The 1060081-nt window shown below is 35.9% G+C and overlaps 2 protein-coding genes and 1 pseudogene across 9 annotated transcripts; 2 read left to right on the top strand and 1 right to left on the bottom strand.

Moving 5' to 3' along the window:
* Positions 1-5831: 5831 nt before the first annotated feature.
* On the bottom strand, positions 5832-6758 carry LOC107402971 (cysteine and histidine-rich domain-containing protein 1 pseudogene; annotated as a pseudogene).
* An 80387-nt stretch (positions 6759-87145) lies between these two features.
* On the top strand, positions 87146-584223 carry Dach2 (dachshund family transcription factor 2). 7 transcript variants are annotated; one of them, XM_076562907.1, is made up of 14 exons: positions 87146-88286; positions 228050-228088; positions 317176-317288; positions 401233-401364; positions 455395-455553; positions 481331-481503; positions 494801-494936; positions 497368-497451; positions 516664-516753; positions 566269-566417; positions 566543-566690; positions 570946-571092; positions 572428-572493; positions 581386-583384. In XM_076562907.1, the coding sequence occupies exons 1-14, from the start codon at positions 87778-87780 to the stop codon at positions 581388-581390; spliced, it is 1950 nt and encodes a 649-aa protein (XP_076419022.1). In that variant the 5' UTR covers positions 87146-87777; the 3' UTR covers positions 581391-583384. The 7 variants fall into 7 exon arrangements, with proteins under 7 accessions (XP_076419022.1, XP_076419021.1, XP_076419026.1 ...); XM_076562906.1 differs by having other exon boundaries at positions 566269-566447; positions 581386-581523; XM_076562911.1 differs by lacking the exon at positions 516664-516753 and having other exon boundaries at positions 581386-584223.
* A 451483-nt stretch (positions 584224-1035706) lies between these two features.
* LOC102924172 (synaptonemal complex protein 3-like) lies at positions 1035707-1056867 on the top strand. 2 transcript variants are annotated; one of them, XM_016009429.3, is made up of 8 exons: positions 1035707-1035839; positions 1038677-1038827; positions 1039801-1039867; positions 1040238-1040272; positions 1043952-1044069; positions 1050440-1050539; positions 1053422-1053520; positions 1056317-1056867. In XM_016009429.3, the coding sequence occupies exons 2-8, from the start codon at positions 1038704-1038706 to the stop codon at positions 1056413-1056415; spliced, it is 642 nt and encodes a 213-aa protein (XP_015864915.2). In that variant the 5' UTR covers positions 1035707-1035839; positions 1038677-1038703; the 3' UTR covers positions 1056416-1056867. The 2 variants fall into 2 exon arrangements, with proteins under 2 accessions (XP_015864915.2, XP_042125370.2); XM_042269436.2 differs by having other exon boundaries at positions 1035742-1035839; positions 1038680-1038827.
* The last annotated feature ends 3214 nt before the right edge of the window (positions 1056868-1060081 follow it).

The following is a 1060081-nucleotide window of genomic DNA, read 5'->3' as shown; positions in this document are numbered from 1 at the left end:
GTCAGTGACTCTCAGGGAGGAGTGAAATTCAAAGGTGCTCATTCTGAACAAAGGAGATTTTCATTCACGCCAGAAAAACTCTTTCCCCTAGCGTGTCTGCATTTGTATTTTTGGAACCTGAAGCATCGATTTTCACTTCATAACAATACTGTCCAACTATATTCTGTGTCTTTTTTTTTCCTCTGTATCTTTCCAGTGAGAAAAGAAACAACCAAACAAAAATTCCTTTGCCTAGTTTCCACAGAATGGAATTTCTCTTGTATTCTCTAGTCAGTCCAAACAGCCACCTATCAATACAAGTTTCAAAATGAGATTGGGGGGGGGGGGGTGTGAAAGAATAATAAAGAATAGTAGATGCTTAATAATCTTTTGTTTCAGAATCTGGTTTCTGGCCAAAATAAGGGTTTATACAACTTTCTCCTATGAAACTGCTGGAGAAATATGATCAAAGTAAAATAGACTTTATACAGAAGTGATCATATTTGATAAGGGAGCTTAAGGTTGTCTATGCCAAGTAGTTAACAGAGCTCTCATGAGTATTTTCAAGGTCTGTCACCTTCCAATTTACCTTATTTAAAATACTTGCCTGCCTGAAAATGCTAAAGCAAAAAGAGATGGGAGGGTGCATTGGATTAAGGAAAGTACTTTTTAATCTCAAGAATTATTCATGTAGTTATTTTCCAAGAGTTTCAAAATAATTCAAATGTGAGATGCAGTAGTGTGATAATCCTTCATACTATATCCTGTCTCAGGTGCTTATAGTTCTTCATACTTTGTTTTCTTCTCAGTCTCTATGACCTACTCACACTAGCTTTTCCTTCATCAATGAAAGATCTTCTCAATCTCCAGCTTACACTTATATTTTATATCAAGGAAGAGATACTTTTGTTGTTGTTGTTGTTGTTGTTGTTGTTTTGGTTTTTCAAGACAGAGTTTCTCTGTGTAGCTTTGGGCCTTTCCTGGAACTCACTCTATAGACCAGGCTGGCCTCAAACTGAAAGAGATTTGCCTGCCTCTGCCTCCCAAATGCTGGGATTAAAGGCGTGCGCCACCACCGCCCTGCTAAGGAAGAGATACTTAACCTTATTAAAATATTAACTAGCCGGGCGGTGGTGGCGCACGCCTTTAATCCCAGCACTTGGGAGGCAGAGGCAGGCGGATCTCTGTGAGTTCGAGGCCAGCCTGGGCTACCAAGTGAGTTCCAGGAAAGGCCCAAAGCTACACAGAGAAACCCTGTCTCGAAAAACCAAAAAAAAATAAATAAATAACTAATGTATACATGTTTTAAAACACCACCTGATCCCACATAAATATGCACAACTTCATGTACTGTTAAAAAATAATAAAATAAAAGGGAAGCTAGAGATGTAGCTTGATGGTTAAGAGCACTGGCTGCTCAGCTAGAGGACCCGGTTCTATTCCTGGTACAAACATGGCAGTTTACAAACACCTGTAGCTCCAAATCCAAAGAATCTGACGCCCTCTTACAGGCTCCCCAGGCACTGCATTCACACGGTACACAGACATGCACAAAGATAAGTACATATTATATAAACAACTTTTAAAACAATAATCATAATAAACGGAAACCAAAAATAAACTTTGGAGGCAAAGCAATCAAAACTTTAAGTAATACATTTCTTGAGACAAGGTCCCATTAATGTAGTCTAGGGCAGCCTAGAATACTCAGCTTCTCAAGTACTGATATTACAGGTTACAACCAGCAAGCTATGTTTACAAATATTTTTAAAGAAAAATTTAGCAAGCTTTTATTTTATCTTACTTTCGTTCCTTCTCTATGTTGTGCTAGTTCCTTACAAGATATTGCAACTTTATCAAATCCTGCTACATTACACTAAAATTTCAAGTATGTTGACTCCTATAAGTTCTCATATCCCCACACATACACACAAAATGCACACCCAGACATACAGTACTATAAAGTGTCAAGCTTTGCATAACAGAGATTAAGTTGTGCTTCTCTTTTTTACCCAGCACAGTTAACCTAAATTTGTTTTCACACGAGGAATTTACAACTATTTCCTGAATTCAATTCTGACTTCTTTAGCAGATACTGAGCACTCTAAAGACAAAGACCAGGCCATTTTCACCCTTATATCTACTTGTCACGATGAAGTGTCTTGAATTTTTTAAAACATTTGATTCATTTCTTAATTTTAAAAGTTCCATAAGAACTGGTTTAAAATGGGTTTTGCTAGACATTTTTGTTATATTTTGGTAAAATCATTATGAATATTATAGTTTTCCTAGTTATGTTTATGGATTATCTTACTATCGTATAGAATTCTCTCATGGTATGAGCCACTGAGGAGTATGTAGCTCTTGGAAAATAGATTCCTTGAACATAATGTATTATTCAGTAAGTCACTACATCATTTGCCTTGCTATGACAAGAAAGCTTTGAGTTTTATCAGAACTAAAATAAATGTTATCTGTGAGGTGTCTGATATATCAATGTAAATTAAAATTAAAACAGCCCAAAGTAAGCACAGGAAACTTTCCAAAATCTCCTCTGGCCATGAGAAACCACTGAAAGATAGAATACAAACAAATAGCATTGCATTCCCCTTGGGAGATATATGTGTATACATTCATACATGCACATATTATGTGTACATTATACTCATATTTTTCTAAATATGAGTAACTTTCCATGATTTCAGAAAATTTTCCAAATAATCACAAGTGTAACTATAGAAGTAATTTATAAATTTATTCTTTAAAACTTAATTATTCTTCTAGTAAGTAGATGATTTATAGTCTAAATGCTGAGATAAGAGCAAATAATAGGCAAAAACTCTCGTCTTCAGAAAGTTTACATGTCATTCTACTGACTTTCCACTCTCTCTTGCCCCATATTTAAAGTTGTTTTTCCCCTGAAGATAAAAAGTATGGTCTTCATGAAGATAATATTACCAACATCTTTTGCTGTATATTTTCTAAATATATCACATTTTCATATATGATGAAAAATAATCACTGTATTAGAAAAATATAAATCTTATTAATAAAGAAATGTTAAAATGTCTTTTCTCCTTAAAAACCTTGTTTACATTTTATGTAAATAAATAATACAGGAGTTGACAATGTCAGGAAATGGCATTAAAAAAACATCTAAATTGCTGGCTTTTGTTCCAAGGACATCTATTTTTGAGAGCTGAAATATGTTGATAAGTTATGGCACAATGAATTGTATCTAAGAAACGAGTGCCTATTAAATCACCATGACACTAATTTTATACTTAAATGTTTTCTGAGTTGAAAAATAATAATTCTTTACATATTTATTGTGTGTTTAAAGGTATATTCCACTATAAATACTATCTTTCTACAAATCAATAGTTGAGTGGGCTTTTCCCCTAGGGTCTTTTTTCTCAGCTCTAGAACTATATTTAACTCCTTACTTAGTATCTCTTCTCAGTATGTTCAGTACTAAGCTCCAAAATATTCCAACCGCATTTGCAAATTGTCTCTTTATTTTGTAATTCCTGTCTTAAATACAGTTCCACCTTTTACTCACTTAAGTCAAAGCATCAAGAATCATCCTGTGATGAAGCAGGGGTAGGTGTGGTCCTGCCTCAACTGAATGTGCCAGGCTTTGCTTACCCTTTTGGAGGAGGGGATGGGGATTGGGTCAGGGGGAGGGCTGGAGGGGGGTGAGTGAGAGGAGTGATGAGAGGGAGATCTGTGGCTGGTATATAAAATGAATTAATTTTTTTAAAGTAAACAAATATATTTTTTAAAAAAGAATCATCCTAAGCACATCTTTTTCTTCAACTCTTAAACTATATCAACATCTCAGAGCAGATTTATGTTTAAAACATACTGCAAGCATTGAAGACCTAGTTAACTGTACCGGGTATGAGTTCCAACTTGTGGACCAGCACTTAAATTCAATCAGAAAATGTTTGGTTACTGCCATAACATTCATGCCTCCATTGCACCAGTGGCCATATCTTGTCAGGACAGTCATTGTTGTTGCTCACAGGGTTCACAGCAGGGTATTTTTTGTTTTGTAAGATGTTTCTCCTCTGGTAGCATAAATAGAACCCTTTGGCAATGTAAAATCTACTCAGTAGAAATGAAGCTACTAAGTCAGTATCAGCTTTATTTCTTCATGTCCTATAACTGAAGTATGTGGCATAACTCTTAGGGAAGAACCCAACAAGAACCATTATCCTGATAAATGTCATAGTATTAAACTGCCCCATAGTTCTAAATTGGTGCGTCTCTCAACTCTCATCAGAGAAACTTATTTTTGCAGTATATACTTATTAGTACACAGACCCACAACTTATCAGTGTACAGAAAGTAAGTGTATGGAATGTTCAACTCTAAATGTAAAGTCTGTGTAACAGTCTCTGCTCACAAGGCTCAATCATTGTAGAGGAAAGGGAAGAATGATTGTTAGGGCCATAAGTAGTAGGCATCAACAGCCAAAACTCAAGCCTGGACAAAGAAGAACTCATGAAGTGTCACTCCTAGCTGAGAATCTATTGACAGCTGATGGTTTCTGAGGGAAGTGTAATCAGTTTTCTTCAGAAATGTGCCCACTAAGAGGTTATCATGCTCCAGTAGATAGTCCTATTCCCACTATTCCCATTCACATAAAGATAGAATGAAGTGCATTCAGTAGACTTAAGAGAAAGGAAGACAAACAGGGAGGAGAAGAGGAGATAGAGGAGGGAGGGAGAGAGAGAGAAAGAGAGAATTGGGAATATAAATGATGGAGGATAGAGGAAGAATTGTAAGTAAAGGACTGGTAGTGGATTTGATTGAAACATTGTAAAAACATAAAATTCTCAAAAAAGAAAGTTAAATATATATATATATATATATATATATATATATATATATATATATATATATATCAAGCATATTCATTTCTCTCAATCTGGGTTCCCACCATAATTATGCCCAGACAACTACAATAAGTCCTAGATACATTATTCATGCCTGCTTCTTTCCAGTCCACTGTCCACAATATAAGCTAAGTAAAACATATTTAGCTCAAATATTATTTTCTGTTCCTCTACCTTAAACTATTCATGAGTTTGCATTGCTCTTAAAATACACCCTATTTTAGCCTCAGTCACATTTTTGCTTTCACTCTGTAGGCTCCAGTCATACTAGAATTTCTTCATTTACTGATTTGGTAGTGTTCCTTCTTGCTTCAGGGATTTCACACATGATCAGTCTTATGTGTGACTGAAGTACACCTCTGCCTTTTTCCTTCCACTTTCTCTGATCACAATTTTGCTCATCTTTTATATTAACTCAAAATTTATGTATTCTTCCAAGCCTTTGTTGAGGACCCTTTCAGGCTTAAATTCTATCACTCAATACTCCCCTCCTTGCTCAACTTACCATCATTGGAAATAGCTAGTTATTTAGGGAATTACTTTTTTCATCCTCATGGAAGGTAAGCTCTTCAAAGAAATGGACTGTACCTTATATGAATTTTTCACTTCCCATACACACTCCAGTGCCTAGCACACAGTGACACTCAACTGTATCTGCTACTTGAGTAGATGAATAACAAAGTATATGAGGACCTGATAAAACAACACATGCATTGTAATAATTAATATTATTTAATGGGAATGTGTTGTCTACCCAGTAAATTGTCTTAATGTTTGGTTTTGTGTGTGTAATTAAAAATATCAAATAAGTGATTAATACAGAATCCAAGAAGTACCAAGGTTTTACAATGACTGGTAAGGCTAATAAGTCTACCTGTCTGTCCTCCAATTTTTCACTAGTGCTTATAGCTTCTTGTGAACTGTGCTATGTGTTTGTGTGTATGTGTATTATACATTCATCATGTGTAGTGGGTAGTCATTCCAGCTTGGATCTGGAAGCTCCAACCCCCATTGAGACTCTGGCAGTGAATTTTTAGCATACACGGAGATGGTAACTTCACCCCCAGTCTGATGCCAGTCATGTCTACATGGAACAACTTTTTTCCCTGCATCTTTTTTAGTCCACACATGTTTCCCTTTTGTACAGCCCTCTTGGGCTAAGAATGTATTAAAATCTGAGGTTTTTCTTCTACAACAGCTCCAATATTTCATCCCCTCATGGAAAATAGGTACTCCAGAATGATATACACAGACTTCATCTAAACTCTGTAGACCCTGGTATGTCTTTGAACACCCTCCATTTTTACAAGAAGTCCCAATCTTAATTTCATCACTGTCTTCTTCTTTCTTTTCTTCTTCATTCCCTGATGACAGTTTAAGTTTATCAAGTGCTTGTTTTAGGGAAGCAGATATTTTTAATTCCAAGTTTGTCATTGGCTCATCTGGGCTTGGCCTTTTTATTGCTTCTACTGGTTTAGGGGCTTGAATGATGTGTTCCTGAAATTTGGGTTTTAATTCAGACAGTTCCTTCTTCTCTGTAGTCTTGACTTCAGGCTTGACTGGTTCAGGTGGCTTCTCACTGTTATGTCTACCTTTTGTGCAACCTACGATGCTTAAGAAGTCAGAAAAATCAGTTGTTCTTCTCTTACAGCAAGACCAACCCTTTAGGGCATCATGAAATACAGGTACACCTGGGTGGTATGTGCAAGCATCGTCCGCGTTAGCCTCGGGGTCGAAACGCTGGCCACAGCCGCGGTTGTAACACAGAAGCGCCATTCCGTTTCCTAGGTGAAACGCACACCGCCGGGACTAAGAGGGAGTCACCATGCCAATCGCCGGCGCTACTGTCCGGGCCGCTGCCGGCTTCCGGAAGCCGCCGGTATTAAAGACTTATATAGAAAAGATCTCTGATTTGATTCAAAAGGGTAAATTAAGACTTCGTCAGTTGACAGGAATGGACCCAGCAGAAATTGTAGTACCATTAACTAATGAGGAAATTTCATCACTATGGAAAGATAATGAATACTGGCAGAGAGCCTGCAGTAACTTTTTGGGAGAGATTAACAACCACTATCCCAAAAGCAAGAAAATAGAATTCATAAAGAAGACTGAATGGGTCCTTCCTCACATTGTACGACAAAAGCCAATTTCTGGAGTCCTCACATTCTACACTGATGCAAATAAATCAGGGAAAGCAGGATATAAATCAGGAGACTTAAGTAAAGTGGTACAAAGTCCATATAACTCTGTACAAAAGTCAGAACTGTATGCCATTCTTATGGTACTGATGGACTTCACAGAACCCCTCAATATAGTCACTGACTCTCAATATGCAGAGAGAGTTGTTTTACATATTGAAACTGCTGAATTTATTCCTGATAATACAGAATTAACTTCATTATTCATACAATTGCAGGAAATCATCAGAAAAAGGGAACATCCTATATATATAACACATATCAGATCCCATACAGGTCTACCAGGACCTTTACCACAAGGTAATGATGAGATTGATCAGTTACTAATAGGTAATGTGCTAGAAGCTTCAGAATGTCATAAGAAACACCATGTAAATAGCAAAGGTTTAAAGAAGGATTTCTCCATCACTTGGCAACAGGCTAAGGATATTGTGAAAAAATGTCCTACTTGTTCCATCTATAACCAAACTCCATTACCTGCAGGGAGTAATCCAAAAGGTATACAAAGAAATGAAATTTGGCAGAAGGATGTGTTTCATTTTGCAGAATTTGGAAGATTAAAGTATGTACATCATACCATTGACACCTATTCAGGATTTCAATGGGCAACTCCTATGAGTTCTGAAAAGGCTGATTCTGTGATTACACACCTATTAGAAGTTATGGCCATCATGGGAATACCTGTACAAATTAAGACAGACAATGCCCCAGCATATGTCTCCAATAAAATGAGACAGTTCTTTGCTTATTACAATATAAAGCATGTTACAGGTATACCACATAATCCCACAGGCCAAGCAGTCATAGAGAGATCCAATCGAACTTTAAAGGATATGCTAAATAAACAGCAACAGGTAACAATGACTCCTAGAAATAGACTGCATAGTGCTTTATTAACCTTGAATTTTCTCAATGCTAATGAGAAAGGAACAACAGCTGTGGAGAGACATTGGACGACAGACAAAACTCCTGAGCTAAACCAACCAGTTTATTTCAAGGATGTGCTGACCTCAGAATGGAAACCTGGATATGTTCTACGTTGGGGAAGGGGTTTTGCCTTTGTTTCTGCAGGAGAAGAAAAGCTATGGATACCAACAAAATTAATAAAAATCCGATTCGAACAGGAAAAACCCCTTGATGAAGAGAAGTAAAAGATCATCCACCAATGTGACATCTCTACAAGTTGTAAGAAAAATTTAACAATCAAAGGGTGGGGTAGGGTTCTGTTTTTGTCTTTCCAGGATAATGGAAATACCCATCTTCCAAAACTCATAAGGCCTTGGATATCTGGATCTTTACAGCAGAAAGGAAGAATCTATTGGTACCAATCTATCTACACATGGTAAAATCTCACTGTCTAACATCTTTCTCTCTATCAATCTAGAAAAGTTGTGGTTCCAATTCAATTATAGCCAAGCTGGCTTTGGAGATGGAATTGGCTCACTCCTTCTCTAAACCCAAGCATATTGCTAAAAGAAAAGTTTAAGAGATTCTTCAGTCCCATATCAGAAGAGCCCTCTGGTGTGAGACAGAAGGAAACCAATAAAAAGGGACCATTGTCTTCTAAATTCTAATTCTCTCCATGCTTACTCTTGATTTCTCAGAATCCTTTCTTACATGCTATGTCCTCTTTAAATCCAAACCTCCCATTTTTGATAACAAATAAGTTTTTCCAATAGCAATCTCAGAAGTCACCAGAAGGAAGATGGGGCCCCAACAACAACAACTCTACCCAATCCAGAATGATGCCATGGTAATCATCATCATACTACACTTCTTGCCAGAATTTCAGACAATCTTACCCATTACTCTAAAACTTGCTACAGAACCTACAGTTAGTCTAACTGAGATTTAACTATCTGAGCTTTCTCACAGTACCCAACAGAGATAACATCACCCCCTAAACGGCAGGAAACAATTCTTAGAAAACGACGCCCCTTCTCCCTTAGGTTTCATAATTCTCAGGGTTATGGATGACGGTTGTAGGGTTGGGGGTGGAAAAAAATATTAACTCAGTATTGTAAAAAAAAAAAGGGGGGGGGCGGAAGAAATGGAACGGAGAGGTATAAGATATGATGGTAAATCATTGTATATACTAGTAAACAAACTTGGTAAAATAGCAACCTTAGACAATTTACACTGTAATTTGCACTGTTATAGATTCTTTTTTTTTTTTTTTTTTTTTTTTTTTTGGTTTTTCGAGACAGGGTTTCTCTGTGTAGCTTTGCGCCTTTCCTGGGACTCACTTGGTAGCCCAGGCTGGCCTCGAACTCACAGAGATCCGCCTGCCTCTGCCTCCCGAGTGCTGGGATTAAAGGCGTGCGCCACCACCGCCCGGCCTAACTGTTATAGATTCTTATATGTTGATACAAATGTAAACTATTTTTATACTCCTGTTTAAGATAATTTGTATATTGATACAAATACAGAACTATATTTGTTATAATGTACATATATTTCTACTCTTATTTGTAACATTTTTATATTGATACAAATGTAAATTTATATCTGTCATACTTTATATATGTTCTACTTCTGTTAGGATATTTGGTATATTGATATATATTTAAGATTATTGTCATATTGCATATCGCACTATATATTCCTACCTCTGTTATAAATATCTTGTGTATTGTCACAATTTTGAAGTCATCGTTCTTCACCATACATTTGCTTATAGACTGTTTACCTTATTTACATGAAGCTTTAGTCCTTAGGTTATTTCGGTAGATAAGATTTATAGATTTATGGTCGCCTATGCCTGTCATCTCTATAGTTACGTTAGTTAGGTTATCCAGATTTACAGATACATAGGTCAGATGGACAGGTAATCTTCAAACACTTCATAGACCTAGAGAATATGACATTTAAATAACTTAGAATTCTGTTGACGTGAGGCACAATTGCTCCTGGCTGCACCAATTGATCCCGAGAGAATGTTGGGCTTCTAAGACATTTCCATTTGGAAGTTTGTCTTTTTGGCACAAAATGGCCTACGGGGCAAAGAACTGCCCTTGCCTTGATGGCTGACAGTACAAATGCAATGCTGTCCTTTCTGGACAAGCGGGACACAAGGAAAGCGACCACTGTACTCTGCCAAGACAGGGTAAGATGGTCTTTCAGAAATCCTGCTTCTGAAAATGGTCTGTCAGATACTCTAGGCCTGTAGCCAATTTGAATGCACCAACAATGCTGAGAAACATTAGGTGACTGTCCAGGCTGCCAGCTGTCTTGGTCTACTCTTGCAAGACTCCCGAAGTTGCTTGCATCCGTCTACCATTTCTCAAGTACCATTATGTTCCTTCTCAGGTCTTTGATGGGATTGAAGACTAACAGTTATAGTTACAACTTAGTATATATAATATCTTAGATAGAACATATTAAGTATTAGATTCAGGTTCTTTAGGATAGGACACCTTTGAATGATCTTTATAACATGCCGTTTACCTATGCTCTATACTTCTCTGGATTTTAGAATGTGTTTCTTGCTTGATATTGTTTGCATTGGTTGTAGTTACATCTTATCTAGGTCATTATCCCTCATTATTTCTGGACAATATTTGATAACCATTCCTTTGTATATAGTCTTGTATTAGTTTAGAAACTTCTTATTTAGACAAAAAGGGGGAGATGTAGTGGGTAGTCATTCCAGCTTGGATCTGGAAGCTCCAACCCCCATTGAGACTCTGGCAACTGTCACGCCTACGAGGCGGGGCGAGGGGAGGTGCTGGAAACCTGAGAGCTGGATGGGCAAGCGCTCGCTCGGGGCGCGCTCTCGGCGCCTGGACCCTGGATGGTGGAGATTGATTGTGCAGAGCTCCAGAGAACACCGCTGGATTGCTAGACGCCTTCCCCAGACCCCCGCGACCTATCCATTCTTTCATTTGTAAGTCATCCACTAAATAAATCTTCCTTTTAACTACGTGGAGTGGCCCTTATAATATTCCCCAATAATCATGTTATAAACATCATTCATCTTCTTACATCTTTATTTACTCTTGTTTTAACTTGGAGATCTTCTGCACTTGATATGGATGAATTCCTCTTTCTCTGCAATCATTTCCAGCAATTATATTGTATGCATATATCATGATTGATTTTATGTTTACTTAATAATTTTTATTCAATATTTTCTGGTCTGTTTCTACTAAGAATCATGCTTCAACAAGCATTCTTTCTTAGGGATACAGTAGAAGATAATGGTTATACATTGAGACTCATGTGAAGATTATCAAAGCTCCAGCCCCAGTTCCATTATCACAAACTGAATGATGGCCTTGAGCAAGTTATTCCACCTTTTTGAACTTGATTTCCCTAATCTTTAACATAGGAATGATAATACAACTTACCTCGAAGGTATATATGAGGAGTGAATAAGATAAGAAAGTTACTTAGATTGTATTTCTCCTAGAGTAAGTATTTAGTAATGTTGCTGTTATTTAATGGTGACAGTTTTCATAAGTATATGGGATATAACAATTTTTAATCAATTAGATTTAAAGGTTGAAATTATTTGATAACACAAGGTACAATATAAGTAAAAGTATTTGCAAGCAGGCACGTGCATATACTGCCATTGGAGGGTAGTTTGGCAATATCTGTCAACATGTTAAATTTATGTACCTGATAATTGACCACTTTCTTATTTGGAATTTATCCTACAGACTCACAAATGTGGTTTATTGGTATTTATAAAGATAGACACAACATTATATATCATTTCAACAATGGCTGGCCTTCAGGTTTAAAATTCCTGTGATCAAGAAATAATTTTTCATTTTAGTAGTTATTTTGACATATAGTACCATAACATAGACAAATTTTGCTTAAATTAGATATAAGTGTTTTACACACAAGATGGCCTAGAATTATGCATATAAACATATTTTATCTTATATTTTCTAAAGTCTTATATTAAAATACAAATCTGAAAGAGTGACTGTAAAATGATATAACAATAAATATTTCTTAAATCTTGAAAAGGCAGAGATGTATAGTGTACTCATGCTAAACCTTTTCTTACTATTATAATCAGGTTTTTTTCCCTCAGAGCCATTTTCTCAATGACTTATCTAGAAGAGAATAATACTGCAGGATATTAGCAGGGTTTTCATGAGCAAATACATTTAGGTTGCAATTAAAAAACAGTTCTCTTAAAGTATTTTTTTTTTTTTTTTGGTTTTTCGAGAAAGGGTTTCTCTTGTGTAGCTTTGCGCCTTTCCTGGAACTCACTTGGTAGCCCAGGCTGGCCTCGAACTCAGAGATCCACCTGCCTCTGCCTCCCGAGTGCTGGGATTAAAGGCGTGCGCCACCACCACCCGGCTAAAGTATTTTATAATAAACATGCATGTGAGTCATGAGGGTTTCATAGCTTTTAAACTATAGAATGCAGTAGGCTGGGTTATTAGTATACTCAGGAATTATATTTGTCAATTTTTCATAAATAATGTCATTGTCTCATCATCAGTAAGGCAGACACAGAAAAAATGTTTTCTGTGAGTGGCAGTGAACCAGAATTATTGCATATTTTTATCAGATGACAACATTAGTAGAGTTTATGATCCAATGATTGCATAGTTTTCCTTACATATGCACACATCTGCTAAATCCGGCACCACCGAAGCCCATTGTCACCATATTTAAACTACCAAACTAACAAAACATTTTTTTTCTGCATAAACAAAAGCACCAGTGTCAGATGAATCACTGTCACTTTGAGGTCTGTAAGCTAAAGAAAACTTACTCAAAAATAGTTTATAGCAACACAAGTCTCTTAACACTATGAACAATAATCACTAGCATTACAAAAGGAAGCTTAAAAAACACATTATTGCAAATTGCATGTCTAAAAAGGAAATTATAATTAATGCAGAACTACTGTCCTGTTTTCTTTGAATAGAAATCTTTCTGCTGTGAAGCTAGTGTTTGTGGTGGTGATAAAAATCTTCAAACACAAATGTTTTGGTTAACAGAACATAACTAAAACTAGAGAGAGACCAGTTTACTGTAGAATAATTGCAAATTGCATAAAGTGTAACTTGAATCAGCTTCAATCTTTTCATTTCAATATATATAGAAATACTTAGCCATTATCTCTTTTCTGTTTATAAACTTCATTCTTCAAGTGCATGAACATTGCTGTTTTTGCAAGATAATCAGTGTCACAGAAGCAATCATTACACCATACAAGAAATATGTTTTAAGTGCCAGTTTTAGTAACAAAATGATTATTTGTACTGTCGGATTTGTCAGCTTGTTCAATACAGAAGTATTTGGAACACATTTGCATTTTCATGGTCCTTGCAAAGCAAACAAAACAGAAAACTATGAATAATTTGGTGGAAATTTCATGAACTTTTGCTAAAAAGCTTGCTGTTCTTATTTTAGCTATTTAATTATAATGTCATATTAACAGAAAGCAGCATGCCCAATTCTTCATGGATGAATAAGCACATTCAATAAAGAAGATTTAACAGAGTAAATCAAACACTGGATTAAACGTTTTCTGCATAACAGACCACAAAATGGGCATTCATTTTACCAATGGATACTTGGTACTAGAAGCAAAGAGAAATGCATACCAACATAATTAAACTGAATATTCAGTAGCCCAATTCTGAAGTTCTTGATATTTTATCAAATTAACATTGAGTTAATCATAATTTCCTAAATGTATCCAAGAATACACATTGGAAAGATTAAATATAAGCTCTATTCATTTGCATTTCATTGTTCAGTAAATTATTTCCTTCTGTGTTATCCTTGAAGTATAAACCATGTAAATTTTCTGTATTTGGTTTCACAAAGTAAAAAAAAAAAGTTAAAACACATGGAGGTACTCCATTATTTTTGTGATGCTTTGTGCTGCTGGAAATCAAACCCAGGACCTCATGTTTCCTAAACATTTACTCTACAATTAAGCTATAACTCCAGCCTCGCTAATCTTTAACAATAGGTTTGGATTTTAAAGTGATATATTTGTATCATGTTAACTTCACATTATAAAATGGTGGAACTATTACATCTAAATATAATTTAATCTACTAGTCATTGTACAAATAATAGTATCAAAATAAACATTGGAGCACAAGGGCAAATAAGCAGTGTCCTTGGTTTTGCAGAGAAGGAAAGAAAATGCTACTGTAAAAAATACTATAGAACTATCCAGTGCATACAATTTTATAAAGCCATGGAAACACATTAATGAAAACTTCCTCAATGTGTAAATTACAAATGACAAATTTTTATCAAATAAATATGTAAAAATATGGCAGGTAGTTTCCAAGATGGTCCTTTTTGTCTGCATGTCATGGGATTGATACTCTTACATATTTTCTTATCACATCAACTTGGATGACTATTCTTCAAATAGGATCTTGTGGAATAGGCAGAATGTGACTGTAGAAGTCTGGATCCATGGTATTATAGTTTTCACCACCTGACTTTTTTTCAGGACCACTTGCTCTAGGAAAAGACCATTTCCAATTCATGACAATGTGAAACAATTTTATTAATAGATCCATGTGACCAGATTCTCTATCCAGGTGAAGCATAGATCTAAGGTCTCTTGCCAATAGACATTGGTGTGAGCTGCCTCTGGTGGAATTTTCGGCAACAAAACTAAATTCTCTACATTTCCTCACATAAATGTTGAGATGACAAGGTTAATCATTTTATAGCGCTAAGTTTTTAAATGATTTCTGTTTAGCAGCACATAAATTTCAGAAACAATGAAACACTAGAACCCATCTTAAAATGGTATTTGAATCAAGCTTTCTCATTGAGAGAATTGTGTTATACACAAGAAATTATGCTCTCAATCCCTCTGAAGTATTTTAGTAAGGTAAATCTTACTTCCAAGTTTCCAGATTTATCTAGTTTTGCTACTTCCCTACCTTTACAGTATGGTCCAGCAAAGCTGGTCTGTTCACTAGTTCCTAAATTGTTGTATGTCTCCAGGTCTTTGTTCGAATTGTTTTCTCTGACCAAAAAGCACTCTGTTTCTTGTTTTATTTTTTACCCTAACCTTGTTGTAGAAAATCACATGTGTGGGAACAGAGAGATGACTCAGAGGGGGAAAAGCAAACAAACAAACAAAACAAAACAAAACATTTGTCACACAAGCCTGAAAATGTGAGTTTAATTTTTAGGCCCCATAGTGAAAGGAGAGGACCAGCTTTCAAAAGTGCTTCCTGACCTCCACATGCACTCCAGGGTGGGAACACACACACACACACACACACACACACACACACACACACACACACACACACACACACACAGTCACAATTTAAAAATCACATTTTCCCTCCTTCCCTCCCTCCCTCTCCCTCCCCATCTCTCTCTCCCTCCACTGTCTCTATCTATCTATCTATCTATCTATCTATCTATCTATCTATTTATCTCCTCTCTCCTTTCTCATTCTCTGGAATTGGTCATCAGGGTTGAAGGAGAATGATAAAGAACTGTACAGTCATAATGAAGGGTAAAGGGGGCACCACTATCATCCTGATGAAAGACAAAATAAACTGTATTTTCTCCCAAACAGGGCAGCCATACAGAGAATATGGAGAAGGCCACCTGACTCCAGTAATGAGTCATAGCTATTATATTGCAAAAATGCATGGAAAGAACTACAGGAATAAATAAGCTTGCCTCTTGTCCCTTCTCTCCTTTATTCTCTATCCATGGTTCTATATTTTATGAATTCAACAAAAAGACCAGAAATGCATTACAGAGTCAAAAGGATAGATAATGGACCTAAACATACAAATGAAAACATATGCAGGGCATTAACTTGAGCCAAGTGTTCAAATGTAGACCAATCACTGTGGTCCAGGACATGATAGGATAATTGTCTAGCTTAGGTTATCTGATCACTGAAGGAGTGGAGATGAAGTGGAAGCAATGGCCAGCAATAATAGAGCCCTCATGATTCTATATATATGAATATGTCCATTGCAATCATAATGCTGCACTAGATTCTCCTGGGGAGCACTTACTGAATTAGAACTGAAAATATGTTTTTACATTAAAAGCTCAAAGAAAAACATACAATTTACTCATTTAAGTAAACAACTCAATGGTATTTAACATCTTAGTGGAACCACTGACACCAGTTTTAGAAAACATATGCTTTAGCTTTCACCTTCTTTCTTCTGTCAGTGTCCCTCAGACCCAGACAATTGCTAGTTTAGTTTTTAATCTGTGTAGGTTTTTCTCTCCTGGGAGTTCTCTATTGGCTTATTTCACATTAACATAATGAATGCAAGGTTCAGCCACTATTCCATTGTGTCGATACACCACAGTTTTTTTATTCACTCATCAATTAGTGGACTTTGAATTGTTTCATCTTTGGGCTATTAAGAATAATACAACTATAAAAATTTGTGAAAAAGTCTTTTCGGTAGGCATGTTTTCATTATTGTTGGGTATATATCTGCAATTAAAGTGAACTGGTTATGTGATAAATGTGTTTAATGGCTTGAAAAACTTCCAGAATTTTCTATTAAGTGACTTTACCATTTATCAGTCTCAGAAGAATTGTGGTAGGGTTCTGATTTCTCACACCTGATGTTTTAATTCTGGCCATCCTAATGGTATGAAATAACATCTCATTGTAATATTGATTTTCATTTTCCTAATGACTAATTATCTGAAGCAAGTATTCAGACTAATATTTATTTCTAAGGTTTATTACTAAGGAAGCTTTGTTTTTTTTTTCTTTGTTGCTACTGCTGTGTTTTATCCCTGAGGTCAGCTTAGTTAAGATATGTCTACCTTGCTTTTTTGATTCTGTGAATGAAATATGAATGGAAAATTGATGGATATAAAGCCTATATATAGTAAGAACTACTATGCATTGTAGCTAGAGTTTTCCTGCCTTGCCCACAGTCAGGACAGATCTTTGTCACCTGCCAGTCCCACAGCCGCTCAGACCCAACCAAATAAACACAGAGACTTATATTGCTTACAAACTGTATAGCCCTGGCAGGCTTCTTGCTAACTGTTCTTATAGCTTAAATTAATCCATTTCCATAAATCTATACCTTGTCACGTGGCTCCTGGCTTACTGGCATCTTCACATGTGGCTTGTCATGGTGGCGGCTGGCAGTGTCTCTGACTCAGCCTTCCACTTCCCAGAATTCTTCTCCTCCTTGTCCTGCCTATACTTCTTCCTGCCTGACTAGTGGCCAATCAGTGTTTTATTTACTAACCAATCAGAGCAACACATTTGCCATACAGAACATCCCACAGCAATGCATAAAACACTATCACACTACGTCATAATGAATAAGAAATTGATGTATTTTTTCTGCAAGAAAGAAATATAAGTGGTTTATTTTGTTTGGTTTATTTGTCACCTGTTTTCTTCCTATACTTGAATATGTGCATTAGTCAGGGTTCTCTAGAGGAGCAGAATAAATAGAATGAATACTTATTTAAAGGGGGATTTATTACATTGCATTGCATGATACAATCTGAGTAGTCCAGTGATAACTGTCTTCACACTGTAAAGGTTAAGTACCCAGGGATGCTCAATCCACAAGTCTGGATGCCTCAGCAATCCCAAACTGGCACTGAAGGTCTGGAGGATGCCTGGGAGCTGCTCATCTTCAGGTCACATGAAAGAGACAAAGAAGATGGGATCCAACAGCAATGAATCATAGTCACAGAAGCAGCAACAACATAGATGAACTTGTCAGTGAGACACAAAAGCAAGTAGGCAAAACTCAAAAAACCTTTCCCTTGTACTTCATGATATCTGAGCCAATACCAGAAAGTTCTACCCACATTTAGGGTGAGTCATCTCATTTTAAATAAACCAATCAAGAACTAATCAAGAATATCCCATACAGGCTTTTCCAGAGGCTTGCATTTAGTTGATTCCAGATCTAGTCCTGTTGACAACCAAGTATAACTAGTTGTCACACTATGTGACTCAGGCTTACAAATTAATTACATTTAAATTATTAAATTTGTAATTCTCTTGCTTCTGCCTTCTGAATTCTGGGATGTCAAGAGTGTGCCATTGAGCTGGGTTTGCAAATCATTTATAATATCAGACACAATAAATGCCATTAACAAAAGAATAGACAAGATGTCATGAACATGCAAAGGATAAAGTTCATTCTTTTGCTTGTAGAACTGGGATAAATCTTCAAAAACAGTAAGTCATGAAGATAAAAATGTATTTGCAGAATAGAAGAGAAGGCATATGTGACTGTAACTCAATGAAAACAGTCCTAATTTGTGGTGGTATTCTAATTGTACTGAAATGTGATTTTGATTGTATGTTAATAAATAAAGTTGCTCGGGGGTCAGAGCTATTAGAGCCATAGACAGAGTGTGGTGGTGGTGGCGCATGCCTTTAATCCCATAGATCTCTGTGTGTTCAGGGATACAGCCAGCATTGGAGACATATGCCTTTAAGACCTGGGGGGCTGTACATACAGACAGTGACAAGGCAGTCACGTGTTAGGGTTTACAATCAATGAGAAGGCAGAATGACTATGAAATGACTTACACACAGGGAAATAGCTCTCTTTCGGGAAGCTGGGACCACCGCAGGAGGAAGGGTGAGATTTTAGCTCTGAGCTCTGACCTCTTGGCTTTCTCTTTTACATTGGTTCTGTGTTTCTTATTTAATAAGACGGTTAGTTACATCTACACTAAATATTTCTTTGCATGGATATTTTTATAATATAAAATAAGAATTCTTTGATTCTGAATATTTAGTGCTTTTCTTGATGCAATTAAAGTATTAGTTTTCCTGTTTAGTTAAATGATTACACTAAGAATGAGAAGACACCATGTGAGGGAAATATAAAGTAGCTCTCTAACATATAGGCTACAGGTAGTATTTTCAAATGGTACAATGGTGTTTGCTTTTAAAGGATAATTGTTTTTCAAAGTAAGTGAAATGGTTTGATACAATTGTTTTTACTGGACTTCATAATAATTTCAATCATATGAGGCATATCATTTTGATTTATTTTTCTTGTTAGTTTTCAGTTTTATTGAACATTTATAAAAACATAATAAGAGCATCGCTTATTTCATAAAATTTAATGACAAAAATCTTCACTTTCCATGTTTGCCTAGTTGTACCGTCAGCACGTGTGCATATGGAGGAGAGAGCAAAATGGCTATAGGATAATACTCTCAGCATTTAAATGGAATCAGACTGGATTTGAATACCTTACCACTTCCTTTTGTGTTCAAAACTAATTCTATCAGTCATATTTCAACTACTTCTTGAGGCTTTTATATCATTAAACTACTTTTATGCACAGTGATGGAGCTTTTTATGCAATATGAATGCTTTCCTAAAGTTTGTCTTCCTCATCACATTCTATCACCATTGTGAATCTACTACCAAAGTTGATCTCTTTGAGGTTTTTCATTTTCAGGACACCCTGGGAGTAGACAACTATCTTCTGTGCTCTAAAACATTTGATTAAGAAAAACAAACCTCTCACTTAATGGACAACGATATAAACATATGTTTGCACCTTTGAAAACATGTATGAATTTTTGGTTTGAAAAAAATTATCAGTTACCTCATGCTCAACCACAGACCACACATGTCAGAAAACCAGGTAGGCTGCTCACAGACCGTCTCCACTCTATGCTCTCTCAAACCCAATTCCTCAGTGTCCTTCTTAGCACTGCAACAAATAATCAGCTGCAGCCTCCCTTTGCTGTGGGATGGTCTGTATGTCAAATCTGTTGCTCTGAATGGTCAATAAATAAAACACTGATTGGCCAGTGGCCAGGCAGGAGGAAGTATAGGCGGGACAAGGAGGAGAAGAATTCTGGGAAGTGGAAGGTTGAGTCAGAGAAACTGCCAGCCACCACCATGACAAGAAGCATGTGAAGACACCGGTAAGCCACAAGCCACGTGGCAAGGTATAGATTTATGGGAATGGATTAATTTAAGCTATAAGAACAGTTAGCAAGAAGCCTGCCAGGGCCATACAGTTTGTAAGCAATATATGTCTCTATGTTTACTTGGTTGGGTCTGAGTGGCTGTGGGACTAGTGGGTGACAGAGATTTGTCTTGACTGTGGGCAAGGCAGGAAAACTCTAGCTACAAATGGCGCCCAATGTGGGGCAAGAGTTTCCACCTAAAACCTGAGTAAAAAGATTCTAAAACGGAGCTAAAAACAGTTCCTAGTTGTCTCTTTCAAGTTAGCGGTAGCATGCATGTTTGAGCTACTAGCTACTATGGCGGGTTCCTGGTGTGTGCGCTCGACCTGCAGTATGGCAGGAATGAGGCCTCTGCAAGTGGCACATTAAGCTGCGTGGTGGATTTAGCCTTTGCTAGTACAAAACAAAAAGATTTCTGGGCTGCACGCTGCCTTGATAGGAACATAGACCCACTATTTCTGAGAGTTGATGGCTCCCAGAGCTGGCAGAAAATGTACCACCACCATGTTGGGAAGATGAAGTGGGCAGAGCCAGCAGCCACAGCACCATTTCAGGCTTAAAAGGCTGCAGTTTAAAGCAATAGGCTCAAGGTAATATAAAAAATAAGCCACATAAAGATGGCTATATCACACAGAGAATCTGGATTATGTTCTCTTTTATATTCATAACTGAAGAAAAACATTTGATTACAAAAGCTGTTGAGTTATGCCAAAATGTATATTTTACAGGTACCTTGACTTCAAAATTTGGATGTAAGGATATGTTGCTTTGGAAAGGAGGCTCTGCTTTTGTCTCCACAGAAAGCCAGAGGCTATGAATTTGTTCCAGATTAAGATACATCAGGTTTGACCAGCCAAGACCCCCTGAAAGGTCTCCGATGACACCATGGCCCAGATGATCCAACATCCAGAATCATTTTAAGGCAACTGGCTCAGACGATACAGCCTCATGGACTACTCCATAATCCTTAAATTTTCTTTGTGTCCCCATAAGATACAGCGCCCCCCTCCAGCAGGAAGTAGTAAAAAAAAAACTACACCCAAATTCCCAAATATACCAAGCTGGCTTTGGAGATGTGTAAAAGTTAAAATCTTCCTTTTTGAAAAAAAATAAGGGAAGTGCTATGGGATGGTCTGTATGTCAAATGTGTTGCTCTGATTGGTCAATAAATAAAACACTTATTGGCCAGTGGCCAGGCAGGAGGAAGTATAGGTGGGACAAGGAAGAGAAGAGTTCTGGGAAGCAGAAGGCTGAGTCAGAGAAACTGCCAGCCACCACCATGACAAGAAGCATGTGAAGACACCGGTAAGCCACAAGCCACGTGGCAAGGTATAGATTTATGGGAATGGATTAATTTAAGCTATAAGAACAGTTAGTAAGAAGCCTGCCAGGGCCATACAGTTTGTAAGCAATATAAGTCTCTGTGTTTACTTGGTTGGGTCTGAGTGGCTGTGGGACTGGTGGGTGACAGAGATTTGTCCTGAATGTGGGCAAGGCAAAAAAAAAAAACTCTAGCTAAATACCATAGTTATAAGAAAACATTTATATACATCTGTGCAGGAAATATGATATCCACGTCTTCTGTGGATCCCACAGACCATTCCTTCCTAACATCCCTCCCCAAATTCTTCACTGTATCCCAGACTCCAACACCACCAGGCATTCCCTGTGAGCACAGCAGCTGAGCAGACCAGTAAAAGAGGCAACACACAGCCATCTTACTCATCAAAACTCTAGAGCAGAAACAGAAACCAAGGAACAAAACACTCATCCAACAAAAACAAACCAGGAAATCAGCAACTAGACTTATAATCACCCCAAATCCAGATGTCTAGATGTCAGCATAAGAACACAATCAGTAATAGCCAGGGCAATATGTCTCCATTAGAACCCAGGTACCATACCACAGCAGACTCTAAACATTCAAACACAGGTGAAAACAAAGAAAAGACCTTAAATCAAACCATATGAAGATAATAGAGGTCTTTAAAGAGGAAACGAATAAATTCCTTAAAGAAATTAAGGAAAACACAAACAAACAATAGGAGAAAATGAATAAATCCCATAAAAGAAATCCAGGAAAACACAAACAACTGGAGGAAATGAATTCAGTCCTTAAAGAAAAGCAAGGAACTGCAAACAAATAATTAAAGGAAACAAATAAAACTATTCAAGACCTAAAAATGGAAATAGAAACAATAAAGGAAACACAAACTGAAGGAATTCTGGAAATGAAAAATTTAGTAATTTGAACAGGAACTAGAGTTAGTCTTTACCAACAGATTATAAGAGTTAGAATAGAGAATTTTGGGCATTGAAGATATAATAGAAGAATTGTACACGTCAGTCAAAAATTTTTTAATCTAAAAAATTCCTGACACAGCATCCAGGAAATCTGGAAATCTATGAAAAGACCAAACCTAAGACAAATAGGAATAGAAGAAGGAGGAGAATCCCAGCTCAAGGCCCAGAAAATATTTTCAACAAAATCATCGAGGAAAATTTTCCTAATCTAAAGAAGGAGATGCCTTAAAATTACATGAAGCATGCAAAACAGCAAATAGATTGGACCAGAAAAGAAAGCCCCATCACTGCATAATAATCAAAACACTAAACATAAAGAAAAAAAAGAATATTGGAATTTGCAAGGGAAAAAGACCAATTAACATATGAGAATTATACCTGACTTCTCAGTGGAGACACTAAAAGCAAGAAGGGCCTGAATAAATGTCAGGCAGAGTCTCAGAGACTACAGATGCTAGCCCAAACTACTTTACTTAGTGAAACTTTTAATCAGTGTAGATGGAGAAAATAAGATACTCTGTGTTAAAGTCAAATTTAAACAATATCTATCTACAAATCCAGCCCTACAGAAAGTGCTAGAAGGAAAACCCTGACCTAAGGACTGTAACTACACCCATGAAAATAGGCAATAATCTCACACCAGCAAAACCAAAAGAAGCTTGTTCTCCCTCCCTTCCTCCCCCACCACACTCAAAACACCACCACCACCACCAACAACAACAAAATAACATGAATCATCCTTGACCATTGATATCTCTCAATAACAATGGTCTCAATTCTCCAATAAAAGACATAGACTAACAGAATGGAGGTGAAAATAGGATGCATCCTTCTGCTACATACAACATCAAGAATACGCATTACCTCAGTGTAAAAGGTTTGAAAGTGATAATCCAAAAAATTGGAACTAAGAAGCACACTGGTGTACCTACTTTAATATCTGACAAAACAGACTTTGAACAAAAATCAAAATAGATGGGGAATGACACTTATAACAGGAAAAAATTACCAACATGGCATTTTAATTCTTAACATTTGTGCCCCAAGCAAAAAGGTACCCATTTTTGGAAAAATACATAATACTACAGCTTAAATGACATAATCACCCTCATACACTGATAGCTGTTGACTTTACTACCCTACTATCACCAATGGATATGGATATGTCATCCAGACAAAACTAAACAGATGTTATATACCAAATGAACCTAAGAGATATTTACAGAATATTTCACCCAAAGACAAAAGAATATGTCTTCATGTCAGCACCTCATGGAACTTTGTGCAAAACTGACCACATATTCAGATACAGAGCAAGTGTCAACAGATAAAAGAAAATGGAAATTATTCCCTGCATCCTAGCAGACCACCACATATTAAATATGGTAATCCACAACAACAGAAGCAACAGAAAGCTTACAAGCTCATGGAAACTGAACCACTTTCTACTGAATGAAAAATGGGCCAATACATATAAAGAAAGAAATTACAGACTTTCTAGAATTCAATGAAAATGAATACACAGCATACCCAAACTTATGAAACACAATGTAAGTAGTGGTAAGAGGCAAGTTCATAGCATATAGTGCCTACATTTTTAAAAAAGTAGAAAGATCTCATACTAGAAACTTAAGAGGGAGCATATCTGAAAGCTTAGAATAAAAGGATGAAGCACACCCAAGAGGAGTAGATAATATTGAAAGCAGTGCTAAGAGGAAAGTTCATAGCACTAAGTGCCCTTATAAAGAATTTGAGAAATTTCATACTAGTGACTTAAAAAAGCTTTAGAACAACAACAAAACCACTCAAGAGGAGTATGCTATGGGATGTCCTGTATGCCGTGAATATATGTTGATATGATTGATTGATAAATAAAAATGCTGATTGGCCAGTAGCTAGGCAGGAAGTATAGGTGGGACTAGGAGAGGAGAATTGGGGAATCAGGAAGGCAGAGCCAAAGAGATGCTGCCAGCTGCCACTATGAGAATCAGATGTTAAGATACCAGCAAGCCACGAGCCACATGGCAACTTATAGATTAATAGAAATGGGTTAATTTAAGATATAAGAACAGATAGCAAGAAGCCTGCCACTGCCATATAGTTTATAAGTAATATAAGTCTCTGTGTGTTTAATTGGGCCTGAGTGGCTACAGGAGCCAGGTGGATACAGGAATACTCCAGCTACAGGAGTAGATTGCAGGAAATAATCAAACTGAGGGGTGAAACCAATAAAATAGAAATGAGAGCAATGCAAAGCATCAATGAAACAAAGAGTTGGTTCTTTGAGAAAATCAACAAGTTAGACAAACTTTTATCCAAAGTAACTAAAAGACATATAGAGACTATCCAAATTAACAAAACTAGAAATGAAAGGGGGGGGGTACATAAAAACAGAAATTGAGGAAATTTGTAGGTTTATAAGAACATATTTTTAAAACCTGTATTTCACCAAATTAGAAAATATAACAGAAATGGATATTTTTTTTAAATTAGTACCACTTTTCAAAGTTAAATGAAGCTCAGATACACAGTTTAAAGGGACCTCTAACCCCTATTGAAATAGAAGCAGTCATTAAAAGTCTCCCAGCCACTTAAAGTCCAGGGACCAGAACTTTTTACCACAAAATTCTACCAGACTTTCACAGAAGAGTTAATGCTAATACTCCTCAAATTATTCCCCAAAATAGAAACAGAAGGAACATTGCCCAATTCATCTTATGAGACCACAATTACTCTGATACTCAAACCATATAAAGACTCAACAAAGAAAGAGAATTACAGAATAATTTTCCTCATGAACACTTTTGCAAAAACACTCAATAAAATACTTGCAAACCAAATCCAAGAACACATCAAAAGATCATCTACCATGATCAAGTAGGCTTTATCCTGGAGATGCAGGGATGATAGAGCATATGAAAATGAGTCAATGCAACCCATGATATAAACAAAGATTAAAAAAACATGACCATCTCATTAGATATTGAAAAATTCTTTGACAAAATTTAAGAACCCTTCATGATTAAAGTCCTGATGAGAGTAAAGATACAAGAGATATACTTAAACATAATAAAAGCATTACACAGCAAGCCTATACCCAACATCAAAGTAAATGAAAGAAACTCAAAGCAGTTCCACTAAAATCAGGGAGAGGACAATTCTGTTTACTCTCTTCATATGTATTCAATATAGTACTCAAAATTTTAGCTAGAACAGTAAGACAACTAAAGGAGATCAAGAGGATACAAATTGGAAAGGAAGAAGGAAAAGTACCTTTATTTGCAGATAATATGATAGTGTACAGAAGTGACCCCCAAATTTCTACCAGGGCTCCTACAGTCGATAAACACTTGCAGTACAGTGTCTGGATGGAAGATTAGCTAAAAAAAATTATAAAAAAAAGTCAGTATACCTCCTATATACAAATCATAAATGGACTTAGAAATGAGGGAAACAACATAATTCACAATAGCCTCAAATAGTATAAAATATCTTGGGGTAACTCTAACAAAACAAGTGAAAGACGTGTATGATAAAAACTTCAAGTCTTCGAAGAAAGAAATTGAAGAAGATATCAGAAAATGGAATGATCTCCCATGCTCATTGATCAATAGGATAAACATAGTAAATACAGCCATCCTACCAAAACAACGTATAGAGTCAAGTCAATCCCCATCAAAATTCCAACACAATTCTTTACGGACCTTGAAAGGGCAATTTGCAACTTCATATGGAAAAAAAACTCCATGATAGCTAAAACAATCCTGAAAACAAAACAAAAGGTAAAAATAAAAAAAACTTTTGGAGGTATCACCATCCCTGATTTCAAGTTGAGCTAAACTTGGTATTGGCATAAAAACAGACAGGTTGATCAATGGAATCAAATTAAAGATTCAAAAGTAAATCCACACACCTATGGACACCTGATGTTTGGTAAAGAAGCCAGACTGGAAAAGAAAGCACCTGTAACAAATGGTTCTGGTCAAACTGGATATCTGCATGTAGAAGAATACAAACAAATGCATATTTATAACCCTGCAAAAAGCTCCAATCTGAGTAGATCAAAGGCCTCAACATAAATCTAGATACACTGAACCTACTAGAAAGCAAAGTGGGAAACAGCTTTGGATTCATTGACATAGAAGAAAACTTCCAGAACAGAATACTGATAGCACAGGCACTAAGATCAACAATTAATAAATGGATCTCATGAAAGTGAAAATCTTCTGTAAGGCAAAGGATCTCATCAAGAGGACAACAGCAGCCTACAGAATGCGAAAAGTAGAATTTAAGCAATTCTACATCTGACAGAAGGCTAATCTCCAAAATACATAAGAGCTCAAGAAACTAGACATAAATAAACCAAATAATCCAATAAAAATGAGGTACAGATCTAAACAGAGAATTCTCAATAGAGGAATCTCAAAGAAGTGTTCAACATCCTTAGCCACCAAGGAAATGCAAATCAAAATGAACCTGAGATTCCACCTTACACCTGTCAGAATGGCTAAGATCAAAAATACAAGGGACAGCTCATATTGTTGAGGATATGGAGCAAGAGGAATACTCCTGTATTGTTGGTGGGAGTGCAAACTTGTACAGCTACTATGGGAATCAATATGATGGTTCCTCATAAAATTGGGAATTGATCTATCTCAAGACCCAGCTATACCACTCTTGAGCATATACCCAAAAACCCTCCATCCTACCACAAGAAGACTTGTTCAACTATGTTCATTGTGACTTTATTTATAATAGCCAAAAATGAGAAACAAATGAGACGTCCCTCAACCAAATATGGATAAAGAAAATTTGGTACATTTATACAGTGGAGTATTACTCAGCTGTTAAAAAATGACTTTATGTAATTTTCAGGAAAATGGGTGGTACTACAAAATAATTATCCTAAGAGAGGTAACCATGACCCAGAAAGACAAATACGGTATGTATTCTTTTATGAGTAGATATTAGTTGTCAAATAAAAGATAACTATGCTACAATCTGTAGACCCAGAGAGTTGAGGTAAAGAGTAGGGGTCTTAGGAGAATGCATGGATCTACCTGGGAAGGGGAAATAGAATAGATTCTACAGCTGGATTGAGGGCAGGTGGGGACCAGGACCAGGAGGGATCAGGTTGGGGAGGGAGATGGGTTGGAGTAAGAGAGTACAGAGAGAGAAGGCTGGAAGGGGGGACACTTGGGAAGTGATGTGGAAACCTAGTGCAGTGGAAACTTCTTGGAATCTTTGAAAGTGACTTGAGGACTCTTAGTAATGAGAATTATGGAATCACAACTGGCTATCTCTTGTTGACAGGGAAGGCTTCCAGAGGAGGGATTGTGTTACATTTATTTGAGTTGTTGGCAAAGGGGTCTATGCCAGGCCCTCTGCTTATATACTATAGATATTAGCTTGGTATTTTTATGGGACTCCTGTCTGTGAGAATGAGCGGGTCTCTGACTCTTTTGCCTGCTCTTGGGACTTTCCCCCTCCTGTTGGGTTTTCATGTCCAACTTCGATATGACAGTTTTTGTTTTAACTTATTATATTTTATTTTGTCATGCACTGTTGTTACATCTTAACAGAGTGTTCTTTTCTAATAAGAGAAATAAAGAGAGTAGATTTAGAGGGGAGGGGAGGTAGAGAGGAGCTAGGGGGAGTAGAGTGAGGGGAAAATGAGGGTATATTGTATAAGAAAAGACTTTACTTTCAATATATACAGTATAATTGAATATATATTACCTATATATCATACTTGACTCTCACAAATCAAAATCCTGGGATTTTAGATTATGTCTTCTATATTTTATAATGCATTCAACAACTCAGTCATCTTTATGACTTGCAACTAATATCAAGTTATATGAAAAATTATATTTGCAAAATTAGTGAAGGAAAGTAATGTATAAAAGGAAGAAATGTATTAAAATTAAGCATCTCAAAATATTATCTCACAGTGTTTCAGATACATATTATTCAGTATCTTGACAATTACAGGACCGTATGTCTTTAATTAAGAACCTACACACCTTAAAGAGAAATAGAAAACTGTATATATTGATAAATGCAACTGCTAAAAAGTAATAGTATAAAATATTGAAATATAAATTGAATTAATATTAATTTATCAGAGAAAATTCCATACATATTTATGTGTTCCATTGAAACTGTCTGACAGTGTTTCTGAACAAAAGCATGTGAAGCATTAACATAAAATTTTGGATATGGTTTGAGGTCCTGAAGAATCATGTGTTAAACCTTGGTATTTAGTGTAATCATGTTCAGAGGTAGTAAGACATCTAAGAGCTTGGGTTAGTGAGACATGACTGAATAGTAAAGGGTTATTAGTACTTTTCTCACAGGAATGCAGTTTGACTCTTGAGGGAGGTTCTTTGAGAGCTATTTTTTTCCTAGTCTGGTACCTCTCTTGAATCTATTTTTGATATGTGCCACTGATGATTCATGTACTCACTCCTTCTAATGTAATACCACTTGCCATAACGTCTTCACCAGAGCCAAACAGATGCCAGCTTCATATTCTTGAACTTTTTAAACTATGAGCTAAATGGAACCTCTGGGTAAACAACTCAGACTCAGGCATTTTGGCACAGCAACACCAAACACAGTAAGAAAATTATTACAAATTGTGTTGCCTATTCTTTATTTCTAGAACAGAAGCTTCATGTAGGCACATGTTTGGCTTCCTTTGTTAATTGTTTCTATGCAATAGGATTATAGTAAAGTCTGGAGCATATTAGAAATGATAAATATATCTGTTACATGAATGAATGTTGGGATTTAAAATTTTAACAGATTTTATTTTGTTTTGTTCCCACAGTTATAACAATAAAAATAATAGAAGTAGCATCACCAACAAAAATAATAACTGACATTATTTAAATTGTAAAAAGTAAAGCATTGAGGCTTTCCTGACAGGATTGTAGCAACAGTGGACTCATATGCATGTGTTGAGTTTCCTATTTGTTTCTCAGGATATCTTAGGCCCCACTGATCTTTGTTTAAAAAAACTCCTCTTACTTGTACTTATATGCCTAATCTCTGTGTCTGAGTTTATGATTCCTCTTAAATTCACTAATTCATTTCCCACTGCAGTGAATTTATAGTGAGAGAGCTATATTTTTTGACAAAATGAAACAGCATATAAATAAATGTAAATTATATTAATCTGATTTTTTTACTTTAAAATGAATATATAAAGTACAGTATTTTGGAGATAACCCAGTGCTTAAAGTACCTGCCTTTTAAGCATGCAGACCTGAATTTAGATGCCCAGAACCCAGAAAAGATAAGTGTGGTGATAAGCACCTGTAATTATAGTAGTGGTGAGAAGGGAACTGGAATGGGGTGAATCTCCAGAATCTTGTTAGGCAAGTAGTCTAGCTTTATGGTTAAGTTCTAGGCCAATGAGAGCTCCTGTCAAACAAAAGTAGAAGACACCTGAAGAACGACAAATGAGGTTGTAATCTGATTTTCATATGCACATAGGTACTCATAATCTTGTGTATCCTCACAGCCAAGAGCACACACTCATACAACAACATGCACACATATGCACATGCACGCACACACAAATAAATATAAAAAAAACCACAACTTCAAAGTATAATTATTGGCTCCAAAAAGTAAACATAAGCTTCATAAGTAATTTTTTAAATTCACAAAAATATTCCCCATTATTTACTAATAGGATTTCTTAGTAATTTTAAATCCTTTCAAATGATTTGCCTTTCAAAGAGGAGAACATGATGTGCATTGTCTCTCACATTCCCCCATACCAGAAAAGTAGCTTTTACTTGCCCCTAGTGTCTTCTGTCTCCTAAGTCTGTCAACTGAGATGCTCAACTTGTTCTGTGCAAGCATTCCACTTTGTTCTAAATACTTAGATGCCTTTGAAGTTTTCCAGGATTCTTTCTTCAGAACACTATGATGACTAGGGTAAGACACAAGAGCACAAAGCTCATAACTTATTATTCTTCACAAACTTAATGGTAGTGTGTTTTATCAGATGGAAAATCAAACTTCTGGGTTGGAGTAATGGCTCAGCCATTAAAGGTTAGGCTCACAATAAAAAAATATAAGAAAATCAAACCCCTTAAACTCTGAAGGAGAATGTATTGCCTTTTGTAAATGAATGTTAAGGAGTATGGTTCAAACAATGCCTGTAGAGTGTACATTTCATCTTTAGAGCTTCTTTTATTATGTCACTTGTTTTTTCAGAATGTGGTGGCCCTCAGTGACTCTAGGAATTTTCTTTCTACCAAGAATATATATGCAGCAGCATAACCCTCTTGACTCAGGCAAATGAACTTCTAGTAATGATCATTTGCTGGTGTGTGTGTGTGTGTGTGTGTGTGTGTGTGTGTGTGTGTGTGTGTATTTTGTCAACTTCACACAAACCAGAGTTATTTGGGAAGAGGCACCTCAATGGAGAAAACGTCTCCATAAAATCTGTAGGCAAGTCTGTAGGGTACTTCCTTGACTAATGATTGATGTCAGCAGACTGAGCTGGCTGAGCTCATGATGGGCAGTGCTATACTCCTGGCCAGGACATCCTGACAACATGAAAAAACAAGGTGATGAAGTCACAAGGAACAAGCAAATAAGAAGCATTTCTCCAAGGCTTCTGCTTCATTTCTGGCCTCCAGCTTCCTACCTTGAGTTCCTGCCCTGATTTCATCATGATGGACTGTTATTCAGATGGGTAAGTAACATAAACCCTTACTTACCCAACTTGCTCTTGGTAATTTTTTTATCATAGCAATAGAAATCTAACTAAAACACCTGCCTTTTAAAATTCATCTCAGAAAGTCTCACTAGTTCATGCTAAGCCAGGTACACATCTTCCTATGGTTCCATATTCATTGTGGAAAGGTGAAGCTCTGGATGGTAAGAATAAAGATCATACATGTCTTCTGGAGCTTGTAAACTAAGAACAGAAGAGAGTCCAGTCATAACAAAAATATTATAGTACATTTGGTTATAAAACTAGTGATGAATTATGCTTTATCAAGAAAATAGAAGACCACTACAGAATTTACTGGGTTATATTTTCTATTTTGTTGACATTTTAAAGTTAAATGTAATTTATTTTCCTTAAACCTTGAGAGCCTCACATTTCACAATTTATGTACTGTACTAATTAACATTAGTTTTGGGATTTTTAGGGCTTTATTATTCAACATTCATTTTCTTCAGGATTCAACATTCATGAATCCTGCTTACATATATGCTATATTCTTGTGATATACTGAGCAGGATAAACTGAGTTTATTTTACATTGCACATATAAGTGAAATCATGCAGTGTGTGCTGTGCTTACATCAGATAAAATAACATCTTCAATGTTTATCCATAAATGTTAGCAGGGGATATTGCTCAAAGTTAGACTCAAAAGCACACTTGCCAGCATGTGCTCAGATGTAGGTTCAATTTGAAGACTCAAAAAAAGATTGTAGCCAGGCAGTGTTGGCACCCGCCTTTAATCCCATCACTCGGGAGGCAGAGGCAGGTGGATCTCTGTGAGTTCAAGGCCAGCCTGGGCTACAGAGTGAATTCCAGGAAAGGCTCCAAAGCTACACAGAGAAACCCTGTCTCAAAAAAAAAAAGATTGTATGTATTTAACTGGCACAACTTAACGTTTTGATGCATATGTACAGTATATATAACCTTTCTTGATATACTTGAATAAACCAAAAATTTGATGAAAACTAAAATGAAAAATCTCTAGTGTGAATTTTTATTTTTTATTTTACTTTTCTAGTAATAATTTTTACTGTATTTTAAAGACTGTTACTTTGTGTGTATCTGGTTTCCAAGCTGACCACTTTGTATCATACAACCTGTTGTGGGCTCATCTCTGGGACTTGCTAACTACCACTCTTTAAGTAGTCATCAGTTGACTGCCATTCTTTATTCAGGGTTGTGACCCTGAGAGATTCCCCACTTCTGTTTGCATGTCTATTGATAGTGTCATTTTCCCAGCCTTGTTTGTAGCAATTCTTTAAGAGAAGCAGACTTCCTGATATTTGGGCCACAGATACAGGAGCTGTGATGGAGATGTATCCATTGTGTCTGGGCTCCCTCACAATCTGTCAGTCTCTGCATGTGTACAGTTGTGGTTTTCTGTGATGGTTTCCATTTGCCGTAAAGAAAGGCTTCTTTGATGAGGAATGATGGCTACATATACCCAGGAAAACATGGTTTGCACACAATGTTTTTATTTTCATTTGGTTCCAGGAATTGTTTTTTATTAATTAAATATTTTTGTTTATTTTACATCATGATTGCAGTTTTCCTTCCCTCCTCTAGTCCCATTCCCTCCCCCCCCCATCAACCTCCCTCCCCATCCACTCCTCCTCCTTCTCTGTTCAGAAAGGGGCAGGTCTCCCATGGGAGTCAACAAAGCATGGCACATCAAGGTGAGGTAGAACCAAGCTCCTCCCCCTGCATCAAGGCTGTTCAAGGTAACCCAGCATGGGGAATAGGTTCCCAAAAGCCAGCACAAGTGCCAGAGACAGGTCCTCATCTCACTGCTGGGAGCCCCACAAATAGACCAAGCTACACATCTGTCACATACATGCAGAGGGCCTAGGTCGGTCCCATGCAGTCTCCCTAGCTGTTGGTCCAGTGTCTGTGAGCTCCCAAGAGCTCAGGTGAGCTGTCTCCTGGGTTTCTCTGTCATGACCTTGACCCCGGCTGGCTCATACAATCCCTCCTCTCTTTTCAGCAGGTCTTCTGGAGCTTGGCCCAGTGCTTGGCTGTGGATCTCTACATCTGCTTCTATCAGTTACTGGATGAAGGCTCTATGATGACAATTAGGGTAGTCACCAATCTGATTACAGGAGATGACCAGTTCAGGCACCCTCTCCACTATTACTAGGAGTTTTAGCTGGGGTCATCCTTGTCGATTTCCAGGAAATGTTTTGTTTCTTTTTTTATTATATTTTTTCATACAATAAATATTTAGGTATGATTTTCCCCTCACAAACCTCTTTCCAGGTTATCTCACCTCCCTATCCACCCAGCTTTGAGTTCTGTCTCTTTTAAAGAAAAAAAAATGAAAACAAAACAAAGCAAAAACCAAGAAGACTAATAAGAAAAAAGTCAAAATAAAACAAAATGTAACAAAAGGTCCAGAGAAAAGGAGAGAGAGAGAGAGAGAGAGAGAGAGAGAGAGAGAGAGAGAGAGAGAGAGAGAAGTTTGTTTTGTTCTGGATTGTGACATTTCATTAGGGAAAACTGGTTTTCCCTTTGCCAGATAGCATCAGCTGCAAATAACTTTTTAGTTATGAGTGGGAACTCCATGTCCACTACTCCTCTCAGTGAAAGGACTCCATCTGGCCTGAATGTACAAGTCTTGGGATTGATGTCACAGCCTCTGTAAATTTGTATGCGCAACAGGTCTGTTGTTTATGGAAATACTGTTTCTTTGTAGTCATCCATCACCTCTGGGTCTTACAATCCTTTCAGCCTCCTCTTCCATATAAATCTCTGAGGCTTGAGTGGAGGTCCTATTTAGGACCAAGTGCTCCAAAGTCTTTCACTCTCAAGTTCTTGTTCACTTTACCAGTGTCAGGTATGGATTCCATTTCATGGGCTTGGTTTTAATCCCAAACAAAAAGTGGTTGGTTACTCTAATAACATTTGTGCAACTATGATCTCTCATTGTTCTAAAGCATTAAAGACAAGTCCTCTAGACAGCATGTTTTTTTCATGTCTTCATATTTCTATATTCATCTCTAAAAATCACACATATTTTTCTACATAACCAAAGTAATGGTATTATACCTATACAAATTAGTCTCTAATATATCATATAAAATATTCCTTATTGTTAAAAATGTATGTTTAGATGGGCACTTAAACAAGAGTCATAAATCTTGGTCTCTCTGAAACTAGAGTAACATATTATGACAAACTTCGTTTTCTCTGCTGTTATCTTTTTTTGAGGTGCTACATTAATTGTTCCTATGGACCATGTTAAATTTATTATTGTTTCCTTCCTAGAGGTACCAACATACTCGTCTTCTTTTCTTTCATATTTATGTGAAAAAAGTATACTCTGATGTCAGTGTCTAGATAACCTAACAATTTTGATATTCCCTTTAAACCAATAGTCATACCTTGAAAACACATAGCCAAATCTTTTACATAGACACATTTGAAATAAGTGTCAGTTGCTCTTTCTTGTTTTCTCACACAGGTATATTTCCTTTAGTAACTGAATGGGGGGGGGGATGTTTTGGACCTGCCATAAATCAAAAGTAGAAAACTGGGAGATCAGAATCATGTCTTGCTTTAAGGCATATTTTCTTAGCTTTACTCATTTATATTACTTACTATGTCCCTGTAAAGGGGCTTTTAAAAGTGATTATTTTTGAGAAGTAATATGATTGCATAATTTCCCTTTTTCCTTTCCTCGTTTCAACCCCTTCCATATATCCCTCCTTGCACCCTTTCAAATTCATGCCCTCTTTTTTCATTACTGTTACATATATATTACATATAGGTAGATACAATTCATATATGTACATATATATGTACATGTATTCCTAGATACCTAATTACCAAATGACAAGCCCTGAAAATGTACATACATATAAATGTTATTTTCTAGTTCCTTATTAACCAGATATACTAAATCTCTGATCACCCCTGTGTAGACAGCTCATATTGACTAAAAGCAAACACGTATTTTGCTGCTCTGAAAGCTCTGCGTTAGAACATAGCAGAGATCTAATTTGAAACTTTGATCTTTTTCTCTTTTCCAAAACTGGGAAATTTGTTAAATTATAGTCCTCCTATAATAACCCCAGTAAATAAAAGTAACCATGACAAAAAGTTTGACAATGTCCAAAATTTGAAGCTGAAAAAATTGGTTTAGGAATTTTACTATACATTTCATCACAAAACTAAGAGTTTAAGGTAGTCCATAAACCTAAAGCTTTGATGCCTCCCATATGTAATATTTTAACTTGGACATTTTAAAGGGAATCCATAAACAAATGACCATAAAGACATCACATGAAATGAGGTTTTGAAAGCTCAGATTTGTTGAGGAAGACACTCCAAATTCACAAGGGATAAAAAACAAATATGAAACTTTATTACCCAGAATGATGAGAAACATAAGTTACAGGTTAAATTTCATGTTTCCAGTTCTTTCAGAAACAATGTATTTATGTAGTGTCTAAATTGAGGCTGATGAAGTCAGAAAGAGCGGGAATAACCAGACGAACATGTCATAAGTATTCTCTTTGAGAATGTTTTCAAAGCTTTTAAAACTGTCTATGTAAGTTTAAGCTGCTTTTAGCACTTCCTTGAAAGATCACCTTAGGTTTTCCTAAACTTGGCAGCTTTATAAGGGTCATATTTCCATATGGGTGCACTCTTCCTGGACAGAATGCAGTGGACAGAAACAAGGTTTTCTTTTAGTCCAGGCACTTGTATTTCTGCTTTCCATAATGAAAAGCAGGATGAAGCTAACTATTCTGGATTCTCTCCCAATAATTCCCATTTAGCCAGAAAAACAAGTTGTTTTTTTCTTTCTGTTATTTTGGAGAAATGCTTTTTAACTCTTTAAAAGAATGCAAGATTTTTTCCAGTTTGAATTATTGTTTCATTTTTTGTCTATCAAGTCTATTTCCTCACCACGTGAATTATCAAAAGAGATAGCCTAATGACTAATATTTTTTATACAATTTAACATTTTATTCTTATAGTTCATACTTGCACTGTTTTTTTTGGTCAGAGTTAAAAGCCCAGAGATCAGAGAGCAGTAGCCAAGAACTAAAACCACCTTCTTACCACTCGCTGCTGCTGCTGTCCTTATCCTCAGAAAGAGACCTACTTCCTGTGTGTTTGTACTTTTATTGCCTTTCTGTTTTGCCTTCTCATTGGCTCTAAACCCAACCACATGACTTTCTTGTCACTGCCTGTCTATACAGACCTCCAAGTCTCTATGGTTGGTACTTGGATTAAAGGGGTTGTCACCATGCTGGCTGTGTCCTTGAACACACAGACTCTGCTTGCCATGTGATTGGATTAAGGGCGTGTGCTACCACTGCCAGACTTCTGCTTAATGGCTATGACCTCTGATCCCCAGGCAACTTTATTTTTTAACATACAAATAAAATCACATTTCAGCACAAATAAAATATCATCATATTTCCCCTTTCTATTCTAACAAAAGGGAAAAAGTTATAACTAATATAAGAAAAACTACAATAAGTACAATAATTATAAACAATATATACAAGCAATAAATACTAGTCCATTTGCAATTGACAAGCTCAGAGAAAATATTCCATTATCTATCCTATTTTGGTAAGTCCAAAATGTACCTACCTGATTCACTTTCTATCCTAACTTACATTACTAACAGAACTATCTTATAATGTCTTTCAAATTTATATAGACTTACACCTCTTTAGTGAGTTTCTTTTCTAAAATTCTTAACAAGGAACGCTGTAACTGCTAATTTTCAACTAACTATAACTATAAACAATCAAACCTTCAACTCCCTCAGATACCCAAGAAGGAAATAATATTACCTAAAAAACAGGAAGTGCAAACAAGCGAGTTCCAAAAAAATGTGAGTTGACAGAAACAGCCAGCTGCCTGAACAGTTACCCAAGGTTTCTCCACAACGTTGGGGCATCATCTTCAGCCTATAGGTTTAGTCTATCCGACAGACTCATTTGTGAAGTAGGATGTACACAAGGCCAACAGTTCGACCTCACATTTGGTGAGAGTAATCCATGCACTGTTTTGTTTTATAGATTAAATCTGTCTTCCATAATCAGATTGGTAGAAGACTTCATTTTACTGTTAGGCAGTAGGTAGAATCTAGAAGGTAACAAGCATCAGAGTTTTGTCTGAAAGTCTTTCAAGAGTTCATTTGTTTTTATACAATGAACTGTGTGTCAAAACCCAGAGCAAGATTATTGTAGTAGGCTAAATCTTAATAAAGTAAAGAAAATACATTGCCAGGCTACATTTAGACTATGCATTAGAATACAATATAAGCTTTATTCCAGTGGTTCCAAATATAATACATGACACAGATGTTATTCTGAGTCTTCCATAGAAATCAAAGCATCTCCTGAAAATTTTGGCACAGAATGAATGACTGCTCCATTCTTCATTTTGACAGAAGCATTTAGATGAAAGCTAGCAAGAAAACCTGCTTTATAATGCTTATATTACTATTAGGAAGAGAAATGTGCTCTTTTTACTAGCAAAGAAAATAAATCAGTTAAATGATTTTTAGCTCAATTACTGTCACCACAATAATCATTTTTGGAAGCTTTACTGACTGCTTTGTAATGTAGTATAAATTAATTTTGTATTTCTTTAATTCTTTACTGTCATGCTTTTTTAGAAGAAATTGTTTAGCCTCTGAACTACTGAAAGACTGTATTATCATCCGTTTCAATTCATATACCTACACTATTTGCTATTTAAATGTAATATAAAATTGGGGCAGCTATTTTGTGCCAAAACATGTTTTATCAGTAAAAAATACATATCTTAGATTTATTTACTTAATTTCAGTATATAAGTGTTTTGACTACATACATACATGTATATGTATATGTATATGTATATGTATATGTATATGTATATATATATATATATGCAACACATGTGTGCCTGCTGCCTGCAAAAATCAGATCCCCAGTGTTTGATGCTCTAGTTGGCAGTGGGACTTGGGAGAGTGTGGCCAATAAATGAGGCAAACTAAAGTTTCATGCAATAGCCAACTTTATTCAGAGCATAACACATAACTCCCAGTTTATATTCTGGGAGTTAAGAGGAGTCACATGAGTAAAGTGTAAAATCACAAGGACAAGCCACACATGGCAGAAACATGTTTATCCATAAAGGCATATAAACAAATAGCGGTAGCCAGTTGTAATGAATAATCTGAAGTAAACTCATTTCTATCTGCCACACCTGGGAGGAGCATGAAAGCATAATACAAGAACAATTTTGAGTTCTTGAAGAAACTGAGGTCACAAGAGTATTGTCTTGTTTTTTTACAAGCACTCAGAATTCTTCCCACACAACTCCATTCTTGGACCTTATTCTGACATCCCCCGGTACTGGAGTTAAATATGGTGCCATGTGGGTGCTGTCAACCAAACCTGGGTCCTCTGCAAGAACATGTGCTCTTAACAAATGAGATATCTCTCCAGCTCCATGCTTCATTATTTTTGCTGGGGATTGGTCTCCAAGTCTCAGGAAGTGGCGGGGGTCTTGGGAGGATGGGTGTGGGGGCAGGGCATGTAGATTGCAGGGTCCGCTGGGGGGTCTTGGAGAAGGGGAACTTTCCCTTGGGAGCCGTGCCTTCTGGCCGGCAATGGGGGCCAAGTTGGGAGGGTCTTCTCCAGGAAAGGCTGGGGCCCAGGGATGGGACCTAGGGGCAGGCCTCCCTGGGTATGAACCCAGTCACTCACCTCTGGGCCAGATGGGTGCCCTTTTTACTCTTTAGAGATGTTATTGATGGAATAATATTCTTCTACACTGTAAAGAAGTGCCTTTACCAAGGTGCCTTATGATTGGCCTATTAAAGAGCTGAATGGCCAATAGCTAGGCAGGAAGAGGTTAGGCAGGACTTCTGGGCAGAGAGAGGAAAAGGAGATACATCTTGGTGTGAGAGATATGCCAGAGGAAACAGAGAGAAAACAGGGAGTACAAGATGGAAGAAAGGTAAAAAGCCAAAAATCAAAATGTAGATTAATATGAATGGGTTAAGTTAAGTTATAAGAGCTAGAAGGACAAGCCTAAGCTATAGGCTGAGCTTTCCTAGCTAATAAGTCTCCATGACTTTTTTTGTGAGCTGGCAGCCCCAAGAAAAATCCATCTATAGGCTATGACTACTCTAATATGTTTAGTTGCAGCCTATCCAGAAATTATACATTGTGTAATCATGGCCATTCAAATTTTGACTACTCATGTATCATTTGATTTGAGACAGAATCACACATCAACTTTATCCATCCACTGAAGTCATTCTTTTTTATATATAATATCCTTATTAATTCTTGGAAACATAATTCAATGTATTTCTATAATATTCAGCCCCATTCCTTCTTCAGCTTCCTCGACTCTCTATGCCTACATTCCCACCCCTCAAAGTTTTGTGTTTTTTTTTAAGACAGAGTTTTCCTGTTAAGCTGTGGCTGTCCTGAAACTTACTATGTAGTCCATGTCTTTTTTTAACTAGATGAACTTTTTTGAGAATTTCATATGTGAGTATGGTAAACACAATCTATTGAGTCCATTTAGTATTACTTTCATGTGTGTGTGTTTAAAGATGACCACTTGGTGCTGACTGATTTATCAGGGGGCTCATCCCTGGAGAAGCTTAATTCTCCCTGTCTTAGCAGCCATTAATTGCCTACCATACTTAATTTAGGGGTAGGGCAATGTGAGAATTCTCCCATCCACTTTGGGATGTCAACTGATATTGTCATTGAGCAGGTCTTATTTAGGTGACCATGTTGTTAAGATTTAATGAGTGAAGCTCCCTATTATGAGTAAAAGACATTATCTCTTAGCAGATGCCCTGGTCCTCTGGCTTTTGAAATCTACAAAACACAATCCTTCTGCTTGCTCATCTGTGATGTTCTCTGCACTTTATGTGTAAGAGCTGTGTTGTAGATGTATCAGTTGGGGATGGGCACACCATGGTGGGTTGGTTGTTCTCTGCATTTTGATCAATTGTCAATTTTATTTCCATTTTTCTCCAACTCTATAATGTTAAAAACCCTCTCAAATAAACACACACACACACGCACACGCACACGCACACACACACACAACTTAACCAGAGACAATGTCAATAACTAAAATAACTTGTATACAGTTAGAATAGGTGTTTGGAACTGAACTTGCTTCACATTGAATTTTACTCTTTAAGTATTCAATATGTTTTATTCACATATATACCACTAAAACAAACAAGCAAAAAATCCATCAAAGAATTAGAACTATAAAAATATTAGCTTTATATTCTCTTTCATAACTCGTATCCATACCTGTTTTCAGTCTTTTCTCATCCCATAATATTTGGGTTTTCTTGTTCTAGTTTCTTCATGTTATATGGTAGCCATATGTACACTTGTTTACGAATATACAAATACTGCTATCTAGATTCCATGTATAAGAGAGTGTCTATCATTTTACTTTCTAAGATTGTGTGACCTCACTTAATATTAGATGTTCTAAGTTTATTTTATTTTATTTTATTACTCCAAATAGAACATTTTATTACTCCAAATAGACATGACTATTGAAGAGACTCTCTAAAACATATTATGATTAGGATGTCAAAAGTACAAAGTAAAGGAATAATTCTAAAAGCAGAATGAGAAAAATTACAACTCATATAAAAAGGCAGAAATATCAGAATTACCCCAGACTTTCATCAGCAACCATAGAAGCCAGAAAAGCATGGGAAGAAATATTTCAAACTGGATTCCCTGGCAACTTGCAGGCCATGCTGGCCAGGGAAGTAGGTAGGCCAACTTCAGTTCTTCAGTTCTTTCTCCTCTCCTAATAAATCAATTTTGGGGGCAGTCTCACCTTCAGCTCTGTAGCAGAGCACTTGCTGTAGCTTCCCCTTCCTCTCTGCCTCTACCTCCAGTAGATCATGCAGAACTCCTCCTACAAACTTCCTGTCAACTCATTCCATTGTCTCAACCCCCAACTCCAGCAGATGTCTCCTGGGATCCACCAGCCAAACCTGTCAGAGAAGCAAGCAGCCTAGCTAAGCAGGTAGGGGAGCCTCAAATCGTCACTTTCCCTCCTGTAATCCAAATCCAATCCTGCCATCTGATCCCTGCTGCAAGCCACCTGCTGCAGCTTCTCTAGACTCTCTACCCCTTTTCCAAGGGACTAAGCAGATTCTGGTGAAATACCCTGCTTTCCTCCCTTCTATGAAAACCCTCAGTCTCCTCTATTTCTATCTCTTTCCCATTCCTAAATGTCAGGTTGGAATACCTAAAAGCACACTCTACCCAGAACCCCCAGTGGACACACCTGGCAATATCTGAAAAGAATTCTGTACCAGGCATAAATCAGCCACCACACCCTCTTAAGAACCAAAGAGAGCAACAAAAACCAAGAGATAAAAAAAAAAAACCAACCCAATAAAGGCAAGACCAGATTTCAGCACCTATAATTATAATTATCCCAAATACAGATGTCTGGAAGCCAGTGTAGAAATACAATCAATAACAGACAGAACAACATGTCTCCACTAGAGCCAGGAAACCCTATAACAGCAGGTTCTGAGACGTGCAACATAGCTGACGCACAAAACAAGAACCTTAAAATACACTTTGTGAATATGATAAAGATACTTAAAGAGGAAATTAGTAAATCCCTTAAAAATTCTATGAAAACACAAATAAGCAGTGGAAGGAAATGAATAAAATAGTGTAAGAATAGAATGTGGAAAGAGAATCAATAAAAAAAAAACACATAAACTTGGGGAAATCTGTAAATGAAAAACTTAGGAACTCAAACAGGAACCTCAGAGGCAAGCTTCACAGTAGAATGCAAGAGATGGAAGAGACAATCTCAAGCACTGAAGACAAGGTAGAAGAAATGTATAATTTGAACATAGCTGAGCAAGTGCTCTTTTGATATGATTGAGCATTTCTTGGGTGTATACCCAAGAGTGGTATAGCTGGATCTTGGGGGAGATTGATTCGCAATTTTCTAAGAAAGCGCCATATTGATTTCCAAAGTGGTTGTACAAGCTTGCATTCCCACCAGCAGAGGAGGAGAGTTCCCCTAGTTCCACATCCTCTTCAGCATAAAGTGTCTTCAGGGTTTTTGATCTTAGCCATTCTGACAGGCATTAGGTGGTATCTCAGAGTTGTTTTGATTTGCATTTCCCTGATGATTAGGGATGTTGAGCAATTCCTTAAATGTCTTTCAGCCATTTGAGTTTCCTCTGTTGAGAATTCTCTGTTTAGTTCTATAGCCCATTTCTTAATTGGACTGTTGGTCGTTTTGATGTCTAATTTCTTGAGTTCCTTATATATTCTGGATATCAGTCCTCTGTCAGATGTGGGGTTGGTGAAGATTTTCTTCCCATTCTGTAGGCTGTCGCTTTGCCTTGTTGACCATATCGTTTGCTCTACAAAAGCTTCTCAGTTTCAAGAGGTCCCATTGATTGATTGTTTGTCTCAGTGTCTGTGCTACTGGTGTTATTTTTAGGAAGTGATCTCCTATGCCAATGAGTTCAAGACTACTTCCTACTTTCTCTTCTAGCAGGTTCAGAGTAGCTGGATTTATGTTGAGGTCCTTGATCCACTTGGACTTAAGTTTTGTGCACAGTGACAGATATGGATCTATTTGCAGCCTTCTACACGTTGATATCCAGTTATGCCAGCACCATTTGTTGAAGATGCTTTCTTTTTTCCATTGTAGACTTTTGGCTTCTTTGTCAAAAATTATATGTTCATAGGTGTGTGGGTTAATGTCAGGCTCTTCAATTCGATTCCATTGGTCCACTTGTCGGTTTTTATGCCAATACCAAGCTGTTTTTATTACTGTAGCTCTATAGTAGAGCTTGAAGTCAGGGATTGTGATGCCTCCCAGAGGTTGTTTTATTGTACAGGATTCTTTTGGCTATCCTGGGTTTTTTGTTTTTCCATATGAAGTTGAGTATTATTCTTTCCAGTTCTGTGAAGAATTGTGTTGGTATTTTGATGGGGATTGCATTGAATCTGTAGATTGCTTTTGGTAAAATTGCCATTTTTACTATGTTGGTCCTGCCTATCCATGAGCATGGGAGATCTTTCCATTTTTTGACAACTTCTTCAATTTCTTTTTTCAGGGACTTAAAGTTCTTGTCATATAGGTCCTTCACTTGCTTGGTTAGTGTTACCCCAAGGTATTTTATGTCATTTGTGTTGTTTGTAATAGCCAAAACCTGGAAACAACCTAGATGCCCTTCAACTGAAGAATGGATAAATTGTGGCACATATACACAATGGAATACTACTCAGCAGAGAAAAACAATGGCATCATGAGGTTTGCAGGCAAATGGATGGATCTAGAAAAAATCATTCTGAGTGAGGTAATCCAGACTCAGAAAGACAAATATGGTATGTACTCACTCATAGGAGGATACTAGATGTGGAACAAGGATGACTGGACTGCTACTCACATCACCAGTGAGGCTACCTGGAAAACAGGACCCCAAGAAAGACACGAGGATCGCCCAATGATGGAGAAATGGCTGAGATCTACATAAACAACCTGGACATGAGTGGGAGCAATGAAGGGCGAGGGTTGAGGGAAAGAGAGCGGGAGATCCTAGCTGGATCAAGAAAAGAGAGGGAGAACAAGGAATAGGAGACCATGGTAAATGAAGACCACATGAGAAAAGGAAGAAACAAAGTGCTAAAGAGGCCCACAGAAATCCACAAAGATATCCCCACAAAAGACTGCTGGCAATGGCTGAGAGACAGCCGAGACTGACCTACTCTGGTGATGGGATGGCCAAATACCCTAATAGTTGTGCCATAAACCCCATCCAAGGACTGAGGAATCTGGATGCAGATATCCACGGCTAGGCCCCGGGTGGAGCGCCGGGGAGTCTAATTAGCAAGAAAGAGGAGCGTTTATATGAGCTAGAATTGTTGAAACCAAGGTTGGATAAAGCACAGGGACAAATAGCCAAACGAATGGAAACACATGAACTATGAACCAAAGGCTGAGGGGCCCCCAACTGGATCAGGCCCTCTGAATAGGTGAGACAGTTGATTGGCTTGATCTGTTTGGGAGGCATCTAGGCAGTGGTACCAGGTCCTGTGCTCATTGCATGAGTTAGCTGTTTGAAACCTGAGACATATGCAGTGTCGCTTGGCTCAATCTGGGAGGAGTGGACTGGACCTGCCTGGACTGAGTCTATCAGGTCGATCTCAGTCCTCAGGGGAGGCCTTGCTCTGGAGGAGGTGGAAATGGGGGGTGGGCTGGGGGGAAGGGGAGGGGGGCAGGAAGGGGGAGAACAAGGGAATCTGTGGCTGTTATGTAGAACTGAATAGTATTGTAAAATAATATAAAATAATAATAAAAATGAAAGAAAAAAATTTAAAAAAATCTTTAAAACATAAAAAAAGAAATGTATAACTTGGTTAAAGACAATTTTTAATCTAAAAAATCCATGCAAAAGACATCCAGAATATCTGTGACACTATGAAAAGACCAAATCTAGGAGTAATAGGAATATAGGAAGGTTAAGAGACCCAGTTCAAAGGCACAGAAAATACTTCCAACAAAATCATAGAAGAACATTTTCTTAGCCTAAAGAAGGAGATGCCTATCAAACTACAAGAAACATAAAGAACACCAAATAGACTGGAATCAAAAAGAAATTTCCCTTGGTACATAATAATCAAACCACTAAACATACAGAACAAAGAATACTAAAAGTTGCAAGGGAAATAGACCAAGTAACATATAAAGGCAGACCTATTAGAAAAACACCTGACAGCTCAATTGAGACTCTAAAAGCCAGAAAGGCCTGGAAAGATGTGCTGTAGACTCTAAAAGGCCACAGATACCAGCCCAGACTTGTATACCCAGCAAAACTTTCAATCACAACCGATGGAGAAAGAAATGTATACCATGATAAAAAAAAACAAATTTAAATATTAACTATGTACAAGTCCACCCCTACAGAAGGTGCTAGAAAAAAAAAACTTTAACCTAAAGGGTTTAACTATAGCCACTGAAACACAGAGGATAAATAATCCCACACCAGAAAATCTAAAGAAGAGGAAAAACATAACACCATAAAAATAACAATAATCAGTAAACACTGCTCTTTGATAACTCTCAACAGCAATGGTCTCAGTTCCCCAATAAAATGTCTAACAGAATGGATGCAAAAACAGATTCCATCCTTCTGCTGCATGGAAGAAACACACCTTAATATTAAGGATAGATACCATCTCAAGGTAAAAGGATAGAAAAAGGTAATCCAAGCAAATGGACCTATACATTAAGTCCATTTTAATGTGTGACAAAACAGATTACAAACCAAAACTAATCAGAAGAAACAAGGAGGGACACTACATACTGTTCAAAGGAAAAATCCAGTAAGATGATATTGCAATTATTAACATCTATGCACCAGAAACAAGTGAATACAGTTTAAATCACATATTGACCCTCACACAGTGATAATGGGAGACTTCAATACCCCTCTTCTGTTAATAGACAGGTCTTCTAGACAAAAATGAAATAGACAAATGCTGGAGATAACTGATGATATAAATCAAATGAATCTAACAGATATTTACAGAACATTTCACCCAAACACAACATAATATGCTTTCTTCTCAGTATCTCAAGGAACTTTCTCCAAAATTGACCAACTACCTGGACCAAAGAAAGCCTCAACAAACACAGGAAAATTGAACTAATAGCCTGAATCATATCTGACTAGAACAGACTAGAGCTGAATATCAACAACTGTAAAAAAAAGAGAGCTGAACAACTGACTACTGAATGAAAATGAATCAAGACAGAAATTAAAGACTTTCTAGTATTGAATAAAAATATATAATATACACAAACTTATATGACACATTGAAGTGCAGTTCTAAGAGGCAAGTTCATAGCCTTATGTGCCTACATAAAAAGTTGGAGAAATATCATACTAAATAAATTAACCACATACCTGAATGCTCTGTATTAAAAAGTTGATGGTAACAAATATTCAATTCAATAAAATAAATTGAATTCAATGAAATACACACACACATATACACACCAAAAAATTACAAAGAATCAATGAAACAGAGTTGAGTTCATTGAGAAAATCAGTAAGATTGACAAAACTTTAGCCAAATTAATTAAAAATAATAGAGAGAAAATCTAATCAACAAAATTAAAGATGAAAAGGAGACATAACAACAGATACTGAGGAATTCAGAGAACAATAAGGACATACTTTAAAAATCTGTATCCCACCAAATTAAAAATATAAAATAATGGATAATTTTCTTGATATATACTGTTTATCAAAGATAAATCAACACCTATAAGCTATGTAAACAGACCTGTAGCCCCTAGTGAAATAAAAACAGTAATTAAAATTAGTGCAGAAAGCTATCACAACTTCAAAGAGGAGTATCAATATCCAAACTATATAAAGAATTCAAAACAACTAGATATCAAGAAAATAACCCAATTGAAAATGGGGTACAAGATCTAACAAAATTCCTTTTTTTCTTTTTCCTTTTTATGTATTCTTCTCTCATACAATATATCCCAACTACGGTTTCCCCAACCTCTACTCTTTCAAGTCCTCCCTCCACCTCTCCTCTTTCCAAGGTCCCCTGCTCTTCCATTTCCCATCAGAAAAGAGCAGGCCTCCCATGGATATCAATTGAGCACAGCAGAGCAAGATACAATAAGACTAGGTACAAACCCTCATATCAAGGCTGGATAAGGCAACCTAGTAGGAGGGAAAGTGTCTCAAGAGCAGGCAAAAGGGTCAGAAACAACCCCACTCCCACAGCACCAATCTATAAATATAGAAGAATATCATTAGGAATAATTATATTGACTTTTTTTTGTCAGTTTTGTTTGGGTCTACCATTGGTCTCCTGTTTCTGGCCATCCAGCCTTCAGTGTATGGACCTCCAGGCAGTGTCAGGCATGGACTCCCTTGTAGCAGGAATCTTAAAAGTTCTTATTAATAAAATCAAACCTGAGGCGAGTTATTGGGGTCCATGCTGGTAGATCAGAGAGACAGAACAAGCCACAGCTATCTCACCTTGCCAGTTCCTCAGCTGGTCCTGTTTCCTCAGACTGGAAGCCTCTGAGTCCTCATCCAGAATGAGTCCCAGCTGAATTACTGCTCAAAATCCTGAATGCTTAACCAGCCAAAATGCTGAACCAGCCAAATGCTTCTAGTTTCTGGTCCTCATGCCTTATATATCTTTGTGCTTTCTACCACCACTCCCTGGGAATAAAGGCGTGTGTCACCATGCTTGGCTATTTCCAATGTGGCCTTAAACTCACAGAGATCCAGAGGGATTTCTATCTCTGGAATGCTAGAATTAAAGGTGTGAGTGCCACCATTTTCTAGCCTTTGTATCTAGTGGCTGTCTGTTCTCTGATCCCAGATAAATTTATTAGAGTACACAATATTTTGGGGAACACAATACCACCACACTCCCTCTTTTGGCATGGCCCACAAATTAGACTAGTCGTTGATTGGCTACTCCCAAAAGTTCTGAGCTACCATTGCCTAACACATCTTGCAGGTAGGGCAGATTGTAGGTCGAAGGTTTTTGTGACTGGTTTGATGTCCCATTCCTACCACTGGAAAACTTGTCTAGTTACAGAAGATGGCAGTTCATGGAGTTGGGGTGCATTATTTAGGAGATGATGTGGCCACCTCGAGCAGTGCAAACTTCCTGGAATCTATGACAGCGACCCTATCAAGGACTCTTAGTAATGAAAGACAGAAAATTCTTAAAAGAGGAGACTCAAATGGGTAAAAAAGCACTCAAGGAAACTACTTTGAAATTTCATTTTACACCTTTCATAATGGCTAGCATCAATAAAACAAATGACAGCTCATGCTGGCAAGGATGTGTACTAAGTGGAACACTCATCCATTGCTAGTGGGAGTACAAATTTGTACAGCCCATATGTGTGGTGATATTGTGTTCCCCAATATATTGTGCACCCTAATAAACTTATCTGGGGTCAGAGAACAGAACAGCCACTAGATAGACATAGAGGCCAGAAAATGGTGGCACACACACCTTTAATTCTATCACTTGGGAGGTAGAGATCCATTCATATCTCTGTGAGTTCAAGACCACACTGGAAATAGCCAGACATGGTGACACACAATTTTAATCCCAGGAAGTGATGGCAGGAAGCAGAAAGGTATGTAAGGTGTGAGGACCAGGAACTAGAGGCTTTTAGGCTTTGATGCTTTTAGCAGCAGTTCAGCTGAGATCCATTCAGATGAGAACTCAGAGGCTTCCTGTTTGAAGAAATAGGATCAGCTGAGGAGCTGGCAAGGTAAAGTTAGTTGTGGCTTGTTCTGTCTCTCTGATCTTTCAGAATTTACCCCAATCGCTGGCACTGAGTTTTTTTTTTTTTTAAATTGATAGGACTATTTAAGATTCGTGTTAAGAGTATGGAAATCAGTGTGGTGGTTCCTTAGGTAGATGGGAATTGATTGACCTAAATATTCAGCTATACCACTCATATGTCTATACCCAAAGGATGCTCTATCCTACCACAGAGATACCTACTCAGCTCAACTATGTTCATTGTTGCTTTATTCATAATAAACCAGAAACTGGAAACAACCTAAATGTCCCTCAATAGATGAATGGATAAAGAAAATGAGGTATATTTACAGAATAGGCTATTACTCAACCATTAAAAAATGAAATCATGAAATTCAAAGGTAAATAGATGGAACTAGAAAAAAATCATCATGATTAAGGTAACCTAGACCCACAAAGAAAAATATGGTGTGCACTCACTTATATGTAGATATTAGCTGTTAAGTCAATAATAAGCCAGCTACAATCCATATAATCACAGAGGTTATGTATAACACAAGGGACTAGAGGGGATTGACTGAATGCCTTAGGAAAGGGAAATACAATACATAGCTATTGAGGGATGAAGGGAGGAACTGGAATGGTTGGATCAAACCAAGAAGGGGTGGGAGGAAGGGGACATAAGAGGGTATATGGGGAGAGGAAGCTAAAGTTAAGGACCATTTAGAGGGAGTAGTATGGAAACAATGCAGTAGAAGCTTTCAAAAATATATACATGTCTGAAGGTGATATAAGTGAAATTCCCAAATAACTGGGGAAATACAGGCCCAACTGGACATCTCTTGTCACCAAATGAAGCTTCCAGTATCAGGAATGTGTTATAGTTAATTGAGTTGTTGACCAAAGGGGTTCCATGGCACCCCCAAACAACCTAGGCTGTTACTAAACCTAGGTTTTTCTCAAGCCTAGGTCGTTTTCTACAACCTGACGGCAAGACCCTATTGCTAAGGACAACATTGACACAATTCATGAACATGAAGAAACTGATCTGGTGCCTATATAGAGCCTTCACCTTCATATTCCAACATCTTTGGTACAGGAAGATACTCTGCACTCTGTCAAAAAAGAAGCGTAAACACCAACCCAGACACAAATCCTCTGACAGTGGTGTCCTGACTGTGAGATATGCTAGTGCAATGGTAGCACAAAGCTTGTGGGAATAATCAATCAATAGTAGATTTGTCTTAAGGCTCACTGCACAAGATGGAACCGTAACTAGATGCTTCGTGGGTGACCAAGAACTGAGATTAGATAGCACAGGGACCTAGGGTAAAACCAAATACCACTGTTATACTAAAGAAATGTAGCAATTAAATGACTCCTAATGATATTCAGCTGTACTCATAGACCAGTACCTTGTTCAACCGTCATCAGAGAAGCAGACAGGAAAGAATGTAGGAACCCACAGACAAACATTATGCACAATGTAAGAGACCTTGGAACTCTCAGCCCTAAATGTGATGTCTCCATCAGATTCCTGCCCTCAGAGCTCAGGGAACAACACCATGGAAGGGGAGGCACAAAGAGCCAGAGGATTTGGGAGACACCAAGAAAACAAGGCCTTCTGTACTCAAGGGGACAGATGAACATATGAACTCACAGAGACTGGGGCAGCCACCAGATGGGGTCCTAGAGCTAAAAGGAGAAGTGGATACATGCCCCCTCCCCCACCCATAAGCTATCTCCAATTGAAAACCTCTTACAAATGAAAATTTAGTTTTCTCCAAGGGAACAAAGGGCTCTTTTGGGTAGGCTGCATGCCCAACAGCAGATGGCCAATAGAAAACAAAACACACTCAATGGCACATTTGGAGGTTTCTTTCTCATAATATTAAATGAGGGCTTTTGAAATATTTTTGTTTTTAGTTTTATATTAATTTTTTCTCTTCTCTTATCCTACGTGTCCTTTGTGTATGTACTATGGGTTTTGTATTTTTATGGGTTCCTGAGTGTGCAAACAACTGGGTCTGTATGTCTGTTACATGTGCTTTTTTCTTGGCCCCTTTTCCTTCTGTTTGTTTGGTTTCTTTTTTTTTCCTGTTCTGTTGTGTTCGTTTTTTGTTTAATCTTATTATGTTTTATCTTATTATTGTCCTTAGATACATTTTTGTTTTCTAATGGGAGGTGAGGAGGAACTGGGAGGAGTGGAGGGAGGGAAAAACCATAAACAGGATCTATTGTATGAAAAGTATCTATTTTCTTTTCTTTCTTATTTTAAATTTATTTACTTTTATTCATTTTACATACCAACTACAGTTTCCCCTCCCTTCCTTCCTCCCATTCCCACCCCTCACCTCCCCCATCCTACTCCCATCCACTCCTCAGAAAGGGTAAGGCCTCCAATAGGGAGTCAACAAAGCCTGGTACATTCAATTGAGGCAAGACCAAGCACCCCCTGCCCCTGCATCAAGACTGAGCAAGGCATTCCAACACATGGAATGGGCTTCAAAAAGCTAGCTCATGCAACAGTGATAGATCATGGTCCAACTGCCAGGGGTCCCACAAAGAGACCAGGCTATAAAACTGTCACCCACATACAGAGGTCCTAGTTCGGTCCCATGCAGGCTCCTCAGCTATTGGTCTAGTGTCTGTGTACTCTCACAAGTTTGGATCATCTGCCTCTGTGGGTTTCTCCATCATGATCTTGACTCCCCTTGATCTTATAATACCTCTTTCCTCTCTTGCACTGGACTCCCATTGCTCAGCCTGGTGCTTTGGCTGTGGGTCTCTGCATCTGCTTCCATCAGTTACTAGTTGAAGGTTCTATGATGATAGGGTATTCACCAATCTGATTACAGGTGAAGGCCAGTTCAGGCAACCTCTCCACTATTGCTAAGGGTCTTAGCTGGGGTCATCTTTGTGGATTCCTGGGAATTTCCCCAGCATCAGGTTTCTCCTAGGCCCATAATGGCTCCCTCTATTGAGATATCTGAGTGAGGTAACATAGACCCAGAAAGACAAACATTGTATGTACTCACTCATAAGTGGATACTAGATGTAAAGCAAAAGATAACCAGACCACAATCCACAGCTCCAGAGAAGCTAGGTAACAAGGAAGACCCTAAGAGGAATGCATGGATCACCCTGGGAAGGGGAAAGAGATGTGATCTTCTGGGTAAACAGGGAGTGGGGGAGGCAGTAAAGAGGAGGGAATGGGAGATGAGAACATGATGGAATGGGATGGTCAAGTTGAGGGAGGGATAGGGTAGGAGAGCAATAAAAACTATCTATTTCCAATAAAAGTAAATAAAATACTTGAAGCTGTAAACAACTGTGCGTATAAACATAGATGTTTAGAATGTAATTGAGAATCATCTTAATTTAAGTAACTGACAGTAGTATGTTCTCCTGTAGGGTCCATGAGCAGTCACAAGTTTATAGTCACAGTCATTAGACTAGGTTTATGGTACTGGGCAGGAATTCCCAGTTTGGTAGCTATTAGCACTAAGATGAAAATGATAATATTATATACTTGAAAATATCTGGCCTTTTTTATTTTAACAACCCCCAGAGCCCTATTTATGTTGCCTAAATACTAATGTGTGTGGGGCCATCCATTGAGACATGGTCAACTTACCTACCATGATCAACATGACAAATCCTTAACAAACTCTATTTTTTTTTAAATTGGGGGCATTTTGTTTTGTTTTGAGCCCCCCCAAGTTGGAGTATTGACTCACTTGTACAGGTAATATGCAGGTAACCAGAGCTGTTGTGAGTTCATGAGTGGATTGATCCTGTCACATCCTGAAGACACTGTTTCAGTTCATTTCTCCCCAACCTATATCTCTAGGCCCTTCCTTCTAAGGATAGTTAGAGAATCCAATTCCTACAGGAGTTTGAAAAATGAGTTCCAAACATGCTATGAATGCCCCTTTTATTTTAAAAACTTGGTATTGGTAGTAAAAAATAAAAACTTGCAAATTGCTTTCTTTTTTCAAATACTCCTCAAAGTGATTCAATTAACAGTTAGCAAACTTCTGTAATAATTGTGAATTCAATAAACATGCTCCATTGTTCTTTAGCACTGTTGTTAAATCATGATGCACTAAAGGCATCCGAACTTTTCCAGCCAGATCACCAATATCTCGGTGACATTTATTGGTGTGATTTGATAGGGAAATTGCTTCTCATTTCAAGTCCTTTCCTCATCTACTAAGTTTACTTGTGGTTCTTGTTGTGTCAGGAGGAATTTCACATCCCTTTGCAGAATGGAACTTACTGAGCTTGTATTTCTTTTCCAGATCTATCATTTCATTTTTTTTTTTATCCTTGGGGATTGCTTGTTCACATTAGTGGGAGCTGAGTAAACATATCAAGCAAACAAAAACACTCCCTTTACTTGAGAACCAGGTAACACGGGTACAGTTATCACTGCTAGTAATATTTTATCTCCAAGATAATTTAAAGAATTGCTTTTAATTATGAATAGAGGGCTAAACTTGATAGCATATTAAATGTCTAAACCATTTATGAAATTATAAGTCCCTTTGCAAACATTTTTGGAAGTTGACTTGTACATATCAGTGTTGTCATAAAAGTGTGTTTAAAAATACTGTTAATTAAATTTTGCCAACAATATTAAGAACTTGAAGTTACTGTGGTGAGGGGAAAGCCCTTGGCATGTATTCCTAAGAAGGCAACACAGCACTTTTTCACCTGGAATTTTAATTTGCAAGTCCAATATCTTCCTCCAAACAAATGCACTATAAATTGTTCCTATAGATAACATCACAGCTAGATGCCCCAAATTAGATCAAGACCCATCGCAGTGATCCATTAAACACTGCTTGAGGGCTGACAGAATTTCTTTGCAGTTCAGTACTTGACACTGTTGGCACTTTTCAGAGATTAAAAATATTTCCTTAGATCTTCCTAATACATTAACTCAAATGCATAACCAAATTTTCATGCTTCCCAAGCAATAAACCAAAAGGTAGGAGGAGTCATTATTTGAAAGAAAACATGAAGTTTTCTTGTTTTGGATTGATTTTGTTTTATACATTCACTTCATACTTTTCTTTTTCTCTGAAGAACAGACTATACCCACTACATAACAGGTAGACAGTGTAATTTGGATACTTTGCCAGCTGTTTCTTTTTGTGCACCATTACTGAAGACATTTAACAAGTGACCAAAACCCAGGAAAGGTTATATTATAAAAATATACTTAAATGAAAAAAATATATACTTAAATGGTATAATGGGAGAGGGAAATGACATGTAAGGCCCCATGTAAATAAAATAATTCTATGATACCAAGTAGATACTCCTTTGAGACAAATAAGCTTACACAAAGATCCATTTTTCCAAGTGTTAGCTGCTTAAATTTTTTTGATGCTACCACAAGGGAACAATAGATAGTTCTTTCATGCAAGTAGGCTATTGCTTCTCCTCTACTGAGAGTCTGCGTTGATAAACAGTTATTACTGATAAGAGTTCATCTGAAAGGACTGCCAACTAGCAAGTTTGTACTTAGGCTATGTGGTGAATACATATGAGGCTATTCCCAGAATTATTAGTTTTAAAATAAGATAGTTGTGTCTGATTTTCCTCACCCCAATATAATTTCTCATAAGTTCAAAACAGAAGTATGGGTGAATATTTGTAAGACTGCTGTAGCAAATGAAGGAGATGTATACCATTGTTTTTGTAGTCAAACTAATCTCTTTATGCTAATTGATCTTATTCTTAGTATTAGTTATGTTTTTAAAGAATGTGTCATAACTAATTAGATATGATAGAAGATGTTTTTATTGTTCAAATTCTTGTAATAAAAAAAGAAATCCCCTTAATTTCCTTACATCTTTACAAGAAGAGACAAATTGTCACTACATTTAAGTAGTGACAATTAGTTGCATACTTCAAAATAACTAGCAAAAAAGATTTTTGGAATGTTCTAACACAAAGAAATGATAAATGGTTGAAGTAAGGGTTGCACTAATTACCCCAATATGATCATTACCTATTGTATATTGATTGTAATGTCACTTTGTACCTCATAATCCTGTATAACTGTTGTGTAGAAATCAAAATATATTAATTGTGAGAGAATTGAGGGACAATAAACATTTAGAATTCAATAAAGGCTAAAGGAAAATTAACAGGCTATATTTAAGTTAAAGTTAGAAAAAAACCATGCTTTCAGCAATTATAGAGAAAATGATAATTGTCAATGTTATATTGCAAAATGTGAAATTAGTGAGTACGATAGTGCTATTGTTTGGGTAGTTTGCTTACCAATGATTCATTTGTTGAAATTCTGTTCTCCAATGTGTTGGGATTAAGAAGTGGTGGGGCCATTAAGAGGTGAGGCCTAATTGGAGTTAAGTCATTGAAGTTTGCTGACTGTGGTGGTTTGAAAGAGAAATGTCCTCCTTAGTCTCACACATTTGAGTAATTTGTTCCTAGTTGGTGGTGTTGTTTGGGGATGTTTAGGTAGTGCTGCCGTGGTGGAGGAAATATGTCACTGGGGGCACTACTTTGATATTAAAAGCCTCTTGCATTTCCACTTTGCTCTCTCTCTATTTTGTACTTTCAGTTCAAAAAGTGAGTTCCCAACTTCCTGTTGCTACTGTCATGTTATCCACGCTATTGTGTATTCAGCTCATTTGGAACCATAAGCCAAGGTAAACCATTTTCTTCTTTAAGACTCCTTTGTGATGGTCTTTTACCATAGCAACAAAAACTATAAATAGATTAGCCTTGAAAAACCATAAATAGATCAACCACTAATTCTGTTTCACCATTCTTGAACAAATGCTCAGAAGACTTTATATCCTACTATGGAGATTCTTGCTCATCTATGTTCATTGCTACTCAATTCACAATAAGCATAAAATAAAAATAACTTTGTGTAGCCATAGTTTTCTGAAAAGTTGATATTTTAGGAATTGTATTTCAGATCTTAAATAAAACTTGTTTCCAAATTTCAAAGCAAAAACAAAAGCAAAAAATAAATATAACAGTCTGTATATCCATAAACTGATGAAGAGATAATGAAATGTGATGAATAGATATTGAAATGAAATGAATAGTTAATGAAAATATGGTACAGCTTTAAAAGAAGTAACAGATTCTTGACACTAGTCTTTTTATTTGTTAGTGTATGGTGTCTTCTGCAGTCATTTTTACCCTATTATAGAGTAACACCTATATTTCATATGTGCATATGTTTTCAGATATTTCTATAGCAGAAGAATTCCATATGACTTTTTAGAAAGATCTTTAAATGTTATCTATTCCTCCTCATATTCCCTCTTCTACCTTGTGTTCCATGTACTATCTATTTTTTTATTTTTATTTTTTGGTTTTTCGAGACAGGGTTTCTCTGTGTAGCTTTGTGCCTTTCCTGGAACTCACTTGGTAGCCCAGGCTGGCCTCGAACTCACAGAGATCCGCCTGCCTCTGCCTCCCAAGTGCTGGGATTAAAGGCGTGCGCCACCACCGCCCGGCGTACTATCTATTTTAACATTTACGTTTCCATTATTCTCTATTATCCCTTTACAATACTGTGTTCTATCTCCCTTTTCTAGAAAGTCCCATATGCATAGCCCCTTAGAAATTTCCTGATCTCTATGCATATTTCAGTTGAAGCACATTTACATCAATATTCAAAGAGAACACCAACAAATGAAAGAAAACATGCAGCATTCGTCTTTCTGAGTCTTGATTATAGTTCTATTTATCTACAGATATCATATTTTCATTTTTCCTCACAGTTGCATATTTCATTGTGCAAATGGACCACAAAACACAAATGACAATAAATGCTGGTATGAATGTGAGAAATTGGCAAACTCGGTGCTTGGGGTGCAAACTAACGCAGTCACAATGGAAAATTATTGGCGGTTCTTCCAAAAGCTATAAATAGATCAGCCACATAGTGCAGACACACCTCAGGGATCATTGTGGAAGAGGGAAGTGGAATGACTGTAAGAGCCAGAGTTGATGTGTGACTACAAAAATAGTGTTGTCCACACACAATAGGGCTATCACACACAGGAATTCACAGAGATCATGACAGCATGTATACAACCTACATAAGGTCTAGCCTGATAAAATCCCAGCATAGAGAGGGAAGCTAGCCACAAATTCAAATCCATAGCTAATGAGTTATTGGTAATTGACAGCCACTGGGATAGGGAAAGTCAACTTTTTAATGGTTTGATCCCTGGTAGGTCAACTGCACACACATGTATGAGTATGCATGGCCAAATTGGTTTAAAATAATGAGGACATGAAGGTGGGTGGATAGGGAAAGGAGGATGGACATGAGTGAAGTTTTGGGACAGAATAAAATACATTGTATTAAATTATCAAAATAATTAATAAAAATCAATAGAAAATTACAGAAAGAAGTGTTAGAAGTGAGAACTTAAGAATTTTATGACTTATATATGCATTACTTTGTTTTCTGTTGCAACAACAAACTGAACCTTACAAAGAAAGAGGCTTACTTATAGTTTATAAGTTGAAAGTATAATATCATGCAGATTCTTATATTTAGTCTCTTAAAATTCAGATTCTTTTATTTAGTCTCTCCCATATCAAAACATGATACATGGCATTATATTCTGAATGTGAGAGGTAACAATCACATAGCAAGACAGAAATCAAAAGACACTCAAAGACCAATCTTTGTTAATAAAGATTGGTCTTTGGTTCTCTCAGGAACTGACCCATGTTTTACGAAAAATTGATTTATTATTAGCAAGTGTGTTGTTTTTATTACCATCCATAATCTTGCACTAAGCCCCATCTATTAAAGATTCTACAATGGGGAACAAGGCTTTAGTGCATGAGTTTGTAGAGAACAAACTGTACTCAAACTATAACAGCATTTGATGTTGTTATGTGTGGAAACAATCTAAAAATGTGTACATGTGTGTTAGAAAGAATAAAAGTAAGCTTTCTAGGTAAAAATGTGGCATACATAAATCAATCCATATTCTATTTGAGAAAAATACATCATTTATAAAAATGTCAAACAAACAAAACAACTCAAATCTAACTAGAAATATGAAAAAACCTTTCATAAAAGCTATAAAATATTATTGAGAAAAATTAAGAAATTCTGGTAAAGACAGGATGTGCCATGTTTAGAAACGGAAAGACATAATCTTTTAAATATATCAATTGTGTGCTATTTGTCATGTTTTGGTTTATTTGACAATAGTTTTATCATATTTTATATGCATTTTGATAAATTGATTCTAAAATTATTTTTAGAATTAATAAAGCCCAAGGATAACAAAAAAAACTTTGTAGAGAATAATAAAACTAAAGTACCATATATCAAGACTCCCAAATAACATCTATTGACAAGGATACAATAGTACTGATAAAGGAACTGAAAAGTAGATTAATATAGAGTAATACAGAATTTAGAAACAGATCCACACATGTATGGTCACATAATTTACAAAGCAGAACAATGCAAAGGTGGAAGAAATGTTTTACCCCAAAATATCTATCTCAAAGGACATTTATTACAATACTATCCAAAGAAACCAGTTCTCCGGGGCTAGAAAAATGGCTTAGCGGTTAGTGGTTAGAGTATTTGCTTTTCTTGCAGAAGACCAGAGTTTAGCTTCCAGCATTCACATGGTATCTCACAACTGTTTATAACTCCAGTCCAAGGAGATCTGATACCTTTTTTTAACCTCCTCTGACACCAGGCTCGCACATATTGTACATAAGTACATGTAGGGAAAACACTCATAGACATAAAAAATAATAAAAAAAAACCCCTTCAACTCTAAGTGCATGAAAATCTGTGTGTGAGAAAGTGAAAACAACAAATCTTATAGAATATAATTTAAGAGAATATTTTTATGATAATTTGAGATAAATAACATTTGCTAATGCAAAACTCAAAAGGTTGTAGCCAAAAATAAATGATCAATAAACTAGACTTCACTAAAATTGTGTCTGTTGCTCAGGAGCTCTTAGTGCTGACATTTGGGAATTTTCTCAGCTTACCACCCAGAGAATACTGAAATTTATCCTTCTACAGGCCATATTCATGGGGCATAAAAAACACAGAAGTGATGTCAAGAAACTTAAGCGAAAGATGAAATGACTGTGCCTTAGTAAAGCAATGAGGAGTGAGCCTGTGTGTACATGTCTCTGCCTTAAACTAAATCAGCTGGCCATACCTCTATTTACTTTCAATAGTCCTTAATAGTAGTACTCCTTTTTTAAGATTATTGGCTGGTCATATATTTCTCATTGTTTCTCCATTTTTTAATTTTTACTTTTGCTATCTGATACAATGAAGATTTTACATATTCTTTGTGGTATTGTGCTCCCCAAAATATTGCTCACCCTATTAAACTTATCTGGGATTAGAGACAGAACAGCCACAATATTAAACATGAGGATAGGCAGTGGTAGCACACGCCTTTAATGCTAGCATTCCAGAGGCAGAAATCCATTTGTTCAAGGATACAGCCAAGCATGGTGACTCACGCCTTTAATCCCAGAAAGCGAGTCTTTAATCCCAGGGAGTGGTGGTAAAAAGCAGAAAGGTATATAAGGCGTGAGGACCAGAAACTAGCAGCATTTGGCTGGTTAAGCTTTTAGCTGGTTAGGCTTCGGGCTTTCGAGCAGCATTTCAGCTGAGAGCCATTGGGATGAGGACACAGAAGCATCCAGTCTGAGGAAACAAGACCAGCTGAGGATCTGGTGAGGTGAGCTAGCTGTGGCTTGTTCTGGTTCTTTGATCTTCCATTTCACCCCAATACCTGGCATGGATTTGTTTTTATTAATAAGAACTTTTAAGATTCCTGCTACAATTCTTTCCTATAATTTTAATGGAGTTTCAAAAGGAAAATCGATCATCTGTGCATAACCCATCCTATTCATTCTATAATCTGCAGGTTACTTTCGGGCTACATTAAACCTTGAGAACACATGTCTATGTCTTCCAGTGTAGTATAGCTAGCAAGGGAATATAGAACTGATTTTATATTGCATCATATTTAAATTTCCAGGACACTTGTTTTGTGCTCTTCTAATTATTTTCAAGGTATTATGTCATTGTTTCACAGATGTTATTTTTTAGCATATTATGTATTAATTTCCAAAGTTTTATACTTAGTATTGTTTTTCTTTTCACTTTGAAATTCTTATGTTTAATTTGGTCTCTGTTTTTCTTATATCAGAGACCTTCCTTAAATATTTGTTTCCCAGTTCATTTAAAGGTGTCTTTTCTTTATTATCCAGAAAGGGACTGAAGGATATGTTCTCACCAAAAGAGTAAATCAGAAAAAAAAAGATTAAAAGAACAGGGGAACCAGTGCAGGAAATTACAAGCACAACAGGTATTCAACAAACCTGAAGATCCTTGTTCTTTGTACTTTGTACATATTTTGCAAAGGCATTTTTAGTGGTTTTTTTTTCTTTTAATTTCATAGTTCTCATCACTTCCTTGGCATCATTCTTTCGATTGGTAATTTATTATTATTATTATTATTATTATTATTATTATTATTATTATTATTATTATTACTGGTGTGTACCATCATCCTCTGAATTTACTAATTCTTTTTAGTTATATATTGGGAATTCCTTTTTTGAGAACTTCTTTCCATTTTAATATATATTGGTTTATTAGGATCACAGCAGATAGGTTTACAACATTTTCTCTCAATTTAATTGCTTCTGATAATTTAGATTCTAAATTTTTGTCTTTGCCTTAAATGTAAAAATATTTCTAATTTTTGCTCTTGTCTTTCATTCTTACGATGACATAGAACACAATAATGTGGAGTCTCACTGCCTCTCTAGGAAGCCACAACAACATTCCCCTCTCCAGGGTTTCCACATGAGAGGTTTCCATCTGATGGATTACTGTAGCCTAACCTCTGCCCTACTGATTGATATTAAATAAGAAATGTTGAAAGAATCCAGAAAATATGTGTTAAATCTAAAGTAAAATATCTGTCTCAGCATTGGACATCTTTACTTGATTTCTTTGAGAAATAAATCATTTATTTAATTAATACTCTTTTAATTTTCCATTATAAAATTCTCACTGATGACTATTAACCACCTCAAAACAAATGATTTGTTTAGATTGGTAAATCTAAGTGTGTGTGTGAGAATTTAACCCAGAGTCTAGTACATGCTAAACAAAGGATTCTGTTATTGACTCCATCCCTCAATCTGGTAATACTAATGAAGAAATGGGCACAAAGAAATCAAGTTAAGGAAGCATACTAGTGTTTGAAGTATATTGGTTATGCTAAAAAATTAATGTTTTTAAAATTTTTACTTTCATCACAAAATTTTCAGATTTTAAAAATATTTAGGCAAGTTCATAATTTTTTCACATTTTAAAATTTATGTACATGAAATCAGTATTACACTGGTGGTATGTCACAGGTTATTGACTATTTTTCAAATTAAATTCCACTTCCAGATCAAAATAATGAATAAGAGAATGAGAATATGATAAAAAACAAAGAGTATTTTATATTACTTTGAATATTTTACATGACATGAGCAAATTTACCTTTATAATTCTCTAATAGCAGCATAACTGATCCACCATTACTTATATTTAATTAGAAGCTGTTTAAAACATAATCTAACCACAGATCATACAGTCTAATCAATTAATAGATGTCTAATTCTAAGTCATCAGCTGAATTTAAGCCCAATTTTATTAATGAGTAATAGCATTAAGACACTACTTACATTTAAGCCTGGTATTAAAATATGAAAGATCTAAATCTCAGAAATCTACTGTTAGATTTGTTTTTCTCTCTAGCCCAGATGGAGAAACCATTGTTTGGCACACATTTTAATGTGACCTCTATAACTTTTTACAAGACATAGATTAATGAGATTTGGTTCCAGTGACTCTGGGAATGAAAAGTGGTTGCTAACCTAGAGACCCAGAACCTACCCATTCATATTTAAGGGTTTTACTTACTGGCAGACACAAAAGAATTAGCCCAAGCACCCCAGCAGTTCTGCAACTAGATGGGTGATTAAATTGCCTGTTTGGCATGTTCAATGTCCATGGTAGATATTGTCATACTGTTCCTGTGGGAAAACTGAACTAAATCCAAACATTATATATAACTCATTGTATTTTTAAATTGCAAAACAGATGATATTTTTGGCAGTACTAGGAATTGAATCCAGGGCTTCACAAATGGTAGGCAAATATCTTACCACAGAAGTACATCTCTAGCCCTTAGATAATTTCAAATGAGTACTATCTGTTACTAAGTAGTAGTTTTTTTTTTATAAAGCCAAATTCAAATATTTCTGTGGATGTTCTTTTTTGTGATCCCTAGAGCTGCATTGGATTCTTATGTAAACTAAACTAAAATTTTGTAATTTCTGTCTTCTAGTTTAAACAAAGGTCACTTTTCACACAGAAGTTACTATGTGTGTGACTCTGAAAGATGATAGCAGCTCAGTGCTAAAAAATAATAAACAACTCCTTATAGCTCCTACAAGGCTGAGCTACCCCCCCACAAATTCACACACACACAAACACACACACACACACACACACACACACACACACACACACACACACACACACACAGAGACAGACAGACAGACAGATAGACAGACAGACAGATAGACAGAGACAGTGAGAAAGATAGCTGACTGAATACCTTATTTATGAAAGAATTCTAAAATATTTGACCAAATGTTAACATTTTTCCTTTCAGACAATATTTATGTAGTCATGAATGCAAGGAAATCATTAGTGACAACATCTCAGGAACTTCCATACACAGAACTTCTCAAGATAAGAGCTGCAGATGGCAGCACATTTTATAAAAATAGAAAATTATTGTTACTGGAAACAATTTGGTAAGTCAATAAAAAGAAATATTTTCACATAGAGTTTCGGTAGGTTTAAAATACCAAGGAATACATAATCTGCATTGCTTGTGTTTTAATCAGTAAATAAAATCTTAACATGCAAGAAACCTGGAAGAATTCCAATTTTTTTGAAATCAGAAAACTTTAAATTATAGTTAAACAATGGCCTGACAGATACTTTTTGATTGATTTATTCTTTCTAATACATTATTGTCTGATTTCTATATTCTTTTACTTTTCAAAATTGTATGTAATTGTGGTACCTCCAGGGTAGATCATTTGTAGCAAAGTGGTAAAATGATGCTTTTTGTTGACTTAAATTTACTGGTTATGCTAAATGAAGCACATGTCTATGATGAAAGATAATGTGAAGGAGTGTGTGTCTGCCTATGGAATTTTTAATTTATGTTGAGGACATAGTCCACTGTTTATAAGAGAATTGCACTTAAAATCTATACCCATGAAACCTCATCAACATGGTTGCCTAAACAAGACCTGAACAAGGATTACAACAATAGACATGCTAACATGGAAGGAAGAAATCTCATTGGGCCTCAACTATAAACAAAAAAAAATAAAACAAAAAAAAAAAACCCAAACAAAACAAAAAAAACTACAGGCAACTAAGGCATGCTGAGAATGAGAGAAATAGTCTTCTACACAAGAGTCCCCAACTTGGTTGTCCAATACCAAGTGGTCAGTCCTGAAATCAAACATATAAAAGTAACATATGGAATGAGCAAGTGGTTCTCTCTCTCTCTCTCTCTCTCTCTCTCTCTCTCTCTCTCTCTCTCTCTCTCTCTCTCTCTCTCTCTCTCTCTCTGTGTGTGTGAGAGAGAGAGAGAGACAATGATTAAAGAAAAAGATTTAAGAGGGAGAGCAAAGGGAGATGTATGGGAGAGGTAGAATGGTGGAAAGGAAAGGAAGAAAATGATGTAATTGTTTTTTAATTAACAAATGAAAAACTGGGAAAAGTGAGATACTTTATGAAACATGAAACATTTTTGTTTTGGTTTACTCCCCTGATTTATAGATTCAGTATTTGAATTTCAAACAGAATTACTTAAGAATCATTATTAATAATGATCATAGCATCTTTAGTTAAAATGGGAGCAGTGACACCTATTTTTAATATAAAATCAGGTCACATCTTCCACTTGACATTTCTTTTTTTTTTTTTAATTTTATTTTACAATACAATTCAGTTCTATATATCAGCCCTGGATTCCCTTGTTCTCCCCCCTCCCGCCCCCCTCCCTTTCCCCCCAGTCCACCCCCTATTCCCAACTCCTCCAGGGCAAAGCCTCCCCCAAGGACTGAGATCAACCTGGTAGACTCAGTCCAGGCAGGTCCAGTCCCTTCCTCCCAGGCCGAGCCAAGCGACCCTGCATAAGTCCCAGGTTTCAAACAGCCAACTCATGCAATGAGCACAGGACCCAGTACCACTGCCTAGATGCCTCCCAAACAGATCAAGCCAATCAACTGTCTCACCCATTCAGAGGGCCTGATCCAGTTGGAGGACCCTCAGCCATTGGTTCATAGTTCGTGTGTTTCCATTTGTTTGGCTATTTGTCCCTGTGCTTTACCCAACCTTGGTCTCAACAATTCTCGCTCATATAAACCCTCCTCTTTCGCGCTAATTGGACTCCCAGAGCTCCACCCGGGGGCCTAGCTGTGGATCTCTGCATCCAGATCCCTCAGTCATTGGATGGGGTTTCTAGCACTACAATTAGGGTGTTTGGCCATCCCATCACCAGAGTAGGTCAGTTTGGGCTGTCTCTCGACCATTGCCAGCAGTCTACTGTGGGGACATTTTTTTCTGTTCAGACATATGAAGTCAAAACTTACTTTACTCTATAAATGAAAAGATTGGGTCAGTTAATTGAAAAATATTTTCTTAACTGAAAATGAGTGAAAGATGAGGCATACTTCATATGAATATACCTTCTAAGACAGCATAGATAAGAATGATTTAGCCAAGCAAAGGCCACATAGTGACAAATTTTAGCAAGTAGCATAATACACAATTTATGTTTAAAATGAATCATTTCATAAGTCAGTAATGAAACAGGATATAAGCACCAGTGTACATTAAAATGAATTTTAGTCCTTCATCAATTATCAATCACTAGTGAAATATTGTCTGTTACCACATTCAAATTTCCTATTTGATGGTCATAAAATTACACTGAGACTAGACATTCTGAAAGGTGTAAACAGTTGCATAGAATGAAAAAGGTGACATATTCAAAGAAGAGAGAAGTGACCTGACTCCTTAGGTTAGAAAACAAAAGGCCAATTACCTCTCACAGAGCAAGGGAACACCTGATGGAGGTACTAAAAATGAGAAAGAATATTGTGCAGAGCAGAGCTTTGTATGTTTTTAAGGAATTGTTTTGGGCAATTGCTGCTGTTTTGTTCTTGTCAGACATCACTACAAACTTGGAGACAAAGGTTCGAGATTTAAATAAAACCACACCTCTTTGTTCATCATTTTGAGATTTAGTTGAAGCTATTACTCAGGACTGTCTCCTGTGGACCAGACATATTTACTATTATATCTCAGACCAGCAGTGAACAATATTCATGTCCTAAATATGGTACCTTAGATTTTTATTTGCTAAATCTAATTTTACTTCTTTAGTCACTACAATGTCTAAAGTATAGCCTATTGATGTGACAAAGCCACCTAAGGATTCTTTAATAATTGTGGAGAAAGAATTTTTACCTTAATATTGTTACTTAAAATTGACTGTGAACTAAATGTACTTATTGTAAGAAATAATGCCTAATCAATACTTTCATTATTATTATAATACTTTTATTATAAAGAACAATTTGAAGATACCACTATGCTTTCCAACCACTGAAAATATCTCTAGCAACTCCTTCTTTTACTTAAAGGATGTTTTATCTTTATAACATTAAAAACAGATGTCACAGCATTACTACACTGCTGATGTATGTAATAGAAATGATACACTAATTAACTTAGTGCAGTCTAAGTGTACTGATTATTTATCATGGCTGACAATTAAATTATGAAAACATTCAATTACAATCAGTGGTAATTATTATTTATTGATTTTACATTATATACACATTAAAACAAAACATTTAATTATGCAGAAGAAGGGATTGCTTTTTCTGTTGATATACAGACATTGGAATTTATCAATTTTCTTAAAAACAAACAAAAATGCTTGATTGATAATTATTGATCCACACTGAAATAGAATAAATTTTCAATATTTATATGAAACTGTTTTGGAGTCACTTTTAAAAGACTGCCTAAGAAATATACAGTTTTTGAGACAGGATCAAGCCAAGCTGACCTTTTGCTTGGAATCTCCTGCTTCAGCCTCCTGAGTACTGGCCTTCCAGGTGTGCACCAATATACACTGAAGATTTTATTAATTTAAATATGCTACTGAATTATATGTCTTTCAAGTGGCCAGTGGTCCTTGTCATCCAGAGATGCATACTATGCAACACTCATCAGACAGACTGAACAATATCTCATAAATTGTCTTACACATAGTGAGAACACAACAAATATTTGCTACTGAAAAATCTCAACTCTCATCCAGATAAAAACAGATAATATTTCAATAATGGAATTATACTATGTAGGTTTCTGGGGAAGGTAGTAGTGGTCACTAAAAATTTTATGTCATACTAAAAATTCTGCAAGAAAGATTTTGTAAACTGAGATAGATTAAAATAGCGTGGGAGGGATAGAATTTAGAAAGAGGATTGAAGACAGAGGAACAGAGTATTCAAATGATTAGAATGTAGGCTTGTAGGATATCTGAGTATAAAAGTTAGACTGGCATGAATGTGATTATAGGAGAATAGTGAAAAAATATGATATCCCACTTAGCCTGATTGAAGTGCACACTGGAATAAGTCAAATACTTAGAAGAAGGTTGTTTTAAAGGAAACAAATTGTATTCCTTAGTATAACTATTCTAGAATACTTTCAAACTTCCAATAGACCCCAAGTAGTGATCAATTTGGTGCATATAAATGTGTAGATAAAATTCTAAATGGTCTTATTAATAACAAACACAGAGCCAAATGCAGAATTAAAAGTCCAGAGATCAGAGCAATAGCCAAGAGCTAAGACCACCTTATCTTACCACTCACTGCTGTCCTTCCCCTGAGAGAGAGACCTTCTTCTTGTGTCCTGTCTTTTTACTGCCTTTCTGTTCTGCCTTCTCATTGGCTCTAAACCCAACCACATGAATTCCTCGTCACTGCCTGTCTATACAGACCTCCAGGTCTCTATGGTTGGTACTGAGATTAAAAGTTCAGGTCACCTTGCTTTGGATGTGTCCTTGACCATAGAGACTCTGCCTGCCATGTGATCAGATTAAGGGCATGTGCTACCATTGCCTGACTCCCGCTTATGGCTCGCTGTGACTTCTGATCTCCAGGCAACTTTATTAACATACAAATAAAATCACATTTCAGCACAAATAAGATATCACCATATAAATGTATTTTTAAAATCAAATCTCTATGTAATGATTAGTTTAGATCATTACATGTAGCTGTGAGTTTATTCGTTTCTAACAATGTAAGAAGCTACTTCTCCTATGTTGAAGGTTTCAATTAAACTGGGTATGACATTGCTATCAAATTGATTTTAACATCATAGAAAAAAAACCATAGTTTTCTTTTTAGTTCTGGAAGGAGATTCTTTGCACAGTCTCTTTTAGTAATAAACAATGGATTAGCTCTAAGTATGAACAAGGAAGAAATATGCATTCTATTTGGTAAAATGGAAGAAGAGATTATATACTCTCTTGAACTTTCTTCCATTTCTTTGTGTTCATCTAACTCTCATATAATAGTAAAAATACAGGAATCAAGTATCAATTATTTTATTAAACTTTTTCTGCAACCTTATTTCTATTGATTGGCCTTATCATATATCAATTACCTGTTATAAATCATCATCCACAGAAACATACATACATACATACAAAACTGAGCGTCTGCACACCAGGAAGTAGTTAACAATGCTTCTCTGTGTCTAGCTCTCTTCAAAATGCTCAAGGCCTTTCAGGTATTACCACTAACAGTTGCTTTCTTCAGGCAATACCCCACAGAGATTTTTGTGCTAATCTTTCAGCAGTGATTCTATTTATTTGTATTCTGACCCATGCTTTCAGATCCTTTTGTTTATATCCTGGTTTCTTCCCTCATCCCAGATGCAAGAATGTGATTGTAGGACTCAGCCTGCTTCTTGAATTGCCTGCCCTATCCAGCTTTCCAAAATGTATTTTCTCACTCTGTCTCCTGTCTATTCTCCTTTTCTTTTACAACCTATCGGCATTCTTTCTTCAGGTTTCTTTCTTCTTTTCTCATTGTCATTATTATTTCCATCTGGGAAAGCCACAATTTATATATAGTAAAATTTTGAAAAGTAATCTTTACAAATAAATGATAATATTGAACAGAAATGACACTAACCCCATGGAAGGCACTGCTCTATATCTAACTTATACAATCTCATAAAAATCTGTGAACAAGACACAATTGTGTAAGATTACAGATCAGGAAACTGAGGCACAAGTTAGTTAAGTATTTTGTTTAAGAGCAGTAAATTGGAGAAGCAGGCTTTGGGTGCTTGAAGTCTGGTTGCAGATTTGACTCCTAGAAGCACTCTGCTAGACTGCTTCCTGGGATAGAAATAGCTAAATTTGACCTGAAGGAATCTTGTTGAGTGAAGAGATTACTGTGCCCAGTGAACAAGGCAACGAACTGTAAAGAAACCAAATGTACAAGTACTGCTCATGCTGCAAAGAGATATTTTGGGTTTGTGTTCATTTTCACCAAGTGTTCCTCTTCACTGGTGAATGAAAGGCACGTTTTGAATTTGTCAAAAGTTTCTCAGTAGTTTGGAATGTGAAGATATGGTTTTGTATTGTTTTCTTTTCAGAGCTTGGGGATTAAAAATGTAAGCAATCAAAGTTGTCATGTTAACATTTCAAAAAAGCTTAAGCCTGTAATTTGTGCTCTGTGCCACGATGTGGAGAATGAGTCAATAATGAATGGCTTAAAATTAAAGATAAAATCTAGACTGCAGATTGAGAATCTCTCTCTAATGCTTCAGCACATCATTCATTAACACATTTTTCTATCTTAAACACATCTGGACTTAAATATATATTAGAAATTCACTACATAACACTTTTGAAGTGAGGAGGTAAGTCTATTGGAATGTTTAAAACAAAGGTCTCAAGATATGTCTGTATTTTGGCTGTAATTTAAAATTGAGTGAGTGTGGACAAGGTAATCACTATAAATTGTCATTTATTCATCTGAGAAAAAGGGATAATAGCAGAATCAATTCTGCTATTACACAGATGCTATGAAGACACAATAAGAGTTTTAATATAAAGTTCTTTTTTAATTTTTTTAAAAATTTTTAAAATTTATTTTACATACTGATCATAGATCCCCCTCTTCCTTCTTCCCACCCCTCCAAGCTTCCTCCACCCACCCACCTCCCATTCACTCCTACAAGAAGGTAAGACCACCCATGGGGAGTCAGCAGAGCCTGGTACACTCAGTAGAGGCAGGTCCAAGCCCCTCCCCCTGCCTCAAGGCTGTGTGAGGTGTCCCACCATAGGTTGTGGGCTCCAAAAAGCCCGAACATCCACCAGGGACAGATCCTGATCCTACTGCCAGGGTACCCCTTAAGCAGAACAAGCTACACAACTGTATTGCTTATGCAAAGGGCCTAGTCCAGTCTTGTGGAGACTTCGTAGGTGTTGGTCTAAATTTCATGAGTTCCCATTAGTTTGGTTTGGTTGTCTCTGTAGGTTTCCCCATCATGATCTTGATGCCCCTTGCTCACAGAATCCCTCTTCTCTCACTTTGACTGGACTCCTGGAGCTCAGCCTGGTTTTTGGCTGTGGATCTCTGTATCTGCTTCCATCAGTTACTGGAGAAAGGCTCTATGATGACAGTTAAGGTATTATTCACTGATCTGATTACTGGGGTAAGCCAGTTCAGGCACCCTCTCCACTATTGCTAGTATTCTAAGGTGGGGCCATCCTTGTGGATTCCTGAGAACTTCCCTAGCACCCGGTTTCTCCCTATTCCCATGTCTCCCTCTATCATGGTATTCCTTTCATTGCTCTCCCACTCCATCCCTGTTGCAGCTCGGCCACCCCATTCCCTTATGTTCTCATCCCCTACCCCTTACCCTCCATTGGCTCCCCTCATTATATTTTTAAGTTTTAATGAAATTAGAGAATAATAGTGTCAAAATGCTGCTTTTATAATATCAAAAGTATGAATACAGAAGCAACTGAAAAGTTAAAGAACACTGTATTAATGGTACTGGTTTCCAATTACAGCTGGACTTTACATAAATTTACCTTTCTTTTTTGATCCAATACTTACAAAAAAGCATCTCAATGTGTTATGTCATTATTATAACAGATATAAATGTTTCAAAATATTAATGTAATTTTATATTATTGGATAAGCTTTTAAGATAAAAAACCTACTACAGGCAGTTTTGGAGGGCAGACCATTGTAAATTACAGGAATGTTCAACAATGTAATTAAAAATATATTTAAACAGAAAATTAATAGCATTAAACTTTTTCTCAGTCTCTATTTCCCATCTTCCATATGCTCTCCAAATTACTTTCCATGCATTCAAGAATTTCATTTCTTTTCCCTAAAGCACTAGTGGCTATCTCTTACCTAACATGCAGAAGCAAAACTGTTGTTGGATTCGATCCTTCTAGCTATCCAAATGCTTGTCTTTAACACTGTCTCTCTTCCTCAGGTTGCCGCAGACACTGACTTTTGATCACATGCTATGTGTTGTTTGTGCTATGCCCTTGCCTCTACCCTCCATCCAGTTACATTACTTCCTTCAGGGTTCATTCGAAACTCTTGTTCTCTCAAAAAACTACTTTGGCCAGGGCTCATTACTGAATTTCTATTTTGCTTTACAGCTCCGCTGTGTAATCAGCACACACACTTGTCTCACCTGGGCAAATGCTTCCCATGAGTGTTGCTGCATGGCAATAACATCCTTGAAAAATTAAAAATGTTACTACTGTGTGTATTACCTTTCAAAGTATAGGTACATTGTATATACAGTAAGTATTCAATATACTTCTTGATAGATTAATAAAGATTTACCTTTATTATATTATTTAAAAAGTAAGATTTATTATTTTTACTGAAGCATGATGTCTTTACATTTTACAGGATAAATTGTAGTAATGTTATATGCATATACAATGAATTATAATCATATCAGAATACTAAGGACATGAGTATTGGAAAATATTTTTTGAATTATACTTTTTTATGGAATGAAGTGTTGCAAACTCAGATTGCAAATAAATCCAATTGCATTCTTTTTTCTTTTTTTATTAAGAAAATTTCTGTTCATTTTACATACCAACCACTGATGCCCCTCTCCTCCCTCCTCCCACCACCCCCAGCTTCTCCCCCAACCCACCCCTCATTCCCACCTCCTTCAAGGCAAGGCCTCCCATGGGGAGTCAGCAGAGTCTGGTACATTCAGTTGAGGCAGATCCAAGCCCTTCCCCCTGAACCAAGGCTTTGTAAGGTGTAGGTATTGGGCTGCAAAAAGTCCATTCATGCACCAGGGATGGATCCTGATCCCACTGCCAGGAGCCCCTTAAACAGGTAAAGCTAAGCCAGCCATCAGTGGTGCATGCCTTTAACCCCAGCACTCAGGAGGCAGAGCCAGGCTGATCTCTGTGAGTTCGAGGCCAGCCTGGTCTACAGAGCGAGATCCAGGACAGGCACCAAAACTACACAGAGAAATCCTGTCTGGAAAAAAACAGAAAAAACAAAGCAAAGCAAAGCAAAGCAAAGCAAAGCAAAACAAAACAAAAACCAGGTAAAGCTAAACAACTGTCTTGCCTATGCACAGCTTTTCATGTGTTGAACTATCCATGCATCTCTGGGATGAAGCCTATTTGGTTATGGTGGAAAATAATGCTTTTTGATTTATTCTTGGATTCAGTTTCCCAATATTTATTGAGATTTTTGTGTCAATGTTCATGAGGCAGATTGGTCTGTAATTCTCTTTCTTTGTTGCATCTTTGTGTGGTTTGGTTATCAGGGTAACTGTAGCCTCATAAAAGTTTGGTAATGTTCCTTCTGTTTCTATTGTGTGGAACAATTTGAAGAGAATTGGTATTAGCTCTTCTTTGAAAATCTGGTAGTATTCTGTGTTGAAACCATCTGTTCCTGGGCTTTTTTTGGGGGGGGGAGGTTGGAAGTCTTTCAATGACTGTTTCTACTACTCTAGGGGTTATTGGTCTATTTAAATAGTTTATCTGGTCTTGAATTGACTTTGATATGTGCTACCTATCCAGAAAATTTTCCATTTCTTTTAGATTTTTCCAATTTTATGGAGTACAGGTTTTTGAAGTAAGACTTGATGATTCTCTGGCGTCTATTCCTCCTGGTTGAGTTTGCTTCTTTTTGTTCTAGAGCTTTCAGGTGTGCTGTTAAGTCACTAGTATAAGAATTCTCCAACTTCTATATGTGGGCATTTGGTGGTATAAATTTTCCTTTTAGCATTGCTTTCCCAAGGTCCCATAAGTTTGGGTATTTCGTACATTCATTTTCATTGAATTCTAGGAAATCTTTAATTTCTTTCTTTATTTCTTCCTTGACCCATTGGTGATTTAGTTGACCATTATTCAGTTTCCATGAGATTGTAGGCTTTCTGTTGTTTTTGTTGTTGTTGATATCTAATTTTAAGCCATGGTGGTCTGATAAAATACATGAGGTTATTCCATTTTTTTTTTTTTTTTGGTATCTGTGGAGATTTTTTTTTTGTGACTGAGTATGTGGTCAATTTTAGAGAAGATTCCATGGGATGCTGAGAAGAAGGTATATTCTTTTTTGTTAAGGTGGAATGTTCTGTAGTGTAGATGTAACCAACTGTCTTATTAAATAAGAAACAAGAGGTCAGAGCTCAGACCTAAAATCTCACCTTCCTCCTGTGGTGGTCCTAGCTCTCTGAAAGAGAGCTACTTCCTGTGTGTATGTCTTTTCATAGTCTTTTTGTTCTGCCTTCTCATTGGTTGTAAACCCAAACACATGACTGCCTCGTCACTGCCTGTAAGTACAGCCCTCCAGGTCTTAAAGGTGTGTGTCTCCAATGCTGGCTGTATCCCTGAACACACAGAGATCTACCTAGCTCTTCTACCAAGTGCTGGGATTAAAGGCATGTACCACCACCGCCACAATCTTGCTATGCCTCTAATAGCTCTGACCCCCGGGCAACTTTATTTATTAACATACAATCAAAATCACATTTCAGTACAATTAGAATACCACCACACTGTAGATAACTACTAAGTCCATTTGAGTCATTGTATCTGTTAGTTCCTTTATTTCTCTGTTATGTTTCTGTCTGGCAGACCTGTCTATTCATGAGAGTGGGGTGTAGAAGTCTCCCACTACTAATATGCCAGGTTTGATGTGTGATTTAAGCTTTAGTAATGTTTCTTTTACAAATGTGGGTGCCCTTGTATTTGTGGCATAAATGTTCAAAATTGAGACTTAATCTTGGTGGATTTTTCTTGTGATAATTATGAAATGTCCTTCACAATCTCTTTTGATTGATATTAGCTTGAAATCTTGTTAGATATTAGGCTAGCTACACCCCTTTGCTTCTTGAGTTCATTTGGTTGGAATGTGTTTCCCAAGCCTTTTACTCTGAGGCAGAGTTGTCTTTGAAGTTGGTTTGTCTTATCCTCAATTTCTTTAAGGGAATTTTTCATTTCCTCTTTAAAGGCCTCTATCAACTTTTTAAAGTAATTTTTAAGGTCAATTTCTTTTGCATTGGGATTTTCAGGTCTTGCTGACGTAGAACCACTATGTTCTTGTGGTGCCATATTTCTCTTTATGTTCTTGAATGTATTTTTGTACTGGCATCTACCCATCTCTTCCTCCAATCAGTGCAAAAGGTGTCTGTGTCTGAGGGAGCCTCTTTTGGTTCAGTAAGCACTCTTGGTCCAAAAGGAGCTCTTGGTCCACTCAGAGCTGGCTGAGTCTGTGTCTCAGGGAACAGCTGTGATCTCAGAAGATGGGTGGGTTTGGGGGATGGGGTGGGGATTGTGGGTTACAGGGACTGGTAGCGGGTGGTGGTTGTCCAGCTTGCCTGCAGGAGTCCTGCCTGGTGGCCTGCTACTAGGACTGCAATGAGTATGGGTATGGGGGTGCAGGCTGTGCCCCTGGGCCTAAAGCCCAGAGGTTGGAGTGATCAGCTAAGATAACAAAGACTCACCTCTTGGTCCACTTGGAAATTCATGTAAAGTTCTTAACACATGCACAAAGATACAAAATCTCAATAAAGGCTATTTAGTAAAGTAACCTTATTACAAGGTGTTTACATTTTAATATTATTCACCCAGCCTTCTGGTTAGATCAACTAGAAGACATAGAGCCCAGAACTATTCACACTAATTTAGACCAAAATGGTGCAGTCATTCTCTTTGATTCATTCTCCATTCAGGAGGGAACTTGTCTTTGTTGTTTCCTAGTACAGAAGAAAAGCAATAAGAATGAAATACAATAACTACTCTGTTCTGTTGGGAGTGTCTCCGTCTTCATTTTTGTATTCTCCCAATCAGAGAAAAGTACCTTTTGTTTCAACCAGTCATAAAGAAGATCTATAATCTTTCTCTCTTCTCTCAGACTAGAGCTGGGTATTTTACAAAAGGTAAATATAAAATTTTACCTTTGCTTTGTGCATCTTAACATATCTTAACAATGATTTTAAATAATTTTCTCATTGACACACTTTCCCAGTTAAGGTAGCATTACATAAATCATGTAGAGTAGAAAAATTAAAAAAAACCAAACAAACAGATTTAAATATATTTTATTAAAAATGTATCAGTTAACCAACCAAATATTTTTCTTTGGGAAAAGTAAAAGAATCATTATAATTTTATAACATATTCATTGCAGGGATATAACAAATGAATGCTATGGGGCTCATGTAAAAAGTCCAATGCAACCTGGTAATTAGCTGAGGGAGCTTCTTTTGGTCCAGTAAGCACTCTTGGTCCAAAAGGAGCTCTTGGTCCACTCAGAGCTGGCTGAGTCTGTGTCTCAGGGAACAGCTGTGATCTCAGAAGATGGGTGGGTTTGGGGGATGGGGTGGGGATTGTGGGTTACAGGGACTGGTAGCGGGTGGTAGTTGTCCAGCTTGCCTGCAGGAGTCCTTTATTTATTATATATAATAATTCCTTTATTCGTAATGATATGGTGTAACATCCCAGTTGGGTTTTGAAACATGGATGGCACAATATTAATACTACATTATGAGATTATTTACCCATACACACATGAATTTGTAAATTATGCTCAGTAACAGATGAATAACCACAATAATAAAATAGAACAAAGTACTATACCAAGAACCATATGAATGTGATCTTTTTGGTATTTCTCTAACTTAAATTTTTGTACTGTATATCTTAACTACATCAGCCTACATCTTTTGTCTTTATTTAGAATTTTCACCTTTTCTCTTAAGGGAAGCAATTTAGATCTTATCTTTGGAATATCCAATTTGCCAATATCATGTGCTTTCACTTTGGGATCATTTTTAAGGAAAATAAGGGTTATCTGAATACAAACATTGCAATATTTTGGCAGTCAATATGATAACCAAGATGACTGTTAAGTGACTAATGAACTACTAGCATAGCATACAACCTGGATACACTAAACAAAGAGATGATTCAAATCTTGTGTGGGTGTTGCTTGAGGTTTCCTGCCTTGCCCACAGTCAGGACAAATCTTTGTCACCAGCCAGTCACACAGCCGCTCAGACCCAACCAAGTAAACACAGAGACTTATATTGCTTTCAAACTGTATGGCCGTGGCAGGCTTCTTACTAACTCTTGCTAACTGTTCTTATAGCTTAAATTAATCCATTTCCACAAATCTATACCCTGCCACACGGCTTCGTGGATTACCGGTACTTTACATCTTCCTTTTCCTGGTGGCTGCTGCAGGCAGTGAGTCCTTCTGCCTTCCTGTTCTTTTATTTCTCCTCTCTGTTAGTCCCGCCTATACTTCCTGCCTAGCCATGGCCAATCAGGTTTTTTTTATTGACCAATCAGAGCAACTTGACATACAGACCATCCCCCAGCACAGCCAAGTGCAGACCATCTCAGACACCTGCACTCAGGCCCATGGTCCTAATCATCCTCTATGCGGACCTGCTGGGTAAAGCCACGAGGAACCCAAAAATGGGCTCCCACAGGACATACAGAACATCCCACAGCATGTGGGATCACATAGATTGAAGCAGAATGGCAGGAGATTTCACCAACTTACTGAGAATGACAAGCAATTTAATACTCATGGATTTCTGAAACTTTCCATTAATATTTTTGGATCCAAATTGACTGTGGGTAGCTGAGACTGCAATAAGTGAAACTGGATGGCGAGAGGAGTGCTATATAAACATGCCATGCTTAAATAACCACTTTGAGAAAATGGTGCTTAGGTAAAGAAAATTGAAATAATTCTTTAATAATCTGAAAGAGCAGCTACCACTAATAGATGCCCCAAATACTATTAATAAAAACAATCATTCTCACCAGGCGGTGGTGTTGCATACCTTTAATCCCAGCACTCAAGAGGCAGAGCCAGGCGGATCTCTGTGAGTTTGAGGCCAGCCTGGTCTACAGAGTGAAATTCAGGACAGGTACCAAAACTACACAGACAAACCCTGTCTCAAAAAGAAAAGAAAAAAAAAACCCAATCATTCTCTTAGTCATAAATCTGTAATATACTATAAATTTGTAGACTTTGTTTCAGAATTAGCAATAGCAACCATTTAAATAGCCTACCAGCTCATATAGGCAAACTTTATAGATATGGCAAGCCTTGTTCCAGATCACCACAATAAAGCAAATGTTGCAATTAAAAAAGTCATACAATTGTTTTTGTTTTTAAATACATGTAAAAGTTATAGTTAATCCACAATAGAGTATCAAGTGTGCAGAAGCATTATAATTAAAAAGTAAGACATCAATTAAAATATTTTATTACTGAAAATACATAAAGTCAACAATTGCTGTTAGGAAAAAATAACAAAATATGTACTTTAGGTAAAGTTCCCACAAACCTTTAATTTCTAAAAACCATAGGATAAAGCAAATTGAGATGTCATTGTTTAATATTTAAGAAACATGTATGAACAGCAACCATAAGCCAGGCACAGTAGTTGGTCCTTGAAATACCATACTGGTGAATGTAAAACTGATACCTAATCTATTTTAACCTGATTATAAGGCTCTAAAGTTATAATTCCATGTGTTTAAGTCCCAATTACCATGAAAAGTCAGATAAAAGAGATCTCCTTTCTGGCTAGAAATTAAAAGAATGAGATACTATTTCATGGCATTGCACTGGAATTTAGTGTTTTTTGTTTTTTATTTTTATTTATTTTTTTGTTTTTTTGAGACGAGGTTTCTCTGTGTAGCTTTGCTGCCTTTCCTGGAAGCTTTGGAGACCAGGCTGGCCTCGAACTCACAGAGATCTGCCTGCCTCTGCCTCCCGAGTGCTGGGATTAAAGGCGTGCGCCACCACCGCCTGGCGGAATTTACTTTTAATTATGCATTCTAGAGAAAGATGGTGGACCTGAAGATTAGCATGAGGTTGAAAACATTGTAAGAAATTTAAGTATCGTGAAGGGTGATACCCATTTATTTGTGTTCAAGCAATATGTCAGTATTTGAGGAAATGATGAAGAGATAAATCAACGAAGTAGCATCATTCTAAAGAATTAGAAGTTATCTGATATTCAAGTGGAGTAATAATGAAGATTTTTAAAAAAGAGTATAGCAAAATTTCATTAAAAATTGTGTGATATAGTATAGTGGCCTGTGCCTTTAATCTTAGCATTTGGAAGGCTGAGGCAGGAGAAATAGAAGCTCAAATCACCCAACAAATATTAGGGGATATTGTCTGGAAAAAAATATAAAAAAGAAAAAAGAGAAATGTAGAAAAAAGAAAAATAAATTTTGTATCCATTGTAAAACTGAAAAAGGAAGCACTCAAAGTAACAAGATTGAGAGATACATACTGTAATGATACAAAAACATGAAAGATCAATGAAGTTTTTAACATTGAAAAATGAAAAGATGTGAAGACATGAAAAACTTCTGAGTGACTGACTGATGGAATGTATAATGGATAGAGAGAAATCAAAGGATTCTCTCCAGTACCTATTTATGGTAGCTAGTTGCATGGAGAAAGCTTTTAAAATTATGGGAAATGAAGCTAATGGGGCTGTGGAGATGGCAGAGTGGGTAAAAGCACTTGTGCAAGATTGAAGATCAGGGTTTGCATCTCCATCATCTACTTAAGTGGCAGGAGTGTCTGGTGGCCCTCTTATAATCCTAGTGCTTGGGAGATAGAGACCAGGATCACCAGAGCAAGCTGGTTAGATTGACTATCTGAAATGTAGATCTCTGAGTTCAACTGAGAGAGCCTCTTTGTTATGTTAACCTTAGTTCTCCATATACACATGCATACCCATTAACATTTACCCCTATACACATGTGCACCAATACACATTCAAACACATATGCATGTACACTACACACACATATATATGACAAAGAGATAAATGAAGATAAACACAGTGGCATAGAACTCTAGTCTTACTACTAAAGAGGCCAAGGCAAGGGAATCACCAATTTGAGGCAAAATTGATTAGATAGGTGGTTAGACAGATAGGTAGATATCAGAAATGAAAAACAAAGACCAGATTCACAGGAGCTAGTGTCAGGCCTGCCGACAGTAAGCTGGGGAGCTGGGTAGAGGCGTGCTGATTGAAGAGACAATGAAGAAGACAGAAAAGAGTCGAGAGGTCTGCCGGTCAATGCCGGACAGCCCCAAGTTTATTTCACAGCCAGCTTATGTACAGTCTTGAAGGACAGAGGTAGAACAATGCACAGCACAGGCATTCAACCACTATCTATCCTGCCTTGCGTCAAGGAGCAGGCAGTTTCATTTTCTATCTCAATGTACCTCTGGCTGGCATCAGCAGCCTGCATCTAGCTAGACATTGTGTTCCTTCTTGTGGGCTAATCAGGACTTTCTCACAGCTTTTCAAGGAGGCTCTGTGGGCTAATCAGGACTTTCTCACAGCCCTTCAAGGAGACTCTGTAGGCTAATCAGAACTTTCTCACAGCCTTGGAGCAAACAAGCTTGAATTTTATTGACTCAGAATAGACTTCAGATTCAGACTGGGAAACTGAGTCAGTTGTGGGCTCCCACAAGCTAGAATAATTAATTCAGTTTTGGGTATGTTGAATTTGAGATGACTATGGATCACCCCATTGGAGACATTCTATTCTTTTTCCTTTTTTTTTTTTTTAAAAAAAAAGATTTATTTATTTATTTTAAGTATTGCACTGTTGTGTGGATATGTGCACTGTCTTAGTTAGGGTTTCTATTGTTGTGAATAGATACCACAACCATGGTAACTCTTATAAAGGGAAATATTTAATTGGGGTAGCTTACAGTTCAGAGGTTTAGTCCATTATCATCATGGTGGAACATGGTGGTGTGCAGGCAGACGTGGTGCCGGAGAGGTACCTGAGAGTTCTACATGTTGCAGGCCACAGAATGTCAACTGAGACACAAGGCAGCACTATTCCTCTAACAAGGCCATACCAACTCTAACAAAGCTACAGCTCCTGATAGTGTCATTCCCTATGAGCTTATGGGGGCCAATTACATTCAAGTACCACATTCTACTTCCCAGCTCCCATAAAGTTTTGACAATATCACAGTGCAAAATGGAGTTAGTTCAACTTCAAAAGTCCCCATCATCTATCAGTGTTTAAAAGACCAAAGTTCAAAGTCTTTTCTGAAATTCATGCAACCTCTTAACTCTAATTCCCTGTGAAATCAAAATAAAAAAGCAGATCACATACTTCCAACATATAATGGCACAGGATATACATTACCATCCTAAAACATAGGGAAGGAAGCATAGTGAGGAAACAGTGGACCAAAGCAAAACCAAAAAACCAAAAACCAGCTGGGCAAGCTCCAAACTTTGCACCTCCAAATTCCCATGTCAAAACTTTCTGCTCAGTTTCTTTCTCTTTGACTGGTTCCACTCCCTGTTAGCAACTTTCCCCAGCAGATATCCCACAGCTCTGGCATCTCTAATATCTTAGGTTCGCCAAGGCAATCCAGGCTTCAACTTCATAGCTTCACGCAATGGACTCTCTAGTCCTCCACTCAGTGACACCCCTGACACATGACTGGCTTCAGTGGCTTTTTCTAGGTGTGGAGGCAAATTCCATTACTCGTTTCTTCTATGCTTAACTCTAAAGCCAGAACCATGTGGCCAAAGATGCCAAGTTTTGCTGCTTTCTGGGGCTGTAACATGGCCCCCTAGTTCAATTACATCTTTATCAGATTTCTGTCCTTCCATGTCTAATCATGGCTGTCCTGAAACTTGCTCTGTAGACCAGGCTGGCCTCAAACATAGAGATTTGCCAGCCTCTGCCTTCAGAGTGCTGGGATTAAAGGCATGCACCACCACTCTGGGCTCTAAGCTTTTCTTTATTTTCTTTTCAGAAGTTGGAAATTTAGCTGGGCAGGATTCTGCCTTGAGGACACTACTCCCTTTATTTCATTTCTTAATCCATTTATCTCCTTGAACATAGGATTTAGGTCTATTTCACTTCCTGGTGACACTTTTCTCAATCTGTGTACGTTTTTTAATTTTATTTGCTCAGCTCGCTCCTTTTCATTATAAATAAATCTTCATTTGAGTTACCACTAATAACCACATGACATAGTCTATACTAGGCTGTTTTGAGATTTCCACTGCCATTAGAATTAATCCAAAACTCTTCACATTAGCCTCAGGCAGACTCTTTGGACAAGGGCAAAAAACAGCCACATCCTTTACCAAAATATCACAAGAATATTCTCTAGGCAACAAACTAACATCCTTCTCTGAAACCTCTTGATTACCACAGTTCAAATCATTATCTTGTTTGTTTTGTTTTGTTTCCCCCATGTTGTCATCATGGCAGGGAGCATGGTGGGACATGCATGACAGCATGAAGGAAGACACGGTGCTGGAGAAGTAGCTGAGAGTCCTACATCTTGCAGGTAACAGAAAATGGCCTGAATGTCACACTAAGTTAGCCTTGAGGAAAAGAGACCTCAAAGCCTGCCCCCATTGTGACACATTTCCTCCAACAAAGCCATACCTAGTCCAACAAAGCCACACCTCCTAATAGTGACATTCTCTATGAGTTTATGGAGGCCAATTACATTCCGATTACCAAGTGTATGTAAGTGCAGGTGTCCACAGCTGTCATAAGAGGGCATCAAATCCCCAGTAAGTGGAATTGCAGGCTTTTATGAGTGCCAGGAATTAACTTCAGTCCTCTAAGCAGTAAGTGCTCTCCAGCCATGGAGAAATTCTATTTTATAGGGAGAGTTTTGAGAAAGCTAGAGATAAGATTTGGGAAAGTCTGCTGTGGGATGGTCTGTATGTCAAATCTGTTGCTCTGATTGGTCAATAAATAAAACACTGATTGGCCAGTGGCCAGGCAGGAAGTAGGTGGGACAAGGAGAGAGGAGAATTCTGGGAAGCAGAAGGCTGAGGCAGAGAGACACTGCAGCCACCGCCAAGACAAGCAGCATGTGAAGACTCTGGTAAGCCACCAACCACGTGGCAAGGTATAGATTTATAAAAATGGGTTAATTTAAGATAAAAGAACAGTTAGCAAGAAGCCTGCCATGGCCATACAGTTTGTAAGCAATATAAGTCTCTGTGTTTACTTGGTTGGGTCTGAGCGGCTGTGGGACTGGCGAGTGACAAAGATTTGCCCTGACTGTGGGCAAGGCAGGAAAACTCTAGCTACAAATGGCGCCCAACGAGGTGGCAAGAGTTTCCACCTAAAACCTGAGAAAAGATTCTAAAACAGAACTAAAAACAGCTTCCTGTCTCTCTCAAATGAACAGCAGCCTGCCGGTTTGAGTTACTGGAGGGTTCCTGGCGTGTGTGCTTGACCTGCAGTATGGTAGGAATGAAGCCTCTGCAAGTGGCACATTAAGCTGCGTGGTGGATTTAGCCTTTGCTAGTACAAAACAAAAAGAGGTTTCTGGGCTACACTCTGCTTTGATAAGAAGCATAGACCCACTATTTCTGAGAATTGATGGCTCCCAAAGCTGGCGGAAAATGTACCACCTCCATGTTGGGAAGCTGAAGTGGGCGGAGTCAGCAGGCTTAAAAGGCTGCAGTTTAAAGCAATAGGCTCAATATAAAAAATAATATAAAAAATAAGCCATGTAAAGATGGCTACCACACAGAGAATCTGGATTATATTCTCTTTGATATTCGTAACTGAAGAAAAACATTTGATTGCAAAAGCTGTTGAGTTATGCCAAAATGTGTATTTTAAAGGTATCTTGACTTCAAAATTTGGCTATAAGGATGTGTTGCTTTGGAAAAGAGGCTCTGCTTTTGTTTCCACAGAAAGCCAGAGGCTATGGATTTGTTCCAGATTAAGATACATCAGGTTTGACCAGCCAAGACCACCTGAAAGGTCTCCGATGACACCATGGCCCAGATGATCCAACATCCAGAATCGTTTCAAGTCACGGACTACTCCATGATCCTAAAATTTTCTTTGTGTCCCCATAAGATACAGCGCCCCCCTCAAGCAGGAAGCTACGCCCAAATTCCCAAATATACCAAGCTGGCTTTGGAGATGTGTAAAAGTTAAAACCTTCCTTTTTAAAAAAAGAAAAGGGGAAGTGCTGTGGGATGGTCTGTATGTCAAATCTGTTGCTCTGATTGGTCAATAAATAAAACACTGATTGGCCAGTGGCCAGGCAGGAAGTAGGTGGGACAAAGAGAGAGGAGAATTCTGGGAAGTGGAAGGCTGAGGCAGAGAGACACTGCAGCCACCGCCAGGACAAGCAGCATGTGAAGACTCTGGTAAGCCACCAACCACGTGGCAAGGTATAGATTTATAGAAATGGGTTAATTTAAGATAAAAGAACAGTTAGCAAGAAGCCTGCCACGGCCATACAGTTTGTAAGTAATATAAGTCTCTGTGTGTTTACTTGGTTGGGTCTGAGTGGCTGTGGGACTGGTGGGTGAGAGAGATTTGTCCTGACTGTGGGCAAGGCAGGAAAACTCTAGCTACAAAAGTCCTTTATGTTTGTGGTGTTGAAGCTACAGGCAATTGGTGAAATTAGGACCAGTAATGATAGTGTACGCATCAGAAAGTTTACATTTTCAGTGTCAGGAACAAGTACATGAAAGTGGAAAAGCTGTATAGGAGAGAAATATTTGGTAATTGCAAGGTCAAAAAGCTAGGAGACAGGGCCTTAAGAATGATCACTATTTAAAGAGAGCAAAGATAGGTATATGGGATGATTTGGAGGATGGAAAGGGAAGGTGGAAATGATGTAGTTATGTTATGATTTCAGAAAATAAAAGAAGAAAGAGTATTTTAAAAATATATAGTACAGAAAGATCCAGAATATTAAAGGATGAAGATTTAGAAAAACACATTTGGATTGCTGTTTAGCAGGACAATGATCATGTCTGGTATAGTAATTTCAGCTGCTTGCTATTAAGAATTACATTGCAAAATGGTAAGGTCAAAAGTGTAGTAAAAAGGGAAACAATTGTAGGCAGCTGTTATTTTCAAAAAGTTTGAGGAATCTGCATGAATGCAAGTGGATCTCAATATTTTGCTTTTATCAGAATCATCTATAGGTTTTGTTAAAACTCAAATTTTTGGGCCTCATCTTTTAGAGATTCTGTTTTAGTAGGTCTTGAATATGGGAAAACAGTTTATATTTCTGTCAAGTACCCAGATGATGCTAATACCAGGGGCCTGGGGACAACACTGAGAATTATTGCTTAAGGTTTAGAGACTGTTTTTGTTTTCTTTCATTCAAAGTCTTGTGATTTATTTTAATAATAAAAGGAGTAGGAATAAGCAGAGAGGGCTACACTGCAGATGCAAAAGAGACTAGACTAGGGAATAAAATTGATTCGTGGCCTGAGGGATACAAAAGGGTCAAGGAAGGTAGTGGAGGAAGCTTTATATTTTCTGAGGGACACAGGGAGTATGAGTAGATTAGAGACATGAAGGAGAAAAACTATTTCAGAAAGGAGAAGGGAGGCTTGAAAAACTCTCAATTACTTTGTGGTAAAAACATACGGAAGTGGAAGGTACCAACTGATGAGAGTGGAGGGAACTGTGGCTTGTAAAGGTTGGAGCAGATGCTCCAATGAATTCTATAGAAAGTCAGCAAAATGAATAAAACCATATCTAGTACTGGTTGGATTCCAGATAAAGTTCAAATGGCTCCAATCTGAATAATCAAAAAAAAAAAAAAACCCTATAGTTTTAAAGGGGAAAATGCATTGTGAAGTGTAAGTGAGTGGAATTTAAATTTAAAAAATAAATTCAAATTAAATCCTTTAATATAATACACCCTATATTACACTGTCTATCCTATTAAAGGATGGAAAAGGCATATTTTTAATATAAATTTATTTATTTATTTTACACTTCTGGCATCAGTTTCCCTTCCCTCCTCTCCTCTCAGTCCCCTCCCCCAACCTCTCTCTGTTCCCATGCCCCAATCCACTCATCCTCTGTTTCTGCTTAGGAAAGGGCAGGTCTCCCATGAATATCAACAAACCTTAAGGCCTATATTTTGTAAATACTTTCAAAGTTTACTTTTTTGTATATCAGAAAACAATCATTTTTCTTTTAAGCCTCTCATTTTTAGCTGTTAATTTTCTTGGTTTTGACAACTTCTTTTCTTTATTTCACAAATAATTTATTTTTATTTTATATGCATTGGTGTTTTACCTGCATGTTTGTCTGCATGAGGATGTTGGATCTCCTGGAACTGCCATGTGGATGTTGGGGATTGGATCCTCTGGAAGAACAGCCAGTGCTCTTAACTGCTGAGCCATCTCTCCAGCCCCAACAAATTCTTTTCTTGTCTCAATGGTCCATCTTTTCCACTTTTGCCTTCCTTAGAATTCACCTTCAGTATAACCTTGTAACTGACAGAGGAAAAGGGGCACAGTATAGATGATCATTATGCAGCAAGTTTTCTGAGAACAAATTGTGTATGGTGGGTACACCTACAGGGTTTCTCTGTGGGTTTCAAATAATATCATTAATTTGGGATGTGCATGAATGTCTGTTCTAAAAACCAGCCCCTTGAAATAGTTCTGGATAATTTGCAGTTCTATTCAAGTGTGCATATATATGAGCATGCGTGCATGTGTGTGTGTGTGTGTGTGTGTGTGTGTGTGTGTGTGTGTGTGTGTATTTATTTCAGTGGCTAGCTTCTATCTGGTATGAATTCACAAACCTTGAATATTTCGTTATTGTTCATGTAGTGCATGTCATCTCCCAAAGGTACTCTGCTTACTACAGCCTTTGTGATTTTTATACTACTTTATTTAGTTCCACACTTTCAGGGTGTTGACATGCAAGGCTTCTTTGGGTCTTGTAGAAACCAGGCTTATTTAGAAATATGTTTGTCTGAAGGAAGGTATTAACATCAAAAGGGAATAAAATGAAACTCTATATGTGGAATCTGATTATTTCAGTCTCAAAGCATAGATAGTAGTAATAGAAATAAAGCCATCAAAGTATCAAGAAACTCAAAGACACAGTATCTGGAGTCTTGATCTAGATGTTTTTAAGTTACAAGCATCACTTGAAATGACCATGTTATTTTCTACAGGACTGCAATGGGAAGAAATTCAAGTAATGAAACCAAGAGTATCTTGTACATTTAACGACTGAAAGAGCTGTTAATCCTTCAGTGATCACTGGCAAATATGAGATTCTATTAGTTTAGTTCTACCAGAATTTTAACATTAATTTCTGCTAACAATTAAAACATTGCTATAAACCCGATAGGTAAATGAAATATATAACATTTAATTTACGACTCTTCTAACATCAAAATGCATTTGTTTTCTAATACAAAAGTAATGATAACAACTTTAATGAGTGTTCTACTTTTTCATTTTGTATTTAGTAATTTCTTAAAGATGAAATATCCAAACATCCCTGTAATGTCCTGTTGCTGAAAACTCCCAAAGACTATAAAAGAAAGGCCTTTAGAATGGAGTTGCAGCCATGTAACAGGGAGCTGCTTGACCTTAGGATCATCAGTGTAATTAGAGTTTTCTCAAATCAAACTTTGTATGGAATTTATTCTCCTGGAATTTTTATTGCAATGTCACTAGGGGTAAGTTGTTTCAATACATCATCTAATAGATATTCTGTCAAAACACCTCTTCTATACAGATGTGAGATTTCTTAAAAAAAGAAACAATAAATACTAACAAATTTTAGGTCAGTGCTGTTATGCAGTCTTTGCAAAACACTACATTTTCTGGAAATCTTTCTTGCCTCTGCTCCATCTTCTCAATGCCCTCATATCTTCTCATTTTCCTTCCAAGATTGTAACAAATTAGCAAAAACCATTTCATGCCTTTAAAAGTGATTTGTGATTGAATATATTCCAATCTGTTATGTTAGAGTTGCTTATTCCTGTATTCCAACAGCCACTATCAACACTAGTTCTTCACATTTGACTTCATTCAATTTGAAACAGGACAGTATGAAGAGATTCAAAAGGACATTTGTAATACAAGCTGTAGATAGAGAAGAAATGTCTTACCTAGGTCATTTTAGGCTTAGGAAGTGAGGAGGAAAAGCAACTCACTCACTTCCCCTCTTTGATACTGCTAAGTACATCCATCTCTAATAAAATTCTGTAAGTTTCTAAAAGTATGTTCTGGAAGAATATCAGAGAAGCTATGTAGCTATGTAAGTGGTAGCTTTTGTAAACAAATAAAGCCTGAATTTAACACAGTGAATAACTACCAGCTTTTCCAGGAGAGGATGACAAAGTGAATACCTGGCAGTTCAATTAAACTTTGACAAGGAATTTAAAACAACTTGAATAAATGATTTAACTGTGATACGTTGTTTGGAAATGATAATGCTTTTTTTCAGGCATGTACCCTACTCAGACCTTTAGTTCCCTGTGTGTTTTTGTAGTAAGTGCTGGATGTTTGATAGGTAGGGAAAGAAGAATCATGAGCTACCATTTAGGACATAGAGCCTTTGGAATGCCTGGGCCACTCACTGATCTTCTGACCTTATTTGTGAGGGAGATAAAACGCCATGTTCCAGCGTGTTAACATCTGTCCCTATGAACTATGTACCGTTTTGAGTCATTAGATAACGTTAGGGCAAGACGATTTCAGACTAAGGTATGGCGTGAGCGTGTGCCTGCACGGGCATACACAACACACACACACACACACACACACACACACACACACACACACACCAAAAAAACAAAAAAACAAAAACAAACAAACAAAAAAAACAAAAAACAAAAACAAAAAACAAAAAAAAACCTTGTCTGTTTTGGGACAGTGCCGGAAGGGAAGTGCTGTAAAACAATCTTCCCATCTGCCACAGAGGCTCCCCACCAAGCTTCCTGAACGCCCTTGAGTAGTAAGTAGCACACTGGCGCCCAGCAACTCTGATGGGAGTGCGAGAACTCCGGGAAGCGGTCCTGTTGGCTCTGGAGAAGGAAGAAATTACAGCAAGTGAGCTAGAAGGCTAGGAGGAAGGCTGAGTTGTGCACGTGTGAAGTCACTGGACTCTTTCTTTCTCCTGGATGTTGAGCGGAACCACCTCTTCGCCCCGCTGAGTTTGGGAGAAATGTGCACGTGGAATTAGAGCTAAGTCACTTTCCTCCACCGAACTCGGTGCGGGATGGCTTGGGGTTTGGGGTGAAGAAGACACGGTCGCGAGTCCGGCTTGTGAGCCCACCAGTCCTCCACTTCGGAGAAGACTGTTTGCAAGCGTAGTCCCCTCCGAGACCTCTGCATGGCAATCCGACTCTGCTCGGATGGCCAGGCGGTTGGCGAAGGCACTGCACCGCCCCCTTCTCGTGCTCCACTTCCATTCACCGAAAGCCCCCACAGCCTCAGGTAGGCAGAGGCTGGCTGGGGAGTCTCCACCCCTCGCTGGCGGCAGCCATTCGGCGCACGCGGGCGCTGAGGGGGTGGGGCCCATTGGCTGGGGGGCGCTGCCAGTCTCGGGAGGGGGTGTGGTGGGGGTGGGCTCTCGGGCCGCCGCGGGTCGAGGCTGCTCACAGTGTGTAGGGTGGTCGGTGAGCTGGAGCCGCAGCCAGCCTGCTTCAGACTTGCAAACTGTTCTGAGAGTGGGAACGTGCCTGAGAGAGAGATAGAGAGTCAGTGAGTGAGTGCGAGGGGACCTACAGGAGTCAGGGCGCGCACGAGAGGGCCCTAAGAACCAGGCTCCAGACCGAGTGACCATGGCTGTCTCTGCACCTCCGGTGATCTCTGCAACTTCCAGCAGCGCCGGCGTCCCGGGGGGGTTATTCCGGGCTGAACCTCTGTATTCGTCTCCAGGAGAGCCCCCGCGTCTAACCCCTAATCTGATCAACAGTTTCATGGCCAATAACCACAGCAGCAGTGTCGGGGGTGGCGGGATTGGCGGTGGCAGCGGTGGCAGCAGCAACACCAACACTAACGAGTGCCGGATGGTCGACATGCACGGAGTGAAGGTGGCTTCATTCCTGATGGACGGCCAGGAACTGATCTGCCTGCCGCAAGTCTTTGATCTTTTCCTCAAGCACTTGGTGGGAGGGTTGCACACTGTCTACACTAAACTGAAGAGACTGGACATATCCCCCGTGGTGTGTACTGTGGAGCAAGTTCGAATCCTTCGCGGGCTGGGGGCCATCCAGCCAGGGGTGAACCGCTGCAAGCTCATCACCAGGAAAGACTTCGAAACTTTGTTCACCGATTGCACAAATGCCAGGTGAGACAATTATTTCTTGACTCTCGCTTCTTATCCCTTTGCCCTCTTCTGCATGTCTTATTACCCTCATCCAACTTTGTCTATAGAGAGTCCTGCTTCTTTGCACTGTAATCAGCGGGGTAGAGAGAATTAGAAGGGCGTATTAATTGGCAGTCCTTTCTAGACTGCGCTCAGTGGTAGGGCTCCAGTCTGAAAGAGTCCCGCACAAACTTCAGTTGCAATCCTCCACTGAAACTTTACAGCCTTTCGCCTATATCTTGCATGGCTTTTTGACTGCTTGTGGTAGTTATTTTCTTTATTTGATTTTCTTTCCTGTTCTTTTGTGGCCATGCGGGTCCAATAGTTTTTCTTCTGAACACGCACACCAGGGGCTTTCATGGGTTTGGGGGCTAGCTGAGCTGTAACCTGGGCTCCTAAGCTGGCAACTGAGAAAACAAGCATTTAGGGCATGCAGGGGGACGGAAGTCTAGAATCCATCCCAGAGGGTGATTTGATCCCCATCCTGTATGTTTGTTCTGACAGTGTATGGGATGTGTGTGCTGTGATGGTGGAGGTGTGTGTGTGCGTGTGTGCGTGTGCGTGCGTGCGTGCGTGTGTGTGTGTGTGTGTGTGTGTGTGTGTACACGCGCCGCTTGTAGAAGTGCCTTTAGTAAGGACATATGCTCATGCCTGCTGTGCAAAGCTCCCTGGTGCACGGTAAAGTAGATGAGTCCTGTTTTTTAAAAAACGACGAGGGCAGATGCCATTTTCCTGGAATCCTACCTTTTGGGCCACCTGCAGAGGTTAATGTGGGGCACGAAATGCTGGGGCTAAGACTAGGCTGAGGCTTGGTGTAGAAGTTAGTAAGCTTTTTTTTTTTTTTTTTTTTTTTTTGAGAGAGAGAGGATGCACCAGCTCCCCCACCCCAGACAAACCAGTTAGAAGGACCCCATTTCTCCTGAGAGGATTGTTTAAATAATAATAGCCAGCTTCCCAGATCATAAGTATACCCCCTCGGGGTATCACAGTTTAGAAGTACATTGGAGACTAAGTGTTCATTTGCACTCCGAAGCAACTTATGCTTAGTGTTTTGAATAAAAAGGAAAAGAAACTACTTTGAGAATTTCTGACATTCAAAAATATAAGTTAGGCTACTTAATGTTTATTCCATCTCCTGTCTGGCAATATCTCAGGAAAGTAATCATTTGAAACATGAGATTAGTGTACAAATGAAGAAATCACAATTCCTGGATGAAAAAGGAGCAAAGAGCTTTTCTGTAAAGCAGCAACATAGTCTATCATTTTATAAGAAACTTCTGCTGAGGTCTGGTCTCACAGTGCGACTTTAAATGATGATATTTCTGGGTCTATGGACTGAAACTGCAACTACATTTTCATGTCTGTTGTAAAATCTAAATTGCTATCTTTAGCGGAAATGTACTGATAACTTATAGGCTAACTGTTGCTTACTAGTACAATAAATAGCATAGTGCTATAGAACTTACATGAGAACCCTTTCTTGTTCCTTTGAGCAACGTTCTTCTGTGTTCAAGCAACTGGACAGGAACCAGTTCATATGGAAACTCCTACCTGATTCACATGTAAGGCTTACAAACCTGGCTTATAAAATGGGCTTTTCTTAAGGTATAAGATGAATTGTCCTAAAGATGAGCATTTTTCTTAATGGCTTTAAAACACAAAGGATGAAAGCCTCCTTCATTGGTTTTAAAAATAGAACTATTTTATAGAAAATAGAAAACTTTCATTTTGACTGCAAAGAATATTACTAATACAGAAACTCAATGAGTTACTAGAACTTTTGATGGAGGCCATATGATTCATTTACTGATATCCAGATACACTTAGATGAAAAATAATTGCAGATAGAAAAAGCCATGTTCATCTGTTCTCTTTCCCCTTCACCTCTCTGTTTCCTCCTTCCCTTTTTTTCTCCCCCATCACCCTCCCCCAAATGATCATTCCCAAAGTGAAAAATTTTATACAGAGATTTGTTAACTTTGTGAATAATTCGCTCTCTCATTCTTGAGAAATAGTTATGAGTTTCACTCTAAAAGTAAACAGCTTATCATTTTAGTGTGATTTTTGATTGTTTCTATAAGAACTTTTCTTAAATTTTAATGAGAGATATCAAAGCGAAAATGATAAATTACTTAGTATCCTGAGACAGGTCATTCTATACTATTTTGGCACTCTGCTATAATATGTTTTAGGTTACTGTCTTAATCTAATAAAGCTTTATTTATTCCTTATAATTTTCATAGCAAATAATTTTACTTTATTTTATATAAAATGATAATAGAAAAACATTAAATATGAAGAAATGTATTTGTGACACAATGCATTGTACATTTTATGATATGTTTTGAATAAGTTTCTTGCAAGTATTGAAATATATAATTGTGAAATTTATGAAACCTATTTTATGAATACAGTGCAGAAGGTGAGGAAAACTACTATGTATAACACATACATTGTAGGTTTGATAGAGAAAAAATATAATTACTGGAAAGAATCTAATTAATAATGAAGTGATATTAGCAAATTTTGCTAATGCAAATACCCTCATAAAGGTGTTAATAAAATTATAAAATTTGATGCTTATGAAAAAGGCTTCATTATTGTAGGTAATGGGATCTATTATTTTAAATGAAGTCTGAAGATAGTGTTTAGGTCTACAATATTTCTGTGACTTTAATTCAGTAAAAAGAGAAGTGAGGGTTATAAGTAGGCACTAGGTTCAGAATGATAGCATAAAGTAGGTGAGATACAAGGTCAGTAAGAGAAGAGAAATGCAGTAAAAGAGCAGAATTATGTCATAAGGAGGGGAAGATCATATAAACACACCCAAGAAGATGAGCGATGTTCCCAATGTAGACTTGACTAAAGAGGATTGTTCGTCAGGATTCATGACTTACTTCTAGCTAAAGGTGAGGGGCAGGAGAGCACAAGGGAAAAAGTACAATTCAGTTGAGTGGAAACTCATTCTGATGGATAGAATTTCATAAGATACTGTTGAAGGCCTATTATTGTAATGGTGCTTTTGGCAATTTTTTTTCCTGAATAATAAGCATACTTCTCCTTTGTCAAATATGTGGTGATGAGTACGTGGCCTGACTAGAATGTTTTAATTTGTACTCTTCTCTATGTTATCTCATAAAATCAATCATTTCAAATTTCTTATTTTCAGAAACCCTAATATATTGCCTTCAAGTAGCTTTTTGATATGGTTCAGTGCAATTCACACTGAAAAAAACATGAGTGATCAATATCTATATGTGTATATATACATGTATATAATCATTTTTGATAGTACTAATAGTCATGATAAGAATTCTATTATTGTCATTTGTTTTAGTAAGTTACTGAAACATTCAAAGTTGTCTTCTCAGAAAAGAAGTTGTGAAATTATGTGCACTTCAACTACTAGAGAATAGTACAACAAAACTCCTGATCATTTATTATTCTATTAGGTAAGTTGAGCTTTATATCATTGCAATGATGCCTTTGAAAAGGGCTTTACAACATTTCTCTTCACGTTCTTTTACTTGAAACTTAATAATAAAGACATTATTTTGATGATTATTAAGAAAATGATGATTCAAAGATCCCCAATCATGGAAAATATCTTCTTTTATATTTTGAAAACATTTTTTGTTTCATTGCTTTACAGGAAAACTCAGAAAGTTCAATGCCAGAGATGGGCAAATTCAGATAGCATATGTCTAAAATCTTCACTCTTTGTGTACTGGATCTTCCTTACTGCATTCTTCCAAGTATATGAGCAGTCATATACTAAATGACAAATTGGTCTTACTAAATATGCAAATAGACCAACACATTTTAGCGATATCTCCTTTTAACCTACTTGCCTACATAAAAGTAACATTGTCAGATTTCAGGATCAGCATTTTGTTTCATTTGGGGAGCAATTAATTAAATGTTATTCAGTCACAAGTATAGTTAAATAGATGATTGTAGAAACAAGACTGTCTGATTAAGAAAACCTTGTAATAATTATTTGGTGACATTATTTGACATTAATCAAACACAAATTTGTTTTTACAATTAAAATTCACGATGATTCACTTATATTTTATTTGACAGTATAGAAACAGAACATATGGATCTTTTGATGTTGGAATAACTTTTCATGAATTTAATAGCATTTATAATATTTAAACTATTTTCAAATACTAGAAAGATGGTTATTGTAAGCGCTCAATGAATTTGGCTTTGCATTCGAGCTTGATGCACCCTTTAGGGTTCACAATCTATACAGAGTAACATAGTTTACTGTGAAACTGTTGTTTTGCATTTACAATAAAATTAAGCTTCATCAAGTTTTTAAAGAACTTGTACAACTTTTCTAGATTGGTGCTCAGTATTACAGATATTTTCACAGATAATAAAAATGTTATAGAAATGAATCTGCGCAATGAATGCATGTCTCTTATTTCATAGAGTGGTGATGAGACAGTCATTGTGTCTTAAAATCAGCCACATAATCAACAATCCTTAGTCTTGTATTAAAAGAATGGTGCTAATATTACAATTATAGCAATGCAGTTATATGTCAATATACAAAACTTTAATGTTTACCTTCATTTTAAACATACATTTCTGCCTAATTTTTAATTTAGCTAGATATTCTAGGTACTGACTGACTGTTCTTGTTTACCTCAAATACTTACATGTTAGGTGAGGAATGTGATAGAATAGTACATTTTTGTAGTTTTATCTATGATATTATTCTTAATGCACACACAGTACATGAATGTCAATAGATAATTAGAATGTGATTGTCTTTTATATGCTTTTATTAAGAAATTCTTAATACTTGAAGTAGAAATTATGAAGTTTGAATAATTTAGTGCTATTTTAAGTAATCTTATTTTGTCTAGATGCTTTAAAAATGCTTCTTGTAGATGAGTATAATTGTGATAATCTTTAATCACAATACATTTCAGTTGGCAATATAGATCTCCAGTGGCACTTTATCATGTTTCCAAAGATACATATGATTTTTGTTGATCAACTTTACACATTTCAAATATGTTTAAACCAACCTAGTTGATTTAAAACTGACTATATTGTGTTTATGGCTAAAAGTCATCCTCAAAGCAAAACAATTAGGTATTAATGATATTCTTGTTGCATATTCAAAAGGTCTCTAGTAGCATTTTTTCTTTCTCCTTTTTTTTCGTTTCACTAGCTCAACCTGCAAAACTCTTCACTGTCACTTCAGATCACACAATTCTACAAAGATAAAACAACATTTAAACACATTTGCTTTGGAAGGGAAATTGAACATTTGCACCCAATAAGCCTGATTGTAGAACTGCATGCAAATTGTGTTTTGATTTATCTCTTTTACACTTTTTTCCATTTGAATTGATCTTGCATTAATTTCACCAAGCGGCTCTGTGAGGCTGCAGATGTTGCCCTGTGTTTAATAAATCAATGAGACAGATCTGAATGAATCACTTCAGATGGATTCTCTGCTCGGTTTGATGTCTAGATGTTATTCTTAGCTTGTTATCATGACAGATGCATTAATGTTCCCATACACTGCCAGCAATGTCAAAGAGATTGAAGCTTTTAAAGTGGCGGCATCCCTTTTTCCATTTTCTGCTAGAACAACTACATTTATATTATTTTATTTAGAAATAAGAGTAAAATATCAAAGCAGTCATAAAATTTTTCTGAAAAGGATTTTTAATTTTCATACTATATTTTAACCATTCTAAAATAGTGAAACCCAATATATTATAAACCTAAATAAAGGGTAGCTGCTTAATAATGCCAGTACATTAATATTTAATCATGAGACAAAAAGGAGAATTAGTAATATATGATTGGGACACATTGAAAATGCCATTGTAAATAGAATAATACTGTATCCAAATTGATTATAGAAGGGTGTTAGTTTTTAAAGCCTTACTAATAAGCTTTTTGTTGGCTTAATGCAGCTGCAGTATAGTTTTACCAAGGGATTTGGAACTCCTTCAGTATTTAATATCTTTTTAGCAGGAAGGAGAAAATCTGTGTATTGTATATTAATCATTTCCTCACTTTGTGAAACTGAAAAATCTTAGAAAATTTTATTTCATCTTAGTATATATAATTTATTTATATTCTGATTATTTGCAAACCATAAGACATTTTTAACCATAAGTGTTACCTCTATAGTTTCATTTCCTAGACTAGAGATGAGCATATACATACACCTAAAGGACTTTCATATAAATATGCTGAAATTACTTACTTTCATTAAACATTATAACTTACATACTTTCAATTTAACCTCTTTCCTCATTATATTGGTTTTCAGAGAAAAACAACAGTATCAATTGACATGAAACATGTGTGAGCCAATATTGTAGGTGATAGAACTTTTAAATTAATATATATTTAAAAATGAAAAAATTCCAAAGGAGATTTAATCTTTGATTTGTTTTATTCTGTGAAAAATATATATTTAAAACAACAGCATTTAAGGCCAGGGATGTGGGTTGATGGTCTGTCACCTGCCCACCACATGCAAGGCCCTAAGCTCCATCATCAGCATATATAATGAATAGGATTTTAGAAGTAGATACTCTTTATAGGAATTTATAACATTCTTTAAGCACAATTGCATTCTTACTTTGACTAGAACATCAAGAAACAATGTTAAATGATAAGGTTCAAATAATCAAACTTTCAAGAAAACTTTGTCTTCAGGTAGTAATTTCAGAAACTAAAATATGGCTTAGGATCTATAGTCAAGTGTGAAAAGAAAGTTATGAGCTTGACCCAAACTGAGAATAATTAACTAGGTTCTTAAAATTTTGTTTAAAACCTGTGCATGTCTTCACTGTGAGGTCTCATCTCTTTCTTTTTTAATGCTAAATTTATATATTATAATTGGTGAAATTATTATAGCAAGAGTGAGGATATAAGATTAAATACAAATTATTTCATATGAAATTGAATATAACATATTTAAAGAGTAACTGAATTTATTAATACAATAAAAAACCTTGGATATATATACATATATACATATAATAGTAATAATGTCTTAGGAACCATTTTTTAAGTTCAGTAATATTTATTGTAAAACATCATTAAACCTAATACTTTGTGTATTTTAGGCATCAAATTTACATTAACTGAATGAATATAATCATACACACATTTATTGTTTTTACAGAATTATTTAAATTGATTTCTGCTCTTAACATAACTGCTACATAATAGTTATATGAAGTGTGCAGTTGTTAGACATAATTCTGAAAATTTAACTCCAGTGTAAAATCATTTGTAATCATGCCATAAACCTTTCACAAATACACATACAAAGGTATTAACCTAATATGCTGAATTTGATTCTTTGACATGAATTATGTTCTGATATAAATTATGACTTTTTAATCTTTACTTTTATTGAAAGCCCAGAGGAGATGTTATAATATTTTAAATAGGCAAGAAATAATAAGTGAAAGAAGACTAATGCCATAAAGTTGTTCTTATTTAGATTGGTACGTCAGTGCAATGCATGTGGTATTTGACTTGGGATCCTCTTTTCAAACAGCAAATACTTCTCTAAAAGGATTTGATTAGGCAAGATTCCATCTTTCAGTCTACAATGGAAACAAATATACTAAAAAACATGATTCATTTTTTCCCAATTAATTTGAAGTCTCAGTAATATTCAAACTCAAATTTACATGAAATATCTTCCCCACCACCTAATTAAGGGAATACCATATTCTATCAGGTATAATTAATTTTGAAGAGTAAAAATTCTTTTCATATAGGAATCTTGAGTTTGAAATTATTTCTATTTATGCACTCTTTTGACCAATTGTGATTATTTAGTATATTAGTGAAAACTCTAGTGAAAAGTTTTTAATTGCACTACTAGAAAAATATATAGCACTGGAAAGTTTAAAAAATAATGACATTTAGTGTTTTATTGCTATATGCCCTTTTTATTTTTATACAAATTTATTGCTTTGTATGTAATGTAGTGTGTATGTCAAGGTATTAAACATTCAATTGCAGCTGTGTCCAATGATCTTATCAGGTTTCTGGCAACTGTTAGCTGGTAACAGCATTTAGGTTACATTTAGCCTATCTGCTATTTATGTGATGGGTTAAAAAGAAAAAAAAAGAAGTAATATTGATCTGTATCTGGATTAAAGTTTGAAATGGGCAACAGCCTGAACACAAAAGGCCTTTTTTATATGATTTCTCAGCTTGCCATTGATCTTCTAGTTTTATTGCATTCATTATTTATTAAAAGAATTTGCAAGCTAAACATAACGTTAAGCTAGTTTGCACACAGGGACCGCACTTAGGAAATTGAATGGAAATTGCATTAGAGATGAACATCTGTGCTATTTTTCCACTCATGTGTTTATGGGTTTGTATAAAAGGTGTATTGGATTAACAGTTATAACCATTATAGCTTACAGCAATATGTTAGATTCTGAGCTTTCAGTTATTTTGGTAGAATTCCATTTCCCACATTTGTCTAAATAACATAGTACTGTCATAACAAACTGTATTTGGATAAATTTAAATTACTATACCACTAATGCATTATTTATATTGTCTGTCAGTTGTGTGATACTCTGTTGTACTAAAATAAAATCATTAAAACAACTCCACAATTATTGGGTAAAACTGTATCATCATCTCTTCCTGGCCTTCACTAGTACAGTACATAAATGAAGCCAACACAATCCTTACTCTAAGAAATATGAGTCAGTTTGTTTTCTTTTTTCCCAGTGGTACTGTGGAGTGACCCTAGAGCCTCATACTTGCTAGGCAAGTGCTCTACCTCTGAGCCTTACCCTGGGCAAAAGAAACTGGAGTTTAATGCCTATTAGATCATTCACAAGAAAGCTTAACATAGCCATCTGTAAGTTGTTATTTTGTATGTATGTTAGACCATTATCCTTCTGAAAGTATATACACACAAACACTGAAGCTTTGTTCTATATAGCACTATCAGTATTGGTGAAACCTTGCTTTGGTACAATTCCCCTCTAAGTTCAGTATTAAGTAATTTAGTTCTACTAAGTTGTTATCGCCTGAAATTTCTTTTGAGGACATATGTCAGAATGCAGGGACTCTCTTTTTTGAATTATTGCCTTTAATTTGAAGGCATTTAAGTTTTGTGCATTAAATAAAAAGAAATACTTTCTCAATCATTCTGATCCTGCATCATTGATCAGATTAATTATGCTGTGTGTTCAGCACTTATTAATTATATACTATGTGATAACACGGCATATAAGAGCCATTCTTCTTGTGGATGTATTATGTACTCATGCTATCTTTATTGTAGTTACACAGTCACATTATCTCTCATTGTATTTACTAACTTATGCAATATTTGAGATTATAAATCTTTTGCAATTAACAGTTTTCAAGTAATCCCAAATTTTCATAGACATATCTGAGTCATGTGTATATTAGTAAACACTAGGAGGTTTTGCACTCTTTAGAATTATACTAGAGAGATCCAGCTAAAATAGTGGGACCTATCAAGCATGCAACTGTAAATGAAGGTTTTACTTCTATGTGAAGAAGCTTCATTTTATGTCTATTAAGAGTTTTAAACTAGTCATATCTTCTAGCTCAGAGTTTCATTTTTTGACATGTTGTCGTGTACAAGATTATATTCAATAGAAAATGAATAACTGTGTTTCATGACAATTTTAATTTTCTTCCTAACTTTGTATTTATGTTATCTCTGTATACTTTATAAGCACTAATTTTATTCAAGTATTCATGAAATAATGAGGTAAGGGCAAAAAAGATTATATTTCAAAAATTAAACTGAAATAATAAAAGGTTTTTGTGTTTATTAACAAGATATTCACATATAAAGAAGACATTCACTCTTAAACATAAGAAACTTTGGATAACTAGTTTATTCACAGTACATATGTATAAACATTGATGTTAATGGGAAGCTAGCCATTTTTAAAGTAGCCTGTAATATACTAAACTTCTAAGTTTATTTTGTGGAAAAATTTATGAGTACTTGCTAGGTTTTTATTTGAGGAAGACATAAAGGAAGTTCATTCACAGAAAAAGTTTACTGCATAGTACATTTTATGCATAGTACACTAGTTTTTGGTCTCAGTTTATAAGCCAATTAGAGCACAAAGTTTGAACATGTAACATTTCTATAATACATGATATTCTCCCATTAAGTTAATTTGTTTATTCATTTCAGCATATATTTAGTAAGTACCTATTATGTGTAAGGCTACTTATGAAATGAATATTCTTGTTTTTCTCATTTGCAGATAACCTTAGTAGAATTTTCTTATTATGTAGTTAACTCTCAGCTAACCTGCAATGTAAGAAAGAATGGGAGATGATAAAAGCAACTAAAAAAAAAAAAAAGAAAAAATAACAATAATTGCTTGTCATCTCTTATAAAATGTTCTCAAGGATATATAATTGTCTCGATGTAGTTTGCATATTATATTGTTAAATTTTATTTTTACTCTATGAATATTTACTGATGAATTGGGGTGATAGTACAGAAACATATAGAGGTTGAATTCAATTTAAAATTACATTATTTGTATAAAAGTATCTATTTCAAAGAAGGCATAAGGATATATACAGCATAAGTATCACAGCTAAAATAACAAACACCCACAAGTACTCTAGTGTGACAAAGACTGATCCAAAACAATTAGAGAAACAACTACAGCATATGTATCACAGCTAACCAAAATGGACTGGGTCACTTAGTGTATTTTCTTGAATTTACTCATAGGAAAGAGCTATGTTCTTAAAAAATACAGTACTCATTATCGGCTATGAGCATGTCATAAATTTGACAAATTTCATGGGGCCAGTTGTTAATTTTAACATGATATCCTGAGCTTAGAAACCCTAAATGACCATCTTATATGTATTAAACAAACATTTGAGACCACCAGAGGAATTATGACTTATAGGTTAAAACATAATTCATGTACATAGCTCAAAATCAGACTATGAGGAAGTATTCCCAATCTATGGAAAGAATAATTAATTCTCAATTTGTAGTTCAGGAAAGAAACAAAATGGTCTTGGTGTTGATCCTGTCTCAGGAACAGCAGGTATTTTGACATGAGCTTAAGTTGAACATTGACCTGGGAAGAGAGTAGTAACTGTTTCAGAGCTTATTTGCTGTAAGTTCCTTTGATATAGCTCTACGCTCACATCTGTAGTTGGTTTTGATGGTCTCTTGTCACACTGAGGACTCATGAATTTTGGGGTTTTAGGAGAATTCTCTTTTTCATGAGTTTGTATGTTTCTGTAATACCATTCTATCAGGGTCTACAGTTCTCTCTGTCTCTGTCTCTGTCTCTGTCTCTGTCTCTGTCTCTCTCTCTCCCCTTTGAATCAAATGAGTGCTCTGCTCTACACTCAGTTTGGCGTTTTTGTTTTTGTTTGGTTTGGTTCTTTGGATTTTTTTTTAATTTATAAGAGTACTGCTAGTTTCTAAATGTAAATCTAATAAAAGAAACACCTCTGTTTAAGTCTTTTTTTATGTTTGTGAGAAAAATATTTAAGTGTTTGACATAAAAAGATCCAAAAAGAAGCAGTAGAGTGCAACATTCTCATTCCAATTAGTCTCATGACCTTAAAGAGAGGTGAGTTGTATTTGGCTCATGCTATTATTGCCATAGCTTTATTTGGGCACAGGTCAAAGAATTAAGTTATTAAGAAATAAGAGTATAAAACCGTGATACAATATTTTTCATGCAAAATATAGGATAGAATAAGGCATAGGCAGTATAGAATACATTGATGGAAGCTTTTTCATAGAGTTTTTGAATGAATCTCTCATGCTAGAGATTAATCCCAGGGTTTTACACATACTGAACAAGTGCTTTAATATTCATCTATATACTGCCCCTGAATAGCTTTTTAGGTGGTAATTTTATTCTGGTGGTGAGCTGAAAAGGATTTGTGTACTAGAAGTATAGGCATAAAAATATCAACTGTGAATGAATCTGAAAATGCTAATGGCAAAGTATTCAAATATTATTACCATACTTGAAGCCCAAATGGTGGTGAAGGAAGGAGCAGAACATTTATATGAATGTAGTTATTAAAACCTCATGTTCTTGCCTTGTGTAATGGCAATCTCACAACTTTAATCCTAGTTTAGGGAGGCAGAGACAGGCAAATCTCCGTGAGTTCAAAACCAACCTGGGCTACAAAAAGAACTCCATGCCACCCAGGTCTATCCAGTGAGACCCTGATGCAAAGAAACAAACATCCAAAACAAACAAACAAACAAACAAACACAAAAGACAACAGAAAAAAACAAATTAATATTCTTGAAAATGTTACTTTAAAGAAATTATACCACATTGATTTGTACATCTTTGAGAAGTTATTTTACTGCTATTAGCTTGAGTGTAGCTTGCAATAGTACATTTTTAAAACACATGTTTAGTATGAAGTTTCTGCAAAGGATTAAAATTTGCTCTTTGGTGTATGTGTGAAGTTTATATTGAACTCAATGGTGAATAGGTTTGTATTTTAGGAATTATTTTGAATTACTGCATTCAAGATAATTTAACATGAAAATTGAAGTAAGGAATGTCAAAGTTGCTTTTTGTCATTTTTGTATTTAATAGTAAATTTTAAATAATTAACACATGTCTTTGAGTCTAGAAATATATCTGACAGTTTAAAATTACTAACAAGGTATTATTAGCAAAATTACTAGCAAGTTTGTTCTCTTTACAATATGGTGTGTTTGATGAACATTTAGACTCATTTAGACTTTTCCCACTCAATGCTAATCAGCATTATCCATGACAGTAATAAAGCTTCCAATGCTAGTAAGGAATAATAATATATCCGTGCAGAAGTTCACAGGCTGCAAAACTGCTCCACATTTGTACTTAATTCTCACTGTCATTCTATGAAATAGATCATTTGATCTCAAATTTAGTTGAGAAAATGGAAATGTGAGTAAAATGAATTGCTAAAGGACACACAGTCTGGTAAAGAGAGCTAATTTTGAAACTGAAGCCTTCTTTTGTGGCTGCTATGGTACAATGTACTCTCTGTGCTGCTTTCAATGATGGACTTGAGCAAACAATGTTAGATAGTTCTGCATTGTTCTAGGTAGTTAGGCACTTATGAGATATGTAGTACTTACAAGTGGAGATAAATAAACTAGAAGGTGAAACACTACTCAATAATGTAAATATAATATTTAAGGTGCTTGCCCTTATAGAAACACCATCATTTAATTATGTTTTTTTGGTTTTTCGAGACAGGGTTTCTCTGTGTAGCTTTGCGCCTTTCCTGGAGCTCACTTGGTAGCCCAGGCTGGCCTCGAACTCACAGAGATCCGCCTGCCTCTGCCTCCCGAGTGCTGGGATTAAAGGCGTGCGCCACCACCGCCCGGCTTAATTATGTTTTCATAAATAGAGTAACAAAACTTATTTGGATGGAGACTTCCTTCCTTCCTTGCTCCCTTCTTCCCTTCCTCTTTCCCTCTCTTCTTTCTTTCTTTCTTTCTTTCTTTCTTTCTTTCTTTCTTTCTTTCTTTCTTTCTTTCTTTCTTTCTTTCTTTCTTTCTTTCTCTCTCTCTCTCTCTCTCTCTCTCTCTCTCTCTCTCTCTCTCTCTCTCTCTCTCTTTCTTTCTTTTTCGTTCTTTCTTCTTTCTTTCTTAAGACAGATCTCCTTATGTATCCTGGGCAGGCCTGGGACTTTGCCATATAAATCAGTGTGGCCTTGAACTCATAGAGATCAGCGTGTCTCTGTCTCCTAAATACTGGGATTAAAAGCATGCACCACCTTGTCTGGCAAGACCTATTTATTTATGCATGCAGAGAAAGTTTGGAGAATCAACAAGAATATTCCGAATTTAAAATAGAAAGGAGTAAGAAAGTGTGTTTAACTTGCAATAATTCACCAAAACATAATATTGAAAGAATTTATGAAGCACAACAATTATCTCGTCTGTTTAAATGACAGTCTGTGATGTGTATTTGCCTTTGGGAAATTTTGAATCTTACTGTAGATATAATATATGCAAATATACAGAGATTATTCTCTGTCCTGGTTCCCTTTAACTGTGAATTTGATATGGTCTAGAGTCACATGAGAAGGGAGCCTAGATTGAGGTATTGCCTAGATAAGATTGGCCTGTGGCCCTGTCTTTATGGAGTTTGTCTTGACTGAAGATTGATATAGGAGGGACCAGCCTACTATCCCTAGGCAGGTAGGCCTGGGCTGCATAAAAAAGGTATGAGCCATATAGTGAACCAGTAGACAGTGTTCCTCCATGCTTTCAAATTTAATTTCCTGCTTGAGTTCTTGCTCTGACTTCCACCAATGATAGATTTGTAACTTGGATGTATAAGCCTAAGTTGCTTTTGGTCAGAGTGTTTTTGCACAGCAATAGAGATGAAAGCAGAACCCCTTCTCTCTCACACTTCCCTTTTTCCTCACCTCCTCCACTACTTTTTTTCTTTCCACCCTTATTTAACAAATAGATATGGAGCATTCCTTCTGTTAAGCATTCTTCTTTTTGTATACATTTTAAAATAAGCAAATGGATTTCACCACATGAAAGCAGATTACATTGCATGTTAGAAGGTATTAAGTCCTATGAATAAAATCAGAACAAAGAAAGCTAAAGGATTGGAGTCAGTTGAAGTTTTAAATAATATGGATTTATAGTTTGTTTACATATGTCCCTTTGAGGTGTTTTGGAGACTTTAACTTTTTTTTTACATAATGGACGGAGGATCACACTGCTAGGCTTTATGAAAGGATGTAAGAGGATCTGACTTAAGTTTTTAAAGGGTCACTCTGGTGACTAGGTTGAGAACAGAGTTCAGGTGGTGTGTGTGTGTGTGTGTGTGTGTGTGTGTGTGTGTGTGTGTGTGTGTACATGTTTGAGAGAGACATCTGAGCAGGAGACAATACATTTATGGCAGGAGTGAAGGAGTGACTATAAAAAAAATCAAGCTTAAAGTAGTTGATGATGAGCATAGAAGGGAATGGGTCAAGAATATAATAGTCCAGTAGAAATAAACTAAAGCAAACTGATATTGTAGACAAGAAAGGGAGTATTGCTGAAGTGATATTCTTTAGTCAGATTAGGTAGGATGTGGGAAACAAATAGAGGCTTTATCATTAGATGGGAGCAAGATTATACATATATATTCATAGGTGGGGAAGCTAGGTATGTGGATAGAGATTTAAGTTAATAAACTCTTATGTCTCCAAGGAAATAATTTTGCTTGTTTTAGTGAAATGGGAATAGATCACTATTTGAAAATAAGGATTTGAAAAGAGGTGTGGAAAGGAGGTAATAGAAGGAAGGATTTACAGGGAAAATTTGAACTATCTATCAGGGTAAAGAAGAGAACATACTACTGAAAGAAGGCAGTCATCATTACATGTCCATTGATCTTTGTGGTCATAAAATTAAAAGATCAATGAGATTTTGTGTTTTTATTTTACCATGTAGAACTGCCTGAATACTGATGCAGTCATTAGCTGTCATTTTGTCATCAAAGTAGTTTCATAACAAAGTGAAAGAGGCAAGAGAATTGAGTATTTTTGTAGTAGATAATTATAACAAATGAGAATGTATTGTAAGTTGTTGGATAGCAAGATGAGAGGCAGTGAAGGAGTGGGAATTCAAATGTCAAAGCTCAAAGTGTTTTCAGCATTGGCATACTGGAAGGCGTGAAAGATAGACAGTGTGACCATAGAGCTACAGACACCAGGTAAAGTCATGGAAGTTACAGTGTTGAGGGTATGGCCATGGCTTGAGTGGCTGAAGTAGAGATGGCAAGATTGCTGGAGGAGAGGGTGCTGAGAAGTACAAATATAGGTGTGATGCTTAGTATCATCTACATTTGCGTTTTTCCTTGAATTGCTAAGAATTAAAAGCTGAGCCAATATATTATTTACAGTTTTCTACTATATATAGTTCAGCTATCAGGGTTTGTTTTATTAAAAAATTACTCTTATTTGCTAAGATCTTGATGTTCTTGAAATTCAAAAGTCTGGTAATTCAAATTTATCAAAAATGTTTTAAAAGCAAACCATATTCACTATATCATGAAGGTTTAGATATTGAAAGGAACAACCTGCGATTTGTCGTGCATGTGGCATGCTTTAGATAAGCTGTATTTGGGGAATATTCTGAAGTGTAAGATTTTCTAAGTAATTGACATACTGTTTGATTTCCATTGTGTAGTGTTAATATTATCTGACAATGGAAGCTACAATTAATTTTATTATAAACTGTTTCTCTACCAGGAATATTATTGGTTCAGTGGTGTATATTTACTGAAGCTATTAGCTATTAGTGTGCCATCTATTTATGAAGATTAAATTAATACTTTCATTTAATATATACTTATTTTTAAAGCAAAGTACCATACAAATCTAGCACAGTGCGTAACTATGAAGTAGCCACCATTCCTCACCTATGGATAGTTCATAATGAATTCAAAGTGGCAGAAGTCAAATCAATATATATTTAACACCTGCTGTTTTCTGACTCATGCGTTATTAACCTCACATGGAAGTTACTTAAGAAGCCCTTGCTTTAGTTACCCCTTCTCAAAAGCACTTGTAGTGTACTTTCAGGGATTCTGTGACCTTGGAGGGTTGATGATGAGGAACCAGTTAAGCTTTCAATCAGGTTCTCATGTGAAATCATCACTGAGAAAAGCTAAGAAGTTTGTGACCTCGATCTTAATTCCTAGCTAATTACCTAGGAAACGAGTTTGCTCTGGTGGGGCTTGCCCAGCCATTCACCTGCTATCCTAATAGAGCAGTTGGGAAGAAGGATTTGGTCAGCATTTGCAAGCTCCCTTTAGATTCTGTAACGGATTCTGAGTAAGTTTTAATTTCTGCAGCTGGAGAATAACAAGGGAAGCCAGATGTAGTAACATCTGCTATTAAGACTCTTGTTTAAGGGCAAAAAGGCAATTCCATTGTTAGAATTTTATTTTAGCTCTGTTGGATTGATTTCAAAAAAATCTTGTTTCCCCTCTTTATTTAGCACTGAAAAGAGACATGTACACATTAAAAACTGGCCTATCTCAATCAGGAAGAGCAGTTCAAAACATGGAAAGACTATTTTAGGTATGTGGACACTAATATCTGTTACACGAAAGCAAAGTTGAGAAACACGTGCTTACACATCTCTAATATTTCAAATCTAATGGGATGAGAACTTCAAATGAAGATTTTATTCAACATGAATCATTGGGAGGATGACACCAAAAGACATGCCAAAGTGAATATAGAAAAATCCATGAGGCTTGACTCTACACAAAGAACTATAGGTAACTAAAGATTGCTGAGAGTGTGAGAAACAGTCTTCTCCAGGGATGAGCATGCAAATTGATTGTCCAGGACAAAAAGGTCATCCCTAAAAACATACATATGAGTAAAATCATATAGACTGAGTAGGTTATATTTAAGCGTGTGTGTGTGTGTGTGTGTGTGTGTGTGTATGTGTGTGTGTGTGTGTGTGTGTGTACATATATGCATGTAACAGCATTAATGAAAGATGAGGTCATGAGTTTGACAAAGAGTAAGGGGACATATGAGAGGGCTTGAAGGGAGGTAAGGGAAGGAAGAAATGATGTCATTGTACTATAATATCAAAAATTAGAAAAATAAAATTAAAAAACTGAATGGAAGTGCAATGATAAAATATAAACTTTTCAAGGAAATTGGTATCAGAAAACAATGAAGTTGAGATTCCTTCCCAAGAATATTTACCAATATTTAAATAGCTATCTGAAGGATTACCTCTGCAGGAGTATTTCTCTCACATTCAGTGATCTCTCTAAACTCTTATTTGCAGGACATCTGTCATCTCCCCGTGTGTGTGTGTGTGTGTGTGTGTGTGTGTGTGTGTGTGTGTGCGTGCGCACGCAAATTTTTAAGTTTTAAGGTGCTTGTATTTTTTTCTCCCCAGAGTAGCAGTAGCTTGTAAATTCCTCAACCCTCTGATGTGTCCTTTTATCATGCATAGTGCCAAACATATTATGTGGTTGTAAGTACTTGAAATAGTTTCTTGTTTTCTTAGTGTAACTATGAGTTATTATAATTGAATGTATTTACTTTGGGAAATGTTCTATTTTAGAGAGATTTATTGCTTGACTTTAGGAATATGTTACTCTGATTCTGATTGACAGTTCCTCTTGAAAAATGGAAACCCGGGGAATTACTTTTCAGTCTGTGCGGACACTTCATCCTCTTTTCAGTTGTCATCTAAGAATATGGAAAATGTTAGTCATAGAACTCCCAAGATTTCTAACATTAATTGAGATAGTGTATATCAAGTTCTTAGCACATAAAATAGCTTTGTAAATGTTAGTCCTTGCCATTACTAAGTGGTGTTCATATTAATAAAAGTACACACATGTATATACATACTTTCTGAGCACAAGTGAGAGAGAAAATTTCAGAAAAAGATGAAGCAGTTTCCATCAACTTTTGTAATGAGGTCTCAATTAACTGGTTGACTGTGACTGACATTGTACACACTTCAGTTGTATGCACAGAAATTCCTGTGCGCTGACTTCTTAGGCTGATATGGCAGCTGGTAGGCCGTTTATTACTAGTTCTATTTTGGTGGAAAATTCAGCCTTGTGTGTCATTTAGAGTTTGTGACACATGTACCCTCCCAAGGCTTAATGAGTTGTCTGCAGATGGGCTGTTATTTATTACAGTCATGTAGAATAAAATTGATTGTCTTCTAAAATTAATTTTTCATTTGCCTCCAGCCTTGCTTTAATAGAGGACACACAGTTGCCTGTTTGCAGAAATACTGTTTAATCACATTAATATCTCAGCCCCCCAGGCTGAAGAAGATAATTGTACAAACGAACAGCAAAATCTGTATCTTTAACTTCTTTTTATGATTAAATTATGCAAATGACTTATCTCCTGCCCTTCCAAGCACTAATCATCTAATTAGGAATGATGTGTTAAAGGGATGGTTTTGAATCAAGAGAGGGACAAATGCAGAAAACAGAATGGGAACTGACAGTGAAACCTCTGAAGGTACAGTCATATGCAGTGGAGGAATCTGTGTATTCCACATAAAAAGAAATGCGAAGACAATACATACATTCCATATACCCTACATGTTGTCTCTGTTGGCAGTAAAGAAAACAATTCTCAATTTTTGATGACAGCTTCTTTGAGATTGACTTAAAATCATCACTAAGGGTTTTAACAACATACCCAGTAAGAAGCTATCTTGTGATTTGAATCCATGTAGGATAATCTACATACATCAAAGGATTTAAAAGAACCATCATGGGCAGGAGGGTGGAGAACAAGGGAATCTGTGGCTGATACATAGAACGGAATTGTATTGTAAAATAAAATAAAAAAAATAAATAAATAAAGAAAACTAAAAAAAAATAAAAAATAAAAGCACCATCATGATTTAAACTATGGTTTTCAGATTCTTCTTTTTCTGAAAGCAATGATTTTTACCACTAAAAACTTGAAGAATGTCTGGACATACAAGCCTACAATAAATATACTTCTCCCTGTTCCCAGTTGGCAACTCTGTATTCATTTATAAACAATATTTTAAAAAAATCTTAGTATGATTCTGTATGTCTACCTCCGGAAATAATAGTAAAAACCTTTCTAGCATCTAGGTATGGCAAATCGTACTTGCAATCTCAGCACTGGAAAGCCTGAGACAGGAGAATTGCCATGAATTTGGGCCTGATCTGGACAATATAGTGAGTTCTAGGCCACTCATGATAATATCGCAAGACATTGTAAACAAACAAAATTCAAGAAAATCAAATGAAACCCAAGAACATTCAACATGATAGTCGTATGTATTTGTTGACACATCAGTCCATGCATATAGACATTATTTATTTGAAATAGAAGTAATAAGCATCTATAACAGTAACAATAAGAAATATTATTATTTCTTAAGACCTATACCAAAATTTGTAAATGAACATGGTTATTATAATAGTATAAAACAAATAATGAAGGTTATTTAAATAAGTTTATCATAGATAATATAGAATACCCTAAAAATCCTTCTTATACTTAGGTTTGTAAGACAGGACCATAATGTTTGTCTTTCATTGATTGCAATGCTATGCTTTAACTGTTTTTATAGTCAGCTTCAGGATATTTGCTCTATATAATGCAGAAAATTTCCTCAAGCATTTGATAACAAATGCGCAAGAGATCTATCCTAAATGTAATACAAACAAAACCAGACTTCCATTGCTATTTTTAGTTTAGGTTGTTTTCCTGAATACATTGTCCAGGTCACTGATCACTCCTTAGCCCCATCTCACTGGATTTACACATTCATTCACCATCATTGCTTGTTAAGAGAAGGCATCAAACTACAGTTTATCTGCTTTTGCTGGAAAAATTATTGTTTATTTGGGTAATTAAAGCCAGTGATTCTAATTTATTGAAGCTTTTAAGTTTGGCTGTCTTGAACCTGTTTTCTGAAAATTCGCATTCCTGCAGATTATAGATTATTTATTTTTAAATTTGTAGAACATAACCTTAATATCATACAGAATTCAGAAGGTTCAAATTAATATGCGGATGTAAAGCTTGGGTTCTGATAATTTACTGTATTGCTTTTTCCTTTTCTTTTGGAGGCTGTTAAATTTTTCCAAATAAAAAATGTAATATAACTTTATTATATGATCAAAAACACACTTAAAATAGATGACTAAACCTCTGTTAATACATTCAATTTGGGGGTATTGAGTTTATGCTCAGGGAATTGCTGTGGTTTTTTTTTTTTTTTTTAGTCTAAGTCAAACATACATTCCTTTGGTATTAAATGAATCAACGAAGAATGGTTTCAGTATTTGCAAATAGCAGTATTTGATTTTATAATCCCTGGCTTCTAATGAGTTTTCCACATGACATTTGTACATGGAATGGAACAAATTTCTGTTTATCTTATTATAGTAAAATTAATGTTTTTTTGTTAGTTATATAAATAATTTAAGAATATTTGCTTTACTTGGCTGTGGGAGTTCCCAGATATCCTGTGATGGATTCACACTATCAAGTGCTTTCTACATCTTTTGTGTTCTTAAAGAATTTTTATAGAATGCCGGGATTATGAGAAACAGATTTTAAATCACAGTATGGAGCAATTAAGTACTTTATGCCTATCATCACGAACATTGAGAAAAAATTGAACCTAAAGTACCCGTATTTTTCTTCATTCAAAGGATAAAATGTGAGTTGTAGAACCCAAGCTAATTACCCATCAGATGGGGTTGAGGCACCCTCTACTCAGCAAGCTTATATTTTTTGAGAATTGAAGACAGCTCAGAAATGTTTAGTATTTGTTGTCTCATCATCGCCAGAATTATGATCTTACTTTCTTACAATTCTAAGCTACAATGCTGGGGTTTTAATGGCTCAGAAGAAAAGGAAATATACAAGATTATACTGTCTTATTTTTTCTCCATATCTACCAATTAGGCATAGTGAGTGATATGAAAAACTTCAAATTATTGTACATATATGGCAACTTGATACATGTTCAACCTGGAGAAATGATTTAAGGCCAAAAGAACTATATGCCTCTGGCAAACCCTACCTGTATAGGCAACTCCAGTTTCTTCAGAGTGTATGGAAGCAAAGTCAATACTTTTTTTTAGTGCTCCTATCAGTTCTGTGATTTTCTATTCTTTTTCTCCATTTATTTACCCAGTGTGGTGGTGGAGAATCTTAATGAGACAGGACAGTGTCTAACCTGGGGCTGTAATTTCTAGGTAATTAGTTCAAGAGGCAGGGGCAGCAGAAGAACATGATTTTTAGTTTGCTAAAGGGCCTGATTGTTTCCCTAATACATGTTTTGCCTTCTGGCATGCTCAGTTCTCTAGAATCTTTCCCTTAGTTGATACCAGTCCACTGGTAGTAATTAATTTCTGTCTTTTCTGTAAGGGCCTTTGAAGTTTATTTATTTCCCCAACTCCATTAAAGTATCTAGAGTGACATTTATTAACTATAGAGCATTATCTAGGCTTCTTTCATACATGTTCCATATATAGTCACTAAATAAACATTCAGTAACCTTCTAACCATAATAGTATTTACTGTCAAAACATGATGTATTAAATGCATGCATTACTGTGTAACTGTATGCATTCAAGTTACTATTATAATGAAATTAAAATCTATAATGTGTGTATTGGTCATCATATATGACCCAGATTCTATGATTGGGATTTTCTTTCATTATTTATTTTGACCCCTATAACTACATTAAAAGTTAACCATTGCCAGTCCCTTATTGTAGTGGATAGAATCAAAGCTCAAAGAAATTAATTAAATTGCCCATAATAATAGTTCATCAATGGAAACAGGAATTCTTTGACACAAAACTTAATAATTATACTATGTAATTCTGTACTAACCAATACAATATATTAACTAAAAATCTGTAAATTAAGACATCATGGATTCAGGCTCCAGGAAAGGATATTTGAATTAGGAACATGAAATTTTAATTAATTATTTTATTTTGTGATGATAAGAAAAAAAACACATCTTGAACATTGTATATATGAGCACGTTTTCAGAGTGGTGGCAAATGCCTGTCAAAACTCTGATGATAATTTGGGACAATAATTGTCAACTTGTTATAGAATATGTATTTGTTTTGGCAAGTCATGTATCTACTAAAGTTACATGTAAAATCTAAAAAAAAAAAAAGAATTTATTTCCAGAGGAAAACAGAATTATTGAACCTTCCATTGTTCTCTTTTTTTGTCTATTGCCTTTTAAATGAAAAGATTGTGTTTTGAAGACAGGTAATAACAATCCCCTCAAAAATAATTCAGGCTGTTGAATGTTAAGTATGATGTTTATAGTGAGCTATAAACTAGAAAAAGTCTTACATCTCTGCTGCACAGGATTTAATTATGCAATTTGCCGTGACTCCAAGGCCAATGAGAGACCAGGTTTCACATAATATAGCAAGGGAAGCATATCAAGGAAAGTGGTAATGAGACTCAACAGAAATTCTGGTCCATACACCAGGCAAAGGTGTAAAGGCATAGAATATCTAAGTCATTTACCAATTTTTTCTAGTGATAAATATGGACATTCTTCCCTCTCTCCTTTACACACACACCACCACCACCACCATCACTACCACCAACAAGAGAACCTCATTTAGGAAAACGATGACTAATCCAGGAAAAACTGTAATGGTGGAAAAGAAAAGGGATTTATTTACTATAAATTTAACTTTGAGCCTGCTAGGCACTGGGTACTGTTTTTAATACCATTTTATTGTCATATAATCCATTTGGTGACCATGAATTAGCTTATTAACAGTAGTTAATGAAGTATTACAGTTATACAGGATGACAATAAAATTGCATGCCAGAGTGAGATGTTTAACTGTAAATTGTAAAACATGGTCAGAGATCTTAGCTACCTGTATCCTATAATTGATAGAATTAGAAGAAAATTCTTCCACAACATTTGGCATGGCATGCACTACTGTTAGAATGCACAGAAAGGGTTCATATGTGACCCCTACTTGCAAATGTTATCATGTAATGTAGGTGTTTTAGTTGATTCAGAACCACTTTTTTTTTTTGAGACAGGGTCTCACTATGTAGCCCTGGCTGACATGGAACTTGCTCTGTAGATGAAGCTGGCCCCAAACTCACAGAGATCTGCCTGACTCTACATCCCAAGTGCTGGGATTAAAGTCATGAGCAACCACTGCCCAGCAGAACCACTTTTTTTTTTTAGCAGCCAATAATATAGTTTGTACCCAGCTATACCAATCTTGGGCATATACTCAAAGGATGCTCAATCATAGCACAAGGACACTTGCTCACTTATGCTTGTAGCAGCATTATTCGTAATAGCCAGAACCTGGAAACAACTTATATGCTCCTCCACCAAAGAATGGATAAGGTAAATGTGGTACATTTATACAATGGAATATTACTCAGCTGTAAAAAAATCAAAACAAAATAATAACCTCATGAAGTTTGCAGGTAAATGGATGAAACTAGAAAATATCATCCTGAGTGAAGTAACTCAGACCCAGAAAGGCAAACATGGCATGTATTCACTCATGAGTGGATATTAGGAGTAAAGTACAGGATAACCAATCTACAATCCACAGCCCTAGAGTTGTAACTAGAGTTTTCCTGCCTTGCCCACAGTTAGGACAAATCTCTGTCTACCCGCCATTCCCACATCCGCTCAGACCCGACTAAGTGAACACAGAGACTTATATTGCTTACAAACTCTATGGCTGTGGCAGGCCTCTTGCTAACTGTTCTCATAGCTTAAATTAATCCATTTCCTTAAATCTATACCTTGCCACGTGGCTCGTGGCTTTCCAGCGTCTTCACATGCTTCTTGTCATGGCGGTGGCTGGCAGTGACCTTTCTGCCTTCCTGTTCTTTCTTTTCTCCTCTGTTAGTCCTGCCTATACTTCCTGCCTAGCCACTCGCCAATCAGTGTTTTATTTATTGACCAGTCAGAATAATTTGACATACAGACCATCACACAGCATTTCCCCTTTTCTTTCTTTTTTTTTTTAAAGGAAAGTTTTAACTTTTACACATCTCCAAAGCCAGCTTGGTATATTTGGGAATTTGGGTATAGCTTCTCTTACTACTTCCTGCTGGAGGGGGGCGCTGTATCTTATGGGGACAGAAAGAAATTTTTAGGATTATGGAGTAGTCCATGAAGGTGTATCGTCTGAGCCAGTTGCCTTGAATCCAATCTGGATGTTGGATTATCTGAGCCATGGTGTCATTGGAGACCTTTCAGGGGGTCTGGGCTGGTCAAACATGATGTATCTTAATCTGGAACAAATCCATAGCCTCTGGCTTCTTGTGGGAACAAAATCAGAGCCACCTTTCCAAAGCAACACATCCTTATATCCAAATTTTAAAGTCAAGGAATCTTTAAAATACACATATTGGTTTAACTCAACATCTTTTACGATCAAATGCTTTTCTGCAGTTAACAATCCCAAAGACAACATAATCCAGATTCTCTGTGTGATATTCATCTTTACGTGGCTTATTTTTTATATTAATTTTACTATCTCTTTAAAGACTTTATTTTTTAAAACTATGTATTTGTTTATATAACTGTATATATCACCTTTTTGTCTCTTTCAAGCCTATGTATATTTTACACACATTGTAAACTATTACATCTGAATCTGTCTTATTGTGAATCTATTGCTTTAAACTGCAGCATTTGTAAGACTGAAACAGCGCTGTGGCTGCTGGCTTCGCCCACCTCAGCTTCCTACATGGCGGTGGTACGTTTACTGCCAGCTCTGGGAGCTATTGTGGGTCTATGCTTTTATCCAAGCAGCGTGTAGCCCAGAAACCTCTTTCTTTTTGTTTTGTACTAGCAAAGGCTAAATCCACCATGCAGCTTAATGTGACACTTACAGAGGCCTTATTCCCACCATAGTGCAGGTCAAGCGCTCACACCAGGAACACGCCATAGTAGCTCAAACACAATGGTTGCCACTAACTTGAGGCAAACAACTAGGCACTGTTTTTAGCTCCATTTTAGAATCTTTTTCCCCCGTCAGGTTTTAGGTGGAAACTCTTGCCCCATGTTGGGCGCCATTTGTAGCTAGAGTTTTCCTGCCTTGTCCACAGTCAGGACAAATCTCTGTTTACCCGCCAGTCCCACAGCTGCTCAGACCCAACCAAGTAAACACAGAGACTTATATTGCTTACAAACTGTATGGCTGTGGCAGGCTTCTTGCTAACTATTCTTATAGCTTAAATTAATCTATTTCCATAAACCTATACCTTGCCACATGGCTTTTGGCTTACCAGATTCTTCACATGCTGCTTGTCCTGGTGGCAGCTGGCAGTGAGTCCTTCTGCCTTTCTGTTCTTTCTTTTCTCCTCTCTGTTAGTTCTGCCTATACTTCCTGCCTAGCTACTGGCCAATCAGTGCTTTATTTATTGACCAATCAGAGCAACACATTTGCCATACAGAACATCCCACAGCAAAGGCCAGATCACAAAGAGGGCTCAAAAAGGGACACATGGATTTCTCTGGGAAAAGGAAATAGAAGAAATCTCCTGAGTAAACTGGGGACTGGGCTGGGGGGGATGTGGGGGGATGTGGGGGGATGTGGGGGATGTGGGGGATGGGGACTGGAGGGAATGGGTTGGATGGGCTGGGTGCGGGAGGCGTTTGGGGTGGGAGATGTCTTAATGAGGGGAGGTATTTTGGGGTTGGGAAGAAACCTGGTACCAAGAAAACTCCCAGGAATCCACAAGGATGACCTTAGCTAAGACTCCTAGCAATAATGGAGAGGGTGCCTGAACTTGCCATCTACTGTAATCAGATTGGTGACTACACTAATTGTCACTAGAGAGCCTTCATTTAGTGATGGGAGCAGATGCAGAGATCCACAGCCAAGCACCAGGCCAGGCTCCAGGAGTCCTCCTAAAGAGAAGGAGAAGGGATTGAACCAGCCAGTGAGGGGAGGAGAGAGAAAGAGGGGTCAAGGTTATGATGGGGGAACCCACAGAGAAAGCTGACCTGAGCTTGTGGGAACACCAGGACTCTGGACCAAGAATTAGGAAACCTGCATGGGACTGACTTGTGTCTTCTGCATGTGTGTGACAGTTCTGTAACTTGGTCTGTTTGTAAGGCTTGTAGCAATGAGATCAGGACTTGTCCCTGGCACCTAGCTGGCATTTGGGAACCTGTTCACCATACTGGATTACCTCACTCAGCCTTTTTGCAGGGGGAGGAGCTTGGTCCTACCTCAACTTGGTGTGCCATGCTTTGCTAACCATATAGGAAGCCTACCCATTTCTAAATGGAGAGGGAGGGGGAGTGAATGGGGAGGGGGTACATGAAATTAGGGAGAAGGGAATGGGAGGAGAGGAGGGAGGGAAACTGGTCAATATGTAGAACAAATGAAAACAGTGCTAATAAAATAAAAATATAGCTTGTTTTCTAATTTGAATGGATTATGAGAAACACAGTTATACATTTTTCTTCCAATATGAAACTATGAAGGTTTTAGGATGTATTTAAGTAATAAATTTTCCTATGAGGAAATTATAATATCAAGTGTAGTGATAATTGTTAGAGAAGAGTTAGAGCAAGAACAGGAGATTAAAAAAATATCAGAACCTCATATTTGAGTTATTATCACATATTACTATCACAGTTTACAGAAAACTACTGGCCTATATTCCAGGGATAACTAATCAGGACACAGTACACAAGTAATGAAGGGAGTTGTTCTTTTTAGGTAGCCTAAGTAATACAAAGAACATGAACTTGCAAAATTTTATGTTGCCTGATAGATTTTAGGTATTTTATCCATATAGTAGATAAAATGAAAGGGCTTCTTGCATCCTTTTCCTTTCCCTTTATATTAATGGAGTGGTGGCAAGCATAATCTTCTGATGTGTGCATAATCCCAGTTTCAGTGAGTTTGTGATGTAACAGCAATGTCATGTCCAGGATCTTTTTTGCAGCATACTTTCATATCTTTTGACACTTCCATTTTATCTATCCACTCATCTGCAGGTTTCCTGAACCTTGGAGGGATATAGAGGAACTATTTAGGGACAAGCATGCCTCTGCCCTTTTATCTGAAGCACTTTGACCATTATGAATTTTTACAATACCTACTACTCACTTCAGGAAGAAAACTCTCTGATGATGCTGAGAGTAACACACACACACACACACACACACACACACACACACACACACACACATACACACACACATCCATGAGTACTTAGAAGACATTTATATCCATGAGTACTTAGAAGGTATGAGTACTTAGAAGGCCCTTGAGGGCCCATGAACTTCCCAACTGTCACTTTTAACCACATTTCCAGGAACAGGCATGAATGAATTGCTACCTGTTGGAGTAAGCCTCAAATTTGATTAGAAAGTCATTGCTTTATCCCATGAAATTTGTGCCACTGTTGCTCCTATGGATGCATCTTGCTATGCTCGTAATTATACTGTTTTTTAAAGTATGTGTGTGTGTGTGTGTGTGTGTGTGTGCACATTCATGGGTGTCTGTGTGTGAGTGTAGGTGTGTGTGTACCGCAGCACAATTTTGGAGGTGCTTGGGAACTGAATTTTTGTTCCTTCTACCTTGTGGGACCTAGAGATCAAACTTGGATCTTTAGGCCTGCAGGCAAGTGCTCTGCCCACTGAGCCGTCTTGCTGGCCCTTGCATAGCCCCATTCTTAACCATGACTCTACTTAAAATTTAAAGAGCTCTTCTTTCATGGTATTTTGATTTTATGGTGATTATTCATGAATGATTCTATCATTGAGATGATCAGATACAGTATTAACAACAGTCTCTATCTTTTGAATGTATGTCCTGTTAGCCGAATATTTGCTCTTCAAGGATGTTGCATCCTAATCGCTAGAACCTGTTAATATAGCTTTACATGGCAACAAGTATTTTTTTGATGTAATTAATGTTATGAATTTTTAAGATGGAGAGATTAGCCTAGGTTATCCCATATTCACTATACCATATTGCTTCTAGTACTGGCCTTGGTCTCATCTTTGTCAGTGTCACAGATGTATGCATTCTTTCACGTTTTTAAAGTAAGTTTCAGAATTATTCACAGTCAGTTTCACAAAACAAAATTAACAAACACAAGAAAGCTCAGTGATTAAAGTCACTGACTGTTCTTCCATGGGGCCCAGGTTTGATTCCTAGCACATATATGGTGACTCACATCCATCTTTGACTCCATTCTCAGGTATCTGATGCCATCTTATGGTCTCTATGGGCAGCAGGTATGAATGTGGTGCACATATATACATGTAGCCAAAAGAACTATTCACACAAAATAAATAAAATAAAAAAATAAAAACTCACAAGTTTTAAGTATTTTGATTTTTTTACAAAGTAATGTTTTCTTATATATATTAGGTATAAAGTATGTGTTCAACTTAATTAAAACATTATATTTTAAGTTTTATTAATTATTGAATTACATAGATAACTGGTTTTAATTCTTACTATTTAATCTGTTTCTTACAAGCTTGACATTAGCAGTGGAAAAATATTTTCTGACATGTGATGTGGTAAAAGTTTGATTTGTTTTGCAAAGTGTGTGTGTGTGGGTGTGTGTGTAAATAAATATTTTAAAAAAACTTTAAAATGATTGTATTCTATGTAGATTTCTTTTAATCACTACAGACAAATTTCATCTGCCTTCTTCCTTCAATTATTCTCTTAGTTAATAATTAAACTCTATTTATTTTGAAACAGTTGTGAGGTGCTGTTTGCATTTATAAAGATAAAAATGTCATCCGAATGATGATACATTAGTGAAATACAACCATGTAAAGGGCAGTACTATTTTACCTGAGAAAACATTTGATCTATAGACTCAGGCATCGTGAGTCAAACTGGGCTGTATTATTCACCTCCTTTTAAACCATCAATTATATTAGGCCTTCCTTTAAAACATGCTTACGAAAAGACATTCAGTTCATACTTTTCTGGATATGGCTGGCAAGTAGCTTGTGCTTAGAATGTATATATGTAGATTTCTTTTAAATGTATAGCAAGTCAGGATTAAATATATGTTGGTCAAATATATTTTAACCATTCTGGATATAGACTATTACAGCTTCAGCTTAATTCTTGACCTTTCTCAAGGAGTAAAACCATAATTAGTTCAAACAAAAATATGGATATCTTAATTGAACAGTAATTGTTCTCACAATTTTGAAATGTCGGGTCTCATTATATTGTTCAGACTTGCCTGGAACTCCTGGGCTCAAGGGATCCTCCTGCTTCAACCTCTTTAGTACCATAGATACCGGCACATAGAATTTCATAGGCTTCTTACCATTATCTGCTTCAAATTCTAGGAACAAGGATATCTGACAGACAGTTTATAAAATATGATGGCATATGTAGAGATAACTGCAGGCTCCATTCACTTTTGGAATGAAACTTTTTAAAAGAGATGTGACTGTGTCACTTTCAAAGATATTTGTATCTTTTTTTCTGAAATAGAAATATGTTTATGAAAATATATTGTAAATTTTGTTGAATTTTTGTAAGTCAGCTTTGTTGTGTACATCATTGTGATGTCATCTCTCTACCCTACTAGAGACTTCTTTGCATATCACTTGAAAAATCCTTTCTAAATTGTCATTTTGAAAAGACATATTTAAAATTCTTTGTGATATAAAAACAGAGAAGGCTACTCCAACCAAGCTAGTTTGACTGAAGGAAACAAATTATTACTGAGATATCCCTTGCAGAGGTATCAAAGCCATGCATAATTTGATCTATACTAATACTCATATGTAGGCATGTAATATGTCTTACAAAATCACTTGCAAATCCTTTTTGAGGAAGTTCACAGGATTAACTAAGTAGAAAGGTGTCACAAATGCCATTTTATTGATTCTGCTAAAATCTGTTATATGACTTTGGTGTTCCTCTTATGTAGTTTATTATTTTAATGTGTTAAGCTACTTTTCAACCAGAAGTATTTATAGACTGAAAATGAGAAACTACATAGTAATAAATAATATATGTAACTTAGTAACATTTTACTTTACTAGATTATCTTTTATTTTATTTATGTATGCTTTAAATATCATTGTTAATGATCTCTATGAAACCCAGCTAACTTGAAATTATTACTTGATTCTTTTCCATCTAATTTTCTGTGTGACAAGGGACTAGTCATTATTATTTTTTCAGTTCTCTTTATCTATATAATGTTACTATCACTTTGCATATCTTCCTGATTAGTTGAAAAACCGAATTCAACTGTGATAATGTTTTCAAAACATCAATATAATATTTTTACTTCTTTCACTAGGCTATATGCTACTTGAGGATAGAAAATTGTATAATTCTGTATTATCTTAGTTTTTATTTCCTAAGTATGATGAAATGGTTCATCCCGAGCCAGCTACATGAAAAGAAAACAATTAGGACCAACTCTTTGGGGACAGAGGTAGGAACATGTCAATAGTTCAAGACCAGATTGTCTAGTGAATTCCAGGTTAGGCAGGACTATATAGCCAAATCCAGTATCAGAAACCAAATGGTCTCAATATTTGCAAGAGTGTGTACTTTCTGATCTGGGAGTAGGGAGAATGGTAAAAAGAGAAGTTGTGATGGTTAATACTGATTGTCAAAGTGACAGGTTCTTTAATCACCTAGGAGAGAAGCTTCCAGGAATGTCTATGCCTATGAGGGATTATTTAGATTAAGTTAGTCTTTGGATGATTATGTGTATTATATTAATTGAGGTAGGAAAAGCCACCCTAAGTGTGGGAGCCAACATTCCCTGGGCTAGCATCCCGGACTGCATCGACAGAAAGTTAGCTAAGCATCAGCATTCATCATTCTTTTCTTCCTGACTGTGGATACTATGTTACCAGCTGCCTCAGGCTACTACTTCCACAAAGACTTCTCCACCACAATGAACTATACATTTAAGCAATGAATCCTAAATTAACCTTTTCTCTCTTAAGTTGCTTTTCTTGGGGTATTTTGTCACAGCAATAAGACAAGTAGTTACTACAGGAGTATTTAGTCAAGATCTAGAGGCATAGGAACAATACAGAAAAGTGTCAAGGAAATGGAGAGGAGGAAGATAATGATCTTGACGATTTCCCAGGGGTGATGGCTTTAGAATCCATTTTTGAACCAAAGTTAGGATGACAGGGCATTCTGAACAGGAATAAAGAGCCCAGAGAAAGTACATATGCATTTATGTACTTTTCATGTTCTGAAGAGACTTTTAAATTGCCATTATTGTGATATAAGTTAGATGCAGGGGGAACTGTTTAGAAAAGCTCCTGGAAAAAATTTTCTCAGAATAAATATTGGAATAAAAAGAAGACTAGAGACTGGAACATAATTTAATGATTGAATAAATAATTTAAGAGGGAAAGGTAAAGAAATGAACATTTTTATTGTTCCCAGTACCTTGTGCATAATAAGGAGTCATTAAAGTTTGTCTAATTGGATTGGTTAAAGCTCTTCACTAGTGAAACATAGTCATATTATTATCATTAAAACAAGGCTGTATGCTTGTTCTCCAGTTTGATACTTCAGTACATTTTAAGAGTGGCAAATTCATGAATGATGAAATGATTTTAAATTCTCTAAGGGCAAGAAAACAACTCTATTTTTCAAGCAAAAGCATAGCATTTTTTGGGGTACTGGCTTTTTTTGTTATTGAGGACAGTAGAGAATAGGTTGTGCTATTTAAAAAAATGTTATCATTTGAATAAATGAAGTTGTCATTTCAACTTAGCCTACTGAAGAGACTGGGAAACAGATTTATATTCTTAATTAATAGATTCTATTTCCACAACAATTTAGTTACCTTGGGTAATAATTATTTTTTTAAAGCTCTCTGAAATTGACAGAAACCAGTACACTCCTATTGTATTGGAAGAAAGTGATGTTTGAAAAAGTGAGAACACTAAAAGTGTTATACTAAAAGGGATGACAGTTGGTAAATCTTTTCATTCATCAGGAGTTTCATCATCTTCTGATTTTGATTGCTCAGACCTGGAAGTGGGTAGGGTTTTTGTTGTTGTTGTTGTTGTTGTTGTGTGTTTGTGTTTTAACAAGCTACTCAAGTTATTCTTCAGCAGATAGCAACTGAGAGTCATTAAACATTTGTAAGCCAGCTTGGAGTATCAGAGAGGAAAGAAGTCAGGGAAAGGGCTGATCTAAAATAGAAGTAAGTGTCTAAAAGGTTGTAATATTATTGTGCAAGAGAATGTTGCACATCCTCTTGTTGCAGAGTCCAGGAAAGTTCTAAAGGCTTACCCCAGTTCTCAGGCTCACAAACGTAAAGCAGCAGTTTCATGGTGGTGATTATCAATGCAGCTGCTGTGTTCTGTTATTTTATTTAATTGTAAGTTGAGTCAAGCTTGAAGTACATGCCTAAAGACAAATGTATACATTTCAGCAAACGTAAGATCCAAACTAGTAGGGTCGTCACTTGCTGTGTTCACTGTTTTATCTTAAGAACCTAGAAGCCTAGAAGCATGTCTGCAATAGATACTGAAAAGTTTGTTTACGACATTCTATACATAGACCTTCATTGTAGCTTTTATGAAAATGGCAATGTATTATCATTATCTATGTTGATCCTATCATGCAATAGTGTAGCAAAACTTCTTTCTCTTAGCAGAAACTGAGTACTTGGCTGTAGGTGGTCCTGTCCGGACCGCCTGCTTCTAAATACCCAACATGGAGATTTAAGATTACTTATAAATGCTGAACCAATAGTTCAGGCTTATTACTAACTAGCTCTTACCACTTAACCGAATTCTATTAATCTATGTGCTGCCCCAAGGCTGGTGGCTTTTACCTCTATCCCATTTTGTGTGTCTTACTTGTTCTCCATGTGGCTGGCGACTCCTCTGACTCTGCCCTTCTTTCTCCAAGCATTTGCTTAGTCTGTTTTTTCCACCAAACCTCCTCCTGCCCAGCTATAGGCCAGTCAGCGTTTTATTAGTCAGTAAGAGTAATATATATTCATAGTGTACCAAAAGATCATTCCACACCACTGGGCCTCAGTCCACAAGCCTTTCCTCCTTCCTCTGTCCTCAGTTTCTGAGAAATATTATTTTCTGAAGTAAACTTTTTTTTTTCAAATTTCATGAGTAAAATCAAGTACTCAATTATTTTTTTTTTGTTCTTCCTATTTCATTTAGAAGGGTGTCTTTTTGAAATCAAATAATTGCTTTAAGTATATATCTCATACTAAGTACATTTCTCTAGAGTGGTCCATTTAGAATGAGTTGAAAAATGGCAAAGTGACATCCAGAGGCTTATTATATTGGCAATGTTTTGTTTGAGACAGGGTTTCTCTGTATAGCTTTGCACCTTTCCTGGAGCTCATGCTGTAGACCAGGCTGGTATTGAACTCACAAAGATCGACCTGCCTCTGCTGGGATTAAAGGCGTGCATTACCACTGCCTGGCTGGAAAAGTTTATTATTATTGTTGTTCTCTGTTAGGGTTAGGGGGTGGAACCAAGCGCCTTGCAAATGCTAAGTGCGTATCTTCTGAGCTACACTTTATGCCTATGCAGTCAAGTTTAAAAGAAAATTAAATACAGAAACTTTTTTTAAGTTAAAGCAAGACACAATACTATCAATGTAGGGTTGTAATCTGCCTAGCACATCCAAACACTGTAAGAGATAACAGTAAGTAAAATTATTAAATATACGTAGAAAATATCTCCACACACTTTATTTTACTGGATTCTTAAAGAGATACCTATTTTGTAGGTAAGAAAGTTGATACTGAAGAAAATAAGTTGAGTTATTCAGGGCTACATAGTGAGTAAGAATTACATTCTATTTCTATAAAGTATATGTCTTCAAGTATGCCCCATAGAAAATGACTTTTGATAGTTGTGGTGGGAGATTTCCTGTGTCCCGGCTTGCCAGCGGTTGGGACAAATCTCTCCCACTGGCCTCCACCAAGTAAACACACAGAGCTTATATTAATTATAACTGCAGTGCCATGGCTCTAGCTTTTAGCTAGCTAGCTCTATATCTTAAATTAGCCCATAACTATTAATCTATGTATTGCCACATGTTCCATGGCTTTACTTGCGTCCCATTACATGTTGCTCCCTGGACGCCGGGCTTGTGTCTCTTCCTGCCTTCTTCCTGTCTCTCTCTTTGAATTTCCTGCCTGCTTCTAAGCTGCCTTTCCATAAGCCAAAGGGCTTTATTTATAAACCAATCAGAGAACACATATTTGCAGTATACAGAAAAACATTTCCCCATCAGAGAGTTTTACAAGATTTCTTCTCTTCTTTATAAATGAGAGAAATTCCATGTTCAGTCCAGAAATTATGAATTCAAGAGATTTCTTTGTTAATCCAACCATTGGGAATCTCCCCTTCAGTTTATTGTTCTTTCTGTCCTGGGTTTCCCTTTGTTACTCAGGGTAGGAACCTGTGCTCTTAGATCCTACCACTTAGGCCTCTGTGTAGCTGAGAATGAGGGCCAGTAGCTGGGACTTGAGGTATGCACCCACATGTTTAACTTCACAATGTTTCTCATCTATGCTTCTGTGTCTTTGCCAAGAGGGAGTAATATTGTTTTGGTAGTATTTTCACATGGTGTAAAACATAGATCCATTATAATCTGGTTGCATGGATTTTATAATGCACTCAGCCTTTGTGTCATTTACTTTAGTACTTATGCCAGAATCTTTCTAGTGGATGTATTCTATCTATAAGTTGCCAGTTTTATATTAACAGCTCTTGTTTGGCTGCTGCATTGACTAGGTGTATTATAAAATATGTAAATACTGAAAAATAGATTCTTAGGTTTTTATTACCCATGTGTTCATTTCAGGTGACAGTAATGAATCTTGAAACTTAAAGTCAATATCAAAGTTTAGGATTTGCAAGTAAAACTACTGTGTGGCTCTGTAAATATAATGATAAAGGATATGATTTGGTTTTGCTAATGTAAAACAGAGGGTTATATTGAAGGTAAAGATGTGACCTGAAATAACTAGATTGTTCCTTTAACGATTTTCTTACAGACTTTGAAAGAAAAAAAATTATGTTACAAGATGTCTAGTTCTTAGACAAAAATTTTTGATCTACCTATTTCCTATGGTATAATACCTTTTTAAGATTTATTTTATTGTTTTCATTCAAGATAATTTTTCTCCTCATTATTTTGTAAAAGCCCTGTAACTTACTGTGTCTGCTTCAGGCTAAAGAAACACACACACACACACACACACACACACACACACACACACACACACACACACACACACTCATTCTAGAAGGTTAAGCATTTCAGTATGCCTTCCTGTTTTAGCTAGGGTTTCTATTGCGGTAACAAAATGCCACAGCCAAAAGCAATTTGAGGAGGAAAGGATTTATTTCAGCTACAATTTTCAGGTCACACCATGAGAGAAGTCAGGGCCAGAAATTGAGGCAGGAACCTGGAGGCAAGAAATGTTTTAGAGGCCATAGAAGAGTTCTGCTTAGTTGCTTTTTACACATGGCTTTCTCTGTCTACTTTCTGATAGCACCAGGGATGGCACTGCCCATAGTGATCTGTGCCCTCCCATATCAATCATCAATTAAGAAAATGCACCACAGTCTCTCACACTAGGCCAATCTTGTTGGGGCATTTTTTTGAATTGATGTTCCCTCTTCCTAATTTATCTTGTATCAAGTTGACATAAAACTAGCCGGCACAATTGACTACTGACCATCTTGACACACAAACAAGTCACTGTTAAATCATAACCTTTCCTTTCTTGTTATCCCTAAGGTTTCATTTTAATATTAATAGCACAATATAAAACAACTTTCAAATTTTAAAATTCCCAACATTTAAAAATTCACTTTAAAAGTTCATTCTCTTTAAAATCTCCAGTCTCTAAAATGTCCAAACTCTCTAAAATATCCAAAATCTCTCTGAAACTCCGATGCCACTTTAAAGTTCACAATCTTCTAACTGTGGGTTCCTATAAAATAAAATTTAAGTTACACAGCTTCTCATTCTGAGGGAAGAATCAGAGTTCAGTTATAATCAAATCAAAGTAAAACCAAATTTAAAAAGTGTAAAATGTCCAGCGCTTGGCATCTGGGATCCACTCCCAACCCTCTGTGCTTCAAAAGGCTCAATTTCTCCAGTTATATATTTCTCAGTACACACAGCTTGTCTATTAGCTCAGGATAGCTCTACTTCTCACCTACTGCCTGGTACTGTCATCTCCAAAATTCTGGCAACTCCTGCTGCAACTGTGCCATACTTTCACCTATAGTCTCTCCCAAGCTCTGTCCAGGGACTCTGCCTCTGCCACCTGGTGCTGAGTCTTAGCTCCTCTTTATGACCCCTTCAATTCTGGACCTTCTGCTCCAGTTGAGGGTGTACCTTCACCAATGGCCTCCATTTATGGACTGATGCCCTGCTATACAGTGCCAAGCCTCACTTGCTCTCTGTGACCACTTCATCCTTCAAAACCAGTTCCACCTAGGTTACTCTTATGTATTACCAAGTTTGGCTGCTAGCATGAGATGGAGCCTTGGCCTCCCTAGACTACAGCTTCTGTGTGCTGACGATCAGGAAATACTCTCAAGATATAAGACCCTCAATTATTCTAGTCTCTTCTTAATCATTGCTACTTTCTCAGCTCTAGTTAAGCAGCTTCGATGTCCCAGTAAAGTAAAGGTTTCATTTCTGTAGTGTTAGTCTCTTCTTAATCCCAGTTTATCATTCATTCCCAGCTGACCAGAATCAGATTCTTAAATCAAATTATCACTCAGACTGTCTGCTAGAGTCTTTACATCCCTCTGGAATCTTATAAGCCAGACCTCTATTCTCTGGACAGCTCTCATTGTTATCTTCTAAGTTCTCACAACAACTCATTAAGTTCTGAACACTCAATTGCTTTTCTATCCCAAATTTTCAAAGTCCTTCCACAATCTTTCCCAAAACATGGTTAGGTCTGTCAGAGGAATAGCCATCAACTTGATACAAAAATTTGCCTTACTTAAGGTTTCTTTTATTTTACTGTCCAACTATGAAGTCATATTTCATCACTGAAGGAAGCCATGGCAGGAACTCAAGAGCAGGAATCTGAAGGTGGGAATAGAAGCATGGGTCATGGAGGAGTGCTGCTTATGGGCTTGCTCCTCATGGCTTGCTCAGTCTGCTTTCTTATGGCACCCAGTACCACCAACCCGGGGTGACACTACTCTGAATGATCTTGGCCACCCACAACAATTACCAATTAAGAAAATGCACCATAGGCATGTCTTCAGGACAATCCACTGTGGTCATTTTCTCAGTTGAGGTTTCCACTCCCAGAATTACTTCAGTGTCAAGTTGACATAAAACTAGGTAGGGCACGTTCTTAGTCTTTTTCAATTTTGGTAAAGACATTTATGATAAAAAGATTGTTCTCTTAGCCAGGACACTTCCTTTTATGATAAAAGATCATCCTCTTTTATACTAGATCTGAATATGTAATTATGCTTTTTTGCTTACAAATAGGAGCTTTAAGAAAATTTAGAGTACTTTTGTTGGGTTGTGATAGTATGATTTCTTATCTGTATCTTCATGTGGGTTGGTATTTATAAAATTCCTGGTCCATCAGTGTATTTGTATAAAATTTTGAACTGCTATCAGGAAATATATTGTAAAAATGCCTCTTTTGTTATCATCGCATGATCATTAAAACTGACAAAATTGCTTGTGTTAAGAATTGAAAATCAGGGTTCATGAATTATATTGTCAATTTCATCATAAACTTCCTATTTGACTGTTAACATCCAACTTCATACCGATTGTTCTTGAATTTACCTTCTGTAAAATGTAATAATATTTAACTACCTCATACAGGGTGTTATGAAGCTTAACTTTCCATTTTTGAGAGTCTCAAATATAAAGGACCATAATGATTATTAGCATTACTCTAGTCTGACTGACATATTTGTGGCCAGTTTTAACGTAGCATGTATAAATAGATGAGAGAGGTACAGTTACTTCTTTTCTGTAGTGTACAGTTACATCATTTTGTGTGCATTGTTTCTCCTATTTCCCAGGAAAGAAGTTGCAGGTGCTTGCTCTTATAGGTGTGCGAGTGTCATATAAAGATGAGGAGATTTGTTTATTTTTGATTGTTGTCATTAAACAACTAAGATTGGGAAAATACATTTTGGATGAAAGATTCCCTGATATGCCCTTGGATAAAGGACAACTTTCACAACATATATAAATACAGATAGTAAACTTGATGATCTCATCTAGTCTACCAGAAAGACAAACCTTTATGCCAAGTGTTTTCTTCTTGGATTGCACTCTTTTTAAATGAAAGGGATCAACCAAAGTGGATTTTTCTATATAATCATCTGGAATGTTGTCAAGTGAAGGCAAAAATAAGACTTATTTTCAAACATCTGGCTTCCTGTGATCTAGTATATCTATCATAGGCAGATTTATGTTGCTCAGAATGTACTTACTGTCCGTACTCCCCCACTCCAGAAAACCCATGCATAATTTCCATACCTGTGCAGATTACACAGGCATTCTAAAAGTTCCAACACTGAATGTTTTTTTTTTCTTTCTCTTTTCTACCTGAATGTGTGGCAGGAGGCTTGAGGGAAGTGACAGGCACTCTACTCCTTGGGTATCATGGAGTGCCAGCTCAATACTTTAGGCTATTATTTCAAAGTCCAGTTTATTCAAACTTTGGCCTCTGAGAGAAGGATACAAGAATACAAGAATGGTACAGTATACAAGAATGATAGGGGTTGGGGATTTAGCTCGGTGGTAGAGTGCTTGCCTAGCAAGCACAAAGGCCCTGGGTTCAGTCCTCAGCTCTGAAAAAAAAATTAAAAAAAAAAAAGATAGAATGATAAAAAATTTTTATTAAGGAAAAGACTTGCTATTTATATATGGATATTCAGAAGATGATCACAGCATTCACAACCTATTGTGTGATTTAGCTTTGTGCTTATGAAGAAGAAAAGGAAAAAAATGAAAGTTGACAGTGTCTGATCCAAATGTTATTGTGACATAAAGAAATAAACTTAATACATGCCAGAAGTATGCTTCGCTAAAATTGTGACATGAATTTAATAAATCCCTTTTGAACTAACATAATTGTTCCCATGGTAAGTAGTATAACTTAGTGGAGAACACTGCACAGAGCCATCCAAAATTTTACTGAGTGGAGCAATACAACCGTTAAAGTTGCTAGTTTTAGTTTTCTTCACAATATTAGTTCATCATGAACATGAAAACTCTAGGAATGTCAATTTTGTTAAAATTCATGAATGCTATTAATATCTTAAACTCATTTGTATAATGTATATATGTGATATCTTTGAGTTTATATATGTATGTAGGTGTGTGTATGCACATTTGAGTGTTAAGTACTGGTGTGTGCATGCAATGGTACATGTATGGAGCTCAGAAGATAACCTCTGGGGCCAGTCCTTGCTTGTTTGAGACAGTATATCTTTGTTGTTTGCAGCTGCGTGCACCAGACAATTTGGCTTCTGAGCTTCCAAGGAGTCTTCTATTTCTGTCTCCTGTTTTGCCATAGGATTGTTGGGATTACAGATACATACTACTGTGCCCAAGTTTGTGTGGGTCCTGAGGATTTGAAGTCAGGTCCCTGTATTTGGATGGTGGATGCTTTACCCAACAAGCCGACTCTGTAGCCCTCCATTAACATTTTTCTTGAATCCCGTGTTATGCAATACTTATAAAAGCTATTTTGTATTAAAATGTATTAACTTAAACCACATCCCCCCATGCCAGAGTGTGTGTGTTCATGTAAAAGCTGAAGGACAACTGAAGGCATTAACCTTAGGAGTGCTGTATACCTTCTTTAAGATAGGATCTGTTATTGGCCTGTAGCTCAGCAATTAAGTTAGAGTGACTGACCAGTGAACCATAGAGATCATGGTCTCTCTCTCTCTCTCTCTCTCTTTCTCTCTCTCTCTCTCTCTCTCTCCCCCCCCCTAGTGCTGGAATAAATGACATGTGTGGTACCACTATGCCTGGCATTTCTACATGGGTCCTGGGCTTGATTTCAGATTCTTAACGCTTGCAAAGCAGGGACCTTACTAATAGAGCCATTAAAAATTTTGAATGCTTAGACTTTTCTATTAAGACATATATGTTACCTTTAAGTATAATTTGTACATTTCTTTTTTAACCAGTGATATTTTAATATGAAAGAAGTCTCAAAAATCAAAAGAATATATTACTAGTAGATTCATTATTGTTCTCCTAAAGATCTGGGTTCTGTAAACATCTAACAATTCATTGGTAGAGAATTGAGTTAAAAGTATATTAAAGAAAGATAAGAATTCCTGACATCAGCTCAAAAGTTTTTTTCCCTGACTCAATTAACAAAGCTTGAATGGCTACTAGTTTTCCACCTGCAATCAAGTGTAATAAACCTTCACTGCAGAAGTCAAATTCTGGGGGAAAAAAGTTGGAAGCTCACACTTACACCATAAAACCTTGTTTATTGCAACCATCAGTCTTCTAAGATATGCCCCACAATGGGATTTGGTAAAGCCATTACAAGGTGCCGTATGAGTTCCATTTGCCTACAGTAAATAGAATGTCAGAAGTGTCAGGGGGAAATAAATATCGGGCTGGTTAAAAGGGAGCAGAGATGGCTCAAAGCATCATTGAGAGGATTGATTTATCTGGCGTGCTGTAATGACTACAGATGTGGATCTGTTATTCTAGATGAGCAATGAATTAGATGAGCTGATAACCCAGGGCCAGAGAGGCCTGGTTTTAATTACTGATGAGGAATTTATTTGTGAAGCACTGTGATTTACTGAGGGTTTGTTCTGTTATTGACAGGTGACCTTGGAGCTTTCCTCTTCTGATGAATCCCTAAAAAGGAGCTTTAAAAAGAAATAATCAAACAAAAAGTATTTTATCTTTTCTTAGAATACAATGAAGTCATTTGAGAGACATTGTTGAAGTTGAAGCTACATTCTTGCACACATAAAAAGTGTGCTTCTCTGGTTGTTTTCTGCCTACAAATTACTGCTGATTTGTACTCCTAAGTATAGGTTATATTTTCCCTCTTAAGCAAGTCTTAATTCTCTGACTAGATGTGTCATTTATTAGTTTCCTTCCGTGAACAGTATGAAGTGTTGAGGCAGAACTGGATGGAAACTTGGGCTGTCTAACATTACTGCTTCATTAAGTTGTAGCTAATGTGGGGAATATGAATTGGGAGTCATAGGGGAGTTTATGGCACAGACACAGTTCTGATGATGACTAGCCTTTTCTCAGTTCTGATGATGACTAGCCTTTTCTCGTTTTTATGAATGATATAGAGCATTTAAATGAAAGAACACAGTGTCAAAAGAACAGCTTTCATTTGCATTCATTTATATTCATTGTGTAACTCCTTTTTCTTAAGTTCAGGAATTTGCCTCAAGTTAACAAAATGATAATTTTGGATATTTGCAATTCCATTACTATAGCTTTTATCTTGGCTGAGTAGAGTTGGTAAGGCCAGTCCTTGAATTGTTAAAAACTAAAACTAGACTTTCATTGCAACATAAATTCAAAAGAGAATTTCCAGTTGAAACTTACTTTCTCTTTCAATTGGTTGTTTACACAAGTGATTCAGACTTCTGTGAGAACCCCACTAACTTCTGTGTGTATACCCTGTTAAGAGCTGATGGCAGAAAACATTGACCCTGTTCAATTTATAGACACAGTTTATGTTTACAAGTTATTAAAAAGACAATAAAATAAAACATCTGGACTGAAAAAATATATGATTGCATTGGATGATGTTACTGTGCACTTACTTGCTGTATATTATTTGACAAAAGTCAGGGGTCCAGTCAATTTTGATATGGTTGCAGATTTCCTTTTGTAATTTTTATACCTTCTTGCAATTCTTTCTTATTTTTGTTTTTATTTTGGAAGAGCTAAAAGGCAATGACTCTTCACTTTCTTTGTGAGGACTGTAATGTTTTCTGCAAAATTATACAAGTCAAAATGCTAAAAACCATAAAACCATGTATGAGAAAACATTTTTCCATTTTTATTCATATAATAGTTGATTATTGTATGTGTAGTATTATTAACTTATGTCATGAGTGGTTTGGACTGAGAAAATAATTTAACAAATGTGTGTATTTCATTATGAATTTAAAATTTAATTATCTTAAATGATAGTATTTCAGTATGTACCTAATATATATCTTATAAGCTATGATATTTTTGATGCATCAAACTAGTTGATTTATTTTTTTTATTTTTTTAAATTGGAGTTTTAAGTTGGAGCTTAATGGTCATTAGATAATAACAAGAATTATTCACTTTTTATGGTTTTATACTTTTAGTGAGGAAATGTTCTTTTCCTTTCTCATATTTTTTCCTATTGGTTTAAAAATATAAGCTATATATAGATTCTTATATAGTTCTATTAAGTAGAAGTTTTACTTCTCATCTTACTGACCTTGGATAGGTTAAGTTCCAATAAAAAAACTATTAAATATGTTTTAAGTCATAGAAAACTTCAATCAATCACAGTTCTAAGATCTATATTTTGCTAATCTTAATCCCATTCCTTGATAGATCATGGGTAAAATTAATTTTCATATCAAAACTTTTACTTAACAGACCTACAACTAGTACCCCTGTCAAGGCTTATTCACTTTACATACATCCTTTTAGACACTCAGTCCAATCTAACAGTATTCTATTTGCTCTCATCACTGATTCTTAAAAAAATTAAAAAGGAAAATTTAGTATAAACAGGTATAATCTAATGCTGGCAACTGACTTGATGCCTGACTTTTTTGTAACAATCTGATACACATAAATTCTCTTTCCTGTATTGAGAAAAAGGAACCAAAATGAAGCATTTCATGCTGACCACACATGGATGAGAACCTGTGTTTGAACCATAGCACATACATAAAATCCAGGAAGAATAGTGTATTGTGCTTCAAATAGTGGAGTTTGGGGGAGATTGGAAGGTCCCTGGAGCTTCCTGACAACTATTCTTGCCAAACTGGTGAGCTCCAGATTCAAAGAGAAACCCTGTCTCAAAAACAGAGATGGAAAGAGATAGAGGGAATTATCTAGTGTTGATGCCTGGCTTCCATAAGTCTCTCTCTCTCTCTCTCTCTCTCTCTCTCTCTCTCTCTCACACACACACACACACACACACACACACACACACACACACACTGAGTCTTTCTCTGTTCTGCCAGCTTACTCTCAAGTAACGACACTGAGACTTATTACTTATGAAATCTGCTGCAGGAGGAAGCTTCTCTCATGATGGCTGAACAAGGCACTGATCTATGAGTGTAACAGAATATCATTAGGAGTCATTTTATTACTACATTATTTTTTCTTTTTGTAGATCAATATTATTTTGTTTTACCCCACCTTCCTGGGCTATTTAGTCTCAGGTTCTTGGCCAATCAAGCAATGTCAAATATGGGTTTCATCTCATGGAGTAGGCCTTAAGTCAAATCTGTTATTGATTGGTTACTCCCATAAGCTTTATGCCACCATTGCTCTAGCTGATCTTGCAGATAGTACACAATTGTAGATAAAGGTTTTGTGGCTGGTTTGGTTGTTATGTTATGTTTCATTTTGATAGCGTGGAGAATAGAGTATCTTCCTGTACCAAAGATACTGGACATAGGGGTGAAGGCTCTAAGTAGGCATCAGCTCAACATGTACATTCAATAAGTTATGTGGGTGTTGTTTTCAGCAATGGGGTCTTGCTGTTAGTTTGTGTAGAGCAACCTATAGTCTTGTCAATAGCCTATGTTGTTTCAGGATTCCTGTGGAGCCCCCTTGGCTAACAACTCAATTAGGTGTAATCCAACCTTGATACTGGAAGCTTTGTTTGGTGATAAGAGATAGCTAGTTGGACTCTGTCTCTTCCATTGTTTAGCAATTCCATTTAGATCACCTTAATGTGTATATATACATACATATATATGTATATGCATACTTTAGGGAGTTTCTACAATATTAGGCTTCCATATTATCCCTCAAATGCTGCTTAGTCTCTCCACATATACTTTTCTACAAACCTCACTCCCCTCCCACTTGATCTATTTATTCGAGCCCCTGCCCTCACAATAGCTGTCTATTCAATTTCTCATTCCTAATGAGATCTAGATCTATCTTTTCCCTCTAGTCTCTTACTGGATACCTAACCTCTGTGGTTCTATGGCATGTAGGTTATCATTGAGTAAATTGCTAATATCCACCTATAAGTGAATGCATACCATATTTGTCTTTTGTGTCTGGTATACCTCATTCAAGATTATTTTTTTCTAGTTCCACCCATTTGCCTGAAAATTTTATGATGTCATTTTTTTCCGAGACAGGGTTTCTCTGTGTAGCTTTGCGCCTTTCCTGGAACTCACTTGGTAGCCCAGGCTGGCCTCGAACTCACAGAGATCCGCCTGGCTCTGCCTCCCGAGTGCTGGGATTAAAGGCGTGCGCCACCACCGCCCGGCAATATGATGTCATTTTTTTAAATGGCTGAGTAATACTCAATCATGTGAATGCACCATAATTTTTATCCATTCATCTATTGAACGATGTCTAGGATATTTCCAATTTCTCACTATGATTAATGGAACCTCAGTGAACATACTTGAACAAGTGTCCTTATGGTAGGATGGAGCATCCTTTGGGCATATGCCCAAGAGTGATGTAGTTGGATCTTGAGGTAGATCATTTCCCATTTTCCTGATGAACTGCCACACTGATTTCCATAGTGTTTACATGAGTTTCCACTCCTACCAGCAAAGTGTGAGTGTTTCTTTTACTCCACATCCTTGCCAGCATGCACTGTCACTTGTTTTGTTGATTTTTATACATTCTGACAGGTGCAGGATGGAATCTCGGAGTTGTTTTTATTTGCATTTCCCTGATGGCTAAGTGTATTCACCATTTATTTAAGTATTTCTCATCCACTTGAATTTCTTCTGTTGAGAATTCTCTGTTTAGATCTGTACCCCAGATTTTAATTGAGTTATTTGTTTTCTTGGTAGTGTCTTGAGTTCTTTATATATTTGAGGTATTAGTCCTCTATCAGATATATAGTTGGTAAATAATTTTTCCCATTTTGTAAGCTCCTGATTTGTCTAAATGGATGTGTCTTTTTCCATGCAGAAGCTTTTAAGTTTCATGAGATCCCACTGAATGCTTTTCTAATCATTTGGTTTTCTTTTCTTTATCCCTTCCTTCCTTCGCTCTTTCACCCTATTCCTCCCTACCTTTCCCTTCCCTTCCTTTCTTCTTTCATTCCATTTTCCTAGCCCCTCTCTCTGACCCTCTCTCTTTTGTCCTCTTTCCATGCTTTCCTGTGATGTTATTATTTAGCCTCACTGAACTGGAACTTTTGATCCGCCTTCCTCTATATCCCCCCCAATACCACTTGTGTGGTGATTACAGACAGGTGCCACCATTGCCAGCTTTGTTTGATTCAATTTCCTAATATATTCAGTGGTACCATTCTTTTTCCTTCATGTTGGATTATTTTTCATTATAACATCAAAAAATTAGTGAAAAATATCTGGTTTTTATTCTTGTTTCCCTTGAATTTCCTTTGAAAAGATTGAGAATGTTTCATTCTTTACCTTCTGTGTCAATGTAATTCTTTGAAAAGATTGAGAATAATTCATTCTTTACCTTCTGTGTCAATGTAATTTTCTGTTTTTCTTTTACTTCCTTGATCATCTGCTGGGGTCCATTGTATCCCACACATAAATCAAAACAAAAGTCTGTCCTTGTTTTTTTTTCCTTTTTCAATTCACTGTTTCAAAGAGCTCATTATTAAACCATCACCTCTTCAAAAATGAACTACAAACCCCACAAACAATTAAATTTTCTTCCATAATTCAGAGTTCATAGTTGCCCATTTTAAATGCACATAAAATAAACAAATTTGTGTATAATATCTCTGTGATTCCTATTTTAAAATCTTATGGTTTTCATTTAATTGAATTTTGATTCCATTTGTAATTCTTTACTCTATTTTATTCAGATTTTTCTTTCAACATTAAAAAAAAAACCACTTTCCCTCTTTTCTTCTCTTTGCCTATTTTCCGTTTTCTGCCAGGTCCCAACACACCCCAAATATAGTTTTCTAGCTCTTTTCCATGTAGTTTTCTGGTCTGTAACTCACATTGATTCTAGATAAACATTCCAAAAATTTGCATGCCATACTTATTATTAATGATCGCTATCAGGCTCTTTTATTACTCTCAGATTGCTCTTTATATCAAGTTTGAATTGCTGATCATTTACTTTTGTACATGATTACTTTTTACCTATAAAACATTATTTGACCTTCAGAACATTGATTCACACAGCTTTGATTATAACAAATAGACATGGGACACACTAATTAATATTTTCCTTTTTAGATAGTAGAAGGAGAATGAAACAGGTTTGTTCGTTAAATAAATGTGGATAAATGAGAGCTTTCTATGGTGTATTTAAAAGACAAATTCTAGAATAGAAATACTTGCCAGGCAATGCTGGAACATACTTTTAATCCCAGTACTTGGGAGGCAGAGGCAGGCAGATTTTAGTGAGTTTGAGCCTAGCCTGGTCAACAAAGCGAGTTCCAGGACAGCCAAGACTACACAGAGAAACCTTGTCTTAAAAAACCAACAACAAAAAATAGAATAAAAATGCTCTCTACAAAACTCTCTATAAAACCATTCAGAAGTAACTTCTTACTTCCATGAAATAAGAAATATATTGAAGTTCAGACATTATACTTAACCATAAACACATTCATTCATATTCAGTTGATTATAATGTCATATTCTCTTTCTCTTCTTTTGCACAAAAGTTGTTTGTTAAGACCAAGCATTAGAAACAAACTCAAAATGTGCATTACTTTTCTTAGGGTCTCAGTAGAGCTGAAGGCTTATTCAATTCTAGACATTATCTTGGCTTCTCTAAAATCATGTTCATGATTTCTCTTTCCTGTTTCATCTGACAAATAATAATTGCATATACTTATGAGTTAAAATGTGTATATGTGTGTGTATTGAAGCTTCAAAAATCAAGTTGTAGCCATACTGAATTATTTTTGTGATAAGAATGAGAATTCTATTATTTTATTAATATTGAAACACTACACTATTGTAACCTCAGTTGCTCTAGTCTCTTTTGAGAAAGCTTATTCAAAAATATTATTGTGTAAATGGGGTATATTTGGAAGCAGGTCATTACTATACTTTTCATTGAGAATAATTATTCTTACACTGGCTATTGAATTACAATTTTATGTAGATTCTTACTGTGTGTATAAGATTAAACATTATTAAAATCATATTTTTTCAAGCCAAATTCACAGGGTTTGCATTGAAGGGATTAGTGGTTGAATGGAAGATGATCACATCCTTTACCTACTTCAAGTAGTGGGAAATACAATCATTTACATATTTTTCATATTTTATGACATGGAGTTTGATGTTTTAAGTCATTGACAGTCTAAAAACATGCTGTAAAAGACTTGCTGTAAATTATGTTGATGCCAGTATATAAGGGTCTTCAGAGAAGTTAAAATAATTTCTCTTCCCCTTCTCTTATTTATACTTTTGTAACAGCACTTTCTAGAGTAGACAGAATCACATTTTCTCTTATTTAAGATATTTTTCCTCTCCACACTTGGAGGAAAATAAGTTGACAAGTCTGATGTACATCTCTAGAATACCTGAGTCTGATGAAGACTGTAATTAAATCTCAGGAATTCTATCATTCATCAATTATTCCATCAATTTTTTTCATAATATTTAATCTAGAATGGACTAATTTCACTAATAATCTCCCTGGGAAGGATTTGTTAAGCAAAGTCAAAAGAGTAAGATTGAAATGGGTATTATTTTTAAAAGACAGTGCAAGAGATAATTAATTCCCAGATATTCTAGCCATAGCTAGCCATATACAATTAATGGGTGTGCTATATTTGATTACAAAAGCATACTAGTATTTTTATAAGATTGATATTCTTTTTTAATAGATAATATGTACAGGTATTAAGAAAAAAGAGTAAGAAGGCCACGCCACAAAAATGAAATGTTCCCCTGACTTCTGCTGCCATTCTCTCTGCCTCATTTGATTAGAATTAGAATTGATTATTGGTTGTATAACTTCAGTTCTGAGCATTTGCACTTTATATTAACTGAATAACATGGTAAGTGGTTGATGAGGGTGCAGTCACAATTGTTATGTTCTTATGTCCGTGAGAACTGGTAAAGAAAGTTCTATTTTCAATACATAACAAAAGGGAAAGGCAAGAAGCTAATTCTTACAAAAAGACCATTTCCATATATTAGGGAGACTCCAAATGCTTATTTTAAATATCTCATTATTGCAAATTAAAAATAATGCTTCTGGCCAGGCACTGATGGCACACCCCTTTAATCCCAGCACTTGGGAGCCAGAGGCAGGCAGATCTCTGTGAGTTCGAGGCCAGCCTGGGCTACAGAGTGAGATTCAGGACAGATACCAAAACTACACAGAGAAACCCTGTCTTGGAAAAACAAACAAAAAAATTAATAATGCTTCTGTTTAGAAACTTCATTAGCACTTAATTTTAAGATATCACTATATATGGACTTGCATTCTATTATTATTTGCAATTGTTAGCTCCTGGAAAAGAGAAGTTCAGTTTTCCCCTATAGACTGTCACTGGGTGTATCAATCACACTGGCCTCATGTCCAGTAGTAGTTAGCCAACAGAAAATGACTCCATGTTATTTTTTTTAATTTATTTATTTTTATTTTATGTACATTGGTGTTTTGCCTGCATGTATGTCTGTGTGAGGATGCCAGATCCCCTGACACTGAAGTTAGAGACAGTTGTGAGTTACTATGTGGGTGCTGGAAATTTAACTCAGGACCTCTGGAAAAGCAGCCAGTGGTCTTAACTGCTGAGCCATCTCTCCAGCCCTTGACTCCATGTTTTAATTGTGTTCCTTTTGTTTTGTTTTAGGTGTGTTTTGTCTTTTTGTGTGTGTTTTGTCTTTGTGTGTGTGTGTGTGTGTGTGCGCGTGTGCGTGTGCATGTGTGTGTGTGTGTGTGTGTGTGTGTTTGTGTGTTTTCTTTGAGAGAGAGAAATAGCATCAAGTAGATGTGTAGGGAGGTGGAGAGATGTTGAGTGAGGGGAAAGAATATGATCAGTATATATTATATAAAAAACAAAAGCCCCTATAACTAATGAACACATTTCTTCTGTTTTTTAAATGACTATGTATGATTATATACTTATGACAACTCTAAATTAAACACTAGTTTAGCAGTAAGATAATTTTTGTAAGTAATAGGAAAAAACTTTTACTAGAACAACACATTTAAATGTGTTGTTCATTATGAATTTGATTAATATTTGGATTAGCATATAAGGAAAGATTATGACCAAATAATTTTTCATGGAGATAACCATGACATGGGATAATATAAACAGATACCAAAGATTATAACTTTTGGATGAAGGTAAATGGTTTTCTGATTGTTGGTGTTTTTTTTTTTTTTATTTATGATAGTATTGATCAGAATGAATTCTGGCTTGAACATATACTACTGCAAGGGCTTTTCAAAATTATTTCAAAAAATTGAAATGGCTGAAAAGAGACAGGCATAGAAAAGTGAATAGCAATAGATATAAAGAGTGTAAAGTAACAAGAGGTTCAGCATAGTTTTAAAATGCAAGATTTTGCCTTTGAATAATTCAACATTGAAAGAAACAAAAGAGGAGTAGAATGAGCAAAGTGGTACCAATTAAAGAAAGATAACTGAAATGTCATATCATGTATTATAAATACCTTGTTTGACACAATAATTTATAAATTACTCTGTCTCTTTCTACTTTTATGCTAATACCAGAATCAGAATATATACAATAAAATGATTATCTACTAGAGGAATAATGACTACGCTGTAAATATAGTACCAAGAAGGAAAATATTATATTTTCTATTATATGTGGAGCTTCGTTATAAAAACCTATGTGTGTGTGTGTAGGTTATAAAACAAGAAAGGGAATCAGAAGAGAGGAGGGAAAGATCTTAAGGGGGATGAGAAGTAGGGAGCACAAGTGATAAGAATGCAGAAGTGAAAGACAAACTGGTGGGAGAAGGAATCTGCTGGAGAAGACTTGGGGACTCAGAGGGCAGTGGGGAGAGAAATAAAAGAGAACAAAATACAATGACACATAAGTGTGAAAATTCCGAAAAAGGATAAGAAAAAAGAGATTTTGAAAAATAAAACTACAGAAAATGCCACTTATCAGTATAAAGATTTACAGTGGTAACTTTAAACAGTAATAAATATTACATATTTAGAGAGTTAAAGGTGGAATTATTCAATACACATATAAAATGGATATATGTTTGCTAGGTCAATGATCAAATAGATAAGCTTGAATTTGAGAAGGACAGAGAAAGCATAAAAACTGCAAATAGTATATAGAGATCCTTGGGAGATTAAAGAACATCTTAAAAATACTAGCACTCTAGCCAGCCTGGTCTCCAAAGCGAGTTCCAGGAAAGGCGCAAAACTACACAGAGAAACCCTGTCTTGAAAAACCAAAAAAAAAAAAAAAAAAAGTAAAAAAAAAGAAAAAGAAGCATGTTGAAATTAATAAAAGTATAGATGAAATCACATAGATGAAGATGAAAAGGTCAAAAAGAAAGCATAAAAACAATTACAAATTGCTGGCAGAACAATTATGATTCCATGAAAGCATTCCTATTACATATCTCTTGGTGTTGTGGCTATGTTGGCTCATCATATATAGCAGTTTCTTACATTCTGCCTTTCCAGTTAGGACTGTTTAGATGTCACCTCTCGGTTTCTTATTTTCATACTCTATTTGGATATCTTTATATTTTCCTTCACTTTAGAGTTGGAAAAAATTAAAAAACAACCAAAAACAAAACAATGTTTAGTGATTACCTCAGGTATATCATAGGAAGAGCAATGAGTATGAGGCTATGTCTTACAGCTATGATAATGTGTAAAGCAAAGCAGCCAGGGAAGATGAATGTAGTTATGGTACTTTAAAATCATTTCGAGATCAACTTACTTGTGTCTAAATCTTTCATAATTTTATAAAAGGGAGCTTAGCAATAAATACTTCCCACTTTATATTAGTATTTTAAGTATCTTTGGCAATTACTATTCCAGTGATATCCTCAAAATAAGTTGAATTATGTAAGAATTTCCTCACCATTTTTGAAAATATTCATCTTAGATTGATCACCCGAAAGACTTTGCCTGTTAATGGTGACAGGAATATTTTATTGTGTTAGTTGGCTTCTAAGTAACTTATCAGCAGTATCATGTTTATTGTACGCTTAAGGCTTTCTAGTTATTGTTTGTGGGTAGATGTTCCAACTGGAGTATACAACTGCATAAATAGATAATAAATTACAATTTAGTGGATTACTAACTACATTTTACTTGTGAAATTTTGATGTTCTTAAGGCCTTCTACTGCCCTCTCAGTTCTGTTTTTCCTGACCTGCAGTTTATCAGATCCATGAATTAAGCTGGGCAGTGGTGGCACATGCCTTAATCGCAGCACTCTTGAGGTAGAGGCAGGCAGATCTCTGTGGGTTTGAGGCTAGCCTGGGCTACAGAGTGAGCTCCAGGACAGGCTCCAAAGCTACACGGAGAAACTCTGTCTCAAAAAACCAAAAAAAAAAAAAAAAAAAAAAAAACAAGAAAGAATTAGAACAGTTGAGTTTTGTATTTTATATTATTTTAATGTTACACAGTATGGATAAAAATTCACTTATTAATTATAGCCAATATTTGTTTTTAAGAGGAAACAGCTCTGTAGTTCTGTAGTTCTACCAATCTGGGATTTTCTCTGTTTTTTGATATATGACAGAACTTTTGTCTGAATAGTATTCCATTGTATGTAGTGTATGTCCCCCATTTTTTTTTACTGAATACATTGATTATTTCCATGGTTAGGTTAATATAAATAATTCCTCTATATACATAAGTGTGTAAATAACTCTTCAAAATTATTCTGTACTTCTCAATATGTAAACAGAAAAGTGACAACTACTGTGGTAGTTTGAATGTAATTAGCCCTCATAATCTGATAGGGAGTGGCATTATTAGAATGTATGGCATTGTTGGAGGAACTGTGTGAGTTGGGGGTGGGGGCAGGCTTTGAGGTTTCCTATGCTCAGGATACTGCCCAGTGCCTCAGTCGACATCCAGTTGATGGGAAGATGTAGGACATAGTTCCAGCACCATATCTGCCTACATGCTGCCATGTTCCTGCCATGATGATAATGGACTGAACCTCTAAAACTGCTATCCCAATTAAATATTTTCCTTTACTACAGTTTCTGTGATCATGGTGTCTCTTCACAGCAATGAAAACCCTAACTAAGACAACTACATTTTACGACAGTTCCATTTTTCTTTATATTTTTAACTATTTTTTCATTTTTTGAGAATTTCATACATGAGTATTATCCTTACACCATTTCTACCCCTCTCTTTTCTTTTTTTAACACCCCCTGTGCCCATTTCCTGTACTCCTGAAAAGGGAAATCTGTAGTATCCCTTGCTTATACAGGCATTGACCACATTGATTAGAGCATTATCCTTATGACCATATTTAATTTTAATTATCTCTTTAAATGAGATATCGCACCAGACTACAACCCACAGCTCCAGAGAAGCTAGGAAACAAGGAGGACCCTAAGAGGGATGCATGGATTGCCTTGGGAAGGGGAAATAGATGAGATCTCCATAAATAAACTGGGGGTGAGGGAGGAATAGATGGGATAGGATGGGGGGTGAGAACATGATGAAATTGGGTGTTCAAGCTGGGGAGGGATGGAGTGAGAGAACAATGAAAGAGATATCTTGATAGAGGCAGACATCATGGGGTTAGGGAGAAACCTGGTGCTATGAAAATTCCCAGGAATCCACAAGGATGACCCCAGATTAGACTACTAACAATAGTGGAGAGGGTGCCAAGCTGGCCTACCCTGGTAATCAGATTGGTGACTACCCTAATTGTCATCATAGAGCCTTCATCCAGTAACTGATGGAAGCAGATGCAGAGAGCCAGGGCCAAGTACCAGGCCAAGTTCCAGGAGTCCTAGCAAAGAGAGGGAAGAGGTCTTATATGAGCAAGTCGGGGGGGGGGGTCAAGATCATGATGGGCAAACCTAGACAGACAACCAAACCAAGCTAGTGGGAACTCAGGAACTTTAGACCAACACCTGTGGAGCCTGCATGGGCCTGGACTAGGCCCTCTGCATAAGGGAGACAGTTGTGTAGCTTGGTGTGTTTGAGGGGTCTTTGGCAGTGGAATCAGGATCTATCCCTGGTGCATGAGCTGGCTTTCTGGAGCCCATTACCTTATGGTGGGAGGCCCTGCTCAGCCTTGATGTGGGGGGGGGCGAGGGGGGCCTTGGTTCTGCCTCAACTGAATAAACTGGCTTTGCTGACTCCCCATGGGAGCCCTTATTCTTTTAGAGGAGGGGATCAGGAGTGGCTCAGGGGGGAAGATTTTGGGGGGGTAGGAGGAGGGATGAGATGGGGCTCTGTGGTTGGTATGTAAAATGAATAGAAACATTTCTTAAAAAAAGAAATGGAAATGAAACAAAAAAATTAGATATCTCCAAATATATTCTTACAGGGAAGCTAAGGGATCAATATATTAATTTTGGATGGACATAATTCAGTCCAATAAATTTTTTTTTCTGAGAAATGGTTTATCTGTAGAACAATCCTGGCTGTCCTGTAACTTGCTTTTGTAGACCAGGCTGGCCCTGAATTCACAGACATCTGCCTGCCTCTGCCTCCCAAGTGCTGGGGTTAAAGGTGTGTGCCACCACCACCTGGTTCTCCAATAAACTTCTAATGATATCATTTTTGTATGGTAGTGTCTTAAGTAGGGTTTCTATTGCTGTAAAGAGACACACTATCACAGCAACTCTTGCTGTGGATGATTGATTGATAAATAAAATGCTGATTGGCCAGTAGCCAGGCAGGAAGGATAGGGTAGGCAGGACAAGGAGGAGGAGAATTCTGGGAAGTAGAAGGCTCAGGCAGAGAGAAGCTACCAGCCGCCATGATGAGAAGTAACATGTTAAGATACTGGTAAGCCACGAGCCACGTGACAACTTATAGATTAATAGAAATGGGTTAATTTAAGATATAAGAACAGCTAGCTACAAGCCTGAGCCATTAGGGCAAACAGATTAAATAATATGGGACTGCCGGGACTTGGCAGGACCCGGAGAGAAAAACTGTAGCTATAAACTCTTATAAAGGAAAACATTTAATTGGGGGTTTACAGTTCCAGAGGTTTAGTCCACTATTATCATAGTAGGACATGGAAGCATATAGGTAGACATGGTGCTGGAGAAGGAGCTGAGAGTTCTACATCCTAATCCATAGGCAATAGGAAGTGAACTCTCTCACTGAATGTGGCTTGAACATATATAAGACCTCAAAGCCTACCCCCTCACAGTGACACACTTTCTGCAACAAAACCATACCTAATAGTGCCACTCCCTTTGGGGGCCATTTTCTTTCATACCACCACAGGTAGTAATACATTAACTTTGATTAAACCATGTCAAAATATGTTTTCTGAAATATTAGCAAGATTTGGAACTCTGGAGACTATTGCTTCAGCTTTTGATAGCCTGATGTAATGGATCAATTCTAAAAGAAAGCATGATTCATAAAGTTATGAATTTTCAGAAACATCAACAGAGTATTCTGAAAGTCCAGAATTAGCAAGATCTAACTAAGCAGTATCACATGGACTAATGACCTGAGTGACCAGTATAAGGTGATGGTCAAGATAGGCTATGAGTATATCCTTTCAGAAATCAGGTACCAATATAACCATGCTGAACCTAGATATTGAGAGTTCTAGGTCATGGACTTGTTCCTAGATAGTATTTCTAAGATAATTAGGTATGTAGAAGAACAGTGACAGTAGTACAGGGAGTATTCTGCTGGCAGTACTGTGGTGGCTGAAGATCCTCAAAAGGAAGATTCAATTTTATTCAATGGTGTTATAACGTTAAAAATAATATGTTGCTAGTCAATCAGACAAAAAGTTGGCTGTTTAAGCAGTAGTGTGGACTCAACAGAAACAACATCCACCAAACAGTAGATTATTGGAGAAGGGGTAAAAAGTGTGAAAATTGTTATAAAAGAATAAAAGGGGAATTTCAACAATCCTGTCAAAAAGTAGTCCAACTAGAAGGATTAGAGTTGAAAATGACCAACAGAAAGAAAAAATTCTTCTGCATAAACGAGACAGTTATATAGCTTGATCTACTTAAGGGGCCCCCTGGCAGTAGGATCCATCCCTGGTGTATGAGCTGGCTTTTTGGAGCACACTACCTATGTTGGGACACCTTACACAGACTTGATTCTGGGGGAGGGGCTTGGGCCTGCCCCTACTGCCCCTACCAGGCTCTGCTGACTCCCCATGGGAGGCCTTACCTTGTTGGAGGAGGGAATGGGGGGTGCGTTGGGGTGGGGAAAGGCAGGATGGGTGGGAGGAGGAAGGAACGGGGGATCTGTGATTAATATGTAATATTATGAATAAAAATAATTAATATGTAATAATATGAATAAAAAATTCCTTAATAGAGAAAATTCTCCAAAACAAATGATAAAAAGTTGAAATTTGGAGGAACGTTCAGAGAAGATGGTAGAAATTTTATGATACAATGTAAACTTGCCACAAAAAATTATATGTCACATCCCTGCAGTTTCTCTTTATGAAGTGGTGACTGTGCTCTCAAATACATGTTATTGTTTGAAATGTAACTCATGGGCAAGATCGTAATAAAAATAAAAAATCAGTAGTACTTAAATGCCACTCAATCACAAGACTATGCATTGTAACATTTTCCAGTGAACACAAGAGAATTGAAGTATCACCACACCATGAACACCAAATATTTCATATTTTTATTATATGAAATATCAAAGGAAAATTTCTTCTTTTAAAAAATAGATTTTGATTTCTCTCTCTCTCTCTCTCTCTCTCTCTCTCTCTCTCTCTCTCTCTCTCTCTCTCTCTCTGTATTTTTATGGGAACTTTTTCTCCTGTAAGAGTTTGATATCACAATAATGAATGAATTTCAGTCCTTGAGCTTAAGGAAACTTTGAACTCCAATGCTTAAAATTAACCTTACATAATTATGTGTATTCAGTAAATGTATGTTACTTTTGTATGTGTATATAGTAAATAGCACCCATTCTTTCCTTTCTATCATCTATTTGATGTTAGGTAAAATAAATTTCTTTTTTCTTATACTAAAAAATAGAGTTGGGAGATGTCTTTATAATGAGGAACTTGCTACCAGCTCATAGATCATCCTGACAACTTTTGTTTTCAAGAAAAGGTGCAAACCGTAAGGGACATCACAGTTTGTCTCTCTGCCAAAGGGACATATAGACCTTGGAGAAATAGCCCTTTCATGTTCATTTGACTGTTGGAGTTGTAGTTATTTATCGTCTTTTGTGTACACATTCTAAAGTATTGAATGCCAGACTGATGTTCAGATTTCCACGTCCCGAGAAGTAAGGCCTTGAAAGGAGCGTATTACTGTGTAGCTTGTATGTCTTAATGACACAGAATGGTGGCTCTTCATTTATCAAAAGAGTTCTCTTTGAAATTGTAGTTGCAGAGCTTTCTCTGCTGGGCTCTTGTCAGGGTTTGGAATGTTGTTTCTGTTTTGTGTTTGGGCTATTGATCTGATCTTTGCCCTTTCCTTGAGGAAAGAAAGCTGCCACTCAGAAATAATGTTTCTAAGTTATTCTGTTTTTTTTTTTCACTTAAAGGATGAACATGGGCAGAGATGTGCACATTCATCTAGAAGTGAATGCAATTTTAAGAATTTAGTCAAGAACATATGCATTTGAAAAGCAGTGTCCTGGGAATTTATTTACTTATTGTGACTGTATTACTAGATTATTGATTGTTTCTTCTCTGAGAAGTCTGATGTACACACACACACACACACACACACACACACACACACACACACACACACACACACATATAATGATTATTTATGATGCCTATTTATTCAGTATCTTAATCACCTTCTATATTGAATTTCAACAAGGCTAGTATATGATCCAGATTACACAGAAATTTCAAACTAAAGTAACAATTCTTATTCTTTTTTTTTAAAATGACTGGTATCACTTTAAAACTAATATTGTACATAGCTTTTAAAAATTAGAACTTTGTAGCAATATTAGAAAATATAACTTATAGGCTGTCTACAAAATGGAAGGTATTAGTTCAAATGTGGAGAAGGCAAGATTTTCAACTGGTTCATCATTCTGTTACATATACTTCTGCAGTGATGATTTTAATATAAAACCATCTCATATATAGTAATAAGAAACATGTGCTCTTTCAATAAAGTCTACAAAGTTCCTTTGTCATGGGAAAAAGCCTCTTTGTTATTCCTAAAATATTTTGGTCCATTACCACCTAAACTACTTGGAGAATCTGTTTCTACCTATAGCAGTAATCTACAGAGAGACTTAAGTAACTGCTTACAGCAGCAATGCAGACAGAGATGGAGTTGTTCTTTGTAATCAGTCAAAAATAATTTGTTTCCTATTTCTTTAGCTTGATAGTTCTCTATTCAAAATATTTTACATTCACACTCTAAAAATTTATGAGTATCTTTTTTTAATTAAAATTTTTCATTTATTTTACATACCAACCACAGTTTTAAAATGAGACTTAGTTTGCATTTCTAAATACACTAATCATATGCCCTGAGAAGTTTAGTGAACTTAACTATATTCTGGATTCAAGTTCCATCACAATTTTGTTTATTATTGTGATTTTTTTGTTCAATTCAAAATGGTGAAAGACTCTGTCCTACCACTAGAAACTAGGGATTTTCGAAAAATATTGAACCAGTTTCTTTTTATGAATCTCAAGATTAAGGTCTTTGGATGCTTTTACTTCAACTCCAGTCTAGGAAATGCCCAGTTTTAGAATTTACCAACAAGATTTTCCCATTACTTTTATTTTTATATAAACTGATTTCAGTTTTCAAAATATCCTGCAAAATTCTTCTAAGCAGATATTACTTCGAAGTCTTTGAATGTTATCTGCTGAATTTATTTTTTAGTTTACAAGATTTCTTCTTAAACAAAATAGGCATCTAACAATAAACTAGCCAGTTTTTACCAAAATTTGGGAAAAGGATGGAAAGGGTGTTAGAGCTATGGGTAACAACAACAACAAACAGTGCTTGTAGGGTTTCATTCCAGGGTAATGGCTGGTGAAATTGTTCTGGGTAGTTGAAATGAAATAAGAAGATGAATTAAAGAACATGAAGGAGATCAAGCAAAATGTTTTATTGCTTTTCTTTGAAGACACAATGGCTATATTCTGTCTCTTTTTGTGTAGAGGATATTTAAAGCCAGTATGCTGAATACCATGATAGCTAATGAAGGCTGTAAATCCAAAGTAATGGTACAAAATTCTACAGCTAGCAGGTTCTAAACCAGTATGCCAACCATTCTGCTTCTCATATTATTTTAACTGATAAATATTCTAACTGATGAAAGAAAGCACAGTTTTTCCCTCACTCTGAAAAAATGTCATGTGGAAGTGAAAGGCATAATCTTACTAAAAGCACAGTTATTAAAGATGGATATAAGACAAAGGACTGTAGAAGTCACAACTATTTTTTCTTTTTAAACTGTTCAAAAACTTTGCTGAGAACTCTGTAAAGATAAAGATAATTCTGAATGTATGAAACAGATAAAAGATAAGCCTTGTAATTCAATAAAATGTATTCATATATATTTTGCAATGAACAAAAATTTGACTATTAAATAACTGCAGGCTTGCACTCATCATTGCAAAAATTTCATGGACTTATATGTAGCTTAAAAAACACCTGGTTTTATGGTGGTGTTACACAGCTGAAAAAATAAAGTGTCATATCAGTATGGGGTCACATTTGTCCAAGAAAAACTAACATGAGGATTTCTTTTGTCAACAAAGGAGATGAGCTGTGTGATAAGGGGCAAATTACACTCTCTGATCTACCCTTTCCTCATGGAAGTGACTTGAGATTAAAGCTTTAGTCTGGAGTCACATTACTTTTATACATTTTTCAAATAAAGCAATTTTTGAAAGAGAATAATGCTGGCAAAAGGAATTCCAGATTTTATTACAGAATTACAGGTCCATTTATAATTCTATACTTTTCTTTCATAGAAATGGATACATATAAAAGAAGAGCCAAATAGTTCAAAAATTGTGTGCTTCTAATATCTATATGCATTATATTATATGTGAGAAAATACTTTAATGTTAACTATACATAAATCCTTTTATGAACTTTTGAGAAATTGTCATTAATTTTTTATCATAGTTACTCATTTCTTCATTTAATTTGGGAATAAAGTGTCACACCTATTTTTTAACTTTTATTCTTCTCTAACACATTACATCCCACCACAGTTTCCCCTTCTTCCACTCTTCTCAGTCCCTCTCTCCAAACCCCTCTTCCCCAGACCAATTATTCTTGTTTCTTTAAAAAAATGAACAGGCCTTCCAGGGATTCCAATGAATATGACCTAATAAGAAACTGAATGGTATTGTAAAATAAAATAAATAAAATAAAAAAAAAACAGAAAAAAAAGAAACAAGATGCAATAAGACTGGGCACAAACTCATATATCACTGCTGGACATGGCAATCCAGTAGGAGGAAAAGGGTCCCAAGCACAAGAAAGAGTCAGAGACACCAACATTCCCATTGTTGGGAGTCCCACAAGAACACCAAGGTACATAACCATAAAGTATATTTAGAGGACCTACCACAGACCCATCAGGCTCCCTGAATGCTGCTTTGGTCTCTGTGAGTCCCTGCTTAGTTGATTCTGTGGTCTGTGTTCTCCTGGTGTCCTTGACCTCTCATGCTCCTCTAATTCTTCCTCCCCTTCTTCTGCAGTGTTTGGCTGTGGGTCTCTGCATTTGCTCCCATCGGGTGCTGGGTGATGCCTCTCTGATGACAAATGGGCTAGGCATCTATCTATGAGTATAGTTGAATATCATTAGGAAATATTTCATTGACATTTTTTTTCCAAGTCCATGTTTGGTTCTATCCTGGGTCTCTGGGCTGTCTCCTACCCTAGTTCCTGATCCTCCAGGGAGTTTCAGGCATGGACTCCCTCTCCTTGTGAGGGCATCAAGTTGGATTGTTTATGGGTTGTCCACTCCAACAAGTTCTGCGTCACCATTGCCCGAGAACACCTTGCAGGCAGGACAGATTGTAGTTTGAAGGCTTTGTGTTTGGGTTGATGTCCCAGTGCCGCTGCTAGGAGTCTTTTCTGTTACAGAAGATCCTCCTAATCTTTAATGTGTTGACATCAGTATTCTTTCATATGTGTACCACAAAGAAAATAGTTTAATGAGTGAAATAATGGGATATTTAAAAATAATAGTTTTCATTTATTAGACATACTAATTTGCCAGGAACCAATGTTCACTTTAGATGCAAGCTCAATTATATGAAATGATTTCATGATGTATAATATGGAAGTATCTTCCTAGTATTTTTATCTTGTCATATCTGTTTTTTCTTTTAGTATTTTATAACACATATTATTTGTATATGTGAGAAGTGTCATGTTGGTTTTTAAGATTTAAATTCCTGCTTTTATAGGCATATTTCATTAATGTATTTTGGTATGTTTGCTTAATTTCTTGGGTTTACTGATTTCACTGGCTATTATATATGATCTCATCTTGTATATTCTTCCACTTGATATTAAGTATTAAACCACATTCCCTATAGAATGTTTTGAAGAACACCAGAAGTTATTAATTGAACTCCATACAATCTTGCTCCTCCTTTTCCCTCAATGATTTTGTGGTTTATAAAATTGTATAGAGAAAGACTAGTATAACTGTACAGAGAAAAAAGGTATCACTGTGTACAAAAAAATCTATTTAAAAAATGTTTGTGTACAAATAATCTTGAACGTTATGGCCCTAGGTGATAAATTGTGTGCAGGTCAAATTGGGAAAAATATTGTGATGAGGATTTTTTTTAATCTTAATATAATTACATTACTTCATTCCTTGTCCTGCCTCCAACCCCTCCTATGTTCCCCTCTTTTTTTTTTTCTTTTTTCTTTTTTGGTTTTTCGAGACAGGGTTTCTCTGTGTAGCTTTGCGCCTTTCCTGGATCTCGCTCTGTAGACCAGACTGGCCTTGAACTCACAAAGATCCGCCTGCCTCTGCCTCCCAAGTGCTGGGATTAAAGGCGTGTGCCAACACCGCCCAGCTCTATGTTCCTGTCTTACTCCCTCTTAATTTTATGGCATCTTTTTTATTACAATTATTACACTCATGTACACACAAATATATAATTATGTAAATACAACATACTAGGTTCCTTTAGTGTGGCTTGTGCGTATATGATTTAAGGGTTGACCACTTATTTATTTATTTATTTATTTATTTATTTATTTATTTATTTATTTATTTATTTATTTATTTATTTATGTTTTTGTTTTATTTTATTTTATTTTACAATACTATTCAGTTTTACATAACAGCCACAGATTCCCTTGTTCTCCCCATTCCTGCCCCCCTCCCCTTCCCCCCAGCCCACCCCCCCTATTCCCACCTCTTCCGGATCAAGGCTACCCCGAGGACTGAGATCGACCTGATAGACTCAGTCCAGGCAGATCCAGTCCCCTCCTCCCAGATTGAGCCAAGCGTCCCTGCATAAGTCCCAGGTTTCAAACAGCTAACTCATGCAGTGAGCCCAGGACCTGGTACCACTGCCTAGATGCCTCCCAAACAGATCAAGCCAATCAACTGTCTCACCTATTCAGAGGGCCTGATCCGGTTGGGGGCCCCTCGGGCTGACCACTTTGATTGGATAACCAATTAAGGGTCTAATCACTGGGATAGGCTGATCCTCCCTCTCTTAGCAATCATTAGGATCCTGTATTTCTTTGTCTAGGTTTGGGATCCTATGAAATTTCCCCCTTCCATGCTAGTATCTTTATTGATATGATTGTTCAGGTTTTGTTTAGCTATCCATATTATGGTATTATGAACAAAACTTCCCTGTCATTTCTTGGAGAAATGATCTCACAATGGCTTCCTGGTCCTCTGGCTCTTACAGTCTTTCCTCTTTAATGATGTTTTCTGAGTCTTACGTGCAGGAGTTGTGTTGTAGATGTATCTGTTGGGGCTGGGCTGCATATGACCTATGGATATCTTCATTTTGATATGCTGTGGTTTTCTATAAAAGTCTCTGTTGGCTATAAGGAAAAGCTTTTTTGATGAGGGATGAGAGCTACCCTTATCTGTGTATTTAAGGATAAATTTTTAGATTGCAGTAATGAATTATGCTAGTTTAGTAAAGTGATGATAGTAGGCTCTCTTCTAAGATCTATGACTTCACTAGCCTTAGGTAGTTTGCTAAGTTTCTAGTACCAGGCATGATTTCCCTTCCATTGAGTGGGCATTATGTTCAATTAGACAGCTGTGGATTACTGCCCAGATATGAATGTCATTGATTCACTGTTGTATTTATTTTGCCATACTCGTCATTCTATAGAACACTGACATCACAACTACACACAGATATTGATTCCTTCTCTCCCTTTTCAAATTACATAATACTTTCTGGTACTATGAAATCTGGATGACATGAAGACTGCTTTAATATTAATTCTAGCTCAAATCTCCTGTGTCCTAAGTGTGCAGTGCCATATCTTTAATCTCTGAGAGGCAACCAAGGAAAACAGCAATAATCTATATTGTTTTGGGAGTCACTTGGACTACCCTGACCAACAATTTGAACAGAGGTTTTTCATGTCTGGTATTGGGGAATTTGTTAGATGTTTTAGGGAACATTGGATCTTATGGGAAGCATTGTCAGCTGAAATGATATAATTTAATTCATATATATATATATAATGTATACGTATATGTATGTATGTAATTTTAGGTTAATATAAAATAATATGATTTCTTGATGATTAGTCAAACATCTTTGGTATTATTTGTAAACATAAAATAATTTGTTTCTTTAAAGAAAGAAAAACAAAGGTATATGTAAATGAAGTTTGAAAATACAGAGCTCTCATGGATCTGCACTAGGTCCACTGCATATGTTATAGTTGATAGCTTGGTGTTTTTGTGGGACTCCTAAAAATGGAAGCACGTGTGTCCCTGACTCTTTTGCCAGCACTTGGGATCCTTTTCCTTCTATAGAGTTGCTTTTTTCAGACTTATGAACAGCTTTTGCTTTATCTTATTGTGTCTTGTTTGTCCTGTTTGGCTGTCATCTCTTGGAGGCCTGCTCTTTTTTGAAGAGGAACCAGAGGGGGAATGTCTCTGGGGGAGAGCAGAAGTGTGTCTGTGTGTGTGGCGGGGAGCTGGGAGGACTGGAGGGAGGGGAAACTGTGATTGGGATGGATTGTATGAGAGAAGAATCTATTTTCAATAAAAATGAAAACTGCATCTTAAAAAAAGAAAATACAATTTCATTTAACTATTTTCTGCTATAATTCACAACTAAGACTAAGGCTTGGGCTTGGGGAATAATTCAGTGGTAGAATACTTGCCTAGCCTTTCTGAGGTTTTGGGGTTCATTCCTACCACCTCTAAAAATAATCATAATGCCTATTAAAGAGATACACCTAGATATTTGGTGAAAACTGGAGAAAGTAACTTTGATGGCATTTCCTTAGGGAATTTTCTTCTCTGTCACTGATGCTCAGAATTGTGACTTTGTGATTCTATGGGGTCCTGTGTGGTCCTTGATTAATTTAAAGTAATTTGGGTAAACTCTTGAAAGTTAAGCAGTTTTCAGCTTAATCATGAGTTATTCATATTTTGCCTAATCACAACAATCCATCTTGTCATTCTGGTTATGGTCATTCTATTTATGAAATTTTATTACACATTACATAACAAATATTTTAGTGAGATCATATAATAAGGATTATTTTCCACTCCTAAGGATTCCTAATAAATCTTTTAGCCTCACTGATATTATTCTTGTATATCTTTATATGTAGTTTTGCAGGATTTCTTTCTTAAATGTCATCATGTTTTTCTTCGGATGAGAAACATTCATAGTATGTTTCTAGTAATCCAGAGTCAAAAGGTGACTACTTGATTTAATACTGTCTTTTCTGTCTTGGCTAACATTTAAATTTAGCTTTATTTATCCCTTTAGGTTTCTTTAAATATTTTATAGTATTAGACACATGACACACAAAGAAGTAATCAGGCGTTTCAAAACAGAGAAGCAAATTTTAAACTAGGAGTTTTTTTCTGATTATCAAACCTGTTCTTATACTTTGAGAAAGGCACGTGTTAGTAGAAATATTTACAATGTTCAAGCAAAAGTCATTGCCTGTTTATTAAACTACTATTATGATATCAGCTTTATATAATGGAAATTCGACATTTGTTTAGGATTTACTGTAGTAAAACTGCTCACTGCTTCTGATTATGTCTGTACTTGGATTCATGAGGAATTCAGACATAATAATAGTTAGCAAGGCATAGTGAATGAATGTGTGTCTCTACTAGGACACCATCATAATGTGAATTTTTTTAAGGTATTTTCTCTTAGGTGTTTCTTTCTTTCCAATATTGGTTGTACAATTTTTTTGCTTTATTTGATTAGTGGGATCAGTGAATTTTATGTCACCATTCAATAAAAGGTATTTTTCAGTTAAAAATATCCACATTTTTTTAAAGCAAGCAAATGGAAATCATGTTAAGACTGACAGGGTGGCTTTAGTGTGTGTATATTTATGAGGATTAATGGGGTGACTGCTAAAAAAATGAGGCGCACTAAAGGTCAAAGTAAAAAAGAGGGATTTGCATTTTTTTGTATCCAGTGAACCATTCTGTTCTAACAGAGGAAGCAGTAATGTCACAGTGCCAAACTTATCCACTGTCATTTATACTGTCTTGATGTAGGGCTATAGATGATAATGATAAGCTCAAGCAATCATAATCTTTAGTGTTAGCTTTGAGGTAACTGATTCATTTTCTTTCTTAGACTGTTCATTTTCTTTTCATTTTGTTTTAGGAAAAATATACACATAGAGGAGTGCATAAATAATAAATATCCAACCTTATTAATTTTCACAATGGTAGCACATTTGTGCCTATCCTATTATTCAGATCAAGAATTAGAGCATTGTGGATATCATCAAAAGGAAAATGTATTCTGACATTTATCACCATGTATTTGTTTATTTAATACAAGTAGACGGACAGAGTATGCATTCTTTTGTCTCTGGCTTTTTCATGTGTTTTTTCTTTTTGATTCATCAATGTTATTACATGTAAGAATAGTTTATTCTACTTATTGCTAAATAATATTCTATTATACATCACAGTTTATTTATTCATTCTATTGGTGATGAATGTTGGAATTATTTAGAAAGCTGCATCTATGAGTGTTCATGTGAATATCTTCATGAATATTGGTGGAAAATGCAGTAATTGTTGTATAACAGTACACTGCTATATTTATTCACATTCCACACTTCAGAAAATGCTTCCAAATACATTAATATATTTTTCCATAAAACAGAGTATAAGAGTACTCCTTCTCCATATTACTATTGACACTTGGTATTATCCATCATTTTACTTTAGTCAAGTATTTAATGAAATTATGAGAGAAGAAAAATATGCAGCTATCCTGGTGTTTTTAAATAATCTTTTATTTTATTTTATTTTTTTAATTTTAAAATACTATTCAGTTCTACATAATAGCCACAGATTCCCTTGTTCTCTCCCTTCCTGCCCCCCTCCCCTTCCCCCCAGCCCACCCCCATTCCTACCTCCTTCAGATCAAGGTCTCCCCCGAGGACTGGGATCGACCTGATAGACTCAGTCCAGGCAGGTCCAGTCCCCTCCTCCCAGATTGAGCCAAGCGTCCCTGCATAAGTCCCAGGTTTCAAACAGCTAACTCATGCAGCGTGCCCAGGACCTGGTACCACAGCCTAGATGCCTCCCAAACAGATCAAGCCAATCGACTGTCTCACCTATTCAGAGGGCCTGATCCAGTTGGGGACCCCTCAGCCTTTGGTTCATAGTTCACGTGTTTCCATTCATTTGGTTATTTGTCCCTGTGCTTTATCCAACCTTGGTTTCAACAATTCTCACTCATATAAACCCTCCTCTTTCTCACTAATTAGACTCCCAGAGCTCCACCCGGGGCCTAGCCATGGATGTCTGCATCCAGATTCCTCCGTCCTTGGATGGGTTTTCTGACCCAACTATTAGGGTGTTTGGCCATCCCATCACCAGAGTAGGTCAGTCCTGGCTGTCTCTCGACCATTGCCAGCAGTCTTTTGTGGGGGTATCTTTGTGGATTTCTGTGGGCCTCTTTAGCTCTTTGTTTCTTCCTTTTCTCATGTGGTCTTCATTTACCATGGTCTCCTATTCCTTGTTCTCCCTCTCTTTTCTTGACCCAGCTAGGATCTCCCACTCTCTTTCCCTCGACCGTTGCCCTTCATTGCTCCCACTCATGACCAGGCTGTTCATGTAGATCTCATCCATTTCTCCGTGTCTTTCTTGGGGTCCCGTTTTCCAGGTAGCCTCATTGGTGATGTGAGTAGCAGTCCAGTCATCCTTGTTCCACATCTAGCATCTTCCTATGAGTGAGTGCATACCATATTTGTCTTTCTGAGTCTGGGTTACCTCACTCAGGATGATTTTTTCTAGATCCATCCATTTGCCTGCAAACCTCATGATGTCATTGTTTTTCTCTGCTGAGTAGTATTCCATTGTGTATATGTGCCACAATTTATTTATCCATTCTTCAGTTGAAGGGCATCTAGATTGTTTCCAGGTTTTGGCTATTACAAACAATGCTGATATTAACATAGCTGAGCAAGTGCTCTTGTGGTATGATTGAGCATTTCTTGTATATATGCCCAGGAGTGGTATAGCTGGATCTTGGGGGAGATTGATTCCCAATTTTCTAAGAAAGCACCATATTGATTTCCAAAGTGGTTGTACAAGCTTGCATTCCCACCAGCAGTGTTAAGGAATTGCTCAACATCCCTAATCATCAGGGAAATGCAGATTTTTTTTTTTTTTTATTCTTGGAGAATTTTATATTCTTGGAGAATGTGTTTTGGTCATATTCAGCCTCCATACCACAACTCTTTCCAGTTCCACACAAACCTTTCTATTCACTTACTCATTCACTTTTGTGTTATCTTTAAAAAAAAAACCCGAAGAGTTCAATTTGTGTTATATTGTTTTGTAATACTTATTTATCCATGTATTTTATGTATATGTGGCTTTGTCTTCATTCACATCAGGAGAGAGAATCAGATCCTATTACAGTTAGTTTGAGCCATTACAGTTAGTTTGGGAATTGAACTCATGACCTCTGGAAGAGCACTCAAATGCTCTTAACCGATGAGCCATCTCTCTAGCCCACAATTTTTGTTATCTTAATATTCTTGTGAATGGCTCCTGTCTAAGAGTTTGGTGGACCTAGCAGGAATCACACCTGTTAATAAAGCTGAATCTCTCTTCCCGTAGCTGTGAATTGCCAATAGTCTGGCAGCTAAGGGTAGGAATTTGCATCTTCTTTTACCACTCCATGCAGGAATATTTTCTGGCTTAATCTAATGAGTGTCTTGTGCATGCTGTCACAAATGCTATGAGTTCAAATTTTCAACTCTACTATTGTGTCCAGGATATACATATTAATAACAATGTGCACCTGAAGGCCTTTCCAAAGCAAGAACAAATAACACTCAAAAAGATTATATAGGAAGGAATAATCAAAATTAGGGCTGAAATGGATACTTGCTGGGAAAGGAAAAATCAGTTTTCTCCAATGGACTGTCCCATGGTATATCAACTATTTTCCAGGGAAGCCTCCATGCCCAGGTTCAGTTAGATAATACAAAATAAAAAATCAGTTTTTTTTGTTTGTGTGTGATCATGTGTGTATGCTTCTTGTTTGTTGTTTTATGTTATTCATATATTTTAGTTTGTTTTGATTTTTTTTGTACTTTTGTTGTGTTACCTATTTTTTGAGAGAAAGAAGGAATATGAGGTTAGGTGGTTTGGGAAGTGGAGAGAATCTAGTAAGAGTTGGGGGAAGTGAAAGAATATGATCAAAATATTGCATGAATTTTTTAAAAAATAAAAATGAAAAATCAGGACCAACAATAATGGATTAGAATCAAACAACAAAAAATACAAAGAATCAACGAAATTAAGAGTTGGTTCTTTGAAAAATTATGATAAACTTCTAGCCTAATTTACCAAAAGAAAGAGAAAGAGTTACTAAAATCAGTGATGAAAGGGAAACAGCACACCGGTGTTTTTTAAAGGAATAAGGGTGGTACATACTTGTGATCCTAACAATTTGAAAAGCAGGGGCAAGATGGTGCCTCAGTTCGGGCTTATCTTTGTGGGTTTCAGGCTTCCCTTTGTGGTTGTGATCCTGTGTGATTCACGTTAACCATTATGTGTGTCAAAAACACAAGCACTAAAATGTTTTGAAAATTTGTAATGTTCTAAAAATGCGATGTATTTTTTTTTTTTAGAATTTCAAATATGCAAGACAGAGGGGTTACCACCAAATCACATAATAGGAAGAAAGGAAATATAGCCTCAAATGAATACATGTCCTATATAATTTCTAGAAAAATTATTAAATAACATAGAAAATGCATTAATCAACTTGTATTATATATGGATTAAACAGTAATATTTAATAAGGTTTTGTACTTTCCCTAATATATACTTTAATAAAGATGAGACTTTAAAATAAAAAATTTAGATTATCATAGAGAATAAAAGAGTATAATGTGATACATGTAAAACCTTTTTGTGAGTGTTTTTTTTAAATAAATATATTCTGTGGATATTTTTGAGGCAGAGTGTCACTACGGAAATCTTGGCCTCAAACTCATGATCCTCCTACTTCTGCCCCTACACTCCTGGGGGTACAATTATGTGTCAGTAACAGCCAACTTAAGACACTGCTAATGGCTGTCTTATTTTGAGAGAAAACTGAAAAAAATAACTCTCTATTAATTCTCTGTCACCCAATCTTTCCATCTATGACAAGAGAAAATCCTTGTGAAGGCAGAAGATTTTCAAAGGAAAGCTAATTAAAATCGTCACCAATGGGGCCATTTTAGATATAGTAGCCAGATATATTTGAGAACTCAGTCAATTATTATGATATAACAAGGCAATTATCAATATGTACCAACCACCTGATGATGTCTAACTCAATCAGAACAATACTTTATTTTTAAACAATTTGTCCATATTATTATATGAATGTACATAAAATTAATTTGAGTTATAAAAACAAGCCCTGATATTGCATATTTTATGGTATTTAATAGTACTTCACAGTTCCTTTTATGTATCTTCTTATTCTCTTCATTAAATGGATTATAAATTCTCAAATGCTGTCTGAGCTCTCTATATTCCTATTACAAATTGTCTTTGTAGGTTGCCACAAAATTCCAACGGTAGAGAAAATAGGATATATTATTCCAAATAAAATTTATTTGGTTTTTAAGTAAATACCATTGATAAAACTCTGCAATACCATAATGCAGTGAATCCATAGTAATTTTACAGCAAATGCATAAAGATCTTATAATATTGATCCTTCTGGGTTATTACTGCTGCCCTTAAAGGTAAATAAAGCAGTAACACCTGAGACCACAGAATTGATCATAACATTTATTGTAAAAACTGCACTGCCATCGGTTTACTTCTGAGATTAAAAAAATATTTGGTCTACTTTTAAATCAGTTGATGAACTTAGTGGAGTTGAAGCAAGGTTTCAGTTAGTTTGTGCCAAGCTCATTTCCCTGTAGGGATACTAACTCCTCACTGTGTTGTAGATGCTGCAGGCCTCACAGCCTGATTTGCTTTACTTCTCAGCACTGCAGTATGCATGGGTCTCCTTTGAGTATTAAAAATTTGTGTAAGGCATGGTTGTGTGGAAAAATGTGCAAATAATTTAAACAAGACTTTGAAATGGTCTGTCTCATGGAAATGTCAAAAAGACAAAAAATAGCAGATTTCCTTAGTTCATCATAATGAGAAATGCCTCTTTGGAGTCTTCTCTGTCATCCATTGACAGTTCTCTCACCTCTTAAATGATTGATTTTCTTTCTCCGAACATAATATTTTCTTAATTATTTGAGAATTTTATACAATGTACTTCCATCTCATTTGCTTCTCATTCTTCCCAGGTCTGGTTTCTAAATTCTTATCTATCAGTGCTATTGTTCAAGACATTTTATCTATCTATCTATCTATCTATCTATCTATCTATCTATCTATCTATCTATCTATCTATCTATCATCTATCTATATTTATATCTATCATCTATCTATCTATCTATCTATCTATCTATCATCTATCTATCTATCTATCTATCTATCTATCTATCTATCTATCTATCTATCTATCTATCTATCTATCTATCTTGCAATTCTGCATGTTCCTGTGTGGTTCCAATAATTTTTCAAAAATGTTCTCTAGGTTTGGTGAGATTCAAAAGTAATAACATCCAACTAGCTCTGGCATATAGAATTATAAACCATTTTTGACAGAAGAGGTAAATAATAGACTTTCAAGGCTTAAGTTCAGAAATTCTTAAGGGAGCTTAGTATAAACATGCTACTCACTGAAGGATGTGCTACTTGCTGCAGTTTTCTTTGCCTTACACTCTATTTGCATTTGTCTTTAACTTAAGAACCAGATGGATCTTTGAAAACCAGATAGCTGTGGGATGGAGAGGACAGATAAAGATAAGCTAAGTCCATAAATACTATATAAGCCACCCAGAGATCTGATTGGATTCTACATGCTTGATTCATGTTAGCTGAATAATAATAGAGAGGAATTCACAAATCTAGCTGCATATTATGCTATTTGTTCTTTTGACACTATGATTCCAATGTTTCCCAGAAACATTTTAGAAGATTTATTGGATTTTAAGTGGGTTTTATGAATATTACAAAGCAGGGGACCCGGTGTTAAAAGGGATCAGATCCTAAGACACTCTTGCTGTGTGGGCAGAGATGTTAATCCTTAGTAAGGCAACCAGATTTCACTAAAATGTGATTTGTTTTCAGTACAGTTTCTACATTTCAGGACAAGGGGAAATTGGCTTTTCTGATAATTAGCTATTTCAATCTCATGTTTCAATGAATTTGATCATATGCTGTAGATCATCTTACAAAAATGCAACAGTGTCTATTTAATATTATTAATATTCTTGTCTTTTACAAAGAAAGGTAAACACAGTCTCCAGGCTTCTTGTTGGCTCCCTTTGGCTTATTATTTATCAATCACCCTTTCTCTTATTTATTCATTTTCTAGAAACTTGAGATTATTCTCTCTCTCTCTCTCTCTCTCTCTCTCTCTCTCTCTCTCTCTCTCTCTCTCTCTCTCTCTCTCTCTCTCTCTCTCCTGCTTACCATTAAATATCATTTGAAACCAAAAGGCTTATATAAGTAGATAATTTACATTGTACTCCAAAATGAAACACTGTAACTGAATTCAGTTCTGTAATGTAAGCTTGTGTAAGAAAACAGCCTTGCATTTATTTTAGAGACCTCCCAACAGTAAATAAGCCATCTCTGCTTAATTATTCCTGAAGTATTAGAAAATGATGCTTTTCTAGTAGCTTTTTGTTATACTTTCTCAGTACCAAAGAAGCAGTTTAAAGAAAGGGAAAGAAGGCGAGAGAATACAATCTAAGATAGTCTGCCCAGTATATAATATGTCACTGAAATATATAGTAATATATAAACACACATATATGTGGTATGTGCATATGTTTGTGTAATAAGGGAGGAAGTCTGTAAAGTAAAAACTGTTGGAAGTATGTTTTGCAGTTTGCTTAAAGAATCCACAAAAGTAGTTTTTCTGAGATAAAAATGAAAAATGTACATAGGGGCAGGTGTTGCCATTTGCCCTGCTGTTGGGACTGACAGATCAGTGCTGAAGCAACATCAGGGCAAGGAGGCATCAGCTTCAGTAATGGGGAGTTGTCTAGGGAAAAGATTGCTCCATCACAGTGATGGGCTCCTGCATGTTATAAATCGAAGATTGTTCTTTCCTGCCACTGAGATGAGCAGCTCTTTCTCCTTTCCAGAATGAAATGTCGGATGAGACAAGGAACGGATGAAAACAAAAAGTAGGAGAAAGTTTTATCTCTTCAACATAAATCTCCACCAGGAACAGACAGACAGGATAGTGCCAATCTCTGGCTTAAACATCAGGTGAAGAAAATTCTCCCTTTTAGCAATTCCTTCCCACCCCAGAATATAGAACAGGTAGATTATGATAATACTCGGCTTCTTTTGATATAACTTGGTTCCTATTTTTTTCTAAATTAGTACCATAAAGATTTTGCCAGATCTACACTCTCAGTTTCCAATGAAAGATAAATTGAGCTGTCTTAATGTTTGTTTAGGGGATTAGAGTATGTAGCAGGCCATGGAGAGACCAGGTTTTGCTATCTGGAGAACCAGGTCTTTCATATAAATAAAGCTTTGATTTGAGACAGGACACCGTCTTTGAAGCTAGGTCTGATGAATAAGCTCAGAAAAATGATTCTTGTCTCCTAGGTGAGCTGACATATAAGGAGAACTTGCACAATGCCTTGTGTATAACATGTACTTTAAAATGTTAGCCTCCCTCTGACCCAGCGTAAGTTAATCTATGTATTCAATACTTAACTTAAAACAATGAAATGACGATGCAAATAATTTTTTTGTATAAAATTGATTGAGCTACATTATTATATTAGTGAACTTCCTTTTGAGGCACCAAGATAACCAAATGAATTGCATGCTAAATGATAAATTACAAGGAAGAATACCTAATTTCAAAAGCAAAAATTCAGTTAAGAATACATGTTAAATTAAAATTATTGTGAGGGTTCTAAGTGTATCATCATCACTTAAGTCACTGATCAATTAAGTGACCTGCCTACAGGCTCAGGGGAGATTATTAGCAGAGGTAGAAATGAACAGTAAAATCTTTCTTACTGTTTAGCATCCCAGCTTTAATTTTATATTATTTGTTGCTGGAAGATTGCATTCACATAGAAATTTACTTCAAGGAGAAAAAAGTATAGCATACAACAGGAAAAGCATGTAATATTTATGGAGAGGTACTTGAAGGGAAACTTTAGAACATCAGTGAAAATACTAATTGATCTAATTTATCAAAATACTTGTCAGCAATTAAATGCCAAATTATAACTTCCCAAAGAGCAGCATGATATTCTTTTGCCTATTCTATTTTGACAGGATGGCAGAGCATAGCTTAGTTCTTGAAGAGAGTGTTGTTACTACTCTCCATCATAATACAGTTACAGGGGAAAAGAGCTCATAAAACAATGGATTGAATTAAGGTAGCATTCTCAAAATATCATTTAAGGTACTCCTGGAGACCCGTATTTTGCTTCCAATGGGAATCCAGGACACTTCTTTTTGAAGTACATATGTGTGTAAGGCTGGTTTTCTCAGTATATAGGCAACAAACAGAACAGCATAATGCATCAGATTAAATTCAAAAAGCAAATGTGAAAATCTATTTGTGTTCTGGATTTATATATAATCCAAGGCTGCGGAGATGGTGCACCCATTAAATGTTTGACTCTTAACCAATAACCAGCCAAATAAAAGTATTGCCATGTATCTTGTTAAGTCATTTTGTTACATGTTTGTTTATTCTCAAGTTGTGATCTTTTCATAACTGTACAAAATTAATATGTAGTGGGTTTAGTGTTGTCATTTTAATGGGATAATAAATAAGGTGTAAAATGGTGAAAAATAACCCAAGACAAATCTTTGAGAATGATAATGAAAGGCCAAGATTGTATTCTTGCATTTTGAGGTGTGTCTTCATTGTATTGAATGTGTGTGTGTGTGTGTGTGTGTGTGTGCGTGTGCGCATGTGTGTGTGTATGTGTGTGTCTTTGTGTGTGTCTGTGTATGAGAGTGAGAGAGAGAGAGAGAGAGAGAGAGAGAGAGAGAGAGAGAGAGAGAGAGAGAGAGAGAGAGAGAGAGAGAGAGTTGGGGGAAGAGTATTCTGCTTATGAAAGTAATTCTAAATCCATGATATTCTCACTCAAACAATCCAGAGGTATTCCTTTGTATTCCTTCAGGTCTCAAATATGCACATTAATATATTTATTTCAAAAGAAATATAAGATGTGAGATTTCCATTACTCTTTTCTTTTGTTTAACTTAACATTATGAATACTTCGGCAATGCTATAAAAAGTCTTCAGGTCTTGAGTGCTTCTTTATACAAAATGTTTACAAAAGGCCTAATCATTGTAGTGATGTGTATATATAATGTAAATTTATCATTGTTGTTTTCATTTCAATCATCATCACTCTTATCACAGTTAAAAGTTTTCTTAAGACTCTAATATGCTGTAGTCACTGTGCTTTATTACATTTTGTCCACATTTGGAGTTTCTAGGTATTTCCTCTGTAAAGGATCTTCCTCTTTTCCATATCTTTTTCCCACTGCCATTGGATCTCATAGACTTATCACATGCAAAGGGAAGCAACTTATATTGGGCCTTCTCTTGCTCTTAGTATGTATGAAATAAAAGGCAAATCAACCATTCCTATTGCTATACTACAACACATTACAATGAGCAATATCTCTATAAAGTATCTAGGTTCAGGTTTTATTTTATGATTTCTGTTCCTCTTCTTCTTTTCCTTTGTCCCCATGATTTCTATTAAGGTTCTTGGTTCCTTGGAATTTGCTATAGATAGATTGTTTAGAAATTCCACAGATATGCATGCAGATCTGATAGGGCCCAGATGATTTTAAATTTACAAAACTTCAGCAGATATACAATATGCTAAACCACCCAGGTTCCTTAAGAATGTGTGACACTTGTTATTAGTATAATCAAATAGGATATTATGAATAATTTGATATAAGCTATCCATGAGGATGGGTGGCTGTTACCGACATTTATAAATACTGAGCAAAAAATTTTTCCAGGAAAAGAAATTATGAGTATTGGTTACATATTTTTGAATCATTAACACAACTAAAATTTATTTCCAATTTGTTAACTTAACTTTTCAGGTTAAAATTTTTGAAAGTATATAGACACATTATAAAAGGAGCAGATACAAATAAACAGAAAGCACACATTTATTGGAGTGTAAAACTCTGAGAAACAGTTCTCTTTATGTGAATTTAAAATGTCTTATTTTGCACTGTGTATGGTACTGGTCACCCAGATGGAATTGGTTAGAGAATTCGAGAGCAATGATTTATCTCTTGTTTGCATGTACAATATCAACTAAAATGAGTAAATGTTTCCATCACAATCATGGTTATCAATTGTAAACATTTTAATACTATTTCCTTTTGTTAAATTATATACTAAACAATTAAATCCTAACATTTTTAATAGAAGATCAGTTTGTAGACAGAGCAGTTAATGTAGAGACTGTGCTTTTAAATGCAATTGTACATATGTATATGTACAATAATATCCCCTCATATATATACATACATATATATATGTATATATATGAGGGGATATTATTACTCTGCTTAGCAATTTTTCCTCTGTGTATATTTAAATGTCAGCTTTATTTTCAAAGTTTTTTTGAATAAATTATTTATAGAAAAAATTTAGTAGACATGCATATTTTGATGATATAACCCATTAAACATTTAAATAGTTTTATTCTGCATATCATTAAAATATACACAGAATTTGCTTTATCTTGTTTATCAATCTATAATATGCTGAGTGAGTTGAGATGCATTTTGTGTACTCTTTGAATGAGTCTGTGCATCATGTCTTGCACATTTTAAAAAAGGAAACGTTTAATGAAACCATGAATAAATGGAAACAGATTTGTCTGTCAAAATTAAATAGCAGTGTTCTTTGATTAATATAAAAATCTGATCTAAAGTAGTTTAAGCTGCTTCATACAGGTGACATCTGTGCTTAAATATAATTTTCTGTCCCTGTTCTGGCATGGCTGTTAATTACTTATTCAATGTAGTTCAACATTTAGTTAATAAATATGTCAAGCTTTTACCATGCTGTTCTTTTTGCAGAGTTGTGAATTTGCAATTAGTTTTAGATTTACAACATGGTGACAGACAGTGCTGTATAAATAGAGGTTAAACACACAATTTACATATTAATTTCATGATTCATTTATTCAATGATTTATGTGGCTATAGATTGTATTTAATCTCTGTATTGTAGCTGGTTCAGGCATGACGAAAGGAATCACTATGCTAGCAGAGAAGTAATGATGTCTGTATTGTGCTACAGGATCTTGAGGGGGAAAATTAAAAAAAGAGTTGGAAACACAATGATTCATTATGTTTAATATTCTAAAAAGCAAGGGAAAAGCAATAGTCAGAGTTTCAAAAGGATCGCATTTGGTAACTGGAAGTGGAGGAGAGAAATTAACCAGTTAGCATATTGACTTGCATGTGGTATCCTGCTACTAAAATATTTGCTTAATTGGAATTACTTGAAGTTGAGGATCATAATAAAAGTTTAAAGCAAATTCCATCAACTGACTTCTACTACATTTCAATCAGCTCAAATAACCTTTGCTCAATCTTTTTTTAAATTAAGAATTTCATGTGTGCATATAATGCATTTTGATTAAAAAATAAACACATTCCCCTGGTCATTGTACCCCTGACATCTGTCTATCTTTTCCTGCCCAGTTCTGATATTACAAGTATATTTCACCCACCATTTTTTTATTTAATTAATTAACTTTTCCCAGCCTAATCACAGTTTCCCTTTCCTCCCTCTTCTCCCCCTAATTCTTTCCCCAGTCCCTACCGATCCATCCACTACTCCTCCATTCTCTTCAGAAAAAGGCAAGTTTCCCTTGTATTTCACTAGTAATAATGTATCAAGTGTCAGTAAGAATAGGCTGGACTTCCTCTCCTATTAAGGCTAGACAAGGCAACCCAGTAGGAGGAATAGGGTCCCAAAAGAGTCAAAGGCAGCTCCTGCTCCCACTGTTAGGAGTCGAACAAGAAGATCAAGCTACACAACTATAACATATGTCCAGAGGGCCTAGGTCAGTTCCTTGCAAGCTCTCTGTTTGGCGTTTCTCTCTTTGTGAGCCCCTATCACACCAGATCAGTTGATTCTGTGGGTTTTCTTGTGATGCACTTGGCTTTTCTGGCTCCTATAATCATTCTCCCACTCTTCCACAGGATTCACCTAGGTCCTTCTAATGTTTGGCTTTGGGTCTCTGCATCTGTTTCCAACGGCTGCTGGGTGAAGCCTCTCTGACGACAATTGGGCTAGGTGACGATCTATAAATATAGCAGAATATCATTAGAAATCATTTCATTGACTTTTTTTAGCCAATCATATTTAGTTCTATCCAAGGTCTCTTGGCTATCCAGCCTCAGTGTCCTGTCCCTCCAGGCAGTGTCAAAGGTGGGCTCATTCTCATGGTTTCAAGCTGGACCAATCATTGGTTACCCACTCCTGTAATTTCTGCTCCTCCTTTACGCTGGCATATCTTGTAGGCAGAGAAAAATTGTAGGTCAAAAGTTATATGTCTGGGTTGGGGTCCAAATCCCTCCATGGAAAGTTTTACCAGTTCATAGGAGATGACCAGTCTAGGTTCCAATGAAACTGGAAAGGGCACCATCAAATGGACAAAACAGCAGCCGACAGAGTGGGAAAAAATCTTAACCAACCCCACATCTGACAGAGGGCTGATTTTCAAAATATATAAAGAACTCAAGAGAATGGACATCAACAAATTAAATAATCTAATTAAAAAATGGGGATACAGATCTAAACAAAAAATTCTCTAAAGAGGAATCTCAGATGTCTGAGAAGCACTTAAAGAAATGTTCGACATCCTTAGCCATCAGGGAAATGCAAATCAAAATATATAATTCTGTTGGTGTTACTTGCTTTACTTTTCTGACAGGTTAGATTAGATCCACTGTCTATATTGCCATTTGTCAAGGGTTCAAATCAGCTCTTCTTTATATTAGAGCTCTCATGTACTTCAGTAAAGTTCTTCTGACCAAGTACTAGTAAGTAAATATTCACACATTTTTACACACTTTTTAAAAATCCCACACTTTCTTATGATTTCAAAGGATAGGCAATCCTTTGTCCAGTTAAGGTAATATGGAAATATGTGACATGTATTGAATCCCTGAGACAATATAATAACACAAGGGCATTTGGTAGAAAATAAAGCCATAGCTTTAAAACATTGTAAATGCAAACAAAATTCTGTGGGTGAATCCTTTAGTTCCTCTTCTGCTAATGGTTCTCAGGTCTTTACTTCCTTACTCCATTTCCCACTACTTTGCTGCTTTCCAAAGAGGAAATTAAGGATTAAGACTTGATCTTATCTAGAGACATCATCTAACTTTAAAATTCATGCCAACAAGGCCTTGGGTTTAAAATTGTTGAAAGTGATTGACTAGAGGGAGTAGGGGATGGAGAAGAATTCCTGGGAGGAGAATGTTTAATGGAGTACATTGTATTGTGGGGCACATACTTGAAATGTGAGCGATCTTCTCTTGCTGAGCACTTAATAGGAACTTTTAACTTGAGCAAATGAGGATAGATCTAATAAGCCCATTAACATTAAGAAAAGTTATCATATTCTAGCTTTCTGCAATGGGAGGTATCTTCTCAGTCCATGAATAATGCTGTCTGCAAACAGAGGGAAATTAAAGTAGGGGAGGAGAAGTGAAAACTTTCAACAGTAGATTACCTAGAAAAGGACAATTTAATGGAATAGGAGGCAGGTATTTGTTGGCCAGATATCAGCAAATATCTCAAAAATAAATACATGAAAAATAGGGGCAAGGGGAGATGGTGAAGTTTATGTATTTTTTAATGCCATGAAAACCCACAAAACTGAATTATTTAAATAGTTTGCATATATCAGCCACATATTCTCTTCTTGGGTTGTATATGAGTTTCTCTTTTGTTACTGGACATAGAGTCACATCTCACTTTTAAACCCCTTGAAATTGTAATGTGATGAGTATGTGACTATAGGGAGCAGGTGTCAAGCAATATTTAAATGACATTTGCAACAAAATAAACAATGAACCACCCTGTCACAATTGCTGATAGAATAATCTGCTCAAAAAATCCCCTTCATTGTATACCGCTTCTGACATTTGTTCTTCAGGAATTATTTGCAGTTTATCTTCTGAGCTGGAGCCTTTTATCAGCACAGCAGTTGAACTACAGTGTAAAAAAATGGTAATTGAGTATTTTATCAAATGCTTCTAACAAAACGGACTTTGCAAGTCGTAAATGAAGATTAAAACCATTGCTTGCAGGCATGAACAAATTGGAATGATTTATTATCTGAAACATCAATATGTCACTGTTCAGAAATAAAACAAAAAGAAACAAACAACCCAGCTCCCCTCCACAGCAGCATGTCTCCCACCACACCCCCATACATGTGCACCCAGAGCATTCTTAGTTTCAGCCAAAGCAGTGGAAAGTAAGTACGTTTTAATTGTTTGTGCTAGCAAAACCACTGGAAAAAAAAGACTGGAGAAAAGCATCATAATAATAGAGCAGCTGCTGCAGGACATTATGTAAGGAAAAGACACAATAATAAAAGAACCCTGCCAAAGGAAAGCAACTATGAATGTGTACTTCAGTGCTCCTGATTACAGAAGGAGAATTAAATATAATAAATGGGGCAATTTAAAAAGGTGAATTTGCTGTCTGTGTTTAACACCTAAGTAGCCAGAGCTTTTCAAGTGGGCTTTATCTCACTTGTCTTAAATAGCATTAAAGAAAGATATTGGAATAATATGTATTGCTGAAGTATTTTATCTTAATTATTCTAATTGAAGATGATTTGGATTAAATTCAGTATGTGTGTATATTCACATTGTAGCCACCAAATGGGGTCAAAAAGATAAAAGTAAAGAGTCTTTTATAAGCAGTTTGATGTGTTTTCTCCATTTTTTTGAATTTAATATTAAGTTATCTTAAAAGAAAAAAGTGAAAATAGTAAGTAAAAGATAAACTTTTCTTTTGATAATTCAAGCTGCTAAAATGGATGTAACCTCACATGTTGTTGAATAAGAATTTTAGCTTCTTTCAGGTTGTCAGCAGGATGCCATTGTCTTTGCTGTTCATTCTCTGTGTAAATCTGAAAGCGTGCTACTCTCACCCATGACAACTCACTGAGTTGTTCCAATCAAAGGAGTTTGTAACAGGTAGAAATGCAAGCTGGGACCTTTTAAAGACATGGGAAAAACAAAACAATTAAGTATAGCTTTTTTGGTTTGAATAAAAGAAGCTTTGTTTTCTTCTTTCATTGCTCCTCAGCCTTCCGTTTCTTTTGGTTCTCTGAGACATAAAACACAGAAGGCTACTGACTATTCAACTTAGTGTCACTTTATAAAGACATAGATGGTTGAGTAGTTAAAAAACAGAAATAATTTTCTTCCTTGCTTTTTAGTCAAAAAGACACAAAGTTGTTTTATGAACATGATTTAAATATGTAATGTGTATTTAAAATATTTGTTTAAATATTATAAACTTGAAAACAAGACATACATGTAGGAAGATGTATCCATATTTGAGCAAGGCTATCAAGTTTGTAGAAAAAATAAACAATGCAAAAATCAGACTACTAACTTGTAAGAGTGATAAGATATTATGATTTAGTGTAAAGGGGAGGTTGATTTTAATTATTACATGCGGTGTGGAAATACCACATCGAACCCTATATATATATAATTAATAAATGCAAGCAAAATTTATTTAAAGACAAAAATGGTTGAGTTTCAGGATATTTTTAAGGGAAAAAATCACCTACATTCATTAACTTCAATTTCTCTTTTCTAGTAGCCATGTTTACATTTATTTATTTTAGGAAAGTTCTCTCAGATGAGTTAACTAAGCTGAATCAAATATGAGTTAAACAATCTGCCAATGATCTATGTCTCCAGCCCCTGTATTACCAGGTTTCAATAGAAGTGGTTGCTTTTATTAATACATGTACACAGGTGAGCCTGTTATGGGGCAAATGAAGTGTAAAAACAAATTCTTCCAGTTTTCCTAGTGTCAAGGACGTCTCTTTTTAAAGAAACAGGTTTATTTACCTTGAATATATACTATATTAACCTTCTAGAGGACTAATGTCACAGTTTGTATTCTAACAGAATTGTGCCCATTTTTCATCGTTTAGTTACTGGCCAGTTCTCACAGTGTACAGGTGATAGGTGAAGATAATCAAAATCAGAAAACATTATTTATTATTTTTAGTTCATGGACATTTTATTTTCATTAACTGTGTCCAGCAAGATGGCTCACTATGTCGACTGATTGTCATTAAGCCTTAGTTCTATCTCAGCTACCCACATGGAAAGAGAGAAGCAACTTGCTCAGCTGGTTCTCTGACTTTCCTGTATACTCTGTGGTGTGTGATGTGTGTGCATCCATATGTAATACACATGCACAGAAAACAAATCCATGTTAAGAAATTCAAAAAGAAATAGGTTAATAAGATAGAAACACTAGCTTGAAGGAAAATTTGAATATTGACTCAGTAGTCTTATATGTACTGTGAAAGCAAATAAATGACTAAATTTTGATTAAAAAGTTAACTGTGATTCTGTTTCTTTACTTAGCACAAGTAAAGTCTTTTTTTTTTTTTTTTTTTTTTGGTTTTTTGAGACAGGGTTTCTCTTGTGTAGCTTTGCGCCTTTCCTGGAACTCACTTGTTAGCCCAGGCTGGCCTCGAACTCACAGAGATCCGCCTGCCTCTGCCTCCCAAGTGCTGGGATTAAAGGCGTGCGCCACCACCGCCCAACAGTAAAGTCTTAAAGTTTTAAATCTGAAAGATAAAAAAAAAATGAGTTGAAGAAGTGAAAACAAAACAAAGCAAAACAAAAACAAAAACAAAAACAAACAAAAAACCCCCACTACCAGCCTGGTAGTGAAGACTCTTACAGATTCTCCTGATTGGGTTACTGGCTTGTCCCTCATTAGCTGCATGTCAGTAGCCATGTTACTTAAATTTACAGTGTTTCAATATTACCAACTGTTACACGTGGTTATGGAAAAGTACATTTTACATTAAAAGCACATAAAGCATGTTCTCGACCCACAGTATGTAGAATATGATTACTAATTGCTAAAATTATTAACTGTATAATTGGTCTCTTTTGAATAAGTTACAGAATATTGAATTTATTACTCATCTTTGACTGTCAATATCTTCCATGTATGAAGAGTAATTTAAATTATCTGAAGTACTCATACCGTTGCTTGTCATACTATCTAAATATTCATATTCTTTTGAAAATTTACATTTAGTTTTTTATTTTATTGGCAAGTATTTATTGTAAATAGTTATGGTTTTTACTAAGACATTTTCCCTCAAGTACATCATGTGCTTTGACTGTATGAAGATAAGCCTCCTTATCCTCCTTTATTCCTGGATTTCCAGAAAATCTCATTTCTACTTTCATGTCACATGTTCATATAAATGATTATATATAATAATATAAATATAAAATTATACATTAGATAAGAATATATATGAATATGTGTATGAATTCTATGATGTAGAAATGAGAGAAAGTTTACAATATTTGTATTTTTGAGCCTGAGCCTATTTCATTTAATGTAATGAAAATTACATTTCTTTGTTATGAAATAGTCTATAAAGTTCTGGAAAACAATCGAGATTTGTGAGCGTACATATAAATAATTGTGAAGATAATTTATTCAAATATGAATAAACCTCTGAGTACTGTCTTGATTATATATTTCATGTTTATGCATTTCATGTTTATAACATTTCACAAATAAAATTTTAAAGTTTTCAATCTGAAAGATTCAAAAGCTCTTTCTTTGTCCTGAAGTTTTAGTCTGTGTTATGCTCATCTTCTTGGGAATCAGTACTTGAATTGGAAACTAATTATTGTTTGAAACGCCTTTTAAAACAGAATCCCGGGAGTATTCATGTACCAGCCCATGTCTTTTGTCAGTTCTTTTAAATAATTTAAAGGTATATTACTTTATTTACAATAATGTGACTATAATTAATGGTTTTAATGTTTATTTCAGTCACAAAGTTCTGTAGTTCTTTTACCACTAATGTAGGAGGTATATTATAGTTCTTTCTAAGAAGACAGTTATTCATATTTCACTCTGTGAAATAAGATACTTAAACATGTAAGTTAGTTTATTTTAAAGCAACTGTTTATATGGCCTGGGATTGTCTTGTATCAAATACAGCCCTAAATTTAGGATGTGTTTTTCAAAAGGCTACATACTATGTAGAAATGACTGTGGGAACCTATTTGCATAATAAATATAGGACTTCAGAACTTTTGCTTTCTGGTGGGACTTGTTGAGACTTGCTTATTTTGAGTTGAAATTTACTCTGAAACTTTTAGAATTTCTTGGTTTTATGTATTCATTATTATTGACTACTAGGCTAAAAATATGAACTAATGGAGTGTCTGGTGGAAAATATACATAGCTTTTAGGAAAGCAAGTAGGGATTAATTATCCTTTCATTCTTTACATTGAATAATCAAGATAAAAATTTCAAAATAATTAACTGCCATCATGCCTAGTTTAAAAAAATCCAATGATTCCTCAAATTACATTGTGTTCGCTTTAGAGGGAGGCTATATGTAAATTGTAGAAATTTATTTTTCAAAATGGGTGTGATTTGGTTTGAATAAGATTGAATGAATTATTGAATTTTTGTATGATGCTATAAAAACTTAGTTGTGATTACTAATTTGCTCTGTTCCTGAGACTTTGACACAAAATTAAGTGTGTACATGTTTCAGCCTGCACCTCAACATTTACATTGCACATAGAAAAGAAATGAAGGGCTATGAAGATGGTTCAGCTGTTAAGAGCATTGGCTGTTCTCTCCCCCACCCCCCAAAAAAAACCTCGGTTTGATTCCCAGGACACACATATTGGAACACAATTGTCTGTAACTCAGTTCCAGGGGATCTGTCACCCTCTTCTGGCCTCTGCAGATATTAGGCTAGTGTTATATGCTAGCTCCTCTCGAAGTCACTTGGATTAGGCACAGTTAGTGAGAAATGGGATTAGTTTTATGTCAGATTTTCTATAATTTATATGTGTTAATTCTTCAATATTCATTGATTTTAATGTTTCCTAGCTATTATATTCAGACAATAGAAAGACGGGGCACAGTATATCAAAGACAATAGTAGTTGAAATATAGCTTATTTTATTTGCCACTGTACTGATTTCATATCTGTTAATGATATGCAGATACAAATTTGGAATACTTATAGGTCTTCAGTTTTCAAAAACATGAAAATAATTTAGAATTTAGATAAATTAAGATTTATAAAATCTTCCTTTTGCACCAAACTACAGATTTTTACCATGTTATTTTTGTATGCCAGTTATATATCCACTTGTCCATATTTGCATTTTATGAGAAATTCCCAGACAAGGGGTGAGTGTCTGGGGTCATACCCAGGGAGGCCTGTCCCTAGGTCCCATCCCTGGGCACCAGCCATTCCCGGGGAAGACCTGCCCAACTTGGCCCCAATTAAGGAATATATAATTTGTTGTATTTAGAAAGTTCATATTCTCTTATTGAAGCAAAAATAAATAGAATTTACCATCTAGCAGAATCATGTAGCTACAAATTGTATGCTATAAAGAATACATATAGAATACAAATTGTATGCTATAAAGAAGTACTGATTTGACCCGCTGAGCAAATTGATACTAGATTTTTCTGCTTTATAGATAGGCTATTCCTTCAACGTTCCTTGCTAAAATTTCTATTTGTAATATTTCTGCCTATTCAAACACTGATATAGTTGGATTTTTTTTCTTTTCAGTACACAGAATATTATAATATGATAGCCCTGTTACTTTGTCTTGAGTCCCCATCACAGTACTTTGCTGTCTTTAGGGCAGAGCCTCAACAAGTGTTTAATGCTGAGATTGTTATTAAGAATTAGAAATTTTAGCCGGGCGGTGGTGGCGCACGCCTTTAATCCCAGCACTCGGGAGGCAGAGGCAGGCGGATCTCTGTGAGTTCGAGGCCAGCCTGGGCTACCAAGTGAGTTCCAGGAAAGGCGCAAAGCTACACAGAGAAACCCTGTCTCGAAAAAAACTAAAAAAAAAAAAAAAAAAAAAAGAATTAGAAATTTTAAAAAATTCATGGAAGATGAATAGGGTTTATTCACTTACTGGACAATTGAGAAGCATAACCTTGAGGGGAGGTGGAAATAATAATTCCACAATGAAATCTACATTTGATTTGAATTTATTCATATAGTTTCAAAACTTCTAGCCCAAGAACCAACAGCTTTTAATTCAGTAACTAAAATGTGCTACCTTCCATTTCGTCATGATCTTGTTAAAATAGTTTTATAAAAAGACTGACAATGTTTTATGTTTTTTTCTTAAAATAATTCCCAATATGCCAAATATGCTGTTTATTCAGAAGACAAAATTTGAAAAAACTAAGAAAAAAAGTCAGGATTTATTTAGATTAGATAGAACTATATTGGGACTGATAGAAGTACATAAAGTTTCTATGTACAGGTATGTAAAGTGAAACGACACACAACAACTCTGATGAACTAGATTTGTGTGTGTGTTACTAAGATAATTGTAGATCAGAGAAGTTAGTTAATAAAAGGATTAGATAAATACTTAGTTTTCTCTCATGCAAGGGAACAGGGTGTATAACAGTGCCATTGAAAAGCAATTAAGTTTAGACTTCTGTTAAATTGTATAAATCGGCATAGAAATCAACCTAAATAAAGTGACATATGTTGAAAGAACAAGTCTCTGTAAAGGTGTACTTGATTCTACACCACCAACTTGAAAACATTATTTGAATAAAGTAAATCTTTCCCTAACATTGTAAATACTGCCAGATTTTACAATGGGATAATGGCTTCTTTTGTTTTCAATCAAATATCAGCAAGTCTGAAGCTCTCTTGTTTTCTGCTGTATCTGTTCACTGAATTGTAATCGTTTTTCCAGGGGGAGGGAAGTCTGAAGATTTTTAATGCTGACAGGCCCACAAAAGAGCTTCCCCTCCTTCCCACTTGGTTGTCTCTCTTTGTAACAAAGATGACATCCAAATGGGAGACATGCAAATGACCCCATGCCACTTAACAAACCAATTATCTGACAATGGGAAGGTTTTGCTTTTGTAAAAAAATAATACCAACTATGCATTCATCTTTCTGTTACCATTCATAGACCTTCCTGTAGTACCCTAGTTATCCACATGTATATTTCAGTAGAACAAATTATATGAATAAGAGTTCGATTTTACCAATAATAATGCAGATTATCTCTGCTTCCAGAAGATTTTATTTCTCTTTACTTTTTTAATTAACCTATACATTGATTTCCTAATTGTTTATACAAAAATAGGACATTTTCAGCTGAATTCTCTCACTTTAATTTAATAGACTATCCAGCTAATTCTGGGTTATCCATGACTTACTGGTTCTTACAGTTCTAGTAACTCTTTCAAGTGTCCATTTAGGACACCTGATTTGGTACGTATTTAGTGATATCTTTCTCAACATTCTGAAAAAGCACGTTTCTTATTGGTCATTAACAAGTATATATATATAGTTCATGGACAATAAAGAGAAACATGTCTCATTTGAAGCAAATATTTCATAAGATGCAATGGGTGGATTTTTTTTTATTGGGGGAGAGTTTGAGATAGGGTTTCTCTCTGTATCCCTGGCTGTCTTAGAACTCACTATGTAGACCAGACTAGCCTTGAACTCAGAGACCCTCTTGTCTCTGTCTCTGAGGTGCTGGGATTAATGTCATGTTCCACCACTGCTGGGCACAATGGGCAGTTTTTCAAAAGTATCAGCATTCCACTAATTAGATTTTTCCAGATTATAAACGAAGTGTGTTGTGAGATGATTTTAATCAATAAAAGGTAAGATGACTTTCAGGGGTCTATGGTGTTAAGGCTGTGCAGAATAAAGTGGATTAGCTCACGTGAAAGCAAGCCTAGCTTTTTATATCAACAACTTCCAGAAAATACGGAAAATATAACATTCCTAAATTTTAGGATTTTGGTCTATTGAGGTTATATTGAGACAAATATTTAAAAGCAATCTAGTAGATCCCAGAAATAATATGCATCTTTCTTTTAAATCATTCCCTTTCAATGTTAAGAATGTATTCTTTTGATCTTTCTGGAATGTGTAATTTAGATCTGAGTATCTATCTATCTATCTATCTATCTATCTATCTATCTATCTATCTATCTGTCTGTCTGTCTGTCTGTCTGTCTGTCTGTCTGTCTGTCTGTCTGTCTGTCTGTCTGTCTGTCTGTCTGTCTGTCTGCCTTCCTGCCTATCTATCTATCTATCTATCTATCTATCTATCTATCTATCTATCTATCTATCTATCTATCTATCTATCTATCTATCCATCCATCCATCCATCCATCTATCTATCTATCTATCTATCTATCTATCTATCTATCTATCTATCTATCTATCTATCTTCCCAAATTTTTTCTTTAGGGAACATTACTTGTATGTATCCTGGGATAGAAGTTTCAAGGTCAGCATTACCTGCACAGTTGTAATGCTCCCAACAGAAAGATAGATATATATTGACTGAGGCTGGAGTTCCAACTCTTTCTGTTGCTGAAGGTCAACAGCTCCTTAGAGGTGCTTTCTAACCTTCAGATGTCTATAGGTTAAATTACTGATGAATCACTGCACTTTTCTAAATGGAATGAACCTACACTGTGCTGAGAAGCATCCCAGTGTATTTTGCCTTTTGACTGACATAATTTTGAACGCGACGGGAAGCAGTTTCAATCCAGGCCTCATTCCAAAACTTTATGGATATGACAATAAAACTGACCACTTGGGCTGAATGTACTTGCCAAAAAGATTTAAGGGCACTATTCTCCCTCACCTCAACCTGAATTGTAACATTGTCTAAGGATCGATTTAGAATGAGCTGACACTTTACATTATAAATCATGTTAACATTTCAACTACGTAGGTACTGAAGGAATATAGTATTGATATGGTTGTGGCAGTTGATGAAATAAATAAAAAAAAGAACCCATCTTCAATGAATACAAAAGTGTTTGAAACCTTAGTGACACACAACACTGAAGGCATTACAGAAGAAGGTAGTAAAATACATTGAATGAGACACTTGACTCTGTATATTTCTACTAGCATGTTTGAGAGAATGTGACTACAGCAAGTCAGGACTGAATAAACTAAAGAAACAGAGCACAAAAGATTGCATTGAAGATGCTACACAATTTCTTCCCATTCTGATTTACAATTAAAGAAGTATACCACCAAGTGTTTGAGACTTCATTGTGGAATTTAATACTCTGAAACACAATGTTAATATGATAATTATGTCACCATATATATGTATATTTGTATTGCATTGGTATTTTGCCTGCATGTATTTCTGTGTGAGGTGTCAGATCCCCTGGAACTGGAGTTACAGACAAGTATGAGCTGCCAAGTGGGTTCTGAGAATTGAACACGGTCTTTTGGAAGAACAGTCAGTGCTCTTAACCATTGAGCCATCTCTCCAGCCCCAGTAACTACATTCTTATATTGGTCTTTTGAAAACAATTTCATGTTTGAAATCTTAAAGTCCAATTGTAGTCTGATATTAATTCACAATAATTAACATTTTATATGGCATAATGATTTCAGCTAAGCTTTTTTGCTGCTAGAGTTTGAAAATAGGACTTTACCACTGAGCCACCCTCTCTGTCCAAGTTATTTGTAAGAGTTATATGTGAATTACATGAAATTATTTATAACACATATATAATTTGTGACAAGTATATATCTTCAACTATATATCAAATTTAATATTTATTCTTAGTATATTACTGTCTGAATTTATCTATAATGTATAATAATTAGTTCTAGTGTATTAAATATATTTATAGAAGATGTTTACCTTACATTTTTAAGGTTCAATTATTTTTTATTTTATATGTATGTATTGCCTGAACATACATGTCAGTGCACCATGTGTATTCAGTGCCCATGGAGGCCAGAAGAAGGTTTAGATTCTCTGGAACTGGAGTCATGGAGATGCTGGGAATCAAATCCACATACTCTGCAACAGCAGTATGTATGTGTAACTGCTGAACAATGTCTCCTGCTTATAGTCTAACATTTTTAATTAGATCCTCCTTATTAGTGAGCTTTTAGGTTTGTTTAGACACTAAATATAAAAAGGGACCTTTTAATTTCAAAGGGATTTCAACATTTACAGGTCCATATCATTTTGTTTAAAAGTCATTCTTAAAGGCATCTGAAGAAATTAATTCTATATATAATGAAGTAATGAAAATACTTAAATATGCTTATTTATTGAGTGACAGTAGGTTATTACTGATAATTCAGTGTATGAAGAGACGTGTAGAGAATGCCTATAAAATAAAAAAATAATAAATATGATATACAATATCTTCTTGGAAGATCACTAGGAAGCAGGAATACATCAACACACACAGAGATTTGATAATACATGTATGAATTCACATATATGTAAACATACCCTCTTTTCTGACGTCAGAGTTAAAGACAGACACTCATACAAAAATATTATGTAAGTAGTAAGGCCACCTATTGATTAAGCAATTATATAATATGGTGATTGATAGTTTAATTTTCAGAATATTATGAGGTTAAAGGTAAGAAAAAGAGACTTGTCATTCCTAGCTACATTCTTCCTAAATACCATGGAATAAACAAGACTGAGTTCATAGTTCATGGGTCATATCTGTGTCCTAATATGCTCTGATAAAACCTCTCTCACAGTGCCTATAGCAAATGTCTTTCTGCTTTCTAGTGTAAAAATATTAATTTGTTCTGTGTGTTGTTTTATGGGCAACTGCCTAAATGCCAAAGCATACAGCAACTGTATTAAAAGACATTAGTTATATTAGAATAGGTGTGCCTACATTGTGTGATTTTAATATTAATGTAGAACATTTCAGATAATTTAAAAATATCTCTTTTGACAAGAGTAGTGACAAATTTATTGGAATTAAGTCACATTATTTTTTCTTTTTATATGACTATGAGTAAATTAGGGGCTAACTGTATTAAATGATGGTAGCTGGATTGTAAATGATAATGTTCAGTGGTTATTCCATATTTGGTTGGCTCTGAAACTGCCTCATGTTTTACTCATACTTATGTCAGAAGCATAATTACTGGATAAAGGAGGGAATTAAGCTGTTTCTGCCAATAGATAATGCAAATATTTATATATGGTCAATGGGATAGATAAAATTTATAATCAATTTATATAATTTAACTTATCATTATATTAATGGAAATATTATTTATATATCAATCTTGAATAATTGTGGATAGGAAGGAATCTGATAAATACATACTGTGTGAAATTTCAGTAGTCAAAGTCTCTATTAATAATTACGTTGGAGCTAAAGGCATATGGCAGTAAGCATATTTTCATCAAACTAGGCTGTGTGTTCACTCTAAGAATGAGCTATATAAATGTGCAATATAGTTTCACAGGTAACACTGGCCTAGCTGACAATGAAGCCTCTTGTAATCTTCTCACATGTACTGAAATATCATTTACATAAAGGAATTGATTTTGCTATAATATTCCTTTTATAACAGGATTATATAGTATCGTTCCTTGCATATTATTTATATGGACTTTTCATTTGATTCCCTAAAGGCTGACAATATTAGTGTGGTCCCTGTTTGACAGATGGAAGTCCCTGTTACAGGGGTTCTCATTCAGTATGATATAATGAAATAATTCATAATTTGTACGTATATTTTCACCATCTTGCTCCTTGTCTAAGTTTTCAAACTTATGCAATATAATTTCTTTTTTTTAGTAAATTTATTTTACAACATCATTAACATCATTTAGTTCAACATAATAGCCACAGATTCCCCTGTTCTCCCACTCTCGCTATTTTACTTGTTGCTTCTTGAAGCCTAATTTATTTTGTATACCTAAGCAATACAAATATTGCTGTTTAATTGGAGGTTTGAGAGATACCTGTGACTCTCCTGTTTGTTGTTCTCAGATCTTAGTTTGGGCTCTTAGGGAAATGCCAAAGCTGTTTGGTTGATATCTTTAAGAAATCTACATTAAAATAAACTTCGTGGTGTGCACTTTATGCAGTTTACTTAGATTTTGAGCGGAAAGCTAATGCAGCCATACAGTAGTAATGGTAGTGTCAGTGGTCCCTGCGAGAGCAGGAGAATTTGTCTTTCAGTGGAATCAGACCGAGGTTATTTTTCAGGTAAAACTGATGGAGTCACAATTCTTTAATTCACTCTTCAAACTAATCAAGATGCTGGTGTGAAGAAAGTTTCAAATTTAGAAACAAGCCTAATTTACTCAGCCCTTCTAGATGTCTGAATTGTTAAGGTTTAGCTACAAGTTGTAAAACAATAGCACAATTATTTTAGCTCTGAGTGGCTTGGCTAATTCATGTTTCTGACACTTACATTTCATATTTGGGAAAAACTCAGTTAAGTTTCTCTCTTTCTCTTACACACACACACACACACACACACACACACACACACACACACACACACACACACTTTTGTGACACTGCAACCATATTTAAAAAAGGAGGATCTTCCACTCTGTGGGTTGGCTAAGAGGAAATGTATCAGTGTCAAGTTGCACTGTTTCTTGCATCTTTAGATTCTTAGCTATGCTCAGTTTGAGTTCCCCTTTACTCTGTCAACATCTTTAATTAAAAAAAATAACTTTCTACTTGTTCCAAGTATATCTTAGTGGCTTTAAGTTTTATTTCAGTAAATCACACAGAAGTTATTTGTGGATCATATGTTTTGAAGGAGAATAAGAAATGTTGGTTACCTTTCGTAATTACATTACTATGGATCAACCTTTATGTGATAAAAAATAAGCAAGAATTGAATTAAGTCATGTCATGCTGTAATGAAGCTCTTCCCTGTATTTATCATGACCCAATATGGGTCTTTTTTTTACTTCTGCTTTCTTATATCTAGTGACATGTATGTATGTTCATTTGAGCTGAAGTGACTGTAAAAGTGATCAGCACTAAGTAGACACTTGGTACTTCTTTTGTAGGTACAAGTTGGCTATATATGTTTGCATCTGAAAAAATATGTGATCTGGGATATGATTCCTCAGAAAACACGCAGGAAAACTGGGAATTTTGATGGTTACTTTAGGCCAGGATTTGTTACTTTGGTGAGAGAAAGGGAAGCTACCTCCCAGAAAGTTGTTTCATATTTTGAGAAGTCAGGCTGTTTCACAAATCAAAAAGAAAGTGGCAGTGCTAATTTAAATAAAGAAAAACATTTCCCAAATCATGCACATCACATAAAGCTCAACTTATGGTCATGGCCCTTTTTTTTTCCATGTCTCCCCTTGGCTTTCCTCATCCATCTGCTTTGGAGATATATGCATGTATTTGCATGAAAGTATTCTTTCTGTAATATTCATTTTTCTTTTAAAAAATCTGCTATTTAGAAAATATTTGTTTATTGTGGTGTGTGTGTGTGTGTGTGTGTGTGTGTGTGTGTGTGTGTGTAGTCTGTAGTGGAGGTCAGAGAACAGGTTTGGAAGTACATCAATTCTTCCATTTGACTGTGTGGATTTTGGGGATCATTCAGGCTCAACAGCAAGTTCCTGAACTTGCTGGGCAAACTTACTGACCCAAAAATTCAGGTTTCTTAGCAAAAACATGATGTGTTTTTAAAGAATGTAATTTTGTATATTTGGAAATATAAAGATACCTTAGACTGAAAATTCTTGGAAGACTGTGAAACAAAAAATAGTTGGCTTGTGAAAAAATGTCTTTAGCATGATAATGTAGGTTTTAAACAACATTTTATTTTACTGATAGAATTTTTCACATTATAACAGTTTTATTTTGATCCTGAGAAGTCTATAGTTCTAAAAAGTATCTTTTACGAGTTTAATAATATTTTTGACTTAAAAAAGCTTTTGCCAGTATCAATAAGAATAACCAAATTAAAACACAATGGGGTAATTCCAATATAACTTTTTAGTGGCCTTATCCTTAAACTTGACTATACAGCTTATATGAATCTTATGATATGGCATATGAAAATTATATTTTGCTAGCTTTCTGAACTTTAACAAATATTAAAACTCAGATAGCAAAATTTTTCTTTTGAACTGAAACAATGAAAATGTTAATGCCAATATTACTGATGTAGAATGAAGTGGATTCTTGTAGGGGTCCATTTATTATGGATGGTCACAGGAATAGGAAGAGGAAATACAATGTATGTGTCATATGTGACCTATATTGCCCTTACAATATTGAACTAACATGTTGGATTCAATGATGGCTAGTGGAATAATGATCATAAAACATCTGCAAACGTCCATTATTTGTAGCTTCCAATTATTTCAGTCATGGAAAATTAGATGTGGCAGAGAGTAAAGATGAGATTATTCTATATATTCTAGAAGGTTAATAAAGAACATCATAAAATTTAATACTTTTACCATAACACAATGGGCTATGCAAAAGATGTAATTAATTTGGCAGAATGTTCTTTGTCATAGATGTGTCAAATATAGGTTAATAAATGTCATTGAAAGCATTTTAATTTTTGTCAACCTTGTTTTTATGCTTCAGTGCTAAAAATTGTTTTTGAAATATAAAGAAAATTAGTCTGAAAATATAAAGAAACTACCTTGTGGTCAATGATAGTCTTAACTACTTGTCAATCAAAAGCAGAAGTTTGTTGAGACATTTAATTACATGATAATGTAGTCATCAAAATGTCGTTGTGGTAACTGACAGCTCATTTTGGTCTGAAAGCATGCTACTACCTCCCTTGAGGTCAGAGATGTTCTGAGGTTAACTTAGTAATGACAAGTCCTTTATTATCACGTTATGACATTGAAAAAAATTGCAATTATACTAATAAATTAATAACAGTAATAAAATGACAGTCATAATTGCATAATATACAAGTTGTCAACTGCAGTTTTGTTACATGTTTGGAATTTTTATCTTATCAGTATATCTGCATTATGTTAATGCACAGACAGAAGAGTTTTTACCATTTTTCAAAAGACTTCTCTATACGTATGGGATGTTAGGTTATCCAACTTTTTGATCCCACTTTTCTTCCTTCTAGTTTCTCTTCTGTTGCTTTACAAGGCCTTAAATAAGGAGAATTAATAGTTGCCACCTGACCTAGTGTTAATGTGTAGTTAACATCTTTATTCCTTCATGAAACTTTCTTTTCTGACATATTAAGAAAAATTTTATTTTAGCACTTACCTTTTCTTAGTGTATATAGAAAAAAATGAGAGGAAATGCCAGGGCTTTATATGTTATTTTGCTTTTATTTCACCATCCTTTTTGCATTGAGGGAGGCAGAGAATGCATTATACATAGTCAGATATTTTGCACATGTAGTTTAATAGAATGGATGAACTTATCATGGAAGAGATGTTAGTAAATGCTTCTAAATAGCTATAGATATGATTTTGATATCAAGAACAATACAAATAGATGTTTATATGATCTTTGATTTCTTAATTTATCATAAAACTAGAAAATAGATCTCATATATATGCCTTATTCTGGATGTGAAATTCTCCAAGTAACCGTAAGAATAAACCAGCACCTTTACAAATTGCTTAATACCAGATTTGTCTGTGTGTGGTGTGATCTAGCGATGGGTTTGTAGTTGGTGGCTGATATTATTTAGAGACCCTGTGAAGAAAATGCCTAGATAGCTGCTGCTTCTTTACAGGGAGTTAATCTAATACTTTTGCAAATTTTCTCCTCAGAAGGAAGAAAGAGCGCATGGTGATTCTCTCCATTTTGTTTGTGATTGCAAGTATTTATATCGTCTCTTGAATGGACTTAAAAACTTCTGGGTTTTGGCAGAATTAAAGGTTTGCTCATTGATAGCCAAAGAAACAGAATTTGCTCAAGCCTCTTCATAGATAAAAAATTAATAAAGTGTTTAAAGAGGAAAACATGAAAGTAGTATACAAAGGGTTACAAATCCTGTTTTATATATACTAGATATACCAGCTAGGAGGCTTGCATTGTTTATTTCCTTATTGTGTAGTTGCAAATTTTAAAACAATAACATTGATAATAATAACAATATTTTACTTGGTAGAGATTCCTATGTTTCTAACACTGTTTTTTGTTTGTTTTGTTTTGCATTTTTGTTTGTTTTTACTTTTTAGGGGGCAATATTTATATGTTCCAGCACACGCAACCTTCCCAAAATACATGAGACAGATTCTTTGAAATGAAGAAAGTAAGGTGCTGGAATGGCAAATTGAATTTCTTAAATTGTAGAGATGGAATTAAAGTTTAGGTATTCTGGCTCTAGTGGTTTTTTGTTTGTTTTTCCTTAAACTGCCAAATATATTTTATCACAGTTTACTATAAAGAGCTCTGTATTAGAAAATAGGACATGTGGATTTTAATTTAGGATTTCCCATTTTTGGATACACATTTGATGGAGGGAACCTATGGCCTAAGCCATGCTAGCATGTATTTGGCCATAATCCTGTTTTATTGTCATTAAATTGACCCGTGACAGTGCACAATGTTACTTTCTGGCTTTCCTGCTTCTTCCTTTGAAAAACAGACAAATTTGTAATCTGGATTTATGGAAGCTTCAAAAGCAGACTAATTCTCTGAGCTTCTACTTTTTGACCATACAGTTTTCTGCATGAGTATATAGCATTTTTTTAAATTGACAAAGTAAAGGAAAATATATTTTGGTCAAATAGAACTTCTTAGTTTGAGACTTCTTAAACAGACTGATATATGCACAGGGTTACATTTACTGAGCATCAAGTGAAAACATTTTAAGTACAGGTCAAGTGTCTACTGTGTGAATTACTTAAGACAACAGGACTTAGTGTCTCTTGGGCAATGAGAGGGCTAGACAATTTTTTATATTTCATTGTAACCTTGAGATTTTATGTTTCTACAAATCTCACTAACATCCCCTTCATTTATTTAGTAAATATAGTTTGCCTTCAAACACACGCATGCGCGTGCGCGCGCGCGCGCACGCGCACACACACACACACACACACACGGAGTACGTTTTTTACATTAATCAAGAAATTTACTTTAGAGTGAGCCTTCCATGCATTTTATCTACTAAAAAGCTTATAAAGCACACAGTGTTTCTGTTTAGAAAGAATACTAATTTATAACTTCCTGTGGTGTTGTACAAGAGGGTTCAGATTCCTACTAGTAAGTCCTACTAGATGAAACTGCATGAAGAATGATGGTGGAGATGAGCTGTGTTCCTCAATCAGTTGAGTGCAATCAAATATAGACTCAAAGAGAAAGGAAAAATGGTGTTGATCTTACTATCACTACATGTGAAAACTTGGAGGAAATTTAAAGATTTCTCAAGAATCCTGGAAAAGATTTCACACTTAGTGTTTATAATATCAGTAATGTTATGTGACTGTTATGTAAAGCACATGGTTCCTGTGCCCATGGACATTAGCTATCTATATCCTAAGCACTTGTCAGTGAGCTCATTCATAACTGAACACTGCCATTTTTATAAAAGTTAAAAATAAGTGAAATGACAGAAAGATGGAACATATTAATTATGATCTTCCAATACAATTTTAATGTCACATTAAGTAACTCAAAGCAAACCTTTAATGCAGTGTCTGATTTTACTTGCTTATTCTACTCTAGAATTGTGATTGAATTTTGGGGAGGATAGGTTTATTGAGACATGGATTAATTTTATTCACATGAATAATAAATTTGAATCCATTTAAATTAAGTTTTCTTTGCAATTAATTTTATTTTATTATTGCCATTTTATTACCTTATCATTCAATTTACATTTTACCATTATATATTATAATAACAACAGTATCTAATCAAATTATTGCTTTGTTAGACTGTTAATTGCTACTTATCCCCAGATTTTTATCATTTAAAAATTGAAAATTAATTTTTTACATTTCAAACTTAGGAAGTAGTAACATTAGGGTGATCTAATCTGAGGAAAAGGGTTAATTATGAAGATATAGATAACATTCGGATAAGTTGTATCATTATAAAAAGATGGGCAGTTTGGGGATTATAGTCTATAATTAGTGGAATCTTGGATATAGAGCTACAGGTCTAATCGTTGACTAGATACTCACAGGATATAGTTTTAGGTAAACTACTCTGAGTTGTAGGTTTCTTGTCTTTTTAAAAAATTCTTCACCTGGATTGACAATGTCTTTCTAAACGAGTTATTTGAATACTGCATATTAAATATCTACCTAGTGTTTTTGTACAAATGTCTATTTGTGAAGAATTTCAACTTCTTTCTCTGTCAGGATGCTCCTCTGAAAGATTTCTGAGAATCATTTACACACAATACAGCATGAATGAGTTGTGAAATCTGTGGCCCTTGCTAGCATTTGAGAAAATGAGTACATTTTAGATTGAATGTGTACAGAATGATTTCAAATGCCATCATTTTCTGTGAGTAGCAAGAAGAAAACAACCATCAACTTATCCGTTCTCTACTCATTCATTCATTTACCAAATATTTTTCAAAAATAGTCTGTGTGTGTCATCATAGGCAGTCAACTTTGTGATAAGTGAATGCAAATAGAACATATTTTAAAATAAGTATAAATAAGCATATGGGGAGATGAAACTGCAAAATTTTCTTTACATTTACTTTAATTTTTTGAAAATTCCACACACGAGCACTATATTTGCATCAATTCTATCCTACCTTGTCCCCTGCCTAACTCCTCCCATGTCTTACGACTCCCTTTCAAATTTATGATGTCTTCTTCTTCTTCTTCTTCTTCTTCTTCTTCTTCTTCTTCTTCTTCTTCTTCTTCTTCTTCTTCTTCTTCTTCTTCTTCTTCTTCTTCTTCTTCTTCTCCTTCTTCAATTATTCTTGTTACATACACACCGTACATGTATATTTATATGTATACATATATATGTTTATATAAACATAGTTTCTGATTCTCTTTAATGTTGTTCACATACATATATATTTAGGGATGACTACTTGGGCCTGGATAACCGTTTATCAGAAGACTCACCCCCAGGGAAAGCTGATTCTCCCTCTCTCCATAATCCGTTATTTCCTGTAGCTTTTTCATCTAGTATCATGACCTTGTGAGAGTTCCCCCATCCACACTGGCACATCAACTGGTACTATCATTATTTAGGTCTTATTTAGGCAGCCATATCATTAAGATTCCATGTATCTAGTTGCTGTCATATAAAGAACATATTCTCTTGAAACAGATGTCCTGTTCCTATGGCTCTTACAATTGTCCCCTCCACTTTGCCCTATGTGCTCTGGTGGTTCCTTTTTGTTTGTTTGTTTTTGTTTTTCAAGACAGGGTTTCTCTGTGTAGGCCTGGCTGTCCTGGAACTCACTCTGTAGACCAGGCTGGCCTAGAACTCAGAGATTCCATGCTTCTGCCTCCAGAGTGATGCAATTAAAGGTGCATGTCTCCCCTGCCAGACTAAGAGTTTTTGCCCCATGTCCTCCAGCCTTAGGTGTAGGTGTTTTAGTGTGCATTCATTAGTTGAGGTTGCCCCCACCCCCATGCATCAGTTCTTTGTGGCTTTATGTGATCTGTCTGCTACAGAAAGAAGCTTCATTAATGAAGGGCAAGAGTTACATTTAACTGTGAGCACAAATATAAGCATTCAGAATGCAGTTAGGCATTATACTGGTTTAGGTAAGTGGCAGTAGTAGTAATTCTTCTCTTGGTTCTATGGATTCATCAGACTGTGGTAGCTGACCACGTTTCTAGAACCAGGAATGAACTCTTGCCTATTGAGAAGACCATAAGCAGTATTAGATGGCTGTTGATTAAACCAAGATATAAGTGCCACTATTGTACCCTTGGGACAATTATTTTTTTAAAAATTATTTATTTTATGTGTATTTGTTCTTAGCCTTCATGTATATCTGTGTACCATGTTTATGCCAGTGTCCATACAGGCCAGAAAAAGATGTTGGATCCCCTGGAACTGGAGTTACAAAGGGTTATGAGCTGCTATGTAGGTGATCAGAATTGAAACCAGGTCCTCTGCAAGAGCAACAAATGCTCTTAACTATGGAGCCATCTCACCAGTTTCTGGGATGATTTTTGTTTTAAATAAAAGGTTTTCATAGTAGTTCCAAATCAGGTAAGGGACCTGGAGATTTTTGCAGCTTTCTCTTTACTCAGGGTGTTACTTAGTACCTTTTCAGTTGTCAGTATGAAACAATGCACAGTTAAAAAATGATGTCTTAGCAGGTTAAGGTGATTACTGCCAAGCTCGAGGACTTATATTTGATTGCCAGGAGCCATGTGACAGGAGGAGAGAATTGACACAGACATGCCTTACACCCCCAACAATATATAAATACAATAAAGTCGCCTCTAAATGTTTGTACAGTGAATATACAGGAAATTTTAAATAGGGATACTCTGCTAATTAGTTGTAGATTATAATCTGTCACCACCTCTGGCTTTCCTTTTTGCAAAGGGACACATGTATCTCAAGGCAGCCTTTCATTTCAGCCTGAGAAATTGACAAAGCAGAAAACATAGTAGAATAAGATTCATGTGTATTTTCTTCTGATTGGCAAGTGCAGGTAAATAATGTTCTCTACCAGGTAATGATATCAAACAATAGAAAGCAGTCTTAAACATAAATTCTGTCCATAGAAAGATAGTATTCAGAAAAATAAAAATGCAGGAAAAAATCAGTAACTTTTTCAGTAGTTTTATTTTTCTCAGAATTATCTCTATGTATAGTAGACACAAATGATTATGCAATTTAACTTCTTTCTTTTTTCCATATTGCAATATATGTATTTATTTATTTTTTAAAGATTTTTTTTCATTTTAGATACCAATCCCAGTTCCCTTCCCTCACCTTCTCTCACCCTCCCAACCTCCCCTAATCCCACCCTCCATTCACTCATCACAGAGGGTAAGGCCTTTCTTGGGGAGTCAACAAACTCTGGCATACTAAGTTGAGGCAGGATCAAGCCCTTCCCCTCTGTGTCAAGGCTGAGCAAGGTTTCCCACCCTAGGGAATGTGTTCCAAAATGCCATTTCATGCACCAGGGATAAGACCTGGTCCCACTGCCAGGGGCTCCCCAAACAGATCTATCCACATATCTGTCATCCACATTCAGAGTACCTAGTTCAGTCCCATTCATGTTCCCCAGCTGACAGGCTAGAGTCCATGAGCTCCCACCAGCTTGGGTTAGCTGTCTTGATGAAAAGAGAAAATCTTGAAAACTGGCTTAACTCTCCTTTGAAATCTTCATTTTGTGACTCAGCCAATGATTTTTCTTGTGTATCACATTTCTCATTTTTCTCATGTTAATCATTTATTGTCATGATTACAGGGGATATCTGGAATCCATCTTTTTTTTTCTGAAATCACAATTCATTATCATTTAAATGTTTTATCTTCTGTTTTATATGTGTATCTTTCCCACTCTTGTAATTGACTTCCCTTTGCCATTCTAATAAAGGTTGTCTTGAGTTTATTTTTTTACCTGTGAGTTTAGTTCCCAGCAGGTTCTCTTTACTTTTCCCTTCGTCACTGGAAATATCACTTATTATAACTACATATGAGAACACAAAATAATTCATTCACACTCAGCATGTCAATTTTTGTTTTAAATTTTATGTGTCCATCAAGCAAGGGTACCCCTTTCCTTTCAGTAATGAATGTTGTACAAGGTCTAACAGGATAAAAACATTGCTCAGGTTGTATGCTGCACATTATACTTGGGATAAAAACATGTATTATAATCTCCTGAGCTAATTAGTAACCTGATAGTAAGCTTATTGTAATTGCATGCCATGGGGGAAGACATTAACTTGAAGAATTTCATTCACGGAGATAACCATCAGCCATAATTTAAAAATTGGAGACAAAGTATGTGAAACTGCTCACTTAAAATCAGATTTTTCAAATAAGAATTATGAGGTATATTTAAGTAATCCTCTTGCAACTTTTGTAGAGTTTTTTTGTGTTATTTAGTTTTGTTTTGTTTTTTAATTTGTACCATAAACATTTTTTTGACTTTTTATTTCCCATGATGAGCAAAAACATCTAAATATGTTTACTTCAGCAGAAATTGAGTAAAGAAAGTCTGAGAGAAAAATGCCTTTGATTTTGAGACCTGGCACTTGTGATTTGTTTTGAGTCACTACACATAGTGTATTTGGTTGGCTTTGTCTGTTGGTCTTGGAAAGATTCTGCCTACATTTGGCTTTCAAGTTGCCATTAATTCCTGAACTGCAATTAGAAATAAACCTGTCTTCCTTGCTCCCATTTTCCTTCTTGCATCTTAGGACAGCAATTAGGAAGGGTTGGGTGAATAGGTTACCATTTTATCCATCTCTATTACTCTGGCTGATAGAGTTATTTAATAAAGGCAAACTATAATTCTTTTTATCTGTATGCCTCATTGATGCTCTTTGCCCCAGAGGAGAGTTGCATTGAAGATCAGAGTATTGTTTCAAATTACTGAAAAATAATAATTGGTTTGACTACTCCACAATGATACAATTCCTTCACAAAGCAGGTTTTTTATGTGTATGTGTGAATGGAGAGGGGTATTCATCTCGGCGCATTAAAGTGGTGTGATGGGATGAAAGAATTATGCAGAAATTATTGCAATAGCATAGTTGAGAAACATGAAGAGAAGCTGAGAATCTATATGATAAACACTCTTATAATTAGCAAGATCATTAGCCTGGACAGAGTATACTTTAGTAATCACAAAGAAGTGTTTAAGCTAAGCAGTTAGCTTCACTATGAAGGGGGACAAAACAAAATAAGCTATATACAGCTGAATAGGCTTTTCAGAATCTCCAAGGAGGTGACTTGTCTGTGGATGGCCAGTGGGGGTGGAAGAGTGAAATAATTACTTAACAGCGTGTAAACAATGTGAGATGTGAAGTATGCTTACCCCTCCCCCACTTTTCATTGAGAGAGTTTCTTGTTGTGATGGCTCCACTGGGACAGGCAGCAGAGAAATTTGATTAAATGGATGCCTGGGGTCATGACCCTGTCTAAACATGGTGCAGCTCTCAGCATTAATCAAAGATTTTTTTCTTACTTAAAAATATTCTGACCTTGTTCTATGTGAGTGCGAGTGAACATTGAATTTGGTTGTGGTTGAACAGGAGGCTGTCTAAGTTTCTGAACATTTTGTTTACAGAAAAGGAAAAGCAAGAGGATACAGTCTTCTAGCACAATAGTAATTCTAACCTTATTTTAGATTATGTTATGGGACTTTGATTTGATTATAACTTTTCAGCAGCCAGTGAGGTTTTGAGTTCCACTTGATTTCATGAGGACTCATTTATTACAAACTACAGTTGACACAAATCTGAGTGTTCAGATGTTTGTAGCATTGCAGTTGGTATGAGAATACTATATTTTAGGAATTCTCTTAGAAAAGCTTTATTTTGGGCTAGTGTTTTAGAACTGTTTTCAAGTTATTTTTCAGGAAAATGGAGAAAGCTACATGCTTGGAGAATCACTAGAATAGTTTTCAGTTGTGATTCTCATAAAAGCAGCAAAATTGGAACTTTCATGGTCAGGCATGTGGCATTATAATAAATTTGCTTATGGTGATATGCTTCTTTTTCATTATGTCTTTTAAGAAAGAGGGCAAATTGGACACAGTTATGTAACTATTTTCTATTTTATTCATTGGAATATAATTATCAGTATATAATTTTTCTAGAGTATCAAAATCTTTTTTGATAAAAATAAGAATGCTTTTGTAGAATGTTGTCTGCTTACAACAGAAATCTTTTTTTCTTTTTTCCTTTGGTTTTGTTTTTGTTTTTTGAGACAGGGTCTCATTATATAGCTCTGGCTGTACTGGAACTCACTATGTAGACCAGGCTATCCTCAAACTCTTCTACCTTCCAAGTGCTGGGATTAAGTGTGTGCATCATTAAGCACAGTTTATAACAGAAATCTTGATTAATTAATAATTATAAAGTAAGGGGAATCCAATTGATTGAAGTTCATCAGATGTTTGCATTGTTAATTTGTATTAAAAATCATTTCACTATAATTTGACTTATTTGATGGCCTGACTTTGTGACCATGTTGAAGAAAACCTATGCAAAAATTTATTCTGGTGATTAAAATCTTAGATCATCAGTTATAGTTCTGTTTATCATTTTTGATTCTATACCAATGTGAATAAAATTATAGATCATGTGAAAACATGGTTTTTCTGTGTCCTAGAATATGCTCGGAGGATAGTAATATGCTCCAAAATAATAATGATCAAAAAATCCATTTGAAGCTTTGTTTTCTGTTAAAAATCGTATGTAGTTAAATAAATGGTGTTGTCTGACTATGGTGATGTAATCAATTATAGATAATAAAGATGTTTATGTTGAGTATTCTTTGAATGGCTGTTTATAAAATATGGTTTGTGCCTGTTTTGTGAAGTAAGAAACATTATTTCCATTCTGTTAGATGATAACTTGTGAGAATTGAAGACATATTGAACTGGAAAGCATTTTCCCTTGAGGTGGAAGTGTTGTGAATGGAAGCACATCATTTAAATTCACCCACACCAAGTGAGTTTAGTGTCTCATACAATATTTTAATATTTACAGGAAACATGAATTCTGTCCAAAGACTTTATTTCATTTACACATACTGTTTACACTTGAAATTTTACTTTCATAACCAAAATTTAATGTTATACTGAGACTATCTGATGAAATGTGCTTTTTACTACAGAATTATGAGTCCACCAAATTATACTATAAAGAATAAAACCTTATCCTTGAAAGTGGATTTGGAAACTATATTCAAAGCCTGAACATTGCACTATGGAGTTTGCATATGTCAAAACAAACAGGTTTTAGTGTCAGGCTTCACTGAATGCGAGCGTTAACACGTGTCTGCAATTGAGACAGTTAGGGGAAATGAAGATATCTGTGTCAGTAAATACAAGCCCCCATCAGCAAAAATGAACCAAATACAGTTATACTGTTGATGCCAACTGGCCTTTAAAAAATAAGTGTGCCAGAGCAAAAGCTCTGTGTGTGAAAGGGATTGATGTCAAGCCTGACCACCCAACCTAGGTCTTTGGTACTTACACAGTGAAAGTAGTGAATTGACTTCAGCAAGTTATACTCTGACCTCTACGTGTGTGCTGAAACTCACACCCAACTCATGTACACATGCACACACATAAACAAATACATTTTAAAAGAATATCAAACTTACTTGCAGAAAAAATAACAGAAGGTCTAGATTCTGACACTTCTATGTTACCTCTTGCCTTAGAATATCAAATCATCTAATTAAATTACAATGTAAATCCATGAAGACATAAGCCCAAATTTGCCTGTGTAATCACAGACAGGTGCCTGTCTTCCAGTCTGACATTACTATTATAGAAGGGTTGTTATCATAATTCTATTTTTATTCATGAGTAAGTAGCAGGAAAATGTGAGTATCATATCATTATTATGGAACTATCAATAGTTCTATTGATTGAACATGATGTTATGCTGTCAAATATCTACTTTCACTCACAATTTAAAAACTCGAAGATTATTAAGAATGCACTATTATTGATATAAACTCTTGATTTGCAGTGTGTGTGATAGGTGTAGTTGTAGAGCAGGAGAGGAAGCATGGCACAATTCCATGGCCCCGCTTTCTCTACCTGGAAGCTGCTTCTATTAACAGTGATACACAAGCAAACAAACAAAGCAAAAATAAACAAAATCAAGAATTGAATTGTTTTTTTAATCTGAGATTACAAGTTTCAGTTTGAAAATATTTTTAGCAATATAGAAGTTTTTGGTGTAATGATTGGTTAATGTAAAACTCAAGGTAAGTGGAGGATCACATTTTCTTGAATAGTATAAAGAATCAAAGTGAATTGCGAGTTGGAGGAGGAGCAGGTAGAGGTAGGTTCCTTGGTGGTAGGTTGACAGGCCTGAAAGGAGTATGTGGTAGAGGGGAAAAAGGAATAAATTTCCAATTTAATTTGTTGGTAGTGTTTTGTACTTATGGTATTACAGTCACTAAATCTGGTAGCTAGAAAACAATGTAAATGGTTAGTGAAGGTTTTATCACATATTGCATAGTACTTTGCTACTCTGACTTATTTAATTTTATTTACTTAATAGAAATGGAGTAGGAGTGGGTTGAGGCTTGGGGAGAGGTGGAGGAGAGGAGGGGCTGGGAGCAGAGGAGGTAGGGGAAAATACAATGTTTGTTTTGAAAATGCCTCACTTTGTATATATTTACGCATCTTTTTTTGTGTGTGTGTGTATAGTGTGTTGTGAGCAGGCTTGTGTGCACATTTTTCTGTTTGAAGATGTAAACATACCACAGCCCATGTGGAGATTAGAGCCAACAACCATGGGTGTTGCTCCTCATCTTTCATCTTGTCTGAGGCAGTCTCTCTTGTCATTTACACTAAGTTGCAGCATACTTCATGCTAGCTGGCTCATCAGTTTCTGGGAGTATCTCCTGATCTGCCTCCCATCTTGCCATAGGAACATACAACTGAGTCTGTCTTTTGCATGGGGTCTGAGGTTCTAAACTCAGGTCATTGTGCTTGCACAGCAAGCACTTTTACCTGCTTAGCTGTCTCCCTGGCCCACAAATTACCTTGCTTTCCAAAATCATCAGTGCATAACTGATAAATACTACATACCAGAATACTAAATCGTGCCTAAGTGTCATAACTTTTCTGGCCTCTATTAGCTGTTGTTTCACATTATGTTATTAGATCAATTGTCTAGACATGTATATTGAGATGCACTTTAATGCATTAAGAATAAAACAATAAGGATTTTAATTGCTGTCCCATCATTCCCATTGAAGGTCTTTTCATAATTTGAATCAGTCAATCTGTACATTGACTATAGAATAGAATTTCTTTTCTTCTTCTTCTTCTTCTTCTTCTTCTTCTTCTTTTTTTTTTTTTTTTTAGTTTTTGTCAAGACAGGGTTTATCTGTGTAGTTTTGGTGCCTGTCCTGGATCTTGCTCTGTAGACCAGGCTGGCCTCGAATTCACAGAGATCCACCTGGCTCTGCCTCCTGAGTGCTGGGATTAAAGCTGTGCGCCACCACTGCCCAGCCAGAATTTCTAAAATACTGTTTTTGTGTAGATTTACCCCTAATAACTTAAACTTTTTTTGTTAGAGAAAATTTACCATAACCTTAATATTAACTTCCTTGAATCATTGGGAATAAAGAATGTGGTACTATAATTATTACTGAACTAATATAGTACCAATTATATTGAACTGAATAAATTTTTAAAGACAGATTTAAATTCTAAGTATTCTTTGCATTCGCTGTTTCATTAGGAAAGGAGAAAAATTCCATGTGGCATGTTAGAGAATTCCACCAATGCAATGTTGTATAATGAATCAGTTTTATTCTATCAAATCTGTAGGATTATATTACAAGAAAATACTTTGTCTATAATAAAAGCATGTGTGCTATGCAATGTTTTGTCTTACTACATTTTCAACTAGTTTTCAGTAATTTATGCTTATTGTTTTCTACTGATATTTTTCTGTGTCTAGTACTTTCTAAATTGATAAAATAATAATTCCTTTGCAAAGAAAAGTTCTTGTAATTTGGATTATTAAAATTTCAGGCATACATTAATCTCAGAGTGTATGAAAGGAATTTCTTGTGCTTTCTTTCCTATTGGTAGAATACTTCATAGATAGATGCATTAATGCTATAGTACTATTTATAGTTAGATTATTTTAAAAAGATATTTTAAAAAATAAAGGTTTATTTATTCTAAAAATTCTGGCATAAATCACTATGATTTAATGCTTCTAGATGCAGACTTATGCAGTTTTCAATTTTATTGCTTCACACATCTTATTTTATAATTTTTGAAGCATTTGTGCTCAGGATGACCTTTAATGTTATTTCCCAAATTCCCAAATTCAACAAGACTTAAAAAATGTAGTGAATACATATTTCAAAAATTGTGAGTTCTTCGAAAGGATTACCCTGCTGTTTAATTTCTAAAGACTGTGTCATTGAACACCTCCATTATAACGCAGGAAAGATGCAATAGAGGCTTACTCCCAATCTTTGTCTGAATTCTCCAGTGAGTCTGTGGAAAGGAATGACCTTGTTGACCTTTTCACACTCCTGACAGCAGCAAGTGTGGTTGTTTAGGGTGAACTGGAAGAGGGTCATAATGAGGGACTGAAAGCTAACAATGAGAATTAGTAACTACTGGACAAGTCTAAACATAGGAGAAAAAGTGCTCTTGATGACTTACATCTCACAAGCTTGACAGTTCTTTATATAGCAGTCTTTTAGCAATACTGATCAAAGAGTAGTAGATAATTGGGAGAAAGCATTGACATGTGAGATTCCATAAGATTAATCCTGATCAAAATGTTACCTCTTTGATAATTAGTTCAAAATTAAATTGAAAGGAATATTAATCAACTTGCATTAGATGACAACATAAAACAAGGAATATCTTTTAAACTGGTACTAGTTCTCAAAGGTCAGTTATGGTACTTAATAATCAAGAAATTATTCCTTAGAATATTGATTTTTATAAAATCTGTTAGTCAGATTTAACATTTTTTGAAATTTCACTTAAGAGAATGTCTATGAAACAAATTCATTTTTATATTATTGTAATGATACTTGATTTATCAAATTCTTAATGAAAAAACATTTGTATCTCTTGTTATTTGATAGGCATTATCTTGAGGTTTTTAATATATTTTGAACTTCTTAAAATGTAAACTTAAAAATCCTATGAAATATGAATTATTATTACTATTATTATTCCCATTTTTTTATATTAGTAAACTAAGTCACAAGATGATTGTATTAGTCAACTATGTGGTCTCTTTAGCAATAGAGCTTATCTTCAAGTTCTGGAGGGTAATCAAGAGAAATGTCAGTACCTTATAGTGTTTGGAGTTGAGGGATATGAGTGACAAAGAACTCGAAAAACAGTTACCCATTCCTGGTACTCTGCTTTTAGTTGATAACCTATGCTGTATATGAAAGGCACTGTCCCTCTGTTATAGGGTAAGTCCATTTAATCTATTTTTACACATGTATATATTTAGGAGACTTCTGGAGTAGGAGATTTCCATATGAATTCACATCTCTTCATTCACTATTAGTTACCCCTCTCCATATCCCCTCCCTACCTTTCCTCTCATTTCCCTCTTAACTTTTCTTGCCCCATTGTTCACATTACCCCTTCATATCAATAATTTCCTATATCTCCACTCTTGAAGGCCTTCCCAATGGATCCTTTCTACTTTCCTGACTTGTATGGTTATTTAGATTAATCACATATATCTACACATTTAAATATAGCATACAGGTATGATAAAGAATATGATGCATTTGTTTTTCTGGGTTTGTGTTATTTCACTAAGAATGATTATTTCCAGCTCAATTCATTTATTTGTAAATCAAGTTATTTCATGTTTCTTAACAGCTGAATAATATTCCATTGTGCAAATGAACTACTGTTTTCATTATCTATTCTTCTGTTGATGGATGTCTAGGTGGTTTTTATTTCCTGGCTATACTGTTAATACATCAGTGAACACGGATGTGCAATTATCTCTGTAGTATCATGTAGAGATCTTTGGGAATATGCCCAGGAGTGGTATAGGTAGATAATATAGTAGGTACTTATAGCTTTTGAGGAAACATTACACTTTTTCATTGTGACTAAATCAGTTTTCTCTTCTACCAACAGTGAGTAAATGTTCAAATGTTCCCCTTTACGTTCATGCCAGCATTTGTTGTCATTTGTTTTTTTTTTTTTTTTTTTTTTTTTTTTTTTTTTTTGGTTTTTCGAGACAGGGTTTCTCTGTGTAGCTTTGCGCCTTTCCTGGAGCTCACTTGGTAGCCCAGGCTGGCCTCGAACTCACAGAGATCCGCCTGGCTCTGCCTCCCGAGTGCTGGGATTAAAGGCGTGCGCCACCACCGCCCGGCGTCATTTGTTTTTTAAACTTAGCCATTCTTACTGAAGTAAGATGAAATTTCAAAAAAGTGTGAATTTGCATTTCTCTGATGTTGAACATTCAAAATATTTTTCAGCCATTTGTATTTCTTTCTTTGAGAACTCTCTATTTCTGTTTTTAAAATTTTTTAAATTCATTTTACATAAGAACCACAGATACCTCTCTCATCCCTCCTCCCCTCCTCCATCCTCCCTTTCCCCTTGCTCCTGCTCTCCCATCCCCTCTTCCAAAAAAGTAAGGGCTCCCATGGGGAGTCAGCAAAGCCTGGTGCATTCAATTGAGGCAGGACCAAGCCCAATCCACTGCATCAAAGTTGAGCAAGACATCCCACCATAGGTAATGGGCTCCCAGAAAGCCAGTTTATGCACCAGGGATAGATCCTGATTCCACTGCCAGGGGTCCCTGAAGCAGACCAAGCTACACAATTGCCTCTTGTATGCAGAGGGCCTAGTCTGGTCCCATGCAGGTTCCACGGCTGTCAGTTTTAAATTTGTGAGTTTCTAGGAGCTTGGTTCAGATGTCTCTGTAGATTTTCCAATCACGATTTTGACACCTCCCACCTCCCCGCCCCCCTTGCTCGTATAATCCCTCTTCCTGGATTTCAGCCTGGTGCTTAGCTATAGATCTCTGTATCTGCTTCCATCAGTTACTGGATGAAGGCTCTATGATGACAGTGTATTCACCAATCTGTTTACCAGAGTAGGCCAGTGCAATTCAAGTACCCTCTCCACTATTGTTAGTAGTCTAATCTGGGGTCGTCCTTGTAGATTCCTCGGAATTTTCCTAGCACCAGGTTTCTCCCATAATGTCTTTTTTTCTAGTTGGGTCCTCCCCCCCGCCCCCGTGGGGTTTAGTTATTTGAGTTATTTATTCTAGACACAAACCCTCTGTCAGATGCATAGCTGCTAAAGTTTTTTTTTCCCTTCTCATTCTGTAGTATCTTATTTCTTTTGATTAATGGTGCCCTTTGCTAGAAAGCTTTTAGTTTCATGAATTTACATTTGTCCTTTGTTTGTCTTAATGCCTTCACTATTGGGGGGCCTATTATATAAGCCCTTTCCTCTACCTGTAAGTTGAAGTGTATCCCCTATTTTGTCTCAACAGATTCAGGGTATAAGTCTTATATTGAGGTCTTTGATCAATTTGGAGCTGAGTTTTGTACAGAGAAAGAGATAAAGATCCAGTTTTAGTCTTTTATATATTAACTATGCAGTTTGTCCAGCAACATTTGCTGAAGATACTGCCTTTTTGCTAATATGAAATTTGGCCTTTTATTCAAATATCACATGGCTGTAGAAATATGGGCTTATACCTGAGTTCTTAATTTATATTATATTATCAATGTATTGCTATTTGTGCTTATTGTTTAAATTACTACAGTTTTTGAAATCAAGAATGAAGATAACTCTGGAAGTTTTTAGTGTTTATATTTGTTTTGGATATCCTGAATCTTTCTGTTCCCATATGAGTTTAAATATTTTTTTTCTCAATTTCCCTGAAGAGTTACATTGGAATTTTGATGGGATTGCATTGAATCTGTAGATTGTTTTTGTTTGGATGCCTGTTTTTACCATGTTAATCCCATTAATCCATGAGCATGGGAGTCTTTCCATCTTCTGGTATCTTCTACAATTTCTTCAGAGTCCTGAAGTTTTCATTGTATAGATCTTTCACTTTCATGCTTAGATTAAGTGCAAGATATTTTTGTGAAGTTACCTTCATGCTATTGTTCCTCTCATTTCTTCTTCAGTACGTTTGTCATTGGTGTTTGCATGTTAATATTGTATCCTGCTTTGCCAGATAACTTTGTCAGCTGTAAGAGTTTTCTGTTGGAGTCTCTAAGGGGCTTTATACATATAATCATACTAATTGTAAATAAGGATAATTTAAATTCTTCCTTTCCTGCTCATATCCCCTTTATCTCCTTCAGTTGTGTTATTACTGTAGCTAAGATTTTCAGCGCTATATTGAATAGGATTGGGGAGACTAGACACCCTTGTCTTGTTCCTGCTTTTAGTGGAGATGGTTCAAGTTTTTCTCTGTTTAGCATGATGTTGGCTATTGTCTTGTTGCTTAATTGTCTTTATTATGTTGATGTGTATGTTCTTTGTATCCCTAATTTCTCCAGTCCTTTTATCATGAAGAGATGCTGAATCTGCCAAGAGACTTTCTGCGTCCAATTAGATGATCAAATGTTTTTTGTCCTTCAGTCTATATTGCGGAATATTTTTTTGTTTATATATGTTGAATCATACCTGAATCTCTGGGCTAAAGCTGACTTGATTGTGGTGAATAGTCTTTGCTGTGTTCTCAAGTTTAGTCTGCAAGTATATCATTGGGAGTTTTTTGAACCTATATTCATCTAGGGAGATTAGTCTATAATGTTCTTTCCCTGTTCTGTCATTATTTGGTTTAAGAATCAGTGTAGAGCTCTAATAGTTGTGCCAGAAACCCCATCCAAGTACTGAGGAATCTGGATGCAGACATCCATGGCTAGGCCCCGGGTGGAGCGCTGGGAGTCTAATTAGCGAGAAAGAGGAGGGTTTATATGAGCGAGAATTGTTGAAACCAAGGTTGGATAAAGCACAGGGACAAATAGCCAAACGAATGGAAACACATGAACTATGAACCAAAGGCTGAGGGGCCCCCAACTGGATCAGGCCCTCTGAATAGGTGAGGCAATTGATTGGCTTGATCTGTTTGGGAGGCATCTAGGCAGTGGTACCAGGTCCTGGGCTCGCTGCATGAGATAGCTGTTTGAAACCTGGGACTTATGAAGGGACGCTTGGTTCAATCTGGGAGGAGGGGACTGGACCTGCCTGGACTGAGTCTGTCACGTCGATCTCAGTCCTTGGGGTGGCTTTGATCTGGAGGTGGTGGGAAAGCGGGGTGGGCTGGGGGGAAGGATGGGGGCAGGAAGGTGGAGAACAAGGAAATCTGTGGCTGTTATGTAGAACTAAATAGTATTGTAAAATTAAAAAAAAAAGAATCAGTGTAGAGCTAGCTTCATAAAAATAATTTACAAATATGCTTTTCTCTTCTATAGAACAATATGAGAAGAATCAGTCTTAATTTTCCTTTAAGGTATGGAAGAATCCTTCAGTAAGACCATATGAACCTGGGCTTTTTTTTTTTAAATTGGGAAGTGTTTTATTGCTGAGTCAATCTTATTGCTTGTTGCAAATATATTTAAACTTTTTATTTCTTCTTGATATAAATTTGGTATGTCATATGCATGTTTAAGTGTTTCCAACTTGGTGAAATAAAGGTTTTGGAAGTATATCCTTAAAATTTTCTGTATTCCATTCCACTGATCTCTTTTGTAATATCTAATCTTTCATTTTAATTTGATTAATTTGGATCTTTTCTCTCTTTTGGATAATATGGCTGAAGTTTTATCAATCTTGTTAATCTTTTAAAAAACCATCTCTGTATTTCATTAATTTGTTGTAATTTTACATTATTATTCTGTTATTTTTCTGCTCTAATCTTGATTATTTATCTCATTTGCTTGCATTGGGATATCATTTGTTCTTTTATAATGCCTTAAAACAAATAATTAAATTCTTTGATCTATGCATAATTCAATAGTGCATTTTTTATTTCCCATTGTTGGTGCAAATTCTGTAGCATCTGTTACTGTTAATATCATTTGGTTCCATTGTGGTTAGATAAGATACAAAGAATTATTTAAAATTTCTTGTATTTGTTGAGAGATGCTTTGTTTCTCAGTATATTGCCTACTTTAGTGAAGGTTCAAATAGAATGTTCTCTATATATCTATTAGGTCCTTTTCATCTATGATACCATTTAGCTCTTTATTTTTCTGTTCATTTTTTTTGTCTGAATGATCTGTTCATTGGTGAAAGTGAAATACAGAAGTCATGAACTATTAATGTGTTGGGATCAATCTGTTGCTTTATGTCTAGACATATTTGCTTTATGAAGTTGTGTGTATCCAAATTTAGTGCATATATATTTAAGATGGCAAAGTACTTGAAATGGCCTTCTTTATCTTTGTAATTACTTTCAATTTGGATTCAAACCATTAGCAATGCCTTCTTGTTTCCTGATTCCATTTCATTGGAAATTTTCTGCCCTTCCTTTCACAATAAGGTGGTAAGGTGTGTCTCTCAGAGGAAGCAAAACGGTGGATCCTGAATTTTTAATTCAGTCTGGCAGTCTGTATCTTTTGATTGATGAGTTGAAGCCATTGATGTTCAATTATTTGTTGATTTCATAAAGTTTGTTTTCTTAGTATTCCTTTGTTTAATCACTAACCTAATATTCTTATTGAAACAAGTGAAACACTGTCACTTCTTGGATATGCTTATCTCCTTTTTTCAGCCCAAAGTATGTGTAAGGCTGGCTCAGTAGTCATAAATCACTTTAAGCTACCTTTATAGGGGGAATTTTTCTCTCTTTTAAAATTATGATTGATAATTTTGCTAGGATGACATCTATAATATTTCAAGACTTATAGAACATCATTCAAGCCCTTCTGGCACTTAACATATCAATTGAAAAATCAGCTTTTATTTCTGACAGGCCTGCATTTACCTGTCTATTGATCTTTATCTCTTTCAGTTTTTCATAGATTTTCTTTGTTCTGTACATTTAGTGTGTTGATTGTTATGTGAAATGAGGAGTTTCTCTTCTATTCCTCTCTCCTTGGTGTCCTATATGCCTCTTGTACCTTAATGGGCATCTCTTTTCATAAATTGGTGAATTTTTCTTCTATGAAATTGTTGAAAATATTTTCTGTGGGTTTGACCTGCATTTCTTCTTCAGTACTTATTACTAGTAGGTTTGGTCTCTTTAAATTGTTTCAGAGTTTCTACATGTTCTCTTTATGCAGTGTGTGTGTGTGTGTGTGTGTGTGTGTGTGTGTGTGTGTGTGTGTGTGTGTGTTGTTGATTTGTTTTTTAGATTTATCATTTTCTTTGCCTGATTTATCCAGTTCTTCTGCCTTGTCTTCAAGGCTTCCTGATATTGTTTCTTCCAGTTGATACATTATATTATTGAGGCTTTCCTTTGAGGTTTTTTTGTTTCCTTTAGGTTACTGAATTTTTCATTTCAAGTTTTATTTTGGGTTTACTTTAGAATTTTTATATATTAAAATATATTTTCCTATCTTGAATTGTTATTTGTTTTTTTTTCTCATTTCATTCAGCTGTTTTCTCTGTGTTTTTTAGTCCTCAGTTCAGCATTTCTTTGTATTCTCTGTGAGTTTCAAACATATTCATTACTGCTATTTTGAAATCATTGTATTGTGTGTCATCTAAGCTGCTTTTCTCAGGAACATTTCACCAAGAGTACTGATTTTTGGTGGAGACACATTTTATGGTTGTCCCTGATTTATAAGTTTTGTGATGGGAGTTTGGCATTCAGAATTAGGTCATGTTAGTAATGTTTTGTTTTTTTTTTAATACGTTTTTTAATCTGTGTCTTTTTTGTTGAATGTTTTGATGTTTGTTGTTACACCGATTTGATAGGTTTTGAAGTAGCTAAATGGTGTTTCTGATTGAGTCTTGTGGCCACACAGAGTTAATTTGTGTGCTAGAAGCAGTCCTTACATTGTCAGTGCTATTTGAGCACAAGAGTAAATCTTTTCTAGAGCTGGTTATTGTTCCAGATCATCAGAAGCCTGGAAGGTAGAGAAGATTTCATGTTGGTGGGGTTGGGGGTCTTTTTAGGGGGTGGTGGTGTTACCTATAGATAGTACATGAGAATCTTAAGAGGTTCTTAGGTGGTGGGGTTCTTGGGAGCCAGGAAGTAGATAGTGCTACTTGGGGAAGGTTAGTCTAACTCAGGTGGCAGGGTTGGGGTCTTGATGTGGGTGCGTGGTGCTACCCATGGAAGGTACGTAGGACCCTATGCCCTCCTCAGGTCACAGGGGGTGGAACTGTGGTGGGAATGAGATGAGAGATATGTTATATAAGTGATGTACACTGGGATAGGTATTGTCCTCAGGTGCGTGGACTGTTTAAATATATTCATTTGACTGCTAAGAACACTGCCTAATAATCCTGGGCAGGGTTCAAATTCATGTCTTTTCTATTCCAGTGTCTGTGTAGGCTATAGGTCCAAACTTTATTTGTTGCAATAAATATTTATTTTTATTTTTATTTTTTTAAAAGATTTATTTATTTATTATGTATACAGAAGAGATCTCATTACAGATGGTTGTGAGCAACCATGTGGTGCTGGGAATTGAACTCAGGACCTCTGGAAGAGCAGTTGGTGCTCTTAACCTCTAAGCCATCTCTCCAGCCCGCAATAAATATTTATTGACAAAAAAATGTAAGTTTGGTTGTGCTTCTCTATTCTTGATACTCAAAGAAAGAATCATTTCCATATCTCAGGACAAAAATCAGACTCTCTAATTTCACTCTTACAAATTACTGATGAGAGTATCATTTGCTCAAGATAAAATTTAGAAAAAATTCCATGTGGATAGGAACAGCATACACTTCTTTCTTTGTAAGATACAGTACAATAAAATGAAGTAGCTGATTTGAGCTGGAACTGTGTGTTCTGTATCCTACAAATCCATTTCTTCTATTTTAGTTATGTATGGGAAAGCTTAATTCGTGAAGTTTTTAAAAAATTTCTTTCTTCACTAAAATATCATTTCTTTGCTAAAGATGAATTAATATTTTTATTATGTAAGGTATAACACACATATTTGTTTGTGTTTTGTGCTCTGGGATCTTGTAGGAAAAATTTGACCACATAAATCACACTGAGCAGAATATTTTATTTGAGACTCAAGTCTGCCTATCATTCCCTTTCAAATAACCATTAGTGTTATTTCCCAACATAATGTAAATGTAGCAAAGTGTGAATAATTTTATATGTTGAATTTTATATTTTGCTCTCAGTACTTAAAAATTTACTGCTGTCAAGTTATAATACTTTTAGGGAGAAGATTTTAAAAATTCAAATATACAGCTTCTCTTAAGGAATCATCACTGAGTAAAACACTAGAAAATTTGAGAGAATGATCCACTTGGTAAAATCATTACTATCAACTTTCAGAGGGATTCCATAATGCTTGGCTGAACTTGTTTCTTTTTATTTAATTGTAAAGTTTTGCACACAAATGTATTGTATTCTAAGATTATCCCCCTGCCTCATTTCTTGTTCCTTTGTCTCCCAAAAAGTCCTCTTTGTCCCCTAGACAGTTTTACTTCTATTTTAATGTCATATATGTATTCATTATTTTGCTACACAGAACTTGGCAGCACATGTGATAGAATACATGATATTCTTTCTGAGTTTGGCTTAATTCACTTAATGCTGTTATCTCTAGTCACATCAATTTTACTGCAAATGACATGACTACATTTTTTTTCTGGGTGAAAATAATTCCATTTTTTATGTATACCACATTTCCCTTATCCACTCCTCAGTTGTTTGAGACCTAGTATGGTTACATAATTTAACTATTGTTAAAAATAGTCTTGCCATGTATTTAGGGCTGAACAATGTAGCCCTAGCTGTCTTCCTACTCATTTCAATTCTTCTGCATTAGTATCCTTAGTGCTGGGCTTACAGGTGAAAGTGGCCATACCTATGTTAATCTTTTTCTTGTTCAAGAAATTGTAGCTATTAAATTGCTTAAAAATATTAAAATTGATGGTGAAGGAAACCATCAATATGCACATTACCATTGGTTCATGATATTGTTGACTGTTTTGCAAAGGATTTTTCTCTGATTTAATTCAGTTTAAATTTTCTTAGGCCATAAAATAAGCATAGAATCACCTATAATAGAACTGCTGAATTAGTCAGAAAAGACAGTATCACATCTATATCATGTCCTCATCCCACATAGGTCTACTTGCATGTACACACACACACACACACACACACACACACACACACACACACACACACACACACACACTTTGTCTTTCCTCACAGGTTCACTCCAGGAGGCATTTTTCCTTCTAATTAGATACACATAATCTATTCAGCCTGATTGTGAAGTTCATAAGTTGATTCTCTGTCACTTTTTCTCTTGTGTTCAGTGTCTTAAACCAGACAATGAAAACAAAGATACAGTAGTACTCATTTTCTCATTATTGATTTCATGCACCAGCTGCCAGCTGTTTTAGCTTGTTCATTTATATAACCCTCTGGGCAACTTTTTAAAAATACTTTTCTTTGACCATCTGCTAAATACGGTTGGTTTAATAATTAAAGACTCACCATCCCCTTTCAAAGAAACATAAATGTTGCTATTGAAGCTAAGATATCAGCATTTTGAATTAAAGACAAAGACTGCTTTCATTCTTTACATAGGCATCAAACACTTTGAGACACTCGTGTTTTTGTGCTTTCTTTTTCTTCTCTGAACACTATACTAATTGAAAAAAATCCTGAAACCTACAAGCTATCTGTTTAATATCTTTCTATTTCATCTATTCATATTTTGCCTCCAGTTAGTAAGACTTGATACTTAAGCTTGATGACAACTCAATTTTATAAATACCCAAGTGTTTTTTTAACATATATTGAACAAGGCACTTTAGCTGGATGCATGAACAAGACCATCCATTATAATGAATGCAGACACATTTCCAGAAAGAATCAAGCTCATGCATCCACTGTAGTAAAACTATTTACATGTCAGAATTCTACCATCTGAATTTTCTTTGTCAAAGTCTGGCTCATATATACCAGAATCATGGGATAAACTTTGGCTCAGACCCTTCACTTCCTAGAATTTTCCTTAAAAAATAAAATAAAGATTATTAATAATTTCAGAAGCTACACCCATTAAGTCTCACCAACATGACTGTCTAACATAAGAGATGAACACTATTCGCTCTAATAGACATGCCAAAAATGGATGGGGGATGCCCACAAGGCCTCAACCCTACACAAATAGTGTGTGTGTGTGTGTGTGTGTGTGTGTGTGTGTGTGTGTGTGTGTAAAACATTATACAAACTATGCAAGCTGTATTTAAGAATACACACGTATATATTCAAATAATAATAATTAATGGCAAAAGAAGCCCTTAATTTGAAAGAGGATATGTGGAATATTTGGAGGGAGGAAAGGGAAAGGAGAAATGATATAATTGTATTATAATATCAAAGTAAAAGTAAAAAGTATTTGTTTATATATTTTTATCTATGTGTTTCTGTATATGTGGCTACTGCATTTGTGTGAGTACCAGTGAAGTGGAGGAGGATGTCAGATATCCTGGAACTGGTCGAGTCAATTGTGAGCCACTCAGTGTAGATTCTGGTAACAAAACTAGGGTTCCCTGGAAAATAAGCAAATAATCTTATCTATCAAGACATCTCTTCAACATCTGGAAATGTTTCTAAAATTACAGGTTATGTTTCTGATTGAACTTAAATAAGTCAGTGGTTTTTTTCTTTTTCAATACTATACTGTTCTTGAAAATACTTTTTAAAAGAAAACAAATAATACCTTTGTTTCAAAGGTACAGTGGGACTAACCTGTAAAATTATAGTTGTATAGAATGAAAACTGCATTTCATTTTAATGATAATTTTATATTGTTATTAATTGAAAGACCAAGGGGTAAGTTCGCATTTGAGCTGACTTTATACAGACAGTTTGAAATTTCCTGTGCAAACATAGTACTTCTGCTGGTAATGGGGTGAATTACAAACATTGGGAATACTAGATTAAAGACTTGCTCTCCTTATCATCAGAGCCGCTTCATTTCCCAGTTTTCTTGCCAGCTCCCCTCTTCTCCTTCCAACTCATCTTGTTTTGCTTCTTGAAGCTATTGTTCTGTGATTGTCATCTGAACAGACTCAAGTATGGTGTATTTAATACTTGAATATAAATCTTTCCAGGTGTCAAGAATCTCTTTAGCCAAGTTGCAAAACAGGAAAATTATTTTGAAAAACAAAACTATTCTGGCTAGGTTTCCTCTTCCCACTAGTGTGTCTATGGGTTAATAATAAAAAAAAAGATTGTTGCTCAGCATTTTGTAATATTATTCAAAAGAAGATTAGTTGATTAGTTGAGATACAATGTGTTTTTCAAATTATGCCTTCCCATATCCTTACATACATAACCCACTCTCCCCCTCCCATTCCCCAGAGTTTAGTAGCAACAATGTTTTAGCAAGGACATTCTTACTTTGATGCCAACTGATTATCTCCTTTCAGCCCTATTATTATTATGCTATATGCAACTGCTAGTAAGCAGGCTCAAGTGAGAATCTCAGCTATAATGAATGTTTAGTGGAAAGGGTGAAAAAATTGACGGGAAATTTTCTCCAAACTTATTTTTGGTATTTCTTGATTGATAAAAGGAAATGTCTAGTCTCAGTTTTGCAAGTGAATGAATGCTATGGATGTGCTGTTTAGACTGATTTCCCCCGCTCTGTGTGTTCTTTTTTTTTTCTCATTTTTTCAATACATCGGGACTGAAGCCTCCCCTCTCTCCACTTCTCCCATCTTCCCCACCTCCCCTCTCCCCCAGATCCACTGCTCCTCTCTTTCCCTTCAGAAAAGAGCAGTCTTCTCAGGGGTGTCAGCTGAACTGCTCTTAGACTGATTTTTTGTTGCAATTTCTATAGAAGACTAGATTTTCAGTAGTATATTTTTTCATAATTCTTTGAGAATTTTACAAGTATACTTGATCATATTTACTCCTATACCTCTGTATAATTCCTCTAAAATGTACCCCAGCTTCTCACCCTTCCTAAATTCTTTGCCCCGCATTGACACCAATTTGTATAGGAAGAGTAATATGTATTGCTTTATATTTAACATATTCTAATAATTTTCTAATTAGCAGAAATTAACTGATCTTAAAGTGCTTTGATAAGAAGATAAGCCTGTAAAATTTGACTGAAGTTTTCATTAAAAATTTAAATCAGATTCTACAATGATAATCTAGTGTCACTGAAACATGCATGGCCAGTAGAAAGTGAAAACTGTTAATCGATATTTTATATTGGTCAAAATGGACTGCTGGAGAACAGATGGAATAGGATAGGACAATTATGTGGTGTGTTTGCATGTGTTTAACTAAAAGTGATACAATTAGCTTCTTGGGGTTATTTCTATATAGTAGAGATCAATTTATGTTTTGCTAAATATGAATGTTACTATCATAATTGAAAATATAAGATATGAGAAATTATTAAAGCAAACAAACATATAAGGCTACATGAAAAGTTCATGAAAAATATTGCAATATCAGTTTCACATGAAGTGCTACATGGGACAATACCTTTCAGTATTACAAACTTACAAAATCCACAGTCTGAAATATTTACCATTTCTGTGTAATAGAATGTATGATTGTCTAATGCCATTTCTAATGCAGACCAGGGAAAGAAAGCATACTAGTGTATGTTCACATAGAACAATGAAAGGAAGTCTGGGGGATATTAAATTCAGATTTGAGCTGATCAGTGGGGTTTTTCTGCCCATTAAGTGAACTCATTTGTGTCTTCTTTTTGGTTTATATTTGGTGCTTCCTTAAGATTGTTTCCCTCGATTAAATAGTCATCATTCCCAACAGTGTGTTATGGATCTCTCTGTCTTCTGTTCCTTTAGGTGGTATAAATCTTTGTATGACACCAATGTGAAATAGTACACTTCTACAGTATTACTGAATGAACCTTTTCTGAGGTTTTGTTCATTGTGTCACAAAGTTCTATTCTGCTGAGCACATTTCTGTGAAATATTGTAAGAATGATATATGGAGTATAGAGGCAAAAATACACATATATTCAAGCACATAAACTAAAATGAAAATTTCTTATTAACATTTTTTCTCCAACAAAACAAGATCATTGAATATATCAGCATTTGAAGAACACATAATTATTTATAGGAAAAGTTCAACTATGGTACTTTCTATAACAACACAATATGTGATTTCATCCAACTTTTAATGGTTTTATGGTGTTAACACATATCACTTGTCTTAAGCTTTACAGCTAATATGTATAGTCTTTTGTGATCTGCATATATTTCCTATAATTTCCTGAGATACGACTGAATCTTTATTTATATATTTGGTAAGAAAAACTTTCTATAAGCCAAAATAATTTATCAAGAATATTCAAACACAACTATTGAGGTCCACAGTTCATGAGGTCTCACTAGTTTGGTTTGGTTGTCTCTGTATGTTTCCCCATCATGAGACTCCATGGGACTGATCTAGGCACTCTGAATAGGCTAGACAATTGTGTAGCTTGATCTGCTTAAGGGGACCTTAGCAGTGGGGTCAGAATCCGTCACTGGTGCATGTGCAGACTTTTTGGAACCCAGTGCCTATGGTGGGAAACCTTGCACAGCCTGGATGCAGGGAGAGGGGCTTGAACCTGCCTCAACTGAATGTACGAGGCTCTGCCGACTCATCATGGGAGGCCTTGTCTTGGAGGAGGTGGGAATGGGGAGTGGGTTGGGGGGGGGAAGACTAGGGGGAAGAAGGAGGGAGGAGAGGGGGATCTCTGGTTGGTATATAAAGATAATAGAAAGTTTCTTAATAAGAAAAAAAGAAGTGAATGTATAAATTCCCCTTGTTTAAAAAAAAAGAAATTTCAAACACAGAAATCCTACAAATGACAAAATTATTAAAACTTTTACTCTAATGTCATTAAAGAATCAAACATGAGTTAAATAAATTTTTGCTCGATTTTAATAGTAAGTTTTGAGTAATGATGCAGAATGTACACTTATTGTTGCTGAGCATATATGAGTGATGGTATACATTTTACATATTTTTCTGATTGACCCTTCAATTCATATCAACACAAATATTATTGAGGCCAAATACAGAACAAATCTTAAATAAGCTTTTAGAAATAAATACATGGCTTATCTTTTATTCTGTTACATATGTCTACTGTCTAAAATTTGGAAATTCCTTAGGTGTAACCTATTTTAAAGCAATTTTTAGTAAGCATTGTAACGTGTAATTGCATAGGGCTATTGGTTTCCTTATGATAGGCTATATTTTTTACTCCCCCCCCCCATTTTTCTTTATTAAGAAATTTTCTACTCTCTCTACATACCACCCACAGATCCCACCTCCTCCCTCCTCCCACTCTCCAGCCCTCCCTCCCAAGCCACCCCACATCCCCACATCCCCCAAATCAAGGTCTCCCATGGGGAGTCAGCAGAGCCCAGCACACTGAGCCTAGGCACTTTTTAAAATAAATGATTCTTTGTGTATTTCACACCATGCATACTGATCCCATTCATCTCCCCATCCCTTCATATTTGCCCTCTGCCCTTGCAACCTCCTGCCCAAAATAAAATAAAATTTAAAAGAAAACCCAAAAATCAGGTGACAAGGGGTGGGACTGGATGGAGGGCACCTTTCCCTCGCCAACACCACCATATGACTTATTAGGGGTGAGGCTAGGTCTCTCAAGCACATTTGCAGGGCCAGATCATCTATGCTCCTGTCAACAGGGTCAGCTTTATTGTGCTGATATGCTGTTTTTATCTTTTTGATTAATATGATTAAAATTGACAGAGATAAATATTTAGAATATTACTTAAAATTTTAAGTTTAAAATGTAATTAATGCTTGATGATATTGGAATTTCTCTGCTTACATACAGTTTTTTTTGCTATTATATGAATCTATACTATAGTTTCATTAGTGAAGACAGTAATCTTGTTATTTTATAAGATTTACCTTTCAAAGATTTACTGTTGTTCTAGTGGCTTTAATTCTCTGCAAAATAGTAGTTTCATTATGAAGTGCAGTATTTAGACTTTTGCAATTTTTTTATTTTTTCTTACAATATATTTTGATCATGTTCTTTCTCCTTCCTCAACTCTTCCCAAATGCTCCCCACCTCCCTGACCACCCAACTTTATGTTCTTTCTCTCTAAGAAAAAAAAAACACACTCAGAAGTGAAACAAATAAAAAACAAGACAAAGATATTAAACAAGTCAAAAAAGTGTGTGAAAGACAATGGAGTCCATTCTGTGTTGGCAGGCCTGATGCCCAGCAGTGCGGCTAAATCTCAATTGGAGACAAACGATTTTCCCTTTGTCAGTGGGTGTCAGTTGAAAATAGTTTCTTAGTTAAGGGAAGATAGGTTTAATTAAATTGGCCCTGCTAACACTTTAAAAGTTTAATAAAAGGAAAAACATATTTAAATTATTACATTGATGTAACTGTAACAAAATATTTCTGTTTGAAAATCATTTAATGTAATATACAACTTGTGTTGAATGACACTTATTTGAGAGAATGACAAATATATTGAAATAAGATTCAGTTGAACTGGAGGAAAACAAAATAAAACATATACATTTCTATTTTTAGAATTGTGCTGCCTATGGTATGTAAAACAGGCTTTTTTTGAAATTAAAAATTATTAATTTTGGGACTTGCATATTTATTTTAAATTCAAAATAAGATAATTAACTTGCCACACATTATCTTGAATCATACACTTTGTAGTCCTTTTGAAAGGCTAAACAAATATCAAATCCATATTAGTAAATTGCTTTAAATCCTATAAATAATCATACTTATAGCAAATTGTACTGAGACTGTCCAACAAGTCCTGAGTTTGTTCTTGCTTTACATCAGGAAAATGTATTTATTAGAATTTTTAACATATGTTCACCTTCAAAACAATATTCTAATAAAAATGTAGTTAGAAATATTGTATAGAAGTCATTGTAGTCCAGTGAAATGATTCAAGTATTTTGGAATTTAGGATTTATGTTATATTTAGAAGCATGAATTCCAAAAGAAATTAGAAATATTGTCTTGAATCTCCTTTTCACATCAGAAATTATTAAAATTCCCATGTAACAAAACTTTCTAATGCTAATATGTATGTTTACTTTCAATTGTGGTAATACTTAATTCTTGATTGCACAGCCCGGAATCTCAGAATTAACAATTCTATGTTTCTGGAACTTTGACTACTTCTAGTATAGGGATATATAATATCTGAATTGAAACTTTAATATTGTCCAAATTTCATGCGATTAAAAATAGGTTTAAGAGAAAAGTTACTTGGCAAGTGAATCTGATTATTTAGAACATATTCCTACTAGTAGCATAATTCACCTATGTCCTTATTTTTTAGTTTAGTTATATATACATTATATGTTAAAATACATTTAGGAAACTAAAACAAATAATAAATAGAATAATTTAGAGTTTTATTGCCAAATTTACTTGCTTTATTTGGGATAAGGTGGTCCTAAACTGAGTTTTCAGAGGAGGGGGTTAAGATAGAGGGTAGGCTGGGGAGACCTGGAGGAGGGATGAGAGGGAGATCTGTGGTTGGTATGTAAAATGAATAAAAAATTTCTTAACGAAAAGAACTTAAAAAAGAAAAAGAAAAATAACAGAAAAAATAATTTTGAAGAAACTGACTTTAAGCCGTGTTACTTTTAAAAGGTATTTTTTTTTATACTTCAAGTGTATGACAAAGAAAACATTCTTCCTAACTGACCATCTTTTATATTTTCACAAAATATTTTATGATTAACATTAAACTATTTTACTACATAAATGATCATATTGATTGTGTTATAAAACAACACAATGAGGTAGGTGTCATAAGCCTAATATTTTCAGTAAAATTAATGACTGAACTTAGGGCCTTATTCATCCTCCACTGAACAAGATCCTCATGAATCTAGCCTTTAAACTGTTGTAAAATATTTATTATAATACACTTTCAAAATGTCTGCTACAAAACTGCTTGTTTATACTTACATGTAAATATTCATTCTTTCCTTCACTAGTTTCTTTATTTTTCTTTTATCATGTATTGTGAACACATTAAAATTAAGACTGCAATGATGACAATGAATAATAAAATTACATTTAATTCTGAAAAACAGTTGAGAAAAATCCAGCAGTCTGTTTATAAGCTTTTGTTTCTCTATGGAGAACACATAGAAACTTATATGTAGATTTGCATATTGTGTTCAGCCCATAAAATATCTAGACCACATAATAATTTCAGAAAACAGAAAAGCTATTTGATTAGCAGTCTTATAAAATTTACAGAATGATTTTTCTTATCTGTAGTAATTGTTCTTGTGCTACTGCTGTGATTTTATTCTATTCTATTTTATTTATTAATTGTTTTTTAAGCACCAAAGATTATTAAAACAGGATACAAATTACTTTTCTGTTAAATTTTTGTAAAGGCAAGGATGATTTAAATAATAAAGTCAAGACTTTCAACACCTTTGAATTTTTCTTCCTATTCACTAAATGCTCTCTAATTTGTATCTAAAGAATTTAAGACCTATTTTTTGCGTCATTGCTATTGATTTTTTTCATTTTCATTTGCTCTGATTGTGATGAATAAATAGGGAATGTGAGGTAATAAGGACATGACATTTGTGAACATAGCCAAAATGTATTGTTTCCTACTACAAATGCACCATCAGAAATAACTGGGTGGTCTTTCACTGCCACTTGATGTGATTTTTTTTTAGGGAGGGTATTCACAGATACAAAGACATTCCTTAAGATGTGATCACTATAAGACCAACAGCTTCACAAGTAAGCAGAGTAAAAGACTAAGAATCTCATATTGGATTGCAACAATAGGCAAGAAGGAAAAAAAGAAGGCCTAGTTGCCTTGGAGAAATGAGGAGGCAGTCTGAAATCCCTCGATTTTCAGTGTGAAGATTGCTATAATTTAAACTTTGTGCAAGAGAAGTAACACAATGCTAAGGAGTCCAGGAAAGTAGTAAGGGTAGAGAAACACAGGAAAAACATGATGTGATGGGGAGAGCGGTTCTATAAGTCATATCTGGAGAGCAATATAGTTATCTCTAATAACATTGATTCAAATTCACATCATGAACAGGGGCGAAGAGTTCTTTTTCTTTCTCTTTGTATTGTTCTTTTGATTAAAAAAGAATTCTTTCAAAATTTAGTTGAATTAAGAAATTAAATGATGGGAGGAATTTTCACTAGAATGTTATTAGATGACGTTTGGGGAACCTTTAGGAAAAATGAATGGCTGGTGATATTTTATATTGAAAATGACATACATTGGAGATTATGCTATGCACAGAGCTCTTTTTGAGTAAAGAAGTTCTTATACATTATTTGAGAAGTCATCTACAGGAGTAGCCATTAGTAAGTGGTAAAGAGAAAGAGGTAGATATCCAATGGAACAGTATAGACAGCTTCTACAAAGGAGAAATACAGTAGTAGTGTAAACAAACAGAAGAGTCAAGAGGAAATCACTATCATCTTCAGACCTACTCATTCAGTACTAAATTATAACTTTGTAAAAGTTCTATTTAAGCTTTGGATAAGCTTCCTGGATACCCATGTAGTATTGGAAATTTTATTTGGAGCCTTGATGGTGAATCTAATGATTTTACTAAAACATTAAATTGATACATAAAATAGAACACAATATGTATTGATGTTAACCAAGAAGAAATTGCTTTTAATTTGATTGGGATCAAGAGATAAAGGCAAAAAGTAAAATTTTAGACAAGCAAAAGAGATTATTTAGAATGTGTTCAAGATGTCAGAAAACAATAAATAGAAGAAGTAGAAGGAATAAAATATTCTTTAGCAAAGATAATTTTAGTTTGACCAAATTCTCTAATCCCAGATTTTTAACACTGTAATGAAATGTTAGTATTTGATTAAGATATTGAAAATTTAAAACTGATAATATTCAAATAACATGTCTCAATATTTGGGGAATAATGCAAATAAAGTAAGACTAACTTTAATAAACTTTTACTAAAATATATACATAAAAGTCAAATTATTTGAATGGAAGTTAGATTTATATATTTAGACTATGGAATATATATATATATATATATATATATGTATATATAAATGGAAGGGAATAAATAACATAATTATATTATAACTTTAAAAATTAAAGAATTATTAAAAATATTTTATTTCATTAAAGCCTGCAGAGAGGACTTGGAACTAATGAGGTTTCATTTTTAAATTTCCTTTGAAATCACTACAATTACTTCAAAGACCTGTTTATCAACACATAGCTTCTAAAGACTTTTGTTCTGTCCTGTAATGTTTGGACTGATCTTGTTATATACGGGGTGTTTTAGTAGTTATTTTTTGTTGTTTGTAAAGAATGTCAACCTAGGGATTGCAATAAGCTTATAACAGTGCCCTAGAGGCACACAAAAAGTACCCACTGAACAAAGAGTAAGGAGATAGAATTAAGGATTTATGCTTATTTTTTTAAGTGACCAGTGTTTATATTTATACATTATTTTAAATTCTTTTGCATTTCTTGATTATAAAACTTATTTTATTATTGTAAAAGGATGCATCAATTACTCATGTAATTTCCAGAATCTTTCACATCCCTTTAAATGGTTTTTTGCCACTCTTTCACTACACTATAATTGCTTATGTGTGCATGCTTTTGTACTAGACATTACAAGGAGATATTTATTAGTTATGGCTCATGCTTTTCTGTTGTTTACATTTAAATGATAAGAACCAACACACATTCACATGTTAAGGTAATGCTAAATATATTAAAAACATAACATTATATGAATTCTTCTGTCATTTTACTTTTTTGTCTGAAGAGATTGATTTGGTTGGAAGACAGTAATTGTCAGAAGGTGGTTATTCTAATTCATTGTATTTCTTTATAAGAATTTTTCAATCAGAAATTTCAAAATAAAACTAATTGCCTGGGGTAGAAGTGAAACCAATAGTAGTTTTTAAATAAAAATTAGCCTTATTTTCATCTTCATGTGTGCTTTTAAAAAACATTTAAAATTCTACAGGGTGTATGATGGATTACAACATATATATGATTCCACTTAGATTATTATATTAAGATCTTGTATATATATATACATATACAACATGTTAAATTTATATATTTATTGAATATAGTACAGTATATTTCATGTGAATTTATATTACACACATATTCACATATATAATATATATTATATAGTTTGAATGTAGCATTTGAAAGGGAGGATTAGATTGAATTTAACAGTACAAGGTCTGAACTGTGAAGACATCATAGAAGTTTGTGGGCTGGAAAGATGGCTCAGCGGTTAAGAGCACTGGCTGTTCTTCCAGAGGTCCTGAGTTCAATTTCCAGCAACCACATGGTGGCTCACAACCATCTGTAATGAGATCTGGTGTCCTCTTCTGGCCTGTAGGTATATATGCAGACAGAACACTGTATACATAAATAAGTCTTTAAAAAATTTTATATTTGGAAATTATAAATTTATAAACTCAAGTTCCATTTGCTTTTGGGATACCATCTTACAAGGACTCCAATTTGCAGTAAGGCTTGTTAAGGAAGGAAATTGCTCAGTTGCTTTAGCCTACTAGCTATGGGTTGGTTAGGACTTCTGTTGGTCTTTTCTATGTCGAACACACAGATTGTAAGCCCAGAACTGCTTTGAGATCTTTGGCAGCAGTTAACTCTGCAGCTCACACATGATTGAGCCTGTATGGTAATGAGTATTCAGAAACCGGTAATTCCTGGGGGGGGGCGCTCACCAACCTAAGACAGAATGCCTGTGTGGCCTGGGCAGGCGTCTCCATGATGGGTAAGGTGACCTGCTGGCATTCCATGCAACCTAAGTCAGAAGCTCATTTTTTAGTAAAAGGAGGACCTGTAGGGCTCTGTCCCCCGTTTTGGGTAACTGTTGCCTTGCTTGCTGACCTTGACCTTGATATCCTCCCTATGCTAATTCCCTGCCTGGTTCCACCCTCCTGAATGCTTAAGGGAAGTACCTCATCTGTATCCTGCATAATGGGCATTAACAGCTTAGATGCAAGATTGTAAAACATCCATAGCGAACTTCTGCCCTCCAGGGTTCTCCCATTATGCTGTAAGCCTGTATTTAAGACCTCCTCCCTCCTTCAATAAACAGCATTCGTCATTAAAAAAAAAAAGAAGAGAAAAACAAAACAAAAGGCCTGTGCCACCACATTCAACGTTAAAAAATATGGAAGAAATTATTTAAGAGGTTTAAAAAAAAGAATTCTGAGTTTGTATAACTTTTAAAGAGTAAAGGTTGAAGAACATTTTATTGAAAATAGTATGAACCCAATTCAATATACATATGGAGAGAAGATATCAATTTTTCTTCTGCTATAGATATTTTCATAGAGATACACACATTTCATAAGAGGAGGCACCTGATAAAACAAATTTTGAGTTTCTTAGATTTTCAAGCTCATAGTTCTGTAGCATGCATGCAGAGTATAAAACTCTGCCATTTCCTTGGTTATGTAAAAATATGTGTGGTGGTATTGTGTTCCCTAAAATATTGTGTACCCTAATAAATTTATCTGGGGTCAGAGAACAGACAACCACTAGATACGCCTTTAATCCTAGCATTCCAGAGGGAGAAATGCATCTGGGATCTCTGTGAGTTCAAGGCCACATTGGAAAGAGCCAGGCATAGTGAAACACACCTTTAATCCCAGGGAGTGAGCCTTTAATCCCAGGGAGTGATGGTAGAAAGCAGAAAGATATATAAGGCATGAGGACCAGGATCTAGAAGCATTGGGCTGGTTAAGCTTTTAGCTGGTTAAGCTTCAGGCTTTCAAGCAGCAGTTCAGCTGAGACCCATTCTGGAGGAGGACTCAGAGGCCTCCAGTCTGAGGAAACAAGAGCAGCTGAGGATCAGGTGAGGTGAGGTAGCTGTGGCTTGTTCTGTATCTCCAATCTTCCAGCTTCATCCCAATACCTGGCTCACAAGTTTGATTTTATTAATAAGACTCTCTAAGATTCATGCTACATATCTGAGTTATTTTGGTCAGTGTTTTCTGAAAGATAGAAAGGCTGAATATTACTAACAGCTATTGCAGTAACTGTTTATATAATAGAAGGAAAAATATATGCCTCAGTAGTGTCAACTCCTGTCAAATGCTGATGGCTTCCCAGAGGAATTTTAATTTGATATAAATGAATTTTAGGTAGGTTGTTGACAATTTATGAATAAGGGAATTGACATATTTTTTGGCTTAAGAAGTCAGTTTATCTAGCCTGGTTTTACACACAGGAAACAGTTTTCTCATGGTCACATAGGCAGGTATTTGTCTCCTTTGAGATACTAATTCAAGGTTCTATGCCTTGTTCAACATCCTTTTTCTTAACAATATTGGATGCTGTTAAAGTCGACTTGTAACATAGTTTCTTGAACTTAGAATATGCAAGCATAAAATTATCCTTGTTCCATTCTATACTTTGTTTCCATGGTATGTTTTCAGGTATGTTAATGCTAGCTTCAGACTTTTAGTTGAAGGGGTTCTTTCTCTTTGCTTTATCATCTCCCCTATCATATAGTCTTTCATTTCATTCTATATATCATGTCAGTTTTCTTCTTAAAACATTGTTCTCTTCCAGTGTTTGTTCTTGAAAACTTGACTTTCAATATCCAAGTCAAATCTACACTCCTCCCTCTTCCCTAAGGTTTCACTGACCACTCCAGGTAAAGATGATAACCTTCCTCAGTAAATTCTTGTACACTTTCTTTTTCTTTACCCATGCATTCAATATTAATAACATATCTTTGAGTGCATACTGTATACCAAGAAATCATGCCACAGTTATGACCTGTGTTTCTGTCTCTTTCTAGATTATAATATTCTTGGGAGTAGACATTGTGTTTGAAGATTTATCTTCTTCAAGTCCATAGCAATAAACATTTAAACATAGCTGATGATCAGTAACTATTTGTAAAATAAATATTGATTCAAGGAGCAGGTGTGATAGGGTGAGGCCTCTGTGGTATCAGTATGCACACTGTGGGATATCAATTATAAGTATATTTGAAGAGTTTTTCTCGATTCTTAAGGAAGCTTATTCTTTGCATAACTTAAAAATGACAGTTTACCAAGGAGAGAATCAAGATAAATAATTTTCAGTCATATTCAATTAGAAATAAAAGAGCACCAGACAAGTTTAAAAACCTTTCAGACTAAAGTTTTATGTTCATAGCAGTTCAGTGATGATTCAAAGTCACTTGCACATGTAAAATGTTACAATTACATTGTCTAATGTTCAGAAAATATTTTATCAGCTGTAAAAGAGTGAATCAAGAAGATGGTACTATTTAGATATGAGAGTGGTAAACTGTAAACCACTCATGTCTAGTTTCTCAAAAGTTAATACTTTTCAATTTTAGGTGCCTGGGTCTATTCTCTTAATTGGTAAGGAATATACATTTTATTTTATCTTTAAATAGTAGAGTGGTCCTTGTAAAGGATTAAGTTGGGGAATGAGCATAAGGGATTTGACAGACTTTCAAATCAGTAATCCTCTTTATTCTTACTCTGCCTCCAAGCAATACATTAAATACACGTCCAGTCTAAGATTCCTTTGCTCTGACCCTGCTTACCTTCATTAGAAGCTTGACTAACTCAGGTAGGATTACCAGAATGATTAACTGGCAAATGAACTTACTTTCTTAGAAACAACTTATCTGAGTTTTGTTTATAGAAATATCACTTTTCCATAGCTAACTTTCGCTTCATTACACAAATAAGCTAAATGTGATAAAACAATTTTATATTGAAATGTCTCTTTTGTTCATCAATAATCAGTATATATTATTCTATCGAATGAATTTAGGCATAACATTTTTAGATTAACTTTGATTTAAAAAAATATTCACTCTTCTTACGAAGCATCATGGCCAATATATAAATCCATATACTACAGTAACTGATGTGACTATTTCATAGCAAAAATAGATTCACATGTTTTATGAAAATAACGTTGAAGATATTATGGTGTTCTTGACTAAGTTAAAAACAAGTTCTCAACCTGTGGGTCACGACCCCTTTGAGTCACATATCAGATATCCTGCATATCAGATATTTACATTATGATTTGTAATAATAGCAAAATTATAGTTATAAAGTAGCAACTAAATTATATGGTTTGGTGTCACCACAACATGAAGAATTGTATTAAAGTGTCACAGCATTAGGATGATTGAGAACCACTGCTTTAGCGTGTTCCTCCACACTGACAATATTAATTTCATTTGACAAATGTTTCCTAAGAAACATGGCATCATCTGAGTTAGGTGTTAGATATTTTATGATAAATTAAGAGTGAGCAAGAAACAAAATTGGTAGTTCCACCAAAATCTGAGTTTATGGTCAGTTAATAACTGTCTACCTTTTCAAAGCATAGGGAACATTTTCATTGGAATTTAAATGTATAATTGATACTTTAATTTAATTTTATGACTTTTGTGAGTGTAATCAAAATTCTTATTATATGGTGTTCTGGTTTGCTTCTCTGCTGATGTGATAAAACACTAACCAAAACAACTTGTGGTTTGCAGGTTAGGGTCTTCCATTGAAGGATACTAGAGCAGGAACTGAGAGCAGGGACCTGGATGTAGGAACTGAAACAGAGACCACAGAGAGACCCTTCTTCCTGACTTGCTTGGCTGGTTTTCTCAGCTACTTTTTTGTTGTACATCCCAGGACGAGCTGCCCATGGATGGCACTATGCAGAGTGGGCTGGGCTCTCCTATGCCAATTAGGAATCAAGTAAATGCCCTGCAGACAGGGCCCACAGAGCAATCTTATGGAAGCAATCCCTCAATTGAGATTTCTTCCTCCAAGGCATGTGTAAGTTTGTGTCAAGCTGACAAAAGCTAATTATGACTTATGGAATCTATCTTCATCTAAACAACCTGCATTAAGTACACTTCTGTAAATGACAGTGTCAATTTCAAGGGGCAAACGGGTGTCTTCCTTCATTACATAAAGACCATAGTCCATTTTCTTAAATAGATAATCAATCTATTACTTTAAAATATATCCCCTGTCAATAACACACACATATGGGAATTTCCAAAGATTCCAAACCTTCATATGGGAAAATTGACTAATGTTTGGGTATATTATACTTCAGAACTTAAAAATATTGGCTATGAAACTCAAACTCAAATTTCTATTAGGATGAGAGGGATATCATAAATTCTATAAGAAGTCATGGTATAAAGTCTTATGATACTTCAGGGAACAATAAAATGCTTGTTTATTTTCTGTTAATTTCATCACTGGCAGATTTTAAATTTTTTACTTGTTAAAATAGAACCTTAAAGTTCTATTTTTATATAAATTTTTTATATTTTCAAATCTTTTGGTAGTATAATCTAAATATATTTTGCAAACCTGGTGTGCCACTTTAAAGACAGTACAGAAATATCAAGAGAATCCCATATATGCTCTCTTCTATGATTTAAATGCTCATGTAATGTCTGCTGACTATATTATATGACATGAGGATAAAATACATTTCATAATTTTGAGGAGGAAAACCTGAAATCAGTTTCCTAATAATGTGTATAGTAAGCAATGTAAGGAATTTAGAATTAGTAGTCATTATAAATTAGATCAAGAGACTTCTAATACTGACTTATTCTCTGACCTAGGATAAATAATCTCTGAACTGTTTTCTACATGTCTTATGTGCTAGTGGTGGTGGGGTACCTCATCAACTAAAGTTACCATGCTTAATCCAATATATTGTTTAGGAAAAGGAAGAACTACATTAGTTGAAGGGATGAAAGGAATGACTTATATTTCTTTCAGTTACTATGCACCAAGAATTTCACTAAACTTTAGAATCCAGTTTGAAATCTACTGGTGTAGATAATCTCAAAATTCAATTTTACCTTTAAAATGTTTTGTTAAATACATTTCCCTGTTTGAAGTATTAGACAGGAATATCCTCCTTAATTTCATCTCTGAGCCTGGACTAACAAAGTTATTTAATATCTTTAGTTTATCTTCAAGAATTATGATACTTTCATTCAATGGCAGTAAGTTTTTAAAAAGTTTTAAAAGTACATTTTTGTTAATTCCTTGAGAATTCTACACACTATTTTATTTTTATCAAATTTACTACTGTTCCTGTTCATTCTTCTTACTTCACTATTCTCCAGCCTCAGGTTCTCTTTTTTCAAAGTAACTCATAGAATCCATTTTGTGTTTTCCATATATTCACAGGCATGGGTCAACCACTGGAGCATAGTCATCTTACCAGGGCCCACATCCCTCTCTCAGAAACTATCAGGTGTCCAGAGATCCTCAGTTAGAGAAGGGGGCTAATCACCCTGTCCTCCTTCCATGATAGAATGTTGACTGTTTTCGTCTTGTGTAGGTCTTGTGCAGGTAAGCACAGATGCTGTGAGGTCATGAAGGCAGCATTACTGTTACGTTCAGAAGACATTCATTTGCTCCACTACTTCCTGACCTCTGGCTCTTACAATCTTTTCACTTCCTCTGCAATGATGGTGTGAGCCTTGGTGAGAGGTACTATAGATGCCTTATTTGTGATTGAGCACTCTAGTAACACTCTTTGCAGTTTGATCAGTTGTGGGTTTCATCATTAACCACTACCCACAGAACAAAGAAGCTCCTCTGATGAGGTTTAAAAGCTATACTAATCTATGGATACAGAGCTTTACATTTTTAGAAGTTTGCTACTATTTTCTTTCTTATTTTTATTCATTTTACATACCAACCACACATCCCCCTCTCTCCCCTCCCGCCCAACCCAATACCCCATTCCCTCCTCCAACAAGGTAAGGCCTCCCATGGGGAATAATCAGAGCCTGGTACATTCAGTTGAGTCAGGTACAAGCTTCTCCCCCTGCATCAAGGCTGTGCAAGGTGTGCCACCATAGGTAGTGGGCTCCAAAAAGCCAGCTCATTCACCAGAGATGGATCCTGATCCTACTGCCAGGGGGTCCCTTAAGCAAATTAAGCTATACAACCGTCTCGCTTATGCAGAGGGCCTAGTCCAGTTCCATGGAGGCTCCACAGCAGTTGGTCTAAAGTTCATAGTAGGTTTACTACTGGGACTTGTGAACTCCTCAACCATCAGTTATTACTCATACTTAGAGTATCAGGCAAGTGCTTATTTTCTGTCGAACAGGCCTTTAATCCAACCAGAAACTGATTATCTCCATACTGTTGGTGCCACTATTGTACCTATCAGCACACCTCACCACATCAGTCATTATTGTAGTTCATAGGGTTTACTGCCTAATAAAACTGTTGATGTATTTTTACCCCAGTAACCTACATAGAACCTTCCAGTTCTATGAATGCTAATAGACAGTGGGGAAGCTTCTTGTTAAGTATCAAATGAGTTTCTCCATATCCTCTGACCAATATGTTTGGTGTCTTCATCAATAGGATATTACCATTAAGTTATAGTGGGCAACCAAGAACAATGGCAATAGCCTTTATTGTTGAAGGAGTATCTTCAGGGCAGCTGTGATTAGCAACACAAGGGAAGATATCCCACACCTGGCTCTAAGCTTTTGATTTGGCATCCTTTGGCTTCTGGGAAGGCATAATCTTCTGTGTGGGTTACCTTATATCTATCTATCTATCTATCTATCTATCTATCTATCTATCTATCTATCTATCTATCTATCTATCTATCTAATCTGCCTGCCTGTCTGTCTATCGATCTATCAATTTATTAATGATCTATCATCATAATCTATTTATATATATATATATCCATATGCATATATATATCTTTATATTAGTGTTAGTAAGATCTATCCCCTCCTCTCTCTACTCTACCCTGAATCTTTCTTCCCACTTAAATTTCTCTCCCCAGGATTCCAGAAATTTACAAAGAGACCATTTGTGAGAAAGGGGAAAGGATCATAGTGAGGGGGCAGACTGAATTTTTCTTCTCTGGCAATGTTTTTATAGGTTATTTTGATGTATTATTAAATGTAATTCTGTGGTCTAAGTATCAGGCTTCAAGAGTGAGAAATCCATTGCTCTGAGACTTCTGTGAATCTCAATTCAATTACAATTACACATTTCACAGCAATCAGTGGCTTTAATTTTGTTGAGCTTTGAATTCCCAACCCCAAACTTGGAAGAATAAATATATGAAAATTTATTTATCAATATGGTCCATCCTAAAAATGTTCTCAATTGCAAGAAAAACCATCCTGTTCATTATTATTGCATTTCATTCTTGTTGGCATTCTCTAGTTTCATAATCACTGTCTCAATGAAGTGTGGCAATGATGATTGTTGGAGATGAACCCTTATTATTTCCTCCAAATGTTAGGGGGCCTTGATTTTGAAAAGTTTTTTTGTATATTATGTTATATAAAGTATTTTGTTTGGCCAGGGTTTGGTTTTGGAGTCAGGATTTCATGTAATCCAGGATAGCACTGAGCTTATAGAAACTAAGGCTGCTCTTGAAGTCTTGATCCTGCTGCCTCCACCCATGACCACAAGCATGGACCACCATATCCTTCCTGGTTGAGGCTTCCAAAGACTACGATTATATGTATATTTCTGCCCTGAGAATAAATTCATGTGGATTTCATGACTTTGTTTATGACTTTAATTCCATTGCTCAACTCAGACATGTAGAAGTACAAGAAATTGAAAGTTTCAATAGAAAAGGATGAATTAGGAGGGATAGTAAATATTCCAGGATAGCTTCAAGGAGTCTAGATGAGTTTACAAAACATTATTCTACACTGAGCTGGCAATATTGGTAGCATCATATGTTTAATCAATTAAATGTTTTAACATTTTCATTATTTTTAATATTAAGTATCTACACAGAATTATTTGATATCATAATAGGAGAAAATTAAAGTGAGGCATGATGGCACATAGCACTTGAGGAGTACAGGCATAGAGATTAAAAGTTATGCTACATAGCATAATCCTGCTTAGAAACAAAAAGGAACAAATTCAGAAGTATAGAAACTAAATTTTATTTATATTTAAAAGTAATACTTTGTAAGCCAAACGTCAGATTATAGAAATCAAATATTATTTAGAATGCCAATAATAATAAATAATGAGTGCTACATGAATTGATTCAATTAGCTATGGCTTAAAATATTTCAAACCTTGGGTTACCATATTAATCATATGTAACTTTTTCATTGTTTCCTAAATAAAATAGCACAACAACTCTTTAGGTGGCATTTTTTTGTATTATATATTTTAAGTTATCCAGAGGATGCTTATGTATATTGTATTCAAGGGCAAATCCAATTTTTAAGGGACTTGAGCATTCACAGATTTTGATATGTGGATATTCTGGGATGAATCCCTTGTAGCTACTGAAGCATGGATAGATGTATGATTTAACTTGTAGATCTTAAATATTTAGCAATATAGCTAGTCTTAGGCATTACCATAAATTATATCTTTCATATTGGGCATGAGACAATTTCAAATATTGAAGGAAAATCCCAATTTTAGTTATTTAACGAAAGAAGAATAGAGCCATGAATTTATATATGTTTAGTACATGGAAATAACCACAGGTTTTTTTTTTTACAGAAATAAGTAATTTCATAATCTAACCATAAAACCTTTGTGATAGGAAACTTAGCTTTGTATACAAAAGAGAAAAGGATCATTGATTATATGGAGAAAAGCCCCCAAATATAGTGATAGCTTCCCTATTTGGTTAAGGAAATGTACGTTACTACTTTTTGGTACTTACCAATGGATTCTCTTTCATTCCTCTTACATACTCTAGTAACTCTAGATACATGTGTGCATTTGTTTTTATTTATACACCTTTTGACAGATTTTGAAACAAGGAAGCAGTTTCTTAAAGCAAACAAACGAATGAAAAGAAACAACAAAACATTCAAAGGTATCAAGTGACACAGTTATTAGAAGAAAAAAAAAGTGTTAACACAAAAATGGTTTCTTTTTCATTTTTGACATTGTGTTTTAATCACAATTTTCTCTTCCCTTTTCTCTCATTCCCTCTCTCCTTCAAATTCATGCCCAACTTTTCACCAACTGTCATCACATAAAAATTGTATAATTATGTATATCCCCAAATATAACCTGTTGAGTTCATATAATGTTACTTGTATGTATGTTTTCAAGACTGACTGTTTGGCACTGGACAACAAATTGGTGTGCTATTCCCAGGGGAGGGCCACCTCTCCCACTCCCAGCTTCCCATGGTTACCTGTGTGCAACGGAAGATTTTTGTGTGCAATATAGATTAGTTTCTTTGATACTTGCAAAGGTGCAAAGGTTAAAAGGTTCTTAAAGTCCTTATAGGCTCATTTAGTCATCAGTTTAGTTTTTATTATATATTAAAGGTTTGGGAAACACTGGGGATTGATATGTAACTGGACAGAATGTTTGTTTTGTTAGTGAAACTTAGTGTTGTTGATTCATGCATGTTTAATTTGTCTGTATGAGTGTGTGTATATGATTGTTTATGTATGTGTGCATGTGCGTGTATGTGTGTGTGTGTGTGTGTGTGTGTGTGTGTGCATGAATGTCACCCTTGTGTGAATGATATGAAAGAGTCCAGTCTTGCTTAAGAAATAAGAATATAGGGAGTGATATGATTAATGGCTCCATATTTAGGAAATAAGTAAAATGTTGATATTGGCTTACTTTCACCTTCTTGTTGGCCATATAAAAATAAGAAAAATTAAGTCCCACCTCCACAAAGTTCTGGAATACCCAATGGGATGGGAAGGAAAGCTCTTTAGAGAAAGGGAAAAGATATAACATTGCTGAATCTATTTGGGGGGGGATTCTTATGACCTGAGGCCATTTTCTTTAGTAGAAATCTGTAACTCTATTACCTTGCCTTCAGACAGAGTAAAGCCCTAAACCCTGTGACATTTCACATTATTTTTACTCTGTGGGAATTAGACCAGAAGTGCAATAACTATCCATAAATGTAAAGCACTATCTATTAGCAATCCAGGCTTTCCTTACTTCTTTGTCAACTTCCCTTCTAGTGTTTCATGTGTGTAACCTATCAAAAATGTCTGCACAATTTAAGAGATTTTTTTTTGGTGAAATATAATAAAGCCTTGAATAATTAGAAGCTAATTAACTAAAACTTTCAATTAACCAGTTTTATTTATTTATTTTTTGCTACACTCTCCTTTTAGAAGGAAGAGGCAAATGACAAGAAAACAAGCTGTTAACAGGTATTTATGTATTTATTTTTTAAAAATCAACTCCCTGAGAATGTCCTGGAGCCTTTACAGATTAAGCCCAATTTCCATAACATTGTTTTCTATGTTATACTTGCTAAGATAGGAAAGGGAAGCTTTTTAAAAATATTAGCATCAAACCTGCAATTTTGACTAATCCTTAGTGATAAGAAAAAAAAAAAGAAATTTGAATGGCTAATTAGAACTGATCTACCCATATGAAGTTTTCTTGTTAATTGGGTTTTCCATGTTTTCACTATTTCTGGTTAGTGATTGTTTATATTTATTAATTCTGATTGGATCATATGATCACACAGAAGAGTGATGGCTTGCAGACAAAGTAAGCAGTTCCCTTTCTGGGACTGAAAAGTAGAAGTTAGAGAAAAGCTATAAGTTGATGGAGATTAAGAGTCAGTGACATCAAAACTATAACACTTATATAAAATAATTAGAAGGTAATTTCAGTGTCTACGTACGTTTTGCTTGTGGAATTTTTAGGAAGGTACATTCACTTTTACAGGGCAGCACAGGTTATTGAGTGTGCTACAGCAATAGTAGTAAATAACCATAATTGTTCTGTCAGGCATGGGAATATGTTTGCATGCTGAGTAATCCTTAAGTACTTGAAATTCTTCCCCATCTGAGAATAAATTAAAAAAAATCTAATTTCAAGAATATCTATATCTGAAATTTCCTAAAAACACTTATGAAAATTTCACCTAGGTTGAAATCATCTATAGCATGTTATCCTGAATCTCATATCTTTTAGATTTTTAATGTAGGAATGAGTGATAATGACGAAGGAAGGCAACCCATGATCCTGCAGTATGTTTTTATATTGCCTGGCAGTTATATTCCATGTTTATTTCCATGTGCTCTTTTTGATGATATTTTTCCTCCTTCCTTGGCTCCATGTTTTCTATATGAATTCTATAAGAAAAAACATAGGGCTTTGAGGGAGATATGGGCCATACTGAGTGATGTACCCTACATTTTCAATGTGGAAAATGAAAATCACTTTGTTTATGTTTCTAATATATTAGAACCTTTTTTGTGCTAAAAATTAGTTTTAAATATCATGCACACTAAATAATTCCCAAATGACCTGAAGCAGTGGATGTACCTCCTTAATTGCTAAACTTTGTATTTGACTATGACATGATTAAAAAACAGACTACTATCAACTAGACATTGAAAATGAATAATTTCAACTGAACAAAATGTATTGAGTTTTGCAATTAGATTTGGCTCTTGAAAGTGTTGATTTTATATGTCAGGGATTGAATTTAGGCATGGGAATCAATTTCGTTTTTATTTTCGCAATAAAAAGGCATGCAAAGTATGCCAAACTCTCTTAAGTTAATGATAGCTTATAACTATATCAACTCATTTCCGGATTAACAATATTTTTGGATATTTGTGATAAAATTTTACACTTACTAAAGTATGAGAAAAATCATGAAGTGTTTTTTGAAAGTGTATGTGAGTCCGTCATATAGAGAAACCAAGAGAGTCATAAAGCATAAGGCTTTTGGAGGTGAGGCTAGAAATATAAGTGAAAAACCATAAGCAATAGAGAATAGTGAGGACTAGTGTGAAGTAGAAAATAGACAATTCTACCACTGGTGGTGGATACTGATACTATTCACCTCAGCAGATTGCTACCATGTAGCACTACATACAGGCTTACATTGTTATGGCATTACTTTTTAAGAGCTGATAGATATTGATACTTTTATGTGAAATTCTCCAACTATTAAAAGATGCTCACAACTTCAATAAGAGAGAGAGAGAGAGAGAGAGAGAGAGAGAGAGAGAGAGAGATTGGATGTTGCCCATGGGTTTTGCCAACTGTGCTCTAATTGTAAATCCTTGACTAACTTGATAATGGAAATTTGATGTAAAGTAAATACGTGGAGAGCTTGTCATATTTTGGTACACAAAATGGTAGTTATGCATGTCATGATGTTTACATAGTTTTTCCTTCAAGTGGTTTGAAAATTAAAATAATTACATTTTTTTTACTTTCATGTTAATCAATCAAATGTACTATGTAGTAGTTCAATATCACCATTTCTAAAAGAGAATATTTAAGCATTATATCACCTGACATAATTAAGATTTTTATTTGAAGCCCACTTGTTTTTCTTTAATGGAAAGACAGACATATGTACAACATATGCTGTTTTATAGAAAATTGGCTTGGCTTTAAATAAATGCCCAACTCCATCTAGTAAAGTAGCTTTATTTTTACAAATGTTTAAAATAAGAAATAAAAGCAATTTATTTAGCACACCAAAACTCTTCATTTGAACTCTTGCTTGGCATTGAAAAGAAAAAAAGCAGTGAGTCCTCTGAGATTTTCTTTAAAGGTAACTGATTACTCTGAGGCTTTGCTTGTTTGTCTGTCCTGCCCTAGACCTTAACACATGATCCCACTGTGTGCCAGTGCTTTCTCCATCTGTACACTTCTCTCCTCACTGGTCATCCAAACTCATATTTGTTTTAAAAGGAAACAAATCCCAACCTCTCTAGAAAAAAAAAAAGAAGTAAGATATCAAAGTACCCCACTGGTATACCTACTTGATCAGATCATTGGACTACATATAACGTGCTACATGTTAGTAATTCAACATATTTAAATATACCAACTAGTTAACTAAATAAAACTGTAATGTTTTAACGCTTTTGATAAAAACAAGGGAATTCAAAACAAACGTTTGAAAAGCAATTGATTCTTTTTGTTGTGGGTTCATCAGCTCATCCTATAAATTACTCTGTAATTTACAATGAAGATATTGAGGCACAGAGAATGGTATGTAACTTGCCTGAAAATGTAAAACCCATACTCATCAGAGCAATTATTTAAATGACATTGATTTTTAAAGTAAATATGACATATATATTTTGACCTATATATTTTACAACCTGTGAATTTTGAAATCAGGCTAATTGCAACATTTTATCTATATGTATATCTATATGACTATACATATACATATATGCCCACATTTATGACCTACAGAAAAATGATATCTCTATTCAGAAATCAGTTTTTGTGATATCACTTTAATTTTGTAAAATTTGTGAGCATAATTATAACACAGTTCATTCAAATAGAGCAGGAGAAATGAGAAATAGTAATTGAGAGCTCTGATTTTTGAAAAAAACTAAATCTGTTAAGCATTAATGATATAATGATCAATCTCTTTTCTATTCTTCATCAGAGTCAAAAGTGTTTTATAGTTTGTATGTGTTAGTGCTTTGAATTTTTTAAACAATATTGGTATTTATGCATATACAATATTCTATGGATGGTGCAGAAAATGAGGTAACATCTCAGTGTTATAAGGGACAAGGCAGAGATGTTATACTATCTTGAGTCTATCTTCAGTTTTTCCCACTCTGAAACATTATATTACAAAAACTGAAATAAAATAAAATGCTAGTTATCATCTAGTATGACTGTGTCTGCTTTCTTGCATGTTTCCAATTGATGAAGAGATTACTCAAATATGTTTGAATCTGGCAGTGATTTTAAGAGAACTCAGGTTGAATGTTCAGTGAATTAATTCACTATTTCTTTTTAGATAAGCTGGTAATTGGATTTTGCATTCTGGAATGACTTGATTAGAACGATCTGGATCTTTACTCTGAGAATTAGTGCAGAACTATCAAGGTTTCCTATATTCAGTGTGCTAGAAAAAAAAACATTCATTTAATAATGGTCTTATCTGGTAAGAGCCCGAATTAGTGAAAGGAAACATTTAAAATTGTTTTTATTTAAATCCCCAGAGTTGCAAATGCATTAAATGTCCACAACTAATAGCCACTCTCCCAAAAATATATCCCCTTGTAGGACAAAATGCCTATGATTCTCAATGACCTCATTGTCCAAATGTGACAAGAAGCTCAGAGTCCTTTTGAGAGTTATTACTTACTTTGTCTTGTTTATGATCTGACTGAAGGACTCAGATTTAATAACTTTCACCACTATTTTTGCTAACCAATACCGTTTTTTCAGTTAAATTCTATTCTAAAAGAACTCTTTTGTTTATTTTATCACTTGAACTAATTTAATAAAGAGAACTTTTGCCAGATGAATCCTGACTATTTTTTCTCAAGTCTTCCCTATACTATGCATAGTGATTCATGCAAATTATCCAACTTTTAAAATAAGCAGTAGTACTTAAAACACAACATATTCTAAAATTATGAAGTGAAATTCAAAGACATAGTTCAGACAATATTCAATATTTCTTGAATAAACAATTTTTAACTAGGTTGTAAAGACTATTAAGAAAAATATACTTTCATTTAAAAATATTATGATTGCTCTTATTTGTTGTAAAAAACAGAAAGCCTAAACTTCATTATGTTGTGTTTGTCAAGCATATTTCCAAAAAATAAAATGTATTTGAGATATTGATGATTCCTTATTTACAAAACCAATTGCAATTATCACATGGCATTCACATTTGTGAGTCTAAAAAAAACCTTGACAAACATTTATTCTTTTTTTAAACCACAAACATCAAAATCAAAGACACTTCTGTCTTTAACAGTGATTTAAAAAATACCTTCTTTGCTACAGATAGCATTTAGATAATAATACTTTAATATTAATACTAAAAACTTTTTTTGCTTGTATTAAAAACCCAGTCTGAACCTTGAGCAAGTCATTTACAAGTTGTTTCCTTGGGATTACCTACATTCTTGTCCACTCTGACCTTGTAATTTTGCTCACAGTTGGAAATGTAATGCAGAGTGACTAAGATAATGTTGTTTACACAGACTTTAAGTGGAGTGACATTATAGTCAAGCAAGTGTCACATCACCCAAAGTGAAGGGAGACTTAATTACCATAATCCTGTGAATACTAAAATTTCTTTGCCATGTGTAGCATAATAATGTAATGTTCTGCATGGTATATTTAATAATGTGAAGGGAAAAAGCGCATTAGGCCTCAGACTGTGTTTTTCTAAAAGTGAAGAGAAGTAAAATTGTAGAAAGAAAATAGAATTTTGAAGTAGGATGCTTGTCCGAATGTTCAGGTGAAATTTTTCTTTCTTTGAACCCCAAAGAGTTGCCTAGTGATGTGAAAATGAAAGGACTGCTAAAATATCCATAAATCTAGACACCAGTGGGTAGGGTGACAGACCATGAATTTCCTGGAGGGTGCAAGGATAGTGTTAACTAAATGACTAAGACAGGATAAAGAGGAAAGGCTGATAACCACCTATTATTGTGCAATGGGGAACATATCATTAATTTACAAAGAAAGTGGTGACATTTTCTAAAATTGTATAGCCCTATTCTTAAAAGTTTGTCAGTGTAACTAATTAGTTGCTAAAATGGAGTTGATTCTAAGATTCAGTATGAATGCATTTGGAAAGGCAGGACATTGTCCATAAATTGGTATGGTGTGTAATACATCTTGATGAATGGTGCAAAATAGTGTTAAGAAATGGGACTATTATGCCAAAATGGCTGTTCATTGGTTTGTAGTCCTTGAAGAAATTATGTTCCATGGCAACGTGCTCTAAAGTCCTGCAGATAAACACGAAGTGCCCCAAGGACGTGTCCTGTTTTCTGTCTTTGATAACACTGAGTTTTCAATACAAGGAATTCACTGTCTGGGATCTTTTTCAGTGCATTGGAACTATAAAATATGCTGTTACTATAGATTGTTACTTGGGGGTTAATTGTTTTTAAGTCATTTTATGTTTGGAAGAAGGAAAGTATAAAATAAATCAGCAGTAAAATGTAAAAATAAATTTAAAGATTTTTACAAAGCTGATATGTTAAAAATATATATCTCAATCACTAGATTCATGCTACTGATGTGTTATTAACAATTCACAAATCATAATACTAGATAATCTGATATGTACTATGTTCTAGAATTTTTTTTTTTTTTTTTGGTTTTTCGAGACAGGGTTTCTCTGTGTAGCTTTGCGCCTTTCCTGGAACTCGCTTTGGAGACCAGGCTGGCCTCGATATGTTCTAGAATTTTTTAAAAAAACATGCAAAACTATAAATACAAAAATAATTTTGCATCATGTTAATTTCAGCCTTGTTTTATGATTGGACAAGATTAAAAGCCCTTGAAACTTACTAATATAAAATATGGCAACATATTAAACTTAAATATACAAACAAAACTTTGATTTTCATTTCATTTGCCATTTCCTTTTGCTTATTGGTTTTTAGCTAAACAGCATATTACTGTAATAAAACATCTGAATTCTCATGTTGCTTTAAAAATTTAACTTAAATTACAATGTTTATTTTATTATAAGGCCACATTCAGTTACATATTGATTTATATAATATGCTAAGTATTAATAAAATAACATTTTAAATATTTTTTATCATGAGATACCTGTCAATAAAGCATCCGTTGTATGCAAAATATTGTTGCAGCAGCTATGGTGGTGCTCACCTATAAAGCAAATTCTTGAGATGCTGAGACAGGAGGATTGCAACAAGTTCTAATCCAGCATGCTTTATATAGTGAGTATTAGGCCACCTTGGGCTATGTGGTAGGACTCTGTCATAAATCTACTTAAATTTTCTTTATAACTTTAAATTTTTAGTAGTACTAAAAGTAAATTGTTTCTTAATTTGTGTTTGTCCAATTTTCTTTCTTCAAAAAATTTCTCAATGTGATTTTTGGAATTAAATTAGACAGCAATTAATATAGGGGTAAAATACTTTTTAATAAAGTGAGGTTGCCAGAATAACGTGTGTATGTGTGTGTGTGTGTGTGTGTGTGTGTGTGTGTGTGTGTGTGTGTGTGTGGTGTCTGACTGACTGTATATACATGGCCTCATGTATGCTTATCATGAGCTCTACAATGGAGCTTTAATTTCAGCTTGTTTTTGTTTAAATAAAATGACAGCTATAAATTTATAGAAAACTTTCAATGATTTTACTGAGTTTTCTGATCCCCATTCCCTTTATTGTTAATACCTTAGAATTAATGAATCAATTTGCAATGCTGTTGTTAAGTTTCTATTTTATTCAAACTCCCTCAGTATTTCCCTAGTGCTGGTATTATGAGACATAAGAAATCATATTACATTTAGTTGACATGTCTCCTTATACTTCTTTTGATTGCCATCAATTTTCTCTCTGTTTTTGATGACCTTGACAGTTCTGTACAGTTCTGGTAAGGTACTCTTGCATATCCCACATCAGGGTTTCTCTGATGCTTTTCTTTCTTTTTTCAGACAGGGTTTCACTGTGTCACCCTGGCTGTCCTGGAACTCACTTTTGTACACCAGACTGGCCTCAAATAAACAGAGATCTCCTTGCCTCTGCCCTCGAGTGCTGGGATTAAAGGTGTGTGCCACCCACACTCAGCCACTTTCCTGTAATTGATTGGGGAGTGTGCACTTTACAGAGGGAGATCATAGAGATAAAATGCAATTTTTATTGTATGGTCTCTCTACTCCTGAGATTGACCTTGATGCCCTGGCTCAATAAGTTTTCTTATTTCACCAGGTTTCCTCACTGTGAAGTTACTTGTTTGGTTCTTAAACTAGAACGTGTCCCATGTTTATAATAGCCTGTTTCTCCAAAGTATGGTTTTGCAAATTTTGAACTTCTCAATCCTGAGCAAGTATAGAAGGGGGCTAAGGAAGAGGGTAATAGAAATGGTGTCAGTTCCATTTCCCTCATCATATCCAGAAACAAGATAGACTTTTCAAGCCATACACACTGTTATTCATATATTAAAAATGCACTGTGTAGTGATCTGCCACACATGTACTGTCTGCAACTTGCTCATCTTAACTGATCCCAATAAACTACATTATTAACTATTCATTAGTCATAATTGATTCATTGCATTTCCTCCTTGGAGGGGATTCTGGGGGTCAAGTAAATTTGGAAAATAGAGAATTTGTATTAAAAAATACATGTTTCTACTGAAGGTTTTCTGTGAACAAATAATTTGTTTTACAAATTTATAAGAGACAATTTTATGTATACATTCAGTTACTTTTAAATAAATAAGGAAGCTAATATTCAAAGAACATTTTTATAAATACTTTTTATAGTGGTAATAGTCACGAATTTGTACTTAGAAATCATGTGTTCAATCATTTACTGGCCCTATGGCTACAGAAAAAACACTTGACACCTACAAGTCTCTACTCCATTTAAGGGACCTAATATTAACTCTTTGGTGTTTTTTGTGAAGAGCCAAACAAGTGAATGCAAAAGTTTGTGAAAATCCTTTGAAAATGTTCAGTGATAATTTTATAAGCATCTTGAATGTGGTGACCATGTCTTTATTTTACTAGTCAGTGCATTTCCAAATTTCGTTAATTTTTGTGGGGTTAATATTCAATAATCAATAAATATGCATTGATAAATTGAACATATTATTATGTTATTTTATATTCCTCCCCAAGTATTGTACAGTAGTTTATTGCAATTTTTAAGCTATTTTAAAACTCATGTATCAACTTGTCAAAAGATAGGAGGAAACCCAGCCAAACTGGCTGTGTCATATGCAAAAAGTACCCTGGCTTTCTTATTCTAGCTTTTACTTGGTTGGGCTTGTGCTCCTACTCAATGGCTGGCTGCCTTCTGATTAGTTTTCAGTTGCTTTAAGCTGACCAGATTTTCCTTTGAAATAAGGGCACTGGAGCTTTCACCTCGCCAGTGTGGTGATGGGAATTCCCTGCTGCCGAGCCACTCAGCTAGTGCTGGAAGAAGAGGAGCACCTGTGAGCACAGGCTGTCAGAAGGCCCTGCAGAGCCCTGGTGTGCTCAGGCTACAGCTGCTAGGCTGAGAGCGGTTGGATGCACTTTGTCACTCCTTCTGCAACCACAGGAGACCCACTAAAGGATCTCTACTTTCTTTTGATGTATAATTTGCATTGATTAACAGTAGTTAGAGAAAGGTCCCTTTTGTACTACTGAAGACTAACTAGATCTTTGAGAGGAGTGGCATCGCAGACCCTGTTACGCAAAATATTTTGACGAGAAGAGTAATGTGACCTCACATCTTCCATATCGTCTAAATCTCCATTCAATAATACATTTAGTAAGTATTCCCAGAAGAAAAAGGTATTAGGTTCAAGCTTCTCTTTTTTAGAAAATGGACTGGAGCATGTTCACTATATTTGAATTTGTTGTGTTTCCAGCCTTCAGAGAAATGCTAGGTAAAACTTTGAAGTGTATGAGGAACTCGTCTAGCTTTGGAAATTGCAAAAACATTTATGACAACTCTTGACTTTGGAGTTTGTAAGGCAATGATCAATATCAGTTTCAGGATCTTTTTCTTAACATGGAAATCACAATGATGCATAATTTTGTCCATCTGGTAATTCATGAACTCTAAAAATCAGAAAGAATGTCCAAGTACAACAAAACTTTGTGTGGAATAATGATGCCCTGGTATTTCCAACAAGAGTTGGCCAGAAATTCTCTAATGGTAGTTCAACAATTTTTATAGTATTTTCTTATTTACACTAAGAAATAGTAAGGAATTTTCTTATGATTTCCCTGTTCTCCTCAAAAGTGAAGTATAGACTTTAAGAGTTGTAAAAGATATGTAGTGGGTGTTAAAGGAAGGCAGGCTTAATATTAGATTATGTGTATTATGAAGGTATATAGCGTATGTTTATTATTTTTCTCTTTTAAAGTACTACTTTCTTTCAAAACATTAATTGCCCATTTAGAATTATAAACGTGATTTTACTGTATTACTTTTGCTTTTGTTCAAATACATAGGATTGATACTTGATTGAAATTGATAGATGGTGTGATAATACTCTTGTATATTGTAAGGGAAATATAACTATTTTTCTATGTAGGATATACTCAATTTCTTTTAAATGAGCAATCACAGTGAACTTTAAACAAACTTTAGAACTTTAATCTATAAATTACATTTCAGATTCTTTCCTTGTGTAAATCTACTGAGTTTCAGGAACTTTCAACACAATAAATTCTAGCACTGCAAAATAATTAGTGAAATTAAGTTGAAAACATTGTAAAGAAATAAAGTTATTACTCATTCTGTGCCAAACTACAAATGTGGGAGGATATTTTAAATGATAAATTAAGCATGAACTGCTTTAATCTGTAAGCTGAACATGTTAGCAAACGCCTTGCGTCTGTAATTAGTATTTATGGCCACAGGAGAGTGCCTCTATTAAAAAGAGTGACAGGAAATTGATCAGTTTAGGTTACCATAGCAACCAAAATAGTTCCATTGCTTGTGTTGGCTTAGTCTATCACATTATATAACTATGCTTAGAAATATTTTTATTAACTGCAAAAATAAACTAGTCAATAATGCAAAAGAGGTTAGACCACTGAAATGACTAACAAAGTCCAGATAAACACTTGACTACTTGGTAACAAGCGTAAGTGTTCTATGGTTGTCATGACATTTCTTTTACAAAGCAAATGATGTCTTCCAAAAAAGTCTTAAAACTAGATGAAAATGCAAATCTCTTTATGACAGTATGTGGCTGTCACATTCATAATGAGAGGCAATAATTGATGATTTATGAGATGATACCATGGCAACAAAGTCTTTCATCATTGGCACCCCTTGGATACTTTTTTATCAGTTGCTTGTGAGTGCCTCTGAAATGTTTCCACCATGACATACAAGAAGATCTAGTCAGATCAGAATCTGTTAGATCTAATTTAAAACACGGCAGAGGTGTTGACAATCTCAGATTCAACAAAGTAAAAACTGTCTTATTTTAAAAAAAACTCCAATAAAACAGGATACATTTTCAGTAGCTGAAAATGAACAGACTTGACTCTGCTTCTTAACCTTTCAAGCAAATATTACTGCCTGTCCTAAATCTGGAGTGCACGCTGTTAGTCTTTTAAAGTTATACTATCTGGTAATAACCTTTCTTAATAGATGGGATGACAGGAGACATACTTTGAATACAAATAAAGCTATTTTTAAATTTGACTTTAATATTTTTTATTAATCTAGGTTAAATGTATAGTTGAGTACTTTAGAATGGCTTTAGCATGTTTGGTAGGCCAAGGAATAACATGTTTGTTTTTCTTAGAGGTGACTATGCATCTATGTTAATCTGCAATGATCTGCTGCAGATTGCTTATAATATTGGAAAATTATGAACTTTCCATATTAATGACAGTTCATAAAAATGAAATCTTTGATATTTTCATATTTTGGAAGATTCCTAGATTATTTAGCCAATAATATGATTGAAGGAAATCATTAGGTAAGATTTTTAAGGCCCTTTCCAATGAAATATGACAATGATTAATAGAGTTGTAGAATTAGCAACAACTGGAGATAATGAATATTGCACACCACAGTTGTCAGATTTAAAGCCAGGAATATAATGGAAATATACATTTCAAAATTAATCCATGTTTATGCATGATTTTTCATAACATATGTAAAACATTTTTAGATGTTATTTCTTTCATAAGTCAAGAAATTTACAGGAGAAAATTTTGTAATACACGTATCCTTCAGTTATAGAAGCCAATGACACAAAACAGGATCTTTTGTTATTGCTTTTACTTATATAATTGTTGCAAGGCTGTGCAAGCTTCTTCAGCTTTATGAGAGCCGACTATGTGGAGTTTGTAATTTTTGTTCCCAATTAAAGTATAAGAAAATGGAATTTACTCATGAACACAATGACTTACTTTAGTTAATATGAAAAATAAGTTAATTCTGATTTTGAATCTTTTCCCTTATGACAGAGAAACCCTAGTATACTATGATTTTATTGAGGGGAGAATACATTATTTTATTATTTATACCCTTTACTGAAGATTGTAATCTTTTACACACACACACACACACACACACACACACACACATGCACGCACACATGCACGCACGCATGCATGCACACACACAAATTCCTCATTTTGGTATAGAAGATACTGTTTCTGAAATAGGCTTTGTATTATTTTTCCTATCCTTTTCTATAGGAGATTTGTATACAAATATTGCTTAGTTAAAAGTTACAAGCATGATACATTATAGTAAATAATGCTCACGTTTTAATTCAATCAAACTGACAACAGTTCTTGGACCAATCAATATTTTACATGATAATGCAGGAAATATAAAAGATACAGAAAAAGTGTTTGTTTCCCAGGAGTTTATGATTGATTGGCAGAGGTACCAACTATAAACATGAATCAATGCAATATAATTTGGTGTTTTCAATTAAGAAAGTATCATATTTTATGATAGAGTATGTAAGTCTCAGAGTTAATGTTGTTTATTGTAAGGAGATAATTATTAAAATGTGATTTAATGTAGTGGGTTATGAGTCAGAAGGAAGTACATTGGAATCATGAACATAAGTGAACTTGTGACATTATAATTGATAGACAAAATATTGCTGTAGGTTCTAATGTGAACAAAAAGAGAGTTGTAAATAATTATGACATATATTAAGGAAAAATCCATTTTACACTGAAGTGGTAGCAGTGGAGAACATTAGAAACAAATTTTAGAATTACATAGTAAATTGATTTGCTTCTCTCTGTTCTTGACTACCCTTGAGTATTAATCCCCCTTCACATTGTTATATATGGTTACCCTACTTGTTCTTAGGATGAAGTTCAAATATTTTAGCAAAGTTTTTAGGTACTATGCCAGTGGTTCTCATATGGAGATGGTTTTTGTTTCCAGTGTATGTTTGGCAATGTTTAGAAACATTTTTCTCTGTCATACTTGGTTGTGGAGGTGCTACTCTTATCTAGTGAGTGGCAGCCAAGAATGCTAAAGAGCATCTTGTATTTGATGAATGCTGCACCTAAATTCCAAACAAAGAATTGGCAACTTAATAATGGTAATATTGAGAAAGGTGATCTCCTATTCTTTACCATTCAAATCATCCACATTGTCAAATGCACCCCAAAGTTATCTTCTATTTTACTGTCAATTCTGTCATTTTCATATCTATAAAATTCCATTTCCCTCTTATGGTCAGGATTTCATAAATGTATTCTCTATTTGGGATATACTTCTCTTCTCCTGATCCCCAGACCTCTACTCTTCATCATGCACAGACTAATGATAACATTTCTACCCTTTATCTATTTCTTAAAAAATTGCTTGAGAATCAATAAATCTTACCTAAGGAAATACATAGGTTGGTGGAGGGGTCACATGCTATGGTAAACAAAGATGAAAAGAGTTTTGGGTTTTATGCTTAATAGTTATGGTAATTGGAGGAAGAAGTAATTTGAGAGGGTCCCAAAGTAGATATTCTCATAGCTTAAAGTTGGTCACTATTTTGATATAGATAATGAAAGAAGGGTTAAAGTTGATTTCTACATACCTGGTAGACTTAAATAGCAGGAAAAATTGAAAGCTTGGAAATAAGCTTTCATTTGATGATTCCAATGAGAAACTTTGTTTCATTGATTTGGTAATGCCTATCATCAGCTAGAAATAGAGTTTAGTCTGGATGAACTTCCTAGCTCTATGACTATGGACAAGACATTTATGACCAGTCTTAGTGGAACATGGAGAAACAATGATATTTGCCTGGGGAGGTGTTTAAGGATTAAATTAATCAGTGAGTATCAAACACATACCCAGGTGTTGCACATATCATTAACTTAGTTCTTACTAACATTATAATTACCATCATTATTCCTACTGTGGAACAATGGAATTACTTTCCTTCCCTGGTCCCCGACTTTTGAAATTACATCTTTCAGTACATGCACCATGTCATCCATGAAGCCTTTTGTGATGAGTCATAGTAATGATCACTTACTTTTCCTGAACTCCTACATTTAATTTTTCTGTATTTCCCAATTCTTCACAATGCTATGATTATGTAGGGGTTTGCCATATAATTTCCATTATATATATATCCTTGAAGGTAGAACAGTTGATGAATATGTTATGTTCTGTGTTTTATATAATATATATATTATATAGATACAAATATATACATATATGTATATATATACATATATAATCTGTTATAGTATAGTGTAAGTAATGTAAACTTATAACAAATAGTGGTCATTGTTATTGTTACCATTGGAGAATCATTGACAGAGTTGTGACTGTTGACTCTGAGATTTAATGTACTCTTTTGTTTATATTAAGTATTAATGTTCCTAATGTTTTTAAAGAACATAAATTATGCTGTATAAAATACAACACAGCATTGTTTTAAATTAAGTGTTAAGTAATTTGAATAATTTAAAGTGGATTTAATTGTGGCTAGCAAAGTTTTATTATTATAAGAATAATTTAAAGTGGATTTAATTGTGGCTAAGTTTTATTATTATAAGAAGTCCTTCCTCATGAGAAAAGTATTTCTTTTAAAAAATAGATATTTTCAAGTGGTTAACTGATAGTAAAAGGTCATTTGTTTATAAACTATGAAAAATATTTTGCTTTTAATGCTAAACATTTGAAGGAACAGATGTTTACAGTTCTCCCCAAATGTAATAGCAATATAAAAATATGAAATAAGCAACATTCATGAATTTATATAAGTACATATCATATCTAATTTCCTTTGGGCCTTATCTATTTTGTCTTATAGGTAATGATCCACCAATTATCAGAATAAATAAATACAAAATAAGTTTTAGATATGAATTTTAAAAATATAAAAATAGATTGCTCTACTTTCCTCTTTTTTAATATGAAGAATTTTGAAGATCTGGAAGGAAAATGGAGAAGCAAATTTATACCAGCAAATTAATAAAAAAAAGACTTTAGAATCAGTGTCAGAATAAATTATTTTATTTAATTATTTTTACTAGCCACCTTCAGTAAAGTTGCTTAAATACAGAAACTTGAAGTATCAGATTTTAGCCTGCCAGATTGTAAGTCAGGTATTAATGTAACGATGAAACAAACCATTAATGCCACCATTGAGCAACAACATTGTGAAAATGAATGACCATTATATACTTGTATTCCTGTTTTTAGTCCCATCTCTTGTGTGACATTTTGTCAATTATGTATCTTTAGTGGAACATTAATATTTTTGTTTTTAGGAGAGAATAAAATTGTCACTTTGTTTACGGGGCATATAAAGTATGTATCAGTACTCAGTTAAAAAAGTGTGTGTACCCCTCAAAAATCTATAAACTTTAAGACAATATTGTTTATTATAGGTTAGATTGGTGTTAAAATTTAATAATGGAGTCCTTTCGGCTCATGGACAGACATTGTGGTTTTTTTTTTTTTTATTAATGTAGAATTGAAATCAGTTCCTTGTGATGAAGAACTTCCAAATTAAAATAGTACATATACAGAGATAAGCTGCAAAGTTTGGATTCTTTGCATCTGGTGTATTTACATGTGTGTATAATGTGCATGCACATGTGTATGCACAAGTATGGAGTCTAAAAGTTGGCATTGGATGTCTTCCTTGGTTACCTTACACCAAATATAATGAGGCAAGGCTTCTCTTATATTGTCAAGAGCTACCTACTATGTCTAGTCAATGTTTTTGGTCTGTTCCAGGGATGCCCTGTCTCATCCTCTCAAGTGCTGGGTTTATGGGTGATTGGGGAGGGGTGCTGTGCCATTTGATATTTATGCAGGTTCTGGGGATCTTAAATTTGGTTCTCATACTTGTTTAGCAATCTTTTTATTTACTGAGTTATCCCCTTATGATATTGTCAAATTTTGATAGCTAAGTCAAGGCATTTTTTCAGAGACTTGTGGCCCAAATGTTTGGGAACGAGAGAATTTCAGGTAGAAACATTAAAGAAAATATTCGGTCTCAGTGATTTTGCATCAGATTTGAACAGTTCTTCAAAGCAATCTATGATAATTTGTTGACTCATTTATCATAGTGATACACTGACTCTTATTTTCTGTTCTGCAATATATTTTGATATTCCCAAACCATTAGTTTCTAAGGATATTTGTGTGAAAAGGGCAGTGAGGTGATTTTTATACTATTCTTACAGATGTGGAAACAAGTATCATGAGTTTTGTAATTCACAAATGACACATCTGGAACTTCAATGGGTGCCATGAGACAGGATGTACAGTATTTCTTTCATTGCTATGTAGTCATAGCATAGGTTCAAAAATAATATAATTTGATGTGTATACTATGAAATAATGATGGATTCTAAACTACAGCTATTTGAAACTACAAGTATAAATGCTATGCTAGTTGTGTGGTTCATGTACTATGCAAACAAGTGATAGGGTTTCCTTCTTATCTTAAAGCCAAGAAAAAAACTCAGACATAAATTGAGTAGATAACATTGATAATTCTCATAGAAGTATTATTTTATAAAAATTTGCTTTGACGCAAGGAATAGCACCTATATCCTTTATCTAAGAATAGGGCAGATGCTTCAATTGAAAACTAGTTATACTAACCTCACAAGATGAGAGAATTTGTGTATGTGAGACTAACTTGATTTAGATTGAACATTTTAGTCTACATAATAATGTAATGTACAAATAAAATGGTAAATCTTGAGAATTAGGGCTTGAATTGAAATGGAGTAGGAAAAAGTTCTGGGAGTAGCTCTCTTTACAGGATTCATCTTTTCTAGATAATCTTGTTTAGCCTTTGAACCACTACTACTCTCATGCACCACATATATTTTGCTCCCCTAACTGCGCCATAAACTTTTAGAGCAAAAGTGTCATTAATTTATTTTCCCTTATATCCAATATTGTTCATATCATTAGTTGTTCAAGCTATAACTGTAAAACAAACATGTGAATTAATGAATAAATAAGTATAAAGTCAAACAAATTTTAAAGTGCTACCGAAATTGTTACTAGATAGAAATATATTAAATATTCATCTCACATCTCTCAACAGTTTAATTTTTGTATCCCTCCAGAATACTCTAGGGACATGGATTAAGTTCTGGTACTAATAATGTGACTAGAACATTTGGACAGCTACCTATTGAATAGAAATGATTTGTCAAGTTAACCATACAAGGATTAAATCAACTTTTCCAGGTTACATCTATTTAGTGTGTAGGATAACTGTTGAAGAGATTGCTTAGAATTTTTATTAAACATTTGGAGTAGTGCATAGGTATTATGACACTACACAATGATATACAAAAGTAACACAGGAAATGTAGGAACAGGAATGAGACTGATATTTTCAGAGTTGACCTAGAGCCTATTTCAAATTGATAGATTCCATCTGTTCAAACAAAAGCAACAGCAACAAACAACAACAATGCCTAAACAAAAGCAACTGATACTAGCTCTGAAGCAAGCAGGTGAACAGGATGTAAGACAGCATTGCCCTAAAGGCATTCTTAGAACATGGTCATTATTTAACCCCTGACTGAAAAACAATGCTGACAGAATGTGTTGAACAGCTATGATGTACGATCAGTGTCAATTCAGTGGGCTGATAACCTATAGCTTGACATTCTTATCTATAAATTATGAGAAAGATGTCATTTTGTTATTGTTAGTTTGTTCACTTGCTCCTTTGATAGCAAAAGATAACCTTTCTACTGTGTAATGCAGCAATATGTGGCGAAGTGAAAGATTTGGGGAAATATCAATGAAGTTCTGTTTTACTAATGAATAATCCTTCACACTTGGGTTCATATTCAGTAGCTGTTTCTCAGGATGGGATGATGTTTGCATATCAACGGCAAACAATAACTGTTTTTGTCACATCATTAAATTACTTATGCCAAATAATGACAGCTTCTTTTTTAAAAAAATAATACTTTGCTCCAAAATGTAGCATGGGTTTTACAAATTAAACTTTCTTGCTTAATAAATTAATATTTTGGTCTTGTGATTTGTAATTGAAAAATAACAGCTGTTCCTGGTTGGAACCTACTATTTGCTTTTCTAATAGTTCCCCTTTCTTTATAAATGCAGCAGGAATTTCACAGGCCTCCACAAAAACATGGGAAAGTAAATCAGTCCCCCTTTCAGTGAGTCTGGGAATTAGAAGAAACTAATATTTTAATGACAACTTTTCAAACAATTTGCTTTTACTTGGTGGATTGCCTTCCATTACCATGATACTGGTCACCCATGATAGATTAATTCCAAGTGTCAATTTGAAATTCTTATTTCAGATTCTAAATTAAGTGTTTTGGAGCAATTAAGCCAATACTGCTTGTTCTTGTATCATTCCCCTTTTTCTTTCCCAATTGACAATCTCTTTTCTGTTTCCTCTAAAGAGGACCCCTACTATCCTGACCTCTACAATGTCATTGTTCTGTTCTGTTCTCTTCTGAGGGTCTTTAATTAATGATCTGACCCATCTTCCTGCCACACTTTCTGTGTCTGTCCATCCATATTAATCATGCAGTTTATTGTCAAAGTTGTGCTTTGGACATGAGAATGGTTTCATCAGCTATATGGCATTTGACAACTCTATCAAGTGTTAGTCTACAGGATGACTTCTTGTTTAGATTTATTGCCAATATGCCCTGAGCACCTGTGTCTTATAAACTAGAATAATATTGATAAAAATAAAACCCTGTGACTTAAAAGCAGATTACATCTCTTGGATTCTCATGGCTGGGATATTATCATTCTTTTATTCAGTACAGGGCTCACATTTAAAGAAATGGTTAGCTATACTTAGTCAAGGTTGTCTACTTTCTTCACTGTCCCCTGTGGTGTGCATCGGTCACTGGAAAACAGAACTCTAGCAGAAGCTAAGCGGTCTAATTTGTTTTCTTTTGCTTAATTCAATTTTCCCTGATATTTTTCCTATAAGGAAAAGATAAATAAGCTTTCCATTCATATTGTATATCATTTCAGTTTTATACAGTATAAGGGCATCATAATGACTTCAAATTTTAATACATATTATCATTTTCCTTCGAGGTCTGGATCACTGGAAGTTTTTCTGGAAGTCTTTCCTCATTCTCTCTTTCTTCTTTTCCCTGTTCTAGTATTGGTATTTAATTTTGGATCTTCTTAAAATTTTTTAAACATATTTCCCTAAATATTCAAATAAATGCAGCATGCAACCTGAGTAATTAATACTTGTTACAGAACTTCATATGCAGAAAAAAAATGTTGTGCTTTGTCTCCAATTAATGATTTCTATCCAGAGGGAAATTCCAGTATCTTCTTTAATCAAAGAGAAGTACTGGGGATGTTATATTTAAGAATATATATATATATATATATGTGTGTGTGTGTGTGTGTGTGTGTGTGTGTGTGTGTGTGTGTGTGTATGTGTGTGTGTTTATGTAATAACAATTAGCGAAGAGAAAGACTATGAATTTGAAAGAGTGGGGAAAGGTATATGGGAGAGTTTGGAGGGAAGGAAGGGAAGGAAGAAATCTTGTAATTAGGATCTCAAAAATAAAATTGAAAAATGACAAAAAATAAAGGGTAAAAAAGGGAACTGTTTGTCTAAGTCTGTGCTAAGGACCTTGTACACACTAAGCATGTGTAAAGGACATCTGTGTAGGAATTTAACTAAATTGCATCTATGGAAAATTGTATTTTGTATCCTAAGAGAAAATGCAGAGGAATGGAGAAAATGAGACTTTGATTTTTTTTGAATAAAAGAGTGGTCAGTATGAATTCCTAAAAGCTTCCATGATTATCTAGTATAGGATGAACAGAACTCAGACAATATACTTAAATATTATGTAGATGTGAGTCATTTATCTTCAGATGTACTACCTTTAATACCTTCAATTCCTTTCACTTAGTATATTTCTGTATCCTATGTGTTCCATGTCACAATTTTATATGGTATTTTTGTTTTTATCATTTTAAAGTTTTAATACAACATATGTTGATTGTCTTCTTCTTCTCTTCTGTGCTTTTCCTAGATTCTTTCTCTTACTAAAATGATACTGTGTTTTTAAAACTAAAGCCATATAAAGGATCGATCTATCTATCTATCTATCTATCTATCTATCTATCTATCTATCTATCTATCTATCTATCTATCATCTATCTTTCTACATGTATGCACACATGTATTATAAATGGGTATTTTATTTAACAGAAGCCTAGGTGCCTTCAAATTATATTTATTGGCCAAAAGTAGAGAGAGATGTTTTCATCTGCTAAGTAAGAGTGAGCATTGTAGATTTACTTAGTCATTACAGAGACCATTTTCTCACTGTCAGCAGTTGAGTCACAAAATTGAAATTCCTGAAAGTGAGGCTGTAGACAGAAATTACAGAGGATGATATCATCATGAGGTAGGTTTTTTTTTATAGGCAATCTCCTGATTCTTGAATTGGGGACAGGTTATCATAAACTGCACAAATGATTACCAGCTTCAGTAGGTAGCATGGTCTAGGAGAATGACCAAGTCTTTGGCATAAGGGAAATCCTTGTTCAAGTCCAAGTATTATTTATTTGAGCTATTTTTACCCGAGGTCATTGTATGAAACTTTACGAGCTCAGTATTCTCTGCTGCAAAATTAAAATAAAAATAACTTGGAAGGCCATTTTAGAAATTAGAGACTTGACACATTTCAGCGGAAGACTCACCTGCAGTGAATATCCCCAGTAAGGGATTTTTCCTTTTGGCTTCAGGTCCTTATGGAGAAGAAAACCTGCTAAACAATAAAGGAAACTGGCTAGTCAATCACATGTACCTCAATGATGGGAAGGCATGCCAGCAAAGGCATAGTGCCAGTACCATATGCCAATTAAATAAGCAAGTGCACTTTCTCCGTGTCTATATTTTATTATGCTCTAGGTTCCTGAATAAGATAGTTTTCTTTTCACCAGAAATAAACATCACTGATGACTTTATTGTCTTGTGATGCATAAATGAGTAGGCAGACTGTTAATAAATTTTTCTGACAGACGCAGACACGCACACTTTCTTTTCCTTACAGAATTATAAATTAGCATCTTTACAGAGGCCTCCCTTAAAATATTCCATGGAGTTTATGCCTTGTCGAATAAAATCACAAGTACTGTACATGTATTTGTGCCTAAGCATTTTTCTTTTTGTAACAGAACACATTTACATGAACAAAAAACAGAACCTGTCACATTTCCCAGCAGCTTATTTTTATGCTATAATTGTGTTGCAGAAAATTTACCCTCTGTATAACCCTTAATCATATTCACACGCACCTAAAGTGTATTGCTTAATGTCAGAAGTTAATAATAATAATAACATGCCTCATTTACATTTATGTAAGATTGAAAGAACACAAGAAATTGTAAACGTTTAAAGTTATTTGCTTCATTAAGACATGAATTAATAAAGGTTTTGTGCATATAAATTCTATCACATTTTAATAATTTTGATAATATTCTATTTATTCTTTATTCAGAGAACATGTTGAGAAATTTCAAAGATTAGTGTATTGAATGCTGCTTTTAACTGGTACTAAAGGACTTTTCATATAATAAAGGAAACCCAAAGAAAAATGTAAATAATTACATATTATGTAGGAGCTTTAGAAACTGATAGTATAAGGCTAATTTTCATGTACTTATACAAGCATAAAACATCTTTCTGTTCTAGACTGTTCTTTTTATTTCTACTTATTGTGCACAAAAGCACATAGAACTTTACAATATACACTTGTACTCAGATTTTTAGAATAAAAAACTTTATGACACTTCTTATGAAGCTTTCAGATAACGAAAACATTTCATGGTTATAAGCAAATGCTTTCATTCATGTACCCAACCAGTCTTTTTAAGTGCTTACAATAATAGTTCAAAATTGTACACTGCTTCCTAATTTAGTGTGAGCTTTAACTAATGTTATCTCATTGTGTTTTTAATGTGGCCTTGGGAACTAGAGTCCCTTAAGAGTAATGGAACAATGCCAAGATTATTTGGGTTGCTAATATCATCTTAACATTTGTGTGGCTTCTTAAAGAATGGTGTATTTGACTAGGTTTAGATGAGGAATAAGGATTTTACAGATGAGGGAAATGACAGAAATAAAAAAAATGAAGTAATGAGAAAGAACAAAGTGCTTGAGAATTTTGTAAAATTGGGTAATACTAGAAAGAAAAGAAAAGAAATGAAGTTTATTTTGTTTGTTTGTTTGCTTGTTTGTTTTTGATTCTTTCTCATACACTATATATTATTGTTTCCCATCCCTCTACCCCTCCAAGTTCTTCCCCACCTCCCCTCCCATCTGAATTCACTCCTTTTCTGTCTCTCCATAGAAAAGAACAGGCTTCTAAGAGATAACAACAAAACATAAAAAACAAAATATAATAAGATAAAACAAAAAAAATCATATTGATGTTGGACAAAGCAAACCAACCCAATAGAAAAATAGCCCAATCAAGAGCCCAAGAATCAGAGACCCAGTGGTTCACATATTTGAGAGTCTCATAAAAATACTAAATTAAGCTTAGCCAAGTGTAACCAGGAAGCAAGAAGGCAGAATGGGGTATGTTCATTTATCTCTGTTCTTGGCTGTGGATATGGCATAGCTGCTTGAGTTCCTGCTTTGACTTCTTAGAAATGATAGGCTATAAACTGATTATATTGCTTGTTGTCAGAATATTTTTATCACTGCAACAGAAATGAAACATTGTCAGTCTTTTTGTAAGTTTTATTATTATTCTTAAAGTGACAAGGATCTATGAAATAAATTTGATCTGGAATATCCACTAATGCTACATATATTTGAATACTTGGTTCCCAGTAGGTTGTGCCATTGGGGACAGTGTGGAATCCTTTGAGATGAGACCTAGCAGGAAGTCTTGAGTGCTTGGAGGAATGGAGGATTGCAAATGCCTTGTAACCAATTGCATTACACTTCTGATGTCCATGCCACAAGTGGGCGCGCCCCCATTAGGATGACTTGTAGTCCTGTAATCTAAGTTTAAATAAACTCTTCACTTCATTAAGGAGACTCTTTTCAGCTATTTGATCACAGCTATGAGAAGAATTAGTATAGTTGTTGGGGACAGAATGTGAGAGGAAAAGAAAAGCACTGTAGATTTTACTAAGCCTTGATTGGTCCATTGTATATGACATAATAAGTTGTAATTTGTGAGGTATGCTAGACACCATTCCATATAATGTGCTGCCTGGGGCTGGATTGTTTCCTTACATTGCAGAGAAGCTGTTGGTTGGTGGGTGAGCAATTGGACTCAATTGTTTCTGAGAGACTTGGACTTTACCAAATGCTTAGACCTCAACATAGTAGGTTTGTTTCCCAGGTTTTTGTTTTGGCTTTTGGTGTTTGACATTTAGTTATTGATGTTTTTGACAATATTGGTTTGGTTTCAAAATCAGGCTGTTTTCTTTTTTGATTACTCATTTTTTCCTTTTATTGAAAATGGATTATTTTCTCATACACTCTATCCTGATTACAGTTCCCCTCCCCAACACCCCTCCCATCCAGATCCACTTCATTTCTGTTTCTCATTAGAAAATAATGAGATTCGAAGAGATAACAAGAAAACATATAACAAAGTAAAATAAAATAAGGTAAAATAAAACCATCACATCTGTAGTCAGAAGTTTTTGTGTGTCCTGCCTGGTCTGCAGTCAGGATAAATCTCTCTCACTCGGCAGTCCCACAGCCACTTGGACCCAAATAAACACACACAGGCTAATATTCTTTTAAAACTATGGCCATGGAAGGCTTCTTGCTATCTATTTCTGATATCTTAAATTAGCCCATATTTATAAATCTATACTTTGCTACGTGGCTTGTGCTTACTGGTACCTTCACATCTTGCTTCCTCTGTGTCTGGCTGGCAACTCCTCCTCAGTCAGCCTACCTCTTCCGAGAATTCTCCTAGTCTTATCCTGCTTATACTTCCTGCCTGGCTACTGGCCAACCAGCATTTTATTTATCAACCAATCAGAGCAACACAAATCCACAGCATCCAGAATGAGATCCCACAGCACCTTCCCTTTTCTGTCTAATCAAAAAGGAAAGTTTTAACTTTAACATAGTAAAAATTACATATAATAGAACAGTTATCAAACAAGAATTACAGTACAATATCTAGTCTATTTGTATTTGGAAAAATTAAAGAAATATTCTATCCTATACTTGTGAGTTTAAAGTTTCATATCTAATTTATCTTTTATCATAACTAAGGAAAATTATAACTATCTAGTCTTCAACTACATCAAAGACCTCAAAAGGATATAATATTACCCAAGTAAACAGGAAGTACATTGTAAGCAACTTCCAAAAATCTAGAATGACAGAGACAGCTGGCTACCTGGACAGTTACCCAAAGTTCTGCAATGTTAGGGCATCTATTCTTCAGTCTACAGGCCTAGAGTCTTTCAGTCACTTCTGTTTCCTGTAGAATGTATGGCAGTTTCTTTTGTGAAGCAGGAACCTGAAGAACCATCTTGTCTTACAAAGTTCAGTGGTTACCTTTCTATGGGTCCTGCATGTCCAGTTGATACAACATTTTGTCAAGCAGTCTAGGCAAGAACAGTTTCTTGCCCAAATGGATATTTTTGCCAAGAAGAAGATAGACTCCATATGGAGTGTCTCTGATGCCCATCTTCCTCTTTAAAGTAAATCGGTGCTACCAGGAGCAGATGTGTCTCATTGTCCAGGAAAGACTGTGTTTTTAAAACATTTTAAATACCATATTCTGTAGGTCTTTGAAGTGTTTGAAGATTACTTACCTAATTGAAATATACCTTTATATACCTAAAAAACTTAACCAGCATGACTATAAATTTGACTACCATAGATGACTAATTATTAATCTGTATTTCTTCATTATACATTACAATTTCAAATGAGTTGCACAAACCTAATAAGAGTAGAAATATACATACAGTATAACAAAATTAACTTTAAATTTTTATCAATAAAGTAAAATCCAAAGCAATGTAAAACATTTTTAAGCAAGTTGTTGCTCTTTAAAAATAGATTCAATAATCTACCCTCTTATCCTATCATATCTATATCCTATATTCATATATCATATCCCCCTTTCTTCTTTTAGAAAGAAATTGACTATGACTAATAACAATTTGCAACCAACAATCTAAACAAAGACAAACATCCATAATCCATTTTTGGGGGAATGTAGGCATACTGTTCTACATATTTCCTGCTGATAAAGTGCTCTGTATTCTTATGGGGACACAAACAAAATTTTAGGATTATGGTCAAGTCTTGACTGGAGTAGTCTGTGAGGCTGTATTCTCTGAGCCAGTTCCCTTGAAGTTGATTTTGGATGTTGAATGATCTGGGCCATGGTGTCATTGGAGACCTTTCAGGGGTCTTGGCTAGTCAAACCATATTAGCCTGGAAGCAATCTACAGGTTTTCATCTTCTGTGGAAACAAAAGCAGAACCTGTTTTCCAAAGCAAAATATCCTTAGACATAGATTTTGAAATAAAGATATCTTTAAAATATACATATTGATTTAACTTAGAAGCTTTTACACTCAAATATCTTTCTGCAGTTAAAAATCCCAAAGACAATATAATCCTGACTCTGTATAATATCCATTTTACGTGTCTTATTTTTTATATTACTTTTACTGTCTCTTTAAACATTATTTTTAAAACTATTTCCTTATATAACTGTCTATATTCATTTTCTTCTCTCTTCCAAGCCTACATACATTTTTTACATACACTGTAAACCATTTAAAGTCTTATTCCATCTGAATCTGCTTTATTGTGAATCTATTGCTTTAAACTGCAGTGGTTAGTACTGAAGCAGCAGCTTTTAGCTGCTGATTCCACCCATCTCAGCTTTAAACATGGTGGGGATAATTCATCACCAGCTCTGGGAGCCATGCTGTCTGGGAGGCAGTGGCGTCTATGCTTCTATCAAAGCAGTGTGTAGCCCAGAAATCTCTCTCTCTTTTTTGTCTGTACCAGCAAAAGCTAAATCAACAACATAGCATAAAGTGCGGCTTGGAGACACCTCTGTGTACCCCAGCAGGAATCCAGCATGCTGCAGGTTAAGCTTGCACACCACGAACCTGCCACAGCCACGGGACACATCTTTGAGTAACATGAACTATGGAGGTGCTGTTAGCTACATTTATAATCTCTCCTTAAGCTCTCTCAGGTTTAGGTGGAAACTCCTGCCACCACATGTAGGCACCATTTGTAGTCAGGAGTTTTCCTGTGTCCTGCCTGGCTCACCATCACAGGACAAATCTGTCTCACCCACAGGTCCCACAGCCACTTAGACCCAAATAAACACACACAGGCTAATATTATTTTTAAACTATGGCCATGGAAGGCTTCTTGCTATTTTAAATTAAATAGTTCTTATATCTTAAATTAACCATTTTTATAAATCTATACTTTGCCATGTGGCTTGTGGCTTGCCAGTTCTTTTACATCTTGCTTCTCATGGCAGCATCTCCTCTGCTCTGTCCCTCTCCTCTCTCTCTGCTTGAATTTTCTGCCTGCCTCTAAGCTGCCTTGCCATAGGTCAAACAGCTTTATTTATCAACCAATCAGAGCAACATATTTTCACAGCATAGAGAAACACATTCCCCCATCACACATTGAACTTGGACAAGTCAGACAAACAGAAGGAAAAGAACCTATGGCATTAGAATCAGAGAGCCACTAATTCACACACCAAAGAGTCCCATAACAGCACTGAACTGAAACTCATAATATATATGCTGAGTACGTGGTACAGAGCTGTGTAGGCCCTGTGCTTACTGCTTCAGTCATGGTGAGCTCATATGACCTGTGCTCATGTTGATTCAGAGGTCTTTGTTTTCTTAGTGTCCTCCATCACTCTGGCTTTTATACTCTTTCTGCCTACTTTTCCAAGAGGTTCCCTGAGCTCTGAGGGGGAAGGATTTGCAGGAGATATCAAATTTAGTGCTGAGTGCTATAAGTTCTCGTTCTCTCTCTCTCTCTCTCTCTCTCTCTCTCTCTCTCTCTCTCTCTCTCTCTCTCTCTCTCTCTCTCTCTCCATAATGTCTTACTGTAGGTCTCTGTATTTGTTCTCATCTGCTGCAGGAGGAGAATCCTCTGATGATGGATGAATAAGGCACTGATCTAGGAGTACAGTAGAATATACTGTATCATTTTCTCATTACTTGTTTTTTCTTTAAGACCAGTAGTATTTGGTTTTACTATAGGTCTCTGGGCTAGGTAGTCTCTGGTTTTTAGTCACCCAAGCAGTTTCAGGTATGGGTTCCATCTTGTGGAGTGGGCCATAAATCTAATCAGACATTGGTTCATTACTCCCACAAGCTTTGTGCCACAGTTACCCTAGCATACTTTGCAGGCAGGACATCATTGTATATCAAAGGGTTTGTGGCTGGTTTGGTGTTTACATTTCTCCTTCAGTAGCTCGAGGAGTACCTTCTTGTACCAAAGAGACTAGAACTTAGGGGAGAATGTTCTATGTAGGCACCAGCTCAACCTCTCAATGGTCAATGAGTTGTGTGGATGTTGTCTTCAGCAATTCGACCTAGTTGTTAGTTTGTGGAGAACAACCTATTATCTTGGCAACAGCCTGAGTTGGGGATTCCCATGTTTTGTATTCATTTATTTATTTTATTATTGGGAATTCCATGCAATGTGTGTTGAACATATTTACCCTAGCCCCCACTTTCTCCCACACTCACCCCTTCCCTTCCCACTCAGATTTGTGTCATCTTTTTTATTATTGTTATTTCATAAAAGCCCATCAAGTCAAATTTCTGTTGCCTGTATATACTTAGATGTGCGGCTTTCCACTAAAGCATTGTTGACTTATAAGTAGCGCCATTTTTTAGTACCTCCATTCTTTACATGGAAAGAGAATATGACTTTAAATGTCTTTTAATGCATGACTACCATTAGAGAAATAAAAAATTTTAACTGTAGTTCAGGAAATTGTAAGTTTCTGTTTCCTAAGTATTATCTAGAAAAGCCTAGCCCAAGTTTGTCTGTATGTTTAAGGATGCAAAGATTGCATGTAGTATTATGAATTTTTTGACAATTTCACAGGGAGTTTCAGATTATCTAGTTTACATTTCTTAGGCTATGTATGAATAAATAATGTCCAGGTGTAAGAAAATGAATATAAATTTCCTCAATGTTTTAGTGACCATTTTTCCATATTTGTGATATTCCTTTTGTTTTCATTCTTGTTTCATTCGCCTTATGTATACTAGAACATATAGAAAGTAATTAGAATCTTAAGTAGAACAGCCATAAAGAATATGAAAGAAAGTCAAAGCCCATTTTATAAAGTATAAGACTACCAGTCGTTTCAAAAAAATTCATAAAATCAAACACTAAAGGTAACATTCTAAAAATAAATCCACAAATTCAAAGAAAGCTAGAGTTATGGTGCTACATACCTGTAATTCCAGGAGTCAGAAGACTGGGACATCAAGAAAATATGTATATAGTTGAGCCTGAAGAATTCAATCTCTTCTGTAAAAAGTGCAAATAGTTCTTATACATGTTAGATAATTGAGAAAATGTCAAATATATTAACAAATGTTGAACATTGTGCCCAAATCACATTTACCAACAGACTTCACATGATTCACATCACTAAATTCTAGAAGTTACCTTCCCTGAATAGTACATAGCATGCACTCAGCATCATGGCTGCCCAACAAACCCTGAATAATGACTATACCACTGGACATGCCAAATTGGATGGGAGAATTCTCACAGGACCCTACTCCTAAAGGAAGAACTGCTGAGATATGAAGAATTACTCTTCCCCAGTGATGAGCCTCCTAATTTGTTATCTAATGCCAAGTTGTCAGTCCTAAAAACATATACATATAGTCAATAATAAATGGACTCCACAGATTATATTTATATATTTCTAAATCTTAGTCACATAACAAGAAGGAACATGAAGCAATACATTTTGTGGGACTTACATGACTAGTTATGACTAGTTATAAGTAGTTCAGAACTAATAGGCAGTCAGGATGATATTATAAGTATATGTGATAAGTGTTCTGATGAAAAACAAATAAGAATACCTTTGGGATACCATTTCAATAGAGATGGTCAATTAAGACCCCTCTAATAAGATGGCATTTGAACTGGAATAAATAAGTGCATAAACAACCTAAATAATAATCATTTTAGCTAGAGGGAGTATCAAGGCTTAAGATTCAGAAGCTCACATCTTGAGGTTTAGTCTGGTGAGGAGAAGACAAAAGTGGTTTGTCTATTGATATTTGTATACTGATATTTGGCAGATTTCACCAGGGACTTATCGATAGGACAATTTACAAATGAATCTATGAAGTGTGAAATACCAAAATGACATAGTTTAAATACATTACTTCATTTAGTGACTATATTTTCATCAACTCTCAACTGTTCTGAGAAATGGGATTGATAAGGTGCATAAAGACATATTTTACTCATGGATTATCTTTGTTAGTTTTGCTTTTTTGGCATCTAAATATATAAATGAATCATTAAATTTCTTTACTTTCAGGAATTTTTTTGTGTTGCTTTTTACATGAGAAAGCTTCTTTTTAAAGAGTAAATATTCATGAGAGCTCTAAGTCAAAAGTGTTTCCCAAATTTGACATTCATGATAGGAATTTTGGTTTTTAAAGACTGGATTACGACTCTTTTAGAAGTGTAAAGAGAGTAACACACAATCTGGAAATAAAGCTGCATCCTTGGTGTCAGGGTTTGATAGAATGTATTAATGAAGATAATGAACTGAAGAAATATAGAAAAACAAAAGACACTTGTCTGGAATGAAGCCTCTTTTTGATACAAGCTAAAAATACAGTCTTGTCCGTCAGGGGGATATAATAGTGAGTCATTTTAAGATTTCTGCTAGTGAAGATATGGTTATGAAACAATATATCATTTTGGTTTCAGTGAATACTCCATTCATATAAATAGGGCTCATAATAGATTGTATAGTTTCTAATAGAAAGGGCCAGACATAGTATAAATAGAGACATTTATAAAGATGTCTTAAAGGTGAAGGATTTCAGTATGTTAAGAGACACTAGTAAGAGTTTAAGAGATTAAATTACTTAAAATTAAAATCAACAGGAAGATTCTTTTTTTTTTGGTTTTTCAAGACAGGGTTTCTCTGTGTAGCTTTGCGCCTTTCCTGGAGCTCACTTGGTAGCCCAGGCTGGCCTCGAACTCACAGAGATCCGCCTGCCTCTGCCTCCCGAGTGCTGGGATTAAAGGCGTGCGCCACCAACGCCCGGCAAAGATTCTTTTTAATAACAAATAATAAATTTCAAGTTGTATGACCATTCACAAAAACATTTTGTTTTCACTCCAGATATGAAAATAATCATCTTTTGCTTATTTGTTTATTATGATATATACTTTACACATTAAGCACTTCCATATGAATCTTGGGTTATAGCTTGACAGAGATGTTTGTAGAAGCTGTATGAAAGCTCAAAGGCAAATCTGAAGCTCCTGGACTAAATGTGAGGCTCCTGGATTTATTTGAAAGCAAACTTGTTTAGAATGCTTTATGTTCTGTCAGAATCCTACTTAAAAAAAATTGAGACTTCGTTATTTACCTGGAACCATTTTGTTTGCTTTAACTGCTTGCATAGTAGAATTCACAGAGCTTCAATTCTATTTCTCTAACATCTGACTTTGTGTGACAAACTAGGGAGGATGAAAATTCACTTTCCTTATAACTTAGGTAAACTTAGCTTGCAAGGATTAATGATAAGTAAATGTAATAGCTACTTCATTGTCATCTTCAATTGTTTAGATATTATTTAGCTTTACTGAGATATTATTCATCTGAGGAAATCAGAATCCTCCACTATAACTATTAATGACACAATAATTGAAAACAGTAGTGCAAACAGCTCTGATATATTTATTTGTTCAGGTTTGTGTGATGTGCTTACTATTTCTACCATTAAATTATTTTTATTTACTCAAATTCTTTTACATTTCTTTTTTTTTTCTTGGGTTTTTCGAGACAGGGTTTCTCTGTGTAGCTTTGCGCCTTTCCTGGGACTCACTTGGTAGCCCAGGCTGGCCTCAAACTCACAGAGATCTGCATGGCTCTGCCTCCCGAGTGCTGGGATTAAAGGCATGCGCTACCACTGCCCGGCCTCTTTTACATTTCTTTATAGAATCTTAATATGAAGCTCCTTTAATTTACTTACTGTATAATTTATATAAATGAACTGGATTTGCAACGGGGCCCTGCGTGAGGCCCCTCTGGGAGTTTCCCGAAGACTGAGGCAAAGGATTACCCTGTCTGTCCTTTGTTGATCTACATTCGTTGGTCCAGTGTTTTCCCTTACCACACCTTCTGCATACTCCAGAAGGAAGGGGCATTCTTGTGCCATTGTTCCTTGAAGAAACATTGTTTCTAGGAATGACCTGTCTACAGTCCCTTTTCAAATGTCCTTGCTTTCCACATCCAAAACATCTAACATTCCTCAAACCTTTTGAAATTGCTTCTCCTACCCACATATCATCATGCTTATCAGCTTCAACATTAACCGTGTCTCTAATCCAATCTTTCAAAGGTGCAGATCTTGCCCTTAAAGGCCTGATTATTCTTTTGCATGCTGCATTCGCATTCTCAAAGGCCAAAGATTCAATTATTGCCTTACCAGCTTCTGAATCCGAGACCATTTTCTTTACTGCTGAAGCCAGTCTTTGTAAAAAATCTGTAAAAGACTCTTTTGGGCCTTGCATCACGTTTGTAAATGACTCAGATTTTTTTCCTGGTTCCTCAACTCTGTCCCATGCATTCAAGGCTGACGTTTGACATAAAATTAGGGTTTGGACATCATATAAACATTGTGTTTGTACTGAAGCATATTGGCCTTCTCCAATAAGCTGATCCTGGAAAACTTGTATTCCTTTATCCCTCCATTGTTTTTCTTTGTTTTTAGCCTCATCCTTAAACCAGGTCAGAAATTGAAGTCTCTGGCTGGGTTCCAGAACACCTTGTGCAAGGTCCCACCAATCCTGTGGTACAATCCTATTATATGTTGACCAAGAGTTTAACATTTGCTTTACATATGGGGAAATGCATGCCATAAGATACTATTGCCTCCTTAAACCTTTTTAAATCCAACATTTCAATTGGAGCCCAAATATTTTGTGTAGCCATTTGATCAGGCATCTGATTTATGGTTACAGGATAAATTAAGGGTGACTGTGTGAAAACAGGCTTTCTTTCTGTAACCTTATGATCCAGACTTGAAACAACTTCACTGTTAATTTCTTCTGTCTGAATTTTTACAGGTTTAACAAGTTCTTCTAAAGCTGTTATCCTGGCACTTAATTGACTATCTTTTTAAATATTAAAATGAGGATTAGCATAGTGATAAACTGCATAATTCCACCAATACTAATCTTCTCATATAGTTGTTCCATTGTCAGACTGCCTAAAATTTCGAACAAAAACCAATTTTCTTCCAATGTACACATAAAACCCATTTTTTTTAATGTGGAAAAAAATTCTCTTTTAGATAGTTTCCTTTAAAATATCTGATATGTTATGACTTACCAAATCTGCGTAGAACAATAGAAATCCAAGGGGATTTTCAAAACAGCCACCTACTGTCCGAGGTGTAAATACAAAGAGAGAGAGAGAGAGAGAGAGAGAGAGAGAGAGAGAGAGAGAGAGAGAGAGAGAGAGAGAACTCACAAGAAAGCGTAGCTGGCTAAAGCTTAAATCCAGCCACGTGTTCCCTCTTGTGCCGAGTCAAGGCTTGGGTCTGGCTTCCTTAAGCTCCGACCATGTGCGTTGGCTTTACAGGCAGGGCCCTGTTTGGCAGGGCAGGTCTGAGTTGTTTGTAGCACCGGCTTTAAGCAAGCAGGCTTTAAGCAAGCAGCTCAGTTAGTCCGGCCTGAGGCCAAGCAGACCTAGGCCCGGCCTAGGAAGCCAACCGCTCAGACTAGGGTGCCGTCGCTCGGACTAGGAAGCTGGCCGCCCGGCCTGCCACTGTAGCAGGAATCTTAAAAGTTCTTATTAATAAAATCAAACCTGAGACGAGTTATTGGGGTCCATGTTGGTAGATCAGAGAGACAGAACAAGCCACAGCTATCTCACCTTGCCATTTCCTCAGCTGGTCCTGTTTCCTCAGACTGGAAGCTTCTGTGTCCTCATCCCAATGTCTCTGCTGAACTGCTGCTTCAAAGCTTGAATGCTTAACCAGCCAAATGCTGAACCAGCCAAATGCTTAACCAACCAAATACCTCTAGTTTCTGGTCCTCACGCCTTATATACCTTTCTGCTTTCTATCACCACTCTCTGGGATTAAAGGCTGGCTTTCTGGGATTAAAGGCATGTCACCATGCTTGGCTGTTTCCAATGTGGCCTTGAACTCACAGAGATCCAGAGGCATTTCTATCTCTGGAATGCCAGGATCAAAGGTGTGTGCTATCACCGCCTACCTAGTGGCTTTTCTGTTCTCTGACCCCAGATAAGTTTATTAAGGTACACAATATTTGGGGGAACACAATACCACCACAGCCGCCCTTCGGGAAAGTGGACCTGCCTCCAAGCCAAGCGGTTTTTAATGGATTCTTGTCACGTTGGGCGCCAGATGTAGATGTAACCAACCGTCTTATTAAATAAGAAACACAGAAACAATGTAAAAGAGAAAGCCAAGAGGTCAGAGCTCAGAGCTATTAGAGCCATAGAAAGAGCATGGCGGTGGTGGTACATGCCTTTAATCCCATAGATCTCTGTCTGTTTAGGGATACAGCCAGCATTGGAGATATACGCCTTTAAGACCTAGAGGGCTGTACATACAGATAGTGACGAGGCAGTCACGTGTTTGGGTTACAACCAATGAGAAGGCAGAATGACTTGGAAACGACTGACAGACAAGGAAATAGCTCTCTTTCGGGAAGCTGGGACACAGCAGGAGGAAGGGTGAGATTTTAACTCTGAGCTCTGACCTCTTAGCTTTCTCTTTTACATTGTTTCTGTGTTTCTTATTTAATAAGACGGTTGGTTACATCTACATATAAACTTATGTAGAGATTATCAAAATATGCTTCTACAACCAAATGTTCATGAAGAGTTATTTTGGATACCTAATTTTCTCCTCTTTTATTCTTTATTATTATAGTTCATAGAAACTTTTTATTTTCATAACAAAATAAGTTAAAAACATTCTGAAGCTGAAAAATTTTGCCTGTTACTACTTGACTAAAACATGATAGAAGTAATTTTTATTTTCCTAAAGACAGAGACCTAAATAAAACACATTCTAATATTAAAAGGGCCAGTGAGATGATTCAGTGGTTAAAGGGTGCTTGATGTCATGATGGACAATCTGAATTGAATCCCTGGATACCACATTGTGAAGGAGAGAACCAACTACTACAATTATTCCTCTGACTTCTACATATATGAAAATGTGCACACACATACACACAAACACACACACACACTCTCTCTCTTCTCTCTCTCTCTCTCTCTCTCTCTCTCTCTCTCTCTCTCTTTCTCTCTCTCTCTCTCACACACACACACACACACACACATACACACACACACACAGACAGATGGAGACAGGCAGACAGACAGACACATACACACACACAGACAGACATACACACAGACAGAGTCAGAGACAGACAGGGACAGAGACTAAATATATTAAAACTGAAGGTGGAACACTGACTTAATAAATATTATCAAAGGAGAAAATAGTGTTACTTTTTAGTATCCCTATTTTCCATCTTTGCACTTCCAAAGATGCTATTTGGTGTGTACTAACATCAAACATTTGTTTTCTTTGAAGAGATCTAGTTTGATAGAGTGTAAGTAATGTGTGAGGAAAAGTTTCTGCCATCTTTTTTTTTTTTTATCACACACACCAATTCAGAGTACAAGGACTAAATTATGTGTGAAGTACCTGTTGGCATAAATGCATTAAATAATCAGAATTTTTTAGTTAGTATTTTGTGATTGAATTCTGAATGCAGTAACGTTTTGTGTAATTATTTTTAAAGCGGATCAATATGAAACCATTCAATCCAAAACAAATTGAACTTGGAAAGGATTCTCCTTCTGTGCTTCACTCTAATATTTGGAGAAAAATGAGATGTAAATAAAAGCATGAAGAATAAAAGATGTTTTTTCTTTCTTTAGTCATGGCCAGAAAAGCTTAATGGTGTTTTAGAAGTGATATTACACTTCAGAAAAAAGGGTAATGCATCTTTAAAAGCTAAACTACATCTTCTTTACTTTTATCAAATTCTCTATAAATCTTTCATGACAGTTTATTTAACAAAGTGCCATTGAAACTGTATATATGATTGATGTGACCCATGTAAGATCAACATGAAATGTTTGTAAATGTCAGCAAAATGTGACCATCTAAAAGCATATAAGGAGTTTCTGTGAAAGTGAAAAACCAAGAGAAAAAATGTTTATCTTATTCTTTGCTTTCTGGTATGCAATTACAAATTCATAGAAGAAGTATTGTATTTGATTTTCCTTGGAGCTCATGTCATCAATGGTCTAATTTACTTTTGACATTTACCCTTTCAAAGCTCTGGTTCATACTCATTGGATAAGTTTTCTCTATCATGTATGTGAAAATAATACAGGCTCAGAATTTCTTAGAAAAAAATGATAATTATTTCTGAAACCATTAGTAAAACCTTGAAAAGAGCTTCTGTACATAAATTCTAGGAGGAATCAACATAGAAATATCATTATAGAGCTGTTATTATCCACAGATGTATGCAAAAACTTTGTTTTTTATAAGTTTATTTGAAAACATTAATTATGTAAAGCAATTATTCTAGGAAAAGGGAAGTAAATAATGTGATAACCCAAAAATACTGTATAAGGAAAGTAGAAAACTGGTATATTCTACAGTCAGAATTTTTTAAAAATTTCTCCTTGATTAACTTTAGCATAAAGTAAATATTATGTTTAGTATAGAACACATTCTCTCCTTGATGGGGATATTTTGGTATATGTTTGCATTCATTAGCCCTGAAGCAGAATGTGTAGAGTGAAATCAATGCAGTTGATGAATAGACAATGAACAGTAAAGATACAAAATTGAAACTCAAAAATAAGTAGGGTTCCCTATCGAGATGAAAATATTTCAGTGGAGGAGGGTTGCTTATACAAACATTATCCATCTAAATGATACACTCTTCACTCTTATTAGCAAAGTACTTCAAGCACCTACAAAGAAGTACACAAAGCTTGGTACTTAGTAAATACTTTTTCCCATCCCAATGATTATATATATTTACTAGCAAAGAATGTTTTTAAATAGTGTCTTGATGCCTTATAGTGGAAAATGTTTGGTTATTGTACAGCAAAATTATTTAACTAGAAAGCTACTTAAAGACTCCCAACTAAATAAGTTTGTCTGGGATTCATACTTAACTTTCAGGAGTATATGACATGATGAAACTCAAGAAGTATCTTGGAATAGGCACACACTTCTTTTTATTTATTTATTTTTTTGCATCTCAAGTGTGTCACAATTTGGTTCCATTACAGTGATTAGTCCTAAGAAAGATCCCATCTAATTTACAAGCTTGTAATTCTACAAGTAGTAAATTAATATAATGAAATTTGAGAAGATCTTAAACTAGAGAGACTTCCATATAAATTTTTGTTTTGAAGCAATTCTTATGGCAAATCTATAGGGTAGATAATAAATATAGTATCACCTTCCCATAAACTGTACTGTTAATTATTACAGTTTTAAAAATATTTTGTTTTGTAAATGTGTGTGCTGTGTTTGTGAGTACCTGCAGAGGTTAGGAGAGTGTGTCAACCTTCTGGACCTGCACTAGCTGGGTTCTGGGTATCAAATTCAGGTCCTCTGGGAGAACAGCAAGTGCTAGTGCATGCTAAGTCATCTCTCCAGCTCCTTCATTGTTGTACTTAAAGTATCATGTTATTATATTTCAATCTATTTTATATGAAGATTATATTTTAACATGTATAATAACATTAATGAACCTTAGTGGCCATTATGGGAATATAATAAATAGGCAAAGATTGATTCTAGTCTAACTCTTGAATATTATATGAAGAGAAATAACTCATATTTATGTACAAATTGCTTATGGTAAAAATGAATGGCTTTCAGCTGATGAAAATGGATCTTATAAGAAATAAAAGGGACATTCTTTATTAAAAATATTAAAACAATAGGTCTGAACTCAGAACTGTGCTGCCTATTGGTTTTCTGGTTTCTACAAATCTTTTTATTTTTTGTTTTCAATACATCTTGACCACAGTTTCCCCTCCCTCCACTAATCCCAGCCCCCCACCCCTCAGACCTATGCCTCCTATGTTTCCTTTAAGAAAAGACCAGACTTCGCAGGGATATCCACTGAACATGACATAACAAAATGCAGCAGCATTAGTCACAAACCCTTATATCAAGGCTGAGTGAGTGTATAAAAAAATCACGTAAATTTGCTTTGTTATTTCTGTTTGTAAGAAAGAATATGAGTGCTTTTCCTTTAAGCTTTTCTATGCCAGCTTTAAATTTAGAGAGAAAAAATTTCAAAATACTTTATAGTGCCATTATTTTCCAATAATCAAAATCAGAAGTGCCGATTTTTTACTATATCTGGAATTATCTTTCATGTGAAGAAAAAACCAAGAGCAGACATGTGCACAGAAACTACTATCAAAAAGGAAGTACTGAACTAGTCATTTCGTTTAATAACCTTAGGTATTCATACCAGGCAAACCTGTGTGATTTCTTTAGCTTTGCTTTGGCAGGATCCTACAATTCACACATGATGCTTAAGTATTTGGGGTAATCATGATAATAGTGGTGGCATTCATAAGAAATGATGATCATATTTACATACCATAGCTTATGGTAGATACTTAGAAACTCTTTGAAGCGTGGGTCTCCAAATCCAACACGACTATCCAGAATTTTTAGAATGTGAAAGAGACATGTCCAAAATTTTGTGGAGTGTCAAGTTGATGGCTTTAATCTTACTGTGCCCTACCCTGAGTCTTAATGGTGTGTGTGTGTGTGTGTGTGTGTGTGTGTGTGTGTGTGTGTGTGTGTTTACTCATGCATTTGTGCATGTGAATGTATGTGTAAAGATATGTTGGTCTTTGCCTTCCACTTTGTTTGAAACAAGGTCTCTTGTTAGTTACTGTGTACTCTAGGCTGGCTGGCCAGCAAGCTTCCAAGGATTCTATGTCTGGCCCCCATCTCTCAGAAAGAGTGGTGAGATTATAGATACTTGTGCTACTGAATTAGTTTTTTGTGCTATTAACTTAGTTTTTTATGTGTGTTCTGAGGATTTGAACTCGGGCCTTTACCCTTGCTCAGCAAACACTTTTACCTATGAAGTCATCTCTTAAGCTCTGAGACTTAACGACCCTTAAAAATGGTTAGTTTTTTATGTCAGGAAAAAATAATCTAATCCTCTTCTTCCTGATGGATTGTTTTCTTTGATATATTATTTGGCATATTTTTTTTTCAGAATAGATGATTTGAAGATATTACAGATGGGATTTCCCACACATCAGAATAAAAACACAAGATAGTATATTTGTTTGCCAAAGTGTTACTGATACCATGACCACTGAAATTGACCTTGAAGACCTTGGCACACTCATTTTGTTATTTTTCTGAGATTTTTCACTGTGCTGTGCTGTTCTGTATGGCTGTGCTTCATTTCTATAATTGATAGGGTAGAGCTGGTAAGCCTTTTTCAAATTCTTACAGCTATTGTCATGTCACATTTTACGTGTTTTGGGGACTTGCTTCAAAAACTTTATTGGATAGTTTATAAAATATTCTAAAAAGTATAACCATGTTGCTTTGAGCAATGATGATAAAATCTTTCTGTTTTCAAAACCAATTGTTTTTTCTTAGCAGCAGCCTGAGTGATTATAAAATTCAAATTATGCTTAACTATGAACATTCTGAAGGAGTTATCATGCACGCCTTTCTTACCACATTCATACTTAAATAATATTTTTCTCATTTTAAATTAAATTTTTTTGATAATTTCATATATATATGTATATATATGTGTGTGTGTGTGCGTATATGTATATAGTCTGATATATATGTATTCTGATTACTTGCACCTTTATCCTCCCTTATCTCCCTCCCACTTCTGCCAATTATCCCTCTTTCCTATCAATCCCATTCCGACATTCATATATTTTTATTTTGTTTTGTCGCCCACTGATTTTAATCAAGCTCATCTATGGGACCACAGGTTTGGAAGCCCACTTGTCTCAGCAGTAAGCACATAACTGAAGAGAATGACTCCACCTTTCCCAGAATCTATCAGTAGTCAATAGGTTAGCATGTAGTTTAAAGTCTGCAGAGACAAGTTTATGCTATTTGAGTGCAGGTAACCACAGTTTTATGAGCTTGTGAATATAGTAGCTGTGGCATGGTCATCTATTCGGTTTTAATTCTGTATCTTCTTTTACTATATTTCCTGAGCCATAGAGGAGGTGGTTATAAATGCCTTATTTAGGGCTGAGCTCTCAATCATCATTTATTCTCAGCACCCTGAGAGGCCAGAAATCTCTGTATTCATAGCCATTCATTGCAAAGAGAAGCTTCTCTGGTTAACTCACAGAGTTACATTAGTTTATAGATAAAAAGATATTTAGAAGATAGTTTAATGCACTATCCATTTAGCTAAACAAGAGTATTAAGTTGTCCCATAGAGCCTATAATCTCCACATTGAAGGATTTTTGAATTGGATTTAAGTAACAGACATGAATTTCCTCCTGTGGAGAGGGCCTCACATCTGGAGAGCTTGCTTTCCTATAAAATAGACACATCACAATTGCACAGACTCATCTCACTTGGAAGGTTGGTATTGTAATTTGTGTGGCTCACAGTTGGGTAAGGCTGTTGATACCTTTTCTCTCAGCTGTCTGCATAATATCTTTCGTCCAGTACTAGGAGTGCTAGCAAGCAGGAAGTTTTTAAGTCTGTTCCAATATGTTTTCTCTGTATCTTACAATGAAGATATGAGGTGTCTTCAGTGGGAGTGTCTTATAATCGAGCTCTGATGGGCAGTTAAGAGAAGTGGCAAGAGCTGCATTGTTTTGAGATACTCCATGACCTCCCTAACCAGAAACTCATATGGAAGTATCCCATATCTGGTACTAGGACTTTTTTTAGAAATCTGCAGCTTCTAAGAATAGCATTACCCAGTCATAAAAGATATGTACCTTCTAACTTGAGATTTGTATTTTTCATAGGGTTACAAGATACTAGATTTCCATATGGCTTTTTTCATACAGTTTTCATTTTGTTTAATCTTCTTCCATCCACTTTCTGCTTGAACCTTTTGCCTTCCTGTAGGCAGAAGTTTCTATATCTGGCCAGCAACTTCCAAATACCCAGCAACCACTTCCCAAATGCTTAATCTGTATCTCAGGCTTATTACTAACTATCTCTTATGCTTAAATTAAGCCATAATTCTTACCTATGTTTAGCCACATGGCTTGGTACCTTTTCTCAGTCTGACATTCTTATCTTGCTTCCTCTGGCTGGTCACTCCTGACTCGGCTCTTCCTCTTCCCAGAATTTTCCCAGTCTTGTAGCCCTGCCTGTACTTCCTGTTTGGCTACTGGCCAACCAGCATTTTATTAAACCAATTCAAGTGACAAATCTTTACAGAGCATTATTCCCCCTTTTTGAATTATAGTAACAGTATCCAATCCATTTGCATTTGACAAAATTAGAGAAAATATTCTATCTCCTATCCTATCTTTGTGAGTCTAAAGTTTTATATCTAATTCACCTTTTATCATAACTAAGGAAAACTATAATTATAATTATCTAGTCCTCAACCTCATCAAAGACCCCAGAGGAAGCTGCTTTGGCCTATGGCAAGACAGTTTATAGCTAGGCAGAAATCCAAGCAAAGAAAGGCAAGTCAAGAGAGACACTGCGAGTCACCAAGGGAGCAAGATGTAATAGAACACAGGTAAAGCCACAAGATATGGGGTAATACATTGATTAGTAGAAATGGGTTAAGATAATATGTAATAGCTAGCTAGCAATAAGCCTGAGCCATAGACCAAACGATTTGCAATTGATATTAAGCCTCTTAGTGATTATTTTATAAGCTTCTGTGGGGCCAGGCAGGACACAGAAAAGCTTCTGGTTACATCTTCCAGTATTCCTCTTTTCTACTTTCAAATTATCTGTTATTATCCATCTCTAAAGAGCCCTCGAAGGCCCCAAGATGTTTCCTGTTTTCAAGTTAAACACATGTAACTGAAAATTCAAAACTAGAGTCCAAATATGAGAGAGAACATGGGGTGTTTGTCTTTTGGGAACTGGGTAACCTTATTCAATTCCTTCTATGGACCTAATAATTTAATAATTTCAGATAGAAACAAAGGAGTAAATAAAGTCACTTCAGACAATATTTTAATTTAGGAAACTGGATAGTAAAGCAAAATAGAGCTCAAGCAAAATACTGTGAAATATAAAAGGCACTGGTTTTAATTTGTTGTTAGAATAGTACCGGAACAGTAATATTCTAAACCCTTTGATCTCTGCTGGAGAGTGTTGATCTTCCTGTGATTATACTTACGGTAGAGAAAGCTAGTTTTCATTTTACTAATATAATCATTTTTTGTTACTATTTCTTGCTGTACTGGCTGCTGTTTGTCTTCATTCTATTTTAACTGTCTATATATCATTCTTTTATTCTAGCTCCCTCTTTTAAGGTGTTAGGAACTCTGTCATTTTGATATCAGTTGAAAAACAGTGGGCACACTCCCAAACATTTTTGTAACTTCTTTCTAAAAATATAAATGCATCTCATTTTCTTTTGTGGAGACATCCATAGAGCACTATTTTATTTTCTGATTCCAAATGTGCTGTTGGTAAAAGTTTATTTGCCCATCTGAGTTAGAGAATAGATCAACACATTTTTAAATCCTTGTATTCAAAAGATGAGAATGTCTATTTGTACAAACATTATAGAAAACACTATGAAGATTCCTTAAATTGAAACTACCATATGATTTAACAATTGTACATTGATGAGTGGGTAGAACATATGTGATACATATTAACAATAAAATAGTATTCAGCCTTAAAAAGAAAGAAATTCTGTCATTAACTCTGAGGGTAGTATGTTTCATAAAATAAGCCAAGCATGAAAGACAAATACCATATAATTTTCCTTTCATATGATGTGCAAAAATTGCACTTTTAGAAATACAGGATAAAATGGTGGTTCCTACTGGCTGGTAAGTAGTAGGAACACAGATAATTATTGTTCAAAGGATACAAGAATTATACTTAGAAAGAATTATACATATAAGACTTGCCAACACAATTGATTGTAAGTGTTCTTAGCACAAAAGTGTATGTGAGATAAGCACATGGTAGGTAACTTGATTTGGACATTCTATAGGATAAAAATATAATGATAGATCTTATTTTATAACACTTTTTTACACAATTTTGCCTCTCATTATAAAACAGTTCAACAACTAGAAGCCACCTATGACTTCATTTTGACTTATGCATTAGAAATTTCAGAGTTACTATTTTATTTATTCTGCATGGTTTGGGGAGGAAAAGGAAAGTATAAGGTGATAAAGATTAGTAATTACAGGATGACATATTAATGTTCTCAGTTCTAACCTTGGTTCTCAATGAATCTCATAAAACAAAATTAAGTAGAGGGGAAAATTTACTGGTAGAAAATTAGAATGTGCATCAGTAAGTCATTGAACAATGATTATAGATTTTCTGTGTGTCTTACATTCAACTGGGTTATTCTGATGAGGAAATATGTATGCATACATATTATATATGGTGTGTCCGTAAAGCTTATGAATTCTTCTAGATCTACAATAAATATCAACAGCAAATATTAGTAATTCAGTAAATATTAGCCATATCAAATTGAATGGAGAGCATTAGTTGTTGCATTTTCCTTTAACCTTGAGAATGGAAATTTAACACCTAAAAGTGCCTCTTTCTTTCTTGACAGATGCTCCCAGTCAGTTTGAGATATCATTGATATTCTAGTGTGGTACTGTTGATCTTATTTTGATTGAAACAGGGTTCTAGACAGCAAAATTGATGAGTGTTTATGGTGAGAGTGTTGCAAAGAAAAGTGATAAAGAGCTTAGGTGTGCCTAGGGCAAGAATTATGACCTTCCTTAAAGTTGTAATTTAGAAAATATTAAACATATCATGCTTCTTTTAGTACAACATAGATTATCAATCTAGTTATTTAAACTCTAATAAAATCTATATTTTGATCGACATATCTTTTGTCATTTTCAGTGATTTTTTTCTGTGTAAGTAATATATAATAGAGTTTCACAAGGGACAGGACATTTATCTTTCTTGTTAGGTGAAGTCTTTTCCATGATAGAAACAGCAAGTCAGTTATGTCATGTAATGATGTCATCATATTTATAATGGCAACTTACATGGGAAATATTTATTATATAAATTAATTTTAGGACAGTTTATGTAGATATAGATTATAAATCAGAAACAGATTAAAAATTAATATGGTATGGAAGAATGGTATACTTTAGGAAAATATACAACAGATGTCAAAGATAAATTGGGTTTTAGCAATGCTATTATCTAGTCACTTATAAAGCCCTTGGCTATTATCTAATTATTTAAAATAAGTAAAATAGGCTAAAACCCCAGCAAGCCCCAACTCTTTAAATTAATGTAATCTTTTCCTCTAGTCGGAAATTGTAAAATATTTAAAAATGCAATTATGAAGTTAATAGTGCAATATATAAAGTAAAAAAATAATGAAATGCACATATTTCCACATATATGACTAGAAAAAGTACCATGTCAAAGTATCCTGTAACCTGACAGATTTATTCTGTAGTCCATACATTTCTAATGTAATACTTTATAGTATTTTTAAAACGTATTTAACATTTTTCCAATTTGATAATCTATTATAGTCAGTAACTTGGATTCATGATATTTATTTTTTTTTGAGAATTTAGTATATTGATACTATAGTTACATCATTCTCTCCTCTTTGTTCCTACTACTTCTGTCTCCCCTTTATTACTCAAATTCTTTAATTCTTATTGTTATACATATGTATACATATATATTTATGAATATAACTGACTGAGTCCATTTTGTTTTGCCTATATGGTTGGCTAACTTAACAGGAGACTCATCCCTAGAGACAACTGATTCTCCCTCTCTTAGAAGCCATCAATTTCTTATTCATCTAGGTGTGAAGTCTTATGAGAATTCCTCTATCCAAGTTGGCATGTCAATTTGTGTTGTTATTTTGGGGGTCATCACATTGTTGACAGTTCATTGATTACAACTTCCCAGTCATATATAGAAGACATTTCACAGCAGACTCCTAGTCTTCTGTACCTTATTACAATCTTTATGACCCCTCTTTCGTGATGTTCCCCGAGCCTTATAAGGCTCTAGGGATTGTGCTGTAGATGTATCAGCTGGGCCTGGAAACCCCACTCACTCTCAGTTGTTTTTGGCATGTTGACCCGTTGTGAATTTCTGTAATTTATCTGCTGCAGTAAAAAGAAGTTTCTTGAGGATGGATGGGGGTTGCACTTATCTGTGAGTAAAAGTGGTAAGTATGTACAGTGCAATTGAGAATTTTACTAGTTAAGGAAGTGGCAGTAGTAGATTCTCTTCCAGAGTCCATGAGCTCATCATCCATGGTTAGTGGCTTAAGTTTATGGTACCTGGTAGAAATTGCCTCTTATTGATCATGTCCAAAGTCTAATTAAATGGGTATTGGTAAGTGCCACCATTACATTTTTGGGGACATCTTAGCATTCTGGTCATTGTTCACAAACATTTGTAGCATAGTAGGACTACAGATTGCCTTTCTCCCTTTGCAGCTTACATAGTTCCTTTTGACAGTGTGAGAGCTATGATATTTCGAGTTCAGAACTGGATCAGTTCTCCAAGGAAGCTGTCTGAAGGTAGTAGTGTCTTCAACAAGAGGGATTTCATTTTCTGAGAGGGAACCCAAGGCAATGGAAATACTGTTTGAGGGTCTCTTCGATTCCTTTAACTGAAAAATCAACTGGAGGTTTTCCATGCCTGGCACTTGAGGTTTTGTTAGATATTCAATGGCTTTTGGAGGGAACATAGTCACCAAAATGGCATAGCTTCACACACACACACACACACACACACACACACACACACACATCATATGTGTGTAATTGTAAGTAAATATAATACTATTATTTCTCTATCCGTTTTTAAACATACTTAATGTTATTTATTACTTCTTCCTTTTCCCTTCTCCATAGCACCTGTCTCCTTCTATTTCTGGATTACAATGGCTCTTTTAAATAATTAGTTTAATTATTTTTAATTGTGTTGGTGTCTGTATTGCACCATGTGTATGAAGGTCCCTGAAGAGGCCAGAAGATTGCTCTGTATTCCCTGCAATTAGACTTATAAGTGGTTGTGATCCAATCAGTGTGAGTGCTAGGAATTTAAGATCAAGTCCTGTGCAAGAGCACTGCCTCTGTTAATTGCTGAGTCATCACTTCAGTCCTTACAGGAGCTCTTAATTTTTAACTTTAGTTAATGTTTAGAAGAATAATAACTTACAGGATTTCGTTATAGCTTCAAAAATGTTATTTGCATGTCACTTATTTTCACTTATTAACATAACTTAGATGACTTTCTGTATGAATTATGCTGTGCTTTTTTACCTAGGAAGTATTTCCTTCCTTTTAAAAATTAGCTGAGTTCTGCATAGGACAACATACAGCTTATTTTCTTTCTGAGATTATGTGACCTCACTTAGTATTATATGTCCTAAGTTCATCTATCATATATAATCCAACACACACACACACACCACACACACACACACACACACACACACACACACACACAATTGTACATGTGGTGCATTATAACACGTAGTAAAGAAAACAAGAAAGGGTAAGCAATAGGGGATGAGGAAGGACTGAATGCAGGTAATGGTCCCAAGTTATGAAGGAGGATAAAAAGCTAATTATTTTTTCCAGTTATAACCCAGTCATGAATGTTGGAGGTTTTGGTGGTGGATGAATGCATAAAATTATATTTGATATGGAAAATTAAAAATCCAAGATGAAGCTCCATGTCATCAGAATGGCTATTTTAACTGTAGGGAAAGTCACTGAAATGCATAGATGTAGGCAGATGTTTCTCCGGTCCTGCCCAGCCCTGAGGTCTGGCCGAATCTCTCCCACCCAGTCCTGCAGCTGCTTATAAAATAATCACTCAGAGGCTTAATATTAATTACAAACTGTATGGCTTATGGCTGAAGCTTCTTGCTAGCTAGCTCTTATAACAACTCAACACATTTCTATAAATCTGTGCTTTACCACATGGCTTCATGGCTTACCAGTACTTGGACATCTTGTTTCTCCTTGTGGTGGCAGCTCATTGTCTTTCTGATTCTCTTTTCTCACCTGTATCTTCAGTTTAAATGTACTGCCTAACTTTATTCTGCCTTGCCATTAGCCAAACATCTTTATCTATGAACCAATTAGAGCAACACACATTTACAGCATACAGAAAGACATCCCACAGCACAAAGACTTTGGGATTGGGTTACTTTTCGTACATAATACTTTTTTATTTACAAGTGTTTTATAATAAAACTTAAAATTTTAAAGTCAGGAACTTTGATTTTTAACACAGTGACCAAAAAAATATCTGTTCTCTAATAATTTCTCAAGTTATTTAATGTTAGAGATGAATCCTTCTAAAGGGAAAAAAGTTATTAGGGATGTATTTACTAGAAAGTTTAGTTAGCTGGTAGGAATAAATATAAGGGATCTATTTATAACTGATGTCTATAGTTAATAAAAATGTATTGTGTTTTTGAAATTCACTTTGAGGGTATAATTTAAATAGTCTCACTACAAAATCACAATTAGTTGATGTGCAGTGGCTGTTAGTGATATAAAATTAACTATTTCACAGTTATATGTTATTCAGTATCACATTTTAGACAGTGTATATGAGGTCAAGCATGTATGATTGCTGGTTTTGAATATGTAGAAGTGGACTGAACCAAGGAATAAGGAATATATATATATATATATATTAATAAGGAATATATATATATATATATGGATGGCTAATTCTTATGTCACTTGACACAAACTAGAGTAATCTGGAAAGACAGAGCATAAATTGAGAAAATGCTTTAATCAGATTGGCCAAGGGAAGTCCGTGGTGCATTTGTTGATTAATAATTGATGAGGTAGGACCAACTTATTGTGGATAATGCAACTTCTGGGAAGGTGGTCCTGGGAGGTATAAAAAAGCAAACTGAGCAAGCCATGCAGTGCAAGCCAGAAAGCAGCATTCATTTATGGTTCTGACTTCAGGTCTTGCCTCCATAATCATGCCCTGAAGACTTCCCTCAATGATAGATAGTTACCTGGAAGCAAAAATGAAATAAACCCTTTCCTCTCCAAGTTGCTTTTAGTCATGGTGTTTATTATAGAAATGAAAAAACTCAACTATCACACAGTTTTGTCCATTAAAATTAATTTATTAATTAAAAAGAAAGTGAAATTAAGTGTGAGTATGGGCTATTCCATTATTCATTGTTCTTAGCAGGCATACAACATTGGAAATATCAAGGATTTTCAGAGATATGCTTTTCTACTTACTTCCACCACTATCTTGGTAGGCCTAATATAACCAGAAGGGTCCTTATGGGAGAGAAAAAGAAAAGTCAGAGGCAGAGATGTGGAAATTGAGGGAAATGTCAGAAATGTATGATTTCTGGTTTTGAATAGGAAGAAGTGGACTGAACCAAGGAATAAGAAGCTTGCAGAAGATGGAGAAGGCAAAGAAATAGGTTGTCTTTTTGAATTTCCAGAAAGAATATAATCATATTGACACATCCTATCAAATGTGCCCATTTCAGACCTTTGAATCCAGACATATAAAATAATATGTTCACATTGTCATGATCAACTAAATCAAACCACAAAATAAATTTAAAAAAATGAAAGAGAGCTATGTCCTCCAAGGTTAAAAATCAATAGTGATAAATTATAAAATAACTTCATATATAGTATTCCTTTAATGATTATCCACTATTCCACATTATATAAACTCAAATATTTTAGACATTAGTTAGTTGAGTTAGTACCAATAATAATTATTTTCTGTTTATATTTTTCTAACAGTTTTTTAGCTAATAATACTTTCTTGGTTATAATTAAAACACATGTAAGCTTAATAGGCCTTCAGGTGGAGAATTTAAAGGCTTGAGAAGTAAATTGAATGCTGGAGCTTTGGATGCAGTGGCAACCAATTTCTGTGCCAGCATTGTTAAATGAACTTTGTAAATCAAAAGAGATGCTTTTGTTTCACAGTCAAACTCAAATATTTCTCTCAAGATTTGAGCCAAGAAAGGAAAATTAAAATGTGTGTGTGTGTGTGTGTGTGTGTGTGTGTGTGTGTGTGTGCATAGTTTATACTAAACAAATGGAATAAACTGGAAAAATGGTAGTTAATTATGAAATATAATTTTTACTTCACATAAGAGTGTGAGATATGGTTGGCATTTTCTAACTTAAATTTTAGCCAATTTTTGAAGTTATTTTGATTATAGATCTGTTTAGAAGTACATAAGCTAAAGTTACAGGGATACATCTTCTCTGATTTAATTATTATCGGTAAATATATGTCTACATAATTACAACCTGCTGTATCAATTTAATGTTTCTCATAAGTATATGCATTTAGGAATGAGCATTTTGGATTGGACAACATATCTTGAATATGGTGTCCAGAGAAGATTGAATCTCCTTTTACCAGTCATTAATTAATTGCCTTTGGCACTTCACCTAGGGTTGTGCCTGAAACATGGGAGGAATTAGATGAGGGAGAGTATTGGGTAGAAATGATGTAAAAATGGTACTCACATATGAAATTCTCAAAAAAAAATATATGCTTAAATAATTGCAATGAGACAGAAGAAATGAACGTAACTCTTTTTTTTTTTGGTTTTTTTATTATTATTATTATTTTACAACACCATTCAGTTCAACATAATAGCCACAGAATCCCCTGTTCTCCCCCTCTCGCCCACCCCTCCCCCCAGCCCACCCCCCATTCCCACCTCCTCCAGATCAAGGTCTCCCCCGAGGACCGGGGTTGACCTGGTAGACTCAGTCCAGGCAGGTCCATTCCCCCCTCCCAGACCGAGCCAAGTGTCCCTGCATAAGTCCCAGGATTCAAACAGCCAACTCATGCAACGAGCCAGGACCTGGCACCAATGCACAGCTGCCTCCCAAACAGATCAAGCCAAATGACTGTCTCACCCGTTCAGGTGGCCTGATCCAGTTGGGGGCCCCTCAGCCTTTGGTTCATAGATCCTGTGCTTCCATTCATTTGGTTATTTGTCCCGGTGCTTTATCCAACCTTGGCTTCAACAATTCTCGCTCATATAAATCCTCTTCTTACTCACTAATTAGACTCCCAGTGCTCCACCAGGGGCCCAGCCGTGGATGTCTGCCTTCAGATTCCTCAGTCCTTGGATGGGGTTTATGGCACCACTATTTGGGTGTCTGGCCATCCCATCACCAGAGTAGGTCAGTTCCTGCCGTCTCGCGACCATTGCCAGCAGTCTTTTGAGGGGGTATCTTTGTGGATCTCCGTGGGCCTCCCTAGCTCTCTGCTTCCTCCCCTTCTCACCTTCTCATGTGGTCTTCATTTACCATGGTCTCCTATTCCTTGTTCTCCCTCTCTTTTCTTGATCCAGCTAGGATCTCCCACTCTTTCCCTCGACTGTCGCCCTTCATTGTTCCCACTCATGACCAGGCTATTCATGTAGATCTTGTCCATTTCTCCGTGTCTTTTTTTGGGGTCCCGTTTTCCAGGTAGCCTCACTGGTGATGTGAGTAGCAGTCTAGTCATCCTTGTTCCACATCTAGCATCTTCCTATGAGTGAGTACATACCATATTTGTCTTTCTGAGTCTGGGTTACCTCACTCAGGATGATTTTTTCTAGATCCATCCATTTGCCTGCAAACCGTGTGATGTCGTTGTTTTTCTCTGCTGAGTAGTATTCCATTGTGTATATGTGCCACAATTTATTTATCCATTCTTCAGTTGAAGGGCATCTAGGTTGTTTCCAGGTTTTGGCTATTACAAACAATGCTGATATGAACATAGCTGAGCAAGTGCTCTTGTGGTATGATTGAGCATTTCTTGGGTATATGCCCAGGAGTGGTATAGCTGGATCTTGGGGGAGATTGATTCCCAATTTTCTAAGAAAGCGCCATATTGATTTCCAAAGTGGTTGTACAAGCTTGCATTCCCACCAGCAGTGGAGGAGAGTTCCCCTAGTTCCACATCCTCTCCAGCATAAATGAACGTAACTCTTATATGGAGAATGTATGTTCATGAAATTATCTCAATTTTTCCTACTCATTTTTATATATGTGAGCAAATGTCACCTTTGGTTTCTTCAGGTCAAATATTTTACTTTGACTATATGTTACAATTTAGATAATTTCTAATGTCATTAGTGTCCATTGTTATCTTCTTGATTGAGCTCTGATCAGATACTGTATATATTTATGTTCCTCATATAATCTAACATTCTACTTTTTGCATATTGAGTACCAAACAATCTTTTGTAATTGAATTTCAGAATAGTTCATTTAAAGTATTTCATCAGTGTTAGTACATAAGCTTACAGAAATGACAGCATATATATATATATATATATATATATATATATATATATATATATACAAAAAATTGACTAAAATCTCAATTCCCCATTTCCTTAAATTTTCTCCAGCTTCTTGATGTGAAATGTTAAAGGAATGATAGAAATTTTTAGGAAGACAGAAAGGTATTTAAGAATAAGTGCCCTTGATAAGAGTGGCCTGTTTTCCAATCAGTGTTTGATTTGGAATTCTATACAAAACACTTTCGTAATTGTTGAGGTATCAGGCAACATCTTAGTCCATTATTTCATTTGAATTACTTCACTGTTTGTGCTATATGAGGTCTTTTATAAGCAGACTGCTTTTCCTTTGTAACAACTGAAGTGACCTCTTTACAGTATTAATAAATGGGTAATGTCTTCTAACTTTAATGAGGGGAAATGTGCCACCTCTTCTGCTTGCTTGTAGAAATGTTACTTTACACACACACACACACACACACACACACACACACACACACACACACACACACACACAGAGAGAGAGAGAGAGAGAGAGAGAGAGAGAGTTCAGTCATCTTTATAAAGCTGAGTCCCACTTATTTTCCATAGTTTATTTACACATGGAAAACTGTCACTTATATATGTGTTTAAACTTATGTATACCATGCCTTCTTTCAACTTGGAATGATGGAGATAATATTTTCAGTTTGATGACTTTGTTAATTTGAAGCTTATCATTAACTTCTTGTGTTTACTCTAACTTCAGAACAGGCCATGAATGAGTGAAGAACTGTTAAATTTCCATCTCTATGTATTCTATGTATTTGTTACATCTTTGTCAAACAGAGTGAGCCAAATAGAGTCTAACATAGTACAATCATAATTTTCTAAGCATTCTTGGATCTCTATGGTTGTACTAAGGAAAGACCATATGGAATGGCTTTCTTCAAGGTACCACTGAGTGTTGTTTTGTGTATTGCAGTGTGCTTACTGGCACCATTGGAAGTTTAGCACCCTGGGAAAGGCGATGCTTTCAAACACAAGTAATTGATGAATTGTATGTAGTATGCAAATGTGAATGCATAAATCTCCTGAATGACAGCTTAATTTATGTGAGCTTTTAAGAATGTGGGATTAGATTTTAATTAAATATCTTCAAAGGCACCCTGACTTATTCAGCTTTTGGCTTCTATCTTTAGAAAGTAACATGGGAAGTTTTAAATCATAACTTTAGGCACATTATCCATATTTTTTCCTAGAAACTGTCCATTGTTTTGTAGAAAAATAAAGGTATTTAAAGAAAAAAGACATTTGTGTTTAATTATGAAAACAATGCTCTTTAATTACAATTGTTGAAGGTTGTCATATATGATAGATGGATATAGGAAAATATGCGGTTTGAAAATAGATTACTTACATTTCATGTATCATTTTTCATTTTTTGGCAATTACTCTACCTTTTAGTATGTCAAATTAAATAATGGCAATTTCTCCAACTATTTCTTAGTACACATTGTTAGTATGTTAATCCTGCATACAGTTTTCAAATTATTACTTTGCTATGAACTCAAATAGTCCCTGGACGTACAGCTGATTCCCCTGGCTTTGCCCTTAGTTATGTATTGTGAATATATGGAGCTCTTTTTGTGTGTAATGATACATCAAACATTTTGTAAAATGTAGTTTAGAATAAAAAGTTGCATGGTAAAATATTTGAAGTTTACAGGCACTCTCTTAATTATCCTATGTAATTAGATAGCAATTTTAAAGTAAATGAATGTTAATTGATTACATGATATATTTTATGAATGTGGCTTATTCTTTGAAAACATCTTTCAGCGTATCAGTAGTGTATGATATATCATAGTTTCTATAAATGAATATATAAAATACTTTATTATTATGAGTTATATGCTGTGGATATCATTCTATATAAATAAAACACTGATGGCCAGTGACAAGGCAGGAAGTAGGTGGCCAGGCAGGAAGTAGGTGGGACAAGGAGAGAGGAGAATCCTGGGAAACAGAAGGCTGAGGGGAGAGACACTGCAGCCACCGCCAGGAGAAGCAGCATGTAAAGATGCCGGTAAGCCACCAGCCACGTGGCAAGGTATAGATTTATAAAAATGGGTTAATTTAAGATAAAAGAACAGTTAGCAAGAAGCCTGCCACGGCCATACAGTTTATAAGTGATATAAGCGTCTGAGTGATTATTTTATAAGTGGATTATGGGACTGCGGGGCTTGGGGAACCTGGAGAGAAGCCCTCCAGCAACAAATGGCGCCCAACAGCTCGAGTTTCCACCTTAAACCTGAGAATATTTAATAACCAATTCTAAACAGAGCCAAAACCAGGTTCCTGCTTCTTGTCTCATACGGGCAGCTAGACGCTGCAAAACACAGGTTTGAATACTGGCGGGTTCCTGGCGTGTGCGTTTGACAGACAGTATGGCGGGAATGAGGAGTCTGCCAGTGGCACATTACCCTGTGTGGTAGATTTAGTCTTTACTATTATTTAAAAAAAAAAAAAAGGTTTCTTGGCTACACACTACTTTGATAAAAGCTTAGACCCACTTTTTCTGAGACTTGATGACTCAAAGAACTGGCAGAAAGCGCCATGTTGGTAAGCTGAAATGGGTGGAGCCAGCAGCCACAGCGCGTTTTCAGTCTTACAATGGTGCAGTTTAAAGCAACAGATTCACAATATGTAGGCTTGAAAGAGAAAAAAAAAAAGATAAATTAATATAAAAAAGCCACGTAAAGATGGCTACCACACAGAGAATCTGAATTATGTTGTCTTTGATATTCGTAACTGAAGACAAACATTTGATTGCAAAAGCTGTTGAGTTATGCCAAAATGTATATTTTAAAGGTACATTGACTTCAAAATTTGGATTTAAGGATATGTTGCTTTGGAAAAGAGGTTCTGCTTTTGTTTCCACAGAAAGCCAGAGGCTGTGGTTTTGTTCCAGATTAAGATACATCAGGTTTCACCAGCCAAGACCCCCTGAAAGGTCTCTGATGACATCATGGCCCAGATGATCCAACATCCAGAACGTTTCAAAGCAATTGGCTCCCACAATACAGCCTCAAGGACTACCCCATAGGCCTAAAATTTTCTTTGCATCCCCATAAGATACAGTGCCCCCCTCCAGCAGGAAGTAGTAAGAGATGCTACGCCCAAATTCCCAAATATACCAAGCTGGCTTTAGAGGTGGAATTGGCTCACCCCCCCTCTAAACCCAGACATATTGCGTTAAAAAAATGGTTAAGAGATTCTTATGTCCTAAATCAGAAGAGCCCTCTGGTGTGGGACAGAAAAATACCAATATTTTTATTTAAAACAGGTTGATTATAAATGTGATCTCTTTCTAAAACAGAAAAGGGCATATGATATAGATATATAGGAGGATATAGAGATGATAAGATAAAAGGGTAGATTAATGAACCTACTTTTAAAGAACAATTTGTTTAAAATGTTTTACATTGGTATAGATTTTAGTTTATGTTTAAAATGTTTTACATTGGTATAAATTTTAGTTTATTGATACAAACTTAAAGTTAATTTTGTTATACTGTATATATATATATATATATATATATATATATATATATATATATACATATATATATTTCTATTCTTGTTTGAGGTATTATGTTTATGTAACTCATTTAAAATTGTAATAAATAATTGAAAATAGATTAATAATTAGTCATCTATGATAATCATATTCGTAGCCATGTTAGTTAAGTCTTCTAGGTATACATAGATATATTTCAGATAGATAGGTAATCTTCAAACACTTCATAGACCTAGAGAATATGGCATTTAAATAACTTAAAATTCTGTTGACATGAGACACAATTGCTCCTGGCTGCACCAATTGATCCTGAGAGAATGTTGGTCTTCTAAGACATTTCCATTTGGAAGTTTGTCTTCTTGGCACAAAATGGCCTACTGGGCAAAGAACTGCCCTTGCCTTGATGGCTAACAGTATGAATGCAATGCTATCCTTTCTGGACAAGCAGGACACAATGAAAGCGACCACTGTACTCTGCCAAGACAGGGTAAGATGGTCTCTCTGAATTCCTGCTTCTAAAAATGGTCTGTCATATACTCTAGGCCTGTAGCCACTTTGAATGCACCAACAATGCTGAGAAACATTAGGTGACTGTCCAGGCTGCCAGCTGTCTTGGTCTACTCTTGCAAGATTCCCGAAAGTTGCTTACATCCATCTACCATTTCTCAGGTATCATTATGTTCCTTCTCAGGTCTTTGATGTGGTTGAAGACTAGATAGTTGTAATTTCCTCAGTTATGATAAAAGATAAGTTAGATATAAAACCTTAAATTCAGAAATATAAGAGAGATAGGACATCTTCTTTAATATTGTAACTGTAATTCTTGCTCGATAATTGTTTTGTTATATGTAATTTTACCATGTTAAAGTTAAAACCTTACTTTTTAAAAAAAGAAAAAAAGGGGAAATGCTGTGGGTATCGTTCTATATAAATAAAACACTGATGGCCAGTGACAAGGCAGGAAGTAGGTGGCCAGGCAGGAAGTAGGTGGGACAAGGAGAGAGGAGAATTCTGGGAAACAGAAGGCTGAGGGGAGAGACACTGCAGCCACCGCCAGGAGAAGCAGCATGTAAAGATGCCGGTAAGCCACCAGCCACGTGGCAAGGTATAGATTTATAAAAATGGGTTAATTTAAGATAAAAGAACAGTTAGCAAGAAGCCTGCCACGGCCATACAGTTTATAAGTGATATAAGCGTCTGAGTGATTATTTTATAAGTGGATTGTGGGACTGCGGGGCTTGGGGAACCTAGAGAGAAGCCCTCCAGCAACAGTTATACCTACTGTTTACTTGTTTTTACTCCATATTTTCTTGCTCTTCTTTCAAGATGTGTCAGCTGCAGCAAAATAACTACATATACCTATTCTCTTGAATGTGTTTCTCCTGTGATATATTATTCTAGTGGTGTACTGCATGAACTCCGAATTCATCCTTCATCCACTTCATCCACATCCCAACTCTCTCACTACTTGCCATTTGACTTTAAACAAAACATTTAAATGAGCCAATTTCTGGATTATTAGAACTATGTGTTTTAGTAAGAAATATTATGTAGAGTGCCTGCCTCTTGTACCATATCACTGCTATTCATCTCTGTTGTATCTGTCTGTTATGTGACTTTTCCTGGGAAGAAATTACTAGAGGTCTTTTTTCACAATATAGGAGACACATGGCAGGCCAAAGAAACAATTCTACTGAAGCTTAGTGTTTATTCATATTATTTACAGAAGCGTGGGTGACTCTGTAGTCACTAGAATCACTGAAATGTCCACTTGAACATGGGCGACCTCTCATGGAAGCTGCATCCTTGCAGCTTGCTGCACTACTTTCAGCTGTTCAGAGTTTTTTTTTTAGAATTATTAGTTTATATTAGTGTACATAGAGGCCTTGTCAATCTTGTAAGTTTTAGGAACTTATTGAGCTTTGTGAGTTTAGTTTAATTTGTTAGTCTTACAATAACCTCTTTCCTCCCTCCAGAAGGGAAAGTTTAACTAGAGATGAAATAGCTAAACAACACTGTAACCTTATATTATTTTCACTCCTTCTTCCATGAAGTCCCCTGATCCTTGGAAGGAGTGTTGCTGATGTCTAATTATTTTTACATATATGGCTTAGCACTGGGACACTATGACACAGCAACAATCTTTTATTTCCTGCTTAACGTCTTATAAGATTGACCTCTTATAAATCTTATTATAAATACCTTCAGAACACCTTATATTGCAAAATATGATGTTTCCTTCCATGATGAATAGGGCTGATATCAATAGTGATATATGGACATAAACCCAATGTTTAGAAAGCAGTTTGACATGCATATCACATTCATTGAACAATGTGGGCTTTTTCCCTGGCTTACAGTACCAGATGTAAGTTCTTTTCTGTAAATTGGGCCTTCAGTCTGATTAGAAATCCACTGGGTACATTTAGAACATTCATGCAGCTATTGAACAAGTGTGCAGATCTTGCCTGGCAAGTTAATATTATAGCATGCATGTACCACAGCCAAACAGGACTATTGATGACAATTTTCAACCAGCGATTCACATGACATCTTAACACACTAGCAAATACAGCCAATAAGGATGGAGTTTCCAGTTCAAGTTGGCTTATAGTCAAACCATGCAGTATTTTCATCAGCAGGGACCTACCATCCAGGTCTGCTATGCAGCCACCAGCAGTGGCAATAACCTTTATGATTTGTATGGCAGGCATTTAAGACTTATCTGGCTGGGCTAGCTATTTTTTTGTCAACATGGCATTAACTTGTGTAATCTAGGAAGAGGGAAGTATTGATTGAGAAAATGTCTTCATAAAATTTCCTGCTGAGTAAATCTGTGGGGGTGATTTCTTGATTGATAATTGATGTGGGAGGGCCCAGCACACTGTGAATGTTTACACCTTTGAGCAGGTGGTTCTGAGTTCTATAATAAAAGAAAGCTGATCAAGCCAGGGATAAGTAAGCTGGTAAGGAGAACTCCATGGGCTCTGCTTCAGTTCCTTCTTCTAGATTCCTGTCTTGAGTCCCTTGCCTAAGTTCTCTGGATGATGGATTACAAGCTATAAACTGAAATAAACCTTTTCCTCTGTAAGTTGCTCTTGGTCATGGTTTTTATCATAGCAGTAGAAACCTAACCAAGATACTCATCAACATTTTGGAGAGTCCTAGCTCAGCCATGGCAGTGGGGTTTTCATTCAGTAACCTTAGAGCTTCAGGGAGTTTCCCTTTCTATCTGTACATGGTACTTTCTGTTTTTAAATTTTGTTCTTCTTATTTTAAAAATAACCCATTCTTTCTTTTAATTAATGCAACCCAACTAGGGTTGTAAGGTAGGTGGAACTACCTAGGATGTGGTTGCCCTTAAGCCTCATTGTAAACTGTGTCACTGACACTATTGATTTACTGTGGGTGCCCAAATATAACACTGAATTGGGTGAGACACTTGATGGTGGCTTCAATGTTGCTCATTTGCATGCAAATATTTGTAAGGGCCAGTGTCAGTGTCCATATATGTGAGGACATAATTACATCCCTCATCAATAGACCTAAGTTCTATGGAGTATACCTGCAAATCCAGCATGGAGCAGGGTGTTCATCCAAGAATCCTTCTGTGTAGTCTGTGATTGTAAACAGACCTCATGTGCTCTGACAACATGCAAACTATTAGAGTATTTTGTGATTATGTTAGTTATTTTTCATATTATGTTGGCTCCCATAGGGGTAAATTTTGTATGATCCCCACGAAGCAGGCTCCAAGCGTTCCTGAGGAAAGATGGTTTGTGTTTTAACAATCACATCTGCTTCTTGGTTTCCAGAAGGACTCATTAGACTATGGCATGCCACATGGAAAACTTCCATGGGTTCTAATTCCTACTGAACAATGATATATATATTCCACATCTATTGTCTCCAGAGTAGCCAACCCAGAACCTTTTCATCCCTTTTTTCTCACTTGGCATCTGTAAAACCAGGGCTCTAAATACAGAGCAGTTCTCAGTTCACATTGTCACAGACTCATAACACACTGCACTAGCTCCTCTTCTTCTTTTTTTCTAACCACATGTTGTCTGTGTTCATTTCTGTTGCCATAGCTATTCATTACTATTTGGTTCCCCTCCTTGTTTCACCCATGTATTGCCCATCTATAGGGATGGATGGTGTCCATACAGGACTTGATTGGGCTTGAGAGCTGTTTTAGTTGCTGGGGGTGCAGTGGTTTGAAAGGAAACCAGTCAGACTATGGCCTGCATGACATTGGAGATTCCCCATACCATACATTGGTGCTGTGTACACGTGTATCTTTTGAAGAGTTTGATTCTGTGCCATTCCAGAGAGGCTTGGCCAAAGGCCTTCAGTGCAACAGTGAAGACAATTTGAAGTTATCTTCAGTGTTACTAAGGTGGTTACAGTGATGGAATTGACTTGTTTCCCTGCTTTGTAGACAACCATGTACATAGTTACAGCTATTTTCCATGATTAGAACCAAACCTCTATTGGAGGGGCTTTCACTGAGCTTCTGGTAACTTCCAACGAGAGGGACACAGGGAATGGAGCACACAGCTGGTTTAGCCTGTTTTTCAAAAGCCTCTTGAAATTTGTTTATACTTTTCAGATTTTCTTAATTTTAATTTTATTTATTTACTTTTGTTGTTTTTACATTCCAACCAAAGTTTCCCCTCCCTGGTCTCCTGCCAATAACTTCTCATCACCACTCTACCCCACCTACCATATTCCCTCATCCACTCCTCCTCCATTTGTCTTCAGAAAAGGGCAGACCTTTTATAGATATCAACCCACTATGGTATGCTAAGTTGCAGTGAGACTTTATACTTCCTCTGCTGTTAAGGCTGGAAGAGGAAATCCAGTAGGAAGAAAGGGTCCCAAAAGTAGGGAACAGAGCCAGAGACAGCTCCTGCTCCCACTATTAGGAGTCCCACCAGAAGACCAAGCTACACAAATGTAACAAATGTGCAGATGGTCTATGGCAGCCCAATACAGGCTCCCTGGTTGTTAGTTCAGTCTTTGTTAGGCCATATGAGCCCAGGTTAGTTGTTTCTTTACGTTTTCTTGTGATTTCCTTCATCCTTCTGGCTAATATAATCCTTCCCCCTTCTACAGGATTCCTGGAGCTCAGGCTAATATTTAATTCTGGATCTCTGCAATAGTTTTAACCAGTTTCTGGGTGAATCCTCTCTGATGACAATTGGGCTAGGCACTAATCTATGAGTATAGCAGAATATCATTAGGAATCATTTCATTGACTTCTTTTTAATTTTTGTCAGTCATGTTTGTTTCTATCCTAGGTCTCTGGGCTATTCAGCCTCTGGGTCCTAGTCCTCTAGGTAGTATCAGGGGTGGGCTCTCTCTCATGGTGTGGGTCTCAAACTGGATCAGTCATTGGTTGGCCACTCCCACAATTTCTGCAACACCTTTACCCAGCACATCTTGTAGGCAAGGCAAAATGTAGGTCAAGGGTTGTGTGGCTGTGTTGGTGTCCTAATCCCTCCACTAAAAATCTTGCCTTGTTATAGGAAATGGCCATCTACTGATCTTTTTCAGTTAATTTTGTATCCACTCACTTCACTTAAGGTGTTTATCAGCTGTAGGTGTTCCCAGGTAAAATTTCTGGGGTTGCTTATATATACTATTTTATAAAGATACTTTGACTTCTTCTTCCCTTCCAATTTGTATCCCCTTGATCTCCTTTTGCTGTCTTAATCCTCTAATTAAAACTGCAAATACTATATTGAATAGATATGGAGAGTGGACAGCCTTGTCTTGTTCCTGATTTTGGTAGAACTGTTTTGAGTTTCTCTTCATTTAATTTAATGTTGTCCATTGTTTTGTTCTATATTGCCTTTATTATGTTTTGGTATGTTCCTTGTATCCATGATCTCTCCAAGACTTTTATCATAATGGGGAGTTAGATTTTCTCAAAGGCTTTTTCAGCATCTAATGAGATAATTATGCTTTCTTTTTCTTTCAGTTTGTTTGTATGGTGGATTACATTGACAGATTTTTCTTATCAACCATCCCTGCATTTCTGGGATTAAGCCTATTTGATTATACTGGATGATCTTTTGGGATGTTTTCTTGGATTTGGTTTTCAAGCACTTTTGAATATTTTTGGATCAATATTCATGAGGGAAATTGGTCTGTAATTCTCTTTCTAGTTGACCCTTTATTTGGTTTGGGTATCAGGGTGACTGTGGTCTCATAAAATGTGGCAACATTTCTTCTGTTTATACTTTGTGGAATAATCTGAGGAGTACTGTATTAACTCTTCTCTGAAGGTCTGGTAGAGTTTTGTACTAAAACCATCTGGCCCTCAGATATTTTTGGTTGGGAAACTTTTAATGACTGCTTATATTTATTTAGGGGTGATGGGTCTATTTAGAGAGTTTATCTGATAATGCTTTAACTTTGGTAAGTGTTATCTATTGAGGAAATTGTCCATTTCTTTTGGAATTTCCTATTTTGTGGAGTATGAGTTTTTGAAGAATGATGTAACAAGTCGTTGGATTTCTTTGGTGTCCATGTCCTGTATTTCAGTTCTGATTTTGTTGATTTTCATATTTTATCTCTCTTTTTTAGTTAGTTTGGATAAAGGTTTCTCTATTTCGTTGATTTTCTCAAAGAAACAACTCTTTGCTTTATTTATTTTTTTGTATTCCTCTCTTTGATTCTATTTTACTGATTTCAGACCTCAGTGTGATTATTTCTTGCTGTCTACTCCTCTTGCGTTTGTTTGCTTCTTTTTGTTGTAGAGTTTTCAGTGGTGCTGTTCAGTTGCTAATTATGAGAGCTCTCTAATTTCTTCATGAAGGCACTTAGTACTAAGAACTTTCTTCTTAGCACTACTTTCATGGTGTCCCATATGTTTGTGTATGTTGTGCATTCATTTTCATTGACTTCTAGGAAGTCTTTCTTTCTTCCTTGACCCAGTGGTAATTCATTAGTGTTGTTCAGTTTCCAAGAGTTTGTAGGCTTTTTATCGTTGCTTTTGTTGAAATCTCCCATTAATCCATGGCAGTCTGATAAGATACTGGGTGTTATTTCAATTTTCTTATATCTGTTGAGACTTTTTTTTTGACTGAGTATTTGGTCAATTTTTGAGAAGGTTCCATGAGTTGCTGAGAAGATGGTATATTCTTTTGTGTTAGGGTGCAACATTCGTTGATATCTATTAGGTCTATTTGAGTCATAACAACTGTGAGTTCCATTATTTCTCTATTTAGTTTTTGTCTGGATAACCTGTCCATTGGTGGTAGGAGAGACCAGTCCAGTCCTAGGAACCCCAAAGGCCAGACCAGATCTAGGGACCCAAGACTGTATCCTCTTCTCTTGGCTACACATCCTGGTCTACAACTTTGGAAGAAGACTTTGGCTCTACTGGAAGCCAGGGCTGATCTAGGACCTCTAGCCTCCAAAACCTCAAAGGGGACACTGTATTGGACCTGAAGACACAGTAGTTACCAGAACCCTTGGCTCTTTAGATCAGAAGACCAGAGAGGAAACATAAATCAAGGAAAAAAAAAACCATTCATCTGAGAAAGACAAACCCAGGAATCAATACCTAAACCTAGGCATCTCATTCTTTAGGTTAGGAAAGTTTTCTTCTATTTCTATTATTCTTAGGTTTGGTCTTTTCATAGTGTCCCAGATTACCTGGATGCTTTATGTCTGGAATTTTTTAGATTTAAAATTTTCTTTGACTGATAAATCTGTTTATCCTATTGTACCTTTAAAGCCTGAGATTCTCTCTTCCATCTATTGCATTCTTTAGTGATAAGTGTGTCTGTAGTTCCTGTTCACTTACCCAGATTTTCCATTTACAGAATTCTATCACTTTGTATTTTCTTTATTACTTCTGTTTCCATTTTCATGTCTTGGATAGTTTCCTTCACCTGTTTGTTTTTTTCTTGGCTTTCTTGGCGTTTTTCAAAGGCTTTATTAATTTCCTCCATTTTTTTTGTTTTTGTCTTTCCTCAATTTCTTTAAGGGAGTTTTTCATTTGCTCTTTAAGGACCTCTATCATCTTCATAAAGTTGTTTTCTTTTGATTTAGATGCATTGGAATATTTGTGTCTTTCGGTTAGAATATTCATGTCAGCTGTAGGATAGCTGGGCTTTGGTGGTGCCATATTGCCCTGACTATTTTTGATTGTATTTTTACACTGTCATTTAGGCATCTGATTTTGGGATGATTGGGTATAGATCTTGAATTCTGAGTTTGGCTTTGTTGGGTAGGTGTTTTGTTCCTTGGTTTCTCTTTCCTCTTTGGTTTTCCTTTTGTGGTCTGGATTTCTGGTGCCAGAATGACCTCTAATCTAGTAAGGAGTCTCTGTCCAATTTGGGAGCCAGCCATCTGAAGGTTAGCTCATTCTTTTTTTGCAGCAGGGGGTCTCTGTTCTTCTGACTGGTGTGGCTTTGGCTTGCACCTGTGCTTCTGCCTGATGTGACCTGAACCTGAGCAGGTGACATCTGCTGGAGTTGTAGGGGAAGGGATGGGCAAGGGAAGGATGATGAGGTTGGAAGGGCTTGATGACTGGGATGGGACTTTGGGAACAGAATCTAGGGAGTGGGGCCATTCAGCAGGCAGGCAGGTCATTCCCCTGTTCTGCTGACTAGTATGGCTCTCACTGAGTCATGGGGATATGTCAGGTTTGGGGCAAGGCTCAACAGCATTGGAGAAGATGTGGTGGGAGGGCAAGGATTTACAAACCTAATTTATATGTTTGTCAGAACCACCAAACCCTCCATTACCTCTCATAGACTATGTCTCATCATGGGGCTCAAAAAAGCCATTGAAGCCCAATTCTGGTCCATAGGCTCCTGGTAATTGATCTTCTTTCTTCACTTTCCTGTGAACCATGTTCTCTGCATGACTCTGTGAGCTGGGCATCCAACATTGTTCACTCTCATGTCTGTTTTCCTCAGTGATGTCTAGCCTTCCTATAGTGTCTTCCAGTCCCCGATACTCATGTGTATTATAGATGGGAATAACAAAATATTCCTAATGTTTACCAGGAGCAAGTCCATCAAGGACTAATTCCTCTTATGTTGTCTCAGGTTACACAATGTTTTGTCTCAAGGGTGGGTGGATAGTTACTTTGTTTAGTTTATCAACTTATATTACAGTACTCAGCCTCATCCCATCTTTTCCCATATCTCATGGAATCACAAGTCAGCCTGAGAGATTCTTTCTTTGATTGCCTTAATGTCTTTCCAAGTGCAAGGCGTTCCAATGTTGAATATTCTCTTGATTATCATATTTTCTTGTACTAAGCCATTATTAAGTTCTCTTTTTATCATCAGTGTTTCTCAACCTGTAGGTTGTGACCCTTTGGGGGGTCGAATGACCCTTTCATGAGGGTTGTCTAAGACCATTAGCACAGATATTTACATTATGATTCATAATAGCAAATTTACAGTTATGAATTATCCACAAAAATAATTTTATGTTTTATGGTCACCATAACATGAGAAACTGTATTAAAGGGATGCAGCATTAGGAAGGTTGAGAACCACTGCTATAGTTGAATGCTTGGGAGCATGCTCAGTTATAGATATTTCCTTTCTCTTGCATTAAAGGATAGACCTATAGATGTCTTCTATCCTCTTTACTACTTTCTCTTAGTCCTTATTAACTAATTCTTATCCAGGGTTCCAAGTTTTTAGATACTAGGAAGGGCTCACAGATCTAATTTGCACTTTTTTCCCCTTTTCATCCTATAATCTGTGAGAAATTCTAAGCCAGCACCTCTATTCCATTCCCCTCTTTTTCATTTTTCCCATCAAATCATATAATAGTATAATTAATATCACCTACATGCCTTTTTTGCCATTGTAACTTTATAAGGTCAAGTCCTTTTTTTTTTATTTTGGTTTTTTCGAGACAGGGTTTCTCTGTGTAGCTTTGCGCCTTTCCTGGAACTCACTTGGTAGCCCAGGCTGGCCTCGAACTCACAGAGATCCGCCTGGCTCTGCCTCCCGAGTGCTGGGATTAAAGGCATGCGCTACCACCGCACGGCGGTCAAGTTCTTTCTAAGAAGACATCAGATACTAAGTTACATGTTTTGTGGCCTATGCAAAAGCTATGAAATTGATGTCACTTTCAGGAAATATATTTTCCAGGCCATCAGTAGCATTTGGGTACGTCTTCATACTCTTATGGTAGACTCCATTAAGGAGGCATGCCATGCCAACTCATACCAAGTAGTTGAAGATAGATAGCCACCGTAAGATTCCCTCAAGGGTGCTCCATTATCAGATGGCTTGGCTTTGGTTTCATGTCCTGTCATTCATTGCAGAGAGCATGCATTAACCACTACAGGCAAAAGGCACATCATCCTATATCACATTGAGAAGAATGATCATATAGGGATTGCTCCCATGATCATTCCACCCTCATAGAACCAGTCTAAGTCGCATTTTTCTGTATCTATTATGGTGACATGCAATGTAATCAGTCCTCTACAATTCATCTTTAATTCTGTTCATCCTTGATAAGGATTTTTTAAATTTTAGTGTTGATTTGTAAACAAAGTCCATTAACTCAAAGTGGGACGCTGCCCTGATAAAGATTTTTTAAATTTTAGTTTTGATTTGTAAACAAAATCCATTAACTCAAAGTGGGGCGCTGATGATAGAGGAAAGAAATGAAGCCACTCAAGTCTAGCTTTGTGAACTACTGGTTTTATTTATGTTATTTACAGCTGACTCAGAGGCACAGAAAAGTCCACTCCACCATGAGTGATGACACATGAACAGTGCATCCAGGAGCTCACTCCATGACTTGCAGGCAGCTTGATTGTTGAGAACCTTTTTGCCTAGCAAACATTTCTGCTTACATATATTTGTTTTTAGGAGTTAGCAATCTTCTAAATCTGAGCAGCTTGCTGAGCCATGTTAGTTTCCTTTGCTCTCTGAGTCTATAAGCACTTCCCTCTTCGCACCCTCTAAGAGGGAATGTTTCAATTTAGGAAAAAAAATAGCTAAAGGTTACTATCACAACCTCGGTTTGTTTAAATGTCTGTTTCCTGACTTACTTGTTTCAGGACAATTTTCATTTCCATATATAGTTTTGTCTGCAACGTGTCTACCATGTTTCTTCTACTTGTGTAGGTCTAGAGAACAAACTCTGGGTAGTTTACTCAGTACTTTACTTATTTCCTTATTTATTTTATTAACATGACACTTAAATATGTGAAATATATAGTTCACTTACTAGGTTTCTTTCATGTTGTTTTAAACATCACTCCTAGTGTTGAGTCCCTAGTTATCTTGTCTGATTTGGCTTTGTCTAGGCTTGCTAAATTACAGAGATTATGGGCAGGTCTCAAAGTAAGATAATTTTATAAAATTCTCTTCCTTAACTCTTGTTTATACTGGTTCTGTTATGGGTTGTGATTGTTTTCTACATTCAGAGGAGGTTCTTTTCTGTTTGTTAGAAATTAAATAAGATCATTTATCTCCTATAAAATAAATTAAGATGATATAGTTGATGGAGTGAAAAAATGAGGGCTACAATCCTGGATCTGCTGGCTAATTTTAAGAAAGCTAACTTCTTTCATGCTTAGTTTCCCATTTTAAAGCTGGATAACTGTAGCTAGAGTTTTCCTGTCTTGCCCACAGTCAGGACAAATCTTTGTCACCCGCCAGTCCCACAGCCGCTCAGACCCAACCAAGTAAACACAGAGACTTATATTGCATACAAACTGTATGGCCGTGGCAGGCTTCTTGCTAACTGTTCTTATATCTTAAATTAACCCATTTTTATAAATCTATTCCTTGCCACGTGGCTGGTGGCTTACCGGCATCTTTACATGCTGCTTCTCCTGGTGGTGGCTGTAGTGTCTCTCCCCCCTTCTTCCTGTTTCCCCAATTCTCCTCTCTCCTTGTCCCGCCTATACTTCCTGTCTGGTCACTGGCCATCAGTGTTTTATTTATATAGAGTGATATCCACAGCAGATAACAATACTAATTTTAAGGAACTATTTAGAGAATTATAGGATGATTATATAAACCTAGTCCTGTGTTTGACACATAGTAGGTGTTAATCAATCATTATATTTCCTTCTCATTAATCATGCAGCAGCAGTTATAAACCCATAATAATGGGCTATAGAATGGAATCAAAGCCCTTCCTTAATTGAGATCTGAAACGGAAGGAACATTGAAAAGTTTTTCCAGGAGCAGTGTGGGACTAAGTTTCCTAATTTCTTCTCTGTAGGTGCTAGGATATATAGACATCCAATTTTAACATATATTAGTTTTAAATGAAATGAAAGAACTGAAATCAGGATGCATCTGTTTTGGATTTTTTTAACACAAACATAGAAAGTGGCTAAACATAAACTCTCAGGTTGCTCCAGCTTTGATAGCAAAATACGAATTCCATTTAACTGGATAAATTGATGTAGTTAGTTGAAATGTAATCTTTTGGCCATGGAAATTTTTGTTCAGGCAACAGTCTATTATACCACTTTCTTGTCAATATGGGGAAGCATGAATAATGTTTTTTTGTAAGCTAAGCCATCCTTTCCTTATGTGTAAAATGCTATTGCAGAAATTCTAGTAGGCTCAAAGATGAAATCAGTAAGCCCCACACAGAACTGGACATGAGGGCTCAATATGGAGAAGAGCTCTTGCAGAGCAATTGGCGTACTATTTATCAAAATACATACTTTAAATGCTACAGAATTGAACTCTTTTGCAGCATACATTAATATAAATGTGTGTTACTTGTATTCAGTTTAAAACTAGCCCTTTTGTAGATGGCATTCATATACTCAAAAATATTTGAAATATTTTAGCTTCAAAAATTTCTACATATTTTTTTAAAATTGTACATTTTTATATCCATTTTAGTATATTTAGTCAAAAGTAATTCAATGGCCGCTAATGAATACTATCAAAATTATAAATATACACTTATCAAATGCATGTGTATCAGGAAATTACATTATGGACTTATAATGGGAAAAAATACCCTAAACACCCTTTCTCCATGGAATAAGTAATGTAAAATGTTTTCAATTTGGAACCACACTACATAGTAAAATAATATATGAATTCAGAGTCAAGCTGATATATAATTTTGAGTTATTTTACTATGTGATACTAACATTGTTACTTAAACTCCATGAGCCTTATTTTCCTAGTTTCTAAATTGAGAACCGTAATACCTACATTTGGAGGTTTGTTAGTTATCAAGCATGTTATCGGCTTTTAGATTCTTTTTTAGATAATTTATTTTTATTTTATTCACATTGGTCTTTTGCCTGCATATATGTAAGGGTGTCAAATTCCCTGGAACTGGAGCTACAGACAGTTGTGAGCTGCCATGTGGGTGCTGGGAATTGAACCTGGCTCCTCTGGAAAAGCAGTCAGTGCTCTTAACTACTGAGCTGTCTCTCCAGCCCCTGCTTTTAGATTCTTTAACTCGAAATAATATAGCATAGTGAGTCAGGTAGCTACATCTAAATTTAGATTCCTAAGGCTTTAACCTTAGTTTCACAGTCTATTTACTCTCTTTTGTGACTCGAGTAAGTCGTTTTATAACAAAGATAATTTACTTATCTTTGAAGTTAACATGGTAATAATTGGATAAAGGTATGATTTTATCACTCTCACCAGAAATAAATGATTAATTAGAGCTGATAGTTTTGATACTTTGCCTGCTTTTCATCATCAGTCTACAATATCCACATGTTTTGAAACATCACCTTGTGCCCCATGTAGTTATTTAGTCTCTAAATATAAATGAACTATCTATAATTTAATTTTAAAATTTAATTTTAAAATTTGTTATGGTTACCTATTCATATCTGTTGCTATTTTATTATAAACACAATAAGTGCTTTCTCATTGGTAAGATTAGTAAACTATCTGATGTACTTTATAAAAAAACATAGGATCATGACTAACAAGTGACAATACTTAAATAGAATAATAAATATTATACATTTATACATAAAATGTTTTGAACATCAAGGTTATTATAGTTAATAACAATGAATTATGTATTTGAAAGTTTCTTAGTTTGTGAGATAAGGTACCAGCTAGCTCATTTAAAGTAACAAAATGTGTTGTATCCCATAAATACAGACGACTTTTATATTTCACCTTCCAGGAAATAAATAAACAAACAGATGAAGATTATAGATTATATCACTTTACCAGCTACATTTGAGCCTAAACTACTTTTGCTCTCAGTTTTCTTCAAATAATATACTTTCTTCTATTATGTTCTAAATGTCAAATGCTCCTTGTTTATACTTTGAAGTTTGAAAACAAACCACATTCTTGTTGACAGCAGAAAGCTTTTTCTGTTGATGGTTTTTGCAAGACTCTTCAAGCCTATTCTTTACAATTATTTCAAATTTTTACTTACAATGAAGCCTTAAGGGAAATAGACTAAAAATTACTAGAAAATAACCTCTTTGGACAACAAGATTATTTACTGTGTCATTAGTGTTTACTTAAGAAAAATCCAGGCAGTCACAGTGTACTTCAGAGTGAACACCAATCTTGTTTTCTGGTGTTTAGTACAGACAGCATCCACATGCTCTTTTTTTCATTTTGAAATATATTTTATATCTGCACATTTTAATTTGTGAAAATATTATACAATGCATGTTGCAGACTGGAGACAGGTTTTTGTTATTTCTTCCATTTTTGAAGAAATATCAATTATAGCTATCTCTGATTTACCTTTTGGGACACTTTTGAAGTTATTATAAGGAAAATGTTTTATATGTCACTGCAAAAATAAACCAATCCCAGGATAATTTCATAGAATGCCACAATGAAGCCAAGAGATTAACTTCTACTACTGCTCTTTGCATGGCAGGCTGTTTCAGATCTTAGAGCTGTCTAGCATCTTTGCTCTTGTAACATGGAGACAATTTAGTAGGTAACATTCAAGTATAGAAATGTGGTAGTCAGATAGTCTGAATGTGGATAACTGGGTAGTAGAGGCTGACTGTTCAAGTTTGATCTATTTGATTAGGCTCTGACCAAATAAGACATTTTAGTCTTATTGAGTTTTCTAGATTTCATCAGGCTATGTTCTGGTAAGATTACTACCTAGTAATGTACAGATCTCTGTGGCTTAAAAGGTAGCCTCTTTTATCCAGAAGATCTGGGAAGTTGTCACCTTTTTAAAAAGCATCACAGGAAATTCTGATGTGTGGGTTGAGAATTTCCCAGTTACTCTCCCTGATAAAGCAATCTGTCTTTACTTCCCACGTTCTGCAGGCTGAAACTAGCTTCCCAGTGTGAAACCAGTGATTTAGTTGTGCTATGTTGTAGACATCAGAACTATAAGCTTCAAAATTTAAAAAGAGGGTGATAGTTCACCTCTTATGAATGTAGGCAGCTCCTTTCAATGGATGCATGTAAGGATTAATCAGTTTCATTTTTCTATGACAGGATTTAGTAGACCACTAGCCCAAAGGGAACACAAATAACTGAAAAATTGGCTTAGCTATCAGAAATAGGCTCCTAGTTAAAGAAAAGTGAGTTTTTTTTTAAAAAAAATATATTATATACCCAGTAATTAGAATGCTTTAGATTAATTGCACATTAAAATAAAACTATAGTGTATAATATAATTTTTTTCAGCCGGTATCTTTTCTTTCTACTTGCTGTACATAATGTCTTTTAATATAGATATTTTGGTTTCACAGACAAAGCCATTGTATATAACATTTCTTAACATGGGAGCTGAATTTCTTTAGCTGTGTGTAGATGTAGTACATTTACTATCTCAGGAAGTAAAATCTAGTTATTTATGGGACTTTTCAGGTGCAGAGCACCCTTAATACTTTTTTTTTCATATCATCATCCATGCACAATGATGTTAGAAATACTGGCTATAATCAATATTGAGATAACATAAAAATACAAAATATTTGATTCAACAAAATATTTGCTTCTGTGTGAAAAAGAAATTAACCTTTATTTTGGCAGCAAGCATTTCCAAAGGAAGCAAATGTTTAATCACCGTGGCCAAAATAAATGTTTTCTTTTAGGCTCTTAAGGCAGCCAAATGTTTTCATAGCATTTTAAAAATGTTTCCACCCTTTATTTTTACACAGAAAGTCTCTCTCCTTCCCACCTATCACCACATGGAAATATTCTGCGAATGTATTTTGGCCATGAACACAGCAAAAACGTTTCAAAATGTTGCCTTTGTAAGTGTTGAAAGGATACTCTTCAATGTTAAAGAAACAGAAAACAAAAATGACAGGCTCCATGGTTCAATTTGAAGAAAACTATAAGCAAAAGAACTAAGTCCTAGTCTTGACAGCAGATGATATTTTAAATGGTAATTTTACTTCTTTTAGCTTTTATTGTTTTGATGAATTAGATGTAAATGTACTGAATGCCATCCAATCTGTATTTTGTATTTTCTTTTCATATAATAATACTTATATGTAGGGAGCCGCTATTCAAAGATGGCGCTGGCTTCCTGGGAGCCTAGCTGTAAACAACTCCACATTTGGCTATGATGCACGAGTATGGTAATTGGCCTTATATCCTCAGCCTATCCCGTGGCTCCCCGTGCTTGCCTTCTGGCAGGACCCAATCACAGTACGGCATGTTTGCCTGATTCCCTTTATAAGCAGCGGCAGTTTAGTCCTCGGGGCCCCTCACCTCCCGCTCTCCCTTAATCAAGAGGCGCTCCAATAAAGTGTGTTCTGAGAAGGATCCTTGCATGGTGGTCGTTCTTCCTCGCTGGCCGAGGAGCTCGCCGCACTTATATAATGAATACATGCTATTAATATCAAAATATCCTCTTTCTACACACATGTACATACACACACACATGTGTATAAATATGCATGTATATAACACTGCTGTAGAGCACACACACACACACACACACACACACACACACAGTTCTTGATTGAATTTGTTTTGAAACATGATCTCAATGTGTAGTTCAGAGCAGCCTCTTCCTCACTGTACCGCTTTTATTTCACATTCCTGTATATGGGGATTATAGACTAAGCCATAACTCTGCCCCCAACTCCTCTATGTACCTTTTATTATCATTGTGGTAAGAATACCTAATCTCATGAATCTTTATTTTTGTGTGCATGGTGTATGCGTTTATTGTGTGCTGCATGCCTGTGTGTACACTGCTGTGCTTGTAGCCAAGGAGTCTGTTGGATGTCTTTCTCTATAGTAGTTGGTTTCTTAAGGCAGTGACTTTTCTTGAACCTGAAGCCTGCCATTTTGGCTTGTTTGGCTAATCTCAAGGTCCCATTTTCCATCTGCTTCGAGTCCAAGCCTGGAATTGCAGGAACACAATGGACTTTTTATGTGGGTGATGGGAATTCAAATGTACATATTCATGTTTACAAAGGGATTGCATGTCCCCACCCCTTCACATGAATTTTTAAATAGGCATTATGCTAATTATATACACAATTTTGTAAGAAGACCCTGAGAGTTTAGTTAATTTGTATAACTGAAACTTTATTCCTATTAAACAACTTTCCATCTCCTCCTAGCCACAGTCATTAGAAACTACCATTTTACTTTGTGATTGTTTCTTTGATTATTTTGATAACTCATGTAAGTGAAATAATGGAGTAAAATTTCATAATGTGTTTAATGTCCATCCAAGTTGTTTTTTATTCTAGATCAAAAAGTATTCATATCATATTTTTAGTTTTTAAAATGACATATTCTATTTTCCACGATTTGTTTTCAAATAAAGTAAAACAAATGAGACAAACAGCTTTCTGAAATTTGGATTAAGTCTTGCTAGCAATATCTATCTCCTAACAGTTGTGTATGGATCCAAACTTTTTCTACTGTAACACAATTATCTCTAAACTCATCTGAAGTCTTCCTTGCCTCAGTTTTCCATACTGAAGCATAAAGAATGACTGAATCAGTTTGAGTTGAATTTGATGAGGAAGATAAAAAGTGAATATAAATACTAAGCCAAACATGAGTAATATTCTTCTCCTATACTTCCACTTTCTGTTTCTAATTATTAGTTAGGGTTTGGTTTTCTAAGGAGTTTTACTCATACTGTATTGATAAGATGTTTTAATATAATGTGCAGCTCATCATGCACTAAACTACAGTTAAAGAAAAAATTGAAACAATGAATACTTTTAGTTTAACAGCTCTAAGATTCTTGTTTACATTGCTAACAATTGTTGCAATATTATTAATCACCATTATTAAAGATGGTATACCAGGTACTAATGCTTCCCTCTTTATCTCTCACTTTCACTCTCAGGATTGTGTGTGTGAGCATTCACACCTGTGTGTATGTGCATTTTCATCTTTGTTCCTTTACCTTTTAACTGTCAGTACCTCCAATTTGTTGATTAGAAGTTAAATGACTTCAGTAATATCCAAGCTGCTACATTTGGCAATGATAATAGGTTGAAAACTTTGTAAGCCTTATACTAAAAGAAACATTTACAACCACAATGTATTTTCATCTTAAAAATCTATGCAAAGTAGCACACTTTGTTAGTAATGCAATAGATGGGTCAAGATTATGAGCTGGACATTTCTTCAGTTCCTAGACTTCACTTAGACTGTAGAATGGGAGTCAGAAGCAATCTTCATTGCCTTGATAAATAATCTGTCTAAAGTTAGGCCCTAAAGCTAACATCTCATAATAATTCTTAAAGATGTATTTGGTGCCATATGACTTAGAATGCAAAAGATGCATGCAACCTACTAATGTGACCTAAATGTTTACTTTGGCTGTGATTGTTGATCCCTGATTGCTTAGAATACAATGAAAATTTGTGGGTGCTAGTGAGCATATAAGAAATGAACAGGGAAATATACCTAAGATATTTTATTTACATGAAAGAGAGCCTAAGCCAAGTAGTCAGTAACCAGATAGAAGCTTTGCAATTTCAATTTGATTATAAGTACCATTCTTGAGTTTGAATTTCTTTTAAATCAGAAGACTTTATTTCTGAGTCAATTTTATAAGATATAGTTACTCAGTGTTTATAGACCCAGAATTATTTTTCCTCAATGTTTTCTTTTCTTCTTGAGATTATATTATAATTACATCATTTCTCTCTTCCTTGTCCTCTCTCCAAATGTCCCACATAATTCTTTTTGCTTTCTTTTTAATTTGCAGCCTCTTTTTCTTTATTAATTATTGTTACATGCATGTGTGTATTTGTATATACATATATTCCTAAATATAACGTGCTATTCTGTGTAATATAACTTGTATGTACATTTTAAGGACTATTCGCTATTGAATAACCAATTGATGTGTTCTTTCTAAGAGAAGACTTTCCTTAGTGTCTGTTGTGTTTTTTTTTGTATAGAATTGGGATTCATTGAACACTGAGGAAGCTGAACAATTTTAAAAGCTTGAGTTCTTTTTAATCACCAATGGGTGATGTAAATAAGTAGAAAGATTAAGTTACATTCAATTAATTTGCAATAAGGTTAGGAAAATGAAACAAAAATTAAATTTTGAATTGGGGAGTAATTCAGATATATAAAATAAGATTTTAAAAAATAGCATTTTGGTGAGCAGGGTAGGCAAAATAAATGTTACTTCAGAACTGATGGGACCCTGGAATTTATTTAATTGAAAATAATTTTTTTCATAGCATGTATTCTGATCATGGTTTCCCCTCCCTCATCTCCTGCTAGATCCTCCCCCACATCCTCACTCATGAAACCTCACATCTTCTTTCTTTAGAATTCAAACAGGAAAAAAGAATTAAAAAAGACAAAAAAATAAAGAAAAAGCATGAGAAACCCCCACACACACACACAGAGTCACACAAAAACCATAAAAACACAAAATTGGAAACCATAATATATAATCAAAAGACTCAAAATATTTGTAATGTGAAAAACAAAATACAAAAACAACAAAAAGTCCAAACAAAGCATTTTGAGAAAAAAATTTCATAACTACAATTGAGTCATAAGGCCTGCATTTAAGTGTGGTTTGTATACCCCATGAGATTCCACTAGAGAAAACTAGTTTTTCCTTTGAGAATCGTTGACATTTGGAGATAGCTTCTGGGTGAGGGGTGGGGGCTTGTGACCATTACCCTCTGAGCTAAGGGCCCTTGCCTGTCTTGGACCAGTGCAGTCCCTGAGCATATTGTCATCATCTCTGTGAATTCATATGTATGTCAATCCTGTTGGGAACACTGGATTTGTAATCATAACATCTGAATAGCATATGTGATTTTATATTTTTCCTGATATGAACTACTGTGACTCATTCATCATGAGCTTGAAATCCACAATAATACCTACATTTGTCTTCATTTCCTTAAGTAAACGCTAGGGACAGGATCATAGTTTTAAGTTATGGTTGAGTAATAGCACATCAACTGCATTTGCATCACAGGTATACAATTTACAAGAACATCAATATATTTGACCTTAACACATTCATGTTTTGGATATATGTTTTATTTTTTCCTATCACATAATTTATTTTTTTCTGATGGAGAATATACATGCTATGAACCATCCTCAGAATCATTCCTACTTGGGAAACTGGCAGTGATTACCATTGCCTTTGAATTTACGGTTTTGATTTTGGATTTTAATTAAGTAAATATTTTGTGGAATCACACCTTCTCACTAAGTGTTTTACTCATATGCCAGAATTTTCTCTGTAGTGCTGAATCTTTGTTTGCCTGTTGAATGTTATTTCTCTCAAACAAAAGTATATGGTCTTAGATTATGATATATTTAAGGGAATTAAGATTTGTCTTTGTTACTTCTAGTAAAGTTGGTGGGATTTTTTTATATTACTTTATGTTTTCATTTATATATTGTGTAGTATATATTTATTTCCGGTTATTGAACTGATAGCTTAGTTTCATTGTTTATTTTTGCTCTGTATACTTAGAAACTTTTAAGAATGATAAGCAGCAAGGGCTAGGGAGATGTCATAGTTGGTATCCTAGGATTTCTATTGCTGTGTTGAAAACAAGATGACCAAAAAGCAAGCTGGGGAGTAAAGGGTTTATTCGGCTTATACTTCCATATCACTATTATCACCAAGGGAAGTCAGGATAGGGTCTCAAGCAGGGCAGGAACCTGGAGGTAAGATGCAAAGGTCATAGAGGGGTGTTGCTTACTGTCTTGCTCCTCATGTTTTGCTAATCCTGCTTTTTTATAGAACCTAGGACCACTAGCCTAGGGATGGCACCACCAAACATGTGCTGGGCCCTCTCTCCCTCAATCACTAATTGAGAAAATCCCTTACAGCTGAATCTTATAGAAGCATTTTCTCAGTTGAAGTTTCCTCCTTTCAGATAACTCTAGCTTGTGTCAAGTTGACATAAGCCTAGACAGCACAGTTGGTAAAGGAGTTTGCTTTTAAGAGCCCAACAACCTCATTTTGAACCTCAGAGCCTGCATCCAAAACCTGGGGATGGTAGTAGTGCTTGTAATCACAGCACTAGGGAGGTTAAGGCAGAAGTAGTGTAGCCTACATAGCAAATTCTAGGTCAGTGAGATACTTTCTGAAACAATGGTGGGAGGCATCTGAGGTTAAATTCTGGCCTACACACACATACACACTCACAAACATACACACACACACAAATGAATATGCAGCCACACAATATATGCACACAAACATCCACACAAGCATATGGACACACAAATAATAATAAAAATAATAACAATGAAACAGTTTAAAATGTTTTCATCAGATGAAAATATTACCTTACAGCCTTGTGCATTAACTTCTAACGTCTACACAGGAAGTTTATTTCTTCTGAAAAATTTCTACTCAGATGCTGAAAAATCAGTTTTGGATCCAAAATAGCCAATTTTCAGTGGATGTAGAGAATTAGGTTACATAGCTTATAAGTGGTTTAGCATGGGATTCATTGACATTTGTGGATATTTAACATTCAGAGAATTGAAATTTACCATAATTTGGGAAGTAAATTAGAGAAAGAATCTGAAGAGACAAGCTACAATTGAATTCTTCATAAATGATTCCATTTGGTTACTTCCCCCAATATATAAAAGACAGAAACCATTGACCCCTGTGTAGGCCATTAAAATCACTATGGTATTACCAAAATATCCTGTAATGGGCCTGACAGGTGGATCAGCATGTAATGGTACTTAGCACCAAGCTTGATGACTGGAGCTCAATCTTTGGGACCCAAATGTTGAAAGGAGAGAGGCCACTTGTGTAAGTTGTTTCCTGATCTGCACAATGTGTCACAGGCAACACCGTCCAATAAATACATAAATAATTGTCTGTTTTAAACGTCCCATAATATTAAAGCATAAGAAAAATACATCATTTAGACTAATATCTTCAGGCTAACAAATATGGTTGTCCAGAGAGGTTAGATAACTTGTTAAAGATCATAGAGAAGATAATACAAGTTCCAAATTTGTTATAATACTCTCATGTCTGCCTGCTCATTTTATAACTCCTAGATGTTTAGTGAAACTGTTTTCCTACATTTTGCTACATAGATATTTTCTGTAGTTAAGTTGTGTTAAAGTGATATACTTTATAATGTCTCCATAAACTTTTAATTGTAGATATTATAGCAGACTTTCTCAGACCACGAGCTCCCATATCTTGATTTGGAGACTTATTGTTTGTTATGAATGCTCGGCCTTATTTTATGCTTGTGCCACCAACTCTCCTAACTTGATTTAACCTGTTTCTCTTCATCTACGTTTTGCTTCAGAGATTTTAACCTTTTTTTTTATTCTGTATGTCCTACCTTACTCCTTCCTCCGTTTCTGGCTGTCTGGCTCCTTTTTTCTCTGTACCCGCCAGCCCCACTTATCCCTCCTCTGTGTGGCTATTGACTGTTCAGCTTTTTATTAGACCGATCAGGTGCCTTAGGCAGGCAAGGTGAAACAACAACATATCTTTACATAGTTAAACAAATGCAGCATAAACAAAAGCAACACACCTTTACATAATTAAACAAATTTAGCAGAGACAATTGTAGCAAATTTTTACATAGTTAAACAATTACTCTGCAATATAATTGTTCGCTCCCACCTTGTGAAGGGTTCTTATGTGGAGCAGAGAGGAATGAGAAAGTATCAGATAGAAAGAGAGACCGATGAGAAGAAAGACAGAAACACAAATTAGATTTGGAGGACCTGTGTATTGGGTAGCCATTCCAGCTTTGATCTGAAGTTCCAATTCCCATTGAGGCTTTGGTAATTGTCACACCTACAAGGCAGGGCCGAGAGAGGACCACGTAGGGCACCAGATATTGGTGAAATTATTAAGGCCACTCCACGTAGTTAAAAGGGAGGTTCATTTTGTGGGGTAACTTACAAGTGAAGGGATAGGTTACAGGGTCTGGGAAAGGTGTAGCACAGTCCAGCGGTGTTCTCTGGAGAACTCTGCTTGGTCTACCTCCAGTGTCCAGGGTCCAAGAACCAAGAGAGCCCGCACATCCAGATCTCAGGTCTTCAGCTTTGTCTTTTAGCCCGGCCTTGTAGGCGTGACAATTACCGAAGCCTCAATGGGGATTGGAACTACCAGATCAAAGCTGAAATGGCTACCCACTACAGACTTGGGTCAATACCCTCCAGTCACTTCCTTTATTCAATTTATAACAATGCCTAGGGGAGGAGCAAAAGACCTCCCCCTTGAAAGATCAAAGCACACTGCACAGCCAAGTGTAGAACCTTCCAAACACCTGGTAACCATGCCCATGGTCAGATCATTCCATTATGCAGCCCTGCTGGGTAAAGCAAGCTCACATTGTCTGACCCTGATCCTGAGTAAGTTCTCACTAGGAAGCCCCTGTGGGTCTCCACAATCTTTGCCTAGTTAAACAAATATTCCACAAAAAGAAAAATTTTTAAATCTACAATTATTTAAAAATAGAAAGTAGTGATCTCCAAGGAAACATTTATTTTGGAAAGCATGACCTGATGATTTGCAGGTGATAGTAAATGTTTAACAATGGATGGAGATAGTGTGTGCCCTGATATTTAAAGCTGCTTGTTTCCATGGTGGAAATACTTTGACCATGGCTAATTTCAAGTAATAGGTTCTTAATATTTACATTGGGAAGTGATACACACAATTAGTGATTACAAGTACATATAAGCTGATGCAAGCATGTTACTATTTCACAGCAAAAAAGATGCATAACCAGTTCAAGTGAGGAGAATAAGAGGCTGAATGCACTGCCTTCAACGGGACATATGACATACATAACACTTTTTTTCAAATCTCAGGGAATATCATAGAAGAAATTGTAGTGGGTAGCCATTCCAGCTTGGATCTGGAAGTTCCAAGCCCCATTGAGACTCTGGCAACTGTCACGCTTACGAGGCTGGGCGAGGGGAGGCGCCTGGAGACCCGAGAACTGGATGGGCCAGCGCTCTCTCTGTGCTCTCTCTGTGCCGGGACGCTGAACGATATTGGAGAAATTATTTTGGCCACTCTACGTAGTTAAAAGGATATTTATTTAATGGCATAACTCACAAATTAAGTAATAGGTAGGTCGCAGGGTCTGGGGAAGGTGTATCGCAGTCCAGCGGTGTTCTCTGGAGCTCTGCACAGTCCACCTTCACCATTCAGCGTTGCACAAACACATATAATTCTCAAATATAAAGAATATATATCTATAGCTATTTTTATGTATTAAAAGTGCTACTTTGAATTACTGTTGTTTACTCAAAGGAGTATGTACAATTTCACATTAAGCAGTAGATGTCAGTAGGAAAATAAAACAAAAGAGAAGAAACTTCAATAATAATATGTATAGCAAATTTGGGACAAAATCCCTATACCTTTAATTTTAACCTTAGGTCCTAAGTCATGTAGCATATCTCCTAAAAGAACATATTTTACCCATATCACACACTCCTACTCACTCCTTCAAGGAAGAAAATGGTACAAAACAATACCATATTAGGTAGGATTTTTTTTTTGGGAAAATAAACCATAGTCTTCCAGCATAGTGTTTCAGAGGACAGAGGACGGAAACATCTTGTATTCGTTGCAGTTTATTTGGAACACAACTTCTTAGATTTTCTGTGGTACTCTTAGTCAGAGGTAATTAACCACCAATTTTAGAGCACTCTGCCAATTGCACAATGTTAATGTTTAATTAGCAAAAGGGAAGCACCTGTAGTGTGGAGGAAGAGGCTCCAAGATTAGACTATACACATGCAGTTTGCAACAAAAGACAAATTAAATGAACATACTTATCTTCAGGGAAAATATAGTTACTAAGTTGTTAGATAGCTTCAACTTATGGGAAGTAAAATCAGTAAGTAACCTTTTGCATATATAATTCATTGTTGGCTTTTTACCAATGATGAGTGTTTGTTAGCTTTCCTGTCCATTTAGCACAAAGGGAGGCTGGTTGTGCTTGGAACAATGAAATAGATCTATGGCAGCTTTAGATGAAAATGTCATACTTTCTACTTGACATGTTGCCTCTCACCAAAAAAAAAAAATCCCCCGTCCATAAATATGTGTATATACACACACACACATACATACACACATATACATATATATGTACACACACACACACACACACACACACACACACACACACACACACATATATGTATGTATGTTTGTATTTCTGAGTTCACTTGGGGAAGACTATTTTGAATACTTTCTCACCACAGTAACTTTGCTGCCATTTTAACATTTATAATTATCTTTTTGTGAAAAGATAAAAAGATTTAAAATGATTGTTCTTGGTAAGAGGCCTAAGGTGAGACTCTATTGTATTTAATGTGTAAATTATAATGTGTGCAGATGTGAAGAGGGGTTTTGTGAAATGCTCATTTCATCACAGAAGGTCAAGGAAGCTGTCAGAGAGTTTGTACTCTTTAGTGAGGAAAAGTCTTTGATAATCGTCTCATAATTGTTATATACAAAGGATAAATGAGTAGTTTAGGTTAAACTCAACCACTAACTTTCTGGAAGACAGGAAGAGAAAGGGTACAGTATCTTATGAGTAAGAATTTACCCTTTTCTTTCTGTTACTTTGAAGCACATTTGACATAAATAATTTTTATGTGCCTTAATGTAAATTGAGAATTATCTTCTGATCAACTGGCCTTACTTCCCCACTTTTCAAGCTAACTTATTTAAGGCTTTCCTAATCAAATGTATGTGTAGAAAAATCCTAGCATTTAACTAGGAAACTAAAAGAAAACATTAAAATTTTGCATCTTGACAATTAAAAATAAGTGTTCCCATCCTAAATTTAGATTGTTAAAAGATTCGGTATGCTTCTCTTCAGTTGTACTGATTAGTAACATTGCCACCTGTTCATTCTGATCTTTTAAGCCAGTTAGGTGAAAGTACTTAACAATCATTATATTTATTTCTTGTTTCTACCCTTAAACTCCAAAACGGGGCTGGGCAGTGGTGGTACATGCCTTTAATCCCAGCACTCCTGAGGCAGAGCCATGCATATCTTGGTGAGTTCTAGGCCAGCCTGGTCTACAGAGCAAGATCCAGGACAGGCACCAAAACTACACAGAGAAACCCTGTCTCAAAAAAAACAAAACAAAACAAAACAAACAAACAAACAAAAAAACCCAACAACCTCTAAAACGGGGGTCAGAGAGATGGCTAAGCAAGCAATAGCACTGGCTGCTCTTCCAGAGGATCCAGGTTTGATTCCTTGCACTCATATGGCAGCTCAAAAACATTTGTAACTCCAGTCACAGGAGATCTGGTGATTTCTTCTGACCTCTCTGGTCACTGCATTCATGTGGTGCACAGAGATACCTATGGGCAAAAACACCCATACACATACAATGAAATAAATCTTAATACAAAAAACACCTCCAAAGAGAATTCACAAAAGTGCTTCAAATGGAATAGTAGGTACTAAATATTCTCAAAAATATTCTCAAAAAAATTCAGTAGTTTTTATTTTTTCTCCCTCACCCATTCTTCCTTCTCTTAGTGTCTCCCTTCTTCTCTCTGTTCTCTCCTTTCTTATTGAGGTTTTCTTTGTTCTAGGCAATAATTTGGGTAAAGTCACACACTGCTTACACAATAAGCAATTCTTGAACAGAAAGATGCTCTCTCTATCAACAATAAACTTGTCCTTTTTATAAGTAGCTGCAATCTACTGATACTTTTTTTGTAATAAGTAATAAGTATAACAAACTATTAAATTTACCATAATCCTGAGATGAATTAATTACATTAAAATTATGACAGAAATGATGAAAGTGCTATAAATATTCAGGAAATTCCAGGTTGTTCTCTATATGGAAAGTATTACTGTAAAGGTCATTGCAAGCCCTTTTCTGAGGTGGAGGAATTATACATTGTCTTGTCTTGTTGCTTGTAGGACCAATAGGATCAAATTATCATCATTAGCACCCAAGATATTCCCATATAAAAGGTAACTCATGGCCTTCATGGCAAATATAAGAGGATGTTTAAAAAGCAAAACCTTAAATAAGAAAAATATATATCTAAAATTTTATGTCATCCCCCTCACAAATTATAGATATGAAGATATAATATTGTGTTTTTAGAAAAATAGTCGAGTAGTTTATTCGTATTGGTTTTCTGGAAGCTAGAAAGAGGAAATAGGAAATTAATTGTTAGCTGTTCAATTTTGTGTGTGTGTGTGTGTGTGTGTGTGTGTGTGTTTGATTTAGAGAAGATAATGCTGGAAAAAATGATTTAGTTTTGCTTTCCTGAAAGTGACACAATCACTTACTTTGCAAAGCTAAACAAGTGCAAATGACTCTGTGATAGAAACACTGTTAAAGAAAATGCATGGTACTACCATTACAATATGGAGTGTCAACCTGGTTAAACTCAGAAATTTGTCACAAATACAGTCATATGTTGGCCATTTTATTTCCTTTTGGTGTTATTTTTATGTAAGATTGTATTAGCATTGGGTATTTATAATTTTTTGTGTTAAGACATTTTGGTCTATTTAACAGTTGATTAAACTCGACCATATCATAGTTCAGTTTCTCAGGGAAACAGGTAAATTCACGGAGATTTTCAAAAGTGACCCGTCACATTGTGCATTCTCTTAGAAACTATGATTTAAGAAGAAAATCAATTTGCAAGTGTGTTATTCTATATTTAGGTGCCCAACTTATTCTGTCTTCAAATTTAGTTGTGATATTTGAGTCTGCTCAAATTTATATGACTTCAAAAGGAAAGAGAATGAGAGGGAATAGAATTCACCATTTCATACATTTACTGTGAGCTTGTATTAAAATATGCATATTGTGAAGCCTGCCATATCAGCTATTTTCAGTAGTATTATTTATATGCCCCCTGAAAGTAGAACAGTCATCTGAAAATGTGCCTTCTTATAAAACATTCCTCCTACGTAGCTGTGATTATATATCCTGTGAGCAATATTTGTTCTTCTACTCCCATCTAACTATCCCAGCTTATTGTAGTCATCATTCAGCTTTCTGCTTCAATTGCAGCTGACTTTCCTAGATTTCAAATGTGAGTGAGATCATTCAAAAATTTCTTCTTATATGCCTGAGTTATTTCACTTAACGTTACTCAAATTTGTCCTTATTGACACAAAGAGAGAATTTTAAAATTATTTATCATGGTATCTGTGTATTACATATTCTTTAGCCATTCATCAGCTGATGGACAGAGGCTAGTAGACACCTATTTTGATAGTAATAAAATAAATCTGACAATATAGATGAATATAACCTATTATTCAACTTGTTTGGATCTATATTCAGTGGTGGGACAGCAGAATCAAAGAAATGCTATATTTTTTCTAATAAGTTTAGGACCTGCAGACATTTTTTTCATAATAGTTGTATAGATTTATTTTTCCATGCTTTCAGCCTTTCATCCAACATCCTTTCCAGCCCTCATTATTCCTTCTCTTGTTGAGAATACTGGTTCCAGCAAGAGTCAACTGACATCCCATTGGACTTTTTTTCATCAGATGATTCAAGATATTTAAGTACATTTGAATATACTTATTAGTCACTTTTACACAGAATCATACTTATTTCAGTTGTCTTCTTGTTATTGAATTTTTGAGTTGCATATAAATAATTTTCTCTTTATTCATAATTTTAAAGTAATTTTTCCAACTTTGCAAGTAACCCTTTTTTATACTAATGTGTATCTTTGGCACATCTGTTGAAAAAAAAGGTGTCCCATCATAGAAGTGGGCTCCAAAAAGCCTGCTCATGCACTAGGGATGGATTCCGATCCTACTGCAAGGGAGTCCCTTAAGCAGATGAAGCTACACAACTTTCTCCCTATGCAGAGGGCCTAGTCCAGTCCCATTCAGGCTCCACAGCTATTATCTAAATTTCTTGATGATACATCTAGTATCCACTTATGAGTGAGTACATATCATGTTTGTCCTTCTTTTAAATGCTTTTTAATTCATTTTACATAGCAACCATAGATACCCCTCTCACTCCCTCCACCCTCACTCCCCCCAACCCAGCCCACCCCCATCCCTTCCTCCAAAAGGGTAAGGCCTCCCATGGGGAGTCAGCAAAGCCCAGTACATTCAGTTGAGGCACAACCAAGTCCCTCCCCACTGCATCAAGGGTGAGCTAGGCATCCCAACATAGGTAATGGGCTCCTAAAAGCCAGCTCATGCACCAGGGATAGAACCTGATCTCACTGTCAGGGTCCCCTCAAACAGACCAAGCTACACAACTGTCTCCTGTATGCAGAGGGCCTAGTCTAGCCCCATGCAGATTCCACAGCTGTTAGTCTAAAAGTTCGTGAGTTCCCAAGAGCTTGGTTCAGTTGTCTCTGTAGATTTCCTCAGGATGATTTTGGCCCCCTTGCTTATATAATCCCTCTTCCCTCTCTTCGACTGGACTCCCAGAGCCCAGCCTGGTGTTTGGCTGTGGTTCTCTGCAATTAAAAATCTTAGTCTTCCAGCAATAAAAGATACTGATTTTGTTTAACAAACACACAGGAAATCATTAAGAGTGCTTTCATAGGAAGGTGGACAAGACCTTCAAAGTTACTGTGAGTTTTTGTTTTGGAATATTTAATGTAAGACAAAATGTTACACATTCATGGTACTATCTGAATGGATTTTAAGTATCAATAATTCTAAAAATTGAAGAGTGAGCCTTGCATCACTGCTTACAGTTCTCCTTTAAGAAATTCAGTTGCAGCGGGCTTGCATGCTGCTAGTTAAAAACATCCTTAACTCTTAGGAAGTATATCTTTGGCTGTTTTCTTAGTTGGTCACAGAATGCTTGTTTCTTTAAAGAATAGTATAAAAAGTTTACTGACAAAGATGATATAACATCATTCTTTATGAAATTAACTACTGCCTATACAATTTATATTAAATAATTTAAAGGCTTATAGGATCACTGATTTATTAGTTTTTTTTTTTTTCAAATTTAGAACAATGAAATAATTTGCTTTCCCCAGTTGCTTACTCACTGATTTATAAATGGATGGTTGCATGAAATAAAAAAAAAATCTAACAGGGAAGTTTCATGATCTTAGTGCTGAAAGCATCAGCTACAATGTACATTACACCTGGAAATAGATATGGCACAGAAAGTCTCTTATTGTTACTAGAAGACATTGAACTTCTCTCTTACAGAGCTGCCAATTTTACAAAGTTTGCATTTGGTTCAATTACAGAAGTAGGAAGTGCCATTATAATTTATCCGATTTTTCCCCTTTTAATCTCAGGTTATTGGGTTCCTAGTTTATTTCTGCTAAACAATTTTATTAAATGACAAAAAACATATTAGATTAAATTACATAAAATTATGATGAAGATAAAGTCAGGAGACTGAAATAATTTAAATCTTTGTAATCTTTAAATGCTATAGGTAGTATTACTTCTATAGAACAGAATCTTTTAATAGTTTTAGCTAAATAATTTGTGAAAATCATTGCTATTTTATGGGGTTATTTAACATGTTTCTTAGCAGCTTCTTTTTATAGTAATAAGGGTGACATACCAGCAGAGCTATTTTTGTAGAAACTTTAAAGAGGAGGGGTGGTGTTTCATTTTGCAGAGTACAAATAACCTTGTAATTAAACTGAAACAAATAATTGCCAAGAAGCAATTATCATTCAATTAAAGAGTAATTACATGGTTATTTGTGCCCTGTAACATAAAGCATTACTGAGATCAGTAATGCAATCAATATTTTAGTGGAAACAGGATGCTGTAATGATGGACCTTTCAACCTATGCTGATTAAATTGTCATCCGAATAACAGTTTACTAGTTAAATCACCACATGTTTATTTGTCTTGATTAATATGTAAATATCTGCCTGATGATAATAAATTTCTCAAAGATAAGAAGCTTTACAGGGTCATCTACCAAGATGTGTGATCTTTCCCAGCTTTTACACAATTCTACATAGTCCATCATCATTTTCTCAGGATTATCTTGGAAATGAAATGTAGGATTTTATTACCATTAATGCCTTCTTATATATGATAACTCAGTCTTAAACTATCAATAATATTAATTCTATTGCATATTTTTGGAAATTTATAAATTATGAATTATTTTCACTAACATAATTCGAATTAATTTATTCTAGGTGCTTAAATCTTGCAAAAATATTAAAGCCAATGATATATGTGTGGGATTTTTGTTCAGACACATTTGAACATGTTTATTAAGAAATATTATATCACCATCCTCATTAAAGAGTCAATAAAAATTTAAATAATAGTGCAAACATATATTCATGTCACTAGAATACACATTTTCAAAAACAGAATCTGTTCCATGTTCTCACAATATACCAATAGAAAAACATATAATCATAACAAATAATCTTTCCTTTCAAGCTTATATTTTAACCTATGCACCACTGATACCTAGCGCTACCCTAGGCAGTAGATACCTAGCACATATTTGTTTGCTGGTTGACTGAACAAGTGATATTGTTACATATATATGTAACTGCAGGAACATTTAGCCATTAATTAGGTCTTTAAGCATCTTGCATCTCTCAGAGCATAATTCAGTGACCTCTACCATATCCTTCTTTAACATTATATACAGTCAGATTTGAGAAGATTTTGCTCTGAAGCTTATATAATTGCATTAGAGTACAGGATATGAAATAAAATGATGATCTGGTGAATCAATGATGGAAATAGCTCTCTCTTCATGTTATTAAGTAGAACAAACAACCTAAAGAATATTTGGAAACTTCAGAAACCCGAGACGAAATATTTCCCACCTGTCAATTAATGGGTTTAATGAACCATTTACTGGGCATCCTGTATGCTACAAACCATAAGAATTGCTTAAGATTCAATGACATTTACCTTTAGATAGTTATATGTTTGCATGGAGCTCACTCTCCAGTTTGTGTGACTCACAATTAATCATATTAATATAAATTAGAATTTAGAAGTATACAAAAATGGAGAATATGGTCCCCTGGAGTTTATATCCATGTGTATTAGATGTGACATAAGGCATGGATTCTTCAGTACCCGTCTAAATTTTAGAATTCAACATGGAACCACTTAACCAAGAGTCCTCTAGTATCTTTTAACTTATTTGAAAAGAATTATTTTTAATAAGTAGGATTCACGTCCACACATGCGCACACACACACACACACACACACACACACACACACACACACACACTACAAAAAAAAAAAACTAGTTAAACTAGATAGCTTTCAAAGTCATCTGTTAATATTTGGATGTCATATGGCTCCTAATATGGAATTTGAAAGGGTATCAGGCTTCATACTTCTGCAGCAGACAGTGTGAGGAGTGATTATGAGGATGGAGGAAGCACCGAAACACACCGGGAAAGTACAAAGAGTAGACAGGTGGATTTAAATAGGAGGCTTGAGCTCTGAGCAACACAAGATACAATAAAGCACTTAGAATGTTTAGATTTGATGACTATTGTTTAAAAAATAATTTATCTTCATTAAGTGACTATATACCTTGATAAATATTTTTGTCTGATCCTGGGCCCCTAAATGATATTTGAAGTAAATAGTATGTTTCCCTTTCAGCACCCTTAGAAGATCTAAGAAGACATAAGATAGGCAAGGACAAACAGGGCAACGAGACTGAATTAAATAAAATAAATCATTACCCAGAATTGAATAGAAAGTAAAAGAGAAAAAGTTTATAAAATTGAAACATTAAATAAGAAAATCAATTTTTCTTTCTAGAATGATATACAATATTGATGTGTAATGGCAAAAAATAATGCGAGCACAATTTGTGAAAAAAATGAGCTTGGTAATAGTACCTCTGTGTAAAGTTGCTAGAAGTTGTTCTCATTGGAAAGCAGAGTTTGTATTACATTGATGGAGCACTTTACTACTGAAAAGTTGATAGAATGTAGTTTAACATATCTCTTTTTGAACCAGAAGTCATTTTTGGAAATGTTGTTTACCTGAACATCATACATTTTTTAATGATCACTTTATTTAACATAGTATTTTGTCAAAAGTCCTTTTATTCTTCTATATGAAATGCATTTCTAGCCGGGCGTTGGTGGCGCACGCCTTTAATCCCAGCACTCGGGAGGCAGAGCCAGGCGGATCTCTGTGAGTTCGAGGCCAGCCTGGGCTACCAAGTGAGCTCCAGGAAAGGCGCAAAGCTACACAGAGAAACCCTGTCTCGAAAAACCAAAAAAAAAAAAAAAAAAAAAAAAAGAAATGCATTTCTATTAAAAGACAGCAAGGCATCTTATACAAGCTTAAAAGTATGATGTAAAATATGGGGCTTGCAAGATGATTCAGTAGATGAAAGCACTTGCTGCTAAAACTAAGGACCGGAGTTCATTCTCCAGGACCCACATGGTAAAAGGAGAGAAGTGACTCCCACAAGTTGTCCTCTGACCTCATTCATGCTGTGACATGTAACACTGCAACAAAAATAAATAAATAGTATAATAAATAGAATAAAATATATAGTAACTTGAGAATGACTTTATTCAAATATTTTGTGGTTCATAGATCTGCATATTGTGGCACCCTCCAAATAACTTTAGTATACTATATCAGGGAATGAAATAGTGAAAACAGATATACACATTTTTATTTTCTGTGATTGCAATTTATTTTTCTCCCCCAAGCCTTTGTACTCATGATTGAACTTGGGACTGCATGCATGTAAAGGAGGCTTTCTATCATTAAGCTACACACACAGCTTCTGAAATTGTCATTTCTGAACTTTTTTTTTACTAGAGTTAAGAATGTATAAATGCAATAGTTTAGGTTAATACTTCATGTTTTGATTCATCTGGAATTTATGGGCAGTGAAAATGGGACTTTGTGGGTTTAAAACAAAGAGGACACAAAGTTGGGTGAATATGGAAGGGGAAGTGGTGGGGGAGGAGTGAATATGATACATTATACAAAATTTTCAATGGACCAATAAAAATGTGTGAATAAATATTTGATTTGAGAAAAAGACAATGTACATGGCAAATTTTCTTAGTTATATCCAATCCAAAAGAGGCAGAACTAAAACGATGTACTTGGAATGAGTTTCCTTTGTTCCTCATGGGTTTGCAGTAGCTGCAGAAATGATAATAAACATTATGGTTTATTTTACTTCTCACAGGTCTTTTCACCATTTCTATGGTATGTAGGGTCTTATACTGTACAATTTTGTGTAGTCTGAATTTTGTGACTTACTGTCTCAGGCTTTAGTTGCAAATATTGATACCAGGGATCACATAGCTTTAAGGGCAAGGAGTAACTTAGGAATTCTTCACAACAGGTGGTTTGTGTTGCAAAGTACTGCCTTACTAATGAAATCTAAACTGCAAATTGATCCTTGGTAGCTTTAATATTAGCCATAGGTACATTTTAAAATTTATTGTAAAGTGTTGGTATTTCTTATTAACCCATGACAGTGCATAGTCTCTACTCTAAAGTTCTATTTATTGTTGACAATTAAATAAGATCTAGAAAGCAAATGTATCAAGTAATGCTACTGAGTTTTATCTTTGTTTGTTTTCCAACAGTTCCAGACCTGGCAGGCCTCCTAAGCGTTCTCTGGGAGTGTTGCAAGACAATGCCCGCCTTCTGCCCCATGCGGTCCCAGGCCTCTTATCACCAGGACTTATCACTCCAACAGGTAATGTGATCCATCTGATGATCATCCTTGTCTCTTCTTACTACCCAAAGTATGAAACAAACTAATATTGATGTAAGTGCCTTGTCCTTCAAAGCTTTTCACGCTCTCCTAGAGACGCATTATTGAATATTTTTGAGTATTCAGGCAAACAGGATTTTGTAAAAAAAAAAAAATCAATGACACAAAGTAAATGGATATGATTTTCTAAATGTCATATCCTTATAAAAAATCTCTTTCTATGTGTATATTGTGTGCTGGCAGAAAAGATGTGGAATGAATAAATTTGCATCATCTGAAACCTTCCTGTGAGATGCTTACTTTATATAGCCCACGAATATTGGTTTTGTCTCTTGTGAGCATCTGTGTATGCTGTCAAAGTTACTATACCAGTTTAAGAAGGTGGAAAGAAAATGCATCCTCTGAGGAACAATAGTATATTAGTAGTAACATTGTGGGTGATCATTGCCCTGAATAATTTTTTTAAAACATTGAAGTAAATTACTAATAATGCTAATTTTATAAATCACCATCGAACCCTTTTGATACTCTAAAAGTGCCCCTGAGCAAAAAAAAAAAAAATTAACCTAATCATTCTCTAATACAAAACAAAATTGTATGTGGCAAAAGAAAACTTCTGTAGAGCACACAAATAGGAAAATAAAGTTCAGGAGAAAATCAAGGAATCTTCAGACTTCCAGAAGGATATGCTTCTTATTTTGTATATATTATTTCATATGCCTAAGAATATTTTTCTTCTATAGGCAAATGTTAGAAAAAATGTTTTACAAGGTCAATTACAAATAATTTTGGGATCATATTTTATTTTGAATTATATAAACCATTTTCTCTTTCACTAGGATTGGTAAATGTTACAGAATCAGCTTTTAACTTCACTATCAGTAAATTTCATGTTTGAACATATCTACCCAGCTTGAATATCATGAATTTGATTTTAAAGTATCTTTGAAAAATTCAGATGATTTTTATTTTTCATTTGACTTTTGAGTTTTGATTTTATTTTTGAGATTATACTGTAATTACATCGTTTCTCCTTTCCCTTTTCTCCCTCCAAACTCTCTCATATATTGCTCCTTGCTCTCTTTCAAATTCATGGCCTCACTTTTCATAAATTGTTATATCTGTGTGTGTATGTGTGAGTGTGTGTGTGTATTGCTTTCTTTGAAAATCATTGTTTCTCTTTTTATTAATTGTTGTCACACACACACACACACACACACACACACACACACACACATCATACTCAGCCTATATAGTATAAGAAGTATTTATGTTTTCATGGCTGAACATTTGGTATCAGATAGCTAATTGGTGCGCTCTTCCCTGAAGAAGACGATTTCTCTTCCTTTCAACATACTTTAGTTGCCTGTGGATTTTTGTGTAGGTTCTGTTGGACTTTCCCAGTCCACATTCATATATCTATTGTTGCCCTTGTTCAGCTCATGTGCTAAGCAGTCAAGTTGGTGAGACCTTATAGGTGTAGCTTCTGCTGTTATTAGGAAATACAATTTCACAGAGTACTCTCTGATACTCTAGCTCTTAGAGTCTTTTTTTGTTGTTTTTGGGTTTTTTGTTTGTTTGTTTGTTTTTGAGACAGGGTTTCTCTGTGTAGTTTTGGTGCTTGTCCTGGATCTCACTCTGTAGACCAGGCTGGCCTCAAACTCACAGAGCTCCACCTGAATCTGCTTCCTGTGTGCTGGGATTAAAGGTGTGCACCATGGCTGCCCGGCTCTTACATTCTTTCTACCCCTTCTACTATAATGTTCCTTGAGTCTTATGTGCAGTAACGTTTTGTAGTTATATACATTGGGACGGGACTCCACAAATCAGCATCTTAATTGCTTGTAGTTTACTTGATATTAGTGTGGCTATTAAATTTTCCTTCCACTACTCTCTGATTTTTTTTTTTATTTTGTGAAATACTTTATTGTTTCTGGTTCTTTTATCTCTGAATATTTTTTATTTCAATACAACATTATATATCCATGCACAAATTACACACAATTGAAATGTTATTTATTTTTAACTACTGTTTTGGTGTCATATGTGGCTAGCAGTATTTTAAGCTCTGCTATGTTTACTTCGGGAAGAGATTTTTATTGCATTTATTTGTATTATTATTTTCTAAATTTATAGCATTAAACTGCATTTTAAAATACATACAAAATGATAATTATAATCATGTTTGCTTTCAGATATTGTAATTTTTAGTCATTTTCATTTATGTTTGTATAATGTAGTTACATAATATGAATATTTGTAAAAAATAAGAACTTTTTAAGACATCATTATTAGATTTGATTTATTTAAAAATAGTTTTTGGACTTCGATTGGCATATAAATCTTTAAAGATGGGTGTAATACAAGACAGGTTGTACTTCTTTATTTGCACAATATGACATAATATTGTCTATTGTATGTGAATTTCTTTTGTTTCTGTGATTTGTACTTTTCTTTTAATTTACAGATGCTTATTTCCTCTGGGTTACATTTCCCATAAATAAGAAAGTTGATTAATTTAAACTTTAACTTGTTCAGATTTTATAATAATTTAGGTAATGACTATGCTGAGGTGTCTATTACTAATAAAAATACCTTATTTAATTTACCAAATTGAATATTTAAAATATGTTTTTGTGTGAGAGAAAGTGTATATAGACATATTACAGTGCTTGGAGTTTAGGTGGGCACTCTGACATGTACCTGCAATTTCAATATTTGAGATGTGAGGAACATATTTTGCCATGAATTTGAGGCCAACTTGTGGTACAGAGTGACTATCTTGCCACCTTACACTATGTAAAAAGAGTCTTTTAATAATATACTTGAAATGGAAAGTTGCTGTGGATATCATTCTATATAAATAAAACACTAATGGCCAGTGACCAGGCAGGAAGTATAGGCGGGACAAGGAGAGAGGAGAATTGGGGAAACAGGAAGAAGGGGGGAGAGACACTGCAGCCACCGCCAGGACAAGCAACATGTAAAGATGCCGGTAAGCCACTAGCCACGTGGCAAGGTATAGATTTATAGAAATGGGTTAATTTAAGATATAAGAACAGTTAGCAAGAAGCCTGCCACGGCCATACAGTTTATAAGTAATATAAGTGTCTGAGTGATTATTTTATATGTGGATTATGGGGCTGCGGGGCTTGGTGGAACCTAGAGAGAAGCCCACCAGCAACAGAAAGTACTATGTACCTAAAATCATTTTAGCAAAATATTTAATAAAAATTATAAGCATATAATTACTGAAGATTGGTCTTTGTGTTTGAACATAGAATCCAAGGTCTATTCCTCTTTATATTATTTTATTTTTTGTTTTTTTACTTTTTTTAAACAGAAAAAAATATTATTTGCTTCTTTTTAAAGTTAATCTCTCATACAATACATCCCAACCACACCCTCCCTTCCCTGCTCCCTTCCCAGTCTCCCCTGTCACCTCTCTTCCTTCCCCAGATTCACTGCTCATCCATTTCCCATTAGAAAAGAGCAGGCCTCCCAGGGATATCAACAGACACATCATAACAAGATGCAATAAAACTAGGCATAGACCCTCATTTCAAGCCTGTATGGGACAATACAGTAGGAGGAAAAGTGTCTCAAGAGCAGCCAAACAGTCGGAGACATCCCAACTCCCACTGTTAGTAGTCCCACACATCCCCACGCTAAACAACTACAAGCATACATGGGGTTGTGCAGAGGACCTAGCACAACCCCATGTATGCTCCGTGATTGCTGCTTCAGTCTCCGTGAGCCCCTATGAGCTCTGGTTATTTGATTCTGTGGTCCATGTTATCCTGATATTTCCTACTCCTATGGCTCTTACAATCCTTGATCCTCCCTCTTCTGCAGGTTTTCCTGAGCTCCAACTAGTGTTTGGCTGTGGGTGTCTGTTTATGCTTCCATTGGCTGCTGAATGAAGACTCTCTGATGATTGGACTAGTAACTCATATAGGAGTAAAGCAGAATATCATTAGGAATCATGTTTAGTTATATCCTAGGTCTCTGAGTCATCCTGCTTCAGATTCCTGGCCATCCAGATAGTGTCAGACATAGGATCTTTTTCCTGGAGTGGGCTTCAAATAAGACCAGTCACTGTTTGCCCATTCTCACAAGTTCTGAGCCACCATTGCTCCAGCACATCTTATAGGAAGGACAGGTTGTAAGTCAAAGTTTTTGTATCTGGGTTGGTGTTCTAGTCCCACTACTGGAAGCCTTCCTTGATTACAGAAGATGGCCTATTCAGACTACATATCCTCCATTACTAGGAGTCTTCGGTAGGATCACCCTGATAGATTTCAAGGAGTTTTCCACATTGCTGCACAAATACCCCCCTCCCCCAAATTCCAGTAGTCTCTCCCCATACTCTGTCCCTCCATTCCTTTGTCCCCTACATGATCACCCCTGTTCCCATCCCCACCAGTTTCCAGTCTACCTACAAAATCTGTTCTATTTTCTCTTCCCAGGGAGATTCATGTGCACCAAACCCCCAGCCCCCCTTGTTACTTAGTCTCTCTGAGTCTGTGGATTATAGCATGGCTATCTTTTACTTTATAGCTAATATCCACTTATAAGTTAGGACATAACATGTTTGTCTCTCTGGATCTGGGTTACCTCACTCAGGATGATTTTTTTTTTCTAGTTCCATCCATTTGCCTGAAATTTTCATTTATTTATTTTTTTACAGCTAGGTAATACTCCATTGCATAAATGTACCACATTTCCTTTATCCTTTCTTTGGTAGAAGGACATCTAGGTTGTTTCCAGTTTCTGGCTATTATGAATAAAGCTGCTATGAACATAGTTGAGCAAGAGTCCTTGTGGTATGATTGAGCATCCTTTGTGTATATCCCCAAAAGTGGTATAGCTGGGTCTTGAGGTAGACTGATTCCCAATTTTCTGAGATAGTGACATATTGATTTCCAAAATGGCTATACAATTTTTACTCCCCCTAGCAATGGAGGAGTGTTCTTCTTGCTCCACATCCTCATCAGAATGAGCTGTCACTTGTGTTTTGGATCTTAGCCATTCTGACAGGTGTAAGATGGAATCTCAGTGTCATTTTGATTTTCATTTCCCTGATGGCTAAGGATGTTAAAAATTTCTTTTAATTGTTTCCCTGCTATTTGAGATTCCTCTGCTGAAAATTCTGTTTAGATTTGTACCCCATTTTTAATTGGATTAATTGGTTTGCTGATGTCTAGTTTCTTTCTTTTATTTTTTATTTTATAATTTAATTTAATTTTACATATCAGCCGTGGATTCCTTTGTTCTCCCCCTCTCCGCCTTCCCCCAGCCCACCCCCCATTCCCATCTCCTCCAGGGCAAAGATTCCCCTGAGGATTGAGTTCAACCTGGTAGATTCAATTCAGGCAGGTCCAGTCCCCTCCTCCCAGGCTGCAAGTGTCCCTGCATAAGCCCCAGGTTCCAAACAGCCAACTCATGCACTGAGGACAGGACCCGGTCCCACTGTCTGGATGCCTCCCAAACAGATCAAGCTAATCAACTGTCTCACTTATCCAGAGGGCCTGATCCAGTTGGGGGCTCCTCAGCTATTGGTTCATAGTTCATGTGTTTCCATTCGTTTGGCTATTTGTCCCTGTGCTTTATCCAACCTTGGTCTCAACAATTCTCATTCACACAAATCCTCCTCTTTTTCACCAATTGGCAGCCTACAGAACTCAAGAAACTAGACATCAGGTGGAGTTCTTTTTATATTTTGGATATTAGCCTTCTATAAGATGTGGAGTTGGTGAAAACCTTTTCACATTCTGAAGGCTGCCAATTTGTCTTTTTGATTGTGTCCTTTTCCTTACAGAAGCTTTTCAGTTTCATGAGGTCCCATTTATTAATTGTTGGTCTTAGTGTCTGTGCTGTCAGTGCTCTGCTTAGGAACTTGTCACCTGTGCTGATGAGTTCAAGGCTATTCCCCACTTTCTTTTCTATCAGGTTCAGTAGATCTGTTTTATATTGAGGCTTTTTGATCCAATTGGACTTGAGTTTTGTGCAGGGTGATAAGTATGGAAATATTTGTAATTTTCCATATTCAACCATCCAGTGTGACCAGCACCATTTGTTGAAGATGCTGTCTTTTTTTCCAGTGTGTATTTTTGTGTTCTTTATCAAAACTCAGGTGTATATAAGTGTGTTGATTTATGTTTGGATCTTCAATTTTATTCCATTCATCAACATGTCTCTTTTTATGCCAATTCCATGCAGTTTTTTATTACTATAGCTCTATTTTCTCTAAAACAGTGGCATATATTCATTTAGGTGATATACCTATGTAAACATAGAAAATATAGATATGGTGTCAAAACAGATATAGATAAATAGAAATACATAGGTCTATATGATATTATTTCATTGACCATATATCTATTGAACAATTTGTTCTATATTAAACAGTATAAGAAAGCATAAAAAACACTAAAATTTATTTTGTGAGCTATTGTTTTCCTCAAATTCCACCTTGACATTTCCGTAGTCATCTTTGAATGATGAAGTTTAACTACATTTTAGTGTCATGTAATTGAACTACTGATATTATCACATATTTTATATATATATATATATATATATATATATATATATATATATATTCTCTTACTCTTATATAATCCATATTTCAACCCCTGACAGAGCATTCATACAAATAACGTATTTTTCTAAACAAGAATTGTCATGTACAAGAACAAAAAAGAAGTCCAATCTCTTAAAATGACTTTTGCATTTCTTGATCTTTGTAACTTTCAATTTCCTGGAGGATGACTACTCCTTTCTTCACAGATTATGAAGTCTTTCAAAAAGACAGATGTGGAAACATGCCTGAGAGAGATTTACACTGACAACTTACAAGGAAGTAATAAAGTGATTCTGATGGAATTCTTATATTCACTCCTGAAATGGTGGTCGAATATTTAGTTTGTTTTGTTTTTTGCCATCTTGATATATTATGACAAAATATTTATTGAACATCAGCTGCCATACAAATCCCCATGGAATTAATTCTACAAAGAACTATGCCTACAATAGTAAATTCAACACTCAACCCACATGAGAAGAATTATGACTAGCTTTGATAGTATGGTGCCATTCTCATTTTCTAGTTAGCCTGATTACATCATTGGAATGAATATTTTTTCACACTCATTAAATTTTGAAGCTAAGAACCAGTCATAAAGATACATACTCATAATATTCTATCCTGAATATTAGAAGAAAAGTATAAACACAATCTAAGCAAATCAAACCAATATTTTTGATGTGATGACAGATTTAAAGCATGTATTTGTATTGGGTTTTTCAATAAGCAGTATTAAAATTATGATAAATGTTATATAAGCACTAAATATTTTCCCTTACTTCACTGAATTTTCTTTGTATCTTGTGTATTTGCAAAGAACCATTATCCTAGCAAAAGCTGGACTTTCCAATTATGAATTTTTAAATAGTAATTGTATTCATTCCTTGACAACTTCATATAATGGATATTTGGGTCATATTCATTCCCTCCACTATCCCCTTCAGATGCCCTTTCATCATTTTGTCTACCAAACTTCATGTTCTCTTCCCCTTCTTTTTTTTCAAGCTCATTAAATCCATTTGCGTTAGCCCGGGCATAGGAAATGCTCTGGAATGTGGTTAGTTTACAAAATGTCCCATCATTGAAGTAATCAAACTTTCCCTCTCCTATAAGCAATCAATTGCCAATAACATTCCAGCTACTAGTGGGAGTTCATGCCTACATCCCTTTTTCTATGCTGGAATTTTGTCTTGCTTAAGCATGTACTGGTCTTAGTCATACTGTCTCAATCACTGTATGTACTGTCTCAATCACTCTAAGTTTATATGTCTGTCTGCCTTGTTTGGTCAGGAGAAGAGCTTCCTTGAAGTCAACTTCCTTGAGCTATCTCTGGTTCTATAATATTGGGCATTTTTCTGTCTCTTCTTTCTCTTAGATCCTTGAGCTTTGATAAGAGACTTGTGATATAGTATCTGGTTCAAGGCCAAGCACTCTGAAATATCCTACTTTGTGTCATTACTGTAAGCCCCTTGAGCGACTCCAGTGGCCAGGCCCTCCCCTGAGGACCTCTAACTGCCAGTTTCCAACCACAGAATAGTCTAATTTTCCTAACTGCTAGGCCCTGCCCCCACCCTGCACAGGAGTGGCCAGGCCCCTCCCCTAGGACCCCTAACTGCCAGGTTCCCCCCACAGAATACTGTAACTGTCCTAACTGCTAGACCCTGGCTCCACCAAGCAGAGCAAAAAGCCCAAACTCTGGACATGAAATCCCACCAATCTCCACCTTGGAAAGCTCCAACCTGAAAAGTTCCACCCCCTTCCAAAGAAGCTCTATATAAGCCCTCTATCTGGTTCAGTTTGCTGCTGTTTCTTGCTTAAGCAGAGGTAGCCACCCTCCTGTTTTTTCTCTCCCAATAAATTTATGTGGGAGGTTTGTTGTGTGGTGTGACTTTGTGGTATTCCTTGGCTTCCAGCTGCCAGGATAACTTTTCATCTGAGCTGTAATGTTTACGATTACCAGTTGTAGGTCTCTGTTTCAATTGTTGTCTCTCACAAAAAGTATGCTTCTTTTATAAGGACTGAAGCGTGCACTCATCAACAGTTATATCAATAGTTAATTAGGAGTCATTTTAAGGCTATGTCTATATAACAGAATAAAAGTACAAGCTTTTCTCATTTACAATGTCTAAATTAAATTACAACATCTAAATACAATTAATGGTTGCTTTCATAAGATGTGTGCCACTATTGCACCAGTATATTTTGTAAAGAGGACATTATTGCAGCTTTCAGGGCTTACAGTTGAGTAAGACCGATTAGGATTTTTGTCTTCTAGTAGTGTGTATAAGACCTTCCAGAACTATGAAATCTAGACAGTAAGGATGAAGCTTCCAGTTGAGTACAGGTAGATTTCTCAATGAACTATGATTCAATTATATGGCATGTTAAGCAATAGTGTCTTACTGTCAAATTCTAGAAGATAATCAATAGCATTGTTGATAACCTGTAATATTTGTAATATTCTATGAGACAATACTGGCCAACAACTCAAAACAAGGTAAACTATTCCTGGTAGTGAGTTTTGCATTTAGTAGCATATGGTATCTACTTGGGGGCGTTGCACTCATTACAGTGTAATTTCATTTAAACTTTTTATATATGTATATATTTCAGCAGTCTTCAATAATAGTTGATTTCCCTATGGCTTTTCAAAAATGCCTTCAGTGTTATTCTTCTCCACATTCTTTTCTTTATTATGTCCTCCTATACCTCACCCATTTAATCCTTCTTATTTTATTTTTTCCCCTTCCACCTTTGTAATACTGCATTCTATTTCCCATTCCCTGAAAGCTCCATCTGGTATTCCAATGAAATGCATATATCTAAAGTTTAAAATATGTCTTTCAAAAATTAGGGCAAACATGGGATGTTTTCTTTTGGGGTTTGTGTTCTCTCACTAAGGTTGTTTGTTCCTAGTTCCATCAATTTGCTTATAAATTTTGTAATTTTGCTTTTCTTAATAGCTCAATAGTATTCAACTGTATAAATGTACCATATCTTTATTGTCTATTAATTAATCTATGGGCATCTAGTTTTTTTTCCATTTCCTGGATATTGTGAATAGAGAAGCATTGAACACAGATAAACAGGTTTTTCTGTAGTAACGTACAGATTCTTTTGGAACTATTCCCAAAGATGATATTGCTGGTTCTTATGATAGGTGTATTCTCAGCCTTTTGAGGAATAGCCACACCAGTTACCATAGTGGTTGGACCAATTTGCAAGCCCAGCAATAGTAAGTGTTCCTTCTTTCCCACATCTAGGCCAATATAAGTCATATATATTTACATGGAGAGAGAGAAAACATTAATAAAATATTACAGAGATTATTGTTAATATGTTGCCACATAAGCATTGTAATCTTCATCATCTTCTACAACATCATCATCTAAGATGTGTTTAACTTCCAAATCTCCCCTCACTCTGCATCATAAATAAGCTGTGATTTTTTTCCTATGAAGCACCCATGAAAAGACAAAAATACTGTCAAAAGCTGAAAAATTTGGTATTATAGATTAGAATATTATAGCTACATTTATAAAATGCACTGAGACAATAAGAGAGACATACACATTCACACACACACACACACACACACACACACACACACACGCACACATTTTCCTTTTGGCCATCTTGACTCAGGCAAGATGAAATCCTCAAAATAGTTTCTTTTTTGCATTAAACTAATGGCTAAGAATTTAAAAAAAATGTGTATCAGCCATTTGTATTTCAACTTTGAGAACTTTTTTCTTACTTCCCTGCTTCATTTATAATTATGTTGTTTATTTTGTTGAATTCTTTGTATATTCCAGAAACTAACAGATGTATGGTTGGTAGTTATTTTTTTTTAATTCTATAGGCTATTCACTGGAGTGATGGTGTCCTTGGACATACAGAAGCATTTTAGCTTCACATGGTCCCATTTGTCAATTGCCGGTTTTAATGACTGTGCTATCAAAGTCCTGTTCTGGAAGCCATTTACTGTATGACTGAATTCAAGAGTGTTCTCTATTTCTTCCTTCTAGTAGTTTCAGAGTATCAGGTTTTGTGTTTAATTGTGAATATTTAATTTAGTGTAGGATGTTGACAATAGTTTGAGTTTCTAGTTTCTCTGCTCAATAACAGGCTCAAATATCCCTGATTCATATTAAGAAGTTCTTTATATTTGTTATTTTGTTTCTTAGTTTTCCATTTCTCTGTTAATATCTCAGTGCATATTTGTATGGGTAGCATAATATTTCAAACTAAAATACCAATTTTTAGGCTTTTGAAAATATTTTTGTCTCTTCATGGGTGGCTAATAGAACAAAAATCACAGCTTATTTCTGATGTAGAGTGGGGGAAGACTTGGAAATTAAATACATTTTAGATTATAATGATTATATGGCAACATATTAACAATAATCTCTGTAATACTTTATAAACATTCTCACATTTGTTATGTCCCATTTAATAACACACACAGACACACACACACACACACACACACACACACACACACACACACTCACACACTCATACCTTAAGTTTACATTTAAAAAGAAGTGTTTTAAATTCTTATTTAATACTCTTAGATATATTAGGGGATTGATATTTTTAATTTTTATTACTTTGTTGCTAAAGATCTAACAAGATTCTAACAGATTCTACCACTGAAGTCTATCCTATTTCTTGAGTTCACACTGTTATTATTTGTAAGTAATGAGTGAAGAAAATGAGTTTTCAAGAAGTTCAGAAACATTCCCTAAATCACTGAAATCCTAAGACATGCGGTACCTATTTCAAAGCCCAGACTTCTTTTATTATGAAGTTCAAATACCTTGAATGATCTCTTAAGAAAGAAAATGCACTTTGAAATTTTCAATTATAAAACCCCAGGGTCATACTGGAACTTCTTTCTTTCTTTCTTTCTTTCTTTCTTTCTTTCTTTCTTTCTTTCTTTCTTTCTTTCTTTCTTTCTTTCTTTCTTTCTTTCTTTCTTTCTTTCTTTCTCTCTCTCTCTCTCTCTCTCTCTCTCTCTCTCTCTCTCTCTCTCTCTCTTTCTATTACGAGAAATCAAATATCTGTTGTTTCAGACATAGGTAATCCTGGAAACAATATAGCTAATTAATTGCTAGTGATCATGTTCTTTATACTCAAACAATGTTGATTTATTTTTTGATGATTATTGTAGTGGTTGACAGTGCAGGATAGCTTGTATAAACTAGTTGATAATTAATGCTACTGTGTGTACATATATTTTTTCTTGCAAGATGTAAAAAATTATATATCTTCTGAATGTCTGAAACTACTTTTCACACAGAGAAAATTAACAGTTAAAATTGTTGTGTATGGCAGTTTTTTGGGTGAATTACTTTAGTATAGATGGTTAATGAATTAATGCTTAAGTTCATGAAAGCTACAAGTATTGCCAAAATCTAGTTGTCCCACTGCCATGCTACTCCACAGCAGTTTCCTCCCATATTGAGAGGATCACTGATGCCTAAACACTGTCAATGTGGTGGGAATCCCACTGTGCTCTGCTTTCCATCTGATTGATCCTGAAGCCACCCCCAAGTGAGAGATCACAGAAAAAAAAATCATAGTTTTATGCTAAGTCTGTGGGAATATAGAATGATGTTTTTGTCTCTAAGTACCAATTTTAAATACTTTCCCCCCACCATAAACATCTATATGAAATGAAATACACAATTCTTCACCTACTCTTTTCCCATTATTTTGCCAGTGTCTGTTTTTTGTGTTGGTTTTCTTTTTTCTAATCAATAAAGAATATGTTTAAAAATCATAATAAAGCTTGATGTTGTATGAAACACTTGACATATAACAAGCTGCCTTGTTAAGTACTTTGATTTATTGGGCAAAGAGGATGGCTGTACTGAAATAACTCAGTATAATAAAACATGCCATTGGGTTTGTGATACAATCTTCTACATAGATGTTAAACAAAATGAATTGTTATTCATCCAATGAATCCTGCAGAACAAAATTTATTTTGTCATTTTGCATTAAAGGGGTAAAAGGTAATAATATTTAACACTTATGGCTATCATTTGCATATTGGAAAAATGACTAACAAAAATCACTTTTTATACTTGGAAAATACCTCTAAAATTCAGATTATGCAATATATCATGTCTTCATTATTAATCAAGGATTAAGGTATAGGTGTTAGTTATTGTAGTGGCAGTGGTGAAAATTTTTGATATGTCTTCTTGCAATGTGTATATTTTGAGTAATGTTTTGAACTCATTTAAATTTATATTCAATATAAGGCAAACTCTTGAAAGTTCTTATGGCAACATATTTATTTTGTAACAACTGCTTATTTTTAAAAATATTTTGTACCCATGCAAGAGTCAAAATGATACTCAAACACTGATATTAAAAATGTTATGAGTCAGTTGGTAGATTGCTTGCCGTTCAAGCAAGAATCTCAGTTCAGTCCCTAAATACATGTTTACAGAAAGGCAAGCATTGTGATCTGTTCTTCGTATTGCAGCTCTGGTAAAGTAGAAAGAAGGGGAACCCTTATTTTGTTTGCTAGCCAGAAAATCAGTGAGAGAGATCATGCCTCAAAAAATAAGGTGAAGGGTGATTGATTGAGCAAGAGACCCAACACTGATCTATTGCCTCACATATGTGTGCACATACAAGTCCATACACATGGCTAAGTTTACACATATGCACATAAATGCCATTAATGCATGCTTCTTTTTTCTGTCTCAGAGTATTCTTATATAGTCCTCTCAATTTATATTTGCATGTGTCCAAGGAGTAATTTTTCTATTAATCCAGATTAGTAAAATCTGCTTCTTACATGATAATACAAAGTAAAAAAAAAAAGTTCCTAGAAGTTTTCTTTGAGACAGAGTAGTCCCATTTGATTTAGAACTCACTGTACAGCTCAAGCTAGCCCTAAGCACATCATAAGTATTATATTATTATATATCTTAGCCTAAAAATGGCTAGAATAACAGTTACGTATCACCTTGTTCAGTTATGTTTACTTAATTTTCTTGTTGTTGCAGGTTTGAACACAGGGCCTTTTGCATTCTCAATAAGAGTTGTACCATAGAGCTACATTCCATACTCACATTTCTCTCATGTCCTCACCCTCATTCTTTATCAAACTCTTGACATTTTCTTTAGCTTTTATTCTTATGTATATTCATATATATAATGTAGTGAGTCCATCTAGTGTTTCATGTGTGCGTGCGTGTATTTAGGGTTGATCACTTTGGATTGAATAATCTATCAAAGGACTTATCCCTGGAGAACACTGAATATCTCTCTCTGTAGCAGTTGAGAGCTTATAACTTTTCTTCTAGGGGTGTGACCCTGTGAGAGATCCCCCATCTCTATAAGAGCCAGATGAATGGGACACATGCTGTGAGACAGTATCTTCTAGACTAGACAGAGAAGGTACCATGAAATGTACACAATGTGATACCTAAACAGACCTGCATAATGTGAAAAGTAGTTGACATTCCAACGTTGATGATATATGTTTTTATGTTTAGTAGTGCTACTTGTACAACTCAACAGAGAAGAATTTAAATGAAAGAAAACCCAGTGCCTCAGATGCAGCTCTATAAGGTTATCTAAAAATAACTTTAATAAATGCAATTGAAATGGACTATGTAGAATACTTCTGAGTATTAAACTGAAGTCAGGGTAAGAAAAGAGGGTAATGTTTTCATAGATTGCCAATAATATGTGAAAATCAATTTATAATAACATTTTAAATTAGATGAAAAATTGAAATTGTGAGTGATTGCCTATATATGATGGATTGAGAAAGACAGAGAGTGTTTTTCTGTTGTTATGACAAAAATACATGATAGGATAAAAAGTGGAAGAAGAGGATATTTTGACTCATGGTTTCAGAGATTTCAACTCATTTCGCCTCACTGTTTGTGGACCAATGAGTGCTTAGGCAGAATATCATGGTGGGAGAAGTGTGTGGAAATACAATAGGAACATTTCTTGTTTAACATGGAGTGGAGATGCAGAAAGGGTCCCAAGACAAGATACCGTATTCAAAGACACATACATTATGATCTCCCTTTGTTTTTAATCCTTTCAATTATAAATTTTATCTATAAATTAATTTTTCTTCTCACATGTCAGCATATGTGGGTAAACATGTCCTACAGTGACTTGAATCATTTGTCACTTAAAATTTCTACTACCAGTAATTTTAGACCTTCACTTTCAATTTCTGCCTTCCACAGGGCCTTGGACATGCAAATATATCACTAAAGTACTTTGCCATTTCATAACAAAGGTAATCTTTAGTTTACTTTCAAATACCTCATTCTTCATTTCATTTGTACTGCTCAGCAGAGTTTTCTTTACTATCCACATTACTCCCCAAATTTTAGTCATGGCCACTTATATAACTCAGGCGATATTCCTAGAAACCTCACCAGAATCAGTTTTAATGTTCTATTTATGACAATATGGGTATTTTACAGCTTCTCATTTCATTACCAAGTTTGGTCTTTTCCTTTTTACCATTTGAACTGAATAATTGAGAGTGGGTTATTTATATGGAAATGAAAATTCTTTTGTTCAAAATACTGGGATCTTGAAAGTTCAGGATTTTAGGAATGTCCTTCAGAATTTTTTTGTGCATTTTTTTTCTGTACTAGCACAACCCAATATGAGAGACATAGAGAAGGCAAGTGAGCAACCCCACACTTCATGCAAATTTCATAATCTGTAGTATTCTACTCATACTCCAAATACCTCCCTTGGCTTGAACTCTTATTACTGTTGCATAACCTTAGGCTTCTAATATGTTCTTTTTGTACTGTAACTCACTAAATGACTATAGTCTCCCAATATGAAGATAGATTTGTGCTAATTTTGAAAATCCAATAAAAGAGAGCATTTTAATGCTTAAGATCAAATGGATAATCACAAGACAGAAATATCTGAAGATTTTAGAGGGTTAATAAATTTACCAAAGACATAAGGTTGAGTTCTTTAAAGGCATAGTGTAGTCAGTGAAGTTGTTGAAATAATTTCTAGAAGCTGTAACTCTTTACTCATCATGTGTTTCATTTGATGTTATCTTTTATTTATCTGAATTTTAAAAACAGCCATAATTAAATTTATTATTTGACAGTTTCTACATGTACACAACTTATTGTTTACTCTCAGTCTCTCTAATCTTCTTCCTACTCCCTACCTATCTCTCCCGCTCTCTACAAATATCTTTGCAAAATTTCATGTCTTTGTTTTGTGGATAAGATTAGCCAGAACCCTCTGTGTGACAATGGGCTCTAGAACTATACTTTGATGTAACTGAAAGTTTTCCTGTGCCTACCCAGCTCCTGCATCCTCACGTCCTGCAGCTGCTCAGATCCAAATGAACACACAGAAGCTTATATTAATTATGAACTCTATGGCCTATTGGCTCAGGCTTCTCGCTAGCTAAATCTTACATCTTAAATTAACCCATTTCTATAAATCTATACTTTGCCATGTGCCTCGTGGCATACCATTATCTTTATATCTTGCTTTTCATGACAGCAGCTGACAGTGGCCTCTCTGTTCTGCCTTTCAACTTCTTCCTTTCTAGTTAGAATGTCCCGCCTAACCATATTCTGCCTCATTATTGGCCAAGCAGCTTTATTTGTCAACCAATCAGAGCAACATATTTTCACAGCATACAAAAAGACATTCCCCCATCACTTTGAGGGCATCATCATTCCACTTTCAATATATAGCTTGAGACTGTTGTCTTTCTTTTTATTTATTTTCTATTTAAGAATTTTTATTATTTTGCTTACCAACCACTGTTCCCTCTCTCTCTTCTTCTCCTGCTCACCCCCCAACCCCCAAACATTCCTCAGAGGGGGTAAGGCCTCCCTTGGGTAGCAACACAGGCTGGCATACCAAGTTGTGGCAGGACCAAGCCCTTTCTTCCTAAATCAAGGCTGAGTAAGGCATCCCATCATAGGGAATGGGCTCTAAAAAATCAGTACCTAGGATAAGTCCTGGTCCCATTGCCAGGGGCCCTATGAACAGATCAAGTCACACAACTTTCACCCACATTCAGAGAGCCTAGTTTGGTCCCATGCAGGAATCCACAGGATGTCTCCATCTAAGACTCCTAGCACTGGTAGAGAGAGTGTCTGAATTATGGAAGCTGATGCAGAAACCCAAAGCCAAGCACTGGGCAGAACTCCTGGAGTCCAGTCAAAGAGAGGGAGGAGGGATTATAGGAGCAAGAGGGGTCAAGATCATGATGGGCAAAACCACAGAGACAGCTCACACAAGCTAGTTCGAGCCCAAGGACTATGGCCTAGAAGCTGAGATTGCTATCTTTCTATTGGTTGTGACACTCATGTTCTTAAATGTGCATTACACTTTAGAGATTTTAAAGAACTTTGGTGATATTTCCACATGAAATTTTTATAGGTAGATAAAAAAATATTATTTAGCTCAACATTTGGCTGAATAAAAACCAGAGACCTAGAAAAAAGTTAAATGTAAGTTTCAAGAATTCATGATGAAATGGAATCAAAATCGATATGTGACTTCTGATTGCATGTTAAATGTTCTCTCAATCACATGTTGAAAGACTTTTACATAGACAAGTGAGTACCATTGTATGTGAGACAGATAAATAGTTTTACAACTAAGTAAATAATCCTGAACATATTAATTTCCCCCTTTTTCATGACTTTGCTCATATGTGAAATGAAGATGACAAAAATCAGCTTCCTAGATTTGTTGTAAATAATAAATGGAGTATGCCTATAAATAGCATGTTGCATTACTTAGAAAAGTACAGCCATTATTATTGCTATTATTATATACTTGTTAAGTCCGGCTTAAGGTAATTTATCCATGGTACAAATACTTCATGACAGTTGACTCATTTCATAATGAATCTGTTTTTATTTGATTTCATAAGTTTAGGAAACATGTGAATAATGTATTAAAATTGTGAATAATTATAAAATCATGGATATAAAGCAGTTTATTGTAGCACGAATCTTAAAAAGGTCTTATTACTAAGAACAAACCCGGAGCTAGGTGTTGGGGTGAACGCTGAAAGATCAGGGAAACAGAACAAGCCACATCCAACCTCACCTTGCCAACTTCTCAGCTGATCCTGTTTCCTCAAACTGGAAGCCTCTGAGTCCTGATCCAAATGGATCAACTGAACTGCTGCTCAAAAGCCTAAAAGCTTAACCAGCTCTAGTTCCTGTTCCTCATGCCTTATATACCTTTCTGCTTCCTGCAATCACTTCCTGGGACTAAAGGCCCGTGTCTTTCCCAAGCAAGACATGAGATCTCAAGTGCTAGGATTAAAGGTGTGTGCCACCATTTTCTGGCCTCTATTTCTATCTAGTGGCTGTTCTGTTCTCTGATACCAGATAGTTTTTTAGGGTGCACAATATATTGGGGGACACAATATCACCACAGTTTTTTTTCTCTACCTGAAAATGTTTTCAATGAATTTTATGGTTAGGTAAAACAAACCAAACAGAATATATCTTTGAATATCTATATTTGAGTACAGTATTATTTCATGAAAAATTACATTTATTTTTATGTGTGTAGGTACAAGTATGCTGGAAGAATTGCACATACCAAGGCGTGTATGTGGAAGTCCGAAGACATATTGTGGGAGTCAGGGATCACTGTCAAGTATTCAGGCTTGGCCTCAACCTTTCTCTACTGAGCCATCTCAATGGTTCATCATTTCATTTATTTTCCTTAGAATATGAAGAATTCATGTGAATCACTTTTTCCTGCTATAGATTAGTTGATAACTGTCATTTTAAAGTACTTTTTAAATATTTCCTGATTGGCCTCTTTGTATTTTTGAAGAAAATCATGAGGTTTTTGCAAATATGTATAGTGACCTGTCTGTAATTGGCAAATGATCAGAAATAAAATGCCAGGAATATCCCTAAATAAGACATCAAGTGTTAAGGAATCTGTTGACAGAGAGTACAACCATGGTGCCAATAAAGTATTTTTCATATAACCCATATGAGAGTCATTATCACATTCAGATCTATCTTTTTAACAACATTTGTATGTATTGACAAGTAGCCCAAATGTCAATTGTGGAGAATGATGACATGTGGCTTGATCTCTTATATGGTCACATTTAGGAAACTCATATTTTTAGTAACTATTCAAATTGTGGCGGCTAATCTGAAAAGTAAATTGCTGGACTGATAATTGTCATTTGGAATATAGCAAGACTTATTTATTTATTAGTGTAGAGCTGATTCACTTTGTCTCAAAATTATAAACTCCAAATTAGATAAATATTTGCTTTATGTTGTAGTTTTTAGTGTAATGTTAGCTATATTTTGTTCCTTCTTTTGACAGGCTCTGAAAAGATGTGGGTCTTCACTACATAAAAATGCAATAAATTAGCAGAAACTACTGTGCTTGAGAAATAATAGTCCATATGTTTACAAACGCTGATGGGATGCCTGGTTGGCATCCAGGATTGTTAAAACTAAACAAAGTTTCCATCTAATAATGAATATCATTTCTCACTTTTTGTCCTTATGAGCTGAGGGACTGAAATATTCATGACCAAATGCTTACCTGTGAAAAAGCTGTGTGTTGCAAAACTGTGGGTGCTAATATAATGATTACAGTGTTTGGTTAAACCTATAAATCAGAAACATTGATGTGCAAAGCAGATTTCCTCTTTCTTTAAAATTAGTGTTCACTAAAGCAGTATCAAGCTTTTGGTTTTTATTATATTGAATTTTGAAGTTAGAGAAAAATGCATGCTATTTGGTAGTTTTAGACTATGTTCTCCATACCACAAAGTTTTGATCTCTGTGCTGTTTCTTTTCATCTATACTGCAGTGATAGTTCCTTTTATTTTATCCCTCCTTAATGGGCTTATTGTGGTACATGTCTGAATTCTTCCCAGCTCTAGGTCCCATTTCCTAACATAATTCCTTTTAAAAGTACTGAATATATCAGTATTAAATATAAATGTGCATAAAATAGTATGTAATCAACTAAGGTAGCATAAAAGGTAATAGAATTTAGTTAACTGTGAACTGTTTGTTTAATAGACAGAGATAAGAGGTTTCCTGGGCCTAATATTTGGACACCTAATTTGGTGAATGGAAGATTTTAATTTAAAAGTTGATATAAAAGGAAAAAGACTAATAATATTAAACTTAGTTGAATCTCTATTTAATAAAAAATAATATGATCATTAATTTTCATGATCAACTCAACTGGATCCTAGAGAAACACATCTTCCTGTGTGTAAGGATATTTTCAGAAAGGTGAACTAAAGAGGAAAGACATGCCTTGAATGTGTGTGGTACCTGTAAGCTAGTACCCCAGACTGAATTAAAGTAGGGAGACAGCTAAGCCTTAGCAGTCATAATTTGCTGATTTCTGACTGTATAGAAAATAGCTCATGTTCTTACTGCCAAGATGGATTTTACCCTCAAACTTTAAAACTGAATGAAAAAAAGAAATAAAAAGGAAAAGAACATACCAGGTATGGTGGAGGAGAAAGTTATTGTAGATATATGGGAGAGCATAGCCAGAGGCAGGGATATCTGGGAGAGTCCAGAGTGGACATGATCAGGTTGAGGTGGGCCATGTGAGGAGAGGGGAAGAGGAAGGGAGAATAGAGAGAGGGGAATCAGGTGCAGCAACCAGGAGGCCAAAGGTCCAAAGAGAGCAGGCAACCAAAATGGCTGGAAAATATAGGGAAGAGACTGTGGGGGGAGGGAAGCCCAGCCCCTGGGCTGAAGAGTTTATTGTGGAGGGCAGGGAATGCCAGCCATATCCTATAATAGGTAGGGACTGAGGGATGCTGGGAGAACCTGGATCCAGGTCCAGCTTTGATATGTTAATTAGACATCTCAGCTCTTTGTCCTGGGTTCGAAACTTAACTAAAACAAAGAAAGCAAATTTGTCCATAAGTTATTTCTGTCTAGTATTTTGTCACAGGGACATGAAAAGTAACTGTTACAGAAACTTGATTCCAAGAAGTGGGATCATTGTTGTGATAATCCTAACCATATAGATTTTATACAGGCCTTCTAAATTTCTTTTTGAAAGAATTTATAACGTGGACTGGAGAAGCCATATAGCACTATAGGCAATGCTTAACAGGCCACTTTCATAGCCCAGGAGGCCAGAACCACAGGAAAATTGCTGGCAGTGAATGTTGCGATCATGGTTTCAGAATGGAATAGAGATTTTATTGAGAATTGTACTAGAGGCCATTTGTGCTACATTCTATAAAAGAATCTGGCTGAATTCTGTGTTCTTAAATTTTGAATGAAACTGAGTTTAAAAGTAATAGGCTACTTTGTTGTCAGAGTTTGCTTAGTGTCCTTGGTCAAATAGTAAGTTCAGTGCCACCTTAGCTACATGAATCTTGACTCAGAAGACAAAGGATACATAGTACAAAAGAGTCAGATAGTGGCATGATTATTACTTATTGCTATCAGTCAGTAAGCTCTACTGCAAGAGAAAGCAAAAATATGTGAAATGTGCAGTTTAATGAGGAAAGGCACATGGCTAAGATTAAAGGGAAGATAAGATAGCTGAAGAAACCCCAAAAGTAATGATAAAAAGGTTAACATGGTTTTTCAACGGAGGCAGGTTTGAGACAGGGTTTCTCTGTATAGTTTTGGTGCCTGTCCTTGATCTTGTTCTGTAGAGCAGGCTGGCCTTGAACTCTCAGAGATCTGCCTGGCTCAGCCTCCTGAGTGCTGGGATTAAAGGCATACACTACACTGCCCAGCCTAAAAGATTAACATATTTAAGGAGAACTCTCATACACCCTATAGGAACAATAGGAAAATGCCCTGATGGCAAGACTACACCCACCAGGGGATTCAGCTTGTCAAAATGCAAATTCATTTGCAAGGATAGAGCCAAAATTGAGAATGCCATTGAAAGGGTTCCCAGTAGGATAACAACTGCAAAAAGGTGTATTATTCACATTTAGATACCAAGGCACACTGAAATCACCAAAAACTTTTACCACATTAAGCTGGCAGCAGAACTTGGAAGCATTGTCTATGTAGTTTTACATGCTCACCAAGTCATGGTTCCAGAAACCTGTGTGAGGTCAATAATTCATGGATGATAAAGAGTCCCTGTAGTTAGGCACAGAGAGGCCATTGTGTGATGCTGTGATGATGAAGCCAGAGTTACAATGCAGAGTACAGGATGCTAAATTCCAGGAACAATGGATACATACTGAAGAAAACTATAGGCACTAAGTAGAATCAGTGGAAGAGAGATGTTATAGATACTGCAGGCAGCAGAATTGAAAGGGCAGGGTTACCCAAGATTTTTGAGGCCCACCTGATGCCACCATGATCTGTCTGCATGTTTCTAGGGATATGGAAATTCAGAATTCCTTGAAAACCTCATCCCTCCCTTTGAATTGACAATGTTTATTCTTTGCCATTCTATATTGGAAGTATAACACTTCTTTTGTGATTTTCCAGAGGATGCAAGTTAAAAAAACTTCCCTGAGTCTTAGAAGAGACTTTGACTTCTGCAGAGTTAGATCGGTTGGAAACTCTTACATATGCATGGATTTTATATTATGAGATGGCAACAAAACTTGTACTATTACCCCAAAAATGATTTGCAAAGAACTCATAGAAAATCGGTATTTGAAAAATTTATGAGTATTTATATTTTTCTAAGAATTCTTCATCACCAACCCATTATTGCACCATTATTTCAATTTAAAATTTTGGGAATAGAGATATAGTTAAAAGCACTTGAAACTCTTGTTAATGACCTGGGTTAAGTTCCCCATACCCACAATGAGTGGCTCACAACTGCCTTTAATATACCTATACTGGATTGCTAAAAATGGCATGTAATATACCCATATTGCATGGCCCACAACTGCATGTAATTCACATTTCATGGGAACCAACAGCCTCTTCTGGCATCTGTGTATACCTTTACATACATAGGGCACACAAATTCATGCAGGCACCCACCCACATAAGTTTTAAAAATGTGTTTGTTAATAGAGATAGATTTATGAATGAATGTGTAGGACATTTTGTCCCACAATCTTCTGTCTTACTCTTTGTCTATTTTTCTGCTTGTTTGCTTCTTCAGTACACATGTAAGGTAGAAGAAGGAATAGAATGTCCCTGAAGCATGAATAAAGTATTAGATTTATCTTGACAATTCAATCACCCTTCACTCAATAACACAGATAATCTAGAGTTTAACATGATCATCATTTTATCTTTACAGTGTAACTAAAGTCAAGGTTTTAAAGTGATTTAGAGTCTTCTTATTTGTAAATGGATTTTCTTCCCACTCTCAGTCTATTCTGAGAAAGTTTATCCATAATTTTTCTCTTAGTTGTCTATCTACAATTTAAATTAAAAATGAGACATTTATATAAAAAGAGATATACATATTACATAATAATTTATTGAATGATTAACAAAAGCTGACTAAAATGTGAATTGTGAAAGGAAAGGAAGATATTTAATCAGATATTTCACAGGTCATATAATGAAAAACTATTTCTACTTCACCTTATTAAATTGGGCAAAGTAAATTTTGCGTTTTTTTCATGATCGTATACCTAACATCCCCATTTAAAAACGAGTGAATTATTTTGTTAAATGTGAGTAAAAATTGTGTGAAAATTATTAAAATACACATTGCATACATGCATGAAATTGTCTGTGAATACATAATTTCTTTAAATGGGCTGATATAGTGGTCATTGGTGTAGAAATTAATAATACTTGTCTTTTTAGCTATTTGCATAAGAATTTATTCCATGAATGTCTCAATTAATATGGTAATAATTTATGAGTAGTCTGACTAGCTATACATTTTAATTGCTAAAATACACCAGGGAGTTAGCCTGAGTCTGGTAATATTCAGTGTTTAGTCTGGTGAACAGATCTTCTTGCATCTCAATTCTCCTTAATTCCTACTTTGCAAATACTGGATCATTGGGGGAAATGTTTCTGAACTTCTCTTTGCAGTTTATAAATTCATAGAAAAATGCCACATTCTAATTTCTTTAATGATTAGTCCTGCTGGAATTTATCCTTGTGTGATTATCCCTTTCTAGTATTGTTTGCCTGGAACCACTGAACCTGAGAGTGCAAAAAAAAAATGTGTGTGTGCCTTTGAGCCACAGAATATATGTACTTGTTTTACTAAGAAGTTAGAATAATGCCAAAACCTCACACATTCCAACCCAATTGTTTATTGCCCAATTAATATTTACCAGTTCTCCATTATGTAAATCATAGGGTCAAAATGAGAGATATAATATATATCCATGTAGCATATATAATATACATCTACATGGTATAAAACAGCATATGCTACATATATATGCAATAAAATTACTAAATATGTACAATGCTCATTTCCTTAGGTAAAATTCTAATTTCATTAACAAGGGAATATCTTGACAATAAATAAAAATGTATTTTCAAAAGTCCTTTGTGTATTAAAATGCAGATTTGTAAGTAGTAAATATTCTGTTTTTTTTTTTTTTTTTTTTTGGTTTTTTTGAGACAGGGTTTCTCTGTGTAGCTTTGTGCCTTTCCTGGAACTCACTCGGTAGCCCAGGCTGGCCTCGAACTCACAGAGATCCGCCTGGCTCTGCCTTCCGAGTGCTGGGATTAAAGGCGTGTGCCACCATGGCCCGGTGTAGTAATTATTCTTTTTGTCACTCTACCCTTGACATTTGTTGTGTTGCTTTGCTCAATATATGTTTGTATGACAGCATTTTTTAACCAAGTTTTAGAAGATATTTAAATTGCTGTAATGTATAGACTCTCACCCATATATATATAGTATATATATATAGGATACACAGTATATATATATGTATATATATGATACATAGTAGTTTCTTTTAAAATGCACAATTAGTGTAGTTTTAGTAGATTTTACATATATGTTTTGAAATCTGTTAAGAAAGGAAGAAATCACACCATTACTCGTGATTGGACTGGGAGGTAACATGAGGACATAAGAGATGCAAACCTTTGGGCATTACATCTTACCTGGTAAGGAAAGGACAATGAAGCACTTGGAAGTGTTAATTCCTGCTCTCACGAATGCTTAGTGGTTCTGCACATGCATGCCAGAGGCTGCTCTTCTTGTTACTCTCTGCACACACCCAGCGCTCAGTAATGGGCAATTAACTTGACCCCAGCTTTTGCAGAACAGGTGACTTGATTACACTGAAATCAGGCAGAAAAATGTCCTCTTCTGGCCACTCAAGTGAATCAGTAAAATTATGGAGTGGCAAAATTAATTCTATGCCTTCAGCCGTCAGAAATGCCACTTCCTGTAAGTCAAGCTTTCATTTAATGTGAAATTAGTTTGTTTTATTATCTTTCACATGGTATTTATTTGAGCTAATCTACTTAGGGTATATGAATTAGTGGATGTGTTTAGTTTCAGATAGTCAAGCTGATTATCTACTAGTGTTTAAATATTTTATTTGTCATTATTTTTGAAATCTTCATCATACCTGAATTCTGAATTTACATAATTTATACCCCTCCTTCCCCCTCCAACTCTTTCTGTACCCACCAACTTTCTCTTAAATTCATGACCTATTCTTCAATAATTGTGTATTTATAAATAAAAGGTGCTGAGTCCAATCAGTGTTTCTCATATGGTTTTTAGGGCTAACCACATAAGATTGGGTGTAGCTGGAGTTTTCTCCAGTTTTCCCCAGGCCTGCAACAGCTCAGATGCAAATAAACACACAGACACTTATATTAATTAAAACTGTATGACCTAATGGCTCAGGCTTCTTGTTAGCTGGCTCTTACATTGTAAATTAACCCATTTCTATAAATCTATACCTTATTACATGGCTCGTGACTTATCAGTATCTTTACATCTTGCTTCTCATGGCGGTCACTAGCAGTGTCTCCTGACTCAGCCTTCCTGTTTCCAGAAGTCTCCTCTCTGCTTGTCCTGCCTATACTATACTTCCTGTCTTATTTATCAACCAAATCAGAGCGACATATTCACAGCATACAGAGTGATATCCACAACAGTTGCATAATCTGTCATGTGGCTTGTCCTTGGAGAAAACTGGCTTTCTCTTTCTCAACAGTCTTTAATTGTCCGTAGCTCTTCATCTATGGGTAGGGCCCTGTGTGGTTTCTCCCATCAACATGGCATGTCAGCTGATGTTGTGATTATTCAGGTCATGTTTATTTGACTATGTTGTAGTGACTTCATGGTTTGGAGGTAATATGGTCTATCGCAGATGAAATGATCCTCTGTGCTTTACAATCTTTCTGCTTCCCTCTGAGCCTTATCTTTTAGGGTTTTTGTTGTATATAAATATTAATTGTTTTGGACAATGTATGGTCACTTCTCTGAATGTTGATAAGTTGTTACTTTCTGTAGTTGTCTCTGTTGCAAAAAAACCTACTTTGGTGTGTAGTAAGCGCTACATTTGTCTCTGTATATAAGGGTACATATTTACAATGCAAATATAACTGATGCTGGTTTAGGAAAGAGGCAATAGTAGGTTCTCCTCTAGAGTTCATGACATCCCTAGGCACAGGTATGTTTACAGTGCCTGGTATGAATTCCCTACTATTTTGTGGACTTTAGTCTAATTAGACTGCTGTTGGTTATCACTGAGATATAAGTGCCACTATTTTACCCTTGCATATATCTTTCCAGGCTGACCATTATTCTGGTTTACAGGCTTTACAGCAGAACAGGACTATTGATTGTTGTTCTCTACTGGCAACTTAAGTAACATTTTCAGATCCTATGAGAACTAATCCTCATGAAAAATTCTAGATTAGTTCCAGCATAATTCTTCCAAGTCCTTTTCCCAACTTATGCTGTGTTTTCAACAATAGAGTTTTACCTTCAAATTTTAAGGGACAACCAAGGGCAAAAACAATATCCACTACTGTTTGGGGACCTCTTGCACTTCCACTACCAATGACTTCAAGGGCTGTTTCTTATTCTTGGTTACTTGGATTTTTGTTAGATAGTCTATATCTCCTGGGGGTAATATTATCATTGAAAGAGGCATACCTTCATTCGAGAGGGAAATACAGAGAAAGAGTGAGGGAGGAGGAATAAATATCATTAAAGATGTTTGAAAAATCCGTTTGGAAACATCTATTTTAATGTTTAATTATGATACATATGTAAAATATGTTTAATTGCATAAATATCTTGAAAGTAGCACTGAAATATTTTAAAATTGTAATCGTTTTAAGAAGCATCTCAAATTTGTGATGGTACATAGTTGGTGCAAAGCAGTCCCTGTGATTTAAAATTGATTCACAATAGGAAATAAAAGTTAAAATAAGATCAAATGTAGTAAAATTTTGCTTTTACTGCATTTGTCTTAAGTTTAGACACCTAGACTCTATAAAATGGAACATAACTTTAGTTAAATGGATATTCTTAAGTGATACATAATTTCCTGTTTGTATTAGTTACTTTTTGTTTATTTCTGAATAAGACTTCTAAGTGTTTTCATACAGTTGATTGAACACCTAGACTAGATTTTTTTATTTACTAACAAAGTAATTTTATTGTTATTAGAAAGATGAGGGATCTTTATTTGCTACTACTACTGATACATTTAACTCATCTTTCTCAAAGTTTGAAATACTAAGGGATAAATTTTTGTGTTTATGTTTGTAACATATGTTTATGGACATTTAAGAAGTACATTAGAATCTTTATATGCATGTTAACATCTTCTGGTTGTCATTTGAATGAGACAAAGTAGTTAGGCCAAGAGTCTTAAAGTATTTCACAAAGAATTTGTGTTAGTTTCAACTATGTACCTCATTTTGTTTATTGAGTACACAAATATTCCAGTAGTAGCTGACAAATTGAACTTCAGAAAAAAATACTAAAATTTAGAATATCTGTGTATGTGTGTGTGTGTGTGTGTGTGTGTGTGTGAACACTTCTAATGGTATGATAAATTTCGTGAAAATTTTCACTACATAGATTTCCTTTTATATTTTTAAAAAGAGAATGGAAAATAAATTATATATTTTCTGTTTTATATTCTAATATGGCAAAATTTAATTATAGTTAAAAAAATGTATGATCTATAATGTAGGTTACATATCAGATATCAGTATGCATTTCTTTAGCTTGACACCTAGAAAGAAAAATCCATGTTAAATTGATATCTATCAACAAATATGAGATTCTTTTTCCTGGTTCTTAAATGTGTATATTTATAAAAGTTAATTGTAGAGATACTTGCCCTGATGGTTGGAATCATCGGATTCTAATTGATACTGCCTTGAAGTACAAAATTGTATGCTCTATGAAGATATTATTTAAGTATTAAAAATTCTTAGTATTATCTGTCAAATCATATTTATTTTTGAATGTATGTATATATGTATACACACATATATATAAATATATATATATATATATATATATATATATCTTCAAAACAATTTTTGATGGTTGAAGATGATTTACATTAGTTACAACTACATTAGTTACAAGAATCTAGTAATTTATTAAACATAAGTACTACTTGGGTTAATAGCTATATTTGCTTAATGTATTCTCTCACTACAGATATTATTCACAGAAATTAAGTTTAAAAAGAAAACCCTGAAAGTAATTAAACATATTAATGCAAACACATTTTAATTCAATAAGTTATTTGCAAAAATATTTAATTTTTTGTTATGCCAAATATAGATTTACTATATATACATATATAATGTTTGGTAATGTTGTACATTGTGTTTTCATCATATTCACTCCTTCTTCCCACTCTTCCCATATCTATTCCCCTTCTGTACCTCCCCAACATTGTGTCTTTTGTTGTTCTTGAGACAGGGTCTCACTGTGTAGCTCTGTCTGTCCTGGAACTCACTGTGTAGCCTAGGTTGGCCTCAAACTCAGAGATCCAGCTGCTACTGCCTCTCAGGTGTGGGGATTGAAAGCATGTGCCACTATGCCTGGCTTGTGCCTTCCTTTTTTTGTTAATGTAGTACTTTCTTTTTTATTATTAAGAAAATTTCTATTTATTTTACATACCAACCGTAGATCTCCCCTCCTCCTCTTGCTGCCCCCCCCAGACTTTCCCCACAACCCACTCCCCATTCCCACCTCCCCAAGTCAAGGTCTTCAATGGGGAGACAGCAGAGCCTGGTACATTCAGTTGAGGCAGGTCCAAGTCCCTCCTCCTGAACCAAGTCTGTGTAAGGTGTCCCACCATAGGCACTGGGCTCTAAAAAGCCCACTCATGCACCCGGCATGGATCCCGATCCCCCTGCCTGGGGTCCGCCCAAATAGCCTTTCTTTTTTAAAATCTATCAAGACAAATTTGTACTGTGTGTGATCATCCACTGAAGATTGGTTGACATACCAATGGCTACACTCTTAGAGGAAATGGTCTCTCCTTCTCCTAGAAGCTAACAATTACCAATAGCTCCATGGCTTGTGGTTGGTTTGTGTTCCCAACTCCTGTCTCTGTGCTGGAATTTGGTCTAGCATAGGCTCATACAGGTCTTGTTCATGTTGTCATGACTGCTGTGTTTTCATATGTGCACCTGCCCTACAGTGTCTAGAAGGCACTATGTCCTGGCAGCCATCTGTTGTCTGTCTCTTACACTCTATCCACCCCTTCTTCCACAATTATCCCTGAGCCTTCAGGAGTTCTGAAGGGCACCTCTCCCTCCCAAATTGTATCCAGGGAGATACAATTGATTATTGTGTAGAATAATTGGTCATCTTTCAGTTTAAATTATCAATAAAAATTCTATTGATTGATAAGTCCAGAAACAGTCCTTTAATTTTCTTCTTCATGTTCTTCAGTATTATGATGTACCTATATCATGTTGTACCAGTGAAATATTGTTGATTGTACTGGAGGTAAAAATCATTCTTCCCAGACGTTTCCATGAGTAAAGGTCAGTCTGTGATTATAGCTGTGTACCATTACTTTATTGGAGATATAAAGAGAATAAAATGATTGACAAGATGGTCAGTGGTGAATACCTTGATCATTGTGGTAGAAACTCCTGAGAACAATATAGAAAATAGTATAGTTATTATGCAGTTGCTAAATTCAATGCCTAAAGGTATGTTTTACGTGGGAAATATGACTTTACAACAAGCTCTGAAAATGAAATGGAATGGGAGAAGGAGGGAACTGTGGTTTCAGTGTCCCCTTAGTAGCAATAAATGAAAGATTTGTTCCTCATTAAACCATTTCTTGATGTTTCTCAATAGATTTTCAGCTAAACACTTGTTAATCCCAAAGCTCTGACAAGCACGGCCGTCAGAATTAGGCCAACCACTGCTACAAATAGCTAGTGTACATGAAACGGTAATCATTGCTTTCCAGTCTATTATTAGATTAACTTCATAAGGATTGCTTTTTTCTCCTGTGAGTTGAGGCATAAATGACATGCTTTACCCTCCAATAAATCTAATACCAGAGTGGCGATGACATGATGTTCATAGCCCTTGGTCCCATGACAGATTACTTTTGATTGCTCCAGGAGTTTCAAGCAGCTTGAAACCATTAGAATTTAAGGCATCATTGAAATATTACAGTGTATCTAACTCTTATAGAATCTTGCTGATTCTCAGTTATAGGTCACAGCTTTTTGCGCTGTGGTATTGATTACTCTGTGACTAACTTTGGAAAGTGGGTAGAAATAGTCGATTGAATTGACTAAATTTATACAGGACATAAGAATAATGGTGTCTCTTTAAGCATTTCTAACATTGCTACTTATTGGTGGGGGGCAAGTTTTAAGCAGTATGTTGCATGTAACAACTTTACTTCCCTCTTTTAAGTTACATTATAGATGGATGCTATGAAATGCCAAGCCTTATACACAGGTGGCTATAAATACATTTTTTCCTACAACAAAACAATTTTAATGTTGCAGCAGATAGCTAAGTTGTGTTTTGTGTTAACATTTCTTTGTATTTTGATATATTTTTATGATGAGTTAAATACAGTTCTTTTTATTGTTTTTACATCTTATGAGAATGGTTAAAATAAGTACTCAGTAGAAAATATGATGCATGTGTTTTCTACTGGTTGTGAAACCTTGAATCTTTCAACTAGCATAACTGGTTCAAATTGTTTCCTGAACCCAATCAATTTAATTTTAGGAGAATTATTATGTGTTAGGATTTTTCCTATGAAATTCTTTGTCTATGCATACTGTGTACATTGTAGTTTTTAATGTTTTATTACTTCCAGCATATGTTATTTGAGAGATTACACTATACAATCACCTTATTTGCTAAAGCAACCTAATCTTTATGTGCCCAAATTGATCTGTGAGTGTGGTTTCTTGGTTTAACACATGCAAAAGTGACTTTTCATATTATTCAATATTGCAGACCTTTCAAATCAATGTCTTTGTGACTTGAAAACAGAGATGTATACTATATAGCAGTCTTCTTTTTTTCAGACAAACTTCCCTAAGGGAAAGTGTGCTAAGTTGTATCTAAAAAATTGGACCAACCACTGATCTTCACCCTTCCCTTAGCTAAAATAGTTATAAACTAGCACTTCATGTACCCCCTTTTCTCCTTATCATCATAATATAAAGCACTATAACATATTTAATGATATATTTCTTTTCACTGTATTAAGCAGTGACATTATTGAAAAACACCCTAGGCAGCACAACTAATGAGGGAGGTAAGGATGGGCCTTTTAAAGGAAAAGATTAAAATGGAACACACTTTGAATTGCTTTACTCAGAAATTTTGGCTATTTAAAAAATTGTAAGTAACAATGCAATTCATACTAAGAAAATGCACAGTATGCTTGACTATAGCTCTATGTAGAATAAAATGTACTATAATTCGATTGAAAACGGGGTTTATTGAAATTACACCAAGATTTCCCACACATAGAATCTAAAGCTATTGTGAATCTAATCTAATCCAATGATTATTAAGTCTTCATTTTTCATAATAGGTATTCACAGCTTCTACATGGTAGGTATGTGACAGAATTCAGTCTAAAGGAAAACAGAAATGTTCCCAAAGTAACAATGTTTATTGTTTTTTATAATGTACACTTCATTAACTATATGTATATATGCATATATGTATATACATATTATAAACATGTCAGTTATTACACAGTGTAGTATATAATCAAGGACCAAGCAGCAGTCAGTTTGGGAACAGAATTCAATTTAATGGTAAAATTCACATAATAATAAATAAACAATTCAGTTTAGATATTTACTAAATATAAGTAGGTAGGAAATTTACATTTAAGTTTAAGTGAGTTTAAGTAGGAAATTTCAATATATAGCTATATAGGTCAAGAAATCAGATGAATATGATATATTTGATTTCATAAGACTAATATAAGGCCATATGGTAAACAACTAATTCCTATTTCGGGATCACTTAAATTCCCCTTGTGGATAATATTTTTTCCTAATTATTGGTTACAAACCACTAATTATGTTTGTCAAATAAAACGATTCATGCATATATAGTTATAAACACAACATACATATGAGTACTTTGACGAAGAAACCTCAGTGACTCTGTAGAATGCTTTGAACAGCATAAATTTAAAAAAAATCCATTTATTGTGCTGAGAACTGAACTCAGAATATCTGCACGCTGAGAGAGTGCAGATGAACTACATCTGGAGACAATGTTCTCTAAATATGTGTATGGTGTTTTGTTTTCTATTGAAACTACTTTAGAAACATTTGGATGCTACTGTATTTTGTAGTATTTAGAGACTTTGTATATATTACTGAGAACTTAATACAATTGTTTTGTTATGAAGTATAACTCAATAATGATCTCACACATAGGCTATCTGTGTATAGCAAAAATCTTCATGAGCAACAGCAGCAGCAGCCAGAACCGGAGCAGCATCAGCATCATGTTGTGCATACAACAAAAGCAACAGTCCTCCATAAAGCTGCATTATATTAATTATACTTTATCAATAGAAATGTGATTTCTGTCTCATTCTTAGGCATTGCATGCTTAATTCAGTTTATTAGGAAGTTGTTACACAGTAATGTACTGAAAATAGAAACAATCTATCAAATAGAGAGTGCTACTACAGATTTTTATAGAAACATATATAGCATGCAATAACATGTACTTTATAAAATTAGGTACATGTGTTTGTAAATTACAAATTGAGAGAAAGCTGGACCAGAGGAAGCTATTAAATTAGTTTCTATTGTAACTTTCAGAGTTTGACAATGTTTGATTTTTACATTGTGATGCAATCATGATGTCATATAAAATGGCTGAATTGGATTTTTATGTAATTGACTGTAATTTCTGATTTTCTGGTAAGCCATTTACAGTCTCTAATATATTTTAGTCATGTTTCTGTGTTATATGTTAAAATATGAATTATATGTACTTAGAATGATGCAAAATATTGTAGTTGATACTATTCTTATCATAATTTGAATTTATTTGTTTTTTCTGTCAGTTACTACTTTGGAAGTGATATAAGCTTCATTATGGAATTGAAACATGTAAAAATGATGGAAATATGATTTTTGTGGGCATCAGAGACTTTTTTACTGATCTGTGAAACATGTTAAATTATCTCAAAAATATTATTCATCCACTGTTTCTATCTCAAGTGGTTAATAACATGAAATAAATCCATATACCTGAAGCATATATCTTATGTGCATTGAAGCATAGTTCTAAAAACTGCAATACTATCTCATATCACATGCATGCTAAAAAATTTTATTATTTATAGCTTTGGGTTTTGTATATATTAAATGTAAAAGTAATGAATTTTATAGAAAGATTCATCTTTCCTAATTTAAGAAATAAGTTTCAAGGCTCATACATGTTTTCAGGAATTAATGTTGTCAGTATTTACAACAGCAAATCACTGGGGACTGGGGGCTTCAAAATGCTACCAGTTGGGCAAGCAGCCACCATTGAAAGAAAGTCTTTTTATTGCTATCACCCTACAATTTACTGTGGTAAAACATAAAGCATAATTTGTATCATTGAGAGGAAAACCGGTAATTGAATCTATGTAATAAAAGTGCAATTTAGCAAAAACTGTTAGTTTTGTTTTTTTACTATTTTAAACCTATTATTTTTAAAATTACTTGAGTATTAAAAAAAGCTGTAAAATTGTTCTGGGTGTCAGCACATTACATCTTCAAACACTCTTTAATCCTCATTTCCCTTTGCTTGAATAGTAAAAAACTTTGTAAATTAGAAACTAAAATTAATTGAATAAACTTCAATTGAATGTTTTTATGTTTTTATAAGCATTTTAAAAAGTGCATTGTAAACTTTTCAGTGCTAGGGACAGTGGATAACATGTCCATCCCTTTTGATTTTAATGCAATGCAAGGAAAAATAATGCTGATGTCGTTTTTAAGCATCATTTATTTTCTGTTTTTAAACTCAATATGTTTACTAATTTAATATATACTTTAATGCCAGTATCTATGATATCCAAATTAGTTTCGACTGGAGTGATTTCCCAACCAATACAGAAACTGTGATTTGTGTAGTAGCTATTCTGTCTCAGTCTCCTAAAATACCTTAAGTGATAATGGATTTTAAAAAAGTGAGGCATTTGGCATATTAAAGGATTTATTTCTATAAATTTAGGAAGCCCGTGCTTGTCTGAATAATAGAATTATCAAAAGTTTAGAAATCAAGGTGTTTACAAGTACCATGTGGCTTCAGTGTTCAACAGAAAGCCATACTCTAGCAGTGGAAAAGGACAAGGTGATAGAAGCCAATAGCTCTACTGATTTATATACAAGGAAATCACTCAATAGGAAAATATGGTGAAAGAAATACTAACTCTCATTTATGCCCTTGAAAGAAAATTGTTACCTATTCTGGAGTTATAATAGACATTTTAAAAATATGTTAACCTAGTCATATAGTAATAATAGAAACTGCTTAACATATACTTAAAATATGGCAAAATGATACTAGGTCCTTTATGCCTGCTGTGTTACTTAATTCTATTAGATCTTTGTGACATAGCAAACAAAAGTTCAGAAATATCATATGTCCAGTGAAAAACCACCAATTCTATCTGCTTTAGTGAACTGGGGTGAATTGCTTAACTTTATTGGACAAGATTTACCCATCATCTGAAGATGACAGTCTCTGGCTAAAAGTTACTGGGAAAATAAGATTGGATAACAGATTTGCATGAGTTAAACTTTCCTAGAGAATGACATTACAATGTTTATAGGTAAGAACTATAGGGAATGTATTGTGAGAATTGGCTCAAAGAAGTATGGTGATCAACAAACTACATAAAATGCTATCTGCAGGCTGAAGAACAAGAAACGCCAGTGAACCAATTCAGTTTCACTCCCAGGATCTGAAAAATAGGAGATGTTAGTGTAACACAGGATGTGGATGAAGCCTGACAGCAAAAGGGTCAGAAGCTTAAACATCCAAACACAGCTAGAGTATCTGAAGGCAGAAGACTGGTGTTCTAACTTAAACAGAAGCAAATTCACGTATGCCCTGACTTTCTGCTCTCTCTGATCCCTCATCAAATTGGATAATGACCACCACTGGATTACGTGGATCCTAATACTAATCACTTCTGTCAACATCTTCACAGATATACTCAGAAGAAATGTTTTCCCAGTTTATCTGGCTGGCCCTGAATATAGTCATGCCAACATCTAATATTATCCATGAAAACATATGAGTATATTTTGAAAATATATTTTCAAGATGCCATACAAATGGATTTATGTTATGAATGCAAGTCATCCCCATTAATATGTGCTTCCTTAATTTTCCTTATGTTTCAATATTTGGGAAGAAGCTATTTTATTACTTTTCCTCATATGAACATGGCCAGGTAATCATATTTATTGTATTGCTCCCTGCCAGGATGGTTGAATTTTAAAGACACTTCCCTTAATTTATTAAATTTATTTTCTACTTTTTCTTCTTATATGCCATTCCACATTTATCTGTGCCAGTGTGATTGTTTATTTAAAAAAACAGTGGCTCTGTTTAATTTAAAGATTTTTGGAAATTTTCATAAATGAGAACTGTATTTACATCATTTCCACCCCACTACTCCTCCCTCCAACTCTGCCTGTGTCACTTCTCAAATTCATGACATCTTTAATAATTATAATGTCTTGAATGTCCTTTAGTATTCCTTATATGTATGTGTGTTTTGTGATTATTATGAGTAATTCATAGTTCTCAAAAAGGATTAGGAAATTTTGAAAGAGTAAAATCTTTTCACATTACAGAAAAACAGTAGATAATAATATCAATGTTGTTGAAGCTTATTAACAAAAATTTCTTATACTTCATATAAATATATATAAACTGCCTATTTAAAGTTATATAATACACACACATCCATTATATTCATACTGAATGAATCAAGTATATTTCTCTGAGTGTGGAGACATATTTCATATATATTTCTGAATATTTACATATTTAGTTGTACATATTTGATATGGTTATATAAGCAGTTCCTTGTTTTATATTATTTATTCTCTCACTCATTGTATAAGTGCTGTATTTTATTGAAACTTCAAGTTGGATTCCTCACTGCCATCTCTAACCTCTCCAACAGACTTTAACTGACCTCTGTAAAACACCCTTTATGCGTGGTATATGCTGATTTATTATTGATATCATAAGACAAATAGTTGATTGAGATTATAACCGGTAACCAGTCACTAAATATATTATGTAAATAGAAACTTTTCATTTTTCCATCTTTTTTGATACTTTAAATGAATTTGTACCACTTGTCATTTAACCATGTCAACCAATCTTCCATAAGTATTGTGTCAAAATATGCTTGTCATAGCAGACAGTGATATTTAGAAATAGTCAACAAACCTAAGATAACTGATGGAGGAATACTTATGTGATTTCCCATTTTCTTTCCTTAAATATGGCACAACAGCCAAGCCAGTGCTGTATTGACATAGCTTTTCTGTTTGCTATCAGTTATAAATGCTGAGATTACCTGAGTGATTGTTTTCTCAGAAAGCTGTAATGTAATCTCAAACCTAATACTTCAACAACCATGCACTAATTAAAACTGCAATTATATTTTTGCTCAAACAAAACGACTTAATAAACATTATCACAAACTGTTTACCCTTCCCCAAAACAATTTATGCTCACTAATACAATTTCCCATTAAAACTGCTGCCAGGTAAATTAAAAACTCTTGAAATAGTAAGTAAGTGGGAAATTAATTCAACAGTTTAATCTAGACCTAATAACAGTTGCAAGCTCAGAAAAAGATTGCTACAGCGGGGAGTTAATTAACAGCTTATTCCCCATTTGATAAAAGTAATCCACTCTAATTCCAGTGTAATTTACCTCAATGTAATATAAAACCACAAGCTGCTTCTGGTGCTAGTAATTATTAGCTTTGTCCTGTGGCCACACTGACAATAAAAGTCAGCAGTATCTTAATAATATGAGGCTGTCTGTTAAATGCCCACACTTAAAGATATAATATGAGATCTTCCAACAGCAGTAACTGTGTATATTGCTACACAAGCAGGAGATGCAGTTTAGATTTAAACTGCATTTAATTGCTCTACCTAGTTCTTGGAAACAGGTGTGACAAGTGAAAAGTAAGCATTTCATCGGCTTCATATGGGGAAGCACAGGGAAGATAGATGTTACATTCAACAGCTATTAACTCTTTCTTTGTACAAATCTATGTCTTTTCTTTCCCTTCCTTGCTACAATTGACCAAATATGTAGTCAGATGCAAAAACCTTATTATGTATCCTGCATGGACATGAAACTTTTTTTACATATCATTTAAATTATGAAATTGAAACTCTTTATTGTAATAAACATTCAAATTCTTCCATGTTTTACCTACAATAAACTATCAAAATCTTATTTATTACTTTAAAATAAATGAAGATGACTCATTTTTCTGTTCCAGATTATTTCTTTACTTATCTATATACCCTCTGTTGACTTTTGACATTCTTTATGATACTCTCTTTATTTTTATCATAAATGATTGTACACATTGTAATCAATTCATAAAATACTTGCATGTTTTAAAAGCATTTCACATTGAATTTCCTGTTTCCAATTTTATCACTGAAATATAATATATTGATGAAAGCCAATAAAATCCTTATTTTGAAGATGAAGCTATAAAGACCAAAAATAATAAAGAAGGAATTAGAATCTATTGTATTGGTATTTTAATGATTTAACTACTTTAACCTATTTTAGTTAAATGGCTAAATTCTAGTTGAATTTTCCCTTTTGTCATGTACTCAAAAGTGTGGCTTGAAGTATGACATATGGATACTATTTGCATAGTTACTACGTAAAAATTGAAGATAACAGTGAAACAAAAAGCACATATGGTTTACCAAGCCAAGGTATGTGGAGGAATGTGTAGTAAATAAATAATTCAATTTGAAGAGAACAAGAAGTTAAAATTGTGAAATCAGATTAACTACTAGAATGTCCTTTCCAAATTTGAATTTAGTCTTGATTTTTTTGTATTATATCAAGACAGTGATTCTCTTTTGAATAAAGGATAGCTGGCATTGGAATTTTAGGCAGAATATCCTGGAAGTTCTAGAGATGGTTATACTTGGGAGGTGGAATTTAGGAGTGTCTGTCATTTAGGGCTTGGTCTCAACTTGAGGAGAAGAAGAATGAACAGTGACAAAAGAAAGAGGTGATATATTCATTCCTGCTTTGTGTGTGTGTGTGTGTGTGTGTGTGTGTGTGTGTGTGTGTGTGTGTGTGTGTATCTGTTCTCTCTCTTCTTTACAGAAGCCTTTGAATTCCTCAGGTATATTTTAACAAATTCCCATATATCAAACATAGAGCTCGGCAAGTATAGAGTTTTGCTGATTGTCGCTCTCCAACCCATTTTAGAAACTTGCCAGCTCTATGAAATTTTGAAGTGTTTAAAGCAGGGGAGTCTGGCTTTATTCAAGCCCATGGGAGGCCTGTCCTTTCTGAATGGAGGTGGAGGAGGAGTGGATGGAGAGAGGGTAGATGGGAGTTGGCAAAGGAAACAAGAGGAGAGGAGGGAGGGGAAATTATGGTTGGTAAGGAAAATAAGTGAAAAAATGTTAATTAAATAAAATAAAAAAATTAAAACTATATAGTATCTTCACAATTCTGGAAAGGTTACCCATGGGATATGAAAACATTGTTAAAAAGTTTTCTATGAACTTTCAAATGAAAATGTTCAGAATTGATCGGTAGAAACTGCATAAAAATAATAAATTCTGGAGACATTTAAAATAGATAAAGAAAGAAAGAGAGAGAGAGAAGGAGAGAGAGACAGAAAGAAAGAGAGAGAGAAGGAGAGAGAGACAGAAAAAAGAAAGAGAGAGAGAGAGAAAGAAAGAAAGAAAGAAAGAAAGAAGGAAAGAAAGAAAGAAAGAAAGAAAGAAAGAAAGAAAGAAAGAAAGAAAGAAAGAAAGAGAAAGAAAGAAAGGAAGAAGATGAGTCTGTAATGTTATTGTTACATTGTTAAGAATAGACTTTGGAGTTCAGTTTTTAAAAAGTCAATTATATTTATTGTATTTTTGAGATTATAATATAATTACATTATTTCCCCTTTCCATTTTCTCCCTCCAAATTCCGGCAAACAACCCTTCTTACTGTTGTCCAAATTCATGGCCTCTTTTTGCATTAATTGTTGTTACAGATTGTTGTTTTTATTATTGTTGTTATAGATTTGGAAACTTTAGTGCTGGTTTTAGCTAAAGTATTAGTTAAGTGACAGGAAGATTAGAATGGATATTTACAGTGAGTTTTTTTTTTTGAGTTATATATTTTCAGAAAATATCCACACTATCTACACTTTCTGTAATTTATATAGAGAAAATGTAGAATGTTCCCATATTTTTGTGTGCATTTTTAGTGCCATTGTGCTAGATGTAATGCTTCAAAAATATACTATGGACACTCTCATGATGTTGTCAATAATAAAGGTTGATATGTTGAGAGTCAAGTAAGTACATAAATAAAATATTAAGAACACAAATATTTTTGACATTGAATAAAAATATATGGGTGTCTTCATCATTTCTACCATCATCATCTGGATATTTATCTTCCAAGCAATTTAGAGCTTGTGTTTTATACAATTGCAATTGATTTGGAGTCCATTGAGAGAGAATTTAGTTCACAGTCCCTGGATACAGTTCCATGAATTGCGAGTTGGTCTTCAGAGCTTTGATATTGAGAAAACTGTCCTTTTCCACAGTATTTATTTCATAGGATGTTCTTTTCTAATGTATATTATATTTATTTTATGATGAAAATGTGAGAATATAGGTAACCTTTATTTATTATGGCTTCTACAGTTGACATAAAGAACTAAGTAGGTCACTTTTAGAGGGTTTCAAATAATGGAAACATCCATGAATTTTAACATAATTATAATTAGTAGACTTTCTACTGTGCATAACATGTTAAAATACTGAGAATAGGAGATGGAGTGCTCTGTTCTCATCACGATATTTGTACCAGCTGAACCAACAAAGCCCAGGGAACAGCATGGAAGAGGATGTGGAAAGAATAGAAATGGAGGATGGAAAGGAGAGCTGTGAAATGCCGTCTTCTGGACATGACAATGCTGGTGCACACATACATTCACAGCCACTGTGGTTACATTAGAAGACCTACCTACACAGGATCAGGCCAACTAAAGCTTCAGCATCGGCCCCACTCCTCACTGAGAAACTCATGGATGATGACAGTTGCTGGGGAAGGGAGAATAAATCCTTTTGGTTTTACTGATGACAAGGATTTAGTTCTGTATTGTCACTATCAAACAGAAATGTTTAACATTCATTAGAAATGAGGATCAGAAGGAAGACAAGAGAAAGAGAAAGAAGTTAGGAAGATGGAGAGTGATAAGAAGAGGGAGAACACGAGAGACACAAGAATTTGGTGGGGGAACAAAATATTTTCCTTTGAGATCTGCACTGATTATTTTAATTGCAACAAAGGGAGCTGGAAATCATGTGCTTTCAGAATAGAATTGGATATTCTTTACTTTCAGTATACATACTATAAACTGGAAATATCTGTCACACTCATCAACACACTAGAGCTCCCCGATGCATTAGAAAGATTACTAAATCTAATTGGTACACATTCATGGGGTTGCTTGTTGTTTAGCTGTTTTAAAAACCTCTGAAAGTTAGTTCATTGCTTGCCCTTAATCCATGGTACTCTCATTCAGAATATATATGTATTCATATATCCTAAAAATGGCAGATTATACAAATGGACAGTATCACTCAAAGCCTGCCTGGTAAAAACCAAACATTGAGCATAAAAAAATAAAAGTCACATATTGAAAATTTCAAAACTGATGATGTGTGCATATGTGTACACTTAGATAGAAACATTTTTAATGTGAAGAATATTTGATGCATGACCAGTCTCTGAATAGAGTTCTGAACTTAACTTTTTTTTCATCATAATTGTAATTAAAAATGATTATGATGTTATTAAAATGGAAGGAAACATAGTAAATATTTTTTACTTAACTATGTGAGGATTTCATACTAGTATTTAAATTGCTTTTGTCAAACTTTATACATTTACTGTATTGATTTTATACACTACCCTATACATGTTTCAAATATTTTTGTTAGTTCTGAGTTTAGTTATTTAGTAACTACATGCTTTAAACAGCAAGATCTTTTTGATGGAGGTGTCAATAATGACTTCTTTGCCTTCTAATCCAAGAACATAATTGATCATATACTAATCAAAATGGAAGGGAGAGTATATTGATATAGTATAAAAAAACAACATGAAGTAGTGAGCGAGAATTGTTGGTGGTTCTTGGAGGAAGTTGCAGGAAAGTAGTAAAAGGTAGATGCAATAAAAAAGAAACAAACAAAACCCATTGTATGAAACAACAGTTGATGTTTAAAGAGGCTATGGGTTTGAAGGGATGAAGGAGAGGCACGTGGAAGGATTTGGAGGGAGGAAAGCAAAGGAGGAAACGAAGTAATTATGTTATAATCTCAAAATACAAATGAAATAATTAAAATGCATTTTATACTGGTACTAAGTTTTCAAAGAATAAATATAAAACATTTTTAAAATAGAAATATACAATATGAGATATTGAAAATTATTATTTTCCTTCAGCTAATATGCTTTGCATGTCCATATAACTCAGGCAGGTTAGAAGACGGTATTATTTCCCGGGCATTAGAGATACAGATGGTTGTTTACCATCATGTAGGTTCTGGGAACTGATCCCAGATACTGTGAAGGAGCAGTAAGCACCCTTAGCCACCCAACAATTTCTCCCACCCACTTGTGATTTGCTTTGAATTTCTATCCTCTTATATAGTTTTTTATGTACAAAATATTTTCTTTTGGTGGGCATTGAGTGCTATATACATATATATTGTACATTTTTTGATTGCAGATGATATTTTAGATATGAAAATAAAATTATATTTAATTAAATGAATTTTCTTATTAGGTTAAGGACTATATTTTATTACACCATTTTCCACAGTGATATTCCTGTGTAAAAGTTAAGAACATTTTATATTCAGTTCTCAAACATAATATCTTTCTTGTTGGAAACACATCAAGTACTGATATAGTGAACTGTGCATATTGGAGCTTTACAGACAGGGAAAAACTAAAATCCAATAGTTATCTATGCTATTGGTCATTTTTCAAAGCTGGGAGAAAAATCATAGATTATTTTGCTACATTAGATTTACTTTGTGAAGGTCAATTATTTGGAAGAATGCAACAAGGAAATTTTTATGTATAAGTTTAAAAATATTGCTAATTTTTTTGCCAAAGGCACAAAATGCAAAAATATAAGGACAAAGTTTTGATCAAATATTCCAAAATCACTATTTCCTCCCTACTGTTCACTTCTACTCATTCAGAACCTGACACTTTTACCATTTCTTAATGAAGGTATCAAATATATGCTTAGAATTGTATTAGTTTCCAAAATGGTGAAAAGAATTACCTCCTTTGAAATATTAAGAAATGTAATGTATTAATTACTGTAGGTTATCAAGGAGAAGGGAGAGATAGCTGTTGTTTTTCCTCTATCATGTCTTTGATAGTAGAAAAATAGAAGTGCAATCAATCCCATGTTAATAAAACTCTTGTAATGTAACAAAATACTACATCAATATTTGTTCACTAATATTTTATGATTAATATCTCACATTTAATAGTGTATCAGCATGCAAGTCAGGTAAGCAAAATTTTAATAGAAGGAAGGGGTGCTTTTATGGAAATGTGGGTCATTGGTTTGCTGATATGCCATGCTGAACACTTTAGTGTAAAGAATTGTTTCCATTATAAACACCATTTTAGAGAGTTTAAAAACATAACCTATAAAGATAGATGCCAACTTTAAACTCCTTCTGTAATAGATTTGGCACTTGAGAGCAATTTTTTCTTTACAGTTTTTAATGACCAAAAAATTGATCTGGCTTGCCTTTGAGTTACCGTGAATTGGAACAAATTGTTAATTATGTTCAGCTGCAATTTAAGGGCTTAGAAAACCTCCAAACAATGACTATGATTTCAATAACAGTTGGCAAGTGATTAGTCCAGAGTTATAGTTGGATTGTATGTGCCATGTAATAGAAGAGGCATAAGGTAGAACATTTAACCTTGAAGAATTCTTTACCTAATTCTCAAATGAAATTTGTGTGGTGCTCTTACGGTTTGTAGAAATTTCCCGACAATTCTTCATAACATAATTTTTCATCAGGGCAGACTTCAGTAAAAAAGAAAATCAACATTATATCAAAAGGAGGGAATGGAAATATTCATATTACAACACAATAGGAATATAAGACTATTCATAGAAACATGTCTAAAACATAAGTGCATTGTAGTGCGAAATTGTTGCACTGTTTGTTTTTTCAACTAGATTTTGTAAAATAAAAAAAACACATGATACAACAACAGGTTATATGAATTTGAGAGGACTTTGTGTTAGTTGTCACTTACCATATTCTCTCCATTACCATTCTTTTCCATCACTCTCCTCATTTAATCCTCCCACTCCAGTCCAGCCCTTTCTTCCATCTCTCCATCACAATATATTCTATTTCTCCTTCCTTGGAAAACCCCTCCATCCTCCCTTATCCCTTACTAGATACCTAACTTCTGTAGTTAAATAGATTGTAGTATGCATATAAAAGACTTAAGGGCCAAGCATCCACATATATAAAAATCATATAGTATTTGTCTTTTTCATTTGACTTATTTCACCTAGAATGATTTATTTCTAGCTCCATTAACTTACCTGTGAATTTCATTTTTCATAACAACTGAATAATATTCCATTGTATAAATGTACCAAATTTTCTTTATCTATTTATCAGTTGATTTACATCTATGATGTTTCTAATTTCTGGCTATCATGAATAGAATAGCAATGAACATGGATGAGTAAGTATTTCTGTATAATCTTTGAGTATATGCCTCAGTCATATATCACATAGGGGAAAGCAAACTAGAGCATAAATGGGTACCAGATTGGACTATCACTGTGACAGATATGTCCATTTTGTTTTGGGAGAATTGTGAAAATGTTTGGAATTTGGGGCTGGAAAAACCATTGATTCCTCAATGATCTTAATGGAATGTTCTGTGGGATCTTGGACAATAGGAAGGTTAATAGAAATGCAGACAATGGGAGACCTGGCACGTGAAGTTTAAGAAGGAAGCAATGACTCTATCAGGACCATTCATATGATATCTTGAACTAAGAACCTTTGGTTTATGGTGATCTGGGGGTGAAGCATTAGCTGTCATTCCCAGGAGACTGGTACTACTGACATGAAACCTTTCTTTTACTATGACAATTGATGCTGGTAAGCTGGGTCTGAGAAACTGGGTGTGATTGAGATGAGATGAATATTATTGAGCTGAAATCTAGGAAATTTTTCCTCTGTGTAGCATACAGAATTTGTGGTTCTGATGGGGGATTGCAAGACTGCATCTTTATCTAGTAGTTAAACTTGGTTATGTATCAGAATCTTTTACATGGTACTGGTTTGGGCACTATGAAAACTGCAGGGTTAAATGTATCACAGAGAACAGCTGAGGTCTGGTATTTTGAGAGGCCAGGGGTGAAGGTTCATTCTTAGTTGTGATAGCAAGTCCAAATTTGAAGGGCTCATTGAAAAAAGTTGTACTTTGGCACCATGTGTAACATTGGGGTCTCTGATGGTAATGCAGCCATACAATATTGGAGAGGCCAGGACCATGGGATGTCTGCCAAGGACAGTATCAGATATGGAGTGGAGCTTGCCTGCTCAGAGCAAACAATAGGTGTGTACTGTGGCAGGTAGAGTTTGAGGAGCAGAGCAGTATATGTCCTTCAATGTCCAAAAGATTGTGAGCCCTAGACGTCAGACAATGAGTTATTTTCATTTCTGGACTGGAGTTTTGAATGGCTGTGATTGTGTTTGTTCCCTGCTTCTTTCTTCTTAGATTAAGAAAAGTATTTAACTGGGTTTTGATTTTGCAATAACCTATAGAGACCTTGGAAAATTTTAAAGATTGTGTGATTTTTAAAAGTTGGAATACATTTTATATTGTGATGCTGATATTAACATGACATAATGATGTCTCAGGGATAAGAATGAAAGCAAAAGCTGTTTGAATAGTGATGTATGTCAAGTAGACTGAGGGTTAAATGTGCTGATTAGTTATATCAAATTGAGACAAATTAGAGCCACATGGAAGAAGAAAGAAGCTAGTTGAGGAATTGCCTATATGATATTGTCTTGAGGATATGTTGTGGGGCATTTCCCAGATTAATGTATGATACGGGAGGGCCAATCTCACTACACACATTTCCATGACTGGGCAAATGGTACTAGGTAGTAAAAGAAAGCAAACTTAGCAAGCCATGAAGACAAGCCAATAAGCAGCCATTTATCTACAATCTCTGTTTCTGTTCTTGACTCCCAGTTTCTGTTTTGAGTTCTTACCCTGATTTCAGTGTTGGACTGTTACCTGGAAGTGTAAAGATAAAATAAACCCTTTCCTCCCCAAGTTGATTTTGGTCAATGATGCTGTATCACACCAATAGAAAAACAACTAGAACATAGCCGTTTGATTTGCTTGTTAGTTTTCCCTAGTACTTTTTGATGGAATATATTTCCAATCAGCACTTTCTCCTTCCCTGCACCAATGTCATAAAGAGATATTTTTCTATATTTTTATTATGTGACCCCTTTAGCTTTCCTAAAGTTTGGTGGTTCTACTAAAATTGTTTAACCCTAAAGAATTTAACTTTCAAGCTAAGTACATACTGAGCATTCAACAACTTGTCAATTATAAATTTTCTAAGCTGGTAGTAGCTTCTAGTGCTTGGTTCTATTTTAGGCTTGTAGTCCACTAAGCTATGATTCTTTTTCAAGTTTCTTGATTTTTTGGTATTGAATGTGGGAACTCACTGTGTTACTTTAGTTCCCTGATGACTCTAAAGTGAAATCTTCATTTTTAAGCTTCCTAAGAATTTCCTTGTGATAGAAAGGGAATGATGAACTTCAGATTTACAGGTAATCTTTTATTATGTTTTTGATTTACAATTCCTTAACATTTAACAATATAAAATATGTTTTTATTTACTTTCTGACCAATTTGTATTGATCCATTCGAGTGGGGTTTATTTAGATCCTTTGTCCATTTCTTAAATTGCACTGTTTGAATTTTAATTATTTTGTTTAAATGATTACAGTATCACAAAAGTTAATCTCTCGGTTTGTTAAATGTATTCTTAAATGTTTGGGTTTTATGCTAATATAAATTGATTGTTTCCCTACATTCATTTTATATTCTTTTGAAGGCTATATAAATATTACAATTATTTCTGTGTTTTTTTTTTTGTCTAACATTTTGAGTGTAAAAATCTCTGCATCTTATTCATTGGATTGCTTGGGATTTTCTATGTAATTTTTAAATAGTACCAGGAACTGAAACCATGTAATAAGCTTCACCTCAGCCCCTTAGATGCTTCTAATACAAGATCATGTCATTTTACCTTTTCCTTTCTGATTTGCTTTCATTTTACTTCATTTATTAGAACAATTTCTATAGTTGTAAACTACTGTATTTTTTATAGAAAGTGAGAGAAGACTTTTATTTTCTTTGCATGATTTAGAGGAGAAAGTATTGAAATATTTTCCACTGTAAATCTGTCATTTTTTACATGTTCTCTAATTTTCTCAATTTTAACTATTATTTATGGAGGTTTTTCTTTCTATGAATGAATTCTGTTGCTATTGTGATAATAATGTAGATTTTGATATTTGTTTCAGTGGTTTGTTGTATTTACTTTTAGTTATTAATCCACTCTTACATTAATGAGATTAATCTCAGTTGGTCATGTTTTACTATCTTTTTTTATGTTTTTGGACTTAGTTGGCCTTTTGTTTGGAATTATTTATCTACATTTCTAAAATATGTTTTTCTGTGATTTTCTTACCAGATTTACAGTTTTGATTAAGGGATAATGACATCGTAAAATGAGTTGAAATGCATTTTTTGGGAGAATATATTGATGGGCATGTGTTCATTTATCATTAAAATGTTGAGTTGAGGAACCCAATGGATACATCTATAATCTGACTTCTATGCCTAAGGCTCATGGATCATTGCAGAAGAGGGAGAGAAAAATTTTAAGAGGCAGAGGATCAGGGAGTTTGCTGTGATATTGTTTGTACTAAGAATATAAGTTATACACATATTCTCACCAACATGATTGCTTAAATATGTGCTGAATAAAGACAAAAACAATAGACATGCTAAGTGAATGGAGGAAAGACCAGTAGACTTCAACTGTTTGAGTGTCATGCCTGACTGCTTTCATGTTCCCTGCCATGATATTCATAGACTAACCCTCTAAATCTATGAGAAATCCTCAATTAGATGCTTTCTTCTTTAAGTTACCTGGGTCGTCATGTTTCTTTACAGCAATAGAACAGCAACTAAGATAAGTTGGTACCAGGGACTGACATATTGCTGTGATAGTCCTGGCTGTGCTGAAATCTAAGAATTTGGACTTGAAATGTGGTTGAGTGATTACATATAGTTTAATGCACCATTCTAGTAGGAACATGTATGGTAGTAGTGTAAGAACATTATGGACTGTGGAGGCCAAGCTGAAAAGGCTTCAGAAGGGAAGAATATTAGAGACCATTCTTGTGATATTTTGTCCAAAAATTTGATTGCTTTTTACTCTTGTGCGAAAGATTTACTGGAAGCTAATTTCAAGAGTTTTGGATTAATGCAGTTGACAGAGGAAATTTTTTTTCTTTTTCTTTTTGAGACAGGGTTTCTCTGTGTAGCTTTGGAGCCTTTCCTGGAACTCACTTGGTAGCCCAGGCTGGCCTCAAACTCACAGAGATCAGCCTACCTCTGCTTCTCAAGTGCTAGGATTAAAGGTGTGCGCCACCGCCGCCCGACAGAGGACATTTTAAGACAACTTCTTATGTGTGATGTGGTTATTAGTGGTCACTCTTATGAAGATCTGTAATGAAAGTGCAGCAAAAAGAAATACAAAATATACAGTTTTAGGAGAAAAAAAAAGAACAAGGAAAGACAGTGTTGGAGCCATGTCCTGTGCTCAAAGAGATGAGGAGTTTAAATTAAGGCTTAAGGAAAAATGGAATAAAGGGTAGTGTCCTCAGGGAAATGGAATAAAGGGAATAGTGTACTCAGGTAAAGACTCCAGTTAGCTAAACTTCCAGCTTGTGTAAAATAAAGCTTATTTAACTAAGGAAACCATCAACAAACCAAAACTTATTCAAGTATAAGTCATGGAGCAGGCCAGGTTTCATTCTAGTCAGGCACCAGAACTTGATAGCATGGTGCCCATGATTCTATATTTAGAGTAAAGAAGGATAGATGTATATAAAGGGGCTGTGGTGTCTCCTCTATGGTTCAAGAAAGCAGCCAAGGCCAGGTGAGGCATGTGGCAAGGAACTCCCTTCATGGAGGCTCGGGAAGGCCATTTCAAGAAGCAATGAAAGTACAGCCCTGGATTGTTTTAAAAGATCCTAAGATGTTGGAGATGCCAGGGAAATCTGCTAAGAAGAGCTACATACAGAACAAGCCCAAGAGAGAGAAATGAGTTATAATCAACAAAGCTGGAAGGAGTAGAATCTCTGAAGAGCTATCTAACTCAAGATTTGGAGTTTGCCCTGCTGGTCTTTGGTCTTGCTTTAGTCTAGTATCTCCTCACTATACTCTTTTCCTTCCCCTTTGGGAAGATAATGCATATTCTTTGCCATTGCATATTGGAAGTATGTAATTTTATTTTATAAGGTGTTACAGATAGGATATTAACTCGACTTTTAGAAGAAACTTTGGAATATGAAATGGTGTTGAGAATGGGAAAGACTATCAAGATTTTTGAAACTGGATTGAATACATATTGTACTATGATATGACTGCAAGACTGTGGGCCAGGGAATAGAATGTGGTGGGTTAAATTAGAAGCCCCCCCCCCAGTCTCATATATTTGAATGTTTGATTTCCAGTTGGTCAACTGTTTAGGAGGGATTAAGAAGGTGTAGCATTATGGGAGGAGGTGCATCAGTAGGGATGGTCTTTGAGTTTTCAAAAGCCCATGCCAGACCTAACCCCCCCCCTCTCTCTCTCTCTCTCTCTCTCTCTCTCTCTCTCTCTCTCTCTCTCTCTCTCTCTCTCTCTCTCTCTCTCTCTCCCTGCAAATTAGGGATTAGTTGTGAGCTTTCAGCTACTGCTTCACTGCCATACCTGACTGCATCCATGTTCCCTGCCATGATGTTCATATACTAACCCTCTGAAATTGTTAATAAGCCCCCAATTAAATGGATTCTTCTTTGATTGGTCTTGGCCATGGTATCTCTTCAAAGCAATTAAATAGCAATCAAGATATATACATATACGTATATACATATCTACATATATCTGTATATACATCTGTGGATATGAATTACCAAAATTTCTTTCAGTTTTGTGATGATTTCCTTCTCTATTTTTGCATGCATAGTTTTACAATAATTTAGATGGCTTTAAAAGAAATTCTCTGTTTTTTATATCTTTTACTCATGGTCCTCTTTAATATTTCTTTATTTTTATTTCCCCCAAATTAGACCATTGTGTCTTCAAATATTTTTCTGATTCTTTTGTTTCTTGATTAGACTTTTTTTTTAAACTGTATAATACATTGGAATGTTCCTATCCCTTACTCCTCCTCCTCCTTTTCTTCTTTGAGGTATACATATTTTTTGGCATTTCAAACTACTCAGTTGTTCTTTGGCTGTCTGATTGTTTAGAGAAAAGCTGTATTTTGGCATTTAATGGTTTTCTGTTGTTGGTTTTCAAAATCTGAGTAATACTTTATCCAGCTTTTTCAACTTATATATAGGTGTACAAATTTGTTATAATATTTTGATACTATTTTTGTATTCTAATTTTGTAATTTTGAATAATAGTTAAAATAAGGACTGTATTCATATGGATGAAAATAAATACTCAGTAACTGTACCATTAACAATATTTTAATATTGTGAAAAATATAGATACTTCATTGGGTTTGCTGTGTTGTGGAAGAGTCAAGTGTTTAACAAACTACTCATTATGCAATATTTTAATTTTACTAAATTAGGCTTAGTGATATGTTAAAGATAAAATTAAGTATAAGTGTACTGTTACACTAAAATATGATTGGAAATATGTTTATTTAATGAAGTACCACTTAAATATTGGTAAACATGGAATCTGACCTAAATCACTTCATTCATTGAGGAAACTGAGAGTTGAATAACTTGAGATTCAATCAAAGAAAAATAGCCAGATAAAGAAAAGACAAGATTTACAATGTAACTATTCATCCTTATGCTTTAATTAAAGAGAAAAGAGAATTATGTTCTTCATGCTTTCACAAATAGATGAAATATGTTAGAACTAGAACAGAGAATTGAGATCACTGGTTTTAAATAGCTTGTATTTTTCCTCAGCTCATGAAAGCCCATGGAATAAACTGAGCTTTTCCCAAGCTTAGACAGATAATCAGTAGCAAATCAAGGATTAACATTCAGGGATTCTGATTATCAGGAAAAAAAAGTTATGTTTCAAAGCACTCTACCTTGTATTGCTGGGAAAACACTGACTGTTTTTTTCTTTTGAGATCTTTATTATTTTCTTGAAAATAGTTTTTTCATACACTATACTCTTACAATAGTTGTCTCCCCCAACTCCTCCTAGATCCTTCCCACTTCCCCCACCTACCCAAATCCACACCCTCCCCTTCTCTTGTTCATTAGAATTCAAACAGGTTTCTAAAAAAGTTTAATAAGCGTGAAATAAAATTAGATAAATAAAAAGAAAACAAACCAGAATGGGATTAAATAAGCCAAATAACATAGGGAAAAGAGCCAAAGCAAAACTTCAAGCAGCACATATAGATGCAGAGACACCGACATTTGCACATACAGAAATCCTATAAAAACACAAACTTAGAAACCATAATATATATGCAAAGGACATGTACGGTAAAAAGAACGAGAAAGAAATAAAGCATTATGGGAAAAATAGTCTCCAAGAATTCCCTTGAGTTTGTTTTGTGTTGGCCATGTACTGCTGGGCATGGAACATGGTCTTGAGCATAATTTTCTATCCTAAGTGTGACTCTCTTGGAGAAAACTAATTCTCCTTTGTGAGTGGTTATCAGTTGGAGCTAGCTTCTTTTTTAAAGATGGAGCATGTGTTCACTTCCCCTCTGAGCTCTAGGACTCCATCTGGTGCATTCCTGTGCAGGCCCTGTGTATAATGTCACAATCTCTTTGAGTTCATATGTGTGTTAGTCCTGTGTGGTTTTGAAGATTTTCTTTCCTTGATGTTCTCCATTCCTCCTGGCTCTTACAATGTTTCCTTAATTTTCCCTATTTTAAAATTCAAAATTGTCATTCTTGAAATAATTATTATATGACTCACTTTTTAAATTTCCCTAATTTTATTAGTTGTTTGAGAATTTCATGTAGTTTATTTCATCATATTCTATGAAATATGATTATCTCTACCCCCATTTATTCTCTCTAATATCCCCATTTTGTCCATATGCCCCAACATTCCCCCTCTCAACTTCATTTTTTAATTAATTGCTTGAAAATATCTTATACTATCTTTTGTTCATATTCATTTCCCTTCCCCAATTACACTGAGATCCATCCCTTTTCCCTACTCACCCAACCCTGTGTCTTTTCTAAAAAAAAATCCACCCATTCCAAGTGTACTGCTCATGTATTTTTGGATGTGTGGCCTCCCACTGGCGCATGACTAGTTTACCAGGGCATACACTCTTACTGACTCTCCTCCATTCATATATCAAAACCCCGTCGCTTCTCGGCTGCAGATAAACTTTGTGCCTACCCATCTCACAACACTTTGGTTTTGTGTGGATTGAGCTAGCATAGGGCTTGTGCCTGTTGTCATAACCATTGCGAATTCATATGTCCTTATTTGTCTGCAAAACACTGTTTTCTTCTTTGTCATCATCCACCACTTCTGGATCTTAAGATCTCTCCTGCCCTCCTCAACAGTGATTTCTGAGCCTTGTTGAAGAAGGAAATGTGATACAGAGCCCCACATAGGGATATGCATTCTGTAGTCCTTATTCTTTCTATCTTGATGAGATTTCAATCACTGTCTACTGCAAAAAGCAGCTTCTCTTATGAGGGTTGAGAAATGCATTAATCTATGGGTATAATGTTAAATCATTAGAAGTTACATATTAATGCTATGTCCATTTAGCAAAATAATAGTAGTATATTCTGTCCTAGAGGCTATGACCTGTCTAGTATTAGGCTCTTGGCCTAATGAATGGGCCAGGTATAGGTTTCATCTTGTGGAGCAGGACTTAGAGTCATAAAGTTGTTGGTTACTCTCACAGCATTCTCACTACTATTGACCCAGTAGGCATGACTTTACAGGCTAGTTGTTATTGTAGTTCACAGTGTTTACAGCTGGGTAAAGTTTATGATATTTTTATCTTAGTGTAGCATACATAGACTCTTCCAGAACTGTGAAAGCCTCCCTCACAGCACTATTGTTTTCCATGCACTGCTGTTACAAAGAGGGCTCCTTAAGCTGTTTACAGTTTTCAATTGTTTTTCTATTCTAAAGGTCCATAGTCTTAGAATTTTCTGCCCCAACCCCCTCCCCCAAAAAACAAAAACAAAACAAAAGAGAAAAACCCCAATATGCTCAGTTCTTCACAACAATAAACCAGTTTATGTTACTAACTGTTCCAATAGCTATTTTTTTTTACTGTGTTTTTAAAAAATAGCATGATGAAGAACTTATACAACACAGAAAGTATTTTTGGCCTATGGTTCCAGAATGTTAGAGTACATAAAGGTAGGGATGAGGCAGCAGGAGGGTATTGTGGCTGGAGCAAAAATGTTGATAGCCTACATATTTAACTCTAAGCAGGATGCATAGAGAGAAATTGGTGTGAGTGTTTAAACTCTTAACTTCAGCCTCCAGTGACATATTTACTCCTAGAAGGCCACACCTCCTAATCCTCCTCAAATAATGTCACCAGCTGGGACCAAAGTATTCAAATACATGCGGCTATGAGAGACTGTCTTATTAAAACCGATACAAGGATCTTATTGTCAAGTTATAGAGGATAACCTAGGGGATTTCTTTATCACAGGAAATGGCCAATTTTTTCCACTTTATGTGTCTTTTTGAATGTCTTGAAGCTATTCAATTCTCTCTAGCCTTTATAGAAATAATTTACAACTAATCGGTGCAGTTACATCTAGGAGAAGAGAGCCAATGTGCTATTTTAAGTTTGCTCGTTTTATCTTCTCTAAGAGAAAAATAGAAGAAAGTAAGGGAATTTTGCTGAGAGCTTCCTGTGTCAATCTGTGCATTGGCAATGTAAAAACTTTCATAGTACCTCAGTTCATGTTCAAAGGTAGAAAGCATTTTATCCATTGTTTTTAGGGATAAAATTGGTACAATTGTACCCATTGTTTTTGAGGCTAAAATTATTAAAATTATTTTAAAATTTCCAAATTTTTTAACAAGAAGCACAACTTTTTATTTTATTGAAAATTATATGATTTGGTTTTTGTGTATTTTTTATCTTTTCTTTTTTATATAAGAAAATTTTCCACTCATTCTACATATAAACCACAGATTCCCCTCCCATTCATCTTCCTACTCTCCCTCCATCTCTCCACCCTCAACCTATCCTCCATCTCCTCCTCCAAAAGGATAAGGGCTCCCATGGGGAGTCAGCAAAGCCTGGTAAATTTAATTGAGGCAGGACCAAGCTATTCTCTCATGCATCAAGGCTGAGCAAGGCATCCCACCATAGGTAATGGGCTCCAGAAAGCCAGCTCATGCACCAGGGATAGATTCTGATCCCACTGCCAGGGGCCCCTCTAACAGACCAAGCTATATAACTGTCCTAGGTCCTAGTCTTGTCCCATGCAGGTTCCACAGCTGTCAGTTAAAGTTCCCGAGTTCATAGGAGCTTGGTTCAGTTGTCTCTGTAGATTTCCCCATCATGATCTTGACCCACTTTGCTCATATAATCCCTTTTTCCTCTCTTTGACTGGACTCCCGGAGCTCGGCCTGGTGCTTGACTGTGGATTTCTGCATCTGCTTCCATCAGTTACTAGATGAAAGCTCTATGATGACAGTTAGGGTATTTACCAGTATGATTACCAGGGTAGGCCAGTTCAGGCATCCTGTCCACTATTGCTAGTAGTCTAATCTTGTGGATTCCTGTGAATTTCCCTAGCACCAGTTTTCTCTTTAACACCACAATTGTTCCATCTATTAAGATGCCTCTTTCATTGCTCTCCCACTCTGACCCTCCCCCAGCTCAACCATCCCATTCCCTCATGTTCTCATCCCCCCACTTCTCCCCTCTATTCCTACCCCCTCGCCCTCAGTTTACGCAGGAGATCTCATCTATTTCCTCTTCCCAGGGTTATCCATGTGTCCCTCCTTAGGGTCCTTCTTGTTAGCTAGCTTCTCTGTAGTTGTTTAACCTTTGTTTTACATATGTGCATACATATATTCCACAGCAGATTTATGGAAGTCATAGGGCAACTTTTAGAAGTTGATTCCCTTTTTTCATTATGTACATTATAGGTATTGAACTCAGGTCATAATGCTTGGCCTTGGTAAGTACCTTTATCAGTTGGGGAATTGTGCTAGCTCTTAATTTATTTTTTGAGACATGATGTCCTTCTGTAGTAAAATCTAGCCTCAGACTCTCTATGTCTATCAGCCTGGCCTTGAACTCCTGATCCTTCTGTCTCAGACTCTGAAATGCTAGGATTGTAGACCTTTAGTACCATGTCAGGGAAGGAAATTCATGTTAAAAATATTCTAAACTTATCATCATGTTTTATCTTTAGTTATACCTCTATATTTGTATATCAGAAGTTAAATGCATTTTAAAATGAATAGGGAGTGGAATGTGGCTTGTTATAGAAAGTATTTTGCTTTTCAGCATCTTCAAATTATTAAAATGTGTTTGTCATTTTAAATAATTTTTTTCCTTTCAGTAGTTCTCTATTATGTTTTAAATAATCTATAATTTGTTTGTTGTACAAAGTCACATTTGCCTTTCAGATGAAATGCTTTCTAGTATTTTTAAAAATCTTGTTTTATCTTACTGCTAGAATATTTTTTATCATGTTTCATTTTCCTGTTGGTCTGAATATCTCCTACCACTATTCTGTGCTGACTACTGTGTCTACCACCTTTCTGTTCCATCACTTATACAATTTTTACCATGTTTATTATTATATCATTCCTACTTAGATAAGTATCTTCTTGTAGTAAAAGTTATTTGACAATTAACATCTTGTTTGGGATCAGCAAGGACGATGACATCTCAAAGAAGTATACTACCAATTGTCCAGTGACCGACTTTTTGTTGGACAGTATTAGAAATATCATATCAAATTTGCTATTTTGACTGTTTTGGAAGAGCTTCATATTTTTTATAAAATGTTTTAATCATTGAGTTATTTGGATTCTGATTTTTACTAAGAATAAAGTTATATCATTGATGGCTTCTCACCAGATGGTGTGATCCCTTGATACCTCATATAAAATATGATATATATGCATCAGTACCAATAATTCAGGACAAGTGGCATAAATCAGTCATCTGACCTGTTACAGCAGATGGAGAAAATCCTTCCATTTTCATACTTTTGTCCTAAATACCAAGACATTATTGAGCTTATTCTACATAACTCCACTATAGTTCTTGAAGTAAAAGTTCAGAATACATTTCTTGTATAAATTAATGTTGCTATTACTGACAAATTACTGTGCATATGTACAAATATAAAAGATGAGTTAACTATATTACACAGTTTATCATTTTACTCAGAGAAAAACTGCAGGACAAGAATAACAATTACTTCAAGAAATGTCTGTATTTTGTCAAGTGAGAAACCAGATCTGTCAGAACAAAAACATTTATTTTTTCACATTTATTTCAAACTGATTCAAATAGGTAAGTTAATATCAATCATTATTATGATATGATAATGTTATGTTAAAGTTAATTGTCATAGCTCTAACTTGATAGTGTTCTGGAAATCTTTTTAAACACATTTATTTTATTTTCAATTTTATGTAAGTGTGATGATCTATGTGTGAATATGTGCATGTGTGTTGAACAGAAACCAGAGGAGGAAAATGGATTCCCTGAACTGGAGTTGTGAATTACTGAATGTTGTTACTGGGAACAGAACTCAGGTCCTCTTCAAGAATAGTGTGACTGAAGAATCTCTACAGGGCCCTGTTTTGAGACTCTTCTATGTCTTAAACACATATGACTTTTTTTTTTAATGAGAAACAGAATTCATTTGCACCATTGGCCTAAAAATTTCACAATTGAGCTGCAAATATAGAAAAGGGGAATATAATTTTGATAGGACTTAAAAAAGATGATGAGAGAAAGCACCCTTATACATAATGTTTTAATGTTTTCAGAAATATTTCTTGTGCCTGTTATCTTGGGTACGCCCTATGGTAATCCAGTACAGAGGACTCTCCTGCTTCACAGGAGAGGCATTTGAAACACTGTTTACCATCATTTTCTTGATCTTTGTGGGTATAATAGCCTTTTGCCTACTTCAGAGAGAACTATGTCTAAGAAAATGATCTCATTAAGTTCCAAGAATATTTGAAGCTCAAAAGGGGAGAAATACCATATATGATTACCTTCAAGTTCTGACCTAATCCTTGGCAAAGAATCTCAAGGTTTCTTGAGTTTCTCTGTTCCATACAATACCATATCTTTTTTTTCCAGACAAGGTCTTCTTTGTAAGAGAAAAAAAAATGATGAGACTATAAAATATTGTACCACACTGAAAGCACTATCATTGCTTGTTGTCACCCACTCCTATTAGTACATTCTGAAAAATATCATAAGCAAAGCAAAATTCTCTTCATTTATAGAAAAATGAGCTGTCGTTCACAGAGTGTGACCTTGTTTCTTGAAGGAATTCACCTGTGATTTTTGCATCTCTTATGCAATGCATGCAATGAATGAAATTTCAACTTGTCGTGGGAGAAACTTAGAGGAAATCTTTTATGAATACATTACCTTCCTTTCTTCTTATTTCTCACCACACTACTAGATATGGTTGTTTTTTTTTTAAATATGTGAGGAAGCTAGAATTCTGACAGATAAAGTTATTTGTACAAAATAGATGGAAAGGAGAAAAACACAACCTCATTAACTTGTATCTGTATTACTGTGGTATCTTTATAAGAACTGAACTTCATAATTGGAACACAGAATTTACAAGAAGATAATACATATAGAGAATGACTTTTACAATTTGAAATTGTATGTACAACAGAATCCATATGTTAAAATTTGGCCCCATTATTTGGGAGTATGAAAGGTATCAGGACCTTTAAAATGTGGGGCTATTAAAACAAAAGGGATACACTTCCCAAAAGGATTTGGAGAACATGGTCACTCCTTTTTCTCATATGACACATTGTAAATGTCCATATAATGACCATATATTATTAGAAAATTTACAGTTTACACAGCAAATATATTTAGAATATTATTACTGTTAAAAGTTTGACTTGTCAATTAATGTTAAAGACTTTTCTGACAAAGAATTGGCAACATTCTTTCTCCCTTACTTTTAAAGTTCTCCCTTATCAATGGCTCTTTTTTAATTTGCTTACTTCATTGGCTATTCCAGTTTAAACATACATACCTAAAAATCCAATGCCAGCAACTCCATATGAGAAAGAACTTGTATAATTTGAATTTTAGGGACTATATTTTGTCATTCAGATTGATAATTTCCATCTTTATTCATTTACCAGTGTATTTCATTTCTTAGCATGCTGTAAATACTTCAAGCTATACTAATGACTTGATAATATATGCCCTCTGGTGCAATATTGGCACAGATGTTATGGGATTATCAAATCACTTTATGCTTGAATATAAACCCAGCTCCACAAGACTGAACTCATGTCTGGTACCATTAAGTAGGCACGAAACCTGTGGCTAACTACTCATAGGACCTAGAGGCAAACCTACTATTACTATTCTACTAAATGAGCACAGTAATAAACTAACCCATAATTTCTTATCTTTATATTCATAGATTAATTAATCTCCAAACTCTCATCAGGAACCCCCCCTTTTTTCTCAGTAAATAGCAATGAATAGAAAGAACCACAGCTTGTTGACATGCAGAGAACAAAAGATGGTTGACTACTTAGCTCTAAATGGAACATCTGTATCACATTTCATTCCCACAAGGTTCAGGGTTCATCAAGGAAGAATAGAAAGACTATAAAAGCCAAAGGTAGTATATGTCTGCAGTGAAAATGTATTTGCTGAACATGACAAGACTGTTGCACTCATGAACTTACAGTGGTTGGTACTGCCAGTGTAAGACCTATGCAAGAACAAACCAGTCAAAATGTCTGCATGGATGGAGAAGAGGTTCAATCAAGTAGTAATTCTTGCTGAGGAGCAATTAGCAATTGATTGCTGTTGGAAAAGGGAATCAGTGTCTACAGCATACAGAGCCATGTTCTAGTAAATATTCCTACCCCAATGTGTGCATAGGCATTAGTAAGTATATTTTGAAGGGTTGTGAATGAAAAAAAAAAGAATACTTGAAGTCATGGGGGGGGTGCTTAAAAAGGTGGAGGTAGATCTGTCAGGAGTTAAGGAGAGAAGTTGTGAGTGAATATAATTAAAATACATTGAATGAAATTCTGATATAATTAATAAACTTATCAAAAACAGAACCTGTGGAGTTGAAAGGGAAAATGGTAGAATGTATAGAAAAAGAATCGGAAGGGATATGGGTGTGATTTAATCAACACATTATATGCATATATGAAATTTTCTTTTAAAAAAATGTATTGATTCTTTCTGGATTTCAAATCATGCATCCTGATCCCACTTCTCTCCCCCTCCCCTCACCTCTGCCCTCTGCCCCTGTAACCTACACTCTAAACAAAACAAAATTTAAAATTATAGCCAAAAAAAAAAACCAAAGAAAAGAAAAAAAATTTCAGCATGGAAGCTGTAGTGTGGCCCAGTGAGTCACACAGTATCCCCCTTAATCCATACATCTTTACTTATGTGTTCTTTGCATTGAATCATTGGTCAGGTTCAAGGTCTCTGGCTTCTGCTACCCTATCAATACTGGGCCCTCACAGGGACTCCTCCTGGGTATCCTATTGTACTGTGTCATGGATACCCTGTAGCTTTGGATATGCAGGTCAGTCCCCTTCACATATTCCAGCCGTTCATAGATGAGGTGGATGTTGTGGTAGTCTAACTCACAGCCCTGGTTCTGGACACGGGTGGTACCTGGGTTGGTCAGCCCACCAGCTTTCCCTCATCATCACCACCAGGGTGAGGTCTCCCAAACTGCCCCAGCTTTCTCAAACAGGGCAGCCTACATCATGGAACAGGATCAGTTCTCCTGATTTCATGTCCTTGGCCAGGCTTTCCTGCACTCTCCTCGCCAGGGCCAGCTCTACTGTTTTGCTCAGGCAAGATGGATGGCCTGCTCTCTCAATTGCTGCAGTTGGTGAGGGACAGGGCCAGCTCTTCCATGCTCATGCTCCATCTGCTGCAGTTGGCAAGGGGTGTGTGTGGTGATATTGTGTTTCCCAATATATTGTTCACCCTAATGAACTTATCTGGGGTCAGAGAACAAAACAACCACTACATAAACTTAGAGGCCAGAAAATGGTGGCACACAGGCCTTTAATCCTATCAGTTGGGAGTTAGAGATCTGTGTGGATCTCTGTGTTCAAGGCCACACTGGAAACAACCAGGCATGGTGGCACACATCTTTAATCTCAGCATTTGTGATCTCATGTCTTGCTTGGGAAAGACACATGCCTTTAATCCCAGGAAGTGATGACAGGAAGCAGAAAGGTATATAAGGCATGAGGACCAGGAACTAGAGGCTTTTCAAAATTATAGGCTTTTAGCAGTAGTTCAGCTGAGATCCATTCGGATGAGGACTCAGAGGCTTCCAGTTTGAGGAAACAGGATAGGCTGAGAAGTTGGTGAGGTGAGACTAGCTGTGGCTTGTTCTGCTTCTCGGATCTTTCGGAGTTTACCACAATACCTGACTCCTGAGGATTTTTTTTTTTATTTTTATTTTTATTTTTATTAAGACCCTTTAAGATTCATGCTACAAGGGTGGGCATATTTTCTCCACCCATGCCACCACATGGCATACAAGGGAGAAGGTAGGTGTTTTTCTCCTGCTCTCATGTCCACAGGACTGGCTCACCTATGCCCTGCCAATAGGGTCAGCTCTAGTGTGCTCCCCAGGTGAGGTGAAGGGCCTGCTCCCCCTTGTGTTGCAACCAGTTTGGGGTAGTACCAGCTGTACTGCTCCCTTGACCTGGGGGCAGCACTCCTGCCCATTTTAGGTGGCAAGGGGCATGGGGGCATCTTTCTCTCACCCATGCCACCATATGGCTAACAAGCAGGGGTGGGGCCATGTATCCTGGTCTCATGCAGGCTTTCATGTACATCTGCCAAGAGGATCAGCTCTTCTGAGTTGCTCAGGTGAGGTGTAGTACAGATTCTCCCTCTCTTGTGACCCCAGGGGCAGCTCTCCCACCTGCCACAGGGAGCTAGGGGATGGGGAAAGGAGAGGTCTTATCTTTCTTACGCACTCTACCAAGTGGCAGATGAAGGGTGGGGCCAGATCTCAAATACACTTTCATGGGGGTGGATCACCTACACCCCTGTGAGCAGGACCATCTCTAGTTTGCTGCCTGGGGATGGGCAGGACCTGTTCTTCTGAGTACTGCAGCCAAAGAGGGGCAGGGCCAGCTCTTCTACTCTTCTGACCCTGCAACCAGACTTGCCTGCCCTCTGTAGGTTGTAGATGTATCCAACAGTCTTATTAAATAAGAAACACAGAAACAATGTAAAAGAGAAAGCCGAGAGGTCAGAGCTCACAGCTAAAATCTCACCCTTCCTCCTGCTGTCCCAGCTTCCTGAAAGAGAGCTATGTTCTTGTGTGTCAGTCGTTTCCATAGTCATTCTGCCTTCTCATTGGTTGTAAACCGAAACACGTGACTGCCTCGTCACTGTCTGAATGTACAGCCCCCTAGGTCTTAAAGGCATATGTCTCCAATGCTGGCTGTATCCCTGAACACACAGAGATCTATGGGATTAAAGGCGTGTGCCACCACCGCCACACTCTGTCTATGGCTCTAATAGCTCTGACCCCCAGGCAACTTTATTTATTAACATACAATTAAAATCACATTTCAGTACAATTAGAATACCACCACAGTAGGTGGTGAGGGACGAGGGGTGAGGGGTGAATCTCCTTCATCCATGCCATCACCTGAAAGACACTGGGGCACCTATATGAAATTTTCAAACAGTATTTTTTAGTTGAGGCTCACATATTCTGAAGGTGACTCATGCATTAGTACTGTACCTTAGAGAGAAAATCATTGCATTAAATTCTGAATACTTCTCCACTTATTGATATACATGAGACAAGAAAGTTAATTTTTCTTTGTCCCACTTTTTTTTTTTTTTCCGAGACAGGGTTTCTCTGTGTAGCTTTGCACCTTTCCTTTGTCCCACTTTTTTTATCTATGAGATAAGATATCTTTCAGTTACTTTAGGTCTATTGGGGAACTGACTGTGATAACGTACATTATAAAAAGCTATCATGCCGGGCGGTGGTGGCGCACGCCTTTAATCCCAGCACTCGGGAGGCAGAGCCAGGTGGATCTTTGTGAGTTCGAGGCCAGCCTGGTCTACAGAGCGAGATCCAGGAAAGGCGCAAAGCTACACAGAGAAACCCTGTCTCAAAAAACCAAAAAAAAAAAAGCTATCATATAGAATTTGTGAGTAATATAAATTTTGATAAGTCATTGGAAAAATATTCTGCAATTTTGAGTAGTGAATTAAATTGTAAATTTGACTCACAATTTTATAAACAGAATTTTTTCTTGTAATGATAAATATTACAAGATAATTTCATACATGAATATATGTATTTGGTCATATACATCCATACAAAATTGTTTTGAATTACAATGTTATATTCATGTGTTGAAAGCTGAAAATATTAATCCATTTCAAGGAAGTAAGAATTCTGTTGGAATATGTGAGAGCAAACCATGTCTTCATTTTTAAGGCCTCAGATGTTGAAATATAAAACAATTAAATCCAGTATGTATATTTAAGTAATTGTTTTTTAATAACAAAATTTCTGTATAATTTTAAAATGCATAAATATGTTAAACCAAAGCAAATTTACTCTGGCTTTTATGTATGTAGCTCCCGAGCTTGTAAATCGCAATGTCTATTGGGAAACATTACAACAAACCTAAAGTATGCTGCTTTTTCCTCTTCCTGCAACTGACTTCTCTACATAGTCTTCATACAGACATTGGTATAAAGGTAAAATAATTTCAGTTCATTAAACATAGTGGAGAAGCTGTTGTCTTTAACGTGGCCTATGGACAAAGGACATAAAAAATAGGATGGCATCTTCTCTTCAATCAGGCAATTATTGAGACTCAGTTACATTTAGTTCTGTTACTTGAAGCATTGGAATGGGCTGTTTCCCCAAATTTGAGAATACTTTTTTCTTTTTTTCCTTTTTTAAAATGTAGGCAAGTTAATAAGCAGCCTTTTCTAGCTTCTTACACTTGCCACCATGCAAAAAGAAAATTCAGAAAATCTTTAATCTTTCTATATTTTATGTTTCTCCTTACAGAGCTTTTTATCTTGAACGGCAGAGAAATACTCTCAATAGTCTCATGAAACATTGGTCTGTTTTATCTTTGAAACTGGAATGCCAAATATGTTGTAAATCTTTTGAATCTCAAAAGCGTTCTAATCTGAGCCTTCTATCCTCAGGACATTTAAATTTTGATTTGTTCCATAGAACAGTTAACAAAATTCTCTTATTTTCTTCTTTACTTTGCTTTCTGTTTGCGATTTAAAAGGTCTTCATTGAGGGTTAAAATCAGGGACTGAGAAGTTGGAACCATGAAGGGCTAATTAATGACACTAAATAATCTTTTGAGAAGGACAGAGAGTAAGAGAAAGAAGAGAAAGAGAATACCCTAAGCTATAGTTTTCAAAGACAACTAGGTTTGAAGGGATCACTAATTCTGTGTAGCTGTCACTTTTTTTTTCTTTTTGTGTACACTTAACTCCTATATTTACATGTTTGACAAAGAATGAATAATTAGGACCCAGAGCTTGCCCTCCGATGATCTGGATTCACATAAATATATAAAGTTGACAAGATTGAATCAAGAAAAATGTTAAAATAAAACCATGTGTTATTTCATTATGTTTAGTGTTTTGTTCGTGAAGCCAAGTATTATAACTATGACACAGTGTAATAAAGATTTCTTAAAAAAACACTGATAACCTTTTGATATCTATCATAATTTAGCAAGTTGGTTAGAATTTTTTCTTTTTTAGTTTTTATTCTTCTCTCATACATTACATACTACCCATGCTTCCCCTGCCTCCATTCCTCCCATTCTGCCTCCTACTTCTCCACTTTCCCTCTTCCCCAAATTCACTCCCCCCCCCCCAAAAAAAAAGAACAAGCCTTTTGGAATATCACCACATATGACACAATAAGTTACAATAAGCCTAGGCACAAAACCTCATATCAAGAACGGATGAGGCAACCCAGTAGGAGGAAAGGGTCCCAAGTACAGACCAAAAAAGTCAGAGACACCTTCACTCCCATTGTTAGGAGTCCACCAAAAATCCAAGCTAAATAATCATAGCATGTATGCAGAGCACTTAGATCAGGCCTATACAGAGTCTATGATTGCCACTGCAGTCTCTGTGAGCCCTATGAACTCAGGTTAGTTGATTCTGTGGGCCATGTTCTTCTTGGTGTCCACAACTCCTCTGGCTCCTACAGTCCTTCCTTCCTCTCTTCTTCAGGGGTTCCCCTGGCTCTGCCTAATGTTTGGCTGTGGGTCTCTGTATCTAATCCCATCAGCTGCTAGATGATGACAATTTCAGTTGCTTTTCAATACACAGAGTTTTAATGATTTTGATTGACGACCCATATTTAGAGGCTAGTCAGACATAATAATCATTGATACGTCTTTTAATAAAATTGAGATATTTAAGATAATGTTTCCTTTGACTCATATTTCCTTTTGAAAACATTTGCTAATCTATTAATTTGGGACCTCTACCTTCTCATTAAAATTGAGCTTTGTGATTATCATTTTGTTTAGAAAATATCCACCAAGTAATGGATGTTTATACATTATTATTATAATTTTATATTTTTTTTCAAATTATCACAAGATGCAGATACTCACAGTTTACATCTGAAAAGAGAACTGGCACACTGAGATTATTATTCGGGTGCTTCAGAAATATGACACAGTACCCTAAACTTTTATAATAATAATTTGAATTTTAGAAGAAAAAAATTCGGGAGGTATTAGTCTTCTGGACAAGCATTCCATAAATTTAATTTTATAGTTCTTTTTAAACATATTAACAAATGCTGCATAATAGATTGAGAAAAGCTCACTAAATCTTGCTGTAGTTTTGTGAATTAACCAAGTCACAGAACTCATCATTTGTCTTTGTTATAGAACTCTAATATTTAAAACAGAACTTTGCACAGAATTTTGAAGTTAGAAGGTGATTGTTTCAATCTATCCCACTTTCACTTTTTTATTTTTAAAAGTGGTACAACTGAACTTGTGTTTTCACAGAATTTTGCACATTTTATATAAAAATGCTTGACATAGAATTGTGGATGATTTTTTTCATATATATTGGCTCCATCTAATGCACACTGTAACATAGCAATCAAACCTTTCTCACTCATGGAAAATCTGCATTGAAATATTGTCTATTAGAATGGGGACCTTTGGCATTATAAATAGTAATAACTCCAGTCCTGGTTTTCTGTAAAAAAACATTTCACAGAAATTATTTTTTACATTTCACTATATTATACATTTTTGTAAATATATCTTAGTATCTTATTGGTATGTTGGCATAAAATGAAAAATGCCTGCTTATAATGAACATTGCACACTCAGATCACAGAGTAAGAACTGTTTTACTAAACGGCTAACTGCCAAAGTAATACATAGCTATTAAAGCTTCAAGAAGAAAGCCAATTCATTTCAGTCATAATATCACCTAAAACTGAAGTATTATATAAAAGCTAAACAATGCCAAATGGATTTGGTTGAGATCAAAAGCCAAACCTATTTCTTTTCTTTCATCTTCAGTGTTCCATTTCCTAGGAGTATGACCTTAGTCAAACATCTATTAAAGTTAGCTTTTGATCTCAACCCCCTTTTGGGGTTAAAAAAGTCTATCTTTAAATTTTTCTTCTAGAGACAATCATTCTATTGTGTTTTAATGTTCCAGTAGTGTGTGAGTAAATAGGATTCTCTGATATATGTGATAGAAGAGTGGTTAAATGGGACAATCATTTTTGTGTCAGAGACAAGAATCAAAGGAAGCATTCTTCAGATGCTATTAACTGGGGGAAAAATTCCCCGCAGGTCAGTGGAAACATGTTAACTGGTCAGTCTGCTAACTCTTTAGGTCTTTGAAGAAAATGCCTTGTAATTTGATAACAGGTAGCTACTCATTTGTAATGCAATTTTCTTCTCACCAGTTAGAACCAATCTGTGGTTAGTGAGGGGCAAATACTTCTTTAAACTTATATTTTAAAAAAGTGAAATTTTGTTTAAAAACACTAATACGCTTTGGAAAAGTGATACATTTTATTCCTTATGTCATTGAATAAATAGAGCATAAAGCAATTGTCATGATTGATTAAAAACACTAGAGACATGACAACAAATGATAATTAAATTAAAAATAAATTATATTGTGCATTTGTAAGTACATTTTATCCATATGCATGTATACAGTCTGAATATTAGAGAACTTTATGTCATCTTTTTAGATACTTTGTTTTGTAGAATAGTAGTTTATTATTATTCCAAAAATGTTTTGTCCCTGAAAAAATATTGTAGATCCTCCTGAAAGCACAAAATTGAGTATTATTTAGTAAATGTCCAATAGTAGTTATCACAGCCTTTGTTTTTGCTGTGTGGTGAAACTTACATAATCATAATAAAAGTCAGAAGAGTTATAAATATTCATATGTCTATATAGAGTACTCTATAAAAATTCAAATAATGAAAGATTGTTAATTGTTAGAATAAATCAAAATTTCAATTTCAATTTAATATCTACAGTGATACTTTAAAGATTGGTTTGGTTAAAATTATATCTCAGAGATTAAAGTATTTTGGGACAAAGTGATAAATCAGCAGAAATATGAAGATAAATTCAAATTCGTGTGGGCAAAAGGGTTAAGTCTGGATAGAGTACTGAATATGTGTAGGAAAAGAGTAGGAATTCTGCACAAAAATGGGCACAGTCAGATTTGAGGAGTTGTAAATACCAGGTTCTAATTTGGAACTTTATTGTCCAGACTGCAAGGAAGGGCTACGTAGATTTGAGGAATGAGAGAACATTTCTTTGTGAAAATGTCACGAATAAAATCCACTGAAAAAACTAGAGACTGGGAGATTATTCAGGAAGTATTTTTTCCAATAGTTTGGTGCAGAAAGAATGTAGATCCATTAGAATAAAATGTATCTTATATAGTCAGTATATTCTATTTACACTTGTAGTAGATGGTGGTGAAGTAAAGCTGCTTACAGTTAGCTTTGGAAAGATAATGTTGCAGTGTAATTTTTGTAGCCACAATTGGAACTAAAAAGCAAAATGTATCTTGTGTGCAACTTTGCTATTTTATATTCCATTTCTAAAGTTCCTATATGTTACTGTGAACCAGACAAAATGAAAAAAAATTACTTTTAGAAAATATATTAGCATTATCTGTGATATATAATTAAATATAAATTATGATTATACATTTAAAACAACTGAGTAGTAGCTGATTAAAAAGTATAATTTGACTGAGCCAAATTTTTTTTATTACTGGGATTGTCAACAGAAGGAATGATGGGTTAGCTCACCTTGAAATTATGCATTTGACTCTGGACAGCCCATTATTTATGCCAACTGTTTAAACAGTTGCTACAATCTTTTTTGAAGCATGTCCTTTAAACAACATCAAAGACCCAAGACAAAATGGTACAGGGCACAAATCAAATGAAAGAAACTAACAAAACAGAGCTTAGTTAATTATAATACTTTCCTCTAACATATGGGTTCTGAACATTAATGTATTGATGTGAAATAGTTACAGAAATTTGTAAATCCACAAAAGACTGAACTTCTTATCTCAACATCAAAGTGGTATAGTGTTTCTTTCATTGTGTTAGGCTATTTCATCCTCATCTATCTCCCAACTGTGTATTGTTTGTTCATTTCCTGCTATGGCAGTATTGAGGTCAAATATATTATCACCAAAATGTTTGGATTCTGACTGAAAAAATGGGGTTAAGAAAAAGATAAATTTCTTTATGGCCTTTCTTTCATTTGATGTCTTTGAGTTACTGTGCCCCCTTAGCAACCTGAAGCTATTGGTTGCAAAAAGAAAAAATGGTTTGTATCTCTTTCTGAATTTATTGTTAATAAGACTATGACAGAATTCTGGTGAGCAAGAATGTGCCACATTATAAATCATCTAGTCTTGTACTAGCTCTGCTCAGTATCTTTACTGTGTGTGCACATAAGTGTGTGAGTGGGAATGTATGTTTTTTGTTTATTAATGATCTGGCCTAATTATATTCTTTATACCTATTTTTCTATTATTCTCAAGAATGAACTAGTTATCATTAGCCATTTTTTGAGAATCAAGGGGAGAGATCAGTATTCTCTTTGTACCTATTCATTGTATTAGGCAAAAATGAAATAGTGGATGCCTATAGTTCAAACATGTTATATTATTGACTTAATGGATGAGAATATTCTCCACAGGAATTTTAGTAAAAAGTGACTAAGTTTTTGTATTTTTAGAGGCAATAACTACTAATACCCAAAACTCCATCTCCTAGAAATGGTACTGTTCCGAGAATATTAAAGAAATTACATGTAAACTAATATTAAAGAAATATTTGTATGATACACACTTCTTAGTCATCATACTCTGCATGACAGTATTTTTTGGTCATAGAAACTTAGTGTAAAGTATTAATAAAAAAGTAGTAGAGAATGAGTTCCAAAAGTCACAATAGATTATAATTATTTAAGTGACAAAGTAAAATAAGACACAAGACAAGATTAATATTTTCATGGTATCTGTTTACTTTCCAAAGAATTCACATGCATTTGATTATGTGGTTATTTCAGGTATCTTTCTGTTCATTTCTATATTATTTGATGTGAGTATAGATAGACCACTTATCCATATTTACATTTCATCTATTTAATATATGTATGCATGGTGCATAGTTAAATTCTCCTAGATCTCCTGTTTTCTAATTTAGTTAGAATATAAATATTTAGACTAAAAAACATTACAGTAGTGAATGAAAATAGCAAAGTATGGAAGTAGTGGTGGTTGTTTTAGGGCAGCCAACATGGCTAAGAGCAAATATCCCAAGGAGTGGAGAACTGACTGCATCATTGATTCTCTGGCAGTTATCTGATATGTCCATGGAACGACTACTCCCTTAATGCCACAAGAGGCAGTAATCTTTAGGAGCCAGTTGCTTTTCTAGAATGTGATTCATTACTGATTTTTAATTTTAATATTTTCATCATTTGAGTTGTCTTTAGCTGCTATATAGAAGTTAAAACTGCAGTTTAATTTTAAACTAAAGATTTTTGTTTTAAATTTAGGCTAACTTTCCATTTATTCTATTTCTAGCAGGAAATAGACAGTTTTCCTCCTATATTTGTTTTCTAAAGAAAAATGTATTTCATTTTACTCTATTTTGGAAGCTATTTTTTTCACACAAGAATAATTGACGTTCCAAAAAATGCCATAGAATGCTGTGTAGTTAACAGGGTGAATGGTGTGTAGATAATGAAATTTTACAGAGTTTACCTCTGTTTGTTAATGGAAATATAATGTTATATTTTGTATTAATATTGTACCGGAAATGGCAATTGATAATTGATATCTTCCTAAATACTTTACTCGCTGAAATATATATACACATAATGTCAAAATTCATGTAATGAATTAAGTACCTTTCGATTTTGGGAGCAATCTCTAGGTGAAATGTATATACATGTTTAATTTGAATCTATGTAGGTCATCTTCACTTTTCTTCCCCCTTTCTCCTTGCTATGGTGTTTGTTCTTCCTCTTGAATTTATCCCTAGATGTCATACTTGCTAAAAACCAATACTCAATGATACAAATGTAGCCATTATTTGAATTAATGATTATTAGTATTTTTTCTTACATCCAAAGAAATTCAATGAATGATTCAGTAAAGTATTTTGGTTTTCAGCTTTCTTCTAATAATGCCATTCTTTTCTAGCAAGTGTATCCCTATAATTGTGCTTCAGGGGCTTACAACTCATTGCTTTGTTGCTATAATCCAGTATACTTCCAGTATAAATTACATTTCAGTTTAAACATTTGAAGTGAAACTCAAATACATTTGAGCAATTTTAAAAAAGCTAAGAATTGCATCTGATATCAAAAACTTTCCATCTATTATATTGTTATTAGTACTTGATTATAGGTGATTACTGATGTGACCAAATAGGCTTTGTATTGTGTTAAATGTACAGTTCAAACATTTTAAAGTATTCACATCAGTGTATTAAGTACATTCAAATTGTTGTGCAGTCACTAAAATAGGAACATTGGAGAGATTTTCATGTTATCCTTATGTAAGAAAAATGCTAATTTTATCTGTATGCTTCCTAACTTTACATATGTACTACTAAAGTTAGCATTCTATTGTGTTTTATAAAGTGTTTCAGGTATAATTGAGAATACAGATATAGTTTGTGTATATTAATGAAATGTTCGATATTTGCAGATGATAAGATAGTATACATAAGTCACCCCAACAATTCTTCCAGGGACCCCCTACAGCTGATTAAAACCTTCAGCATTGTGGCAGGATACAGGATTAACTAAAAGAAATCAATAGCTCTCCTATACACAAGTGATAAATGGACTGAAAAAGGAATCAGGGAAACATCACCCTTTACAATAGCCCCAAATAACAGGAAATATCTTGAGATAACTCTGTCCAAGCAAGTGAAAGACCTGTATGACAGAGAGTTTAAGGTTTTGAAGAAAAATTGAAGAAGATATTAGAAAATGGAAAGATCTCCCATGACCTTGGATAGGTAGTATCAACATAGTACAAATGGCAATCTTACTAAAAACCATCTTCAGATTCAGTGCAGTCCCTACCAGAATCCCAACACAATACTTCACAAACCCCCAAAGCACAACACTCAACTTCATATGAAAAAAAACAACAACAGGATAGCCAGGACAATTCTGTACAATATAGGAATCTCCAGAGGCATCACCATCCCTGACTTCAAGATATTTACATTCTAATGTCATAAATTGGAAGAGCTTTGTTGTATCTACTTTTCATATGTGTACTCTCACTTAGACTTACGTTCAGATCTACCAGGCCTGAAACCCCCAGTACAAAAATCATAAACCTATGGAAGGTTGTGACTGTAAAGGCTCTTAGAAGTTATCTTTAAACGTCTTGTTAAGCTGTAGAAGAATATTCTAATTAATTGCCTTGTAAGGTGTGTAACATAATAGAAAATATCCTTTCTCCTGTTCAAGCGTTAATATGGTTTAATTTTTCTTAAAATTGAAATAGTCTTTGTTATGAACAAAATATTTGATAATTTTCTTAAAGATTAAGGATAGAAATCTGGAAAGTTTCCAATTTAACATGATAATAGAAGTTACAAGTGTAAATGATTGTTACTCAAAGAAATATTCAAATACAAGAAACAAAAATACCCAAGAAGTTGAATTTGAATTTGCATCCAAGTAACATTTTTCCAATTGTGATCCTATAGTGGTACTGTATTTAGAGAAGTTCTAGTCTATGATGAATATTGCATTTAAATTGCTTTGAAAAACTCTACAGTAAGAAACACAGACGGCAGGGATAGTAGCTAGCTACTGTCACAGTAGTTGAGAGGCTAAGGCAGGAAGATTTCTAGAGTTCACAGTGAATTCCAATTTAGCCTAAACTACAGGATGAGACCCCATGTCAAAAGCAAAACAACCACCACCACAAAACAAACAAACAAACAAACAAACAAACAAAATCTAAAAAAGCAAAAAAGATAAATGAGATGTAGTGTGCCTGGATACAAACATCCAAACTGCAATGACAGTTGCTCTTTAACATTCCACAAGTCTGCGCCTCAGTTTCCTCATTTGAGCAGTGTCACTTGTGAAGTTATTATGTGTACAGACTTTAAAAGTATAAAGAATTTAAACAAGTATTTATTTAGGGAATGCCGTATACAGTTTTCTTTTTATGAACCTAGTACGGACAAGTTTGGCCTTAGGACACCTTTATTTCCATTTTAAACATCTTTTTTTAAAGGAGACTATATTTTACACATTTTGTGGTGCAAATGTTCCATAAAACACAGTTTGAAAATGTTGGTTAAAAATAGGGTTGATACATTGCTTCTTTCTTATAATTGTTTAAGAGCAGATATAGTAGGAGTATTTGAGAAGATTTTTAGACTTTCAGATTATTTCAATTACTTTGTTTAGACAAAGCTGTACAATGTAAATACATAGTTGCTTGGAAACTGAGAGTTTTGTTAGGCATTTAAGGCCACAGTAATTTGTTCAAAATTGCAGCCAGCCTTCTAAGCTGTGTTTTGGTTGCACTCTACAGTGCTTTGCCAACCTTCTTTAATTGTCATTTTCCTCTCTGGCTCCATTCTGAAATTAAAATTCACTGTCTTATTGTACATCTTCCAATCTGTCATTTTTGAAGGGTAAGTTGAATGTGAACACAGATTGATTGTATCCCTCTTAATATCTATCTACAACTCAAGTATGTCTGCAAAAAAATTATACACACACACACACACTCTCGCACACACACACACACATACACTCACACACATATAGATAGATAGATAGATAGATAGATAGATAGATAGATAGATAGATAGATAGATAGATAATCTACTGCCTACACCATTTCATGACTAAATCTAAGTTCTAGCTAATATTTAGTGTACCTCTAGTTATAATTTGTCAATCGTTCTCTCAGTATTATATTATCTTTAATATTGTGTTTATAACTGGATGGTGACCAGAAGAGTCACTGCAATGTTGGTCTATAATCACTTAAAATGCCTTCTCTGCACTTCATTATTTTTACACTTAGTTTAGTTTTTGTGACCATTTTATTTATTTAGTTACTTGCTTATATACACTTTTACTATTGTTTTTTGACTGTTTCATACATGAGTACTATATTTATATTATTTTTTACTCTTTCCTCCACCCAACTCCAGTTCCTTTCCTGTACCCACACTTTTAATTTCATGGCCTCCCCAGATCTACTTCTCCATTTCCCTTCCAAAAACGAACAAATAACAAAAATAAAACAGCAGGCCTCCCAGGGAAATCAACCAAACATGGTATAAGAAATTGCAGTAAGACTAGCACAATCACTTATATCAAGGCAGAATAAGGCAACAATAGTAGGAGGGAAAGGGTCCCAACCACAGACAAAAGAGTAAGAGATATCCCCACTCCCACTGTTAGGAATCCCGCATGAACATCAAGCTACACAACCATAATGTATATGTAGAGGACCTATCTCAGACCCATACAGGGTCCATGATTTTTGCTTCTGTCTCTGTGAGCCCCTAGGGGACCTGATTAGTTGAATTTGTGAGCCATGTTCTCCTGCTGTACTACTGTACTCTACCCCTCTGGCTCCTACAATCCTTCCTCCCCTCTTCTGCTGGGTTGCCTTGGTCTTCCTAGTATTTGTCTATGGGTATCTTCATCTGATCCCATCAGTCGCTGGATGATGCCTCTCTGATGACTCTTGTGCTAGACATAGATCTATGAGCATTGCAGAATATCATTTCAAATGGCAGCCTGCAGAATGGGAAAAGATTTTCACCAACTCCACATCTGAGAGAATGCTAATATCCAAAATATATAAAGAATTCAAGAAACTATACATTAACAAACCAAATAATTCTATTAAAAATGGGGTACATATCTAAATAGAGAATTTTTAACATTGGAATCTTGTGGAAGCCCGTTTTCAGGTTCCTCGTGGCTTTACCCAGCAGGTCCACATAGAGAGGATGATTAGGACCATGGGCCTGAGTGCAGGTGTCTGAAATGGTCTGTACTTGGCTGTGCTGGGGGGAGGTCTTTTGTGCCACCCCTTGTTGTCTCTATAAATACCCTGGGGCAGAGACAGTCGGGGCTCCTTGGAATAGGTTCCAGGCCATCTCAAGGCTATCCTTTATTTTCTATCTGTTTATCTCCACAATCTAAATCCTTCTATCTAATATTTCCTACTTCTCGCACTCAAGAAAACTCTGGGGAGCTGTGGGATTGGTGGGTAAATGCCGCACAGAATCTCAAATGTCCAAGAAACTCTTAAATAAATGTTCATCATCCTTATATATCAAGGAAATGCAAATCAAAATGACTCTGAGATTCCCTCTTACACATGTCAGAATGGCCAAGTTCAATAACACAAATGACATCTCATGCTGAAGATCATATGGAGCAAGAGGAATGCTTCATCATTTCTTGTGCAGCCACCATGGAAATCACTATGGAAACTACTATAGTGGTTCCTCAGAAAATTCTGATTCTATATACCTCAATCCCTAGCTATACTACTCTTGGACATATAATCTATGGACTCTCCATCCTACCACAAGGACATTTGCTCAACTGTGTTCATAGCAGCTTCATTTATAATAGCCAGAAATGCAAATAATCCAGATGACCCTTAACTAAAGAATGGATTAAGAAAATGTGGTACCTTTTCACAATAGAGTATTACTCAGCTGTTAAACACAACGACATAAATGAAATTGGCAGGCAAATGGATGGAACTAGAAAAAATCATGAGTGAGTTAACTCGGGTCCAGAAAGACAAACCTGGTATGTACTCATTTCTATGTGGACATTAGATATTAAGTAAAGGATAATAATTCACAATCCCCAGACTCAGAGAGGATAAGCAACAAGGAGGTCTCAAAAGGAGATGCATGTATCTCCCTGGAAAGGGGAAATTGATTTTGTAGGTGGACTGAGGGGTGGGTGGGAATGGGAATAGGAGGGATCACCTATGAAGGTAGAGGATGAGATTACTGGGAGAGACAATTGGAAGTTGGGGGCATTTTGGGAGCAATGTAGAAACCTAGTGCAGTGGAAACTACCTTGAATCTATGAGTGACCCTAGCAAAATCGTCTGGTAATAGAGGATACAGAGCCTGGACTTGTCATCTTGTATAACCAAGCAAGGTTCCCTTCAGGGAGACTGGTACATCAATACAGCCACAAAACTTTCAACCTATAATTTTTCCTACCTGTAAGATGTGTAGGGGTAATGGTGGCACAGGACTTGGTCACAGGAATGGTCAACCAATGACTCGTCCAACTTTAGGCCCATGCCAAGAAAGGGAGCCCATGCCTGACATTGCCTGGATGGACAAGAACAAGAGGATGGACAGCCCAGAGACCCAGGAATAGAACCAAACCTGACTGTCAACAAAGAAAAAGGAGAAAAAAAAAGATGAAAAAGTCAAAACACTTTTGAGTACTCATACACATGAAGGTTATTGTTGTTATTTTGTTTACTTTGTGTTTTTTGCATATTTTGCCTTTCTAAATTTTTTAAATATTTTTCATACAATATATTTTGATCATATTCTTTCCTCACACAACTCCTCCCAGATCACCCATGCCCCCTAACCACCCAACTACAAGCTTTCTCACTTTCAAAACAAAACAAAATAAAACAAAAATACATTTTCGTCCTTTGAAATTTTGTTATGTGATAGATACCCTGACATAAAACTTGTGCTTTAATGATTATACATCTAATATATTTATAAATCTAATACTCTTTTTTCTAGTGAAAATATTTCAAAGAAACTTTTATTTAGGTATGCACATGCATAATAATAATAAAAAACAACACAGGTTTTTCACAAATGCATACAATAGAAAGAAAATGTCATTGAGATAATTGTTTTACAAGGTCCTCCTGTTATAATCCAGTGTAGTATCTTCTTTATACATATAAATTGAAGCACAGAAAAATTATGTGATACGATTACTCCCCATAATCTTTTCAGTGACACAGATGACAGAATTCCATTGTAGAATTATTTGAGTTGAAATAAGGATCATGAATACAGGATTAGTAGTTGAATAATCTAAATGACAAAGCAGGAGATGGGAATATTTCCTGAACTACTAACAGGCTACTAACTTAAGCCTTTCCCTCAAACTTTCTTTCTGGGTTTCAGAGATTTTTATTTATAAAATTGGAAGATTAATTTAGATATTTCTTGAACTTCCTGTCCCTGTCAAGAATATTCCTAGACACTCTAAGCCTTAAGTAGAATCATGTGTAATTTAGAGGAATATAGACTTTATCATATTCCAATGTTAAATTTAGATTAAGAACAAAGTTTGGAAACTTATACAATGGGGCAGTGATAAACTCTTCAATAACATGTGTTTGCAAAACTGGATATCAAAGCAGAAATGAGAAATTGAGCTGTTCACCAAATGATTTGAAATCTTAAAACATATAGTGTGAAACCACACAACTTCCAGAAGAAAGCATAGGGAAAAATCTGCTTGACATTTGCTTTGGTAGCGATTTCTTGAAAATGACAACAGAAGCACATGAAACAAAAGCAAAATGGACCAGTGTGACTACATCATGCTGAAAAGCTTCTGACGAGCAAGGAAAATAGTCAAACCAGAAAGAGGACAACTGACAGAGTGGAAGAAAACATTTTCAGACTATAGTATCCAAGAAACTATATATATTTCAGACTATAATATCCAAAAGTGTGCAGAAGTTTTAAAGCTCAATAACACCAAGGTAAATATCATCATCAACAAAAATATACACTAGTTGATACATATACAAAAATCAAAATCAGGATTACAAACAAGTAAACATTGTATTTTCCTTTAAATTACACTACTCATGATAGCCCAAACATGCAAGTTATATTTCTAGAAAGAGATGAACACATAAAGAAAATGTTCTGTATCAATAATATACACTGGAATTTCATTTCTCAACTTAAAAATGGTTTTGTTACTTATTATTATTTGTGACATATGAGTAAATATAAATCTGTTATTCTAAAGAAAATAAGCTATACACAGGAAAAACATTATATGCTGCATGTTACATGATGCATATAAAACTTACAATTATAGAAGCTGAGTAAAGTTGCATATAGGGTCGACAGTGCAAGAGACAGCGAACCATTAGTAAAAATGCACAAAATTGTTTGGATAATCAATAATTTGTATATTTAAAATTTTGTTCGGAGAGTAGACTTTTTCATTTTTTAAATTGAAATTATTTTTCATATAACATATCCTGATCACAATTTCTCCTCACTCATCTCCCAGATCCTTCCCATCTCCTCAATAATTCAACCCCATGCCTTCCTTCTATCTCTTTAGAAAACAGTTAAATAAAAAAATCAAACAAAAAATAAGAATTAAAAAACAAAGAAATGCACAAGAAACACATGCACACAGAGGCACATAAATGCAAAACAGACAAAAAATCCATTAAAACACAAAATCAGAAAACATACACGCAAAAGAGCAACAAAATAAAAAATGCTCAGATAAAGCACTTTGAGACAAAAAATGAAACTTCCAAAAATTCCATTGAGTTTATGTTGTGTTGGCCATCTACTGCTGGGCATGGAGCCTGCCCTTATGAATGGTTTGTATACTCAGTGAGTCTTCATTTGCAAAAACTATTTTTTCCTCTGCAAGACAACCCTCACCTTTTTCAGGGTTCCTATGAGGAGGAGAGAGGAATAAGGAACTTGTAGATAGAATGATAGGCCTAGCCGAGAAGAAGAAACACAGAAACACAGGTCAGCTTTGGGAGGACCCGGATCAATATCCACCGGCCCAGAATTTTATTCAAAAGGGCTTTTTATAACAATGCCAAGGGCAAGGCAAAAGACCTCCCCTATATTGCTAAATATAACCAGGTGTAAACACTTCCAAACACCTGGTACCCAGGCCTGTTGTCCAATCATCCTCTTATGCAGCCCTGCTGGTAAAGCAAGCTCAGACTTCACTAGGAAACCTATGTGGACACCCACAGTTATCAATTGTAGATAATTTCTAGGTTAGAGTTGGGTGTCCCTGTTCAATGACTCACTCAGTTCTTGGACCTTCTAACTTAGATCCGTGAAGACCCTGTGCAAGCTGCCACAGTCTCTGTGAGTTCATATGTGCTTAGTTACTGTTGTGTTTTAAAGGCCTTGTTTCCTTCATATCCTCCATCCCACTGGATCTTATAATCTGTTTGTCTCCTCTTACATAGAGTTTCTGAGCCCTGAGGGGAAGGACTTGATGGAGACTTCCCATTTAGAACCAAGTGTTCCAAGATCAGGATAGTAGCTCTTATGATGACTATTCTTATCATACCCTTTGCTCAAGATAGTAGATGGTAGGAATCTTAATAAGGTAGATCTATAACACATTTTTATAATGGTATCAACATATGTGTTTTTACCTACAAACACATCAAGTTGTATGTGCTATATAAGTATGGCTTTTTATAAATGAGTCATTCTTTAAGCAAACATTTAAGGTAGTAACTAGCAAATTAAATACTTCAGTAAATGTTTGTAATTACAGAAGATAAGGGTATAGAGTATTATAAGTGCCACATATTATCACTTAGTCAGCAATTAGAGTGACTAGTGTTTCTTTTCTGTCTGCTGTCCCTGAGACTTGGGGATAGGGTGTGTTATGTAGATGTCCCATTTATAATTGAGCATTCCACAGAAACTTATTCTCAACACTTTGACTAAAAGTAAGTCTCTATATTCAATGTTATCCACTATACAAGGAAGATTTTTTTGATGAGGAATGAGAGCCACAGTAATCTATGTGTATGGTGATATGTATTTAGAAACACTTTGATAATATATCCACTTAGCAAAATAATAGTAGATTCTCTGCTAAAATCTGTGGTCTTTCTTACCCATGCTTATTGGCTAGATTTACATCACCAGACATGAAATTCTTCTTGTGGGGTGTGTCATAAATTAATTCAGAAATCATTTTTTATCCTCATAGCAGTTATGCCACTTTTGTGTTTGTGGCCATATTCTTGCCAGGCTGGTCGATATTATACCCTCCAGGGTTCACAACTGTGATCGACTGTTGATTACTGTTTTCCTCAGCAGGCTGCATTGCCAATTCTGGCACTATGTAAGCTTTCCAAAAGGGATGAATCTCCTAGATCAGAGGGACCTTGATTTATCTTCCTGTGTCTCAAATATACAGTGCCTTCAGCAATAGGGTCTCCCCATCAAATTCTGTTGGGCAACCAAGAGCAATGAAATCAACCACTAATTTTAGGGGATCTCTAAGGCTTCCAGACTAGCATATTGATGGGAGATATCACATTCATGGCACTGGGCTTCTTACTAGAAGAGACAAGAAGATTGTATGAGCCAGAAGTCTAGGAGTCCTGGGGCAAAACAATGTTTTCTTGATGTGTCAGTCACAGAGCTGTCTTTCTGGTCCTCTAGCTTTTATAATCATCCTGCATTCTCTTCCACTATGTTCTTGAGCATGAGTTACAGATATTGTACTGTAGATGTATTCATTGAGTCTGGGCACTGGGTCTGAGATGAGTTGTTCAGTGAATATTGACCAGTTGTGCTTTTCTGGAAATGTCTCTATCTTCTGCATACTAAGGCATACTTGATGAAGGATTAGACCTACAATTATCTATGGGTATAAGGATAAGTATTTAAAATGCAGTTACAAATTATGATGGTTTAGTAAAGTGGTAGAAGGATCTCCTTTAATACCCAAGATCTTCCTAGCCCTGGATATTTTGGTTGTTTATAGTACCAAGTATAATTTCCCTTACTTTGTTGCAGCCTTTAAGCCCAATTAGATAGGTGTTGTTTACTGCTCAGGTATGACAACCAGTATCATGCTTTTAGAAATGTCTTGCCAAGGAGGTCATTGTTGTGGTTCATAGGCCTCACAACTTGGTAGGACTCCCTTGGCAACAGCATAGTTAGTGTCTTCTGATATTTTTATTATCAAAGTTAATACTGAAAATCCAATAAGAGAGTCAAAGACATCCCCTGCTCCCACTGTCATGAGTCTCACAAGAAGACCAAGATATGCAACTGTCACATATATTCAGAGGGCCTAGGTCAGTCCCACTCAGGCTCCCTGGTTGTTGGTTCAGTCTCTGTGAGCCCCCATGAGACCAAGTTAGTTGATTCTGTGGGTTTACTTATGACATCCTTGACCCCTTTGGCTTTTACAATTTGTCCTCTCACTCTTCAGAAGAATTCCCTGAGCTTGGCCCAGTGTTTTGTTGTGAGTCTCTGCATCTGATTCTAGCAGTTACTGAAGTCTCTCTGATGACAACTGGGCTAGGGCCCAATGTATGAGTATAACAGAATATCATTAGGTATCATTACCTTGACATTTTTTTTCCAGTCGTGTTTCGTTCTATCCTAGGTCTCTAGGCCATCCAGTCTTTGGGTCCTGGTGCTCCAGGCAGTGCCATGGGTTAGGTTGTACTCAAGCATGGTTATGAGGCTGGAATAGTCATTGGTTAGCCACTCCCACAATCTATGCACCACCATTATCCCAGAGCATCCCATAGGCAGGATAGACTGTAGGTTGAAGCTTATGTGGCTGAGTTGGCGTCCCATCCACTGGAAGTCTTGCCTGGTCACAGGAGATGGCCACTTTAGGTTATGTATCTCCTATTGCTTGGAGTCTTAGCTGGTGTCCTCCTTGTAGATTCCTGGGAGTTTCCCTTGCACCAGGTTTCCGCCTTACCCTGAAATTCCCCTCCCCTTCCAGTAGTCTCTTTTAGTACTTGAGAGGCCTGACATTTTCTGAATAGTAATAGAGGAGAATAAGATAGGGAGAGGAAGAAGGGAGGCTGGGGGTACTGGGAGGAGAGGAGAAAGGGGAAATTGCAGGGGAGAGAGAGAGAGAGAGAGAGAGAGAGAGAGAGAGAGAGAGAGAGAGAGAGAGAGAGAGAGAGAGAAAAGAAGAAGAAGAAGAAGAAGAAGAAGAAGAAGAAGAAGAAGAAGAAGAAGAAGAAGAAGAAGAAGAAAAGGAAGGAAGGAAGGAAGGAAGGAAGGAAGGAAGGAAGGAAGGAAGGAAGGAAGGAAGGAAGGAACAAAGAAAGAAAAGAAACAAAATTCCATAATTTGGAAGTAGCTAGAATTCCAACATTTTTTGAAGAGTGGGTTTGTAACTGCCACAAACACAAGACCTTCTGCTTTACTAATGGGTAGATCATCTCCAGGGAAACAAAGGGTCATGCCATTTTTTCTTGACAATCTAATCACTGGTTGACATCAGCTATCACCTAGAATACATGCACATAAATTTTAACTCATCAAAATACAAGCATAGTGAAAGATGATGTTAATTTCCAGTAAAGCTAAGTATGAATTTTAATATGGAGATCCCATACTAGGTAAAATGACATTAGTCATGGGGATTAAGGGATGGTATTTCTAAGTGATAATTGCAATAGTTAGTTTTTCTGCTTAGAAAAATTTATACTAGTGAAACTGATGTATTTTACATAATTTTTCATGTATCCTTATTGCAGGTTAAAAACTGTATAATGACATGCTTTCTTTCTTAGTCTAATGAAATAAATATTTTGGATGTTGGGAGTATCTAAGACAAAATAGTTATATAAAGGAGAAAAAATCTAATCCTCATGGAGGAAGCTTTCAGGATAGATGCAGCTCAAATTCTGTGGGTCCTAAGTCCAAAATATGTAATGTCTCCAACAACAAGAACTTATCTTCAACATCTTGGATCAACCAAGGGCAACATCAATAGCCTATATTGTTTTGGGGTCTCTTGGATTCCCCTAACAGCTTGAAAGGGGCTTTCTCATGCTTAGCATGTATGTGTAGATACATGATGTGTAATTTTACATCAATAAAAATGATTCCTTATGAATTTTTCAAATATTCTTAGTATTTATTTTTCTCTCTTCTTCATTCTCCTTCTTAATGGTTCCTTCTCCCACTAAAGCCCCACCTCCCATTTTTCTCATTTCCTCCTTCATATTGTTTGTAGCTTGCCATTTCCTTCTCTAGTGCTGTCCCTTCTATAGTGCCTTTTTACATTCCTAGTGTCTGAGATTCCTGTATGTTACATACTCACATACGAGTATTTTGTAGCTATGGATGACAGATGAGGGAGAACATGCAGCAGCATTTGTCTTTCTGAGTCTCCGTTACTCCACTCAATATTGTATCTTCTAGTTCCATTCATTTATGAAGGAAACTCTCAATTGAGTAAAGAGGAAACCCACAGAATGAAAGAGAATTTTCTATGGCTATACATCTGATGGAGGGTTAATATACAGAATATATAAACTAAAACAGAAAAAGAGTCATGGAAACAAATGATCCAATTAAAAAGTGAGCCATTGATCTGAACAGAGAGTTCATAAGGGAAATATAAAAATGGCTAAGAAATATCTCAGAATTCTCAGTAAGTTAGATGTAGAACTATGATTAAGTTATACAACTCTTTGGCATGTGTCCAAATGACTCAGCAATCTACTCCATGGATACTTGCTCAGCCATGTACAGTGCTGCTCTGTTCACAATAGCTAGGAAATAGAAACAACCTAAATGTCCTTTATCAGATGATTGAATAAGGATAATGCAATACATATACACACTGGAATGCTATTTATCTATAAAATCATATATATATAATATTTGTAATTATATATAACACATATGCATATATTTACACATATATCATAACTTTATGTAAATATAACTAGATATGTTATATCATTATGTATGTAATTTTCCACACTGATTTTTCAGACTGGATGCACCAATTTGAATTCCCATCAAGTGTGAATGAGAGCTCCCCTTCCCTCATGTGCATTCTAGCATTTGTTGTCAGGTGTTTTCTTCATATTAGCTATTTTAACTGGGGTAAGATGAACTCTCAAAGTTGCTTGATTTTGTATTCTAATTGCTCAAGATGATTAACATATTCTGAGACATTTCTTAGCCATTTTTATATTTTCTTTTGTGAAGTCTCTATTCAGATCAACAGTCCACTTATTATATTTAATTTTACATATACATACATATATGAAAACTCATAAAAGAGCTGATCTGAGAATCCATTACTAAAACAACAAAGTTTATTTGTCAAAGAATTATGCCTGTGTATTTAACTGAAATTATAGCACTTTCACTTTTATAGTTATCTTTCTTTCATTACAATAACCATTTTCTGATTATTTAATTTATGCTGAAATTCTTATACCTAAGTAAAATTTGTTATTTTCAAATTATATTTATTACTTCATCTGCATTCCATCCCCAATACTACAGTGGGGGAATATATGCCAAGGCATTCTCTTTTCTTAAATGTACTCTTATTATAAACAACTTGTTGAAAAAATTTAATTTGACAGTTGAAGTAAAAAGTAATGTACTAAAACATTTTTAAATAACTGATAACATTTTTCTTCTTTGTTATTTTGACTGTGGTTCTACTTGAAGAAACAGATATTCTCCAACTTTTCTAGAGACTCAACAAGATTTTATAATTTATGAGTATAAAGTAATTGTAATATACATCATAATCTAATTTAGAGCATGGGAGATATAGCTTACATCTGTAAACTTTGAGTCAAATGAAAGGAGCTATAAATTGGGAACTAGTAATGTATGACTGAATATGGCAAAAGGAAATTATCTTTTCATGATTTTCATAAATTCACTTTCAAGCTGATTTAGAACTTTAATACCTGTAAATTTCACTAACAAATGTGGTCCTTTGTCACCTATCTTTATGTATATATCTGAGCTATAAAAGTTTACTATTTTCTTATTGTTAAGAGAAGAAATTGTACATGATATCTTCTTAATTTCCTTCTAGCACTATTATAAAATGATTCTTCAGCAGTTTTATATTATATTACATTCTTAGTTTGCTCACCAGTGTTCCCTTGCAGAGCATACAGATGATATTTTCTTAGACATATGAATAAATATTGGAACTTTTAATTGTGTTTATTAAAGATATGTCAGGAGTCTTGCTCACAAATATTCTTAATTTCATTTTAACACACACACACACACACACACACACACACACACACACACACACACATTTTACATCCTGGATTACTTTCCCTTCTTGCAGTTAGTACTTCTTTACTTAAAATCAATAAAATGAACAATTGCAATGGTTGGCCTTTTTACTTATTTGTTTTTCTGTGTTTTTAATTGTGGATCAGACACATATTCTAATCTCTTTAAAATATATTTTCATGCTATTTGTAATAAGAAGTTATTATGAGTTGAAAATATATTTTTCAAATATTCATTATTTCAATGCTTACTTGTGATTTACTTTTCTGCTGGTAACATGCAGCATATTCTTGTTAAATAACTATGCACACATTTTACTATCATTAAGAAATGAGTCCCATTTTTAAATTGATGGTTCTACTTTAGGTATAACAGCTGCAGCGATGGCTGAGGCAATGAAGCTCCAGAAGATGAAACTTATGGCAATGAATACTCTGCAGGGAAATGGAAGCCAAAATGGGGCTGAGTCAGAGCCAGATGACCTTAATTCTAACACAGGTGAGTGCCTTGAGCAGTTACCAAAAGGCAACACTTACTGTTTTTTTATAGGATGGACGAGAGGAAGAAAAAAGAGCCAAGAATATTATCTGTGCTTTGGTTATAAATAGTTAGTTTGGAAAGCCTTTAGCTTTTTTGTAAGATGTACACTCAAATTAGAAAATTATCGCAGTTTATAACCCAGATTCCCATTTCATAAACATTTGAAATTTCTGTTTTTGTTTGTGACACAAGGTTTCCCTACAAAGCCCAGGTTGACCTTAAATCCATACCATTCTTCTTCCTTATCCATCAGGCCTGCCATCTTTCTACTGTTCTTCTGTGATGTAACTTAGTTCTAATTCTAATATTAGCTGTTGTACTCCCTGTTATAAATGCAGTGCCTGATTCCTGATTCAAGCCATACGTCTTACTCCATCATTCTCAAAATGAAAGGCACAGCCCATGTTCCAGGTTCTTTGGGCCAGTCTTTTCAATTGTAAAACCACCTGTTTAGCTGAATGATGGTTCTGGTAGACACAAAGCATTATTCACAATGCCTAAGTTGAAAAGCAGTACAACAAGGAGCTAGCAAGGAAAGACAGAAGAGAGAGGGAGGAAAGACAGAAGAGAGAGGGAGAAAGATGCTTGTATAATCAGTCATGTCTTTTCACTGCATACTATTTGCTTTTATTCCTTTATCCTATGATAACTGTATTTTGACCTTTGTCATATGAAAGTGTTTTGACATTTTGGAAGGATGTGATTGTAACTATTAGCACATGTAGATAAACTGACAAATAAATGACTAAGATTTAATTTTAGAGAAAAAATAGCAATTGAGGTGACCAATGATGGTTTCAGGAAATACAGTTCCCAAGCTAACTCTACAATTAAACTCAAAATAATGCAGCAGATAGATGAGTAGATTTATCTCTTAAATTCAGGGTTTCTAGATGTAAAAAGAATGCTATGACTTCATTTTGGAGGGAAAACTGAATTAAGTTAGAAAAGTAGTTAATTAAAGTAGTATGTAAAATGACTCTGACTTCCCTCATGGAAACTTGCAATGTTCCTGGTGAATTATAGACTTAGAATTCTTTCAGCAAGTGGTATTTTCTTTCTATATAGCATTGAAAATATATTTTATGAATTCATAATATCTGGAACTCTGGATCTAATAATTCTTACCAAAATCCAGTGAGAAGATTGTTCTAACATTTGCAATCTGCAAATAAAGAAACAGAGGTATGGAGTACTTTGCTTTGCCCACATTGTAAAGCTAGTGAATTTCAGCCTTAGTATTTGATCTTATATCTAACTCCATCCACAGAGTTGATATTTTCAGGATTCAGTAATAGTCATTGACACTGTATTATGAAAAGACATTGTCTTGATCTAATCATTAGACTAAAACATATTAAAATGAGAAAACAAGGAGAGAACTATCAGCTTCTGTGTCCAAGGGTCTATCAGCTCAAGCTGAAAATCAGCCTTAAAGTATCTGAAATGTGACCAGTTTAAGGAAAAAAATCTTTTGAAATTTAATGTTATGAATTATAATTTGAAATGATAAATTTATTATGTACTTACTCAGCACCCTACATCATTTATATTTCAGAATACTAATTTTAAAGCAAGACTTTATGAAACACCTTTCTTCTTTATAACAAAAGATCACAAAATATTTTGTAGCATACCAGTGTCTCAATTTCCAGGCTACCTAATTAATAACTTTACTTTATAGATATAATCTTCTATGTCTCAATGTGTACATTGCTGTGATAAGAAAAATTTCCCTCTGTATTTGATGTTATATGGGGTACTATAAAACAGAAATATAGTCTCTTTTATTCACCACATAACATTTAAAGTTCGTTTTGATGTAGTATAGCATGCTCTGCACCCTGTGTAGTAAAGGAGAGCCAACTTGAATCGAGAGTATGGTATTAGTCTATTGAAGTTTCTGCATTTTTTTCAAAGCCTGCATAACTAAAATGCTTAATAAAATACAAAATAATAAATTATAGTTTTAAAAGTTTACATTACAAATGTATATTTATTTTAAGGATTTAATGTGACATAGTCTCTTATTCTGAGAGACCAATATGTCTTTGATATCTTTAGTTTTCCTATCTCAAGATTTGAATGGGATCAAAGACTAGGCCAGATTTCTCAACTTTAGTTTATTTTAATGCCTTCCAGGAAGAAAAAGAAGTACATGGTCTTGACAAAGGAGATCAGAGTCGGCAAAATTTATGGCCTAATTACTAGTAATGAGCATGCTCTTCCTGAATGTTCATAGTTTAAACAGAAGTGGGAAGTTGACTATATAACCCAAAGGAAAGTTTGGCTTAGAGAATAATTAAGCTTTTATTTACATGGTAGGTACTGGATACTATCAGACAAACAAAATATACTCAATTCAATAATAATATTCAATTTTGTGTGTTATGAGTTGTCAGTGAGGAATACACACTGAATTTTCATTTACATGGTGACATAAATGTGAGAATTAAGTAATAAGCTAGTAGTCATTTGGTATTTTGATACATGGAATTCTAATGACTTGAGGCACCTAGCAAATAACAGGCATTTCATAAACAATAAGTATCACTAGGTATACTCATTATTTAATTCAGTCCTTGAGGTTACAGTGTTTTTTTATATGGAATTAACAGTGATGATGCATGATATTTTAACAATGAGCAGGCAATATTTTGCTCTCTAAAAGCAGAAATTAAGAATCCCTGAATTTTATTGTGATCTAAGAAAGGAGGTATAAAAAAGACAAATCAGTATACATGTTACTCTAATCTGAAGTAGATGGCAGTAAGAAAACAGGAGAAATAAAGTACTATGAAAATATAGAAACAAGAAGAAATGTGTCTGTATTATAAGAGAGCCATACAAAGATTCCAATGAGTATGCAATATTTAAATTGGTGTTTCAAATATGTTAGAGTGAATGTACTATCTCCATGAATAGTTGTTTACAAATGACTGGTTCCTAGAGCCTTCAGATCATATTCATATATTGGGTGAGAGCTGTACGTAAGGATGGAGAAAATGCCATATTTGTTCAATACAAAATTATTTTCATTTTTGTTTTTTAAGGATGTCATATAATGTGTTTTGAACACATTCACCTCCCCCACCCAACTCTTTTCTTTTCTAACTCCCTTTTCCTGCCCACCTAGATTTGTCTTATTTTATTTTGACTCATTAAGACATATTCTTGGATGTTTCTTTTTCCATTGAAGTGTGGTCCACTTATCAGGGACCAACTCTCCCTTTCCCATGAGCTATCAGTTACCAATGGCTTTGATGCTAGGGGTGAGATCACATGCTAAATTTTGCCTCAATGCTGTGATTTGGTCTGTCTTCAGCTTGTACAGGTTTTGTGCATGCTATTGCAACCACTGTATGTTCATTTGTGCAGATGTCCTGCTATGTCTAGATGTTTCCTTGTAGTCATCCACCAACTCTGTCTGTCACTCTTTTTTTTCTCTGTGTTCTGTACTGATCCCTAAGCCTTGTGAGGGGTGGTGAGGTATACATATTACTTTAGGGGTGAGGTTTCTGTAATATCTTAATCTATCAACTTGTCCAACTTTTGGTCTTTGTGTTAATCACTTCCTTAGTTGCTTTTCTATTGCGATAAGAAAACACCATGTCCAACACAACTGATAAATGAACCATTTAATTGTGTTTTTGTTTCTGGGGGTTATAGTCGATGATAGCTGAGCAAAGACATGACAGCAGGGAACAGCTGGGAACTCACATTTTGATCCACAAATAGCAGGTCAAGTGAGCACAATGGCAATTGAGTGAATCTTTTAAATCTAAAAACAGACCCCCAGTGACAGACCTCCTTCTACAATGTCATACCTCCTAATCCTTCTCAAACAGTTCCATGAAGTGGGGATCAAGTATTCTAATGTATGAGTCTAGGGGGGGTCATACCTGTTCCAACAACTGCACTTGCTCTCTTTTGCAAATTTCAGCTTCTTGTTTTGATCTAAGATGTTTTGGTCTATAAATATTATGATAAATCACTGGAGTCAGTCAGAATATTATGTTCATTTATCAGAATAATAGTAGTAAGTTTTTCCCTCCAGCCTATGACTTGCCCAGCCTTAAGTTCTTGGCCTGATAATGGTGTCAGGTATAGGTTTCATCTTGCTAAGTGATAATTAAATCCATTGACTTTGTCATCGGTTACTCTCATGATGTAAATGCTACTATTGCACTGATAGGTGTCTTGCCAAACCAGTCATTGTTATAACTCACAGGGTTCAAAACTGGGTATAATTAGTGATTATTTTTCTCCTTCAGTAGCTGTAGAGTATATTCCAACATTATAAAAGAGACCATCTAGGAAGAAGCATCTTAGTTTGAACCATCCTGTTTTCATATTTTCTTATTGTCTAGTATTCATTGCTGCTCTGTGATAAGATAACTCAATTAACTCTTTATGTATGTATTTATATATATCTCTATCTCTATATATTTGGAAGCGTTTAAAGTCATAAGTTCCCATATGTCTTTTTTGAAAGGTCTTTAGTGTTATTTATCCCCCCTTATTCCCTGTTTTATCTTCCTCTATATTCTCCCTCCTCAACTTAACTCTATTTGCCCTATTATTCCCCTGAAATCTTTCATACAAGTGCATTGTATTTATGCTCCCTTGAAAGTTCCTACATATTACTTGAAACTTTTTCTTTAATGAAAATAGCCATTTTTTCATACAATATCCCCCCAATTTCTCCAAGGTCCTCCTACCTCCTGTCCCATCCAAATCCATACACTTTCTATCTCTTTTTAGAAAAGAGATATCTAAAGAATAATATTAAAATAAGATAAAGTAAAATGAAACAGAAAGAAACTAAAGAAAAGTATTCAAATATTCCTTAGTTTTTGCTGTCCTTTCCTGTATTCCCTCCTTTAATCTCCTCTTTCCACCCCTCCTTATTTGATCTTCCTGTTCCAGGTCACTTCTGCACCCCATCCATTCATAATTACTTATTCTATTTCTTCTTAGGAGTAAAAGTAAGAGATATAGAAATAAGAAAAGGAAAAAGCTCAGAGGCAAAAGGTAGATAGGATAATTTAAAGTTAAGAAAAACTGGCAAGAAATAATCCAAGCTAAGGCTAGAAATTTATAATTAAGAATAAACTCCATGTGTGATTTATTTGGGAGCTGGGTGGCAGACCCCCCCCCAAAAAAAAAAGAGCAAAAAGAACCAACAACAAACCATATTTGTCCTTTTTTGGTCGGAGTTACCTAACTCAGGATCATTTTTTTTCTAGCTCCATTCATTTACCTGTAAATTTCATTTTTTAAAAGAGCTGAGTAATATCCCATTGCATAAATAGCTATATTTTCATTATACATTAATCTGTTGACATACATCTAGGCTGATTCCTGGTTCCAACTATTGTGAATAGAGCAGCAATGAATATGATTGAGCAAGTGTCTCTATGGTAGTATGAAATATCCCTTTGGTATATGCCCAAGAGTATTATATCTGGATCTTGAAGAAGATCTATTCTCTCAGCTTCCTGAGGAACCACCACATTAATTGCCACAGTGATATATGGCTTTGCACTCCCACTAGCAATAGATGAGTCCTCCTTTCCCCACATCTTAGTCAGTGTGAGTTGTCACTTGTCTTAATTGATCTTAGCCATTCTGGCAGGGGAAAGATGAAACCTCAAAGTTTTGATTTGCATTTCCCTGATGACAAAGGATGTTGAACACTTATTTGGGTGCTTCTGAACTGTGTTTTCTTCTTTGAGATTTCTCTGTTTAGATATTCACTCTCTCTTTAAATTGAGTTCTTTGTTTTCTTGATATCCCATTTTTGAGTTCTTTTTATATTTTAGATATTAGTCCTTTATCTAATGTGTAGTTGGTAAAAAAAACTTTTCCCATTCTGTATCCTGTTACTTTGCCCAAATGATGGTTTCCTTTGCCTTATAGAAACTCCTCAGTTCCATGATGTTCAACTTATTAATTGTTGATGTTCATGCCTATGTTAATGGTGTTCTGTTCAGCAAGACTTTCCTGTGCCAGTGAGTTCAAGGCTATTCCACTGCTTGCAGTGATCCAGACTGACCAACATCCTTTGTTGCTACTTTTTATTTTGTAACCCCCACAATTCATTGACTCTTGTCATTTAATTATGGAACTCCTGGATTATATTTAAGTGTAATAACTTTTATCAAAATATGGTTTGAAATATCATCTTGTCTATATTTAAACACAGAATAGTATATGGAAAATTAGTATTTTTCTAGAGAGAATGAGGTCACCCATTCTGAATTTGGTTAACCATTCTGAATTTTTCTCTTCACACAAACCACCTAGGCATAATCAGAATCCATACTCCATGACCTTAAGAAATTTCTAAATATTTTGACTCATCAAAAGACATAAAGAACACTGATATAAAAATACAGAGAGCCTATATTTAGTTGAGAGGTTTGAATGACTATGGGAAAAAGAATATTGACATATATTCTTATTTCATTTCAGTTCACACTTTCCAATAATTCTGTAAAACTAAAAACAAGAGGTGGAATTAAAATTAATAAAATTAGGATTTAAAAGGAAAAGCAACTATAAATGCTTCAAGATTCTTAAGGAATAAATAGCATTTTCTCTTGCAAAAACAGGTGGGTAGTTTCTCTGATTCGTGGTACTTAATAGATTCTGTAATGGCAGCACCATGACTCTGCATCAAGATTTCAGCATAAGTAACAGTCTGTGTTTCACTGGATCTGAATGAGAAATTCTATCTTTTATTGTTTTAGGAAATTAGTCTGTGTATTATTGCGCCTGGAGCTTTGCAATTAATCATTGGTTGTGGCTATGGAGAGTCTGTGGGAAATAGATGCCTGAGTAATTTTAATTGTAGCTATCAAGTAGGAAATGTAGTTATACAGCAGTGGGTCTTTTTTAATGACTATAACGAAATCTTTGATATACTTCTACATACTAGTAAAAATACAATGGTTATTTTCACATCTATTGCTTCGTGGGGGAAGATATATGCACCATGATTTCTTCTGGAGAATCTAAGATGATGAGCATATAAATCTTTATCCTCCAAGTTCCTGCTTATTCTGATTTTTGTACTGGTTTAGCTTCTGTAGAGCAGATGGTGATGGCTTTGGTGCTTAGAAAATATAGGTTTCAGTAGAAAAGTTGAAGCATGTAGAACTTCAGTGTTCAATTAGAAAATCCCATGATTGTTCAAGTGTTAACTTGCAGTGTTCAATTAGAAAATCTCATGATTGTGTTCTTTCTTTTTGCTTTCAAAACATTTCATTAGATATGAACATGTTTCTAGAGATTCAGATGAAGCCTGATTTTTTGTAGTTGATCATGATTACAAATAACTATTTTGGGAAGGGTTTTTTCTTGAAATTGTAATCATTTCTTCTATACACATTTCTTGTAAGCTGATAACATTTTAAAAGCAATGTAAGCTGGCATCTCTTGCTACTGGAGAGAGTTATAGTATTTATTCTTTATTTTACTTTAATGTTTTTAATTTTTGAGAATTTATTTCTCTCTTTCCATCTCCCATCTCCTTTTTCTCCTGTCTCCTGCATTCCTCCTCAATTTCATGGCTGTTTTTCTTTCAGTATTATTACACTTACACACCCTACTGGGTCCATTTAGTGTTTTGCCCATGTACACCCCTGAGTGTTTGTGTGTGTGTGTGTGTGTGTGTGTGTGTGTGTGTGTGTGTCTGTCTGTCTGTCTGTCTGTCTGTGTGCTTAAGGCTGGCCACTTGATTGGCTAACTTATCAGGTATCATGTTTCTGGAGAAACTGATTTTACCTCTTTTAGTAGCAGTTGATTGCCTATAGTTCTCTGTATAGGAGTATTTGGGTCTTGTGAAATTTCCTCCATCCACAATCGCATCTAAACTAATATTATTAATTGCTTTTTGGCAACCATATTGTTAATATTTTAAATGTATAACACCCACATCATATTTAGAGGACATTTTCAACATGTAGGCATCCTCGTCTAGTTCTATTTTTCTGAGCCCTATTCCTTGAAGTTTCTTAACTATTAGGTGTAGGGGGCATGGTTATGTTATAGATGATTTGATTGGTTATATATCAATTGGAGGCAAGTTGTTCTCTTCATTTTGACTAGTAATGGATCTCTGTAGTAATTTCAATCTTCTGCAAAAGAATCCTTTTTGATGAGGGGTAAGAGCTACATTTATCTTCTTTGTAATTGTACTCTAGGACTACTCAGTTAGAGGGAATTCATGCCTGGTACTGTAAACCTAGTCAACTCCCTAGGGCTAGTGCAATCTTGGATCTAGAGAATGTTATACTACTCACACATCCCTATTCCAGTATAACATTATGCCTATTCTTAACACATCAATTGGGTGCTTCTTTTCTGTGAAGTGCTGTTAAGGTTTGTTTTACAAAAGTTAATTCTTTTTTTTCTTTTTATTTATTGTCTCACACAATACATCCAGACTGTAGCCTCCCCTTCCTTCACTCCTCCCAGTTGCCCGCCCCACCACAACTCCCTTCTCTTCCAAATCCAATGCTCCTCTGTTTCCCTTCAGAAAAGACCAGGCTTTGTTTTTTTAACATCAGTGATCATTTCTCAGTTCTCTTGTTTTTATTTAGTAGTTGAACACTATCCTGAATTTGATGTTCTGGTAGTCCATACTATTTATTTCTTACAAGATATTATGTTTAGTGCTGCCACCAGATTCTGAACTTATTTTCACAAGTGTTACGTTTTTGTTGCCTGATTCAAATGTGCCTCTATAAATGTTCAGGACACAGACAGAAATATTTATTCTGCTCTGTATATCTCAGAAGGCCTTTTGTTTAAATCATCATAGTCCCAAATAGACATTGATCATTGTGATCACTTTTGAATGCACCATTTTTTTTTTATTTTTGTGAACTCTTTACAGGTATATGACCTGCCTTGATTTTCAGTTTATTGATGAGTCAGTTGTTTAGACTTGTCAAAAGTCATGATAAAGTCAACATAAATTGCATCTAATGTGCTCTTCTATTTCTCAAGCTGTCATTTTGTCAGAGAAGGGAGATTAGGTTGGCCAGACAGGACTTGATCTTTAGTAAGCCAGGCTGAGTTTTACCTAGTGTGCTATTGTCCTCAAGGCATTTGGAAATTGAGTTTCTACTGTCTTCCAGGACGCCTGTCCTATCATTTCAAACTAAATTTTAAAAGGATGAAAAATGCCAGATGAGAAAAAATGTAAGTAATAGCTCTTTTTAAAAATGGTGCATATTCCTATTACATGGAACTGCATTTCTGAAGGACATTTTAATTCGTGTATAATGTACTTTAAAGATATTCTCCAAATCCTCCTTTGCTCTCCTTTCTTCCCATTAGTTCTGTTCATTTCCTTAGACAGTTTCGCCATTATTTTCATGGTGTGTGTGTGTGTGTGTGTGTGTGTGTGTGTGTGTGTGTGTGTGTTAATGTGTTTATATGAAGTCTAGGTGGGGATCACAAATAAGAGAAAACATGATATTCATCTTTCTGAAAGTGACAATTTGCTGAGTATAATAATTTCAAGTTTAAGCAATAGTTCCTAAATCAGGGGCAAATCATATACAATTTTAATCCTTTCTTTAAAACTCATGAGGAGATTATTGCAATCCAGTTATCATATTATTATTAATTGTATATTGTCTTCATAAATAGAGTTTATAGTAAGTAACAGATTATTTTTTCATTTCAAAAACATTCATGAATTGTCACTGGGTTAAAAAAGTGATTATTTTATTACAAAATATAAACACAATAATATAGCAGAGCTTCATAAGTTTTTCCCATTAGAACCTACCTTTTGTTATTATATAAAGAAGTCATATTTATTTTTACAATATTTTAAATGTGTTTTGAGAATTCCACACATTTGAAAGGGGGGAGTGGACATGGGAATAAATGGAGTGGGGAAAGGGAGAGCCAGAAATGATGTAAATGCAGTACTCATGACAACCTCTTTTGAGTGAAATTCTTTTGCAACCCCAAGTATAGAAGTATATAACAAAGTTATGCAAATCAAATGCTTACCATTAGTAAATCTTTAAATCTTCATTTAAACAAGATTTGCAAGTACATATATGATTTTACAACTTAATACTGACAAGATCAAATTTATACACTACTGAGATAGATGTGCTTATTTGTTTTCACCTGAAGAAATTCACTTTGGGTGAACATTTGTTAGTGAAGAAGATAGAGCATTTTCAGTGTTTTCAGGGTTAACTACAAGTTTGCTTTTAGATTTTGAAATGCTAAGAATTTGGCTTTACATAAAATATTGTAGTATAAAATAGTAGGTAGGAATATGTTTACAGCTATTTTAGAAGTTATTGGAAGTTTTGATATAGTATCAAGCAAAAATTCAATTAATGCATTTTATTAACTTTATTTGTTTTATTTTTTAACATTTTACACACACACACACAACACACACACACACACACACACACACACACACACACACCCCACACACACACGCACGCACATAGTGTATCTTGTTCATATCCATACCCACTTCCTCTATCCAGCTCCTGCAACCACTGCCAACATATCTTCCATTTTCCTCCCTACTTTGTTTTCATTTTTAATACCCACTAAGGCTGATTAGTTCTGGCCAGGTGGGGTGGTCAATTTCTTAGATGTAGGCTATGCATTCTGATTAGTCTCATAACCATGCACTTTTATCACCCTCCCAAACCTGTTAACTACCCTCCTCTTTTATAAATCTTTTTTCCAAGGCCGGGCGGTGGTGGCGCACGCCTTTAATCCCAGCACTTGGGAGGCAGAGCCAGGCGGATCTCTGTGAGTTCGAGGCCAGCCTGGGCTACCAAGTGAGCTCCAGGAAAGGCGCAAAGCTACGCGGAGAAACCCTGTCTCGAAAAACCAAAAAAAAAAAAAAAAAAAAAAAAATCTCTTTTCCATGTTCTTTTTGTTTTGTTCTGTGATCTAGTCATACAAAAGTCACACTATTTTTGATAATTTACACACTGGGTTTTTGTTTTTAGTAACTAAATGGTTGTGTTCGTATGTGTCTGTATTTTCAGTTAAACATTGTAACTAAGTTTTGTATGATATACTGGAATCATCTTTACTGAGATATTTTAGGTAGTGTTCTTTGGCATTTCTTAGCATGCTATCACACACAGTGGAACATTCATATATTCTGCATTAAAAACAAGGCAGCAGTGAAGTAAGGTGATATAGCATAAATTAGTACTACCACAAACAACTTACCTGAATTACACATTTTATTTGAATTAATGTATTGGTAGTTGCACATTCAGAGACTTCTTAACTGTTAGCAATCATTTTGTGAACACTGCATTTCCTTACTTGACCTCATATTGAGTTGTGATCCACAGTTTAAGAACCTGGGATCTAAAACATAATTGGTTTTTGAGGATTTGTTTCCTAAGAGTATGCACATGTCAATAAGTAAAATAATAGCTATGATATATTGATATTTCATGATTTTTCCTATTTCCTTTGGATATTAAGTATATGCATTAACATCATTTTTCCACATTCAGTAAATTCTTCTTTATGGCAGACATATACATATAAGGGATTTGCAAAGTTATATATTGTAAATTCTTACTATTAGTATCTATCATAGCTGGGTATCATCAGCACTACAGTTATGAATATGCACTATATATGCAATGAACCTAGTATTTGGACTGACAGTTAATAAATACTAACACCTCAGTAGAAATCTATGAAAGGTATCAGACATCTAGAGAATTTTATGAATTTTACAAAGATATGATTCATATAGAATCAATTCCAGTTCCTTGATAATTAAAGTCAGTGTTTATAGTAAGTTTACAAAATTAGACATCTGTCATGAATTAATTACAGATATATTTTGTCAAATTTATACCCATTAAGACAAGACCTACACATTGCATTTACTCTTGAATTTGCTTATTCTACATATTTTGTATATCTGAAATCATCTAACATGTGATCTCTAGTGCATGTTTTCTTTCATTGGAATAATGTTTATATAACTCTTCTCTATTATAGTATTATCAAATCTTAATTCTTTCCTTTTCCTGTCTTAGTCGATGGTATGCTATATAAAATTACCACATGTAGCAGGGCTATTGTCAATAATGCTGCTACTAACATTTATGTGCATATACATGGTTTTATGCAGAACGTATGTATTTATTTATCTTAGCTATATACCCAGAACCGCTGGGCTACACAGTCACTTTCTGTTTCACACTGAGGAAATACCAAGTAGTTTCTAATGCTTGTTAATTGATTTTGGTGGATTATATATTCATAGACTAATTGCAAGATTTAGATTCATCATGCATTTCCTAGATATTTTATACTTGATGAATTTTCCTGTGCAAACTTACTAACACTTTAACCTCATACTTGGCTTTTATAGGTGTAAACTAATCTTGCTATGTAACAAAATTCCAAGTGCCCCTAGTAATATTAAGAAGCACAAGGTTGTGACTTTAAAGAAAACTTAAGAACTGAAATGTGGTAACTGAATTTATATAGGGAGAAGAGACATGACCTCTGACTTTTATAAAATTCACAGTATATCCACAAACTGATAAAATAACTCATAAAAAGGGTTAAGTCACAGAAGTATTGGCATCAAGATCAATAGTTTATAGATAAAATTCCCTTAAAGTTAATCTGGCTTTCGCACCCCTAACTGACAACCAAATTGGGCAGAGGGAATAAGATTGTTTAGAGGGAAGAACAGAAGGGTAGAAAGGCAATACTAGCTCACACCAAGTTATGTATATTTGACCCCAAAGGTTGAGAGGTAGAACTTAGGTTAGGGTTTTTTTTTTTTTTTTCTGAAGAAACAGGATGAATAGAGACACATGGAGAAGTGATTTAGGGGAAGATCTTTCACTGAACTATAAATTCAGAAAAAGTCTTCACAGGAGTTACTATATCTTGTTAGGTTAATTGTCTCTTGGCCTACAAAGAAGAATGAGACCTAACTCTTAATCCTTAATAACTAAATAAGACACATTTCAAATTAATTTTCACTAAATAATTACACAAATATTTATATTATATGTACTTTTTGACTGGATATTTTATACAGATTACATGTTATATAACAATAAAAAATAGTTATTACACATCTATTTACCATAATTCAATCTGAATTTTAATTTATTACACTCTTAGTGAATTCTGCTCCAACTATATTAGTAAGTTATTATGCAGTAAGATATAAATTGAAGAGGAAAAGTAGTCCTAGTATACTAGTAAAGAAATCACTAGCTTTCTGGAACTATCACTGGATAATCATTGTAGGAGCCACTATTGAGGCCACTGGCTCTTGGTGTAAAAATTAAGTATCAAGACATAATATGGCACTTGCTGTAGGGAACATATATTTTAATAGTGTATTGGAGTTTTGGCTTTTAAAATGCTGAGGTAATTTGATTAGATACACATTCTCAAATATCATGTTTTCGTTCCAGAATTGGATATACTAATTCAGTACTATAAAGTAATTCCTCAGAGATGCCTTATCTGTAAGATGATTTCATGGACTTTAGGAAATTTCACTGTGTCATTCCCAACTTTCATTGAATGAGTTTAATGCAAATTTCAACAATCCTCAAGTTGTTATAAATTTCAGATTTATCATATGTTTACATATTATTGTGAAAGAATGTTTAAGGAGTAATGCTGATAAGAAGAGAATTCCCTGGGAAAAGCCTAAGAGACAGGACACAAGAGCAATGAAAAAGAGAACCAAACCAAAATTTTGCTTGTGTTAAGATTATTGCATTCTTTTCCAAAGTTGCAACATTTCTTGAAAAATGATACTTATTAAATTATTATAAAAGATAATGTACTTATATTTCTGAGCAAAATCTTGAGATGGTTACCACACAAGAATTTTTCTCTGCATGCCCATTGGGCCAGGTTCTCCTTTCACTAATGCATTTTCAAAATGGTAATTTTGTCTGTTTCAATTAAATTGTCAAGTTTTTCTAGCTAGGACACAAGCAGTTGTAAGTGCCCTCTTTCCAAGATCATTATCATATCCTAATGTGTGCCTTACATGGTTTACAGAAATTAACAAAGAAACCCCCAGAATACCTTAAGGCTGATCTGCATCTAAATCATTTTTACTGAGTCAAAAAATCTTTTTATGCCTCCAAATAGTCAAAGTTGGCATTTTATATATTAAACAGCATCTATAAAAATATTCACCTCATTATAAAAATAGATTGGAAATGCCCTTCCATCTAGATCCTAGACTGCTTCCTTCTGCTGGGAAATAATCAGTGGAGCTTCTGCAGGCCAGGCTACCTGCTCCCATAAAATACTGAACAAAGATAACGAGGCATTTATTTTCCTTATGCAGATTCTAAAGTTGTCATGCATGCTTTAATGAAAGTATCGTTGTTCCCTCAAGAGGTATATAAAACACTTCCAAATATTTTAGTCATATTTCTTTAACAAATTGAAATGCTTCAAGTATAAACATTTTGTGGAGAGTAAGTAAGAATATTTTATTGAGGGAAACTATTTGAAGAATCAAGGACATACAGGAAGTGTTTGTTGCACAGCTATATTGTTTTGGCATCTTTTTTTCTGACTATATTGCCATAGAGTTTTCTTATAACGGCAAACATCTTTGGGAATGTGTTTAAAAAATCACATGTACATCACTCAGAGGAATATTTAAGGAACCATCAGGAGGGTAAAAGCACATTGGTTTAATGGAATGCTGTCAAGGCAAATCAGCATCATGAAGAACACTGGGGTACAATTGATCCTTTGCACTGACATGTTAAAAGAAAAACCCATGTATTATTTAGAAAACGGAGAAATTTGTCAGGTTTATGATTGTCTAGTTAGCAGAAGCAGGAGGATGCTGCTCAAGTTGAAAAGACATTTGTAGGCACAGATCCATATTGAGACCTCTCACATTCTACACAAACCATTAATAGTTAGGTATTACATGGTCAGCATTTTTTAGTTTTTCTCTTTTAAATTTCAAATATATAGAAAGACAAAAGTGGTAGATCTTTTATTCTAAAAACAAAAAAAAAGTCTAAGCTGTTTAGTGTTAGAGTAAAGATGGTAAGATGAGAAAGAATTGGTTTTCATTCTTTCCAGTGCTATAAATGTTTCTCAGAAGTGTTTCAGTCATTAGGATATGTATTATCTTTAAACATTTAACCTACCATCAAAGTATTTCCTTTACCATTTTACCTTCAACAAACATAAGGAAACACTTTGTATTATTTTGCATTAAGCATACTATCATCTAATTTCTGAACATAGAATGGATTTGGTACTAATATAACAAAAAAGAAGATACTAAATATGTCAACATTTTAAATTATTCTACTGAATCCTTGAGGGAACAATCTCTCAATTACCATCATGTCACATGACCTCCTCATACTTTTATGTTGCCACTGTGAGACAAGTATCAAAGAAGAAACAAAAGAACACAGACATCCAATATCTTCCTTAATACATTTTGGCAATAAGAAAAAAAAAATAGCCTAAAGGTGGCAAGGGATCTTTTTATTTTTTTTACCATTATTATTAGACTTTATTTGTCTTTGATTTTTTTTCCTTTTATTTTATTGTACAATACCATTCAGTTCTACATATCAGCCACGGATTCCCTTGTTCTAAACCCTCCTTCCCCCTGCCCTTCCCCCCAGCCCAACCCCCATTCCCACCTCCTCCAGGGCAAAGCCTCCCCTGAGGACTGAGATCAACCTGGTAGACTCAGTCCAGGCAGGTCTAGTCTCCTCCTCCCAGACTGAGCCAAGCATCCCTGCATAAGCCCCAGGTTTCAAACAGCCAACTCATGCAATGAGCACAGGACCCAGTACCACTGCCTTGATGCCTCCCAAACAGATCAAGCCAATCAACTGTCTCACCTATTCAGAGGGCCTGATCCAGTTGGGGGCCCCTCAGCCTTTGGTTGATAGTTCATGTGTTTCCATTCATTTGGCTATTTGTCCCTGTGCATTATCCAACCTTGGTTTCAACAATTATCACTCATATAAACCCTTCTCTTTCTCGCTAACTAGACTCGTGGAGCTCCACCCGGGGCCTAGCTGTAGATCTCTGCATCCAGATTCCTCAGTCCTTGGATGGGGTTTCTGGCATGACTATTAGGGTGTTTGGCCATCCCATCACCAGAGTAGGTCAGTTTGGGCTGTCTCTTGACCATTGCCAGCAGTCTATTGTGGGGGTTTCTTTGTGGATTTCTGTGGGCCTCTTTAGCACTTTGTTTCTTCCTTTTCTCATGTGGTCTTCATTTACCATGGTCTCCTATTCCTTGTTCTCCCTCTCTTTTCTTGATCCAGCTGGGATCTCCCACTCTCTTTCCCTCGACCGTCGCCCTTCATTGCTCCCACTCATGTCCAGGTTGTTCATGTAGATCTCAGCCATTTCTCCGCCATTGGGCGATCCTCGTGTCTTTCTTGGGGTCCTGTTTTCCAGGTAGGCTCCCTGGTGATGTGAGTAGTAGTCCAGTCATCCTTGTTCCACATCTAGCATCTTCCTATGAGTGAGTACATACCATATTTGTCTTTCTGAGTCTGGGTTACCTCACTCAGGATGATTTTTTCTAGATCCATCCATTTGCCTGCAAACCTCATGATGTCATTTTTTTCTCTGCTGAGTAGTATTCCATTGTGTATATGTGCCAAAATGTATGTATCCATTCTTCAGTTGAAGGGCATCTAGGTTGTTTCCAGGTTTTGACTATTACAAACAATGCTGATATGAACATAGCTGAGCAAGTGCTCTTGTGGTATGATTGAACATTTCTTAGGTATATGCCCAAAAGTGGTATAGCTGGGTCTTGGGGGAGATTGATTTCCAATTTTCTAAGAAAGCGCCATATTGATTTCCAAAGTGGTTGTACAAGCTTGCATTCCCACCAGCAGTGGAGGAGAGTTCCCCTAGTTCCACATCCTCTCCAGCATGAAGTGTCTTCAGTGTTTTTTATCTTAGCCATTCTGACAGGCATAAGGTGGTATCTCAGAGTTGTTTTGATTTGCATTTCCCTGATAATTAGGGATGTTGAGCAATTCCTTAAATGTCTTTCAGCCATTTGAGTTTCTTCTGTTGAGAATTCTCTGTTTAGTTCTATAGCCCATTTCTTCATTGGACTGTTGGTCGTTTTGATGTCTAATTTCTTGACATCCTTATATATTCTGGATATCAGTCCTCTGTCGGATGTGGGGTTGGTGAAGACCTTTTCCCATTCTGTAGGCTGTCACTTTGCCTTGTTGACCATATCCTTTGCTCCACAAAAGCTTCTCAGTTTCAAGAGGTCCCATTGATTGATTGTTTCTCTCAGTGTCTGTGCTACTGGTGTTATATTTAGGAAGTGATCTCCTGTGCCAATGTGTTCAAGACGACTTCCTACTTTCTCTTCTAGCAGGTTCAGAGTACCTGGATTTATGTTGAGGTCCTTGATCCTCTTGGACTTAAGTTTTGTGCACAGTGATGGATATGGATCTATTTGCAGCCTTCTACATGTTGATATCCAGTTATGCCAGCACCATTTGTTGAAGATGCTTTCTTTTTTCCATTGTACACTTTTGGCTTCTTTGTCAAAAATTATATGATCATACGTGTGTGGGTTAATGTCAGGGTCAATTCAATTCCATTGGTCTACATGTCGGTTTTTATGCCAATACCAAGCTGTTTTTATTACTGTAGCTCTATAGTAGAGCTTGAAGTCAGGGATCACGTTGCCTCCAGAGGTTGTTTTATTGTACAGGATTCTTTTTGCTATCCTCGTTTTTTTGTTTTTTCATATGAAGTTGAGTATTATTCTTTCCAGGTCTGTGAAGAATTGTGTTGGTATTTTGATGGGGATTGCATTGAATCTGTAGATTGCTTTTGGTAAAATTGCCATTTTTACTATGTTGATCCTGCCTATCCATGACCATGGGAGATCTTTCCATTTTCTGACATCTTCTTCAATTTATTTTTTCAGGGACTTAAAGTTCTTGTCATATAGGTCCTTCACTTGCTTGGTTAGTGTTACCCCAAGGTATTTTATGTCATTTGTGGCTATTGTAAAGGGTGATGTATCTCTGATTTCCTTCTCATCCTCTTTGTCAATTGTATATACGAGGGCTACTGATTTTTTTGAGTTGATCTTGCATCCTGCTATGTTGCTGAAGGTGTTTATAAGCTGTATCAGTTCCTTGGTTGAATCTTTGGGGTCACTCAAGTATACTATCATGTCATCTGCAAATAGGGAAAGCTTGACTTCTTCCTTTCCAATTTGTATCCCCTTAATCTCCTTATGTTGTCTTATTGCTCTGGCTAGAACTTCAAGTACTATATTGAATAATTATAAGGAGAGTGGAAAGCCTTGCCTCATTCCTGATTTTAGTGGAATTGCTTTGAGTTTCTCTCCATTTAATTTAATGTTGGCTGTTGGCTGCTATAAATTGCATTTATTATGTTCATGTATGTTCCCTGTATTCCTGATCACTCCAAGACCTTTATCATGAAGGGGTGTTGGATTTTGTCAAATGCCTTTTCTGCATCTAGTGAGATGATCATGTGTTTTTTTTTTCTGGAAAACCGAAAAGAAATGGACAATTTTCTGGATAGTTACCTCATACCTAAGTTAAATCAAGACCAGATAAACTATTTAAATATTCCCATAACCCCTAAGGAAATAGAAACAGTCATTAACACTCTCCCAACCAAAGAAAATCCCGGGACCAGATGGTATCATCGCAGAATTCTACCAGATCTTCAAAGAAGAGTTAATACCTATACTCTTTAAACTGTTCCACACAATAGAAACAGAAAGAACACTACCAAACTCTTTTTATGAGGCTACAATTACCCTGATACCCAAACCACACAAAGATGCAACAAAGAAAGAGAACTACAGACCGATCTCCCTCATGAACATTGATGCAAAAATACTCAATAAAATACTGGCAAACAGACTCCAAGAACACATCAGAACAATTATCCACCATGATCAAGTAGGCTTCATCCCAGGGATGCAAGGGTGGTTCTACATATGAAAGTCCGTCAATGTAACACACCATATAAACAAACTTTTTTTTTAGACTATTTGAGTCTGAGTCTAGTGTGCTGCATGTTCTGCTGCTGTCCCCAAACTTTCTCAGTGTCACTACATTCATTCAATTTTCCAAAGAATTTAGCAAAAGTCTTTTGCTTCCCTTTAATTCATATTATGGCCAATGAGCAAAAAGTCAGATAACCAGGCAGTTGAGAAATCAATAGGAATTAGAATAGTTATGGAAATTCAGATTTTGAGTGTCATCTCTATATAGAAATGGTTTGCAGAAGTTGAACTGCCAAAGAGTTGAGTCTAAATAAGCCTAACATTGAAGGAAAACTTAAGGCTTCCTTGTGTGATTCCCACTGTAAATAATGCAAAGAGAAAAGTATAGAACAAATGTTATTTGACATATAAAGCTTTGAAATTTCTTTTGTTAACACTCACCTCAGGCTTGACATGTGTTTATACATTTTTTGATAATAAAATTGTTAAAGATATATTTTTACAGTTATATGATGTGTTCCAAATCTGTATTCTTCTTTTCCTTTCCACCAACCTCCTTTCCTTAGTTTGTGGAACATGCCCCTTATTAGACTTATCAGTTCAATTAAACATAGTGATAAATTAATAAATATTCAATTTTATATACTTAAGTACTATGTATAATGTTTCTGAAGGGGAGCAGAGAATGGAGGGAGGGAAAGAGCCTCACACACAGAGTGATTGAGAGAGAGAGAGAGAAAGAGAGAGAGAGAGACAGAGACAGAGACAGAGAGAACTCACATATGTGTTTGAGTTCAAAGGCATTTTTACCCTCCTAAATATTTTAAAATTATAGTCAAGGAAATATTTCTTTATTCCCTTGGCAAAGTCTTCCTGATTATATCTCCCTTTTGATCATATCATCTATTATGCATTGTCCTTACTGTAGTACTTGTGTTGATTACAGATAATTGATTATAGATAACTGACTAGATAGAAGTACTTCCCTCAAAGAAGAATAGAAAAAAAGAAAAAGAAAGAAAGAAAGAAAGAAAGAAAGAAAGAAAGAAAGAAAGAAAGAAAGAAAGAAAGAAAGAAAGAAAATGAAAATATGGTCTAGTTGTTAGGTTATTGGGATTCAAGAACCTTCTCAAGAAAACATAGATATGAGAATTTATCCAGTGGTAGTACTACATCATAGCTTAAGTATTTCCATGTGTAAAATAACATTTTTGTAGAATATGTTTAAGGACAGTTTAAGATATAGGAATTGTTCTTTTGTATGTTAGGATAAGTGGTTATCCCTATTGCTCTAATTTAAAAGAGTTTATATGTAAATACAAAGATAAAGGTCAGCATTGACTTTGGAGATTGCCTGTAAATAAATTTTAGAAAGTAACAATCCTTATACAATTTTATTGTCAATTATTCATTTCCTTCTAGAAGTGTATAGTAGTTAGAATACATCTATAATAGAAACTCTGAATTTATATGTTTTGCTTCCTAAGAGTAAACATTAAAGTAATAGGTCTTGGTTCTAAATTTTTTTCCACAAGATACATTAATGTAACATACTGAACATAACAATATTTATGAAATAGTTAAAACTTAACTCAAAAGTCACCTCACTCTTTTTCTTATAGGATGTGATGAACTATATTTATTTATATTCATGATTTATCTTTCTTCATTTTACAAGTGCTTTCTTCTTTGTGTTACATGGATTAAAGTATTGTGAGTAGAAATTTTAAAACTTTCTTTGTGTTACATGGGCCTTACTTTCCCTAAGAAAAATATGAATAACAAGTAATAAAGAAACAATAAAAAAAGAGCTGTAGTTCAGGCATTCAGCAATGCTCCCAGGTATAGTGGTGTCCAAATGCATTAATGCTAAAATGGATTGTACACACTAATTGAAGGATACAAACACACACATACACACACACACACACACACACACACACACACACACACACACACACACACACAAAACCATTTAGAAGTACCACATGAGCAAGTTTACCTGATTTATGTAGTTTGCAACCTTCCTTGCATTCTAAAACTAGCAGTGCACTTGAATGGTAAAAACATAGTATTGTCTCATTGAATCAAAATTACCTATTTGCTAGTGATCAATTTTTTTGCACGTAAGCTTTGTTGTGCCAAAATTAATTTGAACTACATGGATCATAGTTTTATACAGCAATAAAAGTAATAGAAAGGAACTTTGAAGTTTCTGGCAATGTTTATATAAAAATTAAAGGCAACATAACAAAAACAAAATGACAAAGCACAAGTAACAGAAACCGAACCTTGTAGAATGAAGCATTTTTACATGTCTGTCACTTTGCTGATCTTTTGAAAATTTATAGCCTCTGAGTACAGAGGTCTAAATCTTCAAAGCTTAAAAGATATAGGTGCAGCATGAACTAATCTTCATCCCCCCCCATCTTCTTATAGCAGCACTAATGGAAATGTATTTTGTTTAATGACTCTGAAATCCTGTTTGTAATTAGATGTGGGAATTGGTCTTACTTTGTAACAGATGATACTGGAATAATAAATATGAGAGATGCTACACTGAGACCACTATCTTCCTAAATCTATATCATTTTTCATTTTATTGACAGGAGATGTGTGGAAAGAACAAAGAAATTGATTTTTAAAAGGAGGAAAATAAGATCTAATAAAAAGAACTTCCAATCCAAATATTTTAGTATTACTTCAAATATATTGCAGTGGTAAAAGAAAGAGCATGAACCTTGTTTTTAATTTTAGGAAACAAGGATTTTAATTTTCTTGCTTTATTTTGATAATGATCTTTGAATATTATTGCAAGAACTTGCTAGAGACATTTAATTAAGTGACAGAGATCATATCATTAAAACATGTTAGCATGGTTATACAAAATAATTAATATTGTCTTTTAAAGAAATAGTTTCTGTACAAACAAAGAGTTTAAAGAGTGGACAAGCCGAATGCAACAGCTGTTCAGTACATCATGTTCCATGGTCTTCATTGTCAATAAATGCTATTGTCACAAATCGTACTGGGGAATAAAGTTGTGCAGTGGTAGTAGGCCTAAAATATTTATCCTTTGGCTACTAATAGACTTCAGGGGCCATACAAAAATTAGAATTTAAAGAATATATGTATCTCATGGATAAGTTTTATTCTCCTTTTCAAACATATGTGTTGATACCTTTAGTGGTAGAACTGATGTTTGCATATTTGGACAGTCTCTATGAGGATGCTATGATAATATGTACTTAATAGTATTTGATTTAAAGTTTTTTTTATTTAATGTGTATTGGTGTTTTGCCTGCATGTATGTCTATGGACCATGTTCCCTGGTCCCATGGAATCTAGAAGAGAGACCCACACCCCTTAGAAATAGAGTTACATATAGCTGTGAAAGAGTTCATGTGGGTGCTGGGAGTTTAACCTGATTCGTCTGGAAGATCAACATGTGGAGCAACTCTCCAGCCCACTATTTAGGATTTAATGTATTGTTTTATTTTCTAAGCAACAGAGTTGACTTGTCTTAGTACATAGGAGACTTGGCCAAGGAGAAAAATATTTTGTTGGTTATTTCCTTGGGATCTCAGCTTTTTTTTTATTACTTTGGTTCCCAAGAAGCTTAATTATGCTTAACACCCTATGAGGTAAACATAGCAAGTGGTAACATGATGTGTTTTTGGAGGTAGGAAAAAAATAAGGCCAGAAAATGTTTAAGTAATTAATGGGGTTATAGAAGAAAATGAGTACATGTTCAAATGCATGATTTTATTAACTAAAGCCTACATACTTATATTTAATAATAACTGACTGAGAAGTCATTAAAATGAAAACATATGGTTCTATCAATATAGATGTTAGTAGATTTTGCTGGCATTTTAAGAGGTAAGAACACAATATTATTAGAATAGCTATGTCCCATCTGTGGGAACATGAGACTGTTCACTTTGTAAAGTCACAGGGTAGATTTCAGTTAGATGGTGGTGAATGGGTTCTTTTATTTGCAGTGATTACTAGCTTTATTTTTTAATTTTATAATTTAATAAAAAGGTCCTGTAATTTCTCTACTTTTAAATTGTGAAATAAAAAATCTTATCAGTGATAAATTTTTAAATTAAAATAAATATTTCATAAAGTTAAAATAAGACACACATAGTAATTTATCTTCCCTATTACACAGTATTTTAAATATCAAAATGTTTATTGTGGAATATTTCATTAGATTTTCCTTTATATTTTTTTCTAGTAAACATCTACCACATTTGTACACCCACTTTCTTAGCATTAAGAACTAACAGATGAAATAAGTTAAGTGCTGATTCATTATGAAATACTAGGTTTAAAAATCATATGGTACTTTTTAAATTTCTGCTTATAATGATTGGTCTAGAAGAGTGTTTTTCATCAAATCATTATGACAGTATGTAGATGATACAGATGTATGTCATTGTCCACAGATGCTTTTGGCACTGGTACGGAATACCTATCATTAAACTTTTGTTGAATGCTATTTGTATTGTGTGCCATCGCATTTTGTGTATTATGGTGACAGTCATTTTATTTACTGTGCTGCATAACACTGCAATTTTAACTGTGTCTTTATAATTTACAAAGATTAAAAGAAAAAATTGAATCTCTTTAAAGTTCAAAATACTTTGTTTTCTAAATATCCTACAGGAAATTACATGTAGTGTTAAAGATTTCTAATGAACAAATCTATAATTAAAGTTTGATTTAGAAATTCAGAAAAATATTCAGCGCATTGCTATGATTCTACTGTAGAGTAAGTCATAGTGATCTTTATAAGTGTGATGACTTTAAACTTGAATAATAAACTTTGTGTCCTTGAAGGGATTATTATTATAGAGAAAGTTGAGTATTAGGTAATCACAAAAAGTTTAGGGGATCATACATTATTTGGAGATATTTCAAACAATTTACATCATGAAAGAGTAAGAAATTTTGATATACCATTCTTAGTTTTGATAACAAGTATCAGGGAATACAAAAGAAGGTAATGGTGCGTATATGGACAATAAATACAAAGGACGAAGGAACTGGAACAACATAAGCCAAATCAAGAAACTATAAGATCAAAACTGAAGTAATGGTTTAAGTGATGTTATTTGAAATCTGTCAATGGCATCTAGTCATGGCATTGAACATAAAAGAGACTCAGATAAAATTAAGAAACATTCTCTTTAGGGGTTAGCATTATAAAGTCTCTTATGTTCTGTATCTTGGTCAGTTGTGGGTTATATTTAGGAATATATATATATGTGTGTGTGTGTGTGTGTGTGTGTGTGTGTGTGTGTGTGTGTGTGTGTATGTGTGTGTGCAATAATAATTATGTAAAAAGAAGCCCTGAATTTGAAAACTGTGCTGTGACTTTTTGACCATTTTTCGTTTCTTTTTGATATTATAATATAATTATTTCCTTTCTCCCTTCCTCCCTCCAAATCCTCTCATATACCCCTGCTTGCCATTTTTCAAATTCATGACCTCTTTTTTATTAATTGTTTAAAAATATCTTTTATACACAATATATTATGTATAATAATATATTAATATTATGTATATATTACACTGCTCAGTCTCTATAATGTTACTTTTATGTATATTGTCATGGCTGACAATTTGGTATTGTACAACCTTGAGGAAAACTCCATCTCTCAGTATTCTTTAGTTGTCTTTTGTTCTCTGTGTGGAGTTGAGGTCTTTTCAGCTTTTCCCAACTTGTTTTGGCATTAACTATTGGTGTTGACCATGTTCAGTTCATGTTCAGGCAGTCATCTTAGTGAGACTTTATGAGTGTAGCTGCTGACATTTCTAAGAGACAGTCTTACAACAAATTTGATAATCTTCTGCTTTTTATGACCATTCTACCCCCTCATCTGCAAGATTCTCTGAGCCTTAGCTTGCTGGAGTGTTTTGTAGATGTATCCTTTGAACTGGACTCCACAACTTTACATTTTGATTGATTGTGATTTTCTTTTGTGGTCTCCATCTGCTTCAAAGATAACTTTCCTTGATGAGGGGTGAACACTACACTCAGTTATGAGTGTCCTTACAAATATTTATATTTTTCTTAGGGATTATGTGGGTTTAATAAAGAACTAGCTGTTGGTTCTCCTCCAAGATCAGCAACTTCACTAGCCCTGAGTTGTTAGCTAGGTTTCCAGTACTGGCCATGATTTTCCTCTTTTTGTGGTGTCGTAAGTGCAGTTAGAAAGCCTTCAGTTACCACCAGGATATGTATGCTACTACTTCTTCCTTAGGGCTGTCAGGCCTGTAGTCATTGTTATATTTCATACACATCTTAGCTGGGTAAGGCTGTTGGTTGCCTCCCTCCTTTAGAAGTTTACAGTGTGCCTTCTGGTGCCATGAAAGCTAGTACCGAGCAAGGAGGTATCCAGGTTATTTCCAGGTCAGGGACCCCTAAAACTGTTTCTGAAGTGCATGGTGTCTTCATCAACAGGGACTTACCTTCTAACTCTGGGAGCTAACAGCACTAGGCTCTATGTTTTGGGAGTCTTTTGGATATCACTGATCCAAAGCTCAAAAGAATGTTTTACATGCCTGGTGTTGGAGTTTTTGTTTGGTGGTATTTGACTCTTGAAGGAATAATCATCAGCCCATATGAAAAATGCTTACTAAAATTATGTATGTGTATTTGTACACAAAATTATGTGCATTATACTTTTAAAATTGAATAGTTAATATTATGATTCTTTAAGACATTTTAGATGTTAAAATTGGATTTTTCTTATGCATAGAGGAAAACTGCCTCCTTCATAACCCCTGAGGACTCATTCAGATTCATTGTTTATATTTTCACCTAGGCCTCATGTCCATCCTAGGGAAGGCCTGAACATCCTTATCATTTTGATTGATGACCAAGAAAATGTTTCATCGCCAGTTACTCAGCTACTAGCTAGTAGTATAACTTTGTCTTTCACCTGTGTGACGTTTAGTTTTTTTGTTGTTGTTGTTGTTTTTAAAATGGCAATGTCAAAATTTCTTCCAGCTGAAATATACTTTGGTACTATAAGTAAAGTGTGTTACTTATGAACTCTCATTTGTTTATAACATGAAGAAATATTATGGATGATAATATAGCTATCAAAATGACATTAGTATTTTAAGGTCCCTTGTATTTTGGTTATCGTTATCATTTCTTTAAAGTCAGTGCTCTGTACCCATTTGGTACAGATAGAATTATTGGTGACATTAATAATGAAGTAAGATGTTTTAATAAGATATTTTACTATCCAGATTCTTTATGTCTATTAGCTTTTATTTCAATGGTTTATCTTGGTAGTTTAATAAGTGAATTATATTTGGAATAGTAACAGAACTCTGCATTACATAACTTCTGTATGAGTATAAAATGAACTATCTTAAGCCAGACATGCAGAGATTTTCTAGCACTACAGTACTCATTGATCCTATATGTGAAATATTCTAATTCAGTGAGGATCATGTATATTCCACATTAGTTTTTTATTATTAAAACATACATATCACACCAGAAAAAAGTCAGTTAATATCAATGTAACTAATTCTAGTTCAACAATTTTCACACTAAAGTATTAGAGAGACAGAACTTATGAATGATTTCTTTCTCTACATAGTTCAACAGAGCTCCTAAAGACTTTCTAAAACCCTCAGCTTTTCTTTATATTTTATATCCTATTTTTTCTAATCAAAAAATGCACTATTGATGTATTTTTGGCTGCACACTAAAAGGATATCATTTGTTCATCTCTACCAGAAGCCACGTTTAAGTTAAATTTTATTAGTTTAAGTTTGAGGTTCTCCTAAAAGAACTGTCTGGCCCCTACATCACCATAGTCTTTCATTTGAAAGTTTTGAAAGTCACGGTTCATTGGAATTGACTTGCCACTATCTCTTGAAAGCATGCAGTAATTAGAACCACAGATACAGTGCATGTGCAAATGTTATACCAACAAGGTAGTCTATTAAGGCTCCACTGTCAAAGTTTGATCTCTAGCTTCAGCTTATTTTTAACCGCTGTGTACATACAGTTGATTTTGATTCTACTTTGTCTAAGTTCAATATCCAAAAGAGAAGAATAGAACTGTAAATTGTGGCCTACTGAGCTGTTGAATTCATTGTAGATAAGTAACATCATTGTGAATATGAATTTCTTGGGTATCTGTCTTTATATTTTCCAGCTTACAGAATGATTTATTGCACTAATTAAAAATCAGTTACACCTCTGCATTTTTGTTTGTTATATTTGAGAACTGATAAAATCAGTATTTCTACTTTAAAAAGAAATGACAGTTATTTCAAGATAGTTTTGAACTCTCATGAATACATATTTGGACACATTAATTATTTTCTTAGATAAGTCTTTGCTTACTATAAGTCTTGTCTTACATTTTGCTATAATACTTACACACATGGAATGATATAATTTATAGATCTAAAGGAGGTAGCCAGAGGCTATTGTGTGTATATATTCTTATATTTCCTTCAAAATATTTGAAAGAAAACAATATGCAACATATGCATACTGTAGAGCATTGTATAAACATTAATAACCCAGCATCCATTTAGGAAACAAAAATATTGTTCAAAGCTTGTATTTTCTTTCATTTGTATTCCCTATCTCATCTGTATTCCTCTCTGTCGGAGGTAAACAGCCTATACAGCTTTGCATTTATCATCTTATTTAGCAGTTTATACTGCTTGTTTTAAGAAACTATGTATAGATGCAACTTGCAAAATCACTGAATGCCAGAATAGAAGACATCATTTAGTTAATCCAGTTCAACTCCATCATGACACATTAAAAGAAACTGAAGCTCACAAAAGACAGAATGAGGAAGTTAATCATCATTTGAGAGGTTGGCAAATTACCATTATCTCATGATTCTACTACTCATTGAGTGATAATATTACATAATCATGATATTGACACATCTAAAAATAAAACTTGCTGATACAGTTATGAATTATAGCTGTTTATTATTTAAAAATTAAATATATATAGGAAGTAAATATAAATTTGTATCAGAAGATATTTACAAAAATATCCAGTTACCAAATTTGCATGTGATATATATTACCCTTTGTATTGTTATGGAAATGCTGAACCTGATATCAGTGAAAAATAGAAAACTTAAAAACATGAGTCTTTTCAAAGTGCCATCTTAATAAAAGTTATTTTCTGTAGAGATATTGTTTCACATAATAAAATAGTATGGTAAGCTATTGAGTTGATTTGTTACGTCCAGTAGGGTGTATGTGTGTATTTGTATCTATGTATATGTTACATTTTTACTACATAATTTCTAAAATCATACCTTAAAATGTAGTATATTATTCTTTTGAGTTGACAGTTATTTTATGTGCTTATGCAATCAATAATCTAGGAGAGACTTCTTATAGCTTGCTGTATATATTGGCTGCTGGTTTATTTAAGAGTAATTGTGGGTAAAATGGCAAAGATTTAGTTGAATAGTATGTTTGTCCTTCTTAAACACATGCATGTTTTTCTAGTTATTTATTAACTGGAGCCTTTAAAGCTGAAATTCATTGCCTGCCTACTGAGGAAATCAACGTAATTTAAAATTAGTTGCTAATGGAAAAATTCAGTCTTTCACTTATCTATTCTTAATTTCATAATTTACTCATAGTTCAACTTTATTAATTTATATTAATAGAGAAATAAGCTGCAAATACAGATTTATGCTGACTAACAAAAAATTCTAAGATGATGGGAATGTTTATTTATACCATCCAAAATAGTAGTCACTGGCCACATATGTCTATACAGCAATTTCAATGTGGCTAGTATAATTGGAAAAGTGAATTTGTAATTTAATTTAATTGAAATTTAAATAGACACACATGTCTCATGGCTACCATATTGCACAGTTCAGATAAAATACTATTAAAATGTTAATTTGGTAATTTTCAAAAAATAAAAGTATAACCATAAAGTCATCATAGTGGGCATGTTTGACTAAGTTGATAAGCATTTGTAATTAGCTTCCTGTTTGTTTTGAACTTTAATTTTAATTTGGTTTCTTATGTGAGTGAAATAAATCAAAAATGGGAAAAATAATTTGTCTTCTTGTCATGCCAGTGTTCATAGAGTGACCAAAGACATATTCCTCAGTTAACAGAACAGTTAAATATTTTAAAGTCATTAATACATTGGTATCTTTACTCACAAGCATTAAGTGAAGGACACAGTGAAATTGTTTTTGTTATGCACAACAATAATCTGAACAGTTTGCAGATAGCTAAATAGAGGAAAAGCTGCCAATAGAGATACTGAACCTAAAAATAGTTTAAGTGCTAACATGACATCCATATGGTTAGAAAAGTGACCTCAGACTTTAGTTTGCCTCTAGGTGAACATAGTAATCAATGAACATTCACTGGTTTGTCATTTTCTTTAAGGAAGTATAATAATAATAATGATAACCTTATTATGAATCTGTACATTTTACCTTGAAAATTCTGATTTTGCCAATTTTAAAAGATAAGTGATAGCTTGTTTATAAATCTGGCCCTATATATTTTTGTAAACTATATAAAGGACTTCTGTTTGCAAAGTTAAAAGAAATGGCTCTTTTCACTGAGTAGGCTTTATTTTTGTTTTGTTTCTAACTGTGTAACAATGAAAACATTGCCCATCTTTTCTGGATGCTGAGCCACAATTAATGTTAAAAATAGGTTTTGGCTCCTCAGCATACTCTTAGAGCAAACAGTGAAAGTACAACAATGGGCTCTAGGGGGAGGAGGAAGAGTAGACTTACTGCTGAGTTAGATCAGGTGCTGCAGCCCTGTGCTATAAGGACTGTTAGCAAAGTATGGGGAAGGAATCACTTTACCAAGAAAGGCAGTCAGTTATCAGAAATGAAAAGTGAATTCTCAAGTTTTAGAAAGTACGAGAGCTTTGGGAAGTGTGTATTTGTCATTATGGTTAATTTGCACATACCTCACTGAAGAAAAGGCCAGGGGAGCTAGGCCGAGAACACAGCTGTACAGGCAGCTCAACTAATTGCCTCTCCATCCTCAACCTCATTTATCTTCATTTCTTCCCAATTATACCAAATTATCAATAGTCTCTGTTGCATCAGAGTCTTAATCCCCTTTATTCAGGCAGCATTAGATAGTGGCAGATGAATTCTTGGAGGGAGTCAGGGTAAACAGCCATGAAATGCCACCTCTGGCAGATGGCGTTGCTCAAAAAAAAAATGTGACAAAACATTTGGAATTTGTAACCAGGCATTGGTATGAGGAGGCAAGCTGTTAATATTTTTTTAAAGATAATCAAGGTACTACATGGTAAAAGTGTAGCTCATACTTTAAAGAAAACATGTAAGATTGCAGTTGTTCATATCAGTGCAAAGATTAATGAATTTTTAGACAATATATTATCAATGAACACCATAGCATGGAATCTTTCAGACCATGGTGTTTTATGATAATAAGTAGCCAATTTTCATTTCAAGAAAGGTACACACTTTCTGTTCTCAAAGAAAAAAATGCCAATATTTTTCTCTCCAATAAATTGCCAGGTTGTACAATATTTGTTATTTCTATTGCCAAATTGGAAATACATCAATATTGGAAAACAAACCAATTAGAAAAAATAAAACATATTTTGAGAAAACATAATTTGGGATTATTTAAAAATATTTTTTTCTTGGAGAAACAAGACAGAACAATTATTTGTTTTGTATCATTTCATAAAATATCAATGATAAAATATATTTTAGTTGATTAAAACATTTGATAATTTTGCAGAAATAAATTAGGTATGATATTATTAATTCCACTTTCAGAAGCATATGATCTTAGTTGTGTTTACATAAGAACAATATGTAGAATAAATAAAATAACAACTTTAAAAACACACACACAAAAAAAGAAGGAACCTTAGTATGTTTTATTATCAAGTGAAGAATGGTTTTTGGATGAGCTAGTGGATTTATATTTTGCCATTTCTCTAGTAGAGAGAACTCTGCTTTGTGGGTTGTGTATATGTTCTAAGTGCTGAATTCAGTTGTATTATTAGACACTTCTATTCAATGACACACTGTAGATGTGTCTGTTCCCTTGGCATCTGACAGTCTAGTATCATCTCTTCTTGGGTTTCTGAGGAACATTATTTTATATCATTATTCATCTTCTACAATCATGCCTAAGTTACACCTTAGAATGTTCTTTCCTAACTTTCTATAATAATTTTAAAAATTGATTCTTTTTATGAAATAAGCATAAACTTACCTTGATTGAATGAAGGAAATATGTATGAATGAATGAATCCATAGTCAATACTGGAAAAACTTTTTTTAATCTTTTGTTCCAAACTTAACTTTTAATGCTCCTTAATTGAAATGTATAAACTGTTCACCCCTAGGTTAGCAGAATTAAGGTAATTTGTTTCAATGTGTAAGTATGAATTGTTCTCAAACCTACCTGTCAAGAGTCTATCCTTTTTTCTAATTTAATGACTTAAAAATCTGTTTCTGAGACATTTTACTATAGTTAGTAGAATTGTTTTTGAAAAATGTTTATAATACGTATTTACATCCTCTAAAACATTTTACTATATAATTATCAATAGACAGTTTCACCTCCATTGTGACAGGAATATTTTTTTAAAGTATGACTGACTGATGGACAGATTGTGAATTGCTGATTTAATGGAAATGTTTTGAATCTTTGGCAAGGCTTGGCTGTAATTACATCTGTTGAATCAATTGAAAAATTGTTGGCAGTAGCCCAGTAAAGTCATATCTGAAGTTCTTAATTCTCAGTGCTTTAACATACTTGATTATATAATTTTCTTTAAGACCACTATGTTAACATACATATGGCCATTCACATAAAAGTACAAAATTAAAAAAAAATTCATCTTACGTGAATTATTTATTTAACTCCTGTCATCTCTAGTAGCCTCAATCAACTGATGTTTTTAGCACTTTTTTGTTTGTTTGTTTGCTTGTTTTTCGAGACAGGGTTTCTCTGAGTAGCTTTGCGCCTTTCCTGGAACTCACTTGGTAGCCCAGGCTGGCCTCGAACTCACAGAGATCTGCCTGACTCTGCCTCCTGAGTGCTGGGATTAAAGGCGTGTGCCACCACCGCCTGGCTGATTTTAGTAATTTTAAAAATATGTTCTATCTTATTTCATTATTGAAATAATAGCAGGATAGTCAAACACTTTTTTCCTCATATGTGTAAGATAAGCTTCAGAGAGATTTAATACCCCTTCCAAGACCCATAGATGCTAAATAGATCAGCCATCATCTAGCTTTGGACCTGTAACTGTACTTCTATTTACTTTTCATTATGTTGTTTTAGTTGGAGAATATATATATATATATATATGCCCTATTTTTTTGTCTAACTTTATGTGCTACTTTGTTTTGCACACTGTAGCCTGTTAACAACTGCCAGTCAAATAATGCCACTCTAACCCCACTATTCAAGGACAGGAAACCCAAGAAAAGTTACAATAATTAATTCTGGGCAATAATTAATTTTTGGTATTTGCTATGAAAGTTCAAAGGGCTTCATTTAGGCTTATTGGGTAAAATTAATTCTTTTTTTAAGAGAACACTTTATGTTTCCATGAAATAATTTTCCCAACTCTAAAAGGTTAGTATCCTAACACAAAAATATCATGCTTTTAGGGGTGACATTAATATATGTGCATTGTGTCTGCTTAGGAGACAAAAAGACAAAAAGGTGAATTATGTGGCCATGTTCTATGTGGACAGTGTTGTCTTTTGCTATCTGGTCTAACTCATTAGCTTATAAAACATGTCCTAGTTAATTAAATCAACAGGGCAATAAAATTATTAAACTATATTATTGATGTATTTGTGTATCATCAATCTAGTAAGATGAAAAAAATGAGGAGGTAAAAATATCTAATGAATGTATTTTGAGAGAATTTCAGATTTTGAGGGACTAGAATTTTAAATTTATGCTCTATTTCACGTTTTTACATTCAAGGTTACTTTGTGAAACCTCACATATCATATCATTTAAATAGTCTTTTACTCAACTTCTGTGCTTGAATTAGTTTCTTCTATTTGAGGCTGTGCTGTATTATCCACAAGAGAAAATTTAAGAGAAAAGTAATGAAATACAGCACTAGTCAGTTATGCACTAAAAAGCATTACATTCACATAGAATAAACGAAAGGCTAGGCTGCTGATGGCCAGAGAGAACTCTGTTACTTGGGGTATTGCTGCCAGTAGAACTGAAATGCAACCAGTCATTATGTTACTTCAAATAAAAAACGTTGGTGCTGTTGTATTTTGTTCTATCTTTATAGGTCAACTTTTGTATTTTATGTATGCATACCTAACTCTACAGATCTGAGTTTTAACTTATACATCACATACAGCCCAGCTTATGAATTCTAGGAAATAGCTCTTTAGAATAAATCTTCAGCTTGTGTTCTGTATAGTTGATGTTCAGTATTTCAGAAATACAACAAAAGGAAAAAAATAGATGGTGGTATTATATAATTATTTACTGCAAAAATGTATAATATGCTTGTTATTTAGACAGACCACATGCTATTAAAGATGACAGAGGGAACTCGAATTCAGATAAGAAAATGCTGTCACTGCTTGGAACTTCTATTATTTCTCAAGTATCTTTCAGCTTGTAATACTTACAATAACAAGAAAGGAATTCAATTTTTTAGAAATATGTTCTATTATAGAAATATTCTCTGTTAGTCTCAGAGCATAGTTTATATAAAATTAAAAGACATTTAAAAAGTAATTCTGCTCCAGTAAACACTTTAGAAGACATGTATAAATAAGTAAAGTCTGTGAGGTTCAAATGAGAGTATTAAAATAAGTTTGTCATTTGTAGTTTCAAAATAGCAAAAAAAAAAACACCCTATTTTCTTCAATTGCTAGTGAAAAATTCATTTTAAATATAATCATCACATGATTGAAGTTGGCAAGAAGAGTCTTTCCACCCATGTGACAACATTCAGCTGGTTATTTAGGAGGTCACTGTGTTACTATGTCTCCATTACATGTGATTTCATACCCTCTCTATCTAATATCTTTGAAAAATTCACTAAGCCTTTGATTTTACATTTATTTAGTAAAGTATATCAGCATAATTCTCAGAGGTCTGAGACAAGTACAATATTTTGTAGTAAGCCTTGGCTGAATATGTATTTTTAATCATAAGTATACTTTTAAGCAAGGAGGTCCTATTGGTTCCAGGACCAAACTTATTCATCCAATAGTTTTTGAAATTTTTTGACTTGATTCCAGATTTTTTTTCTTTCGGGGGGGGGGGTTATTTTGTGTAATTAATTCATAAATAATATTCTGTTACTTCTTTGATAATCCCTTACAATATATTGGGATGATATTCAAGTCCCTTAACTCCTCACATATCTACTCCCACCTCCACACTTATCAACTTTTTTAACACATGAAGTCCAGTTAATTATATTAGTAGTATATTACCCCAATACTACTGTTGGATATAGTGCTAGCCCCTGAAGTGTGGCTAACCTACCAGAAGTCACATCCTTAAGGAAAACTGGCCCTTCCTCTCCATGAAACTATGAATTACCAATGACTTCTCACATATTGGTGTAACCCAGTGCCCACTTTCCCTCTCCATGCTTGGATTTGAGGGCTTTAGTTTGCACAGGTCTTGTACATGCTGGGGTGATTTCATATGTGAAAATATCCATTTGTATTTGAAAACACCATTTCATTATTGTCATCTATCACATCTAGCTCCTAAAATATTTCTTGTCCTTCTGCAATCATCATTGAGACTTGGAAAAGGGGGGGGGGGTTGTTATAGGTATTCCTTTTAGTGCTGAGCAGTCTGCAATTTCTTAATCTCTTCGGATTGTCTAGTGATGGGTCTGTGTTAATTGTAATCTACTAGAAAAAGAAACATCTCTAATTGGGCTTAAGAAATAAACTAATTTTACTCACTAATTAGACTCCCAGTGCTCCACCAGGGGCCCAGCCGGTAAGAAGAGGGTTTATATGAGCGAGAATTGTTGAAACCAAGGTTGGATAAAGCACCGGGACAAATAACCAAATGAATGGAAGCACAGGATCTATGAACCAAAGGCTGAGGGGCCCCCAACTGGATCAGGCCCCCTGAACGGGTGAGACAGTCATTTGGCTTGATCTGTTTGGGAGGCAGCTGTGCATTGGTGCCAGGTCCTGGGCTCGTTGCATAAGTTGGCTGTTTGAATCCTGGGACTTATGCAGGGACACTTGGCTCGGTCTGGGAAGGGGGAATGGACCTGCCTGGACTGAGTCTACCAGGTCAACCCCGGTCCTCGGGGGAGACCTTGATCTGGAGGAGGTGGGAATGGGGGGTGGGCTAGGGGGAGGGGTGGGCGAGAGGGGGAGAACAGGGGATTCTGTGGCTATTATGTTGAACTGAATGGTGTTGTAAAATAATAATAATAATAATAATAAAAAAAAAATCAGCTACATGGAAAGATAGAAGAAAACATTAAAAAAAAAGAAATAAACTAATTTATGGATATAATGATAGGTCCTTAGGATTGGATATAATGTGATAATCATTTAGCAGAATAACAATAGTAGATCCTCCCCTAGGGACTCTAACGTATCTAGTCAAATATTCTTGGCACTAATAACAGTGAATATATAGGTTCCATGTTGATGAGTAGACCATAAATCCAATAAAATATGTATTTGCTCCCATAACATGCATGTTATTATTGCACTGGTGGGCATATTTCCCAGCTCAGTACTCTATTTTACTCCTTAGGTTGTGTACATAGCAACTTCCAGCACTATAGTAGCTATTTAGTAGGTATGAAGCTTCTAGGTGAGTACCAACTTGATTTTTCCATGTTTTGCCACTCAAATATGTGGTATTCTTTGTGAAAATTCAAGTTGTGGAGTGCAAGAAAGAGGAATGGCAATAGCCTATTATGTTTGGTGGATACCGTGAGACCCTGCTAGCCAACAATTCCAAAAGTGGCAATTCACTCCTGGCATTAGTCTTTCTGCTTGTTAGCCTGTGGGATCTAGTAGTAGCATACAACTTCTAGTATCCCATTATATGGTAACTTCTTTTAAGTTCTTTTTATGTGGGTATATGTATACATTTTAGGAAATTTCTACACTAGTGGGTTCCACATGGATTTTTTATAGGTCTTCAGTGTTTTCTTCCTTGTTTTTTTTAAATTAAGAATACTTTAATTCATTTTACATACCAAAGATCCCCCTCTTTCCTCCTCCTGCCCCTTTCAGCCTCCCACTGCAAATCTACTCATTTCCTCCAAAAAGGTTAGTCCTCCCATTGGGAGGCACATTTAGTAAAGGCAGGTCCAATCCCCTCCCCCTGCCCCAAGGCTGTGCAAGGTGTCCCATCATAGAAGTGGGCTCCCAAAAGGCCTGCTCATGCTCCAGAGATGAATCCTGATCCTACTGCCAGGGGGCCCCTCAAGCACATCATGCTAAACAATTTTCTCACTATGAAGAGGGCCTAGTCCATCCCCATGCAGGCTCCACAGCTGTTGATCTAAATTTCATGAGTTTCCACTAGTTTGGTTTGGTTGTCTCTGTAGGTTTTCCCATCATGATCTTGATGACCCTTGCTCATAGCATCCCTCTTCTGGTAATCAGATCGGGGAATACCCTAACTGTCACCATAGAGTCTTTCTCCAGTAACTGATGGAAGCAGATGCAGAGATCCACAGCCAAACACCAGGCCAAGCTTCAGGAGTCCAGCTGAAGAGAAAGAGAGATTCTATGTCTTCGGTGTTAATCACTTCTCTTTTTATGCTCTCTTCTACCTTGCCTTCCCACCCCCTACCCAATTTGACCCAATTTTACACTATGATTTTGCTTCCCCCATTTATCTCTATATTCCACTTATCATTTGAAGTTTCAACTTAGTGGACATATACTAGTTTTCATGTCTTTATGGTTATTCAAAATGAAACACACAAGTCTGAAGAGTAAAAACAAGTGTCTATATATGAGTGAAAATGTGTGGCATTTGTCTTCCTGGGACTGTGTTACCCTTACTAAGGATTAATTTTTTGAGGTCCATCAATTTGCCTGTGACTTTCAAAGGTTAGCTGTTTTTTTAAACATCTGAATAATATTCTATTGTATAAATGTACCATATTTTTCATTGTCCATTAGTCAGCTCTGGGAAATCTAGGTTGTTCCTATTTCCTGGATTTTGTGAGTATGTGTATAGAGCAGCGATTTGCTTGGCGGCAATTATCTCTGCTATAGGATATAGAATCCTAGAGTTGGATAGCTGGGTCATAAGAAGATCTATTTCTAGCTTTATTATGAACTTCCACATTGACATAGTAATTGAACCTGTGTGTACTCCCACCAAAAGTGAATAAGCTCCATGACACTATTTGTTATCCTTTAAAAAAAAAAATCTCGGAGGTTCTAAGATAACATGTCAGTGCATTTCTCAAATTGCTAAGTATGTTTAACAGATGAATGGATTAAGAAAATGTGGTACATATACACAATGGAATATTACTCAGCAGTAAAAAAACAATGACATCAAATTTGCAGGCAAATGGATAGAACTAGAAAATATCATCCTGAGTGAGGTAACCTAGACTCAGAAGGACAAACAGGGTATGTACTCATTCATAAGTGGATACTAGATGTAAATCAAGGGATAATAGACTACAACCCACGGCTCCAGAGAAGCTGTCTGACAAGGAGGACCCAAAGAGGGATGCATGCATTGCCCTGGGAAGGAGAAATAGATGAGATTTCCATGAGTAAACTGGGGATGAGGGGTGGGCAATGGAGGGTAGGGGATGGCGCAGGAGAACGTAAGGGAACAGGATGGTTGAGCTGCAAAAGGGATGGAGTGGGAGAGCAATAAAAGAGATACCATGATAGAGGGAGATATCATGGGGATAGAGAGAACCCAGGTGTATGGAAGTTCCCAGGAATCCCCTAGGATGACCCCATCTTAAACTACTAGAAATAGTGGAGAGGGTTCTTGAACTGAACTGGCTTACCCCAGTGATCAGATTGGTGAATACCCTGTCATGATAGAGCCTTTCTCCAGTAACTGATGGAAGCAGATGCAGAGATCCACAGCCAAGCACCAGGCCATGCTCCAGGAGTCCATTTGAAGAGACAGTAGAGCAATTCTATGAGCAAGGAGCGTCAAGATCATGATGGGAAACCTACAGAGACAACCAAACCAAACTAGTGGGAACTCATGAAATTTAGACCAACACCTGTGGAGCCTCCACAGGACTGGACTAGGCACTCTGTATAAATAAGACAGTTATGTAGCTTGAGCTCCTTAAGGGGCCTCCTGGCAGTAGGATCAGGATCCATGCTCAGTACATGAGCTGCCTTTTTGGAGCCCCCACTAACTATGGTGCGACACCTTGCATAGTCTTGAAGCAGGGGGAGGGGCTTGGACCTGCCTCTACTGAATGTACCAGGCCCTGCTGACTCCCCATGCGTGGCCCTATCTTCTTGTAGGAGAGAATGGGTGGTAGATTGGAGGGGAGGCTGGAGGAGTAGGAGGAGGGAAGAGGGGAATCTACGATTGATGTGTAAAATGAATTTAAAAAATCTTAATGAAATAATAATAAAATGTGGTTCGCAGAAATATGGTTTTCATATTTTGGAAACTCTCAATTTCCTTCCCCATATTTAAAATTTTGGTTTTATGTTTTCTTGACATTTAGGATTATTATTTTTTAAAATTCTTTGTATATTCAAGTTCCTACTCCTCTGTCAGATAAATTACTGAAAAAACATTTTTACCATTCAATAAGCTGCCTCTTCACTTAAATGATGGTGTGCCTGTAACATTGTGACAAAAGTTTTTTTCTTTGTTGTTGTTCAAAGTCCTATTTTTTCCTTTCATTAGATGAAAATAACTTCGCATGCTTTCTTTTCCTTTTATCTTTTGTTTTGTGTAGCCTCTACTATATTTAATAGTTGTGATTTAAAAAAATTGCCTTAAGGCAATCTTACTCTTTGTAATTTTTAAAATATTTTTTACTATTATCATACAATTAAATCATTTCTCCAAAACCTCCCATACATACATCTACTTTCTCTTTTCTTCAAAGCCATGGCCTCTTTTTCTATAATTATATGTAATTATTAAATATATATTCCAAAATATTTAAATATATACAACTTGATCATTCTGTATAATGTTACTTGTTTTCAGAGATGATCATTTGCTATTAGATAGCTAATTGGTGTGCTCTTCCCTGTGAAAGATGATTTCTTTGTTTCTTGGTATCCCTTAGTTGTCTGTGGTTATTTCTCTAGGTTTGAGGTCTCACTAGCTTTATTCTGTCCATTTTAGCATATATCTATTACTGTCATCCTTGTTTATGTCATGTTTAGGCAGCCATACTTATGTAACTTATTGAGTCTAGTTTCTGATGTTTCTAGGAAACACAATTTCACATCAATTTTCATGTTCTTTTGGCTCATAGAATCTTTTTTTTCAGACTTAAAATTTTATAAGAGTACACATGGCATACATGGGTTCAAATCCTACTAATGGTCCATTTATTGTCTTTCGCCTTTGTTGAGTGACTTCATGACCCTATGCCTGTTATTCAGACAGATGCATGTGCACCACACTTGTTACCATAGTTACAATAACCAGTTGGAACAAAACCCAGAGGGCCAGAGCTGTGCCCAGGAGTCCCTGGACAAGAAAAAGGAGAATGATGGAAAAGAGGCTTCCTTCTTGCTCACTGGTGGAGGACACTAAACTGAGATTACACAAAATTGAAAAACCTCCCAGGGTGCAAAGTATTGCAGAATCCTTCCACTTCTCACATGGGAAACTGAAACAGAGAAGGAAGAAAATCATGGGCTCATAGAATCTTTCCATTGCCTCTTCTGCACTGATCCTGAAGACTTAGAACTGTTGTAGATGTAGAAACTCTGTATTTTGATCAGTTGTGGTTTGTTGCAATTGTCTCCATCTGTTGCAAATTGCTGCTTTTGTTTTTGTTTTGATAGGATTGAGAACTACACTATCTCTATGCTTAAGGACAGATATCTTTTGAATGTAATTAGGAATTATTCTATCTTTTAAAGTGACTATTGTAGATTGTTGCCAAGATCCACGATTTCACTAGCTGTGAATAGTTGACTAGGTTGCTACTAAAAGTTCTGGACTCCCTTTTTTTGAGTGGCTCTTAAGTCAAATTAGAGAGCTGTTTGTCTTATTTCTTCAATTGTTGTTCTTAATGAATTGTGTAAGGATATCCTAGTAAGAATACTGCTCAGAAAGTTCTTTCCTGTGCCATTGAGTTCAGTTGTATTCCATAGTTTTTCCTGACAGTTTTGAGGTATACAGTCTTATGTTGTGGTCCTTGATCCATTTGAAGTTGAATGTTTTGCAGGATAAGATGCAAGACACTAATTTCATTTTTCTTCATATAACCATCCACTTTAACCAAAACTGTTGGTTAAAGAAAATGGCTTTTCTCTAGTGTGTAGTTTTGGCCTTTGTCAAAACTTAAGTGTCTGTAGGAATGTGGACTGATACCCAAGTCCTGAATTCTATTCCACTGATAAAAGTGTCTGTTTATAACCCAGTACAATGTTATTTTATTAGTATAACTCTGTAGTATAACTTAAAATCAGCAATGGTGCAATGGTGATAATGCCAGTAATCCTTTCTTCATTCAGGACTTTTTGGCTCTCTCTCTCTCTCTCTCTCTCTCTCTCTCTCTCTCTCTCTCTCTCTCTCTCTCTCTCTCTCTCTGTGTGTGTGTGTGTCCATAAGAAATGTAAGATTTTTTTTCAGTGGAGATTGTGTTGATTATGTAGATTGTTCTTGATAGGATTATCATTTTCACAAAATTAACCCCAGGAATCCACAGACATGAGATTTCCTTCTATCTTCTGATATATTCAGTTTTGTTCTTTGATATCTTAAAGTTTTCATTGTAAAGTCTTTCACTTCTTCTTTCAGGTTTATTTCAAGGTATTTTTGAGGTTATTTTGAATGGAACCATTTCCCTGATTTCTTCCTTTGTATCTTTGTTGTTGGTAGGTGGGAAGGTGACTGATATTTTGCATGTTAATTTTGAATCCTGCTACTTTGCTGAATGTGTTTATCAGCTGTAGTTTTCTGGTGTAGTCATTGGTACTTAGACTTCTCTCCTGTATTTATCTTCCTCATCACTTTCACTTATATTCTTTTTCTAACTAAGAGTTCAGTCAAATGCTTTGATTTTTCTCTGATTGGGATGATATTGCCTTTGGGCTTTCTATATATTGCTTTTATTATGTTGAGCTAAGTCCCTCACTTCCCTAGTCTCTCCAGGCCTTTTGTCATTGAAAGATGCTTAATCAAAGGCCTTTTCTGCACATAATAAGGTGACTATATGGTTTCTCTCCTTTAGTGTATTGGTGTATTCTGAAAACCAACCCTATATTGAATATATAGCTCACAATGATTTTTGCCATACACACTGGGCTTTCTTGTGACTCATTGTTTCTTTGCTATACAGAAGCTTTTAAGACTTTAAGTAACATTTGTCAACTATTGAAAAAAATCTTTGTAGTTTATTTTAGTATAGGATGATAGATCAGTGTCTAATTTCATTCTTTCACATGTGAACATTCAGTTTTCAAACCATCATTTGTTGAGGATGTTATCTTTTTTCCAGTGTGTATTTTGGCATCTTTGTCAAACTTCAGATGACTATGATTTTGTGTGTTCATATTTGAGTCGGTTTTGTGCCAGTTATTTTAATATTTTCATATGATAGCTCTGCAATAATTCCTCATATATGAAATGGTATTCTTTCCAATAATATTTATTTGCTCATAATTGTATTTGGGTATCTCTGGATTTTCTATAGATCCATATGATTTTTTTTACATTTTACATTTTTTTTTAATTTTACAACACCATTCAGTTCCACATAATACCCACAGATTCCCCTGTTCTCCCCTTCTCACCCCCCTCCCCCTCCCCCCAGCCCACCCCCCATTCCCACCTCCTCCAGATCAAGGTCTCCCCCGAGGACCAGGATCGACCTGATAGACTTAGTCTAGGCAGGTCCAGTCCCCCCCTCCCAGACTGAGCCAAGCGTCCCTGCATAAGTCCCAGGATTCAAAGAGCTAACTCATGCAACTAGCCCAGGACCCGGCACCACCGCACAGCTGCCTCCCAAACAGATCAAGCCAAATGACTGTCTCACCCATTCAGAGGGCCTGATCCAGTTGGGGGCCCCTCAGCCTTTGGTTCATAGTTCATGTGCTTCCATTCATTTGGTTATTTGTCCCTGTGCTTTATCGAACCTTGGCTTCAACAATTCTCGCTCATATAAACCCTCTTCTTTCTCACTAATTAGACTCCCAGTGCTCCACCAGGGGCCCAGCCGTGGATGACTGCATCCAGATTCCTCAGACCTTCCTTGGATGGGGTTTATGGCACAACTATCAGGGTGTTTGGCCATCCCATCACCAGAGTAGGTCAGTTCCTGCCGTCTCTCGACCATTGCCAGCAGTCTTTTGCAGGGGTATCTTTGTGGATCTCCGTGGGCCTCCCTAGCGCTCTGCTTCCTCCCCTTCTGATGTGGTCTTCATTTACCATGGTCTCCTATTCCTTGTTCTCCCTCTCTTTTCTTGATCCAGCTAGGATCTCCCACTCTCTTTCCATCGACCGTCGCCCTTCATTGCTCCCACTCATGACCAGGCTGTTCATGTTGATCTCATCCATTTCTCCGTGTCTTTTTTGGGGTCCCGTTTTCCAGGTAGCCTCACTGGTGATGTGAGTAGCAGTCCAGTCATCCTTGTTCCACATCTAGCATCCTCCTATGAGTGAGTACATACCATATTTGTCTTTCTGAGTCTGGGTTACCTCACTCAGGATGATTTTTTCTAGATCCATCCATTTGCCTGCAAACCGTGTGATGTCATTGTTTTTCTCTGCTGAGTAGTATTCCATTGTGTATCTGTGCCACAATTTGTTTATCCATTCTTCAGTTGAAGGGCATCTAGGTTGTTTCCAGGTTTTGGCTATTACAAACAATGCTAATATAAACATAGCTGAGCAAGTGCTCTTGTGGTATGATTGAACATTTCTTGGGTATATGCCCAGGAGTGGTATAGCTGGATCTTGAGGGAGATTGATTCCCAATTTTCTAAGAAAGCGCCATATTGATTTCCAAAGTGGTTGTACAAGCTTGCATTCCCACCAGCAGTGGAGCAGAGTTCCCCTAGTTCCACATCCTCTCCAGCATAAAGTGTCTTCAGTATTTTTGATCTTAGCCACTCTGACAGGCGTAAGGTGGTATCTCAGAGTTGTTTTGATTTGCATTTCCCTGATGATTAGGGATGTTGAGCAATTCCTTAAATGTCTTTCAGCCATTTGGGTTTCCTCTGTTGAGAATTCTCTGTTTAGTTCTAAAGCCCATTTCTCAATTGGACTGTTGGTCATTTTGATGTTTAATTTCTTGAGTTCCTTATATATTCTGGATATCAGTCCTCTGTCAGATGTGGGGTTGGTGAAGATCTTTTCCCATTCTGTAGGCTGTCATTTTTAATGCATTTTTTAAAAATATTTCTATTAAAGTTCATTTAGTGTATGTAATTTGAAAAATATTAGCTGAATACATGATATGCTACTTAATGTTTGATGTGTGCTAAAAGGTTGAAAATTCACAAAGTAAATATTGACAATTCTTGAGTCTAGGATTGCTGTGTGGTTTTGCGGCTACGATACACAAACACTGTATTAAATCAAGTGGCATAATTTAGGGTCTTCTAAATTTATCTTTCTTTGTCAATGTTTAGTTCATCATTTTACAAATTGGAATTCTGTAATGGCGAGGTAATTCATATCTTGAACACAGTGCTAAAATGATGGAATGGTTCCATATTTGTGTAATCATTGATCTTTCAAATGTTTGCATTTTCTTGCATTAATCATGTTTATAGGCCCAATGTTACTATAAAGAATTCTCAGTGTTGCAGTTTGGTTATTTTCATCATTTATTAAGAATTACACTCCTCCACCACCCCTCTTAATTAACACATAACAATTTCTTATTGATTTAATTGGGATTTTAAATTTGTGAATGCTAAATTAAGTGATTTCACCAAATGATAAATTATACCCCTGCTCTTAGACAGCAAATGTGCTGCATCAAACATCTGGATTAAAAGGGAACAATTTGGTGCAGTCATAGAAGTTTTGACTATCTTCAGTGAGGAAACCAAACTTCAACATGATTAAAGGAATGATTTGGGGTTTATTAATTGAGTCTGGCAAATTAAACCAAACTATAATACACAACTTCAGAATAGGTTAACTGAATGTTTATACTGGGTTGTGAACTATCAGATACTTGTTTCCTCCCCATTTGATTAAAAAATTTTGTTAATATAGGTATACCCAGGAAATCCTCTGTGCTTATGTATATTATTAAAATATATTTTCTTGTCTTAGCTCATTAAGTCATGGATGCGTTAAAACTGTTGCGATTGAATCAAATATTAACTTTGGCCACAAAAGAATTCAAAAAGATCCCTCAAAAGAAAAACTTTTCTGAGATATGTGGTAACTGTGGATCAGAAGTTAAACTACTGGAATTCTTGTCTCAGAAATAAAAATACGCAATTTACTTAAAAAGAAGGGAAGGAATAAAGTGGGAAGAGAGACAGAGAGATGAGAGATGAGGGATGAAAAAGAAAGAAATGAAGGAAGAAGGAAGGAAAGAAAGGAAGGAAGAAAGGAAGGAAGGAAGGAAGAAAGAAAGAAAGAAAGAAAGAAAGAAAGAAAGAAAGAAAGAAAGAAAGAAAGAAAGAAAGAAAAAGAAAACAACAACTTTAAGTCTTAAGAAGAAATATCCACCAATACTGAAAATGTTCTGGATATCATTCTGTGATTTCTTCCAATGGTTCTATCCACAAAGTATATTAAATGCCACCCAAAATAGCTAGAGTACTATGGACTCTGGCAATTTAGGGATGTACAGTAAATGCACACCTGGATACAATCTTTAGTATGGGTGATCAAAGAAGAAAGAGATTCAAGTTCTAATCCATAGTTTCTTATATTACTCAGCATGTTTTGTGGGCAAACCTACCTGTTATGTATGAAAACATTTGCGCCGGGCGGTGGTGGCGCACGCCTTTAATCCCAACACTCGGGAGGCAGAGGCAGGCGGAGCTCTGTGAGTTTGAGGCCAGCCTGGCCTCCAAAACGAGTTCCAGGAAAGGGGCAAAGCTACACAAAGAAACCCTGTCTCGAAAAACCAAAAAAAAAACAAAAAAAACAAAAAAAAAAAACAAAACACAAAAAAAAAAACAAAAAAAAAACCATTTGCTTCCTGGGCAGATGAACCTGAAAATAGTTATACTGTTGGTTTTTATGTATTTCATACACTGTTGTTCCTTTAATTTTTTGTGTGTAAATAACAGCTGTGCTTTTAAATAAGCACATGAGTATGCCAAGATTGGAATCCAAGTCAGTAATGTTTAAGGCTTTTAATATATAAATACTTCCAAAATCTATTGATGGTGATACAAGGTGTATTGAAACCATAACTATGGTTAGCAGTCTACCTTATTAGGGAGAATCATTTAGTCTTCCCATAAGTGCTTAATGAACATATTTAAAACTCATAAATAAGTTAAACATGGTTAGTAATACTTTTCACTTTTTATATGTTTCTGATTTAGATATAGTTGCACAACAACCTTTCCTTTTTTCCCTGAAGCTTCCCCCCCTCAAACCCCTCCCATGCCCACAGATCTCAAATTGCACAGATTTCAAATTGATAGCCTCTTTTTCTTTTATTGTTATTGTTACATACCTCTCTCTCTCTCTCTCTCTCTCTCTCTCTCTCTCTCTCTCTCTCTCTCTCTCTCTCTCTCTGTGTGTGTGTGTGTGTGTGGTCTGTGTGTCTGTGTGTCTATGTGTGTGTAATATGTTGAGTCTGTTTTGGTTGTTAGTGGGTATATGGTTTCAAGGCTGACCAATCTGCACTGGACAACCAATAAAAGGTTTTATCCCTAGGAAAAACTAAATGTCTCAACAGTTTCTAGTTGCTTGTACTACATTGTCTAGACACTGCAAAATTTTATGCTTTCCACATTAACATTTCCATTGATATTGTCAATGTTCAATATCATGTATACAGCTATTCCTAGGATAGACTTTCACAGAAGACTTCCTGGTATTCTGGCTCTTAAAATCTTTCAGCCTCTTCTTTTTTGATGTTTTCTGAGCTAGATATGCAGGATTTGTGATATAAATGTATATTGTCATCCCAAGATCCTTTGATGTCTGCATTGTGTCCAGAAGTGGCTTTCGGTGATGATCTCCATTTGTTATAAAGAGAGGTTTCTGTGAAGTGTGGTAGCTATACTTACCTTTGGGTATAAGGACAAGGATTTGGAATGTAATTAAGGAAGTATGCCAACCTAGTAAAATGGCAGTGCTAGATTATTTTCTAAGGTCCATGGTCTCACTAGCTCAGGGAAGATGACTAAGTATCCAGTACCAGACATGATTTACCTCCTGTTGAGTGAATCTTAAGTCCAATTAGACAGCTGTTCCTTCCCATTGACATGTAATTGCCACCTTCACATATATCTTCTCATTCTGGTAATTGTCATGATTCATTAGTGTTTGTAGCTCAGAAAGACTGATTGATTCCATCCCTCCCTTGTAAGTTTACGTAGAATTTTTTTGAACCATGGAAGATAGAACATAGAAAGAGTATTTCTGGTCAGATCCAGCTTGCACCAACTGAATCTGGTGTGGTATATGGCATATTCCGGGATAGGTGCTCACCCTTAAACACTGAGATACAAACAAAAGCTAATTGAATAGTCTGTGTTGGTCTGAGAATCACTTGGATTAAACCGGCCAGCTATTTTTTTGCCTGACACTGGAGTTTTTGTTTGCCTATTGTTCTTGTTATAAGTACTGTCAGCCCAAGTGGATTATCTTCCTTATATAATTATGTATATTACATGTAATAATTTTTTAGAATTATATACATTATATAATAATATTTATATATGCATTTATAGTATATTTATTATATTTATAGATAGAATTGTATAACAGGTAATAATTAATATATTAATATCTTTATTTGTGTCTATATATGTATGTATATGACACCCTTATATAGATTGTATATATTTTGTATAAAGAAAAAAATAACATGATTCCTTGAGGCTTTAACAACCTTGGAGTTGTCTCTCTTCCTTCCTCCTGCTTCATTGACCTCTGTGCCTGCCTCCTCACTAGTTAAAGCACCCTCCTTTAGCTGGGCAGTGGTGGTGCATGCCTTTAATCCCAGCACTCGGGAGGCAGAGGCAGGCAGATCTCTGTGAGTTCAAGGCCACACTGGGCTACAGAGTGAGTTCTAGGACAGACTCCAACACAGAGAAACCCTGTCTCGGAAAAAAAAAGTGCCCTCCTTATGACTCTGTTTCTCTCTGCATATCAACTATAATCCTCTAGTCCCGTCATAACCACCATTGCATATGGAGCCTTTATTATCTCTGAGTTTCTGTGGTTACTCCATGTTGTATATTTATATCTGAGGATTTGAAGCTCAGAAACACAATTCAGAGAGAACATTTGCTATTTCACTTTCTGGGTCTGGGTTAACTCACTCCATATAATATCTTTTGGTATAGCTGTCACTTGCTAATTTCTTGATTTGATTTCTTCTTTATAGCGGAATATATTCAATTTTGTATCTTTACCTCATTTCATTATCCTTCCATTTCTTGAAGAAAATGCAGCTGGCCTACCTCCATTTTCTTCCTATTACAAATAAAGTAGCTCTGTGAGCATTGCTGGCAGTGTCTGTGCTGTATGGATAGCCAGGTCTTGGGGCATATGCCAAGGAGTGGTAGAGCTGGATCATATGGTAGATTTCATTTTAGTTTTTTGAGGATTCACCATACCATAGTGATTTTGTTCCCACCAACTGTGAATGAGAAGCCCTCTTTCTCCAAAACTTTCAAAGCATTTGTTGTCAGATGTTTTGTTTAGTTTAGCCGTTCTGACCCAAGTGAAATGAATTTTAAAGTTATTTTAATTTGCATTTCTCTAGTTTAAGGATGGTGAGCACTTTTTGAGGCACTTCTTATCCATTTTTATTTCTTCGATTGAGAACTTTTTTTTAATGTTACTAGCCCATTTTTAAATCAGGTTTTTTGTTGCTTTGACTTTTTGTATTTTGAGTTCTTCATGTATTTCAGATATTATTCCTCTGTCAGATATGGCTGGCAAAGTTTATACCTGTCAAAGTTTATCCCCCATCCTATAGGGTTCTTTTTGACTAGATTACTCCCTAAGCTACAGAGATTTTTAGTTTTATGAGGTACAAATTGTCAGTTATTAGCCTTAATTCTTTGGGAAGAGTCCCTTTTAGAAATACTTTCCTATACCTAGGATTCTGCCTATGTTTTCTTTTTGCAATTTTATTTTTTTCATGTTTCAAATTGGGGCCTTTGTATCTACTTGAATCTAATATTTGTGCATTGTAATACGGATGGGTCTACTTTTATTTTTCTAAGTGTTTTACTCACAGTTTTTCCAGAACTATTTTTTTATTGAAAATAAATTCTGATCATGCTTTTCCCCTCCCCAATGCATCCCACAACCTCTTCACCCATTCAATTCCATGACATTTCTTTTTCTCTCTTAAACAAATATACAAACAAAAACTCATATAGAAGAAAATCCCCACAAAAACACAGAAATCAGATTATGGAAGCATAAGAAAAAATGCTCAAACAATGTGATATGAAACAAAAACTACAAAAAAATACCATTGTGTTCCTTTTGTGTTGGTCAACTACTCCTGGGATTGGGGCCTCCTCTAAAGTATGGTTAAAACACCTAGTGAGAGTTTATTGGATAAACTAATTTATTTATTTATTTATTTGCATGTAGTTATCGACTACAGAAAGCTTCTTGGTTTGTGGTGAGAGCTCCTGTCCACCTCCCACTCTGAGAGCTTACACCCTATAGGGCTTGAACCTGTGCGGGCCCTGTGGGTGGTGCCGCAGTCTCTGTCAGTTCATATATGCCTCAGTCCTATTGTGTCTGGAGTACATTGTGTCTTTGGATTCATCTATCAACTCTGGCTCTTACAATCTTTCTCTCATTTCTATTATATCTCCCTGAGCCCTTTAGGAGAAGGCATTGATAAAGACAACAACACATTTAAGACTGAGTGCTTCAAAATATCCCTTTGTACATTATCCAGTTGTGGGTCTCTGTGTTACTTTCCATATACTTCAAAAAGAAGTTTCTCTGATGATGGCTGAGTGAGGAACTGATTTATAGGTATAGCAGAATGTCATTAGGAGTCATTATTGCTGTCTTATAGCAGAATAATAGCATTTTGTTTTCCTCTAAGCCCATGCTCTCTATAGCCTCAAGTTTGTGGCCACTTTAACTATGTGAGGCATGGGTTCTATCTTGTGGAGTGCATCTTGAATCCAATCAGGTTTGTTAGCATTTTACTGAAGATATTTGCATGTATGTTCATCAGTATTATTAGTCTGTGCTGTTGCAGTATCTTTACCTCGAATGGGCATGAGAGGATACTGCCTTCATAGAATGAGTTTTGAGTGATACTTCCATTTCTATTTTTTGAAGGGTTTAAGAAGGAAGTTTAGTTCTTTGAGTGCCTGGATAAATTCTGCTGTTAATCCATCTATCACTAGAATTTTTAGTCCGAAGGATTTGCATAACCATATCAGTATTCTCCTTTGTTACAGATCTGTTTAGGTTGTTAATCTCTTCTTGGTTTGACTTTGGTAGTTCATATGAATCAAGAAATTAATCCATTTTTTTAGATTTTCCAATGTAATGGACAACAGGTTTTAAAGTATTTTCTTGCAATATTCTGTATTTCTTTCATACCTATTGTAAAATCTCTCTGTTTATGTCTGATTCTGTTAACTTTCATCATCTCTTTCAATATTTTGGTCAGTTGTACTAAGGGTCAGTTGATCTTGTTTATCTTCTCATAGAACCAGCTCTTTTTTAATTTTATTTTTATTTAAGAATATTTTTATTCATTTTACATACCAAGCACAGATGCCCCATCTCATCCCTCCTCTCACTCCTCCCCCAGCCTCCCTCCCCAGATCATCCCCCTGTACCCTCCTCCAAAAGGATAAGTTCTCCTATGGGGAGTAAGCAGAGTCTGGTATATTCAGTTGAGGCAGGACCAACCCCCCCAAACCCAGTTCAAGGAAGAGCAATTGGTGACTACCCTAACTGTCATCATAGAACCTTCATTTAGTAACTGATGGAAGCAGATGCAGAGATCCACAGCCAAGCAGCAGGCTGAGCTCCGGGAGTCCAGTTGAAAAGAGGGAAGATGATTATAGGACCAGCTCTTAGAGTTTCTATTTGTTTCTATTTCATTAACTTCTGCTTTGACTTTTATTATTTCTTGTTGTATAGTGGCTTTGGTTTGTTCTTGTTTTTAAAATTCTTGAGGTGCATCCTTAAGTCATTTATTTGCGCGTTTTCTGCTATTTTAATGTAGGCATTTAGGTTGATGGGTTTTCCTTTACACATTACTTGTGTTTATTCTCTTGCCACTTTCAATTTTTTTTTTTGTTTATAAATTCAGTGTTGTGACTCTGATGTCTAACAGGGTTTTTCTTTTGGGGCCTTGTCTATTGGGTTTCTGTGTGCCTTTTGAATCTTTATGGAAAAGTTGTCTTTAGTTTAGTGAAGATCTTGTTGAATGTATGTTTTATGTCATTGAACTGGCACTCTTCTCCCTCTTCTATGTCTATGTTTGAAGATTTAGTCTTTCACAGTGTGCTGGCTAGTATCGTATCTACTTGAAATACAAATTAGAGTTGTATAATGAGAGAACCTCAGTTGAGAAAATGCCTCCATAAGATCCCCTGGTAAGACATTTTCTTAAGTAATGATCAATGAGGGAGGGCTCAACCCATTGTGGTGGTCCTGGAGTCTATAAGAAAGCAGGCTAAGCAAGACAGAGAGAATCAAGCTAGTAAGAAGCTCCTCTAAATGCCCTCTGCATTAGTTCCTGCCTCTAGGTCCCTGCACTGTGGATTTCTTGTCCTGACTTCCTTTGATGATGAACAATGATATAGAAGTGTAAGCCAAATAAACTGTTTCCTTCCCAACTTATTTTTTGGTCATGACGCTTTGTCACAGCAAAAGAAATCCTATGACAAACGGTGTTCCATATTCCTATGTTCCTATGCTATGCTTTAAAAAATATTTCTTTATTTTTTGTGATTATAATATTATTACATCATTTCTCCCTCCCTTTCCACCCTTCAAATCCTCCTACATACCCCTCCATTCTCTTTCAATTTCTTGCTCTCTATTTTTCATTATTTGTTATTACATGTATATGAATATGTATACACACAAACATATATATGTATATATATATATTCTTAAATGCATAAATACAGCCAGCTCAGTCTGTATAATATTATATATATATGTATATATATGTGTATATGTATATGTATATATGGCTGAGCGCTTGGTATTAGATAGTCAATTGGTATATGTTTCCCTGGGTAAAACTATTTCTTCCACTCTCAGGATTCTGTTATGGCCATAGTTCTTTGTGTAGAATTGAGGCCTCATGGACTTTCCCTCATCCACTTTAGCATGACTATTATTCTCATCCTTGCTCAGCTCATGTTTTGTCAGTCATATAGTTGGGACATTTAAAATGTCACTTATTATATTACTAGGAAACACAATCTCAAAGCAAACTTTATAATATTCTGGCTCTTATAATCTTTCTTCTCCCTCTTCTGCAATGTTCCATGATCCTTAGGTGCAGGAGTTGTGTTGTAGATGTATCAGTTGGGACCTGGCTCTACAACTGCAGTTTGGAATGGTTGTCATTTTCTGTAATGATCTCCATGTATTGCAAAGAAAATTTTCTTTGATGGAGGATGAGAACTAAGTTATCTGTGTGTATAAGAACAAATAATTTGAATGTAGTTAGGTATTATGCTAGTTTAATAATTTTGCAATGACAAGTTGTCCTCTATAATCTATGACTTCACTATTCCTGGGTAGTTGACTAGGGTTCCAGTAACAGTTCAGAATTCCCACTTGTTGAGTGTATCTTAAGTTCAAATAGAGAACTATTGGTTCTAATAAAAACTAATTAAAACCCAAGTATTTATGCCACAATTGTACCCTTGGTATTATTGTATCATGCTGATCACTGGTGTGGTTTATAGGCATCACAGCTGGATAGGACATTTGTTTGCTTCCCCACTTTGGAAGCGTGAATAATGCTTTCTGGTTTCATGAATCGAGATTTTGAGGTCATCTCCAACTCAGAAACCTCTGTTCCCTGTGTCTTAAGGTCATGGTATCTTCACAATAGTTACTAACCTTCCACTTCTGGGTGACAACCAAAGGCAACAACATTAGCTAGTAATGTTTTGGGGATCTCTTCAACAACTCTGATCAACAGTTTGAAAAAGGGCTTTTCATGCCTCTTATTGGGGTTTTTATTAGATGGTGCTTTGTTCTTGGAGGGAACATATCAGCTCAGACGAGAAAATATCATTTAAACTAGATATATTTATCTATACACACACTTACATGTAGTATAGTATATTTTATATAGAAATTTAATTATATGGTATGATTTCTAATGAAAATTTCAGACCCTCTTATTGTTATTTTACCCTCCTCTCTTCTGTATTTTTCTCCCTCACCTTGCCTGATTAAAATACCCTATTTTTCCCATTTCTCAAATTATATCACCTATAGGTACTGTTCCCCTCTCTCTTCCTTCCCTACCTCACAACCCAACATGGGCCCCTTTTACTTTCTTGATTTTTGCAGTTATCCCAGTACATGTACTCACATCTGAAGATTTGGAGCTGGGAGCTTCATATGAGAGAAAACATGCAACTTTCATCTTTATGGGTTTTGATTTCCTCTCTCAAGTTATCATTTTCTGCTTTTAAATTTTTCTTCTTTGCTTATTTCATCTAGATTATATATTTTATCCTTAAGTCCTAATATTCCATCTTCTGCTTGATATCATTCTATTTGTAAAATTTCCCCTGAATTTTCTATTTCTAATAGGTATATGAAGCTTTTCTATTCCATTGTTGTTGTTTTTTTTTCTCTTTTACTCTTTTGGTTCTTTTGGGGGCCCACCACCAAGCTCCCAAATAAACCATACATGGAGGCTTATTCTTACCTATAAATGCCCAACCTTGGCTGGCTTGTTTCTTGCACACTTTTCTTAATTTTAATTATCCTGTCTACCATTTGTCACTGGGCTTTTTTCTGTTTCTTACTTCTGTATGTCTCGATTTGACTTGGGCAGGTAGACTGCTTTGTTTGTGTCTGATATGATAATCTGCCCTTCCTTAGATTGGGCCAGTGCAAGAAATGTGTCACCTGAGCTGAGCTAGGTTAAGCTGGTCGGTGAGCTAAGCCAGGCAAAGAGAGTTCACAAGTGGAGAGATTTAAGGGCTATATGTCTGGATCTAAGCTTGTGAGTTTGAATATGTCAGTGGGTTGGATAAAGCAAAGGCAATGAGAAGAAGCTATTTACCCAGGAAAGATGCGACACACCAAGGAGTGTTTGCAGGCCACTGGTCTGGAACGAGGCTTGTGGGTTTGCCGATTGCAGAAGGAGAAGAGGAAAAAAGGGGAAGGCAGCTTACCCAAGAAAGGTGGTCCTGTACAAAGAGTGTTTATGGGCTTTCATGGGTCTGGAACTAGGATTGTGAGTTTGCAGATCAATAAAGAATTTCTAAGAGGTATTGCTGATTGCAGTTCTACAATGAGGATTTTTAAAGCTTCTCATGGAAAACTCTTTCAATTGAAGTCTTTGAATTTCAATATTCTTTTTTTAGGTGGAAGTGAATCCTCCTGGGATAAAGATAAGATACAATCTCCACTTGCTGCTCCTGGACCTCAACATGGAATTGCTCATACAGCACTGGCTGGCCAGCCCAGCCTTGGAAATGCTCCTACCCTCAATCCACTTCAGCAGAATCACCTGCTAAGCAATCGTACGTATACTATCCTGAGCAAATTGTATGTTGGAAAAGTACAAAGCAAGACTTTCCAGATACCTTGAAATGCAAGGCTTAGTCTATTTCTCTTTCACAGTGTATAACATTTCAAAACTGTGGGAAGAAGTAAAGAGTGATTTCTTTGAGAATGTGGAATTCATATCATATAGGTAACTGGGGAGGCATAGTAAGTAGTAGAGGAAAATAAAAGTATGTAAGTATGTGTGAGGCTGCTAAGCTGAGTAGTAAGGAATGTTGACAAGGACCACACTGATTGGTATCTCAAATTCAGTTTTTACAAAATGATAAAACATCATGTTACTTTGGATAAGTCTTCAAGCAGTTACTACAAATAAAAGGTAGGGATGGAAACATAACTATTTCAGGTTAGTCTGAATGCTACAAACTGACAAAGGTAAATATATTAATAATTAGTTGCATAGAATAATTACTATGTAAATTAATCTTTAATGTTTCTTAGGAATATGAATATAGATGATTTGTACATGTTCCTATTTAGATGATCGCTGCATGGGCTTAAATTTTTCTTAAATCTTTCTGCTATAAAATAGATCTTTTATCAAGTTACTTGGGTGAAAATACTATCTTTCTTATAAACAAGAATTCCTGTAGAAGAGTCCTATTATTCCTTTTCCTGGGAGTTTAATTCCACCATTAAACCCTGGGGTTGAAGCAATAGAAGAATTTTGAAATAGTTACCCCTCATAATATACCATCACCAGAGTAAGGGTGTATAGTAGTAGTTTATTATAGCCGAAAGAACCAAAAGCTTCAGGTACTATGTATTATGAATTCTCTAGAGAGAAAGAAAAAAGAAATCTGGGGTACAGAAAAAGAGCACCAAAGGAATATTGAATACCACATATTAGATACATAAAATATTCTAACTCAAATCCTGTTCAACCTAAAACATTTTCCTAAAGACAAAGTTTTCTTAGCCTTCATTCACCTGATAAATCATTTTGGACTTTCAAGAAGCAAACATAGAAAACACATCTCATGAAAAAAAAAATGCTTGAAATACAGGCCAAGAATTGATGAGGTAGCTCAGTAGCTGAAGTGCTTGTCGCAGGATATTTTTTTATTATTAAGAAATTTTTTTCATTCATTTTACACACCAATCAAAGATCCCCTCTTCTCTCCTTCTGCCCCCCCCCCCAGCCTCCCCTCCTAAACCATCCCGCACTCCCTCCCACAAGAAGGCAAGGCCTCTCATGTGGAGGCACATTCACTAGAGGAAAGTCCAACCCTTCCCCTGCTTCAAGGCTGCACAAGGTGTCCCATCATAGGCAGTGGGCTCCACAAAGCCCACTCATGCACCAGAGATGGATTCTGATCCTACTGCTAGGGGGCCCCCAATCAGATCAAGCTGCATAGTTGTCTCACCATGCAGAGGGCCTAGTCCAGTTCGATGTAGGCTCCACAGCCATTAATCCAACTTTCATGAGTTCATTCTAGTTTGGTTTGGTCATTCCTGCATGTTTCCCCATCATGATTCTGATGCACTTGCTCATAGAATCCCTCTTTTCTCTCTTTGACTGGGCTCCTGGAGCTCTCTCTAGTGATTGGCCATGGATCTCTGCATCTGCTTCCATCAGTCATTGGAGAAAAGTTCTGTGATGACAGTTAGGGTATTCACTGGTCTGATTTCTGGGGCAAGCAGTTCAGTTCAGGCACCCTCTCCACTATTGCTAGTAGCCCAGACTGTGATCATCCTTGGGATTCCTGGCAACTTTCCTAGCACTGAGTTTTTCTCTGTATGATGTCTCTCTCTGTCATGGTATCTCTTTCATTGCATTCCCCCTCCCTCCCTGTTCTAGATCAACCATCCCATCCCCTTATTCTCTCATCTCCTATCCCTTATCCTCCATTGTCCACCCCTCATCCCCAGTTAACTCATGGAGATATCATCGATTTCCCCTTCCCAGGGCAGTCCATGCATCCCTCTTTGGGTCTTCCCTGTTAGTTAGCTTCTCTGGAGTTGTGGGTTGTTGCCTGATGACCCTTTGCTTTATATCTAGTATCAACTTATAAATAAGTACATACCATGTTTATCCTTCTGAGTCTGGATTACCTAACTCAGAATGATATTTTCTAGTTCCATCCATTTGCCTGCAAATTTCATGATGTCATTGTTTTTCTCTGCTGAGTAGTACTCTATTGTGTATATGTAGCACATTTTCTTAATCCATTCTTCAGTTGAAGGGCATGTAGGTTGTTTCCAGGTTCTGGCTATTATGAATAATGCTGCTATGAACATAGTTGAACATGTGTCTTTGTAGTATGATTGAGTATTCCTTGGGTATATGCCCAAGAGTGGTAGAGTTGGGTCTTGAGGTAGATTGATTGCCAATTTTCTGAGAAACTGCCATATTGATTTCCAAAGTGGCTGTACCACTTTGTACTCCCACCAACAGTGGAGGAGTGTTCCCCTTGCTCCACACCCTCTCCAACATAGGCTCCCTGCAATGCTTTTGATCTTAGTCATTCTGACAGATGTAAGATGATATCTCAGAGTCATTTTGATTTGCTTATCCCTGATAATTAAGGATGCTGAGCAATTCCTTAAATGTCTTTCAGTCATTTGAAATTCTTCCTTTGAGAATTCTCTGTTTAGCTATATAGTCCATTTTTTAATTGGATTGTTTCTAATTTTAATGTCTAGTTTCTTTATATGTTTTGGAGATAAGCCCTCTGTCAGATGTGAGTTTGGTGAAAATCTTTTCCCACTCTGTAGGCTGTCATTTTGTCTTATTTATTGTGTCCCTTGCCTTACAGAAGCTTCTCAGTTTCAGGAGGTCCCATTTATTGTTTCTCTCAGTGTTTGTGCTACTGGTGTTATATTTAGGAAGTGGTCTCCTGTGCCAATGCATTTAAGACTATTACCTACCTTCTTTTCTATCAGGTTCAGTGTAACTGGTTTTATATTGAGCTCTTTGATCCACTCCAACTTCAATTTTGTGCATGGCAATATGGATCTATCTGCAATCTTCTACATGTTGACATCCAGTTACGCCAGCACCATTTGTTGAAGATGCTTTCTTTTTTCCATTGTACAGTTTTGGCTGCTTTGTCAAAAATTGTATGTTCATAGGTGTGCAAATAAATGTCATGGTCTTCAATTCCATTTGTCCACACATCAGTTTTTATGATAGTAGCAAGCTGTTTTCATTGCTGTAGCTCTATAGTAGAGCTTGAAGTCAGGGATAGGGATGTCTCCAGAGGTGGTTTTGTTGTACAGGATTCTTTTAGCTATTCTGTTTTTTTTCCCAAATGAAATTGAGTATTATTCTTTCCAGGTCTGTGAAGAATTGTGTTGGGATTTTGTAGCTATAGCTTTCCTGGTCCGGCCTGGCCCACAGTCAGGACAAATCTCTCTCATTCACCAGTCCTGCAGCCACTCAGAAAAAAACAAGTAAACACACAGAGACTTATGTTATTTACAAACTGTATGGCCATGGCAGGCTTCCTGTTAACTGTTCTTGTATCTTAAATTAACCCATTTCTATTAATCTATAAGTTGCCACGTGGCTCGTGGCTTACTGGTATCTTAACATCTGCTTCTCATCATGACAGCTTGCAGTGTCTCATGACTCAGCCTTCCTGTTTCCAAAATTCTATTCTCTGCTTGTCCTGCCTATACTTCCTGCCTGGCTACTGGCCAATCAACATTTTATTATACAGAGTAATATCCACAGCACTTCCTCTGTTCTTTTTTTTTCAAAAAGGAAGGTTTTAAATTTCACATAGTAAAATTACATATAACAAAACAATTATCAAGCAAGAATTACAGTTACAATATCTAGTCTATTTATAATATCTAGTCTATTTGTAGTTGGCAAAATTAAAGAAGATATATGTATCCTATATTTGTGAGTATAAGGTTTCATATTTAACTTATCTTTTATCATAACTCAGGAAAATTATAACTATCTAGTCTTCAACTACATCAAAGACCTCAGAAGGATATAATATTACCTGAGAAATGGGAGAAGGACACACAGAACTTTGCAGAGTCTTGTGAGAGTAGACAGAGACAGCTGGCAGCCTAGACAGTCATCCAAATATCTTTTGTAAAGTTGGGGCATCTGTCTTCAGCCCACAGGCCTAGAGTCTCTCAGTCACTTTTCTCTGTGTCCTGTAGAATGTCTGGCAGTTTCCTCTATGGAACAGGAACCTGAACCAAAGTTCAATGGTCACCTTCTTTTGGGTCCTGCATGTCCAGTTGATCAAGCAGTCCAGGCAAGAACAGTTTCTTGCCCAAATGGCTATTTTTGCCAAGAAGAAGATAAACTCCATATAGAGTGTCTTTGATGCCCATCCTCCTCTCTGAAGTAAATCGGTGCTGCCAGAAGCAGACATGTCTCATTTTCCAGAAAGTCTAAATTTTAAAAAACATTTTACATGCCATATTCTGTAGGTCTTTGAAGTATTTGAAGATAACCTATCTATCTGAAATATACCTATGTATACCTAGAAACTTAACATGACTATAAGTTTGACTATCATAGAAGACTAATTGTTCCATTACAATTTAAATGAGTTGTATAAACATAATACCTTTAACAAGAGTAAAAATACACATACAGTATAACAAAATTAACTTTAAATTTGTGTCAATAAACTAAAATCCATAGCAATGTAAAACATTTTAAACAAGTTGCTCTTTAAAAGTAGATTCAATAATCTACTCTTTCATTCTATCATGTCTATATCATATCCCCTTTTCTTCTTTAGAAAGAGATCACATTTATAATCAACTTAATTTAAATAAAAATATTGGTTTTTCTCTGTCCCACACCAGAGGGCTCTTCTGATATGGGACAAAAGAATCTCTCAACCTTTTTTTTTTTTTTTAAAGCAATGTTTGAGTTTAGAGAAGCAGTGAGCCAATTCCATCTCCAAAGCCAGCTTGGTATATTTGGGAATTTGGGCATAGCTTCTCTTACTACTTCCTGCTGGAGGGGGCACTGTATCTTGTGGGGAAAAAAAGAAAATTTTAGGATTATGGAGTAGTCCATGAGGGTGTATCATATGAGCCAGTTGCCTTGAAACCATTCTGGATGTTGGATCATCTGGGCCATGGTGTCATCAGAGACCTTTCGGGGGCTCTTGGCTGGTCAAACCTGGTGTATCTTAATCTGGAACAAATCCGTAGCCTCTGGCTTTCTGTGGAAAAAAAAGCAGAGCCTCCTTTCCAAAGTAACATATCATTACATCCAAATTTTAAAGTCAAGGTACCTTTAAAATATACATATTGGCTTAACTCAACAGCTTTTACAATCACATGGTTTTCTGCAGTTAAAAATCCTAAAGACAACACAATCCAGATTCTCTGTGTAATATTCATCTTTATGTGGCTTATTTTTTATACTGCCTTTACTGTCTCTTTAAAGACTTTATTTTTAAAAACTATCTATTTCTTTATATAACTGCATATACTCCTTTTTCTCTCTCTTCCAAGCCTGCGTACATTTTTACACAGATTGTAAAGCATTTAAAGTCTTGTTCCCTCTGAATCTGTTTTATTGTGAATCTATTATTTTTGTTTGTTTGTTTGTTTGTTTTTGCAAAGACTAAATCTACCATACAGCATAATGTACCACTTGTAGATGCCTCATTCCCACCATACTGCCAGTCAAACGCACACGCCAGGAACCCACCATATTAGCTCAAACCCGCAGGCTGCAGCTAACTTGACAGATACAACTAGGAAGCTGTTTTCAACTTCCTTTTAGAACCATTTTTTTTTCAGGTTTTAAGTGGAAACTCTTGCCAACCTGTTAGGCGTCATTTGTAGCTTGAGTTTTCTCCAGTCCTGCCCAGCACCATGGACCCCGCAACCACTTATAAAATAATCAATCAGAAACTTGTATTAATTAAACTGCTTCTACCCTTACATCCTATCATATCTATTTTATCAGGATTTTGATGGGGATTGCATTGAATCTGTAGATTACTTTTGGTAAGATTGCCATTTTTACTATGTTAATCCTTTCTATCCATGAGCATGTGAAATTTCCATTTTCTGAGATCTTCTTAAATTTCTTTCTTCAGAGACTTAAAGTTCTCATCATACTGGTCTTTCACTTGCTTAGAGTTACCGCAAGGTATTTTATATTATTTGTGGATATTGTAAAGGGTGATGTTTCTCTGATTTCTTTCTCAGCCCCCCATTTATCATTTGTATATAGGAGGGCTACTGATTTTTTTTTTGAGTTTATCTTGTATCCTGTCACATTACTGAAGATGATTATCAGCTGTAGGAGTTGCCTGGTAGAATTTTGGAGGTCACTTATATATACTATCATATCATCTGCAAATAGGGAAAGTTTGACTTGTTCCTTTCCAATTTGTATCCCTTTGATCTCCTTTTGTTGTCTTATTGCTCTAGCTAGAACTTCAAGTACTATGTTGAATATATACAGGGAGAGCAGAAAGCCTTGTCTTGTTCCTGATTTTAGTGGAATCACTTTGGGTTTCTCTCCATTTAATTTGATGTTGGCTGTTGGCTTGCTGTAAATTGCCCTTATTATATTTAGGTGTGTTCCCTGTATTACTGTTCTCTTCAAGACCATTATTATGAGGGGTATTGGATTTTGTCAAAGGTCTTTTCAGCATCTAATGAAATGATCATGTTTTTTTTTTCATTCAGTTTGTTTATATGATGTATTACATTGATAGACTTTCATATGTTGAACCATCCTTGCATCTCTGGGGTAAAGCCTACTTGGTCAAGGTGGATAATGCTTTTGATGTTTTCTTGGAGTCAGTTTGCCAATATTTATATTGAGTATTTTTGCATCAATGTTCATGAGGGAGATAGGTCTGTAGTTCTCTTTCTTTGTTGCATCTTTGTGTGGCTAGGAAATCAGAGTAACTGTAGACTCATAAAAGGAATTTGGTAACACTCCTTCTGTTTCTATTGTATGGAAAACTTGAAGAGTATTGGTATTAATTCTTCTTTGAAGATCTGGTAGAATTGTGCATTCAAACCATCTGGTCCTGGTCTTTTTTTGGGTTGGGAGACTTTTAATGACTGTTTCTATTTCCTTAGGGGTTATTGGTCTGTTTAAATTGTTCATCTGGTCTTGATTTAACTTTGGTATATGGTACCTATCCAGAAAATTATCCATTTGTTTTAGATTTTCTAATTTTCTGGAGTACAGATTTTTAAAGTATGACCTGATGATTCTCTGGATTTCCTCATTGTCAGTTGTTATATCTCCCTTTTCATATCTGATTTTGTTCATTTGGATGTTCTATCTGCCTTTTGGTTAGACTAGAAATATATATATATATATATATATATATATATATATATATATATATACATTATAACAAAATTAACTTCAAGTTTGTATCACTAACTAAAATTTATACCAATGTAAAACATTTTAAACATAAACTAAAATCTATACCAATGTAAAACATTTTAAACAAGTTGTTCTTTAAAAGTAGGTTCATTAATCTACCCTTTTATCTTATCATCTCCATATCCTCCTATATATCTAATCATATCCCGTTTTTCTTTTTTAGAAAGAGATCACATTTATAATCAACCTGTTTTAAATAAAAATACTGGTTTTTCTCTGTCCCACACCAGAGGGCTCTTCTGATTTGGGACACAAGAATCTCTTAACCATTTTTTTAAGCAATATGTCTGGGTTTAGAGGGGGAGTGAGCCAATTCCACCTCTAAAGCCAGCTTGGTATATTTGGGAATTTGGGCGTAGCATCTCTTACTACTTCCTGCTGGAGGGGGGCGCTGTATCTTATGGGGACACAAAAGAAAATTTTAGGCCTATGGGGTAGTCCTTGAGGCTGTATTGTGGGAGCCAGTTGCCTCGAAACCGTTCTGGATGTTGGATCATCTGGGCCATGGTGTTATTGGATATCTTTCAGGGGGTCTTGGCTGGTCAAACCTGATGTATCTTAATATGGAACAAATCCATAGCCTCTGGCTTTCTGTGGAAACAAAAGCAGAACCTCTTTTCCAAAGCAACATATCCTTAAATCCAAATTTTGAAGTCAAGGTACCTTTAAAATATACATTTTGGCATAACTCAACAGCTTTTGCAATCAAATGTTTTTCTTCAGTTACGAATATCAAAGACAACATAATCCAGATTTTTTTTGTGTGGTAGCCATCTTTACGTGGCTTATTTTTTATATTACCTTGAGCCTATTGCTTTAAACTGTACCATTCTAAGTCTGAAAAGGCGCTCTGGCTGTTGGCTCCGCCCACTTCAGCTTCCCTACATGGCAGTGGAACGTTTTCTGCCAGCTCTGGGAGTCATCAAGTCTCAGAAATAGTGGGTCTAAGCTTTTATCAAAGCAGCATGTAGCCCAGAAATCTCTTTTTTTTTATTTTTTATTTTTTTAATTCTAGTAAAGACTAAATCTGCCACATAGCTTAATGTGCCGCTGGCAGATGCCTCATTTCCGCCATACTGCCAGTCAAACGCACATGCCAGGAACCCGCCAGTGTTCAAACCTGCATTTTGCGGTGTCTAGCTGCCCGTATGAGACAAGAAGCAGGAACCTGGTTTGGCTCTGTTTAGAATTGGTTATTAAATATTCTCAGGTTTAAGGTGGAAACTCAAGCCGTTGGGCGCCATTTGTTGCTGGAGGGCTTCTCTCCAGGTTCCCCAAGCACCGCAGTCCTACAATCCACTTATAAAATAATCACTCAGACGCTTATATCACTTATAAACTGTATGGCCGTGGCAGGCTTCTTGTTAACTGTTCTTTTATCTTAAATTAACCCATTTCTATAAATCTATACCTTGCCACGTGGCTGGTGGCTTACCAGCGTCTTCACATGCTGCTTGTCTTGGCGGTGGCTGCAGTGTCTCCCTCCTCAGCCTTCTGCTTCCCAGAATTCTCCTCTCTCCTTGTCCCACCTACTCCCTGCCTGGCAACCTACTTCCTGCCTGGTCACTGGCCATCAGTGTTTTATTTATATAGAACAATATCCACAGCAAGGTTCCATGGGGTGCTGAGAAGAAGCTATATTTTTTTTTGTTTGGGTGGAATGTTCTGTAGATATCTCTTAAGTCCATTTGAGTCATAACATCAGTTTGGGCCCTATTTCTCTGTTAAGATTCGATCTGGCAGATCTGTCCATTGGTGAGAGTGGGGTGTTGAAGTCTCCCACTATTAATGTGTGGGGTTTGATGCGAGATTTGAGCTTTAGTAATGTTTCTTTTACATATGTGGGTGCCCTTGTATTTGGAGCATAAATGTTCTGAATTGAAACTTAATCTTGGTGGATCTTTCCTGTGATGAGTATGTAATGTCCTTCTCAATCTCTCTTGATTGATTTTAGTTTGAAGTCTATTTTATTAGATATTAGGATAGCTGCACCAGCTTGCTTCTTAAGTCCATTTGATTGGAAAGACTGTTAAGAGTCTTTTTTCTCTGAGATAGTATCTGTCTTTGAAGTTGAGGTGTGTTTCTTGTATGCATCAGAAAGATGTGTCTTGCTTTCTTATCCATTCTGTTAGCCTGTGTTTTTTTTTATTTTATTTTTTATTTTATTTTACAATACCATTCAGTTCTACATATCAGCCACGGGTTCCCCTATTCTCCCCCCTCCCACACCCTCCCCTTACCCCCAGCCCACCCCCCATTCCCACCTCCTCCAGGGCAAATCCTCCCCCCGAGGACTGCGATCAACGTGGTAGACTCAGTCCAGGCAAGTCCAGTCCCTTCCTCCCAGACTGAGCCAAGTGTCCCTGCATAAGCTCCAGGTTTCAAACAGCCAACTCATGCAATGAGCACAGGACTAGGTTCCACTGCCTAGTTGCCTCCCAAACTGATCAAGCCAATCAACTGTCTCACCTATTCAGAGGGCCTGATCCAGCTGTGGCCCCCTCAAAAGCTTGTGTCTTTTTATAGGTGAATTAATTCCATTAATATTAAGGTATATTAATGACCAGTGATTGTTAATTCCTGTTATCTTTTTGTGGTAGTATGTGTGTATTTCTCTTCTTTGGGATTTACTGCTGTGGACTTATCTATTGCCTGTGTTTTCATGGTTGTGTCTGACTTCCTTACATTGGAATTTTTCTTCTAATGCTTTCTGAAGGGCTGGATTTGTGCATAGGTATTGTTTAAATCTGGTTTTGTCTTGGAATGTCTTGTTCACTCTGTCTGTGTTGATTGAAAATTTTCTTGGGTATATTAGTCCATGGTCTCTTAGTGTCTACATCACATCTGTCTATGACCTTCTGGCTTTCAAAGTCTCCTTTGAGAAATCGGGTGTTATTCTGATGGGTCTGCCTTTATAGATCACTTGGCCTTTTTCCTTAGCTGCTTTTAATATTCTATCTTTTTTCTGTATGTTTAGTTGTTTAATTATTATGTGGCAAGGGGACTTTTTGGTGGGTCTAGTCTATTTGGTGTTCTGTAAGCTTCTTGTATCTTCATAGTTATTTCCTTCTTTAAGTTGAGAAAGTTTTCTTCCATGATTTTGTTGAATATATTTTCTGTGCCTTTGAGTTGGTATTCTTCTTCTATCCCTATTATTCTTAGATTTGTCCTTTGCATGGTGTCCCATATATTCTGGACATTTTGTGTTATGACTATTTTGGCTTTGGTGTTTTCTTTGAGTGTTGAATCTATTTCCTCTTTTGTATCCTCTACACTAGAGATTCTGTCTTTCATCTCTTATATTATGGTTATGTTTATTTCTGTGTTTCCCATTTCAGGTTTTCTATTTCTAGCATTCCCTCTGTTTGTGTCTTCATTGTTTCTATTTCAATTTTCAGATCTTGAACTATTTCCTTCATGTGTTTAATTGCTTTTTCATGGTTTTCTTGGCTTTCTTAAGGGATTTATTGATTTCTTCCAATTTTTTTGTCTTTTCCTCAATTTCTTTATTGATTTCTTCCAAATTTTTGTTTGACTTTTCCTCAATTTCTTTAAGGGAATTTTTCAATTTTTTCTTTAAAGGCCTCTAGCATCTTCATGAAGCTATTTTTAAGGTCACTTTCTTCTGCTTCTTCTACATTGTGATGTTTAGGTCTTACTGTTGGAGGAGGGCTAGGTTCTGGTGATGCCATATTGCTCTTTATGTTGTTATATGTATTTTTTTCATTGGCATCTGCCCATCTCTTCCTCTAATAGGTGCAAGAGGTGCCTGTGTCTGAGTGAGCTGCTATTGGTCCACTCTGTGCTTGTGTTTGTGTCTTGGGGGCTCCTTTGGGTCCTGTATTAGCTCTTGGTCTAATTGGAGCTGTCAGAGTCTGAATCTCAGGGAGCTGCACTTGGCTCAATCCAAGCTACCTGATTCTGTGACTCAGGGAGTTGCTCTTGGTCTTATCAGGGCCCTTGGTCCAGTCACAGCTGATGGATTCTTTGTCTCAGGAAGCCACTCTTGGTCTAATGAGACCTGGCAGATTCCTTGTCTCAGGAAGTTACTGGGGTCATAGTCAGATGAGTATTGGTGTAGGGCTTGGGTCTTATAGATTTCTGGGTCTGATGAGGGAGTTGTGGGGGATCCTGGCTGCGGGGAGTAGCTGTGTCCCAGGGCCTGGGTCCCAGAGGCAGGACTCTCTGGGAGAGGGAGGAGTCACTCACCTCTTCATCCAATGGGAGCTGGCAGATTCCTTATCTCAGGAAGTTACTGGGATCACAGGAAGATGGGTATTGGGGTAGGGCTTGGGTCTTGTAGATTGTAGGGTCTGATGGGGGGGTTCCTGCTGCCCAGCAACTGGGGCAGAGTTGGGTGGGGGTTCACGGGGACTGGCCTCATGAGATCTTGAGAGCTTGAATGAAGATCCCTAGATCACATGACAAAGCTGGCCACAGTAATGGGTCTATAATCTGAGCACTTCATAGGATGAGGGCAGAGGCACTTGGTTTCTTGAATCTCTTATTTTATTTTATTTCATTTTTAACTTTGTTTTTTTTTTTTAATTCTATTCCTTGTGTCTTACAAACAGTCATTGGTCTGGTTCGAGTCCTCTGGTGTCTGCTATACTATCAATGCAGTGCCCTCACTAGAACTCCTTTTAATTATCCTGTTGTTGCCCTCTGTCATGGAGATCATGAAGCTTCAGGTCTGCAGATCCTGCCCTTCACATGCTCCACAAGATCACAGATGGGGTGGATGTTGGGGTGGGCCAAGTCATAGCCCTGGTTCTAGGCCTGGGTAGTTGCAAGGTTGGTCATCCAGCCAGATCCCCTTAAAGCTCTTCTTAAGCCCATCTAACAGAATCAGTGAGCTATATAAACATACTGAGTCTATCAGGTCGATCCCAGTCCTCGGGGGAGACCTTGATCTGGAGGAAGTGGGAATGGAGGGTGGGCTGGGGGGAAGGGGAGGGGAGCAGAAAGGGAGAGAACAAGGGAATCTGTGGCTGATATGTAGAACTGAATAGTATTGTAAAATTTTAAAAAAACAAAATAAAAAAAACATACTGAATCTGATCAAACATAAAGTGGAGAATAGTCTTGAATTCACTGGCACAGGAAAAGAATTTCTGAATCAAATACCATTATTAAAGTCACTAAGATTAATAATTATTAAATGGGACTTCATGAAATTGACAGGTGCACAGCCAAGGGCACCATCATTCAAAGCAGGAGCCAACAGAATGGGAAATGATTTTTACAAACTACACATATGATAGAATACAAATATCCAAAGTGTATGAAGAGCTCAAAAAACTAGATATCAAGAAAACAAATAACACAATTGAAAATGGTGTACACATTTAAACAGAATTCTCAAAAGAGGAAACTTAAATGTTTGTGGAACACTTAAATGTTCAACATCCTTAGCTGTAAGGGAGATGCAAATCAAAAAATGCTTTGAGAGTTCATCTTACACCTGCCAGAATATCTAAGGTCAATACAAAGGGGATGGCTCATGTTGGCAAGGATGAGGAGCAAGAGGAACACTCATCCATTGCTGGTGGAAGTGCAAACTTGTGCAACTACTGTGGAAATCAGTGTAGTGGTTCTTCAAGAAGCTGAAAATAGATCTCCCTCAAGATTCAGCTATACCATTCTTGGGCATATAACCAAACAATGCTCCATCCTACCTCAGAAATACTTGCTCTGTTTATTTATTTATTTATTTATTTATTTATTTATTTATTTATTTAATCAATTAATTGATTGATTGATTGATAATTTTTTTATTCATTTTACATACCAATCAAAGATTCTCCTCTTTCCTCTTCCCACCCCTCCAGAAAGAGATGAATAAACTGAAGATGAGGCAATAGAGGGTAGGGGATGGGAGATGAGAACATAAGGGATGGTCAAGCTGGAACAGGGATGGAGTTGGATAGCAATGCTGCTCTATTTATACTGGAAATTTGTTGTCCCTCAACAGATAAATGGATAAAGAAAATGTATACTACACAATGGAATATAACCATTTTAAAAAGTGAAATCATGGAATTCAAAGACACATAGAACCAGAAAAATCATCCTCTGTGTGGTAACTCAAACTCATAAAGACAGACATCACCATGTCCACATATATTTGCTTATATGTGGATATTAGCTGTTGAGTCAATGATAACTGACCTACAATGCATATTGTTATAGAGGTTAGATATAGAGTAATGGACTTGGGCCAGGGTGGGACAGAAAAAGGCACAGATAGATCTTCCTAGGAAAGGGAAATAGAATAGGTAGTTATGAGTGGAATAGGGGGATTGGAATGGGAGGATCAACTGAGGAGAGAAAGGGAAGAAGGTATGAGGGAGAGAATATGGGGAGAAACAGCTCAAATTAAGGGCCAATTAAAAGGTACTCTGAAAACCTAATATAGTAGATGCTTCCTAAAATACATGCATATATGAAGGTGATCTAAAAGAAATTGCCAAATAACAGAGAAGACACGGTCCCAGCTGGATACCTCTTGTCACCAATGATGCTTCCAGGACTAGGACTGAGTTGTATCTAATTGAGTTGTAGGTCAAAGTATTTCATGAGAATCCCCAAACAATCCAGTTTGTTGCCAATACTATATATTGCTCTCCACAAACTGATGGTAAATCCCTATTACTGAAGACAACACTCACACTACTCATTGAACATGGAGAAAATGAACTTGTGCCTACAGAAAGCCTTCATTCCTATGTGCTAGCATGTTTGGTACAAGAAAGTACTCTGCACTCTACCAAAGGAAGACCATAAATGCCAAACTTTCCACAAATGTTTTGATTTTATATGGTGACTGGCCTTCAAGATATGCTAGAGTAATGTGGCACAAAACTTGTGGGAGTAACCGACCACCAACCTATATCTGATTTACCCCACTCCATGAGATGGAACCAATAATTGACAATATATGAATAACCAAGAATCTGAGATTAGCCTGGGGACCTAGGATAGAACAAATACTATTGGCCTAAACAAAAAAACAAAATACATAGCAATATAGTAACTCCTAATGACATTCTGATATACTCATATATCAGTGCCTTGCTCAGCTATCATCAGAGAAGCTTCCTTCTGTAGCAGGTGGAAGCAAACACAGACCCACAGGTGACATTACTCAGAAAGTGAGAAACCTTAGGATATTCAGATGGTATCTCCATCAAATCTCTCCCCTCAGGTCTCAGGGAACCATGTGGAGGCAGAAAGAGTATCCTTTGCACATTTATTATGATTTCCAGTTTAATGTTTTTATGGGATTCCAGAGAGTATGAATGAGTGGGTCTCTGCATTGATATCTATTATTTTTAAGAAATTTTTTATTCATTTATGTACCAACCACGCACACCCCTCTCACCCCTCCTCCTACTCCTTCCAGCCTTCCCCCCTCCACTCCTCATCTCCTCCTCCAAAATCATTAGGCCTCCATATCTGTTCCTTATGCATTTTCTTGGGCTCTTTTCCTTCTGTTTGTTTTTTTCATCCTGTTGAGATGTATTAGTGTTTGTTTTATCTTATATTTTGTTTTATTTTATTATTAAAAAATTTCCAACTGAAAAACAAAAGTTGTGGTCTAGTTAGAAAAAAATGTCGCATTCTAGATTTGGAAATATAAAAGAAAAAGAAAGCAGAAACATAAATGGAAAACTATTTGAATTATCAGTGATGGTTGTTACTCTACTTGGCAGTATGAACCTGGGAGAATGGAGCCCAAAAAGGAGGCAGAATAAAGGCTCATGCAATAGCCAACTTTATTCAGGGCATCTGAAAATATATATTCTGAGGGTATTTGCAAGGTTAGGCAAAGTCATATGAGCAAAGTTCACTTGAGTTCAAGCTGTATACAGCAGTTACTGTCAAGGGCAAGACCACGTGAGTCTAGGCTGTATACAGACACCAGGACAAGTTGTGCTTGAACACATCATTCTTAATAGTAACAGGTAAGATAATGCGTAATCTAGAGATAACCCATTCCTATTTATTACTCCTGGGAGGGGCACAAAAGCAATTTCAAGAACAACCCATGTTATGGAGGAACAGAGGTTATAAGACCTTTTGTTTACTTGTTTACTTGGAGTTATCTCATAAGCTCTCAGAAATTTTCTCATACAGCTTCCTTCATGGACAATGTTCTGACAAGTGATATTTTTTTCTAAAATCAATGAAAGATAAGAAAACCATGTCATAGTATATCAAATCACACTACTATGTTAAATGCTAAAGCAGTCTACAAGTCTGCATATAATTCAAACTGCAGAAAATCATGACAGAGAAAATGCTAGAAGGTGATAGTAGAAGAAATGGAAATATTACCTTACAAAGAAGAGAACCTAGGGAATACATTGCATTACTCTCCAGAAACTAACTGAACATGGAATTCCATGAGCTAGTCAAGTATTGAAAGAAATAAGCAATAATATAAAATTCAGTAAAGGACAAATCATAATTCTATAACACTAGTAATACTGAAAGAATGTGAAGCTATGGCCACAGACCTGCCATGCAGGAAATGTGGGATAGACAGTCATTCAGAAAGAAGGAAATAGCTACAACTGTAATATTATGAAATCAATAAAATAACAAATATTTTTCTTATTCTTAATTTAACATAATAATCTGGTCATAAAAATAACAAATTTGGTGATTATTCCTTGTAGATAAGTGAAATCAGTTGCACTAGGAGAGAAGATTTGAAAATACTCTTTTTATGTGGCACTTGTACTATCCATATAGTTATGCAGTAATATTTTAAACTACATTTAGATAAGTTCTAAATCTACATGAAAACTTCTCCAGAGATAGGTCCCCTGACAGTTGATTCCAACCCAAGCCTTTAGTCATAAACACATCCACATATGAGCAACAGTAAATGTACTCATCAGACTATATTTGTGTGTGTGTGTGTGTGTGTGTGTGTGTGTGTGTGTGTGTGTGTGTGTGTGATTAAAGAGGTAGATAATGGGTTTGAGAGAGAGTGGGGGATAGACGAGGAGTTGGAGGGGAGAGAGAGGAGTAGAAATGTTATAAATACATAACTCATATACAAAAATCTCAAAAAAATCATTAATTTAAAATAGCCTAAGCCAAATACTAAAATTAACTCTAAATGACATGGGAGGGAGAGGAGAGACTAGGGAGAGAGGTAGGAGTGAAATTGTTACAAATTGTATCTAAATTGTTCCATTAAAACAAGAGAAGGCAACACAAATGGAGGATGGGTTAAAAGAGATTAAGAAAACATTAAAAGAACAAATAAAAATAGAAGTAGAAGTCACTTAAATTAGGTTAATAACCACTTTTCATGGAAATGGCCTGAATTGGCCAATTAAATGATAGTAACTGATTCGTGTATCCTAATGGCATCAGACATGAATGCTTTTTGTTTTCACTTAATGATGAACTTGCTCCCTTTGAAATCATCTACTGATTGAGCAAAATACAACAAAACTAACAGAAGACACAAGAAAAGATTATAAAAAGCAAAGAAAATAAGAAAGGTTTACAAAAGAAAGAATAAATATTACTCTCTCAGGTCTCACACTGGTCCAACCAGCCTATTGCAAGGGCAATCATCATCTACCCAGGCAGTGGTCATACATACCTTTAATCCCAGCACTTGGGGGGCAAAGACAGGTGGATTTCTGTGAGTTTGAGGTCAGCCTGGTCTCCAAAGCGAGTTCCAGGACAATCAAGGCTGCACAGAGAGACCCTCTCTTGGAAAAAAAATTAATAAATATGTTTCCTAAAAGAACCTCATTTAAAATACTAATATAGATATATTTAGTAATAACAAGGGAAGGAATCACAACTATAAAACTGAAGTAATCAAAAAAACTGGAGTAATTATGTTTTTTTCTAAAAGCCAGATTAAAAGGAACAAAAAATTTATAAATTTCCTTTAAAATGGCATTATTTATCCTCAAGTTCTTGCACTGAATACAGCATTAAATTATGTGAGGATAAAATCTGATATAAATTTAAAGAAAATGGATGAATCTACTCTTGGAGACTTTATCACCTGCCTAGAAGTAATTGACACATCTATAAGAAGGGCATAACTGAACTGAGCAGAGCAATTAAATGACTGAATTTAATAGACATTTTAAATTACTTTATCCAATAACAGAATAATACATATTCTTAAATTCACATGGGACATCACCAAGATAAACACATTATGGGCCATAAAATCCACATTAACAAATATGTAGCTAAAGTTTTCCTGCCTTGCTCACAGTCAGGACAAATCTCTGTCACCTGCCAGTCCCACAGCCGCTCAGACCCAACCAAGTAAACACAGAGACTTATATTGCTTACAAACTGTATGGCCGTGGCAGGCTTCTTGCTAACTGTTCTTATAGCTTAAATTAATCCATTTCCATAAATCTATACCTTACCACGTGGCTCGTGGCTTACCGGCATCTTCACATTCTGCTTGTCATGGTGGCAGCTGGCAGTGTCTTTTTCTGCCTTCCTGTTTTCTCTGTTCTCCTCTCTGTTAGTCCCACCTATACTTCCTGCCTAGCCACTGGCCAATCAGTATTTTATTTATTGACCAATCAGAGCAATTTAACATACAGACTATCCTTCAGCACAAATATAAAGAAATAAAATCTTATAAAAATGCATCATTCATAATGGTATTAAAGTACAAATCAGTAGTAGAAAGTAGATTTCCAATAGAATATGAATCAAATGACTAAGACAAAATGAAAATATAAAAACAAAAGTGAAAATACCAGTTAGCAAAACATTGGGACTATGACATAAATTGTGCTCAGAGACAAATTTATAGTATTGAAATAATGCATTAAAAATAAGAATGATAAAAAAAATAATGAATATTCCTGTTTAGAAAACTAAAAAGATGCCATTGTAATCATTACCAGGGCATTTCCCAACAACAAAACAGCAATAACTGTGGGGTGGTAAAAGGCATGGAGATGAACAACTCCAGAAATGGTTTCGGGGATCAGAATCTGCTTTATTGCATGAGAACAATCATTTACATCATGGAAGCATATGGACTGTGATTGATTAGCACTTTCAGTGTTCTGAAGTCTGAGAATATCCAGAAGCATGGTGTATCATGCTTCTTATTTAGAAGTGCAGTGTTCCAGGTAGACTGACTGGCAGGTCGTACCTGAACTTTCTCCTAGAAAAATGTAAGTCAAATGAATCCAAAGTAACTTGGAAACAATTAATGAATAATAGAGTGCTAGTTGGTGTATTCAAAACAGAGATTTAGTTTAAATGAACAATAGAAGTGAAAGGTGATCCTTTATCAAGATCAATGACACTTATAGACCTGTTAGCAGGTTAACAAAAAGAAAAAAAAGACATGTTTTTCTATTATCAGAAACAGGGTCATCATTACTGATCTCATCATGTATAATATCATAATAGATAAACATTTTAAACTATCATATATTTTTATATCTTAGATAAAAATTTCTTGAAAGATACACTTTAGAAATTCTATAACAAGAATGACTAAATAATCTCAAAGATGTATATAATACATTAAAGGAATTGAATATATAATATATAATTAATATTTTTCCAAAATATAAAATACCAGGTCAAGATGTATACACAGGAGAATATTAGATGTTACAGAAGAATTTACATTGGATATCTATGATCTCTTCACTGATATAGAAATCAAATGGCATTCTAACATACTCAGTGCAGTCAGCATTGTTCAGATGTCAAAAGCAATACCATCACAATAAAAAGGAACTACACCTCAATATTTCTATGAATGAAATGCAAACATCTTCAATAATGTACAAATATGTATTCTAGAAATGTAAAAATTATATTGATTTTGAAAACTGAACTCTTTTCTAAAGTGACGTTTGTCTGTGAAAAAACAGACCAAAAATTTCACAATATGGTCTCTAGTCTATTAAGGCAATATTTCAAGGTAAAAAGTTAATGTAAAATCAGTCACTTTCCTATGTTCTACCATTAAACCATTTTAATCTGAAATTAAAAAAAATATTTTTACATAAGGAAAAATGTTGAGATAATTATTTGTAAACATAATAAGGTATATAAGATCTATAGAAAATAAACTACAAATTTATGATAAAAACACCCAAGATTATATAAATGAAGTGACATTCTATGTTCATGAATAAAAAAGCTTAGTAGCATTTTAATGTCAATTCTTCTCAACTTCAAGTGCAGATTCAATATAATCATGATTGATATATAAGGAAAGTATTTTGTGCATATTCACAAACTTATTTTAATGTTTATATGGTAATCAGATGTCAAAAGTATCCAATGCAGTGTGAGAAGACTCACATAGTCAGGGGTTTATTTGACAAACAGATAAAAAATATAGAATAGTATACTCAGAAATGTGCCTGCATAAATGTCCCCAGTTGTTATTCAGTCAAGAAGAAAAGACAGTAATGAAAAGAGGAGTTCTTTTAGCAAATGACACTGAACAAGTGGAAATCCCCATGCAAAAATAAATCACTGAGTCTAAAAAAAGACCATACAGTCTTTACAAAACTAACTCAGAATGGATCACAGTTGTAAACGTAAATGCCAAAACCATAACAGAAAAATAACAGAAGATAGCATCACAAAAATTTCTATGAGTTTTTGGGTACAGCAATATATTCTACACACAATAACAAAGATATGATCACTAAAGTAAAAATAATTGATAAATTGGAGTTTATAAAATTCAAATCTGCTCTTGAACACACAATTAAGAGAATTATAAAGAAAAAATATAGAGTGGAGATATATTTTTCCCAAGTACATATATGCTAAAAACTTCTAGAATATCTATCTATCTATCTATCTATCTATCTATCTATCTATCTATCTATCTATCTATCTATCTATCTATCATCTATCATCTATCTATATCTATCTATTTATATCTATATCTATCTATATCTATATCTATCTATCTATCTATCTATCTATCTATCTATCTATCTATCTATCTATCTATCTATGTATATATATATAAACATAGAGACCTGAACAGAAACTTTATCAGAGAAAATATATGGGTGCAAAATAAACTTATGAAAGCACTTTTTGTATCATATATCATTAGGGATTTGTAAGCTAAAATGAGATATCCTTATGCTGCAATTAGATTATGTAAAATCCAAAACTCTGTTCAAACACAAACTGCTTACAGAATTGTGAACCCTGAAGAAAATGCTTCATAATTGGGAGAAATGCAATTCACCACAATAATTATAGAAGTTGGTTTTGGCACATCTTACAAACCAAATAAAAAATTTCATATTTACACCAATCAATATGAAACATTTACCAACACAAACACTACATATTTAAAGCTTAGGATAACTTTATTTATAATTGCTAAATATTGAATGCAACCAAGATGTAATGAAATATGTAAATGGGTCAAATAACTATGATAATAAATATTATAGAACAGTATATGTAAAATATATATGACCTAGCATTCCTTAAATAGACTTGAAAGAGCCTTATGTGCACATGTGAAAGGGAAAAACAAAGCATCCAAAAAGGCTAAATAATACATGAACCTGACTAAATGATATTAGGAAAAAAAGCAAATCTACAGAGACAGAACAAAGATCAGTAGTTGCCATTGGTTAAGTAGAAAAGAAAGCTTATGAGAAAAGCACAATACATTTTTTGATATATTAGAATTATTCTGTATGATACTAAAACCATAGATACAATATATTATGCATTTTGAATAACTGGTGAGGAATAGTTCAAAAAAGTAAATTCTGGTATAAACTATAAAATTTGATGAATAATAATTCATAAGTAATGATATGCTGATGATAACAATATACTACAGAAATGTAATAAACTAGTAAGAAAGTTAGCTGTTTGTTCAGGCACAGTAGAGTTGCATACAGTATAGCAGAATTTTTGCTTATCTTTTCTATAAACCTAAAACTGCTCTAAAATAGAATTTCATTGTTTTGAATTGAGATAGAATTGCATCACTTCCTCCCCTCTATATGTATATGTTTGCATAAAAACATAAATAAAACCTGTTTAGTCTGTTTTGTTGGTGTGTATATGTTTTCATGGATGACCACTCTGCACTGGACAACCAATAAGTGGGGTCACCACTGGGAGAAGCAAACTATCCTTTAATAAAATTAGATTTCATTTTTAAAAAAATGTTCCATTTTCCATCTAAAAATTGGGGACAATAAAACTTACCTCAAAGGTTGTTGTGAAAAAAAATTATTTTGTGCTGTGTTGCATTGCATTAGAGATACAATTCAAGAGAAATCATCTATGTGAGGTAATGTTACAGTGAGTTAAATCTGTAGAGAAATACATATTTTACCATGGGACTAGAGTGAACAATACATGCAAAACAATGCGATATCAAAACTAGAAATGCAATAATCAAATTCATGGATGTTGTGCTTTATTGTAGTGGTAATAAGTAGTCTTTGGAAGTCTACAAATTGGAGTGGAGGGTCACTGAAATGGCTCAGGAAGAATAATCAGAGACATTAGGAATTGTTATTGAAGAGACTGCTGTATGATAATTGCTGTGGGATATATTTCTGTATGCTGTGAATATGTGTTGCTCCCATTGGCCTATGGCAGGGCAGGATGGAGCCAGGTGGGAAAATCCAAGAGAGATAGTGAGAGGAAAAAGGAGAGTAAGGGGAAATGCCAAACAGCCATCCAAGGAGCAACATGTAAAAGCCACAAAACATGTGGCGATACATAGATTCATAGATATGGGTTGAGTTAAGTTATAAGAGCTAGCTAGAAAGAAGTCTGAGCCATCGGCCATGCAGTTTGTAAGTACTATAAGCCTCTGTGTGTTTACTTGGGACCAAGTTGCTGTGAGATGTGGTTGGAGAGATTCGTCCGACCATGGGGCCAGGCAGGATCAGAGAAACTTCTGACTACATGATATCACTCTAGAAATGGAACGATTATATAGAAATAATCAGACATGCCTTGAGACCAATTGATGTCATACTTAGGAGGATAATTGGAGTATTACTGAAGTTTGCACCCTTCATGGCTAGGAAGAAATGATTCATGCCTTTATATAAGAATGCTAGTAGTTGCTAGAATAGTAAGGTACAACATAAATGATGCTAATATTAGCTTGCATTATATCCTTGTTAACAGGAATGAGAAAACTCATTTTGAAGATTGTTTAAAACTCAGATTTATCTTAATTACCATGTTATTAAAAGTCTATATACACATCTAGCCCATGAATTAAATGAACCACATTGCCATACTCTTGCATACTATTGGATTGTAATTTAATGTTTTCAGCTTTAGCAAAAGGTGAAACTAAATCATTACATATTTGCATATCCTTTATATGTGTAACTGGCCTGTAATGTAAATATTAGCTTAGAGTTCAAGGAATTATAGCCAATTGATAATTAGATACTTCCAGTCAGTATCTATAATTGTGACTTTTAAGTCCTTTGTGGTTATTTGAAATATTTGATGGATTGTATTTTAAAACTGTCAATTGTTAAAATCTGTTTGTAGTTTGCATTTAGTTTGCATGTCAATTGAACTTCAAAGTAAGAATTATTTCTTGATGTGACCATATGGTGTCTGGGTGATGCTGGAATATCATTTGAAAACAATAAAAGATTACTACACTATTAAGGAAAGTATAAATTGAACTAAAGTTTATTAAAGTCTTTCAGTAATAAAGGAAGACATTGATAACAACTTTTAATCTACAGTTTAATTTGTGACTAAAATAATGTGCATATAAACAAGAATCAAGCTCTTGATTTTTGAGATGATTTTGGATTTGTGAAGAGAGCCTTTTAAGGTTACTGATGTTTGTTATATGGAAAATTAGGTAAAGTTTCTTAGGATAAAGATGAATCCAAATTAATTATCATATGTTATTAAGTACTCCATCATGATAGCTTGAAATATATGATTAATAGAGTATATAAACACATGTATATGCAAGTAATTTTGTATAACTAACAAGAAATTCTACTTTAAGAGTTTCCTCATATAAGAAAGATCATGTAATCTTTATGTGTCTAGTTTATTTCACTTAACATAATACCCTCCAGAATTATAAGTATTTGAGGAGATGAATATCTTGAGTGTTTGTTGTCCACATTCAACACATCATTATGATTTCACTTTGTACCTATAATTATCAAACTAGGTTTATATATCAATCTACAACTAAATGCTTATAAAGAAATCTCAGAAACAATAACTTCCAAAGATTGTTGTAGATTATATAGAAATGTATTAGAAAGAAATTATCAAGTTAAAATGAAGACTTACTTTAACTGTTCCTTTGAGAAAAAATAATTGCATATAGCAGGGACAGCCATTTTGAAGTCAATGTTGTTATTCTGCTGAGAGTTCTATAACTTAATCATCTCAAGAAAAATCTTTTATAGCTGATACATTAGTGTGCTAAACTGTTCCTAAAATGCATTTAAATGTTGAATACTGTAAGTCAATACTGGTAGGTACATTTAATGTATCTTATCTGGCATATAATTGTAAGGAGTCCAAAAATGTGGTGGTATTGTGTTCCCCAAAATATTGTGCACTCTAATAAACTTAACTGGGGTCAGAGACAGAACAGCCACAATATTAAACATAGAAGTTAGGCAGTGGTAGCACACGCCTTTAATCCTAGCATTCCAGAGACAGAGATCTACCTGGATCTCTGTGTGTTGAAGGATACAGCCAAGCATGGTGACTCATGCCTTTAATCCCAGAAAGTGAGCCTTTAATCCCAGGGAATGATGGCAGAAAGCAGAAAGGTATATAAGGCATGAAGACCAGAAACTAGAAGCATTTGGCTGGTTAGGCTTTTAGGCTTCTAGCAGCAGTTCAGCTGAGATCCATTCGGATATGAGGACTCATAGGCTTCCAGTCTGAGGAAACAGGAACTGGCAAGGTGAGGAAGCTGTGGCTTGTTCTGCTTCTCTGATCTTCCAGCATTCACCCCAATAACTGGCCTCAGGTTTGATTTTATTAATAAGTACCTTTAAGATTCGTACTACACAAAAGCATTCCTTTTCTTTGACTTTCAAATATAATATAAATTTCTAAGTTTCTTTTTATCCTTGTACAACTCTAGTGACTGCGTTTTATGGCTGCCTTCAACAGAAACACTGGGGGAAGGTGTATTCATTATTTAGGAGTTTTAGTGTACTTTGCTACCTTATACTCTCAGTGTACTTCCTAACAGCTTTAAATCAACCATCACACTTGAATTCAGAAGATAGACCTCAAATAGCTCACCACTTCTTTCTTTCAAACTCTAATTAAGCTGGATTTCATTTTACAATTTTATGTAAAATATGTGCATTCAGATAATGAGGGAAAATGTTTTCCTAAAGCACATATTTGAGTGATAGCATTGCTACTATTAACTAACATATAATTTATGTTTTCATAAATTAGATAACAATGCCTTTTGAAAACACCTCTTCTTACTCCCTTTGTTATAACACGAGAAGAAATAAAAATGAGAGGGCAGAGAGGAAAAACTAGATATTAGTATTTTGTTATTGTAAGAAGTATCAATATGAGTGCTATCCATAATAATATTTGCATAGCCCATAATAAATTGTAAAAAAATGTAATGATATTTTAGAACATAGGTTAAAGAATATTTTTTGAGCACTGTCCTAAACAGAAAGACTACTGTAACAGAATGATTTTTAAATACATTTTAATAGGCTAATATCCACATAGTTTAATTTTATCTTGGAATTGCTCAAAGACGGTTTTTAATTTTACCAATTTGAGAAGCAAAAAGTAGACAACTATTTTAGTGTGTAACATTTTACCTAATGACATGTTTATCACAAGTAGAATGCATAATATTTGAGAGTTATCATTTAAGATATCTAAAATACATGAAAATATTTCAACTTGCAGGAAATGCATTAAATTCCTGGTAATATTATACAATATTGATATTTACTATTAAAATGGAAAGCAGGTTGGTATTTTAGCATGATACTTATTCTTTATTAACAAAGATTTCAAATTGCAGTTATAAGCATTCCTGTTATTGAAGAATTATTTTCTTTAATAATTTGAATCTTAGGTGATATGTATTCTGCCTTATTAACTCACCTATTAAATCTGTTTCAGAAAGTTACATAATAAAAATTATGTGAACATAAGGAGATTTTTTTCAGATATTAAACATTGTAAAATCCTACTGATACTATTGATGGCCCACAATGTTACTACCATATAATAAAACAATTATAAAATGTTAATAAGAATGAATGAAGATGCTTTAGAAAATCTTCCTAGTGCCTTAATGTAACTACTTTATTGAACACTGTCTCTTTTAGGTCTGGATCTGCCATTTATGATGATGCCTCATCCCCTACTTCCAGTCAGCTTACCTCCTGCATCAGTTGCCATGGCAATGAATCAGATGAATCATCTCAATACTATTGCCAACATGGCTGCTGCAGCTCAGATTCACAGTCCACTCTCCAGAGCTGGTGCCTCTGTTATAAAGGTAGGAATCACTATTCTGAAGAAGACAAAGGTATTAATTACATACAAGCTTTGATAAATATCAGCAGTACCACTAAATTGTCAGTAATAACACAGAGATCATTGACTCCATTACTGTGCAGTGTTTTTTTTTATCTGGTTTCTTACTAGGCCTGCCAGGATTTGCTATTATTTGGGTTTGTTTTCTTGCTACTGCCACAGATCTCTCTTTTATTCAAGTCTTGTGTCGAATTCAAATGCACAGTGTATAGGATGTGCGGCCAAACTAATCACAGAATGGAGGGGTATGTAAAATACATTCTTATTTGTGGGATGATGCAATGCAAACATGGTACATTTTTTTTTGAAGTTTGAGAGAAAATTGTAAGATATTCTTCACTGTACAGTATTTATAATCAGAAAGGCTTTGGTGCCAATTCTAGTTTGCCACTGATTGATTGAATGACCTGTATTATGATACTTCACTCTCATAAATGTATTTCTTCAATTTTAAAATGAAAATCACAGTAACTTTACTATTTATCCATTGGCTAACTGGAGATAATATGAACAAATATTTGGTAAAAATCAGTAGAGCCTGGCTGGGGAAATGGCTTATTTGATAAAGTGCTACTACCCAAGCATGAAGACCTGAGTTCAGATTACCAACACCACATAAAAAAGCCAGCCATTGTCATGTACTTCTGTAACCTGAGAACTGAAAGGATAGAGACAGCCATATCTATGGAGCATGGTATCCAATCGTTCTAGCCTGTCAGTGAGCACCAGGTTTTGTGAGAGACTCTCTCACAATGTAACGGGGAAAAGAAATAGTGAAAGACAACTGATGACAACCCCCGAGCTACATAGGCACATACATATGCACTTACACATACATGCACATGTACAAATGTGTACACAATTGTGCAAGAAGAATATATATATGATGATATATATATATATGTGTGTGTGTGTGATGAAAAACCCAGCAAACATTAAAAAATATTTATAATAATTTGTCAAACAGTCAAAATCACATTGTCATAATTTTTCAAAAGTTTATGGCAATTAGGTGATGAAAAACAAATTATATGTTGTAATTACTACTGTTTCCTATTATTTTGACTCATGCTTTGTTTTTCTGTTTCAAATAGCAAATGAACTATACATTCCAATATATATTTTCTTTTGATGAGGGAGTGATAAAGAGTATATAGGATGGTAGGAGAAGAGTCAGTCAAGCCCGTTAATTAGTCCCTTCTTCCTTTTATTTATTGGACAGATATTTTATCTTTCATATACAATGGACAGTAAAAGAAAGGGATAGGATATACTTTCTAACTTCCAAGAGCTTACAAACTAAATATGAGGTAAATGAGTACTCAAACTTGTACTAAGAAGATAAACTAATGGATAATATATGTAAATCAACAAATAATTGGGGGAATTCAGAGGAGAGATAGATGAGCTCAAGCTTAGAGAAGAGGTGAGATGATGTCAGGAAATGCATTACAGTTGATGGACTTCAACTTGAAAAGTGATCATTTTTATAAAGTCACATATATTTCAGTGGTTAAGTGGAAGTCTATTTACTGTATATAGCTCTTAATGTGTTGATGTCCTATTTGTTTGAATGTCTTCACGGTGTTAACTGAGAATTACAGTTGCTTTTGTGAACAAATTGTCCAAAGATGTTACTTAACTGATGGAATTCATTTCCTATTATTTTGAAACTGGATAGCTACTAAAGAAACAACCTCACAAAACGTTGAGAAATTCTATTAAAAAACAGAAAGTTAATAATACGATACCTAACTATAAGAAGGTACATTTTGAACCTTCATCTTTATTTTAAAAGAAATTGCTTCAAAAGAGCTTTTTTGTGAAGCACAGTCTCAAATTTCAATTTATTAAATTGTGGGCATTGGACAAGGATACATTTTAAGAAGTTTTATTATAATACTTGAGGGATATAGAAACTATTAGAATAAAACCACATTTTAATCTACATTCATAGAATACTTTCTGCTAGAAATTTAACAAAGGATACTTAAATACATGTTGCTCAGTGTTTTACAAAATGTCTGAATTAAATTCATCATTTGTCCAAACTATATAAAAAATAAAAATTTTGACATGTAGTATTCAGAAATAAATGTTCTAAGTATGAAATGTGGCTTCTTTATGACAAATTTACTTTAGGTTATGTCCCAGTGGCTTGCTTCATAAAAACCTCTTGGTTTATTAACTAATAGAATCAATTTAAAACACAGGTAAATATCAAAATTTGATATACAAAATGATGGACTAAGATAAGTTTCAAAAATTCAGTGTGTTAAATTTTATGCAATTCATGAAAATTCACAAAATACTTGCCCAAGTAAATATATATACTACTTTCCAGTTTATTCCAAACTCTGTTTATAATTTTCCTGAAAGTTAATTTGCTGTATTTGTCTCCAATTTTCAGGTTTCTTAAAGTGAATACACATATGCATGTAATAATGATTTATGAAAAGTGAAAGCATAAATTTGATAGTGATGAGGGTGTATGGAAGTACTGGAGAGAATGAAGGCAAGAGAGAAATATTGTAATAATTTTATAATCTTAAAAACAGAGCAATGAATGTTATGAGGTAGAGACAAGTGTGACTGAGTGCATCTTTCCAGAACATACACACACACACACACACCCACACACACACACCCACACACACATATATATATATATATATATATATATATATATATATATATATATATATATATATATAATTTTTATATTGTTACACTGTATGTTTGGTTGTTTGAATGCTCACAGATGCAGTTGAACCTGACATTTAGTGTACTTATTTATGAATGTCCTATGTGCTTAGTCAAATTATGTTGAATATTATTTACAAATAAAAAAGCTCAGATTACTATCATTGATTTACAAATTCAGCTTTCTAGCTCTCATATTCGAACTATTATTCAATAGTGTACCTGGAAATCATCTCTCAAAAAGCAAAACCAATTCTACTGATTATACACACACACACACACACACACACACACACACACACACACACACACACACACACACAAGACAACACTCAACATACAAATGAATAAATAAATGGTTAAAAAAGAAACATATCAACCTGTGTATTTCAATTAGCCTTGTGATTGTTCAGAAAGGAGAGTCTGCTGAGAATTATTATTGCTTTTTTGTTGTCAATTTGAATACATAGTAAACATAATTTAATAAATTGTTAATGTGTGCAAATTATTACATATTTCTGCCTTGTATTCTTCTTCTTGAGGACCTGTGAACTGTAGTTGGAATTTTCTCTGAGTCACCTACCAGCTCCCAAATAAAGACACTGAGACTTATTATTAATTATGAATGGTTGACCTTAGTTTCAGCTTGTACCACTAGCTCTTATAACTTAACCTGTTTTTAGTAATCTAGGTTTTGCCTTGGGGATTTTTACCTTTCATTCTGTATGTCCTACTTTCCTGCTTCCTCTGGTCTGGCTGGCTGGCCCCTGGTGTCTCCCTGGCATCTCTTTGTTTTTTCCCTGTGCCTAAATGCCTCATCCTACCCACTCTTTGACTGGATATCCTGCCTATACCTCCTCCCTCACTATTAGCCATCATGTCACAGCAACAGTCACTTATTCTCAGCAGCATAGCCAGCTATGGGTGTCTGCAATATACTACTCAATGAAAAAAGTAATTAGTTCCCATAACTGATTGAAGCTGACAGCAATAGGAAATTGATGACATAATAATTCAAATGTCTAGAAGATAATTTGACAGACATATATTCTGAATTTAAAAGCAGTTCCTTCTTCATGAGGACCTATGACTACCGGACTCACAAGCTTTTGTTCTAGCTTACAGTTCTAGATCAGAGTCCTTTCCTGTGAAATGGACTATGAATCCAATTGGAAAGGTTTACCTAGAATTTCCTAAAATTCATGAAAGTCCTGCTATTGTTATACCAACATGCACATCTTAAATGGCATTTTAACAGTGTATCACAGAGTTTGAATTACAACTATTAACAATAATTCTACAATAATTACATGGAAGAAATCTCCCAGTACTTTGAAGGTTAGCCAGCAGGGAGGAAGCTTGATATCCATGTCCTATATCCAAAGCATATTTCATCTTGAGCAATAGTCCCTTACATTCTAATACTATTATGAATCCAACAGCAGTGACAATAACCTCAACTCTTCCCTGGGCCAATAGTGTTTTTTTAATATTTCTTTTAATTGTTTTAGAATTTCATACATATATAGTGTGTGTTGATCATATCTACCTTTCATTTCTCCAACTCCTCCAAGACAATGTTAACCATATCCTCTTCCAACTTCATGTGCCCCTATTTTTAATATACCGAGTCTATTTAGTTTTTATATATTTTCATGACAGTAGGACTATACTAGAGCATGGACAACCTACCAGATACCACATCCATAAAGAAAACTGGCTCTCCTTTCCTCAGCAGCCATTAGCTCCCATTGTCTTTGTAGCTAGGCATTGGGTCTTCAAAAGTTTCTCCCCTCCATGATGAAACTTTGATATTCTCTATTTTATGGAGGCAACTATCACTGCTGTGAATTCATGAGGCAAAAGCCCTGTCATATTCAGAAGACGCTGTTATTCAGCAGTCTTCTCCAACTTCTGGCTCTTTCAGTCTTTCTGCCCCATCTTCAGTTATGTTTCTTGAGTCTTTGGTGGTGATGTTTATAAAACATAAGTCCCATTTTGGCTGAGCATCCCAAAGACACATATTTTCTGCACTTTGACCAGTGAGGTATCTCAGTATTAACCACTATCCACTTCAAGAAGACACATCTCTGGTAAGGACTGGGAGCTATACTAATTTATGGATGCAAAGATAAATGTTTAGAAAACAGTCTGGTAGTCTATTCATTGAGCAAAATAAGAGTTATTCTTAAGGATGTGATTCATCCATAGTTTAATTTAACACCTCAGTGGATTCTGGAAGTGCCTTTTCTCACCCTCATGGAATACATTATCTCAAACCCGTCACGCTTCTGCTTCTACTGTTCTGCCAGATGCTTTTCCAAATTTGTAACAAACTTAAGTTAAAGTTTTATTTTCCATGAAATAAAACTGTAGCTGAAGTTTTCTTGTGTCCCGGCCTGCTGGTTGTCTAGACAAATCTCTCCCACTCATATCCCCCATGTAAACACACAGAGGCTTATATTAATTAAAACTGCTCAGCCATTAGCTCAGGCTTACTACTGGCTAGCTCTTAGACTTAAACTCAGCCCATTTCTGTTCATCTATATGTCACCATGTGTTCTGTGGCTTTACCTGTGTGCCATTACATGCTACTCCTTACATGGCGGGTAGTGTCTCCTGACTCAGCCTTCCTCTTCCCAGAATTCTCCTTGTCTGCTTATCCCACCTATACTCCCTGCCTTGCTACTGGCCAATCAATGTTTTATTAAACCAGTGTACAAAAGCATTATCCCACAGCATAAATGTTTTCACAGGAGATATGGGAAAGCCTTAGGAATAGTGGCCACTATCCAATCCAAGTAGATTCCAGTTGATACCAGGGATCAGCTACTAAGGAACTACTAAATAAACATATCAACATGGTCTAATAAAGCATGAAAGCACTCCATGACTTGTATGAATTGCTCATTAAAAGAACAGTATTAGGTATAGCAGTGTGAATGGCAGAGCTTATCATATTAAGCTCTCTATAATCTGTAATTATATTTCATGAGCCATCCAGCTTCCTTATCCTGGGATGCTGCTTTGTGGCCTCTTTCATATGCCTATGTCCAATCCTGATGTGCTCAGGGGGCCCTGCTCAAGCTGCTTGACTTGGCACAGGGCCTAGAGGCAATGAGCTAATTCTCTGGCCTGCTGTGGCTGTCACTCTGGTGGAATCTTGGGTCTGACAGAGTATGGGATTTTGCGGTGCCTGGAATGGGAACCTCTTCCTTAGACACAATTTCTTTTTTTTTTTTCTTCTTCAAATTCTTAAATAGGTCTTTAAATAAAAAAAAAACAGTACCAGATATTGGGGTAAATGCTGAAAGTTCAGAGAGACAAAGTAATAAGCCACTGCCAAGTGTTACCTTTAGGACTCCTCAGCCTGAAAGGGGTTCAGTTCCTGTCTCTTCAATACTTATATACCTTTCTCCTTAGTACTGGGATTAAAGGTGCTTAGACACAATTTCTGAGAATTTCGTATGCTGAATGAACAATTCCAGTATACCTTTCTGAAGTAGGGGAATTAAACAAATTGAGACAAAGTTAATCCTTTAAATATGCACTGTTCTATCATTTATAGCATTTATGAACTGTTATTTAGTTATAAACTCTTATTTAAGTTTAACAGAACAGAATTTTTCTTTCTGTAATATTTTGCCTGAGTCGAGCTCAAGTCGTGCCATATTTGCTTTCAAGTGCTCCATACAAACTCTGTTGCTTGACTCTATATTTTCTTATCTTTTTCTGATTGCCTTTGCACACTATGGAGCCAAATTACATGGAAGGCTAAGTCGCTCAGATTTTCTAAAGCTTCTCCTACCTAATAATGATAATGTACCATCATTGGGATCAAGAAATCCAGTAAAACACACAGTCCCTAGGATCTTGTTGCATTAAATTATTTCTTGACTATCTTCTTTACACATTCCCATCAGCCTCAGGGACCTGATCATTAAATCTTGCCTCTCTCGCGCCCAGTTCTTTAAATAATGTCTATCTATCTCCATTGTCTTCCAGTCCCTAATATTCAGAAAATGATAAACAAATGTCCCTAATGGCTCATATTAGCCAGTCCATCAAAGACTTGTGTCCCTTACATTATCTTAGATTATGAAGCTTTGGTCTTTAATGAGGAATGATTATTTACATTGTTTACATTCTATCCTCAGAATGATTGACTCCATGTCCAAGAACATGAGAGACTCTTTCACTTTTGCTTTAAAAGTTTCTCTGAATTTCTGCCACCCTCCCACACCCAGTCCACTCATGTAGATCTCATCCACTTCTCCTTCACAGGATCATCCATGTGTCCCTCCTAGGGTCTTTCCCTGTTAGCTATCCTCTCTGGAGTTGTGGCTTGCAGTCTTGCCATCCCTTCCCTCACATTTAGTATCCACTTAGGGTCTGAAGAAGAACACTTTAACATAGAATATGTTCATATGACTTTTTCCCATTATAGTAATTCCCTTACACAATGAGTAAGTTCCAACAGGCTGCCATCTTAACATCAATTACACTTCATATTATGCACTACAGTGGCCATACAGCAACAACTGCTACAGTGTTTTACCATTAATCTTGTCTTTTTGTGCAATATATGCTTAAGGACTGCAGTATATTCTCTAATCACTGGTCTGTTCATTTTCAATACTTCCTAATACTAATGTGTTAGACTACAGTTATTAAGTGTACAACTTCAATCATAAGGAAGACAGTGCTATCTAGGTCTTCCCCTGAAGAACACACAGCTCTCTAATGTTGTTTATCAACACAGACAATAGAGCAACCTCTTTAACAAGGAAGCACATCATCTCATACCATGTGAGGAAAGGCACACATGTTGAGATGGTCCAGGATGACTCTACTCCCTTATAATGATCACCATCAGTTGGATATATCAACACCCATTTAAGGAGTCCATGTAGCCAATCTTACCCAGTTTATCTTTGGTTCTGTCAGGCTTTATCTTTATTTGTGTTTGTGTGATTTTCCCCCCTTAGGAGATGAAAATAATGTTTATTTATCTCACAGGATGGTCACCCACAAAGAACCAAGTAAATTATCAAATTACCCCTCAAATCTTGCTTAAGGAACCATTAAATGTACTGGACTGATTTGTAGAAGTGCAGTTGAGGAGTTACTTATTGGAGCATAAGTGATTTAAAGTCAACCTTGTTATTGAGAAGTACACCACAGTATTGGTGACAATTCAAGAAAGCTATAACTATGAAGCTCCCTTCACAATTTACAGACAGATTAAGTTGACCAAAGAATCTATTCTCAACAGCAATTGTTACTACTTATGTATCCTTTGGAAGGAACTTTTGTAATCTTACTTGAGGAACTTCATGAGTTTTGTTTCCTTTCTGAATCTTATAAGCCTCAACACTCCAGGATGGACTGTTACAATCCAGGGGTAATAGCTACAAAAAAAAACTTGAAAAAAATATGAAAATGAAATAGATATAGAACAATAAAAATGACTTGGATATTTTAATACCATTTAGGAATTTAGTCATTGTACTTTGCTAGTTTAATAAGACTCAATCATGAATAGGTTTCTTATAAGACTGTATTGTGGCATAATAGCTATTTGTGTGAATATGAATCATGCTATATTCAAACATTTTCATGTGATTTCAGTCAAATTAGTTGATCTCCTTGTGTCTTAGTTTGCCTCATCTTACAATAAAATGAGGATTATAACTATGCCTAGTTCAGGGTATTAACATAATGCTAAATGATATAAAATTTGTAAACATGTTTGAAGTAATTCTTTGTATATTGTGTTTCATATGTATTGGGAAATGTTAATTTATTATGTTTTATAGTCCATAATTCATATAGTAATAGCCATGACTAATATGATCTATAACTAGACTGCAACAGAATAGCTTCCCTTTAAATAGGTTCTTATGAGAGATTCCTTATTAGTATGTGGGTTCTAGTTTGCACATCCATTAGGTTCATTTTCATACATGGGTCCCTCTCTCTTGCCTTAGTGGTTGCTTGTGCTTTGATTCTGAAAATAAGTGGGCTCTATTTAGTTGGGGACTAGAAAAGGGTACACACAGTACTTTTTAAGATTTCATTTTAATTGTGTGTGTGTGTGTGTGTGTGTGTGTGTGTGTGTGTGTGTGTATTTGTGTCTGTGTGGGTATATGTATACAGTTGTCTAAAGAAGAGCAGAAACTGGAGTTACAGGCAGTTATAGTCTATCTGACCTAGCAGCTAGATGGGAACTTGGATCCTCTAAAGAAGTATATGCACTTATCTGGAGCCATGTTCCCAGTCCATGGGTGCACATACCAATATGAAAGTTGATCTGTACCTTTCTCTGAGGGAGAAGTTTCTTCAGTGACAGTCACTGGAAAGTTGTCATTGCTCCAGTAAATAACTTTCAACTTCTGCCTGGACAAAAGAATAATTTAAATCTGTGACTCACATATGAAAAGAAAGCATGAGAATAAGAGGTAAGAAGGGTTTGAGTGAGATAGGAAGAGAGATAAGAAAGGGTAATGTGGATTAAAAACTACTAAAATTCATTATATAAATGTCTGAAAATATCAAATGAAAAAGGAAAGACAATGTTGAAGTAAGGCCATAAAACCATATGAGTTATGAGGAACTAAAAATATTTGTATTAAAGTTAAGAATTTAATGTTTGTTAAGCTTGGACAATTGTTTTCAATGTCAATAATCAGCAATACAAGCTTTAATTCCAAAAGTAGAAAAGATAACAGTTTCAAACAAATGTTTGCTTTAGCTGTTCTTGTTATTTTGTCAGAAACTACGTTGGGAATGTTGCTATGCCAAGCACATAGTATATTTTAGTTCTGGCTCAAATCCTTTTAGTGTCAGCTCAGCTATTAGCATTTGTAGCTAATAAGTAATATAACCATAACATGAGTTGGAAATTGTATTATAATCATTAGCCTGGCAAGTGTTACATATAACTGTATGTGGCAAGATTCTGAAGGCAAAAATCATGACTGTTACATAGGTATAATCCATGTTTGAGTCTCTGGTGCCTTGAATATTATTTTCTGCATTTTTCAGAAGCTTTGCAATGCCTTTGCGCCATAGTTTTCTCTGATAAATCTAAGGAATTTAAGGAGGAAGCAGTTATCTGGCTGTTTACCAATATCATCTGTTTAGCTGTGTTTCTAGTTTGGCTGAGCAGCTGGCAATTAATGAATTGATAGGAAATGGTCACAAGGCAGTGGCATTAGCATGTGAACATCTGGTATTAAAATTAGTCAACATGGGGGTTTTTGTGATTATTTGAATTTACTGAAAATGACTACTTAAATCTTATTCTAAGTGTTCTATAGCAAAACAAAGCTATTACTATCTTTCAGGACATGAGATGAAGATACACTGAATCTGAAGGGGGGTTGTTTATCTTTGTTTGTTTATTTCCTTGGGTGGGTGGCAGAGTTCCAAGTCCACAACATAATTTAGAAGCCATGTATTTTCCAGTGAATATGCATTCTACCACTTGAGTCCTATGCTATAAACAGATATTGAAGTTTATTCCCTTAATCTGTCATCCTCTTCCACGATAAATCACATAGGAGAGGTGAGAGGGCCCTTTATCCAAACATTACATAGGTACACATTTAGAGTGTCCAGAACATTTTAGATTTTTCATGATTGTATGTTCCAGCTGTACTCCAAATCTGGCATCATCTCTATTGCACAATATCAGTTGCCTTTTCCAAATTAGGGTTGATATTATCATTTCCAAACCTAACAAATGAAAACCCCTAATATCTAAAGTATTCTTTCTTATTTGTAAATTAGTTAGCCACCTGTGCAGGTAAAAGATAAGAGTTATTGTTTCATAAATTACTAAATCCATATACATATATACATATTCATAAGTCCCATCCTAGAATAGGGAAGTTCACAATTGCCAAACAGCCCTTTTTTTCCTACTTCTCCCCAATAGACTCCTACCTTATTTTATTCTAAGTTTGTGAAAAATGATGTGCTCATTTATGTAACTTAAATAAAGAAGTGAATTTGTGATTGTGAAACACATACTGAATGTTAACACAGGTTTATGAAGATCCATAACATTTACTGATTTTATTACTTTAACTATCAATTGTCTAGCTATCAAATTCTACCCTAGAATTAGTGGTAATTTAAGTGAGCATCAACAATGAACAAACCTTTTATTTCCCCCCTTTGTTTTGTTAGTAAAGTCTGTCAAGTTTCCAGCTATTCTGTTTCTGTAGAACTCTGGTGACAGTAGAGAAAGATCATGTCAACCACATATAAAATAGCAGGACAAACACATAAATAAAATATCTAGCTTCCAAAAGCCACCCTTAAGAAGTGAAATACCATTAAATCTTTTAGGAACACATCAATAGATTAATACTTGGAAATGTTATTCCAGTTTGACTTTAACTCAAATTAAATAAAAGTGAAAAGGCAAACTATATATTGCATACTTCCATTGAGTGCTTTAAAAAAATAAAGTATCAGAATGAAAAGATCAACAATGTGGTAGTCATTATTAAGAGGCAATGAATTACATGTGTACTTGCATTGAATCAAATGACAGAGATATCTAATTCAAACAAGTAAAAGTATATATTGAGATGAAGTAAATGATCCCCATAAAATGATTGATACTTTAATGCTAACAAAGTAAATTTTACAAACTCTTCCTGTGTTGAACCCTGTAAAAACTGAATATTCTAAGAATTTCTCCTTCTCTCCCTGAATAATCAATATATTTTCAAATTATTTAATATGATCTTTGTCTTCCTTGACCATTTGTGATACACCTCAAAATAAAGAAATTGTATGTTATTTCTGATAGTGACGCTTTGTTTTTAATTTCTAACCATTGAACAGTATAAATACTTGTTAGATTTGGAGTTATGGTTAAAGATATTTTACTAATTGTAGGAAAAAATAAGGAATAATTATGTGCTAATATAATGATTTCAGAAATTCTCCTTTGCTGTTTTGAGTCTAGACAATTCTGCAATGCTTTTCAGGAGCTACAGCTGTTTTTGATGGGATGTGAATGAAATACATGAAGAGGAACAGGGTTGTAAAAGTCATAAATGACACATAAAATGAAGTCATCAATGAGTAAAAATGATTGGGGCTTTAGATTTATAATTTTCTTTTTAAATGCCCTTATTGATTTGTTGCAAATACTGTTAACCCTGTATTTGGCAAATGGTAAGGACATTATCACTTGCATTCTCATTTGTAATAAAACAGATTAACTTGCTGTGAAATTTTAACTAGACTGAGACACAACAGTAGCCACCTAATGAACCAGAGCACATTGCAGTTAAGTATTTAAATAGATGCATACTGATTATGGGGCTAAAAAATGGTTGTGTTTACTTGCAAAGAAGAAATTGTTCATAGAGCTATCATCATTTTGGGGAAATTAACCTCCTAGTTTCATAAAGATTTTTTTGAAACACTCCTAACTATAAATTGATGTATGACATTGGACTTCTCTAAAGTGATTTGAAATATAAAAAAATTATCAGACTTTCAGTTGATTTAGAACATTTTTACTATTCTTTTTATAATTTTTATTAAATTTGTTCTTTAAAAATTCATATATTTGTATAACACATTCTGATTAATCTCAGACTATTCCTTCTTATCTGCCTCTTAGGTTGACATGCTCCCTTCTTAATTGTCCCTCTCACACATTTATATACTTTTGTTATGTTTTGTGAGCCACTGGATTTACACAGGACCAACAGTGTGACTATGAGTTTAAAACTGTACAGTGGAGCCTGGTGGGACATGTTGGACTAGTGAATACTTTGGCCAGTTAGCCATGGACACTAATTAGCAAAGCAATACTTTTGTAGCTGAGTCTACCATGCTGATAATGGAGATATTGTCATTCTTTAGTACAAGGAATCTACTTGAAGAGTCAGAGAGTGAAAAGAAAGTAAAAGAGATGGGAGTGATAGAAAAAATGCTCCAAGAGAGACCATTGATATAAATGAAAGAAAAAAATAGACTCATGATACAGGTAGATACCTTGATAATTTACAATAATAAGTACATTATATAATGTATATGTATATATATATAATGTGTAAGTGATATTTAGATATATAAGTGATGGTTGAATTTTTTTGTGCTGTATCATTTCTTCCTAGCATTTTACTTTAGTATTCTATTAGTTGTTGACACCTGAGATCAACTGATACTACTTGGAATGCATGATGATGAACCTTTAGAGATTCTACCCACCCTCCATTAAAAGTTTTCCTTCTGTAAGCAATATACTACTAGACTTTGAATGTCTTACAGATTTGGGAAATCACCTAAAAGAAACAGAGTTTAAAAGAATGTATCCTGTGGGATACACCACCCTCTATTAATATAATTCTAACTACATGACATTAGTTTCTTAAAATTATTTTTTAAGTATTTAAGTCCATGTAGTGTGCTGTGTGCACTTTCAGGATAAGTGAGAGGTGAATATTTCCAATGCTATTGCCAAAACATTCTGGGTGCTTTAAGTGCATTTGTGGATTATTTTGTGTTTCATTTTGTGCCAGGAGCGGATCCCAGAGAGTCCTTCTCCTGTTCCCTCTCTTGAAGAAAATCATCGCCCTGGGAGCCAGACCTCCTCTCACCCGAGCAGCAGTGTGTCCAGCTCTCCATCCCAGATGGATCATCCTTCAGAGAGAATGGGTGAGTGTCTGCCCTGAAGCAAGTAATTGGGAGATAGTCTTTCAGGCAGTTCCACATCCCACAACTGAGACAAGAGGAAGATCCTGGAGGAGCTGCCACTTCTTTCATATAAATGACTTTTGAAGTAATCATGGTTTTTGAAGTAATACAGAAAACAATGTAAAGTGTCTGAATTGCTTCCCTGAAAGGTCTTCCTTTAGTGTATCTCTCAATTTCATGGGACTGATAGATATCATGAGATTATTTTTCGTACAATATAAGTATCCAATGAATATGTTGATATGTACCATCTATTATTATACATAACAGGTACAGCATCTCTGGGATATTTGAGATAAAATACCCTTCAGTCATTTAAAAGTACCTAAAAAGCAAATCAACATACACTATGCTACAATGTTTGAAAATGTTTTTCTCTACGTTTTTTTGATTCCTACGTTTTACATCTTAGAAATTGGTTGTGAGAGGGCCTATAAGACACTTGAATTCATGCAGAGGACTTTTATAGTAGCTATCTTTAAATTTTTGGGTAGACCATTTAGGCATTATTACTTTCTCTTCCTATAATATGGAAGTATTTTCTTCCATGACTGTTACACTGAATTATTATGGGATCATATAACCTTGACTCTGAGGGAAAAAACATTTTACAAAGTAAAAGGACTAAGGAAATATGAGGAGATAAATATATTTTTGCTTTTCTTTTACTTTGCTTAACACTTTATTCTCTATGATCTTACTCATCTATACAGAAATTGTCAGAACACTCAGCTATAATAAATTCTCAGTGTAAAATAATTATGCATTATTTTTGATGGGTAAAATGTTCATAGCTCTATTATATCTACACAATCCAGTATCCTATGTATGTATTTCCTTGAGGGAAAATGATTTTTTTTTTGCTTTTTTTGTCAGCAAACTATCTTTGGCAATATTTTATGTCTTCTAGATTTTTACAGCTCATATTAGTGCTTGTTTTACGCTCTCCCAAACAATTGGACTTTGATGGAAGAGAGGAATTTAGGAGAATAGGATATGTGTTTTGTTCTAGATTTGTACTATGGAGGGATAAAGATAATTTCTCCTTTGTGGAACTTCATCCAAGTGTATGTGTATCACTGTTATATATTGCCTGAGTTCTAGTTCCATACTTAGCTCAGTGATTCTTAAACCAAGATCTATATTATAATCACCTGTGGAGTTTTTTCAGCACACTATGAATTTAATTCACTTGATCTAGAACACAGCTCAAGAAGCAACATAATTTTTACCATCTCCTTGGGAGATTCTAATGTCCAGTAAAGTTAAAGAAATGATGAATAACAGCTTGAGGCTACTGGTCTTTAGTGACTAATTTTATCCCAGAAAGAGATATTTATAACTTTCCTCTAGTTTATGGACATAGACTATGTAGTTGTTACAAATGTGAGTAAAAATCATTACAGGGAATATAAGCAAAACAAGAAGCTGTAACTGAATAATTTTAAGGAATCAAGAAAATAAAGCATGTATTATTCTTTGGGATAATTTTGTATTAGGATATTGAAAGAAAATTGGAATGTTATCTATATCTCTATAATTTTTATCTATCTATCTATACAGGAGAGAATCAATTATTGAGTACTGGATACAAATTGAACATATAGGGAAACATATTGCTGAATGATATGGCATAAGAGAATGGGTAACTTACACTTCAACGTAAACTAAAATATTTCATAGACAATTTAATATCTTAGAAAAATTATTGACAAATAGTGTATATGTAATTACAGTGATTGGTCACTGTATGCACATTTCACAGCTGCTTAAGCATAACAGAAATATTATCTACAATTAAATGGAAAGGTTTAATAGATTTTAGCTGTAAAGTGACTGTATCTTATTTATAGAAGTGTGTCAATGAAATATGACTACAGAGAATGAAATGATAAATTGCTAATTAGTATGTTTTGCTTCCTTGAGTATCAATGTTTTGCAAAAACTCACAATAAGTGCCAGAAAATTATATTCTACTATCAATTATACATATATTTGGGAAATTCTCCATGGTAAGTTGAAGGCTAAATTATTTTAACCTCATGATTTATTATGTGATAAATTATTTTCTGAAGTATTTTGAGGAAAGTATTATTAATGGAGCTAAATACTAATTTGTATGTTTGTTTAAAAGAAGAAATACATACATGATTTAAATGCTATATATTACCAATAGTGCTAGTACTAATTATGAATGATACTTTAAAAATCACGTGATTAGTCAGCACACTTATTTTCAAGATATATGGGTATCATAGCAAATCTTTCTTATGTTGCAAAAGTATATAAAATATATATTAGTTGTTGCATTATGTTAGCAATTTATGTGCTTCTATGAATTTTTTTGCAGATTTTGCATGAAAGTATACTGAGTACCCTTTTTCATTTTTAGTTATGATGCCCAATAATAGAGAAGAACTTATTGTTGACCAAGATAATGGACAAACCATGAAAAAAATCCAAAGGGATAATAAAGGTAAAATGATTTTGGCTTATTTGATATATGTATGAAGATCAAACTCTAAACACCACAGTATTGTGTTTCTTGTCCAAATCAGAGTAGATTAATAGTCATATTCTGAAGACATATGAAATTTGGATATATCAAATGAAATCTTGCCAAGATAATCTACTGAGTAATTATTTGGAGTACAGATAGATATGTCCTCAACCAGGCTTATGATCTGCTGAAGCATATTAACTTAAACTATATCTTTGTAGAGGATAGGGAGTAGAACAATTTAAAGTGATTCTCCCTGGAACTGAAAGCTAAAGACATAAAAATATAGGAGGATATATAATCATTTGTTATAAGCTATGCATTATTGCTGACATACTGAGTTGAATATTAACTCACACTTTTATATAAGATTACTAAATTATCTGTTTTTACTTTATAGAAGGATATATATTCTATCTCTATTAAAATGTCCATATTATTCAGAAAATTAGATTCAGTATGATGAATAGTTAATGGACAATTCTCTCTTTCTTCTGGAGACTTAACTTGCTTCATTATTACCTAGATGAGCATTTTAGCTTTAATTTGGAAAAGTGTATGATTTTAATTTCATTGATCCATGGTTGGTTTCCTTGCCACATGTTTAGTATTTTCTTAGCCAGACACTGAAAGACTATACCCTTTGGGACTCTACTGTGCATATGATTGATTACAGAATAGTTGTCAGGCTGTAACAAGTCAGGTTCGGTATATTAGAGTGCTTTAACTCTTATTCAGGTAATGAAATTCTAGCTAACAAGATAGAGCTCTTTGTATACTGCTGGAACATGAGGATATAGGCACATCAACTTATTTTCATAAAACACATAGTTAAATGTATTTCCTTATCTATTGCTTTGGAATGGCACAAATAGTTTGATCATATACTGATGAGGACAATAATAGACAGTAGCTAGCATGTTAAACTACATCCAAATTATAATGGAAAGTTTTCCTTAAAAAATGGCTTTTCATTTCACCTTCTACTCATTGTATTTGAGATAGTAAGGCAAATGTATTCTTCTCAAATAGACTTCAGTTACTGAAAGGGAACAAGTTACTGTGTATGTCTTAACATTTATTAAGTATGACAAGTAAGCAGTTTATACAACTGTAACAAACATATGCTTTCACATCTGCTTTGAATATCATCATGTTTTTATAGATGATTAATAGCTCTGGAAAATATAAAATGCCAACATTGCCATTATTAACAAAATTCCAAAAATGAAGAAATGCTGCTATTTTTCATGTAGCCTACTGATTTCTGCACCTGGCAAAACTGTGTGATTGCTATTATAATAAATGCCTCAAATGATAACTTGCATTTTGCATGGGACTTTAATATGTGAGCATGTAAAAGTTTATGCATTCTAGGATTTCCTGACAGAAAAATCCATTCAGACTGTATCCAAAATGACTCACCAACCTGACATTTTTTTGTTTGAAGAAAATGTTCTAACTAAACTGACCAGTCATTGAAATTGAGTGTTTGATTTTATCTTTTTATAGACTTTGCCAAATAAATTAACCAAGTCAATTGCCTATTATGATATTGTGCCACATGGTCCCTTTGGTGGTGACTTCATCATCTTTTCACCTCTAAGACTCCTCAGTACCAAAAAAAAAAACAAAAAAAAAACTGGAGGGTTTTTAATTTAAAAATAATCACAAAAATTCTTTTCTTCACAGCATTAATGCTTTGATATATTCTTAAACTGTTGGACAATTAGAAAGTATGAACTAATATTCACTTCTATTTGGTCCATTTATATTGTATTACATAATATTTTAAAGTTCAGTGCTCATCAAGACACAATTTAGTGGTGATTGTAAAAACTCTGCAGGTTATTTAAACTATAAAACATGGAGCAAAATTACAAAAAACGCTTTGGAATTCTATGTGGTATAATAACATTCTCCTAACACACTGATAGTAAGTCTGGTCACATGTAGAAATAGTGGGAAAATAAATATGTCACATATTCCCAAGCATGAGCCCACTGAAACAGCTTTTGAATCAATTCACAGAGTAGTACCAACGAAAATCTAGTACTTTAAAATGATTAGAATATAATAATCAAAGTTGGATTTTATTTAGAAAAATACTGTATTTCTATTTACTCAAATAAGAACAAATTATAACAATAAATTTGCAATACAATAGTGTAAATAATATCTATTTAATTTGATGTTAACCTTTATTTGCTAAGTAGTCTTAGGTAGTACACTAAATATTTTAAAAGTGGTGGTATTGTAAACTAACCAAAATAACTATTTTGTGTGGAATAATTACAATAGTTTTAGGTAGTGAACTAGTATTTAAAAGGAGTAACACTTTAAACTATCCAGATGTTTGAAATAATTATTATTCCTGCTTAAAATTACAAATGTAAATTCTATAGATTCTAATTTTGTTCTAAGAGAAATTAATGTATTGAATCAAGGAAAATTTAACTTTGTAAATAATCTTCATAAAAACTTCAGTTAATAAAGAACAGCAGGCTTGGAGAGGAGAAACTGTGATCATAATATCAATTAAAAATATATATAATAGAAACGAAAGAGCAAGAAAAGACATTATTTTTTAGCTTCGATTTTTTTAATTTAATTTAATTTTATTTTACAATACCATTCAGTTCTACATATCAGCCACGGATTCCCCCGTTCTCCCCAACCCCCTCCTCCCAGCCCACCCTCCATTCCCACCTCCTCCAGGGCAAAGCCTCACCCAAGGACTGAGATCAACCTGGTAGACTCAGTCCAGGCAGGTCCAGTTCCCCCCTCCCAGACTGAGCCAAGCATCCCTGTATAAGTTCCAGGTTTCAAACAGCCAACTCATGCAATGAGCACAGGACCTGGTACCACTGCCTGGATGCCTCCCAAACAGATCAAGCCAATCAACTCTCTCACCTATTCAGAGGGCCTGATCCAGTTGGGGGCCCCTCAGCCTTTGGTTCATAGTTCATGTGTTTCAATTAGTTTGGCTATTTGTCCCTGTGCTTTATCCAACCTTGATCTCAACAATTCTCACTCATATAAACCCTCCTCTTTCTCGCTAATTGGACTCCTGGAGCTCCACCTGGGGCCTAGCCGTGGATCTCTGTATCCAGATCCGTCAGTCATTGGACGAGGTCTCTAGCACGACAATTAGGGTGTTTGGCCATCCCATCACCAGAGCAGGTCAGTTCGGGCTGTCTGTCAACCATTGCCAGCAGTCTATTGTGGGGGTATCTTTGTGGATTTCTGTGGGCCTCTTTAGCTCTTTGTTTCTTTCTTTTCTCATGCTGTCTTCATTTACCATGGTCTCCCATTCCCTGTTCTCCCTGTCTGTTCTTGATCCAGCTGGGATCTCCCGCTCCCCCAAGCTCTCTTTTCCTCGACACTTGCCCTTCATTATCCCCACTCATGTCCAGGCTGTTCATGTAGATCTCATCCATCTCTGTCATTGGGTGATTGCCATGTCTTTCTTGGGGTCCTGCTTTCCAGGCAGCCTCCCTGGTGATGTGAGCAGCAGTCCAGTCATCCTTGTTCCACATCTAGTATCCTCCTATGAGTGAGTACATACCATGTTTGTCTCTCTGAGTCTGGGTTACCTCACTCAGGATGATTCTTTCTAGATCCATCCATTTGCCTGCAAACCTCATTGATGTCATTGTTTTTCTCTGCTGAGTAGTATTCCATTCTGGATATGTACCACATTTTGTTTATCCACTCTTCTGTCGAAGGGCATCTAGGTTGTTTCCAGGTTCTGGATCTTACAAACAATCCTGATATGAACAGAGTTGAGCAAGTGTGCTTGTGGTATGATTGAGCATTTCTTGGGTATATGCCCAAGAGTGGTATAGCTGGATCTTGGGGGAGATTAATTCCCAGTTTTCTAAGAAAGCACCATATTTATTTCCAAAGTGGTTGTAGAAGCTTGGATTCCCATGAGCAGTGGAGGAGAGTTCCCCTAGCTCCACATCCTCTCCAACATAAGATGTCTTCAGTGTTTTTGATCTTAGCCATTCTGACAGGTGTAAGGTGGTATCACAGATTTGTTTTGATTTGCATTTTCCTGATTATTAGGGATGCTGAGCAATTCCTTAAATGTCTTTCAGCCATTTGAGTTTCCTCTGTTGAGAATTCTCTGTTTAGTTCTATAGCTCATTTCTTAATTGGACTGTTGGGCATTTTGATGTTTAATTTCTTGAGTTCCTTATATATTCTGGATACCAGTCCTCTGTCAGATGTGGGGTTGGTGAAGAAATTTCCCATTCTGTAGGCTGTCGCTTTGCCTTGTTGACCATATCCTTTGCTCTACAAAAGCTTCTCAGTTTCAAGACGTCCCATTGATTGATTGTTTCTCTGTGTCTGTGCTACTGGTGTTATATTTAGGAAGTGATCTACTGTGCCAATGTGTTCAAGACGACTTCCTACTTTCTCTTCTAGCAGGTTCAGAGTAGCTGGATTTATGTTGAGGTCCTTGATCCACTTGGACTTAAGTTTTGTGCACGGTGATAGATATGGATCTATTTGCAGCCTTCTACATGTTGATATCCAGTTATGCCAGCACCATTTGTTGAAGATGCTTTCTTTTTCCCATTGTACACTTTTGGCTTCTATGTCAAAAATTATATGTTCATAGGTGTGTGGATTAATGTCAGGGTCTTCAATTCGATTCCTTTGGTCCACATTTTGGTTTTTATGCCAATACCAAGCTGTTTTTATTACTGTAGCTCTATAGTAGAGCTTGAAGTCAGGGATCGTGTTGCCTCCAGAGGTTGTTTTATTGTACAGGATTCTTTTGGCTATCCTGGGTTTTTTGTTTTCCATATGAAGTTGAGTATTATTCTTTCCAGTTCTGTGAAGAATTGTGTTGGTATTTAATGGGGATTTTATTGAATCTGTAGATTGCTTTTGGTAAAATTGCCATTTTTAATATGTTGGTCCTGCCTTTCCATGACCATGGGAGATCTTTCCATTTTCTGACATCTTCTTCAATTTCTTTTTTCAGGGACTTAAAGTTCTTGTCATATAGGTCCTTCACTTGCTTGGTTAGTGTTACCCCAAGGTATTTTATGTCATTTGTGGCTATTGTAAAGGGTGATGTATCTCTGATTTCCTTCTCATCCTCTTTGTCAATTGTATATACGAGGGCTACTGATTTTTTTGAGATGATCTTGTATCCTGCTATGTTGCTGAAGGTGTTTATAAGCTGTATCAGTTCCTTGGTTGAATCTTTGGGGTCACTCAAGTATACTATCATGTCATCTGCAAATAGGGAAAGCTTGACTTCTTCCTTTCCAATTTGTATCCCCTTAATGTCCTTATGTTGTCTTATTGCTCTGGCTAGAACTTCAAGTACTGTATTGGATAAGTATGGGGAGAGCGGACAGCCTTGCCTCATTCCTGATTTTAGTGGAATTGCTTTGAGTTTCTCTCCATTTAATCTGATGTTGGCTATTGGCTTGCTATAAATTGCCTTTATTATGTTTAGGTATGCTCCCTGCATTCCTGATCACTCCAAGACCTTTATCATGAAGGGGTGTTGGATTTTGTCAAATGCCTTTTCTGCATTTAGTGAGATGATCATGTGTTTTTTTTCTTTGAGTTTGTTTATATGGTGTATTACATTGACTCAGCCTCCCCACTGCTTGGACGTGTAACACCATACCCTAACTGCCAGAGTTCTTTACATGAGTCCTGTGTCAGATACGAAATTTGAAAGTATGTTTTTCTTTTAAAGGGTGGACTTATTTCATAAAATTCAATTTACTCACCTTTATTCTTTTGTAATACTTTTACTGTCAATTCTAAACTTTATTTTTCCTGGCCATTGATCCTGAAGATGTTTTCATGTGATTTTTTTCTTCATGTTTTTCAGTTTTACCATTTTAAGACTCTCTTCTGAAATGTGATGGGTGTTTACATGTTTTGGTGATTTTTTTAATTCCACAATTACTTGTTAAAAACATCAATGTTTCTACATTGGAGGATAAATTCATACATTTATTTAAAATAAGTAATCTGTATTCATTGCTTGGTGTTCTTCTCTATTTACCCATTTAACTATGCCAGCCTTCTATCGTTACAGTCAAGATAATTTAATTTTATCCTCATAAAACCTCTCTGGATGCACCTTTACAGAATGGCCAGTTAAATATATCCTAGGTGATTCCAAATTCCAGTCAATTTGACAATGAAGATTAACCATGGCATCTTGGTATTATTTATTTCTATTTTATTCTTATTTTTCAATACTGTTATGGAATTATGCAATTTAGGCATTTCTGTATATTTTAATAGCATATCCACAAAAATTCTCTCTGGCATGTTGATAAGAAATACATAAAATCTATAGATAAGTTTAGAGATGATATCTTTACTGTATTATGTAATAATCCATGCACACTCATTTTATTTTTAAGATTTTCACTGATTTCTTTCTGAATGCAAAAACATGCATTCACATTATTTTTGAATAGGTATATATGGTATTCTATTTTCAAGTATCTTCTAATTTGTTTGCCCTTTCCTCTAGTTGTTTACAGCGTTCTTCCAATTTTCTTGTCTTACTCTTTATTATAATATGAAAAATGTTAATCTAACATTGATCTTATAAACTGCCATTTTACTTATTAGATCTATCTGCAAAAAAAGATAATTGTTCTGTGACTTTTTTATTCATATGTTTCTATCTCCTTTAATGCTCATAATGTACTGGGTAAGGTTTTCTTTATTTACTGCATTTACCTGGAAAGAAAGGCTTCTCTGATTAAAGCTGAGAGGGATGATTGTCTATGGGCAAACACGTATATTTAGAGAGCAGCTCAATGCTGTCAATTTATCAATAGAATTAAGTTCTAACTTGGAACCTACATCCTGATTGTGGTCTTTTGAGCAGATTTATAGTAGTAGATATAGATTCTCATAGCTTCATTGTGTCTCAAATCCAATCACCAAGCAAATAGTTATTCCTATAAGAGTTATCCCACTATTGTATATGTGGGCACATCTTTTGTGGTAGGTGGCAGGTTAGTACTGTAATTAATAAGGTTCCCAGCTAGGTAAGGCTATTGATGTATTTTCTCTCCCAGCAGTCTGAATAGCAGCTTCCAGCACTATCAAAGCTAGCTAGCAGAAGGAAGCTTCCAAATAAGATCCAGCATGGTTTCTTAACACCCTGCAACCAAGAAAAATCTCTTTGCTCCTCCTTCTTTCCCATCTTTCCAACACCTCTTCATTCATCCTGGTGGCATTCATAGCCATGGTGTGTGATACAGTACACCCTTTTGTCCAATCAGCTTTACTAGCAAATGTTTATTGCAATGAGTCATTGGTCTGATGCAAGGCTTCTGGTTTCTGGTACACCATCATCATCACTGTATCCTCACTGAAACTCCTCTGAGATATCCCATGGCAGTCCTGAGTCATAGAGATTCTGTGGGTCTCCTTCCACATACTCAGTCCTTTTATGAGCTCCAGCAGGTCCTAGATAGGGTAGATGTTAGGTTGGGCCAACCTCAGGCCTGGTTGTGGGCCTGGGTGGTGGTTGAGTTGTTAAGTTCAGGCCACTGGGGCTGCTGCCCTCAGGCAAGGGGCAAAGCCAACTCCCCTATACCCATGCCATTACTGTCAGTTATCCCTTGCCCATGGTGAACCTTTCCCGAGTTCAGGAGTCAGCTCACCCATGAAGATCAGACTAACTCTCCTGCTGGAGTGTCCAGAGAGGGGCAATGACAACTATTCCAGGGCCAGCAAAGATCAGATAGTTTCAGCATGGCCCTCTGATTTCATCATACATGGTTCCTATGATCCCATGAGGTGACACAAGCCACAGGCATCAACACAGACCCCAGCTGTAGCAGGACCATGGACTGAGACATGGCTCTCAACACCAGCTTGGGTCCAGATGACATCCTGACTTCAGATGAAAGCACAGGACACTCAGATCATAATGGCTCTAGTGGTGGCATGGTTGCTGGACACCAACAAGGCAAGGTTGCAGCCTGACCCCAGGTTTCCATGTAACCTTTGGTGGCAACAAGGACCTCAGACTTCAACACAGACCCAAGCTGCAGTAGGACCACTGACCAAGACATGGTCCTCAGTAGCAGCCAGGTCTGAATGTCACCATTGCTCCAGGTGACAGTTCAGGTTTTAGATTGGCACAGTCCCAGTGACAGTATGGCCCTCAGACACTAACATGGCCCCAGATCCTGGGCATCCACATGGCCTTCAGTTGTAAGAGGAACCTCTGACATCAATACAGACCTTGGCTGTAGTAGGGCCATGGACCCAAACATGGCCCTCAGCTGCAAATCTGGCCCATATGTCACCATGGCATCAGATAGCAGTGCAGGCCACTGAGATCTGTATGGCTCTGGCTGTAACATGGTCTCAAGACATCTTTAATGCCACGAGTTTTAGCCCAAACCCTGGAGCCTCCATGTGGCCCATGGTGGCAACACGTGCCATAGATTTCAACACAGATACTGGCTGTGGTAAGAACACATACCCAGACATGGTCCTCAGCAGCAGCTCGGAATGGCCCATGATTTAAAGGAGTTTTTTAGGTTGGGAAAGGTATATTTAACTCATTTTTTAATATACCTTGCTTTTTAAATTATTTATAAAACAGTCAGATTCCTCATGGCTTGTGTATACTGCTATCATTTTAGTAGCCTTCCCAAACTGCTTTACCTCCCTTATTTACCTACTCAGTCCCTGCTTAAATCTTTCTGCTTAAATCTTAAATCTTTCTGTATTATCTCTTACTTTTAGGCAATCACCTACGAATGACCTCTTTCTAGATTTCTGGTTTTTATAGGGACCCTAAATTGAACACACAAACTTAAATATTTGAATCTAGGATTCACATATGCAATCTGGTGCAACAACTTTGGAAATCTTTGTGGATATTTATTTAAAAGCTGGGAATAGAACTACCACTACCAATTTTCCACACCTGGTATACCCAAAGAACTATATCCCACTACTGAGATACTCACAGATTCATGTTTATTGGTGATCTATTCACAATAGCTAGGAAATGGAAACAGTCTTGGTATATATCAAGTGATAAATGGATAATAAAAATGTGATATGTCTACACAGTGAAATTTTATTACACTTAAAGAAAAAATAAAAGTATGAATTATGCAGGTGAATTAATAAAATAGAAAACAATATACAGAATGTAGTAACCCAGACCAAGAAAGTGTTTCTTGTTCTTCTTTAATATATATGGCTTACTAAAATTTTATTTGAAATTTATTAGTTATGACCAGGAGGGATATTGACTTGCAGCATTGTCTTATAATTATTTATCTTCTTGTATTTACTGTAAAGCACACATTTCAAAAATAAAATTTTATGTGTTCCATTTTCTATTTCAGTATATTATCATATAATTGTTAATTCTTCTTAACATACTAATAGAATTCTTAATTGAAATCATTTATGCTTGTAGATTTTTAATTGACACTATTGATTTTTGAAATTTTCCATTTGGTATCTTTGGGTCATGTTTTTCTTATATTTAATTTTAATGATATTTTTTAATAGAAATAGATTTACATTACTTTCCCCCTTCCTTTCATTCCTGCAGATCCTTCTATTGACCCTCTCTCAAACCCCTTATGTTGCTGGAGAGCTTCTCTCCAGGTTCCCCAAGCCCCGCAGTCCCACAATCCACTTATAAAATAATCACTCAGACGCTTATATCACTTATAAACTGTATGGCCGTGGCAGGCTTCCTGCTAACTGTTCTTTTATCTTATATTAACCCATTTTTATAAATCTATACCTTGCCACGTGGCTGGTGGCTTCCCAGCGTCTTCACATGCTGCTTGTCCTGGCGGTGGCTGCAGTGTCTCTCCCCTCAGCCTTCCGCTTCCCAGAATTCTCCTCTCTCCTTGTCCCACCTACTTCCTGCCTCGTCACTGGCCACCAGTGTTTTATTTATATAGAACAATATCCACAGCACTTGCCCTTTTTTCTTTTTTTTTTTTTTAAAAGGAAGGTTTTAACTTTAACATGGTAAAATTATATATAACAAAACAATTACCGAGGAAGAATTATAGTTACAATATTAAAGAAGATGTCCTATCTATCTTATATTTGTGAGTTTAAGGTTTCATATCTAACTTATCTTTTATCATAACTGAGGAAATTACAACTATCTAGTTTTCAACCACATCAAAGACCTGAGAAGGAACATAATGGTACCTGAGAAATGGTAGATGGATGCAAGCAACTTTCGGGAATCTTGTAAGAGTAGACCAAGACAGCTGGCAGCCTGGACAGTCACCTAATGTTTCTCAGCATTGTTGGTGCATTCAAATTGGCTACAGGCCTAGAGTATCTGACAGACCATTTTCAGAAGCAGGAATTCTGAAAGACCATCTTACCCTGTCTTGGAAGAGTACAGTGGTCGCTTTCCTTGTGTCCCGCTTGTCCAGAAAGGACAGCATTGCATTTGTACTGTCAGCCATCAAGGCAAGGGCAGTTCTTTGCCCAGTAGGCCATTTTGTGCCAAAAAGACAAACTTCCAAATGGAAATGTCTTAGAAGCCCAACATTCTCTCGGGATCAATTGGTGCAGCCAGGAGCAATTGTGTCTCACATCAACAGAATTTTAAGTTATTTAAATGCCATATTTTCTAGGTCTATGAAGTGTTTGAAGATTACCTATCTATCTGAAATATATCTATGTATACCTAGAAGACTTAACTAACATGGTTACAAATATGATTATCATAAATGACTAATTAACCTATTTTAATTATCCATTACAATTTTAAATGAGTTACATAAACATAATACCTCAAACAAGAATAGAAATATATATATACAGTACAACAAAATTAACTTCAAGTTTGTATCAATAAACTAAAATTTATACCAATGTAAAACATTTTAAGCATAAACTAAAATCTATACCAATGTAAAACATTTTAAACAAGTTGTTCTTTAAAAGTAGGTTGATTAATCTATCCTTTTATCTTATCATCTCTATATCCTCCTATATATCTATATCATATCCCCTTTTCTTTTTTAGAAAGAGATCACATTTATAATCAACCTATTTTAAATAAAAATATTGGTTTTTCTCTGTCCCACACCAGAGGGCTCTTCTGATTTGGGACACAAGAATCTCTTAACCATTTTTTTTAAAGCAATATGTCTGGGTTTAGAGGGGGAGTGAGCCAATTCCACCTCTAAAGCCAGCTTGGTATATTTGGGAATTTGGGCGTAGCATCTCTTACTACTTCCTGCTGGAGGGGGGCGCTGTATCTTATGGGAAAGCAAAGAAAATTTTAAGCCTATGGGGTAGTCCTTGAGGCTGTATTGTGTGAACCAGTTGCCTTGAAACCGCTCTGGATGTTGGATCATCTGGGCCATGGTGTCATCGGAGACCTTTCAGGGGGTCTTGGCTGGTGAAACCTGATGTATCTTAATCTGGAACAAATCCACAGCCTCTGGCTTTCTGTGGAAACAAAAGCAAAACCTCTTTTCCAAAGTAACATATCCTTAAATCTAAATTTTGAAGTCAAGTTACCTTTAAAATATACATATTGGTTTAATTCAACATCTTTTTTGATCAAATGTTTTTTTGCAGTTAAAAATCCCAAAGACAACACAATCCAGATTGTCTGTGTAATATTCATCTTTACATGGCTTTTTACATTAATTTTTTTGTCTCTTTCAAGCCTACGTATATTTTACACACATTGTAAACGATGTTATCTGAATCAGTCTTTTTGTGAGCCTGTTGGTTTAAACTGCATCCTTCTAAGCCTGAAACAGCGCTGTGGCTGCTGGCTCCGCCCACCTCAGCTTCCCAACATGGCAGTGGTACGTTTTCTGCCAGCTCTGGGAGTCATCAAGTCTCAGAAATAGTGGGTCTAAGCTTTTATCAAAGCAGCATGTAGCCCAGAAACCTTTTTTTTAAAAAATACTAGTAAAGACTAAATCTACTACACAGCATAATGTGCCTCTGGCAGACCCCTCATTCCCGCCACACGCACACGCCAGGAACCCGCCAGTGTTCAAACCTGCATTTTGCGGCGTCTAGCTGCTCATATGAGACAAGAAGCAGGAACCTGTTTTTGGCTCTGTTTAGAATTGGTTATTAAATATTCTCAGGTTTAAGGTGGAAACTCGCCCCACGTTGGGCACCATTTGTTGCTGGAGAGTTTCTCTCCAGGTTCCCCAAGCCCCGCAGTCCCACAATCCACTTATAAAATAATCACTCAGACGCTTATATCACTTATAAACTGTATGGCCGTGGCAGGCTTCCTGCTAACTGTTCTTTTATCTTATATTAACCCATTTTTATAAATCTATACCTTGCCACGTGGCTGGTGGCTTCCCAGCGTCTTCACATGCTGCTTGTCCTGGCGGTGGCTGCAGTGTCTCTCCCCTCAGCCTTCCGCTTCCCAGAATTCTCCTCTCTCCTTGTCCCACCTACTTCCTGCCTCGTCACTGGCCACCAGTGTTTTATTTATATAGAACAATATCCACAACACCCTTACATATCTCCCAACTCTCAAGTTCATAGATTTTTCTTTGATAGTTATTATGTACATGTAGCTAGAGTTTTCCTGCCTTGCCCACAGTCAGGACAAATCTTTGTCACCTGCCAGTCCCACAGCTGCTCAGACCCAACCAAGTAAACACAGAGACTTATATTGCTTACAAACTGTATGGCCGTGGCAGGCTTCTTGCTAACTGTGCTTATAGCTTAAATTAGTCCATTTCCATAAATCTATACCTTGCCACGTGGCTGGTGGCTTACCGGCGACTTCACATGCTGCTGGTCATGGCGGCGGCTGAAGTGTCTCTCTGCCTCAGCCTTCTGCTTCCCATAATTCTCCTCTCTCCTTGTCCCACCTACTTCCTGCCTGGCCACTGGCCAATCAGTGTTTTATTTATTGACCAATCAGAGCAATTTGACATACAGACCGTCCCACAGCAAAAAGTAATGGTAAAAACAGAGAAAGGAGATTTATTCATAGCAGCCACACAGAGAAGAGAAGAAGATACAGAGGTTCACTGACTCCATATCTGTCTTTGAGGCACAGATGTGAAGTATATGTTTTAAAAGAGGCAGGATTGGGGAAAAGGCAAAGGGTATTTTTAATTAAGCAGTCCTGGCTTGTTGTGGTCAATTTGATCATGGAAAAGTGACCAGAAGAGGAAACAGGAGACTATCACTTCTGAGCCATGGTGCTACCTCACCTCATGGATAGCTGTCCTTATTTAGAGTATAGTCTATATTTCAAGGTTCTGTGGGTTCCAGAATCCAAGGGGACTCGAGAAATGGTTGAGGACAATTCCTTATTTCTGTGCATTCAGCTGAAGAAAGAAAAACTGTGAAGGCAAAGATAATAAGATTTTCATCATGCTTTTTGCTTTGGTGTGTGTCCAAATGAGAACTCAATTGTCTAGCAAAAGCAGCTTTGAAGTGCCTCTTCTATAATTTGGGTCACTACTACATACTTATTTTCTTCCCAAAAGTTGTCTTTAAGCATGACAAATTAATAGAGAAAAACTTAAGTGATTTTCAAGCATAATAGATATTTGAAAGAAATTATTAGAAATTTTAACTTTGAAAAACATGGTATGCAGAATTTCTGTAATGTCATATGCCACATATCTAATTTTGTTCTTACATAAAATTATAATAGAAGCAAGGAAACATATTTTAACAATATTACATATAATAAACACAAGCATACATCCTTTGAGTTTGGTCAATATGAACTTTAAACTTTGGTTTTCAATAAAAAAAAATACCTTTTAAAGATCAAATGTCCTTAATTACAAGGCTACAAAAAGGAATGAGATAGCATTTTTTATGTGCAACATTTGTTCTGTCACTCAAGATTGTAAACACACTTTTTTTACTAGTGGAAAAAAGTCAAGATATGGGATTAAATGGCAGTGGAGGGGCTTATTCTAATTTCCACCTTCCCTTAGTGTTCTTAAGTCCCTTAGTGTTCTTTTCTTGTCTTTGGTTCTGTATTAGAAGGCAACTCTGGTTGTGTAGAGGAATAACTAGAAATCTGTCATAGACTCTGTTTTATGCTGATTGACTCTATTGTTCTTCATTTACTGACTCATTATATTTTTACAGAATAGTCATTTTTCCTCTTTCTTTCCTTAATCTTTTAGTTTTAGCATGGGATAAAATCCTGTCTCTTATTTTATTGAAAAGAACTGTAATAATAAAATATACATATAGAACTTGCTGTTGCTTAAAAGCCTCAACTTCATGTTGGACCCAGTAGTGAGGTAAAAATAGGACAGAATTTGACATCTTCACTTAAATTTTGTATCTGTCTGTCTCCTTTACTTTGGCAGAAGCCACACTGATAGGTCACAGTCTCCCTGCCTCAGCCTTCCGCTTCCCAGAACTCTCCTCTCTCCTTGTTCCACCTACTTCCTGCCTGGCCACTGGCCAATCAGTGTTTTATTTGACATACAGACCATCCCACAGCATGTACATATATGTATATGTATGGCTGTGTATGCACAGATATATAAGTATAACTTATTGAGTACATTTTTGTTGTTTCTGTGTATATAGCTTCAGGAAAACTTAAAAGGGCTCTCATCCCTGGAAGAAACCAATTATCCCAGCAGTCATTTGTTGCCTACAATTCTTTGCCTCGTGTTGGGAATAAAGAAAAAGGGCTTGATTTGGGAATAATAGGATACAGATGATATAAACTAGGAAGCAGAAGAACAGTGGAGGAGAGAGGGAGGTCTATACAGAAGGAGAAAAAAGGATGGGGAACCAATAACACCAATGTTGGTTAATAAAGTTTTAAGGAGTTATTTCATATTACTTAACTTGTACACAATACGTGTGTGTGTGTGTGTGTGTGTGTGTGTGTGTGTGTGTGTGTGTGGGTGTGTGTCTTAAAATAAGTGAAGCTCCTTGAGCACCCCCACAAGAACCTAAACTAGCAAAATCCAGAGAATGAGAAACCTCTATTCAAGTGATTGGTTAGAGTAATCAAAATGACTAAAAAAACAATACAGAATATCAATGTAGCCATTATTACCTTTTATGGGTTGAGTGTGGCCCCTCTTGCTGAAGACACCACATATTCATGACAAAGGATTCAAAGGACTTCAGCTAAATCTGACTTGCAAGACTTTACTGTGGTCTAGCTTCTATGGTTCTAGAAAATACTATATATCAAATTAGAATGAGAATGGTGAGTTAAAACACACCTTTCAAACAGCTCCTCCAATTGTTAAAAGTTAGCAATAGGTTTAACTTGGTTAAAGTCACTGTGTTGGCAGGGTTATATTTCTTTTTAGTGAGTAAAGAAAAAATGTTTTCTTGAATTTTTCAACTTGTAGAAACTGCCTGCATTCTCTGGCTCTTGATGGCTTCCATCATTGACAGGCCCATCATTACTAGTCTTCATCACATCATCTTACTCTAACTCTTATACAGAGAACTTGGGAATACAATAGAAGAATAAAGCAAAGCCCTAAAACACCGGGAAAGTGGTGGTTAGTGGCACTAGCCAACTTCACACAGGAAATAAATTGGTCTCCTAATTATACCCACAGTGTCCCATTCCCTTAGATTCAGTTCAATGTTGTCTGTATACTGGATATTAAAACAGGTTAATGTTATAAAAAAAATAGTATCCAAGCTGTCCTAAACAGTCCTTAGCCAGCCACATCATCTATGAACCATGATAATTACCAGCATGACAAGATATGCATAAAAGTAGAATAAGTGACATTCACATGTCAGTATTATGTATGAATATTTTATTGAGGGGTATTTTTCTTTTTTTTTTTTTTTGGTTTTTCGAGACAGGGTTTCTCTGTGTAGCTTTGTGCCTCTCCTGGAACTCACTTGGTAGCCCAGGCTGGCCTCGAACTCACAGAGATCCACCTGGCTCTGCCTCCCAAGTGCTGGGATTAAAGGCGTGTGCCACCACCGCCCGGCGAGGGGTATTTTTCAAATTGAAATTCACTTTTTACTAACTGTATAAGTACTCAGATTAATTTTCATATTTTACAAGTTTTTATTTTATTTTATTTTATTTTATTTTATTTTATTTTATTTTATTTTATATTATTTTATTTTGAGACAGGGTTTCTCTGTGTTGTTTTGATGCCTGTCCTGAATCTCGCTCTGTAGACCTGGCTGGCCTCAAACTCACAAGGATCCAGTTGGCTCTGCCTCCCAAGTGCTATGATTAAAGATGCATACCACCACCGCCTGGCATACTTTACAAGTTTTAAAAGTGTTCCCAATGTTCTCATTTTGCTCTTAGTATATGAAGCATCTTTAGTAGTACTCCTGTTTGGATGTTGAGATTTTTTTCTTTTTTGCTCAGTATAGACAAGCTTTTAAATTTTATTGATTGTTTTCAAAGAAAGAAGTACTTTTGATTTGTACTTATTGTTTCCCTGAGTAAAAAATATCATTGATTTCTATCCTTATCCTTATTTTTATTTCTGTTTGATTTGGTTTTGTATTATAATTCATCTTACTTTCTTATGCTGGGAATTTGTATTAGCTACTGTATACATTTAATAAATTAAATCCCTTTTTCTCAGGATTGTGTCACTTAGTTTTAGTGTGCTAGAGTCACTTTGGAACTACATAACAATAATATTTGTGATAAACATCATAAAATAATGGGCTTGGGCCTGCCTCTACTGAGTGGACCAGACTCTGCTGACTCCCCATGGGAGGCCTTACCTTCTTGTAGGAGGGAATGGAGATGGGTTGTGGGGGAGGCTGGAGGGAAGAAGAAGATCTGTGATTGGTGTATAAAATGAATAAAAATATTTCTTAATAAAAATAATAAAATAATTAATGTCTTAATTTGGCTTATGGTCACTTGCTTTTATTGTTCCTGGATCTATATATAGGCAGAACATTAGTACAAAGAACATGTGGCAGAGTGCTCCCCTCATGGAGTCCAGGAAGCATAGACAGAGGGAAACCTGAATGAGGAGTCTATGTTCTCTTCAAAAGCACACTTCTAGTGACCTGATTTCCTTCTGCCTCCTAAAATTTCATTTAGTTTCCAATGATGCTATCAGCTAGAGAGTAAGTATTAAACACATGAGCTTTCAGAGGGCACTTAAGATCTAAACCACTACATTTTACTTCTTGCTCTCAGAAGCTAATGTCAATCTCTAAGCCAAAATGCATTCAGTCTATCCCCAAGAGTTCCAGAAGTCTTAACTGTTAGTTTTACTATATAGTCCAATATCAAAGCCTTATTTAATATTCGATGAAAATTATTGTCTCAGTCAAGAATAAAAGAAAATTCCACGATTCTAAGATACAATGAAAAGGGGCAAATGTCTAGATTAGAAAATTGAATAATAGGAAAACTGTATTGGTGAATTAAACCAAACTCAACATTGCAGTGATTAAATCCTGTAGCTCCATAACTGCATCCTAGACACATGATAGAATGATGTGAGCCCCAAAGACTTGAGAATAGTCATCCCTACTTGATCTTGCTGATTGCAGCCTTCCTGGCTTCTCTCTTATGAGGCTTTTTACACACTCTTTGCAGCGTTTTTGGCAGATTGTTCTTTTCCTAGAATCTCAAGTCTACCTTGAAGCTTAGGCTTCAGATGATAGCTTGGTGCACTGCAAACACATTGACTGGCATCTCAATTTTTCTTTCAGTATAGGAAGAGACTCTTCTCATAATTGCAATTCTTAGATTCTGCATGCCCCCAAAACAAATATGGGGAGATATGCCATCGAATACTGAAATAGTTGGGTTACCTGGGGACATGGCTACAGTAGCTTCTTATTTCCTATCCTGCTAAACATGTGAAAATATTTCTGGGGCTGTTATTCTAAATTGGCCTGTGCAAACTCTATTCACAAATAAAAATTTCATAATTTTAAACATGTGACCTTTGACAGATGATTCCTTCACACTTTATGAGATGTCATCAAGGCATATTTAATATTTCCCTGGTACAATGTAACTTTTTTTTAGTGGTGCTAATTTTTTAGTCAATTGCACCCACTTGGCCTGAGTTGTGTGTGTGTGTGTATATGTGTGTGTGTGTGATTATATATTGTAATATATAATCATCATAATAATGTGATAACATACATATATATATATATGTTGTATATATGTTATTTTTGGCCAAGTTGAAAGTATTTATTAATCATTATAATGTGCCTTTTGTTCAAATACTTTTGTTATTGTTGTTTTATTTGTAATTATTTAACTATTCCATCATACATTACATCCCGACCACAGTTTCCTAAATTCTCAGCATAAATTGGGTAAAAGGTAGCCAGCATTGTTCATGCCATTATATAAATGCTGTGCTGCTTTGAAACTTGCACTATCTATATGTTTATCTATTGCATGAATGTACCTTATTTGTTTCTATATCTTTCATTTTTTAGCTATTATACTTACTGTTGCTTTGAATATTTGTGTAGAATTTTTCTGTTGACTTATGCTTTAATTTATCTTGTACATACAAATGGGAATTGAATTTGTGGGTCCTATAATAACTCAACGTGATAATTACTTAGAACACTACCATATTATTTTCAAAAGTGGCTAGAGCATTTGGCATTCATATTTGAAGTCTATGCAGGCTCTAACTTCTTGCTGTCCTCTTCAACTCTTACTATTGTCTATTATCTATCATTTTAATAATAAGAGACTGGTGCATGTGAGCTTATCTCGTTGGAGCTTTGACTAGGATTCCCTGATAAAGATTTTGAGTGTCTTTTCCTGTAGTTATGGTATACCCACACAACTTTGAGAAGTATCTGCTTAATTTTTTTTATTTATTTGTGAATTTGGATGTTTGTATTTCATTTTTGCAGCTGTGGATGTTATTCACATATTCTAAGTTATAATACTCTTTTCAGATGTAATTTTAGAGTATCTCACCTCACTTTATTGACTATTCTTTGCTTTTCACAATATTACTTGATGAAAAAAATTAATCTGATAGAGATCAATATTTCTGTCCTTTATGTTACCACCTGTGGTGAAGTATCAAAGAATATTTTGCAAGATACAATTCTACAATATATATTACTCCCTTTTCTCTAAGTGTTATAACTTTAGTTCTTACACTTAGATTAATGATCCTCTTTGAACTATTGTATTTGCTGATGGCTAGTCGACTGATTTCATTCTTTTGCATACAGATATCCAATTGTCCCAGCACCATTTGTTGAACACTTTTCTCCACTGGATTGAGTTGGCACCATTATCAAAAAAATCACTTCACCATCAAAGTAAGGGTTGATTTCTTGACTGAATTCTATCCTAAGGTCTATATCAATTCTTATGCTAGTGTTATCATGTTTTGAACATTGTATCTTTATAAAAAAAAACATGTAATTGGGAAGTGTGAGTCCATTTTAAAACCAGGATTGCTTTGGATATTTTGGGTTCTATACATTTCCATGAGAATTCTAGAATCACTTTCAGCACCAATTTCTTCTGAAAGACCCATTAGAATTTCAATGAGGATAATGCTGTTACTGCAAATAAATTTGGTGAATTTTTCCATCTTAATGTTACATATTGTGATTTCTGAACACAAAATATCTCTTTAGGATCTCCTTAGCCCCCTCTTAATAGTCTTTTCTAGATACAGAACATACATTTTATACATAATGAGTTATATCATAATTATTAAATGAATTTTAAACCAACTTTAAATGGAATGGTTTGTTAATTTAAGTTTCAGATTGTCCACTGTTATGTAGAAATACAAATATTTTTCTGTATTGATCTTGTCTTCTTCAACTTTTTGAACATTAAAATCTCTAATGGTCATCTATAGATTACTTGAAGTTACTTTACTGTATTGTCTTTATGATTTGTGTATATATCTCACTGTATGCAACAATATAGACAAGTTTATCTGTCTATTGATATCTTTTTTAATTGCTCTCTGTGACTGAGGTTTCTAGTTCGCTGATAAAGAGAAGTGGTGAGATTACCATCTTTCTTTGATTGCTATTGTTCTGAGGGAAAACTTTAATTGTCCCCACCTTAAATATGCAATTATAAGGAGATTTATTTCAAAGATTCTATTCACAAAGTTGGAATTTTCCTTCTGTATCTACTTTGTTTTGTATTCATGTAATGCAAGTGTGTTGAATTTGGTCAATTATTTTTTGATACAATTGAGATGGTTCTGTAGTTTAATCATATCTTGAATTAATTGAAATTTTAAAGTAAATTTCATTATTATGATTTTGGTAAGAAGATAATGAGATCTATTCTTCCAACAAGTGTTTAAGTTGAGAATATTACTACTATTTGTATTGTATGATTGTATACAGCAGCTTTATAGAACTTTTACTTTTTATATAACTAAAGTTTTATACTCAATACATTACAACTCCTCATTTTCTATATCACCATTTCCTGAATCAGCTACTTTCTCTGATGCTATGAGTTTGAATACTTTAAATTCCACATGCAAATAGAAGCATGAAATACTCGTCTAGCTTATTTTACTCAATTTCATTTCTTCCAGGTTCACATATGTTGTAGAATGTGACTGGGAATCTTTGCTTATTTAAACTGAATGATATTTGTATTTCTGTGCTTTTTACTTTATTTATGCATTCTTCCATTGATAGACATTTCAAAAGTTTCCTTGTCTTGTCCATTTTGAATAATACAGCTATGACCACTGTTACACTAATATGAGTTTATTTCCCTGCTTTTATTCTTTTGAACCTACACTATATGTAGAAGTACTAGATTCCCAGTTTAATATTCTGGGAAACACCAATACTTATTCGTCAGAGTGGCTGCAAAATTTTACTTGCCTGACCAGCACTGTGCAAGGGTTTTTGATTATCCTGAGTCCTTTCTGCATTAGTAGCTTTTCTCTTCACCATTACCAAAATACATAATAGAAACAGCTTAAGGAAGGAAGGTGTATTTTAGCTCACAGTTCCAGGAGATTTCAGTCCATTATGGAAGAATATTCAAGACATGCAGAAGGGTTCAGACTGTCAGTCAAATAATGTGTCAGCAAGTGACCTACCGGCAGCCAACTAGGAGGCAGAGGATAGAACCAGAATCATAAATGAGTATAACCTTCAAGGGATCGCCTCATAAGCTTGTGTTTGTCATTTAGACCCTGTGTTTCCAAAGTTTCATAACCTCCCAGAACTGTGTGCTACCTGAGTTCAAAGTACTCAAAACATGACCCTGTGTGATATATTCCTGATTCAACTAATAATACTTGTCAGTATTGGCTATCATTTGATTAGATATATTCTAGTAGCAGTAATATGCTCACATTTTGCTTTTCACAGTTTTTTAGTGATATAAATACAATTTATCTATTAGTCATTTATGTCTTCTTGTAGAATTCTATTTGATTTCTTGTCTTTTCATTTATTTTTTACTTTGCTTTATTTTTCTAATGAATTGTATGTCTTACCTAATGTATTTTTGGAAATTAAAACCTTATCAGTTTTTAAAATAGTTTCTCCTATTGAATAAACACTATTGGATGGCTATTTATTTGTTGAAAAAATACTCTTCAGTTTGAAGTAATTTCCTTTTTCTTTGGTTTGTTGATTGAACTTTTGATGTCATACTCAGAAAATTACTGCCAAGATTGATATCATGGAGATTTTTTTTTTCATATTCTTTCAAGGACATCCACAGACCTTATATTTGAATCTTGAGTCTAATTCCTTTTCCATATAAGAGTTCTTCTCTTGTGTGTAGGTTTTCAGTTTTATCATGCTTATCACTGAAGGAACTGTTATTTCCCATTGTATAATGACACCCTTCTGAAGACTGTATAAATATCTACCCATCAATGCTTGGATGGATGCTCTGTTCAGTTTCATTTACCTATATGCTATTTGCTATGTGATCTATTCCAATATTTTTTCTTTTACAGTATTGCTTTTAGCTATTTGGAATCCTAGTGGTTCCATGAAAATATGGTGACTTTTCACTTCATTTTTTTTTTTTTGTAAAAATTGCCATGAAAATTTCACACAGGTTTCACTGACTCTCTAGATCTTTGGAGGTCATATGGCCATTATCACAATATTAAGCCTTCTAATCACTTAACACAGGATGTCTTTTCACTTATTTAAAAATTTAAGTTTTCGTCAATTTTGTAGCTTTCAGTATTCAAGGGTTTTATTACACTGGATTTATTTCTAAGGTTATGATTTTTTTAAATGGTATTACTTTCTTGCTACTCTGTTCAGAAAGTTCATACTGATTTTTAGTCCTGCTATTTTATTGAATTTATTTGTTAATTCTGCCAATATTATTGAGGGAATTTTAAGATTTTACTCTATAAAAGCTAGGTTATATGTACCCAATGTATTTTCACTGTTTTATATCTAGAACTGACTTTACATTCCTTAGATAAAATACCTTTTATTCATGATGTATAATCATTTCACATGTTGATGATTTTTTATTATTTTGGCTGTGTACATTTATTCTTATTTTACTGAGCACTTTTTCTTACATATTCATAATGGGTACAGATTCATATTTTTTATTTTATCATTTATTTTGATATCATGAAAATATGATATCATAGAATGAATTAGTAAAATAGAATTAGCTGGGGTGTGTTCTTTACCTTCATTTTAAAGCCAAAAGAAATCATGAGATCTTCTATAACTTGAGGTACATTTGCTTGTTAGCCTCCATGTGGGTTCTGGGAATCAAACACAGATCCTCTGGAAGAGCAGCCAGTACTCTTAGTCACTGGAATATTCCTCCACATCCTAAAAAATATTTTCATCCAAAATTTTTATAATTCTCAAGTGTCATTACTTGGACCATCAGCTTATAAGCCAGTAATAATTTGCACAACTAACTGGACATATGTAAATTATTTTTCTTCTTTTTACTAGAATTTGTACTTTTGACAATGGGTAAAACAGGCTATGTATATGTTTAGTTACAAGAGAACTAAATCATAAGTAAAAAGGAGAGTGTTCAGGTGAGATAAAATTTTCCATAACTCCATATTATTAGTATCCTAATCATAGTCATAAAATTGTTTTCATATCATAGTTTCCTGTGGTGTTATTAGTATACTAATCACATGATTTTTCAAACAATTTAAAGGTAATTGAAAACATGGTCATTGTAATGTATGTTAATAGTTTACTTGATTATTCTTTATTGCCTACAATATCACTTTTAAATATATGTTACTCTTTCCAAGACTTCTATACATGCCCATCAATATAGCATTATTTGCTATGAAAATATATAATTCATAGTTAATGTTTATCAAATTGATTCAGGGTCATTTTTATTCCAATGAATAATAAATATAGTTGTATTTATTATATAAGTTCTACAATTTCATTCTATGCTCACTTATATGTCTTAATTAAGATTATAATATCATATAATAGCTATTAGAACCACAAAATAATCAATCATATGTATATTTTTTATTTAAAATTTTAATGTTTACTCTTGTAAGAAAAAGTTTATCATAGTTTTAATTTTTAACTTACTCTAAATATATTTGTTATGATAACTATATTATATAAGTTCCTGGAAAAAATTAATGGAAACATATTTAAAATTCTTTTATGCATGAAAATATAGAAGTATTTATTGTTTAGATTACCATGAATAAAATAATGTATGTGATAGTAGATCAGAGATGGTATAACTAATATAATATGGTAAAACTAATTCTTCAAATCAGCAATTCATATGGGAATCATGAAATAAAATTAAAATAAAAGCACAGTTTTCATATGCATAACTTTCTAAGTATCATGACTTGGATCATTATTATGACCTACAATAAATTTTCTAATAAACTGTGTGTTTTTGACTTGTATTCTCAGGCTCTTGAAGTATGATGATGTAAGATATTGTGCCTTCCCTCAGGATGCTCGTGGATAATTTTAGAATATTACCAAAGTAAATAGTTACATTCTTTAAATAGGGATTTGTTTTCTGTGACTCAACAAAGTTTTCAAATGTTCAATAATAGAGGAGAAAAGGTACATTGCAATGGAAATACAGCCCTGGTGGCAGGAAGATCAAGAGATAAAAACTTGACCTAAAAGTAAGAATAATAAATCCATGGATTTTGCATAAAGTAGTACATGTGGAGCTGGCTTTTTAGAACCTAGGGCCTATGCTGAGACATTTTGCTCAGCCTTGGTGTAAGGAGGAGGGGACTGGACCTGCCTCAACTGAATCTACTGAGGCTTGACTGACTCACCAGGGGAGACATTGCCTTATAGGAGGTGGGAATTGGGGGGGTGGATTGCGGGGGAAGGCTGGTGGCGTGGGAGGATGGAGGACAGGGGAATCTGTGGCTGATATGTAAAATTAAATTAATTATAAAATTAAAAAATGGAAAAAAATAATAAAATAAATGTCAAAAATAGTACATGTGGATACTAGACTAAACCAACACATTTTTTGAAAATTAAAATAAAATTACATCATTTTCCCCCTTCTCATTAATTCTTCCAACATATGCCGTGTCTCCTCCCTCTATCATGTTATATTTTCTCCTTTACTCCTACTCATATTTATGGCTCTATTTTAATTGATTATTATTGTACACACATATGCATAATAAGACCATCTTCTGGGTCCATTTAGTTCTGTTTGTATCTATGATTTGCAGAGTTGAGCACTTAACATTGGATATCCCATTGGAGGTGCTTATTCTCCCTCTCCCAGCAATCACTATTTGCCTGTAGTTTTTTGTTTAGGGGTGGGCCCAATGTGATTTTCTCTTACTCCTCTCATATATCTATTGCTGTTCTCATAATTCAGGTATTGTTTAAGCAGTTATATTGCTGAGAAATGTGTTTACTTTTTTTGTCATTTCTAGGTGAGATAATGCACATCAAACTTCCTGGTCCCATGACTTGTAATCTTTCAAGTCCATTTTCCTTGATGGTTTCTGAGCTTTAAGAACAGGAATTGAGTCATAGATGTATCTACTAGGGCTGGGCACCCAATGATCATTTATCCTCAGCAATTTCACTAGTTTTGTTTTCTGTAATGATCTCTGTTGCAAACAAAAGCTACTCTTAATTAGGCATGAGAGTAACACTTTTGTGGATATAAGGATTAGCATTTTTAAGGAATGTAATAAGGAATTATGCAGATCTAGTAAAGTGGCAATGATATGTTGTCTTCTAAGATATATACTTTCAGTTGTCCCATGTAGTTGTCTAGGTTTCTAGTACAAGTAATGATTTTATTTTTGTTTTTTGGGCCTTAAATCCAATTATATAGTTGTTGGCCAAGATTTGTGCACCACTATTACAACTTTAGTATATCTTGCCAGTCTGGGCATTGTTGTGGTTCATAGGCATCACAGCTGGACAGAAATATTTATTGCTACCCTCCCTTGGTACCTTGCATAACACCATCAGATACTATGAAAACTGTTTTTCAAGAGAGGAAGCTTTCAGGTTAGATCTAGCTCAAATCCAAAGTGCATAGTGTTTTCTGCATTAGCGACTTACCTTCAGCTTCTGGGATGCAATGAAAGGCAACAGCAATATCCTGTATTGTTTTGGAAATCTCTTGGACTGCCCTAATGAACAACTTGAAAATTTTTTCTCATGCCTAATGCTTGAGATTTTGCTAGATGGTCTATGGTTCTAGGAGGAGCATTGTCAAACCAGGTAGCATAAAAGTGGTATAATTGTGTCTAATATATGTGTGTGCATATGTATATAATCGTATATTATATATAATTATACATATGCATTAATGTATGTATATAAAATTTTAGGTAAATATAAAATGGCATGATTACTTAAGGCTTTATCAAAGATCCTCGGGTACTATATCCTTCCATCTGTCTCCTTCTATATTGACTTACTTCCTCCCTCCTCAGTTAAAGACCCCCTCCAATTTTTTCCCTTCATATTGCTTGTATCCTGTTACTCCCCTCTCTAGAACACCCTCTCATCATGATCCGTTTTTACTTTCCTAGTTTCTGTTTTGACTCCAGTTTATATACCCACATCTGAAGATTTGGACCTATGAACCATAAACGAGAGAAAACATGTGGTATCTGTCTTTATGAGTCTGGTTTTATGAATAGAGTAAACATGAAGAATACTGAGCAAGTGTCTATGGAGCAGGTTGTTGAATTCTTAGAACATATACCGAGGAGTGGTATAACTGGATCATATAGTAGATGTATTTTTATATTTTGAAAATCCTCCATACTGATTCCAGAGTGGTTACACCAGTTTCCTATCCTTCCAGCAATGAATGAGAATGCCTCTTTCCCCACGTCCTCACCAACATTTGATTTTGATTTTAGAAATTCTCACTGGATGAAAGATAAAAATTTAAAGTTTTTTTTAATTTGCATTTCTTAACCATTTTGATGTATTCTTTTGAGAACTCTCTGTTCAGATCCATAGGCCATTTTAATTGGGTGATTTGTTCCATTAACTGGTTTTTAGCTAAAACTTTTATATTATAGATACCAATTCTCTATCCGATATATGTATAGCTGGAAAAGACCATCTCCTACTCTGTTGGCTTCCTCTTTACTCAAATGTTTTCACTTGACAGTTGTTGGCCTTAATTCCTGGGCAAATGGAATCTTACTTAGAATATCATTTCTGACACATCTTATAGGATACTGGCTTTGTTGTTGTTGTTGTTGATGATGATGATGGTACTTTATTATTTCTACCAGTTTCAGCATTTCAAGTTTCAGCTTGAGGGCTTCAGTCCACTTGAAGTTAAGTTTTATGTATGGTGATAGAGATGCTCTAATTTTCTTATTCTGCATGTGGCTATCCAATTTTCCTTGCACTATTTGTTATATGTTTTGTCTTTAGTTCAATGTATTTTTTTCATCCTTCTCAAATATCAGATGGCTATAGTTATTTGTACTCATCTTAGGTCTTCAACTTTGTTCCACTGGTCAACAAATTCATTTTTATTTAATATCATACTTTTCTACTAATAAAGCTCTATAGTATATCTTGAATGATGGAATGTTAATCCTTCCAGCATTGTTCTTTTTTATCATGATTGCCTTGGCAATCCAGGGTCATTTGTGGCTCCATATGAATTTTAGGATTTTTTTTTATTTGTTTGAAGAATGTTTTGTGTGTTTTATTTGGGATTGCACTGAATCTTTAAATAGCTTTTTATAGCATGGTCTTTTTCACAGCTTTAATTCTACCAACACAGGTGCATAAAATGTCTTTCCATTTTTTTTTTTAAGGAAAGCATGCCCATTTTAAAATCTTGGGATTATCATGATCACAGTTAAATTAAATATGACCTAATTTGATTTCATTTCACATGGAAAAAGAATATTTAAAGAATAATGGACTCAAACCACCACAAGATTTTCAAGAAACCAAAAACACTACAGATTTAGTCATTTATGTACCTTACATACAGAACTAATTTATACATTATATGGATTGCTTAGAAAATTCAAACTTCTGAACATTTAACATGGATTAGATTATCATGGTGGCAAATTCCAGAAATTCCAGAACAAAGAAGGTAGAACTGTGAAGATAGGAGCACATAGATCAGGAGTTTGAGGTTCTCCCTGGTTACATATGGATTTCAAAGCCAGTGGAGTATATGTGTGACTTTGTCTCAAACAACCAGTAAACAGATAGATGGAAGGAGAGAGAGAGAGAGAGAGAGAGAGAGGGAGAGAGAGAGAGAGAGAGAGAGAGAGAGAGAGAGAGAGAGAGAGAGAAATGATAGATAGATAGATAGATAGATAGATAGATAGATAGATAGATAGATAGATAGACAGACAGACAGGTGAGTGGATGATCGATGGATATATAGATAAAACAAAAAAGAAAGAAAAAACAAACATAAGGTAGGGAGTTATCAAATTACCAGACTGGTAATTATAATTCCAAGAAATAAACTAACCTAAGTTTTGGAACACAAAGCTTGATGGGAACATGAAATACTCAATTGAACATAAATAAACAAAAAGATGTAATGAATTAGAATTTAGAATTGAAAAAAATTTATCCAAGCTTACAGTATGTTTAGAATTGATAATGCAAGATCAACAAGTATTGGGACATCCCCCCAAAAAAAACCCATAAATGGGAATGGATCAAGAAGTTCCAACATATTCTGTAAGTGAGATATAAGAAGAAAATAAAGAATAATGAAGAAAAGTAACATTTTCAAAGAAAATGGCTGATATTTTCTAGAACATTTTTTTCTTTTATGTTTGAATTAAGGTATTGTTTGCAAGTAGAAGCAGCATGTTTGATGTTTATGGGAAGAAATGAGAGTGACAGGCACTATTAAATTTCAGAAAATGCTTTTATTTACTTTTGAGTGAAAAACATAGCTTTTTATGTTGTGAGTTAAAAATTACTGTACAGAAATACTGCAACCCTTAGTGAATGCACTTGGGCCCAGTAAGTGCATGCTTTACTCAGATGGTACATAAAAAAAGGTTCCACAATTTCTTTTAATGTAACTTGATTATTTTTTATAAAATATAAATGCTATACTTTGTTATCAGTGGTTTGACTGTAGTATAAATTTAGAACTCTTAACATGGATGAATTTTTCAAAGCCTAGCAAATGGCGTACCTTTGTGAAAACATATTATTAGACTTCTGTTAAGTTGAATATGTTTCTTGAAATCACCACAAAGTAGATCAATACAGAGAGAAAGGTTAAAATAAAATACTCCTTCTGAGAAAGATGTAGAAATAGACATCTCCTGAAGAGAGAAGCTAAAGTGCCAGTTACAAATCCTACTTTTGTAATCTCTAGCATGCTCTTTGATCAAATTTGTACACCTCGGGCTGTTTTGGAAACACCATCAATTTGTTTTCTTCTTTTGCTATTTTAGTATGTACAGGATTTAAACATCAATATTCTGTTTGACAGAGTGCACTTCTTTTCATGAAAAACACTTAGCAGCCTAATAAATGAATGCTTCCTGAAGACATGAACAGTTTTGAACACAACTTTCAAAAAACTCTACATTTGACGATATAGGATGTTGATCAGAAAGACTTCATATGTATGCATTTTTAGATACATAGTATAAATAAACCTTTATTAAATCTGCTATCCTGTCTTTATCAATGTACCTAATATTCTGTCTTCTACTAAAAAGAAAGAAATGTACTTATATGGAAAAAGCAAATGAAACATGGTAAGACACACCTATAATCTATGCATTGAGAAAGAACAGACTGAAAGATAATGATTTTGAATCCAGTCTGGGATACATGGTGATACATTATCTCAGAAAAGAATACATTAAACTGAAGATCATGTTTTGACATATGTTATTATGATTCAACAATATGAGGTAAATTCAAGGGAAAATCATAACTTATTTTAACATATACAAATCACAAGGATGGATTCAAGTGGTCATAGGCACAAATGAAACTGAATATGTAGTATTAAGCACTGTCAGGTGGATCACTTCCTTTTAGCTTTCTAACAACATAAGGTGGAAACCATATCTATTGCATGCTATCATTATGTCACCCAAAGTTTTTTTTCATTATTTTATACTTTATAGATAATTTGTTACTTAAAATGAAATTAATCACATTTTGGAACAACTATTTCTATAAACTTCACTCGATCTATATTAGTCTTTTTCCAGTATATATACATAATTACATATTTTATGCTAATTGTATAGAAAAGAATTTTAGCTTTCTGGACTGAGTGACACAACCTATTATCTCAGCTACTGTGGATGCTAAAGCAGATAGACCACAAGAACAAGACCTGCTGTGCCACATAATGAATTAGATGTCAGCTGGGGGAGTAATATAGTGAGATCATGTGGCAAAATAAAATGTAAAAAGAGGGCTGTGAATATAGCTCAATGGTAAAACACTTATTTACTTAGCATGTGAGAGACCTTAGGTTTAAACTCCAGTACTAAAAATATAAAAAAAGCAAAACCAGCAAATAAACCAAGCAGGCTTTGTCATCATAACATAGCATTTTTTTATAATCTCCCCAATTATCTTAGTGATTCCTAAAAACTAATTTGTTTTATCACTAGCACTTTATTAATTAAACTTTGTTCATTGAACTATAGCTTTGTTCTCCTTATTTCTTATTGTCAACTTGGCACAACTCAAAGTCACCTTGGAAAAAGGAACCTCAAATTTAGAATTGCTTTCATCAATCTAGTCTCTGGGGCATTGTTTTGATTGGTAATTGAGGTAGGATGGCCAAACCCACTGTGGGTGTACCATCACTAGGCAGGTGGCCTGGGCTTGCATAAGAAAAGAAAGAATAGACCAGAGAGTGAGCCAGTAAGCAACTTTTCTCCATGGTTTCTGCTTCAGTTCCTGCTTGCGTTCATGCCCTGACTGCTCTTAGTGATGGATTGTGAGCTAGGAATGTCAACCAAATAAAATGTTTTCTCCTCAAGCTGCTTTGGTCATGTTTCATCACAACAGGATGAAACTAGAATAGACTTGTATTCCTTTTACTTCCATCATACTTCATGGTTACATTTTAATTTTAATTTCGTTGATTGGTTTCTTCACCTCCCTCTCCAGGTCTGCTTATTCTGAAATTTGTTTCCTCAAAGCTCTCCTGTCTCTAAATGCCTTTTCTCTTAGAAATCCTATTTAGAATCTATCCTCTTTCACTTTTTTCTCTAGCTGGATGTATCCTTAGTCATATACTTTGTCTAGTAAAAGTTCCTCAGTGGCTCTTGATTTTATCTTTTTTTTTAAATATCTGAGATGTTTTTACTTTGCACTTTAGTTTTTAAGAACAGCAGTGTACTTAAAACATGTATCAATTGGTTCTTCTCCCCAAAAAACAATCATATGGCTCTGTGAAGCATTTGCTTAATTTGTATTCATTTAATTCCTCCTACCATGGCCAATCTCAAACTGTCACTAAATATACATATGGGAATATACAAAGAGTCAGCCTTTGGGGGGGGCAAGTAGGCCCAGAGTCATACCACACAGACTTTGGGAGAATGTCAAAACAACAAGCTCAGTTTATTCAGGAAGAAGCAAGCCTTATATACCCTCCTCCCCACCCTGGGGGGAGGTCTGATGAATATGCATCTGCTGGTGTGACATGGCTATCTCTCATTGGTCTAGGTCATCTCCAGATCATGTGTTGCTGGAGGGCTTTTCTCCAGGTTCTCCAAGCCCCGCAGTCCCACAATCTACTTATAAAATAATCACTCAGACGCTTATATCACTTATAAACTGTATGGCCATGGCAGGCTTCTTGCTAACTGTTCTTTTATCTTAAATTAACCCATTTTTATAAGTCTATACCTTGCCACATGGCTGGTGGCTTACCAGAGTCTTTACATGTTGCTTGTCCTGGCGGTGGCTGCAGTGTTTCCCCTCTCAGCCTTCCGCTTCCCAGAATTTTCCTCTCTCCTTGTCCCACCTACTTCCTGCCTGGCAACCTACTTCCTGCCTGGTCACTGGCCATCAGTGTTTTATTTATATAGAACGATATCCACAACAATCATGTTTTAGCTACTGTTGCTAAGGCCATTAGGCAGAACCAGGTTGGCTCTCAGAAAGTATCTTTTTTAATTGTTTGGGCCAGCTGGCCCTCAAGCCTATTAGGGATGAGTCATCCCATACTCTGTAAGTTGGAAATGTTTCCTAACATTTTTTTTTAGTAAATTTATTTTACAACATCATTTAGTTCAACATAATAGCCACAGATTCCTCTGTTCTCCCACTCTCGCCCCCTCCCCCTCCCCCCACCCCACCCCCCATTCCCACCTCCTCTAGATCAAGGTCTCCCCCGAGGACTGGGATCGACCTGGTAGACTCAGTCCAGCCAGGTCCAGTCCTAACAATTTTTTAAAATCATTAAAAGTCTGCAATTGATCTCTCCTGGGTCATACCTTTTGGGGTTTAATTTTTTGTAGTTCCCTCTTATATCCTAAGTAATTAATAGAATTTCCTCTTTGTATTTTTTAGGAGCAATTTGTAGGCCCCAGCAAGGCAAAACTTTATTTCTTTAAACATGTTTTCTTTATTTCTAAGGTACCTAATTTTGAATCAGCTAATAAGATACCATCCATATAATGATAAATTATGGATTGTGAAAATTCCACATGAATTATCTCCAATGTTCTTTTCATAAAATATTGGCACACTGTTGGGCTGTTTCTTACATTTCCCGTGGGAGGACCTTCCATTTATATCTCTTGACTGGCTGTGAATTGTTATAATTAGGTACTGTGAAGGCAAATTTTTCTCTATAATTTATTTTGTAAAGGTATGATAAAGAAACAGTGTTTTAAACAATAACTATTGTAGGCCATTTTTTGGTAGCAGAGAAGACAAGGGCATCACAGTCTGTAGGGAGCCCATAGGCTGATTATTTTCTTAATAGCTCTCAAATCTGTCAGCATTCTCCAATTACTGGACTTTTTCCAATAACAAATATAAGAGAATTCCAAGGGCTGGTAGATTCTTTAATGTGTTGAGCATATAATTGCTCTTAGACCAGCTGTTCTAAAGTTTGTAGCTTCTCTTTTGTCAGAGACCATTGTCTAATACAGACATGTTTATTAGTTAGCCATTTTAAAGGTAGGGCTGTTGGTACTTTTGAGCATTCAACAGCAGTTGAACTCTGTTTATGAACAGCCTGAACAGTTGGTGACTGATTTTTATACTGTTATAGTATTTTTCCTAGAAACATGCATTGATCTGTATTTACTTTCTGAGATTGTAGGAATCTTAACCTGGGTATTCCACGGCTGCAACAGATCTCAGCCCCAAAAATTCATTGCTACATTTCCCATATATATGGCTTTATACTTCCTCTCTGTCCTTTTGGCCCTATGTATTCAACCCATTTTGAACTTTGTTTTGCCTGAGATAGGGTTCTAATCCCTAGAAATTGGACATCTACCTCTTGAAGAGGCCTATTCAGATGCCATGATTTTGGTGTAATTATAGTCATATCTGTACCTGTGTCTACCAGGCCCTCCAGAACAATGTCATTAATTTGAATTCTAAGCTTTGGTCTTTGTTCGTTTATGGAAGTCTGCCAAAATATTTGTTTTATTGTGTTCTTTGGAACTTTTGATTCATCTGTCAGAGCTGTTCTATCATCCAGTGCAGTATCATTCTTTACATTAGACACTGGGTTATTGAATTGTCTTAGAGAGGGATTTCCTCCACACTAGCTGGAAATGTTTGGACCACATTTGATTTGGGGGCCTGCAAGAGGCCCATTGAGGTGTTTCCCACCAGTAAACGGTTGCCTTGTGTATCTATTGCTGATCTGCACTAATTGGTCCAATGTTGGCCTTTACTGCATCTTCTATATAATCCAGAAGGTTGGGGTCTCCAATTTGGGTTATTTCCAGAAGGAGCAGTGTTGCTAGGAGCATCCCGTGTACTTATATGACCTGGTGTACCATAGTTAAAAATTTGGTACCTCGAGCAGGGGCGCCAGATATAGTGGCAATTAATGAGGCAATTCCACATATTTTATCTGATAGTCAAAAGGGGTTTATTTTGAGTCAACTTACAGCAAGCAAAGGAAGTTGGTTATGGGATCCAGGAGATGTGAGGCATAGTCCAATGCAGTTCTCTCAAGAACTCTGACTTGGTCTGCAGTCCAGCATCCAGGATCATGAGGTATCTAAGATAGAATGTGTAGCCAGAAGTTTTCCTGGTCCCACCTAGCTTGCAGCCACTTAGACCCAAATAAACACACAGACACTATATTAATTAATACTGTTTGGCCTAATGGCTCAGGCTTCTTGTTAGCTAGATCTTACACTTAAATTAACCCATAATTCTTATTTATGTTTAGCCATGTGGCTTAATACCTTTTTTCAGTTCGGCCTTTACATCTTGCTTCTCATGGCAGTGGTGGCTGGCAGTGAGAATGGTTATGTACACATTTCAGTTCCTAAGGGGTCCACATCTTGGCCACACCCTAGGTGGGGGCAGGTACCTAGCAGTTACCTGCTGCCTACTAGGGGCAGTGCTTCAAGGTTGAAGCACAAACACCCCTGCATGTTTATTTTTTGATATCATATTAGTTTTTGAAAATCTATATACTTGAAGATTTTTCCTGGTATTCATACTAAAATACTGGATAAAATAATATTTTGTGAGTTGATTTTGACTCTATTTTCTCTGTAATAAGCTTTTATATATGTTTAATCATTTCCAAGTCTAGTATTTCTTTGTTTTTAATTGGAATGCAGGATGATAGTTTTATTGGGAAATTTTCATACATACATTGCTTTTTTTTTAATCTTCCTATCCCACTCCTTTAATTTTTATATTATTTATATTTATTATATTTATATTATGTTATTGTGCAAAAGACTCATAAAATAGGGCACTATGAGAAGGAAAAAGATATTTTAAGATAGGGGAAAGGATGATAGAATTCATGTGATATGGAAGTGGAAAATGAACTACTGGAGACAAGAAAAATGGGTACTTGGTAGAAATATGGATGAGCAGGTACTGTCAGAATCTATGTGTTGGGACTAGAGAGATGGCCCCAGTAATGGCTACTTTTCAAGATGATCTGGGTTTGATCCACAGCACCTACATAGCTGTTCACAACCATCTCTAACACCAGTTCCAGAGTATCTATTGCTCTCTACTGTCATCCATGTCACCAAGCACACATATGGTGCACATGAAATAATAAAACTTTCAAAATAATCTATCTAAATAGAGTAAAGGCTTTTTATGGATGTTTCTTCAAGGTACTTTGAACTTAATTATACTATAATATACTGATGTTGACTATTTTTGAAAAATCTACTATGGATCTATTAATTTTTAATTAAAATATAATTACATTACTTTGCCCCTTCCCTTTTCACCCTACAAATTCTCCCATTATCCCTCCCTCCAGCCCTTCCCATGTGACTCCCTCATTTCTTCTCAGATCGATGGCCTCTTTTTCTTTATTATTGATACACACACATAAGATTAAGAAATAAGCTATTTATTGATTATTGATGCTTTATTATTGGTATATCCTGTTGAATCTATTTAGCATGGCTTGTGTGTATATGACTTCAGAACTAATTATTTTGTAAACAGTAGTCTAATGCTGGACCCATTCCTAAAAGGGGCTAATTCATTCTCTCTCACCATTCATTGATTGCCTATAATTCTTTGTCTATTGTTAGGACCCTAGAAAATTTCCTCATTCCAGGATAGCATGTCTATTGGTCTATTGGTGTTATTGTTTGGGTCCTGTTTAGATAATGTTTCTGTTGAGGCATCATGGGTGGCATTTATGTGTCACTTCTAAGAGGTGCAATCTCACAACAGACACCCTAGTACTCTGACTCTTATAATCTTTCCACACATTTCCTTTGATGTTTCCTGAGCCATAGGTGCAGGAGTAGAGTTGTAGATATATCTATTGGGGCTTGGCATGCCATCATCAATTGATCTCTGAATGATGACTGGTTGTAGTTTTCTGTAATGAGGGATGCTGATCTAACAAAGGGATAGTAGTATGTTTTCTTCTAAGATACATGCCTTCACTGGCTCCAAGTACTTGGCTAGATTTACAGTACCAGGCATGATTTTCCTTTCACATTAGTGGACCTTATTTCCAGTTAGACAGCTTTTCTTTACTGCCAAGATATGAAGACTACTATTGCATCTTTAGAAAATCTTGCCATGGTATCCATTGTTGTGGTTCATAGGCATCACAGATAATGTTATTGATTGCTTCCCTCTCTTGTAGCATTCATAGTAGACACAGAGTACCTTCCCTTATTTGCTCGGCACTGTGCACCTTGTTGAGATTTATATATGCATTCTAAATTTGTTAATCAACTCTGTGCATTAAAGACTGTTATTATCTTTCTACTATAGGCTTCATGAGGTTAAATGTTTTCCTAAAGTCAAGTGGTAGGTAGGCCATCCAGACCTGTATGATTCTGAAGCCACAAATTGTGGTGTTACGGCTTCCATGACTGATAAATCATGCAGCAAGAAAAGGAGAGCAAATTCCAGGGATGAAGAGAGTTGGTTACAACCACTTTTTCCCCCTGTTCTCATGAAGATCAATGTTTCAAGAGTTGCTCTTCTGTTGATTGGATTCAGGCCAATAACTTACTACTCCTCACCTATGAATGCCTTTCTAGTTCCTCTTTATTCAGATGCAGCCCAGCTATATATTTTATGTCGGCACCCATCCTTTAAACATAGTACCATAACCAGAAAGTACTGTCAACACTAGGAAAGAGGCTTTAGGGTTAGATATAGCTAACATCTTCCAAGTTCTGTGTCCTAAACCTACAGTATCTTAAATAGGGAGTTATTCTCATCCTCTGGGAGGCAACCAAGGACAACAGTAGTATCTTTTATTGTTTTGAGAGTCATTGGGATTAGCCTGACTATCAACCTGAACAGAGGTTTCTCATGCTTGGTGTTTGAGTTTTCATTAGACTATGGTTTTTGTGGGGACAATGCAAACTCAAGTTGCATAACTTCATTTAAGATGCATGCATGTGTACACATACATACACTTACATGTCTTGTATATAATTTTAGGTCAATATCCAATAATATGATTCCTTGAAGTTTTATTAAACATCCTTGGTATTATTTGTCCACACTCCCTCTGTCTTTTTCTATATTGATACCTTCCCCCTATCCCCAATTAGAGTTCTGACTCCTAATTCTTAATTTGACCTTTTCTGTGATTTTCCTCTCTGAATGCCCCTTTTAAAATTTAAATCTCAGGAAATTTCCAGTGGTCTAAGTTATGTATCTCTTCATTGAATGAAATAAGGGGTCAAAATGCCCATAAAATATTAAATAGGTGGGTCCTGTTCTAAGAAAGGCTATCATGAGAACATGGGCCACAGAATCAAATAAGCAGGACTCATGGGGGCTTACAGAGACTGAAGCAGCAATCACAGAACCTGTGTGGGTCTGAGCTACATCCTCTGCATATGTTATAAGGTTGAGCAGGTTGATGTTCTTGTGGGACTACTCTAACAGTGGGAGCAGGTATGTCTCTGACTCTTTGCCTGCACTTGGGACCATTTCTCTCTCATTGGGTTGCCACGTCCAGCCATGATGTGATATGACGATTTGTGCCTATCTTACTGTAACTTAATATGTCATTTTTGGTGACATCTCTGGGAGGCCTGTTCTTTTTTCTTTTTCTCTTTTAAGACAGGGTCTCTCTGTGTAGTCCTGGAACTCACTCTGTAGAACAGGTTGGCCTTGAACTCAGAGATCCAGGACTTACCTCTGCCTCCTGAGAGCTGGGATTAAAGACATGTGCCACCACTGCCCAGATAAGTCTGATATTTTTTATTTGTTTCTACTGTTTGAAAGTATCCATCCTTTAATGTCTTATGAATAAAAGTTCAAGTTTCACATATAGAGTTAATATTAAAGGTTCATATTTTATTTACATACCGACCATAGTTCCTCCTACCATTCCTCCTCTTGCCCTCCTCCACACACACCCCTGACCCACCCCCTATCCACTCCTCCAAAATCATAAGGCCTCACATGGATAGTGAACAAAGCCTAGTACATACAGTTGAGGCGGGACCAAGTCCTTCACCACTGCATCAAGGCTGAGCAAGGCATTCCACCATAGATAATGGGCTCCAAAAAACCAGTTCAAACACCAGGGATAGATCCTGATCCCACTGCCAGGGGCTCCTTAAACAGACCAAGATACACAACTGTCTCTCACATGCACAGGACCTAGTTTGGTCCCATGTAGGCTCCATTAGGACTCAAATGGGCTTAACAGACATATGTAGAACATTCTACCCAAACACAAAAAAATATACCTTCTTCTCAGCACCTCATGGAACCTTCTCTAAAATTGACTACATTGTAACTCTTAAGAGCAATATATCCATATATATCCAAAGCAGTCTTTTTGTGATATGAATCCAATTGGACACTTACGGTATAGAAAAAGAAAGGTTGACAATAAGTCTGTGTTTGCTCTAAACGTTGAAATTTAGAAGCATGTTCTAATTTAAACAATGAAATGTCTAAAGAAGATTCTCTTAAAATCAAATGAATTCACTGCTTTAGTTTATGCTTATGCTGGTTTTCTTTTCTTTGCATATTTCCTTTATACAGATAAGTAAAAACTGGCTTTGTACCACAAAAAAAATAGCTTCTTTTTAAGTGAGCATATAGAATAGCATTTTTAAATAAGATATAATTCATTATTTCCAGGAAAATGAAAGCATGAATTCTCTCAACACAGTTAATGTTTCAAAAGGAGTTAATGGCTGTTTTAAAGAAACTCAACTTTGTCAATACAAACATCTTGCATGCGACAGAATTTCATGGTTACTAATGCCAACTTTACAAAAAAAAATTTAGCTACATTTCCTTTGTGAAGTTGCAGTCATTGGATATAGAAATTGTTGTAATTTAAGGAATTGCTGCAGTTGAAGATTCAGTAGCTTTGTGATTACATGGAATTGAGGGATAAGGTACAAATCTGATAATTATGTTATTTTGGGTATTTTCAACTGTATTTATAAAAAGAGGAAACTTTATTACTTGCTTTTTGAAATAAATTGGAATGTTATACCATTGCTCTATCATATTTTGAATTCTAGGAGGATGGTTTTAGTCTAATAATTATTTGTGAATCAAACACATAAGCGTTCTCATATTGTTGGAGTATCAGAATATGTGGGGTGAAATCATTTCACCTGAAAGGTCATATTTATTATTTTAATGACAGGATGCTTTTATTGACTTTGACATGCAAAATGATACCACAAGCTCCTGGAGATTCCGCCACTATTCCAATGGCTGAAAATTATAATTGCAATGACCCTTTAGTTTGCCCTCGTTTTATATGGAGAAAGCCTGGTGAAGTCGTCACGAATTTAAAGCCCTCAGACACATATGTTCAGTGACTAAATTTCACCCATTTTTCTTTCTTGTATTTTCCTTCATGTACAGATGTGTCTATATGTTCCTATAAGCAGCTATATTTTCACAACAAAAATATTGTAGTTAGCCTCTTCTTTGCTAAGAAACTGTGGTACTCAGAAAAGAGTTGTAAATTCAAGCTGCTAAACCATATTCAATTCTAGCCCCTGAGCTTCTTAACATCTTTTGAGGAAGCATGTAGAGCTCTTGACTAATTTTGACTAAAAGTATTTGCAGAAAATTAACTTGGATTTCCTTTGTTTCCCTCATGTAAATGGAAAATATAAAATACATCTCTGACTTTTCTCCTTGTTGAATTTACAATTTTCAATAGTATATAGAAATAAAATTCTTAAAATGTAAATAATACACTATAAATCTATGAATAACCTCATGAAGTTATACCCAGAGTTTGTGTCTTAACTGGTATTTTCTACTAACACTTGACTAGGTGAGAAGAACAAATTCTGGAACGTACCTACATACTTTATATTCAAAGGAAGGTAACATATTTTGTGAACATTTTGCTGTTCTAGGAAAAAAAATCTAACATCTTTTTAGTTCTTAAATGTTTTGATATCATATTAAGAAACTGTTAAAATGCAACATGTTTCTTGACAGATGTGTTCTCTTTGGTCAGTAGTTACCCCTAGTATCATATTCAGTTATGGTATTCATATAAACCTAGCTAGTAGAGAACCTTTTTCAAAATTACTCGGTATATAATTCCCTGTAATATCTATTAGATAGTATCACTGCTTCCTCATATTTTTCTTGTAGATTTGGTGTTTATCATGAGAATTAGCAGGTCACAGTTTGGGAAATCAGAACAAAAACTTTATAGTGTTTTTATGTGAACATCAAAGAAATATCACATGAGGTTTGTGATGACATAGAACCCATAACTTACACATGATTTTGCTTATAAGATAGGTTGATAAGAGAGCCATGAATGTTATTTTTACACTGCTTTCATTTGCTGAATGTCTTGACTAAAGTATATTATTTATTTTATTAGCCATGGTTCTAAAAGTAAGAATGACACTAATATCCCACATTTAACTACAATATCTCTTCTTGTTAAACAAAATTTATAAAATATTTAATGATAGACTCAAAATGTTTTACCCCATTATTATTTTAAAATATAAATTTAAACTAGTATTTTTAAAATACTTGAAATATATCTAGATATTACAGTTTCTGTGAGCACGGTGATACTAAATTTTTCACCATTTTGTTTGCTTTGAAAAAACAGTCTGAAGTTAATATTGATGTTAAAGTATGAAAGTGTCTAAGTGGGACAATAATGTTAACTCAGCAGTATCATCACTTTGATCTTTGTTTAAAGTCTAACAAAACTAGATTGCTATTTGATTGACAACCTTGTCAAAGAGTGAATGAAGACTGACACCCTGATATTGAAAATGCAGCGTCTACAAAAACCAAAAGCTTAAGTTTTCTCATGACATTGCTTCTTTTGTGGAAGACTGCATTTTATATTGTTTTGAAATAAATGTATACACTGATAAATTCAGCTTAACATGAAGTTTGTTTATTTTTTCTTTCTTCCTGGCTTATTGAAATCCATACATGTCCTTATGCACAAAATTTAGATACATTCTTATTAGAAAACCACACTGAAAATTCTTGCTGTATCAATATCATAAAATTAGATGCTTTATTATCCACAAGAATATGATTGAAAATGTTGATTTATGAATTTGATGTCCCACAAGCTAGGAGAAAGTTGTTAAGAACTCAGAATCTCAAGTCAAATAGAACTAGATCTATTTCTGAGTTTTATTGTGCGATTTGGGAAAGTGTTTCTAACCTCATAAAGCATAATTTATAGCTGGAAGCAGAAGAATAAAGAGGTCAGAGATGTTTTGGCCAAATGAGGCTGTGTGTGTGTGTGTGTGTGTGTGTGTGTGTGTGTGTGTGTGTGTAAAACACTAAAGAAAGTGCAGGGAGTGGAGAGGTTCATAATGCCTATGTTATATCTATTTTATACTGTTGCTATGAAAACTAAATGAGATAATGTATGTAATGTGCTTGCAGGAGACTGATGTAGTAACTGAATAACTATTGTAATTATGACACTGTCCAATGAAATATCACTCACAACAGCAAAACAAACACAGACACTTGAAGACTTATCATAACAAATAACTATTTGTCTTAAGGCATTTCAATTTCTTTCCAACAAAAAGTTAGAAATCTGTACCTTTTGCTGAGTTTGCAGACCTAGTTTTTTTCTTTTATCTAAATTTAGCCCTATAAACATATTATTCATGTCATAAATGCATAATGAAAAATATGTATTAATCATCATTGCATATGACCAATAATATCATAAAACATGGCAATTGTTAATTCCTTAAAAATATATCATGGTTTTTTTCCTATTCATCTGGGAATTGCACCAATACAATATCATATTTAAGAATGAGAGTGATAGAAGAAAAAGACATTGTCAGTATTATTGTACCCTTTTAATTGACAGATACATGACAGTATGCAGTGTATATGTCTACTACTATTGCATACAATTTGGTTTTGAGATGGCAGCACTAAACAGAGTATAAGATGAAATCTTGGGCTGATTGCCTTCAGGGAATCACATCATGATCACTAAAAGACATTTGTGGAATTTCTAAGCCACAAAAGATAGATTATCTTCCTTACTCTGGATGGCAGTCATATTTGTGCTATTATTTTAGTGAACATATACTGTAAATCCTTAGACACCGAGCGTTTTATTAGATGTCTGTGTGGAAATACATGGTCTGCTCAAATCAATATCATTCTTTCCACTAAATTAAAATCTGAGAAAAGTAAAATTTCCTCCAGAAATCTCTTTTAATTATTCATAACTATGATAATTATTCTTTTAAACCCAAATACCTGCTGCCACAGGGATTAGTTCATTTCATTTTTATTTTTTTATAATATTGGAATCAATTTTGTACTTTAAAAATAATGTTCCTGCTGTTAGTGATAACTTATCAGAACTCGAAAGAATTTCTCATCCTGTTTAAAAAAAATTCTAAATTTATTTAGTGATATAAATGCCCTGGAGACAGAAACTTCTAGTTGTTAGCCAATTTTCCATTGCTTTTCATTCTTTATAGAATTTTAAAAGTAAAATTTAGAGACTGGAGGAAAAAAAGGTTGAATGGGACAAAAATGCTTTTTGCATTTACATATAGTACATCTCCTTTAGGCTTGGGTGACTTCCAATCTAATTTGGGATGCTTTATTATATTATAACTATTTTTTCAGAGTATTTTCAATGTCATAATTTCATTTTGTTTTTTTTTGGGGGGGGAGATTGTGTTTGAAACAAGATCTCACTGCCCAGGCTGACTAGGAACGTGACATCCTCCAACTTCAGACTCTCATTATTAGAGTATTTGATATATTTATCATTTGAAGTTGTAATTTGATTTTGTAAGATCAAAATAACAATAATAATAATTCTAAAGCTATAATTTTTCAGTATTTATATTATATATCTGTCTATCTATCTAATTTTGTACTTTGGTGCAGTCTCTAAGTCATCAATCGGTTCATATTGGAAATCAACAATGGAAGTAATTGCACCTGCAGTTCACAAATAGCACCTTTATGAGTAGGCCATCACAAGTCAACACACTTTAGACGTGTAAGCTTTTGTAATTGGCTTTTTCTTTCTGGTCATACACAGTTATATCTGCTATTTATCCCTATTTCTCATCATTAGAGAAAGTGGCTAACTACACTAGGTACTTTGAAACTAAATAAATTCCATTTTGAAAGCAAGTAGTCCCATGAAGCTTTATGTAAAGCTCAAGTTTATAAAGCTGTTAATTTCCTCCTTAAGAGTATGTGTTTGAGAATGAATATAATTCTTATATAAACAACAGCTTAAATGTCTTCATGGTGTTCTAAGCTCAGAACATTCCCTTCAAAAGAGATATGTTACAGTACCCCTTTTAAATCGTGAGTCTCATTTATTGTTTCCTTTCATCTGTTGAAATAATTACTTTTCTTTTTGCCTTCAATAGTTTGTTCTGGTCATTAACATTTCTGTAAAATTACATTTGAAAGGTGCTTTTAATGCTCAGATAGACTGCAGTGCACATTTGGCTGTTAAAATCAGCCTGCTTAAGGCTGAACTAATGTTTAACATTCACAGCTATTTAAAGTAGCTCAGTGCCCAGTTTAATGGTGCTGCCAAGGGCAATGATCATATTACTTGTTATTATATTTGGGGGGATTGTTATTCCAGTAATAAAGGCAATCATGGCATTTCTGAACATAGTAGCTTGAATCTTTTAAATGGTGCTTTCCAACTAACAAGCTACAAAATATATTTTCAGCATAAATGTTAGGTGGGAGGATTTCTATTTCATAAAAGTTCATTGATAGACGCAGCTATATTGAAGTGTGTGCATTTTTTGTTTATAAGCACACACATAATCATGAGCATGTTTGTCTGTGATAAATATAAACTCACAAGATGGTTGTCTTTTTTCTTTTTATATATGAATCTCATAAAAATCATCTTATTATTTATTAAGAGTTAATGAATTAAAATAAAATGAATGAATGATCATATTGAGTCTACCATGTTGCAAGGCAATTTTCTAGGTTCTATTAAAATGTAAATAGGCTCTTCTTTGGGGAAACATGAAATACATTTGTGAACAACAAAGTCTTAAGAAAAGAGAATCACAAAGTGGTAAAGAAGTATATGATAATGACTTATCTAGGGAGTGAATGTTTTGGTTTATCTGGAATGGATAGTGCAGTCTTCAAATGCTTTACAGACTTGCATTAATAATTGAAAAATAAGTATCTTTTAATTAACTAGAAGTAATGTCTGAGGTATGATATATGATATTAATAAATGTAAAAGCTAAGTCACATACTATTTATATTGTTATAAAACACAATGGAAGAGAAAAATGTAATTGCACATGAAATTGCCCCTCAAGAAATATTTGTTTTGTATTTATATTTTACCATTTATATATTATTGCATTCCAAATAGTTTTTAAATTATTCATTGCAATCATAATTTAGTAAGAGCTTACCTCATAACAAGTATGGCTCTACTTGCTTTATAAATATTAATTATTTTATATTTCAAAGTCACCTTGATAAGTTAGTTATATTTTATTTTCACTTTACAGATGATAAAACTGAGGCATACAAATAAATCCTTTTTCAAGATTCTGCTGGAGAGATGCTTCAGCAATTAAGAACACTGGTTGCTCTTCTTACATGGCTGGTCACAACCATCTGTAATGTCATTTCTAGAATATCCGGTGCCCTCTTCTGGCCGCCATAGGCAATAACCACACAAGCAGTTCACAGGTGCAGACCAACCTCCCACACACATAAAATAAAATAAAACTTCCTAAATTCACTTTACATATTGGAACCTAGAGATCTGAGTTTCCCGGTTTCATTACAACAATGGACTTGGAGGGGACCAGACAGACCAGAGAGACTGAGTGACAGAGAGATAGAGAGAGAGAAAAGGAAAGTGCAATCATGGGGGTTCTAGATGTATGATCTCATCCTACTTACTTCCTAGAAACCCCATCTTAAAATATCATCAATTGATGATTAATACTTCAACCTATGAACTTGATGGAAAGAAACCATTCAGTCTGTAATGAGACACAATTTAAGACAACCGAATGTTGCATGACTGCTTTACCAGGAACAAGTGGACTAACAAACGATCTGGGGTAAAAGATCTTAAAAATGAATTTATAGCAGTCATTTTACATTATAAAACTTATAGAAAAGCATGTTGTTACTTGTCTCAGGTAATAATCATTTCAATAAATTTGGAGAAATCATTGAGAGGATCACTTTTTGTATTAACAAACTATGGTTTGTTTCATAGTATATCTTAATTGTTGGTGTTTTAATGACAAGCAAGAAAGTATAAACATAGATATTTATGAACATTTATATTTATAATAGTAATGTTTGTATCTTATTTGTAACTTAAAAATTTCCTTATAAGATTTTGAGGGTCCTGTCTTTAAACAGAAATGGCATATTTAAATGGGTTACTTAGGAAATCTCCAGTTTTCATTTATTTAATAAATAGGTTGTCAAAGCTACTTTCTGCTGTCAGTGCTTGCCACATTCCTTTGAGTAGCCAGACTATGCCGAGTAACTTTAATGACAATAATGCCTATTTTACCATGAATATAAATGGACAATATCTATAAGGATGCGTCAGAAGAATATAGAAATGTTACTCAAAATTCAAGCTTGGTAAAGGAGGAATAAATACAAAACACATGGATTCAAGTCACTGGTTATTATGGTAGCATCAAATAGTCATTGCATATACTATGCAAATGGATGGAATGTATAATGTAAGAAAGCATATGTGTTTTTACCAATAAATATATAGCTTTTTCAAATAAATAAAATGCAATGTTAATTAGTAATGACAAAAATTTAACTACTGGTTAAAATTATAAAAGGTCACATACAAGCATTTGAATTACTAAATAAATGGTATAAATGTGTACATACTGAAATTTCAGGTAAAAGAGATGACCATGTAAATACTGAGACATTTCTAGATACTAATGAAAATACTGAGGAAGCTATTGGATAAACTTTCTGGAAATTAGTAAAAATGTGTTGACTGAACATACAAATTTGAGAAAAAATGTCAGTAATTGAAGGTACTTGAAGGTTTGAAAGGACAAAAGCATCAATGATATGGTTACAGAAAAAGGGGAGTTCCAGTTACTGAGCCTATATGCATTCTAAAGTAAATCTGAGGGCTAAAGAGAAAGTTGTAAAGAGAGTCCAGAAGGGCCATTAAATGAAGAAGAAAGAAATTAAGATAATGGGATGTCCTAGAACTTAAATGAAGGAAGTATTTTTAAGAAGGAAGTCATACTCTACTGGAAGAAGATGCAGAGAGTAAGTAATATTGGGACTTAAATATGACTATTGTATTTATCTTTCGCCACTTTTACAAGGGTGTTTTGGAAAGATAGAGCCAAACACTTAGCTAAGCAGTGTTCACCAGAGATTTAAGCAACTATAGACATCTCTTTCAAGATGTTGTGCTACAAAAGTAGCAAGGAGAATGCCATAGTAGATGGAAAGTTATGGTCAATAAAAATTATTTTTAATATGCAAATATTTCACAAATATAAAGAAACAATGGGAAAGCAAAAAATGGTGATGATAAAAATTTAAATACTAATAATGTCAAAAGCATTGTTCATGCATTTATATGCATTTATATAGCATATTTAATTTATATATACTTCCCTAAATTATTATTTAGAGAATGAACTAAAAAATTATGAGAAAATCACTATGATAATGAACTCTCAAGCATTGCAGTAGTTTCTATGTCAGAATTTAGTAATCACATCAGAGATACAAATAGTTATAGGAAAATGGAGTGCCCTTCAGAATATACAGAAGAATCAATAGAGAAAAGAAATTTAAATATTGCTCTTTTCTGCCATAATAATACCAAATCAAGACCATTTCTGCTCCCTAACATTTCCCTTACCATATGTTCCCTGAGGAACGATTGGATACATAAACTGGAAAAACTGACAGACAAGCATTTTAAAGTCTGATGACAGAATTCAAATAAGACAATATGCATATTGAACCTATTTCCTCTCCCATGAAACTAGAGCACGGAAAGCAGTACCAGAAGTTCCTAGAATTGTAAGTAGGAGAATGGAGATGCACATGCACGGATGACCTAAAGAGCAAGCTGCTACCCATTAAGCCTTGAGTGCTTGGTAATGATTATATCACAGCTGATGCATCTGCAACCTGCAAGGACCAAGCCATGAGCAGTCAGAGCTAGTGTCACGGTTATCATCATAATAAGGAGGCAGCCAAACTAATTACTCTAAGTGATGGATGAGGATGTGGATAGAAACACCATGTCCAAATTGATATGATGAAAACTGTTACTGATTCTCTAATGAAATGAGAAAGAAATGGTGAGATCTCATGTATCCATAGTACTGCCTACTAAAGGTTTATAAATCACTTTAAAGGAAGACTTTCATGTTAGTATTTCATATGCCATTTCCTAATATGACATTGTGATTATTGGAGTGGGTGTTTTAAATTTAATGAACAGGAGCTGTGAACAAATTTAAGACTAATGAAGTAAACAATATTTTCTTCCAAAACCAATTTTCTTTCATCATTGCCTTTAATGAGGAGTTGAAAATAAATCTAACAATGCCACCAAAATCGAGTGCTGAGAAATAAATATGTCTTCAGGGGCTTAAATAGAAAATATAATTTTGGATTCAGAAACCTTTGAATAAAATCTAAAAGATTCAGTTCACTCTGTCAAGGCTAAAAAATTGTAATGTTTATAGAGTAAATATATATATATGTAATATCTATATTTTGGGTTGTTGCTGCAGTTGATCCAATCACATCTCTGTCATAGACTATAATATTTGAGAACCCAGTCAATAGAATTTAGTTTGCTTTTGCATGTGGTATATCTTAAATAGTCAGCTACAATGACATGTAAATTATTAGGGTAAACATGACATTTATCCATGGCAAATTATATTCTCTTGTTGATGATACTCACATTTCAAATGGTAGTAAATTTTCGTTGCCCTGTGGTTGATGGAAGGTATCCCCAATATCCATAGTTGAATTATAGAGCTGAGGAAAAAGCAATAGCTCCAGTAAGAAACTATTTTACTAAGCCAAGTGGTGGTGGCACATGCCTTTAGTCCCAGCACTCCGGAGGCAGATCTCTGTGAGTTTGAAGCCAGCCTGGTCTACAGAGCAAGCTCTAGGCCAGGTTCCAAAGCTACACAGAGAAACCCTGTCTTAAAAAACAAACAAACAAACAAACAAACAACCATCTTCCTTGCTAGTAAGATAAGCATTTATTTCATATTACAGAGGAGGCATCTATAAGTACATTGGGGATTTACTTTGTTATCACCTTTTCTTTCCTTTTTTCCTTTTATTTCATTTTACAATACCATTCAGTTCTACATATCAGCCACAGGTTCCCCTGTTCTCCCCCCTCCCCCCTCCTCCCCTTCCCCCCAGTCCACCCCCCCATTCCCACCTCCTCCAGGGCAAAGCCTCCCCCGAGGACTGAGATCAACCTGGTAGACTCAGTCCAGGCAGGTCAAGTCCCCTCCTCCCAGACTAAGCCAAGCGTCCCTGCATAAGTCCCAGGTTTCAAACAGCCAACTCATGCACTGAGCACAGGACTTGGTCCCACTGCCTAGATGCCCCCCAAACAGGTCAAGCCAATCTACTGTCTCACCTATTCAGAGGCCCTGATCCAGCTGGGGACCCCTCAGCCTTTGGTTCATAGTTCATGTGTTTCCATTAGTTTGGCTATTTTTTTTCAGTAATTGAGTAAAACCAAAATTTATTATAAGTCTCAGTCCTCCTAGGGACTTCCATGCTATATATATAGCCTCCATGGTTCTATGGGTTGTGGTCTGATTGTTCTTTATTTTATATCTACAATCCACTTATGAGTGAGTACATACCATGACTGTCTTTCTGGGTTTGTGTTACCTCACTCAGGATGATTTTTTCTAGTTCCATCCACTTGCCTGCAAATTTCATGCTTTCATTGTTTTTCTCTGCTGAGTAGTACTCCATTGTGTATATGTACCACATTTTTTTTCATCCATTCTTCCATTGACGGGCATCTAGGTTGTTTCCAGGTTCTGACTATTACAAATAGTGCTGCGATGAACATAGCTGAGCATGTATCTTTATGGTATGAATCAGCATTCCTTGGGTATATGCCCAAGAGTGGGATGGCTGGGTCTTGAGGTAGTTCGATTCCTAATTTTCTGAGAAACCGCCATACTGATTTCCACAGTGCTTGTACAAGCTTACATTCCCACCAACAGTGGAGGAGTGTTCCCTTTGCTCCACATCCTCTCCAACATTGACTGTCATTGGTGTTTTTGATCGCAGCCATTCTGACAGGTGTAGAGTGGTATCTCAGAGTCGTTTTGATTTGCATCTCTCTGATGATTAAGGATGTTGAGCATTTCTTTAAATGCCTTTCAGCCATTTGTGATTCTTGTTTTGTGAATTCTCTGTTTAGCTCTTTAGCCCATTTTTTAATTGGACTGTTCAGTATTTTGATGTCTAGTTTCTTGAGTTCTCTATATACTGTGGAGATCAATCCTCTGTCAGATGTGGGGTTGATGAAGATCTTTTCCCATTCTGTTGGCTGTCTTTTTGTCTTATTGACTGTGTCTTTTGCCCTGCAAAAGCTTCTCAATTTTGAGAGGTCCCATTTATTAATTGTTGTGCTCAGGGTCTGTGCTGCTGGTGTTTTATTTAGGAAATGGTCTCTGGTGCCAATGTGTTCAAGAGTGCTTCCTACTTTCTTTTCTATTAAGTTTAGTGTAACTGGATTTATGTTCAGGTCTTTGATCCACATGGACTTGAGTTTTGTGCATGGTGACAGATATGGATCTATTTGTAATCTTTTACATATTAACATCCAGTTATGCCAGCACCGTTTGTTGAAGATACTTTCTCTTTTCCATTGTATAGTTTTGGCTCCTTTGACAAAAACCAGGTGTTCATATGTGCATGGATTAATGTCAGGGTCTTCAATTCAATTCCATTGGTCCGTATGTCGGTTTTTATACCAGTACCAAGCTGTTTTTATTACTATAGCTCTATAGTAGAGTTTGAGGTCAGGGATGGTTATCACCTTTTCTTTAAATTTTAATGTGGCTCTAAGAACACAGAACTTACTTGATTTTGAACATAGGTCAACTCTAGGATGAACTCACATCTAATTTCACTTTCCCTTTTATGATTTGTCTTTCCATTGTGGCTTGGATTTCAAGATTTATTGGTCTTTTGGAAAATAATCAGACATATCTGTGTTTTTCCAATATAGGCTAAATCTTCTTAATTTATGCTAGTTTAGATCATTTTACCATATAAATCTAAATATATGTAACTATGATTAATAATTCATGAAACAAGAACAAATTTGTTACTGCTACTTCAAATGGTAAAATTTTAGCGCTTCCCTGTGGTTTTAGTTATATAAAAGGATGATGACTCCTGTGAGATTTCTGGCTGTTATTCATGTTTCTTATGAAAGGGGAGAATTGCCCTTGTCCCTGACATGAAGATTTCATAACTTTGGACATTTACTGACAGGTTGCTTTTAAAAGATGTTTGACACTTCAGATGATATTTTATTTTTATGGCTAATCTAGGTATGTAATTCTAATTTTAAGCTATAACAACTCCTTGAAAACTATAGAGGCCCAGAAGACTACATTTGTTATCAATAATACTTTTAAAGAGTTTTATGTATTTTTGGAGAACCTTATAATTTACTATATATCAATAGACAGAACTGATTTAAAATATAGTGGTTTTGTGTGTGTATGTGTGTGTGTGTGTGTGTGTGTGTGTGTGTGTGTGTGTGTGGTGTATGTGTTTATGTGGGTGTGTGTGCATGTCAGTACTTGTATGCATTTGTGAACATGAGCATGGATGCTAATGTTTGACATTAGATTTTTTTTCAATATTTCTCTATTTTTTTCTGAGATGGGGTATTTCACTGAATGCTTGGCCAGCAAACTTCAAGGATTCTCTTCTCACCACCTCTCAGAACTGTGGTTATATATGCTCTGCCTGGCATTTACATGTCTGCTGGGGATTTGGACTCATATCCTCACATTTAGGCAGCAGGCATTTTACTGACTGTGCTGTCTTCTCAACCATGCTAAATCCAATTTTAAAAAACATATTCCTGAATTTAATTATTTTCAATTAAATGCTTAAATTATTGTATTTTCAAAAGGTGAAAAATCTGTCCCATAAGTGAATTCTGCTTTGTCCTCCTCCTTTTATGTGAATTTAGTGTAAGTTACAAGAAGTTTCTTTATGAACAACACTGAACTAATATAAAATTCCATAAGATACAATCCATTCATGTGTAAATGCATTGTTTGTATATAGAGACTGGAAGATCTTTTTATTCCATGTACAATGCTGAAGAAGTGAACTTATACTTTTTCATAAGGTACCAGAAATAGATGTCATATTTTCTAAATAATAAAATAATGGCAAAGTTAAAAGAGTGGGAGTAATGAAAAGCAAAGACTAAATGCTTGAATTTGCTAGTTTTTATCCAACAATTCTGTGTTATATAAATTCTTTGATTTATTTAAAAGAAAAATGCATACTTACTCTAACCCTGGTTAAAAAAAAATAAGTTGCTTTAGATTTCATATGCACTTGATTTTAACACATGAAACCACACACACAACATTTTGTCATTAAAACTGAATTGTACAATTAATTTAATCTGAAAGTGTAAACTTTGCAAGATAATTGATTTGTTTTTTATCACTAAATTCATACATAGATGCATATGTCTGTATGAGCTCACAAGGATGCCTTCAAACTCAAGTCACCCAGGCTAGCTTCAAATTGATGATCCTCCAGCATTCACTTATCTAGTGCTGGGAAAACAAGTATATGCAACCAAGCTCAGTTTAAGAAGTCTTTTCTTTTAAGTGGTTTATTCAAGACTATATTGGATTTATTTTTCATAACAGGGAAGCATAAAAATAATAGTTAGAATCTGTAAGTTTATAATTCAGTTTTTCATATCTAGTCTGTTATTGCTAAGGGCTGTTAGGAAATGGACTCTTTTGTAAATTATTTATTTCTTCTACATCCTGACCACAGTTTGTCCTTCCTCCTCTCCTCCCATTCCCTCTCCCCACCTCTTCTCCATCCCCCACCCCCACCCACTCTCCACCATTTCTGTTCAGAAAGGGGCAGGCCTCGCATGGGTACCAACAAATCATGGCATGTCAAGTTGCAGTAAGACTAAACACCTCCCCTTGTATTAAGGCTGGACAAGCCAACACAATATGAAGAATAGAATCTCAAGAGCCAGCCATCACATTAGGAGCAGCCCCTGTCCCCATTGTTAGGAGTCCTATGAGTAGACCAAGCTACACAACTGTCCTGTATATGTAGAGGGCCTAGATAAGGCAGGCTCCCTGGTTGTCAGTTCAGACTCTGAGTTCCTATGAGCCAGGTTAGTTGATTCTGTGGGTTTTCTTGTGATATCCTTGACCCCTCTTGCTTCTGTGATCTGTTCTCTCTCACTCTTCAGCAGGATTTCTCAAGCTTGGCCAAATGTTTGGCTGTGAGTCTCTGCATCTCTTTTCATCAGTTACTGGATGAAGACTCTCTGATGACAATTATGGTAGTCACCAATCTGATCACAGAGAATATTCATTCAGTCTACGTATCTACTATTGCTAGGAGTCTTAGCTGAGGTCATCCTTGTAGATTCCTGGGAGTTTCCCTTGCATCAGAAAATGGACTCTAAAAGAATAATATAGCTCACTCCAAAATAGAGGGCTGCTTAAGGAAATGTTTTCAAGTGATTCACACACACACACCACACACACACACACACACACACACACCACTTTCCCAAGGTTTTTGAGTCTAAGATCTACTTACCTTTATATTTAGGCATTCTAAGCCTTTATATCTGTTATGTAGGTAGAAGTAGCCATTTAAAATGTTAGTATGGCTTCCCATTCTATGTAACCTAGAAAGCAAATCACAAATATTTGTATAATATCTTCTGTGAAAGTCAGAACAGTAATTCCTAAAGAAGCAAAGGCAAAGAGTAAAGCCTATGGTCTCCATCTTCATACAGTCTAATGTCTAGTGAAAGATATATAATTGACATATGAAAAATAATTACTAATAAAAATGTAAATAATAATGTACAAAACATATGTTAGTAGATAATACAAAATGATCTCTATATTGTGTTTTGTACAGGATTTCAAGGAGGAATGGTATGTTGTGTGTAGAAGTAGTCAAAATGTTTACTCTAGAGCATAATTTGATATAGAAAGATTAAGAATTAGTTTAAAATCCTGAAGCATTAATTTAAGATCTTAAAATAGTTGAGTTATATTTTAGACATTTGTGTCAAAGATTACAGAAATTAGGAAAATTTATGACAGAGAGTCAAACCGAGTAGTTAAAAATTTTGTAGTGGGTAAAGCCCCCAAATGGGTAAAACTAAAGGCTCTTTAGGATCTATTGATTTGTTTAAAGGAGATGACATTGATATCAGGTGACTTTAATACCAGTGTTCAAAATAATAATGTGACATAGGTTAGACTTCACATAGTAATGTGTCTTACAAATGCAAACCGGGTGGAGCGTGGGGAGTCTAATTAGTGAGAAAGAGGAGGGTTTATATGAGCGAGAATTGTTGAAACCAAGATTGGATAAAGCACAGGGACAAATAGCCAAACCAATGGAAACACATGAACTATGAACCAAAGGCTGAGGGGCCCCCAACTGGATCAGGCCCTCTGAATAGGTGAGACAGTCGATTCGCTTGATCTGTTTGGGAGGCATCTAGGCAGTGGGACCAGGTCCTGGGCTCATTGCATGAGTTCGCTGTTTGAAACCTGGGACTTATGCAGGGATGCTTGGCTCAATCCGGGAGGAGGGGACTGGACCTGCCTGGACTGAGTCTATCAGGTCGATCTCAGTCCTCGGGGGAGACCCTGCTCTGGAGGAGGTGGGAGTGGGGGGTGGGTTGGGGGGAAGGGGAGGGAGGCAGGAAGGGGGAGAACAAGGGAATCTGTGGCTGTTATGTAGAACTAAATAGTATTGTAAAATAAAATAAAGACAAAAAATGCAAATGAAAAAAATGTACTATACTTTGGATTCTTTCCTGAGTGGAGATATATTTAAGAATGATTGTTTATGAAATTTTAAAGAGGCTTAAATATTTTGACAGGTTGAAATGTTGAACAGTCTTTTCGTAAGCAGTTGCTAGAAGTTTAATTATTGTAACTGTATTATTTAGAAAGATAATTGGAAATTGTTATTAAATTTTGTGGACATCATCTACTAAATAAAATTGATTACTAATATAAATATAAAATGACTTTGTTGGAATAAGGAAAGTATATGAAAATGACCATTTTGTACTATCTTAAATGGTGAGGTAGATGAACACAAATACTTATGTATCTATACAATTTATACAAGACTACATCATTATACCTCTTATACACATATTTATGACTCAATGGCAACAAGATTATTCACTGTTAAGAGCTGAGGCCATAGCTCAATTGGAAGAGATCTTGCCTAGCATACAAGATGCTTTGTGTTCTATCTTTAATTCAGCATAAGCTGAGCATTGTGGCATATTACTTATAATTCTTGCCTTCAGGAGGTGAAAAAAGAAAGATCAGGTTCAAGGTGATTGTGGGCTTCATAGTGAGTTCGAGACCAGCCTGGGCTACATAAAACCCTGCCTCAAAAAATTTCATTATCATTGTCATCTCACATGGATTGTATTGTACTTAAAACTTTATAGAAATTTTTAAGAGCCTGCAAAAATCCAAGAAATTTTTTAAATGAGCTATAGTATATAACAACTGTTCTCATTCTGAAAATTGCTTAAACTGTTAAGCTATTGCCTTTAGAAAGCTTTTAAGATGTTTATGGTGAAACATTTTGTCTTGCAACTGAATTTTCCAGAGCACTAAAATACTATAAGAAAATGTGTTTTCCAACAGTGTTATGGCTCCCTAGATGCATCATTTACCCACCTTGGATAGACTTGGATACAAACAATATTGACAAAAGATACTACTCAATTTGAGCAGGGTATACAATTTTTAATGTGTATGCACAAACTAGTAAAGGGATGCTATTTTCATGGATATAATACAGTTTAAATAACACTCTTTTATTAGAATAGATCCGAAAAATTATTCCTATTTTATGTCTCTTATTTATCATGTGTATTTTTTATTTGTGCAAGAACTACCCATCAAAGCATGGGAAGAAATAATGGTAATATTTTTTTCTTTATGTCATGATTTTTTTTGAAAAGTAAATAAAATGTAATTATTTGAGTCCTGAAATTGTGGTCTGTATGTACTCCAAATTTTGGAAGGCTTTCAGCAGCTGTGAGATATCAATAATAGAATTTTTTCATAGGCTATACCTTCTAGGAAAATAGTAGGGGGTTATAAACATGTAAGTGTCCAGATAAGGAAGTATCTTCCTTGGAATTTCGAACTAATGCTGTAGAACAGCAAATATCAATGTTCAGGCAGAAATAGCATCTCATATGGCCTTTTATTTGCCAATAGTTTTTCTTAAAATATGCTGTCACAGAAACAGTAGGAGGTCACATTTTACAATGCGAGTTGTTTGTAAATTCTTTCTAAATATGTGATACTGTTTACACTTCAAAATAATAGGTTTATTGTGGATCATTTGGCCTATTTATTTATTTATTTATTTATTTGTTTGTTTGTTTTCGAGACAGGGTTTCTTTGTGTAGTTTTGTTACCTGTCCTGAATCTCACTCTGTAGACCAGGCTGGCCTTGAACTCACAGAGATCCACTTGGCTCTGCCTCCTGAGTGCTGGGGTTAAAGGCGTGCGCCACCACTGCCTGGCTGCAAATTTATTAATACAGGTATTTTAACTTAAAATAAAATCCATTGTGAAGAGTCAAGAAGAGGAGATAATTTCAAACCTATGTAAAAATATGATAATTAGATATTTACATTGGAAAAAATACCAAGTGGGACCTGAGTAACATAGGCAACAGGACATAATGGTAGTAAGCACTGTTGCTCCTTCATGATCAAACAGGATTTGTCAATCTCTAAGGGAACCACATAGACACAGCTATATGGATGAAGGAGGCATCTCCTTTAGGTCACCCAAGGCTAGCATAACATGGATGCAGGATAAGGAGGAATAGATGACATGTGATTCTAAGCTGAAAATAACTAAAACTTCCACATTGTAAATTTGTAAACCTGTTATCCAGTAAATGAATGATTAAAATCTGGTAGAGTTGGAATCTAGCACAATATTTGTTGGTTATTATTTCAAGGTGGATCATGATATTAATATTGAAGTGTATTAGTTATTAGCTCTTAATTTTCTGTTTATTTTCCTTTCATCCTATTTAAAGATTCATAGAAATAGAAAATGTTATACTACCAAATTTCATATGAATTATTGAATTTTGTAGGACTTTGTATAAATTTCAAAAAGAAATATTTATTATAAAAATTGTGTGACTATGTGACTATGATATATACATATATTTATTGTAATATAAAATGTCATAGGATTTGAAAATTGATTAATGCAATTTTTCCTTTCTTTTTCTGAGATCAATTTTCAAATGAATGCAGATAGGCCTCTAAACTGAAGTTCATATTCTTCCTCCCTTAGTAGCAGCATCTTCCCACATGAAGGAATTATAACTGTGTGCTGTGTCTAATTTTCCCTTTGTTTCAGGCTTTGAAATACATTAAGCATGCTTAGCAATATGTTAGAAATAAGTATATTTATGCCTACAGGCTAGTGAACCATGAACTCTGTACTCTCTGCACAGACATGATATGATAATAATTCCAAGTTTCATAATCACCAAACATTTTAGAGTTTTCTTTCAAATTAATGCCCTTTTCATTGAAGATGAGAAAAAAATCCTTAAGTACCAGCATTGTTGGTGAATATAAAATATTCTGTATCTTTGCTTCAATATCTATTGTTCCATATGAATCCATAAGTATTTGTAACAAATAGTAAAAGAATTTCAACGTTAATATGTCCAAATATGCCAAGAAAAAAATAAAGTTTGTTTTCCTACACTCTTAATGGAAAGAATCTTATCTTAAACATGAAAGTCTCCTTGAGAAGAAAATGGCAATCTAAATGAAGTTAATGGAAAATACAACTCAAATACAATGACCCTGAAATAGTCAACTACTTATGTACTGATCTGAAAGACACTACTTAAAAAAATATATGCATTTTGTCTGCTTAAGAGAGAAATAAAACACAATGCTCAAAAATGCCAATGAATTGTTAAGACCTGCACTCAATTTCCTAGAAATATTTATGTATATATGTAATCTTATAAGCAAATCCTGAGGTCAGTGGCTATCTAGTACAAGTCTTCTAAACACCCTCTATCTCTCAAGGACATTAGCAAAGCTTCAGATTCTTTCTTTACTGAGGGATTACTATATGCTAACTTCCATAGGAAATGCTCCACATTGGAGGGTTTCATTAAAATATTCTATAACCACTCTTGTTTACATGTAGAGACACTGGGAAAAAATTCATTTTTCATCACTGATACTGTGGAAAAATAAAAATATTATGTATGTGTGTATATTGATATATAACTGCAAAATTATTGGTCAACATTTATACAAATAAAAACATGCTTAATTTTCTCTTCCTCATTAAGCATTTATAAGAGGCAACAAATGATAATTTTTCATTGAATGGACTGTTCCTCCTAAGGTTTCTGTTTAACAATATCTTCCTAGTTTTGAGTTGCCTTTGGTTTCTAATCTGTCTCACTAAAATAGTCTCTTTCTACCCTCCTAGATAAAAGTAAATAGTATCTTACAATCCGTAGAACTTTTATTTCAGTTATTGAATGATCACATTTAATAAAGCAACCCTTTTTTCATTTACTTGTGTACTCATATTTCAGTTTTCTAATTCTGTTTTACAAATGAATCTATTATATTAAACAACTTACATAGATTCTCTAAGTGTGTACTACAGTCTGCTTCATTAATTTTGTGCTATTTCTTGAGGCATTGACAATTCCTACTTAAAGTTAATTATCATTATAATAATATATTTTAATCTAAAATTCGAGTAGTTAAAAAGACAAGTATATATAGGAAAACATGAATCATCTTTTTAAATTTTATTTTTATTATTTTTAAATTACGTGTATATGTGTCTTTGTGGATCCTTAAGACCTAGAGTTCAGAAAGCTGTGAGCTACCAGAGAGGGGTGCTGGGTCCTGAAACTCAGGTCCTCTGAAGGAGCAGTTTGAGCTCTTGGTCCATTAGCTGTATCTCCAGCCTTTTAATCATCTTTCAAATTCAAGAAAACATGTATTTTCTACAACTCAGTAGTTCCTAGAAGTGTGATTTCCATACTAGCAATATCAACATCAATTTGATGCTTATAAGAAATTTATCTTTCCAGGAATGACCCCAGACTTATTAAATCAAATGCACATAGACTGGAGAATAAACTTTTTAAAGACCCACACCATGGTATTTTTATGCGCTATAAAGATTGAGAACCACTTCTGTAAGGTATTTGATTATAACTTACTATTCCTTTATATCTTCCACTGACCCACTCCACACATATGGTAACTTCGAGGAAAAAATAAACAATGATTTTAAAGTCACCCTCTGCATGCTGGGTCAGAGAAACAAAGTTATTTTGCTAATTTGTGCCAGATTAAAATGAGAATTTTCTCTAGTTGAGGAAATAACTGAACATCTTCTGGTAGAGATGCAATACGAGAAACTTGGTTTACAGACTCTATAGGCAGAAAGATCGCTGAACCCCCAGTAAGGCTAAAATCATGTCTATATTGCAACCCTCAGGCCATTTTACAGATATGCCAGAATAGCAAAATAATATACCTGGAAAAATCAATTAATTGATAGAAGTACTTATCCTCCACAACACCTAGGCTAAATATATTTCTTAAAATGACTTTTTGCACCTTACCTTCACTCTATTTCTGCCTCAGGTTTTTCAGGTTATGATATAGGTGATTGTATTATTATTTCTCCACTCATGAAATAGTCTCCTCTTTGCAATCTTTTACATGTTATAGACAACCTGTTTTTTCTGGAGAAGAAACTTATGTATGTTTAACATGCTGTTTGTTCAATTATATAAAAATGTGTGTCTTTCCTGAAACTGTTGACCAAATACTAGTCTTTATTTGAAACCATTTGTGGGCCAGAAAAAAAATGTTTTACTTATTTTTCTGTTTGGTTGTTGTTCAAAGACTGTAATATGTTGGACAAGTTCAATAATGTATGATAAACATTCTGATACCCATGAAAGCTTTGTTTTTTTGAAACTCCAATTATCACTATAGTTATAAAATATTTGGTTTTTTTTGGAAAAGAATGAGATTAGACTAGAATCAATTCATGTCTTTCCATTCTTCCTTTGTCTTACCACATACCTGCAAAACACTTATAAAATTATATATTTATGTACAAACTTGTCATTTTGAGTGAAATTGAACAGATGATGGCTTTAAGATAACCAGTCTACATATCCAATCCCTGCAAGGATGCAGCATAGTTTTTATTCTACACACTAAGGGAGACAATGGTCATAAAACTATAATGATAAATATGACAATAAACTGACAAGAGCTCTGATCTCATAGAGACTATTTTGGTGAGATGAAATAAAATTATGTAAATGTTATTATATGGTAAGTGACAACAAACTGTACAGGAAGAACAGAAGTATAAAAAATGGACAATGATAGAGTGTATTTTGCAATGTTAAGCAAAGTGTACATAATACCTTTAACTTGCAAGGTGATGTTAATCAAAGAATGAAAGCTACCACCACAATTTAAATGCATAATCACCCAAAAACATACTTTGTAAAGGACTTTGTTAGTACTAAATCAATTTGACATTATTTTCCTATTAAGCTTATTAGTAGCTATTTGAAGAAGAAAAGAAGATGTAGTTCATTCCATTCATTGAGTTTTCCCTGTATAATTCTCAAACACAGATTTTCAACCAGTATTGATGTATTTGGTCACATAATTTTTGTTTATTATTTTTTATTTGCATATAAAGAAATGGATTCCTTTATGGATTTTTTATCATACTGAATTCTATCCACTTCCCTCCCCCTTCTGCTTAATAACACCATGTTTGGTTGGGATAGTGTGTGTGTGGAGGGGTCACTTTGCAGTGTTCTTGGGCTCTTCCACTAGATGACAGTAGCAAGCTCCCATAGTCGCCACTCCCTTTTCTCCAAGTAAATGTGTTTGCAGTTGTTGCCAAATATCCTCTGAGATGCAAAATGGCCCTGGATAAGAACGACTGAACTATATAACTCAACTTTTCATGATGGAAGATGAAGCAAAGCCAGTCTCACACAGTTATAATTTAGAAAAGTGTGTTTCTAGATAGGAGATATAACAAGTTGTGCATCTGTAGGTGGTCAAATACATTATTGTAGTCTCCTCTACCACTTTTGGAAATATTCAATCATCCTATCATTTATTTTTACAAGTATTCACATTTCATTTAATTAGAATCAAACTTTGGCTAAAATCTTTACAAGCAGCAGTTTATTAACCCACAAGACAATTATAATAGGCAGTCTGCACTATTTACCTAACCTTACAGTTGAGGAAACAGAAGCACACACAGGTTTCCCAGAGTCTTTCAAATGATACAGACAAAGTTCAACTCTATATCGTTTGCAAAACTCGAGGATTCTATTTCCCCAACCTTTGCCTCCTTAGTATGTACTCTCTTTTCTATCTCAACATGCAACACATGTTAATATTTAGAATTAGATTTTTTAAGAAATCTTAAGTGACACATAATTACTATACATATCCATAGAGTACAATTTGATATTTTAATGTTTGTAACAATCAAATTAGAATGGTTAGTATTTAAAAGGCTCTGAATGGTTCTATTCTAAACTATTTAACAAGTGAAGAAGAAAAACAGTGTGTCCTCTGAAAATTTGAATTCATAAAAGACTAACCATGGTTTTAGTAAAAACATATACAATGGAACATTTTTGGACACATCCGTATTAAAATTATGTTATCTGAAAAATCCTATTTCACAATAAAAGTTGCAATGCTTCTTTCAGCACTTATGTTAAAGAAAGCTGTTTTTTCACTGTTTAGTCCAGTGTTTTACCAATATACAGCAGGAATATTTTCTTTTTTTCCCCACACTTAATCTCCTGTAGAGTAGAATTCTATGGACAGACAGTGTGAACACTTTTCAGTTAGAATGAACATATGTATTTCACATATTTGCTCAATGCTAGAGATCTCTTTTTTTACCATTCCTAGTGGCAGTTAGCAGTGTATGCTGCACGGTTTGTGCTCAATTTTTCACTCTGTAACATACTTCCCTTTTGTTCCAAAATAATATGTTAGCTCCTTAATGACAAGTACTAAATTTCATAATTCTTTTGTCCAAGACCTACATTAGGCATAGTATCTGTTCTAGATGAGATGCTTTATCTGCAAGAGGATTTAATTCTAACTCCTTGTTTGGAAAGCCAATTTTCTAATCTAAGGATCCAAAACATACCGGGATCATACTCATTTTGTACTTTATTATATCTCTGTTGCACAGATTTCTGGCCCTTCATTCCTTTGCCTCTGCCTTTCTGTTTCCATTTCTCTGTAATATTTTATTTACTATACCTAAAGAAATGTAACAATTTGGAGATCAAATTTTTTATTTTCTGCATTAGATAATGGGAACACTTGAAGAGTCGTTGTTCAGCTGAGACTATGAATGCCTCTTTATATTCATGCAGTTCACATCATCACACAGCAGTTGGTCATTTTGTTGTTGTTATTGTTCTACAGTTTGGAAAAGGGAAGCAGGTGTCTTGCTTGTGCTGATTGTAACACTAATGATATCGACAAAGGAGAGTCCCGTGGGCCAGCTGTATTTAGGGAAAAGCTCTCAAATCAAATAATGGAGTATAATTTATTTGTTAAAGAATAAGACTGATGACTGGTAGGTATCTGCATTTTTCCAGTAGTCAGTGAATCAGCTGTGTTCAGTTTCTATTCCTGTGTCACAATTTTCAATTCCCAGAGGAAAGGCTTAAGTCCATGAAAGAAAGAGAATAAACCCTGCAGTCATGTAAAACAGCTGCAGCAGCCTTGACTTTCATTTTCAAAGGGACTTTTCCACTCGGAGCATTTACTCCATACTTCCTCTTTATTCTACAAATAACTTTCTTCTCAGCTTTTCCATCTATTCATCTTGGCCTGAAAGAAGAAATTAAAATAAAGAGCTTGTTCTGTAAGTTGATTCTCAAGTGCTATTACAAAGCATTGCAGGTTTAACAAACAGGCTCAATAAACACCGTCTCCACTTTCCTTCAATAAATGGAGAATTTGTCCATGTCCTTGGCTAGATGCTGTTGTCCTGTCATTACACTTTCAGTTTATACCATTTTGTTATGTGTGCTGATGAAGTTTTTTTTATATAAACATTTTGAATGCAATCCTTTTAAATGAAAATATTCAAATGAAACCACTTCTAGAACTTACAGAGAGATGATCTTAACTTCCAATCCATGTTTCTGTTTTTAATTTCATTGCCAATTAGGTTTATGCAAGCTTAACTAGTAAATTTCTACACAGCAGTATATTTATTCAGACTATGAGCAAAATATAAATGGCATTCAGATGTCAAGGCCTATTGCATGACTGAAATCAACTTCCGATGCATTTCTTAGTCGTTTTTCATAGCACACGATTGAAATCAGGAAAAAAAATCTCAAAGAATAGTTTGACAGTTTCCACTCATGTACACTAAAACATAATATACTTCTACTAGATTTGGGCTATTACAGACCTTAACATGCAATGTGACCTTGATCTGAAAAGCATGTTTGGTTAGCCCAGAAACTTAATCATAAGAAGTCATAAGTAGAATCCTTCTTCTTTACTGCCCTTTTTCTGGGACCAGAAAATTTATTGCTTGTAGGACAGGTAGGATATGAACAATGGTCCAAATAGAGTCCAGGGTTATCTCATCTGTGTGAAAACTGCTGCTGAAAATCGATGTGACCTCTGCTATACTGTCATCCCAGTTCCCACCCTCTGTGTCCTATTTGTCTTTTGGTAGAAGCTTAGATCTGTGTGCTGTCTCTATGTGTCTCTCTTGGGCCAGATTATCAAAATGAATCATTGCCTGCATACCTCTTATATTTCTATTTATTTTCCTGGAGTTGACTAGGTCTGATGAAATATGATTCTTTTTGCATTTGATCTTCACTGCAGCAAGCAGCACCTAATTCAGCTGTGTCTATATCTTTAAGGAAGAGCAATGCTATTTTGAAACTTCAATCTACTGTACAGTAACATTACAAACTATAGACCATGCAACCTGTCTTCATAATCAATAGCAATTTTCCTTTCAGCCAATTTAATGGTATTTCTTTCATCTTCAAAAAGAAGACTTCTAGTGATTTTAACGTGCTTATAATTATGTTTTATGCATGTTGAATATAGCACTTTCTTTTTCAGAAAGAATATCTCGGATTTTCACTACTGAAGTTATCAGTTTGCATTGAGTGATATAGGACAAGATATCCATTAATTGTAAATTCTGTCACTAACAAAAATATTTATTCAGAGAATATTACGTTGTTTCTGATTCAGCAAGAAGTCAATGCTCTGTTTGTAGCAATTGATTCTTAAAGAATAAATGTCCTGGCATATATAAATTTGACTTTGATTTATAATCTTCAAAGTAGAGATGTAGAACTTCTCTAGTTGTTATACATATTGAGAAAAACTTATGAAGTCTTACCTTTCACACACTTCCTGTGCCCACATAGAGAAGACAATATATAGATAAAAATGAACAAAGAACATTTCTTAACAAGTTGTGAAGTTTATTTAAAAGCATTAATGATGTTTGCTGAGACAGGTTTTAGGATTTAGGCATTTTATTTTTTATCAGAAATCATTTCAAATATGGCATGTTTGTGAATCAAGCTTACATAATTCACAATTTGCTGATTCCTCCCTGAATAATTGTTTACAAGTTTCATACTTGCCATTAGAGGGAGATAAGAAGGAGGCAGAAGGGAAAGATGGAAAGAAGTAAGACAAGGAGAGAGGAGGGAGGGATTGAGATTCAATAAAATGTTTAGGTTAGTTTGCATAGTGGTGCGCGCCTGAAGTCACAACTCTTGAACACTCATGAGGCTGAGGCAGAAAGATAGAGCATTGGAGACCATATAGAGCTACTTAGCCAAACCCTGTCTCAAAAATCTACAAAAATATTAGGGTAAATATTTATTTATTTATTTATTTATTTATTTATTTATTTATTTATTTATATTTATTTATTTTTGGTTTATCGAGACAGGATTTCACTATGTAACAGTCATAGTTGTCCTGAAACTCACTTTATAGACCAGGCTGGACTCAAAAGCACAGAGATCCTCCTGTTTCTGCCTCCCGAGTACTGAGATTAAAAGTATGTGCTACCCCCTCCCAGCAATTTTCATGATTCATATTGGAATAATTAAAGGTCATGGAAATATAGCCAAAAGGTGCTGTAGAAAACATGCACCATGTAACTATAATCAAAATGATCCTTTAGAAAAAATTTAAATACAATATCTGGGAAAATAATTGTTATAACTTTCTGTCAAAAATATTAATATGATATTTTTGGATTTTATAAAAACCTTTGAGGCTGATAGGCAAGAATCCTACATAGTCTTATAATGAAAACCCAGAGCCAGGTATCAGGGTGAAAGCTGAAAGATCAGAGAAGCAGAGCAAACCACAGACACCACCTTTTACCTCACCAGTCACTCCTCTGCCTGACAGAGCATCTGCAAGAGCCAGAGTTCCTGTCTCCTCCTGCCTTAGATTCCTTTCTCTGCCCAGCCATATCACTTCCTGGCTCAACCTTCCAAGTGCTGGGATTAAAGGTGTGTGATCCCAAGTGCTGGAATTAAAGGTGTGTGCCACCACTACATGGCTCTGTTTCTCTTTTAGATTGGATTAATCTCATGTAGCCCAGTGTGGCCTTGAACTCATAGAAGTCCAGACAGATCTCTGCCTCTGCCTGTCAAATGCTTAGATTAAAGTTGTGTGCCACCACTGTCTGACTATGACTAACTCTGTGGCTGGATCTGTCCTCTGATCTTCAGGAAAGCTTTATTTCTTAGATTACAAATATATCACCACAGATAAATATACTTTTTATATTAAAATTCAAATAATTGAAAACTTTATTTATTTATGCTATATTTTTATTAATTTATTTTGAGGAACATTTTTTAATTTTTGACATCTCTAGTTACAGTTGATTTTTTAGTAGATTTTTTTCTCATACAACACTTCAGGACCACGGTTTCCCCTACTTCACTCCCCACAGCTTCTCCCTACCTCCTCTCTCCCCAAATCTATTCCTCCTCCAGTTCCTTTCAGAAAAGAATAGGCCTCCAAGAGACAACCAAATACCACAAAAGAAAATACAACAAGACAAAGCAATATTTCTCACACCATGACTGGACAAGGTTACCTGACAGGAAGAAGAGTCCCAAGAGCAGGCAAAAGAGTTAGATACCCCTGTTCCCACTGTTAGGAGTCCCAAGCTAACAGTCATAGCATATATGCAGAGGACCTGGTCAACACCCATGTATGCCCACACTTGCCACTTCAAACTCTGTGAGCCCATGTGAGCCCTGCTTAGTTGATTTGTTGGGTCATGTTTTCTTAGTGTCCTGCATCCCCTCTGACTCCTACAACCTTTCCTTTCCCTCTACTGTGGGGTTCCTCGAGCTCTGATGGAAAGTACCCACTGGAGACCACCAATTTATACTGAGTTTCTTTGTCTCTGTCTCTGTCTCTCTCTTTCTTCTCCTCTTTCTACATAATGTCTGCCTGTGGGTCTCTGCACCCATTCCTATCTGCTGCTGGGGGAAGCCTCTCTGATGACAACTAGGCAAGGCACCATCTATGAGTATAGGAGAATATCATTAGGAATCACTGGTTTTTAATTTATTATTTATTTATTTATTATTATTATTATTTGACCAGTCCTGTTTGGCTCTACCCTAGGCCTCTGGGCTGTGCCATCTCCAGTTCTCAGTGATCCAGGCAATATAGGACATGGGCTCCCTTTCATGGCATGAGCCTCAAATTAAACCAGACATTGGTTTAACTCCCAAAATTTGGCACCACCATTGGGCCAGCACATATTGCCGGCAGGACAGATTGTAGATTGAGGTTTTTGTGGCTGGGTTGGTATACAGGCTTCTCTTTCTGTATCCGTCAGAGTACCTTCTTATGCCAAAGAGATTAGAACATAGGGGTAAACGCTTCATGCAGTCACCAGCACAACCTATGTAGATTTTTCAGGTGGACTGGGGGTGGGTGGGGACAGGATAGAAGTTATCAGGTGTGTGAGGTGGACAATAGAGGGAGAAAGTGCAGGGAGAGACAGTTGGATTTGGGGGCCATTTGGGGGGACAGTGTGGGAACCCTGCAATGGAAACATCTTGGAATCTATGAGGGTGATCCTAGTGATGACTCCTAGAAATGGAAGACATCAAGTCTGAACTGGCAGTCGTTTGTAGCCAGTGCTCCAGGGGTTGGCCAGGTTGCATGGTCGAGTTGTTGGCTAAAGTTGGCTCTTAGAAAACTCTAAACAACCTAGGCTGATACTAGGGAATCACTCTCCAAATCTGACAGAGGGGCCCAGCTGCCAAAAACAATATCCACACAGTTCATTGAACGAAGAAAATCTTATTATTTAGTATCATCACTTAACATTGTAGAGCTTATTGATCTTAGAAAAATATCAAACATAAAGATGACTTAATATTAAGAGCATTGTGTTGATGCCTCTTGATCATAGAATCCCTCTTTCCTCTCTTCAACTGGACTCCTGGAGCTCGGCATGGTGCTTGGCTTTGGATCTCTGTATCTGCTTCTATCAGTTACTAGAGGAAGGCTCTATGATGGCAGTTAGAGTATTCACCAATCTGATTATGATTTAGGAAACCTACAGAGACAACCAAGCCAAACTAGTAGGAACTCATGAACTTTAGATCAACAGCTGTGGAGCCTCCATGGGACTGGACTAGGTCCTCTGCATAAGCGAGACATTTGGGTAGCTTGTTGTGCTTAATGGGCCCCCTGGCAGTAGGATCAGGATCCATCCCTGGTGTATGAGCGGGCTTTGGGAGCCCATTACCTATGATGGGAAACCTTACATAGCCTTTATGCAGGGGGAGGGGCTTGGATCTGCCTCAACTGAATGTACCAGGCTCTGCTGATTCCCCATGGGAGGCCTTACCTTTTCAGAGGAGGGAGGGGGAGTTGGGGGGTAATCTTGGGGAGGGGAGTGTGAAGAGAGAAGAGAAGGGGATCTGTGATTTGCATGTAAAATAAATAAAAAAATTCTTAATAGGCCGGGTGGTGGTGGCACATGCCTTAATCCCAGCACTCAGGAGGCAGAGCCAGGCAAATCTCTGTGACTTCGAGGCCAGCCTGGTCTACAGAGTGAGATCCAAGAAAGGCACCAAAACTACACAGAGAAACCCTATTTCGAAAAACCATAAAAAGAATTTATTAATAAAAAAGAGCATTTTGTTAAGAGATAATGCTGTCCCGTTAAGAAAACTCCCATGAAGATTCTTACCACACAAGAAATTCCACAACAAAACAGGACAACTGTCAAATCATTGGATTTCAAGGTTCTACACATAAACACACACACACACACACACACACACACACACACACTTATAGACTATATATACACATACAGATACATACATATGCTTCCAACTGAAAAGTGAAGTCTATGTAACAAGTTAGTATCTACAGAAAACAGGCCAAAAGATAGATTGTTTTTGTAGTGCAGTTATTTATATAACATATGAAGCGGGTTAGATATAAATTCAATTCAAACCTGGTTTTTTAGTAAGTCTATTTCAAATATATTTACTAGCAGAATTTTACAATCACAGAGAAATGTATTTTTCAAAGTTTGATATGTCATTACTGAAATTCAGAAACTTCAACGAATAGATTAACTGAACTTTTATGATAGAAGACATTCTATGCATGAATATTGAAAAATTAGTAACTGAGTTTGTTTTAATTCCAAGATTATCTCCCTAGGAACTTTTACTTGAAATTTAAAAAAGTTCCTATTCCAGATATAGAGGAAACTACTACTATTTCATGCAATTCACTTAAGAGATTGTTAACCATAATTCATATAGATAGTCAACTTGTTAGGCTCTCATGAAAAAAAGAAATTCTTGTTATTGCTGGATATCTCTATCTTAAACAGTTCTGAAATACCTTAATAAAAATTTCTATTGATGTTTCAGTATGTGAAACTAAGAGATAATCTCATTTAAGTGCCCAAGACTTGATAGAAGATTCTTATAAATAAAAGGTGAGAATAGATAGGACTTGCAGTATTTTTTATAGATAATAATCTTCAAATTTAGAATTAACATTGAAAAATGTCCCATTCCCAAAAAGTAGATAGTATCTATATAAAAGTTGATATATTCACACAAAGAAACTCCACCTAGTATTGAAAAGGAAAAATGACCACACATGTATAAATATTAAAAAATATGATGCTAAAATAAAATTATCTTAAGACAAAAATGCCACATATTGTATGATTCTATTTATGTGAAATGTTGAGAAAAGAGAAAACATTAATGATAAAGTAGAACAATCATTATCATGGACTAGATGGCAAATGGAGACTATCTGTACATAGTTATGAAAAATATTGTGGAAAAACTGAGATTTTCTGAGATGAATATGCTGTCATGCTTAATATGTTATATAAAATTACTAAAAATTAAAATTTTATTTAAAATATATTAATTGTATTTTATGCAAATTATATATCAATGAAGGCATTAAAAATAATGGTACTGTATGAGTAGGTGGATTCATAGACAGACAGTGCTGAAAGAAATAGATGCCAACTTATACATCTGTTGGTAGCAATCTGGTTGTCTAGTTTATAGATATGACAAAATTAGAGAACCCATAATTTAGTTTTGAAAAGAAAATTGTTATATACATCTATTAGAAATGACTTGGTGAAACATTTAGATTGTTAATTTGAGAAGCATCTGACATTAATTTTATCATTACAGAAGAAGTACCAACTCAAATTCCAATGATGAAGTCACCCTTGGACAAGATCCAGTTGGCTCCTGGACAGGCATTGTCCCCTGGATTTCCTGGACCATTCATTTTTGCTGATAGTCTGTCCTCCGTGGAGACTCTGTTGACCAACATTCAGGTCAACAATATTTCTATAAACAAAATAAATGTAATACAAGACATTAGCACCTACATAAATTATTTCATATTAGAGAATTCAAAACGGATAAGATGAACTGCATGTCATTTGCTGTACATTGACAGGGTCTACTGAAAGTGGCTTTGGATAATGCTCGCATCCAGGAGAAGCAGATTCAGCAAGAAAAGAAGGAACTTCGAATAGAGCTCTACAGAGAAAGAGAAATTAGAGAAAACCTGGAGAGACAACTTGCAGTTGAGCTTCAAAGCAGAAGTAAGTTGAATGAGTTCAATTAAATGATGAATATTGTGTTGGAAATGATTTTCTTCCTTATAGAAACACTTACAGGAATAGCCTATAACTGCTAAAAATGAATAACTAAAAACAAATAGGAATAACTAAGTCACATAGTAATAAGAAAATTTTTCTCTAAGAGATAATGAACGACATTTGTATTTGAACTAGTTACAGATTTGAAAACATACATAGCTATGGTTCCCTCATAATGTGATAAATTCTATCTAGGCATAGATTTTGTCACCTGATCTTAAGTATAAAATATTTACTCTTCCCTAGACAGGGAGCTATATTATGTAATTGTAAAGTAAATGACACTCAGTCTCTCTCGTGGAAGGATTTACATTGTATAAGCCTAACACAATGAGAAAATTCCAAAATGCCTTTAATCCCAGCACTTGAGAGGTAGAGGCAGGTGGATCTCTGTGAGTTCGAGGCCAGCCTGTGGTCTACAAAGCGAGTTCCAGGAAAGGCGCAAAGCAGCTACACAGAAGAATATCTTCTGAAGCTCATGCCTGAATCTGAGCCTTATAGTAAAAAATAAAAAGGGCATGCAAGCTTTCAGTTTAAATAATGTGTATTAGTATAGGCATGGAAACAAACAAACAAACAAAAATCGTTGTACACAAGTGACTGTATACAGTTTGATTTTTGAGTGGCTTTGAGTTTAATGAATTGTGTGGTGAGAGATGATGCAGAAAGATGAGAGTATGTAGTCAGAGGTTTTCCTGTATCCTGCCTGGTCCTGCAGCCACTCAGACCCAAGTAACACACAGAGACTTATATCAATTACAAATTGCATGGTCATGGCCTATGGTTCATTTTTCTTGCTATTATATCTTAAATTCAGCCCAATTCTATTAATCTATATATCACCATGTGTTATGTGGCTTTACCTGTGTGCCATTACATGCTGCTCTCTAGACTGCAGGATGGCATCTCTTGCCTCTTCTTTCTCCTTTCCTATCTCCCTTGGATTTTCCTGCCTGGCTCCATCCTGCCCTGCCATAGGCCAGTGCAGCTTTATTTATCAACCAATCAGAGCAACACGTATTCACAGCATACAGAAAGACATCCCACAGCAGGAGTACAAGTGAAATTATGAAGAAAAGTTTTTAATGTGTAAATGCTGACCTTGGATTTTACCTTGCAAACAATGAAAAAATGAGAAAGTAAGCAAGGGAAAAATCTGGCTTAATTTATATTGCACAGTTCACTCTAATGATGGGGTAATTTTTTCAACTTTATTATTGAGAATATAATATAATTACATTTCTTTAAACCCTCTCTATCACCCTCCAAACTTTCTTTCTAATTCATGGCTTTGTTTTTCCTTAATTGTTATTGTGTACATGTAAGTATATGTATATACATATATATTCCTTATTATAGTCTGTTCTGTCTATATAATGTTACTTGTTGGTAAGGTTTTTTTGGCACTGAACAACCAATTTGTGTGCTCTTCCATGGAGAATACTACCTCTCTCACTTCCAGACTTCCTTAGTCATATACTTATTTGAATCCTCCTTGGCTTTTCCCCATTAACTTTGGCATGTCCATTGGTTTTGTCTTTGTTCAGCTCACATTTGGGCAGTCAGTTGATGAGATGTTAAGGGTATAGCTTCTGATATTACTAGGAGACACAGTCTCACAGCAAACTCTCTGAGCCTCTTGTTAGGATTGATGTGAGACTGAGAGCAAGAAAATATTCCAAATGGATAGATTGCTCTCATACAAACAATATTAATAAGTTTAAACTAGCATAACAGAAATATATGGAGACAGAGAGGAGAAACTAGAATAATACTGTATTATTCAAAATAGAATTAATTTTTAAAAGTGTAAATTATACATAATAAATTATATAAACTGTACTAGGGTATTTGAATACCACACAAAACTTTCAAATTAAACTTTATAAATAATTCCCACAGCTTTACATTTACCATAAAACACTAAAAAGCAGCAAAGTAGATAATACCAGTTTCAGTTTCTTTCCATTCCCTGATTACCCTTCTTATGGAAAGATCAGAAAGTGTAAAGTGAGTAGTAAAGTTGAAGTGTGAAAGCAGAGGCACAAGCAGGAGAGAGATTTCATCATCTAGACATTTCACTGAAGACTGAAGGATCCTTCCAATTCAGTAAAATTCAGTAAATTTAATACTTCTAAGTACTATACTGTAACATGAAATTGGTCTTAGAAGATTTTCCTGTAGGTTTAGGAATCATTTGTTCAGGTTAAAATTAGAATTCTAATCACTGTATTATAAAGAATTAAACATTTTTCTTTAAAAAAAATCATTGCAACAAAAACTATATTTTTAAAAGTATGGAAAGCAGTATGTTTCTGATAGTTAGCATATGAAATAAATATCATATTTAGTCATGCTAATTTAAAATCCTTAGTAGGGAACAATTTTATTCTTCAAACATCAAACATGAAACATATATATATATATATATATATATATATATATATATATATATATGATAGATACAAGATTTTTAAATTGACTCATGAAAATCTACTACATATAGCAAAATTAGCTTCCAACTTTTAGAGATCCACACATCCTAATATCTGCGAACTAACTTTTAACAGACCCTTTGGATACATTTATTATTGACATCTATTGTCTTTTAACAAGATAGGATCATTCTGTGTATTTTATAATATTTCCTGTGACTTATTTATATTTAATACACTTAGCACATTTTAAAATAATACCACTACTGTTATCATTATAATTACTACCAATGATTACCATCTTTACAATCAACAATACTACTGCTCACGTAAGCCAATGCTTATTAACTGTATATGTGCCAAGCACTATTTTAAACTTTATGTGTAATAACCAATGCAATTATAGAAAACTACTATACTATCTTGCTAATATTCTGAAATTGTTTATTTCTATAAATCATAGTAACAATAACTGAATCAGAAAATAATTTAAATTTTCTTTGCTTTCTTGAATATTCCATACCTAGTTTACTCAACTTTTAAGTGTATTTTAAGATTATATCATGGAAAAGGAAGGTTGGAAAGTTCTTACTAACAACTTTAAAGTAATATCACTCTAAGAATATATTTCAATAGACTACTTTTTCTGATTGAAATAATTTGTTAATATTGTATTTTAATAATCATTTGAATACAATTACAATAGCAAAATAATTTCATTTCCAACCATATTTAACCATCTTCCATAAAAAACCAAAAGACAATGTTTTCTGTCTCTGTCTCAAAAAAATCTACTTTTCATCTTGGATTGCTGAATTTTTATCTCAGGTATACAATAATTTATTTAGGTAGCTGACTCTCTTCAAGTTATTGAAAACACCTTCGTATGTAAAATGACTAGAACTAAAACCTAGGCTATTCCAATATTTTGATCTGTTTAAAATATTGTATACATATAAACTCTTTTAGCATTTTTAAATATCATATAATTCCTTATTTATATAATGTACTTTTAAAATGACATAGGAAGTTATGAACCAATTTCTCTTTGAGATAGAAAGCTCTGAGAACTGAGCTGGAATTGTTATTTAGCTCTTCTTTAGCCTTTCTGCTTACTAGAGGCTCCTTATTGTGATTGCATTTTTATAGCTTGCTTATATAATCATTGCTGAAAGTTATTCTCATTAACATGTATATGAGTTTGTGTGTCTGTGTAGGAAGGGGAGGAAAGAGGGAGAGAAACAGAATTATTTAAATGAATAACCATCTGTTTATCTCTTCAATTGGTAACATTTCAGAGAAAGACACACTTGCTACTTTCATTTTTAAAGAATAAAATAATACTTCATGAGTATTTACGTGTTTTATTTTTGAATTTTGAAATATGACTAGCAATAAGTTAATGAGTAATAGTATTTCTTCAGGGGATTATAAAATATTTAAGTTATTAAATGTATGCAGTATGACATTAGACAACAATTTTCCCAGCAAACTGCCACATTGTATAGATACATGTGTATGAGAGAGCATACACATTAGAAATGTGACAGTAAAGTTAAGTCGATGCTGTCATTCAACTACAGTCAACAAAACACCAAATGGGTGAGAACTGAGACCAAAAGAAGCTAATCATATGTTAGCTGCTACATTTATGGCTCTTTGCTTTTATACTTGTATCGATATACAATGTATACTTGTATCATTAAACTCGGCAATAATGCTGCATTAAGCATGCATTTACAAACTACTTTTCCACACTTTAGGTACAATGCAAAAGCGTCTGAAAAAGGAGAAAAAAGCTAAGAGGAAACTTCAGGAAGCCTTGGAATTTGAATCAAAGCGCCGAGAGCAAATGGAGCAGGCACTGAAACAAGCTACAGCTAGTGACAGTGGTCTGAGGATGTTGAAAGGTAAGGCACACAAATGAAAACCTGAACAGAGAGAGAAAGAAAGGAAGGAAGAGGCTTTGACAGAGAGTATAATTTTAGGTTATGTGTTCAAGTCAAATGTCAAACTAAAAGAGCCTTTTCTCTGGGAAATATAAGAAAAAATTGTAGGTGGATATTTAATGCAGAATGTAGCAATATTGAGGTCCTCAGGAAGAATCCATTTGAAATGGAATTCTAAATAAATCCTTGAAGATTCTATGTAAAGGGGTGCTTAAATCAAGGAATGGTAATTGAAATTTTTCTATTTTTATTTTATGATAAGATTTAAATTAATTGCCTAAGATTGCTTCAATTGATTCAAAAGCAATGTGAATTAAATTTTCAGGTAACCCCCCTACACACATAACCTTTTTACAACATAATCACTAGCTTGTGTAAATTATCTGAGCACAATCATAACACATTTATTCATCCACTCATATAAAACTACAAATCACCATGTGAATGTCAGTTTCCCTTGCACTTGACATAAACCAGTATCATTCACTATCACATCTTCCAAGGGGAAGCTACATTATAAAGATGAGTTGCTTCAATTTAGTCAATTGTATCTATCATATTTTGGTTGTTCTGTCATCTGAACATGTTAACTGAGTAGTTGTAGAGGTTTGTTTTTCTATTTTTATATAGACAGTTATTTTCCTAGAATATATCTTTAGAACTTTTCATGTACCTGGAAATATATTCTTAACTGCATAATTCAGTTATAGTATGTAAAATTCCTCCCTAGAATTAACAATAGAAATGTCAAAAGAGCCGGGCGTGGTGGCGCACGCCTTTAATCCCAGCACTTGGGAGGCAGAGGCAGGCGGATCTCTGTGAGTTCGAGGCCAGCCTGGGCTACCAAGTGAGCTCCAGGAAAGGCGCAAAGCTACACAGAGAAACCCTGTCTCGAAAAAACCAAAAAAAAAAAAAAAAAAAAAAAAAAAAAAAAAAAAAAGAAATGTCAAAAGAAAGAAAGGAAAGGGAGGGGAAACTAAACAAAACAAAAACTGCGTATACACACATAACAACAACAATTAATGAAAAAAAGAGACTAAATTTCAAGGAGATAAAGAAAGAGCATATGTGAGGGCTTGGAGGACAGAGTGCGAAGTAGGCAATGATTTAATTATATTATAATATAAAAAACAAAAAAAAGTTTAATAGAGAGAGACATATTTGCAGACCAAAAAAAATACTCCTCACAGTCTTGTGTTATATATAATACCGAAATATTGGCTTGCTGCGAGTTTTCTTTAGATGAAATCAGAAAACAAAGAATTGTACCTTAATCCTGAATGCCAATTCTTTCAGATACTGGAATTCCAGATATTGAAATAGAAAATAACGGGACTCCTCATGACAGTGCTGCCATGCAAGGTACAATAAACAGCATTCTCCTTCCTATAAATATGTAATGTGTGCTCCATGGAGGCATGGTAGGGAAAAATTTCTATGTTAATAGATTTCATTCAGGTAAAATGAGGTTAACTCTTCATACTCTGACCTAAGAAGCAATATACAAGGATCATCATTGGAGAAAAGCATATGATATGACTTTAAAACTTTTTTTTTTGATATATATTTTTTATTTTACAATACCATTCAGTTCTACATATCAGCCATGGGTTCCCCTATTCTCCCCCCTCCCACGCCCTCCCCTTACCCCCAGCCCACCCTCCATTCCCACCTCCTCCAGGACAAGTCCTCCCCCGAGGACTGTGATCGACTTGGTAGACTCAGTCCAGGGAGGTCCAGTCCCTTCCTCCCAGACTAAGCCAAGTGTCCCTGCATAAGTTCCAGGTTTCAAACAGCCAACTCATGCAATGAGCACAGGACTTGGTCCCACTGCCTAGATGCCTCCCAAACTGATCAAGCCAATCAACTGTCTCACCTATTCAGAGGGCCTGATCCAGCTGGGAGCCCCTCAGTCTTTGGTTCATAGTTCATGTGTTTCCATTCATTTGGCTATTTTTTTTCAATAATTGAGTAAAACTGAAATTTATTATATGCCACAGTCATCCTAGGGACCTCCACGCTATATATATAGCCTCTATGGTTCTATGGGTTGTGGTCTGAATGTTCATTTTATATCTAGAATCCACCAATGAGTGAGTACATACCATAACTGTCTTTCTGGGTTTGGGTTACCTCACTCAGGATGATTTTTTCTAGTTCCATCCATTTGCCTGCAAATTTCATGCTTTCATTGTTTTTCTCTGCTGAGTAGTACTCCATTGTGTATATGTACCACATTTTTTTCATCCATTCTTCCGTTGATGGGCATCTAGGTTGTTTCCAGGTTCTGGCTATTACAAATAGTGCTGCTATGAACATAGCTGAGCATGTATCTTTATGGTATGTATCAGCATTCTTTGGGTATATGCCCAAGAGTGGGATGGCTGGGTCTTGAGGTAGTTTGATTCCTAATTTTCTGAGAAACCGCCATACTGATTTCCACAGTGGTTGTACAAGTTTACATTCCCACCAACAGTGGAGGAGTGTTCCCTTTGCTCCACATCCTCTCCAACATTGGTTGTCATTGGTGTTTTTGATCTTAGCCATTCTAACAGGTGTAAGGTGGTATCTCAGAGTCGTTTTGATTTGCATTTCTCTGATGATTAAGGATGTTGAGCATTTCTTTAAATGTCTTTCAGCCATTTGTAGTTCTTGTTTTGTGAATTCTCTGTTTAGCTCTTTAGCCCATTTTTTAATTGGCTTTCTCTGAACATATTTACTTGTTTATTTAAAGTAACAGAATCAGATGCAATATTCTAAGTATTGTGGTAGTTTATTTTAAAACAATTAAACTGACCATTTCCAAAATAAAATTGTTTGCTTAGTATCTGTGGTCAACATTGTACATATATGATAAAATATAATAATTTAATAATTCCTCATTAGATATAATATAGACTTTTAAACTACATCAAATATCATTCACAATAAATGTGGTAAATATTGAAAAGTATACATTCTCCTCTTTTTTAGTCCAACATTTAAGCACTATACATGATAAATCTCTCATCATTACTTTATGAAAAACTAAAATGAATATCTTATGTCAAAATTATATTAGAATCACAACATATCAAAAAGAGAATTTTATACCATGCGTGGTGGCACACAACTTTAATTCTAATGTGTATGAAGCAGAGGCAGGTGGCTATCTGTGACTTCCAGGCCAGACTGCTCATCATTGTGAGTCCCAGGTGAGCCAGGACTATATAGTTAAACCCTATCTCCAAAAACAAAAGATTTTTGTCAGCAAAAATAAATGATTTTGTTAGAGGAATAGATATCTGAAATTATGATCAGAATTAATCATAAAAATAGTTCACAAAATCAACTCTAACAATTACATAAGACAATCATTTAGCCTATAATTTTGAATATTCATAATTGAAAGATTAATTTTATCTTCATGCAAAATCTTTAGAAACTATGCCTGTAAAACATGAAATGTAAGCTTAGCTATTATTTTTCTATTCTTGCTAATAGGTTTGTTTTTGTATGCCATGACTTCTTTTTTATTTACCTTGAACTGTTTACATATTTTTCACCTTCCTGCCTTACTCACTTTTGTAAGTTGGAAGATTACTTCCTCTCTTTGTTTGTCAGATTGAGTTCACTCGTGCCAATACAATGCCATTGCCAAAACTCATCTGCATCACAGGAAACAGTTCAGGCTTCATTGATGTCCTTTCTCTTCCTATTGTCGATAGCTCTGCTGGGTAGAAATCTATCATTAACCTAGTGCTCCTGCTTTGAAATTCAATTAGTTCCATCATGACATCTTCTTAAGAAGAAATAAAACGATCTTGATAAAATATTGCATGGCACTCTTAGAAGCAAAGCAATCATACCTAGTTTTATCATAGTGTCCACATAAATTTGAATGAAGACAAACTACTCATGATCATTATATGTTTTATAAGTCTCATCAGCTTATTTTATTTCTAATGCACTTTGGATGTTGTTTGACAAAAAGGATAACACATGTAGACAACCTCAATAAGCAGAATTTTATATTTCAGCAGTCTATGATTATACCACCACCTAAAGATTCTCAGGTGGTCAACCATGAGTAAAGTATGAACTCTGGTGATTATCTCCACAGTTTCAGGAGCTGAATTTTTCAGAGGAGCATATGACCAAATGTGGTCCAATTCAAAATCTTCTAACTCAGCTGGGGACCTGAAAGACAGCACATCAACCATCTTATCAGTCAGTCTCTGCTTCACATAAAATAAACATACCAAGTGTCATTAAGTGTACCTTCAGATCAATGATTTTTGCAAATGACCTTTAAGTGGCATTTGTGTGGTGCATTTTTGCTGATAAAAGCAAATTAAATTAGCGCAACTACAAGTGAGCTGATAAAAACCAAAACTGAACAGCAGTACCATTAGCTAACAAAGTAATATTTTCTCTTTACTGCATTCTGCCATTTAGTTATTATCCTATTGGAAATCTAATTATAATCCTTTTACTCCCCAGTCAAACTTCACAGTTTTTGCAAGCTTAGCACTGACAAGTGATTTCATTACATTTGATTGCCCATGCCCAGATTGACTTAACTTCACTTGGAGACCTAAAAGCCCTCTCAGTTTCTCAGATTCCCTGTTTGCACATTACTGCAACAGCTCCTTTAATTAATTAGCATGAACAGCAGTAACATGAACTGCTGAACAGAAAATAACATCATTTTATGATCACAGGGAGACTTCTCCTTTTGCATGTTTATACCTTAGTTAACATTTGTATGACTATATTTCATCAATAAAAGTGACTGGTAGAGTTCATGGTACAATTTTCTTAAATTTAATAAAATGGATATTATTATCATCTTAATAAGAAAAACCAACACATGATATGAACTCCTAAATTTGAGATCAAAGCAGGTAGTATATAGAAATTTTCTAGTCATAAAATAAAACAATAAAAATGAATTCAGAAGAGATATCATCATAAAGTGCAAGGGCATAGTGACCCACTGTGTGTGCCTGACACTTTATTGGTTTTTATAAAAAGAAAACAACAGGAAATGCTAAGAACTGATTTTTGTAAGTGAAATACCTCTATGAATAATTTTTATATGTGCTTACTTAATGTTGGTTAATATAAGGTGATTGAATACCAAAATGTTTTTATTCTGATATTTTTCTCTAATGCAAAGGAATTTTCAATAATTTCCTTTCTTTTGTAACCAACATCATTAGCAGATATTAAATTCAGCATGTTTACCAAGGTTAAAAAATGTTGTGTAAAAATAAGCTTATTAAATTCTTTATTCTAAGTAGTTTTATTTCAAAAAAACATGAATCATGGAAGCTTCAGAACAGACATCACTTAAAGATATAAAATTTATGATTTCTTCTAAATAGTGTACCCTAAAAATGATGATGAAAAATTGAAAAGCAAAGTACATTTGTGTTTACTAATTCCCAAACACTGTGTCTTTTCAGTCTCTTAAGAGATTTCACTGACTACTTCTTGCTCTAACCCCATCAATTAATTCCCTTAATGTGATGTCGTGTACTGTGTTGAAAGGTGTGCACAGTCTCTCTAATGCTCTCCTTGAACAGTGGATATATATTCTCTTATGGAGATGTTTAACACCTCAAGGACTAAAGAGATTATAGAAATGTGAGTCACCTTAAAATTAGAAGTGTTGTACTACTGTCTCAGTCAGTGTTCCAATCCTGTGGACAGACACCATAACCAAGGCAACTCTTCTAAAAATAAAGTATTTAACTGAGGGTTTGCTTACAGTTTCAGGTTAGTCCATTATCATAATGCCAGGGAGTATATGGCAGCATGCAGGAAGGTGCTGGAGAGGTAGTAGCTGAGATCTACATCCTGATCAGCAGAGAGAGGGGGGAGGGGCTGGTGTGGGCTTTTTAAAACTTCAAAGCCCAGCACAAGTGGACACAATTCCTCCAAAAAGGCCAAACACACTACAGCAAGTCCACACCTTCTAATTCTTCTAATCCTTTCAAAGAGTTCCACTCCCTGGACACTAAACATTCAAAAGAATGATGGCAATTCTTTTCAAACTACCACAACTACCTGTAACTGCCATCATAGATAAAGGTTATACCAGAATCCTTGTAATGTCCTAGTGTCTTTCTCTAAAGTGGCAAATATGAATGTTATTTTATTTTCATTTTCATCTTAAGTTTTATTAGGTGCATTGAGTCTTTTCTTGTTGTTGCTGTTGATTTTACCCTCAGGAGGAATGTGTTTTAATTTTTTTAAACATTCAGGATTTTTATCTTGGTCAGTCATGTCTCCCAGATTATATCATACCACTCTACTGTGAGAAACCTATTATACCATGATGCAGGTCATGTTTCTAGATCTTTCTTTAGGAGAATGTGGAACTACTTGATCATTTATGGCTTAGTTGTCATAGACAGCTTACACCATGCCATTGCAGAGTTAGCAAAATCATTTGTCCTGACCCAAAATTTTCAGTGTTTATCATAATGATAAATCTCTTGTACAGATCTAAGACTTCCAGACTTATAATTCCAGATGCATTTCTTTTATACAATAGATGAAAATACAGTGATAGCGAACCAAGACACATTCTGGTCCTCAGCATTTGGAGATGACACAAGTTACACAAGTAGTTCTTTAATAAACAGGTCTTTCTTTTACTACCAGAGAGGAAGAATTGTTTACCTAGTAGCTACTATTTTAGGCCTTATCTTTACAAATGCAAAATATTTTTAAAGATTTATTTTTATTATTTTGTAACTGCGTGTATATGTGTATATCTGTGTGGGTATTACACACCAGTGTAGGGGACCACAGAGTCCCGAAGCTTGAGTTACCCACAGTTGTGAACCACTAGAATTCAATTCTGGGAACTGTACTTGTGTTTTCTGGAATAAGAGGAAATGTTCTCCAGCCCCTATTTTGTTAAAACTAGAATTTACCCTAACCAGTGTTTAATCTACATCTGAAGAACTGTAAAATTAAATGAAAAAAATCCTTTTTTCAATTAATTAATCAATTAAAAAAGTTTTGGAACATAAGTTTTACTTTTAATTTTCATTTTGGAAACTTAGTAAAATATACAGTGTTTTCATAGATAGTTCTAATCATATCACAATCATCATACTAATTTAAAATTTAGAATTATTATATAACTGCCACCTGATTATACACTGATTCTGTGCCAAAATATTTGTCATATATGAATAAGGATTTATACATTAAAATTTGAATAGTGAACCAAAGAAAGACAATTTATAGTATATGTGTAGCAATATGATATTTTGTATCAGTTTCTGACAACAAATTGCCCTACAATATTATCCTTATGTGGTTGTTTAAAAATCTGTGATTAGCTCATTTTGAAAGTATGAAACTAATCCATGAGGTCTTAGTTAGGTTGCTATAGACAATGGGAATGAACACTGGCCCTGTGACTAATTGCCCTTATTTTATATCACTATTACTCAACGCTTATAATAATTAGTTAGCTAACTAGAAAATTTATTAGTACTCCAGTACTAAATTATCCAGAGAAATACATAGTTTTCTTCAGTCTGTAGAAATTATGCTTTTAAATATATTAAAATGTTTCCTTGCCGGGCGGTGGTGGCGCACGCCTTTAATCCCAGCACTAGGGAGGCAGAGCCAGGCGGATCTCTGTGAGTTCGAGGCCAGCCTGGGCTACCAAGTGAGCTCCAGGAAAGGCGCAAAGCTATGCAAAGAAACCCTGTCTCGAAAAACCAAAAAAAAAAAAAAAAAATGTTTCCTTATGTCTTCTATTTAAAAAACAAATTTAATCATTATAAATTTTTTATGATTTAGATATTCATGAAAAGTGAAATATATCTAAACCTTTAGATTATTTAGATTAACATCCTAGAAAAAATAAACATCAGATTTCAAAATTTCTTTCTACAGGATAATTATGAGTATGAACTTCTGCAAGTGACATGCATGTTTCAAGTGGCTCCTGACCTAGTTTAGTAGCTCATGCAAACCAGCTTTTACTTACTGGCCTTCTCTTTCCCTGATGGGAAGCAGAATTCAAGTGCTTTTAAAATTCTTTATAGGACTCAAGAATGTTTAGTCTCTTCTAAACATGTATGTTTTTATTGCCATTTTATAACTGGTGTGTAGGAAGTAAAATGAAGTTGCTTAAAGGGCACTGGTCAAGTAGCCCAGTTTTTTAGTTAATAACTAGCCAACCCAATGCTAATCATTAGAAGTCTTGCTACCTTTCTCCATTTTACTTTCTCATCAAGATGTCTGATCCAAACTCTGACACAAATGACAAGTAGAAGTTGTCATTACTGCTATATTCTATTAAATATACATGAAGTAAGCATTTGGGCTTACATATGTAGCTTTCAGTAGAGATGAAATATTTGACATCTAAGTAACATTTAAAATATTCTGTCAAACCTGGACTTTTATTATGTAGTTATATAGTACACAGATCCCTGTACATTGCCCTTGGTGAGAACAGAAACCTTTTCATACCCTGTTTATAAGATAAGTCATGTAAGAACTACAGTTTTTTAAATTGGGAAAGTATGTAGTATATTATTAATTCACAAAATCAGAGGGACTCCTGAAAACATAGATATAAATAGCACTATCTTGACACAGCAGGTAGTATTTATATATATGTATTGTGTAGAGGATTGTAACAAAAATTAATGGAAAAAGAGGCCATGAATTTGAATGAGCACAGGAGGGGTAGGTTTGAGGGAGGGTTTAGAGGAAGGAAAAGGAATAGGGAAATGACACAATTATAATCTCAAAAAATAAGAGAAATTATTTTTAAAAATGAACAAAAGATGCTTAAATTCTGTTCTCATATCATTTCCAGAGAAAGAGGTGACCTGTATCTTGCATCAGGTTTGATTCAAACATTAATCTCATTTTTTACTAATGAGACTGTGAAGCGGTTATTATTTTTAAGAAATTTAGTTTTTAAAGTTGCATTCCTAAAAATAAGCACCATATATATCTGGAAATATGATACCATATTATTTTTCTCCATACAAATAGAATGAATCGGATCCTATAGCATTATATTATTTGAATTTACTTGCAGTGGTCTATTTTCCTATTCTGAAATATATTTTGGGCCATATTTATACAAGAGTATTAATAGCTAACTATAACCCAAGCTAAGTTAGCTACTATTCTTTAGGGAGAATAGCACATATCAAGGTTTTTTTCTATGAATAAAATAAGGTTCATACAGTTAATTTTGCATTTAATTTGAATTGAATGAGCCTAAGACAGAATTATATTGGTTGTAACCCCACATATTTTTTTTATCTTTCTTTTATTCAGGTTAGGGAACCATGACCCATCAGTGGTAATTCCAATGTCAAATAATTTAGTGCTCATTTGAAACTTAGAAATATATCAATTTTACAGAAACTTAAAGAAATACTGAGCTTAGGATTTAGACTCACTTGAAAAAATAGATTAATAGTTCCAAAATAAGGTAGCCACTACAAAAGAAAATCTGGTAACCTATTTTTCCTCTGCTGAAGCTTACTCTTTCATCAATATAAGTGGGCAAGTGCTAAAGGAAACACTCAAAAGGAAATATCAGAACAGTGTAGGAAAAACCATAAATGCATTTTGCTGAAAACATAAACCTCTGAAGATGTTGTAGACACCCACTTGGTAATGTTCAACATGAGCAATTACTTTTAAATAAACGTCCTGCCAGGGAAGGAATTCTCATCTAGAAGAAGTATTACAACCTTTACCAGTGGGGTTTTTTTTTTTTTGGTTTGGTTGGGTTTTTTTTTTTTTTTGCCATAATAGAAAATGGTATGGATTTTTACTGATGTTTTAAACAATGAAGGAAAACAGAAAACCTCCTAAATGCCTTGTTTATTAAGCTAACCATGCATTTTACTACAGGTTATAAAGCAGTAGAGTGTGCTCAAAGGGCTCATAAGCATATTTTACTTGAAGTCTATCATTTAGACCATTTTCATATTGTTAATATCACCCACAGAGAATAAAATTAAGTTTTAAAAATTGTTGTAAATCTGCAGTTTTGATCATTTCAGTAAATTTCATTTTTTAAATGAAGCTTCCACTATAAGACAAAGTTAATAAAATAGAATATGGATTATACCCATATTTATTCAAATGCTTAATATTTATATGTATATCTATCACAGGAAATACTATAAATTGAGTTTGTAGTAAATTTTGGATTCTCTTTGTTGGGATGACATTTTGACCAGGTCTTATTGTTTTTCTGTGCAGCCTGAACACTGATGCCGGAACTCCAAGTGATCAAAGATATGGATAGGGTGCTGTAGCAGTTACCTGCTTACCTAGTGTTGTGATTCTTTAGAATTCATACTCAGATTCTTTTAAAATATGGAACATTCAATTACTATTTGTTCATAATTGATGGATAGAACATTGAACACATAGGAAAAATGCGCTGGAAATTGGACTTCCCAAGTTTTTAAGGGGCAATCATAATGACTGAACGTACTACTTTTATAGTTTCTTTACCCATTACTTTCAATGAGCTCATAGTGCTTCACAAACATCATCACGTTTAACCACACAGCAGGTTTGTAGTGGGATAAGTAGGTGGAACAATTTTGAAGATGGATAAAGTGCTATTTCTAGATTGTATGTGAGAAAATAAAATGCAGAAATACTTACTTTGAGCTGTGCCTATTATGGAATAGCTTTCTATTTCTCCACTATGGTATTTAATATAACTTGTATTAGCAGACAATTTATTGGTACAAATGATTGATATTTGTTGCCATGGTCTGTGAGCTCACTTTGTAGAAGAAACTGCCTGATTTGTTCTCTAAGAAAACAGAGAGAGCTTTAATTTCTAGATCATGACACGACTACATTTTCCTTTGAACTGATGGTGGTGGAGCAAGTTATTTACTCCCTATCACATCCCTTATCTTTAAATGAGACATTGATAAAAGATGTTCCCCAGCATACCAAATATGACTCCTTTATTCTTTTCTTCTTCCTTTATGTCCCAAACATTGCTTATTTCTTATTATACTAGCAACAGAAATAATTATAAGAGTAAAAACTATAGACACAGGAAAGGAGAAAGGCAGATATGATGGGTCATTCATATTATGAATATTTACACTATTCAGCCTCTGGTCTAAGCATAATCAGGTAACTAGCATTTTCAAGAGATTTATAAATGGTTAATTGGGCCTGAATTGCTCAGTAAATGTCCTGAAATGTTTTTAACAGTTTACTTACTAAAGACATGTCCATGAATTGGTGATATATAATTATTACCATTTTCACACTTCCTAAGAATCTAATAATCAGTATTTGAGTGATCAAAAACCTTTAATAACACTTCCCAAGTATTTCCATTACACCAGATAAATCTTATTCACTGTGTAGTATCTGCCCTAGAACTAAATTCTGTTTTGACAAAAGTGATACTCATGCAAATTGTCAAATGAGATTTTATCCATTTTCCATTAATCAGCTCCTTGTAGTAATATATGTAGTTTCTTTTGTACTAACGACCAAACTGAAATAAATTTAAAAATAATACATTAATTCAAATCAATATGATGTAGTGATTGTTTCATATCCTGAATAATTTTTTTCTAAGCTATAAAGATTTTGCTTTTGGTGATGTACACAGGATCTACTTGTATACAATCTATTATGTTTCAGCCAACTGCATCAAAATAATGCCAATTTAGAAATGATTTATGAAGATGAAATAAAATATTTTGGCCATATAAAATATATGATCTGAATAACAATGATCTGTGGCTAAAGGTACAACATCCAGAATTATCTCTTCATCATATAGACAGAGAACATGTACTGAATGATACAGAAACTTGAATAGTATTTTCAAATTGGATCACTTAAAACTGTTTTAGGTGAATGGTAGGAATCCTCATGTTTTTTTTCTGGCATTTCCCACTTGTTTGCTCTTGGGTCTTTATGACACACGATGTTAATTATTCCTTTCTATAAACTTTAGAAGTATAACACAGGAGGCAAGTGTCACAGGTACTGGATTTGGGACAGCCAAGTGTGGCTCTTGATGATTCAACCTATCGTGAGAGGGTGTCCTATATGGAGAAGACCATACCAACCTACTGTTCTGTCTCAAGTGAGGCATTTCTACAATGAGGGAAGGACTGCATCAACCTGTATTTTTACTTAAAACACTGTTATATCTACATATATGTAATTCCCCATTTTGCCCATTGGATAAATATTAAAGCAGTAAACTAACTGCCAGCTCTCACCAAGTATCAATGTATATGTCCCTTATGAGTTTCAAAGCACCTAACATTCCTCTGGAAATGGGTCTTTCATTGCTTTTCCTAATCTGTAATCATGTTTACACACAGAATGCATATGAGATCATCTCTGATGTTCAGGTATAAACCCTCTTGAAAACATGAAGCAGTCAACTCCTAATTAGCTGTTTCCTATTCCTAATGAAGTGAGCATGGCAGATTTGGATTAAAATTCAGATGCAGTTCTCTTCTGTTTATGGTTCCAGATGTTTTTGTTTTATCTAGGAGTTTACTTTGACAGCTACGACTAAATGATAAATCACTCATATTATAGTTAAAATGAATTTTGAAACTGAAACGTGGCAAACTTTGAGATTGTTCCAAGGAACAGTGTTGATTACCAGGTCAATACTTGTTCCTTCCTTATCAGCAGTCTGTATTGGGATACTCAAAGAAGTAACAGACAATGTCTCAATATTACAGAATATGTTGCACTGTTTGGATACTGCTATCCTTAAAATTTGGAGAAGTTTTCCTTTTGGGATCTCAACTTATTGTATTCTGGGTAAACCAATTGATTTATATCATAAGCAGTCTTCTTGGTAGCCTAGTGTTTCTTTCAATTTGCAAGCTGATGTGGAAACTATTCCTGATAGACTTTGTAAGTGGGCACATTTAATGAAAGTTGTACACAGATATGTTTGCCTCTTGTAACAAAGATAAGAATTAAACATGATAAAGTGAAAGATTTTTCAAAAACTGCATTTTTCCAAAAGACAAACAGTGATTGTTTTTTCCATTCATGGATGTGTTTATATAAATTTTAGATGACATGGTTTGTTTTACCCTTGCTTTAAAATGTGTAATGTTCACAATTTGCAGTGCATGATTCAAGTTTTATTATTGTATAAATTTCAATTCTGGTAAAAAAATGACTGACATTTGATGTTGATGACCTTTCCATTGATATTGAGACTGTGTATACAGAGGATGATGTGGATTGTAGAACTGAGTAAGTATTTGGTCAATATCATCACAACTTGAACTATCTGCAAGATTGGATTTCATTACAGCACTAAGAATCTATCTCAAAAAGACTAGCTTACACATTTTTCTGGGGTTAAAGATTAACTAACAGTTATTAAAAATAGGTTTTTATTTTCTGGTCACTGCAATATAACAGTTAATTCCATTGTTTTCTTGGACAAATTTCTATTTACCTGCTAATGAAAACCAACACTCTAGCTTTTTTGATTAATGCAGAATCAATTATTTTATTCTATTACCTCATATCTCCTTGATTTTTGGTTTAAAAGTAATGCCTGCAAAATTATATTAAATTACCTAACATGAAATCTTCTACGCAGAAAAAAAATATTATAGAGATTTCACATACTTTCCTCCTTACAACTCAAAACCTTTTTCCAATCTGAGATATGATTTTAAAAAGACAATATCAGTCAAGTGTGATCATGCTTGCTTCCTTCTACACAAAGAGGGCACATTTGATTTACAAAGATGTAATTTTAAGTGTTACTTGAGCACAGGGAGTGGATTTGTGCACATTTATGAACACATTCTTTCCTGCTTCCTCTTCTGTAACCAAAGGATAATTTTGTTGATTTAGCTAGCTAAACAAGCAAGTCATAAACCATTACAATGGAAAAGAGCAATTTTAAGCTCAAAAGGCAGAATAGAATTTCCTTTTCATTCTCAATAATAAACTTTATCTATATCAATCAAATGCTACATAACCATCAGATGATATGGACTCTATGTTACAAATATTTAAATGAACATTGGTTTTACCACTTAGGTTTCAAATGATATAAGAGCTAGTCTCTATATGGTGTGCACAATCTTACAGTTAACACGGGGAATAAAAATTCTAAATGTACAAAGCCTTCATTGTTTTAGAGCCAAACCAGGTAATGTCTTTCCTTCTGTTTTGGTAAAGCACAGGAGCTTCAAGTGTAACATTATGTACAAAAGGAAAAACTAATATAGATCTCTATAGACATTATAAAATAGTTTATGAAAAGAGTCTTTATCAGTTTTTCATGTCTTCAATGCTGTGTAAAGAAGAGGAACTGTAGCATGAAGTTTACTTGAAGGATCTTTGAAATCTGATGCATTAACATAAAGAGATGTAAAATTAAATTTTACCTGTATTAAATCAATCCTGTTACATCAAATCATTTTAGGTTCCTGAAAATAGATGTTTTAGTACTTTCATACCTATGCTTCAGTAATGTTCCACAGAAGAATTAACATGTTTTCTTTTTTTTTTTAAGGAGGTAACTAATACTGTTTAGCAATGGCACAGCAGTTGTGTTCAGCCTGAAAGGTCCTTGCTGACTTACATTAATGAAGATGCTTGTGATTCCAGTATATCTCGGAAAATATCCATCATGGATTTATTTCAGTTGTGTTTATCAAGAAAGCTTTGTTTACTGAATCATCTTTTCCATGTTACATTAAGAAAAAAAGGAACATGTGCATATTTTAAAAGCAATGATGTAAACTTTGTCCTTTCATTAGATTGACCAATTTAAGAACATGAACTAAATCCTGATGAGTAAAGTAACTTGACCATACTTGATGCTTTTTTATGCTCATTTCTGCTTGGCTTTTTGTCCTTCAAAGAAAAAAATACAGTAGTATCTTAGAGACTAGAAACTTATATGTATTGTTTCTTTGTTCTACCATATGTTAAGTACAATTTGTTTAAAATGTACTTGCTAACCTTCAGTATAAATAAAAGCATTTTGACTTTGTCAGTTATCACTGAGTTTTTATTTTTATATTGCCAACTGCGATCGTTGAAGAACATAGCAGAAACATTAAAATCAAAATCTAGAAAGTATGAAGATGCTTGTATACATTTCTTTAGTATTATGTTAAAAAGTATGAATGCAATTTTTTCCAGTTCACCTGTTTAAATGTCAAATATTCTTGTTTTCAGTTGTTTTAGTGACTCACGCTAGATTGTCCCTTCCTATGTGTGTATGCTTAATGATTCTGCTTTGGGGATGGAGGATTGTAATCAGTAGAAAAAGTTCATAAATGAAGAACTAGGAACTAGGAAATATTCTTTGTATATCTATTTCCTGGAGTTTCTTTTAGTCCCACTTTCAATTGAAAACTATATGAAATAAAATCATATATATGGTATATATACACACATATATTTTATATAATTTATGAGTTCCTTATATGACGAACCTGCAAATACTCCAACCATTGTGATACTTTGTTTTGCCCTTGATTTTTCAGTGTGAATTTCACTGACTACCATCAATAAAAGCCATACTACAACTTGAATGCCATACTACCTTAAACTTTCCTCCTCTACATAAACTTACCCACCATCTTTATGTTTGACCTCCACAACGTCTCAGAACACAGCTACAAGGCACCTAAATTCTTTTCTTTTTGAAAGAGAATTCATAGAGATATAATTGTATATCAACATATTCAGAGAATAGGTTCAATTATTTTAACATAAAGTTGATACTTTATATCATTTTAAATATTATTATATATGAACATACACTATAACAAGAAGTAGTAAGATGTTCAACACAAAATTCATATAACATAGTTCATTATTGCTATTTGTTACTCAATTGGTAATATTGACGTAGGTTTATATGTTTGCATTATATATGCCAACACATAATTAAAAACAGACTTTTCCAAATACTCAGCATTGAGATTAATACTCCAGTACAATTTGCCAGTACACTTTTCATTTCCAAGATCCAGGTCAGTTGTGAAATTCTTTCTCTTCTGGATTCACTTGTTCAGCTGCTCTATCTCATATTTTTTTCCACTGAGTTTTGTCTTAGGTTAAAATTAAGTGTGTTTCTATAAATGAATTGTGGTCTTCAAAATAATATAGACTAGTTTTAGAAGCATTAGTATAATGTTGAAGAATACTAATATTATACTATCATTTCTATGAATAAAAAATACCCAAGAAGAACTTAGAAATACTTACAAAAAAGTTTAAAAACTTTGATATTTGAAAAGCAGATGCATACAGACTATTTAAGCTTCCCAGGTAATCATTGCAGTATTCAGAGCTGGACACAGGCAAGTGTGCTGGTTGTTTTTGTCTACTTGACCAAAACATAGACATATCTGGGAAGAGGAAATCTGAATTGAGAACCCATGTCTCCATAAAATTAGCCTGTTGGCAAACCTGTAGGGTATTCTCTTGATTAATGATTGATGTAGGAGGGCCCAGCTCATGGTAGGTGGTGCTACCCTAGACAGGTGGTCCTTGGGTGCTGTGGAATAGTCCTCTTGTACACTGTAAAGATTTGTCACTCAAATTGGTTTAATAAAATGCTGATTGGCCAGTAGCCAAGCAGAATGTATAGGAGGGGAGACCAAACCAAGGATAATGGTAAGGAGAAGGGTGGAATCAGGAGTCACCAGCTAGATACTGAGGGAACGGAGATGAACATGCCATGTTAATAAAGATACAGCCACATGGCAAAGCGTAAATAGTAATATGGGTTGATTTAAGTGTAAAAGTTATCTAGTAACAAGCCTGAGCTATCGGCCAAGCAATTATAAGTAATATTAAGCCTCTGTATGATTATTTGAGAGTGGGTTTGGGGCACAGGCAAACTTATGTTAAAATTTGGGTATATACAAAAGAAAGCTATGTGAGCCATGGGGAGCAAGCCAGTGAACATCACTCCTCCATGGCCTCTGCATCAGCTCCTGGATTCATTTTCACTGTTAGAGCCACATGAAAGATACACAGCACAGGATGGACTTAATTAGCTGAGCCCAGGAAGTCATGATGAAGTCAAGTAAGAGAAATTCAGAGATGATTTTAGACCCAATTCTTGCCTGCAAGGAGCTTTGTGTACCCCTACTTCTGCTTCTTTTATGGAAAAATAGAAATATATGTAGTCTTCTACTTTCTTTTTTTTCTTTTCATTTTTCCAATAAGAAATTTTCTACTCACTCTACATACTACCCACAGACCCTCCTCCTCCCTCCTCCCACCCTCCAGCCCTCCCTCCCAAGCCACCCCACATCCCCACATCCCCCAAATCAAGGTCTCCCATGGGGAGTCAGCAGAGTGTGGCACAAGGAGCCTAGGCAGGTCCAAGCCCCTCCCCACTGCACCAGGGCTGCACAAGGTGTCACACCACAGGCACTGGGCTCCCAAAAGCCTGCCCATACACCAGGGACAGATCCCGATCCCCCTGCCTGGGTGCCCCCCAAACAGTTCGAGCCAATCAACTGTCTTCCATAACCAGAGGGCCTAGCCCAGTCCCATGGGGGCTCCATGGCTACTAGTCTACAGTTCACGGGCTTCCACTAGTGTGGCTCTGTCATCTCTGCACATTTACCATCATGATCTTAATGTACCCCACCTGCAGAATCCCTCCTCTCTCTCATCCATTGGGTTCAGCCTGGCTCCTGGCCATGGATCTCTCCATCGGCCACTGGACAAAGTCTCTATGATGACAGTTAGGGTATTCACTAGACCGGTCACCAGAGTAGAACAGTCCAGGCACCCTCTAGACCACTACTAGCCCTCCAAGGTGGGGTCATCCTTGTGGATTCCTGAGAGCCTCCCAGCACCCTGCCTCTTCCTATTCCCATGATGTCCTCATCTATCATGGTATCTTCCTCCCTGCCCTCCCACTCTGTCCCTGATCCAGCTTGATCCTCCCATTTTCCTATGTTCTCATGGTCCACTCCTTACCCTCTGCCACCCTGGCCACTCCCAGGGCACCTAAATTCTTTATCACAGCATTAAAAGCATGGTATTTAGTTCACATTCCAATAAAGTTCTTATATTCATCTGAAACTTCATCAACATGGCCTCTAATTCCTATCACTAATGGCCCCATCCCATTAAACTTTTCCTACATTTACTTATGTTTACTCTAACTTTCCTCCAAACTTTTGTAAACTTACCCTGCAAAAGAGTTATGTTTCTCAAAACCATAAGCTACATGGTAATAGCAAAAAAACATCCTTTCATACTAGCTTTCTGGTTTCTTCAGTTTTGGATTTTAATCTCAGATAGAAATACCTGAAATTCAGCACATAAAGTTAAAATGTTCACTTTGACTCAGGGCTTCAGAGATTCCAGGCTATAGTGGGTGACTAATACCTTTAGGGACTGATGCATAGCATCATGGTAAGAGTGTATATTGCAAAGCAAAACTCCTCACCTTATGGATAGTTTTCCATAAAGTAAAAAGCCATGTTTTCTCCCCTTCTCCCCTTCAAGCATTTATCCCCAGTAACGTGAAATCTCACTAAGGCCCTATCTTTTACTAGTGACATAGACTGGGCAGTAAACCTTCACTATGGAACATTTTTTGATACATACCTATACCGTAGCACCTGGATAATATTATTCATGTATTATCAATCTACAGTGGATTTTGATGTGAAGATATTTTTCCTCCAGTGAGCATCGGTCATGTGATGTTTTACTCATTTGTATCTGTGTTATTGTTCCAAAAGTAACTTAACTTAAAAAGTGAGATTCTGAAGAGAATAGAAATCTCAATCTGGAGAGATGGTTCAGCAGTTAAGAGCACTGGCTGTTCTTCCAGAGGTCCTTAGTTCAATTCCCAGCAACCATGTGATGACTCACAACCATCTATAATGAGATCTGGCACCCTTTTCTGGCCTGCAGGCATACATGCAGGCAGAACACTTTATACATAATTAATAAATATATCTTTTTAAAAAGGAAAGACTCTATGATGACCATCAAAATTCAAATTAATCAATGTTAGGCACATAACATTTATTTGAGCAATTACACTGTGAAAGACTTAGCTCTTTTGATCACTTAGCTGTCAAGATTACAAATATAAAACTGATTTTTTAACAAAATGTTTACTTAAACTTACAGAAAAATTATCACCAATCACACATATAGCTAAGCTTCTCCATTTAAAGTTTGACAACTGTCAAATGTTGTAATTCAAAATAAATAAGAAGTCATAATCTTCTCTCTAGTAGTGATGCCAATTAAGAGATAGCAGAATGTGAAGATACTAAAAGTTCTAGAGCAATGTGAACACATTCAAGAATACATCATTTTTAATCAAAAATGGCCATTTTACAATTAGTAGATAAACATCAGTGACTGGCATGCAAAAAAATGCCTTATGTAGAAATAAATCCAATGGAATCAAAGTAGTAGCATTTACATTATAAGTAATTCAGATATTCAGATAATGAAATTTCAGTATGTATGACTCAAATATAAGGAAGGATTAGACTGGAAGCTAGAATAACTGACCAGCTTTGTGAAATTGCAACAGAGCATCAATGAATAGCATAATTAAAGAGGTGGCAAACACGACAAAGAAATACCACTTCAGTCCTAGTAGAAGAATGGAAGAGACAGACAATGAAATGCATAAGATTTTTAGTTAGTGTTGCAAGGAGATAATTTTTCTTGACTAATATAAACCTACATTCTAGAGCACAGTGGATAGATAGCAAGGTACATATTTCAAGAAACTATTTGGAGATAAATCTGTAAGTAGTATCAGATTAAACAGAGAAGATGAAGAGAGAAAATCATATACCACAAAGTACCAAGTTCATGTTTTCCCATATATTTCTAATTTAAAAGAAGGATATATGTTATAGTGGTATACAAACTATTACTTTTCACAGACATTTACAATGTTATGCGAATATAATGTATTTCAGGGTCAATGACACATTTAAAACATGATTTTGGCAAGGTTTAATATTAGTATTTATGGTTTTACAAATATCAAAATTTTATTCCACAAGGTGAATAGCAATACAGAATTTCATCTAAAGACTCAATTAACCTAATTCTTTCATCTTAACCATTACAGAAAACTCTTGAATTCTAACTGGTAAGAAAGAAAATACTTTTGATTAATGTACCAGGGCTCCAATTAATATCACATGTCTTCTAACCTCCAAAGTTTCACTTCTTTTACTCTTTCAAGTGTACTATAAAGGCCCTTTGTTATACTATCTGAGAAGATACATTCACTTGAACCAATCTCCACAGCCTGTTCTCTGCACCTACTAACATCAAAGTCAGTGCTCCTGAAATATTCATCATCACAACACATTAATTGCTCGCACAACTTAGAAGACTGAAATCAAGAAGAAATTTTTCCACCCCTCCCCTGTTCTCAAATATTCATTGCTTATCATATTTTGGGGGCTGATAGAGAACTCAAAATGACATTGATTATTTTTCTAATTGACAAAAGTTCTAGGTTTGACAGTTGGAGTTTTGACAGCACATATGTTTATATAGACAAGCTTTTTTATGAGTATAGGCAGTAGTTCTGATTGTTTAAATATTTTAAATGATAAATTTTACATTGCAAAATACAATCTTTATTCTAATCAATGAAATCGACACTCACGACATTTAACGCATCACAGTTTGAGTTAGTATTTGATGGAATAAGGTGAGACATAAAGCTATATTTTCCAAATGGCAAAAATTATAACTTGGAATACTAAAATATTGGGAGAAGTACACTTTGAATTTAATTTAAGAAATCAACATATATATTCTCTACTTCCATGATGTTTTTATCTAATTTATATTTTTTTAAGATTCAGGATGATAACTGTAATATTGTCCTTATAGTTTACCATGGTTAAAGTACTGTTTTTCGTCCTACATCACTCCTGTTTCTGTTTCTAGTCCAAAACTCTAAATGTTATAATCTTTATGGCTGCTTAAAATAATGTCCATCCTTCCCTACTTACTTGTGTGCTATTTGTGTTCTCTTATTGGCTTCAAATTTCTGTCAAGTGAATCTCTCACTAAATCAATTTTCTGTTGCTATAACAGAATATCCGGGGGAAAAGAGTTCCTGAGACCAGATAACATTGAAAAAAAGTGGGATCCCAGTTTTGAGTTCTGGAAGTCCATGTGCATAGTGCATTGGTTCAACTACCCAAGACCATGTCATTTTGCCCCAACTAGCAGCAGAAAATGTGGAATAACAATTTTATTGTTTCATATTAATTTACTTTCATTTAATTAATCTGGGTTTCTAAAAATGAGAATTTACTCTTATGAAAAAGACATTAATTGCTGCTAATGAACACCTACTAACACCAAAACAATAGATTTCAATTTTTGGAATGAATTGTAGAATGTATTCAAACCATAACATTAACCCCCTAACACACTCATTTGTATAGCATCAGCGTCCCTCAGAATTGATCATTTTCTCATTAATGTCTACAATTCATCTCTTCATTTGTTGAGATGATATGTGACTTTCATATAAACTTTGTTTTGGTTGATTTTTCAACGCTACACTCCTGCCCACATCCAGCTCATCTCTCCCTTTTCCCTGGCCCACTCCCTCCTTATACCATTCATCTTATAGTATTCCCCTTCTCATTTTCTTACCACATATCACACCCCATGTCTAAAAGAACAGTATAGAAGAGAAACAATTCCCTATAAAAAGCTTCTAGGTATTCTTATTTTTTACATTGGGGATATTATTGTGTTATACAGTATTTCTGAGTTAGGCCAATATTTATTAATATCAAATCACTGGGTGCTCTGTGAAAGGTTTTGTTTGTTACTTTGTTGAAGCTGATTCTTTAGAGTTGCACAGTAAAATACACTGTATAAACAATCATTGTGAATTCTACATTATCAGTATTACTGCCCTATTTATGTAGTAAAAGAAAGTGTTAAAGAAACGACATTTGATGCTCTTCCAGAGCATAGCCACCTTTTCCAGGGGTTTAGAAGCTTTCAGACTATCTGCATTATTTTTATATAACAGTCAGCATAAAGCCCCTGGGCAAAAATAAATGAAGTCTCACAGTTCTGGTACTTAGAAGACGCATTAATAACTTATGACAAAACTATAAAAGAAATCATATTAGTATAATGAAAGAATTAAAATAAAAATTTAAGCTAGACATAATGACAAACAACTATAACTCGAGAATTGAAGGGTACTAAGGTATGAATGCCATCAATGTGAGGCCAGCCTGGTTTATATAGTTCTAAGTTAAACTGTATACTTAGTGAAATCTTACCATTCCTTTTAAGCATAGGAACATTATTAGCGTTTAAAAGAAAAACACCTATGGTTGACAAACTGTATTTATTAACATACAAATAAAGTGTCACATTTCAGCACAAATAAAATATCACCACATTCCCACTTGTATATATTGTATATAATAACTATATACAATATATACAAGCAATAAATACCCTAACAATATCTCATCCTCTTGCATTTGACAAACTCAGAGAAAATATTCCATTATCTATCCTATTTTGGTAAGTTCAAAATGTACTGGGATTAAAGGTGTGTCTCACCACACTTGGCTGTGTCCTTGACCACACAGAGTCTCTGCCTGCCATGTGATTGGATTAAGGGCATGTGCTACCACTGCATAACTTCTGTTTCTGGCTTGCTATAGCCTCTAATCTCCAGGCAAACTTTATTTATTAACATACAAATAAAACATCACATTTCAGCACAAATAAAATATCACTACAAGTAACTTTTTCTATAGGAATTTTAATACAGAGGGAAGGTATTATATTGGAATAGATATTTCTACCAAATAAACAGAGTAAAAAATTAAAAACATATGTGGAAAAGATCTCTGACTTGATTTTAAAAGGAAAATTGAGACTTCATCAATTAGCAGGAATAGACCCAGCAGAAATTTTAATACCTTTGACTTAGATGGTCATTGAAAAATTATGGGCAGAAAGTTAACCTTGGCAAAGAGCTTGCAGTAATATTTTGGAAGAGATTAACAGCAAATATCCCAAAAGTGATAGAATTTATCCCTGATGAGTCAGAATTAACTTCATTATTTATTCAGTTATAAGATATAATCAGGAATAGGGAGGATCCCTTATATGTAACTCACATCTTGTCCCATATGGGTCTGCCAGGCCCTCTAGCACAAGGTAATGATGAGAATGATAAATTATTGATAGGAAGTGTGCTGAAGGCCTCAGAATTTCATTAAAAACACCATGTCAATAGTAAAGGTTTTTAAAAAAGACTTTTCCATAACCTGGCAACAAGCCAAGGAAATTGTAAGGAAATGTCCTACTTGTTCCTTTTACAATCAGACTCCATTACCATCAAGATGTAACCCAAAGGATACTCAGAAGAAGGAAATCTGGTAGTTGGACGTGTTTCACTTTGCAGAATTTGGAAAATTGAAATATGTACAGCATACCATTGATACTTATTCAGGATTTCAATGGGCAGCTGCTTTGAGTTCTGAAAAAGCTGATTCTGTAATCACTCATTTTCTCTCTCTCTCTCTCTCTCTCTCTCTCTCTCTCTCTCTCTCTCTCTCTCTCTCTTTTTGAGACAGGGTTTCTCTGTGTAGCTTTGCGCCTTTCCTGGATCTCGCTCTGTAGACCAGGCTGGCCTCAAACTCACAAAGATCTGCCTGCTTCTGCCTCCCGAGTGCTGGGATTAAAGGCATGCACCACCACCGCCTGGCAATCACTCATTTTCTGGAAGTTAGAGCCATCATGGGTATACCTGCACAAATTAAAACTGACAATGCTCCATCATATGTCTCTGTTAAAATGAAACTGTTTTTTGCTTATTACAATATAAAGCATATTACAGGTATACCACATAATCCTACAGGCCAAGCAGTTATAGAAAGATCAAACAGAACTCTAAAGGATATGCTAAATAAACAGCAAGGGGTAATAAAAATCCCCAGAAATAGATTCCATAATGCTCTATTAACTTTGAATTTTCTCAGTGCTAATGAGAAAGGAAAATCAGCTACAGAGAGACATTGGATAATAGAAAAAAATATAGAATTAAATCATCCTATATAGTTTAAGGAAGTACTGACCTCAGAATGGTAACCAGGATGTGTGTCACACTGGGTAGGGGTTTTGTTTTTGTTTCTACAGGAGAAAATAAGCTTTGGATACCATCAAAATTGATAAAGGTTCATTTGAACAAGAGAGACCTCTTAATTAGAAGAGGCGATAGTTCATCAACCAGCATGACCATCCAATTTAAACTAACTTATACCATTAACTAATGCCTTTTCATTTAATCAAATATAATTTGCCAAAAGGGAACCTCCCTAAAATTAGTCTTGGGGAAAGGTTTTTGTTTTTGTCTTTCAGGAGAATGAAAGCTAAGGAATCTGAAGAACACTGGAAAAATGAGAAATCTGAAGAATAAGGACAAATTACCTAGAAAAAATGTCCCAAGAAAAAGAGTAAATTGGCCTATTGGTATGTCATCTATAAAATTTCATAAGTCTTCCTAAATGTTTGTTTCTGCTCTTCTCTAAAGACACTTAACACAAATGCTCTTCCTGTAGTCCCAGTTCAATTAAAAATTAAAGCGGGTTTTGGAGTTGGAGAATGGCTCTCTCCTTCTTTAAACTCAAGCATGTTGCTAGAAGGAAAAAGCAAAATCTCTGTATCATGCCAGAAGAAAGAGCCATCTTCTGATATGGGACAGAAGAAAACAAAGAAATTAAAGGACTATTGTATTGATACTAATCTCAATTCTTTTATTCTATTTTGATTCTTTAAACTTTTCTTAAGGTATGTATTTTTATCAAAATATAATATATATATATATATATATATATATAACTTTTGTTATGATTTTAATGGTCATATAGAGTACTAACTAAAAAAACACTTCAATTAGCTGCCTATACATGTTTTTGTGTTCGAGTCTCTATCAATTTTCTGCAGGGAATCATGACCAGGCCTAACATCAAATTTGAAGTCTCCAGAAAGATGATGGGGCCCCACAACAACGATTCCACGTGGACAATAACAATACCACTAAGCTGACAAACATCACCCACAGATCAGCTTTGGACTACAAACTGCTCAGAATAGTTTCGAGATGGCTAGCTGAGATGATCCAGTTTCACAGACTACTTGAACAAGGACTTGAGATAAGCCCTGAACTTTGACATTATGCACCAACTGGACAACAAAGGATATAGCTACCTTTCCTAGAACTTGACAATTAACCCCAAATTTTTTTCTTTTCAGGATCCCCTAAAGATGCCTTCACCCACAACTGGCAGGAAGCAATTTTAAGAACACAACACCCACATTCCCAAAGAGGTGGTGTGGGGTGGGTGTTTGGTCTTTCAATGGTTTTGGGGTTTGGGATAATTTTCATTGTTTAGGGTGGTTGGTTACAAGGTTGTTAATGGTTAGGAAAAAGACTAAGCAAAGGACATTAGACTTAAGGTTCTTGTTTAATAAAAAAATAATTAGAAATGATAGAATAGAAGGTAGATTATTGAATCTACTCTGAAAAGTAAAGAGAAGATATAGATATGATATGGATAAAAAGGTAGATTATCAAATCTACTTAAAAAAGAAAAGAGGGTATATAGATATGATATAGATTAAAAGAAGGTAGATTATTCAATCTACTTTTAAAAGACAGTTAAATACTTTACATTGGATTGTATTTTTATAATATTGTATACAAATTATATATATTGAGGTTGATAATTTTAGAAAATGCTGTACATATATTTCCAATCTTGTTCAGGATATTGTATTTATGCAGTTCATTTAACAATGTAATGCAATTTGCTAATCCTTGAATGATATTATTACAAACAATTAGGATATAAAGAAATGAAAGTTAGTAGTTAGACATTACAATAGAACTTGTAGTCATATTAGGCATGTTTTCAAGGCTAAGCAGAGATATATCTTTGATAGACAGGTCATCTTCAAACTTTTCAGAGATCTACAGAATATGGTATTTAAAATGTTTTAATAACTTAGAAATTTTTTATTTTTTATAACTATGAAACATATCATCTCCTGGCAGCACCAATCTACTTCAGAAAAGATATGGACATTGAAGAAACTGCATATGGAGTTAACTTTCATTGTGGCAAATATTAGCTACTAGGCAACAAAACATCCTCTTATCAACTGCTGACAAACAGGACAAAATGGACAGACAGTACACAAAACAAAAGACTACCAATTCTTGCCAAGATAAGTGTGGTTGTGGCTTTAGCAACAGGAATCCTCTGAAGCCAGGACAATTATGGCACCATCACTGAAGTGGCCTTTGCAGTATGGAAAAGGTACAGTGCCCCTTTCTTTGAAGGCAACTGAACAGGCAATGGACTGATGACTTCTGATATGCAGGGGAACAGTAGCTGAAACAGTTATTCTTGAAAGAGTAACTAGGTTGATGGAGTCTAACCTCTCAGTGATAGACTGGAATTTAGTAAAAGAGATGAAGCCACCCATAAGCCGAGAAGAATGGACAGTCGAATTCCAAAAACATCAACAATTTCCAGAATTTAAAATACTAAACCATTACAGAGCACTGTTGGAATTCAGGTTTATCTTGTACATGGACTACTATCACCAAATGTGAGGTCGAACTGTAGGCTTTGTGTATATCTTACTTCACAAATGAGACTGTCAGGTATGCCAAGCCTATTGGCTGAAGATGATGCCCGAATGTTGCAGAGAAACCTCAGGTGACTGTACAGGCAGCTGGCTGTTTCTGTCAACTCACATTTTTGGGGGAAGCTGCTTGCTTGCACTTCCTGTTTTACTAGGTAATATTATTTCCATCTTGGGTCTCTGAGGGAGTTGAAGATTAAATAGTTATAGTTATAGTTTTCCTTGTTAAGAATTTCAGAAAAGAAACTCACTATAGAGGTGTAAGTGTATAAATTTGAAAGACATTATAAGATAATTCTCTGTTAGTAATATAAGTTAGGATAGAAAGTGAATCAGGTACATTTTGGACTTACGAAAATAGGATAGATAATGGAATATTTTCTTTCAGTTTGGCAAATGCAAATGGATTAGACACTGTTTAGGTATTTATTGCTTGCATATATTGTATATAGTTATTGTACTTATTGTATTTAAGTTTTCTTATATTAGTTATAACTTTTTTCTCTTTTTTCTTTTTATTAAAATAATAGGGGAAATGTAGTGATATTTTAATTGTGCTGCAGTGTGATTTTATTTGTATGTTAATAAATAAAGTTTGCCTGGAGATCAGAGTTCATTAGCAAGCTAGGAATAGAAGTCAGCTGGTAGTAGCCCATGCCCTTAATCCGATCACATAGTAAGCAGAGTCTCTGTGTGGTCAAGGACACAGCCAATCGTGGTGACCCTTGAGGATTTAATCCTAGTACCAATCATAGAGACCAGGAGGTTTGCATAGACAGGCAGTGATGAGGAAGTCATATGGCTGGGCTTAGAGCCAATGAGAAGGCAGAGCAGAAAGGCAATAAAAAGACAAGTCACACAGGAAGAAGGTCTCTCTCTCAGGGGAAGGGCAGCAGCGAGTGGTAAGATAAGGTGGTCTTGGCTCATTACTAATGCTCTGATCTCTCGGGCTTTTAACTCTGTATTTGGCTCTGTGTTTCTTATTTCCTAAGATTGTTTAGAATTACATCCACATAAGGCAGTACAAGGAGACTCAGTTACCAAAGGATTGGCTCATGTGAACCATTATCAATACCTGGTTTTCTTCAGCTGAGCTACCTATGAATATTGGAGACTGGAGAACAATAGAAGGGCAGGGACTCCTAGGTGAACTGGGGATATAGGAAGTGATATCTGATGCTCAGTTCTCAGGCCCAGAGTAGATTGTGTTTATAGGAGAACTAAGAAAAAAATTGATTCAGTAAGGATCGCAAGACTTATATAGAGCTCTGGGGACAGTGCTGAGTCCTATGGTGTGACAGAACTTGTATGAGTTAGAAAAGGTTTTGACTTTTCTAGAACTGCATGTAAACTGGGTGTGTAATGTGTGAAACCAACATTGAGTGTGTGTGTGGGGGGGTCAAGTAAAACGTCCTTTCCATGTCACCCAAACACATAGATGTGGCTGGACTTGTTCTGTTCACAGGTCTCTGGGACAAAATTGATGGGCAATCCATTGCTGTTTTGGTTAGCATATGGGAATCCTTGAGGTCAGGCAATTCACCATCAGACTAAGAGAACCAGGAGGTATAGGTAATTCCTACTTCCCAGACCTGCTGTGGAAGAAGACCTCTCCAGCCCCTCCCATCATGGAGTGGACAAGGTTGCCTGCAGATGAAGGCCTTATGGGGATTAGGGCCTTGAATGCTGGTTTCTCACCACTATGAAGAATACTTGGTCCCCATTGCATACATTGCTTCATTGTAACCCCAAAAGCCATTGGAGCCAATGGGTGGAAGTGGATGGATAGGGGAAAACATGTGGGTTACCCAGAATGAACTAATTCTGTGGATGGGTAATTATACCCCACAAGAATACACTGTCTGTGGCTTGTTTCTACAAAAGAATATTCTGGGGTTACATGCCTTACTAAAACACACCCTGATTACTTTTGGAGAAAAAAATCAACTGAGGGTGTGAAAGGTAAAAGCAAATATCAAGAAGATGGTAAGTTGTCAGTCCATAAAGTTCCCTACCCATCAAAGAACAGTTAATGTCAAATAGTATAGGCTTCCTGGGGATCAAGATGAAATTACAGAAACTAAGAGCTAGAAATGGTCACTGTCATCCAATCAGCCTATGGCCCTTTCAATAGCCCAGTGTGGCAAATAAAGAACCCAGATGGCATCTGGAGAATAAGGGTTCTTTGCAGGGAGATGAGTAAGTTAGCATCTTCTATTCATGCAGCTGTGCCCAACATTACTCTTCTAACTGAAAAGCTGGTGTAGGTAGTGGAATTGTTCTGTGTGGCTATGGATTTTGATAAACAATGGTTTTCAGTATCCCTTGACTACACAAGACTAGTTTGCATTTACAAGGAACAAAATGACAACAGATCTTTAGAGTACTTCAGCAAGCATTATGTCTACAGATTCACCATTTGTCATAGAATGGTAGCCTAGGATTTGGCCTTGTTACCTGTGTATCTACTGTAAAGAGGTTTCAGTATATAGATGATATAATGCTAATGTCTGAGTGCTCTACAGATTTGGAAACCCATTTGGGGACTTACAAATGAACCTGATGGAGCATTGATGGGAAATCAATCTCCATAGTGTACAAGACTTCAGTTCTAAAGTACATTTTGGGAGAGTGCTGTGGTCAGGTAGGACATACATGACAAAGCTATTGAATAGATTTCTCAACAACTTATGCTTATCAGTGAAAACAGTTTGAGGTGTTTTTGAATCTTCTAGGATATTGATTAATTTTTGTATCCCACCTCATCTAGGTCATTAAACTTCAGTATAATCTAATTAAAAGAGGTGCTGTGTAAGATTGAGATGGGAAGGCTCAAGAAGCCTTTGAGCAATCCGAGATACTTGTAGAACAAGCTCAGTAGCTGTGTTCTCAAATCCACTAGTGTCCTTTCCTATTAGAAGTCACTAGCAGCCCAGAGGGCTGAGTTTGTGGCCTCTGCCAACAAAAATCTGGGCAAATATCACAAAAAGGTTTTTGCCATGGTAATGGGAAGGTGCAGAAGCTCAGTATACAGCCTTATAATGGCAATTGTTAGTGTTATATGGCAACAAAACAGGAGAAGTCCATTACTGACTACAGTTCAATTACAATGAAAATGATATATTCCATAAAAGGGTGAATCAAAGGCTCTTGGGAGTTGTTGAAAAGCCATACACCACAAAGGTGGCATGTATATTTACAACAGCTAAGAGTGGTGTCAAAAATCCCAAACACCAATGACATGCAAGCAGTTCTGGGCAAATATTGTTTCAAGCCACCAAGTCTCCCCACTTGCCCCAGTAATTGGCCATCCTATCAAGTTTTAGGGAGAAAGCACCCAATTCTTGCTGATGCCAGGTACATGAATGATACTAACAATGGCTTCAAGCAGGGATGTGTGGTGATGAAGACATAAATGAACACACACACTGTGTCTAGAAAGGGAAGGAGAAAGTAGGCTCAACTAAGAGTTGTATTGATAGTATAACACAAGACCAGTAGTCCATGACCATCTGTACTGACAAATGTGTGGTATTCAAATGTCTAACCATGTTGATGGCCCAATGGAAGAGGCACATATTAGTTGATAAAAGTCCAGAGGCCAATTTTACACCTTTTGAAATTTCATGGCACTTGACAGTCAACCAATCATGTCTGACATATTTTATAAGAAATAATACTAGAATTAATCCTTGAAAGCATTATATCATTGAAGAATTACACATAATGATCAATAGGAAATCATATATACTGAAAATATTATTTTTTAATAAATATCTTGTGTTTTTTAAGTGCATATGTAATTTATCCTTCAGAGACCTACAAAATAATATTAATTATAAAAATGTACTTTCCTCATGATGTCATTCTTTTTCTCTGCTGAATGTATTCCATTGTGTATATGCACCACATTTTATTTATCCATTCTTCAGTTGAAGGGCATCTAGGTTGTTTCCAGGTTCTGGCTTTTACAAATAATGCTGCTATGAACATAGCTGAGCAAGTACCCTTGTGGTATTATTGAGCATTCCTTGGGTATATGCTTAAGAGTGGTATAGCTGGATCTTGGGGGAGATTGATTCCCAATTTTCTAAGAAAGCACCATATTGACTTCCAAAGTGGTTGTACAAGCTTGTATTCCTACCAGCAGTGGAGGAGAGTTCCCCTAGTTCCACATCTAGAAAAAAATCATCTTGAGTGAGGTAACCCAGACTCAGAAAGACAAACATGGTATGTACTCACTCAGAGGAGGATACTAGATGTAAAACAAAGATGACTAGACTGCTACTCACAACTCCAGAGAGGCTACCTAGAAAACAGGACCCCAAGAAAGACACAGGGATCGCCCAATGACAGAGAAATGGATGAGATCTACATGAACAACATGGACATGAATGGGGGTAATGAAGGGCAAGAGTAGAGGGAAAGAGAGCTTAGGGGAGCGGGAGGCCAAACACCCTAACTGTCATGCTAGAAACCTCATCCAATGACTGAGGGAACCCTATGCAGAGAGCCACAGTCAGGCCCCAGGTGGAGCTCCCGGAGTCCAATTGGCGAGAAAGAGAATGGTTTGTATGAGTGCGAATTATTGAGACCAAAATTGGAGAAAACACAGGGACAAATAGCCAAACGAATGGAAACATGTGAACTATGAACCAATAGCTGAGGAATCCTGCAACTGGATCAGGCCTGCTGGATAAGTGAGCCAGTTGATTAGCTTGATCTGTTTGGGAGGCATGCAGGCAGTAGGACCGAGCCCTGTCCTCAGTGCATGAGTTAGCTGTTTGAAACCTGGGCCTTATGCAGGGACGCTTGGCTCAGTCTGGGAGGAGGGGACTGGACCTGCCTGGACTGAATCTACCAGGTTGAACTCAATCCTCAGGGAAGTCTTTGCCCTGGAGGAGATGGGAATGGGGGGTGGGCTGGGGGAAGGCGGGGGGGGGCAGGAGGAGGGAGAACAAGGGAATCCGTGGCTGATATGTAAAATTAAATTAAATTATAAAATTAAAAATAAAAAAAGGATTCGTACCTAAGGGAAAAAAATGTACTTTCCATATTTACCATTTTCTAAATATATTATGATGTTATAAAATTTTAATTTTCAGATATATGAATTAAAACAAATAAAATCCAAGGTAAAAAATGTGGCATCTCTCATTATTCACACCAGATTTTGCCTGAGTTAAAAACATGGTGTAGGTGAAATATGTTTTCATTGTTTCCACATGCTAACAAATGAACAATTGACTAACTGGAATGAGAAGTAAGCTGACAAGGCAATGTATCCTTTAGTTCCTAATTGTGTCCATTTTTATTATTTCAATTATCTCTTATAGTTGACTTTAGGTCCTATGTTTATAATTTAGAAATGAATGTTTATACATGGGCACATTAAGTACAAGATACAGCCCAAGGAGAAAAATCTCTAGTTATTACAGGGACTTAAGTTCAACTTACAGTTAGAGTAATGGAAATAGGCTACTTACAGACTCGGGAACGAAAAATGTTGAGTATCTTAATGCATTGAAAGGAGGAAGGAGGAGCTAGAATAAGAAAAAAATGTATAGATACATAGTAAAGAAAACCTTTACTTATGTCACAATTTGTATTTTTACCTTAGAAGGCCTCCTCTGCTATCTCTCATAAATGCTATGCCTTCAAGGTTTCATTTACTTAGGCTACTACCTGGTAGTAGTAGCCTACCAAGAGACTAGTCAAGAGACTAGCCTAGTCAAGAGACTCCATTTTAACACACCACTCATATCTACATTCATGAGAATTTATTTTATGCCATTAAATGTTTCCGTTACTAACTAGCATTCATCACAAGAACTTAAGTATCTTGTTCATTTATTCATTATGATAATGTAGAGTGCTAGTCCACATGATGTAATGATATAGACTCCAGTAAATAAATAATGCATACATATGAGTACACACATATAATCATGTTAATATGTCTAACTTACCATTAGTAGATATGTTAATAGATTTTGTTTGTCTAGACTGTCCAAAACATACCTTTCATTGGAACATAAATAATTTGTTATTATGATGTACTTTTATGTGGTCCTGTATGTTCAATTAGTAACTTTTATGTAAATTCCTTAAATGCAGGCATTTTCTATCTCAGTATCTCAGAAAATAATTTATATTAAAGTAGATTTATAATAAGTATTATAATTTTTATTTTAAATCATTTGAATAATTACAGTGTATCATAATTTACTCTATGCCATGATAATAAAGAATACTTTTTTCTCCGAGTTTTAGTAAACATAGTGAAAAAGGGAAAATGCAAATAAATAGTTAATGCCAGGTGGTGGTGACACACACCTTTAATCCCAGTACTTGGGAGGCAAAGGCAGAAGCAGGCAGAGTTCTGTGAGTTCTAGGCCAGTCTGGTCTATAGAGCAACATCCAGGACAGTTCAGGGTACACAGAGAAACTACCTCAAAAATCCAAAATAAATAAATAAATACCTAAATATAAAAGGCACTGGATATCACAACTGATAGAATAGTGTAAGAGAATGTTTTATAAAGGTGGTGGTATATATTATGTGTATTGTGCCTTAAATTATTACTAACAGTTAATAATGTAAATAAAATGTTACTAGAGATTTCAAGCACAAATTCTCAGACAATATCTTGAGACAAAACACAGTGAGAAACAGCAAACTTTGCTTTTTTGTTGTTGTTTTTTATTTTTCAGGTCATATACAAATTTGGAAAATTCCATAAAAAACAAAATGAAGAATAAACCTTATTTGAACTAAATAATAACTAAAACATAACATCAAAAATTCTTAAAGTATACTGTTGTGCAGGAAATTACTCTTAATTGAGACAGTCCATTCTTGAGGGAGATTCCTGAGACATAGGAATTAAATAACAAACAAGTTTCAGGAGGTTCCTGAAACTTACTAGATTCAAAAAGTCATTCCCCAAGCTTATACCACCTTGTCACAATCCAACTTGCAGGTAGTTTTACAAATGAAGTTTTGTGATTCAACACTCAATGTTGGGATGGATTTTTTGATGACATGGCCACATTTGAGTTACCCATGCTTCTACATGTAACCATTACTCAAACACATATAATGGAACTCCAATAAACTCATTGGTTCATCAAGTTTATTTGGTTGGAATCAATACTTTGTTCTGTTATTGGTTCCCTACCAGGGGTGAGTAGACATTTGTTCATATTTAGCAAGTAAAAGACATACAACAAAAATGGCTAGTCTTGTTTGGTCCCCTCTTTCCTAACTAACTTTGCCCATTTTAATTTAGGTTGACATTTTTAAAGGGACATATTTTCAACATTGATGAGTTTTGTGGGGTTAATGATATGAGTGAGTTGGCAAATCATGATAATCTGATTTTGAGTCCCTAGAACCTGAGTAAAAAGATTGTCATGATAACCTCAACTCTGGGGATGTGGGATACAGAGACGATCAGAATCATGGCACATACTGCCTAGCCAGTTTAGCTGAATTAGTGAGTTCCAGGTCCATTGAGAGACCCTGTCTCAACATCAATATCTCTCCATTGGAAGTTACCAATCTAATCTAGGGTTAAAAACCTTAATCCTGAAACCTTTCAAATTATTGGATTTACCTTTGATATTTACATATACTTGTAGTATGGATGCTCCTCCCACACTAAAGCAATGCATGTGAAGGTGACTAATCCATTACTGTATAAAATATATTTTGTAAGGATTAAAAAGAGCTATGAAATTATTAAAAAGTGAATAAATTAATTGTTATACTTAAAGGAATTTATAGATATTGTCTTCTTTCACTTATAAATGTTGGGTCTTCTGTAGAAGAAGGCGCTCTGTCTTAATATGAATTGTAAAACTAAGACTACAAAGGAAATTCTTGCTGATATTGTTAGCTTGACAGCATTATCAGAAGATCTGGGTCTTGATTAGTTCCACATATGTGCTCACAATATATTAATGTCCTATTCTGATTGTTTGGAAAAGCACAACACAAATACAAATTTTGGTACTGAAAATAGTTATAGAGGAAGTGAAACCACAAGGGCTTCTCCTATCTTAGCTTCCTGAGTAGCTGGGACTGTAAGCAAGTGCTACTGCAGCTGCAAGGAAGTTATTCTTAAAAATAGCTCCTTTGATCTTGGATTGGGGTTCCAGAAATTGATTCTCCATAGTTGTTGTGTAAGTTAGAAATTAAAATGGGAATTGCTACTGCTGAATTAGAAAGCATAAATATAATGAGTAATTGGATACTAAGGAGGAAGGAATCAAGTTGTGACACTTAAATGTAGAAGCAAAATGTTGTAATGGACAATATATTCCAAATGACCATCAGCATACAATAAAAAGGAGATAAATATAGTAATGACTAGTTTAATATAGTGTCCTTAGAATTGAAGCTAATACGATGGTTAATGGGTTAGTACATTCTTACCTGATCTCTTATGAGTATCAAAATCAAAAGAATGTAAGTATATCTTGAATAGAAACAGAATGTCACAGTTTTTCAAGTTTGTAGACAAGCCATTTAGAGACCCAGAATCTCTTGATTGAAGGGAAGTTGAGTCTCCTAGCAGATGGGCACTACTACAATCCCAACAGTTAACAGCTTCTCAGACTGCCTCAAGGGGACAGGTGCCCTTTTTTTCCTAGAATGATTATATATTGAGGAATAGCAGATGATTAGAACTTTTGGTAATGATTGAATTCTGGTTCTGAATTGAAATTAATAACAAGAGAACAAAGATGTCATTGTTATCTGTTCATCAGAGTAGGAGGTTATATAGATTATGCAACAAATAGAAATTGAGTTCAGATACATTACACAGTAGGTATAGTGGAAAACTAAATCCATCTTGTTACTGACACAGTTCTGATATAATGTAACAGAGTGGACATGTATGTGTTGTCCTATTGGGAGAGTATACATGAGTTACTGAGAGGCCTTTGGGTGCCAGATTGGCACAGATGGATAAATATGGTAGGGTTAATTTAACAAATATTTGTTCAAATATTACTTAAGGTTTTACTTTGAGAGTGTTTTGTGGTTTTCTGTGTCATTTTTCGTTTGAAAATAGAATTCTTTTTTAACATAATATATCCTGATACCATTTCCTCTCCTATTTCTCCAAGTTTCTACCCATCTCCACTCCCGTGCAGATCCACTCTTTTTCTGTCTCTCATTAGAAAACAACAGGTTTCTAAGAGATAATAATACAATATAACAAAATAAAGTTTAAGAAGACAAAACAAAAACTAAAACACCAAAATAAACAGAAGGAAAAGCTTTAGAAAAGATACAAAAATGAGCTGGGCGGTGGTGGCACACGCCTTTAATCCCAGCACTCGGGAGGCAGAGCCAGGTGGATCTTTGTGAGTTCAAGGCTAGCCTGGTCTACAGAGCGAGATCCAGGAAAGGCGCAAAGCTACACAGAGAAACCCTGTCTCGAAAGATAAAAAAAAAAAAAAGATACAAAAATGAGAGTTCCACTTGTTTTCACACCCATGAATCTCATAAAATCATCAATTTGGAAGCTACAATATACACAGAGATCTTGTTCCTTGAGTTCTTCATATATTTTGGATATTAGTCCTCTATCACATGTATGGTTGGTGAGGATCCTTTCCTATTCTGTAGGCTGCTGTTTGGTCCTTTAGAAAGCACCCCTTTCCTTACAGAAGCGTCTCAGTTTCATGAGGTCCCATTTATTAATGGTCAATATTTGTGTCTGTGCTACTGGTTTTCTATTCAGGAAGTTGTCTCCTGTGCCAATGAATTCAAGGCTATTCCCCACTTTTTCTTCTATTGGGTCCAATGTAACTGGGTTTATGTTTAGATCTTTGATCCATTTGGACTTGAGTTTTGTGCAGGGTGATAGATATGGGTTTATTTGCATTTTTTTCTGAATGCAGATATCCAATTGGGCTATCACAATTTGCTGAAGATTCTTTTTTCCATTGTATAATTTTGGCTTTAAAAAAATCAGGTGTCCATAGATATGTGTACTCATGTCTGGATCTTCTTTTCAATTCCATTGATCCACCTGTCTGTTTTTATGACAATACCGTGCTATTTTTGTTACTATAGCTCTGTAGTGGTGCTTGAGATCAGGGATGGTGATAACTCCAGATGTTCTTTTATTGTACAGGATTGTTTTAGCTATCCTGGGTAATTTGTTTTTCCATATGAAGTTGAATATTAGTCTTACAAGCTCTGTAAATTATTGTGTTGGAATTTTGATGGGGATTGAATTGAATCCATAGATTTCTTTTGTAAGATGGCCATTTTTACTGTTAATCCTATCAATCCATGAGAATGAGAGAACTTTCCATCTTCTGATATCTTCTTCAAAGGCTTGAAGTTTTTGTCATATAGATCTTTCACTTGCTTGGTTAGAGGTACCTTGGATACTTATATTATTTCTGGATATTGTGAAGGTACTGTTTCTGCTTCTATTTCCAGTTCTAAAACTTGAAGAATTTTATTTTATTCATTTCCTTCTCCTGTTCCCCCCCCCAGGCCTTCAAGTAATCTATTCATTTCCTTCCATTGTTTGTGTTTTCCTGGATTTCTTTAAGGTATTTATTAATTTCCTCTACTATTTTTTCTTTTCCTTTATTTATTTATTTCTTTAAGGTATTTAATCTTTCATTTCCTCTTTAAGGACCTCTATAATCTTCATAAAGTTGGTTTAAGATCTTTTTTTCTTGTGTTTTAGTGTGTTGGAATATTCAGTTCTTGCTGTGGTGGGATAGCTTGCTTCTGATGGTGCCATATTGCCATGGCTGTTGTTGATTGTGTTCTTCCACTGGTATTTAGACATCTCAGTTTGGGATGACTATAAGTCTGGGTACTGATTTCTGAGTTTGTCTTTGTTGGATAGGCGTTTTGTTCATGGTTTCTGTCTTTATGGCCTGGATTTCTGGCAGCTGGTTTGACCTTTTATCCAATAGGGAATCTCTGTCCACATTGGGTACTGGACTTCTAGTGGCTAGCTTGGCCTTTGGTACAGCAGGGGGTCTCTATCAGAATTGAGGAATGGGATATGGTGATGAGGAGAGGAGTGAGAATTCAGGGCACTGAGTGAGTGGAGGAGGTCTGCTGGTGGGGAACCTATCTGTGGTTCTGGATCCCTGGGTTGTCTCTGCTAAAGCAAGAAATCTTGGTCTGAGCTTGCCTATCTATTTCTGGTTTGTTTGGCCTGCACAAGAATTCAAACTGTCGTGTTTTGCACCTGTTTTTCTGACTGGCACAGACTACTCCTGGGCAAAAGAAGTCTGTTTACTTTCTGAGGCACAGCAAACAGGAGGGGTGGTGGTGGAGCAGGGTGGGGGGTAGTGGAATGGGTCTTTGAGAACTGAATCTAGGGAGTGGGGTGGATCATTCACCTGCACCTGGGCAGCAGAAATCTGCCAAGTAATATTTTTTTAAACATAAGTTAGATCATGTCATTTCTCTTTCTCAAATCAAGAAACCTTTATTCTGAATAAAATTTGAATTTGTTTTGTGGCTTACAGCATTCAGACCCACCACACCAGCCTCTGTGACATTACCTGCTAGCTCAAATCACTCCACAGTAGGGCAAACAGCATACTAACAATTCTTCTGTTGTCTTTGAGGAAACATGCACACAATACACATACACACACACACACACACACACACACACACACACACACTACACACACATATACTTCATTGTTCACTTTTCTGGGTCAGTGCTCAAATAGAGTAAAGATCTTTATCTTCCTGAACTATACAGATGTCACACTTTGTGTCTCAATTTCATTACTCTGTTTCTCAACTTAGGTTAATGAAGTTTATATGTATCTGGTATTGTCTTTTTTAGTTACTGTTCTATTGGTGTGGACAAAACACCATGACTAAGGCAACTTATAAAACAAGGCATTTAATTGGGAGCTTGCTTGCAGTTTTAGAGAGTGAGTCTATGATCCTCCTGGTAGGAAGCATGGCAGACTGGCAGGCATACATAGTGCAGGAGCAGTTGTTGAGCATATCTGATATGCAAGTTGCAGGCTGAGAGAGAGACTATGGTCCTCAAAGCCCACCTCTAGTGACATACCTCCACCAAAAAGGCCATACTTCCTCCAACAAGGCCATACCACCTAATCCCTCCTAAACAGTTCTGCCAAGTGGGCACACAGGATTCAAACACAGAGCCTACAGGGGGCATTATCATTCAAACAATGGTATTATTTATCTTTTTGTTGCATTTTCTATCTACTATGTAAATATTTAAATTTCCTTAAGATAGAAAGCTTATCAGGTAGTGGTGGTGGATGCTTTTAATCCCAGCACTATAGAGACCGAGGCAGGCAGATATCTGAGTCTGAGACCCACCTGGTCTACAGAGGGAACTAGTAGCTTCATGACAGCCAGGATTACACAAATAAACCTTTTATCGAATAAAAAAAAACCCAGATTGTTTTTAAAAGAAATACTTTATGGGTTGTTAAATCCTCACCATTTGGAATAGTGCCTAGCAGGCTTTGTTATTGCTGCTTTTGTTGAAAAACCATCTTGTAAAGAGTGAATAAACCATTGTACAAAAACATGACAATTTCCATATACAAAAGACTGATATTTGTTACCATATGGATTTAAATTTATTTGATATGCACTATATTCCTAAGTAGCATAATTTAGTTTTTATACAAGTTAACTTTAAGAGGCAGTCACTTCTTTTTACTTTGGATTTTGTAGAAGAAAATTAAAGTGTGGGAGCCCGTTCTGGGGTTCCTCGTGGCTTTACCCAGGAGGTCCGAATAGAGGATGATCAGGACCACGGGCCTGAGTGCAGGTGTCTGAGATGGCCTGCACTTGGCTGTGCTGGGGGAGGAGGTCTTTTGCTCCACCCCCTTGGCGTCTCTATAAAAACCCTGGGCCAGAGACAGTCGGGGCCCGTTGGAATAGGTTCCAGGCCCTCTCGAGGCTATCCTTTATTTTCTATCTGTTTATCTCCGCAAGATTCTCTGCTATAAATCCTTCTATCTAATATTTCCTGCTGCTGGCACTCAAGAAAACTCTGGGAAGCTGTGGGGGTGGTGGGTAAATGCCCCACATTAAAGTAAGAGACTGTTGTTGTTATGCCCAGATTGTGACCCCCCAAAGAGACCACCAGGGATCTTGGGTGTCCAGAATGCAACAGCAAGGTTTATTCTGCAGATACAAGTCTAGACAGGGACTCATTCCTACACCCAATACAGTGAGGCAGGGAGGAGTGCCTCTTTCTTGGGGAAGTTAGTTTTTATAGGCAAAACCCATAAAATTTCTTAGAGGGGAGGGGGTTAGTACGGGTCCATCCTTGATTGGTCAAGTTTTTCCCGGGCCTGGACTCGATCGTATTTTATCTTATCTGTTTGCCCTGTCAGGAGTTTTACAACTCATCTCCGGGGTCTTGTCTTGTTATCTCTGGAGAGGGGCATCTCGTGGTTAATTGGTTACCATCAGACATCCTGACTCTGTTCTTTTGTTCCTGGGGCTGGCGCCATCATTTCTGGGGACTTGAAACTGGCCTGGCCTAGATCACAGTCCCCAAAGCCGCCACTGAAGACTTTTAGGTACAGAATGCAAAAGTAAGGTGTTTTCTAAGTTTACAAGTCTTCAGGGAGGCTCTTCCAAACCTCTCACTCACAGCAGGGAGGTTGGAAGGAGCCTCCCCTTTCTTTGTGAGGCTAGTTCTTAAAGGCACAGGCCATATAATTTATTTTAACCCGCCTCCCTTTTTAGTCTTTCGGTCGAATATCCTGACTGTTTTCCAAAGTCCCTGTAGCAGATACAGCCACCTGGGGAAAAGGGGTCTAAGTTCTTATCTACACTTAGGAATCCTGGTTTAAGCTTCTCTTTGTCTGTAGGGGATAGAGTGGGGGGTTTTACTGAGGTATCACATTGTATTTTGCACAGTTCTTAATATAATTTGAATGTTTTCTTAGCTTGTATCCTCTCTGAAGTATAGCCTGAGGCAATATTTTTAATGTAGTACATAAAATGTAGTATTTTATATGTAGTACATATAGGTAGTATAATTTTAGTCAAGGCTAAAGTGGAACTGAATTTTCAGGCCATGGAAATATGTAAAATATACTTACACCCATATTGCTGAGTGAAAGAACATAATTGAATAATCTGTGAGTTTAACCATATGACTTTTTAGGAAACATCAAATTTGAGAAATAATAAAAAGGTCAATGGCTGTTAGGAGTCAAGAGGAACTGAAGGGTGAATAAGTGGAGCCCCAAAGAACTTTAAGGTAATGAAACTATCCTATACGATATTATAATAATTTGATCAAAGTCATTTTATATTTATTCTATCCCATACAGTGAGAGATACATATGTAGTGGGTAGCTGTTCCAGATTTGACCTTGAAACACTTCCCCTAGTGTGACAGCAGGTAACTGCCAAACCCGCCGCTCGGGCATGGCTGAGAGGGAGCCCCTTAAGACTCCAAGTGCATACATATTTGCTCCTTCTGGAAACCTAGTGTGATTCTGGGAGCTGGATGGTACCTCATCTTTCCCAGATCCTGTAACCAACCCCTATTGGCTGTAAGTTACCCCAGAAATAAATCTCTCTTAATTACCAAATAAATTATGGGGAATTGCCTCATTATTTACAGTTATGTACATATAGCAAGAGGTTATGATATGTAAGAGCAAGAATTACACAGTAAGTAATTGTCCTTTCTGTTCAAATGTGCTTTGAATATTAAACTATTTTAGAAATAAAAATAGAGTAAAATTAGTAAATGTAATAAAAATACTTATATGTGAACAACAGAAAACATGTTCTAAATCTTTTTTAAGTAGTGCTTTCTTGAGAACCAGGAATAAAATAAGTAATAAAGACAATATATAAGTTTTTGTTAAAATTAACATAAGTTTAACCATTTTTAAACTTTACACTCATTAAAATATTTATAAATTATTAAAATATAGAAAATGAAGGCACAGCCATTACTGAATAAATGTAAATGGTATACAATAGGAAGGTTTTTGAGTAACAATAACAAAGATAATTCTGTCAATTTTTTTCTTCAGCAATTAAGATATTTTTTAAGATTTACTTAATTTATGTTTTTGTGTATCTGCATGCATGTATGCATACTTCATACATTCCTGCTACCTGTGGAGACAAGAGGAAGATGTTTCACCTCCTGCAATGAAAGATACAAGCATATATATCTAGGAACTGAAACTAGTCTGTGCAGGAGAAACAAGTGCTTTTAACTACTGAACCATCTTTCCAGCCCCCTAATGATGTTTTAAAATATTGTTCCAGGCAGGGATAATTGCTATTGTTTTAAATACTACTCATCTTTTAATTGAATTGCAAACTATACTAAGGAAAACAAGCATACAAATTATCTATCTGGATATTTATGATGGTGGTTGAATGCATATTTAAACAAATGACCATTCTACTACTCTCTCCACCTTAGAAAATCATTTATATTACAAGGCCTCCAGTTAACCTCTAAATATTTCCATATTTCACTGAAATGTCACTCAAGGAAAAGGAAGCTAATAATCATCCTTAACTAAGTGTGTAACCCAAGTTGTTCTATTATTATCTAACTGAATTTTATGGGCTTTGGAGGTTTGAAAAGTGATTATTACTACATTCTGTCCCTAATAGAGGCAAGTTACTAACATTTACTCTCATGAGGGAAATCTGAATATAAGGTTTTATTCATTTTATTCATCCTAAAAATCACTTTTACATTTTTCTAAGAATTTATATTTAAAATGGTACATGAGAATCCAGGCATGGTGAGGAATACTTGCAATCCCAGCACTTTGTAAGTAGAGACAAGAGAACTACTAGTTTGTGACTTTCGTGGGCTACACAGTGAGTTCAAGATAATCCTGTACTTTGTAGGCAAACCATATCTATAAAATCAACAACAACAACAACAAAATTCAGATATATGAAATGCTTTTCTAAAATTATTAAGATAGCTCTCTGATGAATTTCTTAGCAAAAGTTATCTACTTATCTACCTGTTTCTTCTGTTTTCCATGATATTTCCTTTATTATTGGTTGTTATAATCGCATCAGTGGTCTGAGAATGACGTTTTGCCGATCAATTACAATATAAAAATGTGGTAAACATATAATAGCCTTCCAGTATGATATAAACACAGTAATAGAAACTGAGGCAAATTAATTGATATATAGTAAGAAAGGTTCACTATATTTGAAAAGAAATTATTTTTAGAAAGCATTCATTACATAGTATCATGACTCCCTCCCTCAAACATATATATATACATATATATATATACATATATATATATATTCAAACAACTTTTGTTTTTCATGTGGAATTATTTTCATGAATTAACAAAAAACAAAAAGTACATTATTTTAAAATCATAAAGAATCAGTAAGTGTAGACCAAAATACATATTTTGCACATTTGTTCTTGTTTAATTTTCCTTTTATTTCTGAATTCTTCTACTTCTCTCTGTCCATTTATGTGGAGGAAGGACAACATGTTTAGAGATGAAAGAACATTTCAGTTACTTAAAAATGATGGACCTAAAAAAAATCATCCTGAGTGAAGTGTCCTAGATCCAAGAAGAAAAATACGATATGTATTAGTTCATATGTGGATATTAATTGTTAAATCTGTTGTGCCCAGATCGTAACCCCCAGAGAGACCACCAAGGACGAGCATACCAGAATGCAAAAGCAAGGTTTATCTGTTACAAGTCATGACAGGGAACTCAACTCAAGCCATCTCAAGTGAGGCAGAGAAGAGTTCCTCTTTCTTGGGGAAGTTAGTTTTTATAGGCAAAACCCATAAAATTTCTTAGAGGGGAGGGGGTTAGTACGGGTCCATCCTTGATTGGTCCAGTTTTTCCTGGGCCTGGACTTTATCTTATTCTAGCTTATCTGTTTGCCCTGTCAGGAGTTTTACAACTCCTCTCCGGGGTCTGGTCATGTTATCTCTGGAGAGGGGCATCTAGTGGTTAATTGGTTACCATCAGACATCTTGACTCCGTTCTTTTGTTCCTGGGGCTGGCGCCATCATTTCTGGGGACTTGAAATTGGCCTGGGTCTATCTATATTGAGATATCTTTGTCTAAGACCCCTTTTTGAGACAATAGAGTGAGGGTCTTGTTGTGTCTATATCACAGTCCCCAAAGCCACCACTGGAGACTTTAGGTACAGAATGCAAAAGTAAGGTGTATTCTAAGTTTACAAGCCTCCAGGGAGGCTCTTCTAAATCTCTCACTCACAGCAGGGAGGTTGGAAGGAGCGCTTCCTTTTCTTTGTGAGGCTAATTCTTAAAGGCACAGACCATATAATTTATTTTAACCTGCCTCCCTTTTTAGTCTTTTGGTCAAATATCCTGACTGTGTTTTCCAAAGTCCCTGTAGCAGATACAGCCACCTGGGGAAAAGGGATCTAAGTTCTTATCTACACTTATGAATCCTTGTTTAAGCTTCTCTTTGTCTGTAGGGGATAGAGTTGGGGGTTTTACTGAGGTATCACAAATTCAATGTTAACTAAGCTGCAACTCATAGAAATACAGAGGGTAGGTATAGAGTAAAAGACTAGAGGGTACAGATCTTGCTAGGAACGAGAAATGGAATATATATTTAAGGATAGTTTGGTACTGAAATGGAAGAATAAAGTAGCGGGGAGGGAGTTGAGGGAGGGAATACAGGGAGGACAGCTAAAATATAGGTACCTTTGAAGGGTATTATGGAAGCCTGGTATAATACAAACTTTCTAAATATATACATATATGAAAATTATCTAAATGAAATCACCAAGCAATGACAAAGTCCTATCTCACCATCTCTTGTTATCAAACAAAGCTTCCAGTGCTAGGATTGGTTGGATTATATCTAATTCAGTTATTGGTCAAAGGAGTCTGACAGGAATCCACAAATAGTCCACATTATTGGCAAGACTATAGGTTGCTCTCTACAAACTGACAGCAAGGTGTCATTGCTAAAGACAATACTTACACAACTCATTCAATAAAGAGAAGGAGAGCTGGTGCCTACATATGTTCTAGTGTCTTCAGTATTCTACAAACTACCAAAAGTGAAATGTAATCTCTAAGGCAGTCACTAACACTTTGATCTACAATAGTGTCTTGCCTGCAAGTATGCTAAGGCAATGGTGGCACAAAGCTTGTGGGAGTAGCCAACCAATAACTGAATTGATTTAAGACCCACTCCATGATATGGAACCCATACCTTAGACAGCTTGGGTGACCAAGAACTTGAGACTATATTTAGATCCAAGGGTAAAATCAAATAATCCTGGTCTAAAAAAACATAGTGATAAAATGACTCCTAATGACATTTTGCTATACTCATAGATCAGTTTTTTGCTTATCTATCAGCAGAGAAGCTTCCTCTTGCAGAAGATGAGAACATAGACTGCACAGAGAGTGAGTGACTGTGGCCTGAATGAGTTATCTCCACTAAATCCCTCCCCTCAAAGCTCAGGAATTCCTTGGAAGAGGAAGCAGAAAGAGTTCAAAAGCCAGGTGGGATACATAACACCAAAACAAACAAACAAGGCCCTCTAGATCAACATATGCAAAGCTCATTGAAAATCACAGAGATTGAAGCAGCAAGCACAGGACCTGCAGGGATCTGCTCCAGGTCATCTCTACTTTTACTGCAGCTTCCATTTTGTGTTTTTATGGGATTCTTGAGTGTGCAAATGAGTGGAGCTCTGATACTTGTGCCTTCTTTTGGGCTCTGTTCCTTGTGTTGGCTCTTCTTCTCTAATTTTGATGTGATAGTTTTGTTTTATATATATATAATTACCTCTTAGAAGCTTGTTGTTTTCCAATGAGAGACAGAAAGGGAGTTGACTGGGATGGGGAGGAACTGGGAGGAGAGGGAGGGGAAACTGTAGTCTATGAGAGAAAATAATATGTTCTCAAAAAAGAAAATATAAATGCTTCCATAGGTTTCATAATGGTCACTAACAGAAGATCTGCTACAATGCAAAAACAAAACAAAACAAAACAAAACAAAACTTGAATAGGCAACATCTAATATCTAATTTCTTTGAGACACACACAAAAAAACTTATATCATTTACAATTATTATTCCAAAAGGAAAAATTAATTGTAAATAACTAGAAGTCAATTAAAGCTGCATTCTGCTGGGTAATGCAAATCTTTTATAGTTTTGTTTCAGTTAACTGCCTCATTAATGATTTATAGATGTGTGTACAGCTGTGGGAAATAGCATTATCTAATGCACTCAGAGAATAATTACATATGAAAAGAACTACGTGGCTCAAGGGAAAATCTCTGAAATTACTTACTGCCTTAACTTTAACCATATTAAAATACAAAACATTTAGAAATAAACACATCATATTTTGAGCTCACAATTTTGCCAACTTTTCAAAGAAAATTTTCAATTTTTTAATCTTATGTTTGATTATGTATCCAGGGTATAACATTTAGAAACATCAAGACTCATTAAAAAAAGGAAAGAAGCAATTTCTTTATCATTTAAGAGCCCAATTCATAAAGTTGATCTTCTTGATGTGTGTCTTTTATGCATGAAGACAAATATTTGCCCAGTAAGATAACATAAGCAAAATTTATGCTGTATTATCACTATTTCTACTATACTACAATACTAGATATACTAGAATACTAGAATACTAAGATAAAATTTACATCATATTACCAGTTTTTCACAAGTTTATGTCTACTATCACAACCTTAATATTTATTTTTACTCCAGAAATCATTTCCAACTCTCCTTTGATGTCATATGTTCTAATTCCCCATCCACTTTTTAAAAATTTTTTCTTGACTTTAAGTACCTAATTGGTATTTTTTCTTTTTATTTATTCTATGTGTCCTTTATATCATATATTTTAATCCTATTTATTTTCCTATCCCTTTGTATCTGCCCTAAGCCCCTGCACCCTGCCACCAAATAAAACAAAATTTATGAGAAAAAGGAAAGAAAATCTAAAAAGGGAAAAAAATTAAAATTAAAATCTCATCATGGGATCTACAGTGTAACACAATAAGTCATGCCATAAACCCCTTTGTCCATATGTCTTTACTTGCAAGTGTTCATTGCAAAGAGTTATTGGTCTGGTTCAAGGTCCCTGGTTTCTATGACACTATCATTGCTGGACTCTCTCATTAGGACTCTTTCTGGATATCTTGTTGTTGCCCTGTGTTGTGGAGATCCTGCAGCCTTGGACCTGTGGGTCAGGTCCCTTCACATGCTCTAGCAGATCATAGTTGGAGTGGATATTGGGGCAGACCAAGTCATAACCCTGGATCTGGGTCTGGACAACTGTAGGATTGGCCCACCAGCCAGTTCTTTCCTGTCCAGCATTGCCCAAGCTCACCTCTTGGAGCAAATGAGAGAGAGGTGGAGCGAGTTATCCTGCTTTCATACCCTCAGGTCAGTTCTCCCATACATACACCATTAGGGCCAGCTCTACTGTGTTGCCCAAGTGTGGTACAGGGGCCACTCTCCTGAGTACTGCAGTTGGTGAGGGGTAGGACAGCCTTCCCACTCTTAGGACTCCAAGGCTAGCTCCTCTACTTGTCTCAGGCATTGATGTGTGGGACATGGTAAGTGGAAGGTGGGAGGAGGGCATCTCCTCTCTGCTCATGTTACATGTCAGATGAGTAATGTGGGTAGCTCTCGTTTGCTCATAACATTGGTTCTGGGTCACCCTTACCTCCAATCACCAGAAAGCTCTGCTGTGCTGCCTACTCAAGGGGCAGGGCCCATTTCCTGAATGTTACTGTTGGTAAGGGGGAGGGTCAGCTTTCTTGCCTGATGCAGGCAGTAATGGGTGAGGGGTAAAGGGGGGCATCTCTTACCCTCCCACATTACTACATGACAGACAAGTAGTGGGAACAACTCTGCCACACTTACAACTTCGGGGCTGGCTCACCCACACCTCGGCCAACAAGGTTGGCACTATCGTGTTTCCCAGGTGAGGTACAAGAAGGGCTCTCCCAAGTATTGCAGCTGGTTGGGGTCAGGGACAGGTCTCCCACCCTAACTGATATTATACATCATCAATTTTACTTGGATGGCCTTTGCCTGTGATAAAGCTTGCCTGGAGAATCAGAGGAAAAAGAAAGCCATTGTAAGTAAACAAAGAAGTCAGGCAATGGTAGTACATACCCTTAATCCAATTACTTAGCAGGCAGGACCTCTGTGTGTTCAAGGCCACACTAGGGAACAGAACCAAGCATGTGACACAGGCCTTAAATCCCAGGACTAACCATAGAGACCTGGAGGCCTGTACAGATAGACAGAATGTGACAGAGCTGTGTAGATGTAACCAACCGTCTTATAAATAAGAAACACAGAACCAATGCAAAGAAGAAAGCCAAGAGATCAGAGCCAAGAGCCTTACTGCCTGCTGCTAGCCTCTTAAGCCAAGAGACCTCTCCAAAAGAGAGCAACTTCCTGGGTGTTTGTCTTTATATAGTCTTTCTGTTCTACCTTCTCATTGGTTGTAAACCCAAACACATGACTGCCTCGTCACTGCCGGCTGCAGCGCTCATTCGGGAAGCTGGGACACCGCAGGCAGAAGGGTGAGATTTTGGCTCTGAGCTCTGACCTCTCGGCTTTCTCTTTTGCATTATTTCTGTGTTTCTTATTTAATAAAACGGTTGGTTACATCAATACCTGGCGCCCAACGTGACAAGAATCCATTAAAAACCGCTTGGCTTGGCGGCAGGTCCGCTGTCCCGCAAGGGCGGCAGACCGGGCGGCTGACGTCCTAGTCCGAGCTGCCGGCTTCTTAGTCCGAGCAGCAGCTTCTAGCCCCGGCTTAGGTCTGTGAGCAACTTGCTTAAAGCCGGTGCTACAAACAACTCAGACCTGCCCTGCCGAACAGGGCCCTGCCTGTAAAGCCAACGCAAGTGGTCAAAGTTTAAGGAAGCCAGACCCAAGCCTTGACTCGGCACAAGAGGGAACACGTGGCTGCATTTAAACATTAGCCAGCTACGCTTTCTTGTTCTCTTTCTCTCTCTCTCTCTCTCTCTCTCTCTCTCTCTCTCTCTCTCTCTCTCTCTTTGGATTTACACCTGGGACACTAGGTGGCTGTTTAGAAAATCCCCTCGGATTTCTACTGTTCTACGCAGATTTAATTCGCTGGGATTTCTACTGTTCTACGCAGATTTGGTAAGTCATAAAGGAAACTATTTAAAAGACAATTTTTTTCCACATTTAAAAAAAAATGGGCTTTATGTGTACATTGGAAGAAAATTGGTTTTTGTTCGAAATATTAGGCAGTCTGACAATGGAACAACTATATAATATTAGTATTGGTGGAATTATGCACCTTATCATTATGCTAATCCACATTTTAATATTTAAAAAGATAGTCAATTTAAGTGCCAGGATAACAGCTTTAGAAGATGTTGTTTCAAGTCGGGATCATAAGGTTGTAGAAAGAAAGCCTGTTTTCACACAGTCACCCTTAATTTATCCTGTAACTGTACAGCAGATGCCTGATCAAATGATGGCTACACAAAATAATTGGGCTCCAATTGAAATGTTGGATTTAAAAAGGTTTAAGGTGGCAATAGTATCTTATGGCATGCATTCCCCATATGTAAAGCAAATGTTAAACTCTTGGTCAACATATAATAGGATAATACCACAGGACTGGCGGGACCTTGCACAAGGTGTTCTGGAACCCAGCCAGAGACTTCAATTTCTGACTTGGTTTAAGGAGGAGGCTAAAAATATAGAAAAACAATGGAGGGATAAAGGAATACAAGTTTGCCAGGATCAGCTTATGGGAGAAGGTTTGTGCTTCAGCACAAACACAATGTTTATATGATGTCCAAACCCTAATTTTATGTCAAACGGCAGCCTTGAATGCATGGGACAGAGTTGAGGAACCAGGAAAAAAATCTGAGTCATTTACAAAGGTGAGGCAAGGCCCAAAGGAGTTTTTACAGATTTTTTACAAAGACTGGCTTCAGCAGTAAAGAGAATGGTCTCGGATTCAGAAGCTGGTAAGGCAATAATTGAATCTTTGGCCTTTGAGAATGCGAATGCAGCATGCAAAAGAATAATCAGGCCATTAAGGGCAAGATCTACACCTATGGAAGATTGGATTAGAGAAACAATTAATGTTGAGGTTGATGAGCATGATGATATGTGGGTAGGAGAAGCAATTTCAAAAGGTTTGAGGAATGTTAGATGTTTTGGATGTGGAAAGCAAGGAAATTTGAAAAGGGACTGTAGACAGGTCATTCCCAGAAACAATGTTTCTTCAAGGAACAATGGCAACAGAATGCCCCTTCCTTCTGGAGTATGCAGAAGGTGTGGTAAGGGAAAACACTGGACCAACGAATGTAGATCAACAAAGGACAGACAGGGGAATCCTTTGCCTCAGTCTTTGGGAAACTGTTTCTACAGGAGAAGATAAGCTGTGGGTACCATCAAAATTGATAAAGGTTCGATTTGAACAAGAGAGACCTCTTAATTAGAGGAGGTGATAGTTCATCAACCAGCATGAACATCCAATTTAAACTAACTTGTATCAATAACACATGCCTTTTCATTTAATCAGATAATAACTTGTCAAAAGGAAACATCCCCAAAATTTGTCTTGGGGAAAGGTTTTTGTTTTTGTCTTTTAGGAGAATGAAGGTTAAGGAATCTGAAGAACACTGGACAAATGAGACAACTGAAGAAAAGGGACAAATCATCTATCCCAAGAAACAGAATGAAATGGCGTATGGGTATATATTATCTAAAAAATTTTATGTCTTCCTAAATGTTTATTTCTGCTTTTCTCTAGAGATGTAACACTATTGGTCTTCTAATAGTCCCAGTTCAATTAAAATTTAAAGCTGACTTTGGAGTTGGAGAATGGCTCTCTCCTTCTTTAAAATCAAGCATGTTGTTAAAAGGAAAATGCAAACTCCCTGTATCATGCCAGAATAAGAGCCATCTTCTGCTATGGGACAGGACAAAAGCCAAATTAATTAAGGGACTATTCTATTACTAATCTCAACTCTTTGATTCTATTCTGATTCTTTAAACTTTTCTTAAAGTATGAATTTTATATCAAAATTTACAAGATTAACATATAAAGATATATAGATATATATACATTTTAAACTTTGTTAAGATATGAATGGTCATATAGAGTACTAACTAATTCTAGAAAAAAGGCTAGCTGCATATATATGTTTTTGTGTTCGAGTCTCTTATCAGTTTTCTGCAGGAATTCATGGCCAGGCCTAACATCAACTGAAGTCTCCAGAAAGAAGATGGGGCCCCACAACAACAACAATTCCACGTGGACAATACTGATATCATTAAGCTGACAAACATCATCCACAGATCAGCTTTGAACTACAAGGTGCTCAGAGCATTCTTTCATGATAAAGAAAACTTCGCCCATACCCAGCAGGAAGCAATTTTAAGACTACGTCGCCCACATTCCCAAAGAGGTGGTGTGGGGTGGGTGGTTTTTTGGTCTTTTTAATGGGTTTTGGGTCTGGGATAATTTTCAGTATTTAGGGGGGCTGGTTACAAGTTATTGTCAAGGGTTAAGAAAAAGGCTAAGCAAAGGAGATTAGATTTAAGGTTCTTGTTAAAAAAAAAAGAGAAAGAAAAAAAGAAAAGAAAAAGACAATTACTAATACTTTACATTGGATTGAATTGTTTTATATTGTATACAAATTTGAAACTGATATTGTTAGAAAATGCTATATGTATATTTCTAATTGTAATTATACCATTCATTTAACAATGTAATACAAATTTCTGATCCTTGAATGTTATTATTACCAACTACTAGGATATAAAGAAATGAAAGTTAGTAGTTAGCAAGATAAGGACAGTTAGCAGGAAGCCTGCCATGGCCATGCAGTTTGTCAGCAAAATAAGTCTCTGTGTTTACTTGGTTGGGTCTGAGCGGCTGTGGGACTGGCGGGTGACAAAGATTTGTCCTGACTGTGGGCAAGGCGGAAAACTCTAGCGACAAATGGCGCCCAACGTGGGGCTAAAGAAAAAAAGGGAAGAAAAAAAAAGAGGGACTAAAGGAAAAGGACAAATGAACAGGGATAAAGGCCGGTGTTATGAAAAAAACAAAACAACAACAAAAAAAAAAACTAAAGACAAAGTCCCTTAACCAAGAGGCGCTCCAATAAAGTGTGATCTGAGAAGAATCCTTGCGTGGTGGTAAAGAGGATTCAGAACTCAACACACGGAGTGGTGACGTCGGTAAGTTCTCCAGGAACAGTGACGTCGGTAAACGCCCCACAGTTCCTAATTCTCTCTCTCAAATGAGTGGCAGCCGCCGGTTTGAGTTACTGGCGGGTTCCTGGCATGTGTGCTTGACCTGCAGTATGGCAGGAATGAGGCCTCTGCAAGTGGCACATTAAGCTGCGTGGTGGATTTAGCCTTTGCTATTACAAAACAAAAAAAGAGGTTTCTGGGCTACACGCTGCTTGGATAAAAGTGTAGACCCACTATTTCTGAGACTTGATGGCTCCCAGAGCTGGTGGAAAACGTACCACCGCCAAGTTGGGAAATTGAAGGGGGTGGAGCCAGCAGCCACAGAGCCGTTTCAGGCTTAGAAGGCTACAGTTTAAAGCAATAAGTTTGCAATAAGACAGATTCAGATGGAACAAGACTTTAAATGCTTTACAATGTGTGTAAAAATGTACATAGGCTTGGAAGAGAGAGGAAAAGGAACATAGACAAGAACCTTAAATCTAATCTCCTTTGCTTAACCTTTTCCCTAACCCTTGACAACAACTTGTAACCAAACCCCCTAAACAATGAAAATTATCACAGACCCAAAACCTATTACAAAGACTAAAAAAACCACCCACCCCACACCACCTCTTGGGGAATGTGGGCGTCGTATTCTTAAAATTGCTTCCTGCTGGCTATGGGCGAAGTTATCTTTATCCTGAAAGAAAAATTTTAGGTTAATTGTCAAATTCTAGGAAAGGTAACTATATCCTTCATTATCCAGTCTGTGTATTATGCCAAAGTTCAGGGTTTATCTCAAGTCCTTATTCAAGTAGTCCTTGAGACTGGATCATCTCAGCTAGTCATCTCAAAATAGCTCTGAGCACTTTGTAGTTCAAAGCTGATCTGTAGATGATATTTGTCAGCTTAGTGATATTATTATTGTCCACGTGGAATTGTTGTTGTTGTTGTTGTGGGGCCCCATCTTCTTCCTGGAGACTTCAGTTGATGTTAGGCCAGGCTGTAATTTCCTGCAGAAAACTGATGAGACTCGAACACAGACATATCTATGCAGCTAACCGAAGCCTTTTTTTCTAGAATTAGTTAGTACTCTATATGACCATTCATATCTTAACAAAGTTTAAAATGTATATGTATATATATATGTATATATATATTAATCTTGTAAATTTTGATATAAAATTTATACTTTAAGAAAAGTTTAAAGAATCAGAATAGAATCAAGGAGTTGAGATTAGTAATACAATAGTCCCTTAATTAATTTGGCTTTTGTCCTGTCCCATAGCAGAAGATGGCTCTTTTCTTCTGGCATGATACAGGGAGTTTGCATTTTCCTTTTAACAACATGCTTGAGTTTAAAGAAGGAGAGAGCCATTCTCCAACTGCAAAGTCAGCTTTAAATTTTAATTGAACTGGGACTATTAGAAGACCAATAGTGTTACATCTCTAGAGAAAAGCAGAAATAAACATTTAGGAAGACATAAAATTTTTTAGATAATATATACCCATACGCCATTTCACTTTGTTTCCTGGGATAGATGATTTGTCCCTTTTCTTCAGTTGTCTCATTTGTCCAGTGTTCTTCAGATTCCTTAACCTTCATTCTCCTAAAAGACAAAAACAAAAACCTTTCCCCAAGATGAATTTTAGGGATGTTCCTTTTTGGCAAGTTATCTGATTAAATGAAAAGGCATGTGTTACTGGTATGAGTTAGTTTAAATTAGGTGTTCATGCTGGTTTATAAACTATCACCTCCTCTAATTAAGAGGTTTCTCTTGTTCAAATTGAACCTTTATCAATTTTGATGGTACCCACAGCTTATCTTCTCCTGTTGAAACAAAAGCAAAACCTCGTCTCCAACATAACACAAACCCTGGTTTCCATTCTGAGGTCAGCATATCCTTAAAGTATATAGACTGATTTAATTCTGTAGTTTTTTTTATTATCCAATGTCTTTCTGCAGCTGTTGTTCCTTTCTCATTGGCATTAAGAAAATTCAAAGTTAATAGGGCATTATGCAGTCTATTTCTGGGGGTTTATGTTACCCCTTTCTGTTTATTTAGCATATCCTTTAGAGTTCTGTTTGATCTTTCTATAACTGCTTGACCTGTAGGATTATGTGGTATGCCTGTAATATGCTTTATATTGTAATAAGCAAAAAACTGTTTCATTTTAACAGAGACATATGATGGAGCATTGTCAGTTTTAATTTGTGCAGGTATACCCATGATGGCCATAACTTCTACCAAATGAGTGATTACAGAATCAGCTTTTTCAGAACTCAAAGCAGTTGCCCATTGAAATCCTAAATAAGTATCAATGGTGTGGTGTACATATTTCAATTTTCCATATTATGCAAAGTGAAACACATCCATCTGCCAGATTTCATTCCTTTGAGTACCCTTTGGGTTACATCCTGCTGGTAATGGCATTTGATTATAGAAGGAACAAGTAGGACATCTCTTTACTATTTCTTTGGTTTATTGCCAGGTTATGGAAAAATCCTTTTTTAAACCTTTACTATTGACATGATGTCTTTTTATGAAATTCTGAGGCCTCCAGCACATTTCCTGTCAATAATTTACCAATCTCATCATTGCCTTGTGCTAGAGGGCCTGGCAGACCAGTATGAGATTGAATGTGAGTTATATATAAAGGATGACTCCTTTTGCTGATGGCATCTTATAATTGAATAAATAGTTAAGTTAATTCTGAAGCATCAAGGATAAATTCTGCAGTCTCAATATGTAATACTACTCTTTCAGCATACTGAGAGTCAGTTACTATGTTGAGAGGTTCTGAAAAATCCATTAATACCAACAGAATAACATACAATTCTGAATTTTGAACTGAATTATAAGGACTTTGAACCACTTTACTTAAATTTTCTGATTTGTAACCTGCCTTTCCTTGTTTGTTGGCATCTGTATAAAATGTACAATCTCCAGATATGGGTTTTTGCTGTACAATTCGAGGCAAGATCCAATCAGTTCTCTTTATAAGATCAATTCTATGGCTTCTGGGATATTTGCTGTTAATTTCTCCCAAAAAATTACTGCAAGCTCTTTGCCAAGGTTCACTTTCTGTCCATAATTTTTCAATGTCCTCCTTAGTTAAAGGTATGACAATTTCTGCTGGGTCTATTCCTGCTAATTGATGAAGTCTCAATTTTCCTTTCCAAATCAAGTCAGATTTTTTCCACATAAGTTTTTAATTTTTAATTTGGTTTATTTGGTAAAAATATGCATTCCAATATAATATCTTCCCTCTGCATTAATATTCCTGTAGGAGAATGCCTAGAAGGTAAAATAATCAAAATGCAGTCCAGCTGTGGATCAATATGATCCATGTGCCCTTCATGTACTTTCTTTTCTACCAAGGCCAATTCTTTCTCAGCTTCAGGTGATAACTCTCTTGGACTATTTAAGTCCTTGGCACCTTCTAAGGTTTTGAACAAATTATTCAGTTCATCATTTTTTACTCCAACAATAGTTCATAGAAGAGAAATGTCTCCAAATAATCTTTGAAAGTCACTAAGGGTCTGTAGTCTTTCTCTCCTAATTTGCACCTTTTGGGGTCTAATTTTTTGTAGCTCTATTTTATATCCTAAATAATTAATAGAATCTCCTCTTTGTATCTTTTCAGAAGCAATTTGTAATCCCCAGGAAGGCAAAATTTTCTTTACTTCTTCAAACATTCTTTCTAAAGTATTTGCATTTGAGTCAGCTAGTAAAATATCATCCATATAATGATAAGTTAGAGATTTAGGAAATTTTTTACGTATCACTTCCAATGGCTGTTGTACAAAATATTGGCACAGAGTTGAGCTATTCAACATTCCCTGTGGGAGGACCCTCCATTGAAATCTTTTAACCAGTTGAGAATTATTATAAGTAGGCACTATGAAAGCAAATCTTTCTCTGTCTTTTTCTTGTAAGGGTATTGAAAAGAAACAGTCTTTTAAATCAATAACTATGAGAGGCCATCCTTTTGGTAACAGAGTAGGCAAAGGAATTCCAGATTGTAGAGAGCCCATTGGCTGAGTTACTTTGTTAATTGCTCTAAGGTCTGTTACCATTCTCCATTTACCAGATTTCTTTTTAATAACAAATACAGGAGAATTCCAAGGGCTGGTTGATTCTTCAATATGCTGAACATTTAACTGTTCTTCTACCAGCTCTTCTAAAGCCTGGAGTTTCTCTGTTGTTAAAGGCCATTGCTGAACCCATACAGGCTTGTCTGTTAACCATTTTAAAGGGAGAGCTGTTGGTGTCTTTGGGAGATTATCAGTTGTTGTGCACTTTTCTTGAATAATATGGATGGCTGGTGACCATTCATTAGTATAATATCTTCTAATATTTCTCTCAGAAACATGTGCTAGTTTATGATTTGTTTCTGAGATTGGAGGGATGTTAATCTGAGTATCCCATTGTTGCAACAAGTCTCGACCCCACAGGTTCATAGCTATATTAGCCACATATGGTTTTAATTTTCCTCTCTGTCCTTCTGGACCTATACATTCGAGCCATCTTGTACTCTGTTTCACCTGAGATAATGTCCCCATTCCTAACAGTTGAACATTTACCTCCTGAAGAGGCCAAGTTGGATGCCAAAATTCTGGTGCAATTATGGTAACGTCCACACCTCTGTCTACCAGACCAGACAACAAAACACCATTTATTTTTATCGTTTATTTTGGTGTTTGTTCATTAATAGAAGTTTGCCAAAATTTTTTCTTTGTGTTTTCTCCTGAATTTTCTATTCTCCCTGTTTCATCATCCTGACCAGCATGATTTATTCCAATAGGCATTTGGTTATTTAATTGCTCTGAGTAGGGGTTTCCTCTATGGCTGCAGAAAAGATTTGAACTGGATTTGCATGAGGCCCCTCTGGGAGTTTTCTGAAGACTGAGGCAAAGGATTATCCTGTCTGTCCCTTGTTGATCTATATTTGTTGGTCCAGTGTTTTCCCTTACCACACGTTCTGCATACTCCAGAAGGAAGGGGCATTCTGTTCCCATTGTTCCTTGAAGAAACATTGTTTCTAGGAATGACCTATTTACAGTCGCTTTTCAAATGTCCTTGCTTTCCACATCCAAAATATCTAACATTCCTCAAACCTTTTGAAATTGCTTCTCCTACCCACATATCATCATGCTCATGAGCCTCAACATTAACCGTGTCTCTATTCCAATCTTCCAAAGGTGCAGTTCTTGCCTTTAATGGCCTGATTATTCTTTTGCATGCTGCATTCACATTCTCAAAGGCCAAAGAATCAATTATTATCTGACTAGCTTCTGAATCTGGGACCATCCTCTTTACTGATGAAGCCAGTCTTTGTAAAAAATCTGTGATTCTTTTGGGCCTTGTATAACCTTTGTAAATGACTCAATTTTTTCCCCCTGGTTCCTCAACTCTGTCCCATGCATTCAAGGATGCCGTTTGACATAGAATTAGGGTTTTGACATTATATAAACATTGTGTTTGTACTGAAGCATATTGTCCTTCTCCAATATACTGATTCTGGCAAACTTGTATTCCTTTATCCCTCCATTGTTTTTCTATGTTTTTAGCTTCATCCTTGAACCAAGGTAACCACTGAAGCCTTTAACTGGTTTCCAGAACAGCTTGTGCCAACTCCCACCAGTCCTGTGGTATAATCCTATTATATATTGACCAAGAGTTTAACATTTGCTTTACATATGGGGAATGCATGCCATAAGATACTATTGCCTCCTTAAACCTTTATAAATCCAACATTTCAATTGGAGCCCAAATATTTTGTGTAGTCATTTGATTAGGTAACTACTGTACAGTTATAGGATAAATTAAGAGTGACTGTGTGAAAACAGGCTTTCTTTCTGTAACCTTATGATCCAATCTTGAAAAAACTTCATTTTTAATTTCTTCTGTCTGAATTTGAATTTATGATTCATTTTTACAGGTTTAACAAGTTTTTCTAAAGCTGTTATCCTGGCACTTAAATTGACTATCTTTTTAAATATTAAAATGAGGATAAGCATAGTGATAAACTGCATAATTCCAACAATACTAATGTTTCATATAGTTGTTCCATTGTCAGACTGCCTTAAATTTCAAACAAAGCCCAATTTTCTTCCCATGTACACATAAAACCCATTTTTTAATGTGGAAAAAATTTCTCTTTTAAGTAGTTTCCTTTAAAATATCTGATATGTTAAGTGACTTACCAATTTTGCATAGAACAGGAGAAATCTGAGGGAATTTCAAAACAGCCACCTAGTGTCCGGGGTGTGAATCCAGAGAGAAAGAGAGAGAGAGAGAGAGAGAGAGAGAGAGAGAGAGAGAGAGAGAGAGAGAGAGAGAGAGAATGCAGCCGGCTAAAGCTTAAATCCAGCCACATGTTACCTCTTGAGCCAAGACCAGGCTTGGCTCTGACTTCCTTAAGCTCTGACCATGTGCATTGGCTTTACAGGCAGGACCCTGTTTGGCAGGGCAGGCCCCAGTTGTTTATAGCACCAGCTTTAAGCAAGTATCTCACCATTAGTCCGGCCTGAGGCCAAGTCGACCTGTGCCCGGGCTAGGGAGCTGACCACCTGGGCTAGGGAACCGGCCTCCCTTGTGGGAAACCGGACCTGCCACCAAGCCAAGCAGTTTTTAATGGATTCTTGTCACATTGGGCACCAAATGTAGATGTAACCAACTGTCTTATTAAATAAGAAACACAGAACCAATGCAAAGAAGAAAGCCAAGAGATCAGAGCTAAGAGCCTTACCACCTGCTGCTAGCCTCTTAAGCCAAGAGACCTCTCCAAAAGAGAGCAACTTCCTGTGTGTTTGTCTTTATATAGTCTTTCTGTTCTGCCTTCTCATTGTTTGTAAACCCAAATACGTGACTGCCTCGTCACTGCCTGTAAGTACAGCCTTCCAGGTCTTAAAGGTGTGTGTCTCCAATGCTGGCTGTATCCCTGAACACACAGAGACTTACCTAGCTCTGCCTACCAAGTACTGGAATTAAAGGAATGCGCCACAAACGCCCAGCTCTGCTATGGCTTGCTATTAGCTCTGACCCCCAAGCAACTTTATTTATTAACATACAATTAAATCAATTAAAATCACATTTCAGTACAAATAAAATACCACAATAGAGCTGTCTAGGAAGAGGAAGTGAGGTAGCTAGGATAAGAGAGCCAATGAGAGGGCAGAAAAGTAAGGTATATAAAGCCTGGGTAGACAGGAAGATGCAAATTTGGAAGCTGCCAAGTTGCGGTAAGGTTAGCTGTGGCTTTCCCTATTTCCTTGATCTTTCTCTAAGGATTTCAACCCTATATTTGGCTCCATGTTTTGTATTTAATAAGACCATTTAGAAACTCATCTACATAGATTGATTCCCAATTTTCTGAGAAACTGCCATACTAATTTCCAAAGTGGCTGTACAAGTTTTCACTCCCACCAACAGTGTAGGAGTGTTCCCCTTGTCCCATATCATCTCCAAAATAAGCTGTCATCAATGTCTTTTAGTCATTTGAGATTCTTCTGTTGAGAATTCTCTGTTTAGCTCTGTAGTCCATTTTTTAATTGGATTGTTTGATATTTTGGTGTCCAGTGTCTTGAGTTCTTTATATATTCTGGAGATCACCCCTCAGTCAGATGTGGGGTTGGTGAAGATCTTTTCCCATTCTGTAGGCTGTCATTTTGTCTTATTTACTGTGTCGTTTGCCTTACAGAAGCTTCTCAGTTTCAGGAAGTCCCATTTATTAATTGTTGCTCTCAGTGTTTGTGCAACTGGTGTTATGTTTAGGAAGTGGTCTCCTGTGCCAATGCATTCCAGGCCTACTTAATCATGGTAGATTTTTTTTGATGTGTTCTTGGATTTGGTTTGCCAGTTTTTTTTTCTTTTTGTATCAATGTTCATGAGGGAGACTGGGTTGTAATTCTCTTTCTTTTTTGCATCTTGTGTGGTTTGGGTATCAGGGTAACTGTAAGAAGAGGTTGGTAATAATGTTCCTTCTGTTTCTATTATGTGGACAAATTTGAAGAGTATTAATATTAGCTCTTTTTTGAAATTCTGGTAGAATTCTGCACTGAAACCATTTGGTCCTGAGGTTTTTTTGTTTGTTTGTTTTTGTTTGGTTTTAAGACTTTTAATGACTGTTTGTATTTTTTAGTGGTTATAAGTCCATTTAAATTGCTTATCTGGTCTTGATTTAATTTTGGTATGTGGTAGCTATCCAGAAAATTGCCCATTTCTTTTAGAGTTTCCAATTTTGTGGAGTACAGGTGTTTGAAGTATGATCTGACGATTCTCTGGATTTCCTCACTGTGTGTTGTAATGTCTCCCTTTTCATTTCTGATTTTTGTTAATTTGGATGCTCTCTCTCTGCATTTTGCTTAGTTTGGATAAAACTTTGTCTATCTTGTTGATTTTCTCATGGAAACAACTCTTTGTTTCATTGGTTCTTTATATTGTTCCCTGTTTCCATTTTATTGATTTCAGTCCATAATTTGATTATTTCCTGGCATCTATTTTCCTGGGTGAGTTTGCTTCTTCTTGTTCTAGAGATATCAGGAGTGCTGTTATGTCCCTAGTGTGAGATTTCTCCATCTTCTTCATATGGGCATTTAATACTATGAACTTTCCTCTTAGCACTGCTTTCATAGTATCCCATAAGTTTGGGAATGTTGTACATTTATTTTCATTGAATTCTAGGAAGTCTTTAATTTCTCTTTCTTTTTTTAATTGATCCTGTGGTGATTCAGATGAGCCTTATTCAGTCTCCATGAGTTTGTGGCTTTCTGTAATTTGTGTTGCTGTTGAATTCTAACTTTAAGCTATGGTGATCCAACAAGATACAGGGGGTTATTTCATTTTTTTGTACCTGTTAAGATTTGCTTTGTGACCAAATATGTGGTCAGTTTTAGAGAAGATTCCATGAAGTGCTAAGAAGAAGGTACATTCTTTTGAGTTTAGGTAGAATGTTCTTATATGTGTATTAAGCCCATTTGAGTCACAACATCTGTTAGTTCCATTATTTCTCTGTTAAGTTTCTGTCTGGCAGACCTGTCCATTGGTGAGAGTGGGGTGTTGAAGTCTCCCACTACTAGTATGTGGGGTTTGATATGTGATTTAAGCTTTAGTAATGTTTCTTTTACATATGTGGGTACCCTTGTATTTGGGGCATAAATATTCAGAACTGAGACTTCATCTTGATGGATTTTTCCTGTGATGAAAATGAAATGTCCTTCTCTAACTCTTTTGATTAATTTTAGTTTGAAGTCTATTTTGTTAGATATTTGAATAGCTATACCAGCTTGCTTCTTAAGTCATTTTGTTTGGAAAATCTTATCTTAAATCTTTACTCTGAGGTAGTGTGTTTCTGTGAAGTTGAGGTGTGTTTCTTGTATTCAGCAGAAGGATGGATTCTGTTTTCATATCCATTCTGTTAGCCTGTATCTTTTTATAAGTGAATTGAGTCCATTGATATTAGGGGGTATTAATGACCAGTGATTACTAATTCCTGTAGTTTTTTAGTGGTGGTATATATATATATGTTTCCCTTCTTTAGAATTTGCTGGTATGGGATTATCTATTGCCTGTGTTTTTGTGTGGGTGCATATAACTTCCTTGGGTTGAATTTTTTCTTCTAGTGCTTTCTGTAGGGCTGAGTTTGTGGATAGGTATTGTTTAAATCTGGTTTTATCATGAAATATTTTGTTTATTCCATCTATGGTGATTGAAAGTTTTGCTGGGCATAGTAATTTCGACTGGCATCCATGTTCTCTTAGTGTTTGAATAACAGCTATCCAGGACGTTCTGGCTTTCAGAGTCTCCACTGACAAATTAGGTGGTATTCTGATAGGTCTGTCTTTATATGTTACTTTGCCTTTTCCCTTTGCAGCTCTTAATATTCTTTATTCTGTATGTTTAGTGGTTTTATTATTATGGGGCAAGGGGACTCTTTTTGGGTCCAGTCTATTTGGTGTTCTGTAAACTTCTTGTATCTTCATAGGTATTTCCTACTTTAAGTTGGGAAAGTTTTCTTCTATGAATTTGTTGAATATATTTTCTGTGCCTTTGAACTGGTATTCTTTTCCTTCTTTTATCTTTATTATTCTTAGATTTAATCTTTTCATGGTATCCCAGATTTCCTGGATGCTTTGTGTTATGACTTTATTGGCTTTAATATTTTCTTTGACTGATGAATCTATTTCCTCTATTGTATCTTCAAGGCCAGAGATTCTCTCTTCTATCTCTTTCATTCTGTTGGTTATGCTTGCATCTGTAGCTCTTGTTTGTTTATTCAGATTTTCACTTTCCAGCATTCCCTCCATTTGTGTCTTTTTTTGTTTTGTTGCCTGTATTTCCATTTTCAAATCTTGAACTCTTTCCTTCACTTGCTTTTTCTTGGTTTTCTTGGCTTTCTTTAAGAAATTTATTAATTTCTTCCAATTTTTGTTTCTCTTCCTTGTTTTCTTTAAGAGAATTTTTCATTTGCAATTTAAAGGCATCTATGATCATCATAAAGTTATTTTTAAGATCATTTTCTTCTGCTTCTTCTACATTGGGATGTTCAGTTCCTGGTATTGTAGAACCACTAGGTTCTGGTGATGTGATATTCCTCTTTATGTTATTGAATGTATTCTTGCATTGGCATCTACCCATCTCTTCCTCCAATTTGTGCAGGCAGTGTGTGTGCCTCTGGGGGGTGTTCTTCCTCTTATTGGTGTAGGTGGTGTTTGTGGTTCAGATAGCTGCTCTTGGCCAAATTGATGTTGGTGGTGTCTGTGTCGGAAGAAGCAGCTGAGGTCATGGGGGATGGGTGGGTTTTGGGTGGCAGAGTGTGACTTATAGATTAAAGAGTCCGATGGGGAGTGGTGGTGGAAAGGCCTGCCCACAGGATCCTTGGGGCTTTGATGAGCAGGGCTGAGGGGCATGGGGTGTGACTTGGGGCCTAGGGCCTAGAGACTGGGTTGTCTAGACAACAGTCACTCATCTCTCTGTCCAATGCATGCTGGCAGTGTCTGTATCTCTCTTACATTTTAAATTAACCCATTTATATTAATCTATGTTCTGCAACATGGCATTACCTCTCTTTCATCTTGCACTTGTTTCTTCTCTGTGTCCTGCTGGCAATTCCACTAACTCTGCCCCTCTTCTTCTCAGTGTCCTTAGTGTGGATTTCATGGCTAACCTTATCCTGTCCAGCTATTGACCAGTCAGCTTCTTTATTAAGTCAATCACAGAGACATATTTACAAACTGTAAAGGGATATCCCACACTTTCTTTCCTTTCTCTTTTCTTTCTTTGTTTTGTTTTTGTTGTTTGAGACAGGGTTTCCTCTGTGTAGCATTACTTGTCCTGGAACTTGCTCTGTAGACCAAGCTGGCCACAAACTCAGAGATCTTCCTGCCTCTGCCTCCTGAGTATTGGGATCAAAAGTATGCACCACAACTGCCCAGTTTTGGTCATCTCTTTGGAGTCCATTCTTCTTGGCTTAGAATGCTACTGGCAATGCTTGTTTTCACTTCCTTTAAACATTTGTTTTAACAAAAATTAGTTATTATCAGTATGTAATGCTTAAACAATAATGTATGTCATGTTAATGCACAGTAAATGAGTATCACTTTATAAAATCAGGTCTATATATGTATATATAAAATTTATTTAGTTCCTTAAAACTAACCTAATATTATTATGTCACTAGAATTCCAGAATTCATTTGTAATTTTTAATTATTTCCCACTTTTCTTCAATTTTTCATAATAGTAATGAACTATAATTGACATTGTGCCAAGAAAATATATAGAGAAATGTATAATTTCTTTACTATCATGCTGACAGTCTTATTAAACACAATGTCCCTTAGAATCCAGGATCTCACTTCATGTCATTTTGTCAGATAACTGAATGAATTGCTTTAACAAAACTCAAATTGAAATCAAACAAAACTCTCTCACTAACTCAGGTTCTTTTGACTTTGCTTGATTCAATTATTCTGATTGAAAGATTAGTGATTCAAAATCTGTTTAATACATACATGTACACTTTTAATGCTGCTTGTGAACATTGACAGACAGCTTATAGCAACACTATGAAATAATATGTGCAGTCATGTAATAATAATATATTATAAGGGGTAAGTAAGTAGCTATCTAATATTAGAACAGTGTTTGGAACTTAGCTAATACTCAAATTTATTATCAATTTTTATTTCTAATTTGAAAGGAAAAAATCTGTGGAAAAATGTAGATATTAAGTTGTCTTATATTATGATCAGATAGGATAGTTATTTCAATCTTTCTGAATTGGATAATATTTGGTTATGACACAAGATGTAAACTGTTTTAGAGAAGGTTCTGCTGGCTGCTGAGCTGGTGTATATTCTTTAATGCTTGGGTAGGATAATCTGTAAATATCTCTTAAGTCTTATATTTGATGTCATTTATTTTGGGGGCCTTTTTTGATTCTGTTTGTCCAGATGTTCTATTGGTAAATGTTAATTATTGAACTTAGTCACAATTAATGTGTTGTTAATCTGTGTCTTTAATTCTAGTAGTATACTTTTTATAAAATTGGGTACACTAGAATTTGAAATATATATTGGATAACAATATTGTCTTGTTTAATTTTTCCATTAATTACAGTGAGATATCTAATTAGTTGTAGTATTGAGTCTTTTTTGTTAGATATTAGGATAGCAGAGTCTCCTTGGTTCCTGGTACCATTGGACTGGAGCACTTTCATCCATCTTTCACTCTAAATTTGTGCCAATCTTTAAAGTTGTCTTAGTTATTTGTCTATTGATGTGATTATACCATGACCAAGACAGCTTATTTATTTAAAAAAAAAAGAGAGATTTGGTGGGGTTTGCAGGTTCAAAGTGTTAAAGTCCATGGCCTTCATGGTGAGGAACATCGTAACAGGCAGGCAGGGATGGATCTGGAACAGGCACTGAAAGCTTACATCTCAATCTATGTTCATGAGACAGAGAAAGCTGACTGGGAGTAGCATGGGCTTTTAAAATTTCAAATCCCATTCTTGGTAACACACTTCCTCAAATAAAGCCAATCCTTCAAAAAAAAAAAAGTCCCACCATCTGGGTACCAATAATTCAAATATATAGACCTATGGGTCCATTGTTATTCAAACTACCACATTTCTGAGTTCTGAGATTAAAATCAAGCACCATCACACCTGACAAAATTAACAAACTTTCATGAAAAAAATCTCTAGAAAACCTGTGACTAGAGGAAACATTTCTAAAAGTAATAAAGGTGATATACAAGTCTATATTTCTATCATGATAAATGGAAAAATACTAAAAGCATTTATGCTAAAATTGAGAAGAAGGAAAGAGTGTCCATTTCCTCAATTGTTTTTCAGTATAGTAATTAAAGTTTTAGCTAGAGCAATATGAAAATTAGGAGATAAAAGGAATATAAATAGGAAAGGGAAGAAGCTAAAGCGTCCCTTGAAGACGTTATTATTCTATGCAAAAAAGACTCTAAAGACTCAAATCAGAAAACTCTTACTGTTGATGAAGATTTTTAGAAAAATATCAGGATAGGAAATTAACATACATCAATCACTAATGTTCTTTTGTTTTAATGACAAACATATTGAGAAAGATGTCAGAGAAATAATCTCATTCACACTAGCTTCATAATGTGTACCTTGAAATAGACCTAAATAAGGACATAAAAGAAATGTGTAGCAAAAACATTAGAAGAAAACATACTGGAAATATTAGAAGATGGAAAGACCTGTCATGTTTTCATGAATGGATACAACAAATTGAAAAATGACAATTTTACCAAAACAATCTATATATTCAATGCAATTCTAATTTAAAAAATGTACTATGTTTTCAACAGAAATAGGTACAATAAGTCCAAAATTTATGTGAAAATGCTAAAACACCTACATAACCAAATAATCCTGAGTAATAACAATACTACTGGGAATATTTTCATAGCTGATTTTAAGTTACTCTATCAATCTATATTAGTAAAAACCATAGTATTGGCACAAAAAAACAGACACATATATGAATGGAATAGAATAGAGGAACCATTTATAAATCAATTCTACTAGATTTATCTGATTTTTGTTGAAGAGGCCAAAAATGTACATTGTAGAAAAAACAGTCTCTTCAACAAATGATGATGGGAAAACTTGATACCACAGGTAAAACATCCTTTTAGTTCACTAAAAAAACAAAAAATTCAAATACAAATGTATCAAAAATCTAATCTCAAAATAAAACATGAAATGTTGGAACTGGTAGAAAAAAATTGAGGAATGTACTATAAGTTATAGATAATAGTAAGAAATTATTTTTTAAGCATTTTATAAATAGGACAGCAAGAAATGAGGCCCACAACTGAAAAATAATACCTCAAGAAGATCAAAAATATCTGAAAACCAAAGGAAAGTGTCAATCAGCAACAACCTACAGAATGGGAAAGATATTTTCTGCCTACATATCCAACAGATGATTAGTATCTAGAATATACAAAGATATAAAATAACTAGATATTAAAAAACAAAACAAAAACAAAAGACCCAGAGAGATGGATCAATGTTTAAGAGTACTTGTTGCTCTTAGAGTAGATTCAGGTTCAGTTCCCAGCACTCACATTGTACTATCAATCATCAATAATTCCAATTTCTGAAGATTTGACATCCTTGTCTGGACTACATGGAGACTGTACAGAGTGGGCACACAGACATGAATGTAGGTAAAATAATCATATATACAAAGGGAAAATAAACCTTTTAAACAGAAAACAACAACCAAAAAGAAGACACAAATTGGGTGGATAGGGAAGGTAAATCTTTGGGTATAATTGGGGAAGGACAGTGAATGTTATCAAAGTACACTGTATGAAATTCTCAAAGAACTGATTAAAATGAGACTAAAACATGATCTAGAACTAAATACAGTTGTCTAAGGAATATTAATGATTAACAAGTACTTTAAAAAGTTTTCATAAATGTTCAGAATTGAAACTTCATCTTGGTGGATCTTTCCTGTGATGAGGATGTAATGCCCTTCTTGATCTCTTTTGATTGATCTTAGTTTGAAGTCTATTTTGGTGGATATCAGGATGGCTACACCCGCTTGTTTCTTAAGACCATTTGATTGGAAAGTCTTTTCCCAGCCTTTTATTCTTAGGTAGTGTCTGTCTTTGTATTTGAGATGTGTTTCTTGTATGCACCAGAAAGATGGGTCCTGCTTTCGTATCCATTCTGTAAGCCTATGTCTTTTTATAGGTGAATTAAATCCGTTGATATTAAGGGATATTAATGACCAGTGATTGTCCATCCCTGTTATTTTGGTGGTAGTGTGTGTGTACTTCTCTTCTTTGGGGTTTACTGTTGTGGCTTTATCTATTGCCTGTGTTTTTGAGTGTGTATCTGACTTCCTTCGGTTGGCGTTTTCCTTCTAGTGCTTTCTGTAGGGCAAGGTTTGTGGATAGGTATTCTTTAAATCTAGCTTTGTCTTGGAATGTCTTGTTCCTTCCATCTATGATGATTGAAAGTTTTGCTGGGTATATTAGTCTGGGCTGACATCCATGGTCTCTTAGTGTCTGCATTACATCTGTCCAGGTTCTTCTGGCTTTCAAAGTCTCCATTGAGAAATCGGGTGTTATTCTGATGGGTTGACCTTTATAGGTCACTTGGCCTTTTTCCATTGCTGCTCTTAATATTCTTTCTTTATTCTGTACATTTAGTTGTTTAATTATTATGTGTCTAGGGGACTTTTTTGGGGGGTCTAGTCTGTTTGGTGTTCTATAGGCTTCCTGTAACTTCATAGGCATTTCCTTCTTTAAGTTGGGAAAGTTTTCTTCTATAATTTTGTTGAATATATTTTCTGTGCCTTGAGTTGGTATTCTTCACCTTCTTCTATCCCTATAATTCGTAGGTTTGGTCTTTTCATGGTGTCCCAAATTTCTTGGACATTTTGGTTCATGACTTTGTTGGCTTTAGTGTTTCCTTTGACTGATGAAACTATTTCTTCTACTGTATCTTCAATGCCAGAGATCCTCTCTTCCATCTCTTGCATTCTGTTGGTTATACTTGCATCTGAAGTTCCCGGTCTTTTACTCAGATTTTCAATTCCAGCTTTCCCTCTGTTTGTGTCTTCTTTATTTTTTCAATTTCCCTTTTCAGGTCTTGGACTGTTTCCTTTATTTGTTTCATTGCTTTTTCATGATTTTCTTTCAGTACTTTATTGTTTTCTTCCAGGACTTTATTGTTTTCTTCCAGGACTTTATTGTTTTCTTCTAATTTGTTTGCCCTTTCCTCTAGTTGTTTACAGCATTTTCCCATTTTTTTTGTCTTTTCCTCTACACAAGCCTCTATCTTCTTCATGATGTTACCCATAAGGCTGTTTTCTTCTGCTTCTTCCAATTTTTGATGTTCAGGTCTAGATGTTGGGGGCGGGCTAGGTTCTGGTGATGCTGTATTGCTCTTCATTTTGTTATATGTACTTCCACCTTGACGTCTGCCCATCTCCTTGTGGTTCCTTCTTGGTCTTATCAGTGTACTTGGTTCAGAAAGAGCTGACAGATTCAGGAAGTCTCTCTCTCTCTTGTCCAGATGGGAGTTCTCTTGTCCAAATGGGAACTCCAGGGCAGGATGGAAGCTCTTATCTGGACCAGAATTCTCTGGTCCAGAAGGGAAGTTCGGAGCAGGATGGGAGCTGGGGGCCGGTCTCAGGAGATGGCTGGGGTCTCAGGCAGATGGGCGTGGGGGCAGGGCGTGGAGATTACAGGGACTGCTGGGGGCCTTGGAGAAGGGGATCCCTCCCGGTGAAACTAGAAGGGGACCTGCCCGGTGGCCAGAACCTGGGGCCAAGTTGGGCAGGTCTTCCCAGAGTGGCTGGTGCCCAGGGATGGGGTCCGGGTTGGGCCCGGATACTCACCTCTCGTCCAGAAGGGAAGTCGGGGGCAGGATGGGAGCTGGGGGCTGGTCTCTAAGTCTCAGGAAGTGGCTGGGGTCTTGGGCAGATGGGCATGGGCTCAATATTAATTATAAATGCTCTGCTTTAGCTTAGGTTTATTTCTAACTAGCTTGTTTCAAAACTTAAATTAATCCATTTCTATTAATCAGTGTGTAGCCCCGAGGCATGTTTTACTCATCTACATACTGTCCATCCTACTTTCCTGCATCCTCCATGTCTGGTTGTCTGGGCCCCAGCTATGTGGTCCACAGTGGGCTGGCCCTGTCTGTCTGTCTGTCTCCCCCTTTCCACTCTGCCTGTCAGCCCCGACTATCCCTTCTGTCCTAGTTATTGGCTGTTCAGCTTTTTATTAGATCAGTCAGGTGCATCAGGCAAGGTAAAAACAACAATACATCTTTGCATAATTAAACAAATGCAGCATAAACAAAAGCAACACACTTTTATATAGTTGAACAAATGCAGCATAAACAAATGCAACATATCTTTTATAGTTAAACAATTATTCTTAAACACAAACAAATTTAACATATCTTTACTTAATTAAATAAATATTCTATTCCACAACACAGACATGTAGAAAACAGCTATTCTATAGGCCAATTTAAAATAAGTTAAAAAATAGTTATAAGGAAGAGATCCCACACAGCTAGATAGCCCTCTCCTAGATAATATTTATTGAACAAAATCTCAGGGCTATTATGGGTTACTTTGTAGGTGGATTTTTCTGTCCCACCTGCCAACTCCCAAATCACAACATGGAGGCTTCTTATTAATTATGAGAGCTCATCGGATAGCTTAGGCTTGTTTGTAACTAGCTTTTATAACTTAAATCAACCCATATTTTTATTGATCTATATTCTAACATGGATTTTACCTGTTTCATTTTGTGGCTCCAAGTTGTTCCATATCTGTCTTGGTTCTCTGCCCTTCTTTTTCCCAGCATTCTTTCTGCCCCCCAAATCCTGCCTGTTTAACTTTTTATTAAACCAATCAGAATAACACATATTCACAGTGTAAAGGGATATTACACAATAATAGTTATGAGTTGTTAATCAGAGTTTCCAGAAGTCCCCTCAAACAATGCATGTGCTTGCTGTTGTTCTTGGTTACTGACTAGAACTAGATGATAAGACTCTATTGCTAAAGACATTATACACTGTGGTTGCAAGATATAGAGATACCAAGTTTTAAGTTGTAAGCTTCTTCTCAGATACTTAGCTTTCATCATGCAGGTTGCTAGGAGGAAAATAGGGTCAGTGGTATTATCTACTTGTGAACTCTACAACCTCAAGGCCAATCTGCCATGTACGATATGGTGATCTATGTATGGACGCATGGTAGATAAGGGGTTGACAAATAAGTCTGAGTTTTAATTTGAGGATCTCTCTACAGGAGGAAATGCATGACTGCTACTTTAATCCTAATCAAATACTTGTGGCTGTGGAGGCCATTGCTTCTAGGTTGGAACACACTATTATTGTTTTACTAAATTTACATGGCACCAAACTGCATTCTAAATACTTATGTTCATATCCATTAGAAAGTGATAGTCTCAACCTTACTCAGAGAAGCTTCTTTCTGCAATGAACATTGTTAAATTCAGGGATTCATGGTTGGTACAGGTATGAGAATAATTTGAGAATAGGCTTAAGGAGGACATTTATACCATTTCCTCTAAGGTTCATGAAATATTGAGGATAGATGTTAGAAAGAGAGGGATGGGGGACTAGAGAGACTGCTCAGGAATTAAGAGCATTGGCTGCACTCCCAAGGGTCAGGGATCAACTCTAGGCATCCACATGACATCTCCCAACTGTTTGTAACTCCAGTTCCTGAGGATCCAACATCCATTTCTGACTTCTGCAGGTAGCAGGCAGGCAAGGTAGCACACAGACATACATGTGGGTAAACACACAAACATATTAGATAGATAGATGATAGATAGATAGATAGATAGATAGATAGATAGATAGATAAAATAGAGAAAATTTATGGTAAAGAACTACCAAATGCTATCTTCATGTAACCATTTTAAACATGTTTTCACAGCCACTGAGTATCTCCCCTTTTCTTCAATCTACCCAGCATCTGATCAACACTATTTTTGCCAATTTGTTTGTTCCTAAAACATCAAATTACCAAAATTCACTGGTGGATATGCATGCAAATGTCATAAAGAAACACATTATTTTTATTAAAATAAGTATGACACTTTTACATGCCAGCAAGAAGAGAAAGAGAGTATTTTAATCGTACACCACTAACTTATCATCCTACCTTCTTCCAAGTGAGGTTTATGTAGCAAGATTTCTCCAATCAACCAAATAAAAGTAATTTCCATCTTGAAATTCCAAATCTGCAAAACTGTTAAATAAAAGAAATAGACAAATAAAATCTTGTCACCAAATATAACCAAACCTTTAAAAGGCAGACTACTTTGATATTTAATGTCAATTAACCTTTAAGACATAATGCTAAATAGCTAATTACAAATTTATAAATGTGATATGATACTCCTCCCATATGAAGCCACAAAATACTAAAATTCATGGAGGCTGAAAGTATCTGAGGGTACAGAAAGAGGAATGGGGAACTGTGTTTCATTGAACATGGAATTTCACTTTTGAAAAATCAAAAATGTCCTGGAGTAAATGGTGGTGGTAATGATAACACAAAAATGTGCATGTACTTACTGTCAATGAGCTTAAATATCTTAAATGGTGACTTTTTATGTATGTTTTATTACACAGGAAAATGTGCACTCATGTTTAATTTTTTTTGTTAATATCACTGAATATACATTGGGGTATTTCTTTCATTAATATCACTGAAGATGTTCTGGGTACATCATCTTCTTTTAATCTACTCCTACCATTAATGTGTTGAAACATGCTCATAAACATTCTCAAGATCTGGTTGGATTATATTCAGGAGATAGGACATAATTTTTAAGATAAAAAAAACTTGGCATTTTCCCTAATTTTCAATGACTAGGGTTTTTATTGGACTACCTAATTAGGTCACAATTTTATTTTATTATCATTTTATATTCCAATTATGCAATTTATGGATTTCCTATCTTTATTTTCTTCTCCTGCAACACTTTTTCTCACTTTATGATCCTTCTCTCCATTTCATTCTCTATCTTTCCTCTCTCCCTCCTCCCCTTCCCCCCTCTCTCTATATATAAAATTTATAATTTTATCAAATATTTCACTACTTTACAAAAAAGTCAATCATTTCCAGCATTGTGGAAAATGTACTGTGTTGTTACTTGCACTCATCTGTACAAATTCATCACATTCCTCTATGACCCAATAAATAATATCAGTGTTGTAGAGTATCTTCACCATATATATATATATATATATATATATATATATATATATATATATATATATATGGTGTTTATTAATATTTTCTATGATAATTCTGCATTACTCTCTCCATCAATTCAAACAAACTCAGTTGCTGAAACTAAAGTTATATATAGTCACTCAATAGTAGATACATGGACTACCAATCCACATGTAATGTTTTTCTAGTCTTTACTCTATGGCTAATAATGCTTCCAGGTCTGCTACCTACCTCTCATCTCTTGTTCAAGAATCAGTCCTATGGAATTCATGACATGTTCTTTTTTTGTAGTTTTAGCATAAATCCAAGAAAACAAATGCAACTATGAAAATATTTTAAGCTGGTTCTTGTATCATATCTGATGATAACCTGCTGAGATAAAGTCACACAGAAATTTCCAAAATCAAGGGACAAACATACCAGACAGTCTAATATTAAAGAAAAATACATTATAATCATGCAGGAGTGGAAGTGACTGGACATTTGCCAAGTGATAACATAAAATAAAAGATAGGTACTAAACTGACTTCCAAAAATAATACTGGTACTATAATTTCAGATACATTTTTTACAATAGTTTGAACAAAGTAACAAAGTCAGAGCTGATGGAGGAAATGTATTGACTTGAAAGTATTTTTAATGCAAATTACAGCATATTATTTCCTAATTTTAGGCCAATATTTAAAGACATTGTAAAGAAGGAAAGATGGATTATTATTCAAGAGAAGAAATGTGAGATTTTTTCTCAAATACATGAAATTATGATGATAGCAATGATGGTTAATATATACAAATATTATGCACACATTTTGTGTGAAAACAACCTGAACATAATAAACATTTAACTTCTTTAATCTACCTAATTCTATTCATTAACTATCTATTATTTCACTGTATTATGAAAGAAGATGACATAGGTATTACAAAGTAGTAGAATATTTGTTTGGATATAAGCTTCTGAATTTGATTTGGCAAAAATGAATGTAATGTCAATAAAGTCTCTCATCTAAGAGGGAGGAAACTAGTAAACATGCTAATGATTTAAAATAACAAGTTTAAAATAGCTATCTTAGTGAGAAAAAAAGTGCTTAATAGAGACATGAGATGAATTTGTTTGCTTCATTAAAAGGCTATTTGAAGGATATGATCATGAATTTAAAATGCATCCAATCTGTTTATGTGATGATCAACCTTAAATGAGCAATAAAATTAGCTGATGTTATCAGGTGCTCAGGGGTGGCCTTGATCTGGAGGTGGTGGGAATGGGGGGTTGGCTGGGGGGAAGGGGAGGGGGGCAGGAATGGGGAGAACAAGGGAATCTGTGGCTGTTATGTAGAACTGAATAGTATTGTAAAAGAAAATAAATAAAAAAAATTCTTTTCTAAAAAAAGAAAAAAATTGACCAAGTGAATTTTCTAAGAAAAGTTTGAGGATGTAAAAGATTGATGAATGTACACAAACAATTCTGAGATCCCATATACACGAGCCATCAGCAACAGCCATACACAGTTATATAGTAAAACTAAGAAAATGGCAGAGGAACTTTACATCTTTATTCTTCACAAAATGTTAGCAATCATATTTGTCATAGCCAGTGACCTCTCTGGGGGAAGTCTCTTAGCAAAAAAAGACCTATTTCTGTGACAATGGTTTGAGTGACAAACCTCAAAAATAAGTTTTTCCTCATTCTTACATACAATGTTGGAGTCTTAAATACTCATTTTACTCAAAATATGAAAAATATCATATTGCAGAGATGAAAACTATCAAATAGTAATCAGTGCATTCACTACAGTGTTGATAAATTATATGAATTAAAAAGAAAAAAGCTGAAAACATTTGTTGATGGAGAATTTCTCTCCAGCTCCCGCCAGTCCCAGAGCCCATTTATAAAATAAACACACTCTTACATTATTTAAACTGCTTGGCCATTAGCTCAGGCCTATCATTGTCTAGCTTCTACACTTATATTTTGCCCATGTCTATTAATCTTTACTTTGCCACATGGCTTGTGGCTTACCAGTACTTTACATCTTCCTTGTCCTGGTGGCGGCTCTAGCTGGTCTCTCTTTCCTTCCTCCTTCCTCAACTCTCCTCTCTCCTTGTCCCGCCTATACTTCCTGCCTGGTCACTGGCCAATCAGTGCTTTATTTATATAGAGTGATATCCACAGCACTTCCCTTTTTTTTCTTTTTCAAAAAGGAAGGTTTTAACCCAACATAGTAAAATTACATATAACAAAACAATTATCGAGTAAGAATTACAGTTACAAGCCGGGCATTGGTGGCGCACGCCTTTAATCCCAGCACTCGGGAGGCAGAGCCAGGCGGATCTCTGTGAGTTCGAGGCCAGCCTGGGCTACCAAGTGAGCTCCAGGAAAGGCACAAAGCTACACAGAGAAACCCTGTCTCGAAAAACCAAAAAAAAAAAAAAAGAATTACAGTTACAATATTAAAGAAGATATATATGTTATATTTGTGAGTTTAAGGTTTTATATCTAACTTATGTTTTATCATAACTAAGGAAATTGTAAGTATCTAGTCTTTAACCACATCAAAGACCTCAGAAGGATATAATACTACCTGAGAAATGGGAGAAGGATGCAAGCAACTTTTAGGAGTCTTGCAGAGTAGACAGAAACAGCTGACAGCCTGGACAGTCATTCAAAGTTCTCTTGTAAAGTTGGGGCATCAGTCTTCACCTGCAGGCCTAGAGTCTCTCATTCACTTTTTTCTGTGTCCTGTAGAATGTCTTGCAGTTTCCTCTGTAAATCAGGAACCTGAAGGACCATTTTGTCAAGCAAAGTTCAGTGGTTACCTTTCTATGGGTCCTGTATGTCCAGTTGATCAAGCAGTCCAGGAAAGAACACTTTCTTGTCCAAATGGCTATTTTTGTCAAGGTGAAGTTAAACTCCATATGGAGTGTCTTTGATGCCCATACTCTTCTCTGAAGTAAATCGGTGCTGTCAGGAGCAGACATGTCTCACTGTCCAGAGAGTCTAAATTTTTAAAACATTTTAAATGCCATATTCTATAGGTCTTTGAAGTGTTTGAAGACTATCTATCTATCTGAAATATATCTGTGTATACCTAGAAGACTTAACTAACATGGCTACAATATGATTATCATAGATGACTAATCATTAATCTATTTTTAATTATCCATTACAATTTTAAATGAGTTACATAAACATAATACCTCACACAAGAATATATATATATATATATATATATATATATATATATATATATATATAACAAAATTAAGTTTAAATTTGTATCAATAAACTAAAATCTATAGCAAAGTAAAACATTTTAAACAAGTTGTTACTCGTTAAAAGTAGGTTCATTAATCTACCCTTTCATCTTATCATATCTAAACTATCCCTTTTTTTTCTTTAGAAAGAGATTGTATTTATAATCAACCTGTTTTAAATAAAAATATTGGTTTTTCTCTGTCCCACACACGAGGGTTCTTCTGATTTGGGACACAAGAATCTCTTAAACTTTTTATTTTAGGAATATGTCTGGGTTTAGAGAGGGAGTGAGCCCATTCCCTCTCCAAAGCCAGCTTGGTATATTTGGGAATTTGGGCATAGATTCCCTTACTATTTCCTGCTGGAGGGGGGCGCTGTATCTTATGGGGACACAAAGAAAATTTTAGGATTATGGAATAGTTCATGAGGGTGTATCATCTGAGCCAGTTGCCAGAAACCGTTTTGGATGTTGGATCATCTGAGCCACGGTGTCATTGGAGACCTTTCAGGGGGTTTTGGCTGGTCAAACCTGATGTATCTTAATCTGGAACAAATCCATAGCCTCTGGCTTTCTGTGGAAACAAAAGCAGAGACTCTTTTCCAAAGCAACATATCCTTATATCCAAATTTTGAAGTCAAGGTACCTTTAAAATTTACATTTTGGCATAACTCAACAGCTTTACAATCAAATGTTTTTCTTCAGTTACAAATATCAAAGACAACATAATCCAGATTTTTTGTGTGATATACATCTTTATGTGGTTTATTACCTTTATTGTTTGTTTAAAGACTTTATTTTTAAAAACTATCTATTGCTTATATAACTGTATATAAGCCTACGTACATTTTACACACATTATAAACTATTACATCTGAATCAGTCTTATTGTGAGCCTATTGCTTTTTTTTTCATTTTTCAAATTTATTTATTAAATTTAATTTTATATATCAGCCACGGATTCCCTTGTTCTCCCCCTCCCACCCCCACCCCTGCCTTCCTCCCAGCCCACCCCCCATTCCCATCTCCTCCAGGGCAAAGACTCCCCCGAGGATTGACTTCAACCTGGTAGACTCAGTCCAGGCAGGTCCAGTCCCCTCCTCCCAGGCTGAGCCAAGTGTCCCTGTATAAGCCCCAGGTTTCAAACAGCCAGTTCATGCACTGAGGACAGGACCCAGTCCCACTGTCTGGATGCCTCCCAAGCAGATCAAGCTAATCAACTGTCATATTTATCGGGAGGGCCTGATCCAGTTGAGGGCTCCTCAGCTATTGGTTCATAGTTCACGTTTCCTTTCGTTTGGCTATTTGTCCCTGTGCTTTATCCAACCTTGGTTTCAACAATTCTCGCTCATATAAACCCTTCTCTTTCTCGCTAATTGGACTCCCAGAGCTCCACCCGGGGCCTAGCCGTGGATCTCTGCATCCTTCTGGACCAGAGGTGAGTGTCCTAGCTTAGCCTGGACCCCATCCCTGGGCATCAACCACTCCGGGGAAGACCTGCCCAACTTGGCCCCAGGTTCTGGCCACCAGGCAGGTTCCCTTCTAGCCCCACCGGGAAGGATTCCCTTCTCCAAGACCCCCGGCAAACCCTGCAATCTCCACGCCCTGCCCCCACACCCATCTGCCCAAGACCCCAGCCGCTTCCTGAGACTTAGAGACTGGCCCCCAGCTCCCATCCGGCCCCGACTTCCCTTCTGGACCAGAGAGGACTCCCATCCTGCTCGGGACTTCACTTCTGGACAAGAGCTCCCATCCTGCTCCGAACTTCCCTTCTGGACCAGAGCCTATTGCTTTAAACTGTAGCATTTCTAAGACTGAAATGGCCCTGCGGCTGCTGGCTCCGCCCACTTCAGCTTCCCAACATGGCGATGGTACATTTTCTCCAGCGCTGGGAGTCATCAACTCTCAGAAATAGTGGGTCTACGCTTTTATCAAAGCAGTGTGTAGCCCAGAAACCTCTTTTTTTTTTTTTTTTTTTTTACTAGTAAAGACTAAATCTACCACACAGCAAAATGTGCCGCTGGCAGAGGCCTCATTCCTGCCATACTGCAGGTCAAACGTGCATGCCAGGAACCTGCCAGTAGCAGAAACCTGTGTTTTGTGGTGTCTAGCTGCCCATATGAGACATGAAGCAGGAACCTGGTTTTAGTTCTGTTTAGAATTCCTTATTAAATATTCTCAGGTTTAAGGTGGAAACTCGAGCCGTTGGGCGCCATTTGTTGCTAGAGTTTTCCTGCCTTGCCCACAGTCAGGACAAATCTCTGTCACCCGCCATTCCCACAGCTGCTCAGACCCAACCAAGTAAACACAGAGACTTATATTGCTTACAAACTGTATGGCCGTGGCAGGCTTCTTGTTAACTGTTCTTATATCTTAAAGTAACGCATTTCTACAAATCTATACCTTGCCACGTGGCTCGTGGCTTACCAGCATCTTCACATGCTGCTTGTCCTGGCAGTGGCTGGCAGCGTCTCCTTCTGCCTTCCTGTTCTTTTATTTCTCCTCTGTTTGTCCCGCCTATACTTCCTGCCTAGCCATGATCAATCAGGTTTTATTTATTGACCAATCAGAGCAACTTGACATACAGACCATCCCCCAGTACAGCCAAGTGCAGACCATCTCAGACACCTGCACTCAGGCCCATGGTCCTAATCATCCTCTATGCAAACCTGCTGAGTAATGCCACAAGGAACCCAAGAAGGGCTCCCACAGGACATACATTAACATCCTACAGCATCGTTGGGCACCATTTGTTGCTGGAGCATTTCTCTCCAGCTCCTGCCACCAAGTCCAGCCAGTCCCAGAGCCCATTTATGAAATAAGCACATAGACACTTACATTATTTAAACTGCTTTGCCATTAGCTCAGGCCTATCATTGTCTAGCTTCTACTCTTATATTTTGCCCAATTCTGTTAATCTTTACTTTGCCACATGGCTTGTGGCTTACCGGTACTTTACATCTTCCTTGTCCTGGCAGCGGCTCCAGGTGGTCTCTCTTTCCTTCCTCCTTCCTCAATTCTCCTCTCTCCTTGTCCCACCTATACTTCCTGCCTGGTCACTGGCCAATCAGTGCTTTATTTATATAGAGTGATATCCACAGCAACATTTTTCACTATTTATTTACTTATTTATTTTAAATTGTGACCACAGTTTCCCCTGCCTCCTTGCCTTCTGTTGCCTCCCCCTACATCTACTCTGCATTAACATCTATTCCTCTTCAGTTTCTCTCCATAAAAGGGCAGGCCTCTAATGCATCTCAACAAAACATGGCATATCAAATTGAAATAAGACAAAGCACCTCCTTTTGTAAATATTTAAAATTAATTACAAATTGCATTCATGATCATCTAAAATTAAATGTTTAATAAATGTATAAATTAAAAATAAGTTAAGTCTATATGTAAGGTGGTTCCATAAGTATCATGCAATTTTGATTCAATAATCATTTGTTTCCACAAATAAATGAAAAATGCATATTAAGTGATACTTAGAATCTGTAATAAAATTTAAATAGAAACTGTTTATTATAAATAAAGGAAAAGTAATAAATTTAAGGCACAGAAGAATAATTAATAGAACATGAAATATGTTGTGTTGTTAATAGAGCTATAAAACTCCTTAAGGCTTCATGATAATAAAAAGCAAAAGCTTCCAAAAGATGAATAGAATAAGAAAAAATAATAGTAACAAATGAAATATTCAGCTATCATTTAGATGCATAGAAATCAAAGAAAGGTGTAGTAACTCATGAATTGTAGAAGAGTATGGAGGAGAAGAAATATAAATACCAAGTATGTTTGCTTGGTAAAATCCCAGAAATACTAAAAAATTACCCAAGAATTTTCTAAACATTTACATAAATTGTATACATCTTCTGAAGATATAGCTGTAACGTTCTCACCCAGCATTAAAGAATTTTTATAGCTGCATATTAAGTTTCTAAGTATCACCTAGGACAATTCTATGTGTCTGAAGGACCTAGTATCTATAATTCTAATGTGCCATGGCAGAAAAATATGAATAATGCCAAAGATAAGAGACAGTATGATTTATAGATATAATAATTGGCTTCCTCAAAATAAAAGATTACATGAAGTCTAGTTAGAAGCCCTTGCAAGCTTCCAGTACAAGAATTTATAAGTCAGTAGTGTGTTCCCATATCCTTAAAAAACAGAATGGAGCAAAATGGTGTAATTATATTTTAATTTAAAAGGGAAAGAAAAAATAGTTATCAGGTGAAAGAGTAGACTGTATGTTATATTAGGACTTTCTAGCAGTACTCTTCTCATAGAAACATCAGTTTAAGTAACTATCCATGCAAAAGGATATTTATAAGAGTCAAGGAAATCACGTATGGGGACACCTAGTTATAGCATAGTAGTAATAAAATTTCCCATTGATGGGAGCATAAAAAACTTATCCTATTCATACCACTTCTCCCTCGATCCATTATCACAGTCAGGAAAGTTGTCTTTTGCTTGAGGAAATAAAGGAAAGTAATCATAAGACTGTGCATTGTCAGCTTTGATTAAAAAAAAATAGCATCAGGCAGACCTCTATAGCTTCAAACTTCAATCATGTTTAGTACATGAAACTTATATTCTTTACTACTACTGGATTGAATTCAGTGGCCTCTTGCTGGTGGAACACCTCATCAGCAAGCTTCTTTCAGTGACTGGGCACTGGAACTTCCACAATAGTAAGTTGGCCATCAGATTCATGCCAGTTACAGCATCAGGCAAATTTTAATGGCACCAGACTTCAGATCTGCTTAACTGTTAGGTCAAGATCAATCTCCCCAGTCTTCAAGCCTGCCCTAGAAGTAGCTATGTATCTATATCAAATTTCTTTTTTTCTGTTGTGTTTCCTTTTTCTAAGCAACTTAGAGGAGAAATTGTTTATTTTAGTCAATAATTCCAGGTTGTAGCACATCATGGTTAAGAAGTCAAGGCAGCAGGCCCTTGAGGCATTTGTCCATATCCCATCCATAGTCAGGAAGAGAAGGAATAAATGCAGGAATGTTTTTTGTTCAGTTACTTTCCTCTATTCTTATACAGTTCAGGTTGCCGTGACTAGGAAATAGTGCTATACTTAGTGAATAAGTCTTTGCACAGCAATGAATATAATCAATATAATACCACAAAGACATGCCCACAGACTGACTTGTTCTAAACAATACTTCATTGATACTCTCTTGCCAGGTGATTTTATGATTAGGTCAAGTTGATAATTAAAACTATCACAACTCCAGTCCTTGTCAACTTGACACACAATGACATTTTAAAACCATAATCTACCTCTTGTCCTCAAAGTTTCATGTGTTCCATAATGCAAAGTACAATACAACTGTAAAAGTCTCCAAAGTCTTAAAAAATTCCAGTACTTTAAAAGTCTAAAGTTTCTTAAATATGAGTACCTATAAAATCAAAACAAGTTATGTTCTTTCAAGATATAATTGTGCAATGTAAACATTCATACTCCAAAAGAATTTGGGCTTTAAATGATCACATCAAAGCACAATTCACCAGGGAGCAGAGATCATTGTGTCCTTTAGCTCCTTATTCAGGATTTGGAGGGCATAATATAATCAATTCCAAATGACTTGGCTAGCTCTACACCTCCAGCTCTGTTACTTTAGTGCACATAAATTATCTCTTAAACATGAGCCAGTTATACCCCATACAGACAGACAACTGTCCTTGGGAAATAACCTATGGTCTTTGTATCATCCTGTCTGTCAATATCCTGGGGTTTCTGTTCCATCTGGGGCTTCTTTCCAGCACTGCCATACAATACTTGGCAACAGCTACTCTCCGTAACCCTTTCAATCTTGCATCCCTGCCTTCACCTCTTCCAGCCTTGATAGGAGAGTTTATGCCTAATCTTACTGAATCATGTTATGATATGTGTAGATATCACTGGGAGGCCTGTTCTGTTTTGAAGGGAAATGGAGAAGCACTGGATTTGGAGGAGAAGGGAGGTGGAGGAGTGACAGGGAAGAGAGGAATGAGAGGAGGCTGTGGTCAAGATGTATGAGAGAAGAATAAAGAAAAATAAAACAGAAGAAGAAAGAAAAAATACTCCTAATCACATGATACTTATAGAGTTCACAATACAATTTCAATTTGGAGAAACAAACAACAACAAAACACTAACACAAAGAAAGCACAGGCCTGACAAATTATGCTGTCTGCTTGAGGTGTAACTAGCCTCCTAAGACCACAGAAATATCAGCTTCTGTGTGCTGATTCTGGGGAAATATTTTCTTAGTCTGTTATTTTTGAAGAACAGAGAATCCCATCAACTTGGGCTTTCTGTCTGTAAATGAATTCAAATATCCACATAATTGAACAACCAGGAGGTGAAGTTCTTCTACCCCAACATCCTCCCTATTGTTCCAGTGCAGCATAGAAGGTTTCACTTCCATGGTGCTGATCTAATTAGCAATAGTAATTGCTTTCTCAGAAACAGCTTGTATGTTTGCCTATCCTTAAATTTCCTCTGCCAAGCAAACTAGTCCAGCATCTCTCAAACTTTTTTCAGATTCTCAAGACATGAGGAAAATGAAACCACATTCTTCATCAAAATATCACATAAATAGCTGCTAGCCTAATTCCTGACATAGTCTTGTTCCTCTCTGAAACCTCATTAATTGGGTTGCCACTGTTTGCATTACTGTCAATATTCTTATCTTCCAAGCTCCCACTTGAATGACCCATTAAGCTCTATCCACAGCACTCAATGACTTTTCTAGACGAAGTTCCAAAATTTACTCCATGTTTCAAAAGCATCAAAGCCAGATGGTCAAGTTTTTTTCACAGCAATATCAGTATTTCTCAGGTCCTCATTAAAAAAAACAAAACAAAACAACAACAACAAAAAAAAAACCCACGCAGTTTCCTTTACTGTTACTATAATAAAAAAATCCAGACAAAGCAAGCTATGCAGGAAAACATTTATTTTAGGTTTCATGTTGCAGCCCATCAAAGGACAGAAGTCAGGACAGCATGAGCTTGAAGGAGTTATTCATATATCCATAATTATAAACAGAGAGCAATGCAGGCAGACTTTTCTTTCCTGCCTACCAGTTTTTAAATAACCACAAAAAAGCTTAATATTAATTATAAATACTTGGCCAGTAGCTAACTTTTACATTTTTAATTAACCCATAATTTTATCTACACTTTGCCACGTGGCTTGGTGCCTTTTCTCACTATGGCATGTCTATCTTGCTTCTCTCTCAATCAGCTTGCAACTCCTCTGAATCTGCCCTTCCTTTTTCTATCATTCTCAGTTTGGCTCTTCCACCTAACCTTATCTTGTCTAACTATAGGCCAGTCAGCTTCTTTATTTAACCAATCACAGTGACACATATTCATACAGTATAAAGGAATATTTCACAGAGCAATCAATGCATGAAACCTATGTTCCACTCATTTTCTCAACTCTTCTACAGTTCAGGTTCCCTGGCTTAAGCTTAAGTAATGGATCTACCCACAGTGGATGGGGCTTCTCATATCAATGATTATAATCACAGGATAATCACACACACACACACACACACACACACACACACACACACACACACACACTCACACACACACACAATGCCCACATGCCAACCTATTCTAGATAATCTCTCATTGATACTTTCCTGCCAGTTGATTCTAGAGTGTGCCAAATTGACAAATAAAAATAACCATCACAGTCTACATGGCCCTTGATTATTGAGATGATTGCAAAATAGCATTTATCCCCGAGTCTCTAGGATTCACAAATGCCACACTTATCTCAGTTCCAGTGGCTTCTGGTTCTATTACTGATTTAACACTGACTTCTGAAGTTCTGGGATTGATCTTACTTCAGCACTAAGATGTTTTGTATTAACCAGTGGCCTAGATGATCCAACATCCAGAATGGTTTCAAAGCAGTTGGCTCAGACAATGCAGCCTCACAGACTATTCCAGTCAGGATTTGACCATAATTCATAATTATTTCAGGATCCCTGAAAGAATACAGCTCCATTTATCAGCATGAAATAGCCTAGAAAACTATGCCCACATTCCCAAAAAATGGATTATAGATGTTTGTCTTTGTTTAGGTTGTTGATTACAAATTGTTACTGGTCATAGTCAATATCTTTCTAAAAGAAGAAAGGGGGATATGTTATGGAAATATAGGATATAGATATTATAAGATAAAAGCATGGATTGTTGAATCTGCTTTTAAAGAGCAACTTGTTTAAAACTGTTTTACATTGCTATGGATTTTAGTTTATTGATGCAAATTTAGAGTTGATTTTGTTTATATATATATATATATATATATATATATATATACTCTTGTTTCAGGTATTATATTTATGTAACTCATTTAAATTGTAATGAATAATTAAGAAACACATATTAATAATTAGTCTTCTAGGATAATCACACTTATATTCATATTAGTTAAGTTTTTTAGGTATATAGAGATATATTTCAATTAGGTAGGTAATCTTCAAACACTTCAAAGACCTACAGAATATGGCATTTAAAATGTTTTAAGAACTTGACTTTCTGGACATTGAGACATGTCTGCTCCTGGAAGCACCCATTTACTTCAGTGAGGAGGATAGGCATCGAAGACATTCCATATGGAGTTTATCTTCTTCTTGGCAAAAGTGCCATTTGAGCAAGAAATTGTTCTTGCCTGGACTGCTTGACAAACTGTTGTATTGACTGGACACAGACCCATAGGAAGGTGACCACTGAACTTTGCAAGATTAAATGGTCCTTCAGGTTGCTGCTTCATAGAGAAGACTGAAAGATATTCTACAGGACACATTGAGAAGTGACTAAAACGCTTTAGGTCTATAGGCTGAAGATGGATGCCCCAACATTGCAGAGGAATATTGGGTAGCTGTCCAGGTAGCCACCTGTCTCTGTCATTCTAGATATTTGGAAGTTGCTTACAATGCATTTCCTATTTACTTAGGTAATATTGTATCCTTCTGAGGTCTTTGATGTAGTTGAAGACTACAATGTTATAATTATATTTTTTCTTGGTTATGATAAAAGATAAATTAAATATAAAACTTTAGACTCACAAATATAGGATAGATAGAATATTTTCTTTAATTTTGCCAAATACAAATAAATAGATATTATAACTGTAACTCTTGCTTGATAACACTTTTGTTATATGTAATTCTACTATGTTAAAGTTAAAACCTTCCTTTTTGATTAGACAGAAAAGGGGAAATGCTGTGGGATAATGCTGTTGTACACTGATTTAATAAAACACTGATTGGCCAGTAGCCAGGCAGAAAATATAGGCGAGGCAAGCAGAAGAGGAGAATGCTGGGAAGAGGAAGGAACAGAGTCAGGAGTCACCAGCCACACACAGAGGAAGCAAGATGTGAAGGCAGAACTGAGAAAAGGTACCAAGCCATGTGGCTAAACATAAATAAGGATTATGGGTTAATTTAAGTGTAAGAGCTAGTCAGTAATACGCCTGAGCTAATGGTCATACAGTTTGTAATTAATATAAGCCTCTGTGTGTTTACTTGGGTCTGAGATGCTGTGGGACCAGGTGGGACACAAGAAAACCCCAGCTATAAAAGTCCACTGAGGATCCAAGACATCCTTAATATGTTTAATCTTTGGATCTTCAGAAAGCTAATTCCAGAAAGCATAGGTTCTTCATGTGCAACTGCTTCAGAATAGTCTCAGAAACACCAAAATTTGGTATGTGTTATGTTGCAAGATTGGCTGCTAGGGACATGGGCTAATAAAGAGATATATGCTTCCTGCATAAAATAACTAATTAAGAATTATTAAGAAGACACTGCTTCTTAAGCCACATACTTGAAAAATGGAGAATTGTAAGCTAAACCAAGGAGTCAAGGACTAATTTTAATCATATAGCATATCTTTCTTAGAAGCTCTGAGGAGGATAACTGAGAAACAGCTTTGTCTGATATAGCCATATTAAAAGAGTAGAATAAATACCTACAGTTTAAACAGGCACTAACATATGGCCATGTGTTGTTATTGTGTTCCCCAAAATATTGTGCACCCTAATAAACTTATCTGGGGTCAGAGACAGAACAGCCACTAGATACAAAGGCTAGAAAATGGTGACACTCACACCTTTAATCCAAGCATTCCAGAGGCAGAAATCCCTTTGGATCTCTGTGAGTGCAAGGCCACATTGGAGTCAGCCAGGCGTGGTGACACATGCCTTTAATCCCAAGAAGTGAGCTTTTAATCCCAGGGAGTGAAGGCAGAAAGATATATAAGGCATGAACACCAGAAACTAGAAGCTTTTAGCTGGTTAAGCTTTCAGGCTTTGGAGCAGCATTTCAGCTGAGATTCATTCTGGATGAGGACTCAGAGGCTTCCAGGCTGAGGAAACAGGATCAACTGAGAAACTGGCCAGGTGAGGTATCTGTGGCTTGTTCTGCTTCTCTGATCTTCCAGCATTCACTCCAATATCTGGCTTCAAGTTTGATTTTATTAATAAGAACTTTTAAGATTCATGCTACATGGCCACAAAGATAAGAATTATCAGGAAAACATAAGATATTAGGTAAATCCAATTCATATGTTGATAGTATGCTTCCTAAATGAAGTTAAAATATATGTTTAAAGGAATAGTATCAGTTTAAAATAAAATAAATGCAAATAAAAATAAACAATACAAGTTGAGAAATTTGAAAGGTTGAAATTGCAATAAAATAAAAGAAAATGAAATCAGAACAATTCTGGATTAGAAAACATAATACAAATTGTAGTGAAAAGCATTAATGGAATATTCATGTAAATATGAGAAATAATTTGTGATCTTAAAGACATGTTATTTTAAAATATACAATGAAAGAAGAAGAAAAGAAGAAAATGAAAAGGAATGAAGACACTTCACCTATTTTATTCAGTTATCAACAGCGGTATTTTGAGTTATATGATTTGAAGGAAATAACAAAACTAAAAGGTAGAAACACTACTTAAGGAAATAGAAAACTTTCCTAACTAAGAAAAAAACATATTCAGGAAAATAAATGTGAAATGTTTAAATTAGACTAGTTTCAAACTAGAGTTCACTAAAACATAATCAAACTGCCAAAAATTTTAAAGAAAATTTCCACAGGCTCCCTTTCCCTCGACCCTTGCCCTTCTTTACTCCCACTCATCCCAGCTGGATCAAGAACAGAGAGGGAGAACAAGGAATAGGAGAACATGGTAAATGAAGACCACATGAGAAAAGGAAGAAACAAAGAGCTAAAGAGGCCCACAGAGATCCACAAGGATACCCCCACAAAAGACTGCTGGCAATGGTCGAGAGACAGCCGGGACTGACCTACTCTGGTGATGCGATGGCCAAACACCCTAATAGTTGTGCCAGAAACCTCATCCAAGGACTGAGGAATCTGGATGCAGACATCCACGGCTAGGCCCCAGGTGGAGCTCTGGGAGTCTAATTGGTGAGAAAAGGAGGGTTTATATGAGTGAGAATTGTTGAAACCAAGGTTGGATAAAGCACAGGGACAAATAGCCAAACGAATGAAAACACATGAACTATGAACCAAATGCTGAGGGGCCCCCAATTGGATCAGGCCCTCTGGATATCTGAGACAGTTGATTGGCTTGATCTGTTTGGGAGGCATCCAGGCAATGGTACCAGGTCCTGGGCTCATTGCATGAGTTGGCTGTTTGAAATCTGGGACTTATGCAGGGTCTCTTGGCTCGGCCTGGGAGGAGGGGACTGGACCTGCCTGGACTGAGTCTACCAGGTTGAACTCAATGCTCAGGGTAGTCTTTGCCCTGGAGGAGATGGGAATGGGGGGTGGGCTGGAGGGAAGGGGAGGAGGGCAGGAAGGGGGAGAACAAGGGAATCCATGGCTATTATGTAGAACTGAATGGTATTGTAAAATAAAATAAAAGGGGAAAAAAAAGAAAGAAATTTTCAAAAGCAGAAAGTGTCTGTGTGGGGGAAACAAATGAATGCACAGATGTCCATATAATCAATAGATTTCTCAGAAGAAACCAGAATATTACATTTACAGTGCTGAAAGAATACAAGAATACTCAGTAAATTCTTCTTAAATAAAGGGGTAATAACAAATCTGAAAATATTAGAAACCATATTAAAACAAAGGGACCACCTGAACACTTGGAGTTTAAAAATAAAAGGCCTCAAGTTGTTCATTTCCACATGTGCTGTGCCACCATTGCCATGGAATATACTGTAGGCAGGACAGATTGTAGGTCGAGGATTTGTGGCTGGGTTTCTGTATTTCTCTTTTGGTAGCCTGCAGAGTACCTTCCCACACAAAAGAGACTAGAACATAGGAGTGGGAAGGGATGGAGGACACCATGATAACATGGCCCACTGAGTCACCAAAGCAGAGCTCACAGGGGCTCACAGAGACTGAAGCAGCAAGCATGGGCCTGCATGAGTTCATACCAGGTCCTCTATGTATATGTTATGCCTGTTACCTAGGTGTTTTTGTGGGATTCCAAACAGTGGGAGCAGGTGTGTCTTTGGCTCATTTGTCTGTTCTTGGGACCCCTTTCCTCCTCCTATTGGATTGCCTTGTTCAGCCTCTCTATAAAAGGGATTTTGTTGCTGCTGGTTTTTTTTTTTTTTTTTTTTTTTGAGTCAGGGTTTCTCTGCGTAGTTTTGAAGTTTTGATGACTATCCTGGATCTCTGGATCTTGCTCTGTAGCCCAGGCTGGCCTCAAACTCACAGAGATCTGCCTGGCTCTGCCTCCCGAATGCTGGGATTAAAGGCATGCACCACCATTGCCCATATATAAGGGATTTCGCCTTGTTTTATTCTATGTTGTTTTGTTGTGTTTAGCTGTCAGTCTTCTCTTGGAGGCCTGCTCTTTTATGAAGAAGAAATAGAGGGGAGTTAAGAGGAGTGGGGGGAGGTGTTGTTGATTGTTTTTTCTCTTTTGGGGGGCCACTACCCAGCTCCCAAATAAGTCACACATGGAGGTTTATTCTTAATTATAAATGCCTGGTCTTAGCTTGTCTTCTTTTTTGCTAGCTTTTCTTAATGCAAATTAGAGACAGACAGCCAAACTAGTGGAAACTCATGAACTGTGGACCAGTAGCTGAGGAGCCCTCATGGGACTGAACTAGGCCCTCTAGATAGGCGTGAGAGTTGTTTAGCTTGAACTAGTTAGGGGGGCCCCAGGCAGTGGGATCTGGATCTGTCTCTGATGCATGAGCAGGCTTTTTGGAGCCCACTACCTAGTGCCTATGCTGAGACACCTTGCACAACCTTGGTGCAGGGAGGAGGGGCTTGGACTTGCCTCAGCTGAAAATACCATGCCCTGCTGACTCCCCATGGCAGACCTTGTCTTGGAGGAGATGGGAATGGGGGGTGGGTTGAGGAGGAAGGCTAGGGGGCTGGAGGGAGGAGGAGAGGGGGATCTGTGACTGATATGTTAAATGAATAGAAAATTTTTTAATAATAAAAATAAAAAATATCCTCTCTCCTTGCCTCTCGGCTTTTTCTTTTTCTTATGTGTATCTTACTTTTAATCTTACTCCTGTGTGGCCATGTAGCTCCTGAAGTCCTCCTCTTTCTTCCCCTTCTCCAAGATTTCCCCTTCTATTTATTCTCTCTGCCAGACCGACCTATCCTTTCTCCTGCATCCTTAATGGCCGTTCAGATCTTTATTAGAACATCAGGTGTTTTAGACAGTCATGCTAACACAGTTCCACAGAGTTAAACAAATGCAACATAAACAAAAGTACCACACCTTAAAATAATATTCTCCAATAGTAAGGGGAAACTGTGGTTGTCATGTAATGTATGAGAAAAGAATCTATTTTCAATAAAACAAAAAATAAGAAAAAGAAATTGTACTTAAATGTGTATTATTTCCTTGTTTTTGTGATCAAATACCTGATAAGAAAAAAACTTAGGAGAATAATAGTTTACTTTTACTTAGAGTTTAACTGAATATAGTTCATCATAGCAGGGAATATATTGTGCCAGGATATTGCCAAGTCTTGTAATCTCCCACCTGAGAGAGAGCAAAGAGAAAAGAGAAACTAGAGACACTAGGAAGCCCCATGGCATATAAATATTGGGCCACTTCCTCCAGTGAAGTTTCACCTACTAAAAATTCTATATCTTTCCAAAATAGTGCTACTAGCTAAGAAAAAAATGTTCAAACCAATGAGACTATCAGGTACATTTCACATTCAAACCACATAGTATGATAGTTTGAAACATATAAATAATTGCACAAAATCAAAACAATTTGGAAATGGAAATGTGTGAATTACTAGTATATATTAGGAGTAACATTGAAAGAAAAACTATTAAAACGAAAACAGCTACAGTAATGACATAAGAGAAATGCAATTTAAAAATTCAAATGTGGAAAGAGGAGTGAAGTAAGATAGGAATTTTCTTTGTGATCTAGATTGGTTTTGTTGGTTGAGCACAAACAGTTATAAGTGTAATATTTTTCAAGGCCACAAATTAGCACATTGTGAATGTCCACAATTTAATAGAAAAATAATCAAACAATAAAGAGTCAAATCACAACACTGGAGCACTTCACTTAAATCACAAGCGACTACAATAGAGAGGGAGAAAGAACAAAGTTTTCAAAAAACACTGGAATACAATAATACACAAATACTAAGTCCTTACCAATTAATAATTGCTGTTAGTGCCTGGTGGTGGTGGTGCACACCTTTAATCCCAGCACTCAGGAGGCAGAGGCAGGCAGATCTCTGTGAGTTCGAGGCCAGCCTGGTCTACAAGGTGAGTTCTAGGAAAGGCGCAAAGCTACACAGAGAAACCCTGTCTTGAAAAACGAAAAAAAAAGAAAATAGGAGATGCACATATCAAAGTGTATGCTTCCAGTTTTTTTCCCATTGGATTCCTGTGTGTACAAATGTGTGTGTGTCTATGTCTATGTGTTTCTCATGTTTTTTTTTCTTGCTTGTTTGTTTTGTCCTATTCCAGTTTGTTTGTTGTTCCTTTATCTTATTATTTTTTTATGATTATATTATATTATATTTCTTTCTAGAGCAGATATTTTTTCCTAAATTGGAGCCTTTCACACCTAAATCAACCTTTAACTGGGTGAAGGGAAAGTCATTAGGAATATATTGAAATTAGCTTTTATTTTAGGCTCATAGAAACTATTTATCGGGAAAAGTGTTTTTTGACTATTGCATGGATGTGGTGGGTTTTGTTGCTGGAGAGCTTCTCTCCAGATTCCCCAAGCCCCGCAGTCCCACAATCCACATATAAAATAATCACTCAGACGCTTATATCACTTATAAACTGTATGGCCGTGGTAGGCTTCTTGCTAACTGTTCTTTTATCTTAAATTAACCCATTTCTATAAATCTATACCTTGCCACGTGGCTGGTGGCTTACCAGAGTCTCTACATGCTGTTTGTCCTGGCGGTGGCTGCAGTGTCTCTCCCCTCAGCCTTCCACTTCCCAGAATTCTCCTCTCTCCTTGTCCCACCTACTTCCTGCCTCGTCACTGGCCACCAGTGTTTTATTTATATAGAACAATATCCACAGCACTTGCCCTTTTTTCTTTTTTTTTTTTTTAAAAGGAAGGTTTTAACTTTAACATGGTAAAATTATATATAACAAAACAATTACCGAGGAAGAATTATAGTTACAATATTAAAGAAGATGTCCTATCTATCTTATATTTGTGAGTTTAAGGTTTTATATCTAACTTATCTTTTATCATAACTGAGGAAATTACAACTATCTAGTTTTCAACCACATCAAAGACCTGAGAAGGAACATAATGGTACCTGAGAAATGGTAGATGGATGCAAGCAACTTTCGGGAATCTTGCAAGAGTAGACCAAGACAGCTGGCAGCCTGGACAGTCACCTAATGTTTCTCAGCATTGTTGGTGCATTCAAATTGGCTACAGGCCTAGAGTATCTGACAGACCATTTTCAGAAGCAGGATTTCTGAAAGACCATCTTACCCTGTCTTGGCAGAGTACAGTGGTCACTTTCCTTGTGTCCCGCTTGTCCAGAAAGGACAGCATTGCATTTGTACTGTCAGCCATCAAGGCAAGGGCAGTTCTTTGCCCCGTAGGCCATTTTGTGCCAAAAAGACAAACTTCCAAATGGAAATGTCTTAGAAGCCCAACATTCTCTCGGGATCAATTGGTGCAGCCAGGAGCAATTGTGTCTCACGTCAACAGAATTTTAAGTTATTTAAATGCCATATTCTCTAGGTCTATGAAGTGTTTGAAGATTACCTATCTATCTGAAATATCTCTATGTATACCTAGAAGACTTAACTAACATGGTTACAAATATGATTATCATAAATGACTAATTATTAACCTATTTTTAATTATCCATTACAATTTTAAATGAGTTACATAAACATAATACCTCAAACAAGAATAGAAATATATATATACAGTATAACAAAATTAACTTCAAGTTTGTATCAATAAACTAAAATTCATATCAATGTAAAACATTTTAAGCATAAACTAAAATCTATACCAATGTAAAACATTTTAAACAAGTTGTTCTTTAAAAGTAGGTTCATTAATCTACCCTTTTATCTTATCATCTCCATATCCTATATATCCATATCATATTTTGTCCCACCTACTTCCTGCCTGGCCACTGGCCAACCAGTGTTTTATTTATTGACCAATCAGAGCAATTTGACATATAGACCATCCCACAGCACTTCCCCTTTCTTTTTTTTAAAAGGAAGGTTTTAACTTTTACACATCTCCAAAGTCAGCTTGGTATATTTGGGAATTTGGGCGTAGCTTCTCTTACTACTTCCTGCTGGAGGGGGGCGCTGTATCTTATGGGGACACAAAGAAAATTTTAGGATCATGGAGTAGTCCGTGAGACTGTATTGTCTGAGCCAGTTGCCTTGAAACGATTCTAGATGTTGGATCATCTGGGCCATGGTGTCATCGGAGACCTTTCAGGTGGTCTTGGCTGGTCAAACCTGATGTATCTTAATCTGGAACAAATCCATAGCCTCTGGCTTTCTGTAGAAACAAAAGCAGAGCCTCTTTTCCAAAGCAACATATCCTTATAGCCAAATTTTGAAGTCAAGGTACCTTTAAAATATACATTTTGGCATAACTTAACAGCTTTTGTAATCAAATGTTTTTCTTCAGTTATGAATATCAAAGATAACATAATCCAGATTCTCTGTGTGGTAGCCATCTTTACGTGGCTTATATTACCTTGAGCCTATTGCTTTAAACTGCACCATTCTAAGACTGAAATGGCGCTGTGGCTGCTGGCTCTGCCCACTTCAGTTTCCCAACATGGCAGTGGAACGTTTTATGCCAGCTCTGGGAGTCATCAAGTCTCAGAAATAGTGGGTCTAAGCTTTTATCAAAGCAGCGTGTAGCCCAGAAACCTCTTTTTTTTTTTTTTTAAATACTAGTAAAGACTAAATCTACCACACAGCTTAATGTACCGCTGGCAGATGCCTCATTTACGCCATACCGCTGGTCAAACGCACATGCCAGGAACCCAACAGTGTTCAAACCTGCGTTTTGCGGCGTCTAGCTGCCCGTATGAGACAAGAGCAGGAACCTGGTTTTGTCTCTGTTTAGAATTGGTTATTAAATATTCTCAGGTTTAAGGTGGAAACTCGAGCCGTTGGGCGCCAATTGTTGCTGGAGAGCTTCTCTCCAGATTCCCCAAGCCCCGCAGTCCCACAATCCACATATAAAATAATCACTCAGACGCTTATATCACTTATAAACTGTATGGCCGTGGTAGGCTTCTTGCTAACTGTTCTTTTATCTTAAATTAACCCATTTCTATAAATCTATACCTTGCCACGTGGCTGGTGGCTTACCAGAGTCTCTACATGCTGTTTGTCCTGGCGGTGGCTGCAGTGTCTCTCCCCTCAGCCTTCCACTTCCCAGAATTCTCCTCTCTCCTTGTCCCACCTACTTCCTGCCTCGTCACTGGCCACCAGTGTTTTATTTATATAGAACAATATCCACAGCAGGGTTTTTAGATTTTTTTTTTACATTTATTAAAAATAGATTTTTCTTTTCTATTTTTTATGAAGAAATTTTCTATTCACTTTACATACCAACCACAGATCCCCCCTCTTGCCTCTTCCCACCACCCAGCCTTCCCCCCCCCAACCCAACCCCTATCCCCATATTTTCCAAATTAAGCTCTCCCATGAGGAGTCAGTAGAGCCTGGCACACTCAGGTGAGGCAGGTCCAAGCCCCTCCCCTCTGCCCCAAGGCTGTGCAAGGTGTCGCACCCTAGGCACTAGGCTCCAAAAAGCCTCCCCATGCACCAGGGATGGATCCTGATTCCCCTGCCTGGGGGCACCCCAAAGAGTTTGAGCTAAACTACTGTCTCCCATAACCAGAGGGCCTAGTCTAGTCCTATGGGGGCTTCATAGCTATTAGTCCGCAGTTCATGGGTTTCCACTAGTGTGGCTGGTCATCTCTGCACCTTTTCCCATCATGATCTTGACATCCCCTGCCCACAGAATCCCTCCTCTCAATCATTGGATTCCTGGAGCTCAGCCTGGCACCTGGCCATGGATCTCTGCATCTGCTTCCATCAGAAACTGGATGAAGGCTCTATGATTACAGTTAGGGTATTCACTAGATGGGTCACCAGAGTATAGCAGTCCAGGTACCCTCTTGACCACTGCCAGTAGTCAAAGGTGGGGTCATCCTTGTGGATTCCTGAGACCTTCCCGGCACCCTGACTCTTCCTATTCCCATGATGTCTTCATTTATCATAGTATCTCTTTCCTTACTTTCCCACTCTGTCCCTGTTCCAGCTTGACCCTCCTATTTCCTTATGTTCTCATCTCCCATTCTTTGCCCTTCATTAACTCCACCACCAGTTTGATCATGTAGACCTCATCTATTTTTTCTGGACTGTCTGTGTCTCTCTTAGGGTCCCTCCTTGTTAACTAGCTTCTCTGGAGCTTTTGGTTGTAGTATGGTTATCCTTTGCCTTACATCTAGGTTGTAAAAGAGTGTGGTTTTTTCAGTGTCATTGGTTAAAACTGTCTATTTTTACCCCTTCTTTCCCATTAGAGATCACTCACAGAGTTAGTTTGCTTAGTTAAAATACAAATTGACAACAGAAAATTTGCTATAAAAATTTAACCTTGAGCTGGGCTGTGGCTCAGTGGTAGAGTGTGTTCTTATCATGTATGGATTCAATACCCAGCACCACACACAAAAATGTTATTTTTTTCTTATGATAAAATACAGATATCTGTCAGCATAAATGGCTCATTCCTGTACTCCTGTCACTCAGGAGACGGAGACAGGAGGGGTGCCATGAGTCTGAGGCCAACCTGTGTTAGAGTGAATTTAGTATATCTTCATTATGTGTTCATGTTAGAAAAAGATGTCCACATCCCGCTTCCAAACATGCAAGAGAAAAATAGGCTGCTGCTAAATGATTAAATATATAGCTGACCGGGTAAAAGGAAATGTTTTTGATGGACTTTTTTTAGACAGTTGCCTTTCCTTTAAGATAATTGATACAATGAAGAATCAGTTATTGTCCTATGACCCTGGGAGGTATCATGTTACCAACAAACTTAATTTCCATTTCCATTTCTATTTTAAGCTGGGAATAGTGTGAGACAGAGGGGTTACACGTTGGAGGAGAGCTTAGGCTACAGAGCTGTAAGCCAGCCTGGACCATACAAGGAAATCCTTTCTCACAAAACAGAACAAAGTTTTTATTTTAAGGAGGCTTGGTAGCAATTGCCCTTAATCCAAAACATTAAGGAGCAGGTGGCATTCAAGGCCAGCATGGGCTAGATAGCAAAACCCATTTCAAACAGGTACAGTAACAAAATCCGTTTTGTGAATAGGTTTAATCTGAAATCTCATCTGACCACATTTTATTCATACACATCTAAAATGTTTTCAATAGAGTTTTAAAATGATATTTTTAAGTAAGTCAGAAATATTTCAGTTTAGAAAGGAGCTTATTTAAGATGGGCATGGGGCATATACCTGTAATCCTAGTGTGTGGAAAATGAGGGGAGAAGACTGAATTCTAAGCCAGCCTGGGCTACGTGAGAGTCCCTGTCTATAGGAAACCAACAAGCTGATTGATTTATTAGTATGCTTTTAACATGTCTGACTCATGTTTCATACTACTGTCACAGACAGACTTTAGACTTGAATGTTTTGGGCTTCCTTCGTAGGAATGAATACAGAATCAAACTGAAAGAAAATAGATACATAAAATTATCAAAAAGCCATATAAAACAATGGTTGAATTCTTACTTCATTGATTCAAGGGATTTTTAGAGCCATAAGATAAATTTTTCACCTGCGATGGTTGCTCAAACATGATCTGCCACTGGAAAGACAGGATTGTTGAAAGTTTGAGGCTAGCCTGGACTACCTAGTGATGCTGGTCTCAACACCCTCCCCCACAAAAAGATGCATTTTTCATAGTTATGCATATTTCAGAGGAGAGAAAATTCTTTCAAAGGAGTTTTTGCATTTTGTTGACATTTCACCCTCAATTTTAATGTCTAAAATTAAAATTCTGACAATAGAATAGTCTGCAGTAGCTTGCAAGGTGGTGTTATTGACCAGCCAGATCTACCTAGTCTACTTTGGGGAAGCCTGTTGGAGAACTTTGGCGTCCAATGTCAGGACAAAAGTGCATGTTCCTATAAGCTACTATTTAAACTTTCTGCTTTTACAAATCATTAGAAAAATAAAGCCAGGTGTTGTGGTACACACCTGTAGTCCCAACATCACCAACCACATAGCAAATTCAGAACCCTGTCTCAAGAAGCAGAACAAGAAATGGTCAAAAAATTAAAGATTTTTTCAGAATAATCTGATACATGAAGATTCAAAAAGATTTCCATTTATATTTTGCAGGCCAGTCAGGGCTACATTGCAAAACTTAAATAAAAAAATGATCACATCACAAATATAAAAAAAAGAAAAGAAAATTCAAATGATTGAGTTAAAGTTGTAAGACGGAGAAAATTGTTAAATATATATAGCACCATATATGCTAATTCAAATGGTTCTGTTAAGAGTTTGCTTTGAGTTGTAAGATTGAGAGAATTGTGACTATGCATAGCAATATTTACGTTAACCTGTTAATGGTAATGATGAAGCTAAGGGATTCTTTAAGTTTGTAGTCGCCTTAAGAGTTTTTGGTTTAGAAAGGGCTTGAGGCAGCTAAGACTGCTGTAGTCACCTTGGACCTAATTCAAAAGAGAAATGCCATCTATATCATCCTCTACTCTCATACTGGGAGGTGTAACAGCTATGGAGATTGCTGTAAGGCATTAATTGTGATTTTTTTATATATTAAGAAGGGGGGACCCATGGGAGCCCTTTCTCGGGTTCCTCGTGGCTTTACGCAGCAGGTCTGAATAGAGTCTGATCAGGACCACAGGTCTGAGTGCAGGTGTCTGAGATGGTCTGCACTTGGCTGTGCTGGGGGAGGAGGTCTTTTGCTCTACCTCTTGACATCTCTATAAAAACCCTGGGGCAGAGACAGTCAGGGTCCGTTGGAATATGTCAAAGACCCTCTCGAGGCTATCCTTTATTTTCTATCTGTTTATCTCCGCAAGATTCTCCACTATAAATCCTTCTATCTAATATTTCTTGCTGCTCACACTCAAGAAAACTCTGGGGGAACTGTGGGGGTGGTGGGTAAACGCCCCACAGTCTTTCACTTGCTGAATCAGAGTTACTCCAAGATATTTTATATTATTTGTGGCTATTGTAAAGGTAATGTTTCTCTGATTTCTTTCTCAGCCCATTTGTCATTTGTATATAAGAGAGCTACTGTTTTTTTTTTTTGAGTTAATCTTATATCCTGCCACCTTACCAAAGGAGTAAGGTATAGGAGTTCCCTGGTAGAATTTTTGGGGTCACTTATATATACTATCATATAATCTGCAAATAGTGAAAGTTTCACTTCTTCCTTTCCAATTTGTATCCCCTTCAGCTTCTTTTGTTGTCTTATTGCTCTAGATAGGAAATCAAGTACTATGTTGAATAAGTATGGGGAGAGTATACAGCCTTGTCTTGTTCCTGATTTTAATGGAATCGCTTTGAGTTTCTTTCCATTTAATTTGATGTTGGCTGTAAATTGCCTTTATTATGTTTAGGTATGTTCTTTGTATTCCTGATCTCTCTAGAACCTTTATCAAGAAGGGGTATTGGATTTTGTCAAAGGCTTTTTCAGAATCTAATGAGATGATCATGTGTTTTTTTCTTTCAGTTTGTTTGTATTACATTGACAGATTTTCATATGTTGAACCATCCTTGCATTCCTGGGATGAAGCCAACTTGATCATGGTGGAGATATATATATATATATATATATATATATATATATATTTGATGTGTTCTTAGATTCGGTTTGCCATATTTTATTGAGTTTGTTTGCATTAATGTTCATGAGGGAGATTGGTCTGTAATTCTCTATCTTTGATGCATCTTGGTGTGATTTAGGTATGAGGGTAACTCTAGTGTCATAAAAAGAGTTTGGTAATGTTCCTTTTGTTTCTATTGTGTGGAACAATTTGGAGAGTATTGGTATTAGTTCTTCTTTGAAAATCTGGTATAATTCCGCCCTGAAACCATCTAGTCCTGGGCTTTTTTTTCTTTCTTTTTTGACTTGGGAGACATTTAATGACCATTTCTATTTCCTTAGGGGTTATTGGTCTATTTAAATAGTTTATCTGGTCTTGATTTAACTTCGATATGTGGTACCTATCTAGAAAATCATCCATTTCTTTCAGATTTTCCAATTTAGGGAGTACAACTTTTTGAAATATGACCTAATGATTCTCTGAATTTCCTCATTGTCTGTTGTTATATCTCCCTTTTCATTTCTGATGTTGTTAATTTCGATGCTCTCTCTCTCTGCTTTTTAGTTAATTTGGATAAGGGCTTGTTTATCTTGTTGGTTTTCTCAAAGAACCAAGTCTTTGTTTCATTTATTCTTTGTATTGTTCTCCTTGTTTCTATTTTATTGATTTCAGCCAATTTGATTATTTCCTGGCATCGATTTCTCCAGGGTGAGTTTGCTTCTTTTTGTTCTAGAGCTTTCAGGTGTGCTGTTAATTCACTAGTGTAGATTGGAATTAGCTCTTCTTTGAAATTCTGATAGAATTCTGCACTCAATCTATCTGGTCCTGGACTTTTTTGGCTTGGGAGACTTTTAATGACTGTTTCTACTTCCTTAGGGGTTATTGGTCTATTTAAATAGTTTATCTAGTTTTGATTTAACTTTGGTATGTGGTACTTATCCAGAAAATTGTCCATTTCTTTTAAATTTTCCAATTTTGAGGAGTACAGGTTTTGAAGTATGACATGATGATTCTCTGAATTTCCTCATTGTCTGTTATGTCTCCCTTTTCTTTTCTGATTTTGTTGATTTGGATGTTCTCTCTCTGCCTTTTGGTTAATTTGGATAAGGGCTTGTCTATCTTGTTGATTTTCTCAAAGAACTAAGGCTTTGTTTTATTAATTCTTTGTATTGTTCTCTTTGTTTCTATTTCATTGATTTCAGCCCTCAATTTGATTATTTCCTGGCGTCGATTCATCCAGGGTGAGTTTGTTTCTTTTTGTTCTAGAGCTTTCAGGTGTGCTGTTAATTCACTAGTGTGAGATTTCTCCATCTTCTTTTTGTGGGCATTTTATACTATGCAGTTTTCTCTTAGCAGTGCTTTCATAGTGTCCCATAAGTTTGGGTATGATGTACTTTCATTTTCATTGAATTCTAGGAAATCTTTAATTTCTTTCTTTATTTCTTCTTTGACCCATTTTTGATTCATTTGGGCATTGTTCAGTTTCCATGAGACTGTAGGTTTTCTGTAAATTTTGTTGTTGTTGAAATCTAACTTTAAGGAATTTTGGTCCAATAAAATACAAGAGGTTATTACAATTATTTTGTATCTGTTGAGGCTTGCTCTGTGACCAAGCATGTGGTTGATTTTAGAGGAGCTTCCATGGGGTGCTGAGAAGAAGGTATATTTTTTTCTGTTAGGGTAGAATGTTCTGTAAATATCAATTAAGTCCATTTGAGTTGTAATGTCTGTTAGTTCCCTTTTTTCTTTATTAAGTTCTTGTCTGTCAGACCTGTCCATTGGTAGGAGTGGGGTATTGAAATCTCCCACTACTAGAATATTGGGTTTGATGTGCGATTTAAGCTTTAGTGATGTTTTTTGTTTTGTTTTTTTGTTTGTTTGTTTGTTTTTAACAAATGTTGGTGCCCTTGTATTTGGGGGATAAATATTCAGAATTGAGATTTTATCTTGTCGGAATTTCCCTGTGATAAATACGTAATGTCCTTCCCAATCTCTTTTTATTGATTTTAGTTTGATGTCTATTTTATTAGATATTAGGGTAGCTACACTAGCTTTATTCTTAAATCCACTTGATTAGAAAGTCGTTACCCAACCTTTTACTCTGAGATAGTGTCTCTCTTTAAAGTTGAGGTGTGTTTCTTGTATGCAGCAGAAGGATGGATCTTGTTTTCATATCCATTCTGTTAGCCTGTGTCTCTTTTTAGGTGAATTGAGACCATTGGTATTAATGGATATTAATGGCCAGTGATTGTTAATTCCTGTCATTTAATTTTTTTTGTTGGTAGTGTTGTATATTTCCCTTCTTTGCTATTTGTTGGTGTGGGACTATCTATTGCCTGTGTTTTCATGGGTGTATCTAACTTCCTTAGGTTGGATTTTTTTTTCTGTGGGGCTGGATTTGTGGAAATGTATTGTTTAAATCTGGTTTTATCATGGAATGTTTTCTTTCCTCCATTATAGTCTGGGTTGGCATACATGGTCTCTTAGTGTTTGCATAACGTCTGTCCAGGACCTTCTGTCTTTTAGAGTCTCCATTGAGAAGTCAAGTGTTATTCTTATGGGTCTGCCTTTATATGTTACTTGGCCTTTTATTCCTTTGCAGCTCTGTATGTTTAGTGGTTTGACTATTATGTGGCAAGGGAACTTTATTTTTGATCCAGTCTATTTGGTGTTCTGTACACTTTTTGTATCCCTCACCTGTTTAATTGCTTTCTTTTGGCTTTCTTTAAGGGATTTACTAATTTTTTTCCAATATTTTGTTTTACTTTTCCTCAATTTCTTTAAAGCTATTTTTCATTTCCTCTTTAAAGATCTCTATCATCTTCTTAATGTCATTTTTAAGGTTGATTTCTTCTGTTTCTTCAGCATTGAGATGTTCAGGTTTTTTTTGATGTAGGTTCTGATGGAGCCATATTGTTTTTTATGTTGTTGACTGTATTTTTGCACTGGTGTCTACCCATCACTTTCTCCACATGGTGCAAGTGGTGTCTGTGTCTTAGGGAGCCTCTCTTGGTCTGATTGCTACTCTTGGTCCAGTGGGAGCTCTTGGTCTAGTTGGGTCTCTTGGTTTATTTGGTGCTGATGGACTCTTTTTCTCAGGGAGCAGCTCTTCGTCCAGTTGGCACTTGTGGGCTCTGTCTCAGGAAGTAGCTGCAGTCTCAGAGGGTGGGTGGGTTTGGGAGTGGTGGGGTTTGTGGATTACACAGTCTGGTGAAGGATGGTGGTCATCCCATGTGTCTGCAAGAGGTCTGCTGACTGGCCTGAAGCTGGGACTGCAATGGGTGGTCATGTGGGGGCTCAGGGTTATGTCCCTGGGCCCAAAGCCTAGGGCCTGGGGTGTTTCAGTATGAGGATAAAGACTCACCTGTTAGTCCAATCCAGTGCTGGCAGGCTGTCTCAGGGAACAGTTGTAGTCTCATAGAATAGGGGGATTTGGGAGAGGTGGGGCTTGTGGGTTACAGGGTCTGGTGGGGAATGGTGGTAGTCCAACCTTTCTGTAGGAGGTCTGCTGACTGGACTGAAACTGGGACTGCAATGGATGGTGGTGTGGGGGCACAGGGTTGTACCCCTGGGCCCAAAGCCTACAGGTTGGGGTGTTCAGGTATGAGGATAAAGACTCACCTCTTAGTCCAGTCTGGCGCTGGCAGGCTCTCCAGATTTTTATTTTCACATAATATATTCCGATTATGATTTCCCCTCCCCCAACTCCCCCCAATTCCTTCCCACGTGCCCTCGCATCCAGATTCACTCCCTTTCTTTCTCTCATTAGAAAACAAGCAGACTTTTAAGAGATAATAATACAATAAAATGTCAACATAATAAGATAAAAAATAACTATGACATTGGAGTTGGACAAGACAAATAGAGGGAAAAGAGCCCAATAACAAGCAGAAGAATCAGAGACCCACTTGTTCACACATTCAGGAATCTCATAAAAACATTAAACTGGAAGATTATATGAAATAAATATATAATAATTATATATAATTATTAATATATAATATATAGTAATTATATTATGAAATATATATATTTCATAATATAATTATATATATATATATATATTCCAGTATATGCAGAGGATCTGGTGAAGACCTGTACAGGCCCTTTACATGTTGCCTCAGTCTTCAAGAGTTCACTTGAGCTTTCCTAGTGCTGATTTAGAGGACTTGTTTTCTTGGTGTCATCCATCCCCTCTGGGTCTTTCACTGTTCTGTCCTCCTCTTATCTCCAAATAAATGGAAACACGTGAACTATGAACCAAAGGCTGAGGGGCCCCCAACTGGATCAGGCCCCCTGAACGGGTGAGACAGTCATTTGGCTTGATCTGTTTGGGAGGCAGCTGTGCATTGGTGCCAGGTCCTGGGCTCGTTGCATGAGTTGGCTGTTTGAATCCTGGGACTTATGCAGGGACACTTGGCTCGGTCTGGGAGGGGGGAATGGACCTGCCTGGACTGAGTCTACCAGGTCAACCCCGGTCCTCGGGGGAGACCTTGATCTGGAGGAGGTGGGAATGGGGGGTGGGCTGGGGGGAGGGGTGGGCGAGAGGGGGAGAACAGGGGATTCTGTGGCTATTATGTTGAACTGAATGGTGTTGTAAAATAATAATAATAATAATAATAATAATAATAATAATAATAATAATAAAAACCAAAAAAAATATTTTCAATGGCAAACCCATGTCTACCATCATGAAGAATGGAGAAAAATCTCAAACTGCTCTCTGTGAGGATAAGCATTCTTAAGGTAACTGTAAGCTATCTTAATGTATGTTTTAAAAAATGGTTGTATACTTTGTCATTTTTAGAAATGTATACAAGTGTTTCTCAGCCATTTGAGATTCCACTGTTGAGAATTCTCTGTTTAAATCTGCACCCCATATTTTAATTGGATTATTTGGTTTGTTGATGTCTGTTTTCTGGAGTTCTTTATGTTTTTTTGGAGATTAGCCCTCTGTCAGATGTGGGGTTAGTGAAGATCTTCCCTTTGTGTAGGCTGCCATTTTGTCCTATTGATGATGTCCTTTGCCTTACAGAAGCTTTTCAGTTTTATAAGGTCCTATTTATTAATTGTTGATGTTAGTGCCTGTGCTATTTGTCTTCTATTCAGAAAGATGTCTCCTATGCAAATGCATTCAATGATATTGCCCATGTTCTCTTCTACTGGGTTCAGTGTGTATAGATTTATGGTGAGGGCTTTGATCCATGTGAACTTGAGTTTTATGCAGGGTGATAGATATGGATCTGTTTGCATTTTTCTACATGCAGACATCTATTTTGACCATTACCATTTGTTGCAAATACTTTCTTTTTTCCATTGAACAATTTTGGATTCTTTGACAAAAATCAGGTGTCAATAGCTGTGTGGATTTATGTCTGGGTCTTCAATTTGATTCCATTGATGCATATGTCTATTTTTATGCCAGTACCATTCAGTTTTTATTTCTATAGCTATGTAGTAGAGCTTGAAGTCAGGGATGGTGATACCTCCAGAAGTTGTTTTATTGTTCAAGATTGTTTTAGCTATCCTGGGATTTTTGTTTTTTCATAAGAAATCGAGTATTGTTCTTTCAAGTTCTGTAAAAAAATGTTAGGATTTTAATATGGATTGTGTTGAATCTGTAGATTGCTTCTGATAAGTTGGCCATTTTTTACTATGTTAATCCTACCAATCCATAAGCACAGAAGTTCTTTCCATTTCCTGATATCTTCTCCAATTTCTTTCTTCAACGATTTGAAGCTCTTTTTTTTATTTTACAATACCATTCAGTTCTACATAATAGCCACAGATTCCCTTTTTTTCTCCCTTCCTGCCCCCCTCCCCTTCCCCCCAGCCCACCCCCCATTCCCACCTCCTCCAGATCAAGGTCTCCCCCGAGGACTGGGATCGACCTGATAGACTCAGTCCAGGCAGGTCCAGTCCCCTCCTCCCAGATTGAGCCAAACATCCCAGCATAAGTTGAAGCTCTTTTTCTTCAGGTCTTTCATTTGCTTGGTTAGAGTCACACCAAGATATTTTATATTATTTGTGGCTATTGTGAAAGGTGTTGTTTCTCTGATTTCTTTCTCTGACTGTTTATCATTTGTGTACAGGAGGGCTACCAATTTTTTTTTTAGTAAATATTTTATTCTTCCACTTGACTAAAGATGTTTATCAGTTGTAGGAGTTCCCAGGTAGAATTTTTAGAGTCACTGACGTATCATGTCATCTGCAAATAATGATACTTAGACTTGTTCCTTTCCAGTTTGTATCCCCTTGATCTCTTTCAGTTGTCTTATTGCTCTAGCTAGAACTTCAAGTGCAATATTGCATGAATATGGAGAAAGTGGACAGCCTTGTCTTCTTCTTGATTTTAGTGAAATTGTTTTGAGTTTCTTCCATTTAGTTTGATTTTGGGTATCAGCTTGTTGTATATTGCTTTTACTATGTTTAGGCATGTCTCTTGTATCCCTGATCTCTCCAAGACTTTTATCATGAAGGGATGCTTCTTGGGGACATTTGCTTGAAAAATATTTTCCAAAACTTTTTTTTAAAAAATTATTTTAACTTTTATCCTTTGTTTATTTCACATAATGCATTCTGATCCCACTTATCTCCCTGTTTCCTTGCAACTGCATGCTGCCCTTGGAAACCCCTCCTCAAAACAAAACCAAATGGAAAAAAAAAAAACAAAAAAAGGAGAAAAGTCTTGTCTAGAAGCTACAGTGTGGCCCATTGAGTCACACAGTTTACACTTTAGTCCATTCATATTAACTTGCAAGTGTTCATTGCCATGAGCCATTGGCCTACACCACTGATAATGGGCTTTCACTGGGGCTTCTCTTCAATATCCTGTTGTTGTCCTGTGTCATAGAGATATTGCTGTTTTGGATCTGTATGTTTGTCCCATTCACATGCTCCAACAGTTAATAGATGAGGTAGATGTTGGGGTGGGCTAACTCATAGCCCAGGTTCAGGGCCTGGGTGGTAATTGGGTTGGTCATATCACCAGCTGTCCCTAATCATCACTATCCAGGCAAGCTCTCCAGCACTGTCTTAGCTAGCTCACCCAATGCAGCCTGAGTCAAGAAGGGGGGCCAGTTCCGCTCTTAGGAGTTCAGATCTAGCACATCCAAACTCACACCACCAGGGTCAGCTCTACTTTTTTGCCCACATGAGGTGCAGATCTCTCTCTCCTGGTTGCTATAGGGGGAATGAGGTCAGCTCTCCTTCTCTCATGTCTTCAGAATTTTTCCAACCATTTACTTTGAGATAATGTCTATCTTTGGTGTTGATGTGTTTCTTGTATGCAGCAGAAGGAGGTCTCTTGTTTTAGCATCCATTCTGTTACTTTTTGCCTTTTTATTGGGGAATTGAGTGCATTGATATTGAGAGATATCAATGATTAATGATTGTTAATTCCTGTTATTTTGTTGTCATTGGTAGTGGTAGTGTGTGTGTGTGTGTGTGTGTGTGTGTGTGTGTGTGTGTGTGTGTGTGTGAGAGAGAGAGAGAGAGAGAGAGAGAGAGAGAGAGAGAGAGAGAGAGAGAGAGAGAATCCTTTAATTGTGCTGGTGTGGGATTCTCTATTGCTTGTGATTCCATGGGTGTAATTAACTTCCTTGGGTTGGAGTTTTCCTTCTGTTATCTCTGTAGGGCTGGATTTGTGGATAGATAATGTTTAAATTTGACTTTGTCATGAAATATCTTGTTTTCTTCTTTTATGCTGATTGACAATTTTGGGGTATTATAGTCTGGGCTGGAATCTGTGGTCATTTACTGTCTGCAAGACATTAGTCCAGACCCTTATGGATTATAGGGTCTCTGTTTAGAAGTCAGGTGTAATTCTATTATGTCTTCCTTTATATGTTACTTGGCTTTTTTCCCTTGCTGATTCCAGCATTCTTTCTTTGTTCTGTATGTTTAGTGTTTGAATATTTTGTGGCAAGGGGATTTTTTTTCTGATCAAGTCTATTTGGTGTTCTGTAATCTTCTTGTAATTTTATAGGCATGTCCTTCTTTAAGTCAGGAATATTTTCTTCTAGGATTTTATTACATATATTCTCTGGGTTTTTGAGGTGGGATTCTTCTTTTTCTATTCCTATTATTATTAGGTTTGGTCTTTTAATAGTTTCCCAGGATGTTTTATGTTAGGAATTTTTTTAGTTTTAATATTTTCTTTGAAGAATCTATTTTCTCTATCATGTCTTCAACCTCTGAGATTTTCTCTTCCATCTCTTGTATTTTGTTGTTGATGCAAGTATCTGTAGTTCCTGTTTGTTTACCCAGATTTTCCATTTCCAGAATTTCCTTAGTTTGTGTTTTCTTTATTGCTTCTATTTCGATTTTTAGGTATTCAACAGTTTTATTCATTTTCTCCAACTGTTTTTTCTTGGCTTTCTTGATATTCTTTAAGAGACTTACTGATTTTCTCAAAATTTTTTCATTGTCTTTTCCTATATTTCTTTATGAGATTCATTCTTTTCCTCTTCAAGGACCTCTATCATTTTCATAAGTTTGTTTTAAGGTTTTTTTCTTGTGCTTCAGCTGTGTTGAAATATTCAGGGATTGCTGTAGTGGGATGGCTGGGCTCTGTTGGTGACATATTGCCTTGCTGTTGTTGACTGTTCTTATACTCACATTTAGACATCTAGATTTGAAGTGATTATAGGTCTAGGTGCTAATTTTGGGTTTATTTTTGTTGGATGGGTGTTTTCTTCATTAGTTTTTGTTTCTTTTCTGGCTGGAATGTCCTGTGGTTGAGTAGAGGGTCTCTGCTCAAGTTGGGGGCTGGAATTCTGATGGCCTGGATGGCCTCTGGTCTAACAGATGATTGCTGCCCAGGTTGGGAGCTGGAGTTCTGACAATATGTTTGGCCTTTTATCTGGCTGAGTGACCTCTGAGGTTCAGGATGCTAGCCTGGCATATGGTAGGATAGGAGGTTTCTGCCTGGTTTTCAGAGAGCTGGCCTAATCTCTGGGTTTTGTGATAACAGTTTGGTCTCTGGTGGAAGAGCTGCTCTTTATTTCTGTAACTGTCTTTAAAAAAAACTGGGATGACTATAATTATAATGAGCATTCCAATACATATTCTTTTTTTTTTTTTTTTTTTTTTTTTTTTTTTTTTTTTTTTTTTTTTTTTTTTTTTTTTTTTTGGTTTTTCGAGACAGGGTTTCTCTGTGTAGCTTTGCGCCTTTCCTGGAACTCACTTGGTAGCCCAGGCTGGCCTCGAACTCACAAAGATCCGCCTGCCTCTGCCTCCCGAGTGCTGGGATTAAAGGCGTGCGCCACCAACGCCCGGCTCCAATACATATTCTTTAATAGTCTCCTTACCCAAATTAGGAAAATGCAGCTACGAACATGTGGGATTTCAATTTTCCTCCAGGAAAAATGTACCATTTAATTGCACACATAAATAAGTCTTGTATATATACATGGATTGCTTGATCTGCTATACTATAAAGTTGGACATCTGTAGAATTTGCTTGCTTAACACATATTTGTGGTTTATTAGCCAGCCTGTTCTCTGTTTTTATAGTAGCAGCATTGTTACATAAGGAGCCATAAATTATGCTATAGAACAGCTGTGCTCCAGTGAATTCCTGAGATAATTAGACACACACCCAAATGTACATAATCATATGTGTTCATACATAACTGTATACGTGTATGTCATGAAAGAACAAACACTTTAGAAGTATACCTAATTTACTTATGTCTCTATATGCCATATATATGATAAAAAATCAGAGAAGATGAAAATTAGTGCAAACAAAACAAATATTAGCTTTAATATAATTTTAGAATGGATAGAACACAAACTTTTAGTAACTGAAGTTAAATCTGTAGTTTTTATTGATATGTGACAGCTTGAAAAAATAATAAAGCCATCTTCAAATTTTAAATAGAAGTGGAAATTTCCCACATGTTTTCCAATACATAATGAAAGCATTCTTCATTTGATAGCTTAATGTTAAGAACTAAATCAATGTATTTAAGAAAATAGTGACTGTTATGTTTATAATATCAGTTGTCTTACAGATTAGAAATGAATCCTATTGCCTTTGGTCACTCCTGAGTGTGTGCAGCTACTGACCTTCACTAGCATGGAATTATTGCATACTAATAAACAAAACAAAACAAAGCAAACTTTGCTAGCTGAAGAGATGGCCTAGCAGTTAAGAGCACTTGCTGCTCTTCCAAAGGGCCCGAGTTTGATTCCAAGAACACATCAAGAAATGCTGAACCATCTAAAACTCTAATTCCAGGGGATCATACACCTTCTCCTACCCTGTATGGGAACCTGACTATATGTGGTGCATGGCACACACACACACACACACACACACACACACACACACACACACACACACACACAAATACACACGCACACATACACACTAAATCCTTAAAAAAATCAATATAAATAATACTAACCATATTCAGCTAAAAAAGTTAGGCAATAGGTTTCAAGTACTCAATCTGAAAATCATTTGGAAGATTAAGTTGTTAACAGATACCTGAAAGTTTTTCTATAACCTGTTGATCATATCATTTGATCACCAAACTACTAGTAGAATCCAAATAATGTTTACAAGAAGATGAAACATATAATAGTTCCTAGTTTAATGTCTTATTTGTAATAATATGGCTCTTTTTATGTCATAGCCAGTGGCTTATAATAATAATTCTTTGTTATTAGTGATAGTGACATTCAGTATACAGAAAACTCTCTGCAACAGATATTATCACCCAGTTGTTTCCTGAGATTCTAATGTCAATACAATAATGCCTTGCTGATTTGTATTGTTCTTTGCTGTCATAATCATTTATTTACTAGAAGTGTAGAATAATTTCAAGTTGTACAGAGTTTGTAAAAATCACCTTGTCGAGATCTAAAACTGTAGAAAAATTAGATGTGGAGAAGGACAAAGTCAGAATGTTTAGAATGTGATACACTACTCAATAATGTTCAAGAATATTTTTAACTCCTTCCTCTTAATTGAAACATTCTTTCCTGGAGTGAGGCTCATAAGACTTAGGAAGCTAATAAAACTTATAAGCTTCATGAAACTTATTAAGTCACAAGATTCACAAGGACCAATGTTATGATTCTAAAAGAAGTTAACAATTGATGGAAAGAGAAGGCTTTATTCTTGCAGTTGCCCGCAATTTACTTAGTAAGCTCTAAGAACACAGCTTTCATGAGTCAACAATTATGCTAGGATGGGTTTTCTGATGGTGCAACTTCCTTTGAGTCACCTGTAGACCTGTAGGTTTCTGTTGTTTGAATCTTGGATGGTCTTATAATAAAAAAACCCAGAGCTAGATATCAGGATGAAAGTTGAAAGATCAGAGAAGCAGAATAGCCAGCCACTAGTTCTTACCTCTATGAAATCCTCAGCCTAAAGAGAGTGAGTTCCTGTTTCCTCATTCCTTATATACATTTCTCTGCCCTGCCATATTACTTCCTGGGATTAAGTGCTTCCCAAGTAAAGGAATGAGATCTCAAGTGCTGGCATAAATGCTGGGATTAAAGGTGTGTGCCACCACTGCCTGACCTCTATGTCTAATTTAGTGGCTGGCTCTGTCCTCTCATCCTCAGGCAAGTTTATTAGGGTACACAATATATCACCACAGGTTCCCCCTTACCTCTTCTCCTCTAAGCCAGCCTAATAAACTCACTAGTTAATGAGGCTAGAAGTGGATGGCATAGTTTGTTTGGGTTCCTTATTTGGGATAATTGTTTTCGTTCACAACTTCCCAGGAAAAGACACACAGTGTATATATAAAGACATAAATAATATTCCCTTTTAGATAATAATATAAGTTCCCCATAGTTGACAATTTGTAATGTAACAAAGAAATTTTTATGGTTCATTTTATCAGTTCAAATAGAAATATTTTAACTTATCAAGCAGTAAGTATTATTTTTATATCTACCATGTCACCTTATGATTTCTAGTATCATATATTATCAAAGAATGATTAAGAGAAAAATTATATCTATTTTTCCATTAAATAATTCCTCAGAACTATCATTGTGGTGTTCAATGGCTACTGCCTCACAGTTATCAGTTAACCCAAATAGCCATAGCTTTTAAAAATAAACCTGAAAATTATTTTGTTAAATTAAAAAATTTCAAACATGGAGAGTTAATAGTATTACCCAAAGGGGAATATTCTTTATATTTTTATAAATTCATTGTATGGATTTTCCTGGGAAGTCATGAACAGTAACTGTTAACCCTGTCTATGGAAATTTTGCAAAAGTTGTCTAGGCAAATATATAAGGTCTTCATACTATGTTCAGTGTTTTCAATGAAGTGTGTTAGGCAGAAATGCTAAAATTCTTTATATTATCTGTGGTGATTTGAATAAGAATGTCTCCTATAGGCTCCTATATTTGAATGCTTAGGGAATAGCACTATTTGAAATGACTGGATGCTGTGGATATCATTTTGTATAAATAAAATGCTGATTGGTCAGTAACAAGACAGGAAATATGGGCAGGACAAAGAAGAACTTTTGATGACTGTCCAGGCTGCCAGCTGTTTCTGTCTACTCTTGCAAGACTCTGGAAAATTGCTTGCATCTTTTTCCCATTTCTCAGGTAATATTATGTCCTTCTGAGGTCTTTCATGTAGTTGAAGCTAGATAGTTACAATTTTCTTTAGTTATGATAAAAGATAAGTCAGATATAAAACCTTAGACTCACAAATATAAGATAGATAGTATATCTTCTTTAATTTTGCCAAACACAGAGTAGATATTATAAATAGACTAGATATAGTAACTGTAATTCTTGCTTGATAATTGTTTTGTTATCTGTAATTTTACTATGTAAAAGTTAAACTTCCTTGTTAAAAAAGAAAAAAAAAGAAAAAGGGAAGTGCTGTGAATATCACTCTGTATAAATAAAATGCTGATTGGCTAGTAGCCAAAAGGAAGTATAGGCGGGACAAGTAGAGAAGAGAATTCTGGGAAGTGGAAGGCTCAGAGAGGGAGACACTGCCAGCAGCCACCATGACAAGGAAGATGTAAGGTACCGGTAAGCCACGAGCCATGTGGCAAAGTATAGATTAATAGAAATGGGTTAATTTAAGATAGAAGAAATAGATAACAAGAAGCCTGCCATGGCCATACAGTTTGTAAGCAATATAAATCTCTGTGTGTTTACTTGGTTGGGTCTGAGCCCCTGTAGGACTGGTAGGTTAGAGAGATTTGTCCTGACTGTGGGCCAGGCAAGACCAGAAAAACTCTAGCTACATCTGGGAGGTATGGCTTTTTTGGAATAGGTGTGGCCTTGGTGGAGGAAGTATATTACTGGGGGTAGGCTTTGAGGTTTCAAAAGCCCATGACAAGCCCAATGTTTATCTCTCTTTCTTCCTGCTGCCTACAGATATAGATGAAGAACTCTCAGTTACCATGTATCATTGCATGCTGCCATGATTCCCACCATGATGACAGTGGATTAAACCTCTGAAACTATAAGCAATAGCTAAGTAAATGTTTTTTTTTGTAAGAGTTGTTGTGGTCATGGTGTCTCAACTAAAATATCCAACACACAGGTACCATTTATTATATTTATATGCATTTTGTTTGACAAATTTCACTACCTTCTTTTAATATATAACTTGAATTCTCTAATGATTAGAGCTTGTTTGGGTTCACTTGTAAATCTCCAGCACCTGTAACAATACTATTTGTAGAAATGTAGTGTATTTTTTTTAACTCTTTAAGGGCCCACTACCCAGCTCCCAAATAAATACACAGAGATCTATTCTTATTTATGAATGCCCAGCTTTAGCTTGGCTTATTTCTTAACTAATTATCCCATCTACCTTTTGCCCCTGGCCTTTTACCTTTCTCTATTCTGTATACCTTTCGTTTCTTCTTAATCCATGGCTAGTTGTGTTGCTGGATGGCTGGCCTCTGGCATCCTCCTCTCCTTTTCTTGCTCCTTGCCTTACTTCTTTAGATTTCTCCTCCTACTTATTCTCTGCATGACAGCCTACCTGTTTCTCTCTCCTCCCTAGCTATTGGGTGTTTAGCTTTTTATTAGGCCAATCAAGTATGTCAGACTGGCAAAGTAACACAGTTGTACAGAGTTAAATAAATGCAACACAAAAGAATGCAAAACATCTTTACATCATTAAATATTCCACAGCATAAATGAATGTATCACATCTTTAACTAATATTCGACATTATTTCACCCTTTTTGTCTAAATAAAAGTGAAAAGTTTTAACTTTAACAGTAAATCTATGTACAACAAAACAGTTATCAAGTAAGAATTACATTTACAATATTCAGTCCATTTGTATTTAGCAAATTCAGAGAAAATCCTCCATTATTTATCTTACTTTGGTGATTCCAAAGTTTTATGCCTAATTTGTTTTCTGTCATAACTATGGAAAACTGTAACTCTAACCATTTAGTCTTTGACTCTATCAGAGTTCCCAGAAGAAATTAATGTTACCTAGCAACAGATACATCTGGCTGCCTGAACAGTCACCCAAATTTCCTCTGCAATATTTGGGCATCCATCTTTGGCCTACAGGCTTAGAATATCTGGCAGACTTTTCAGTGAAGCAGGAAATTTGAAGGACTTTCCTGCCTTTTATTGGCAAAGTTCATCAGTTGCTTTCCTCAGTGTCCTACAGAATATCTGGCAGACTCTGCTGTAAAGCAGGAATCTTGAAGGACTGTCCTGCCTTGTATTGACAATTTTCAACAGTTTTTTTCCTTTGTGTCTTTATTGTCCAGTTTGTACAGCATACTGTCAATAGTCAAGGTAAAAGTAGTTTCTTGCCCAAATGGCTATCCTTGCCACATTGAAAGCAAACTCCATATGAAGTTCCTCCAATACCCATCATCCTTTTATGAAGTAAATTGGTACTTAAATGAGTAGATGTGTCTCATTGACATGAAAAAACTTAGGTTATTAAACATCTTAAATGACATATTCTGTAGTTCTTTGAAGTTCTTGAAAATCATCTATCTGTCTAAAATATACCTGTTTAACCTTGAAAATATACCTAATGTGACTGCAAGTTTGATTGTTGTAGATTAACTACCTCATTTCTTAATTATATATTACATTATTAAATGATATGCATAAGGACAATAACCCAAACAAGAGTAAAAACATATATATATATATATATATATATATATATATATATATATATATATATATATATAGTATAAAAAATAACTTTTAACTTGTATCAATATTTCAAACCCATATAAATACAAAATATCTGAGATTAGTAGTTGTCTTTTTATCCTATACTCTTGTATTCCCCTCAATGGTAACAAACACCTATAACCTACCAAATAAGCAACAAGCACCCACTCCATCTCTTGGGAATGTGGGTGTTATCTTCTCTAGACTGCTTCCTATTGTCTGTGGGTAAAGGCATCTTGAGGGGTCCCTGAGAAAATTGAGATAATGGCCAAGTCCTGGGAATATCATGTGTAACATTTGATGATATATATCATCTTTCAAGCTTCAGGAGTTCTCCCATGATCAAACCTCATCCATATCAATCTGGAACAAATTCATAGTCTCTCATGTGCTGTAGAAACAAAAGCAAAATCGCTTTCCAAAAGCATTTTTTATGTCCATTTGATAAATAAGTATTTTGACTTTTTCTTTAAAGGTAAGATAGCCCTAAAGTATCTAGGTTGATTCAATTTAGCAGGCCTGTTCACAATCCTATATCTCTTAGCAGCTATCATTTCCTTATCAGCAATCAAAAAATTCAAAATTAACATAATACGATATAGGATCCAGACTCCCTGTGTATTTTCCTTTGTTACATGGTTTTTCTTTTTTGTTACTTTTACTTTGTAATGATTTTATTATTTTCAAACTATTTTTTCTATAATTGTATCTTTTCTCTTTTCTTTCTTAAGCCTATGCACATTTTCAAAACAGTGGAACCTGTTTAGAGATTTTTTTTTTCCTGTCTGGACCTCTTTTACCACATATCTTTAGTCTTTTTTGACCACATGATTTTTTAGACTGCTGTGCTGCATGGCTAGGGCTTCTACTGTGAATTTAGAAGCTGGCTCCACCCATTTCTTGGTCCATGAAATCTAAGCTTAAGGCTTACAGCCTGGGAAATGTCTTCAACCCCACTCCCAGCTCTGGAATGCCAGTGCCCTGCACTGTAGCAGGTGTTTTTACTTACTTTTGTTTGTTTGTGCTTATCCCAAAAAAATGCTGTTTATGTGCTCTGCTGTATGGCAGAATCTCTTGAATGAGCCATAACCATTTTTATAAGCTACCTCAGGCACTATGGAAATTCAAGCCTCAAGTTGGAATGCCAAATTGTAGTGGGATCTTTTTTTCTTGTTAATCAAGCTCCCAAATAAATACATGGAGATTTTTTGTTAATTATGAATGCCCAGCCATAGCTTAGCTTATTTCTAGACAGCTTAATTTAAATTATACCATCTACCTTTTGCTTCTTGGGTTTTACCCTTCTCTATTCTATATATATCTTTCTTTCCTGCTTAATCCATGGCTGGTTGTGTGGCTGGGTGCCTGGCCCCCAGAATCCTCTTCTCATTCTTTTTTTTTCTCCTTGCCCTTCTTCTTTAGATATTTCCTCCTATTTATTCTCTATTAATGCCAGCCCTACCTAATTATCTCTTCTGTCTAGCTATCGACTGTTTAGCTCTTTGTTAGACCAATCAGGTGGTTTAGACAGGCAAAGAAATACAGCTTTACAGAGTTAAATAAATGCAACTTAAAAGAATGCAACACAGCCGGGCGGTGGTGGCGCACGCCTTTAATCCCAGCACTCGGGAGGCAGAGGCAGGCGGATCTCTGTGAGTTTGAGGCCAGCCTGGGCTACCAAGTGAGTTCCGGGAAAGGCGCAAAGCTACACAGAGAAACCCTGTCTCGAAAAACCAAAAAAAAAAAAAAAAAAAAAAAAAAAAAGAATGCAACACATCTTTGCATCATTAAACAAATATTCCACAGCAAAAACAAATCTTAAACTAATATTCCACAATAATGTAGATGCTCAATAAATGGTTACAACCACTTTTGAGTTCTGAATAGAACTGGTGAATCATTAAATTGTTCATGGCATATACAGATTGCATTGATTTGAGGTTTACTTACAAGCTATCATTGAAAGGGACTGTCATAGTTTATTTCAGATGTGAAATTAACGTAAGTGGAAAGAGAGGATTGCAAGTGAGGAATTACTTCTATAACACTGGTTAGTGGGGTGTTTCCTTAATTGCTAGTTTATTTATGAGTACCCTTCTCACTGTGGGAGTTATCATTTCTGGTCACATGAGCTTGAGCTATATATGAAAGATAAGTGAGTAAGCCAGCAGAATAAGCCAGTAAGCAACATTCATCTATGACTTCATCAGTTTATGCTTTGACTGCTTGCCTTGGTTTCTATAACTTATGGACTAAAACGTGAAAGCTGAATAAACCTTTCCTCTCCATAGTTTCTTTGTTTATCATAGTCACAGAAAGCAAACTGAAACAGATATTGATAAAAAGAATGGGATTACTGTGATAGATCTGACTATGTGGCTTTTAAGCTTGGAATTGTTTTATGGGGGAAAAAGGTAGAGGATTTTGGATTTATGGGCTGGGAAAATATTAACTTCGCAAAACCGAATGAGTTGTTCTTGTGGGACCTTGAAAGATATGAATGTTGAAAGAAATGCAAATGATGGAAGTCTAGATTGTGAAGTTCCAGAGAGACAAAAACTCTATTGAGGTTGTTTTTGTGATATGTTCAAGATAAAAATTTTGGAACTGAGACCTCTGCTTTACTGGAATATTAGATGTTTGGTTAGCTGTGACTGAAAGATGATCTTTGGTTAACAAGAAGCCAATATCATTGAAATATTCTGGAAACTATTTACTCAGAGTCAGAACAGAAGTTACAGTCTAGAAAGGACAAAGGATGCATCTCATGTCCACAGCTAAACTTGGAAATATACAATATAATCTCTCACATGGTAATGTTTTTGAAAGTATGATGGGGTAATGGAAGGAAGCTGATGCTTGGCACTCTGAGGCAATTGAGGAGGACATTAATGATGGCACAGCCTCAGTTGCAGTGCAGACTCCATGATTAAAGGGGTCATAGAGAATAGCTAATGTCTGACACAATGTGTCAGGTTTGCAGTCCCTGAAGAGAGGCCAGGATGCTATTGGGGAAGATTCAGATTCAGTTAAAGTAGGGACTCCAAGTTACTGGAGATGCCAATGCCATGTGCACTGGCTAGTTTTATGTCAACTTGACACAAGCTAGAGTCATCAGAGAGGAGAGAGCCTCAATTGAGAAAGTGTCTCTATATGGTCTGGCTGCAGGCAAGCCTGTAGGGCATTTTCTTGGTTAGTAATTGATGAGAGAGGACCCAGCCCCTTGTGGATGTTGCTACCTCTGACTCAGTAGTCTGACTGACTCAGTTCTATAAGAAAGCAGAATGAGCAAGCCTTGGGAACAAGCCTGTAAGCAGCACCCCTCCATGGCAGCTGCATCAACTACTGCCTCCAGATTCTAGCCCTGTTTGAGTTTCTGTCCTGACTTCCTTCATGATGGACTATGATGTCGAACTGTAAGCCAAATTAAAAAAAATACAACTATTAATTTCAGATATTTTGCATTGGCATGAATTTTGGTATATTGATTCAACTTTAAAGTTAATTTTGTTATAGTGTGTGTGTGTGTGTGTGTGTGTGTGTGTGTGTGTGTTTGTGTGTGTGTGTGTATTTATATTTCTACTCTTGTTTGGGATATTGTACTTATGTAGTTCATTTAAAAATGCAAGGTATAATTAAGCAATGAGGTTAGTATTTAATCTATAATAATCAAACTTGTAGTCACATTGGGTATGTTTTCAGGTTTAAATAGATATACTTATGTAGCTGGAGATTTCTCCAGTCCTGCCAGGGCCTGCAACCACTCAGACCCAAGTAAACACACATAGACTTATATTACTTATAAACTGTATGCCCATGTCAGGCTTCTTGCTGTCTAGTTCTTATATTTTAAATTAACCCATTTCTATAAGTTGCCACATGGCTTGTTGATTACCAGAACATTACATCTTTCTTCTCATGGCCACAGTGGCTGGCAGAGTCTCCTGACACAGTCTTCCTCTTCCCAGAATTCTCCTCTCTGTTTATACTGCCTATACTGTTCTTCCTGCCTGGCTACTGGCCAATCAGCAATTTATTTATCAATCAATCAGAGCAACATTCACAGCATACAGAAAGACATCCCTAGCATACTTAGATAGATAAATGGTCTTCAAACACTTAAAGACCTATAGAATATAGCATTTAAAATGTTTTGTTAACCTAAGGTTTTCCATGACACAGAGACGCATCTGCTCCTGACAGCACCAAAAATTACTTCAGAGACGATGAGCATTGAAGAAACTCCTTGTGGAGTTTGCTTTCATTGTGGCAAGGCTAGTCCACTGGGCAAAGAAACTGTTTTTGCCTCTGACTGCTGAAAATATGCTGTAAAGACTGGACATGCAGGACACACAGGAAAAAAAAACTGTGGAACTTTGCCAAAACAAGGCAGGACAGTCCTTCAAAATTCCTGCTTCATAAAAGAGTCTGCCAGATATTCTGCAGGACACAGAGGAAAGTGACTGAATTTTGCCAGCACATGGCAGGACAGTCCTTCAAATTTCCTGCTTCACTGAAAAGTATTCTAGGAATATGGTCTGAAAATAGATTCCCCAATACTGCAGAGGAAATTTGAGTGACTGTCCAGGCAGCCAAATGTCTCTGTTTTTAGATAATATTACATCCTTCTGGTCTTTGATGGATTTTAAGACTAGATAGTAATAATTGCAAATTTCCTTCATTATGATAGAAAGTAATTTAGGTATAAAACTTTAGATTTACAAAGATAGGATAAATAATGCATTATTTTCTCTGAATATGCTAATTACAAATAGACAGAATACTGTAAATATAATTCTTACTTGATAACTATTTTTGTTGTGCTTGGTTTTACTATGTTAATGTTTTTTTTTCTTTTTATTTAGACAAAAGGAGAAAATGTTATAGAATGTTATTTTAAGGTGTGTTGCATTTGTTTGTGAACTGGAATGTTTTTGAAATGATGCAAAGATATGTTTCATTCCTTTATGTTTCATTTGTTTAACTCCTTGAAGCTATCTAAAATACCTGATGGTCTGCAAAAGACCTGAATGTGTAATAGCAAAGCAGGAGAAATGATAGGCAGGGCTGGCAGGCACAGAGAATAAATAGGAGAAATCCAAGAGGCAAAAAAGAAAAAAGAAGGAATAGAGAACAAAGAGAGTAACCATTCAGGGTCCAGCCACCCAGCTACACAGCCAGATACAGAGTAAGAAGGAAAGAAAGGTATAAAGAAATAGAGAAAGCTAAAAGCCCAGAGTCAGAAGATAGATGGAGATAATTTAACTAAAACTGGCTAGACACAAGCCAAGCTAAAGCTGTGTATTTATAATTAAGAATAAGCCTCCATGTATAATTTATTTGAGAGATGCATGGCAGCCCTCCCTCACTCCCAAACAGAGGGAAAAAATAAAAAGAGTAAAAAACAATCAACATCATTACCTAATTCTGTACCCTAAGATGCTTATAACTTACCTTACTGTGAAGCCCAGCGTAGCCACAAACTCATGGACATTTAGCTTTCAAGTGCTCAAATTACATCCTTGTACCACCACATTTAGCTCTGAGATATTTTGGATCATATACTACATGGCTTGCCATTGTGAGGAATTTTATCAATAAAACAAATTGACTAGAACTATTAGAAATTGGCAAATTCTTCATAATTTTTTATACTTTGGTATTGTGAATATCAATACTCTTTTAAAGAAGCATTCTGTGAAAGTAATATGCTGATATTATGACAAAAATGAGTTGCTTGAATTATAAAGGTTTTAGATTCATTTGTTGTGTTGAGAGAAAAGCACAGGCTGCCATAGGAGGAGAAAACATCAGAATCTTTGCTGGTCAGGTTTTAGATACTTGCCTGACAGGAAAGTCCACATAGACTGAGGGAAAAAGCAGTGTGAAACAATACCTGGAAGAGAATAATGGCTCTTATTTGACTTTGACTACACATTTCAAAGCAATTGTTATGACTGGTTGAACATTTACCTAGTGCCTGTTCCTCTTTCTTGTCAAGATGCCATGTTCTTGGGCCAATGTATATAAGGATATTTCTCAGTGGTAACATGAGCAGTTTCAGTTTTAGGAATGAACCACTGAAAGTTTCTGCAAAGTTTGGAAAGTAAAAAGAAGACAGCATTCAGACAATAAAGGTGGTGTTGACCTTTGATAGGTCTGTTCTGTCCTGAAAATCATAGAAATATTGAAATGGAACGGAACAAATGAGCAGAAATGAATGAGTTAAAAGTAAAGTAGAATGTTAGATTATTGAATAAACTTAAGATTCATGTATGGATGGAGTCTAAATGGTGCAGAAGATGGCTAGGGAATAGGAACCTATTTGGTAAAGATAAAAATGAATATGGGAGGGAAGGCTGACTAAAGTTGATCATAGATGACAAAAACAGGCTGCAGAAGATGATAGAAAATATGACTTTGAAACACTGTGTTATAGAAATCTTAGCTCATTATTTATCTAGATGTTAATCTATGCTCACATTTTTTCCACCAGATTTTCTCCTTTATTACCTTTGGCACACACTGTTTATATCTTTGCCCTTCCCATGTTTATTAGTTCACATTGCCTGCTGCTTAGTTTTATTCTTCTTTGATGCTCCTAGAACTTACACTTACCATGTACTTATTATTTTCAGTTTTGAGGTTCGTCTTTTAATAGTGGAATTATGTTTTATCAACTATTTGAAAAAAAAACTCTTATTATTTATACATGAGTTGATAGATTGTTTCATTGACAGCAAAGGCCGTCCTAGAGTTATTCATGTTACACCCCACATTAGAATGCTATGTAGAATGGTTCAATACAAACATAACATTTTTATGTGAATCAACTGTGGAAGGATACAAGAAAATACTATCTACAAAGTAGGATGCTAGATATTATAATGTGGCATTTGATGTTCTATTGGGATTTTAACAAGTTTTGCATGGTCAAATTCCATTAAGAACCTGGCCTTCTTCCAAGAATATGTTTGTCCTCCTCATCTGCTACAGTATCATCACTGTAAGAAAGCCTCACCTCACCTGTTCAATCATAGCAGAACATTTTTAATTGCTTTCATTTTGCTCATTATCATGAAAGAATTTTAGATAAAACCATAACATTAGACAGAACAATATTAATCACAAATATGACAGTTAAAGATGGAAACACATGTTTTTATATTCTTTACACAAAATGATAATCAATAATTAAATCTGGCACCATTTATATTATTTCCAAGTAATACATGACTTCTAAAGAGTCCATCTACTTTATTTTGAGTAATTTACCAAACTTTTTACACAGTGATATTCACAATTTAAATAAAGTCAATATTAAACTTATTCTAGACTAGTAAAAAATTTATTGGTCAATGCCTTTTTCTATGTTTTCCTCAAACTTAGAGGTCTCTATTAAGAGAGTGTCTATAATATGAAACCCTAGTCCAATTAGGCTCCTGGGTATTGATCATGATTATTTGAAGTACACCTTGTCCATATATTTTTATATTTTTGTTTTCCTAAAATCTAAGTGTCTGACTTATGACCAGGAGACTTGCTTATTTGGGAACTGCATTATTATATGGGTATATAAGTATAAATTTAGTGGTCATTTTATTGTGAGCATTTAGTAAAATAATAGCAGTTTTATCCATGGGGCAACTGAACTTCCTGGCCACCTCAGCCTTGGGTTATCAGCAGTGTTTACAGTACCAACTATGAATTTCTTCTTGTGGAAAAGGACTTAAAAAACAATCAGACAATGGTTAATTATCATCTATCATGATACTATTGCCTCGTTGGACTTATCTTGCTAGGCATGTCAATATCATAGCTTGCAGGATTCACCTCTGGTAAGAAATTTAATTACTTTTCTCCCACAATAATCTACATAGCACCTTCTGGAGTTAGCTAGCAGGGGAGACAATTCTAGATCAGTACCAGTTTGATTTTTTCCATGTCCATTTACCAGCGTTTATGGTATCTTCAGCAATAGAATCATTATCAAGTTATGGTGAGTAAGCAGTAAGAATGAAAATAGCCTGTATTATTTGCAGGACCTTTAATACTCCCTTGATTGACAGTTTGAAGGTGGTATTTCATACCTGACCTGGGCTTTTTGTTTGATAACCTGTATTCTGGGAAGAGCATTTTCTCCTGGGCAGGATAATGCCTATTAAATTAACTTTTTTATACATGAATATAATCTGTTTTGATCAAATCCCCCTTCCCCCCTCCTCAAATTCCTTCCATATTACCACTATTACTTTTCCCTCTCAACATCATGCAGTTTTTAATGCTGATGAGCCCACTTAATGATACTAGTATGTACATAGGGCTATCCTCTAGATCATGAAAAGCCTGTATTGGGTCCCATCCCTGCAGCAAACTGACACTTTTCCCACCTCCCACAGCCATCACTTGCCAACAGCTCTTCAGCTAGAGTTGGGGTACCCTAAGGCCCTCTTTGATCCACACAGAAAGTTTGGTTGGCTTGGTCTAGTGAAGATCTTCTGTGTGCAGTCATAGCCTTTGTGAGTTTATATGTTTAACAGCACCACAATGTCAAGAAAATGTTGTGTTATTTTTTGTTGTTGTTTTGTTAGATGACTAGAAAATCATAGCCCTCAACTACATCTGGCACTCATAACCTTTCCAACAACCTTTCTTCCACAACCTTTGAAAAAGCCATATGGAAACCTACTATTTTAGAAACTTTCTAAAAGATATACATAAAAAGAGTTGAGTTGTAATTGCTCTATATGGAATGAAGGATGATGCCTCTTCAGCTACAATGATGATCAGCCTACTAATATATGACCATTGGTTCAATAGCACAAATGTTAATGGATTTAACCAAACACTTCTGACTGAATTTTAGACCTGCTCCTCAAGATGAAAACCAATTCTGCTACTGTTAACTGGATCAGGAACCTATGACCTAATTCATTATTCTGCTAAATATAGAATTAAGCAGCCCTTAAACATATCTTTAAAGCTACAGATGAATGGGGCTCTCAACCTCATCAGAGAAACTTCTCTTTGCAGTGAATACATAATTTTTAGGAAGTTTATAAAGTAGTGGGTTTCCACATGACATTTGTGACTTTTTCAAACAACCTTAATATCATCTACCCTTCCTTCCCACCATTTTTACCCCACCCTCCCATCATGTCCTCACTTAAATGTCCCCACATTATTCCTCTTTTGCCTACATATCATCTCTATTCTTCTGTCCCCTTCCTTTTACCCCCTCTAATGGCCTCTTTCTAGTTTTCATACTTGTGTTAATACTCCAAGCTAAACACATAAATCCACACATGAGAAAGAATATTTAATGTTTGTCTACCTGAGTTTGAGTAATCACACTTTTCCAGGCCCATCCATTTACTTCAAATTTCAGGATTTCAATTTTCATTACCTCTGAATAAAATTCCTTTGTATATATGTACTATGTCTTCATTACCCATTCATCAGTTACTATCCAATTTTTGTTTCTAGTTAGGTGTGGGCCAATTTTGGCTAATGAGATTTTTCTTTTTACATTTATTTATCTCTTTCCTGTGTGTACATGTGGAGGGATGCAGCAAGCATGTGAACGTCAAAGAACTACTTCCTGAAGTTAGCTTTCTCCTTCTACCACATGGATGTTTGAGATTTACAGCAAAGACCCTCACCTACTTAGTCATCTTTTTCTGGCCTAGACATATTTGTAAATTTAAAATTCAACTTCTGTTTAAAATTGACATGTAATAATTATGTGTATTTGCATAATGATGATATATTAATAAATATATAAAACATATATAAACCAAATCAGAGTAATTGTGTGTGTCCATTTTTATTTTTTGAAAAAGTATGTTACTTTTTAAGTTCTTTAACTTGGGAGCTTTCAACCCCTTCTAGTTTGTCATAAAAGAGAAAGGTTTTCTGAGCCATTACTGTTCCTTCTGTATTATAGGACATAACAGATATTTATCTTTTTTTTGAAGTGAAAGGATTAGTGAAATTTATTTCACATATTATTTTACTTTGAAAATGTAAAGTAAATTGAACATCTTCAACACACAATCTCTATTATGATCTCTCTCATGCATAAAACCTGCTTTTTCCCCCTTTCTTCCTTCTACCTTATTTTACAATATCATTCAGCTCCACACATCAGCCACAGGACTCCCCTGCTCTCCTCCCTCGCCCCCCCTCCCCCCAGCTCACCCCCCATTCCCACCCCCTCCAGGGCAAAGCCTCCCCCAAGGACCGAGATCAACCTGGTAGACTCAGTCCAGGCAGGTCCAGTCCTCTCCCCCCAGACCAAGCCAAGCATCCCTGCACAAGCCCCAGGTTTCAAACAGCCAACTCATGCAATGAGCACAGGACCCGGCACCACCACCCGGATGCCTCCCAAACACATCAAGCCAATCAACTGTCTCACCCATTCAGAGGGCCTGATCCAGCCGGGGCCCCCCAGCCCTTGGCCCACAGTTCATGTGCTTCCATTTGCCTGGCTACCCGTCCCATAACAGATATTTATCTTAAGTGACAGTGTCTAGTACCCTTTATAAATTCCCTCTATACCTCTTCAATCCTTACTGGTTCTAGTAATCACTGTTCTATTTTAAGCATGTATTATATGTTCACCGATGAATCCAATGATTTTCATCTAATTAATTCATTAGTCCTCATTTCTAGTTCTTTTCTTGTAGTATATAATTATTTTATTTATAAACCAAGCTACTTTCCAATTTCTTCATATATTTCATCTCTTTCTCTTTCTCAACTGCCCTGCCTAAGCCTGTTAGTGTTGTGTTGAATTATAGTCATGTGAGAGGACACTGTTTTCTTCTTCTAAAATTTAGAGGAAACATTTTAAAATTTTAACTATTTATTAGGATATTAGCAATGTCTTTTCAATATACAGTGCTTGTTTTTTTGAAAGTATTTTTGTGTATGCCTAATTTGGTCAGTTTTTCTCTGATTCTGTTTATGTGATGCATTATATATTGGTAGTATAGAATTTGTATTATCTATATTGAGCCATTTTTAATGAAAACTGAAAATTGTTAATTATATTTCAAGTGAGTTGTTAAATTTGAATTGCCTGCAATTTATTGAGAATTTTCATCTTTGCTCATCAATAATATTGTTCCCTAGTGTTCTGTTTTCATCCTCAGAACAGTTATGTCTACAATCTGCTTAAAGAGTTTGAAAAGGACCACATTAATTTTTCCTACATCTGGTTGGAAAATTTTATTGAAGACAAAAATCTATGAAAGAAAAAACTGATTGTTCTTCATATCTCTGATCATATATTTTATTATATAATGAACTGGTCTACACAAGTAGGCATTCTCTGAGTCCTGCACACTTACTGCATAAATCATTGAAACTTAGATGGTGCTGGAAACCAAATTTTTAAGAAACAAATTCCTAAACATTGATTGCTATGAACTAAAATTATTTTGGTTATTTCTCTGAGTTCTTATCTGCCAAATTATAATAACCAAAGATGAACACACTTGTCAAGGATATCCTCCAAGGAAATATCATCAAGTAGGGAAGATTAACTGAGATCATGGATGGTAAATTGGAAGTTGATGTAGCTGCCAGAGAGCCGTCTATCATTCTTTAGGGCAAGATAAACCATTGGATAGGTATTTTAGAATCATAGTAAGACAACCTTAATTCACCAAACATTTCTCTTCTCACAGTCACATGACTTCTGTTATCACCCCATCCTTTACTGGTTAGAAGCTAATTCATTCCTACAGACTGTGATTATATATAAGCTTCAAACATCTGACCCTCCTTTTAGTATCTTGTTTATATAACATTATATCCTTGGAATTTACTGTTCCCCAGATTGCCCATAAAGTCATAGTGATTTTCCTGAGTCAGCCTCCCAGGTATTAAGATTATAGTCAGTATATTTTTGTAAGAGATTTCCTTTCTGATAAAAAATACACACTTGAATGTACATGTATGTTGATTTTGAATTGCTATGTAGCTAATTACTACACTATTAACTGCTTACTATAGCAATTATTGTCTTCTGTGAAACAGAGGTCTATGCATGAAATATTTGGAGCCACTTTATTTGATCTGACTAGTAACCATTGATTTTGGGGAAGACACTGTGTTTTCACCAAGTTCTTGGAGCCCACTTCCAAGGTCCCTAGTTAATGTCAGTATTAAAGCTTTATAGTTATTGAGGATATTAGCACTTAGGGACACCTATTGTGTCCTCCCATATGACTTTCTCAAATATGACATTGGTCTTCAAAGCCTACAGAAAACATCTGCTGTTCCTTCTGTCTTTTATGGGTTCACCTGGTTAGTCCAGACCTATTCACAGTGATTTCCCTTTTTATTTATTCAAAAACCAACTCATTAGATATCTTTATAACACATTCTATTCAGTATAAGGTAGCTAAATTATTGGAGTGGTATTCCTTACTCATATTTAACCACAAGGTACATACAAGTTAGAGGCAGGAAATGAGAAGTTTATTTTAAATATTCTACGTATCAGAATGTGTTTATGAATTTTTTGTGTATGTATTTTCAGGAACTTATGTTTGAGAAATAAACAGTAGATTATATTTACATTTATTTGCATTATTCTTTGCACATATTTCAGGTTTTTGTCAGCTTGTTTGACCTTTATTAGCACCAATTAATATTTTACTCCACCCTCCAATTTCACCCACATATTATTTTCAAATTGGCCATATATAACTTAATAACATAAAATAAAATTTGTGCAGTACATTTGTACATTTAATGTTCTAAAAGTATTAATCAGGAAAGTTTTAACTATAGTTATAATATTTTGTATGTAATGATTCTATTACATTCCTGTTAGAAAATGTTAGCTGTGTATTAAGGAGAGAAAGTTCAGTTGTTAATGGCAGAATTCTGAATGGATAGGACATTGAGAATATTAGGTAAAGAAATATGTGAAGCAGTTGTGAAACTATCAACATATGAACCCTTTTCAGAATCCTGATGACTTTGGTGGCTAGGATGATTAATAGCCTGTTGAAATGTTATCTTCCAAAGATTTGAATTTGGACTGAGTTGTATAGATTACTGAAAATTTATACAAAAGGATGTTAATTGCCATTGATCAATATACAGATATATCATCATAATTCAGTTTGGTTTTCATCTTCTACTTTAATAAATGGTGTGTTTTTCAATGAAAATTAAGGCATGGAAAAATACAAAAGGAAATTACAATGTCAGCTTACCATTTGGTTTGTTCATTATGCTGTATGTGCAACATTTTATTCTTTATGTTGAAGGCAATAATATGACATTTACAATATACACGGTCTAGATATTTTCATTTGAATTTTTAATTGTCACAGTAATGGGGAAATAATGGGAAGTTGAAAAGCTAAAGTTTTCTCATATGATTCATTATATAAATATTAATTGTAGCCTAATTTAAACAATTCTGCTCACAATTTTATAGCAGATGACCTTTAATTAGTGTGAAGATATTCTATCCATATTTCATTTGTTCACTTGTCTTACTGGGCAGTAGACGTCTGCTGTGAAGCATAAAGGGATTTTTTTGTCCTAATCCCTGTGATATGACATGATTAATGAGATAAAATTCCCATTTGGAGTTTCCTACCAATCAATAGGCAGATGGGCAATAGTGGATGTCAAACAACAAGACAGCAGGGGATGCTTAAGCTCTTGTTTCTTTCATGAATAAAAACATATTTTGAGAAATATTATTTAAAGCTATAGTCAACATTTTCTGTCTTTCTGAGTTTTGTGTCTCTGAAGCATAACTACTTTAAAGTTAAATTTTTAGTTTATATGTACCTATTTCTTGCTCGAAAGAACAGAAAAGTAAACAGGAGAATTTCCAAGAATTTTCTCTTTTGCTAACCATTGTATAAACTTTAATATATGGGTGAAGAGTGTAACGCATATAATTCTTTATTACATTCTTACATATCAAAATAGACATGGGTTGGCTATAGCAAGTATTCTTCTCTCTGTAACATACATACATACTAGGCCACACAATTTTGTTTAGGAAATTCTCTAGTATTAAATTGTTTCAAATTGTGCAAAATCTGCAAAGTACAGACATATTTGCAAAACTCTTTATCACTTTTTGTTTTACCCTTGATGTCATGTACCACAAAATCTTTTTTTCTTCTTGGCGTTATTTAATAAGTAACACACAAAAAAAAAAACCAAAAAGGAGATGTGAATCCTGTCAGTAAAAAGCAACTATAGTAAAAATGCACAATATGATCTTATTGCTTGAAGAAATCATAGCCTATTGTAAAATAGTTTTTGAAAATCCCTAGAGAAAGTGCTAAATTGTATTATAATATTTTATTTTGAAGAATTGCTTGTGGACACATAGAGTATTTCAAAGGTAAAAAAATTAACTGATTCTAGTCTTGTACAGGTGAGAAACATTAGGGTAGTGAGAGAAAGTCACAACTTTAAGAATTTCTAAAATAATTGTAATTTACGTAGACATTCTACCCTGGAGTGTAAATATCCATGTAATTACTCTAAAAGCTGACTTATAAGTGGAAAAGGCTAATGTGTTAATTTAAAAAAATATTTAAAGTCAAATTTAGCACTTTGGGTCTATTATGCTATTAACATTACCCATGAATTTTAGAAGAGGGCCATTCCAATTCTTTCAGTATAAAAGATGATTAAGAACCTTTTGCTTCCATACCATGCAGACATCTTTATTTAGCATAGGTTTTCACTAATAAAAATTGTGAAAAATGATTTTAACACTTTATCGAATTGAACTGTCTCCTTTGATGATGAAATAAGAACTAATTAGTCCAACAACCTACAATGACCTTTAATTTATTTCACTGGGACATAGCCTTGTTATGTAGTTCTGGCTGGCTTAGAACTCCTAGTCTTTGTACCTCAAATTCATAAGTTCTGGTTTGACAGATAGGTGCTCATATGCCTGACAGCATAATAAACTGTCAAAATAAACCATTAAAATTAGATGTAATGAAAAATGCATTGTATTTTGATAATCATCTCCATTTCTCTGCTTGCACATGGATTTTTCTCTCTCTCTCCCTCCTTCTCTCCCTCCCTCCCTTTCTCTCTCTCTGTTTCTTACTTTCTTTCTTTCTTTCATATCCTAACAGCAGTTTCCCCTTTCTTCCTTGCTCATAGTCTCTCCCCAACCCCTCTACCACCTTCTTCTTCTTCTTCTTCTTCTTCTTCTTCTTCTTCTTCTTCTTCTTCTTCTTCTTCTTCTTCTTCTTCTTCTTCTTCCTTCTTCTTCTTCTTCTTCTTCTTTTTCTTCTCCTTCTCCTCCTCCTCCTCCTCCTCCTCCTCCTCCTCCTCCTCCTCCTCCTCCTCCTCCTCCTCCTCCTTCTTTTTTGAAAAGGGCAGGCATCTCATGGATATCAACATAATATGGCATATCACGTTGCAGTAAGACTGAGCACCTCCCCTTGTATTCAGGCTGGACAAGCTAACCCAATATGAGTAACGGATTCCCAAGAGCCAGCCAAAGTGTTAAGGATAGCTCCTGCTCCCACTGTTGGGAGTCCCGCATGAGGACCAAGCTACACATCTGTAACATATATACAGAGTTCCTAGGAGAGTTCCATGCAGGCTCCCTGGTTGTTGATTTAGACTCTGTGAACTCCTATGAGCCAGGTTTGTTGATTCTGTATGTTTTCTTGTGATGTCCTTGGCCCTTCTGGTTCCTCCAATCCTTCCTCTGTCTCTCCAGCAGGATTCTACAAGCTCGGCTTAATGCTTGGCTGAGGGTCTTTGCCTCTGTTTCCATCAGTTGCTGGATGAAGATTCTCTGATGACAGTTGTGCTAGGCACCAATCTTTGTGTATAGCACAATATCATTAGGCATTATTACATTGACTTTTTTTTTCTCCAGTCATGTTTGGTTCTATCCTAGGTCTCTGGGTCATCCATCCAGCCTATGGAACCTAGTGCTCTAGGCAGTGTCAGGGGTGGGCAAATTCTCATGGCATAGGTCTTAGGCAAAACCAGTCATTGATTGGACACTCCCAAAATCTCTGTGTTACCCCTTATCCTATAGGCAGGACAGACTGTAGGTTAAAGGTTATATGACTGGGTTGGTGTCCCAATGCCTCCACTGGAGGATTGTTGATCACAGGAGATGACCTGGCTAGGCTTTGCATCATCTATTGCTTGGAGTCTTAGCAGGTGTCATCCTTGTAGATTCCTGGAAGATTCCCTTGTTCCAGGTTTTTATATGACCCCAAAATACAACGCTCCCTTCCAGTGTCCACTTTCAGTACTCTCCCCTCCATGCCCCCAACCTGACTGCTCTTGTTCCAGTCTCCACCAGTCCTCATCAACTCACAAAATCTCTTCTATTTACCCTTTCTAGGGAGATACATGTTTACTTCCTTGAGCTCTCCTTGTTACCTAGTCTCTCAGGGTCTGTGGATTATAGCACGGTTAGCCATTATTTACAGCTAATAACCACTTCTGAGTGAGGACATACCATTTTTGTCTTTCTAGGCCTGGGTTACTTCACACAGGGTGATTTTTTCTAGTTACATCCATTTGCCTTTAAGTTTTATGATGTCATTGTTTTCAACAGCTAAATAACACTCCATAGTGTAAATGTACCACATTTTCTTTATCCATTCTTTGTTTGAGGGACATCCAGGTTGTTTCCAGGTTCTGGCTATTATGCAAAAAGCAGCTATGAACATGATTCAGCAAGTGTTCCTTGTGAGAGAATGAAGCAACCTTTGGGTATGTGGCCCAAGAGTAGTATAGCTGGGTCTTGAGATAGAGTGTTTCCCAATTTTCTGAGAGACTGCCATATTAATTTCCAAAGTGGCTGTATACTTTAACCAGCAATAGAAGAGTGTTCCCCTTGCTCCACATCCTCTCCAACATAGGCTGTCACTTGTGTTTTTGATCTTAGCCATTCTGACAGGTGTAATATGTTATCTCAGAGTCATTTTGATTTGCATTTCCCTGATGACTAAGGATGCTGAGCAATTCCTTAAATGTCTTTCGGCCATTTGAGATTCTTCTGTTAGAATTCTCTGATTAGCTCTATAGCTCATTTTTTAAAATTGGATAGTTAGGTGTTTGATGTCTAGTTTCTTGAGTTCTTTATATATTCTGGAGATCAGCCCTCTGTCAGATGTGGGGTTGCAGAAGATCTTTTCCCATTCTGTAGGCTGTTGTTTTGTCTTATTGACTGTGTCCCATTTATTAATTCTTGCTCTCAGTATCTGCACTACTGGAGTTATATTTAGGAAGTGATCTCTGGTGTCAAGGCATTCAAGACTAGTTCCTACTTTCTCTTCTATCAGATTCAGAGTAACTGGATTTATCTTGAGGTCTTTGATGCACTTGGACATAAGTTTTGTGCATGGTGATGGATATGGATCTATTTGCATTCTTCTACATGTTGACATCCATTTATGACAGGACCATTTGTTGAAGATGCTTTCTTTTTTCCATTGTACAGTTTTGGATTCTTTGTTGAAAATTATATGTTCATATGTATGTGGATTAATGTCAGGGTCTTCAATTTGATTCCATTGGTCCACATATTATTTTCTGTGCCACTACCAAGCTGTTTGTATTACTGTAGCTCTATAGTGGAGATTGAAGTCAGGGATCATGATGCCTCCAGATGTTGCTTTGTTGTACAAGATACTTTGAGCTATCCTGTATTTTTTTTCCTTATGACATTGAGTATTGTTCTTTCCAGATCTGTGAATAATTATGTTGGGATTTTGATGGAGATTGCAGTGAATCTGTACATTGCTTTTGGTAAGATTGCCAATATTACTATGTTTGTCCTACCTATCTATGAGCATGGGAGATCTTTCCATGTTCTGATATGGTCTTCAATTTCTTTCTTTCTTCAGAGACTTAAAGTTCTTGTCATACAGGTCTTCACTTGCTTAGTTAGAGTTACCCCAAGATTTTTTTTTTTTTTGGTTTTTCGAGACAGGGTTTCTCTGTGTAGCTTTGCGCCTTTCCTGGAACTCACTTGGTAGCCCAGGCTGGCCTCGAACTCACAGAGATCTGCCTGGCTCTGCCTCCTGAGTGCTAGGATTAAGGGTGTGTGCCATCACCTCCTGGCAGGGTTTTTTTTTTAATATTATTTGTGGCTATTGTAAAGGGTGATGTTTCTCTGATTTCTTTCTCAGCCCTTTTATCATTTGTATATAGGAGGGCTACTGATTTTTTTTTAGTTAATATTGTATCCTGCCATATTACTGAAGGAATTCATCAGCTGTAGGAGTTCCCTGGTAGAATTTTTGGGGTCACTTATGTACAGTATCATATTGTCTGCAAATAGTGAGTTTCACTTCTTCCTTTCCAATTTGTATCCCTTTGATCTCTCTTTGTTGTCTTATTGCTCAAGCTAGAACTTCAAGTACTATATTGAATAAATATGGGGAGAGTATACAGCCTTGTCTTGTTCCTGATTTTAGTGGAATTGCTTTGAATTTCTCTTCATTTAATTGATCTTGGCTGTTAGCTTGCTGTGAATTGCCTTTATTATGTTTAGGTATGTTCCTTGTATTCCAGATCTCTCTAGGACCTTTATCATAAAGGTGTATTGGATTTTGTCAAAGGCTTTTTCAGCATCTAATGAGATGATCATGTGTTTTTTTTTCTTTCAGTTTGTTTATATGGTATACATTGACAAATACATTGACAGATTTTCATATCTTGAACCATCCTTGAATCGCTGGGATGAAGCCTACTTGATCATGGTGGATAATTTTGGATGTGTTCTTAGATTCTGTTTGCCAATATTTTATTGTGTTTGTTTGCATTAGTGTTCATGAGGGAGATTGGTCTGTAAATCTCTATCTTTGTTGCGTCTTTGTGTGGTTTAGGTATCAGGGTAACTATAATCTCATAAAAAGAGTTTGGTAATGTTCCTTCTGTTTTTTATTGTGTGGAACAATTTGAAGAGTATTGGAATTAGCTCTTCTTTGAAATTCTGATAGAATTCTGCACTGAATCTATCTGGTCCTGGACTTTTTTTGGCTTGGGAGACTTTTAATGACTGTTTCTACTTCCTTAGGGGTTATTGGTCTATTTAAATAGTTTATCTAGTCTTGATTTAACTTCTGTATGTGGTACTTATCCAGAAAATTGTCCATTTCTTTTAAATTTTCCAATCTTGTGGAGTACAGGTTTTGAAGTATGACCTGATGATTCTCTGAATTTCCTCATTGTCTATTATGTCTCTCTTTTCTTTTCTGATTTTTTTTTGATTGGGATGTTCTCTCTCTGCCTTTTTTTATTTGGATAAGGGCTTGTCTATCTTGTTGATTTTCTCAAAGAACTAAGTGTTTTATTGATTCTTTGTATTGTTCTCTTTGTTTCTATTTCATTGATTTCAGCCCTCAATTTGATTATTTCCTGGTGTCAATTCCTCCAGGGTGAGTTTGCTTCTTTTTTTTCTGGAGCTTTCAGGTGTGCTGTTAATTCACTAGTGTGAGATTTCTCCATCTTCTTTTTGTGGGCATTTAGTGCAATGAATTTTCCTCTTAGCAGTGCTTTCATAGTGTCCCATAAGTTTGGGTATATTGTACTTTCATTTTCATTGAATTCTAGGAAATCTTTAATTTCTTTCTTTGTTTCTTCTTTGACCCATTTTTGATTCATTTGGACATTGTTCAGTTTCCATGAGACTGTAGGTTTTCTGTAAATTTTGTTGTTGTTGAAATTTAACTTTAAGCCATGGTGGTTCAATAAAATACAGGAGGTTAGTCCAATTATTTAGTATCTGTTGAGATTTTCTTTGTAACCCAGTATGTGGTCAATTTTAGGGAAGGTTCCATGGGGAGCTGAGAAGAAGCTAAATTCTTTTGTGTTAGGGTGGAATATTCTGTAGGTATCTATTAAGTTCATTTGAGTCATAATTTCTGTTATTTCCCATATTTTTCTGTTAAAATTCAGTCTGACAGGTCTATCTAGTGGTGAGAGCGTAGTGTTGAATTCTCCCATTACTAGTGTGTGCGGTTTGATGTGTGATTTAAGCTTTAGTAATTTTTATTTTACAAATGTGTGTACCCTCGTATTTGGGGCATAAATGTTTAGAATTAAGACTTCATCTTGGTGGATTTTTCCTGTGATATGTATGCAATGTCCTTCCTTATCTCTTTTGATTGATTTTAGTTTGAAGTCTATTTTATTAGATATTAGGATAGCTATACCAGCTTGTTTCTTAAGTCCATTGGATTGGAAAGTCTTTTCCCAACCTTTTTATTCTGAGGTAGTATCTGTCTTATTTTGTATCCATTCTTTCAACCTGTGTCTTTTATAGGGGAATTCAGACCATTGATGTGGACATTAATCACCAGTGATTGTTAATTCCTGTTATTTTTTTGTTGGTAGTGTTGTGTGTTTCTCTTCTTTAGTGTTTGTTGTTGTGGGATTACCTATTGGGTGTATCTAACTTCCTTAGGTTGGATTTTTTCTTCTAGTGCTTTCTGTAGGGCTGAATTTGTGGATAAGTTTAGATGAACGGTCTTGTTAAATAAGAAACACAGAGCCAATACAGAGATGAAAGCTCAAGAGGTCAGAGCTAAAAACCTTACCCTTCACTGCTGCTGTTGTCCTCTTCAGCAAGGGACCTACTTCCTGTCTCTTTGTCTTTTTTATAGACTTTCTATTCTGCCTTCTCATTGGTTGTAAACCCAACCACATGACCTCCTCATCACTGCCTGTCTGTACAGACCTCCAGGTCTTCTATGGTTGTTATTGAGATTAAAGGCATGTGTCTCCATGCTGGCTGTATCCTTGAACACACAGAGATCTGCCTAGCTCTGCCTCCCAAGAGCTGGGATTAAAGGCATGCACCACCACTGCCCAGTTTCTGCTATGGCTTGCTATTAGCTCTGACCCTAGGCAACTTTATTTATTAACATTCAAATAAAATCACATTTCAGTACAAATAAAATATCACCATAGATAGGTATTATTTAAATCTGGTTTTTATCATGGAATATTTTGTTTATTCCATCTATGGTGATTGAGAGTTTTGCTGGGTATAATAGTCTGGGTTGACATCCATGGTCTCTTAGTGTCTGCATAACATCTGTCCAGGAGCTTCTGGCTTTCAGAGTCTCCATTGAGAAGTCAGGTGTTATTCTGATGGGTCTGCCTTTATATGTTACTTGGCCTTTTTCCTTTGTAGCTCTTAATATTTGTTTCTTTTTCTGTATGTTTTATGGTTTGATTATTATATGGAAAGGGTTCTTTTCTTTTGGGAGTGCAGTCTATTTGGTGTTCTGTAAGATTCTTGTACCTTCATAGGCATTTCTTTCATAAGTTGGGAAAATTTTCTTCTATGATTTTATTGATTATATTTTCTGTGCCTTTGAATTGGTAATCTTCTTCTATCCTTATTATTTTTAGGTTCGTTTTTTTTCATGGTGCCCCAAATTTCCTGCATGTTTTGTATTATGACTTTTTTGGCTTTAGTGTTTTTTTTTTTGATTAATGAATCTATTTCCTCTATTATATCTTCAACACCAGAGATTCTCTCTTCCATCTCTTGCACTCTGTTGGCTATGCTTGCATCTGTAGCTCCTGTTCGTTTATTCAGATTTTCCATTTTCAGGTTTCCCTCAGTTTGTCTGATTTATTTATTTATTTATTTATTTATCTTTTTAAAATTTTATAATTTAATTTAATTTTACATATCTGCCCCGGATTCCCCTGTCCTCCATCTTCCCGCCCCCCTCCCCCCAGTCCATACCCCATTTCCATCTCCTCCAGGTCAAGGACTCCCCTGGGGATTGAGTTCAACCTGGTAGATTCAGTCCAGGCAGATCCAGTCCCCTCCTCCCAGGTTGAGCAAAGTGTCCCTGCATAAGCCCCAGGTTCCAAACTGCCAGTTCATGCACTGAGGACAGGACCCGGTCCCGCTGCCTGGATGCCTCCCAAAGAGATCAAGCTAATCAACTGTCTCACTTATCCAGAGGGCCTGATCCAGTTGGGGGCTCCTCAGCTATTGGTTCATAGTTCATGTGTTTCCACTATTTTGGCTATTTGTCCCTGTGCTTTTTCCAATCTTGGTCTCAACAATTCTCGCTCATACAATCCTTCCTCTTTCTTGCCGATTGGGTTCCTGGAGCTCCACCTTGCCTGGCTGTGGATCTCTGAATCTGCTTCCATCAGTCATTGGATGAGATTTCTAGCATGAGAGTTAGTGTGTTTGGCCATCCTATCACCAGAGTAGGTCAGTTCGGACTTTCTCTCAACCATTGCCAGTAGTCTATTGTGAAGGTATCTTTGTGGATTTCTGGGGACCTCTCTAGCACTTTTCTTCTTCCTATTCCCATGGGGGGGGTCTTCATTTATCATGGTCTCTTTTTCTTTGTTCTCCCCCTCTGTTCTTAATCCAGCTGTGATCTGCCATTCCCCTAAGCTGCCTCAACATTTGCCCTTCATTACCCCCCCCCACACACACACACCTCCAGTTTGCTAATGTAGATCTCATCCATTTCTCTGTCATTGGGCGATCCCTGTGTCTTTCTTAGGGTCCTGTTTTCTAGGTAGTCTCCCTGGAGTTGTGAGTAGCAGTCTAGTCTTCCTTTGTTTTACATCTAGTATCCTCCTATGAGAGAGTACATACCATGTTTGTCTTTCTGAGTCTGGGTTACCTCACTCAGGATGATTTTTTTCTAGATCCATCCATTTGCCTGCAAAACTCATGATGTCATTGTTTTTCTCTGTTGAGTAGTACTCCATTGTGTATATGTACCACATTTTATTTATCCATGCTTCAGTTTAAGGACATCTAGGTTGTTTCCAGGTTCTGGATATTACAAACTATGCTGCTATGAACATAGCTGAGCATGTGCCCTTGTGGGATGATTGAACATTCCTTGGGTATATGCTCAAGAGTGGTATAGCTGGGTCTTGGGGGAGATTGATTCCCAATTTTCTAAGAAAGCACCATATTGATTTCCAAATTGCCTGTACAAGCTTCCATTTCCACCAGCAGTGGAGGAAAGTTTCCCTTGCTTCACATCCTCTCCAACATAAGATGTCTTCAGTTTTTTTGATCTTAGCCATTCTGATGAATGTAAGGTGGTATTTCAGAGTCATTTTGATTTGCATTTCCCAGATGATTAGGGGCGTTGAGCAATTCTTTCAGCCATTTGAGCTTACTCTGTTGAGAATTTTCAAATCTTGGACTGTTTCATTCACCTGTTTACTTGCTTTTTCTTGGCTTTCTTTAAGGGATTTATTTTTTTCTTCAATTTTTTTGTTTGTCTTTTCTTTGAGTTTTTTAACGGTAGTTTTCATTTCCTCTTTAAAAGCTTCTATCATCTTCCTAAGGTGATTTTTTAAGGTCTATTTCTTCTGCGTCTTCTGCTTTTGGATGTACAGATCTTACTGATGTAGCACCACTAGGTTCTGATGATGCCATATTGGTCTTTATGTTGTTGACTGTATTTTTGCACTGGCATCTACCCATCTCTTTCTCCACTCCATGCAAGTGCTCTCTGTGTCTAAGGGAGCCTCTTTTGTTCCACTTGATACTCTTGGTCTAATCAGGGCTCTTGTTCCAATTTGTGCTGTTCCCAATCAGTGCAGGTTGTGCTTATATCTCAGGTTTTCACTGGTTTCACAGGTGGCTGTTTTCTGTCCTTGATTGGTGCAGGTTGGGCTTATGACTCTTGTTTTCACTGGTGTTGCAGGGGGCTGTTTTCTTGGCGAGGGAGCAGGGGACGGGGCAGCTGGCCAGTTCCTGGGGCTCCAATGGCTTGGGGGAGGGGCACAGGATATACTCCCTAGGCCTGGGGGCTAGGGACCTGGTCTGCTCAGTCTGGAAATGGGGCCTTAACTGTTCCCAGTTGGTACAGGTTGGGCTCTATATCAGATTATTATTATTATTTTTATATGTAGCTTCTTGAGTTCTTTATGTATTTTGGAAATCAGCCCTCTGTCAGATGTGGAGTTAATGTAGATGTTTTCACACTCTGTAGGCTGCCATTTTGTCCTATTGATTATGTCTCTTGCCTTACAGAATAGTGCCTGTTCTATTGGTGTTCTATTCAGGAAGTTGTCTCTTGTGCCAATGCATTCAAGGAAATTTCCTAATATCTCTTCTTTTAAGTTCAGTGTATATGGATTTATGTTGAGGTCTTTGATCCATGTGGACATGAATATTGTGCAGGATGATAACTACAGATCTATTTGCATTTTTCTACACACATACAACCTCTTAGATCAACACCATTTGTTGAAGAGGCTTTCTTATTTCTATTGTATAATTTTGGCTTCTTTGTCCAAAATCAGTTGTCCATAGGTATGTAGATTTATGTCTGGGTCTTTGATTTAATTCCATTGATCCACTTGTCTGGTTTTATGCTAATACCATATGGTTTTTATTACTATAGCTCTGTAGTAGAGCTTGAAATCAGGGATGGTGTTGCCTTCAGAATTTCATTTATTGTATAGGATTGTTTTAGTTATCCTGGTTATTTGTTTTTCCATATGAAATTGAGTATTATTCTTTCAAGGTTTGTAAAGAATTGTTTTGGGAATTTAATGGGAGATTGCCTTGAATATGTAGATTGCTTTTGGTAAGATGACCATTTTTAATATGTTAAACTTACCGATCCAATCCCAGGCATGAGGTATCTTTCTGTTTTCTGATATTTTCTCCAATTTCTTTCTTCAAAGACTTGAAGTTTAGTCATACAGGCCTTTCACTTGGTTGTTTAGAGTTACACCAAGGTATTTATATAATTTGAGGCTATTTTGAAGGGTTTGATTCCCTGTTTCCTTTCTCAGCCCATTTATCATTTGAATATAGGAGAACTACTTTATTTATTTTTAGCTAATCTTGTATCCAACCACTTGACTAAAGGTGTTTAACAGCTATAGGAGTTCCCTGGTAAAGTTTTTGGGGTCCCTTAAGTATACTATCATATCATCTGAGAAAAAATAATTTAACATCTTCTTTTCTGATTTATATCCCCTTTATTTCCTTTAGTCATCTTATTGCTCTAGCTAGAGCTTCAAGTACTGTATTGAGTAGGTCTACAGAGAGTGAATAACCTTGTTTTGTTCCTGATTTTAGTGAATTTGCTTTCAGATTCTCTCCATTCCATTTGATGTTGGCTATTGGTTTGCTGTATATTGCTTTATTAAGTTTAGTTATGTTCCTTGTATCCCTAATCTCTCCAAGACTTTTATCATGAAGGGGTGTCAGATTTTGTCAAAGGCCTTTTCAGTATCTAATGAAATGATTATGTGACTTTTTTCTTTCAGTTTGTTTATATGGTGGATTACAGTGACAGATTTTTATGGGTATAGTTAACTTTCCAACATTGGAGTTTTCCTTCTAGTAACTTCTGTAGGGCTGGATGGATGTGTGGATAGATATTCTTTAAAGTTGACTTTGTCATGAAATATCTTTCCTCCATCTATATTGATTGACAGTTTTGGAGCACCATAATCTGGGCTGGAGTCTGTGGTCTTTTAAGTCTGTAAAATGTTAGTCCAGACCTTCTGGATTTTAGAATCTCCCTTATGTAGTCAAGAGTGATTCTAATAGGTCTGCCTTTAAGTGTTACTTGGCCTTTTTTCCTTATAGCTTTTAATAGTCTTTCTTTGTTCCACATGTTAAGTGATTATTATATGGTGCAGTGATTTTATTTTGTGATCCAATCTATTTGGTGTTCTCTACACTTCTTGTACATTTATAGGCATGTCCTTTTTTAGGTTGCGAAAATTTTCTTCTATTATTTTATTACATATATTCTCTGTTTTTTAACTGGTATTCTTCTCCTTCTTCTATTCTTCTTCTTATTAGGTTTGGTCTTTTCAGTTTCCTAGTTTTCCTGTATGTTTTATGGCAGGAATTATTTAGATTTAATATTTCTTTGACCAATAAATCTATTTCTTTTATCCTGTCTTCAACACCTGAGATTCTCTCTTGCATTTCTTGTATTCTTGCTGATGCTTGCATCTGTAGTTCCTGTTTGCTTACCCAGATTTTCCATTTCCAGAATTCCTTCAGTGTTTTTTTATTGCTTCTATTTCCATTTTCAGATTTTGAATTGTTTCCTTCACTTGTTTGTTTTTTCTTGGCTTTCTTGGAATTCTTTAAGGGATTTATTGATTTTCTTGAATATTTGTTTGTCTGCCTCAAATTCTTTATGGGATTTTTTCCGTTTCCTCTTTAAGGACTTCTATCATGGTTCCTAAAGTTGTTTTTTAAGGTCTTTCTCTTGTTCTTCAGCTGCTTTTGATTGTTCAGGTCTTGCTGTCATAGGATAGCTGGATTCTGGTAGTACCATATTACCTTTTAATCTGTTATTGATTGTGTTCTTACATTGGCATTTAAGTATCTGGGTTTGAGATGATTATAGATCTAGGTATTGATTCCTGTGTTTCTCTTTGTTGGGTGAGTGTTTTTTCCTTGGTTTCTGTTTCCTCTCTGGTTTTCTGACCTAAGTGGACAAGGGTTCTAGTGACTAGTGCATCTTCAGGTCCAGTAGGGTGTCTCTGCTTGGGCTTTTGGGAACTGCAAGAACTCTAGGGTTTTGGGTACCAACATTGCCTCTCTAGTTCCAAGTACCTTTTTAGCCTCTCGGGTTCTGGGTACCTGCTTTACCTCTGGGATTTCTAGTACAGCATGGCATCCAGTGTAGCAGAATTTTGTGTTGGGTCAGGGGTCCCTATATCTGGCCTGGTCTCTGGTTAAGCTGAAGTCATCTTCCATAGTTGTAGGCCAGAATATGAAATCTAGGGAGAGGGGGATCTGTAGGTGAATTTGTTTCCCCCACCTACTACCTCCAAAGGAACAGCACTGAGACTTCTTTTAAATTATAAAAGCTCTGCCAATATCTTAGGCTTGCAACTAACTAGTTCTTACAACATAATCCATTTTTATCAATCTACTTTTGTCTCATTGCTTTATTACTTTTACTCTGTACTGCCCTTGCTGTTTCCTGTCTGGCTGATGAATCCTTGTGTCTCCACCTTTCTTCTTTCCAGCATCCTCTCTACCCAGAAAATCCAACCTAGCTATTGGCCATTCATCAGCTTTTTATTAAACCAATCAGAGTGACAAATCTTCACAGTGTACAAAAAGATTATTTCACAGCAGGGTTCAGTCTGGAGTTGTTGGGTGGTCTTTAAAGTGTTAGCTGCAGGAGGTATCTTATATGGGGTCCCTATATCAATCCTGGCTTCCAGTAAAGCTGAAGTCTTCTTCTGAAGTTGTAGGTCAGAATATGGAGCCCTGGGGATAGGGTACAGTCTGGGATTGTTGGGAAGGTCTAAAGGGATTTAGTGGGCAGTATCATACCTGAGATCCCTAAGACCAGCCTGCCCTCAGGTACAGATGCCAGGGCTGTGGGCTGGAGTATGGAGACTAGGGGAGGGAGTGCAGTTTGGAGTTCTTGGGTGGGCTTTCAGGAGTGTTAGTTACTGGGCAGTGTTTGCACATGAATTATTGACCATCCATTTCCTTGTTCCTTTGTTGATTCCTCTGTTAGTTCTCCAAAAAGAATACTTTATTTGTATAGTGTTAGAGTAGATCTTTCTTCAACATAACAGAGATTTTTGCATAGCAGACTTGTTTTCTGTGATAGCTAATTTCTCTCTTTTAAGATTCCCAGTTCTTTACATATGCATTGTTCTTCACTACAACTTTAAGATAGGTTTTATCTTCCTTGCTCCTAGATTTTGCATACTACAAACCAAAAAAACAACCATGATTGTGATATAATTTAAAGTTTTCTTTATCAAAGACATTTTACAGTAGATGTTCCATAAATACATGTGCATGCATTTGTATGCTATATACTATACTCTTGAAAGCTCACAATGTGAATAAGCCTGTGAGGATAATATCAATGTTTATAGCTTAGGATCCACCTCTTTGGAATGAATTGATACTATATCTATGTATGTTGACATATAATTTTTTTCATACTCTTTTTTTATAACACCTTAAATTTATTTTTATCAACATTAAGTAGGAAAAGTAAAATAGTAGGAATAATGTCATATTTGTAAGGAGAATTTTAAAGAAAACAATGCATGGATAGGATAGAAAACAACACTGTAAGTAGTCTCCTAATCTTAAATTATGATAAACTTTCCCAAATTAGTAATACAATTGTGACCTACCTACCTATTTGCTCATGCATTTGTTTCTGAAGAATTATAATCTGTGGGCTAAATATCACCTTGTTGCTCATATTTATAAATAATGCCTTTTGGAATATAATGAATGGTTTACAAATTGCTTGTGGTTCTTTTGCACTGCAGTGGCAGCTGTGTTATGACAAATACAACAGAGAGTACAAAGCCAGCAATATCTCTTACCTGTCTAATAATGGAAAATGTTTAATGAACTCCATTTTAGAAGCAAAAATAATAAGAGAATATGGGTTAACATGCTGGAAAGTATTCTTTGATTAATAAGCCAGGAACATATCAACAGACACCATACAATCCCACTTTTATCTAGAATATAATGAAGAAAAACCAATAGAATCTTGAATGGCAGGATGGATGATTGGGGTGAATGAGAAATGAGTACATGTTAGCAGAGTGGCTCCAAGTGTCAATTGTGACAAATATATTTTAGCAATATATTTCATAGTTTGTTGACTATAATAAGTTATAATATATCACATATCTCAAAATTAGCCTAGTCAACCCTGGTGATCAAAATTAATAAAAACTTAATTTTAAATGTTAATATCACAGAAATAATAATAATGTAAAAGATGTGCTAATCAGTGTGATGCAATCATTATGCAATGTTAATACATAAAAATGTCATATGGTTTCCTATGGTGCACATAATATATGTAATATTTTTTCTTTTTTAAATTTTTATTAAAAATGGATTCTTATCTCATACAATACATCTCAACTACAGTTTCCCCTCCCTCCATTCCTCCCACCTCCCCCCATGGCTACTTTTCCCCAGATCCACTGCCCCTCTATTTCCTCTTCAGAAAAGAGTAGGCCTCCAAGAAAGGACAGCCAAACAGCATAAAACAGAATAAAATACGACAAAGTGAAAGCCCTCATATCGAGACTCTACAAGGCAAACCAATAAGAGGAAAGCATCCTAAGTGGAGGCAAAAGAATCCAAGAAACACTTGCTCCCACTGTGCCCCACAATACAACAAGCTAACAGCATTAACAGTCATATACCCTCTCGACCATTGCCAGTAGCCTATGATGGAGTCATCTTTGTAAATTCCTGGGGACCTCCCTAGCACTTTGTTTCTCCCTATTCCCATGGTGCCTTCATTTACCATGGTATCTCTTTTCCTTGTTCTCCCACTCTGTTCCTGATCCAGCTCTAACCTCCTGCTCCCCTAAGCTCTCATTCTCCCCATCCCTTGCCCTCCATTACCCCTCCTTACCCCCAGTTTGCTCATGTAGATCTCATTCATTTCTCCATTGCTGGGCAATCCCTGTGTCTTTCCAAGGGTCCTCCTTACAAGCTAGCCTCCCTGGAGCTGTGGGTTGTAGTCTGGTTATCCTTTGCTTTACATCTAGTATCCACATATGAGTGAGTACATAACATGTTTGTCCTTCTGAGTCTGGGTTACATCACTCAGGACGATATTTTCTAGTTCCATCCATTTGCCTGCAAACCTCATGATGTCATTGTTTTTCTCTGCTGAGTAGTACTCCATTGTGTATATGTACTACATTTTATTTATCCATGCTTCAGTTGAAGGGCATCTAGGTTGTTTCCAGGTTCTGGCTATTACAAATAATGCTGCTATGAACATAGTTGGACATGTTTCATTGTGGTAAGATTGAGCATTCCTTGGGTATATGCCCAAGAGTGGTATAGCTGGGTCTTGAGGAAGATTGATTCCCAATTTTCTGAGAAAACACCATACTGATTTCCAAAGTGGATGTACAAATTTGCATTCCCACCAACAGTGTAAGAGTGTTCCTCTTGCTCCACATCCTCTCCAACATAAGCTGTCTTCAGTGTTTTTGATGTTAGTCATTCTGACAGGTGTAAGGTGGTATCTCAGAGTCGTTTTGATTTGCATTTCCCTGAAGACTTAAGCTGTTAAAAAATTCCTTAAACAGCTTTCAGCCTGAGCTGACCTACTCTGGTGATTAAATGACTGAATACCCTAACCGTCATCATAGGACCCTCATCCAGTGACTGATGGAAGCAGATGCAGAGGTGCAAGGCGTGGTCCCAAGAGCAGCTCCAGGAGTCCAATTGATGAAAGAGAGGAGGGATTCTAAGAGCAAGAGATATTGAGACAATAATAGGAAAAATTATAGAGACAAATAGCCAAACTAGTGGAAACACATGAACTGTGAACTAATAGCTGAGGAGCCCCATAGTACTTGACTAGGCCCTCTGGATAAGCAAGACAGTTGTTTAGCTTCAACCGTTTAGGAGGCCCCCTAGTACATGAGCTGGATTTTTGGAATCTCCAGCCTATGGTGAGACACTTTGTGCAGCCTTGGTGCAGGGAGGAGGGGCTTGTACCTGCCTCAACTGAATGTACCAGGCTCTGCTGACTCCCCATGGGAGACCTTGACTTGGAGGAGGTGGGAATGGGGTGGGGTGGGGTGGGTTGGGTAGGAAGGCTGGGCATGGGAGGAGGGAGGACAGGGCATTCTGTTATTGATATGTAAAATGAATAGAAAATCACTTAATAAAAAAAAGGAGAAAAAAAACCAGTCATATACACAGAGGACCTAGTGTAGACCCCTGTAAGCCCTGTGCTTGCTGCTACATTTTCTGTGAGCCCATATGAGCCCTGCTTTGTTGATTCTGTGGGCCATGTTTTCCTGGTGTCCTCCATCCCCTCTGACTCCTACAATCTTTCCTCCCCCTCTTCCCTGGGGTTCCATGATCTCCAAAGGGAGAGACCCAATAGAGACCTCCAACTTAGACCCTCCCTCTGCCTAATGTCTGGATGTGGGTCTCTGCCTCTGTTCCCATCTGCTACCAGAGGAAGCCTCTCTCATGAGAAATGGACAAAGCACTGATCTATGAATATGGCAGAATATCATTAGGAGTCATTTCTTCTTTCTTTTTCTCTTTCTTTCTTTTCTTTCTTTCTTTCTTTCTTTCTTTCTTTCTTTCTTTCTTTCTTTCTTTCTTTCTTTCTTCTTTCTTTCTTTCTTTCTTTCTTTCTTTCTTTCTTTCTTTCTTTCTTCTTTCCTTCCTTCCTTCCTTCCTTCCTTCCTTCCTTCCTTCCTTCCTTCCTCCTCTCCTCCTCCTCCTCCTCCTCCTCCTCCTCCTCCTCCTCCTCCTCCTCCTCCTTCTCCTTCTTGCAGTCATATTTGGTTCTACTCTAGGTCTCTGGGTTATCCAGCATCTGGTTCCTGGTCATCCAGTCTGTGTAGGCCCCTCTCTTTTGTGGCATGGGTCTCAAGTTAAACTATAAATTGGTTGGACTCTCCCCCAAGTTCTGTGCCTTTATGTTCATTGCTGCTTTCCTCATAATAGTCAGAGAGGTGTGGGAACCTAGTGAAGTGGAAATTTCCTGGATTCCTAAACAGTGCAAGCTGATGCTAGGATAAAAGTTTGCTCTCTGGAAACTGACAGGAGGAGCTCACTTTGGAGAACAGCATCCATACAGCTCACTGAATGTAGAGAGGTCAAGCTGGTGTGGGTATGTAGTTTTCACCCCTATGTCCTAATCTCTTTGGAACAGGAAGGTTCTGTAGGCTAAAAAAGAGACACCTGGACACCAACCCAGTCACAAAACCCTTCACCTACAATCTGTTCTGCCTGCAAAAAAATCTATTAAAAAAACTAAGTAAATATGAGGAATAAAAAAATAAAATAAATATCAAAAGTATGCCTAAACAATAAATAGGACTTGCACAGTGACAACACCAGTTAGCATGTCAATCTGGATGGAAATAATCTGACACCATGAAGAGTTATAGGGAATCAACCGCTGCTGAGAGCAGGAGAATGAGTCTTCTCCAGGCATGAGACTCCAATAGATTATCCAATCACAACATTGTCAGCATTAAAGGAATATACATAGTAGCAACACTAAATGGACTCAGCAGGCCATATTTATATGTACATATGTATATATAAAGATATTGATCTATTATTATTATTTTGGTTTTTCATAGCAGGGTTTTCTGTGTAGCTCTGTCTGTCCTGGAACTTGCTCTGTAGAGCAGTCTAGGCTTGAACTCACTCTGCCTCTTGAGTGCTGGGATTAAAGGTGTGTGTTACCACCACCACCACCACCACCAGGCTTAGCTAATTTTAAAAGAGATCATGAACTTGAGAAGGACAGTGTGGTAAGGACATGGGTGGAGCTGGAGGGAGGAGAAGGGAGTTAAAAATTAAGTAAATGCAGTATTTAAACATAAAATTTAACAAATAACAAAAGTATCCTTTTTAATCTCTGATTTTTTGGTAGTCTTTTGGATCCAAGTCTCTTGATTTTCAGTTTTATTTTACTATGATTTGATAAAACAAACTGAGTACTTGTTAAGGTTGGGTTTGTGACATATAATGCCATCAATTTTAGAAACAGTTCCAGGAACTATTGAGTAAAAAAAAAAAAAAAAAAAAAAAAACCAAACCAAAATAAAACAAGATGTATTCTGTGTCTATTGGATGGATTATTCTGTAGAAATCTGTTTAATCTAATTGATCTATGATATGAGTTCAACTTGACACTTCTTTATTGATTTTTTAATATAGAAAACTTTATGAATGATGAGGATGGGATTTTGAAGTCACATACTGTGTCAAGACCCATCTGAACATTCATGCTTTTAATGTTTTTACTTATTTTTGACATTAATAGTCTAAAACTGATAAGTTATATATTTTCAGTATATTTATATTGGTGAAGAATTGTTCATTTTTCCAATACACAGTGACATTCTTTTTCTTTTTTAAGTATTTTGGTTTGATGTCTATTTTGCCACATACCATAATCATTATTCTGCCTCATGTTTCACTTGCCATTTGATTGATAGCTCATCTTCCTTCTTGTGAGCCTAATTTTTTCATTTTCTTTGCTCATGATATGTTTTTTGATCCCATATTTTCATTTATTTTTATATTTTTTTTGCCTGCATTGTATGTGTGCATTCCATGCATGCCTGGTGCCTGCAGAAGCTACAAGTTGGTATAAGATCCTTTGGAAGTGGAGTATAGATAGTTTAAGTTACCTTGTAGGTGCTGGAAATTGAACTCAGGCCCCCTGTAAGAGCAACAAGTGCTCTTAATCACAGAGCTATCTGCTGCAGTCTGAATCCTTGTTTTGTTAATATAGTCAGCTAGTTAGTGTCTGTCAAATGGTAAACTGAAGCTGTTTGCACTTAAGTTGTTATGAGGATGGATTTGCATAATCTTGAAATTATTGTTTGTTGTTCTAGTTGGTTGTATTATTGGGTGTTCTTCTCTTGTCTGTATATTACAAATTATTTCCTAACTTCATTTTGCTCTTCTATTCCTCTCATGAAATTTAATATTACTGTACTACTACAAATGAGACTACTATTTTCTCTGTGTATAGTATTCCTTTAAGTATGTTCTATAATTGTTGCTCATTTGTCATTCATTGTCTTATGCTGTCCTTGTCCTAAAATGTCATATTTCTCCAAATTTTACAAGCTAGGTTGCCTCTTTAGAACAGTCATGGTTGCTAGTTATTTTCTTTCATAGCTTGAAATAAATCAACATATGCTTTCTTGGCTTTTGGGCTTAAAAATAAGAGATCCAATATGGTTGCCTTTGTAGATCAGTTAATTTTTTTTTATCTTATAGCTTTTAATATTGTATCTTTGCTTGATTCTTTTTATACCTTGATCATTCTATGTTCTAGAGAAATTATCCTCAGTTAATATGCTATTGGGATTTTCAATTCAGTTTGTCCTTTGTGGTGGTATTGTGTTCCCCAATATATTGTGCACCCTAATAAAATTATCTGGGGTCAGAGAACAGAACAGCCACCAGAAATAGAGGTTAGAAAATGGTGACACTCACACCTTTAATCCTAGCCTTCTGGAGGCAGAGATCCATCTGGATCTCTGTGAGTTTAAAGCCACACTGCAAAGAGCTAGGCATGGTGACTCACACCTTTAGTCCCAGGAAGTGATGGCAGAAAGCAGAAAGGTATATAAGGAATGTAAAACAGAAACTAGAAGCTTTTGGCCTGGTTAAGCTTTTAGGCTTTTAGCAGCAGTTCAGCTGAGATTCATTCTGGATGAAGATTCAGAGGCTTCCAGTCTGAGGAAACAGGATCAGCTGAGGAATTGGCAAGGTGATGTAGCTGTGGCTGGTTCTGTCTCTCTGATCATTCAGCATTCACCCCAATACCTGGCTCTGGGTTTGTTTTTGTTAATAAGACTCTTTAAGATTCATGCTACAGTCCTTCCATTCATTTGTTTGGATTTGAGAAATTTCTGCTATACTTTCATTAAATAAATTGTCCATGCCTTTGTATTTTACCTCAATTCCTTCTTGTAATTATTGATTCTGAATTTTGGATTCTTGAATGTATATCAATTGCAAATTATGGCCATGCTCATTTCTTTTTTTTTTTAATATATATACATCTAAATGTATTGTTGTCTTTGTGTTGTCCTCCATTTCTACTATTGATTTTTTCTCTTTTCTCTGGTCTGTTGATTATGCTTTCTAGTGTGTCTTTTATTTGCACTCTTCTCATATTTCTAGGATTCTATTTTATTCATTTCAGGATCTCAAATTCCTTGCTCACATTTTATTCCATGTTTTAAATTATTTTCCAAATTGTTGAGTTTTTCATCCTCTTTGGTAAGATTTTTTTTCTAGGACCTAAATTTGTTTCCTTACTTTATTTATCTGTTCATGATTCCTCTATATGACTTTTGATACTTTTTAAAAGCAGGACCCTACATTTTTTCCTGCCATTCCAACTGTCTCATTATCTCTGTTTTCTGGTATTGAGGGAGTGTGAGGTGCTGTGGATATCGTTCTATATAAATAAAACACTGATGGCTAGTGACCAGGCAGGAAGTATAGGCGGGACAAGGAGAGAGGAGAATTGGGGAAACAGGAAGAAGGAGGAGAGACACTGCAGCCACCGCCAGGACAAGCAGCATGTAAAGACTCCGGTAAGCCACCAGCCACGTGGCAAGGTATAGATTTATAGAAATGGGTTAATTTAAGATAAAAGAACAGTTAGCAAGAAGCCTGCCACGGCCATACAGTTTATAAATAATATAAGCATCTGAGTGATTATTTATATGTGGATTGTGGGACTGTGGGGCTTGGTGGAGCCTAGAGAGAAGCCCTCCAGCAACAGTGAGGTTTAAGTGTATCATAGAGAATGGTTTGATCATATTTTGTGTTTCTTGTGTTTTGTGTATCTGTAGGCAGGAGTATAACCTGAAATTTTTATTTTTCCTTGTATTGATTCTTTTTGTTTTATTTTGTATTAGTCTTCCTGTTGAGTTTTCTTCACTTAAAATCCATGTGCTCCTCTACTGTTTAGAAAGGAGACCAACTGCAGTAGTAGAGGCAATGACTTGACAGAATCATTGTGTTAATGCTCAGTAGAAGATACTTGTGCTTACAGTAAGGATTGTGTTGTTGTGTTACTGACTGTGATGAAGTCTATAGTTTTTCAGTGGTAAGAGCAATAATAATTAAGAAGTAAGCATATATGAAATTCTTCAGAATAAAGAAAAACAATAATTTTAAGAAGTTAAAAGAGAGAGAATATGAACAAGAGAAGAGGGAGGAAAGAATCAATGGTTAGGAAAGCATATGGGTTAGAAGTTTGAAAAATGCTAGATAAATTACTATAGAACAGATACAGAAACATGACCACAGTAAAAGCCCTTTTAGAGCAGATACATGTCTGAATTAAACAGAAATTTCTGTACAAAGAAAATGTAAATAACAATTTTGGAATAAAGTGAAATGAGAGGTAATACTGCCTGGGGGATGAACCCCCAACAGTACAGGGCTCCAAGGGAATCCACAGGGCATACTAAGCCTTGTATATCTGAAGGGGTATGGGAAAATACACTCACACACTCTCTTGATGATTTTCTTCTTTATTTTTCTGTATTCTTCATTCATATTCTCTCATTTATTTTCCTGGTTATTTCCTTCTCTTATTCTTGATGTATTCCTTCTAGCTTTATCTTTATTCCTTATGTTTTTCTCCTCTCTTATTCTTAATGTTTTCCTTCTAACTCTCCCATTCTTGATGTTTTCTTTATAACTCATTTTAATTCTATTTTTATTCTTTTCTTTACAACTTATACAGCCAAGCAAAATCTTTCAGGCAGTCTAAAATTGCATTGTGGTTGAATTCTGTTTTTTCAAATGAATGATTACAATGACTACAAATAAAAAAAAGTAGCATGTTTTCCATATCCCTTACATGATTAAACATTTTACATATTACAGTTGAAAAACAAATTATTCCAAGAACCCACATACATTCATACCCAAACAACTTGTTATAAATTAACAGAGCAAAGGATTCTTTTACTGGCAGACTGTTTTGCAGTTACAAAGAAAGGACCAATCACTTTATGAGTTATCCCAAAAAGTAATCTTATAAACAGTCTTAAAAGATTCACAAATCAAAATCTAAACTATGAAAACAATCAGTCAGCTCTACTTTAAATCTTTAGGGTACATACCCACTCATCAATAAATTTTTATATCAGGAGATTGAGAGCAAAATCGGTACAAGGAATTAATCATCATCTTTGATTATCAACCAATCCTAGCAAGGAGAGTACATCAACTAATGTTAATTGGGATGCCTTTTTTTCTTGTTCCCTGACCTTAATGAGTTACTCATTCAACTATGTGCCTTTCTAAAACTATAGATTGTCTTGGGGTTTTAACTTCAAAGCTATTTAACAAAGACATCTTAGTCTAATTTTAAATTATTTTCCAAGCTTTGTTTCAGCTATGTTGCACCCCAAAACCTATAAACACATTTCCAAACATTAAGTTTAAAAGAATTTAAATTAGCTGGGCTAATGGGACTCAGTTGTTTTTTAAATCATCAACCTAAGCCATACTCTACACAGCTCTTCAATAGAAACTCCTGTGTTTCTAGCTGTGTGACACTTCCTTGTTTTATTTTTTATTGTAAAAATTCTACTTAAATTAACATTATCATTATCAATTAGATAGTACAGCATAAGATGAAATAATCTTCATAATAATCCACAGGTAAAACTGCCCAGTAGAACAGGATGTTTACATGAGATAAACAGACTATAATACAGACAGTGGAATCTTCCCACACCCATTCACACTCTGCCAGATACAAGAAAAAGATGGCAGCAGCTAACATGTAAAGGCACAGCAGAAGCAAAAGACATTTTGGAGTCTGTGGTCTTGGGGCCTTTTCTATTGGAGATTCACCCCTCATGGTTTTGCCTCCTGGTGGGCTGACATCCTAAAGTCAACTGCCATCTGCTGCTCTTCTGACATGGCCACCACCACCAGGTGTGCTTAGTTCTCACTTGTTTAGCAGGCTGTTGTCCAATTAGATGTGAAGTTAAACAACTTAGAATGAAGACGTTCCTCACAAGAAACATAACAAAAAACATAGTACTAGACATAAGAAAGCAGGTTTTGAATTTGGGGTCAGGGTTGTCCAAGAGATTATCCAAACAATATAAGCTAAGCTATAGCTGTTGCTTCTCAGAGGTAGAAAGTAAGTCTCTGTTGCTGAAGACAATACCACAAACAGGCACAAGACTTGGAGAAATCAAGATGGATATGGACTGAGAGCCTCCTACCTGAGGTATAGCTTTCATAATACCAGAAGGTGCTATGGAACCTGTCAACGGAGAGAAGCAATTCATAGTCCTACTGTCAACTTGTGAAACCCATGAACCACAATAATACTAATCATTTCAAGATATCCTTAAAGGTGCAATAGTGGCACTCCTACCTTGGTGATAAGGACATTTTCATTTATTAAAAGAAATTGATGGCCTAATCTGTTGTGCTTTTTATAGCAGTTATGAGTATTACCAGCTGTAATCCTCCCAATAATTATATTTGTAGATAGTATTACTATTCTTCATTAATATGTATTAAAATTCATGTACAAAGGTAGATATTTGAGAATTTTGATCCATATTAGGGCAGCGATGAGATAGATAAAATTGCTCAGGCTAAGTGGATCAATAATATCATTATATAATTGTAATTTCCATGGTAGAGCCTTTTTCTATTATTGAATATTTCTTACACAAAAGTTATTAATTATATTGTAAACAACTTGAGGTATCAGCAGTATAAATGAAAGGATTGTATATGTAATATTATTTCTTTTTGATTAATGTAAAATAATTTTAAGTATATACTGTGGTTAGTAGCTGTTGTTTCAGACAGTGCGGTCAAAATGAGAAAGAATGATTACCCAGGTTGAATATGAAGGATTGATAGGAATAAGAATAGAATTTCAACATAAAAGCTTATAGTGAACTTTTCTGCTATGTGAATTTCATCTTCTAACAGCTTCATTAGTTCTTGGATATAGCTGAGCATATGCTATTATTTTCATGTGTACATGGAACTCTAATTAATCACATCATTGTTAATAAATCTAATGCATGGCATTTCTTTAAAAATAAGCTCTATTTAGTATATAATACAGTCTCCATAATGTAAAAATCATTACTCCAAGATTGATTTTTTCATAATGATATGTTGGCAATAATATTTTGCAAGGTATTTATGTTTAATATATTGACAGTCCACTGTTGAACTAAGGAAAGGTGATCTTAATATAGTACATAAATCAGATTTAAGGTAAATAAACACGGGTGGGATACAGAAGGATATTTACACTGTTAAAAATTTGAATGCTCAAATCTTTGTATAATATATATCACAACACAGTCATTAAAAATAATTATACACTACATTTTGATAGATTAAGTTAACATGAGATTGATTACAAAAGAAACCCAAACTATGTTTTTTAGGTGAATATTTCCTCTTGATACGTGGTTATTGCTACTGTATAATGATTCTTAAGAGCAATCACATGCCTCACTTCTTTGATGGAATTTCTTTCAACTCATAAAGAACAAGTTCTTCTTTGGTATTTTTCTTTAGAGGACCTGCAAAACACTCTTATCTCTAATACCAACATTAGAAGTTTTGCAACCATCTAGGTTTCAATATAATTTACTGTTAATTTTTAAACATGTATTGTGGTTTCTCTGATTTTAGGAACATAAAATTGAAAACTTCCCCCACACATTTTTCTCCTGAGACAAAACTGGACCAAGTTGAGAGCAGCCATAATGTGGCTAACTATAAATCCTATTATCAAACTCTATATGAGTGTGAGTATACATCCACTGTGTTTTGAAAAGGAGGAATCATTCTTATTGTAATAGAAACACAGCCAACTATATTTAAATTTACAGTATTTGTAGTCTTATTTATATTAATTGGAATATTTAAGCACATTTCAAATATTCCATTTCGAAATCCAATGATGATCTCCTCCATGATGAACTACTTGAGTAAATTAAACTTAATTTGGAATGTAAATTACATCTTCCTACCTATTCTGACATAACATTGATTATTCTAATAGAGGACAACAAACGTAAGGCTCAGTATGTGTGTCAAATATTTGGCTATTTGTACAAATTCAGACACTTGATGAATTTTCTTAGTTTGAAGTTACTTGCAACCATAGCCTGACTTTCAAATACCAAAATTATAAAAAACATCTGAACTGAGAATGAAAGCAGCTAAGCTCTAGTCTTGGTTTTCTGGGAAACTGACTAAGGAAACAGGGAATCTTGTCAATATTTTGAGAATCTCACATCCTTCTATGTAAAATGATATGTCAAAATGTTATGCAATCTTTGAAGTTAGTTCTGACATTATGAGTGGATTGCATAGCAGATCATTAGCAAAGAAACTTAATTTGGTGACATGTGCCAGCAAGCTCTTCTAGATGCAATACACCATGTGATAAAATACAGTGCACATCATGCTTTTGACTACTACATATATGGGATCTAAAAGCTGGAATAATAACTTTGTCTGATTTCAAAGCAGAGACAAAGCCAGTTTTAAATTAAATATTTCATTTTCTTTCTTGTGTTGATAAGGATTGGCAAACCATATGTATTAGTTCTTTCTGTATATACAGTTGACATAGAACTTTAATTTCCATCCTATTAACACCAATAGCTAATGTAAAACTTTGATACTTCTAAAGTAAAGATATCTGAACTGCAAAGATAGGTGTCAATACTATGCATAAGAATGTTGCTGCACTGCCACTTAGTGGTAGCCTTATAAAACTTAATTAGGTTAGGATGCCCAGTAAGTAGATCCTTTAGTAAATCACAAATACCTCTTATTTTACAGAATATGTGAATGTAGCCTGCTGTCAAACACAACTTAGTCAAAATGAAAAGTATTTTTACAAATGTTTGATTCATAAAACCAAAGGTATTTCCTCATGGAAAGTGCTTGACAAATGATCATCATAGCATAGTTACTAAAATTAACTATATGTAATGTATAATGCATACACCTCAAATGAAAATAATACATGATAAAGAAGCCAAGTAATAGCTCTCTACTCAAAAGTCACAGTAGTAAAATGATGAAAACAACATGTAAAATAAAATTTTGATTTGAGCTGCAAAATATTTTTTTGCACCAGTGGGATAATTATCTCTAAAACAAAAACATCTGAAATTGTATTTGTTGACACCTTCACCTTGTTTTAATAACTGGTCCTGGGAAACCTATAAAACCACGTGCAGAAAATTTGAACTATGTCTGTATCTCTTACATTGCTTAATATTCAGTCAAAATTGATATAGATCTTACTGTAATAAAAATGTGAAATTCCTAAGATAAAACATAGGACAAGCACCTCAAGATACTGGCATAGGCAATGATTACCTGAGTAGGACTGCAACAACTCGCATAGATGAAAATTTAAATAGTGAAATCCACCAAATTAAATATTTCTACACACCAAAGGAAACAAATTACAGAAAGAATAAAAAGCCTATTTATTAGGAGAAAGTCTTTGCCATCTTTTCATCTTACTTCAGATTAATAACTATGACATATGAAGAATTCAAATAAATTAAATATTTTATAATTGGCATATGGTGAGATAATCTGAATAGCCGCCTTTCAAAAAATAAGCTCAGGTGACCAATAATATATGGACAAATATTCAACATTTTGAATCATCAGGGAAATATAAATCAATCCTTCACCAAGATACCATATCACATCTGTCAGTATGTCTATAATCAAAACAAAACCAATGAAATGTCACAAATATTGGTGTGGTTCTTTGGGAAAAGGATGTTGTGTATTGTTATCAAGACTATTAGTTTGCCTAATATTTTAAAAATATGGAAATTCCTTAATAGTAAAATTGGATCTACCATAACATCCATCTATAACACTCTAGAGAATGTTCTTAAAAATTAAGTCAATGTACACATTTCCTACCAGACTACTCATGTTTATTTCTTCCATACCCACAGTAATCTGTGGATGATGGCAAGAAGATTAATGAATAAAATGTATACACACATATTAGGGTATTATTCAAACATGGAAAAATGTAATATTATTTATCACTGGGAGAAAAAAAATGTGAACATTTCAAAGTCACCGTTTAAAATGTTTGCCAAGCATGGTGGTGCATGCCTTCATTCCCAGCACTTTGGAGGCAGAAACAGGATGACCTGTATGAATTCTAGGCTAGCCTGGTCTTAAAAGAGGGTTCCAGGACAGCTAGGACTACACAGAAAAACCCTGTTTTGAAAAACAAAAAACAAAGTAAAACAAAAAGTTTGCCCTACATCAACAAATTAGGATAAGATGTTTTCTTTCACGTGTGGAAGAGAACAAATAAATACTATTATTCACCAGAAAATAAGAGATGAACTATCTTGGGAGGGGAATGAGACTGGGACTGGAGAAAGAAGAGAAAGGACAAAATAGCTGTGTGTATATGAAGGAATTTTGACACATACCTACTGACTTTATCCCATTTTAAAGGTAGTTATGATACTGAACATAATGCTTCTACAGAACCTTTTTAAAGACACTCAAATCAAGTCTTTTACTCAAAACATGGGATATTCAGTTATACTTTACAGTGATCAGCCTTAACCCCTGGCCATGTATGTACTACATTTTTCCCTTCAATTAACTATAATAAGACAATGAAAGTCAGTTCAGAGTTTATTAGATGGAAAATGATGGTTTATTAGTAATTTTTTAAAGTTGTATTATGTTAAATTATTGTATACAAATAATGGATGAATTTGGTATGGCAATTTTAGTTACAAAAGTTTTGCCTTACAAATATGGAAAAAATGACAGTTTTCTATCATTTTTTGTAACTCCTATATTTCCTGTCATAGGTAACAATGGCTGATATTTAAGGAAATGTTATTTCACTTAATTATGTAAGCATTTGTATCATAATGAATGTACATGCCTTAATATATATGAAATATAATTTGCTTCACTTTACATGTGCTTTCTCAGTGGCAAGATTTAATTTAGTGTGTTTAGCTATGTGATGGCAAGCCCAACTTTCCCCAAATAAAAATACATTTCTGAATGTAGGTGGTTCCTTAAATTCCTTTCTTCCTGAGTGAAGTTGCTATATATTTTTTTTCTGGTGTGGCAAATTAGAGATGCCATTCCAGTTTGTTCTGGAGTTAAAAGTTAAGAAACCATTGACAGTGATTTTTGGATGTGGTTTAATGAGGATGAAGTGGTACAGGATAACAGATACTCAGATCATTCATAATTTCTTTAGTACTGAGTACATATTAATTTTCAGCTTGGAAACATCTTATACTGCTTCATGAATTAATAACATTGATTTTTTAGAAAAATGTTTAAAATCTCCATATCAGAATTTATTTTGGCATGGTGAATTAAAGATATAACAAAGTATGCCAATTTCAAGAGAGTGTAAATTGGAAGTAAAGTTTGTCTGTGGCACACACACACACACACACACACACACACACACACACACACACGTGCATACCTAACACCCACTCGTCAGTTTTCTTTTAAATAATTTCAATGAGACATGATGAAATTTAGAAAATATTTTGAAATTAATAAACATTTAAAAATCCTGGGAGACCTACCAATGTCATTCTTAGAAAGCAAACATAACATTAAATAAATATACAAAGAAGGAAGAAATGTTAGAAGTTAATAATCTATACATCCATTTCAATAACTTTGAAACATCAAAATCCATTGGAATAAGGAGTAATAAAATCAGATATTCCTAAACAGGTAGCCATATAAGAATAAGTTGAGAAAAATAGATTACTCCTTTGCAAACAATTGTTCATCACCTGTTAATATTGATAAATAAAATGCAATCTGGTAATATTAAATGTGATTTATTATGAATGAATTAAATATGGAATGAGAGGGTAATATGAACATTTCCAATAAATTCAAACAGGTATACAAACACAAGTAAATGTGTATAAATGTTGGTGATTAACCCACGTTAGCACCAAACCCTTTGATCTACAGTGCTGCCCTGCCTGCAAGATATGCCTGGGCAATGGTGTCACAAAGCTGTGGGAGTAACCAACTAATATCTGATTTGACTTAACACCCACCCATGAGATAGAACATATTAACCTATCTATTTAATATTGTGTCTCAGATTAAAGTCTCTGAAACAAAATGAGAATATAAAAATAATAATTCCAACATAAATAACCATTCAATAATTCACATATACAATGGTTAGGAATGTAACTATACAAAAACTTGTTAGAATTAATAAAGTAATTAAAAGTGCTAACTAAGGATCTGTTCTTGTATATCGTAACAATGAACTGATGAACTAATAATGAAAATGTGATCACACACACACACACACACACACACACACACACACACATACACACACACACACTAGAATATGACTAAATCTTAAAGAGGAAGGAAATCCTGACATTGTGACAAGGAGATAACTAGGAGTATTTTGCTAAAGTAAATAGTACCAACACAGAAAAAAAAAAAACATTCCACTTATATGTCTGATATAACAACATCAACTTTAGAAAAACAGACAAGAAAATCATGATTGCCATAGGCCAGAGAAGGAGAGAGAAATTGGGAGCAGTTGATCAAAATGTAAACAGTTGTAGTTATCCACACTAAGTAAGTTTAGGAGATTTATGGTAAATCTTAGGGATTGTGATTATAAAATATTATTTTATATACATAAAACTTTGGTATGTGGAAAACATATTATGTTCTCCTATCATAAAAGTAAAAGTAATATGTAAAATTAGACAAGACAATATTTTGGGAGACAATGGGTAAGTTTATTGCATTAACTATTTTGCAAATTTCATGAGTAACCTTTTCCCTAAATGCAGCAACTTGTATATATGGATTTAAAATGTGAATATTAAATTGTCATGCAATACACCAAAGAAAGTAACATTAGTCTTGCTCTAAATGAAAACCTAAAACAATGAAAATTCTACATAATGACAGCAGCTAAGAAATCTCTTTTTGTGTAGAGACAATTTAAAGGTACTTTCACAGACCAAAGGCATTTTATGTTTACATATGGCCTGTTGTAATTGACTTTCTTTTAATTCCATCTCTCAGTGGGAAACTTGTTAGTGGGGTAGAAATTTGAATTTCATTAATTGTGTTATAGAGTAATAAAGATTCTTAAAAATATTTTAATATCTTGGAAATAGGAAGAATTATGATCCCAAGAGAAACTTAAAATTCTATTTTTGAAGTATAGAATTCTATGTTTTCTGAAGACTGAAAGTTTAAAAATAAATAATAATAGATATTGATTTCTGGGTTTCAAAAGAAAACCAAAGGTATTTTGCAAATAGGATTGTATTTCATAAGTGAAAAAGAGAGTATTTACTTATGTCTGTATATTATATACCTGACAATGAATGTAGGTGGAATTGGTTAGAAAAACTGAACGTTTCTTCAATTTGACAGCACCACCATTTATGCTTTGTCTCTCCTCATAGCATGCTTCATATCAATTACTAAAAGAAAAAATAATGATGAAGCATAAATGATAACAATCCTTTAGTGCATATTATTTGACTGATAATGTTCAATAAATTATATATATATATATGTGTATAATTTTGTTCATTCTTAGTAAAATGCTTGTGCTAATTGTGTTATTATTTTTTTATCATACAGAAACAAAGACAATGGAAAACAATGAAAATTCTAAAAAAAATAACAGTTTAAAAGACCTTCATGGGGGTATAAAAAGACTTTTCAAATATGAGATAATGATAACTATATAACAAAAAAACGCCTAATTAGGACTTCATTTATACCAAAAATACTGTTCATCAAAGGACACACTACCAAAGAGAAGCCAGTTTTAAACAATAATAATAAACTCAGGATGTATAAGTTTGATTTTCTAGAGCTGTGATAAAACAGCATGATCAAGACAACTTGTAGAAGGAATAGTTTATTTGGGCTTACAGTTCCAAAGCTGTAAGTGTCAATGATAGTAGAGCAGAGGCATTGTATCTCGAGCAGGAAGCTAAGAACATACATCATGAACCACAAGCAGGAAAGGAGAGGGGGAGGATTTTGAGTGGCATGTGTCTTTAAAATCTCAAAACTCAGTCCTATAGTGTCCTCCAGACACAACAGGACTGATGCACATATGAACTCCCAGATACTTTGGAAGCACTCATAGAGCATGTACAGGTGGGAACCAGACAGGGTCTCAGTGCTTATGGGGGGATTGGACATGGGCTCCCATCCTTAGCCAAGAAGGTATCCACAGTTGTTACACACTGACAAGGAAAAGTGAGTTTTCGCCAATGGAGTCTTACTGGGTTTATTAACCACACTTCAGGGCAGGCTCCATACTCAAGAGTAGCTGACTAACAAAAAGCAAATTCAATATTTTTGTAAGCATTTTATCTCACACTGCTTTTTTGAGGTATACTTTTTGGTTTTTCCTTTATCAGTCATTTGTTTGTATATTTTAATGTCTATGTTTGTGTTGAAATTGTATGTGTTTTCCTTGACTTGTTTGTTTCTGAATCTCCTTTCTTTGAAACTATTCCACCCTCCTATTTCATTTCTTTTTATATGTGTGCTCATTTGCCAGCAGCTGTATGTTAGTGTTTGCAATAGCTATGCTGTATCAAGAAAATATTGCTACTCATTCTCTAGCTTTATCTTTCCTCTGAAGTGTGTTCTGTGTACTAGAGGAGGTAAAGTAGAGGTTTCACTTTGTGTTGAACACTCATTCGTCAAGTATCTTCAGCCCATTAAACAGTTATGAGTCTCTATTTTAACTGGCAACCACTGCCCAAAGAGCCTTCTCTGACTTAAAGGCAAAATAGTCTACAGGCATAAATAGATATCTTTAGAAGGCCATGTAATTACATGTCCATTTAGCAAGCCATCTGTAGTCAGTTGCCTACTGGGGTCTATTTCCTATTTAGTTACATGGTTTTAACTAAATTTACAGTATCAGGTATATATTCCAACCCATTCTGGAATATATCAAATGCCATTTTTAAAAGTCATTGGTTATCACTGGAACAGCCATGCCACTATTATACCAGTAAGCTTATCTTTCCTGGAAGGTCAATATTGTACTATGCACAGTCTACATCTCAGTAAAATTACTGGTGACTTTTATCCTCCATGAACACCTCCATAGCACCTTCTAGAATCACCAATGAGTGACATCCTGTAAGGCAGAAGCACATAGATCAATTCCAGGTTGATTTTTCTGTGTTCTGTATCTTAAGTTGTTGTGTTCTCAGCATTTAGCCCTCACTGTATCTGTCTAATGAACAATCAAGAGCAGAGGTAATAGCCTATATCTTTTGGGAGTCTATGGGGTCTCTATGGCGAACAACTCATGAGGGGAAGGTATCTCATATTTGTCCCTGGGATTTTGTTTTGAAAACAGAACTTCTGGGATCAACATTATTCACCCATGCAATGTAAACCTGCTCAAGTTTCATTTGTTTTTGTAGATCCTATTTTAAGTTGCTTTATAAAGATGTTCCTACATGGTCTCGTTACACATTGTTCATTTTGGATGGCCATCTTACCAACACCCATCTTTTTCTATAAATCTATCCCTATTCTCTTTTTACCAGTAGCATTTTCTTCTTTACTTCAATATTGCATACACTTTCCTATACAAGCCCTATCATTCTTACTACTACTACTACTACTACTACTACTACTACTACTTCCACCACATGGTTCATTTCTTGATTGTTGACATTAATAGATACCCTATCCCAAAGAACAAGTTGAGCATAATGGAGTCAGGACTGTATTCTGAACTCTAAGCATTTTAGCTTATATAGACTCCTGGCTCTCTCTATTCTCATGTCAGAAATATAGACAGTCTTGGCTAATCTTCATCGTTGTATGATTCTAGATTTTTTTTTTCTGTCTTGTAATGTGGTAGATTCACAATTTTATGTTGTTGTGTAGTGCTTTGCTTTGTGTATATTAACCTTTTGCTCCAGTTTGTTCATGAGTAGAAAAGTATTTTATAAACTGCTGTGTGTTTTTTTACATTAGTGAATGAGTAAAAAGATAGCTAGTACCTAAGGTAAAGATCATGGTAATTAAAAATATACACAAAGTTTGTGAACCAATGAAGGAAATTAAAATTCAGACAACTGAAGCGAAAATGATGAAAAGTAATTTTCAACTTTCTATTCTTTCCTTTCTTCTCCCTATGTTTTTGCCTATGTGAAATATATAACTGAGGTAGAATTACTTCATATGCAGTGATGAATTTCTGGAGACTTGCTCTAGCAGAGTTCAGGTCCCAAAGAGGAGGTGTGGAGTCAGTGAGAGGAGGAGGAAACTGGCACGATCTGAGGGTGAATCGGGATGGCTGCACCCTTATCAATATATATATATATATATATATATATATATATACCTTTTATACTCTATAGTTGCAAAAAGAATGAAAGAGAAAAAGGAGGCATGTGATCTTGGGTGGAGCTCATGATCAGGGAGTGAGGAAGCTAGCACTGACCTTGACAAATTAATAGGCACCAGTCCCATGTTAATAAAAGGGCCATGTGTTCCTCTTGCCAGAGATAAAATTGTCTCCTTTCTTAGCAAGCAGGAACTTTCTTCAAGTCCCTGAGAGAATGGAGGTTTTATATAAATGCTTGATCTTGGGGAAAAGACTTTCTTGGGGGATCAGACAGTCCACCTAGAGAATATTGTAGCTTTTTTGTGTAGCTTATTTTATCCAAATGGCTAAACCTTAAAGTTAGCAAAGATGAAGCTAGATAGATACTACTGTTGCTGGAGGGCTTCTCTCCAGGTTCCCCAAGCCCGCAGTCCCACAATCCACTTATAAAATAATCACTCAGACGCTTATATCATTTATAAACTGTATGGCCGTGGCAGGCTTCTTGCTAACTGTTCTTTTATCTTAAATTAACCCATTTTTATAAATCTATATCTTGCCACATGGCTGGTGGCTTACCAGAGTCTTCACATGCTGCTTGTCCTGGCAGTGGCTGCAGTGTCTCTCCCTCAGCCTTCCGCTTCCCAGGATTCTCCTCTCTCCTTGTCTCACCTACTTCCTGCCTGGCCACCTACTTCCTGCCTGGTCACTGGCCATCAGTGTTTTATTTATATAGAATGATATCCACAGCATACTACTGTGAAGTTGAATAGACTTGAGGAATTCATAACTTGATTATAAAATATACCTTATTTATCAAGCATATGTTACTTATCTAAATTTTCTAGTAGCTTAGTGTATGGGAGTAGCCAGCATTATTACCTACATGGTTCTGCAGTGGCGGGGATTTTTTTCCAATGAATTATTTTGCTTAGAGATGTTGCCATTTTGCACATTTTCATTGTTCACAGCCCACACCAAATTTCCTAAAGGAAAAAGCATAAGGGAAATCCCATAACACATAGTGAGAATGATTAAAAATGAAAGTAAAATGGTGCTGGAGAATTGTGATCTGCAAAGTCAAAATGCTGGAACTTTGTCAAACACCATTGGTTGCCATGCAGTCTATGTCAACTAATCATTATTAAAAGTTAGTAAAAGAACAGTGATTAGTAATTTTATGCAGTGTTAATTACCTGACCACACGGATTGCTGAATGTTCTAGGTCAATGTTTCAAATAATTATAGCAGGCAATATATAAAGGACATCTATGCTGGCTAGTTTATTGTCCATGTGGCACAAGCTATTCATTTGGGAAGATAGACTTTCAGCTAAGAAAATGCAAATATTTTGAAGGTATTTTCATATTTAGTGGTTGTTGTTGGAGGACATGGTATGTGGTGCCTCCTTTGGGCTAGTGGTGGTTCCTGGAGTATATAAGAAAGCAAGCCAAGCAAACCAAGAATAACAAGTCAGTAAGCATCACTCCTCCATGGCCTCTGAGTCCATTCCTGCCTTTAGGTTCCTGATCTGTTGAGTTCTTGTCCTGACTTCCTTTAATGATGAACTGTGATGTGGCACTATAAGCTGAAATACAGCCTTTCCTCCTCAAATTGTTTTTGGTAAATGTGTTTTACCATAACAATAGAAACCCTAATTATAGCAATGCCTTTGTCAACATTTATTTCTAAAGTTTATGTGTGAGTCATTCTGCATTCTGAATTACTTCTGTCATATAGCCAAATATTGAAGTCAAGGTATCAGTTATCTAACTTTGCATACAACAAATATGAAAATCCATGAACATCCCCAGAGCATCTGATTTTTACATAAGCTTTTCTAAATAGAAATCAAGCATGGTACTCTTTTAACCAGAAGTGACACTGAAATCCATTTTTAATTAAGTCCTCAAAGACTTAAGAAGAGTGGTCTTCTTTATGACTAATTTTTTGTCAAACTCAATCTGAAACTTTCCCCAACAAATGCGACATTTCATACTGCTCCTCGGAAAGCATGTAAAATGAGCCCATGTTTTCAAACAGCAGGGAATCTTCCAGTACAACAATTAACTGGTAACATATGGCACTGCTGCCAAGAGGGTTTTTAATCCCGTTAAACATTAATGTAGCATTTTTGCTTCTGTCACAATAAGGCAACCATCTGTGTTTGAACCTGCTGGGAAACTAGGGATATGTTTTCAGAAAGAAGAAAGAGAAAGAAATGTAGATAGGCAGGACATTTAGGTTTAGAAACCTGGCATCTAATGTCAATGATGTATAAAAACACTGAGGGGTTTGGTGGTTGTGAAATCTTTTGATCCAGAACAGCTCATTTGCAGAAACTTCTCTTTAAAATTTCATAAAAATAACTCCCCTTTCGTTATACTAAAGAGCCCTTTATCCATCTGACTCTAAAAGAGTAAAAGGCATGTAATTCTGTATAAAAACACTTGTTACAGCATTATAAAATATGCTTTGCAATGGGCCCTGATTTTCCAATATGCAGATGGAGAAACTGTGGGTGATTCAAGAGTTTTTGTTATTCAAAGACCATGGAACCACATTTAGAGAGTTATCTCCCTAATCTCTGAATCTGTGAGACAGGGAGACAAAAATAGAAAAGCAAAAATAAAGGCATTTGCCAATCAAATTTGTCACTTGAGTTCTCCATGCTGAACTGGCAGTTTTTAACTGTTAGAGACCTGTTAGAGACCTTCCTACTTATAATTTTGATGAGTCAAATTCATCTGTATTTTCTTTTTTTTCCTACCCTTTTAACAAAAATAATTTTCTAAATCAATGTAATAAAACATTTCTTGATTTGTTCTAACAATTCTTTAGATTGACACAATACTTTTAGTTCTTCATCTAATATGTTTAGTTCATACTTATAAGGTTATAAAACAATGGCTTGATTTTATTGTTTTGTATTTACCTGTTCTCCTCACACTATTTGTTGAAGGGACTATCTGGTGTTCTCTATATATAATGAACTTTGTATCTTTGCTGGAAATTATTTGTTTCTACAAGTAAGATTTTATTTGGAGATTCATGATTCCATGTCATTTGTTTGTCTGTCAATAGATCAATACTGCATTTTGTTGACTACTATTAACTGTCATAGAAAGTTTTGTTTGTCCTCTTCTGTTTTGTTTTTGATACAGGGTCACAGTCTGAGTAACTTTCTGTATAGACCAGGCTTTAAATGCTAAAAGATCTATTTACATCCTCAGCCTCTCAAGTCCCGAGTTTAAAGGTATATGTCATCACACATAGCCACAGTAAATTCTGAAACTCAAAGGCTTCTAATTTCATTCTTGTTCAACAGTATCTGAGCTACTTGTGGTATGCTTATATTTGATATACATTTTAGGATTTACTCTTCTCTTTGTGCAAAGAAAGACTATGATAATTTGTTGTATTTAATCTGTAGCTTCTGACATCTTAATATTAACACTTGCAGTCAATTAACAGGAGATGGCCATTTGTTGGTGGATTATTTTTAAGAAAATATATATGCATGACATATAAAAATTATACATAGTTATATGGTAATTTGATAGATTATAAAATGAGTAATAAGGCAGGATAATTTCATTTCAATCTCCTTAGACATTATCATTTATATGGAAAGCTTCAAATTTATCTTTTCTAATTTTGTAAGAGGAATGAGTTGATGTGAAATGTGCCTTAATTACTTTTAGCAACATTGCAGTATACAAGCTTGTAGTCTTCGTGGTTAAGGTTACTGTTAAGATAATATTTTTCATACTTTATAAACAAAGTTGTTTTCTTCATATAATTTTCAAATTATTCATTGTCAGTGTTTAGAATTTTGACTTGATTTTCATATTTCTTCTATCTACCAACACTGATTAGTTTATTAACTCTAATTTTTTGGTGTTAAAATGGGATTGTTTTAAAAGTTTTGATGTCTTTTGACAAGACAGAGACTTTTAATTCTTTTACCCATTTCAATATCTTTTATTATTTTTATTAGCTTATGTGTTCTGGCTAAGACTTCTAATACAGCATTGAAAAGAAATAGCCAAACTTGCATACTGAGCTTGTTACTAGAAGAAATAGAAATAAATCTCTCAACACTGACTACACTGTATGTAGACTTAGCATTTTTGGCCTTTGGTCTACTGAAGTCAATTATAGTCTTTGTTTGTTGAGTATTTTATTGTGAAAGGACACAAAATATTTTCACATGCTTTTTTAAATTAAACATGGTGAGGTTGAATTTTTTTTTCCTTTATTCTTTGTACAATTGTTTAGTTTTGGTATTAGGAAACATATCTGCATGCCAGAACTAAATGCCACTCCTTTATGGTATATAATCCTTTCATGGTGTCAAATTTGGTTAAATGACATATTTTTGAGCAATTGCAAAACATTATTCATCATAGACATTGTTTTCATTTCTTTGTTTTGTTTTTCTTTCTCATTATCATTCCCTGCTTTTGGTATTAGGTAATGTTGACCTCATAAACAGTTTTAATGTTTTTGCTACTTTTTATATTATGAAGGAGTTTCATTATGATTGATGATTATTCCTTTCAAGTTTTTGGTATAAATATTGAGGGAAATCATCTCATTCTTGGCTTTTAATTGTTAAAAATGTTTGTGACAAATTTGATGTCTTTAATTATTGTTTTGTTCATATTTTCTTGTTACTCAAAATTCTATCAAGATTGATAGGTTTTCTAAATATTGACACTATTAATTTCTTTCAAGTTTTTCATTGTTTGCATACATTTATTCAGAATATTCTCATATAATTATTTTTATTTTTGCAAAGTATATTGCAATTTCCAGTTTTATTTGCCATTTTAATTATTGGGCTGGTTAGTTTTTATTGTAAACTTGACACAAGCTGATGTTACCTAGGAAGAGAGAAACTTGCCCAAATCGTATTGGCTTGTAACCATGTTTGTGAAAAATTGCCTTGATTGATGATTAATGCTGAAGGATCCAGAACAATGCAGGTGGCACTATCTCTAAGCATATGGGGCTAAGCTGTCTAACCAAGCTATCTGAGCCAGGCATTGATCAAGCGAGCTGTGTTCTTTTGTGGTTTCATATCTATGTTCCTAATTTGAGTTCCTAGCCTCACTTCCTTCAGTGATGGTCTATGACTTGGAAGTGTAAGCTGAAATAAACCCTTTCATACCTAAGTTGTCTTTTGGTTATAGTATTTTATCACAGCCATGTAAAAGGAATGAAGAATAGCTAGTGGCTTCACTAGTTTACCAATAGTAAGTAAAGATTTCCCTTTCTACACATACTCACCAGCATTAATTGTCAATTGTTTCCTTGATCTTAGCCATTCAGATTGGGGAAAGATGAAATATCAAAATAGTTTAAATCTGCATTTTTATGATTTCAAAGGATGTTCTTTTTGAGAGTTTTCTTAGCCATTATTATTCCTTCTTTTGATAACTCTCTGTACAGAAGCACAGACATTTATTAATTGGATTTTTTTCTTGGCTCTGTTCTTTGGATTATTTATATATTCTCAATATTAATCCTCTGTCAGATAGATAATGAGGCAAGATTCTCTCCTACTCTGTGGGCTTTCCCTTCACTGGAGTGTTTGTTTTGTTTTACAGTACCTTTTTAATTGAATGGGATCCCATTTGTTCCTTTTTAGCCTTAATTTAGGGCCAAATTGAGTCCTATTTAGAAAGCACATTCCCATGTCTCTAATTTGTGGGGGACTGCCTATGGTTTCTTCCAGCAGTTCCAATGTTTCAAAGTTTATATTGAGGCCTTTGATCCATTTGGAGTTGATTTTCATGCAGGATAGTAGATTTGCCTCTAATTTTATTCTTCTACACATGGACATTCAATTTTCCAACAATTTGTTAGAGATGTATATTTTTAGATTCTTTGTCAAGTATGAGATGGCTGTAGTTACATGAATTCATATTTGAGTCTTCTTTTTTATCATTGATATGTATGTCTGTTTTTATGCTGGTACCATACAGTTTTTATTACATGGCTCTACAATATATTTTTGTTGTTGTTACTCAGTATTGCTTTGACTACCTGGGTATTTTGTGGTCTATTTCTTTCAATTCAGGAGTTTTGTTCATTTATATTTAAAATCACCACTAACTGGAGATAGCTTACTACTACAATTTTAAAGTTTTTTTGTGTATATTTCACAAGTTTATATACTTGTTTTCCTCTGGTAAATTCTGTGTGGTTGGTTGATATGTTTCAATATTAAACTAAGTTCTATTTTTATTTCTGTGTACACAGTAGGTATTTTATTTGGGTATCCAACTCCAAGTATACAAGTTATCTTAAAGATGTAATAGTTTATTTAAAATGGTTAACTTTATTAAGTAAAAAAAAAATGCTTCTTTATAGTTCTACTGCTACTTCATTTCTTTGCTGTTTGTCTTGGTTAGGGTTACTATTATTGTGATGAATCACCATGACAAAAGCAACTTGGGGATGATAGGATATGTTTTGCTTACACTTCCAAATCATAGCTCATCTTTGGTGGAAGTTAGGGCAGGAACTCAAACAAAGGAGGGACCTAGAGGCAGGGGCTGATGCAGAGGACATAGAAGAGTGTTGCTTACTGGCTTGCACCTCATGGATTGCTTAGCCTGCTTTCTAGCTTTCAGGACCACCAATCCAAAGGTGGTCCCATCCACAACGGGCTAGGTCCTACCATACAAGTTACTAATTAAGAAAATGCCCCAAAGGCTTGTTTACAGCCCAGTCCTAGGGAGGCATTTTCTCAATTGAGAGTCCTTCTTCTCTGATGACTCTAGCTTGTATCAAGTTGACACAAAACTAGCCAGCACAACTGATGCCTTGTCAACTTGACCCATAAACCCATCACAGTTATTCTACAACCTTTCCTTTCTTATTCATCCCCAAGATCACACATTATTATAGATATCACAGTATAAAACATTTTTCAAACTTAAAAAGACACAGAGTCTTACAAATCTAAAATCTTTAAAAGTTGTGTCTTTAAAATTGTCCAGTCTTGCTGGGCAGTGATGGTACATGCCTTTGATCCCAGCACTCAGAAGACAGAGGTATGTGGATCTCTGTGAGTTCAAGGTCTACAGAGCAAGTTCCAGGACAGCCAGTGCTACACAGAGAAATTCTGTCTTGAAAACCAAAAAACCAAACCAAAACAACAACAAAAAAGCAACAACAAAACAAAACAAAACAAAACAAAATCCAGACTCCTTTAATGTCCAAAGTCTTTTTTTAATGTTTAAAGTCTCCACTGTGAGTTCCTATAAAACCAAAAATAAATTACTTTGTAATAAAACTAGCTGGCACAGTGTCTCATATCAAGTCTTAGGCTTACTTATACTTTGTGTATATATGTGATTATGTGTTTGATTTTAATTATCTCAGATTTCTTAAGTGTTCTCTTCCTGATTTTTTCCTTAGAAGCATAGTTCCCCATGCCAGTATCTTTTGAATAAATAATGTTCTATTATGCTCTCATGACCCCCCATACTCTATATACTTCAAGTGGTCTCCAAATAAGAATGGCAGTCAAGCAAGTGTTCCAAATGATGCACAAAAGATATAAAGACTTTAGTCACTCTTCACTTCTCTGTCTACATCCTGACATAGCATAACAGGTGTGAAAAAATTTTATCCTGATGTTACAATGCAGGATTGGATATTTGGAAATGCAACTTTCCCCTAGTGCTTTTCCTATGACATCTTTTAAAATTTTGCATGGATTTTATGCACTAATGATTAACTCTGAGTTAACAATAATGGTGTCACATAAGGAAAGAAACAAATGCACTTCCCCCTTGAAGTAATTTAACCAAGAAAAAGTCCACATTTGAATTCTCTACTTCATGCTCCATGTGTCTTCTGTCCTTTGTCTGTTGTGTAAGTATAAATCTATTCCTGTTTGTGTCTTCTTTCTGTGTGTTTGACATATGACTGTGTGTGTCTGTCCCTAACAAAAGGCTAGACTCTGAATTTACTGAAAAATCAAAGAAAACATCACACAGAGAAGGAATAAGATACATTACAGAAATCTTTAACAGAATTTTAAGAGAAATTAAGTTACTAGATCCTCATGATCCCCACTGACCCAGATTACAAACATCATTGTTTCTCAATCTATACCCACAAATGGCTGCTTTCAACATTTATGGTAGATTTTAGTAAGTTATTTTAAACTTCTATGTTTGTTCCTTTTAGCAAATGGTACACATGTATTATCTGAGTCAGGGGCATAGAAAAGTACATAATTTAAGATTGGAGCTATGCATTAGCTTACGTTATGAAAGCTGATTACACAAGAAAGCCAAGGAAAATAAGGTTCATTACTACAGAGTTCTCTTAAAAGGTTAAACAGTTTGAATAAACAGTAGGCTAGCATTCTTTAGTGACCTTACATTGTATTATTAACTTTAGTTGTGGGGTCCAGCAAATTTCCAGTTGCTAAGAATGTAAAAGATATTTTCACAGTATTTCATTATTATATAATTTTACATTGCTTTGGGTTACACAGCTGTTTATATGTTTACTAGAATTCCCAAATTATCTGGTCCATGTGTCTTGTTAATTCAATTTTGTTGTAGATTAATGAAGGAATAGAGATTTATAGCTGGATGTCTTACTGATATATTCTTCAATTTTTGTTTCTTAATATATGAAGTTAAAGCTGCACATTAAGTACACATTTTTGGATATATTGAATAATTATTGGTATGGTAAATAGTTCGTTCATGCATGTTATTTCTCTGAAGAAGTCACAATATGGATGAGTCATAGACCATGGAGAAATCAAGCTGGTACTGACCTGGAAGCTTCATCCTTCCTTCATACTATCTAGCTTTCATAGTGCTGGGAAGTGCTATGCATGCTACCAGAGGAAAAAAAAAGTAATCATCAGTCTTATCCTGTTGTGAACTCAGCAAACTACTGATAGGGCTGGACTGGTAATATATACACACTGGCACAGAAGTGGCATGAATGTCACAGCAGTAACAAAATACTTTCAGATGGACTTAAGTCCCACTCCATAAAATAGAACCTCCTATTGGGGCCAAGAACATGTTTTAGTGAAGAATTCTATCAGGACTTCAAAGAAGAGTTTATGTTCTCCTTCGATATGCTCAATATTCCTAAAATTATTCCACAAAATAGAAACAGAAGAAACATTGCCCATTTCATTTTATGAGGCCACAGTTACCCTGATACATAAACCATATGTAGACACAACGAAGAAGGAGAAATACAAATTTCCATTATGAACTTAGATATAAAAATCCACAATAAAATGTACTCACTCATAGGAGGATACTAGAGATGGAACAAGGATGACTGGACTGCTACTGACATCACCAGGGAGGCTACCTGGAAAACAGGACCCCAAGAAAGACACGAGGATCACCCAATGACAGAGAAATGGATGAGATCTACATGAACAACCTGGACATGAGTGGGAGTAATGAAGGGTGAGGGTCGAGCAGAAGAGAGCTTGTGGGAGCAGGAGATCCCAGCTGGATCAAGAACAGAGAGGGAGAACAAGGAATAGGAGACCATGGTAAATGAAGATCACATGAGAAAAGGAAGAAACAAATTGCTAAAGAGGCCCACAGAAATCCACAAAGATACCCCACAATAGACTGCTGGCAATGGTCAAGAGACACCCGGAACTGACCTACTCTGGTGATGGGATGGCCAAACACTCTAATAGTTGTGCCAGAAACCCCATCCAAGGAATGAGGAATCTGGATGCAGAGATCCACGGCTAGGCCCAGGGTGGAGCTCCGGGAGTCTAATTAGCAAGAAAGAGGAGGGTTTATATGAGCAAGAATTGTTGAAACCAAGGTTAGATAAAGCACAGGGCCAAATAGCCAAACGAATGGAAACACATGAACCAAAGGCCGAGGGGCCTCCAACTGGAGCAGGCCCTCTGAATAGGTGAGACAGTTGATTGGCTTGATCTGTTTGGGAGGCATCTAGGCAGTGGTACCAGGTCCTGTGCTCATTGCATGAGTTGGCTGTTTGAAACCTGGGACTTATGCAGGGACGCTTGGCTCAATCTGGGAGGAGGGGACTGGACCTGCCTGGATTGAGTCTACCAGGTGGATCTCAGTCCTCAGGGGAGGCTTTGCCCTGGAGGAGGTGGAAATGGGAGGTGTGCTGGGGGGAAGGGGAGGGGGGCAGAAGCGGGGAGAACAAGGGATTCCGTTGCTGATATGTAGAACTGAGTGGTATTGTAAAATAAAATAAGAGGGAAAAAATACTTCCAAACTAAATCCAAGAATATATCAAAAAGATCATCCACCATGAACAAGTATGCTTTCTCTCAGATATTCATGGATGATTCAACATACAAAAATCAAGAAATGCATTCACCATAAACAAAAAAGGACTGAGAAAGAAATCAGGGAAACAACATCCTTCACAATAGCCACAAATAATATAAAATATCTTGGAGTAACTCTAACAAATAAGTCAAAGATTTCTACGAGAAAAACTTTAAGTTTTCGAAGAAGAAATGTGAAGAGGATATTAGGAGATAGAAAAATGTTCCAACATAATAAAAATGACCATCTTACAAAAAGCAATTACAGAATCATTGTAATCCCTATCAAAACTCCAATACAATTCTTTATAGACCTTGAAAGAACAATACTCAACTTCATATTTTAAAAAAAAAACAAGAATAGCAAAACAATCTTGTACAATAAAAGTACTTCCAGATGTATCAGCATCCCTTATTTCAAGCTGTACTATAGAACTATATTAATAAGCACCACATGGTAATGGCATAAAACCAGACAAATTGATAAATGGAAACCAATCAAAGACCCAGACATAAATCCACACACCTGTGGATACCTGGTTTTTTTTTTTTTTTTTTTTTTTTTAAATAAAGAAGCAAGAAAGACACAACAGAAAAAAATAAAGCAACTTCAGTAATTGGTGCTGGTCTAACTGGATGTCTGCATGCATAAGTATGAAAATAGATTCATATTTTTCACCCTGCACAAAGTTCAAGTTTGAGTAGATCAAAGACCTTAACATAATACCAGATACACTGAACCTAACAGAAGAAAAATGGGGAATATCCTTGAATGCATTGGCCCAGGAACAATAGTGCAGGCACTAAGATCAACATAATAAATGGGATCTTATGAAGCTGAAAAGCTTCTGTAAGGCAAAGGACACATTTAATAGGACAAGATGGCAGTCTACAGAATGGAAAGATATTTTCATGACCTCCATATCCAATAGAGGGCTAATATCCAAAATGTATAAAGAACTCAAGAAACTAGACATCAACAAACAAAATAATACAAAAAAATGGGATACATATCTAAATAGATATTTCTCAACAGAGGAATCTCAAATTGCCAATAAACACTTAAAGAAATGTTCAATATCCTTATCCATAGGGGAAATGCAAATCAAAATGACTCTGAGATTCCATCTTACACATGTTACAATGGCCAAGATCAATAACACAAAGGAGAGCTCATGCTGTCAAGGATGTAGGGCAAGTGGAACACTCCTCCATTGCTGTTGGAAGTAAAAACTGTACATCTCCTATGGAAATCAATATAGCAGTTTCTCAGAAAATTGGGAATTGATATACTTCAAAACCCATCTATATAATTCTTGGGTATATACCCAAAGGACACTCCATCCTACCATCAGGACATTTTCTCAACTATGTTCATAGGGGCTTTATTCATAATAGCCAGAAATAGGAAACAATCTAGATGTCTGTCAACTGAAGAACAGATAAAGACAATGTGATACATTTACATGGTGGGGTATTAGTTAGCTGTTAAAAAAATGAAACCATGAAATTTGCAGACAAATGGATGGAACTGGACAAAATCATACTGAACAAGTTCAGCAACCCAGACCCAGAAAGATAAACATGGCGTGTGCTCACTTGTAAGTAAATACTAGCAGTAAAGTAGAGGATAATCATGCTATAATCGACCAACTTTGAGAGGCTAAATAACATGGAGGGCTCTAAGGGGGACACAATGATCTCTCCTGGAAAGGGAAAATAGAATAGATTTTGCAGGGGACTGTGGGTGGGGGTAGGAATTGGAACAGGAGGTATGAGGTAGGGGAGGAAGGTGAGAGAGTACAGGGAGAGATGACTGGAATTAGAGGGCATTTCTTGGGTGATGTGGAAACCTTGTGTAGTAGAATTTCCCAGGATTCGATGAGGGGTACCACAGGGAAGACTTCTAGTAAAGGAGGCTATAGAACATGAACAAGCCATCTTCTGCAGCCAGGCAAAGCTACCCCTGCTGGAACTAGGACACCAATCCAGCCACAAAACTTTCAACTTACAATCTATCCTACCTGCAAAATGTGCTGTGGCAATGGAAGCACAGAACTTGTTGGAATAGCCAATCAGTGACTGGTCCATGAGAGGAAGCCAAGTCCCAACACTGTCTGGATGACCAGGTTCTAGAGGCTGGGTTGCCCAGAGACATATGACAGAAAAAAAAATCAACAAAATGTTTCTTAATGCTGTTCTGCTATACTCATAAATCAGTACCTATCCCAATCATCATCAGAGATGCATCCTCCAGAATCTGATGAGAGCAGATGCAGAGACCCACAGCTAAAAATTAGTCAGAGAGAATCCAAGTCCAAGATCTCCATCAGGTCTCTCCCACTGGAGAATTAAGAACCCTGCAGAAGAGGGAGAGGGAGAATTGTAGGAACCAGAGCGGTTAAGGATACCAGATTAAACACAGCCAATAGAGTCAACCTAAGCAGGGCTCACTGCTGCTCACAGAGACTGAAGGGGCAATTGGGAGCCTGCATGGATCTTCACTAGGCCCTCTACATATGTTATGGTGTTAGATTTATATTTTTGTGGTACTTCTAACAGTGGGAGTTGGGGTATCTCTGACTCCTTTCCTTGCTCTTTGGACACTTTTTCTCTGGGTTGCCTCACCTAACCTTGATATGAGAGTTTGTGCCTAGTACTATTATATGCCATGTTTGGTTGATATCCCTGGGAGGCCTGCTCTTTTCTGAAGGGAAAGTGAGGAAGAGTGGAATCTGGGGGAGAGTGTAATTGGGGAGGGACTGGGAGTAGTAGGGGTAGAAACTGCTTTAGGGATGTATTTTATGGGAGAATAAAAAATGCTCTGGAGAAATGGACATACCTCAACATAATAAAAGCAGTTTACACCAAGCAAATATTCAACATCAATGTAAATGGAGAGAAACTCAAAGCAATTCTACTATAATCAGGAACAAAAAAAATGGTTTTCTACTGTCTCCATGCCTTGTCAAGATAGTACCTGAAGTCTTAGTAGAGCAATAAGAAAACTCAAGGAGATCAAGGGAATACGTGTTAGAAAGGAAGAAGTCAAAGTGTCTTTATTTGCAGATCAAATAATAGTATACATAAGTGGCACTACAAGTTCTAACTGGAAACTCCTACAGCTGATAAACACTTTAATTAAAGTATTTGGATACATTGAAGATGTATCAGAAAATAAAATGATTTCCCATGCTCATGGATTGGTATGGTTAACATAATAAAAGTGGCCATCCTACCAAAAGCAACAGATTCAATGCAATCCCCATTAGAATTATAACACAATTCTTTTTGGGTCTTGAAAAGACAATTTTTAGCTCTCGATGGAAACACACACAAAAACCTCCAGGAAAGCTAAAACAATCCTGAATAATAAAAGAACTGTTGGAGGTACCTCAATTCCCAAGTTCAAGTTGTACTATAGAGATACAGAAATAAAACAGCACTGTTTGGGCACAAAAACAGACACATCAATCAATGGAATATAATTGAAGACACAGACATCAATCCAGATACATATGGAGTCCTGAATTTTCATAAATAAGGCATAAATACACATCAGAAAAAAGTCAGCATCATCAACAAATGGTGTTGGTTAAACTGGATGACTGTATGTAGATGACTCTAAATAAATCCTGCACAAACCTCAACTACAAATGTATCAAAGATTAGAGTATAAAACCCAAAGCACTAACCTGATAGAAGAGAAAGTAGGGAATATCCTTGAACTCATTGGCACAGAAGACTGTCTGAACAGAACAGCATCAGCAAAGACACTAATATCAACCTTGGAACCCTCATCCCTAAAGGGAATGTCTCCATCAAATACCTTCCCTCAGAACTCAGGGAAGCCATAGGAAGAGAAAGCAGAGACAGTGTAAGAGGCAGTGAGGATGGAGGACACCAAGAAGACAAGGCCCACTAAATCAACATGATCAAAGCACATATGTGTAGTAGGAATCCTAAAGTTCTTATTAATAAAATCAAACCTGAGGCCAATTATTGGAGTGAATGCTGGAAGGTCAGAGATGCAGAACAAGCCACAGCTAACCTCACCTGGCCAACTTCTCAGCTGATCTTGTTTCCTCAGACTGGAAGCCTCTGTGTCCTCATATCCGAATGGCTCTCAGCTGAACTGTGCTACTAGAAGCCTGAAAGCTTAACCAGCCAAATGCTTCTAGTTTCTGGTCCTCATGCCTTATATACTTTTCTGCTTTCTACCACCACTCCCTGGGATTAAAGCCTCACTTTCTGGGATTAAAGGCGTGTGTCACCATGCCTGGCCGTTTCCAATGTGGCCTTGAACTCACAGAGATCCAGAGGGATTTCTACCTCTGGAGTGCTAGGATTAAAGGTGTGAGTGGCACCATTTTCTAGTCTTTGTATCTAGTGGCTGTTCTGTCTCTGACCCCAGATAAGTTTATTAGGTTGTACAATATTTTAGGGAACACAATACTACCACACATATGAGCTCACAGAGACTGAAGCCTGCATGGGTCTTCACCAGGTCCTCTACAAAAATATTATGCCTTCCAGTTTAGTGTTTTTATAACTTTACTGAGTGAGGGAACAAGTACTTGTGCTTTCTCTTGGGGTCTTTTCCATCTGTTTGTTTTGTCCATTTCTAGTGTGTTAGTTTTTGTTTTTTATTTATTATATTTTATTTTATTATTATACCTTAGATGTCTGTTTTCTAATAAGAGGCAGAAAGGTTGCTCTGGATGGGATTAGAGGAAGTAGTAACCATAATCAGAATATATTTTTTGAGAAAAACATGTATTTTCAATAAAAAGAAAAATAAAACAAAACAACAAAAAAATAAGAGATTGCCTTGAGTCTCAGAAGAGATTTCAGACTTTGTACTTCTAAGCAGTCTTAAGATTGTGAAAGACTGTGGCGAATTTTGATGTTTGTCTGAATGCAATTTGCATTGTGATATGACGACAAGCCTGGAGGAGCAGAAAGGGAAGTGGAATGTGGTGATTTGAATGATAATAGCTACAATAAGTTCATATATTTGAATGTTTGATCCCAATTGAGTGGATTTTTGGGAAAGATTAGAAAATTTGGCCTTGTTAGAGTAGGTGTGACCTTATTGGAACAAACATGTCACTGGGAGATGGCCTATGATTACAAAAGCACATGCAAGACCCTTCTCTCTCGCTCCCTTTCTTTGACTCCCACCTGCACATCAGGATGTAAAGCTCTTAGCTACTGTTCCAGTGCCATTCCTGTCTATTTCCCACCTTAATAATCATGGACTAACCCTCTAAAACTGTAAATAAGTACCCAGTTAAATGCTTTCTTTATAAGGAAAATAAATAATATATATTAATAAATGAAAATGTCAAGGAAAAATTTTTAAAGCTTTTGGAATAATATAAGAAAATTGCTGGACCTAGACTATTAGAAAAAGCTTTTAATATTTCATCAATACAGGTAGGAAATTTATAGTCAATAATAAAAACTGTTTTTAAAAATACATTTTGCCTTAGGAGTTGGTAGTATTGTGATCATGGAATTTGATATCTGATTAGATATCGACTATTTTAGTGTTCTATTGCTGTGAAGAAACACCATGATCATGGAATGGCAACTCTTATAAAGGAAAATATTTAATTGGGGCTAGCTAACAGGTTCAGAAATTTAGTCCGTTATCTTCATGTCTAAAAGCATGCTGAGACACAGGTAGACATGGTACTGAATAAGGAGCAGAGAGTTCTACATGAAAATAAGCAGGCAGTAGGAGAGAGACACTGGGACTGACTTGAGCATTAGAAACCTGAAATCCCACCTCCATTGACATACTTCATTTAATAAGGCCAAAACTACTCCAACAAGGCCACAGCACCTAATAGCATGAGTCCCTAGTGACAAAGCATCCAAATCTATGAGCCTATGAAGGCCATTCTTATTAAAACCACCACATGAACTCAAATTCATATTTTGCTGTTTAATAATAAGTGATTTTGAGCCTTAGTTTTGCCAGCTCCAAAAATAGGATTATTATTTCCAATTTCTTGAGAGGTTTAGTATGGACAAAATACAATAATATATTTATATGTTGGTATTTAACTTCATGAGCTGTTATTGTAACCTATAATGCTATTTTGGAGGGATTGGTATGCATGACTTTCTTAAATCTTACCCAGTTTACTGACTTCATACTACTTTCTTTCCTGTTACACTACAATTTATTTTTCTCTTCCCATAACTGACTTTGAGTACCACTTTAAGCCTTAATTGGTTGATAAGCTCTTAAATGATATCTTTATGCTAATTTATCTTTCTCTGAACTTCTACAGTACTTATGTTCATAGTGAATATTTGTCAGAAATTTTGTACTTCTTTGCACAGATATTAGACCCTTGACTTATAACATAAAGATTATTTTCCATTCTCAATCTTCTGTAAATAAAACATGATTTCATTCATATGCTTAACATATATTGGCCTAAATTATACCTTTTAAAATTTTTAATGAAAAAATCATAGATCCGTTTTCTCTATAGAAATTTCAACAAGTTTAGACATGTTGAGTTTGTGGAATATAAAGAAATTTTAGGAAAAGAATACAAAGAAAAATTTTAGGAAACTTGGCATGAAATTTTTATTTAAATAATGTCCCTTTTTATTACAAACATTTTAAAACAACATAAGGTCAATAATATATTAATAGCTTGAGAAATAACAATTATTTTTTTAAGAGTTGTTAGGAAGAACATCTGTTTCCTCTTTTTGTTTTCTGTTCTCTCTTTGGCAGCTAGCTGAATACTGTGTGAAGTAAGCCTTTTGAATTTAGTGATTTAAATCTGCCCTACCCGTTTTACCTATAACTATAGACAAACGGCTAGAGACATGGCTTGTTTAATTAAGATTGAATTTTATTAAAAACACTGTTTTCAAATTTAGTCTCTATTTTTCTCACTGTTTTGTTTCTTGGTGTCTCTCTTTTTCATACTGATATTTATTTCAGGGTATATATACAGGAGATCATCAGTAAGTGAAGGACAATTTGAATTATTTCCAAAAAGAATACCTTTGAAACTGGAAAGTTAAATAATCGCTCTCATTTTAGTCTAGATGCATTGCAAAGATCAAAGCACATTCTTAAAATATGCTTATGTTTACAAGATTTATGTTTATTATTTTTATATAAGTGTATGTGTGCACATCTGTGATTGAATGCTGCATGTCTGTAGAGAACAGAATAGAGTGTGGGGTCTCCCTGGAGCTAGAGTTAAAGGTGGGTGTGAGCCACCTGATAATGGGTGCTTGAAACGGAACTGTGATCCTGTGTGAGAGAAGCACCCACCTTTAACTGCTGAGACATTTCTTCACTCTCATTATATATTTCTCAATTACAAATTATTCAGCTGATTTTTAAATTAGTTTTCAAAACAGACTTTTAAGACATAAGATAGATGATTTTCAATCTTACTACATTCCTTTGGATAGATATTACATCTAATGCTTAAATATTAATAAGTAGGATATTCAAAACTATATATTTTTCCAACAAATAACTATTTCAATGATACTCATAAATTACCCAAGGCCTGGAAACATGTCTCAGGAGAAAAAAAAAAAACACTTGTTGGAAACATGAAGAGTGTGGTTCAAATTCCACCTGTAATCTCAACACTAAGAAAGCAGAAATGTGGAATCACAAGGGTGTGGTGAATGGGGTGACACCTGGCATACTACACTGGCCAGAATTGAAGTGTTCTGGTTTTGGCAGGACACTTTGCCTCAGTAACTGAAATGGATATCAGTTAAAGAGGCATCTGATGTTAATCCAAGGCCTCCACACACCTATACACAGTTGTGCATGTACACCAGCACACACACACACACACACACACACACACACACACACACACACGCACGCACGTACATACGTACCCACCCACCTTCAAACATAAAAACACACACACACACACACACACACACACATAAAAAATCACCAAAAATGTATAATGTTTGTGTCTGTTTGAAGAGATGTCCCCCATAGCTTCAGGCACTTGACTATTTAGTCTCATGTTGGTTACTATCTGGGAAGGCTTAGGAGGTGTACCCTTGCTAGACAAAGTATGTCACTGGGTGGAGGTTTTGAAGTTTTCAAAGTCTCTCTACCTTTTGAATTAACTCTCTCTACTTCCCCATTATGGTTTGCACATTAGCTCTCATCTGTTGCTGCCACTTTGTCTCTTGCTGCCATGTTTCTCTAACATGATGGACTCTTATCTCATCGGAACTTTGAGCCCAAATAAACCCTTCCTTCTGTACATTGCCTCGACCATGGTCTTTTATCACAGCAAAAGTAGTATAACTAATATAGTAATTTTTTTTAAAATTTTAAACCAATGCTACTGTTTTATTCAAGTTTTTTATGATACCAATAAAAGGCAAAAAAGAGTAGTCTAATTATATAAAATGTGACAAAAAGTATATGAATATTTAAATTTTTATTAAAGGAAACATGAAAATGATATAAAAACAAAAAGTCAATATGAATTGAATTGTCTACCAGGATGTTTAATTTCAAAATTTTATCGACTAAAGAGCTGATTATCTGGAAATACAATTCTTAACTATATACTATGCAAATGAATTAATTCTAATACTTTGATGCCATCTGTAATTGTTGACAGTTTGATGACTACATTTTTTTTTGAGACAAGGTTTCTCTGTGTAGTTTTGCTCCTTTCCTGGAACTCGTCTTTTAGACCAGGCTGACTTTGAACCTACAGAGATCTGCCTCCCTCTGCCTCCTGAGTGCTGGGATTAAAGGTGTGTGCCACCACTCCCCAGCCTGAGTAATTTTACAATGATGGCACTACTGTTGACATATGTTTGCACTGTTCTTACTGTATTATATAAAGATGTAAATATTGAAATATAAGAATTTAAAATATAAAATATTAATAATAAACACAATATGTACTTCATAGAATATTTTCTGCAGCAATTTCATCTCTTTTTTATTATTTTTTTTAAATTTATTTTACATACCAACTAGCTCCCCCTCCCTCCTCTCCTCCTGTTCCACCAACCTCCTTTTTTACCCCCTCATCCACTCCTCAAAAAGGGTAAGGCTTCCCATGAGAGTCAACAGTGCATAGCATATCAAGTTAAGGCAGAAACAAACTCCTCCTCTCTGTATTAAGGCAGAGGGAGTCATCCCAACACAGGGAATAGGTTCCCAAAAGCCAGCTTGTGCACAAAGGATAGATCCTGGCCTCACTGTTAGGGACCCCACAAACAGACCATGCTGGTGAAGCCTTCTTGATCATGTTGAATGATTTTTTTGATATCTTCTTGGACTCAGTTTGCCAGTATTTTTTAATAAATATTTTTATTTTATAATTAATTTAATTTTACATATCAGCCACAGATTCCCCTGTCCTCCCTCCTCCCGCCCCCCAGCTTTTCCCCCTCAATCCACGCCCATTTCCACCTTCTCAAAGGCAAGGTCTCCCCTGGGGAGTCAGCCCAGCCTGGTAGATTCAGTTGAGGCAGGTCCAGTCCCCTCCTCCCTGCACCAAGGCTGAGGAAATTGTCTCAGCATAGGCCCTAGGTTCCAAAAAGCCAGCTCATGCACCAAGGACAGGTCCCGGTCCCACTGCTTGGGGGTCTCCTAAACAGTTCAAGCTAATCAACTGTCTCACTTACCCAGAGAGCCTGGTCCAGTTCCATGAGGGCTCCTCAGCTATTGGTTCACAGTTGATGTGTTCCCGCTAGTTTGGCTATTTGTCCCTGTGCTTTTTCCAATCATGGTCTCAATATCTCTTGCTCATATAATCCTTCCTCTCTCTTTCCATTTGGACTCCTGGAGCTCCACCTGGAGTTTGGTTGTGGATCTCTGTATCTGCTTCCACCATTCACTGGATGAGAGTTCTATCATGACAGTTAGGGTGTTCGGCCATCTGATCACCAGAGTAGGTCAGTTCAGGCTTTCTCTCGACCATTGCCAGTAGTCTATAGTGGAGGTATCTTTGTGGATTTCTGGGGACCTCTCTAGTACTCTGCTTCTTCCTATTCCCATGGGGTCTTCCTTTTTTGTGGTGTCTCTTTCCTTGTTCTCCCATTCTGTTCCTGATCCAGCTGGGACCTCCTGTTCCCCTAAGCTCTCTTTCCCCCGACCTTTGCCCTCCATTACCCCACCCCACCCCCAGTTTGCTCATGTAGCTCTCATCCATTTCTCTGTTGCTGGACAATCCCTGTGTCTTTCTTTTGGTCCTCTTACTAGGTAGCCTCCCTGGATTTGAGTTGCAGTCTGGTTATCCTTTGCTTTACATCTAGTATCCATTTATGAGTAATACATACCATGTTTGTCTTTCTGAGTCTGGGTTACCTCATTCAGGGATTTTCTAGTTTGCCAGTATTTTATTGAGTGTTTTTGCATCAATGTTCATGAGGGAGATTGGTCTTCAATTCTCTTTCTTTGCTGCATCTCTGTGTGGTTTGGGTATCAGGGTAACTGTACCTCTTAAAGAGTTTGGTAATGTTCCTTCTGTTTCTCTTGTGTGGAACAGTTTGAGGAGTACTGGTATTTATTAGCTCTTCTTTTAAATTCTGGTAAAATTCTGTACTAAAACCATCTGGCCCTGGGCTTCTTTTGGTTGGGGAAGCTTTAATGACTGCTTCTATTTTGTTAGTGGTTATAGTTCTATTTAAATTGTTTATCTGGTCCTGGTTTAATTTTGGTATGTGGTACCTAGACAGAAAATTGTCCATTTCTTTTAGATTTTTTCCTATTTCGTGGGGTACATGTTTTTGAAGTACGACGTAATGATTCTCTGCATTTCCTAAGTGTCTGTTGCTATGTCCCCCTTTTCATTTCTGATTTTGTTATTTTGAATATTCTGTCCCTGCCTTTTGGTTAGTTTGGATAATGGTTTGTCTATCTCATTGTTTTTCTCAAAGAACCAATTCTTTTTCTTTGTATTGTTCTCTTTGTTTCTATTTTCTTGACTCCAGCCCTCAGTTTTATTACTTCCGGTTGTGTGCTCCTCCTAGTTGAGTTTACTTCTTTTTGTTCTAGAGTTTTCAGGTGTGCTGCTAAGTTGCTAGTGTGAGATTTCTCCAACTTCTTTATTTGGGCATTTAGTGCTATGAACTTTCCTCTTAGCACTGCTTTCATAGTATCCCATAAGTTTGAGTTTGTTGTGCATTCATTTTCATTGAATTCTAGGAAGTCTTTAATATCTATCTTTATTTCTCCCTTGACCCAGTGGTGATTCACTTGGGCATTATTCAGTTTCCATGAGTTTGAATGCATTCTGTAATTTGTGTTGCTGTTTAATTCTAACTTTAAGCCATGGTGATCCGACAAGATACAGGGGGTTATCCGTTTTTATTTTCATTTGTTGAGATTTGCTTTGCAACCAAGTATGTGATTAATTTTAGAGAAGGTTCCATGAGCTGCTGAGAAGAAGGTATATTCTTTTGTGTTTGGGTGATGTATTCTATAGATGTCTGTTAAGTCCATTTGAATCATAAAATCTGTTAGTTCCCTTATTTCACTGTTAAGATTCTGTCTGGCAGACCTGTCCATTGGTGAGAATGGAATGTTGCACTCTCCCACTATTAGTGTGTGGGATTTGATGTGTGAATTAAGCTTTAGTGATGTTTCTTTTACAAATGTGGGTGCCCTAGTATTTAGGGCATAAATGTTCAGAATTGAGAATTCATCTTGATGGATTTTTCTTGTGATGAATATGAAATGTCCTTCTCCATCTCTTTTGATTAATTTTAGCTTGAAGTATATTTTTTAGATATTAGGATTGCTATACCATTTTGTTTCTTAGTTCCACTTGATTAAAAAATCTTTCCCCAATGCTTTACTGTGAGATTATGTCTGTCTTTGAAGTTGAGGTATGTTTCTTGTATGCAACAGAAGAATGGATCCTCTTTTTGTATTCCTTCTGTTAGCCTGTGTCTTCTTATAGGCAAATTGAGTCTGTTGACATTATGAGATATTAACAACCAGTGATTGTTAATTCCTGTCATTTTTTTTGGAGGGGGGGGTTGTTGTCAGTGGTGGTAGTATGTGTGTGTTTCACTTCCTTGGAATTTTCAGGCATGAGATTACCTATTATCTAGTTGCAGCTAACTTCCTTGGGTTGGAGTTTTCCTTCTAGTACTTTCTGTAGGGCTGGATTTGTGGATACATATTGTTTAAATCTATTTTTTCATGGAATATCTTGTTTACTCCATCTATAGTGATTGAAAGTTTTGCTGGGTATGGTCTCTTACTGCAAAATGTCTGTCCAGGACCTTCTGGCTTTCAGTGTCTCCATTGAGAAGTCCAGTGTAATTCTGATAGGTCTGCCTTTACATGTTACTTAGCATTTTTCTTTGCAGCTTTTAATATTCTTTATTCTGTATGTTTAGTGTTTTGATTATTATCTGGCAAGGGTGTAGCTAGAGTTTTTCTGCTTTGCCCACAGTCAGGACAAATCTTTGTCACCCGCCAGTCCCACAGCTGCTCAGACCCAACCAAGTAAACACAGAGACTTATATTGCATACAAACTGTATGGCTGTGTCAGGCTTCTTGCTAACTGTTCTTATACCTTAAATTAATCCATTTCTACAAATCTATACCTTGCCACGTGGCTGGTGGCTTACCGGCATCTTCACATGCTGCTGGTCATGGCGGCGGCTGGCGGTGTCTCTGCCTCAGCCTTCCGCTTCCCAGAATTCTCCTCTCTCCTTGTCCCACCTACTTCCTGCCTGGCCACTGGCCAGTCAGTGTTTTATTTGACATACAGACCATCCCACAGCACAAGGGGGCATTCTTTTTGGGCTCAGTCTATTTGGTTTTCTGTAAGCTTCATGTATCTTGTATAGGTGTGTCCTTCTTTAGGTTGGGAAAGGTTTCTTCTATGATTTTGTTGAATATATTTTCTGTGCCTTTGAGCTGAAATTCTTCTCATTTTTCTATCCCTATTACTCTTAGGTTTAGTCTTTTCATGGATTCCCAGATTTCCTGGATGTTTTGTGTTAAGAATTTGTTGGATTTAATATTTTCTTTGACCAATGAATCTGCTTTCTCTACTGTATCTTCAATGCCTTGGAATTGGAAGTTTTCTTATGTCCTGACCTGCTGGCGGTCAGGACAAATCTCTCCCACTCGCAACGCCCCAGTAAACACAGAGGCTTATATTAATTATAACTGCACGGCCATGGCTCAAGCCTTTTGCTAGCTAGCTTTTATATCTTAAATTAGCCCATAACTATTAATCTATATATTGTCACATGTTCTATGGCTTTACCTGCATCCAATTACATGTTGCTCCTTGGGCGGCTGGCTGGCATCTCTTGACTCAGCCTTCCTCTTCCCAGAATTCTCCTTGTCTCCTTATCCCACCTATACTTCCTGCCTGGCTACTGTCCAATCAGTGTTTTATTAAACCAGTGTACAAAAGCATTATTCCACAGCAATGCCTGAGATTTTGTCTTCCATTTTTTGTATTCTGTTGGTGATCCTTGCATCTGTAGTTCCTCTTCATTTACCCAGATTTTCCATTTTTGGAATTCCCTTCATTTGTGTTTTCTTTATTGCCTCTATTTCAGTTTTCAAGTCACGAACTGTTTCATTCACCTGTTTGATTATTTTTTCTTGGCTTTCTTTAAGGGATTTATTGATTTCTTCCAATTTTTTTGTTCATCTTTTCCTCAATTTCTTTAGGGAGATTTTAATTTCCTCTTTAAGGGCCTCTGTCATCTTCATAAAGTTATTTTAAGGTTATTACCTTCTGTTTCATCTCCATTGTGTTGTTCAGGTATTGCTGTTGTAGAACCACTAGGCTCTGTTGTTACCACATTGCTCTTTATGTTGTTGGATGTATTCTTACACTGCCATTTACACATCTGGGTTTGGGATAATTATAGAAACAGGTGTTAATTCTGCGATGTCTTTGTTGGATGGGTATTTGGTTTCTTCATTTTCTGTTTCTTTTGTTGTCTTTTCACCTAATTGTCCAAGGGTTCTGGTGGCTGGTTGTCAGGTTGAGTAGGATTGTCTCAGGTGAGGTTTGTGAATATGTGGGTGCCTAGATCCAGTGTATTGTCCAGTTCTTCTGGCTGGTGTGGGCCTTACTTTTGCCAATGGGTCTGTTCTTCCAATTGGTGTGGGTGGGACCTGTGTTTATAGGGTCTGATCATATTACTGGAGAAGGTTGTTCATGGGAGGCTGCTTGGGTACGTGGGATTGGGCAGCAGAGTGGATCTGTCCTTCCAACTGGTGTAGGTAGAGCTTGTACCTCTAGGGGCTGTGGTGGTAATCTAATTGTACTGAAATGTGATTTTTTGATTGTATGTTAATAAATAAAGTTGCCCAGGGGTCAGAGCTATTAGAGCCATAGCAAGAGTGTGGTGGTGGTGGTGGTGGTGGTGGTGGTGGTGGTGGTGGTGGTGGCACACACCTTTAATCCCATAGATCTCTGTGTGTTCAGGGATATAGCCAGCATTGGAGACATATGCCTTTAAGACCTAGGAGGCTGTACATTCAGACAGTGATGAGGCAGTCACGTGTTTGGGCTTACAACCAATGAGAAGGCAGAACAAAATACTATAAAAAGATGAACAGACAGGATATAGCTCTCTTTCAGGAAGCTGGGACACCACAGGAGGAAGGGTGAGATTTTAGCTCTGAGCTCTGACCTCTTGGCTTTCTCTTTTACATTGTTTCTGTGTTTCTTATTTAATAAGACTGTTGCATACATCTACAAGGGGCTGTTAATGTTGAGGGGGATGGTTGGCCAGAGGGAGGATGATGGGTTCAGTGGGTTTTGGCAGCAGAGTGTGTCTTGTAGGTTATAGAGTCCAGTTGGTGGTGGTGGTGGTGGTGGTGGTGGAGCTGCCTATCTGCAGGACCCTTACTTCCTGGCTGGCTGCTGGGGATTTCCATCTCTGTTTTTGTAAGATTTTCTTGATTTGCACTCACCAAGAGAGGAGGTGTGTAGAAAAGATTCAGAAACCTAGCACTTCACTTAGGAATTGTTTTCAGGATCATTTTATAATTAAGAAAAGGGACTCAGGAATAAAAGAGTGTTGTTAATCAAGAAATTTATAATGAGGGGTACTTGGAATTTATCTTTGTGGAAAAATGAGGGAAATATACAATATGGACTTCAAATGATCTTATTTAGAAGAATAGTAGGCTGCCTTTTGTTTACCTGGGAGGATAAATTCTGTTGGAAATTAAATGCTGATGCTGGTGATTAGAAATCAAGCTATAGTTCAGTGAAATGGTAAAAATAGGCCAATGAGATGGGGGTGATATTTTCTTTCTTGCTCTATACAAATTGTACCTTCTTCACATTCATCAGCATGCTTATTTTTCTTTAGCTCTTTGTCATTATGAATTTTAATTATATGCTTTATGTATTGTTTATATACTCTTTCTAGAAGAGAAGCTATATTACAAAAGAAATTTATCTTTTTCTCTGCTATATCTCCAATAGTTAGAAAGCTGTTTGCCACTTATTAAATGTCTTATAAATATTACTTTAATGAATTATCACATAATTAGCTGAAATTGCACGTTCTGACTAAATTTGTAGTAGAGCTGAAGGAACTCATAATCTGTTAAAGAAAAATCAAGAACAGATATGATTTTGTGATTCATCAAACTCCATGATTCCATCTGTTTCTTTCACTAATCAAGAAAAATTAATGAAAACTTTTCCCTCTTATACCTTAGTAAAAATATGTGGCTTGGTCCTGAAATTCTTCAATGAAAGAATTTAAATATATGAAAGAACCCATAGGCTAGATAAGATAAAGGATTGTTTATGAATTCAATAATTACTACATTTAAAGATGCATTTCTTCTTGGAAATTTTCATACACACATGGAATGTATCTTTATCATATCTACCATCTTGCCTCTTTCTTTTGACATAAGGAAACTACAATCACATTTTCCTCCCAAATTCATGTCTTCCTTTTTTTTTTTACATTTTTAACCCATTAAATACAATTTGTGCTTACTGCATACACATGGATATAGGGTCATTCATTATGATATGTAGAATCTACTAGTAGCCACATTCCCTAAAGAAAATTGACTGTCCTACCCCCAGCAGCCATCAATAACCAATAGCTCCCCAGACACAGTTTGGGACCTCAGGAACACCTCTATAATTCATGCTGAATGTTTATCTTTTCAGATCTTGTGCTGGTACTTAAGGTTGCTGTGATTTTACATGTAAAACAGCCATGTCATGCAAACTTTTTTTTAGCACTCCTCATTCTCCATATCTTACAACTTTCCTGCACCGTCTTCAGAAATGTTTCCTAAACCCAGAAATCAGTGCTTTTGGTGTCTCATCTCTGACTGAGCATTTACAATAATTTATTTTCAGCATATTGAAGGTTAATATATCACTTCATTATCCACACCACCCACACCAATAAGAAGTTTCTGTGACTAAATATTGAATTTCATATTCTATACTGGTTAGGTGCTGGACCCAGAAACTATGTAGTCATTTTTTCTGTTACCATTTTAGTGATTTGGGGACTGTGCTATTGATTTTTGTGCTTTCTTTGCAATAACAAAAACAGCAATTTTACTATAATTAATTTATATATTTTAAATAAGAATTATATAGTATGTAGTGAAAAAAATAATTTAGAATCATGACAGGAACATTTACTCTGTACAGTAATTAATGTATTGAAATGACTGTGTCATATTTGTATACTTCATTTTTTAGAATGAATAAATACATATTTAAGGTATTGTATTTTTGAAGCTAGGTTTCTTGGTGGTCATAAATAAACTGAAAATACAGAATAGGGGAAGAATGAAAATGATCATAGTTATCTAACTGTTTTCATTTTTATGTGATAAATCCAATTCAGCAATGGTCCGTTTCAGAAAAATATATGTTCAGGAATTATTAGAACTAGTTTCTAGAAAAATACTGTAAAAACTTCTTGGCAGGAATGTCCTGTCATCTGTCGTGCTTCATCTGTCAAGCATACTTTTTCCACAAAAGGACAACCTGATACTCAGTATCTTCACATTTGTATTACTATGGTTCAGGAGACACCATGGTAAGAGAACTTTTATATTCCAGTAATTTCAGTAGACATTGCAATTTTGCTTCTGAGTACCTGATCCTGAATAATGTATTCATTCTTGGTACAATCATTGTACATAAAGATTGAATGTGTTTGTTGAATGAAACTGGTCCTGATGGAAAAATATCTTGAATCTGGAAAGGCAAAATAAATTATCCCCACTAAACTGCAATAAAGTTAAAAATAATAGCCAAAATTACATAGACACTAAACTATATGGTAATCATTGTTCAAAATGCCTTAGAGATAATAAATAAAGCAATCCTCACTAAAATACTGTAAGATGTGGAATAATCATTCTATAGAGGTAAAAATATCTTCATTGGAACAGTTAATGATTACAGTTGCATAGTTGCAAAGAGATAAAGCAAAACTTTGAACACAGTATAACAAATGACCCGTCATTCATAAATAAGGGTACATATAATGGGATAACCACTAACTATATTCAATAACTAGAACAGTAACAGAAGAAATTTATTTTCACTGGGTAATGAAGATAAATCAAAATGCTTTATTCTATTTATGTGTCCTTGTCTATGTATACATTCGAGCAGATTTCACAGAGACAGAATAAGGTATCAGAATGTGGGTTCATGAAATCCAACTTGAGTCCTCTGTAAGAGCAGCAAGTACTGTCAACTACTGAGCTGTATCTCCAGACTCCAGAAACATATTTTAGGTGTTACTAGTAAATTATTTGTATGAAAAAGATTCTTGTATGTGCTTTCACTATCCATACCTTTTGTTATGAAAATTGTTTCCTGAAAGTCAAATTACTTTAATTTTATTTGAAAAAAATCTTAATTTGTCTATTTACATATGCAACATTTACCACCAACATACACATTGTATTTTAATGAAGGGGTTATCATTGCTTTCTCTTTTTTATTGTAAAAGAGAATAAAAAAAAAGAGAATAAAAAAAGGTAATAGCAAAATTTTGGTTAGAACCAAGAATTTCATGGACAGTTGCTTTCCAAGAAAAAAATAACTGACCATTTTATTTATTTATTTTTATGTGTATTTATTTGTTAAGTTACATTGTTTTTTTACCAGTGTGTATGTTTATCTCAAGAATTCTTTCCCTGAGAAGAAATGATGCCCAGAAATTTAAATTGGGAAATAGTCTTATCTCACGATTTTTGTAATTATTATTAATCAGAAACAGGAAATCCAGAGACACGAGAGTTATTATTTTCGAAAACAAAGCTACTGGATGAGAATTTTTGCACGGCTTCCTGAATACTCCATACCATCTCATTCCTCACCCCAGTGCACAAATCCGACACAACCAAGTCTAATTTATACTTGTTTTCATTATGATCCTTGATTTATTGTTTATAGAGACTTCTCTTAGCCCCAATGAGAAAAATAATTTGGCATGTTGACAAGTATTTGAACATTTAAAAAAAAAATCATGTAGATCCAGATACTTCATGTACAGAAAGTGAAAATTTGGCACTCATTTTTTTTTATTTGAGCAGAAAGTCATATGTTTACAATTTAGAAAATAATAGTTGATTATAAGTACTGTTATCTTTATGTAGAAAAATTCTAAATACTGTATTTAACTTGCAATAGAGGACAAAGTTATGCCAAATCAATTACTTATATTGTAATAGATCTAATTTACATGTTTTGATTTACATGAATTGATTTTCTGATTCTGTAATTAAACACCACAACCAAAGCCAATTTGAGGAGGAAAAGCTTTATTTCATTTTATACCTTCAGTTATCAATTCATTAAAGAAGGAAGTCTTGACAGGAACCTTGAGGTAGAAACTGAAGTAAGGACCATGGAATAATGTTGGTTGCCCTGGCTTACTTGGCTACTTTTCTTATACAGCCCAAGCCCACCTGCTCAATGTGGAACCATGTATAGTCGGATGGACTGGACCCTCAAACATCAATATGCAGACAAGGAAATGCCCCCACATACATGTCCACAGTGCAGTCTGATTGAGGTAATTCCTCAGATAAGATCCTATCTTCCCAGGTATGGATAGGTTTGTGTCAAGGTGACAAAAAATATGATATTATTCATATACGTTAAAATAGAACTTAGTTGATTTTCAACTCATTTCTTTTTGTGTTAAATCTTGAACAATTCTATACATATAAAAACAACTTGTGAATGACTCTGAGAAAGAATTAAGTAGTTCAACACTATGCCCCATTTCCCCAAGTACTGTGAAGGCTTTCACAAATTTTGAATTTAAGGATTATGTTCCTGTTCCTGAGCGTAATATACAATTTGATAAATAGCACTCAAGCAAATTAATACTTCAGTAAATAAAATTCACTCTACAAGATCTTATAAAACATATGTGATTTCCAAATAATCATACTATAGACATGACTTATCATGAAAAACTCAAGTTTGTCTTGTTTCCAGGCTCCTCTCTTTGTTTTCGTATGACATAGTTAGATATTGTGGTGGCTTGAATGAAAATGGCTCCCATAGGCCTATAGGGAGCAGTACAATTAAGAGGTATGGCCTTGTTGGAGTAGGTATAGCATTGTTGGAGGAAGTGTGTCAATGGGGGTAGGCTATGAGGTTTCAGAAGCTCAAGTCATGCACACTGTCTTTCTCTTTCTTCTGTCTGCCACTCCAGTGTTGTGTCTGCCTGCACACTGCCATGCTTCCTGCCATGATGGCAATGGACTAGTTCTGAGTTGTAAGCCCCCAGTTAAATACTTTCCTTTATGAGAGTTGCTCTGGTCAGAGGGTCTCTTCACTGCATTATAAACCCTAAGACAGATGTTTTCTTTTTGAAACAGGGTGTCACTTCATAGCTCAGGTTAATCTCCAACACTGGAACTTATCAACTTAACTTCCCAAGTTCTGAGATTATAGGTGTGTGTCACCTCACTTAAAGAAGCATAGAAATTTCCCTACAAATAGTTTGTTTTAGTTTTCCCCTTTGATGAGTTTGACAATTTTGTATTCAGAAATATCATTTTAAATTCCAATGATAGTGTGATATGTATATTTTCCTAACTTAAATGATACATCAGAAGACTGATAATGAAGATGAAGAAGCTATCTCTACGTTCAGTCCTTCAATAAACTGCAGGAGAAAAGAGACCCAATATGATACTAAATTTATTAAGTGCACTAAAAAGGACACAAGGAATTGAAGCAATCTGTCAAAGAGTTATTGAAGACAAAAAGCTAGCAACAGTAAAATGTGCTTGTTACTGGGACATCCTCAAAAAGACTGCAATGCCGTGGATTGGTAAAGGGCATGGAGATAAACCACTCAAGACAGTTTCAGAGAACAGCATGTGCTTAGTTATACATGAACAGCTACTTATGTAATGAAGGCATATCAACTGTGATTGGTTAGCAATCAGATTGGACAGTGAGTGCTTGTACCACCAGGGACTCTATGTGGAAGAAGTTCATTAAAGGAGATATGGAGTATACAGACTCATCAGATGGCCAGGTACTGGCTAATCATGCTACTTCAGAGTTCAGTGTTCTTACTTCTGGGAATATTAAGGAGCACTGTGTATCATACTATTTATTTTGAAGTGCAGTGTGCTTGGTAGGCTAGCCACCAGGTCATGCCTACATTTCCCTCCTACAATAATGCAGAGTGCTATTATATCACTTAGCTTATTTTGTTCTCCTTACCCCTCTCCATCTCTAGGGTAAGCTTGGACTCTAACACCTCCTAACAATGTCTTGAAACACTAGCAGACCTTCTATCATGGAAAGGGGGGGGGGAGTGTTATGGTTATATTTAAACTTCATTGCAATAGAGCTGTCATTATTTGAAACACCTAAAGTCTAATGGAAGGTCCCACTTCTGTGTATATATTTTACCTGAGTTGCAGATTACTATTCAAAGCATATTGGGAAACATTCTGAAGGTATACAAATAAATGTAATGAATCCACAAAAACAAAACTAAAATACTTATAGGAAATAATAAATAAATATTCTTGTCTTGGTAAAGTAATATTTTTATTAGAACATTTTTAAATTTACAAAAAAATAAAAATATGGATAATTTCCAATTTTGCCACCAATTCCTCCAGTTAGCTTAGAATTAATATCTTGTATTAATAAACTATACTTGTTACAACTGAATCAATATTGATATACTTTTCTCAGCTCAAGTATATACTTTACAATTGGACCTATCTCTAGTACATATTTTGTGGGATTATAAACTTATAATTATATTTCTCCATCATTATAGTAGCAGGAACAATAATTTCACTTAGTTAAAAATACACCTCTTTCCACCGTTCAGCCTTCCATCTTTTACCTGGAACACCTGGGAATGACAGACTCTTTTAGTGCCATACTTTTTTTATTTTCCAGGATCCTTTTATCAGCCTATTTTTATCAATATGTATATCATATTCATCTATGTCTTTTGTCACTTAGATGTTCATTTTTTTATTAAGAATATTTCACCGGGCCATGGTGGCGCACGCCTTTAGTCCCAGCACTTGGGAGGCAGAGGCAGGCTGATCTCTGTGAGTTCGAGGACTGCCTGGTCTACAGAGTGAGTTCCAGGAAAGGCACAAAACTGCACAGAGAAACCCTGTCTCGAAAAACCAAAAAAAAAAAAAAAAAAAAAAGAACATTTCATTACAGCACTATATTATAATTTATGAATTTACCTATTAAAGGGAAAATATTCAAAGTTTTCCTTTAAGACTAGAACTAAAATATACATCCTTCCAGGATCTTGAACTCACAAAACTTTGAATAAAGTTACATCTTTTGCTCTTGAGGTATCCTCTAATTACTATATATTTTTACTCAAATAAGCCATTTTATTCTGTTATTTATTTATATCTATAGATACAATCATTTTGGTTTTGCTGCCTTCCAAAATTGAGTTGCTATTTAAATTCCTACCAGCAATGAGTAAGATAGATCAGACCCTAAAAGTCAAATATTGCATGTGTATGGTGGTTTTTAAGTTTCTGATAAGCATTCAGCAATCCATATAAATACAAAGGTTAAGAATCAGGTGAAGGACTAAGGGTAGGTAGGGAGAGGATCCTCCAAAAAAGGGGAAATAGAATATGTAATTATTGAGAAACAAGGCAAAACTTGAATGGGAGGATTAAATGTGGAGGAGGATGAAAGAGAGCAATAAAAGGTATAGGAGAGAATATCGGGAGAAACAACTAACACTAGAAGAAATTTGAGGGGCCATTAGGAAATCTACTACTGTAGAACCTTCCCAAAGTACATCCATACATGAAAGAAATCTAAATGATGTCACTAAATAATGGGAAGGACAGTACCCCAATTAGAGCTTTTCTTCTACCAAATGAAACCTTCATTGCCCAGAATGAGTTGCATCTAGTTGAGTCACTGGGCAAAGGAACCCTATGGAAATCTGCAAACATCTCAGGAAATTTCCAAGGTTATTGGTTGCTCTCTACAAAGTGATGGTAAAACCCTATTGCTGAAGAAAACACTAATATAGCTCATTGAACATAGAGAAATTGAGTTGGTGACTAAATAGAACTTCACCCCTATTTGCAAGTGTGAATAGTACTGAAAGGTATTCAATATGCTATCAGAAGAGAAAGGTAAACATCAAACCAGCTACAAAACTTGCAATCTACAATGTTGATTTGCTTGCAAGATATGCTAGTGCAGTAGTGGCCCAAATATTGTGGGAGTTACCAGTAACACTTTTATTGGATTTAAGTCCCAATACATAAGCTGAGATCAATGTCTGACACTGATAGGGTGGCCAAGAATGTGAGACTGGATAGGCGATGGACCTAAGTGAAAACCAAATAGTATTATTCTGCTAAAGGAATATAGTAATACAATGACTTCTAATGACATTATCTAATATCCATAGATTAAGATCTCGCTCAGCCATCATCATACAATTTCCTCTTTCAGTAGATGAGAATTAACATAGAGACCTGTAACTAGGCAGTGTTCAGAGAATAATAGACTCACTCAATCCTAAGTGGGATGTTCTTATCAATCTCCTGTCCATAGGAATCAGAGATCTATGCAGAAGAAGAAGACAAAAAATTGTAAGAGCCTGAGGAGATGAATGACTCCAAGGAAAATGTATCTTCTAGACAAAAGACTGCTTCACATATGAACACATAGAGACCATCATAATTTGCACAGGGCATCCACAGATTCAATACATTGGTGAATACCAGCATTGAACGAGAGAACTAGACATGATTACCAGCCATAGATAGACTAAAGATAAAAGGGATGCACTTCCACATAATAAAGGTGATTTATGACAATCTCACAGCCAATATCAACTTAAATGAAGAGAAAATCAAAGTATTTCCATTAAAATAAGGAACAAGACAAAGTTTTTTTTTAGTTGAAAGTTTTCCCCAGTCCTGCCCGGCCCCTTGGTCCTACAGCTGCTTATAAAATAATCACTCAGAGGCTTATATTAATTACCAATTTCATGGCCTATAGAATGCTCCTTGCCAGCTAGCTCTTAAAACTTAATTTATATTTATCTATAAGTTGCCACATGGCTGTGGCTTACCAGTAATTTCATATCTTGCTTCTCCTGGTAGTGCTGGAATCTCTCTTCTGCCTCTGCCTTTCTTCTTCCTGTCTGTCTCTTGGATTTCATGCCTGGCTATAACCTGACTCATCATAGGCCAGAGCAGCTTCTTTATTATCCAATCATAACAATACATATTCACAGCATACAGAAAGACATCCCCCATAAGTTTTTCACTCTCTCCACACCTAATCAATATAGTATTTGAAATCTTAGTTAGAGTAATAAGACAACTGAAGGAAACCAAAGAGATACAATTGGAGATGAAGAAGCCAAAGTATCTTTATTTGCAGATGATATGATTGTGTTTATGAATAACACCAAAATCTCTACCATGAGACTCATACAACTGATAAACACTTTCAACATAGTAGCAGGACACTAAAAGTCAGTCACTTTCTTATATAACCATGACAAACAGAATTAAAAAAGAAATCATGGAAACAATAACTCTAACAATAGACTAAAAATATTTTGGAGTAATTCTAACAAAACAAGTTAAACATTTCTATAATAAAAGAGCTTCAATTAAGAAATTGAAGAAGATATCAAAGTATGGAAAGATCTTCCATGCACAAGGATCAGTACAATTAATATAGTAAAAGTGGCCATCCTACCAAAAGCAATCTGCAGATACAATGCAATCCCCATTAGATGTTCAATATAATTCTCCATGGATTAAGAAAGGACAATCTTCAGGTTCATATGGAAACACTAAAATGCCAGAATAACTAAAACAGTCCTGAATAATAAAACGACTGCTGGAGGTATCATCATCTATGATCTCAAATTGTACTACAGAATATAGTAATTAAATAGTATGATATTTACATAAAAACAAAAATCCTGATCAATAGACCCAATTCAAAGAACCAGATATAAGTCCACACACTTATGACCATGTAATTTTTAATAAAGTACTCAGAAACACTATTGTAAAAAGACAACATCTTTAACACATAGTGCTGGTAAAATTTGATGCCTGCATGTAGAGGAATCCAAATAGTATAAGTCTATAAGCTGAACAATACTCAGCTCAACTCTAAGTGAATAAGTGACTTAACTATAAGGCCAGACACATTGAACCTGATAGAAAATAAAGTAGGAAATAACCTTGAACTCACTGACATAGGAAAGGACTTTCTGAACAGAAAACAAATATCACAGGCACCAAGAACAATTAATAAATTGGACTTCATGAAACTGAAAGTTTATGTATGGCAAAGAACACATCGAGACAAAGCATTATTCTACAGAATGGACAAAGATTTTTACCAATGTCACATCTAATAGAGGGTTAATATCATATATATATATATATATATATATATATATATATATATATATATATGTATATAATGTGTATAAAAAGCTCAAAAACTGGACATCAATAAAACAACCCTATTTTAAAATGGGGTACATATCTAAAGAGATAATTGTCAAAAAAGGAAAATCAATTTCTGAGAAACACTTAATGCCCAATATCATTAATCAATAGGAAAATACAAGTCAAAACTACTTTGAGACTTCACTTTACACCAGTCAGAATGGCCATGATCAATAAAACATGTCAGTTCATGTTGTCAAGGATGTGGGGTAAGGGGAACACTCATCTTTAGCTGGTGGAAAGGCAAACTTGAACAGTCACTATGAAAATCAGTGTTGTTGTTTCTCAGGAAGCTTGGAATAGATCTATCCCCAAATCCAGCTATGTCTTTCATGGACATATCCCCAAAGGACTCTACATACTGCTACAGAAATAATCATTCAGTCATGTACATTGCTTCTCTCTTCATAATAACTAGCAATTGAAATTGCCTAAACATCCAGCAATGAATGAATGGATAAAGAAAAAGAAAAAAAATGGTAGATTTATACAATGAAATCTTATTCAGCTGCTAAAGAAACAAACATGAAATCTTGAATTTCACAGATAAGTTTAAAGAGCTAGAAAAAACTTATCCTATGTGAGGTAATTCAGACCCCAAAAGACAAATATACTATGTTTTTGATTATGTGTCAATATTATCTGTAAAGTCTTCAATACACAGCCTAGAATCCATACAACCTCAGAGGTTGGTCATATATTAAGGTACTAGGAAGGAAGGGGAAATGTAATAGATAGTAAAGGACAGATGAGAGCATGGGGACTAGAATGGGAGTGTCAAATAGGAAGTGGGGAAGAGAAGGGTAAGGGAGTAAATACAGGGAGGGGCAGCTAAAACTAAGGACCATTTGTAGTGTCATATGAAAACCTAAGACAATGGAAGCATCTTAAAATATATATATGTATGGAAGAGATATAAGTGGAATCACCAAATAACAGGGGAGACAAAGTCACAACTGGATATCTCTGGTCACCAAATATAACCTCCATTTCTGGGATTGGGTGACATCTAATAGAGTGTTGCCTAAAGGTGCCCTATGAACATCCCCAAAACAAACAAAGAAGGCTACTGCTGCTAAGGCCATTGATTGCTCTCCAGTAAATGACAATAAGGCCCTATTGCTGACAACAAAACTTACATAACTTATTGAATATGAAGAAGTAGAGATGGTGCCTACTTTATCCTTCACCTCTATTGACTAGTATTCATGGTACTGAGAAGGTACTCTACATTGTACCAGAAAAAAAAGGTAAATGCTAACCCAGCTACAAACCTGTCAATCTATAATAGAGACCTGCCTGTGAGATATGCAGGTACAATAGTGGCACAAAATTCACGTGTGTAACTAACCAGTCTCTGATTGGTTTTAAGGTCTACTCCATAAAGTGACACTGATGTCTGACAATGCTGGGGTGGCCAAGAACCAGAAACTAGATAGGCCATAGGCATAGGGGTAAACAAATACTGCTGTTCTCTTAAAGGCACTTACCAATAAAATGACTCCTGATGACGTTCTTCTATACCCATAGATTAGCATCTTACTCATCCATTATCAGAGAAGCTTCACCCTTCAGTAGATGGGAACAAACAAAGAGACTTATAAATGGACAATGTGGAGAAAGTAAGAGACTTTGGAGCACTTTGTATTAAATGAGATGTCTCCACCAAATCACTCCCCTTATGTCTCAGGGAAATCTTGGAAGAGGACAGGGGAAGATTATAAGAACCAATGGGATATTGAAGACCCCAAGGAAACAAGGCCATCCAGGTACAACATGATTGACACAAATATGAAGTCACAGGGACTGTGGTAACATACACAAAGTCTGCATGGGTCTAAGCCAGATGAGGTCCCAGTGATGAGGGGGAAATGGACCCAGAAGCTATCTCCAACTTATAACTGTTCACAAAGGGAAAATTATTTTTCTTCTGTGGAGTCTCACTGAGTATACAAACCAAACTTAAAGGCAGGCCAATACCCAGCAGTAGTTTTGAAACTTATTTTACCTCATAAAGCTTTATTTGGGATTTTTTTTTTTAACTTATAGGTTTTTTGCTCATAGATTATAGCTTCGAATTTTGTGTTTTTATGGGATTTCTGTTTGTGAAAATATGTATGGCTCTGTGTCTATATGTATTTTTTCCCTTTGGCTACTTTTCTGTCTGTTTTTTTGTCCTATCTGGTTTGTTTATATTTATTTTACATTATTTATTTTATCACTATTATTTCTAGATGAATACAAATGAGAGAGAGAGAGAGAAAGGAAGGGTTGGGTGATAGGGAAATAGAAATGATATTTGGGGGAGGGGAAGCCATAATCAGAATATATTGTCTAAAAACTACATTATGTTGCTAAACATGAATATGCATACAAAGGAAAGAAAAGAAAGTGAATTATATCTAGATTATTGTTTGAAATATTAAATAGTGAGGGAGAGGTAGCTCTTTCAGAGGGAATATAGGAATGTGTAAAGGTAAATTGATTGGTGGAAAGAGAAATATAGAGGACACAGAGGAGCTTGTTGTAAGAAAAGTTATGGAGTGAAATAATAAAGTAGTCATAAGTATAAAGATGGGTTAGGTCAACCCTGTTGCATAATACTCTTTTACACTATGTGAAAATGTGTCACTGTGATTGGTTTAATAAAGAGCTGAATGGCCAACAGCTAGGCAGGAAGAGGTTAGGCAGGACTTCTGAGGAGAGAGAGGTCTCGGGTAAAAAGAAAGTTGGGGTCACCACCTGGAGGTAGAGGGAGCATGACATACAAGGAAGAGAGGTAAAAACCATGAGCCATGTGTCAGCATGTAGATGAATAGAAATGTGTTAATCAAAGTTATAAGAGCTAGTTTGAAACAAGCCCGAGCTATAGGCTGAACGTTCACAATAATAAGTCTCTGTGCTGTTTTCTTTGAGCTGGCAACCCAAAGAATAATACAGCTACAAAACCCAGTTTACATAACTCTGTTTCTATAAGTAAAAACAAAACAAAACAAAAACAAAACCATAAAAGCTAGAGGGTCAAGACTATGAGCTCATGTTGAGCCCTCATCTAGAAGCCGAACTGAACTATATTAGACACTGACTTCCAAAAATAACTTCAATAATTGTAGGAAGTGAACATTTTCTTCAAAATAATTACCTTGCCAGGAAAGAAAAACTAGGTTAGTTGTCTCCTACTAAAATTCAAAACACAATTGCAATTCTTTACAAAAAGAAAACTTGAGGCCTAAGTATCATTCATTGCTATTTTTTATACTAAATTCAAAGAATATACAAGAATAATCATAACAATCTTTCTGGAAATACAAACATGGTGGAACAGAATTAGTGTGAGAGTAGAAGTAGAACCATACTGGATGGCATTGAAAGTAAAAGCCACACCTAGATAATTAGAATGAAAAATAATGTAAAAATGGAATGGGAATATTAGATTAGATAAAATTGAGTAACAAACTAACATTTGTAGGAAGGGGCTATTATATCTATCTATATTTATTTTATTTTTGTTTTTTTTATTTTTCTTTATTAAGAAATTTTCTACTCACTCTACATACCACCCACAAATCCCACCTCCTCCCTCTTCCCACTTCCCAGCCCTCCCTCCCAAGCCACCCCACATCCCCACATCCCCCAAATCAAGGTCTCAAATGGGGAGTCAGCAGAGCCCTGCACACTGAGCCTAGGCAGGTCCAAGCCCCATCCCTCTGCACCAAGAGTGTGCAAGGTGTCTCACCACAGGCACTAGATTCCCAAAAGCCTGCCCATGCACCAGGGACAGATCCTGACCCCTTGCCTGGATGTCCCCCAAACAGTTCAAGCCAAACAACCATCTTCTAGGATCCAGGGGGCCTAGTCCAGTCCCATGGGGGCTCCACAGCCACTAGTCTACAGTTCATGGGCCTCCACTTGTATGACCAGTCATCTCTGCATGTCTTCCCATCATCTATATATAGAGATGTGTGTGTGTATGTGTGTGTGTGTGTGTGTGTGTGTGTGTGTGTGAAATTGCTATCCATATCTATAGCAATAATTCAGTCTTCATTATGTTATGGGCCAATAGAGGGAAATAGGATTAAGTAGGAACACAAAATATGTTAAGACAATATGACTAAATCATTGTTGAACACTTTGGAAATCAGTATGGCGGTATCTCAGAAAACTGGAAATCAATCTACCTCAAGACTCACTGATTCCATTCTTGGGAATATACCCAAAGGATGTTCAATCATACCACAAGGACACTTGCTAAACTATGTTCAAAACAGCATTATTTGTAATAGCTAAAACCTGTAAACACACTAGATGCCCCTCAACCAAAGAATGGGTAAAGAAAATGTGGTACTTTTACACAATGGAGTATTACTCAGCAGTAAAAAAGCAACAACATCATGAAATTTGCAGGCATATGAGTGGTACTAGAAAAAAGACATCCTGAGTGAGGTAACCCAGACCCCAAATGACAAACATGCTATGTACTCACTCATAAGTGGATATTAGTTGTAAAGCAAAGGATAACCAGGCTACAATCCACAACTTCAGAGAAGCTAAGTAACAAGGAGGACCCTAAGAGGGAATCATGGATCGCACTGAGAAGGGACATTGGATGAGATCTCCAGGATAAACTGGGGATGAGGGAGAAAGGTAGAGGGGAGGGAATGGGGGAATGGGAACATAAGGGATCAGGATGATTGAGTCGGGGGAAAGACAGAGAAGGAGAACAATAAAAGAGATATCTTGATAGAGGGGGGCCATTATGGGGTTAGGGAGAAACCTGGTGCCAGGGAAACTCCCAGGATTCTATAAGGATGGCTTCAGCTAAGACTTCTAACAATAGTGGAGAGGGTACCTGAACTGGCCTCTCCTGTAATCAGATTGGTGACTACCCTACTTATCATCATAGAACCTTTATCTAGTAACTGAAGGAAGAAGATGCAGAGATCCACAGCCAAGCATTGGACTAAGCTTTGGAGTCCTGTTGAAAAGAGGGAGGAAGAATTTTATGAGCCAAGGGGGTTGAAATCATGAAAAGGAAACCCACAGAGATAGATGGCCCAAGATCGAGATTGTGGAAGCTCCTGGACTCTAGACCTACAGCTGGGGAGCCTGTATGGGACTGACCTAAGCCCTCTGTATGAGGGTGACAGTTGTGTAGCTTGGTCTGTTTATGGGGCCCCTATCAGTGGGACCAGGACCTGTCCCTGACACATGAGCTGGCTTTTGGGAACATATTCCCTTTGGTGGAATGCCTTGCTCATTCTTAATGCAGGGGATAGCAGCTTAATCTTTCCCAACTTGATATTCCATGCTTTGTTGATTCCCATGGAAGGCCTTACCCTTTCTGAATGGAGACAGATGAGTGGATGGGGGTTGGGGTATAAGAGAGGCTGGGAGAAGGAATTGGAGAAGAGGAAGGGGGGGAATTGTGGTTGGTATGTAAAATAAATATATTTAACAAAATATAAAGTAAAAAAAACATAAAAGTAAATAATTGCTGTATATTTTCATATTAGCTTTCATTTCAGAATGCAATTTTTAAACATAGATCCTATGATAGATCTTCCTAGGCTCCAGCACTATGCTTCTTAGAAGATAGGTAATCTGCTTAAATTATGCTTGCACAGAAACACACACACAGACACACACACACAATTTACAAATGGATGAATGATAGAATATGAGCATTCTCTGTCATTTCTATCTTCAATTCTATTTATTAAAATTTCACAAATGAATATATATTTACAAATCCATAGAGCAAATATAATGAATATTGATAAGAAAATAGACATTTAAAAATTTTCAGATTGAGGCAGCTGGATCTCTGTGAGTTCCAGGACAGCCAGTTCTACACAAAGTAATCCTGTATCAAAAAAAAAAAATTGTTCAAGTCATTTGAAAGATTAGTGATAATATAATAAATCAGATTTGCTTGCTTATTCTCCTAAACATTTATCATATTTTTCTTCCGAACAAACTCTGTGTATTTATTTGTCTGTTATTTAACTTGTTTCAAATTATGTGTGTTGTTCTAACTAGCTCAAACACTGTCATTTTAGTGTTCTTATTTGATACTCTCCCTTATAGTAACATTAGTAAGAACAGGCAGAAATAAAGAAACCTTGAAATAATATTCCCTTCAAACTAAAACTTGGTCTCTCCTGGCCATTTTTACTAGAAAAAGTAAATCAATCCACACTATCAGTTGACTGCACAAATAGTTGTGTGAAATAAGTATCTCAACAGGGATGCTTTCATTTTATTTATATTATCACCAAACAAGCCATTTATTAAGCAAAATTCCCATTCTACTTGCACACAGAGAGAGCAAGCAGATGTCATTGGCCATAGGTCTTTGAAAGACAAGTTGTATATTGATGTTTATATGGAACACTATTCTACTATCTAATGAAATTTCATTTTTAGTTCTGTTATTACCTAGGTTTGTTTTGTCCATTATGTATAACATTTTATTTCTATAAACTACAAACATTAATTTTAGCTATGAGCATCTTTCATATGAGACTGCTGCTATTCCTTCATGTGTCAATATCAAATGGATACTGCCCAAGTGATCATTTATAATATGAAAGGGAAGAAAGTTTTCATGTAAAATTTCTTTCACTGTTATCCAAATAAAAATTATCACAGCATTATTTAGGACTTTCAGTTCAGTTCCATACAGAATATAGTGTAGTCAAAATGCAAGATTGAAAATAATCCACACCAGGTGAGTATTATTTTGCTGTGACATCCCATGTTGAAATTGAAAAGTGAGAGGGAAATAGCTAGAAGGGGTCAAACTGATACATTTTGTAAGGGACTCACCAATACATCTACCTTAGTCAATGTTCTATTGCTTTGAAGAGACACTATAACCACAGCAACTCTGATAAAAGAAAGTATTTACTTGAAGGCTTAGTCACAGTTTTAGTTTCATGCTTTTATGTGCCACAGATGGAAATAATAAGTAGGAATAAGGAAAGTTAGTCCATCATCATTGTGTTAGTTTGAATGTAATTGGCCCCCATAAGCTCATAGGGAGTGGGACTATTGGGAGTTATGGTCTTGTTGAAGTATGTGTGGCCTTGAGGAAGGAAGTGTATCACTGTGAGGGCTGGCTTGGAGGTCTCTTGCTTGAGCTTCACTCAGTGTCACAGTTCATTTCCTCTTGCCTTCAGATCAAGATGTAGCCATCGTCATGTCTGCCTGCACGTTGCCATACCCCCACCGTGATGATAATAGATTAAACTTCTGAAACTGGAACCTACCTCAATTAAATGTTTTCCTTTATAAGAGTTACCATGGTCATGGTGTCTCTTCACAACAATAGAAACCATAAGACAATCATCATCACAGGAATGATAGTGGCATGCAGGCAAGGCATAGCCCTGTAGCTGAGAGATTTACATCCTGATCCATAGATAACAGGGAGTAATACTGAGCCTTGCATGCCCTTTTGGAACCTCAAAGCCCATCCCCAGTGACACACTTCCTCCAAAAAGCCCACACCTCCTAGTCCTTTAAACCTTACCAAACATTTTTACTCCCTGGTGACTCCTATGGGAGTCATTCTTATTCAAAACACAACAGCATTGGTAAGTGTTACATGTTTTGTTTTGTTTGAAATGTATTCATTAATTCTTTAATAATTTCAAACTACTTTGCATCCCTTTTTTAAATTTAATAATCCAGTAGCTCTGTGTGGACCCATTCACTGGAACATGGTTGACATATCAGAAGTCACACTATTAAAGAAAACTGACTCTCTCTCTCCCACAAGCCATTTTCTGTCCATTAATGCCCATAGCTCCTCAATTCTTGACTGTAGCTCCTGAATCCTTTTCTTCTTTCCATGAGAGAATGTTGGCTGGGTTCATTATGTGTACAAAACCACAAACAGACACTGTGTTTTTGAGTGCAAAGGCCCTGACATTCAGTAGATACTGCTTTGCTCCTGTGATCTCTTACCTAGGCAATGTCTTATAATTTTTCCATCCCATCCTCCATGGTTATGCCTAAATCCTGAGGAAGTGGTATGACATAGATGTCACAATTGTGGTTGAACATTTCAGCTTATTATTCTGTGTGCTTTGACCAGTTGTGAGTTTTTGGATTAACCACTATAATGGTTTGAATGAAAAATGTTCCCCATAGGATCTGGCCTTTGAACTCTTAGTTTCAAGTTGGTGGTACCATGTGGGGAGGCCTAGGATTTGCATTCTTGCCATTTGTCACTAGGGATATACCATCCCCAGTTTGCTAATTTATTCCTCCTCTAACACTCTGCTTTATACTTTCAGTTCAAGGTGTGAGCTTAGTTTCTTGTTGTATATGTTGTTTATTGCCACTCTCCACTCCACAATCATTATCTTATCCCTCTGGAACTGTGAGCACAAATAAACTCTCTTCTTAAGTTCTCTTTGTTCATGGTGTTTTATCATAGCAACAGAAAAGTAATGAATACAACCACCTCCCACTGTACAGAGAAACTTTGAAGTCTGAAAGATACACTAGTCTACAAGGACTATATAACTATTTAAATTCATTTCAAATACTGTTTGTGCTATAGATGGGAACAAGAACAGGGAAAGAAGTGAATAATACTATTAATTGAAGATTAATAAATGCTTTTAGAACCATATATCTGTTGAACAGTCTTAACAATTTTTCATAAGTCTGTAATAGCAAATATGTTCAATCTTTGACATAAACGTACAACATTGACATCTACCTATTCATGCTTGCTTACACCGCAATAGAATTTTTAAAAATCATAAAACTCATAAGGTTTTGAGTAAGTTTATAATTTTGTGTTGGACCACATTCCTTCATATTTTAGGGTACACGCACTGTAGGCAGCAGGTCTAGAGACTTGGAAGCATATGCTAGCAAAGATAGCAAAGAAAATCTTAACATCTTTCAAAAGCAAATGTTTAATAGACTACATTTACTGATTATAATTAGCTATTAGAAGAATGTAATTAAAAATTATCAAACCAAATCTTTAATTCCTTATTGGAAATTGAAAGAAACAAAGTGCAAGAAACAAGCTGTGCATGACAATGTTTGAAAATGAATATATCAAATCCATTCAAATTAATGTAAAGGAGAATATTTCCTCTTATAACTTATATTAGCAGCAATATCATACCTTAACTGACTTTATTATTGAAGAAGAAATACATGAAAGAATCAGGTATGCTTTTCTCCTGCTTTATGTGGTATATCATACTAGTGCCCTCATTACAAATATATCCAAATATATATATTTATAATTAGCCAACAATATCCCAATGACATTCTTTCACCCCCTTGTGAGCCTGTGAGATTGTTTCCAATTTTATCAATTCTATGCAAATGAATACAATCCTTATCTTTCCTAGAATAAGGCCAATTTTCCAAAAGTTTCAAAAGACTGCACTGTACTAATTTTATAAACTCATGTTGTCATTGAGTTTTTGATAATTAACTGAAATTACTAACCAATCCATAGCCAATGATGGCTCAGCCATCTTATGCACACACTAGAGACATCCACTTTAAATAAACTCTGATTTTTAGCAAACAGCTTTGTTTGTTGAAATCCAGTCTTTTTTTCTATCTAATATCTGGTTCTTGTAGGAAATGGAACAGTGTTAAGATCACAAACAAAATCAACTCTATGACTGAGGCTATAGCTTGGGGCTAGAGTGCTTACCTAACAAGTATGGGTTCAACTTCTAGCATGACATAAAAAATGATCTTTAATTGTAAAAGTTCTCATATCTGATAGAATTTTTATAGAATCACATTACAACAGTTCTAGGTTTAATTTCTTTTTGACCCTCCATTTCCCTGAACATACAGCTCAACTATTACATACTATCAGTTCTTTTAAGTAAAGGAGACAGCGAAATGCGCCATTTAATTTTATGCCAACTTGGAGGAATTCTTTTCCCTAGTGTCCAAGGCAACACTGTAGTAGGAATACAGTGGCAGAATAAGGTACCCTATTTGAAGCCTATTGTTTATTGCTATTTATAAACAGGACTTGAATGTTTTCTTATGTGTTTAATTATCCTTTGAAATCTTACTATAGGTCATACAAGTAGAATTATGGTAGTAGTAAAGCAAGTTTATACATACTGTGGGTGCGACCGTACCTCTTGTATACTGATATTTTCTGAAACAGCTTTATGTGTAATTCATATATAATTTATCATATATATATAGATATATACGTGCATACATATAAACATACATGTCATATATTAATTTTTCTTTCAGAACCACCTTTATATATAACTTATTATATTAATTATATATAATCATATTATTTATGTGTGCATGCACATATGCACATTTACGTGTATCATATACACATAAAGTACATATATATTACATTTTATATACATACATATTTGTAGTTCCTGGTGGATGGTATAGATTATATTAATTGCTTAATATTCTGAATCTATTCATTTATTATTTCTCATGGCCTTATAACAAGATAAACAGATTCTCAAAAGATAAATGATTATATGTAAAATAGGATGACTTTTTGCCACAAACCCTAGGTATTTGAGATATACTTTCCTTATTAATAATATCACATAAACATATAAGTGTTTGTGTCTGCACAAGTTTCTTGATTAGCATCAAATTTGCTTGGACAAACAGATTATGGGCAGAGCTATTTACTTACATTCAATTTAGACCAGCCAAAAGCTGTCCTTTCACTGCTCACCAGCCAAAGTGCCTGGTATACAGTACTGCAGCACAGTTTTACAGAGCACAACAACTTGAATTTCTGAGTCAGAGAACTATCTTTCTAGATTTTAATTTATTTAAAATTTTAATACTCAATATTTCCTCACTCATGATCATGCCAAATATATGTATTCTAAGAAAAAATATTTACATCTGGAAAGATGGGTCAGCAATTAGTAACAACTGCTACTCTTGCAGAAGACTCAGGTCTGACAACCAGCACCCATATTATGGCTTGCAACTATGTATAAACCCAGTTCCAGGGGATCTAGTTTACTCTTCTGGCATTCATGGATACCTAGCACGCAAATATTTCACCAACTCACATGCCATGCAAAACACCCATATACACTGGGGGAAAAAAAAGAGGAAAGGAAAATACTTGACATGTGAGAAAATAATCATGATAGCTTTTGAGGTTGCAAAATTTACATGAAAATACAGACAACTCTGGAACTCACAGGACAGCCTCAAGTGGAGTTTTGTATCCCAAATATTATTTTCTCTCTTTAGAGTCAGTCTTTAAACATAACTAAAAGATCATGTGGTATTTTTTTTGTTTGTTTGTTTTTGTTTTTGTTTTTTGTTTTTTGTTTTTTCCTGAACCTAGACCCAATTAACTCCAGGACCCTTCCTGATGTTCCTACAGAGAAGACTGGGATGAAGCACCAAAGTATGTTTATCTAATAATATTTAAAATGCTTATTTCTTCATTCAAGTGGCTGCATTGCTGAAGTGGCCCAATTGTGTTATATTGGCTGGTTCATATGGTAGATTTATTTGTAGTTTTTTTGGTAATTCTTCATTCTGATTTTAAAAGTGGCTGCAATAGTTTATAATCCCACAAAGAGTCAATAATGATTCTTCTTTTTCCACATTCATGCCAGCATTTGTTGCAATTTGTTTTCTTGATCTGAGCCATGCCACCTGGATAAGATGAAATATCAAACTAGTTCTAATTTGCATTTCCCTAAATGCTAAGGATGTTTAACAGTTTTTAAAATGCCTCTTGGCAGTTTTTATATCTTCTGTTGAGGACCTTAGCCGGAAGTTTTCCTCTGTCCTGTCTGATCCCTCAGCCACTCAGACCCAAATAAACACAAAAAGACTTATATTAATTACAAACTGTATGGTCATGGCCTATGGCTCAAGCTTCTTGCTAGCTAGGTCTTATAACTAAATTCAGCCTGTTTCTATTAATCTATGTGTTGCCACGTGTTCTGTGGCTTTACCACTGTGCCATTACACACTGATCTCTGGATGGTGGGATGGTGGTGTCTCCTCTGCCCCTCTGCCTTTCTTCTTCCTGTCTTTTCACTGGATTTCCTGCCTGCTTTAAGCTGCCTTGACATAGGCCAAACAGCTTAATTTATCAACCAATCAGAGCAACACATATTCACAGCATACAGAAAGACATCCCACAGCAGAGAACTCTCTGTTCATACTCCATTTAAATATTTTCATTTATTTTTGAAAATTTAAGACAATATATTTTGATCATATTCTAACACCTCTCCCAACTCCTTCAGATCCTCCACCTCCCTACACACTTATCTTAGTTATGGTTGCTATTGTTGTAATAAAATGTAATAACCAAAAGGAAGTTGGTTAGGAAAATATTTATTTCATAATGTGCTCCCAGATAACAGTATGGCACTGAGGGAATTCAGGTTGGGAACTCAAGGCAGAATCCTTGAACCAGAATCAGGAATTAAAACAGGAGCTAGAGATGACTCTTACTAGCTTGCTACTCATGACTTACTCAGCCTGCTTTCTTATGAAATCCAGGATCTCCTGCCTGGGGGTAGCACCACCACAGTGAGCTAGACCCTCCCATATCAATCATTAACTGAGAAAACGCCTCTACAGATTAGTCTATAGGCATTTCTCAATTGAGGTTTCACTTCCCAGATAACTCTAGCTCATGTCAAGTTGCCAATAATAATAATAATAATCATAATCATAATCATAATAATTGACCTCTTGTCACCTTGACACACAAATACATCACTATTAAATAATAACTTACCTTTCTTTCTTGATGTCACCAAGATGTCATGTTAATATTAATATGGCAATATAAACCTTTCCATTTTTGTAAGTCCTACAATCTTTAAAAATACCAATGTTGGGGCTGGAGAGATGGCTCAGAGGTTAAGAGCACTGGCTGTTTTTCCAGAGGTCCTGAGTTCAATTCCCAGCAACCACATGGTGGCTCACAACCATCCAGAATGAGATCTGGTGCCCTCTTCTGGCTGCAGACGTACAGACAGAACATTGTATACATAATAAATAAATCTTTAAAAAAAATACCAATGTTTAAAAGTCCCAAGTCTCTTCCAAAATATTCAAAGTCTTTCTAAAAAATCCAAAGTCTCATAACTGAGGGCTTTTGTCAAATCAAAAATACGTTGCATACTTTGTTATTTGAAGAGGAAAGAACAAAAACAAAGTTATATTAAAACAATTCAAAACTAAAATCCAACAGTGTAGAGATCAGTGTCACATGTCTCAGACGCAAGGTCTTCTGGGATCTGGCACCCATATCACACAGAGCTTGCCTCATAGGCTCAGTCTAGCTCTACTCCAGAGATGCTACTGTCCTTGGTGGTCATTCCACAATACTGGCACCGCCAAAATGCTGGGGTATTTATCTCAACTGGACTTCACTCTCACTGATAGCATCTCTTGGCTTCTCTTCAGAGATATAGACCCTGCCACATGATGACAAGCCTCAATTTTTCTCCATGATTTGTTCAATCCTAGGGCTTCTACTACAAGTGAGGCTACATCTTCACTAATGGCAACTTCTGGCTTCTTACAGTGCCAAGTCTCAGATGTTCTTCATGACCCCTTCATGTCTTCAAAACCAATTCCACCTAGAAGACACTTGCATATTATTAAATTCAGCTGTTTCCACACAGCACAGAATCAGCACCCACTGGACTGCAGCTTCTCTGTGCTAACCTGAGAAAACACTTCCCCAAAGATTTTGTCCCAATGATGCTGGCCTCCTCTTAATCACAGCTGATTATTCATTCTCACCTGGCTAGGCTCAATTGTCCCTGAAAAGCAAAGCTTTCACTTTATGCATTCTGGTATCTTGTAAGTCACAGCAATTTTTCAGTGCCAACTGGCCAGAACCACTGGTTCTAATTTCAAATTATATAATCCCCCAATAGAGTCTTTACAGAATTCTCAAAGTTCCCTCTGACACTTCACAAGCCAGTCCTCCATTATCTGCTTTGCTCTCAGCATTATCTTCTATGTTCCCCAAATCACTCATTAATCTCCCAGTTTCTAGCCAAAAGTTCCAAAGTCTATTCTTTCACACTCCACCCAAAACAAACATGGTCAGTTCAATTATGGCTATATCCAGTAAACCTGGCTCCAATTTCTGTCTTTGTTAGGTTTATGTTGTTGTAATAGGACATCATGACCAATCAACCAACCAACCAACAAACAAAAACTTAGGGAGGTAAGGGTTTAATTCATCTTCCGTTTTCAAATAAAAGTCCATTATTGAGAGAATTCAAGGTAGAAACTTAAGGCAGGATTATGTAGGAATGTGTCTGACTGGTTTGGTACTCCTGGCTTCTTTAGCCTGCTATTTAAATAACACATAGGGTCACCTGCCCCGAAGTCGTACCACTCTAAAGTGAGCTGGACTCTCCCACAACAATCATTAATCCAAAAAATATCCAGCAGGCTTATCTACAAGCAATCTGAAGCAGGCATTTTCTCAGTTGAGGTTTCTCTTCCTAGATCATTCTAGCTTGTACCAAATTAACAACCACAAGACAAACAAACAAATAGCCAGCTACCACTCAACTGCATCAATGTATATCCCTTTCTTAAAAAAGCAAAACCCAAACAAAAAAAGTGCAAATAAACCATGGAGGCCAATATGTGCCAGCCAATGTTCCTGAGAAAGAGACCTGATCTGTAGTATGGTTGATTTGCCCAGTGTCACTCCATTAAAGAAAACTGATGTTCCTGTTCTGAGTAGCTATGAATTGCAAGCAGTTTCTTGGCTTGTAGTGGGAATCTATGCCCAGTTACCCTTCTCCATGATGGGATTATGACTGGATTGATATCCTGCATGTCTTATGCATGCTGCCAGTCTCTGTTAGTTCATATATGAAAAAGTTCTCTTGTGTCTGTAAAACACTGTTCCTTGATATTGTCCACTACCCCTGGCTCTGCATATATACTTCTGAGCTCTAAGGGGAGTAGTGTGATAATGACTGTCTATTGAAGGCTGAATGCTCCAAAGTCTCTCACTATCAGCAAAATTCCCAGCTCTGGGTCTCTGTTTTTTACTGTCTACTGCAAGAAGAAGCTTCTCTAATGAGAGATGAGTGGTGCATGTCATTGGCAGTCATTTTATTTCTATGTTCATTTGCAAAATAATGGTGGTAGGTTTAACCCTAGGGTCCATAGCTTGTCTTGTCTCAGCTTCATGACCTCGTTAACAGTGTCAGGTATGAGTTACATCTCAGGGATCATGCCTTAAATCCCATGAAGAAACATTTGGTTACTCTCACTACATGTGTTCCCTTATTGAATCAGTGAAAATATCTTTCAGGCAAGACGCTATTGGATGTCTGACAAAACTTTGTTATGGAGGCGATGTACTGGCATTGTCCCTTTAAAGTATAATGTCACAGGGACATAGCAATATGTTCTTGACTGGTCTGGAAATCAAGATGATTATAATGACTCTTATCCTGTGTCTGCAGCTGAATCTTGGGACCAAGCCAAACTAGTGGGAATTTATGCACTTTAGACCAACAACTGTGGAATCTTCATGGGACTGGATTAGGCCCTCTGTATAAGCAAGACAGTTGTGTAGCTTAGTCTGTTTGAGGGGCCTCTGGTAATAGGATCAGAATCCACACCTGTTGCACTAGCTGGCTTTTTCGAGCCCACTACCTATGGTGGGATACCTACCTTGCATAGCCTTGATGCAGGGGGAGGGACTTAGACCTGCCTCTACTGAGTGTATCAGGCTCTACGGACTCCCCATGAGAGACCTTGCCTTTTTGGAGGAGGGAATGGGGGGGAAAGTGGGAGGGGGTGGGAAGAGGGAGGAGAGGGGGAATCTGTGATTGGCATGTAAAATGAATTAAAGAATTCTTAATAAAAAAGATGCTATATAAACCCTGGATTCAAGATGGCGGAGACAAGCAGACACAGGTAGGCCTGTCGCAGCGGCCCGCGGAGGTAGACGAGCCCGGTGGCAGCGGCCGACAGGGACATTTAGGCTTGGCGGCAGCTGGCAAAAGCATTCAGGCCCAGCGGCGCCCACAGAGGTGGACAGGCCCTGCAGCAGAGATAAGCAGACGGAGGTGGAAGGGCCCGGCGGCGGCCCACAGAAGTAGACAGGCCACGCAGCAGAGACAGGCGGACGCAGGTCGCCTGCGGAGGTGGACGGGCCCGGTGGCAGCAGCTGACAGGGACATACAGGCCCAGCGGCAACCCGCAGAGACATACAGGCCCGGTGGCAGCCCGCAGAGGTGGATGGGCCCGGCAGCAGTGACAAGCAGAGGTAGGTAGGCCCATGGTGGCAGCCGGCAGAGACATACAGGCCCGCTGGCGGCCCGCAGAGGCAGACAGACCCAGTGGCAGTTGACAGGGACATACAGGCCCGGAGGCGGAGACAAGTGGACGCAGGTGGGCCTGTGGCGGTGGGCCACAGGGGTGGACAGGCCCCGGGGACGGAGAGGGGCAGACACAGCTTGGAACGGGGACAACCCTAGCCCCTACACCTGGGGAAGAGGCTATCTCCGTGGGTCGGAACCAGGGCGAGTCTGGACACTCTGTCTGGGGACAACCCAGGGCCCAACTGCTGATCCTGTGAAACCCAACAACTTGGAGGTGTTGGTGAGACTACCCTGCTCAGCTGAAACCCATCTGGGAGAGGATTCAGATGCTTACAGTTGGAAGTCTGAAGAAACAAGATCAGCTGAGGAGTTGACAAATGAACAAAACGTGACCTGGGAACACAGAAGAAGGCACTACCCAGCCACTAAACCAGATCACCAGAATCATAAGTATATAATTCACCGACTGAAATCAGCTGTCCCTGAAGAAACAGCCCAATAGCACCAATTTAACCAAGAACCCCTACTAAACCAAGACTAAAAATTAGAACAAGAGAGGCACTCTCAGACACAGACACCACTTGCACCGCACAGAGGAAAAGATGAGTAGACGACAGTGCAAAAATACAGGCAACAACATAAAGACCTATATGGCAACATCAGAACTTAGTGATTCTACACCTGCAAGACCTAAACATACCATGACAGAAGAAACAGAAGAAATCAACCCTAAAAATGACTTTAAGAAGATGATAGAGGCCCTTAAAGAAGAAATAAAACATTCCCTCAATAAGGAAATAAAAACTTTCCTTAAAGAGGAAATGAAAAACTACCTTAAAGAGGAAATAAAAACTTTCCTTAAAGAGGAAATGAAAAACTCTCTTAAAGAGGAAATAAAAACTTCCCTTAAAGAGGAAATGAAAAACTCCATTAAAGAGGAAATAAAAAACTCCCTTAAAGAAATGGAAGAAAAAACAAACAAAAAATGGGAAGAAATCAAATCAAGCCAAGAAAAAGCAATTAAACAGATGAAAGAAACATTCCAAGATCTGAAAAATGAATTTGAGACAATAAAGAAAACACATGCTGAGGGAATGCTGGAAATAGAAATCCTGACAAAACGAACAGGAACTACAGAAACAAGCATAACCAACTGATTGCAAGAGATGGAACAGAGAATCTCTGACACTGAAGACACGATAGAGAAAATAGATTCGTCAGTCAAAGAAAACACTAAAGACAAAAAAGTCGTAACACAAAACGTCCAGGAAATTTGGGACACCATGAAAAGATCAAACTTAAGAATAATAGGGATAGAAGAAGGAGAAGAATACCAACTCAAAGGCACAGAAAATATATTCAACAAAATCATAGAAGAAAACTTTCCTAACCTAAAGAAAGAAATACCTATGAAGATACAAGAAGCTTACAGAATACCGAATAGGCTGGATCCAAAAAAAGTCCCCTCGCCACATAATAATCAAAACACTAAACACACAGAACAAAGAAAAATTATTAAGAGCCACAAAGGAAAAAGACCAAGTAACATATAAAGGTAAACCCATCAGAATAACACCAGACTACTCAATAGAGACTATGAAAGCTAGAAGATCATGGACAAATCTCATGCAGACACCAAGAGACCACAGATACCAACCCAGACTATTATACCCAGGAAAACTCTTAATCACCATAGGCAGAGTAAACAAAATATTCCAAGATAAAACTAGATTTAATTAATACCTGTCTACAAACCCAGCCCCACAGAAAGCACTAGAAGGGAAAATTCAACCCAAAGAAGCTAAACACATCCATGAAAAATCAAGCAATAGATAATCTCACACCAACATACACCACAGAAGGACAACACAACACAACCACAAAAAATAACAGGAATTAACAATCACTGGTCATTAATATCCATCAATATCAATAGTCTCAACTCACCTGTAAAAAGACATAGGCTAACAGAATGGATAAGAAAACAGAACCCATCCGTCTGCTGCATACAAGAAACACACCTTAACTTCAAAGATAGACACTACCTCCGAGTAAAGGGCTGGGAAAAGGCTTTCCAAGCAAATGGACCTAAGAAACAAGCTGGTGTAGCTATCCTAATATCTAGAGAAAAAGGATGTTTCAAAAGAGAAGAAGTCTTGTGACAATGCCTCAGTGGTCCAGGTCACTACCAGAACTCGGAAATCCGCGACGGAGACTAAGGCAGCAGAGATCTAGAGTGGAGTGCTGAGTTCTGGCAAACAGCTGCATCTTTCTTCCAGTAAGTACCTGAACAGGGCTGATGTGAATTATGTACAGTCCAGATTTTAAGAATCATACTCTCTCAGGGATCTCCACAAACTATTGGGTGTCCTCCCTCACTGCCCCTGTGAGACAGTCTCTGTACGGGAGAGGCCTCACGTGACTTTGTCTCTGGTGTTCCTCTGGGGACACCTGTGTGAGAAACTGTATGCTCCAGAACCAGCTCTCGTGTCTTTTGGCCAATGCCGGAGTGTGAAATAGTCCAACGTGGGAAACAAAAGATGATCCCAATTGGGAATCGTGACATTTTTTTTTTTTTGGATGATGGTCATGTTCTGTTTTGAAATAACCTCTGTGTATTTCATTTATTTTCTTTTACCTGGCGATCTCTGAGCAGGCTTCAGATTTTGACAGTTGATGGAAGATAGGACAAGCATTAATGTGTGGGTTAAAAGCTTGGTGAAATTCTGAGTGAAGTTTTAGTTAAAGTTGGTTGAACTTGGGATTGACTGGGAGGCCAAAGATTTAAAAAGCAGAAGGTTCTCTCAAGACACAAGTTGTGTGATAATAGTGTGTTTTGTGTGTATGAATGAGAATTTGTAAATGTTGAATTCTAGGCTTCGACAATCATTGTCAGTGCAGATCAAGCTGCAAATATTTATGTTTTAAAACTTAAATTATAAAGCTAGTTACGTCTTTTTAACAACTAGTTTTAATGTTTATGAGCATATTTTACCTACATTACCTTTTCAGGATGTTGAGAAAGATGCATCACAAGCACAGACTGGAGGCTGGGGGCTAGATGGTTTTGAGGAAGAGGTCTTGGTGGACTCTTTCATAGAGCAAAGGGAAGCAATGCCTTCTGGGAAATGAGCTAAGTTTTAATCTAGTCTTTAAGATTAGAAGTCAAAAACAAAAAAATTAAGGAAAGGAAAACCTAATTGATCTTTGAAGTATTGTTATGTGGAATTGAGTGGGACTTTTGAGGCCTTTCTTCCAGAAAACAAGGACTTGGTTGTCAGGCCTATATTAGGCCTAAACCTTGGTGCCATGTAGTTGTACTTAAAACATTTCAATGGAAAGTGTCTTAGTGATTGGAACTTCTAGTGCAGTTTGGAGTTCTTCCATTTGAAAAATGTGATATTTGCATGGGATTGTTTGGATCTTGTTTTCTAGTCCCTCCCCATCACCACCCTCATAGTGTGAAGGTAGATTTTTCTCTTGATAAAGGAACAAAAAAAGTGAACATCTTGTTTGTAAATAGGTATCTAGTAACTAGTGGTAAACTTGAAATGGTAGAATTCTTTAAAGCCTAATTCTAGGTAGCCTTAAGAAAACGTATCTTAATTATTTTTGAACCTGTATTCACCTTGTTTTTTTCAAATATCTTAAATTATATTTTCTTTTTCAGAGCTGCTTCTTATTTTGGGCTACTTTTTTTTTTAATTGAGGCGTAATTCATAGTGCTAGAAGGGTATATTGTTTTGATGAGACTTTTTACAACTGTGGCTGGATGTCTTTCTTTAGTCTTCCAAGAAGGGCCATTTTACTTTTTTAGAGTTACTTTTTAAAGTCATGAGGTCAACAACTTGGACTACTATGCATGTAAGTGCTAATGCAAATTAAAACCCAAGTTGACCTCCAGCAGCAGTTCATTCTATGTTGACAGTGAGAGAACACTTTGCCTGTTAGGATACTGTTACTCGTGGACTGAAATGCTGAAGAAACACCTCCCCCTATTTTGTTTTTTGCAAAAATCAAGGTATATTCTAGGGTTTCCTGGTTGACCTCAACAGATAAATTGAGATGATAGTCTTAGTTCAGAAATGATCTGAATGTAGATTTACAGTCTACGTGTACAGCTGGCTAAGTGAGATCGCTTTCACAGTTCTGCATGTATCCCATCGGCTCCCCATTAGTCACTGAACTCTTAAAACTGGTATTGTAACATTATCACAATGTTTTTCACCAATTTTATAAACTTTACAGTGCAATATGTGTTCCTTTTCTGAGGCAAACCAAAGGTATATTTCTCAAGGTTCTGCTGCTAACAGCAGCGTTGATGGAGGATTTTTTACACATTTGTAATAGATAGAAATAAACCAGAAAAAAAAAGTGGTGGAGGAAAAGGTGAACACTGCAAGAATACTCAAAAGTGCTGAGAGTTGCAAACGCCAAGAATGGCTTTGCATAGTAAATGGAATAGAACAGCTCTGAACTATAGCTTACTTTTCCTGGTTTGGTCTGACAGAATGATTGAATGCTTTTGTACAAAAATCAGAGCCTTAAAAACAAGGATTTGGTGAGATTGTAAAATGGTGTGCCACTTTGGCAAAACAGTTTGGTGGTTGGTCAAAATGCAAAACATTGTTACTCTGTTACTCAACAATTCTACCCTTAGGAATATATCCTCAAACTACTGAAAATGTGCACCTGTGAAACATGTACATGAAAGTTTACAGCAGTGTGTTGCTAATAGTAAAAAAGTTAAAACAACTCAAATAGCTATCAAATACTGGAGAGAAATAAAATGTGGCTTATTAAAAAAAAAAGATGCTATTGTATCTCACAGGTCTGATATTCTCACATGGGTGAGACTGATGATCACTTTTCTCCTCCAGCAGCATGTATGATACCTTCTAGCACTATGAATACTAGTCAGTATCATTGCCTCAGGGGCCACCCTCCAGCAGATCTGGGCTCAAAGGTAATTCAGAGTTGGCACCTACTAGGACTTTTTTATCTGAGGGTGTTAAGAGAAAAGACACTCACACACTCTTGATGGTTTCCTTCAGACCTCTTTATTCTTCTTTTGTATTCTCTATTTTTTATTTTTATTTCTATCCAGAAATGCCCCTTCTGTCTCTCTTGATGTTTTCCTTCTAACTCTCTTGATGTTTTCCTCCTAATTCTTGAATTCTTGATATTTTCCTTCTTTTTTTAACTTCTTTTTTTAAAAAATGTTACAATATCATTTAATTCTACATATCAGCCATGGATTCCCTTGTTCTCCCCCCTCCCCCCCAGCCTTCCCCCCAGCCAACCCCCCATTCCCATCTCCTCCAGGGCAAAGACTCCCCCGAAGATTGAGATCAACCTGGTAGACTCAGTCCAGGCAGGTCCAGTCCCGTCCTCCCAGGCTGAGCCAAGCGTCCCTGTATTAGCCCCAGGTTTCAAACAGCCAACTCATGCACTGAGCACAGGACCTGGTCCCACTGCCTGGATGCCTCCCAAACAGATCAAGCCAATCAACTAACTGTCTCACCTATTCAGAGGGCCTGATACAGTTGGGGGCCCCTCAGCCATTGGATGTTTTCCTTCTAACTCTCTCATTCTGATATTTTCCTTCTAGCCCAAACAGGTTATATATCCCAGAAAAAATCTTTCAGGCAACTTAAAATTACAATGCAGTTACATTATGTTTTTCAAGTGAACGACTATAATGAATACAAATGAAAAAAAGCATGTTTTCCACATCCCTTATATGATTAAACATTTTATATATTACAGGTGAGAAACAAATTATCCCAAGAGCCCACATACATTCATACCCAAGCAACTTGTTATAGAATAATCATGTAGGCAAGAACAATATCCTTCTCAGTCAGGTCCTTTACTGGCAGGCTGCATTTTGCAGTTAAAAAAAGGCCAATTACTTTATTACTTAACTTGAAAGTTAATTTTATAAGAAATCTTAAAGGAATCATAAACCTAAACTTTTATACATGAAAAAGAAACAGTCAGCTCTACTTTAAACCTTTAGTTTCTTATATCAGGAGACTGAAGGCAGAAATGGGTCTAAAGAATTAATCATTACCTATGGTCATCAACTAGTCCTATCAAAAAAGGCACAAGCTGGGTGGTGGTGGTGCATGCCTTTAATCCCAGCACTTGGGAGGCAGAGCCAGGCGGATCTCTATGAGTTCGAGGCCAGCCTGGGCTACCAAGTGAGTTCCAGGAAAGGCGCAAAGCTACACAGAGAAACCCTGTCTCGAAAAACCAAAAAAAAAAAAAGGCAGAGTTCCTGTTCCCTGTCCTTAATGAGTTCCTCATTCAACTATGTGCCTTTCTAAAACTTTATATTGTCCTCAGTTTTTCACCTCAAAGCTATTTAAGAAAAACAACTTAGTTTAAATTTAAATTATTTTCAAAACTTTGTTTCACCTATGCTGCACCCCAAAACCTGTGAACACATCTCCCAACATTAAGATTAGAATTTAAACCAGCTGGGCTGCTGGGACTCAATTGTTTTTCTTATTGTTAACCTAAGCTACAGTCTATACAGCTCCTTAGTAGAATCTCATGTGTTCTAGCTATGTGACTCCCTTATTTATATTTTTATTATCAAAACTCTACTTAAACTAACATTATTATTATCAATTAGACAGTACAACATAAGAAGAAATCATCTTCATAGTAATCCACTGTTGCTGGAGAGCTTCTCTCCAGGTTCCCCAAGCCCCGCAGTCCCACAATCCACATGTAGAATAATCACTCAGATGCTTATATCACTTATAAACTGTATGGCCATGGCAGGCTTCTTGCTAACTGTTCTTTTATCTTAAATTAATCTATTTTTATATATCAATACCTTGCCACGTGGCTACTGGCTTACCAGAGTCTTTACATGCTGCTTGTCCTGGCGGTGGCTGCAGTGTCTCCCTCCTCAGCCTTCTGCTTCCCAGAATTCTCCTCTCTCCTTGTCCCACCTACTTCCTGCCTGGCAACCTACTTCCTGCCTGGTCACTGGCCATCAGTGTTTTATTTATATAGAGCAATATCCACAGCAATCCACTGGTTAAAATGCCCAGGAGAATTGGATGTTTACATGAGATAAACACAGTACCTTACAGGCAGTGAGGATATCCCCACACCCATTCACACCATGCCAGATACCAGAGAAAGATGGCAGCAGCAAACATGTAAAGGCACAGCAGAAATAAAAGATATTCTGGAGTCTATGGTCTTGGGATCTTGCCTATCCAAGATTCTTCCATCAGGGATTCACCCATGGTGCCCTGACACCCTAATGCATTTTCATCTGCTTCTCCTCTGACATGGCCACTGGCATGTCAGTAGGTGTTTAGTTTCCAGTTGAACACCAACTAGATTTCTTCTTAGTAATAGCATGAGTATGTGGAATCTCTAGCATTTGAGTCATATCATCAGGTTGTAGATGGTAAACAATAGCACTGGCAGTAGCCTGTGAACTTTAGGAGATCTATTGGAGCCCTTTGGCCAACAACCCAAAAAAAAACCACAATGCATTCCTGGTACTAGAGGTTTTATTGCATACAGTATGATATCTAATTGGTTTGTTTTTTCCTCCATTATAAGATAACTCCTTTTAAAATTATTATTAATTATTATTATTATTATTATTGTTGTTTTTTTGAGACAGGGTTTCTCTGTGTAGCTTTGTGCCTTTCCTGGATCTTGCTCTGTAGACCAAGCTGGCCTCAAACTCACAAAGATCCGCCTGCCTCTGCCTCCCAAATGCTGGGATTAAAGGCGTGCACCACCACCGCCCGACTAAAATTATTTTTATGTGTATACATAGATCTCTGTGTGTTCAAGGATACAGCCAGCATTGGAGACATATGCCTTTAAGACCTGGGGGGCTGTACATACAGACAGTGATGAGGCAGTCATGTGTTTGGGTTTACAACCAATGAGAAGGCAGAACAAAAGACCATGAAAAGACAGACAAACAGGAAATAGGCCTCTTTCGGGAAGCTAGAAGCTTGCAGGAGGAAGGGTAAGATTTTAGCTCTGAGCTCTGACCTCTCGGCTTTCTCTTTTACATTGGTTCTGTGTTTCTTATTTAATAAGACGGTTGGTTACATCTACAGTCTTTGTGAATACTTTTTTTTTGGCTTTTTCAAGACATGGTTTCTCTGTGTAGCTTTGCACCTTTCCTGGAACTCACTCTGTAGCCCAGGCTGGCCTTGAACTTGCAGAGATCCGCCTGGCTCTGCCTCCCAAGTGCTGGGATTAAAGGCGTGCGCCACCACCGCCTGGTGACTTTGTGAATTCACATGTGTATTGGTCACACTGTTTTTAGAAGGCTTTGTCTCTTTGTGTCCCCATCCATTTTGGCTCTTACAATCTTTTTACTTCCTCTTCAGCAGGGTTCCCTGAGGTCAAAAGTAAGAAGATTAATACAGATATCTCATTTAGAACAAAGTGGTCCAGGATGTCTCCCGCTCTGAACATTTTCCAGTTGTAGGTCTCTGTATTTATTCACATATAATGCAGGGACATGTTTTTCTGATGATGGTTGAGTCAAACACTGATGTATGAGTAGAGCAAAATATTGTTAGGAGTCATTTTATTGCTATATTCCTTTAGCAGATCAATCAGTAGTATTTGATTTCCATTGGTGTGTGGTCTATCTTCTCTCATCAGGGATGTCTCCATAAAGTCATTCCCCTCAGGGCTCAGGGAACCTCTGGAAGAGGAGGCCAAAAAATGTAAGTGCCAGAGAGAATGGAGGACACCATGAAAACATGGTCATCTAAATGAACATGGTCAACATGCATGTGAACTCACAGAGACTGTGTAGCAACATACACAGGGACTGCACTAGTTTGCACCAGATAGTCCTAGAATTGAAAGGAGTGGACACAAGACCCTATCCCTAAGCCAGAAGCTTTCTCCAATAAATACCCACTTGCAAAGAAAATTTAGTTTCTTCTAAAGAAGTCTCACTAGGGAAACAAAATACTCTTAATGGTAGGCTGTATGCCCAGTAGTAGAAAAGAAATTCAAGAGCACCTTTGGAGGGTCCTTGTCTCATAATATGATCAGGATTCATTTTTTAAAATTACTCTATTTCTATTTTTACTTTTTTATAATGAGGACTTCAGTTTAGTTTTCCACAGTCTGAGCTCTGTTGCTTCTGGTGAGACTATTCTCTTCCAGGGTACACTTAAAAACCTTTAGACTGGTTATGTGCATATGGAGCTGGTCATTTTAATCACTGAGCTCATTGTTGTCCTTTGTAACTATGTCCTGAGATTCTAGAAGTTGATTGATTTTGTTATGGGGTTCATTCTTTTCCTTCTTCAATTTATAGAGATGCTTGGAGCAACCAAACACCATTGTTTTCCTTTTCTACAAATTTTCAAAAGATATATATATATATATAATCATCAAATTCTCTACCTCTTACAACTGGTGAATCAAGATAATAAATTAATTTGCCTTGATACATTTGTAAAATAGTTCATAGCATGTGATTTAAATATTCTGGAAAGCAGAATGTTTACTTCCACCCCTACCGCTGAAATATTGCCTTTTCTAATTTTGACTAATGAAATCAATGCCTCATTGTCTGCTAAACCTTCCATGACCTTCCCTGAAGGAGATGCCAGGCAAGACAATGCTGATGTCTCTTGGATTCTACTAATAGTTACCTCTAGACCTATAAGCAGACTCAAGTGCAAAGCAGGATCCTAAAGGTGAGATAGGAGGTATAGTCCATAAGGATGTTCACTATACCACTAAAGAGCTTAATGAGTTTACTAATTTATTCAAGCTGGAGTCTGGGGAATATGTTTAGGAGTGGATTTTAAGAGTGTGGGATAATGGTAGAAAGAAGGAACATAAAATCAGATCGGGCTGAAATTATTCATATGGGTTCTCTGAGTGGATATTCTAGGTTTCATATGGAAGCTTACAGTTAAAAAAGATGTCAAAAGTTTGAATTGTTGGCTGAATCTTTTGTAAAAAGATATTCTTTTGAGAAAGAGTTGCTTGGATATACCTAATATCTCCTGGCTTGTGTTGATAAGGGGATTTTTTACGGCTTAGAGAAATTGCAATGCTAAAGTGGTACACGGTAAAACTTAATCCTCCACAATTGGAAAGTGTAGAAGACCTGCTCTTCACTGATTCTATAAGATGTAAAATCCATTGCCAAATCAAAATGGTATATACATGATCAGAACTGAGCAGGTCCTGAAGGAATAAACAAGGTATATGAAGAAGCTGCCTAAATGCCTATGCTTTTTACATCCAGTACAGTGCTAAATGCTTCCAATAATGCACCTATAGTTTCACCTATGTTTGAATGAAGAAGAGGAAACTAGAACCAGGTTTACTAATTTTTCTACAAGTTATGCAGACACTCCCAGAAGTGGAGAGCTACAACATTACAGCACCTTTCTGGGACAACTCTGAAAGATACTGGTAAAAAGAAATTTTACAGTTATCAAAACTTTGGACATTTTATTTGGAAGGAGAAAAGTTCAGATGTGCAATGGTTAACTGATTCATGGATTGAATGGGTAGTCAGAGATTTGAAAAGAGCATGATTGTAAAATTAGAAAGACATCTGGGGAAGAAGTATGTATGTAGATCACTTTGATTTGGCAAAGAATATGATACTTTCATCTCAAGCAAATGTTCATCAAAAGGTGACCAGAAGAATTCAGTAATCAAGTCAATAGGATAACCCATTCTGTGTATAGTCAACTGCTTTCCCTAGCCATCCCTGCTATTGCCCATTGGCCCATGAACAAAATATCCATGTTTGCAGAGATAGAGGATATATATGCTGGAGAACATGAACTACCAGTCACTAATGTTTACCTGCCTATTGCTGAAACTGAGTACCAGATCTTCCAAAGCAAAGAATGAATACTGAACTCAAGATATTCCATAATTCTCTAGGGTGATCCGCCAGTGACCTAGTGGCAGGTTGACAACATTAGACCATTTCATCTATGGAAAGGACAACACATTGCCCTAACTGAAGTAGATCCTTATTCTGGTTATAGATTTGATTTTGCTGCATGTAATGCTTCTTGCTAAAACTACCATCTGTGCACTTACAGAATGTCTTATACACCATCATGATATTCCACACATTATTGCTTCTGACTAAGAACTCACTTCACAACCAAAGAAGTGTGAGAGTTGGACAATGTTCATTGAATCTACCAGTCTTACTGTTGCACAGTAAGCACCAGAGAACATACACAAACATGTTTAAAACTGAATAGAAAATCATTATTGGCCAGCTGGTAGCTGCATGGTGTTGTGGGATGTGCTGTATGTCCTGTAGGAGCCCGTTCTCGGGTTCCTCATGGCTTTACCCAGCATGTCCGCATAGAGGATGATTAGGACCACGGGCCTGAGTGCAGGTGTCTGAGATGGTCTGCACTTGGCTGTCCTGGGGCATGGTCTGTATGTCGAGTTGCTCTGATTGGTCAATAAATAAAACACTGATTGGCCCGTGGCTCGGCAGGAAGTATAGGTGGGACTAACAGAGAGGAGAAATAAAAGAACAGGAAGGCAGAAGGAGTCACTGCCTGGAGCCACCGCCAGGACAAGGAAGATGTAAAGTACCAGTAAGCCACGAGCCACATGGCAAGGTATAGATTTTTAGAAATTGATTAATTTAAGCTATAAGAACAGTTAGTAAGAAGCCTGCCATGGCCATACAGTTTGAAGCAATATAAGTCTCTGTGTTTACTTGGTTGGTTCTGAGAGGCTGTGGGACTGGCAGGTGACAAAGATTTGTCTTGACTGTGGGCAAGGCAGGAAAACTCTAGCTACAGCATGGAGAACTTCTCCAAATGATGCAGTTTTGAGTCTCATTGCTCTTGACTTTTAAGCACAAAAAACATATCTTGGACACATCAGGTAAGCAAGAAGAGTAGCAAGAAGCATAGTTACAGATGCCAAAAAGCGAGATTAGTACATTTAGGGACTTTCCCAGCCACATCCTAGAACCATTTACATTACCTTTGTTGTTCTAGCAGGTATTGCTGCCAACATGCTAGATTCCAAGTCCAGAATGGTGTTTCTATCATGATGTCAGTTGTGCTGAGGTCTGGGGTCCTAATTGGATCTGGGGGCCTGTTACATTGCCATGTTTCCCAGTATCTTGAAGCAGCCAGCCTTATAAAACTATGGAATGGTAATTTGAAGACAGTTACAGTGCCAGTTAGGTGTCAGTAGCCTAGAGGGCAGGGGCAGGGTTCTTTAGCAGGCACTACATCTTCCAATATATGGCTCAATTTTCCCCATAGCTAGGATCCAATGGTCTAGCAATCAAGGGTTGAAAAAGAATGGTTCCACTCACTATTTATTCTCTCCAATGGAGGGTGGAAAGATTATATCTGGAGTGCAGGAGATCCTTTGGGTCATCCCTTGGTACTACCATGTCCTGTGATTAAATCTAAAGGGAAACTGCAACAACCAAACTCAAGTAGAGTGACAGAGAGCACAGACTCTTCAGGAATGAAGATATGGGTCACTTCTCCAGCAAAGAGCCAAGACCTGCTGAGGTTCTTGCTGAGGGTGGTGGGAATACAGAATAAGTAATAAAAGAAGGTAGGTATAAATACCACCTAGGTCACTGGTTCTCAGCCTTCCTAAAGCAGCAACCCTTTAATAGAATTCCTCATGTTGTGATGACTCTCAACCATAAAATTATTTTGTTGTTACTTTATAACTATAATTTTGCCACTGTTATAAATCATAATATAAATATCTGATATGAAAGGATTTTTTGATACCCAAAGGGGTCATGGCCCACAGGTTGAGAACCACTGACCTAAGGCCATATGACTAGTTGAAACAAGTATTATAATTGGCATGAGTGTTTCTGTCATATTTTGTTAAGTATGTGCTTGTTCAGATGTTCATGGTTTTTCTTTGATTTCTTTATCATATAATATAATATCAATTAACAGAATATCAATGATTATCATATTTATGTTTTGATATACTAAAAGAAAGTCCCTCAAGGGACATTGTTACCTATTATAAATTTTATAATTCATTTTCAGTAGTATGTGGGGTAATTATATACTATTAGCTGTGATTATGACCTGATTATTGTTTTTATTTTAAAATTAAGAATTATGTAATGAGATATGATTGTCAAGTTTACAAGGGGTGGACATGTCATGCTATTCTTGTTGTTAACTTGACTACATTTGAAATTCACTAAAACCCAAAAGGCTGATTATATTTGTAATTTAATTTTTCTTAATTAAGACATTTGAAGTGGAACGATCCACCTTTAATCTAGACCATACCTTCTTATGGCATTCTACATGGAGAACATTGAAGGAAAAAGCTCTTGCTCTTTGATGACTTGCCCTCACCTTCACTGGCAAGTCTTTTCACTGGCGCGACATCCTACTTCTTTGGGAATCTGGATTATACTGAAGACCACCTGAGACATCCAACTCTGTGGACTGAACAACACTAGATTCTTGGACTTTCTATTGGTAAACAGCATTTGTTGAACCACAGACTTTGAACCACAGACTGTAAGCTATTTTAAAAAATCATACACCCGCACACAACCATACACACACACCCATAAACACACACCCATACACACACACACACACACACACACACACACACACACACACACACATGTTCCTCCAGAGAACACTGACTAATATAGTTGGTGTTAACCTTCCTCATTTGATAGCATGAAAATTATTTTTCTTTTTTTCATTTTATTTTCCCCCTTTTGTTATAAATAGATTATTTTCTCATACAATATATTCTGATGACAGTTTCCCCCTCCCACTACTGCTCCTAGTTCCTCCCCACCCACACCCCCACCGGGATCTACTCCCTTTCTGTATTTTATTAAAAAGAACAAGCTTCTAAGAGGTAAAACAACAAAATCAAATATGATTTGCTAAAATAAAAATTATCACATTAAAGTTGAACAAGACAAACCAAAAGAAGGAAAAGTGACCCCAAGAGAAGGCATAAGAATCAGAGACCCACTCATTCATTCAATCAAGAGTCCAATAAAAATACTAAACTGAAAGCTATAATATATATGCAGAGGACCTGGTGCAGAGCTGTCAGCCCTGTGTTTGCTGCTTTAGTCTCTGTGAGTTCATATGACCTTTTCCCTGTTGATTTAGAGGACCTTGTTCTCTTGGTGTCGTCCATGTGCTGTAGCTCTTGCATTCTTTCTGCTTCTTCTTCTTCCATGGGTTTCCCTGAGCTCTGAAGAGTGGGATTTAATGGAGACATCCTATTTAGATCTGTGGGTTCCAAGGTCTTTCTCTGTCTCTCTCTCTCTCATGTCTGGCTGTGGGTCTCTTATTTGTTCCCATCTGCTACAATCTCTGATGATAGCTAAATAAAGCATTATCTTATGAGTTTAGCAAAATATCATTGGGAGTTATTTTATTGTTTGCTGTGGGACGGTCTGTATGTCAAATTGCTCTGATTGGTCAATAAATAAAACACTGATTGGCCAGTGGCCAGGCAGGAAGTAGGTGGGACAAGGAGAGAGGAGAATTCTGGGAAGCGGAAGGCTGAGGCAGAGAGACACTGCCAGCCGCAGCCATGACCAGCAGCATGTGAAGATGCCGGTAAGCCACCAGCCATGTGGCAAGGTATAGATGTATGGAAATGGATTAATTTAAGCTATAAGAACAGTTAGCAAGAAGCCTGCCACGGCCATACAGTTTGTAAGCAATATAAGTCTCTGTGTTTACTTGGTTGGGTCTGAGCGGCTGTGGGACTGGCGGATGACAAAGATTTGTCCTGACTGTGGGCAAGGCAGAAAAACTCTAGCTACAAATGGCGCCCAACGTGGGGCAAGAGTTTCCACCTAAAACCTGAGAAAAGATTCTAAAACGGAGCTAAAAACAGCTTCCTAACTCTCTCTCTCAAATGAGCAGCAGCTGCCGGTTTGAGTTACTGGCGGGTTCCTGGTGTGTGCGCTCGATCTGCAGTATGGCGGGAATGAGGCCTCTGCAAGTGGCACATTAAGCTGCGTGGTGGATTTAGCCTTTGCTAGTACAAAACAAAAAAAGAGGTTTCTGGGCTACACGCTGCTTGGATAAAAGCATAGACCCACGATGGCTCCCAGAGCTGGTGGAAAACATACCACCGCCATGTTGGGAAGCTGAAGTGGGTGGAGCCAGCAGCCACAGCACCGTTTCAGGCTTAAAAGGCTGCAGTTTAAAGCAATAGGCTCAAGGTAATATAAAAAATAAGCCACATAAAGATGGCTACCACACAGAGAATCTGGATTATGTTCTCTTTGATATTTGTAACTGAAGAAAAACATTTGATTACAAAAGCTGTTGAGTTATGCCAAAATGTATATTTTAAAGGTACCTTGACTTCAAAATGTGGATGTAAGGATATGTTGTTTTGGAAAGGAGGCTCTGCTTTTGTTTCTACAGAAAGCCAGAGGCTATGGATTTGTTCCAGATTAAGATACATCAGGTTTGACCAGCCAAGACCACCTGAAAGGTCTCCAATGACACCATGGCCCAGATGATCCAACATCCAGAATCGTTTCAAGGCAACTGGCTCAGACGATACGGTCTCACGGACTACTCCATGATCCTAAAATTTTCTTTGTGTCCCCATAAGATACAGCACCCCCCTCCAGCAGGAAGTAGTTAAGAGAAGCTACAGCCAAATTCCCAAATATACCAAGCTGACTTTGGAGATGTGTAAAAGTTAAAACCTTCCTTTTAAAAAAAAGAAAGGGGAAGTGCTGTGGGACGGTCTGTATGTCAAATTGCTCTGATTGGTCAATAAATAAAACACTGATTGGCCAGTGGCCAGGCAGGAAGTAGGTGGGACAAGGAGAGAGGAGAATTCTGGGAAGCAGAAGGCTGAGGCGGAGAGACACTGCCAGCCGCAGCCATGACCAGCAGCATGTGAAGATGCCGGTAAGCCACCAGCCATGTGGCAAGGTATAGATGTATGGAAATGGATTAATTTAAGCTATAAGAACAGTTAGCAAGAAGCCTGCCATGGCCATACAGTTTGTAAGCAATATAAGTCTCTGTGTTTACTTGGTTGGGTCTGAGCGGCTGTGGGACTGGCGGGTGACAAAGATTTGTCCTGACTGTGGGCAAGGCAGGAAAACTCTAGCTACAATTGTTACTATTTTTTAAAGCCACTAGTATTTGCTTTTCACCCAGGACCTTGAGCTATCTAGTCTCTGATTCACCAAAGCAGTATCAGGGGTAGGTTCCATTTCATGGAGTTGGATGTAAGTCAAGTCAAACATTGGTTGGTTTCTTCCACAAGCCTTGTGCTACCATCACCCTAGAATATTTTGCAGACAAACTGTAAATCAAAGGTTTTTTGGTTGAGTTGGTGTTTATGTTTCTCTTTTGATAGACTACAGAATACCAAAGACACTAGATTATTGGTATTTTGATGGGGATTGCATTGAATCTGTAGATTGCTTTCCATAAGATTGCCATTTTTACTATGTTAACCCTGCCTATCCATAAGCATGGGAGATCTTTCCATTTTCTGACATCTTCTTTAATTTCTTTTCAGGGACTTAAAGTTCTTGTCATATAGGTCCTTCACTTTCTTAGTTAGAGTTACCCTAAGGTATATTATATCATTTGTGACTGTTGTAAAGGGTGATGTGTCTCTGATTTCCTTCTCAGCCTGTTTGTCCATTGAGGAGGGCTACTGATTTTTTTGAGTTGATCTTGTATCCTGCTATGTTGCTGAAAGTGTTTATAAGCTGTATCAGTTCCTTGGTTGAATTTTTGGGGTCACTCATGTACACTATTATGTCATCAGCAAATAGGGAAAGCTTGACTTCTTCCTTTCCCATTTGTATTCCCTTAATCTCCTTATGTTGTCTTATTGCTCTGGCTTGAACTACAAGTACTATATTGAATAAGTATGGGGAGAGCAGACAGCCTTGCCTCATTCCTGGTTTTAGCGGAATCACTTTGAGTTTCTCTCCATTTAATTTGATGTTAGCTGTTGGCTTGCTGTAAATTGCCTTTATTATGTTTAGGTGTGTTCCCTCTATTCCTGATCACTCCAAGACTTTTATCATGAAGGGGTGTTGGATTTTGTCAAATGCCTTTTCTGCATCTAGTGAGATGATCATGTGGTTTTTTTCATTGAGTTTGTTTACATGGTGTATTACATTGACGGACTTTCATATGTTGAACCACCCTTACATCCCCGGGATGAAGCCTACCTGATCTTGGTGGATAATTGTTTTGATGAATAGTCTTTCTTTATTCTTTATATTTTACATTTTATTATGTACTGAGAGGACTTTCTTTTCTAGTCAAATCTATTTGGTATTATGTATGTTTCTTGTAACTCCATAGGCATCTCCTTCTTTAGGATAGGGAATTTTTCTTTTGTATTTTTGTTGAAAATATTGTCTAGGCCTTTGAGCAGGGTTTCTTCTTTTTCCTCTATTCCTATTATTCTTAGATTTGTGACAAATTTCTTTTACATTTTGTATCAGGAACTTTTTAGATTTAACATTTTCTTTGATAGATATATCCATTTCTTCTATTGTATCTTCAATAACTGGGATTCTTTCTTCTATCTCTTGTATTCTGCTTGTGAAGCTTGCCTTTGTAGTTCCTGCTTGAATTCCTAAATTTTCAAATTCCCAAATTCCCTCAGTTTGGGTTTTCTTTACTGATTCTATTTCCTTTTTTTGTGTCCAGAACTTTTTTATTCATTTTCTTTCACTGTTTGTATTTTTTAATTTTATTTTTTGGATTTCTTTAAGGATTTGTTCATTTCTTCCAACTACTTGTGTTTTCCTGCATTTCTTCAAGAGAGTTCCTCTTTAAGGAAATGGGATAGGCTTAGGATCTGAATAGTTTTAAAAGGAGAAGAAGTTCAGGCTTTTCAAGCAGGATCTTCTTATTTAGTTTCCTCAGAATGGAAGCAAACAGTGAAGAAAAGTCAACCCAGAAGGTCTGCTATAGCTCTGAGGATGAGACTGGGGAATTGGGTCTATAGGAATAGGAGATATGACAATCTATAGGCAGTCTACCTGCTTCTGAGGAATGAGTAGCCTTTAGGTTAGCTAGGGTGACTGATGAATTTGGGGGCTTGGATAAAGCAAACAGTGGGATAGAGAGGTTAGAAGGTGGAAGGGGCAAGGAAGTATCTAACGGGTTTTCTGTAGCACAGCTAGGGATGAGATTGGGGAGTTGAATTTGGAGAAGTAGGGTGGTAAAGTCCTTTGGTTACCTGTTTCCCTGGCCTGCTCAGCTGGAATGTTCCCAGGGAACATTATATATATATATATGAATATATATATATATTCACCTAACCTCTGTGATTGTATGGATTGTTGTTGTTGTAGCCTGGATAGCAAACACTTAACAGGTAACATCCATATATAAGTTAATAAATACTGTATTTGTCTTTTGGAATTTGGACTAAGTCTTTCAGGATGATTTTTTTCTAGTTCCATCCATGTACATTTGAATTTCATGGATTCATTTTTAACAGCTGAGTAGTATTCTGTTGGGTAAATGTACCACATTTTCTTTATTCATACATCCTTTGACAGACATTGAGTCTATTTTCCAATTGTTGACTGTGTTGGTTACAGTTTCTGTTGCTGTGGAGAAACACCATGACCATGGCAACCCTTACAAAGGAAAACATTTAATGGGGTGGCTTACAGTTTCTGAGGTTTAGTAAATTATCATCATAGTGGGATATGGCAGCATGCAGGCAGACATGGTGCTGGAGCTGAGAGTCCTAAATCTTGATTAGCAGGCAACAGGAAGTGAACTAAGACACTAAATGTGGTTTAAACATATATAAGACTTCAAAGCCCACCTCCATAGTGACACACTTCCTCCAACAAGGCCATACCTACTCCAACAAAACCACACCTTGAAAGTTCTACTCACTTTGGGGGACATTTTCTTTCAAACCATTACACTATTATGAATAGAGCAGCCAGTAACACGGCTGAGCTTTGTAGTGGGATGTACAGTCTTTGGCATATGCCTAAAAAAAGGTACAGATAGATCTTAGCATATATCTGTTCCAAGCTTCCTGAGGAACTGCCACACTGATTTCCATAGTTGCTGTACATGTTTGTATTCCCACTAGCAATAGATGTGTGTTCCATTTACTCTACATCCTCACCCACATGAATTATCATTTGTTTTATTGATTTTGGTCATTATGACTGGTGTAAGATGAAACTTTAAAATAGTTTTGATTTTCATTTCCCTTATTTCAAAGGCTATTGAACATTTCTTTAAGTTTGCAGCCATTTGTGTTTCCTCCTTTGAGAGTTCTCTGTTTAGATCTGCACCCAGTTCATTAATTGTTTTATTTGTTTTCATGATGTCCAGCTTTTCAGTTTCATGAGGTACCATTTTTAAGTTTTGTTGTTAGTGCATTGCTATTCGTATTCTGTTCAAAAAGTCTTTTCCTATGCCAATGAGTTCAGGATTATTTTCCATTTAATCGTCTATCAGATTCAGTGTATCTGATCTTACTTTGAGGTTTCTGACTCATTTCAATTTGAATTTTGTGCATAGTGATAAGTATGGATCTATTTGTATTCTTCTATATGCAGTTATCCAGTTTGACCAGCATCACTGAAAGATTTGACTAAATTGGACAGATGTCTTTTGATCTTTCGGTAAATTTGCTTCTTTCTTTTTGGAAGGTTTTCTAATATTAATTGTGGAAATAAAATTTCTTCAGTTTTGACAATACCTCTTCTTGAATCCCAATAAAACAAATATTTGTTCTTTTAAAAACATTCTAAAGATCCTATAAATTTTGTTTCTTTGCCTTTAAACTTTTGTGTTTTGTTTTCCATCTGTGCATGTATAAACAACCTGTCTTTCCCCTTCACTAATTCTTTCTTCAATGTGATTTATCCTTTTATTGATAACTGCTATCATGTTTTTAATTCCTCTAAATTTCAGCTCAATGCTTTATATGTTTTCCTTTTTAAATTATTTCAATCTCATCAATAAGTTCCTCTGTGGTAGTATTAAAATATTTCTATGTGTTTAATTCAGGTTGACTTAGATTCATAAGACAATTATTTTAGTATTTCCTTGAGAGTTCTTTCATGTAAATCAATGTCTATGTATTAGTTGCTCTTCAGTTGCTATGATAAAACACCATGATCAAGGCAACTTATAAAAGAAAGCATTTATTTAGACTGATAACTCCATGGGTTTAGAGTCCGTGATGGTAGATCAGAGGCAGAAGGTGGCATGGGAGAGAAGCTGAAGGATCACATAATGAACTTCAAGCACAGAACAGAGACAATAAACTTGAAATAACATGACTCTTTAAGTTTTTAAATTCTGCCTCTGGTGACATATCTCTTTCCATAATGCCATACCACATAAGCCTCTCAAAATGTTGCTATTAAATTGGGATGGAGTATTCAAATGCCAAAATCTATGGGGGAGGGGCATCTCAATCAAATCACCAAAGTATATAGTTCTGATACATTGCTTTTGGATACTAAAGTACCATGGATTCCTGTTATCTCTTTGTAATTGTTAGCATATTATGTACTGAGGTCATAGAAATATCAGATATTTGTTCCTAATGTAACCATGTTTAGGCTTATCTTTTTTAAAGTAAATTTTTTATTAATGCTTTGAAAATCATATAAATACATTTTGGTGATATTCTCTCTTCCAGCTCTTCACAGATCTACTTTTCCCACTCTCACTCCTTACCTACCCAAATATGGGGTTGTGTTGCCCAACTGCTCTTGGAAGTGAAGCTTGCCCTGGAATCTGGTCAGCTTACCAGGAGTCACAGCATTAAAGAAACTTGACTCTCTCCCAGTAACTTTCAAATGGCAATAGCTCATATTCTTTGTCTTAATTACTGTTCTGTAGTCAAATACTATAAACTTTTGTTATAAATTTTGCAGTCACCATGAATCACTAATACCTGATCCTTATCTCATACCTATAGTTATCAAAAAGCTGTTGTATTACATCTTGAGCCCATAGTCCACCAAAACCAATATAATACCAGCTTAGGAAAAATACTCACACTTATATGGGGTATTTATTACTGAGATGGTTTTGTGGCCCTAGACTTCTACAATCAGCCACAAATGATCTGATCTAGATCAGAATTCTGATACACCAGAGCTGCATGTTTCTTCTTGGCACTGAAATAGTTGTATAATAGACTGTCCACAATAAGTTGTGAGGTGGGGGCTGCTAGGTTCTACCTAATGTTAACTTTCATCAACTCAGCACTAAATTCCTTGGCAAAGTTATATGCTTTATGCTATGTTCTACTTCTAGCAACTGGTGTCTTGAATCATACTATGTTGCTCAAGGTTAGGAAATAATAAGCAAAACAATCTTCTGTTCATCTGCCAGAAATACCTCAGCTGAGTTTTGCCTAAATATTTCAGCTTGAAGAGCCTGCAAAATTTTATTGGTTATGCTAAGTCCAATGTTCCATACCATGATAATGCCAGTGAAAAATACTAATGGATACACTGAAGCACAGATCTCTCTTTGGTCTGTGGAAGTTCTTCAGTCCTTTCTGTCTATACTAGCTTGGCAAGGAATATACTGACAGAAGTTGAATTGATTAGTGGGATGCCAATTAGTTAGCCACCAAAGCTAACCTGGAACCCTCGGTGTCTTGTTCTCACCACAATGGTCCAGAAACTAGATTCTGAACCATCTCTCTATGTTATCTTTCATGCTGTGCTATCCAATGCTCTTCTAACTGAGATTGGAGAAAGGATTTTAGAAGTAGCTTCTTTGTCACCTGATAACCTAATTACAGAGGCTAAGGTACAATCACAGGCTGTTGATAAAGGTTTGGGGTCTTTGACAATACTGAGATTCACTATGAGGAACCTAGTAATGATGCCAACTTTTCTCTTTAAAACTTTGATTGTTGTTAGATGTTTCAGAAGCCAACGTTGTTGGAGGAAGTTCGATGGACTAAATTTTGTGTCTTGTATATATATTAGACAAGTACTTTGATAATAAACTACAGCAACATTTAAAACTGTGATATTTGAGTTATACAAGGAATCTTTGAAAATTTATTCTCTAATTCAGGAAAAAACTTCTAAAATAACAACCTTTACTCATATATTGCTATATGAAAACATTATTAACCAGAGCTGTTTTGCTATCATTTAAACTAACATTATTAAGCATAATTGCTTTGCTTTGTGATCATTTAAACCTTAAACCAACAAAAACAACAAATAAATCTCATCATGCTGCACATTCCACTATTGTAAATCTATTAATTTCATTACAGTAGATTAGCAAGCTAATTGTAATAGAATTGTTTTTGTCTGTTGGCACACTTTTCTCATTTATTTTTCACATTACTCTGAAGTGATGACTTTTCTAGTCTTTAATCATTGTCCAATTTTGGAGCCTTACAAAATTACAACTACCACTAATTTTCAAAGCCAGGAAAAAGTAGTAACATTTGTCATTTATATTTTACATATTACTTCATTTCACCCATTGGTATTTTGTGGAAGAAATAATAATATTCCAGATTTGATATAACAGAGATTAATTAAGAAAATCAAGTAATGGTTTTCATGCCATCCTTAATAGTGTTTTTATTTTTAAACAACTTATATTTAGTCAATGAAATTTGTACACATCTCTCATGTACAGCTTGTTGTTTTGAATTATTTACATATTTGGTACTCTGTAGCCATCAATTCATAGTCAAACATGAATCAAAAATAATTTTATCCATCCCTGGTGCATGAGCAGGCTTTTTGGAGCACACTACCTATGATGGAACACCTTGCACAGCCTTGAGGCAGGGGCATGGGCTTGGACCTGCCTCTACTAAATGTACCAGGCTCTGCTGACTCCCCATGGGAAGACTTACCTTCTTGTAGGAGAGAATAGGGGGATAGTTTGAGGGGGGAGACTGGAGAGCTGGGTGAAGGGAAGCCAGAGATCTTTGATTGGTATGTAAAATGAATAAAATTTTTTTCTTAATAAAAAAAAAAAGAAAAAAAAATTGCATTGAAAGTGATCATGTATAGCCTTTGATTTTTGGCATTATACTTTGAATTATAATTATAACTAATGAACAGATAATTAGCATATATGTGCTAAGGTTAAATACAAGAACCATGCCATTCTACATAAGGAACGGGGAACCTTTGTAAATATTATTTTCTATAATATACCTTAGAATCAATCAATCAATGTAGAAAATGGTAGATGATTCCATATTCTGTGATACCTAAACTATGTTATTTAATATATAGCTTACTTCATAGATATTTCATGTTGAAAACCAAATCATCTATCTTAATTTAGGAGACTTTGGATTTGCCAACTTCGTCTACTAGATGCTCTAAATTCAGCCACAAAGCTAGTTTCTTTGTAGATGCTTGCTAACTTTGTTGATATGAATTGATATAGTATAAAGTCCAAACATATAAAGTACAACTTTCAAATTTATCCTATTATAGAGAATGACTTTGTACTTACTTCTCCAACTTCACTTTGATATCTCTGTGCTGATAAGATCTGCTGACATTACTCCCTAACTGACCATATCTTCAATGCATGACAAGTGTTTCAGAGAAGCTTAGAGAAAACTTCCCACGAGTTTTCTTTTATCTTTAGACTTAGAAGTTTTACCCATCACCTCCCAACATAAACTAACAGTTTAATAACCATGTATTGTACTATTTGCATTTATCTTATTTTTTTGTGATTTTACCTTTTATTAACAACTGAATAACATTCCATTGTGTGTGTGTTTCACATTTTCTTTATCTATTTCATCTGTTTATGGCTATTTAGGTTGATTCTATTTCCTAGCTATTATGGTCAGGGCATCATTAAACAGAAATCCCAGTATCTCTGTAGTAGTAGATAAAATACTTTAGATATATGTCCAGGATTAGTATAACTGTTTCATAGGAGAAATATGTTTATAGATTTTTACAAACTTCCAGACTGATGTCCAAAATGGCTGCTCTTATTTAGACTTCAATGAACAGTATACATTTAGACTTCCATGAACAGTATACAATAATTCTCTTACAATACCTACCTGTCAAACAACATGTGCCCACTGTTGCAAACAGGACACGACTGTTTTTGGATTAACTAACTGCTTTCTAATCGTATTTGAGGCCTGATACACAGTACAGAATTCATGCTTGACAATTTAAACCCAGCCAAAAACCCATGTTCAGAGAGTTGACAAGCTATTGCTCTCATGAACTCAAACAAATTGTTTTATCTGTAGAGGACCTACATAAGATCAAGCCAACTCAAATTTCAGCATAGATGGACTGTACACATTACATCAGAAAACTATTAAAGAAAATAAATGATACCAGTAAAGTAGCATGATATAACACCAGCATATAACTTTACTAACTTTTCTATAAAAAAGTAATAGGTATCCTTAGAAATAAACCACGAAAACATTTCTATTACTAATTGCCTTCAAAATCCCAAGGAATAAACTTAGCAAAGTAGCTCAAATAGTTACATAATGAATGCTTTAACACACCAAAAATAGTAACTAAAAACTACAGGATAAGAACACTTCCCATATGTGTTGGAACTTAATTAGTATTGGTAAAATTGTCATATTACCAAAATTGATATTGAGAACCCATGTGATTTCCATCAATATTCTGATGACATTTCTTCACAAAACTAGTAAAAAAAAAGTACTCAAATTCATGAGATTCATAAGCAAACACAAAGGTTACTAAGTCCCTTGTCAATTCCAAGAAAAAAAAAGGTAACATTAGAGGTATTATGTAACAACACTTTATTATAAAGAATGTTCATAACAAAAACAGATTACACAAAACAATACAGTACTGGCACAAAAACAGTCTCATAGACCAATGGGATAAAATATATAAGATAGAAATAAATGCATGGGTCAGCCATATCTTTTTTTCTCAAAGTACCAAAAACATGAAGTAGAAATATGATAGCCTTTTAAACCAGTGGTGATTGGGAATCTGAATATCTACATGTCCAAAAAACAAATGAATGATCTTTTTTCTGTTTTGGTTGAAAGCTCCTGAAAGAGAGTCAGTGGAGCCTTGGAGTAGTAGGACAGACATACATCCTTACATTGCATATTTTAAAGTTGGAAAAACACACTAAATTAAGATTTTATGCTGCAGCCAGCACAGCAGTGGTCATCAGAAGGATCTGAAAAGGAGGGTAACATAGACTGAGGTTCATTTCATGGATGAGCAATTTTTTATTTTTGCCACTGCTGTTTATATATTTAGTTAGCTACTAGAAATAGCATTGGAAGCAGAGCTTGATCAGTCTTTTTGATGCCCTGGTCTGAGCTCTTCCATCTTCAGTTCCTTGTCTTTATGGCATTTTTGCCCCTGGGGATTCCTTTTGTTTGGGGGAGGGATTTTGAGACAGGGTTCTCAATGTTGTTTTGGTGCCTGTCCTGGATCTCACTCTGTAGACCAGGCTGGCCTTGAACTCACTGAGATCCACCTGAGATCCATATGGCTCTGCCACCTGAGTGCTGGGATTAAAGGCTTGCACCACTACCTCCCGGTGAGGATCCTTCTTTGCCTTATCTCATGCCTACAGTTTTCTGTAGTCCTGGAGCTACAACTACCTCAGAGTCTGTGCCAGATAAAGGAACTGCCGATGATCTGGACCCTTAGAACAATATAATATCATTTGTCCTTATTTCATTGGTGGTTACTAAATACCAGTACCTAGCAGACTGATCATTTGCTCATACCAATCATATTTTTCACAAGAATGTGTACAGTTACATGGTTTGTCTATTTAAATTTTGAATTTATTCTTTCATTGATACACAATAAAATTGCTATTGATCCCTCTCTTTCAGACTTTTGTCACTCCTTAAAGATTGTAAATAGGTAAGTTCTACTGTATATTCAGCGTGTACTCATATTTACTAATACTCTCAAACTAACTGCTTATATTTACAATGTAACATCTTGGTAAGTGTAGTACTTACTTTTCTGTTGCTATGATGAAACACCATGACCAAGACAACTCATAGAAAGAAGGGTTTATGTGGCTTACAGCTTCAGAGGGATAAGAATCTATCTTGTTTGGAAAGTGTGGCAGAAAGTAGCAGGCATGGCTACTGAAGCAGGATGCTGAGGGGTTACAACCCAAACAAAATCCAAAAGTCAGAGAGAGACAGAGAGAGAGAGAGAGAGAGAGAGAGAGAGAGAGAGAGAGAGAGAGAGAGAGAGAGAGAGAGAGAGAGAGAGAGAAAACACCACACTGGGAATATCATGAGGATTTAAAACCTCAAAACCCTGCTCCAGTGACATACTTGCTTCAAAATACTGAATCTCCTAGACCTCTGGAAACAGTGCCATTAACTGTGGATCAATTGCTCAAATATATAAGCCTATGTATGACATTATAGTAATGTATATGTAATTCTATAAAATAGATGAGAAAAATTTCTGGAAATGCACATTGAAGTTTCTCTTTATAAGTGATAGAAAACCAAGTAATTGTATCTCCTATTATAGGTTGAAAGTGTTTTGGTATTAAATATATGAGTACAAATAAAATAATATACTCATATTTCTTCTTTTAAAATATAGAGCTTAGGAAAATCAAAAGGATTTATCTGCATTTTAATAATTATTTTCTTCTAAATTTTACCTAATGTAAAATGCTATAGTTTATTTGTTCTTATTTTAAAGTTTTCAAGATTTACTTGCCAAAAAAAATTTCTTTTTTTATTTTATTTTATGATTTAATTTTACATATCAGCCACAGATTCCCTTGTTCTCCCCCCTCTCGCCCCCCCCTCTGCCTTCCCCCCATTTCACACCCCATTCCCATCTCCTCCATGGCAAAGACTCCCTTGAGGATTGAATTCAACTTGGTAGATTCAGTCCAGGCAGGTCCAGACACCTCCTCCCAGGATGAGACAAGTGTCCCTGTATAAGCCCCAGGTTCCAAACAGCCACCTCATGCACTGAGGACAGGTCCCGGTCCCAGTGCCTGGATGCCTCCCAAACAGATCAAGCTAATCAACTGTCTCACCTATTCAGAGGGCCTGATCCAGTTGGGGGCTCCAAAATAACATTTTTTAAGTCATAAAGTTTGTATTTTAATCTAGTAAACTAACAATTTGTGGTAGTTCCAAGTAATTGAAGATATTTCTCTCAGTGTCGAGCATTTCAATCTCTTTCGAAAGAAAATTAGATCTGTAGATTCTTAACAAGTGTGCTTGGAAGTTTGTCTAAAAATCTGGACCTCTTCTTTATATTTTATATGTAAATCCATTCAGTTTAATAAAACTGTGCTCATTGAAAGAACAAGGGACTATGTGAATGCTGTTCTGACATTACCTAACAATTTAGATACTTTTACTATGCAGCACTATTTGTCAACCTTCATATTTTAAGTCATTGTTTTAAATTGTGTCAATATTTTAGTATTGCCACTTTCATAGTTGATTTATTGACAGTTAAATATCACTTCAATTTTTCATATAGTCAATTTCATTATTCAATTTTTTCTGTTATTTTAATTATTTTTTGAGACAGAGTCTCACTGTGTGGTTGTTGCTGGCATAGAACTCAGGCTATGTAAACTAGGCTGAACTCAAATCATTGAGATCTATTTGCTCCTTCCTCCCAAGTTCTGGGATTAAAGGTGTGCTCCACCATGCTTGGTTGTGTTTTCATTATTTAACACATTTTTGTTATGGTTATGGATTTGGTACATGAGTTTAATTGTAGTTAATTCATAATTTCTGTTTTTAATATTCTATTTTATTTCATATATTGTCTATCATATGTAGGTTTCAGGAACTTAAAAATTTTGACTATTAAAGAGTGGCAAACAATTCTAATATAAATATTTTGAAGCCATACACAACCAATAATATCAGAGTGCTGCTTTTTTTGTTTACAGAAGATACAATGGTACGTATATACAGACACCCATACACCCACACTCACACCCACACCCCCCCACGCTCCCTCACACGAGAGAGAGAGAGAGAGAGAGAGAGAGAGAGAGAGAGAGAGAGAGAGAGAGAGATATGCATAACTGTGCAAACCCATGTACTACCTTTTCTAGTAGCATGAAATTAACATTTTTTTCTATAAGGCAAAAAAAATTCTGTGCAAAATGGCTGAGCACTATTTTGTTTGGTGCTCTCACCTACTGAAATAGGGATAAGAGAATATGCATGGTGGACATAGAGTATACTTATCTATCTTTAATAGTTTCCTCTATAAAAAAAAGTCCTTAAAAATGAAGAAATTCAGTGCTTCTAAGTGACTGGTCCCTAGGATCAACATATTAAATATTTATCTTTAGTCCATGCTTGAATCTTGAATCCCTGTGTTATTGAGACTCCACATAACAGTTATATTATTTGTGTCTTACTGATGCAAATTGATTTAACATTGGACAGATGCCACATGTAAGTATGCATTTTGCTCACAAGGGAACTATACAGGAGAATTGATATTTTAGTCCATCTCACTTTGACCACTTGTTAAAAGAACTAATGCTGCACAAATTGCCTCTTTTGTTCATAAAAAAACATTATACAATATGATTAATCCCAGAAAATACAGCCTAGAGTTCCAGAGAACCTTTTTTGTCTTTCTATAGAAAACTCTACACACACAGCATTAAAACACCATTTTACAATAAAAGAACAAAATAATTGCTAACAGCTTGTGATGTTATTAATGGAGGAAATACCATCAACTCTGGCTTTTTTTATTTATAGTCATTCAATATAATGGGAAAGGCTCCCATTTCAATAATAGACATACAAAATAATTTCATGTCTTGAACAATCTGCTTATGATTTAAAAATATTTAAAACCTGTTATGCTATTCAACTGTATGTTTTTATTTAGTATAAGAATTCTAATAATACTATAACATATGCTTCCTTATTTTAATCCTCTGTTGGTGATTGTTTTCACGCTGTACCTATTTTTCTTGCTTTAAATTGAGCTGATGATTATTTGGCATACCTGGTTTGTAGAGACAAAGCCTTTCTGCTAAGTCAGATGTTCCCATAAATTTAATTAATAAACAGTAGCTTCGTGAACTCCTAAAGTATAGCTGTAATATTGTAGTTAAAGCAAAGAAACAATGCAGAAAAGTATTTTAGATAATCTCTTTTTATTTATTTATAAATGCCTTTTAAGAGAAGAAATTTTGAAGCATTTTGATGCAGCTATTATATTTTTGATATATTGCTATTTTTGTAATAGCTAAATTAGTTATACTATAAATATAAATACAGAATTCAAATTGTTGAAGGAGAAATTAACATTTGTTTTAACAACTACGTTCTTTTTTAAAAATTATGAGATTGTCCAAGGATAGAATAGAAAATTAGGATGATATACATATTGCTGTGCAAAGAGATAATTATATAACATTAGGTTATATACTTGTTCATATTTTCAATAAGTTATTTAAAAGCTTTCCTTCAGTGTAATTTTTCTTAAGTCCTTTGAAAGAGGTTTTTAGATATTTTATTGAATTTATTCAGTAATGAGTTACCTAGAAAAATTGTTATATTTACAGCATATCAAATCTATGCCTTACTTTCTAACATTAATTGTCCTTTCACTCCCTCATTTCAGTATAAAATAAACAGAATTTCCCTTCAAATTAGTAGTTTATTCTATTAATCGGAAAGCATGGTATATTATAATCACTGATTAATGAGACTCCCTTCAAATGATTTTATTTGTAATTGTAATTCCGCATTATAGAAAAAATGGAATTGATGGTGAAAGAAAATGGACTTTTATAACTTACTATAAAATTAATCTAATTTTACCATAAAAAGCATGAAAATAAAACTTTTCATTCACAGGTAGAAAAAGGAAAATATAGATTGCATTCATAAAATGTGAATAAATAAAAAAGATTTATTGATATGGTATAATTTATTGGTTATTAAATTTATGCTAATAATTCTTTGCAAATGTGTCATCAAATAATCATTGGATTATTTTTCTTTTTATCCCATCCAAAATATTAAGAAAAGTCTTCATTGTGAGTTATCTAAAAGACATTTATAACTTTGTGGTAACATTAAATTTATCTTTATATGCTAATTTTCATTGTTTGAAGAGCATATTTTAATAGTAATTATTTTTATGCAAAAAGTTATGAAGTGGGTGCTTTTCTGCAACACTTTCAAGTTGTCCTCATGTCAGGTATTTGAGCCCTTGCTAAGTTGTTGTCCTCCCAAGCCTTGTCTCTGACTGTGGAGAGGAATTTGTCCCATACTTAAGTAATTCCAGGAAATAGTTTGTAGCAAGGGACAATGGGAGAAGTTTCTGGAAAGAAGAAGCTGTACCTTACATTAAACTTTAAACAAAGATTGCTTAACTGACTTTCAGTGACTGTGGAGAGGTTGGAATGTTGCAGATGCATAACCTAGTTATAACTTCTCTTAATAGCCATTCTTTGCCTGCTTCTGTGTCTGACTAAACTGAAAAGGGTTGTCCAAAGAGATGAGTGGTAGGGGAAGGCACGTGGTGGCCTAGAAAATGGTATTTTACCAGTTTACTAAGTTTCCATATCAGTTTGGCTGGGGTCTTGGTTCCAATTTTTTAGAACAGTTACTCTTTATCGATATAACATTTGGAATACACATGCTATCACATACGGAAGCAGATCTGCAGTCTATTTTTGATGTTTCTTACTCTAAACCACTTTGCATGACAAAACTAGTAAAGCAGGAGACAGAGCAATGTGTTGTAGAAAGCACAATATGAATAGGGTTTTTGTAAGCTTTAGATTCTGTTAGTATATAAAATCATTTACATATAAATGTATGATTAGAAAAACACAATGAGCCAGGTATGATGGCACATGTCTTTAATCTTGCACTTGGGAGGAGGCAGAGCCAGGTGGATCTCTGTGAGTTGAAAACCAAACGGTTTTACATCATGAACTCCAGAACAACTGGGGTTATGTAGAGAGTCTGCCTCAAACAAACAAACAAACAAACAAACAAACAAACAAAAACACAATAAAAATTTTTCAAGTGCCTGGGCACTATTTAAATAACTTGATGTGAAAAATAAATATTTTGTGTTATTATAAAGCCTATAAGATTCAGACTTGATCTACATTAAAATATTAAAGATAAATTTAAATAATAATCAATAAATGAATTTTTATCCTCATATATCAGTGGCCAAGTCAGAGGAGCAACACTTCAGAATGTCAGCCCACTGGGAGGCGAATCCCTGAGAGGTGAATATTGGATAGGCAACGCCCTGAGACCACAGACTTCAGAGTATCTTCTGCTTCTGCCATACCTTTACGTGTTTGCTGCTTTTATCTTTCTCTGATACCTAGCGTGGTATGAATGGGTGTGGTGAGATCCCACTGCCTGTAATATGGTGTGTTGCTTGAATCTTAAATCAGTCTTACAATAAAAAATCCTGGTGCCAGATATTTGGGTAAATGCTGAAAAAACAGAGAGAGAAAGGAACAACCCACACCCACCACCTCTAACCTCACCAACTCCTTGGCCTGAAAAACCCCAGCTGATAGGCCTCTAGCTGAATGAGCTTCCTCAGCCTAAAAGGCTTCAGCTGAAAAACCCTCTAGTTGAAAGGGAAGCTTCTGTGAAAAAGCCTTTAGTTCCTATCTCCTCATGCTTTATATGCTGTTCTCCAACCATATTATTTCCTAGGATTAAAGGCATGTGTGCTTCCAAAGCAAAGACATGAGATCTCAAGTGCTGGGATTAAAGGTGTGTGCCACCACTGTCTGGCTCTGTTTCTCTCCTAGACTGAGTCAATCTCATGTAGTCCAGAGTGACTTTAAACTCACAGAGATCCAGACAGTTCTCTGCCTCATGAGTGCTAGGATTACAGGTGTGCCACCACTGTCTTACCTCTATGTTTAATCTAGTGCTTTGTTTTGTCCTCTGATCTTCAGGCAAAGTTTATTAGGGTACACAATATATCACCACATTTTCCTTTCTTTGTCTAAAATAATAAAAGAAGGTTATAACTAGTATAAGAAAAACTATATACATTAAGTATATATAATATATACAGGCAAGAACTACATTAACAATGTCAAGTCCATCAACATTTGACAAATACAGAGAAAATATTATTTATCCTATGTTGGTGAGTCCAAAATGTTGTACCTAATTCACATTCTATCCTAACTTGTATTACTAACCCAAAACTATCTTTTGATGTCTTTCAAACTTACACAGTTTACACCTCTTTAGTGAGTTTCTTTTCTGAATTTGTTAACAAGGAAAACTATAACTATAACTTCCTAGTCTTCAACCACATCAGAGACCCAAGAAGAAAATAATATTACCTAAGTAAGCAGAAAGTTCAAGCAAGTGACTTCCAAAAAAAATGTGAGAAATGACAGAAATAGCTGGCTGCCTGGACAGTCACCCAAGGTTCCCCTGCAACATTGGGGAATTCATCTTTGGCCTAGCATATCTGACAGACTCATCTGTGAAGCAGGATTTTCTAAAGGGCCTTCCTACCTTGTCTTGACAAGACTCAGCAATTCTTTCTTTTATGTCCTGTTTGTCCATTTGAACAGCATACTGTTAGCAGTTGAGGCAAGGGCACTTTCTTGCCCAGTGGCTAACTTTTACCACAAAGAATGTAAACTCCATATGGAGTTTCTTCTGTGCCCATAATCTTCTCTGAATTAGATTCATGCTGCCAGGAGCAGACATGTCTCATTGTCATAAAAAATAAGAATCTATGTTATTAAAATGTCTTAAATGCCATATTCTATGGACTTTTAAGTGTTTGAAGACAACATGTTTATCTAAAATATATCTGCTTGACTTGAAAACCAAAAATGACTGCAAGTTTGATTGTAATAACTACCAACTTCCATTTCTTTATATCTCAATTAACTTGTCATAATAACTTTCAAGGGCTAGAAATTTGCATTACATTGTTAAATGAGTTGTAAATGTACAATATATCTAACAAGATTAGAAGTGTATGTACAGTATGATCTAACAAAAATAATCTTAAATTTGTATCAATATCCAAAATTTGTATGCAATATACAAAAATCCAATCCAATATAAAATATTTAAAACTAGTAGTTGTTTTTTAAAAGTAGATTCAATAATCTACCTTTTTATCTTATATGTGTATTCCTGTTTTTCCTTGTCAGAGTAGATTCAATATTCTACCCTTTATCCTATCATATCTGTATCTTTTTTTTTTTCAGAGTGGATTCAATAATCTACCCTTTTATCTTATTATTTCTATATCTCTTTTTTTCAGAGTAGATTCCATAATCTAACCTTTTATCCTATCATTTCTATATAATACATTTCTATATTGTACCCCCTTTCTTTTAGAGAGACATTGACTACAACCAATAACAATTTTTAACTAACCCCTAAACAAAGACAAATACCTATAATCCATTTCGGGGGGTGTGGGTATAATTTTCTATGCTTCTTCTTGCTAATTGGGGGATCCTGGTAATCTTATGGGGACACAATGAAAATTCGGGATCATGGTCAACTCCTGATTGGAGTAGTATGTGAGGCTGCCTCATCTCAGCTAGCCATCTTGATATTGTCCTGAGCAGTTTGTAGTCCAAAGCCAGTCTTTGGGTGATGTTTGTCAGCTTAGATTGCTGGCATTTTCATAGTACATGTGGAATTGTAATTGTGGCGTCCCATCATCTTTTTGGAGACTTCAAAGTCACTGTCAGGCATGGTCACAGTTCACTGAAGAAAATCTTTTGTGTGGGACATTTTTTTCTGAATGATTTGTCCTTTTTCTTCTGATGTCTTATTTTTCTAATGGTCTTCAGATTCCTTAGCCTTCATTGTCCTGAAAGACACAAACAAAATCCTTCCCCAACCTTAACTTTGGGGAATTTCTAAATCTAATATTTATTGATTTTGATTTACAATTTCTTCTTAACAATCTGTTTTGTTTTCTAAAGCTATTCTATCTTCCAGAGCAATGTGGTTTCTTACATTAGGCATTAAGTTCTTTAACTGCTCTGGGAAGGAGTTTCCTCCATGATTACAGGAAAGGACTTGCTGTGGAATAATGCTTTTGTACACTGGTTTAATAAAAGACTGATTGGCCAGTAGCCAGGCAGAATGTATAGGCAGGATAAGCAGATAAGGACAAGTCAGGGAAGAGGAAGGCTAAGTCAGGAGATGCCAGGCCACTGTCCAGGGAGCAGCATGTAATGGCACACAGGTAAAGCCATGGAAAACATGGTGACATATAAATTAACAGAAATGGGCTGAGTTTAAGTGTAAGAGCTAGTCAGTAGTAATCCTGAGCTAATGGCCAAGCAGTTTTACTTAATATTAGCCTGTGTGTGTTTATTTGGATCTGAGCAGCCATGGGACTGATGAGTGAGAGAGATTTCTCCTGACCACGAGCCAGGTGGGACCAGGAAACCCTTTAGCTACAAGGACTGAATGGAATTTGACATGGAGTCCTGCTAGAAGCCCCTCAGGGAGTTTCCAGGGGCAAATTACCTTGTCTGTCCCTTGTTGATCTATGTTCATTAGTCAAACGTCTGCATTTGCCACACCTTCTGCATAATTCAGAAGGGAGGGGAATTCTATTGGGCTTATTCCTAGCAAAAACATTGTTTCTAGGAATGCTCTGTTTACAGTCCCTTTTTAGTTGACCTTGTTTACCACAATTGAAACATTTGATTACTATTTTTTTCAAACCTCTGGAAATCACCTCTCCTATCCAAGAATTATCATGGTCATGAGATTCAATATTTATTCTATCTTGGATCCATTCCTCCAAGGGGGCTTATCTTGCTTTTAATGGCCTAATTACCCTTTTGCATTGTGCACTGGCATTTTCAAAAGCCAGAGATTCAATTATTATTTATCTAGCTTCTGATTTTTTTTAAGTGCTGAAGACAGTCTTTGTAAGAAATCAGTGAAGGCTTCTTTTAGACCCTGTCTAACATTTGTAAATGACTCAGTTTTCTTTCCTACTTCTTCAATTCTGTCCCAAGCATTCAAAGCTACCATGTGGAATAAAGCCAGGTTGTGGTCATCACATAAAAATTGTCTTTGTATATCAGAATAATTACCTACTCTAAGAAGTTGATCTTGGGAAATTTCCATATCTCTAGCTCCACTTCATTGTTCAATGGTCTTAGCCTCATCTTTCTACCAGGTCCTCCAGTGTAGTTGGGGACCTGCCACTAAGACTGTTGTAACCAAATCTCTCTAGTCTTGAGGGAGAATTCTATTATAAGTTGATCATGAGTTGAATATCTGCTTCACAAATGATGAATGGATGACATCTGAAACTACTGAGTCTTTGAATCTTTTCATGTCAGCTCCTGGCAGTACCAATCTACTTCAGAGAGAATATGGGCATTGAAGAAACTGCAATTGGAGTTAACTTTCACTGTGGCAAAAGTTAGCCACTGGACAACAAAGTATCCTCGAATCAACTGCTGACAACAGGACAAAATGGACAGACCGGACACAAAACAAAGGACTACTGATTCTTGCCAAAACAAGTGTGGTTATGGCTTTATCCAAAGGCATCTTCTGAGGCCAGGACAATATGGCACCATCCCTGAAGTGGCCTTCGCAATACAGAAAAGGTACAGTGCCCTTTTCTTCTAAGGCAGCTGAACAGGCAGTGGGCCAATGGCTTCTGATGTGCAGTGGAACAACAGCTGAAACAGTTATTCTTGAAAAGGAACTAAATACACCTCTCAATAGTAGACTGGCATTTAATAGAAGGATATGGAGAAGAACAGGATGCTGAGATGAAGCCACACACACACACACACACACACAGCCAAGAAGAATGGACAGCTGAATTCAAAAAACATCAACAATTTGCAGAATTTAAAATCCTGAATCATGACATGACACTAGTGGAATTGAGGTGTTTTTTGGTACATGGATTGCTCTTGCTCAATGTGAGATTGAACTATTTACCTTGTGTACATCCTACTTCACAAATGAGTCTGTCAGATACGCTAAGCCTATAGGCTAAAGATGATGCTCCAACACTGTGGAGAAACCTCAGGTGACTGTCCAGGCAGCTGGCTGTTTCTGTCAACTCACAATTTTTTGGAAGTTGCTTGCATGTACTTCCTGTTTCTATTTTTGTTAGGTACTATTATTTCCTTCTTTGGTCTCTGAGGCAGTTGAAGATTAGTTAGTTATAGTTAAAGATTAGTTAGTTATAGTTGAAGATTAGTTAGTTATAGTTGAAGATTAAGTAGTTATAGTTAAAGATTAGTTAAGATAGAAAGTGAATTAGGTACATTTTGGACCTACCAAAATAGGATAGATAATGGAATTATTTCTCTGAATTTGTCAAATACAAATGAACTAGACATTGTTTAGGTATTTATTACTTGTATATATGGTATATAGTTATTGTACTTTTGTATATAGTTTTTCTTATATTAGTTATAACTTTTTATTTTTATTAAAATAGAAAAGGGGAAATATTGTGGTATTTTATTTGTACTGAAATGTGGTTTTATTTGTATCTTAATAAATAAAGTTGCCTGGGGTTCAGAGCTATAGCAAGTCATAGCAGAAGCTGGGTGATGGTGGTGCACGCCTTTAATCCCAGCTCTTGGGAGGCAGAGCTAGGCGAATCTCTGTATGTTCAAGGATATAGCCAGCATGGAGATGCATGCCTTTAATCTCTATTCCAACCATAGAAGACCTGGAGGTCTGTACAGACAGACAGTGACGAGAAGTTCATGTGGTTGGGTTTACAACCGATGAAAAGGCAGAATAGAAAGTCTATATAAAGCCAAACACAAAGGAAGTAGGTCTCTTGGCTGAAGAGGATAGCTGCAGCAGTGAAGGGTAAGGCTCTTAGCTCTGATCTCTTGGGCTTGCATCTCTGCATTGGCTCTGTGTTTCTTATTTAATAAGACGTTTACTTCTACAATATACCTTTAATGTCAGCATGCAAGAGACAGAGGCAGGTGGATCTCTTTTGGTTCTGGGCTCCCCTGAACTACATAGTAAGTTCCAGACCAGCCAGGATGACAGTGATACTGAGCCTAAAAAAATAATAATGTTAAAAAGCCCATATGTAAGGGGACAATAAATAGTAATAAAACACTTGATATACATAATGATGAAAATACCATTGCTTATTTGTTTTAACAATGGGCACAAATTGTATACTTATTTGTCTGTAATATAAACAGTCTTCAAAGAATCTGATCAATATCTGCTGTCTTAAATAAGAAAATTAAATTTAATTTGCTGTAAATAAGTTATTTTGTTATCCTTAGTAGCTTGCTATAATTTTGCACTTTCATGGTAATGATGTACTACTTCATGTAGAAGAAAAGTCTAAAGCAAGTTCAAAGCAATGTAATCAAATACATAGAAAAAGACAGACAAACTGATTAAATATGGCCTATTTAATATTTAAGGTCAGGAAAGGCCGTCACTGAACATGACACCTAAGAGTAAAAGTAGATAAAGAATATTCCATTAATCTAGTTCAATTTCATGACAGGAGATTTCCCTAGATATGAATCTAAAATTAAGATTAATATCCAATTTTGTGTAATTGAAATATAGAAAAGCAACTCCAGCAAAAACAAAAGCTGCTAGATATGGTAATTAATTTCTTCATAAATAATGATTAAGTCATATTTTAAAATCTTAAAAGTTACATACCAAAGAGGAGGAAATGACATTTTAAGATATTATGATACAGTAGTTGTGAGCTTAGGCTTTATAGACAAGCTGGAGTGATTTCAAATTCTACTCTACAACTCATTAGCTACATAACCTTAGGCAAGGTAGGTAATGACTAAATCTCAGTTCCCTCATTCAAAATGCTAAAGAACTTTCTTCATGTAAATTGCATGGAATAAAGTCTGATAAACAAAATGCACTGAAGAATACAATGCCATTATTTTCATTTAAAACTTTCATTAATAAAACACAAAATGATACATACTATATAAAAATAAGATAAATATGAGTATATAGATCAATTATTTTTCACAAAATCAACACTCCATGGTAATCAGAACATGGATCAATGTACTAAATATCTATGGCACTTGAAACTTCCCTTTTTGAAAGGCCATTGTTATCTTCAATTCTAATATTATTCATTTCCTTTTTCCTTTATTTGTAAGCTTTTCAAGGAAATCAATACAAAATTGATTTGTTAGAATAATGATTTTCTTGCTCTTATTTCTTTTACTGGGAAGTGTCCTGTTATGATTATGCTGTTATAATGTGAGTGTAGATGTTATCTGATTGCAATTTTTTTGCCTTTGTGATTAAAGTTATATGAATATTCTCATATATTTCTTTCAGGGGTCATATGTATATAATCTCATGTACATAAATGGAGAGAATCTAAAGACAAAAATTTATGAATTTCCTATTAACGGTAAATGATATTTTCAATAACATGACATTGTTACAAAACACAGAATTTTATCCATTTCTGTCAACATGTAATAAATTACTGTTTGTTTCCTTGCTTATCTGTTTGTTTCTTTTGGCACAGCATCTTGCTGTGTAGCTCTTGATGACTTCAAGCTTATATACTTCCTACCTCAATCTCTCCTGTGCCATCTGGCCCAGTTTATATTGTCATTCATTTTTTCATTACCCTTTTGATGAATGATGTTGAGTATCTTTACCTGGTTTTTTTTTTATCTCTGTTAATATCCTGTTCTGGGAACTGATTATTCTATAATTTTAGGCAGTTTCATTGAGTTGTCTTTTGTAATGATTTTGTAAGGATTATTTTGCTAATATAATTTTTAATTTTTATTTTTTGGAGTAAGTTTTTAGTTGAAATAAAGTTATATCACTTTCACTCATCCCTTTCCGCCCTCCAGCTCCTTCCAGCTACTCTTCTTCCAACATCTCCAATGTTTCCTCCACCATACTCTAGTTGATAGTAGGTTTTTTATTTGTCATTATACTTACATATTACACAAATATACACATAAATACACAAATATACACTTATATACATACAACTTACTGGGTCAGTGTTTTGTGTTTGTATGCATGTATATGATTTCAAGACTGACCACTCTGTGTTGGACAACCAATAAGGGAGTTCATCCCTAAGAAAAGCTAACTCTTCACCGAGCAGTCATTATTAGCCTGTAATTCTTTGTCTAGGGGTAGGACCACACAAACATTTTCTGTTTCTTCATGAACACATCTTTTGGTATTGCCATTTTTCTGGTCTTGTTTATGCAGTCATTTCTAGGAGGGACTGTCTCACAGCAGACTTACTAGTAATCTGTCCCTTGCAATAAATTTGTTCATTTTTCAGATATATTTCTTGAATATATCTGCTTCCAAACTAGAGCTTTTCACTTCCCTAGTGTATTATGTTTTTAATTTCATTTCATGTTTTGAACTTCCATTTAAATAAATAGCTATATATTATTTATTCTTTATAATTAGAAAATTTTATATCTTATTTTAAAATTTCTGACTTCAAACTTAAATTTTTCTGACTTTTTGTTTTCTCTTGTGCATTATGTTTCATTTTTATAATTAAATATATAATAATTTATGCATAGTGACAGGTAGCATTCTCACAACTTAAATGTTTATAAAGATTATTTCTATGTTCGAAAACTACATATCTTATTTCTTGATGTACTAAACAAAATGTATAAAATTGCCTGGAGTATATGGTGTTGATAACTTTTCTATCAACTTGATACAAGCTATGGTCATCTATGGAAAGGGAACCCCAATTGATAAATTGTCTTTCTCAGATTGGCCTGTATGTAACTTTATATGTCATTTTCTTTCTTTTTTTTTTTTTCTTTTCTTTTCTTTTTGGTTTTTCGAGACAGGGTTTCTCTGTGTAGCTTTGCGCCTTTCCTGGGACTCACTTGGTAGCCCAGGCTGGCCTCGAACTCACAGAGATCCGCCTGGCTCTGCCTCCCGCGTGCTGGGATTAAAGGCGTGCGCCACCACCGCCCGGCCAAAATGTGTAGTCCAGGCTGGCCTCGAACTCAAGATCCTCCTGCCTCTGCCTCCTTCAGCAAATCCTACCGGTGCGCGCCACCACAACCGGCAGTCATTTTCTTAATTAATGTGAGAAGGCCCAAATGTACTACCCCTGGCCAAGAGATCCTGGAGTGTTTAAGACAAAAAGCTAAGTAACACATGAGGAGCAAGCCAGTAAGCAGCTTTCCTTCATGGTCTCTGCTTCAGTTTCTGCCTCCAAGTTCTGCCTCCAAGAACTCAGTTCCTGCCCTGATTTCTTCAGTGATGGAAGACCATGAACAAAAGCAACTTGGAGAGTCAGTGGTTTATTCCTTTCTGGAGCTTTCCTCATGATCTTTGTTACAGAATTTGCTTGTACCTCTTGATATTTAATTTTAATAGCTTTATACAGCATATGGATAAATTATATATTATATTTAACATATTCTGTACATGAGATATTAATTGCTAGGTACTGAGAAATTTTAATATAATGAAATCTAAGAATATAGTCAGTAAATATATCGTGAAAAATAGTGACTAGCATGTATATTGAATCTATAATTGCACCAGAAATTTGGGTAAGTATATTATTTTCATGAATTTCTTTTCTTTAGTGAAACTTTTCATTCAAACAATTTTATAATTTGCTATAGGAGAACCTCATCATCAGGATCATACTTTATTAAATCATCTATACTAAGGTTTAAGTTGAATCATTTCAACAACCAAAAAATTTTAATGAACTGTTATTCATCCCATAAACATTTTATTTAAAATAACTTAAAACAAGAATTGGAAAAAAAGCCTCATGTCTGCTAATGTAAATAACATCAAAGTCAAACATATTGCTCTTATATTTCAGATTCCACAAGACAGATTTCATGTGCCATATGTACATTGTTGATTAAAGGAAGATGAATATTTTTAAAATTTTATTTTATTTTTAGTGTTTTATTAATCTTTGAAAATTGTAAAATTCTATTTCTGTAATATATGTCCTCCTTCCAATCCACTCCCATCTCCCTACCCACTAAACATTGTGTCTTCATGTATATTTAAAAAAAACATCAAGTTCAGTTACTGATGGTTGTATATTCATAGTCAACCTATTAAAGGCCACACTCATATAGAAAACTAACTCTCCCTCATCCAGAAGCTATCAACTACCAATAACTTCCAGACGAGCAGTGGTACTTCTCAACACCTTCCTACTCATTGCTGCAGTTTTGTGTGGTTTGAGCTTGTGCATACTCTCACATCGGCTGTGAGTTTGTATATGCTGCCGACCCATTGTGTCTGGAAAAAAATTGTTAATTTTAGTCTACCACCTCTGGCTATTACAATCTTCATGTCTGTTCTTCCCCCACTGACCACTGACTTTGGGAGAGTGGGATTTGATTTAGGTGTCTCATTTACCACGGTCCACATCCAGTCTCCCCTTTTTGGCACCTTTGCCAGTTGTGGCTCTGCGTGTGAATCAACATATATAACAACAAGAAATTTCTCTACTGAGGGGATTGATAGCTTCTGTAAGAAGAAGAGTTAGGAGAGACCAGGCCCTAGCTCCCATCCTGCCCCGGACTTCCCTTCTGGACCAGAGGTGAGTGTCCTGGCTCAGCCCAGACCCCATCCCTGGGAACCAGCCACTCCGGGGAAGACCTGCCCAACTTGGCCCCAGATTCTGGCCATCGGGCAGGTTCCCTTCTAGCCCCACCGGGAAGGATCCCCTTCTCCAAGACCCCCAGCAAACCCTGCAATCTCCACGCCCTGCCCCCATGCCCATCCACCTGAGACCCCAGCCACTTCCTGAGACTTAGAGACCTGTCCCCAGCTCCCATTCTGCCCCGACTTCCCTTCTGGACCAGAGAGAGCTCCCATCCTGCCCTGGACTTCCCTTCTGGACAAGAGCTCCCATCCTGCCTCAGACTTCCTGCCTGGACAAGAGCTCCCATCCTGCCCCAGAGTTCCCATTTGGACAAGAGAGCTCCCATCTGGATAAGAGAGAGAGACTTCCTGAATCTGTCAGCTCTGCCTGAACCAAGTGCTCTGATAAGACCAAGAACAAACCACAAAGAAATGGGCAGATGTCAAGGCAGAAGTACATACAACAAAATGAAGAGCAATACAGCATCACCAGAACCTAGCCCACCTCCAACATCTAGACCTGAACATCAAAAATTGGAAGAAGTAGAAGAAAACAGCCTTATGAATAACATCATGAAGAAGGTAGAGGATTGTGTAGAGGAAAAGACAAAAAAAAATGGGAAGAATGCTATAAACAACTAGAGGAAAGAGCAAAAAATTAGAAGAAAACAATAAGTCCTGGAAGAAAGCAATAAAGTACTGAAAGAAAATCAAGAAAAAGCAATGAAACAAATGAAGGAAACAGACCAAGACCTGAAAAGGGAAATAGAAAAAATGAAGAAGACACAAACAGAGGGAATGCTGGAAATAGAAAATCTGAGTAAATAATCGGGAACTTCAGATGCACGTATAACCAACAGAATGCAAGAGATGGAAGAGAGGATCTCTGGCATTATAGATACAGTAGAAGAAATAGATTCATCAGTCAAAGAAAACACTAGAGCCACCAAAGCCATGAACCAAAATGTCCAAGAATTTTGGGACACCATGAAAAGACCAAACCTACAAATAATAGGGATAGAAGGAGAGGAATACCAACTCAAAGGCACAGAAAATATATTCTACAAGATCATAGAAGAAAACTTTCCTAACTTAAAGAAGGAAATGCCTATGAAGATACAAGAAGCCTATAGAACACCAAACAGACTAGTCCCCCCAAAAAATCCACTTGCCACATAATAATGAAACAACTAAACATACAGAATAAAGAAAGAATATTACGAGAAGCAAAGGAAAAAGGCCAAGTGAATAATAAAGGCAAACCCATCAGAATAACACCCAATTTCTCAATGGAGACTTTGAAAGCCAGAAGAACCTGGACAGATGTAATGCAGACACTAAGAGACCATGGATGCCAGCCCAGACTAATAAACCCAGCAAAATTTTCAATCATCATAGACAGAATGAACAAGACATTCCAAGACAAAGCCAGATTTAAACAATACTTATCCACAAACCCAGCCCTACAGAAAGCACTAGAAGGGGAAATTCCAACCAAAGGAGGTCAGATACACCCTCAAAAACACAGACAATAGATAAAGCCACAGCAGTAAACCCCAAAGAAGAGAAGTACACACACACTACCACCAAAAAATAACAGGGATGAACAATCACTGGTCATTAATATCCCTTAATATCAATGGACTTAATTTACCTATAAAAAGACATAGGCTTAGAGAATGAATAAAAAGCAAGACCCATCTTTCTACTGCATACAAGAAACACATCTCAAATTCAAAGACAGACACTACCTAAGAATAAAAGGCTGGAAAAAGACTTTCCAATCAAACGGTCTTAAGAAACAAGTGGGTGTAGCCATTCTGATATTCAGCAAAATAGACTTCAAACTAAAATCAATGAAAAGTGATCAAGAAGGGCATTACATACTCATCACAAGAAAGATCCACCAAGATGAAGTTTCAGTTCTGAACATTTATTCCCCAAACACAAGGGCACCCACATATGTAAAAGAAACATTACTAAAGCTTAAACCACATATAAAAGCCCACACATTAATAGTGAGAGATGTCAACACCCCACTTTCACCACTGGACAAATCTCCCAAATCGAAACTTAACAGAGAAATAAAACACTTACTGATGTCATGAACCAAATGGACCTAATAGATATCTACAGAACATTCCATCTTAACAAAAAAGAATATACCTTCTTCTCAGCACCCCATGGAACCTTCTCTAAAATTGACCACATACTTGGCCACAAAGCAAATCTCAACAGATACAAAAAAAAAATGGAATAATCTCCTGTGTTCTATCAGACCACCATGGTTTAAAGTTAGATTGCAACAACAACAAAAACTACAGAAAACCTACAATCTCATGGAAACTGAATAATGCTCAACTGAATCACCAATGGGTTAAGGAAGAAATAAAGAAAGAAATTAAAGATTTCCTAGTGATCAATGAAAATGAAGACACCACATACCCAAACTTATGGGACACTATAAAAGCAGTGCTAAGAGGGAAATTCATAGCATTAAATGCCCACATAAAGAAGTTGGAGAAATCTCACACTAGTGACTTAACAGCACACCTAAAAGCTCTAGAACAAGAAGAAGCTAGTCTCCCAGGAAGAATAGACGCTAGGAAATTATTAAAGTGAGAGGTGAAATCAATAAAATAGAAACAAAGAGAACAATGCAAAAAAAAAAATGAAACCAAGAGTTGGTTCTTTGAGAAAATCAACAAGATAGACAAGCCCTTATCCAAACTAACCAAAAGACAGAGAGAGAGAATCCAAATCAACAAAATCAGAAACGAAAAGGGGGATATGCATCAGACATTGAGGAAATCCAGAGAATCATCAGGTCATATTTCAAAAACCTCTACTCCACAAACTGGAATACATAAAAGAAATGGATAATTTTCTGGATAGGTACCACATACCTAAATTAAATCAAGACCAGATAAACTATTTAAATAGTCCAATAACCCCTAAGGAAATAGAAACAGTCATTAAAAGTCTCTCCCCCCCAAAAAGCCCAGGACCAGATGGTTTCAGCACAGAATTCTGCCAGATCTTCAAAGAAGAGTTAATACCCATACTCTCTAAATTGTTGCACATAATAGAAACAGAAGGAACATTACCAAAGTCCTTCTATGAGGCTATGATTACCCTGATTCCTAAACCAAACAAAGATACAACCAAAAAAGAACTACAAACCAATCTCCCTCATGAACATTGATGCAAAAATACCCAATAAAATACTGGCAAACAGACTCCAAGAACACATCAAACAATTTTCCACCATGATCAAGTAGGCTTCATCCCAGGGATGCAAGGGTGGTTCAACATAGGAAAGTCTGTCAATGTAATACACCATATAAACAAACTCAAAAAAAAAACCACATGATCATCTCACTAGATGCAGAAAAGGTATTTGACAAAATCCAACACCTCTTTATGATAAAAGTCTTGGAGCGTTCAGGAATACAGGGAACATAACCTAAACATAATAAAGGCAATTTACAGCAAGACAACAACCAACATCAAATTAAATGGAGATAAACTGAACACAATACCACTAAAATCAGGAACGAGGCAAGACTGTCTGCTCTCCCCATCCTTATTCAATATAGTACTTGAAGTTCTAGCCAGAGCAATAAGAAAACATAAGGAGATTAAGGGGATGCAAATTGGAAAGGAAGAAGTCAAGCTTTCCCTATTTGCAGATGACATGATAGTATACTTGAGTGACCCCAAAGATTCCACCCAGAAACTGATAAAGCTTATAAACACCTTCAGCAACATAGCAGGATACAAGATCAACTCAAAAAAATCAGTAGCTCTCCTATATACAATGGACAAAAAAGCTGAGAAGGAAATCAGAGATACATCACCCTTTACAATAGACACAAATGACATAAAATACTTTGGGATAACACTAAACAAGCAAGTGAAGGACCTAAATGACAAGAACTTTAAGTCCCTGAAAAAAGAAATTGAAGAAGATGTCAGAAAATGGAAAGATCTCCCATGCTCATGGATAGGCAGGATTAACATAGTAAAAATGGCAATTTTACCAAAAGCAATCTACAGATTCAATGCAATCCCCATCAAAATACCAACACAATTCTTCAGAGACCTGGAAAGAATAATACTCAACTTCATATGGAAAAACAAAACCGCAGGATAGCTGTAGCAGGATTCTTAAAAGTTCTTATTAATAAAATCAAACCTGAGGCGAGTTATTGGGGTCCATGCTGGTAGATCAGAGAGACAGAACAAGCCACAGCTATCTCACCTAGCTGGATCCTCAGCTGGTCTTGTCTCCTCAGACTGGAGGCCTCTGAGTCCTCATCCAGAATGGGTCTCAGCTGAATTACTGCTCAAAAGCCTGAATGCTTAACCAGCCAAAATCTTAACCAGCCAAATGCTTCTAGTTTCTGGTCCTCACGCCTTATATATCTTTCTGCTTTCTACCACCACTCTCTGGGATTAAAGGCTGGCTTTCTGGGATTAAAGGCGTGAGTCACCATGCTTGGCTGTTTCTAATGTGGCCTTGAACTCACAGAGATCCAGAGGGATTTCTATCTCTGGAATGCTAGGATTAAAGGTGTGAGTGCCACCATTTTCTAGCCTTTGTATCTAGTGGCTGTCTGTTCTCTGATCCCAGATAAATTTATTAGAGTACACAATATTTTGGGGAACACAATACCACTACATCTCCTCTCTTTTTGTCTAAAATTAAAGAAAGCTTATAACTAATACAAGAAAAACTATCTAATAAGTATATACAATATATACAGACAAAAATTACATTAATGATGTCTAGTCCCTTAACATTTGACAGATTCAGATAAAAACTCCATTATATATATTAACAATGTCCAGTCCAGTAACATCTGGTAAACTCAGACCAAAAAAATTTTCATTACTTATCTTATTTAAAACAAGTAGTTCCTTTTAAAAAGTAGATTCCATAATCTCACTTTTTATCTTATCATATCTATATTTTCTCTTTTTTCTTTTCATAATAGATTCATTAGTCTACCTTTTGTCATTTTTATATCTTCCCCTTTTTCTTCAGTGTAGATTCATTGATCTACCTATTTATCCTATTATTTCTTTATCTTTTTTCTCAGAGTAGATTCAATGATTTATCTCATATCTATATTCTCTTTTTCTTTTTTCTTTCTAGGGGTGAAGATATCTTTAGGGAATCTTGAAAAGAAAATTTTGGGGTTAATCATCAAGTCCTGTATCATTTGTTCAGTCTCTGCATAATAGGAAAGTTCAGGGCTTGTTTCAAGTCCTTGTTCAAGTTGTCTGTCAGGCTGGATCATCTCAGCTAGCCATCTCAAAATTGTCCTAAGCAGTTTGTAGTCCAAAGCAGATCTTTCCGAGGTGTTAATCAGCTTAATGGCTTTACCATAGTCCTTTTGAAGATTTCAAAGTTGCTGTTAGGTGTGGTCATGGTTCCATGCAGACTTTTTTTTTTTTTTTTGCCTCCTTTGTGGTTTGGAGCAATTACAGTCTGATAAATTTCTGTCTCTCAGAACCATGAACGTTCTTCCCTAGAACAGAAAATCTTCACAACAATTTCTCCCCACCATTTGTCTTGCCAAACTTTTCCAAACTGACCTTTTCCGATGCTTTCTTGTAACACGATGGTCCTGGCAATTCTTCTCTGAACCAGCAGCGGTAAACCCTTCGTACCAGGTAGCAGCATCACCGCAGTCACCAACACGATGAGAAGGAGCTGGCAACGTGGAGCAGTAGCCACTGCTTCCATGGTCCCACCACTGTTTGTGGTTCAGTCCAGGCCAAAGCTTCTCCCACGCCTCCTAGGCCAGCTCAAACTCGGGATCCTACTGCCTCTATCTCCTTCAGCAAATCCTACTGGTGTGTGCCACCACAACCACCTGAGTGTAGCTTGGGCCTGAGCTGGGGCTCACAAGGCCACAGGCAAACAGCTTTTTCATGAATTCATAACACGAACGTTGGGTGCCAGATGTTGATGTAACCAACTGTCTTATTAAATAAGAAACACAGAAACAATGTAAAAGAGAAAGCTGAGAGGTCAGAGCTCAGAGCTAAAATCTCACCCTTCTGCCTGCGGATAGCCAAAAGAATTCTGTACAATAAAGCAACCTCTGGAGGCATCATGATCCCTGACTTCAAGCTCTACTATAGAGCTACAGTAATAAAAACAGCTTGGTATTGGTATAAAAACCGACATGTGGACCAATGGAATCGAATTGAAGACCCTGACATTAATCCGCACACCTATGAACATATAATTTTTGAAGAAGAAGCCAAAAGTGTACAATGGAAAAAAGAAAGCATCTTCAACAAATGGTGCTGGCATAACTGGATATCAACATGTAGAAGGCTGCAAAAAGATCCATATCTGTCACCGTGCATAAAACTTAAGTCCAAGTGGATCAAGGACCTCAACATAAATCCAGCTACTCTGAATCTGCTACAAGAGAAAGTAACAAGTAGTATTGAACCCATTGGCATAGGATATCACTTCCTAATGTAACACCAATACCACAGACACTGAGAGAAACAATCAATGGGACCTCTTGAAACTGAGAAGCTTTTGTAGAGCAAAGGATATGGTCAACAAGGCAAAGTGACAGCCTACAGAATGGGAAAAGGTCTTCACCAACCCCACATCTGACAGAGGACTGATATCCAGAATATATAAGGGACTCAAGTAATTAGACATCAAAATGACTAACAGTCCAATGAAGAAATGGGCTATAGAACTAAACAGAGAATTCTCAACAGAGGAAACTCAAATGGCTGAAAGACATTTAAAAAATTGCTCAACATCCCTAATCATCAGGGAAATGCAAATCAAAACAACTCTGAGATACCACTTAACACCTGTCGGAATGGCTAAGATCAAAAACACTGAAGACACCTTATGCTGGAGAGGATGTGGAACTAGGGGAACTCTCCTTCACTGCTGGTGGGAATGCAAGCTTGTACGACTACTTTGACAATCAATATGGTGCTTTCTTACAAAATTGGGAATCAATCTCCCCCAAGATCCAGCTATACCACTCTTGGGCATATACCCAAGAAAGGCTCAATCATACAATAAGAGCACTTGCTCAGCTATGTTCATATCAGCATTGTTTGTAATAGCCAAAACCTGGAAACAACCTAGATGCCCTTCAACTGGAGAATGGATAAATAAATTGTGGCACATATACACAATGGAATACTACTCAGCAGAGAAAAACAATGACATCATGAGGTTTGCAGGCAAATGGATGGATCTAGAAAAAATCATCCTGAGTGAGGTAACTCAGACTCAGAAAGACAAATATGGTATGTACTCACTCATAGGAGGATACTAGATATGGGACAAGGTAACTGGAATGCTACTCACGTCACCATGGAGGCTACCTGGAAAACAGGACCCCAACAAAGACACGGAGATCGCCCAATTATGGAGAAATGGCTGAGATCTACATGAAGAACCTGGACAAGAGTGGGGGTAATGAAGGGCGAGGGTTGAGGGAAAGAGAGCCTGTGGGAGCGGGAGATCCCAGCTGGATCAAGAACAGAGAGGGAGAACAAGGAATAGGAGACCATGGTAAATGAAGACCACATGAGAAAAGGAAGAAACAAAGTGCTAGGAGGCCCACAGAAACCCACAAAGATACCCCCACAATAGACTGCTGGCAATGGTTGAGAGACAGCCGGAACTGACCTACTCTGGTGATGGGATGGCCAAACACCCTAATAGTTGTGCTAGAAACCCCATCCAACGACTGAGGGATCTGGATGCAGACATCCACGGCTAGGCCCCGGGTGGAGCTCCGGGAGTCTAATTAGCGAGAAAGAGGAGGGTTTATATGATCAAGAATTGTTGAAACCAAGGTTGGATAAAGCATAGGGACACATAGCCAAACGAATGGAAACACATGAACTATGAACCAAAGGCTGAGGGGCCCCCAACTGGATCAGGCCCTCTGAATAGTTGAGACAGTTGATTGGCTTGATCTGTTTGGGAGGCATCTAGGTACCAGGTCCTGTGCTCATTGCATGAGTTGGCTGTTTGAAACCTGGGGCTTATGCAGGGATGCTTGGCTCATTCTGGGAGGAGGGGACTGGACCTGCCTGGACTGAGTCTACTAGGTCGATCTCAGTCCTTGGGGGAGGCTTTGCCCTGGAGGAGGTGGGAATGGGGGATGGGTTGTGGGGAAGGGGAGGGGAGCAGGAGGTGGGAGAACAAGGGAATCCATGGCTGATATGTAGAACTGAATGGTATTGTAAAATAAAATGAAAGGAAAAAAATAAATAAATAAAAAACAAAAAAAGAAGAAGAGTTAGGTGTTTTGAAAGTTAAGACACAGCATTTCCAGTTCCCTCTCCCTGTTTTCTCCTTGTAAGTCTAATATGTGTAACTTCAGCTTTCTGCTCCAGCTGTCCTATAATATATCTTCATTGGCTTTATCCCTCTGGAACTTTGGGCAAAATAAACTTCTATAAATTACTTTAGTCATATTTTATCATTATAATATAAGTGTATCTAACACAGAAGTTGGTACCAGATATTGGTAAAATTATTAAGGCCACTCCACGTAGTTAAAAGGAGATTTATTTAATGGCATAACTTACAAATGAAGGAATAGGTAGGTTGAGGGTTCTGGGAAATACGCAACAGTAGTCCGGCGATGAATTTCCAGACCAAAGCTGGAATGGCTACCCACTACAACCAGAAGCCCCTGTAGGCTTGTGGTGAGCATATTAAGATGCAAAACATCTTGATTCCAACATAAAATGTTTGTGATCTTTTGCAATATCAACACTGTTTAAAAACCAAAAGTCCAAAGTCTCTTCCGAGACTCAAAACAATCTCCTTATTTGTAACACTGTATAAAATCAAAAGTCAAATTACCTACTCATAACACAGAATATATATTACCATTCCAAAATGGAAGAATGGGGGCAATAGTGAAAAAATACTGAATCAAAACAAGACTGAAACCTGATAGAGCAAATGCCAGTATGTAGTGTACCTCAATATATGGTGTCAAAAGACTTAGATGATTCTGGCCTTGTTGCTGAATGTTTTCCTGTGTTCTGGCCTGCCTGCAACTGTTCAATCAAGTAAACACACAGAGGTTTATATTAACTAAAACTGCTCAGCCATTAGCTCAGGCCTACCACTGACTAGCAAATACCTTTAAACTCATCCCATTTCCTTTAATCGATATGTTGCCACATGTTCTGTGGCTTTACCTGTGTGTCATTTCATGCTGCTCCCTGGAAGGCAGCCTGCATCTCTTGACTCAGCCTTCCAGCCTTCCTACAATTCTCCTTGTCTGCTTATCCTGCCTATACTTCCTGCTTGGCTACTGGCTAATCAGCATTTTATTTATCAACCAGTCAGAGCAACACATTCACAGCATACAGAACAATATCCACAGCATGGCCTTCCTGTGTTACTTCTTGTAACATATCTTTCTTTTCTTTCTCAGGCTGGTTCTACTCCCTATATACGGTTGTCAGGTATCACAGTGCTATAGCATCTCAAATAACTTGGGGTCTCCAAAGCAAAACAAGCTTTGATTTTACAGATTCACACAAAGGCCTATCAAAGCCGTGTGACTTCTTGGGGCCTTTTTGCAGAGGTTCACTGACACACACTTCTATCCTCAGTGGGTATTTGAAATCACAGAGGAAGATTCCACAGCTTCTTATCTTTCATGACTTTAATGCCAGGACCATATGGTTGACAACTCCAACTTCTGCTACCAATTTGGGATGGATGCTAGCCTCCTTGAACCATATTAGCAGCAGCTTTTTATTGTAATTGCCTTCTAGGAGCAAACAATGCCTGTGCTCTCTTTCACAAGTTGGAATCTTAGCTGGGAGGAGTCTTGGCCTGAGAGCATCATTCCCTTTATTCCAGTGCAAATTTGAGCCCTAATTAATGGTAATAAACTTAACAATTACAGAATAAGCCTTGGCTGTAACATTAAACCTGCCAAATGTTCTTTTCCTCTCTAAACTGTAAATGCGGTATTTCTTTTAGCCAATTTTTATTTTTTTATTTTAGAACTGTATATGATTTATTACTAATAACTACGCACCAGTCAATATTAGGCTGTCTTGAAATCTCCTCCATCAGAGAAATTAGATCACTGACCTTATATTTAACCTGACAAATTCTTATGATGGGGCGGGAGTAGGGCAAAAAGCAGCCATATACTACAACTCCCGAGACAGGCCTCTACAGTCTGCAGGGCTTTTGACACTAACATCTTACAAGTTCCTGTTAGGCTATTTCATCAACCAATGCTCATAGCACTCAACTACTTTTCTAGTCCAAAACCTTCCACATTTCATTAAAATCAGCATGGTCAGGCCTGTCATAGCAAGACCTCACTCTGGTAACACAATATGTATAAGTCAGGGTTCTTTAAAGAACATGACTGATATATCATGGAAAATGTGTGTATTTATGAAAATATATCTTACATTCAATTAGCCCAGAACTTTAACTGTACCTCAGAGGCAGGGTTAATAACACACCATGAGGTCACTTAAAACTTAAAGACTTATATCCAACTGTGTACTCAGCCTGTTTGTTTAATCTACTTTAAGAGAAAAATGTAACTACCAACATTATTTGCCTTAGATTTCCCATGAATCACCTTTTACAAAATAAGATGATGCATTTCTCTAAGCTTTTTAAAAATATTTTATTTTACTTTATACATATGAATATAATTGTATGTATTTGCACAATTAACAGGACATCAGATCCCCTGGGACTGTAAATATGGATGGTTGTGAGCTAATCATGTGGGTATTAGGAACCTGTACCCTCTGCAAGAGCAGCAAATGCTCTTAATGGCTGAGTCATCTTGCCAGCTCCCAATATTACTGTAATCTTAAAAATATATACTCTTCCTTGCTCTTGAACCAGAGTAATGCATGTTTGTATGTGAGTATGTTATGGTAATAAGTATTAGAAATAGTGAATAGGTTGAATGTAAACTTACAGAACTAATGTTGAGTACAGTATGCATATAGATTGATAAGTCTGTTTGCAGTTGCTTTCCTCTGCCAATGAATTCAAGTCTATCTTCCACATTCTTTTCTATCTGATTGAGGGTATCTTATCTTAAAGTATTTGATCCATTTGGAGTTAACTTTTGTAGATCTGTTTTCATTCTTCTATATATCATACCGTTTGTTGAAGATGCTGTCTCATTTCCACTATGTTATTTTTAGCTACTTTGTAAATAAAAATAAAAATAAAAACTCAATAAGCAAACAAAATAAAAATGACATTTGTAGGTGTGTAAAATTATGTTTGGGTCATCTGTTTGAATCTGTCAATCAATGTATCTGTTTTTATGCCAATACTATGGTAGTTTTCTTAATAGGGCTCCATAATACAACTTGAAATTTGAGATAGCCATACCTTGACCAGTTAGTTCTTTTATTGCTCATGATTGTTTTAGCTGTTTGGGTTTTTTGTGTTTCCATATCAAGCTGATGATTAGTTTGTTTATGATTTTTTGTTTTTTGCTTTTCTTTTCAATTTGTGAGAAGAAGTGAGAAGAATTGCATTAGAATTTTGATGGAAATTGTATTGAATCTATAGAATGCATTTGGTATGATGGCCATATTCATTGTATTAGTCCCACTGATACATGAGCATGGAAAGTCTTTCAATCTTCTCGAGTCTTTTTCAATTCCTTTACAAATGTCTTAAAATTTTTATTATAAAAATCTCTCGCTTGGTTAAACTTAGCCCATGGTATTTTTTAAACTATTCTGAAAGGTACTATTCCCTGATGTCTTCTTCAGTGTGTTTGTCATTTGTATATTGGAGAACTGATGATTTGTGTGTGTTAATTTTGTAACCTGATACTTTGCTTAACAAGTTTATCAGGTATAGAAATTTCCTGATAGATTTTCTAGTGTCTTTTATGTATAAAATCATATAATCTGCAAATAAAGATACTTTAAATTTTTTTTATCATCCTAACTCTATTCCTTTAATATCCTCCAGTTGTCTTATTTTTCTAGATGTGAATTGAAGTACTATATTGAATAGGTATGGAGAGAATGGACATCCTTGTTTTATTCCTGATTTTAGTGGAAATGCTTTGATTTTCCTCTATTTAGGAAGCTGTTGGCTGTGGGGTTGCTGTAAATTGCCTTTATTATGTTGGTGTCTACTCTTTATAACCCTAGTCTCGCCATGTGGGACTTTAATCATGACTGGATGTTGTATTTTGTCAAAGGCCTTTTCTGTATCTAATAAGATTCCATGGCTTTTATTTTTCAGTCTGTTTATATGGTGGATTACGTTTATTGATTTATGTATATTTTTGTATATTGAACGATCCATGTATATAACTTGATATACATGGATATAACTAACTTGATATACATGGATAATCTCTTCTTTGTTTTCTTGGATTATGTTTAGAAGTATTTAATTGAAAATTTTTGCAGCTGTGTTAATAAGGGATATTGGTCAATAATATTCTTTTTCACCAAGGTTCTTTTGTGATTTAGGTATCAGTGTAATAGTGGCTTCTTAAAAATGTGTCTTTAGTTTCTTTTTTTTGCAAAATAATTTGAGGAATATTAGTGTTAGTCCTTCTTTGAATATCTGGTAGAATTCCTCACTGAATCCATCTTGGCCCTAGGCTTTTTGGTTGGAAGAATTTTAATTACTGCTTCTTTTTCACTAAGGGTTATGGATTTCTTTAAATTGTTTACCTCATTTTGATTTAAATTTGTTAGGGTATATATATATCAAGAAATTTATTCATTTCTTTTAGTTTTTTCCAGTTTGGTGAAATGCAAATTTTTAAATTATTTACGATGATTACCTGAATTTGCTCATTGTCTCTTGTAATAACTCCCTTTTATTTCTAATTTGCTTAATTTGGATCTTTTTCCATCTTTTGGTTAGTTGGACTGGAAATTAGTCAACCTTATTGATTTTTTTCATAGAATCAACTTCTCACTTCGTTGGTTCTTTGCTTATTGGTTTGTTTATTTCTATTTTATTGATTTCTGCCCTGAGTTTGATTATTTCTTCCTATATAACAATTTGAGGAATTATTTTATCTTATTTTTACAGAGCTTTCAAGTGTGCATTTAGATTATTAATATGAGCTCACTATTTTTTAATGTAGCCATTTGGTGCTATGAACTTGCATTAAAGAACTGGTTTCACTGTGTCTCATAGGATTCATTATGTTGTATTTTCATTTTCAATCAAATATAAAAAGTTTTTTAATTCCCTTCTTAATTTTTGTCTTGAGTCAATTTTCATATGCTAGTGATTTCTTCAGCTTCCATGGGTTTGTATACTTTCTACCTTTTCTATTGCATCAAGATTCATCTTTAATCTATGGCAGTCAGATAATACTCAGGATGTTATTTTAGTTTTCATGTAACTGTTGAGACTTGCTTTGTGTGTAAGTTTATGGTCCATTTTGAAGAAAACTTCATGATATTCTGAGAAGAAAATGTATTATTTTATTTTAGGGTGGAGTATTTTGTAGGTGTCTATTGGGTTCATTTGATTTATGATATTATTTAACCTAGAATTTCTCTGTTTAGTTTTTGACTGGATGGACTTGCCTGCTGGTGAAAGTCAGGTATTAAAGTCACCCCCATCACTGTTAAGGTCAATATGTGATTTTAGTTGTAGTAGTTTCTTTCATAAACTTTGATAACCTTGAGTTTGATGCATAAATGTTTAGAATTACAATATCCTCTTTGCAGATTTTTCATTTGATGAGTATGCAGTGTCCTTCCCTACTTTTTGTGAATAATTTTGTTTTTAAGTCTATTTTGTCAGATATTTAAATACCCGTACCTGCTTGCTTCTTGGTTCCATTTGCTCATAATGCCTTTTTTCACCTTTTCACACTAAAGTGATCCTTTTCCTTGATGATATGGTGTTTTTCTTGGATGCAGCAGAAAGATGTATCCTGTTTTCTAATCCAATCTACAAATTAGTATTAGACACAATTAGTGTGTGTATCTTTATTTGAGAAAAACAAATTTATGTTTTCTCCTTTTTTTGACAGATTTTTTTGGATCTGGGCTAGTCTCTGTGGTTCCCTGGAGTTTGTAGAAAGTCAAGTGTTATTCTAATAGGTCTGTCTTTGTGTGTTACTTGATTGTTTTTCCTTGAATATAATGTCTTTCATCTGTGCATTTAGTATGTTGATTGTTACTTGTCATGGGGAGTTTCTTTTTTGGTCCTTTCTAGTTGGTGTTCTGAATGTCTCTTGTATCTTTGTTGGGATTTCATGTTTTAAGATTTAGGAAGTTTACTTCTCTGATTATTTTAAAAATATTTTCCTTATTTTTGACCTGGTTTTCTTCTTCTTCCTGTAAACCTATTAGTTATAGCTTTGGTCTTTTCTGCTCTTCAGAATTTCCTGAATGTTTTGTGCCTGGATTATTTTGGTTTTGGTTTTAACACTTGTTTTTATTAACTGAGCTATGTTTCTTCCACCTTGCCTTCAAGACCTGAAATTAAAGTTACAGTCTGGATAACTTTAAGACTATTATAGTAGTTGCAATAATGACTGCATTAGTATGACAGCTATACTGATCACATGGTTGAAATTTAGGAAAATGTTCCTCACTTGTTACCATGTTGTTGTTGCCTGGTGCCAGTTGATGTTATAACTTTACCAATCCTTGTAGCCAGTTCTTCACTAGTGACCACTTCCATGAACATGCTGCCTTAATAAAATAAAAAAGAGGAAATGTGAGGATATGTGGTGATACTATGTTCCCAAAATTTTGTGCACCCTTATAAACTTATCTGGGGTCAGAGAACAGAACAGCCACTAGATATAGAGGCCAGAAAATGGTGGAACACACACCTTTAATCCTGTTGCTTGGGAGGCAGAGATCTATCCGGATCTCTGTGAGTTTAATGCCACACTGGAAACAGCCAGGTATGGTGACTCATGCCTTTAATCCCAGGAAGGGTTGACAGAAATCAGAAAGGTATATAAGGCATGAAAACCAGGAACTAGCTGGTTAAGCTTTTAGACTTTTGAGCAATAGTTCAGCTGAGATTCATTAGAGATGAGGACACAGAGGTTTTCAGTCTTGAGGAAATAGGATCAGCTGAGAAACTGGCAAGGTGAGGTGGCTATGGCTTGTTCTGTTTCTCTGATCATTCAGCATTCACCCCAATACCTGGCCACGAGTATTTTTTTATTAATAAGACCTTTTAAAATTTGTGCTACAATGATACAATATTATTCACTTCTCTCTTACATGATACATGACTGGAATTTTAGCCAGACCTTACAGCCAGAGTTAATAACACCACTTAAAGTCAGTAAAGATTTAATTCTGATATCCTACTGTGTATTCAGACTGTTTGTTTAACCATACTTTAAGAGCACAATGTTACAACCAACCTTAATTGCTTTGGATTTTCCATATAATCACCTTTAATAACCTAAATTAATGTGTAGCTGTTGTGTGTGTCTTTGTGTTTGTGTGTGTGTGTGTTTGTGTTTGTGTTACTGTAATAAATTCTGATAATGAAAAATGAGTTGAAAGCAACCTTATAAAACAATTTTTACCATGGATGTTGAACACAACGTAGATATAAGTTGCTACATGTTTTGCAGTGATATTTATAGCTCTATATGTTATATGGATCAGCTAGGGTCAATTGGAGTTAATTCTTTGTAAAACTCTGCTAAAGATTTCTGTAAATTATCCCTAATTTTTACCCTGTCACTTTCTGTGTTGTTAAATAAAAGACAGTGCAAAATCCTTTGTAGGGACACACACAAACACACACACACACACACACACACACACGCACACGCACACGCACACAGAGACAGAGACAGAGACAGAGAGAAGACAGCATTCCAGCAGGCACAGATCCAGTCTTAAACAACTGACGTGGAATGGCAGAAGACACGTGGAAGAGAAAAGTAAAGAATTTAATTGTGGATTCACTGTTGTTTAAATTACTCTAAGGGAAATGCTCTTTTATTCGTTTCCTTAATGCATTATTAGTGGATTTGAGTTTATTACTAATGCAATCATGCTGGCGAATGAATGAATATATATATATATATATATATATATATATATATAATGAATATATAATATATATTAAAAGGGGGATGTGTTACACTGCCCAACAGGCTGTGTTCCATACAGCTCAACAATTGTTGCCTTATGATGTAAAGGCTGAGGATCCCATAGTTGTACAGGCTGTGAAGCTGAATGTCTCAGCAGTCTCAAAATGGTGCTGAATTCCTGGAAGTTTCCTAGATAGCTGCTGATCTGTTTACATTGCAATTCCAGAGAAGCTGATTCTCATACTGGTAAAGAAATGCCTCAGCACTAGGTTAGATGAATTTGGCAGTGAAAGTAAAAGCTTCCTTGCTTCCTTCTTCCATGTCCTTTTATATGGGCCACCACCAGATGTGGCCCAGTTTTAGGGTGTGTCTCCTTGCTGCAAATAATCTGATTAAGAAAATCCCTCATTGATGTGCCAAGCAGCTTGGGTTTTAGTTGATTCCAAAAGTAGTCTAGATGACCATTTTAAGTAGTCATCATAGGGATCATAAGTAATTTCCCAAAATGTGGGTGACACTACACTGTTGCACGAAACCTAAATGGTCTTATAATAAAAACCCCAAGCCAGATATAGGGATAAATGCTGAAAGATCAGAGAAAACAAGCGACAGCCACTTCTCACCTCACCAACTCCTCAGTCTGAAAAAAAAAAGATCCTGTCTTCATGAATCCTCAGACTGAATGCCTCTGAGTCCTCAGCCGAAAGGGCCTAATTCCTGTCTCCTGTGGCCTTATATTCCTTTCTCTGCTCAGTCATATCATTTCCTCTCTGAACTTTCCTAGTGCTGGGATTAAAAACATATGACTCCCAAGTGCTGGAAGTGTGTGCCACCACTGCCTGGCTGTTTCTCTTTTTGACTGGATTAATCTCATGTAAACTAGTGTGGCCTTGAATTCACAGAAATCCAGATGGAGCTCTGCCTCTGCCTTCTGAGTGCTAGGATTAAAGGTGTGTGCCACCACTGCCTGACTTCAGTGGCTAACTTTGTGGATGGCAATGTCCTCTGATCTTCAGGCAAGTTTTATTAGAGTACAACAAAATATAATGACACTACACTATACTAATGTACTACAAAAGAATAATAGTTGTGCCAAGATATTGATCCTTTTAAATTTCAGGGCATCTTGGTCATGATTTTAACTTACAGAATTGCTGGAACCTTGCATATGAATAGCCTCATTTATTGACTCTACTGTTACAAAAAAGTAACTATTTTATTTATCTTTGCTTATTTATTATAAAATTTGCTAAGGTTTTGTAAAACACTGAGAAAACAAAAGTAATGAGAGAACAAACTAAAGTTAGAGAACTATAAACTCGACAATTAGTGGGCAAAATGTTTCAAGTAACCCTATTTTAACTCTAAGATACTACAGAATAATACAAATATCATACTAATTTAAACTTAGAAAAATATTAAGCTACCCAAATAATATTCAAGGAAGATATTTCCTCAAAATAAATTGTCACTACTAGAAAATAAGGTGAGAAGAATTACCAATATGTTTTCATAGAAATTTCCATTATTATAGAACTACCAAATATATTAAAATTTAAAATAATTTGAATTTTACATTCATAGACATTTTGAAACAATTTAGTGTACACATATCTCTACCCTTTTGTGTCTGAATAGTTTTACAAGCTATAATTACATCATATGTTTTATTTTATAAAACTATTATTATAAAAGTTCAAATTTATGTAATGGCATAGAACTCATAAATATAAGGCCTATGATTAAAAGTGAATATTTTCCCATGTTTTTAAATAGATCATGAGCTAATCATGTATTATGTAATTTATTTAATGATATGAAATCCATATTATGGTGACATGAAATATACTGGAATTGAACATAATGAAAAAAGTTTTCCAAAAGTATATGTGTTCCAATATAAAATGCTGTTCTTAGCATGTTATTGGTCACAGTCAATGTCAAATCTACCTGAACTATATTGCACTATATATAACATGCAGTTTGTATACTATAAAAGCTTGCTTCCTGAATATAATTGCTAATTATCACATAAATATCACTTGAAAACTAAATTGCAAAAGCAAAACAAATTGAAAGAATAGATTCTTAATAAACTTTCAAGTTTATTCAGTAAACTGTATTTTATTAGTTGTATGTTGGAAATAAGAATAGTAATCTATAGAAAAATTCAAATTATTTTAAATTTTAATATATTTGGTAGTTCTATAATAATGGAAGTTTCTATGAAAACATATTGGTAATTCTTCTCACCTTATTTTCTTGTAGTGACAATTCAATTTTTTCATATATTATATTTTATTTATTTTTTCATAAATTTTATTCTGAGTAGTTAGTTACAGTAAAAATTATATTTTAATAAGTGCACCTAAACTTTGAAAAGTTCTAGTAACAAAAAATCTGCTTGGGAGAAATACAGTTGCTACTAATGCATTACAAATGTGTATTGTGCTTTATCAACTAAAATATTATTATCTTTTAAATTATAGCAACAACACATCAGAAATCAAAATTCTGTGAGACTTTCAATTTAGATTAAGAATTTGTGTTTCACCTCATTAAATAAGAAAATGAAAACACATTTGTTTATAGCTTTTAATGACATAGCAGACTTCAGATTTATTCAGCCTTGTACTGTATACCACATTATTTTAGCCATATTCATTATATACATTTCTACAAATTCATTGTAAATACTATGGATTCAATGAATTTATGTGAAGCTTCACATTATTTTGTTATAACTGATTATTTTATGACTTTTGCTTTCTGATATCAAAATACTTAGAGAACTGATGTTATAAAAGTAAGTCAAGTGCCTGTTCTTTATGCTTTGTATATCCATACTAGCAATGTTTCAGAATTCTGGTCCTGCAACTATATGAGTAAGTAACCATGAACAAATCATTTTTTCTAGAAATTACTTTTACTTTTATTAAGATAAAATGACACAAAATATTTGTGTGATGATAACCTATTCATTGAAAAGTATTAATTATTTATAGATATGAAGGCTGCTTCTGATAATTATTTTGTTGGGTCTTTGTGGTTATTTTCTATATTTCTTTGCTTTCATTTGTTTTTAATCATCAAATGAACAAGTTTCCATAATTAATTAGAATATTCCATAACTAATTTTAAGATGGAAAATCATCTGCTTTTCATAATAGATATATTTTTCACATGTTTTAAACCATATTATATGAGTTCTAAAATTTTTAAGTAAATATTACTTGGACGATTGTAACACAAATCTTAAAAGGTCTTATTAAATAAAAACCTAGAGCCAGATATAGATGTGAAAACCTGAGAAATCAGAGGAATAGTAAAATCCATGAGCCAACCTCACCTCACCAACACCTCAGTCTCCAAAGAGACCTACTTCCTGTATACCCACGTCTATATGCCTTTCTGTTCTGCCATATCATTTGCTTTCTCTGTCCAGCTACATCACTTTCTCTTCCTGCCCAGCTCTGTCATTTTCTGTCTATCTACAGACCTCCAGACCTCCATGTTAATTAGTGTTTTAATTTAAGGCATGTGCCACCATGCCTAGCTCTGTTCCCAGTGTGGCCTTGAACTCACAGAGATCCAGACAGATCCCTGCCTCTCGAGTGATAGGATTAAAGGCATATGCTACCATTGCCTGACTTCTATGCTTAATATAGTGGCTGGCTTTTTCCTCTGATCCTCAGATAAATTTTGTTGGGGGACACAAATAAAATATCACCATAGAAGATTTAGGTCAAAACGAATGTCCTTTACCTTCCTATAAATACACTGTCCTCTTCCCTTATTCTCCATTTTTTCTTTGCTCCATTATTATCAAGTGATGTCATATCATTTATGTGCTTAATTGCTGCTTCAGTCTCTGTGAGTTTATTGGAGCCCAGCTTGATCCAGAGAGACTTGTTCTGGGGTCCTCCATACCTCTGGCTTTTACATTCTTTCCAGAAGCCTCATCTTCTGTGTGGTTCCCTGAGCTCTGAAGGGAGGGACTGGATGGGGACATCCCACTTAGTGATGTGTGTTCCAAGGTGTCTCTCTCTGGACAGTATCTGGCTGTGGGTCTCTCTATTTGTTCCTATCTGGTCTAATCTCTTTGGTGTTCTGATTGTTTCTTTTTCCTTTATAGGCATCTCCTTCTTTAGGTTAGAAAATTTTACTTCTATTATTTTATTGAAAACATTTTCTGGAAATTTGAGGTGGATTTCTTCTTCCTGTATTCCTATTACTCTTAGTTTTGGTCTTTTCATAGTGTCCCAGGCTTCCTGGATGTTTTGCATCAGGGATATTTTGAATTAAACATTTTCCTTGACCAATGTATCTGCTTCTTCAATCATATTAAAAATGCATGAGATTCTTTTTTCCATCTCTTGTATTCTGTTGGTGAAGCTTGCCTCTGTAGTTCCTGTTCACTTACCTAGATTTTTTATTTCTAGAATTCCCTCAGTTGGGTTTTCTTTATTGATTCTATTTCCATCTTGAACCATTTTATTGATTTTATTACAGTCTGTTTGTTTTCTTAGATTTCTTTTTGGTTTGTTTGTTTGGTTTTTTTTTTTTTGTTTTGTTGCTGTTGTTTTTTCAAGACAGGGTTTCTCTGTGTAGCCCTGGCTGTCCTGGAACTAGCTCTGTGTGACCAGGCTGGCCTCAAACTCACAAATATTGGCCTGTCTCTGACTCTAGAGTGCTGAGATTAAAGGCGTGCTCCATCAGCACCAGGGGTTCCTGGATTTCTTTAAGAGAATTATTAATTTCCTGTTTAAGGGCATCTATCATCTTCTTAAAGGCATTTTAAGGTCTTTTTCTTGTGCTTCCACTATGTTGGAATACCCAGACTGCAGTGGTTGGATAGCTAGGCTCTAGTGAAGACATACTGACCTTATTGTTGCTGACTGTGCTTTTGTGTTGGAGACTAGGCATTCTGGATTGGGTTTCTTCTAGTCCTAGATGCTGATTTTTGGATTTGTCTTCATTGGTTGGGTGTTTTTTTCCTTGGTTTGTTTCCATTCTGAATTTTTGGATAGTGTAATGCCTCTGTCTTTCCTGTTTCGCAGGCCCTGCCCACCTGGTGTGTTCCAAGTGAATGCATACTGGTGTTGGAGGCTGGGATACTGGAATGAGTTGGACAAAGGCAGGTTCAAGGAGATCTTTGTGATTCCCTGGGGATGGGGTAAGGGAGGAAAGGGACACTGCAGCAGGTTTTTTAATATAGAGATGGGGGTGAAACTGGGGGATTGGGTCTGTGGGAGAAGGAGTTTTTTCTTAATTTATACTCTTTAGATTTTGTAATATTTTTATTTTTGCACCATTGGGGTCAGATATATTTGACATTGTTGCTTAAGAATTTTATGCAGCCTCATAAACACATATTGAAATTTAATACATGAACAAATCCCCTGAGGACATTTTTATATAGTTTAGGATTCAGCATACCTGGTAAGAGGGGAAATCTAATAAATTCTACCATAATAACATGATTAGTTTTGTGTAACAAATGTCTAACAGATGGCAATTTCCACAAATATGTTCTCCAGTTCTAGAACATATATTTATATGCCCACTCAAATACACAAATTAACATTTATTTATACTTACCTTATTGATTTAATAACTTAAATCTTCAAGATATTTGTATCACTATGTATGTGTGTATGTATGTATATATATACATAATATGCTCTGGTCTTTATGAATTTGATTTTGTAAATTTCAGCCTTATTAAATTTATATTCTCTAACTTTTACTATCATGCAGAATAAAAAGAATTATCTTTCATGTTTTTGTGAAGTTCAATTGTATACCATGTTCTATAATGTCTCATGCAATTTTCTCTTCAATGTATTCTGGTGTAATGATTATCCTTACCTTTGCTTTTGCTAGAATTTGCCATGTATTATCTTGGTTTCTTTTAATTATATTTATATTATTTGTATATAGATAACATGATTCATATATGTGTGTATATGTATATTTTTTATACATTATACATAATATATTTAGATTTGTATGTGTGTATATACATATATACACATATATACAACATTTAAGTTTAGTGATACATACATATATATATATATATATATATATATATAATATTTTGTATGCTTGTGGGTATACTTCTCTTGCTTATTTCCAAATCACATATCAAAGTGCATTTTACGCCGGGCGGTGGTGGCGCACACCTTTAATCCCAGCACTCGGGAGGCAGAGCCAGGCGGATCTCTGTGAGTTCGAGGCCAGCCTGGGCTACCAAGTGAGCTCCAGGAAAGGCGCAAAGCTACGCAGAGAAACCCTGTCTCGAAAAACCAAAAAAAAAAAAAAAAAAAAAAGTGCATTTTACAAACATGATAGTTATATTGAAAAAATAAATGAAGGAGAAAATGTCAACAGAAAGAATTATATATGAATATGTATATGCATATATGATTGTCTTAAAATTGTGTTGCTGTGGTGAAGTACATGACAAAATGCATTGAGAGAGTAAAGAAAATTTATTTTCACACATGGTTTCAGGAGTTTTAGTCTATGGTCAGCTGTCTACATTGTTTGTAGGCCTATGAAAAGACAGAAAGCTCCTGGTAAAGTGGCATGATGAATGAAAGTTGACCACTTTATAAATTCCAGGAAGCAGAGTAAGAAAAGGGGATAGAACAAGATATATTCTTCAAAAATAAGCCCCCGGTGATCTACTTCCTTTAACCAGCTGCATCTCCCACTTTCAATGACCTATCATGCATAACATCAAATTGTGAGATCAGACCACATACAAGACAATCACTTCCCAAAAAAGGAATCTCCACCCCTCACTTTGTAGACCAGACTCTCAGCACATGAGTTTCATACCATAACAAATACATATCAATTATATTAGAAAAATATATTAATAGAAAAATTATAAAAACTATCATCCAGAATATCAACAATGATGCCTAATTGCTCTTTTAATTTTCAATTACTATTATAATTTATAATGTCTATGCTATTATATTCATTGTTTTAGGTAGAGTTTCTATTGCTGTGAAAAGACACCAAGACCACAGTACTCATGTAAAGGAAAACATTTAATTCAGGCTGGCTTACAGTTTCAAAGGTTTAGTCCATTAGCTTCATGGTAGTGTTCAGGCAGACATAGTGCTAGAGAAGTAGCTGAGAATTCTACATCTTGCAGGCAACAGGAAGTGGTCTGACTTGCTGGGTATGGCTTGATCATATAAGAGACCTCAAAGACCACCTACACAGTGACATACTTCCTCCAACAAGGTTAAACCTCCTAATAGTGTCACTCCTTCTGGGAGCCATTTTCTTTCAAACCACCATAATCATGTATAGTTATTCTTAGTTTTACTTACTGTCATGATTGATATTAATGTTTTCACTGCTGCATCATAGCATGGAACACAGTGACTGAAACAGTAGATGATGTATAATGAGAAAAATCTATTTTTTCATTTATTTAGAATGCTACCAATTTTGTTGGTAGTTCTGGCGGGTTTTTGTTTGTTGTTTGTTTTGGGTTTTTGTTTTTTTGTTTTTGAAGACAGGGTTCCTCTGTGTAGCCTGGGATGTCCTGGAACTTTCTCTGTAGACCAGGCTGGCCTTGAACTCACAAAGATCTACCTGCCTTTGCCTCCTAAGTGCTAGGATTAAAGGTATGTGCCACCATTGACATGAAGAAGTTACCATTTTTTAATTAATTGGAATAGCACATTGTCATTTCATTTTTCCTTTAAAAAAAATTAAAGTGGAAAATGTTACATAACAGATTTGAAGGAGTCAATGGAAAGCAGTTGACAGCAGTTTTCTTTTTTTTGTTTTGTCTTTTGACAATTAATATCCATTATTACTTGTCATTCAGTTGGAGAAATTCTCAGAGAAAGAACTTTGCAATGTTATTTTGGTTCTGGAATAGTCTTTCTTGGAACCTGTACTGTCTGCTTTTGTGTCAGCTTGACTCAAGCTATTGTTACCAGAGAGGAGGGAGCCTTGGTTGAGGAAATGTCTCCATGAAATCTGCCCCGCCTGCAGGGCTTCAACAGGTTCTCGACCACCCTAAGGAGGGAATGTAGGGACAGGAGATACAAAGGAAAGACACCAAGTCTGGATTCTGATCAAGGTGCACTTTATTTCTCTTTCACAAAGGTTTATATAGCTCCACAGGGTGGGGGGAACAAGAAGCTGTCATCTGCATAAGGTGGGGCAAGCTAACAGAATGTTTGTATAGGATGTTTACAAGGTGAGAGGGTCAAGGGCTCTAACTCAATATCCTGTTGCTAGGCAACTTGACTGTAAGATGATCTAGTTCCCTGTCTTATTGGGGGTCTGTATTTTTCCACTAACTAGAGATTCTGTCCTTGTCCCCGACAGAAATCCACCTGTAAGGCATCTTCTCTATTAGTGATCAATGAGGGAGGGCACATCCCATTGTGGGTGTTGCTATCCCTAGGTTATATAAGAAAGGAGGCTGAGCAAGCCATGGGAAGCAAGCCTGTAAGCAGCTCCCCTCCATGGCTCTGCATCAGCTCCTGCCTCCAGATTCCTGTCCTGTTTGGTTTTATGTCGTGCACTTCCTTCAGTGATGAACAGCAATGCTGATGTGTAAGCCAAATAAACCCTTTATCCCCAACTTGTTTTTTTGGTTATGAAATTTTGTTGCATCATTAGGAACCCTAACCTGGAAGGAACCCAAGCTCTAATACGAGCTACAACAAATAGAAAATGATAATAGAGACTTAGTGCTGGGAATGTCTTTCTGTATGCTGTGAAGGTATTGCTCTGATTGATTGATAAATAAAATGCTGATTAGCCAGTAGCTAGGTATGAAATATAGTGTAGGCAGGATAAGGAGAGAGGAGAATACTGGGAAGTAGAAGGCTGAGTCAGGAGATGCTGCCAGCTGCTGCCACAATGAAAAGCAAGATGTGAAGGGAGAACTGGGAAAAGGTACCAAGCTACATGGCTAAACATAAATAAGAATTATGAATTAATTTACATGTAAGATCTAGCTAGCAAGAAGCCTAAGCCATTAGGCCAAACAGTTTCAATTAATATAAGCATCTGTGTGTTTATTTGGGTTTAAGCAGCTGCGGACCCGAGTGGGACTAGAGAAAACTCCAGCTACAACTTGGGATAAAGACTCATGGAGCATTTGCTTGAATGCTATAGTCACTAATTTTGTATCTGATTAGAATATGAGTTTGCAAGTGATAATATCTTTCACTACCACTGGCTTCTGAGTCTTGTTATTTTCTGATAGTATTACATACACATAGAGGAAATTTTTTCTTTGGATGTATTGAAACTTTATTTTGAAAAGATCTAAATTATAATAAAATAAGAAATTGAATTGTTGTAGAACTTTCATTGGACAGGGATTATCTTTGTGATTAGATATGGAATTATGAGGAGATGCTCCAATGAAAATAGTGGGTTCCATACATTTTCTGGATGTTTGCAGAAACATGATAATTTCCTCTTCATAATCTTAATCCACTAATTCCAAAGTATTTTGTCTTTTCTTTTTCATTATCTGCCATTAATAGCTCAAATGATAAAATAATATTATTAGTTTCAAAATTAAAATGAGCCTATGGTTTAGATACAAAAAGCCAAAATTTCCTAAATCTGCCATAATAGTAGAACCACTTCTACTTTCAATCCTTAATTCTATTATTCCTGTATTATAATACTACATATTGATTTATTACTTAAATATGACTACCTTATCTCATACACACTAAGCATCCTGAGTTGTGGTGAGCATGTTTTGTACTTGAGTTTGCTGTCCTTTTGTTAGACTACCTGCTACTGTTCACTTTGGCATACCTATTATTTTCCTTCTTCAGCTCATATTCAGGCATTCATGTTGGTGAGACTTTATAGGTGTAACTTCTGACATTCCAGAGAGAAACAGTCTCACAGCAAATTCCCTGTTCTTGGCTTTTACAATCTTCCTACATTCACTACCACAAGAATTCTTGAACCTTAGATTCAGGAAATATACTGTAGATATATCCATTGTTACAGGGCTCCACAACTCTGAATTTTGATTGCTGTGGTTTTCTGTAGGGATCTTTGTTGAAAAGGGACATTTACTTGATAAGGAATGAGGAATACACTTATCTGTGTGCATAAGGACAAATATTTAGAAAATATTTAGAGATTATGCTTGGTTATTAGAGTGGAAGTTGTAGATTTTCCTCCAAGACCTATGACTTCACTAGCCCTGGGTTGTTTGCTAGGTTTCTAGCATGAGGAATGATTTCTCTCTTGTACTGGTCTTAAGTTCAGTTAGAGAGCTGTTGATTACCGCCAAGGTATGTGTGCCACTACTACATGCTTAGGATTATTATGCCATGATATATTTGATATGGTTCATAGCCACCATAGATGGTGGGACTATTGGTTGTTTCTATCCTTTGGAAGCTTGCAAGGTGTCTTGTGGTACCATGAAAGCTAGTTCGTAGTGGGGAGACATTCAGATCATTTCCAGCTCAGGTACCTCTAGGCCCTGTGTAGTAACTTTTCAGCCTTAAGGACTTAACTTCCAAGTCTGAGGGGTAAGAAAGGGCAACAACTATTGTCTGTAATGTTTGGGGAGTCTCATGGACAGTTCTCACCAACAACTCAAAAGAGAGTTTCTCCTGCCTGGTGTTGGGTTTTTTGTTAGATGGTCTTTGGTTTTCAGTGGAAACATTGTCAGCCCAGAGGAGAGACTTACATTTAAACTATATATGTGTATTTATACACGGATGTGTGTATTATAGCGTTTTTATATAGATAGTTAATATTATGATTCCTCATGATGTTTTCAGACATCCTTAGTGTTATTTTACCCACCTCTCTCCAAATACAAAAAAATCTGCATTTCTGAAGAGTCAAGAGAGATGGTTAATTGGCTATTAGGATCTTATGATAACTACAAAGGGGAAATATTTTTAAGATTTGTTCATATTACTGCAAAATTATTTCTGACTCTTATTGATTTCTTTAGAAACTTTTAGTAGTGCCGACTCTACCGGGTAGGTTTGGCACCCGCCCCCTCTGTTTCTACTTGGAAAAGGGCAGGCCTCTCATGAATTTCGACAAATCATGGAATATCAAGTTGCAATAAGACTAAGCAATTTGCCTTATATTAAGGCTGAACCAGGCAACTCAGTATGAGGAATAGGGTTTCAAAAGCTAGTAAAAGAGAGACATCCCCTGATCCCACTGTTAGGAGTCCGATAAGAAGACCAAGGTATACAAACTGTCACATTTACGTAGAGGCTCCCTGGATGTCAGTTCAGTCTCTGTGAGCTTCTAGTTAGTTAAGCTGTGGATGTCCGTGACCCCTCTGGTTCCTATAATCCTTCCTCCCTCTCTTCAGCAGGATTCCCTGAGCTCAGCCTAATGTTTGTACGTGGGTCTCTGTATCTGTTTCCATCAGTTACTGGGTGAAGGCTCTCTGTTGACAGTAGTACTGAAAAGCAGCGGGAAACCCCATTCATTAACTTACATATTAGATCTTAAGACTTGATTTTGAGTTTCCTTTTTTCCCTAGAGGGCTTGCTTTCACTCCTCAGGACTTGATTTAAGATGAATTGGATCCATCATGAGTGATAAAAGTTGAGTAATTTCCCATGCTGCATATTGGGTATCTTATTCCTTAATATTGTTTCAATATAGTACATACTTAGTGAATCCCTTTTCTAAGTGAATATTCTCTAAAATGGAAATTTTTATATGATTAACACCAGTGAAACAATTACCATTCAAAAGTTTTTCCATGATATTCTGGCTTTTTTCAACTTAGAAATGCAAGAAATTACCAAATTGAAGTATTTACTAAACTTTAACCATGCTTCTAATTTTTGAATTATTTTCAGTATCTGAATGCTACTTCTTCGTTTGACAACTGTGATAGTTAATCTTTATTTGAACTTGACCAAAGTTAGCATCACAATGGAAACGCAGTTATGGGTATGTCCATGAGGGTGTTTCCAAAATGGCTTAACTCAGGAAAGAAGATTCATCCTGAATGTGTTGGCATCACATAGGCTTGGGTCCCAGACTGTATAAAAATAAGAAAATCAGCTGAGTGCTAGCATTCATTTTTTCTGCTTCCTGACTATAGATGGAATGTAACTATTTCATGCTTTTGCTGCCATTATAATGGACTGTAACCTTAAGCTCTGAGCCAGCATAAACCTTTCATTAATTTGCCTTTGTCACATATTTGGTTACAGCAATAAAATACATAATGCAGAAAATTGGTACCCTGAATAATGCCATTGCTATGATAAACCTAATCATATGGTACTAAATAAACCATTGAAATACATTTGTGGGAGGAATATAGAATTTATAGAGTCAAACAAGAAAAACCCCACAACCATGTAAGCAGAGAGGAATTGACATTTATGGTGAGGTTTTCAAAAAAAATTCAAACATAAGATTCCCAGATTATAAGAATTTAGAGGTAAACAGGACTCTATCATGAGATGTGTTAGAAGTCATCCATGCTATTATATTCTGGCAAGAAAAAAATCTGGCCTCATTTTTCCCTATGTGCTGAAAGGTTGGATGAGACAGAATTCTCAAGTAATAGGCTGACTTGTTTGGTAGAGGAAATGTGAAAACAGAGTAACACTCAACTCTGATGTGGCTATAATTATTCAGGTTGCAAAGAGAGAGAATAGAACAATATGGAAAATGTGACTTGTCAGGGAAAGGAATGTGAGCAGCTTCAAAGTTGGGGATATGAATGGTGTGGACAAAAAAAACTATAATGAATAAAGATTTTAATGACATTAAAAAGAACCATAAGATAATCAGAAGTGTGACCTGAAGGCAGAATTCCACCCACTGAAGGCTCCAATTTGTCTAATTCTAATTAATTTAAAAGGAAATAGACTACAGTTACAGTTATAATGTCACTGAGGGAATTTCTTGCTCAAAAAATCTGACCATCGAATGAACTCTCTAGTTTCAGGACACAGACATCAGTACAATTGTGGAGTATACCTCAAGCTGGCAGCTAAAGTTGATAATGTTGTCCATGTTGTACTGGTTTTACAGGCAATAAATATTCAAGAGTGTGGGGATTGTGAAGACCTAAAATCCCAGAATGTTTCTGATGACAGGCAATATATGCTAATATCACATTGTGTTCAAAGAAACCCAGAGAAGCTGTTGAATGAACCTAGTTAAGTGCAGCCAAAGTTAATATGAAGATCCTAGAATGTAAAAGATACCAGAAATGTGGCCTTTTCCCAAAGGAAAGGTAAAGGCATAAAATGGAGCTGCCTCAAAATAAATGCTATACATGCTACAGACAGCAGAATTGGAGGTATGGTGTTTTCCAAAACTGTTGAGTTTAGATGATTTTATCATGAACATGAAATGATGTGTATTTGCCCTGGTGTGTTTCAATCCTGCTTTGGTCTAATGTTTCTTTGATATACCCATGATCCTCTGTCTTCAGATTGGAATGTTTATTTTTTGCAAAACAAATCACCTTTACTATTGTTTGGATAGTGTTTGCCACACCAGCAAATTTCCTAATGAAGCAAGGACAAATGTTAATTTTACACACAATACTTGCTGCCCAAATAGAAACTTAATATGCCTATAAATGAAGGCAGTGAAGGCCATCCACAGGGGAAATCTGGAAGTGACATTATTTCTCAATGTCATATGGAGTGGTGCAACTCCTTTATGAATGAGATCTGAAATGTGGGTACATGGATGCCCCAAAACAAGGCTGAATGAGGAGAAAACATATTGCAATTCTGGAAATTGCATGTATGGGACAGTATTGTAAGAAATCTCTGTTAGCAATTATATTATTAAAAATAAGACATGTAACTGAAGCAAAGCTATCTTTTCATATGGAATTTGTCATCATAAGGGAGGAGTTAAATGGAGAAAAGATATGCACATAGAATCCTTCCATTTCACAGATAAATTAAGCACAAAGAATCACTACAGACAGGAAAATTATTGGGTCATTCTACCACTGGATCCACTGGGTATCTTATCCATCTTCTGCCACACCTGTCTCTCTTCATTCTGTCTTACCTTCCACCAGGGAAACATAGCTTTTTGATATTTTTCATAGCTCTTCAGGGAAACATATTCTTCATATCTGCAATTACATAGTTAATGTTGAAAACATTTTTAATTCTTTGTATATTTTCTCTCCCCTTTGCCTTCCCTTGTTTGTACAAAGAATGGTATGTAATCAAGGTCATTGGCAAGTCTTGCTGTATTATTCAGTAGAGTCTGGAATCTCACATTATGTACTTCTTTACACTCATGTGGGACCAAAAGTAATATATATATATATATATATATATATATATATATATATATATATATATATATATATCTCTTAAAAAATAAGCAAAAACCAAAGACCAAAAACAAACAAACAAAAAACCTGTTCTGAAAATCCAAACAACAAAAAAGTTTGCCTTACAGATTAACAATCTTTGAACAGATCTTCAGTATATTAACAAAACAAGGTATAATGGAACATATAAGTAGGAAAAGTTGGATATATATATATATATATATATATATATATATATATATATATATTTACAAGAAATGATACCTTAAAAGATGATTTTGTCCTCAGGTAAAATGACTGAATTTTTTAATGGAAAAAAGTTAAGATAAAATAAGAATCAGAATGATAACATACTGCAGAAGGTCCTATACCTTGCTGCAAAATGACTTGTAAAACATGAAACTTAAAGATAGAATATATATGAGATTGAAAGATTATAAATTTCTTAGAGTCTGTTTAAAATAATAAAATTCTCCCATGATATTAATATCTCTGATAATATTTATAAAAACTTTCTAAAACAACAAAGACATGGGGTTTTCCCTAAGGTAATGAACAGTGTAAAGATTTATTGAAAATGATTTTATTTTTATAAGCTTTAAATATATGGTACTCATATTTTCCATTTGCCGTGGAATGGTGGCTCAAGACTTTTGTTTTTTATTCTTCCCGTCCACCATGAAATATTTCATGATACAGAGAATGTGACGCTAACTCCCGAGTGTCTTATATATTTGCAATTTGGGTAGAAAGTTGCCTGTGGTAGTGTATAACTTTAATCCCAGAACCGAGGAGGCAAAGAAAGGCAGGTCTCTATGAGTTTGAGACTAGCCTGGTCTAAAAAATGAGCTTGAGGACAGCCAGCGCTACACAGTGAGACCTTGTCTTCAAAAAAATAAATCAGTAGAATTTGCAAGTATACCTAGCAGAACAGGGAGAGGGGATCAATAATCACAAGAAACAAGGTATGGGACAGCTGTAAATTTGTGGGTGAATTTGAATTTGTGATTAGATAAAAGAGCCATGAAAGCTGCTGAAAGTGTCATGGAGGAGATTTTATAATTTTCTGAAGACTTTCAGGGTATTGATATAAACCCTACCTTGCTAAAGGTATGCTAGCTAATGAAGGGAGAATGTTAAAGTGGGCCTAAAGGGCTCCAGAGGAGATGCAACAAAATAAGACTCTTGTAAGTCAGTTAAAGAAATGATGTGACTCTATTTAGAAATTATTAGGACCTCTGAATTCAACAGCAAGGGGCTATGACAAAATAAAAAACAAAATAGTTCCAGTAGGGTTCTTAGTATAGTTGTGAAGCAGAATGCTTCTAAAAGCCATAAGGTTATTAAATAAGAAAAAAACTCAGTATGGGGGGGGGGGTCTTCTTCTCTGAGAGTTGGTGGCCAGGAGCATCCTGTTATTTCTCACACTAAACAGAATATTGCCAGTTTAATTTTATTGCACCAAAGAATTAAATTACAAGTTCTTGTTGCTGGAAGCATGACATGTTATACTTCAGGACATGAAGAAATCAGTTTGGAACTCTCAATATAAAAACCACAGCTCTCATCTTAAAGGGGAATAAGAGGTCATTTATTTTGGACCCATTTTGAGTGACCATGGTCTGGGAACATAGATTTAAGTTACCCCAAGTTCCAACAGGAAAAGAGTTTCATGAAGTTTTTATTTGTTTGTGTTTTTTTGTTTGTTTGTTTAGTTTTACATAATAAACACGGTCATAATTCAAGGAAAGCTTAAAATACATTGGGGTGTGTCAAAGAGGCAGTAACAACACTATGGGTGAAGTTTTTTTATAGGCCAAGGTTGGTATCTGATTCCATTTTTAGTGGTCTCCAAAAGGTTTTTTATCTATTAGTCACAGGATGTTAGTTCTTGCATGTAGTTAGACAAGGAATCACTATTTAGAAGTCCAACAATAGTCTGAGATAATGTAATTGGCCTCTGGTCCTGCAACATTCCAACTTCTCCACATCCTGTAGTTCTAGTCAACCAGTGTCTGCAAACACAGCTTCTTTCCAGGAATTTTCATTCACACGCCCATCCCACTATTAGCATCCCTAGTACTGTTGAAACACAACACAACACAACACACACACACACACACACACACACACACACACACACACACACACACAAAAAAAAAAAAAAAAAAAAAAGCTCGTATCTTAAATGGAATGGAATATTTTGGAGCCATTTTGAGTGATGATGGCCTGGGAACACAGAATTAGTCTACCCCAAATTCCATTTTCCAATGTGAAAACAGTTTCATGTGAAGTTTTTAGTTTTGCAGAACAAAGACAGTCACAGATTAAGTCCAGTTTAAAATACATTGTAGGGTACACCAGAGATGCAAGTACAGAGAGATGGGGGAAGTTTTTCTATAAGCTGAAGATGCTATCTGATTATCATTTTTAGCTTTTAGATTGGTTACAGACAGTGGTCTGCTAAGTTAAGAGACTCCAACAGGCTTCTGTTTTTTAAGTCACAGGCTGTTAGTTCTGACATAGAGGAGGGCAAGAAATGGCTGTTGCAAAGAGCTAGGACAAGCCCACAAAAAGATAATTAACCTCCAGTCTCTCCATGGTAATGAAAGTCTCCTAAGTCTATCAGTCTCTGCAGACATAGCTTCATTTCAATAGTTTTTGTTCACAGCCAGACACCAGTTCTTTTCAGGAATTTACATTCATGGTGCTGAAGGGCAATATATTGGGTGTTTGGAATGAATTCAATTGATCTCTTTTAAGCAGTATATCCTCATATTTTTATAAACTAATCATCACACAAAATAGAATATGTGAAATCAGTAAAATGCAACAAGAAATAAATATAAAAGCCAAAATATAAAATTATTATCAGAAATTGTCATGACCCTGTTATAAGCAGTGATACTTATCTGGAAGGGAATCAAAAGACACAAGGAAGGAAATCAAAACTAGACAAGTATGATTACATTCAAATGGAAACTTTCCTCATGCCTGAATAAACAAAGAACAGTGCGTGAAGATACAACCTTCAGGATGGGAAAGAATCTAAAACAACTCAATTACAACAAAATTCACTAACATATTCAAAAGTAGGTAAAATACCTAAACAGATTTTTTTCCTGGAGGCTTAAAAACAGCAAACAGATACATGAAAATGACTAACATCAATAGTTTTCAAGGTAATGCTTTTCCAAGTGCAACGAAACATCATGCCAAACCTGTTAGGATAGCTATTGTAAGATGTCATAAAGACTAACTCTAAGTCAAAATAGGAGAAAACGGCACAGGACCAGGTCTAGTCTGTTTAGAGGGGAGCAAATCACCACAGCCAACATAGAAGGAAAGCAGAAGGGAATTTCATGAGAAAATTAAAACAAAACAAAAAAAAATAAAACATAACTAGCCCATGATACATCAGTCCTACTTCCTGGTATATAGCAAAAGAAAATGAGATCAGTATTTTGAAAGGACATCTGCATTCAAATTGTTAGCAAGAGCTAAGACATGGAGTCAACTTTAATATACATCAATGAAAGAATTGTTAAACAAAATGTCATATTTACACAATAGAGGATATTAAAACTTGAAGATGGTATATGGTTACAATAACATGGATAAAATTGAGGAAATATGCTTATTAATTGTGTTTAGTAAAATATGAGTAATACAAAGACAATATGTAATCTTAATAGTGTGTATGACTGTTTTCCATTTAATATCCATTCTTTGTTCTGTGCATTTATAATTTTGTTTATTCTGTGTTGTAAGGAGTTTCTTCTTTAGTACTGTCTATTTGGTGTTCTCTGTACGTCTTGCACCTTGATGGGTGTCTCTTTCCTTAGATGGGATATATTTCTATAATTTAATTATGTATGTTTTTTCTATGCCTTTGACCTAGGTTTTTACTCATTATTCTATATCTATTATTTGTGGGTTTGGTCTTTTCATGGTTTCTCAGAGTCTCCAGATATTTGTGTTGCTATTATTTTTTATTTATTTAAAAATTTCTTTGACTGACCTATCCATTTCTTCTACATTGTATTCAAAATCTGAGGTTCTCGCTTCTGGGTCTGCACCAAGGAGCTGAGTCCCAAAAGGACAGAGGTGGACTGAGAGAAAACATATGTTACTTTAAAGGTTTGATCAAAGTCATTAGAACCTAAAGCTTAGGCAAAATACATTATGTTTTTACAAATTTTTAATTTATATCTTTTTAAAATCTATGTAGCAGAAGATTAAGAATATGACTTTTAATCTTGCTGCCATTTCAACTTCAAAATATCCCCTCTTGCATCAAATATATATTTAATGTAATTATAACACTGAAGTTCATAAAAGATACTATTTTACTGTGAAGGATTTCCAATTATTCTACCAGAGGGTCTTTTTTTTTTAAAGAGTGACTTGGTTTCCTGTGCAATTTGGATTGAAATTCAGAACATGCATTTCTATAATTTGGGGAAAATTTTTGAGTGAGTTGAGTCAAGACATCCTTTATAATAACTCAACAATCCTTCTATTTGGTTAATAATAAACTTCTGGTTCAACAGGTATAGTAAGTTGTTCAGTATTTTGACTTGATAAATCTAGGGATGAAAATACTTGCCAGTTCCTTCAGGAGGGTATTATTCAGTGAAAAGGTGAACTAAAAATTAAAAATGAATACATTATTCACTTCCTTGCTTTTGGATGCAGCTTCTGTTTGGAGATTTTGTTTGTTACAATGAATATTATGTTTCATTTTTTTTAAGTGAGCTGATTTAGGTGACAAAAGATCACAGGACTTGAAAAATAATGGCTGTTTGGCAAGAGAAAAAAATTAAGAGCTCAAATGATCTTTGAGTTTGTTTTTTCGAACGTGAATAAACAGCAAACAGTAAATTATTTTATTCTAATGCACGACTTGCTATTGTACAGCTGGAAATAGTAAAGGTACTTGTTTTAAATAAAATTTGGTGCTTTAAGAAATGGAATATAAATATAATGTATGATTTTTGTGAGGCATATACTCCATTAGCATAAAAATTGGTTTATTTTACAGACCATTCAGTGCAATACGATTTTATTATATAATTAAAATAGCATCATAGGAATTGATTTGTTCTATTGCCATTGATTGAGCTATATTTACTAGTTTATACACTATAATTGGTTTTGAAACAGCTATATGAAACCTATTTGCATAGATAGTTGGACAAATCCACATTCCATATGTAAAATGATACAATGAAGTAGAAAGGCAAAGAGATCCAATTATCAGTCTTTGGAATCAGGTGCGGTGGTTTGAAGCTTGATTCAACAACTTAATAATATCACTCCAAATAGCTTATGTTGCTGCTTAGTATGTAGTTAATAGTACCTATATCATAGCATTGATCTGGTATTTCAGTAAAGTAGTGTATGTTGGCTATGATTGGAATAATGTCTTGCTTATGAGAGTACTATTTATGTGTCAACTATTAATAATGCTTATTCTCACAGACATTGATTGAAATTCATGTTAAACAAAAGAGTTTATATATAGTGTGTCAATGAATGAAAGTAGGAGACTTTAAATTATAATAAAATTATGAAAAATAAGCCTGATCATACTGTTTCATTATTTGTTACCAAAATAACCTGGATTCTCTTGTTTTGTCCTGTCTTGATATCTGGGTCTGAGAGTATGGATCAGTGGTAGAGCATTGCCTAGTATTTGAAAGGACTTGGGTTCAGTTCTTAGTGTTGAAAAAAAGAGAGGGATAGAACACTAGAGATAAGTGGTGGGTCTTTTCTTAACAGTTTTGAGACCCTGAGTTCAGTTATGCATAATATGTAAAAATCACTGATACTTTCACCTTTGGCATACTGTCTTGTCTCATCACTTCCATAGTACTATATATTCACTGTATTGACACAGATTCTAACTGTGGTCTCTTATTTTTATCTCCTTTTTCTGCCAGCACATTCCATTCATATGTTCCAAACTCACAAACATTACATGCTATTTGATTCAATTTGTTAAGGATGTTGGACAATGTTTGAGATATTTCTTAGCCTTGGCTATTTGTTCATTTGATAGTTGTATGTTCTGATACATAGCCCATTTTGAAAATGGGTTGTTTGTTTTCTCAAATATATATGAGCAACACGCAATTATCTTTTTAGGTTGTAATTATAAAAATATATGTATATATGTAACAAGTATAATTAAAAATCAGAGCCTGTGAATTTGAGAAGTGGGGGGATACAGAAAAATTGGAGATAGAGAAAAGAGTAGAATTATGAAAATATAACACACATTCAATTCTCAAAAAATTATAAAAAGATACATAGTAAAAAGTTTATTTTCAAGGACAATATTCTATAATTGGTTATTATGACAGATACTTAGCCATGTGATTATACCAAAGCTATTGAATTGGGTAGCTTAACCTGGTGAATTGTATGGTATGTGAGTTATGCCTGAAAAGTGTTGTTAAGAGAAATATGTTGTAGAATTCTAAAACTACCCACAAAAATTCATTATTAATGTTCACTATTATGCACATAAAATTTCTTGAATAAAGCCCAAAGTTGTAAAAGTATGATTACACAGGAAGACAAAAAACATAAATGTGAAAAATATTTGACTCAAATTAAAATAAGATGATTGAAAGAAGATATGGAAATATTGAGAAAAATAAGTGAAACAAATGAGTAATTTAGTAAATTATTTTACTCAATTATTTATGTTACTTATTTTTAATTCAAATATTTATAAAAATAATTGACAAAAATAGAATGTAAGAAAACTCTGTTATCTGCAAATTCTATTGTTTGTTTTTCATTATATTTTTATTGATTATTTGGGAATTTCACATCATGAACCCCAAGACACTCATTTCCTAGTCCTTCCGGGTCTGCCCTCCCCACTCTCCCAAAACAGGGAAAAAAATTCAAGTCCAATTTGTGTCATCCATATGCTCAATGGTGTAGATGAATTTCTAAAATGGCCTTATTAAATAAAAAAAAAAACATGAAGCCAACTGTAGGGGTAAAAGCCTTAGATCAGGGAAATAGGGAAAGCCACCAGCCAACCTTACCTCACCAACTCTGCAGCTTCCAAATGCAAGTTACTTCCTGTCAACCCATGCCTTTATTACCTTGCTGTTCTGCCCTCTCATTGGCTCTCTTAGCCAGCTACCTCACTTCCTCTTCCTACACAGCTCTGTCACTTTAATTCTGTCTGTACAGAGCTCCAGGTCTCTATGGTTGTTGCTGTGATTAAAGGTGTGTGTCACCACGCTTGGCGCTGTTCCCTAGTGTGGCCTTGAACATATAGAGATCCTGCCTGCTAAGTGATAGGAATAAGGATGTGTGCTACCACTGCCTGACTTCTTTGTTTACTTAAAATGCCTTGCTATTTCCTCTGATCTCCAGGCAAACTTTATTAAAGCATAAATAAAATGTCACCGCATTTCAGCACAAATAAAATATCACCACACAATGGAGCATGGCCAAACTCCCTGTGGCCAGCCCCTTAAAGAAAACTGAGTCCTTCACCACCTGCACCCCCACCAGGAGCCATCAATTGTGAAGAGATACATTTAAGTATCTTTATCACAGCTGCTAAGAGTCGCCTCCTATGGCCTGATGTCTGGGCTGTTACTATTTTGAGAGGTGGGAAAGTGGTGAGTAGGGAAGTCGGGTATAGGTGTAGGGGTTGTCACAGAAGCCTTCTATGTCCTTCTTTCTCAACTGTGAGTCTCCAGTCATCAATGACAAGGCAAAACTAGCTTCTTTGCCATCTACAATGAGCAGGATCATGGATGATGGAACTTATACATGGTTTCTGGCAATGGCATGGACCAAGGACATCCACATGGTCCCTAGGTGCAGCATGTCAACATGACCTTAGCATGGTGTCCAGTGACAGAACAGACTAAGGACACCAACATGTAGATGTAACCAACCGTCTTATTAAATAAGAAACACAGAAACAATGTAAAAGAGAAAGCCGAGAAGTCAGAGCTCAGAGCTAAAATCTCACCCTTCCTCCTGCTGTCCCAGCTTCGCGAAAAGAGCTCTACTTCCTGTCCGTTCGTATTTTTAAAGTATGTTGTTCTGCCTTCTCATTGGTTGTAAACCCAAACACATGACTGCCTCGTCACTGTCTGAATGTACAGCCCCCTAGGTCTTAAAGGCATATGTCTCCAATGCTGGCTGTATCCCTGAACACACAGAGATCTTATGGGATTAAAGGCGTGTGCCACCACCGCCACACTCTTGCTATGGCTCTAATAGCTCTGACCCCCAGACAACTTTATTTATTAACATACAATCAAATTAATATTTCAGTACAAATCAAAATAATATTTCAATACAATTAGATTACCACCACACCAACATGTCCCTCTGTCACTGCATGGTCCATGGACACCATCATAGCCCTCTGTGGCAGCACAGGCCAAGGACATCAACATGGCCTCAGGTGGCAGCACAGACCACTCACATCAATATAGTTCCTGGCAAGCAGCACAACCCATGGACATCAGCATAATCTCAGGTGGTGGCCCAGAACAAGGGCATCTGTATGGCCTTTTGTGGTAACTAAGGCCTGGGATATCAACACAGATGCTGGCTGCTGTACAACCACAGACATCCACATGAACCTCAGGCTTCACTATAGCCTGAAGCATAGGACCATAGATACCAAAGTGGCCTCCAGGAGTAGCATGGACCATAGAAGTCTTGGATCCAGAAAATGAACCATTCTTTATCTTCGACATCCTGTCATTGCTCAGAACCAGAGGAATCCTGCAGCGGGGCAGTGTGTTTGGGGACAGAGTCCGAGTGCAAGCTCTAGAATCCTGTCCACCACCCTATTGGCACTACTCTGCAATAACATGTTCCCCTGCTACCACAGGCTTCTCTCACACGTATCACTGCCATTGCAACTCTAGCTCTGTCTCTCTCTAGTGCTCTGTTTTTCCATCTTCCCTTCCAGTTTCCGTAGTCCACATTTTAAAAACATCTTCCCATAAGAGTTGCCTTGTTTTTTTCACAGTTGTTTTGGAGCTATTGCAATCTCCATAGACTCCTTCTCTCCAGCAATGTCAACACTCAGAGCTTCCATGGGTCTCTTAGATTCCTCAGAACTCTACAGGGGTGCCAGCAGCTGCCGCTATCTTTGTTTTCTCCAACTTCTCTTCTTATTAGCATTCTCACAGTAATTATTTCTCTTTTCAAGAAATTCAGAAATTTCAGGATAGCATACAATGTTAAAATTTGATATTTAGAATATTAATTTAGAAAAAAACACATTAATGAAAAATTACTATGTCTATATATATTTGCCACAAAATTGATTTCCAACAAGAAAGCATTACCTGGAAGGTATGGAAATTGTTTACATATGTAATAATATATAAGATCTAGTTTTAAAAACAAAATTGCTAAAACTACAGAAGGAAAGGAACTTTCATAGATTGGGATGTTTATATATTTATTGGTGGATTGTGTACATTGTTACATTGTTTATGTGCCAGAGGGCACTTTGAAGAGTTAGTTCTTCCTTTCTATGATGTGAGTACTGAGGATCAAATTAAGATCTAAGATAAGAACCCTTAGCTACTGAGTCATCTTGCTGGCTCAAACACAGATTTTTGACATTCAGTTCAAATCAGTGAAATTAAAAGATAAGAAAAAAGTATTAAGGATATAGAAAATTTTAACAGGCCACTGAATATGAAATGAATCTATTATTTCAAACACATGAAATGTGTTTAGAATAATTTGACTATTAGATAATAAAACACTCATATAAATTCAAATCACTGAAACATCAGATTACATTTTTAATAATGATTAAAGATTGGGGTAAGTATTGATCATAGTTCATCAGCAGAGTGCTTCTCTGGCATGCACAAGGCACTACTTTTAATACCTCAAACCACACATGCTAAAAAGAGTCTGGCTAAAATACAATTAGAGGATACAGATGAATTCTACCATGTAAAACAGGATTACATTGGCTGAAATTTATAAATCATTGTAGAAAAATAAAAATACCTATAATTAAATGATAAAAGTCTATAAAAAGTTATGAAGTGAAAATAATATATAAATTGATATGTATGTGTTATACACAAATTATATATATATGCATATATAAGGCTCAGAGAACATCATAGAAGTGATAGTAGAAAGAATGAAAGAAAGAAGTGGGAAATGGGAAGGAGTACCGTGAAAAATTCTTCTGAACATGACATGAATGTTTTATGTATGAACTCAGCACCTGTACAAGACCTGGAAAACAACAAAATAGATAAAAATTTCAGCATATGTTCAGGAGTCCTCACTACTCACAGAGTAGCTATTGGTAGTTAATGGTTGCTGAGTGGAGAAGAGTTACTTTCTTTTAATGGAATCAACATAAATATCCATCAAGTGCTGAATGAATAAGGGAAATATAAATATACACAAGGTTATATTCCTTAGCTCTTAAGAAAAATGATAACTAAAAATGAAAAAAATAGATGCAAAAGAAAAACATTATACTAATTGAGGTTACACAGAGACATCAAAACAAAACAAAAGTTGCATGTTCTCTTTCATATGTGGATCCTAGCTTTGAATATTTTGTTTTGTATGTTTAACTTAGAATACATATGGAAGCCAAGTAATTAGACATGTGCCACTTAGAAAATTAAGAGATAGTAAAAATTTAGAAATGGTGATATTTGTGCTGAAATGTGATATTATTTGTATGTTAATAAATAAAGTTGCCTGGGGGCCAGAGCTAATAGCAAGCCATAGCAGAAGCCGGGTGGTGGTGGTGTACAGCTTTAATCCAGATCACATGACAGACAGATCTCTGTGTGTTCAAGGATACAGCCAGCATGCAGACACATGCCTTTAATTTCAATACCAACCATACAAGACCTGGAAGTCTGCACAGACAGGCAGTGATGAAGAGGTCATGTGGTTGGGTTTAGAACCAATGAGAAGGCAGAACAGAAAGTCAATAAAAAGACAGACACACAGGAAGTAGGTCTCTTTCTGAATGAAAGGATGGCAATGGCAGGAAAGGTAAGAAAGGGTTTTTAGTATCAGCTCTTAGCTACTGCTTTGACCTTTTGGGCTTTTAACTCTGCATTTGGCTCTGTGTTTCTTATTTAATAAGACTGTTACATCTACATTTAGATAAATGAAAATATACAAGAGGAATATATACTAGAGAACGCTTCAAGCATGGAATGCGTGGGAGATGGGAAAGTGAGCAGCTAAGGGAGGAATTAATCAATATTAAGGGTGTATAAAAAGCTATAGAAGTAAAAAACCAACTCAACCTAGGTAAAAAAAAATATATTTTTAGAGTGGATAGTAGAACATTAGTGACATGAAAAATGGAGGGGAGGGGAGAGCTCAGATTAAAACTTTAATTTGGAATAGAAGTTGTGTGACAGGGGAGAGCAGCTGCTAGGAGGTAAGTTGACTAAAACAATGGATGTATGAAGAAGCCCTATGGGAATTCACTAGTTTGTAAGCTAATTAAATATAATATGACAAAGATAATTTTATCAGAAGTACCCTGTATGAATGAACAATATTCTTCCCAGAAGACATAGGATAAATAATGGAAATCTCCATGCCAGGAATGACATTTTTCACAACTTCTTTTTGATCAGAGTGACCACAAAGGCACAGTAAACAATGTATGCTATTGTTACTGTTTTTGTTTGTACCCCATAATTTAATGATAACAGCCACTTGCTGAGGACACCACAAACTTTGGTTACAGGACATTAAGAAATCAGTCACAAGCTACAGGTAATTGTCTTTGCTATGTAGCTTTCATCATGATAGAAAAAGCTACTCAGGCTGTTGAGACTGTCAACTTGAGTGTATCTGAAATCGACTCAAGCCCAAGCAGCTGGGCAAACCTGTGAGGCATTTTTCTTGGGGGGGTTGGCTCACTGAGACAGGAGTACCCACTCCAAATCCCTGCCATACTTTCTTATGGCAGCCCACATAAAACAATATGAAAGAAGAAAGCTTTTGCTTTTGGCCTGCTGGCACTCACTCACTGACAAGTTCATCTGTCCTGTTGATGTGACATTCCTTTGCTGATATTAAAACCTAGTTCTTCAGAATTCCTATGTAGACTAAAGACTAGCTGAATCATCCAGCCTCACGGACTGCCCAACTGTTAGATTCTTGGCCTTTATGTCAGGTGACATCTATTGTTAAGGTAGCAGGGCCACAGAGTAAAATGTAAATGGAGCCTTCTCTCCTGCCTGCCTGTTCCCAAATACCTAGCAGCTACTTCTCAAATTACCCCATAGAGGCTTATATTAACTATAAATGTTTGGCTGATTGCTCAGGCTTAATATTAACTAGTTCTTACATTTAAATTAACCAATTTCTATTAATCTATGTATTGCCATGTGTCTTGTGACTTTACCTGTCCTCTAGCATCTTGCTTCTTGGGCAACTGGCTTACTTCTCCCCCAACTCTGTCTTTCTTCATCCCAGTCCTCAGTTTGATTGTCCCACCTAACTTCCTGCCTCACTACTGCCCAATCAGTGTTTTATAAGCAAATGAGAGTAAAACATATTCATAGTTACAGAAGGATCATCCCACAGCAGTGGAAGCCAATCTAATAAATCCCTTTTAATATAGATTTATTTGTCAATTTACCTTTCTAGAGAACACTGAATAATATACCCACTGTTGAAATCTGCATGTTATGATAACAACCTACTAGGCAAGATATGCCAATTGATACAATAATAAAAAGCCTGATTATGGGGGAGATTTCATGATATAAATAAGAAATATCTTACATAGCCTCAGAAAATAAAACATGGGTCCTAGTAGGTAGTACTGATTGGGGAGATGGGACTTCCTGGAAGAAGTACACTACTGGGAACAGGGTTTAGGAGTTTAAAGTCTCATCACATTTCCAGCTCTCTTTCTCTCTCTTTGCTTCCTCTTGTGGCCACCTGCTGCAATGTTTCCCACACCATTATAGACTCTCCCTCTGGAGCCATAAATCAGAAGGAATTCTTCCATAACTTTCTCTAGTCATGGTGTTTTATCACAGCAACAGAAAAAATAACTAATATAGGGGGTAACAAGCGGCTCTTTTTATTGGATTTGGGGCCTGCTCCACTGGAAATAATTGATGCTTGCTTCTGTAAACTTAGCCCCAATCCCATGATTGGGACCCTAAAGAGAAACCTTGTTCTGTTTTACTAGATAGTCATGTTTTCAAACTACTTTTTTAATATATGTGTTTATATCCATAAGTTTGTGCTACTATCAGTTTTGGTGAGAGAAGCTTCTTTTGTAGATTATACTGGCCCATGCAGAGATTTATAACTGAGTATAGTATTGATAATAAGATACTGTGAGTGCTTAGCTAGAGATGGATCATCCATATCAGCCTGCCCTTCCCCATTCAGAGCTCATGAGTCATCAAGGAAAAGCAAGTGTAAAGAATGTAAGAGCTAGAAGATGAGGAAGAGAGCTATGGAATTCCAACTTCTGAACATAGCATCTGTGGCTGCCTACTCAAGATCAAGCCAATAAAAGTTCTAGCATTGATGGTGGAGCACTTAAGAGGTTCTATCACAATCAAAGGAACTATTGTCAATTGATTCCTTCTGAGGAAAGGAATTTAACTCTTCTTTGTGGGTATAGCACTGATAAATTGTCCATTATTTATTGGATTGCTCTGTGTCCATTTGCACATGGTTTCAGAGATCTATTACTAATAATACCCTCAGACTTGTGTTTCCCCTTCAATATTAGTAAAGATTTTTTGAAGAGTTAATGGAGTAATTAAATAAACAATAGCTTCTACAATATTTAAATTTTTTTAGTTATTGTCCATGTCATAATGCCAAATGAAAAATGAATAAAAGAGAGAAATAAAAGTGAAAGGACATGATTGCTCCTAGGTATGTTGGAAGAGAACATTTATTTTCCATAAAAGAGAGAGCTTAGCCAGAGGCAGAGACATCTGGGAGAGTACAGCACGAACATGACCAGACTGAGCTGAGCCATGTGGGGAGATTGGGAGAGGAAGGGAGAAGGGAGAGGAGGACCAGGTGAAGCAGCCAAGAGGGCAAAGGTACTAAAAATGGCAAGTAACCAAATGATTGGATTATATAGGGAAGAACAGCCCAACCCCCTGTGCTAGAGAGCTCAGGGTAGGGTGTGTTGGAGTACTGTCAAAACAATGATGAACAGTGAACAGTGCCTTGAAAAAAGGCAGAGGGCTTTTTACCTCAGATGCATTTTGTTACCTGTATTGTTCCTGGATGTGATTTCATGCCTCCTATGACAAACATTTACATTCAATTTATAAGACATGTTGATTCTTGTTGGATGTCAGAACATAGCTACAGAAACCAATATTGTCAGTATACCCTGAATCTGAACATGGCCTACTGCCTTGCTTTCATGCTTTCCCACATATATTCTATAGTATGTGGCAGGCATTTATGTTTAATTGATCTGTCCTCGGGTTTTGGAAAAGAGCTGCCCTGTTAATATTTAGTATTTGCTTACTGACCTTTATTTACATGTTTTTCTGAACTTAACCTTCCTTAGATTATTGTCCTCTTTGTTTCATTGGTGTATAAAAGTACACTGAAGCTGAAGTAAGTTTGTCTACATCACTAGACTGTAGTTTGCTCCATTTTTTCAGGTTCTCAGATCCCAAGTCCAGCAGACAAGATCTCACAGGTTGGCTAAAAAGTCAACAGGGGGTGGGGTATGCAAGTTAGGAGGACCCTTAACAAGTAAGGACTGAGGGATGCTGGGAAAACCAGGCTGCCAAATCTCTTTGATATGTTAAATAGGCACCCCAGTCTTTTGTCCCAGGGTTTTAGACTTAACAAAAAGACTTTAATAATTTAATTAGAACTAGCTTCACTTTTACAAGATCAAGCAAAAGATTTACTATTTACTATTTTTTTCAAAGAAAAATCTGAATTTTGTTTAACAGAATAATAGTGCTTCTTCAGATACTTCCCTTAAGTACCTTACTTCACTTCAGTTTTTTCAAGTTGTCAGATCAAAACAGGACCAGCTGATATTAGGGGTGGTGCATGAAGATGGGAGCCACAAGTGTAGGGGGGTGGGTTGCAGGAAGAATTGAAAGAGAGGGAATGGGTGTAGATTGGATCCAAATACATTACATGCATGCATGAATATTAAATAAAATATTTTTTGAAATTTTTAATTTTTGCATTAGTCTTATGGATATTTGACTGCTATATATTTTCTGTAGTTCTTTGGCCACTTTATTCTCTATCACACTGATTCCTGAGAAGGCTTTAGATTTAGACTTCATCTCCAATTACAAAATATGATCTTATAATACAACCACATATTTCTGCATGTTTGTCATTAGCAGAAATTTAAGGATTATGAAGATTATCTACAACTAGAATGAACCAAATGGGACAATTAGCTGACCTTAGAAAACACTGCCTTATGTTCATCTTGTGCAATCTGTCCACTAACAGATGCAGATGCATTCCATTAAGATGTAAAGTAAGCTAGAGAGAGAAGAGCAAAAATCAACAGGAGAACAGTGAGGCCATTTAACAGAAGAGGAAGAAACTCCAAGTGGCCATGCTATAGGGAAAACAGAAACACTGTGGCATTTAAATGATTTGAAAGCTGTATTGTACAGAAGGGATTTTATATCCAAATCAGCATAATGCCTCTTAGCAAAATGCAGCCTGATGTTCTAAATGCACTCCAAACTTACACATTCAATACTCCAACTGTTGGCTCTTAAAGTAGATATATGAGTAAAAGATGAGAACAGTTAAACATGTTTTTAAAAAGTTCAATAAATGTAAGAATAACAATTAACATTATCATATTAATGTTTATTTCACTTATCAAAAATTTAAAACAGTATTGTAAGAGTACCAGAATTTCCAAGGTAAGGTTAAAAAATGACTATGACACATGTACATATAAACATAAACAAATATATATTAGAATCATACACACACACACACACACACACACACACACACACACACAGGTTCATTGAGTACCAAAATTCAGCAAGTAGCCCTTCAAACAAGCTAGCCTAACAAGGAGAAAAATTATTCATGATGATGGAATAGCATTGACTGGTGAGTAAAACCACTGCAAAAATATGTATACCAGTACATGTAAAATGAAAATCATGTACTTAAGTCTATTACAACTTTCACTAAATACTTGGAAATTGAATTACAAAGGCATAAAAGGACAACTAAAATTGTTTGCTGATAAACAGAGATTTACATGATGTCTAAATATTTTTTTCAGAATTATGAATCTTTTATACAATTTGTATGCGCATAGGAAGAGTTTGTGACTCAGTGGTGTTGGAAGTAGTTACAATGTTACATCTTGGTGGTGGCTGATGTGTCCTGCCTCAGTCCTCAAGAGTAGATGGGTGTAAATGGCCTGAATGCTAACAATCAACACTTAAGGAATAAGGTTTTATGTAGTGGGTAGCTTTGACCTGGAAGTACTACTCCAAGTAAGGCTTCTGGTAATTGCCATGCAGACCTATGACCTGCCCATGGGGCAGAGCCAATACTGGAGCCCTTAAGACCTGAGAGCTGGACGTGCCAGCTCTCTTGGTTAATCATGATCCTGGATGCTGGATGGCAGACCAAGTCAGAGTTCTCCAGAGAACCCCACTGGACTTTGCCTCATCTCTCCTTGATCCTGTAACCCACCCCTTTACTGACTGTAAGTTACCCCAAAATAAACTGCGTGGAGTTGCCTTGTTAAATCCCCACATTAGTTTTATGATTAGCATTTCTGTTTGATGAAATATGGACTCCACTGTGCAATAAATTTGGGGCTATGATGTTACTGTGTCTATCATTCCACGTACATTATACTATAAGCAATTATTATCTACATATTAATCCCAGTCTTGCTATTTGTTCTTTAGTGTTTCTTCAATGCAGAATCCAAAGCAACCTTTTAACTTACTTTTATTTAAAATTTTCAAATAAGTACATATTTATCAGGTATGACCATTGTGTTTTACAGTATTTACAAAGCTTAAGAGCCAAATTAAGTTAAAATAAAATTAAAACAATACTTGTCATTTTTGGGTAAAAAAAAGTTTTTAATTTACTTCCAGTGCATTTTTGCATATAATTGTATACTATCATGAGCTATAATATGTCCATATAATAAATATTTTGTATTTACACTTTTTAAACAAAATCTTGTATTCATTGATCTGATCCTCAGATGTTCTAAATCCCTATCCCTTGGAATCACCATTTAATCTCTACTACTACCATTTCAGCATTTAAGATTTGACATGGAATGAGATAATGTGGTATTTGTTTTATTTCACTTGATATCATATCCTACAAATACATCCATGTTGTTAAAAATGAAGACTGCTTCATAAAGTTATAAACAATATTTATCTCTGTATGTACATCTGATTTTCTATATCTACTTGCTTGTCAATGGGTATTTAGGTTGATTTTGCAGATTTTGTAAGTGTTTCAATGTATATGGGAATGCAAATGACTCTTCAACACACAGATGTGGTGGTAATCTAATTGTACTGAAATGTGATTTTGATTGTATGTTAATAAATAAAGTTGTCTGGGGGTCAGAGCTATTAAAGCCATAGATAGAGTGTGGCGGTGGTGGCACACGCCTTTAATCCCATAGATCTCTGTGTGTTCAGGGATACAGCCAGCATTGGAGACATATGCCTTTAAGACCTAGGGGGCTGTACATTCAGACAGTGACGAGGCAGTCACGTGTTTGGGTTTACAACCAATGAGAAGGCAGAACAATAATACTATAAAAAAGGCGTACTGACAGGAAGTAGCTCTCTTTCGGGAAGCTGGGACACAGCAGGCGGAAGGGTGAGATTTTAGCTCTGAGCTCTGACCTCTCGGCTTTCTCTTTTACATTGTTTCTGTGTTTCTTATTTAATAAGACAGTTGGTTACATCTACACACAGATTGCATTTTTAATACATATTCAGGGGTGAGATAGCTAGATCATATCATATTTTAGTTTTAACCTTAATTTTGAAATACCTTTATATTTCTTCCCATCATGGGTTTATGACCATATATCCCTCCCAATAATGAACAAGCTTTTCTTCATAATATGTAATGTAACATAAGTGAAGGTATAGCTAACTATGGTTTTAATTTTCATCCCTTTAATCAATAGGAATTATCAGAAACTTTACAAACACATACTTATTCATTAGCATTCTTATAAATTTGTTTTATAGGTCTCATTGTCTAACAAAATTCTTATATTTTATAGTCCATTGTAGAAAATAACATACTATTGGCATATAAACCAAATATATCTATCCTTCCAGATACTTTATTTCTAAAAGACTTACAATAAATGTTAGAACATAATTACTATAGAAGTATTTGTTATACTTTAATGATAATAAAATAATTATAAGAAAATAGAAATGAATGAAATTTACTTCTGGAATGTTACATGCTTAAATAGATTAAATGAAATATTGTACTATACAATAGTAAAATATAAATTAGAAAACACCTGATAATATAAATTACTGGGGAAAAAGATTTATTAAAATCCAATACTTGTATTTTGTAAAATATTCATTGGGCCAGAAAGACAGCTCATTTTGTTAAGATGTCTGTTTGATCCCTGAGAACAATTGTGGTTCTCTGTAATAGCATCCTACAAAATGAAGCCCCTTTGATAAAACGTGAGAGCTGTACTAATTTGAGGTATAAGGATAAGTAATTAAAAGGCAATTGTCAGCCGGGCAGTGGTGGCGCATGTCTTTAATCCCAGCACTCGGGAGGCAGAGGCAAGCGGATCTCTGTGAGTTCGAGGCCAGCCTAGTCTACAAGGCAAGTTCCAGGAAAGGTGCAAAGCTACATAGAGAAAACCTGTCTCAAAAAAACCAAAAGGCAATTGTATAGTATATCCACATAGCAAAATTATAATAATAGGTTTTTCTCTAGGGGCTATTCCCTTTCTAGCCTCAGGTTCTTTACTAAGCTTATGGTACCAGAGAGGAGTTTCTTCCTATTTTATTGGAATTAAATCCATTGAGACAGCTGTTAGTTATCACTAAGAACCTGAGAATACATGTACAAGTAACATTATACAGACTGAACTAATTGGTATTATATATATATATATATAAAGAAATATACACACGCATATATATGCTTGTAATAACAATTAGTGAATAAAGAGGTCATAAATTTGAAAAAGAACTAAGAGGAGACTATGAGAAGGTTTGGAAAGTGAAAGGGGAAGTAAGAAATGTTGTAATTAAATTATAATCTCAAAAAATAGTTTAAAATAAAAGATATCATTGTCACTATGGCACCTCTATAAATTTTGTCACCTATATATACTGTATATACTGTTTTTTAAAGTTTTATTTGGTTATCTTAGCATATTTTCCTTAATTTTATATTAGAGAAACCATATATATAGTACACAGATGAGTTTGAAAGTAGATCCTCACCACCAATTCTTTAAACAGTTCAAGGAAGATTGTTGTTAGTTTTTTTAAAATATTTGATAAGTTACATTAGTGAAGTTCTTTTGTCTTCAGTTTTGCTCTATTGACATTTATTTATTGCTGATTCAATCTCCTTAATAAGTATAAGTCTAGGTATATTTTATTTTTATTCATAATTTTATGTTTTTGGTTTGCATAACACTCTTTAATTCTACAGCAAATCTCTCCAGGAGTTATAGACATGACCATATCTATTCTTGACTTGCAGTAATGGTTGCAATACCAAGTTGGTTTCCACAAGATGGGCAGCATCCCTGCCATACAATTCAACTGTCATGTCTCTCTGCTTTACCTCAGATCTAGAAACCACAGTGACAAGCTACTGTGAACAGGCACTTCTGAAAATGTGAGCCAAAAGAAACCTTTCCTCTTTGAAAATTGCTGTTTTTCTCAGGTATTTTCATATAGAATCAAGAAAATGGTTAAACACTGGGGATAATGGTCTTCCATAGCTTTTGTTTATTAGAAAATATCTTAATTTTTCCCACATTTTATGAACAGCATTACTGGCATCCAATCTCTTTACCCAGCCAAATTCTGCTTATCCTTCTCCATAGACCAGGTCAATCTTCCTGATTCTCCCCTCCATGCACCTTCCTTAACCTTTCCTTCTAAATACAGGCTGGGTCTCATACCCTGTAACCAACCAAGTCTGGCCATTCTTCATATGCCTCCACCAACATCTAGGCTTCCATGAGGACCTTCTTTTACTGCCCCCCAAATTCAGGCCTCTGTTATGCCACAGCCCCTCTCTCCTCCTAATCAGATATTGCACAACTTTTCCAAAGACTTGTTAGGTGAGTTTTTGCCTGAACCCTCTCTCATCACACTCACCCAACCCCTGGGTCTAACCACCAAACCAAAACTTAGACCAGGACACATATCCAGCAAAGCAGCTTAATCTCATGTGTCTATGCCGTCTAAGCCTATCCAACATCTAGGCTCAAAATGACACCCTCACATCTTCACTTCATTCTCAACCTGCTCTGCCACACCAGAAACAGAACTTACAAAAGAAGTCCACATGCCTAGATATCATCACAAAAGTACAAACAAGGTGAGAAATCAAGGTATTACCTCTCCTTAGATCCACAAGTCCTATAGAAACACCTGCCAAGGAAAATTAACTAGATGAACACCAGGATACAGAGTTAAAATAAAAGCAACCATGAACTTTATTGAGTAATGCAAGTAGCTTAAAACACACACACACACACACACACACACACACACACACACACAGCAGCTCAACTAACTTAGAACTTAAAGAGAGTAAATACCTAAGTGATGTCTAAGAAAGCATATATATATATATAATGCTGATAGAAACAATGAAGAATTTGAAAATGAAATCCAATACAGAGATAGAAACACTGAAGCAGACTCAAGCTGAACATGAAGATGGAATTGAAAAATCCAATAAACCCACTAGAAAATTCAGAGGAAAGCCTTCAAGTAGAATGTACCAGGCAGAAGATTGAATATCAGGGCTCAAAGACAAAGTAGAAGATCTAGATAAATTAAATAAGGAAGAAGAGAAATTAATAACACAGGAAAAAAACCAATAGAAAATGTGGAACATCATTGAAAAACCAAACCTTTAAATTATAAGAATAGATGAGAAAGAAGAATCCATAGTCTCCTGCATAGGCTATATCTTCAACCAAATCATAGAAGAAAAGATGCCCAAACTAAGGAAAGACATTCCCATAGAGATACAAAGAGCATAGAGAACACCAAATGAACAAAACCAGAAAAGAAAATCGCATGACATATCATAGTTAAAACATTAAGTATATAGAGCAAATAAAGAATATTGATACTATTTGAGATGGTAACCAAATATTCAGTATTACTCTAAGTCAAACAATGTGAGAAAGACACAGTCAAATATGAATTATGGTCTCAAGGGGCTAAGAGTAGAATAAGACATAAACCAAGAAAATCAATGTTCACAGTTTAAGAAGAAATGTGTTAAATATCCTGTTAAATAGGCAATAGGAAGCAATGTAAATCTAACATAAAATAATAGAAAAAAACTGTGATAAGTGTACTAAAATTATTTGCAAATCATCATTTTATTGAAAGACAGGAAATCTGCTCCTCACACTTCAATGTATCATATAAAAATTAGTTAATTTGGGTAAGTGCAGAAAACCTTAGAAGATAGAAAGACTTGAACTGCTCAAGGACAAAAGCATTAGTATGTGAAAACGGCTATATAACTAAAAACAATCTGTATATTCTGTTCAATCCTGATCAAAATTCTAATAACATTGTGCACAGAAACAAGAACAATCGTAATTTCTTGTGGAAGCATAAAACATCCTGAACAAAAAGAATAATGATGAAATTATTACAATATCTGATTTAAGTTTTGCTGTAGAATCAATTATCTACAGCAAAAACTATTATCAGGAAAAGAAATACACAGGTCAATGGAATAGTGTGGAGGATTCATAAGTATTCCCACACAGGAATAGCTACCTGATTTTCATGTGATTTGGAATAGTGTGTGTGTGTGTGTGTGTGTGTGTGTGTGTGTGTGTGTGTGTGTGTTGGGCATTGAATCCAAGATTTTTTTAAATATTCTAGAGAAATGTTAAACCATTGAACTAGATCTCTAGCTCAGGAAGCTAATTTTTGACAAAAAAATAAGTCACAAAAATTATACATTGGAAAAAACAAAACAGCCTCTTCAACAAATGTTGCTAGAGAATGTATTCACCAGTGGGAAATTTCTATAATTTGCTCTGTTCAAAAGTTTCAATGTAAGACATGAAGATAATAAAGAAAAATATTCCACAATATAGGAATAAACACAGATTTCCTGAAAAAGCTTATAACTCAGGAAAATAATAACAAGAATTGACAAGTGTGAGCAAGAGAAATTGATACAGCAAAATAAACAACTGAGGAAATTGATATCAACTGAATGGAAATAAATCTTTGCCAGTTCTTCATCTGACATGGGATTAGATTAATACTAGACTGTGTAAGGAACTAAAAGAAATTAACCCCCAACCCTCTCTAAATAATCCAGTCAACAAATGAAAAAATAAGAATGAATAGAAATTTACTCCACTCGGGAGGCAGAGGCAGGCAGATCTCTGTGAGTTCGAGGCCAGCCTGGTCTCCAAAGTGAGTTCCAGGAAAGGTGCAAAGCTACACAGAGAAACCCTGTCTCGAAAAACCAAAAAAAAAAAAAAAAAAAAAAAAAAAAAAAAAAAAAAAAAAAAAAAAAAAAGAGGACTGATATCCAGAATATATAAGGAACTCAAGAAATTAGACATCAATACGACCAAAAGTCCAATTGAGAAATGGGCTTTAGAACTAAACAGAGAATTCTCAACAGAGGAAACTCAAATGGCTGAAAGACATTTAAGGAATTGCTCAACATCCCTAATCATCAGGGAAATGCAAATCAAAACAACTCTGAGATACCACCTTACACCTGTCAGAATGGCTAAGATCAAAAACACTGAAGACACTTTATGCTGGAGAGGATGTGGAACTAGGGGAACTCTCCTCCACTGCTGGTGGGAATGCAAGCTTGTACAACCACTTTGGAAATCAATATGGCGCTTTCTTAGAAAATTGGGAATCAATCTCCCCCAAGATCCACTCCTGTGCATATACCCAAGAAATGCTCAATCATACCACAAGAGCACTTGCTCAGCTATGTTCATATCAGCATTGTTTGTAATAGCCAAAACCTGGAAACAATCTAGATGCCCTTCAACTGAAGATTGGATAAATAAATTGTGGCACATATACACAATGGAATAGTACTCAGCAGAGAAAAACAATGACATCATGAGGTTTGCAGGCAAATGGATGGATCTAGAAAAAATCATCCTGAGTGAGGTAACCCAGACTCAGAAAGACAAATATGGTATGTACTCACTCATAGGAGGATGCTAGATGTGGAACAAGGATGACTGGACTGCTACTCACATCACCAGTGAGGCTTCCTGGAAAACGGGACCCCAAGAAAGACACAGAGAAATGGATGAGATCTACATGAACAGCCTGGACATGAGTAGGAGCAATGAAGGGCGAGGGTCGAGGGAAAGAGAGCGGGAGATCCTAGCTGGATCAAGAACAGAGAGGGAGAACAAGGAATAGGAGACCATGGTAAATGAAGACCACATGAGAAAAGGAAGAAACAAAGAGCTAAAGAGGCCCACAGAAATCCACAATGATACCCCCACAAAAGACTGCTGGCAATGGTCGAGAGACAGCCGGGACTGACCTACTCTGGTGATGGGATGGCCAAACACCGTAATAGTTGTGCTAGAAACCCCACCCAAGGACTGAGGAATCTGGATGCAGACATCCACAGCTAGGCCCCAGGTGGAGTGCTGGGAGTCTAATTAGTGAGAAAGAGGAGGGTTTATATGAGCAAGAATTGTTGAAACCAAGGTTGGATAAAGCATAGAGACAAATAACCAAATGAATGGAAACACATGAACTATGAACCAAAGGCTGAGGGGCCCCCAACTGGATCAGGCCCTCTGAATAGGTGAGACAGTCGATTGGCTTGATCTGTTTGGGAGGCATCTAGGCAGTGGTACCAGGTCCTGGGCTCGTTGCATGAGTTAGCTGTTTGAAACCTGGGACTTATGCAGGGACACTTGGCTCAATCTGGGAGGAGGGGACTGGACCTGCCTGGACTGAGTCTATCAGGTCGATCCCAGTCCTTGGGGGAGACGTTGATCTGGAGGAGGTGGGAATGGGGGGTGGGCTGGGGGGAAGGGGAGGGGGGCAGGAAGGGAGAGAACAAGGGAATCTGTGGCTATTATGTAGAACTGAATAGTATTGTAAAATAAAATAAAAAAATACTTAAAAAAAGAAATTTACTCTTTCATTTACTCATCAAAGATGAAATACAAGAGGAAGAAATACATGGAAAAAAGTTCAACTTCTTAGTCATCGAGGTACAAACAAGTATTAACTCTATGTCATCACAGCTAAAATGGTTATGATTAAAATCAACGCCTACAAATTCTGGTATGGGGCAAATGAACTCTATGTACTGCTGGAAGAAATGTAAACCGATGTGGTAAGTATGGAGTACCTTCAAACGAAAACAACCCAAATAGAACTACTGTATAATTCATTATTCCTCACAATATATTAAACAAGCGTAGAGCAAAGATGACCTAACAGCCTTGCTTATTGTGGCAGTATTCACAAAAGGTATGTGTTGGAATTAGCCTAGGTGCCCTTCACACCTAGGATGAAGGTGTGAAGAAAATGTAGGGTGTAAAAAAAAATGAAGTTTTATTTATGCATAAAGAAAATTAGAAGTAGCTAGAGTAGCTGCCTCTACCAGGGTAGAGAGAACAGCCTTTTTCTAACTAACTAGGCAGAGCAGTTTACATAGAATGTCTTGGGGGTGGAGTCAACCAGGAGTTGACTTGAGGCCCAAGAGTCTACTGTCCTGCTCTATGATTGGTTGGTTTCACAAGTCAGTCGGCCAGGGACAGAGATGGCTCTGATCTGCCTGAGCCAAACTGTGTTTCTTTCTGCCCTGATGTGAGCCATAGTTTCCTAGTTCTGAGCTCCAGGGTCAGGGTTTGTTTCTTAGCCAGCCCTTTTCCCCACAGTTGTGACATTATTGGAAGAGGTATATCATTGGGAGCAGGCTTTGTAGTTTCAAACCTACTCTGTTCCCAATTAGCTCTCTCTTCCTCATAGTTGTTGATTATGTACCCTGTAGCCATGAGCCCAAAATTAAATGTTTTCTCTTTATAAGTTGCCTTGGTTATAGAGTTCTGTCACAGACAATAGAAAAGTAACTATGACAACTGTATTTCCTAACCATTCTAAAGTCTGCCTCCTTTTAGAATTTTAACCTTTTTGATGGCTTTGATATCACCCTAGAAACTCCTGTAGAAATGTAATCAACAATTGTAAATGTTTTTGAGATTCAGGGCCATTTAAAGGGAATAATGGGACAAAAAGGATTAAATGGAGTTGGGAATGGGAAAGGAGAGTAGAGAAATGGAAATGAGAAAAGATAACTAACACTAAAGGTCTTTGAAAAATCCATATGGAAACCTATTGTTATAGAAGCTTTCTAACACACACACACACACACACAAACACACACACACACACACACACACACATGAGTAAAAAGAATGTAATGGAGTTATTATATAAAAGGGGGAATGACAATGCCAGACAAAATAGGATATTAAATAAAAAGCCCATGGGTTACCTTTTTTTAGTTGTATATCAGTGGGCTTTCATAGGCTTCCACAAATGTAACACAGCTTTTGGCATTGAAGCAAGTAGGCACATGCTAGACATAAGCATCTTGTTCCTGAACTTACCTGCTTTTGGAACTATAAACCAAATAAATAATGTTGCTTACAAATCAGTCAGTCTGTGACATACTTATAGCATCAGAACACCAGATCTTGCTGAGAACCCATAAAATATGAGTCATTCACTACTTTTCTCTACTTCTGCAATTTTTAAAGGCATTTCTAGTATTTCTGACACTGCACCCTTCAATTTTGCTTTTTTTTTATTTGCCATTTTAGAAATCACTTCTATCACAAAATAAATAGTATTAACATGTCAGGTAATGTCCCTAGTAGATGTGCAATATTGTTTTCTTCCTCATAGTATGTGTAAAGTTGTAGTTCATACAACCAAAAGAGTTTAAACAATGGTATTTCTTCTTATACTGGTTTGATAATTTTTAGTTCATGTCAAATCTAAAACATTTTTACATAATACTCAAGAGTTAAACAATAGGCCAAAATTACACATATCTTCATAAAAATGCTTGGCAAAATATATATATTTACCTTGAGTAATTGACTATTGAGGGAGAATATGTAATTCATTCATTCATCAGATACTTTTGTTTGTCTAAGTTACAGATAGTATTAATCAAAAGTAGTAACTTACATAAAACTCCACTGGAATATCTGTGTATAATACACAATATATGAGTTTTACTTGACAGATGGTATGATTATTTTCAGAGATAATGTAAATTTAGGCTAAACAAAATAAAGACAGTTGGGCAGCAGGCAGAGTCCATTCCAGAAATCCACAACTTGTCAAAATGCAGTGAACAACTGACCATGGGGTACCAATACCCAATTGATACATCTATAATACAGCCATTAGATCTAAGCTTCAAGGAACATCACAGAAGAAGCAGAAAGATTACAAGATCCAGAGAACTAGAATAGAATAGAATGTCTGTAGACATTATTTATAAGATAAATTCTACACCTGACATGGAAGCTGCACCTAGTAAACTCTTACAAATATGGTTGCATAAATAAGACCCTCAAAATGACACCACTTGACATGCCAGCACTGCTAGGTGCAAAGCTACCAGCTATTAATGTCTGCTAAGAGGGAGAATCAATGTTCTCTAGGGATGAGCCCATAATAGGTTATCCAATCTCAAGTGATCATCCCTAAACACATATGCATATGAGCAGCACTAAATGGACCAGAAGGTTGTAGACTTCTACATATACATATAAAACAATAATTTTAAATATGATATCATGAATTGAGATGTAATACAGTGTGCATGAAAGGAGTTGGGGAGAAGTTGGTATAGAAATAATGAAAATAAAGTGCTGATGTATAAATTTCTCAAACAATAAATATTAAAAGCAAACATAGTAATATAAGTAAGCCAAACTAAAGTTATTTTAATACTTCTTTTTTTCTTCTGGGCTCCCCCATTATGGAGGACTGGATTTTAAACAACAAATCCTCTGGAACATTTTAATTTTTGAGTCTTATGAATCCTTCATTAACACCAAGGCCAGGAATTTCAGAAATCTCTTATCTCTTTCTCATCGGCCTCCTAGTCACAAATTCAGACACCTAATCAAATAAACTTGGGTACATTTTTTTTTTTGAGATAGTGTTTCTCTGTAGCTTTGGAGCCTGTCCTGGAACTTGGTCTGTAGACCAGGCTGTCCTTGATTTCACAGAGCTCTGCCTGTCTCTGCCTCCCGTGTGCTGGTACATTGTTTTTTAATATACTGGCCTCAATATTAAATCTAGAAACTCTGTTCCGCAGTCCCACATAAATCAGCTCAGCAGCATCCAGTTTTATCTTCCTTTCATCATCATATCACACCCTTAAGATACACTCCCACATGTATTCTAAAGATTTTTGTTTGATTGGATTAGCAAAATGATGAAGTTCTTTACTGGTGTGGCATAACTATTCATCAACTACTCTTTATATCTCATCTCTGCTGGCATGCTTAGCCTTGAGACTAGTTATGGGGCTAAGGGCAAGATAGTTTCTTTGTGTTGAAGGACACATTCTTGAAGGAAATTCATTGCCTTCTCTACAGACAAGACAGTTTGAATCGCTCTGTCAGGAGCCAGGAAGAGTTCTCCCACACATCAGAGATTCCCCAACTTTTAACTACTGACACCTTTCAAGGCTGGCAATTCAATTTGCATTGTAAGTCAGCTATTACATAATGAGGCATGGGTTTGATTTTTCTGTAACTTGAGCTGTATGGATGCTGGAGAGATTATCTTCCAGGGCACATATAGAAACCTTGAGATTTTTTTAATATGAAACTTGAGCTGGAAAAATGCATCACTCAGGTAAATTTTTTCTTTTGTAACTTTATCCAACGTTGCTAAAAGGAACTAGGCTGCACTGATATGTTTCAGACTTGCTTCCAACTCACAAAGATTTGCCTGTCTCAGCCTCCCAGATGCTGAAATTAAAGGTTTGTGCCAAAATATTAGACTTTATACATAGTAAAATTGCTTTATTTTTATTATAAAATTTGTTTGGAAATATTTTGAATTCTAGTTGTATTCTGAAAATATATCTTTAGTGATTTTTCTGAGTACTTTCTTGAGTGGAAATCATTTAAAAGTGTGATATAAAGTACTAAGGAAAAAGCTGGTGCTCATATGCACATGGAGAATTTACACAGTAAATTAGATCATTGACCCCTGTTAACTAAACACTTAAAGGTCCTTCAAGCAGCACTCCTTTGTGATCATGATGAATTTAAACAATTCCAGATTATTTGATACCTGTTACAAATTAACACTTTACAGTAATGGTTAAAGACATTATAGTTTACAAACCTAATTAGGAAACAACGAAGCTGAGGAGAAATAACATTTAGTTGAATTTGTAACAATCTATTAATACTACATAGAAAGCAAAAGTGAAATTATTATTAACCAAATTTTAGTTTTTTATGTAATAGCATATAACTTTGAGCTTGTATCATTATAATTCAGTTTAAAAGTATGCAATATTTTAACGATATAAAACATTTTCCCAAACAATACAAGTATTATTAATTTATTGATACATTACTTTGGTAGGAAAGTAGTAAATGAGGAAAAATTGGGTGAGGTGGTATTCTAGTAGACTATCATTACAAAATTCAATATTATAAGAAATATGTTCTAAATCAGTTTAAATAAATAATTCTCATAAAACAAAAGGATAGATAATCTTCTAAGAATATTTTCTGAAGTTCTGGGAATTTTCCATAGAAATGATAAAATTGAATTAAAGATCCATCTATCTTAATGAATATTAAGATTAAATAATTTATTTACCGATCAAAGAAAAATTTAATTGTTTAAGAGTTGCTCATAAACATAAAATGTTCCACTAAACAATGTAATTAATGCACTCAATATTTATGAGTTCACATTTTCCTTGTTTAAAATAGTTAACATTTGAAAAGTTTTTGTACATTTAGTGATTAAGAAAAAAAATTATTTAAGGTCATTGAGTAACTGGCACACAAAACATTTTATTGCCTTTCTTTCTCTGATTATAAAAGACCTCAAGTGCCTTTCACCAGATGTTCATTATAGGCACAAAAACATAAAACTCATTCACAGCAGGATCATACTGCAATGTTACATGTCATTAAGTTACCTTAATGAAAGTAGACAAAATTCCTGTTCCTTGGACCATTTAATAATTTCCTAAAATAGTCCAGAGTTTTCAATCTTGCCATAGAATGGCATATATAAACAACAGAATAATGTTAGAATGACCAATATGATAAAAGGTCATTTGGAGAAATAAAGACTCAACGTTAGATTAGTATAAGCATGGTTACATATAGGACCATTTAGAGATGTATGCGTACATAGATTCTAAGATGCTATTTGTTTAGTTGAGAGTGCCTGGTAGCAAAGAATCATGATTAGCCACAGGGCATCTAGCACAATGGTCTAGATTTTTAATATTCTCCAACAAAAAGACACAGGGATCTTGTGAAATAGTTGATCTTATTACAGGGGAAAGAAATGTAGAATATGATTCTAGAGTATCTTGTAGCACCAGAAATAATATAAGGAAGCCCCTAAACATTATGGTTTCTATCAACAGAATACAGGACTTCTTTGAAAGAATTCATATTGATTGAAGGTGAACAATTTTGAGAAGGCTGTTTCTTCCACAGCATGACACTTTGTCATGCATCCTTTCCTCTGCTCTGGTGTACAGTATCCACAAAACATCAACCAAAGCAAACTTCCTCTACTTCAAGTTGCTTCTTTTCAGACTTTGGTCACAGTAGGCAGCAAAGTAGCTAATATTAACGTAAAGAGGAGACAGAAACTGACTAGGCAGTGTAGAGCCGGAACTCTGGATTTAATGTTTTCAGAATGTCCTTGCTTCTGTGGTCAGGAAAGGCAGAATAAAGCTCTCCTTTCTTATTATTCCCTAAGTGGGCACCATAGCCTACTGAAATTCTAGTCCAAACACTACTCTCTTCTAGAGAATGCTTTATAATTTGGTTGCTAGACTGTCAAGGAAAAAACAGATTATTCCTATTCCCCAATTACAGCCCATCTCCTAAATGATTAGGAGCATACTTCTTTAGCAAGGAGAATAGTATTACCAGGACTATGTTGAACCCTCTTAGGGCCAATCTACTTTTTCCAGGACAAAAAACCTCTGTCTCTGGCCTTCAGTGAAGACATATATTCCAAGCCAGCCTGCACAAAAGAGCATTCCTCTGGAAGGTTAAGTGGCCTTAAGCCATGAAAAGCAGGAATAATCATCCCTTTAATGTAAAAATATTTTCTTTTATGGAGAGTCCATCTTGGTGTAGTCACTTATGAAGCCACAGCCATAGGACTAGACTAAAACTGTCTGCTTCTCTGACTTATGCAAACATGTAATCTTTTCCTTTATCTTCTTTTATCTTGTTTACCATCTTTTTATTTTTATTTTTATTTTTACTTTCTCTGAAATAATTTCTCCTTTTGCCACATGGCTATTTCTCCAAATTCCATTGTTAATTGTGCTTTTCTAACTCAAAAACCATGATTTTCTCTTATTCTCCATTTTCTTCCTCTGGAAATTTACCAAGATTTACATCTTGCTTGCCCTGGAGTTTTTCTGTTAAACTCTGAGAAAAATGGTCCCCAAGTGTTGCTGGAGGGCTTCTCTCCAGGTTCCACCAAGTCCCGCAGTCCCACAATCCACGTATAAAATAATCACTCAGACACTTATATTATTATAAACTGTATGGCCGTGGCAGGCTTCTTGTTAACTGTTCTTATATCTTAAAATTAACCCATTTTTATAAATCTATACCTTGCCATGTGGCTGGGGGCTTACCGGCGTCTTTACATGCTGCTTGTCCTGCTGATGGCTGCAGTGTCTCTCCTCCTTCTTCCTGTTTCCCCAGTTCTCCTCTCTCCTTGTCCCGCCTATACTCCCTGCCTGGTCATTGGCCATCAGTGTTTTATTTATATAGAGTGATATCCACAACACTTCCCCTATTCTTCTTTTTTTAAAAAGGAAGGTTTTAACTTTAACATGGTAAAATTACATATAACAAAACAATTATCGAGCAAGAATTACAGTTACAATATTAAAGATGTCCTATCTATCTTATATTTGTGAGTTTAAGGTTTTATATCTAACTTATCTTTTATCATAACTGAGGAAATTACAACTATCTAGTCTTTAACCACATCAAAGACCTGAGAAGGAACTTGGTACCTGAGAAATGGTAGATGGATGCAAGCAACTTTCAGGAATCTTGCAAGAGTAGACCAAGACAACTGGCAGCCTGGACAGTCACCTAATATTTTTCAGCATTGTTGGTGCATTCAAACTGGCTAAAGGCCTAGAGTATCTGACAGACCATCTTCAGAAGCAGGAATTCTGAAAGACCATCTTACCCTGTCTTGGCAGAGTACAGTGGTCGCTTTCCTTGTGTCTCGCTTGTCCAGGAAGGACAGCGTTGCATTCGTACTGTCAGCCGTCAAGGCAAGGGTAGTTCTTTGCCCAGTAGGCCATTTTGTGCCAAGAAGACAAACTTACAAATAGAAATATCTTAGAAGCCCAACATTCTCTCGGGATCAAATTGGTGCAGCCAGGAGCAATTGTGTCTCACATCAACAGAATTCTAAGTTATTTAAATGCCATATTCTCTAGGTCTATGAAGTGTTTGAATATTACCTATCTATCTGAAATATATCTATGTATACCTAAAAGACTTAACTAACATGGCTACAAATATGATTATCAATTATCAATTAGATGACTAATTATTAATCTATTTAATTATCCATTACAATTTTAAATGAGTTACATAAACATAATACCTCAAACAAGAATAGAAATATATATGTACAGTGTAACAAAATTAACTTCAAGTTTGTATCAATAAACTAAAATTTATACCAATGTAAAACATTTTAAACATAAACTAAAATCTATACCAATGTAAAACATTTTAAAGAAGTTGTTCTTTAAAAGTAGGTTCATTAATCTACTGTTTTATCTTATCATCTCTATATCCTCCTATATATCTATATCATATCCCCTTTTCTTTTTTAGAAAGAGATCACATTTATAATCAACCTGTTTTAAATAAAAATATTGGTTTTTCTCTCTCCCACACCAGAGGGCTCTTCTGATTTGGGACACAAGAATCTCTTAACCATTTTTTTAAAGCAATATATCTGGGTTTAGAGGGGGAGTGAGCCAATTCCACCTCTAAAGCCAGCTTGGTATATTTGGGAATTTGGGTGAAACATCTCTTACTACTTCCTGCTGGAGGGGGGCACTGTATCTGATGGGGACACAAAGAAAATTTTAGGCCTATGGGGTAGTCCGTGAGTCTGTATTGTGTGAACCAGTTGCCTTGAAACCGCTCTGGATGTTGAATCATCTGGGCCATGGCGTCATTGAAGAACTTTCAGGGGGTCTTGGCTGGTGAAACCTGATGTATCTTAATCTGGAACAAATCCACAGCCTCTGGCTTTCTGTGGAAACAAAAGCAGAACCTCTTTTCCAAAGCAACATATCCTTAAATCCAAATTTTGAAGTCAAGGTACCTTTAAAATATACATATTGGTTTAATTTAACATCTTTTTTGATCAAATGTTTTTTTGCAGTTAAAAATCCCAAAGACAACACAATCCAGATTCTCTGTGTAATATCCATCTTTATGTGGCTTTTATATTAATTTATTTTTTTGTTTCTTTGAAGCCTATATATATTTTGCACACATTGTAAACGATTTTATCTGAATCAGTCTTTTTGTGAGCCTATTGCTTTAAATTGTAGCCTTCTAAGCCTGAAACAGCAATGTGGCTGCTGGCTCCGCCCCCTTCAGCTTTTTAACATGGTGGTGGTACATTTTTTCCAGCTCTGGGAGTCATCAAGTCTCAGAAACAGTAGGTCTACGCTTTTATCAAAGCAGCGTATAGCCCAGAAACCTCTTTTTTTTTAAAAAAAAAAAATTATTTATTGTTATTTTATTTGCATTGGTGTTTTGCCTGCATGTATATCTGTGTGAGGGTGTTGGGTCCCCTGGAACTGGGGCTATAGACAGTTGAGGTTGTTAGCTGCCATGTGGGTGCTGGGAATTGAACCTGGGTCATCTGGAAGAGTAGTTAGTGCTCATAACCACTGAGCCATCTCTGCAGCCCCCTCTGTTTTCTTAATACTAGTAAAGACTAAATCTACCACACAGCTTAATGTGCCACTGGCAGACACCTCATTCCCGCCATACTGCCGGTCAAGCACACACGCCAGGAAACCGCCAGTGTTCAAACCCACGTTTTGCGGCATCTAGCTGCCCGTATGAGACATGAAGCAGGAACCTGGTTTGGGCTCTGTTTAGAATTGGTTATTAAATATTGTCAGGTTTAAGGTGGAAACTCAAGCCGTTGGGCGCCATTTGTTGCTGGAGGTCTTCTCTCCAGGTTCCACCAAGTCCCGCAGTCCCACAATCCACGTATAAAATAATCACTCAGACACTTATATTATTATAAACTGTATGGCCGTGGCAGGCTTCTTGTTAACTGTTCTTATATCTTAAATTAACCCATTTTTATAAATCTATACCTTGCCATGTAGCTGGGGGCTTACCGGCGTCTTTACATGCTGCTTATCCTGCTGGTGGCTGCAGTGTCTCTCCTCCTTCTTCCTGTTTCCCCAATTCTCCTCTCTCCTTGTCCCGCCTATACTCCCTGACTGGTCACTGGCCATCAGTGTTTTATTTATATAGAGTGATATCCACAGCACCCAAGCTTTTAATTAATTAAATAATTGTCTCTTCTGAAATTATTTTAATAGAGAAACTAAGAACTCTGAGAGGAAAACCTGTATTTCCCCAGTAACTTGTGGTATCCTATGTGGGACATGTAACATTGTAGGTGTGATTCCATAACATTTCTAATAACAATATAGATGAGTCTGTATGCAACTAGTTTATTTGATTGATTTTTTTTGCTTTTAATTTCTAAAATAAGATTTTTCAGTGTACACAAAAATATTTAGATTATATCTAACAATATTTATACTATGTGTCAACTTTAAGCTAATCGTATATTTTCCACATAAGCTATTGTTAAAATTCAATAAATAATACTTTGTCTTTCTTTATTTTATTTTATTTTTGAGAAAATGTCTCACTGTGTATCCCTGGCTAGCCTAGCACTTTCTATGGAGACCAAGCCAGCCTTGAATTCATAGAGATCCAACTGCCTCTGTCTACAAGTGCTGCTGTCATTAAAGACATGAGCTACAATGCCTAGTCAAAACAATCATAACTTCAAAGTATTTTGTTGTCCTAAACCAAGGTGGTGGGAAGTAAGTAGGTCCCTTTGAACAGTAAATTGTACTTACTATTTTCTACACTAATAGAATTTAAGACCATACACATTACAAAACAAGAAAACTTGTTTTATCCAACCTTAAGTGTGTCTGTGATTCATGGAATCTTTCTAAGAAAGAGTAAAAAGCAATCTTCACAGTAGGATTGATTGAATTACAAGTGTAAAACAAAATAAACTATGTTGTTTCATCATATAAATCAAGTTATGGAATCCTGATGAGTTGTAAATCATTTATAGAGGACTTCTGTTCTAGTTTCTTTTTTGTTGTGATAAACACCATAACTAGAAGCAACTTGGGTCTGAAAGAATTTATTGGGCTTACCCTTCCAAATGAAATCTGTCATTAAGGAACTCAAGCAGAAACAGAGGCAGGCATTGAAACAGAAGCCATAGAGGAATGTTGGTTACTAACTTGCTCATCTATCTTTTTTAAACAGCCCAGGACCACCTGGATAAGTGGGGTACCCTCCATCGAGGGTTGACTGTACTACATTACTTAGCAAGCCAGAAATGCCACACAGAGGTATCTGTAGGCCAATCTGATTTTGTTAATTCCTCAGTTGTGATTCCTTCTTCCCAGGTATGTCTAGGTTTGTATCAAGTTTACAAAAATCTGTGACAGCTTCATATAGTAGAATAAAGATAGAGTGAGGGAACATGGCAGTTAAAATAGATGCCATAGATTATCCCAATTATCTGTAAAACAAATTCTTAATCTAAAATTAATTTCATAGCTTGTTCTCTTTTCAAATATATTTAGATGCCCTGCTTGACACTGTAAAGTCAATGATGAGAATATTGGTTGACATGAAAATACTAACAATATGTTTGAGTGACCAGCATGTTTAAATATAACAAAAACCACAATTTAATCTCATGCTGATATCCTCAACACATGTAGATTTTAAAGTCTCACCTGCAGTTCAATCTATTAAAACCTAGCTCCTGGCAGGTAGTATGTTTCAATTATTTCATTGACAGAACTGTCAAATAATTTTACCCTAACTTGATTTCTTCTATTATAATTATGTTTTATTAAGGTAAAGTATTAAGAACGTTAGACGTCTTGTAAAAGATACAACTATGTTGCCTCCATGCCACTTATTAAGTATATAATTCCAACAAGGATTTGGAAAGACTTTATTACTATTTGCCTCTAAACCAATAAATTGAACTAAGATCTAATTCTAATTTTAAGAATCATCAGTGTTTAAAAATTACAGATGTATAGAAATTGCCAATATTGCAACTCATTTGGAAAGAAAGTATGAAATATTACCATATTCATTATGTCATATGGTTTAGAGCACTTAATTTTTACCCTCCCCCTACCTACTTCTGAATAAGGTTCATTTAATTAAGGAATATAAACCATTTTTTGAAAAATTACTGTTTTTTGACACATGACAGTTTTTTTCCAACATTTTCTTTTTGACATTCATTTATGTTGGCAATATTATATGTTTAATTTTACACGATTCATTGATTTTTAAGGCTCATCAGCTGCTCTTTTATACTACTTTCTTGACTTGACATTAATATTTAATCAATTTCTCAGTTGGAACATTCTTCAGGTAATTATATTTATAAAGGTCATGTGAGTGATATATTCTCAAAGCCATTGCCTATCTGAGAATTAATTTTGCTTTGTCTTTTAACATCATTTATTGTTGTAAAAAATTTGAACTCATCTGACATTGGTTTTTCTGTGTCTAAACTACTAGTTGTTTTTACTGCCTATATTCTTGTAGAATTTTGAAATATATCTTCCAAATAAATGTCCTCTGTAAGAATAAATCTATTCACATGTCTTATTTTGTCAAACTCATATCTCTAATATAATGTAATAAACTCTCCATTTAAAATATTTCAGAATATATTGAGGTTAATGCTCATGGATCTTTGTGGAAGAGAGAAAAGAAAGCATGTAGGAGCCATAAATTATAGGTAACATCAAAGAACCTGCTTTACAGAGACAAAATTACAGTCGCACATATGAACTAACAGCAATTGTGACAATATGTGCAAGACTTTTACAAGCTCAATACAGATAGAATCCCAACATAGACAGAGTAAGGATGGACGTGAAATACCACTAAAAGCTGGAGATCTATTGTTATTTGATAACTGCTGGGAGAGGAAGTGTTAACATCAATCCATGTGAGTCTATTTAATGGGTAATAGGGATTTATTGAGATATAAATTGAGGAAATCCACTCATGAATACAGAACCAAGTAAACAGCTGGAGTGGTTCTCTGTTCTGTTCAGAGGCAAATGCACTTGGATGTCTTATCACCCCAGTAAGAAGGAAGATGGGTGCATGTGACCCCTTTCCCTTTCCATCCAGTTGCCCAAGGAGCAACACGCCAGCAGACCGGTAATGCCACAGCCACATGGCAATATATAGTTTAATAGAAGTGGGTTAATTTAAGATGTAATATCTAGCTAGCAATAAGCCTGAGCCATAGACCAAACAGCTTGTAATAAATAATAAGCCTATGTTTGTTTATTTGGGACCAAGTGACTGCAGAACATAGGAAAACTTCCTGCTATAAGGGAGAGTCAGTTTTCTTTAATGATGTGACCTGTGGTACATAGTCCACATGCCAGGGAAGGCCCTATTTCCAAGGGTAGTTAGGCAATACAAACTGAATGCCCTGGAAAAGAAAAACAAAAAGAAAAAAAGTTCATGGGAGTTGAAAGAGGGAAGAAACATGTTCAAAAACATTGTTTGAGCCGGGCGGTGGTGGCGCACGCCTTTAATCCCAGCACTCGGGAGGCAGAGGCACAGAGGCAGGCGGATCTCTGTGAGTTCGAGGCCAGCCTGGACTACCAAGTGAGTTCCAGGACAGGCGCAAAGCTACACAAAGAAACCCTGTCTCGAAAAACCAAAAAAAAAAAAAAAAAAAAAAAAAAACATTGTTTGAAGTTCTTAAAGTTACTAAAAATATTGAACAAAAACATAAATGTAATTAGCAAAATTCAAATAAACCTCTTTAGTCTTATATAGGAAATGTATTGAACTTATAACATAGCAATAGAGCCCATGTTGTAATCTCTGGATCTCCTAATTTCATGATTCCACTAGACATCCAAAGAAGTAAAACTCAAAAGGAGAAAAATCCTAAGAGGATTGTGATGTGGCTGGCAGTGGCACAGGAAATTCTGTAAATATAGCAGCCTTCTGAGGACTCAGTGGTACTGGGAAGTTTTATGGGTATCACTACTTCGATGAGGTCACAAAAAGACAGGAACAGAGCCACTTGGTTAATTTCTGCCTCTAGTTTGCTCAGCTCTGTGAAGTAACAAGCCTATCTCTTAGCAGAGCAGAAGTCCCATGGGGTCCATGAATGTTACATATTAAATATGAACAATTACTCCCTTTATTCCTTATAAACAAACACTGAAGTTAGGTTAACATGGATACAACAAAAGAAATTATCCTCATGTGGAGACAGAGAAGATATTTTACCATTATTCAATTTTAGGTTAAAATAAGAATGGTTTTGTCTTTGCTTGTTTTTGTTTTTTGTTTGTTTTTTTGAAACAGAGTTTCTCTGTGTAACCTTGGCTGTCCTAGAACTCACTTTGTAGACCAAGCTAGCCTCGAACTCAGAGATCCATGGTCTTGTCTTTCTTTCAGGGTTGCAGAAGAGATAGTGGAAGTATGGGAGATGTGGGCACTTTCAAAGAATTTAAAGATCTGTCTTTTCCAGGCAGAGAGTAACTCCCCAGGTCTCCCCAGAAAATGTCCTTCCTTCTAACATCTAGATCAGTTTCCACCGGACCAGTATGAGATAACATCCCTGTGGAATTCATACCTTAGGTCAACAGGGCAGTTCTAGTTTGTTCATGAGTTTTTGGTCACCAAACAATTTAACTAGCTTAAAAGAGCTTTTGCATGCTCAGTACTTGTTAACAGCACCTTTCTTTTTTATTCAAACAGGAAAAGTGAGATAGGTGCTAAGAGGAAAGACAAGAAATGACAAAACCCATATCACTAATTAGAGGAGACTATGACTACCAGGGTAAAATTAAAAAAAAATAATGAATAAATCTCCTCAGGCATAAACTCTAGAAAATCTTCTTGGAGCCGAGTGCAATACCTGAGAACCATTGGAAAGAATCCTTTTGCACTACAATATACAGGCCTTAAATTGAGCATAGGTATCTAAAGGGACCTCCCTTGTTAGAGAGAAGACTAATATGGAATTGTCAACCTGGAATTTTCACCTTGCTAATTTTGGTGGCAGGGGTGGGGAGTGGCCCACTCCAGGATGTGGGAAAGGGGCTGGAAACCGAACAGTTGCACCTTTCTATCATTTCATAATAGGTCAGTCAGAAAGGAAGGTATTTTAAAGAAACACCCATGTGTCAGTCTGATTATCAGCCTATCAAAACATGAGAAGGAATTTGTTTTCAGCTTGTATGGCCAGAAGTACACCTTTACTGTTCTACCTCAAGGCTATGTTAATTCTCTAGCCCTGTGTCAGAACTGAATGAAGAAAAAAAATGTAAAATGGGAGGATATGACTGCTCCTAGGTATGAATGGTGGGGAAGATTTATTGTGGATAAAAGGGAGAGGACAGCAAGAGGCAGAGACATCTGGGAGAGTCCAGAGTAAACATGACCCTGAGACAGACCATGGGAGGAGAGGGGAGGAATGGAGAGCCAGTTGACCAAGAGGGCAAAGTGTAGACCAAAAGGGGCCAGATAAACAAAATGGCTGGATTATATAGGGAATGGCAGCTGGGGGAAGTACAGCTCAGCCCCTGGGCTGGAGAAGATTAGAGTGGGAGGCAGGGTACTCCAGCCACATCCTATAACAGGTGGGGACTGAAGGATGCTGGGAGAACCTTGTAGCCAGGTCAGCTTTGGTATGTTAAATAGTCGCCTCAGTTAGCCATTTGTCCTGGGTTTGAAACCGGACAATAACTGTTTGAAGAGCTCTTGATTATCTGCCTCTTCCACCTTATACCCATCTTCTCCACTATACTGATTACACTGATTGAACCAAGGGATGAGAAAGTAGGAACCACTCTGGACTTGTTGATAAATGAAATACATGTCAGAGGACATAAAATTAACTCAAGCAAAGTTCAAGGGCATTCTATGTGGTGCATGCAGAGACAATCATTTTGAGTTGAAAAAAAAATGACTGTATATGGCCTTTCTCACCACCAAAAAAGATGCAAAATGCTTAATGGGCTTATTTGGATTCTGAAGGTAGCACATTCCTCACCTGAGTATGCTACTCAGGCCCATAGCAAAGAGATTGGCAAAGCTGCTAGCTCTGAGCAAGGCCTGGAATGGGAAAAAGTTCTTGATTAGGTACAGGCTGCTTCACCACTTGGGCCATACAATTCCTTGCACTCTGGTACTTGAGGTTTCATGAGAAGATACAGATTCTGTTTGGAGTCTCTGGCAGGCCTCTGTGAATTACAGTGATGGCCCTTGGAATTTTTGGAGCCAGGCTCTACAATGATCTGAAGAGAACTATTTCCCCTTGAAAAACAGCTCATGACCTATAGTGGAAACTGAACATTTGGCAACTGGCCAGCAAGTTATCATGAAACCCAAGCTACTCATCATGAGCTGTGTACTGATTAGTTTTATGTCAACTTGACATGAGGTAGAGTCATCAGAGAGGAGGGAGTCTCAACTGAGAAAATGCATGCATAATATCTGACTGTAGGCAAGCATGTAGGGAATTTTCTTTTTTTTTTATTTTGTAATTTAATTTAATTTTACATATCAGCCACGGATTCCCTTGTTCTCCCCCCTCCTGCCCCATCCTTCACCCTAGCCCAGTCCCCATTCCCATCTCCTCCATGGCAAAGACTCCCCTGAGGATTGAGTTCCACTTGGTAGATTCAGTCCAGGCAGGTCCAGTCCCCTCTCCCAGGCTGAGCCAAGTGTCCCTGTATAAGCCCCAGGTTCCAAACAGCCAGCACATGCACTGAGGACAGGTCCCAGTCCCACTGCCTGGATGCCTCCCAAACAGATCAAGCTAATAAAATGTCTCACTTATCCGGAGGGCCTGATCCAGTTGGGGGCTCCTCAGCCATTGGTTCATAGTTCATGTGTTTCCATTCGTTTGGCTATTTGTCCCTGTGCTTTTTCCAACCTTGGTCTCAACAAGGAATTTTCTTATTTAGTGCTTTATGGAGGAGTGCCTAGCCCTTTATGGGTGGTGCCATCTCCAGGCTAATGGTCCTGGGTTCTACAAGAAGGCAGATTGAGCAAGCCAAGAGGAGCAAGCCTGTAAGCAGTACTCTTCCATAGCCTCTTATATCAGCTCCTGGCCCCAGGTTTCTGTCCTGTTTGAGTTCCTGTCCTGACTTCCTTTGATGATGAACTGTGAGGTGGAAACATAAACTGAATAAACCCTTTCCTCCCGAAGTTGCTTTGATCATGGTGATTTATCACAGCAATAGTAACCCTAAGACAGCTTGGTATTATCTGACAGATGAAGCCATAAAGCAGGACATGCACATCCACAATCCATTATCAAATCAAAATGGTATATGCATAATTGGACATTAGCCAATCTAGAGGTTACAAACAAGTTACATAAAGTAGTTATCAAATGCCTTAAGTTTTTTACTCCTGTTACAAAGTTTTATGCTCCCAAGCATTCAACTATAGCAGTGGTTCTCAACCTTTCTAATGTTGCATCCCTTTAATACAGTTCTTCATGTTGTGGTGACCCCAACCATAAAGTAATTTTCTTTGCTACTTCATAACTGTGATTTTGCTACTGTTATGATTCTTAATACAAATATTTGTTTTCCAATGGTCTTAGGTGACGCTGTGAAAGGGTCCTTTGACCCCAAAGGGGTCAAGACCCATAGGTTGATAACCACTGATCTACAGCCTTCTTGGGTATAGCCTATGATCACTTGACTCTTTGAAAAAGAGAAGGTTAAGGCCTGGTTTACTGATGATTCTACATTCTGTGCAAACACCACTCGAACTCTTTCTGGAACAACTCTTAAAACATGGGTGAAGGAAAATTGTCATAGTGCATAGAAAGTGAAACAGTGCACGTTGTTGTACATTGTGTGGCCTATGGTTTAGGTTGGTGATCAGAGACAGAATCTTGGTTGGAAAATTAGTGAGAAAGACATTTGGGGAAGAAGTATGTTTCTAGAATTCCCCAAATGGGGAAAGTATGTAAAGATAATTATGTCTCATGTAACTGCTCATCAAAAGGTTCCTTTGAAGGAGTGAGTTCAATAATGAAGTAGATCAGATGGCCCATTCTGTGGAAAGAAATTGTTATTTTGAAGCCATCCTTATTATTTCCTAATTACCTTCCTCATTATTATGGCCTAATGAGCAAGGTAGCTATGGTGTCAGAGATTAGGGTTATGTTTGGGTACTAGAAAAGATTTCCATGCAACCAGGCTTACCTGGCTACACTCAGTACCAGATCTACCAGTAACAGAGACCAATAGTAAGCCTTCAATATGGCATCAGTCATCAGGTATATAAGCCAAAAACATAATGATGATAGATTAACTATATTGGACCACTTTATTCATGGAAATGCAGCACTTTGTCTTTAAAATGAAGTAGATACTGATTCTGTTTATAAATGTTCCTTTCCTGAATATAATGCTTCTCCAAAAATTACCATATATGGATTTACAGAGTGCCTTATCCAGTATAATAATATTATATAAAGAATTGCTTTTGACCAGGAACTCATTTTTCAGCTAAAGAGTTGTGATAGTAGGCCTGTACTGATGGAATTCACTAATCTTACCAACATTTCCCACAATCCTGAAGCTTAATAACATGGTAGAATGGCCTTTCAAAGAGAGTTACAGTACCAACTAAGTGGCAATAGCCTGGAGGAATGGGGCAGGGTTCTCCAGGAACTGACAAGGAGAATTAGAGAAACATATGAAGATAGGAAAATGTGAATGGGCCTTCTAAAATGGCAATTTCTTGTTCCCAGAAGACATTGTGAGAACAGATAGGAAAAAGGCATGGGTCAGGTATCTAAGCTGGCTCAGTAAGGGAAAGGAGAGGACACAGGGGCCCAACCCAGAGTCTGTTAAACAGACTCTCATCTCTTGACCTTCTTTCATCCTCAAGGTAGTGCTTTGCCCCAAGAAAGCTATTATTTTTCTCTTTCTCATGTAGGTCTTTTGTCTTCCCTTGATGTTCAATTTCTTTGTCTACCTGACAGAAAGAATTTGACAATCCCCTACATAACTATCAGCACCCTTGTCATAATTCTTGAGGGATTATATACAACCATAGAATTGATCATTACTGTCCATCACTTAGAGGACTGCCACCAAGCAAGGGGAACTCAACAACCATGACTATTATAATTGGAACCTGCAGTCAGTATTCACTACTGTTGTGAGTAAAGAAAGTAGGGGGTTGGACTACAACAGAATGGTACACTTTGCTCTCATGTGGCCAAAGGGAGATGATTTAGCTTATGTCTAGACTTTCTGAGCCAAAAAGGGCAAGCCAGTCTTTTCACAATTAGCTATCTCATTTAATGGGTGAAAAATCCATCAGTAGTGAGTTCAAAATGATCCATCCATAGCCAGTTATTTTGTGGCTTCATGTAAAGGGTATGTAGGGTAGGACTGTATACCAATTATTTATTTGTGGTATTTTTTCACTTCAGTCACCACCTCGTTAGCTTATCCCTGGCCTGGTCATTATGGCCAGGGAAATCTCTGGATATAATAAGATATTGTTAACCTAGCGACCTAACCCCATGTTACAAGAAGTTGGCTATCAAATCAAGTGTTTTGAGGAATGAAAGCATCAAAAATGTCTTGGGCAGAAACAGTGCTATAGGGAACTTGGGCCTGAGTCCCTGAAGGTAGGGGCAAGAGAGTGATATGGGCTTAAGAAATAATGCTAAAGATGAAACTGAGAGAAGGGAGAGAACGTGGTAGGGGTGCTGAGTAATGAGTAGGTAGGGAACCTACCTACTCCTTGGCCTACCACTCTCCAGGACAGACTAGCCCTCACTAACCATTCTGTTTTAACAGGTTAGAGATTCAATTCCAGGTGGAGTAGAGAATGCAGGTAGGGGAAAAGGAACTTCAACCCAAGACTTCACTATTTTTCCTCCTCCATCTTGTTGCCAAAGGAACAAACTGAATCCAAGATTGTTCTGAAGTCACCACTTCTTTTCTTTTTTTATGTTTTTTTTTTTATTTTATGTAAGAGATTTTCTGGTTGTTTTACATATCAGCCACAGATTCCCCTGTCCTCCCTCCTTCCTCCCCAACCCACCCCCATTCCCACCTCCTCCAAGGCAAGGTCTCCCCTGGGGAGTCAGCCCAGTCTGGTACATTCAGTTGAGGCAGGTCTAATCCCCTCCTCCCTGCACCAAGGCTGAGCAAAGTGTCTCAGCATAGGCCCTAGGTTCCAAAAAGCCAGCTCATGCACCAAGGACAGGTCACTGCCTTTCCAAACACTAGGCAGATTTAGACCTTTATACATTCAATCAACAAGACCTAATTTTCATTTGTCAGGAGGCATGGCCTGAATGTGCTCTGGGTGGTAGCAAAATAAATAGCTACCTCAGGGGAGCTGCAATTATATTATCCTTCAGCTAGACTGCTGTGGAATGGTCTTTCTGTACACTGTGAATATTTGTTGCTTCTGTTGGTTAATAAAGAAGCTGTTTGGGGCTATGGTAAGGCAGGATAATAGCCAGGCAGGAAATCCAAGAGAGATACAGGGAGAAGAGGGTGGAGTCTGGAGGCATGATCCAGCCACCCAAGGAGGAACAAGATGCCAGCAGACCAGTAATGCCACAGTCACATTGCAAAATATAGATTAATCGAAATGGGTTAAGATGAAAGAGATAGATAGCAAGAAGCCTAAGCCATAGACCAAACAGTTTGTAATTAATATTAAGCCTCTCAGTGATTATTTTATTAGCTGTTGTGGTCCAGGAGAGACAAAGGAAAATTTCCAGCTACACTAGACCATTTCTGTAAAGGAAGGGAAAATTGTCCAAGGTTCTCTATATTCAACCTTTTGTTTATCTTTGAGGCCACCCAGAATTGGCCCATAATTTTCAACTTGATCCCACTATTTTGAGAGTCATTTGTGGTTCCATTCCCACACTCCCTAAATCATGGGATCACCTACCCAACCTTGTTACCCTGTCACCAAAGTCCACAGATCCCAACCTATCCACCCTGGTTTTCCCAGAATGCTGTCTTCTGAACCCTGGTGAACCTTAGAAAATTCAACTTCAGGTTTCCTGACCACCCCAAGAGGTCACTGTTTCTCACACTAGAGATAATGGATGACTTCACACCCACCTATGTCCAGAGATATTTTTAGTTAGTGCAGCTTGAAGATACCAAAAATGAATTAAGTAGATTCACTGAGAATTCTGGGCAATATGTCAAGCCATAAAAGCATATTAATAATCTTTACAACATGTCTGGGGGTCATTCTCATCACAGAACAATGGTTCTCAACATTCCTAAGGCTATGACTCTTTAAAACAGTTCCTTGTGTTTTGATGACCTCCCAACAATAAAATTATTTTGTTGCTGCTTCATAACTATAATTTTGTTACTATTATGAATTGTAAAGATCCACTGTCATAGTAGATAACTTAACCTCAGTAGAAAAACAGGATAATGGAAAGAACATAGCTGTGGTAATGACTACCACATGGCCTAAAACCAAAATTTGCAGACCTGTGGTGGTTTGGATAAAAATGGCCCACATAGGCCCAGAGGGAGTGGCACTATTGGCTTTGTTGGAGTAGGTGTGGCTTTGTTGGAGTAGGTGTGGCTTTGTTGGAGTAGTTGTGGCTTTGTTGGAGTAGGTGTGGCTTTGTTGGAGTAGGTGTGGCTTTGTTGGAGGAGATGTGGCTTTGTTGGAGGAGGTGTGTCACTAGGGGGTGGGCTAAGAGGTCTCAGAAGTTCAAGTCTGGTCAGTGTGTCACTGTCACTTTCTACCCTGGGGATCCAGATACAGACCTCTCAGCTACCTCTCCAGCACCATGTTTGCCAGCATGCTACCATGCTTCTCATCATAAAGGTAATGGGCTAAACCTTTGAACTGTAATTAAGCCCCAATTAAATGTTTTTTCTTTATAAAAGTTGCTATGATCATGGTGTCTATTCACAGGAATAAAGCCCCAAATAAGATAAGATGCACGTTCACATGAGAACCCAGGAGGTGGCTTGGAGTTTGCTCTCCTGGGACATCAGTGACCCTTACAATCATTGCAAGAAGAAGCACTTCAGCACTTCATCTACTGAAGTTTGGAGAACTTGAGGCAAGCAAAGATCAAATATTACAATGACTCTCAGCTGATGGCTATTTGCCTGAAAGGAAAAGAACCTCCAAAGACTAAAGGAAGTATACTAATAAGGAGAGTAGACCTCCTCAATTATTTCCTGGGGACCTAGTTCTGGGCAAAGCAATCAAGGGGAGACATTCAATAAATTCTAATTAAAATTAAAGTCAACATGGCCCATATCCTTACATTTTATCCACTCATATTGTGGTTAAGATGGCTGGCATGAGCTTCTGGAACCATTCTATCAGAGTTAAGAAATGGTAATCCACACAGTTCCCACCTGTGAAGAAGCCAATGAGTATCTCTCTAGTGGCACATTCCTATTCCTAAAATCCAATGGAAAATTTCATATGGTATTTATGAAACAGCCATGTAAGTCCTAGGTATATTTTGTTCTTCTTACCATCCCATCTGACTAGACTTTGGTCACACAATTGCTACTATAAGAGAGTTTTCTGAGAACGGCCACCTTACTTTGTGCTATCTTCTTACTGCACTGGCCTCTAACAGTGTCTTCTCCAATCTTTCAACAACTCTGATCCTAAACTCATAATATCCTGGGAAGAAAAATTAATGACCCCATGTCCTGGGCTAAGGTCCCCTCCCCTCAGTTGGTAGATTGTTCTAAACAATAGTATTCTGGCAGTAAATGAATTGGAGACTAAGCTGTCAAACACAGAGCCCCTGATACAATGCCCACTAGAATTTTACTATAGGCCCTTGAACTGGCCTGACAACTCCAACCTGTAGAGATCATCTCTCCTAGATCAATGCCTCCTAAACACTATAGTGATCATTGCTTCATCACCAACAGCAATCAGTGTCATCCTCTGAGACTGGGGACTGAGGAAGATTTTAGGGGACATATGTTAACATGGAATGCAAGAAGGGAACTGATGGAGAGTTACTCAGATCTAGGCAAGTAAGGAAAGCAAGAGCAGTGGCCCCACAATGGTGAATTCTAGTTCCCAGAAGAAATTTCAAGGATAGACAGCAGTAAAGTCCAGAGCAGGTATCTAAATAGGACAAGTAGGAAAAATAGGAAGACACAGGGGTACTATAAAACTACCAGCCCAAAGTTTGATTAATAGACTACATTCTGGGCCTCAGTCATAAGGGAGCTCCTTGCTTGCTTCAGTGAAGCTGGAACTTTCATTTCCTCTGCTTCTCTGTCTTGTGTCTTTCTAAGATATTCAATTCTTTGTCCAGTCCATATAATGAGCTTGGCAGTTCTGTAGATGACCACCATCTCCCCAGTTACAGCAGACTGTGCTTAAATATGCATCCAGTATATGGTACGTTTTCCCCTATAACCAGGATATAGAGCTACAGAAATTAAGGAGTGGAAATTGAAATGAGTCCATTCATTATCACCCCTAGTGACTCACTGGGGAACACTTTCCTGTTTCCACAACAATATGTGTTCCTGACCTAGAAATTTAGATTCCAGAAGGGGAAGTGCTTCTGCCCGGAGAAACAAAAATATACTATTGATATGAAAGCTAAGACTTCCACTTGGCCACTTAGAGATTCTGACACCCTTAAATCAACAAGCCAAGAAAGGAATAACCATGTTAGGAGGATCAGATGATTGAGAATATCAAGAATATTGGACTGCTTCTCCACAATGGGGTATGGTAGATTATATCCGGAGTACAAAAGATTCTTTAGGGTATCTCCTAGTATTATTATTTCCTGTGATTAAAGTAAATGGGAAACTTCAACAACTTAATCCAGGCAGGATAGCAGAAACCCCAGACCCTTCAGAGATGAAAGTCATGGCTCCAGGAGAAGAACCAAGACTTGCTGATGTGCTTGTTGAAGGTGCAAGAAATATAGAATGGGTAGTAGAGGAAGAAAGTTATAAATATTACCCAAAGTCACATGAGCAGTTCCAGAAACAAGGTTTATAAATTATATGACTGTTTCTGTCCCATTTTGTTAAGTACATGTTTGTGTTCTTATTCATTCAATAAGTCCTATACCTTTAGAGAAACCCAAATAACACAGTATACATTCTGTAAGGTGATTAATATTTAAAATATATAAATAATTTTTAAAAATCAATAACAAGAAGAAACAATTGAACCAACAAAAAGATGTACAATAAAATTTAGAAAAATTCTTTACCATGCAAATAGTTATCTGAATGAATAGACAAACTTCAGAATGAGGGGGAAAAGTATTTCTCAGGTATATATCTAAGAGCATCAATGCTGTAGAACAACCTTTTTGTACACTGTGAATATTTGTTGTTCTTATTGGTTTAATGAAGGGCTAAATGGCCAATAGCTGGGCAGGTAGAGGTTAGGTAGGACATGTGAACAAAAACAGAGAGCAGGGAAGAAGAAAGGCAGAGTCATGAGCCAGAAGCAGAGAAAGCAGGAGAGGAATATGCTTTGCTGGAAAAAGGTACTGCCACATGGTAGAGTGTAGATAAAAAATATGGGTTAAGTTTTAAGAGCTAGTTAGTGAAAAGCCTAAGCTATTGGCTGATCATTTATAATTATAATAAGTCTCTGTGTGGTTACTTGGGAGTTGGCTAGCAGGACAAAATCTTCTGCCAACCAATGGTGCTCAACATCTGGGGCCATGTACAGCCACATAAAGCCTAAAAAAGTAAAATAATAATAATAATAATAATAATAATAATAATAATAATAATAGTAATAATAAAGTTCAAAACACAGAGACAAAGGTGATCTGATAATTGCCTACTCTTGGGTACGCTCAGTGCTAATGACATGGCACGGCTGGCTCTTTTAGGAGGCCCTGCTAGCAAATACTTAAACACTTAAATGGCATTTATGAGCAGATGGCAGAGTGATACTCAGTTGCAGTGTGGACTCAAAATCTTCCCAGATTTGGGACAGTAAACTTGGCTTCCCAGTACCTCTGCCATGAGGCTAGGCTCTCAGGGAACCGGGGGGCGGGGGCGCAGGGAAGAATCATGTATTTTGAACTAGCTCTCAGGAAGTGGATATTATTATCAACCAGAGTCTGCAAGCCATTACATTCAGTAAGGGACCTTTTGAGTACATAAATATGTAAGGAGTTGGGTCAGAAAATTCTACCTCATTGGTATTTCTAGGTCTTAAAGCAGTCTCTTAAAATGAAAAACATTGTCTTGCGTTGCTGTTAGAAAACACCATGACTAAAAACAACTATGGAAGAAAAAGTTTAATATATCTTATAGTTCCAGAAGAATAAGAATTCATTATGGTGGAAAAGGCATAGCAGAAAATGGCCAGGCATGGTAGCAGAGGCAGGAAGCTGAGAGACCACATCTTCAACTGTAAACACGAAAGGAAGAGAGTGACATGAAATTGGAGTCAGGATATGAACTTCCAAAGCCTGCCTCCAGTGATTTATTCCCTTCAGCAAGACCATCCCACCTCCCCAGCTAGCACTACCAACTGGGGACCAAATGTTCTAATATCTAAGCCTATGGGAGCATTCTCAATCAAACCATTGTGTATTCCTATCAACAAAGACAAATACAAAATGTGCAATTTACTACAATATGGAATAATTTAATGTCAAACTAGCTTAAAATAATGCCCCAAAAGAACAAATAACACAATAAACTGGCAAATGAGTTAAACAGATCATTCTCAAAGGAAATACAAATGGCCGAAAATATACAGAAAAAATTTCAACCTGCTTACTACTGGAAAATTGCTAACCAAACCCACAATGAAATCCAATCTCATCTCTATCAGAATATTTATCAAAGAAAATAAGAAAATAAAAATACTAAACATGTGAAGAAGAGGGAAATATTATGGGTTGTTCTTGGGAATGTCAATTAGTCCACCAATTATTGATATCAGAATGTAGGCTTCTCAAAAGTCAAAAAGAGGAACAACCCTATTACTATAAGGGTACCTTTTATGGGTACTTAGTTTAGTTGATAAATTTAGAAACAGACTTGGAAGAGAAATCAAGGATAGTTTTATTGGAGTTTTAGAGAAAAAAAATAGAGCAGGCAAACTGAATATCTTTATAGTTGCCAGGAGAGAGATATGTCAGAACAAAGAATAATAAAACCCTGCTTTCTGAATTAGAGATCACAAGTACCACAGTACTGATTCTTCAACTCCTAGCATCAGTTCCCAACAGCTTCTCAGTCAAAAGTAGGACTTCATGAACTCCTCCACCATCCCTCAGGGGATTATGGCTGCTCCATCTTGTCCAAGACTTGTATATGCAGTCCTGGGCACTTCGAATTCACATATACAGCTGTCCTACTATGTCAAGCAAATACCCCTTTGCTACAGACATCTACTCCACCTGAATCTTAAAATCTTTCCCCCCTTACTCCGCCAAGAAGATCCCTAAGCTATGGGGAAAGGAAGTGTCACATAAATGGCCTATTTAGAGCAGAGCATCCCACTGTCTCTTATTATCTGCATGTTGACAAGCTGTGGGTATCTGTATTAATCACCACATATAGAAAAAGGAGCTTCTCTGATGAGGGGTGGAAGATTAAGACTTAGGGGGCAATTTATAACTATGTCCATTTAGCAGATTAAAATAGCAAGTTGTTCCCTACAGCCTATAACCTACCATGCCGTGGCTTTTAGGCCCAGTTAATGGTAACAAATATGAGTTTAATCTTGCACAGCAGTCTTTAAGTCCAATTAGACCATGGTTGGTAACTTCCTGAACATTTGGGTCACTTCTGCACCAGTGAGCAGTTATTGCTGCAACTTGCAAGTTTCACAACGAGGTGAGATTGTTGATTATGTTTCTCCTCCTGTAGCTTGAATGGCATGGTCTAGCAATATTAAAGCTAGCTGGTAGGGATGAGGCATTAAGGACAGTACTAGCTTGACTTATCCATTTCCTATCTCACTACTTCAGCAACAGGCTCTTACTATCATGTTATGGAGGGTGAGAAAAATCAATAACAATATCCTTTAATGTATTGGAAAGACCACTGGATCCAACTAACCATCAAATTAAGAAGAAATGATTTACATTGCTCATCATGAGCTTTTAATCTGACAGTCTATGGTACCTTGGAGAGGCATTGTATCAGTTTAGGTAATACCTTTTAAAGGCCCTTTATGTATATATAGGAATATATTTTAAGAAGCATTTACAGGATTACTTCTCCATATGGCTTTTAGTGTTAGTTGTCCCTCTATGCTATTTTCTATCCTGCTCTTTGAGCTCATAACCTAAACAGCCCTTCTTGTTCCATTATTCACACTTTTTTCTTCATACCACATCCACTTTATTCTCCTTCCCATGAAACACTCCTTATATCTGTTTACTAATTTTCTAACTTCTAGGAGTACTAAAATTTAAACACATTCATATAAAGATTCAAAGCTAGCATCTTCATATAAGAAAGAACATGTAATTTCTACCTTTCAGAATCTGGGTTACCCCACTCAACAATTATTTCTAGTTACATCTGTTTACTTGAGAATGTCATCATTTCATTTTTCTTTAGCACTGAACAGTATTTTATTGTGTTTATGTAAAATACCCTTATCATAAGTTGATGCACATCTATGCTCTTTCCATTTCTTGTATATTGTGAATTAAAACATGTATAAATGAACATGGCTGAGCAAGTGTCTCTTTAGTAAGATATATAGTCCTTTGGGTATATATGCTCAAGTGGTGTAGCTAGTTCCTATGATGTATATGCTTTTTGAGTAACTTTCACACTGATTTTCATGTGGGCTTCACCAATTTGTGCTTTTGCCATCAATGAATAAGAGTTATTCTTTTTCCACAATCCATACCAATGTTTGTTGTCATGGTTTTTGGAGCTTAACCATTTTAACTGAGGTAAATAGAAATCTCAAAGTAGTTTTAATTACATTTCCCTGGCAGGTAAAGATTTTGTACATTAAAATATGCTCAGCCACTTGTACTTCTTCTTTTGAGAATTCTGTTTAGTTTCATGCCCCATTTTAAATTTGTGTGTATGTCTTTGTATGTGTGTCTGTAGTCTGAGTTATTTGCATAGTCTAGACACAAATCCTGTACTAGTTGTATAGTGGGCAAACACGTTCCCATTCTTAGAATGCTTATTTACTTAAATGATGATGACCTTTCCTGTACAGAAGCTTTATAGTTTCATGAGGTCCTCATTATGTGATTGCTTCAATGATTTATCCCTGGAGACTCTACCTGTTCTCCAGTAGATTATTCTCCAACCATGAACATAGAAGTAGCATTAAGTGGACTCAGTGGACTTGAAAAATGAGCATATTTATTGGAGAGAGAGAAAAGCTATGGTGGGGATAGGAAAATAAGTGGGGTGGAGGGAAATGATAAAATTGGTTAAAGCACATATGCATATCTGAAATTTTCAAAAATAAAAAAGGTTAGAACTTCATAGAAATCAACTGAAGTAACTAAGTTGTTTATTGAAAGTTGTTATAGTATCATAATCTGTCATAGTTTTTAAACTTATGGATATAAGGGTTGGAAAGACAGCTTAGTGATTAAGAGTACTAATTGCTCTTTGTGGTGGTATTCTAATTGTACTGAAATGTGATTTTGATTGTATGTTAATAAATAAAGTTGCCCGGGGGTCAGAGCTATTAGAGCCATAGACAGAGTGTGGCGGTGGTGGCACACGCCTTTAATCCCATAGATCTCTGTGTGTTCAGGGATACAGCCAGCATTGGAGACATATGCCTTTAAGACCTGGGGGGCTGTACATACAGACAGTGACGAGGCAGTCACATGTTTGGGTTTACAACCAATGAGAAGGCAGAATGACTAGAAAAACGACTTACACACAGGAAATAGTGCTCTTTCGGGAAGCTGGGACACAGCAGGAGGAAGGGTGAGATTTTAGCTCTGAGCTCTGACCTCTCAGCTTTCTCTTTTACATTGTTTCTGTGTTTCTTATTTAATAAGACGGTTGGTTACATCTACAGCTCTTCCAGAGGACCTGGGTTCAATTCCCAGCACCCACATGGTAGATCATAATGCAAAGGCATCAAATGCCTTCTTCTGATATTGACAGATACCAGGTCTGCATGAGGTGCACAGACATACATGTATTCTGTATATAATCTTTTATGTGCTGTCCAAACAATAAAAAATAAAAACTATTGTATCTTAAGTGGAATGTAGCTTCTGTATGTTTATGTTTTCACACAAGGTAAAAAGCATACACAGAATAAATATGACTGTTTCCTTTAGAAGAAGAGGAGGAGGAAGAAGAGGAAGATGAAGAAGAAAGTAGGAAATCTGAGCAATAGATGTTTAGGTGGAGCTTCATTGAGGTGGTGCTGGAGTAGCTTTTCAACAGAGCTTGAGAATTCCCAGAATCTCCCAGAATGTTATGGCATTATCAGTTTAGAATTTTAACTGGTATGGAAAAAAAAGAGAAAGAAAGAACAGAAAAATGTTGAATGCATTTTCTGAGTTTAGAAACTGGGCAGAATTAGTGACAGATATAACTGCATTGATAGAGGCGATTCTGTATATATATGTATGCAGTATATGTGTGTATGTATGTATATATATATATGTGTGTGTGTGTGTGTGTGTGTGTGTATGTGTGTGTGTGTTAGTTACTTTTTGTAAGTCTTGGTTACTTTCATACTGCAGTGAAAAGACACCATGACCAAGGCAACTTATACGAGAAAACATTTAATTGTGAGCTTACTTACACTTTCAGAGGGTGAATGCATGATCATTATGGTGAGGAGCAGACAGGCAGCCATGGCACTAGAGCCATACCTGAGAGTTTACATCCTGATCTATAAGCTGATATCAAAGAGAGAGAGAGACTGGGCCTGGCATGGGCAACTTTGAGAAGAAAGATTTTATTGATGGCTAGCTTATATTTCTGATGGTTGATCCTGAACCATATGGCAAGGAGGATTGCATCTGGCAGACAGGTATGGCACTGGAACATTAGCTGAGAGTTCATATGTTGATACAAAATCTGTAAGAGAGAGAGAGAGAGAGAGAGAGAGAGAGAGAGAGAGAGAGAGAGAGAGAGAGAGAGACAGAGAGAGAGAGACAGAGAGAGAGATTGAGAGCAAATTGAGAATGGTGAGGGCTTTTGAAACCTCCAAGTCCATCCCAGTGATATATCTCCACCTAAGATCATACATCTTCTCCCTCAATGATCCCTGATCCTTGAGAAAGTGCTAAAATGCTTTTTTTAAGATTATATCCTCAACTGTCACTTATTCTCAACCTCTTGTGCAATCATGGGTCTCTGAATTCACCTCCATTCACTCCAAAGAAAGGATCTCTGATTAATGCTCAGAGTAGCTTTTGTCTGTGGATTTAAAAAGTAGTTATTTAGAAGGTGTTTGGATGCTTATTTCAATTTACTGAGCAGTGTATGTTCTCCCTGAAAAAAAAGCCTCCTGTATTTTTAACTGGGTTTATAGTTCTAGACATTCATTCCCTTTGTGGTTCAGGCCTTAAATAACACAAGCTAAGAGTAATTGGTTACTCCTATAATAGTTGTGCCACTATTGTACAAAAATGCACTTCTTGCAGGGCAAGTTGGTGCTGTAGTTCATAAAGCTGACAACTTAGTAACAACAGTGATGCCTTTATGCTACTAGAATCTGTCATTGCACTGATCTCATACTATGAAAGCTGGCCAGCAGGAAAGAAGGTTCCATCTCAGTTCAAGCTTGATTTCTCCATATTTTGGGAAACTGTGTGATGCCTTCAACAATTGGTTCTTATCAAATAGTTCTGGAATGGAAATCAGAGGAATGGCAAGAGCTTGCATTGTTTTGAAGTCTTCTGTGGTCTGCTGGAGCAGCAACGCCTATGGCAGTCATCTTATACCTGGCATTGCAGTTTTTGTTTAATAGCCCATTTGTAGTATTGCCATGATCTAGTCATGTACCATATCTGTCTTTTTGGATGGGTTATAAGATATTAGGTTTTCATGTGGCTTTTTCATATCTTGTTCGTTTCAGTTAACTCTTTCCCTGCAGTCCCCTCATTTCTGATATTGTATCATGCCCCTCCCCAACAAAATTGTCTCGTTGTCATTATTCTTTCTCTCTACTCTCATTTTACATATGTACTATATTTCCTACTACATTAAACCAAACTCCACAGGGCCATGGTAACATTTGTGTCCTAGATGATGGCTCTATGACTGGGGTGATATTGCATCTAAAAGTAGTTTTTATTTGCATTTTTGATAAATAAGTATGTTAAATACTTCTTACATGTTTTCTAGCTGTGAAAATGGACAATTTTAATGTAGATATTAGTACACATGTTAAAGGAAAGAAAAAGTCACTAGGAAACAAGAAAGACCAATCTATTAGTACAGGCTTCTCAAGGGGAAGTCATAATTAAGTGTCTTAATATTAGTCATATATACCATTTTAGAGGCTCTCAAGTTACATCTCAAAGGATTTCTAAGAAACATCTTTTAATTTTCTTTTCATTCATTTTGAAAAGAGAGATTATAGAGTGACTTTGCAGGTGCCTTAGATGCAATAGTACTTACTCTCTGACATGTACAAAGGGTTTATGACGTGTCTTTTAAGGTAAATGGAGTTTATAGGGAAAATCCTAGAAAATTACTTGTTATAGCTGTAAAGTGAGAAAAGCCTAAAGCAAATGTTGCTTAATTTATATTGGAATTCTTTAGTCTCTGCTTACGGGAGAGGCATCAACCAGACTTTGGTTAGGGGCTGCTTTCCTCTGTGTCCCTCATTTTGCAAACTTTTGAGCAGTTTTCAAAGTATGTCTCTACCCAAGTACCGAGATGGAATTCAGAACCCAACCTTTTGATTAACAATCATATAACAGTATAAATTAAAAAGAACCAAAAATAATAATAAAGCTGTAAAATAGTCAAACTTTACCAGGAGGAAATAATATTCCTTAAATGAGGTTCAAAAAAATCTCTCAGACTTCTTCCCATTTACACGTCATTTTAAATCTTGAGGGGGTAAGTGAAAGATAAATTGTAGAATTTTTTTCCTCAAAATCAACATGTTATCAAGGATATGAGAGGTGGAGATTCAAAGCTAATTATGAGGGATAGTCTCTCCTCAATGGTCTTTAAACCCACTAATGTGATCTAAATATACCAATCCTGAGTGTATATCCAAGTATTTATCTGTACCATTTTTTATCCAAGATTGTTGATATCCTCATTGAATTGAATTAAAACTGTTTTTAAAATTAATTGACCATGTATTCTAGTCTCCTTTCTTTTCCTGTGATAAACACTATGACTAAAAGCAGCTTAGAGGAAGAAAAGATTTATCTGGCTTACATTTCCAGGTAACAGTACATCAATGTGGGAAGTGAGGGCAGGAACTCAAGGCAGAAACCTGGAAGTAGAAGCATAGAAGAACACTGCTCACTGTCTGGCTTGCTACTTAGCTGTTTTCCTTTTACAGTCCAGGACCACTTGCCTAGAGGTGATAATGCCTGCAATGGGCTTTTCTCTTCTTTATCAATTAGTAATTAAAATACCCCTCACAAACATTTCAACAGACTGATATGATAAAATCAATTACTCCACTAAGAATTTTTTCAGGTCATTCTAGGATGTGTCAAATTGACAGTTAATGTTAACTAGGACAACATGTGCATTAGGTTATGTTTCAGACCTTAGTCTATTTTCCTAGTGTATTTAACTGTCATTGTGCCCATATTGTATATTATTACCTCTACTTACGAGCTGACTAGTGTATATCCTTCAGATTTATTCTTCAAGATTGTTCATATTCATGGCTTTTTGGTGTTCAATATGTACTTCAACATCATCTTCTCCAATTTCTGTAGAAAAAAAAACATGTTAAATTCCTAGATTTATAAAAGTAGCATTAGTTATTAAACAATGGTAAGTCTTACCATCTATGAATACTGGGTCTCTTTCTATTAATTTAGGTCTTTTAGTGGCTAGGACTAGAGTTCAGTGTCACAGTTTTGAACTAACATATATGAGGCCCTAAGTTCAATTAGTAGCATTGCAAATAAACAGTAAAAATACAAAACAATGAAACTCCTTAGGTCCTTTAAATTTTAATTTAGCAATGTATTTTCAATTTCAGCATATTATTTATGTTATTGTTTAAATTTGTTATCAAATATTTATAACTTCTGCATGCTCTGTAAAGAGAATTGGATTTTGTTTTCAAAATTGTAATTGCTACATTGTGAACCACTACTTGGTTTCAAGTACTGATTATACTTTACAAATGGCTTAAGTCGTTTACTAATTCTGTTAGAATTTTATGGACTGTAACAGTACTTTCTCATCAGGACTACCAGCCTGCAAATAATGACATGAAGACTATCATTAATTATGAAAACTTGGCCCTAGCTTAGGCTTTTTACCAACTACCTCTCACAATTCAAATTTACCCATATTTTAAAATCTATGCTCTTCCACGAGACTTATTACCTCTTCCCCATATTCCCTATCCTGATTCCTCTGCATCTGGCTGGCGACTCTGTTTCCTCTTCCCAGAGTTCTCTCTCTCTACCTGGAAGTCCTGCCTATATACTCTTGCCTATCTATTGGCCATTCAGCTTTTTCTTACACCAGTCACAGCAATACATCTTCACACAGTGTACAAATATCCCACAACAGTAGACTTTTTTGTGGAATTTATGAATGTAAGACCATGTTACCTAAGAATAGAGAAATTTTACTACTTCCTGTGAAATTCGAATTTATGTATGTATGTATTTAATCTATCAACTATGTCTAGAACTTCCAGTATCTGAATGCTAGTGGTGAAAGTAGGGATTCATATCTTATGGACATGGGTAAGAGAATGTTATTGTTTTCCTTGCTATTTTTTCTAAATTCATTTTATTGTAGTTAGGTAATTTGTATATATACCTTTTAAATTTATTGAGAATTATTTCCTTTTATAATATATGAAGTTTTTGAGAGTTTCTCATGTATAGTTGAAAGGAATATATTCTGCTTTTGTTGAGGGCAGTGATCTGTATAGATTTGTTAGGCTTAGTTGATTTATTGTATTGTTTATCATTTGATCCTCTTGACTTCTTCTGTCTTGTTGATATATGCATTTGCCTGTTTGTTCTGATCCCTCTCCAAAATTGCTTTTTAAAGTCTGTGTTTCCACAGCAGCTTCTTCAATGCAAGCTTATTTCCTATATTCATCAAGAAATTCTTCCAGCCTCTTACCACCACATGTTTAAAAGATATTTCCACATTTGAAGACATTTTCAAAAGCTGCATCCCCTCTCCTGGATTCAAATTCTCGTTAATTTGACAAGAATGATATACAAAGTCAAAGAGACAGAGTACAACAAATAACAGAAGTTTATTTTCTCCCATTCATGTACTATAGATATTAGAAGAGATAGTGTTTTCAGAATTTGTTTCTTCTAAGGTTTCTTTCTTTTATTTGTAGATGGCTCTTTCCTCTGTATGTCTTCAATCAGTCTTTTTACAGAGCTAGGTCTAAAATTCTTATTTAAAGCAGTCATATTGAATTAGGATCTAACTCAATGATCTTTTATCTTAATTATATTTCAGCATACCTATATTCAAATACAGTCATATTCTAAGATATTAAGATTGTACCCTATTCATTGGAAAAGGGTGACAAAAAATAACTGTAAAACATATCTATTTTCTGACTGATGTATTTCTTTTTTCAAAGTTTTTAGCTAGCGTATGTCTTAATTAAAGTGTGATAACAAATTTTCCAAGTATTATAGAACAGATATCTACTATGCCAGTTTTACTTTATGCTTTCAGAGACCTATCATTAGGTATATAAATATTTGTAATTACTATAATCTTCTTTTCTCTATTTTTATTAATTGTTTATCATACTTCCTTGTTTCTTGCAAGAGGTTTTAAAGTTTTTAAAAATGGTATTTGCATCTCATACTGGTTTTTTGTTATTATTTATGTGAAACATCTATTTTCTCATGTCATATTTTAACTATTTGTACCTTTGGATCTAGAGTAAAACATTTATAGAAAGCAATCAGATCAATTCACCATTTTGACTATTACTGACATTGTCTCTCTTTGATTTGTGAGTTAAATTTATTTCCATTTAAATAACTATTCTGAAGGAAGTCCCCCTATGATTTTGTTATTTAGCTATCCATTTTTTTTAAAAGATTTATTTATTTATTTGTTGTGTATACAGCATGTATGACTGCAGGCCAGAAGAGGGCACCAGATCTCATTACAGATGGTTGTGAGCCACCATGTGGTTGCTGGGAGTTGAACTCAGGACCTCTAGAAGAGCAGGCAGTGCTTTTAACCACTGAGCCATCTCTCTACCCCTATCCATTGTTTTTGTTTGTCTTCTATGGCACATATTTCCTTTGGTCCTTTAGTTCCTTTATTGTAATCTTCTTTGGTGTTCAGTTTTTCATTCAATTCTTATTTTCTTATGTATGTATTCTATAAATATTTTACAGTTATCATCAACATTTCTTATAATATTCTGAAGTTATAAAAATCAGCTTTGGGTGTGCAGTACTGGCCCCTTCATATGTTCCACCAAATCACAGATAGGGTAGATATTGGGGTGTCCCAGCACATAAGCCTGGTTCTGGGCCTGGGTAGTTGCAGGGTTGATCAACCTGCCAGCTCTCCCCTGTCCTCACTACCAGAGTGAATTCTCCAGCATTGCCCTGGCTAGTTCACCCTCTGCAGCAATGAGCAAGGAGTTGGGCACATTCTCCTTCTTTCATGCTCTCAGATCTCAGCTTTCCCATAATTACACCATGAGGGGTCACTCTCTTCAGTGCTGTAGCTAGTGAGGGGCAGGAACAGCTCTCCTACTCTTATGACCTCAGGGCCAGCTCTCCCATCTGCCACAAGTGGAGAAGAGGTGAGGGGTGAGGGCACATGCAGATGAGGGGCAGGGCCAGATTTTCCATGCTCATGTTCTCAGGCTGGTTCACCCAAGCAACTCTTATTTCTGATAATTTTATTAGATGTTTTAGTGCAAGTCCATTGGAGCTTTTATTATTTGGAATTAATTGACTTTGCTAAATGAACAGATTTATATATTTATATATTATGGGAACCATCGGGTGTGTTTCCTTTTCTTCATTCCTTTTTGTTTCTATTTTCTTCAGATTACTAGTGATATTTATATAGCCAACCATATTTTTCATTTCTTTTTGTTTTTTAAATCTCTTTTTTGAAACATTTTATTTCATTTTTATTAAAATTATGTCTTCCATTTCAGAAGTTTAGTGATTCCTTTAATCATTGCTATGTCTTTATTGTTACAATCATTTTGTTCTTGTGTCATTTTAAAATGCTTCTCTGGCATATTGATAAAAAGATTAATAAATAACTTATTCCAGGAGAGGGGAAAAAAGCAAAAACACGGAAACAATATTTAAACATTTGCTAAAAATTTCCAATTTTATGTAAAATATATAAATCTACTCATTTAAGAAGTCAATTAACTCTGATCTTTCAGTCTTAAACAAGAACATGGGCTTCATCATTGGTCTCTGTTGTTCTATATAACACATAATACATTACATGAGTTTTCATATCATTCTTTCTGACTTCTGGAATATATGACTAATATAGTCTTACAAAGTTAAGCACTGAATACTGAAGGAAGGGGTGTTCTTATAGATATGTTACCTATGAACTGGTCTTTTTGTTCTAAAGCCAATATTTTCAGAATATAGGCATCCTTAAAGTAATGTTATCAATATTTCAATAGTCATATCTTTAATCAAATAATATAAATATACATGTTCAGACTAGATCTAAAGAATTTTTAAAAAGATAGTAGTTTTTATTTGTTTCCTCCGACTGACTCCTTTTCATTGTGGTAGGAAAAGAAGCATATTACTAAATCCGGGTTGAATTCCACTAATTCTTTTGAACAGAAATGTTGACTCCAAGTGAATAAAGTGTTATCTTTTTTCCTATTAACTCAACCAATGGGGTCTAGTATTTTTTTAAACATAGTGATAATTTTACACTCTCTTGCTGCTTACTGACAAAGTCGTGAACTTGTCATTATACTTAGGTTTCCAGTGGATTCTTGTATCAACAAGAAAATAATACAATAATATTTGCAGAGGAGAAAATACAAAATTAGATTTATTGTAGTGATAGAAACTAAAAGAACTCTATACAAATTATTGTCATAGTAAGAATTAATAAAATTATACTTCAAAACCATAAGAACAGCTCTAGTGGGAGGACACACAACTAAGAACATTTGAGCAGAACAAATTTGTCTTGATGTGGGGGAGAAATTATACAGAATGTATGGATGTAGAAGGGGGAATAAATTTGGAAAGAGTTGAATATTATCAAAAATACATTATACAAAATTCTTTCCTCCTTTCTTTTTAGTTCTCTTCATTAAAATATATATCCTATTTGCTACTTTCTTCATTTATATCTCCTACTTAGTAGTTCATTTTTCATTTTATATCATTTCTTTTTAAAAATTATTTTTATCACTTTCAATTATGTGTATCTGTTTATAGATATTTGAATGTGAATTCAGATTCCTACAGAGACCAAGGAATTGAATTTCCTGGAGCTGTAGTTACAAGTGGCTGTGAGCCAAATGAGTGGATCCTGGGAATTAAACTCTTATCCTCTGCAAGAGCAGTGAGAGCTCTTAACTGCTGAGCCATCACACAAGCCTCCATAGCATTCCTTAATATAAAATGTATTATGTATTTAAGATATCATCATGTGTCATGATAATATAACAAACTTCCAACTTATTCAGATAGTTGCATCAAAATAATATTCATAACATGATAATGCAAATTAATATTAACTGCCCACACATTGCTAAACTACAAGGCTCTTCTCTACTTCAAATACTAGTCAAAATTTATGGCTGCTTGAATAGAATGTATAGCTGCTTGAATTGTTTTTAAAGACTGTTTATCTCTGGGATCATCTCAGAAGAAGAGGCAGAAAGATTGCAAGAATGAGAAGTGAGAGAGGATGAGGGCAAAATAATATTTTCTGGATATGCCAGGGCTACTGTACACATAAAGTCACTGCAACAGTGATTGTCGGCAAAAAAAACCTGCACAAGATCAAGCTGGTGAATGTTCCAATATGGAGGGTGAACAGCCCACAATTCTCCATCTGCAACTGAGGTGCTATTGAAAGTTTATGATTGCTAGGGCAGAGAGAGTCAGTTTTCATTAGGGGTATAGCCCCTATGCTCCAATGGATGACCCACACTCATGTATATAGGGGCAACACAAATTTGACTCAGTGGGCTATTTTGTAAAAGGAATAAAGAAGACATGTAGTTAGGAGGGAGTCTGGTTGTGGGTAGTGAATTGATAAAGGGTTAAGGGGAGGAGAAGTAGGTGAATATGATCCAATACATTGTGTACATCTATGAATATCTGAAAGAATTAATAAAATTATTTTACTGAAAAGCCTTTGCACACATTTTTCTCTTGGAATAACAATGTGAGAGTTAGGGAACATAATGTTCTCAAATGTGCTGGCCAAGATAAAAAAAAATTCCAAAGGCCTTGACTTGCATAGCACACATACAAAGAATGTAGAAAACAGAAAAAATCTACAAGGAGCCAAATATCTTTATACGGTAAACCTCTAAATCTAGATTAGAACACAGAATGATTCTGCTTTTCTAAACAACTGCTTGAGTGATAGCAGATAGCTACTTGTTCCCGAGAAACAGTGGTGCAGAGTGAGAGAAAAGCCAGTCCTGAAGACTGAACTGAAGACTGACATTGGGGCCAGTGTATCAGTTTCTCTGCCTCAAAACCTTCATCTTCTTTCTGTGAGTGTTGATTCAAAAGAATCTCAGAAGACTCTATTTAACAAACTTTGACTGGTGAGTACACTCTAATGTGTGTATCAGCATCTTTCCCCAGTCCCAGTTCCCTTGAGCTAGGACTTTCCTGAGATTTCTATGATATGTGCACTATAATCATACTAAGGAGTTGTAGCATGTCAACCTGTAGACTGTATTTAGACTTAATACTTATGTATAAATATTCAAATTCAATATCCTGGACTTATAAACAATTGTTGACCTTACAGTGGCCCTGTTCTTCTTTGTTGAATGACCTTCCTTCCCAAATGGAAACAAGAAAGAGCTATCAAGAATGGTCTTGAAGGTGTAGGTTATGGAATTTTAAAATTTGCTTAACAGTCTCCCTTTTATGATAAGGCTGGGTAATACTTAATTTTGTTACCTCATCATATTCCAAATCAATGACAAGTGCATAAGTGACAAAGCAAAATTTCCCACAAGAATAAATCATCTGAATTAGAATCCAATATATATTTCTGGACATTATCTATACTTTGTCACCAAACACAATAATCAGAGGAAGGGCAATTGGTATACTGGGTTCTAAAAAAATAAACCATCACCACATGTCTTATGCCCACCACAACAGGAGAAGAGCCAGAAAGAAAGTTCTGAGGAGATATGAGAAGGGTCAAGAGATAAACGTGATATTGTAGTAAGGATAAGACCAGAGTCTGGATCTATAACCAGGGGTGCTTTGTGAGTTGATTTTGTGAATATTTGTCAACTTGTTTTGGTATAATTTTTATTCCATGAATTGTGTCTTATGGTTGCTGGCCAGACCTAAGGTCTTCTAAACTAGTCTGTGATCTGAACTACTTTTTCTACTAACAGTGTCCTACAAACCCTTGATGAACACACTTGTAGCCTTGGGTAACTAATTGTGTCTACAAAAAAATGGAGAATTATCCATCTTTCATCACAGGATGGGTCATTGAGAGGAAAACAGTCTTCTCACAGGTACAAGAAACTTAAAATCCTTATGTTCTTTATTGGTTACTCAACAAGAGATCTGTTTCCACTGGCTGGTTTTATTTAGTTTATAAGTATTATCTGGTTGATAATTTCTATTGGATGCAAGAAAATACAGTGAGTGTTCCATTTTTCAATGTCTAGATTTTGTTTGTTGTTTCATCTCAAGAATGTTTGCTTTTGTTATTGGAGATAGTTAATTGAAATGTATTACAAATTAATTCCTTTAAAATTGCTTTTAATGTTTGCATGGTAGGTACAAAACATTTACTCTATTATGTACTATGTAGCCATGATCCCTCTAGGATCTTTAGTACATGTTCTGAGTGAATATTGACTACTCTCCTCATTGATTATTAAGAGCTTAAAATGTTTCCAGACCTGGTGGTTTGTACATGCTTTGACTTGAATTATGTCCTAGATCTTGCTCTGTAACATTGTAGAGACCTTGCCAACAGTATAACATTTCTTTCTGAGGAAGATTCTTCTTTTGGTAAAAGCAGAAGTGCAATTGGTTTCACAGAGGTTCAGTAAATTCATAGAAGTTTCTCAGACTCTCAAAGATGTTTAGAATACCAACAAGTTTCTACCCACATTTCACTGTCTACACCAGCAAATGCCACCACCAAAAGCAAACAAGTGTAAAGGAAGGCATACTCTGAGTGGTTTGGAGAAATTATAAATTTGCATTGGCAATTGAGTAGCTACTGCTTAGAACAAAATAAAGAATCCAATAATATTCCAAGAATACCAATACCTACAGCATAGGTAACAAGGAAAAGTTAGGTATGAAAGAAAGAGTAATATAAAAAACATTTGAACAAAATTAATAAAATATGACAATTATTCACCTGACCTTGAAATACATCTTTCAAGTTCTATAAGCATATAAAACATTTTTATGTTTATGAAATCAAAATCCATTAATCAGCTTTCCTCTAATCTGTAGATGCAATTGTTTTTCCATTTTATATTTCTCCCTTTTACTAAATGGTTTGTTTTTACAGTGAAGAGGAAAAGTACCATCTCTACTTCTTCAGATATGAAAAAAGCAACAAAATGAATGTTATCTTTTACTTATTGCCACAAAGCAATTATAACCAGATTTTACCTTTACAAGAAGAGCTATAATAAGCACAAAACTTTAAGCAGAATGATGAAGAGTGGACAGTATTTGGAGAAAAACTGACATCGTGTTTACTAAGTAAATAAGTACTAGAAAATTTAACTCTTAACCTGAACTAAGACTGACTGCTTAAAGGAAATTAATAGCACATTTGGGCATCTGTGATCAGTATCTTTAGATCATTCTCAAATGAAGCTTTCATTTCTAGTTGTTAAGTAGCTGAACCAAAAGCATCTAGTAGTGCTTTATTTATTTTAGTATTGCAAGTACATTGGTTGTAGTTTATCACAATGACAACAAAATCTATCATCCTCTACCTAAAGCTATAATAGAAATGTGTTCAAATCAACAAGACTTTTCTGCAGAGCATCTAAACTGTAAATTGTCCTTGACCAGCCACAGAAACACAAAACAATTGCCCTGTTAATCTTCTGAAAATAAAGAGTTTCTACACTTCATCTTCAATGAGAGCATGTCAGTGATGATGATGCTTTATATGTTGCATTTCCTAAGCAATGCATTTTCTAAGCAATACTCTCTACTGATGTCCAGGGGACAGGGGAATGGTGTTAAGAAATATTTTGCATGCTTCCAATTGTTCTCCTTTTAATGTGGCATATGTAATTTAACATTAAAGATACTTTGTGGCATAATTAGAAAATATTTAGTATAAAGAAATCAAGATCATGTTAGCTACCAAAAAGAAAAAAGAAAAAGAAAGGAAATATCAACAAACCAACGGGAAAGAATTTTTGTACGATAAGAACATTTCATTAATTCAACTTCCAAACATTTTCCTATCTAAATATCATATAGACACACACACACACACACACACACACACACACACACACACACAGAGAGAGAGAGAGAGAGAGAGAGAGAGAGAGAGAGAGAGAGAGAGAGAGAGAGAGAGAGAGAGAGAGATTTTACTGATTTTTATTCATTTGAAATAATCTCACCATCATTTTAAAAAAATATATAACTTTTCAGGATTTTCCTTATATATTGAAAAAGTAGAAAAGTGAGTATCATTGAGTAGATATCAAAAAGTAGCCCCACAATTTTATTGTAAACAGAATCTGAAATATTTTTCGACAGTGGAAGCATGACAATGAACACATAGTCCTTTTCTTATCAAGGGGTGCAAAAAATTTTGGTGTCAATATGTTACAGCTTCTTTACAAAACTCCAGAACTAGACTTGAATATGAACTAGGGATGTATAGCTTTTAGGAAAGAAAGTGTTTCAAGAAACAGCCCTACCTGTCTGTTATATGGGTTTGCTGTGTTAGTGAGCTACAGCTAAATACTTCAGGAGAACAACTTTAGGGAGGCAGGGCTTGGTTTTCTGAGGTTTTAGTTCAATATCCATTGGCGTTGTTGTTTCCATGTCTGTCAGACAGCCATGAATTGTGGCAAGAGAGAGCTTGTTGGAGCAGATCTGCTCATCTTGTGGCAGACAGGAAGTGAAGATAGAAAGTCAAAAACATTCCAGTGCCAAGATATACCTTCCAGAATATCTTCAAGTGTACCTATTTCCTGCAAGTAGGCCATTCTTCTTTGTTATTTTTTAACCATTTATTTTAAAATTTATGTTTAAGTGTGTTTGGCTTGCATGCTTGTCTATACTTCACATGTATACCTTGGGTCTGCAGAAGCTGGAAGAGAGTTTTAGACACTGTAGAACTGAAGTTACAGATGGTTGTAAAACCTTAGATTGGTGCAGGTCTTGTAGAAGAGAAAAATTGCTTTAAACCTCAGAGCCATGGCTGCTTCCCCAGACTCCATTTCTTACTAGGTCAGCCAGCATTCAGTTTACTTGAGTGAATAACCCACTGAGTAGAAATGGATTATAAAGCTGGAAGAAAAATAATAATGTGTTTTCTCAAGGCCCCAAATCTGTATGATGAGTACAATAATTATTTAGAATTACTTAGAAAGAGATCAATAATTCTTGTGTTCTGTCTTTAAACCAAAATTGTGCTACAATTTGATATTCAAAATAAAAAAAGAATTAAAAAAACTCTTCAACACATGTGCTTTCGTGGCCATGTTAAAGCCAAATCATAAAATTGCACATCTGATACCTAAAGGCTCATGACTATTGTCTTGTTAGAGTTCTATTGCTGTGTAGAAACAACATTATCACAGCAACTCTTAGAAAAGAAAGCCTTCAATTGGGCTTATTTACAATTTCAGAGGTTTAGTCTATTATCTACATGGTAGGAAGCATGTCTAAATATAGACAAACATGATATTGGAGAAGTTGAAAGTTTGACATCCAAATCTGCAGGCAGCAGGAAGATAGAGAGATAGAGACACTGGGTTTGGCTTGGGCCATTGAAAACATCAAAGCCCCCCCCCCTTTATTTAAAGATATTTATTTATTATGTATACAGTGTTCTGCCTGCATGTATGCCTGAGCACCAGAAGAGAGCACCAGATCTCATTATAGATGGTTGTGAACCACCATGTGGTTGCTGGGACTTGAACTCTGGAAGAGCAACTAGTGCTCTTAACCACTGAGCCAAGCACAGGATAACTAGACAACAACCCGTAACTCCAGAGAAGCTAGCTAACAAGGAAGATCCAAAGAGGGATGCATGGATCTCCCTAGGAAGGGGGAATAAATGAGATCTGCATGAGTGATCTGGGGGTGAGGGGTCACAATGGAGGGTAGAGGATGGGGGATGAAAACCTAAGGGGATGGGATGATTGAGCTAGAACAGGGGTGGAGTGGAAAAGCAATGAGAGAGTTACCAAGATAGAGGGAGATATCAGAGTTAGAGAAAAACTCAGTGCTAGGGAATTTGTCAGGAATTCCCAAGGATTACACCTGTTTGGACTACTGGAAACAGTGGAGAGAGAGTGTCTGAACTGAACTGGCTTGCTCCAGTGATCAGATTGGTGAATACCCTGTCATCACAGAACTTTTCTCCAGGGACTGATGGAGGTAGATGCAGATATCCACAGCCAAACACCAGGCAGAGCTCCAGGATTCCAGTAGGAGAGAGAAAGGAGGGATTCTACCAGCAAGTGCATCAGGATCATGATGGGGAAACCTGCAGAGATGACCAAACCAAACTAGTGGAACTCAAGAAAGTCGGATCAATAGCTGTGGAGCCTGCATGGGACTGAACTAGGGCCTCTGCATGGCGAGACGATTGTGTAGCTTGATATACTTGGGGGGCCCCCTGGTGGTAAAACCAGAATCTATCCCTGGTACCATGATGGGGCGTTTTGGAGCCCACTACCTATGATGGGGACACCTTGTGCAGCCTTGAGGCAGAGGGAAGGGCTTGGACTTGCCTCAACTGGATATGCTTCCCCATGGGAGGCCTTGCCTTTTTGTTGGGAGAAGTGGGGGATGGATTGGTGGGGAAACTGGGGGAATGGGAGGAGGAAGAGGGGGATCTTTGATTGGTGTGTAAAATGAATGAAAATTTTTTCTTAAGGGAAAAAAAAAAGAAAACCTCAAAGCCCAACCCCAGTGGCACACTCCCACCAAGGGGGCTTCACCTCATCCTTTCAAACAGCACCACTCCTAAGCATTCAAATATATGAGCCTATGGGGATGAGCATTCTTATTCAAACCACCACAACTATCTAATTCAGCTGTGAAATATTCTCCACAGGCTCATGTGTTTGAGCATTATGTCTCTATCTGGTGATGCTGTTTGAAGATATTGTAGAAAGTTTAGGACCATGACATAGTTAGAAAAAGGGAAGCACTGTGATCAGGCTGCCTTTGCTCTTGCTTCTTTCTGCTCCTTGATCTGCTCAGATGTAGACAACATGTGCTGTAAGTTCTTGTTAATGTAGACCAAGATTTTCTCAGCTACCATGACTTTCTTGTCAGGATGGACTGACTGCTCCTTCAGAAACCATGAGCCAAAATAAATCATTCTATTCATTGTTTTCTGTCATGTTTTAGTATAATGACAAGAAAAGTGACTAATTCAAGAATCACAATGCCAAATTCAGTTAATGTTCAAGAGTCTCCATAGTCTTACAAAGTTTAACACTGTTTAAAACAGGACCCCAAGAAAGACATGGGGATCGCACAATAATGGAGAAAAGGCTGAGATCTACATGAACAACCTGGACATGAGTGGGGGTAATGAAGGGCGAGGGTCGTGGGAAAGAGAACCTGTCGGAGCGGGAGATCCCAGCTGGATCAAGAACAGAGAGAGAGAACAAGGAATAGGAGACCATGGTAAATGAACACCACACGAGAAAAAGGAAGAAACAAAGTGCTAGAGAGGCCCACAGAAATCCACAAGGATACCCCCACAATAGACTGCTGGCAATGGTCGAGAGACAGCCTGAACTGACCTACTCTGGTGATGGGATGGCCAAACACCTTAATAGTCGTGCCAGAAACCCGATCCAAGGACAGAGGAATCTAGATGCAGAGATCCATGGCTAGGCCCCAGGTGGAGCTCCCGGAGTCTAATTAGCGAGAAAGAGGAGGGTTTATATGAGAGAGAATTGTTGAAACCAAGGTTGGATAAAGCACAGGGACAAATAGCCAAACGATTGGAAACACGTGAACTATGAACCAAAGGCTGAGGGGCCCCCAACTGGATCAGGCCCTCTGAATAGATCTCTGAAGTATTCGAAGGCCACCTGGCCAAACATCCTAATTTTCGTGCTAGAAACCCCATCCAAGGACTGAGGAATCTAGATGCAGAGATCCAGGGCCAGGCCCCAGGTGGAGCTCCAGGAGTCCAATTGGTGATAAAGAGGAGGGTTTGTATGAGCAAGAATTGTTAAGATCAAGGTTGGAAAAAGCACAGGGACAAATATACAAACGAAAGGAAACACATGAACTATGAATCAATAGCTGAGGAGCCCCCAACTGGATCAGGCCCTCTGGATAAATAAGACAGTTGATTAGCTTGGTCTGTTTGGGAGACATCCAGACAGTGGGACCGGGTCCTGTCCTTAGTGCATGAACTGGCAGTTTGGAATCTGGGGCTTATACAGGGACACTTGGCTCAGCCTGGGACGAGGGGACTGGACCTGCCTGGACTGAATCTACCAGGTTGAACTTAATCCCCAGGGGATTCTTTGCCTTGGAGGAGATGGGAATGGGGGGTGGGCTGGGGGGAAGGCGGGGGGGCGGGGGAGGTGGGAGGGGGGAGAACAAGGGAATCTGTGGCTGACATGTAAAATTAAATTTAATAAATAAATTTAAAAAATGAAAAAAAAAAACAAGTCTAAAGTCTCTTAGGAGACTCATGCTGGCTTTCAGCTATAAGGTCCTGAGAAATTTAATAAAAAAATATACTTCAAACATACAATAGTGGAACAGACATAGGGTAAATATTCCCAAAGCAAGACTAAAACCCAGCAAAGAAAACCTTAAGTCCTTGAGCTCCATGCCTGTCTTTGGGGACATATAAGGCACTATGTGAGCTCTGAAAGGAGACATCAAGGAACTAATTTCCTAAATATGTTATTTCATTGTCAATTAGCTCTAAGTGAATGATCTATTATGAAGTGGAGCTTGGTTGGAACCATTAATTTTGTCACATGTGTTGTACCATTGAATGGTATCTAGTCACCGGACCCTTCTTGACTTGTTCTATTTCCATAGCCTTACTAAATATGGTTCACATGATCTGTCTTTTGATTCTTCCCTGCTACTTGCCTGTGATTTATTTTTAGCTGACTCTCCTCTACATTACTGGCATCTCTAACATCATGGATTTCTATGATACCCTCAATTTCATTGTTACATCTTTATGTATTCTTTAAAAGACTCCCTGGAGACATTCCCGCACATTTCCTCGATTTTCAGGCCTTTCTGATCACATCTTCCATATTCTACACAAGTCCTACATTCAGTATACTACCAAAGCCAGTATCATGTGAATGAAGTCAGTATCTGTATCCCATTGGAATAGTAAGCAGTGAGACACACCAACACTTCCCTAGAAGAACATATTTTGTTAGCCTATTAACAAAACCCAAATATTGTTTTCAGGGGATTTATTTGAATAATTATTATGTCTTAAGACCAAATTCTTTTCTTCTCCTGTGACTATCACTAAAGCACTTTGCATTTTCTGCACATTATCTGGCAAAAAGTACAGCTTTTTTGAGTCTTAGATCTTAATGTGTACTGTACAGTCTAGTCAAAGAAAGCACATCAGAGGGAGAATTTCAAGGCTATAGCATTTTGGTAAGTAATGCATATAAATGGGTTCATTCATTCAAAGGTGTTAAAGTTTAAATAAATAGGGTATTTCCTTTTCTTATGTAAATTCCCTATAATCTACATATTTTTCTCTTAGTACCCTTATGAAATAACTATTCCTTGAAAGTGGTCAATAAAAATGCTGACACGTCTCATTACAGGGCATTAATACTGCTTGAATATCATCCATCCCTTTTTATTATTGTGTTATAGCATAGACATTTTGATGCATTTGGATGTGACAAGTAACCTAGCAATGTCACCTACATAATTCTGAGTAAAACATGTTTATTTTATACCTAATTTTTCATAATCTGACATCAAAATACATTTTGTGTGTGTGTGTGTGTGTGTGTGTGTGTATGTGTGTGTGTGTACAGAATTACCTAGTATCTTACTGGAATATTTAAAATGGTGGAGAACAGGTTTGATGAATCAGAATGGTAGGCTGACAGAAGTATGTATATGTTGCTCTACAAAGAGATTCTAAGAACAATATTTTACAGTTGTTGCATCTCTATTTAGAATATTCAAGGTTTCTTGGGTCAACAGCTTCCTATTTATTCAAATTTATATTGACTAGCTTCAGAAAACAAACCTGACAAAATGATTAATTAGCCTTTATAGCTCATTGGCAGGCTGCAGTTTAATAGAATTAGCAGGGCTCAAGTTCATCTTTAAATACCATCATGGTATTCATATTAAAAATGTCAAATTGTGTTTTTCAGTTTTTACAATATCCAACATGACTTATTCCAAATTCATAATGATAACAATGAAAAACTCAACAGGACACCTTATTTAATACACAATGTCCACGGCAATCTAAATACTTTTAGAAAGTTTATTCACTATAACAAGGTGTATAGATTTGCATTTGAAATACAATATGATGCCAAAAACTTTTAACAAAATCCAATTGTTCATGCAATGAATTTAGCTTTGGTAAAGTAACTAAAGAAGTGATGTAATGTTCCAACATTTAAAACCACATGTTTTAATTTTCTTTTGAACCTAGATAAGTTCTGAAGAGTTTGGATAAAATTATTTATAAAAAAATTATATTAATACTGACAGCTGCATTAGTTTTGTTATGTATTCCCAGAAATAAAGTTGTTGTAATAAATACATAGATAATTACTTGATTGGACTTCATGCAGAATAAATAACTTAAGTAGAAAATTTCCCAAACATCTAATCTTTTATACTTCATAGCCTTCTTTTTCAAACAGTTCCATGTCTCATTTTATGGTGGCTCTGCCCTCCCAACTGTGCATAATAAACACTTTTAAATGTTTTGAATATGTATTTTCTGTGTGTATGCATATGTCTCTCTATGTGCTATACATCCACATACAATGTAATAGAAAATAAATAAGTTGTATTTTTAAAATATATCTTCAATCAAACCATGTCTCATCAACTTAATTTTATTTCACACTAGTCTGAATTGCTATCATATTATATATAAACCCGATTAATAGACTGCTTTTATTATATATTCCTGTATCATGTGTTTACAGGGCAATTAGAGTAATCCTGTCAAATCCATTTAGTCAACAAAAAATTCAAACTCTTTGCAATGCATACAAATTGACTCAAGATTTTCTCGCCCTTCATCATGCCATTTCTCTGTGCTGCTATTTTTATTAGTTTCTTCTTTACTCTGTGTTAGCCATCATGTGGTATGTAAAGTGCAGATATCACTCTGACCTCGAGGCATACATAATAGCTTGCTGCTTTCCCTGAAATGTGTTTTTGACAGTATTTCCTTATGTTGTTCACATTGTTTCTTACACTTAGTGTTTAATACTTTTTACCTTGCTAAAATACAGTCTATGAGGTGAAGGACCATTACTTGCCTTTACTGATACATGTCATTTTTGATTTTTTGTGAGAAGTGTCATGAAATAGAGGACAATCTTACAGAATTACAACTTAAACTTTGAACCTGAACTACATACTTTCTTACACCAGCAAATTTCCAAGTGTCAGATGCATTAGCACCTAAGATTTTCTAATAAAATATCCCATGTTTTCATCTTAATTTTTCACTGTACTACATTTTCAATAGAAAAAAAACTCAACTTAGTTCGCTACTTACAAGCTTTTAACACCTTATTTTTATTTATTCTTCTTGAGGGAATAGTATCTTTTTTACAGAATGACCTTTTCAAGATCCTGTCAAAGAGGGACATGTCGTGTAATAATTCAAAAATGATGCAAAATATTAAATTTTGTCAGGTGCTTTAGTTTGATATTTGGACTTCTCTCTTGGAGCTTTAATGATACTGCAAAATATAGTCTTCAGATGAAAATTATCTAATACACTTATTTTTCAACTTTTCTTTTCTTAAATGTCCTTTTGTTACCTTCTAGTTTCCAATGTAAAATACTAGATCTGGAATGTAAATTATAATCTTCCTAAATTAATATAGTAACCTATGTTATCCATTATCTTGCACTCATTTTCAGCAAAAGAATTTACAAAAATATAATTGCAATTAACCTGAATAAAATTTGTATTTTACTTAACTGGAAAAGTTGGAGATTTGTCTTAGTGATAGAGTGCCTATCAAGGACAAAAAGCTGCACTCAGGTCACCAGCACTGAAAAAAAATCACACACACACACACACACACACACACACATCAAAAACAGGAAGTTAAGATGTATCATTTGAGCATATCATATCTCTAAGACTTACTGGACCTGGGAAAATAAGGCAATTCCTATTTTGGAAGGAATATCAGACATTCTCTCTTTGGGACACAGGGTTATCTGTAAAAGCAGAGGAAGTGATAAGGAATTACATGGCTTGAAAAGTAAACATGGGGAAATCTTGTGAATTTCTTTCTGGATAAATATTTGAACTGGCAATTAATTTTTTTTTTTTTTTGGTTTTTCAAGACAGGGTTTCTCTGTGTAGTTTTGCGCCTTTCCTGGGACTCACTTGGTAGCCCAGGCTGGCCTCGAACTCACAGAGATCCGCCTGGCTCTGCCTCCCGAGTGCTGGGATTAAAGGCGTGCGCCACCACCGCCCGGCGGCAATTAATTTTTTTGACTTGTATTTTTCAGACAGGGTCTTACTGGTTTGGCACTGTCTGGCCTACAACTTGTTTTGTTGAAAAGGCTGGCCTTGAACTCACAGTGATTCACTTGCTTTTACCTTCTAAGTGTCCTGGGATTAAAGGTGTGTGTCACTATTCCTGGTCCCTAGCTGACAATTTCAATTGTCTGCATCTTCTAGCTGCACACAAGTAGGCACTCCTTATGAATATATTTTTCTATCATTTTTATAAACCATTCCTGCTCATGTAGACATGTAGTTGTGAACTCCAAATCTTGTGATAGAAGCCCCAATTTATCTTGGGGCTACAATTTAGTAAATACAAAGGCTCTCTGAATAATATATATGCTTTTAAGTATCTTCTCTTAGTCAGTTTTCAAAGTTTTCAGAGTGAAAATTCTACATTCAAATGTTTCCTCCCATTTAGCTTCTAAAATTTAGTGTACCACCTTACATATAATCTATCTAATTATATTAAATTACACTCAGATATAAATATCCCAGCCTATTGTAACTACACTGTCTTTTTACAAGAGTAACTGCCCTCTATTTTGAGCACAAACTTTCATTAAATCACTGTATATTTGTAGTTTTTTGTCAGTTTGTAAAGAAAATTGAACAAGAACTTCAAAAGACCTTGGGAAAAGGCAGGCAGCGGAGTTGCAGGTTTGAGAAAGAATTTCCTAAGATAACAACTTTCCAGCAATGTTGCAAAGGAATCAGTCAACTGAGCCCCGTGAAGAGTAGAACCTTTAGGAACCACCAAGAAAAGATGAGTACGCCAACTCCTAGAGATTCTTCTCAAAGGGAAGAAGCACCAGAGGTAGCAGAGGGCAGATTATGCAAACACCTGCAATGAACGATTCCATTCGATCTCTGAAACTGAAGGTTCCAGAAACATCCATGAGTTTCCACTTGAAGAAATGGTTGGAAGCAATGAGAACCTGTCAGTAATTGCAGAGAGGGCAGCAAATGTGGAAATGGCCAGAGAAATTCACACTGATGAGCAATTCACTGGAGGTGAGACACTAGAAAAGGTGGAAGCAAAGATGAGAAATAAGAAAGAAAATGAAGAGTCTGAAGCAAAAGAAGAATAAGGAGAATATGGATCTTCCAACAGCTGAGTACAGTGACAGACCAGCCAGTGCAGGGAGCATGCTATTGTCTCTCAGCAACTAAATGTATTATATTAGTAGTGGGGCTATAGATGGCCTGTAGAAACCAGGAAAGGATGCTGTTAGGTGCTTATTGTAATTATGTATTTAAAGTGACAATTGCAAGAACCAATACAAACTATAATATAAAAAAAACTTGTAATTATTAAAATGCAAACTTTGTTTTAGAGCTAGTTTATCCAAGACGCGAGTTCCCCCAAATTAATGGAATAAATAAATACAAATATTACTGAGATACCATTAGATGTGGAAACTACTGAAATAAACGTGTAAAGTATGTGCTTCTGTAATAAGACATTTCATCAAAATTCTGATATTCAATGGCTATATAAGATTTTATATTTAACTTCATTTAGCATATATTTATTTAAAAGTGTTATTCATACCATCATCACAAGATTTGTGATATTTACAGTGATATTATTACATATATATGTGTTAACACACATATATAACTTTTTTCTTTTTTTCTTTTTTTTTAATTTTATAATTAAAATAACTTTACACACCAGCCACGGATTCCCCTGTTCTCCCTCCCCCCAACACTCCCCACCTTCCTCCCAATTCACCGCCAATTCCCACCTCCTCCAAGGCAAGGTCTCCCCTGGGGGTTCAGCCCAGCCTGGTAGATTCAGCCAAGGTAGGTCCAGTCCCATCCTCCACTCACCAAGACTGAGGAAAGTGTCTCAGCATAGGCCCCAGGTTCCAAAAAGCCAGCTTGTGCACTAAGAACAGGTCCTTACTGCCTGGGGGCCTCCCAAAAAGTCCAAGCCAGTCAACTATCTCACCTATCCAAAGGGCCTGATCCAGTTCCATGGGGGCTCCTCAGCCATTGGTTCATATTTCATGTGTTTCCATTAGTTTGGCTATTTGTCCCTGTACTTTTTTTTTCCAATCATGGTCTCAATATCTCTTGCTCATAGAATCCCTCCTCTCTATTGCCGATTGGATTCCTGGAGCTCCGCCTGGGGCTTGGCCATGGATCTCTGCATCTGCTTCTATCAGTCACTGGATGAGAGTTCTATCATGACAGTTAGGGTGTTCGGCCATCTGATCACCAGAGTAGCTCAGTTCAGGCTTTCTCTCGACCATTGCCTGTAGTCTATTGTGGAGGTATCTTTGTGGATTTCTGGGGGACCTCTCTAGCACTTTGCTTCTTCTTATTCCCATGGGGCCTTCATTTATCATGGTATCATTTTTTGTTTTCCCTCTCACTTCCTGATCCAGCTGGGACCGCCTGCTCCCCTAAGCTCTCTTTCTCCCAAACCTTGCCCTTCATTAACCGCCCCCCTCACGTCCAGTTTGCTCATGTAGACCTCATCCATTTCTCTGTTGTTGGGCAATCCCTGTGTCTTTCTTAGGGTCCTCTTTACTAGGTAGCCTCCCTGGAATTGTGAGTTGCAGTCTGGTTATCCTTTGCTTTACATCTAGTATCTACTTATGAGTGAATAGATACCATGTTTGTCTTTCTGAGTCTGGGTTATCTCACTCAGGATGATTTTTTCTAGTTCCGTTCATTTGCTTGCAAACCTCATGATGTCATTGTTTTTCTCTGCTGAGTAGTACTCCATTGTGTATATGTACTACATTTTATTTATCCATTCTTCAGTTGAAGGGCATCTAGGTTATTTCCAGGTTCTGGCTATTACAAATAATGTGGCTATGAACATAGTTGAGCATGTGTCTTTGTGGTATGATTGAGCGTTCCTTGGGTATATGCCCAAGAGTGGTAAAGCTGGGTCTTGGGGGAGATTGATTCCCAATTTTCTAAGAAAGTGACATATTGATTTCCAAATTGGTTGTACAAGTTTGCATTCCCACCAACAGTGTCGGAGTATTCCCCTTGTTCCACATCTTCTCCAGCATAAGCTGTCTTCAGTGTTTTTGATCTTAGCCATTCTGATGGGTATAAGGTGGTATCTCAGAGTCGTATTGCTTTGCATTTTCCTGATGATTAGGAATGTTTAGCAATTCCTTAAATGTTTTTCAGACATTTGAGCTTCTGTTGAGAATTCTCTACTTAGCTCTATAGTCCATTTTTTAATTGGACTGTTGGGCATTTTGATGTCTAATTTCTTGAGTTCTTTATATATTATGGATATCAGCCCTCTGTCAGATGTGGGGTTGCTGAACATCTTTTCCCATTTGTAGGCTGTCTTTTTGTCTTGTTGACCATGTCCTTTGCCCTACAAAAGCTTCTTAGTTTTAAGAGGTCCCATTGATTAATTGTTTCTCTCAGTGTCTGAGCTACTGGTGTTATATTTAGGAAATGATCTCCGGTGCCAAAGCATTCAAGACTACTTCCTACTTTCTCTTCTAGCAGGTTCAGAGTAACCAGATTTATGTTGAGGTCTTTGATCCACTTGGACTTAAGTTTTATGCACGGTGACAGATATGGATCTATTTGTAGCCTTCTACATGTTGACATCCAGTTATACCAGCACCATTTGTTGAAGATGCTTTTTTTCCATTGTACAGTTTTGGCTTCTTTGTCGAAATTATATGTTCATAGGTGTGGGGATTAATGTCAGGGTCTTCAGTTCGGTTTCATTTGTCCACATGTCAGTTTTTATGCCAGTACCAAGCTGTTTTTATTACTGTAGCTCTATAGTAGAGCTTGAAGTCAGGAATCATGATGCCTCCAGAGATTGTTTCATTGCACAAGATTCTTTTGGCTATCCTGGGTTTTTTGTTTTTCCATATGAAGTTGAGTATTGTTCTTTTCAGGTCTGGGAAGAACTGTGTTGGGATTTTCATGGGGATTGCATTGAATCTGTAGATTGCTTTTGGTAAGATTGCCATTTTTACTATGTTAATCCTGCCTATCCATGCGCATAGGAGATCTTTCAATTTTCTGACATCTTCTTCAATTTCTTTTTTCAGGGACTTAAAATTGTTGTCATATAGGTCCTTCACTTGCTTAGTTAGAGTTACCCTAAATATTTTGTATCTTTTGTGGCTATTGTAAAGGGTGATGCATCTCTGATTTCCTTCTCATCCTGTTTGTCAATTGCATAGGAGGACTAATGTTTTTTTGAGTTAATCTTATATCCTGCTATATTGCTGAAGGTGTTTATAAGCTGTATGAGTTCCTTGGTCGAATTTTTGGGATCACATGTATACTATCATGTCATCTGAAAATAGTAAAAGCTTGAATTCTTCCTATTCAATTTATATCCCCTTGATCTCCTTATGTTGTATTACTGCTTTGGCTAGAACTTCAAGCACTATATTGAATAAGTATGGGGAGAGTGGACAGCCTTGTCTTGTTCCTAATTTTAGTGAAATCGCTTTGAGTTTCTCTCCATTTAATTGGATGTTGGCTGTTGGTTTGCTTTAAATTGCCTTTATTATGTTTAGGTATGTTACCTGTATTCTTGCTCTCTCCAAAACTTTTATCATACAGGGGTGTTGGATTTTGTCAAATGCCTTTTCAGCATCTAGTGAAATGATCATGTGTTTTTTTTTCAGTTTGTTTATATTGTGTATTACATTGACACATTTTCATATGTTGAACCACCCTTGCATCCCTGGGATGAAGCCTACTTGATCATGGTGGATAATTGTTTTGATGTGTTCTTGGAGTCTGTTTGCCAGTATTTTATTGAGTATTTTTTGCATCAATGTTCATGAGGGAGATCGGTCTGTAGTTCTCTTTCTTTGTTGCATCCTTGTTTGGTTTGGGAATCAGGGTAATTGTAGCCTCATAGAAGGAGTTTGGTAATGTTCCTTCTGTTTCTATTGTGTGGAACAATTTAAAGAGTATTGGTATTAAATCTTCTTTGAAGATCTGGTAGAATTCTATGCTGAAACCATCTGGTCCTGGGCTTTTTTGGCTGGGAGATTTTTAATGACTGATTCCATTTCCTTACGAGTTATTGATCTATTTAAATAGTTTATCTGGTCCTGATTTAACTTAGGTATGTGGTACTATCCAGAATATTATCCATTTCTTTTAGATTTTCCAGTTTTGTGGAGTAGAGGTTTTTGAAGTATGACCTGATGATTCTTTGGATTTCCTAAATGTTAGTTGTTATGTCTCTCTTTTCATTTCCAATTTTGCTAATTTTGACGCTCTCTCTCTTTCTTTTGGTTAGTATGGATAAGGGATTATCTATCTTGTTGATTTTCTCAAAGAACCAACTGTTTGCTTCACTGATTCTTTGTATTGTTCTCTTTGTTTTTATTTTATTGATTTTAGCTCTCAATTTTATTATTTCCTGGCGTCTATTCCTTCTGGGTGACTGCTTCTTCTTGTTCTAGAGCTTTCAGGTATGCTGTTAAGTCACTAGTGTGAGATTTCTCCAACTTCTTTATGTGGGCATTTAGTGCTATGAATTTCCCTCTTAGCACTGCTTTCATAGTGTCCCTTAAGTTTGGGTATATGTTATATTCATTTTCATTGTTCTCTAGGAAGCCTTTAATTTCTTTCTTTATTTCTTCCTTGACCCATTGGTGATTCAGTTGAGCATTATTCAGTTTCCATGAGATTTTAGGCTTTCTGTAGTTTTTGTTGTTGTTGAAATCTAACTTTAAACCATGGTGGTCTGATAGAACACAGGAAGTTATTCCATTTTTTTTTTTAACTGTTGAGATTTGCTTTGTGGCCAAGTATGTGGTCGATTTTAGAGGAGGTTCCATGGGGTGCTGAGTAGAAGGTATATTCTTTTTTGTTAGGATGGAATGCTCTGTAGATATTAAGTCCATTTGTGTCATGACATCAGTTAAGTCCTTTATTTCTTTGTTAAGTTTCAATTTGGCAGATCTCTCCAGTGGTGAGAGTGGGTGTTGATATCTCCCACTATTAATGTGTGGAATTTTATGTGTGGTTTAAGCTTTAGTAATGTTTCTTTTCCATATGTGCGTGCCCTTGTGTTTGGGGCATAAATGTTCAGAATTGAAAGTTCATCTTGGTGGATCTTTCCTGTGATGAGTATGTAATGCTCTTCTTGATCTCTTTTGATTGATTTTAGTTTGAAGTCTATTTTGCTGGCTATTAGGATGGCTACACCAGCTTGCTTCTTAAGACCATTTGTTTGGAAAGACTTTTCCCAGCCCTTTATTCTTAGGTAGTGTCTATCTTTGAATTTGGTGTGTGTTTCTTTGTTTTGTTTGTTTGTTTGTTTGTTTTGAGACAGGGTTTCTCTGGGTAGTTTTGGTGCCTGTCCTGAATCTCACTCTCGAACTCACAGAGATCCACCTGGCTCTGCCTCCCGAGTGCTGGGATTAAAGGCATGTGCCACTGCCACCCAGCTGAGGTGTGTTTCTTTTATGCAGCAGAAAGATGGGTCCTGTTTTTATATCCATTCTGTTCGTCTGTGTCTTTTTTATAGGTGATATTAAGGGATATTAATGATCAGTGATTGTTCATTCCTGTTATCTTTTGGTGGTAGTGTGTGTGTACTTCTCTTCTTTGAGGTTTCCTCTGTGGTGTTATCTATTGCCTGTGTTTTCGTGGGTGTATCTGACTTCCTTAGATTGAAATTTTCCTTCTAGTGCTTTCTGTCCACTCCATCTATGATGATTGAAACTTTTGCTGGGTATATTAGTCTAGGCTGGCATCCATGGTGTATTAGCATCTACATTACATCTGTCCAGGTCCTTCTGGCTTTCAAAGTCTCCATTGAGAAATCGGGTGTTATTCTGATGGGTTTGCCTTTATAAGTCACTTTGCCTTTTTCCTTTGCTGCTATTAATATTCTTTCTTTATTCTGTACGTTTAGTTATTTAATTATCATGTGGCGAGGGGACTTTTTTGAGGTGCCTAGTCTGTTTGGTGTTCCATAGGCTTCTTGTATCTTCATAGGTATTTCCTTTTTTAAGTTGGGAAAGTTCTCTTCTATGATTTTGTTGAATATATTTTCTGTGCCTTTGAGTTGGTATTCTTCTCCTTCCTCTGTCCCTATTATTCTTAGGTTTGGTCTTTTCATGGTGTCCCAGATTTCTTGGACATTTTGTGTTATGACTTTTTCTCATTGGTATTTTCTTTGACTAATGAATCCATTTCCTCTGTTGTATCCTCTACACCAGAGATCCTCTCATCCATCTCTTGTATTCTGTTGGTTATGCTTGCATTTGTGTTTCCTGTTCATTTACTCAGATTTTTCATTTTCAGTATTCCCTCTGTTTGTGTCTTCTTCATTGTTTCTATTTCCCTCTTCAGGTCTTGAACTGTTTCCCTCACCTGTTTCATTGCTTTTTCATGGTTTTCTTTAAGGGATTTATTGCTTTCTTCCACTTTTTTATTTGTCTTTTCCTCTAGTTCTTTATAGATTTCTTCACATTTTTTGTTTGACCTTTTCTCATTTTCTTTATTGATATCCTCCACTTTTTTGTTCATCTTTTCCTCAACTTCATTTTTTATTTTTTTCTTGAAAGGCCTCTAGCATCTTCATGATACTATTCTTAAGGTTGCTTTCTTCTGCTTCTTCCACCTTGTGATATTCAGATCTTGCTAATGGAGGAGGGCTAGGTTCTGGTGATGCTATATTGCTCTTTATGTTGTTGTATCTACTTCTGCCTTGACGTCTGACCATCTTCTTGTCTAATAGGTATAAGAGGTGTCTGTGTATGAGTGAATTGTTGTTCCACTCTGTGCTTGTTGTGCCTGTGTCTCAGGGGGCCCTTCTAGGTCTAATCTTAGCTCTTGGTCTGATTGGAGCAGGCAGATTCTGTGTCTCAGCAAGCTGCTCTTGGGTAAACCCAAGCTAGTTGATTCTGTGACTCACTGATTCGTTCTTGGTCTTATCAGGGCTGTTGGTCCACTCAGAGCTGACAGATTCTGCATTTCAGGAAGCCTCTCTTGGTCCAATGAGAGGTGACAGATTCTATTTCTCAGACAGCCACTCTTGTTCTAATGAGGGCTGGCAGATTCCCTGTCTCCTGTGGTTACTTTTGGTCCAATGACAGCTCTTTGTCCAATGAGCTCTCTCTCTCTCTCTCTCTCTCTCTCTCTCTCTCTCTCTCTCTCTCTCGGCTGAATGGCAGCTCTCTAGGCTGGAGGGGATCTCTCTGAGCCAGATGGGAGCTCTCTGGGCCAGATGGGATCTCTCTGGGCCAGATGGGAGCTGGGGGTTGGTCTCCAAGCCTTAGGAAGTGGTGGGGGTCTAGGGCGGTTGAGTGTGGGGGCAGGGAGTGTAGATTGCAGGGTCTGCTCGGGGTCTTGGAGAAGGGACACTTCCCAGCAGGAGCCCTGCCAGCTGGCCTGAAACTGGGGTGGAGTTGGGTGGGTCTTCCCTGGGAACAGCTGGGGCCCAGGGATGGGACATAGTGGCAGGCCTCCCTGGGTATAAAAAGAATCACTCACCTCTGGGCTATATGGGAGCTCTGGGCCACATGAGAGCTAGGGGCTGGTCTCCAAGCCTCAGGAAGTGGCAGGGGTCTCGAGTGGATGGGTGTGGGGGCAGGGAGTGTAGATTGCAGGGTCCACTGGGGGGTCTTGGAGAAGGGGCACCTTCCAGCAGGAGCCCTGCCAGCTGGCCTACACACATATATAACTTAATGCAAAATTTAATTAAGGATCATAATTAAGGATCAATAAATTGTACATATTCTTTATATACTCTAGATTAAGTATTTCTGATCCATCTGATTTTGATAATATATCAAATTATGTATAATATTTCCTTTAAAGTTCTTTGTTACTTTTTATACTTTATGAAGATTTAAAATAGCAAATTTACTTAAATAATATTTCAGTGATTAACTGTGGCAACAAAAGTGGAACCCAAGAGTGGAACTGATTATTAATAATAGTTTTAGTCTCTTCTGTTCTAATCTAAAAGAAATATAATATAAAAGTCTAATAAGAAAACAAAATAGTACTGAACAAAAGTCTTTCTCTAAGTTAATAACACAAGAAGTATGATGAAAACAAGAAATGCTAAATTTTGTCTTAATCTTTTACAGGAGTCTCATAAGGGAAAATTATTTTTCTGACCTTACTGACACAGAACACCATAGAAAGCCATACAAAGATAATGAGATCTTATCAATCTACACCCACATATTGTGTCCAACATATTTTATATGTGTGAGCAGGTATGGCACTAGAGGGGTAGGATTTATTTCAATGCCTCACTGTTTCCAGTGAATGGTTTAGATCTTGTTGGCACATCTCATACTGTTCTGAGTCATGTGCATAAATGTGTTACAAATGAAAAATAAGGAACATGGTACAATCAAGGCTTTGCTTTAAGATGAAATTGGAGGAGTTAATTAAGTTGGAAGTCCAAACTATAGTAAGATTAATTACAATCTTTCTTCTTAGAATTCAGTTAATTCTGAACAGGTTGATGATACAGTATGTAAACAGATGAAGTACATAATTATAAATGATCTCAAAACATATTATTAAACTTGGTTACAAGTTGCGTGAAAGTTCAGTTTGTTAAGGCACAATTTAAACAGAATTTCTCTGGAAACCATTCCCCACATATGTAGACTTAATGATTTTTATAAACAAAACCCAAAAGATATGAGCATATACTAAGTTTTTAATATCACTTTCATCAAAAAAATGAAATAGGGGTTGGAGATTTGTCTTTATATCTTTATATTGAAGAAGGCATATACGCAACTAATTTTTTTTTATTTTAACTTTCAGGTAATTTCTTTGAAAAATGATAATGATTTTTAAATTCTCCTCTATACACTTGTTTTTTTTTAATATTACCTAAATTGCATGGTTTTTATTTTTAATAGTTATTTTCACACAATAAATTCTGATCACAGTCATTTGTTTATATGCCTATGAGTAGTATAGCTGGGTCTTGAGATGAATCTATTCCCAGCTTCCTAAGGAACTGTCATACTGATTTCTATAGTAGCTGTTCAAGTTTGTACTGCCACCCGCGATGGATGAATGTTAGCTTTATTCCACATCCTCACTAGAACGAGCTGTCACTTGCTTTATTCATCTTGACAATTCTGACTAGTAGGCATGAAATCTCAAAGTAGATTTATTTTGTACTTCCCTACTGACTAAGAATGGTTTCTCAGTCATTTGTGTTTTATCTTTTGAGAACTCTATTTAGTTGTGTATTATATTTTAATTAGGTTATTTGTTGGGCTGCTGTTTTGTTGGAATGTTATGTCCTTCTCCATCTAGAAGCTTTTCAGTTTCATGAGGTCCCATTTATTCATTGTTGGCCTTAGTGCCTATGCCAATGGTTTTCTGTAGCTGAAGGTTTTCCTGTGTCCTGCCCAGTCATGTAGCTGCTCAGACCCAAGTAAGCACACAGAAGCGTATATTAATTATAACTGCTCAACCATTAGCTCAGGCTTATTACTGACTAGCTCTTACCCTTAAATTAACCCGTAATTCTTATGTATGCTTAGCCACATGGCTTGGTACTTTTTCTCAGTTCTGCCTTGACATCTTGCTTCCTTTGTGTCTGGCTGGTGACTCTTGACTCAGCCCTTCCTCTTCTCAGAATTCTCCTGATCTACTCACCCTGTCTATACTTCCTGTGTGGCTACTGGCCAATCAGCATTTTATTAAACCAGTGTACAAAAGCATTAACCCACAGCAGTTCTCCTTTTCTGTCTAATAAAAAAGGAAGGTTTTAACTTTAACATAGTAAATTTACATATAACAAACAATTATCAAGCAAGAATTAGTTGCAATATCTAGTCTATTTGCAGTTGGCAAAATTAAAGAAAATATTCTGTCTATCCTATATTTGTGAGTCTAAAGTTTCATATCTAATTTAACTTTTATCATAACCAAAGAAAATTATAATTGTAACTATCTAGTCTTCAACTGCATCAAAGACCTCAGAAGGATATAATATTACCTAAGTAAACAGGAAGAGCATTGTAAGCAACTGCCAAAAATCTAGAATGACAGAGACAGCTGGCTATTTGGACAGTTACCCAAAGTTCTTCTGAAACATTGGGGCATCCATTCTTTCACCTACAGGCCTAGAGTTTCTATTGCTTCTCTCTGTGTCCTGCAGAATGTCTGGCAGTTTCTTCTGCGAAGCAGGATCCTGAAAGACCATCTCACCTTGCAAAGTTCAGTGGTCACCTTCCTATAGGTCCTGCATGTCCAGTCGATGCAACATTTTGTCAAGCAGTCCAGGCAAGAACAGTTTCTTGCCCAAATGGTTACTTTTGCCAAGAAGAAGATAAACTCCATATGGAGTGTCTTCAATGCCCATCTTTCTCTCTGAAGTAAATCAGTTCTGCCAGGAACAAATGTGTCTCACTGTCCAGAAAGTCTAAGATTTTAAAACATTTTAAATGCCATATTCTGTGGGTCTTTGAAGTGTTTAAATATTATCTACCTAACTGAATAATATCTATGTATACCTAGAAAACTTAACATGACTATAAGTTTGACTATCACAGAAGACTTATTATTAATCTGTATTACATAATATTTCATTAAAATTTCAATGAGGTGCACAAACATAATACCTTGAACAAGAGTAGAAATACACATACAGTATAACAAAATTAACTTTAAATTTGTATCAATAAATTAAAATCTATACCAATGTAAAACATTTTAAACAAGTTGTTCTTTAAAAGTAGGTTCAAAAATCCAAACTTTTATCTTATCGTATCTATATACTATCCCCCTTTTATCTTTAGAAAGATATTGACTATGGCCAATAACAATTTGTAACAAATCTCTAAAAAAAACCCCAAATATCCATAACCCAAATTTTGGGATTGTGGGTGTAATTTTCTAGGCTACTTCCTGCTGATTGCAGGCATTGGTAGTCTTATGGGGAGCCTGAGAAAATTAAGAATTATGGTCAAGACTTGACTAGAATAATCTGTGATGCTGTATTCTCTGAGTCAGTTGCCTTGAAGCTGTTTTTGGATGTTGGATCATCTGGGCCTCTGAGGGGGTCTTCCTTGATCAAACTGTATTAGCCTAGAAGCAATCCACAGGTTCTCATCTTCTGTGGAAATAAAAGCATAACCTCTTTTCCAAAGTAACATATCCTTAGACATAATCTTTGAAGTCTAGATACCTTTAAATTATATTATATTGGCTTAACTCAACAGCTTTTACAATCAAATGTCTTTCTGCAGTTAAAAATCCTAAAGACATTATAATCTAGACTCTCTCTGTGATTTCCATCTTTACATGGCTTATTTTTTATATTACTTTTCCTTTCTCTTCAAAGACTTTATCTTTTTTAAACTTTCTACTTCCCTATATAGCTGTCTATTTTCCTTTTCCTCTCTCTTCCAAACCTACATACATTTTTATACACATTGTAAACTATTTAGGCTTTATCCCATCTGAATTTGTCTTATTCTGAATCTATAATCCTTTTCTGGCCAGGAGAGACTTTAAACTGCTAAATTGTGTGGCCAGGATGAAAAGCAGCAGCCTTGACTGCTAACTCTGCCCATTTCAGCTTTTCAACATGGTGGAGGTAATTCACCTCCAGCTCTGGGCCATGTATATCATCAACTCTCTTTTGAATAGAAAGAAAAGGGGAAATGATGGGGATGTTCTGTATCCTGTGAATATGTGTTGCTCTGATTGGTTGATAAATAAAACTATTTGGCCAATGGTGAGGCAGAATAAGGTTAGGCAGGACATTCCATCTGGAGAGAGAAGAGAAGAAACGAGAACAGAGGAGATGCTGCTTGCCGCTGTCAGAAAAAGCAAGATGTAAAGTTATAGGTAAGCCATGAGCCACGTGGCAAAGTATATATTTATAGAAATTGGTTAATTTAAGATATAAGAGCTAGCTAGCGAGAAGCCTGAGTCATTAGGTCATACAGTTCATAATTAATATAGGCCTCTGTGTTCTTTGGGGTCTGAGCAGCTGTGGGTCCACAGGACCATGGGAGCTGGGCAGGACCAGGAAAACTTCAGCTACAGTTTTCAGTTCAGAAAGTCTTTTCCTGTGCCAATAAGCTCAAGACTATTCCCAACTTTCTCTTCTATCAAATCCTGAGTATTAGGCTATATGTTGAGGTCCATCAGCAATTTGGAGTTGAGTTTTGTACAGGATGATGAATATAGATCTCTACATTCTTCTACATGCAGCCATCCAATTTGTCCTGTGCAATTTTTCAATGATGCTGTTTTTGTTCCAGTGTGTTCTTTTAGCTTCAAAAATTAGGTATCTGTAAATGTTAGGACTTATGTCTGTGTCTTCAACTGATCACTGTGTTTGGTTTTTGTTGTTGTTGTTGTTTGAGACAGAGTTTCTCCATGTAACAGCCTTGGCTGTCCTGGAACTTGATCTGTAGACTAGGCTGGCCTTGAACTCACAGAGATACACATGCCTTTGCCTCCCAAGTGCTGGGGTTGAAGGTGTGTGACACCACCACCTGGCCCCACTATGTCTGTTTTTCTATCAATATCATGCTGTTTTTATTACTATAACTCTATAGTATAACTTGCAGTTGTGGATGGCAAAAAAAATAGAATTGTCCAAAGAGATGACATAAGAAGGCTAGGGAGACTCTGAGTCTGAACCAGGAATCAAAATCTCTAATGAATGCATTTGAGGTGGAATGAGGGGGTACTTCTAAAAAGGTGGTTACCAGACTGAGCATAAGATTGGAAGACAGGAAATCATATGTTTTACCTACCTAAATCCTTGCCAAATGTGGCCACAGAAGTTTCCCAGTAGAGCATGTTTCTAGGTATAGGCAGGTAACACAAAGGGATTGAGGGAGGGAGGAAAGCTGGGTACACCTCAAGGTTTGGCAGAGCCCCCAAAGGAGGGACAAGGAGGAAAGAACTCTGCAAACCAGTCTGCTACAGGGCTGGGGAGGAGACTCAAGAGAGGGAAGGAGGGAGGGAGGGAAGGAGGAAGGAAAGGGGAAAGAGGGGTAGAAATTCACCAGTAGTAGACAGTAGTCCACTGGGCACAATGATGGACCCAGGAAATTTGTTCTCTTCCTTTTGTCTAGCTAACATGCTGTCATAAGCTACAATGGAAGATATCATCCACATACCCCTTTCTGGTTATAATTCCTTCTTTCCATTCCTAGTGTAGTAAATTTCTTATGGGCTGATGATAGCACAGCCTCAGTATGTAGTTAATGCTCAATAGTAGTTGCCTCACATCTGATGTCCCTGCTTCCTGATTATGCCATCTCATGAGTTTGTTTTTTACATTGGTATCAACATGCTTTTAAGTTCATCACCTGTTTTAAGGGTGTCCCCATAATCATGTGGTAGACCATATTTATTACAGTAGTGCTCAAGCCCATTCCACATTGAGGAGGATTTTCATCCTCTAATTCCTCTAAATTGATACATCTTTGGTTCTATTGGGTCCTTGTTTGGGAGCCAAATGACATATGACTTTTTTGAGGAAATGTGAAACTACCATTTTCCCTCCAAACAGGAGTGACTCTCAGAAGCCAAAATATTATTCTTTCAAGTAGATCAAGTAGAGTAAAATGAGTTTATTAGAGGTTACTTAAGGAGTGGTAAATAACTATGCTCAGCTATATTTTGACAAAGTCAACAACTCATGTCCTACTTTTATTCTCCCAGCTTCTAAACATGCTATTTTATATGGTTCTAACTCTAAGGTACAACTGGTGTGAACCTTATTTGAGAATATAACCTTGTGCTAAAGTAGCATAGATACCTACAGGCTGATACAACAGAAGGCAGAGAAAGACCGAACTCTCAGAAAGTTTTTGTAATTACTTTCTCTTTGACCAAATCAGGAATTTTGCTAAAAAAAAAAAAACACTGCCCAGTCATAAAAGAGACAGCTTGTTTTCATATAGTCTAATGTGTATAACAGCTGAAAGGTGACTTGCTGCCCAATGGAGTTCCTCTGGCTGGTAGTCAGAAGACTAAATTCACTGCAGAGAGCTCCAAGAGATTACTGTGGCTTCTGAGCATATTTTGTTACTATTTTAGAAGTGAAATTAAAAGCATTTGACAGAAGCGGTGATTATCAATTGAAATGACAGAAAATCTTAGAAGTAAATCATAGCAATTGCCCTCAGTACTATTAAAATTATGGCCAGTTTGTTATGCTCGTCAGTTGAACAGAACTCCAGTTAGATAGGAAATTAAGAGCACAAATTATTTAGTATCATCAAATATGCAGTACAGGGATTCTGAAAACTGAGATTACATAACTCAAAAGAATGCAATTACACAAACACACCCACACATACATTTTGGCTGAATTTGGTCTGGTAAGGCAAAAATTAATTTTCTATACCAGCAGATTCATCTAATTTACTATCAGAATGAAGTACTTGCGAGGCGATAAATATAAGTATTTAAATAACTTTCCCCAAAAGCAGACACAAAAGAAGTTAATTTTCAATTTATAAATCATGTCATGTTGAAAAAGGATTCTGAAATTTAAATATTTTATTTATCATTTTGTTAATTTTAAGTTTTAGTCAAGTATTTTCTGAGCTCTCATCTCTCAAACATAAAAGAATACCTGAAATTTAATAATTTATATAAGTTTATTTCTGTATAGTCATGGATACTAGAAGACCACCACTGAGAGGCTGCATCAGATGTGGTCTTTCCACAGTATTCCAAGTTGGGACAGGCCATGACAGGCAAGAAAGGTGTGTAAAAGATACACACACACACACACACACACACACACACACACACACATTAAAGTAGAAAGAAACTTGTTGGAAGGAGGGATTCAGCACGAGTGGGTATAAGAGAGGGTAAAGGGGGTTTCCAATGACACAAACTCAGTATACATGAAGGTGCCTAAAATAAAAAATGGAAGATATTTGTAACAAGAATCATTCTCCTAGTACATGGGGGTCATTTGCTGTGTTAATTTAACTTAGAAGGCACAATTTAATTTGAATTCAAAGAAAGCACGAATTTATAAATTCTTGATTTATGCAATGATCATAATAATTTGAAAATATAAACTGAGTATTTCATTCTGCTGAAAGTATCTTATCAAAGTACTGAAGCAATGCTGAATATTATGCCATCATACTTATGAAAGCTCAACTTTTAATAGAAAACTTTATAAAGAAATAATTTTCACGGCCTAAAAATTCATATTAAAAACTAATTCCCAATGAAACTCCTTTAAAATATTGAAGGCTTCAGTAAGTGATTACGTCATGACTTTCTGCCTTTATAAAAGAGTTTCCCAAAAAGAGCTTCAAGAGGGATTTGTGTGCCCTTTTCACCATGTGAGGATGAAGGGAAAAGGTGCACTTTTTGAAGAAGAGTATAAACTTTTATAAGACAGTGAATCTACTGACATCCTACTTTTGTGCTTACCCTCCCTTAGAGAACTGTGAAAAATAAATTTCAACTGCTTATAATTGTTTTTACCTAGTGTAAAGGTTTTTTTTTTTTTTTAATAATTATTGTAACTCATTAAGACAGCTATCTAATAGGGAATCTGAAATGGGTTCCAGTGGAAATGTAAAGAGTGCTGAACTGTCAGCCCAGTTCAAATTATTTTCATGCACTTCATCATACTTTAGTAATTATATATTTGTGGTTCTGGGAGGAACTGAAAATGAGAAATTCATCTTTGCCCTTTCTGTTTTTTTTTTAATACCAAGGATCAACTTTTGATTTAGGCTCATATTAACTGATAACTACAACTTCATTGCAATATAAAATGATTGAAGCAATGATTTATTACATTCTGTCATTCTTTCTAGAGAAGAATAATCTTCTTCAGTATTAAGTAGCTTTCAGGAAATCAATCAACCAAAGATCATATTGTAAGACAGTCTTTTGATGTTAATAAAGTATTTTGTAATAAGGAGATTTAATGTGATGTAATTATACACAGTGAAAAATATAATAGGGTGCTTAAGAAAAAACTACAGTGCCAGAAATTTTGATATGATAATTTTAAAGGTATGGACTTTTTGTAAATAATAAGTTTTCATAAATACATAATTTACTAGTTCTGACAAATAAAGTAAAGAAGTGTTAGAAATACCCTTCTTTTAACTCATTTATATGTAATTTGTAGAGACAAAATGAAAGTAATGAGTACCCAGTATTATTTTGCAAATAATAAAGTATCTTTATTTTTTTATGTTTTTGTCAAAGAGTACCAAACTTCACTTCAAGTAAGGACATCTTTTGGGTTAGACATTCAATATAGTGAATAATGTAACTAATCAATGAATTCTTTCAGGCCAACCAGAATTCATTGCCTCCATTTTATTAATGCAAATGAGAGAATGACATTTACTCCAGAATTGAAATATTTAGCAACATTATTGAGCATTGACTTACTTTAAAATTATCATATTCCATTTGGTAAGTGAGCAAGGCATGTCTTGGAAACATGCAAATATAAGCATTAAAATTATGTATAATTCTGGTAATTGTTATTTTAATCTTTATGTCAAATACTTAATCATGGAAGTATTATTTTCATAGATATGTTGACGATATCTAGTTTGATATATAATATTAACTTATTTTGATCATTGAAAACTTTAGAGAGTTACTTTGATTCTTAATGAGAAAATAATGAAAGGAATTAAATTTGTAAAATATTATAGAAATAAAATGTGTAAGAAAAAAATGTGGTACATATACACAATGGAGTACTACTCAACAGAGAAAAACAATGAAAGCATGAAATTTGCAGGCAAATGGATGGAACTAGAAAAAATCATCCTGAGTGAGGTAACCCAAACCCAGAAAGACAGTTATGGTATGTACTCACTCATAGGTGGATTCTAGATATAAAATAAAGAACAATCAGACCACAACCCATAGAACCATAGAGGCTATATATATAGCATGGAGGTCCCTAGGACGACTGTTGCTTATAATAAATTTCAGTTTTACTCAATTATTGAAAAATAATAGCCAAATGAATGGAAACACATGAACTATGAACCAAAGGCTGAGGGGCCCCCAGCTGAATCAGGCCCTCTAAATAGGTGAGACAGTTGATTGGCTTGATCAGTTTGGGAGGCTACTAGGCAGTGGGACCAAGTCCTGTGCTCATTGCATGAGTTGGCTGTTTGAAACCTGGAGCTTATGCAGGGACACTTGGCTCAGTCTGGGAGGAAAGGACTGGACCTGCCTGGACTGAGTCTACCAGGTTGATCGCAGTCCTCGGGGGAGGACTTGTCCTGGAGGAGGTGGGAATGGAGGGTGGGCTGGGGGTAAGGGGAGGGGATGGGAGGGGGGACAATAGGGGAACCCATGGCTGATATGTAGAACTGAATGGTATTGTAAAATAAAATATAAAAAAAAAGTGTAAGAAAAAAACATTGTAAAATTTTTATGTACATATCATCTGAAATACAGCCAAATCTATAAATGGGACAAACTATTAGCACTTGGCAGCTTATAACCATTTGTAACTCCAGTTGAGGGGATGCAAGTCATATAAGTGTTTCACATCCTTATATGCAGGCAAAATACCCATACATATAAAATAATAAAATAAATTTCAATAATTGGTGGTTTGCATTAATAAGATCAAGTAGAAAACACCTTAAACTATAACAGTATCTAATTTATTAAAATAAGAGTTTCACTCCATAAGAGACATGTACCTAATATTGACCCAAATATAAATCTCCTTTATAAGCCTTTAAAAATATGCTTAGTATGATACTCTTTTTGGTACTATAAAGTTTATAGATACTTCCAAAGTATGTTGTTTATTTCTATACAGTTTAATAAATTGTTTTTTATCTTATATCTCTTCTTTGTTTGATTAGCACAAATAAAATCCGTGTCCTCAGAGAGTCATCCAACAGGAATTTGAGTTTTTAAAAAGTCACTTAGGTTGTTAGATTACTTACAAGCATAGGCTGGTGAGCTATTTCAGGTCCTTATGGCACTGGATTTAGATTGCTGTAGTACAACCTTTACAATCTATCATTTTTTTTCAGATCTTTTAAGTGCCACTGATGTCATTTTGGCAATTTCAATCACTACAGTCAGCATAGGCTTTAGGAATTATTGATGGCTATTTTACAGTAATCTGTCAATGCAACAATATCGTTTTGGTGTAGCTCTTGTTTTGTATAGATATTAAAGTAAATGAAATGGAGATAAAGCAGTTTAAAAGGCTTTATAGAATCATTCAGGAGTAACAAATAATGACTTCATGACTATAATTTATCAATGAACAAGACACAAGTAGCAAATGAAAATTAAGTAATGAAGGTAAAACAGGTTTGCATAAAACTAAGGCATTACACATCTGTTAGCTTTTGAGTTTGTTTATAAAAGGTCAAGAAGTACTACTCTCTTGATGGGTCCCAAATATTCTAAGTTTCAATCAAAATTTTAATCAATAGGATGTGTTTCTTCATTTTTGTGTTTCGATAAAATCCTCATGGATACTGTACATATTTTTATTTTTATATAGTAGGTGAAATGTAGCTGTGAATTCATATTAGGATTTAATAGAATAGTTGTCAGAGCCAATAAGTAGAATATAAAAATAATTCATAAATGCAATTATGATTTTATAGCTCCAAGAATATTATTTTCTAAACTGGTAGTTTGTTTTGAACAATGCATATAAACCAAAATATAGTTCAAATATAGTTCTGCTGATTATTGAAGTCCTCAAGTTGCTAAAATCAGCAAATTAAATATACATTATTCTGTGTTATACTTGGCTACATTCTTTTGTTTTTATGAGCAATAATTTAAATATTTAAACAATTTTTAGATTATCTCATTATTTTGTGTATATGGATAGTTTGCCTTCATAAATAACTGTGCACCAAACAAATGCCATGTCTCCAGTCATATAATGAAAAGTTTTGTAAAGAAGACAATATTTCAACTGGCTGCTTTTTTCTTTTCTCTTTCTTTTGTTCCTTTCCTCCCTCCCTCCTTCCATTCCTTTCTTCCTCTTTCCTTCCTTCCTTTTTGTCCTTTGATCCCTTCCTTCCTTCCTTCCTTCCTTCCTTCCCTTCTTTCTTTTTTTTCTTATTTTTTTTTTTGTTGTTGTTGAATGGGAAGATGGACTTCAAGGGAACACTGAACCGTTAATGTGTTTATTTTTTAGTATGTCCAATTTGAAAAAAAAAATCTCCTGTTACTGCTTTTCACCATGACTCTCTTCTAACTGATGCACAGGGAATGGGTGGCTGAGGTTACCCTGTGGGAGCTGCTAGAGACTTGGTGTTGCCCTAAAAAGTCCACTTAAAATTTTATTGAGCTGAACTAAGAAAAGAGACCTTTTAGATGTGAGGCAGTCACAGAAAGTTGACTTTCAGATGCAGAGATAAGACCAAGTGAGCTGTTGCAGCTGCTGGAATTAGGTTTATTCCACAGACTTTTTCTTATCTTTCTATCTGGTGAGACAGAGAAATTAGTTTTTGAGCCCCATGGGACCTCTAAAATCTGAACCTTTGTAAATTCTTCATGATCACTGAACCTTAAACTTTGTCCTTCTTTTTGCATGTCATTTGGGTGGCTGCTTTGAGGTTTGGTTTCTCAGAGAAATGATTTGGATTTCTTCCCTTTGCCAGGCATGAAGTTGAGTTTTTTGTTTTAGGAGGCTCAGTCATGATAATCTGTAGTATTTTGTAACTATGTGGGCATCTGATAAAAGGACAGGGAATCTTAAACAATGTAGCTTTGTGTTTGTATTTAGCAAGGTGGGGACACAATATACACACTGATTCCCCATTGTAATTTGTGCAACCATAGAGACTATTAAGTCTAGAATTGCTTGGTGCCCCCTAAGGAGAATTCTGAAAAACTACTTTGTAACCATATAATGATCAATCTAAAACTACATTCTACATTAATGTAATCAATTCTGGTTCTAAAACAGAAGGTGCAAACTTTTGTCTTCTCTTGTAATTCCTGCAAATGATGGTGTAACAAATGACCACTTCATGGTTCCCGGTAGTAAATTTATATCACACTAGAATTACTATTTAATATATAATTTGAACCATGTATATGTGAGGGCATGTATTTTGGTGTTTTCAATATGTAGGAGCTGCTACATTTTGTCCTGAGTTTTGGTTTATTTGGTTTTAGTTTGTTTGTTTGTTTCTCCCATGTTCTGCTGTTTACGCTTTTTAAAAAATCTCATATTAAAGGTCCTTACTTTTGTCAATTCTATTTGAATTGCAAGAATTTAAGAGTTAGTTATAAAATTTGGGAATGACAAAAAGATCTAGTTATGTAAGCTGAACTTTTTGTATTTGCTTAGAGGCTTGGAAAGGTATCTTCAAGTTTAGCCATGTGGGCAAATGATCTGCTTCATCCCATCAAAAATATATTTTGAATTCAGTTCACTTTTGTAATATATTTGGGACTGTTAATAAGTATGTTTTCATAATTTCTAATGCATAAAGAAATACTTTACAATTATTTTCTTCTTGGTTTTCTGTTAAATGCAAAATTATTAAAATTTTAATTAGCATGTGGAATCCAATGTGCAGACATGGAATAGAATTTAAGCTGCTTCCTGCTTTCTTTTAAGCTGTTTTTTTTTAGAAATTTTTTTATCTCAATGTGTGCAAAATTGTCATTAAGTGTGAAAATTAAGCTGCTTTAAGGGGGAACTAAAAAATCATTTTAGGTTATTTTTCTAAATTTTCTGTAAAGTTTGTTTCAATACACAAATTTTCCTTAAAACTTTTTCTGAGTTCAAATGTTAACTCACTGAAGTAAAACTGGAACTGAATTCTCTATATCTAATACAGCAAGGCTTTCTAATAACTACAGTTGCTAGAGGGCAGAGATACATTTTCATTCATGATGGAACCACTGGAAATGTGCCCATACTCATATAAACAACTCTTCTGCTATGCTACTGTAAGCCACTCTAAGGAAACTCACCATATAATAGAGAAAACCAACCAACCAGATAAACAACAGCAAATGAACCCCAAAGCACAGGGGTATAGTTAGAAGGAGGCAAAGGATTAGTATGAGTTGGAGGAGTACAACAGAGGGCAACTAAAGTATGTTAATCCAATCAAAATTATTATAGAGATATATACAAATGTCATGATGAAGTCATCATGTGTAATTGATATGTTTTTAAAATAAAACACAAAATACATTGCTTTGTTCTTAGTGAAATTTCCTAGAAGAATTGGCCTAAAGTCTCTGAATCTTTTGATATATATATTAAAACTGGGATGCACTTAGAGGACAGAAACTGTAGGGTCCTATGGGCAGAGCTTTTCAAAAGGGGGAGATAGAGTGAAGATACTCTGAATGAGGACCAGAGAATAATGAAATAGTATGGTGATGTTTTATTTGTATTAAAATGTTATTTGTATGTTAATAAATAAAGTTGCCTGGGGGTCAGAGCTATTAGCAAGCCATAGGAAAACTGGGTGGAGGTGGCCTACGCTTGTAATCCCAGCACTTGGTAGGCAGAGCTAGGTAAGTTTCTTTATGTTCAGGGATACAGCTAGCATTGGATACACATGCCTTTAATCTCAATACCAACCATAGAAAACCTGGAGGTCTGTACAGACAGGCCGTGACAGGCAGTCATGTGGTTGGGTTTACAACCAATGAGAAGGCAGAACAGAAAGTCTATATGAAGACTTTAACACAGGAAGCAGCTCTCTTTCAGAGAGGTAGGACCACTGCAGGAGGAAGGGTAAGGTTTTATCTCATAGCTCTGACCTCTTGGCTTTCTTCTTTGCAATAAATAAATAAATAAATAAATAAATAAATAAATAAATAAAAATTTAAAGAAAAGAAAATGTAAATACTTTACATTGGATTGGATTGTTTTATATTGTATACAAATTATATATATATTGAAATTGATATTATTAGAAAATGCTATATGTATATTTCTAATTGTACTTATACCATTCATTTAACAATGTAATGCAATTTTCTGATCCTTGAATGTTGTTATTACCAACTATTAGGATATAAAGAAATGAAGGTTAATAGTTAGACATTATAATAGAACTTGTAGTCATATTAGGTATGTTTTCAAGATTGAGCAGATATATTTTAGATAGACAGGTCATCTTCAAACCCTTCAGACATCTACAGAATATGTTTTAATAACTTAGAAAATTTTTCTTTTTTGTTATGACTATGAGACATGTTGGCTCCTGGCAGTACCAATCTATTTCAGAGAAAATATGGGCATTGAAAAAACTGAAATTGCTGGGCGGTGGTGGCGCACGCCTTTAATCCCAGCACGCAGAGCCAGGTGGATCTCTGTGAGTTCGAGGCCAGCCTGGGCTACCAAGTGAGTTCCAGGAAAGGCGCAAAGCTACACAGAGAAACCCTGTCTTGAAAAACAAAAAAAAAAAAAAAAAAAAACCCTGAAATTGGAGTTAACTTTCATTGTGGCGAAAGTTAGCCACTGGACAACAAAGTATCCTCGAATCAACTGCTGACAAACAGGACAGACAGGACACGAAACAAAGGACTACTGATTCTTGCCAAAACAAGTGTGGTTATGGCTTTATCAAAAGGCATCTTCTGAGGCCAGGACAATATGACACCATCCCTTAAGCTCATGCCTCTCAATAGTAGAATGGCATTTAATAGAGGGATGTGGAGAAGAATGGGATGCTGAGATGAAGCCACATACACTTAGCCAAGAAGAATGGACAGCTGAATTAAAAAATCATCAACAATTTCCAGAATTTAAAATCCTGAATCATGACATGACACTAATGGAATTCAGGTCTTTCTGGTATATAGACTGTTCTCACCCAATGTGAGGTTGAACTGTTGACCTTGTGTACATCCTACTTCACAAATGAGTCTGTCAGATACGCTAAGCCTATAGGCTGAAGATGATGCCCCAACACTGTGGAGAAACCTCAGGTGACTGTCCAAGCAGCTGGTTGTTTCTGTCAACTCACAATTTTTTGGAAGTTTCTTGCATGCACTTCCTGTTTTTATTTTTGTTAGATAATATTATTTCCTTCTTGGGTCTCTGAAGGAGTTGAAGATTAGTTAGTTATAGTTGAAGAATAATTAGGATAGAAAGTGAATTAGATACAATAGGATAGATAATGGAATTATTTTCTCTGAATTTGTCAAATACAAGTGAACTAGACATTGTTTAGGTATTTATTACTTGTATATATTGTATACAGTTATTGTACTTTTGTGTATAGTTTTTCTTATGTTAGTTATAAGCTTTTTCCTTTTTTCTTTTTATTAAAATAGAAAAGGGGAAATATGGTGATATTTTATTTGTATTAAAATGTTATTTGTATGTTAATAAAGTTCCCCGTGGGTCAGAGCTATTAGCAAGCCATAGGAAAGCTGGGCAGAGGTAACGCATGCTTGTAACCCCAGCACTCGGTAGGCAGAGCTAGGTAAGTCTCTGTGTGTTCAGGGATACAGCCAGCATTGGATGCACATGCCTTTAATCTCAATACCATTCATAGAAGAACTGGAGGTCTATACAGACAGGCAATGACAGGCAGTCATGTGGTTGGGTTTACAACCAATGAGAGGGCAGAACAGACTTTATATATATAAAGACTTTAACACAGGAAGTAGCTCTCTTTCGGAGAGGTGGGACCACCACAGGAGGATGGGTAAGGTTTTATCTCTTAGCTCTGACCTCTTGGCTTTCTTCTTTGCATTGGTTCTGTGTTTCTTATTTAATATGATGGTTGGTTACATCTACAAAACAGGGATGATCAGGTTGTGGTGATATATTTTTTTGTACACACCAATAAAGCTTATCTGAGGAACAGAGGAAAAAGCCAGCCATTATATTAAACATAGATGCCAGGCAATGGTAGCACCCACCTTTAATCCCAGCACTAACCATAGAGGTCTGGAGGTCTGCATAGACAGGCAGGAAGTGATGTAGCTGGGTGGAGAGAGGAAGTGAGATGCAGAACAGAAAGGCATATAGGTGTGGGTATACAGGAAGCAGGTGCTTTGGCTGAGGATTTCCAAGTGGTAAGAACATGGCTGGCTTCTTTCTGCTTTTCTGATCTCTCAGTTTTTACCCCAATATCTGGCTCCAGGTTTTTTATTTTTTATAAGACCGTTTAGCAATTTGTCTTACATCAGGTGGAGTGAGATATGGGAGGACAGGGAAAGGAAGAAGTATGGGAAGGAATAACTAACACCACAAACCTTTGAAAGAGCCATGTAGAAACCTACTAAAGTAGACAATCTCTAAAGTGATTACAACCAGTTAACATGTAGAGAATAATACTGCAGAGTTCTCAGCCCAAAATGAAATATTTGAATCATACCCTTTTTCCCCATGACAAAAAACTTAATGTGGAAAAGTGGGTTGAAAAACTGTAAAAGCCAGGGGTCATAAATGACTACAACAAAACAGTGTTTCTGAAAACAACTGAGCACTTGTGTGTGTGAACTCACAGTGCTCGTGATAGCATGCATAAGACATGAGCAAGATAAACCTAGACCAAAAAATGTGTGCATGGTAGAAGCTGAGGAGAGATGTCACAAAGACCAACCTATTCAGAGCTCTCCAATATAACAGAATTGATAGAATGAACACACACACACACACACACACACACACAGAGTTTATAACTTTTATGTCACATTCCATCACCGAGGGAAGTCAGAGAAAGAACTCAAGCAGGGCAGGAATCCGGAGACAAGAACTGAACCAGAGGCCTTTAAGGAGTGCTGCTTACTAGCTTTCTCATTTATGATTTGCTCAGCCTCCTATCTTATATAACACAGGACCACTAGTCTGTCTGTGGCACAACTCACTATGAAATGGGCCCTTATACATCAATCACAAATCAAGAAATTGCAACACAAACTTTTGTGTAGGCCAATCTTGTGGAGCATTTTCTAAATTGAGGTCCTCTCCTTCAAATGATTCTAGTTGTGTCAAGTTAACTTAAAATTAACCAGCACAAATAGATCTTCAATAGTTAAGGAACATAGCTATGGATCTGGGTTTGTGAGATTGCTCATTGGGTGTTTGCCATGTGAGCATGAAAACTTGAGTTTTTTTCCCCAGACAAGAAGGGGGAGAACTGAATTCCACATGTGCATCTTTACAATCTCTTTTGACTATATACCCCAAGTGTATGGTTACATCAAATGGAAATTGCATTTGTATTGTTTATATTTATATTATTTCTAAAATATTAGGATCAATCTACAATTATTTACAAGTGATATATTTTCTCCACATTTGGGCCAATACTTCTGTCTATTTTAACAATACCTACACTAACGGATATGAACTGATTTCTCTTTTTTATTTTAATTCCCTTTATAGATAGTGACAATACATATTTTTTCTTTTTTTCTTTTCATTAATTTTTTCCCAACTTGGTGAACCAATGACTTTTATTGTGTTTTATGAGTGAGAAGTTACTTACAGGAGCCGAAATGGCTAAAAGACAGGTGCATCACCAAAGCCCATGCCAGAATGGCTGACAGCTCAGAAAGCTAGGAACCTGGAGCACACTGCACAGCCTGCAGGCAGCCCAATTGGTCAGAGAGTGTCCTTCCCAGGTGCCTCAGTGGATCTAAACCTCTTCTAGGAAGCTTCATTGCTTTCTGTTTCTTCCAGGCAGTCGTATCTGAGAGTCTTCTATGCAGCTTTGTTTGAGACTCTTCTTTACAACTTGGCTTTCTGAGTCCTCTTGGCAGCTTGGCTGGGCTGCAAGTTTTCTTTGCAGCTTAGCTCTCTTCTGTCTGAAAATGACTATCAGCTTTTGAGGCTTAGTCTGGCAGAAGGTGGGGCAAGGGGGTAAGGCTAGTGAATCTGGTCAGTTTCAGGGACTTCCGGAAGCTATTTTGAGTTTTTTACCTTCCTGCTTAATCAGCTTCCCGCAGGATGTAATGATTTGATCTCAATGGGGACTGTTATACAATGTTCTACCTTTTCCTCTGGCTCTTACATCCTTTCTGCTGCCTCTTCTACAACGATTCCTGAGCCTTGGAGGGGTTACTGTGGATGCTTACCATTTTACCTTCCAACCACAATATCCCCTCTCTCCTCTCTTCATGTTCCCTCCCCCACCTCTGGTCTACCTCCCATCTACTCCTCAGTTCAGAAAGGGGCAGGCCTTCCACAGGAGTCCGCAAAGCATGGCATATCAAGTTAAGGTAGGACCAAGCTTCTCCCCCTACATCAAGGCATTCCAGCATGGGGAACAAGTTCCAAAAATCCAAAAGCCAGCTCATGCACCAGGTACAGGTCCTGATCCTACTGCTAGGGGCCCCACAAATAGACCAAGGTACATAATTGTTACCCACATAGAGAGGGCCTACGTCAGTCCACTGCAGGCTCCTTAGCTGTCTGTCCAGAGTCCATGAGCTCCCACAAGCTCAGGTCAGCTGTCTCTGTGAGTTCTCTGTCAGTGATCTTGAGCCCCCTTGCTCTTTCAATCCCTCCCCCTTCTCTTCAACAGGACTACTGGAGCTTGGCCTGGTGTTTGGCTGTAGATCTCTACATCTGCTTCCATCAGTTACCAGATGAAAGCTCTCTGATGACAATTAGGATAGTCAACAATCTGATTACAGAAGAAAGCTAGTTCAGACACCCTCTCCACTATTGTTTGGAGTCTTAGCTGGGGTCATTCTTGTGTATTCCTTTGAATTTCTCTGGTACTAGGTTTTTCCCTAACCCCAAAATGGCACCTTCTATTAAGATATCTCTTTCACTACTTTCCCTCTTCATCCTGACTCAACCAAACCAATCCCTCATGTTTCTATCTCCTCTTCCCCTCCCCTGAACCCCCTCTCCCCAGTTTGCCCAGGAGATCTCATCTATTTTCCCCTCCTAGGGAAACCCATATGTCCCTCTTAGAGTCCTCCTTGTTACCTAGCTACTCTGAGGCTGTAGATTGTACCCTGGCTATATATACTTTGCTTTACATCTAATATTCACTTATGAGTGAGTACATACCATGTTTGTCTTTTTGGGTCTGGGTTACCTCACTCAGGATGATTTTTTTCTAGTTCCATGCCTGCAAATTTCATGATGTCATTGATTTTTACCACTGAGTAATATTCCCCTGTGTAAATGTACCACATTTTATATGCATATTTGTCATTTGGATACTTTGGAGAAGATTTACTTAAGTCTTTTGTTCATTTGAATAGGAATATTTGTAAATTTTCTGTTGTTTTTCTTGTTTGCTATTTATCTTAATAATTCCCTAATATTTTTTATCAAGTAACCATTTATTAAACATGATTTATAGTTATTTTATTGTGTTTAAAGTTTGTCTTTTCACTTACCTTATTATTACTTAAGATGTGCAAAAGCTTTCGATTTATTTTTGACAGACCTACACATTTCCTTTCATTGTGTCTTAGTTACTATTATGTTGCTGTGATCAAATATCATTTTCAGAAGCAATTTATAGAAGGGAGAGTTTATCTGGGCTTACAGTTCCAGAGGGATAAAGGTCCATCATGTCTGGGAGACATGGCAGCAAGCAGACATGTTAGTTTGAGTAGCAAACTAAGATCTTAGATCTTTAGTGGCAAGCACTTCAGCAGAAAAGGAAAGAGAACACTGGGAAAGGAAAGAGGCTTTGAAACCTCAAAGCCAGGTACAGGGATGTACTTCCTCAAGTAAGGCTATACTTAGTAGGTTTCTCCAAACAGTATTGCCAACTGGTGACCTGTGTCCTTTTAGAGAAAACTGTGTTTAAGTATGTTCTCTTCCCTCCCTTATAACCCACACCCCTGCCTCCAAAACCTCCTGCCCCAATCTCTCTCCAAGTCTCTTTTCCTCTTTCATTTCAGATGTGTCCTTTTGCCTTCATTTAGTCCTTCCATAGTATACATGAGGGGGTGCAGTAAGGCAACTCCTGAAATGGCTGCTTCGTGGTTGAGGGAAAAGGGATTTATTGTGGATAAGTGAGAGAAAATATCCAGAGCATTTGAAGGAGTTCAGAGAAGAGAGAAAGAGAAGTTGACTGGACATGACCAGGGCTATCTGTGCGAGAGGTGAGCATGTGGGGCATGGATAGTGGAGCAAACAAGAGAGAGAATAGTGAGAGTTGCAGTGGAAGGCAGACAGGGAGTATGAGGAGAACTGGGATCTGAGGTGAGAAGTTCCAGGAGGATAGCATGGGGGCTTTGAAGTATATAAGAAGTAGTTGTGAGTAGGAACTGAGGGAGCCTGAAAGCCAGCATCGGCTTTGATATGCAACCATTGGTATGTGTCAATGGAGAGCCACGTATCCCTTCCTCCAGATGAGAAGGGAAATGATTCTTTGGGAGGATAGCAACCTCTTTCTCAAGATCCTGAGGAATGCTGGCTTTTACCTAACATGGATACATACTTCCATAGTCCAGCTTGAGCTCATTTCTGAATATATATCCTTCCTGAGGCCTAACATTCAACATCTATGTTGTCCATGTCTTGGTCTCCTTTCCAGTTTATTTGCCTTTCCTTACATTTGCCATCAAACACACACACACACACACACACACACACACACACACACACACACACACACATACACACACTAGATTAGTATCTATACATTAGAGAGATTAGATTTTGTATCTCTGAGTTTAGTTCACTGTGATAACAGAGATACCTATACTTCCACTTACATTGTAGCTCCTTTCACAACACTGAGGAAATGGATCAGCTTAGATGTCCTTTAGTGAATGAATGGGTAGTGAAAATGTGGTACATACAGATAGTGGACTTTTATTCAGCTATAAAGAAAAAAAGTAGCTATGAAATTTACAGGAAAATGGATGGATCAGAAAAGTGTAATAAGAGAAGTGACCTAAACATTTTGACCTCTTAGTGACTTTTGTCTATTTATATATTGATTTTTGTATATGATTTGATGCTTATTTGGTGGCCATGTAATACAGTTTTCTGTTGCTGATTACCTTTTCACTTTAAAAAGGCTTATAATAATGCAGAATAATTTAATTGTTTTTGACTTTGTAAATTATGTTCTTGTTAGGAAATTATAAAAGCCAGGATATTATTATGAAAGAAACAGTAGTATTCCATAATCTCACCAACTATGCACAGTTGTATCTTATTCTGGCAGGATATAGATGCATATGTTTGCCAGTTTTTATTGTTAAAACAAAAATTAAAATGAGGACATATATTAGTTTTTCCATTTTTTTATTATTATTATGTTGACATGATTTCACTATGTAGCCTTGGCTGTCTAGGAACTCACTATGTAGATTAGGCTGACCTAGAATTCACAGCACAGTCTCCTGAATGCTGGGATTCAAAGTGCACAGCATCACACCCAGACAGTATAAATTTGTATCCTTACATTTTTTATGGGCATTCATTCACCTTTCATTATGAAATCTTGATTCATAATGTTCAGTGTATTTGCAGGATGGGAGAGGTGGCAAAATAACATTTATCAGACTAAGAAAAAAGCAGAATGTCTGCTTACATGGTCTTCAAGACAGGGATTCAGATGAGGAAGTCTATTTTAAATATTCCGAGCTTAAAATTCAAACTGATTTTGGGTAGTTACACATTATACTGATAAGCCCTTAAGTATGTTATATTTCACAAACTAAAATGGAGTGATCCTTCTATCTCCAGTCAAGGTATGCTGAGGTATGTATGCTTAACAAGAAAGAGATTTGCACCCCAACAATGGCTCTGCAGATCACTGTGTGGTATTATCCTGCTTTGGGAGCTGCCGCAGGTTGCTTGAGTGCTCCAGGAATCATGTTTTATGTCTCCTTTATTTTGAAGCAGTATCTCTCGAATGAAGATGTTTTTATGTACATATAACAACAAGGGGGAAAAGGCCATAAATTTGAAAGAGAGCAAGGAGGGGTTTATGGGAAGTTTTGGTGGGAAGAAAAGGAAAAGGGAAATGATATAATTGTATCATAATTTTAAAAAAATAATTGAAGGAAATAAGAAAAACTAAGCTGAAAAGATACTGGAATCAACCTCTGGACTCTACACAAATACACACACATATACACACAGAAACACACACACACATAAATGGACACCCATACACATATTTACACATACCCACATGAACACAGATGAACAACTCATACACATACAAACACAAAAATGTTCAGAGGATTTTAATAATGTACAAAATAAAGTATCTTCTCGAGGCTCTAGCTTGGAGATTCAAACAAATAATTGCAACTTCAATTTAGTCTACTGTAATTTGTATATTTATTTTTAGGTCCATTATAATACTCTGTTTTATAAACCATACTTCACTTAGGCTTTATTTAAGTATTCATGAAATTTTTAATGTCTGTTATAAAATACCTTTATAAAAAATCCATTATTAATTATTTTTATAAGGTTTTGGTGAAACTGGACTTTATAGTTAAAGGTGAATAATTGGGTATAATGGGACATGTCACACTTATTTTATATTTTATTTTATGGTTTTCTTCCTTTTGTGTTTACGGAAAATGCTTCGAACTCCAAACATATAATATGTATGTATATTTTCTTCCACAATATTTTTCTTTCACAAAATGTAACTCTTGAATCTATTCAGAATTTGTTTCATTGAACAAGATGTACAAGTAATTAGTTTACTCCCAAGGCCTCACTAGCACCCTTATGGACATCTGCAAATTTAGCCAACTCTTTCACACCAATTTTAAATGTGATTGTCATTTGATACTGTTTATCTGATCTTTAGCCTATTTGAGAGCTTCCATTTCTGAATATATAATGTAATGGTTCAATTGCAACTTCTGTTGCTACACAGACCATTGTGTAGAAGCTTGGTGTTTTTCAAAACCTAGTGAATGAGCAAGATGTTCTGTATCTCAGTATCCTTTTCTGGAAGACTGGTATATTCATGATATATACTTCTTAATTTTTTGAAGGATTAAATGAGATGAAATATGAAAATGAATTAAAGAAGTACTAAAGATTAAAGATATCTTGTAGAATACTCAAAAATGCTGACAAACCCTATATTTACAAAATCCCATCTTAAAATGTACAGCTTCACTTTGAAATATTTAAAAATATATTTTAACAATTAAGGTGCTATTCTTTCATTACACCTTGCTTTTAGTTTTATATCTATTATTTTTCACATTTATTCTTCATTATTAACTTTAAATTTGATCATTTAAAAATTGGTGTCATTGTCCATTGGCATGGAATATTTATTCCATATTATTTTCTCAGATTTCAAGTATAAAAAGTATTTCAGTAAAGTTTAATTTTTTTCAGAAAATATCTTATATTTTATGTTATGGTCACTGTGTTTTCCTTATTAAATTTATATATATAGAATATTGTCTGTTTTAAGTGTATTTTCTAACTATTTAAACCAAATAAAAATTATAATCTGTTTTTCTTTCTAGCTGTGTACTGGAGCAAATTACGCAGTCACTTATGCTTTATTTCATCACATATAAAAGATAGATTTATCCAATACAATTTTTATGAGGACAATTATGTATTTTTTCTAATTATTATATTTATTTTCCAGCTGTTTCACTTGACTTTTTCTGCAGCAATTACATTGCTTGCCATAAATAAATGTTTTCCTCATTTCTCATGCTTATTCATTTTATTTCTTTTAAATATTTCACACAAATGATATAATTTCCAAAATATTTAAAACTGAATTATAGCCAGGTATGCTCACATACATACCTTAATCTTTTTTCTAATGAAGCATAAGCATAGCTGGACAGGTGTATTTCCTTCTATAGAATAGTTATCTTCTACTACCAATTCGCTCTGATGCTTTTTCCAGAAATTGATAGTTTATTTTGACAAATATTGCAGCATTTACAGAAAATTTGTTTTGATATGTGTGTTATTTCATTTGATTTATTAGAGAAATCTGTTATCATAATAGATGCACTGATATTGTATCGTATTCATATTTTAGAACAAATTGTGCTTTGTCATGTATATAATTATTTTAATAACTAATAAATTTCATTAATCATATTTAATGCTGTTGTATGAACTTACATGAGTCAATTTGACTTTCAGATTTCATCAGACAGCTTTGTCAAGTTTGTTGTCAAGGATATCTTTTAAAATGTAATAGATAGTTTTACTTTTTATGCTATGAAAGGAATTAAATGATATAGTGAAATATGTAAATTTTTGTAAATTTGTTATAAGGTCTTCAGAATCTGGCATATTTTAGAGAAGAATAATTTTAAAGGTATACTTTTTTTCTGTTCCTTTTGGCTATTTTAAGGCAATTTTGATTTTTTTAAAGAAATCTAAGCTTCCTCTAAAACCCATATATTAAAAACTAAAACTTAAAATCCTGTTTGTTGTTTGAATTTCTCTTACAAAACTCTATCTTTAGTTATAGCATCACTATCTTATTTAATATTGTAGAACAATAATCCTTATTATGGTGTGAATTCTTAAGCTACATTTTAATCTGAGGTTCAGGATGTTACATAGACAGCCTATTCAAAATTCTGGTGAAGGTACTATTGTCAAGATGTCAGAGTCAGCTAGGAAGATATGCTTACTTCTCTCTTCACTTCTACAAATGCACATGTTCACATTTTTTCCTTGTGCATATTTGAACTTTGGTGAGCTAGAAGAAAGCTTTATAACTAATAATTAGAATCTCATCTTTTTCCTTGAATCTTGTGAGACATTTCAGTTGTCCAAGAGTCTGACCAGAAAATAACATATATTTCCTGGGTTCCTTTTTGGAATTATGTTTGCACTTAGCCAATTCTAACAGGATTTTATTTCTTAGGTTACATGCTTTTGTAAAAGCCATATTTCTTGTATTTTTTCCATTCAACTCAAAGTCCTTTACTCTTCAGGTGCATTTATCTAATCAATATGACTATGCTTCTATATGTCATTGATGTTCTGAATGAAGCCAAAATAACAAAAATTTAAACACTTGCTACCTTAATTCCAAAATTGTCTGATCTCCAAAAGTTTCACTTTAATATTTTTTCTTGCATTGATATGTAATAACAATCATTTTCTGACATTGTATTTATTTTCCTTGATATTTGGGCAATGGTACTAATTACCCACATCTTTTTTCACCTGTATAGAAGGGCAGATGATTATTTGGTTTACACTCCTCTGTCACAGTCTATTTTTGGAATACTTTCTTTTCTGTCTCTTTTGCCTATTTTAAGATAATTTTGAAATCAACTACTTTTTTTTGTACTTAAAGATAATTATGACAACTGGTATTTTTAATTAATTTACTATCTGAGAACATACAGATGTAAGAGAGTTCTCTAAAACTAAAAGATGCTGAATAAGAAACAATTATATTAATTTTCTCAAATCTAATTTACAACATTCATTCATCAGTAATAGGACATTTTGGTCACGGTAGCTTATAGCAATATCAACTTCAGAAATAATTTTATAATCTAACAAAATGTTTTAGCACACTCTAGTGGCAAAATTTGTAATTTAGCCTAAAAAAAAATCTTGCTGCTTAGAAAAACTAAATAGGTTATACACATAATTTATCTTAGGTATCAGTATTGTAAAATAAAGTAAAATGTCCTCCAAATATTTCTTGTTCATAACATGCTACTATTTTCTGTTTATTTCTATGCACTTTATCTAGCACATAATAATCTCCTGAAACCAGCCTCAGTAAAAATGGTTACACTCAAAATTATGGTTCACTACAGAGAAGAGGTACAGAAGAGTGAGCAAAGGGCAGGACATCTAACTATTTTCTCAGGGTGCATTATCTCACTGGAATTGATCCATTAATATGTAACAGTGGAAACAAAATAGTCCAGCCTGGGATGTCCTCTCTATTTTTACTATATACAGATTAGAAAACTTAGTTCAATCTAGAAATGAACCTGTAAAATTTATTTATATTTGCATTCAATTGCTTCAACTAATATTCATTAAAATCTTAAAAGTTTTCTATAGCTCACTAATGTATTAAATTTCACTTTTTGGTTTACTCATGGAACTTAAGTAGCTAAGTTACAATGTAATAACTTCTGACTCAGGAAAAAAGACAATAGTACTAAGAGATTTTATTCAAATCATAAATATCAGTTTGTTTCCACATCGTTACTATAAAACCAATCAATTCAACCCATGTCATATTATGTTTGTATATATGTATGTATATATTTTTTCATGCATGTATATATTTGTCTGTGTTTACATTTGAATAGCTTGTATTGCTTCTCATGGGTATCATAATTTCTATTCCATATTTATTTCAAAAGAGTGCTAATTGATTTTGGATTGCTTATTTTACTAACATTGTAATGGTTCCTCTTTTATAAACCACACAATTGATATCTAAATATTGCCTCTCATTAATTAGCCTTTTTAGTGCCTGCAGTGGTTTCAGGTAATGTTTGAATGTACCCCAGTGAAGTTTCAGTTGAAAAATTTTGTGTAACAATGGTATTTGTAAATTTTCACATCTATCTACAATAGAGCCTGGCCATTTCATTCCTAGGTTTTATGCAAGGGAAATTGCAGTCTATAATTACAATTAGAATTCAATAAATTGCATTAAAAGTCACCTAACTTTATTATGAGCATATCTATAATCTTATATTTTTGTCATTTCTTTATGGAAAGTACATTGAAAAATCAAATATTTTCATTACTCAATGTATATAAGCATCAAAGTATCACATTGTATTTCCCAAATAGGTAAAATTATATTGTGTTAAAAACTTAAAAAATAGCCGGGCGGTGGTGGCACACGCCTTTAATCCCAGCACTCGGGAGGCAGAGGCAGGTGGATCTCTGTGAGTTCGAGGCCAGCCTGGGCTACCAAGTGAGTCCCAGAAAAGGCGCAAAACTACACAGAGAAACCCTGTCTCAAAAAATCAAAAAAAAGAAAAAGAAAAACTTAAAAAATAATAAATATATGTATCATTTATTCAGGAAAACATATATGGTTGTAAAACTTTTGCAATGCAACACTTTGAACAACATTATAGGTCTTTTATACTGTTTCCTTGCTGAAGTTCAAGGCCCATATGAATCACTGAACTTTATAACCTTACTGTTCTTGCTCTAAATCTATATACAGTATCTCACAATTTTTCAAAATAATAAATTATTAAAAATACCTTTACTTCCAATTCATATACAGTAGCAGAATTAACATGTAGAATATATTGTGAAATTTTTTATTAGCTGCTGTTTCTCCTGAAAATGTATGTATATTTATAGTATTATATATTAATTGTGTATATATAAATATATATATATATATATGTATACAATTTTCTTGGTTTCACTGTCTAATTCTCTGACCTCGTTTTAGAGCACTTCAGCAATGGCCCTGAGATATCATAAATCACTCAAAAAATGAGCTGTAGTTGATTGATTTCACTCACAGAGAATTACACACACATATACAAACATTTGTATAAAAAGTATATTTTGTGGCTAGGTGGTGGTGGTGCACGCCTTTAATCCCAGCACTTGGGAGGCAGAAGCAGGTGGATCTCTGTGAGTTTGAGGCCAGCCTGGACTACAGAGTGAGTTCCAGGAAAGGCACAAAGCTACACAGAGAAACCCTGTTTTGAAAAACAAACAAAACAAAGTATATTTTGTACAAACTAGTCCTTCAGATTTGAATCAACTTATCAAGTATTTGCTTTCCTATTTCCCAAGTACATCTCTCCGTGGGAAGATATGATTAGAATGCTAAGAAACAAAATTATCAAAACATACTTTGCTTTATCAATTATCTATTTATAACTATTTGCTAGTGGCATTTACTTGTACACATTGTAGGACATTTCTTTTTAAACATTATCTTAAATTAGTCAATATCTGGACAGATGGAAACCACCATTTACAATATAAATTTAGGTATTTATTTCACATAAATAGAATAAATACAAATGCCTGTTTATTTACAGTATCAGTATTTTACCCAAAAAGCTGTGATTTGAAACAGGTTTCTATTTGAATTTTTTTCCTTTAGAGTTTCCTTTAAATTAAGAACATGGGTTTTCTCTGTTTACTGCCTACTGCAACTAGGACCAGCTCTCATTTACAATACTGTGGCTCCCAGTATTGGGTAGCTTCACAGTGGAAGGATTTGTAATCTCAAAAAAGATATATGATTTTAATCTTCTCAGAATTTAAGGTACCTAGATTCTGTTTTTATAGCAATACTCTTTCTCCTATGATTTCTCTATTTGATCCATTTGTCCTAGTGAAAATGACAGCTCCTTTCTGTTCCCTTCAGCAAAGATAAAAATGCTTTCCCAAGCTTAAAGTGCTTATCTTCTCCTCAAGATAAACTTTTCACTGATTATAGATTATTTCAAGCTCAGTTCTTTGTTTACGATAAATTACTTGCTAAATCTAAATGTCAATAGTGAGCTCCTGTGACTTAGAACTAAATTCTCATTAATTTATTTCCTGGAGCTGTGTTCCTAGGATCTTTTAAATGGAGGGCAAGATAATAATCTGTGGTGATTAGGGAGTAGCCTTTGAATACAGGAAAACCTAACAAGATTAAATAATAGAAAATTGAATATCATTTAGAAAATGGCTTTGGCAGTCTCAGATCTTACTATTATGCTGAGAGGTGAAAGAAATAAGTAGAAAAAATATACTGTAGATATAGTTAGTGTGCTTTAGATTGATGACCAAACACCAAATAAACATTTAGTCTATTGGATTTCCTATAGGTTTTTCAACAAGAATGTATGCCCTTGGGCAGTTCTGTATCAAATAATCTTTAGTAGCTACATAAGGTCAGTAAAGCTGAAAGGAATGCAGATTCAATCACATTTCAAAGTTTCAAGCAAACTGTGTTGACTGATTCTAAAAGTCTTTTTTATTTCTCCCTTAGTGTTTTACCTTTCTTATACTGCTCAGTTTTGATGATGAGATGTTTGAGGTAAGGTGGCTAAACATAAATAAGAGTGTAGCTTTATTTTCTAAAATTTCCTTAATGTTCTTCTAGTTTTTGCATTCCAAAAATATGATATGAAGGTCAATTTAGAAAAATTTTAAAATCCTCACCTGCTATACACTCTTCTCTACAACTAGCATTGTTGTAGAGTCGGAAGTCTTTGGAAAGATTTGAGTGGACTGATGGAGTAGAAAAATAAAACCATAAATGAATTTTTAAAATACTTGTTTTTAGGTTTTGTTGGGCTCATAGCAAAAGAAAACAACAAATCCAACAAAATTAACAATGTGGAAAATAAACTCTTAATTTCAAATTTTATTTAATGTAAATGCAAATCTCGTCAGTATCCAGGGAAATAATCCCATTTAGCTAAAAGACTTCACTTTGTTATTTCAGCTCAAGATGTATAAAAAGATAAATTCCTTTTACTTTTTTCTTCTGAATGTAGTTAACTTACTTATTGCTATCTTAAAAAATCATTCATTCATTCACTCTGGTTTATGGGCATATATGTGTCTCAGTGAGTGAATGTAACTTCTGTGTGGGAGCCTGTGGAGGACAAAAGATAATGTTAGATCCTTTAAAACTGGAGTTTAGGTAGTTGTGAACTGCCCAACATGGATACTAGGTACTGAACTTAGGTCTACTGGATGAAGAGCATTCACATAGAACCATCTCTCCAGCCCTATTGCTGTCAGTTTTTATTACTGTCTTTCCTTTGTTTAAGAAACTACTTATCCGGGGCTGGAGAGATGGCTCAGAGGTTAAGAGCACTGACTGTTATTCCAGAGGTCCTGAGTTCAATTCCCAGCACCCACATGGTGGCTCACAACGATCTGTAATGAGATCTGGCTCCCTTTTCTGTGTACATAATAAATAAATAAATCTTAAAAAAAAGAAAGAAAGAAAGAAAGAAAGAAAGAAAGAAAGAAAGAAAGAAAGAAAGAAAGAAAGAAAGAAACTAGTTATCCAAAGAGGGATGCATGGATTGCCCTGGGAAGGGGAAATAGATAAGATCTCAATAAATAAACTGGGGATGAGTAGTGGGCAATGGATGGTAGGGGATGAGAGATGAGAACATCAGGGAATGAGATGGTCAAGCTGGAACTGGGATGAAGTGGGAGAGCAATGAAAGAGATATCATGATAGAGGGAGACATCATGGGGATATGGAGAAACTGGATACTAAGGAAGTTCCCAGGAATCCACAAGGATGGCCCCAGCTTAGACTACTAGCAATAATGGAGAGGGTGCCTAAATTGGCTTACCCCAGTAATCAGATGGGTGAATACCCTGTTATAATAGAGCCTTTCTCCAGTAACTGATGAAAGCAGATGTAGAGATCCACAGCCAAACACCAGGCCTAGCACCAGGAGTCTAGTCAAAGAGAGAGAAGAGGGATTCTATGAGCAAGAGGCATCAAGATCATGGAGAGGAAACCTACAGAGACAACCGAAGCAAACTAGTGAGAACTCATGAGATTTAGACCAACACCTATGGAGCCTGCATGGGACTGGAGTAGGCCCTCTTTCAAAAGGCAAAGCCATTTATTATGAATATTTTGTGTTACCCATCCTTTAATATTCCATCTGTCTTCTGCTATAAAATCTTGTGTGCCCACACCAATTGGTAAACACTTCAGCTCCCCAGACCTGCTGAACTCCTAAGTTACTAACTCCCCTGCTGAGCTTAGGAGACAAGCTGGTGGGAGACACATACCCCCTATCATTTCCAGCCTGCAAACACATCCCTTGGCAGAGCTAGATGACCAAGATCTCCTTGAGGCCATGCACGGAGTCCATCGGGAACACAAGCATGTGTGGTCAAAGCTTAGGGACCTTTACGAGTTTGATGTCCCTCCTAAACCTCACAGGTTCCGGCCAGGGGACTGGGTCTACATCAGAAGCCATTGCCAAGGGACACCAGAGCCTAGGTAGAAAGGCACCCTTCGTCATCTAACTGACCACACCCACTGCCATCAAGATTGATGGTATAACAGCTTGGATCCACTACACTCATGCCAGTCCTGCAGACCCTTTGTAATCAAGGAGGACTACAGAGGACAAGAATGGGAAGCTGGGGACCCCTCAGCCATTGGTTCATAGTTCATGTGTTTCCATTCGTTTAGCTATTTGTCCCTGTGATTTTTCCAATCATGGTCTCGATATCTCTTGCTCATATATTCCTTCCTCTCTCTCGCTAACTGGACTCCAGGAGCTCCACCCAGGACCTAGCCGTAGATCTCTGCATCCAGATCCCTCAGTCGTTGGATGGGGTTTCTAGCACGACTATTAGGGTGTTTGGCCATCCCATCACCAGAGTAGGTCAGTCCCGGCTGTCTCTCGACCATTGCCAGCAGTCTATTGTGGGGCTATCTTTGTGGATTTCTGTGGGCCTCTCTAGCACTTTGATTCTTCCTATTCTCATGTGGTCTTCATTTACCATGGTCTCCTATTCCTTGTTCTCCCTCTCTGTTTTTGATCCAGCTGGGATCTCCCGCTCCCCCAAGTTCTCTTTCCCTCGACCCTCGCCCTTCATTACCCCCACTCATGTCCAGGCTGTTTATGTAGATCTCATCCATTTCTCTGTCATTGGGTGATCCCTGCGTCTTTCTTGGGGTCCTGTTTTCCAGGTAGCCTCCCTGATGATGTGAGTAGCAGTCCAGTCATCCTTGTTCCACATCTAGTATCCTCCTATGAGTGAGTACATACCATGTTTGTCTTTCTGAGTCTGGGTTACCTCACTCAGGATGATTTTTTCTGGATCAGGCCCTCTGAATAGGTGAGACAGTTGATTGGCTTGATCTGTTTGGGAGGCATCCGGGCAGTGGGACCGGGTTCTGTGCTCATTGCATGAGTTGGCTCTTCGAAACCTGGGGCTTATGCAGGGTCGCTTGGCTCAGCCTGGGAGGAGGGGACTGGACCTGCCTGGACTGAGTCTACCAGGTTGATCTCAGTCCTTGGGGGAGGCTTTGCCGTGGAGGAGGTGGGAATGGGGGTGGGCTGGGGGGAAGGGGAGAGGGGCAGGAGGGGGGAGAACAAGGGAATCCATGGTTGATATGTAGAACTGAATTTTATTGTAAAATAAAATAAAAGGAAAGGAAAGGAAAAAAGAAATAAACTTTTATGAATCAGAACATAAAAAAAAGAATGGGAAGCTGTCAAAGATCCAAGCAATCCACTCAATATCCGAATTTAATGAGGTTCCAAGCAACAGCCATCTTAACAACCTTGTTGACTGTACATACTGTGACTGTAGGTTGTTCCTTGGGGAACCCACACACACCCCTGAATTATACCTAGCAACTCATAAATGCCGATAGCAAGGACATAATAGTTCAGTTGTCTAATGGCTCCATTTGGTACCTGATACCCCAATATCAAGGAAGACCTTTGTCAGTTTTACCCTCCTTATGATCCAGATGCTGGTTGGGTACCCCCTTCCATTTTTCCACCAAGGATTTGCAGCACAAGGAACCCCATTTCTATGTGTGCCTGGCACATGCAGCTGATAGGGTCTGGAAGGACTGCCTGAAATGTGAGGGGTGGGGGGAAAATGACGACTACTGCACCAAGTGATCCTGTGTATCCACCAGACACTTATGGTGGACACTTCCCCTTAAGACAGATTACATCTCCCTAAAGCACCTCCCCCTACCAGAGTGTTGATATTTAGCATTCCCTGAGTGGGGCTGCCAAGGACACTAGTGCAACCCCATACAATTATCATTCACTCCAAAGGGATGATGTTTCATTCCCCAATTGGAACACAGGGGAAAATTGTGGGGGGTCAGGCATTATGACAAAACTCGTTTTTCTTTTTTGGACTGGTACCAGATCCAAGGGCTTTATTCACCATTAAGACTCCTCACCAGGAGAATTCAGTCTATGACAGTGGGACCCAATCAAGTGATCAAACCTAAGCCCAAGCCTGAGCCCAGCAGGCTCAAGACTATGTCACCCCAAACCTCAACCTATACCACTCTTATTATCTTTGATACCACCATCTTGAAGGTGAGCCCAGTTGAAGTAGACCTGCAACATGAATCTTAAAATGTCTTATTAATAAACACAAACCCAGAGCCAGGTATTGGGATTAACACTGAAAGTTCAGAGAAACAGAACAAGCCACATCCAACCTCACCTTGTCAACTCCTCAGCTGATTTTGTTTCCTCAGACTGAAAGCCTGAGTCCTCATACTGAAAGACCCTAACCCTTCAGGCTTACACCCGCCAAGCCCCAGGAAATGAGAAACTAAAAATCTAGTTCCAAGGGCAAGCTGACTCAGCCATTGTTCAACCACCCCTGCACACAATGTAACAATGTAAAAAGATTTCTGTTAAGAGATGTGCTCAACTGTGACTGGGACAGTTGCAGGTGTTCCAGGAAGGACCACCATGACCTTTGTGTAAACTCCACTCCCGCCCTGATAACCCCCTTGAGGTTTCAGGAAGAATGTGCATGCGGACATGACTGTACCCACTCTGTGATCAGGCCATGAAATTGTATGGGAATTGTAATCTTGGGGGTTTTGTGGGTTTTTCCTTTATAAGCCCTTATGGGGCTGCAGTAAGATGCAGCTCTCTTAGAAGCAGAGTTTGCCCTTCTGTACAGAAGCTTCAATAATAAAACCTTGTGCTGTTGCATCAACTGGACTGGAGTCTGGGTTCTTGGGGCACCCACTTGAGACCATAAATTTTGGGGTCCAACAATACAAATGGATCTCAGCTGTACTGCTGCTAAAAGCCTAAAAGCTTAAAAAGACTAAAAAGTCTCTAGTTCCTGGTCCACATGCCTTATATACCTTTCTGCTTCCTGCCATCACTTCTTGGGATTAAAGACATTTGTCCTTCCCAAGCAAGACATGAGATCTCAAGTCCTTGGATTAAAGGTGTGTACCACTATGCCTGGCTTCTATGTCTATCTAGTGGCTGTTCTGTTCTCTGACCCCAGATAAGTTTATTGAGGTGCACAATATATCAACCACATAGACCTGCTCCTTGATTTGATGCAGAGACCTTTCCTGGTTTTGTACTCTGCTCAGCCAGACTTAACTTCCTCCTGCTGGCTCTGTTATTATACTGCTCCCCCATACTATGAGGGTATCACAGTTCTGGGTAATTACATTGGACTTTCTGACCACAACCAGTGCTGCTGGCAGTCCAGGACTTCATTAACCCTCCAACAGGTATCAGGCCAAGGCCTCTGTGTTGGGACAGTCCTCAAGGAACAACAGGCCCTCTGTAACCAGATTTCTACTCTTACAAACTTGCCAAGGTTAGGTTATCTTAACCCTCACAATGATACCTGGTGGGCATTCTCCTCTGGGCTAGTACCATGTGCACATATACAAGTTCTCAACAGCATTAAGGGTTTTTGTGTCTTGGTAAAATTAATCCCTCGATTGATCTATCACACTGGAGATGAATTATTCAATGAGCCTGAAGTCCTGATCTTGAAGTGAACTAAAAGGGAGCCAATAACCACTCTCACTTTAAGCATCATATTGGGGATCAGTCTAGCAGGAGTAGGAACAAGAGCAGCTTCCCTGATTACCCAGAACCAACATTACTCCAGCCTACGTCTGCCACAGATATAGACATAGAGTGGTTAGAGAACTCTATCTCTCTCCTGCATGTGGTGCTATATTGTGTACCCCAATAAAGCTTGCCTGGGCATCAAAGGACAAATCAAGCCACTATATTAAACATAGATGTCAGGCAGTGGTAGCATATGCCTTTAATCCTAGCATTCAGGAGGCAGAGATCCATCAGGATCTCTGTGAGTTCAAGGCCACACTGGGAACAGAGCCAGGCATGGTGGCAAATGCCTTTAGTCCAAGCACTACGACGGAAGGAAGATGGCAGGGCACAGAAGGGCATACGTAATCAGGAACTCTCTCTCTCTCTTGAGGCTGAGGATTTCATAGAGGTAAGAACGTGGCTTGTTCTGTTTCTCTGATCTTTCAGCCCTCACCCCAATATCTGGCTCTTGTTTTTTTTTTTTTTTTAATTAATAAGACCTTTTAAGACTCGTGTTACACCTGCAGGAGTCCCTAACATCATTAGCAGAGATTGTTCTGCAAAACAGAAGAGGTCTAGAACTTTTCAGCAAGGGTGACTCTGTGCTGCCTTGGGAGAAGAATGCTGTTTCTACATACACCATTCAGGAGTAATAAAAGACTCAATGGCCAAAGTGAGGGAGGGGCTAGTGAAGTACAAAAGGGAATAAGAAGAAAATCAAGGATTGTTGGAATCATGGTTTAGTGCTTCTTTCTGGCTGACCACTTGTCGGCAGCAGTAAGTTTGCTGCCTTAATTCTAAATGCCCCTTTTTGTCCTGTCCCAGTTAAGTTGTTTGAGTGAAAAATGTGCAGTTGGGTTCCGGAAGGTGCTGGGAATCAGTTTCCCTGTGGTTTTTCCTGTTTGGAAAACAGTGTGCTGCTTGCCTCCGGATACAGAGTAACCATTCCTTGACTCCTGCTGTTGGAGGGGTATGTAAGCCCATGTTGGTACAAATAAAGAGAGCTGCTTCACAGACTGATACTGGGTGTCTAGAGTGCTGTTTAACCTCAGCGTCCCTTGCCAGATTTCATGCTCCAGCTGCGTGGGCCGTGGCAACCACTCTAAACTACTTTATTGGGTCTCATTGTTATATTACTATTGTTCCTAAACTTTGGCCTTTACATCTTAAACAGGTTGATACAGTTTATAAAAGAGAGATTTGGGGCTATTCAACTAATGGTCACCAGATCCAGTTACCATCCAATAGGTCACAAATGTTCTCTGAGAAGCCTATTTTCAGCCCCTGACTGAAAGACAACTGAGAGGCCCAGCTTGGGCAGAATTAGAGAAAAATAAAGACCCATGATTGAGCTCTCATAGGTACAACAAAGAGGAGGGAATGAGAGACCAAAACAGACCCCCTTTTAAAAGGAAACTCAATTTTAGACACAACTTGACCAGGAGCTGAACCTAGCTCCAGTGAAAACCACAAATAGTCCCAAGAAAGAGCAAACACTGCCAGGGCCCCAGTCAGGGTGACCCCACCCTGGTGGGCTGCCAATGAGGAATTTGTATAAACATCTGTGGACCCCAAATGTCCTTGTGGTTTTCTGATAGTTGTTGAAAATGTCTCCAGGCTCCAGCCAATAAATTCAAAGGTTACACACTCTTACCCAATCCTACACCAAGGCTTGTACCTCCCCGCTTGCCGTTTTTCCCTTTAAAAATCCCAAACCTTGAGATCCCAAGGCCATTCTCCTCCACTTGCTGTGTCAGAGTGTAGGGCAATGGTCCAAGCTTGAGCTTGTAGTCAATAAACCCCTGTGTGTTTGCATCGAATACTGACTCTGTGGTGGTCTTGTTCGGGGGTCTCTTGAAGCAACCTCTTCAATCAAATATCCTGCAACACAGAGCAATTTACATTGAAATTTAACTTACATACATATATATATATATATATATATATATATATATATATATGAAATTTAACTTACATAAAGTAATTGGAATAGTCAGCTTTATAAGACATGAACAAAAATAGTATGTATAAGGAGCTGGAGGATGGGGTATTGAGAGTCATTGTTTAATGCATATAAAATTTGCTTTGGACAAATTTCAAAACCTGTCTTCAGAAGAATGTGGATAGTTTCAGAAGAATGTGAATATTCCCTCTTTTTAAACTTTCTTTTCATTTATTTTTTGTGTCTTTCACATCATGCAGCTTGAATTCCATTGATTTACCTTTCACTTTGTATCCACCCTCTGCTTTTGAAATCTCCCTGCCAAAATAAAATAAAATTGAAGAGAAAAAAAAAAGAAAGAAAGAAAGAAAGAAAAATTTTATCATGGAATCTGTAGTGTGACCCAGTGAGTCACAGTGTTTACCCTTTTTTTCTATATATCTTTACTTGCAAGTGTCCCTTGCAAAGAGTCATTGGTCTGGTTCAAGGCCTCTGGTTTTGCTACACTATCAATTCAGGGCCCTTTCTTTTTTTTTTTTTTTTTTTTTCCGAGACAGGGTTTCTCTGTGTAGCTTTGCGCCTTTCCTGGGACTCACTTGGTAGCCCATGATGGCCTCGAACTCACAGAGATCCGCCTGCCTCTAGCCTCCCGAGTGCTGGGATTAAAGGCGTGCGCCACCACCGCCCGGCCCAAATTCTGGGCCCTTAATGGGACTCCTGTTACCCTGTATTGTGGAGATTCTGTAGCTTTGGGTCTGCAGGACTGGCCCCTTCACATGCTCTAGCAGATCATAGATGGGGTGGATGTTGGGGTGAAACAACTCATAACTCTAGTTCTGGGCCTGGGTAGTTACAGGATTACTTAGCGTGCTAGCTTTCCCTCATCATCATGACCATGATGAACTCTCTGGCATTGCCTGGATAGCTCACCCCTTGCAGCAATGAGCAAGGAATGAGACCTGTTCTCATGCTTTCATGCCCTCAGATTTGGCTTTCTCATACCTACACCAACAATGCCAGCTCTATTGTATTGGTCAGATGAGGTACAAGAGGCACTCTCACAAATGCTACAGCTGGTAAGGAGCAGGGATAGCTCTCCCACTCTTATGACCTCTAGCCATCTCTCCCACCCACCAAAAATGGTGAGAAGTAGGGAGAGAGAATTTTCCCCCACCCATGCCAATATATGTCAGGCGAGGGGCAGGGCTAGATCTCCCAAGCTCATATTCTCAGGGAGGTTCCCTCGCTGAGATTCACTTCACTATCAATAGAGTCAGCTCTACTGTATGGACCAGGCAAGATGTAGGGCCCACATTTCCAAGTGCTGCAGTTGGTAATAGGAAGGGTCAGCCCTCTCATTTGCTGCATTTGGCAAGGGATTGGGGATAAGGGGAACATCCATTCCCTGCCCACAGTGCCACATGACACATGAGTAGTGGTGCCAGTTATCCCATGCTCACAACATCAGAGCTGGCTCACCTGAGCCCCCACCAACAGGGTCAGCTCTACTGTATTACCCAGGTAAGGTATAGGGCCTGCTCTCTCAAGTGCTGTAGCTGGTGAGGGTCAGGGGCAGCTCACCCACTCTTATAACCTCAGGGCCAGCTCTTCTGTCTGGCACAGGTGCTGACAGGCAAGGAGGAGGGCATCTTTCCCCTACCCATGTCACCATATGGCAATTTAGGTGCAGGGCCAGGTCTTCCACACTCAAGTACTTGGGGTAGGCTCATTAGTTGCCCCCTATCAAGAGTATCAACTCCACTGTGCTGCCCAGACAAGGTGCAGGGCCCAGTTTCCTGAGTGCTGTAGCTGATAATGCGAAGGTCAGCTCCCTTGCCAGCTGGAGGTGGTAGGGGCAAAGTAGGAGGGCATCTTTCCCTTGCCCCCATCACCACACCTCAGACAAGGGAGGCAGTTTCAGTTATCCCATTCTCATGCCCTAAGGGCTGGCTTACCTACACCCATGTCTACAGGGTCAACTCTACTGTTGTGCTGTCTAGGTGAGGTGCAGGGCCTGTTCTCCCAGTGTAAGTACTGCAGCTGTTAAGGGATCAGCGTCTCCTCCTACTGCATGTGGCAAAGGGCAAGGGAGGAAGATAACTTTCCCCTCACCACATAGCAGATTAGAAGTGTACGACTTGCTTCCCCATTCACATGCCCTCAGGGCCAGCTAACCCATGACCCTGTGCCCACAAACAGGGTCATCATTATTGTGCTGCCCAGGCGAGGTATAGGACATTCTCTCCTGAGTGCTTCATCTGATGAGGGGCAGGATCAGTTCTCTCTTATGTTGCTGCTAGTCAGAAGTTGGACCAACTCTGTATAGCCCTATCCTCTTGGTCTTTATTGGTATCAGGAGTCATGGACATCAACACAGACCATGGCTGCAACAGGGCCATGAACCCAGACATAGGCTCTGGCAGCAGCCACATCACAGACAAAATCATACCTCTGGGGAGCAATCAAGTCACCCTCCTCAGCCTTCTCCTTACCACTTTGTCCTCTTCAGATATGCTTCTGTCCACAGGAAATGAACCATTCTGTCTCTCTCTCCCATACCACACCATAAATTTGCTCAGCATAGCAGTTCCTGGGAGGCACTGGTGGGGCTTGTGTTTTCTCCTCAGAGCCTGGGAAAACTGCCCTGGGCATGTGTGTGGGTGTCCTTGTCCCACTCAGTCCATCATGGTGCTGGGCATGACCATGCTTTCTCCTCAGATTCTATGGTGGATTGCCCCAGGCATGTGGGTGGGTCTTCTTTACCCAGTCTGTCATGGCACTGAGCAGGACCATGTTTTCTCCTTGGAGCCCAGTTCAGGGCAGACCACCCTAGGTATACATGCATATGGGTCTCCTTGTCCCACTTAGTCCATTATGATGCTGGGCAGGACCATGCTTTCTTCTATGAATGTGAATGTTATTAATTCCCTTTAATTTTGAGCCTAAAATGTTTAAAATGGTAAATTGTATCTTATGTGAATTTTACCAAACTAACAATGGTAAAATTGTGAAAATGTGCAAAGGTCAGAAGGAGATGCCCAGCTCAAGAGAAATGGATTTTGATTGAAGGGTATAGAAGAGAAAATAAAAAGGTTGGCAAAAATGAACAATGAATAAAAATTTGTGTGAAGAAAATTATGTTGGAGAGCTCACATTAATCAGATGATGATGATAATGTTGATGATGATGATGATATATGGATATTTTGCCTGCATGTATGTCTATGCACTAAGTGCTCATGTAGTATAGAAAAAGTTGTCAAATCCCTTGGAACTGGAATTACAGATGGTTGTGAGTCTTCATGTGGGTAATGGAAACTGAACCTGGGTACTCTGCAAGAGCAGCCAGTGATCTTAACCATTGAGAAATATCCTCAGCCCCTGAAATTATATCTTAAACAAAAGTTATTTCTTGAAATTTAGAGTGGCATACATGGAATTTGAGTTTGCACTAAGAAAGTTGATTGATGTTGGGCATAGTTTTTAGCAGGATTTCAGTAAATATAGATGTTAATATGAGTATTTTATTTTTTTATTAGAAAAACTCATCAGGATCATAGCATGATTGTAATAAAGCATTTCAGACAATTCCTTTTAGAAATCTGAAGCATGGCCTCTACAAGATATAGTGTATGCTTAAAAAATTCAATGCACCAGCAGAGGGACATCTTGAGTTAGAAATTAACATAGTGCTGGAAGAAAGAGGGAAAAGAGGAATCATTTTCTTCTCAGGCAGCAGTTGGTATATTATGCAATGACAATAATGCATATCATTAAACATTTTACTATATTTACTGTGAACTTTGGTTATTAATGATTAACTTTTGAAAATAAAATAGAAATAACATTTAAGATCACAAATAAATAAAATTTGAGTTTTAAAATTATTTCCTTTATGCATAAAATGTATGTACTATCTTTGATGTTTTGTCCCATTCTTTTCTCTGATTTATGCTTTCCCTCACTCCTCAGACAAGCAATATCAAACAAACAGCACCATTTAATAGGATGTCATTGCCACTTGCTTGAATTGAATAAAACCATACCTCCTAAAAATAGAGGTTTAAGAATAAATTTCCCTACAATTTGGGACAGGAGTTTTGCATTATTTTGTTAGTATCATTCGTGTGTGTGTGTGTGTGTGTGTGTGTGTGTGTGTGTGTGTATGTGTGTGTGTGTGTGTGTGTGAAAACAAGAGTAGATTCTCTCTATTATGTAAGTAAACATTACATGAGGGATTGATTCTCAAAATTGTACTTTTACAGAATTGTGTGCCCATAGCAAAATGTTCTATAAGTTCAATTTACAGGAAAAATGTAAAATCAAATTACTTCCTTCTTGCAGTTCAGGAAACTTACGTAAGAACAAACATTTTAACTTTTGATCATATGGATATGCTCCCTCACTTTGGTCCTTTTTTGTTCCTCCCTTTCTCCCTTTTTTCCCTCCCACCATTCCTGACTCTCCCCCTCCACTTCTTCCTTCTTTGGGTGATAAAATTATCTTTATTTCATGTGTTTGAGTGTTTTGCCTGCATGTATGCCTGTGCACTATGTGCTTGCCTGGTACCGATGGAGTGCAGAAGGGAGCTCCAGAACTGGAGTTCGAGATGGCTGTCAGTTGACATGTGGATGGCAAAGAATTGCATGGGGCTTCTAAGGAAGAGCAGCTAGTGCTCATAATTGCTGAACCATCTCTCCATCACCCTTTTGTTATTTTTGAGATATCACTATGTAGTCCAGACTGGCATCTATCTTATGGTTGGTCACCTTGCCTCAGCTTCCATAGTTCTGAGATATGTGATTATAAATGTGTGTCACCACACCCAGTGCTAACATTGAATTCAGCAAATATCTATTAAAGTAGCTAAAATGATGACTTGGGTAGGTGTATTGTAGGTTTTGGCTGATACAAGTGTGGAAATAGGGCCAAAGAAAAATGTCCCTTTGCCTTTTGGAACTTATACTTAGTGTCTCGTAATTCTTCAGAATCATGAGTTTGTATAAATACCAGAAAGTTAAGAAAGTTTTCTAGTTCAAAAATTGGAGCAGATTCCTCTGCAACTCTACAGAGAATTCTGTATTTATCTGTCCCAACAGAAGACTAGAGGTTTATCTTCGGGGAAGGTAAACAATATGTTACTGGGTAATCCTAATACACAAAAAAAGTTGATGGTGGGTATAGTATGTTGTAGACTGGAAAATTATTTGAAAACTATGCTCACTTTCATAATTTTGAAAGAGAGATTCTGTCCTCTAAGCAGAATATTAGAGGAAAAAGTGATAATATTAAAATAATAGACAGAAGTACACCAATGGCAATGGTCCTCTCAGCCAATTGACTCTGGGAAAGTCCTCACGTCATCATGGAATAATGCTGAGTAATAAAAAATAATAAATCAACCCAGACTGGAACAAATGACAGTGAGATGGAAGCTATACAAGATGAGAAAACTATGAGTCCATTTATAGGAACTAGCATGAATTCTCTACTGTGGAGTGGGTATCAAGTTCAGTCAGGGAATAGTTAGTAAAGGCACTTGTTAGAAAGCCTTTTCAAAGATATGCAAAATCCATAAATAGAAATACAAATATATTGAAAAGACACAAATATTAGGACTTATTCTAGAAGTAGAAGGATGACTCTTTTCCTGTGATATGAGAGTATGTAGAACATGTAGAGAGAAGAATTCATAATTTTAGAACAATTTAGTCTACTGGATGCTAATTATTAATGAGAAATTAATAGTAATTTTTGACAATATTTTAAACTGATTTACATGTTTTACTTAATATAATCCACACAAGGTCACTTTGAATAGATATTCCTACTATCCTGACTGCATATTTAAGAAATATGAATCATAAACTTCCTTAAGTTTGCTTAGGTAGTGAAACACAAGGCTGATCTAGAAGACTGAGCTTTGGGCGGCATCACCTGTATATCTTAGCTATGGCTCACAAACTAGACCATGAGACCTATACAGTCAACTACAAAGTTCTACTCAGTCCACAGTATTGCTGTGCATGCACTCAATCTTTGGAATCATGAAGCCATCATTAAAAAGATGAGTTGCAGTCATATGTTCAAAGCTAGAGAGAAGGGGTGTATACAGTCTTAACACTTGTAAGTAAAATTTGATTTCATTAATGATTCTTTAGTTTACCTTGACCTTCAGTATGCCAATACAACTGTATGATACCCTAGTTTTCATCCTAATTCTTCAAATACTTTTTCTGAATCCTCTGTAAATTTACATTTCCTCTCTCCTAATCTAAACAATGAGGTTTTCAGTTTTATCTTATTATATTCCCATTTTATAGTTGTGCATATTAACAGTTCCTCAACTAAGAAAAAACTATTTTGATTCAATAGTGGACAAGTATTTGGTAACTTCTCAAAATTATGCTTCCATATATATATATGACTACATTGCTTTTGCTTTTCAAGAAAATCTATTCATTTAGTAATTTTTCACAGGACAGAGAGGAAGAATGAAATAGCTCTAAAATTACTCAAATCATACTTAAAGAAAATAAATACTCATTTCCTGGAATTTAATTTTGAAAAAGCAAAAATAAAAACATCAATCAAGTATGAAATTTTAATATTCTACATTGTACATTAACATGCTGGTATACACCTATTAGAAATGACATTTTGAAATATGCAGTATATAATTGTCATCTGCAGTAATACTAACATAATATTATAGCAGAACTTCTAAATAAGTATGGAATTATTTTAAAGGTTTTCAACATGAAGAAATGACAAATGTTAGAGGAAGTAAGTATATTCAATCTGGCTAAACATTAAGCAATGTGTACATATATGGAAGCATTATACTATACTGTCAGTATATGTACTTTTATGTTTCTACATATCATTTACATTAAATTTAAAAATTCATAACTTTGTAAAAATTGATACTAAAAATGTTAATTTGTAGCTAGAGTTTTCCTGCCTAGCCCAAAGTCAGGACCAATTTCTCTCACCTGCCAGTCCCACAGCCGTTCAGACCCAACCAAGTAAACACACAGAAACTTATATTGCTAACAAACTGTACGGTTGCAGCAGGCTTCTCATTATCTAATTCTTATATCTTAAATTAACCCATATCTATTAAATACATAAAATTAAGTGAAACAATATGCTTATAGGGTGTGAACCTATATAGTATAATTCATAATATAATATTTTATGAATTATTTGAGGATTTCATACATATGTTCAATATATTCTGGTTACATTATCCTTTGCTCTTCCAACTCCTCTAAGACCTACCCCACCTCATCACAACTTCATCTCTCTCTCTCTTTTTTTAAATAACCCACTACGTCCAATTTCTGCAGTCCATATATCCATGGGTGTAGGGTAATCCAGTGGAGCATGGTCAATCTATCAGGGGCCATGCTTTTAACATAATTTTTTGATTCTTTGGGAATTTCACATAATGCATCCCAATCCCATTCATTTCCTAGTCCCTTCATATCCATCCTTTAACCTTTTAGGATCTCCCCAAAAAGAAAATTTAAAATAAAAATAAAAATAAAAATAAAGATAAACTGTTAATTAAAAAATACAAAATAAAATCAAACAAACCAAAAAACAACAAAGCAAACCAAAAACCAACAAACCAAAAAACATTTTGCTCATCCATTTTTCCCACTTTTCTATCACTGCTTTGTTAGTGACACTGGGAGCTGCAGTGTGTCACACATTATACCCTTTTGTCCAAACAGCTTTACTTGCAAATGTTCATTGTTTAATGAGTTGTTGGTTAGGTTTAAGGTATCTGGCTTCTGGTACACCATCAATATTGGAATCTCACTGAAAACCCTCTTAGAAATTCTGCTCTTACCTCAGTCATGGAGATCCTGCAGCTATGGTTCTGCAGGACCAGTCCCTTCACATGCTCCAGCAGGTCATAGATGGGGTAGTTGTTAGAGTGGGCCAACTCAAAGCCCTGGATGTGTGCCTAGATGGTAGCTAAGTCTGTCAGTCCAAGCCTCTCGGATGCCTCCCTCAGATGAGGGGGGAAGTCAGCTCTCCCACACCTGTGGTGAGGGGTAGGGCCAACTTTCCCAGAGCCAGTGAGGGGTGGAGCCAGCTAAACACGGTACTTGCATGGTTCCCATGGGCCATGTTAATAAGGTCAACAGACCTCAACACAGATCTCAGCTGCAACAAGATAATGGACCCAGATGTGGCCCTCGCAGCAACCTGGGCCTGGATGTCATCATGGCCCTGGGTAGCAGCACAGATCACTCAGATCTTTATAGGCCAAGTGGCAGCATGGTCCCTGGACTCCAACATCACCCAAGATGGTGGCCCAGACCCTTCACATCCACCTGGTTTTTGATGGTAATAGGAAACACAGACATCAACACAGACCCTGGCTGCAGTGGGGCCATGGACACAGATATGGCTCCCGTTGCAGCTCAGGCCTGGGTATCACCATAACCCTGGGATGCAGCACAAGTAAATAAAGTAAATAGATTCTCTTTCCTCAAGAAGCCACCAACTGTTGATAGGTCCTCAGCGAGGAGTGGGAGCTCATGTGTTCCTTTCCTGTCCATGCTGAAATGTTATGCAGGCAATCACAGCTATTGTGAGCTTAAGAGCATAGTCATCCTGCGATGTCTAGAAGACAGTGTTCCATGCCAGTCCTCGACTTCTTGCTTTGATAGTATTCCTGTTCCCTTTTCTGCAATGATCCATGAACTTTGTGGGAAAGGATTATATGATATATGTGTCCCATCTGTGATCCAGAACTCTGAAGACACTTATTCTCTGTGTATCAACTAGTTGTGACTTTCTTTGTTAACTAGTGTCCACTGCACAAGGAAACTTCTCCGATGAGGTCTGAGAGTTGCACTAATTTATGGGTTTAGAAATATGAATTTAGAGGGTAAAATACCATGCCAACTTAGCAAAACAATAAGAGTTGGCTTATAGCTCGTGCCTATGACCTACTCAGCCATGGTTTCTTGGCTCAATTTATAGTACCAGGCATAAATTTTATTGAGTAGCATGTTCCTTAATTAAAAAAAAAGTGATTGGTTACACTCACAACATTCGTGCCACTTTTGTACCCATAGGCATGTCTTGCCATGCTGGTCATTATTGTAAATCTCAGGGTTCACAGCTGGATAAGACTTGTGATGACATAATTTTCCCCCAGCAGCCTACACAACATCTATACTATGTTAACCAGTAAGAAGGAAGCATCTTAATGAGTAGCAACTCTGTTTTTTCCATGTGTTGTGACCAAAGAATGTGCTGACTTCCACAAAAGATTCTTACTATCAGTTCTGCTGGGCAAACAAAGCAAAGAAAATAACCTGTATTGTTTAGTAGATCTCCAGGACACATCTCACCAACAAATCAGTGGGAGATGTCCTACAATTAACATTGTATTTTTGCAACATATAGATTCTGAGAGGAGCATTATCCACTGTGTAGAGTACTACCAATTAAATTGTTTCATATTCATATATAAATACATATCCATATATAAATCTATGTTTATATAAAGCTCAGACAACAGTAGTTTTCCATATGGTTTCCTCAAACATCCTTAGCATTCATTACTTCACCCATGCTTCTTCCTCCTTACCCTACCATCCTTGTTTCTGTTTGCATCTCCCATTCCTTTATTTATCCTTTCCCATCCATAGCAATTGTTATTCTAGTATGTCTCATCCTTCAACATCTTTCTTTCCCCTCTATTTACCTAGATTTTATAGATATTCCAAATTTTACATAAATATAAAGATTTGATGCTAGAATCCACACATAAATAAGAAAACACATCTGTCTTTCTGAGTGTGTGTTACCTCACTCAGTATAATGTTTCCCAGGTCTTTTCATTTATTTGAAAATGACACAATTTCATTTTTCTTTACAGATGACTAGAATTTAATTCCATATTATTACCATATTTTCATTATACATTCATCAGTTAATTGGTGGATGTCTAGTCTGTTTACAAGTCCTAGATATTGTGAATAGAACAGGCATGAACATGAAGAAGCATGTACCTCCATAGTGGGAAATAGAGTCCTTTGTGTATATTCACAATAGTAACAAAGCTGGGTCATATGATCAATCTATTTCTAGTTGTTTTTGTTTGTTTGTTTGTTGTTGTTGTTTTTTGAGTAACCACCACACTGATTTCCATAGTAGCTGTACCAGTTTGCACTCCCACCAATAGTACATAAAGATTCCTCATTCTCCATATAATCATCAGCATCTGTTCACCTTTGTTTCCATAAATTTAGCTAATCTGACTGATGAGAGATTGAATATTTATGCAGTTTTAATCTTCACTTTCATTTTTGCATTTGTGTGTTTTGTCTTTTTCTTCTTTTCTGAGACAGGGTCTCTTTGTGTAGCTCTGGCAGTTTTGGAACTAGCTCTGTAGACCAGGCTGGTATTGAAAACAAAGATATCTACCTGCCTCTGTCTGCTGAGTGCTGGGATTAAAGGTGTGCACCACCACCACATGGCTTAATCTTCATTTTTTTGATGGCTAAGGATGCTGAATAGTTTTTAAAGTGTTTACCACCCATGTGCATTACTACTTTTGAGAACTTTCTGTTCAGTTCAATAGCCCACTTTTAATAAATTTGTTTATTTTCTTGGTGCTTTGTTTTTTGCATTCTTTTTCTTTTCTAGACACTAATTATATCAGTATATATAGTGAGAAAATGTGATATTTTCTCATTTCATAAATTTCCTCTTCAGTAAGTTAATAGTCTTTTTGCAGTATAGTAGAATTTATTTTCATAAAGTCCCACTTGTTGATTGCTGGTCCTATTTCCTGGGTACGTAGGGTTCTTTTTCCTATTGAAAAGGGCCTTACCTAACTGAGCCTGTATCCTGAGTGTATTCCCTACTCTTTCTTCTAGAAATTTCAGTTTCAGGTGCAACATCAAGATTTTTGATCCATTTAGAATTGATTTATGTGTTAGGCGAGAGAGAAATATCAAGTTTGGTCCTTCTTTGTGTACTTATCCAATTTTCTAAGCATCATTTGTTGCAGATGCTATCTTTTCTTCAATGTGCATTTTTGGCATATTTGTAAAAATTCAGGTGGTTATAGGAGCCTTTACTTATATCTGAATTCTTAATTCTCTTCCATTCATCCATGTGCCTGGTTTTGTGCCAGTATCATGGTGCTTTTACTACGATGCCTCTGTAGTATAACTTGCAAAGCAGAAAAGTGATACCTCTAGCAGTGTTTTTGTTCAGAATTGTTTTTATATATTTTTATTCAGGATAGCTGAGATACTTTGGGCTTCTTTCTGACTTTTAAGATTGTTTTTCTATTTCTTTGAAGAATTGCATTTGAATTTTGATGAGGATTGCATTGAATGCACAGATTGCTTTTGGTAGGATAGTCATTTTCATATGAATCCTACTACTTTATGTGTGTAAAAGGTCTTTCTATCTTCTGACACATTCTTCAACTTATTTCCTCTGTGCTTTACCATTTTCATTATATAAATCTTTCATTTCCTTGGTTAGATTTACTCCCAGGTGTTTTATATTTTTTAGGCTATTGTGAATGGCATTATTTCCCCAATTTCATTCTCAGTCTGTTTTTCTTTGGTTTATAGAAAGGCTACTGGTCTGGGGATGCTTATTTTGTAACTTTCCACTGTGCTGAAAGTACTTATCCAGTAATCGGAGTTTCCTGTTGGGATCTTTGGGGGATGGCTCATGTATCCAGTCATGTCATTTGCAAGTTCAGATACAGTAAAATTTTAAGAAGAGTTTTAATATTTTGACAACATGAAGTTTCAAACCTACTAGGATTTAGAACATGAAGATATACTGCATGTTAATTAGTTTCTTTCATGTGATGTTCTGAAGTAAAAACATCCATTCATAGTAAGAAGAAAATTTCCATACCCTCACTGCTGTATTATAAAATGCATTGTCAAGGAATGTTAAAATAATTCAATATTTATCAAATAATTACACAGTATATCAGGGATTTTCCTAGTTAAAATAGTTTATATCATTAAGAACAGACCTCTTTAAAAATAATGAGACACAAATGATAAAACTGCAACCTGTTTGAAAAACATTTAGAAAGCACAGAGCTCAGGAAACAATGTCTGGCTTCAGAATTGTTTAATGTCACTTCTGTGGCCAGTACAACGGAAAATGTTTTTCAGAAGTTTCCGTGCAAGCAGAAACATTTTTTTAAGCTAAAATGCAAACATTGTCAGCAAGTTACTGTGCAGAAGACAGGAAGTGAATTAGAGACTTGTATAAAGGTCTGTCATTGGAAAGAAAAAAATGTTTATTAGTAACAAAAATCAAAGTAAAATTTATATTACAATTTTTGTCTGTAACAATACAACATAATTATAAACTATCTTATTGCAGACTGATTGGTTTTAAGGTAAGAATACAAAAGTTTAATTTCATTGATTGATCAACACTATCAGGTATAACTTTTACTCCTTAAAGTTCTGAGATATATTATATATTTAAATGATTATTTATGGAAAACACATGAATTAAAATGTTTAAACGCTGAAAATCCATTAAAATAGAAAAATGTTTAAACAACTTAATGTAATTTTATTTGAATAGACAATAAAACATTATTTATGATGATATTTAAAATACAAAACAGTGTAGTGTGAGTAGCATTATGACTTGTGGCTTGGCGCAGAGAGTTGAGATTCAAAATATTTTTTTTATTTACTGATGACCATTACATTTGCAATGAGAGTATAAATTACAAATCAAATTAAAGCAGAGGAGTTCAATTTCATGAAACTAAGGGAACTAGGATCCAGTCCATTATTAATGAAGAGAGAAAGTTCTTCAGTTAAAACTAATTTAGCACATGAAAAAATATAGATATTAAACAAAGTCTTCTACAATTTAAATAAAATTATAGCTTTGTACTTATAAAATGTTTCTAATATAGTCAGAGAAGTTACAAAATATACTCAAATAGGTGTAATGCACTTTAAAAATCATTTTGTAAATATTTAATCACTACAGCACAGATCTATTAGACAGTAAAAATTCCATAAGTAAGTTTGGCCGACAATTTAATAAAAGCACACATTCTTTCTGGATCTGTTTTTTCTAAAGCACCCTTGACAGACTTTTACAAGAAAAGGTGTTTACAGTGATTGACAAATATCCCCAAAGGCTAATGAAATCATCTGATGGGTTGTTGTTGTTCAGATAACACATACTTCAGATATTCCCTAAGAAAAATGTAAGTCTGTAAGATCAAGAAAGTTTATTTTTGTTACTCTCATTGTTAATAATAATGATAAAATTTTAAATAATAAAAATGTTCTTTACTATAAAACCACACTTAAATTCTTCTTTATGTATTGTCTTGAGATTTGAGTAGTCAAGACACATTCAGATAGCAAAAAAAAATTATTTAAAAAGAAATTAATAATATTAATTTTCCCATCATACTTGGAAATAGTCAATTAAATCACATATTTCAGACACAAGCAAACTTCATTGTGGATTTTTTTCTCATCATAAATAACGTGATAGTATATTCTAAATGTGCAATTTCACTCCAATTATGATAAATTAATTATTTGCATAAACATGGCTAGTATTAATTTATATAAACAAATGATTAAGCACAAGTTTTTTATATTGTACCAATGCAGTTATGAATCATTCATTTGCAGTGTTCATAAAACTCTTTTGTTTACTTGAGAACTCTTCTATATTTAGAATAGAAATTAACAATCATTTCTTTTTTTTTTTTTTTTTTGGTTTTTCGAGACAGGGTTTCTCTGTGTAGCTTTGCGCCTTTCCTGGAACTCACTTGGTAGCCCAGGCTGGCCTCGAACTCACAGAGATCCGCCTGCCTCTGCCTCCCGAGTGCTGGGATTAAAGGCGTGCGCCACCACCACCCGGCAACAATCATTTCTTAATGTTTACAAATACAGTGCAAAATGTCACAGCCTTTTTGTAAGTATTCAGAAGTTTTATAAGTCAAGACAAAAGTGGAAACTCTAGAAAATACAAATGTTTTTATAATAAATAAGACAGTTTGACTGCTATCTTAAGTAGAAGAGAATATAATCACAATTTTAAATCTTAAATAAATCATCTTTGTTATGAAGAGTAGTGCTGTGTTGTTTTTTGACTTAATTGTGCAAGGACTATGCACAATTAGAAAGTGCAGAGGAAAAGGTTTAAAATGAAGTATAAGCTCTTTACATTGGGCAAGGCTAATTCATAGTTTCATGACTTCTTTTGAAAGCTGAGTCTACAACCACTATTACTTTTCTCTTTTTAGACAATGTCATATACTTTAAAATTTAGATGTTAATTATATGATATCAGATACATTCTTATTATTGTAGCAATAATTTCTTCCACAATATCCTTAAACTTTCAGCATTGACTTATAAACTTCCTGCATTGATTGAGGAAGGATTTCACATTATTTAATAAAACATTATTTTAATAATAGCTTAATTAAGGTACAATTCAAGTACATTATATTTTTCTGTTTTAAAATATATATACAATTCAAAAATATTTAGTAATATTTACTCTCATGTTTAGATAACATTTTAATTTCATTTATGTACACAATGGAATATAATCATATCTACCACACCTTATTTCCCCCAACTCCCTTCATTTACTACTCAACACGATTCACTCCAAATATCATGTCATTTTTGTTTTTTATTTTTTAATTTTTTTTGTTTTTTGTTTTTTGTTTTTTGAGACAGAGTTTCTCTGTGTAGCTTTGCGCCTTTCCTGGAACTCACTCTGTAGTCCAGGCTGGCCTCGAACTCACAAAGATCCGCCTGCCTCTGCCTCCCGAGTGCTGGGATTAAAGGCGTGCGCCACAACCGCCAGGCCCTTATTTTTTAATTTTCTTAACTTTTTATTGATTCTTTGTAAATTCTGTATCTTTCACCCCAATCTCACTCATCTCTCTGTATGTCCCTCCACATCTGCCCTCCATGCTTGCAACCTCCCCTCCAAGAGAAAACAAAAAAGTAATGTAATAAATAATAAATGTAATCAATGTAATAAAAATAAAAAATTAAATAAATTAAATTAAATAATAAAAATGCAAATTAAAGAAAAAAAGAAACATCTGGCAGTGGAAGCTGCTGTGTGTCGCAGAGTGTTATCTAGTCTACCCTTTTTTCTTGCAATGAGTCATTGTTCTGATTTCAGGCTTCTGCTGAACTATCAATACTGGATCTGCATTGGGACTCCTCTTAGATATCCTGTTGTCCTGTGTCATGAAGATCTTGCAACTTTGGTTCTGAAGGACTGGTGTCGTCTCGCCCTCCAGCAGCTCTTAGATGGGGTAGATATTTGGGTGGGTCAACTAAAAGCCACGGATCTAGGCCTGAGTGGTAGCTGAGCTGGTCACCCTGCCTGCTCTCCTACTTCCATGCCACCAGAGACAGCTCTTCTGCTTTGTTCAGGTGAGGGACAGGGACAGTTCTCCCTGATTTCAGTCCTCGGCCTGCTTACCACAACCATGCCACTAGCTCTACTGTGCTGCTCAGGTGAGGTTCGGGGGTCACTGCAAGGCATGATGCCATCTCTCCTGCTCTCAAGGACCCCTCTGGGGCCTGCTGTAGGCCGGGGGCGGGGCGCTCTCCTGAGCCCATGCCACTACTTCAACCTGGGAGAGGTGAGGCTATTTCTTCAGAGTACTGAAACCAGTGATGGGGAAGGCCAGTTCTGCACATCCCTTGGGCTTCCATACGGCTCCAGGTGGTAGCCTGGACCAGGGAACGTTGCATGGCCTTTGGCTGTTACATTGGAGTCATGAACATTGACCCCTACTGTTTGAGGGCCACGGACCCAGAGATGACCCTCACAATCTGCACTGACCAGGATATCTCCATGGCCTCAGGTAGCTGCACAGGCTACTTCTGGTAGGCTGCTCCTCACCATCCTTGCATCTCTAGTTCTGCCTCTGGTCATAGTACACAAGCCATTCTGCTTCTCTTTCTCTACCATGTCTTCACCACATACTTGCTCATCATCATGTGGGGATCTCTTTGGTGTCTCTCTTGCCCAGCTAGTACTACACGGCTCTGGGTGCAGGGATCTCAGGTGTCTTCTGCCCCACCTGCACCATGTGGCCAAGAGCCAGGGCCTCTCTGGTGTCTGCCACCACCAAACTAGACCCCATAGCTGTGGGGACCCTTGGTCATCATGTCTTTTTTAAAATAATATTTTATAACTCACTAAATCTAATTAGTGTGTCAATATGTAAATGGGTGTGTGGTCCTCTACTGAATCATAGGAATCCTGCCAATGGCTCAGGCCTCAACACAAGGTTATTCTTCCTTGAGACAATTATCAACAGCAGTTAGCTTCTCACTAAAGTTTTGGGCCTTGAGGACATCTGTGCCCTGTATATCTAAATTGTGACTGGGTTAATCTTTGCAGGCATTGCACAGGTAGCCCTGGATGCTATGAGTTCACAAATGCAGTAGCTATGTTATATATACTGATGACAGAATTTCACAGCACTCATCCTAATCCTGCAGCTTTCATATTCTTTTTATCTCCTGTTCTATGACATTCCCTGAGCTTTGGTGATAGTGGTGATAGAAAGATGATTGATATAGATCTCTTTTAGAGATCAACACTCATCTCTTTTTGTATGAAATTTGATTAGTCCTACATCTCTCAATTGACTCAAGCCTACTATTTAGAAAGTATTATGATGACATCATCATTTAGAAAAGTAATAATAGTAGGTTCTACCCTAGAGCCTATGATATCCCCTGCCATGAGCTTTGGAACAAGATTACAGTAGCAGACATAAAATCCCCTCCTGTGAATCAGGTTTAAATCCAATAAAAAAATCCATTGTTTACCCATTAATACTTCTGTCCCTATTACACTAGTGAGCATATCTTGTCAGAAAATTTAGTATTTCAGCATGCAGGGTCTAGTGGGCAAGACCATTGATATGTTTTCTCTTCCAGCAGCCTGAAAATTACATTCTGGTGCTATCAAAGCTAGCCAGAGGGAGGAAGTTTCTTGGTTGATTTGAGCTTCATTTCTGCTATGTCGTGCCACCAAAGTATGCTGTTTTCAGCAATAGAGTTTTACCATGCAGTGATGGAAGATAATCAAGGACAATGACAATAGTCTAAGCTGTTTTGTAGACAGACCTTTGGATTGCCCTGACCAATAACTTGGGATTAGGTATCTCAAACATTGCACTATGATTTTCATCTAAAAGTTTACCTAGACTGAGAGTGACATTGTCCTCCCAGGAAGGACAATTTTATTTGAATTGTTATTTCTGTTTTTCTTCTGAAAAGAGCTTATTAACTAGTGGGTATTCATAAGACATTTTAATACATCTTCAATTTTGGTTAATTCACCTTTTTCTCCTCCCTATCATCCAGCTCTCACTTGATCTTTTAACCCTCAGTATTCTCCATTTTTCTTTCATTTCACATGTATTTCACTATCCATCCAATTATTTTTAATTGGGTTGTTAGAAAGTAGGTTTTCCTATTACTTTATTTCTCCCTTTCTCTGTATTAGCCCTTCCTTTCACCTTCTGACTCTCTCCATTCTCATGCACCCTCCCATGCTTATCTTTCTGTTCACAATATCACACTCACTATCCCGCCTCTCCTAAAGTATCCCCACAAAGCCCCTTCCTAATTTTCTGGCTTCCATTTGTGCTCTAAGTTAAACTAATAAAACAGAGTATTGGAATCTAGGATATACATGAGTAAAACATGATATTTGTCTTTCTGAGCCTGAGTTCCTCTTACAATGCAGTTTTTCCAGTTACTATCTATTTTTCTATAAATATGATTTTTCTTTACAGCTGAATAATAGTGCATTCTGTATACATGCTTCAGTAATCTTATCTGTTTATCTTTTGAGGAATATGTAGATTGATTTCATTTCCTAGTTATTATGAACAGAGCAGCAATGAACATGTATGATCAAGGGTCTGTCTCTGTAGCAGGATGTAAAGCTCCTATAAGTGATGCAGATATTTGCTTCTCCTGGCTAGGATTTCTTTTTCCTGTGATAATCCCCTAAATTACTCTGTAACTGACCCATTAATACTTGAAAAAACTCCGGAGACAGAAAGAAGTAATTTTATTAATCATGGCATAATAAGCAGAGTTAATCAGAAACTTTTTTTTTCATAGGTATCCACTTCTTCCAAGTACTATAGGACATTTAAATCTGGATCTGAGTGATACACACAGGGAGTTTGCATGTTATTTGGGAACACAGAACTTAGTAAATCTGTTCCTTTAGTGTTACATAGGAAGCAAGCAAAACTGTGTGCACTGAAGAGAAAAGATTGCCTTATAACTCATGGTCATAATATCAGTTCTGAAATTGGCCTGGGTAAAATACATGGGTGCTTCTTGTTTCTGACACCTGCCAGTCCTTGTGGAAACACAAGAGCCCATGGACTGCTATTTTTTGCAACCTCTGTGAGCCTTTAACTACTGTTCTAAAGAACTGTTTTCCCTATACTCACAGGCTCCATGAGTTTTCTAATGGAATCCAGGGTGTAGTGATGTAGTTATGAAGTTTTCAGTGCTTTCAGAAGCATCGGTATTTTTTACCTGGGTTTCTGAAAGATGAATGCATAAGAGTTTTCCTTGTGGAAACACCATTGAGAAGAGAATTGTTACCATTATTGATAGTAGTTTCTATCTCTACTATCTTTAGATCCCAAATTAAATCACTATGAAATTTATATGCACTCCTGTGAAGTGGCTTTATTTATTTATTTACTTTTGAGATTATAATATAATTATATTCCACACTTCCCTTCCTTTTCTTCCTTCCAAACTCTCCCATATGTATCTCCTTGCTCTCTTTCATGGCCTAATTTTTCACATACATATACATATACATATACATATACATATACATATACATATACATATATATATTCTGATCAATTTGTATAAACTTACTTGTATGCATATTTTTATGGGCTGATCACTTGTTACTGGATTCCCAATTGGTGTGCTCTTCCCTGGGGAAGGCTGTTTTTCCTGCTCTCAATATTCCTTAATTGTCCATAGTTCTTTGTGCAGGTTTGAGGCCTCAGGGGCTTTTCCCCATTCACTTTGGCATGTCTATTGGCATCATCCCTGTTTAATTCATCTCAGGGATTTTATTTTTAATTACCACCATTTGACAACTTCTTTTGAATGGTATTTTAGATATTAAGGATAATTTACTGTTACAATTAAATTTATATATGTTGAGTTTCCCAGATATCAATGCTTTCACGGCTCTGAAGCTAAAAGATTTTAATTCTATAAAATAGATTATAAAAGTTTATATAACCAGGCGGTGGTGGCACACGCCTTTAATTCCAGCACTCGGTAGGCAGAGGCAGGTGGATCTTTGTGAGTTCGAGGCCAGCCTGGTCTACAGAGCAAGATCCAGGAAAGGCAAAAAGCTACACAGAGAAACCCTGTGGTGGGTAGGTGCAGGTGTCCACTGAAGCCAGAGGTGATTGATTTCCCTGAAGCTTGAATTACAGGCCGTTTTGAGCCATCTAATATGGGGGCTGAAAACTAAACTTGAGTCATCTGGAAGAGCAGTACCAACACTTAACTACTGAGCCATCTCTCTAGCTCCTTAAAAAAGTTTTTAGTGAAAAGTTCATTTCTTTTCATGAAAGGCTTCAAAGTATTTAGAGCATGCCCATTTGTTAAATATAAACAATCACTAAGGACTAAGAGAACCAACATAAGCTCACATTTACTAAATATTTTTCAAAATAAGAGATTATAAGAATTTAAATCAGTTGACTCAAAGAAGTACTAGTGGATAATATAATGATTTTTAGTTCTTTTAACATTAAAAGAACAAATAGTTTGTTCCTAATTTCTCTTATGGTAAAATGATATTTTATTACTCAACAATTTAACATTTAAAACCGTTGTCTTGTGAAAGGTGTAAGGTCGATATGAGGAAAACTATTTCCTAAATATATTGTATCTTGAAATTGGAACAAGATTCAAGTGTGCTGGACAAATATCTAAAATTAGTCCAAACATTTTAGGAAAGCTATACTTTTGTAAACTTCAGTAATTTACTATATTTCTTTGAATATTTCCCAATTTCCCATTATTTTAATTTACATGAAAGCCAAAAGTAATCAATAAGTCATACTAAAAGAAAGCATTGTATGCCAGAGGAGGGCAGGACATATAACTTACCTAATTCTCATTCCCCTAGTTTCTAAATTTCTGCTTTTTCCAAATTCTGAAGTTACTGTTTACAGCTGAGATATAAAATATTTTAAATTTATTGTTCCACATATTACATGTGCAGTGCTGCAATATTAAATAATGTAGGTGAGTAAGAGAAAATACAACATGGTAAATAAACATTATTTTTAGCAGAGAATTTATTTACATTGAGTTTGACAAAATAGCAAAATATGGAGAATCGAAAGAAAAACTTTTTACACTAAAAATTTTAATTTGTTCAAGTTATTGAATTATGCTAAATATAATTTTATGTAACAGTAGAGTTCTGTGTATATAAAAATCTAGTAATTTGAAGTTTCATATGACATGCTAGAAAACTCACATAATACAGTTGTCTGTCGTGAATCAGAAAGTTGACTGTATAGGTATTCCAAATATGATTGTATTTTCCACATGATTAACTTATGAATTTTCTGCATAACTAATTTTTCAAACTATTTTTTTCTTTTATACAAACCAAGTTCTAAAAGCTTATATAGTTCGTAAAAAACGTTGATGCTTTCTGGCATTTCATTTACAATATTCAATGAATTTAAAGTTAGTACAGGAAATAAGACAACCTTTTCAAGTGAAATAATCAGCACTTTCTTATACAATCATGAATAAAATTTCCTGCTGAAAATTCATTGAAAGCCTTAATAATTGGCTACCAGACCTAAAGTGTTTTTGAGGAGATAGTTTAAAATTCTTGAATGACAGTTTAGACAAAGATTTACTACCATAGGATATATGTTGGGGAACTAGCCTTTGATTCCTGTTCCCTGAAATAACAAAGCTGGTTACCAAAGAACAATGGGAGCACAGAGAATTGTTGACAGTGGAAACAAAACAGTATCATGAGATTTTCCACAGTATGGTGTAATGTTATCTAATGATAGAATTTCACACCAGTCTTTTCCTTGAACAAACACATCTGTGAAAAAGCTTGGAATAGTGAATGCATATGCTAAAAATGTAAGGGTAAGTTTTATTTGGGAAAATCACTTTTAGATGAGATAATTTATTAGAAGTTTCTTTGATTGGCTATATAATTGTAGACTTAAAGACAAGTATACAAAACTGTTGGGTAATTATGTTTGTTAATCCCTTTATTCAATAATTTATTGTTTATGTACTACAAATAGTAGATTCTGTAGTGTAAAAGGATCTACAAAAATTGAATGAAAAGACAAGTTGATATTTTAAACTGATACACGTTTTATGTAGTCTATACATGGCAACAGATTTGTTGTTTTCTTCAGTTTATCAAAATGTAATGACTGCTTCTGTAAATAATATACTTATGTTTCAAAATACTTTGTGTGTATGAGTGTGTATGTGTGTGTGTGTGTGTGTGAGTGAGAGAGAGAGAGAGAGAGAGAGAGAGAGAGAGAGAGAGAGAGAGAGAGAGAGAGAGAGAGAGAGAGAGAGAGAGACTCACTGTGCAGCTCTGGATAGACTTGAAACATGCTATATTGACCAGGCTACTTTCAACTTTGTGGTTATCCTTTGGCCTCAGCAAATCTGTACTGGCATTCCAAGCATACACCACTATGTCTAGCTAATCCTTTTAAAGATATAGTGTTTCTACAGTTGACTCATAAAATATGTTTTCACATGGAGTATCTGGAAGGCTGCTGTGTTCAGATTCAGTTTTCATATGTTATGTTCTGTGCGTGTGTGTGTGTGTGTGTGTGTGTGTGTGTGTGTGTGTGTGTGCACATGCATGCATATGAGCACATGCATGTGCACCTGCCTGAACATATCATGATGTGAGTGTGAACAGATGTCCAGAACTGGTTCTCTCTACCATGTGGGTCCTGGGGACCAAACCCAGGTTATTAGGCTTGTCAGCATGTGCCTGTAGCCACTGAGTTGTTATACCAGCCCTACATATACTTTCAAATTAAACTACTTAATTTTTTTAAACAAAGACTCACTGAAAGAATTACATGATGATCTGGGAGGAGTTGAGGGAGGGGAAAGAGTATTATCAAAAAAATATTCTACGAAAATTTCAAAGAATATATAAATCATAAAATGCAGAAATTCCATATATGTCTTTCCTCATATTTTCCCATAGTACTGTTTTGCAGGCGTGCACTTTAGTATCAAATTGAATATCACCATTAGTAGAGGCATAATAGAGAACAGTTCTGACACCACAAAGCCCTGTAATGCCCTACCCCTGTAATGCAATGTTCATCCTCTACTCCTGGACCATGGCAGTAACACCTAGAGATCACTATGTTCTTTTTTATTTCTGTAAACTTGTCAGTTAAACATATCAAACAGTATCATAACATCTTCCTTAGTGTTAGATTTTTTTTCACTCAGTATAAATTCCTGGCTATTTCATATAGATTGTAACATTATATGATTTAGTATGATGTAATAACTCATATTGAAATTAATCATCTACTGTGAGTCATAAAGCTTTTCTCCCCTATTTGAAATTATTGCAAATAAAGCGCCTATAAATATTCATGTGCAAGATTTTCTTTACACGTAAGTTTTCATTTATGTGTGATACTCACCAATGCAATTGCATAGTCATGTAGTACATAAATTTTTAATATTTTTATTTTATAATTAATTTAATTTTACACATTAGCCACGGATATGCCTGTCTTCCCTCCTCCCACCCCAGCTCTCCCCCCCCAGTCCTTCCCCCATTCCCACCTCCTCCAAGGTAAGGTCTCCCCTGGGGAGTCAGCCCAACCTGGTAGATTCAGCAGAGGCAAGTCCAGTACCCTCCTCCCTACACCAAGGATGAGCAAAATGTCTCAGCATAAGCCCCAGGTTCCGAAAAACCAGCTCATGCACTAAGGACAGGTCCCAGTCCCACTGCCTGGGGGCCTCCCAAACAGTTCAAGCCAATCAACTGTCCCACCCATCCAGAGGGCCTGGTCCAGTTCCATGGGGGCTCCTCAACCAGGACAAATAGCCAGACTAGTGGAACCGCATGAACGGTAGTAATATATTTTAAGTTACATAAGAAACTACCAAACAAATTGCCAGAGTGATTGAAAAATCAATTTTACATTCTCACTAGCAATCTATGTGAGATCTAGTTTCTTAACTTCATGACCAGTTTACAATATAAGTCACTTTTACCTTAATTTTAACCATTCTGATAGGTATGTAGTAATATGTTCTTGAGGGTTTAATTTGTTATTTACAAAACAATCTTGTGGCTTGGTATTCTTACTTGGCATCTGATGTATTTTAGCTATATTTTCAAATTAATAATACATAGTACTCACACAAATTTAAGGATGGAGGATTATATAACATTTCAATACTTGTATACTATGTGTAATGGTTAGTTCAATGCAATTGGCTTATTAGTTGAGTGCAATTACCTTATATATTGTTTATTTGTATTGTAAATATTTAAAATCTTCTATATTCACTTTACTGAAATATTCAGTTGTCAGTCATAGTTATTCTATGTCTTAGACTATTAGTTTTTCTTTATCATCCAACTCTTCCTTTGTGCATGTTTATAATTCTTTTTCCATCTTGCATGTCTGTATGCTTTGAAGGTTCCAATAAACACTATTCACTTTATAACTGCATAAGGTTAACTTCAGCTTCCAGGTAAAAGCAAGAATCTATAATATTTATCTTTCTACACCTGACTTATTTCATTTAGCATTCATGTTGTTATAAGCAATAGAATATTTTTATGACTAAATAATAATAAACTTTATATATGTACCACATATTCTTTGTCTACCTGTCTGCTGAGATTCTCTTTTTGTGAAATGTTATATCATGCACTTTTCCAATGTCCTAAATAAGTTGCTTATATCCTTTTAATAGTAATTTTCTGTATTCAATATCCTACTTCCTTTTCTAATATAAGATTTACAAACATGTTCTCCATTTGAGTGGCTTCCTTCTATCATTATCCAATGGACATTTGTCATGTGTAGATTTTTGTTGTTGTTTCTTTGTTTGAGAAATAATCTTGCATTTTGCCTAAGGTAGATTAGAATTCATTTTGTAGCTTGCCTTGGCTTCAAAATCCCATCAATCCTTGTGTCACAGCTTTCTACATGCTTGGATAATATGTGTGATACAACCAGTCTAGCTTGTCATGAAGGGTTTAGGGGTTTTTTTTTTTTTGAAAACTTGTGCATAAGTATTGCATCTATATCATTCTTACCTCCCCACTCCAATTTCTGTTATGGCCAGTCTTCTCCCTGCGGAATTCATGGTCTCTTATTCTTTAATTATTACTGTTACATATATGCACATACAGACACACACAGACACAGACAGACACACACACACACCTATATACAATCTACTGAATCCATTTAGTGTTGCTTATATGTGTATGTGACCAGGACTGACCACTTAGGATGGATAATCTCTGTGGTAGTTTGTCCCTGGGGAAGACAAATTTCCTCTCTCTCAGCAGCTATTGGGTACCTGTAGCTCTTCATGTAGTGGTAGAACTTGGTTGAGTTTCTCTTATCCATGTTCACATGTCAGTTGATGTTGTCATTATGTTAGTATTGTTCAGCTAGCTATATTTCAGAGATTTGATGAGTTCATTTTCTCTGTTATGTCTAGGGGACTATTGAGGAGCAGGCTTTCTGGTTCTCTAACTCTTACAATCTTTTCATCCCTATTCCTTGATTTTCCTTGAGCCTAAGGTATAAGGGTTACATTACAGATGTATCAATTATAGTTGGGCATTCCATGGTCACTTATTGTATACATGTTGAACAGTCATGGATCTCTGCAATGGCTTCTATCAGTTGCAAAAAAAAGGTTTTTGATGAAGGGTAAAAACTACACATATCTGTAAGTATAAGGATAAGTATTTAGAATACAGTTAGAAATTACATTAATTTAGGAAAATGACTGTGCTGTGGGATGGTCTGTATGTCAAATGAAACACTGATTGGCCAGTGGCCAGGCAGGAAGTAGGTGGGACAAGGAGAGAGGAGAGTTCTGGGAAGCGGAAGGCTGAGGCGGAGAGACACTGCAGCCGCCGCCATGACCAGCAGCATGTGAAGACGCCGGGAAGCCACCAGCCACGTGGCAAGGTATAGATGTATGGAAATGGATTAATTTAAGATAAAAGAACAGTTAGCAAGAAGCCTGCCACGGCCATACAGTTTGTAAGCAATATAAGTCTCTGTGTTTACTTGGTTGGGTCTGAGCGGCTGTGGGACTGGCGGGTGACAAAGATTTGTCCAGACTGTGGGCAAGGCAGGAAAACTCTAGCTACATGACTGTATTAGATTATCCTCAAAGGTTTAAGACCTTAGTTCTAAGTAGTTGGATAGGTTTCCATAACCAAGTAAGCATGAATTCCCTCCAATTGTGTTAAGTCTTATTAATGTAATGGTGATTTCTACATGAATCGATTCCTGTAGAATTGATAGAAACTGGTGGAAGAAAGTAGGTCACTGGGGTCATGTGATTTTGAAGGTTATACCTTGTTCCTCACCACACACTTACCTCTCTAAGCTTCTTGTATGGCACGAGGTAAACAGCTTTCCTTTATGATGTTCTTTTTCTATGATGTACATGTTCTGTTGGAAGCTCTGCCCCTCCTCCCTCTCCAAACCCTGCCCCTCAGAAAGCCTGCCAAACAGTGGATCCTCCCCCAGAACTGCCTAAGACTATGCCAATAAGATATTTAAGCTCCAGTCCATGGATCTGCCACATGATTTTTCCTTTTCCCCTAAGATCACCCAAGAGTGCTTTGCTCAGGTTAAATCTAGTTCTTCACCTTTTAATTTGGCTAGATTTGGGTTACTGCATTGGTGGGGAAAATCTACTAATGGGGATTCAAAAATACTTATCATCTGGTGCCATGAAGACCCATTCCCTGCTGGTCCCCTGGCAATGTGGGAAGCCACTCCCTCTTCCCCCCACGCTCCACTAGTCTGGATCAATGTTTGACTTGGGTAAGTCACCCATTTCCAAGCAAAAAATCTAAAAGTTATTCAGGATCTTTTCTGAATCTTTTGACCCCTTCTGGGTCAAAGTCTTCTGGGATACCCTGCCAGGATGTAGCCACACCAGGGCAAGCCCTATCCGTTTTCAAAGCAAAGTTTGTCTTTGTTCTGTGGTACCTTTGCCTAGGAAACATTCTACCCAAAGACACCCCCACACCACCACTTGACCTCAGGCTATCTTAGGGGATGCCCTGCCATAGTTTTCAGTCTACAGCACAGGCATGGAAATGGGCAGCGCTAAGTCTAAGGGTGTTTTCTGGCCCTGGATCCCATGTAATGACAGAGAAAGTTATTTTATGCTGTTTTGCCTTATTAGAAAAAAAAGAAAAAAATTCTAAAAAATTGAGTATGGTTAAAAACCTGTAACAAAAAAGTTAGCTTTAAACTTGTAACTCCAAATTGGAACTGTTCCAAGAAACAACATATGGTCTGTCTCAATCATGAAATTGATTGGTATCAATTTTTGAAACACTAAATTGTTTACACTGGAAAACTGGGTTTTGCCTTCTAGAGATAATAAACTACTTATACCTAACCGATAATGGTCCCCTGATCCTCAAATGCTTCAGTGGACTGAGAATATCGTATTTAATAAAAAGCTTTTCATGATTGAGACATGCCAGCTCCTGGCAGCACCCTGTATATCCTCCAAGGAAGATGGATGGCCTCAGAAGAAATTCCACCTGGAGCTTGCTTTAAATGTAGCAAAGCCACCCATGGATCAGAAAACTGTATTACACCTTAACTGCTGCTAAGTCACTGTCCAGACTGTGGTCAAGCAGGACAGTGGGGAATTGATTGTCCCTTGCCAACACAATGTAGGCCAGTCTTCCCAAATTCCTACCCCACAGGAAAGTCTGACAGATCTTCTGGGCTTGGCAGCTAAAGACTAATACTGTGTTCATACCTCTGTCCCCAAGGACCATGGAGAAACTTGGGGTAGCTGCCTAGGTAGCTGGTAAGCCCCTGTTACTTCTGCTTACTCAGACAAAACATCTTTCTCAGATCTGGTAGTGTTTGATGACTAGGGTATAGATAGATTTGCCAGTTTAACAGCTCACCCCCCCATCCCCCTAAGTCTACAACCATCTTGATAGCTCATTAATTCATTAGCTAAGTTTCCTGCTAAAAATACAGACAGGTTTGCCTTGTTCACAGGCTTCATAGTAAAGGATAAACAGGCTTCAGATGTAAATTCCCACTTAAGGTATGTAAAGCTGTTTCAGACTTGTGTCCCCTTTTTATGTTATTACAATGAAGTTTCAAAGGTTCAGAGTTTTAGTGTTGATAAATGCAATTTTGATAAACTGATAGAGCACTGAATACGAACAGTTTTCAGAAATTCTTAAATTTCTGTGAATTTTACTGGTCCCTGCTTTTAGGACTAGATAGAAGCTTTTTCAGCATTTCTGTATTGTCTCCAGCCACATATGACAAAACTCTGCTGAAATGCCAACTCCTCCCTCTCTGAAACAGGTTGGCATTAAAGAGGGTATGGAAGCATGTAGGTATGCTCAACTCTGTTCCTCCTTCTCTGCTCCTCAGCATCCTTCCCTCCCCCTCCTTTGCTTGCCCAACCTCTTTTGTTCAACACATTTCCTCTGGTTATCTTCTAAGTACAGACTTAAAGGTATGTTTCATCAGGCTAAAACCAGGCCCTAGGAAAAATGTTTTAACCCAAAGACATAGCCTTTGCTGTGACACCAAGGTATTAATCTGTTCTAGCTGTTTTACAGGTACCTGCAGGTTCCTGGGGAAAGAGTTCTGCTATTCTATCAAGAAATCTTGCCTGGTGGAAACTAATATAAGTCTCTAGAGCCCCTCTTTGACCCCACCAATCTTTGAGCCCTTATTTTACAGGTCCACTCTTCCAGCCAGACCTGTTCCAAGGCCAACCTGCAGGGGGCCCTCCAGATACGCCAGCCCCTGCACCATCTCTGAGGACACCAGCTGGGTGAATACTTGCAGGTTAACTTCACCCCATATGTCCACTCATAAAAAGCTCTGTTATCTCTTAACTCTTGTTGACACCTTTACAGAATGGATGGAGGCTCTCCTCACTTGCAGGGAAATAGCAGATATGATGGCTCAGATGCTCCTTGAACATATCATCCGTCAATTTGGCATGCCATCCCCCCAAGCTTCTGAGACATCAGTGCTGGTACCATCTCTCCAGCCTTAAGTGGGCACCTATCCAGGATAAATGGTCTGTTTAGCAACTGGGGCCCTCCACCCTGTGGTTTTCCAAATTGTCCCCATGAAGGGCATAGGGCATATCTGCTCTTCAGCCTTGATCATTCATCTTTGTCAGTATAACAAGTGCACATTTCTATTCCATTCTTTTTTTTTTCCTTTTTTATTTTATTTTTTTTTTTTTGGTTTTTCGAGACAGGGTTTCTCTGTGTAACTTTGTGCCTTTCCTGGAACTCACTTTGTAGACCAGGCTGGCCTCGAACTCACAGAGATCCGCCTGCCTCTTCCTCCCGAGTGCTGGGATTAAAGGCATGCGCCACCACCGCCCACCCACTTCTATTCCATTGTTACTGGCAATCTCCACTCTCCCCATGGCTAGTTTCATTCATAGGGTCAGTGATAACAACCTGTGTTTTCTCTTAGCAACTTACCTTCTCCACATTCTCAAGAAATAGATCCCTGAGGTCTCCAGGATGGCAGTTAACCAAATGCTTCTTCACCTACAGCTCCCACTGAGCATGAGCCCACTGACGCCCAACTCCCCCTCCTCACATCATTCGATGCAAGCAGGATGTAGCTAGACTTGAACCGGTACCCATGTATTCAAGAAGCTTAGGAGGTTCTGTTGGGAGCTCCCACCTCAGCCCCCTCCTGCCTCTCAGGAAGCCTGACAAGCAGCAGCTTCTCCCCAGAACTGCTCAAGACCTTGCCTACAAGGTATTTAAGCTCCAGTCCATAGACCTACTATGAGATTTCCTTTCTTCCCCCAGATCACCTGGGCTCAGATTAAACCTGATCCTTTACCTTTTAATTCAGCTCAATTTGGCTTATTGTGTTGGTAGAGAAACCTACTACCACGGATTCAAAAATACTTATCAGTACATAATCAGCATATATTACTATTTTTATTTATTCAATGTTTCAAGCATGTATTTCTTTCTTTCTCTTTCAGCTTTTTGTTGGTGGGTTGCAATATTAAAAATGGTTTTATTATTTGCTTGTTTTTTACTTCTCATTTTTACACTTAACTCTTCTAGTGAAGTTTATACTTTTTCAAGGTACCATAAAGGTAGTAATCTTTAATCTAATTCTAATCATAGGACTCGCTTAAGCATCTTTTGTAAGTTCAATTTTGATAACCATCAATTACCTTAATTTTTGAATATCTAGGAAGATCTTTATGTCACCTTAAATTATTATGGATAGACTTGTTATTTATAGCAATTCTGGTTGTATATCCAAAGAAAACAAGACACCAAGTATTGCTAAAGGGCAGGCCCACTGATTTAGTCCAAGGTAATAGACTTGGTTCAGCTCACAGGCAGCATTCTTTAGAAACCTATGAAACAGGTTTTCTGTTTTCCAGAGGAGCCATTTCCATTATCTTCTTTTACCTCCAAAGGGACATATGGCTCTTTCTTGACTTATATCTGAAGTTACATATCAAAGTCCAAAGCTAACCTCTAGTCTACATGAGTCCCACTTCACATGACCCTGTTATGTAAGTCAAAATCTGCAAACTACCCTCCTGGCCCTTATTACTCTTCCTCTACCCTAAACTCCCAGACTAGTCCACTTTATAGGCTTCTCTCTCCTCAATTATTCATCCTCCTTACAACCTGCACGATTTTTCCATACCCCTCATCCCTAGCCATGGCCATGGCCAGTCTGCTTCCCTTTCTCTCTGCTCTGAACTTTTCCACATGCCTCTGGCTGACTTTATCTACAATATAAACTTCTTTCTCTCAAATTAAAGAGTGGTCATTTCCATGGTTTCTTTACTGTGCCCTGGATTACATTGGTTGACTGTTACTTTCTGTCAAGACTTGACATACACCATTCTATGTCCTTGTGGCCTATGGAGTTTGTACTCAGAAATGATTGTTTAGACTAACAATGTTTCCTTTAAATATGATGTGACATTTTTCTCTTGCATATTTTAAAATTTGTTGTGTGCTCTATATGTTTGAGTCTTTGAATATAGTGCCTTGTGATCAGGCTCAAATATGGTCATATCTACTTAGGCTTTTATATGTCTTCTATATCTAGATATTCAGTTTTCCCCAATGGAAAAATCTCTGTTATTGTTACATTGAATAGGTTTCCTGTGTTCTTAGTTTTGATTTTATACCTTTCCAGTATACCAATCATGCACAAGTTTGATCTATTAATAGTGTTCCCAAGTTAATGTATTTCCACTTTAATTTTTTTTATTTTCCCCTTTATATCTATCCAATTATGATTTTTTGAAGAATTTGTTTTCATGATCCCATACTCTTTCTTCCACTTAATCTTTTTGTTTTTAGGCTTTTTTAACCTAAAATCTTGTCTGACTTATTGAATTCTTCATTTCTATAGTTTTTGATTGATTTATTTTCAAAATATGTCATAGGGAAATTTCAAATTCAAACATTTCATTTTTGTCTTAATTTCATGTATCCCTACATTAGTATTCTCTTAAATTTCATTTTGCTTTTTTATATTAAAAATCATTCTTTTGAATTCTTTAGCAAGCATTTCATCTTCTCCAATGTCATTATAATCTCTACTAAAAATGTAATCACCTTCAGAAAACATCATATTTTTTTAAAAAAATAATTTTATGTGCTATTACTGAAAATCACGCATTAATGTGAGAAATATTTATACCAATTCAAAAAAAATGATGTTATTAAGTAGAATTCTCCTGAAAAGAGGTCTTAGGGTATCAATGTGCTATACAACACTTAGTTAAAACTTTTTTATTCCCATCGTTGTGTAGCAAGCTTTCTTGTAGGACTACCTTTGGATCTCCAGCCCCCAAATATCAACAAGGAGACTTATTATTAACTATGAATGCTTGACCTTAACTTAGGCTTGTCCCCACATCGCTTTTAAATTAACCATTTATATTAATCTGTGTTCTGCCACAGGGCAATACCTCATCTCCACACTGCCCATCTTTCCCTAGTCAGGATGGTGACTCCATCCATCTTTCTTCTTTCCTGAGTTCTCTCTCTGGCAGGAAGTCCTGCCTATACCTGCTGCCTATCTATTAGCTGTACAGCTTTTATTTTACCAATCACAGCCATACATCTTCATATAGTGTACAAATATCCCACAATATTTCTCCTTTTTGTCTAAATAAAAAGGAAAGATTTTTTTAACTCTAATACAGTAAAACTATGTACAATAAGAACAATTACTAGGTAAGAATTATATTTACAATGTTTAGTCCATATGTATTGGGCAAATTCAGAGAAAGTACTGTGTTATCTATCCTATCTTAGTGAGTCCAATATTTTATACCTCAAACATTTTAATCAAAACTTTTATTACCATCCTAAAAGTATCTTTTTAGACCTAAAAACACCTTCTTAGATAAACAACTTAAATTTTATGTTTTTCAACCTTATAAACTTTATATCTCTCATCTAAGTTTTTTTCTTAATTTGGTAGCAAGGAAAATTGTATACTATCTAGTCTTCAATTCCCATCAGAGACCCAAGAATGATAAAATATTATTTAGTAAATAGGAAGTAAAGACCAAAAACTTCCAAAACTATAGAAACAACAGAGACATCTGACTGCCTGCACAGTCACCCCAAGGTTCCTCTGCAACTTTGGGGCATCCATCTTCAGCCTAAAAGGCTAGGATATCTGACAGACTGTGAAGCAGCTTGTCTTGGGAAAATTTTGGCAGTCACCTTTTTTTCATTCATTCAATTATATATTAAATTTTAAATGCCTAATGTCATTTCTTGAAGGGGGAGGAGGTCTTAAATACAGGCTTACAGCACAATGGGAGGACCCCGGAGGGCAGAAGTTCACTACTGATGTTTTACAATCTTGCATCTAAGCTGTTAACGCCCATTATGCAGGATACACAGACAAGGAACTTCCCTTAAGCATTCAGGAGGGTGGAACCCGGCAGGGAATTATCATAGGGAGGATGTCAAGGTCAAGGTCCACAAGCAAGGCAACAGCTACCCAAAACAGGGGCCAGGGCCCTACAGGTCCCCCTTTTATTAAAAAACGAGCTTCTGACTTGGGTTGCATGGGACGTCAGCAGATCACCTTACCCGTCATGCAGACGCCTGCCCAGGCCATACAGGTGCTCTGTCTTAGATTGGTGAGTGCCCCGCAGGCATTACCCGTCTCTGAATACTCATTATCATACCGGCTCAATCATGTGTGAGCTGCATAGTTAATTGGGCAGTAACCTTCTTTTATGTACTGTTCATCCAATCTGGGCAGCACAATGTCAGCAGGTGAGACAAGGGCAGAATCTTGCCCAAATGCCTATCTTTGCCCATTAAAGGAAACTCCATATGGAGATTCTTTGATGCCCATCATCCTTTTTTGAAGTAAATAGGTGCTGCCAGGAGCAGGCATGTTTCACTGTCATGAAAAGACTTTTGTTATTAAAACATTTTAATTGCCATATTATATAGGTCTTTGAAGTGTTTGTAGACCATCTATCAATTTAAAATGTATCTCTGTTTGACTGTGAAAACATACCAAACATGACTATAAGTTTGATCGTTATAGATGACTACTAAGCTGTACTTCTCTATTATCCTAAATAGCTTTAAATAACTAGAAATCTACATTACATTGTTAAATGAGGTCCATAGGTACAATGCCTTAAACAAGAGTAGAAACATATGTACAGTATAACAAAATAATCTTAAATTTGTATCAATATACAAAAATTTATACCAATGTAAAGTATTTGAGACTAGTAGCTGTTTTTGTTTCAAAAGTAGATTAAGCAATCCACCCATTTATCCCATCATTACTATAACATATTCCTTCTTTTTCCCTTCAGAAGAGATCCCTGAATCTAGTCTCCCGTGTTCAGCTTTCTTCCTGACCATGGCCAGTAACAACTTACAACCAACTCCCCTAAATGATGACAAACATTCATAACCCACCAAACAACCAAAAAAAAAAAAAAAAAACCCATCCATCCCACTTCTTGAGAATGTGGGCATCATGTTCTCTAGATTGCTTCCTGTTGTCTGGGGGTGATGGCATCTTTAGGGGACCCTGAAAAAAGTGAGATAAAATCTATCCTGGGAGAGCTAGCTGTATTATTATTATTATTATTATTATTTTAGTCTCTGTGTAATGGGAAAGTATAGAGCTTATCAGAAGTCCTGGCTGGAGTAGTCTGTGAGGCTGGACCATCACAGCTAGAAGCTTTGAAGATTTTCTGGATGTTGAATTTTGAGGAAACTGCAACTGAGGCATTCTGAGAAGCTGGATCATCTGGGCTGCTCATCTTCATTGGTGTCTTGTCCTTTTTATTGAAAACACACAAACTTTTAAAGGTAACATGTATATCTACATTAACACAAGTATGGAAGTAATAGTGTTTTATGTTTGAGCAGGTAAAATGCATCTGTTAACTTTATTAGTTTGTTTGGACTGTGTAAGCAAACCCCTATCCATGCCTTATGAAAGGGTGGCATATAATAATAAGTAATGAGTACTCCATAGCCAACAAGATTTGTCATGTCTCATCCAGTTTCAGAGCTGGTCCCATGTCAAGGGATCAGCATATATGTTACCTGTCCTATAGTCTTTTTTGGCATTTTTCCCTCATCCTCAAGAGGTCTCCCCCAGTCAAATCTGATCGCAATTACCTTTTTTTGTTGTTTTGTTGTTGTTGTTTGTTTTGTTTTGTTTTCAAGACAGGGTTTCTCTGTGTAGTTTGGTACCTGTTCTGGATCTCACTTTGTAGACCAGGTTGGCCTTAAACTCACAGAGATCTGCCTAGATCAGTCTACTGAGTTCTAGAATTAAAGGCGTACACCACAACTGACCAGCTTCTCAATTACTTTGAAGGAATTCATAGCTTTTCATTTTCTGTGGAAACAAAAGAACAACCTCTCCCCCAATGCAACATATTTTCCAACTTCCATTTTTAAGCCAAGACATCTCTAAAGTATATAGGATCATTTAATTTAGCAGTCCCATTCATAATACAATATATCTGAGAAGCTGCCATTCTCTGTTCATTAGCATTAAAATTTCACAATTGACAAAACACCCTAAATAGCCCAAACTCCCTGTGTTATAGTATTTTTCATCCTTATGTGGCTTAATTTTTTTATATTACATCATTCTCTCTTTAAAGACTTTATTAGTCTTAAACTATTTGTTTTTTATGACTGTCTTTGCCTATATTTTTTCTTTCTTCAGCACCTTAGTACCTCTTTAGACATATTGTACTCTTTTAGAAGATCTCTGTGTCTGGACCTGGCTTTACTAAAAGCCTGCAGTGTTCTCTGACTATGTGAGACAAATCTTAAACTGTTACGTGTCAACTAGGCCCTCCACCATATGGTTTTGGTTTATGACACTTGCGCCTGTTTCTATCCCTTTTGGATCCACTTAACCATCCCAGATACACCTAATCATTCCATCTCTGGGAGGCTGCTATGTCCATGCTACAGCAAGCATTTCTATCTAGTCTCCTGCTGCAGAGTAGTACATTGGCTACTCATAGAAGGGCCTCTTAAATGAATCACAGTGCCTTTTAAATGAGCCATGCCTCTGTATGCCATGAGCAGTGGGCTCTGTGTACATGCCCCACATTGGCTGCCAAATGCAACAAGCTTTCTTGTCAGACTATCTTTGGATCACCATCCCCTAAATAATCACAGGGAGACTTATTATTATTTATGAATGCTTTGCCTTAGCTTAGGCTTATCCACAACTAGCTTTTAGAACTTAAATTAACCCATTTGTATTAATCTATGCTCTTCCATGTGGTATTACCTCATCTCCATACTGCCCATGTTGCTTACTCTGAGTCTGGTTGGTGATTTCACCTTTCTTCTTCCCAGCGTTCTCTCTCTGCCCATAAGTCCCACCTAAACCTCCTGCTTACTATTGTCATTCAGCTCTATATTACACCAATCACAGCCATATATCTTTACAGAGTGTACAAATATCATTGGTCCATTTTATCCCACAACATCATTGCTCCATATTATTCTCCTTTTCTGGCTTCTTTTGTGAATAATGAGTTTAGATACAGTGCACACCAAATCAGAGTCATAGATACCCTCTGTCCCTATATCTTACAGAGTGGGTCTATGAACTATAGCATATGAGAAACAAAACTTAAATTGGAACTAGAAAACCAAATGATTCATATTACGTTATTTATTGTGATACTATATTTATTTCAGCTGTCTTAAAATAATGCTGCACTTTAAGGTATGCCTATGCACATACTTGTTCAAATGCCTGAAACAGAAAATTATATATCTCAGTATTGAATTAAATAATTCATTTTTAAGAATTTTTTTATTCATTTTACATACCAGTCACAGATCCCCCTCTTGCCTCCTCCTGCCCCTTCAGGCTTCCCCCCCTCAACCCAATCCCCATTCCCTCCTACAGGAAGGTAAGGCCTCCCATGGGGATTTAACAGAGCCTGGTACATTCAGTAGAGCCAGGTTCAAGCCCCTCACCCTGCCTCAAGACTGTTCGAGGTGTCCCACCATAGGTAGTGTGGGCTCCAAAAGCCAGCTCATGCACCAGGGATGGATCCTGATCCTACTGCCAGGGGGCTCCTAAAGCAGATTTCAAATTCCTATACCTTTTTATCCATTCATATGTATGGATTGGCAATTATGTATAGTAAAATACCTATAAAACATTGTGCAAATACTCCAATTTTGTAAAGAAAGAATTATTTTCATATGTTATATATATGCTTTATTTAGTCTAACTTTTAATTTCAAACAGTTACCTTCTGGGGTAGGAGATGTGGCTTTATACTTAAGAGTACATATAGTTGTATCAAACAACTTCAGTTCCAGGGCATGAAACACTGTGTTCTGGACTCTGAGAGCCACTGCATGCATATGGTACAAATTTACTCAGGCAGACACACAAAAACACATAGACATAAAAAAATAAAATTGTTTAAAAAGTTGCATTTATATAGTTATGACTATATTATTTTCTCATGTATATTAATGATAATTTTATTGCCATGAAACAATGAATACTTGGAAAATATCAAAATTACTAATCATATACAAAAAGATTTGATCTATTATAATGTACTTATAGTTCACTTAATAATTTTATTCTGAGAATACAAATATGTTTGAACAAGTGCCTCCAATATTATTCATGTTCTAAATTCAATAATTGCAATATCTGTCTTCATTCCTATTCAAAAAAATGTTATTATTTACATTGTTATCTATTACATGCAGGTAATTTCCATGTTACCTTTTAGCTATGAAGAACATGTGTACCTCTAGAAATCAGTTTCTCAGAATAAAATTATTGCTACTAGATAATGTGGGTTGATAATTAGGATGATAAGATATTTTAAAATTTCTGACTTGGCAGAGAAAACACAAACCTAAGCTATAATCAAGTTTTATTACACTTAAGAAATGCATTTTACCAAGGCATTTTCTGAGAAAATACACACACAAAAAGAAGATGAAATATTTTAAATATCCAATTTATTCTCTTTGGTTTAACACTGCATGAATTTTTACATTTCCACTTATATTTTAGAGTAGTATTGAAAGCAAAAACAAACATCAGTCAAGCTATATCCTTAAGTTGATTAAAAAGTCTAATGTAGATGAATGGGCATTGTGCTGTGATACATCATTTACAGGGAAAATTTTATAACCAGATCATTTTCCTTGTTAAATTTATAATCTTACTATTGATATCTTTTTAATTTATTCTTACATTTTTTATTGAGAAAATGGTCTACTATCAAGGGAAGTAGCTTAACACAGTATGCATAGCTGTGATGATAGCAAATTTCAGGAAGCAACTGCTTTATATAAGATTAAGCTTTTTAAATGTTTCAATAGAAAAAGGTGGTCTACAGAGAGGTAAAAGACCCTGGAGAGGAAAAAGCAATATTTTAATTATGTGCAATAGGATATTAATATTCAAGAACAGTACAAGGTCATATTTGCATATTTTAATTGTAAAAAGTGTCAAGTGAAAGTAATTAGGTATATTAATGTTTTACTCAGTATCTCAAGGCTTTTATTTGGTTGCTTTTCAAGTATTTATCAGTTAAGTATGTATTAAGCATAAACTACTCCATATAATGTAATATAACCTAGTAAGGTTGTATCAATATAACTTGATAAGGTTAACAAATGGCACTGATTGAAAAGATAGTGGCTAGAATTATCAACATGATTGCCATTCTAAAGAGACTAAAGATCTCTATGTAATATGAATTCAAATAGGTGTGTGTCTATGTATGTGTGTTCTAAACACTCATGCTGTAATATTTTTCATTGGCATTTTTATATCACTTAAGAGAAATCAGTTCATTTGAAAAAACAGGTCACATTATATAGGAAACTAATATGCCAGCCCACTTTTAAGCTTGATCAAAGGAGCAATGTGTTTCAGAAGGCATTTTTGAGAAGCTGTCTTAGTCTATTAGGTAACTATAGCAAATTACTATAACCCCATTATTTATAACAATGTAAAGTTATTTCTTACAGGATCAGGATAGACTTTTCATGACCACATTAGCCTTAGGATAGGTGTAGGCTGACATCTTATTCTCTTGTGTCCTCACATGGGAGAAGGAATGTAGAGGGGTCTCTCTCTGCTCTCTTGTAGAAGGACACTAACCCTATTAATGAATCAAGGGTCAACATTATACCATTGTCATTTTGGTGATTAGATTTCCTATATAATCTTTGAGCTGAACAAGCATTAAAATCACAGCACCACAGCAAGATGTGTTGACTGTGAAAGTAATAAGATCGATGTGGGTGGTTACTTTGCACTGGTTCAGATCTTGTTTTAATAGACCACAGTAGAACAAATTTTTAATGATTTATGAGAATATGATCAATTCATCCCACCATATAATAGTTTATTGCATATAGTGCTATTGCTCCAGCAATCTAGCAACAGTATTCAGTCTTAGAATTGGTATTCTTTGTCACCACAGAGTACATTAATAATATATTTTTCAAGTATAAACTTGTATGTATTAAAATGTTGTAATACAGTAGTTGTATGCCAAATAGGCTTAAATTATCAAAGAAGATTATTAATACATAGCTGCTTTTAAAGAGAATGTATTAGGAGCTGAAGAGATGGTTCAGTGGTTATGAAACTATATTATTTTTGTGGAGGGCATTAATTTGGGTTCCTGTGCCCATGTAAAGCAGCTTATAACTACCTGTAAGGCCAACTTCAGTGGTATCCAATGCTTCTGGCCTCAGCAGGCACCTGCACACACACACACACACACACACACACACACACACACACACACACACACACAAGCACACGCACACGCACGCATGCACGCATGCACACATGCACACACGCACACAAAGAAAAAAATCAATAAAATTAATTTAAAAGAGAAAGATACTTTAAAAGTGGTTTATGAAATTATTTGGTTACTCTAATAACATGCTCCAATGTGGCAATAGTTCCATAAAATTTATAGTCACAAAACATATATTTCATTGTTTTCATGTGTGGCATTTTCAAAGTATTAAAAAAGACAAGTAAATAAAATATAAAATTAATTTTATGTGTACCTTGTGTGACATATTATAAAAGTAACTGTTTTGCAAATTCCACATAATATAGTTTTTAATAAAGTCTATCATGGTGAGGAAGGCATGGCATGGTGGCAGGAGCCAGGATCTATCTGATTACATTTTATCTGTACACAGGAAGCAGAGAGAAAGAAAATGAAGCAGGGGGAGGTCATAAACTCTCAAGCTGTCCCACAGTGATGAATATCCTGTGACAAGGATCTACCTTCTAAGAAATCCATTACCTTCCCTAATAGTGCCATCAACTGGGACCAAGTGTTCAAATACATGAAAATATAGGGGACACTTAAGCCACTGTACTTGCTTACTTTATTTCATCAAGTTGAGCTTATTCATATTCTATCTACAAGTGAGATCACACAATATTTGCCTTTCTGTTTCTGGCTTTTATCATTTATTCAGTGTCCTTCAGTTCATCCATATTCTTTCAAATACCAGGATTTTCTTATTTCTGCGATAAAATAACATTCTATTTAGTGTATAAACATAGCTAAGCACATATATGACACATTTTACTTTCCATGGAAATAAAAATTATATACTAACAGCAAAAAAATGGACACCCAAGTCAATGGAACATAATCAAAAGTCTTTAAAGAAACTCATTACATATGCAATAAAGTAAACTATCTTGGTACTAAGAAAAAATGTCTCCAAAATATCTCTCCCCTCAAAACTCAGGGAACTCTTGGAAGAGGAGGAAAAAAAGTGTAAAAGCCAGAATAGATGGAGAACACCAAGGAAACAAGACCTTCTAGACACAATTCCACAAGATGATGAAGACATGAAACCACAGACTGTGGCAGCTCATATAGAGCCTGCTTCATCAGGATCTGCACATGGATCTGCACCAGATGCGGTCCTAGGACTGAGAAGTTAAGTAGACACAGGCCACATTCCAAACCCAGGAGCTTAACTCCATTTGATAACTACTTGGAAATGGAAAAATAGTTTTCTCCAAGGGATTCTCCCTGGGGAAACAAACCACTCTTAGGTGTAGGCCCCATGCTCAGCAATAGATGGTCAACAAAAAACAAACTCAATGGCATCTTTGGAGGTTTTTTATCTCATAATATTGTGCTGTAGAACTTTATAGGTCATATATATTCCACTTGGTAGAATAAGGGAAAGAAATAACTGTGAGCAGAAGGCACCAAGTATGAGTGTATGAGGTGGTCATAATTTCTAGCAAAAATCCATGAAAAGGATGGTCCAACATCTAAATTCATGTAGACATGCTATGGAAAACAAAATATTAGTACTAGAATCTTGTAGGGAACATTCAAATTATTGCACCTTACTTAACTGACTTTCAATAATCAAAATATTTTATTAACTCAAGGTAATTCATGCTTTTATTTTAGAACTATCAAGTGGCTAACACTACTTAAAGCCTGCCCAAAAATCTCAGACTGAATCACTTCCCCTGGGCTTCATACTAGGGCCCACAGCCACAACAGCTTTATTGGAAGACAGAGTGGTACTAAGGACCCCAGGGTATATACTGCCCACCACCAGTTAATACTCCTTAAACCCCACCAAACAACTGCAGGTAGCATCCTCTTCCCCAGGCTCCATATCCTGGCCTATAACTTCAGAAGCACACTTCAGCTTTACTGGAGCACAGGCTGTATCTAGGAACTCCAGCCACAGCAGTTGTACTGGAGGGCAGGCTGGTCCTGGGGATCCCAGGTAATAAACTGCCCACTATCTCCTAACAATTCATTAAACCCACCCAACAAACTCAGACTGTTCTCCCTCCCCGGAGCTCCACACTAGGCCCCTCAGTCCACGCAGTCTTTTGGGAGGCTAGGCTGGACCTAGGGACCCCAGACAAGATACCACCCACCACCCATTAAACCCCTTTAAGCCTGTCCAACAACTCCAGACTGCAACCCTCCATCCATCCTCAATATCCTGGCTTAAAACTTTGGAAGAAGACTTCTGCTTTACCAGATGTCAGGCCAAACCTAGGGACTCCAGAGCATACCTTCTTCACTGGGCTCCATATCCTGGTCTATAACTTTCAAAGAATATTTTGGCTTTATCAGACACTGGGACTGATCTAGGAACCCCAGCCCCTGCCCCCACCCCTGAATCCCAGAGGGGACGTTCTACTGGACCTGATGACTCACTAGTCACCAGAACCTGGGTCATTTAGGTTAGAAGATCAGAGAGGAAAGAAAAACCAAGGAAGAAAACACCCATCCAACAAAGACAAATGTAGGAATCAACACCTAGACATATAATCATCCCACATCCAGATGCCTATATGTCAGTGTAAGAACACAGTCAGTAACAGAAAGGACAATATGGCATCACCAGAGCCCAGCTAGTCTAAAACAGCAAGCCCTGAAAAATTCAGCACAGCAGAAGCACAAGAAAATAACCTGACAATGAATTTATGAAATGATAGATGTCCTTAAATAGGAAATATAAAAGTCCCTTAAAGAAATTGAGGAAAAGACAAACAAAAAATGGAAGAAATCAATAAATCCATAAAGGAATGCCAAAAACTCCAAGAAAAAAATAAACAGGTAAAGGAAACTGTTCAAGACCTAAGGGAAATATAAGCATAAAATAAACACTAACAGAGGGAATTCTGGAAATGGGAAATCTGGGTAAGTGAGCAGGAACTATAGATGTAAACATCAACAACAGAATACAAGAGATGGAAGAATCTCAGGCACTGAAGAAACAATAGGGGAAATAGATTCATCAGTCAAAGAAAAGATTAAATATACAAAATTCCTAACACAAAACAACAAGGAAATCAGGGACACTATGAAAATACCAAAGATGAGAATAATCGGAATAGAAGAAGGAGAAGAAATCCAGTGCAAAAACCCAGAGAATATATTTAATAAAATAATAGAAGAAAAATATCCCAACCTAAAGAAGAACATGTAGTTTTTTTTTCCTCTTTGCTTTTTGGAGTCTGCCACCAAGCTCCCAAATAAATACACAAAGACTTATTATTACTTATGAATGTCCAGCCTTAACTTGGCTTATTTCTAGTCAGCTTTTCTTAACTTAAATTAACCCATTTCTCTTCTACATTTTGCCTCTGGACGTTTACCTTTCTCTATTCTATATACCTTTCTTTACTTCTTGGTCTGTGGCTGGCTGTGTGACTGTGTGGCTGGGCCCTGGCATCTTCCTTTCTTGCCCTTTTCTCTCTCCTCCCCTTTAGCTCTTCTTTTCTTTCCTATTTATTCGGCTTCCCCGTCCCACCTACCTATTCTTTTGCCTAGCTATTGGCCATTCAGTTCTTTAGTAGACCAATCAGGTGTTTTACACAGGGAAAGTAACAGTTTTATGGTGTTAAATAAATGTAACATAAAATGCAACACATCTTTGTATCATTACACAAATATTCCACAGCATAAAAGAATGTAACACATCTTAAACTAATATTCACCACAAGCACATGCCTATAAAGGTACAAGAAGCTTAGAGATTGGATCAGGAAAGAAAATCCCTTCACCACATAATAATTAAAACAGTAAACATAAAGAACAAAGAAAGAAAAAATTTAAAAAAAAAGAACAAAGAAAGAATATTTAAAAACAACAAGGGAAAAAGGCCAAGTAACATATAGAGGCAGACATATTAGAATCGCATCCAACTTTTCAATGTAGATCCTAAAATCCAGAAGGGCTTGGACTGATATCTTGCAGACTCTAAGAGAGCAAGGATGCCAGCCCATATTTCTACACCCAGCAAAACTATCAATCACAGTAGATGGAGAAAACAAGCCATTTCATGAGAAAGTCAAATTTAAACAATATCCACAAATCCAGTCCTACAGAAGGTACTAGAATGAAAACTCCAACTCAAGGAAGTTAACTACACCCACAAAAACACAGGCCATAGAAAATTTCACATCAGTAAAATTCAAAGAAGAGAAACACACACACACACACACACACACACACACACACACACACACACACACACACACTACCACCACCAAAAACAAAATCAGGAATTAACAATTGTAGGTCATTCTTCAATTTCTATCAATGGACTCCATTAGCCAATAAAAAGACATAGGATAATGGAATGAATACAAAAACAGGATGTATTATTCTGCAGCATATAAGAAACACACCTCAACATCAAAGGTAGACACTACCTCAGAGTAAAGAATAGGTTGAAAAAGATTTTCCAATCAAATGGACCTAAGAAGCAAGTTGGTGTAGCTATCCTAATATCTAACAAAATAGGCTTCCAACCAAAATTATTGAAAAGAGATGGAGAAGGGCATTTCATATTCACCAAAGGAAAAATCCAACAAGATAATGTCTCAGTTTTGAGCATCTATGCCCTAAATGTAAGGGTATGCACATTCCTAATAGATATATTACTAAAGCTTAAATCACACATTGAATGCCCCAAAATAATAGTGGGAGCAGCATGTAATGGCATACAGGTAAGGCCATGGAAAACATGGCGACACATAGATTAACAGAAATGGGCTGAGTTTAAGTGTAAGAGCTAGTCAGTAGTAAGCCTGAGCTAATGGCTAAGCAGTTTTAATTAATATAAGCTTCTGTGTGTTTACATGGGTCTGAGCAGCTGCAGGCTGGGAAGGTCACAGGAAAATTTTAGCAACAAATGGTGCACAGACATGGGGCAAGAACTTCCACATCAAACCTGAAAAAGCTTTAAAAAGGGATTCTAAAATGGAGCCACGAGCAGCTTCCTAGTTGTGTCTCTCAGGAAAGCTGTGATACAGAGATGCTGCAGACTGCAGGCTTGAGCTACAGTATGGCGGGTTCACAGCTTATGGGCTTGAGTGCAGCATGCCAGATTCCTGCCACTGGGCACAATGGTGTCTGTGAGCCACACAGCACATTGTGTGGTGGATTTAGCCTTTGTTAGTAGAGACAAATAAAAAGAGGTTTCTGGGCCACACTCTGTTTGGATAGAAGCATAGGCCCACTGCCTCCCAGAGTCAGTTGACAGCATGGCTCCCAGAGCTGGCAGTGAATTATCTCCACCATGATGAAAAGCTGAGATGGGCAGAGTCAGCTTCCAAGGCTGCTGTTTCAGTCCTAACCACTGCAGTTTGCAACAATAGATTCAAAATAAGACAGATTCAGATGGAATAAGACTTTAAATGGTATACAATGCATATAAAAGTATACGTAGGCTTGGGAGAGAGAAGAAAATGAATATAGACAGTTATATAAAGAAATAATTTAAAAAAATAAAGTCTTTAAAAAGACAGTAAAGATAATATTAAAAAGCCACATAAAAATGGAAATAACACAGAGAGTCCGGACTGTATTGTCTTTGGGATTTTTAACTGCAGGGAGACATTTGATTGTAAAGGCTGCTGAGTTAAATCAATATGTATATTTTAAAGATATCTTGATTTAAAATTTTATGTCTAAGTATACATTGTTTTGGAAAAGAGGTTCTGCTTTTGTTTCCACAGAAAATGAAAACCTTCCAGGCTCATATGGTTTGAACAAGGAAGACCCCCAAAGAGGTCTCCAGATGATACAATACCCAAAATCAGCTTCTAGGCAACTGACTCAGATAATGCAGCATCACAGACTACTCCAGGGAGGACTTGACCATAATTCTTAATTTTCTCAGGACCCCCATAAGAATATGGTTCCCTCTATCAGCAGGAAGTAGCCTAGAAAACTATGCCCACATTCCCAAAAAATGGGTTATAGATGTTTGTCTTTGTTTAGGTTGTTGATAACAAATTGTTACCAATCATAGTCAATATCTTTCTAAAAAAGAGAGGGGGATATGATATAGAAATATTGGATATAGATATGATAGATAAAGGGGTAGATTATTGAATTTACTTTTAAAGAGCAACAACTTGTTTAAAAATGTTTTACATTGCTATGGACATTAGTTTATTGATACAAATTTAAAGTTAATTATGTTATGCTGTATGTATATTTCTATTCTTGTTTAAGGTATGTTTGTGCAGCTCATTTTAATTGTAAAGGATAATTAAGAAATACAGATTAACTATTAATCATCTATGATAATCAAACTTTGTAGTCATGTTAGTTAAGTTTTCTGGGTATACATAGATATATTTAAATTAAGTAGGTAATCTTCAAACACTTCAAAGACCTACAGAATATGGCATTTAAAATGTTTTGAAAACTTAGACTTTCTGGACAGTGAAACATGTCTGCTTTTGGCAGCAAGGATTTGCTTCAAAGAGAAAGATGGGCATCAAAGACACTCCATATGGAGTTTATCTCCTTTTTGGAAAAATAGCCATTTGAGCAAGAAACTGTTCTTGCCTGGACTGCTTGACAAAATGTTGTATTGACTGGACATGTAGGACCCATAGGAAGGAGACCTCTGAACTTTGCAAGGCAAGATGGTCCTTTAGGTTCCTGCTTCACAGAGGAGACTGTCAGACATTCTACAGGACATAGGAAAAAGTGACTGAGAGACTAGGCCTATAGGCTGAAGATGGATGCCCCAACATTGCAGAGGAACTCTGGATGACTGTCCAGGCAGGCAGCTGTCTCTGTCATTTCCAGATTTTTGAAAGTTGCTTACAATGTTCTTTTGGTTTACTTGGGTAATATTATATCCTTCAGAGCTCTTTGATGTAATTGAAAACTAGATAGTTATAATTTTCCTTAGTTATGATAAAAGATAATTTAGATATGACACCTCAGATGCACAAATATAGGATAAATTATAGAATATTTTCTTTGAATTTTCCAAATATAGAAGAGATATTGTAACTGCAATTCTTGCTTGATAGCTGTTTTGTTATATATAATTTTACTATGTTAAAGTTAAAAATTTCCTTTTTAATTAAATAGAAAAGGGGAACTGCTGTGGTAATAAAATGCTGATTGGCCAGTAACCAGACAGGAAGTATAGGTGGGATAAACAGACAAGGAGAATTCTGGGAAGAGGAAGGCTGAGTCAGGAGGCACCAGTCCACCATCCAGGGAGGAGCATGTAATGGCACACAGGTAATGCCATGGAAAATGTGGCAACATATAGATTAACAGAAATGGGCTGAGTTTAAGTTTAAGAGCTAGTCAGTGGTAAGCCTGAGATAATGGCCGAGCAGTTTTAATTAATATAAGCCTCTGTGTGTTTACTTGGGTCTGAACAGCTGCTGACTGGGTGGGACACAGGAAAATTTCAGCTATACCCTGATATCAAACCTACACAAAGACTCAACAAAGAAAGAGAATTAAAGACCAATTTCACTCATGTACATTGATGCAAAAATACTCAATAAAATACTGGCAAATCAAATCCAAGAACACATCAAAAATATCATCCACCATGACCAAGTAGGCTTCATCTCAGACATGTAGTGATGGTCAATGTAATCTACTATATAAGCAAAATGAAAGAAAAAAAACACATAATAATCTCATTAGATGTTGAAAAAGCCTTTGACAAAATCCAACACCCCTTTATGATAAAAATCTTGGAGAGATCAGAGATATGAGGGACATACCTAAACATAATAAAATCAATATACAGCACGTTGATTGCCAACACCAAATTAAATGGAAAGAAATTCCACTGAAATAATAAACAAGCCAAAGCTGCCCACTCTCTCCATATCCATTCAATATAGTACTCAAAACTCTAGCTAGAGAAATAAGACAACTAAAAGAATTCAAGGGGATACCAACTGAAAAGGAAGAAGTAAAATATTATCATTTGCAGATGATTTGCTAGTATAAGTAAGTGACCACAAAAATTCTTCCAAGGAATTCCTACAACTGATAAACACCTTTAGTGAAGTGGCTGGATACAAGATGAACTAGAAAAAAATTAATAGCTCTCCTATATACAAATGATAAATGGGCTGAGAAAGAAATCAGGGAAATAACACCCTTCACAATAGTTATGAATATTACAAAATATCTTGATGTAACTTGAACCAAGCAAATGTAAGACCTATATGGCAAGTCGTTGAATAAAGAAACTGAAGAAGTGATCAGAAAGTTGAAAGATCTTCCATGCTCATGGATAGGTAGGATTAACATAGTAAAAATGGCCATCTCACCACAATCTACAGATTCAATGCAGTCCCCTTTAAAATCCCAACCCAATTATTTACAGACCTTGAAAGAACAATACTCAACTTCATATGAAAAAAATAGGATAGCTAAAGCAATCCTGCACAAGAAAAGAACTTTTTGAGGTGTCACCATCCCTGATTTCAAACTCAACTATAGAGCTAAAGTAATAAAAACCACATGATATTTGTATACAAATTTTGGTGGAACACTGGAATCAAATCAAAATCCAGATATAAATCCAAACAACTATGGACACCTGAGTTTTGAAAAAGAATCCAAAATTATATAATGGAAAAAGAAAACATTTACAACAAATGGTGCTGGTCTAACTGGATGTTGGCATGTAGAAGAATGCAAATAGATCTATATCTATAATTCTACACAAAACTCAACTCCAAGTGAATCAAATACCTCAACATAAAACCAGATATACTGAACCTGATAGAAGATAATGTGGGGAATAGCCTTGAGCTCCTTGGCACAGGAGACAACTTCCTGAACAAAACATCAATAGCACAGACACTAAGATCAACACTTAATAAATGGAACCTCATAAAACTGAAAAGTTTCTGTCAGGCAAAGGACACCCTCAACAGGACAAAACAGCAGCCTACAGAATGGGGAAAGATCTTCACCAACCCTATATCCAGCAGAGAGTTGATTTTCAAAATGTATAAAGTACTCAAGAAACTAGACATCAACAAATCAAATAACCCAATTAAAAATGGGGTACAGATGTAAACAGAAAATATGCAACATTGTGATCTCAAATGGCCAGGAAACACTTAAGGAGATGTTCAATATCCTTAGCCATCAGGGAAATGCAAATCAAAACAACTCTGAGATTCTATCTTACACATGTCAGAATGGCTAAGATCAAAAATGACATCTCATGCTGGAGAGGATCTGGAGCAAGAGGAATACTCCTCAACTGCCAGTGGGAGTGCAAACTTGTACAGCCACTCTGGAAATCAGTATGGCTGTTTCTCAGAAAACTGAGAATCAATCTACCTCAAGACCCAGCTACACCACTCCTGGGCATATATCTAAAGGGTTCTCAATCATATCACAAGAACACTTAGTCAACTATGTTCATAGCTTTATCTGTAATAGCCAGAGCCTGGAAATAACCTAGGTGTCTCTCAACTGAGGAATGGATAAAGAATATGTGGTGCGTTTACACAATGGAGTATTTACTTAGCTGTTAAAAACAAGGGCACCAGGAAATTTGAAGGCAAATGGATGGAACTAGAAAAAGACCATCCTGAGTGAGTTAACCCAGACTGAGAAAGACAAACATGGAATGCACTCACTCACAAGTGGATATTAGCTTAAGACAAAGATAACTATACTACAATCCACAGACCCAGAGAGACTAGGTAACAAAGAGGGTTCATGGGGAGGGACACCCAGATGTCCCTAGGAAGGGGCAATAGAAGAGATTTTGTGAGTAGACTGTAGCTAGAGTTTTCCTGCCTTGCCCACAGTCAGGACAAATCTCTGTCACCCGCCAGTCCCACAGCCGCTCAGACCCAACCAAGCAAACACAGAGACTTATATTGCTTACAAACTGTATGGCCGTGGCAGGCCTCCTGTTAACTGTTCCTATATCTTAAAGTAACGCATTTCTACAAATCTATACCTTGCCACGCGGCTCGTGGCTTACCAGCATCTTCACATGCTGCTTGTCCTGGCAGTGGCTGGCAGCGGCTGGCAGCGTCTCCTTCTGCCTTCCTGTTCTTTTATTTCTCCTCTCTGTTAGTCCCGCCTATACTTCCTGCCTAGCCACGACCAATCAGGTTTTATTTATTGACCAATCAGAACAACTTGACATACAGACCATCCCCCTGTACAGCCAAGTGCAGACCATCTCAGACACCTGCACTCAGGACCATGGTCCTAATCATCCTCTATGCAAACCTGCTGGGTAACGCCACAAGGAACCCAAGAAGGGCTCCCACAGGACATACATTAACATCCCACAGCAGTAGACTGGGTTGGGTAGGAATAGGAACATAAATGATTAGGTTGGAGAGACTGGAGGGGAAGAGTACTGAAAGAGACTACTAGAAAGGGGGGACATTTTGGAGTCAGGTAAAAAACCTGGTGAAAGAGAACCTCCAGGAATCTACAAGAATGACCCCAGCAATAGATTCCTAGCAATAGTAGACAGTAGCCTGAATTAGCCATCTCATGTAACCTGTCAAAATTTCAAGTGGAAAGAGTGGGAAACCAACCCAGTCACATAACCTTCAACTTACAGTCTGTCCTGATGTGCTGAGATTGGTGCTTAGCCTAATCGTCATCAGAGAATCTTAATCCAGCAACTGATGGGATCAGATGCAGACATCAGGTACATCCAAACATTAGGCTGAGCTTGGGGAATCCTGCAGAAGAGGGTAGAAAGAATTGTAGGAGCCAAAGAGGTCCAAGACATCACAAGAAAACTCACAGAATCAATTAACCTGGGTTCATAGGAGCTCACAGAGATTGAATGGACAACCAGGGAGTCTGCATGGGACTGACCTAGGCCCTCCACATATATGTTAAAGTTGTGTAGCTTGGTCCTCCTGTGGGACTCCTAACAGTGGGAAGAGGGGCTGTCTCTGACTCTTTTACTGGCTTTTGGGACCCTACTCCTCATACTGGGTCTCCTTGCCCAGCCTTAATCTATGCAGAGCTGCAGCGTGATATGCCATGTTTTGCTGATACTCATGAGAGACCTGCCATTTTCTAAACAAAAGAGGAGGAGTAGATTGGGGGTGGGAACAGAGTTGGGCAGTGGTAGAGTGATGGGAAGGAGAGAAGGTAAGGGAAAATGCAGCCGGGGTGTAAAATACATAAATATATTAAGAAAAATAAACAAAAAACTATGAAGTAACCCTGAATTATCTGCTTTCATAGCTAATGAAGAAGAGTTCTTAGCTGTGAAACAAATTGAATCCACTAGGGATGAGGAATAATATAATAATGTGGGTGGTAAAGATGAAATACAACTGAAGGCTGCTCAGGATCTTTTGGAAAACAAGTCTGCTAACTGAATTTTCACATTTTCAAGTGTTAACTTTGGTAGTACAGTTATTAATACTACAGGAGAAAAGCAGCCAACTGCATAGCAACAATCCAGATCTGTTTGAAGCAATGATTAAATATTTTATTTCAGTTTCCTTACAGGATGTGTTATATACCAAGAAGCCTCAATGTACCCAATTGGAGAATCTGATAGGTTTCAAATAACTTTTTGCTAGAAATCTCAGCACACAATATATGGAGGACACTAATATGTTATAGAAGTTGTTTTACCTAAAAATCCATTTTGGGATGGATTTTTATTAACTTTAAATTTTATATAGGAAGCTAGTCGCATTTAAACTGCACTATAATTGGGCCATAGAGATGATTCAATTGTTAAAGTGCTTGCATGAGTATTTTAGATTTCATCCTAGCTCCCATTTAAAAGTTTTGTGTAATGGCACATGTCTGTAACCCCCATGTTGGGATACAGACACAGGCAGATACCTAGGATCCCTTGAGCCCTGGATCAGCCAGTATAACATAATATATAAGTTCCAAGTTTCAGTGATAGGTCCTCTCTTAAAAACTCTAATGAACAATTGAGAAAGATATTCAACATTAATTTATGCCCCCCCACACATATATGCACACATATATTCACACAATCACACACTCATGTGAGCACTGTCATGCACAAAATTGGCTATAATTTCATATAAATCATAATCTGCATTTATAAATTCTTGTAAAGTGAGTAACTGTACTATAGAAACTGAACTAGAGTATGATATTATTTTAGACGGACAATAAACTTTTTCATTTCCATTGTCATGGGATTAATAGTGTGTACATTCAAAGTGTATTTTAATTGCAAAGTAATTTGTAGGTATGCATGTTTAGGAATACTCACTCTTTTTTTAACTTTCTTTTTATTTATTCTTTGTGTCTCACATCATGCATCTCAATACCATTCATTTCCCATCCCTGAGTATCTGCCCTCTTCCCTTGCAACCCCTGAATGCCTGATAAAATTTAAGAGAAAAATAAGAACAGAGGGAAAAAATTCTCGTCATGGAAGCTGTGTGACATAGTGAGTCACACAGTAAACCCTTTTGTCCTTATATCTTCATTCTAAGACTTATGACTGACTATTGGTTTTCTTGTCTGAGCCATTTATTTTATCCAGTACCATCTGCACAACTGCTGCATTGGAGCTATCCAAAGGAACCCAATGGCATTACCATAGCGTACATGATTGAATGCAGTCGATTTTTCTCTTTCTTAATATTACCAGTAATACACAGTTCTGCAATTAAGGATGGAGTCCATAAGCATCCCCTTCATGTCCTTTTCATTCATATTGATTGCTGTGAATCACATAGTGCAGGCATCTCCTGCTGCTGTGAGCTCTTGTTTAGAATGGCTGTGTCTTGCCTAGAAGCAAGAATTTCACAACCATGCTATTTTTTGGTTCCTCCATTCTTTCTCTGCCACTTTCATCATGTTCCTTGAGTTTAAGGCTTAGCACTTTTTCATCTCTTATTCTCAATTCCTTGTGCACCATGAATCTCTGTATCTCAAGTGCTTTAGATCATTCATTTTTTATACTCAAAACATAAGTGAGATCATGAAATGTTTTTCTGTGCCCAGCATTTTATACACTTAGGTAATATTCTCCAATTCTGTTTATGGTGTAAATAATTTCATAATTCCCTTTTTGTAGAATGAATGATATTTTATTATGTGATGACATATACTTCTATATATACATATATGTGAGAAATATACGTGAAATGTATCACATTTTTACTATTTTTTTCTGCAACAGACATTTAAACTGTTTCTGCACCTTGATTGCTATTAATAATGCCAAGGTGAACTTTGGAGTACAGATGCCATCTGGTCTTAGTATGCATATGACTATTTTCTGTGTCACAGCATGGTTGCTTTCTCACCTAGGTCTCTGAACTAGTTACTTTACTATTATTTTGACAAAACACCATGCCCAAGGCAGCTCATAATTTATAAAAGAAAGAGTTTAATTTGGCTCTTAGTTTTAGAATGTTTAAGTCCTTGATGGTAGTGCAAAGGAACAGACGAGAGCTCACATTTTGAACCACAAACATGAGGCAGAGATATACACTGGAAATGGCAATAGTCTTTTGAAACATCAAAGCCAGTCACCAGTGACACACCTCCTCCAACAAGTCCACACCTCCTAATCTTTCCCAAACAATTCTATGAATTGGGAATAGTATTCAAATATATGAGCTAATGGTAGCCATTCTCACTTAAACCACGACAGTATCTATAGACTAGTATTTTTCTTATTGCTTTATGGTTCACCCTAATGACCTTTTAAACTTAACGACCTTATAAAATGTCTTGCCTTCAAATATAATAACATTGCCAGACACTGTTCTAAGACATTAACTGAAAGGATGAGACCTGCTCATGTCATGGGAAGAAATCTGATTTACACAAAACTATTAGCTCCAATGCTAGCATCACCTAAAAATATATTTGCAAGGGCACTAGAGTTGGTTCAGCAGGGAAAAAATTTGCTGTGTGATGCCCCAAGATTGAATACCCTGCATTCATGTAAAAAGTGTGACATGGCAACAGATGCCTGCTATCCCAGAGGTAGAAATTGGTACCAGAGACTGTCAGATACTTATGGCTCTAGTCTAGCCAACCAATGATGTTTAGAACTTATCTCAAAAGCAAGGTGTAATCAGCAGATGAAAACATTGAAGGTGTTTGCACGCACACACACACACATCATAAATATATGTACATGAACACATTTGCATACACACACATACTAAAAACACTTCTAAAAAACACCTAAATTTGTTTTCAGTAATTATATTTGTATTGGATCACAGGTTTGTTGATAAAAAATAATTTACCTTTGCAATTCTTTATATTGTCTCCATAAATTTTTTAAATCTCCTCAAGATATGAATGGAATAACAAACTATGCAGACTTTTTCATTGACTTTTTTATACCTAAAATAAGTGTAACACTTTTATTCATGTCTTTTTGTGGTTTAATTGATCTCTATTTTTATAAAAAGAAAGAAATGTGAATGAAAGATTGAAACAACAAAAGAAAAGAAGAGAAATGACTGTGTAGTGTGTAGCTGGAGAATTTCTCTCCAGCTCCCACCAAGTCCCGCCAGTCTCAGAATCCACTTATTAAATAAACACATAGACTCTTACATTATTTAAACTGCTTGGCCATTAGCTCAGGCTTATCATTGTCTAGCTCTTGCTCTTTTATTTAGCCCATTTCTATTAATCTATACTTTGCCACGTGGCTCGTGGCTTACAGTACCTTACATATTCCTTGTCCTGGCAGCGGCTCCAGCAGTCTCCCCCTTCCCTTCCTGTTTCCTCAATTCTCCTCTCTGTTAGTCCTGCCTATACTTCCTGTCTGGCTATTGGCCAATCAGTGTTTTATTTATATAGAGCGATATCCACAGCAGCAGTGGGTAACTATTCCAGGTTTAACCTTGAAACACTACCCCAAAAGTGACAGCAGGTAACTGCCACACCTGCCTATGACCTGGCCCTTGGGCTGCCCTGCCCCTGGGGCATGGCTGAGAGGGAGCCCCTTAAGACTGAGGTGCATATGTGTCTGGCCCCTTCTGGATACCTCATGGTCCTGGAAGCTGGATGGGACACCAAGCCAGAGTTCTCCGCTGGATGGTACCTCATCTCTCCCAGATCCTGTAACCAACCCTTATTGGCTGTAAGTTATGCCAGAAATAGACCTCTCTTGATTACCAAATAAATTATGTGGAATTGCCCTGTTAAACACAATAATATGGCTGGGTAAATCATTTTTAAGCATTCAACATTCTTGTTATTCAATCCACCACTGTGTTCAAACACTTTCAAGCATTATCATTTCCCTTGCTTATCTTCAAGGCATGGAGCTAAGAATACATTCATCAGTGTTTTCATCAATATATTCTGTCCAATAGAGTTTAAACTTAAGACATCGAGAAATTTTGACCTTGAAGTTTAATGTCTATTGGATAGTTTTCTTATTACTAAAAGAGTCTATAAATGTTGACAGGGGAGAAAAGTAAACAACAGTCTTACTCATCAGGGAATGCTATGTGATGAACCAATGAGCAGCTTGGCAACATATACCTACTGGTTCAATATTGACATAAATGTTATGGGAATAACTAACACTTCCAATTGTATTTAAGTGTATTTAAGGCCTGTTCCATGAAATGGAACCCATACCCGGCACTATTTCTGGAGCCAAAAATTTGTGGTTAGACCAGTCATAGGTATTAGGTGAGAAGTTTCTGCTATTACTCTACTAAGCAGATTTTTATTAAGTGACTCATAATAACATATTATTATTATACCCATAGATTATTGCATCTCTCAACTCTCACCAGAGAATCTTCTTTTGCAACAATGGCAATTAACATATAGATCCACAGCTAGTCAAGATACAGAGAATATGAGATTTTGGAATGCTCCACACTAAATGAGCCATCAATATTATACTCTCTCATGCCAAAAAATCAAATATCATTGCAGAAAGGGGCTAGAAAGATTGTAAGAGACAGTAGATGACTATGGGAAATCTGTTAACAGTTCTTTCCTTAGATAATATTAGTTTTCTCAAATTGAGCAATGTTTTTCCATTTTGATGGATGATTCTGAAATTATAGCATGAATTAGAAAAGGAATAGAAGGTACAACAGCTATAGAAACTTATTTCCAAACCCCAATAGTTGGTTAGTCATAGAGTCAGCTAGACACCAATATGATGTCAATGTTGTAGATTTACATCACAATGTAGAGAATCAGACTTTAAATTATTATGCATATCACTCACTATGTGGTACTTTTATAGGTATTCCTCTACAGCAGAAATTTAATTACTTCTTTCACAGTCAACAAAGTTTAAGATTAGTTCCTTAAGTCTACATCTTTTTTTCCATTTCTATTCCCTTAGTCAAGTTCAGTATCAGTTGTCAATATAACTTTCAGTCTAATTGTTTCTTCTTTCATTTTGTTTTCTTCTTGTCAAAAATTCATTTTCCAAAAGGTGTTCTCACTATACCTAAACTATTACCCATCTAAAATCACATTGAGATGAATGAAGGTTCGTGTCTTTTGAGTTAATAAGTTTCGACAAGGCTTCAAAGGCCTTTTCAGTCAAAAAACGTGTCTGTAAAATGAATAGAGAAATACAAACCAGTTTAGAAAGACTACATACAAAAGGACAAATGCTCTATATAAATGTCACAGAAATGCAAACTAATTTGCCATATATAATCACAAAATCGAGGCAGGCAAGTAATTCTCCATGTGAAATACCCCCAAATTCTTAGAAAATTGTTCACATAAATACAATTAGTTATTTCCCCAGAAGTCACTGGGCATCAGAACTTTGGGAGGTGGAGCCTTGTTGGGGGAAGCATATTGCTAGCAGATAGATTTGAATGTTTACAGTATTGCCGCACTTCCTGTTGACTCTCTACTTTATGCAGGAAGTGGACGTGTTCCCACAGCTATACCTACCACTTGCTGTTGTGCATTTTCCAGCCAAAATGGACACTTTTCCCTCTGGAAACATAAGCCAATTTAGAGTATTTCTTCTGTAAGTTGCTTTTGGTCATGGTTTTTATCATAGCAACAGAAAAATTTACCAATACAACAGTTGGGACCAGGATGTGTGCTTTTTTTCTGTGAAGAAGCCCACCATGTTATTTTGGGGAGGAATGTGAAAGGCTTTAGAATTTCAGAAAAGAACTGCAGTTAAGAACTATAAGCAGAGCTTAATAGATCATTCTAACAGAAGCTTAGAAGACAGCAGTGCTGAAAACAACCTGGACCATAAAGTACCAGCTCTAGAGGTTTCATAGGGAAACAAGTACTTTAACATCAATTGGGCTAGAGGCCAGCCCTGTGATATTTTGGCAAAGAATGTGCCTGTGTTCTGCTAAAGTCCTGAGAAGCTGCCTGAGGTTAAGTTAAAAAGCAATGGACTAATTTCTTTTGTAGAGGAAATTTTGACACTGTGTACTGTTGAGTGTGGGGCTTAGTCACTATTTATAAGGTTCATTCACATCCATAAGAGCAAGTGGGACAGAAAGAAGTACAAAATGTACAGTGGGGAAGCAAAAAGAAGCCAATAGGAATCTTACTGTTAAAGCTGAGGCAGGTGTTGGAAGAGAAGTTGCAATTGTTAGGGAAATCAGTGTCATTAAGAAGAGGCTTGCTTTGAACTGAAATAAAGCACAGGATATCCCTAGAGCAAGACAACCTAGCTAAGCTGCCAACTTGTAAAAGAGAGCCTAAGGCATTTTCTGCTGCTAGAAAATAACGAGTCATAATTAAAAAAAAAATACTGCCTCTACTTTGGAATGGAAATGCATGTTTTATGTCATTATGTATTGGAAGCACATAGTCCGTTATTGGATTTACAGAGGTCTACAATTCATAAATTACTTTGAGTATCAAAACAAGACTGGGTATGAAGTGTTGAAAACTGTAAAAGATTATGGGGATGATTTTAGTAGGACTTTTCTATTATGATATAGCCATGAGTCCTTTGGGGGCCAGGGATTAGAATTTGATAGCTTGAATGAGAAATGTATACCACCCACCCATAGCCTCTTGTGTTTGAACACTCAGTTTCCAGTTGGTGATGCTGCTGGGGAAGCTTTAGAAAGTATAGAAAGTGGTGCCTTGTTGGAGGAAGTGTGTTATAGGAGGCAGGCTTTGCCTTTATAGTCTTACTTAATTTCTGTTTACTCTATACTTTGTGTTGTGGTTGAAAAGTGTTTGCTCCTGCTACCATGTCTGCTTATTGGTAATGTCTCTCCCCACCATGATATTCATGTCCCTCTAAAAAACATCAACCCAAATAAATTCTTTCTCCTATAAGTTGCTTTTGAGCATGGTATTTTATTACAGAATCAGAATAGTAACTAATATAATGGTGTATAATGAAACATTCTAAGGAATACTTAAGAATTTTGAAAAGGGGAATGCTATTTGTCATCAGAACAAAGTAAAAATCTAAAATTCATCAAAAGAAGGTTTAAAAAATTGAATCAGTACACAGAAAATTATAAAACAATAAAGTCAACTTTTAACACTCAAAAATCTTTTTATTAAGAAAATTTTATTCATTTTACATACCAACTGGAGATCCCCCTATTATCTATCCTCCCGCTCCCCCCCAGCCTTCCCTCCCAATCCACCCCCCCCATTCCCTCCTCTGAAAAGGTAAGGTCTCCCATAAGGAGTCAGCAAAGCCTGGTACATTCAGTTGAGGCAAGTCCTGGCCCCTCCTTCTGTGCATAAAGACTATGCAAGGTGTCCCACCATAAGTAGCTCCAAAAAGCCAGCTTATGCACCAGGGATAGATCCTGATCCCACTGCCAGGGGCCACTTACATAGACCAAGCTATACAACTGTCTCCTGTATGCTGGTCAAGCACCATGTTTTAAAACATAAAAACAAGCATTGAAACCAAGCATCTATCAGGTGAACTAGCTTTGACTATATTGACAGGCACACCTAGTGTGAAATGCTTCAGGTGGGCAGGTGCCATTATGATGAATTGGTATGTGGTGGAGAAATGGAAGAGAAGGAGAAACAGAGTGGTTCATGCTCTGTAGAGAGAAGAGGAAGAGAAAAGGCCAGTTTCGAGGAACAGGATGATATGGGTGGACTATGCTGCCACCTGGGGCCATTTGATGTCTGGGCCTATGCTGCTGTCTAGGGCCATGTCTGGATTCATGGCCCTATTGCAGCTGGGGTCTACATTGATGTCTGTGTCCTGTGTTGCTACCGAGGGCCATACAGATGCCCCCTGTTTGGGCTGCTGCCATAGACCATGTTGATATCTGGGGGTCATATTGAACTGAGCAGCCTGAACTGCCACCCAGGGCAGACCTATGGATTATGACATTTAGTATGTTTAATAACGTAAGGCTTTTCATGACAGTGAGACATATCTGCTCCTGGCAACACCAATCTACTTCAGAGAAGATAATGGGCATCAAAGAAAATCCATATGGAATTTGCTTTATTTATGGCAAAAGCTAGCCATGTGGGCAAAGAAACTGCCCTTGCCTCAATTGCTGACAATATACTATCCAACCCGACCAGCAGGATGCAAAAGAAAGTGACTGCCAAACTTTGCCAAGACAAGGTAGTATGGTCTTTCAAAAATCCCTGCTTCTTAAAAATGTCTGTCAGATATATTGGCCTGCAGGCCAAAGTTGGATACCCCAATGTTGCAGAAGAACTTTGGGTGAATGTCCAGGCAGCCAAATATCCCTGTTGCTAGGTAACATTCTATACTTCTGGAGTCTTTGGTGGAGTTAAAGACTAAATAATTATACTTAAAGTTTTCCTTGTTTATGATAAAAGGTAAATTAGATATAAAACTTTAGACTTGCAAAGATAGGATAAATAATAGAATATTTTCTCTAATTTTGCCAAATACAAATATAGTGGACATTGTAACTGTTATTCTTACATGATAATTGTTTTTGTTGTATATAATTTCACTATGTTAAAGTTAAAACTTTCCTTTTTAATTAGATAAAAAGGGGGAAATGCTGTGGAACAATCTTTGTGCACTGTGAATATATTACTGTCATTGGTTAATAAAGAGCTGACTGGCCTATAGATAGGCAGGATTGGACAGGAGAGGCAGACTAGGAGGACCCTGGGAAGAAGAAGGTCAGAGTCTCAGGAGTTGCCAGACAGATGCAGAAGAAGCAGCATGGAAAATACATAGATGAGGTAATTGAGCCTCACAGCAGCAAAGAGATTAGTAGAAATGGGTTATTTATTTATTTATTTATTTTGGTTTTTCGAGACAGGGTTTCTCTGTGTAGCTTTTGCGCCTTTCCTGGAACTCACTCGGTAGTCCAGGCTGGCCTCCAACTCACAAAGATCCACCTGGCTCTGCCTCCCGAGTGCTGGGATTAAAGGCATGCACCATCACTGCCCAGCTAAAAATGGGTTATTTTAAGTTATAAGAGGTAGCTAAAAAGCCTAATCTACTGGTGGAGCCTTCATAATTAATAAGAAATCTCTGCATGGTTATTTGGGAATAGCTGGTGAAAGGGAGCTGACCAGTAGTCCCAACAAAAAGCTACAGGAGGCTTCTTCTGGAGAAGGATAGGCCTCTTGGGGAGCTTTATTAGGAATCAACAGAGATAGGCCTCTTGAGAAGCCTTCTTATGAATGAGGACTAACAGATAAGCATGGGTGAGACAGGTGCAGTGTGGAAGATCTAGAGAAGTGTTAGAGAGTACATAAGTATCTCAGTGAATACTGGCAAAGTGCTAGTTCACAAAGGAGGGGTGTTCATTTTTTGTATTTGACTCATTTCCTTGTAGTTTAAAGTAGTAAAAAATATTTTATTTTTAGTTTTATTTATGTATATGTATGTATCTCTGTTTATACAAGTACCTGGGGCCAAGAAAAAAAAAAATAAAAAGCAAACGAACCACAACAACAACAAAAGAAAATTTTTGTTCTGGGAATTAAACCCTGTTCCTCTGCGAGGGCAACCCTACTATAAAGTTAATAAACTGGAAAGCATAAACTGAAAAGCAAGAAGCCTCAAATCTCCCAACAGCTCAGCAATTCGAGGGAGGATTATGAAGGGGAAATCAGAAGAAAAAAAAACAAAATTTTTTTCTTTTTGTGGTTTTTCGAGACAGGGTTTTTCTGTATAGTTTTGGTGCCTGTCCTGGAACTCACTTGGTAGACAAGGCTGGCCTCAAACTCACAGAGATCTACCTGGCTCTGCCTCCTGAGTGGCACGCTCCACTGCCGACTTCCAGCCAGAATTTTTTTTTTTTTTTTTTTTTTTTTTTGAGCTGAGGATCAAACCCAGGGGCTTGTGCTTAAGTGCGCTGCCACTGAGCTAAACCCCCGGAAAAACTTTTCAGCTAGTAATTACTGGGCCAAAGTGCCACACACACAGGGCATCCATGTACACCAGCGCCCATGCGCAACACCAAACGCACATGCGCACGTCATTCAGCCAATCAGCAAGGAGTCTGGTTGAGACGGGCTTTCCTCTCACTCAGGCAGTCATTTTGCCGAAGAAGCTTTGAGAGGTAGGACGGCATGGTTGTGGAGGGTCTTTGCCTGGTGGGAGGCTAGTAAAGCTGGTTCAGCCACAGTTCAGGGGAGAGGAGGGGATAAGTGTGAGGGAGAAAGAGTATAAGAAGGAAGGAGTATAAGGAGGGGAGGAGTGCGTGCCCTCTAGAGAGGCTGGGGCCCCAGCTGCAGTTTTACTCATGAGGGAACTCGGCCCCTGGCATCTTGGGGCTCCTGACAGTAAAATGGAGGAAGCAGCGAACCGCGTCGGGGCCTCTGACAGTAAAATGGAGGAGGGTGAAGCCCGTCGGGGCCTCCACAGTAAAATGGAGGAAGCAGCGAACCCCGTCGGGGCTCCTGACAGTAAAATGGAGGAAGCAGCGAACCGCGTCGGGGCCTCTGACAGTAAAATGGAGGAGGGTGAAGCCCATCGGGGCCTCCACAGTAAAATGGAGGAGGGTGAACCCCGTCGGGGCCTCCACAGTAAAATGGAGGAGGGTGAACCCCGTCGGGGCCCCTGACAGTAAAATGGAGGAGGGTGAAGCCCGTCGGGGCCCCTGACAGTAAAATGGAGGAGGCGGTGAACCCCGTCGGGGCCTCCACAGTAAAATGGAGGAAGCAGCGAACCGCGTCGGGGCCCCTGACAGTAAAATGGAGGAGGGTGAAGCCCGTCGGGGCCTCCACAGTAAAATGGAGGAAGCAGCGAACCCCGTCGGGGCTCCTGACAGTAAAATGGAGGAAGCAGCGAACCCCGTCGGGGCCTCCACAGTAAAATGGAGGAAGCAGCGAACCCCGTCGGGGCTCCTGACAGTAAAATGGAGGAGGGTGAAGCCCGTCGGGGCCTCCACAGTAAAATGGAGGAGGCGGTGAACCTTTCCAAGGCCTCTACAGACTGTAAAATGGAGGTGGCACCGAACCCCGTCCAGGCATTAACAGTAAAATGGAGGTGACAGCGAACTTCATTGAGGCCTCTGATAGTAAAATGGAGGTGACATCGAACCTTGTCAAGGCCTCAACAGACACTAAAATGGAGGTACCTGCAAACCTCGTCAAGGCACTGACAGTAAAATGGAGGTGTTGACCTTGCTGAGTACTGGGCCTTGAGCAGGTTGAAGCCTAGGTGGAAGGAAGGAAAGCTTAGTAGATCGGGGGTCTCCACCGCTGTTACAGAGATGCCAACTAAGAGCAAAGCGGGAGCCTGTAGGGGAGGGGAGGGGTCACAGTGGAGGCTCTGAGTTATGACTGGAGGCATGTTGTTGTCTAAAGCCTGATACATTGAGGGACAGGGACTTTACTTTCCCTGAGGCCAGGCCTGCATCCTTCAGAACTTTACTTTCATTTCGGTATAGATTGTATGGACATTGCTTTTCCAAGGACCAGACTGAATTTTATATATATATATATATATTTGTACTTATGCATATGTGTCTGTAGAGAGGACATCAGGTTCGCTGGAGTTTGAGTTCCAGATGGTTGTGACATTGGTAGCTAGGTGTTGGCCACTGGGTTTGGGGAACTGAATTCCTGCGTTAAAAAAACAAAAAACAAAAACAAACAAACAAAAAAACCCAAAACACTACAACCACCTCCAAAAACACTGGCTAAGTGCTGGTAACTGCTGAGCTGTTTGTTGAGCCCCTTCCCCCTTTTTTGTGTCTGTGTGCTTTTATAAGACATGATATTGCTCTGTGTCTGGACATGGCCTCCTAATATTCCTGCTTCAACCATCTGAGTACTGGAATTCTAAGAATGTATAAGTACACCAATCTTTTTATTTGTTTGTTCACTTGGTTTTTTTGTTGGTTTGCTTGAATATTTTTGAGACAGGGTCTCACTGTAAGCCAAAATGACCAGAACCTCCCTATGTGCCTTGGGCTAGACTTGAGCTAGGTGTTTTCAGCCTCCAGAATGGAATGCTCTGATTAAAGAAGAGACCTGAGTCACCATGTCTGGGTCTTTTTTTTTTCTGGGCATTTTTGACCATTGAGCCCAAGCCTTATTGCATGGTAAACATACCCTACACCATCAAACTACACCACCCGGCATGCCAAGTTTAGCTTTGCTATCAACAGATTTGGGGTATGCCTGTGATCTACGGTGATAGCATCCATGGATTCATTTTTCATCAGATACTGCTTTAAAGATCTGTTCAAAAATTTTAGGAATCTGAGAGTGATGGGACCAAAAATTAGATACCCCAGTTGTTAAGTACAAATAAACTTGGAGTCAGGGTTAAGCCCATCATTATTTTTTTTTCTTTTTAAGATTTTAATTTTCACCATGTCATGGTGGCTCTAGTGCATGCCTTTAATTCCAGGTCTAGGGAGGCAGAGGCAGGCAGATCTCTCTGAGTTCCATGCCAGCCTGATCTACAAAGGGAGTTCCAGGACAGACAGGACTGTCATACAGAGAAACCCTGTCTCAAAAAACATAAAATGATTTTAATTTTCAACTATGCATATAGGTTTGGATGTGAGTGCAAGTATTGGCATATGAGCTCAGTTGCTTGGGGAGAAGAGAGGTATTAGACCATCCTAGAACTGGTGTTGCAGGAAGTTGTGAACCACCTGATGTAAGTGTTGGTAAACAAGCTTAAGTCCTCTGTAAGAACAATATGCACTCTTAACTACCTAGTCCTGTCTCCAACCATCATTTTTTTAATTCAGAAATTAGAAATTGTTAACTTCTGATTTAATAATACATGGAAACTGACAACTTTTTATTCAACTAATTTCATTCTTATTAGATATTTTACATTTTATTGTTTAAGTTCATTGTTTTAGATTCAGGTGAGAGATCTGTTTTTCTGTTTTGAATGTCAAAACATTAAATTATGTTTCTCCCTGAAAAAAAGCAGTCTGAGAAATCTGGGACGCCACCAATGGAAAACTTCAAGCACATAGCAATCTATCACTATGATATTGATAATGAAAAAGAGGAAGTAGTGGAAGTGGTAGAAAAAGTAGATGATGGACTGGACCATTCACCAGACTCTCCTCCAACAGGTACAATATACCCAGTTCCGAGTTTGATGGTATCCCATAGTTCAATTTCTTTGTGTGTGTTGGGAAAGGGGTTTGTCAGAGAACAATTTCAGGAGTTGGGTCTCTCCTCCCACCATGGGTGTCTCAGGGATGAGTCATGTGGCTTTCAGGCTTGGCAGTAAGCTCTGCATCCTTACCTCCTGAGTTATCTTGCCTGCGCAGTTCATTTGACTTTTACATTGCCACCTGAAATAGAATAAAAGGTTAGTATTTTCTTACACTTTGTTTACTCTTAATATTTACAAGTCTGTATCAAAATACTGAAAATACATATAATATTTCACCTGTACAGTTTATATACATCAGTAAATTGTTGGGGATGCTGTGAATGTGTTACTCTGATTGATTGATAAATAAAATGCTGATTGGCCAGTAGCCTGGCAGGAAGTATAGGCAGAACAAGCAGAGAAGAGAATGCTGGGAACAGGAAGGCTGACGGAGGAGACGCTGCCAGCCACTGCCACCATGAAAAGTGAGATGTAAGATACCCAAAAGCCACAAGCCACATGGCAATGTATATGTTTATAGAAATGGGTTAATTTAAGATATAAGAACTAGACATCAAGAAGTCTGAACCATTAGGCCAAACAGTTTAAATAATATAAGTGTCTGTGTGTTTATTTGAGTCTGAGTGGCTGCCGGCCAGGGTGAGACACAGAAAAACTTCAGTTACAATAAATTGTAAATAATTTATAGTGATATTAACCTAGAAGGGCTTGAAAAACTATTCTTATAAAATTATAGTAATTAACAATTTTATTTCATCTGTCCTTCAGAATAATATTGCATTTATACTTCTGCTTTAATATATGTTGAAAATGCCTAAGAACTATAAATAAAATTACTATTTCATTAAAATTAACTAAAATAGCATATTTAATTTTTCAGTTTTGTTTTCAATAAAAATGTTTTTCATTCTTCTGGTTAAATGCAGAAAAAAGTCCAGTATTTGGTAATCCTAAGAAGACATGGGTTCCTACAAGAAAGGATGATGATACAGGGTAATATGTTAAAAAAAAATTGCCTGCTCAAAAAATATTTTCATACCTGTAATCATAGCACTGGGGAGGTGGAGGCAGGAGGGTAAGAAGTTCAGTGACATTCTCAGCTACATAAATAGTTCATGATCATCTTGGGCTATCTGGGTTCCTGCTTTAAAAAAGCAAAAAAGAATAGGAAAATTTTACTTTATTTATCTAATAAATATCAGATATGTTATTTCCCATGTGATATTTCCTTGAAACAAAGCATTTTATATTATAAATTTACTTAATTAAAAGGCTTGCCTTTGGTAGTGCTTTGTGCATGGGGGTGATTCTTGACCACTGTAATGAACCTCATCTTTAATTTTTTAATGTGATTTCTTTACAGAACTGAAGTAAAGAATAAGATGGATAACATTGGAGGTACATTTTTGATGTATTTGTATCTAGAGAAAATTGTTTAAAACTATGTAGTATTAAAATATTATTTTGGAAAAAAATAAAAAAAACTATATAGTGTTAATGTGCTATAGGATTATTAGTTAATACTTTATTCTCAGAGATAGGATTATGAACAGATAATTTTTTACTTAGCTTGAAGATTTTCTTAGTTAACCTTTTCCTTGATAGGAAATGTAAAACTGGTACTTTTATATATGTGTGACATAAATGGCATTATGGGAAGTAAAATGAATGAGAAAAAGGTTTTTTTTATAATTCTTTGGATTCACAGATTTATATATACATGTCTTTATGAATACCAGTGTTTCATTTACACTTTTCTTTAGGGATCCTCCTGAATTCCTTTCTTCCTCCCAACTTCTTTTTCTTTTGAAACAGTATCCCTACTGTAACAAGCACCCAGGACTTAGTAGACCTCCAGACTTTAATAGGCCCCAGACTTTAGCACAACTGGTGCAATGAATGAAACACCATTCAGACCTTAAAAACCCAGAAAGTTAGTACAAATTCCCGCTGTCTTAGTCAGGGTTACTATTGCTGTAATGAAATACCATCACTAAAGTAACTTGAAGAAGAAAGGGTTTATTTGGCTTACACTTTCTCAGCACTGTTCATCATCAAAGGAAATCAGGACAGGAACTCAAACAGGGCAGGAACCTGGAAGCAGGAGCTGATCAGAGGCCATGGATGCTTACTGGCTTGCTCATCGTGGCTTGCTCCGCATGATTTCTCAGAGAAACTAGGAACATGTACCCAGGGATATGATCTGGGCCCTCCCTCATTAATCACTAATCAAGAAAACAGCCTATAGGCTTACCTACAGCTGGATCTTATGGAGGCATTTTCTTAACGAGGTTACCCCATCTCAGATGAATTTAGATTGTGTCAAGTTGACATAAAACTTAGCAACCCATCTGTCAAAATAGCCACAAAGGCCAAGTCAATGGTTCCAGGATGTGGCTGGGAAAGTTCCTGGAGTGAAAAATCTGTATATGTATTAACCCTGCAGTTTCACTTCTTGTTAGTCAGGATATGACTTTTGCACATAAAGCGCTAAGAACTATAAGGGTTAGGGCTACATCATCTGGCCAAATTCTCCATGCTTGTGCTGACTAGCAAGAAAGACTTTCTATTCAGCTTTAAGCGTGTCTGTGTAGAGGTCCCTGGTGGGCTTACCTTGCAATACTACCTAGTACTGGCTGTCCTGGTTATCACTATGTAGATAAAGCTGGCCTCTAACTCACATATATCCACCTGCCTCTGCCTATCTCATCCTCTTTTATGATTTATATATTTAACACACTGAGTCCAAATATTCCTGCCCATATCACTTTTAACAATAAATTATGTATCAAAAATGAAAGACAATTTTACTGGCCAGTAAATTTTTAAATTCTCTTTTTTGTTTTCTTTTCTTTTTTTTTTTTTTTTTTGAGCTGAGGATTGAACCCAGGACCTTTGCTTGCTAAGCAAGTGCTCTACCACTGAGCTAAATCCCCAACCCTTAAATTCTCTGTTATCAATTTTATGAGCTTTGTAAGTGACAGTACTCATGTTTATTTGATTTGTTATGTAGTATTTTTTGAGATTATAATATAATTGTGTTATTTTTCCCTTCCCTTTCCTCCTTCCAAACCCTCCAGTATATGCCACCCCTGCTCTATTTCAAATTCTTGACCTTTTTTTTTTCTTTTTAAATCTTGTGATGTGTGTTTTTTCTTTAACTGTTGTGAGACACACACACACACACACACACACACACACACACACACACACACACACACACTATTGGTTTCTGAGACAGAGTCTTACTATGTATCTCATCCTGGCTTGAAAATTTCTATTTAGGCCACCTTGATCTTCAGATAGGAGATCTCGTGACTGGCAACAGGGTGATATAGTTATATGATTGAGATACCTCATCTAGTTTAAGAGACAATATTCTTTAAGAATAACTAAAACGTTCTTCCTTTCCAGGGATTATTTATACTGTCAAATCTTTTTTGGAGGATTTCCACAGTTGGGTGGTATCAGAGTACTTGTTTTATAAATTTATTGTAGTATTATATGCTGAAAGCATAAAATACTAGTTTCATCATAGGTAGTAAAAGGTGATGATGGTAGAAAGGCATGTTTTTTGGCAAACATTATTTGAAACATTAAAATTTTATGAACTGTAAAAATGTCCTATAAAGAGAATCACAAAGACCAGATAGGTGGTGGTAGCACACACCTTTAATCCTAGCACTTGGCAGGCAGAGGCAGGCCGAACTCTATGAGTTCAAGGCCAGTCTGGTCTACAGAGTTGCAGGACAGCCAGGGCTACACAGAGAAACCCTGTCTCAAAAAAAAAAAAAAAAATGAAAAGCTTCACAGAAGTATTTAAAATGTTCTTGATTACTAAACTAAGTTTTTTTCAGTCTTTGCTACTGTTTCTATTTGGAAACAGTACATTTCAATATATCGTTACTATGTTACAAATAATTTTTTTTTCTTCAAGCAGAGTGCTCCAGCGTTCAGATTTATCCCTTGGCATCTTCCTTCCTTCCTTCCTTCCTTCCTTCCTTCCTTCCTTCCTTCCTTCCTTCCTTCCTTCCTTCCTTCCTTCCTTCCTTCCTCCCTCCCTCCCTCCCTCCCTCCCTCCCTCTCTCTCTCTTTCTTTCTTATTAAGACATTTTTTTCATTCATTTTACAAACCAAAGATCTCCCTTTTTCCTCTTCTCACCCCCCCAGCTCCCCCCATAAACACCTCCTACTTCCCCTCCTACAAGAAGGCAAGGCCTCCCATGGGGAGGCACATCCAGTAGAGGCAAGGCACAGTCCTGTAGTCCCAGATACTGGGGAGGCTGAGACAGGAGGATCACTGGAGTCCAGGAGTTCTGGGCTGTAGTGTACTATGTCGATTATGTGTCCACACTAAGTTCGGCATCAATATGGTGACCTCCTGGGAGCAGGGGAACACCAGGTTGCCTAACTAGGGGTGAACTGGCCCAGGTCAGAAACAGAGCAGGACAAATAAATTTTTATAACTTAATTTAATTATTCTTTTTGAATGTTGGCCTTCAAATTTTACTTTTTAACATATAATGCGTTCTGTTATTTTTGTTTTGTGTTTTGGCTTGTAGAGTCAGTGATCCACTGACTCTACTTCCTGAGTGGTGGTATTAAAGGCATGTGCCACCATTGCCTAGCTGTAAAATGAGTTCTAACAGTAATACAGCCAAGTGTCGTACCAATTGGAGAGTAGTCTTTCAAATAAAAAAATGTTTATCCTTATACAGGTCTCTTCTTGTTCTATTATTTTGTTTATTACTCTTTTTTATGATCTCCAAATTTAAAAATTATCTTCAGCAAGAATATTATACTTGTAGTAATGTTAGGTATTCCTCATTCACAATAATCAGGAACAGACATGTTTCCAATTTTAGAATTTTATTTGACTCTGGGATATTTGTATGAAAAGCAAAAATCTTGAGTGCTGTAAAATGTGAACTGCTCGAGGCATTTTGTTGATACTATTTTTAACTGACTTTGGTATTGTTGAATGACTTTAAATCTGTATCTGTGTTTACATGCATATGTGGGAGCAATATCATTTTCTTCAACATTAAATTTTAATGACTATTGTTTTTCAATGTAGCTGATGTTAGTAATGCTGTTACTGAAAAGAAAAAAAGAATGGAGTCATATATTAAAGGTGTTGTCAAAGACTGTGACAAGAATATCAAACAACATTTGAAATTTCATGAAGATGAACTGTAAGACTTTTCATTTCTTTCGAGCCACATTTGTATGATTCTGTATTATGCACTGGTGCTAAGTACTCCATTATGTGGAGTATATTGAAAAATTTTGGCTTTCTTTTTCTCCAAGCCATCATAATAACTTTCTGGATTGAGATAAGTTTCTGGGAAGCCTGTGAAGATCATTTTTTTCTCCTTTTAAATGACATTTGAAAGTTATTTTTAAAAACTCATTTCTGTTCATTCTGGAAGACAGTAAAAGATAGATGTCATAGAAACTTCATTTTTATAAATATGCTTGACAGAAAGAAAAAAGTCAATTTAATATTGTAAATAATTTATGTATTTTAAGAGATTTAATTTTTCCCTTGTAGTCTTAGCTGTGCCAAAACTAATTTAAAAACTTAAATATTTTTTTCTAAAGTTCATACATGTGATCATACATATGATGTCATATATATAAACAGATATAGATAGATCACATGTCATTATTTAATAAGACAGGCATGTGAGAATACTTTTTTTCTTTTTTTTCCTTTTATTTTATTTTACAATACCATTCAGTTCTACATAACAGCCACGGATTCTCTTGTTCTCCCCCCTTCTGCCCCCCTCCCCTTCCCCTCAGCCCACCCCCTATTCCTACCTCCTCCAGGGCAAAGCCTCCCCCAAGGACTGAGATCGACCTGGTAGACTCAGTCCAGGCAGGTCCAGTCCCCTCCTCCCAGATTGAGCCAAGCATCCCTGCATAAGCCCCAGGTTTCAAACAGCCAACTCATGCAATGAGCACAGGACCTGGTCCCACTGCCTAGATGCCTCCCAAACAGATCAAGCCAATCAACTGTCTCACCTATACAGAGGGCCTGATCCAGTTGGGGGCCCCTCAGCCTTTGGTTCTTAGTTCATATGTTTCCATTCCTTTTGCCCAAGAGTGGTATAGCTGGATCTTGGGGGAGATTGATTCCCAAAATTCTAAGTAAGTGCCATATTGATTTCCAAAGTGGTTGTACAAGCTTGCATTCCCACCAGCAGTGGAGGAGAGTTCCCCTAGTTCCACATCCTCTCCAGCATAAAGTGTCTTCAGTGTTTTTGATCTTAGCCACTCTGACAGGCATAAAGTGGTATCTCAGAGTTGTTTTTATTTGCATTTCCCTGATGATTAGGGATGTGGAGCAATTCCTTAAATGTCTTTCAGCCATTTGAGTTTCCTCTGTTGAGAATTCTCTGTTTAGTTCTATAGCCCATTTCTTAATTGGACTGTTGGTCGTTTTGATGTCTAATTTCTTGAGTTATTTATATATTCTGGATATCTGTCCTCTGTCAGATGTGGGGTTGGTGAAGATCTTTTCCTATTCTGTAGGCTGTCGCTTTGCCTTGTTGACCATATCCTTTGCTCTACAAAAGCTTCTCAGTTTCAAGAGGTCCCATTGATTGATTGTTTCTCTCAGTGTCTGTGCTACTGGTGTTATATTTAGGAAGTGATCTCTTATGCCAATGCATTCAAGGCTACTTCCTACTTTCTCTTCTAGCAGGTTCAGACTAGCTGGATTTATGTTGAGGTCCTTTATCCACTTGGACTTAAGTTCTGTGCACGGGGATAGATATGGATCTATTTGCAGACTTCTACACATTGATATCCAGTTATGCCAGCACCATTTGTTGAAGATGCTTTCTTTTTTCCATTGTACACTTTTGGCTTCTTTGTCAAAAATTATATGTCCATAGGTGTGTGGGTTAATGTCAGGGTCTTCAATTGGATTCCATTGGTCCACATGTCAGTTTTTATGCCAATACCAAGCTGTTTTTATTACTGTAGCTCTATAGTAGAGCTTGAAGTCAGGGATTGTGATGCCTCCAGAGGTTGTTTTATTGTACAGGATTCTTTTGGCTATCCTGGGTTTTTTGTTTTTCCATATAAAGTTGAGTATTATTCTTTCCAGGTTTGTGAAGAATTATGTTGGTATTTTGTTGGGGATTGCATTGAATCTGTAGATTGCTTTTAGTAAAATTGCCATTTTTACTATGTTGGTCCTGACTATCCATGAACATGGGAGATCTTTCCATTTTCTGACATCTTTTTCAATTTCTTTTTTCAGGGACTTAAAGTTCTTATTATATAGGACCTTCACTTGCTTGGTCAGTGTTACCCCAAGGAATTTTATGTCATTTGTGGCTATTGTAAAGGGTGATGTATCTCTGATTTCCTTCTCAGCCTCTTTGTCCATTGTATATAGGAGGGCTACTGATTTTTTTGAGTTGATCTTGTATCCTGCTATGTTGCTGAAGGTGTTTATAAGCTTTATCAGTTCCTGGGTGGAATCTTTGGGGTCACATAAGTATATTATTATGTCATCTGCAAATAGGGAAAGCTTGACTTCCTTTCCAATTTGTATCCCCTTAATCTCCTTATGTTGTCTTATTGCTCTGGTTAGAACTTCAAGTACTATATTGAATAAGTATGGGGAGAACAGACAGCCTTGCCTCCTTCCTGATTTTAGTGGAATTGCTTTGAGTTTCTCTCCATTTAATTTGATGTTGGCTGTTGCCTTGCTGTAAATTGCCTTTATTATGTTTAGGTATGTTCCCTGTATTCCTGATCGCTCCAAGACTTTTATCATGAAGGGGTGTTGGATTTTGTGAAATGCGTTTTCTGCATTTAGTGAGATGATCATGTAGTTTTTTTTTCTTTGAGTTTGTTTATATGGTGTATTACATTGATGAACTTTTGTATGTTGAACCACCCTTGCATCCCTGGGATGAAGCCTGCTTGATCATGGTGGATAATTGTTTTGATGTGTTCTTGGATTCTGTTTGCCAGTATTATATTGAGTATTTTTGCATCAATGTTCATGAGGGAGATCGGTCTGTAGTTCTCTTTCTTTGTTGCATCCTTGTTTGGTTTAGGAATCAGGGTAATTGTAGCCTCATAGAAGGAGTTTGGTAATGTTCCTTCTGTTTCTATTGTGTGGAACAATTTAGAGAGTATTGGTATTAATTCTTCTTTGAAGATGTGGTAGAATTCTTCGCTGAAACCATCTGGTCCTGGGTTTTTTTTTTTTTTTTTTGTTGGGAGAATTTAATGACTGTTTCTATTTCCTTAGGGGTTATTGGACTATTTAAATAGTTTATCTGGTCTTGATTTAACTTAGGTATGTGGTACCTATCCAGAAAATTGTCCATTTCTTTTAGGTTTCCAGTTTTGTGGAATAGAGGTTTTTGAAATATGACCTGATAATTCTCTGGATTTCCTTAAAGTCTGTTGTTATGTCCCCCTTTTCATTTCTGATTTTGTTGATTTGAATTCTCTCTCTGTGTGTGTCTTTTGGTTAGTTTGGATAAGGGCTTGTCTATCTTGTTGATTTTCTCAAAGAACCAACTCTTTGTTTCATTAATTTTTTGTATTGTTCTCTTAGTTTCAATTTTATTGATTTTACCTCTCACTTTGATAAGTTCCTGGTGTCTATTCTTCCTGCGAGACTTTGCTTCTTCTTGTTCTAGAGCTTTCAGGTGTGCTACTAAGTCACTAGTGTGAGATTTCTCCCACTTCTTTATGTGGGCATTTAGTGCTAATTTCCCTTTTAGCACTGCTTTCATAGTGTCCCATAAGTTTGGGTATGTGGTGTCTCCATTTTCGTTGATCTCTAGGAAGTCTTTAATTTCTTTCTTTATTTCTTCCTTAACCCATTGGTGATTCAGTTGAGCATTATTCAGTTTCCATGAGATTGTAGGTTTTCTGTAGTTTTTTATGTTGTTCAAGTCTAACTTTAAACCATGATGGTTTAATAGAACACAGGAGGTTATTCTAATTGTTTTGTATCTGTTGAGATTTGCTTTGTGGCCAAGTATGTGGTCGATTTTAGAGAAAGTTCCATCGGGTGCTGAGAAGAAGGTATATTCTTTTTTGTTAGGATGGAATGTTCTGTAGATATCTATTAGGTCCATTTGGGTCATGACATCAGTTAAGTCCTTTATTTCTCTGTTAAGTTTCGATTTGGGAGATCTGTCCAGTGGTGAAAGTGGGGTGTTGAGATCTCCCACTGTTAATGTGTGGGGTTTTATATGTGGTTTAAGCTTTAGTAATGTTTCTTTTCCATATGTGGGTGCCCTTGTGTTTGGGGCATAAATGTTCAGAATTGAAACTTCATCTTGGTGGATCTTTCCTGTGATGAGTATGCAATGCCCTTCTTGATCTCTTTTGGCTGACTTTAGTTTGAAGTCTATTTTGTTGGATATCAGGATGGCTACACCTGCTTGTTTCTTAAGACTGTTTGATTGGAAAGTCTTTTCCCAGCCTTCTATTCTTAGGTAGTGTCTATCTTTGAATTTAATATGTGTTTCTTGTATGCAGCAGAAAGATGGGTCCTGCTTTCGTATCCATTCTGTAAGCCTATGTCTTTTTATAGGTGAATCAATTCCATTGATATTAAGGGATATTAATGACCAGTGATTGTTCATCCCTGTTAATTTTGGTGGTAGTCTGTGTGTACTTCTCTTCTTTGGGGTTTACTGCTGTGGCTTTATCTATTGCCTATGTTTTTGAGGGTGTATCTGACTTCCTTCGGTTGGAATTTTCCTTCTAGTGCTTTCTGTAGAGCTGGGTTTTTGGATAAGTATTGTTTAAATCTGGCTTTGTCTTGGAATGTCTTGTTCATTCTGTCTATGATGATTGAAAGTTTTGCTGGGTGTATTAGTCTGGGCTGACATCCATGATCTCTTAGTGTCTGCATTTCATCTGTCCAGGTCCTTCTGGCTGTCAAAGTCTCCATTGAGAAATTGGGTGTTATTCTGATGGGTTTGCGTTTATAGGTCACTTGGCCTTTTTACTTTGCAGCTCTTAATATTCTTTCTTTATTCTGTATGTTTAGTTGTTTAATTATTATGCGTCGAGGGGACTTTTTGGGGGTTCTAGTCTGTTTGGTGTTCTATGGGCTTCTTGTATCTTCATAGGCATTTCCTTCTTTAAGTTGGGAAAGTTTTCTTCTATGATTTTGTTGAATATATTTTCTGTGCCTTTTGACTTGGTATTCTTCTCCTTCTTCTATCCCTATTATTCGTAGGTTTGGTCTTTTCATGGTGTCCCAAATTTCTTGGACATTTTGGTTCATGACTTTGTTGGCTTTAGTGTTTTCTTTGACTGATTCATTTGACTGATAAATCTATTTCTTCTATTGTGTCTTCAATGCCAGAGATCCTCTCTTCCATCTCTTACATTCTGTTGGTTATACTTGCATCTGAATTTCCCGATCTTTTACTCAGATTTTCTATTTCCAGCTTTCCTTCCTTTTGTGTCTTCTTCATTTTTTCTATTTCCCTTTTCAGGTCTCAGTCTGTTTCCTTTATTTGTTTCATTGCTTTTTTATGATTTTCTTTCAGTACTTTATTGTTTTCTTCCAGGACTTTATTGTTTTCTTTTAATTTATTTGTCCTTTCCTCTAGTTGTTTATAGCGTTCTTCCCATTTTTTTTGTCTTTTCCTCTACACAAGCCTCTACCTTCTTCATGATGTTATTCAATAAGGCTGTTTTCTTCTCCTTCTTCCAATTTTTGATGTTCAGGTCTAGATGTTGGAGGTGGGCTAGGTTCTGGTGATGCTGTATTGCTCTTTATTTTGTTGTATGTACTTCTGCCTTGACATCTGCCCATCTCCTTGTGGTTTGTTCTTGGTCTTATCAGCGCACTTGGTTCAGGCAGAGCTGACAGATTCAGGAAGTCTCTCTCTCTTGTCCAGATGGGAGCTTTCTTGTTCAAATGGGAACTCCGGGGCAGAATGGAAGCTCTTATCTAGAGGGGAATCCCGGGGCAGGGTGGGTGTTCTTGTCCAAAAGGGAAGTTCAGGGCAGGATGGGAGCCCTTTCTGGTCCAGAAGGGAAGTCCGGGGCAGGATGGGAGCTCTCTCTTTCTGGTCCAGAAGGGAAGTCTGGGGCAGGATGTGAGCTGGGGGCTGGTCTCTAAGTCTCAGGAAGTGGCTGGGGTCTCGGGTGGATGGGCGTGGGGGCAGGGCGTGGAAGATTGCAGGGGCTCCCAGGGGTCTTGGAGAAGGGGATCCTTCCCGGTGGGGCTCGAAGGGAACCTGCCTGGTGGCTAGAACCTGGGGCCAAGTTGGGCAGGTCTTCTCTGTAGTGGCTGGTGCCCAGGGATGGGGTCCAAGCTGGGCCCGGATACTCACCTCTGGTTCGGAAGGGAAGTCGGGGGCAGGATCAAGAACACTTTTTTATTAGTTATGGAAAATACTGGAATCAACATAAACATAATTTTATTTTCCAAAAGAATATTTATTCTGCTATTATGCCCTTCTTTTTATAATACATAATATGAGAATTTAGTTTTTTTTTAAATAATCTCTTCATCTTGATGTGTAATATAACATTCATTATTATGTTTTACAGGCGGGAGTTTAAAATTGAATTTACTGAGAAGATTATAACTGTGTTTCCGCAATGGGATTTGGATATAAAGCATCTTGGAGACCAGGAAGATAAACTAACTGTTAGTATCACAATTGTTGTTATAATTAATCTATTATTACTAATTTTTGAGTTAAAATAGAGGAACCATTCTTGCATTAGGCACATGAAAATGAGCTGTACTTCAAGATCTATTACCAGTTTTATGTTCCGTTCCTGGTGAACCATAAACCACAGAAACAGAGACACATGCAATGCTCATGAAAGCCATTGAACTTCTGATATCAGTTAAGATTCTTGCAATTTCAAGCAACAGAAACTTACAGAAAAATAAATGAAGGATTATTGGTTTATGTAAAAGAAATTGAGGGTAGGTTAGTTTAAGACATAGTTGAATGGTGTGTGAAATGCATCACATGGCATTATTTGAGCTGTTTGTGGGTCTTAGTGAACCTACTAAATGCAGTATGGTCAATCTTGTTTTCGGACTTAACTACATGTTTGTTAGCTTCAGTGAACTGAGTTAGTCTTTTCTCAAAGCCCTGGAAGAATATTCTTGCGTGGGAATATCACTGCCCTGGATTTGAACATTTCCCTGTTCCTAAACTAATCAATGTGGCCAGAACATGGTTTGCATCTTTCTCTTCCTCTCCTCTCCATGTTCCTCTCCTTCTTTCCCTCTCCTTTGCCTTACATCCCCTTTCCCACCTTCTTTCTCTTCTTCCAGTTCTCCTTCTGTATTCTTAACTTAACACAGGGCATTTTGCAAGGCAGGCAAGCACACTTTTGCAAAGCTACAGCACGAATTCACGACATTATTTATTCTCAGCAGTCAAATACGTGTTATTTCTCTATTCCCACATTTCTGAAAACTAACCCTATGCATACATTTTCTAGCATTAAATACACTTTCCATTGGTTTATTTTCACCTTTTCATTTTAGAAAACTATATTAATATTACATTTTAGGTCCTGATTATATCTAAACACTTTTGGGTTTGAATGGTCACTCGAGTTATGTAATGTTCAATTTGAAACACATGTAACATTCAGTGGTGCAGTTGAGTAAGCTACTAGTATGTGAGAATAGAGTTTAGGAGAAAGCCATTGTTTAAGGACACAAAGTTGAGAATTATTAATTTAAGGTAATTTTTGAGCCATGAAGATCGAATGAAACCATCAAGAGGTAACTGAGGGTGTAGTGGTGATACACACCCTTAATCCCAGCACTCAGGAAGCAGAGGCAGGTAGATCTTTGAGTTCCAGGCCAGCCTGGTCTACATAACAAGTTCCAGGACAGTCAGGACTACACAGAGAAACCCTGTCTCAAAAAATGTGACTGAGGATGTAAACGAAAAGTCTAAGGGCAGATCCCTAGAGTTTTTCAGTGCATTTATTCTAGAAGGTGAAAGTGAACCAGGAAAGCAGATTGAGAACAAGTGTTCTATTATGTGGAAATTAAATTATTCCAAGTAAATGAAGCCTTTTATAAGAAGAAAAGACCATTACTTTCATAGTATACAGGTGTAAAAAGGTAGATTTGACAATATGGAGTTCATCATTGGTGTCTTGAATCAGAATGATTAGATTCAAAAAGTGAGTGCAACCCTCATAAAAATGAATACAGGACAATGTAGGAAAAACTATTAGCCTGAGGAATAATATACTAGTTTTTTTGTTGTTTGCTTGTTTTAAGAGAAAGGGAATATGTTTAAAAGAGGAAGACAATAATAATTGCTGAGTTCTTAAGAATGGGGTATTTGAGGAGGTTGAAAATAGGAAGGAGAATAGAGCACATGACGTATACAGCTGCAGATGGGTGGTTGATGTACTTGCTGATGAGAGAGTGGCCTCTTTGCATTGCTTCTGTGTGTTCCATGAGATAAGGTCATGTTGCCATCAGGTAGACTAGCCTGAGATGAGGTTTCCAAGCTCATAATTTAGCCAAGTAAATGTGAGAGAGTAAGTATGGCGCAGTGTGCATATGCCAAGGTGTGTTTTAATGATTGGTTATAGAATTTAAGGTTGGAAAGAGAAAATTGAAGGTAACAGGAGCAGGGACAACAGTGAAAAGAAGGTAGGATTAATGGATTTTTGGTCTTGAAGGAATTCTCAGTTATAATACTAAAAAGAGTAAGCTACAGTAGAAAGTGTTAGAGTATGAGCTCATAATATGTGGAGAGATTCTATAATGATTATAGCTTCAATTCTGAAGACATGTTTTGGATCTGATTCAGATTTCAGTAATAGCCTTGGAGCAACAGACAGTGTACCATTGTATCTGTTTCCTCATATTTGAAAGAAAATGGTGAGCATCTATTTCTTATAGTTGTTGAAGTATTAGGTGAATTTGTATAGAATTAATCTACTTAATAGGGTTCAAAATAATATCTGTCATGGAATTAATGCACACTTTCCATTACCAATACTATAGAAAGGTGTGTTATGAGTAATGGCAAAATATAGAGTACAAAGTCATTGGTGGAGAATAAGTTAAGGAGCTAAAAGGACAGATTTATTGGAAAATCATCTGAGTAGACACTAGAATAAGTTATGTCTTGCATACGAAGAACTCCTGCTTAGTTGCACAAGGTGCATGCATGTAATTCCAGGTACTTGAGATGTTGAGAAAGGAAGACCATGAGTTCTTACTGTTCTATACATATAGAATTTGTCTTCAAAAATTCCTACTCCATGACTTTGAGGATGTTTTTGCTGGTTAGCATTAAAAACACAAATTGCTTAAACTTAGTGATAAAAAAATATGAAAACAAAATATTGACAGCATTTATTATAAAAATTCTTTTTAAGATTAATTTATAATTGTTTTTCTGAATTTAAAAGTTTAGTGCATGGATTAGCTTAGTTGTAGACTTTAGCAAGCATGAGAGAAGCCCACCACATCATCAAGAGCAACCAACTTCACACTTAATTGATATTACAGTCTTCCATTTATATTTGTAGGATATTTTTTATCAGCAAAAGAACATTTTTGAACAAACTAAGATGCATCAGTATCAAGGCCTGAAAAGACTGAAGCGGGAAAGTAAGGCGTTCTTAAAGGTATGTTGTAAATTATTACAGAATGCATTTTCTTTTTAATGGCTGGAGAGACAGCTGTGGGTGCTGGGACCGGAATTCTTACATTTTTGGTTATGAGCCTAGCCTTTAATGGCTGAGACATCACCCCAGTCCCATAATGTATTATAATACATATCAGAATTTTAACTATTTTCCATTCTGAATTAATTGATTGTAACTGAAGTGATAAGCAAATTGGCATATCTCTCATGATTTGGGCAGGGACTTATTCAAATCAGGAAGTATTAGGTTGAGACTTTTATCAGAAATGTGCTTATGCATCAAACACATAGAATATTAGCACTTTATTCTCTGTTTAACTATAAATAATACATCTATACATCATTTTAACATTATAATTTGTCCTTGTATTTCCAGTATTTGTTAAATAAGGAAATGCTTAATTGAAATTATTGAATATTTTTGTTTTCAAATGTATTATAGAAGCATTTTCTGACATACTATATTGTAGAATAATTACAGTGACCAAAATTATTGTATATGCCAAATTATAATTGTAAAAGAAAGTCCAGAAACAAAAGATAAGTGAGAATTAAAAATTTGTAGACTCAGGGGCTGAAGAGATGACTCAGCAGTTAAGAGTGCTAGCTGCTCTTTCAGAAGACTGGAATCTGCTTCCCAGCACCCACATTAAGAGACTCACAACTCCAAGTGCAGGGGATCTGACACCCTCTCCTGGCCTCCGTGAACACCCACATGCACATGTATGCATATACAGACACACCCACATAAATAGATGACAAAATCTTTAAATATTTCACAGGTTTATATGATTATCTAGAAATAGATATGCATATTAGTGAATCAAGGTCCAAACAGTAGTTTTAAGACACTTTCAAAGAACTTTATACTAATTTTCATAAACATCTTAAGTCCAATAAAAGTGCTGTTGGTTACCACGAAGATTTTCATGCAACCGTTGCATTTTTTAGGGTTATTGTGCCATGCTGCCAGTTGTTTTGGTTCATATTCATTGTAATTGAATATGACTATTGGCTGCCTCTCTCCTTTGGAGTCTTCCCTGCCACCATCTGGTACCATGAAATTTAGTTCTCAGAGGAGGCTTTCAGGTCAGATCCAACTTGGGTCCTATGGGCCCTGTGTCCAAAGTGCACAAAGGAGTAGTTTAGTTAAAAAAACTATTTATATATTCAGCAGAGAATTGGTTCCTTTTCATTTTTTGCTGCTATTAACTCCAGCTAAATACCTGTTCTCTGTCCTTCAGGCCATCTCCCATAGGTCTGCCATGTAAACTATCTAAAATATCTCTTTTTGCAAATCTAATCTATAACTTCCAGTTCTATGAGATTCCCTCCATTTACTACATCTGCTCATCAACCTTATCTCTCTACATAATTGCTTTATCTAAACCCACAAACTGTGTACTTCCATTCTTTGTTCATATTCTTTCCCTATAGCATTTTTAATTGCTTTAATTTTGAAATCTTATTCTTTTGCCAACCTAGTTGGAATCACCCTATTTTCTATACTATAGCTAAAATAGATTCATTTCCATTCCAGTTATGGAGTCTTTGAATTATTTTGTTTACATGTTTTTTTTTCCTTTAAAAGGGTAAGGTATCTTGTGCTATTATTTTTTTAAAGTATCTCCACAGCTTTAACATAGTAGTACACTTTATATTGCAAGTAAAAATAACATGTTAGTTAAATTAACTTATAATTTTCACTGGGTATAGTGGCACAGGCAAATGATGACAGTTGTGGGGAACCTGAGGGTGAAGGATGGGAAGTCGGAGGCTAGCTTGGGCTACACAGCAAGATCCTGTAATAAAGAAATGTACTTTTTGTTTTATATTACTTGGAAACCGTCTCATAATATAGATCACTTAATTATCTTTATTCACATTGACTTTTTTTGTAACCTGATATATGAGAATCTTATCAGAAATTCTCAAAATCACCATATTTACTGATTGGACTTTGGGATTTTCTAGTGTTTCTAATTCTACACATTTTTGTTCTTTTTTTTTTTTTTAAAGATAGGATCTTATGTGGCTCAGGCTGGTGTTGGTCTTCCTCTATACCTGAGTATAACCATGAAATCCTAATCCTGCTTTTACCTCTCGACTGCTAAGATTACAAGCATGTTCCACAGCCTGATTTATGTTGTGCTGTGGATCAAACCCAGGGATCATTCATGCTAGTCAAGCACTCTACCAACTGACCTAAATATCCAGCCCCACCCTTCTTTTGAGACAGTGTACTGCTTTGTTGTCCTTGTTAATGTTCGGTTCTTTATGCTCTCAACTGGGCTTCAGGGTGACCGAGAGCTGCATTTTTTTTTTGCTCTATCTAACCCTAACATCTCATTAAACTATTAATTCACATACTACTACTTTTGTACATGCTATAATTGCCTTTGATTCCTTGTTCACACATATTCTTTATGGTATGAATTTGGGTGTTTATATATATATAATGTTTTTAAAGTTATTTATTTGTATTTTATGTACATTGGTGTTTTGCCTGCATCTATGGCTGTGTGAGGGTGTCAGATCCCCAGAAACTGGAGTTACAGTTTTGAGCTGCCATGTGGGTGCTGAGAATTGAACCAGGGTCCTCTGAAAGAGCAGCCAGTGCTCTTAACTACTGAGCCATCTCTCCAGCCCCATATTACAATGTTTTATGAAGATGGAGTAGATAATGGATACTATTTGAATATGAAAAGATTCTTAATTTTAAAAAGTAATTTCAAACTTTAGAGCCTGTGATGAAAACTTGTTTTTTGTGTTTTAGGCTTTGAAGGACTTGGAGAACGGCGATCTACTTGCCAGTGCACGCAGTGAAATTAAAAATCAAATGTCTTTGTTGCAAAAAAAATTTACAGATAGTTAAATACTGAGTTGTAATAACATGGAATAGTAGAAGTCCCAACATACTTTGTTTTGCTTAAATATGACACTTAACAAATGTTATTCTGATGAGTCTTGAGAAAAACTTGAACTTGAGTAATGTAATCTGTGTTAACTTAGAAACATGTCTTTCAAATTTGAATATATTTTATACCATATTTAATTATTAGCTTTTTTAAAGTGTGGCACCTCTGTTCCTGTTGGCTTCCAAATAAAATCTAAACAGTTATATGACATGTAGCCATTCCTGTGAATCAAGGCTTTGGCTCTTTATCTTTGTTAGTGAATTTTTCTTACAATGTTAATTAACTTTTATGAACAAAAAATAAAAATAAAAGGCACTTACTTGAACAGACCATAAAAAGACTTAGAGCATGTTTGTAAAGAGAATGTAAACATATTTTTAAGAAAAATAAATAAAAACAGAATAACTAAGGATGATTTAATTTTCCTACTTTTCTTGGGTTCTCAATTGTTCTTGATTAGCTCTAGCTTTGGGCCCTGCTTGCTCAGTAGGATGTTTCCTAATACCAGTATGTTTTATGTGGGGTTAAAGGGCAAATGAGAAGAGAGGGAGGAAGAGAAGGAACAAAGAAGCAAGGGGGAAGTGAGAAAAATGTGATTTAATATCTTTCAGGAGAGAATGAATGAAGTAATCCCTGACTCTTTCAAGTAATGTCCTGTTAGCACCTCTGAGTCAAAAGAAGGTGAAGCTTTTACCAGAGGCCATGAGTACACAGAGGCACAGACTGAGAGTGCTTAACAAATCTCCATGGCAACTTGGATACAAAATCCTATTAAATTTCTGAGGTCTAACCTTGATTCCCCAGGAGTATGTACTTCTATTTTTCCATTTATGAAGGAAAAATGTGTCAAAGCTCAATAAATCCACTTCATGAAAGCACACAAACATCAATTTGTGATTAATTGCAGCTCACAGAGCTATTCACAAGGTGAATAGCTCACTCTGTTATAATAATTAGGTTCTGATTTTTCCCTTCACAGAGCCCCCAAACTATGCAGGTAATAGATGAGAAAGAAATAATTCAATTACGGTTTTAACTACATTTAACTGTTTCTTTTTTCTGGAAAATTACACTTGCTTTAAAAAAAAAAAGGTTAGGTATTCAATCAGAGAAAACATGTCCAAAAGCATACAAAAATGTGCATTATATTCTGTGAGATATTATAACTTATTATTTTATTTCAATATTATTAAATATGTTTCTAAAATTTTTATTAAAGATAAAATTGTAACATACAAATATTGACTGGTTTTGAGTTTAGTAATAAAATTAAGACCTAAAGACAAAAAATATATTTCCAATAAGAAATATTTCCATTTACAGACAATACTTTAATATTTTTTCACTCACCTAAATCTAACAAGTCTTATTTATATCATTATTCTTCACATTTTGTACCATAAAGGCAACAACATTGTAAAAATATATATTTAACAGGAAATGCATAGTTATCAGAAATTATATATTATAAAAATACATCAGATATTGATTAAAATTAGAGTAACTTTGTTATATAATACTGATTGATACTCTGAATTATCTGTTCTTCAAAATTTTAAACATCATTTAATGTTAAACTACTGTCAAATTGACGTTAATCAGCACATTCACATAAAATAAAATTTACTTCTTATTTGTTTTTAAGGCCAGAAATACAACATGTAATGATGAAACCAGAGTATTGTAAACTTCATTATTTTGGGACAGGATTAGTAATCTTATATATTAAAATCTTCTGATGAACCTAATTACCACTAAGTATGAGTAGAGAATAACTTCAAGGGAATAGCATGTCCAAAATAATTTGATTTGTGACGTTTGTATGATAATAAAAGCTATCATTTTTATCTTTTCAGTATGTATCATGAAAACACATAAAAGAAAATTCTTGTTCTCCTTTACTGTTTATTTTTGTCATTATGTTTATCCTAAAATGGCATAGATGTAAAATGATTATTGTTTTTAAACATCAGTACATTCATGAAACAAAGCCTGGCTACTTAGATACATTTTCATTCTAAGGTAGTCTTTTTCTTTGTGTGTGTACTAGAATATTGAAGCATGTTTGTATAGTATTATCAACTGTACTTTATCTAGAATTTTGGAAGAAAATTCTTCCATATGTCAAATTAGTCAATTCATTTTGGAATATATTTTTATCAATAATTTTGTTATACTCAACCAAGTTTTAAGAATGAAATAAAAGTGTGACAGTTGGAGAAATTAAAGCAAAATCTGAAAAGATAATCTGTAAAAGTTCAATAAGAAAGAAGTAAGTAAATTTCCATAAATAAAACACAGTATTAGAAATTAGGTCTCACTATTTGTTAATTGATTCATTTATGTAGTAAATATGTAATATTTATTATGAATATGACAGGGAAATAGTCTAAGTTCTGTAGATGCAATAGTAAGAACCTCATACAAATTAATTTCAAATACCATAAGAAACTGTAAACTCAGCAAGTGAAATGTAGAATGGAGGAATAGAGTAAAATTCTGTGCAATTTTAATATGATAAAACTCCCATGTCTTAAATGGTGACTGACCTAATATTCACTGCAAGTAAAGTGAAAATGCTGTCAAGCAGGAAAGTGATAGATATACTGGAACCTGCTAGGTATGCTAATATAAAAATTAGAAATTTAAATAGCATTCTTTATTTCCACTGTTCATAAACTTTTAAAAGAATTAATCAGGATTTTACAGTTCTAAAAGTAATATTTTTCTTCCTGTAGCAACAAAATAGTGGCAATATTTATAGTTAAGGAAATTATTTTTGAGAGATCAAATTGAATGTCAGAAACAAGTCAGAAAATGTATTATTTAGAGAGAAAAATTAGCAACGAAAGAGGGAGAAGAAAAAGTTGAACCAGACAAATCCACTCTGTGTCTTACCAGCTGGTGTGACCTTTAAGTATTTAACTTTTCTAAGACTTTATTTTCTGCATCAATATATAGAAATTACAGAATGAGGTTTTAGTACAAACTTTGCTAACAATAGGAACAGGGCATACAGTCAGAATTATTTTTTGAATATGAGTCTTTTTTTTACACCTGCCAACAGCCTATTAAGACCACCAACTAATAAATGGGATGTTATAAAACTGAAAAGCTTATGTATGGCAAAGGACACTTTCATTTGGACAGAGGGGCAGCCTACAGAGTGGAAAAAATTATCAGTTATACAACTGATAGAGGATTACTATCCAGAATATATTACTATCTAGAGTACATAAAGATCTAAATGAATGAATATAAAAAAATCACTTAAAATGGGATACAGAGAGTTCTCTGATGATGAAACACTTAAAGAATGTTTAACATCCTTATCCTCACTGAAATGCAAAATAAAACTATTTTGAGAATGCTTCCTCATTAACACTGGGAGTGCAAACTGGTACAGCCACTGTGGAAATCATTGTGAAGGTATCTCAGAAGTTAAACATTGATTTACCTCAATCTAGCTATTCTATTCAGGGGCACATATGCAAAGGACTCTATTTCTTACTATGAAGGTACTTTCTAACTCCTGTTCTTCCTGATCAATTTATAATAGCCAGAAACTAGAAACAGCTGAGGTGTACATTAACTAATGAATGAATAATGGAAATATGGTACAT

This window comes from Peromyscus maniculatus, chromosome X (assembly GCF_049852395.1).
Source record: "Peromyscus maniculatus bairdii isolate BWxNUB_F1_BW_parent chromosome X, HU_Pman_BW_mat_3.1, whole genome shotgun sequence".
In the NCBI taxonomy this organism is placed as follows: domain Eukaryota; kingdom Metazoa; phylum Chordata; class Mammalia; order Rodentia; family Cricetidae; genus Peromyscus; species Peromyscus maniculatus.
Note: the sequence above shows the minus strand (reverse complement) of the source record. Positions and strands in the feature narration are given on the sequence as shown.

What these genes read in the sequence shown, in the direction of transcription:
- LOC102924172 (XM_016009429.3), top strand. Translation starts at nt 1,038,704, where the DNA reads ATGGAAAACTTCAAGCACATAGCAATCTATCACTATGATATTGATAAT. An exon ending in TAAGATGGATAACATTGGAG is followed by an intron (nt 1,040,273 to 1,043,951) that starts GTACATTTTTGA and finishes TTTTCAATGTAG; the next exon opens with CTGATGTTAGTAATGCTGTT. An exon ending in AAAGTAAGGCGTTCTTAAAG is followed by an intron (nt 1,053,521 to 1,056,316) that starts GTATGTTGTAAA and finishes TTTGTGTTTTAG; the next exon opens with GCTTTGAAGGACTTGGAGAA.
- Dach2 (XM_076562906.1), top strand. Translation starts at nt 87,778, where the DNA reads ATGGCTGTCTCTGCACCTCCGGTGATCTCTGCAACTTCCAGCAGCGCC. An exon ending in AAAATCACTTCACCATCAAA is followed by an intron (nt 516,754 to 566,268) that starts GTAAGGGTTGAT and finishes TTATCATTACAG; the next exon opens with AAGAAGTACCAACTCAAATT. An exon ending in TTTCTATAAACAAAATAAAT is followed by an intron (nt 566,448 to 566,542) that starts GTAATACAAGAC and finishes GTACATTGACAG; the next exon opens with GGTCTACTGAAAGTGGCTTT.